The sequence below is a fragment of the Sus scrofa genome, chromosome 11, assembly GCF_054392235.1.
Source record: "Sus scrofa isolate SSC_HxYL_T2T_F1_AM1 chromosome 11, Sscrofa_HxYL_maternal_Yorkshire_Landrace_v2.0, whole genome shotgun sequence".
NCBI lineage: Eukaryota > Metazoa > Chordata > Mammalia > Artiodactyla > Suidae > Sus > Sus scrofa.
Window position 1 is genome coordinate 45,531,213 of NC_139393.1, and position 1,153,433 is coordinate 46,684,645.

The 1,153,433-nt window shown below is 34.7% G+C and overlaps 1 protein-coding gene and 2 long non-coding RNA genes across 17 annotated transcripts; 1 reads left to right on the forward strand and 2 right to left on the reverse strand.

Moving 5' to 3' along the window:
* Nucleotides 1–10,668: 10,668 nt before the first annotated feature.
* Nucleotides 10,669–952,052, reverse strand: PCDH9 (protocadherin 9). Of its 14 annotated transcripts, none has more exons than XM_021065364.2 (5): nt 951,492–952,052; nt 947,120–950,292; nt 593,500–593,601; nt 318,266–318,341; nt 10,669–12,855 (listed from the first exon to the last, which is right to left on the reverse strand). In XM_021065364.2, exons 2-5 carry the CDS (start codon nt 950,153–950,155, stop codon nt 12,482–12,484), a joined length of 3,588 nt encoding a protein of 1,195 aa, XP_020921023.1. In that variant the 5' UTR covers nt 950,156–950,292; nt 951,492–952,052; the 3' UTR covers nt 10,669–12,481. The 14 variants fall into 14 exon arrangements, 13 of the variants coding, with proteins under 13 accessions (XP_020921023.1, XP_020921021.1, XP_020921024.1 ...); XM_021065362.2 differs by having other exon boundaries at nt 318,266–318,467; XM_084981910.1 differs by lacking the exon at nt 10,669–12,855 and adding an exon at nt 304,583–304,745 and having other exon boundaries at nt 318,266–318,467.
* On the forward strand, nt 190,407–210,578 carry LOC102163487 (uncharacterized). Its single transcript, XR_014819608.1, has 3 exons — nt 190,407–190,493; nt 192,530–192,819; nt 207,865–210,578. It is a non-coding gene; the product is annotated as an uncharacterized LOC102163487 (long non-coding RNA).
* Nucleotides 812,837–818,161, reverse strand: LOC146398616 (uncharacterized). Of its 2 annotated transcripts, none has more exons than XR_014819607.1 (2): nt 815,947–818,161; nt 812,837–813,536 (listed from the first exon to the last, which is right to left on the reverse strand). It is a non-coding gene; the product is annotated as an uncharacterized LOC146398616 (long non-coding RNA). The 2 variants fall into 2 exon arrangements; XR_014819606.1 differs by having other exon boundaries at nt 815,865–818,014.
* Nucleotides 952,053–1,153,433: the final 201,381 nt, after the last annotated feature.

The following is a 1,153,433-nucleotide window of genomic DNA, read 5'->3' on the forward strand; positions in this document are numbered from 1 at the left end:
TGAGAATATAGGGAAAAAAAAAAAACCTAGCAGAGTTCCTCATTTCAAAAATAAAAGTGTAAAATGATCTAAAATGATGCAAAATGCTGCTAAGAGGTTGAGTGAAGTAAAGTCTAAGAGATGGCCCTTAGATTTAGGGAAAATTAGGGCAGGAGAACTTGGAGAATTTAACCAGAGAAATTTCGTTTGGAGTGTTTAGAGGTGGAAAAAACAAAACAAAACGAAACAAAACAAAAAGACTATGGAGTGTGGATATATTTGTACACTTTCAAGAAGATCATAAAGTGGATAAAACAGATAAGGTAGTAAAGTACAAGGAAAGGAGGTTTTCCATTTGTTTGTTTATTGTTCTTTTATTTTAAGTTAGAAAGACTAAAACATTTTAAAATGTTATGAAAAGACAGAAATTTAGGTGCAAGTAAAAAAAAAAAGTTGAACTTGAGCTTACAGAAAACAAAAGAGATTTTCTGACCAGTTAGCAAACATGCTACCTCATGGCTCACCAATTTACTTGTTTGTGTTAAGCTTATAATGTATTTTAGAGAGAAATTTCCCATGGCATTATGGAATTCAGGCTTCAGTTGAGAGCTCTGAAAATCTGGCAACTGTTGAGCCCACAATCCTGTATGGAAACGCTATAGTGTCCAAATAGCCACCATTATCTCTTTCAAAGGAAGAAAGTGCAGTTTCCCACTTTCGTTTCTTCATACAGAGATAGCTTCTGTAAAAGTTTGAATTTGTACTGGCTGATCTATGAAATAACAACAGAATATTTATAGAATAACTCTGAAAGCATTGAAAGATACAGATTCAGAAAAGTTGAAGAACTTTAAAAGAAGTGAAGAAAGAAAAAGTGTGAGGAGATAAAGCCAAGTTTCTACTTGGTTTGGTAAAAAGTTGAGAATTCTTGACAAAAAGCATCTCTGCTCTCTGGAGTCAGGGGCAAAATTTTCTCCAAGATTAGAGGGAATTTCATTAGTGAAAATCTTGAGTATAACACTTAGTATGTAGGAACAGAACTAAAGAAAATTGCATTTTTTAAAGTATTCTGTATAATTAATATATTTAAAATATTTCATAACTGGAAAAGGTTTTGAATAAAATATTACTACTACTATTAGAAATAATAATGACAGTAACAGTAATAATAGCAATAATAAGTGCATTTATGGAGCACTTATATTTCAGCACTATTCTAAGCTCTATAAATGAATTACCCCATTCAATCTTCACAATAAGACCAAGAAGTGAATATTTTTCTCCCAATTCTACTTCATTAAATGATGGTAGTGTCAGTTATATATTCCAGGTTTCTTTCTGCAAAATGGCAGTTTCTCAACTTGATGAGATTCAGTACTATTATTTCCTTGAAAATTTCCTACCTAAATAGAATCAATAAGCTAAATAAGCTTATCCTTATTTCATTATTGTTTAATAAATATTGAAGGGAATTCCCCCTTGTGGCTCACCAGAAATGCATCAGACTAATACCCATGAGGATGCGGGTGTGAACCCTGGCCTCATCCAGTGGGTTAACAATCTGGTGTTGCTGTGAGCTGTGGTATAAGTTGCAGACACGGCTTGGATCTGGCATTGCTGTGCCTGTGGTGTAGGCAGGCAGATGTAGCTCTGATTTGATCCCTATGCCACAAGTGTGGCCCTAAAAAGCAATAAATAAATAAGCAAACAAACAAATAAATAAATAAAATAAAACAAATGAATAAATAAATATTAAAATATTATAAGGAACTTCATCACTACTAAATGTTTCTGAAGGCAAGTATTTCGTTTTGTAGATCTAAGTTTAACTTAATTCATGAATCCCTAGAATGCATAATTGAAGAAATCTCTTCTCTAGTGGTATTTCATTTGTGCTAGATGGGAAAAGGGTACTTGCACTAGATGAACCTCTTTGCTTAGAATTCTGGATTTATATAAGCAATACCAAATTAATACAAAGGGTAACCACCATATGAGCTATCAGAAATAAATGGCATAACATACATCTCTCTATATAACTACATTATCCTATGCAAGTGGCTTAATGGAGCAATGGATTTATAATACTGTGATATTTTGAAAATATTACTGAATATATTGAATATTTTATGTCATTTGTTATTGCACTGTATTATGAAAAGAGTACACTGTAAGCCCGTCAATTATAGAAAGATGGCCTTTGAAATCTATAGTTAGCCTTTCCCAGGGTAAAAGAAGACTAATGAAGTACTACTACCTGGCATGACCTTGGCATTATAAGTAATTTATTGAATATCTGTAATTGCCTTGTTTGTTGAATTAAGAAGTGCTTCTCCATTTGGGCAACAAACTAAACCATAGATGTAAGAGAAGTTGATTGAAATTGGTGATGCAGTAAGAGAGGGTATTTATGCTTTGAAGCTTAACATGTAGCTTTCTCCATGGTGCTCAGGGAGTCCATTCTCCTCTCCATTCAAGCACGTACCTCCCTTTGATGTCAATGGGAGCTGTGTTTCCGTGACGAGAAGAAAATAGGCTTGCTAAAGTTAATTGTCAGACTGATTTTGGTCTCATTTTAATGCCCCGTTTATTGGCAATGGAAGCCTGATGTGTGGCTCTCTTTGTTTCTTACCTGATTTCCCGGGTAGGGAACAGACGGCAAGTACTCTGTGTAAAAAGGTGCGAGCTGTGAACAGATACACTCGGGCCACGTAAAAAACATTCGGCACTTTTGTCTAGCAGCAGGTAATTTAGCTAGATTTCCCAGGAACACCGTGTAGGCTTGATTCCCTCTAAAGTTTTGCTCCATTTTACACTACACTATTTTGTCCCAAGGCAGAACAGCAAAACTGTTACACATTTAATAAATAAAATATTTCCAACAATATATAAATATATCATCCAGTAGGTAAACCAAGCTCTAAGTGCAAGGGGGATATTCATTTCAGAAAAATTAATAAAGTATTTACTTATATATTTATTTTGCTTTTTAGGGCTGAACCAGTGGCATATGGAGGTCCCCAGGCCAGGGGTGGAATCAGAGCTACAGCTGCTGGCCATGCCACAGACACAGCAACGCAGGATCCAAGCTGAGTCTGTGACCTACATCACAGCTCATGGCAACAACAGATCCCCAGCCCACTGAGCAAAGCTAGGGATTGAACCCACATCCTTGTGGATACTAGTCAGATTCTTTTTTGCTGTGCCACAACAGGAACTCCTATTTCATGTTTTTAAAGTGACAATTTATTAGAGTTCCCTGGTGGCTCAGTGGGTTAAGTATCCAGGATTGTCACTGCTGTGGTTGTGGTTACTGTGGCACAGGTTCAGTTTCTGCCTCTGAACTTTTATATGCTGTGGGCACAGCCAAAAAAAAAAAAAAAAAGGCAATTTGTCATTTAGTCCTAGAGTCAAAAAGTGCTAGATTCTCATAAATGGGTAACTTTACCTCGTGGTTAAGAGCTCAGTCTCTAAGGTTGGACTGGTAGACTGGCCTTGCTGCCTGCTAGCTGCAGGATCTAAAGTAGATGCACTTGACCTCTGTATCTCAGTGTCCTCATCTGTAAAAAGGTGATACAAGCCTAAAAAAACACATACCTCAAAAACAAAGTACATGAGGAAATGAAATGATAATACTTGTAAATTCTCTTTATAACTGTGCTGAGCATAAAATGCTACATAAGTGCAAGTATAATTATTAATGAATAAATAAGATGAATCTCATTGAAGAAGAGTGAAAATGCTATATAGAAAAGCAAACTACACCAAATATGTTTCCCACATAATTTCAGTTTTAGTCTGACAACTATGCAACTAGATAGATTTTCCTGGGAAATTTTACTATATCATGATGTGTATTCCAGGCATCTCTGGAAGTTACTCTGAAGATTTCTGGGTTCCAAGTAAAGCCCCCACTATTTCCACTGCTGTTTGGACAATCTCACACTAAAGGTAAATAAAACCCTAATTAAAAAAAAATTACTGTACATCAGGTCATGTTATGGAACTTAACTAAAGATTATCTAATCACATGTACTGGGCAACAAATATTTTAACAATCTTTTGTAACCTCTGGTCCTTTAGAGGACCATTAGTCCTTTAGATCCTGTACAGAATTTTATGAGGGATTCTTTAAGCAAGGGGGGAATAAGGATATAATATCGAGGCTGTATGTATATATGTATTACTGCGTAGGGATTTTGGTCCTCTTGGCTATAACAGTCAAGGAAATTATTTTCTCCTTTTAGAATACTAGACATTCCTAAGGGAATCAGTCCGTTTCATAGTGCAGAGAGAAAAATTAGATAGTGATGGGGAACTTGGTGATGTGAGTGCTCTGGGAACCAGCACAGACGACATTATTATGATGTTTTCCAAAGAGTGAGAAAGGATTACTTAAGTGATGTATAAACATTTAAAAATGTTATTATGCTTGAAATAGAAAGTGTATTTTATATCAAATTTCATATAGTTTATATAATGGTATTCATGATTTACGCCAACTATGAATTAATGCTAAACACTGAAAAAATAAATCTGTTCAAAATGTATTTCTAATTGTTCATTTGTTATCAGACTTTGGAGAAAATAAAAAAAATAGAAAATGTGTCCCACAATAATTAAAAAAATATATTTTACTCATTTCACTGATAATTGGAAAGTTTTTTGTTGTTTTTTTTTTGTTTTGTTTTGGCTCCCAATAATCTCAGAGAGGAATATATGGCCCATTCTGAAAAAATATGCAGAATTGATGACATGTATGTATATTCATAAATAAAACATAGACACACACATTCCCTTTTCCTCAATTTTCTATTTTTTAAAAATTTTTTTGTTATTTTGTTTTTCTGTGATATCTGAAATTTTGGGGGAAAAGAAGCAATCTTAAACTTGATTGTGATAGAAATGAGATGTGCTTTTAAAATGATAGTTGCTACTATCTTAGTCTTTTCCTTAAGTCTTATAGCCACAAAGGAGCATCTTCCTTGTATGGTGAACCGTATTGGCGAGAACCATGTACAATGAATATAGCAACGTGCATGAAAAACTGGTATGGGAACCTCAAGTCATGAACTGTCAAGGAGGAAACAATACCTGCAAAAGCACTGACCACATTTTTCAGTCAATGGAGTGTTCAGACTTCAAAGAATACACAAGGTATAATAGGCTCCAAGAAAAAAAAAAAATGCTGGATAAAATGAAACTTATTTGCTTCATAAGTAGTTTCTTCCAAACAAGCAAATTCTTAAAAACATAATGACTTTGTACTTGAAACACATTAAAAAAAAATATGGAGTTTCCCCTGGGGAAAAAGACAAATTCCTATAAGTAGATAGAAGGGAACAGAAGAATAAAAACGTGGAGAGTGGGTGTTTCAGTATTGCAAAAAATGCATTTTGTTAAATTTTTTGTAACCTAAACAGCTTGTAGTTTATACTTACTGAGTACCTCTTTATTATCAGTATGAAAACTAGGCTGCTGATCAAGAAGATCATTTTCTCCCTAATACAGGTATACAACCTGTAGAAATGGAAAAAAAAAAAAAAAAAAGACCAATCAATGGAGCAATAGTTCATTTGTTTATTCATTCACACATCAAATATATGTGAAGCTACTGCTTGTTGCCAGAAACAATTCTAAGAGCTGTGACTATATTGGTGAACAAAAGTGTTAAAAATCTTTGCTTCTGTGGGGCTTATCTTCAGGTGGAAGATGAAAGCCAATGAAAAATAAACATTGGTAAATGAGTAAATTATAGCTATGTTAGAAGGTGGTTGGTGCCACGGGGAAAAAAAAATGGAGCAGGTTATAAATGTGACTGGGAATAATAGAGGATGAATTTCAGTTTTAAATTTGGGTGGTCAGATATTTTAAGCCACAAAACAAGTTATCAATGAATTTTAAACGTTTGAAATCATAAAAAGGATTTTTTTCTAAACACACTGTGGTAAAGCTGGAAATCAATAATAGAAGGAAAAATGGAAAATTCACAAACATGTGGAAATTGAACAAGTTTCTCTTAACCAATGTGTCTAAGAAGAAACCACTAGAGAGACTGGAAAATAGGGGTGAGTGAAAAAAAAAAAATCTGAGAAGGACTGGCCAATGAGGTAGGAGGAAATTAAAAATTTATGATTTCCAGGGAGCCAAGAGAGTAAATATTTCCAAGATGAGGGAGGGTTCAGTTGTGTGTCTTTTGGGGGAGGCGGGGGGAGCCCACCTGTGGCATATGGAAGTTCCCAGGCTAAGGACTGAATTGGAGCTGTAGCTGCTAGCCTACACCACAGCCATGCCACAGCCACAGCAACTTGGGATCTGTGTCATGTCTGTGACGTGCACCAGAATTCACAGAAATGCCGGATCCTTAACCCACCCTGTAGGGCCAGGGATCAAACCTGTATCCTCATGGATACTAGTGGTGTTCTTAACCCGCTGAGCCACAATGAGGTCTCCTGCTGTGTATCTATAATTAAAAGATTTGATGCCTTGGAGTTCTTGTCATGGCACAGTGGTTAACGAATCCAACTAGGAACCATGAGGTTGTGGGTTTAGTCCCTGGCCTTTCTCAGTTGGTTAAGGATCCGGCATTGCTGTGATCTGTGGTGTAGGTTGCAGACACAGCTCAGATCCCGTGTTGCTGTGGGTCTGGCGTAGGCCGGCAGCTACAGCTCTGATTCGGCCCCTAGCCTGGGAACCTCCATGTGCCGCAGGAGCGGCCCTAAAAAAGGCAAAAAGACACACACACACAAAAAAAAGATTTGCTGCCTTATCACAAAGGCCAAATTGTCAGTTATACTGACATCGAATTGTATTTGGCGTATATGAATTTAATAGCGTATGAATGTAATGGTACCTTAAATCTTTTCTTGAATTTTTTTCTGCGATAAAGTAAAAACACATCACATATAAAATAATGTGGATCACAACTGTTTATGTGAAGAATTAAAAGAAAATAAACATGTCATTAAATATGAGTAAAATTTTATTTAGAATCACCTAATATTAATAATGCAGGAAATTCTGACTGTGTTAGATAGAGTTCCAAAGAAAATATTATTTTTTCTTTTTTTTTTTTTTTTTGTTTTTCTGCTATTTCTTGGGCCGCTCCCATGGCATATGGAGGTTCCCAGGCTAGGGGTCAAATCGGAGCTGTAGCCCCTGCCCTACGCCAGAGCCACAGCAACGAGGGATCCGAGCCGCGTCTGCAACCTACACCACAGTTCACGGCAACGCCGGATCGTTAACCCACTGAGCAAGGGCAGGGACCGAACCCGCAACCTCATGGTTCCTAGTCGGATTCGTTAACCATTACGCCACGACGGGAACTCCAGAAAATATTATTTTTTTAAGTATCATTATTCAGGATTATGTCAATAATGCTAAACTAATGATGATTTTGGAAGTGAAAAAAAGTTCTTTAGATTAACCACAAGGATAGCATATAACATAATGGCTACAGTTAATAATAACATATAGTATGTCTGAAAATTCCCATTGTGGTGCAGTGGAAACAAATCTAACTACTAACCAGGTTGCAGGTTTGATCCCTAGTCTTGCTCAGTGGGTTAAGGATCCAGCATTTCCATGAGCTGTGGGGTAGTTCGCAGAATTGGCTTGGACACTGCATTGCTGTGGCTGTGGTATAGGCTCCAATTCAAATTAGCCTGTGAACCTCCACATGCCACAGGTGCAGCCCTAAAAAGCAAAAAAAAAAAAAAAAAAGGAAAAAAGAAAAGAAAAGAAAAAATTGTTCACAATGATTTAAGGACACAGCATTGCTGCAGCTGAGGCATAGGTCCCAGCTTCAGCTTGCATTGGATCCCTGGCCCGGAAACTTCCATATGCCATGGATATAGCAAAATAAGAAAAAAAAAAGAAAAAAAAATTGTAACCATGGATGCTAATGGCTGTTAACTAGATTTATTGTTGTGATAATTTTGTAGTATATACCAATATTGAATCATTACGCTGTACACTCAACACTAATACAATGTTATATATTATATTGGTCAAACTCAAAGGTAGGGATATACCATAAAAATAGGGATTTAATTTAAAAATACTGTAACCTTATTTGAAAAATTACCATAGTTGAACATATTTGCAAATATGTGGGCTTTACAATATCTGGCTTTGAATGAGTACTATAAATAATTGTGTTGTACATATTCTAATAAGAACACAAAAGTAGGACCTGCAAAGGAAAATTGAAGGATAAAAAAATGAAAGATTTTATTTAAAATGTCTTTTTACCATAAACCTTCAAATATGATGTGGGATAACAAAAAATGTGGACAGAACTCTTTTCATTGTGTGTTCTAAGATGTAAGACAATGATTCATCTTTGAAGTAGAAAATATAGATCTTGTTTAATTTTTTGTTTATTTATTTATTTTTGGCCATACATGCAGCATGTGGAAATTCCGGGGATCAAACTGCACCACAGCAGTGGCCTGAGCCACAGCAATGACAACAACAGATCCTTAGCCCACTGAACCTCAAGAGAACGCCAATCTAATTTAATATTTTAAAGTGGATAATAGTGGGGTCATGATCATAGAAAATTGATGTCTTTGCAATACCCATTAATAGAAATGAAATCTAAGGGAACTAAATGCGAATGAACCTTCATTGGTCATGTTTTGAATAGTGTGTATCTTACAAAGGTATTTCATTGCTATATGATTAACTGTATATGTTTTCAACAGTGAAAAGGCTGGTTGGTATCTACTAAAATTTCAGATTGGCAGTTGTGATCAAGGAAGAGGAGTACATAGAGAAATCATTATGTGATCACTATGCCTTTAAGAATATGGGGGAGAACTCACAAGCAATCTTTTTCAAAAGAACCAATGAGGAAGCTTCCTTTAGGGAGAGAAGATCAGCTCTATTTAAAACAAAGCAGAACAATGAAGCATTTTTACATTCCCAACACCACTCCTCCTTTTCATAGTTTGGTTTGCCCTCTTACAAAGTAACACCCTGGCATCCACATTGGAATTGAAACTGACAAGGCATCTCTTTCATCCCTGACTGCCAAAACTCCTCACTAATAATAATTAGCCATCCTTGGCTTCCATCCAAGAGGGCTTAATACATAAGAGAATGGCTTCTGGGCCTCAGCTGCATTTCTCAATTTAGCTAAGGAACAATGGGGTGGGGGGAAAGGAGCACCACTCTAAGCTGAATGAGATTTGCTGAATGGCATCAGTGCAGCCAATTGACTACTCAGTTGTCTGTTAATGAATGAATATTATTTAAATATATATTTCATGTTAGTGTATGTGTACAAATGTTCATTCAAATAGTTTATATTTAGCTTTGTAAAGTTTATTTCTAGCCCTATCTTAGAAAACTTGTAGTATATAGCATTGAAATATTTGATAATCACTTTAAAATTCATAATTTTTATACATTTCATATAAATGTGCTTTCCTATGAAATGTAAGAGGCTTTGATCTTCAGGTAAGCAATGATTTGTACTATTTAATGTCTAAATAAACTAATGTGACATTTAGATTTGTCACTATGAATGCATGATATACTTGATTGGTAAAATAGTTTGGTTTGCAATGTTACTGATCTTAAATGTTTACAAAGCATATATCTGAATGCCTTTGTAAGAGTAGATATTGTCATATTTATTAGAAGAAATATGGTAGAGATGGGGAGTTCCTTTTCCAAAATTCTCTTTGGAGGAAGGCATTTCTATTCTACTCTTTTGGGAAAGGAAAAGTGTGAAAATAATTATTTCAATTTCTCTGACCATGGCACTCTTCCAGGCAGAAAGGAATGACTTATACGACTGGTTAAAAAAATGGAGGAAGGGATTGTTCAGGCATGGATTCTTATTTTTCCCCAGAGTGGCCTGTTCTCTGGATTCAGTCATTCTCTGTGTCCTAGTGCAGGCTCTGCCCCTGTGAAGGAAAGGAGAGTGGTATCTCAGGCTACTAGATAAGCCAGTAAATCTGGCTTATTCGGAGGAAATGGGTAAGGGTCTCACATACAGCCATTGATCCAAGCATTTATCTTTACTGCCATGTCACTATCTCCTGAGTATTGTATTTTAATTCTCAAAAAAGCTCTAGAGGAAGATCCAGCCCTTTTTATTTACCCTAAGATTCTGATCCAGTTTATATTACTCACAATATAAACACATGGCATGTGTGTGAGTGTGTCTCATTATTCTTGGCAATTTCTGGGCTTATTTTCCTAATGTAAAAAAAAAAAGGAAAAAAAACAAAAACAAAAACAAAAAAAAACTATAGATGAAGTCTTGGCCCTTGTTTCAATTCCTTAATCCCCGAAAAGCCCTCTTCTGCCATGGCCAGCAATGAAATATTTGAGAATGTGTTTCATGAAATCTAAGCACCAAGAAGGCAAGTTCACTAACTAACCAGTGTTACCTGCCCAGTTTCTGACTAGGGATTTTTCTTTGATGAAACTTGCATTAATCTTGACTAGGAAGTGAAACAACTTTCTCCTTGAATTTCTGTGGAAAATGATTTCATAGATCATTAGGGAAATTTAACTCTTACTCAGAAACATAATTTCAGAACATAAGTATTAAACCCCTAACAAATCTTCCTTGATCTCTAATTAAAAGTTAAGTTTTATCAACATATATTTGTGTAACAGGGTAAAAAAAATCATCACTCTAGATGTTGACCAAGAATTAACACACTACAGTCAGGAATTCAGAACATTTATTGCAAGAGCTGAATAATTGTAAATAACGTAGAACTGGCAAAGCAGTAACAAGGATAATTGTTTAGATATTTATTCTGTCAAAGTCATCAAACACCCCTCACAAACCGACAAATATGTACTGCAATAAGTAATGCACCCCTACCCATTATTTTCCATTATACTGTGGAAAAATGTGAATTACTATTTACAAAGTAATTTTACTTTTGGTAAGAACAAATTAACTATCAGATTAGCAAACCTTTTTTTGTATTTTTTATTTTTTATAATTTTAAACTGATGTTGAACCGTGGCATTAAGATAACTTTCACTTCTTTCAATAAAGACATTTTGTTGCATGCTATTTATTTGTTTAAATCACCTGTCATGCCTTAACAAAAACCTCCTAAGAATGTTCAAATTTGGATTTGTTTGCACGTGCAACTGAGATCTTATTAACATTAGTTGTCACTCTGTTGACTTGACCTAAGTGACAAGATGCTGGTACCTGCCAGGCATTGACCAACTATGATAACAAACAGTTAAACAGCAATAATTAGAGATTTATCCCTTTATTTCCCCCAACTAGCCTACCTGGAGAATGTTCTGTTACATCATGAAGGCACAACACATTAAATATTTTGTGGCTATGGTCTAACACTTGTGTTACAACAACATTATTGTATGAGGATCAACACAAACTGTCATTTCAACAAAGTTGCAGACACACACTTGTCCAATTGTAACTAGTTTTGAATAGTAATTTTTCTTCAATATATGCTAATTTTAAAACATTTGTTTTGCATGAGTGACAAGTACAGGATATTATATCACTTTCTGAAGGATAACACTTTCCCATTACTATCTCACTTAATGCTACTAATTAAGTGATTTGGCTTTTGCCTACTTTGAAAATAAGGATGTCAAGAAAACAGGTTCTGAATTTCCAAGCTTTTGCAGAAGTCCTTTTTTAATACATAAACTTTTCATTATTATCTTTATTTTTATAGAATTTCAGCATCAGAAGCTATCATAAAAGAAGCAAGATTCCAGAACCTTTTTTTAAACACAAGTGTTTGAGATCTTTCGAACAATGTGTGTCAAGACAGACTACTAACGCAGAAACACCTCACTGAAAGAAACAACAAAAATAACAACAAAGAGGCAACTTAAAATAAAAGGAAAGAAGTACCATAAAACACAGAATTATGCTACGACATTTTTAGGTGAACGATATAAGTACATAAAAGTTGTTAATAATAACTTGCTTCTATTTACAAATACTTTAACACTGATTGACTTAACAAGTGTCCACTAACGTTGTTAACAGCACAATAGGTTTAATGCTTATTTTTTTGTTTCGTTTGAAATATAATGTCAAGTATAGCAGTCCCAGCACAGATCAATGACAAAAAGAGCACAATTTTCTAACTGGGTATGTTTGTCAGTCACTCTAATCCATGGAACTTTCTTACTCTCCAAATGCATATTCTATTGTTCATAGCAGCAGTCCAGGGTCAAAATAAAATGCAATTAAAAGAAAAAAGATATTTCCACAATGGAGAGATCTCCGGGAGAGTTTAATCAATTCTAGTAAATCACAATGGCTAGTTAACTATCTTCTCTTTTATATGGTAAAACATTGTAACCTCCATGGTGCTAACATAAAGTTATGGATAATCCTGCTATAGGGGCATAGTTGTAGAGATCTATTGAATGCATAAAGCTCTGACACACACGGTATTAGCATGTCTATTTAGATTAAAGTTATTAGGTCCCACATAGCCTTTTTAGTTTTAAATTATTTTAATTTTTTTTAGAGTTGGTGTTCCTTAGGACTCTCAATAGCACCTCCTGCTTGCTTATAAGACTTCAGATTTGCCAGAGGAATGTCTGTCATGTGGCTGCCATTGTTGAAATGGCCTTCGGTGGACCCATACTGCTTCCGGTCATTGAACTGGTTCCTGTTGCTATCTTCTTTCCAGGCTCTGGTCAGGGTGTGCCCATTCACAAGCTTGTCCTTCTTGACCCATTCCTTCTGGGGTGCAAAGGTTGAGAGAGGAGATTTAGGGTGTTGATATGGACCCAAGCTGGGAGGCATCCAACAATTATCAGAGTGGCCCAAAACCAAGCACTCTTGAGTGCACATCTCTGTAGCTTCAGCTAGTCCTCGGGGCCCCAGAGGCCCATCTGTAAAGGACAAGAGAAAGAGAAAATAAGAAAATAAAGCAGTTAGAGTTTTTATTTGAAATTATCTTCTTAGAGAAAAAGTACATCAGTGATCTCATTTTTCTCCTGAAAATTATATGAAGTTAAGCAATTCAGATATGACCTCCTATCCTTTTAAGAATAACATAGGAAGAGCATGTTACCACTTGCTGTAGGGGTAAGAACTATCCCTTTTCCTTAAGTCTTTGTCTGTATCTAAATATAATGGCAGAAAAATAAATAGACTGTTAGACAAACAGATAGGCATAGGTTAAACAGATATACCCATAATGTATCCTTTCTGATCAACTTTTTCCATGACATATGTATCAGTGCTGATGTGTCCTACTTCTCAGCAAAAACCTCATATCCATGAGAAATTAGGAAAGTATGTAAATTTTTTATACAAAATTGAAATATATGTTAATGTAAAAACTCCATGAATATAAAAAGCACTAAGCACAATATTAAAAATAAATACTGTAAATGGTTATATAAAATGTTTTTCTATATAAATATGTTATTTTTATATGACATCACATGAAAATAGTTTTGCAGAATTTTTAAAAATTAAATAATCAATTAAATATTTTAACTAAAGTATATTACTAAAGACACACTTGGTCAGTGGCAAGCATTGTGAAATCCAAGAAATAAACACAGCATTTACATCCAAAGACATCATGTGGTTTTTTTCAAGCTTAACCTATTTTCTGGATTTCCATGTGTATTAAATAACCCAGATTTCAACAGAGTGAAAGTTTAGATAAATTGCAGATTGGATCACGTGGAGTTTAATATTCAAAGGGGGAAAAAAAGTCATCATAGGTATTACTCTCTTGTTTATTTATTTACTTATGTTTTTACTAGCAGGTGATCTAAAACATTTTAACCAAGATTCAAAAGTAAATTTTTCTCTGATTAGTTAAAGAGGATATTTGTTCTTTTCTGAAAAACAAAGAGTCAAATGGTTAAAGAAAAGATTGGGTGTTTAGGTTGTTGTTTTTTCCTCTTGATTAAGCAGTCAAGTGATAAGTGATAGCTTGAAAATTAGGAATTGATTTTACGAATGAGGTTAAGTGGATAGGCAAGAATGCCCGAGGCATAAAGCTTTTTCAAATGCAGAGAGTCATCAGAATAAAACTGTAGAAGAAAATGAGGAAAACATCCCTGCAAGTTTGCCTAATCAACAGTTAAAATAGCCAACAATTGGAATCTAGGTCTTTGCTAAAATCTAAGTTAACACACTAAAATTTTAAGTGCCCAATAATTGTGGAAATTTTATATTAACATCTCTTTGTCATAATAATAGTCTAGTTATTTACTGCTTCTTAAAAAATGCCTGCTGAGGTTAATAACATTTGGTTCAAATACCTGAGACCTCAATCCATTGGCAACATCAGAATGGACACTGGATGTGAAAAAAAAAAAGAAAAAAAAGTGCCTAAAATGTACTCTTACATACAAACTCAAACTAATCTCATCTTTATTCTTTCCCATCTGACTCATATTCCCATCCTCTCAAAATTAAATAATTTTATTTTGTTTAAACACACATTCATCACTTAAAAACTATTTTTCTCATAAATCTCCAATGATTACTTAGTTCCTAGAATATTTACTTTAACCTTCTCTATGAAACTTCCTCTGTGCTCTGAATTCTGCCTACACATTATTTTATTTTATATTTTATTTTGGCCACGCCCACAGCATGAACTTCTGCATGAACTTCCCAGGCCAGGGATACAACCTGTGCCACAACAGTGACAACACCAGATCCTTAACTCACTAAACCACTAGGGCCCTCCTGCCCCTACTTTAAAACTTCAAATTAATTTCTTCATTTCAGGTTCACTTTGGTGGTGTTGTTCAATGACTCTGTATCCACAATACTAACACATTTTGCTCAAACCAACCCATGCCCCTTACATCAGGATGACAGACCTATGAGATACTTTATGTTTGGCCTGTTTTCATTTAATTACCGATTTTTCAGGGGGCAGCTTGCTTCCTATGTACCACAGCAAGCTTCCATATCTTTGCCAGGTCATATCTTATATGTACCTAGAAGATTTCCACACATCTTCCCTTATTAATTAATAACAAATTCCCTAATTAAGCTCACTCAGTCCTTATAGTAATGACATTACTGTCTTTTGGGGGAGATTCTGTACATTCATGAGTATATATTTTTATTTTTCTTTTCTCTCAACTAAATTTAAAATTCGTTGATGGAAAAAAATGACTAATCAGTCTTTTGATTCCTTGTAGTGCTAAGCAATAGTGATGATACACTTTTAATTGTTAATTAAAATTTCATGAGGTTGAAAAAGTTCTGAGAAATTATTAACAATATCTTCCTCTTAAAAGGCAGAACTTAAGTAATTAGAAGTTGCTGATTTCATAAACATCACACCAAAAGCTTCCTCAACAACAAATCTCTATGTCTAGGTATACTGTGCGACAGTTAATAAATGAATTATTTAACTTTTCTGTTAAATATGTTCACTCATTTCTTGACATCAGTGGAGATAATAATCAATTTGATGTGTATTTTGAGGTCCATAAACAATCCTTAATTCTTAGTTTTTCAGAGCCATTAATAAGGTTTTCTTTTATTGTTCTTAACTCCAAAGAAAAAACAAAATCAGCTACCTCAAAATATTAATGGCATTAAAATTTTATTGAGTACTTAAGAAAGGGAGAATATGTAAGGTTATTTTTACAGAGTCTTATCCAGTATACATTGCCATTTTATTAAATTAAGAATATCACCCAAGGATTGAGAACAAAATTTATGTGTGCATCTTTAAGTATATGTGGACCCTAAATGATCGGCATTGAGTGACACATTTTAACAAGTAGAGTATATTCTTTGTTTTTCAGAACAGATAACATTTATTTATTCCATAAATATTTACTGAGCATGTACTTTATGCTGACACTGTGACAGGCACTGGGAATATAACGGTGAACAAAGCAGATGTCAGCACTCTCCTCAAGGAGCTTTTGGTCTATCCTTGGAAACAAATAATTGTCTTGAAACTAGCTAACCAAGAGAGGAGAAAGAGGTGTCATTGAGAAGGAACAGGAGGCAAGGTTTAGGGAGTCTTGTCTCTTTACAAGGCAACAGATGGACTTTGTTCCAAGTTAATAGCATTTTCACGTTTTTCTGAAAGTTCTTACAGATAACTGACAATTTGAGACATTTACAGTTAAATTTGTGTGTGCTATACAAAATATTTAACTTGCAAAAAAAGAAATGTTTTCCATTAGATAATATGAATTGCTCACTGAGAATTGTAGTTGAGATTCATTCTTGTAAATAAATTTAAAGGCTTTTGATAAAGTTTATACATAGATTTATAGAAGTTCTATAGATTCTCAGAGAAGTCTGTTAAGTAGCTGACTGTATAAGATTTAAAGATCCACCAAAAGGTGGGAAACAACACAGTGATGATGCTTGGAACAGAGGCAGTTTTTGTTACTTACAGTCTAAAGCAGAAAAGTCCTCCAGGCAGGGCCACTCGGAGGGTCATACCAGAAACAAGGTAACAGCAAGCTGGAATTGGAGGGGGCAATTTGTGTATGGCCAGCAAGGTGGGCTTGGCTAGATTGCAAGGGCTCTCTGTGGATTGACTAATCTGAATAATTTTCTCAGGCTCTAGGGCACAGGGGCCATCTAAAATTATTTGTCACCTGAGCCTGGGGCAATTAGTGCAGGTACATAATGACTTAGAAATGTGAGAGCTCTAGAAGGGAGGTGGTGGGAAATAGATTTACTCAAGGAGGGGAACTGACCAGCATCTAGCTAGCACCACAGAACTGGGTCAAGACAGCATTAAAAAATATAAAAGAAAAGAAAAATATATTAAATACTTTACACCAATTTGCTTATGTACGCTAGCTGCACCATTTTGAAAATGTACTTTATTCTTGGGCAGGTTTATACTTTGGAACATGATATTAAATAGGGAAATTTTTACTTTTTTAATTTAGACCTATCTATAATTTCTGGTAGTTGCCCTAAAATACACACACACAGTGAGTTTTATTTTGGGAAATAATAATGCCTCTCAAAGCATTGTTAAAGTCTGTGTCATGAATTGGTAGAAAGAAAAACATTTATTTTAAAATTATACAGTGAAATATTTATTTAAAAAAACTAAATTATTTGTTCCTTTTCACAATCTGTAATCTATGAGTTTGGTTATACTTCTTGATTTTTGAATGTATAAAGACACGAGTGCTGATGGAACTGTCCAAGCCATCTGTTTCTGCATTTAAATGTTGAAAGCAAAAAAAAAAAAAAAAAAAAAAAAAAAAAGACATAACAAAAAGCTTCTTGAAAATCATCTCAGTTAATGTTTTTATCAGATCCAAATGTATTTCACTCTCCATCTTTGCCCAACTCACCTTCCTGCTCAAAACCAAACAAAATACTTTTCATATGATTTAGGCATCAACAGCTGTCAGGGAGCTGCTTGAATTGCTGACTTTAGAGATGCAGGTTTAAAATGTGAAACTATCCAATTTAATGGATCTCCAGCTATACTTAAATGGTAGGATACTTGCATAAGCTTTGATCTCTCTTTTTTATTACACCCAGAAGCAGAACTGTTACTTCATGGATAAACTCGGTGCTGTAATTAACAAGTACCTTCTGGCCTGTTGTCCACCTGCTTTTCAATCTGATGATTTGAAACCCTTTATGTCCAAAGATTAAAAACACCCTTTTTTTTTTTTCAAATTATATAATGATTCTTATTTTTTTCCATTAGAACTGGTTTACAGTGTTCTGTCAATTTTCTACTGTACAGCATGATGGTGACCCAGTTACACATACATGTATACATTCTTTTTTCTCACATTATCATGTTCCATCATAAGTGACTAGACATAGTTCTCAGTGCTACACAGCACGATGTCATTGCTTATCCATTCCAATAGCAATAGTCTGCATCTAATAACCCCTAGCTCCCAATCCATCCCACTCCCTCCACCTCCCCCTTGCCAACCACAAGTCTATTCTCCAAGTGCATGAGTTTCTTTTCTGTGGAAAGCTTCATCTGTGCCATATATTAGATTCCAGATATAAGCAATATCGTATGGTATTTGTCTTTGTCTTTCCGACTCATTTCACTCAGTAAGAGAGTCTCTAGTTCCATCCATGTTGCTGCAAATGGCATTATTTTGTTCTTTTTTATGGCTGAGTAAAAATGGATGTGTATATATACCACTTCTTCCATCATCTGTCAATGGACATTTGGGTTGTTTCCATGTCTTGATTATTGTGAAAAGCACCACAGAGAACGTCTTTTTTAAGGAAATTTCTGTCTGGATATATGCTCAAGAGTGGGATTGCTGGGTCATATGGTGGTTCTATGTATAGTTTTCTAAGGTACCTGCATACTGTTCTCCATAGTGGTTGTACCAGCTTACATTCCCACCAACAGTGCAGGAGGGTTCCCTTTTCTCCACACCTCCTCCAGCATTTGTTATTTGTGGACTTATTAATGATGGCCATTCTGACTGTGTGAGATGGTATCTCTTTTAAAAAGTCGTGAGACTTCATATTTCTGGTTTGGGTTCGTATTGTATGATGGTTTGGACTTTTATGTGAATAAATTTTCCTTGGAATTTTTACTGTTGGGTAAAAGAAGACCAAACAGACTGCCAACATTGAATTGTAAAATAGATAAGTCATTTTTATATCACGTTGGTTCAAATTCAACACATCTCACTTGATTTTTTGTTTCATTCAATTTTTATTACAGAAAAATACCTCTTCCTTGTAAAACACATCTGGTTGTCATGTTATAATAGGCTTTGTTTGGTAAGAGCACATATCATCATTTTATGCAAAACATTTGTTAAATTCCAGTTTTGCTGTATTTCCTCCAGAAAAGATACCTTAAAAGGTAGCATTAGTATCCTATTCAAAGTGTTGTGCATCACTGAACACTTTTAGGTGAAAGGTGCATCCATCTATTTGGACTTGGTTGAAGCAGTTTACCTATCTCTAGGCCAATGGTAAAATGTCTTTACTTGTTTTAAAGAAATTTCCATTTTTAAGTAGGCTTTTATCGTATAATTTTACTTTGCACTTGCTATGAATTTATTCATAAACTATCTTAACTTTCATACTTGCTCCTTCCTTAATCAGTCTTCCTATAATAAAATTTCAAGGAAACAAATATTCTCACCCAGTACACTTATAGATAATTTTAGTATCTCTAGGAGACCAATACAAAAAATTAGTATTTTTACTGGCTCATGTTTACCCTTGGTTTATTTCTATACTTTTTATTTCTTTTTGTGAGACAAGATGTGCCAGCATAACACTTTCTTGTCAATTTTGTGGATTACCCTGAATTGAAAACTGAACCTAAATGTTTATGGAAATCCACAGGGATCCGAAAGAATGTCAGGTAAAGTTACTTCATAGGTCCCCTACTATCTCCACACATTATATTTATCCAACTGTTGCAGGTACAAATCAAATTGATTAACTTGCCTCTAATATAAGAATGGTAAAAGTTAATCTTGAATTTGAGAGCTGGCGTGGAAACAGAGGGGACTATTCAGCACTTCCCATATTCCCTTTTGATGCATGACCTGTACTTTAGATTACATTATTCTATGTCTAATTGATGTTTTAAATCAGTGTCACATGGGAATAAATATCAGTTATTACTCTGCTCTTATTAAATAGGAAAACAATCAAGGGGTACAAATTTCATTGCCATTTTAACTCAGATTTGTATATAAAATAGTACAGCATAGTTGTGTGGACAGTCTAAATCTAAAAATAGATCTGGCAAATTTGAGTACACCTATGGGAAAAACATTTTTCATTAAATCATTAAATAGTTTTTGTTTGATCTTCGGTTCAAGAAATTGTTACACAGAATATCTAAAATCAAAACTAGACTAGAAATCTGAAGTCATGTGATCATCATAGCCCTGGCAAACAAACAGATTTGAGCCCCAGTAAACCAGTGAATTATCATGGACTTCATGTAAGTAATTTTCAATTCCCTAGCTCCTAGTTTCTCATCTAAATATTGAGAATAAAAGACTAGATTTTGATGCATGACCTCTCCCAATCTCTTGTTCCTTTATTAAATAGCACTGTGGTTTGCCATAAATAATCAAACTTTTTAGTGTTATTTTCATTTTACTAGTGAGGAGCCCACGGCAGGGCAAGGAGAATATAAACCAATTGATGCTGTGTATTGCTTGAGTCACATTTAAGTGTTGGAATATGAAAAGATAATTGGAACTAGTATTTATATTTCTAAGTCTAAGTAAAACCATTTTTAATGGTTTAATCAGAGTTTTAGCTTATAGCTCAAATTTAAACACAACATTTTGCATGCATCTACAGTCACCTTGAGAAACAAATACAGAAATCCCATACCAGCAGGATTTGACAAAACCTTTGGTTAACGAGTAAACAAGGATTAAATGTTTTACACATTCCTCATACAGATTTTTTTCCATGGTCACAGATGAAAAGTAAACATTTGCAGATGGAGACAGTCCAAATACAATAACACATGGCCAGACCAAGCAGCAGATTCTCTGCCGGAGAGGATATTGCTATTTGGACTGACTTTATCACTCAGAGAGAATGGAGAGCACCTCCTTATAAATCTTTAGCTTTCTTCGGCATGGCGTGAATATAAGCAGCCTTTTCTCATCTGCTAAAGCTAATTTCTGAAAAGAAAATTATCTTTGATAATTTTATTTATTCTCCATTGGTATTTTATGTCACAATCAATTAAGTGACAACAGTCTAAGGTTATTGATTATTTAAATTACTCTCAAATTTCAACTGTGTGGTATGAAACTGTTTCTTTACATTATTACAGACCATATTTATTTTCTCCTGTAGTTAACCATTTCTTTTACTCACATTTGATGTCTTTCATTTCAAAAAGTCATCCATATATTTCCTGAATTACTCCCCATTTCTTAAAATTTACATCATCTCTTAAACCATAGTAAATCTTATTTGATGTGTAATAAGATTTTTTTTTTTTTCTTTTTACAGCTGCATCTGTAGCCTATGGAAGTTCCTGGGCTAGAGGTTGAATTAGAACTGCAGCTGCTTGCCTATGTCACGGCCACAGCAACACCAGATCCAAGCCACATCTGTGACTTACGATGCAGCGTGCAGCAATGCTAGATCCTTAACCGACTGAGCAAGGCCAGGGAAGGTACCTGCACCCTCATGGATACATTATGTCCTTAACCCTCTGACTTACTGTGGAAACTCCCCAAACACAACAAATTTTAAGGAGAAAATCTAAGGTATTATTCTTTAGAGATGACTGTCAGGCCAATATCCAACTTAAAAAAGAAGCAATTTATATAATCTCTCTCCTCAAACTCTCAGTTGCCTGTCTGAAACCAGACTTGTACACGGTATAAAATGTAAAGTAATTTGTCTTTACACAAGTTCCACTGTTTCCCATATTTCAGGTGTATTTAATTAGAATGGAGAAAAACTAGGGAAGCGAAGTTTTATTCATCCAGTACTCCATGATAATTTTCACCTGAGATGCTTATAACTGCAGCCTTGTTCCTGCAGGAGTCTCTGGGCTAGAGATAATTCTTTCAGGGTCTCCAGAATGCATAGAAACTTGTCCCTGGTTATTTCATTTTAATTTATTTCAATTTTATTTATTCATTTTTTTGCCACACCCATATATGGAAGTCCCCAGGTTAAGGACTAAATCCAAACTGCAGCTGGGACCTAAACCACAGCTGTGGCAATGCCGGATTCTTAATCTGCAGTACCACTGTGGGAACTCCTTCCCTCCCACCCCAGTTATTTTAAGCGTAGGAAAATTTGTGGGAAATACTTTGCTAAGTTTTTAAGTATGTAAAGACTTGATCAAGAACATTTTAAAAAAGATATCTGAAAGACTCTTTCTAAATGGAATAATCGCATGTGATCTGTAAGGGTGTGTGTATATCTGTTTGTGTTTAAATCTTACCATAACTCTGAATAAGTACAGTATAGCTTGGTGCTTCTCAAATGTTAATGTGCATGTGAACCACCTGAGGAAATTGTTAAAATGCAGAATCTGACACAGTGAATCTGGAGTCCTGAGCTCCCTCATTTCTAACAATGTCTCAAATGCTGCTGCTGCTGCAATTCAAGGCCCTCTTGGAGATACACACACACTGAGAACTTACTTACCTCCATCACGTAACTTCCCAATGTTCTCCTTAACTAAAGTTCTTGAACTTTTTCATGTTTTAGATTTAGATGGAGAGCTTATCCCATACCTTGCATGACCACATCCAGGAATTTTGATTCTATAGGTTTGAGGTGTAGCTCAAGATATTTCATTTCTAACAAGTTCCTCTGTGCTGCCACATTTTCCTGATTTCTCCAGTCCATTACTAGCCACCACGATATCTTTCAGACCCCTAAATATTGGACTGCTCAATGCTCTTTAATTATACCTCCCTTAGATGAGCTCATGTGATTACATGGCCTTATAAATTTATAAATATATCCGCTAGGGATCCTCCAGCTTATATTTTCGGCCCCATCTCATTCTCCTGTGCCAATATTAACATATCCTACATCATATGGATTTCTAATTGGCATTTCAAAGTAGCATAATTCTTACTGTTTTATTCCAAAACTGCTACTCTTCCTGAACTTAACCATTCTTATTCATGGCACACTGATTACCAGCTTGCTCAGTTCGGAAAAAAAAAAAAAAAAAATGATGTCAGCCTTGGTACCTGTTAGACACAAATTCCTGGGACTATAGACATCAGCTATCACACAACTGGTCATATTAAATTATATGGCTGCTATGGACTGAAAGTTTCTGTCCCCCCGAATTCATACATTGAAGTCCTAACACCCAATGTGATGGTCTTTGGAGGTGGGACCTTGGAACATGATTGCTCTAGATGAGGTTATAAGGGTGGGATCCTCAGGATAGGATTAGTACCCTTGTGCAAAGAGACCAGAGAGCTAGGTCTTTCACGGTATCTCTGCTATATGAGGATACAGCAAGAAGGGGGCTTTCAGAAAAGTAGGAAGTAGGTTCTTACTAGACACCAGTTTTGCCTGTACCTTAATCTTGGTCCTCCCACTTTTCCAAACTGGAAATAAATGTTCCTTGTTTAAGCCAGTCTATGATATTCTGTTATAGCAACTTATATTGACTAAGACAATGGCAAAAGAAGATTTACAGATATAATAAAGACATCCATCCACTAATAAAGTTATTTTTAGTAAAATAAACTAAACTATATTCATAAATTTTATGTGGGCCGAGTTATAATCACATGAGCTCTTGAAAATCAGGGAGTTTCTTTCTAGCTAATAGCAGATGTGAGTTCAGATTCAAAGCACAAGAAGGACTCTGTGTGCCCTTGGTGGCTTTGACAATGGAAAGGGCTACATGGACAGTTCTGAGAGCAGCCTCTAACTGCTGAAAAGAACAACCCAAGCTGGGCAGCCAGCAGGCAACAGGGATCTCAGTCCTACAATCAGAGGAACAGGACTCTGCCAACAACCTGTGAGCTAAAAAGTCGATTCTTCCTCAAAGTCTCCAGAGAAGAGTTCAGTCCAGCCAGTAACTTGATTTCAGCCATGTGAGACCGTAGGCATGGCAAGCGCACCTGGATTCCTGAGATAATAAATGGATGGGAACTAACACAATAAATCGGCATTGCTATAACCAGCTAAGTTGTGGCAATTTGTTACTCATAAATTGAAAACTAATACAACATCTGTCTTTTACTCAAGACATGCAGTCAATCAGCAAGTTCTTTAGTTTATCTCCCTCCCAGAAAACCCACTAACTCAAACCACTATTATTCCTAACAAGACCCTCTCCTTTCATTCTGTAATATGCTATGCTCCAATCCCTAACTAGAGACATGCATATATAGTTATAACTATATAACTAACAAACTTACATTAGTTTCCTATTGCTGCTGAAACAAATTACTGCAAACTTATTGGCTTAAGAGAAAATTCTCTTACAGTTTTAAAGGTCAAAAGTCTGAAAATCAATATCACTTGGCTAAAGTCAAGATGTTAACAAGGCTGCTTCATCCTGGAAGCTCTGAGGGGAAAAGCCATTCCCCTTCCTTTCTTTAGTTTCTCGAGGCCATCTGTATTTCTCGGTTTCTGGGTCTTTCTCCATTTCAAAACTAATCCCCACTTCTGTTGTAGCATCACCCCCTTTACCCCCTCTTGCATCCTTCTTTTAAGGACCATTGTGATTACATCGTGCCTATGTTGATAATCCAGGATAATCTCCTCGTCTCAAAATCCTTAATATCTGCAAAGTCCCTTTTGCCATGTAGGATAACATAGTCACATGTTAAGGAGTAAGATGTGGATACATTTGGGAGCTATCCAGTGCAACACAGTATTTTAATTAGAACTTCTCACCCCTCTGCTTCCAACCACATCAAAGTAAAAGCCACTCTCCTTTCTATGGTCCAGAGATTCCCATAAAATCTGGCTCCTGCCCAGCTCCCTGACATCATATATGCATCCCTATGCCACCTCTCTTTTACCCCATTTTCCCTCTGCTAAGCTACACTGACTTTCTTGTTGTGCCTCAAACACATCAAGATTAATGAGGTTTCAGGGCCTTCAGATTTACTATTATTTGTGCCTGAACCATCCTTCTCACTGGCCTCACTTCATTTAGATGTTTCCTCAAATTTAATTCTTCATAGAGGCATTTCCTGACCACCTTATAACAAAATAATATCCTTTACTCAGTCAATCTCTATTCCCTTACTTAGCTGCATTTTTCTCAGTGGCACTCATTATTACCTGTGGCAATGTGCTTATTTGTTAGCAGTGTAGCTTTAATGATAGAATATAAGTACCACAAAGTCAGGTAATTTGCTCTTAGGTAACTTCGTCCTCAACACCCTTTACCATGGTCTGGCATACTGTAGATAGTTCCTAGATAGATTTTGAAAGGAAGAGTAAATGAAGTTTATTCTGAACCCCAAATCAGTGAGCTAACATAAAAACTACATGTAAAACATTATGTGACAAGTCATTTACAGTCAGAAAATAATCAATAATCAAATAGTTGTTACTTGTACACAAGAAACACTGTTAAGAGTTAATAGCACAAAATTTCACCAAGATAGTAGATGAAATATAATTGATATTAGTAAGTGCAAACTAGCACCATTCAAAAGCACTTCTGTGCTATCTTACTTCAGTCCAAGCAAGCGGACTGTCCCAAAGTGAAACATAATTAGGCTACTTCCTGTATCCCCCTGAACTGCTTCATCGTGCCAGACAGTTCATAATTTCTCACACTAGCTGATCTCTTCAGATGTCTTCAGAGGTCCAGATTCACAGAATGCATAACAAAACAATTCTTTAAAGCCTTCAGATACCAATGTAATTATTAGCATTTATTATGAAGCAGAGTTCAAATGAGATGCAGATAAGGCTGCAGGATTTAGGCCTTTGATAAAATATGTTCAGGTAAATGGGAAGATATTTAGAACAACAACAAAAAAAGAAACGATTATGGATTGTATTAAAAACCTAAAAATAGTTTCGATTCCATAAATGTATCGGTTTACAAGCATTAAGGGATGGAATTAATTTTCACAGATTTTAGGAAAATGTGTGATTTTAAAAAGAGGCTAATGTGTCACATTAGATTATATATAGAATACCCTGTTGAAATTCATTGCTTAAATTCAGTTTTACGTAAAGAAAAACTACTCTAAAAATGAGAAGCATAATTTTATATTTTGAAAGTATCTCCTAAGGGGACTTTTGAAAATGCCATTACTTCATTATTGAAATTGGCCTATATAATGGAGTATTGTGGAGAGAAATCTTGCCCTCTTGGGGTACTGCATAGGATTACCCATTCCAATCTAAAATGTATGTTTATCTCTGAATGCATATTGCAAATCCAGAGAAATTGCTTCATTAATATGGTCTTTGAAAGATAAATTTCTCTCTTAAAATAATAAGTATTACATGTGAATTGTATAACATCTATATATATTTTGCTGAGGTTTCTGGCAGTATTTTCCTTTCTGCCTATTGCCAGAGACTATATTTTTCTGATGACAGAGGACAAGTTACATTTCTTCAGTATTTCACTATTTTATTGGTAGTGGACCGTAAGTCCCAAGTATTCAATAGATATAATATCGCTCTATTTATCATAAAAATATTGCCATTAATGGAGTTTCTGTCATGTTGCAGTAGGTAAAGAATCTGACTGCAGAGGCTTGTTCTCTGTGAAAGTGTGGGTTCAATTCCTGGCTTGGCATAGTGGATTAAAGGATCCGGCGTTACCACAGCTGCACTGTAGGTCAGAGATATGGCTTGAATTCAATTCCTGGCCCAGGAACTTCCATATGCCATGGGTGTGGCCATTATAATTTTGTGAAATATGAATCATTTATAATTTTTCTAAAACAGGACAATTTTGTTGCAACATCAGTACATTGTCACATTTAATCAAAAATACTTAAAATTTTTTCCAGATTTAGCGTATGTTCATATGTACAATTTTTAGAGAACTAGTATTGCTCTCAGAATAAAGCTTCATAGTGAATGTAAGAAAAGAAAATAAAGGGGAGGTACTGTCATTAATTCTATATCTGAGAGAAAGATTCATGGTAAGCAAAATTTGACCTTATCTGCTGAGGGATTGTCTTTTTTTCTTCCTATGGGTTATATCAATAACTTCTTCGGAGCAGTTACAGCTAATCAAGTTTGCTTCCTATCTGGATCTGCTGTCCCTTTGCAATTAAATATGTTTTTATTATCTTCCAATCTGTCTCATCAAAATGACCTGTCTCTTGGGCATAATTGGTGGCTGGCTACTCTGATAAGCTCATTAATCTTATAATGCTATTGACCAAAATGCTAAGTGTTATCCTTCGGAAGAAGAGCTACACTTTACTGAGAGCCCTATAGAGCATTTCAATCCATGCATAGGAATGCTTGAATCATAATAGTAAAAGAATGTGATTTTGATATAGAAAAGACTTTGAGGCATCCGTCAAGTCACAGTGTGAAATTATGCCTCCCCACTAGTTGGCATAGCTTGGGTATCTTCCCATGTTCTGGCATGTTCTTTCCATGAAAGATATGACATTCAAAAGGATTAATTGAAAAGTGTTTATTAAAGTGATCGACACTCTGTGGAGTGTGGGCTAGGAAAGTGAACTAAGAAGTAGTGAGGGAGAAAAGGATCTGAAAAAGTCCTATCACTCCTAGGCCTAAAGGGGTAAGGAAAAGTGCAGTATGACTGCAATCTAGAAAGAATTACAGAAGATTTGGAAGAATTTATTCAGGAAACCAAAGAGGGAGCAGGCAAAATAACTTGAATATATAAGAGCAAATATGGAATATATTTTTTTGTTATTGTTGGTATAATCACCAGTTATAAAGCCAATAAATATCCTTTGAGATAACCTTGCATTTGGAATCCAAACTCTAAAGGCCTGACTGGTTAAAACACAACAAGTCCTTTAAGGTCATTCATCTACTACTAAGCCAGACAAGTGTGATCACTTTGGAAGCTATACTTCCCACAAACTATACATAAAATGTAAGCCAATTATTAGGATAATAACTCAGAATAAATACTATTAAAAATTCAGAGCAGTCTTATGGGCTGATGAAAAGAGCACTAGTAAGAATGAATGGAAAGTTTCATTCTCTTTTAAATATTTCAGTAAAAGTTCTTGATATGCTCTTCTTTATATACTCACCAAGTACTGCGCTCTATCTACATGGATGATTACAAAATAACTAACCCAGTATATCTTCACTGGAAGTAAAAATTATTAGTAAATTTATAAATCACAGTTTCTATGTCTTTTTGACATTCTGCAGTAAAGGATGGTTACAGCACTTGACTGCAGTTTTGAGCTCTTGAGTTGGCCTCTGTGCCTCAGTCTACCACATCGATAAAATCACAAGACAGCTGGCCCAGGCCAAATATTAACAATACTGCTTAGGATGTCAGTTAATTCCTCTCTAATGGAAGTGAACTGCACAGTGAACCTTTACTTTTTAATCTAGATGACAGTCAAAGGTTTTGAGATCTGTGAACCTTTGGCAAGATTTATAATGTTAAGTTGTCATCCAAAACAATTGGTATGGCTTTAGTTCAAAATCAGTCACTAAGAGGTATTTTTTATCTGGCAAAAATACCACAGAATATTTTCCCTGTCAGCAAGGAATGTAAATAGAACTCCAACAAAGAGCATATTTTTCAACCATGTTATCACTAATCAATTACTTGGAGTTATTTCTTGGGGAATATCTGTGTATCTATCTGTCTACTATCTGTCTGTCTATCTATCTCTCTGTCTACCTATTCATAAGCTTGCTATCTTAGTTAGGGTTACCAAGTTGATAGCAGCATTGTTTTAGTTAATATAACTACATTATGTAGGTCTTAATTATGTTCTCTAAGCCTCATTCAACTGAAAATTGACATAGATGAGAGAAGATGAAATGGCTTATTGCATAAAGTATATGATTTAAGATCACAGTTTCAAGCATCAATCCCTCCCCCCAAACATGCAATGCTACTGAGCCAAATTCCCTCCCCTTTCAGGACCTTTTTCACTAAGTCAAAAGCATTGCTTCTTGGATTTTACCCTTACAGCACTTAAAGTGTATTCTCCTCTCTGGTAAATATGCTACAAATATTTTATGCAGAGCTCAAAACATATACCTGGCTTTACTACACCATCATGCCTGGTTGGCTTCTGAAACAAGCTATAAATATATACCAATGATTACAAATTGTTCTTCAACTTCTTTGACATAAAGTTGAAGAAAGCCAAAGACATAAACTAGAAGACATACCAAAGGTTTTCCTCAGATGCGGGGTGTTAATTTGCCACTACATTTTTCTGCTTGTGATAAAATAAAGATTCGGTGAATTTTTTCGAAGCTGCTTATTTACAGGGAATGAGAGGTTGATATTCTAATTAATTGTAGAAAGAGAACTAGAAATGACAACAATGAAACTTATTTTCCTTATATAAAAATCTAGTATTGAAAGCAGTATCCAGGTGCATGATCATGGACAAAAGTCAATATGACACTGACAACATATTTGAATTTATATAAATTATTATTATTATTATTATTTTGTCTTTTTGTCTCTTTAGGGCTGCACCTGCGTCATACGTAGGCACCCAGGCTAGGGGTCCAATTGGAGCTGTAACTGCCAGCCTACACCAGAGCCACAGCAACTCAGGATCCAAGGTACAGTCAGCGACCTACAGTACAGCTGACGGCAATGCCCGATCCTTAACTCACTGAGAGAGGCTAGGGATCAAACCCACGTCCTCATGGATGCTAGCTGGGTTTGTTAACCACTGAGCCATGACAAGAACACCTATATAAATTACTTTTGATTAGTGGTCATCACTACTATTTTAGAAGCTATGCAACTTTGGAAGTGAGTTGTTTGGCTAGCTGCCTGTCCCAGAGTCCTTTGAATTCCTAAGATGGTCAAGTCAATACATAAAATGCAAGTCCTTCTCATTTGTCTGTTTAATTAAAATGTTCTCTTCTAGGTTGTGTTTGTAAACATATAGAGCATTATTTTTTTTAAAGGTCTTCTTTCTAATTGCTTCATAACAAGAAAAGGAGTTTCTATGTGTCTTTTCCAATCTCCTCTAAGACTTGAAATTACTACTTAGGGTTTTCTTTACTTTGAGGCTGTTTAAAATTTCTTTACTGTAGCTCACGGTGGTTCACATTCCTTTCTTGTTATCCTTTCTTTGTTTTATCACTAGTTCAACACCGCAGTGTCTTTTGTACCTTGCCGTAGTACCAGTGGACTAAGAATATTCCAGGCTTATGATGTTACTTCTTTGCCAACTATTACTAACCCTGAATCATAAGGGAAACATAAAAATGGCCTAAATTGCATTAACAAGGCCATACATTATATTTTCGAGAGTATGAATGTTGTGACCATTATTGTTATTTGGAATTGATATTAAACCGATGTCACATTATCTGTGCTGTTTTCCTGAAGGGTATACTGTTTTGTTTTTTCTTTTAATGAGAACACATTCCTGAGCTGTGGTATTCAAGTACCTAACAAAATGTACCAAATAAATGGAGAAAAGCCAAGCCATTCTATTCTCTCTGGTTATCCCAATGACAGATGTAAATTAACCTGTGACCATTTTGGCTGGGATGATCAGAACTGATCTTGAAAATTGCCACAATTCACATATAGACACTGTCCAAGAGTTTAAAAGCATGAATCAAAACTCTAACACAGTTAAGTTCATCTTGAGTGGCATCATTTAGTGAGCTTTAGGGACTGGAAAACAGCCTGGTTTTGAGGTAAGCTGACAACTTTATCCCTGCTTATGATTTACCACCTTGTACCAACACATCTTTTTTTGAACCATCTTCTTCTTTCATATCATTAGAGAACAAGGCATAGGTCACATTTTTTGTGCTTATTTAACAGTAGATTTGTTTGTGACTGCATGGTATAGTCCTTATAAATTCAAGAACTTTGTATTTTCAGTTAGGAAAGTGTGCTATACGCATGTTGGAAAGGATGTACTCTGGTAGCCAAGAGCATGAAGTTTTTTGAAGTAGATCCAGTGATTTCATAGTTAGTACTTGATGGACATTTTCATCTCATTTGCATATGTACATATGTTCATTCTAAGTTTTGCTAACAACATTAGACATACAAAAAAGCCCTATGTATTTCATGTCCAAATGGATTACAAAATCTTTATGTTAGTAATGCTCTCTGGCTTTTTTCCCTTAAAAAAAATTCTTTCCAATACTACTTAACAGGAACACTCCTCCATTATGATTTACAATACATTAGATTTGTATTTTTGAAAGTAAAAATATAGTTTTAACAGAACTATTAAGTAAGATCAGGATGAAAAGAATTACTGCATTTCCAAAAGTTAACATATTCAGTGTTCTCAAGAATAGCAGTGCAGATCTTAATTATGATACATAGAATGACTCATCGAAACACGTAAAATCCTTGGTCTTTGTGCCCTCTGGTCTTCTGTTGAGTTTGATGACCGGTTTATGTGGGAAAATTAGGAAGTATATTTCTAATGGTCATTTTAAATAAGAGTCTTCACAACCCCCAGCTAATACCTTTCCAGAACATTTGGCTTTACTTCAAAAATTAACTTCAGGAAAGGAGCTATTTTACGATTTTCTTCAAAAGGGAGTCTGCACTTTAATCAACTACTTATATTTGCACTTGATGGATTAAATTACTAAGAAATTCCAGAACAGTGAGTCATTTAGAGGGAAAGGCGAAAAATTGAAGCATGTGTACGTGGGTGCAGAGAGATTCCAAATAATAATAATAGGGAGTTCCCATTATGGCTCAGGGGTAATGAACACAACTAGTATCCAGCAGGATGCGGGTTTAATCCCTGGACTCACTCAGTGTGCTCAGTGAGTTAAGTATACAGCGTTGCCATGAGCTGTGGCATAGACTGGCAGCTGCAGCTCTGATTTGACCCCTAGCCTGGGAATTTCCATATGCCACACCTGACACCCTAAAAAGCAAAAAGAATAGTAACAATAATAACAACAACACAAGTGATAAAATAAGAAACCTTTGAATTATTGTGTCACTGAAGAAACAAGAGTTGCTTGATTTTATCTTAAGGAATTGAAGAGATGAGAGCCTCCACACCCCCCAACTAATAACTTTCCATGTTTCTTGACTTCTGTCTTATAAATTGAATTATTGCTTCTAAACCACAGATTTCATGAGCAGTGTGGAGATTCTTTTATGATGAACTGATTTTTATCTTAAGTCTTCCTATTGGTTCTGTTTGGCTTTGTAACATATTTTTGAAACTTAGCACAGCATCTACTACACAACCTACTTAAGTAGGTTTTAAAGTGAGTGTTTAGGTAAATTTTAGGTATAGTCAGAACTACCCTTAAAATATACTCCACATGTCCAGTTGCTCAAGTTAGAGGAATGAGGGAACTAGGGGGCAGACATTCATGTAACCCACAGCAATTTACTCAGGGGCATCAGTTCGTTCTGCCGGGAGGAATGACTGGTAGAATCACCTGGACTGTGTTTTTTTTTTGTTTGTTTTTTGTTTTGCTATTTCTTGAGCTGCTCCCACGGCATATGGAGGTTCCCAGGCTAGGGGTTGAATCGGAGCTGTAGCTGAAGGCCTACACCAGGGCCACAGCAACGCGTGGGATCCGAGTCGCATCTGCAACCTACACCATAGCTCATGGCAATGCCGGATCCTTAACCCACTGAGCAAGGCCAGGGACTGAACCCAAAACCTCATCGTTCCTAGTTGGATTCGTTAACCACTGAGCCACGACGGGAACCCCCACCTGGACTGTTTTAACTCTCTCTCTCCTCTGTTTCACTATCTTGGTCCATCAGGTATGGTAAAGTTTTATCACTGACATGCACATACATACACTTGATGGGGTTTTGCTCTACAAAAGAGTGGTTACTTTTTGGTTACAATTCTGCCCTAATTCCTATTTTTTAAATTAAAAAAAATTGACGTATACTTGATTGACAATGTTTCAGGCGTACAGCAAAGTGTTTCGGTTATATGCATATATATGCACATATATACATTCATATATGTATATATTCATATTTTTTCAGATTCTTTCCATTAAGGAGGAAGCCAGGAGAGGCTTGAGCAGAATACTATGCACTAGAGCAGCAAACTATGATAGACCACACACAACATGTGAGGCTTGGCTTTCCTTTTGGCATATGAGAGAACAGCACTGGGTCTAGACATGTGCCATCTTGCTCCATTATCCTGTCATGTCCTCCTCTTCATCAAGATATATTGATGAATATTGTAAATAAGAGTAGGTGTTTAAGATGTGTCCAAGAGAGAGCAGAGAGCATTTCCTTCATTTCCATCATTTTCATTATGTAAGATGAGCTCAGAGAGGTACAGTGACTCGCCAACATTCACACAGCTCCTCAGTACTAGGCCATGATTTAATGCTTTTAGTTAGGGAAGGAAGATTTCAAGCTATAGCTTATTTGTTTTAGACAGAAGAAATTACTTTTAGATTATTAGTGGTAATTAACACAAACATGACCAAAATGAAATAAAATTATATGTGCCAATTAAAATAAAGTGCATGTGTAGCCACTGGACATTCTATGGAACAAAAACATTTGAAAAGGTAAAATAATATACAGGGCAAGGATGGCACAGAAAAACTACTTGCAAGGTGAACGGTTCTGAAATTTCCTACACAAACAGAATGAATTTTTATACATACAGAAATATGCGGTCTGTAAAGTCAAATTATTCAGAACACTGAGATTAATACAATTCACCAAGTAACTGGGAGGGACAGGTTTACCTACTAGAGTTCTACCTGCTACCAATATTTCTGGGACGGACATCACAATCTGGAAAACTTCCTCACACTGAAAATATGTAAATTCGAATCCATATACATGTTTAGAACGTCTGTTATCTCTCACTCCCTTTTTGAGAAAGTAGATGTCAATAGCTCCACTTTGACTAAGTTACCAATATTGTGCCTTTAGTAAAACTCATAAAATATAGTCTATTCATTATGATATAAATGGTAGCTTTCACTAGAAATCTACATTACTCACATCCTGCACAACAAAACAAGAAGGGTCTCTGTAGTGCAACCTGCATGAGTATTTTTACAATGTGGTCCCTAGTTTCTCTGCTTGAGAAATATGTGCCACTCCATTGCATGGTTGGATTTTGTGGTCTTTGCTGAGAAATAATCATTATTCAGAAAGCAAGGCTATAAATACTAGAAGGATAAGCCTTATCTTCAGGTTTGTGACAGATTGCTTCCCTCTTCCACGGGTTAAGGTTTAAATGCATTTATGACATCTTTGGGACTTGGGAGAGTTGTTTTTAGGCAATGAGATGGAAAAATAGGTTTCCAGAATGTTAAGGACAGAGATAATATTTGTGTCAAATTAAACTATGTCAGTTTATTCCACAATCAGAGCTGACAAGGTTAAATTTCCAATATTCTTTTATTAAGTAAGCCAGTATTTAGAGAAGTACAAGGATGTCTTCTATTTTCTTGCTCTATAATTTAACTAGAAAAAAATAGTACCTAAGAATGATCATTGTACAGAAATACTATATGTATTTTCTATAGGGTCACATTTCCTGTTACATGTATTTAATCCAAGAATACCTAATTTCAGTGAGAGGTCACTCTCATATTATTCACAATTGTTAAAGTTAATGCTCTGGTTGCTATTAATGAGCACAAGTATTTTAAAAAGATACTGAGAAAAAAATTCACAGAAATAGATTAACTACGTGATCTTGTGTCCATGGGGTTGGACTGAATTAGAATGAAATAGCTTTGAAGCAGATGTGTGTTACAACTGTAATGAAGCAAAATTGGCAGATCATTCCCACCTCCTATTCAGAAATCTGACGGGAGCCATGGCTTATTTTTTTTTTCCTTGTAATATGTTTAGGTACCTTATTCCTATCATTACTCTATCAAACCTCTATTCAGTTGCTGGTTGCTTAACATTCAGAAATCTCTAAAAGCCTTGTTTGCACCAGCCCTATACGTCTCTCATTGTTGGATAGTCTACTCTAAATACCACGACAAAAAAATTATATTCCTCCTGCATTACCTTGATTACATCTTCATATGGTTTAAACCATATGGATGGTTAAAACTTAAACACATAATTATCCATTCTTTCCCACTTACACGTATGTAACCCCTTGGGTGTTCTGTTGGCTGTATATTCCCAGGGCTTCTCATCTTTCCCACTTATAAATCCTTTGAGATTAACTCCCATGTCTTCTACATATTATATAAATAGCCACCGATACCAGGGCGATTCCACAGATGTGGAATGCATTTTAATTCATGAAATTATACTATTATGGGTAAACTTAATGACAAAGAAGTCATGAAATTTTATCCAATTGTTATACTTTATAGGTAAAAGCAAATACATTGAACTTAAGTAAAAATAAGCTGTTAAAATTATTAAAAAAAAAAACGACTCCTCTCCAACAGTCACCCAAGCACACTGCCTCAGTTTAAAACCTGCCATTTCTCACTTGAATAACTGCATTACCTTCAGAGAGGGCTTGTTTCCACAGAGATTCTTTCCTCCCTTTAATTTTTCTCTCCAAGGAAGTCATAATTATCTCTCTTAATATAATTATCTTTCAAGTGGTTGAGACAATTCTGTATACAAAGCTGGAGACATAGGCTTAAGATCTGCCTTAGCAAACTCTGGAATAGTCACACCAAGTCACTTTGAATTCTTGGGATGCTAAGGAAAAACTTCCACAACAACCCTGTAACAAAAGGACATGAGTTACCCTTCTGCTATCAGGAGTGCGTTTGGTATTTAGGCTTACCACCCTTCATCCTATATGAGAAAGCCACTGCATTTTATTATATAGTTGGTAGGAAGGAGACTAAGCAAATACTACTCTATTTGATTTTTAATACTTATTATTACAGTTTATTACAGTAAAACAATGCAGATCAAAATCAATGAAAGAAAAAGGCATATGAGCTAAGATACAAGATTTCAATTGTCCTCTCCCATTGGAGTCACATGAATAGCACTTAATCATTCAAGCAGTGCTGTGTGACAACACATAGGATATTGCCAACCAGGGAATTAACCTGAGCCTTAGTGTCCCGGGATTTTATTGGTGGTAGGCAAGGAGCACCCACATGACTAATCTGGTACTCAATCTCCAGTTGGTCCAGAGATCAAACTGATTCTGCATGGCCCAAATAAATCATATTGTTGTCATAAACTAACTACTCTCTTTCAATGTGCTATTGGTTTGCAAGAGTTTGCCTCCATGAGTAGAAGAATATGAGATCACATGGTGTAAAACTTTGTGAAGCAAAAGAAATTAGTTTGTCCTGAAATATGTCCTTCACAAGTCTTCCCTTTTCCCTAAATATATCCTGTGAGTCAGTCCTTTAAAAATATTAACCTGGGAATAACCTAAAATCAAATTATGTATATGCGTGAAACATTCTCATGAGAGGCAAGGTAATGCGGGCCAAAGGGTTCAATTCTCACCTCTCAGCACCAAGGTTCAAATATCTGTGTCATCAAAGGTGGTGGATATTGGATCTTATCTAATATCTCTATACCAGAAATTCATCTCTAAAATTATAAACAATAATGCCTGATTCATTATGAAATTATTGTGAACTTCAAAATCAATTGGATACATGGATTAGGTGACAATTGTGCGTTATCACTATAAAAATGAAATTAAAGATAGAGCCAATGCATATAAATTCTTATATCCTGTCTCCCTCAGCTGTGGAACCTAGAGTAAACTTAGTTTTATTTATTCTTGTGCCTTTAATTTCGCTAAAACAATTTGCATTTCCCACAGTCCTTGGAACTGATTTGGCAGCATCTAACAAGTAACTAAAGGCTTATTAATTAGATGTCAGTTGATGCTAAATTAAAGGTCAATGTTGAAAACATAAATAAAATATTACTGACCCTTCAAAGAGCCCATTAGGTATCAAAAATGCATGTAGGATACTTTAAAATTAGTTGTTGCCTTAAATTCATTAGCCAGTTTCTAATCTTCTTAGGTTTACTCTCTTCAAAGCCAAACATAAAATATCTCTCCAAAATATTTTGAGCATTGAACAAAATGCTTTACCAAAACTCCTGACTTTGGATACTTTTATCCTCTGGTTTTGTAATTACAGAAACCACATGAAGGATATTTTTCAGACATCAGTAAGATCAGCTCAGGTCTGTTTGTGATTCCTTGTGTTCAGGCCATTTAAACTCATGAGCACCCTGACAGCATCAGAAGAAAAATACAATGAAAGTAAAATGTGCTTTGGAAGTATGATGTTGCCATTTATAGCAAATGAGGCAATAGCTAAGTTAGGACATAAATATATCATTTTCAATTACTTTGTTTTATATTTCATGTAAAATACAAAACATTGACAGTGGGATGTTACAATCAAACCTCCGTGGGTATCAGAAGCCCTCCTGGGCTGCCCCCATTCCCACTGAGCACCCAGATAACCTGTGTGAGCATGGACGCCTGCATGTTTTCAGGGCAGGGCAGTGGTTTATATTCTTTCCAATTGATCCATGTTAACTCAGAATGGGTTTTCTGTCTGGATTGAGGACAGTCACTGAGTGTGACAAGTATGACTGACGGCAGACGCACGAGTAAGCACTTCAGTGTTTCAATATGATTTCTGCTGTCAAGATGTGATTTTTTTTTCCCTTGGACAAAGATATTGAATTGAGCTTCAAAGAAATAGCAAAGAGTATTTTCTTGGAGACTGGCCCTAAAAATTGAATGTTCTTTTTTTTAATGGAACATAAAGAAGCCATTCTTAAACCTTACTGTGAAAGACTGGTTAATATTTTAATTTGGCAGCTTTTAGTTAATCATTCAAAGATGTCATGTTCTAGCAACACTTCCTCTTAACTATTTTCTTTTGTCATTTTCAAGAAAGTCAGTTTAAAAATAGTTCCCTTTTGGAGATAGTTCTGTATTTTTCTTTTATGTTCATGACTGGGATTGAAGAAACTGTAACGTGATCACTGAAGAAGACAGAGAATACTTAGTAAGGCACATCATACAGCACATATTCTGTAACCAAGAGAGGTTTTCTACCAACTAAATTCCAGCACTAATGTATAATTTCAGTACTTTTATATCTGGAATTTCAAGTCACAGCTCTCAGCTATAGTTGCCCATGTGACTGTGCACAGGTAGATTCTGAATGTTTAGCAATTATTCTGATTTGTCCTGCTGTGTGGAGACACTATGTTAAACAGCTTGAGAAAAACAAACAAAACAAAATACCATCTACTGATTCTGGGAGTGGGAAGGTTCAATTCAAGAGTCTAATTTTAAGTTATTATCCCACTTCCCATCATCACCCCTTCCACCCCCATGTCCTATCTCTGTGGCCCAAAGGAATCCAGGTCAATATTTTTCCAGTGCCTTTTTCCTTGAGAGAGTGGCACACTGAGGAGAATGTCTCCAGCTTGTGAAGGACACCATGATTCATGATGCTCTTGAATGCCTTTCCCTGTGGCTAACACATGGAACAAGCTTTTAATAAAATATTCAGGGATCCCTTTTTAACTCTTTTCCACTAGAGGAATCTTGCTGTTTGTTGCTCAGCTCTTAAAAGGCAGTGTGTGCCTAACACAACATTCTAAGTCGATACTCCAATAAAATAATGATAATAACAATATTAATAAAAACAAGAGGTGGTGTGTGGCTGCGTGTGCCTGTGTGTGTTGTGGAGAATGAGTGTGAACATCTGTGTACATAGGTGTGCCCAAAACAAAGATCTCTTGAAATGATAGAGACAACACCATAAACATGAATTTTCTTTTCTCGGATTAGCCACCACCTACTGAAGCAAAACAGTCATTTCTTATTATATTGAATTTCTAGAAGAAAAAATGCATAACATCACAACATCTACAGTGAAAAACATCTGGTAGCTGTTCTGAATTTAAACGTTTTATTAAACACTTAAACTGCATCTTTTCAGTGCTAATTAAATGAACTTCACCCAATTAGAGGATTAAAAACACTTTGTAAGTGCTCAGTGGCAGGGCTGCCTGAGAAGCATTATCCTCCCTCACTTCTTCCCCTACACTCCACTTGCACATGGCATGAATCATGAAAGTCTGTTTAGTGCTTATTCTGATAGTTTGTTTCTTGTTTTTCTCTGCTCTTTAAAATCCTCTTGTCCAATAGCTTGGCGCTAGCAGCTTATTCAGGATGCTTGCTAATTCACCACGTAATTGCTCAGAGGGACTCATTTTCAGAATTGAAAAATAGAAGTGGGGAGATCTTCTGTTTCCTGCTGATACAGCAACATATTTAGAAGCAGTTGTCTATACAAGTGTCTGCCTCAGCGTGTCCGGCAGCAAAATTCAGCACTAGAAGCACTTGCCCAAGCTGCCTGTTTACCATGTTTCAGATACTCGTCCTTTCTGCCAACACCTACCGTGCTTCAACTACGGCCCACTGGAAAGATCTGTCACCAGTGCTTTGTTTGTTTTTCCACCCTACTCCCTGCTAAGGCATAAGGAGGGAAATGTAATAAGCCAAAGTGTACCTTAAAAGAAAAAACCAAGGACAAATTCCAGAAAGAAATCTTTAGGATTCTTCTGATACAGCTGAAGTACAGACTTTCAAACCTTATTTTTCACTTGAGAAAAATAGTCCTGCACATAACGGTACAATCCTGTGTGAAACAAATGCCTGCAGTATGTTATGTGCTCAGGTACAAATGGCCTCTATGCATCACATCTAGTCATAGCATAAGACAGCTTCTGAACTGATTACTGTATTTAAAGCAAAGAGGATACTCTTTAGAAAAAATTAGGCTCACATCTGAAGGCTAGGTAGTTTGCTGGAAATAAATACTTTGTGCGATATTTGATTTACGTCTGAGATAATGTCTCACAAAATACACCTCTCTTTTGAGATAAAAATATAGTTGGAAGGATCCTGATTAGCAATTGGTTGAAACAGTCCAAGAAAATTATGGACACAATGTTTATGCTCAGAAGAGAAAGTTTGTGTGTTATATGTGTTTGTGTGCATAATGTGTTAGTGTTTCCTGGAACCTAGTTACTTAAAACAAGCATTTATACTGCATGCAGTATATAGGGTAAAGTCCTTGTGATTTCTAGACCACTCAAGAGACTTTGCAAATTAATTTTACAGTCATACCTGCTTTTCACTGGGAAAATTGAGCTTTGGCAAATCCATTAACAAAAGGGATGAAGTTTGACCAACACATATGAAATACTTTCATGGGAGCTCCATGGCCCCAGACTACATGAGTGCCAAAGGAGAGATATATGTTTACAATAAATCTATTTGGTTTAATGTTTGCTGGACTGTATCGTTAGGCATCTCTATGTGAACTAATAAGCAATCCTTTAAGTGATCCAAAATTCTCTGAGGACATGTTCTAAAAACAATCATTTTAAGTAGCATAAGGTATAAAAAATTTTATTACTTATTGAAAAACTTAAATTTGTGACCGACTCTAATGAGTGGGCAGGAGGTTTATTATTCAGCAAAACTTTTGTGATCCCCTAATTGTTTCCGATACTGCTAGATACAGGGACACAGCTAGGAGCAAGACAGAGTACCTCCATGAGGATGGTAGTTTAGTGGCAATAAATGAGTAAATATGCCAGGCTTTCTGGCATGAACTTGGCAGCTGCAAGTTCCATGGCAAGCAAGCTAAGGGACATCACCTGAAAAACAATGTATTTATCTAGTTTCCACGTTTTATTTTGGTGACAGGCTTTCCTGCAGTTTAATGGAAATGGAGAGGAGAGGCAGAAGGGAGGATTCCATGTTGCCTCTCTGGAAATGTGGTGAAATAACCAAACACTAAAAAATATTACAGATAGTGGTAAACACTATAAAGCAAGGGGAGAGTGTTCAGTGAGAGAGAATAATAGAGAATCAAAGTTGCCAGCAGGTGTTTTCTAAAAAGCAAAGAGAAAGCTGCATCCAGTGGTCCCATTAAGAGGAGGATTCAAAGGACTCTCCACACCTCCTTGGTTCACCTGGAAGAAAAGTGCCTTCAGAATTGCTGAGGCATCTGCCAGTGCTAAATAGCTTTCCTCTTTGAAGTGATACTCCTATGTTCATTCAGGGGAGATGGAGGGTCCCAGAAACAAAAAGAAGGACATTGTAGCAGAGGAAAGATAGGCACTGTTAGAAGAGGCCCTTCATCAATTCTTGATGACCCATAGTGGCTTGTCAAAGAGTATCTCTATTTTGCAGGGGAAAAAAAAAAAAAAAGAGTTGTTAGCCATGTTATTAATACAATACACAGAGTCCTATCATCTTTCCTGAATAAATGGAACTCACCAGTTATTTACTGATTTATTACTTTATGTTAATTCATTACCTCAACAAATACTGAATGTGCTGGGTTGAGGGAAAACAAAGACCTAGGAACTCAGTCGCAGGGGTGTGGCATACAGGTCACCAGGTGAGGTGACAGATGTGAGGACAGAGGTGCGATGGTGTGCTACAGGAGCCCTGAGGTCCAGCCTCTCAGGGGAGGGTGGTCAAGACAAGCTTCCAGGGACAAGTGGCTCCTGGGCCCAGTTCCATGGGAAGGGCATTTTGGGGAAGAGGAGTCACAGGTGAAGGGAACAGAAAGCATACATTAGAAAATTAGTACAACTCTAAGGAAAGGTTTATATATATCAGTGTGTGTGAAAATATATGTACTTATTAACTCTGCTTTTTTGCAGAACTAAATAGGGATGTGTTTGTCACCACTCATTGTGCTGACAAGCTCATTTCAATGCAGTTCCAGTTTTACTCTCCTAGCATTTATAGCATTATTTGCTCTCTTACATTGATGCTGACAGATGCTTGGTTTATATTTAACCTAAAGGTGGCATTTACAACCGCAAAGACTCTTAATTATGATAGAATTGAAAACATACAGGATTCCCATTACAAGGAAGACTTTCTCACTAGCACATGTTTCCATTTAAAATACCAAATACAAGATAAACTAACAAAGACAAGAGAAATAAGCATATAGTTGGGTACATATTTTCACAGAGTCAGAATAGTGTTAATAGCCTCAAAATACTTGTCAAAAGACAAGATGGAAATTTTATTTTTAACCTGGTCCCAGACATTAACTGCAGGAGACATCAGAAATCTGCAATGCCCTTTGTACACCAATATAGCAATGAGGTAAAAATGATGGACTAGACACCCCCCATGAAGGCCAGACCAGCGGGGGTGTCATGCTCTTCATATCACAGTCACAAGCAGCATGTCCCTTTGCAACGCTCTTTCTCCTCTGTCTTGAAGTAAACAGTGGGGTCCCTGAGGACCAGATACTTCTATGAAGGAGAAAAATTACTTTGGATGGAAAATTTTAAATGGAATGACCTAAGAACAAAGAGTGTTATTTCTGTTTTCATTTCTTTTGTTATTGTTATAACAACTGTGGGTTTTAAAATGGGAAGAAAACACTTAAAAGACATTTCTTTCAGAAACAGATTTTTAAGGGTTATTTTGCGACATGGTTGCCTCTGAAGTATTTATTAATTATGGAATGATTAGTTAATAACAAGGTGATTTAAATTCAATTCTAAAAAAAATTGGATACAACCCTCTGATGGTTAGTTTTAGGTGTCAGTTTGGCTGGATCGAGGTACCCAGATATTTGGGTAAACACCAGCATAGATGTCACTGTGAAGATATTTGTAAGAAGTGACTAACATTTAAAATGGTAGATTTTGAGTAAAGCAGATAACCTCAATAAAGTAGGTGGGCCTCATTCAATAAGTTGAAGGTCTTAAGAGATAAAGTACAGACTTCCTCCAAAGAAGAAGGAATTCTTCTTCCAGAATGCAACATCAACTCATCCCTGGATCTCTAGCTTGCCATCCTATCCTGAAGATTTTTGGACCTACCAGCTTCCACAGTCACGTGAACAAATTTATTAAAATAAATCTGTTTGTCTCTGTCTCTATCTCTCTCTTTGTATCTCTGTATCTTTCCATATATATAGTCTATCGTTCCATTTCTCTGGAGACCCTTGACTAATACAAACCTTCACAGCAAGTAAGTCTTCTCTATTAAAAAAAAATAAAGCTTCTTTGTCAGATTATATCATCCAACTAATTTTTCTCTATGACTTAGTTTTGATGTTTACTTGGTGGAATGATTATGATTGGGGCATAAACTCCTATTCTTACGACACAAATTTTCTTCTGATTCATATTTTATAAATAACAGATAGTGGCATGGACTGTCATATGAGAGCCTGTGATTATACATTTTAAGTATGTCCCTCCTATTATCCTAGCAAGTCCCCCAAATAACACCGTAATGTTTTACAATACATTTATATTCATTAATTTCATATTACTTAGTTTCACACACTCACACACACACACAAAATTTAGATATTTTTATACCTATCTAGTAGATGATAAATGAAGCTGAGTCTCACCAAATCTTTAAAATATAAGTGACTTTAAATTCTTGGTTTTTCCATCACATCACAGTTACCTAAATCAAAAGCATGTCCTACAGAAAGGCCAACCATTTGCTTCAGGCTGCTTTTACATGGCAACCCAGCAGGACATAGAAAAGGAAGCACTACGTGGAAACCTCACTTCTGCTTACTTCAAAGTGTTAAATTTCTGGATCTTAATTCCTTCCTCCTTATTTGATATTTGAGAATTTTCTCATCTCTCACTTATCTTCCCTTAACACAGAGCCTGCTCTGACCCTTTGTGTGTGCTTGATCCATTTAATACTTATGTATTTCCTAGCTTGTTAGCCTGTTAGATAATAATGTTAACAAGAAATAACTGACACTAGCATAAAACAAATTAAGTGAAAAAAAAACTGACATTTTTTTGCATATTCATATACCAGGCACCATGGCAAGTAGCTGATACACACTATCTTTAAAAATTCTTAATAATTTTGTAAGGTGAGTCTTTTGATTCTTATTTTAGCAAAGAAGAAACAGAAAGTCAGAGACATTAATTTGTGTGAAATAGCTAATAAGTAGCCAAGACAAGATTTAAATCCATGGTTGTCTGATTAGAAAACATACATTTGGCCACAGTGGTAGCAGGATGAAGAAGTGCCTCACTGTGAAATGTGGTTTGCCCCGACAACCTTTCTTCTTGGCAGTTTTCAAGGATTTTAAATAATAAGCAAGAAGAACTTGACTCTTTGTAGTCCAATGAAACACTAATACAAATTACAAGGGGCTTCTATGGAATTTGGAAGCATGGCTTTCAGATGCCTTCATTGTCACTGTCAAGTAAGGTTTGCTGCATAAGAGTGATTCAGCAACAATCCGGCCTTTGGCAGAGAACACACTGGAACGTTTTATAATAGATTGTTCAGCCATATACCCAACATACTCTGGGCAGTCCCTTCTAAAGTTAGGCAATCATGTGTGGAAATGGGCATAAAGGGGAGCAGAATATGATACCCCCAAAGGTGCAACTCTGACGTGTGATTATTTTGAGCTGAAGACAATCAGGGGCCCAGCCGACTTAAGAGGAGCCTCTTACCCCCTCCTTAACTGTCTAAAAGTATTCAGACAGGAAGCCTGTATCAACAAGAGAGCTATTACAAAGATAATTTTTATATCAGAAAGACCTGAGTATATGATATGGTAACACTTGTTTACCAAACATTTGCTCTTAATTATCTTCCTGCAAATTGTCTTCCCTCTCTCTGAAGCCTCAGACGCCAACCCACTTCTCCATAGTACAAGATGCCGTATAAACCTGGATTACTAGACTACCTTGGAGTCTCAAATTATTATGGAGTTCTCATCTGTATGAAATTTGTTTTTCTCCTGTGACTTTCGGTAAATTAATTAGGCAGCCAGAGTAGTTTTCAATACAATAAAATTTGAGACAATAATGCCTACTTCTGAAAATTGTAACTTTTGTTAGAAAACATAAATAAAATCATGTACCATAGTATACAGAACATAGTAGGTATCCAATAATTTGTTTCATTCTTTCTTTCTCCTTCCATTTCTGCATTCCTGACATCTATCTTCCTGGGTCACTTGGTTGAAGGACAAAATTACAACAATCTTTGGAGTTCCCCTCTTGGCCCAACAGTAATGAACCTAGTATCCATGAGGATGTGGGTTTGATCCCTGGCCTCGCTCAGTGGGTTAAAGGAGCTGGCATTGCCATGAGCTGTGGTATAGGTTGCAGATGTGGCTTGGATCTGGTATTGCTATGGCACAAGCCAGCAGCTGCAGTTCTGATTCAACCCCTAGCCTGGGAACTTCCATATGCCACAGGTTTGGTCCTGAAAAAAAAAAAAAAAGACAAAAAAAAATTATAACAATCCTCACTGAATCATGTGTATGTAAACATATCCCTGACATATTAAAAACTTATTTAGTATAAAAATTATCTAGGGTCACTAGTGAATTTAATATTTTCTGATAACATCAAATTAGGGGTTATACTAATTTTGATATGGCAAAAAAATGTATGTACATGCATCAGTGTTAGATTCTGGGTATGGTAGAGTCAGTGAATCTATCCTCAAATTCTTATGTTTAGTATATGCTTATTTACATTATTTTGCAAATGTAATTATCAGTGTTCTTAAACAGTAGCGTGTCTTTTTAAAGACATTATACTCATTGCAGGTGAGCACTTTTTCTCTTTCTCAGCATAATTTGCTGTGAACGATGTGTGTGGGGGGGTTCTCTGTGTAGAAATTCTATCTGCCCTCTAGCTAAGTTTGCTTCAGTGGAAATGAGATCCTGACCACTGGGCTGATGGATGTACACATAACTGACTTGTTCAATTCTAATTTAATTCTGGAAATCTATCTCCTTTATGACTTTAATTTTTCTGACATGAAAACGTTCTATCTTTTTCGGCTTCCATTGCTTCTGCAGAACAGAAGTATTCTCTTGGTGGAGGGGGAAAAAAAGCAGTAAAGGAGCAGCAATAAACAATCTCGCAAAACCAATTTTCACATTGGCAGAAAAACATGAGGACTCCAAGTAGCCATAACTTGTAACAGTGGCAGATCCTTGGCAGCATATGATTTGAAATTATTAACAAAAACTTTCACCACAAATATGCACATCTTTTAGTTTCAGGAGATTCGAGCTTCTCACATAGGTAATCTTCTAAGAATGTTATTAGGCTAGATGAGAGAAAATATAACCTGTACTCTTAGCAAGGCTGCAGTTATAGCCTTTATCACAGATAAGCTGAAACAGACCAGTAAGGTATTCATTTCAATTTTCTATAGCACATAGTTATATGAACAAAAAGAAGCACAAGAATAATCCTAAGAGAAATTCTTTATACATCTCTTTGCTTATCCCAAGTCTTAACCTGAGTCCTCTGACTTTCTAGCTGCATTAATAAGTAGTTAGTATTTTAAATAAAAGAAATATTTTCCTTGCCTCTTACATCACAGATAGTTTGTTGAAAATTTTTGAGATAATATACCTAAATTGTTAGATATTCAGAATAAGATGCTAAGGACATATATATCATGATTATATTTTTTGCTACTAAAATGTGTGCATTGCTTTATTTTCAAACATTAGGCAATGAACAAAATGCGTGCATTAGTTTTCCTCTAATGTTCATCTTTTTGAACTTGCAGTGGTGGTTGACTCAACAAAATAAAAAGAACTCTATCCAACACCTTGGAGGAAATTTTTAGAAAGTGAATATTATAACAACCTGTGGCTTCTTCAAGTTCACTTCTTCAGTTTTCTTCTACCCTCTATCATATCAAAAATGCTCTTTATTCATTTTTTGTTTCTCTCAGCACATAATTTCATTCTCTTTGAAGCAGATGCCCTCACCACCTCTTAAAAATCTATTGTTCCTCTGGCTCGGTAACCTATTGACCTAAACTTTCTCCTTCAGAGTTGCTCTTCCCTCAGACTTTAGGGAAAAAAAAGGGAGAAACTTTTTAAAATAAAAGCTTATCCACTATTTTTCTCAATTATTAGAAATCAGTAGAATGAGAAACTAAATTCTATCTAGAAATTAGAAATTAGAAACTCCAGAGTAATTAAAAATATCTGGTCACCTAAGTAAAAGAATAATGTGATGATGCCATATTATTTTCAAATATTTCAAATTCAACTCCTTATACATGAAATCAAAATTCATTTGGTAAGAATCATATCACATTTTAAATTTCCTGAGGATCTTGTCTATTTGTTCTCAACTAGTTTGATCCTAGCAAATTTTCTTGGCTGGGAGAAATTTAGAATTGGGAAATATGAAAGATGCTCTATTTTTTCCTTGAGGGAATAGTTTTCATCGTGACACTTTTTTACTATGTGGTTTGTGGTTCCTGAACAAATCAATGGGCTTAGGATCAATCTAAATGATACAAAACACTTTCAAGGCTAGATAAAGAGTTTGAATGACAAATCAAACAGTTCTTTCCAAATTTTAGCTACACCTATTGAATGGCAACTTCACAGTAACAGCTAAACTTTCTCCTAAATATGTTCTTCAGTAAGGATCTGCTAAATATATACCTATTCATACCTGCTGAATTTCTTAAAAGGGGTTTATTTAATGTAGACATTTCCCAAGTTATTTATATAATTAATTCATGTAGCTCTTACATAAAAACCCTAGTCCCTGGTAAAACTATGTTCTCATTACACCAGGAGGTTGGTTGACCTGCTCAAGACCACTTACTACAAGCAGCTCATAGGTAAACTAAGATGTACTATTTCCCAAAATCTGAATTACTAGAGAATGTTTTACACTAGGTTTTCTGTGTGTATTAATACTAAAGTGTAAATATCAACTACTTTTATTCCAGGGGAAATTATTTAATATAGAAGCCATTATCTTGATTACAGTTGTTTTTACATAAGAGCTGATATTAAATCTATATTATCTTATTAAAATGCAAGTATTTTGAAATGATTAAGAATTGGAGAGCATATTTCAAATAAAATTGTCCTTTCTTCATAGATGACAATGACTTGCTTAGAGAGAAGACAATTATTTAAAGCCTACAGGGTGCTCTCAGGTTTCAACTTGTGAAGTGTGGGTAGGAACTGTAGCACGACCCTGAGGGTTGCAACAGATCTTCCTCTCAGCCCCACCTCAGATCTCCTGAAACTGCCCCTGCCCCTGCATTTCAGCAAACTATCAGTGACACCTGTGCTCGCTGGAGCTGGATGAGCACCTATCTAATTAATGACTCTGTGGATATTTGGCTGCCCAAGTGACCTAAAGAGAAAACAAACATCTTACATCTCAATGTGTTCTGAGGTCCAGGTGGACGCTTGCAATGAGCTAGCTTGCAGGAATGACTCCTGTACTAACAGCTCGGGACTATGGTGCAGCAATGGCGATAAATCTCTAGAATGAGGGCATGGTCAGGGCAGGCAGAACAGAGGAGAGCTTGTGGCCCCACTGCGCTCAGGGGAGACATAAACATGCACAGCTGAAGTGCCTGTTTACATACACTTTGCTCGCAGCTGAACAGCCTGCAAGTGTCTGCCTTTACTCAACTGGAAGTCTCAGTAAAACTGAAAAATGTGAAAAAGGTGACTCTTGCTTCTTTTGCTCTAGGCTGGGAGGGGATAGCAGCCTCATGACTAATATCTTCATAAGTTCAAAGGGAAAAATTTGACATCATTTCAAAAAGGCAAGAATTTTTCCTAAAACTGTTAACTCTATTTCATTGACATTAAAATTAATCTGAACATAGAGATTTTTAAATGTCCATACCATGGAACCATCACTTATCTGAGTTGACTCACTATCACCTAAGGACATATTTTAATTTTAAAAGAAATATCAATTCCACTTAAAAATTTTAAGCACAAGGACTATCACTATTATATTTTAAACTATACTAGAAAATTAATAAAGTGTTGTTTAAAAAGTTCCCATTTTAAATAGGGATTCCTATTGAAATAGCTAAATGTATTATTTACAACTATAAAGATGGATGATTATAATATCAAAATAGTAGTTTTAAAACACTATATGTCAGATGTTACAAACATTAACTTATTCTGCATTATAGGTTAGCTATTATTATTATAATTCTTTTACAGATAAAGAAATTGAGACATAGAGAGGTTAAGTAACTTGCCTGAGGTCACACAGCTAGTAAGTGAACCCTTGCAGTCTTTCTCCAGATTCCCTTTAATCAAATATTATACTCTACTACTTTCTGGCTTGTGTTTTTGGTGATCAGGAATCACTTTTGATTCTCATTCCCCAAATAAGCAAGACAGCAAGCAATAAACAAGTAATCCACAACAACTTCACTGCCATCTTTAAACAAGCAATCTACATACAACAGCTTCACTACTATCTTTAATTGCTATAGCTGATAACGAGTATTTAATTCCATAAATAAAAATTGGGGGTAAACTAGAGATATTCTCATGAAAGGTAAACTTCATAAAGAATACCAAAGGACAGGTATATTAATTGTATGTGCTAACATAACAAATTACCTCAAATTAATGGCTTAATAAATTCAAGTTACTGTGTCATAGTTCTGCAGATCAGAAGTCTGTGTACAGAGAGACTTATCTGGGTCCTCTGCTTAGGGTCTCATAAAACCAAACTTGAGGTATCAACATTCCTTCCTGGAGACTCCGGGTATGGAAAGGCATCCAAGTGCATTCAAGTTGTTGACCTGTTCCACCGTCTTCTTGTTGCTGGGTGGAGGGAATTGCTCCCTTGTTGGCTGTCGGCCAGGAGCCCTGCTCATCATCTAAAGGTCTTCTGGATTCCTTACCCCACTGCTCCCTCCATCTTCAAAGCAGCAGCAATGTGCAAGTCCTTCTCCCATTTTAAATCTAACTTCTACGTATATCTTCTGGCTCCAGCCATAAAAAATGATGTGCTTTTAAGGGTTTATGTGATTAGATTGGGTCCATCTAGATAATCCAGGAAAATCTCCACAGTTTAGGATATGTAATTAAAATCTGCAAGGCCCTTTTGCAATGTATAGTATCATACTCACAGATTACAGGGGTTAGGCGGAGGTGTTTTTGAAGAAGGAGCATTCTACCTCTTTTATCAGGTTTAGAAGCAGGGGGGAGAAGGTTAAGGGAGCTCAGACAGCCTAATGCGGGCACTAAAGCTAAACTTGGCAATCTCCTAATTTTGTCTGAAGTGATGCTCACCTCTCACATGTAATCTTTGCTTTATGTAAATCTTTATTCGCTCTATGCAAGAAAATGTTTAAATTACCAAATATTCATCAAAGAGGGAATTATAACTTAGAAGAATGGAAATAACATATACTCACTACTGTATGTAAAATAGAAAACTAACAAGAACATACTGTATAGCACGGGGAAATCTACTCAATATTCTGTAATAATCTATATGGCAAAAAGAATGGATATATGTATGTATGTGTATGGCTGATTCACTTTGCTACACACCTGAAACTAACACAACACTGTAAGTCGACTATACTCCAATGAAATATTTTTAAAAGGTGGGAGTTGTAAAAAATACATTTGCCCATGTAATTTAAGTAAAAAGCCTGATACAAAATGTCAGTATCCTCATTAGCTTTTTTTCAAAAAATTATAAATTAAATGAGAAAAAATATTTTAACTTTTAACTGGCAGTAGTTCAAAATATAGCCACTTACAACACAACCAAGTACTCAGATATGTTTTGCTAGTATAGCATAGTGAAGAAATGTGAATCTTATCACAACAAAAGCTACTCAAGGTAGCTAGAGTAATAGGTTTCACTTTCTTGTAGAAATGTAACATCCATTAGAGGGGGCAAAATTCATTTTGAAGCCCTGCCCTTAAGCTATATGATGGCTTTATTTTTACAAAGTCTTTATTCTTTGGGATACTACATACTGTCATTAAAAACTCTCTAAATACGGCAGGCCTGCAGCTGAAGTTATTGCTATCCCGTCTGTAAATACGGTGCAGCTTAACACCCAAACACCCGTGCACTTTTCTGGAGAAGGAGACTAACACAGGACCACTGACACATGAATAGAACGCTTTGTCTAAGTAACACAAAAATGCAAATGAATTGCAGAGAAAGAAAACCAAGGAATTCAAAGGCTTTCTTGATTGCCTTCTTTAAAATGCCAAGAACTTAAGCTGGCCTTTCTTATCTTCCACTACATGCATGTGACACTTTAGGAGGTCTTTCTTATTGTACTATAATTCAGGGATTGTTCCAGCTCTGTGCTCCATGCCTTTTTCCAAAGGGCAGCCTGAGATGTATAATTCGGGTAATGAACAGCTGCATAATTTAAGGGTCGGGCTAGTAGGGCACTGTTCCTTATTTGTGTTGCTTTAGCAGTTGCCAAGATGTTCCAGGCCTATTTAGGAATACAATTTTTTGACTGCTTTATTTCTCTCCAATGATATATGCTGGGATTTGGTTGTGTTCCAGAAAGTGAATTTTATCAGCAGAAGTACCAGAGCAAGCTTTTCTCTCATTTTACTCCAAAGGGCAACAGCACTGAGCTATAATGAGGTAATTTTTTTTTCCAGCCATGCACACTCTGCGTTCTCTCAGGCAGGGTTGTTTAAACGTAGTCCTGTCCCTTTGCAAAGCCTGATAGACTCAATCACTGAGCTATCAAAGGCATTTCCACACTACATCCCTCTCACACAAGGCCAATCTCCTGAACGCTGGCAAGGGCCAGGCAGTGAGGCCCTTCAAGATGAAGGCTGAATGCTGATTAATCAGTTGCCTTTTTATTCCATCTTGGCAAACACTCCCTGTTTGTAAATAAAAGGTTTACCCTGAATTTCCTGGACCCTCACAGGCATAAGGCTGATATGGACATCAGTCACAGAGCAGGAGGGCTGTCTACTGTCCAGTCCACAGAGGTGTGCTATATCCACTGTCATCAATAATCAATATTCCTTCAGGTGTCATTTTTTGGGGGGGAGGAGGGCTACACCCACAGCAAGAGGAAGTTCCCAAGCCAGGGACTGAATCCACACAATAGCAGGGACAATGCCAGATCCTTAACCTGCTGAGCTACCAGGGGACTCCTCCTTTGGTGGTCTTGAAGCATATCTTGAGTATGAACTAATCTGCAAACAATTATCATTTCATATGATAAAGCAGAGCAAGCATATTCAAAAAAACTTTTTTCCATCTCTTACTCTAACACTCCCTGTTTGGAGGAAAGATCCTAGTGAGCATTTCAAAAGGCACTATAGAGTGCAGATCACATAACAATAAACTTGTAAGGGGAAATGAAGCAATAAAACAGAATATCTTTTTTTTTTTTCAAAAAATAAGCTAGTACTCTCTTTCGCTCATCAGATGGTAAATAGCTAATGGAGAAGGAATGTGATAAACCATGAGGACTAGGAATTGTCTGAAAAATGGCAGGCTCAGTGATTTGCAGATGACCCAAATTATTTGCAGGCAGTTTGGCACATCTCTATTTGTCACACTTACACGACTGAGCCAAATGCATCCAATTAATATGGAGTATTTTCCTTTTCTTGAAGTAGGAATAAAACAGCAAGCGTTTCTTGATTGCTCTTGAACACCCGCAAACAGCAAGAATTATAAACCTCTTGTCATCACCCACCTTAGGTGAACTTCCACAGTGAGCATACAGCTACTGAGAGACCCTTTCTGGAACCAGCTATTTTTTTTCGCAGACAGAAGCATATCTACTGCATGCATTGTTGTGTGAGTGCCAAGAGCTTAGAAAATGTAGTGGTTGAAAAAACCTTTTGCACTACAAATTTGGCATGTTCCCTCAGCTTTGAAAGCAAGGTGAAGAGGCTAATTTTGTTAGAAGTGACCCCTTCTGACTCAATACCGGGTGGACACTCCTATATAGGCCCATTCATCACAAGGCAGCAACTAGAGCAATGCCTCACAATATGGCACAAAGATTCCCGGGGCAGCCTGAGTTCTGGAAGGGTACATGGAAAAGCGGGAATGTGGGTTTTCTCTCTAAAACCCTTTCTTCAATGAGGCAGAATGCCTGAGGTATGTAATCCAGAAAGTACTGGCCAGAGGCCCTTGCTTCCAGGCCCAGCTCTGCCCCAACCTGGCTGTGCCAGGGAACCTGCCCTGGCAATGGTCTACACACCATTAAAAGAGGAATTAACCCAGACAAATGTAAACAGCACCTCCTGTCTCTAGGAATCCATGTATCACAAACACCCTGATAAATGTTTCTATTAATTTTTAGGGAAGGCATAGGAGTCAGAAAGGCTCGTAACAAAAGCAAACAGCAGTAGTGAAAAGAAAAATGCTAATTCCCTCAAAATAAAGTCACTCCATTGCTTTAAATTTAAGATTATGGGGGTACATTAACTCTTTCAGGCCTTGAGAGGTTTTGGGTAGAAAGAACACACCTTTGCAACTAAAAATGTACTATGTATTACAATTATAAGTTACAGCTAGCTATATAAATTTTATACAGTGATATAAAATGTACCTGGCACAGGAAATTTAAGAGTGTCTCCAAAGAAAAATACATTAAAGCTCCAGTTCAATTGCATACTGAGTGTATTTTAATGTATTCATGTTCCTGAACATATGTAATACACAAATAGAATGCAGTAGTATTTTGCATTTGCAACTTGAATTTCAATAGTTTTAGCAAATCGCTCTAAGATGGAAAAAAAACTTTAACAGGTACAATTCCCTTATCATTTGGTGTACTTAAAATGTATAAATGTTTCAGGCCTTAGGCTGTGGTTGAGACTGCAAATTAGAAACCCAAACAAATATCAAAATTGGCAAAAATGACTCAACCATTCAGGATTTCACCACTCCCATAAAACTTGACTTCTGAAATTATCTACAATCAAAATTCACCTTATTTTCTTCTTGTACCTACTGACTGCATTTTTCCTCCTAATTGAAACCCGTGGTATCTCAGGCACTCTCTACTCCCTGATTTATTAACTTCTGTCTGGCTCTCTTGCCCTCTTGCCCAGCCTTTGCCCTGTGGACAGCCACTTCAGGTGCTCCTGCCAGGCCCTTACAAAGTCTGACTTTGCTGACCCACTGCCTCGCTTTCCTTGCTAATTCTTTGCCCTGCAAAAGCCTCACCATCTGCTTTTTTGCTTCTCACCTGAGCTGCCAGCTACTGCTAGAGTGACTCTGAAACTGGTGTTGACAGGCTCTTCTACAAATCTGTGCTGTTCAACCTCAACCTGACCCTCACTGGTGTTCAACAATTCCTTTCATTATGGCCTATCAATTCAGAGGAGAATTCAACAGGTCACTTTTCCTCAGGCCTCAGTTCAGTCCAAGATACTGCATTCTTATCAAATGACACCATCTTTTATGTTTCCAAGACTGCTGAAGCAGTCCTTTTCTTTATCTCTTCTCCTTTACACTCATTCCTTTTCTTCATAATCTCTCAGAGAAAGAATCTCTCCCCTGCTTTGCCTCTAATCTTTCACCTGTTTCCTTCTCCTCTTTTCTGTCACCTTCTGAGAGCTTATCTGCACACCACTGGCTCCTGCTCAGTAAATCTGCTCCCTCTTCCCCATCATATAGACACACTTCTGTTCAATTTCCCTGTCTACAGGCTCCTTCCACTGTAGAAATGTGCCACCACTGGCCCCCTGTCAAACACAAGAAACAAAATCCTATGACAAAAACAACACTTTCCCCTAACCCTATTGCTGTTTCTCTCAAGGGCTTATATAGTCACAATTTACCTTTCTTCACTACCCAGTTTCCCTAATGATTAATAGCCTAATGCCTAATAGATTCCACTTCCATATCACCCTTTAAGTCTTTGCAATCAGTGCCCTCCCCACTACTGAAATTATTTTCTCAAGGTCACTTTTGACTTCCATGTCAACCAATTACGCTTTATTTCCTAACAGCCCTGTTTGTTTGTTTGTTTTTTCCTTCTCTCCAGCATACATTCAGTTCATCATGCTTGTAAGCTTACTCTTCCACTTCACATTCAACATTTCAGCCTGAGATTTCAAACCTGGGCACATGTATGATTCAGACATAAATGGGATGCAAAAAGCAGTGGCGACCAAACATATCTACACACAGATCTATCTGGAAAATAGATTCCAAGCTCATACTGGAACCCCTAACTCAGAAACTTCAGTGATTCTGAAGTACTGAGAGTTTGTCAAGCATGGATCCAGAGACTTACTGAGATGAGGTTCACTACAAGAGGAAAACACCCCATAGTGAGGTAACCAGCAGGCAATGTTTGCTGGAAGAAGGATGCTGGTACCTACCAGGCTCTCAATAAATATTTGCTGAAGAAATGAATTTACGAAAGCCTATTTTGTTGTTGGAAGAAAGGTATGATTTAAAGCATAATCCTGTGTTTTTTTCACTCTTTTTGTCTTCTGATCAGTTGCCGTTTTCTCAGGGATGACAAGTTATTGCTGTTAGATATTTGAGCCCCAAAGCAGAAATGCTTGTGATCAACATAGGATTTTCTCCTTCTTTGTATCTGAGTGTGACATTGTGTTTTGGAGGAGACAGAAATGTGTCATAGCTTTGGCAAATCCAGGACTATTTGCACAGCAGCAGTGCCCATAGCCCTGGCAGGGCTTCTAGCTTGCAATGTGCCAGGAGCACCAAGTGCCAGGATCTTCTACAGCAGGTGATGAGTGGCTTTAGAGTGAGAGGAGACAGAATTACCTAGAGTAGTCCCCAGCAGCAGTCATGCTGCCTTTACCTGGCTTAGTGGGTGGTGTAAACTTTGCCAACTGGATAAACAGAGGAGGGCTGAAGAAGGAAAATTTCAGACACCAGTTACAAGCTGGGAGAACAGAGCACATGGAGGCTCCATGCCTTAAAAATTTAGAAGGGTTAATGCCAAGGAACCCCTGGTTATTACTACTGACCTGATTATCTTCAGGTACTGATTTGTGTAATCAAAAGAGATCATTGACTTTAACAATATTATGCAGCCCTGGTTCTGTTCATATTACTTCCCCTGTCCATCCCACTTTTTAAGTCTTTTCTATCCTACTCTTCAATGTTAGGCATTTCTGAGATACTTCCATTGGTCACTTCATACTACATGAGCATTGGTATAAATCCAAGGCTCTAACATAATTTCTATTCATATAATATTCAACCTATAACTTCCAGTCCTCACCTAGCTCTGACCCCCAGGCTCATATTTCAAGTCAAACATAATCCAACTTCATGTCTTATCCCATGAATGAATCTTGTCTAAAGTAAATTCATTGGTTTCTGGCCCAAACCTCTTCTTTATAACTCCCAATGCATATTAAAAGCAAGATTATTTTTCCATTCATAGAGGCTTGACATCTTCACGTAATTTCATCTTTTTACACACAGTTTTGGACACACTTGGTCACTTCCTCTCTCGACATACTGTATTTTCTCCATTTGGCTTTGAGAAAACACTTTTTTGGAGTGCTTTTCTGACATCACTGCCCACTTCTTCAATTTCCTTATTACAACTACTAAGCAATGGCATATCACAGGGCACATTAGTCCTCAGACCTCTTGTCTACATTTATTGCAGATGGAATCTCATCTAGTCTGTTTTCCCTCTTGTTACTCTCAGTCAATGCATTTTGCATATGATTATCTTTTATTTCACCCCACTTTCAATGTGAATATTTGTAAGAAATCCAAAATCTGACACCTCTCACCACTCCTAGCACCCTTGTCCAAATTGTCTTTATTTTCTGCCTAGGGTATTGCAGTAACCTCCTAACCAGTCTCTCTGCCTCTTGTTTTCTACATCTATTTTTTCCAACAGAATCGAAGTGAATCTCTCAATATTTATGTCAGATCATGTCATTCCTCTCCTCACAGCTATAGTTTTCATCTCATTTTAGTTACAGGGACATTGAGAATGTTTATGTTACATGATAGCTTTAGAAATAGATAATATTATAGATCCAAACGCTGGTCTCCTTCTTACCAATCTTCATGGCTAATCTTTCCTCACTTACATTGTTCCAAAGAAAACAAGACCAACTGAACATACCCAAGAAGATGAACTGTGTAACTCAGAGGGTAAATATAATATTAATAATGATAGATTATATGTCAGCAGTAACTATTTAGGAAGGACTTACTCCAGGCCAGATACAACACTAAACATATCACAGGTATGCTCTCATTTAATCTTCTCTGCAACCCCACAATTCAGTCATTCAAATTATTCTTCTTTGGCAGGATAGCCAAGTTTTGGCAGATGAGCATAGCCTGGCCAGATATATCTTGGGTAAGGTCATTTAGCAAGTGCTAGAACATAATGGGATTATGACAGGAGCTAGTAATGGAAAAGTGATTTGACTCACTTTAGATGGGAGTCTCCTATCACTAACGATAACAAAAACTACCAGTCATGAGGGTGTTTTCTTTCCTAAGAAATTGGTTGTTCATTATTTTCTAAAGTAAGGAATTAGTATAATATTTGACTGAATCACTTTGTTGTACAACAGAAAATTTTTTGTCTTTTTTTTGGGGGGGGAGGCATACCCATGGCATATGGAGATTTCCAGGCTAGGGGTCAAATAATCAGAGCCATAGATGCTGGCCTACGCCACAGCCATAGCTAACACCAGATCCAAGCATGTCTATGACCAATGAAATGCCAGATCCTTAACCCACTGAGCAAGGCCAGGGATCAAACATGTGTTCTCATGGATCCTAGTCAGATTGGTTTCTGCTGAGCCACGATGGGAATTCCAACAGCATAAAATATTACAACGTTGTAAATCAACTATGTTTCAACAAAACTAAAAAATGAAAAAATAAAATAAAGGAATGGATGAAAGAAGAAAGATGTATGTTTGATTTATAATTATCTTAAAGGAAAAAAAATTTTCTTTAATCAGCTCAATACTTAGGAAACAATGAAAAATGGCAACAGTATTCTAAATCCTCAAATATAGGATTTAGAGTGACTATTAGATACTAAGCACTGAGCTAAATGAGTTCACATTACCTCACTTAATCCTCACAATAACCACACAGAGTATTATTATGCAGATTTTACACATGAAGGATCTATGTTTTAAAGAGATTGACTGACATGCCCTGGATTATAAAGCACAAATCTGAGGATCATAAACACAAAACAGGATGATAAGGCACAAAAAATACTCCCAGTTATATCTTCTCAGTTGGTCAGTTGCAATTCCTCACTAAGACAAAGTGAAAAATAAGTGGCTTCACCTCATACATTCCTTTCTTCTACTGCATTCTTTCTCACATTGTCAAAAGAGCTTCTTAAGTTTTATTACAAATTAATAGATGTTTCAACCAAAGACATCTCTTTTGTCCCTCTGTTTGAAAGTCTTTTTATCTAGAGGTTTAGTTGACATTCTCCATGCCTGTGCATGTTATTTCTTATTATACCTTATATAACAGTATTAGTCTGCTTAAGCTGCCATAACAAAATACCACAGGTTCAGTGGCTTAAACAACAGAAATTTCTTTCTCAGTTATGGAGGCTAAGATATCCAAGGTCAAGATGCCAACAGATCAGTTTCATTCTGAGGCCACCTCTTGTGACTTGAGGGCAACTGCCATTTTGCTCTGTGCTCACAAGACCTCATTTTTGCATTTGTATAATCAAAGGGAGCTCTCTGATGTCTCTTCTTATCAGGGCACTGATTCTACCTGTCAGTGCACCATGACTATGCCCTCAAACCTTAATTCCTTCTTTAGAGGTCCCATCCCCAAATGCAGCCACACATGGGGAGCAGGATTCACACCTGAATTTCGGAGGGACACAAATATTCAGTTTATAAGAACAATCCATCTTGTCAGTGGTTCTGTATAACATGTTTTAAAACTAATAGCTGAAAGTTTCCAGGAGGTTACAACTCCAAAATAAAATGGCTAGTTGACATTGATTATCACAAACATCTGGCAACTCACAGATGGATCACAATGCTATCGCACACATAAATGGATTCTTCCATTTGGATCTATCCATTAAATAACCATGACCTAATGCACAGTCACAATCAATACAAATGTACATAGTGGCTATAAAATAGCTTATCTAACCAGGGAGGGTAACCCTGCATTCTATAGATGTGAAGAGACAATCAATTAAATGCTGGATAAGGTCAAATACTATTGATTCAAGATTCAATGAAATCTCTTCCTTCACCTTTCTCTCTTTTGATTTTTCTTGGGATCTAAGTATGGGTTCCTTAAAATACATTTTTACAACTGTTGCACTTAAAAACTATTAGAAAGCAAGTGGTCCTCAAAAAATATAATGATTCCCTGGCACTGAAATCAATAGTGTTATAAAATTCTGGAGACATGAAAAGGTTGAAAAATAAAAATATTAATGCCTAAACTTCAAGAACATACTTAAGAAGTAGAATTTAAGAGATGCTTTTGCTGGCAGGAGGTAGGTAGTTCATACATTTATTTAGAGAAATGACTTCCTACCGTGTATCTGTGAATGTTGAAAATAAAACAACATAAGGATACTCTTAATGAAGTGTTTAAGTGTCACTCTTCATTCAACACTGATTTTTGGCACAATTTCAGATCATTTCTTGAAAGCGTTCTCAGTTCTCACAAGGTTAATTATATATATATTGTACTATTTTATATATTTTATATATTGTTTATATATTGTATATATTGTACTATACTACTTTTAGTTTTACTGGCACTTTCTTTTCATCTAGACAACTGATAATATTTCTAGATTTTTATCTCATAGTCCAAAGTCAATTACTTAATATAATACTTTTTAAAATATCTATGTAAAAACATTTTAAAAATGTATTTTAAATGTGAAACTGCATTTCAGGGCTCTGTCTGCATTTGAGTCTCAGACACCTAGGCACATTCCTCTATCTGAGTAAGAACTATCTGCTGCTACATTTTTATCTAACAGTCTCCAGGAACTAGTAAATAGAGAACTGTAAATATTGCATGCTTGAAAAAATTCCACCTGGCACAAATCAGTCACTAGGTGGCTGAATATTGTGAATGGAAACAACTGGCAAGAAGGGAAATCCTCTTGTTAAAATACAGTGACTTGTAAGTGCTCCATGGTATCGGGAAACATCAATTTGCTTTTGAGGAACTTTGAAAATATTTTCGTATAACAATGCTTCTTTCCCTTTTACTGTTTTTTCTTTCTTCATAACCACATGCCTTTTGAACTTGGTTTGAGAGGATTGTCTTTTATTTCCAAAGTAAAGCTAGAAAAACAAGAGTAAATATTAAGTTCACTCTGATTTTCCAGGAGTTCTGCTCTGTAATTGAAAGTATCTTTGTCGTTTTTAGAAAGAGACATTCCCTTAATTGTTTCAAAAAGGCACAAATAATATATGCAGGTACATTTTTTTTTTTTTTTTTTTTTTAGGCAGCATCTATGCCATATGGAAGTTCCTGGGCTATGGGTATAATTAGAACTGCAGATGAGCCTATGCCACAGCCAGGCAGACTGAATCCAGCAGGTATATATTTAACATTACAGTAACTCATTAAAGAAACTCTAATCTGATCATCTCTTGCTTTTAAGATGAAGGTGAATTATTTTCTGATTCTTTGTTGTGTTTTGTTTTCAATGAGAAAAAAGGTTTATGTCTATAAGATCTTGAGAGTGGCATTCTTAAAATCTAATTTCCTCTATCAGTTGCAAATTTCTCTCATAAAAAAATGGACACGTCTTTTTTAATGTAATTAAGTAATAGTAGAAATGGGAAAAAAGCACAATGGAAAAGAGGTGCAGCAGCTAAAAATGGATTTTAAGGAAACCATACTTATAAAACAAGATCAAAAGTAGAAAGGTTTTCATTTCAATAAAACAATGCAGCTGTGTAATAAAAATGCCCTTCCCTTATTCTACCCCCTTTGGGCCCTCTGCTCCCATCTCTATTTGTCTGTAACATTTACGAGCTTACCTAGAAGCTTTCAAACATGTTTTCACATAAACTTATTCAATGTTTTCTTGGACCGACAGGAGATATATCATAACCACTTAAGTGATCAGAGACTAATTCATCACATCCCTTGACTCATACTTCTCAAACTTTAATAGGCACGCAAACTGCTATACTGGTCCAGTAAGTCTGAGATGGGCCTGAGAGTTTGCATTTCTAACAAGCTCTCAGGTGTGTCATTGCTGCAGGTCCACGGGCCATACTGGAATGACAAGGCTGGAGCACAAGCTGAAGGCTTGAAGTTTTTGCAGTTTACTCCAATAACACATGTACAGATAGGTCATTGTGTGACTGTGCATAGCGGTTTCCAACCTGATGACAACCTTGGCCAAGTGAATACTGCTTCGCAATCCCCTGCTTGATGAGAAAGCATATGTAGTCAATCCCCCTTATTCATGGATTCTGTATCTGCAAATTTGCCTACTTTATAACTGCAGAGTTACACAAACTTTCTCTATAACCACAAAGATCAATGACCACACTTTTTCAGTCCATCACAGACATGATCATACGCAGAACAAAAGAAAATTTGTGTTGCCCGATGCCTGTGTTCACAGGGTAACTTTCCACCTTCTGATTTCCCCTTTTATATTGCAAACAAGTGTCCTTTTTGAAGTCCATTACTGCCACATTATTTTTTGCTTTTTTTTTTTTTTTTTGCTTTTTGTTGGTTATTTCACTGTTAAAATGACCCCAGGCACAGATAGGACTGAAGGGCTGTCTAGTGTTCTTAAGAGCAAGAGCTGTGATGTGCCTTCTGGAAAAAAAAATGCATGTGTTAGGTAAGCTTTGCTCAGGCATGAGTTATGGAGCTGTTGGCCACAAGTGCAATGTTAACGAGTCAACAATGTATATTAAATAAGATGTCTTTAAACAGAAACACATATAAAAGAAGATTACATATTGATTATTTGGTGAAAATATTTTGACCAGATGCTCATAGGAACCTAACCCTGTATTTCCCCAGGAAGAAATGATTCAGTGTTGGCTAATTCAGTGTTCCTGGAGACTTCATAGAACAAAAGTACTACAAATAATAAAAACTGACTATGCCATCTAGACTACCCTCAGGAGAAAATTTCAGTGGAAAGATAGACTCCAAATTGATGTCCCCTCAGACTAGGAATATTCCTTTTGGGGAGTGCACTTCAACTAACTCTCAAAACAAATATTTTCAAATTATTTTTAAGCAACAAAAATCATTTTTAAACAACAAAAATCATTTTTAAACGAAAATCTTATAGAAATCAACAAATATCATTGGTAAAGTGAAATTATATTAGAACGAGTGAATCATCTGATTTACAAATTAAAATATTTACTAATAAACTAATTAGTAAAAACAAAAGTTAAAGTATTAGAGGGCTCCAACATATAAATGATTTGAAAATGCAATGTGTTTGAATGCTTGCTTTTAAAATTTGTGCCTTAAAATATAAAATTGAAATGCCAATTAAACTGTTATTTCAGAACTCTTACAGTCTTGCATTTTTTTAAAGGTTAGCTTAAAAACTACTCTTTCAAATGAATCTTCCTCTTTAGGCATTTGAGAAGGTCATCAATTTCTACAAAACACTTCCTCTTCCAATTCTTGTTGGATAACCAAAATCTGTTTTTTTCAAATCTCTTCTACCTGCCCCTCATGCAGATTCATAGCTCTTGTCCTGCAGTTATTATAGCCTTTACTATCTTTCTCAGCAATATTTTCTTTGTCAGTCTTCCCACTCCCTCCCCAAATAAATACATTTAAAAGTCATCATTGTATCAAAGATAGTAATGTAACTTCTTCACAAAATGCAAGTGAGACAAAGCCAAAAAGCAAAGGAGTTATGTTAGGACCATAACAACAATTGTATGGGATTCAGTTACAGTAAATTAAGGACTATTTCTTAAGAGAAAAAGGAGACCCTGGAGTGATAGTCAGCAAAATCACTTATCCACTGAACAAATATATGCTAACAACTACTAAGTGAGATAAAGCTTTTTTGCATGAATCAAGTACCTTATTTGATCCTCATAACATTCCTATGATGATAGGACTACAATATGAGGAGACATACATAGTTCTGGGTTAAATTGCTCAAGTCCACACAGTCAGTACATGACAGAACTGGAAAGCAAGCCTGGTATGTATGCCAAGGCCTACATTTCCACTCCTTCCAGTGTGCAGGAGAGGCAGAAAAAAAAAAGGAAAATTAGAAGGTTAATAAGGTCTATTTCCTGCCCAACAGAACTTGAAGCTTCTCAGAGAAAAGGAAAAGGAGCACAAAGTATAATAAGACAAAAGATGATCAAGATTTCAGATGAATTAAGAGACATAAAGAAATTTGGGAGACTCATTCAAATTGTTATATAAAAGACTCCATCAAGGTGGGCTTTGGTGAATGGGCAAGATTCCAACAGGTAAAGAAAGAGAAATGCATATATAGCAGTTTTATAAGAGGAATAAAGACAGTTGCAACATGCAAACACGTAAAAGGTTTGAATGAGAACACTGGTGAAATTAGATTTTCTTTTTTTTTCTTGAATAAATTTGAATTGCAGTATTGGGAAAGTTTAATGAGTGTGGCCTGTTACTTCTGGTATATTTATATGTTGTAATATGATTGACCATGTACAAATATTTCTCACATTGCATAATCTTAGTACAATGTTATTGTTTAAATTCATTATATTGTTCAGTAGATCTCTACGGGTCATTTAGTACTCCTTACAAGTTTATATCCTTAAACACCATCATTCTTAAATTCCCCTGGTAACCAGGATTCTCTGTTTTATACAACTTCAACTTTTTTTTTTCTTAATGAAATAAAATTTTCTGAATCAGAAGTTTTCTTCAGGGCAATGTTAGGAAAATAAACCTGGAAAGGCTAATTATTAGGAAAACTAAATGGTTTCTAGGAGAAGGCAGTGGGTGGCTACTCAACTATAATTGAAGATTAGCCACAGTTGTCAATATGAATGAAACAATGTATCAATTAATCCTTTGAGTAATTTAAACAGCAGGCTCTCAAATCCTTTACAGCCACCCTCAGACTCTTCCTGAAAGAAGGTAAATCATAAACATAGGCACATATTTGGCAGCACATGTTAAAACTCCTAGTTGCTAAATTGCATGCAAAGATTTAACCCCATGGGTTTACTTCCTTTCAGATATCTATTCCTTATGCTAAAAGACCACAAAGAAAAAAAGAATAGAAATTACCTTGTGATCAATGTTTATTAGATCACTGAGGTATACTTTGATTAAAATTCATTCATACCCTCTCACACAATTTCTCTCCCAGTAAGGAAAACAAAACTGAGATAACTATAAACCATTTCTGTGTTCAATATATACCTTTGAATATTATCACAAATGAATACATCATATACTTTTAGGTTATTTCCTGATATAATTCAATAAGTTTATCAATGCAGAAACCTCATAAGATTTTAAATATTATTTTCAGAGCAAATGGAACAGATGTATTGTTTGTATAACTAGCATAAAATATTCATTAGTAATATACTCTGAACAATGTAACAAGAGTTGTAATTCTAATTAAAATTACATTTTGATACAGTGTAAGCAATATAATTAAATTGCTTACCAAAATTGAATTTAGGTTGATGATTATATAATGATAATACTCTGATATAATTTTGTCATTTCCCTAATACAACATGCAGTAAATTATTAATAATTTTAATTTAAACAGGACTACTAATTAAAGGAAAATATCTGTGTTATCAAATGTTAACAGCATGGTCCTTTTTATATCAGCATAGCATCTTTGGTAGAATTTTAATTATTTTCTTCATTTATATTACCCTTTCTTTAGAAATAAAGTATTTGAGATATTAAAAAAAAATTACTAGACTTTATATAGCTATTTTTACATTGAAATAAAAATATATGCAATATATACTTTACACAAACATACACAAACATACTCACATATTTTTCACAATTCATATGGAAGAAAAAGGTCCTTCATAAATTCCTGGAGTTCCCATTATGGCTCAGCTGGTTAAGAACCTGACTAGTATTCACAAGGATGAGGATCTGAACCCTGGCCTTGCTTACTGGGTTAAGTATCCAGCATTGCTGCAAGCTACAGAGTAGGTAGCAGATGTGGCTTGGATCTGTTATTTCTGTGGCTATGGCCTAGGCCTGCAGCTGCAGCTCCAAGTCCACCCGTGGAAGCTGGGAAATTTCCATATGCTGCAGGTGTAGCCTTAAAGAGAAAATAAATAAATAAATAAATAAATAAATAAATAACAAAGTCCAAAATTATTTTTCAGTAGTCAAATTTACTTTTCTATACTGGACAATTAAAAATTCTCATTTAAAATATTAATTTATATATACAGAAAATTTTTTTTCAGGATGCACACAGATGTTGATTTGGATTGTGAATTTTTTTTATGCACCATTATAAAACAGTTGGCAACTGGATTTCAACATTAGTATAAAACTTGATTATGCAAGTGGAAAAAAGAGCAAATCTATCTCTTCTACAGGAAATAAATGAATTCATATATTATGGGCTACCTCCCATCTTTAACTTAACCGTCATTCCATTAGTATCAGCAAGTTTGTTTGCCTGTGCCATTTTTCACATGAGGACAAATGACCTCTCCCAAGATGATTTAGAAATAAAACCCCTTAAAATGTTAACATACAAAATGTCACATTCATTTTAAGGGCTTCTTTTTGACTACTTTCAAGTATAAGCAAGCCTGAGGAATCTCATGGGAGTAAAATAAAACATTTAAAGGAAAACTGTTGACTTTGTGTGGTATGATTTCAGTTTCACCATAAAATTGACTATTTTATATATCTAAAGTAAATTCAGCAGCTAAAAGCCCAAGAAAAACATTATATTCCTTATTACATCATTTTTCCTCTGAATGGTATCTGAGCCATCCTGAAGGTTTCTTAGTTTGAAGGAATGTCAACATTCCACAAAAGCTATTGATATTCCTCATTAGCTATAATATAGTTAAAATGAAGCACCTGCAATAAATCAAAGTATTGGAAGATTGCATTAAAACTTATGACAGTTACAGAATTTGGTGAGTGTTGGTTGTTTTTTCCTCCCAGTATTCTAGGGTCATCACTCATAATAGTGAAAAGTATAGCATAAAGGGGAAAAAAATTCAGAATGTTCCTAAAAATAAAATAGAAAGCCCTCAGGAGCCCTTTCAGAACAACAATAAAAAGTATTGCTAGCTGTAAAATTTGTAAGCAGGTTCCATCCTGTCGGCACAGAAACAATGAAGATGAATTACATTCCAGGAGAAACATTGGAGACTGTCTGGTAACAGTGGCAAATCTACTACAGAAAGGACAAAGCACAACTATTTCTTCTGTGTCTTAAGTCGAAGGTGTCAGAAGAGGAAGATATGAATTAAATGGAAACAAAGGACCCTGCTTAGAAACAACCTCCTTAACCATTCAATTCACTCATTCAGCCATTGTTTAGACTCCTCAGCTTTCAGAATCTCTGTATTACCTCTGAGCTTATGAAGACCAGTGCATAATCACATGTGCTAAAGTTATAAGCATATACCATTTCATACACCATAGAGGAATATGAGTTAGAGTAATGGTAGTGATTTATATCTTTTTTGAAATCTTTAGGTGTGATGGAAAACAAATTTGAGGATTGCTTGGCTCAGTCAAAGCAAAGGTGCTTTTGTCTCAGGTGAAAGGATATTTGATCTGCCTGGGAGATGCTGACAGCTGGTAAGAAATGTTGAGGAGGACGCAGCAGAGCCCTGCAGAGCAGTCCTACTACATAGCAACTCATCTACACAGCAACTAGGCGGCTTATTTTGCATATGTCCTTGTTTGTTGCCTTGGGTATTAGTGTCATAGCTGAAAAGACATGCTGCTAAAATGAGAAATATGTGGATAGGGGTTGTTTTGAAAAAGCTGATGCCCACCTTGATGGAAGGTTGTAAGTTTAATAACAAACTTTCCACGTCTTAAACCAAGGTCAGCATATGCAAAATGAAACTCACACCAAGGCATAAATAGGGAGAGTGTTTATTAAGCCTTAACTGTGATTCTCAAAGGATGTTTAGGTGTGCAACATGCCTACTCTGTACTAAAACAGCTTGACTTTTAATTTAAATTTAAAACTCAGAGATTTTCTTTCTTATGTGTTTATAAATGTTAATTAAAAGAGACATCAGAGAGTTTGAGCAACTATTTAGAGTATTTATTTGACAATATTCAAAAGTTGTTTTCCTTTTATGCTTGTATTCAAATTTTCTACTTATAAGTAATGAATGTGGCTTGAGTTAATTGTACATTAAAAATTGAAGGTAACATTAGCTTCTCCGAAAATCACTGAAAATTGTCATAGTGCATGTTCCAGAGTTTCAATGACTGATTGCATTAAAGCAGTAGTGAAATTCAAGGTGAATTGAAATAAATGTTAAATGAACGTACTTTTTAACCTCATCAATACTTTTCTAATACATTACTTTTTTTTTTTTTTTTTTTTTTTTTAGCTGGAGGGACAACTAATAGTAACAAAATCTCAAGCAATTACCCAGCAGTAGATACCATATTTGTTTGAGTACATAATAATCCATAATAATCTCTTAAACCTTTGTTTTTCCCAGCTGAGCTAATTTTTGATGAACACCACTGAGAACAATAGGTCACTGAGAGCAAATGAAGTGGGGCCACCACTGTGTTTTTTCAAGTGCCCTCCCATAGTCCTGAGTTGGATGGCTGATGAGGTAATCTGCATAATAACATGGCTCTACTGCATTTCTATCAAGTCAATGGGGCACTGACTATATACAAAAGCACCACTGGCATCTATTAAGCAGACCAGATCCACAGACCCACAATGACTTTACTCATCCAGCAGGAAAAGTTGTGCACTAATCTCATAATTATACCTTTTTCTCCTCCACTCACTTCAAATTTTGTCTGTTGGCAGTAAAATAAGTATCATTCAAAGTATAATTCTAATTAAATGAGTTAAAATGCACTTTGCAGATACTGTGTGTATGTATGCTGTGTAGACTAAATGTGTGTAAATAATTACTAATTCAAATTTATTAATAGGTGAAAATGTGATGTATTTAGGAGTAATAAATATATTAGTCTTTCATCTAATTAGTTTTTCTGATTGAAACCAGATTCTAAGATGTTAGTCACTTATTATCTCCAGTGTCAGGAAAATCATAGTAAAGATGAGATTTCAAAATTGAGTTCTTGGGGAGTTCCCACTGTAGCACAGTAGGTTAAGGATCTGGCATTTTCATAGCTATGGTGTAGGATGAAGTCATAGCTTGGATTTGATTCCTGGCCAGGAAACTTCCACATGCCATGGGTATGGCCAAAAAGGAAAAAAAAATTCAGTTCTTGAAATAATCTTAAAGCATATGTTTCAAGGTGTTTGCTATGCTCAGGAATGAAGTAGAAAATCAATATACACCACATCAATTCAATTTATTTTATCTCGACCACCAGAGTATATATTTTAAGGTAAAATAAGGTTCATCCCAAAGTATTAAGTTTTTTTAAAAAGTATATCCTAAAAGACAAGCTTATTAAAATATGTGTAGGTTTATGTGTAGTGCTAACCACTGGCACTGTTAGTGATTGAGCAGCCATCCAAAATTCCATGTTTAGCTGCCTAATCCCATACTATTTCTTAGATTATGTTAAAATTAACACTTTTAAATTTAGAAGGATGTAATTTTGCAACATCAGGTTTTTAATTTGATTAGATTAGGCAGAGTTTTGTTTTAAATTCCAGCTCAAGATTTTATATTTATGTACTAACTCTGATAATATTTTGGAATTGCTATAGAGCACTAAATGTTATTAGAATCCACTATAAAAGTGATTTGCATTTCCTCTGTTATCTTTCAACAAAATTAATAGTTTTCAAATATACAGAATATCTGTGTGTTCTAACAATAATTTACAATCTTTACAAGAAATTTAAACTTGATCTATCAACAGTAGTTATTTTGAAATCATATGTAAACATAATGGAAGTCTATCTTTTAGTTACAATTGTTGTTTCATAGAGTATTCCTATGTGAGAGTCACATGTCAATATCTAAGTTAAGCATTAGCCACATTTTGGGCCCTCCCATAGGGAGCTAATCTCAACATCATTACTACCTGATGATCTCAACAATGTATGGATCTGACTGGGATTCTGGGAGTGAAAGTCAAACATGAGCATGTATGATGGTAAAAGCCACTCTCCATTAGGAAAAGCCCCTATAAATTAATGAACATGTTCTCCTGAACATTTAAATTTTGTGAAACAAAATGATTATCAAGGTCCCAGAACTGAAAGATACATGTATGAATATTTCTCTTCCCTTCTCTTTCTTTCACTCTTTCTTTGTATCTCTCTGTTTCTCTCTGTACCTGGGTTTGGTTATGGATGTGGCTGAAGGGTGTGTGCGCTCACATGCATATGAGTGTGTGTGTGTGTGTGTGTTTGGAAACTGATCAAGACTAATTGAGATACAAAGTGTAATAAAAGGGCAAGCATATCACATTCTAACTGCAGTTCTTATGCTATCCAAATATCTTACACAAGTCACATATTATTTAACTTGTATCCCCCTTTATCAGTAGAGGTAATTAGTTAAGCATCCTTATTTGTGTGACTGTTGGTGTGACTAAACGATTCAAACACCATTTAGATTTATTTTACTTATCATTCTATCAGATATTTTGATTTTCCTTCATTGGTAATATTAAACAAATACATTTGGATGTATCTTTTAAGTGCTTTGGCAAAAAAGAAAAAAAATCAATTTTAGATTGACCACTAGAATATCCAGCTTAAGCATTAGTTAGAAAACAGATGAGAACTATACATAGAATTTCAATTGTAGTAGAAAAACCACAAAATTAGAATAAAAATTGTAATATGGAAGTTTGGTATTAAAATAATATTTTTGGGGTAGAGTTCACCCCTAAAAGTACACTTTTAAAATGTAAGGGGAAATTATGAAGATTATTCTAAGTCCTACTTGCTTATTTTATAGATTAAAGACAAATCCCATAGTAAATTCTATAACCAAAATATGTAAAATCCAGATGGAAAGGTTCAATTTTACTGAATTTCATGTGAGAAAACGTACTTAAATATGAACAACTATATTTGTACATGTGAACATATTCAATTCATGCATAATACATTATTTTGCCCATGTCAGTGTGTACATATCTCCATGAACACACGTGGAGGCTTAGCATAATGGTGTTGGGCCTACTACTTTTTCAGTTTCTAAAGAAGCAAAGTTTATTGCCTCATTTCTTTTTTCCTTTTGAATTTATTCTCAGTATACACTCATATATTGGAAAAGTTTTGATAAACACTCCTTGATTTGTTTGTTCACAAATACACAGATACCTTTAGCCATGAAGCTGCAGGTTGGAGGAGGCTCTAAATCTTCCATCACATTTGACTGATCATTCTAAATCCTGGGCAAGTCCTCCATCACCAGAACTTTAATATTGATGGTAATTAGTAAACATTTAAGATGCTTATACTGAAAAAAGGATGATTTCATTCCAAGAGCTATTTAAAGAAAGCATGATCCTACCCAGCAGTAAGTTTGTTTTTTTAAATGTCTTTTTTGCAGAACTAATATACTTAGGATATATGGGGAAATGATTAGGAACAACGCCTTTCTATCCACTGCATTAAATTGCCTAATTTTCTGACAGCTAGAAATACATTACCAGTGTACACAGAAAATGGAATAAAATAGTGAAACCCCACTGCAGATTAAAGAAAGAAAAAATGATCTCTATATAAGAAAGAAAACCTTGGAGAGAGAAAATAGCTAGATACTGCTACAACCTTCATATATGAGTCAAAGATTGATTTTCTTGCATTCTGCAAAGTAGATGCAAAAATTATGCTGAAAACAGGAGAGAACATAATTGTACAACTGCCAATGTGAATCGAAGATTCAAGCTGAATAGAGGCTCTAATGCTAACAAATTCAAAAGCAAGGAAAAGCACAGGAGGTATTTCTCACAAACTCTCCCGTTCTTTTAATTCTGCAGCTCTGCATTTCAGTTATAGAATATTTTAGATAACCTCAGATATAGTTTTTATCATGACTGCTCCTTTTGAAGCACTGGCCCTTCCTTGGTCATAAAAGAGGTGACACAAATGAACTTAATCTCTTTTATATTATGCTCTGCATAGGTGGAATAAAAATACATCTCTATCCTTCACACATTCAGTACCTTCCTTCACTCTATTTTCTGGCTAACGCATTGCCAGAGTGAAGCCCTGCAGCAGGCAGTGAGCAGAACGACAAGGTTCCCTCTTGGAGAAATGTCATCTAATGGCTCTTGTAGTCCAAGTGATGTGCCACCTCTGGAGAACACGGTCGTCTGACAGTTGTTTCTGAGTCATCTTGGTGTATTTGAAACAGTTGGTTCTCTCCCTTAGACACTTGTCAACATGTGCAGCTGATGTTTTAACTGGCACATTGTCACCAGCTACATCAAATCAGGAGAAGCTGAATAGCTGTGAAAACTGTGACTTCCAACTCAAGGAGGCATTAAGGTACTAGAAACTGAAACATACCAATTCAGAGAGCAGCTTTTTTTTTTTTTTTTTAATTCCCTTAAATGAGTGACTATTGTGTTAAATGATGTTATATTTATGTTTTACTTTTCTTTGCCTTTCTTGTACCCTGGTAGAGATGATTGAGAGACCTGGGTTTGTTAAACTAAAAAAATAGGGAAAATGATCAAATGGTATTTTGTCAGCTATGTGGATGGCAAGTACAAACCACTTAAATTCCATTTCAACTAGCCTGTAGCTTTTCTCTCTGCAGTAACACATTTTGTTTATCTTTTAATCTTCAGTGTCCAGTATATTTATTGATATATAACAAGGGCCCAATATATGGTATTGAATAATGAGTGATTTAATTACAGTAAAGCAAATTTGATAGACTATGTAGAATTAATATGATCATATAGGAGTAATAGGTTAGCATAAAAAGCTATTTTGCAAATTTTAAAAGTATCACTTTGTGATTTATTATAAAAATCTCAAAATAATTTAAAATGTAGATGTAGTGAATGTTTCTATTAAATTATAGTCAAGGAATTTTTTTTATAGCCATGTGTGTAGCATATGGAAGTTCCTGGGCCAGGGTAGAGTCTGAGCTACTGCTGCTGCCTTCGCCACAACCACTGCCAACACCGAATCTGTGACCTATGCCACAGCTTAGAGCAAAACTGGATCCTTAACCCTGAGTGAGGCTAGGGATTGAACCCACATCCTCACAGAGACAAGGTTAGGTCCTTAGCCCACTGAGCCACAATGGGAACTCTTATCAAGTTAAAAAGGGGAAGAAACAATAGCAAAAAAATGATATTATTTCTTCATTGGCCTTCAGATTAGAACTTGTTCCATTCAATTTTACATGTTCAGGTTAAAAAAATCTCTTTTTCCTGTCCAAAGCACTATTCTTGTTATCACAAAATCGACCTTTGCAGAATTAAAAGTTTATTTCCTGATTATCATCATTCTTTAATTCTATGTATCATTTCATGCCAACAAATTATTTCCATGAAATAAACATGTAACCTAAATTTACTGACTAAAATAATCTTTTCTTAAGAATCTTTGGCATTTTACTCTTCCATTACAATATCTTTCGATATCCCCTAACTCTGACTCAATTTTACTATAAAATGATACCAAAATTGAACTTTCTCTCTTTTAAAACCTCTTAATAGCCTTCACTGTTTTTAAAATCAGTCATGAGCTATGAGATTTCTATTATTGTCTTGACAATTAAAGTTTTTTTCAGTGTGTGAATATGTCATTTACCTGACTGCATGTCTCTGGAGGGAAGTGAAGGAGTTGTACTTTTAATAATTTCTCATAGAACCTTGCACAGTTCTTGAACATGTACAAAGCCCCTATACACACAGTACCTAAAAATATTAGTTGATAAAAATAACAGAAGCTCAATAAATAATCTGTTTCCTTATGATACAAAATACCTGGACAGTGTATGTAATTTAAAGTAGCAGGGTGAACCAGGGTAATTTAATTATAAAGTATATGGTAAAAACAGTAAAACTCACAACTGTCCACCAACAAAACCTACTTCAATTCCTACTGGCCCATTAAATTACAGAAATTCTCATAAGTTGTAGTTATTATTAACAAGGTTTAACACTAATCATAATTGTATTTGTATTTTGGGTATCATACCTAATGAATAACAGAACTTATTTTCATATTATTTTGTGCTGCTAATAAGCAACTTCTCAATATCATTCACATGTCTACCCAAACCAAAACAACCAAAAAAACAAGTATTTTGTAGGAAAAACACCCATTTTGTTTTGTTTTCACCTATATTCACAATTTATTTTTATTGTATGCCAATTCACTTAAAAATAACTTGCAATAAGATTGATTTGTCTTAAGAAAAACTGTATGCAAAGAAAAAGAAACCATATTTACAATAGTAAATGAACAAAGTCTGTGAATACACAAGTATAAAATAGACGGTACAAGATAAAAATAAGTCAAGCAATAATTATTTAAAATCAAATACATTTTTAGTAACCTTTTCTTGTCAATCAAAATATGGCAATTCTAAATATTGTGTTGGAATTGCTATTATAGGTTGAATTAAAATTCAAATGTGACTTTCCAAGGAAGCATTTTTTAAAAGCATTCTTGACAGAATAATTGAAATATAAGGTCAAGACTGAAAAATTCTGGATTAAAGGTGGTGGGTGAAAGGAAGAGGTTTCACACAACTCTGCAGAAAGAATGAAAATGTAGAGTGGGAAAGTGCTCAGTACAGAGCCTGGGATGTATAAGGAAGGCTGATGGTAGACAGCCTGAGAAAGTAGAAAAAGGACCTTTCATGAAGGTCCTTGGACTTTGAGGAGAAGCCATTGAAATATAAACTTATTTCAGAAAGATAACTCCAGGAACTCTAAAAAGGCTAGAAAGAATGGAAAAGATGCCTTCAGGATATAACCCAAGAAATGGAATCTATTTTTGCACAATTTCTATGCAATCCTTAGATGTTATATTAAAGGTAATCAAGATGTTAAGATGTAAATACATTTTTGAAACATAACTTGAATATTTAAATTAAGAAATGTAAATGACAAATTAAATATTTGAGGGAAAAATACAGTAAGTATATAAAAATTAGTTTAAAAAGTAAAGAAAAGCAATGGACTCTGTAAGAATAACAATTAAATTTGACATTTCTAGAACAGATAGTGAACATTTTTTTGATTTCCTTCTTAACTCATTCTTTCTAATGAGGTAAAATTTTCATGCAAAAACTAATTTGATAGCATGGAAGTTTGTCTCTCTTTCATTAATGGATGTATTCAGAATTATTTTCCAGTATTTTCAAGATAAAGTCAAAATATGTGTCTAAATTATTGAATATATTATTAAAACAAATTGTTATGATAATCTCCCTCTTTTCTTTAATAGGTCTTTATTATTTACTTTTATTGTTCAAATTTTTTTGTCTTTGTCTCCTTTTTTTTTTTTTTTTTCAATGACTGCTCCAGTGGCAAATGGAAGTTCCCAGGCTAGGGGCTGAATCAGAGCTATAGCTGCCAGCCTACTCCACAGGCACAGCAACACTGGATCCAAGCCACATCTGAGACCTACACCATAGCTCATGACAATGCCAGATCCTTAACCCACTGAGCAAGGCCAGGGTTCAAGGCCACGTCTTCATGGGTCAGGTAAGTTACACTGAGTCACAATGGGAACTCCTAATGTTCAAATATTGATTTACATTGGGTTTACTAAAATCAGCAACAAATCTAATTTTATATTACATAAAAATAACATAAATCTTCCTACTAATTTTCAGAAAGAGAATCTGGGAAAAATATTAAATATTATGAAATTAAGTTCAATACAAACTGTAAAATATATATGGCTAGAGAACAAATGTTTGATTAATTAAACACTCACATTTATATGACAGAGATCTTTGTTTTGGTTTTCTTGTTAAAATAAAAGTAAGAAGGTTCAAAAAGATTTTTCTTTGGTTTGGGTGTGTTTGCAAGAGTACTTAGTAGTCTTTAGAAATGGCTGCATCTGCAGAGAATAAATGTGTCTTAATTATAGGTTTTTTTAGGGTGAACATCTGTGCCCTTTTCTGCAATTATGTAGATACTTTGATAGTTATCTGAGAATATGTGGTATATATTTGTACACTGTACTTACTTGCTAATTCACTTTATTTAGAATAACTCAGGAATACTTAAAGGTTTATCTGTTATCACTTTGACATATTTCTTTACCCTTAACTCAATTTTGTTTTCTATTATTAGTTTACCATATAAAATTAGAATCAAATAAGTTTTTTTTTAATTATGCTTTTGAATTGGTGAGAAGGAAACCTAAAATCTCAACTTCTCTTTTTATAGTAAAATAATAGTTTCTTGAGATAGAGAATAGAGTTCTTTTTTTCCCCCCTCATACTCTGATAATCACTTTGTCTTTAAAATAAGATGCTACCTAGGAAAGTACAATGCCAAGTATATTTTAAAGTTATTTCATTTTACTTGTTTGATTGTATAAATAACTCAAACGTGGACAAAAGAATGGAGGGAAACCCTTTAGTCACAGAATATGAACTTAAACACTTTCTATAGGAATAAGTAAGTAAACATGGTATATGGAGAGATGGACTGGGAATGATTCAGTAAGACATAATTTTGATAGAAAAACTAGTTTCTGGAAATTGTTGACAGAAAGACTTGAAAATTGTCTACTTCTAATCCTCTAAAGATGACATTTTGTCAAAAGTACTGAAAATTAACTTTCCCCCAAGAGCAGTGGAAGGAAGTACCTCCTCTGGAAAGAATTCCTGTCACATACTGGGTCAGAATCACTCCAATGAAAAGCATAGCCAAGAAAAAGTTGAAATTTTTGCTAGATGGCTCTAACAGTCCTAAAAGGCAAATACCCACCCTGATCAAGAAGAAAATCTTAATATTTTCTCAGCCTGACTCAAATTTAGACAGGCTTCTTCCCAACTCTAGGCCCCTAACCTCCTTTTTCTTAACTTTTGAAAACTTGCAATGATAAATTCTTTCTCCACTCCTTTGATATATAAATCTCCTACACCCCAGACATGTCTTTCTCCAGGACCTGAAAGCCATTCCTTTGATATGTAATTATCAAGAAAAATAGGACATTTGTCTCTTAGTCTCTGCGGGGACAGAGAAGATAAACTTGGATAATGGACAATTAACAAAGAGGAATGACATGATACTTGAGACAGTCCTCCTCCCTAAATACTAACTCAGCCACAAAAAAGAACAAAGTAATGCCATTTGCATAAAAAGGGATGCAACTAGAGATTCTCACACTAAGTGAATGAAGTAACTCAGAAAGAGAGACAAAGACAAAATATATCACTTATATGTGGAATCTAAACTATGGAACAAATGAACATATCTACAAAACAGTTAAGAACTCAGAAACATAGAGAAGAGACTTGTGGTGGCCAAGAGGTAAGGGAGATGGAGTGAGATAGACAAGGAGTTTGGGGAGATTGGCTAAATTAAATTATTACATTTAGAATGAATAAGCAATGAGGTCGTACTTGATTGCACAGGGAACTATATCTGATCTCTTGGGATTAGAACATGATGGAAGATAGTACGAGAAAAAGAACTTACAAATATATATGACCAGGTTACTATGCTGTACAGTAGAAATTGACACAATATTATAAATCAACTATACTCTAAAAAATTTTTTTTAAATAATACAAAAAATAATAAAGTGCTTCTTCCATTAGTTCATCCTTCTTTTGTTTCAGCAGAGTGAGTTCAACTCTTTTCCTTATTGCAATAGTCTTAATTCCTTCTTAGTGCAATAATCTTGAATAAATTCTTCCTTTAACAAGTGGTACAATTTGTCTTTTATAACTGACACTATTTCTTTGAATTTATGAATAAGAATCATGTTATTCAATCATAATTTTGGAACTTCTGGGCACAGAATATTATTTTGCTGAATTTAATAGAAAGTTATAGAAGTGGTAAAGACACAAACTAGTTGATTATAGCTTAATAAGCTTTGAAGAAAATCACAAATGTTCTCTTTTGATTATAAGACCATCATTCCTGATGCTGTAAGATGATTTTTGAAAAATTACATTAAGTTCAAACATAATACTGCAGTTGTAAAATTATTCTCTATTTTTGGGAAATCATTCATGAGATTTATTTTTCCAAATTTTTTCAAGTTATTATTTATAAAGAAACACCTCACAGAAATAAAGTCAATCAACATGAGAAATGTGAGGGAGTTAGGTTAGTGAATTTATAGCTATCTCGCTATTATCACCTGATTCTGAGACCTTACTGAATACATGGGGCTCACACATTCTTACTATTCAAACATCCATGTAATTTATCAGAACACTTCTTGACTTCCTGTATAGAAGAAAGTCTATATATGTATTTCAAAAGAGATATTTTTTGTGTCAATTTATTAAAGCTTTGCCCTTATCCGAGAAATGGGTACTGAAATATATTTTGAAACATTTCTAAGGAAAAATGTGAGTGTGTTCAAAATGATATACCCTTTACATATACTTGATTACAATTAAATTCTTTAAATAATTTTTCTTCAATTTTTAATTACTCTTGCAATAAAATGGATATAACTTGCAATATCTATCCAATCAAAGTAACTCAAATTAATTTTAAATTGAGGTAAATCTTAGTTTTCAGACTAATAATCTAAAAAAATAAAATTTTTAAAATAAAGAATGCCAATCACTGAATAAAATACACTTCTAATTGATAAGTTAAATCCTATTACCATAACTTAATTTTTTTCTTTAAACACATATTACAGAAGATAAGCTTTTTGGTTTCTTTTTGTTTCCTAAAAGATCTTTACCCATACTAAAAAAAACAAACATACCCATCAAAAAATGGGCAGATCTAAACAGACAGTTCTCCAAAGAAGACATACAGATGGCCAAAAAACACATGAAAAGATGTTCAACATCACTCATTATTAGAGAAATGCAAATAAAAACCCCTACGAGGTACCACCTTACACCAGCCAGAATGGCCATCATCCAAAAGTCTACAAACAATAAGTGCTGGAGAGGGTGTGGAGAAAAAGAAACCCTAGTACACTGTTGGTGGGATTGTAAATTGGTGCAACCACTGTGGAAAGCAGTATGGAGATGCCTCAGAAAACTAAACATAGAACTACCATTTGATCCAGCATCTATCCAGAGAAAACCATGACTTGCAAAGACACATGTACTCCGATGTTCATTGCAGCACTATTTTGCAATAGCCAAGACATGGAAACAACCTAAATGTCCATTGAGAGAGGAGTGGATCAAGAAGATGTGGTACATATACACAATGGAATATTACTCAGCCATTAAAAGGAACAAAATACCAGCATTTTTAGCAACATGGATGGACCTAGAAACAATCATGCTAAGTGAAGTCAGCCATACAATGAGACACCAACATCATATGCTTTCACTGAGATGTGGAATCTGAAAAAAGGACAGACTGAACTTCTTTGCAGAACAGATGCTGACTCACAGACATTGAAAAACTTATGGTCTCCGGAGGAGACAGTTTGGGGGTTGGGGGGATGTGCTTGGGTTATGGGATGGAAATCCTGTGAAATTGGATTGTTAAAGACCATTATACAACTACAGATGTGATAAATTCGAGTAATAATAATAAAAAAAAAAGATCTTTACAGTGCACAGAAAAGATGCAAATATTTTGCAAAACCTTTCAGATTTGTGGCTTCAGGCTCAAATGCTAGCCCTGTTTGAATACCTGTTTTCTTGCCTTCTCTCAGCTTAGCAAATGTAAAGTTTGCACTACTTTTAAGAATCTGAAGAAACTGTGTTTCTCTCTTTTCACAATACTTATGTTAATTTCCTCATTAATTCATTCCCTCAAAACATATGTATTGATTACTAATCATGTGCAAAATTCTCTGTTACTTATTGGAGAAGATAAAAAGATGAAAACACAAACACTGTATCTGCCTTCAAGCTGTAGTTTGGAAGCTAAACCTTGTATGAAATTTAAGGTACATAAATAACTATTGCACAAGATAGAAAGTGATAAATGTCATAGGAGAACAATCAATAAAATGCTATTAGAGTCCTTGGTTTGGAGAAGTTCTATTAAACCATAAAAACAGAGGTGGTTTCAGAATTTCAGCTAGAGGTTGAAGGACATGAAGGGTTTGAATGAGAGAGAAAGAGAGTATGTTTAAAAATATTCCAGATAGTGAACAGTATATAAAAAGGCAAGAATGGTACAAAGTGAAAAGTGTAGAAAATATGTAAGTAATTAATGGAAATAGTGAAAGCTAGATTGAAAAAGGTTAAAATTATAGCATATCTTGACTACCAGACTAAGCAATTTTGATTTTTACAGTACCCAATGAATGGAAAGACATTTAAATACCAAACAAACAACAGCATAAGAGCTATGCTATTGTGATGATCATTGTACAACTATAAATGTAATAAATTCATTGAGTAGTAAAAAAAGAAACGTTAAAAAAAAAGATTATCTAGCAGCAGTTTAACAAATACTAGAGGGAGGAAATAACCATCCCTAAGCGCATAACTATAATCACCTTGGTTCATAAGCATGGTAGCACCAGGATATATTGAAGAGGTAGAGTACATGAAATATGATCAGTAATTGGATGTGAAGAATAAGACAGAGAGCAGAGTCCGAGAGGACTCTAATTTCGTTTAGTTCCTAGGAGGCCTTGTATTTTGATGGCTGGCACAACTGATTTAGGAAACAATACAAAAGCTTTTCAAAAAAAAAAAATAGAATTATCATATAATCTAGCAATATCCCCCTTTTTTTTTTTTTTTTTTTTTGTCTTTTTAGCTATTTCTTGGGCCACTCCCACGGCATATGGAGGTTCCCAGGCTAGGGGTCGAATCGGAGCTGTAGCCACCGGCCTACGCCAGAGCCACAGCAACGCGGGATCCGAGCCGCGTCTGCAACCTACACCACAGCTCACGGCAACGCCGGATCGTTAACCCACAGAGCAAGGGCAGGGACCGAACCCGCAACCTCATGGTTCCTAGTCGGATTCGTTAACCACTGCGCCACGACGGGAACTCCCAACTTCTGAGCATATGTTTAAAATAATTCAAAGTAGGGTCTCACAGAGATAGTTGTACATCCATGTGCACAGCAGTATTATTTCAATAGCCAAAAGTTGAAAACAACCCAGATATTCATAAATGGATGAATGAATAAACAAAATGTAGCATTTATGTATAATAGAATATTATTTAGTCATAAAAAGGAAAGAAAATTTGACACATCATACAGCATGCATGAACCTTAAGGGCACTGTGGTAACTGAAATAAGCCAGTCAGAAAAAGACAAATACTGTATGACTTCATTTACATGAGATATTAAGAATAGTCAAATTTATAGATGCAGAAAGTTGAAAGATGGTTGCCAGGTGCTCAGAGGAAGGGAGAAAGGGGAGTTATTGTTTAATGGGTACAGACTTTTGGTTTTGCAAAATGAAAAATTTCTGGAGGTTGACTGAACAACCATGTGAATATGTCACACTCCTGAACTGTAGGCTTAAAAATGTTTTTGACAGTAAATTATGTTCTATGCATTTTATCTCAATTCTACTTTTTAAATATTTAAAAAGAAAAAGAAAAAAGGAAAGGATAAAGGAAGTAAAGAAATACATAATCATGTACATATTTATTTAATCAGAATTACTTCTTCAATATAGCAAACAGTGGAAAGAGAATATTAAATAGAAATGGCCTTTAAAAATTGCCATTGGTTATTTAAAAACCATATCACACAAACAAGGCACAAATAACTTGATCTAAGTAAGGGCTAATGGTACAAAAGGATACGATTCATTATTGGAAATTGTTGAAGTTTTCAGAGTCCCCACTGTGAGAGTGTGAGAATAATGTAATAGGAGGCTTAACTTCTAGTCTGGCTTCCGACAATTTCTATTTATAAGATCTTGGAAAAAGCCACGTAATAACTTGATTAAAACAAACAATCATAAATAAAAATACCTGCTTATCTCATGGGATTATTATGAGATTTGAATAATGAATTTATTAGTGCTTGGTATACAAGAAAGGCAAATATTATTATCAGCTGCTGACCTCCTTGATGGGTTTTGTTTAAATAATGATAACAATTTCTAGGTTAATTGCGGCAGAGAGGATTGCCAGAGACTGTGAAAGGCAGCCTAGGACCATTATTAGCTATGAGCATCAAACAGGGCATTGCGGTCAGTGATGAGAACAAACTAGATAATTTACTCAGAAGTTTAGATGCATTTACCAGGTCTGTATTAAAAAATCCAGCACTTATTTCCTCCTTGCTACATATGGTTAAAAAGTATTTATCTTTCAAGTAATTTCTCTCCATAGTAATAGAAAGGAAGGGAATGGGGACCTATATAAATTTAACAGGGCATGAAAAGGAGATAGGAAAAACAAGCATCAGGAAGGAACTAAAAGTGATGGACTAATACTACTTTTAGAAATTTGATTAGGGGATGCTCCTTCATTTAGATGGCAGTCAGCAGGGAAGAGAGGGAGCAGAAGTTTCCATCACAGTGCTTGGCAGTTTACGCACATTATTTTATTCAATTTTCACAACTCTAGAAGATGGACTTTTATCCTCATTTTTTTTTTTTTTTTTTTTTTTTTTTTTTTTTAGATGAGGACACTGTAAGTACTTTGCCCCAAAGTGCACTACTAGTAAATGGTGGGTGGGTTTCCCGTCATTTCTGTCTTGCTCCTGTGCCCAGGCACTTTCAACAATACCATCTGACCAAAGTCTCAAATGCACTCTGGTGGTTTACCAGAAAGATGGCATTTCATCTCCTCAATTTAAATGGTCTCTAACTGGAGGGCACATGTTTATAAAATAGAGTATATTTTATTCTATACAGCAAAATATGTTTCTTCCACGAGGACAGGCAGGTCAGAGCAGTCCTGAGCTGAAAGAAGGCTCAGAGAATAACACAACTGAGGTTCTCATTGACAAAAATTGGACTAAAAGAAATGAATTTGTCCAAAGGCAGTCTTCCTATATACTCTGCTGCCATTTCACAAAACATTGCCAATTTTTGGTAAACAGACGTAAGCTGCTAATTATAGCTTATGAATATTCTAAAGCCATTCAGGGATTAATAGAGTATCGTCTAATGCATGATTAACTCTATTATCACCTAACTTGCCACTAAAAGATAACAGAAATTTCATTGCCAATGGCATAGTTACTTTAACAAAAGTTGTCAGTATTTGACAAATGAAGTTAGACTACCTTTTTATAATTCCATATTACTATTCAGATGCCTGATAAGTGATACTCTAAATTCTATCATCAAAATTCTTGGAGGTAACCACACACTATTGTTACCTGTAATCAGTAAAAGGTAGATTCACCTAGCAATTCTGACACTTTTGAGTTCCTGCCCTTGCAATGAATATAATGTTCTCCTGATTCGTTGATCCCTGCTAATTGTATCCTCTTTTTACTAGTCCCTAAAACTAGGCTATTGCTTTGTTTTGATCAACATGACAGGAAAACACCTGTATATTTGCCTTTCCATTCTCTTTCATGACAGGTAATACCTGTATATTTTACTATGACTTTAATAAGAAACAGCAGTTCCAAGTAACAGAACCACACTTCTTCAATACTTAGTGTGACTGAAGGGACTTTAAAGTTCATCTTGCACTAGTTTTACTGACTTGTAAAGTGAATATAGCCATACAGAGAAAACAGACCTTAAGCTGCATGCAATATTAGAAATACAGGTAACAGGGAGTTCCCGTCGTGGCGCAGTGGTTAACGAATCCGACTAGGAACCATGAGGTTGCGGGTTCGGTCCCTGCCCTTGCTCAGTGGGTTAACGATCCGGCGTTGCCGTGAACTGTGGTGTAGGTTGCAGACGCGGCTCGGATCCCGCGTTGCTGTGGCTCTGGCGTAGGCCGGTGGCTACAGCTCCGACTCAACCCCTAGCCTGGGAACCTCCATATGCCGCGGGAGCGGCCCAATAAATAGCAAAAAGACCAAAAAAAAAAAAAAAAAAAAAAAAAAGAAAAAGAAAAAAAAGAAATACAGGTAACAAACTGAGACTAGTTTATGATAATGGAGTCACATATTGTTTAATGTGAAATTTGATTTGAATAAACACAGTATTTTAGAGTTTAAAATTATTATTTTGGGGCTGGGAACATACCCTGCCTCCACCACCACCACTACTCGCATAGCATAAGTGGAGCCTCCATTAGTGTCAAAAGTCATGCATAAGATACTTCCAAAAAAAACTATGCTTTGGTTCTCCTCTTTGAGCACCAAATGAGAAACAGATGTTCAACTTACATACAACCTAAAAAAGAAAAAAAGAAAAAAAAAACAAATAAATAAATGCGGAGCATCCTCATAACTGATTTTCCAAGGACTTAGACTATTCAAGTTTCCTAATGATAAGAATCATACAAACACAAATGCAGAACAACAAAAAAAAGCCCAGGCCCCCAGATTTACCAACTAAAATGGAAGGAATCAAGCACAGCTGATTGAGTCTGAGAACCTAGTATATTAGCCCATAGCCTAATATGGCATGCGGGTGGTCGCGTTAGGGACACTGATCCTCCCCTGCCATGGAAATCTGCACATAATTTATGCTGGGCCCCCCTTTTTCATGGTTCCTCCTTATCTGCAGTTCCTCTATATCTGTGGTTCCACATCCCCAGATACAATGAACCACCCGTAATGCTGTGGTATTACTCTTGAAAAAAATCTGAATATAAGGGGAACTGCTGAGGTCAAACCCGTGTTGTTCAAGGGTGGCTGTATGTTAGAGGGTAACTTATCCCCTCATCCTTTAACCAACTCATCAGATAAAAGCATGTCCGTTGCTATCTAAGGCCTGAAGATAGAGCTCCCTCACTAAATGCTAAGGCTAAGGGGTGAGGTGGGAAGGCATGTGGCTCTGGTTCACCAGCTCCCATTCTTCAGTACTCACCTACCACCTACTGCCTGCCAACCAAGTGGTTTTTGATATTCTCGAATTTAATCTTAGAATTGTAACTGTTTTAATTGTCTACTTTAATTGATATGATCTTTTCATTGCAACTGTTCTTATAAGTATGAATTAAATAATTTATATATCATTAAAATTTAAGTGTAAAATAGCGACTTTTTCATGAACACTTTGGTGATTTCTCTTGAAAGGCAAAATTAAAGCATGTTAATCAAACAAAAACAAAACAAAACAAAAAAGTATTTTTTAATTGTGTGTGGGTAAACTGTATAAAAGTTGGGGAAGAAATGTCATAAAAATCAAGAAAAATTCTGTATTAAAATGCCATCTAAAGATTGTTACTCGCCACCTGGTTCTACAAGAACGAAGTCACTAGCCACTGCAGTTTCTCGCCTTTAACACACCCTGAAAGGAGTTCAGGGCAGAGATCAGGAGTGAGGCACTCTGTGCTCTGGGAGAAAATGGCAGAACAGGCTATCAAATAGATATTGTCAGGAAAATATTTTATGAAGCCAAATTTTTGCAACTTGTCATATTTAGAAAAGCACTAAAATCATTAACAGAGACATCTGCTCCGTATGATTAGCGGCAACCTTCTGCCAAAATGTGTACTTGACTGCATGTACCCACTTAATAAAAATCACATATACACTGACCTTCCTTCACTTCCTCAGAGCAGTTCCTCAGAGCTAGGTGAGGAGCTATCTCCCAGGCAATAGACCTCGGTATGCCCCCCAAACACTTCACTCACAACTCTCATATTGTGATTTTTTTCAGTCTTTCCCTCTTTACATGTATTCAAATTCTACCAAATTTTGTACTTAAAATATTACAAAAATGGATGAATTATAGTATGCATTAATCAAGAAAAAAATACAAGTTCCTTAAAGAAACTACATAAAAGATAGCCTTGGTATTACATAAAAAAGATTGACAAATGGTTGTTATATATTAACATGTTTTACACTGAATTTTTTTTTATTCCCAATTTGAATAATTAACCACTCACCTACCCAGGCAAATAGCATCAGCTATGAGGCCTTTATTATATGTAACTAGCATCAGCTCTGAGGCCTTCTGTTATATGTAATTATAAGTAGCAAAATAATGAAAAGTATCTGGGCTGAAATCACACTAGAAACCAGTTGAGTCAAATTGCCCTCCTTGAATGTAAGAGGCGAAGAGGGTGATGTGTTTTCCTTTGGTTATCTTGTCACTTGTATGGAATAACTGTGACTGTGATAAATATATAATGGAGTCTGGATTATTAGTTTTCTGTGCTTATGGACCAAAGTAGGACAAATCATGCCTTTTTTACCAGATACCTACTCTGTCCGGGTTACTGTACAGTGAGCACGATTTAGGCTAGTGGTTCTCATATTGGAAGGGTCAGAATCACCTGAGGGGCTTAACACCCCAGAATTTTGGGCCCAATCATCACTTGAATTTCTGGTTGGGGTTAATAGATGCAGACTATTGCCTTTGGAATGGATAAGCAATGAGATCCTGCTGTGTAGCACTGGGAACTATGTCTAGTCACTTACGATGGGGCATGATAATGTGAGAAAAAAGAATGTATACATGTATGTGTAACTGGGTCACCATGCTGTACAGTAGAAAGTTAACAGAACACTGTAAACCAGCTATAATGAAAATCAATAAAATTCATTATATATATATACATATATGTGTGTGTATACATATAATGTGTGTATACATATAATGTGCTGGAGCCCTAGGACAGCATTTTGAACAAGTTTCCAGGGAAAACTCCTCTGGCTGACCTAGGGACCACATTTTAAGGGCTGCTACTTCAGGATTTTCAAAAATGAATAAGCAAATTAGGTTTACTGTTTGCAATCTATTAAAAAAAAAAACAAAAACAAAACCTCAGGCTGCAATCATATACAAAAAGCAAGACATGCATACAATTCAATAAATAAATTAACCAACTGGTTGTTCACCGATGAATTCTAGAGTTGGCTAGTCAATTATATAAAGGGTTTTAAAGGAATTAGCCAAAAAATGTTCTCCTTCCTAAGAATAAAGAGGGTGATTGAGTATTTGTAGGAACAAACAAATCTGACTTAGCATGTACTGAAAAAGTTTTAAAAGCATATTGATAGAAATTCTCTCTCTCTTTTCTTAACATTTTACTATTCAATTTAAAGAGAACTGAAAATATTCTTCCTATCCACATTCTCATATTTACACACCTATCTTTACCTTCACCTTACAATTTTTTTTTTTGCCTAGCATTTTTCTCTTCCTAATGTCTCTTTCTCTATATGTTTTTAGGTGTAGTCACTATCACAAATGAGTTTCTTAAAGTCAGTATTCTAGCAATATCTTCAATTGTGTCACAAGCTGACCCTAACTGTACAATTCTGTTGATTAGTGTAACAGATTAAAATATATTTGGAAAACATTTTTCAAAGAAATTTAAATGGTGGACAGAAAGAAAAATTCATTCAGAAAAAGACTCTAGGTTATATTTCTATCCCTTTTAAAAGGATTGATTACAGAAATAACTGCTGCAAAGCCCTGAGGATGAAGTGAAGAGCAATGCGTGCTTAAATGAAAATAGGTTTAATCACATGAAGTGTGCTGGAATTCTTTTCATTCAGTATTTCAAAGATGTAATAATTTTTTATACCATCATGCCCAAGTTCTGGATTTTGTGTGAAATAATCCATCCTGAGTTCATTTTATAATTGTTAGCTTCTTAACCAGAGAAAGGTAAGTGCTTGCCTTGTATCCAAAGTTATACTTTCCATGAAATAACACATTGAAATGAGACAATAAGTGTAGTATGTGTGTGTGTGTGCGTGTGTGTAACTATCCATTTTTCACACTGACTCCATCAGAAAGTGTCATTAACTCATGACAGGGAACATTTCGTCAAAGCTAAATAAGAGACCTGAAAGCAATATGAGATTCTGTTTATAGGGGCTTCACTAAAGAACTATTATTCTAGAATGTAACTATGCCTTTCTACACAAGAGATGTACACTTTTATACAGAATTGTTTTTATGTGCTTCACATGCAAAATGGGCATGTTAAAATCACTTCTGCATGTATGCAGAAAATAAACAGAAGTGATCACGGCTTTAAGCTTATAAACCAACACATGAGAAAATGAAATTTTGCTGTTATTTTTATTAAATACAAAATATTATTTTTTATCTTTTTACTTTTTAGGGCCTCACCTGTAGCATATGAAAGTTCCCAGGCTAGGGGTCAAATCAAAGCCACAGCTGCTGGCCTATGCCATAGCCACCGCAACACAGGATCCTAGCAGAATCTGCGACCTACACCACAGCTCATGGCAATGCCAGATCCTTAATCCTCTGAGTGAGGCCAGGGATTGAACTTGTATCCTTCAGACACTAGTTGGATTCGTTTCCAGTGGGCCACAATGGGAACTCCAAAAATAGTATATATTAAAATCAGTTTCTAATAGAATATTAAGTAATGGTCATGTATTCTGGATTTTAATGTGATTGCTGAATGAAATTATGGTAGGACATTAAAACCTAATTCATTTTGAGCACCATGCTATCCAAAAGAGAAAAATATCTCTATGCACAGCATTATTTTTAAGCACCATATTTGACAAGTGTAATGTTATATGTCTGTACTTCCTAGATAAGTAAAGACAGATCTGCTCTCACCTCCCTGAACCCCAAGAATAGTATATTCTTCAAAGAAGTTATGGGTCTTCAATTCTTCAACAATATTTGAGAACTCTTGAGGTAAGAAATTCTATTTTGTACCTTCATCTTATTCATTGTTCCTAAATGAGTATTTCCTAAATATTATTAAAGAGGAAAGATATAAGAAGACCATAATTTTTTTAGCTTTTAAACATTGGTATAACAATCTATATATTAACCAGTTTAGTTGAATGTTTACACATAAAAGGACAAGGCTTAGATTTTAGTCTCTTGTTCATGGACAAGACTAAATTGTAAGGTTAGAAATTTTAGAGGCCTTAAGAAAAGACTGTAGGTCATCCTGCTCTGTGAACCTATAGTTTGCTGCTGAATTAGGAAGATGACAAAAGTTCACTCAGAAAGTCACCTTCAAGCTGCCAATATATGGCCTTTGCCTCTCCAGGGAAACCATGCAGAAATAGACCCAGAATTTTCCACTGGATAGGCAATCCTCATCTAATTGTTTAGCAGCAAGATTCCAACAATCTGTACAGCAGATGTGACTACTTCACTGAATACTATCATACCAAGGAAATAAGGGCAGAAGAGTCATATGCTAATGGTGAAGATGAACAGAGAAACTGCTGCCTGAGCATAGATAACACACCTCTCTCTGGCCATCTGTCCCACCATGTGTGCTGCACATCACAGGAGGATGTGTGAGAGGGGTGGACAGCTGATAAGTTTTCCAGAGTGGTAATAGGATGGCTTTTAATAGCAGTGTGACACCTGAGGATAAGAGTTTTTATTAATATTGCAGGGGATGTGTTATTAATATTAAAATACCAGAGGTCTTAGTACTGTATATTTTTTAATTAATTTTTTGGCCACTTGCAGAAGTTCCTGGGACAGGGATAGAACCTGTGCCACAGCAGTGACCCGAGCCATAGCAGAGACAACACTGGATCTATAACCCACTGTGCCACAAGAGAAATCCAGTGTAGCATAATAATAATTAAAAAAAAAACTAAATTTGTGCCACATTATCCCTTTATCTCCCTTACTGCATCTTAATGTTTTTTCTTCAGTGGCAGGGAAAGATGCATGATTAGAGTTGAGATGCAAGAATTGCATGCTGCAGTTTCTGCTGTATGACACCCACTCTGCACACATGGATGAGATTAAGGTGGAGAAGGGCTTCTGCAGGACATTGTGGATCAGGTTCTGAACTAGAGGTATGGTGTCTATCCAGTTGGGATACCTTGATATTAGCATTGTCTCAGTGTGATATTTTAATGTAGTTTACATGTCACATTTACTAATCCTTATATTCAAAGCCTAAATGTTACAGGATGAGGGAAATTCTGTTCCTGGCATACGTAAGTGGATGAATAAATCATTGTGGAATGATTATAAAACAGAATCATTTTATTGGTGTAGACAGAGGTGGCACAGAGAGGCAGGATCTGGTGGTAGATAGACTAGGAAGTGATGCCCTTGGCCTCCATGCCTCCATGGAGTTGAGATCCCTCCCTGAGGCTGAGTGAGCTGTGTGTAGGTGCAAAGACACAAACTACCTTGCTGTGCAACTCACCCTGGCATAGGAAGAAGAGAGAGAAGGCAGAGGGGAAGGGGATGAGGGGAAAGAAGAGAGGGGAGAGGGAGAAGAAGAAAGAGAAGAAGGTAAAGGAGATGGAGATAAAAACCTACTTGGAAAAATAGAACATGAACAAATAAAAAGTTTAAAATCCTATCTCTGTGTTATATCTGTGCATACATATATAAAGTTATTACGTGCAGGCTATTAGCTTTCCAGAGTTATTTATTATAAAGGAGAAACCACTATTTATCAACTTATGGTAAGAAATATATCCTGAATGGTGAGGGGGAAAGGACCTGTGCCTTAAGAATAAACAGTAAACAAAACATAGAAATGCAATTGGTATTATCCATGCAAAAGGGAAGAAAAGGATCAGAACAGAAGAATCACACTTAGAATATGTGTGAAGGGTGTGAGATCAAAAGTCATTCCAACATTTATTTGAGATCAGGGAGTCATATGCAGCCTATAGAAAATTACATAATCTCTTTCAGAACAAACTGGCTTTGTAGGTATAAACCATTTAGAAGTAGCCACAAAGATTTTATCTGGGGTACATGAATGAATGGACTTCTGATAAGTATCTTTCTCATACTAGGATAATAAGACAGTCACACTAAATAAAAAAGATCACTCTATGATTGGAATTTCAAGACAAAACTTCAAAACTTTTGTCCATTCCAATGTCATCTGCAGATACTACACATATTTTTCCTATTCGAAGGATTTCATTAAACTGTACACTGAAACAACTATAAACAATCCAAGGAACTTGGGAAATGATAAGACATAAGTAATCCAAACCTCCATAGCAAATTGACATAAATATGATAGATGGCACACACAGCAGAGGGAAAAGATAGAGAAGGAATTGTGATTGTTTTAATGGAGAAAAATCACATTTTCCTCCATGGTGTATCAAATATATTATTTGTTTTCCTTAGCGAGATCCAGAAATGTAAGCCTGATTCAAGCTGAGAAAGATATATTCACATCAACCTTCATTAAGAGAAATACAAAGAAGTTTTTCTACTACTGTACATAATGCTTATAAAACTATCTATTTACTTCATCTCACACCTGCAAAAAAATCATTTTATTTCTTTGAATAATAGAATTTGAAATTATATTTTTAAAATAGCAGTTAAAATATTTCTCCTTTCCAAAACTACTGTTTTGGCAATAACCTCTCTCTTTTAAAGAGTGTTTTCATTCCTTGACTCATCCAGGTCTTTAACTTCTGTTTTTCAGGGGACAAACTTACATACTACAGTTTGCAAATGATTAGAACACATTGCGGGTAAAAATAGAGCTTTAGCACTTGACACTAAAGAAATTTTTTTTTGTTTGGTTTGTTATTTAGGGCTGCACCCATGGCATCTGGAGGTTCCTAGGCTAGAGGTCGAATCTGAGCTGTAGCCGGTGGTCTACACCACAGTCACAGCAACTCCAGATCTGAGCTATGTCTGCCACCTATACCATAGCTTATGGCAACGCAGGATCCTTAACCCACTGAGCAAGGTCAGGGATCGAACCTGAGTCCTCATGCATACTAGTCAGATTCGTTTCCCCTGAGCCACAACAGGAACTCCCAACATTAAACAAATTATACAGGATAAGTATTTGGAGAATCTATTTCTATATTTTACAGTGATATAAAATATTGGATTAAAATATGTGCTCTCAAATAAGATAAAACAGGTATATAAAACTATCATATGTATTTGAAGTTGATTCTAAATGAGTTTAAAATAATTCAAGATTATTTTATTTTTGTCAGGCTTTGTAAGGTTTAATTTACAAAATGAAATGAAATAATATTGCATTTTTATGACTAAAGGCAGTTTTCTCTGAAAAAAACAAAACAAAAATAGTCAAGTTGGAAGCATAACAAAAGGTTCTTAGAGGGCCATCTTAGAAAAAATAAATATAAAGCTAGTCAATTAAGCTGTCATATTCTAAGGGACAACTAAAAGAGTTAAAGTTTTAACCTAAACCTGGTCATATGACTCTAATTATGAAGAAGTCTCTTGATTCCTTCATTTGTCCTTGAAAAAAATTTCAAACTGTACAAACTTCTCTATAAGCATCTTATCTATTAGTAGTTTTAAAACTTTCAAATTCTCATCAGGGCTCTACTTTAGAACTGCAGTAATTAGACAGGAGTTTTTAAATTGTCTCTAAATGGCTATAATTAAACCCTCACTTAAAGCATTGCCACCTATACCAAGGGCAGATTCAATGTGATAAGACATGCATAAGCTTAGAATTATTAAAAGGGAAAAAAAGAAAGAAAATCTATGACTTGGCTTAAATTCCTGTGTAAAGAGTGCAGGTTAGGGATAATTTTTTCTAAAAGGAAGTTATCATATGAAGATCTGAAAGGGTAGGCAAGTAGGGGGAAAACAGTACAACCTTTCCTTATAAGACTGTGCTTAAAAGTGAACTCTTACCCAGGAAATCTACTAATTGTTAAGCTCTTTGTCTTTTAAATATACTGTGAAAACAAATGTATGTCTTGTCTTGAAAGTGGCCCTAATTCAAATTCAATGTGTACTAATAGGTCAAATTCTTTGAAATGAATCTAATTATGAAGAATGGACCACCTAGCCCATATGTAAGGAAAGCTACATGATAAGTCCTAGAAATAAGAATATATTAATGTCCAAAATGTCAGGGAGTTCCTATTGTGGCTCAGAGGAAATGAATATGACTAGTATCCATGAGGATGAGGGTTCGTTTGATCCCTGGCCTCACTCAGTGGGTTATATAGGATATATATGTGTTGGTTGCAGATGCAGCTTGGATATGTCTGGCATTGCTATGGCTGTGGTGTAAGCCGGCAGCTGTAGCTCCAATTCTACCCCTAGCCTGGGAACTTCCATATACCACAAGTTCAGCCCTAAAAAAAAAAAAAAAAAAAAAAGGCAGAAATGGTGGCTACTGATGCAGTATAGCTGCTAAATTGAGTGAAAAACAACAGCAAAAAGAAAACAGTGTAATTGGTAATCTCCTTCCTTGAGACCAGAAGGAAATTACCAATTGTTCTTTCCCTATCTACTAAAAATCTTAGAACTGAGTACATATGCCATTTCTGCGGTTTCGATTATGATGATGTTTGAATGATTTTAATGAACTTACTTGGTGATTTAATATACTATTTTTTGGAAGAAAACTATTTTGAGAGATGAACTGAACTTTTAACAAAAAGCTACTGCCCAAGAGTGAGAATCTGTGAATTTTTGATCACTAAAAGACAATTTTCAACTCTGACTAAGGATAATAAAATACCCTTAATTTTTTTCCATATGGGGAATGTGTACCTCTTACCTTTACAAAACATCATATAGTTGACATTAAATGTACACTAGGTGTTAATTTCTACTGATCAACAAGATTGTTAGAAAAGAAGGAAAGTTACATTATGAACATTTGTTGGATAAGGAAAATGAAATGCAATGAACACAAAAAAATGGCATTCTTCCATACATACCTCACAAAAATATAAGTAGATGGGTCTTTCCACTCTTCACTCATTGCTTTTTTCACCCTCATAAAGTTAGTTTAAAAGCAGTATTGCATTGCCTTTCTTCTAAGAAAATGTGAGTCCTTGGTGTTCATACTTCATTTGAAATACTCAGAAATACCACATCTCCTCAGGGGAAGTACAATGTCATTTTCACACATCAAAGTCAATTTTCTAATTGGTTTTAGTTGTTTTCCAACAACTATGCATGCTACCTAGTTATTCCAACAGCAATTCTCCCAGAAACAGTCTGATAATTTGGCATCTAGATATCAGAAAATGTAACAGAAATACAGAGTCACCTTGGTTTTCACTCTGAAGATATGAAGATATTGTGCTGGTGTTTCATTGGTGTTTCACTAGTGACCATGATTAAACTTCTCATTTTCTTGGAATTTTTAACAATCATGCTAATTTCCAAATCCTCATTTTTCCTATATGCAATGCTATTTCATGATCACTACAAACACTATAAAATGTTTCAACATACATATAATTAAGACAAAATTTCCTTTGCAAGATGATCTTAGAGGAGTAATAACATTTCAAGGACATAATATTTCTACTATAATGTGTTAACGGATTATTGAGATTAACAGTTTAGAGGCCATTAGTGACCATGATTAAACATACCTACTTGTGCTTTTTTCTTTAAATATGTTTATGTTTTTTAGGACTTAGATTTCACACAGAGACTCTAAATAACTATAATCCAGTAAAAATACTTTTAATCAAAGAATAAACGGTAGTTTTAACAACCTGAAACTCATAAAAATGATTAACAAATACATGGTATTTTTTAATTTTTATATCACAATTATGGATATTGTGCATATTCACTCTGTGGTTTAAGCATATTGGTATATTTACTTTGTTTAGTAGTTAAGCATATTGCTTCAAAATTTTATAAAATCTAATATTAACTGTTGATAGTGCAAAGAAAGTTGAGTCATATTTTAGGGTAAGAAAACATGAAGACTATACTGGGTTATCAGAAGAGGTAAAAATAAATAAATAAATATAAATGGAATGCACTATGTATTATTTTTTCACACTTGTAGCATCCTCTCAAACCACAGTGCTTCAAAACCACTAATCCAAACATTGACTCAGCATGCCATAACTTTCTCCTGTACTAGTACAATAAATTAATCACAGGGTATTTCAAATTCTGCAAATTAGGTGTTGATGACATCATGTAAATAATCAGATTTAAGATGATATGATCAACAGCTTCTCAGAGCTTTCTCTTTTCTTTATTTTAACTTATAATTTAAATGGATAGCTTATAGTAAATGGTTATGGATTTTTAGAGGATTCTAACAGGAAAATTATAAGAAGACAGTCAGATACCATTGTAATAAGAGTTAAATGGGTTCAGGTACATTTTATTTCTAAGAACCCTTTCAAATATAACCTGTGGTAGGGTTTAATAGAAAATAAAATCAGGTTTAGAACTCTGGGGAATAATATGTCAATCTTGAGAAAAAGCATGGAATGTGAAAGTCTTTGGTGGACAGGCACTTAAATGTGCTTAATGTAGCAAATGAAAGACTGTTACAACTGTATTTTCTATTTTGTTTCTAAGAAACATGTCTGATCAAGAAAAAAAGAAAAGGTATCTTTTAACTAGAGTCAAAAAATGTTGGAAATAAATCAGTTTAATGGTCCATAAGATTCTTCTCTTACATATCTACAAATTATATATTTTTGCAACAGTGTTGCATATTATCATTAGTCCAAAGCAGTACTGCATCTGCACTGTTCAAAAAATGATACTATTCATTTTTCTACTAATATATTTTTCCCTTAACATGATAACTTACTATTTTATGAAACTGACATTAAATCTTCCATCTCAATAGAAAATCTTTGGAGTTGCATTTCCCCTTTCCATTACTGAAGTCGGCTTTTTGTTTTATTTTTTGAAAGTCAGATACTGTCTCTTTAACTTCATTGCATTCCCACTCTATTCCACTTCATGCAGTACCTGACTAAGATACAATAAATATGCCTTAGATTTTTTGGTGAACTGATAAATTAAGTTTGAATTGGGTGAATGTTTTGTACCATCAAAAATAAAGACTTATTAAATATACCTTTAATACATAATGCTTTATTTTATTTTATTTTATTTTCATTTTTGGCTGCCCTGCTGCATATAGAGTACCTGGGCTAGGGATCAGATCCAAGCCGCAGTCATGGCCTAAGCCACAGCTGCAGCAAGACTGGATTTTTAACCCTCTGTACTGGCCAGGGACTGGGGATCAAACAGGCGTCCCACTGCTCCCAAGCGTCTGCTGATCCCAGACTGCCTTGGCCGGAATTTCCATAATGCTTTATTTAATTGTTGATTTACAAATAATAGTAAAGTTATTTGTAATTATTTATCAATTAGATTAATATGTTATAGATTAATTATACTATAGTCTCTACTTAGCAGGTTGGTTCCAAAAATTATTGTATCATAGAAATATACCAGTAGTGATTGGCAGAAATGGAAACTTACCTAATTCTGAATTAATGACAAAATTGAGTGACCTCCAAGACCATTGTGCATGTGTCTCATGGCAACATATTAACATTTATTTGGAATAAAACACCAGAGAGAAAGATCTGTCAAACAGGCCAGGTGATTAAGCTGTCTCACTAGCATCAGCTTTGCAACATGTTATCACAGTCTATGTTCTTCAACTCAGGTAGTAATGACAAGATATTTATATCTGTATTTTTTCTTTTTTTTCTTTTTAGGGCCACACTCACAGCATATGGAAGTTCCCAGGCTCGGGGTTGAATAGGAGCTACAGTTGCTGGCCTACACCCCAACGACAGCAACATGGGATCCAAGCTGTGTCTTCGACCTATACCACAGCTGACGGCAGTGCCAGATCCTTAATCCACTGAGCGAGGCCAGGATCGAACTCACAACCTCATGGAACCTAGTTGGGCTTGTTAACTTCTGAGCCATGAAGGGAACTCCCATATCTGTATTTTTAATAATTCTTAAGTGTTTAACTTTCTCCCCTTTTCAAAAAAATATCATAATCTGTTAATTTATGATTTGGGTCCCTGAGACACAAAAATCAAGTCTATAATTAATACTCAGTATTGAAATAGCCATTATATCTGCATTATAAGGACAACACACTATTTTGGAGAGATGGTTATCATGGATGTACTTTAAAAAACAGATAAGTAAACAAACAAAAAACCCTAAGACATAAAGCATTATTTTACTTCTTTTCCCCCAACTGTGCACTATTGTCAGTTATAAGACTTGTTCTCTAGCCAACCAATTAGGCAACAAAAGTCCCCACCTTTTGATTAATTTTTACTCATCCTTCAAATGCATTTTGAAAGTTATTTTCAGTGTGAATTTCCCATAAAATTACAGAGTGCTTACTGCTTTCTCCTTTGAGTTTCTTGGCTAGGTTTGCTAACTTTACTGCAATTATTACTTTTGTAATTTTGACTGGGAACTTCTCAAATATAGTTTTCTGTTTCATTTACACCTCTGTCTCCAGAGCCTACTATGTGCCTGGTTCATGGTTGCACCAATTATTTGATGAATAGGTAGTGGAAAGAATTAAATAAATATAAATAGGGCTCTTTCCCCCAAGCTGATATTGGGCAGTTTTTAAAAACAATCCTGCTATTATCTGGAAGCCAGTCAAATCTCCTAGAATATATATCTCAGGAGAGTGTGATTATTGCAAACATATTTTCAAAGGGCCTCTATTAAAGGGTTTCATTAATTTATAGTTGTCTCAGTTTTTAGACATGACCACTCAGAGTAAAGATATATTTCCTTTAAATAATTGTGCTTGCCAACAGAATGAGTTCTTCTAGACTAAAAGGAATGGGGGATATATCATTGATATTTATGAAACTGTGAGATATGTGACAACATTTGCACTCATAAGAATTATACTCCCTACTCACTGGAAATAGAATTAGTCTGTATTGGATTATGATTTTAATTTCAGTGCACTGATTTTAGCTTTTTCATTTATTGGATTAATATAGATTTCACAGTGACAGTTACCAAGGTTCAAAGAGAGTCAATATGGTATTTATGATTTTTATCAAGATTTTTTTTCCTTATACTTCCCCACACAACCATGTCACTGAATTTTTCAGTAATATTAAATGGTATTATGTGATGACTTTAAAGACTTAAAATTTTTTATTTTTAACTGTGAGAAGTTTACATGGTTTACTAGTAAGCTTTATTTAGGAATTAAAATATTTACGCCTTTGATTCAACTATTGTAATTTAATACACACAAAATTGTAAAAGTTCATTGTAATCTGAAGGCAGACATTTCCATAACATGACATGATATTGTTATTTATACTGTTGGATATCATGAACACTTGTTTCAAAATCCTGTTAAACAACCTCAATTGTTGCAAATGTGTAATCAGGTCAGTCTCTTGGAAAAAAGAGGCCATTCTTCATAAATATGTAAGGACGTAGCTTCTCAGAGACTAAAGCCTGCATATACATTCAAATCACATTTTCAAGAAATGAAATTAGTAACAATGAATATAAATATTCTGTATTAAATTAGCCATATTTTATCAGGTTTTAAATTGTTCCAAAATAGATTGTGATGTATAATTTTGCCTTAAACTATGTGTGCAAACAATGTGTTCTGCAAACAATTCCTTATCATGTTTCTTCTTCACACTATTAAAACATATGTTTGTAAAATCATTACAGTAACAGAAAATGAGGTAAAGAATAAACTCTCCTGATTTTTTAATAAAAATACTGGATTGAGAATTTAGCCATTTCAAATTTTAGAATCTAATTTTGATCTTTATAATGTATTTTAACTACTATCTTGGCACCCATTACCCATCTTGCATTCCCCAAGATCCAGCTTTCCCAAACCCTGTTTTAGGGAGTTCCCATTGTGGTTCAGTTGGTTGAGAACAGGAGAAGTATCCCAGAAGTTGTGGGTTTGATCCCTGGCCTCACTCAATGGGTTAAGGATTCTGCTTTGCTGTGATCTGTGGTGTAGGTGAGAGACATGGCTCAGATCCCGAGTTGCTGTGGCATACACCAGCAGCTGATCCTCCAATTCGACTCCTAGCCTGGGAACATCCATATGCCATAGGTGAGGCCCTAAAAAGAAAAAAAAAAAAAAGACTAAAACAATTAAGTATAAAGTGAAAGATTGTTGATGAAATGCAACCTTTTTGTTAATATTGGATGCATATAGGAATTGGTTCATGAAGAATGGTTTCTAAAAATGCATGAAGTATGTTCTGTCACTATATATAAATCAATTTCTGAGTCAAGGTTTAAAGGAGAACATTCAAAACTATAACAGATCTCAAAAAAATTGTTTAGTTTTCTAAGACTTCCAAATATATAGTTTTAACCAAGTGACTTCAAGGTTTAAACCTAAATTCTAATGGTAAATCCTAAATTTTAAATTCATTTAAACATTTCCTTGGATATGAAATCAGGGTCCAAAAAGAGGCTTAAAAACTTGATGTTTACATGCTCTCAGGTGGCTCAAACTTAGCTGGTAAAGAATTTCTATTCCTTTGACTAGTTAGAGGGACTAAATGTAATATCAGATAAGCAGAGCCATATTGATTTGCTTTTGCTTCCCAGAAGCTAATCTTCCAGTTTCATGCAGACTCAAAAAAGTGGTCAATGACATTAGTCATGAAAGCTCTTTTCCAGATACAATCTTTACCTCAACTAAAAAAATGTATTTATAAAGCTTTCATTAGCATTTTATACAGACATACACATCTATTTTAATTTAAATATCTCCTTAATATTGTCTTTCTGAGAAGAATATGTTGCCCTCGACATATACCCCCACATACAATCTTTTCAAAGTCATAAATTTCATAGAGATAGAGAAAAACAGAGAAAAGAGGACAGAAAGATAGCTTAAAGTCAGAAAACTACATTTCAATGTTTGTTTAGATCTTTTTCATTGGAAAAAAATTAGTTAAAAGTCAAATCTGAAATGCAATTTTTATGTTTCAAAATTCTGATTTAAAATAGAATACTTTCCTCAATGATGTGATGTAACTGCCTCTCCATATAAACTCTAAGGAAAAGCTGCAAGCATGGCAGACTAAATCTGAGTTAGTTCTGATATGAGGGATCAGTTAGGGCCATTGTCTGTGTTCTGGCTCTGCATATTTTTTTTACACTCTGACTCTAAAATAGAAGTCACTCAGTAGCCATACAATGGATAACATCTTCTCATAGATCTTAAAAAAAACAAGAATTCCTTGGGGAAAAGGACAACCAGGGAGGAATGGTACACTTAGCAGTTGTCTAAAAAATCTAAGCAACACCAACTCACCCACAACGCTGCTTCATAGACCAGGATATATTTTAGTGTCCTGCTGTCACATGATAGGGAATGAATGGAGTCTGCCTAATGAGTATAGAAACTATTATTGTGAAGAACTGGAACCAACTTCAAGGTCATCAAGCCATTCACACTTCCATTTATCTTAATCCTTTGGCTACCTTTTCTTTGTTTTTCCCTTCAAGGCTCCCCATACTGTTACTCAAAACAAGTATTTATTTCTATTAAGTGAAGAGCGGAGAATATTAAGACATTTTTCCTAGCTATGTGACTCCTATACCAATCCAGGATGCTACTCTGAGGAGAAGGTGAAATGGGAAAACAACTATAGTTTGCAGTCTACACTCTTTCCAGAAAATAAACTCAAATGACAGCTTTATATCTTACTAACACAGTCACTGCAAAGCGGAATGTAATATGTTATTTTACTAGTATCGTCTCTTACTGTAACAGTCTCTGTACTTCATTAATTCTTTTTTTACCTTATTTCAGCAGAATGCTGTAATGTAAAATAAACTGTCACCAGTAAAATAGCAAAAAAATAACATCCAAAAACAACCAACGATTTTATGAGCAAGAATTGTGCTACAGTAAATGATCAGAACCTATTTAAGATTTTAAGTCTTGTAGATGTACTCTTTGCTGACAAGCTATGTAATTATAAATACATTCTTCTTGTCAATGTCTTGAAAGTTCCTAATGAAAGTCATACAATGTAACTAGGAGGCTCCAAATGCTGTTAAACTCTACAAATGTTCTGTCTGTTTTATCATTTTCTTCAGTGAACAGGTACATTTTTAAGGCAACCAAGTGTCAACAAGTGTATCTAATAGAGCCTTGAGCTTCAGTGATTTCATAAAAGAGGAACTTGCCAACGAATTTAGGAAACTCACATTATATATTCAGGTTAGATTCACAAATTCAATGTTGCATGACAAAAAGTCTATGCTCATTTCTTGGTATCATGAATTGCAATTTTTTCCCCCAATTCAGAGAACCAAACCTAAACCTTCATAAATGAATGAACAACTGCAAGGTAGCTCATACCATAGAAGCCTTAGAGAAGGAATTTATCATATATTTGGTTTAAAGGGCTCAGTTTATGACAGCCATGAAAGTTATCCATGCCCAATCTGCCCTGACATGGAATCAGGTTGCTCAAAATAAATCTGATGTAAAATTTATAGTAAAAACACACTTTAGTCTCCACACACACACACACACACACACACACACACACACACTTGAAGTTTTTAGTTTACATGGCAACTTCTGAGGAGAAAACAATTTATTAACTGACACACTTAAAATCATCTCAAAACCTGCTTCTGGGTAAAGCTAGCAATTAGAAACAGATTTTGAATCATTGAGAACAGAGAATATTGGATTCCTAGTTTGTATAACCTGAGCACAACATGGCATATGTTAGGTATCAAATATAATTTTGTCAGGTGAAACCGACATGAAATGCTAAGATTAAGTAATCACTAGAGAAAAGCATATATGTTTTCTCAAGGTAAACACAATTCTTTTAGCTAATATTTGAGGAAATCATTTGTTAGGCCAATTTAGACATATATCTAAGATGATAGTATTAAGGACATACAGTGTAGTAAAGAAAGAGTTGCAACAATACAAGAATTGTTATTAGTGACATTTTCAAAATCCACCTAGCTATCTCATAATTGTTAAAATAAATATCAAATTAATTTTGGAAATGTTTATACAGTTTGCTGGCCATGTAATTCAGGGCATATCTTTTAAAATAAATCCCAAACACATTTTAGTAGTCATTAAGTTAAATGTAATAATAATACAATGTAATAATTTCTCCCCACAACAAATTAATCATTTTTAAACTGTTTATTTGAGTTTGTTACAGTGCAATTTTCTGCTATTTTTAAAATTTAAAGCAAGAGTTGCTTGCCACTGGAGCTGAAAACATTAAAGTCTGTAGGGCACAAGTGAAGCAAGGATGGGTTAGTGGGTTAAATATATTTTCCTTGGCAGTTTACACTTCTGAGTTTGAACTGCACACTTTCGTATTTTATGGAGATATAATTAGTTAACACTACTTCAAGTTCAACTGGAAAAAAACGCCATGAACTTCACATCTCTGTTCTGAATTGCTACCCACAGAGCTGGAAGGAAACCTTCTTTTCTCTGCAAGCAACATGTTGCTCTTCTTCACAAATGAACAGAGTAGGGTGAAAATTTTTGCATTGCATCTTTCCTAAGGTAAAACTTTAAAAATCTATTGGAAAAGGATAAATGTAAACATTTATTACATCAATAACTCTATAATCATCAGGGGTATTTTTTTAACTAATTAATTCATTAACTGCCCTTATCCACTGCATATGGAAGGTCCCGGGTCAGGGATTGAACCTGAGCCACAGTAGTGACAATGCTGGATCCTTAATCCACTGAGCCACCAGGGAAATCCTTTGGGTGTTTTTTAGGTGCAGTTAACACACTATCTCACACCTTCACTTTTACTGTTTTCTATATATGTCTCCTGACTTGTGTGACCTTCAGCTAAACTTTTGGAGAATATGAACTTCAATGTTCCAAGTATAAATTTCCTTCTAGTCTTACAATATAATTTTTATTTTGTTGTGCTAAAAATCGTAGATCTAAACAATTTTTCTTCCAAATAAATATGCATACAGATGATAGAAAAGTCAGAACATAAGTGACATTTCATGTCTGCAAACAGCCATTTGTCCACTCAGACAGGACGAGTAATGATTTATATTGTAAGAATAGGAGGAAAAGAGAAGACCTGTAAACAGATCCATGGACACAGCACCACTGCTGATTCCTTTTATATAAAGAGTTGCCTTGGCACAGTATCTTCAATGCTCTGCAGGGAGAAGAGCTGGCACAGGGGTAAAGGGAGCTGATGTCTAACTGGGGAACAGAAATGCAACAACACTGAAAATAATGCAAAGTATGAACACACTGACAGGTGTGGGGGATTCCTGCCACTGGGAAAGACATACAGGAATCCAAAGTAGCTTTTGGCAATGGCCTGTATTAACATATAACCAATGCTGAATAAATCTTATGAGTGGATAACTTTAAAGGAATACCATGCATCAGTCACATAAATAAATGAAACAAGTATGCACAAGTTATCCTGGAGTTACAAAACTATGTGTAGGTGGAAGGGGGATGGATATAGGTTAACTGAAGGTAAGGATATGTATCTAGAGCTGACTCGTGTTATCTCTCAAATGAAGAGTATACCGTAATTAACTGATGGCAGGACTGAGGTTCATGTGTCTCTGCTGGCTACTGGCTAGTTAGGGAAGTTTTACTGACTTAGAGAGAAAGGAGAGCATAAGGCAAAAATGAATCTCTCAAGTTGAGGGTTAACTGGTACAAGGCTAATGCACTTCACATTAAACTGTGACTGATAGGAGAAATAGATGGGAGGAATCTGAGGAATAAAGCACTATTCTCATCTAGTAGAAATACAGAAGGTGCCTCAGTAGGGTGGGATTTCATAGCAGGGAGTCCAGTTAGAAAACTACTGTGATTATCCAGACAGAATGATGAGACTATGATAACCCAGTGGCAGTGGAGAATCTTCTCAGATTTTGCGGATCACTGGTGTAAATGATAAACTGTAAGTTTAGCTTTTATTGCATTTTAGTGAAACACATCTTTGGTAAAGCACAAAGGAAGTTACCTTAGTTTAAGAAGTATCAGCACAGGAATTTCCTTCCTTTAGAATTTTTCCTCTTTCGTTTCCAGAAAGAAGTTAGGTTTTATTTGCATGGTGCTTATTTATAGGTCTACCTGTTTGCTTGGGGATGGGAATGAAAAAAAAAAGCCAGACTTAAAGATTGGGACTAATAAATACTGCCCTATTTTGCAGTCTTCTTTATAATCCACTGTAATCAATTACATAAAACCTACCACAATCTAATCACGTGCCCATAACAGAATTATATGTGCTTACTTATGGATGGCCAGGGCATGTTTGCATTCACATTTTCTTAGAAAATTGTGAAGAAGGACTAAGAATTTTCAAACTTCCATCTAACTGAAAATATATGGACAACCATCTTTATAATGTCAACTGCCCATTTTTTCTATTTTTATATTTTTAAAATGATTTTTTTGGAGTATAGTTGACTTAGAAAGTTGTGTTATTTCAGGTGTATTATGGTTTTATCCAGACAGATTTCCAGGAGTGGGATTGCTGGATAATATGAGAGTTCTATATTTATTATTTTAAGGAACCTCTGCATTGTTCTCCGTAGTGGTTGTACAAGCTTACATTCCCACCAACAGTTAGGAGAGTTCCTTTTTCTCTACATCCTCTCCAACATTTATAGTTGGTAGATTTTTTGATGAAGATTCTGACTGGTGTGAGGTGGTACTTCATTGTAGTTTTGATTTGCATTTCTCTGATGATAGTGATTTTGATTTTTCATGTGTATTTTCGCCATCTGTATGTCTTCCTTGGAGAAATATTTGTTTAGATCTTCTGTCCATTTTTTTATTTTATTTTATTTTTTTTGTGATATTGGGCAACATGGGTTGTTTATATATTTTGGGAATTAATCCCTTGACGGTTTCTTCACTTCCAAATATTTTCTACCATTCTATAGGTAGTCTTTTCATTTTGCTTCTGGATTCCTTTGTTGCGCAAAAGCTTTTAAGGTTAATTAGGCCTCATCTGTTTATTTTTGTTTTTAGTTTTCACTACTCTAGGAGATGGATCCAAAAAAGATATTTATGTGGTTTATGTCAGAGAGTGTTGTGCCTGTGCTTTTCTCTAGGAGTTTTATAGTATCCAGTCTTACATTTAGGCCTCTAATCCGTTTTGAGTTTATTTTTGTGCATGGTGTTAGAGGGTGGTTTACTTTCATTCTTTTATATGTAGCTGTTAAGTTTTCCCAGAACCATTGATTGAAGAGACTGTCTTTTCTCTGTTGTGTATTCTTATCTCCTTTGTCATAGAATAATTGTCTTTAGGTGCCTGAGTTTATTTCTGGGCTTTCTATGATGTTCCTCTGATCTATATTTACATTGTGTGTGTGCATGTATGTGTGTTTGTATGTTCCAGTACCATTCTCTTTTGATGACTGTAACTTTATAGTAAATCTGAAGTCAGGGAGCCTTATTTCACCAGCTCCATTTTCCATTCTCAAGATTGCTTTGGCTATTCAGGGTGTTTTGTGTTTCCATACAAATTTTAACATTTTTTGTTCCAGTTCTGTGAAAAATGCCATTGGCAGCTTGATATGGGGTTACTCTGAATCTATAAATTGCCTCGGGTAGTATAGTCATTTTGACAAGGTTGTTTCTGCCAATCCAGGAGGGTAGTATATCTTTTCATCTATTTGTATCACCTTTAATTTCCTTCATGAGTGTCTCATTTTTTAGAGTGCAGGTCTTTTACCTCTTTAGGTAGTTTTATTCCTAGGCATTTTATTCTCTGTGATGTGATAGTAAACGGGATGTTTTTCCTTAATTTCTCTTTCTGATATTTCATTATAGTGTAGAGGAATGCAAGAGATTTCTGTGCATTAATTTTGCATCCTGCAACTCTACCAAATTAATTAATTAACTCTAGTAGTTTTCTGAAGGTATCTTTAGGATACTATATATCTTTAGGTTATATAGTATCATGTCATCTGCAAACAATGACAGTTTTACTACTTTTTTTAAAATTTGCATTTATTTTATTTCTTTTTCCTCTCTGATTGTCATATCTAGGACATCTAAAACTATGTTGAATAAAAGTGTTAAGCGTGGACATACTTGTCTTGTTCCTGACCTTAGCAGGAATGCTTTCAGCTTTTCACCATTAACAATAATATTAGGTGTGGGTTTATCATATATGCCCTTTATTGTGTTGAGTAGCTTCCCTCTATGAGTACTTTCTGGAGGGTTTTTATCGAAAGTTGGTGTTGAATTTTGTCAAAAGCTTTTTCTGCATCTGTTAAGATGATCATATGGTTTTTATTTTTCAGTCTGTTGATGTGGTATACCATACAGATTGATTTTCATATACTGAAGAATCCTTGAATCCCTGAGATAAACCCCACTTGATAATGGTTTTAATGTATTGCTGGATTCGGTTTGATAATATTTTGTTGAGGATTTCTCCATCTATGTTCATCAGGGATATTGGCTTGTAATTTTCTTTTTTTGCTGTATCTTTGTCTGGTTTTGGTATCAGGGTGATAGTGGCCTCATAGGATGTGCTTGGGAGTGTTCCTTCCTCGGAAATTTTTTGGAAGAATTTCAAAAGTATAGGTGTTAACTCTTCTCTAAATGTTTGGTAGAATTCACCTGTGAAGCCACTTCTTCCCATGCTTTCGTTTTTTGTGATTTTTCTTTTTTTTTGTCTTTTTTGTCTTTTTCTAAGACCACACCCATGGCATATGGAGGTTCCCAGGCTAGGGGGTCTAAGCAGAGCTGTAGCCGCTGGCCTACACCAGAGTCACAGCAACGCCAGACCCAAGCTGTATCTGTGACCTATACCACAGATCATGGCAACACCAGATTCTTAACCCACTGAGCAAGACCAGGGATCAAACCTACAACCTCACGGTTCCTAGTCAGATTCATTAACTACTGAGCCACGATGGGAACTCCTGTTTTTTGTGAGTTTTTAAATCACAGTTTCAGTTTTAGAACTTGTGATTGGTTTATTCACTTTTTCTGTTTCTTCCTGGTTCAGTCTTGGAAGATTATACCTTTCTAAAAATTTGCGTATTTCTTCTAGGTTGTTTATTTTATTGGCATGCATTTGCTTATAACTTCACTTCTTCTAATTTTATGTTTTATTTAAATACAAAATGTTCTAATTAACATACAACCTTTAGAATATGCTAGAAAAAAGAGTGGAATAGAAGCTTCTTCTTCTTTAATAAACACATGCCACTTTTTAAGTGAATAAAAAGGACAATTATGCTGAGTAGAGGACATAGCATATTTCACTTTCAATAAATGTAGCTGTCTGAAAACCAGAAAATGAAAGGAGACTTTCCATACTGAATAAAATATACTGGATAAAACAAATTACTGTAATGTATGCCAATGATTAGAGCATGAATATATATTTTTAGGTAATTCTTATGATCTCTCAATAAGGGGGAGTTTCTAAAAGTGGCAGGGTTCAAGGAAACATCCTTGCAAAACAATATTAGTCATATTCATGCCTTTTTTTTTTTGTCTTTTTAGGGCCACACCCGTGGCATATGAAGGTTCCCAGGATAGGGGTCCAATCAGAGCTACAGCTGCCGGCCTGTGCCAGAGCCAGAGCCACGCCAGATCTGAACTACATCTGTGATCTATACCACATCTCATGAAAACACCAGATCCTTAACCCACTGAGCAAAGCCAGAGATTGAACCTGCAACCTCATGGTTCCTAGTCAGATTCATTTATGCTGCCCCACGATGGGAACTCCTCAATGACTTTTTTATTTCATTTTCTTTTTTTGTACATATTCATGCCTTTCTATGATCAACATTCCAATTTCTGCTTAAAAAGCTGAATGTCACTGAAAATGACATGAAAATAGCCACATAAATGAAGGCCCTTTGTCTGATAATAAAACCAAAATCATTTGATGGATCAATAACTTCAGCGCACTGACAAAATGTCTGCCCACACCTCTGGAATCATAAACATGCTTTGAATTTAGGAAGTGCATCTGCTCCAAGAAGATATCAGTGGTTGATATCATGTAATCACTGATTGCAAATAATTAAAGGAATTTTCAATCCTGTTTCTAAACACAGTAATAGTAAATCATAAAAACATATTTTTAAAATATTTTACTTAAAAGTATCTTTGCAAAACTCTGTTCTATATGCTTCCTTGTGATAACTGACTGCATAAATAGTTCTGTACTAATTACCAAATTAATTTTCCTTTCCTTGAAGCAACTTGTTTTATTCTCTATAGAAGAGAAAGATAACTGGACCAGGGGCTTCTCATACTCAGGCTTCATAAAACTTATCAAGTTTTATGAAGTGACTATTATTACTTATGGCAAACATTAAAATCATTATTGCTTTTGTGAAATAGGAGTTTTGAGAAGAAAAAAATGAGATACAGTCAAATTCTAGAAACAATGCTGGCAACACATTTAATTTCATACAATCCCAGTTATTCGAAACTGTTTTATGAATAGAACAGTGAGATTCCATATGATTTGTTCAATGATATATAGTACATGATAGGCAGAATTAGGACTGAAAAAATGAGGTCACCAGATACCTTATCCCATGTTTTAAAACAAAATCTGGAGGGAGGGGTGCAGTAGTAGGAAAATACCTTTGTAAGATTAGATGATATACAAAAATTAAGGATAAAATTTCAGTAGGGAATGCAGATTTATTGTTTGCTATTCCTTGAATTATTGTTACAACATTCAATAAATGTATTTAGAAATTCTACTGCTGAAATTATTATAACTTGATTTTATAAACAATAGACTCTCAGGTTTAGGTTTACATAAGTGATGAATGCAAAAAACCTTGGAGCTTTAGTCATTTTAATTAATTGAAGACTTAATCTGTCTATTTAAGAAAATCTATATTCCCATTAAATTTTCCTTACTCTCTTTGTGTTGATTCTCAGAAATATGTCAAATTGAGGCATTCTCATTAAATGTGAAAGAAGAAACCAGGAAAAGTTTATAGATCACATTTAAGCAAATTTTAAATTGAGTTGTGGCGTTAACATGAACAATTATAAATGTACATAAAATTAGCATTTTGGTACCTACTAAGGAAGTTCAAAAATTAAGAGCAGTGCATTGTCCTTGTTAACAACCAGACCATAGCTGGTTGAAATATATGAATCATTTTTACAATAAATAAGTGTATAATTTTTATCTACAAAAAACATAAAAAGAAGAAAATAAAACAATTAACAAAAGTGATAGATGGTTCATAGACAACATGCACCTGAACAAATAATTTTTAATTCAATGCTGTGAGAATCATTGATTAAGCGGCCAAGGGACAAGGCAGTGCCAGATCCCACCTCTCATTGAGGCAGTAGATTTTTCCTGAGCCATGCAATGGGAAAAAACGTGGAATTAGGCAGAGCTATAACAGAATTTGGTACTACCACATACAACTGGTAGACCCTAGAGAAGTTACTATGCTTTTCTCAAAAAAAAAAAAAAAAAAAAAAAAAAAAAAAAAAAAGCCTTGCTTTTTTTTGCAGTTAATAATCTTGGGAATAACAATCCCCATCCTGCAGAGCTGCAGTGCCAAGTAAATGAGCGTGCACTTTAAGGGCCCTAGAACGGCATCTGGCTCCACAGTGTTCAATTATTCTTCTCTCCTGAATAATCAGCCTGGGTCTTTTCCTACAGTATTCCACTAATCTGAACTAGGCGTGTCCATAAACTCACCCAAGGTGGATTTTGCCATTTTCTGTTTCTAGAAAGAAACTTCTGAAAGATGTGTCTTATGCTTAGGGTCGGCCTACATCTTTCAATCAATTGCCAGCAGTTTATTTTTGATGTTTAAGTTGTTTAGACAGGAGTGAGGGTTTCCTACCTTCCCCTTTTTAAAAGCAGTGCTTAAAATAGGAAGCTAGGAAAAGACATTTGGTGATGTTACTGATACTGGTTTGGAATTAGAGCAAGTGAGTCAGAATAAGTAAATATAAAAACACATTTGATTATTCCTCTAAGGTAAGATGTGTACCTAAGCCAAATGGTCATTTGTTCATTTTCTTCTGAAGCATATTAATAATCTTTAAATTTAAATGAAACAGAATGGCAATTTATATACCTGCTCCAAAAAATGGCTTTTTGTTAAAAAAGAAAAAGGCAGAACAGAGCACAAAAGAAAGGAACAAACAAAAAAGAGAATGAAACAAAACCAAGCTTGATTCTTAATTGTCATATCTTCATACACACAAAGATTGTTAATTTGTTTACATATTTGTAAAAAGGTCAGTATTAAGCACTGGGTTATAATTTCTTCTTATATTTTTATTTTCTGGCATTCTGGTTTAATTTAAGAGAAGAAAGACAGGATTCATTAGGCAGTGCATTGCCAATGCAGCACAAGGACACTGTCAGTGGTGTAATATCACACAGGCAGCCACACTCACTCAGGCTGTGGTCTGCAGCCTGTTCCTAACGTATGCCTGCAAGAAATACTCACTATCATGGGTCATCTGAACAAAAACTAGATTTAGCCAAAGTTTATTCCATCTTTATATGTTGGTATTATGCATATCCACTTTATTTCTAACTATCACCTACATGTGCAAGTCTCTTAAATTACAGCTCTGTTATCAATGCCAAGAAGAAACCTATCAATACATACAGTGAGTATAATTCCCAGGCAAGGAGGCACTATTAGTCAAAGAAGATAAAAAATACTTAAAATCCATATAAATAAATACTAATCAAATGCAATGTATTATAATAATAGTCACATCTATACAAATACATTTCGAAGGGCAAATTTGTCATCATTTATCCATGGTTAGCAGTTATTCTCTAATTATGTCTTTCCCTACAGAAAAGAGTCATCCTATATCCAGATAATTTTATAAATTTCTATTTGCAGTAATTTCTATTTGCATGAATGACTGACACAGCTCAGTTTATATATTTAGGTACTTAGGTTTCCAACAAAATGATATACTGGTGGAATGATTGAACTTCTTGTAAAATTACACCACTTGCTCAGACAAATGGAAATCCAAGCTCTTCTCCCACATATAAACAACAGAAACAAGGAGCCTCTGTCATTACAAGCTCGAAAGGAGTTTTGGAATAGAGAACTGTGGCAGTAATGAAATACACACTTGTTACCTTTCTTTAACTTTGCCAGGTAAAACCAAACTCATGAAATTATCTATTCTCGAGGTAAACTGCAGTGGGCTAATGTAATGGGACTGTGAGACTGCTGAAGGATTTGACAAAGCATTGATTGAACCTCAAGAAATTTGTGTGGAAAATGCCCTGTCTTAACTATGAGTATGTAGCAAATATAATTTTTTTTAAAAAAAGTGTTTGATTTCAACTGTTTAACTTGAGAGTGTAGTTTCCCAAGGGGTGGGGGGGGGAAGCTAGTGGGTCCCAAGATGTTTGCTCCATGATTTTAATTACTTTGTACTTTAGAAGTTAAGAAGACCCTACTAGAGATTGATAATGTAATCTAAAAGAATGCAATAAGGAATCTAGCCTCCCTGGAGAACTAACAGGAAAAAAAAAAAAAAATGATGTGGCTTCCTCACACCACTTTAAATGTGCTGGGAAATCAGAAGTGTGTGAAAGCACTTTGTTGATCTAGTGCAATGATACGCCTATGTGAACATGCATCCCACTGGTTTAATTTTATCACTGCTTGAGTCTTGAAACATACCCGTTCAAAGGTGGTAAGAAATGCACAGTAATTGCTTTCTAACAAACACAATATAGAATGAAAACTGGCCTTCATTATTGTAATCTCTTCAGACTTTTTAATACCACCCAAGACCCTGGAAAATATCTTTCCATTTGCCTTTCCACATATCTTTACATAGCAAATTTTTACTCTGCCTTCCAGATTTGGATCACTTAACCTTCATTCCAGGGTGCCTCCTCCTAGGTCCTGGGACAGGGCTTCCTTACCTTCTGGGTTCCTGAGTCCCCTGTGCACACCTCTGTTCTTATCAGTTTTCCATTATGGCAAAAGCTCTTTCCTATTCCACATGAATGGTCACTTTCCTTCCTAACAGAACTAGGATATTTTCCAGAAAGTCAATGTGCTCAGTCCAGAAGGTGACTGATAGGTATAAGGCAATTATTCAAGTCTTCGTTTAACTATCTGATATTCATTTGTATATTGAAGCTTTGATTGCCATAGGGGATGGCCATCTGACAGACTTTTGGTCAGGGAATCACTAGGTAGAAGTCTCTTGGACGGTTTATGGGGAAATCTATTCTTCCTGTTTTGTAAAAATAATAAATGAATCATCTCTTTTTCTTACTATTTCTGCCTATGTGAAACTTGAACCTAGTGTAACCATATTGAAACCAAGAGGGAAAATGGTGACACAGTAGAAAAATAGAAAACAGTCCTTGATGATAAACTTGAACTGCTATTAAATCGATTCTGAAAATGAGTACGATCAGAGTTCTTGTTAAGTAAATAAGAAATGTCTTTATAGTTCAGAGAAACCTGATTTATTTCATTTGCATATATTTCTTTAATAAGAGAAGCACTGAATTTAAAAAGCTTACATAAGAATATGTTCATTAACATACCTAATTTCTATTTTATTGTTATTAAATATATTATTACTGGTTATATACCCTAAATGTCAATATATCTTAAAGATTTATATCCATCCTCCTAATTTAAGACTTTGAAACTATAATGATCACAATCTGATTGTTGATTGACCTGGATCTTTGATTTATTAAATCATCTTAATAGATGCAGCAGAGATGCCACTATTAATTTCATTCTAAATTCAAATTCTTATTAATGCTGACATGCCATATAAATGTGTAATATGCTAAATTTACCTCTGCTGAAAAGTTCTGTGTCTCAGCATTTTAAACTGAAATAATGTTGATTTTTTTACCTTAGTCATACAAAATGTACTTAACATAATAGTAAACTGTGAAAGATAAAAGTTGTTTATCACATGGATACAATAATGACAGAGATAATAAGCAAAAGTTAATCTGTATTATGCCCTATTGTGTTTTAAATTAACTTTCCAAATGCCAGCTATTTATTTTATCAAAAGGTGATGGTGGTTGACCAAAGTCATACTACTAATAATACAGTTCAATGAAATAAATACAAATGTCTCTTTCTCTAAACACTATTTAATAAACAGAGCATAATGTCCTCAGGCAAAAGGGCTTCTTTTTAGTGATATAACAAGTGTTCTAGAGAGTCAAAAAAAAAAAAATGCTAAATAAATATTGGTAACTTTTAAGAGAAGCTGTCATAGAAAAGCCTGGTAAGGAGTTCCCGTTGTGGCGCAGTGGTTAAGGAATCCGACTAGGAACCATGCGGTTGCGGGTTCGGTCCCTGCCCTTCTCAGTGGGTTAACGATCCGGTGTTGCCCTGAGCTGTGGTGTAGGTTGCAGACGCGGCTCGGATCCTGCGTTGCTGTGGCTCTGGTGTAGGCCGGAGGCTACAGCTCCGATTGGACCCCTAGCCTGGGAACCTCCATGTGCCGTGGGAGCGGCCCAAGAAATAGCAAACACACACACACACACACACAAAAAGAAAAGCCTGGTAAAACCATCTCAATTTAAGATATGCATTTACAATTTCACCAGTTATGAGAAATAAGCAAAATATACCTACAAGTTTCCACAAATTATATATAATATGTATATACTTACAAAATATACTTACAAATTTACACAAGTTTTTTATATATATATATAATATTTTCATTGCAACATGGTAAAACTCTACCCATGTCTTGATTGTAGCAACGGTTCTCAAATATTCTGATCTCAGAAGCTCCTTATGCTCTTAAAAAATAATGAGGATCCTAAGGAGCTTTTGTTTATGTGAGTGATAACTATCAATATTTACTATATTAAAATTAAATAGAAAAAATTAAAACATAAGAATACCAAGTTTAACTCAAATTAGTGATCAGAACAATGAAGCCATCACATGTGATACAGTCTTTGGTAAACTCCTTCCTACACATGAAAGAATGATCACTGGAAATGGCAAAGAATGTCTCAGTGTTATTATGAAAACAATTTTGATCTTCTAGACCCTCAGGAGTCCCCAGGTTTTACTCTGATAACCACTGGACCACAGTCACAGTAGGGAAACTTGAATAGACCCAAGTTGCTGGGAGGGATACTGTTTTTCAGGCAAGTATACAAAGAGAACAATTGACTGGAGAAAGAAAGATAGAGACAGATATTCTATCAAAAAGCCTACAACATGGAAAACACCTTTTTCTAATTCAGTTTGTAGCTGGCAGTGCTTATGGGTACATTAACTATCAGGAAACTGTTAGAGGACTCAGTTATCTAAAAGTAGAATATCTGATAAAATTTAAGACTTGCCTTGAAGTCAAATTTTATCTCACAGAAAGTAAAATAGAAGCACTGCTTATTCTTAGCTTAATTCTGATAAATCAGGAAAAACTGATGTTTGTTTAGGTGTAAGTGATAGGAATCCTCAAAAGATATGGGCTGCTCATACTTTAAATAATAAAGAAAAGAAACTACAGTGAGGCGAGAATTAGATAAGCAGAGTACAACATTCTATGAATGGAAACTTATGGGTTGTTGCCAGAATTTTGAAATGTAGGGCTAATGAGGGGGGAGGGGGACCTAAAAATAAAAATATAATAGTATAATTATATAGAAAGCTAATGAAGAAAAAGGGGTGGGGCAAGACACTTTAAAAAAATAGATTCAGTAAGAGATTGATGACCTAAGAATTATTAGTAAATAAAATTAAGTTTAAAAAATGAAGCAAGCAAGAAAAGAGGGAAGAAAAAGAAAGTAAATGAAATTATGGATCAGGACACAAATCACTCAGTTTAAATATATCATTGAGATGTACAGTATAATTGTAAACTTTATAATTGGCACATGCTATTTGAATAAGGTTTTTTGAAACTAAATAAGCTTTTAATACTTTTACTTGTGATTCTTCTTCAATGGCCTTTTTTGACTTTCTTCTTTAAGTTTTTATCTGATTAAGAAATATTTTCTGTTATTTATGAGTTTTACATGAATTTTAAGAAAAATTGTTGAAACTTTCCTGATTATACCTACAACACTATAAAATCAGATAGTCCAGCCTACTTCCATTTATTTATAGCTTGCATGCTTTAAAAATATTATAATAATGTTTTTAGAGAAATCAACTATCACAGGTATGTCAGACACACCTGGTAAAGATGGACAACAAATTTTCAGCAAATTCACTGATTCTAAAACTCAGTAAAATCAGAGGGAAATTATAATAGCCATTTTTTATTTAATTTCCATTTGCTTTCTTTTTTTTTTCTTCCTTTTTTTTGCCACCCCTGAGTTCAATCATCTATTGCACACTTTGCTTATCATCACTTCTCTTTATTCCTTTATAAAACCTACAGTCAGTTTCTAAGATGTTGGTTGCAATAAGAAACTGTAGCAAGTAACTCGCAGTTGCCATGATAGCAAAATTTGCATTACAGTTCATAAATGCATCTTCCTTTGCAGAGATACTTAGCTATGACTGAACAAACCATTTTACACAGCACATTTCCTCCCAAGTACATAGGTTGTGCATTTGAGTACTGACCAAAGCATTTTAAGGAGAAAAAGAAAATGCTTTTTATTCACAGATCCCCTGAGGGAAAATAGATTATTTAAATGTTAAAAAGAAAAGATGCTAGTAATTCATCTCTTGTTGATCTTAAGGAACAAAGAAAAGTGGAGGTTGTCACTATACAGCTGTAGCAGGTGACCAGGTATGGACTGAAAAGGTGTTAATAGTGACCCTGATCTGGAATGTTTATATGTCCATATATCAGGCCAAAGAATGTTCCTCCCCTTTATGCTCACTACTTTCCTAATCTGATACATAATCTAGACCTTAGATATATACCTAGAATGGCTCTGTATCTGGATTTCTCTAGGCTAGAGCTGATTGATAACTAGTAAATCATCAATGCAGATTTGCTCACCTATATGTCCCAGTTTAGAAGCTAAATTATACGGAAATCTTACAGTTAAGGGACATATTTGGAATGGAATAAATAATAGAGGAGGTGATGCTAGAGGAAGATTATTCTAGTGGTGGATGCCAAAATGCGTACAAAGTTTATATAACCAGAGAGCCATTTTATGAGGAAGTTAGATGACCACCTTATTGCTTCTAGAATGCAGCCTTGGGGATAATGAAAAGTAAAATTGGCTTCTCTTCCATATAGGAAAATAGAGAAAAATAGACAAATGGATAAAGCTGTGGTGTAGAAAGATAGATAGATAAATAAATAGATAGATAGATAGATAGATAGATAGATAGATAGTTGCAATGAAATATTACTAAGCCATAAAAAAGGAAAGAAAGAATGCTATTTGCAGCAAAATGGATGGACCTAGACAAAACAGAAGTAGAATCGCAGACATAGTAAACAAACATGGTTACCAAAAGGGATAGTGTGGGTGTGGGGGAGGATGAATTAGGAATTTGGAATTAACATATACACATGACTATATATAAAATAGATAACCAATAAGAACCTAATGTATAACACAGGGAACTATACTCAATATCTTGCAATAAGCTCTAATCGAAAATAATCTGAAAAAGAATATATATATATTACATACCTATAACTGAATATATATATATATATACACACACACACACATGACTTCCTTTGCTGTACACATGAAATTAACATTGTAAATTTCAATTTAAAAAGTATTCAAACACATACACACACACACACAATGGCTACTCTAAGCAGTGCAAACCTTGGATTAAGGATTAGATTAATGCAGTGGAAACATGTGGGCTTTGGCATCAGAGGAATGTGTTTGAGTCTTTGTTCTGACAAGTAGCAGCTGTGAGACTTGGGTGAATTTTAATTACTAAATCCAAAATTCTTCAGTTGTAAAACAAGATGACTATATACTCCTTACAGAATTGCTATGAAGTTTGCAAGGACATTTATGCCCCCACACAAAGTACAAACTGCCCTATTACCATTAGAATCTTATCACACATCAAACAGTATTAATAAGTAATATCTATTGCACACTTCCTGGAAATTAAGTCCTGTATTAGGCTCCTCACTTTAATTATGTAACCTAAGATTTGGAAAGAGAGATTATTTTCTGTTGAAGACATTGTGACTTAGATAATTTACAACATTGTCATCTTCAAGAAACTAGTATTTGGCCAAGTTAGGATCACAATTTAGAACTGTTCAAAGTTACACCCTTAATCTCTGAATCACTTAGAATTTACACCCTCTAAGGACAACTGTGTGGTTTTATTCACCACTGTATCACTAGTACCTGAGACAGTGCAAAAACAAAACAAATAAACAAAAAGCAACTGCATAAACATTAATGACAGTGAGATACATAGATACTATACCTATAAATGCCACAAAGTTTTAGATTCTTATGTTTTTCATTTAATATTGCCTATTTTTTGTTTAAAATACATATAAGATTTCTAGCTAGAGAAAAATTTCTATTTTCCATGATTTAGCAAAACTATATAGAGTGGTTTAGAAAGAAGCACCCAAGAGACAACTAAGAAAAAACTTGGCCTTAGCAAAACAGAATTTATATGCCATCTTGTGAACAGGGCACAGATCACACTTGGAGCCCAAAGACACACTTAAAAAGCATTCCAGGGCAAGCCTTTCCACCAGAGCAATGAATTCCTATTAAAGAGATTTCATCATTACCATAAACTTTCATTAAAACCATAAACAAAAACTTCCCAAGGATAGGCTTAGGAATGAATGCTCTCCGACAGGACAGACTCTCTTTCTTCTAATCTAGGTTCACTCTTGCATGCTAAATACTGAGTTCAATAAAGGACTCAGGTTTGGAGTCACTAACAGAGAGTCATTTTTCATCACTGGACCTCTACTCTGAAACACTGTTGCAGAGTGGAGGCAGCTGTGCGGCCTCCCCTCCACAGAATTCATCTCCTGTTAGCCATGTATTTTTGTTTCTTGATGCTGCTGTGTGATTTCTGTGCAGATAAAAGATGATTTAGAGCATTTCAACAAATGCCATCTTAAATATTTAATTGTAGCATCTACAGCATTCCTGGGAATATTGTTTTCATTTTCTCATTTCAAATTATTAGAATTACAACCTACAGTTATCACTAATCTTTAACATGAACGCTTGATATGTTGAGCATCTAATATGAAGAACTGGGATTTCCTATCGTGCCGCAGTGGAAATGAATCTGACTAGGAACCATGAGGTTGCAGGTTCGATCCCTGGCCTCCCTCAGTGAGTTAAGGATCTGGCATTGCTGTGAGCTATGGCGTACGTGGCAGATGCAGCTTGGATCTGGCATTGCTGTGGCTCTGGCGTAGGCCGGTGGCTGTAGGTCCGATTAGACCCCTAGCCTGGGAACTTCCATATGCCGTGCGTGCAGCCCTAAAAAGACAAAAGACACACAAAAAAGAAAAAAAAAAACCATGAGGAACTGCAATCCATCACTGTTGGTAATCCTGAGATTCCTGACAATGTGAAACAGTACATTTGTAACAAAACCTCCCTCAGATGGCTGCTTTAATGTTATTAAATTACATGTACTTGTTTAATAAAATTTTATCTAAGTAGTCTGTCATATTTCACTATTTTAAATATTGTTAAGGAAAATAAAAGTCAGGTTTGCTAGACTATAATGAATTGTTTGAGACAGATAATTCAGGCTTTAAATAAAGTTCTAGTGAAAATATCCAGAAATGAAATAGATTCTTTATTGACAGGGGTCATTTCTGAAAGGCAGAGAAGCAGCTAGAACCAAGATATGGCTAGCTGTCAATTGTATATGTGGACAGAGGATGCAAAATTTAAAATGTTGGTAAGTATAACAGAACTATTTTGCTGGGCATACATTAGCACACACAGGGGATAAATAAGATAGAATTCTGGAAAAACACATGGACATGATTTGGTCTTATATTCTTTAAAACTCTGAGGGGTAAAACGTAATTGTGGCTCTTGATTTTAATTTGCTTTACTTTAGCTAAATAGTAGAACCTACTTTAAACATTTGGATGCATCGTTGGGAATGCTAATTGCTCCATCTTGAATCACTGTATACTATATATGCATTATATATTTTTTCTCTTCTTTCCCTCCCACTTTCTCCACTCCATTCTTTTACCCCTCCTCCTTTTCTTCTTTTTACATTTTTTTCTTTTGAAGCATAATTATGGAGGTCATGCACAACAAATCATTAAATAGGTTTAAGTTAAATGGAAGTAAGTAAACATTTTCCTGTTTCAACATTACTATTTCCGTATTGGTTGATAAATGTTAGCCTTTGAGGTTTTTCTGGGGAGAAAAGTCTGTACTGACATATAAGGAAGAAAATCTTCCACTTCAAAATTTATAGAAACATATTTAAGAGATTATGCGAAGTAAAGAAGACAGTATAGAAATTCTTTATATGTAAGGTTTAGGCAATATAATTCAAGAAAGAAAGGAATGGGATGCGTGGTGAGGGAGGGAGAGGAAGAGATTAAAATTCGGATGAGTATGCATATGACTGGGTTGAGTAGAAGCAGAGAGATTTAATGCTTAAATACCACACAGACTTTGATAAATGAAGAAAAGAAGTCAGGAAGCCAAGAAAATAACTATAAATATGAGAAAATAAATACAGAGCTTATAATAAATTTTTTATATTCCAATGGAAAACATCTTTAACATTATGCTACTTTCCTATGAATTCTGTGGTCTTTTTAAGACATGACTTAAGTATTTTCTGTATTTCAAAATCTAGTTTCATAGATCAGATTTAAATATTTAATACTATACTAATTGTTCTCATTTTTTTCTATTATAGCATATTTTGCTATGACAAACTCTGTAATGCCAGAAATTCTCTTCCACAAACTTACCACAAACAGTAAAGTTTCCAACATTTTCTGCATCCATATATCATCACAAATTCTTCAGTTCCGGAAGTCCTCTTTTTCCCTAGATGTTCTTTTAATTTGTAGTCAGCACTAAAGCTGTTTTTTTCTAACATATGGATCTTAAAATTGCAATCAACTGGATTAAGCAATCCAGGTATTATAATAGCATTTAAAGCTAGACCAAGGTTCCCAGGTGATCCATATATAAAAGATCATCCCATTTTTTATTGCTGAATCATGAATGTGAAATAGGAAGCAGGACATAGCTGTGACATCTGTGCTCCTATCTTTGGCATTCAGCAATGTCAGTATCTAATAACTTAGTTAGTCCCACTGGTCTAGGTACAACACTCTCTGCCTCAAATCCCTGGTAGACACATATGCCTACTCCATATTCTGAAAAGTTAAACCTGGCAATCCTAGTTTAAAGTTCCCAGTAGCCACCTAACAGCAGTGAGAAGCAGCAGCGGGAAAGGAGGAGCTTTGTCTTGCCCTCTCCTAAGCAGATGGTTGGCTAAAACTCACTTCACACGGGAAATCAATTTTAGATTTTTTAACTTGGATACCAAGTAATAAACTGCAACTGCGAAGCATGAGAAAGTAGCCTCTGCATTGATTTTTACTTGTAATGATAATAATGGAAATATGAAAAATAATACTGTATTTCTAAAATCATTTATTCTCTTTAAAAAATTCATTCATTAAAAATGAATTTTGAGAAAAGCTACAATGTAGAAATGTGATTCTCCACCTAAAAATTAATATTCTAGCATAATTTTACAATACTCAAACCTGTAGCATGTTCACGCCTATTGAAATAGTGTATAATAGGAAATTATAATGACATCCAACTAATTTTCAGATATAATCCCATAGGTAATTCCTGAGTGGCCACCAGAAACTACAGCTTTTGTCAATGTCACCTTCTGATTATTTTGCTTGGTTATTATGGGCACTTTCAGAGCCAGATGTTACTGTTTGAAATGAATGATCTCCGGTGTTCCGGAAAAGACAAAGACCGGAGCTGGCCAACCACTGTGGTCTTACTCAAACATCTTGCTGAGCAGGTTAGCTCCTACAGGACAGAAATGCTGACAGAAATACAGAACATGCGGAGGGAAGGGGTTTAAGTGAAGAGCTGACCGTCTCTTACTAAATGGGGGCCTTCCGAATAGATTATGAGTTGGAATCACACAATTTTTTTTGGTATACAAGCTTAGTATTAGGTACTATAGTGGAAGATAAAATTCTGATATTTTTAAGGAAAGGGAAAGATTTTTAGTAATTTTTACCTGCTCTTCCATGGTCAAAGATCTGGAAAAAATTCTGAAAAATGGGCTATATGAAGCGTATGATGTTCTCAAACCCACAAATTCCAAAATACAATGAAATACCTAACTCCTGACAAAGTTCTTCAAACAAGTTCTTCAAACTTTTACTGTGATAGTAAAAGTAAAGTTTAAAAGAAATAAATTCCTCAGTACATTATTTAATTTTATTTTCCCTTTTAATTTTGATCCAAAATGTCCAAAACTTAGATTATCACTTTTACAATTGATATTCTTTAGTTATATCATTAAAAAGAATAGCATTGAGAACTTTGTCTAGATACTCATGTTGCAACAGAAGAAAGGGTGGGGGAAAAATGTAATTGTAATGTATACATGTAAGGATAACCTGATCCCCTTGCTGTACAGTGGGAAAATAAAAAAATTTATAAAAAAAAAAAAGTAGTTTGACCTTCTCAATGACTAGAAAGTTCTAACTGAATGCTGACATCCCATATCAGTAAAAGTCTTTCCTTAATTTAAATGAATCTCTTCTTGGCGCAGTGGTTTAAAGAAATAGGTTTATCTTTGTCTAAAATGTTACAGAAAAATTACTGAAATGATGACAATTGCAGTTTTGAAGACCTGGCTAACATGTTTGACTTTGATCAGTGAAGAAGACAGATAGAAAAATAGATAGATAGATAGACAGATCGATCCATAGATCCTAAACATTTTGGAGGCAGTGAGGAAGAGAAATGCATAGTACCTGCATATATAAGAAGTGAATTTATCTTCTGAAATGTGTACAGATTTTATTCATGCAAGAGCAACCTTTTCTGAACAGTTTTATTTCAATATTTATCTAGACAGCTACTCATGATGCAGCAATGGATATCAAATTCCAGTTTCATTCACTAGAATGGGGGCTGCTGCCAAAGAAACAGAATAACTTGCAGAGTATTTTCAAGTAGTTACTTCTCCCTTAAAAACAAAAACCAAATTCCATGATCTATATACGGTGCATAAGAATATGTACCAAATGATTGCCTGCTGTTGAACTATTCCTGGGAGAAAGTACATATAGAACTGTCAAGTCCAGATTGGCAGCAAATATGAATGGTTTGGACCCGATGCAAATTGCATTCAAAACTCAGGGTTACGGTGTCTAAGGTGGGGACCTTATCACTAACAGGTCCTCTCCTTACTAGCATGAATGTAAGCCAGGAAAGGCAGAAGGATTTTTTTTTTTAATGTTCCTTACTTTGGCAAGAAGATCTTATTTATTACTACATTTGTCATGTAACTTGTAGGTACATTTTTATGCATATATAAATTAGGTAATCTTTTCTTTAATTTTAAATTTTATTTTTTATTCCCTCAGTATTAGCTAGTAATTAGTATCCTGGATATAAGGTGTAGGTATAAGATGCAGTCAGATAATTGAATAATGCTATTAAGTTATATTCTATTTTCATCAGACTAACAACCTTTCCATACCAAACCTGGTGTCCAAACCTGCATTCACCATTACTATTTTAGTTGCTTCCCTTTGGCCCTTGCTCACTTTTTGAGTAAAAATAATCTGGCATGATGTTGGCTGAACCGAAGGCTAGATGTGGTAAATTGTCCTGGATGTGTAAAATGTTTTATGGGGAGAATTGAAGGCACGGCTTGAGCTAAACAAACACACAGAGGGAATGTGTTCATTATTTGCTGCATCTATGCAGGAAAGGACATTTTCAGTGAGCTCTGCAGGGATTTGGATTAACAAACCTTGTTACTGTTAACAAGCATCGTGTGTCTAATTCCAAATATATTGTTCTGCAAGTTGAAAACTACAGCTTGGACTTAAACTGTCACAAGACAAGCAGTCTTACAAGGAAAAAATATAAGTCCTCATAATTCATTCCCCATCTTTCAAGGATAGAGTTGTTCATTTTAAAATACTTAAATTGCATTTAAATAAACTAAAAATGAAATAATTCCGACTTTCATAGGTTCAGAATTATTTGGTCACATATTTTCCTATGCATATCCAAACCACAAACTTAACATATAAGCAACTGAAAAGCTATAGATATTCCTTTTAGATTAAAGTAGCTATTCCAAGAATTCTCAAGAATTTTTTTGTTTGAAAAGTCTTTGTTCAGATTGAGATTTAATAAACTGAGGAGGAAAAAATTGTTATTTGTATATCTAAACTAATTACTGACCTATGATATGAAGCAAACCAGCAAAAAGCAAATGTCCCTCTAAACAGCATTACTAAACTATTTCCTAAAGCATTTTTACCTACTTAGTTTCAGATTTCAAACTGGTCCTATTGGTATCTAATCTTAAAACATGTTTTTCTTTCTTTTATAAAATTCTTATCTAGATTAATAGATAAAAGTGGGGCTTTGTTCAAATACCTGAAAATTGAATGAAAAAAAGTCATTTATATTTTAAGAGATTAAAAAGAAGACTACACTGAAAAAAAAAATCAAAGACTAGACATGTGCTTTATGCAGTTCATTTATTTTCATCTCTTTCCCACACTTTAAATTTCACTCTGCAATTTGGAACAGATTTGATCAAGTTGCTTTCATGTGTCAGTGTTTTTCAACTGGAATGAAAATAAACAAATGGATTTGGTTTTCTACAAAATTGGGGAGATGCTGACTTAACTACAACAGTTATTTACTTTGGCATATGTCACACTGTACAGCTCTTGTAGAATAAAGTATTGTCTGGCTCTCTAAAGTTTACATGAAAGTCTTGAGCCCACCTCGGTTTCCTGAAATAAGCAAAGACACTTTTGAATAGAAAGAAGCTAGGTCTCTGCAACAGTTTCCTTTCTTGATAGAGAACATTTGGCATGACAAAAAACCCTCTAGGAGTGTAGATTACTCCATGATCCGGAGGAAGATATTCTTATTTTAACTGTATGGAAACATAGATGTATTTGCTTTGTGCACTTGAGCTTTTATGGCTTATGAACGTGGTTAATGAAGACCAGGAGTTAAACAAGTTTAAAGGCTTAGAGTTTTTGCAAGATGCCACTAAGCAGGGCCAAAAATGTGGAACATACATTATTTCTGAGAGATAAGACTTTTCTGTGTGATTAAATTACTAGTAACATTCTTTTCACTATTATTTGTTGTAAGCTATGGAACTGTAATATTTCAACATGAAAACTTTTATGTCATACTTTTTATTTTGCCCCCCAGAACACAGACAGATTTGAATTTCAAAACAGTAAAAATGTTATGGATGCATGAACAAAGCCAAATACATATCCATTTTTTCCTTCATGAGTGAACAGACTTATGAAAATAGGAAAAATATGATATCTGAAAGTATAAAATAATACACTATTAAAAGAACTAGCATTGCTTAGAGGAAGATGCTCATAATTTCTAAGCTATCTATGTGTTATTGGTAGATGAAAAACTTGATACTAAAAATGTGAATGAGAGAAACTGATAAGATTGGGTAGAGCCAAATGTAATATCTAGGATTAAATTTTTAAAATAGGCAAGCTGAGTACATTTTGGAAGTTAATCTTTTAAAAAGAAAAAGCTTTCTGATTATAGAGATATTTAAATATCAAACAAAACTCAGGTCCCCCTCCAATATTACGTCCACCTTTCATCTCTCTCCCCTCAGATCATTACTATACTTTTCTTATTTAAGTAAAAATAGTTTTCTTATGAACTAGCAGCTCTAGTGGATGTGTATAATGGAAACATTATCTGCCAAAATGCCTCCCCCAAATCCATCTGTTTCAGAAAACATTTCAGATTCATTGACCACCTACTCCACTCTGCTACACTTCCAATTCTGTTCACATTATAATAAATGCCATCTCTTCCTGGGTAGAATCCCCTGCATATCATTTCCCACAAATTCTACTATAAGTGGTTAGGGAGTGGCCGATGTGTAAAAACTGTCAGATTGTTTTGCTCCAGGAAGCTCTATAATTTGCTGACTACTCCTGTCTTGCATTCTCTTATCCTCCGTCTTCAGAAGCCACTTCCCATTTCCCTCTCACCCTCATTCAACTTTGAAGAAAAAAGGACATGTCATCTGAAAAGAAGATAAAAATGCTAAGTATATAGAGACATGAAAAATAAAAGAGAAAAGAAAAAACTCAGAGAAATATCACTTACATTTCACATTTAGATTCTAAAAGATATACAATGTAAAAGTAGTATAAATATAAATTTGTTAAAAATGAATTTGTATAAGATCATAAGTACTCCATATATATGTATACACAGATATGTATAATAGAAATGGACTGCTAATGTATAAGAATTTCAGAATATTTCCTGATTACTGTCAGATTTTTTTTTTGGTTTCCTTACAGAATATGGACTATAGCAAAAATTTTAACAGATGTGAAACCAGAGGAATGCCTCATTACTAAATTCTAAGTGTTGTTGCTTCAGTGAATTCCAAGCCATTTTAATAGAAATTGCTATTTCATTGGGCAGAGGGAAGGAATTTTTTTTTAATGAATGACAATGGCATATGGAATACAACTTTTTATGTGTTTCGTTTACATGGGTACTCCAAAAGCTGTGTAACTTGAGAATTCTGAAACCATCTTCTCTTTCAATAATGTGTGTCAAAATTAAAAAGTGATATAATTTCTATGTCCTGGGTTGGCAATTTGGGTGTGATGAGTAGAAGTGTATATTATTAACCCAAAGAAGAAAAGCCCACTAAAAAAAAGAAAGAAGTAGAAAAAAGAAAGAATGAAATCACTAGAATTTCTACAAATTTGGTTTCAGGTCATATCTAGGACTCCAAAAGTCTATTAATTGGGCAAATCTCCAACTGTCCCTACTTTCTTCCAAATATCTAATTTAATATTTTTCTAAAGGGTAAGTAATGTCTTAAGATAGAATATTATTTTCAGAAATAAGAGTTACAACTCACATTGTCCTCAATCTGTACTAGTTTACCAAATTTGTTAAACAGACTCTGCAGTAGGGAGTTATCATGGTTATGCAATTCTTAGAGTTCCAGGGAAGCAGGAAAGCTGGACAGAAATGTTGCCTGGATGGCAGAGGCAACAAGAAATAGCAAAGTCGTAGCCTTCACACAGAATTTTATCTACAGCAATGAAGTTGATAGTCTAGCATCTCCTGTGCATTGATCAGAGACCACTGGGATTACCGTGTTGAGCTCTGGGTGAGAAAGGGAAAACATAGAGATGTCAGGAGACACATTCTGAGAACACAGTCTGAATGGTGTAGGAGTTTTGATCAATATCAGAAATAGGAGATATGCATCACGAAAAAAGAAATGTCATCAAATATTTCATGTGTTATAATGTGGATGAAATATTAAACTTTTCCTATGTGGTCATGAATATGATATGTATGTGATGATGATAAGATGAATTTTCATTTCATTTTTGACAAAAAAACACCTCTTACTCGAGCAGATTTAAGAGAATTCTTAGAATTAAGAATTTCTCCAGAGGAAGAATGAGTTCCCTTTGCCAGAGTTATTCAGACATGCTATAGAAGACCACTGCGGGTAGTATAAAAAGAATCCAAATTTCAGGTCACCTATATGGATGGTCTCCTCTAACCCTGAGACTTTATTATCTGGAAACAGACCATAAGATGCAAACCTAAGAAGAATTAAGTGAGAATCTATGGATCTGATGAAAATACTCCTTATTTTCCATTTTCGTGGAAGCATTCACAATCACCCTAAAGATGTCCCTTGACAATAATTCTTTGTGCACCAGCCAAAGGTTTATGTTAACAAAACAAGTATCCACACTTGTATATGGAAGAGTTTTTGTATTCCAAAAAAAAATTTTAAAAAGAGAAAGAAAATGGTTATCTGATTATCAGATTCACTAATTTGTTGTAATTTTCCTTTGAGTAAACACCTCTGTAGTTGCAAGTAAGAGTCACAGGTCTGATTCTGTGTATAACCTTCTGCAAAAATTGAGTTGTACCTGGAATGATGCTAGTCAATTTTAAAGTACTTATATTACATTGAAAAGTAAGGAAACTGCTACCTGGAAACTTCATCAATGATACTTGCAATTAAACATGAAAGCAACTACGGCACTTACTATTAGACACAAAAGAATGATGAATATTGCGCTATATATCTTGTTTGAATATACTATACTATCAAACAAATAGCACTGATCACTCTTCCTGCCTAAAGACCCTTGCAAAAGACATTACAGATGAGGTCTTTTAAGGTTTGACAAATTTGGTCACAGTCAGCTTTTTATTTCCAAGGCCTTCTGAAGTTACAACATTTTATGGTTCAGCAGACATGTAATTTAGACTGACACAGTGACCTATCACGCTGAGGATGTAACTCAGTTTCCCATTGTTTACCAGTAATAAAAACAAGAAATACAACCAGTTAATCATAGGTTCATTTTTAAATATCCAATCTCATCAAAGACCTTTATGTCCATTTTGAGGGGAATAAAATCCATACTAATGGCTGCAGAGTTCACTGTGTTTGCATAAAATGGGGAAAAATATACCCCTGCAGATGTGCCTTTGTTCTATAAGAGTTCTTATAAAAAAATTCTCCAAGGCATAAATTACACTGTAGGAATGGAGGTGGGAGCTGGCTAGGTATATGTTCAGGTCAGCAGGATTATCTGTCATAGTGCTTTGTTATGTACCCACCAAACTTTTGAAGAAATAGTTTTTATACTGAATCATTCTGGTTGGAATTACTAGTATTTATAATAAATTGGAAGACTCTGGACATCTGTGGATAGTATACCAAATTTAAAAAGCATCCTAAGAAAAGTCTGGTAAATGTCCTTTTTGTTGATGAGACAAGGATGTCTTCTGATGCTCATTAAGATTTCTAATCTCCATAAAATCTCACCTATAACAAGAAATGAAGACATCCATCTAAAATATAATTAATGAAAGGTAAGTTATTATCTAATTAATTATAGACATATCCACCATGACGTAATGTTGCAATGACAGAATGTGATCACGATTGATATTCATGACAGCAAATGGAGATTTAGGTGTAAAAAGCTTTTTGATTCTGAACTAAGTACTGATTATGGAAAAATGTGATCAAATTGGCCACCTGGATGCTTTCGTCTATCCAATAGGTAGTCGGAAAATGTTACTTTCTTTCTGCTGAACTCACCACAAAATGAAAAAGAGAAAACATTCCCTGCCATAACCAGAGAATTGGGATTTAATGAATGTTATGCAGTCTAATGAGAGCAGTAGAACCCATAGTTCTATTTATCTTTCTTCAACCATAGAATATTCATTATTATATTCTCTGAACTTAAATCACGTCTATTGAGAAAATCTCTAGTGAAGTGGTTAACATTTTAAATAGTCCTTTAATTTACTGGAACATCAGTTTTACTACATTTTGTTTTCCAGACTATCACTTGACTTGTTAATAGTGTAAACTTAGCTTTGTTTTGATACAATTTGTATACATGGGGGACATCATATTGTGTAATCTTAAAAGCTCTTTAACAAAAGCTATTATTTATTATAACTATTAAGAGAAAATGTGTTGAAACCAAACACAATACATTTCTTTTTTTTAATTTTTTAAAAATTTTTTTTTATTTTTCCACTGTACAGCAAGGGGGTCAGGTTATCCTTACGTGTATACATTACATTTTTCCCCCAGCCTTTCTTCTGTTGCAACATGAGTATCTAGACAAAGTTCTCAATGCTACTCAGCAGGATCTCCTTGTAAATCTATTCTAAGTTGTGTCTGATAAGCCCAAGTTCCCGATCCCTCCCACTCCCTCCCCTTCCCCCTCCCATCAGGCAGCCACAAGTCTCTTCTCCAAGTCCATGATTTTCTTTTCTGAGGAGATGTTCATTTGTGCTGGATATTAGATTCCAGTTATAAGTGATATCATATGGTATTTGTCTTTGTCTTTCTGGCTCATTTCACTCAGTATGAGATTCTCTAGCTCCATCCATGTTGCTGCAAATGGCATGATGTCATTCTTTTTTATGGCTGAGTAGTATTCCATTGTGTATATATACCACTTCTTCCTAATCCAATCATCTGTCGATGGACATTTTGGTCCTGGCTATTGTGAATAGCGCTGCAATGAACATGCGGGTGCACGTGTCTCTTTTAAGTAGAGTTTTGTCCGGATAGATGCACAAGAGTGGGATTGCGGGGTCATATGGAAGTTCTATGTATAGATTTCTAAGGTATCTCCAAACTGTTCTCCATAGTGGCTATACCAGTTCACATTCCCACCAACAGTGCAGGAGGGTTCTCTTTTCTCCACACCCCCTCCAGCACTTGTTATTTGCAAACACAATACATTTCTAAATATTAACGGCATATGGAAGTTTCCAGGCTAGAGGTAGAATTGGAGCTGCAGTTGCAGCCCTATGCCACAGCCACAACAATGCAGGATCGGAGCTGCATTTGTGATGTACACCACAGCTCACAGCAACACTGGATCCTTAATCCACTGAGTGTGGCCAGGGATCGAACCTCCATCTTCATGGATACTAGTGTGGCCAGGGATAGAATTCTCATCTTCATGGATACTACTCATGTTTGTGCCCACTGTGCCACAACAGGAACTCCCAAGAAAAAAGATTTTTAATTAACTGAATAGAAATTATCTGGCATTTACTAAAGGTGTACATCTCACTAAGTAATTTTCTGCATTATTAAAAATATTATCTTGAAAATTTACCACACTTAAGTTTAACTGAACCTCTTTACTATACACCTAAGCCTAACACAACATTGTGAATCAACTACATTTCAATAAAATATGAAATAAAGTTATTACAGAATAGAAAAGTCTATCACATATTCATGTATATTTCACTATTAATTGCCTTTTTAAATTTGTTAAAATAGATATCCTTCTTTTGTATGATAAATATACAAATGGAGTTCTACATTAAAAACAATTCTTGAACAGATATCATATCATCCTATATTGGAATAGTTACTGTCTAGTTTATTTTATACATTCTGATTTTACATATTGAATTTGAAATCAATGAGCTATAAGCTGTCATTTATGTGGTATTGACCAAATGGAAAAACAAACACAGTACTAGTTTTTTGCTACAGTGTCAACACTGTAAATTTTACACCATTGCTTTGAAAAGACTAATAAAATGTTTTATACTTACATAAAATAAAACTAAAAACTCTAAAGGTACTAATTTTTAAAATTACTAATGTATGTGATGAACCTGTGAGTAATGGTTTTTTAATATATACAATAACTACTCGTGATTATAAAGCTAACTTTCTACCATGACAGTTAAGTTCTAATTACATTATCCTAGATTACCTACGGTACATCTTGTCTGCACATTCACTGACAGAATGAACAGAAGCCTTTTAGTTACTTGGTTTATTGAGATGATATCTCTCCATTTTCTTTCATTGTTTCTATGAATGACTGCCCCATCAAATCCAATTAATCTCATATATGGGGAACTAAGAGCTCACTGGTTTATGGAGACTTATCTTTTGTATCAGTTTCACATAAGGAAATTTGCTCTTGTCAGAGCTGTAATTGGAAGTCAGGAGGCCAGGAATAAAACCTGGGCAATGGCCCCATATCTATTTGAATTACATCCTCATATGTATTCAGAATGGCTTCCTTTATGTATGGAAAATTTTGAGGACATAAAATAAAATTGTCCTAGCCACCCCACTGCCCATATTTTTTTAAAGTGTGGTTCATCAATGATTAAACAAAGGCTAAACTACTCCTCTAAAAAAGTCCCACACAGTTGCATCAATAGTATATGTATTTCACATAATCTATTTTGTTCACAGTAACAAAAGGTAATCATTCCCAGCAAATGGCAGATGCTGATAGTAATAAAAGAAAATTAACCAGGCTCAATAAAAATGCCAATAGACATAAATAATACAGAGAACTTGCTTTATATATTTTGAAGTAATCAAATATTATTAAGAACTGAAAACTGGTATTCCCTGTCATGGCTCAGCAGTAACAAATCCAACTAGGCTCCATGAGGACATGGGTTTTTATCCCTGGCCTCACCGAGCGGGTTAAGGATCTGGCTTTACCCTGAGCTGTGGTGTAGGTCACAGACGCAGGTCAGATCCCAGGTTGCTATGGCATAGGCCAAGAGCGGCAGCTCTTTTTATTATTATTATTATTATTATTATTGTCTTTTTTCTATTTCTTTGGGCCGCTCCCATGGCATATGGAGGTTCCCAGGCTAGGGGGTCCAATCAGAGCTGTAGCCCCCGGCCTTCGCCACAGCCACAGCAACGGGGGATCCGAGCCATGTCTGCAACCTACACCACAGCTCACGGCAACGCCGGATCATTAACCCACTGAGCAAGGGCAGGGACTGAACCCTCAACCTCATGGTTCCTAGTTGGATTCGCTAACCACTGCGCCATGACGGGAACTCCTTTTTTTATTATTTTATTATTTTTTTATTTTGTCATTATAGTTGATTTAAAGTGTTCTGTCAGTTTCTACTGTACTGCAAAGTACATTATCCTCCATCATGTTTCATCACAAGTGACTAGATATAGTTCCCTGTGATATATAGTACGATCTCATCGCTTAGCCGTATGTTGTTGGTGGGAATGTAAATTGGTACAACCACTATGGAAAACAGTATGGAGGTACCTCAGAAAACTAAATATAGAACTACGATATAACCCAGCAATCCCACTCTTGGGATATATCTGGACAAAACTTCCATTGAAAAAGATACATGCACCTGCATGTTCACTGCAGCACTATTCACATAGCCAAGACATGGAAACAATTTAAATGCCCATCAACAGCTACAGCTCTGATTCGACCTCTAGCCTGGGATCTTCCATATGCCATGGGGGTGTGGCCCTAAAAAGAAAAAAAAAAAACAAAACTGAAAACTAAAGCTTTGATTTTTTTCTCTCTTCTGGATTATAAAAATACTTAATTTAAAGAAACCATATTTAGCTGTAGGTAGTTGTGTTTTGGACTATAACATTTCCTTGATATTTTTAAAATTTCAGTGGAAGCTTTGGACACTAGTCTCAGTACTAGGTGGCAGATTATATTTCACTCCAATCTTTTCAAAATATATTACGTTGTTCTATATAACCCATTGCATGAAGGACAGGGAAAAATATCAAGAATGACTGCAGAAATGTTAGGAAAACTTTTCTTAGGTAAGTCAAAGCTATGTTGGATACACTAATAAATGTCTTAAGAAACAATATGTGTCCTCTTCTAAACTTTGTATAAAAAAGATTGCTAAAATTTGTGCCATCAGCTTGTCTTTCAGCCCCACAGGACTAGACTTAGGTCCTGGCAAGAAATCATATAGAATGCATATAAAATTGTAGCACTCTGAACTCCCTCAGGACAGGCCTTAAAACTGTATCATAGTTTTATTGACAAATATCAGTCTGCAAGTGTAGTGAAATGTAAAAGACAATAGAGTGCTAATACCATTTCAAGCAAGATAAACTTTTCATCCCAAGCTGCCTTATTAGTAAAGCAGGGAAAAATTATATACAACTCTAGGGTTAGCATAAGCATTGAATATATATCTATATTTAGATATGTATATAGATATAGATAGATCACGTGTATTCATATGCTAAATATATGCTAAAAGAGTGATTAATGTAGGGGATATCTAGAGTTAATATGTTTCTACCATTTCCAGATATTCCTCTTAAATTTTCATAAATTGGATTAAATTCAACTTTTGGTTTGTCAATCATTTTAACCAATAAAAATGTAGTATTAGAGCATACCTGATAATAAGTAATATATTTGTCCTTTTTAAGATGGTATGCCCTAACATTAAATACATTAAATTTGCTAAAACTGAAAAAAAAATATATATGTAATAAAAAAAACCCTAAACATTTAGTGGATTAGTGACCATATTTTCATCATGTACAATAGGATCTTAGTCTAAAAGAAAGAGCTGAAGAGAGGGAAGAGAATTTTAGTTTCACTGTAGCCTACACATGATTAAATTATTTCTAGCACATGCAGTTTTAGAATAGTGACTGAAATAAGAAAGAACACAAACTGTGTCCTATTTGCTTTGTGGCAAAATATGTTTATACAGTAAAATTCACTCTGATAACAACTGCAATTTAGCAAAACATAAGATTATACCTTAGACTGTAGATAAATAAAGCATTTGAAGAAAGACGTTTGAGAAAAGTAATATAGATTAATATGAATGTACACAAAAGGATATGGTGCAGAAGGAAAAACAAGCTAATGTCATTTCCTGAATAAAAAGCAATGTAAATAAGGGGGGAGGATTATGTAATGTGATGATAGCTATATGAACAAGAACAATTTCCTGGTGTGACTAATTCTTTATCATCTTTATTTCTTTTAAATTATTTGTCTTTTGTTTCGCACTCATATTAGCTAAGAAGAATATCAGCACCAAAAATTTCCTAATGCAGAACTTTTTGCCAGGATAAATATGTTTCAAAAGGAGGTGTGGAGGATACAAAACATTACCCTTGAAGACTACAAACTAAAGGACTCTCTCAGAGGGATCTGAACTTGATCTATAAATATCTTCAAGGTAACTGTGTGACTAAGGGAAGGACATCATTCATAATATCAGAAGATAGAAGGACACAGAACAATGGTCTACAGCTAAAGAAGAAGAAAAGAGCATTTGCTGGTTATTTTAAAAGATCTTAACTCAGGTCAACTGGTTTGAATCATTAGCAGACAAGCACACAGTGGACAGTTTGTTAAAGGGATTAGCACCGATGGTAAAGACAGGAAGTTGGAATCAGGATCATCTTTAGCACTACATAGAATTCTTTATGGGAAATAAGGCAAATTCTAGTGAGACCAAGCAAACATACCTTTATGGACTCACCCCTTCCTGCCATAAGCAAAGGTATACGGTGTAAAGTTTCTAGGAACCATACTTTAGCCAAAAAACCTCTCTAACATGTGATGGACTCAATCCAAACCCCTTGGCCATTTTACATTCTGTTTCTAATCAAAGTTATTCCTCTGTTTTTAAAATAGCTTAATTTTTTTTCTATTTATGAAAGTAATGCATGCTTACTACAGACATTCAGAGAAATAAATGTAACTCCCTTTTTTTCGTTTTTGGTTGTTTGTTTTGATTTGATTTTTTAGGGCCTTGCCTGCAGCATATGGAGGTTCCCAGGCTAAGGGTCAAATCTGAGCTGTAGCTGCCAGCCTACACCACAGCCATGTGGGATCAGAGCCGCATCTGCGACCTACACCACAGCTCACTGCAAAGCCAGATCCTTAATGCAGAACTGAATGAAGCTAGGGATCGAATATCACATCCTCATGGGTACTAGTCGAGAGAACTCCAAGTTACCCTTAATTCAACCATACAACGACAGTTACTGTAAGCATTCGAGTTTATATTCTTCTGTATTTTTACTAATGACAGACACATTCATACTGTTTTTAAAAAATGGGATCGTGCTACACATCTCATTTTATCGAAGGTGTATTTCTATATCAATTAATATAATAAATTTGGATAAAAATAATATCGGCAACCTATGGAGTTCCTGGTGTGGCACAGTAGATTAATAACCCAATTAGTCTTTGTGGAGGCACAGTTTCCAGCCCTGGCCCGGCACAGTGGGTTAAGGATCCAGCATTGCCGGAGCTGTAGAGTAGGTCTCAGTGCTGGCCAGGATTTGATCCCTGGCCCGGAAACTTCATATGCCATAGGGATGGCAGAAAAAGAAAAAAGAAAAAAAAAAAAAGAATAGGCTAAGCTAAAACTAGCGTTAGAAGAGAGAAACTATCCCTTCTATTTTCCTCACAGCTGCAAATCTTGGCTCTGGGTAGCCTGTGAGGGAGAGTGGAGAATGCATTTTTAAAGATGTTGTTAAATCCTTCCAGTGAGGTAGTAACATGATATATTCACTTATCCATTCAACAAACACATAATGAGTGGCAAGCAGGTGTTGGCCTTGTGTTAGTAGCTAAGCAACACCAACACAGTGACAGGGTTCTGTTATCAAGGGTTTCTCCTTGATTCCTCACCTCACTATTGACTCTGGGACAGAAGTAAACGTACTTTTTTTTTTTTTTTTTTTTTTTCATTTTACACTACCACATAGCAGAGTCTTGGAATGCTGCTAAATTAACTGAAGTGTAGGGAGCCATGGAAATGCAATGTGGGAAGTCAGTCAGTGGGGGCCGACTCAAAGCACAGCGTAGGCGCAGAAGAGGCATCAAAGAACCTTTTCTCTCCAAGTTAGAAAGAAATTTGAACAATTATTTCCCAAATTACAAGCAGATTAGATAAAGCAAATGATATACTCATAAATAAATGTGCAAATTTACAGTTTAGCTCTGAGGCATACCTTGGATAATATCAGTTCATTAAAAAATCTTTGGACAGTTTGTTTCAATAAAACTGCAATATCTGCTTTATTGTACCAATGACCCCTTCTCAAGACATCTGAACACTGTATATGTATGTATGTCTGAGGAAATGGGAAGAGTAATTCTATTTGGTTCAGATCTGTGTCTACAATAGCTCCAAAATCCTATTACTACACATTCTTATTCAAAGGAGCAAAATTTGAGCTTATGTTTATTCAACAAGACATGTCAAAACGAATTTGCTAAAATGTATTCAGCATCTTCTATGTGTAAAGAAAAATACAAAATTATATATATATATACATATATATATATATATATATATCTGCACAATTACTTTATCAATGCTATGAAGTAAGCATTGACAACTAAATATCATGAAACAGGAAACTGACAAGCAGGTTAAATAAACTGATCAAAATCACAAAGCTAGCAAATGGCAGAGTGAAGATCAAAACTCAAGGAATCTGTTTTAACTCCTCTATGTTCCAAGGACCTATTCAAAGTGTTCAGTGTTTATGTTGATTTTTCAACAATATAGTTGAAATTCTAACTCCACAAAAGATATCCATCACATTTCATATTAATAGATCTCTTTAAGGCTCTTACTATACTGCTACTTAAATACCAGCTTAACATGAATATAGAAGGGTTTCACAGTATGGGTTGATTCAGTTTTTACCAAAATCAAAGCAGACCCAAAAGGCTTTCATCTCATTGTCTTATATTTCAAAACCAAGCTATCCATAAACACATTAAGTGATTATTTAAAAATCATTGACAATATTGAAGGAGGTTTTAAAAGAAAAACTCTGAAAGAACATGGGGGATTGCATTTTAATGACTTATTTTTTTATCAGTCCTTACAGAAAATCAGAGAAAGAAAGCTTCTCTGTAGAGGAAAGTACAGTTGGAGGCCGTGAAAAGCTAGAGGAGAATTGCTAGACAAGTTCTGCCTTTCTCAGCTGTTGGGTCCTCCTCATTGTTTTACCTGCTACCTGCTGCTGTCCCGGGATGAAGACAGGGAAAAAATTTGTAAGAAGGCAGAATTGGAGATGGAAGTTGGAAAATAAAAATGATAAATTTAGCATAAGGAAGAGATGGTGAATACCATTTAGTTTAAGTAGTTATTCACTAAATAGCACCCCACTGGTCCGTAAAGAGTTCACACGGCTCCCAATGTGCTTCAATTACTCCCAGGGCAAAGATTGTGCACACTAGGAAAATATAGTTCAATACCCTTAGGAAGATACCAAATTTACTACAAGGAAGTAACTTCTGTACTGGGAAAATCCTATATAATACAAGTCACATAAATAATAGACTTGGGGCCAGAGGAATATTAACATTCTATTGTTCTTAATCTGTGAAATGAAAGGGATGCTTAAGCAGGTAATTGTCATTTGAAATGGAAGCAAAACAACATATATTTTAATCAACACACTTATTAAATGTCAATTATAATTTTCATCAACTAAATTGTATCAGACTAACTTGCAGTAGCAAACTTGCAAAATGTTAATGGAAAGAATAAATGTTAACCATTAATTTAATTTTAGTGCCTTCAGAGTTTTCAAAGTTTTGTATTTATGAAATACTAAGCTACTAATTTTTCTTTACTCTTTTGTTTTTTTAAAAAATCTAACCTTAACATATAATGATAGTCTCATAAAAATTATCTTAATAGGTAGTTAAGAAAAATGAAAACCTTCCTTATTTTTCAAGTATTTTATCTATTTTATAAACAAATCTAGAGATCAGAGAATAATACCTGCATGCTAATATGAACAATGCGTATGGCATAGAAATGGATTCTTTTCTTAACATCCATTTAAACACACATATACATTCATACTAAAGTGTATCTCAATTAATTTATAGTAGTTGAGAACATGTTATAATTCTTATTACCAGTTCCATTCAAGTTTGGGTATATTTAAATGAGATAAAGTATATTTTGCTATTTTTTTATACTTTCAAATTAGATGTCTCTCCTTTTGTAAATATAATATATAAATTACAGTGCTAGACAAATAAGTATATTCCCTGTTAAAATTTAAAGGAATGTTAATTAGACTTTCCCAATTGGATTTTATTTCAGTTACATTAACTGACTTTTTGTTTGGATAATCTTTCTTAAAACCAACAAAGCAATCAGATAGATATCATCCATGGTCAAAAGGCAATAATTAATTTTCTAGACCTAAGAGTGAAATAGAGTGCTTTGATAGAGTTAGATCCAATGTTAATTTCTTTTTAATATTTTGTATGAAAAATAGAAATATGTGAATTACAAATTATCAAAATGGTGTGTGAAAGTGGTTGGAAATTTTAAGAATTATATCAAAATATATAAGGAGGCTAATTTGACACTAGGTAACATTGGTTCATTTTTATGACATATCTTCACATGATTCTCTCCAACTCTCTTTAAACTGACAAATACTCCAGGACATTTGAACATCTATAAGTATTTTGGATTTTATACAGAAAAAAAGCCCATATTAGGTAAATTTTCTTATTCCTATCAGAATTTCAGTATGTAGTAGGTAAGTTCAAATGAATTGTCAATTAAACTTAAAAGGGCTATGCATTTCTTGGGTTGACAATATATGTTACATACTCATTTGTTAATGTGCTGCCTTCCCCAACTTTAAAGTAAGGTACATTAGAGTGAAAAAGGCCTTTTCACTCAAAAAGGCCAAGAAAACTGAAATATAGTGGTAACAATTGTCATCATTTAAAAAAATTCCCATGAACTTAAAATATATGTAGGTTTAAAAGTGACATTCATATAAACTGAAAATAAGGTTCATTTCTACTTTATTTATACACTGTATTTGAATACTAAATGATAACATGTCTGTTCATTAACTCCTTTAAAAAACACTGTGAAACTCTAAGTGACTTGCTGGGCATAATAGTAAGAAATCCATGAGTCACTCTAAAAAGAAAAATGATGTACAAAAATAATTCAATAATTATGTAAACATGCTATAACAGTGTATGAAAACTTGTGCTAGGAGGGCCCAAGGAGAAATATATAACTTCCTAGAAATCAGTATAGGCTGCATTGGAAGAGAGGTTTGATTTAAGACTGGAAGGATAAATCAGAGTGTGGAAATCACATGTGAAGAAGGTCATTTTAGGGCGATAGAGAAAGTGCAAAGGAATTCATTATACGGCTTGGGAAGACTCATTTTTTTAGTAAGTTATGCTGCAGAATATTTGGGGGAAATGACAGAAATTAAGTCTGGAAAATAGCTGGCAAATTAATCATTATTTGTGATTAAAGAATTAAGTAAAGCTAAATTATTGTGTCTGTCTATAGATAAGCAATTCTGTTGATATCTAGTTCCTTTTAAGTGGAAATACATTTGGAAAAAGATGAACAGGATATATGAGTCCTTAAACGTCATGTTCATTGTGGGTATTAGTACATTATCTAGAGCATATAAATCAGTTATTAAATGGAACCTACCAGGGCTTTATCAAAGCTGGTAATTTAATATAAAACTCTTATCATAATATTTGCATTGGTAACATGCTAATTTCTTTCTTATCACATAAGCCAACTTGGTGCATGAAAGTCATTAGTATTTTAAAGCAGTGATAATACTTTAAGATGTATTAATAACTTTCCTAAGATTAACTCATTTCATATTCATTCACATGCTCAGGCTTTAATATTACATATAGCAAAGTACTTTCACATAATATTCATTAAAATGAATTCAGTAAGGCAAAAACAGAATAGAGATACTATATATTGCCCAATAATAAAATGTTTTCTTTAATAGTGAACTACAACAATTTCTGTTTTAATCACTTCAGATACTCAAAAAAAAAAAAAAAAACCCAACAAAAAACAACAACAACAACAAAAAACTGAACAGCCAAGAAGAGAAATCTTACATCCCATGGTTGAAGGCAGATCCAGGCTTGGAGATTATGAGAACCAATATCGGGGAGAAAATGGTTTTGCCTACTGTTCTAACTTTTTAGTATTATTTTGGGACTCTAGATTCTGTAATTCTCTCTCTCTTCATTCTGATGTTTCACAGGCATTTAGCAATGTTAGAATGTCCAAAAAGAAAGGGTGTTACTTTTCAAAATAATTTGATAGATAAAAAATTATTTCATAGTAAGAATAAATATCATTGTGCTGGACTTTCTTATGTTTGCTTTATGATTTAATATTATTTAATTTAAATTAAATATTGAGAGGGTCACCATAATCTCTGTAGTTTTGGAGATTGCTAAAGGTTTTATTCTATATTTGATTGGCAAAAATACCTCTAGTTTTTCCATCTTTACCTCTGGATTCTTCCATCCTGTTTCTCTCTCTGTCTTGAACTCTTTCTGAACAAAGTTCCTAAGGTCATTTTTCCATATTGAGTTGACCTTTGAATTCTAGATGTGTCTTAATCTCAATTAAAATGTCATCATTGTTGACATAAGGATAATACAGTCTTAAACTTCATCTGTTTTTATTTTTTTTAAATTATAGTTGATTTACAGTGTTGTGCCAATTTCTGTTATACATCAGAATGAGCCAGTCATACATATATATGAACTCTTTTTTCTCATGTCATATATATATGCCTCTTTTTCTCATGTTATCTTCTGTTATGGTCTATTCCACGAGACTGGTTATGGTTCCCTGTGCTGTGCTATATAGTTGGGCATCTTTGATTATCCATTCTAAATGTAATAGTTTGCTTCTATTAACCTCAATCTCCTCATCCATCTAACTCTCACCCCCATTACCTTTGGCAACTACAAGTCTATTTTCTATGTCTGTGAGTCTGTTTATGTTTTGTAGATAGGTTCATTTGTGCCATATTTTAGATCCCACATATAAGGGATATCATATGCTATTGGTCTTTCTCTTCTGAATTACTTCATTTAGTATGAGACTCTCTAGTTGCATCCATGTTGCTTCATCCCTTTAAATTGCTTAAACTAGTTCCCGTCGTGGCTTAGTGGTTAACGAACCTGACTAGCATCCATGAGGATGCAGGTTCGATCCCTGGCCTCACTCAGTGGGTTAAGGATCTAGCGTTGCCGTGAGCTGTGGTGTAGGTTGCAGATTCAACTCAGATCCCACATTGCTATGGCTGAGGGTAGGCTGTCAGCTACAGCTCCTATTCAACCCCTAAACTGGGAACCTCCATATGCCAGGGGTGCGGCCCTAAAGACAAAAAAAAAAAAAAAAAAAAAAAAAGTCCAGTAAGGTAAATTGCTTAAACTTACATATAACATATGACTACAATCTTTTTTAAAGTCACAGGAAAACTGAAATTTTCATGAGCAATTTCCATTCAGTAGTGTGCTGGTTTTTTCTTACAAATTTCTTCAAAGTGGTCATTTTTTTCAGAAACCTACAAATTTTATGAATTACAAAAAAAGTCATAATAAAAAAAAATTCCTGTCAAGTTCAGTTGAGAGTAGACAATAGATCTACAGAAGGGAACTGAGATCAAATGGATTAGCTCCTTGTTCTCACTTTATTCCAGGATGAAAAAGCCAGAATCTATGCTGCGAATATCATTTTATGCATAATCCCTGAATTCTCATCTTGTTGAAAACAAGGATAAAAACAAGGGCATCTTCTAAATTTTCAAATTACACTTTGAAAATAAATGGAGACGATCACTGTATAAGAATGGGATTCTTGGAATTCCCATTGTGGCTCAGTGGTTAGCCAAACCGACTAGTATCCATGAGGATGTGGGTTCCATCCCTGATCTTGCTCAGTGGGTTGAGGATCTGGCATTGCTGTGGCTGTGGTGTAGGCTGGCAGCTACAACTCCGATTTGACCCCTAGCCAGGGAATCTCCATATGCCATAGGTGCAGCCCTAAAAATACAAAAGACAAAAAAAAATAATAATAAAAATAAAAAGAAAGAAATAATGGGATTCTTATAAATAAGAAAGCTTAGTGGCCGAAAAGATGCTTAATAACCTCAGCCATCAAGAAAATATAATCAAATGACAATGAAATAGTTTGCATGCAAAAATAGTGGCTAAAATGAAAAAGACAGAAAATACCAACTATTGGCACAGATGTGGCATGCCCAGAAGTCTCATGTACTGTGGGAGTGTAAATTGGCATAACAACTTTAGACTATTGCCTAGCTTGGCAGCATGTACTAAAACTGAAAAAAAAATACATGTTTTATGCCCCATAATACTCCAATGTATACACTTAAAATAATTCCATACATATGTGCACTAAAAGACATGAACTAAAAGGGAACTGGAAAGGAGCCCTTGATGGAATTCTAGATGCAGGCAATGTTCTGTGTCTTGTTCTGGGTGCTGCTTATACGGATGTTTTTAGTTTATGAAATTACAGTTAGGATACGTATAAGTTTATTTAACTGTTTTATTCTTCAATAAAGAGTTTATTTAAAAGAAAAACCATCTTAGTCACTCTTTAACATCAGAGGCAAAAATCATTTTATCTGAAGAGATTGGGCATCTCCATCATGAAGTGTAGATTATGACACTAGTAATGGAAAAAATGCTGAATAACTGTTACAGCTTATTTGAATTAGTAAACAGTGCTTGGGCAAAATGGCAAAGACTGGTTAATTATTAACAAAACAATTCCCCTTTTTCTCCTGGGCATACATCAAAGAAAGATTTCTCATTCTCTCTTGTTGGTGGATAGCAGGTATGTGACTGATGTGACTGATGCAGTACATGGTGTGTGTGCTATTCACCATCTGCAGGCCCAAGCAATAGACGCCCCCCACAAAACTCCTCCATCTCTCTCTCTCCTTGTCTGGCAGATTCAAAGGATCAAGAGTGAAGCCTAAGAAAGACCTAGAAAATCATGTAACAACAAAGACCATTGCCTCTGACCTATTCTGGAGAGGGATATAAGAAGTAAATGAGGAGTTCCCGTTATGGCATGGTGGAAATGAATCCTACTAGGAACCATGAGGTTGCAGGTTCGATCCCTGACCTCACTCAGTGGCTTAAGGACCCAGCATTGCTGTGAGCTGTGGTGTAGTTTGCAGACGAGGCTCAGATACTGCATTGCTGTGGCTCTGGGGTAGGCCGGAGGCTAGCTCTGATTGGACCCCTAGCCTGGGAACTTCCATATGCCATGGGGGGTGGCCCTAAAAAGACAAAAGACAAAAGACAAAAAAAAAAAGGCAAGTGATTCCATAAGTAATATTAAACAGTAAATAATATTAAAATTCATTAAAAAATAAAGAAGTAAATGATATTGTGCTTGGTTATTGAGATTTGGGGCTGTTAGAGCAGCAAGAATATCTTAATACTAGCCCTGAAGTCAACCCAGTAAGCAAAGGTAACTATAGCAAGGGAAGACGGGTGAGAAAGAATAGCTCTTTCCAACACTGAGTTATGTGGTCCAGTACACCACCATCATGTTTATAATCTGGACAGTCTGATTTTAAATGAAATAAGTGGATCTGTTGAAATCCAAAATCACAAAAAAACATTTATACAGAAACCTTGCACAAAGAGTGTGACTCAGCATAGGATGAAACAGATCCCCTCTTGGATTTTTGGTATGTAGCTTGCTCTCAGCCTTGGGAATATCTGTATTTCTCATTCCTGAATCAACTTTGTGTCTTCCAAACAGGAACTTCCTTGATTTATTTCCCACAGTTAACCTGAGTTTTATTTGAAATAGCCACTTTTTAATCTACATTAACTGGGATGAAATTTAATGAATATAAGCATTACTTATCTAATCTATGAAATGTGGTTAATAATATAACAATACATTTGTTGACTAAAAAAAAAATGTAAATTATGCTTCTTCTCATGCAGTGAAGTCAATAAATGGTGGCTGCCACACAGCTGTTATCGTTGGTGTTTTTATTACTATTGAGAAATTCTTGCTAGGGCTTGTCTTATAAAATAAGGGCTTGATGTTCATGCTATTGATTCACACAATTTATTCATGGCATTGAGCCTCAGGGCATTTTATAGATTATACAAAAGTTTGTGTATACATCCCCTTTAGTTTCTTACTGCATCCTCTGAAATTGTCCATGGCTTTGGGAAATTCAAATTGATTTTGTGCCCTTAAAATAGCTACCACAGTCTATGTATTAGAGGAGCAAATAAAGAGCTAGAAGAAATTATTTTCAACGTTCAAATCCACAACTTATCATACTCTGTAAGCTAGTTTATACTTTATCCTTAATTTCTCAATTGTGCATTTGTTGAACAAATTAAAATTTGCATGTAGATACATATCACACATGATAAAATACTTAGTCATAGTATGAGAAAAAACAATAAGGACTTTTAAATATAACATAATAAAAGTATAATTATTTACATTAAATGGAAGATGAGAACTAATGTCTCTCCACATGATGTGAGTTCATCCATCAAACAGTTGGTATAAGTATGCACTTCCATATGCTGTAAGGCCGACTTAAGCCAGAGCAGCAACAATTGTAGGGGTAAATTTTGCAGTTTAAGCATGAAAGAATGTCTCAGAATTTCCCTTACGCATGTATTTTTTTGATCCAGGAGGCATGTAGGCCAATGCTGATGTCACTGCCACTTTTATTTATAGGGGAAACTGCTTAAACCATTGCCAAAAGAAATTAGGCCATTGCTTAATTTATTACCAACTTGTTGTGTTTGATGTCGGAAATGCTTTTTATATTTTGGCTGCAGACTTCAAGAGTGAAACCAGTCTCTGTAATAAATATTATATATGTTAATAAAAATATTTTAAATAAACTATGTAATTCTACAATGGACATAATGTCCTATCCTTTGTAATATGTGCAGAACAGATGTCAATAGCTCCAATTTATAGGTGGAAAAGTTCAGAAGAGTGTGAAGTCAGATCTACAGGTACATAAGTAACAAATAGAAAGAATAAGGACTCAGACATAGGGGCTTCTACAACCTGGATAATAAGTCCTATTGTATTTCTTCTTTCATGAACAGCAAATGTCCGATAAATGTATGTAACAGAGCATTGTTTTCAAACCTACTTTTTTTGTAAGGAAGCCCTCATAGTCTTATCCTAATTTTCTGTGCCTCTTTTCTTCTACTTGTTTTATTTGTCAGTATGTTTCTCCATGTGTCCAACACAGAGATTTCACTCATCTTGTTTCAGGATATAGTTCTATGGAAACATACAGATTTTGCATCACATATATCAGCTACACAGTCCCAAGATTAACCATAAGCATAATTAACTTTAAAATGACTCAAATTCCTTCAACCATGATAGTTCTATCTTTATTGAATTTTAATGTCTTTTATTTTAATCAAACAATATCCCTTCACAGGATATACACTAAGAAATGAGTTTTCCTAAATTAAATTGCTTTTTTATTGCCATTCTACCATACACCCCATTTACATCTCTAGAACATTAAGCCACTCTTTGGATGCGACTTCACCAGCCAGTGAAATGTGTTATCTTGTAAGAGCTCTGGCGGATGGAGCATTTTCTCTATGGGCATGGGCAGAGGAGCTGCATTAACAAGTCTGAGTACCACCAATATTTTCACAAATTATCCAACAAAGCTAGAGACAAATTTCATATTCTCAAAGTAATAAACATCTAAGAGACTGGAGTGGGTTTTGTTTTTAATTTTTTATGTCATGAAAAAAGGGAGGATAATTATTAGGGTAACTGCCTGAAAAAATTCTTAAGCAGAAATATTGTTTTTATTTTTAAAATATAAAAATGCAAAGCAAGATAAATTTAAGTAAATTCTTCTAACAGAGTTTGTTTCTCTTAATAATTGTTAAAAGACATTTCAAAAATATACACATTGAGTATTTCAACCTCATTGGCTTATTTTGAAATCCCTAAATGCAAGGACAGAGTTTCCAAAGCTAATAAACTATATTCCCAATAATGGTCTTTAGAACCAAAACTACCATTAGGCTGGTTCTTTTATATTTATATTTATTATTTTATTTTTTTATTAAATTCATTAGCATTTTTATTTTAATGAATTATGAAAGGAAAAGAGTAATCGTTGATGAATAATGAAAAACACTACAAATAGCTGAGAAACAGTAAAAGCAGTGCATGTTTTATGACATCTCAGTACTATATTTCTTGTGTACCATAGTGTTTCTGGGTTTCCATATTATGTATCTTAAAATTACTTCTTTACATGACCTAGGATTATACCTAGCTGCCAGGTTATGTATGCAAATAGAAAATTTGAATCTCATTATTTCAAAAGAATAATCTAGTTGGAGTCAATCTAAACTGAATGTTAGATAGATGTATCTAGTATCAACATCATAACAAGTATGTTATATTTTCCAATCACATAAAAGATTCAGGGAAGATTCTACCTCCTGCTTATGTAAGGTTTCCTGTCTAGTGACAAAGCCTGCTGTGTCAAAACTGGCTGTTACATTCAGCAGTTGGCTTTGATTCTCCTGTGAGCACCTTGCAATGACTGCATGAAAAAATAAACAAGGTTAGAGAGCTTCACAATGGTCCCTGGAGAATATTCAGAGTATACTAAGCACTCTTATAGACAAATGGGAAAAAAGTGGGGATAAAACAGTCCAATCTTTTAAAGAGAGGGTATATATTCTTACACTTTTTTTTTTTTTTTTTGTCTTTTTCTAGGTCCCCACCCACGGCATGTGGAGGTTCCCAGGCTAGGGATACAACCAGAGCAGTAGCCGCCGGCCTATACCACAGCCACACCACAGCCACAGAAATGTGGGATCTGAGACGGGTCTGTGACCTACACCACAGCTTACGGCAATGCTGGATTCCTAACCCACTGAGTGAGGCCAGGGATTGAACCCGCAACCTCTTGGTTCCTAGTTGGACTCGTTAACCACTGAGCCATGACAGGAACTGCTATTCTTCCACTTTTATGTAAAACCATAGAGCTTTCTAGTCAAAGGTTTAGCATTAAGTCAGGTATTTAATTAATTAGTGGAAGAAATGTTTAAAAATTATCCCCCTTTCTTTTTGATCAGGTCATAGACCAGTATTCTTTTCATTGAAAGTGGATATAATGGAATAAAGTTATAATGATGAACAAATGGATGATCTCTTTCAAGGAATGGGATAAATTATTAATATATTAAGTAACAACTATTCAAATAAATACATTTTAGATTCCAAATAAAAAGAACTATTCTAATTGCCTAAAAGAATAAATTCATCTTCGTATGCTCTTTTTTCAGTCTTATCTGATCTAAATCATTTTGGCAGGAGCTTTAGAGATATTATTAGCATAAAATATTAATTTGAAAATAATTATTCAGTTTTGAAATTGTTTGGATTCTCATATATAATGGCATCTATTTGTTCATAATAATATTTCTTTCTTTTCAGGTGTTTGAGATTTAACCAACAAAAAATGCATATTAAATATACATAATTTACCTTCATGATTAACTTTATTAAGTTAGCAAAATGTGTAAAAATTGTAGTTCCAAATTCCAGACATATCTACATGATATTTCCTTTTTCAGTTTACACAGCTGCAGAAATTAACACATTTCATCAGGGCAAGCCTAAATTACATTCCACAAGTATCAATTCAACACTCTGACTCTGAATGCCAAAAAAAATAACACAGAGCATGAATTTAGCTACACATACCAGAAAACTAAAACAGACAAGTATATTAAGTAACATGTAAGATCAGAGTGGCCAAAAAGAAAGTTCAGAAAATATTGGCTTTGTTTTATCTTATCTTTCACAAAATAAACAGATTTAAGACAAAGCCACAAACTGAAGACTTCAAAATAAACTCATCCATCTCTTGGCCAACAAAGTTGAAATAATTTTCAGTTTGCATTGGCAATAGATTTTAACTGGTTGAAGAGGGTGTCACTTTTAAAATTCTGACATAATCTTTCAAAAATCAACATTTTTTTATATATTTTGGAAATTAAGCCCTTGTCAATTGCCTTGTTTGAAACTACTTTCTCCCATTCTCCAAGTTGTCTTTTTTTTTTTTTTTTTTTTTTTTTTTTTTTATGGTTTCTTTTGCTGTGCAAAACCTTGTCAGTTTGATTAGGTTCCATTGGTTTATTTTTGTTTTTATTTCTATTGCTTTGGGAGAATCACCTAAGAAAACATTTGTATGGTTCATTTCAGATAATGTTTTCTCTACATTCTCTTCTGGGAGTTTTACAGTGATTTGTCTTATGTTTAAATCTTTAAGCCATTTTGAGTTTATTTTTGTGCATGGTGTTAGAGTGTATTCTAGTTTCATTGATTTACAAGCAGCTGTCCAGTTTTCCCAGAACCACTTGTTGAAGAGACTATCTTTTCCCCATTTTATATTCTTGCCTCCTTTGTTGAGGATTAGTTGACCACAGGTATATTGGTTTATTTCTGCATTCTCTACTCTGTTCCATTGGTCTGAACGTCTGTTTTGGTACCATCATGCTCTCTTGATTGATGTAGCTTTGTAATATCATAGGAAGTCTGGGAGAGTTATGCCTCCTGCTTGGTTTTTGTTCCTCAGGTTTGCTTTGACAATTCTGGTTCTTTTATGGTTCCATGTAAATTTTTGGATTGTTTGTTGTAGTTCTGTGAAAAATGTCATAGGTAATTTTATAGGCATTGCATCGAATCTGTAGATTGCTTTGGGTAGTATGGCTCTTTTAACAATATTAATTTTTCTAACCCAGGAGCATGGGATACCTTTCCATTTCTTTGAATCCTCTTTAATTTCCTTGATTAATGTTTTATAGTTCTCATCATATAAGTCTTTCACATCCTTGGTCAGGTTTATTCCTAGGTATTTAGCTTTTTGAGTTGTGATTTTAAAAGGTATTATATTTCATGTGCCTTTTCTAATATTTCCCTGTCAGTATACAGAAATACAACTGATTTCTGAATAGTAATCTTGTATCCTGCTACTTTGCTGAATTTTTTGTTCAGTTCAAGTAGTTTTGTGTGGAGTCCTAGAGTTTTCTATATATAGTATCATGTCATCTGCATACACAGTGACAGTTTTACCCCTTCCTTTACAATTTGGAGATATTTTATTTTCTTTTGTTTGTCTGATTTTTGCGGCTAGGACTTTCAGTACTATGTTGAATAAAAGAGGTGAGAATGTGCATCCTTGTCTTGTTCTAGATTTTAGTGGAATGCTTTCAGCTTTTCTCCATTGATTATTATATTATCTATGTATTTGTCATAAATGGCTTTAACTATATTAAGGTATGTTCCCTCTATACCCACTTTGGTAAGTGTTTTTATCATGAATGGAAGTTGGACTGTGTAAAATGCTTTTTCTGCATCTATTGAGATGATCATGTGCTTTTGACTTTTCTTTTGTTAATGTGGTATATTACATTAATTTATTTATGTATGCTGAACCATCATTGTAAACTTGGGATGAATCCCACATGGTCATGGTATATGATCATTTTTACACAGTATTGGAAAATTTTGTTGAGAATTTTGCCTCTATATTCATCAAGAATTGCCCTATAATTTTCATTTTTGGTAGTATCTTTGTCTGGTTTTGGTATTATGGTGATAGTGGCTTCATAAAATGTATTTGTGGTTATTCCTTCTTCTACATCCTTTTCAAAAATGTTAAGAAGGATGGGTATAAGTTCTTCTTTGTATGTTGGGTAAAATTCACCTGTTAAACCATCTGGTCCTGGATTTTTGTTTGTAGGGAGTGTTTTTATTACATATTCAATTTAATTTTTAGTTATCAGTCTGTTCATTTTATTTATTTCTTCTTGATTCAGTGTTGGTGGGCTGTATGTATCTAGAAAGTTGTCCATTTCTTCTAGTTTGTCAAATTTGTTAGCATGTAATTGTTCAAAGTATTCTAATTTCTTTTTGCATTTCTGTAGCATACATTGAGATTTCTCCTTTTTCATTTTTTATTTGAGTTATTTCTCTCCTCTTCTTGGTTAATGTAGCCAGAGGTTTATCAATTTGTTTTTACCCTTTCAAAGAACCAACTCTTGGTTTTATTGATTTTTTTCTATTGCTTTTTTGAATCTATATTTACTTGATTTGCTGCAGAGGACTGAATAGACATATCTCCAAAGAAGACATACAGATGGCTAACAGGCACATGAGAAAAAAAAATGCTCAAAATCACAAATTATTAAAAGAATGCAAATCAAAACTATAATGAGGTACCACTTCACACCATTAATGTGCCAGAATGGCCATCATTAATAGGTCTACAATTAACAAATGCTGGAGAGGGTGTGGAGAAAAGGGATCCCTCCTACACTGTTGGTGGGAATGTAAATGGGTACAACTACTATGGAAAACAATATGGAGGTACCTCAGAAAACTAAATATAGAACCACTATATGATCCAGCAGTATCATTCCGGGGCATAAATCTGGACAATACCTTCACTGAAAAAGATACACACACCCCTATGTTCATTGCAACACTGTTCAATAGCCAAGACATGGAAACAACCTAAATAAATAGATTAAAAAGATGTGGTACATATACACAATGGAATACTATTCAGCCATAAAAAATAAAAATAATGCCATTTTCAGCAACATGGAGGGAATTAGAGACCTAATACTAAGTGAAGTAAGCCAAAAAATTAAAGACAATAATCATACGATATCACTTTTATCTGGAATTTAATACATGGCACAAATGAACCTATCTACGGAAAAAAGACAACCTTATGGAAATGGAGAACATACTTGTGATTGCCAAGGAGGAAGGGGAGGGATGGAGTGGACTGGGAGTTTGGGGTTAGTAGATGCAAACTATAGGATTTGGAGTGGCTAATCAATGAGATCCTGCTGTATAGCACCAGGAACTATATCTAATCACTTGTGGAGGAATATGATGGATGATAATGTGAGAAAAATAATATATATATATATATATATATATATATATATATATATATATATATGTTTAACTGGGTCACTTCAGTGAAAGCAGAAATTGGCAGACCATTGTAAATCAACTATAATAAAAAATTAAAAAAAAAAGTCAGAGTTCCCCTCATGGCTCAGTGGTAATGAATGAACCTGACTAGTATCCATGAAGGTTCAATACCCAGCCTTGCTCAGTTGGTTAATGATCCGTCATTACCGTGAGCGAGCTGTGGTATAGATTGCAGATGAGGCTTGGATCCCACATCGCTGTGGCTGTGGTAAAAGCTGGCAATTACAGCTCCAATTTGACTCCTAGCCTGGAACTTCCATGTGCCAAAAAAGCCAAAAATAAAAATAAAAACAGATTTTTTTAATGTTTTTAAACTTCCATTGATCTTACTGAATATATTCTTATGTTGTTGTTAACCTAGTTTCTATATATTTATTATAATTCCAACAAACTAACAAGACAAATGAGTTTTAAAGTGTTTATGATATATAGGGACAACATGCTAATATAACAGTGCTGACTTCATGTTTTGTTTTGTTTTGTCTTTTAGTTTTAGAATGTAACTGAGAGTTTGGAATACACTGGTTTTGTCACAACTTTATATGACATGAGTTTGCATGACAATTCTTGTAATTAAGAGTTTGTCTTTAGTTCTTGGTGGTATATATTAAGTCTGATTTCACAAGTTTGGATTTTTGTTTTATTTTGAGGGCTTGCATTTTTTAATGGCTTAAGAACACTTAACATGCGATCCAGTCTCTTAAAGATTTCTTTTAAAGTGTACAATGCATTATAGTAAATACCTACATAAAGGGATGTAGAAAAGATCCGTAAACAATGCTGTGCCTCTCATTACAGACATTTGGTCATCACATTCCACATCTCATATCCCTTCATAAGCAAAGGAGAAAAATAAGTGTTCAATGTTATCATCTGATTTCCTGGAAATGACTCTAAACATTGTTTAAAAATTTCAAAGTTCTAACATGTTCTTTTTTCCTGTTTAAATTCCAATTTTACAAGGTAATGCCTTGGTTAAGTCAGCTTTAGAAATTATTTTTGTCCTCTACAAATTCACCTGTTTATCTCCAATCCCTGGGTAGTGCAAGGCTGATCCTATAATCTGTTAATATCTGATTTACTGCAAGCCAGTTGTGCCCCACAGAGACTAAGTCATTCTTTCTCTCCAGCACATTAAGAATTAATATTTACCCTTACTGGACCTTTCAGCCTCCACGAGAAACTTTAACAAAAGCTGTGCAAATCCCTATCCAACATATACTAGGAGGATTAATAATAATTCCTTTTGATCAGAATTACTCAGTTGGCCAGCAATGGTTTCCATGGTAATCAGGTGGTAGACAGGGCTGAGACTGATTTCATCAGTTGTAAGACATCATTAGAATTATCCTACATGTCTAATTATAACTTACCAGGACTGACTTCTACATAGTGTAGCTCAGAGGCACAGGAAATGAAGCTGTGAGTTTTAACTGTTAGAAACCTTCCATGGGAAAGAAATAATTTTCCTTTCTCCTAATAAAAATTTTCCCCCTGCCAGAATATGAGGCATTGAAAAATATTTTGAAAAGAATTTTTCTAATAAATGGAGCCAAATGGTGTACTGATGATGAGGATTTCACCAAAACTTTGTTGTGCTAATAAAAAAAAAATAATTTGTAATTCTAGAGAGTTTAAATTTTAAACAATATTAGCATATTAGAAAGAAATGTAACACCTGTGAAAAAATTAATAAACAAAAACCTCAACTAAATAGAGTTAGGAAACCAGAAGGGAGGTTCTCATGCCCTGCGAAGAGAGCAGAGCCCAACCAGAAGAAAGACTCCTCTTCTTTCCTGGCAATAACCCAGCCATGAAAACCCATGGACTCTGTTTACCAGAGCCCTTTGGATATCTTTTTTATCTCTGTAAAACATTCTCTTTCCCCAGCTGTGCTGGGACTTGTATGTGGCTTGTCATGGCTGCAGACAACAAATTTCAACTACACTGATCCTGAATATTTCTTTGCTCAAGAAATATCTGGTAGTCATTTGTTTCAAGTCAACATACCCAAAACCTATTAAAAGATCAATGCTTGGAGTTTTTGTGTGTTTGTGGTGGGAGCAGGGCAGGGCATGTGCATATGCATTTCTGTGTTTGCTGCAGGTGAAAACACTTTCATCTTTTTATTTTTGAAACAAGAATTCCGCTCCCAGAGTTTTCCAGTGTCCAGTTGGCAATTCTAGAAAAAGAGTAGCTAACATTTGACAAGCTTGCCAACTCAGCACGTAATCCTTATATTAAAGGCAAAATCCACACTTGGAAATTTTTAAAAAGGAATGGAAGACAGCTAGAGATTATGTTATAAAATAAGCACTATGGATTTGTAAGTTTATCTCAATGTATGTAATGATTCAGTTAAAAATAAATGTTACTGGAATTTCTGAAGGGTAGATTATCAAGAGCCCTTATAAGAACTTAAAAGAGATATTAAAAATATCCATGCTACATATGTTTGGGACATTGCTAGTCTTATGTTATGTGGTTTAAAGCATATTCTATACCTGAAGTGAAGCAGGTAAATGTAAATTTCATTTTATTCCCTTGGGGGATGGATGATGGAAGATAAAAAAAATAATATGTTCACATTAAATGAAAGGATGTTGATGATGACTATCATAGTCAGAAATCTTAAAATGGTAGCATCAGTTAAATATTGGACCCCCATTATTCTAACCTTCTTATAACTAAATTGATAAAAATGTATTTATAAATCAATAGCATATTCTATAAATTAATAGATGGGAAGAAACAAATCAAAAGATTTCCTAAAATGCATCTAGAGATTTGGGCTCTAAAGTTAGTAAATTAACATTTCTTCTAAATGCTTTAGCTTGTCTGAAAGCTTATAGACATGATGATGACCAAGCAATTAATTAGAACATATTTCTTCACTAGTAGCAAGATTTATTAACAAAAAAATGGAGATATAAAATTTATCTTCCCCATTTCTTTACAATAATAAATATTTAATAAATTTTATGAAACATTATTTTTCTGAACCCTGTAAAATTATGGAAAAGGATCTAATATAGATTTCCTTTACCAATTGAGCCTTTATTTTGTGATATTTGCAACTCAGCTGTGCTTGAACATGTGTATTCGGAGTTGATATAACTAATAGCCTGGGAGATTTGAGTCTAATATTAGGTTTATAAATTGCACTGTGTTCATAATAAACTGCTAATGCTTTAAGAAATATAACTGGGAATAATTACCACATATTATGTGTCTGTGTCAGAGGAATCTGTCCATATTAATGCAGCTTCTCCCTAGAAATTTACTTATGAGGTTTTTTTCTTTTGGAAAAAAAACCCTTAATATTTCTTTCTGTTTAATGTTTTTATATTTTACACCCAATTAAATCTTTATGAGGGGACCAGGACTGAGTCCTTTTTTCTTCTCCATTTGCCACTTATTATAATTCTTTAGAAATGCCAGTTACTTGAAGGTTATAGAACTTAAATAAAAACGGAAAGCATGGTTATCAAAGTTAAAGCTGATTTGTTATTAGAATTCCTTGAAAATATAATTATTGAAATAAAGTGAGTATAAGCAGTCTTAATAAAAGCTGAGTTTTTAAGAAATTAAGTTCCCTGTTGCAAGACAAAGCAAAACATGATTAGATTCTGATCTTGCATGTATCTTTACTAAACCACTATTTTAGCTCAACAAATGTTCATGTACTGAAAAAATACTGGGTAGTGACACTATATTTGAGTCATTTCTATTAGGTTAGAGAGCGACAAAAATCCTACCTCCTACTCATTAGATGAACCATAGTCATTTATGTCTTAATCTTTTTGTTATCACACTATAATTAGGTCCTAATTGGGTAATATTTGGCTGAATAGGCCTTTCTTTTCTCTTGTTAGCCAGTAAAAAAGAAAACCAAAAGCTAGTGGGAAATTTAGTTATCGGCTCTTTAGGAAGAAATTTATCAGTGAAAATAAGTACAAATTCAAGTCCAAGAAGATGGTGGATTTGAGATGTGAAAATCTGTGTCCTGTAGTATTTTATGGATGACCTAACACCAGAAATTCACATAGTTTTGTAAGAAGCAGCTATAGAAGTATATTTTTGATGGCTCAGACCCTAGAACTCCAATTACATCTCCAAAGACACAGCCATACATTGTGTGCAGAAATGTGTGTGTGTATTCCACATGTATGAGTGAGATAAACTGAGTGAATGCTGCATTTCACATCGTAAAGGTCAGGTTCTAACTGGAACCCTGCTTTAGTTCTTTTCACTACATAGCAAAAAGACATTGCAACACTTTAAAGAAAAGAACCGTGGAATTGTAGCTAGGTTAATCCTAGGATTAAAGAGACTGAGTTATGAGGACAGGTTAAAAATCTTAGTGTAAAAAGAAAATCTTTGAAATTCCATGCACAGACCTAGCTTGGAAATATGTATAAAAGCACATGCACTTTCGATAATACTACATCAAAGAAATTGGGACAGGGATTTAATTGAGGGAAAACAAAGGTAAATTAGACCATATATTTAAAGTATCATATTAATAAAAGGAAAATATACTGCTAGCTGAGAAGAATATCTATTGGTTTATAACAGAAGCCATTTGCTACCTACCATTTTTGAGTCTCAAATAATATTTTCAGCCATATACTCAAGTTAGTAAATGTATTTCAGAAAATTAATTAAGTTATGAAGCAAGATCTTCTTCAAAATATGAAATAATTCCAGCCAAAAATACAACTACCAAGGAACAGTATCAGCCACCTTTTGGTGCTTTTGGTCCTCTTAGCTGCCCAAGTCTTTCTTAGTTTTAATCAACTTAGCCCCCAGCAGAGGTGACAAGACTTTGATATAAAGAAATTTATTTTTATTTGTTTATTTATTTCTTTGGGCTTTTTGGCTTTTTCTAGGGCTGCATCTGTGGCATATGGAGGTTCCCAAGCTAGGGGTCAAATCAGAGCTGTAGCCGCGGCCTACGCCAGAGCCACAGCAACACCAGATCCGAGCCTCATCTGTTACCTACACCACAGCTCACCGCAATGCCAGATCCTTAACCCACTGAGTGAGGTCAAGGATTGAACCCACAACCTCATGGTTCCTAGTCAGATTCGTTAACCACTGAGACACAAGGGAAACTCCTGATACAAAGAAATTTTAATACTGCAGACCATCCTCTTAAGGTAGCTCAGTGAGAGACAAGGGGATAAAATCATCCTACTAGTGAGTGAGTGTCTATAATCTTTTATAAAAAACTGATGGGAACAAAAAAGAAAAAAAATCTATATCTTATGGTACTTTAATACTAAACAGCCAATCAGTGACTAGTATTTGAACATGTAACCAAGAAAAGGCCTTACTGAATGTTTCAGACAAAGAGTAAAATTAACAAGAGTGAAACTGAATATAATTTCATGCTTAAATTTGCCATGCAATGACAAGATATAACTTCAAAGTGATTATTTTATATTCTTTTTATTTTGCATTATTATGTCTTCTTGTCTTCCTTCCTCCCTCCTGCGTCTTTTACTCTATTCAACTAAGAATGCAGGGGATTTTTTTGTTTTGTTTTGTTTTGTTTTGTTTTTGCTTTTTTGGAGGTGGGGGGAAGCAATGATCTGGACTTGATATTCTGTTCTGCCACTTTTAGCTTTTGGACTATGGGCTTGTTATTTGACCTCTATCACCTTCTGCTGTGTTTAGAGTATCGTGGAGACTTTGATATTGCCATGGACCTCCCAAATCAATGTTAAGAAAATCATATCTTACAAATAAAGTGTAAAGTCGAAGAAAAACTTTATAACTAATTAAATAAATACCAAGACCTGTCTGGCAAGGTTTCCCAAATGAGCATAATAATCAAAATATGCATTTAAATTTATGCATAATGACTTTCTAGAATTTTATGAAACTCCTATACCCCAATTTTACAATTGTATAGGCATATTACTTATGATATTGCTTTAACAAATATGATTATCATGCATCTGTACATGATTCTTTCCAAGGGTTTGAAAAAGTTTTCCTATATGAACTAATCATATTAATCGTACATAAGTGACATCTGTGACTCTTGCAATATAAAAAAGTTCCATCAACTATATGTTATGGGCCTTACCTCCTTTGCACAATACACAGGAATATTGCTTTGGAAGTTGCCATCAGAAAATAAAGAAGGCAGTGGAAGTTTAGATTTCAATACTTTTAATAATACACTTCAAAGAAGTTTATTTTTTTCAAAGAATAAAGAAATAACAAAAAATACAAGCAAGAAAATTTGATCCAAGAAGATTTCAGTAACACTCAGTTGCTTTTATGCATAACATTTCAAAATTGTACGAAATCTAGATTGTGTACCACTAGCTAATGCCACCAAAACAATTTAATTGCAATTTTGCAACAATTTAACAAACCACATTTAATGGACACCTATTTATATATATATATATGCTATTATACAACATGCTATAAGATGTAGAGATCATTAAAGAGTCCTTACCTTCCCAAACCTTTCATTCCTATGAATGTGAGAAAATAAATGACCAAATAATGGTAACAAATGATAGGGCATTTTCTAGAGAGCTATGACTATAGAGCAATAGTCAGAGGAAGGAAAATACCTTCCTCTTGGCTGGAAGACTCTGCAGAGGCTTTGAAACAAGATAGAGCATTTCGAAAGACAAAAAGATCTATAATATTTCAGCTGGAAGACACTGGGGAGCAGCAGAGAGGAAAGAATAAGCAAGCATCTGAACACTGAATAATTCAAGTAGTGACCAATATTATGTTTTCAAGCAGAGTTTGTGACATTGCCAATATCATCAAATTGTAATCTATATTTTACATAATTTTTATGCCAAAAATTTGATCTCTTAGGGAAGTAATGTGTATTAAGATTCTCTCAAAAAACTGTATTTCTAAAACCAATTTTATCCTGCACAAAATGAATGTAAGAAATTACTTCTATAGAATAAAATTTAGGAAACATAAAACTTAATTTAGACAACTGTCTATATTTTAGATATTGCAGAATTCCCTCTACAGAAGATGTTTTGATATGATTTACTTAACCTGGGTATTGCAAAATAAAATAAGTAGGCTCCATTCTTTCAAGTCAAAATTTCCAAAGCAGGTGCTATAGTGATGTTTTAGTAAGACCTCTAACATAAGAAAAACTTCAATTAATTTCAATTTCTCTTTACCTACTAAACTATTATTTACTTAATATTTTAAAGTTACTATGAATTAAACAAAATAAATTTTAGCAATATTTATATAAAACCATACCAGCATAGTTTGTACTTATATAGTGGATTTTATATTCAATATGTATGCAAATTCAAGAAATTGTTTGCAAATGAAGAAACCAAGGTTCAGAAAGACTAAAATCAGTTCCAACAAGTCGCAAAGCATCATGTGAGACATACAAGACTAAAAACAAAGTATTCTGATACTCAGTTACCTAGTGAGTTCACTGTTATAAATTACATAAAAATCTAAAATATAGGAGTTCCCACCGGGCACAGTAGAAATGAATCCAACCAGGAACCATGAGGTTTTGGGTTCGATCCCTGGCCTCACTTAGTGTGCTAAGGATCCGGCATTGTCCTGAGCTGTGGTGTAGGTCATAGAAGAGGCTCAGATTTGGTGGTGCTGCGATTCTGGCGTAGGCCAGCAGCAACAGCTCCAATTAGACCCGTAGCCGGGGAACCTCCATATGCCGCGGGTGCAGCCCTTAAAAAAAAAGACATAAGACAAAAATAAAATAAAATAAAATCTAAAATACACTGTTAACATGTGGATAATTCACCTAAATTTATAAATTGGAGACCCTGTGATACTCTCTTTTCGCTAGACTATTAGGAGTTAGAATTAATTTGCATACTATTAGAGTTACAAGATAATAACAATTACTACCTTTGCAGTCATTTTGATAATGTTAACAATGTTTCCTTCAACATTTTTATTTGTAAGCTTGAGCAAATGCCTAACAGACCATGAGGTCCCTAAATTCTGAAATACTCTCTTGAGACTTGATGGCTCTTGTGTCTTCAATAATCCTCTGAAGGATGTGAACTCTGATGGATAAACAACTCTATCAGCTAATATCCCCAAGGAAATGACTTGATATTTTGGTTAACAGAAGACTGCAAAAGAATGGCATGTGAGAGCACTGGGAGAAAGGATGCTTTGTGGGGAAGGGAAAAAGCATCTTGATAATTCTAATAAAGTGGGCCATGACTGGTCTTTGTTACTGCTATTAAAATATGTTATTTAAAATGCATTATATATTATGCTTCATAGATCCAGAGCATACTCTACATATTACTTCCATTCCTCAAGCAAGCTATCTTTTACCAAATTTCCCAGGAGTCCAAACTCAACATTTTGGATGGATTTCTAACTCTTCCCTCTTCTTCACTGCCATAATTATATGTACGCATTTTTTAGAGATCCTTTATTTTGAGTGTTTTAGGATCTGCATGACCTACTACATTCTCACTGCCACTCCCTTGGTCCATGACCTCATTGCCCTATGCTTAGATTACTGCAGTAGCCCCCCTGGTCTAGTCTTTTCAGTCATCTTGGATTACTAATTCCAAGATGCCACTCTTCTTACTAAGAGTTCTCAATGATTTTCCCAGAGCTTCTCAGGTCAGGTGCAGGCTCATATTACTGGCCTGTGAGAACCCTCATAAAGAGATTGCACCTTGCCTACACACAATCAAATATATTACTCTACCTAAACACACTGTTTCAGACGGGACATTTCACTCACAATTATTACAACTCCCTAGGTATCCCTTCATATATGACTTTGATCAAATCAATCTTTTCAGTTAGAAAATATCCATCTATCCATTCATCCATTCATCCATCCATCCACCCATCCACCCATTTCATCTGTCTATCCATCCATCTGTCCCTCCAATCAGTCAACAGTCAGTCAGCCAGCCAGCCAGCCAAACAGCTCACATTTTAGGAAGAAGTGGCTGACACTCTGCTAGATATTGGAAATATAGATTAAAACAGTTTTCCCGTCCTCAAGGTGCTTCCAGTGAAGTTGCAAGGCAATGTATGCTACAGGTAAGAAATATGTTATGGGAGAATTTGAAAGGGATTTGCACAAGTCAGGAAAAGAAGGAGGTAACAACTAAGATAAATCTTAGAATTTTCTTTCCTCTTATCTCTGCCCACCTAAAATTCTCCCTTAAAAAAATCTGACTCCACTCCTTTCAAAGAAAATCTCAAGTCTAGCTTTCTACATAAAGCTGTCCTCAACAAAGTGAGCTGACCTAGAGAGCTATTCTTCCGACTAGCTGTCAAGTGCATTTTCAACATAGTGACAGTCTGTGTCATATTGTTCTCTAATATTTCCTTTTTGCTACTAAGTCCCCAGAACTATCATCTACCCCCAGGAAACCACTAGCATATTCAAGAGACTCTGGTTCTTCTTATTTGTTCATCCCAGTGTCTGTTATAATGATGAATTGCTTTTAACTGTGCTAATATAAACATTCTTGAAGTTAATTTAATCAGTTTCTCTTTCCAGTCATCCTCCAGACATTGCGGACACCCACAGGGACATCTGTGGAAACGTCATTTTAGAGGCTCCCAACAGCAATGTTCCTGCAGTTGGTGCAGGGGCCAAGCTGGGTGAAATCAGATTCTTTGCATTTACTTCATCAGTAATAATTTAAGAATAAAAATCAACAAAATAAATAGTTCCATTGCAATTGTTGATCAATTTAAAAAAATATCCATTATATCATTTTAATCAGAAGAAAATATTATATTTGATTTGGAATAATAGCTATGATTTTATAGCATACTCAGTAAGTTCTTTTACTTTTAATTATATAGTTTTAGAAATAAGGACTTTCCAGGATCCCTCCACCACTTTTCTGCCCTTTCTGATAAGAACGGTATCATAATTTCAGTCCATACCAAAATATATCCATGGATACGGAGGAAAAAACATTTCTAAGTAACGATTTGTTTCTTTGCATTTTCTTCTCCCCAGTAATACAGAGTTTAAGAGATAGTTTTTTAAAAATTATTCCTATAGCTACATAAAAGTTTATATTTGAGCAAATAAAATATAAGCTAGAATGAATGTGAAAAAAAATGAGCAATCTTGCATTTCCTCACTATCATAGTTTTAATTAGCTCCTATAATATTTAAGAACATTCCTAGAAGCACAGAACATACAAATAACACATCAGTAATGAAAAAGGTCCTAGAAATTTCTCATCTATATATATCAAACACATAAAATTTGGGCTTCCCAATGATGTAGAATGGGCAAAAGAAAGCATTGCTGAGGAAGAAACCATTTCTTCCTTCCAGTTATTGGGAAGGTGTATTAAAAGTATATGGGAGGTTGTGCTCTGTATGCCTTAAAAGATGAGTTACCTAAAGTCAAAAAGGACTCAAAGGGAAGGCAACCTAGACTCTTTCCTCTCCTGTGAGAAAAAGAATAATAATAAAAAAAAAAGGTCAGGGGGGTTATCAGTAAAGTTTCCTTTCTTCATGGAAAATGTGATCCCTTTTGGCAAGGTGGGAAGAACATTTTAAGAATGTAAATTAGTCCTAAGAGCTTATTAGTTGATCTTATTGAATGAAAGGCTGTAACAAATGATCAAGTTTCTATCTTAATATAGGGTGATCATTTTGAGGAAGAATGAGAACCATTTTCTAATTAGGTAATTATTTTAGGTTTTTTGTTTATTTGTTTGTTTGTTTTTGTCTTTTTAGGGCTACACCCAAGGCATATGGAATTTCCCTGGCTAGGAGTTGAATCCCAGAGCTGCAGCTGCTGGCCTATGCCACAGCCACAGCAATGCCAGATCCAAGGAAAGTCTGCAAACTATACCACAGCTCATGGCAACGCTGGATCCTTAACCCAGGAATTGAATCCCTGTCCTCAGGGATTCTAACTGGGTTCATTACCACTGAGCCACAATGGGAACTCTGAGTTAAGTATTTTTAGGATGTGATTACTTATATAGATTTTCTTTGATATTTTTAGAAATGTTAGCCAATTATCTTTTCACACATTTCTGCAGTTTACAGAAAAGTGAAGATAAGATCATCACCTAGCTAATCCAATTAGAAATTTCATAATTAAATTATAAAATAAACTATTACAATTTTCCTATTATTTTAGTTCACCTAACTTCAGTCTAAGTTATCATTCTTGTTTGACACTGATCAATATTGACTATCCCTTGCCTTTTAACTCACACATTTTTATACTGTAAAACCTAGTTATATAAAATAGAATTGTTTTATACAAATTATTTTCCCCCATAAAAGTGTTTATTTTTTATTCATAGCATTTCCATAGTAATTTTTAATCATTTTTTGAAATAAAAACACAAAATTCTATTGAAAATATTATTTGTTTTTTCAAAAATATAACAGATTCCCAAGGCAAACTATTATTTTTCAGGCTTGGCCTAATATGAAGCACTTATTAGACTGCCAATAAATATTATAAGAATGAAAATATGAAAAAAAAGGATCTAATATATTCTGGTTCATTCTAATTGGATAGTCCTTCTATATTGGACTTTTTCTTCCATGTTAACTTGTTCTGTATGTCCATTCATATTTAGTGATAATTTCAGAACAAAACTGTGCCCCATATTTGATTTTTTTTACATTGTTTCTCTGTGAAGATAGAATATCACAAACTTGAAAAATAGCATTTTACATTTTAATAGTTATTACTCATCTAAATTAAAATATCTAGTCAATACAATGCCTTGTGGTAAATTTTCATATGCCAAAGAGAAAAAAGAAAGGAAAAAGTTTATTTTCAATGTTATTTTATTCTAAGATAACAGATAGTCTGAGCCCACCTAGAAACTTCAGAGAGGCATATGAAGGCTATAAAATTAAATGAATAGTGTTGCATGGGTATGTATGTTCAAGTTACTGTGTTGAGGTTATATTGATCTTCAAATGCCTAATAGATCTCTCTTACCAAAGAATCTTAGAATTCCTATTATAAAATATTATTGAGGAGTTCCCATCGGCAGTGGCTCAGCAGTTAACGAACCCAACTAGCATCCCTGAGGACATGGGTTTGATACCTGGCCTTGCTCAGTGGGTTAAGGATCCGGCATTGCTGTGAGCTGTGGTGTAAGTTGCAGACGTGGCTCAGGTCCCGCATGGCTGTGGCTATGGCATAGGCTGGTGGCTACAGCTCTGATTGAACCCCTATCCTGGGAACTTTCATATGCTGCAGGAGTGGCCCTAAAAGCCAAGAAAGAAAGAAAGAAAGAAAGAAAGAAAGAAAGAAAGAAAGAAAGAAAGAAAGAAAGAAAGAAAGAAAGGAAGGAAGGAAGGAAGGAAGGAAGGAAGGAAGGAAGGAAGGAAGGAAGAGGGAAAGAAAGAAAGAAAGAGGGAAAGAAGGAAGGAAGGAAGGAAGGAAGGAAGGAAGGAAGGAAGGAAAGAAAGAAAATATTTCATGTTGCAATAGAACAAAGGGTGGGGAAAAATGTAATTGTAATGTATACATGTAAGGATAACTTGATCTCCTTACTGTACAGTGGGAAAATAAAATAAAAAAAAGAAAATATTATTGAAAATTTCTAAACAAACATTCTAATATATGTGAATAATCTGAACATTAAAAACAAAATTGTTTATCTGATGATTGTACATAAAAAAGCAAAATTTTAAATAAATGTATTTAGAAAATCCAAGCCCAAAATTTGAAAACCTACATTCTGCTAATAAAGAACTGGATAAATTTAGAGCTCAAATTGTCTCTGTTGAGTTTCCTCTTGGTTCATTTTTACTGAATTAAAACTTAACTCAACGTAAGAAAGGAAAGAGGACAGAAGAGACAAGCCGGTGGAGAAGTGACTAAAGACCCAGAGAATAGGAGATAGTCTGGTAGGTTCCTGACCCTGAAAATGGCCAAGCAGTTAAGAGCCAGCTTTTGTGTTGAGTAGATATAGGTTTGATTTCCCAGCTCTGGTGCTGATTAACTGGGTGACCTTGAACAAGTCACTGAACTTCTTTAAGGCTCTTCTCTGTTTCCTCAACTATAAAATAGACACCATAGTATTGATTTACCAGGCTTGTTTAAGATTCTTTAAGATTCAACAGATACACATAAGAATGGAAGATTTTTGCAATGCACAAAACCAGTCGAGAACTAGTATCCAGAATTAAATGTTGAAAAAAAGCCTACAAATCAATAAGAGAAAGATACCCAGCCAACCCAAAAGAAAAACAAGCAAAAGATCTGAACAAGCTCTTAACAAAAGAGGATATTAAAATGGCTTAGAAAATTTAAAAATTAATAAAAAAATAAAACAATTCAGGTTCATTTCCCCTATGATGAGATGGCAGCATCCCAACTTGCAGTATCTCTACTTGCAAATTTGTTAGGAATATGTCAGAACCTGCTCAGTTTGGATTTTTTTCCTTTTATATTTTCAACTGTCACAAATGAATTCCTTCGTGTGTGTGTGTGTGTGTGTGTGTGTGTGTGTGTGTGTGTGTGTGTGTGTTTTGCCTTTTGAGGGCCACACCCGAGGCATATGGAGGTTCCCAGTCTAGGGGTCGAATGGGAGCTGCAGCCTGCACTGCAGCTGCCAGCCTACATCACAGCCACAGCAAGTTGGGATCCAAGCCGCATCTGCAACCCACACCACAGCTCACAGCAATGCCGGATCCCCAAGCCAATGAGCGAGGCCAGGGATCGAACCCAAAACCCCGTGGTTACCAGTCGGGTTCATTAACCACTGAGCCATGACGGGAACTCCCTGTGTATTTTGAATAAATGTAAAGCTGGAAATAATTGTTCATTTTTCATATATTTATCAAATAATTGTTATTTTCATATCTTTGCCACTGTGAATAATACTGCAATGAACATGAGAAGGAGGTATCTCTTTGAGATAGTGGATATACACTTAAAAGTGAAATTACTCAGTTGTATGTAGCTCTAATACTTTAGAACTTAGAGTATGGTAGTCTTTAATTCTTTGAGAAAAGTCCTCTCTGTTTTTCTTTTTTTTTTTTCTTTTCCTTTTTAGAGCCACACTTGCAGCACATGGAAGTTCCTGGGCTAGGGGTCAAATCAGAGCTGCAGCTGTGGGCCTAGGCCACAGGCACAGCAATGCTGGATCTAAGTTGCATCTGTGACCTACACCGCAACTGCAGCAATGCTAAATCCTCAACCCACTGAGCAGATGCCCGGAATCAAACCTGCATCCTCACAGACACAATGTCAGGTTCTTAACCGGCTGAGCCACAACAGGAACTCCAACCTTTCTGTTTTCAATAGTAGCTGTACCAATTTACATTCACATCAACAGAACACAAGGGTTCTTTCTCCTCTACATCCTCCAAAAATCATTATCTTTTTATTTTTTGACAAATGTCATTCTAACAGGTGTGAGGTGATATCTCATTGTAATTTCAATTTGCATTTCCCTATGACTAGTATATTGAGCACATTTTTATATTTCTGTTGGCCATTTATATATCTTTTATTGGAAAAAATGTCTATATAGGTCTTTGCCCATTTTTTAAAATCTGCTATTCAGGTTATTCTGCTATTGCGTTTTATGAGTTCCTTGTATATTTTAGCCATTAACCCCTTACCAGACAAATGATTTGCAAATATCTTCTATCAGTCTGTGTGTTGGTCTTTTAATTTTGTTGTTTCCTTTGCTGTGAGGAAGCATTTTACTTGATGTAGTCCCACTTATTTTCCTTTGCTTCTGTTGCCTATACTTTTCATCTCAATTATAAAAAATCACTGCCAAGACCAATGTTAAGATTTCCCCCTATATTCCTTCAGGATTTTTATGGTTTCAGATCTTACATTTAACTCTTCAATCCATTTTGATTTATTTTTATATATAAGTGTCCACTTTCATAATTTTCCATGTAAATATCCAGTTTTCCCAACACCATTATTGAAACAATGGAATATGTTAAGTACAGAGAAAACAATAACTAACAATGTAGCAAATACGTGTACTAACATCGGCTTTGTAAATTCCATCATTTTGCAGTATTTGATTGTAAAATTCTTTAAATAATCAAACATTAACTATGTACCTCTTTCTAATCCCATTTCTTCCCACATTTACCAGAAGTAATCACTATCCTGAATTTAGTAAATATTATGTCTATTCATGCATTTTATGTTTGTTACATACTCATAAACAAAAGCAGTTATTTTATATCTTGTTTATACTTTATATGAATATTATCATACTCTATGAATGCTTCTTTAGTTTTTCTTTTCCAATAAGGTTTATTATTTTGATATCTGTCTTCATTAGCATGTAAGGCCTAAATATGTTCATTTTTAACACAATACAGAATTTCATTGAATGCATCTACCAGCTGTTGATAACCCAAACACCCAAGCATTGTTTTTTGAATCAAAACAGTTAAAGAGAGCATTTCAAATTTTAAAATAAAAGGTATATTTATATCTATGCACAATTAAGGAAAGCTTCAAAACAAAAAGCTGTTGTTCACACACACAAAAAAAAGAAAACAGCTTCTCTGATTTATTTTATTTTTTAAAGGGTATCATACTCACGCCAGTATTCCCCAAACATTGCTGTACGTTAAAGTAGCCTAGGGAACTTTTAAAAATCTCAGTGCCTAACTCTCACAACATATAATAATTAAATCAGAATGTCTGGAAGTGAGAGCCAGGTATTAATGTTTTTAAAGGATCCCCTGGTAATTGCAAAGTACAGAAAAGTTGGCAACCACTGAGTTATGCTGAGCCATTTTTTATTTAAAATATTGAGATTTCAATCCTTCCCCTATAGCCCCAAGCACACTGACTAACTCCCATCTACTTCCTCTACTCTAGGAGGCTTTGCCTGAGAAAGTGGTGGATTTTTTTTTTTTTTTTTTTGCTCAATTTCTTTACACGTGTTACTTCTAAAACTCTCTGCTTCAGTACTGAATGATATACCTTAAATTCTTTAACTCATCCTGCTCTCAGTTTGGCTCTCTGTTGCTTTTAAGGCTGGCATATATTTATTTATATTTTTATCAATTGTTATACCTATTTATATAGTTATTTTATTTATATTGTTATCGATTGTTATTTGAAGGTTCTAAGGATTTAGAAACAGGTCAATTAATTAGCCCTGTACAACACTGAACAAACTGCTACATGCAGAGAGAAAAATCACGCTTATTCTGGCTATGACATCTTGCATGAAATAAAAATGATAATTCTGTAATATCAGGTACCAAGGTTCAAATCATATATAATATCTGAGCTGTTATAGTTTAGTTTGTTTTTATTCAATCTTATATACAATAAGCTTATATTGAATAAGATTTTATTCAATCTTATATACTATTTAAATAGTTTTATTGAAATAGATTTCTGCTTAACTTATTTCAGATCATAATTTTATACTTTATATAATCATACCAAAATTAAATAGAAAATAAATAATATTTAAATTTAGAACCAACAATCTACATTCTAAAGAATATTTTATTTTTTTAACAGAAAATTAGCTCCAGTACAGAGGAATTCTATGTTTAAAATTCACCCTCCACTTAGGAAGCAGCAACGTCTCCAGTAAAACAAAAGTACAGAGACAAAACGTCTTTTTATATTGTCTACATTTTGCTGACTTCAGCTTTTCTCTTCCCTTTCTCAAATTCTCTTTCTCCAACACTTGCAAAAGCAACATAAACTGTTTAACTTAACTGTACATTTAATTTAATTAGTATTAGTGGTGGCATATAATCAGATTACATACATCACCAGGACAATGGGAAAGTACCTTGATTCTATCCAAAATCTTACTTAAGAGAGCTTGCATTTCTACCATGAAGACAGATGGTGACGTTCAAAGATCCCAAATTTATTATGCATGACAATAGTTGTGACATTCCCTAATTTTTCCCATGGGAAAATACACAGTAAGTTTATTGCAATAAAGTAGACCTAGTTATTGAGTTTAAAAAATAAATAACTAATTAAAATGATGCCAACTTACATTGTTCTCCCCTAAGATGACATTCTGTAGGAGATAGAAATGCAGAAAAATCTAGAGCGAGTGACAAATATATCATGGACATTAAAGGAAATCAAAGCAGTGTGCTCTTTGGAGAGTAAGGGTAGTTTAACTCCAAAAGGACAAAAACATGCTGCTTCTGGCTCTCGAACAAAATAACTTGGATTTTAACATTGTCTGTTTTCAGGTGAAACTGCAGGAAAAACTATTTTCAGGGTCCTGCTGTCTCAGGTGGAAGAATTAAGCCTGTGGTGAGTTGTTGTCTGTGGAGACACTGACCCAGAAGAAAAGAATGCAAGCAGCTGAGTCATGGAGGTATGTATATTTATGGGGCTCTGCTTCAGGGTTGTTTACAGTGCTGCAGGGTCCAGCTCCAAACCACTGCTGTCACCTAGTGCAACAGTGCAGAGGAAGGGAGGATTGACAGCATTTGTGACATGGGGTATCATCTCCGGCTGAATAATAGAAAGATATTCATTTTTGCCTTCCAAGTGGAAGCTATTGATTACAATGACCTGAGGTTTTATTTTGAATTAAAAATTTTAAAAAGTCTCTGTGGAATTTAATGTTTTGTGTTTGAGTTAATATACTGAAGGTATTTCATTGATGTCAATTTGCAGAGGGCTTAAAAATGTAAAACCGTGAAACAGATGAAAACTACAAGAAGTAATACTAGAAAAATCGTTTGCTCCTAGAGGAGGTCTAGACAGGCAATTAGAAGATTGACACTTTGGTATCCAATGACTCTGGTGTCAGTTTACCTTCCATTCCTAATGAACTTGGAAACAACATGTATTATCATGCTCAAAGCCATGCACTAATATTCAATGCTATAGCATCTAATAAATACCTGCATATCAAACTTAATTCTAGATTTAAAGTTATCTCTGTGGTTGCTACTGAAACTTTGTTTGTACAGATTGTGTAAATCACACACAGCACATGAAAATATGGTGAGAATGTGAGCAATTACTCTTACGCAAAATATAGTTGTCTAAACCCCACCTCCAATTTACAACTCCAATTTGTGTATTTAAAGAGCATCTGTAATCTAGACAGAAGAAGTGAGGAACAGCAACCACAAGAAAACTAACAAAATTTGTGCTGTTTAATTTGTCAAATCAATAATGCCATTTTAATATCTTTATCCTACACTGTTCAATTTTTACAGACTTTGTGACAGGTATTGACTTCCAGCTAGAGACATAAAATATAAATATTGTTTTTACTGTTTAAAATAAACAATTGAAATTAGCATGGTAGAAAATCAATGGCAATATAAAAATATATAATTCCAAGGAAGTATACTGAATTATAGAGTTAAATAATGGAAGAGATTAGGAAGATAGAGAAAAGCAGCTTTATAATTTATAAATGTAATACAAAAATCCAAATACAGGACTGCTACGTTTTTTAATTTGAAGAGCTTCATCAACCTGAGGCTACTTCATCAAGAAAACAGGAAACCGTGGGGGAATGACTATGCCCACCCAAGATGGCTTACCTAGCAAGAATTTTCTACATGGTAAGAGTAGGATGTCAATAACTGTGGAGAGAAAGGGTGGTTATTCAGGAAAGTCTGTCAAGTGAGGGGAAATTCCAATTTCAAAAGTAAGAACGTAACTAACAGATAACACAAAGTTATAAAAAGCCTGGTTCATCTCTCTTGGGGACTGCAAAGCACTGAATAGATGTTTTATGAATACCACTGTGCGATGGTTAAATTTAAACCATCTTCCTGTTTTAAAGGTGCTAGGATAAAGATACCAGGGGTTTTAAGTGACTTTTTCCAAGGTCATATAGATGAGTCGGTAAGAGAGACAGTTACAGATGCTGAGTGACAGAGACAACAGAGTGGCTGACTTCCTTCCCTCAACAGCTGAGGAAATGCCGAAATCCCCCCGAGTGTTAGCACTACACAGGTGACACCAGTCTAATCATGACAGAATCTCAGCAGACGTGACAATACTGGAAGATTTACCTATGCCCTAATTGCTTCTTCATTTTTAAAAATAATATTAGAATGCCTAGCATTTATGGAATGAATACCACAAGAAAAATTGACTATCTTTTCAGACAAAATATGTATATTAGATGTTGAAACAATCAAAGTTAATGCTGGTCAACAATCTAGACTGTCCAGGGCCTCCATCCACCCATCACTAATGAACTCCCCAAGGAACTGTTCTCAAAATGCTAAAATAATCTGGAATTAGTTCCTAAGATATCACTACCACATTAAACCTTCTTAAAAGATTATGCCTGACTCATATACTCCTTTGATTATTCATTCATGTGGAATTTAAGACTACAAATCACATTTGTTACATTTTAGAAAATTCCCTCTGAATAGTTTCAGTTATATCAAAACTAAATAAATGGTCTTTAGCCAAAAATACTTTTTAATCTTCAAGTTCCTCTGGGATACTGTACATTTCTATTCTTCCCAGATTTCACTGAATAAAAATTAGTATTTTGTGTTGAATATGGAAAAATTTTTAGAAGTAATATTGATATTAAAAAATAGGTCAGCAAAATAATGGTTTTAGTTCAAATAACTTACATTTTTAAATGCATACACCTTCTATCACATTAAGAAAAGTCCATAGACTTGGCAGTAAAAAATAATTAATATTGTGTTAAACATTGATTGCAATCTTGTCTTACCTGCAGGAGACATTACAGCAGTATGCACAAAATGTGAGGCCTACAATTCTAAATGTTTACTGTTTTATATGTGTGTATAGTTTTTTCATTTTTCAGAAATGCTATCATACAGTGCCTTGAGGATTAAAAAGTAGCTGCTCTAGATACAATATCCATTGCATTAAGCAACATGTGATTGTCAGATGAATTATGAAGACAACAATGACAATAACAAATACTTTTTTTTTTTTTTTTTGTCTTTTTGCTATTTCTTTGGGCCGCTCCCACGGCATATGGAGGTTCCCAGGCCAGGGGTCGAATCAGAGCTGTAGCCGCCAGCCCATGCCAGAGCCACAGCAACGCAGGATCCGAGCCGCGTCTGCAACCTACACCACAGCTCACGGCAACGCCGGATCGTTAACCCACTGAGCAAGGCCAGGGACTGAACCCGCAACCTCATGGTTCCCAGTCGGGTTCGTTAACCACTGCGCCACGACGGGAACGCCAACAAATACTTATTTTTAAGCTATTAAATAAATGACTAAATTGGATTATATGGTTAAACAACTTAACATAAAAGTGAACTGATTTTAACGTCAAAATCCATGTGTAATCAGAACCCTTACCATAAGGATCCTATTCCTTGCTCAGCGATCCTACCAACACATATTTTTTGAGGACCTGATGCAATGGGGTTCTGGAGCCAGCTCAGACCATCTTGCAGGAGCTGATAATTAAATATTAGGAATTTTGCAAGCCATCATTACCACGAAGTCAACCATAATGTGAGAATCTACGTCACAGAAATTGGCAAATGGTATAAATCATGCCTCTTCCCAGCCTCTTAGCTAACAGTACTACAATTATCTAGAAAAAATCTGTGCAGGATGATACAGGGGCAAAAAGTAATAATTAAGCCCAGCCCCAGTATTTAACATATTTATTTGAAAGGACTGGATTGGAGAGACGAAGTTTTAAAACTGAAAGAAGGAAAAGTTAAAGCTAGTTTCGACAGTGTAAGCTTTAAGGTTTGGAGAACCAAAGTGCTAGTATCAGAAAAATAAAATTGGATTTCCCCTCGTGGCTCAGTGGTTAAGGAACCCCAGTAGTATCCATGAGGATGAAGGTTCCCTCCCTGGCCTTGCTCAGTGGGTTAAGATTCTCGCATTGCCATGAGCTGTGGTGTGAGTTGCAGATACAGCTCGGATCCCATGTTGCTGTGGCTGTGATATAGGCCAGCAGCTACAGCTCCGATTCGACCCCTAGCCTGGGAACCGCAGGTGCCTCGGGTGCGGCCCTAAAAAGACAAAAGAAAAAGGAAATTGAATTAAGGAAGCTACATGCATTTGGAAAGTTTGGTTGGGACATGAGTTGTTCACCTAATTCATTGGAAGGATCAGGGGAGCTAAATATGAGAGTTCAAATCATTCATGATCATATCTTTGTCTATGATAACAGTTCACAAAATTGTCTGAGCATTCAAATCAGCACCTGGGGAACTTAAAAAAAAAAAAAATTCCACTCATGTTCCTATACCAACCCCAAGATTGTGGCATAATTGGTCTGGAATGTGGTCTGAGCTTTGGGCCATTTTAAATATGCCAAGTGATCCTAATGTGCAGGAAAGTTTTGGAAATGCTGGTCTATGATTCAAATGTTTTAAAATCTTTTAATACTTGAATTTCTATAACACAGAGAGAAATAGAGATATCAAAAGCCTTTTAGCCTTGGAGGTGAGTCCCTTCAAGTGTGCTACTTACTACCATTACTCAGAGCTGAGGGAGAAAGATACCTATTTTCCACCCCAAAAGAAAATTCAGTCAGATGAATCCAGTGGCTTTCCACTACTCCTGAATTTTAACAATTGGTAGTCTGTCAATTATGGGAAAACATGTTAATTGTTTTTGGTATAAACCGAGGTGTGATGTCATGAGGTGCACAAGCCATCCAAAATAAAATACCTTATACATTTCACAATGCATGTCTATGTCTCCAACTATAATATTCTATATGTTTGTAGTTGGGGTGGAAGGATGTAGTTCATTCGCCTCCTGAATGATACTTGTAAGGAGCAGAATTATCTCCCCGGGCACATGCTTTGACCTAAAGAATTCCTTAAGATTATGAATTGATATTACTCTCTGAATTCAAGAGAGTATAAGAACGCTTTTTCTCTGGTGTCAAAGGGTATCTCTTCTTTTTCTGAATCGCAGGTAGAACCCAGATTGTTTAGAAAACAAAATGGCTTAGAACATGTGGTATAAAATTTTAGAGTTGGTCATTTTTACCCTAACCATGCTCTGCCATATGCACTTGAGGCATATACCAACAAGCCAGAAAGACAGAAGGCAGAAATGGGGTCTGCCAACAAGTAATTTCCATTATTTAATGTGCATTTAAATCACAGATCACAGGGAGTTCCCATTATGGCTCAGTGGGTTAAGAACCTGATGGTGTCTGTGAGGAGTGAGGATGCGGGTTTGACCCCTGGCCTTGCTCAGTGGGTTAAGGATATGGTGCTGTGACAAGCTTCAGTGTAGGTTACAGATGCAGCTTGGATCTGGCATTGTTCTGGCTGTGGCGTAGACTGGCAGCTGCAGCTCTGATCTAACCCCTAGTTCAGGAACTTACATATGCCACAGGTGCAGCCTTAGAAAGAAAACAAACAAAAAAAACCAAACAGAAACACAATTTGTGTTTCAGAAGGTTTAGGCTTGGGATGCTGCATTGTCAGCCTTTCCAGGGGAAGCTGATGCTGTTAAAGCGTATTGGTTCCCACGCCTTACTTTAAATAGCAAGATGGTAAAAGCCCAGAATAAAAAGTTTGTTGGATCCATTGAATTCACTCCTTTTACATCTTTTCAGGGTTTGTGAAAATACTGGGCTCAGAGTCAGAAATATCATATACACAGCAGGAAAAATTATCTTTTCTTCCCCACCAAAATCACCACATTTTCCTCAAAGGTACAATTAGTCATTGTTAGCAAATATTGTTTTAGCATGATCAGCTTAAGATAGCCATGAATTTACATCTGATTTGATAATTATTATTCATTTATAAGTAGATGTCTGGGAGAGAAAAAGTAAACCAATTCATCAGCATTAAGAATTTAAATTTAATTGATACTAGAATTACAGAACATGTCTGTTTTATACTATATAAACCAGCTATATAAAAGGATACCAAAAAGCTATCCTTTTTTTGTCAAACATTTATTTTGCAAAGTGTGAAACGAAACTATTAGAGTCCCTTTCCTTATAAGTATTTACACAGACCAGTAGGCAGATTCATGTGGCTAAGCCTAGAAGGACCCCAGCATACAATGCAAATCAGCCCATTAAGACAAGTGCAGTCACTGACTTATGAAGCAAAGAAAATGATTAAAAAAAAAAAAAAAGAAAAAAAAAAGTGCTCCTGCGGCAGCCTTACAGTGCGATCAATGGTATTCACCTTCCTCTCTCAGTATAACTGCAATGTCTATCAAAACCAGAAAACGGAAGGCTTCAGAAGCATTATGTAGCTAAAAAAAGAGACTGTTTTACCCATTAGTAATAAATGTACCTGCTGAGCAGAACACAGTTATACCTGAAAAGGTTCCACAATTCTCTTTGCTTAGCTCTGCCTGCTATGAGGGAACCAGTGTGCTAAAGAGCATTTTGTAAAAGCAAAAGAGTTTATATAATTGACTTTACTAGAATTAGAAGACAGAGTGCAGTGTGCTCAACCCGAAGCAACCGAACTCTATGATGAAGGAAAATTGCACAATTTAATAGCCAGATAGAGGAACTGTGTGAGAGTAGAAGTAATCAAAGGCTTGGACATGCTTAAAGGAACAAATCCCTTACTCTTCTCCTTACTCTGGAAGGGAGACAGTATGTCTACTATAAGTGCTTGGGCATAGCTTCTAAATTGTGTGGCACTCTTGGAAAGGGAGGATTTAGGAAGGGACGTGTGTTAAGTACCTGAATGTTGATGTGTCTCCCAGAAATTTGATTCTCGGGGTTCAAAGTTTCTAATTTCTATTTGATGGGAAAGTTATAAAAGATATAACCAATATGTCAAAGTTAATTTTTCACCCTCTTCTACTTGGCCACATCCATCTTCACCTTCATTATGAGTGCCATCATACTATACTGAGCACGTATTTCTATAGAAAGGCAACAACTGAGCTGTATTTGGGTTGAAAGCATATTAGCCCTTCTTGAACATCTGGCGTAAAGTGAAGTTTCAGCAGTAGCAATTTATACATCTGTACCATCTTGGGGGAAATGTGACTTGAGTGATTTAGTAGCATGAAGGAGCCCTGATTTACACTGCATCAACAGTGTAACATCATCAACAAAACAACAGCCTGTGAAAATCAAAAAAGTATCAGGATCCTAACCTTGGATGATCTTAATACAGTCCTGATGTTACCAGAATTCAAATGATGAAAAACACTTTATGGCTCACTAAAATGTGTTTGAGTAAATTCAGAAATTTGAGTATAGAAATTTTGATGACCAGAAAAAACTTAAATCTTGTCATAACCTGAATCTAACAGTATTATAATGACTCAAACTAAGTAGTTGAGCTTTGGGTTACAACTAAATTGCCAGTTAAACACATATAAAATTAATTTTAGTGAAATGTAAGTGCATGTGACAGCTCAATTAGTATGATTTATATACTTCAAAATAATTATACAATTAAAGTAGGCAGTACACTGTCTAGTTTTATTCACATCAAAAATTTTCCTCTTGCTTTGGTTAGCTTAAACAAACCACAGCATCACACAAGAATGAACAATGAACTAAGCTCTTCCATGAACTCTACCATTTAAAATGTTGTTCGGTCTCACTGTGCCTTACTATGCTCATCCGTGAAATTATTATTAAAAATACCGAATTGTCTAAATAATCCAACAGAAATTAGACATCTATGTTTATTTTAGTAAAACGTGTGTATGTGTATGTGTGTGTGTTTTCTTTTTAGGGCTGCACCTGCAGCACATAGAAGTTCCAGGCTAGGGGTCGAATCAGAGCTGCAGCTGCCAACCTAAGCCACAGCCACAGCAACATGGGATCCTAGCTGTGTCTGTGAGCTATGTTGAAACTCACCGCAATGCCGGATCCTTAACCCAGTGAGTGAAGTCAGGGATCGAATGCACAGTCTCATGGATATTAGTTGGATTCTTAACCCACTGAGCCACAACAGAACTCCCTTATGTACATATTTTTAAATGAAGGATCTTCTGTATATGCCAATACAGTATTTTACGAAATGTATTAATATGGTAAATTAAGCTAAAAAAAAAGTATTAGTAGACATACAAATTCTTTAAAATTTTCTAAGCAAAAGAAGGTGGGCTTAATCATATGTTAATTGCTCCACATGTTCTTCACAAAGCACTTAACTTCATCAAGAGAAACAAATAGTCTCAAATACAACCTAGATTCTGGAATTCCTTTTTTCAAATTTTTTTTTCTCACAGAAATGCAACTATATCCTTTGGCATAATTTTGAATTCGGTTCAGTTCCATAAAATTCATTTTTCTCCCTCCTTTCTATCTTATTCCCCCTCTCCACTCTTTCATCTGCCATAGAGGAGAGAATATTAGTGTTCACATTAGAAATATTTATCTTCTTCGATTTACTGATGTACTATTTCTAGTTCAACAAATGCACTGTTGAATTCTTTACTTGTCCCAGTTTCCACTTTCCCCATCTCATCAACCAGGAATCTCTTACCTTAGTTTATGGTAATTTCCTTTACTATTTATGGTAGTAAATAAGGAGAAACTTTCATGTCTTCCTTTTCCTCAGATATCTGTTGAATCCCCATGTCCTGTAGAGTTCAAAACCACCTAAGGATTTCCCAGAACTTACCTTCATTTTCTATTTCCCTTGCCTTGGTTCAAAACCCCATCTGAAGATAAGTAATGTGGCTTCTGAAAAAAGTGCCTCCCCACCATGGAGTGAGCTTATTCTAAGTGTTACTTCAAGGGTAATCTTTCCAAAAAATATATTTGGTCACAGTTACTCATCATTTAATGGCTTCCTTAATGTAAAAATATGGTTTTCAAACTTTTGTGTTTAGGGAGATAATAATTTAATAGACCTGGGATGATAGGAAACTATTTCCACCAGTATGTCAGGTAATCCTAATATAGGTGTTTGGAAAATACACTTTAAAAAACTGCTTTAGAATTGGAGGTAAAGAAATGGATAAGATTATGTGAAATTATTCTCAATTTGGTTTAAATGTGAATGTCCTTGAGATGACTTAAAGAAGCACCAAGTTCTACAAAAGATTTCACTCACTCATTCACCATGTGTTACTGAGTCTCTTCTAGGATTTGCAGAGGGACTTATGGTAAAAATATGTAATAAAAGATGCTTCCTAACATGGAAAAATCCCTAATCCAATGGGGACATGGACATTTTTTTTTAAACTGGAAAATGTGATGCTCCAAGGGAGCACTAAGAAGCTAATTATACCTAGGGGATGCAACCAAAATCTTCACAAAGGAGATAATATCTAAGCTCTTTTAAATATGTTCCCACATATTTTAATACATACACATGGTAAAAGCAATTCAAACAGCATGAAGAAACTAAATTGAACAGAATGAAAAGTGAATGTCTCTTCAACTCCAACCCTCAGCTTTACCTGGTCTCTGCTACAAAGACAACCACTGTTCCTGGTTTCCAACAGAGTCTTGTAAAGATCTCCCATGCATAGTAAATCCCCAGTTCACTCACAAAGAACTGTTTATTTTCTTTTCTCAAACTTCTGACAACTTCTTTCCCATCCTCATTCTTGGATGAGGACTTTGCTATCTATTTCACTGAGACAGCAGAAGCACCCCACATCTACCAGACAACTTATATACATGTCCATATTCTTAGTCTTTCTTGTTTCTATGGTTGACTTTTTGATTCCCCCATCTAAGGACATGCTCTAAATAATGACTCTCCTTTGGGTAGCTCAGGAATATTGTTCCAGCAACAACCCCTCTATCTAGAACTATTTAGGTTTTCCTTTGAATGGTTCATATCAATCATGAAAAAGAAAACAAACAAAACATAAACAAAAAAATCTAGCTTGACCTCTCACTCTCGTCCAGTTACTATATTCTCTTCTCTAATTTGTAGCAAAAGATTTCACAAAAGTTGCCTATATGAATTTCTCCAATTTATCTTTCTATTCTCTCATGAACCCTTTCCAATTGGTTTCATGCTTACTTCGTTGAAACTTGTCTTATCCATGTCAGTAGTGATCTTTCTGTTACTAAAGTCCCTAGTCAATTCCCAGTCCTAATTATACTTTCTTTTTTGCCTCCCTTCTCTGAGACCTAAATTTGTATCTTTCACTGTCCTCCCTGATTTGTTTATCCAACTTCCTCCACCCTATCTGAGATTGGATGCCTCAGAGTTTAGAAAGAATCTTTACTGAATATTATGTTTTCAGAAAAAATGCTCCTGCATATATTTTTGCCTAATCTAATTCCTTAACCCTGTCTCCCCGGGTACAGAATGACCCTTAACATTTCCAAAACTGGGCTATTATGTTTTTCTTCAAGCATCAATCTGTCCACTCTGCAGTCCATTTCATCCCAGGAAATTACAGCACCATATTCTTTCAGAAGCAAAGTCCAAAAATTTTCAGATCATCCTGTTTGTTTTTCTCATCATGACCTCCAAATTGTTGGTACATTCTCTACCTTAAAGGTCAACTGAGAATCATTTTACTTCTCAGTGTACTGGCATTCTCCCCACAGGCACCACCCTGGTCCAAACCATCTTCATCTCAGACTATACTCTAATGACCAAGCCTATTCTCAATACAGTATCTAAAATGCATCTTTTAAAAATATCAGGTAGCTAACTTGCCATTTCTCTGACTCACCTAGTCAGAAATCTCTTAGCATTGCCCAATTTTATTAACTACTTTCATAATTCATTATCTCTTACAGTTCCTGACAATACATACAATGCTTACAGCACTATGATAATGGTAATACTATCCATTAAATGTCCCTCACATGCAAGGCACATTACTGATCAAAAATATATTTAAGTGGTATCCTATTTATTTGCGGATCAAGAATGGATGATAAGGAGTTCCCTTTGTGGCACAGTGGAAGCAAATCCGATCAATATCCATGAGATTGCAGGTTCAATCTCTGGCCTCACACAGTGGGTTAAGGATCCGGCATTGCCATGAGCTTCAGTGAGGTCGCAGATGTGGATCAGATCCCGCTTGCTGTGGCTGTGGGGTAGGCCAGCAGTTGTAGCTTTGATTTTATCCCTGGTCTGGGAACTTCTAATATGCCACAAGTGTGGCCCTAAAAAGCAAATAAATAAATAAATAAATAAATAATGATTAAATGATCTTTTGTTCAGTGGCTTGTGCAACCTGAATTTTGTTTTGCATTAACAATTAAGTTAAATAATTGACTGCATATTTAAAGTATCTTACATTGGTAATGAGTTGACTAAAGCTATGAGTATACCCCTTCTAGAGAGAAATTTTCTAAGTACTCTTCTATGTACTTTCCAGAGAAGCTCAAATACCTTATATTACAGGCACGTTTACCCAGATCTGGTCATTCTGCACCCAAAGAGACAGGGTTAAGGAATAAAATTAGGCAAAATTATATGCAGGAGCGTTATTCTGAAAACATAATGTTCAGTAGGATGCTTTCTAAAAGACTTGTGTGTGTGTGTATGAGTTTTCAGGGCTTAAAAAGAAGTTGGGTCAAAAATATCCCTATTCCCAGGAAACTAATATATTCTTCATGCCCCTTAACATTTTGAAACTACACAGTATCGATTTAAAAAATAGTAATAATTTATTTTCATATTGCTTCAAAACTGCTGGTAAATTTAATAATTTGATTCGCAGTTACAGTTGACAGTTTAATTTCTTTTAATGAGAACAGTAACATACTTATTTGTACAAAAATAAATATTTGCTATGACAAAATCATATTATGTTGTCTTATCAGATGACCAAATAGATACTGATATAATTCCTCCTATACCACTGAGCATATTTATTAGACATTACTTTTAAAATTACAAACTATTCCTTCATGATGCACTGATGGTATGTGTAGTACAGGGAAGCTGCAGTATTAGATGGGCTCTTGTGTGTACATGATGCCTGACTACTTAATCCAGGCTTCACTTTCCCTGATGGCTTGCTTTTTCTCTCTTTAGTTTTACCTTCTCAATCCTTTATCCTTCTGTCATGGATGTATTATCTGCTATGTCTGCAACTAATAAAGAAAGCCAAGCATTTCATGGACTTGAATTGCCCTCCAAAGCTAATAGCAGAGGGGTCATACTCTGCCATACATTGTCTGCCTCTTTTTCTAGACTTAGTCTACTTTCTAATGATCTCTGGTAAATTCCTGAAATTTACCAACTTTAGCTTTCTTCTCCCGTCCTTTCCAGTTTTTTGTTTGTTTGTTTCATTGGAATGGGTTTCTGTTCTCTATAAGTGATTAGGTAAGTACTGATTATTATCACTTCTATATTAGTAAAATTGCTTCTATAATTAAAAGAACTTGGCAGACCCTCCTTGCTAATTTGAATTGTGACATCTTTAAGTATGTATAGATAAGAAAGAGAAAATAACAAGAAAAATAAATTCCAAAAAGAAAGGATATAACAAGTCATTTTTATACTTAGAATTATATATAACCTTCTGTTGAATTTTAGTACATATGCATATGCAACACATGCCCTGCCATATTTATCCACTGCCTACTCCTTAAAATGTAAGCACTTACATAAGATGCATTAACTCAATTCCCTAAGTACATTGCCACTAGTCACTGGAATACTCTGGAAATCTGAAAGTGTTAATGCATCTTTCAAAAGTGCAACATTCCTGAAGAGTATCTGGTGACTTACAAGAATCTGGGTCAGTTGAACTGTGAAAAAAAAAGCTCAACTAAGCAGGGCCTCATTTAATAGCATTTACAAACACATCTCTGTGTTCTAAGATGAGGCATAAAATACTAAAAATGTGAAATCTTATAAATATCTAGAGGAAAAAACCATGGCTTAGTTACAAATACGAGCCTTCAAACTCAAAAAGACTTTTGGAATTAACATTATGTGGAGACAGTCAACTGGATTCAAATGCTACCAGTTCTACTCCTTGTGCAAATTTGGACAAGCATTTTGTCTCTCTTGGTATAAACTTTCACATTATAAAATGGAGACAATATATGACACTTAGGTGATTTAGAAGAATTAGGTTTTTTTTTTTTTTAATAAATTTGAAGTACATGAAGCACAGTGGATGGTAAATAGTAAGTAATCAATAAAAAGCAGCCTTTATAAATGTTGTTCAATTGTTAATATCTGGTATAAAGAAAGCACTTCTCCTGAGCACCTGGGGGAAATGATTCCTTATCTTGTAAACCAGCCTACCTTAGAACCCTTGCCTAGAGCTTTAAAAAATTGCTACTTGCACATAAAATCAATCTGTGTTTTCTACTTCATATTTTTAGCTTCACTTTTAAAAGGACTGATCTGTTTCTACATGTCTTTTTTTCAGGGAGGAGGGAGGCAGTAAGAAAAGGTGATTGTAAAATCGTTACCTTGACAACAAAGAGATCCAATTGCAAAATAAGCAAAAAGACATTCTTAACAGTTACTCAGCTCCTACAAGTTTAGCTAAAAACAGTCAATTCAATTGAATTGATCTTATAGAGCATTGTTTAAAAAATATATTACTGCTGCAGAGATTTGCTAAAGGAATCTGCAAAAATAAAAGTTTACACTGATTTTAATTCTATTGTAATGGATCCTATTTGATCAGTTTGTGGGTATGTGATTCTTTAGAATGACTGAAACATTGAGACATTTTAATTTTAACATTATAATAGTTAACACAGAAGGAAGAAGAATTGAGAGGTAAAACTAAAGAGAGAGAGAGAGAAAAAAAGCAAACCGTTAAGGAAGATGAAGCCTGGAGAAAATAGTAAGGCACTGCAAAATGTACAAAGAAGAGCCCATCTGAGATACTGCACACTTCCATGAGTTTAGTGCACCATCAGGACACATTACGGAATAGTTTATAATTTTAAAGGTAAATTATAATAAAAATGATCAGTGGCATAGAGGGGATTATAACAGCATAACCACCCTATTATTGGAGAAATAGGTAAAAATAACAGAATATGGTTCAAGATCTGGATTATTTTGTGGTTCTTTCAAGTTATATTTCTCCTTACAGAAATGTTGTTCATCTTTGCCAGAAAGAACATAATTTCGTTTTTTTGATTTCCCTACTTCAAGTCACTGACAATGGACATCCCTGGCCAAATCTCAGTACAGAAAATGATCCCAAAACTCTGTAAAAAAAGAAAATCTTTTCTTTTTCTAGTTAAGAACCTTCTAGTAGAGTTTTATGTTAGCATCTGAGCCTGTATAATTGTTAGAATCTTCTCAGACTCAGCAAGTACTCAATGTGAGGAAAATTTGAAAGCAAAGCATCTATATACTCCATATTGAAAAAAAAATTATCCAAAGGGTTGAAAACTCAATGAAATACTTAATAATTTCCTAAAATATAAATAGTAATATGTAATCACAAATTTACAAATTATTTTGGCTTATTTCATACACTTTGGGTTTTTGTTTTATTGGTGACAGATACCTGAGGAGCTTCCAATGGACAATTGTGGTTTCATGTATAATCTAAGATATTAAACCACAACAGCTTACTAAGACTTCCTCTGGACATTACAGAGATGCTAAGTCTTACAAAGAAAATTACATATTTTATGATTATTAAATATATGGTGATTTTTGAATGTTATTTTGGTGGAAATTTTAATAAAACAATAAAGCAAATGCATAACAAATAATGAAAAAATAGCAGGCAATGAAAACTTGAAATATTAACATTTGCCAGTCTTCCATCCAATATTATGTCTAGTATAAATATGAATGGTAAATTAACACTTATGATGGTATTACATGTTCTTTTAAAATTTCTATTGGCATATATTGAGACATAATCCATTTAGTAACATAAGTTGGAATTATTACAATGAATACTACTAGCAAATGCATCATGTAACTAAACTTTTATATCTGTATTAAAATTCTATCAATAACTCCTGAATAATATATTTATTAGGGTTCATGTTACAGTGTAACTAGTAATTTACTGCATACAATGTGACAAATGCCAGAAGATGAGCCCTTCAAAATCATTCTGTATGTGTCATTAGTAATTCACTTCACATTCTTACATATACAAAATATCTTAAACTATTTAACAAGATTCTAAAGAGAGCCCTAGCTCAAGCTATTAATATCTTTATTTCAATGCAAATCTCTTTTCCTTGGGGACTAGAGAAGCTTTTTCTATAATGCTGCAAAGAGAAAAGCAAATTTTTATCCACATAATATCTACAAAAGCAACATATCTCACTCTATCTCCTATGAATATGTAGATCTCTATATCTTTGCATCTGTTTATCATTAACAAATAATATTCATTCACTTTATTATGTGTTAATAAAAGACAAAAATCCTAACTCTTTATTCTCAATATGCTCCTCTCAATCATAACTTTTAAACGCAACAAGTACTTCAAAGATCAAAATAAAATTTCCATTTATTTAGTTTTATTTAACATCAATATTTAAGGAAATTGAGTGTGACAACAAATGAATCCATTATATCACTATACATTTAGGCCTGATGACCAACAGATATTGGATATTTTTATGATCATGATCAATACTATTTAATCAACAATTTACATCTATTTCTCATTTTGGCTTATCTATCTGCATGGACAAACTTCAGTATGAATCTGGAAACACAACTTCATGGAACATACAACATAAAGACAAACCCTGGTGAATAAAATGGCTCTTTTTTCTGAGTTCATACAGATGCAGTTTTTTTTTGTTTTGTTTTTTGTGGGGTTTTTTTTTGTCTGTTTTTAGGACCACACCAGTGGCATATGAAGGGTCCCAGGCCAAACTGTAGCAGTAGCCACTGGCCTGTGCCACAGCTACAGTAATGCCAGATTTGAGCTGCGTCTGTGACCTACACCACAGCTCATGGCAGCCAGATCCTCAACTCACTGAGCAAGGCCAGGGATCAAACCTGCATCCTCATGGATACTAGTGAGGTTCATTTCTGCTGAGCCATGACGAGAGCTCCCAGATACAGTTTGAAGACATGATTTCAATGGACAAAATGAAAAAACTGGAGAAAAAGAGATTAACTTACACTGCCTAATGTACTAACCCAAAGCTGTATACAACAGACTGAAAACTCATCCAAATAGTATAAAGTATATTAAGTACCCAATAAATATTTGCTGAATTGAAGTTATAAAAACTATATGTAGTCAATAGTTGGTTAGAAGGCCTTTACCAATCAAAATATTAAATAAACTTAAAAATCATAAAAATTGTGATATAAAATATATTGAAATATCAACATATCAATAAAGGTCATTGAGTATGATTAAAATCTATAACATAAACTTACTCTTTAACATTCATAAATTGTATTCTAGTGCTACTAGTAAAATGTGCTACTCTTAGTGTCTTCTCACTGTTGATCACTGAATCAAAATGTACTTCTTGCCTGAGAATCACCACAATCATCTATCTTTTTATTTATTTTTTATATATATTTTTTTAGGGCCACATATGTGGCATGTGTAAGTTACCAGGCTAGGGATTAAATTGGAGCTGCCACTGCAGTCGTATACCATAGCTATGGAAACATAGGATCCAAGCCACATCTGTGAACTACCAGATCCTTAACCCACTGAGCAAGGCCAGGGATCAAACTCTCACCTTCATGGATACTAGTTGGCTTTGTACCACACTGAGCTACAATGGGAAAACCCCTTATTTTTTATTATTATTAAAGGATAGTTGATTTATAATGATGTGACAATTTCTGCTGTACAGCATAGTGACTCAGTCATACATATACATATATTCTTTTTCTTATACTATCATCTATTATGTTCTATCCCAAGAGATTGGATAGAGTTCCCTGTGCTATACAGTAGGACCTCATTGCTTATCCACTATAAATGTAATAATTTGCATCTACTAACCCCAAACTCCCAATCCATCCCATTCCCTCTCCCCCCACAGCAGCCCTTAGTTACAAGTTTGATCTCTATATCTGAGTCTGTTTCTGTTTTGTAGACAGGTCCATTTGTGTCATATTTTAGATTCCACATACGTGATATCATATGGTGTCTATCTTTCATTTTCTGACTTCATTCAATATGAGACTTTCTAGTTGCATCAATGTTGTTGCAAATGGCATTACTTCTTTTTTTTTTTATGGGTGGGTAGTATCCCATTGTATCATATGTTCTTAATCCATTCATCTGTCAATGGATATTTAGGTTGCTTCCATGTCTTGGCTATTGTGAATAGTGCTGCTATGAACATAAGGGTACATGCATCTTTTTGAATATATTTTTTAATTTAGAGTTTAAATTCTAGAGTACATAGGATTTTATCCCTAAGGTTTCTGTTCTTACTACCAATGAATTCTGAGGTCAAGCAGAGAAAATTACCTAGCGTATCCTTGAATGAGTTTCACTGTCATCCCCCCAAATAATTGAGACTACATTTACAACCATAATTATTTTATAAAGGTAAATGTCATCTTGGGATATTATGTCACAAAGGATAGGTAAAAATATAAATAATCAAGTTAGGTGATGTGTGAAGACTCCCAGACTGATGGAAGAGATGCATTTTATAAGGAAAAGTGATCGATTGCTGGATATAAGGAGATGCTTTTTTCCTTACACAAATGTTACATACTTACAGCATTAAAAAAAAGCATTTGTTGGTGGTTGTGGAGACTATCTAGATACAAGAACAGCAAATATCTGCCAGTTTTGCTATAAGAGACCATATGTATAAAGCACGATTGTTGGCACATAGTAGATGTGCAAAATATGTTAATCACCTTCTTACACCCCTGCTGTCACTGTGACTTGAAAATAGCTTTGCAGAAAATGTTTCTTTGAAAGGGTTTTTTTAATCATGATATTTTACTATATACTCTTCAATTCATAAACAATAACTTTCAAACTTTATATATTCTTACATGGAAGGTGCCTAAATTCATCCATTCTGAGACATACCTCTTGGAACTAATTTTACAGCTTTCCAATTCTTCTTGCATGAATATATTTATTTTCTCAGATGTCGTCCCCCTCCTCCTTTTCACTACATTTTCTTATCTTTAGTCTTCCTATGTCCACACAAAGCAGATGAAAGGGAATGTCATAAACATATACTTGATATGGGTTCCACTTGGTAATGTGTCCTTAAAATGGTCTCCTATCAGGAGAGGATAATGCTCAAATCACCGTCAAAGTCATAGAGCTGTATAGCCAGAAAGGAAGGTTTAAGATTCACTCTGTCACAATGGATTGCAAACATTTCTTCAACCTAAATATCACCGCAAAACATGAGGCCTTTCACAATTTCTTGACCCTCTCTCTGAATTTGAGCTCCCCAGTTGTCTAAGTCTCTCCCCCAACTGTGCTCCTAATTCCTGACACCTCCCTTGTCCTTTATCTTTTATTGTTCTTTGAGTTAACTTTGAGTTTTCTGCCCTTCGGGGTTTAATGTATTTTTCTCCTTTCAGTATACAGCCCTCTTCACTGTACTATAACTATATTCCAATTATTATCAAATTAATTAAAAAACATTATGATAAATATACATAAGTGATGAAGGTAAGTATAAATTTTCAGTAGTGGAGACTGGTTATATTTCCAACACTTTAAAATATTTCAGTAACAATATCTCTGTTGCAAAGTAGATTTAATGTATACTTTGGATATATTGGTGCTTTAAAGCCCATCAAATGAGATGTTTGCTTCTCTTGCATAACGTATTAGAAGGTAAATATAGTCTTAGGAGTTGGTGACATTGTTTTATTATCACAAAGAAGGAGTGTCCTTGGAGACTGATACCTGAAAATACTGTCAGAAAGGAAGAGAGTATAATGTTAACATGATGATACTCATGTTACTTCAATTCTCAGCTTGTCAAATAAATAGCTCTCCTTAAAGCATTACTTCTTACAGTATAATAATAGGGATATTAATAGGGATAATAATAATACCAATCTAAGACCGTTTGGAAAATTAAAAGAATTATCATGTAAAACACTTATTATAGCACCTGGCAGAGAGGTTTTCTATAGAAGTTTATTATTACTATTATTAATATAAATTATAGGCAAACCATACTCGAATCTACATTATGCCAGACCAAATATATATGTAAAATTGGCATTAATAAAAAAATTAACTGACAAAAAAAAAAACATAGTCTATCTATCCTCTTAAATTGAAAAATCTTGGCTTATTTTATATAAACTCATAAATCTCTCCAGTATGACCTTACATGACTGTGAAGCTACAAAAGGGATTATTATGAGAAACTGCCTATTGTCATTTAAAACATCTGTTTTGTTATATCAGTTCAAACAACACAGCATAATGTTGAATTATTCAAAGTTAATTGTACATCTAATTACAAATGTTCTGTCTCTGAAAAAGTAATTGACAATGGTAATCTATGTCCTCCTACCCAATCTCTTAAACTAGCCAAAATCTAAAATCTCCGCTTCTTTTACAGCAAAGGTCATTAACAAAGTCACTTTTGGAAATATTAAAAAAAAATCATAAGTCATTCAGTGAAACACACACATGCAATAATACAAAATAAAACACAAAGTTGATAAATCAATCCAGCCAGTGTGTAAAACAAAACTGAAAAATGCTACTGATGTGAATCTTTGATCTACTTGCACAGAGTAAGGGGAAATTATTAGTTTGGAATGTTCTCAGCTGCAAGCAACAGTAACAACAGTTCTAACTGTGGCCCAAGCCGTGAAGACATTAATATCCCACAGAACAAAATGGCTGGTGATAAGCAGACAAATGACAGACCTGCAGCTCAAAAATTTCTTCAAAAACTAGTAAGTTTCTACTTTTTCTCTGTCATTTTTGGCAGTTGGTCTTTTGACCTAGTATTTGTCATTCCGGTCTCCCAATATGGCTATCCCAGCTCCAGGAATACCATCTGAAACAGTCACAGCCATAGCTGTCCATTGTATGCTTTCCCAGACATGCAGCCTTCCCTAGTAGTCTTCCCTTCATTTCCTACTGACCAGAAGTGGGTCATTCTACCACCCCTATGGACAAAAAAAGCTGAGAAATTAAGTGCCTGACAAAATGGAATAAAATTTCATGACAGCTTTTGTGAGTCATGATTTATCACATGGTCCTGGACATATTGCCACCCCACATAGAGCCATGTTCTGAAGGGAAGGAAGTGATACACACTGGTTGGGCAACTCCAATGATCTACAATAAATAGTTATTTCACTAACAGCAGCAGCAACAGGGTTACTATGATATGATTTACTTTGCCCTTAGTTTTCTTCTACTTTTGATCTCTCCAAATATTAGATTGATTATAAGAATTCTCCAATACTCCCAGGCAAAAAATATATATTTTTTATTTGTGAAAAAGTCAGTCATATTGCTGGGGTAAACAATATGAAATCATTTCGAAGCACCTTTTCATGATGTTAACAGAACAAATGTTTCTGTGATCTTTGTAAGGACCTTCTAGCTCTTTCAATTTCCCTGGCTATTGGTGCCTCTTTCCTCCTGCACAGAGGAAGCCCTGTCATGTTTTTCTCAGGAATTCCTGGACCCTGCAGAAAGTTGTTACCATAAGGAAGATTGTTGACTCAATAATTGATGATAGAGAAACGCTTTTTTGTGACTCATATTCTAAGGATTCCACAATCTATTTTGGAAACTCTTGATTCATCTGAAAGGCACATAAGAGATACAAGTTATATCTGAATGTGTCTGAAAATATTTCTGAATATTTGAAAGTAATTATGAGAACAAGCTCAAAACCACACTGTATTGTCACTTTCTGACTTAATTGCAATTTTGTCTCATAGGAAACAAATATTTACTCCATGGAATTACTGATTCAAACATATTATGCACAGAGAAGGATATGCTAGTATCTTTATTTAAAAGGACACTTAGGTAGACAGCCAGAGTCAAATTTATCATTACCATAGCTTTGATGATATGATAATCTCCTGAAATTGGTGTTGAAAGAAGTTCCTGCTATGTCACCACCAACATGGAAAAACTATTATCACTAGGACCTATGTATGTCCATGCACATATATGAAAGCAAGGAAAAACTCATTTTATTATAAAAAATCCATTTAAAAATTAAACTTCCATATGATCCAGAAATCCCACTTTTGAATATGTATCTGAAATAATGTCACCCATATCTTGAAAAGATATCTGTACCCTCATGTTCATTGAAGCATTATTAACAATACCAAAAACATGGAAACAACCTATGTGTCTATTAACAGATGAATGGATAAAGAAAATAATATATGTGTGTGTGTGTGTGTTGAATATTATTCAACCATTAAAAAGAAGGGAATCCTACCATTTGTGACAACAAATGTGTATGAACATTACGTATTATGTGTACAGAAATAAATCAGACAGGGAAAGACAAGTAGTGCATGATCTCACTTATATGTGGGATATAAAAATGTTGGACTCAAGCACAGAATGTAGAATGCTGCTTGTCAGGGGCTGGGGCTAGAGGAACTAATGGTCAAAGGTTTAAGAGGAACAAGTTGTGGGGATCTAATGCACAGCATGGTGACTATAGTTAACAAACTTGAAACTTGCTAAGAGAGCAGAGTAGAACTTTATATGATTTCACCACCAAAAAGAAGTAACCTTATTCTTGCATATTATTTCACAACATTTATGTATATATGTACATCAAATCACCATGCTGTATACCTTAAACCATGTAATATGCTGATTATATCTCAAAGATGGTAAATTCTAGAAGTTACTTTGGTATCCCTCAGTATCTATATTTCAACAGGAAATGGCAACACCCTGTGCTATTTTGGCCCAGTATTCTTTTTATAATATACCATAAAGTAAAGAAAGGAGAGAATATTCTAGAACTATATGATACTGGGAAGTCTTCAGTGGTACACATGTAATTTATACAGATTTTATGATTAAATTACAATCATTTCCTAGATTTCTTGGCAATGACATTGAGAAACTCTTATGTAGACACCTGCATAGTTATTTTGGTTCTTTGCAGTAATGTTTATAACTTCACAGGCATGTGTGCACAGTAAGAGAGTGCTAGCTTTATCTTGTGGGAAAAGTGTGATGTGAATTCAATCTGGCTTTGGATTCAAATGCTGCCCATGGGACTATCATTTAACTCCTCTGAGACATTGTTTCCTTGTTTGTAAAACAAGGATAATTTTGTGAATGTATTTCATCCACATATTGTAAAAATCAAGTAGAATAAAACATCTACTAGTGCTCAGTAAGCTGAGACAAGCTTTAAAAATATTTGTTATGGGTTGGATAAAGGATGTATAGATATACACATGTATGCTTTAAAGTCTGCTCTTGTATTAAAAATAAACAGTACCTGCAATTTGGGTTATTTATGTGTTCACAAAATCAATTTTAAAACACTGATATCTGTCACTTTTTATCCCATTCTGCAAGAAAGAGAAATGGAAAGGTAGATGATAAATTCTAAGGTGTTCAGCCCTGACAGTTAAATAATAGTCTTGAAAACTTGAAGCATAGCTTGGGGAAAATTTAAAGCTACTTTTTGTTTGCTGTTTCTTTAAAAAAGTAAAAAGTAATGCTATAGAAATATGTCTAAAGCTGATGGAATAATCTTATCAAAGTTAATTCTCTGCACAATTGCTTAATGTACTAATCATTCTAATATTTACTTTTAAAGGCATATGCATTATTTTTGATATTTTTAATTATTCTTTTATAATAATAATGACTTATTTCAAGGTTAAGAAACATTAAATCTAAAACACAATATGCCAGATGCTTTAGAGGATATTAATAGATTTCTTAATTCAGCAAACATTTTCTGTGTATCTACCTTGTACGTTTATCAGTCGATGGAGTCTGAATTCAGACTTAACACCATGAAATAAGATTTGGCCCATGTACTCAGGAGTTCATATCTTCAAGGGAAATATAGGGAATGAAGAGATATAAACATGTATGTGTATGTATGATATACATGCATATGAATGTGTATCTGTGTGTGTATCTTAAATGGCTAGAGGTTTACCTACCTCAGTCAAATAAAGTTGGCACTGGCAATGTGTGTGGCCACACAAAGCTTATAATGAAGCAGTGGATTCTTAGCTAGTAGGACAATTTCAGAAGTGCTCTAGAAAGCCTATACATATCATTAACTTCATTTAAAAAATTCTGTGGAAATGTTAATGGTATGTGTATACATACAAATTTTTCATAAAAATAGTGTATTTAACAATTTAATTTGTCTGTTACATATTTTTAAAAGGAACCTAAACATATGAACATATTTTAAACAGTAATGTGTCAATTTAACACATTTGCAAAAAAAGGTTGGACAATTTTTCTCCTGTCTTGCCGGGATGTGGTGCCAGAAATTTCCTTTGTGAATCAATTTGTCCTTTGAATGCTTAGAGAATAATTTTAGGCTCTAAATACATGAACTAAGTAAGTGATCACCATCACTTATAAACTAAAATATACAAAGATGCATTTGTGAAATACAAAAATTCCTCAAAACATTGTCTAATTCTGTCATACTTAGTTTTATATTTTCTAGAAAAGAACAGTTTCCATTTATACAGGAAAGCTTATTTTATACAGTTATTAAAAATACATGTGTTCTCACTAAATTTCCTCCTTATGGGTGTTTTCTTTTTTCTAGAGCTTGTGCCTATAAATTCAAAACAGGAGTTCCCATTGTGGCTCAGCAGTAATGAATCTGACTAGTATCCATGAGGATGTGGGTTTGAACCGTGGCCTCATTCAGTAGGTTAAGGATCTGGCATTGCCATGAGCTGTGGTACAGGTCATAGACATGGCTTGGATCCCATGTTGCTGTGGTGTGATGTAGGCTGGCAGCTGCAGCTCTGATTCAATCCCTGGCCTGGGAACCTCCATATGCCGAAGGTGCGGCCCTAAAAAGCAAAAAAGTAAAAAGAATAAAAAAAATAAAAATGGAAATCTTTAAATTCAATACAGCTGGCATATTTATGTGATCAATGCCATGCTTTTCCATCATTCACTAAACTTCCTCTGTCAGTATCCATACCATAAACTACTTAAGAATAGACAGATGGATGATGGATAGATAGATAGATAGATAGTTAAAAGGTTTGTTGTGTGAATAATCAAAAATATTCTATCTCTGAAAAATGAATTACCATTTCAAATCTATGTCAAGGAGGGTTTTACTGAATAAATTAAAGGAACATACCTGAAAAAGTCTCCCTTATTTTCTACTACCAGCTCCAATTTTTTTCCTCTCTTGAGTCAAACTGGCAGGCCAACTAGATGCAATGAGTACTAAAACTCTATGGGAGAACTTGACAGGCAACCCTTAGGATCAGGGGATTCCTTGGTGGGCACCAGAAAGCATCTCATCTTGGGAAAACCTGGCTAGCAGAAATCTGTGTGGCAGAAAGTTTGCCCTTAGAGCTGCATTCTCAAATGGCCAAGGCATGTGAAGTAGAACTACAGCATCCAACAGATTTCATGGCTGAGAACTCACATTTGTTACACAACCACCGAGAATGCTTTATACTCAACCAAACTGCTGACATAAAGGAACTCCAACAACAGCTTCTAAGCTAGAAGAAGCCAACAATGAGTAACAAAAATCAAGCTAATGTAAGATCTAGAGGGTGATCAGTCCAAAGAAACACAAACAGATCCAGGGAGCTAGAATTTCTCAGTGGGGGAGAGATCTGATGGAGATTCAAGTACAATACCAAGGAGAGCTCTGCCGTGAACAAACCTGATTTCCAAATTAACAACTGGGTAAGTTAACTGATAAAGGGATGGTCATTGGTGAGGACTAAATGAGTACCCTAGAAAATCAAAAGCAAGAAATTTAATAAATCATGGATAAAATTTATTTTATGAGGTGATAAATCATAAGGAAATGATAAGAGGCTTTAAAGAGTAATTGTATATACAAACATAAAAACCTAGAACTTTATATGGGAAAAATAAATGCCCAAGAATAGCCAAGAATGGAATTGCTTTAACAAGTATCATAAAATTCTATAGGCTAATTGTAATAAAATTCATATTGTATTGGCAGAAGAATAATTTACAGAAAGAAAATAGAGCATATAAACATACACATACATATATATGAGAATTTACATATTCGTGAGAATTTAATGCATGATATTGGTGATAGTTCAATTCTGTGTGAGAAGGATAAACTACTGAATAAAACTTGCTGTCATAAAAAGCACTGGTAATCCATTTTGAGGAAGATAAAATTGAATTCCTATATTACATTCCATAAAAATGTAATTCAGATAAACACTTAAATAAAGCAAAACACTTTAAAAACTATTTAATTGGTTATTTAATTAGTTTCTACAGGTGGCTGAGGCAGAATATATAAAATATATAATACTGGAGTTCCCATCGTGGCTCAGTGGAAATGAATCTAATATCCATGAGTTCGATCCCTGACCTTGCTCAGTAGGTTAAGGATCCAGGCGTTGCTATAGTTGTGGTGTAGGCCAGCAGCTACTGCTCCAATTAGACCCCTAGCCTGGGAATCTCCATATGCAGCGGGTGCAGCTCTAAAAAGACAGTTTATATATAAAACAAAACAGTTGCATTTTAGTCCCATTGTAAATTTTTTTGTGCTATTTTTTTAGTGGTTTTATAATTTTGGTAACATATAAAGTTTTTATTTTACAAAGTGATCATATAGGTAGACACTTTCCAGACTAAATTTAAATGGTCTTTGTTTTTTGCTCTTTTGAATTAGTTATGAGTCTTTCCTAATGGTGACATAATTACCATTATATACATTAATGTGTGAGTACACCGAAAAATATTTGAATATGTTTGATCCCAAATGAGTTCATCCCAGACTGGAAATTTTGCCCCTTGTTCTCACTCCAGGATTCCCTCTGAATAATTTTTCTGAATATATAATTAGATATGCACTGTCATATTTATCTACTCCACTGCAAATCCCTTGAGGAAAATTCCATCTTTGCATGCCCAGGGCGTAGTGTAATTTTGTTGATCTCACTGAAAACACAGGTAGAAATAAAATTAGGGAAGGATCCTCACCAAATACACAATAACATTCTTACTGGCTTAAAATATAACCAGTTTCTGTTATGATCAGAACTCAGAGAAAAAAAATTTCAGTCTTTATTATTCTCAAACAGGAAAACTATTTCAATTACAGAACTCTCACCAACTGAGTAAGCCAGTTATTTCCTGATTCCTGTCTGAACATAAAAACTCAAGCACTGGGTGGAAATATTTCTAAATCTTGTTTCCTTTTTCCTGGCTTCTTAAGGAGATTATGTGGAATATAATGGTTGACCCAAAATCATCATTAGGGATAGAAATGCATGTCTTGTTCAAGGACGCAATGCAACACAGCCACACCTGTGCCTTTATTTGGTGCTCCTCTCAGTGTATCTACCTTTAGCTAAGCATTTCTCCTCCTAATTTGCATCTTAATCATCTGTGGACTTTAAACTGGGTAAGTAAGCTGTCAAGAATATGAGAGGATCTTTTTTGGTTATACTATGACATTTAGCAGAGGTTTTTTGTTTGTTTAGTTTTTTTTTTTTTTTTTTTTTAAGTCTATTACATCTATGTCTGTGGTTTGTTTTTGTTTTAGGGGTTATTTTTTGGTCTGCTTGTTATGTTAAACTGGTTCTAATGCATGACATGATGGCCCAACAGTATTTCAAGTGAGAGAGTTTTAAACTGTGTAGATTTATAAGTGCAACAGAAAAGAACAAATTTAACTCTATATTGTATTCCTTTAGCTCTAATCTCTGTGTTCTGTTGTCTTTGCTTAGTCATGCTGGCTCTGCACCTTTGTAAGAGAATGCTGTCTATATCCTGCAGTATTAATGAAAATCCATTCCCAAGGATCTGATTTTTAAAGGTATAATACTTTTCCATTAGTATAAACACAAAAAGTCGAAGAACGGAAAATAGCAATTGTTTTGTTGGAGGTTTATAGGAACACTGCGACTATACCTACCTGGACAGCTGCAAGAACATAGGATTCCTGCCCCAAGGGTCTGCAACAACCAGCCACACCTCCTCACCTTTTAGCATAAAAGAAGCCCAAATTCTAACCCAGGTAAGATGGTTCTTAGGGACATGGCCCACCACCTTCTCCATCTGCTGACTTGCCAAATAAAGTCATTATTCCTTTCCCCAAAAACTCATCTCTCAAGTTATATGCCTGTTGTGTGGTAAGCAGTACAAGCTTGGCTTCAAAACATAACTTGCTTAACTATTTCTTAATAAATAAATAAAACTCAGAAAAAAAATGTCGTAACATGAAACACCCTGAGCAAACCTAGAGCATCTATTTTCCCAATATCTGATCCAAATAAGCTTTCCTTCCAATAGATAAAAGTTAAATATGTATATAATTTATTTCTTTGGTCAGAATGTTCTGCGGCTTTTCTCTGCCCAGCATGCCTGTCCCTGCTTCAGGCTACCATGAAAAAAATCGCAGCTTGTCTGAAAGTAATCCTCCCTTTTCTTTTAGCTAATTAAGCCCTCAGTTTATAGAAATGAGATATTCTCTCACTTTGAGGTATTAGTTTTACAGATGTCTCAGCTTCTACTTTACATCTATTTTAAACTGAAACTAAACCTCCCTAACATTTAGTCATCCCTGACAAAATAGACAATTCCTTTACCATTTTGTTTCTTTGTTTAATGAATGCAGACTTGGATAGGACCCAGCTATATGATTTGTGTGATTAGTTTGTATTTCTTCTTTTAACACAATGGTTTGGACATAACATAATAGGGAAATTTAATGAGACACAGGGCTGTTATTGAAATTCTCAGGTAAATTTTCTTCCTCCAACTAAACAGTTTCTGACTAAAGAAATTGTGTGTGTGTGTGTGTGTGTGTGTGTGTGTGTGTGTGTGTGTGTGTATCTACTATGATCCAATAGAGAATACATTTCTTTTTTTTTGATCTAGTATCAAATAAGTTCGCCCAAATGTGCCATATTAGTATATAGTGACCTGTTGGTTTCCAAGTCTGTACCTGAAATTCTCATTAATTATTTCTTCTTTAGATGATACCCTTTCAAAATAATAAGATACCAAAAGGAATCTGATTTCTTCTTGAGGAATTACTGTTTAGAATTATTTATTCTAATGCATAGATATTTGACTACTTAACCCATATACTAGATCATATAAAAAATCCTTTTGTCACAATATGATTTTCTCAATTATTTTTTACATAATAGGTCTGTTGGCTTTATAATGGTATTCTTTTTCATAAGAAAATATAAAGTTTTACTACAGTAACTTTTTAGACAGCAGTTAGTTACTTACCAGCATCCCCCCACACTTTTCTATGCACAGATGTTCTAGTATCTATGCCTTCCCTTCAGAGCTCATGTGCTTTTTGTTGAGCTGATTTCACATCATTGGAGTGTACCCTGAAAGGTCCCTTCCTCTTTTCAACATACTTTGTATCAAAGTGATCGATACAGGTAACCCAGACCAAACACACACACTGTACTCTCTTAGCCACAAGCTGATTTCTCACATGGGTAAATATGACCCAAATTGGGCCTTGAAATGAGAGAAGATGCCCCTCAGAGCTTCTGAGAAAGAAGCTCCCACTCTTAAAAGAAACATCCATGAGAGAAACATAGTAGGAGAGATACTCTCTGTTCTCTATTGTGGTATCACTTTTTCATGGTATATATTATTAGCTTCCTTGATTTATAGTTATTTACTTTCATAGTTATTATAGTTATATACTTCCTTACAAGGCAGTAAGGTGCTTGAGTCTAGGGGCCTCATCTTAATTATCCCCATATCTCTATATCATCAAATTTTCTCCAATCGATAAAGTGAATATATTAAAGCTTCCTGAAGGTAGGGAGGTATCTTGTAGACCATTCTATCTTTGGCATTAAATAAGTTTACAATATATATTTGATTAAAACTAGGTTGAATAAATGAATGAGGAAAAGATGGGTAGATGTTTTGCAAATAGCATTAGAGGAAAACATGATGCCAGGTTAGGAACATTGCAAGCTGTCAGAAAAGATAGATGGCTTTGCTGGCCATGTTATAAATAACCACAAGGTGCCACTCAGAGCTTTAGAAGCCTCATCCTGCATGACAGTCATTGATCTGCTGCACAGCAAAGAAGCAACCTTTCATGACACCCCTTGAGAAGAAAAGGTTACATTTCACATTTAAGATTTCAGTAGTAAGGTCTTGATCAAATTAAATAAATTTCCCTGGCCAATACACAAAATACATACAAATGAATACAACAACTTAGAGACATTACTACAAAAAAAAAAAAGGGTTAGCAGGCAGGAGCTAAGTGTGATCCTGGAACTCAGTCCTGCTGAATATTTTATTAATGAAGTGACAATCCTGCCTCATTAAACATCCTGTAAGAGTGAATTCTCACTACCCATGGGATAACCCTAAACTGCAGTCTAGACTAGAATAGTACAGAAGAAATACATAAAGTAATAAATATGTCTCCTAAGTGATTATAAACTTATTAGAGCATATTCTAGAGATAAGCAAAATATTCAGAAGAAAATCACATGGAGGAATTCCTACATTTACATCTATTTTGGAGACGTGTAGTAAATCTCATATTTAGTATTGGGGGTTGAAGTTTGATTGCATTTTATATTACTCTGGTTAATTTACTCCTGTGGAGTTTAAGTACTGGCTATAAAGTCTTCATTTATGAAAAAAGTAACAAATATACCCCTAGCATCAAAGCTACTGTAGATTTTTCTCTTTGTTCACCTCCTAATGGCCCAATCATCTATTATGACAATGGTTGTATTAATAAGTTTAGTACCTATCTATAAATTATTTGACATACTTGTCCCAATAATAATAATCCAAATGACTTTATTTTTAAACAAGAAAAATTATCCACTTAGGTTTCATACTACCTTGGTAATTTAATTGATTCACATCAAAGGCATTTTAAAACCTTCAGTGTGAATGACTTAAAAAATGTAGCTTAATTCCAGATTTCTCAAAAGCAGATAACCTGACGCATAAGTATGTACAGTTACCAAGGAATTTCCATAAACAAGGAAAATGACATAACGTATATTTAATACACTGTTGTGTCATTAAAGCTGTGCACTCACTCATTAAATAGATTTTTATTAATTTCCTACTTTGGACTAGACACTCATGAAGGCAGTTTGAGAAACTGGCTGATTTATAAAAACAGCTCATTTTGTCATTACGTTGTCTTTTCATACATATTCGCATTATAGACCACATGATCAGTCTTAAAATTATTAATGATGATCTCAATGCTTAAAAGTTTTAATACTATTTTTCAATATGACAGGAAAATATTTGTGATTATATGTTGTGTTGCTAAGGAGTAATCATGACGATGATGACTGTGATCGCTCTGAATGTCATTTGTTAGGACCTAAGAGTTAAAAGTAATTGAATGCTAAGGAAAGACATGAGAGCAAATGAAAGGATATGGAATATAAACATTCTGTCCATAAGAATGCAGACATGAGGAATATTACTAGAAAATGAGTCTGGACAGCTAAAGAAAAAGGTCAACAAAGCCACTTATCCAGTGAATTTTCTATTCAGAGACTTGCTTTTAGAATGGCAGACCTTCAGAAAACAGTAAGCTCAGCTTTCAGGGTATGAAATTGTACTGATAATAATTGTCAAGATACTGAGACATTCCATCGCAGCATGAAATTTTAGGAAAAGATGATGCTGACTTGAACAACAATCAACCAAGCCTGACAAACAATGAAATGCAAATCTAGTGGAGGTTGTAAATAAACCATTAAATGATCAAAATAGCTGTCTCGAATTTGCCATGAATTTGAGGAGATAAATATATCCTGACTGTATTTAACATTTACCTAAGTAGATTAAACATGTGTGTGTCCTATCCTCCATCTATCTACCTGTCTCTCCTCTATTTATAGGTCTCTATATCACACCATCTTTCACTGACAACAACTGGACCAGAAAACAAAAACTCTGGGGTGAGCAGGCTTTAAGGTGTAAGCATTACACAATAATATTTAAAATTTTTTATAAAATAAAAAAATAAAAGCATAGAACCATATCCAGATTGTGGGAGGTTTCATAGAAAAACTGATTTGGTTTCTTCAACAAATTGCTTAATGGAAAAACAAATTAAAAATGGCTTGGGGTAATTGCTTTAGATTTAAGTAAGCTTATTATGCATAACAACCAAAGACAATGTATGAGTTTTTCTTAGTCTCTCATTAGAAAAAACCATTCTATAAATACTTTTCTTCAGACAATTGCGGACATTTCAATATGAAAGACAGTAAATAATTATTATTAATTTTATTAGGTGTGATAATGTCTCTGGGTTACATAAGCACATATTAACATTTGTAACTATGCACCTTGAAGTGTGTAAGATGAATTGACATGCTGTCTAGGATTTGCTTTCAAGTTCTTCAACAAAACAAAACAAGAAGGAAGGAAGGAAGGGAAGAAGGGTGGAAAAATATGGTAAGATTTCAATATTTTGTAATGATTAAACTTCATAGATAAGTAGATGGAGGTTCATTTTACAATTCTCTCTAGGCTTGCTGCTGACAATTTTCATAGTTAAAAAGGCAAAAAAAATATATTTTTTTTTTTGGTAAACTATAGGAGATTCTTGCATCTTCCCTGTCAGGATCAGATTTCTAATTCTTGTTTGGGCCCAGAAACCAGTATTTTAAAAACACTTAGGTATTTTAATGCAGATGGACAGCAGGTGACACTTTGAGAAACAGTAAAGAGAATTAGATTTGCTCTCTGGAATAAGTTATGTGAGATAAAGTGTTAAAAGCTGCTAAGTACTTCCAGTGATTCTTCTATTCAAAGGTGCCCCCTCTTGGCCAGGTGGGGATTGGGAAGAAGCCTTGCCTGGTCAATCAGGATGCAGGCCTTCCTTTTCAAGCATTAAGGTGATGCTTCTGATTTAACATAGCTCTGTGTAAAACAGTGGACATTCAATTAAGGCTTACTTGTTGAGCAAAATTCTGTGTTCTAGGTAATCAGTCTCAAACCTTCCTTCTTGGGCGTTCCTGTCGTGGTGCGGTGGTTAACGAATCCGACTAGGAACCATGAGGTTGCGGGTTCTATCCCTGGCCTTGCTCAGTGGGTAAAGGATCTGGCATTGCCGTGAGCTGTGGTGTGGGTTGCAGATGCGGCTCAAATCCCAAGCTGTTGTGGCTCTGGCATAGGCCAGTCCTACAGCTCCAATTAGACCCCTAGCCTGGGAACCTCCATATGCCACGTGAGTGGCCCTAGAAAAGGCAAGAAGACAAAAAAAAAAAAAAAAAGAAGAATAAAACCTTCCTTCTTAAAATCAAATATTGTGAAAAAAATAGAGAAGTTTAATTTAGCACTAGCTAGAGATCACAATGCTGCCCATTTGTCCTCCTCTATTGACTGCATTTCTACCTCTCAACCTCAAACTGCGTATGCCACTCAAAGTTCTGCCCTTCAGCAGTGGATCTCTGCAGGATCCACTAGACACTTATCTTTGCTAATAATTACAAGAACTGATCTGCAATCAGTCTGCAGGATTCAAATCCTGATCCTGCCAGTTATTTAGTGTTCTTGGCAAATCACTTTATGCATCCTCTCTGTGATTCAGTCTCCTCTTTTGTAAAATAAACAGAAGTAGTAATAATACTCACCTACACTGCTATGCTGAGCAGTTTGTATGCTTAAAGTGTTTAAGATTGTTCCTGACTCATAATAATACAAGTTTGCTATTTTATTATTATTCTACATGGTGTTAACACTCAACTACATCTCTCCAATACTGTCTTCTTTCATTCCTCTTGCCTTGGAGAAATGTTTACTTGGTTCACCCATGTTGATAAATCCATATTCAAAATAGCACTTTTCTTCTGCTACTCAAACTAGATCACATTTTTGAAAAATTAACATCTCCCCAGTAAACCCAATGAAGCCATTAACTCTTTGAACCCATTCTTAATCCTTGTCGATTATATGCAAACTATCTGTATGTCTTCTATATTGTTCATCATAGGTCATTTTAAATTTTCTATTCCCTAAATCCCCAAGAACATTTTCAACTAGATAGTAATTGTTCTAACATTTTATTCTTCCATTCTTTAATTTTTTCTTTACACCAGTACCTTCATTTCTCCCTCTCATTGCTGCTGCTAAGCCCCCAGCACAAACTATTACTTCAAATGTGGCATGCATTATAACTCTCTCTGTGCTATGAATTTGCATATTCATACAACCAATGTTCATTTAACCAATTTGTATGAGCATAGAATGAGTAAACATTCTCTATGTCAATTGTCCATTGTAAACATTTGTCCTGAGATGGCCTACACAGTTTTACACAAGTTGGTAATTTGGAACCAACATGTAACATAATGTTAATAATTTCTCAGTAAGGTACAATCACATATTGTACCAACAGTGAGCTACTTGTCCCTTATTTAACAGGGAACCTGGCCTCATATCACTATCAATCATGTTCTTAATAGTAAAATCAGTGGTAAGACCAAACATAAGACAAAAACTTTTCCTTTAAAAAAAAAAAAAATCTCAAAGCAGTGTGAGGTTATTTATCTATGATGCTCTTGTAATGCTCTTACATCCATTGCATTACTGGCTATGAGTAGTTGTCTGCTTTTACAAGGCTACATAATTCATATATTATCTTTGATTTTCCCCTTCCCGAAACCTGAAAACCACAAATCAGTCTTTCGTCCAACACGTTTATGTTGGCAAAGGATTTTTTAGTTTCTGCTTATTTTCCACAAATGTACTAGAAGCCTATCAAGAAATAAGTGATACTCATAAACTATCTCCATGGAATAAGTTATGCTTTGTTTTTCACTGTGTGTAATCTTACTGTACTTGATTTGATATATTTCACTTGAATTCATTTACCCCAAAATTCAATAGTCATATAAACCTGAATTTATATTCAAAAGTCAGCCATCTCTCCTTTTTCTTTTTTTCTTAAGCTGTCATGTTTTTTGCTGGGAAAGATTCTGGAGATCATGTTTCCAATGGGCACCTATTTAGAGCTAGACATTTGAGACCAAAAGGAGTTGAGACATTTTTCACATTACTAGGTAGTGGTAAGAGGAGTTGGTAATCCAGGTTTTGAAAGCAGGTGTTCCTTATATGGTACTAATTTGCTCCCCGTGAGAGACCAATTGTTAAGAAAGTATGCAGAGTGAAGAAAAACTGCTTTCGGCATTCCTACTATTTTTGACACTCTGCTTTCCCTAAGTAGCAACCTATTAACCTATTACTCCCAGGCTACCGTTATCTTTTTCAAGTTGTAAGAAGTCAGGCAAGACGGATTGGTTGGGAGAACTCTTCGCATTGGCCATGAACCTACTCACTTCCACAACATCCCTGTGGTCTGAAAAGGAACTGACAACTTCATGGAACATATCCCCTCTATATAACATGACAACATCATATCTCATTTCAAACTTTCAAGTAGAACACATCCGAATTTAATCAAAGAAATAACTCCACAATATTAAATAGATGTTCTAAAAATAAGGCCCTGGAACATAAAAAGAATGAATAAAATGAAATGCTATCTTAAGAGCTAAAAAGAAAAAAAAAATAGAGAAGTGGTTGTCATCTTGCCTTTGGATAAATTAGTTCTTATAATTGAGCTTTTAGTTTGGCTCTTAAGTTGGTTGGCAGCTACACTAAAAACTGCTTTCCTTCAATAGAATCAAAATGTAACTGGAACAATTTTTAGTTTTAAACATCAAAGATGTCATTCTCAAATGTCACATGGCAAGAGTTCACTTAAAGAACAACAAACAGAAGGAAGTGCGAAAGGAACATTTTACTTTTCATTGTTGTTTACTTATATTCTGATTGATATGTCAGACTGGAATGCCTGAAAGCAAATGTGCATGAGAAAGCCAAAACAAAAACTTATAGATTTGGGAACTAGAAAAAATCTTTATACTGTATGTGTTTTATCCTAGTATTGTATTATATGTTAACATAATACTACTATAACTTGAAAGGAAAATAAAGGCAATATTTGAGTGGGAAAAAAATAATGTTTAAATGATTTATTTCATTTATTCTTTCCTTCATAATAAGTTTCTGAAATTAATTTTTTTTTAGTTTCAAAAACGCCCATACAAGAGAAAATCATTTTCTATGTTGGCTATATTTGAATAATGATGAAATAACATAATATACATTAATTCATTTTTCAAAAAATGTATTCAAAATAGTATGTCAGGGTGTAAAGAACATGGTTGTTCCAATTAACTACCTGTGAAATCTGAACATACCTGTGACTCAGTGGATGGTGATGGAGGTGGTGGTGTTGGTGTGTATCAAATCTCAAAGGGTCCAGTACAAACTCAGAACCCTGTGAGGGTGAAGAGTGAGTCAAAACAGCTATCAGTCATTTCCTTTGAAACATATTGAGGGCAACAGCACAGACAGAAATATGCTAGCTATGTGGATACCATTGTGACACATAAAAGGTATGCAACCCTCTAAAATAATCTCCTCTTTTAATTTTATTGTGTGGGATTAACAAATTATTAAATAATGACATAAAAGAGTAACAATAATTATTATTCTGGTTTGAAATTCCTGTGTATAACTCAGAAGTTTCTTTTCTTTTTTTAAATATTTAAGACAGGAAAATTAAAATTTCCTAACAAAGTAACTTTTTAATGAAATAGTGGACATAAAACATTTAGGAGTAACTGATTGTTTGGAAGAGTTTAACAAATGCTTATTTTTATTTTTATGGGCACTTTCCATAACCTTAGATATCAAGATTTTTACATTATGAAAATTACAACTTTAACATATTTTGTTATTTACCAGTCCCCCCCAAAGGGTTAATTCACTTAAAAGAAAGACTATATTATACTCTTGGTATCTGAGTTTCCTATTTGTTTCCTACTTTTATTTCATATTTTACATCTATAGTCTATGTTTTATTAATGCCTAAATTAATATTCTAATATCACTATTTTCATTATGAATGAGATACACTCCTTGTATGACAGGGCAATTATTTGCTTTTTTTCCCATCTTCCACACAGCATTTTTTATTTGGTTGAGGATAGCAAAAAAAAAAAAAAAAAGAAATACTTGACAAAGCTAATACCTGAAATATAATAATTTATATTTCCAAGTTCTTTCTTAGGCTTAATTATACTTCTAACAGCTGAGTTAACTGATTAGTTATAATATCTCCATAGAAAATACTCATTTGAATTTAATGCAAAACATAAAAAAATCTCTTGTATACTGTTGGTGAAAATGTAAATTGGTGCAGGTACTATGAAAAACAGTATTAAGATTCCCCCAAAATTAAAAATAGAACTACTTCCAGGTATATAGCTGAAGGAAATGAAATCACTTTCCCAAAGAGATAGCTACACCTTTGTGTTCATTTCATCACTGCAGCATTATTTACCACAGCAAAGACATGGAAACAACCTAAGTATCTCCTGATGGATGAATGATACAGATAACATGGTATACATTATGTGTAATTAATGTCCATATGATGTGTAATGAATATCACTTAATGATAAAAAAGAAGGAAATCTTGTCAGTTGCATTAACATGGATGGACTTGGAGGGCATTATCATAAGTGAAATAAGTCACAGAAAGACAAATACTGTGTGATCTCACTTATATGTGGAATCTGAAAAAAACAGTCACAGAAACAGGGGACAGATTAGTGGCTTTCAAGGTGGGAGCTGGGGTGGGGGAAATGGGTGGAGGTAGTCAAAGGGTAAAAACTTCCACCTATAAGATGAATAAATTCTGGGGATGTGATATATAGTATGGTGACTGTAGGTAATAATACTGTATTGTACATTTGAAAGATGATTAGAGAGTAGATTTTTAGTGTTCTCACTGAAAAGAAAGTGTAACTATGAGGTGATAATATGTTAACTTATTGTAATCATTATGATTGAGATATATACACACACACACACAAAAATAAAATCACCACACTGCACACCTTAAACCTAGTGTTATATATCAATTATATCTCAATAAATCTGGGGAGAAAAAAGAAATCTCCAGGCAAGGGCCAAACTTGAGAACTGCTAAAAATAAATATTTTTAAATTTAAAATTAAAAATGCACATGCACATTCTTAAGAGTATTCTATGCTAAGACTTTTGAAATTAATACTTATGTTACTTGTCAAGTTGTGCTCAGCTTTCCTATGAAAGCAACATCTCCTTGACTGAGGGATTCAAGAATTTCAGTTTTTTACATACCATTTTTCTGTCAAAGATAAAATAGTCTTAGAATAAAGTATTCCATTATATGGTGAATCATCGTTAAATAGTTTGCTGACTCTAAAATGTCATCTACATTCTCTTGTGTCATAAAGAATTTCAATAACCAGCACAGGACTAAATAACAGAGTGATTTTAGGAAATTTTCCTCTCCATTCATTATGAGCTTTACTATTTCTCTCCCATCCCATTTTCTCCCAGCAACTATGAATGAATTCTTACTTATCCAAATGCTTCTATCTCAATTGAAGGCTTACATATATTTATGGTAAATTTACCTAAAATGAAAAATTTACTTTTTCAATAGTCAGCAGTAATAATTGATTATCCCAGTGAATTCTAAAGTTTCAAATATGCAGGCATATTAAACAATTAAGATAAATGAGGATCCTAAGAAATATTCATCACTATGGTAATACATATCCAAAGAACTAAAAAACCCCAACACCCCAAAACTCTTTCCCCCATAAATTAAGAGCACACTCACTTTTGAGGACCTTTCATTGAGGTCTGTGCATTAAGCTCTTCATAAAGTATAAAGTAGAGTATACATGGACTTCTGACAAAGCACTGTGTTATCTCACAGAAAAGAAGCCAGAGGAACAAAAGCATTCATAGTCTGATAACCTCACAGTGATTTCTGATCTGGAGTTGTGTTAGGCATCCAGAAGGTGATGCAAAGGCTTAATTAATATATAGGTGAGAAACAGCAGCTGTTTTGCAAATTTGCCTATGGCCAGCTTTGATATTCTCTGTTCTATGCTTTCAATACGCCAGCTACTGCTCACATGTAGCTACTGAACATTGGAAATATGCCTAGGGGCTAAACTTAACTAATTAAAATTAAAATTTAAAAACTGAAGCAGAGTAAACTATTTTTCTGTTAAACAGACTATTGTTTCAGTAAAACTTCATTTCATGTTAATCTTCACATTGCATAAAGTACCATTGGTATGTATGTCCTTTTGACCTTTTTATAAAAACCTAACTATTAGAAAATTTAGAATTTTGTATTGGGCTTGCATACCTCTATTAGACAGGAATGCTTTATTAGCAGGCCACTTATAAAAAGTATGATCTACTTTTTATGGTCAAAATATTTTTTGTTAAAGTTTATTTTATAGGATTTTTAAAAACACAAGTGATTTATTGCTTATAAAAAGTGAAACTATATAAAAACACACTAAGAAAAAAATGATGATCTCCTGAAGTTAGCTATCAATTTTATCTGTCAAACCTTTTAAACAATTTTCCCCCTATATTGTAAAAGGATTTGAAGGATATGGAAGTACATGCTTATGAGGAATGTTTAGTTATCTAAATTGGAGTTAAATTAATGAAGAATAAAACTTGTAGTAAAATAGATGTAAACCCTTAAGACAATTTGTTGAAATACTGGTAAGGTAAAAATCCCATTGTAAAATGTTCCCTTAAAAGTCAGTCAGTATCTTCTACAAAAATGCTTATTATCAGTTGCATCATTTAAAACTATTTTCTCCCATTCTCTAAGTTGTCTTTTTGTTTTCTTTTTGGTTTCCTTTGCTGTGCAAAAGCTTGTCTGTTTGATTAGGTCCCATTGGTTTGTATTTGCTTTTATTTCTGTTGCTTTGGGAGACTACCTGAGAAAATAGTCACAAGGTTGATGTCAGAGAATGTTTTGCCTATCTTCTCTTCCAGGAGTTTGATGGTGGTGTCTTATCTTATATTTAAGTCTTTAAGGCACTTTGAGTTTATTTTCATGCATGGTGTGAGGGTGTGTTCTAGTTTCATTGATTTGCAAGTAGCTGTCAAGGTTTCCCAGCAATTCTTGCTGAAAAGACTGTCTTTTTCCCATTTTATATTCTTGCCAACTTTGTCAAAGATTATTTGACCGTGGGTGTCTGGGTTTATTTCTGGGTTCTGTCTTCTGTTCCATTGGACTGTATGTCTGTTTTGGTACCAGTACCACACTGTCTTAATGACTGTGGCTTTGTAATAGTGCCTGAAGTCTGGGAGAGTGATGCCTCCTGATTGGTTTTTGTACCTCTGGGTTTTTTGTGGTTCCATATAAATTTTTGGATTGTTTGTTCTAATTCTGTGAAAAATGTCATTTGATAGGGATTGCATTGAATCTGCAGATTGTTTTGGGTGATATGACCATTTTTATATTAATTTTTCCAATCCAGGAGTATGGAATATCTTTCCATTTCTTTGCATCTTATTTAATTTCCTTGATTAATGTTTTGTACTTCTCGGCATATAAGTCCTTTACGTCCTTGGTCAGGTGTACTCCCAGGTATTTCATTTTTTGGAGTGCAACTTTAAAAGGTATTGTATTTTTTGTATTCCTTTTCTGCATACAGTTGACAGTTTTACCTCTTCTCTTCCTATTTGGATGCCTTTATTTCTTTTGTTTGTCTGATTGCTGTGGCTAGGATTTCCAGTACTATGTTGAATAACAGTGGTGAGAGTGGGCACCCTTGTCTTGTTCCAGATTTTAGTGGAAAGGCTTTAGCTTTTCCCCATTGAGTATTATATTTGCTGTGGGTTTGTCATAAATGGCTTTTCTTATGTTAAGGTACGTTCCCTCTCTACCCACTTTGGTAAGAGTTTTGATCATGAATGGATGTTGGCTTAATCGCTAGAATGTGTAAACAACTTATACAACTCAACAGTAAAAAAAGCCAACAACCCAATTGAAAAATGGGCAAATGACCTGAATAGACATTTTCCTAAGGAAGATGTACAGATGGCCAACAGGCACATGGAAAAATGCTCAACATCACTGATTATTAGAGAAATGCAAATCAAAACTACCATGAGATACCACCTCACAGCAGTTAGAATAGCCATTATTAATAAGTCCACAAATAACAAATGTAGGAAGGGGCATGGAGAAAGGGAAACCCTCCTGCACTGTTGGTGGGAATGTAAGCTGGTACAACCACTATGGAGAATAATATGGAGCTACCTTAGAAATCTATACATGGAACTACCATACGACCCAGAAATCCCACTCTTGGGCATATATCTGGACAAAACTTTCCTTAAAAAAGACACATGCATCCTCATGTTCATTGAGGTGCTATTCACAATAGCCAAGACATCGAAACAAATGTTTCCCTCTTTGGGAAACAAACCCAAATGTCCATTGACAGATGATTGGATTAGGCAGAAGTGGTATATATACACAATGGAATACTACTCAGCTGTAAAAAAAGAACAAAATAATGCCATTTGCAGCAACATAGATGGAACTAGAGACTCATAATGAGTGAAGTAAGTCAGAAAGAGAAAGACAAATACCATTTGATATCACTTATATATGGAGTCTAATATAAGTCACAAATGAATGTTTCCACAGAAAAGAAAATCATGGACTTGGAGAATAGATTTGTGGTTGCATGGCGGGGGGAAGGGAGTGGGGTGGATTGGGAGCCTGGGGTTAATAGGTACAAACTACTGCCTTTGGAATGGATTAGCAATGAGATCCTGCTCTATAGCACTGGGAACTCTGTCTAGTCATTTATGATGGAGCATGATAATGTGTGAAAATAGAATGTGTACATGTATGTGTAACTGGGTTACCACACTGTACAGTAGAAAAAAAATGTATTGGGGAATAACAATTAAAAAAAGAAAGAAAAAAATGCTTATTATCGACAATTTGGAATTGCATTGAACCTTATTGTTAACTTATTTTCATAAATACATGCTTATTCTCCAATATTACATAGTTCTTAAACAATAGAATAACTCATTCGCCAGAAGTTCCAAGCATAAATGTTTTAACCCTGTGAATAAGCACTGAGACATTGTTTGTTTCAAAATATAATGTGTATGTATTAGTGTTTTGAGGTAGGAGGTTAAAAATACATATTTCCTGAGTCCCCATGGGAACTGTTTGATTTAGTAAGAATCACACTTTACCAAAACACACAAGAAGATTCTCTTCCACAGTAAATCTAATTGATGCTTTAGAAATATTATTTTAAGGAAACACTAGTGTGTAATTTTCTCTCTTCTACTGATATAGTCTCTCTTTTTTTATGAAAAAGAAAGCCAGAAAGGAGATATAGTGTGTTAGATAAGGATAATTAGATTCACTAATACTTTCTGGCTGAATTTGAGCAAGAAACTTGGTTCATTTGCACTTAATTTTCTTCATTTTTACAAAAATATAATCTTATCAATTTCATTTGAAAAGACCAAACAGCATAAAATGAAAGCCCTCTGTAAAGTGTTTACATCTTTCAGGGGTTGATTTAAATCTTAATATTTCCAATGTTTGTTATTATGTTTTCCTCTACCTCCTTCACTCAGATCACATTTACTGACCACCCTCTGTGCAAAAATTAGGTAGGACCTTGTAGTATGAAGGGATGAAAAACTGCAAATTCAACAGATGAGACAGATAATGGGGGAGAAGTGCAAGATTAGGAGATTAAAGCTTTTTACAATTATCCACAAAAACCTATAGTCAGAATGATTCCTAACTTCATATCCAACTTCATTTCAAGCCACTTTTTCCCTAACTCATTATTCCTCAAAGTAACCCTATCTTAGCTCCTCAAAAACTCTTTCCTGCCTCTCCAGGATGATCCATTATACTTACTGACTAATTTCGTCCTTCAGGTTGCAGGTAAATATGACCTACTTAGAAAAGACTTGGCTGATCCTGCTTTCTGAAAGGCCCTTTCTACTTGGCCTTCTTCTATCACATGACTAGGGCTATTTCCTTCAAAGCAAGTATCCATTATTAGATGCTCATAATTATCTTGTTTATTTGTTTGTTTAAACTTAACTCCACCTATGGTCAGATATCCATAATTCTTTTCAGCTTCTCCCTGTAAAGGATGGAATCTATTCTGTCTCTGGAATCTGGGCTGCCCCTGTGAGTGAGACCATCATAGACCACAGAGTCCAGCTGGCTTCCAATGAATGCAGCCCCAGGAGGAGCCCAGAGGAGACTAAAAGAATATTGCCCAGACAATGCGCAGAGTTGTGAAAAAGAAAATGATTATTGTCTTAAACATCTAAAGTCTGAGTAATGTGTAGGTAATTATCTCAAATAAATTAAATTTCTATGAGCAAAGAGACTGTCAATAGTGGTCATTCCTGTGTTGCCAGAGCCAAGAACTATACTGACATAATGGGTGCTCAGTGAGAACAGGTGAACAGAAGTGACTGGAAGAGAGTGATGGACAAACCTGGCCTGCTAGGAAAGGCATCAGGGACAATTCACATAGGACCTGAGACAGGGTAACTCATGTTTACAATGTGAAACATTCTCTGAGAAAACATCTGTTCCCATGCTATCTTCCCCTAAAGAGACTAAACAAATCGCCCTCCTCAATGACTGCTAATTACATCAAGAGAAATGCAAACTCCTTAGCAGAGCAAATAAGATCCTCTATACACTGGCACCTGTATTCTGTTCCAGGGTTCTCTTCAGAAATTCTACCACTACATTCTTTCTGTACCAGATTACACATCATTTCCAGACACACTGTGAGCTCTGAGGTTGATCCACCTTCCTCAACAATTTCATTTCTAGGATGTCCTTCCTACCTTTCTCAGCCTATGGTAACCCTACTCAGTATTCAGCTCCTACTTCTCATTTCATCTCTCATGAGATGCATTTTCTAAAGCAGGAGAGTAATCTGTACCCTCATATAGCTCTTGCACAGATGTGCTCTACTAACCATCTCTACTAACCATGGTCTTATTGTAAGATTTTAACACTTATTTTTCTATCTTTTGAGATTATGTGTTCCTTGAGGGTAGATTTCATGCCTCATTGGCTTCCCTATTTTTGGCAGATAGACATTCACTATAAACAGTTGTGAAGAAAGCAAGTAATGCCTAGTATTTGGCGGGAGAGACAGATCCAATAGTCACAGTGCCTTTGTGAACCTATAACTTTACACATGTTTTGTTTACAGACAGAGTATAATTACCTCTCCCCCAAAAGAACAAGCTTGGAAAATTTCTATGATCATATTTCCCTACCTCAAAATTTAAAAAGCTGTAAACTCCTGCTATTTCTCATTCTTTCCTCCCACCATGGAAGATGGGAAAAATAACAGTCTATTTTAAGGTTCCCTGCAAACAGAAAAAAACATGTCAGAAAAGAGGAAATGCTCATGGATCATAATAAGAAAGAAGATCAATTTATAAACATCATTCCTAGGAAAGATCAGACCATTATAACCGTATTCTTTAACTCAGTAAGTAAAGACATTGAGTGGGCTGCAGTCCATTCAGGGGTTACTGTACAGGTTATAGGCTTCTCAGTTGTAATGGCCAGAGACCATGTCTGTTTTAAATCCTGATTATGGCGCCACACAATGAGAAAGCTTAATAAATGCTTAATGATGATAAGATACTGTCTATTGCATCTGAAGCTATTTGAATTTAAAATAAAACTGCAAATTAGTTTCAGAAGCTAACTTTTAAAAGTGTTCCATAAAACCACCTTTGCTTTTGTAAATAATAGCCAAAAGGAAGAAATACATTTTCAATATCTTTAAATGTCTATGCCTGACTTTATAACACCAGATTAAATGCACAGAAAATTCTTTGTTGTGTAGGAAAACCTGGAAGGTTGTAACAAATGATGGACAAGTTCTCATTCTTAGGCATTGCCTATAGCTAGAGACTTGCATATTTTTATTGTTATGATGGTATTGATTGTTAAGTCAACAGAAAGCTATCACAAGGGATTGCAAATTTCTATACCGATACTCTGTTCTGTAACATTAAAATGTCATTACTGAATCACCAAGTTTTTTCCCTGCTGTAATATTATTCTCTGTTGATTGCTTGCCTGAGCTGAAATTTGAAACTGTCACCCTCAGACTTGCAAAAGTGATTCAACTTCACTTATAAGGAAAGTGAAATTAAATATTCATTCACGGGCTGCATTTCAAGTTCAAACTGTCTGAAGCTCCTTAAGGCAAAATGTATTTAAGTTGAAACACATTTTTTCTTCATTTTTATGAAGCAAAAATTCAAAATGGGTATCCTAGGTGGACAAATCACAAAATACTAATTTATTTTGAACTTTACATGAGGGAGGGCTGGGCTTTCTTTCTTTTGCACCTCCCGACTGTTGCTGGCCTATGCCATTTATCTCCTTTGTCAGGAAACCTGTATATATGTGTTGGTGGGTGTTGTTTATTGTTTGATTTTTTTGTATGTGTCATGTTCTAGCATTAATCAAGCTGTAAAGCATCCAAGTATTCAATGAAAGCATAGTTGTATCTACCTATGTCTGCCATGAAGACAAAGGATTATAGCAGTAAGTATGCAGACAAAATGGGTTCAAACCTGGCTGGACTTTGTGTTATCTAGATGGCTTCCCTTAAGCTGTTTAACCTCTATGCCTCAGTTTGTCTGTAAAGTTACTGTAAGGATTACATAAATTATGTGATAGGAAGCATTTAAAATAGTGCTTGGGACACAGTACCTTCTAAATGAACATTGCTCTAAATGAGTATTACATGTTATTTGGACCCTTTAATAATAATAAAAATTTGCATTTAAACAAAACCGACATGTTAGTTATTTTAAGAACTCCTCACACATTGTCTGATTTCATGATCAGAACAAGCTCATAATATAGTCACAAACAGTAAAATGGCATATGAATTTGTGGTAAAATTTGTACGTTGGTTGTTCAGCATCCATTCTGTCTCCTTATGTACTCAAGGAGTACATATTTTGTGGTAGATTCGGGACTAGAATCCTTATCTTTAGCTACCTAGTCAAATGCTCTTTCCATTCTACTAAACTGCTTTCCAAATTAGTAAATATCATACCTGCTATTTCTGCTCCCAGGGAGGAACATGATATTTGATCAGATAGTTTGCTTTTTACAATACCTGGAACATCTACAAAACTAAGAGTTTTCACATGAAAAGTACAAATATCTAGCTATGGCCTTATCTCTGCAACCAGATATGGATGGGTTCACATTTGGTTTATTCTTTTTATCATACACTATGTACATAGAGCAGTGGCTCTCAACATTGCCGAAATATCAGAATCTCCTGGGAAGAGTTCAAAGATTACTGAAGTCCAGTCTCCACCTGGCCCAACTGAATAAGAATTTCTACATAATTACATAAGTGGATTATTTTTAAAAGTTCCTTATGTAATTTAAAAACAGGGTCATCAATCTTTGATATAGGATGAGTATCTATTGTCATGTGACTGCAGGCATATCTATAAGATGCTTCTTTATCTTCCTTTCTGAAAGTTAAGGCCATTACTCTCAAGAAGAAAGCTTTTGAATCACAGGGAAATAAATGATCATTAGAGAGAACACCAGATCTCACCTCTCCTTTTCTGGAAATCCAGTAGAGTATTAGACACCATTTTGCTCTCTCAGCTCTTGCTTAGAATAGAAATACATTGGTCTGTCTATCACCCCTGGGCTGAGGGCCCGGTTGCCACCATGTATTAACTACTGACTTGCATATCTGTCAAAAGCACATTAGCTTTCTCTTTTCCATGCATCCTTTTTTTTTTAACAAAATTCATTGAAAAGTGTGCTGGTCAGATAACAGCCACTGAATTCTTCATTTTCGTGTTGCTCACAAGTAATCATAAATGAGAGAGTGGACATGTACTTTGAAATACAGATACCAAACAAGTACAAATTACATGAAGAACTTTATAGTCAATTGATCAACATTTCACAAGCACTGTGACCTTCATTAAGCAGGGAATCTTGGCACCCAGTGATATTCACAAAAAGTCCACCCTAAATACCATTATTCAGGGTCATCCATCATGTTAGTCGAATGGATTATCATCTTATTCATTCACACTTACATAGTACAGCAAGAATGAATAATACATGCAGTGATATCCAATCTATTTTTTGAAAATATATGTAGGTTTGCAATGAAGAAACTGGAAGCTACATTTTTAAGAAAATTTTGGAGAGGTAATGCAGGGAACTGTTATTTGGAGCCGGACAGACTTTGGTTCAAATCCCAGTCCCTTTACTTATTAATCCTATAAACTTCTTTCATAGGTAAATTGTTAAATTGAGAGAGGATGTTGTGAGGATTCAATGAAATAATGAACATAATGGGTCTGAATTCTGCTTGTCACATAATAAGTTATAAAGGTAACTGTTAGAAAAAAAAATGTCATATAATATCAGGTAAAAAATAAGTATAGGTATGTTATAGTAAACAAAAAGAAACTAGTAGATTCACATATTGTTATGTATATACTGTGATTGATCTCCAAGTTTTCTTTGGCTAGACTAGATTTTAGGCAGAATTCTTCTTGACTATAGACCTCTGAATTCCCCTTTCTTAGAGCATTTACACTAGGAAACTTGAAACTGTAATATTTTTCTTTGCCCCATGAAATACTTATAAATCTCCCAGCCACTTGCCAGTTTCACCACCTAAGAAATGTCTTGCTCAATGACCTTGGACCCATCTCTTTGAAATGTTAACACTGAAGAGGCTAGGCCCTCAAGCCTAATTTCTTAGATGGATGGCCATTAGCAAACATAGATGGCCTAATCAAAGAAAAAAACAATTGCAAGCTCAGGAATAACTAAATGAGCTTGATAATCCCCAAAATCAGCCTATCCTTACAGTCCTCTTTTATTTCTCCATTAGTTCATCTCAATGGTTAAAAATCCTCTCATTTTCTATTTTAGTGCTTCAGTCTCTCTCCTCCATTGCCATAATCTTGAATAAACTCTTCTTTGACGTTTTGATTTTGGCCAGTGCAGTTTTTGCTTTTATAATTCACACAGAGTCCAGTGACATGTTCCTGGAACTCAAATTTTACATAAAGATTTGGAAAAAAAATGTAATTTGACTGAACACTTAAAATATTTTTCTATGAAAACAAACATAAATATATTATGGGGTAGAATTCAACTTTCATATGTACTTACCAGGAAAGAAGTTTCAAGGGTATTTCCACATAAAGACTGATAAATTTGATATGAATTTGTAGGACAACAACCCCCGTCCATGTTTTTGATGTTCATTCTATATCCTGAGCAAATTTCAGCAGAAAATTTTGAAAAGCTCTGTCTCAAGGTACCTAGCAGGTTTATAAGTGGTACAATCAGAATCCAAAAGTTGCATTGAATTATGAATTATCAATATACATCATTATTTATGTATCTTTAATAAAAGCATTTTTGTTTAATCAAACTATTGAGTGTTTTGCATTTTAATGTGTCTCATTTCTAAAATAAGTGCATTGCCTGCTGCTCAGGGATTTAATAATTTTTGGTTTTGGTCTCTATTTATAAAGAAGCAAAGTCTTGAATTGTATATTTTGATTGGAAAAACATATTTTTACCACCTTTACACTACATCAAATAGAGTAGCTGTTTGAATTTTTAAGAGGATAAAATAGCTGCAAAAACTAGATTCTTTAGGTGACCCCTAAAATTTCTCATTGAAATGCTGTTACTTTTTTGTTAGGTATAAACAACTAGGCAAAATTTGAAAACCAAGAAATTTGTTGTGGCAATGCTTTTTTGCTCATTAAATAAAACCACTCTTTCCATAACATGCAGGATAAGTGATGTCAATGAGGCCTGAAATTGTGATGAGCTCTAAATGCTCCAGTGCTCCTCAGAATTAATATTCTGAAAGATTCTGATATTAAATTTATAGTATTAAAATTCCTGAACTATTTATGAAACTCACAATCACAATAAATTTGAGTATTGCTATGAATAAATATGAAAATGTTTACATCAGTTTTGCATTGTAGCAGTTTTACATTATATGTATGTATATATATATATATAAATATAGTAGAGCATCCTATTTAATTTCATAAATCCTAATAAACTTAAATTGGGATTTTTCTTCCTCCATTTACTACCTGCATGCCCTAGGACATATTGTTTAACCTCCTTTAGTATTATTGGCCTCATCTCTAAAATGTAGACAAGAAGATCACACATACTTCATTACATGAATTAAATGAGATAACTAATGCAAACGGCTTGCACTGTGCTGGCTATGCTGTAAGTGCTCAGTAAATGATGACAATGGTGGAGGTGAATGTATAGATTGGTCAGGTTATTAAAACCAATTGGTTTTGCCTAGGTTTAATAATTTTAAAAATTGAAAGAAATGCAGAGGCAGGTTTACCATAAAGTTAAACAAAGTTAACTTTGGGGGATTTTCACTGGTACAGTTTTCTTCCTAATTAATCTTTATTTCCTTAAGTAATGTCTGTATTCCTAACTTTATATTCTTTATTTAAAGAGGGTCCCACAACATTTATAACAATCCGGCCCTGATTCATGACTTTCTAATTTTCTAATGAGTTTACAGACAAACATATTAAAATTAATTTATTCAACAAAAAGTGTATATGGATACGTTAAGAATTATATGCACACAATTATAATAGAAAAGAACAATTAATTACCTATAAATGGATTGTACTAATTATATATAAAGACTTGCACTTTATATAACATACAAGGCTTTTAAACAACTTTATTTAAAACTCCCTTTGACTGAGAAATTGTAATATACAAAATATTAAATGAGAATAGGCTCTGGGAGTAATTAGGAAGGATTTCAAAGGACAGGAATGAACATGTTTCACACTCTCTGGAGTCCTGGGTGGACCTCCATAATACCCACAGATGCTGTGTATCAAGGCTTGTCTGTCCCTGTCATTTTTTTAGGCTTGCTGGTGTGATTTGGAGAAGTTTTAAAGAGAGAAAGGACAAACACCTGCATGCAGGCACATGTGCGCGCGTGCACACACACAAGCATGTAATTTTCAGATTTACCAAAAAATATATATTATTTCATATTGGATATGGTTTATTTGCTGAGAAATTACCTGAAATTTATGCTGTAGCTCTACTAACTGTAGCAAAAAGAAGTATTCTTGTATATACTATAAAAACAGACAAACCTGTTTTCTATTTGCCTATAAAACAACAAATGTTCTGTGTCACCTAGAATATTTTATATGCCAGGGTGAATGACATCCCCCTTTTCTTGTCTTTCGCCATTATTTTCATCAACAGCAAATGAAAACTTTTACAAATCATCTGCATAATTTATGTAATCTTCTTTAAAAATAGGTATCTCTTTTTTAAAAAGCTACATGTTGTATTAGGTCTGAACTTTTTAAATGCTTTCCTTTACATTTCTTTCAAACCATCTGTCCATAAATATTACACCTTTTACATAATTTCTTCCATTCGCTAGCAATGTTCTTCTGCCCTTGCTCTCCTCTGAAGACAAAAGAAGAGTAAAACTACAGGCCCATCAATCAAAAACAACACAGTCAGCACCAAGTCCAATAATGAAAACCATGATTTCATAAATCATCTTGCACAGGTTAGGGTCATCCTTAAAGAAAAAAAAATCTTATCAAGTGTAGCTGAATATTCTCATGGTCTTTCATTCTTCAGTCTTTAATGAAAACAATAGGATGGCTGGCAGAATACAAATGTGTAACCTTTCCTAACCTTAAAAAAAAAAAAAAAATGCCCTGACTATGTCCTTGAAATAACTTGAAGTCGAGGTATTTTTCCCTCAAAAAGTCCAGCCATTTTTTTCTTTAACAGTTTGGCAATGAGTTAACTTCTTCATTTTTTTTTCTCTTACTCTCTTTTCATATATATGTGTTTAATTAAATCAGGTGGAGATTCAATTTAGGAACTATTTTTCCAAAAAGCTATTTCCTGGCAGTGATGCACTAACTGCAGAAGGAGGTTTGACATGGCATTTTTGTTTTAGCTGAATCAACAATTCTTGGGTAAATTCTGTGCTGTGACCCTGAGCCCACATCCTCATATTAGAGAATAAAATAAACTGGTAATCACAAGGTGGATTCGAACAGAAAGGAGATTTATCTCTTTAAAAATATGGACTCTATATATTTGCAAACTTGGTTAAATAGGTCTGAGTCAAATAAAGTTTGATTAGGTATACACAGTGCCGTATACTTAATCAAAGTTCTCAAATTGATTTTGCTAAGACATTGCTGCCTGGCATATCCCACATCCCTAATGTGATTCAATAAAATCTATTTTTTGGACTTGAATTAGCCACACTTATTGGGACATTCACCTTGTGCAAAGCCCTAGACCTGGTTTGAATAATATAAAATTCATTTATGAGTGGGATACAGACACGATCCTGAATGCAGGGGCACGTCCTCATGTGTAGACAGAGAATGGCAGTGTGCCTAAAGAACAAATCGTTTGAGTTTAAAAATTAATGAATGGGAAAATGAAGTAGATACAGAAAGAAGAGAGACATGCAAAATGGATTGCTGAGTGTAGGTAGGAGATGCCTCAGGCAACAATTTACATCACATTTTTTTTTACATATATTATACAGAGTTCAGAAATCCAATGCAGAAAGAATTTATTCTTCAGGTGTGCTTTTGTGGCTGACATGAGAAAACCAGTTGCTTTCACAAGCTTCCATTGTCTTATTTGGTAAGCATTCTGGAAACCTCTATTCAGAAGAGGTTGCTATTTACAGGCATTTTGAATTCTTACCAATTTTCTGCCTGCTACATAATGTAAAAGCAATGAATGGCTACACTGCATCGTTCACACTTCCAACTATATGTGATTATCTGGTCCACTGGGCTACTGTAGTGTATTTCTGAAATGAATTGCAGATAAACCCGTAATAGTCTATTTCATACAGAGACATTTGTCTCAGTTTAAATTAAGGGCCTAAATATCTACTTATTTCCATTCTGGTTTATAAGTACAGTGTTTTCATCATCATAGAAACAATATTAGCTTCCTGATTACACCTGGAATTCTGCAAGTATTATGAGACAGCTACCAACCTCATTTCTAATCGTTTAGTATCCCACTCTAAAATAAATAGCATAATCACTGAATAAAGGACAGAAGATTCAGAAAGGATTTGTGGGAACTTTCCCTCTAGATACTGCATTATGTCTAGTTTTGTATATATAATGTATTTGTGTGTTACCAAGGTACACCTAATAACTTTGCCTCACACAAACACATTTTATTAGAATAAAAAATCAAAATCTGATTGAGGTTTGAACAAATTCGAGTTTATTATTATCCAACCCATTAGAGAGAATTACTACTATGTTTAGTAACTGTATTTGAATAATTCAGCTGAATTCTTTGTCATTAAAATAATCTTCAGATAATCTTATTTTAAAATAAAATATCAAGATAATCTTTTAAACAGAAGAATAAATACATGATATCTAGATAAATTTAAAGTAAAGTAATTATATATTTTGGGGGGAATACATACATATGCAGAAAAATTGTAAAACCATACATATATGAATATAATATGCCTGGGAAAGAAAAAGGAGAAGGAATATTGTATCTATAATGTTTTACTCCTTTCATAAAAAAATGAAGCAACCAGGAGTTCCTGCTGTGGTGCTTCAGGTTAAGAATCCAGCATTTTCTCTGCAGTGTCTCAGGTTACCGTGGAGGCGCAGGTTAAATCCCTGGCATGAACTAGAGGTTTAAAGGATTCGGGGTTGCTGCAATCATGTTGTAGGTCACAGCTGTAGCTTGGATTCAGTCCCTGGCCCAGGAACTTCCATATGTCACTGATGTGTCATAAAGGAAAAAAAAAAAAAAATGAAGAAACTAGAAAGAAAGTAGAATGTTATTATCTGGTTACATCCAAGAGTGCATAGGCATTTCATTTTTGTCTATATAGGGAAACAGTGAAAATATTATTTAACAAAAACATAAATGAATCATAAAATTGAAAGAAATTAGGCATCCTGGAGTTCCTGTTGTGGCGCAGAGGAAACAAATCCAACTAGGAACCTTGAGGTTGTGTGTTCAATCCCTGGACTTGCTCGGTGGATTAAGGATCCAGCTTTGCAGTGAGCTGCAGTGTAGTTTGCAGATGAGATTCTGATCTGGCGTTGCTGTGGCTGTGGTATAGGCCAATGGCTGGTAGCTGCAATTAGACCCCTAGCCTTGGAACCTCCAAATGCCATGAGTGTGGCCCTTAAAAGAAAAAAAAAACAAAAAACAAAAAACAAAAAACAAAAACAAACAAAAAAAAAACAATGAAAGAGCAGAAAAAGAATTAGGGAATCAATCCCTTTTACCATTACATCCAAAAGAATAAAATACCTAGGAGTAAACATACCTAAAGAGACAAAAGACCTGTACTCTGAAAATTATAAGCCACTGATGAAAGAAATCAAAGATGACACAAAAAGATGGAAAGATATACCATGCTCGTGGTTTGGAAGAGTTAACATTATCAAAATGTCTATATTACCTAAGGCAATCTACCAATTCAATGCAATCCCTGTCAAATTACCAAGGACATGTTTCACTGAACTCAACCTAAATATTTTAAAGTTTGTTTGGAAGCACAAAAGACCCAGAATAGCCAAAGACATCCTGGAAAAGAAAAATGGAGCTAGAGGAATCAGGCTCCGGGACTTCAGACTACACTACAGAGCAACAATCATCAAAACCACATGGTACTGGCACAAAGACAGAAATATAGGTAAGTGGAACAGGATAGAAAGCCCAGAATTAAACCCACACACCTACAGCTAACTCATCTATGACAAAGGAGGCAAGAATATACAATGGAGAAAGGACAGCTTGTTCAATAGGTGATGCTGGGAAAACTGGACAGCCACATGTAAAAGAATGAAAAAAGAACACTCCCTAACACCATACACAAAAATAAACTCAAAATGGATTAAAGACCTAGATATAAGACCAGACACTATCAAACTCCTAGAGGAAAACACAGGCCAAACACTCTCTGACATAAACGACAGCAACATCTTCTCAGATCCACCTATCAGAGTATTGACAACAAAAACAAAAATAAACAAATGGGACCTAATCAAACTTCAAAGTTTCTACAGAGCCAAGGAAACCCTAAACAACACAAAAAGACAACCCACAGAATGGGAGAAAATCTTTACAAGTGAATTGACTGACAAGGGATTAATCTCCAAAATTTATAAACATTTTCTGCAGCTCCATACCAAAACAAACAAACCACCTCCTCAAAAAATGGGCAGAAGATCTAAACAGACACCTCTCCAAAGAAGACATACAGATGGCCGAGAAACACATGAAAGGATGTTCAACATCACTCATTATTAGAGAGATGCAAATCAAAACCACTCTGAGGTACCACCTTACACCAGCCAGAATGGCCATCATCAAAAAGTCTACAAACAATAAGTGCTGGAGAAGGTGTGGAGAAAAAGGAACCCTATTACACTGTTGGTGGGATTGTAAATTGGTGCAACCACTGTGGAAAGCAGTATGGAGATGCCTCAGAAAACTAAACATAGAACTACCATTTGATCCAACAATCCCACTCCTGGGCATCTACCCAGAGAAAACCATGACTCGCAAAGACACATGTACTCCGATGTTCATTGCAGCACTATTTACAATAGCCAAGACATGGAAACAACCTAAATGTCCATTGACAGAGGAGTGGATTAAGAAGTGGTACATATACACAATGGAATATTACTCAGCCATTAAAAAGAACGAAATACCAGCATTCTTTGCAATGTGGATGAACCTAGAAACTATCATACTAAGTGAAGTCAGCCATACAATGAGACACCAACATAAAATGCTTTCACTGAGATGTGGAATCTGAAAAAAGGACAGACGGAACTTCTTTGCAGAACAGATGCTAACTCACAGACACTGAAAAACTTATGGTCTTCGGAGGAGACAGTTTGGGAGGTGGGGGATGTGTTTGGGCTGTGGGATGGAAATCCTATGAAATTGGATTGTTATGATCATTATACAACTACGGAAGTGATAAATTCATTTGCGTAATAAAAAATAAATAAAAATTAAAAAATTAAGACTCAGAAGTATTTTATATAAATTTTGCACAAAAGCAAATATGTTGTCAAATCTTCAGTTCTTAATAAAACAAATTTAGAATTTTTTCTGTAATGATTTAAAAAATTTGTTAACAATAAAAGTTTATCTGAGAGTACAAAATCAGGAAAGAAAAGATATGCCCTTTCTGTGTGTTTAGGTATGAATTTATACAATGAAACCTATAGAAAGTGTCTTATTTATTTAGCTTTAATAACAGTTACACTTTTGAGGAATCTAAATTATATTGTTTTGCTTTTATTCAGAAATGGATATTTCTATATTTTCAAGTTCACAATGGAAAATTTTTCTCCCATGTCCACAGATCGTAGCCTTATTGAAAATAAAATGACTTTTTTCAGAATTTCTTCTGAATATCATTTGAAATACTTAAATTTTAAAAGAAAATATTGGTCCATATTTTTTGTTAACACTCATCAAGGTGAAAATAATTGAATGTATTTTTATTTTCCTCATGCAATTCAATAACTAAAAGATGCATTAACTTTACAAAGCTAGAGTCTATAGAACACATAATGATATCTAATTGATACACTTGGTATAAATATTAAGACAAAGATATATATTCAGTAAGTAGTTCAATTTGGTTTAATAGTTACTAGTTCTTCAAACAAAGCTAATTGATGCCAACTCCAGTAATAATAATCCTAAAAGAAAGATTTACCTCTCTTTTTTTTTGTTTTTGTTTTTGTTTTGTTTTGTTTTGTTATTCTATGGTTTCTGTAAAGTTAAGAAAGCCAAAATGGCATTCTAAGCCTTGATACTTGTAGTCTAATATTTATTAATTAAACTTAAACATTTTAACATGTGTTTCAAACTAGATAAGTTCTGGGGGGGAAAAAAGACATGTTTTGAAAGTAGAGTAGGAAGACATTACAACATAGGTTATCATTTTTCCATATTTTTTTTGTGAGCAATTCAGTATTTTAATTAATCAACCCAGTTATTTTTCAGAGACTATCCAATGCCTTGTCTTTAGCCATTTGGCCACACACCTAAGGTGACAAGCTGCCACCCTCCTAAAACTATCCATTCTCAACACACACACACACACACACACACACACACACACATGCTCACTATGTGTGTATGTACTTGTCTTTTACCTATTGAGGACATATTCAAATTTATCCCTCTCAACAAAGTCTTTAGCAATGCTCTCCTTATTCAAGGATCTCTCCTCCCTTTCTTTCTTAATTCATCTTTACTCAGTTTCCCATGGTTTAGAATTAAGTTAATACTATTTTCTAGAACAGTTTGCAAGCTACTGCCAGCAAACCACTTCCAGTCATGTCCATTTACTTCATATTGTCTATAGCTTCAGGACTGCGTAGCTTCCAAAAAAACCTTATGTGGTCAGCAAAACTTAAAACACTTATAATCTAGGTCTTTACAGGAAAAGTTGTCTAATTCTTGTCAAACTGTGTACAATACAGAATGGGACATAGAAAATATAATTTAACTGAATTTCCAATATCCTTTAAGTTTATTTTTTTTTTTACTACTAGAAAGTTTGAGGTGAAAAATAATTTTTTAAAACTTAAATTTTGAAAATGACCTCAAAGAACTTCACCACGCTCAGGGGACATATTGGACACTTTATGTCTAATTGATTTATTAACCACTGTAGAGCAAGAAATCCAATTATAATATAAACTATATTTCATCTAAGCTTGATCTCTTTATCTGGTAAGATCATCAGAGTGCTACATATCTGGACTGCAGAACTGTGGGATTAAACACTGTTTTGAAGACCTTTGACAACAATTATGCTTTTAGCTTTTCCAAAGAAACGCACATTCTTAGAAGTCTCTGTAATTAAAACAACAACAAAAAAAATAGGCATAAAGAATAATATCCACTATGTTCCTCAAAGCCCTTCTTAAAAACTCATGTGGAATTCCTCCCAGCATTCAAAACTAAAGAAAAGTATGTGTTTCCTAATAAACTGCTATGTCTCTCATTATTAGACAATGACAGTCATCCAATCCATTGACCTTCCATTTTAAAATCAGCCTCCAAGAAACCCAGAGCTAAAATTTAAGCTCCATTTTAGTAGCTAATCTTATATTTCCCTTCCTGGCATTCACTCTACACATTTAATTCATAACCCTTGCTTTGTGTCTTTTAATTATGTTACATTTTTAAAAAAATTTCTGTACAATAAAATCATTTGGAAATACATACTACAAAAAATGATGAATGAATACATACATAAATAAATGAATGAATGAATGAATCAATATGTTCCACATCATGGCATCCATTATTCCCAACAAGACAAATTAGCATGTTCTCTCTAGTCCCATTTGCCTATATCATCCATGCAAGTCACAGTAGGGCAATACTTAAAGAGTTTCAGTAGTGAAATTTAAAAACAATAGCTGATTCTTGACCATGAATTAGGAACCTCCTCTCCCAAATAAATACTATATTTACATATTAATGCAATCTAATATGATCTAATTTACCTAAATTATTATCTGCTCCAATAATAAATATCAATTAAATATTATGGAAATTCACATTAATAAGTGCAAAGCAGGCTTTAAGCAAGGATTAGAAGGGTACACTTTGAGGGATTTAAATTTATGTTAATCTACTTATCATATGGGGTGAGAAGATAGTCATCTCAAAGCAGATATTAGTCTGTGAGAAAATACCTGAGGGTTGTAAGTTATACAAGTTTAATGGGGATATGAATTTACTTTGAATGTATGCAAGTTTGTCAGAAAGAGCCATAAAATTTTTGACTTGCCATAGTCTAAATCCTTGGTCCAGGGAGTTTCCATTGTGGCACAGCAGAAACAAATCTGTATACATAAGGAAGCAGGTTCAATCCCTGGCCTTGCTCAGTGGGTTGGCATTGCTATGGTGTAGGCTGCAGACGTGCTTCGGATCCTGCTTTACTGTGACTGTGGTATAGGCTTGCAACGATAGCTCCAAATCAGCCCCTAGCCTAGGAACTTCCATGTGCCATGAGTGCAGCCCTAAGAAAAAGCAAAAAATAAATAAATAAATAATGAAATAAAATAAATAAAAATAAAAAATAAAATAAAATACTCGGTCTGCAGTGCTGTTGTTACAATGGGCCAGGGAGGGACAAGGGAATTCAGGGAGAGCTTAATCAATTTTTAGAAGGAATTTAGAAACTTTTAATGTGTGGGGGACCAAAACCCTAATTCATGACTTGAAACAAGGGCAAACTGCTTTATTGGAAAACAGTGGTCCTCACAGAGGTCCAAGGAGACATGCGGGGCAACAAGAGCTCTGAGGTAAACAGCTGTAAATAAATTCAATCTTGTCTGGTGAACTGGACGCAACATGTAATTTTCTCAGGTTCATGGGGAATGGCCTGTTCAGTGTGTAATTTGTGTTTGAGGCTGGGAGCCTCTAAGAACCCAGGCACTTGGCAGTAACATTGTGATCTGGGATAAAAGCTGACTGCACATATGAGCTCTGTGAGGGCTGGATTATTTTTGCTATCTGTGCTTTGGTATCCTAATTTGAAAAAAAAAAAAAATGCTGACAATAGTGCATTTCTCTTTGGGTTCTGTAAGGATAAAATAGTATATGTATATCCTTAAGAAACCTCAGTTATTTTCTAAGTCCTAAATGAGAGATTGCTTATTATTATAGCTATTCAGTATGTCTGTCTATATTTATAAAGATGGATATACCATGAATTGGTATATCCATGTACATAACTGGCAATAGAAAAATGGGCAAAAGTTCTGTGATGATCAAACTGACCATCAACAGAGAAGGAATTAGAGGCCCACTTTTTATAGTCTCAGACTTGTTTCTAATTAGCAATATGTCCATGGGTAAACCACTTAGAGCTTCTGAGTTTCAATTTCCATATCTGAAAAATTAAAAATGAGTTAGACTAGAGAATCCCTAGGGTCCTTTTGGTCCTAAGACTTTATTAATTCATGAATCCTCTTAATGCATGGGCATCATATTTTGAGTCCTTTGCTAGGCATCATGAGAGGAACAGACAAAACTTACGCCTGTTCCCTCCCCTACAAGAGGTTATGATCCTGCTATGACTAAAGAGCCTTTTAATCCACATTTGTACAACACAATAACATTCTCAATTATATAAGCTTTGTTAAGTATATTTCTGATGTTGCAGACCAAAGAAGCTTTAGGCCATAGGAAAATCTTGTGCCAAACCAGCATTTCCACATTCTCAGCTTCGCTTTTTGAATGATCAGTGGCAGTCCTTTTAAAAAAGAATCTATACTTCCACATTTTACTGACAGGGGATTACAGTAAATAAAACTTTTTTGACTGACACATATTTCCTATTACTCAGATTGTCCTTTGCTGCCAAACCAGCAATCTAAATAGGTTCACGATCAAAAAGTGAGGAGGCCTTGTCCTCTGCTGACTATTAGCGATGACGAGAGGGAGCATGGTGCCTCCAAATTGTCATCATGCTGCAAGGGTGTTTGTGCCTTTAGCCTTCCTTATGTCCTTTCCTTATCCTCAAAGTTATTATTTATTTTAGCAACTTTTTCCTCTAGCTTCTTAAACTGATAAGTACTATGTAGAAAACTGTTAGCAACAGACTTCCCTGAATTTGTATTACATGTATATATAATGATTTTTTCTCTCTCTCATTTAATTTGGAATTTATAATTGCTCTGGCATTCCTTAGGTCTTCTTTCCTGTTAGCAGAAGAAATAAGTAACCTTAACATGAACTAAATGCATTTAACTTTTTCACCACACTGTGTGGGAGATAACACTGGGTCAGAAATTGCCACTTTCCTTGCAATAGTCCTGCAGATCACCTTGTAGGTCCAAAGCCACATAAAAACCTGTGATGCAAAGCAGTCTCTCTGGGACCAGTCAAGCTTATTTTAATGCTTGTTGCTTTTAGAATTGATCTGTCAGGTGTCTGGTTATTTAGCTGATCTTTTCCAATGGCAGAATCTTCAAATCGTGTGCATTTGAAGGATAACTTCTTAAGTCAGGACTTTTCCTCTTTAGGGATAATAGAAGCCACAACAGAAGCCTGTGAACCATAAATGGGGTATTTTCCTCACAGTAATTGAACATTATGATGTTTTATACTTAGGTATCCTATGTCTTAATTCGTACCCAGTTTTAAAAGGGCCTGTTTCCATGACATCAGGAAACCCTTGTCTTCTAGGACAGGGGAAAATGAAATGCTTCATGATTAATAACACTATCTAAATACTGGCACAAGCTGGTGAGTTCTTGCAAAGGAGGCGTGTTTGACTGCATTCTGCCCAACACAACAGCTCATTAAGCAATATTTTCCCCATTAATGTTTAGTATTAAACACTGAATGAAAGACTAAATATCATAGGAAAAAAACAAATTGAAAACAGCACAGTAGGGTTTAGGGGAAGCAGCCAACAGCCTCCCCTTCATTTGGAAGACAGCTTGCATACCTATTCCAAAGATTAATGAGCAATCAGTTCTAAATTAAACCAAGACCTGCATTTAAAGTTTTTTCTTTCCCTCTGTTAAAAGCATGGCTATGAGTTACACTAACTGAAATAAAATACAGTATTAGCCTTTCCATGTGTTGTGTAATGTGGTTAGAAACATGAAAGATTGTTTCTGAAACATTTCCTTCACATTTTTTCATCATTTATTTTCCTGCGCAATTTGAAAGGAAATGGGCCATGCTGAGGTCGGTAGTTTCTGCCACATGGTGTAGAATCTTGCTCTCTGTCAGTCACTCAAAAAACAGTCACCTCTTTGAAGATGGAATAATAAAACTGCTTTTACTAACATCACAGATTCTATCATAGGTAGCTAACACAGAATTTCAATTTCATAAAAACCGTCAAAAGGAACTACCTTTCAGTAGAAGCATTGATATTGTTATCATGAGTGAAAATACTGCAGAGCCCATGATATTGCTGCGGCCTCAAAATACTGATGATACCAGTGGTGTATGTTATGGGGAAATATTTGCAAATACAGAGAGGCATGGTTTAACCCATAATGTGACCATATTCTCTAGATGCATAATTGATTCAAGAGTTCATTGGTGGGACCTGATTTAGGAAAAACTGACATAGGAAACAATCATGGACTCATTATTTAGGACTCTAAATTCAGGTTTCTAGCCTTAGGACATCTGTGAAAGAACATGCATAGATTGTGCATGTACACATTTTTAACACAGTATTTTGTGTGTGCTTGTATATACATTTTTTCTGGGATAGAGTCTGTAGTTTTGCACTATCTTCTGAAAGAGAAATTGGATATCAAATTTTTAAGAATTATTGCCTAAGACAGTGTTTCCATACTTTGACTGAACTTTAAAAATTACCTGAGAATGTTTAAAAAAATACCAAAATCAGAAACCTTTCCAAAGCTGATTTGAGTCAGAAGAGATAGGATCAAGGGTGCAATTTTTTTAAACACCTGAAATCCTAAGATAATGCATGGCCAGTAGCCAGCATAAGGACACTGACAATATATGTTATTGACACATGCTATAAACTCAAGTGGCCAGAGGGAGTCTCCTGAAGTGGTTTGACTATGACATCAAACTGAGGTTTGTATAATTTTCAGAATGGAGGAAATGAAATAAGTAACTTAAAATTGATTATGAAGGGCAATTTTGCAATTATTTAGAAACACAGCTATCACATAACTTAATTATATTCATAGAATGGTCCCCCCCCCCAAATACATGTTAACATCCAAATCTTTGGAATTGTGAATGTGACCTCACGTGAAAGTATCTTTGCAAAATAAATTTAAGAGAAGAATCTAGAGTTGAGGTCATTCTAAACTTTGGGGGTGCAGCCCATATCCAATGGGAAACTTAATTAGAAAGGACACAGAGAGAACAGACCAAAAGAAAAAAGGGGAGGAGGCAGTGTAGTGATGGACAGCCAAATTAATGCAATATAGCCACAGCCAAGGAACATGTGACCCAAGAGGCACTAGATGACACAAGGAATGGGATCTTCCCTAAAACCTCTGGAGGGAGTGGAGCCCTGTCAGAACCTTGATTTTGTGCTTCTTGTCTCCAGAAGCAGGAAGAAGGATGTTTCTGATATATTTAAGTCACCCAACTGGTGATAATTTGTTACAGCAGCCAGAGGACACCAATAAAATATCTTATTCTTATTTAGCTGTTATTAGATAGCACAATTATCACCATAGTGTAATTTACTGGATTGAAATTAGTCTTGGAAGAGGGTGTATCTTGTTCTCCTATAGGGTGTTTCTTAAAAATGACCTTAAGGCGAGGGTGGTTTTAGGTGTAATCACAGCAATTTTTCAGAGAGGAATTGTCAGCATCCTTAAAAGCTAACTTATTTTTTCATTTGCCTTCCCTACACCGTTGCCATTCTGTGAAGGGCCCCATCCTCCTCCTCTACCTCCTCTGTTTCCATTTCCATCACTGTCATAACTTAAAATTACACCGCACTTTCTGTAAGCCAATATATTGATAAGAACATCAATTTAATCCTCAGAACAACCTTATAATGTGTGCATATTATTATGACTATTTTATGTATGAGGAATGGAAAAACAGAACTTGAGTATTTGCCCAAAATAAAGGGAGTTGACATGTAAAAAACAGTGGGGATAGAGTTACAGATAATGACAACAATTCCTGTGTTCAAGGGAGATATAACATGTTTTCTAAGAGTATAATTCCTTCCTAAACTAGAGTTCAACTGAGCTTAACTCATATATAAGAATAATACCATATGAACAGAAACTCAGTAGAAGGATAAACCTACAGATGACTCCATAAGGGTGTAGTTGGGGTTATATTCAGGAAAGAGGCAAAGTGGGGATGAGAAGAGATTAAATAAAGGGGCTTTTATTATTTTTTAAAATTTTATTAAAGTGTAGTTGATTTATAACAGTGTACCAATTTCTGCTGTACAGCAAAGTCATATATATATATATATACATATATATATATATACACACATACACACAGTCATTTTTTAAATATGATTTTCTATCATAGTCTATCCCAGAAGATTGAATATAGTTCCCTATACTATACATTAGGACCTTACTATCCATTCTCTATGTAATAGTTAGCAGATGCTTTTATTATTATTATTATTATTACTATTACCCTTACCACTTAGAAGATGATTAGATCAAGTAAGCACATGTCTGGAATAATTTTCAGGACACAGGTTTTTCTGTTGTCTCAGAAGGGGAAAAAAAAAACATATATCACATGGAAAAAAATCCTTAGTGTTTTTAGAAATTTCAACTTTTGAAAGATATTTAAATATAAAATAACTTACCTTCTAGGACAATCAGAAAATTGTGAACTGAGTTATTTATTTTAGGTTCAGTCTATATCAATGAAACCTTCATTGACATGCTGACAATCAAGGTCAGCATAGCCCATTATGAAGTCATGTAAATAATGATTAATGTGCTTGATCACTCAGACTTCAGGTGGAGAAGTAATAGAAAACACATAGAGGCAAGGACATTAATGAATTCACGTTGTTTTTGCCAAGATAAGCTTTAAAAATCTTTTATCACAATCAAATTAAAGGAATTATTCTATTAAAATCAAAATAAATTGAAAGCAATAAAATATTTTGAAGATATTTTGTTATGTATGGTAAATCTTCCTAGTTTTATAATCGTACAAAATGGTTATTACTTTCCTTTGAAATATGAGTTCCATTTGTAATCAGAAATATCAATTTTTTTTATTACTCTTGCTTTTGTATCCATCTTTATTCTGACATTTTCTATCCATCTTTATTCTGAATCTGATGTGTCCTGAACCTTTATAAATAATTCCAGGAGAAGTAATCAGCATCCTTTCGGTTCAAGAAATCTGACAAATTTCAGACCTTTTAAGAATTCTCTTCTTTCAGCTAAAGGGAAGTACTAGCGCTAACATTATAATTTGGACTTGCACAATGACCTGGAGAAATCTGGAAATGTAGAGTTATTAAAAGGGCAACCCTAAGGGAGAGGAACAGAAAGGAGAATTTCTAGATGTTAAAAATGTTAGCTTAGACTTTTTTGAGTAAGGCAAAAGGATTAAGATGTCTATATGAGATTATTAGTAAAGCAAACATAAGCCAGTATGTTGCAGTTTATAATGACATATGTTAAGAAATCAAAAGGTATAGACTATTCAATCTTAAAATAGAGAACATTATTCTTAAACCAACTTATGTAGCTACCTACCTCCAGTAACATTAAAAAATTGAAATCTTTTCCTCCCCTTTTAAGATACGTGGCAAATTTTGGGGAAAACCTCTATTGCAAAACTTGAGTGAGTAAGTGTGTGTGAGTGCATGTGTGGTGTGTATGTGCCATGCATATTTGCATGCCTCAGGAGAAAAATCTCAGAATTTCACAACAGGTAGTATCACTACTGATTTGTGGTTCTAACTGAGCTGTGTGCTCCTCATAACTCCTTTGGTTGTCTCTCTCTTTCTCATCACACTTCTCTACAGTGGCATTTAGAATTTTCCCAGCTCTTTTTCATGTAGGGAATGCCCTCAATTATTTATTCCTTTAAAATACCCCCTAATTCTTCACTTATCTTTTCTGCTTTCACATCTTGACATCACCCAGTTTCCTGTTACACCCGAGTCTCTCCATGTGTGCTGCATTCAATTACCTCTTCCCTCCTTGGAACTATTAAATACTATCAATTGTTGCTCCTTTCTTCACTCTTCAAGGTTTCCTCTTTTCTGGCACATCCCCCATCAGCATTTACACATGTCCAGATTTTTCCATTGTAAAACAAAACCAAATCAAATATATATATATATATACACACACACATATATATATGTGTATATATATATGTGTGTGTGTATACATATATGTATGTATATATATATATATATATTTCTCCTTAGCTTATTCACTCAATCTTGCTGCTTTGAGCCGAATTTCTTTAAACACATTTGTCTACATTGAATGTCTATGATTCTTTACCATTTATTTATGTTTCAAGCTGCTGTAATTTGGCTTCTGCCCAAACATACATTCAACTGCATCTCAGACATTTCCATTTGCATTCTTCAAAAGTACTTCAAAATCAGCTTATCCTCTTTTCTCTCAAACTCCCCAGATCTCACCTTGTTGCCAAGGCTGATACCGTGCATGCAATTCTTGACTTAGCCACCTCCTTGGACCCACACAATTTAATACTTAGATGTCAGCTCCTAAACAGTGCTTAAATCAACTTCCATTTATTTGCATGTCCACCGCACTGCCCTTCCCTTTCAAAATGCTTATTTGCACTCTTTAATTGGCTATCAGTCTGAGTCCCCCAGTAGAAGGGGCTCTGACAATATTATTCCTTGTATATTCTTAGGTCTGAGCACAGGCTTAGACATAATTGGTGCTCAATAAAAATAAATAGCTGTGAGGGTAATGTCACCTATTCATTTCTACCAAGAAGGAGAGAAAGTTTCCATTTACCTGGGACCTCTCTATTGCAAGCAATTGAGAGTAGAAGTAATGCTATTTATTTCAGTTATGAACTGAACAAGCACAAAGAAAGAACACCTGATGTTTGAGTTACAAATGCTGTGTAAAGTGACGATGATCCTGTGGTACTTACAAAAGATAGAAATACTGTGTCTTGTACAAATATTTTGATTAACATTTTGTCAGAATGAAGATTCCCCAAAAGAGGAAAGTCTGTACTGCTCAAAGTTCAGAAATTTTGCTGAGCAAAAATGCCTAAAAATCATGACAGTCTGAAATTCCATGTAGTTTTTTGTAACTTACGCAGTGCTTTGAAATTTCTCTCCCTCCCACTGATAGCATACAGTTTTATACTTCCTTCTAGTTAACTAATATTTGTTAAATTAACATAATTTGATTTTTTTGAATACTTAGATCAATTTTCACTACATTGGGAGTGAACATATAAGAAAGACTTTTTATGCCCTGAGTTTCCTCTGAATATCTGAAACCTAATGTCTGAAACATGAATCTAAAACATAGTAAACATAGTAAAATCAAGTTTCACATGAATAGAAGTTCAAAACAGACTTAGCACAACCCTAGCAAAAGTATCTCAAAGTGAGTGACCTAAATGTTAGCATTACTTTTGTTTTTAACAAAATCTCTGTGAATAAGAATCTATCGTTCGGATTACTTTTAAATGATAAGCCCACATGATTATCTTTGGTGCAAGCAAAGTTGCACAAAAGTACTGTGAGCATACCCCTGAATTCACACAACTGCCAAAGTGGAACAAAAAGCCATTCCATGCTTGGTTGAGCTAAGTATGAGCAGGTTGGCTGGGCAGTGGTGATGGGAATTGAATACGAATGTTCTTGGGATTTCCTCCTTCCTGGGCTAGCTTTGTTTTGAGACACTAAAATAACTAGCACTAATCTTCTACAAAGGCTTTTCAGAAAACATAATCATTCTTACAGGACACTCCTCAGGGAACATATCTGATTACAAAAAAAAAAAAAACAAAAAAAAAAAAACAAAACATATTTTTACTTATGTCCATCTTTCCATGTTGTAATCATTCCCAAACTATTGTGTGTAAGTGACAGGGTGAAATATAGCCTCCACTGTGCTTTTTTCAAACTGTTAAACAAAGAACAAGAATTTCAGATGAGCAAATGTTGTCATGTTATTTTTTTAAATCAAAAGAAAACCCTCTTTGATTCATCACTTTGTATGTTAGATACAAATCTTCCCTACTACTCTGACCTACAGATGATTGTTTTCTTTTTCTGCATTCATCTCTGCCCTTCTCTTTTAATTTATATTCAACAGATGATAATATTCAGTTGCTTACATGGATGTAGTTCTGATCCTCTGAAGTAGGAAGCTAATTCTTCTGAACTTTCTATTTCATAGACTGGATAATAATATATTTTGTCCTGATGGAAACTACATAAGGGGAGCTACTTGACTTTTTATATTTTTAATAATACTTTGACACAATTGCCCAAAATGAGCAAGGAAGTCAAAGATAGAAGAAAATATAAAGAATGGATCATATATTAGAAATAAATTATCAAAGACAGTAATTATGTACACTTTGATTAAGTAAAAAAAACACGCCCTATATATATCCCTAAATAAATACTAAAAGGAAATCAAATTACAGTAGTTCTGTTGGAGAATTATTTTACCATAGTCTCTAATGTAAAAAGGGGGAAGAAGTCATTAGAGAAGAAAATCTGAATTATACACACAATAAATAATATATTGTTAAAGTGTGATAACCCTGAAGGAATAGCTTTTCTTTTCCTTCCTGAAATTTCACCAGCTCTCAGTGGACTAGATTTAGAAAAATAAAAACAGTAATGACAGAGAAAGACAAAGTCTGGTCCCTTTGGAACTGGCTTTATAATTTCTGAAAGATCCTCCCCTGCTTTGTTGTCTTGGGCAATGAAAACTCTCAGCAGTTCCCTTCACAGGGGAGTCTTCCATTTTCGACTTGGCATTCCTCCTCGGCCATACAAGGTCACTCAATTATCCTCTCTTCAGATGCCAGCCCCACAGAAGGAAACTACTCTACTGAGGAAGCTCCTAGTGTTAGTGCAATTGTACAAACAGAAACAAAAGCACTGGCATCTTGCTAAAATGTGTTTTCCCAAGCAACTGAAGGGTAATTTTCAGCTGTACAGTATCAACTATTAAACTACACATAAAATGTGAGTACCTAGTCAAAAGGAAACAATCTTTCCTCATTCTAAGCCAGTCATATCTTTTGTATTAGTGTGTAAAGCACCATTTAAGTCAGAGTAACTTACCCACAGACAGAAAAAAATCCATTTAGAAAAGTACTGCATTAGTACAGCAATTGCTAGCAAAATTCTCCTAAAATGATGGGAGGGAAGAGTACAACAATGGTCTTCTTTCTCCATTTAAACGGACAAATTGTGCTGATTTACAGTTTATAAGAGCTGTAAAACCCTTAGTGAGAATTAAACACATTTTTTTTTTCTTATAGTTGTCCTAGCTGGTACAACATTCTCCTGCTCACTGAGTTATCTGTAAGGTAGAGTATTTAAAATGGACTTCCTATTACTTAGTTAATTTTCAAAGCAGTGGCAAAGTCATCTAGAAAGCCACTGTTAAACTTGAGTGGCACCCTTCTTACTCTTCTTAACAATCTTATGGGGATTGATTGCTTCCACAGTTAAACAGAATATCTCCTTTAATCTCCTTTAACTGCTGTTGACCTATCTCTGCCATTGCCTTCCAAGTATATAATAAATCAAGTGCATTTTACATGAAAAATGAAGTAATTACTTGGTGAATCCAATGGCTAATTGCACATAGAGGCCTCTGGGAGACATGGGACAAATCAGTGTCAGATTTCAAAAGGCTAAAAGGAAGTTGAAGTTAATAACACTCAAATACTGACAGGTTGAAAAGAACCTGAAATGCACCATTTCTTCAGACACAAACTGATTCCCCACTTAGGAGAATTGGAAAATTCTAGCTATAGAATCAGTCTTTACACCAATAATAGTACTGAGAGCTGAGAGAATAGAACCTACTGCACTAAAGTGAACTATTTCCAGAGAAAAGTAACTGCCTTTTATTACTATTTGTATGAAGTATTTTGAGCAACAAAAAGGTTTGTATCCTTTTTCTTTTGGTTTGCACTTCAGGAGAGTCAGACTTTTTCCAAAACTATTAACTACATTGTTTGTTAACATGTAATGAAATTTGATTGTTTAGAGAATATTGAATAAAAGCATATTGGAACAGAATATTATGCAATCTATTTATTACAAGAATTCTGCTTTAAAGTACTTTTTTTTTCTATTTGCAAAAGTATGACATATCAAACTGAATTGTTCTGTCTTCTTGTATCTCTTTTAGAGGGTACAGTATGTATCTGTGACATAAAGCACAATATATACTATAGTTACAGATTAAAGACATAGAGCAATAGGTTCTTTATACAGATTAATATAACATAAATACAAGATAGTATTGCATACTAGGAAGAAATTATATCACGATACTTTGGGAAAAAACAAAAACTTTAGTTGTTTCAAGAAAAAAAAATGCTTCATTTTCCAGGAACTTAATGATGCATAACTTTTATAAGAGTTACAGTCATAAACGGGCACATATTATAGACACACAATACATCGTAAACATACACACACACACAACACACACACACACCTCCCTACATGTGTTGTTAAGCTATATCACTATTTTATATTGTCAATCACTTTTGGTGGAGTCTAAAACACAATAACTTCTCTGCTTACAATTTCAAACTCAAGTGTAAGTCAATTTTAATTTCTTATTAAGTTTCTCTTACATCTTATATGGTCTAGGGTTCAGAAGATTTTTTTGTCTATGGAAAGAAATTATTAATACTGTCAGAGCATGAGAAGATAATGTGTTTGTGACAGTGATTCCCAGGGGCCAGCCTTTCAGACTTCATTATTTTTAGACAGTGTGTGACTTATCTTCTGAAACCATCTCAAATGAGATGAAACCTTAATACTGACTTAGTAGATTTTTACTTCTCTTTTATTGCAGAGATGTGACTGGTATATTTATTAATCAATATAAATTGTCTACATAGTTCTACTCTATTTGGGGAATTCTTATCTCTATACCAAGATCTTTGGGGTATCTTTTCCTTAAAGAAAGTAAATTATGGCATTAACAATAAAAAATAAAGTGTCTCCCAATTTTCAACAATTATCACAATACACTCTAAATAAATGTTATTTAGAAATTATGACAATCCTCACTGTACATTAGTAATGCCTATTTCCATGTGTCTGCTGATCCAATGCAAGCATAAAATATGATTAATATTACCAATAGTGATTTTTCCCTTTTTACCTGCAAAAAAGTTGATTGTGAGGAAATGTGATGTTTTATTCAGCTAAATAGCACAAATAAATCCTTTGCTGATGTTGGCTACATTATCATTTTGAATATTTACTCTGGGGAGAACAAGGTCTTCTGAAATACTCTTCTAATCTCTTCTTGTTTGAAGTGTTAGTGTACCTTTATGTGAAACTCCCTGACTTCACCACTTATTTTCTCAGGCCAGAATCAAGACACTTGATGTTGAAAAGAGGCTGAGAATTTTTGTTTTTGGTGTTTTTTTTTTTTTTTTTTTTTTATTTTTTTGTTGTTGTTGCTTTTTCGTTGTTGTTAATCCTCCATTGTTTTACCCCCATGCTTATTATCATAATAGTACAGGAGTACCTTAAGGAAAAAAGGACTTTAAAAATAACTTCAAGAGATTAAAAAGTGTTGGAGGTAAAAGAAAATCCCTGTTTTGTTTCAAACCTATTTTTTGGTGCGTGTATCTTTGCTTCCTTTTGTCTTTTGTCTTTGATCCCTTTTGTCCCCTGCTTCCTTAGTAATATTGGTTCTAACAGACTTAGGTGACGATAAGAACTATGGTCTAAAGAACAAAAGACAAATGAGAACTTGCTGATAATAGATCCACTTTTGCATTTATTTTGAGACTGTGAGGATGCTGCACTTTATTCCTATCGCGTACCAGAAAACAACAGTCTTTATCCCCATTTAATCTTAAAGGATTGCTGTGATGTGCTCATTAAAAGTTATATATGGAAAACTGATTAAAAATCATTGGTTTCAATCTGGCAGTTGAAAGTGCTGTTACCAACAACAAGACATAATGTTAAAATAAAAGGATAGTATATTATGTACATCCCAAGAAGCAATCTTCTTGTTATGGTATGAATCTTTTTCATTCACTAGAGATTCTTCACTATCAAGAATCTATTTTAAAGGAAGAAAAGCCTCATCTAAATTTGAACGGCTATTCTAAGAAACATTGATTATATCTTAAGATGCCTTAGAGATGGCTGTCCTTCCCCTAAATCCATAAAAGGCAGGACAGTTCCTGGACAAACATGAGGAACAGTTTTTGAGTTGAGGCTTTAAATAATATTCATTTTAAAGTTCTGTTTATACATTCGAATTAATGAATCAATAAAACAAAGATGTTCATTGAATTTTAAGTTAGATTTCCATCCAGTGATTATTCATGAATGATAACAACAAAAAAGGAACTTAGAGACTTAGTATACAGGCTCGCATTAAATTAAATTCCCTGACTTACAATTTCCTTCTCTGCAAAATGAGGAGAAGGTCTATACATAACTAATTGCTCTGTTTCTTCCATCCTAAGATAGGTTACTTATGTTTACTTCATAAACTGGAAGTCTTTAAATCAAATGTCAACACATGCCCTATAAGTCGGATGGTTTAGAAGTTATCCAAATAGGAATTAGAAAAGATTTACAAGTAGACCAACTCTTATTTATTTATTTTTGGCAAATGCACACTGTGGTATATGGAATGACTGGCTAACAGAGATCTGCTGTATATATAGCATAGAGAATTCTACCCAATATTCTGTGATAATCTATATGGGAAAATAATCTGAAAAAGATTGGATATGTGTTTATGTTTTCACACAACAAAGTGTGGTGAATCACTTTGTTGAATAGCAGAAGTTATCACAATATTGTAAATAAACTCTACTTAAAACAGTCTTTAAATGGCATTGAAAAATTAAAAATAGAAAAGCACTTTAAATATTTTCAAAAATTCTTAGCATTTAATTTCAGTATGACTTTCTATTTCAAGTATACAAATATTTGATTGATTTTATTTTCCAATCACTCATTCTCATATTGGAATAGACATTCTCCTTGTTTTTCACTTTTCTTTCTACCTGTTATTAGTGGTTGGCTATTACAGCATTTTTGGCAAAATGGTAACACTATTTAAAACTAAGTGACAATATGATAACTAATTGTAGTTTTTAAAAAATGGTTTAACCAAGGATGAGATGCAATTGCTTAATGATATGCATAATTCAAAGCACCTATGAAAGAGTTAAAAGATTATCCTATAGTCTTTGTAGTACTCATGTTCCTGTCCCTCTGGCAGTTCTGTGCTGTTGGGATTCAGGGCTTTTGGGCTGATGTTATTTCTGGCAGAGAGGGATAAAACCAAGGCCTCACTTGAAGCAATGGTGAAAGGGCAACAGCTGTTTCCAGATAATTGTGGATATGTTCCAGACTATTAATGGATTCCTTCTTAGAATTTTAGCTCACTTTCTCAAATTTTAATTTGTTTCCTCATAATGAATGATTGAACCCCTTTCTACATCTCATGGCTTATATATAAATATATTTTTTTAATTAAATATTGAGGATATGTAAAAATAAATAGAAAATCCAAAACTACTTGCATGCTCATTATAAATTAATAATCAAATTCCATTTGCCTTAAAGCATAATAACAATTTTGAGAAAATAATTGTTTAGGAAAATATTTTTCTCTGTATCCTAAGATTAATTTTTTTAGGTGGATCATAAGGCATTTGTTAATTAATTCTAGTAGTAGGTAGGTAGTCCACTTAGTGTGTAGAGTCAGCAGAATAGCTAAGATGAAAAAGTTGTTTGAAATCTATTGTTCAAAGTAAAAAAGATTTACCAATGACATGGTGAGCTTTATTTCCTTTGTATCTATATGTATGCCTTTTTATAAATCTTGAAAATGTACACAAGACTAAACCTCAGAGAAGAGAAGTGACAGAAAATTTGACCTCCTATATACAATACAGATATCTGTAATATCTGACTTTTTTCAGAGAACCATATGGTTCTCTGCAATTAAAATGAAAGCTTTTTAAAGAACACATGAAAACTGAGAATAAAATCTGCAGTGGTTTAATGATTTAGTTGAACATGAACTATAATGTAGCCACTGAGTTGAATTAAGTTATAAACTATATCCTAAATTAAGATTAAAATATACTATGCTTTAAAAATGGTTCCACATAGAGATAAATAACTTCCATTCAGACCTCTAAGTTCTAACTTCTATATAGAGATCCAGGTAGTTAAGTAAATAGAAAGAGATGAAAAGTATACAGACTTACAAACTGGGAGGAAGGTTACGATTAAAAGTAAAATAAAAATACTGAATCCATAGATCAGGTTTAGAAAATAGAAAATCCTTTAGTAATTCTGGTTTTCATTTGTTACTAATAGGCAAAATTTAATATCCTACAAAGAGAGTGTAACATTTCTTTCACTTTTGATGAGAATATTATTTCTATCAATATTTGACAAATACACTTAAGAAATTGAAAAGAACATATTACATTAAAAAAATTGATGTGCTTTAAAAAATTAGTTTTAATGTCCCTATAGAGTTATTTGTTAAAATGCTGGGATCATAACAATTTGTTTAGAAGTATTTAAATATTTAATGACATGAGTCCTACATGCATCTATTATGAGGAAAACAAAAGGAAAAGTCTTATTGCAAAAACATGACATTAATTTTAAGTAAACAAATGCATCTTTATAAAGCCTAGTAAAGTATACCATATCAAAGTTAAAATTAAGACTTTTCCTGAAAATTATTCTGAAGTTTATTTCATAATTTTTGTATGTGTAGCAAGGATCAATGTATTGCAATTAAAAAGGAGTAGTAAATACATAAAATTTAAGCATTCATCTTTCAGTTTTCTGCAAATTAAACAAAAAAAACCCTCCTAATCTCCTTCACTTTAAAAATATTACATCCTAATCTTGTACTTACTGATGAAAACATCCGCTTTTAAGCGTTTTTTTCCTCATGTCACTGAATTTAAATAGACTAAATGTCATTACTTACTCATTGCAAGATGCACTTATTTCACCACAGTATTATTTTAATTTGTTTATGCTGTTAGCTTTAAGAGACATAGCCTAGAAAGAAGTCAACATGGATTTTGCATGGCTATCCAAAAACTTTATTAATTGACTATATAATCTGACAACATGTTTTGATTAAAATGGAATCAAATATAAAGTTACAGAAAGAACACTAAAAAAACCATTTTATTTAATTAAATCCAATTTTAGCATCAGAGGTTGACTTCTGGAGCTCTGTGTGGGCTGCACATTGATGCAGGGTAGGAGTCTGGTCTGATAGAAAATACAACCAAAAATAACAGAAACTTAAACTTAAATAAAACAAATTTCATAAAATGATCATGAGAGCAGCATATGCATTTTGTTTGGATCCAATAATTTTCCTTACTCTCAGTTTTAGAACTGCTATTTTCATGAATGCATATTGATGTTTCAATGTCGAGGGGTAAACCTGAAGAATTCAAAATTGAGAATTCTCCTGGTCCCGACTCTATGATGTCATTTTGATAGTCTATATAGCATAGAAGACAGGAATATTTGGAGAAAGGTCAGGAGAATCTGAAACCTCTAGTTTAATAAATATGATAGTTTTTTTAAGGATGCTTTAATTAAATTTTATTGTATATTTCTTTTCCTTTCTCTCTCTTATCCACCTTCTCTTTAGAATGACCTTAGTTGCTTGCATTCCTATAAGAGTTATACTAACTGATGACTCTTCACTCAATGTAAGTGTCTAATGAATGCAGCATACATCAAGGCTGACAGTCTTTTTAGTACCCTTATGAATGTTGGCAGCATAATCTGTTGTTAGAGATTCTGAAATTCATAACAAATTCAAAAATAGCTCTTGTCAAGTGTGACAAAAGCTATAGTTATTAATACCTGGCAGGAATATTTTATTATGAAACTGTGACTTACTTTTTTTTCTCAATTTATTGCTCCAAAGTATAAAATGGCTCTATAAGAACTGCTATTGAGTCCTTTGATCCAAATCTGCTTATTTATGTATATATGTGTCATGAATAGAAACCAAACCAGTGACCCACTAAAATTTTGGTATTCTAATTAGTAAAAAGATGGTAACAGAACAAAATTAAGTGTTTTTTTCAGAACATTAGACATTGGAAAACTTGAATATGGTCCTTTCAATATTTAGCAAAATGGCAAAAACAATAAATTGTCTATTTTTCACATTAAAAAGTGTTAGCAAGATGAACACCTTTCTTGGTATGCTTGGTTTCACTTGTAGCAAGCACCACTAGGCTCTGATGATCTTTTTCAACTAACATGAAATGATAAAAAATAGTAACAGTGCCCATTTGTATAATTTCTTTAAGTCCAAAATACTATACTGTAATCACAAATATCCTTTTTGAAACTCTTTTAGAATAACAAGCTCTTAGGTTTGCCAGGTATACTAGCACTTTTTTGTCCAGTCCTTCCCTAAATGGTCCAGACACGACAAGAGGAATAGGTAGGATAATCAAAATACAAGAATTTATACCACTTTGTTAATGACATTCTAATGTAAATTATGCCAGAATTTCATACCAAGCTCGACTGATTCAGAATGTAACAGGTGACAGGATACACTTGACCATCTAGAAAGAAGATATTATAGTTGACAGTATATCCTAGACCCACATCTCAGGAAACTCTCTTCTCTTAATTTCATCTGATTAAAATTATACTCAGGAAGGTGCTTCTTGACACTATGGTTGACACTACAGGCCCTCGGTTTTTCCCAAGCCCCATGATTACCACAGGTCTGGAATAATGGTATGAAGGAGCAGTTCTCCCCAAGTCTACCAGAAGAAAGAAGGTTCAAACAATAAACTAAAAATGCCAATTATAATGTATTTTTGAAAAGAACTCTAGCTATATTTTTAATAACATCATTGAAATGAGGTAATCAATTATCAAAAGGTATCTTAAAGACCATATGCAGACACACACAGTGGTATATCTGCATGTCCATTATAAAGCAATTTGCTATTACTCACTTGATTATCCTCAGTCCCCCATATAGTTTTAGGAAAGAATTATTTCTATCTAATAGAATATAAGCTTTTTGTGTTTATTAGATGACTTAGTCAAGGTTACACACCTTAAGGAATAAGGTCGATAAAGCTCAAAGCTCTTCTGACCCCTTGCCCAGTGCCCCTTCCATTATACCACACAATAAAGGATGTAATAAAACTAATAAACAAACAAACATAAACCATAAACTAATCAATACATAAAAATCAGGAGTTAATTTATTCCTTTAGCACAATTTCTTTCAATTTAAAAATAATCCAGTATGGTTTGGGGAAAAAATTTTTTGTGCTCTTATTTTATTACAGGAACTATCTTCTCAGTGCTCCCTATATGTTATCACATTCAATCCTTATCTGCCTATGATGGAAAGATAGGACTGACAAAGGAAACCTCATCTTATCATCAAAGTGGCTTCTGCTGCTGGGTAGGAATGAATAAAGCTTTGATATTTTGCTGCGTATTTGTTAGGCAATTAAAAAAACAAATTCACAAAGAATAATATGGGGCATTAGAACGATGTCAGCGAACTGTGTAAAAGAGTTTCAAATGAGTAGGTATAAATTCTAAAAATTGGATATGTACAAATAAATATTTTGAAGAGGATACACATCAAATAAGCAATGATTTTGAGTTAAAGGAGCATGTCTTTCTATCACAGAAAGTATGCAAAAAATAAATTACGCTGAAATCAGAGGGCCTTTAAAATCAAATATAAAACTGAGTAAACAGACATGTTAAAATATAAAAACATGTTACAGAATTGCATTCAACTGGTGAGTTTCCTTCCTGTGACAAACCCAATATATTTTAGAAGCTAAAAACTCTTACAAATCCTCTTTGAAGTATTTAGGAGAGTACCACATAGAATTAGTAAAACTGCAATTCTAAATGAATCAGCTTGTTTAATCTTTCAACACTATGTTTGGCGAACAGACCTCAATTTTAGGAAGTATGGTGATAAGAAAGTATAAGGTAATGCTCAGCTCTTTCTAATTATCTGCCTAGATGAAGACGACTGGTGGCATTGCATGTGATGATGGTGAGTGCCCTGGTTATGAGCATCCTGGCATTTGCCAAACTCATTCATCTTCAGCTCAGGATGAAGGTGCTCCGTGAAGTGTCTGGACTGGAGTGAATCCAAAAGCAACCTATATTGTCCACAGTAACTACTTAATTCATACATAGTTTATGTAATTAGCATACACATTTTGATTTACATAATAAATAGGCAACACAGGGTCATTTGACATTTTACACGCTGTATAAGGCCTACTGAGAAAGATGACATTTGAATAGCAAACCTCAGAGAACTGAAGGAGTTTGAAGATACCTGCGTGAAGAGCATTCCAGGTAGAATTTACTTGGCATGTTTGAAAGAATCAAAGGAGGGAGGCCTATAGTGCTGACACAGACAGGAATAAAGATGTGCAGGGAGATAAGGTCAAGGAGGGAGCCGGGGGCCAGATTATGTACATCCTTATAGACTATTGAAAAGTCTTTAGTGTTTAATCTGTAAAGATTAACACAGAAGTCATTTAAGCAGTTATTCTAATTAAAGCTCTTATCCAGAGTGCATTTGGTCACTGAATAACTTAGTCACTGAACAGGAAGTTCTCTAGGTTTTGGGTATTCAGTGATCAAAATGAGGTAAACATTTCTGTTACGGATTCATCTTAAAAACTATCCAGTAAAATTTTCATTACACACTAAAAGGGCCCTCTGCATGTGACACATTGTAAATTGTTCCTGTGCAAAAACTAATGTGCTGTTTCTTGGACCACTGTATGCTTTTTGACATGGCCACTAGAAAACCAAACATGCAATATAGGAATACAAGGAGGTAAAGGATTATTTTCTCTACACTTCTTATTGGCATTACCTTGGTTATCTACCTCAATTACAAGGATACTTTAAAAAAGTCTTTCATGTTAATGATGATCAGACAATACAAATGTTTCATCATCAATTGATGTCTTGTACTCTAATTCATTCTGCATATTATTCATAGAGACAGAATGAAAGGTCATGGGATAACAGTTAAAATATATATATATATATAACAAGCAATCAGAAGTGGAGGGAACATCTACTAAAAGCAAATATCACTGGAAGGTAATGATTTAATACTTTTCAATATCTTTGTATATATAAATATTCAATAAACATTATCTGCAACTAGAAAGTCAAAAGGAGTTATTTTTGCCATAATAGAGCCTTTTACCTAATTGGATTCCCAATCTTTTGATATTCACATCTCATGTTCTCCAGAGACATAGAAATATAGGATATGTTCATGTGTGTGTGTGAAAATATAAATATAGTTATATATTTCATATATATAAATACATGTGTATATGCATTACATATACACTGAGAGAGAGAGAAATTAAAGAGAGAGACAGAGACAGAGAAAGAGATTTAGTTTAAGGAATCGGCTCACTCAATTGTGGAAGCTCTCAAATGCCAAATCTGCAGATGAGGGTGGCAGATTAGAAACCCAGGGAAGGGCTGTAGTTTGAGTCCAAAGGAGGTCTGCTGGCAGAATTCTCTCTTTGCTGGAGAAGGTCAGTCTTTTTCTATTAAGGCCTTCAAGTGACAAAATGAGGCCCACCACATTATAGAAGATAATATACTTTACTCAAAGTTCACTAATGTAGATGTTAATCTCATCTAAAAATACCTTTACAGTTATATCTCAAATAATATTTAAGCAAATCTCTGGCTACTGTGGCCTAGATAATTTGACACACAAAATTAACCATCACTTATGGGATGAAGTTCACTGTAGGTTTGAATTGTTGTATGTTTCTCTCTAAGGAGTATGAGAGATTCATCTTAGAAAAATATTTAGTCAAGATTGTTCTTCAGGAGAAGTACAATTTTCAACACCATGTCTCATAATTGTAAAGCCACTAAATAAAATGGAAGCAAACCTTTAAAATAAGAAAATGCATAGTTTATTATATATTGACTCGTTTTGTGTCTACCACCTTCTTAGTAAGATTTAAAAAAAAATGCTTTATTCCTTTTCATCCAAAATTCTCAGAGGAATAATTTACATCCACTGCCTCCATATCTTTACCAACATCACTCAACACCTAGGAGCCATCTTCACTAAAGTCATCATTGACCTCTTTACTGCTAATGAGAATTTTTCAGCCATATGAATTGTACAAAGTCTTCTCCTTGACACTCAACATTACCTTCTCAAAGTCCATGATCTTCATGTCTTTCAGGGGCTCTTTCTTTTATGATCATCCCAGGATTTTGAAGATTATCTTCTTCTACACAACTCCAAGGTGAGGATCATTCACTTGGAATGAACTGAAATTTCTAATGATTTGGAAAAACTTACCCCTCATCTCCTGAACACCTCCAGATATCTTACATGGCAATATGTAAGGTCTTTGCATGGAGTCCACAGCCCCTGAGCACAAAGACTAAGCTTCACCTCTTCTCTGCTTTGCATTGGGCATTGACCACCATTCTACATCTTTGTGAAAAATTAGTTATGTCTCTATTTTCTGTCTTTCCCTTTGCTTCACACTCTAACAATTGATCTGACTTCCCATTCTCATCAATAAGATTCAGTTCACATGGAATCTTCTCAGGGTTTCTTACTAAGAAATGTACTCCCATGTCTTTTATATCTCTTTATTTCTCGTTGAATAAAATAAAGAAATAAAAATTATGACATGCCTCAATGATAAAATTATGCATTTTTGTATTATATAACATTTAATGATTTATATGATATTGAAATAAGTAATAGTGCTTATTTAAGATAATTAAAAACACAGACACATAAAGATATTCTTTAAATATAAAACATGTATAATCTAGACAACATAAGAGCCTAGCAATAAAAGACCTATCACTTTGCAACCCTGAGGAAAAAGAATAAAGCAGGAGGCATAAATCTCCCATACCTCAGACAACACTACAAAGCTATGGTAATAAAAACAGTATGGTAATGACACAAAAACAGACACACAGATCAGTGAAACAGAATGGAGAGCCCAGAAATAAAAGCAGATACTTAAGGCCAATTAATCTTCAACAAAGGAGGCAAGGATTAAAAAATGGGAAAAACACAGTATTTTCAGCAAGTAGTGCTGGGAAAGCTGGATATCTGCATGCAAATCAACAGTTACAACACACCATCATACCATGCACAAAAGTTAACTAAAAATGGCTTAAAGACTTAAATATAAGATACCAAAGTCCTAGAAGAGATCACAGGCCAAACATTATCCAACATAAATTTCAGCAATGTTTTCTTAGGTCGGTCTCCCAAAGCAATAGAAATAAAAACAAAAAAAAAAAAAACAAATGGGACCTAATTAAACTTACTAAATTTTGCACAGCATAATAAATCATTAAAAAAAGACAACTTACAGAATGGGAGAAAAATATTTGCAAACAATGTGAATGACAAGGGCTTAACTTCCAAAATATACAGACAGCTCATACAACCAACAACAACAAAAAAACAAACAACCCAATCAAAAAATGGGTTAGAAGACCTAAACAGATATTTCTGCAAAGAAAACATACAGATGGCCAGTAGGCATGTGGAAAGGTGCTCAACATCACTAATTATTACATAAATGCAAATCAAAACTACAATGATGTCTCACACTGGTCAGAATGGGCATCATTAATAAGTCTACAGATGACAAACGCTGGAGAGGGTGTGGAGACAAGTGAACCCTCCTACACTGTTGGTGGGAATTAATTTGGTACAGCTATTATGGAAAACAGTATGGAGGTTCTCCAGAAAATGAAAAATAGAATCAACATATGATCTAGCAATCCCACTCTTAGGTATATATCCAGACAAAACTATAATTCTAAAAGGGACACATACACCCTATGTTCATAGCAGCACTATTCACAATAGCCAAGACATAGAAACAATCTAAATTCCCATCAAACAGATAAATGAATAAAGAAGATGTGGTGTATATATATACCATTTACAGAAACATGGATGCAACTAGAGATATTCATCTAAGTGAAATAAATCAGAAGTAGAAAGACCAATATCCTAAGATATCACTTATATGTGTAACCTAAAGTATGTCACAAATGAACCTACCTATGAAACAGAAACAGACTCACAGACCTAGAAAACAGTTTTGGGATTGCCAAGGGGGAGGGAATAGGGAAAGGGATGGATTGGGAGTTTGGGGTTAGTAGATGCAAACTATTACTTACGGAATGGATCAAGACCCTACTGTATAACATAGGGAACTATGTACTGTATCCTGGGATAAACCATAATGGAAAAGAATACAAAAAAGAATGTATATATGTGTATAACTAAGTCACTTTGCTATACAGCAGAAATTAATACAATACTGTAAATCAACTCTATTTTAATAAAAACAATACATTACAAAAAGATCTATTGCTTTGAAATTTTATAAACAAATACCCTACTTTTTTAGAATTGATCCATTGATTTTATAACTATAAAACTATTGACTGGACTGAATATATTTTTTTTAAATAATGAATATAAATTATTCTAGGTAAATGAGGAAATAATTTTAAAAATTTGTGTGTAATACAATATTTAACAACATTGGATTAAATGTGAAATGCTTTCCTAGATAACTAAGTTTAGATGACAAGAATCTCAGAATCGATTGGGCAATTATCAACTCTAAGTCATTTTATTGGTGGGAAATTTATACTTGAAATTGTGACTTATCCAAATTTTTCGAGACTCACTATGCACTTTTCCTGCTGTATAAATATTACTGAAATGGTTTTACACCAGCCAAATCAGAATCTTAATGTAGAGCTTTAAAAAATTCATGTTTTGACAAGCATTCTGTAATAGACTACAAAAATGACCACGATTCTTTAATCTATCTTATAATCACATTTTTTTGAATTGTGACTAATTTGCAGTTTCTCCTATAAAGAGATAGAGTCTATTTATTTATGCCTTGTATTTTGGTAAGCTTTGTAATTTGCTTTGAGCAACAGAATGTAGAATAAGTGGAATTATGCCAGTTCTGAGCTCAGGACCAAGGAGACCTTTCCCACAGCCACTCTCATCATAGAAACTCTGAAAAGATACCATAAGAACAAGCCTAAGTTAGTCTGTGGGATGACATGAGATATGTGGCCTTCTTGTCCTTTCACCTCAGCCAACAGGGAACTAACAACCAGAGATACGAGTGAAGCTGTCTTAGACTAGTCATTCCTTGTCAATCCACCATGTGACTCGCTGTCTGCTGAATACAATCACAGAGCCACACATAGAAGACTCTCCCAGCTGAGCTCAGCCCAAGTTGCTGATTAACAGCATATTTTTTTTTATTTTATTTATTTATTTATTTATTTTTTTTTTTTTTTGGTCTTTAGTGCTGCAGTTGCGGCATATGGAAGTTTCCAGGCTAGGGATCGGGTAGAATCAGAACTGCAGTTGCCAGCCCATGCCATAGAAACACTGGATCTGAGCCACATCTGTGACCTACACCACAGCTCACAGTAATGCCAGATCCTTAACCCACTGTGCTAGGCCAGGGATCAAACCTGCATCCTCATGGATACTAGTTGGGTTCGTAACCCACTGAGCCATAACAGGAATTCCTGACCCAGAACATATTAAGCTAAACAAATGGGTATTGCATTAAATCAACTGTATTAGAGGGTTTTTTGTTTGTGTTATTTTTATATGGTAACAGATAACTGATACACAGGTACACAGATATTCTAAGCACTACAAGTTTCACATTCACTATTTTTTCCCCTGCTGCCTCTAAAATTCATTGTTACGATTTTCAATATGAAACTCAAAATTTAGAATATGAAGGAAGGATTTCTGAATATCTTTTTAAATAAACTGAACCGAGCAATAATAGAGTAAAACTGAGCAAGACACTAAATTTCAAAAAAAAAAAAAAAAAAAACTCTATACAGACATGTTTATGAAGGAATTACTAAAAAACAAATAGTAGGCACATATAAACACAGTAACTTGTAGTGTTGGTTTTACAAATTCAGTAATTTTAGTAGAAAATTAAATTTGATCTTAACCACATATCAAACTGCCAGTTCTAATTCATGTAAATTAAATGTAACTTCTGCTGCCCAAATGTAATCAGGACATTAGTTATTAAGCTTTCTTTACATGGCAACTAAAGTTTAAAGTTTTCCTAAAAGCTCTCAAGGATAATTTTATATTAGAAGCCACCCAGGATACAAATAACATTTTACGTACATTTATGCTGACACTTGTCAGAAAATACTTTGAGAACTTAAAGTGCTTTTGTTTCTGTGTAAGAGTAATTAACACCCACTCCCAAAAGGGTCCCTCATGTATGAAAGGAAATGAGGATTCCCTTTGGGTTGATTATAAGTGCATAATAGGTTAGATATACACAGACTGCCAATGGTAATTAAAATTCATTTTGTATCAGGGATAAGCTAAGGGATCATTAAAGGTCATGACTTTGTTCTTAATTATCTGGGTTATTGTTTTTATTTGATTATATGGGCTTAATGAGTCTTTGCTGCATCAAGATCTAAAATGGAGAAATGCACCTTGAAAGGCCATGACTTTAACAGTCTTCGCAGCTTCTTCTTGCTCTAATGGAAGTAACTTATTGCACACCACACACAACAGATTGGGTCAGTAATTCTCTTAGGAAAAATAAAGTGGTTTTGGAAAGTACGTTTGACCAGATTCAAAGGATTCATTTCAGTTCAACTAATGTAGTATTTTACACACACCCCATTGAAGAAGAATCTCTTCCTCCTTGTAAGTATAAATGGCAGTGTAATCCATGCAAACTCTGAAGAGAGGTGCCCAAATGGGGCATTCCCTTTATATAGAGAGTCCCAAGAACCTCATAGATTTAGCCTAAGACATTTAAACCTTCTCTGTGGGAGCTTCATTATTCTTTTCAAAAGCAGTCTAAGTAGAGGAAGCTCCAATGTCTGATTTTAACCAAAGTGTAATTGTTTCTTAGGGCTGTCATCCTGAATTACTACAAACTAGGTGGCTTATAACAACAGAAATTTATTTTTTCAGTTCTGGAGGCTAGAAGCCAAAAAGGGAAGAGTCTGTAAGGCTGTACTCACTCTGAGGACATTAGGGAAGAATTTTTCCTGTCCCCTTTCACATTGTGATGGTTTCTCATGTTCCTGGGCTTCTGGCAGCATAACTCTGACCTCTGCCACCATCTTTTTATGGTTACTTTCCCGGTGTGTGTGTTTCCAGCTCTTCATGTGAGCTCCATCTCTCTCCTCTTTTATGATATCAGTCATTGTTACCTAGGGACCACCCTAATCCAACATGACCTTATATTAACTAATTATATCTGCCAAGAAACTCTTTACAAGTAAGATCACATTCTGAGGTTCTAAGTGGATGTGAATTTGGGGGAATCACCATTCAACCCACACTACAGAGTAAGTACTCCACTGCAGATAAAACAAAGAAAGAACTAAGGAAAAAGTGCTCGTGCACCAACCTGAACCAGAGAATTAGAATCTGTAAACTGATAGCTTTAGAATATATACATGTCCTTCCAGTTTTACCTGCAATGTTTGTCAGTATTTTAAAGGCTTGAACGTCTAAGTTCAATGAATTTAGAACCACTGAGAAATCTGTAGAAAACAGCAGATGGGAAACATTGAAATGAGGTGATGTGACAGATTTTGGTGGGTTTAAACTAATCATCATCTTACATGATATCATTTTTACCTGCTTTAAGTAAGATGCTATCACTGAGCAATATCTCCATTAACAACACCAGGTATGGAATTAAATTAGGTTTGACCATCATATTTTACCAATGAAGAGTGTAATGGTTAATTTTATGTATCAACCTGGTTAAACCATGGCACCCAATCATGTAATCAAATTATAATCTAAGTGTTGTCGTGAAAGTATTTTATACATGTGGCTAATCATCGTCAGTTTAAGTAAAGGAGGCTAGCCTAGCTACTGTGGATGAAACTCAATCCTCTTGCCCTATGAATTTCAGATTTTCCAGTCCCTAGAAACATGGGAATCTGTTTCTTAAAATAAGCCTCTTTATGTATGCATTTTATATTTATATTAACTTTTTAATATATTTAACCTATTGATTCTATTTCTCTAGAGAATCCTTACTAATAAAAAGGGTGATTAACATAGTTGTCATTATATGGGAAACTTATTTATAACTTTCAGATTATTTCACATGTATAGAAAGTCATATAAAGAGTCATAAAATGTAACGTTCAATTTAGGAGAAACCTATAAAAAAGATAATCATACTTGAGCGTTGACCAGAATAAATTATTTTTATTAACTTTTAAAAATTTACTCCTTTTATGCCATTTCTACACACTTCTTAAAATAATGATGTTATTGAGGAAAAGGATTAAATCACTTTGTATCAACTGTACACTAGACTGTAAAAATCACTGACACATTATTCTTTCATTTCACTAGATGCTAGAGTAAATAATCAATGGCATATATAATTTACATCTCAAGCATGTAGAATCAGCCTACTACATTTGCAGGTTCTACATTTTCTACACAAACCATAAATAGAAAATATTCAAAAGAAAAAATCCAGAAAATTCAAAAAATCAAATTTGAATTTGCTGGGTACCTGCAACTGTTTATATTTGTATTAGATGTTAAAGAGATGATTTACAGTCTAAAAGAGTGTGCATAGGTTATATGCAAATACTACATCATTTTATATAAGGAACTTGAACATCCATGGATTTCAGTATCTGGAGGGTGTCTGGGAACCAACTTCCCCTTGGGATATGTAGTAGGATGACTATATGTATAATCAGGTAATGTGGTGAAATTCTTTTCAGTTTGGCAAATGCATATTTGTCCCACAAATTCATTAAACACATTAAGTGTGGTTAAAGAAGGAAAAGAAAAAAATAAGGCAATTTATTAAAGGTATTTTAAAGAGACACCTCTCAATAATCTTTTCTTGTAAATAACCTATGGTATAAAAAAAATAGAGAAATGAAACATGGTGATGTCATGCTATGAGAGCTTTGGCCCCAAGCAAAAAAACAGGTAGACCCAAGCTACCCTGTGTGAGGCATTTGGAGAATGAGACAGAAGGGGACACAGCCAGTTTGCATCTCCTAACACACCCTCACCTCCTGATCATGCCCAGTGGGGAAACCACACAGCATGAACAACTCCCTTTCCAACAGTTGGGCACACATAAATTCAGTATAGTAATGCCTTGATTCCATTGTTCAGACACTCGGAAATTTATGACTACTGAAAAACTTTCTTCCTATTCAGATACAGATAAACTTTATACTTGTGTTATATAGGGTTTTGATGTCTTGTTTTTTTAAATAGTGCCATTCCCTCATGACCACAGGAAGAGGGTCTCTCTACATCACAATATTTCCATAGATACTATAACATTAGATCCAGAATTCTATCACCAAGGCAAACTTAATAACAAATGATAATTCACATTTATAATGCTGACTAAGGGAAACGCCCAGCTCTTACATAAACTGCTAAATTGATCGAACACATTTAATCAATTTTAGTAAGGGCAGTTTCATGCCTACACACATATACACACATTCACAGGAATGTACACCTACATACATATAAAAGTATAATTTATCTTTATTTAGACAGGTTCAGTTTTCCCTAACCAATCTGAATAACAGATGGTTTAGGATTTTTTTTTTAATTTGTTTTGTTTTCTTTGTCTTTTTAGGGCTGCACCCAGGCTAGGGGTTGAATTGGAGCTGTAGCCACCAGCCTACAGCACAGCCATAGCAATGCCAGATTCAAGTCACGGCAACGCTGGATCCTTAACTCACTGAGCAAGACCAGGGATAGAACCTGCTTCCTCATGGACTAGTCAGATTCGTTTCAGCTGAGCCAGGACAGGAACTCCTTCCCAACGCAATCCAACTTAAAATTATTCCATCAAGCTTAGATGTCTTTTACATTGCTTGTTAACATAAGATTATATAATTATTTTGAATAAAAAAACCACAAAGTATATTCAGTTTCCCTTGATTTGTATGCTGATTCTTTTGTTTGTTTTATTGTCTCTTAACATCAAGATAAACAGAACAATAATCATTTCCATTGAGAAATATTAAGATTTACTTTTCCCTTAGTGAACCAGAAATGGAATATTCTGTTGTAGATAAAGCTATCCCTATTCTTCATTCTCTAGGTTAAATAGATGTAAAAATATCAAATTAGTTAACAAAAAAAATTCAAGAAACATAATAAAAATTCAGCCTTGCTTTAATTAGATGATGGTAAATTAGTTTTACTTCTATATCTAATAAAATTTGGCTTCTATAATTGAAAAATTATATAGGCTTACTATTCCATAATTACCTGTCTTTAACTCAGTTACTCATAGCACCAAATTTATAGAAATAAATTTAATTGATAACTTTTAATCTAATCAGTGATTATTTGTTATGTACACAGCAGTTGCTAAGAAGCATTTCATCTATTTAGATAAAGCTATGGCTTATATATACTGTGTGGGACTTTACAAAACTAAAAGTATCTTCGAATTTATTCTTAATTTGAGGTCATTACATGCCCTCATAAAAAAAAAACAAGAAAAAACAACAGCATTCTTACATTTTCCATTTAATAACTGCATGTTTATTTTCTTCTCTGCTTAAATCGACAGAGTCTACAAGGCTATTATTGGGAGATTAAGGTTAATTAAATTGACTTTCTAGTAACCATTGTTATTCTTTTCCACTGAACCATACAGTAGGTTTTCTTATGGGCTTAAAGGTGACTGCATTCTGTACTACTTCCAGTATTGGCAAGAACCTTCTATAGAAGGTCTATAGAAGGGCTTCTATAGAAGGCCTGCCTGTATTTGTTTGGGATGTAATCATTTTCCTTAATCCTAATAAAAGATAAAGGTGACTATGCATAAAAGATAACAAGAAACTTCCATATTTTTGTTTAATAACTTGTGAAAGAAAATTTCTTGGAGGTATTATAATTTTAAAAAGCATTTTCCTACTTCCCTATCCATATAGAGCAAGATTATTAAGTATGTGACATAGAATATACATTTTTTTTCTTTTTTTCAGCTGCATCTGTAGCACACATAAGTTCCAGGAATAGGGTATTGAATCAGAGCTATAGTTGCAGGCCTACACCACAGCCACAGTAATATAGCATTTGAACCACATCTATAACCTACCCCACAGCTTGTGGCAATGCCAGATCCTTAACCCACTGAGTGAGGCCAGGAATGAATCCTGCATCCTCACAGAGATAACATCGGGTTCTTAACCCACTGAGTCACAATGGGAACTCCCAGTTTTAGTTTTAAGTACATCTTTCATGCAGGAGTTAGTTAGTCTTTTTCCTAACATCTAATTTTACCGCATTGTGCACAAAACTAGCACTCACAATTTCTTTTTTTGGGAATTTATATATATTTATTGTCACTAACAGATTAACTAATTCCAAATTACCTGGTTTATATGCAAATCTCCCTCTAGTCTTTGTAACAACTAATAAACACGCTATTGGTATTCTTAAAGGTGATTAGAATTTTGACAATATGAAATTTGTTTTTGTCCTAGACAATTGTTCTAGTCAATTATAAAGAGTTTTGGAGTTCCTGTTGTGGTTCAGTGGTAATGAACTTGACTAGTATCTATGAAGTCATGGGTTCAATACCTGGCACCACGCAGTGGGTTAAGGATTTGGTGTCGCTGTGAGCTATGGTATAGGTTGCAGACGTGGCTTGAATCTGGCATGCTGTGGCTGTGATGTAGGCTGGCATCTGTAGCTCCAATTCAACCCCTAGCCTGGGAGCTTCCATATGCTGTAGGTTGGCCCCAAAGAAAAAAAATTCTAAAATGTTTTACTTGACTTTAAGTAATGTTCTGGATAGGCATGAATTTTTGGTTTCTCCTCTGTATTTAAGTGTAAATTTATTATGGTTCACCATTACCTTAATTTTTATCCTTAGCACTAAATACTATTCCTAATACATGGTAAGTTTTCAATAATAAATGTCCTGCTTTTGTTTTTGTTTTTAATATATTAGTAGGAAATAAATTATGTCCATGAAAAAGGAGAGAAAAGAGTGAACAAAATCATCAAAAGAATAGCTTGTTTGGGGGCAGATAAAGGAAATGAAACATGAATACTTTAATGTAAACTATAGGATTCTATTTACAAATGAGTTTGCTTTAAAAAATTAACACAGAAAAAGTAGAGAATTTGTATACAAATGAATTCTCCATTTTAAGTATTTTTAGTGCTTCTGAAATAACTGACATGGGTATCTACCCTTTCCCTGGGAAGACTTTCTCCAGTGTTACAGAAAACCTAAACCGAGTTGCATTGCTAAATTTGTGACTTGATTTTAATAAATACACAAACTAAGCTTTTGTATACCAATAAATTATTTTCTTCATTTTTCTAAAACATTTTCCACAGAATACTAGTTCTATGACATTGAGTGATGGGTTGATTTTAGAAGAGAGTATATTTAAGTTTACATATCACATTTCCTTCTGGAAAAAGTATAATTCAGAGTAGTGTCTTAGGATAGGTTCAAAGTATGTCAATTTAGGATTCTGCTGAATCTTGTTAAACCTAGTATTCTGAAAATTAATCAAGTATGAAATTGTGGAATTAAATACATTTTTATAAACCACTGAAATAAATTAATACATACATACAGATGTACCTGTATGTATCATTGTATACATCTGTATGCTAAAATAGTTTAACATTGGAAACATTGGTCCAAAAGACATTTTAGCACTAAAGTTTTTATTTATTTATTTGTTTTTATTTTTTTAGGGCCACACCCATGGCATATGGAGGTTCCCAGGCTAGGGTTAAATCAGAGCTAGAGCCATTGGCTTATGTCACAGCCACAGCAATGAAGGATCTGAGCCATGTCTGCGACCTACACCACAGATCATGGCAACATTGGATTCTTAACCCAATGAGTAAAGCCAGGGGTCAAACTGCATCCTCATGGATGCTAGTCAGATTCGTGTCTGCTGAGCCACGCCGGGAGCTCCTAGCACTAAAATATTTAAAGATAGTTGACAAATAAAATTATTTTTTATAACAATTTGATGATCAAAGATATGATCTAAATTTTAAGTGTATTTGAAGATACTTGTAGAGCTCATTTTCTTAGTTATATGGTACTGATTTAAGAAGATAATAGATGAGTCAATGGGAAACACCACTTATTCATGGATTAGCGCTATTTTTCCTTGAGATTCTTGGGTAGAAAATAAATTGTAAAAACATTAATTAAAAGCAAAACAACTTTCATTTTAAAATTTGTCTTCTGTATGTATCAAAAACCAACCCTATTAAAAAAAAAGAAAATCTGTAATTCTAATCATTTTTCAGTGTAAGTAAGGCATAGGATGAATTCAATAAAGGAGACTTTAACCCTTTTTTGATATATATATAATTTGATATATACTGATCTATACAATCTATGTTCTCATCTACTTACCATTGGCTAATTTATTTTGTATTTACAATAATTGTTGAATAACTTAAGCTTAAGGGGTAAACTCAAGTAATAGAATACTATGCAACATTTACCAAATTCTAAGAACATAAAAGTATTTAAAATCCCATTGCTATTTTTATATCAAAAATTAGAGTACAAAATTAGAATACAAGAGTGTTAATATTTTATAAGACTTCTCCAAAATAAATGAGGTATAGAGACTTCAGTTTTTCTTCAACTTTCTTTCTCCCTTGTTCTATTAAAATACACATTTTGGTTGGTTACCACAATATATTTTCTAGCTTGCCTTGAGGATAAATATGGGACAATAGATTGTTAATAGAAGCAGCTATAGGATGTTTTTTGGCCTGTTCTTCGCCCCTGTACCATCCTCATGCCTGGATCTGGAACTGCTGCCTTGGGACTTCAGTTAGATGCAATACATGGTGAAGCAACAAGTATCAAGAAGTCTGTTCCTGGCAGCACAAAACCTCATGCCAGCCCTAACTGTTTATATAAGCGAAAAATGTATTATTATTGTCACATGCTATTTTGGGTTTGTGTCAGTTGCAGCTAAAGCTCACTTTAACTAATACAGAAATGTTGAAGGGAAGAAGGATGATACTGACTAAATAACTTGGCATTTTTATCAAAGAACAGTCATTCTTTACCTTTTAAGTGATTCAGGATCACACCAGAGAGACATTGCATGCTGAGTGTTTACGACGTTACAAATGATACTCTAGACTTATATCCCCGATTTCTCCACTACAACTTGTTTGATTAGCCTCTTGCCACTATTCTCAACTGAGGGAAAACCCAAGTAATTCATGACATTTTCAGAAATGTGGCTAATCTACTTCCACAAGCTTGTCAGCTGGGGTTTCAGGCACAGGATAACTCTGCAGTTGTTATTATTTTTTTAATTTCTAATTTTATAAGGGAAGCAGTATTTCTTTAGTAAGAAATCCTTCCCTTTATGGCCTAGAGTGTCTTTTTCTTGACTTGATGTGTAACCTCCTTAAAATAACCTTGGAACCAAGATCTCAAAGGACCATATCCAATTTAAGCCTTCTCTGCCAAAGGGAGACTAGATGGTTATTTCTTTTTTTATAGTGACAGGCATGAAGCACAATGTAGATCACTGCAGAAGAGATAGAGAATATGATTCATAGCACTCACAGCTCACCAAGGAAAGAAAAGTCACCTGGAATTGCATGCCCTTTGGCTGTTCCTTGACTTCCTCTCCATTAGAAAGAATTAAATTGGGGAGAATTGCAAAGCAGGTGACAACACAGGGGAAAACTGGGAGGGAGGGTATAACAGGAAATTAAAGGGTTCTAGTACTCATGTTGAATTTAAGGTAGGCTCCTAGTGACAGCCAATCCATTTTATTAAATTATCCATGTTCTCTGAATTTACTGGATAGTGTAAACCTCATCTTTGGTGCCCTGATGATATAGAAGAATGTAGTTCTTTAGGAGAGCTCACTGTCAAGTAGAAACAAAATTTAGTTGATTTAAACTTCAAAGCTATGACAGACTATCTGCGTACATTTTTAGATTGGACAGCTTTCATTTTCTGCATTGCAAATAGCGTGAAAGTGTTCCCACCACAAAGGTGAAGTAAAAAAATGCGTCATGCAATATTAAGAGAGCAATTTCTGGGATCAAATAACTTAGATTTGCTTAATTCAGTGCTATGCATGAAGATATCAGTGGGGCAGATTTTATCCTAATTAAAAACTCTGAGATTTCTATCACCTATAGTTGAATATTAACTGTAAAATGTACCTATTTATGAACAGATTGAACACAAAGAATATGAATGATGACTGTCTTATAGATGTCTCTAATGCAGTTCTCTTTCCAGTCTAGCAAAGATACACCCACGGATGCCTTGTTCATTATACCAGGTTGGCCCTACTCACTTCCCAACCCAATCTGATTGGAGATAGACCTTTGCCCTGAACTCTGCCCTTATACTGTCCATGGCAAGGCAGTGTGGCTTGGTTTTATCCATGTTACCCCAAACATCTGGTCTAGATTGAAATTTCCTGATATTGATTCCCAGGTTCTCGAGTATTCCTCATTTCCACTTACACTACCTTGGTATCTAGTTATGTGATCAGTTTCACAGACAAAAATCCCTCTGAGCTACTTTCCTGAAATTTCCTAGGCTCAATAGTTGCCTTCCTGAATATTTACTTCCTATCTGGATTCTCTGTGGCTAGGCCACCCTCTTATTTGGGCCCCATGAAGTTTCACTTTGGACTCTCAGTATAGATGTGGCTAATTGGAAACCAAAATTGGGATGGTGTCATTCCCTCTCAGGTATCCGCTGACATCTTTACTGAGTCCAGTGCCAAAGCTTGGTGACTCTCCCAACTCCCCTTGTGTGACTGAGCTACCTCATGTTCAGTTCAGGTCTACAAACAAATGCTGAGAATTTATTGTGTGCCAGACACCAGATATATATCCGTAAGATATTGATTATATCTTTGAGGGAAAAATCATACATAAGAAAATCAACAATATATTCCATAGGCTGATGTTTGTTCCAGAAATTTCATAATTTGAAATAGCCAAAAGTAGAAAGGTGGGTACTGATCAAAAAAGATGTTCAGTTCCAAAATGAAATCACTGAATTAATTAGGAAGAAGGCTGAAGAAATAACCAACATAATGGCAGAATGTTCCTTGCATATCCTTGTATCCCCAATTCCTAAAACATAGCCCAGTGTATAGTAAGTGCACTAAATATTTACTGAATGGATTACTGATTGAATGTATAAATGGTTATTCTTCCAGCAAGTTAAACTTTGGAATAAGTTAAACAGAATAGTGTGAAATTTTCACTGACACAGGTCTCTGACTCAAATATTTACACCACATGTATTAAATTGTAGCATATAAAGTAGATTTAAACACTACTTCAGCTGGGGCAAAAACGGCACAGAAAGGGAGAATACTTTTGTGAAAAACTGAAGAGCTGATTACTTATGTTAAGATGCATGGAGGAAGAAAACCTGACCTTCAGTGGAAACATGCTTTGGGTCAACACCAGGGGCTCCATAAATAATTCTGTTTTTAAGCATCTGGAAATTTAAAATGACCTCAAGAAAAAGCCCTTACTAACATCAAGTTTCTCCTCTCTCCCTCTCTACTCAAATGGAGAGAGAGAGATATGGGTACTGTGAAGATTTTGTTTTCTCTGCCATTTGGTAATATACCCATATTTACACATATTGGAACCATTTATATTTCCATTATAAAACCATATAAATCCAGAAGAACTATTTAATCTTAGTTTCATAAAGTAATTTTTTATACAATGAGTAATTATTGATAGGTGTTTAGAGTTTATATGGCTTGGGAGGGTTTCTGAGCATTCTCTCTTTTAAATGATAAAATGGTCTTTAGTTCTAAATTGCTCCTTATATCAAACCTCCTGACATGCATAAGCTATGTCAAAAGGACATTTCAGTTAAAAAAACGGTTAGTCCAAGACAGACTGGGGAGAATACAATATTGTTTATAACACTGTTCTGTATTTTAGGACCTTAATAACCTTCTAGAGAAGCTGAGCCAATTGCTAATCGATAGTAATTATTTCTTTTTCTCGACACCTAAAAAGACTCTTTAACCCCTCAAAATAAGTTTTTAGAAAGCCACAAATTTATCTTCTAGACATTAATTTTATAGTTATAATTTGAATGTTGATATGTATAATGTATTCTCTGTTGCAACTTTATAGTAGGTTTATTTTCAGCAAGCGAAGGTGGAATTATTTTTTTTAGGAAGGTAGTTTTAAATATCATGTTTTGAAAGATTAAAATAATAAAACATTTCTAATCACTCTCAAACTTTATTGAATAAAGGCATAAAGGTATTAAATGGATAGCTAGATATAATAAAATATACTAAAATATTTTTAATTGAAAGGAATTAATAGTTAAAATTTAGATTTTACATAAAGCCTGACATAAAAACATAAAGCCTGACAGAAAAATATGCTATTGGTCATTTTCGCTGGCCTAGAGAAAAATTGCTTCAGTGTGAGATTTTATTGAGTGGAAGCAGGACAGCTTCATTAACAAAGTTAACAGAAAATATTAAGAAAATCTAGAGCTTCAAAAAGGAAGAGTGTCTAAAGGTTAGTAAGAAATTTTGAACAAGAAAAATGTTAGCAAATTGATGATGAATAATTGCTTTAAATTAAGCGATGGCCTTAGAAAAACATGGCACATATAATACCCAATATAGTGTAATTGTTTGTGTCCTTTTTAAAAAGTACTCATTCTATTCCCGCTCTGTGATAGGCCACGTACGTTCACTGGGAGATGCAAGAGTTATTTTAGAAACAAAAACACAGTTTCTCTGAAGTGTTTCTTGTTTGTTTTTACAGATTCTCTAATATAATGAGAAGGGTGACTGAGTCATTTATGCTAGAAATCTAGGTAGCAATTTCAAGCTTCTTTGTTCTTCTATCATTCAAATGCTGGCCAAAACCACACACACAAAAATTACCTTCCACATATATTTTTCATTTTTTCTTACCATTGTTACTTGCCTACTTTAGTTTCCATTATTTATTTTAACTGCCCCTCCTGAAACTTCCTGAAGTTCTCTTTGCATAATGAAGTACTCAGTGTGTTGTACTCTTATTATAACCTTTATAACAATCCACTTGTGTTTAAGTTTTTCCTTTGCACATTGATGTTCTTCTTTCCTTTTTTTTTTTTTTTTTCCTTTATGGGTACACCAATGATATATGGAAGTTCCCAGGCCAGAGATTTTATCTGAGCCACGGCTATGACCTAAATTGCAGTTGCAGCAAAGCCAAAACCTTTAACTCACTGTGTTTGGCCAGGATCGAACCTGCATCTCCTCAGTGACTCAAGCTGCTGAAGTCAGATTCTTAAGACATTGTGCGGGACCACAATCAGCGGGAACTCCCTGATGTTTTTCATTAAACTAGTAGATGTTAGAGTGCAAAGTCCATGATTTATTCCTTCCTTTAGCCTCAATCATTTAGAATAATATATGAGTTGAAGGAAATTAGTTTCAGACTCTTATTGTGAACATAGTCTACCAATACTGTTTCGAATGCAATGTAAAACTGATTCTAAATTTGTTCACTGTATCTCACAATAGCAATTTAATCAACGAGATATAGTCCTAAAATATAATATGAAACTTTAAAAATTATAAATAATGAATTATTTCAATTTATATATTACATATATATATGATATAGAAGACTTGATTCCTGGGAAAAATTGGTTATAGTAATACAAATAGTATTAAGGTACAGCTTCTATTTCTCAGTATGTAATAGGTAATTTACTTTAGAGTAGATTTTCTTTAAAGACACATAGGTAGTTTCAATTTCCATATATAGAATATGTCACAACATTCAAAAATAGCAGGAACTTAATCTTTTTATTCACTGGTAGTTAAACATCTCAGAATTTTAAAACCAGAGTTAGATTTTTATATAAATCAATGTGATAGGCTCAAATCATTTATATACATTGTATATGACTTTCTGTTAAAACACAATAAAATATAAGTAGTCCTTAGATTTCAAAGTAGTTTTTTAATATAAAACTTGAGACTGAGATACATAGATGCCAATTATATATAATTCAATGAAAACAAATCACATTTTGAAATTCTTTGAAGATATTTGATATCTGAACCTGAGAAAGTAATATAAAAATAATTGAGTAGGATTTTTAGGTGAGCAGGACTTTTAAAACTGTCTTCTTGAGGAACCGGCCTATACTGTCTTCAAAAACTCTAGAGATGTTCTGACCTTGAACCTTCCCTGGTAAGATGAATCACAGAAAGCGCAATTCTTTCTGATAAAGAACAATTTCACTCTCTTCAATTTTTTTCACTCACATTTTTCACTCACTATTATCCTTGACATATAAAGGGCTGAATGGAATATTAAGAAACCCCCAATTTAACATAGAGAATATAATTGTAATAAATTATATCTGAAAGTGTTGCAGTGGATTTTCATGGGACATATCAGTGTATGTGATGGCACTGTAATCTCTAGGCACGAATTAGTCTAAAATTACATTATCCAGGATTGGCTATAACGTGACAGCAAATTAACCCTGAAAATCTACTGTTATAACACAATTAAAAGTTTATTTTTTAGCTAATTTTACATGACCTTCACAAGTGTTTCTTTAGACAGTCACACAAGCACCGGATTAAGCAACACTCCCTCTGAAATACAGAGCCATCTAGGTCCCCTCAGTTGAAAAAGAAACTGGAAAACAAGCTTTCCCTTACCTGGAAATGACACATCACATCCACTGACCAAAACAAATTGAATGACTCTGCTTATTGCAAAGGAGTTGGGAAATACATGGAAGAAAACTAAAAATTTTGTTACCAGTTATTACTCTTCCTACCAATAATCAATAGCTTATATGTTGTAAATGATACTGTAATTAGCTGATCAAGTCATACTAGTAAATTATTTTCATGAGGATTGCCTGAAGTGCGTGATTCAATCAAGAAAATTTCAAAGTAAAACTGAGGAAAAAAAATCCTAAATTACGGTTTTACATTGTTCTACTTAGGTCTCTAATTGAAAAACATTCAAACTAGAGTTGTTTGGTAGGAAAAAAAATTTTTTTCTGCAATGCTTCTCTGAGACAAAAGAGCATATTATTTCATAACAAAAAAGGCAACTGTGATGTAGGAAGAACAATACCCACAAACCTAAGTGTGTGACAGGTAAAATTAGATTGGCAGCTATGTTTTATTATTTAAAATCAATACTTAAGAGCCTTTTCTTCTTCACAAAGATAAAGGAGTTATCAGAGCTAATGGCTGATGTGAATGCCTAGCACTGTTTTAACAGATTACAGGTCGATTTTAATTTTGCTTTACAAATTACAAAGGAGTCCATCAATAAGATTATGGACTAAAGACACACAAATACTGCTAAGGAAGTAGTCTACCTTTCCAAGTTTGAAAGGAGGAAAATATAAGGAGAAAAAATTTCCAGGAGGCAAGGGAAAGGAATGTATATTTACGTTTGTGTACATACCATGCAAAACTCCTACAGACATAATCAGGCAATAATACAAGCTAAAAATTATTTATCAAAAAGCTTTTGTAGGAAGTTCAGAATTTCTTTGGTTAATCCAAAAAAAAGTGACATTTTGAATACATTATATATGCAAAAATGTTACTAGAAAACAATATAATCAAGTTTTTTTTTTTTTTTGCTTTTTAGGGCCACACTCATAGCATATGGAAGTTCCCAGGCTAGGGGTCAAATTAGAGCTATAGCTGCTGGCCTATAGTGCAGCCACAGCAATACGGGATCCTTAACCCAATGAGTGAGGCCAGGGATCAAACCCATATCCTCATGGATACTATCAGGATCACTTCCACTGCACCACAACGGGAACTCCCATCATCAAGACTTTTAAAATATAATATTGTAGCCTATTTTATACATTTATATTTTAGGGCTGTTTTATTATTATGGATATTCTTTTCACAGAAAATTAGAAAACTTGAGAGAAATATGTTTCTCATGCGCTCATAAATACAGAAATCACCTTGTGCATAATTACAAAATGATTTATTTTCCTTTTACTGTCTAGGAACTGTCATTTTCCTCCACACTAGATATAATAGAATTCCCTAATACATTTGGTAAGCATTTTTAAAAACCAAGGGACAACATAAAGAAATAAAACTCTCAAATAGATAGTCCATTATATAAACATTCATAAGTTTATAGAGGCCTGCTAAACCTAAAGTTAAGAGTATAACCAATATCTGAAGGTGACGATATGCTACGAAAAGTACTGTCATACATATAAAAACATGAAGAGTACCCTTCCACGGTGGTAAAATTGCACGCAGATGTCAGAAGAATGATCAAATCATGAACAAAGACTAGACATGAATGATAATAAGCCAGACATGCTATTTCTTTTACTTTTATTTTATTTATAATAGCACCATTATTACATGAAAGTCTGTTTAAGTAAAAATACTCTGCTTGTGGAAATAATTTTGCATAATACTATACAAATTTGTACTTTAAAAAATGCCTTTTATGACATGGAAATCTGAGCATAGTCAAAAAAGAGGTTGAAAGTTCGGCCCTGCAGCTTCCTGGTGGGGGAGTGGAGGGGAAGCCGTATTACGTTGGACTCCTATCTACACTTTTCTGAAGTCATTTCAGAAGGCCTCTGGTGAGATTCCATTCTCTGCAAAGCACACAGAAAGATGCTTCACAAGAGGAGAGTTAAAGAGTTGCTGAGGAAGAAAATACCCCCAAAGCCCTCTTTGGCACAGACAAGAATAAAAACCTTTCTTCCCTCCCTGAAACTTTCAGAAAGTGCCCTGGAACACAGTCAGTTCCTCTGGAGCAATTGCCAAAGTCAGCACCTCAAGCAGAGAGGGCAGGAGCTAACAGCAAAGGAACGCAGTGATGCAAAGTATGGGCTTAGTCTGGAAAATGCTGGATTTCCCTTCAGACCACTCTGGATGCAGTCAGCCAGGAGCTAAAATTTGGTTCTCAAGACTCCTTAGGGCAAAAGTTCAAATGGCTTATTCTATAAGTTCTTTCTAGGATTGTTTTTACTTGTAATTAAGGGAACCAAAATTCTGTAAGCCAAATGGAAGACTTTGTCAATGAAGTGAGACATAATTACTTGGTGGTGGTTGAGAGTTCTTAATTTGTGCTTCAGTGACAAAGCTGACAAGCACAGAGTTTTGAGAACTTGAGAAGTGGGGTCAGAAGGAATCCTTAAAAGGCTGGGAATTGAATCTTCCCTCTTAGTTTCTTTTGTGCAGTGAATTTGAAAACTGTTGTTGCTATTAGCAAGATTTACCTTTGATCACAACCAGAAAGGAATTGTCAGGAGAGTAAAGAATAAAACAGGTGACTTATTGACTAATTTACATCCTGTTAAAACCATGAATAGATTCACTTTCCTGGTACCTGGTAAACTTTTGCTTTAGGAAAATTTTAGTATATATTTTCATTTAATCCTACAAATCTCTTTTTTTGTTTTTTTAGCTTTTCAGGGCCATACCAGCAGCATATGGAGGTTCCCAGGCTAGAGGTTGAATTGGAGCTGTAGCTGCCAGCCTACATCAGAGCCACAGCAATGTGGAATCTGAGCCGTGTCTGTGACCCTACACCACAGCTCACAGCAACGCCAGATCCTTAACCCACTGAGTGAGGCCGGGGATCGAACCCATGTCCTCATGCATGCTAGTTAGGTTCGTTAACTGCTAAACCACGATGATGGGAACTCCATAATCCTACACATCTCTTTAGGCAGGTGTTATTTCTATGTTAATATTATGAAACTGTGTTTCATAGAGTTTAAGTAACTGAGAGGGACTCAGGAGATCAACTGGAGAGAAAGTCCATTCTCTTTTAATTTCATCACAGTTACTTTAACAGACACAGCTAAAAAGCATAGTATTTTCTAATATAAGAGAGCAAAAGAAATTAAAAATTAGAAGAATTGAGTTTTTTCAGTCTCATAATGATTACTGTTTCTCAGTGTTGGGAGAGGCAGTCCCATTCATGCTATATTTTAACCCCTGCTGGACAATATAGGAATGGACCTTGAACCTGGAACATTGCTTCACTCAGACACAAAGAGCCCTCACAGCCTATCCCAGACTCAGGCCTCCTTTGGTAATATGTTCTGGGCGTGGCATATACAGATGGCCTTCATCCAAAGAGTCAACCAACATCAGGTCAACAAACCGATCTCCACCCTCTAAAATTATAGAAAGTTAACAAACAAAAAACTTGCAGCGCTGGCAACTACTTATATAGCATTTACATGGTCTTTACAACTACTTACAGAGCATTTACATTGTGTTACTTATTATGAGTAATCAGAAGATGATTTAAAGTATATAGAAGTATGTGTATAGGTTATATGCATATATTATAGCATTTTATATAAGGGAATTGTGTATCCATGGATTTTGGCATTAGATGGATCCTGAGAACAATTTGGATACCTGATATCAAGGAACAACTGTTCTTTTTATTCTGTTTGTTAAGCACTTGTGTTAGTGGTCCTCAGACACACTTTCAACTTTGTGTATTTCAGATTCTATGAAGGAGAGGTCGGGGTCCTTTTACTGCAGCTTGAAGTGGTGGCTGTGCAGCACTCTCCTGAGCTGTGGAGCAGATCTGTGGGCCACAATGCAAGGGACTGAATCTTCTGTGTACTCTCCTTTCTTGCTATAAGTAAAGGCTGTACAGCTGGAGCTTGGTGTATGTGTTTGCTGTTCTCAAAAACACAGAATCAAGCCCTGGTCTCTTCCCTGGGTGGCACTTAACCTGCTTTTGAATCTTGACTGCACAGCCTGGCCTGTGAATTCACAGTGAATGGTATAACATTCAGCTCTGGATGTCATAGTAGGTAATTATGTGAATTCAAATAAATGGCCTATTAATAAAATTGGCCGCAAGCTACTCTTTGATTACAGAGTTGGAAGGGAAAACTTAAGATAACTTTATCTTCAAGACATAACTTAAAATATCTTTTTGATTTAAGGCCACTTTATCTAATTTCTACTTTATCTATACTGCTTTACTCTACTACTGGCCTGTTACCTTTCCACTTTATCTGTAGAAAGTCAATCCAAGTTGCTCCAGAAATCACTGACTGTGCAGTTTAGGAATCATATGAATCATGCAAAGCACTAGTTAGCATAAAATGTACTTAAAAGGGAAAAAGAAAAGAAAAATAATTCAAACTCACAATAAAATGTACATCTCTTATCCCTAATGACATCATCATCCCTGATACATTTTTTTTCTGAGCCCAAGCATGTAGGCTGCTGTATTTTACACATCATTAAACCTTTAAAGAGCTCCTAGTTTTAGACACAAATAGATCTCAGTAAAGCAGATGTACTAAATGCATGAGTGGTCAACACAAAGCTGTCTCTCTTGAGTAAGTAGATGGAGAGTCGTGAAACTGAGTCCCAAGGTCACTTAGAGCCATACTGGATGATACAGACTAAGACAACTAGCACATCATAGTTTCACTCCTTATTTATATGAGTATATATACACAACTGATATATTTTACATATATATATATGCATATGCTGTATAGACATACACACATATTGCATGTAGTAATAACCTAAACAAAATTCAGTTTTAACATTTTCTCTAAAAAATTTATTTTCTAGTTGATCTATTGACTTTTGTGAAGATCACCTAATATTTGTGGGTTTTGGTGGACACCATTCAGGCCAGTGGAATTAGATAGCAGAAAGTAACATCTTGACTTAGATGTCTTATATGTTCCTCTACCTGTTTTATCCAAAGTAGAACCCTTGTTAATTCTTCCCATCTCTCCCTGTGCAAACACATTCTTTCTATTTCCATCTCTAGCTTTCTTCACTGCATCACTATCCACCCAGTTGTGGAGACAATACCATAGAACTCATTCTTCTTTCTCCCCCAGTCACAGAAAAATTCAATATATTGGCAAGTTCTGTTGGCTTTGCCTCCAAAATAGACCTTGGGCATCCACTTAGCTTCCCTGTCTTTTCTCCTACTACTTTAGTCAAAACCAACCACTCCAGCCTGGGCTGTGGCTGTACACTCCACACCATTCCCCCTGCTTCTACGAGGATGGGGCCCTCTTGAAATCCATCTCTACTTGAGCCAGAGTGATCCATCAGCATTATAAAGGAGAGCTTGGCATATCCCCTTGCTTTAAACCTTATACCATAATTTCCTTCTGCTTAAACTAAAACCTGGACTCCTTATTTTCAGAACAAAGTGCTGAGTGATCTGCTGTCCATTGCCCTCATCTCCCACCATAATCAGTCTCACTCACCAGGCTCCACATTCAGTAGTCTTCCTTCTCCTCTGCAAGAGAAAATCCCATTCAATCCTCAACACTTTCAGGGTCCTGTTTTGGAAGGCTCTCTGCCAAAACTTTGTCCTACCCTTGAGATGTTTTAGTTTTGTGGTTTGGGCTTAAATGTTACCTTATAAGGAGGATTTCCTTACCTATCCATTCTAGATTAGCAGTCTAACCACCTTTCTTTTTGAGTCATACAGTCCAGTTTCATTTTCATCCAAGCACTTGTTGCAACTAAAATATTATTATTTATATAGTTTATATGGTTCTATACATGTAGTTTTTATATTTATATAATTAAAAAAAATTAGTTCTAACCTCCCACACTGCAGCCATTTGTAAAAGTCATGTGTGTCATTGCCCACTGTGCCCCCAAAGGCTGAAATGTGCCTGACAGGAGCTCATGCTTAAGAAACAATTGTAGGATTAGTGAAAGGCCTTTGCTGCTAACAATAAGCCAGACAGATACAAACTTAAAAGCTGGAAGATCTAAAAGGGAAAATGAAACTGGCATTCTTTTTCAATATTCTTTTCATATTCTCTTACCAATGGCTTGGCAAAAATTTTAAATATGATTTTTAAATGCAGCAAAAAAAGACCTATGAACCAGAAGTGGGAGAATTACTCTATGTGATGTCACCAAAATGACATCTGAAAAATGCAAGATATCTTATAGTTTTTGAATTCTCCTCTCTGAAAATAGTATATTAATCATAAAAAGATTCCATCTAGTTGCTGAAATGCCAATATTTTCACTTCTTTCCTGATGTACAGTGAGTAGGGAGTTCTTTCTGATGAGAGATTTTCCCCGTGTCTTTCCTCAAGCTAGAAAATGAAAACAAAAATTAAAAAAAAAAAAAAAAGAAGGAGTTCACGTCGTGGCGCAGCAGAAACGAATCCGACTAGGAACCATGAGGTTGCAGGTTCTATCCCTGGACTTTGCTCAGTGGGTTAAAAGGATCCGGGGTTGCCGTGAGCTGTGGTGTAGGTCTCAGATGCAGCTCAGATCCTACATTGAAGTGGCTATGGTGTAGGCTGAAAGATGTCATGTGGAGAATATTCTTCCCTTTAGAAACTACACAAATATATTACAATATCATAAAATTTATACATATTCTTTTAACTGTTTAAGATCAATAAATGTACATTCTGAATAGTGTATACTCATTTATGTTGGATTGGTACTAAAATGCTATATCAATCCTTTTTGTTGGTAAATTGCTATGTCTCAAAACTGTAGCCTCACATTGATCCTAATGCTGATGTAAAAAGTTTTCACTCCTGTATTGAGAACATGACAGTATGCAAATATATAAACAGTGAAAACAGCTTCACTGCAGAATAATTATCTAGTTTTGTGATAAAGATTGTGCTTTCATTTTCATGAACGGGATGTGCCTTTGAGTTTCACAGGGTATGATAAAATAAGCTGTATGAGAAGCTTAGAAGGTGCAGCAAAACAAATTCCTGGAATGAACTTGCTCAGTCCTGGGTTCACAAACTTGAGAGAGTAGCAGGTTTTGACAGAACAGCTGTTAATGCTCATACCGAGAAAACGTCAAATGTTATCTCCATCTTAGATTCCATGTCCTGCTTTACACCTCTCATGTAGTTAGTGATCTTATCTTGAGGACCTTCTATCATTCAACATTTTTATACTCAAAGATTTCTTTGTGTGCTAAAAATATTATTTTATGAAAGCACACCTGTATCTGGATAAAACTTAACGGCAGACCTCGGTTCATTAACAAAATATACAGACATTCACATACATTCGTATATACTTATATACACTCCCTTCTAGAAACTTGATCTATCGGACTATATTTGACAACCTCTTCACTGCTGTAACAACTGGCCCCATATTTCCTCTACATGAGGGAGATGCTCGGACTAAAGAAAAAGGCAGGAAAAATAGACAAGCCCTCTTCTGTTCTGCCTGGGAGAAGAAATTCTTGGTTTGTGTGTTAGTTTTTTTGCTTGGAGGGTGGATGGAGTGAGGATAGCAGAGAAAGGAGGGATGTGGAGAAGATAAAGAAAGCGTGCAATCAGGCTTCAGGGTGGGGCTGGCCTTGGGAGAAATTCAAGGTGGCAGAGTCTATGAAAGGATTTTAAAAACATGAAATCTTTAAGTTCAATCTGAAGTTATTTGACCTCTGATGTGCTCTTCAGATTCCCCTCCATCCAAGAATATTTTTTTAAAAAGTCAACTGCAAAGAAAAATACTTTCAGGAGTTTGTGTTTTTGTTAAAAAAAAAAAAAAAAAAAGCAAGCAAGCAAACAAGGTAAAGACCTTTGGGTCATTAGAAGGATGTTAAAGAAGTAAACTTATAGAAATAGACCAGCCAGAAGAATGCGAACTTCTTCTAAATATCCATAACACCATGTAGGGAGAGCTTTAGGTTTTCACAAGTTAACCAGGGATATTGATTCAATTTTTGCTCCATATCAAGAAGCAAAGCATTTTGAGATGCCCTCTGTTTTTTATATATGTGCCTTATCTAATTAAGAAATGGAATAATATCTGAGCAGATTGTCCTTCCCTTTTGTCACACTAAACAAGTAGGCAGTGAGAAAAGGTAAGACAGTATGTGACATAAAACTCAAAGAAAGTGAAATGACTACATCAAAACTGATATTGTTTACATGCACTTCTTTTACTAACAGGGATGTTGATTGTCAAGGATTTAATAGCTGATATGTCAAAGCAATTTGGCCTTTTATTAGCTGTTCTGAAAGGGATTGTCTTTCGTGTCTTAGAAACCAAATTAATGGCTAAGCTTGATGGCCAATTAGGTCATAATTTTAACATCTAGTTATAATTTTTTTAGATAGCATCATAAAAAATCATGCTGAAATTTGAAATTACATACCAAGAGTAAAATACATGGTTTTAAATGTTAATGGAGATCATTTTGACATCTCACAGTTATACAAACAAACTGAGGCTAGCAAGATGTGGAATAGGATCTTAGGAAATCCACTGAGATTATGTGGTAAATGTAGGTAAAATAAAAATTGTACATAAATGGAAGAAAATAGTGAGTGAAGAAATAATTTCTTCCAAAGTTGTAAAACGTCCTTAATATTCACTTGTTTGCTACAATTTCAGCCAGTCCTTAGGGAAAGTCTTCTCATCTCAGAGTTGTTTAAGCCAATTCCATTCAGAAACTGCACTGAGTGCTTTTATGGGAAGAGCACTGTTCTGGGTGCAGTACAGAATATGTTAAAATCTACATCATTTTCTTCCTCAAATAATTCACTTTCTTATTAGGGAGGAAGAGTTCGCATGTATGACAGTAACAAACTAGTTCTGAATAAAATATATGGTATGGGTAATGTACTTTTAAGCGTTGTTTAACATCGCTTTTTTTTTTTTTTAATCAGCTCCTTTCCCCCGATACTTGTCTTCTTTCTCTCTTTCCTATTCATTACACCAGAATGTCAATCACTGAGTGACCTTCAATTATTTTTTCGATTTCTTTCAATTTTACAACACTGAAAAAATCTATCTGCAGCTACTGAATCAATAGTCTTGACCTCAACAAATGATATTACAATGCAAATCCATGATCTTAGCAAAGAAAGGCACAGACCTCTAAAGCTCTTATATTTTTTCTTTTGCATAATGGGCCAAGAGGTCATATTTGGAGTAATACTTAGGGAAACACAATTTACTACAAACAACTCAACAGAAAATCCTCTTTTTAAAAATAAAACCAAACTTGACATTACAGTTAGTGACTTTTCTTTATACTACCAAATTTTGTAATGAGGAAGAAATTATCCCTGTAAACCCAGGAAAATCATAGTGTTTATAGAGTTTTTGCTGTGCAATTTTAATTCTCATTATATAAACCACATACAGTAACTTCTATGCTAGCCTAATTTAGAACTACTTTTTTATTGAAAAAATATATTTTTCTAATTTATAGAACACTTTTCTTGGTTTGTATCCAATGCCTAAAGAATTGCTTAGTAAGCAAGCCTACTGTGTGTTATTCTGCATGTTATGGGTTGAATATGCTCCTTGTCCCTTGAAAAAGTCATATACAGAAGCTCTAATCCTGACTGTGACTGAGTTTGGAGTTGAAGCTTGTGAGGAGGTGATAAAGCTTAAATGAGATCATGATGGTGGGGTTCTAAGCTGAAAAGACTAGTGCCATATAAGAAGAGTAAAAGACACAGGCACTTTTCTCCACCAAATGAGGACACAGAGAGAATGTAATCTATCAGCCAGGAAGAAACTCTCACCAGGAACTGAATTGGCTAGAACCACGGTCTTCAACTTCTCAGCTTCTTAGACTTCTCAGTCTGTGTTATTTTGCTATGTCTTTCCAAGGGGACTAAGACACTGCACAATTAAAACCTGTGAATATTTATATACAGGTGTGCATGTGCGCACACACACACACACACACAGGGTTTTGTAAGGAACATGTAAAGTGTATTACAAGAAAGGACAGGAGAAATTCAAATTTCCCTTTAACACTTAATGGAAGTCAAAAGGAAAACAGGAAAGTACACATTCATGAATCTATACATTTGGAGCACTGTTCAGAAGGAAAAGAGGGATACAAGTTTGTGAATGGAAGGTGAAAACTATTGGAGAGTCTGGAAAGGAAAGAGTTTCCTCACACTGCTTGGATGTATGAGAGGTGGAGCTTGATATACAGATACTAAGCAACAAGTACCATAAAATATTGGTATATTTAGAGCTTCTATTGACTGTTTCTTTTCTTTATAAATTATCATTTTAAAAAAATTAAATGAAGATATATAAAAATAAAGTAAGCTGTAATACTACTACTCCAATTAGACATAATTAACATTTAAGTGTTTTTCTAATATACATAAAACACACATATGTATGCTATATATATATTATACATATATATGTACATGCATAATACAATAATGTAAGGTTTTCCACTTAAATATACATCATGAATATTTTTCAATGTCATTATATACCATTCTTACTCAGTATAGTTTTAAGGCTACTGCAATTCCGTTCTATACTCAAAATTTGTCTAGTCAAATTACCATCCATGGGCTTTGGGATGTTCATTTGGTATGGGATGTTTCTTGTCTTTATTAGACAAGAGATAGAATGATCAAAATTTAATTGAAGACGACACCAAGTGTGGGTGAGGATGTGGAGAGATTGAATCACATGAGATTTGCCAATGGATTTTCACATTGGCTACATGGCTATAGGGATGTAAAATGCCACAGCCCTTCTGGAAACTAAAACTTTTCAAGTCATAAACTTGAACCTGTAATTACCAGATGACACAGCAATTGCACCCTTGGTCACTTATCTCATGGAAATATAAATTTATTTTTATACAAAAAAAACTATACACATATTTTTAGCAGCAGTTTATTCTTAACTGGCAAATCTTAAAACCGCCCAGATATCTTTCAATGAGTAAATTATTGAACAAACTGATATAATGAAATAGTACTTAGCGGTGAAAAGGAACAAATGATTGATATATACTATGAGTTAAACAAATCTCCAGGGAATTATGGGGAATGAAAAATGCTGATACCTAAAAGTTAAATACTATATGATGCAATAACAAAATTGGCGAAATGACAAAATTTATGAAATGGAGGACAGATTAATGGTTACCAAGGGCTAAGGATGGATTGGGAAAGGGAAAAGGTAATGGGAAGGAGGTATACACAGTTATAAGAGGACAATAAGAGAGATCTTTTTGTAGTGGGAATTATTTAATATATTGGCTACTGTGGCAGATACATGAATATACCCAGGAGATAAATTGTATAGAACTAAGTACACCACACACATGAACATGTACACACATGCACATGCATACACACAAACAAATGAGTACCAGTAAAACTGATGAAACTTGAAGAGAGGTGGATTGTATAAATAATATTCTGGTTGTGATATTGTACTATAGTTTCTGCAAAATGTTAGCATTTGGTAAACTAAGCAAAGTGGTTTAGGGGCCTCTCTGTATTATTTCTAAAAGCTGCATGTGACTCTTCAATTACTTCAATAAACATCTTATTTAAAAATTAATTGGATGAGTTCCTGTCCTGTCTCAGTGATAACAAACCCGACCAGTATCCTTGAAGATGCTAGTTGGATCCCTGGCCTCACTCATTAGGTTAAGGTCACAGATGCAGCTCAGATCCCACATTGCTGTGGCTGTGACATAGGTGGGCAGATACAGCTCTGATTGGACCCCTAGCCTGGGAACTTCCATGCACCACAGGTGCAGCCCTAAAAATATAAATATAACAATAATAATAATGGGAAAAAAATTCATAGTGTAAACAAAGTAGGGACATATAAGGTTTTAGAAAAGGAAGGATAGTGCTTAGTCGCACAAAGAGGTTCCCATTAGGCAATGGATTTCAGTACAGATTTGTAGAGGGTGAAGACTACAGTATGAACATATGATAGTTACAAAACATAAATTCATTTTATTTGTGAATTAGAGAACACTTAAATAAACAGCCCTCAAAAATAAAGGAAAATTAGTAAGTCTAGAATTTGTATATTATAATTTCAATACTTTCATGATTTGAAATTGCATATCAATAAGGGAAGGTGAAACTGACCAGAATGTATAAAGATATATATTAGCTAATTATTCAATAATGGAAATATGTTTTATATTAGTAGTAATATTTTTTAACATTTGTGAAGCATAAGAGAATTGAAATCTTACCATAGGTCCAAAGTACATTTGAAGAATTTTACTTTATCAAAATATACTAGATGAGGCCTAATAAAAGTTGAATTATATCTCCTGTGAGAAAATGTTCAGTTAAGTTATCTGATCCAAATAGCAACCTCACAGTTATATCACATGCTCTGTTATAATTCTGGTCCTCGCAAGTATTTATGGTGAATTGTTATAGCTTATTCAAACAATGTGTCAATACATTTGGAAGTCTCCTTATAAGAAATAAATGCATGCAATTTAAAAACATTGACCCTTTGCTTGGTATGTGTAGACCTATCAGAATGATTTTCTCATCTACCTGTATAGGGAAAGACTGTATAGCCAGAGACTGAATGTTATGGCAAAATAGAAGGGCATTATCAAAGACTTAGCAAGCTCTATGTAGGCTAAAAATAGCAATTAAATGACATTGATGTTTTTTTCTCCTTGTTGCCATGAGAAATAATTGTCCTCTCTGCCCTGAATATCAGTTGTACTCCTGGCTACCATCCTCATTATCACTTGACAGTTCAACTGCTAAAAAATTGCTGTTTTATATAATTATTCTTATTAGCCATTTTTCATAAAATCTTGTGAATTAGACCTATAAGTCTACTGCATATGCAATTACAAATGAGAAACCTTTATAGAGAATGGGCAAATAATTCTTCTGAGGTCATAAAATAGTCAAATATTTGAGCATAAAAATAATGTTTTTCTCGTTTCCAGTCTATTTATCCAAAATTTTGTTCCTGGATATCTTGACTGGGTCTTGGACGCAAAGAATGCCCAAATCAATATAAATGTCTGATTGCATGTAAAAATCTAAATATTGATCCAATTGCTCCTGTAGCCAATTGGAAGTGATATTAACTTGTAAATACATGTGCATTTGTAGATGGTATGTTAAAGTGGGGATAACAAAGTGATAGGATTTAGAGTCAGAAGACTTGGACTCTACTTCAACTTCTGATTCTTTGTTCGCATATACTTGGGTAAATCTCTTAAACCTTCTGAGTGTGCCTCAATTAGGATCCAATTCAACTATCACCTTCTATCTATTATTTTGTATGTTCCTCCCAGATAGAGTTCCCCATTGCTTTAATGTGAGTACCTTGAAGGCAAAGGTCATATATTGTTCATCTTGTATCACTAGATTCTAGTACAGTATCTGGCAGATAGCAATCTGAGATACCAGGTTGAGATAATGTATATGCAGTATTATAAATCGAAAAATGATTTACAAAAGTAAATATCTTTATAACTATTGCTATCAAAAAGTAGTCACATAATTAATGGTATTTAGTAGAGTGCTGCTGTTGTGTGTGTGTGTGTGCAAAGTCAAAAGGAATGCAATGCAACCAATCAGTCAACACTACTTGCCAATGGACACAGGCATCCTGAACAATTCAATTACCCTGTTCTTTTGCCTCTTAGGTGATCTTAGGTTAATTTCATCCTTTTCTTTCTTTCTTTTCATCACTATTCCATCTTTATTTTTCTCTCCTTCTTTCCATTTTAGAATTCTATAGTCTGGTCATAAAGTTCTTCTAGTGAATAGTCTAATTGCTCTCTCACTCTGGGCAAAACCACCTGGGAAAACACCACTTCTCAATAAATTCAGTGTTCTGCTTTCTACATGCTTATACCCAAGATGTTAACCATTGCTGATGAAAAATCTCATTACATAATCAGGATGATTTTAACTGCATATTTGTGTTATGATCCTTAGGTGAAAGCTGAGCAGCGTATGACAGTGACAACAACTAAACGGGATCTTGGGTCAGTTTGCAGTCCCCTCTCCACAATCACTTTTTCCAACCCTTTTCTGTCTCTTCAAACCTTTGTTCTTCCTTCCTCTTCTCAGTCTCATTTCTTTTTCTTCCTCTATATACAAAACCAGCCTCAACTCCCACTGCATGCAAATGGTCTAGCCTGCTAATATAGGGAGAAAATAAGACTTCAGATTAATGATATACTAGCTACCAACACCTCCTTTTCCATGAGGTTCTTATAAAATGGAGGGTGTGTTACTTAATGTTTTCTTCTGGGTTCTATATTCCAATATTTCCAGTCTTTCTCAACATGTTACCTCTGTTAAATCAATCTCTTTTGTATCCTTAATCTCCCAATCTCTTATGGGTCTTCAAAATAGATTAAATCATGTTCATATTCAGAAATTATTTCCTTGAGCTAATGTGGTTAGCTATCACTTTACTTTCTTTCTACCAAGGACTTCTGAAAAAGTCACTTCCTTCAGCATCCCCATCCTGTTATTCTCTGCTATTTAACAAACTCCACTGTGGCTTCTCCTCTGCACTGCTTCATTGAGGGTGGCCTCACTCTATGCACTAATGGTTCCACTGTGACTGAACTCTTTAGAAGAGGAAGCAGGAGTGACCTAGCAAAAACAGGGATATTTATGTTTGAAATACTTAGGTTTGCATGTTCAGCCCTAGCTCTTCCTAGTTCCTAACATAGAAATATCCCAATGTATTTCTCACAAGTGTCTACCATTCCTCTAGGAGTCCGTACCTCAGGAAATGGCACTATCATCTATCTGCTTGCTTGAGTCTGAAATCTGAGTGTCTCTAATGCTCCTCACATCCAAGTTCCATTAGCATTTACTTAAAATCTGGCAAAGATTATCCGTTGATTTTGGAATAGTGCTGAAAACTCAATATGGTTCACGAGTCCCTGACTGATCTCTCCCTGCCTACCTCTCTCCTCATCAATGTTGAGTATGCTCAAAATATAGCACCTTTATCATTTCCTTAATTATACCTTGCCCTTAATTCCCTCCAGGCCATAGCATTCCCTGTTTTCACTCTGTGGTGTCCTATTCATCCTTCCACACCTTTTCATTCTTTAGGTCTTAACTTATACGTCATTTCCTCAGAGACTTTCCTTGACTATTTCCACCCAAATATATCAAGTTTCTCTTAATTCTCAAAACACACTGTAAATTTGTCTTTATTTAATTTGTTGTTGTACTTATAAATTAATCAATTACATATGATTTCCTTATCCAAAAAGTCCAAAGAAAGAAGAAATCATACATAAAAATAATCATATATTATACAGTCCTGTAGATAATGGCAGCTCAATAAGTACATTAATTATACGTTTCTGTAATACTATTAACCCATGAGTATAGTACCAAAAAATCATCAGGTTAAAGTATGTGAACTAAATACGTTGGATTGTTTTAAATCTGAAAAAAAAAGAGCAATTACCATAAAACATCATAGCAGAAAAAAAAAGCAACAGAAAATTTTGCAACAGTCCAAAGCAGGTAGCCTTTACTTTTGTAAACAACATGAGGTTAGAAACCATTTTGTAAACCCAATCAACTATTAACATATAACATTTTATTGCTATGATGGTTTTATTCCTTTAGAACTTCAAAGATAATATGAAATCCTAAAGTGTTCATTATAAACGAGGTATGTAGCTCAATGTGATTAGGTGTTATATGTTAATACATAGATTTTTTTTACACATACACTTGCTAGGTATTCATATATATGTATACCTAGGTATACATATATTTCTTTTTATAATGTCAATTATCATAACAGTCAAAGTTAAGGTTGTAGGCTTAAACCTTTACTGCTATTACAGAGCCTCTGGAGGAATCTTGCTTAAGATTGTTAAAAAGAGTATTCACAGTTAGAGTTCTAACCTTGGTGGATCATTAAATAAGAAGCTACTAATGAGACATTCCCTTCGTCTAGCCAATGCTTCTCTTTTATTCAACATGACAGCATCAACACCATAACTGCAAAGTAATCTGTTTTGCTTTGGAATCATAATTACATATTGACATGTTAAACTGTGAGACCTAAATCAGGGGAATTTAAGCTATTATCGGAGCATTCTCATGGGAAAACCTAAAGGGACATCAATTTTTTTGCCACAATCTCACTCCTTTTCAATCTTCCATTCTTTCATGGAATGAAATCCTAGGAGAAAAGCTGCTATAGAAAAACTGGATGCAGTACTTTGCCATTGGATTGAGAAGTAGTTTCTATGGGTAATTAAAATAAAAACAGGTATAACCCATCAGTGAATTTATTTATAGGAAGATATTTCTATCACTGCAGTATATTTCTTTTGTTTCTTTTTATTCATGTAAATGTACATTAAAGAGCAGTTATATATATATACACATATATAGTATATGTATATATATTTGGAGGCATTATAACTGCTTGGATAAAAAAAACAGCATAGAACTTCACGGAACAAGTAATTGGCAAATTATCTCACTAAGAAATAACCTTATATAATTTATACTAATTTCAAAAGTCTTTGCCACTGTTATAATTGATCAGAATATTGGTATTTATTTCTTCAGTGAAACAGCCTACTAACAAATAAATACATAGTTAAAATTATATTACCAAGTATACTCTTTGCTAATTAGTATACAAATTAAGATAGGTCTTTAAATTAAAAAAAATTTGAAATTTATTCATTTTAAGGGTAGAACTATCCTAGATTTCAGGAACAGGAATTATCAAGTAAAAAATAAAAATATAAATAATAATGGAAATATTTTTAAAATTTAAATTTTGTTTCACTAATGACATTTTGAAATAATATTCACATCATTAATATTATATGAATTCTACATTTAGAGTGAAAAAATATGACTGCCAGAAAATCTGGTATATTCTGACATCGATTTCAGAATTTTGTATTCTTTCTTAGTTGGTAGCCCTGAAATACACTGTACAGGATGTATAGTTCGTGTCTATTTATTTTTATTACTTTTGTATCTCCAAGAAATTGAAATAGAAGCAGCCTGGTTCACTGGTAGGGGAGACTGCTTTCACAATTTCTTAAGTTTTGCAGTTCCACTTCAGTTAAAGAGCATTAGTTATTGGCTAAAAGAGGGTTTCAAAGTTATGGATTTTAGCACTTTCTTGACTGAGGATTCTGATGCTCAGCAAACTTGGCTAAAACCTAGAAGGTGACAGATGCATGAAAAGTTGAAAAATAGGACACACAACTGTAAGCTCAGCTGATAAACTTCCATCAGAGATTTACTATTTCTTAAAGTGCTGATGCTGAAGTAAAGGTGGAAAAGCTGATCACAAAATAATTTCTGGTGCTTTCCTTTCCTCATGACCAGTGATCGGATTGAGATCAAGGTTAATATTTGTCTCTCTGTAAGAGGCAGATTATATATCTATCAAGAGATAATATAAATTGTCTAAAAGTTTGATAATCTGAATATCTCTGTAATGTATTCAATATCCTCCCTGAAGACACTTGAAGCAAGTATAAAAATAAATGTTTCTGAAAATCCATGTAAACAGAAACATGTGCTCTTTTAGATAATTTATAAAAATGTTCTTCAGCTTCAAGGAAGACATTATACCGCCTGGGCTCCTACTGTCTTGTCCTGAATGTGCTACTTATCTGCTCAGGGAGGAACCTTTGTATGAGGCTTTACAACTGGGAGAGCCAGCTTGAATTGAATGGCACTCGTCTAACTTTTTGCCAATTACTCAGGTTTAATGAGCTACAAATTTTTCATCCTTCAAACAAGGAAAATACCTACTCACTCTGCAGGCTGATGAGAAGATGAAATGTTTGTAGTCTGCCTGCTACAGGGCCTAGGTCAGGGATCAATACATCTATTGAGTGGCTACTGGTTGGACTCACTTTGACAGAACAACGAGAAAGCTTGTTTTCAATAGCAACCTCTAAAATAGGGATCATAAATGCTTCTATCTTAGGCAAATATACTTTATGAGAAACTAATGTCCAGAACTAGAAACTATATTGAGTCTCCAATAGTCCATGAGTTAAGTAGAGGAAACGGAAAGTCAAGATTTGAATGGACAATGAACACCCACAGACCATCCCATTTCCTGCATACATTCTTCCAGAAAACAATGCTATAAACAACCACAATGGCAATTACAAAATGGGTCATAATATGAGGTAACATACATAAGTTCAGTGAGCGCCAAAAGAACTATTTGAGTTTATATTGTTCTCAGACGAACCTCTCTCCCCTTTAATATTCAGTCAGTCTAAAAGCTTTCTTAACCTTTACAGCTCTGAATGCTACTTAGTATTTCTGTAAGGCAAGGTAACTTGTAATTCTATCAGTAATCTCCACTTGAGATACAGGAGAATCCTCTTTTTCCTGCTAGTGTAGGACAGGGAGACTTAGTCATCAACCAGTAGGGACCAGGGTCCCTAGAATAAACTTAGCCTTATTTTTTATTACCATGGAAATCATATATTTATTAGGAACCCCTCCATTCTACAGGTCCGTGGTCTCTTAATTGCTTTGTCTATAGTCTGGCATGCATAATAAATAGGGAACTCTTTCTTCCAAAATTGATGCTCCTATTAGTTTTATTCTGCAGTAGCCATTAACCACAACTAAAATATAAATATATAAATCATAATAAGTGTTCCATAATGGAGATCATAAAATCTACTACATAAAATGGCTTCATATAAATATACTGAAGTATATCAGCATCCAAAATGCTAAACTTCAAGCTAGAAAAATATTGCAACAGGGACAAGCAATGTTAAATCATCACCAAACAAAATGCTGCCACATTCATTTACAGAAGGTCGAAAATGTGAATGAGAAAATGACTGTTAGATGGTATCAAAACAGACAGACAGACCAACGGAACAGAATAGAGAACCCGGAAGTAAACCCTGACACCTATGGTCAATTAATCTTTGACAAGGGAGGCAAGAACATAAAATGGGAAAAAGACACTCTATTCAGCAAGCATTGCTGGGAAACCTGGACAGCTGCATGCAAAGCAATGAAACTAGAACACACCCTCACACCATGCTCAAAAATAAACTCAAAATGGCTGAAAGACTTAAATATAAGACAGGACACCATCAAACTCCTAGAAGAAAACAGAGGCAAAACACTCTCTGACATCAACCTCATGAATATTTTCTCAGGTCAGTCTCCCAAAGCAATAGAAATTAGAGCAAAAATAAACCCATGGGACCTCATCAAACTGACAAGCTTTTGCACAGCAAAGGAAACCCAAAAGAAAACAAAAAGACAGCTTTCAGAATGGGAGAAAATAGTTTCAAATGATGCAACCGACAAGGGCTTAATCTCTAGAATATATAAACAACTTATACAACCCAACAGCAAAAAAGCCAATCAATCAATGGAAAAATGGGCAAAAGACCTGAATAGACTGTTCTCCAAAGAAGATATACAGATGGCCAACAAACACATGAAAAAATGCTCAACATCGCTGATTATAAGAGAAATGCAAATCAAAACTACCATGAGATACCACCTCACACCAGTCAGAATGGCCATCATTAATAAAATCCACAAAGAACAAGTGCTGGAGGGGCTGTGGAGAAAAGGGAACCCTCCTGCACTGCTAGTGGGAATGTAAACTGGTACAGCCACTATGGAGAACAGTTTGGAGATACCTTAGTAATCTACACATAGCACTTCCATATGACCCCACAATCCCACTCTTGGGCATCTATCCGGACAAAACTCTACTTAAAAGAGACACGTGCACCCGCATGTTCATTGCAGCACTATTCACAATAGCCAGGACATGGAAACAACCCAAATGTCCATCGACAGATGATGGATTAGGAAGAAGTGGTATATATACACAATGGAATACTATCAGTACTATTCACAATAGCCAAGATGTATAAACAACCTAAATGTCCACTGACAGATGAATAAATAAGGAAAATGTAGTATATGCATACAATGGAATACTATCCAGTTTTAAGAACAAATTCTGCAATAGATGAAGCATGGATTAATCTTGAGTACATTATGTTAAGTGAAATAAGCCAGTCACATGAGACTTCAAGATTCCACTTAAACTAGTGTCTAAAATAGCCAATTCATAGAATTAAAGAGTAATTAGGGGTGAGGAGAAAATGAGTAGTTACTAATCAATAGGCATAAAGTTTATCTGCTATACAATATTAACATTGTACCTGTAGTCAAAACACTATTGTACATTTAAATTTTTGTTATAGGGCAGATGTCATGTTAAGTGTACTATCTACAATACATTTATATTGCATACATTTCTGTATGTATTTTGATGAATAAAAATCTGCAAAAATATTTTTAAAAAATGACTGTTAGGAGAAATATAGACCAGTGGTGGAAAAATTAATTCTTTACACAGAAAATTTTGCTGTGGACCTGGAGATTTGATATCATGGTATAATGTGGATATAGGTGATGAGAGAAAGTTATTCATCAACAGTGTTGTTGCACTAAAAAGCATGGGAAAAACCAGACTTTTTTGTTTATGCCCATCTTAACTGCAAAAACATTTTGAAGTAGCCTGATTGTCAAACAGTAAACCAAAATAGTTTACATTAATACTGAAATATCTCAAACATTTAAGTAGAAAAAGCAGGGAAGCAAAAAGAAAAGTGACAAAGGTAGGATTTATTTTGTATTTATCTTACAAAATTAGTATTAACTTAGAAAAAATAATCTTTAAAGATCCCTTATTGGGAAATATTAATTGAATTGATCTTGGACTTATGTCACAGTTATGGCATTGCTAGATCCTTTAACCCACTGCTTAGGGCATGGATCAAACCTGTGTCTCTGCAGTGACCTAAGCAGCTGCATTCAGATTCTGAATCACTGCACCATGGTAGGAACTCCTAGAAGCCCTAATTCTTAATTTAAACATTTAAAAAAATGTGATGATAGCTACTAAATTCATCGTAAAAAAGACTTATTATGCCTCACCTTTGATGTAAATAGAAACCGTAAAGTAATAATTTTTAAATTCTAGACAGTGAAAAATTATAAACAGATTATAGTTTAGCTTTCTAGAACAAATTCATAAAGCAAATCAAATTCTTAAGACTTTATTGCTCCTGGCAATCAGTATCACTCCATGGATGGGATAAAATAAGCATCGAGATAGCATGAGTATTAAGCCAGGCCATATTTTGCTAAGTGAAGGTTTCCTGAAATACTGAGTGGTGAATAATAAGGAGATTAGCATTAAACATACCATCTGTTGTGAGTTTTCTCTCTCAAAGAAAATGCACAGCAAAAGTGAATTCCCTGAAGTATAATGTTACCAGAGATGCTTTTCATTGGAGTATTTATTCCTGCTCCTCAGGAAAACAAACTTACACTGGAAGAAAATGGACAGATGAAAGGCTGGTAAAATACATTACTTCAAACTTCAAAAAAAAAAAAGTTTTCTTTTTGAAGCAGAATCTCTTAATTACTCTAAGATTTCCTCAAAAGATTCAGATATCATCTGCAGAAATTGAATTATAGTCCATGTGCGCCCAAGAAGTGAAGTGTGCCAGGTGCTGCTATGAAAACTAGCAAGTCAATGGCAGTCCCACATTTTTTCTTCAGCCTCTCTGTGGTTTAAAATGACTTCTGCTTGAAGCTCTGCCTCAGAGATCTACATAATAATATAAAATTTACACCGTCCACCAGTTATCCTATTTAGATCTTGAAAAATGTGCCTCATCTAGTCAGCATAATAACTATTCATATGGATGTGCAACACAGGATCAGCTAATCCATTTCTCTTCACGCCTTCTTTCAGTCAGTTTCAAATCTTCCTTTTGAAAGCCTGTGAGAATCCTACACTCCATCAGGTCATTCTGGGTAATGTGTTGAGACCAAAATGTATATCATTATACACCTAACATACCATAATGAGATAAAAGAGATACTCATATTTTTTAAAAGAAAGACAAAATAGTGTATTCTGTTCTCTTTTTAAAAAATAATAGTTTGGGCTTATCTTTACAATTTCACAGTTATATTCCATATGAAAATGTAGGATATTTCTTTTCTTAGATGGCACCTATTCTAAGAGCAATCAGGATGAATTAAAATATCATTAAGTGGAGTTCCTCCTGTGGTGCAGAGCGTTAAGAATCTGACTGCAGCCACTTGGGTAGCTGTGGAGGTGTAGGTTCAATCCCCAGCCCAGTGCACTGGGTTAAAGGATCTGGTATTGTTGGCAACTATGGTATAGGCCACAGCTGTGGTTCAGATTCAATCCCTGGCCTGGGAACTTCTATATGCCATGGGCGTGGCCATAAAAAATGTCATTAAGCAATTTCAATAATCATTCTGATATTCCACTAATCTCAAGAAACTATTCACCTCATACTAGGGATAAAATATTAACTAGCTGACTGATAATTGCTAGTTCTAGAGAGCTTGTTCTTCTAATATTTCTTAATACAAACTAGCAGACATCCTTTTACCATGTTCCACATTCAGTGCAATTATTTAAAGTTTTATATTTTGAATTTTAAAATTTTGTATTTTAAAAAATTTTCTAGTGCTGACAGTAACGTCAAAACTACTACTCTGTGGTCAAATCTATCTAAGTAGTACCTAGGCACAAATACACAACCAGATTTAGAATCACAGATTGTCTTCTCTAAACCCTAGGTCACCACTTGTGGGATCCAATTTAAAATTTCTTTCTCAGTAGCAGAAGAAATTTGCAAAGGCTAAAGCAAGATCTTGATTTCACCTTAATACACTTCTTAAGACAGGGATCTTACATCAATTTTTGTTAATATTTCTTTACATCTCCTAAACTCTCTTTTGTACTTCAAACATAAATCCTCTATTTAGTCTCTACCCAAACACCCGGGATTAACTCTCATTAAGTTTAGATCCCTCTTTTTGTCTGGACTCAAACACCAAGCTTAGTGTTTTATAGCCCACATTTCTATTAACTTTGACTGTCTTTTTTTTTTTTTGTAAATTTGATGTTCTCCCCTTGAATATTATCTATGTTCCCCACTAGAGAGGATCCACCTGTAGGCTTAAAAATGTTCTTGAAACTGCAGATAAGTTTGTGAATATGCACATGTATATTTTTCCTGCAGTGGCACATTTTGGTGTCATGAACCACTGATGATCTGACTTTAGAAAAACAAATGGACATGTGTGCTTAGCCAAGACATCTTGATCATTTTAATAATACTATCTTCTTACCACCAGATTACCTAATCAGTATTTAGGATTAAAACTTTTCAAAAGAATTTAACACCCCATGCTCTATCTAATCATTTTATCTGTCTAGAAAAAAGCTATGCTATTTAGGTAGAAAATACTTCATGGAAAAGCCTAGAAAGCTACTTCTCAAAGCATCCCAGTAAATATATATACTCAACAGGGTTGGTTTTGAGTATAGAAAAGATCATAATTTCTAGATTCATGAAAGCCTGCAAATCCTAGATTACAATCAAATATTACTGATCCAAAATAGCCTAGGCATTTTAAAAGTTACCAAATTATTGACCAAAATAGAAAATCACTGGCTATTATTACCATGCAATCCTTAAAAGAGTGATTTATTAAAAGTTTCAGTTACTTAAGGCTCAAATGATTCAGGTTTTTTTGGGTTTTTTGTTTGTTTGTTTGTTTTGGTTTGTTTTTTTTTTTTGGCCACACCCACAGCAGGTGGAAATTCCAAGGCCAGGGATCTAACCCAAGCCACAGCAGCAATGTGAGTCACAGCAGTGATAAGATCAGGTCTTTAACATGCTGAGTTACCAGAGAACTCCAATATGTTGTTATAACAACCATTTTAACAGCTAGAGGTCATGTAACTCTAGGTCATTTCAAATTCCATGAAAAAATATTAAATATTTTTCAGAATTATCCTCGTTACTTTAAACATTTTTTTTTTTTTCTTTTTAAAGCTGCTCCTGTGGCATATGGTAGTTCCTAGATCATGGGGTTGAACTGGAGCTGCAAATGCCAGTCTACGCCACAGCTATGGCAACACTAGGTCTGAGCCACATCTGTGACCTATGCCACAGCTTCTGGCAGTGCAGGATCCTTAATCTGTTGAGTGAGGCCAGGATGGAACCCACATCCTCAAGGAGAGAATGTGGGCTCCTTAACCTTCCATACAACAATGGGAACTCCTCCTCATTACTTTAAAAGTTGTTAGAAAAAATGTAGCATCAAATTCAGTTCAAAAGCATTTATTTAACTCCAAAAATGTATAAGCCATTGTAGTTGATAGAGAGGAGAACAATATATTGTCTTTGACATCTAGAGGCTCATAACTAAACTAAGAGGGTGTTTTATAAGTGCCAAAAATGGTAACATTTATCTTAAGAATTTGGGGGAAATGGTTTAATTCCAACTAGAAATAAGCTAAGAATATTTCAAAGAGAAGGTGGTATTTAAATTAAGGATAAATAAAACTCTTATGTAAGGAAATGTGATAAGGTCATTCCAGTTAGAGGAAATAATTTTTACAAAGGAATTGTAATTAGGAAAGCACATGAATTGCAAAATTAGTAGTTTGGGGAGGCTGGAGTATAGAGGGTGCATGTTGCAAGAGTGTATAATATGAAACAAACAAAGAAAATAAATTGTCTTTGAACTGAGTACAGTTTTGATTATCAGTGATAATTTGAAACTAGGTAGTATAACTGGCAGTTTTATATACCTTATATAAATATTAAGTGCAAAGAATTAAAATTAATAGAATCTCTCCTGCAGCAGATTCTTAGCTCTGAATTCATGACAGAAATTCCTGAGTGAGATTCAACCAGGTTGCTTCTTGACTTAACAATGATTTGAAAATAAAACAAGTTAAAGAGTATTTTATCTTTAAAGAACTTAAAAAGATACCTTAGAAATCAAGTCCTCTAAAATATTCCCTATTATTCATTATTTTATCTTAAAAATAATTGCATTGTAATAAGAATAAAGAGCTAGTGACACTGACAGTAAGGAGGGGACTTGAAGATGACCTCACACATTCTATCAGAGGACCTTAGAAGTGGCCTGTCATGCCGCAGCCCTTTTTTTTGCTTTTAAAGGTGTAACAATTACCTCGAACTATACTGTGGTGAGTAGAGTGAACAAATGATCTTAGTACCTGAATATATGACCAACAAATTCAGAATCAATTTTGACCAAAGACAAAGAAACTAAAAGAGGTCTCCTGTTCTTTTGTGGCCAACACTGTGTTTCAAGCTGAGACCATTAAGTGAGTGATTTATCTTGGGTCAACTCCATTGGGCCAGCACACGCGCTCCCTTTGTGATACAAGCTTGCTCCATTTCAAACCACATCAAACACAGACCTTTTAGTACAAAGTTCTATCTATGGGATAAGAGCAAGAGAATGCATCTGAGTGTCAGCTCAGACACTTGTTAAATATACAGGAGATAATGCATTGATGCCTATATTTAGATTCTCCAGCAGACTCGAGGAGAAATAAACATAAATGAACTAAAAAGTAGGAAAAATATTAGCATAACGACAGATTAGACCTTAGGTAGGCTAATGACATCACATTTGAAAAAAATGAAAGCTATTAGAGACCCAAAGATATATGTAATATCCACAAAAAAAAAATCACATTAGTTAAAACACTGAGATTAAAATTACAGATTTTTTTTCAACTGATTCACTTTCAATTCAAGCAAGTAATTGTTATGACATCGTATACATTTGTGACGAAAACAGATCTAAATAAGGACCCTTTGCTGCAAGTCATTTGGTAGATCAGCTGGGGTCTGGGCTCAGCTGGGAGATTAGAATGGTTGTGGCTCTCAGTTGCCAGGTGGCTAGCCCAAGCCTTTGTGCATGGATATCCCAGGATTCCCAGCAACAAAACAGAGCAAACCTTAACTTGCCTACACCTTGCCACCTCTTTATGGAAAGAAAACAAACAGTGGGAAAAAAAAAAATCTCCGGGCCAGAAATTTTAAATAGCAAATCTGGAAATAAATTCAAAGTTCCTGGTTGATATAATATGTTATTTCCAAAAACAGACTGAAAGAAAATCTATCTCATACTATCAATATTTTTTGAAAAGTAAACTAACTGTATTGATTGAAACATATCATTATTAATTCCCTAATCAGAAAAATAATTTCCTAAATAAAAACTGAAAATAAATGTATTACTGCTTAGAATATTGGCTAAATCAAGATAAATTACAAATACACAAAGTATACAAATACAAAATAAACATCAAAATTAAATTTTAAAAAGGATTGTAGATATAATCTACAAAATAAGCATCAGAATTAAATTTTAAAAATGATTTTAGATGTCATCTACATTGATTACCAACTTTTGAACTATTCTTTAAGGAAAATCCAAAGGTAATGCTGAGTGAGCACTCTGAAGGTAAACCCACCTCAGTAAGCCTGACCTTTAGGTAACCAATATCATCACTACACACTTCAGCTGGGAAAGTATGTACGTCTTCTCCCAGAGCTCCACACCTCAGGGTACTGTAGAGAATTGGCAGATGCATTGACTAGTGCTGTGTGAATTAGCTGCCTGAAAATACAGTCTCTGTGTGTGTTTGTGGTGCTCAGGTTTCTAATCCAGTCAGAGACAAGTTTCCTGAATTCAATCTTAAATGATCCCTTCTCAAGTGAAAACATGTAGCAATGCAGCTAAAGTCCACTTGCAATATCATTAGGGAAAAAAAAAAAAAGTTTTGGAGATCTTAAAATCAAATATAAAACTAACTTTCAAACTGAATAAAACACTGCCAGAACAATCAAGAGTGTGAAAGAGTTGGTGTATAATATCCTACAGCTTTTATGTTGTTGGTGGCCCTCATGTTTTCGGTGGGATGCCACTGAGCGATCTGCTCACGTCTGAGACCTCTCTCTTTCTCTCTCTGTCTCTTTTCTCTCCTTCATCTTTCACAACTATCTTGTTCTTTCATATTCTGGGATAGTGAGCAAAAGAAGGAAAGAAATGGTCACAACCTCTTCACTATTTTTTTTTAAACAATAACTTTGTAAAAAAAAAAAAATCATTTCTTGCTTGACAGAATTTCCCTATGGCACTGGGCCACCATCACATAGCTATCTATAATTTTTCTTCTGCTTGAAACAATCTCCCACATGCCACTCTTGTTAATGACTGAGATACCCCCTGATGGTGCTTAACATTTAATAGTGCTGGAGCTCCACTTTTGCCCAAACAACCTTTTCCATTTACCTTACCTCAAAGGCCTTCTAATTTTTCTTCAGAGACAGAAATCCTTTAAGCCCATTGTATCCTTAGGCTACAAATTTACTGAGATTTAGGTTTCCAATAAGAACGTTGAGATGAATGCCACCATCTCATTTATGAATCAATTTTTGCCCATCGGCTTTTTACTGTTATTACTTTTTATTTTATTTTGCACTCAAAGGAGAGAACCTCTATTACGTATATGTAGGGTGGTGTATACATATATATACTCACATGTTTCACATGTTTACTAAACTGTTGAAAATCCAAAGAAAATGAAAGTCTATGCACACGACAATTTCTAGATAAATCCCTTGCCCTAAAATCTGTCACACCGTGTTCTTCATTTCAATGATCTTAAGCAAAAGATATACAGGGTAAAATTCCTGAGGATTATATTTAAAACTGATTAAATAAGTCCTTTCCTTGAATATAATTCATGGAAACTCAATACAGCTGACAGCATAATATATTTTATATAATTGTATTCTTTGAGGTTCTAATGCAGACAGTACTTTAGGATGATGAAAGAGAAAAATCCTGTTTTTCCAGAGAAATTACAAATCTATTTTTATGAGAACTTTTTTTTAACTTCCCATTGTTTCACAAAGAAAGAATAAGAACATAGTTTGACTTTTAAATTACTTAATAATCAATAATTCTGAAAGGTTTTCTGTACTTATTTTTTGCTTTACTTTGTATTTAATGTAGATGTTATATTAAATGTTCACTTTTACCTAAATCAAGAAGCACTGCTTTAGTGGTTGGCTATCACATACCAGTTTCAAAAGGGGTGTGATGTGTCCTAACCTTTAAATCCAATTAATTGAAGGATTACTGCATGACTTTATAGATAAAGTATATATGAATCTACCTTTCTTTTAAATCTTACAGACATTTAGAGTAGGTAGAACCAGTGTGCTTGAACTAAAGCAATAAACTCTGACAAGTCCTGTCACCTATAACGAAATTATAAGGGGAATTACAAATATTAAAAGATTAATTTTAAAGTAGCTGTATGGGATAGTCATGTAGGAAGGCATGATTTGAGGACTAGTTTTCCATTGATCTCAAGGAACTCAAAGATCCTTGGGGGTCCTTTGGGAGGTGGCCCTAATTGTGATGTGGAGCTGGGGAGGTTCTGGGGAGGACAACAGGTTGGGCTCATTTTCACTCATCCTGTCTTCACCTACAGAAGCTGCTATATATTATAAGTAACACTGTACTTGATTGAAAAGTTTTATAATTGAAGAAATTAAAAGTCTGAGACTATATATATTACAGTCAAATTGAATAACCCTACATCTAGGGAGATTATGTGATGTCATATTTCACACAGCTATTTGAGAAAGCAGAATCAAATATATTATGTCATGTAAAGAAATTATTAGCATGCTTTACAGGCCAGTTAAAAGGAGAATTTTATTGATTTTTGTCCATATAAAAAATGCCTAATCCAATGGGAAAAATAGGGGGAGCTCTTAAAGAAAAATACATTATCAATCATTTTCCATAGAAGCTATGTAAATTTGTTTTGTGTTACTTAAGGTTTAGTAGTTTTATACATTTATATGAGCTTATATTATTAAAGCCAACCAACAAATTTGATTACATTTATATTCCATAGTCACTATTTAATTAGCATGTGACAATGTTCAAACTTGAGGCTTATGTAAGAAATTCTTGCAATTTTAAAGTTAATGTGATTATTATTCTACTCAATGTTAAAGATATATTTAAGAAAAAAAATGAAAAAGCATTTAAAAGTGCTAAAGCCCTCTTGCCCTCAAAACTCCTAAGCATGAATTTTTTTAAACCATAAACCTTCTAAAGGTACAAAAATTTAATGATAATTCAAAAATATTTTAAGCCTCTCACTATCCTTGTACTAAACATCAGACAGTGGTGATGCATATAAATAATCCAGCCTTCAGTGTCATTGAAAAATCTGTGTGGCAAGCAAGAAAAAAAAAAATTCTCTTGAACTTACTTTTTAAAAAGTTAATGTAATAGACATGAGTCAAAGTCTTTTTTAGGGTTATCTAAATTCATGTTAAACCATGTATTGGTTGACTAAATGAGTGAAAATTAAATGCAAGTATAAAGTAATAAAGCTCTGGGGACAACAAATACACACACTATTTAGCAGGGAATGAAGATCCCTTTAAGAAATCTAAATCTAATCTGCCTCTAACATTTTTGGAAAATTACTTGAAATGGTCAATTGAAATATACAACTATTCAGTGAAAGCTGTTCTCAGTGTTTGCGTTTTTTGCTGCACAGCTATGGTTTAGGTGGAAAACACCTTTTTCTCAAAATTTAATTTTCCCACTCATGCTCAGCAATGCCAAAGTTAAAACAAAAAGTAGAAGTATATTTCATTATTTATCTCTTTAGACTAAAACATTGTATTTCCTTTGCAAACAGCTCTATATTTTGATTTCCTTCCTTATATCTCTTTATCCTCATTTCAGTAATATATAATATAAATATAATAAAATACACAATTTAACATAAAGGTATATTTTTAATATAGGTATTCAAATTAATCCCCCAATACATATTATGTTCTGTCAAAACATGTTTTAAAAAAATATAAAATTACACTAAAGCTACAGGCAATCTTAACTTGATGTTTAAAAATAATGTTCACCCCGTTGTTCTTTATCATTTAATATTATAAGTTAATATTAATCTAATATAATGAAATGAAAATATGTTTTCCATATTTATTTCACATGAAAATATTCTATAGAAATGCTGTGTTAATGTCCCACAGGAGGCATTGCCATCAATCATTTTATAATTATCCATTTCCTAATTATTTTGATATCAGATGTGGTTTGTTGTTTTGTACTTAAAATAAAGCAACTGTCATATGTTGGCTTATTTGGAATATCATACACTTTATGTGGCTCTTTGCATGTCAATATTTTATGCTAATATTGTCCTAATATATCTTTGTTATTTTAAATCAAGATTTTTCTAATATACATTTACCTTAAGATGAGTAAGGTTAAAAGAAATCAGTATGAAGATTAAGCCAACATGAGCCAAACTTTTACCTGCAGAAAGTAATGATCCAAAAGGAAAAATTAAAAGCAAAATTTCACTTTCAGAGTCTTGTCAAGTGGTTTGATCTATGACAATACAGAAAGAAGCCAAATTAAACAGAAATCAATTAGCATGTAACAAGTAATGATCAGCTATGATTTAAGCTTCAAGGGAAGAAGAGCTGATGCAGACAGAATTACAATAGGCCTAGAACATATTTTAATTTGTAATTATCTAACAACAGTGAATTCTGAATAGGCCAAAATGGGAAAAAAAAAAAAAAAGATCTGCAATGGTTATAAGCTTTACAATACTGAAATTAGTATGCAATCTTGATGGTATAGTTATCTTAATGAAAAATTTTGAGGGTGAGTCTCAGAGTGGATGGAAAACAAGATGATAATTTAAAACACTGAAGAAAAATATATAGACTGTTTTCAATATTAAATAGTAACATTATAAAAGCAAACTATTCTTATGACAATCTTGATAGAAAAGTATCTACTGAAAATATGACAATGAAAAGGGAAAATTGAAAACATCTGCTACTTATGTGAAAAGGTCAGCTATTTAACAAATAGTACATCATCCAGAGAGACCTTCAGAAAGTATAAATTTGATGTGAGCCTCTTTTTAGCAGTCTGTCTCAGTACATGGAGTACAAATAAGCACAAGATAGAGGCTTTATTAATATCCTGAATGTGACTGGACTAATCTCACCTAAGAAAAGGGAAATTCATGCTTTATGTTCTAAAAGACCCAAAAAACAGGACATAATTTCACTTTACTAGAATGCTAGGCATGGGTGATTATGGTGAATCCAATGTACTTATTAACTCAGAGTTCAGTGTTAAGCTTTCAGTAAGAAAGAAAATGAAGTCAGTCACGACCATGCAGACCCTCCAGAGTACAAAAGCCCTTTCATGTTCTTTTGCTTTCTGTTAGAAGGGAAAAGGAAAACAACAACTAAAAAAAAACAAAAAAAGCAATAAAGAACCTTTCATATCCTAGGCCTTCCCTGATTTCAAGGAGCAATAGAATGATAGATTCACAAGACTCCCAGCTCCTCCTGAAAGGTATAGATAGCAATTTGACGCATATCTTTGAATCATTCTGCTGAAACAGGTTGCCCCCCCACACACACACCTCCATGTGAAGGATGGTGACAATACTTAGAGGCCAGACTGGTCAGAACCAAGGGTTGAAATTCCAGAGACAGGACCCTGTGACTTCATCACCAACCAATCAGAAGAAAGTCACACACTCTACAGGCCTCACCCCAAAATGTTGCTTTTAAAAACTCTTCCCTAAAAACCATCAGGGAGTTTGGTTGTTTTGAGTATAAGCTGCCTGTTCTCCTTCCTCAGCCCTGTAAGAACATTGCTCCAAACTGGAAGTTTATGTTTGTTTGGCCTTGCAATGCATTGGGAACTGGAACTTGGGTACAGCAACAAAAGGTGAAAGAGAGGGAGTGTGAGAAAAAAGAAAGGAAGGAAGGATGGAAGGTGGAAGGAAGGAAAATATTCTATTTAATGCCTTTTTGACTCTTGCCTCATATCTAATAACTAATTGATAGTTCAGGACATTTCAGAATGCAGTACTATTAAAATATGATATATCAGTGGTTCAAGATATTAAAGGCAAAAGAAATTAACACTGAATCTGCAATAATATCATAGAGTGCTCTTGAAAAAAAAATGTAATTTCCCTTTGTTTTCTGTGATTTTCTTCTTTCTCCTGAAAGTCAAATGTAGGAAAGAAATTCCAATGAACTGAAGATTTTATATATTTTTTTTATTCCAGATACATATACTCTCACTGCAACTGGTTTGCTTGATTTTTTTCTCATTTTATCTATTTTAGCTGTTCTGAGACAAATACAGCTTAATTTTCTATAATATCATTTAAGGGAAATGACTAAGAAAAATTTCAAAAGACATGGAACAAGGAGATAATGACAGGAATAAAAGAAGTTGATTACTGAAGTTGATTATTGAAGGGTCAAGACTACTTTATATAAGTAGACTTGCTTAGAAAATGAAACACATGGACAGATATAACAATGTAATAGAGAAGACAAATAAAAATGAAGATAGAAGAGGCTAACATTTCAATAGAGATGGTTTCCTATTATTTTTAGTACAAATTGAGCATTCTTTGGCCATTTATTTTCCACTGTGCCTTTAAATAGAAGGTGATAGTAGCCACAACAAAAGCCCAAAGAAAGATAATATTGCAAGAATAGAGTGGACTCTGAACACTCAAATTTACATCAATAGTTCTGAGATCTTCTCTAAATTTGAAAATATTCATCAAGAGCTGTTAAGACTGCATGGTACATCTGTGGTGTCTTATTAGAAATTGTGCTTATATGCATCTAATACAGTACATATAAACCATGATAGAAGATCATCTTCCTTTAAGCATTTCTTCCTGTCATGGTAAAATGTAGTTTTAATGATGTTGTATTAACCAGGACAGGTTTTCATGTTGTTGCAGTAGAAAGGAATTCTAATGATACTCCTGGAAAACAGAATGAATATATGAAATTATAAAACTATAAATAATATATGAAACTATAAAACAAATGTAGAAAAAGAGGATATGGGATAAAATTCGTAGAATACATATTGCTCTCCAAAAAAGTGGTTCTGATGTGGATCCAGTGGCCTATAATAAAGGATAAAGATAGTACTATATTTCTAATAGATGATGTCATATCAAGTCCATATTATCCTGTACATATTAAACAAATCACTTACAACACCAAAGACACAGTAAAATATGTTGTGGTTTTCCTACAAGGGGAAATTATTTGACAATAATTTGATTATATACCCAGAAAAATTATTTTTTTCTAACACCTGAAAGTGTTAGTGAATAGTCTAATGTAAATTCCTGTGGCCAGAATTATTTTTTGTTTCTGTTTTCAATTCTAAGTTTTCATTTGAAAACAAAGGAGAAAAAATACTCTTTCCAATAGATGAAAGGTAGTTTTTTAAAGTCTTGAAAGGTAGAATTTGAGGAGTTATTCTTTTTTCACTGTGCATCTCCTGTGTTGACATGAGGTATACGTCATGTCTTTTATTACAGGGGTCTCAGGTAATAACTCAGAAGGGTAAAGGAGTTTTGTTTTGATTTGTATTCCCCCATATACTTTCAGAGCAATGTCTTCTAAATGATGCCAAATTCTTCTATGCATCCTTATACCACTCATTGGGATTTAGAGCATTGAGGAATTAATGTTATTATTACATATAAAGTATTTTTATACATTTTAAAATAATTTTTAGGGATAATGGTGTTGGAGGCAACAGATGGTCTGACATAACCGAAGCAATTATGCTGTATTAGTGTAACATACCATGGAACTACACAACATATCTACTTGGAAATAGGGCTTTGCTAAATTTAAGCTAATTTAGAAGTGATGCATCAAGGCAAAATATTTCCTGAAGTCAGAATAATATGACTCAGAGATGTGTGACATGAGGGAAGAGAGAAAAAATATGCTCATAACATTCTTAGGAGAACAATATTCTACTTAGCAAGTCACAATATTTGAGCATAACCTTCTGCTCAAAGACAAGGAGCAGAGTCTTCTGACCCTCAATCTCTGAAAAAAAAAAAAAAAAACAGTTGAAAATTTATATGAGAGCAACGTGCAACTACCACTCCAATTTCTTATTTTAAGGAAGTTAAAGTTCTTAGGGTAATAATATTTAGGAACGCAGACTACATTTGATTAAGACAGACAAAAAGCAAGGTAGCAATAGGTTGTTTTACATAAATAATTACAGTTTTGATCATATAAGAACAATAAAAAATAAGAGACTGAGTTGACCCTCCTCTCCTTTTTCTTAGAGCATTTATTTTATGTAATTTTATTTTATTTTACTTTATTTTTATTACTCAATGAATTTATTACATTTGTAGATGTACAATGATGATCACAATCCAATTTTATAGGATTTCCATCCCACAACCCCAGTGCATCCCTCCACCCCCCAAACTGTCTCCTTTGGAGATCATAGTATAGTTCAAAGGACAGACTGAGCTTCTTTGCAGAACAGATACTGACTCACAGACTTTAGAAAAACTTATTTTATGTAATTTTAAAACTATAATTACTTTCTCCTTGGTTTAACATATGTGTAAAGGCTTTTGAAAACCAGATAGGCTTTAAGACCCAGAAATGTCTATCACAATAACCTGGCAGCCATCTCTTTGAATTTTAAATGTAAATTTCAGGTCCCAAGGGAGGGGAGGATCCTAATATCACTGGCATGGTATTTTCACTCTTGGTAAGGCCAAAGAGCTAACACAAATGATTGCCCCAATAATTACGTAAAGTAACATTGAACTACGTCTGACAAATGGTGTTATCAGGTCCTCTTACTCTACTTCTGTCAAATGGTGTTATCAAGTCCTCTTACTTGAGGAGTGACTTTTGTTTATTTTAAAAATGTATCTGCAATAGATTGTATCTGTGTGGCTCTGTGAGGAAGTGAGCTTCTCTTCTGCCAGCAGTCTCTGGGTGATTGCCGAAGAGGCTCATCACATTCTGGTTTAATGTTTATTCAATAATGAAAGGGTTTCTTTCTTTCCTACATTTGTGCAGAGGATTTCTGAGTGAAGAGATTTTTGTTTTTAATTATAATTCCCCTACAATAAGAAACTTAATCAGAAACAAAAAATTCAGTATATTTTCTAGAGAAAATATATGTCAACATTTTAGCATTAGTAGCAGAAATTAGAATACATTTAGAAACAATAATTGGTAATCACATTTCTAGGTACAATGTACTAACATCTAGGAATTATTTCTTTTTGTTAAAAATAAATGAAAATAAATGCTTCAAAGAGAGCCAGTTTCTCTTAGCATAAGAACTACTGCATACATGATTACATTTTCTTATTGTTTAAAAATAATTATTTTTTAATGTTTGTCAGCTCAGTCTGTGACCTTTTTTTCATAAAAAAAATCCTACACTTTAAAATTTAAGAGTAGAATTTGTACTTCAGCGAAACATGGCTATGCAAAAGACAGTAAATTTTATTTTTTCTTTAGTTATCTTTATATTAAACGGAATATTACAAGTAAAGTATAAATAGAAACAATATACAAGTGGAAAGAACATTGTTCAAATACTATGATTCATATTAAGACTATGCTCAAGAAATTAAAACATATTTATCTTTTGTTAAACTAAATGATGTATTTGAGCCAGGAAGGTTAAAAATGGCTCAGGGAACAACCATGCTAAGTAATGTTTTAGGGCCTTGATTTAAGCAACAAGTTCAGTTGAATAATGAGCAAAACTGCTAATCAGTGCCTACAGATATTAGATAATAAATTCAACAGGGCCAAATGGATATTTGCAGCATAGCAACTACTGGCTTAATGATTTAATTAATCTAAACATACAAAATTTTGTGCCTGCTTAAATTTGTTTAGCACATGACACATTAAGGGAGATTAAAAATTAGGGGTGTATTTATAAATTTAAAATGTGTTTTACGGAAAAAGGGGCAATTACCAAATAAATGCCTCATAAGAACCACATCAGGAACTTGAGAGAATGAGTTTATATATTTGGTCTTGTAATTATTTACCATATATTGCTAAATTGAAATAGCTTTGATTAGTATAGCATATCTATAAAACTGCTCTAAAAGAAAGACAGTGATAATCAAAGTAGCATATAATTAAGAGAATGCTAGCTTTCCTGGGAGCTTCCCTGTTGCAACAATTACTTCAAGTGAACAATTTAAAATCACATAACGTATTTTCTCCTTACATCTAAGTGGAAACTTAGGATGGTTTCTTTTATAACACCATAGTTTTGAACATTTTAAAATATTCAATTTTAAGCTGTTTTAATATGTAGTGATATTGTATTTTTTTAATCTAGCATGATTTTCATTAACTCTCCATAAATTGGGCTTTACATTTTTCTACCTGATATAATTATGAAATATAGTTGCATGATCATCCTCTAAATACAAATTTTTCCCCTGTAGGAATTCAATATGTATTTATTCTGATCTATTTTTTAAGTTTTATTGAATTTATTTGATTTACCATGTTGTGATAATTTCTGCTGTACAACAAAGTGATTTAGTTACACATATCCCCTATCCATTTTTTTTTTCAGGTTCTTTTCTCATATAGGTTATTATAGGATATTGGGTAGAGTTCCCTGTACTATATAGCAGGTCCCTGTTGACCAACCATTCCATATACCAAAGTATGCATATGCCAATGCTAACCCCCCAGTTGGTCCCTCCCCACCACCTGTCCCCTTTGGTAACCATAAGTTTGTTTTTGAAGTCTATGAGTCTATTTCTGTTTTGTAAATAAGTTTATCTGTATCACCTTTTTTTTTTTTAAGATTCCACATATAAATGATGTAATACGATGTTCATCTTTCTCTGACTTACTTTCACTTAGTACGATTATCTCTAAGGCTATCCATGTTGCTGCAAATGGGATTATTTCATTATTTTTTATGGCTGAGTAGTATTCCATTGTATAATACACCATATCTTTATCTGGTTCTCTGTTGATGGACATTTAGGTTGCTTCCATGTCTTGGATATTTTAAATAGTGCTGCAATGAATACTGGCCTGCATGTATCTTTTCAAGTTATTGTAGAAAACAATAATTCTGATAGATGTATAGGAGTAGGATTACTGGATTCTATGATGATTCTAATTTTAGTTTTTTGAGAAAACTTCATAATGTTTTCCATAGCGGTTGTGCCAATTTACATTCCCACCAACAGCATAGGAGGGCTCCCTTTTCTCCACACTCTCTCTAACATTTATTGTTTGTAGCCATTTTAATGATGACCATTCTGACTTGTATAAGGTGATACTTCACTGCAGCTGATTTGCAATTCTCTAGTAAGTATCAATGTTAAGTATGTTTTCATGTGTTTTTTACCATCTGTATGTCTCCTTTGGAGAAATGTCTATTTAGATCTTCTGCTCCTTTTTTTTTTTTTTTTAATTTGGTTGTTTGTTTTTTGATATTGAACTTCATGAGTTGTTTATATATTTTGGAGATTAATCCCTTGTCGGTTGATTCATTGGCAAATATTTTCTCCCATTCCATGGGTTGCTGTTTTGGTTTGTTTGGTTTCCTTTGCTGTGAAAAAGTTTGTAAATTTAATTAGGTCTCATGTTTTTTGAATTTAAAAAATTCCAATTTTTAAAATCCCTATTCAGAAATATTTAAATAAAACACCTGAGAATATAGTCTGTTAGTGGCTTACTTTTGTAGTAGTTATCAACTGAGAACTTATTATATGAAACATTAACATTTTGTTTTTATGTTTGCAATTGATTTTACTTTTTGAAAATATTTAATTATACTATGCACCTTTAATTAACAATTTTAAACCATGCAGTATCATTTTAATTATGTTAATGCTATCAATTTAATTATATGCTCCATATATATCAGAGACGAAAAATGTCGGAAACAAACTTTTAGTACTTTAATTTCTTCTGTGATAGATTTTTGTCCGGTATATAATTTTCTTAACATTTTATTAAAGAGGGACCTTAGGATTTGGTTTCAATTTCACTGTTTAACAATGATAAGCCTCTTGATTGTTATAGTATTATGCTTGCAAATGCCCCATTACCTCAATTATAACACTTTTCAAATTGAGATGATATTTCATTTATATTTCCTTTCCCAGTTACATATAAACCCTCAGTAAATTTTAAATCAATAAAATCACAAATGAATTAGTGGAATATGCATTCCAGAGATGGAATTAAACAGCTCTCCTGCATCTAACTACTTTCAATGAGTTTATTAGACCAATAGACCAAGAAAGAACTATTAAATATACCGTGCAGGCTTCCAAAGTGATTTGGCTTACAGAATGTGTACCTCAAGTGTAAAGATTCATGATGAGAAGTGTGGCTTTAGAATTCATTATGAGACAATTCAAAGATAAACTATTTCAGTACCACAGAGTTTACTGAGGAATTGTCAAGCAATTGATAATATTTTCAATTATGTTTTTTCTAGAAAAAAATAATATTTTATTCTGCTGATATTATTCTGTTGACTAGTTTTCCTATGCTTTTAATAAGCTGACAAAAGACAAATACAAACTATAAGCACTTCAAGCAATTCTGTAATTACATATTTTTCTTCTAACATTTGTGTAAGTACATGATAAAATACTTAATTGCCTGATAGTGGCAATTAGGAGTTGGGCCTCTTTCATACTCTGAACAAGTAGAGCATTATATTGTCATATCTGCTTTGTGCTTTATTTTATGAACAGTAATTATGGATATTGGTACAGACATTGGCATCAGAGTTTATTCCTGAACTCTTTCTTATAAGTTCAAGAAAACACATGTATAATAACATTTTAGACAAATTACAAGTGTATGTGTGTGTTTTAAGGAAGCTAAATTTATATCATATTATCATTTTTTATCTAGACTTATGCATTAAGGATGAAATAACATACAGGTCACAGGAAGCACTCTAATTTGGGAAAACTTTATCTTAAGATTTTTTTCATGTTTCTGTCCTTAATTACTGTAATGTTCCAAGGAGGGTGTGAGGAAAGGATGGAGAAAGAGAGGGGGGGAGGGAGAGAGAGAGATGCTATATAATTCCATTTCCAGTGGTTTCATAATCAAACAAATATTTCCCAGAGGCACAGCTGGGATTGACTTGTAGACTTCTATGAAGTTATATTATGAGAAAATACTGCTTTATGTTAGCAGTGTCTTTTTAAAACAAGTTATAATATTTTATTCACAAAATGTTTATATCACATTGGGGATCATATTCTTTATGTCATAGTTCTTGACTGGATCTAATGACCTCTAGATTTTATTCCCAATTGGTATTCAGAATTTTGAGAGGTATTGCTTGGAAAAGATATTTGGTATTATTTGTCTTTAAAATATTGGCATTTAACTTTTCTCTATGCCCTGTGCGGATCTTAAAATGTATTTTAAGAACACATAAACATATACTCCCTCCTCTGAGAGTGTTTGCTAGAGAATGATATTAGTTATTTCTGCATAGTACAAGTCCCATTAATTTGTTAATTAATTTAATAAACTCAGATTTAAAAGCAGATATTAGTTTCACTGTAACTGTGATAGTGAATCTTCTGTCACGACTCTTGTCATCATTAGTGTCATAATAAAAATCAGGTCAAATATTTTAACATATGGAACAATGTTATTTGTATAACATTTTCTCAAAAGGTTGTTTTACCAGGGAGAGATAGTCCAAAAGCACCTTCAAGAAAATAAGTCATAGGGACTTATTCCATTTCAAGGAAAGCTGATTTAAAAACTTTTATTAGGTCTGATACACATCTCAGTGCTAGTTATGATTACGCACAGACTGACTATTAAACGTGAAGAAATATAACAGAGTTGGTTAACTTAGAGAGGGGATTAGTTTCCTTGGAGAATGCGGTTGTGATAATCATAGAAATGATCTGAATTTTTCCATTTAAAGTTAGTTTGAATTTGACCAAGTATAATTCTTTGGATGTATTCAGTTTCATCCTTCCTAAATTCTAAATATCTTTGCCTTTACCGTCAGAGAGATTTCTTCCACCTATGGAATATAGTGATGGTTTAGTCATGGAAAAGTATTTCCATGCATTTAATGTATACCAAAGAAATTCCATAGAAATATATGACTGACTGGGTATTTACAAGTTGTAACAGTGAAATTCATAAATTGAACATTAAAAGGAGTATTTGAGTTAATACATTTTCATTATTATAAACAGGACCCCTTTTACCTCTTTCATATTTCATGTGTAGATCATGACACTTATTCATATTTATGATACATTTACCATGAACTTCTATATGCCACAGGTGCAGCCCCAAGAAAAGCATAACACGAACAAAAACAAAAAACCCCAAATATTAAAAAAAAATGTTATTACCAAGCAAATCATAAGTACAAGTACATAAAATAGTAATATATGCCTGTTCAATTAAATGTAGTGTTTTTTGCTTTTTTTTTTTTGTCTTTTTAGGGCCACATTTGCGGCATATGGAGGCCCCCAGGCTAGAGGTCAAATCCAAGCTGTAGCTGCCGGCCTACGCCATAGCCACAGCAAAGCCAGATCCAAGCCAAGTTTGAGAACTAAACCACAGCACATGGCAACGCCACATCCTTAACCAACTGAGCAAGGCCAGGGATCGAACCCACATCCTCAAAGATACTGGTCATGTCCGTTAGCCACTGAGACACGATGGGAACTCCAAACCTAGTGCTTTTTTATTTTACTGATTTTCTTTGGTTAATTTTTAAAGTTAGATGTGACTGTAACAATTCATTTCCTTTTCATTTGTGATAGATATTTTGACTCCTCTTTATAAATATACATGAGGGTTTTAGATTATATTTTATATTTTAGGCTTTCAAATTTACATTCCACAATATAGTTCCTCAGAGCGAGCATTCAACCTTGGCCCCTTTCTTCCTCACTATCAGACTTTCCTGTCTCTGGCACTTGGTTATCTGATGCTTTTTTTCGACTCTGTCAGCAGCTACAACTCAGAGTTTTCTTTTGCTTCAAAAAGAGAGGTTCTTTTTCAGGTTGAAATCTAAGTTTTTCCAATTCATCTGACTCAATATATGATTTTTATACTATCGTATTTCTTTGTAGAGTAGACTATTTTAAAAAGAATTTAAATATGTATACAGATAAACAGTTATGTATGTGTACATTTATTTTCTTCAATTCATTATGATAACGGAACAAAGAGTGAGTTTTAGTCAACCTATTTTTTCTGTTATCTCAATGTGAAAAAGAATTCTCTATGACTTCAGGTAAGTTATTATATATTACTAATTGTACATTTTTCCTTCTAAAATGAGCATAGCTCTCCTAATTAATATACAACTAAAAAAGTGTTAATGACCAGTGGGTAATGATTTAACATGATTAGCAAAAACTGCTCACCTAGTGTAAAAAATAATTTAAAGGAACTATTAATAAAGGCTTTTTTCCTTAATAAGAAATAAACATAGGCAATATAAAATTAAAATATATAGAAAAATGGAAGAAATGATACAATTCCACCATTCAACGGAAACATCCATTAGCAATATGTTTTTCAAGTATTTTTCTACGCACAGTTTTGCTCACAGATATCTCTGCTGGAGGGACAACAACTGCATCATTTTCCATAGTATCTTCTCTTGATTTAATACTCACTTTTAAGTAAGACTCCAATGTTCCAACTAGATGAGACAGTCACAGATCAAACCCTGACATTTACTAGGTTTCTGGGATTTGGGAGAAAGTGAGACATCAGAATCCTTGAGCTATAATGTATATTTCAAAACACTATTACCTTTGTAATTTCCTATATTAATGCAATAACATTAATTACTGAAATATCACACTAAATATATCTTCTATGCAAATTTATCAAAGTGGTGTGTAGATTCTTTAATAATAGTTTAAAAATATTTGACTAAATGCTTAACCAAAATAATATTTGTACCAGAACTGACACAGGTTATTCTATCCTAGGACAAAGTCCCTGGATATATGGGGAAGCAGCATTTTGATCATACTGAAAAGATAAAAAGTAATATACATGTAACTCTTTGTAGTACCCCCTTGTATGTGTTTCTTATGATATTTTACAATGCTGAATAAAAAAGGTTAAAAATTTAAGTTCAGAAAGGAAAGACACAAAAGAAAAGGACAAAGGAGAAAACATCAGAGGACAATACATGACTTTTACAAGTAGCTCGTACAAGTATTGAACTATAGGCTTAATAATAAAGCCTCATTTATATTTAAAAGTTATTGTCTACTTGGCTTCTGCTCGGTCCTGTTCAGCCTTCAGCTAAACAGTAAATGAAATGTCCACATGACAGACTATTCAGCAGAACTGGCTCTCTGATTATTTATTTAATAGTTTTATTTATTTACCCATTCTGCCAGATGAATAAACATGTTTTCCATACATTATATTAGTAGATTTGATGATACAAAAGCAATATTATACGATGTCATGTGTGGCTCAAATTATTGCCGTTTTCCTTTTATAATTCCCAGTATTGAATAGAAGTAGTCATTTATCATGTGCTAGCACCGTTTTTTTTTTTTTTTTTTTTTTTCTTTCCAGTAGTAGCACTGGCTGAGTTCACTTTTTTAAGTACAATTCATTATTCTGGATAACAGGGACATCTACCTCCTGGAGGGTCTGCCAAGATTTGTAGGATCTAAAATGTAGTTTGGGGGAGTGAAAAGGAAATCAAAGGGCTGCCTTCAGCATGCATGCAACTCTTTAAGCTGCAGGCAGCCCTTTCATCTATCAATGGTCCTTGGGATTAGAGCTTGCAGAGGAACAAGGCTCACCCACTCACTTATTTTTCCCACACAAAATCAGAATTAGGAGAACAGGCAATGGACACAAATAGCTGCTTTACTGCCTCTGGCATAGAGGGTCACTACAACATTTTTTTCATGCATCTATCAGCGTGAAGAAATGTACACATTTCCCTCTTGAATATATGCTGAATACCTAAAATAGGTATGACCACAGTGAACACTTTTCATATTTATTCATCCATTTTTTCAACACATTTGTTTTGTGTGTGGTAGGCATTGTTCTATGCACTGGAGATACAGCTCTGAAAAAACTTCTCATAAGAGTTTCCATTCTAACAGCGGAAACTCAAAAATATGCTAAAAGGCAACAAGTGCTTAGCAAAATATTCTGAAGGGAATAATACTGGGATTCTGGAGCAAAATCCGTATGCTTCTTAGAAAGGTAGGATGAATTAGTCGGTCTTCTTTCTGCTTTCATTATAATGGTGGTCCACATCTGTGTGCAATATGATCAATAATTAATAGCAGCGAGACATAATCAATATTTTCCACTAGGTGTAAGGTTTCCAGATAAAATACAGGATAGCCAGTAAATCTGAATTTCAGATAAACATAAATTTCCTTTAGTGTAACTACGTGCCGGATCATTCATGGTACATATAAAAAATTATTCATTGGTTATCTGAAATTCAAATTTAACTGGATCCTGTTGTAAAATTGGGTTGTGATGATGGTTGTACAACTATAAATATTTATTGAGTTAAAAATCAAAGAAATGAAAAAATAATTTTTTAAATAAACAAAAATGTTTGAGTAAGAGAATGAAACAATAAATGGAGTGTGCAGAGAAGAAATCTGCTTCTTTGTGAGCAATTTGGGTCACACTGTGTTTCATAACTGCATGTATTACAGCATATTTATCTTTTAAAACACAAAATATTCAGAGATATTACTACATATAAAAGCTGATAAAATATTTCAGTACAGCTGTAAGGTAAATGTCTATGATAACTGATTATAAGGAGTTTATATAGTATCATTGGGTTTAACATTAGACCTTTAAAACATTGTGTCAGCTCCATAAACTGCTCTTATTTGCTGGAGAGAACACTCCAAAATCTAAAACTTCAAGGAGACCATACTGATTTTTAAGTAATTATGAAGTTCCACACATTTATGATTGCACCTATTTCATATGAATAAACAGTACAGGAAAAATAAAACAAGATTTAGCATTTAAAAATATCTTCATTTTGTTTTACTGGTACAAAGAGGCAGCATCATAGTTAACACTTTGTTCCAACAACTTGGAATAAGAAGACAAGTCACATCATTCACACAAACCTCCAATTCCCCAAACTAATAGTACTAGGAAAGAGGCAAAGGGGAGAGACAGAGTTTGAACCTCCCCCTAAAGGAGAATAGAAGACAGTTCTGTCAATCCCCTGATTCAAGCACAGGATACCCTGAGCTACACTCGGGCCTACCATCAAATAGAGGGACTCTTTTTAGGCTTGCGGCTCCATTTCACCTCCCTATGATCACAGGACAAAAATGGAAGCAATGTTTCCTAAAATAGTTGGGAAATCAATTTAAAGTGTTTTGCATCAAAATTAGAATCTTAAACTCTGAGATGAGAAAAATGTGCCCACCAGTAAGGAAAACAGAGAGAGGATGATCTTTATAGAGCATAACCTTGATTCGCAGCAAAGGAATTGTCTGAGAGAATTAAAGGTCTCCTTTACTTCTGCCTTTCATTCCATGGACACCCCAACTGGGTGCGTCCTATGTGAGATCTCTGAGTGTGTGTCAGTGCAGCTGTGCGACTGTGATGAGCAGTTTGAGAGTGAGCACATTGTAGCTAATGTCCGAGAGGAAGAGTATGCTTAGCCATGGAGAAAGAAAACACTCTATTCCAGGTGCTCACACAATTCAGTGAAAATGAGAAAGTCAATGCCACGTACCAGGCTCTCAAAAGGTGAATGAGGACTGCCTGCCTGCAGTTCATTTGAGGCCAAACAAATAAGCAATTCAGAGATACAGGGAAAATAGAAACACTCCAAATGAAATAAAAAAAATTGATTTCTGTATCAATAGCATTTGAGTACAATACATAAAGTAAATTACTACAAATATATATTTTTGTTAACTTGAAATGTTATATTATATATCATGAAAGTGAATATTTTATTTTTTTATTGTATTTTTACAGAAATTTTATTTCACAAATTACTATTTCTTTAACTCAAATATCTATTAGTGTAACATAAATCAGGAATTCTTGAATTTTTATCATATAAAGATAACAAAATAGAAGATAGCAGTGGATTCTTAGTCTTAAAACTATGACAATCTATACTTCTTGAAGATATTTGACAGATTATTTTGAACAGTGGACTGAGAATTTTAAATCTCTTTATTCAATACCACTTTAACTATTACAATCATGCATATTGCCTTCCCTCTGATATTATATTTGAAATAATCATTAAAAATTATTCTTTAAGGGAACTGGAAGGTAAATGAATATGTTGTCTGAATAGTCAAAATACATTTCTCTATGTTCATAAAAACATGCTGCTACCTCATTGATGGCCATAACCCACAGGTTTTCTTCATTTACTTACTCAAATTGTCTCTTCGGAGTATCAACTCAAATTTGATTAGAAGCTTCATATTGGAAGGCCTAGCTCTGAGAGCACTAACTCAGTAAGGAGAGGTAACACTTCTTATTTAGTAATAGTAATGCTGACAATTTTGTGTTCTTATTGCCAGCCAGACCTTATTCAGGACAAGTTGCTTATATTATTTCTACTACTTCTAGCATTTTCTCTTTAAGATAATTACATTATTATCATAAAGAAACAACACATATGCAAGAGAAAGACAAAGAAAGAGATTGAGAGAGAAAAAAGACATTGAGAGTTAATACAACTAGAAAGTACAGGACCAGCATCCGCCTATATTTGCCTCATCCTGAAACACATGCCCCCAGGGCCCTGAACATTATAAAATACCTCCAGACTTTCTGTACCTTTTTGGACAATAAAAGAACCATAGAACTAAAGCCTTCTAACTGTGATAGCAGCACATAAAATGGGTAGAGTATAGACCAATTTTCCTTCTCTCTTTCTTATGCTGCTTGCTGCTTATGTCGGGATTTTACTGTATGTGGAGTATTAACATTTCTGGCTGAATTTCTTATTTTAAATCATACTCTTCTACTGTACAATAGTTTTGACTAAGGGGAGATTACTAAAAGAGTTACTGTTAGATATCCTATGTGTATTTCTTCTTATGGGAGTTTAAACCAGAACTCAACATCCTCTTTTGAATTAAGAACATTTTTTGACTTCATTTAAAAATATATTTCCCTATTAAAAAGAGGCCATGGGAAAATATTCCACTGAGGCACCTTCCTATGATAGGATGGCATCTTTCCTCAGCCTGAGTTTGTTTTGTGAGCCCTCAACATCTATTTTTGATCCCTAGATACGGCTTCACAATTGTTACTTTGTGTTTAGTCTAGGACTGCATCTTTAAAAACATAAAATATAATGTATTCCCCTCCTGAGTAAAGCAACTTTTTTTTTCATTCATGGAATATTTTAAAAATTAATTCGAGTTTTCTTATTTTATTCCCAATTTGAAAGGGTTTTTCATTGAATGCTCAGCAATGATAAAATACCTGATCATGCCAAAACACAAAAACATGGGAGAAAAAAAAAAAATCAATGAAACTGGCGCCTGTAGTTAGGACGTTTATGGTTTAATTCTTCCCTTCTAATGAGCATTTAAATCAAAATTGTTATTATGTTATTTTTAACTGTGCTTTTAATTTGCAGACATTAACTGGCAAATTTGCCCAAAATATGGTATATTGCCTGTTCGCAGATCTGACTGTGAGCTAGGTTATTACCAATTACAAAGAACTAAAGACTTTTCCAGCCAATTAGTAAGAATAAATCTGTAAAGGTCCAAAATTCAAGTGAAGAGCAAGAATCTGGAATATCATAAGGTTTGCATTAATATCCTTCATATGTAACTAAATGACACCTTTATTTTTTTATCTTTTCTAGGGCCACACCCACAGCATACGGAGCTTCCCAGGCTAGGAACCCACTGAGCAAGGCCAGGGATTGAACCTGCAACCTCATGGTTCCTAGTCAAATTTATTAACCACTGAGCCATGACAGGAACTCCTAAATGACACCTCTTAAACCTATTTGTGGATGTTTGGATTGAGCCCATAAAAAAATAAATTCCCATCCATGTTATTAGCCAAAAGTTCTTTTAGACCTGATCTATGTAACATTTCAAATACCTGGCACTAAACCAAACAACTTTATAAACAAAATTTTACTGTCTTTGCAAGTAAAGGAAAATGCAGAGCTAAGATATTACCCTCATGATTCAAGATACACTAAAAAACAATGCCTATCTTTCCTCATCCAATCAGGAAAAAAAAAATGAAATATAGGAAAGTTACATGTCATGTTTCATTCCTTGTTTATCAGTTACAAGGACAGATTTGAAGTCAAAGAGTGTGCTATTTACTTTTACTTAATTCTTACAATAATGCTGACAACATTGAGGACTTATTGTGAATCTCAGACTGTTCCAAGTGAGTTATGTATGTTAACCCGCAATCTGTACAAGGCTAGGAGGTAAACGGTATTATGCTCATCACATACTACAGGAGAGGCTGGTGGGGCACAGCAACCTGCCCAAGGTCACGTCGCTGGCGAATGGAAGAGGCATGATTTGTACTCAGTCTAACTGCCAGCAATTAATCAGTCCACACATTTCCTCCCAGCATCTTACTGGAGAGGTTGTTAAAATGTATTTGTGTTTTCTAAGTGGATATATTTACTAAGATATCCAAGAAAAGCCTTAAAATTCCAGAAACAAACTGAAACACTGTCTCTCCACTTTTCCCCTTTTCTCTCCCTCTCTTCCATCTCTAACCCCCTCTACCTTCCACCCATGTTAACGTAGGTTCCCTTGGAAGTGATCATATCCCAAAATTATAGATTAGATCCTGAAGGCAAAGAAAGTATGTAAAAGTAATGAACACATAAAGAACACTAAAATATGATGTATTAAACAGACCATTAAGCCAAGGAAAAAAGTCATGAATAGAAATCTTTAAACTGAATTTCCTTCTGTCTGCAACAATCAATAAAAGCCCAACATCATTCAACATCTTTCAGTGATGGAGTAATACATTTACACTGTTGAACATAAGCACACACTGAACTTTTAATGTTGTGTTGTGATTATTTTCTAGACATGGAGATATATTATACACTGACTTTTTTTTTTTTTTTGGTCTTTTTATCTTTTTTAGGGCCACACCTGCACCATATAGAGGTTCCCAGGCTAGGGGTCGAATCAGAGCTGCAACTGCTAGCCTATACCACAGCCACAGCAACGTGGAATCCGTGTTGCGTCTGTGACCTACACCACAGCTCAAGGCAATGCAGATCCTTAACCCACCAAGCAAGGCCAGGGATCAAACCCACATCCTCATGGATGCCTGTCACGTTCGCCAACAGCTGAGTCATGATGGGAACTCCTCTAAGCTGACTTTTTAAAGTAGCGAAATAAGGTCCCTACCAGAGACTGTCACAAGGATAACTCTAATATAAGGTTGATGAATCATTGCTCTGAATTGTAATTGTAATTAAATGTATGCTGTGGTAGACTTCCTTATAATGCTTAAATTATATGAGTTAATTCATTTAACACTATTTTATTTAATCATCATATTTTTAGGGTAGAGTTCCCAGATTTAAAAAAAAAAATACAGGATGGCTGCTTAAAATTGTATCTCAGATAGATGATGAATATTTTTTTTAGTACAGGTATGTCCAAATATTTCAAGAAACACTGCAATACTGGGATATTTTGGATATATTTAGATGGAGGAAAACATTGTTTATATTAAGTTCAAATCTAACTGACCATCCTACATTTTGTCTGACAGCTTTAGAGTTATTAAAACCTGGGTTTTCATGTATTTTTCATTCATACTAATCTGGATAAATATCAATCCACTAGAAGAAAAGTGTGTCAAAATAGCCTTAAGCTTAATTTGGGACATTTGAGACAAATATCTGTGGTTTCTTCAAAAATTACAAATTGTTTTTAAACTCTAAACAATTTATTTCTCTTGTTTATTTTTCTGTATTAAGATAAAACAAAAGACATTAGTATGATTTTGAATATATATCCTTTACAGTTTGTAATCAATTTCATGCTTTTTTAAAATATATAAGATGTCTTTATTTTGTAACTGAAATTAGTACTCTCCTATTTCTAGATATGCCTACTGATTTGCTTATCTATTTATCTATCACTTTTAACACTCTAAAATGATTATAAGGGCTGAAATACAAAGCACAGTTTTTTCCTCTAAGGCAGACCATACATCCAGGGTTAATTAATGCCGTTCCTCTGTGCCTATCCTTAGCAGAGTGAATCACAGGGCATCAAGCAGCTGTGGAAATGTAACTTCTTGCAGCACATCAAAAGAAGCTGACTTTACCCTTCCTTTACACTAGGGGGTGTATTGTTCCTACAGATTTTTCTACTGTAATAGTGAAACACTGAGACACCACCAAACTCAAATGCAAGAGAATATTACTAACAACTTTTAAATATTTATAATAAATGAGTACTCAAAAATAATTCTTTTGGTATTAGAGTCATATTTGAAATTTATGAGATCTAAAACTTGCCAGCAGAAAAAGCTTGTGTCTCTGCTGGTTTTACAGCCATTTTTCAACTAGTTTACTTAATAATATATAAAATCACCTCTCTGCTGTCCTCTTTAAAATAATAGCAAAACAAAAAGTGTATTTTGAATAAATAATATTATTTAAAGTGAAATAATGAATATACTGGACCATATATATGTTTTACTATATAAATTTTATTAGCCTCTAGCAAACTATAATGTTTTGGAATTGCCTATCGGATATAATAAATTGGGAAAAAAAAGTCTTTCTTTTCCTTTATTCATTAGATTCAATTCAAGTTTATCCTGTCCTCCCCTTCATTCAAAATCTTGTCCCAAACCACCTCTCAATCCAGTTTCATTTCTTGTCACAGATTTGAGCAGTGGAATTATCAACTATTTGTTGAGTACGTATGTTTTAGGCACTGTGCTAAGTGATTGTTTATATGAAATAACTTTAGTTTTTACAACAGTATTCTGAAAGATACTAATAGCCCCATTCTGGAGGTTAAGAACCTGAGACTAACTGATGGAGCTAAGCCTAACTGCATATACTACAAAAATACTGAATTAGCTGTGCGGCAGAAACTGGTACAACACTGTTAATCAATTATATTAGTAAACATTTTCAAAAATTAAAAAAATATATATACTGAACTATTTATTGCTTACCAACTGGCCATGACACTTTATGGCACCAAGAAACTTGGACTGCCTGTGCCTGTGCACACATGCACACACATGCACACACACAGGCACATTTTCTTTACTGAGAAAATTTCTGTTCATCCAGTGTCACTTGTTTAAAACATCATTCTATAGAATCGTCATTGATTTCTTTTTCAAACTTATTCTATTCTAAATCCCACTTTTTTTTACACTTATCTTTGGTATTTATTCTAGTTCACTGATGTTATTAGTATCCATTATCTTCTCTCTTACAAAAAAATCAACATTTCTTTTTTTTTCCCTTTTCTGACTTCTTTTTAGGGTATATAAAATGCTCATAGCATGCCTCTCAGAGAAACAATTTCAGGAACTTTACCAATTCCCATAAACATACTCCTGGCCTTTCTGACCAAGGAACTCAGATTAGAACTCTTGCTCTCACAGTTTAGTAACTCATTTTTTTCTTTCTTTCTTTTTTTTTTTTTCAGTTTAGGGAGTCTTTGTTTTAATGTATGCCCCAGAATCTAACAAAGTACCTGGTACATAGTAGCCTCATGAGTACTTATAGAACAAATAAAGAAATAAGTAAATCATAGAAAAGGCAGGTGAATAAAGGATCTTAAACAAAACCTCTTGAATTGTAACACATATCAGAATAACTAAATCTTATATAAATCGGGGCAGACATAAAATAGGGTGATCCCTGACGATCCCAAACTCCTGGTGTTCACCACTATGTGTATCTCCTTCCCTTGAGTAAGAGCAGAAACTGAGACTTGCTTATGATCAATGGAATATGTCAATGGTGATGGAATGTCACTTTCATGAGTATATCAAGTTTTACAAGATTCCATGTTGCCACAAACTCACTCTAGAGACCCTTTTTCTCTCATGTCCTTGAAGTAAGCAGTCATGTTGGGAAGCGCCTGTGGCTAGCAACTGAGGGTGGCCTCTAAGGGCTCACAGTAGTCTCCAGATGACAGCCAGCAAGATGCTAGGGATCTCAGTCCTACAACTGCAAGGTAATAAATTCCGCTAACAATCTGAAAAAATCTAGGAAGTAAATTCTTTCACAGATTAGCCTGCAGATGAGAATGCAACTGGCTGTCACCTTGATTGCAGGCTTTTGAGATGCTGAGGAGAGGACTCAGCCAAACCATGTTGAGAATCCAAACTTAAAGAAACTGTGAAATTATGAACACATGTTGTTTTAAGGCACTGAGTTTCTGGTAATTGGCAACAGAACACAAATGGTAGATAGATAGATAGACAGACAGACAGATAGATAGTTGGGGAGAGATAGATACATACATACCTACACATGTACATACATACAAATATATGAAAGACATGGATAGATGTATATATTCTTTATTAGCTAAACATCTGTAATCTAGAAAATGTTCTGCCCTCTCTGATTTTAAGGTGAAAGTAGTTAGTAATAGATAGGTTTTGAATTAGCATTAAAAAATATTTAATAAAGTAAAATTAAAGTTTTATAGCATAAAAAAGAAAATCAAATTATGTTCTTTTATGGCCTTTTTTCCTCCTTGAACTCAAATCATAGTGGAATTGATTACTGTTTCTCTACACCATTCTTTGAAGAACTCTAGTTTCATTAACTCAGGGGCCACTGTTGTAGGATCACACTGAATTGATCACCAAAATCCCATGGGGAAGTGAACACAGCAGGTGACAATATGAAACTGAACAATTTTTTTCGTTGACTTAATAAATCATTTCAACCAGGGATAGCTATAAAAATGATAAACACCATTTACAAAAAATATCTTATATAAAAATGTACCCCCAAGATCACATGTATGTTTAATTCCTAAAGCATATTATGGGTTGTGGTTTTTATTTGTTGTGTTTTCTTGCAGGTTAGGATTAGCACAATTACTTAGGACTAGAATTTGATAGAATAATTATATATTTTCTGGAGTATTTTAAAATATTATTAACTTGATTTTTTTCTCCCCAAAATGACAGCCTGTATCTCGTACATACATATATATATAGATATAGATATAGATATATACACATTTTTTTCTTTTTGGGGCCTCACATGCAGCATGTGGAAGTTCTCAGGCCAGGGGATAAATCAGAGCTGCAGCTGCCAGCCTACACAACAGCCACAGCAACACCAGATCCAAGCCATGTGTGCAACCTATACCACAGCTCACAGCAATGCTGGATCCTTAACCCACTGAGCAAGACCATGGATCGAACCTGTATACTCATGGATACTAGTCAGGGTCATAACTGCTGAGTCACAATGGGAACTTCCCAAACATTTTTAAATTCTCAGTTTTTTTAATTATGTCTGTCATAATTTTAAGACTGATAGGAAAACTATTTTAACACAACTTTTACTTTATGCAAAAATATATCCCAGTGACTTTTTTCTTCAGCCCTGTATTAAGTGCTTTCTATGTAAATTAAAAAATGAAAATCTGATCCTGAATACATTATTAAAATTGTGGAAAATATAGACAATCACAAGAAAAAATAATACCCCAAACTGAAGATAACCACGGTTAACATGATTCACTAGTTTCTAGATTTTTTTTAATTTATTTTCATCTGGATGGAACACTTAATTTGCCTGACTGTATTTTGATGTATTTGTGAAATATTGATTTTTTTTCAGTCAACAAATACACTATACCCCAGGTACCATTTTGCATAGAGAATAAAAAGGTGAGTAAACTGTCTTTAGAGGTTAAAGGCAGATGCAGTTGTTAATAATCACAGAGATTTTCTTTAAGGAAAAGGTATGAGGGCCATGATTTAAAAAAAAAAAAAATGTTCAATGAAAAGAGCACTAAATAAGAGTCCGCATACATAAATTTTATTCTTTACTCACAAACTATCACAAACTCACTAACTTAGGCCAAGGACTTCCCTTTTTTATGCCTCTGTATATAAAATAATTTTATACTATATGATCTGTAGGGTCCTACTAAGATCTACATTTTCACTAACTCAGTGCCAAAAATATCCTTGCAAAAGTAGTTCTCACAAGTTCATCCTACAACTCATCTTTGTAATATTCAATTTCTCAAACTTCTCCTTAAAGAATGAGATTAATGCCCTCAAATTTAAAACTCAATGTCAGTGATGACTATATTAATTTCTACACTGCCTTGAAATTTATGCACATTGCGAGTAGTTTTCTGAGTAGTATGAAGCATAAACTATGGAATTGGGACTTCCGGAGTTCTTATTCTGCCTCAGTTACTTTCTAAATAGCTTTAGGCACATATTTAAAATTTACGAAATTCAGTTTATTTATAATACTATCTAACTTGCAATATCAGTGTGGGATCATAAAAAATATATTAAAACATTCCTGACTCATAAGTAGCCCTCAATAAATATTATCCATAAATATCTTTAATGAGAAGTTCTCTGGCTAATTCATACACAGTTCAGGTAGAGGTGGGAGTCAATGACAGAGGGGGCTTTAATAAAATAAATATAATGCTAAATTTTTGCCCATGATAAACAGCAGAAATTTCTTTAAATTAGCATTTAAAGGAAATCCCAGATAAAAAAATTAACGCTATTCACGATTCTCAATAGGACAAGATTAAGACGTAATTCTGAATTAGTGGTAATAAGCTGTGCTTGATCTGATCACATAATGGTTTTTGTTTCCTTTTAACCTAGTTAAATTCCTTCATCAGTCTAGCTATATTTGTTAAAAATTAAAATCTTCAATCGAAAATCCCCTCACTATTTTCTTAGAATTAATGGTTTTACCGAATTATACATGGAGTGCACAATCATATTAATAAGTTAACTTCTTAAGGAAATATGACTTACTCTGCTATTTGGGAAAAGGATAAATCATTTTATGCAGAAACGGTGATAAAACTCAGTGCAAGAAATACTGTGTGTGTGCGTGTGTGTATGTCATTTGTGGGGCAGATGACTAAGTATGCCCTAGGACTCAAGTGCCTAGAACATAGAGACACCATCTATTGGTTGCCAGAGGGTTATATTAAAGTTAAAGTTATATTAAAGCCTAAAGTTTCCAAAATCTCTCCCACATACCATTTGTATTAATATCTTTAAAAATGCATAATGAAAAATTGAATGAAACTATAATGAAAATGATTCTAATTTTAATTATTTTTATAGATAATATTGTATTTAAAATACTAGGAATCCATACAGGCATACTAATAACTCTTTAGATCATATGTATATTCATAATTTATGTTGATAAAGTCATGACTGTTCAGGAAACAGCCAGAAAATGCCATTGAAGACAAGAGTAACAGTTTAGATGTATGTAGAGAGATTATCACTGTTGAAGATTATTGTTTCAATTATGCTGTACCTCACCCCACACAGTCATCAAAGTTAGTTACAAAGATGTGACTATGGAATTTTAAGATAATATATCATTATATATCCAAATATGAATTACCATTTAGTTATGAATCTCAATATTTCTAGGCCAGTCTAATGAATTCTTCTCTAGACATTTCAAAAAGAGGTTTAAATTTTAAGTCCCTACAAATGTCAAAAGAAGCATTAGCCTCCTGGGGCCCTCTGGGCTCCTCCTTTCCCTCTTTTCTCCTTCCCAGTAATGAATAAGGAGCAGTATTTTGTTTACACATTTTATTGACCATGGTCTTCCTGGATAAAGTGACTGTGTTGAGTTCAGTGTTGGAGTGTGCAAGGGTGTGCCTTCCCTTGGATCTCTTTTTCCATGTGACGGGATTGGTAAAAACTCTGGGGAGTTCTTGAAGCAGGCTTGAAAGTCTTTTTTTTACTATTATTATTTTTTTTTTTTATTTTGTTTTGTTTTGCTTTAGAATCTCTCCTATCTTCTTCCATTTGGCAGCTTGCTCAGTGCTGTTTCTCAGGTCTAAGAAATCATTGGGTGAGTAACTGCACACATTGGATAAAGTTTTGGCCTAGGGCAGCTTAGCTTAACCATATTTCTGCATACATTTTTAAAAACTTTTACTTCTATAAAAATAACCGGTGAACTATATATACAAGTCTTAAAACAAACAAACAAACAAACAAAACAAAAAAAACCAAAAAACTCCCCCAATATGTTTAAAATAGAGTCTTTCTGTCTTGGTTTTGGCTAAGGCCCAAAAACAAGAGGAACTAACCGCTGCCACATACAGAAGAGGTGGTCAAGAGCCAGTTTTGGAACTACTAACAATGCCAATAAGAGATGTTTTATAACTGGAGAAGGGGAAGTTGTAAACTAGGAAATCAGTTTAAAAAGAGCTGTCCTACATATCCAACCTCCTCCCACAAATCCAGGAAACGATGATCCAAAGCAACCACTTAGGTTTGATGGTCCTTAGACTAATAAAAACCAGATATCTAAGGATAATAGCAGGTCAGCTCCCCCAAATGCTGTGAGATGAACAGTTGCCCCTTTGGGTATGGCCTGACATTCTGGGTATGTGAAATCAGAAGATGCACTTAAGCTTTTCTTATGAGACCAAGATATAGGAAGTGAAAAGTTGAGAACCAGAGCTGGTATGGAATTTATTTAGATATTCCTAAAAGATTGGCTGGGAGAAACTTCAGCAGAAAGAAGATGTAAAGGTAACTCTACATGCCAATGAGAAGAGACCCACCTATCAGAAAAACCTTCAGAGATGAGAACACAGCTTGCCGGGGGTGGGGAATATGTACAAAGGCTCCCCAACCCCTACCCTAGAAACAGAGTTAGTTTAAAATCCCAGAAGACAGAGAATACCAATGCTGGATTACCACAACAGGACTAGTTAAGAAAGTGCTTTCATGCCTTTTATCTCTTGGTATTTCTACTTCACCGTAAATTGTCAGAGGCACTTTAATATCTAAAGCAGTGAGAGAAACAGCTGGGACATTAGGCAAAAGTCACCCTAACCCCATTTCCCACTGTAGACAAGTTTGAAGCAGTTGCAAGATGAGTTGGAAAAAGCTTATAATTCAAATAAAATAGAAATTGTGATCATTACTTTGGACTAGACTTCATAATTATTAAAGTGGACTTTAATTTTTTAATTAAAGTGACCTAATCTGTGATTAAAAAAAAAATAGCATGACCCAAGATGGTAGAGCACTTGCCTAAAATTTTCTTCAAAGGCAGAGGAAGACGAACCCTCACAGGGCTTGTCTGGAATGAGCAATGATTTCTGTGGCGATTTATGAGTCTGTGGAAAATAAAGGATTTTACCAATCCCATCCCACTCCTTTCACTCTTTCAATGTATTGGTTAAAAACAAATCATCCAAAATCCACTATGTTCTACCTAACTATGCTTTATCAATTCTAAAATATTAAAATGTCTTCCCATGTTAATATCTTTGATATCTAGATGTCTGGCAGAAAACACTTCTTACAATTATACCTGCAGCATTTTTTCTTTTGCTACGGTTCATAAAATAAAGATGCATCAAACAATTTAACAGCCAACATATCAAGTGCATTAGACTTGATATAGTTCAAAGAATAAAACAACATTAAAGGCAGCGAAAAAAAATGAATGCCCATTTACTTGCTCCCGGAATTACTGTTAATACTCAAGCACCTAACACAGAACCAGAATTCCAAGCAAACTTTGTAAAGGGACTCACCAGAGTTGGGGTCCGAGTTGCCATCTGCTTCAGTCCTCTTGTCCGGAGAGGCCTGGTCATAGAATTCGTCCTGTGGCTGAACCAGAGGAAGAGGGTGTGAGATCAGGGTTCCACTACCCACCGGCTCGTGGTCTCCTAGACCACTGTCACTGCAGCTTTCCTGGGAGCCGTCTGGGAGGTGAAAGGTAACCCGGCGCTGCGACTACAAAGAAGACCACAGGACACGCCATTAACATCCCTCCCGAAGGAAGCATCAGCGGATCTCAAAGCAAAGCAACTTTCAACATACAGTACAATGCCGAGGCAGAGTATATAAAACTTGGAATACAGCTGGGAGCAAACATTTGTTATTTGCTGTTCACCGTGAGATATCCAACTTGCAAAATATAAGAAAGAATTTCTATCTTGTATTATTCAAAAACAAAAAATTCGTGATAAACCGCTAGAATTTGCAGAAAAAAAGGCAAGGAGTATATGTGCTAGTGATCAAAGACAGAAAAAATTTGAAGAAACAGAAATACACAAATGTTTGTTCCGTAGATCTGAATAAATACATAAATAATGCAATGCAACATTCCTTTTTTTTTTTTTTTTTTTTTTTTTTTTTTTTTTAAGACCAGGTATTGTGTTTACTTGGTTTTAAGATAGCTTTTGCAAGGAAGTCACTTTGCAATGAAATCCACTGCCCCCATTATTGCTAACAGTCATTTGTTATAGAATATCCTTCTTGAAAAGTGTTTACCCTGGCATCTATTTGCAAAATGTCACCATTAGAAGTAACCCAAAATAGGTATATGGGTACTTTAATAAATTTTACTGTTTTGATTAAATAAAATTGTGCATTTCAGCACAGATAACTGCTTAGTTCGCCTGACAAATATTCTCTCAGCTGATGCAATCTGTGAGATAGGAGAATATTTAGAACTTCATAGGGTGGAGAGATATATGCCTTACAGAATTTGTGAGAATAGTAAATATGTGCTATATATCGGACTGCATGTAATTTTCATTCTGCTTTGACAACCAACTACCTCTCAATATCACATCACATGTGACTACTTTTATTCAGATTTTTAAAAAATTATGAACATATGAATAGTAAAATATATAATATATGAAGATGTAATGTATAACATAATCACTTTGCCATTACTAAATTTTGTGCTTTTCAAGAGACAATTTATAAATTATATCCATTTCAAAACAAAGGATTGCTGTTAGAGATAAAATGCTGTAGACAGAAATACAGCTACACTATATATATATTTTTTCTAGACTGACAATAGAAATAGCCCATTTCCTGTGAGTCACTGGTTCAAATCCAGCTCAGAGTCATAATGAAGAAAAGCTGAAACTACTTTATTGCTGTTCAATGACCTGTGTGAAATGATTGGATAGTTCAGTACATTTTTAATGAACTGATGTCAATATCACATAAACTATAATCATAAATGTTACCAATTGAGTCTATTGTAGCACATTTCACCTTCATGCAAAACTATATTAGTACCATTGCTTTTTCCTCAATAGATTTGGAAAGGTGCCTAGGTGAGAGCTACACAAAATGCAAGGAAAACTTGAGTATTAATATCTGAAATGCATTTCAACTTTTATAGGGAAGGTCATGCTACTGATTTTATTTGTTATAATGTTTCCTTTCTCCTGTGTTTTTAAACCATTAGGGAAAACCAATAATATAAGTATTTTCTCTGTTTGAATATGCACTTAATTCATTACTTTCTTTTTTTTATAATAAACACAAAAAAGGATGCGCATCATAATGTGTTAACATCACCTTTAAAGTGATTGATCTATTACAACATTATAAATCAGCTATGCTTCAATATAACTTTAAAAATGAAAAAAAGTGACTCGTCTATTAAAAAGTCCATATTACAGAGTATCTTTGTGTTACCTCTGGAGGAATATCTCTTAGTTATACCTCAAGTAAGCAAAAAGGAAGTCAAAACACAAGAGAAAGTTAATAGAACAATGTGACTGATTCTACAATTTTATAAGGTATTTCTGGAAAAAGCTTCAGAAGCCATTTTAAAATATTTGTTTCATAGACAGACGGAAAAAGGAAACTTAACATCTGTGATAGTCTTTTTAAACATAATTAGTGTTGGTTTAATTACAATATTTTTTCCAAGGAAATGTCCGAATCTGTAACACCAGATTATATCTAAATCCAGCCGTTCTCACAGTATGATCATTAGAAATAGTATTTATTGAGCACCTACTGCTACATAGCCTGATACTGTAATTACACTGAGAATAAAAAATATATATATTTTTCAACTATTTCAAATACAATTTATGATTCCATCTCTCATATACTATACTATGATTTTTCTTTATCATTGTATGTGAGAATAAGAGATATAAATCTAGTGCAATTTATTTGCAGTAAGACCCTGTAAATTAGAGTGATACAATGTGTAAACTACTGTGGCTTATGGAAATATTTCCTAATTAATTTGACTCAAAGATGTTTAAACCTTAATTAGCAAAAATTGTGCCCAATTTATCAGTGTAATGGGAGATAAGAGTGTTGATGCATATGGACTACGAATTGCAACATGTACAAAGCAAATTGATCAAGTAAATCAGTCTTTAACTTATTCATCATAATTACTGATGCAAGCAGCAGAAAATCTGAAATATCAAGGTAGGTAGAGGGAGAATATTTGGATAAATTAAAATGGAGAAAAATCGAAGATCATGGAGGTTTAAGTAAAGGACTCAATGGTACTTATTCAGGTTTTGCCAAAGAGCCCCAGGTGAGGAGCCAGACAACTGCTGGCTGTGGGCCCTTGCTCTGTATAGAGCCAGGCCTTAGGCAAGAATTTTATGTCATTGAACAAGTTCCTGGCCTTGTGAAATGGAGAAAACAGTGCCTTCAGCATAGGAGTGTTGTAAAGCTCAAACAGGCAAAATTAGTGTTCTTGGTATATGATACATAATACATGGTAGATACTCAATAAAAGGTAGCTATAAATCTTGAAATTGATGCTACATATTCTATCGTAATTTCTGTGGCTATTCATAGTATTTAACTAGTTATAAAGATGTGAATCCTTCACCCCAGGAAAAAAATACTGTTTTGTTTTTTTTTTTTTATGAGAGATTTGCAGAATCTTGGCATGCCTCACAGTGCACCTGTAGATGTGTCAGCCCAGAGCATCTCTGAGGGGAAGTTACTCTCAGTGTGAGTGAGGGATGAAGACCAACTGCTTAGAGCACAGGGTTTCTCCTCAGAGAAACTGAAGTTTTTCCCACTAGTCTCTTAAGAAGTCTATAACTGTTTTTATATTCAAAGAGAAAAAGGGAGAACTTTTTCTTTACTGCCTCTGGGAATTTTACTTTTGGGTTATCCCCAAGGAAATGTGCCCAATTTGGGTTATAAATATAGTGTAGCCCTGCCTGACTGAATTGGGACAACGCACGTTGTCATGAGACTACTTCAGATTTTCCAACGCCTGGGCACCTACATTTTGTTTTCCTACACCTATTTCTTACCCACTCCCATGGGGAACATTATTAGTATTTTTGGCTGTGCCTGGTTGATGGTTTGAATGTCACATTTGTTTATCTGACTTATCACTGACAGGTTAGCTCCAAGTCTCAGGCTGCCCCAAGAAAGAATAAGATGGAAACAAGAACTACCTAGGCATCTCCGTGTTGTTTTGTCTTGAATTGCCAGTATGGTTTCTGACCAGGCGAAGCTTCCACCAGGGGCCGTACTCTATACCAGCATATAAGGACACACATACAAATATAGGTATGTTCAGATTCCTACAGGTCGGAAGGTGACACACTGGTTAGATTTGATAAATATCACCAAGAACTTTTACAATAATTTTTTCTTGTTGGTTAGTATGAAGAGAGTTAAAATTCAATATGCCCTTGGAAAATACAAATGTTCCTTCACTGGGCACTGTTCTTCATGAGTCACTGAAAAAAATGAGTCACCTAAGAATCCCCATCATTGCTTTAATGCTCCTCTTGTGTGTTTCTTACTGGTATAGGATATTATTTTTCAATAAATGACTCAATAAATGACTCACATCCAAGCCTACAATCCCAGTCCCATTAACATAGAAGGATTCCCATGTGCAAAAATTTAGTAGTAAGATACACTGTATTTTTGCATAAAATATCAAAAAGTTGCAGTAGAGTGAAATGTCTACTAAGTAACTAATTAATAACTTGTGTAATAGCATACTATTGAATCATTCACAATATTTCAAATTACGTTAATGTTTAATGATATAGAAAATATTTGTAATTAAGGTTAAGTGTAAAAATCAGATTGGTAAAGAGTTTACCTAGTTTAATTGTATTATTGTTAATGCGTTTTAGGATGTGAATATGCATAAGCTAATATCTGACTCAGTATTTAAAGTGGTGCTACTTGATCATGAAATTATGATGTTTAAAATATTTAGTATTTTGACTACCCTAAAATTTCTATACATTATATTTATATTCTAAGTTTTAAGTATCCCTCTTCATCACTTATAGCATATGAGAATATAGTCCAAGAGAAAGGAGAAATCTGGTAGAGGGTAGCTGGGCTTTCTATTGAGCTAAGGAATGCCAAACAATCTTCTAGCACTGAGCTGCTACTCTAACTTCCATTTTTTAATTTTTTTGTTTTTTTATGGCCACACCTGAAGTATATGTAAGTTTCTGGCTATGAGTCGAATAGGAGCTGTACCTGAGGCCTACACAACTGCCACTGCAACACTGGATTCTTAACCCACTGAACAAGGCCAGGTATCAGCCCACATCCTCATGGAGACTAACAAGAAGTTCTTAACCTGATGAGCCACAAAGGAAAAAACTTTTTTTTTTTTTAATTTCTTTACCTAGCTTTTTCATCATTGCAATGAAAGATCCTTGCTTTTCCTCAAACCACAAGGTAGAATGAATCTAGTACTAATCCAATTATCATAAGTCAAATAAACAAATTTATCAGTTAATGATTGACATTTATTTATTTATTTATTTATTTATTTATTTTTACTTTTTAGGGCTATGCCCATGGCATATGAAAGTTTCCAGGCAGGAAGTCCAGTTGGAGCTGGAGCTCCCAGCCTACACCAGAACCAAAGCAACACAGGATCCATGCCACATCTGCAACCTACACCACAGCTCATGGCAATGCGGGATCCTTAACCCACTGAGTGAGGCCAAGGATTGAACCCACGTCCTCATGGATCCTATTCAGGTTCTTTAACCCCTTAATCACAATAGGAACTCCAACGATTGACATTTAAAATAATTATTTTCTGAAAAATTATAAATTGATATTATGGAAGTAGAAGCAAATGCTATAGAATTGTTTAAATATGGTTTTATTTGTAGAAATTTCTTTAAACATCTTTCAAGGAAATATTTCTAATTCTGATTAAGTTCCTTTAACCACACTTAAAAAATAATACATCAGCGTTCCTATTGTGGCTTAGCAGCAATGAACCCAACAAGTATCCATGAGGATGCAGGTTTGTTCCCTGGTCCCACTCAGTGAGTTAAGGATCTGGTGTTACCATGAACTACAGTATAGGTTGCAGACATAGCTTGGATCCTGCATTGCTGTGGCATAAGCTGGCAGCTGAAGCTCTTATTCAACCCCTAGCCTGGGAACTTCCATTGCCACACATGTGGTCCTGAAAACAAACCAACCACAAAAAATGTTTAAATATATCATCCCTATAGCTAATCTCTAAAGAGTACACATGTACACAACACTTCTTGGCTATTGTTAATAGTGCTGTGATCCTCAACATCAGTACTTATTAGAGAAATGCAAATCAAAACTATAATGAGGTACCACCTCACACCCGTTAGAGCGGCCATGATTATCACATCAATAAATAACAAATGCTGGAGAGGATGTGGAGCAAAGGGAACCCTCCTACACTGTTGGTAGGGATGTAAATTGGTACAACCACTATGGAAAACAGTACAGAAATACCTCAGAAAACTAAATATAGAAATACCATATGACCCAGCAATCCCACTCCTGGGCATATACCCAGACAAAAATTTCATTGAAAAAGATACATGTAACTGGGTCACCTTGCTGTATAGTAGAAAATTGACAGAACACTGTCAACCTGCTATAATGGAAAAAATAAAAATCATTATAACAACAACAAAAAAATACGTGCACCCATATGCTCCATAGTTTCTTGCCATCAAAAATCAATTTTTCCTCTTAATAAAATATAGAATTGGGTAAAACTCATAGTAGTTTAGAAGGTAAATGAAATGCAACCCAAAAGCAATCTATGGTTATAGCTTAATTTGGTATTACTCAATACTTGCAGACACGACTGAAGGGAAACTAGTATTAGTACACATAAGTTCTTCCTCATTGATGTTTGAGAGCTTGCATCAAGAAACTTAGGAACTAACAAAAAAACTTAAAAAAATAATTTTGTAGAACAAAATTATAGGGGATTTTTCAACTGGTGGTAAATGAACTATTTTAAGCATGGAATTATTTTATAATGAGTAATCTTATTATTTGTTACTGATAAACTGAACTAACCTTCTATCTTGTTGATTGTTGTTCTGCTAATGTAGAATTTGTGTATTTTTTTAAGCAGGAAATTATTTAGGGATTTTCTAGTTTATATTCCTCTCATATTTATTTTAGATGAGAAAATGAGGTAAAGTGATTTGTCTATATAGGTTTCAGTGAGAACAAAACTGACAGTTTCTGACATTCAATGTAAAGGGTTATTTATTTTCCATTCAAATTATAAATAATTATTGAGAACCTACTTGTGCATTTCATTAAAGAAACCTCAACTAAACCTGAAAGCAGGAAAGGCCTATAGAGAGAGCTCTCATAATGCTTCTGTTCATAGTCAATTACTCCAAACAGGTAGAGATCTATAGCTACATCTCACAGGAAGTTGTCTCCTACTTAGCTATGAGGGAAGAAGAAAACTTATCCTGCCCCTGAATACCCCTGCCAATTAGAGACTGAAGCAGCCCAGCCAATGAGAAGCCTTCATACTCTGGACCCCCCAGCTTCTTCCAAAAGACTCTGGTTAATACTGAACCTCTCAACTCCTCCATTTCCTATAAAAACTAATTTCCCTTTCCTTATTCTCTGGATCTGCCTACGATCTACCATAATTTGCATATCTTGAATTGTAATTCCTGTGGCTATTTCTGTATAAACTCACTTATGCTGGTAGAATAACTGGCTATTATATTATTAAAATTGATGGACTACATGCTGGACATCATTCTACCTGTTAAGAATACTATTGTGAACCAAAATCTGTATTACACAACTCCTAAAAAATATAATTTTATTAATCTACTCCTTAACAGTTTTGAGGATACTTTTCACCAGCAGCTGTGTCACCTTTTTTATAATTTGATTTCCTTCTAATTCTTGCAAACTATGCAGACTTAAGCAAGGTCAGTGCATGAATAGACCTTCACTATATTAATCCACAATAACCCAGGGAGAAAAGAGGGAAGGGGTGCATTCTGAATTTATGCCAAACAATCCCCAGGTCTGTTGCCATCCTGAGATTGGAATCCATTGTCAATTTATGAAAATAAAAAATAAAATGGATAAAAGAGTAACTAAGACCGAGAGAGAAGGCTATTCTTGACTCAAATACAGAATCATTAACTTTGCATATCCTTGAGCAATTTTTTCCCTCTAGGTAGTTGGAGAAATGTTAACAACCTCAAATAAGAATTGATGAAATCCAAACCAGCAAGTTTTTCTGAAGAATGCATACACTTGACATTTTATGAGCATATAATGAACATTTTCTGAATGAGATGACTTACTCAGAACAGAACTAGGAAACCTAAAGGGGTTGCAGTAGAAATAAAGCATCTTTGTCCATTCTTCAAAGACGCTTTCCTGTGGGAGAAGTTCTCTGTCTCCCGGGAAAGAAGTTTGCAGGGAGTGTTGCCCTTTTTAAAAGTGCAAAATGCAACATGATAACAATCCATTAGCTGTCAGTCTTTCCTTCTTTCCTCTTTAAGGGAGTTTGAGTTTGTATTAGAGAAATGAGTATAACAACTTCACTTGACTAGGTGATGGATGTAAAGACACTGATATCTTTAAAAGGAATTTTTTTTTTAATTTCTAATTTTAGCAATTCTGTAGAAAATAAGACTAGGGTACTGATGATAACTGGCCATATAAAGTTGAATAGGATTTTCAGGGAAAGTGGGAAATACTCTTCTATACTATACTTACTATTCTGTTAACCAGTTTTCTGTCTGCAGTTAAGCAACTGCTTCCTTTCAGGATAGAATTGTTAGCTTTTGTTCTAACTTCATGTTTAGTATAGGAAGCTTGTTTCAGTGTGTGTTGGAAACTCCTAGAAACCAACACCTTACCTCTTTACTTTACTTTGTAAATGTCTTACTGTGAAATGACCTTCTCAAACAAAAGACCTTACTTTTTGTGCTTTGTAAGTAGTGTATTGACTACCTCATAGGGCTGCATATGACTGGAGGACTGATGTTCATGACATATGATGAAAATTTTAATATAATTTTATTTGTATTTCCTTTTGAACTCAGTATGATGTGTGAGAAATTTAGGTAGCACTTCTCTTCCCGTGCAGAAACAATCAATAGCTTTAAAGAACTTGGGAAAAAAAGGAAATTCTTTGTATTCTTTTGGGTGAAACCTTGGTGTTTTGAATTTAAATATTACAAACAAACAAGGATCTCCTCCCTACATCACTTTCCCCTGTGAGACACCAGAGAAAGGGAAAAGTGTTGAAATCAAATTTTCTCCCCAGTTTGGTAGCATCATCCCACTCTTAAGTTTCCTCTGTGGTCCAAAGCAAAAAGAGTGGATTAAGAATTGTCAGCATTTGTTGGTTATTTTGCTTCTCACATTCACATTTGTTTCCTGATATCAGAAACACCCTCAACTTATTTCTTACAGAAAAATGTTGCCCAGTAGGAATGCAGCACTTTATCTGAGCATACAAAATATAAAATGACTACATTAAATAGGAGCAGCTGCTCCTGAATCCACAAGCAGAAATTTTGCATCTATAAATTATATGTACAGAAATAGGGAAGAAACAACTCAGCAAGAGCCCTTTGCAATACAGTTTTCTAGTATAAACAAATCCATGTGACACAAGAAGTTACTCTTATCATATTAACAAAATCAGAGTACATGGTAGAGCAGTTTAATTAGAAATCTCACTAAAGCATTACAGTTACTGAGTAAAAATATAGGACCCAGTGACATAGCATGTCACCTTTTACAAAAAATGAGCCTTCTTTGGATAATAACAACAACAAAAAAATCCCTAAAAAATATGTGTCAGATCTGTCAGCATTGATAACAGAAATTCAGCCTGATTTGCTATTTAAGATTCAAGAAGTCTTCTCAGGTAGTTTCAGCAGAAGTGACAAAAGAGGTAACAGGCATCTCCCTAGCATTTCCCTCTATTAATAATTCACAATACAAAAAAAGACTTGTAAAGCAAAAACAAGCAATCTTTTCTTTAAAAAAATTATATTTTTTAGGAAGTAAAAATTTTATAAATAACCTCAGATGAAGGATATTTGACTCAAAAGTTTAAACACGCACACACACACTTTAAACTTCCCTTGAGTATTGCTGAATAAGCATGAGATCATAATTTCCTATTGGGAATGAAAACTAGTAATTCAAGGCTTTAGAGGACAGAGCATGCTATTCCAAGTTAAAGAATGAAACACAAATAGAGGGGGAGAAGCAAGAAAGCAATCTGTATAAATTCTCTTAGAAATGTTATTCCTATACAATGAGGTTGTTTAAAAGTCTTCCTGAAGGATTGTTCATTTGCACCTAAAATGTGGTGTAATTGTTTTCAATTGATCTTGTGTCAAACACTGTGGTTTCATTTTATTTACTTAACTTTTGGTGTTATTTTTGTAGTATGAAGAAGAAGACTCTTTTTAGATGCAGTAAAAGGATGAGAAGTTACTTAAACTAGTCCTAGAAAATGGAATGGATACATGTCATCAACAGTCTATGAATTACAAATAATTCTGAGCCATCAATTACATCTCTTCCAAAAATAAAAAAAAAGAAAAGTAAAGAAAAAGAAAATGGATGGAGTGCTATTCCTGGAGGAGGAGCCTCTTTCTGGTTTATGATTCATATGATTGGTATATGGAGAGTGTCATATAACTAATCGTAGTACATGAGCCATGAAAAGAGTCAGTCATGACAAAGAACTCAGTCTTCATAGGTCCCTTAAAGGTGGGAAATAATTTGCATAGGGAAGGTAAAGAGTGGTACATAGTCTACAAAACCTAAGAAAAGGTCCAGGAACTCCCTGGTGGCTCAGCACTTTAAGGGTCTGGCATTGTCACTGCTGTGGCTCTGGTTTATGTTGTGGCACAGGTTTAATCTCTGGCCCAGGAACTTCCTCATGCCTCAGGTGCAGCCAAAAAACAACAAAAAAGAAAGGTCCAAGTTCCCTTAGAGGATATGGAAATGTTTCTGCACAGGCCCAAAAGATGACCTTGATACTATTGACCAACCATTGAATTCTCTTTTCTAGGTTTTCCTATAAACATGACATGTATTTGAGCAATTGTTTTCCAGAATGTGGACAGGTGAGGCAGTACAGATTGGGAAGACGCTGTCTTTGGCTATAAAGAGCACACAGAAACAGGCATCCTTAGGATATCATCTGAAATCTTGATCTTATTGGTAAATTATCTCACAGGTGATAGGTTGATAGATTGATACAGGATGACTAGTTATCCCCTAAAAATCAACATCTGTATTAAATATCAAATTTGAAATAATTACTAAGAACTTCCTTTAGCCCTTGTAAAGGAACTACTGGGAAAAACACTTGCATTGTAAAGGACAAGCTAATTTTGTCATCTTTTAGTTATCTCAAAGGATATCAATGAAAATATTTTTTGCAAGAATTTCCTTTGTGTCTCAGCAGTTAACGAACCCGACTAGAATCCAAGAGGATGCGGGTTTGATACCTGGCCTCACTCAGTGAGTCAAGGATATGGCATTGCCATGAGGTGTAGTGTAGGTCGCAGACGTGGCTTAGATCCTGTGATGCTGTGGCTGTGGCATGGGCCAGCAGCTCTAGCTCCAGTTCAGCCCCTAGCCCAGGAACATCCACATGCCTCAGGTGCAGCCCTAAAATACAAATGTACGTGTTGTTTGCAGTTGAAAAGTTTTGATTAGGAATGTGTGATGCTCAAGGTTCTTTTTTTATCAGAGTTAGTTAAGAAGAAAATAAGGATACTTTGAAAATAAGATGTACATAAATTTTGTGTAAGCGTATTTATATACACATGATGCAAAACTTATGCACAAACTCCAAAACGGAGAGACATGCTGAAAGCGCATGTGAAATGCTCATATTGTTAGCCAAGGAAATTGTCAAATATATATGAGAGCTTTGCTTTATATATTAATGTCGAAAATGAAATCCAAACTTTATTAATTGGATCTGAGAAAACCTGAATTAATCGAGATAAATCTAACACTACAAGTTGTATTCCATAAAGAGTCTCTTCATTATTATATTTAGTGCCGTGTGATATACAGCTTTACCTGGTGAGGAAAAATTAATTTGTTTAGCAATGATATTTCAATGAGTGTAGAATTCACCATGTGAAATTATGATTATGAAAAGAGGAAAAGTATTTTTTAAATGAATAGGAATGGTATAAAACATTTATTTGATTATTTTAAGGAGGAAGTACTTAATGATCTAAGATGGATGCCACTCTGTTTTCAGAGATTTTGAGGTTTGTGCTCTTGAGTTGTTTTGAGAGCTGTGTGACATTATATCGCAGCATCACAAGGGGCTGACAGACTGCCTTTTGTGATCTGACTTTATTTTTTGTAACTAATAAAAGCCATTCGTAGTGATGAACAATAGCTTTTAAAAAGAAGGACGTATTACAAAATAACATGACGCATTTTTCAAGTGGCTTAAAATCTAGCTTTGAGGATGATTACCAAAGAGGAGTTCCAAAATATTTTGAGAAATGATAATGTTAAGGGTAAGAATGGAAGAGGGCCACTTGGAGGAACCACGCTCCTCTAGTGCATTATTTCTGGTCCTTAGTGAAAGATCAGTCTTGACTTTATTCTCAGCTTATATGCAGGAATGTTCTTTTTGTATCTAAATTTAGCCAAATAGTGCAGGCAGTCTGGTATGAGAGAAGGAGATGAATGGTAATGGTCTGAATAAGGGGATTTGAATTACAGAAATCTGAGAAAAAGCTCAGGAAACAAGCTGGCCACATATGTATTGAGCACTTATATTTGGGTAGGGAAATCATATCAAAATATTTTTGAAGAATTAATAGGTATTATTTTGTAGAGGGTAAAACACTGATGCCGAATAAACTGGAGGACAATGTTTTAAGTATCTTTTGCTTTGAAAAATGTAGTATGTAACTGCCTACTGTACTAGGCTAGAATCAGAGCCTTTATAATGATCTTCAGGAAACAGAGAACCTAGCACAGTTGTAATAAACATGAGTAAGATTTTGTGTCTCTTTTCTCCTGGGTAGAGCAGCCTTTGTTCCGAACATTCAAAGTGGCTGGACTTTATTTCAAAAAAAAAAAAAAACTTCACCTTTAATTGCAGTCAGTGTGACTTTGAGCCTGATATTTGAAACAAAAATCACTCATACATCCCAGTGATAATCACTACTTGCCCTGTGGCTCTCAGTCTTTCCTTTGAAAACATTACCGAGTCACCGATCTCTGTTATTTGTGCACTGGGGATAATTTGCTTTCCTGAATGCAAACATAAAATTCAAATATCTGTCAAAAATTTTTGTACATCAAAAGCTGTAGATTAAGTGGTACCTCTGTAATAAGGAGCTGTATTCAGAAAAACATAGTTACTTTGAGCAGACTAAACTCCCCAGTGTTATGTTCCAAATGTGGACATAACAATCCAGAAGGTAAAGGTTAAAAAGTCTTAGCAATATTTTTTGAAGATAAAAAAGTAAACATTTTTTTATATAATGATTTTTATTTTTTTCCATTATAGCTGGTTTACAGTGTTTTGTCAATTTTCTACTATACAGCATGGTGACCCAGTTACACATACATGTATACATACATTTTTCTCACATTATCATAAGTGACTAGACATAGTTCCCAGTGTTACACAGAAGGATCTCATTGCTAATCCATTCCAAAGATGATTAGATTAGGAAGATGTGGTATATATACACAGTGGACTACTACTCAGCCATAAAAAAGAACAAAATAATGCCATTTGCAGCAACATGGGTGGAACTAGAGACTCTCATACTGAGTAAAGTAAGTCAGAAAGAGAAAGACAAATACCATATGATATCACTTATATCTAGAATTGAATATATGGCACAAATGAAACTTTCCATAGAAAAGAAACTCATGGACTTGGAGAATAGACTTATGGTTGCCGAGGTGGAGGGGGAGGGAATGGGATGGATTGGGAGCTTGGGGTTAACAGATGCAGATTATTGCCTTAAGAAAGTAAACACTTTTATACACCATGACCAGGTAGGGTTCATCCCAGGTTCACAAGGATGGTTCAACATACGCAAATCAATCAATGTCATACACCACATTAACAAAAGAAAAGTCAAAAACCACATGATCATCTCAATAGACGCAGAAAAAGCATTTGACAAAGTCCAACATCCATTCATGATCAAGACCCTCGCCAAAGTGGGTATAGAGGGAACATTCCTGAATATAATCAAAGCCATTTATAATAAACCCACAGCAAATATAATCCTCAATGGGGAAAAACTGAAAGCCTTCTCACTCAAATCTGGAACAAGACAGGGATGCCCACTCTCACCACTGCTCTTCAACATAGTTTTGGAAGTCCTAGCCACAGCAATTAGACAAACAAAAGATATAAAAGGCATCCATATAGGAAGAGAAGAGATCAAACTGTCACTGTATGCAGACAACATGATACTATACATAGAAAACCCTAAGGACTCAACCCCAAAACTACTTGAACTGATTAATAAATTCAGCAAAGTAGCAGGATATAAGATTAACATTCAGAAGTCAGTGGCATTTCTGTATACCAGCAATGAAATATTAGAAGAGGAATACAAAAATATGATACCTTTTAAAATTGCACCTCACAAAATCAAATATCTCGGAATACACCTGACCAAAGAGGTAAAGGACCTATATGCTGAGAACTATAAAACTTTAATCAAAGAAATCAAAGAAGATGTAAAGAAATGGAAAGCCATTCCATGTTCATGGATTGGAAAAATCAATATTGTAAAAATGGCCTTACTACCCAAAGCAATCTACAGGTTCAATGCAATCCCTATCAAATTACCCATGACATTTTTCACAGAACTACAACAAACAATCCAAAAATTTATATGGAACAACAAAAGACCCATAATTGCCAAAGCAATCCTGAGAAACAAAAACCAAGCAGGAGGCATAACTCTCCCAGACTTCAAGCAATATTCCAAAGCCACAGTCATCAAAACAGTGTGGTACTGGTATCAAAACAGACAGTCACACCAATGGAACAGAATAGAGAACCCGGAAATAAACCCTGACACCTGTGGTCAATTCATCTTTGACAAGGGAGGCAAGAACATAAAATGGGAAAAAAGAAAGTCTATTCAGCAAGCATTGCTGGGAAACCTGGACAGCTGCATGCAAAGCAATGAAACTAGAACACACCCTCACACCATGCTCAAAAATAAACTCAAAATGGCTGAAAGACTTAAATATAAGACAGGACACCATCAAACTCCTAGAAGAAAACAGAGGCAAAACACTCTCTGACATCAACCTCATGAATATTTTCTCAGGTCAGTCTCCCAAAGCAATAGAAATTAGAGCAAAAATAAACCCATGGGACCTCATCAAACTGACAAGCTTTTGCACAGCAAAGGAAACCCAAAAGAAAACAAAAAGACAGCTTTCAGAATGGGAGAAAATAATTTCAAATGATGCAACCGACAAGGGCTTAATCTCTAGAATATATAAACAACTTATACAACCCAACAGCAAAAAAGCCAATCAATCAATGGAAAAATGGGCAAAAGACCTGAATAGACTGTTCTCCAAAGAAGATATACAGATGGCCAACAAACACATGAAAAAATGCTCAACATCGCTGATTATAAGAGAAATGCAAATCAAAACTACCATGAGATACCACCTCACACCAGTCAGAATGGCCATCATTAATAAAATCCACAAAGAACAAGTGCTGGAGGGGCTGTGGAGAAAAGGGAACCCTCCTGCACTGCTAGTGGGAATGTAAACTGGTACAGCCACTATGGAGAACAGTTTGGAGATACCTTAGTAATCTACACATAGCACTTCCATATGACCCCACAATCCCACTCTTGGGCATCTATCCGGACAAAACTCTCCTTAAAAGAGACACATGCACCTGCATGTTCATTGCAGCACTATTCACAATAGCCAGGACATGGAAGCAACCCACATGTCCATCAACAGATGACTGGATTGGTAAGAGGTGGTAATATATACACAATGGAATACTACTCAGCGATAAAAAAGAATGACATAATGCCATTTGCAGCAACATGGATGGAACTAGAGAATCTCATACTGAGTGAAATGAGCCAGAAAGACAAAGATAAATACCCCATATGATATCACTTATAACTGGAATCTAATATCCAGCACGAATGAACATCTCCTCAGAAAAGAAAATCATGGACTTGGAGAAAAGACTTGTGGCTGCCTGATGGGAGGGGGAGGGAGTGGTAGGGATCGGGAGCTTGGGCTTTTCAGACACAACTTAGAATAGATTTACAAGGAGATCCTGCTGAGTAGCATTGAGAACTATGTCTAGATACTCATGTTGCAACAGAACAAAGGGTGGGGAAAAAAATGTAATTGTAATGTGTACATGTAAGGATAACTTGATCCCCTTGCTGTACAGTGGGAAAATAAAATATAAAAAAGAAAGTAAACACTTTTTAAGTCCACCTGACTCTAAGATCCAACATGTGTGCCCAGTAATTCCCTCAGTTTCTGTCTGAGACAGAGAGGCAAAGATGGTCTCAGAATGAAACATTTACAAAATTTAACTTATATGGTACAATTTGACCTGTGCATTAAAATTTAAGAACCATAAGGCAGCCTGAAACTTGAAAAAAATGTTGAGCTTCCTGCAGTTTGCATTTAGGATCTTGACAGAAATATATTACCCTATGTACATCCTGTTAAAAATGATGGAAAATTTGCTAGTCTGGAATAAATTTTTTTAATGAATTTATTGTTGTGAGTAATTGTTTAAACATGTGTACTTAAAATAAGAGAAGAATACAATTAAATATTTGTAAGAAAACTTACTTTATCTAGAAGATATAAAAAAAAGATTAAAACACTAAGAGCTGACACTGACATTAATGTAAACTAAGGACATCAGTTAATTTTAATAATATATCTATATTGTTCATTGTAACTGTTGTACCAAATTAATGCAAGATGTTAATAGAAACTATTCAGGAAGAGAGTGTATTTGGTAAGTTTATAGTTTGTGCACAATTTTTGTATAAACCTAAAACTCCTTTAAAAATAAACTTTGTTTTTAGAAGATCCAAGGATTAAACAAGAAAAGTTGATAGAGTTGGGTAGTGAATATGAAGGTGATTTCAGACTATTTTCTTAGAATTAAAAAGATGATAACACTGTTTTGCATTATATGGAGTTTTACTTCTATTGAGTGTGTGTGTGTGTGTGATACAGATACTCATGTATTACCATTATTTTACTTTAACCCTGATTAATCCTTTTTAAGTTATAAATAAAGGTTCTATATATAATTGTATACATTTCAAAAATAATATTTCTGGATGCACAAGTTGTGATTGTTGTCTACAATAGTCCTTTGATCCTTTTTTAAAGTTTCTGAAACATTATGAACATTAAAAGGTTCTCCATTATATTGACATTTTAATTTATATTTTATAATAATATAATCCAATTTTGACAGTTTAAGGGATGCATTTCAGATATTTAACTTCATGAAGATGAAGGGACATGTTCCTCACATCAGAAGAAATTCTGATCTAGTCCATGTTCTAGCCTGACAGATGGAAGAGGATAGATGATGGTACTTTGGGAATTAAGGAATTACTTTTCCTGGAAGAAATCATAGAGCTTAATGCCTATAGCAAGTATCTTATCTTAGGTTTCACAGACTGACAAAGCACATAGAGAAGTAGTTCAGATATCTTATTTGATGACTAACTTTTCAAAGATATGAAAATCTAGGAGATTTTCATTGGAACTTCAGTGTGGATAATAACTGATCAAACATGGCAGCCAACAATTTTCGTTCCTGGGAAACTGACAGAAAAAAAAAGCTCTTTTTGTGCAAAGTCACCATCATTTGACTCATACACATATAATCTCTCCTAGTGTCTGTAGAGCAATATGTTAGAATTAAAAGTATTATCATATTATCTAGTGAAAAAGAAATTTAAAGTTAACAGTTTGCAGAATTCCCTGGTGCCACAGTGGGTTAAGGATCCAGTGTTAGCATCGCTGTGGCATGGGCTCTATCCTGGTCCAGGAACTTCTGCAAGCTGCAGGTACCGTCAAAAAGAAAAAAAAAAAAAATAACAGTTTGAAATTTAAATCCATTTTAGCAATATATGTTTAAAATCTTCCAAAGTATTTTATTCTTTGGAATAAATAAGTTCATTATTAAGCTTCAAATTGTATGCAGGAGATGTACACATTAACGAAATAAAGTAAAAGGAAAACCATATAAATTATGAGCCCTTATAAAATAGATCCATCTGAAACCCATTATAAGAATTTGTAAGTGTGGAGAATACATGGTAGGATAAATGATTTAAGTTTTAAGACATTCCCTAAAGCTCTTTACTCAGCCATTCCACCATAGCTGTTAATTACCTCCTTTCTGTCAGGTACTCTTAGATAACTGAGGGGAAATTTTTCAATCAAGAATGGCACATCTCCACTCATGACGCATAATCTAGTGAGTGAAATGGATTGGAGTAAGTAATTACAAATGTGTTAGATATTATGAAAAAGAAACTGAGAGTATGAAAAAAGAACATAATCAAAGGGTCCAATTCACCCAGGGAAGTCTTCCAATAAGGGCTATGGATACTCATGAATTGCTACTTGGAGGACAGTGGGAGCTTACAATTCCTAGTCTCTCTAAATTTATAATTCTATGCAAAACATAATGAAATGATAACTCTTCATAAGTGGCTTCTTGTTCAATTTTTTGCTTTCCTAAGTGGAATACAATCTCTAGATTCCCTAAATAAATACATTAAAAATTTTAGATGTTATCGAAGCACACTTTCCAATGGCCCCATGCAGCTCCTGATTTTTTTTTTTTTTTTCCATTTCTTGGGCCACTTCCACGGCAGATGGAATTTCCCAGGCTAGGGGTCCAATAGGAGCTGTAGCCTCCGGCCTACACCAGAGCCACAGCAACACAGGATCGGAGCCACGTCTGCAACCTACACCACAGCTCACGGCAACGCCAGATCCTTAACCCACTGAGCAAGGCCAGGGATCGAACGCACAACCTCATGGTTCCTAGTCGGATTCATCAACCACTGCACCACGACAGGAACTCCAGCTCCTGATTTTTACTGCCTTCATTGAAATATGTTAGCATAAACATGGGTGTACTGATGCTTACATTTTTAGGACTTAATCATTAGGTCCCAATAATGCTGGGTGCTTAATAATGGTACATTGATATACTCTCCATTGTTTGTTTCAGAATATCTTTAGTTATCTGTTATATTCAGCATATTACCTGAAATCATGCATGAAGGAAATTATGACAAATCAGAACTAAAAGCAGAAATTCCTCAAAGTCAGAAACCACATCTTACTTGACTTGCTATATCTAACACCTAGGATAGTCCTTAGCACCTGACAGGCATTCTCGATATGCATTGCATGAAAATATATAACAATCTACGTAATCAGAGAGCTTTCTTTTTTTTAATGGCAGTTTCAAAATAAAAGAACGAGCTTGATTGATTGTTCTTTTAAACATCAAAAGAAAATACTTATCTGTTCAGAAAATAATATGGAAAATATACCTGAGTTGACAGATTAAAAAAAAAAAAAGATAAGCAAACTCTGCATTAAATAACTATAAAAGCATATATCGGTATAAGTGAAATGGACTCTATAGAACTGTTAATTTTTTCAGCGAATTTTTCAACCATTTTACTTCAGAAGGCCAGTCAACAAGTTTTATCCCTGCCTGCAGTGTCTTTCTCTCTGGGAACTGCAAGGACCTCTGCCATGGATGACCCTTCTCTTATAAAAGAAAATAGAGAATCACAGCCTGAATCTCAACAATCAAAAATTATCATACTGAGTGAAGTAAGTTAGGCAGAAAAAGACAAATATCATATGACATCTCTTACATGTGGAATCTAATAAAAATGATATAAAAAACTTATTTAAATAACAGAAACAAATTCCCAGATTTCAAAACCAATCTTGTGGTTACAACAGGGGAAAGCATTGGAGGGGGGAGAGTTGGGTGGGTGGGAATAACATATACACACTACTGTATAAAATAGATGTTTAATGAGAACCTACAGAAAGATCTACTCAATAGTTTGTAATCACCTATGTGGAAAAAAAGAATGAATACATTTATATGTATTACTGATTCATTGTGCTGTATACCTGAAACTAGTACAACATTGTAAGTCAACTATATTCTAATAAAATTAAATTTAAAAAAGAACCAAGAAGATAAGCCCAATGAGTACCCTGACAAACTATGAGATTCAGTTTTCTGATCCACAGATTAAGAATACAAAAGGCACAAAATAGCTATACAGAATGAAAAATAGAGAAGGGTCTTCAAGAATTTCTTTATTCTCACATGTAGACAACATTTAAATAAATATTTTGATACAAATTCTATAATTTGAATCTTTTCAATGTTATGAAATGCTACAATAAGGCATTGTTAGTTACAATATGTTTTTCATTCAATGTTCTTAATGTTTCTTCTCTTTATATAAAAGCAATCCTTTAAAAATTTTAGTCTGTGTTTTCAAAATTATAATACATTTGAAAATATAGGCCATTCTGACCATAAAGTGATTTTTGTAATAAAGGGGAATATGTATTTAAGAAAACCTATTAATTAGGGTAAATGATGCTCAGAAACAATATAAAAATCCTTAAATAATTACTTTAAAATTATTTATTTATAAAACCTCCTTTATAGGTATATAGTTTTGCAATATACCTATTGACACAGAAGGATTGATGATGAGAGAATAAAAAAAAATTCTAACATGTATTTACTCCTAATAGTGTTTAATTTCATATTGCAATGATTAAATGCAGAGTGGATGACTTTATTTTCTGCTGCTTTAACTTCAAGAAATGATCTCTTCTGTTTTTATCCTATTATAAGGATCGTTACAAAAATGGGAAACAATTAACACCGGGTTTAATGCCTGAGTGCTACAGAGCTGAAGTAATTGCACTCAAGGTCTGCTAACTTTTTAATCAGGCATTTGGTTGCAAGCTGCTTGCAATTGATTCTGAGAGAACTAACACTATCTAAGGAGGAAAGCAGGTGTGCCAGAAAAGCAGGCATATTGGCAAAACAAATGAAAGATTTTAAAAGGAAAATTAAAAAACTAGCAAAACCAAAGCAAAATGCTTGTCATCAGTCCATTTACTTGGCTCAGCCTGTTACCAAACAAATCCAATTGTGCTCACAGGGTTAGCTGGGGAGGCCTCACTGACCTACTGCTTTCAAAGTGTAATGCTAAAGCTTAGCAGTGAGGGGACCTGTCCATCCCAATGTTAGTGAACTGAGTTAATTAACAGAGAAGGATTGAAATTTCCATATTCAGTAGCTTTTAAGACACCATCAGATGTTTCTAGAATCACATTCTAATTAGAAAAGTTCCCTCTTCTTTGCATTCAGGCTAGTCTTTGGAAAAAAAGTTTCTTAGGTACTCTGTTCTCTCTTACAAAAAACAAACAAACCCAAACAAACAAACAAAAAACAACCAAAAAACAGTTTTCCTACAAAAGCTAATGATATTTTTCTCTTTTTTATGGTAAGTGTCATTCACCTACAGTGAAAGTGACTCCTTCTAGGCAAGTTGCACACATTTAAAAGTAAGGGGCGGGAGATGGGATTTAAAAGATCCCCTCCTCTATAGTCTCATGAAAGTGGAGCCTCTAAGAGTTGATACTTCTGTAAAAGTGCTTTCCACTAACAGGAGAATGTCTGATAAGAAGCAGATAAGTGTTTATAAAGTTACAAGTTTGAAATCTTTTATGATGGTTAGGTACACCCTAGACCTCCCTTTACACAGAGAAGAGAAAACACATGACAGATGGTCATTTACCCGGAGAATTTCTTGAATTCATTCCCAAAAGGAAGCAAGTGCATTTGAACATTAAAAGTAAAGTATAAAGGAGAACTACTTCTTGCCCCAAAGAATAAGTCAGAGTAGGAAGAATAAGAAAAAGAAACAACAGAAAGGAGACTTCTCAAGCAAAGTCCTATGTGCATTTTAATTACACTTGTGTGCCTGGGCCACCAGGCAATCCAGCATTTGAATTCATTAGGGTGTCTTAGAACCCAGAATAAAATACACAGAGATCAATGGATTGAAAACGTGATAACCATTTACATGAGTTTCTAACTCCAGCTCCAAATAAGTTAGGAAAGACACAGCTCAGTTGTGTGGATCATTTTAGCTTCCAATGAGTTCTTCCTGGGCTTCTCCCAATGCAAACAGCTCTCACTTAGTCACTGCTGCATCTGTCATTTCTAGGTGAAGGGCTAATACAAGTGAAAGAAAGGCACCTGGCATCAGTCCACAGGCACATAAAGCCAATCCTATGGAACTCCCACATGGCCATGATCCCAAGCAGTTCAGGGAGGATGCCAAGTAAGGAGAGAACAAAGAGACTGGCAGGCAAGGAGCCCCTCGGTGGCCCAGATTATGTTGTAAGGATGGCTTTTGCCAGATTAAAGCCCGTGCACTTTCTGACTCCAAATATGACTTTGACGAAAATTTTCATTCTTTATGAAGAATTTTACAGCAATTTGAATTCCAGTATTGAAGCAATCCTTTGGAATTCAGTAGACTTGGACGGTGTGGGTGCATGTGCATATGTGTATTATGTTTGGATGCATGTATGTGTGTGTATGTATCCCAAGAATTCATGGAAATGAATGCCATGATTTTCCGCTGGTAGAGCAGAGAAAGGCATCCCAAAACTCTAGGTACATTTGTGAGCGCAAAGTTACACCCCCTATATTGATTAGCCTGTCTTTCATGATGTTTACTGTAAGCATAATGTTAGTTTTTCAGAGCCCCCACATCAAAGAAACCACGTCAAAGAAATCCTTGTCTTTGTTTAACTTCGATTGCTTGCATTTCATTTTTGTGTGTGTGCTGAGTGGTTTGGGTTTCCTCAAATTATTTACACTAATCAAATTTATTTGTAGAAATAACATTTTTGGATGAATTGGTTGATTGATATCAATCACTCAATATACTTAGAAATAAAACTTTTAAAATAATAAATATGATAATAAACGCTATTACTTTGAGTATAATTTAATTTGCAAGTATTTCTTATATCTATTTTAATTTCTCAAGTGGAAATAAAAACCAAATTGATTTTAGCTTGAAATTTGATTTTTTTAAAGATTATTTATTCATTTATTCCAGACTATTATTTAAACTAAAGAATAAGCAATTCTTAAGGGTAATGTTTAGCCATGATCCTTTATCAGTTAAATCACTCTTCATTTCTATGTCCTTCCTCAACACACACATGAATGTGTGTACATGTAGGTAATATCATGTTTATCTATTTTTCTGTATTGTTAACATGAATTATCTTCAAATTTAAAACACCAAAACACATATGCTTTATGAATACAATTTAAACATCTATTTGTTTATTGACAATGTTTTCTTAAAAATGTCTACATGCATTCTAGACTCAAAATGTGTCAGATAATCAGTGTGTTAAGAACCTATTATGTTGTAATTTAATTGTTGGCATTACTTTCTTAACGGCACATAAAATAATGGTACTCTATGCTGTGCAATCTGTGGCTTCTCAAATCTAATGTAATACCATGCTAGCAGTCAAGAGGAAGAAAAAAATGGAACAAATATTTTTGAACATTTCTCATTCTCTGAGAAATAGTTTTCTGGTCACTATACTAGATGCTTTATACTAATGGTTATACTCAAAAAAGACTTAAGAAATAGCATCCTCTTTTTACAAAGGAGAAAAGGGACATAAAGAGTTTCAATGACTAATTTGCTAACCAGGACACCCTTTCATAATGTTAAGGGTCAAATCCCTTGCTTATTCTTTGCATATACCCTCTCCACTTGCAAAAACAAAACAAAGCACATGCACTCTCTAAATTACACACAATGGGAATCAATTTTTTTTAATGACAAAAAAATAGGAAATAGACAAAGCAATGACAAATTGGATACTCTTCCACTAGTTTCTAAGCACCTTGTTTGTTTTACCATCAAATGTATCCCTAATGTTAGAGTTCAATAAAATGACTGAATCATAAAATTTCAGTTTCGAAGACATATTTTGTGTATACATTTGTCATTCATAAAGTGGTCTAATACCATCAGGCTCTTCAGACTCAATTATAAGTCTAAGCCTTACATTCTTGGAATGATCACTGCTCCAAGTTATTCCAGAATGACTTATAGCAAAATAACTGCACCAAAACAGGCCTTAGAACATGTGAAATCAGAGGCAGTATGATGTCATTTACTTCTCCATTTAGGGCATATATTTTTTGTTTTTGGAAGAAGCAGAAAAAAGAATATTTGCTTAGTCTCTAGCAGGTTTTAATCTTCCTCCCATTTTAAAGCACAGGTATCCCGCTGCATTTTTCTCTGAGAGATTTTTAAAACAGTTATTTCTTGTTGTTCCTTCTACATGCCCCCAACCCCCACCATCTGGTGCCCCCTACCAGGCCTTGGCCTCTTTCTCTATTTCTTGTCCTGTTCTCAACTCCATCCAAGGAAAAGAATCTTTAAAAATTGTGGTCTGACGATTGCCTCAAAGTTGGCCTGATTCAGAGAGAATGTGTGTTTTAGTTTATTTTTACCTTAGGACTAGTAAAGGAGCAAGGGGCCAGAAATAGTGGGATATGACAAGTAATTAAAGAGCTAATAATCATACTGCTGAGGTGCCACTCCTTTGCTGTTTCCGAAACAAGACTCTTAACTGCCGGAGGATTATAGGCTATCTGCCAGGAAATGTAAAAATATTTAAATCTTTCCAAAGTCATAGCTAAATGAATGCCTAAAATCCCCCTCCCCTTCTCGCTCTCTATTTCTCTCTCTCTCTCTCTCTCTCTCTCTCACGCACACACACACAAACACACTTTTCTTTGTGAGTTGAAAATGATAACATATCATATAGATAATAAAACATAATTTGGTGGGGCTTGGGATACTGAAGAAGAATATTGGAGGAAGAGAATTTCTAGCCTGCTAAGGGTACCTTAGAAAAATGTAAATTTTTTTTTATCTTAATGCCTTCAGCACCAGCTTTCATTCACCTGAAGAAACAAGAGCTGTCCTGGCTACTTGCAGGAGATAGAGTTAAGGTTGTTAATTCTTCACCCTTTTCTACTTTGAATTTCCTTTGTTGCCATCATTGGCCTTATTAATAAACCATTCCACTATCTGAATAGTAAGGTTGCATTTAGATAAGATTGCTGAAATCTGAAAGAATAAGTATGTTCAAATATTGATTATTAACTTAGCTAATTATGGTGACCTATCTGTTCATATATCTGACTTCAAATGACCAGTAAATTCACGTGTAATACCTCTTTGAGGCAAAATACAAAAAGTTAAGTTTTGGTTGTGAGGTTTTTCTTTCATATCCCATTTCTAATTACAACTGTATATGTAAACCACAAATGTTTTAGTGATGCTTTCCAGAAATACGTCCAGAAATTTGTCACATTATTATGAAAAACTGAAAAATCTAAAACAATTCAAAGAGAGTATTAAAAGAAAGTAGTTCTTGAAAAGAGAAGTGAGGATTGCAGTAACATAAATAATCAAAACTTAACGATTTGGTATTTATAAACAAAACAATCGACAATCAAGCCCACGTATCAATTGACTTCTTTTGAGGGCTTGGTTTGCTGATGTGTTGGCTTAACTATAGCCATGATTTTTCACCATTTCCTATTGTCTTTAATAGGGACTAAAAATTAACGACTAAGAATTTCGAGATGAAGACTCTTATTTCTTGTAGAAAGTTACTGAGCATTTCTCTTTTGCTGGCTGGAACTGTAGAATTGAGATAACTCTGAAACCTGACACTTTGATATGATATGAGTGCCAGGAGCATGAGTGTCCTTCACTTTGATCTTTACTTCCAGGAACTAACTTTAAGTGACACTTCTCATTACCCCTCACCAGTTCTTCCCCAAAGCTTCCTGTCTTTCACAAGTCGTGAATGAGGGTTCTGATGGATGGCACCAAATTGTCTGCTGAGTAACAGTTTGTTTTGGATGTGCAGTTTTGGGATCTTTTACTAATTAAAATCGCTTTACCGCTGAGAGGCCCCCTGAGGTTTGCCCTTGTTTATCTGGGTTAGACCATGAAATCATCCTTGAACCAATGCTAAGATCGTAATTTGTTGCTAATTCAAATGAAAAAGTTGGAAATAAATTGATAAAACTGGCCTCGATGTTATCCACAAACACAATTAGGTTCGTCGTAAACCAGATAAATTCATGCACAGATACACACACTGGTGCCAGAAGGAAAACCTCTCTGTGGACCAATGGAGCTCTATGACCAGCTTCCAAATATGCTATTTATAAAGAGAGAAGGATGGACTTTGAACAAACTGCATTTTCTGGTTGATTTATAATTATAACTGTATAGTTCTGAGTTCTAGTGGCATAGCCCTTTGGCATTAACATGTACACTCTTCAGGGTATAAGTACTCAATGCCAACCAGTGAAATAGCTCAGGCTTCCTTTCCCACATTAGGTTAATTCTGTGACAATATGCTGAAAAAATGATTGCTCGCATGCATGGTTTGTGATTGCGAGGGTTAGGAGGCCGGGGCAAGTGGAGATGCAAAGGCTTCTAGACACTGATTCCTTCAGTGTAGCCAGAAACTAGGAGAGAAAAATATCAAGTATATGAAAGATGAGACCCCAAAGAACTAGTAAAATAAATGATTCAAAGGCAGCATGGAAAACAGAACTTAAATCTCAATGAACCAAACAGTTTTCCTAATTTATATTGAATGTCCAAGGTATTTTGTATTCAGCATTCAGCAAAGGCCTGGTATATAGTAGACTCTCAGACATACATGAGGAGATGACTGGAAAAGGACTATGGACAAATGAAAAATCAAGAGGTGAAGGAAGGAATTGGCTCTGGTCTGTCTACTGCTCAATACCAGTCAAGGGCAAATAAAAGAAGATGAGGAGAGAACCGAAAATTAGGAGAGAGAAAATTAGTGGCTAAAACTTGCAACTAATTTTGAATTGAAACCCTTATAGATTTAATATTGTCACTTTTTTTTTCTATAACTATATACTAACAAAATTTCACTTTTAATTTTAAAAGTAAGTATTGATATCATATGTTTAATGTTAGGAGACACAACTCAGCATCTGTTATTTCTTCAACTTTTGACTAACCAGTCTCCATTGGAAAATCTTAAGACTAGCCTAAGTGATGTGAAAGGAGGGAAACAAATCACACCTATTCTTGGTGAGATTGTAGCACCTAATAATATTAATTGGCTTATGACATTTCATAAATGGGGAGGCAGGTTTCTTTTATGGTACCCAGGAGGTTGAAGTCTTGGGGTATATTAATTTTAAAGTGAATTGTTATTCAAAGCAAAAAAACCACATAACAACAACAAAGAAGAAACAGAAAATCCTTTAATATTACTATTATTCTGTAGCTGAAGGTAGCAGGATCCTTCTAAATGTCAGGAAAAAAAAATCTGGGTAGAACCTGACAGCATGAGAGAAAAATGTTGCTGAATTAGCACTGTCTGAGAGGGCTTTGGGGAATAGAGCATATATTATCATCTTTGGTACTCAGTGACAAAAAAAGAGATTTGAGAAATAAAGATGAGTTTTTATAACTATGCAACTATTTTTTGCTAATATAAAAAGTGGTCTATATCCTAAAATATGTAAATTATTTTTCACTGAATAAATGGATATGCATATGCATTTATTTGCAAACACCTTGGAACTACTGACCTATAAATTACGACTAAATTTTTCTGACTGCATGCATAGACAGAATTTGGACATGAAAATCAGTTATATCTTTAAATGTTATTATCCTGATATACAGTCTTTTACAAATATTAAGCTCATTCTGATTTATTCTGTAATTCATAATTTCCTATTGTGAATCAGAGATGTGTCCAAGCCTTAAAGTTTCCCTAGAATCCTTTGTAGGAAGAGCCTGATCTAAAATGAGGCATATGTTAAACCTTCCTGCACAAGGCCAGACTTGGTTGTGCTCTGCACCCCACAGTGCTCATTCGAGTGAAGAGCCATCTTTGAAGGCAATTGGAGCTTCTTGCTTGGCTGAGCACCATGGAGCTTGGAGCAAGATAAAAAAAGAAACACAGACTTTCAACTGTAATTCTGCTTACGGGACACACTGAATCCATCCAACCGGACTACTGTGGGATAACTTCACTAGCCTCTTGGCTTCATAAAAATTCCAATCTGGTCTACATGGCTAATGGTAATTTCCATTTAAAAAAAGGAGAAAATTGTTGCTAAACGTGGTCAAGATTTATTTTATCGAAATTCTCTTCTGAATAATGTATCTGCATGCATACATAATTCTGCAATTTACAGTCTGTACAATTTTATCTGTGTTGGAATAAGGGTAAATAAGAAATGTATTTTATTAAGTTGCCATTAAAATAACTTATAGCAATGCAGTCAGGTCAATTGCGTCCATGGTAGTTTATTTTGACCTCTAGAAAAACTGGAGGTTGAGAAGGGATACTCTCGTGCCACAATCAGTAATTTTCAGAGCCCTTCCCAAATAGTTACCTTTTTTTTTTTTTCCAGGATAAAGATTAAAAGACTTTGCTTAAGAATTACTGAATGAAAAAGAAATTAAGTCTTTGAAGTGATTCTGATATGCCATTAAGTTTGGGGATATCTGCTCTAGCTGATATTGTGACTCCTAAAATGTTCCATGAAGTTCAAGAAATTATTCATTTTTAAAGTTTACTTTCTAAAAGAAGAAATGTGACTTATTTCTCCTTTAAACTGTGATACCTATTCCCCATAGAAAATGATATGCTTAGCAAGGCAGGCATGGTTATAAACATTGTAGTTTTCTCATGTCTACTCTATGCAATGTATCTTCTATATTCTCATGTTCCGCTACCTTTATATAAGCACACTTTTACACCATTTTATAATACCCTGGATTATTTTTAGAACTTCCTCCTATCCCTGCCACCCTAGTCTCCGTCTTTTCTCCTACAACATAAAAAAGAATATCCCTAAGGTATAAGTAAAACACACAACATTTTACCAGTCTCTGCAAATAAAATAAACCTTCTCACACAAACTTCGAAGACCTGAGCAGAAAACTCCAGCCAAGCAGCCCACTTTGTTCTCCTTTTATTTTCCTGAATCAACATTATCCTCCTGCCAAAACAGAAAGCTAACTCCTTCCCTTAATGATCTTTTTTTTTTTTTTTTATTTTAAACTAACTCCATGTTTTTTTTTTTCCCATTATTGTTCTCTGGTCTTGTTAAGTTCACTTGTATTAACCAACTTTCTGCCCAACTCCTACTAGTTTATTAAGATCCATATCAAGTTCTACGTGTATAAGGAAGACTTCCTTGATGTCCCCAATGTACAACATTTCTGCCACTCATGAACTCCTTTTGCTCTGTTGTTGTTGTGGTTTGTTGCAAATTTTACCTCTGGGGCAATAGTCTAACTATTATTTATATTGTTATTTTATAATCAAAACTGTCCTCCACATGTGCTTTTCCCTTGCACATGTTCAATATAAATTTAAATTGAATTACTGATATAAATTTATTTAAGCTAATGTTTGCACCATTTGTGGAAGAGTAAATGCATCCTGGCAGGCCAGATTTATTCATGGTTTCAGGAGATATTAGATTAGGGTAGGGAAGAATTCCACACTAAGGGTGAGTAATGAAGTGCTGTTTCAAAGCCATTCACTAAAGAGGGACATGGACTGGACCCAAATAACATCAAGTAATCAAGCTAAAGTTTTCTCCTTCAGGCCCATTTTTGAGACCTTGGGTCTAGACTCTGATCCCAGTGAGTGAAACAAAGGAGGTAATTGTTGAATGAGAGGCCAGAAGCAAGTGTATAAGTAAGGTTACAAATGAATCCAAAGCTAGGAACTGAGCACCCAGCTATGTATGAGTGCAGAAGCTGTGACCAGAATCCAATCTGAGTCAAAACCAAGGACTGTGTAGTCATGGTAACAGAGGCACATCCAGAAGTCAGAGCAGGAAAACAGAGCAGGTCAAATGTGGAACAAGCTGTGGGGCAGAGCAAAGAGGTAAGGGTCAGAGAACTAGGTGAAGCTGAAGCCAGGGAATGCTCCATACTGCACAGACTGAAAGGGAAGCTCCCACCCGAGTCCAGATGGAATTCTGCTGGGTGTCTGGTCCAGGCTCCAGCTGGCTCAGGGTCCCATTTGCTCCTCATGCAGATTCTTCCAACTGGCTTCTGATATTCTAGATTTTCTGTATTTTGGATGCTCTCTCAAAGCAGCCTCATAAAGCTATTCCGCCAGAAGCTCCGTAAGGTGACCCCATTTGTAGAAAATGCCAGAAGTAAGTTAAAAGATAGGTTTTTCTTTTTAAAAGGCCTAGGAAGATAAAATATATCTTTCTGTAGTATAGTGAAAGCGTTTAAGAATTTTTACCACACTAGCCAAACAGATTCCAGAATGAGCTTCCAGGAGAGTTATTGTACAATGTGTCAGATTCTCCACAGGAAAACACCTTTTTCTTTATTGTTATTAAAAATGGTGATCCAAGTTTCCTATCAAAACAGACTGTATTATGGAGTTCCCGTCGTGGCGCAGTGGTTAACGAATCCGACTAGGAACCATGAGGTCGCGGGTTCGGGCCCTGCCCTTGCTCAGTGGGTTAACGATCCCACGTTGCCGTGAGCTGTGGTGTAGGTTGCAGACGCGGCTCGGATCCCGAGTTGCTGTGGCTCTGGCGTAGGCCAGTGGCTACAGCTCCGATTCAACCCCTAGCCTGGGAACCTCCATATGCCGCGGGAGCGGCCCAAGAAATAGCAACAACAAAAGACAAAAAGACAAAAAAAAAAAACAAAAAACAAAACAACAACAACAACAACAACAACAACAACAACAAAACAGACTGTATTGTGAGAGTTAGAGATTTCCACATTGCATTAATTGCTTCCTAGTAATGACTGTAATTTATTGATGCTTGCTTTGACTTGCTCTATTGCATGTATTAGCAAACATATTGGAATATAAGAAATAGTCTTATTTTTCACACAAACGTATGGGGTAGGTTATTATTACCGTCTTCCTTTGCATTGTTAAGGAAATGAAAAATTCATATAATTGTGAACCAGATGAAAAGAGGAATCAGAGTATAAGAAAAGAGGGAAGCTATAACACTAGCCTTAGACTGAAAACATAAATCAACTATGGAGGGACATCAAGCTTTAGAACTAGTAGGGGTGACTGTCAGCACATTTTATCTAAAATAGTCAGCAGAGTAAGTTAAGAAAAGAAAAGGAGAGAAAAAAATCTGGCAAAAATGGATCTAACTCTGGAGGGCACCGTGTGCCTGTGAGTATAAGGAAGAAAGGAAGGTGGGAAAGATGGATGGGGAGAGAGGAAGAAAGGTCTCTGTAATCTGTAAAGCACTCATGAATATGATAATTTATTATGTAAAAGTGAATAGGGATTCCAAGACATTTGGATGTTTTATAAAAGTTCCACAGTAATGGAAATATAAAAATACTGAAATAAAATTTTACAAAATATTACTACATTTGCTTGTTTTTTTGTTAGTTAGTTTGTTTGTTTCTCAGTGCATTTTTATAATCCAATGAAATCTCTCTAGCAAGATGCAAACCCTGTACATATTGGAGTTTATAGGATCCTTGAAGAATTGAATCTAGGTACATGTATCTAACAGCATTATTAAAGATGAAGAACTCCAAATCAATAATATTTTACTACTTAATAGATTTTATACCTTCTTTTAAATTATTAAAGTATAGGATCTGTCTACACCTACAAATGGGTAAGTTTGAATTTGTTCTTGTTGCTTTAAAGGGCCACCATTATGCCCCCCTAACTACTTTATTCCTGACAAGTAGATCCATATCTAGTACTATGCATGGTATTGTATTATGTGTTATTATATCTCATCAATAGAATTTGAAGGCAAGCTATATTTAGCTTCACAACTAAATGAATCTTAATGAGTATCTGTCTATGTAGTATTAACTAAATAGTGGGGAAAAAAACCTGCAAATGTGGTCATGATACATAGTTTTAAATAACTGTAGCCTAAGCTTGTTCTAAAGATTTATAGTCAATAGCAAAGGCAAAGAATTATGTATTTCTTTGTACATCTAATTTTACAGTGGAATAAGCACAATGAATAAAATCCACTGAATGATTTGAAATGATATGAGTTTCAGGAGGTTGGGAATTAAATTATTTATTTGTTTCCCTGTCTCCATAGATTCTGTAGTTGTCATTTCTAGTGGCCTGTTTTCAGTAAGGCAGATTAGGGTGATTATTTTTCTTTCCTTCTTTTCAAACAGGTTGAAAAGGTGAGTGATAAATACGTAACCAAAACATTGACCACCCTTTAGTGCAACTAAAGGCATAACAATTTTGGTGGCTTACATGGTGGCACTTCTTCTGAGAATTGTCTAACTGTCATTTCTGCTTATTTCTCTCACCCTCCAAGATTCCAAATCCTAGGTGTTTTCATTTTGCTTTTTTATCCCACATACATGATGGCAGCCTTATCCTCAACTGCTCTATACCGAAGCTCCCTGAATCCCCAAACACTGGTATTTATTTGATTACTGTCATCCAAACTTCATTAATTCTCTTAAAACAATGGAATATAAATAGTCCATTTGTTTGATTTAGGAAATTCATAGTGAGATATTAATTCTTGGTGAAACAAAGATAATATTATGGAATAGTGATGGTGAAAGCCCTCTAAGAATTTCCTGAGCACCTGTCTTCCATAGAGTAAAATTTTAGAAGCATCTTATTACTGAAGATCACTCTCTGCAGAATCATTCCCCTTCCTTCCCTTCTTTTCACATTTTCTAAATGATGCAAAATAACTTACTTATAAAACAGAAACACACTCACAGATTTTGAAATCAAACTTTTGGTTACCAAAGGGTAAACCATGGGAGAAGGGTTAAAGGAAGAGGATGGGATTAACACATTTACTCTACTATGTATAAAATAGACAACTAACAAGGACCTACCATATAGCACAGGGAAATCTATACAATATTCTCTAATAACCTATATGGGAAAAAAGAGTGGATATAAGCATATGTATGACTGACTCATTTTGCTGTACACCTGAAACTAATACAGCATTGTAAGTCGGTAACATGGTACTACGATAAAACTTAAATAAATAAATAAAATTTTTTGAGCACCTACTTTATATGTTAGCTCATCATCAATGAAGAACCACTTTAGATTCTTTTCTCAGATTTTTTTTTTTTTAATCGAGGGTATTTGACAGGTTTTTACCGTTTACGGTAGCATCATGGTTTCATGTTTGCTTTCAATACTTTATGCCTCACAGCTTTTGGTTCACTGGTTTGCTAGACAAATCTTTTTAATAATCTATTTCACCTGTAATTTTCAGTAATACTTGATTTACTTGCTTTCATTTTTCTTTTGGCTTTGGATTTGATTTTATTTCATTGACTATTTCAGTTTTTTAAATTTTTTTTGTATCTTACAGTAATCGGATTGAATATTTACATGTATCTGTGTCCATCTATGACTGCAACCCAGACTTTGTTTCTAATATTTCACTATGGGAATAAGATTTAGCTAGCAAGTGGTCTGAAAAATAAAGAATAAAATTTAAAGATAGCATTGCCTATCTCTACATTTTCATCTCTCTCCATCTATTTGCTCTCTGAAAAAGTATCCCACAGTAGGTTTGCCACCTCTAAAAACAAGAATAAAAACTCAGGATGTTTTCACTCTGAAAATGAATCATTTTTCGGCCATTGTGTTTTATGTCTGTATTGTCTAACTTAAATTGCATGTCCTTGGGGCAGAGAAAACTGGCCTTCTTTTTTGCCTTCTATTTTCTTCTTTTTCCTTCTTCTTCTTCTTTTTTTTTTCTTTTTAACAGAGCCAAATATCCTGTCACTGTTCTACAGAACAATAAATAATGAAGCCAATTGAAGATGTGTGAATTGTTTCAGGTTGGCAGAAGTGGAGCCCATGTTCTCAGAAATGTTACAGCAATATTTCCTAACAAGCAGCCTGAGCCTCTCTCCGAACCAAATAGAGATAGAGGATAAGAAAGTGGAAGGAAGAAGAAAAGCAAAAAGACAACTAAAGTATAAGAAGATACTTATTTGGAGTGAATCAGTAGTTGCTTGAGTTTCATTTACATGAAATGAAGAGTGAAGTGTCTTTTAACCACCATAAGAGTGACTCTTCTTATACATTGAAGAATAAAACCCTCCTCCAAGATTTTTACTCTATACATGCAATGTGTAAATGAGAATACCAAACATAGGTCGTTATCTTTGTTAAAGAGTTTTTATTTGGTGTCTCTCATAAACAACCAAAGTGCACCTCATCTGAGGACTTCCTTGACTGTAATCTAAATAGCCTGATCTTCAAACTTCTACCTAACCTCAGACTCCCACTATCTTGCATTATTTTCCCTCTGTAACTCATCTCTTTCTGAAATGGTTTATTTAGTGCTTTTAATAAATATGTCACATTATTAGAATGTAAATTCTATGAAGAGAGAGGCTTTATTGATTTTTTCCTAAGCACCTAATAGAACGCTGGATTATGAGAGGTATCAAGTATTTGCTGAAAGACAAGAAATGGAGCCTTGAAATAAAATAAGCAATTAATCTACTTGTTTGATTTAAGTAATTCATAATGAGATATCCCCCCCAAATGTGGCACCTAGGAATTACTCAATAAATGTATGCAGCAAGAAAAAAAAGAATGGAGACTTTAGATAAAAAGTTTGTGGTTGCCAAAGAGGAGAGGGAAGGGAGTCGGATGAACAGAGATTTTGCGTTTACTACATGCAAACTATCACATTTAGAATGAATAAACAATGAGGTCCTGTTGCACACTGTACAGCACAGGGAAATGCATACAATCCCTTGGAACAGAACATGATGGAAGATAGTATGAGAAAAAGAAGTATACACACACACACACACACACACACACACACACACACACACACACCCGACTGGATCACTATGCCATACAGCAGAAAATGACACAACACTGTAAATAATATATACATTAATAAAAACTAAATTTAAAAAAGCTACATGAAAACTATTATCTTAATTATGGGTTGGGATACAAAATTTTAGAGCAGCATCTTTTAAAATATGGAAATTTTACCTACTTGGTGGCTTGAATTGTCTTTTATGAATCATGTAGAAGACAGTTAGGTACGCAGTTAAGTGAGAAGAATGAGAGATGTATAAGAAAAGATGGAAGTTATATGACACTAACTGAAGGTGAAAACCTTTGATTTTATTGGTGACTGCTTCTATTCATTCACTTATATCAAATATCAGTCCCTATTTATCAGTATTTCTGGAAAATCTTGGTTATATAGGGAATTATATGTTACGGGTTGAATTGTGTACACCCCCGACACCTGAAATTCTAATCTATACATCTTATGAATATGACTTTATTTGGAAATAGAGTCTTCCTTCACAGAAGATCAAATTAAGACAAGATCATTAGGGTGGGCCCTCATCTAATACATCAGTGACCTTATAAAAAGGGGAAAATCAGACAGAGGGTCAGAAATACACAGGGAGACACACACAAAGGGAAAACTATATGACATACCATACATTCTCATCTTCACTAGTTTACAGTACTACATAGGCCTAATATTTGGTTAACACCTCAATTAACTTATTATATTACATTCACTTAAATAGTTTATATTACTTATTAACATCTACTTAATTATTTATGTAATTACATAGTTACAATTAATTTGTCTTCTTTGTGTAATTATCTCACTAAAATTTTAAGTTGTGGCATCCTTCTGTTACCATCAACATATTCAGGGAATTATAATAAGGCTTAAAATTAGGAGATATTATATTGAATTTTATTTTTGTACTACACAAAATTAAATATTGAAACATTTTACATAAAATATTGGGAGCTAATTTATAATTTTTGGATCCTCTTAAAATATCGGACAACAGATGTTCCTACCAACAGATATTTAATATAAGGAAAACAGAAAAAATTTTAAAAATCTTTGGTGCTAATTTTATGAGAGTGCTTTACAAATCTTTATTTATATCTACAGTAGTAAAATCATGAATATCTTAAATAAACCTTGTCTGATATAATTATCAAAGGAATGATAACAGCTAGTTTGCTTTAACCTTAAAATGGGAGTTCTCATTGTGGCACAGTGGAAACAAATCTGACTAGCATCCATGAGGATGCATGTTAGATCCCTGGCTTCAATCAGTGGGTTAAGGATCGGGTGCTGTTGCCTTGAGCTGTGGTGTAGGCCACACATGTGGCTCAGATCTGGTAGTGCTGTGGTTATGGTATAGGACAGCGGCTACAGCTTCAATTGGACCCCTAGCCTGGGAACCTCCATATGCCACAGGTGTGGCCCTAAAAAGACAAAAAATAAATAAATAATAAATAAACCTTAAAATGGATATTCTGCCTTGACTCTCTTCAGTGTAAAATAGAAAGAACTACCTGTCAACAATTTATGTTGACAATACCTATGTATATAGAAAAAAATTCTATTTTACATTTTATTGAATACAAAAATGGAAAACCAGTGGTAGAGCTTAATATTAATATAAATGGGCCCTGTGGACAAACAATTATGTTAGCTTGTGCTATACTCTGAAATTGTATAACTTATAAGAAATGTACTTTGAAGTCTTCCTTCTGTATACTGTAAAATTGAATACAGGAATTTTCACTAAGCAGTAGAGCTAGCAAAGGAATATATTTAACAATAAGGATTAGAACTAAGTGACAATTATTTTCCCTTTGAATTTGTTTGAAAAGTCTGCACTATAATCCAGGACATGTGAATTCAAACCAATTACCAGCTACAATAAATGTTTGCCTTTCATATAGTTCACTTTAATTTAATTAATATTTACTTCACTCCTCTACAAAGCTCTAAAAATTATATAACCTCAAAGAAAAAATTTCTCTTACAAAAATATGAAAACCTACATTTTATAGTTTTTCATATTTTAAGGTTTTGTCATCTAAATTGAGTGTAGATATAAAAGTGTAGTGAACAAATGCTTTCAGTAGAATAAGGGGAACTACAATTAAATTACATCTTCCAATATATTTAATTTTAAATCATTCCTGATAATTTTTTGATTTAACTTATGCCATGATTTATGTTTCCACTTACTATTCTAATCTTATTTTTTGGGTTTTATTTAATGTTATTGGAAAACTAGATTGGAATTTTTTGGGGATAAGAAATTTAAACTCCTGATGGCTTAGGCTACTTGTGTGGAAAAATAAACTGAAGATTTTAAGATAATAATCTATATTTGCATTTTATAGACTTTTCTTCAATTTTCTAAGCTAAAGGTTAAAATTAAATAAACGCAAAAGACAAAGAGCAGTATATTCTTTTCTGAAGCTTGTTACTTGCGTCTTTGCCTATGGTTTGATTTTTATTCAAGAGCTCTTTTTAGAAATCATAAACATCACTTTTCTGCAATTTTGAACACTTTAAGTAGGCAAAAGAAATGGAAATACATCTGGCTTTTGAAGTTGTAAATTTTAACAGATTTTACAGAGAATTGTGCTGGTAATTGTTTTGTGAATTATTGCATGTTTCTGGTTATAAGTACCGTTCTATCTCCTGAAGAGTAGAATAGTCAAAAGTGTTCATTTTAGATCAGGATCTATATTCAGGACCTAGAGTTAGCAGATCAAAACTCCCATGCATTTATTTTGAGTTCCTTACTGGTCAAGGGAACAAGTAACAACAAAACTGAGTTTCAGGTGTCTCCCTTAAAGAGATTATCATGATGTCTATGTTGTGGGATGATTAGTGTTAAAGTACATACTGCAGAGTCTCTAACTGGTACCCAGCACATTTTACTGAATTTCTTGACACTTCCTTCATCTTTTCTCAGAATGGGAAGAACAAGTACCAGGATGCTTGGCCTTTGATTGATCTTGCTTTTGTGCAAGTCAACTGAGCACACCATGTCAGCTCACTTGTTTGCAGAGGAGAGATTTAATTTAGATCTCTTCTCATAAATTTGGTAAATTTTATTGTTACTTTTATTATTTTGGGTCTATATTTAAGCATTACACAAAATACTTTGGAAAAGGAGGATTTCTCAGTTCCTCTCTTCCATGCAACCTTGTGTAACAACAGAATACTGCATCTAGACATCTTCAAAAATCACAAATAAGTCATTTTTTTTTTTTGTAGATCCAGATAGTGTTAAGAGGCATCTATCATTTGTCGATCTCTGTTCTCTTTTTTTTTTTCATGTACTGTATCCCATTCATCACAGCATGAAGACTCACAATTTCAGTAACTCCATTTTATGCAGTTTAGTTTGGTGCATTAAGTGAACTCTCAGCACTGATCTTTAAGAAAAAAAAGCTATTTGCTTCATATTTTAATATGACTCACTGAACTCATCTTTTATAAGAGTAATTGTAATCATTGCAGTCCAATGGAAACATATCACATGATACTGGCAATCAAATCCTATTCCAATGAACCAATCTTACACATCAGTTATGTTTAATTAATCAGTACCAAAAAATATTGGAAACATTGCAAATATATTAAAGGACAAATTAAATACTCCTGCCCTATTCCTGTGGTGCTCATAATTCTCTGTGACTTAAAATATGTGCTTAAAACTTGGAAAGTTTTGGAGAGGTTATAAATTTGCTAAAGTTCATATGACACATTATTGGTGAAGCTGATTTTTACGTAGGTCTGTTACACTGAATATCAAGGCTTTTTTCATTTACTTCATGATTCCCTTAAAAATAGCCTTGTTGAAATAAAGGATTCATGATGTTTAAGTGTCATTTATCTGTCTCGATTAAAATATAGCTAAGGAAAGGAAAATAATTCTGCATTGAAGTGTGCACAGGTGGGTTTCATTCTATAACTGATTGGCATGCATGTTTTGCAGTGCAGGTCATGTATCTCCTAATTGTGAGAATCATAAAACTATAGGCTATCAGGTATATAGAAGCATCATTTTTTGTAAAATATTTATTATATTTATCAATCCTAACGTAATTTATATATTCATTTTCCCTTATACCATTAAAATATGAACATCAATTTTTATGTCAATATTGATTCATTTTCCAACTACTCAAAGTAGGTATGGGGGTTAAAACTTCTCTTAGATCAAATTCAATAAGATGTAGATAGTGGTATAGGAGTGTCTTGAAGGGTAATGGATTGGCCATGGTTAGAAAATCATTAAAGAATGTATAAACATCAGGGTACTTGTCTTCTTAACTTCTTTATATAGCAATTTAGAAAACCATAAACACAATGCCAGACAACAATTTTAAGATAATAGAATTTTTTAAAATGCTATCTAATCAATGTGAAATTTCATTATAAGTACCATGAGATGAGAAGAAATGCATGTCTTGGTGAACTTATAAAAAGCCACTTGTCAACAATGTTTTTGTTATTTTTTAAACTATGTAAATATGAAATTCATTTTTAAGCTCTAGGATAGTAAGTCAGTGAAAAATGAACACAAACACGTTTAAATGTGTTTTTAGGTAAATATGGAGCCAATTTTGAGAAATACAATACAATATTGGAGAAATTTTTAAAAATATGTATATTCTGTTTCAGTAATATTTGTCTCTCTTTAATAGACTTGTTTTATATATGAATATTTGTTTAAAAATAATTTCAGTTTTACTTAAAATTAGCAAAAGTAATTTCCCTTTTTAAATGTAATTAAAAATCATGAACAGGATCTTGATAACAGAGATGTTTATCATTTTACTGTTATTCTGTAAATTTTGAAAATTCATGACTAATTTTTTTATAAGTTGATATGGTGATCATTTTCCTTCCCACCTATTTCTGGTATTACTTGTACCAACATTGGCCTTAGTTTACTCTCTTGATTCCTTTTATTTTTCAGTAGAGGTTTATTTTTGACATCCATTACAATTATAATAAATACTACAGTCAGTTTTTATCATGGTAAATGATGTGCTTTTAAATGTGTATACAAATTAGTGCAATTAAAGAAATGCATTTCAAAATCATAGAAGTATAGCCTCTGAATCTCATCTCCTTTCCTCTAAACCTGTTAAACTCATCAAAACATAGTACTAGCTTAAAATGCATGAACCAAAACTGAAATTAAACCTTTTTTTTTTTTGGCTTTTTAGGGCCACACAGGCAGCATATGGAAATTCCCAGGCTAGGGATTGAATTGATCAGAAGCTGCTGGCCTATGCCACAGCCCCAGCAACATGAGATTGAGCTGGGTCTGAGACCTACACCGCCGATCGTGGCAATGCTGGATCCTTAACCCTCTGAGCAAGGCCAGGGATCGAAGGGACATCCTCATGGATGCTAGTTGCGTTTGTTACTGCTGGGCCACTCGAGGAACTCCCTTCAAACAAAACTTTTTGTGTATTATAGGAGAGAGTCCGTGAAGTTCTTAATATAACTTATCTTATGAAATACCTTTTAAAAACTTAGAAACCAAGCCTCAGAGTGATTAACCTAGTAATGATTAATGTACATAAAACTTATTGTGGGCCAGGCTCCATTCTAAGCATACCACCTACAGTCAATAACTTATTTATGTACAAAGACAAGTAGTTATTAATCAGCAAAGCCAAGATTGGATATAGGGTTTGTCAGTACAAACAATTAGCTCTGCATATTGTCAACCATGCTGATTATCCCTTTATATGGGAGGGACATTTAATAAGAGAAGGATAATTTTCTTTTAAAAAAGTAAGATAAAAATATTTAAATTAGAAATCAAAAAAAATGTGTGTCCTTTAACTATATTTACCACTTAGGTACTGAGGGCCATGCGATAGTCATCTGATATATAAACATATAAAGGTAAACACAATCTTAAATATAAATATATATGAGGAGAGTTTGGGGGGCAGATTTCTATAGGAACTGCGTATTATCTAAATCTCCGTGAGTATCCTATAGAGCTTTGAATGAATACCAGTCAAAAAATTTCCTGGCCACAGTCTGTGTACAAGAGAATAATCTCACCAAACTGGCTCCCAATGAATTGATTAAAGTTCTTCAAATACCTGTTAATACTTTGTGTAAACCATATTGACTGATATCCAGAGCAGCCTGGAGACTCAGACCTAACAGGACATCCTGGGGTTGGCTTGTCTGTGCAAATAAGCTTACACTGTGGAATGGAATGCTTACCAACATTAAGTTATTTTTATTCCTAATCTCTTTATTTCACTAATGATTTTGACGACATTACATAAATTAATTAGCTCTTATGAAACAATACAAACTTGCAGTGAAAGATGCATGCCAGATAAATGATTAATGTTTTAATGGAGATAGAGTGTTTGGGGAAATCTTGATCTAGTTTCTTAAAATTCTGTAGATATTGATATGAGCAATTGTAGAAAAAGTAGAAAAATATTAAAGAAACTCCGAGGAGTCTCTATTTAAACTCCTAAAAAACAAACTTAGAATTCATAGCTAATGCTTTTTCTTAGTAGTTTTTGTAACAAAGAGGAAGCAGAGCTCAAATAATCAAAGAATGGCTGTGGCCTGCATGTTGTACATACAAAAAAAAAATGGTTACTTTAAAATACATATTCATTTTATTTAATCTATCTACGATGATAAATACATAACATATATGTTCAAACTAAGCTTCAATTAAAGCAAACTGCCTTCTATTTTTTATTATATAAATGCATTGCTTGTCAAGTTATTGATCATTTTGTACATAGAGTACATATACTGAAAACCTTTTATCTTTAAAAATTAATTTGGTCTTTTAATAATTTCATATTATTTATAGGAATTTATAAAATAATGTTAATTGTTCCATAGTACAAATACCATCATTATTATGATGTCAGCTCAGTGAAACTGGAAACTTGAATAGGTTGAATTCAATCACATTTTACTTGTGATAACACACACATTCAGAGGCAACGAACACACAAGCAAAAGCACTGTATCCAATAATGGGCTTTTAAAATCTATTACCCTAAAGATTATGATATCCTCCCAAACTAACATAACCTTCTCATGTGTGTTTTTTTTGTTCCAAATTATTATTGCATTACTTTGAAAGAAGTGAAGAAAAGGTTTGAATTGGAATTAATGTATCTAAAACCTTCATTTTTGTATGAACATAGCAATGATAATGTTACAGTAATTTAATTTGAAAATCAAATCCCCAATAGATTATTTAAATATGTTATCTAAGAATATAGAGACATAATTGCCTTCAGTGATATAATATGCATAGATTTCCAATGCTGAAAGGAACAATTTCTATAATTTTTATATGCAAATGCTTTTGAAAATTACTTCACCTGATACACAGCAAGGTCTTGAATGCATCTTTAATTAGATGATCTTTTGAAAATTCTATTTAAATAAAGGCAGATGATTCATGGGATAAACCATCAAATTAAATTGCTTTTTTAACATCTTCTTTAATACTGCTAAAGAATTCCCATTATCTAGCTAGGGTTTTCATACTTTTTTTCTTTCTTGTTGCTTCTTCTGGGAAGAATCAGCTCATGTATTTAAGGGTTTAGTTCACATTTTCAACTCTCAGATCTTTCTGTCAAATACTTATGGAGGGTCAACTATGTGCAAGGCACTTTGGAAGCAGATATTAGCATGGATGAGAGACACATGCTGTCACTAAGGAGTTTTTCTGTGTTATTCTGCATTTCTTGGACTTGTGTGAGACTGAGCCAAGTCAAAAGGCAACAGAAACAATACACAGATCTTTAGACACTGATTCAGTGTTTCCTCACTTTGTAATTAATGACTATCCTATTTATAGATAATCTAGAAAATTCCTTTTCATTGATAAGAGACAGAGATTAATGAGATCTTGCCAGTTTAGAATGCAGCCAATCAATCAATCAATGGATTTTGTAGCCCATTATATTCAATGCAGTTTATTCTCTGGATAAACTGTGTAGTTTTATTTGAGTAAGGATGGTTCATATTTTTCAGTACTTTGAAGTTAAAGATGAAGCTTATATCCATTCACTCTCTAAGGTTCTTTGTTTTCTAGGAGTTTGTTATTTCATGATATATTTTTGAACAAGCTTACATTTTTTTCAGGTCTTACTTTCATCCATGAGTTACTGCCATAAAATGGAATTGCATTGTCATTTATAATTTCCCATTTTGATTAATGGCATTTCAAAAGCTCTGTAGCTTTCTAAATGAACCCAGGGGCTACTACCCATGAGAACTGCTAGACAGTACACAATATCAAAATGAACTCCCCCAAACAGGAACAAAACAACAAGCAATCAATTCAAGAGAAGATGAAGAATTTAAATGTAATGTTTTGTTACATTTAAATGTAATGTTTTGTAAATTACAAAACATGCAAATATAATGCACAGCCAAATATAATTCAAAAAAGAAAATAGCTGCAAAATTAACATATTAAAATAAAAATTACAAATATGTGCATTAAAACTATGCATTGATATGACAAACTTGGAACCATAGATAAGACTTTCTCGTTATTTTTAATGCCTTCACTGCAGTGTATTTTTATATTTGTATGCAAGCTATTTATTTACATGTTAGAAGAGCTGTGTTTATTAAATTCTCACAAATTGTCACCTGGTTTTATAGAAAATATTCTGAGGTAAAGTTTTGTTTATCATTCACTTTGGCAAAAAAATAAAAAGCACTGATAAGGAAGTGGAATAATTTAATGAATGAGTATCCCTGTTAATGAAATGGCATAAAATACTTTACTCCCTTTAGACTTGACTTGAAAGACAGGTGTTCAAAGAAAAAAACTTGACTACAGCTCATAGAGGGGCTGCAGCTCCCCAGGACCACAGATAGATGGGCCCTGACCTCTTCATAAGGCATTGCAATTTAGAAATCATGCAGGCCCCTTAAAAAGCAGCTCAATTGTACTCCAACATCTATATTCTAATTCTATGTCTAGTCATTCTATCTACATGGACTGAGCCTTAACGTAGAAATGTACTGCAAATGTCAGAAATATCTTAAATTCAAAACAATCCTACATGCCCTATAAAATCTTTTATAGTAATTTTACCCCTTACAAGTAACTATATATTTTATTAAATATATCACTGTGTATTAATTTCCTTTTCTCCATTTTCCAAATGAATGTTGCCAAGCAAGGATTCCAGCTTTTGGAGTTTTCATATTATTTTTAATTTAAAAAAAATTTCATGACTACACCTGCAGCATATAGATGTCCCCAGGCTAGAGGTCAAATTGGAGCTGCAGTTGCTGGCCTATACCACAGCAACGCCAAATTTAAGTGGCATTTGCCACCTATGCCACATCTCACGGCAATGTCAGATCCTTAACCCACTGATCGATGCTAGGGATTGTATCCGCACCTTCACAGAGAAAGCATTGGGTCCTTAACCATCTGAGCCACAATGGGAACTTCAAGTATTCATTTTAAACAAGAGCCTTACATGGTTGCAGGAGTATTCATTAGTACTTAGGAAGAAATTTGCTGTTAAACATCAATTCGCATTGCACATTTACCTTGCCCTAATGCAGGCATTTAGTCACACAACTTTGATCAGGGAAATTACACTTTAAAAAAAAAAACAAAAACAAACACAAACAAACAACTATACAATTTTTTTTTAGGGGGTGGTGGTGGGGAGGAGTCCTTATTCCAAAATGCTTAGCAGGACATATGTTGCCTGCTTCTGCCTCTCACCTTCTTCCTCAGATTCGCTGTCTTCCATAGGCCTCTTCCTGTTGCTGAAGTTCAGCTTTCTGGATCCCTTTCTTTTAATTTTTGTGAACATGTCACACTGCCTGTGAGTTCTGGGACACAGACATGAAGCACCTTTTCTTGGAACACTCTCTTCCATGACCTTGCTTGGCTGCCTTCTATTTATCACACAGGTATTTCATTAAAAGTCACCTCCCAAGAGTTCCTCAGCTATATGCTCTCCAAGCACTGTATTCTTTCCTGCTTCCCACATCCCGGTGCTGCTAAGAGTTTGCAATCTGTTTTCATCTGGTATATATTCCCCATAAGAGCATATTTACTGCTTTATTCCAAAGGAAGTAAAATACCTGGCACACAGGCATTTCATTAATATCTATGGCACTTGGTTAAAAGTAAAAATAGTTGATCAGATACAATACATATTAGTATAAACACACACGCATAACACTTTGGGGGTTTAGTTTTATTTGTTTTAGTTTGATTTCATGATGTTACTGCCCTATCATCTCTATATAGAGGGCCTAGTAGAAGTTAGTCTTGACTCAACATCTACATAGCTACATCAGTATTTCTCAATAAATTTTCCATCATCACATGACTAATGACTAAGTCTTTTTAGATATTATTTTCCTTATCATCTCATCCTGTAAACTTTTAGTACAGTATTTCTTTTGTACTTTAGCTCTTTGGAGAGACAATATCCATTATAATATCTATTTTTTTGCTGTCAACAATGGTTTTTCATCCCTTGGGTAATAATGCCCCTGTTGATAGTGTATAATCTGTTTTTATGCCTGTCTGCCTGTCTGTCTGTCTATTCATCTATCTATCTATCTATCTATCTATCTATCTATCTATCTATCTATCTATCTATCTATCAATTTCTTTATTATCTAGAGGGAAAATTGAGGAAGAAAAAGAGAAAATGCGCAATTGAGTACTCTTTGATGAATTGCTTCAGCTGTTCTTAGAGGAATCTTTTCTGGTTTCCAGTTCAGTCTCAGAATTTGGGTCTGCCCAGAGGCTTTGCACAAAAAGAGCACCCTCCTGTTTGATTGTTGTGTTGGTCTCCTGGCTATTGCATATTCTACTGAGTGTTAACAAAACATTAATTTGTATGGAAATCTTAAAGTCAGAATGTATTGCAATTTTAGATTTTCATATTTTATATTTACCATAGTTATAATTTTATTCATGTCAGTTTCCAAATGAAATGTTTTATGTGTTCCCAACTGGAATTAATTTTCTTTATCTAATTACTTTCAAAGCTGTATCAGATTTGAAGCTTTGAAAACTATTGGTGGCATTAAGATCTGTTTGGTTTCCTCAGGCAGATTGAAAAATCACTTTCTACAGGGAGTTCCCATCGTGGCTCAGCGGTAACAAACCTGACTATTATCCATGAGGATGTGTGTTTGATCCCTGGCTTCCCTCAGTGGGTTGAGGATCTGGCGTTTCCATGAGCTGTGATGTTGGCCAGAAGCAGTAGCTCTGATTCCACCCCTAGCCTGGGAACTTCCACATGCCGTGGGTGCAGCCCTATAAAAAGACACATACACACAAAATTACTCTCTACAGGCAAACATTTCAGGCACAGAGAAAACTGTTGTCTTACATGAGTAGCTGCAGAGAGAATGGAAATGCAGGCCTATCTCTTGCTCTCCCTGGCTTTTGTTAGTCCACATAGTGGTTAGAAAACATGGAAGGAGTTTGCTGGGGACATTTTACAATAGCCCATAGGGACCAATACATTGAAATGGCAGTTGTCATTTAAAGGCAGTGTTACAACCTGTTATGTCTTCCAAGGCAGGTGGCTTCCAAAGACCACAATCAAGGAAACTTCAGTAATGATGGCAAGTCTGAAAGATATTTTCCATGTGTCTTTTTTCCCATTTTCACTTACAAACTATCTGCCTGACACTAGTTTAGTCCAGACACACTCTCAAGTTACAAGGTTTAACTAAGTTATGCTTGTCACCAGTCATTAGTATTGCCCTCAATGGAGTCCTCCAATACCTCACTTGCTTCAAAAACAATCAGGCATTAATTACAGGAACATTGAGAGAGATCTCCAAATATTCCCAAACCCCCTCCACCACACTAAATGCTAAACCACAGGCATTATCATATCTCATTTTGCTACTGCCATTAACCCTCTACTCCAGTCCAATGGATGCATCTATAGGCCATCTCTTGATATTAACAGCTGGTGTTCACTGTGTTGGCAGGCACTGTATTTAAGTGCTTCACTTCATTTATCCTCACATCAGCCATATGAGAGAGGCATTATTATCGCTGGTTTTACACATGAGGAAACAGGCTAAGAAAAAAAAGACCTTGTGTTATAGTAAACAGCCAGGAAACAGTAGATCATATGTTTAAGGTCTGAGGGTATGCATGCAGAGCCCAGGGCTTAATCTTCACTCTGAACTGAATCGCCAAGCTCAATATTGTTAACAAAGATGATCATCTTTCTTCCTTACCATATATACCCCAATTTTAGCTATCTTTCAAATCCAAATCCAAGTCTCTCTTCCTACCCAAAGTCTCTCTAAAGGAATGCACTTCACAGTGTATTTTAAGTGTAGAAGTTTATACGATTCATTTATAAAATAATGACATCAATATCATTCTATGTATAATTATTTAACTTTTCAAGATTCCATGTCTTAAATAGATCACTCCAAAATAGATCAGAAATTTTAAGGGCAGGGACTACTTCTGATACCTCTAGTTCTTTTTATAATGCCTAGTACAATGCCTTGTACGTAGTAAGAATTTAAAAAAACAATCTTTGATTTAGTCACAGCTAGGAAGTGTTTGGAGTCACTATACACTCCAAGAAAAAAAAAAAAAACATAGCTTTTTAGTCTTTTGCTTGACTTTCTATAGCAGAGTCAATTAAGAGCCATGTATTTTAGTTACAGTTGAGCCTTTTGCTATTCAATATAATTGGCCTTTTCTGTGATTTAACCTTCATATTGTTATAATTCTACTTATCAATATCAGAACACACACTTGAAATTATTTGCACAACTCTAGAATCTCTTGGAAAGCTCCTAATTATTGTAAGTCAAATCTGAAGGGCAGACATGCAAGTATGAGAAACAACAGGAGAGTTGCCAGAAGCAGCCAAATAGTTCCTTATTGACTTAGTAAATTAAGTGGTCTTACTAACTTGCTCCAAGTACACAAAATTATTACTACATTTGACCCTCAGAAGTTTGCTCATTGGTTTCTCTCTTATTTTCCAAATATAATATATTCATATATAGTCATAAATCAGATGGAGTTGTCAAGTAGAGCTCTATATGAAAACTATGACTATTTAAAAGGAAAAAAATCATAACTCAGTAAGAAAAGGGATGGGAGGCCAGATTTTAAAACTTTTATGGCAAAATAGGACAAGTCAAAGGCTTAAAGTTGGAAGATGTGCTTGCATCTAAGTGGTTACAATATTTGACAAATAATTTAACTTTCTCAATTTAGTTTCTCATTTGTAAATTTATTTTAAATATATCCTACATGTACATTACTTAAGCATTTATATTCATAAGTATTACTAGAAATATTACCATCATTATGGTTATCTAACCACTACGCATTACTGCTTTCTCAAGGTAGCTTTTCATGAATTATCACAAAGAAATAAATCATACCTACAAATTATTCACCTAAAATATCTGAAGTAGTTATTGTGTTACCTAGCAATATACATTCTTTCATTATCTATGTTTGTCATTGATAGGCATTTTTAAGAAGCCATTCTAATTAAATTATTTTTTGGAAAGGAAGTTTATAACATCGCTACACCAATTTAAAAGACGAATTGAATTGTAAGCTTTTTGAATTTCTGTTTTATTTATAGAGTAGGTATTATATTTTGTGATTGAGTGTGAAGTCATGGCTTCAATAACCATGATCTTCACTAAAAAGCAATATGAAACGAAGAGGAAAGGATTCGTCTCATGCTCCGCCACATATAGTTTCCACTTTATGTGAATATGGTACCTTTAAAATCGTATAATTGATTATATATACATGAGGAAAGTGATAGTTTTGCTATGAACATCAAGGAAAAAAGTATGCATTCTGATAGTACTAAGTATGAGAGCTTGAAGTATACTTTGCTTATTAATAGAAATTTATGTTATTTCTTTTTGAAATTCAATTCACATTCACTTCTAGCAAACTCACTATAATCCCTAAATCAACAACCAATTATAAATAACTGTGAGATGACTGGCTTATTTAATACATTAAGGGAATGCCATCAATTCGATAGGATTTCAGGTCACTTGGAGAGGTCATCCAGCGCATTCAACACATAGGCTCCATAAAATTTTTGTAATTAAAAAACAAAATTAATACCAGTTTTTCATATGCTGTAGAAAATTATAGGACAAAATAAATATTATTTGTCCTCTAGAAAATATACATTTAATTTTTCTACTACGTCTGTGTGAATAAGGGTACCAGGTGATTGTGTAACCATTTCTTACTTTCCACCAATTTATCACACTTGCTAATAAGCGAATCATTTGCTAGGGGAGTGATCTGCTAATAACTGGCAGACTCAAGGTTTGAACAAAGACCTCATTATTTCTTTCAGAGGCAATATTCCAGGCATAGTACAACACTAGCAAAATTAGAATCACACAGTTTAGAAAAATTCTCAGAAATCCAGACTGTCAAAATTTTAACTATAATGTCTAAATTTAAGTCTGAGGAGATTGCATATAAACACATGGAACTTTTATGAAAGACTATTCAAAGTAAAATCCCTGGGTCTCAATTGTTCCCAAAGAAAGACACGGGCCCGTTTCCACATAAAGTAGGATCAGATAGAGTTTGGGCAACTGCAAAAAACTGCAGGTGACCCATGAGATATACAGTTATTCTGGGAGAAGTCTGAGTTCCTCTTGTGAGGCAATTACTAGCGTGAATAAACTGTTTTTTGGTTTGTTTTGTTTTGTTTTATCTTTTTCTTGGTCAAACTGAAGAATATGCTTAATTCAAGCTCAGAAAAACTACGAAAGGAGTTGATGGAAATGTATGAGTTAAACTTGGAGCTGTGTGAGACAAGGATTTCCAATCTCCAGATGTGAAATATTAAGTAATCATTCTGTGAAATTCTGCTTTGTTGATGTCATCATAATTATTTCTAGTTTCTTTCACTTACTGCTCCCTTTGTTCTATTATATGTCACAGTGATTTTTTTTCTTCCATTTCCTGCAAAAATACATTTTCTGGGTCCTTCTTTCTTCATTATGTCATGTAATGAAATTTCTCAGACTTTGCATCTAAGTTCAATCGCTGCTCTATGTAGATTTCTCCCAATTCCATTATATTTCATTTTGAATTATTTTTCAAATTCTGTACTTGAATTTCCAGTTTGGACATCTACTACTATGTATTCTACTGACTTCTAGAACTTTAGTGTGCAGTACTTGTACAACAAATATGTTTTAAGTTAATAGATACACAAACCCAAATTTTTGCACCTAACTCCATAATTTGTGCCACTGAATCCTCCCTCCCACTACTGCCCCCCATATCTATTGACACTGTCTTTTTTAAAACCTAATTCTGAAATGAGGTAGCATTTGACTGTCGCCCTTTCATACTTTCTGTCTAATCGCTTTCCAACAGATTTGAGCTTTTTCCTGCTCTGTTGCTTAGCCTACAGGTCCTAGAGAAAGTTCAAAAATACTTTATTTTGCTTTCATAGTTTCTCTTACGCAATTAAGTCTTACTGTTTTCTGCCTGAGAAACTTTACCTATGTTTTTCTTTCTCCTTAATGTTCTTCATCTTCACTTCTCAATGTCACTCAAATCCCAAACCTCTCTTTCAAAACCATCTTGTTTATGAAGACTTTTTTACAATTTCCTTTGTATATGCTGTTCTCTTTTCATATTTTCTTCTTTGAAGACATTTACCAGTCTGTCTTCTTTTACAACTATTTATTTGTGTACTAACTTTACATGCCTGACTTACCAGGTTTTACCTTATTATTTCTATCACAATTATCTGATCTTTGTTCCACTTCATTGATGTAATCTTAGCTTTGCAATAATTCAACAAACTATTTAGATCATCATATGCTCCATCTATTATTCATTTATGTAGATTGACTTGTCTCATTACGCTTCCTCAGTTTTTACTAATGTGTAGAGACCATGTTCATACCCTTCTTATGTAAAAGTGTTTTTCCACTGTTTAAAGTGTATTTAAATAGAGATGTGCACCAAGTGTTGATATCTATTCAGCATGAACATGAAAGTGAAGGCTAATCTTAAAACTTAGCATATATATATATATATATATATATATACGGCAAAAAAGTATGTGAGAGTTATCTTCCTTTGTGATGTGGTTCTGAATCAATTGCTTCACCAACAATGCAACATTCCCTAATCTCATTCAGTCTGTTATGTCCCAAAAACCACTATCTGAAAGTCATTACACCATGGAAACTTAATGCTTAATAACAATAAATATAGCCTCCTTATATTTTTATAGTGCTTGCATATTTTCAAAGCATTTTATCAGCTATTACCTCATTTCCGCCTCATAAAAACTCTTCTGTTATGTATATAGCACACATATAGCAAATTCATTGTAAATACACACAGATTTTTTCATCCTACTGTTAATGGGCTACATTATAAACATATTAATTACATAAGAATGGATATTGCCTCTGGTGGCTCTTTGGGAAAAAAAATCCATGGACATTTAAAAATGAGGGAGAGGTTGATTTGAAGTCCAATAGATTCAATGCACAGGTGTTCTAAAAGATTATGCACTAACATATAGTATACATATAGTATACTAAGTGAAATGCACGTGTGTATCTAGCCACAATTATAGGATATTGTTATAAATTCTTCTGCTAGTTTTGCATTTTCAAAGACTGAGGCTCAATTTTAATTTATAATGTGAACCCCATCTTCTTAGGGAATCCAGCACCTTTACTAAAAAAAGACTTATACAGCCCTCTAGTGTTCCAAAACTGGAGACCCCCAATAGAAAACACATTCAAGCATGGCAAAAGTCATCCCCTTGCCCACCTCCTTGAAAAGTGGAATCATTGCTGACATTGCTACTGCTAGGAGCACATATTATTTAAACTACTGAAATTATAGTGTTGGCAGTGGGAGCCAAACTGTTCTCACTCACATCACTGGGAAAAGAGCACTGAGTACATGACAGCTTAGAAACTGCCTTTATGGAAGAAAGTGTTCAGATAAATCAATTTTCTGCAAGAAAAAAAAGGAAAAAATTAATTTGCTGTGTACTTATTTAAACAGCTGACTGAAGAGTTTATTATGCTTGATTGCAGGCCTTCAGCAATAGTTATTGCTTCCTTTTCCTTTTCTCCCTCTCTTCCAATGAATTCCCATTGACAGAGCCTACAGCTATCCTCTCAGAAATCATATAAAACTTGACATTGCTAAAAAATTAACCTCAAAAAGGTGTCTTCGGGTGTTGCGTTTCAAATTAAATGAAATTTTAATAGACAACTGCAAGCTGGAAGCTCATTCTTTATAACTTGATTGCTAAGCAAAGTTCACAAGCTGTGCCTGGTCTGCAGATGGAGCTATTGACAAAACAGTACTAACATTTGAGAAAATGCAGGACACAGACTTGAGTTTTACTGAAGGTCTCTTCTTTCTTTTTTTTTCAGGACTTTGTCTCAAGACAGATCCAGAATATTGTCTTTTCAAGTAAAATAAAACCTTCTTCTGAAAATTAAAAACAGCTTTAAAATCAGATGAGCATTATCTATCTTTCATGACAAGAATTATTATCACATAAAACCTACATAAATAAAAATGGAGATACATACTAATGAAAAGTGATTCAAACACATGACTCTATTTTTAAGTAGTTTATATTACCGGTGGGGGGGGTAACATAAGAAACCATGGTATGAAAAGTGAGTCTATATATCATTCTGTCCTAAACAGAAATTTATAACATGACATGCTAAATTATTTAATATTTAGTATTCAATGAATACTTTCTGTTATGGAATGCACTTTTTTTTTGCACATCAAATTGTGCATTATCACAATGCAGCAGGTAAGTGACATAGTTACTTAAGAAGATCTATGAATGGAACAGATGAACACAGAACTTTCTAATGTTAACTATCTAATGAACTTTGGGAGGAACTTTGGTGATAATCCAGACAAGATTTGATAAATTTTCAGAGTTAGAAGGAACTGCAGTGATCACTCATTTATTCTTTCAACAAATACAAATGTAACTCATGTGACTGGTTAAATGTGTCTGGTATTAGAATTAAAGAATCATTTAAGCCATCTAAATTTACACATAAGATATATAACAGACACATCAAAGGCTTCAGGTTGGAGTAAAGGACTATGGAAAGAGGGGAAAGCTCTAATCTTAAGTACTGCTGTCTATCAGAAAAGGCCATTTTAAAAGTCACTTAAGCTGAAATTTTAAGGTCATCTAGGAAACTTTCATAATTTTATAGAAGTGGAAACTGAGTTGGCAAAATATTATGGCTGATGGGTGTCAAAATCAGGGTCAGAAATGAGCTTTACTTGTTTCTTTACAAAATTCCTTCCCACAACAAAACACATTTCTAGGTGAAGAATATATGCATTTCTACTCAAAATGGAATCACGAAGTCAAATGAATAGTCTCACCAGAGGCCACAATGCAAGCAAGACATCTGTCCTCAACCACGAACCTCACCAAACTATATGAGGAACTTCACTAACTATATCTGGAATCTCGTGGATGTGGCCCTAAGAGAGCCTGCACTAAGATCTTTAAAATTACATCTTTCTGAGTTCCCATCATGGCTCCGCGGTTAACGAATCCGACTAGGAACCATGAGGTTGCAGGTTCGATCCCTGGCCTTGCTCAGTGGGTTAAGAATCCGGCGTGAGCTGTGGTGTAGGTCGCAGATGTGGCTTGAATCCTGTGTTGCTGTGGTTCTGGTGTAGGCTGGCGGCTACAGTTCTGATTCAACCCCTAGCCTGGCAACCTCCATATGCCATGGGTGTGACCCTAGAAAAGACCAAAAAAAAAAAAAATTACATTTTTCAAAAGTTTTAAATAATTTACTTTATCACGATTTAAATATTTTTTGACTATTGTGTACCTCTATTGACAGACAGAACAACAGAATACTGAATCCCTGTCCTTGCGAGTGCTTAAATTGCGCTAAGAAATCACAGCTGGTCAAAAGTATTTTCATTCTCCTTTTGACTTACCTCACTTAGTATAAGAGTCTCTAGTTCCAAACACCATATGACATCACTTATATCTAGAATCTAATATATGGCACAAATAAACCTTTCGATAGAAAAGAAACTCCTGGATTTGGAGAACAGACTTGTGGTGGCCAAGGGGGGATGAGGAGGGAGTGGGATGGACCAGGAATCTGGGGTTAATAAGGCAAACTATTGCATTTGGAGTGGATAAGCAATGAGATCCTGCTGTATTGCACCAGGAACTATATCTAGTCACTTGTGATGAAATATGATGTAGGATAATGTGAGGAAAAGAATGTATATATATATATGTGTGTGTGTGTGACTGGATCACTTTGCTAAATAGTAGAAAATTGACAGAACAGTCTAAACCAAGTATAATGGAAAAAAATAAAAATAATTAAAAAATGTAGTTTCAAAATATCTGTTCTTTTGTGTTTTGTTGCTATAGGATTGGAAAAAAAGAAAAAAAACTAGATCTGATGTTTCCTGATTATTTTAACTTTTTATGTGATAAGCAATATAAACTACTTAAAAATAGATGCTTATGCATCTGAAAATTACTATAATATCTGTCTTGATATCTCAGAGGAAAAATAAACATAATCACTATAATCACCATTGGGAAAATAAATCCACATATTCCGTACTCATTGAAATTAGAGTTCTTTAGAAGAGAGCAAGAGAAAGAAAACACGCATTATATTTGTAAAAATGTGGTGAAAGCTATAAAATACTAAAAATATGATAATGATGTTTTCAAATTGCATATTGAAGTCATAATATTTGAAATAATGGTCAGTACCTTTATTTCTTATATCCAAATAGATGCCTATTATAGTTAGTTTCATTGAAAATACAACAAATTTCAAAATAAAGTATGAGTTTTCACTGGCAGAAGTGGAGTAGGGGAAAGGAAGAATGCTGTGCCATCTGCTTAAATCTGAATTTTTAAAAAGCTACCATCATTTATCCAAAGCTCTGTCCAGGCTATGTTGAGTCATGGAGAACTGGGCTTCTGAATTTGTATTTAAAATTTTGCACATCAAGATATAAATCAATAGATTTGGTTGATGCAAAGAATTACATTTAGAATGGATAAGCAATGAAGTCCTACTATATAGCATAGGGAACTATATCCAGTTTCTTGGGACAGACCATGATGGAAGATAATATGAGAAAAAAATGTGTAATGTATATATATGAATGACTGGATCACTATGGTGATGATACAGCAGAATTTGGTACAGCAGAAATTGGTGCAACACTATAGATCAATTGTATTCTAATTAAAATAATAAATAGTTTAGGTGATGTTCATGCTATGGCAAATGTCTGATATAAGCTCACATATGGTATGGCATAATTTTGTCAATCTTCAATTCACTTTCTATGTTATTATTTGAACATGACATTGGATATCCTTGAAGTAAACTTAAAACTATAGCTTTATGATGAACATAAAATAGGTTAGATTTATAGAGAATAAAACATTTCCTTGACCATAATATACAATTTTTTTTAAAATAAAAGGAAGTTTCTTGATTTGCAGGGATTGGAAGCATCAATTGGTTTTGAAGACCTTTACATAATTCAATATTTTTCATCTCCAATAAGATACTCAAAACAGAAAGTTCCTGTTGTTCCTCTGCAGGTTAATAACCCAACATGGTGTCTGTGAGGATATGGGTTTAATCTCTGCCCTTATTCGGTGGGTTAGAAATCCTGTGTTGCAGCAGCATTTCTAGTCCACTGAGGCATAGGTTGCAAATGCGGCTCAGATCAGGTGTTGCTGGGGCCATGGTGTAGGCTGGCAGCTGTGGCTCTGATTCGACCGCTGGTTGGGGAACTTCTATATGCCAGGAGTGTGGTGATTAAAAAAAAAAAAAAAGACCCTCAAAAAAAAGTCCTGAAACAAAATAATATAATTATTTTCTCTCTGCTAGTATTGATTAAAGTTCATATACTGGCTATTGACTAAGGAAAATTATATTCTGAGATTTAATTTCTATTTTCTAAGATATTTCGTTACCATCCCAATGCAGTCAATATATGTGAGAATATCCACAGAAATCCATACTAATCCATAAGCATCTATTTATAGATTATGTTTTCATTCAATGTAAGATAGCATATAGTATTGTATACAAATATCCTTAGTTATGGTATAACAATATAACTTAGATATTATAGATATTTAAATTATATTTAGAATTACCTTAAAATTTGTGCTAAAATATTCCAATCACTGCACTTTTTAGAGATGTACCTACAAAAAAGTTGCATACAATGTCTAATCAAGAAAAGTAGCATTATATGCTATCCTATCACTAGACAGTTATCAACCCAATACTGTACTAGGCACACTAGGTGATATAAAAAAGTAATCAATTATTCGAGGAGAACCATACCAACATGACTACATTACATAGAAGTAAATATAAAACAATTACTACAATATGTGTGGTTGCCAATGACACCTATTATGAGAATTCAAAAAAAAAAATCAAGTTCTCTGTTGCAGACTTATTTAAGGCTTTGAGAAGATTCAGGATAGTGCATTAACAACTACATATGCTTAGACAGCGGGAGCATAAGTTCTAATTCAGGTTCTACCATTAATTATATTTTCTTGTTAAAAGGTTTGACTCATTATGAACATTAATCTCCTCATCTGTAATTGGGATAGGATCATTTTCTTGCTTATGTCACAGACTTATGCTATTGTCCTTGTTTTCATAAACTTTGAATAGTTTTAAGTCTCATTCAAACATATATTGATTACAAATAATTTCTTAGATTGTGCTTTATCAGTAAGCTTTTTATACTATACTAAGAAAAAAACACATTAATCTAAGATTCTCACAGAACCCGCATATAAAAATAGAAAGTAAAAGGGATTTGTAGGGAGTTATACATCATTGTGACTTGAGCATAGTAACTACCAATAAATATTTGGTAATAATATTATTTATTAAATATTCATAATTCATGACTTTTAAAGATCCATTATTTTTTAAAATTAAAAATGTCAAGATGTTTCTGGAGTTTGATTTTTATGGACAATTTGCCAATTGTTTATATATTCAAATGCCCTAGAATTGGTCAGCTGTTTTCCCAGTAACAAAATTGTTTTGACAGGTTTTATATTTTTCCAAATTTTATACAAACTGGGTCAAGCTGTGCCCTCCTAAACAGAAATATGTAATCCAGCTACAAGATAAATGACACATATGTTATTAGGTTGATCTAGTTAATTAGTCCTAATATAAGTCACATTAGGTGGAAATGTTGGCCAGGAAGTACAGCTTCTGTCTGGAGGATTTCTGCATGGCAAATGGCACTGTTTCCACCAATGGCTTTAGAAGAGAGAGTAGAAAACCTTGACATGCCTTCAGTTATGCATGACCTCACAAATATTGTGAAATATGCAAGATATTTTTTAGAAATGAAGGCAGGGGTTTCCCATTGTGGCTCAGCAAGTTAGGGACCTGACTAGTTTGATCCCTGGCCTCACTCAGTGGGTTAAAGATCCAGTGTTGCTGCAAGCTGCCACTCAGGTCGCAGATGTGTCTCTAATTCTGTGTTTCGTTATGGCGTAGGCCTGCAGCTACTTCTCCAATTCAGCCCCTAGCCTGGGAACATCCACATGCTGCAAGCGCAGCCTTAAAAAAAAGAAAAAAAATTAAGTGGAATTATAGGTGGGTTTTAGCAGACTTGCTGGGAGTATAGGACACTCCCACAGGGACATCCCAGTGAAATCTAGTCAATGTCCTGCTGTTATCAAAATGTTTTTATACCATCAGTTGAAATATCCTATAAGTGCAAAAAGTCATCTGTGGATGACATTGCAGCTCAAACCTGAAAAGATCTTATCTCCATTTCTATAACGGATGTTGGTAATAAAATCTTGTACATAATAAGATTTCAAAAAATGCATTACCAAAGCATAAACACCTTGTTAATAACATCAGCCTAAGGGGCTGTCAAATGATCAGCACAAAGCAAAATATCAGAAAACAACTGTGTGGGTTGCACGCAAGTTAATTTATAAGGTCAGTTAAGGGAAAGACTTCACACAACTGAAGTTGCATTTACTCCACAGCACAATATTTTGGTTTATATTGATTGCGTCAGGGACACCCTTAGGCAATATCAGACATTAATTTGTGGTTACTTTCACACAAATGCACCAGCCAGTTAAAAATATAGGCTATTCAGAGAAATACATCACTGTCAAAATTTGGAATTGGTATATGGTAACTAATTATTTTTAAAAATAAACAGAAAACATATTAGTGAAATAAAATATCCAAATGTAACATATATCATAGATATTAGAAATTTCTCTTTTTTAAAGGTCTGTTCTCCTTTACCTTACTATATCTACCAATTTAGACAGTAATAGCACACTGCAGGTGGCCAATAAATATCTGCTGAATTAAATATATGAATATTTCTTAAAGAATACATATCTATCATTTATATAAATATTTTAATCACTGTTATATTGACTTCAGTTTAAAACAAGGAATCAAAATATGTGGGTTTTGATTTCTCTTACTAAATATGACCCTTTAGTCCTATAATGTAACCCATTTTTAAATCTAGGTTCTTCCAGCAATAGATTCTGTGAATCTGGGTCTAATGTTGAACTAGCAAATCCTTAAGACTGGGGTATTTAAAAATAAATCTCATTAACAGTGATTCACGTGTTCTGATTGTATCTTGAGCACATATAACATAATCATGCTTTCTCCTTCAGTAATTATTTTAGGTCTATTAACTAGTAATTTGATAACTTCCTGTGCTAGAGATAAATGTTTAACATGCTATAGTCACACTGTAAGAGAGGTTTTGAACTAGCATTGGGTAGTGTGCTGGTTATTAAGAAATTGTTTTTCAATTCAAACATTCTCCTCTAGTCTCTGCAAATTATTTATTTTTGCAACTTGCCTTCCTGCTAGGTTCCGCCAAGACAGGCACTTAGATAACTGGAAGGGAGGAGGCATTTTTTATGTTTATTTGCTGTCAGGTTGGTGCAATGTGGAGGCAGGGCCCCAGTAAATGTATAACTTACACCTTTACGTAGAGAGGATCCTTGCCAGTTTCTGACATCTCCCAAGCGATGGTATGCTACACAAGTTGCAGCAATCCTTTCTAACTGTAGATCAGTTCAGGCTCTACCTCCTTGAAACACTCCAGATACATCAAGCTCCTTTCCCACTCCAGACCTCAGAAGACATAGCATTAGTGTCACCTCTTCAGAATTCCAACTCTACAAGGCCCCTCCTCTGGGCCAGTGGGTTTGTGTTCTATGTCTATAGAACTTGACCTATAAACTCTTGAGAGATGGCACTAGCCAGGTAGACCTCTTTCTCAAAGACCTAGTCCTGGAATGATAGGGTGCCTCCTTCCAAGCTTCTAGATTCTCAAATCCTTTTTATTTTTGCTCAACTGTCCTGAGAATGGTATCTGTTCCTAACAGTCAATAGTTCAAGGTTCCATCAATGTTTCCACTTTGTCATCTTGGTCTTCCTATATCTCTTTAACCATTTGCCTATATTAAAAACTGTTAAAATAACCATCATATTTTCTGTTTTCCTGTGTCCTGATTGACAAAGTTACTCTTAGTTTTGTAAGTTTTAGTGCCATATTTTAAATTTTTTTTTTAATTTTGAATTGATTGCATTGTACATACAAAAAATGTGCACATTGGTTTCACTTTCCAGGGCCCCAGTGGCAGTATATGGAGGTTTCCAGGCTAGGGCTCAAATTGGAGCTACAGCTGCTGGCTTATGCCAGAGCCACAGCAACGCCAGATCCAAGCCATATCTGCAATCTATACCACAGCTCACAGCAACTCCAGATCCTTAACCCACTGAGTGAGGCCAGGGATTAAACCCACAACTTCATGGTTTCTAGTCAGATTTGCTTCTGCTGTGACACAATGGGAATGCCCATGTTGGTTTTAATGTCCCTAACTGAGCTTGCATGTGAGATTAAACATAATTCACATATTACTGTATGAGGTGATTATATTTGTTATTATATACTTATAGCCATTTCAAGATTTTCAATAAGTGGTAAAATAATCAATATTATAATTTACGCTGTGATAATAAATATTAAAAGGCAATTAGAACATAATTTTCTTTGCATTGTTATGTATTATTGCAGTGTTCATGACAGAAAATGTGGACAAGATGAATAAACACAATAGAGTTAGCTAGTTATCCATCTTGCATTTAAAAATCTTTATTACACTGAAAATTATATAAACTCATGAATTATGACTGTATGGTGATTAAAAAGCAGAACATTATGCACTGATTAAAATTCAGTGTTAATTAGAATTATGCCACAGGTGATATGTGAATCTGGTGGATTTTTTAAAAATGACTTTCCTGAGACTTTATAACAGTGAAAAAATGATAAATGATTTCAATTGTACTAAATGATCACTGAAACTTCATTTATGTTACAACAATTTAGTATTTCACAATCATCAATGGACTTTTCTGATAAAAGTAATCTTTGTTATAAATAAGAGATAGCTGAAATATTAATCTAATTTTTCTTTGTACAACCATATAATTTAGAAAAGACATGTGTTAACCATCTTATAATAATTTCTATATTAATACAATACTATTCAAAATAAATATTCTTTAACTTTACTGTAAAGAAGAAGTGGTCCTAGTTCATTCGCTGGCTCTCCTATAATCCATAACTTAGTTTATGTCTATACAAACCATTACTCTCGTTGGATAACATAATTGACTAATAGACTTTCTCTAGGAAAACTGCTCTAGGAAAATTGCTCTAGGAAGATGTTTTGATTAATGAGGTATGATGAAACTCTACTGTGTATGAAATATTTTACATACAGTCAAATATTTGTAGTCACATTTTTTTTTTCTTTTCATGGCCATCCCTGCCGCATAGGGAATTTCCAGTGCTAGAGGGCTGAATTAGAGCTGCATCTGCAGCCCTATGCCTCAGCCACAGCATTGCTGGATCCCTGCTGCATCTGCAACATACACTTCAGCTTGCAGCAACGCTGGATCCTTAACCCACTAAGTGAGGCCAGGAATTGAATGAACTTGCATCCACACAGACACAATGTTGGGTTCTTAACTCACTGAAGCACAATAGGAGCCATGGTAGGCACAATTTCTACCTCTAATTTAAGACCAAATGATCTACTAGAAGTCTCCATTACTATTTTTAAGGAGAAAATGTACTTGTTGTCCAGGGAGGTAAGACCTCTTCAGCTAAGAGCTGTGAGCCTGGACCTAGCAGTGAAGGGCAGAGGCTCTGAGGATTCTTAGGCTGAATAAAAACTGTAACAAAAACAAACAAACAAACAAACAAACAAACAAAACACATAAGATTGGAAGATAGGCTTGGTCTTGGTTTGGCAATGTCAGCCACATCAAAATTCTGTGGGTCTCAGGTTTTCTGTTTCTGAAACGAGGGTTGAATCATGGATTTGAAGTGGTGGCACAAATGGACCTTTGGAGCCGACAGAGCAGAGATTGACCCTTGGATCTCTACCACTTGTTACTGCTATTCCTGGTCGTGAACCTATTTAAACTCCTCGAGTGTCCGTCTTCTTCATCAATGAAATAAGTATTGTGGATTCTGTTCAGTAATTGTTACACAGGCCCAGACACACACAGGCCTTCTACAATCTAAAACTTCATCCAGTCCCAAAATTAGAAGTTATAAATAAGGAGTTCCCGTCCTGGCGCAGTGGTTAACGAATCCGACCAGGAACCATGAGGTTTGAGGTTGCGGGTTAGGTCCCTGCCCTTGCTCAGTGGGTTAATGATCCGGTATTGCCATAAGCTGTGGTGTAGGTTGCAGACGCGGCTCTGATCCCGCGTTGCTGTAGCTCTGGCTTAGGCCGGTGGCTACAGCTCCGATTAGACCCCTAGCATGGGAACCTCCATATGCTGTGAGAGAGGCCCAAGAAATAGCACAAAGACAAAAAAAAAAAAGTTATAAATAATTTCTTTTCTATAAAGTATATTTTCTTCTAATCCTTTTGTTGCTAAATTTTTCCTATAAGGTTTTGTGTTTGTCATTTTAAAATGTTTATGAAACAAGAGAAAATCAGAAGTTTATAATCTATGTTCTTGAAAATGACAAATACTTTAATAATTTTAAAACACATTAGTAGTCTTCATGCATGATTTTGTAATTTTTTCTTGAGGTTTACTAAAAGAAAAAAACCTGAAGGAAAGTAATGCAGTTGAATAGAAATCCTCTTTGTTGCCTACTGTGTAAACCAATATCAAAGGGGAGAATAAGAAGAGAGATACTGTACTGTACAAGGTTATATGACTGAAGCATCATTTACAGATCTATATAATGCATATTCCATATCAGTCTGATAATATTTAGAAGAATTACAGTCACAAGATCAAGATTATTCTTAGTTTAAGATTTCTTTAAAACAAGGTTTCTCAGCAGGGGTGTGATGAACATTCCAGACCAGATAGTTTTTTTGGAGGGGGGAGGGGTACTCTCTTGTATATTAAACGCTATTGAGCAGCATCCTGGCTCCTGTCCACTAGAGGCCAGGAAAAATACCACCCCTGATTGTGTCAATAAAAAGCGTTCCTATATTATGGCAATTCCTTGCAAAACTAAACATAAAATTATTATATGATTCAACAATTCCACTTCTGGGTATACCCCCAAAATAACTGAAAACAGAGACTCAAGAAGATATATACTGATGTACACAGCATCATTACTCAAAATAGCCAAAATGTGGAAGCAATCCACATGTGCATATGTGGTACATACATATGATGGAATATAATTCACCCTCAAAAAAGAATGATGTTCTGATGTAGGCTACAATATAGTTGAGCCTTGAATACATTACTTGAGTTAAATAGAACAAATGCAAAAGAACAAATACTGCATGATTCCACTGCTACGAGGTACCTAGTGCAGTCATAGAGACAGAAATTAGAATAGTGATTGCCAAGGTCTGAGGGGAGGAGAGAATTGAAAGTTATTGTTAAATGAGTACAGAGTTTGAGCTCAGGAAGATGAATATGTTCTGGAGATGGATGGTTTGACTTTTAAACAACAATGTGAATATACTTAATGCCACTGAAATGTATACTCAAAAATAGTTAAAAAGGTAAAGGTTATATTATGTATACTTTACTACAATGAAAAAGAAATGTTTCTAGATGTTACCAAATGTCTCTGGGGGTTGGAGAGAGGGGACAAAATTATCCATGACTGAGGATCACTTTGAAAATATAGTTTGTATTTATATTTTTTTTCTTTTCTAAGCAGTTAATCACTTTATTTCACATAGTGCTAGAGCTATTTCTTCTGCATTTCAAACTCCTCTCTTATAAAGGAAAAAATTTTTCCTTTTAAAATGGATTAGTACTACTTTTCTTGCAAGCCAATTTTTGATGAGAAATAATTTCCATTTAAAGTCAGTTTTTAAGTAGTGCAACAGAAATTAATTGTGAATGAATGACCAACAAATACATAACAAGTCACGAAACACACTGGCCACATGGTATGTTTGGTATCTACTGGGTTGAATGGTGCCCCCCAAATCTAAGTTGATGTCTTAATAATCAGAACCTGTGAATATGTATTTTTTTCAGGAAAAAAAAAAGAGCCTTATGCAGATGTAACAAAATTAAGGATCTTTAGAGTTTAGAGAAGATCACTCTGCATTATCCAGGGGAGTCCTATATATAATAACTATGCTTCTAGAAGGCACAGAGAGGAAAGTTCACTTAATAAAGAAAGCAATTTGAAAACTGAAGCTAAGATTGGAGTGGACCTCACTCAAATTCAAGGAACACCAAAGATTGCCACTGTCACCAGAATCTAGGAGAGAGGCATAGAAGGGATTTCTCTCTTGAGCTTTTTAAGAAAGTGTGTCCCTGAAGACACCTTGACTTCTACCCTGAGAATTGTGAGAGAATTTCTGTTACTTAAGCCACCCAGATTTTGGTAATTGATGATGCTAGCCACAGAAAATTAATACAAAGGAAAACTACAATTTGAAACTAGAAATACTGTACTTACTCTTTTCTAAAATAAGATTTAAAACATTTAACCCTATTTCAAACATAATGTTGATAGTGAAAGTCTATTTTAGGCTGGTACTTTTTTTTAGGAATGCTGCTATGCACGTGTCTATTTTTACCTAACCAGTCAAAGTATCATATAACGTTGTCTATAACTGTTTAAGCATTTTCATTTGGAGATCTTCAGAAATATGTAAAACGAGGTGTTGGCTGTTCTGTGATGTCTAGGCCTTTCAACTGTGATTCAGGGAGCTAGTTAACATGCACTTACTGTAGCGGACCTCACCACCTGTATTGCAGGCACTAATCAAAGTGCTCCTTCACAGGGTGAAAGAATCGCTACTTGTAATGCAATAATTAGGCTGGGCGGAAAGGCCTGTAAAGTAAATCAATCTAGTCTGCTCTGGAGATCTGACTCCATTCTCTGGGCAGATTGTTAACATAATGAGACAGCAGCCTACAAGAGGTCCTGTGGAAAAGACCCTGTCATTCCTCTCTCTTCTTTCTTTAATTTTACAAGGCCTCTTTGGACATAATTGCGATTAAAACTAATATAAACTGCTGATAGAACAGCAGACCCTATGGTTTCCAAAAGGTTGTGAAAAGGATGAGCTGGAATGCAGTAACAGTCTGAACCCATTATTCACAACCTTTGGGGTTGTCTCACTGCAAGCTCCCCAAAGAACACGAGAATTTCCAGTAAGTAATTACAGTTGAGGGAAAAACAGGGAAAAACATTCAAAGGCCAGCTTGAAAACACTGGGTTGATTAATCTGAAGTTCAAGAAAAGGAAACAAATTAAGTGTTCTTTGCAAATCAGGACAAGACTTTCGAAAGCAAGCTTATTTGTTCTGTGCTGAATTGGCAAAATGTGCTAAGTTACCCCGACAATGAAGCTGTTTTCTGACATAGAGCAAGTTTTCATACAGTTGTTTAAAAATACATGCCAATGGAAATGTCTCACACACATTGTTATTTTCTATCTATCTTTTCCATTCTTTGAAACCCTTTTTCTTTTAAATCTACTACATACATATTTTTTTTCTTTTTTGTAGGAGAAACTACTTTCATATTTTAAATTTTTCATAGAATTGATTTTTAAAGTTAGTTTTTATCATCAATAAATATGCACTCTAATTAGAAGGAAAAATTAGAGGGAGTTCCTGATGTGGGACAGTGGGTTAAAGGATCTGGTGTTACCACAATTGTGGCAAAGGTCTCAGCGGCAGCTCTAATTCAATCTCTGGCCCAGGAACTTCCGTATGCTGTGGGTCCAGCCATTTGAAAAAAAAAAAGGAAAAATTCAAGTTTTTGTTTTTTTGGTTTTTGTCTCTTTTAGGGCCACACCTTTGGCATGTGGAAGTTCCCAGGCTAGGGGTTGAATCAATTGGAGCTGTAGCTACAAACTACGCCACAGCCACAGCAAATAAGGATCCACACTGTGTCTATAACCTACAACACAGCTCATAGCAATGCCACCATATCCTTAACCCACTGAGCAAGGCCAGGGATCAAACCTGTGTTCTCATGGATACTAGTCAGGTTCCTTACCACTCAGTCACGACAGGAGCTCCTAGAGATGCTTGCATTCTATAACTTACATCAGAATGAGACATTTATTTGAAAATGTCAGATATCTTAAAATGAGGAATGATATCAGACTTGGGCAGTGATACTTTTCTGGATAGAATTGTATACTTTCTCTCTGCTCAGATGATTGCGTACTGTTTACTGTGAAAAACAGTACTGTATCTGTCTCTATCTCCATTGCTATCTCTATCTCTAACTCTGTCCCTGTCCCTATATCTGTCTGGGCATACACGTACCTATATGCAAATATACCTACATGCATATGTATATATGTGTATATTTTATACATTTTGTTAATGCTCAGGGCACCCAATACTTGAGATTATCTTAATGCAAGTTTGAGAGACACAAGTTTCCTAATTAATCTGATTCTTCTTCTGTATGATCTGGCTCTTTAATTATGTCCAGAATAAAATTGCATGATTTCAAGGGCAGGTTAAAAAATTTCATCAACAAATGAGTTTATGTTTTCTTGTTGTTATGTTTATTTTTATTTATTTTTAGTGAATTAATTTTTAATATACTTTACCTTCAACAAAATAATTTATTAAATTTCAGCCATCTGAATTTCATGTCTCTGATATTCTGTGTTGAGGCATAGTAATAATTAAAAATAGAGGAAATAAAATAGTAAAAATTTTCATTATATACTCATTAAATATATGCTCAACATCATACAGATTTTTTAATTTAATCCTGATAATGTCAATTACTGTGATACAGCTATTGTTGCTTTCCTTTTACAGGTGAAGAATCTAAAGTCTAACAGAATGAGTAACATGCCCAAAGTCAGGAATCTGGGAGAAGCACAGTTTCCCAGCTCTGATTCTGAAGCATGTGCCCATAACTGGAAAGCAGCATTGCCCAGAGAGTGTATTAATTTTTACTCTCATTTATATTTATTGTGTTTCATTTCCAAATTTATTGTGTTTAAAAATCAGTTTTTCAAAAGATTTATTTTTATATACTTAAGCATGCAAGACTTATACAGAACAAAACTTTGAAGATGTCCCAAATAGCAAGATAAGCAACACTGGCACATGTAAAGTTTGATGATATCAAGTTAATTTTCATAATTTCCTTAAAATGTAGTTCCTTTAAGAAATGAATTCATATAAAAAACCAAACACTTCACAAAAGGGAAAATGTTAAAATTAAGAACAATATTTAAATTATATTTTAGCATTAAAGTTTCTATCACTAAAGGTATTTAAAAGGAAACTAAAGTAAGCCTTTCGGAACATAGATTTTTAATTTTTGAAAATAGGTACAGTAATGTACTGGGAATGAAGGAAATATAAATCAAAACATTCAAATGATATTGATAAGACTTCTAGTCTTCAAAGGAAAAACATAAATCTGGATGGTATGTCATGTGAATTTCACCTGCCTATTTCCATTTCCAATATTATCAGTATCATAATGGGGTCACAATTCTAGTGATAAAATAACAAATCACTTTTGAAAAAATAAAATGGGAAGGTGTATATATTGATGTGCATAAAATTGGCATATATACATATATAGATAGAGACACATTAGTATATATAGTTACATTTGCAGGTATGTATATGTACATATGAATATATGTGAGTGGTGTGAATTTTTCAGGAGAAATTTGGAATAAAAAATGAAGTTGCACATTAAATACAAATTAAAACACTTAACATTGCTACTAAAAATATTCTAAAATAAATACTGGTATAGCTTACCCAGAATTTTATTACTTATTTTTACTACTACCATGCAATGCATTGTATTATCACTGAGCATTTTATGAAATATCCATAATTCTAGTCAACACTTAGACTTGACCCAATTACTTCCTTCTAGATATTGTCCCTCGCTCTCTCTTACTCATGCCAGCAATACCACAAATCACTCTCTGGCTTTGACTCTGCATTAGCGTAATGGATTGTATTGCTTTGTTTATATAATTAATTTTACAGTGTGCCAGGATTTTAATAATTGTCCTAATGAACAATAGTTATATGCTAGGATGGATAAAGTCTTCAAACAATCATGTTCAACTCTCTCTGTTGACATTTCTCACCTCCAGATTCAGAAAAAAAAGATGATAAGATATAATTTATTTGTTCAAGATAGTCTATATAGATTTGATAGACAGGTTTGAAATTAAGAAAAGTGTTTCCATTTAGCAAAACTTTTGTGGCTATACATCATTTATTGATGTTTATTCAGTCCATAAAGAATAAAAAGTGATGAAATTAAACATATCTGCCCTTATTATTTTTTCTCTTTAATGATACTGAAAATGCTACATTACCCTTAGGGTATCATGGTACACAGTTTAAAAATCAGTTTTTCAAAATATTTATTTTCGTATACTTAAGCATGTAAGATTTACTCAGGACAAAACTTTGAAGATATTTAACCTCGATTAAAACAACCACCTTGTCCATGAAATGAAATTTGATATGCTCACTTAGAATTAAATTACTATATGTTTAGCAAAAAGTTATAACTTCAATTTTGAAACATGCCTTCACTCTAGTTAAAGCATAAACCCATGTTTTATATGTGACAGGCAGTTTAGTTGCCTGAGGCTAAGCTGATATGAGCTATAAGACTAGACATTTCTTAGGGCTGTTTTCTTTCTGTAACATTTCTGCCTTACATAGATAATTCATGTTTTATTAAGAGTCTAAATAAAAGCAAATTTAGTTGAATGTATTCCTTCCTAAAATGTAAAAATGACAATAAGGGGACCCCTCTGGCACTTGAGTAAACTAAAGAAAATGAGAGAGGCACTTGGGAAGAAGAGAGGGGAAGGTTTCCAATTCATTTATAAATTATAGGAAATTATTATAATAGAACAAGACAGGATGATGACAATGGAAATGACTTCATGAAAGGAAGAGATTGGTGTTATCTTTAGTCAGGGTGCATAAACTCACATTTCCAATATAGTAGGTAGGCTGTGTGGAAATGAGTTCTAGAGAAACCATTTTCTAGATGCTGATTTAGAAAATGCAAGTGGCTCTGTGCTGTGTCTTATAGGACTTACTCATCTTCATAACTGAAACTTTGACCCTTTGAGTAACCTAGATTATCATAATGTTTTCATTGGCGTATACTTATCTCCAAGTTCATCAAGTCGTATATATTAAATATGTGAGGTTTTTTGTAGGTTAATTATGCCACAGTAAAGTGGTTTAAAAACAAAGAAGAGAACATACGAATGACACAAAACTCTAATGTGTTTCACTTTTGTTCTACTTACAATCTCTTAAAATACACTTCATTTGGGGTAATATTATGTTGGTACTGAAATATTAGTACACTGAAACATATTTCCAATGCTATTCTTTACCATCCACTTTATTATTCTTTTATAGTGTATAGCAATTTGTGTTCATGAGTGTTTAAGTATAAAAATTTAGTTAAATTTTCAAATTTTATTTTATGATGTTTAATATCCCTTTAAACCTGGGACTATGAAATATATACCTTTTCTCTAATGAAAGGAGTAGTTATCCTAGACATGGTTACAAAGAGTTAAATTTATAGTGCTGTTTAATACAATAAAACTTTTATGGAAGAGGTAACTCAGTTTCTTCTATTCATGAAAATATATTTGGTTGCTTGGGATAATTTTGTATCATTGGAATATTATACACAGCACATGTGCATACCAGGACATCATTTTCTTAAATGAAGAACAAAGGCAAAATGCGTAGCGTATAAACTGCTGCTATTGTAGTAACGTTTATAGGAGACATGGGAAAGATTGTTCTCCATGCTGGCATTAATCAAATGTGGATGCTAGCACATTTCTCCAAGCTTAACTATATGTTGATTCAACATGTTTGTTGCTTATGTTGACTTCCTCCTAAATTATACAGTTACCTAGAGGAAAACAACCAATCACCCAATCCCCCATCACACCTAAATAAAGTTCACCTCATCTATTTTGGAAGGAGAAATTTTGAAAGTGCCTGTGAATTGGTATAATGCATGACATTTTTTCATAAATAAATTATAGTCCATATATATTAAAACATTGCAAACAAACCTCTTTTTGTATGTGAAATACATTATACAAAGAAATAAAAACCAAGATGTGATTTTTTTACTCCTCTCTGCCCACATTCGAAAGTAGAAATTATAGGAGAAATTATAAAAGAAATTATAAGAGAAATACATATGCTAATGATAAGATAATATATCATAAGACAAAATGATAAGTTAAAACATGGAGTTCCTATTGTGGCTCAGTAGTTAACAAACCCGACTAGTACCCCTGGCATTGCTCAGTGTGTTAAGGATCCAACGTTGCCATGAGCTCTGGTGTAGGATGCAGATTCAGCTCAGATCCCATGGTGCTGTGGCTGTGGCGTAGGCCTGTGGCTGCAGCATAGGCCTGTGTCTGCAGCTTCCATTCAACCCCTATCCTGGGAACTTCCATATGCTGTGAGTGTAGCCTTAAAAAGACCAAAAAATAAAAGAAGAAGAAAAAAAAAGATGGTAAGTGAAAACTTAATGGATGTGTTCAATAACTGCATAAATAATCATAAATATAAGAAGACTGTAGGGAACTTGATTTTACAAGTAATAAATATATTTGATTGTTCACTCTTGAAAAGTTCCTCATCTCATGGCTACTTTTGCTTGGAACCATAGGCATCTGATTTTAGACAGTTTCCTTTAAAGTCATTCATCAGCTACTAATCACAACCCAAGTGGCTGTAATGAAATACTTGGATTGGGGAAGAATGAAAGTATAATTTGGGCCAAAAGGCAACTAACATGTAAATGAAGAGTCATTAATAACAGCAGAGTCAAAACATGAAGAATGGAGTATGTGTTTGAACAGGAAAACACTGTAGAAGAAACAATTTAAATTAGAAATTCTTAGAAAACTGGAAGTTATAGTAAGACCATGAAACAAAGGGACATCATCATTGTCAGTTTTAAGAAGACCATCAGGCACAACTGGTTATGTAGGGTGACAGAAGTACAAAGATATTGGTCTAGATTCAGTGACTCTTTCTTCACAGTTCTTATGACTCAGTCTAATCTTCCTTCAAGTTCATGTTCTACCACTTACTAGGTATACAGATTTGGACATGCATCTTTACCTCTTTGAAACACTTATTTTTTCAACAATACAGAGTGAAGAAACACTTAGGTCACAGGACTGTTTTAGGATTGAGTCAAATGTGATATGTAAGGTGATTAGTGAAATAGCTGATATTACCTGCTTGACCAACATTAAAATGCTAGTAGCTGCTATAGTGATAATGATGGTGATATTGTATTATTTATTAACAAAAACCATATCCAAACACACATAAAATAAATGCCAAGTGCCACATGATATTTCAGATAGTAGAAATAAAGAAGTTATGACTGACAAGTATAGGTCAGAAGGCTATGACAGATAAAAAGTTAGTCATTACCATTATGCCTCACACAGTGAAAACTGGAAATCAGAATTGGGGTAGAAAGAGTTATATTTTGTGCCTAATTATTAGGCTCAGCATCCTAAGCCTTTAGGAAGACAGATTTAGGATCATAGAAGAGGGTGAAAGCTTCGAGAAAAAGATAAGGACACTTTAAGTATTCTTTCACATTAACAAGTGCTAAAGCTCCTTTAAAGGGCCCCCAGCCAAAATATCTTAATTTTAGCAACCTCCTCCTTAAACATGGAAAGAGTGATGTGAAAGAGGTGAATTTAACATAATACTTGGTCCTCAGTCCAAACATGGAGCAGTAACATGGTCTAGGGAGCTAAGCAGCTGCCATTTAAGAGTCAGGTTGAAAACTTCCTTTTTTTTTTTTTTTTTTTTTTTTGAGATTTTGAGATTTTGAGCAATGCAGAACATCATTGGGTTTCTTTTTTCTTTTTCTTTTTAGGGTTGCACCTGTGGAATATAAAGTTTCCCAGGCTAGGGGGCAAATTGGAGCTGTAACTGCCGGCCTATGCCACAGGCATGGTAACTTGGAATTTGAGTTGCTTCTGCACAACTCACAGCAACACTGGATCCTTAACTCACTGAGCAAGGCTAGGGATTGAACCTTCATTCTCATGGATACTAGTTGGATTTGTTTCTGCTTTGCCACAATGGGACCTCCTGTGTTTCTTAATTTAAATATTTGTGTGGTGTTGTTGAATTATTTCACAGTGTTGAAGGAGAAATACTTTGATGATGAGGCAATTAGAAAAAAAACAAGTGACAGATCCAAAAAAAACAGTATATAAAGTAGCTATTAAACTACAGTAACCCTCAAGTGCTGGCAATTTAAAATGAACTTGGAGTTCCCATCGTGGCTCAGTGGTTAACGAACCCTACTAGCATCCATGAGGATTCGGGTTTGATCCTTGGCCTCGCTCAGTGGGTTAAGGATCTGGCATTACTGTGAGCTGTGGTGTAGGTTTCAGACGTGGCTCGGATCCCAGTTTCTGTGGGATCACTTTTATTAGTGCAGATCAACATAGGGAGACATGAGATTACATAGGCTCTCCTAGAAAGCTTGGATAATAAACACTAATTAATTAACACATCAATGGAAATATCTCATAGAGATTATCAAGATTTTAAGGATAACAGATTAGTAGCAACCAAGAAAAAAACTTTTTTCACTTTGCTTGGGTTACTATTCACTTATCTTTTGTGCATGAAGCAATGTTTGGCAGGATTTAATCTAATCATCAATTAACATTTATTGACTACTTCATAAATATATCACTCTATTGAATTGCCAAGGAATGTTATAACAATTTACTAGTTAAAATAGTTATCATTTAATATACTCTCAACATGCCTTCATAAGCAGTGTTTTTTTTTCAGTAGAAAATTATTCTGCTTCTTTACAACCAATTTCTTGACACCAATCTTCCTGCCACGAATTTTCTTAGCATGGGTTTTCTTGTTTACTTCTGAGAAAATGTTCAAATTAAACATAGGAATATTTTTCTTTTAATTCCTCTTTTAAACATTGAAGTGCATTTGGTAATTTAGTTCCAAGATATATTTATTTTTGTTTGAACTGGTTTGAGGCAACAACTGCAACTCCAAGAAATATTCCTTTAAGTACTGTTCCTACAGGCATAATATCATGTTCAAGAAAATGAAGAGAAAGTTGTGGAAAACTATAGCCTAATATGTAGCTGTTTCTTAAGGACAGAAAGTCAAGTCAATATCCAGTTTTGAAATGTAAGAAAGAACTATGAATTTACACTATCACAGAATTATTTTCTGCATCACAAACACATTAGTATTAGCATGTGATCCAAGTATCGGACACTGCTTTCAGTGACAGGAGAATCAAGTTTGCAATTAAACCACAGACACAAAAGTAGATTGTTGGTTAAAAAAAAAAAAAATCTCTGGTTTCAAAAATAAATTCCAAGGGCAAAATTTATGACCTTCAGCTGTCAGAAATCACTTGCTCTGCCCCCAACCAAATTTTCAGAGGTTTGGTTTTAGGGAGACGATTATACCACCCAAAAGTGTCATAGTAGTTATGGTGTGCTCTGATATATCTTTGGGAAACATATCACTTCTATGTAAACTCCTGATTCGGAGACAAGATCTGAATTGAGATTGAAAGCTTTAGCCATAAGATAGTCTTCAGGCTTTTTCATTTGTGGGATATAGTGAGATGTGCCAGTAGTAAACATGACTTGACAATTGATTTACTGTACAACTTCCTAGAAGGAGGTTTTTCCAATTCGCTGGAAAAAGAACATAGTATTTTCTATACTACTATTATTATTTACAAATTTAGGGAATCACAGCACTGTGAAGGTCAGTTAAGAGGCAATATATCTCAACTGATTATTTTACTCCAAAATAAAAACTGTATTCATAAATACATTTTACACTGTTACTTTAAAATATGTTCCCTAGACTCAATAATAATAAAACACAATTGTGTCAAAGAAAAGTGTTATTTGGAATTCAGAAACACTTGTTTGCTTCTGTTTCTAATTTCAATTTATCCAGGACAGTTTACACAGTACACTCTGGAGACCATTTGTAATTATTTTCTAAAGCCAATTTTTTTATTTAAGTCCTATTCTCTAAGTAGGATTATGAGTTAACAGGTATTAAACAGAGATTGATTAGCAAGCTACCAATAGGCTGCTTTACTAACAAAACAAAATAAACAAACATCAATTCACTCCCTGGTGCCTGAAAATTTCACTGCCAAATACGTTGCTTTGAGTCAAGATGAGGTCTTTGAATACTGATGTTAAAATGAATAGGTTTGCAACATGGGAATAACATGTTAAAAATCATTGCCAAAGACTGATTCAATTTCTCTTCTGGCAAAGAGTTCCAGAGCTGTGATCAAGAACATGCATGGTGTGACGGGATGGTAGAAGATATAAAACAGTGGGTATATTCTTGGCAGAGTCAGGGTAGATGTATATTTGAGATCTTGCTTCATCTGAGGAGACATGCATTTTAGGAGAAGGATGAAGTAGACAAGTTGACAGAATGTCAAAGAAAATTATCAGCATATTAATTACATATGCTAAGGCTAATTTTGACCAAGGATTTGGATTGAGACAATGCAATATATATTCATATATAGTAAATATGTAAATACGTAGGATCATATAATATAGATAATATAATATATATCTAATGTATATATGTATAAAATAAAAAGTCAAATAATTTAAATACGGCTAAGAAAGAAAATGTCTTCTCAATTAAAATAAGTAAAATGTATCAAAGTGATTTAAAAATATCAGTGGATTTTTCTGAGTTTTAAAAGCTGGGAGTTAAAAAGTACCCAATGGTCAGACATTAAGATTGTTTAATTAAAATGATTGTTGCTAGACTTGGCATTATAAATATTTACTTAAAGTCTGGTATGTAACTTTTCACATGAAACCTGTCCCATTTAATATATAACTGGAACTAGAATACTTTTTCTTACTGAAAGTTGATGCATATATCTATTCACTAGAAAGATGTGTATCTTGACATCTTTTATTATCTATTGCTATGGTGCAACAATTGATTTGACTTGATTTTGAGCTCCAGAAAAAACTGGAATGTATTCTGTTATCTCAGAATTATAGACAATAATACCTAGCTTTTCAATTTTTTTTTTTTTTTTTTTTTTTGTCTTTTTGCTATTTCTTGGGCCGCTCCCGTGGCATATGGAGGTTCCCAGGTTAGGGGTCGAATCTGAGCTGTAGCCACCAGCCTACGCCAGAGCCACAGCAACGCGGGATCCGAGCCGTGTCTGCAACCTACACCACAGCTCACGGCAACGCCGGATCGTTAACCCACTGAGCAAGGGCAGGGACCGAACCCGCAACCTCATGGTTCCTAGTCGGATTCGTTAACCACTGCGCCACAAGGGGAACTCCATCAACTTTTTAAAGATAAAAGTATAGAAAATCACAAGAGAGCAATGCTCTCTGAAAAGTACCAGATTTTCTTTTACTCTAAAAGATACATGTTTTCCAACTAGGTAGGCTTTCTACCCTCCTTTAAACACTAAAAGCATGTTGTTGTGTTTTTTTTTCTTTTTTATATTTCAGTAACTCTACTTCAAGATATGAGTATCTACAGAAAAGTTAATGCAAGCAAAATATATTAGTATTTTTTATTGATGTTGCAATAAATTACCTCAAATCTAGCATTTTAAAACAATCTAAGTTTATTAGCTTGTACTTCTGCATGTCAGAAGTGTGACACCATTCTCACTGGGCTAATATTAAGGCAATGAGCAGGGCTACATTCTTCTTGAGGTTCAGTAGATAATAAATCTGCTTGCTTTTCTATTTTCCAAGGGCTGCCTGCATTCCTTGGCTCATGGCTCTCTCTCCATCTTCAAAATCAGTAATGTTGCATACTGATAGTCATAACCTGCCTCTCTCTTTCACTTTTAAGGTCATTGTGATTACACTGGGCCCACTATATTAATCCAAGATAATCTGTCTTAAATTCTGTAATTTATTCACATACAAAGTCTATTTTGTCACATGTAAGGTGACATTTACAGGTTCTAAGGATCAGGACATGGAGCTGTTGGGGAAGTAGACGATATTTGTCTAGCCTCCACAAAAATATGCTATATATATATATATATATATATATATATATATATATATAAACATTATATATATATTATTTATATATTGCTTTTTAGGGCTCACCTGTGGCATATGGAGGTTTCCAAGCTAGGGGACAAATCAGAACTACATCTGCCAGCCTATGCCACAGCCACAGCAACGTGGGATCCAAGCTGTATCTGTGACCTACCCCACAGCTCATGGCAATGCAGGATCTCCGACCCACTGAGTGAGGCCAGGGATTGATCCTGAATCATCATGGATATTAGTTCGATTCATTTCCACTGTTCCACATTGGGAACTCCCCTACAATATTGTTTTAATTCCTGTTAAACTAGAACTGTGCATCAACAGAAAACTAAAAAAAAAATTTTAGTATTATGAGCCTGTTAGAAAGAACAAGGCAACTGCATATATAATGAAATAGGAGGATGATAACAATACATATTAAATTAAAAAGCAAGATGTTCTCAAGTGCGTTTGTTAAGACTCTTGGTTCTGTGAACTCAGATACATCATGTTAAGACCCAAGTTTATATATTAACTTTTTCTATACAAATAGAAAGTGATCTATTTGTATGGAGAAAGAAAAAAAAATCCAAAACAAGTTATTTGAAGTATAACAACCAATGTGTTATAGTTTATTTTTATTAAAGGTCGCATGGAGCTTGTGATGTTGTCAGTGTATGTTTTTAGCCTTGTGCTTGAGCATGATCAAGTTTCCAAATAATGAAGAAATTCAATAGTATTTTACTTAAAAAGAAGAAAAGTTATTTAATGTCCATGTCTCATATGGGAGATTATAAAATTCAAGACAGGTCAACACTGGGTTATATCAGTAATTTGTGAAATAATGGAAATTGGTGTTAAAGTTATTTTTGAAATGTGTTTATTCTTTACCACAAATTATTTATCCTTCATATAACCCATGGCCACATTATCTGAATCATTTATTCCTAGCCTTGAGCTTTTTGGAGTCTGCTGTACCCTCAGTATTTCAAGGAACATCTGCTTGCAATCTTACTTGATATTTTAGACCTTGTTGGCTTTCTGCTTTGGACAGCAACTTAATGCTGAGAGCTTATTCAAATACACAAATATCAACCTTACTTTTTTTTTAACTTAACTGTCTCTGTCTGTGTCCTGATATTCCTAAATTTATGACATTACATGATCCCTTTCTGGCTCCGGACATTTTTTTCTCTTCAAGGGTTTTAGAGCAGAGTTCTACTAAAATCCTCGTGAATCTGAATTTTTAATAGTGGTATAGATAGATACAGAGAAATTTTAAAAAGGAGTGTTTTATTTGTTTTTGTTTAGATTCTGAACTACACTTTTTTTTTTTTTTTTTTTTTTTTTTTTTTTTTTTTTTTTTTTTTTTGTCTTTTCTAGGGCTGCACCCATGGCACATGGAGGTTTCCAGGCTAGGGGTCCAACGGAGCTGTAGCCGCCAGTCTATGTCAGAGCCACAGCAACGCCGGATCCAAGCTGCGTCTGTGACCCACTCCACAGTGCACAGCAACGCTGGATCCTTAACCCACTGAGCAAGGCCAGGGATCAAACTCGCAACCTCATGGTTCCCAGTCGGATTCGTTAACCACTGAGCCACAATGGGAACTCCTGAACTAATTTTAAAATAAGTCAAGGTATTTTTTCATATTTTAGCATTTCTAGGAATATTTGTTCTGTTCACTTTCTTTTTCATAGGCATGGTGCATGTTGTTAAAATTATATGATACAAGGCATTTGCTAGATGACCACAAATAAATAAAATAGTTATTATCTCACAAAACTAATAGTCAAGAGATATAGAATCAAACAAGAAACCCTAGCAGGTATTCATTTGCTGCTCAGTTTAATAATATAGGGTTATTTTAATAATTCTTGTTAAAAAATAATAATTCTTGTTAAAACCCAAGTCTGAGTTTAGAGTTTTGATTTTCCATAAAATTACACACAATGTGATACTTCTTTATTTAAACACAGAGTAAATAGTATAATGTGAACAAGGTAATGAAATCCTGAAGGTAGAAGAATTACCTATCATAATTTTAAGATAAGTTTTCCTACTGAAAGGAAAAATGGACACTGTCTAGCTTTGAAGACAGAAATCATTTGAATTACTTTTTCAATTGTTCTGTACTGGCAATATTACCTTCAGATGACTATCCAATTTTTTTTTTCTATTTCTATTACTTCTCAAGTTAGAAGTGTAGTACTATTCATATAAACACATCAAATATTTCCTAACATACTATAACAAAATCATACTCTTTTATATTGACTTTTCCTACATAAACTCAAAATGCATATATTATATTAAATTTGTGCATAGAGAAAATGGTCAACTACAGCCCTCAATGATAACCTCTAAATAATTAAATTCAATTTAGTTGAGAAATTACCTGAAAAAGAGTAGACAATTAAAATATAATTTAAGATTATCCAACACTGTGGGCTCAGGTTTTGTTTGCCAGTAAATCTGCTAATCTTTTTGTTTGTTGTTATTTTCAGTGAATGTGATAGCTGCCCAACATCAGTCTGTTTAAAACTGGCACATTAATTTTCTTAGTCACTATAAGCTAGTGATTTTTTTGTTTGGTTCTGTTTCAAGAAATGAACTGGTATTTAAAAAAAAACAAAAACCCTCATAATAGACTGAGTTTTTAATGATTCTTTCTATAAATACTCCCAAAGCACTAGAAAAAAGTTATTTCCTATTCTTTAAATTGTATAGCTGTTAATAAATATTTTGTGTTATGTGAAAAATTATGCCTCACATCATTTCTATATTACTTTGGATGAAAATGCTTACTTTCTTAGAAAAAAAGTAAATAAAACCTAAATTCAAACCCATTTAAGTTTATCCTACCTTCTTTGGAAATTTTTCTGGGTTTTCTAATACTAAGAGCATTTCTGTCTTTCTTTTTTTTTCATTTAATGGTGTTTATTCTATCTGGTTATCATTTTTCCATTATATTCTTCTATAGTTAAAGCCATTCTTTAAAAGAGAGGAACTGAATTTAAATAAAGCAAATACATATAACGTCAGATACAGAGAAAAATGTTTCTAGTGGGTAGGAGAAAAGTCAGGCAAGATGTTAGTTAATGAAATTATTACTCTGAAGAGCTTTATTTTTGATGTGGAAAAATTATTTTGAGAATATTATTCAAATAAAAACTGTATTGAAATATTTAAACATGAAGTGCATTCACATATGTGTGTTTCTATGTGTAGAGCATGTTTGTGTGGATGAAAAACAAATATTGCTAGCTGGTTCATATTATTTTAAGCTCATATATAATAATTTTCAAAAGAATAGGTTCCAGCTTTTAAAAGTAGAATATGTAAACTATTCACAAATACTGGATATCAATCAGCCTAGCTGTTTAATAAAATCTTATTATACAATCTCAGAAATGATATATTAAATACAGTTCTTTTTTAATAAGCAGACTTTCTTTATTTGATCATTTTACCTATTCTCTAGTATAGAGAGGCAAGAGCTATTCCTGAATGAAAAAGACAACGTAGGTGCATCTTTTCTACATTACTGTAATAATATGTTAATTTAAAATATATTTCCAAAGATATTTCCCTTGAGAAATGATTCCTATTATAAATATGAAGTTGTTCAGCTAACCTATGTAAACTAGAAGATAACTCACTCAGCAAACAATAAAACTGTATTAAATATTATAGAAAAATATGAGATCCCTTCTGTATTTTTGAAGGCTGCATCACTGCCACCTCTGTCTAATCAGATAGAACAGAAACTATGCACTGCATAAAAATTTGATTAAATGGACATAAATTAAATAATATATTAAAATTATATATCTTAGCTGCTTTCTGGAATAATGTTTCTAGTGGGTAGGAGAAAAGTCAGGCAAGATGTTAGTTAATAAAATTATAACTCTGAAGAGCTTCAAATATGAATCCCTATTTACGCATGGTTAGGTAAATGACACATTAGACTACCATTCTGTGTCAAAAGAAATGGTTTATAATCAGGAGCAGTAGAAATTAACTTTTTAAAAACTGGATTTAAAATTTCAATTAGTTATTAACTTCTTCAGTATTACTGAATGGAAATTACTCAGAGAATTTGTTTGTAAGCTGCCCTAAACATTATGTGCTCCTATAGCATGAATAACCTAGACAAACATCATTCTCATTTCAGAGGGAAATGATGAAAGTCAAGACTAGATCAATGATGGCATTTGTTTTTCCAACAAGAAAACATATGATTATGTTTCTTAAATGTGTGTAACTAACTAACACTAGAAGAAGTCACGGATTTTCATACAGCAATTTCCTTCCATGCATCCAAAATAGAAATATATGTTAGTTAATAACAGGTCCAATCACAGTAGTTCTTATACTCCTGATGGAGAGTGGGCAAAGGGGATTCAATTCCTTCTTAATGCAGACGGGTGTGCTGGTAAGGTTAAAAAAGGCATTATGTTGAGTTTGATAAAATAAGAAAATTTAAGTCAATGGATTCAGACTTCACTGTCTGAAGGTTAAAAATAGAATAAACAGATCAAGAAAATCACAAGCATTAACTTCCAGTTGTAAACTGCTTTCAAATAAGCACTATCCTTATTTCAAAAAAACAAATATTGAAATAAGTTAGATAGAGGCTACCTGTCAGAAATAAGACTTTTCCAGCCACTTCTCTTGGGATCTCTTAAACGTTGTCCTTTCCCTTTCCACTTTCTCAAAGCTTCTCTCTCTCACACCCAATAAGCTAGATTAGTTCCCTCCTGTAGTAAAACATTAGCACTATCAGAAAGAGTAACAACAAGAATAAAGGAGAATTAAAAGGAAGGTTTTCATTTTGTTTCATAAGGAATCTGTCACTCTTGCAGTTGTGTTAATTCAAATTCTTTTTTTTTTTTTTAATGTCTTTGTCTTTTCTAGGGCCGCGGGCCGCTCCCATGGCATATGGAGATTCCCAGGCTAGGGGTCTAATCAGAGCTACAGCTGCCGGCCTACGCCACAGCCACAGCAACTCGGGATCCAAGCCGTGTCTGCAACCCACACCATAGCTCATGGCAACGCCCGGATCCTTAATCCGCTGAGCTAGGCCAGGGATCAAACCGGCAACCTTATGGTTCCTAGTTGGATTCATTCACCACTGAGCCACGACGGGAACTCCAATTCAAATTATTTATCTAAAACTTCCAAGCCTCAATTTCCTCATCATTTGTCAGAGATGTTGTGGAGGGTAAAAGACAACATACATTAATTGTCTATCACAGCATCTACTTTAATGATGGTAGTTATGACTCCATTCTCTAACCAATGGATTCCACCTTCAGAATAAAAGATAAAATGCTCACGATTTTGGTAAATCTGGGTGTTTTGCTGTTTGGTTGTACTTTGCTTCATTTAGGAACACACAAAAAATCATCATCATTTATTTATTGAGCATCAATTATGTGCCTTATTTTAGCCATAGCAAAATAGTAGTTTAAAAAAAAAAAAAAAAAAAAAAAACTTGACCCAATTCTTGCCCTCATAAATCTGATTTTATACTGGGGAAGAGAGACAATAGACATAATAAATAAGTAAAAATCAATGGAAATACAGAATTTTTACTGTGGGGTTTGAAAATTTAGATTGGATGCCAAGGGGAGGTCTCATGGAGGCAATAATTAATAAATACTCAAATGAATGAAAGACTGAATGGATGAGTTTCATGACTCAGCTTGGGAACCTATTACCACTCATTACATTTACTCTATTGAAAAAAATTATTTTGTGTTCTAAACAATCGATTTAAAAATGAAGGCAAACAAATGTGTTAGAGTCAAACTATACTTTCTAAAGAAACTTTAAATTTCACTAACATCATTTGCTTTTTATTCCAAGTTCCAAATGGCCTTAATATAGCTAAAAATATTATCCAAACAACAGCAATTTGAAACTGTCAAATACAATTCAACGTATCACCCTCTGAGCCATAGCAAGAGTGTTATGATGATTAAATATGTTTAGAATCTTTGATAGTAAGATATACCATGACTTCTCTATTAATTATTTTATTTATCTGCTAGTCCTCAGTACTAAGAGAGACATGGAGAAGGGTATGCTCCTTTCCCCTTTACCCAGTTCACAGGAATATATGTTCAAACCCATTTCCTTAACAATGACTCCCTTCCCTTAAATTTTGTCTCTGTTTCCACATAACATTCTTCTTAGAAACTGTCCTATCCTTTTCTAAGTTGTTGCCTAGAAAGAGGACAGAGTCTAAAAATAGTATCAAATTCAAAAATATTAATTTTATGAATAATAAGAAGAGGAACATTGCATGGTCTCTTAATATCTGCACTGCTTAATATCTCCACTGTATTTGAGATCTGATGAGCAAATAGGTGGTGCAATGTGAGTTTCTCAAATTGCGTGGATTTGAGGCTACCTGAATGATGCTGTGGAATTCAAAATAAAGTTGGATTTCACTTTTTTCTCCTCAATTGCTCTCTCCTTTCTTCAGTGTGAATAGTTATGTTTCAATGCCATTAACCAATTAATGGTGTCAATCAAGTTGCAGCAGAGTAAATTAAATATTTGTGAGGTAAGAGGTCCATGGAACTTACTGAAGCCCTCAAACCCAAAACACTCCGTGTCATGCAAAACACAGAAAATGAATCTTGTGAAATATTATTTTTGTCCCTGATCCTTTGAACCCTTATTGCTTGCGAATTACTTCAATTGTGGTTTCTTCATCCTACAATTTATTCTGAATGTTATAAAATTATTATATTTTTAGGTTAATGCAGATTCTTAGGATAGCTGAGTATGCCATATAATATAAATGAAATCATAAATTTATATTAGGATACAGATGTTGGACATAAAAGAAGATATTGCTTACCAATACTTTCTTTAAAAACATTATTACTTTATGGAAATGGTAACAGTTTCACATCTAATGGTGCAATAAGTAATGGAAAGAAAACCACTAATATAATCAATAGGTAAATGGTATAGGACTAGATTTCTTTCTATCTATCTATCTATCTATCTACCTATCTTATCTGGCTCACCTCGGTTTCAAATAACCTATTCCTGTTTTTATCATATTACCACTTTTACTGAGGTTATATTAATGGATATGCATAATAACGTTATAATAAGTGTAAGATTTTATGTTTCATGTGGCTTGAATTAGTTAATTAGGATAATGTAAGAGACTCCCACTTTTATTCTGAGTATTTTTTAAGCTTAAATAGCACTACCTTTTCTTTAGAACCAAGAAAACATCAGAAATTCATTTTTTTTCAATTATTACATTCTATTAACTGATTGTTACTACCTCTCCCCAATCCCAGAACAACAATTTTGCTTTGTCTTGTTCTATTTTTTTGTTTGTTTTTTTTTTTTTTTTTTTTTTTTTTTGGTTTTTGTTTTTAGGACCACACATGCAGCATATGGAAATTCCCAGGCTAGGAGTCGAATTGGAGCTGCTGCTGCCAGCCTACACCACAGTCACAGCAACACAGTATCCAGGCTGCATCTGTCACCTACACCACAACTCACGGTAATGCCAGATATTTAACCCACTGAGTGAGGCCAGGGATTGAACTCATAACTTCATGGATACTAGTCAGATCCATTACTGTTGAGCCACAGCAGGAACTTCAGCTGAACAACAATTTAGCATAACTAAGTCAGATATCTGCATTAGATTCTGAGTTTGTCCAAAATCACAACTTCTGTTGGAGGGAGCAATACTAATAATATATTTATACTTAAAAAATCTGTTGGCTCTAAGGACAGAAAAACCAGTATATTTGGAAGAGAGAGCAACAGATGCATGCTTAGATTGCTCTTATCATAGCAAGCCCACTTTATTTTTTTTTTTTTTTTTTTTTTTTTTTTTTTTTTTTTTTTTTATTAAATTTTATTTTCCCACTGTACAGCAAGGGGGTCAGGTTATCCTTACATGTATACATTACAATTACAGTTTTTCTCCCACCCTTTCTTCTGTTGCAACATGAGTATCTAGACATAGTTCTCAATGCTATTCAGCGGGATCTCCTTGTAAATCTATTCTACGTTGTGACTGATAAGCCCAAGCTCCCGATCCCTCCCACTCCCTCCCCCTCCCATCAGGCAACCACAAGTCTCTTCTCCAAGTCCATGATTGATTTTCTTTTCTGAGGAGATGTTCATTTGTGCTGGATATTAGATTCCAGTTATAAGTGATGTCATATGGTATTTGTCTTTGTCTTTCTGGCTCATTTCACTCAGTATGAGATTCTCTAGTTCCATCCATGTTGCTGCAAATGGCATGATGTCATCCTTTTTTATGGCTGAGTAGTATTCCATCGTGTATATATACCACATCTTCCGAATCCAATCCTCTGTCGATGGACATTTGGATTGTTTCCATGTCCTGGCTATTGTGAATAGTGCTGCAATGAACATGCGGGTGCATGTGTCTCTTTTAAGTAGAGCTTTGTCCGGATAGATGCCCAAGAGTGGGATTGCAGGGTCATATGGAAGTTCTATGTATAGATTTCTAAGGTATCTCCAAACTGTTCTCCATAGTGGCTGTACCAGTTTACATTCCCACCAACAGTGCAGGAGGGTTCCCTTTTCTCCACAGCCCCTCCAGCACTTGTTATTTGTGGATTTATTAATGATGGCCATTCTGACTGGTGTGAGGTGGTATCTCATGGTAGTTTTGATTTGCATTTCTCTTATAATCAGCGATGTTGAGCATTTTTTCATGTGTTTGTTGGCCATCTGTATATCTTCCTTGGAGAAATGTCTATTCAGGTCTTTTGCCCATTTTTCCATTGATTGATTGGTTTTTTTGCTGTTGAGTTGTATAAGTTGCTTGTATATTCTAGAGATTAAGCCCTTGTCAGTTGCATCATTTGAAACTATTTTCTCCCATTCTGTAAGTTGTCTTTTTGTTTTCTTTTGGGTTTCCTTTGCTGTGCAAAAGCTTTTCAGTTTGATGAGGTCCCATGGGTTTATTTTTGCTCTAGTTTCTATTGCTTTGGGAGACTGACCTGAGAAAATATTCATGATGTTGATGTCAGAGAGTGTTTTGCCTATGTTTTCTTCTAGGAGTTTGATGGTGTCCTGTCGTATATTTAAGTCTTTCAGCCATTTGGAGTTTATTTTTGTGCATGGTGTGAGGGTGTGTTCTAGTTTCATTGCTTTGCATACAGCTGTCCAGGTTTCCCAGCAATGCTTGCTGAATAGACTTTCCTTTTCCCATTTGATGTTCTTGCCTCCCTTGTCAAAGATTAATTGACCATAGGTGTCAGGGTTAATTTCCAGATTCTCTATTCTGTTCCATTGGTCTGTCTGTCTGTTTTGATACCAGTACCACACTGTTTTGATGACTGTGGCTTTGTAGTATTTCTTGAAGTCTGGGAGAGTTATGCCTCCTGCTTGGTTTTTGTTTCTCAGGATTGCTTTGGCGATTCTGGGTCTTTTGTTGTTCCATATAAATGTTTGGATTGTTTGTTCTAGTTCTGTGAACAATGTCATGGGTAATTTGATAGGGATTGCATTGAATCTGTAGATTGCTTTGGGTAGGATGGCCATTTTCACAATATTGATTTTTCCAATCCAGGAACATGGAATATCTTTCCATTTCTTTACATCTTCTTTGATTTCTTTGATTAAGGTTTTATAGTTCTCGGCATATAGGTCGTTTACCTCTTTGGTTAGGTGTATTCCGAGGTATTTGATTTTGTGAGGTACAATTTTAAAAGGTATCGTATTTTTGTATTCCTTTTCTAATGCTTCATTGCTGGTATACAGAAATGCAACTGACTTCTGAATGTTAATCTTATATCCTGCCACTTTGCTGAATTTATTAATCAGTTCAAGGAGTTTTGGGGTTGAGTCCTTAGGGTTTTCTAGGTATAGAATCATGTCATCTGCATACAGTGACAGTTTGATCTCTTCTCTTCCTATATGGATGCCTTTTATTTCTTTTGTTTGTCTAATTGCTGTGGCTAAGACTTCCAAAACTATGTTGAAGAGCAGTGGTGAGAGTGGGCATCCCTGTCTTGTTCCAGATTTGAGTGAGAAGGCTTTCAGTTTTTCCCCATTGAGGATTATATTTGCTGTGGGTTTATCATAAATGGCTTTGATTATATTCAGGAATGTTCCCTCTATACCCACTTTGGCGAGGGTCTTGATCATGAATGGATGTTGAACTTTGTCAAATGCTTTTTCTGCATCTATTGAGATGATCATATGATTTTTGACTTTTTTTTTGTTAATGTGGTGTATGATGTTGATTGATTTGCGTATGTTGAACCATCCTTGTGAACCTGGGATGAACCCAACCTGATCATGGTGTATAATTTTTTTGATATGTTGTTGGATTCGGTTGGCTAAGATTTTGTTGAGAAGTTTTGCATCTATATTCATCAATGATATTGGGCGATAGTTTTCTTTTTTGGTGGTATCTCTGCCTGGTTTTGGAATGAGGGTGATGGTGGCCTCATAGAATGTCTTTGGGAGTATTCCTTCTTCTTCAACCTTTTGAAAGAGTTTAAGGAGGATGGGCACCAATTCCTCTTTATATGTTTGATAGAATTCACCTGTGAAGCCATCTGGTCCTGGACTTTTATTTGTAGGGAGTGATTTTATGACCTCTTCAATTTCATTTCTAGTGATTGGTCTGTTCAGTTGGTCTGTTTCTGCTTGATTCAGTTTTGGCAGGCTGTAAGATTCTAGAAAATTGTCCATTTCTTCCAGATTGTCAAACTTATTGCCATATAGTTGTTCATAGTATTCTCTTATGGTTTTTTGTATTTCTGCTGTATCCGTTGTGATTTCTCCTTTTTCATTTATAATTTTGGTGATTTGGGTTCTTTCTCTCCTCTTTTTAGTGAGTCTGGCCAGGGGTTTATCAATTTTGTTCACCTTTTCAAAGAACCAGCTCTTGGTTTTATTAATTTTCTCTATTGTTTTTTGAGTCTCTATTTTATTGATTTCTTCTTTGATCTTTACAATTTCCTTCCTTCTGCTGACCTTAGGACTTCTTTGTTCTTCTTTTTCTAATTCATTTAGGTGGAGGGTTAAGTTGTCAATTTGGGATCTTTCTTCTTTTTTGAGAAAGGCCTGTATTGCTATAAATTTCCCTCTGAGCACTGCTTTCGCAGCATCCCATAGATTTTGAGAGGTTGTGTCTTCATTATCATTTGTTTCAAGATAGTTTTTAATTTCCTTCTTGATTTCCTCATTGACCCATTGGTTTTTTAGTAGCATGTTGTTTAGTCTCCATGGAGTAGGTTTTTTCTCTTTCCTTTTCCCATGGTTGATTTCTAATTTCATGGCATTGTGGTCAGAGAAGATACTTGAGATAATTTCTATGCTCCTAAATTTATTGAGATTCGCTTTATGTCCCAATATGTGGTCGATTCTTGAGAAGGTTCCATGAGCATTTGAGAAGAATGTGTATTCTGATTTTTTTGGATGTAGTGTCCTGAAGATATCAATTAAGTCTAACTTTTCTATTGTTTCCTTTAGGATCTCTGTTGCTTTATTGGTTTTCTGTCTAGAGGATCTGTCCATTGATGTGAGGGGGGTATTTAGGTCTCCTACTATGATTGTATTCTCATCAATATCTCCCTTTATGTCTGTTAATATTTGTTGTATGTATCTGGGTGCTCCTATGTTTGGGGCATATATGTTGATGATAGTAACATCCTCTCCTTGGATGGATCCCTTAATCATTAAATAGTGTCCTTCTTTGTCTTTCTTTATGTCTTTTGTTTTAAAGTCTATTTTGTCTGATATGAGCGTTGCAACTCCTGCTTTTCTGTCATGTCTATTGGCATGAAATACTTTTCCCCAGCCTTTCACTTTCAATCTATATGTATCTTTTGTCCTAAGGTGAGTTTCTTGTAGGCAGCATATTGAAGGTTTTTGCCGTTTTATCCACTCAGCCATTCTGTGTCTTTTGATTGGGGCATTCAGTCCATTGACATTTAAGGTGATAATTGATAGATGATTATTTATTGCCATTTGATCCTCGTGTTCCAGTTGATTCTATGGTTCTCCATTCTTCTTTTTTTTTTTTTTTTTTTTTTGGTTGGATGGTCTCCTGTTATTATCTGCTTGAGTGTATTTTTTTTTTTCATTTTTTGCAAATGCAATATTTGGTTTTGGCTTGTGGTTGCCCTGTTTTTTAAGTATGCTAACCCCTTCCCATAATTGTGTGTTTTAGCCTGATGGTCCTGTAAGTTCAAACACTTCATTATTATTTTAAAATTAAGAAGAGAGACATACATACAAACAAAAAGGATTATTTACCTCCTAACATCCCTTGCCCACATTTTATGGTTTTGATGACTCTTTTATTTTTTTCTTTTTAATTTTATTTTGTTTGAAGCATGTTCATGATTAAATCTGTATGCTGGCTTATTTGAGTGACTGCTCTCTGATTGTATCTTCCTCATTCCTAGTTCTTCCTCTTCTTCTTCTTCTTCTTTTTTTTTTTTTTTTTCTTTTCTTTTTTCTTCCCTTTCCTTTCTTTCTTTTTGGTTTAGAGAAGCCCTTTCAATATTTCCTTTAACCTGGGTTTTGTGTTGCTGTATTCTTTAAGTTTTTGTTTGTTGGGAAAAATTTTTATTTCCCCTTCTATTTTAAATGATATTCTTGCTGGATAAAGTATTCTAGGTTGCATATTTTTTCCTTTGAGCACTTTAAATATCTCTTGCCATTCCCTCCTGGCCTGTAGTGTTTCTGTAGAGAAATCAGCTGATATTCTTATGGGGGTTCCCTTGTAGGTAACATTCTGTTTTTCTCTTGCTGCCTTTAGGATCCTCTCTTTATCACTAACTTTTGCCATTTTTATTATGATGTGTCTTGGTGTGGGTCTGTTTGGGTTCAGTTTGTTTGGGGCCCTCTGTGCTTCTTGTATCTTGAATCCAGTATCCTTTAGATTTGGGAAGTTTCCAGCGATAATTTCTTCAAATATATTTTCCATTCCTTTATCTTTTTCTACTCCTTCTGGAATTCCTATTATGCGTAGATTGGCCCGTTTTATATTATCCCATAGGTCTCTTATATTGCTTTCCAGTTTTTTGATTCGGTTTTCTGTCTGTTGACCAGATTGAGTGATTTCCATTATTCTATCTTCCATATCACTGATTCGTTCTTCTGCATTATTCATTCTGGTTTTTACTGCCCCTAGTTCAGTTTGCATCTCTGCAAATGAATGTTCTAGTTTTTCTTGGCTCCTCCTTATATTTTCTAGCTCCTTTCTGAGGGTATCTGCATTGCTGTTCATATCTTCTCTTAATTCCTTCAGTATTTTCACTATTTCTCTTTTGAACTCCAGGTCTGTCAGACTGCAGAGATCAGTTTCATTGTTGACTGTTTTAGGTGAGTTCTCCTGTTGGTTTGACTGGGGGTGGTTTCTCAGCTTCTTCATCTTGCTTGTTGTCTTCTTTCTCCTGAGGGAGTTGTACTCTCCCTTATCGGGTAGTGTTTGCCTTGTCACTGCCCTGGAATATTTCCTGAGGGCTGTCGTTGTTGGTCAATCTTTTTTGAGGCAGTGTGGCTTTTCTGGAGTGTTGATGGGACTAACAGTGTTTCTTTGAAGCAAAGGAGGACTTCCTGAGGGCAGACAGGACTGGGAGGTCCACCCCACGATGGTAGCAGATTTCACTTGGTTCTCAGCACCCCCTGGGGTCTTGGGCGGGTAGCAGGGCCCTTGGAGACTCAAGAGGTTCCTCCCCAAGGCAGCCCGACTCAGAAAGACCGTCTGAGATCTTTTCCCAAGTCGGCCAGGCTTGTTGCAGCTTTTCTGGGCTGCAGGGGGTCCTGCCTGGAGCTGGCAGTCCTATGCAGCTGGTCCACTAGGTCTCAGCACCCCCTGGGGTCTTGCACGGGTAGCAGGGCCCTTGGAGGCTCAAGAGGCTCCTCCCCAGGACAGCCTGACTCAGAAAGACCGTCTGAGATCTTTTCCCAAGTCGGCCAGGCTTGTTGCAGCTTTTCTGGGCTGCAGGGGGTCCTGCCTGGAGCTGGCAGTCCTATGCAGCTGGTCCACTAGGTCTCAGCACCCCCTGGGGTCTTGGGCGGGTAGCAGGGCCCTTGGAGGCTCAAGAGGCTCCTCCCCAGGACAGCCCGACTCAGAAAGACCGTCTGAGATCTTTTCCCAAGTCTGCCAGGCTTGTTGCAGCTTTTCTGGGCTGCAGGGGGTCCTGCCTGGGGCTGGCAGTCCTATGCAGCTGGTCCACTAGGTCTCAGCACCCCCTGGGGTCTTGGGCGGGTAGCAGGGCCCTTGGAGGCTCAAGAGGCTCCTCCCCAGGACAGCCCGACTCAGAAAGACCGTCTGAGATCTTTTCCCGATTCGGCCAGGCTTGTTGCAGCTTTTCTGGGCTGCAGGGGGTCCTGCCTGGAGCTGGCAGTCCTATGCAGCTGGTCCACTAGGTCTCAGCACCCCCTGGGGTCTTGGGCGGGTAGCAGGGCCCTTGGAGGCTCAAGAGGCTCCTCCCCAGGGCAGCCCGATTCAGAAAGACCGTTTGAGATCTTTTCCCGATTCGGCCAGGCTTGTTGCAGCTTTTCTGGGCTGCAGGGGGTCCTGCCTGGAGCTGGCAGTCCTATGCAGCTGGTCCACTAGGTCTCAGCACCCCCTGGGGTCTTGGGCGGGTAGCAGGGCCCTTGGAGGCTCAAGAGGCTCCTCCCCAGGACAGCCCGACTCAGAAAGACCGTCTGAGATCTTTTCCCGATTCGGCCAGGCTTGTTGCAGCTTTTCTGGGCTGCAGGGGGTCCTGCCTGGAGCTGGCAGTCCTATGCAGCTGGTCCACTAGGTCTCAGCACCCCCTGGGGTCTTGGGCGGGTAGCAGGGCCCTTGGAGGCTCAAGAGGCTCCTCCCCAGGGCAGCCCGATTCAGAAAGACCGTTTGAGATCTTTTCCCGATTCGGCCAGGCTTGTTGCAGCTTTTCTGGGCTGCAGGGGGTCCTGCCTGGAGCTGGCAGTCCTATGCAGCTGGTCCACTAGGTCTCAGCACCCCCTGGGGTCTTGGGCGGGTAGCAGGGCCCTTGGAGGCTCAAGAGGCTCCTCCCCAGGACAGCCCGACTCCGAAAGACTGTCTGAGATCTTTTCCCAAGTCGGCCAGGCTTGTTGCAGCTTTTCTGGGCTGCAGGGGGTCCTGCCTGGAGCTGGCAGTCCTATGCAGCTGGTCCACTAGGTCTTAGCACCCCCTGGGGTCTTGGGCGTGTAGCAAGGCCCTTGGAGACTCAAGAGGCTCCTCCCTGGGGGAGCCCGTCTCAGAAAAACCGTCGGAGAATTAGGTCGATCTATTCACGGCCTGGCTAGGCTTGTTCTAGCTTTTCTGGGCTGCAGGCCTTTTGTAGGGGGCTGGTGGTGTTTGGTGCTGCTCTGTGGAAGTGTAGCCCCTCCAAAGGGCAAGCTGGCCTGTGCAGGGAGAGCCCCTGCGGTGGTAGGCTTCAGGCAATTGTTGAGGCCAGCCCTCCTGGATGGCAGGCAGCCCCAGGTTCGGCGAGAGCATAGGGGGTGGCGGGGGTGGGGGGAGGGAATGCACTGGGAAGCACAGCTTTCTGCTAGCTAGCGGGCCTGTAAGCTTGTTGTGGCGTGGGGGGTATTCTATGGGGACCCACCCCTTCTTCTCTCCCCTCCCCAGCACGGGCGCAGACCAGGCTCTTCTCCCAGGTTCCCTCTGAGGCGGCTTTCCACTTCCCCGCCCCTAGAGTATTGCTCCCTTCCTCTGCGACAGCTTTGTTTTCTAGTCTCCCAGGCAGTCTCTGCCCCGTCAAATGGTTTAGAGACCTCCCAAGCAGTTTCCGCTCTTCCCCGCCCCCCTAGCCCGGGGACTAATCTCTGGAGCCGAGGTCTCGGTGCCCAGCCCCCACCCAGGCGTCCCCCAGCCCTTTCCCGGGGACTAACCTCTGGAGCCGAGGATTCGGTGCCCAGCCCCCACCCAGGCGTCTCAATTTTTGGTGACTGTGCCCGTAGTTCAGATGGTCCGTTGGGTTCTTGATCGTTTTTCCGTACTCCGACTTACTGCTACACTCTTCTCTGCATCTGGAGATTCCTCCGGTTCGTTTGATCTTTCCCCCGGTAGGAGACTTTCCAGGGTGCGGGATCCCTTTCTCCTCCGCAGTTCCCTTTCGGGAGCGCCCGTCCCGCTCGGATTCACCTTCTCTCACTCTCCTCTTTTCTCCCGTTCTGCCCAATAATGTCACGAATTTCTTGCCGTTATTGGAGTTTAGGTTCCTCTGCCAGCGATTGCTTGTTGTTCTGTGCGAGTCATTTCTTCTGTAGATGTGCTTTTTTTGTTGTGTTTGTGGGAGAGGGCGAGCGTGTCCCCCTACTCCTCCGCCATCTTGTCCTCTCCCCAGCAAGCCCACTTTAAATTAAGCCCCAAGTCATCGGCCCCTTGACATCTTTCTGTTTCTTAAGACTGGCAGAAGACCCTTGAATTCCAACTCCTATAATATGGATATGGCCCAAATTCTAAATTATTCCCTATTAAACAGCATCTGCTATTTATATTCTCTGCTATCATAAATACATTTTTCTTTCCAATTCAAAGTGTTATACTCCTTCACCAAAATGATCAATATTTTCTTTCTCAAAGTTACTGGTTATGTTGGTGCTTCACTGACACTAATTATGGCTTTCCTTGGGTTTCAGAGATATATGACTTAAAAATGAGGTGATTAATAAGAATAACATGTAGTAATGAGATATTTGTTTACCTGAAAATAAGAGGATGCGTAATTCAATAGTCAACATACTGTATTTATAGGATGCTTGAACTATATGTAGTTTACAATTGGGTTTCAACTCAATAAATTAACTCAATAATTTACATGGGACCGTAAAATCTTATTGTGCAGATGATATACATATCTAATTCATCATTGTGCATGCCTTTGTGTGTAATGTGCTATTTCCACAACATTCTACATCCCTGTAATAAAAAGTCTAGTCTTTATCCAATTCCTCTGAGCATAAAGTTGTCAATAAATACTGCACATACAAATAAATGCAGCAATAAACAGATACTAAGAACCAATAGATCAATATAAATGTACATTAGTGTCTGCATTTCAGAGGTGGTTTAAATTTTTTAAAAAAATCCATTTCATGTGGAAGACTTGCGTTCTTTTTTCTTTCAATATTTTCTGCTTTCAGAGATATACTATATGAAGGGGCACTTGGGAACTTCAAAACATTTCATAAAGCAAAATAAAGATACAGGATTATTCCTGTCTGCAATAGTTATAGAAACTGCTCCAAGAACTAGAGACAACATGTGTTTGTATAAAATAGGATTAATAAATTACATGCTTGATCCTATCAGAAGGAATCTAAAGGGTGGCTGCAAAGCATGGAGAATGGGTTTATATCTCTGATTTCTAATTGCTCTCTTTCAAATTTCAAATGATTAGCTCTCACTTTATTTAAAGGAAGTTTTTTTTTTGTCCAGAAGATTAGTAAATTCTCAGCTAATATAAAGAGTGCTATAGAAAAATAGCTGTGTTTGCTGGTGAAAACAGAAATCTGGGTTACTTGGTCAACATGTGGGCTGTCTACCAAATGCCTTCAGAGAGATAATTAATAAATGCTCAAGCTTGGATGAATTAATATATATAATCAGTAGTCCTGTTTATTGATTTACAGTATGAAGTATTGAAGAGAGGGTTGATTCTTTTTGCATTTTCATCTTCTTCCTGTTTAAGAGGATGGGATACAGGAATGGAGGGAGAAAGGGAGTGGAAAGTTTTGAGTGGAGATTACTCCAATCTTGGCTTTATAAGTAAGGAATCAGATCCATTCTAAAATGTCCATATTGATCCATCTCAAGGTACAGGCATTTTGTTGTCAAAACTCAAATTCTCTGCATCTATTAACCCCAAGCTCCCAATCCAGCCCACTCCCTCTCCCTCCCCCTTGCCAACCACAAGCCTATTCTCCAAGTCCATGATTTTCTTTTCTGTGGAAATGTTCATTTGTGCCATATATAATGGATTAGCAATGAGATCCTGCTGTGTAGCACTGGAAACTGTCCAGTCACTTATGATATAGCATGATAATGTGAGAAAAAAGAATGAATACATGTATGGGCCACCATGCTGTACAGTAGAAAAAAAATAATAATATATTGGGGAAGTACAAAAATTAAAAAAGAAATAAAGTTAAATGCCATTAAAATCTTGATCATTCAGAAAAAAAAAAAAAACCTCAAATTCTCAAAGCTATTAGCTCTAATAAGTCTTCTCCTTGGCATTGCCTGGCTAGACAATGCCAATATCTATCTCAGGGATTTTCCTGGGTTCTACAGTTTCTTGGCTGATGCGCTTTTTTTCTTATCCTTTCACAAATGAACATCCAATCAGGTCTCCTCAGTGGTAGCATAGCCTTGAAGCTAAAGCAGCTTAAGCTCTTCACTGATCTGGTCTCTTTTAAGACCCAAGAGAAGCCAGAAAAAAAGTATCCATGTAGTTATATATTCTTATCATATTTGCAAAAGTAAGATATTTGTTTCTGAAAGAAGGTCTTCCAATATAAACTGCAGTTCATACAAAATCTGACTCTGTTCCTGGTTTTGGTTAAATATTGTTGCCCTAGTCCAGCAAGCAATTGTTAGATCATGGTGATATAAAATTACCTTATCTTCTTTATTTTTAACTTCTTAGGGGACTCATCAAGGTGTTTCCCATTTAATCACACCATATGGTCACTTTAAAAATAAAGTGAAGCTAAATTTAAGCATTGCAGGATATGTCTGGCATACAAATACAATTTTGTTTAAGAATTTTATCAATCTTAAATTATTTACCACCTGCTGTTTAAATAACCCTAATATTTGCAGGCCATTTTAACATGTCCTGCCTGCACAGTTTTTTAATCAGCTTGATCTTTGTGTTATTCTTCTATCACAACCCCCCCCCTTTTTTTTTCCTTAGGACCACACCTGTAGCATATGGAAATTCCCAAGTAGGAGTCTAATCGGAGCTGCAGGGGTACATCACAGTGACAGCAATGCTGATCAAAGCTGCATCTGAAACCAACACCAGAACTTGCGGCAATGCCAGATCCTTAACCCACTGAGTGAGGCCAGGGATCGAACTCTCATCATCATGGTTACTAGTCAGATTCTTAACCTGCTGAACCACAACAGAAACTCCTTAAATATTGTTTATTGTGATATTTTCTAAATAGATACATATGCCAATGTTAATGTCTATTCTTCCAATATCTGATTCTCAGAACCAAATTTCCTAAATGTCTTATATGTGCATTCTTACAGGTCTAACATAATTTGTAAGTAGTGTATTTATTTATGTAGTTTCATACTTTTCAAATAAAATTTTAGATATATTTTATCAACTATCAACAAAATCAAGATCACTGTAACACAAACCATTGTCCTTTCCATATGTTAAAAACTTTAATAACTATATGTGGTCTTTTACATTGGAAAAAAATGCTGGAGGACACATCAATTAGATTTTGCTGACAGTACAGTAATGAGAAGAAAGAAAAAAATGCCTTCTCACCATTGTGCTCATTTTAAATGTGTTCTGGTCAAATACTTTGGAAATAATTTTTTTTTTTTCTTTTTGGGACTGCACCTGTGGCATGTGGAGGTTCCCAATTGGAGTTGTTTTAGCTGTTGGCCTATGCCACAGCCACAGCTACACGGGATCTGAGCTGCGTCTGCGACCCAAACCATAGCTTATCAAAACGCTGGATCCTTAACCCAATGAACAAGTCCAGGGATCGAACCCGCATCCTCGTGGATGCTAGTAAGGTTCCTTAACCATTAAGCCACGACAGGAACTCTGGAAATAAATATTTTATTTGCATGTTGTAGATGAGTAAATTGAGGGGGATAAATTTAGCAAAATTGAATGTTAAGTATGAGGACTAGCATCCATATTTAGTTCATTTACCATAAGAGCCGTTCAAATTAAGAGGGAAGTTATGGTATGCAACACTGTATAAAATATTTTCATATTCATTGTTATTTAAGGTTCACAACAATTCTATTGGGTCAATTTTTTGTAGCTGTGCAAATGAGATTCAGAGGGGTTAGATCAAATTTAAAGATACTACTTATATAGTGTGCTGTGGTGAGACTTTAAACTAGGGCTTCAGATAGAGTTAAAAATGATTCCATAATCCACTGTGTCATGTCGCTAGAAAAATAACCCATGTTTATGTGTATATCTTCAAAGTTTGAATAACAGAATTAAAAGATAATAAAATATTTTTCTATTATTATCTGTCTTAAAATTTCTAAGTGCTAAAAGGCAAAAGGAGGCACAAAAGCTATTGCCAGAGGATAATTTCTAGAAAGCTTATGATTAAGTTGTCATGAAAATTATAAGCAATTGTAGAGGAAAAAAACACAGATGGCTTCAATGATTCGAAATTTACAATGAGAAAAAGCACACGAAAAAGTATCCAGATTCCCAAAATAGGCACCAGATTCAAGCATGTCCCATGGTAATAGGTCTGAGTTTAAGCATGGTCTGAGTTTAAGAGAAGAGTTTTAACAACTTCTTGAACAAATCGATTTTTATCTTCCCAAAGACTTAGTAGCACCTGGCTAGAAGGATGAAGCACCTACCTTAGAACCACTGGTTCTGGACTGTATCAGGTTTCAGCCCAGAGAATAAATAAGAAAAACTCCAAGACTAGGGGTGGTTCATAAAGAAAGCTGTTGAATTATTTCCCATCTGCAAATTTTGTTTTGATCTAAATTTATAAAACTTAGCTAATATGGCTTAACTCTTTTTTATTTTCAAACAAGAAGCTGTTATATAATGTAGATTTCAATAATAAATTCTTCAGATACAATGTAAGGAAGGGTGATTTAATAGACTGCAGTTTGATCCTAGAGATAGTCGTATGTAGGCTTCCATCCTAGCTCTGCTATTCAGTAGATAAATGGCCTTAGACAAATCTTTAGCATCCCTCATCTCTATAAAGACACTAACATTATGGATTAAAAATGAACATGAAACATAATTAGTGCTCAATATAAGATCATAATGGTAATGAAGAAGACAGATAAACACTTGTATTGCTTTGGTCTAAATAAATAATTTGGAGAAGATCTCTTTCTTGAAACAACTAGAGTGAGGTTGTTTGGCATCAGAATGCAAACAACATAATAACTTAGAAATGATTATAGATCTTTTCTTAATCAGCTATGGAAAAGTTCTTCATCCAGAAAGTAATTAACAGTAAATAAGGGGACAAGATGGATGAAAGGACCAAGAGTTTAAGTAAAAACAAGTATGGCAACTCAGACAGAATAAGGAAGCATCTGGGGACATAAAGCTGTAGTCGACTCCGACTCCTCCTGGGTTGCCCCCAAGTTTTGAGTTAATTTTTACTTGCTCAGATCTCAATGCCTGAGGTTTTAGCAAACCTAACCTAGAAATGGGGAGAATCAATATTAAATGTTGTTAAGTCATATTAGTAACAATATTAATATCATTAATATTAAATGTTATTAAATCAATTAAGTACTTTTAATTGAGGACAAAGTTTTAGATTTCATTTAAAAATATTTGTATCAAACACCATAAAAATAAAGAAAAACATTTATTTATAGATAAAGCACAAGTAGCCTTTTTTAAAAAAATGAAACAACACAAACATTTTTTCCAAGAATCACTAGTGCCATATATACCACACAAAATTTCTCCTACAAAATGCGAAGCTAAGGGAGTATGGAAGTCTGGAAAAAGACCATATATTAAATACATTCTGTAGAACAATTTCTCATTTTCAGATGCCAATCATAAACAACAAAAAACTCAAAGCATTAAGTAAAATTAAGATAGCAGTAAATTTAGCACATAAGAAAGCGTGAGAGAAAATTATAATAATTTGAGTGTATAAATAAATGATATAATAGCAACTTAATAATTGTATAGCATGGGCCCGAAAATACAAACAGAATTATGTGTCTACCTAGGAAATGTTTTGTTTGGTGGAATGAGATAAAGAGAAATTAGAGTCCATAATACCTGTGCATCTACCCTGAATGCAACTACATGACAGTGTTAAGAGTCATTGCCACACACATAAAAACATACAATTACACAAAACTTTCCAAATGTTATGAAATTGTAACATTTAGTATTAATTTAATACAGATATTTTTTATACACAAAAAGTGTAACTGCATTTAATGAAGCCATCTTCCTGTTATATGGACTGTACTGATTGTATTTTACAAATTTGGAAACAAATATAATGCAATATGGAGAAAAAGTATGAAGAAGTTATGTTACCCAAAGTGAGGTCTTCACAAAGTGTACTGCAAAAAGTATACACTGAAATCAAATATATCTTGGAAATTCATCGTATTACATAGTCCCATCCTGGACTTCACAATGCATTTGGCATATTAAAGTTTCTATGGAGTCCTTCAGTAAAGATACCTATTTATCGTTGTTTAATCCAGTGCATTGTGTTATTCCCTATTAACATTTAGAGAAGGTACAGTATGCAGTGGTAAATGCTGATCTAAACTCTAAAAACTCTCTGAGGGTATTTATATTAGGTCTTAGATATTTTAGATTTTTTTCTTATTAAAACATGACAGAACTAATGTTCCCTCACAACCATATTGTCATGCAGATAAAAACAACTTATGTTTTTAAAACCTCACAATGCATTTCATCTAGCAATGCATCAGCATCAAAGTACCAACAGCTACTCCAAATCTGAAATCAGAAATCCTCATGCCAAGGTTAAATCTCTGATAGGCACTATCATTCACACCTCATCAGTAAGCAAATCCTCCATTATTTTTCTATGGACATTGAAGTATCTGTATCTTTCCTCTGGCCTTCCCCAGTCTTCTCTTATACTGCGGTTCTCATGCTACCTCAAGTACCAGAAATAGCTCATCTATCCCCAAACTTCCAACAACACTAGCCTCCAATTTATAAAAATGCTACAGTTCCTAAAGTTTTTCTGAGGGAATAAATTTATGAACACAGACACAAAAGGGACATTCTCGTCCTCTTCCTCCTTCTGGGTGTCATTTATCTTCAGCCATTATTCAAACACACTTGCTCTAAGAAAGACTTAATACATTCCTTCATTTCTGCAGCACTTAGGGTGACCTAGATAATCATGGACATTTGCCAGAACTGTCATCCTCATGTGAATGGATTCATAATATTAAGGGGTAGGTGCTGCTTGCCTTCCTTAAAACTGAGACTATATATCAGGTATGGAAATACACAAAATTAGGGCGTGCTCTACCATGATTATATAGGTAGAATACTGTATAGCACAGAGAATTCTACTCAGTGTTCTGGGGTAATCTACGTGGGAAAAATATCTGAGAGAGAATGAATATGTGTATATGTATGACTGAATCACTTGGTTGTACAGCAGAAATTATCACAACCTTGTAAATCAACTATACTTCAATAAATTATAAAAAAACAGTAGAATATGATGCATTTAATGTTTTGTTTGGGGCAATAAAAATAGCTAGCATTTATTGGTCATCTCATTCCTTGTGGTCCTATTACCCCCATTTTACAAATGGGAATAAGGAGTCTGGAAGATTGAGCATGTAGTCCAAGCTAAACAAATTATAGGCATTGGAGACAGACCTCCCTGGAAGCCATGATTAATTGTACTATGTCACCCTTTCCTCCATGCCCAGGAATACTAACTGGACTCGGATGATTTAGGTAGGTCAAGCAGAGTCCTTCCCTCTGAAATTCTGCTGGGGGAGAGACTCCTGTCTCAGTATTCACCAATCTTTCAATACGTGATTTGTGTGGCAACTACTTTTTTCCTTATGGAGAAAGACAAGTGGAAGAGAAAAGAATCAAGTAAATACAATAAGAAATGATGAAGCCTTCTGTTTTTAACCCTTGCAACTTTTTAGTGTCTGTTCTTGTGTTGCAAGGTAAATCTGTACATTTCAAAATAAATCCCCTCATCGATTTATTTTTGGCTTATTCATTTTGACATCACTTTCTATTACATGCAAGCAAATAGTTCCTAACTAATATTCAAAGCAGCCTGACTCTTCACCTTATTATGGGCCTTCCTTTTAGGTTTCCTTCCCCGCCTCTTATCCAAAAAAAAAAAAAAAAAAAAAAAAATTAAAAAGCCCTTTCTGGATCTTTGTAATGGAGAAGAGTCCACATGCAACGTCTTATAGAAAAGGAATCATCCCTGATGAAATGTATGATCATTTCTAATTGAAAATTTTAAAATAAGGTGTCCTAAAATGTAATAGCATTTGGTTTTGCAAATTCAGGAAAAAGGCATAAGAAAATTATACTAGGAATTTTTGTGTGTTTAACTGCAAATGTGAGTTATCTCAGTGTTCTATTTAAAAACTTCAATTGCAAATAAAGTCAAGTAGTTAGGCAAGGTACTGACTGTGGTTGAAGGTAGGGAGCTGGCTTGGAAGCAGATGGCCGGGAGAAGAAAGAAGAGAGCAGGGCATAATCATAAATCATAACAGAAGAAGACAAAGGACAAGGAAGCAAGGCACAGAGGGTAAAAGAAGCCAGATAACAAAAGACCCAAGCAGAAGCAAAAGAGAAAGGGGTAAAAGGAAGGGCATAGTAATAAAGGCAGGATCAGGATGCCAACATGATGCAGCCTGCCTAGAATTCTAATGAGAAGCTGAAGGCTGGGGAGCACAGGGCAGAGGAGTCACACAACAGTTGGGCTGTGTTTAAAGGGAGCATTGTGCCCCAAGGCTGGTGGCTAGCCTCACCCCACAGAGAGTCCTTTAAAATTTAAAGTACATAGCTGTGTTTAATTGGAAGTCACTCTAAAAGAAGGCCACTGGTACAGGGAAGAAAAACCCAACAACAGAACCCAATGGAAGAAGAAAAGGGATGAAAAACAAAAGGGGGTAAAGTGACCTTAAAGGCAAAACTAATCAATGATGATATGGACCGTGCCCAGAATTATTTTTCCCTTTAGAAAACTTCCTGATTCTATCCAAATGAACTTGAATTGTATCTTCACATAACAATTTCATAGTCAGGATTTACATGCAACTCATGTGATTATTTTTCACTACGTAAAGGTGCAAGCCTACAGCAGTTTTTAGCTTAACAATGTCCTTGAAGAGGCAAGTTAAACTTAAATCAGAAGCATCATGTAAAATTTGCAGAAGCTAAGGACATGAAATTGCCACTTTGAGTCATGAAAATCATTCAATATAGTGAGAAATAATTCTATACACAGTGACATGGGGGCAAATCTTTACATTTCCAACCTTAATTTTTTACTTACATTTCTTCTTATGATCATCTTATCTAGTGTGAGAGACTAAAAATTCAAATATATAATAGATAGATCCTATATGACAATAGTACTCTGACTCACGTAAGATGTCCAGAAAACCAAACCACAGCCTCTGCAGCAATTGTCACAAAAAAGGCAGCACCTTTTCAACAAATACTTGCTATTTTGCCAGGCTCCCGTTCCGTTCAACTTGAGATGAAACAGAGAAAACCAAGAAACATTCTGGAACCGATGAAATAAGAAGCCCCATTTTTAATTAGCCCACTTCCAGCTTCCCTATGCCAAGAATCTCCAAACAGAAGGTTACTGAAATCTTCCTCTTTTTTCCCTACTGTAAAGCTTTCTCAGTCTCCTGCCTGCCTCAAATCTGCCAAACACAAGGGATGGTGCCTGAGTTCCTCGATATAATAAGCTCTCTTTGTTCTCATTTGGGTGATCTCTGTATATTAATACAAATTGTTGGGATTAAAATGCCATATAAATATTAATGACTCCTAGTATATCTCTAGCCCAGACTTGTGTCCTGAATACCCGGCTTTCTCCACATCTATACTTAGAGATTTAAGTATTGTTAAACTTAATATGAGCAAAAATACCCATTCCCCCAACACTCTCTAAATGTTCAACCATTCTATTTTCTTAAATCTGATATCTTGACATACTTTATCTCATTCTCACTTGCTCTGCATCTAATTCAATAGCAAATTCTATTGGTTCAACCTTCAAAAGCTATCCAGAATCTGATTAAATTGCCCTATTTTCCCATTACTTACTTGGTTGGTTTGTCCAAGCTATTATCACCTCCCACCCAGATAACTATAATAGCCTTTTAACTGATTTGCCCCACTTCTACCTTTGACCTCTTGCTTCCTATCAAAACTACATCCAGAATGATCCTTTTAAAGTGTCAATCAACTTGGCACTTTTCCAATTCCCTTCTCACTCAGACTGAATGTCAAAGTTTTAAAAATTTCTGCAAGGTCCTACATGATCTGTTCACCAACATTCTCTTCAGTAATCCCCCAGCCACAGCTCCTGGGGCTTTGATAGTACCTCTCCAAAAGCTGGGCAATGACCTTTGATAGAGTCTTTGGTTTTTGTTTTTGTTTTTGTTTTTTTAAGTGTTAAAGGATAAATTTAAGAGAATACAATCATAAATAACATAACAAATATAAAATAGATATTGGTAGAATATGCTTTTACCTGTTTAATTAATAAGGGAGCCAGTAAGAGGTTACAACTTTTTGAAGGGAGAAGCCAAAGCACAGGGACATATAGGGAACAAGAGATTCTGAAATGAATTTATAAATAAATACAGAGCAGAACTGTCCACAGCCCACAGGGTAATAATCAGTGGTATTCCACTGGAACAGTTTATTTTCTGTGAATTAGGATCTTTTCCAGGATCATTACTTTTCTACAACCTCCAGAGTTTAAATATAGCCCAATACAATCAAAGGTAGAAATAATAAATGATCCAGATAAGTGATCTGGATAGGAATCTCCTACTTTCTAATTTCTCTCTCTCTCTCTCTCTCTCTCTCTCTCTCTCTCTCTCTTTTTTTTTTTTTTGTTTAAAGATGTTTCCAAGCTCTTCCTGGTAAGTGGGGGTGTGAAGAAGGAGGAAAAGGAGGAGAAGGGGGAGAGGAGGGGGAGACAGGGAGGAGGAGCAGGATGAGGATGAGGTGGAAAAGAGAGGAGAGAAGTGGGAGGGGAAGGAAGGAAATGGAAGGGAAGGGAAGGGAAGAGAAGAGGAGAGGAGAGAGAAAGAGTGTGTGTGTGTTTGTGTGTCTGTCTGTACTTGATGGGAAAGCTTTTGCATTTTTTTTTTGTAAAACTTGAACTAGGCAACATGAAAGGATTATAGAAGTTGAAATCAGACCTGAAGATGAAAAGATTTTTTTATTTGAAAACAAATTTATGGTTACCAAAAAGGAAATACCGGGTGGAAAGATAAATTAGGAGATTAGTATTAACATATGTACACTATTATATACATAATAGCTAATCAACAAAGACCTACTGTATAACACAGGAAATTTACTCAGTATTCTATAATAACTTATATGGGGAAGGAATCTGAAAAAGCATAGATCTATCTCTGTATAATTGAATTGTTTTGCTGTACAACTGAACCTAATACAACTATGCTGTCTTATAAAATAAAAATTAAATTTAAAAGTGGACCTAAACATGAAGCCATATGTAAATTATCAGTGTAAGCAGTTATTTTATTTAAATGTGAAACAATTTCTAGATAAGAGTTCAAAACGTTAATAAGAAAATGAATATTTTAGAGGTTAATAGTTAAAAAAATGATACTAGAACTAAAAATCAGAGATGAGGAGTTGGAGGAAATGTAAGGACCTCATCACAGCAGAGAGGTAAACAAACATCTATAATCAAGACATGTTTATAACAGTTATCACAACCCCATTTATTTTTGTCATATTTTGTTATCGAGAGTTAAAGAATTTTTTTTTTTTTTTTTTTTTTTTTGCCTTTTTGCCTTTTTGCCTTTTTGCCTTTTTGCCTTTTTGCCTTTTTGCCTTTTCTAGGGCCGCTCCCTGTGGCACATGGAGGTTCCCAGGCCAGGGATCCAATTGGAGCTGCAGCCGCAGGCCTACACCAGAGCCACAGCAACGCAGGATCTGAGCCGCATCTGCAACCCACACCACAGCTCAGGGCAACGCTGGATCCTCAACCCACTGAGAGAGGTCAGGGATTGAACCCGCAACCTCATGGTTCCCAGTCGGATTCGTCAATCATTGAGCCACGACAGGAACTCCAAGAAATTTTTTAAGAAATAGTATTCTTTGACTTGTAGATACTGAGTTTTAGCCATTCTCTCACTTTCAATTTATTTTCCTTGTACTAATTTAAATATAATTTAATAATCCATATTCAAATTACTATGTATAATTTCAAAGCTTGTATAGAAGTATTTTAATTTATCTGATTCTCCTAATTCTTCTATAAGTGCATAAAGGTGTCTGGAAAATACTGACTTAATTTTAATAATGATGTCTATTTCATGGTGGTAAAAAGTACAGCAATTATTTTAACTTTTTTGCTTTTCATCTAATCAATTAGCTAAAACTAGTCAATAGCTAAAATACATATTTACTATTTTTCCAAAAATAAAATTTGGCTTCTTTGTGGTAATAATAATTATAATTATTAGCAGCCAGGGAATTGCTGTTTGCTTGTTTTCCTTCTTGACCACACACAAGGCATGCAGAAGTTCCTGGGCCAACTATTGAATCCACACCACTGCAGTGACAACATAGGATCCTTAACCTACTGTGCCATCAGAGGGATTCCCTGACTGGACTTGATTTAAGGATTTGAGGATAGAGAAAAATTGTAGAGTAAGTTAAAGTAGGGATTTTATCACCTTTGATATTCTAAAAGTAAATGTAAAATTGGATTGTTGTGAAATAATCAGCAACAACAAAACAATTGTAATAAGACTCCGTATATGATTTCCTCAGCTTTTTTTTAATGATTTTTATTTTTTCCATTATAGTTGATTTACAGTGTTCTGTCAATGTCTACTATACAGCAAAGTGACCCAGTCATACATACACACACACACACACACACACACACACACACGCGCGCGCGCGCGCGCACACACACACAGACGCATTCTTTTTCTCACATCAACCTTCATCATGTTCCATCACAAGTGACTAGATATAGTTCCCTGTGCTATTCAGCAGAATCTCATTGCTTATCCACTCCAAATGCAATAGTTTGCATCTATTAATCCCAAACTCCAAGAAGATGAAAAGATGTATTGTGAGAATCCAGAAAATAGATTCAGGGCTGTAATAGGGAGGAAGTGGAGTTGAGCCAAGGGAGGCTTAACAAAAGCTTTAAGGTGGTGAAAAGTGTGTGATGGAAAGTAAAGTATAAAGCAATTAGGTGGTAAAAGAAGCATACAAATACAGAGGGTAAGATAAATGGGGAAGTAAATGAGCTTCTTTAAAGTATAACATTAGGATGAAGATCCAAGAATGCTTGTTACTCTGGTTGCTAGAAGTACATTTAAGTCTCTCATACTTATGAAAATTTACTCCCATTTTTGTGAAACTCAGCTGTTTTGTAGCTTTGGTGGGATTCCTGCTCCACTTATTCCCAAAATTACCTCAAAATAATCTTGCAACACTTGAGGTAGCTTGAATTAGTTTTTCCCCTCCTGCATACCAAAGACCCCCAATATAGCACTGCTTGAAGTATTCATGTTGATATCTGATTTTTAGCACAACTCCTGAAGTGTAGGATGTGTAAAATAAATGTTTGGAGAACTAAACTGACTTGAACAAATTTAGCCAAATTTCTCTGAGTTAGCAAATATGGTTTTTAGGGACTGCTGAGTATTTCAAATATATCCATTAATAGCAAGAAGCTTCTATTCACATATCAGCCAATTTACTCTCATTTCTTACATGCCTTTAAATATTTTGATTGTTTTAAAAAAATCCAAGATGCTTAATAACATAATTATTGACACATGCCTTTACAACTTTCAAAAGTAATAAAAAAAGATAGTCAGTGTTTTCTATTTGTCATCTGTCTAATAACGAAATTTAATTTTCTAATGTTATCTATCTTTTCCTCCAAGTTCTATTCTTCAAAAAATAAAACTATGAAGAGCTGAAACATTTACACCTATGGTGGAAAAAATTCCCACTAGAATGAACTACAAAACACTGAGTTTTAACAGTGACAAAAAGAAAGTCAAACAAAAATAAATATACATTTGTCAGTGATCTTTTCTTCTGTGTGTGTGGGGGGCAAATAGACATATACAGGACTGAATTATTCTCCTCCTCTCACTCCTCAACCTCAACTTACCTTTAGCTGCTTTTCTCTTTCCTTCCAAAAATGATGTTTAATGTGAAAATTAATGTAAACTGGGTACAAATGAAAAAAAAAATCATATGGCTCATTTTTCCAAGGGGTTTCCAGTATTGTGGAACATTACTTTATAATTGAATTTTTTTTAAAAAATAAGATATATGTAATCTTGGAGACTATAAAACCACTAGTAATTTTTTAAACCCACTTTCAGAAAAATCATAGCGGCAGAAAAATTCATTATTTTGATAGGCAGGCCTTTCTTTTACGACAACTATATCTTATACATGTTAATCATTTATGTTCTTAATCATGCCTCTCCATACTTCCTTCTTGGTCACCGAGAGTAATAATCAAAATAATTCCCTTTTTTGCATGATAAATATATAGACTTAAAGAGAATTATGTATGTTCTTTATAAAGCACCTCAATATCAGTTAACAATCCTTCATATTATATGAGGTACATATAATTCACTGTTTTTTAATTTTTTTTTGGCCACAGTGGCCTGCAGCAGCTTAATGTGTGATCTTAGTTGCCAGATCAGGTACAGAACCAGGTCGTGGAGGTGAAGGTCCCAAACTATAATCACTAGACCTCCCTGTAATTCAATATTTCACTTTTAATTGTACTATTTGATAACCCTAATTTTTTAGCATTATTTTAATTTAGGTAAACAATACTATGACACTCCCTTGTATGCTGAAGTTTCACATAACTCTTTGTTCTTCATCTGTATTCTCATTTCTGTGAGGCTTATAAAATATATAGACATAATGATGAATCCTAAAAGCCTCATTAGGAATTTTTTCTTTGACTTTAATTTTGATGTCTCTCTCTCCCTCTCTCTCTCTGTGATCAGATTGTATTATTATTCCTAGGGAAGTAATAGTTAATTCAATTCTCCAGGGGTTTTTTGTTTGTTTGTTTTAGTCTTATTTTGTCCTTTGTTTTGTTTTGTTTTTTAAGGCCACCACACCCTGGGGCATATGAAAGTTCCCATCCTAGGGGTCAATTCAGAACTGAAGCTGCCAGCCTACACAACAGCCACAAGAAGACAGGATCCTTAACCTACTGAACTGGATCCTTAACCCACTGAGGCCAGGGAGCAAACCCACATCCTCATGGATTCTAGTTAGATTTATTACTACTGAACCATAATGGGAACCCCCAATTCTCTAGATTTTTTTTTTTTTTTTTTTTTTTTTTGTCTTTTGTGCTTTTAGGGCCACACCCACAGCATGTGGAGGTTTCCAGGCTAGGGGTCTAATCTGAGCAACAGCTGCCAGCCTATACCAGAGCCACAGCAACGCCAGATCTGAGCTGCATCTATGACACACACCACAGCTCAAGGCAATGCCGGATCCTTAACCCACTGAGAGAGGCCAGGGATTGAACCCACCACGTCATGGTTCCTAGTCGGATTCATTTCTGCTGCAACACAACGGGAACTCAATTCTCCAGATTTTAATACTTTTCAAGCTAGATCCTGCCCACTTTTAATTTGTGTGATTGATCTCTGGATTCAAATTTGGAACTTTATGTTTTTCCTGCTAAGATTTCTTTTAAGTTTCATCTTCTTTCACATAAAAAACATCTACATTTAGATTAAATTATAAGAGGGGAACTTCCTCAACTTTATGATGACAGTATACTCAAATAATCTACAGCTAAATTGTACTTAATGGTGAGAAACTCAAAGCTTTCCCACTAAGATCACATACAAGGCAAAGATAACCCCCTCTCACTATTCCTTTTCAACATCGTACTGGAACATTTTGCTAACACAAGGCCAAAGAAGAAGATAAAAATACACAGTTTGGAAAGGCAGACAGAAAAATGCCTTGGTTCAGAGATGACATTCTCATCAATTACCATTTATTTACTAATGAAATGTTTGTTCCATTGATCTAGAGACTTCTTCTGAGCTATCAATCTATAAATTTAATTGTTTCAGGAGTTCCCATCATAGCTCAGTGGTTAAAGAATCTGACTAGCATCCACGAGGACACAGGTTCAATCCCTTGCCTTGCTCAGTGGGTTAAGGATCCTGCATTGTTGTGAGCTGTGGTGTAGATCACAGACACAGCTTGGATCCTGCATTGATGTGGCTGTGGTGTAGGCCGGCAGCTACAGCTCCGATTCAACCCCTAGCCTGGGAACCTCCATTTACCTCAGGAGCAGCACTACAAAGAAAGAAAAAAAATATATAGTTTCATAAAGTTGAGTGTCTATGTGATATTCACTTAGATGTCCTTGAAATCTCTAACCATCTGTATATCTCAAAGTAAACTCAACATCTTACCCTCAAATCGATTGCTCTTGAAGTGCTCTTTTGATGAATGTAGTGAGGTAGTGTCATATCCCTCCTAGTTACGTGACACCAAATTAAAACTCCCCTGGATGTCTTTAATTTTCCATTTCCCTCTGGGTCAAAATTCATTACACATTCTCCTTGGATCAGGTTCTCATCATATCACTCCAGTGTTAGTACAATAGACAATCAACTGTGCTCCTTGCTTTTATTCATGTGTTTGTATGTGACTGAGTATGCATTTTAAAAAAAATCACTATTCTTTTGCTTTCAGAGATAGTTCCATAAAATGTAAATCAATTTGTGTCATTCCACTTCTTAGCGAACTTTCTCCTTAGCTTGGTTAACTCATAGTCTTTTGTCAAGGTTAACTCCTCCATGAAGTCTTCCTGATTTTTTTGACTTTTTATGCACTGATTGTTCTCTATGTTAACCAAGATTTTAGGACTTATCACAACATACTAAAATAAGCCAGACCCTATTGTTGTCTGACTTTCCCAGTAGACTATGAAATGCTTGCAAGCAGAAAACATGGCTTATTTCATCTTAGTCCCTATAAGCTCAAAGCTTATAGTATAATATGTGTTTAAGAAAAGTTTTCTGACTCAGTATCCTGTAACACCTATATAGGAAAATAATCTAAAAAAGAATAGATATATGTAGATGTGTAATTGAATCACTTTGCTGTACACCTGAAACTAGCAAATCATTGTTAGTCAACTATACTTCAATAAAAAATAAAAATTAATTAAATAAGTAAACAAAAAATAAAATGATGAAAAGGAAAAGTGATTGTCTAACCATTGCTTTGTGTTCATTTCATGTTTTAACATATTCCACCAAAAACAGTGGACCTGTTGCTCCATTATACTTTTTCATAGAAATTTGACTTTCTGTGTAGTCTACAAAATTCAAACCATTAGGCTATTCAATTCTACTAATTATATCTTATATATTCATTCTACTTTCTAACTTCCTGGAAACTTTATTTTATTCTTTTGCTTTTATTGTCTTAAAACTGAAGATATCACAGTCTTTCTGTCATTTAAAAGGATTTATTTTCCTACCTTTTCATAGAACATTTCTTAATTTTTGTTATTAAAATTAATTTTTATTTTAAACTTCTACTTCAAAAATGCCTGTGGAAAAACTTGGACAACACTTTTAGAAATATTTTGTTTCTCCTCTTAATTTAGTTAACCAATAAAAATTTGCAGATATCAACTCAAGCATCTCTTCCTCATGGGAACACTTTTTTGCCTTTATTTTGAGCTGGATTCCTCTGACATAGGCTGCAACAACACCCTGCACTTCTTCTTTATTTGCAGTGGTCATCACAGTCACAGTTGTACAGTTGTATGATGACTAATCTCTAAATACCAGGAAGGCAGGGATATATGCCTATATCATCTCTCCATTTTATATCCTGTATCTTTCCTAAATACTAATGCAATAAGTAGGTGGGAATACAATATGTATATATTTGTTGATTCAAAGAATGAATAATATAACTCCAAAGAGAAATAGTTAACTGTGATATAATGCAAATCTTCAGGCTTAGAAAATAATCTTTTAGAGAATAACCAATTATTTGTCAAATCTATGGAGAAGGAAGTAGTAACAATCAGAGGAATAAACCCTCATTAGAGGCTTAGTTTATTTCCAATGAAGAGTTTTAGACATTAAAATAACATGCTAAGGAAGTTTACAATATTTCTTCTATACAAGCATCATAGTTATATATAGGATTGAAATCAAACTGAATTAAGACCATTTGTATCCACTTTGTGTCTGAATATGGTTCTAGTAAAAACAGCAAAGATGGGGTTCTGCAGGGTTATTTTTAGCCTTTAGATTTTGAATCAATTTTATTTTACTTATGATTATGAGTTTTTGAATTATATGCTCTGATAATACTACATATTGTCTCATTAACCAAATAAAATAAAACTGTGTTTCCTGTGCAATAGAAATGTAACTTATCTGTACAATATTAAGTTTATAAATGTGTTTTCCAAGCAACAACATGATGAATTATAGTCTTAGTGAACATTCATGTGAGCTTTTGCATGGAAAGGAAAAGGAAATTCACTTTGAACTGAATTGAGATAAACATATCTCCTAAGCCAATCAAGTTTCAATAATTCACAAGCAGTAAAATCCAAAGTAAGTCAAATCAGATATATTATAAATTCCTTAGCCCAAACCCAAAGTAGTATTATCATAATATTAAATTATATATTCTATTTATCAACTGATTTCTATTTCATGCCTTTTGGAAAACACAATTTAAAATATTTTATATCAACATTAAATAAAATTGTTATATTTCTTTGATGCTGCTTTATTATTTTTTGTGGACCATAACAATGTCACCATATGTGAAATGTATAGGAATTAGTAGTATATGTGCTTTGAGAAGTCAAAAATATATTTGTAAAACTTTTTTTCTCATTTATTCTATTTCTTACCTCCAAAATGTAACTTTGATTTTAAAACAAAATGCAATTTTTAACATTTTAAGCAATAATATTTTTAAAAGTTAATCTGCTATTATCATCTATAATGGAATATAAAATGTAATGTCTACTTGATCTGGCTTATGGCCAACTTTGGAAAATAATTTATTCAATTATTAGCATCTACTTGTGGTAAAAGACAAACTCTCACCATTCCAAAGTGAAATTAAATTAACATTTTAAAAATATCTTTCAAAGTAATTAAAGCCAAATTTCTGAAACCTAAATACTGTTTTGTTTCCTTTTCAGAACTTAGTAAGAATTTATTTCTGCTAAATTATCTATATTTCCAAATTATGTTCATATAAAACTGAGTCCTTGAATTTAGGACAGATTTATTTGAAAATTGGCATCTTCTTTGCATATGGATAAATATATGAAAATTAACCTGTTAACATTTTTAACTTACCACAACTTCAAAATTTTCTGGGAATTGTGATGTAAGAGAATCTTTGTAACATGTATCAATTATTGGCATTTTACCTACTTCTTTTAGCTCACTTGACCTGAACATGGACATGTGTCATACTTAGTATCACTTATACAATAATGGAAGCCTACAATTTAAGAACATATGTATACTCTTTACTAAATTAAATGCTTTACAAAAATGAGCATTTGTTATACCATTGAGAAAACAAAGAAAGTCTTAAGGGCTCACTACACAGATTTGAGACCTGGCTCTGTGGCTTTGAATTTAACCTTGAAAATTCTCTGCATATAATCTTATAAGCTTAGTCATCAGGGAGTGTTTTCATTTACATAATTATCCTATTGAGGATATTTCCATTTCCTTTAACTATGGCATCCATAGTGTAGAAACTTAGAACTCCTCCTTATAATTCTGTCAGGCAGAGCCACAAATTATTCCTTTCACATTTTTAAATTTAAAAAGTGCTAGTCAATCATCTTTTGTTAATTATTTAGATCATCTTCCTCCACAGTAACTATTTTTGATGGATATATTTATTAGTCTTATAACTAAAAAATACAAACTACAAACCTGATGCCACGAATTCATTCCCCAAATTGGTAGGTATAAGGTATTGAATATGTGCTCATGCTCTACAAATCAAGGCAGATAGTTAATCTCTCTATTCAGATTTCAATAAATTTCTTTGGAAAATCTTATGTTTATTGTGTTTCAATCTTTAACAGCACTTAGTAATTTTAAGATGAATAATATTTTTATACATACAAAATGGTATAACCATAGCCTCTCTATAGCATTAACACTATGAAGGCCAAACAGCTGTCATTTCAGTTTGTAGATGTCTTTATAAAATTTAGAACATCGTTATAATACTGACTATTGGAGATTACACTTTGAAAATTTTCAACATTTTATATTTACATTCATATATTATGTTATTTCATTAGTCACTTTACTTATCCTTATAAAACAACAGTGCAACCAAAACAAAATGAATCAGACTATTTGCACAACTCAGGCAATATAACTGGGTGGTAAATAATTTGACCTGCCCAAAGAGAGGTCTGGACTTTTCCCTTTGCTTCTGGGAGGTAACCCATGCCATACCTGATAGAAGAGACTTTGTTGAGGGCATGGCTGGATAGATCAGATGTTGTGATGATGCTGGCCACACACCAACAGTCTCAAGGGGTAGGCTAGTTGTGCTGGAAGGACTAACCACATGGTTTAGGGTGGAAGTTTTGGGTCCACATGGTATCAATCAACCAGTTGTCTGTGTCTAACCATGTGGGTAATCAATCAATCATTCAGGCCTATATAATGAATCCCTAATAAACACTCTGGACATCAGAGCTCTCAGGTGAACTTCCCAGGTTGGCGATATTCCCTGTACATTGTCACACATCAATGACAGGGGAATAACATATCCAAGGGCATTGAAAGTTCTGCATTTGGAATCTTCCCAAACTTGGCTCTATGGCCTATTTCTTTGGCTGGTTTAGTATGAATCTTTTCCCTACAGTAAACTCTAACCATAAATATAATAGCTTTCATTAAGTTATACAAGTTCTCCAGTGAATCATTGTACCTGAGAGTGGCTTGTGAACTCTCCAAGTTTGTAAGTAATGTTGGAAGAACAGTATTGTGACTATGCCCTCAGCCTTTGCAGTTTGGCAGCTTGCCAATACTCCAGTATATGAGTCATCTATAGTAGACACTAATATTAATTGATATCTACCTCTTCTTACTTGCAAAATTTGAAAAATAACTGAAATATGTATCTGGTAAAATATATAGCATCTCTATGTACTGAGTGCTAACACTATGCTAGGTGCTATGATTTAAATGCTTGGTTTAAAATATCTGTCTGTGAAATATATATTTTTATGTCCATTTCTAAAAAGGAAGAGAAATAAATATCTCGTCTAAGATTTAATACCTAATGTGTAGCAAAGCCAGGGTCCACGGCCAGATGTATTTCAAATCCCACACTCATAAAGACTGTCAAACACAGACTCTCCTTATTAACAGAGCTCCTAAATCTATTTTGAAGCTAAGCTGATTAAGATTTAAATATCTTAAGGCTAAAAGTGTATGCAATTTTGATTAACATGATTAGCTAAAATACAAGTACTGGCTTGTTAAGTCACATGAATACAGTGTTGGACATTTTCTGTGAACCCAAAATATCATATAGCATATCATTGTTCTGTGCAAAAAATGTCTACAACAGATTGTGCTATTGACTTCTCAAAGTTTCAGGAGCGTCAGCTAATTAGGGCAGCTATAAAATCTCAGGCAGATTCTACTACCTTCATTTGACACAACAGGCTGCCAAGATGCTCCCAAATATAATGGAAAGTTTAACTAACACTTGCAGAAACTTATGTAACTAAAGCTCATTCTATTAAGATAGCGAAGGTTTCAAACTCTTAAAAAAGGGAGAGGTTTATGAGATATCAGGAAATGTATCATAAAATAAAGATTGGGTCTGCTTTATGCATAAACACAAGACTAGGTTGAATCCCATACATTTTTATACATTTAGATGTATATATAATTATACATGTACAGAAATATATTCAGGCAAAGTAACTTGAATGAATCACAAAACTTCTAGTGCAGAGAAATTTAGGAAGAATATAGGCATGAGGGAAGCCATGGTAGAAAAAGTAGAAGTCAGAATTTCATGGATTTGAATCTGAAGTTTTTGCTCTTGCCTTCCTATATAGTAAACGTAAGGATTAAATGAGATGTAGTACATTTAAAAACATTTAGTATATACGCTTACACATAGATACTCAAGAACAATTAGTTGAGTATATAAAACTTTTATTCATATAGCTTCATTATTTATTAATTAAATATATATTATATTTCAATATTGTATTTATTTTCTTAAAGCTCAACTTTTGGGTTTTGTTATGGCATGAATTATATTCTCCCAAAATTCAGATGTTGAAGCCCTAATGCCTAGAAGGTGACTGTGTCTGAAAGTAAAACCTTTAAAGTGTTGCTTAAGTTAAACGATGCTGTTAGGGTGGGCCCTATTCCAGTTCGACAGGGGTTCTTATAAGAAGAGGAAATTTGAACACCCAGAGAGGTTGGAATGTGGGCCCACAGGGAAAGATCATGTGAGGACACAGCCAGAAGTCAACCAATCAAGCCAAGGAGGGAGGCCTCAGGAGAAACCAAACCTTGGTGTTGAACTTCTAACCTCCAGAACTGTAAGAAAATTAATTTCTCTTGTTTAAACCACCGTTTTAGTTTGTACTTTCTTGTGGTGACATTTTGTTATGGCAGCCTTAGCAAACAAATAAGGCTCCTAATTTAAAAGCAAAACATTTTTTAGAGTAACATGTAATTGACAGTACAAATGCTATTTTGGACATTGAAAATGGGTTACTTCTATAATAGAGTAAGGTACCCAAGTATGAGTCACGTAATACGAGGAAGTAGGTATGCTCTCTTCACCTTGAAGATGCATAAGAAAGTCTCAGTTCTATGTGTGCTCATGGAGTTACTATTTCTGGAAACACACATTTCCTTTTTACCTAAATCCAATCTCTCATGCAGAAACCAACTCCATCCATAAAGGCATAACCAGCCTCTCAATTCCCCAGAGTTCTTTCCCACGAATTGACCCTTAACTACTACTTTTTTTATCTGATAACTTTTCAGGATCATTTGTCTTACTTATAAAGCAATAAAAAATGTAATTTCCTTCATGTAAAAGTGCTGGAACCTATATTTTCTTATCTTACACAAGACTCAGGAGTGTGCATTGCACAAAATTAGCACAACATAACATTGAATCAATGAATAATTTTAATAAAATGTTAACAAGTGAAAAAGTATCAAAAGATTTTATATTGTATTCATTCATCAAATAATAGTTGTTTTACAGAGTTTGTGCTAACATATTAAGCAATATTATTATTTTCACTCTCTTTATTTCTCTTTGCCAGGTAAAAACACGCAAATGCTTACATTTTGGTTTTCTCCAGTTTTCTACCATGCCATTAGTAGGAAGTGATTCATAGTGACTCAAGATGGATAAATTTAGCCTGGACACAGTTGTCCAGTCTCTGTCTATAGATTAGTGGTTCTTGAAAACTTCCTTGTTAGGTATATCTTTCCAGAATAGGTTTTCTGCCCACAAACTGAGACAAACACGCACTTTTGCAATCAATGTCAGAAGTTCATAGACTCCGTAACTCATGTCTATAAAAACCATTTTAAACACTCTTATCTTAGAAAAATGAATAGGCTATGGTCATGGAGATCACTAACTGCCTTTAGGAAGGGATGGGTGAGAATGGTTAAGGTACATTTAAGGAAAATATACTAACAGCTTGAGGAGGATCTATGCATTCAGCATATTAAGGCTTCATGACAGTGCAAAATAACTTGAAAGAACACCCAGAAATGTGCCAAAGTCATAATAGGGCAACTTATATGATTAAGTAGTTCAATAGTTACCATTTTACCATCCTGTTTTATTTTTTAACCATATGGTTATTTTATTTCTCTTTTATTACCTTTTTTTGGCCTTAGTTCAATTTATTTCCCATCCAGATATACATATTTAATAACTATTCATGTGACCCTCCAATTTTTTATTATCATTTTTTGTTCTTTTTTCAAAGTTTTTTATGATTACTCAATGAATTTTTATACATTTATAATTGCACAGTGAACACAACCCAATTTTATAGCATTTCCCAAAACATCCCAGCATATCCCCCCACCTCCCAAATCTGTATCACTTGGAAACTATAAGTTTTTCAATGTCTGTGAATCAGTATCTGTTCTGCAAAGTAGTTCATTGCATCCTTTTTTTAGATTCCACATGTAAGTGATAGCATATTAAGTTGATGTCTCACTGTCTGGCTAACTTCACCTAGCATGATAATTTCTATGTCCATCCATGTTGCTGCAAATGACATCAAAGCCCCACCCACCAGAAGGATAGGAATCAGCCCCAACTACCAGTGGGCAGGTTCCAGTCCCTCCCATCAGGAAGCCTACAGCAAACACCCATACCAACTTCAGCTGAAAGGGGGGGAGACATCAGAAGTAAGAGAGGCTACAACTCCATTGTCTGCAAAAAGGAGACCACACCAAAAACCTGTAAAAATGAAAAAGCAGAGAACTATAAATCAGATAAGGGAGCAAGGAAAAAAACCTAGAAAAACAGCTGAGATCTAAATAAAAAGACTTCGACTGATGATGCTGAAGGTGATGCAAGACATTGGAAATAAACTGGAGGCAAAGATGGATAATTTACAGCAAACATTGAGCAAAGAAATACAAGATTTAAAAATTAAGCAAGCAGAGATGCAAAATGCAATAACTGAAATAAAAAATGCACTAGAAGCAACCAACAGCAGAATACAGGAGGCAGAAGAATGAATAAGCAAGGTGGAGGACAGACTTGGAAATCACTGATGTGGAACAGAAAAGAGAAAAAAATTGAAAAGAAATGAAGAGAGTCTCAGAGAACTCTGGGACAATGTTAAATGCACCAACATCCATGTTATAGGGGTGCCAGAAGGAGATGAGAGAGAGAAAGGGACAGAAGAAAAAGTATTTGAAGAGATAATAGCCAAAAATGTCCCTAACATTGGAAAGGGACCACTTGCGCAAATCCAGGAAGCATAATGAGTACCATATAAACTAAATCCAGGGAAGAACACCCCGAGACACATATTAATCAAACTGATCAAAATTAAAGAGAAAATATTAAAAGCAACTAGGGAAAATAAACAAATAACATACAAGGGAACCCTGCTAAGGTAATTAGCAGATTTTTCAGCAGAAACTCTTCAGGCCAGAAGGAAGTGGCATTATATACTTAATGCAATGGTGATGAAAGCAAAAAAACCTCCAACCAAGATTATTTACCCAGCAAAGCTCTCATTCAGATTTGAGGGAGAAATCAAAAGGCTTATAGATAAGCAAAAGCTAAGAGAATTCAGCAACACTAAACCATCTTTATAACGAATATTAAAGGAACTTCTCTGGGCAGAAAAGAAAAGGCCACACCTAGAAACAAAAATACCAGAAATGACAAGGCTCACCAGTAAAGGCATATATACAGTAAAGGTAAGAAATCATCCACACAAAAATATGCTACCAAAGTTAGAAATTGTGAGAAGAGGAGGGTACAAATGCAGGATACTGGAGAGGCAATTAAGAGATCAACAACTTAAAACAATCTTATATATTCACACACACACACACACACACACATATATATATATATATATATATATATATATATATATATATATTCCTATAGCAAAACTCCAGGGTAACCTTTATTAACTTTTAAAATTAATTTTATAATAAAAAATCTTCTGTAAGGAAACAAAAACAAAATGAGGTCATGAGATACAACTTAAATATGTGTAAGGCATGATGCCTGCCCTTAAAGTGACTTACAGTCTGCTGGGAAAATAGATATGTCCACAAAAAACAAACAAAAAAACAAAAATCAAAGATGCAAGAGAGAAAGAATATATGAGAGGCTAAGTGCACAAACAGCCAGCCCAATGTGTCAAGTAAGAATATTGATATTACTCAAGTTCATCTGAAATCCTGTCTCAGCACTGTTTCTGGAAGCCAAGAGTTTTGGCAGATATAGGCAGTGAAATTCCTATGTTTGTGCTTGAAATTCCTAAACTGTAAACCATTTTCCAAATAGCCATCTGTTCTTGGAGCATATATTCATTGTTTTTATAATGTTCAATCCATGCCCCCTAGAAGAAAAGTATTTTATGACTTTATGAAGATTAAATAGCCCTGAAGAACAAAACTTATTTTCTTTATGCAACAGTGAAGCATTTTATGTACTTGGATGAAATGCCCTAAACTATGAAGGCAGACTCTAGAGGATGACTTTTAAGTAAAGGCTAACCAGGATTATCAGTGAACCACTGTATTTAGAGATCCCCAGGACTGAACGGGAGGCATACAATCCATCTCACACTAAATATTATCATTGTGTTAGGCTACCAACATCCATCACCCACAGCACATATTCACACAGGAAGATGTACTCCCAAAATTTTCTTAATTACACTTAAAGCAAAGTGTGTCATTATTTTACTTTCTACAGTAAATAAATACTGTATAGCAGAATAAACTTTTATTATTCTGTCCCCACATACCCCTTATTACACCCAAAACAAATACAAGAAATAAACTCAGATATATAAAATCATGTTCTGTGCAATGCATTATTCTTCAAAGGCAGATATGGACAGAGTTTTAGAGTGAAAGGAAATATGGCTTCTAGTCCCAGTTGGACCACTGACATGTTGACTTTCATAAATCTGACATTTCAAATTTATATTAGTTCTGGCACTGACTAGCTACTTCCTCACCTCCAGGAAGAAAATCAGAATGCCTATAAATATCTTGTAGAGAAAAGGTTTTGGTGTCTTGTCATTTTCTCTTTTTATTTAATTTTGACATTCAGCTATATACAATGCACATATATACTCCATGGCCAGACTGTCTGGATTCAAATTCAGACTCTGTGACTTAATTAGTTTTGTTAACTTAGTGATTTGCCTCTTTTTGTGTCTCAGTTTTCTCAACTGGAGAATGGGAATGGTAGCGCCTAACTTAACAAGGATATTGTGAGGATCGACAAGGTTAACACATCTTCAGCAATTAGAGAGGTACCTTGCGTTTTATGATGATTAAATAATTCAATTATTGTTACTTTTTATGATGATAATGACATCATGATGTCTCACTTTTTAAAAAATTGTAAGAATTTTTTTTCTAAATATATGCCCGAAGAGATTCCAAACAGTCAGAAAGCCCCTCCTCTCAAAACTTAATTCTCAATTTATTTCTTGTGTTAAATCCATGCTTGCTTGTAAGAGAAGCAAAAGGAGCACCCTCTCAAAATGTGACCAGAATAATAGGCTTTATTCAACAGAGAATAAATTGCTCCTGAACAGGAGATTTCCTAATCTGACTTGAGCGATCAACCAAGCAAGTGTGAGCTGGTTCTAACACCTCAGTGCAATGCTAATGATTTTTTCATGTTGAATTAATAGGATTGAAATGTTTGTGATTTTAGCAGCTGTTGGAAACTGAGGGAGAGCTTCCACCAAGACACTGACAGCCTGTGCTCCTCACATGGCTGTGTTTAAATAAAACAGGAACACTAACAGTCTGTCTAGAGTACATGAATCCTAAATTAATAATAATTCTTTTTTTTTTTTTTGTCTTTTCAGGGCCATACCCATGGCATATGGAGGTTCCCAGGCTAGGGGTCTAACTGGAGCTGTAGCCACTGGCCTAGGCCACAGCCACAGCAATGCAGGATCCAAGGCACATCTGTGACCTACACCACACTCACAGCAATGCCAGATCCTTAGCCCACTGAGGAAAAGCCAGGCATCGATCTCACAAACTCATGGTTCCTGGTCAGATTCGTTTCTGCTGCACCATGACAGGAACTCCAATAATAATTACTTCCACCAAAGGCATATATCAAACATCTCCTCCACCCCTTGGAGATTTGCGTATTTTTCATGTGTGCGTGAAAAGGTAATTTGTTGTGCTCATAAAGTAATATTTACATTTTTTAATAATTATTTCCCAAACACTGTACAACATGGTGACCCAATTACACATATATGTGTACATTCTATTTTCACACATTATCATGCTCCATCATAAGTGACAAGACATAGTTCCCAGTGCTACACAGCAGGATCTCATTGCTAAACCATTCCAAGAGCAATAGTTTGTGTCTATTAACCCCAAACTCCCCAACAACCCACTCCCTCTCCCTCCCCCTTGGCAACCACAAGTCTATTCTCCAAGTCCATGATTTTCTTTTCTGTGGAAATGTTCAACTGTGCCTTATATTAGATTCCAGATATGTGATATCATGCTGTATTTATCTTTCTCTTTCTGACTGACTCCACTCATTATGAGAGTCTCTAGTTCCATCCATGTTGCTGCAAATGGCATTATTTCATTCTTTTCTATGGCCAGGTAGTATTCCATTGTGTCTATATGTCGCATCTTCCTAATCCAGTCATCTGTCAATGGACCTTTGGGTTGTTTCCATGTCTTGGTTATTGTGAATAGTGCTATGATGAACATGCAGGTTCATGTGTCTTTTTTAAGGAAAGTTTTGTCCAGATATATGCCAAAGAGTGGGATTGCTGGGTCAGATTCTAGTTCTATGTATAGATTCCTAAGGTAACTCCATACTGATCTCCATAGTGGTTGTACCAGCTTACATTCCCACCAAGAGTGCAGGAGGGTTCCCTTTTTTCCACACCCTTTCCAGCATTTGTTCTTTGTGGACTTCTTAATGATGGCCATTCTGACTGGTGTGAGGTGGTTTCTTGTGATAGTTTTGATTTGCATTTCTCTAATAATCAGTGATATTGAGCATTTTTTCATGTGCTTGTTGGCCATCTGTACATCTTCCTTGGAACATGCTACTAAAACACCAATAGGTCAATGAGGAAATCAAGAAGGAAATTAAAAAATACCTCAAGACAAATGATAATGAAGACATATCCACTCAAAATCTATGGGATGCCACAAAAGCAGTGCTCAGAGGGAAATTCATAGCAATGCAGGCCTTCCTCAAAAAAGAAGAAAAATCTCAAATTGACAACTTAACCCTACACCTAAATAAATTAGAAAAAGAAGAACAAACAAAACTCAAAGTCAGCAGAAGGAAGGAAATCATAAAGATCAAAGAGGAAATCAATAAAATAGAGATTAAAAAAGATAGTAGAAGAAATCAATAAAACCAAAAGCTGGTTATTTGATAAGGTAAACAAAATTGACAAACCTCCGGCTAGACTCACCAAGAAGAGAAGAGAAATAACCCAAATAAACAACATAAGAAATGAAAAAGGAGAAGTCACAATGGATACTACAGTAATACAAAAAATCATGAAAGAATACTGTGAACAAGTGTATGCCAACAAATGTGACAACCAAAGAAATGGACAACTATCTAGAGACTTACAGCCTGCCAAAACTGAATCAAGAAGAAATAGATCAACTGAAAAGACTGATCACTAGAAATGAAATTGAATACGTCATAAAAACACTCCCTACAAATAAAAATCCAGGTCCAGATGACTTCATAGGTGAATTCAGCCAAACATAAAAAGAAGAATTTATATCCATTCTCCTTAAACTTTTTCAAAAGCCTGAAGAAGAAGGAACACTGCTAAAGACATTATGATGCCACCATCACCGTAATTCCAAAACCAGATAAAGATACCACCAAAAAAGAAAACTATTGGCCAATATCTTTGATGAATACAGACACAAAAATTCTCAAAAAAATTTTAGCCATCCGAATCCAACAACATATAAAAAAGATCATACACCATGACCAGGTAGGATTCATCCCAGGCGCACAAGGATTGTTCAACATATGCAAATAAATCAACGTCATACACCACATTAACAAAAGAAAAGTCAAAAACCACAGGCTCATCTCAATAGATGCAGAGAAAGCATTTGACAAAGTCCAACATCCATTCATGATCAAAACTTACCAAAGTGGGTATAGAGGGAACATACCTAACATAATCAAAGTCATTTATGACAAACCCACAGCAAATATAATACTCAATGGAGAAAAGCTGAAAGCCTTCCCACTAAAATCTGGAACAAGACAAGGATGTCCACTCTCACCACTGTTATTCGACATAGTACTGGAAGTCCTAGCCACAGCAATCAAACAAAAGAAAAAAAAAGGCATCCAAATAGGAAGAGAAGAGGTAAAACTGTCACTGTATGCAGACGGCGATACTGTATATAGAAAACCCTAAAGACTCAACTCAAAAACAAATTTATGTTTTGAAGCAGGTGAGTGGCTAGTGTGTAGCTCTCTGATTCATTATCACAGCAAGAAATGATTAAGATTTGCCAACATGGAGAACATTTTTACTTTGCTCAAACACATTATTACCCCTTTAGATCCTTTCATTGTCTCCTAATAGCCTTCTGTTTATAAAATTTAAGTGTTTTCTCAACATTTGTATTGTTCATTTCTCCTCTTGGATATACTACTAACTGATTCATTTCTGCTCTTTTCACCCAACACAATGACATCCTAATTTAAATCATTTTCTCATATTTCATTTTCTCTCCATTCACTCGGTCTTATCTGTATGTTGTCACATACTTCTCATTTGTTTATTCTTTTAACTTCAGATTGCAAAGAATATAATGGGAATGTTTCTCTGTAGTGTCCTTTGCTCACACCACCTAAAAATATTGCATTGGTAATAGGAGAAATAATAATATTCAGATATGAATGCAAGCTTTAACTAGGTTAATTTTAGAAACAATAATTAATAGAATAAATACTAATAAATGAAATAGAGAGGTGGGAATAATGACATAAGAATAAAAAATGGGATTAAATTCCATTACAAGTACAATATCTCCAAAACAAAATAAGCACAGAAATTCACTTGAAATGCCTAAAATAAAATTCTGAGAAATATAAATACAAGAATGTACAATTTAATGTGCATGAAATAAACTTAGGGATTTTTTTGAAAATTTAACATAGCATCTATTCCTCTTTCAATAGGCAATTTGCATAACCAAAAATACATTAATTTTTCTCACCACTTTGGTAAAAATGTTTTAGAAAACCAGTATTACAAGTAGTCAGTATAACAATGTTTGGCATACTTTGTATAACAACTGCTTTAAATTGCTAACTGTTGTCCCTATTCTCCTACTTTCAGGGTTTGTTAGCATGCTTACTCATTTCTCCCCCAAATATCAAAATGTAAAAACAATTTTACAAAAATTTTACACAGCAGCATGATGAAAAACAGAATGCCTAAATCTGTTAAATATATGGCATCACCCTAATGATGATGAGTATTTTAATTGTTAACAATATAAATATTTTTTCATAGAGTATTTTAATTGTTACCATATGAATTTTTTTTCAAACTCCACACTGTAGAAAAGGGATGGTCCATAAGGTATACTTATGAGAGAATATATTATACCTAAAATAAAACCTTTGAAAAATAAATTGACAATTTAATTATTTTAGTGTTTTTTTCTCCAATGTATGTGCTTTTTACACATACGCAGATGATCTAAAAATAAAGTGTCCTAAATGTACACTTTGCCAAGCACTTATCTAAGATAAACATAAACATATATATATATATATATATACACACATATACAATTAAACAATTCTATGCATATATAATTTCCATATTATAATGGAAGCCTTAAGATTTTTCTGCTTCATAAAAATATAAAGATCACTAATTGTGGTGTCTATCCTCTAAAACTGCCCTGTCAGGCCTTGTTCATTATGCAATAATTAGAAAGAGACCATTAGCATCAATGCTGTGAATGTTTCAGTGTAGATCAGGAAATAATGTGGTATAACCAATTAAAACATTTAAGAAGGTAAGGAAACCATTAAAGCCAATTCATTAGACCTTCACATTTTGGTTTCACTGATATTGAACACGCACATTCAAGCAGAAAAAGCCCGAATTGCTGATATACCTCTAAATGTAAATTTGTAAGATAGGAGATAGGATAGATTTAGAGTACTGATTATACATAGACAAGGCCAGCCAAATAATTTAAATAGCTATTAGGAATTATAGAGACCTAAAGCAAGCATGATGGATCAGCATAAAATAAATTCTTTTAGAATTAGATTTCAGTATTTTGGGGATAAATTTAATTAAATCAGTGTTATATTGTGGGTATCTTGGTTGGTTTATGCTGTTGTCAAAAGGCAAATTCATTCCTGAACTGGATGAATGCACAGTAGCTAAACCATAATAAATCCCAAAGCAAGGTTCAGAACTTCCTCCCATTCTGAAACACTCCAGACCTTTCAAGTATCACTAAGATTTCTCTCTAAGATGGTCAAAATTGCACAATTGTTGATGAAATATTGGACTTTCATTTATAATCATCATTATCAGGACACAACTTTGAGGAAGAAGAGGAAAGACATCCACTCAGACACAGATAGATGAGTCACTCATCTAGAAAACTGACTTTTTAACAGCACAAAGAATTTCATCTTCTTAAACCGCATTATCCACCAATGACATCATGTGGATGTGGAAGGTATTCCAGCAACATCTACAAAATGAATATACCTGTTTTCCCCTCTGCCAATATTTTTTACCATCAAAAGTTCTGATGATAGGATGATCAAGTCCATCTGCATCCTCCTGCACCCACCCCAGGAGCAATAACAACAAATAACTATACACAATCAACAATCAGCTATGAAATACTTACCATATGTCATATAATTACACTTTTTTATCCTTAAACAACCCTATGAAGTAAACATGATGATTTGTTTTGCACATGAGAAAACTATAGTTTGGGGCCAAGGACTTAATCATATTAAGAAAAGTTGGCATCATTGGAATTCAGTTTAATTCCAAAATCAGTTCTATAGCACAATAATGTCATTCTCATTCCTACCAGTAACTCAATACTAGAATTTAGAAAATGTACCTAATATATTTTAAAGTAAATATTCACAATGCCTAAAATCAGGATTAATGTCTACTAAAAGTTGGACACCTACCCCTTACTAATTATATGCCTCAAGTTCCAATATAAGCCTCTGGTTTAAGCTCGGCTTTGGAAACAGAATGTACTAGATAACAAAGTCTGCTTCATAATCACAGACTTCAGCTACTGATCCATCATTTCCATGCTAGTTATAGATTCTGTAACAAAAACGACCTGCAGGAAGGCAGAATCAAGAATAAGCACAAAAGTGTTGGTACAATGACAGTGGTTTTCTCATTCAATCTCCTTCTCTCTCTCTCTCTCTCTCCCCCACTCCTTCAGTGATCTAACTAATAGATGATATTATCCTAAATAAATAAGTGTCAATAGGGATGGAAAGATTCAAATTTGTGAGATATATAAGGAGTAAATAGATAAGGCTTGATGACTGATGGAGTGTATAAGGCAGAAAAATAAGAGATGCCTCTCAGGCTAATCTGCTAAATGTCGTTATAGGTAAAATAAGTCAGAACTAGCTACGTATTTTGTAGATCTCATTGTGAAATGTGGGGCCCCTTGCTCAAAAATATTAGGAATTCCAAGATGGCAACAGCAGAGCATTAAAACAGCATGGGGTTCCTCTGCTTATGGCGCTCTGGGAAACTGCCTGGACCACACATCCATGATGTCAGTCCTGAACAAATTTGCCAGTTTATTGGAACATAAAATACAGAAATAAAAGAAAAAAAAGTTGGAGATATTAGCCAACCAATATTTTAAATAAATTTAAAAAAATAATAGCGAATCTCTTTCACGGCCTCCTCTTTTGCCCCCAGTCCAGCTTATTCCAGTTGTGGCTAGTCTGCCTTTCCTAACAAACTTTGCCTCTTGCTCCAGATTAGGGACAGACCTTCCTACCAAGGCCTGGCTCTGTGAGAGAGAGGCAGAGTCCTGCCACTTCAGTGAGACTCCTGTAACTGTTTTGTGCCTTTACAATGGAAAATCTGTGTGTGTGTGTGTGTGTGTGTGTGTGTGTGTGTGTGTGTGTAGGAAAGTGAGAGGCTGACACTGTCCTGCCTTGTTCTTAAGTCCTGTATTTCCTCAAATTTTCTTTGTTATGGTGTGGCTGTACCCCTCACAACACTACACAAACATGACATTGCCTGTGACTGAGGGAAAAGTTCTAGCTTTCCAGGGCCAGTGTAAAGGCAATCACCTGCCTGATGGTGTACTTTGCAGCCTGTCATTGGAGTTGACATCTGTCTATCAAAGGTTATACAAGAGGGAAGGGTGAGCTTTCTTAGCCTTGCAGATCAAGTGGGGCATTTACCAGCCAGGAGATGAGACACAACACTTTTACTCAGTCCAACGTGAAAAATCAAAACACGTTCCCTTTTCAATCCCATACTGCCCTCTTAGAGAAGAGGCATCTTTTTAAATACCATGTACACCCCTCTGTTTATGTGGGTGTAGGCAGATGGAGCAGAGTGATGCAGACATAGGATCTATGCTCTGGGAGTTAAAGTGGAAACCGCCTGCCATAGGGCTTTAACTTCCTAAGCTGGGATCAAGGGAACAAAGGTGATCTATTGCCCTGTCACTGCTACAGGACTGCATAGAGAGGTAAAGAATTAATTTCCTCATTGTGTAAAAGATACTTAAACTAGGAAGTGCAATTTCTGCTTCTTTCTATGCCCTCCTATCACTGAGGCTGCCTTTGTTTCTGTGATGATAAAAAGCTATGCCCCCCACCATGAAAAGCCAATCATTATAAAAAGAAACAAAAGATAAATCATAAAAGCATGAATTGGAAGGACAAAGAAAAAATCTCCTATAACAAAAGATGACAAATATAATTATCTGAAATTAACTCTTTAAAAGAGAAAGTATAACTTGGGTTGAATTTTTTTGAGTCGAAATATGTTTTACATAGGATAAACATAAGGAGGCTCAGTAATAAAATTTCAGAATAAGTATAAAAGGAAATGAGATTTATCAATAGCCAGAAGACATTAGCAAATGGAAGCCTGAGTGGCCATATTACTTTAATTTTAATTTTTTTTTTAAAGCCGCATCTGTGTCATAGGGAAGGTCCTAAGCCAGGGATTGAACTTAAGCCGCAGCTGTGACTTACACCACAGCTGCAGCAATGCCAGATCCTTAACCCACCATGCAAGCCCCATGCCTCAGCAGTGACCCAAGCTGCTGCAGAGACATTGCTGGATCTTTAACCTGCTACATCACAGCGGGAACTCTGAGGAGTGGCTGTGTTAATATCAAACTAATACTGAAAATTTTGGAGGCTAGATGCTGTCTTACTTCTAAGTATAAGGTATAGTATTTGTTAAGACTGACTGCTCATTCATGAAGATGAATTCTTAAAACCTGAAATAGCAGAAACACAGGGGACACTTTAATTCTGCGTAAAACACTAGCTTATAACAAACAGCTAGCAATAGACCATACATTCTAACACTTTTACTTTATATTTTTTACTAAGCTCCCCCCTGTCTTCTAACATTTCCACCTGTTCTTCAGGGACTCTAGTTTTCCTTGGCATCTATATTTCATAATAACATAGATATCTTGCAAGTTCTGAAGCAGAGCAAATAGACTGGCAATTCATCAAATATATTTATGTCATTTCATAGCTACATGAAAAGGAATAACTTTTTACCCCCTGGCACAATTCTTCTGCCTCCTATTCTTGTTTGGCTCTCCCAAAGACTTCAAAGAAAAATTTTCTCTGGGAGAAGTGAGCAAGTTTTATAATATATAAATTTAAGTTTTTAAATGTCAAAACATAAAGTAACAACAATTCATTTTTTTAACTAATTAAAAAAATGCCAACAAAAAAAAGTTAAAAAAAAAACTTGCACTGTTAAAATCTCTTGGCCTTACTGTAAAAGAAAAAATTTCACTAAGTTCATGCACCAGTAATATATGATTTGTACAATTCTGTGTTTTGTTAACAATCCCGTCTCTGTAGAGTGCTATAGCAATCTCTGAAAAGCAAGCAACTGAAATGTTATTCCTTCCAAAGCAACACTGCCCTCGTTTCAATGCAAACATGGACACAACCCTGCACTGCATGATATGACAGCCAGTATCCTCCTGTGTGTATCTAACAGTTGAAATACGGCAAGTACAACTGAGAAACCATTTTATTTTAGGGTCGCACCTGTGGCATGTGGAGGTTCCCAGGCTAAGGGCCCAATCAGAGCTGCATCTATGACCTCCACCACAGCTCAGGGAAATGTTGGATACTTTACCCATTGAGCGAGGCCAGGGATCAAACGTACACCTTTATGGATACTAGTCAGGTTCCTTTCCACTGAGCCACAACAGGGACTCCAAGGAAACAAATTTTTAATTTATATAATTTTTTGCCTAATTTAAATTTAAAAAGCCACATGTATACACTGGTGACCTATTGGACAGCATAGCTCCAGTTGTAATTTTACAGTTGGTGATCTGCTGGGCAGGTGTGCAGCGAAAGGTGGAACCAGTCAGTTTCAGGATTTACAGTTTGGTGAACAAGTGAAGGAATAAACAGAGAAATCTCAAATGAGAACTGATAAGAATAAAATCTTGATATAGATTCATATCCGTATTCCTAATTACTATTTAGTAGGTTCTCAGTATAATTTTTGTTAAAGGAGTGTTCCCTTTAAAATAAAAATTAATAGGAAGATGTCATCCAGTCAAGAAAATTGCCTCAGAGGACCCTGACTGGAGGAACAGGCTGTCTGTTCTGTTAGCTTTACTCCACTTTTCATATAATATTCCTACTCTCAAATCAGCTCTATGTATAAAAAGTTTTAATGGTTAAGCTCAATTCTGCTTATCCATTCTAGATAAATGATACTATACTCCTAAGCATTATGGCAAAAATAAACAAAACAGGCCATCTCTTGTTTAAACATAAGGCATCCAGGCAATCAAAACTGTCCAAAACAGCAACATGGATGGAGCTAGAGACTCTCATAATGAGTGAAGTCAGTCAGAAAGAGAAAGGCAAATACATATGATATCACTTATATCTGGAACTGAATATATGGCACAAATGAACCTTTTCACAGAAAAGGAAATCATGGACTTGGAGAATAGACTTGTGGTTGCCAAGGGGGAGGGGGAGGGAGTGGGATGGATTGGGAGCTTGGGGTTAATAGATGCAAACTGTTGCCTGTGGAATGAATTAGCAATGAGATCCTGCTGTGTAGCACTGGGAACTATGTCTAGTCACTTATGAGGGAGCGTGATAATGTGAGAAAAAAGAATGTACACATGTATGTGTAATTGGGTCACTATGCTATACAGCAGAAAAAAAATAATGTATTGGGGAAATAAAAAAAAAAGAAGAAGAAATCTCTCAAAAAACACATGGAGCTGAAAATGCCTTGTGAACAGAAACTTTCTTGTAATGTTACTGAGTCTGCATGTTTTTGCATTAGTTTTAAAAATTCATTGATCATTGCTTTTCCTCTAATTTCTGATGGCATGCTTTACTTCCTGAACTTCTCCTTCTTAATTAAATAGCTTTCTGACCTTTCCATCATGCTCTTTGTTGTAAGAGCTGTGTGGGTGTGCATGGATGAGCAGACATTGCTGGGGTAGGAAAGGGGTAACTCATTTCTGAAGCAAATCTTGTAGTCCAGAGCTTTCAAGAAACACTTATAAAGATATTAAAAAATACATCATTTTATACTTAGTATACACATGATTTAGGAATTCTGAATCCTTGAGAAAACCATAAGGAAGCATATTTGCTGATTGCCTATCTGCTATAATTATATAATACATTCATTAACCAGATTAAACTCACATAAGTGAAAATACATGAAACTTTTATTTTAAAAACTAAAAAGAATAGTTTAGCCCTTCCTAGGTAAATATCAGAAGCCACATTCCTTTTATTTGTAAGAAGTACTAACTAAGAAAAAATCACATATACATATTTATAAATATACATATACATTATATTAATATTTTAAAGTGGGTTGAAATATATGAAATAGATATATCTCGAATTTATTTTTATGTGAAGAACTCATCAATGAGGAATGAATTATATGAATTTTAATGATGTGAAGGGAATTTTCAACAAATTACTTATTTCAAGCTGGTAATGTGCTTTGGAAATATTTATCTTTTGCTTCTTTTACTCAAAGTAATATTCAAATAATCCCCAAAACTGTAATGTTAAAATTTTAACATTGCTTTAATTATAGAACCAAAAATTTGCTGATTCAAGAGTAGGAACATAAAATTCATATTCATTACAATTATGAGAGTAAAAATCATTTAATTTCTTGTAATAGTCTTATGTGACACATATTATCCTCATTCTACAGAGAAGAAAATTGGTACCTATGATTATTAACTAAATTGACTATATCACAGAGCTAGTAGACTGTAAATACTTTTGAGAGGCTGGACTGTCTCATTCTTTCATGAATTTACTGTACAAAGTTAGGAGAGTGACTGACATATAGATACTCAGTATACTTCTGTTCAACTGAAGTAAATACTGGAGCTTAGAATGAAAGTGAGAAATTTTGGCGTTAAAACTCATCATTTTTCTATGGCATTGTATAACCCTTTGCTAAATAAAGGGGTAAGTATTTTGTTACAAAAAAAATAGATGTCCACTGCTTTGCAGATTACTTTTACTTAAATTTCTTTAATGTGAAAACAAAAAAATTTTTATTATCTAAGATTTCTATTAACTATATTCTAAAAGAATCATAAAACTAATTGAAATCAGGGGGTCTAAAGTGATGGAAAACAGAGGTAATGGAGAAGTACATGACTCAGATTTAGAAATTTTGTCCAGGAAAACAAGAATGAACAAAAAAATAAAAGAGCACAAGGAGAATATTCCCACTAATAAGATATCAACACATACAGAGAAATTCTCCAGGGCTTTGTCCTCGTGGTTAAGGAACAGGAGTCCTCTGCACTTGAGTGGGTTTCTGTGCATGTCAAAATCCTTTGCACTTCTTGGATCTCTCAACAGGGTGCCTTATTAATAGCAAATGCTAAATATATGCGGTCATATCTTGATTAATACCGTGGACCTGCAGAGGGCTCAGAGTAAACAGCTGCATTACTCAAGGGAGTAAAGATATGGCTTCTGTCTAAAATAGCCTAAAATTAGATTTAGATCTACATACTCATCATTAAATGCCTATTGTGGGTGAAGCGGTATATTAAGTGCTTAAAAAGAAACAACTTGTCAGTTCAGAAATAGTGTATCTAAAAACTATGAGGAATTAGATGAATAGGAACATATTTACCAAATTCTAGCCTATTAGAACAATGACAAATCAAAGATTATGAAGGAGATTAAGATAAAAGGATATTTTTTAAGCCATAAGTTACCTTAATAAATTGACTATCAGACAAGGCTGTAAAGTTTGAAAAATATAAATAGTTTTAGGAATTCTATTGGATGATTTACCCTTGTTCATTATCAAAGATAACAAGTGATAACAGATTTATAACCTGTGATATTGATATCAAGGAGGGCAACAAGGTCCTTTACAGGGTAATCTTTGATGCATAACAGTCTGGATCATACCAGCCACGCATCATGGGAATGCTAGGTCCATTTCCCATTTTTTTGAGGTTCATTTTTGAACCTGAAACTCTCTTTCAAAAATTGTATTTGTTTCTGTGTCAAGGGGATTGTGGTGGATCTTGGTAATTATACATTAGACTCCGTTCTCTGTTTATTTGATAAAAATGGAGTTGTAGCAGGCAATTATTACCCACCTAGGAGTTATACATTTCAGTATTTACTGTAGCTAGTTATATTTATGTGGTTGATTTATGGGCCAACTTGCATGCTAGAGTTTCAGTGATTCTCTCTGCCTTTCCTAGCATGACAATGGAAGACATCAGTTGAAGATGTCAGAGCTGCCCTTATGTGGATCTTTGAATAACTTCAGAGACCAAAAGATATTCATTTATGTGGAATAGCTAGTTTAGTCCATTAAAATAGAATTGTCTTACTTTATTGTGTTGATTCCTTAAGTCAAAGAATTATTTTTGGGTCCTTTGCTAAAGTCTTTAAATTAACTAATATAGTAATATATTCTGAGAGTTCAGGCCTATATTTACTAAAATTATAATTTTGGGAACTTTTATTCACTTTTCCATTTGATCAATTTCTATGTGTCCTTATTAAAAAAATCCTGGAAGATAAAATAATAATGGAAAATAGAGAATTTACTTGAGGTTATAGGATTAGAATTCAAGCATGACATAGAAAATACAAAGTCAAACTTAGATAGCATATATGGAAGGAAACACTACCTCATTCTCCCCAGAAAAGGGAAATATCTATTACAGAAAGAAAATATCTAATAATAACGATCCAACGTCTTCAAATGCACCAGCTAGTGTCAAGTATCTCAATCCCAGTTAAACCAAAATATAGATGAAAAAGTAAAGTACAGAAAATGGGAATTCACCAAACTTAGCACATGAATTTTCCTTTTCCAATTTTCTATTACTAAGAAACTGAAATAGCTCAAAGAGTTAGTCTGAATTCCTTAACATATTTATAAATGGATTAGAAACCCAAATTGTCAATAGTTATCTCTTAAATACATTTAACAATTTTGCATGATATTAAAGATAAGGAACATGCAAAGTAAAAGACTGTTTCTAAGATGCATACATCTTAAAATTTATTTATTTGATGTTATTAAACTAAGACAATGGCAAGTCATTGGGTCAATCGGTATAATAGGAGTATCCAAATTCATTAACATAGAAATCTTGGGAATTAAAAAAGAAATTCAATAATTATATACTACGAATGAGTACACACTTAAGTTTAGAGTTCATCATTTAAATTAGAAGTACAATGAAACTTTTCAGAATTATGACTACTTAATTTTTGCATATGTGATTGTGTATAGCTAGTGTATGAGTGTGTGTAACAATGTGAATTTTATAAAACAATATACACATTCTCTATAATTTATACAGATGAGTAAATGAAGATATAAATACATATAAAAGTGAAAAAAATACAATGCAGTAAAGGAAACATGCAAACAAGCTCTATTTAACAAGTAGTAGTTGTATTGAAAGATTCAAATCAGAGCCAAATAAAAGATATTTAGCAGCAAGTATGTGAAGCACAGAAGAGATGAAAATGAGGCTGGATAAAGACAAAGATATATCTGGGCAAAACTTTCCTTAAAAATGTCTCATGAACACACATGTTCATTGCAGCACTATTCACAATAGCCAAGACATGGAAACAACCCAAAGGTCCATTGACAGATGATTGGATTAGGAAGATGTGGTGTATATACACAATGGAACACTACTCAGCCATAAAAAAGAATGAAATAATGCCATTTGCAGCAACATGGATGGAACTAGAGACTCTCGTACTGAGTGAAATAAGTCAGAAACAGAAAGACAAATAACATATGATATCACTTATATCTGGAATTGAATATAATGAACAAATGAACCTTTCCAAAGAAAAGGAAATCATGGACTTGGAGAATAGACTTGTGGTTGCCAAGGGGGAGGGGGAGGGAGTGGGGTGGATTGGGATCTTTGAAATGGATTAGCACTGAGATCCTGCTGTGTAGCACTGGGAACTATGTCTAGTCACTTATGAGGGAGCATGATAATGTGAGAAAAAAGAATGTACACATGTATGTGTAATTGGGTCAGCATACTATACAGTAGGAAAAAAATGTATTGGGGAAATATTAATTTAAAAAATAAAAATACATCAACTAAAAAAAGACAAAGATACTTCTACTGAAGGCAGTATAATTTTTCATTCCCAATTTAAAATATGCCTGATAGAACCAAATATTTTGTACCTTTGACCCTACGTCCCCTTTTTCTAGAGATGTTCAAAAAGAATTTCAGAAGAGAGGAAGAAGAAATTATGCTGTCATACTAAGTTGAGTCAGATGAGAAGGTATCCTTATAAAAGTGTGGCATTTAATAGGAGATGAGAGATTTGGGCAAGGCTGACTGCAGAGACAGTCAAGAGATTCTGTGTTTCCAAAGAGTCCTGGGACAAGGCTGTCTGGCTTAGATCTCAATTTTGTTTAATGTTAGGTATGAAGAATGTAAAGTTAAAGTTATAAATTAAAACAGTGCAATTGTATATAGAGTCCTCTGCATTAAAATTCCCAGGAGGTGGAATATGACAAGGTCTAAATAGTGAAAATTAAAACATAGCAATCGCATACACAGATGCATAGCCTTTGAACCACATTCTGTCTTTATTTTAGAGAACATTTTATTTTAGTTAAACAAAGTAAAGGTCAGTTAAAAGATAAGACCCAGGCAACAAGGAATTTGTGATTCAGACAGGAGTTAACTCACTCCAGTTCCTTTGGGTTATAGATATTAGCATTTACATGTAAAATTTTCTATACAGATTATATGAGATGTTCCTGCTCCAGACCTTGAAACAACCATAGATCATTAAGGTACACTTCTATTAAGATAAAGTTAAATAGTTTGAAGAAAGTGGCGGGAATTCTCATAGTATAATATAATTTTATAATTTAGCTTAAAAAAGTCTAGTTTCCAAGATGAAAAAGAAAAAAAAAAATGAAAGAAAAGAGCGACATAATTATTCTATGTCCTTTAATATGGATCTATGGAATGGAGTTCAAAGTCATGTTCAGGGCAAGTTCAATAGCAAAGATGGTTGTAGTTGATCACTTTAGCTTTCCCAGGATAGCACAGATTTGGTGATTTCTGATCAAGCAAAGGGAGAAAAATTCTATGATACATTTGCACCATTAAAAGTTAATGGTGTCCATTAAGAAAATCTTAATTAACTGATATTATATATATATGATATAAATATATATGTATGTACATAATTTGTCCTCTAACCCTGAAATAAAATAAAAACACATTGAGATAAAATTACTTTTTTTCTAGCTTCCAATATTTTGTATAAAACATAATATTTCACTGGAAAATTGGTGCAGAAAGAAAAAAATATATATTTAAAATAACACTCTTTATAACTTAAGAAAAATTGGGATTTTTTTTCACAGAATTTTGCTTATAGATTCCAAATAAAAATTTACTAAATTTTTAATTTGGGGGATTTTCTTCCCATGTGAGATGTTATTCATACCTGTTAATGAACTCAGAAAAGGCTACTAAATGAATCTACCTCATGCAGAAAGTTGTTTTCTTAAGGCCAGAGACATCTGATATTACCTAAATAGTTCAGGTTTTAATTTGCATGTGATGTTATTCATGGGTACTCATAGGAATCAGTGTTAAGATGCTATTTCAGAATCTGGATTACAAAATAAAATTAATAATTGCAAAGAGTATGATAAGTGATTGGTTAGGAATAATAAAGCACCATATATTGAGAATTATTTACTTTAAGGGACCACCATACTGTTCTCCACAGTGGCTGCATCAATATATTTCCACCTACAGTGTAGGAAGATTTCCTTTTCTCTACACTCTCTCCAGCATTTATTACTTGTAGACTTTGATGATGGCCATTCTGACTGGTGTGAGGTGACACCTCATTGTAGTTTTGATCTGCATAATAATTAGTGTTATTGAGTACTTTTTCATGTGTGTTTTGGCCCTCTGTCTTCTTTGGAGGAATGTCTACTAAGATCTGACCATTTTTTGATTAAATATAGAACTGCCATATGATCCAGTAATCCCACTCTGGGGCATCTATCCAGAGAAAACCATAATTCTGAAAAGGTATGTGCACCTCAATATTAATTGCAGCACTATTTACAATAGCCAAGACATAGAAGCAAACTAAATATCTATCAATGGAGAAATGGACAAAGAAAATGTGGTACATATATACACTGGAACATTACTCAGCCATAAAAGAAAGAGTGGGATAATGTCATTTGCAACAACAAGGATGGACTTAAAGACTATCATACTAAATGAAGTAAGTCAGACAGAGAAACACAAATCATATGATATCACTTCTATATGGAATCTAATAAAAATGCTGCAAAAGAACTTATTTATAAAACAGAAACAAAGTCACAGATTTTGAAATCAAACTTATGGTTACCAAAGGGGAAATCAGTAAAAGGGAGGGATAAATTAGGAGGATGGGGATAACATATACAAACTACTGTGTATAAAATAGTTAACTAACAAGGATCTATTGTATAGCACAGGGAAATCTACTCATTAATTTATAATAACCTATATGGGAAAAAAAGAATGATTATATGTATGTGGATGGCTGATTCACTATACTGTACACCTGAAATAAATATAACATTATAAATCAGCTATAGTCCAATGTTTAAAAAAAAACACACAAAAAATTTACTTTAAATATGCACTGGAGTAGATTCACAGGTCCCCCAGCCTGAGGTCATTCTTAATTTCACTCACTCAAGTTCTCCTGATGAAGAGAGAAATAGGTGGTGTTAGAGCCTCACAAAGATTCATGCACAGGTTGAGTTGCATTATTTAAAAGTTTCCAGGATTTCCCTTGTGGGTTAGTGTGTTAATGATCTGGAGTAGTCACTGCAGTGGCTTGGGTCCCTGCTGTAGCCTAGGTTAGATCCCTGGCCTGGGAATTTCCATATGCCATGACTGCAGCCAAAAAATAAAATAAAATTTATTTTTAAAAGAATTTCCAAATAAAGTAATGCTAAGGGGACTTGGTTCCATTCTTTTGTCCATTACTAAAGGGAAATTTTGTAATTTAAAATTTATTTTAAATTACCTGGAGAGGTGTTTAATTAGATACTATCCTCATAATTTAAATGGATAGTAAACTCATAACTGAAGTCGCAACAGTGGCTATAACAGAGTAATGGAAAGACTGAGATTTTCTATAAGAATGCTTGGTTTCTAGCTATGAAACAAAACAAATCTGAATGTTTGCACTCCCATCCCGCTAACAAAAAATACCAAATATCTTCTATCTAAAATATAATTAAATATATTTATGTAATTTAAGAACTTGTTTTCATTTGATTGCTTAGAGAGATCAGATTTAATATTTAATCTATTGAAGCCTCTATGCCCTGACCTGTAAAAAAAAAGAGATTAATATCATCATTTATCTCTTAGGATTTTGGGGGCAAAATCATAGTAACGAATTGATTAGAACAGTAATTTATGCAGAGTATTCACTCAAAAATATTAGGTCATGATGTCAATATGGGTTTTCTAATAACAATTGCAATTTGTTTTCTGTTACTTTGAGACTAAAGATCTGCCAGAATGCTCAGGTTTTAAATCCAGAAAACAGTCAGCCCCTGGGTAGTAACAATGAATTAAATCAAGACCCATAATTATACCCCATGTACCATGACTGTTCAGTTCATTAATAATAATAAAATAATAGCAAGTCTAAGTACTTGACATAAATTGGTGAACATTTTTATGTTGTGATATGGCAAGAGACAATATTGACTCTTAGAAAGGGTGCAAAGGAAGAGAAGAGAAAAGAGGAGAGGAGAGAAGGGAGAATCCGAGGGATTTAAAAGCGGCATTGTCTCCAAGGATGGCTACTAGAGATTACGACACGGTCAGTCACTGTGGCAGTGGCTGAGAGAATCAGTAATAAGAGAAATCCACCAGACCATGGCCCTACCAAGGTAGAAGAGGAGGCTACAGAGGTAAGGGGAATGCCAAAGTCTTTCTTGAACACTTGACACACGAATAGAAGATGTATCTAATCATTTCCAAACATAACAGAATTAGAAAGAAAAGTAACATAACCCAAGAGCCCGAACTATAGATATCAAAACACAATTCTTATGAATGTTGTAAATTGGATTATGCAGATAATTCTAATGAGCAATAGGATAGCCGTCTACAGATCTGTATTTGGAAAGTATATTTCAGAAAATAGAAGAATAAAAAGAAAAGGAAGAAAAATAAGCTTGAGAAGGAGACAGAGGGGGAGGAGGAGAAGAGAAGGAAAAGGCAGAGTTGGGGAGGGAAAGGAAAAGGGGAGTGAGAAGAGGGGGAGACAGAGGAGGAGAAGGAGAGGGAGAACAATTCTAAAATTAGATTTATTGAGTCTTAACAGCATTAAATATTTGAACATTCTAATTCCCATATGTTTGGGAAATTCAGCTACTGAGATGAGTCAGTTAACAGCATTGCTAAATGACTGACATTTACTATGGAAACAAGCCCAAATACAATGAGATTTTAGTTTCCTCCATAAATATGTTTCACCATTGGTATCAGCTTCTATAACTTGGTGTTATTCAGTAAACTTTTTGAATATCTGATGCAGTTGTCATTTGAAATTATGGTGGGGTTCTATATACAAAAGAAGGGAAATAATACTGCTTTCAAGCAAGTTAAGTCAAAAAAACAAGCTCCCATGGTTTGAATGTAAAGACATCAACTGACTCCCTTGTCTGATGGAGAGTCTCAAAGCATAATTTAAGTAGAAATCTACTTAAAGAAAGATTGTGCCAAATTGAGTTGGTGTGGTTGACAAAGCAGCCAAGGAAAGGCGTCATGGAAACACTCACTGGCATTGACTTCCAGGCACTGTGTTGGGGAGGTGGTCTCCCATAAGACAGGGGGACAGTTTTATCTGGAAAGTTCAGATGAATAAAAGTTAGAATATTTTCGCCTAATTTTTTAATCAGATCCCACTGCTGAAATATCTTGATCACTAAACAATATCCTGGCAATTTACCTTCCTATCAGTTTCCCATCTGGGAAAAATTGTGAGTCATAATCATGTGAATTGTGCCTGATTTAATGTTTGTTCAGGTATTTTTCATTTAGGCTTAATTACTGGAGACTGGTTTACCTACCTTTCTGTTAGTTGATGCCAACTGCAGATTAAATTTGATACCCATCTTAACAGAAATATATCCACTGATCCTTTTGAATTTCTGCAAAAAGTACATAGTAGGCACTTTTCAGGAAAATAGTTGGTCATGTTAACCAGTTTGATAACAAAGGGCCAGAATCTCTAAGGCTTCTAACAATATTCACTAGGGAGGAGAGTTCAGGAGAAAGTTAATTCTATTGAATTGCGTTTAATTTAGCTGTAAAAGAATGTCTGTCATAGTCAATCCTGTCTATGGAAAAGTCCACGGCACGGATATTAAGAGTGATCCTCCTTTCTCTCCCCCCTTCTTTCTGTAAACATTTATCGAAAGCTTTGTAAATATATAGGACAACAACAACAACAACAAAAGCAGGAACTGCAGGGATTCCTAAGGCTGGGTCCTGTATCTCCTCAGACTAGTAGAATAGACAGACTTGAAAAATGGTAACAGCAACAAAGTATGATAGATCATTTGAGGAAGGAATATGTGGGTTGACAAATCAACTCCGTGACAAAGACTAAGATGGGGTCGAGGTCTCAGCTTATCATTCCAAAAGTTCCTAGTCAAGAAAACAAAAATGTATTTTAGTACAAATCTTATATCTATAGATATTTTTTGTATATTTATGGCTTTTATTGTTAGTTACCATCCTGGAAAATATGTCTAATTATTAAATGTTTGTTTCCCCTACAGCAATGGTAGATACAATCAAAGGCATAAATGATTAGAGAAATCAAATTAAATTTATATCTTGTGTGGCTAGTTAAGTTTTCCAATGATAGTACAAAGTTGTACTTCTGTATCTAAGGCTAAGCATATGTAACAATGCTTCTGTGGTAATTCCATCCTCCTGAAACCTAATTTCTTAAATTCCTGTAATGTCAACTGATTCCAAGATCAAATGGATTACTCTCCTTCTTTTCAGGGAAAGGCACTCTATGTCAAAGAATGAGATGCACAGGATGTGACCAAGGAAATTCTATTCCTATAAAGTTACATCAATTCTGGATCTAATGAGAAAGCTTTATTCATACATAAAACAATATTTTTAACGGCTTATAAAGTTGGCTGGAACCAAAGACACAATTTTAGATTTTTATCTATAATTCCAAAGAGTTTTCCTAATGAACTCTAAAAAGAATGCAAGAGTGTACCAGCTACCAGAAAGCAAATATAAAAGAAACCCCTTGCTGACAAAGCAACCTTTTATCCTTCATATTTTATCAGTTGCCTCGAGGAGATTTAACAGGCAAAATGTCACTGCAGATCAAATATCTTCTTTCTAGAGTGCATTGTATTATATCTTAATTTAAAACATAAATTAATGGCCTTAAAGGTAATAAAGTTAACTGGTAAATTAGATAGCAAAAAACAAACAAACAAAAAACCCAAACCCAGACAATTCTATGTCGATTTTCACATTCAAGAAGATAATGCAAAAAGATCAATGAGATTTAATGAGAAAAATGTTAAACTTAAAATATGCAAGGTATGCCTCGTCTCACTTTGTACATATTTGCACTTAATTTTCATAGAGAAGGACTTGCATTTATATCTCTACTCAGGAACAGGCTCTGGTTAAAAATATCAGCTTTATTCAACTAGCCATCAAACAAACAAGTACATTTCAAAGTAGTATACCCACCCTGCAGGGTTCCAGTAAAGTAAATAATAAAGTGAAATATGAAAAAAAAGATTGTTCTTTGAGAGGAAGAGATCTAATTAAAAGGAGGTCCTAACAACTCCATGGATTAATTGGGAGCCAGCTGAGATAATTGGACCTATGGGAATATGATCACACCCATCATAAACTGCTTTTTTCACAAGTATAGGTTAAGTGCTTGATAGTTTAATTGGGTGTAGCACTACAATGAAAGTAGGGATAATATAGAAAAATTAATATTTAGGAAGGCAATCTCCTGAAATTCTCTGGCATCATTAATAGCTATATATTTTTTTCAAAGATGCAACTCTCTAGGCTTCTTGGAACCACTTTGATAACAGTGTGGCTACAATTCTATCAACCAAAATATACTCATGCTATTAAAATTTGACCTACAGACCACATGTAGCTGCTTTGCAATTAGAAATTCAACAAGATCATATCACCCTGTAACTGAAGTTAAATTGGGCTGTTTTTCTTTCTTTCTTTTTTTCTTTTTTTTTTTTTTTTTTGAAGATGATATCCTGAACTGTTCACTGCAACAAACAGTGGTTTTCAATTAGATGACCTTCCAGGAAACACAACCACAGAACTGTAAACCTGCAGGGAACCTCACTGATGATTTATGTGGTCAATCTATATACTTGTACAATTGAACGATCTGCATGAAGACAAATGGTGGAAGTTTTAGGACAAAGTTAAGTCTTTATCAGTGGCCAAGAGAAATAAGGGATCATTTGGGGCTTGGGGGTTACTTACTTTTGAAAATAAACGACTGAGAAACCAATACTCTTTTGGATACATCTGAATACCTTGTGATTCTATAATATTTTAAAAACAAATTTCTATTAAGCGAAGTGTGAAAGAAGCAAATTGTGAAGCATTCCATTTGTACTGGGAAATGAGATTGCTGGCACTGTTTAATAGCGAAAAATTTTTCAATTTTGTTAGGTGAAAAAAAAACAGAAACAATATCCAATTCTTACTCTAGACAGAAAGAGTATTACTCATATCCCCTAAGTAAGCAAGTAAGTCAGTGTAAATAACAGGTTTCGTAGGATCTGGCATCTTTGGGTTTAAGTAGTAGGACCAAAAGTCTTAGGTCAAGCCACAATCTTTCAAGAAGAAGAATTTATAATGGTGTGTTGGAAATTTCCCCTTCTCTACCTGCCTTGAGCTCAGGAGGCTGGTCCCTATAAACAGTCTCAAGAGAACTCTCCTTCCCTTGGTATTCTTACTGCGTTCAGCCAAAGGAACATCAATAGAGGATGGATAGTGACCAGAGATACAAGTGTGGGTAGTTATTCCAGGCATCCACCAAAAGGCTGCTCTTGCAGTCAATGTGTCCCTCCAGCTTCTGCCAGAATTTCTCCTACTGTACTGATAAATTTCTCCCCATCTTAACAAACTTTTCCTTCTTTGATCCTTAAGGCATAAATCTACCTTTGCCCCCTTAAGTATCTTTGAAACACTGAAACCAAAGAAAATTTTAAAAAATACAAAAGTGGTCATTGATAAATCCAAAGTTCTTTACCTGAACTATGGAACACAGCAGGTCCTGGCTGAGCTCCTGGCAGCTGACTTTCACCTGAACTACCTCCTATTTAACCTTTGGGACCAGTCTAAATGTCACCTTCTGTGTAGGTTTTGTACACCAACCTCTATTCCTGTATGCCTTCAAAGCATTCATCTGAATTTCCATAATTTGTTTAATCTAGCTTTTGGTTTACAGGAGAATATGAACCATGTTCTTTATTCCCTCTTCCTACTTCCCTCCTTTCCTTCTTTCCTGTCTTCAGTCTTTATCACTCAATCTTTTAGATTTTCTTTTTTTTCCCCCACAAATATTTAGCAAACATTAAGGTTTTATTTTTCACAAATATTTAGCATTTACCATGATTTCCGATATTGCATTTTGACAACGAAGGCAGATATTAAACCATTAACTGCAATAACAATCATTTAACTATGATAATGAAAAGTGCTAAAAGGACAAGATTCAAGGTCATATACTGAAAGAGAAAGGCAGACAGTAGACCAACCATAAAGCAAGGAAGAAATCTAGAGTTTTGGTAAAAAAATAAAAAAAAATAAAAAAGTGATTGTGCTGTCAGTCCTAATTAGATTCAGATTTTGAACTCTTTTTTTTCCCTTTTCTTTTAACTTATGGACAAACACTAGGCAAATTGATTTACCTCCCTAATTCTTAGTTTCCTAATTATAAGTAGGACTTACAAAATCTTCCCTGTGGTATTATTCTAAGTATTAAATTATAAAAAGTTATATAAATCACTGAGAAGCGAATCTGATAGATATGAGACCTAACTTTTCTACAAAGGTAGAGACTAATATGTTGGACTATGTATACAGTATTAAGAGGAAGAGCAACAAGATCAAAGATGGTCTATAGCTTTTCTATTTTTAGAAGATCATCACAATTTAAATGAACTGTAATTAAAACTTCACAAAAACATGCAACAATTAAATTTTAGAAACAACACATAAGGTAGACAATATTGTGGCATAAAGAATTTGGAAAAATAGTATATCAGTTTCACAAATATAGTTTTATGTACAAGAAGCCACCTGGAAAATTCAATAAAACAGTTTTATTAATACAGTATGTTCCATGCATAAATCTGATCGGATTTGCTCTAGCAATCATCCTGTGTGCCTCAAGACACCTGCAGTAGAAAAACATCATGTTTCCATACATTTCTAAAGCTTCGATCCTTTGTGGCCTCTGCTGAGGGCTAATTTGTAAACCAAAGTTAAGTCATACTTACTCATAGGCAGGCCTTATTTACATGCAAGTGTTCAATTTCTAGCTTACTCCTCCCTCATTTATAAAATTATTTTGGGAATGTTTTTATATTTGGTAAATTATAAGCAAATAAAAGCTGTATATTATTCTTTTACATTATAGACTATTCTTGAAAGTTTCATTTGAACTGTCCCAGAGAAAATTACACCAATCAGAAAGACTTTTGTTTTTTTAATTTTCTGTGCTTTATGCCATGTAAATTTACATATAAATGATAATATAGTATTAATGTTAGCTTATGTAATGGGATTTATAATTGTCAAAAAGGAAGGGTTAACATAGGTATAATAGAGCATTTTAATCAAACAACAAGAAAAAATAAAACCATGAAAACTTCAAAGTTAATTTTATAAAGTTAGATATATTTCTATTGTTCATTATCAAATATTACCGCATTATAAGGTATACTGATATCATAGAACTATCAATATTTATACCTAGCATATGGTCATCTCTCCGCTATCTATACATAGAACCACTTTGGTGGAAAATGAGTCAGGGAAAAAAAGTTTCACAAAAATAGTTTCTATCATTTAAATTTAGCTGATTACAAAATGATACCAGCAACTCTCTTAAGTTTAGCTTGATTCGACATGAACTGAATAAATTAGACTAAATGTATAAGTTGTAGAATTTCACTTTTTATGGTCACATGAATTATCCATTGAAACACATGACTGATTCTAAGTGGATTAGCTGGCATGTCATCCATGTACAACTGTCCCCATCAAATCGATAAAAAAGGAAATGAAAATGATGTGCTCAGCCAGTGCTTTGCAATAGAACTTTCTTCAATGATGGAAATGTTCTATAGCTGTGCTCTCTAACATGGTAGCCTCTGGCCACATGTAGCTACTGAATATTTAAATGTACCTACTGTGACTAAGGAACTGAATTTTAATTAATTGAAATCTAAATAGCCACGTAGAACCAATGGCTACCTCAACTGATGGCAGAGGATGGTCTGAATAATTGTCCCTGAACCTATTCCTACAAATTCTTAAATTAATATTTTCATCAAAAAAACAAGTACCTCCAAATTTATTCATAATAATCTGCTTCAAGATACCGAATATGACTCTTTCTGAGTTTCTTTAGTTATATTCCTAAGGGACTAAAGATCACAGGAGATAGACTTACTATTATGAGAGGCAATGTTTGAGTCACCCCATCTTTACCAGGGGAATAAAAAGCCACCTTGCAAACCTCATGTGCTTGCACTGTCCCTGTGTGAATCATTGTCTGCTTCTGTGATGAGAGGAAGAAGGCAGCTCCTAAACAGATGGTTTGTCACTGTGCAGAAGAAAGGGGTGGGGGGATGATGGAGTCAAATTGTTTCTCCTGCTCATCTACTAGATTTTCACCCTAGGGGGAACTCATCAACAAATCTTAAAAAATATTTAACATATTTCTGAGGCATAAAAAATGGAAAGATTGAGGATGCCTCACCAAATATAAAGCACTGTACTTATATTTTCGTCTCACTTGTTCTATAAAAGAAGCCTATGTATTTATTCTGCTTCATCAAGGTACCAACACTTGGGCATTGTTCATCCCTAGAGTTTTCATATTTGTCCCTTGAAGTGATTTACAATACTCTTAATGACGTATTGTTATTATCGCCTAAGCATTAAAGTGGCCGACAGTCAAGTGAAATCAGTACTCAGTGGGCAATAATTCTATTGTGTATAATTACTATTACCCATGCCCTCCTAACTTTTAGCCAATGTTCATATTCACTCACCTTCAATCAGACAGCTTAGTTTTATCCACTCAAATTTGGGTACTTGGCTCCATGGGTAAACTTTCCATTTTGCCATCAACTAGCTTGTTCTTTTACCTCACTTGATTTAATTTGTGAGGATATTATTTTCTAAGTATATGACACTGAAATCCTTTATAATTACCAGATTCTATCTGCATGATGATTAAGTTGCTATTTTTTATGCTGATTACTGCTAATGCTTTATAAAAGGAAGAGCCTTTTACCTGAGCAGTTTTGATTTATAGATTATGAACCTACACAGTGTTTCTTTAAAAAATGACATAACATTTGTTTGCTTTTTAAAAAGAATCCCTTTGGAAGAATAAGTAGTGAAATAAAAAGGCTCAGGGAGCAGGGCATGCATGTAGTAAAATTAAATCTCTTTGTATTTTGAATATGCCTAATGTTGCTATTAGATTTGAGTAGAATGTACTTGTAATTTATCATCCCAGAATGAGACCCTTTTGAGAATGAAATAAGGTTCTGTTAATAATTAAGCTGGGCCAGCATTTGCAAATGAGGATTTGTCCCAGGCAAACCAAGACAGAGTGACCCTGGATTTAAAGATGCTAGAATGCATTATGGGAGCTGTACTTCAGATGAAGATGAATACTTGAGTATAAATTTCCTGCAATGAGACCTGAACTTCCCTGTGTTACAGGGGATTGAATAGTCTACCATATTAAAGGACCCTTGATACCATCCCTGTCCTTATCTCAAATCTTCTGACACACTCCTATTTTTCGCTATACTGCTAGTCATATCTTCTCTGAAATATCATTACCACACTCCATTTCAAAATTCTCTAATTCTTCAAGCTCCTACTCAAATATTCAGTTATATAGTGAATGCTTGTGTCCCCTCCAAATGCATATGTTGAAACCTAAGCCCTGAAGTGATAGTATTTAAAGGTGGGGCCTTCAAGAGGTGATTAGGTCATAAGAGTGGACTGCTTGTTAATGAGATTAGTGCCCTTATAAAGGAGACTCTAGTGAGATCCTTCCTTAACCACCTCCACCCGCCAATTTACCATATGAAGACACAGTGAAAAGATGGGACTTTGAACAATGAGATAGGTTCTTACCAAACCTTGAATCTGCTAGAGCCTGATCTTGGACATCCCAGTCCCTAGAGCTGTAAGAAATAACAGTGCCCCCACCTAATTTATGGTAGTTTTGATACAGCAGCTCAAACTAAGGAAAATTCTTTTCTCCCTAGTATCACCTCCAGTAGCATCTGTGAAAATATTTCCTTTGGTTTCCAGGTTTGGACTGTAAACTTTACCTCTAATGATAATGTGTGTTTCATCATATTGTAGATAATTAGTTACATGTCATTCCTCTAAGATGGCAGGAGTGCTGACTTGTCCATGTTTGACTTACCATGCCTATCAAGGTATACTTATACATAGTGTTTATAGCGTTTATTAAATAGATTCCTAAAGAGGTAATTGAGGAAGTTAGTAATCACACAGGAATTACACTGTAGTTATATTACTAATCCTAGTTATTGCCTACTATGTGCCCAGAGCTGTTATGAATGTTCTAAAAAATTATTCCACATAAGTCTAACATGCCAATGATGAATCTGAGATTCAAAACTTTAAATACTATGACCTAAGTCATAGCTTCTAATTGACCAAGCTGAGGTTCAAACTCAGGTCTGTTAAGAGTTTTTGTTTTTGTTTTTTTAATGCAATAATATAAAATGCTACACTATATGTTTCTCCATCTACTCTCTTCTGTAAATATTAATTTTCCTTGTTTATCATCTTATTTGCAACATAGAGTAAGTAATATTTTTAGTTTCCTTAGCAATTTCCCATTTTATAGTGCATTTAGGAGTTAGCTTTAAGAACATCATTTTGACAAATCAAGCTACTCTTTTGTACTTTGCTTCACTTTAAGTTTATACTCTCAGTATCTCCATTGAGCACTTCCTAAAGTTAAGGACCTGGTATCGTCACTGCAGTGGCTCAGGTTGCTACATGTGATGCAAGTTTGACCCCTGTCCTGGGAACTTTCACATGACACAGGTATAGCAAAAAAAAAAAAAAAATTCAGTTGAAAAGTACTAGTTTCTCAGAGTCTCAGAGAACTTTTTGCCTATTTTTTCAGTCACCTTGATTTTGGTATCCATTCAACTGATTACTTACTCACTGGGATTATTCATAACTTTATAGGAAAATTATGCCATGTTTTTACCTTTCCATTCTTCTAGAGTAATATTTCAACTTAGAAAATTATCCATTGAATCAAACCTCTCCTTTGTTTTAAACTTTATTTTAAACATTGCATTTCCTAAAGACATCATTTTATATTTCACTAGGAATGGCATCTGTGTCCTTCTGCTTTGAACATGACCCTATGAGGCCATGCAGTGTAGACCACAGTTGCCAACGCCCAGGCTGAAGTTATGACCATAGGTCTTCCTGATTGTTTCTTGACTTAGAAACTGGGATTTTCCCCTGACTAGAATATCTTTATCCCGAATATCCACATGGCCCTCTTGGTCCCTTTCTTGGGATCTTCACTGAAGGGCCATTTTATCAGTGTCATTTTAAGACCATTCTATTTAAAACTGATTCCCCACCTTACTCAATAGTCAATGTTTTGCCTTATAATTCTCCAATGCTTATGAGCCTCTAATATAATATGCACAATATATTAAAAGTAACTTGAATGTATTACTTATTTATTTCTTAGGTCACTGTCACAACAGAATGTAAGTCCTAGGGAAAAAAAATGATTTTTTTTTTAGTTCAGTACTTTATCCCCAGTGCCTAGAACAGTAATACCTACCATATAACCGTCATGGTCTCTCTCTCTCTCTCTCTCTCTATGTATATATATATAAACAAATTTATATATTAAATTTGTAATTCAATAGTGGCCTAAAGCTATTATTATGGAATCTTAGGCCATGCAAAGAATGTCAGAGGGCTAGGCATTTCAAGAGGGTTTTTCGTTATAATTTCCCCATAACTCATTGTATGAAGCAGTCAATATTAAGTAGCATTAAATGGGGTGCAACTTGCTATGGACATGACTTTGACTATAAAGGAATCATGAGAAGAAATCTGTTTTTATTTGGGGCAAGTTATCATGCTTAAGTATTATTTGATTTTACTTGAATTAGAATTAAATTAACAAACAAACAGAAATTGACTTTTGGTTCTATCAGCTCCATGCACATCAGTCACTCCACCTTCTGCCCTTGATGGCAACAACTGCACCAGGATTGGCCTCTTCCAGGGAAAAGTCAATGCATGGACTTAATCCAACTTTTAATCAGTTGTGCAGATGGGTTTATTTCATGAATACACTATGCTGCACAGATGGAAGTTCCTGAATGCCTGACAAGGTGTTAAAACTGTTACTGATATTACGAAGGAATTAAAAATCAGCATAGGAAATTATAATTAGTAGGGATTTGGTCTCAGAAGAGTATATTAGCTCAGCACTTATATTTTGTCCTTGGCAGGGAAAGAAAACATATTTGGGAAGAAAATTTTCTAGGTACACACTAGACTTGCATGATAGCTTTGATATGAAATATTTTTTTCACCATGTAAGGACTTAGTAATGAATTCTGTGTTTTCAAAAGTGACTTAAGGGTTGCAATTTTTAAATTCCATTGTATCTGAAACATAATTTGAAAGCAATACTTCAATGATGAAACTGATACCTAAGGTATGAGCTTATTTTAGTTACATATTAAGCTATTTTCATAAAATACATCATATAATAATCAGTTTAGTACGAAATGGCTGCATCTATGTTTCAAACAACAAAGAGCTTCTAGGCACTATCTGAAAATTTATCCTAAACACATGTGTTTCTTTATTATAAGTTTATTTTCTTCATGGAAAATAACTAGTAAAGAGATAAAATGTTTTCATTCTTCTCTTCAGGTAAATCTCAATATATTAAACTTTTGGGGTTCAGAATTTGGTATTTTAACATTTGCAATTTTATGTGCATCAACATCTTGCATTACATTGCATTTTACCTTCATATCATTACAGCTTACATTCCTAACATTACATCTTGGTTTGGTACCCCTCCTTCCCCCCACTCCTATTCTGTCTTCTCTACCAACTGGTTATATTAGGAGTTTATATTCAATTCTATTTATGAAATAGAAAATTCCCACTTCCTACTAATTAGGAAATAGGAAGAATTTTAATGGCATAGGTACACTTAAATTATATCCTACTCTAATAAAAGAACTAAAAAAGCAAGGGGAGTTTAAAAGAAATGGTTTCAGCTCACTGATGTACTTATGCTGGGATGTGGATGAGATTTTGAGCTAATGATCCCAATCATGATAATCTCTAGAACCAGATTGCTTAACATGGTAGCCAGTCACCACACATGGCTATTTGAGCACTTGAAACCTGATTAGTCAAAAATGATATGTGCTTGAAATGTAAAATATTCATTATGTTTCTGAAAAATCTGATATATTACATTAGTATTTTCATTTTCATTCTATGTTGAAGTGATCCTGTTTTAGACATATAGGATTCAAGGAAATAGATTGTTAAAATTTATCAGTTAAAAATAAAAATTCATTTTTCCCCTAATCCCTTTTTGTTAAAATTGCTACTAGCTACTAGAAAACTGTATATGTGGCTTGTGTTTGTTATATTTCTATTTGACAGTGCTAGCCTAGAATTTAGCGAGAATATGTCAAGTAGGGAAGTGTGTCCTTCAAGAGGTAATTACACATAACTTCAGTCAGATAAATAAGCTTTCTTTTCTGTCACATGGTAATGGATATTGTTAATATGTCTAAATTAATGACCCACTATACAGCTATGGCTCATTTAATGTAAATTAATCTAAATAATATTACATTTTAGTGTTTTAGTTTTGTTCTTCCCATTGCAAGAATACAAACTTTTTCTAAAGCAGCAGGGCTGGTCCAGAAGGAGAGTCAAAGCAGCTCCATAAGCCATTTAACTCTCTAAGGGGACACACACACACTACTTCTCTTCACATGCAGCCTCTGGCTTTTTCCTCTGGTTCATGTTTTCCTGACTCACTCCATGTATTATTCCTTGTACCAGCAGCTTTGGGCATTACATGGCCCAGGAGGCTGTCTGGAAGCTTTGTCTGCATTTAATTCCTCCCTCCCTCCCTTCCTCCCTTCCTTCCTTTTGCTTTGGTTTCCAGTGTTCTCAGTCAATTCTCTCTTCATTTCATGGTTCACATTCCCTAGATAGGGAATCAGATTGTCTTTACTCAACATGCCATGCTCTGCCATAGCAAAGAGGTGATGGGCTAGATTCTGTGTTCTTCGATCACCAGAAACGTAGTCACCTTAGCAAAAAATAAAAGACATTAGGTCATACCTTTGCCTAGATCATGAATAGGATAATTCCCTTCAAAAGACCCATGCGAGGGAAGGTGTATCATGAATAATGCCATAGACAATGAAAACAATGAAATAAACTTGGTTGAGACAAATGAACAGTTCCCCCTGCAAAAATTGGAAACTGCGAAACGATGTTTGGTGAGACGGTCTTAGTTTTACATGATTTTACTTAATATCACTCAGAAATATTTAAAAGACAGATAGAAAACAGGCAAACACAAAATCTACACATATTACCTAATGAAGAAACATATTACCAAATGAGGGTGATGATTGTAGTGCTATAACCTCAGCAGTGTGCCATGTTTTTTTCTGACATTCTAATTCTTTCCTCTAAAAATGACAACTCTCATTACCCTTATACGTTAAGTGTAACGATATTATTAAAATATTTTAGTATTACCAAACCTTATGCAAGATTGCATATTCATTCCTTTTAACTTCATTTCTAATGATTGCTGTATCACTGAATACAATTTAATTTTATCCAAGAGCTGAAATAGAATAAATCACCAATTTCAAAATGGTAAGATGGATTATATAACTGAGAATAACTTTTTAAACTGTTTAGATTAAACAGAAATTTCATTAAGGGAAGGATAGTGGAATCAGGTATCAGAAGCATGGGTAGTAGACATTTAATCATGCAGGATAATTTGCTGGTTGCCAGTCCCGAAGGCCATTCTTCTCTTCCATCTTAGTAATATTACTGCAATGTTTAGCCTGTTGCCACTGTACATAGAAGACTAGACCTGTTAGTTCTCTTTGCATCTAGGCATTATCAGGTGTCTACATTTGAGCCAATGGGATATCATCGAAATGTTGTATGAGACAGGACGGAAGCCTGCTATAAAAAGGATTAGATGAACCATTTTCCCTCCTTTGTGCTTTCAGTTACCTGGAATGAAGGAATTTGAAGTATAGACATCTAATAACCTTCTAGTACCTCAGGGGAGCTTGAGAAAAGAAGCCATTTGCCAGGCTTTTGTGGCATGTCTCTGAGCACACCATAAAGCAATCCAGAAAACCCTGGACCACTCATTTGCAGGTCTAATTTATGTTCTGATAAATACAACTGTATACATTTTAAGTGACTCTCAGTTTGTGTTTTTCTATTATATGCAGCTGAATCTAATCTTTACTGATAATATATAACAATTTTAAGGTATGTTCTTACTTTAACTCATGCAGACATTGCTCCCAAGACTTGTAAGCGTAAAACTCTTCTATTGATGTTTCCATAAATGCTGTATTTTTTAAAATGTTGCATTCAGTTGAATATATACTTTATCAATACAAAACATTTAGACTGTATGTAGTGTCTTTATATAAAATAGTGAGTTAAAATATATTTGAGAAGCCCATACATCTTAATACTATTTCTAAGAGGAAAATCGTAATTCATTACTATGTCTACACTTTTATAAACCATATGCAACTTCTAAGTAATACACATCCATCTTAATAATTACTCTATACTTAAAATTAAAGGTGTCTCCTGCGAATTATCTTTCCTCTTTCTCTTATTTTTGAAATTCCACTTAAGAATTTCCACTATTATTAAAAGTTATAATTCTAAAACTTTGCACATTGGTCTAATGCTTTACTATAATACATCCTTGTAACAAGTTAATAAATTCATGTCTGTATCATCAATTATATATTTAGAAAATTGGTGAGTAAAATTATGAGTCAGAAGACATGAAAATTTTTAGTACTAGTGATGAATACTTTCAAATCGATCTCTTGAAAGAGTACATCATTTTGGTCTCCTTCACTGAGCTTATGCCAAGTAGTTCAATTAATTTTTTTTTATTTTATTGACAAATTTTACTTCATTTTTAACTTACATATTTCTCTTTATTTTTAATATCAAGAGAGCAGTAGAGTTTTATTGGAGTACAGTAGAGTTTTACTGGAAGCATTTACTTCGAAAAGCATATATCTGTCAAGGCAAGAATGGTGTCATTGGATTTAGTCCACTTCAGAAAATTTCATTCTATTGATAAGTGACAGTACATCAGCAACATTAAAGTGAAATTTCTGAATGTCCATCATTCTGCTCTACCACCTCTTCCTCTTTTTCTGTAATCCAATAGAAATCTGCCAGCAAAAAGTGAGAATTAATTTGCTCTTTCACCATTTCCCTTCCTTGAGGATCATCATTGAACAGGCTATGTGTGGGTCATCCTCTATAATGGCTTTGACTCACTGAAGTTTTGTTACTACCATTAAAAAGGAAAAAAAGGAAATTTACCTGCTTGAGACCATCATTTACTTAGCTCATAGAGACTCAAGAGAGACAGCAGTGATCAGTTTTGGTGTTTTATAAATAACAGTAATATGACGATAGTACTGTTAAAATAAAACTAGGTAAAAATGTTGACCACAGAGCATCAACTTGTGTTCTATGTCTGAGAGTTTATTTCTCTTTTGTTAAATAAGTCCATTCATATCTTTTTTTTAGATTCCATATATAAGCAATATCATATGATATGTGTCTTTGGCTTACTCCACTTAGTATAATAATCTCATTTAATTTCTAAGTTCCTTATGAAGCAGAGTTTTAATTACATTGCCCTGAGAGCTTAATATATGCTTTCCTAACCATATTGTTAATTAGCCCCACTGGTAAGTTGTTTGAAGGGCTTTTTCCTATACATATATATCTGTATAGGTATATATAGATACATATAGATAGATAGATAGATAGATAGATAGATAAATAGATAGATAGATAAACCATGGTTTATATATATTAAACATGGTTTAACTCTAAACCATTTCTCCCTCTCTGCTTAATTATAGAACCCTAGTAGTTTTTGAGGTGTCTACCTCTGCTGCACGCATCAAGGACAGATGGGAACAATGCCAAGATCTAAAAAATAAATCCTCATGAGAACCAGCCATGTGGTATGGCCATGGTGACTGCTTCTGATCAAAGATTTGACCTATTATATAACTTGGTCCAATAGGATCACAGGAGAGGGCCTATACTCCGTGCTTGGGGAAGAGGTTTGCTTTAAAAGGCTCCTGCATGCAAATAAAACTGTCCAAATTGTCATTTGCATCTATCCTGTATCCATGAGAACTAAAATGACGCTGATGTTAAATGGCAGAACATAGAAGAAAGTTTTCTATTTCTCAGTGATATTACGGAGTTGTGATCTGAATTGCATCATGGTAATTAAGTGAAGTGTAAATTTTCTTATTTTTAAAAAAGCCAGTTTGAAGCAGGTTTCTATTACTTGCAGCCTAAATCATTCAATTTGTTTCTCTGGCCTATCAGAGGCAATAATCATCCTCTTCAAATTGCCTTATCCTTTCCAAAAGATAGTCTAGTGTCATTGGGGGGAAATCCCATTTGGGTAAATATATGATTTAAAGCAAATGGCTTAACGGCTTAAATTGGAAACCCTGACTCTTAAGGCAAATGGTAAACAAACACTAAAGTTGCTCATGTTTGAGAAAATTTAACCTTGATTGAATTTCAAAAAACATGTAAGAAAAGAACTTTTGTGTGCTTATTAAGGAGAGAGAGAAAAATACAACCAATGGTGTGTTATAAAAGATATCTAGGCAATTATATTAAAAAAGTTAAAGAATACAGTGCATACAGCATGACACAGTCTCAAAGCAAATCAAAATAGTGTTTATCCAACTTCCTAAGCAGTCTTCTCCAAACCACAGAAATGCCAGTCAGTAATTCTGACTGAGACATTTATGTGTTAAGCTGAACAAATTATGGATTTATAGTCTATGATATTCTGCCACCAAAATGAATCAGGTATATTCACTTGTGTGTTGCGTGAATTGTATGAATATCAGCTACATGAAGTGGTGTTTGATGTAACTCTTGTTCCTTTAGCTAGTAGGCCTGCCATACAAACATCACACACTCAGTACAGAACACAGAATGCTTTATATGTGATACTATATTATTACTATGTTAATAAAGCAGTGAAGAATTTGAAAAGGTAAATGCTGAGAAACTCTAAATTGGTTTTTGCTACTTTATTTTAGGTATTACTGAACAAAGCTTTTGAACTGTAACCAGTGCTTCTCTAACCTACCTGGCCTTTAGAATCACCTGGAGAGACATTTTCCCCAATCTGTTAGGAGCCCAGTGCTATAATTCCTGCTGCCATGGGCAATCTATGCCTTCTGTATAACTAATGTTCCAGAATAAAATCTTTGATGAGAAAATATGTTTGGGAAATTTACCCATGTTTTAAAAAGAGGGCTTTCTCAAATTTTAAAGATATAGAACTTGGAAATATACAATCTCATTCTTTCCCCTTTTGACCCATGTTTGAAGCAGTCAGCGTGAGCACAAGATATGTGGACTTGGGTTTAAATCCCTGTCCACCATATCACTATTTGGCAACCTTGGGTTAGTTATGTGTTCTATTAGACTGTTACCTTGCTCATTTTTAATATGATAATAATAACAAAAAAAAAAAAACGTTACAGGGATGTGACTGTTATGCAGAGCAGCATCTGCTAAAGGCATTTAATGAGGCCTGGCATACTCAGCTTCTCCCTCTTGTTCTATACTAAGCTTTAGAATTACTTGCTACCTCACTGACTTCTGCTCTGAATTTCAGGTTGAAATTTCAGTCTATCATCTCCCAGCATACAAAGAGAAACCGTATCTTTTTCTTCCTGGGCTTCAAGTCAATATCTTAAAGTCTCAAGGGAAAAATCAAAATGAGATAAAGCAAAAAACCCAGCGAACATCCTTCTACTATCCCTACAGTGGGTCTCATTGTTTGAGATCAATGGTTGGTCCCTGTCATTTTACCTGTTTAGTCCCCCCTCTTTTCTGGTAACACGGGCTACAGACAGATTGCCTGAAGATAAGATTTCCACCCTGACTAGCACATCTGGAATTTGCCTAGGTCTCTACAAATTCACTGGCCTTTTAAAATCTTGCTGTTCTTCTTCCTCTCCTGGTCTTCACCAGGGAGTCTCAGTAATCCTAAACACCCAAGCAGCATTTACAACAACCAGCATCTCCCTTTGATGGATGCTTTCCATGTCGGGGGTCTGAAGTGAGACATTTATAGATGCTGTCCTGTTCAATCCTCACAAAGTCCCTCTGGATTATTGCTAATTCAGGCCCTGAGGAACTTGCAGGAATTCAGCTGGGTGACATCTGGCAGAGCTAAGAAGTGTGTAAATGTCTTTCTGACTCTAAAGCCCAGACTCTGAACCAGCACTCTTCCATCTCTAGGCAATCTCCTAAATGGCTTTTAGTTCCTATTAGCCAGACCATTCACTTTGCAAGAATTTCTGCTTCAACCTGTGCCTGCTGTTTGAGGGCATGCTGAAATGATTCTTTCCTTGGCAACTGGGCAAACAAATTTTTTCCTCTAGCTTATCAAAATAGTCTCTACACAGTAAAGTACTAATCTATCCACAGTGATTTTTTTTTTTTTTTTCAGTTAGAAAGTTCGTTGCTCTGAACGTAGCCTCTACCTAACAAAGCAAATGAGGCTACATACAGAATTCAATTTGGATGGCATACATTTTCCTGGGTCTATGTTTTCCATTTATAAAATACAGTTTAAGATGGCAACTTCCCACCAGCACTCTGTCTCCCTCTTTCCTGCTCTGCTGGTCTCCCAAAGGTTACCATCTTCTAATACACCATATGATTTGCTTGCATCTTTTGCTCATTGTCTGACTTCCCTCATGAGATGCAATGAAATGCCATTGTTATTTGTTACTCTATCCTCCATATCTAGACTAATATTTAGTATATTATTATATTTTATGCAATATCTAGAATATAATAGTTGCATCACAAATATTTACCAAATTAACCAGTAAGCAAAAGTGACAGTGGATGAATAGTTTATTCTTCAGCAAAGGACTTTTTTTTTTCTAATTTTGAATAATGCTGATGTCTACAATCCTGTTATCAAACAAGATCATTTCCAGGACTTGTATCTCATAGTATAATAGCTGGGTTCTAGGGCGTTTACCAGATAGTGCCTAAATGTTTTAAAAGTGGCTCTACCAAGTTTTGTTTCCATGATGAATAAGAATTTCATTGAAGGTATCAGCAGGCCACTTGCTAATGTCAGACTTTTTAAACTGTTTTTAAATCTGATAAGTGTGAAATGGTATTTCACTGCAGTTTTACTGGGATTTCCCCAGTAATTAATAGGTGAGATATCATTTCATATAGCTATAAACCTTTATTCTTTCTCCTTTATAAAATTATTTTGCCAATTTTTCCTAATAGATTATTTTTTATTTTCCGAATAGTTTATAATTTTCATCTGTTTTAAATGAGACTCCTGCAGAAATACAGGAAATCTATATTAGCCTCTAAAAATGTATTAGTTTCGCCTTTTATATTTCATTATTTAACACATCTGGGATTGATTTTTATGTATGGTGTGAGGCAAGGACCTGTTTAATGTTTTTATTCAAATGAATAAGCAAATCTTACATAAATATTTACTGAAATTCTGTTCTTAACCCAATGATATGCAATGCCATCTCTCATATATCAAATATTCCTATTTTTTTCAAGTGCATAATTGTCTATATAATTTCAAAAAATATTCCTTCATATGGCCAAAAATCTTTAGCCATGTTTTTCATCTGGAAAATTTTATAGAGGATTAAGGAAGAAATTTTATGTCACTGAAGAATTTAATCACCTAAACTGCTTTTAAAATTCTATTTTATCTTAGCCAGTTTATGTAGGCTCTCAGTGGGAGTTAAATTTCAATAAGTAATCAATCAAACATAACATGGGAAAGTTAATACTCAAATATAAAACAATTTCTAAACAGGCAATTAGTATTACTATGCAAATTCTCCAGTTCCAAGCCTGTGGCAAGGCAGACTCTATTGTGTAAGCTTAGCTATCATCTTTCACCACGCACTGGATTTATTGCAAGAATAGGTGGAGTGACTTCACTTTCTATTGTAGCTCTGCTAATCTGCAATAATGTGAGAGCAAGCTTTTGCACATAAACATATTGAGAAATTAATACATTTTAAGTAAGTACAGAAAAATGAAGATTGGTGAGTCATGAAACACAGAGGATTTAATGTTTGACAATTATTTTACATTTTGCATTTGTTATAAAATAGCCAATATATTATAACTTGGACAGTGTTTTATAAAAATAATTAAGTAAACGCTAAAAAGAGAGCTCATTACTATGCTATGCTGGTAAACCCTTCACTGGAGCAATTTTAGGCTATTGGTAATGTTAAAATGATTAACTGCAGGTGTGCCAAAATTTTGAGATTCACATGCACACATATGGCATTTTATTGTAATAGTTTTCTAAACCTATATAAACCACACTCTCTTTATTCCTGCCTTACCATGTGGAGTTTCATACAATATAAATACTATCATGTATCAATTACTACCAAATATATTGAATTATGCCTTCCCAAATCTTTGTTTTACTGACCCAAAGTCAATAGATACTTATTTTAAGACTCTTTAAGACCAGGGTTATGAATTTTACAATGGAAATCAATAATTTCCTAGTTAGAATGCTTACTTTGCTCTACCAGAATGCTTTGCAAATTTCACTTCACGGAACTTGAAGGGTCTATTAAGGTAAATTCATGTGGTTTTATGTAATGAAGTCATTGAGGATATTTGTCTTGTTGGTCAATCAATCACAATCAGCATTTTTTCCAGAGTCACATGAAGAATTCCTCAGAGTACGAAACTGACTGTATTAATACGTATAACTCAATAAATTGTTACAAGGGCAAACCAGTCAAAGTTATATGAACATAAGCTTTTGTTAAGTATATAACACTTGCACATATATAAATTTTATGCAGTTGGGGAAAACAGGCTATATATATGTGGCTTATTATAAAACCCAAGTTCATGAAAATTTCTTGTGTTAGTATATGTTACCTTTGAAAACCTGATCACTAAATTGGCTGTACTTGTGTATAAACACCATGTAATATGTATAACGTACATATGTCATGCATATACTTGTAAATATTTATATATACATAAATACAGGTGCACATGTCATATACCTGTATTGCATATGTGTTATACCAGTGTTAAACTGATATGTAAATATATATATGTTATGAATAGCATGCATACATGTTACAGAGTGAATTTTGTGGTCAGAGTTTTTGTAGATTCACATATTTGTAGATTTTTCACTTAAAGGATGGCAAATTGTGTTAAACACTTAATTGTGATACTCTAAGTAGTTGCATACAGTGTTGGTATCTAAAATGTTAAATAGAATCACTGAAATAATTTAGAATAATTTCAACAGTGAATCAAAGAATGAGTAATATTTTCCCTCTAGTTGATTTGCTTCCATTATGGTGGGGTCCTTTGTGAAATAAAGCAAATAACTAAACAAAACAGGTTAAATTTGGCTTTTGCTACTAATTTAACAACTTCACAATATTACACATATGACATTAAGAGAATAGGCAACATGGTTCTTTATAATGCATTGCCCTATACATATTGTCAGAAGACCTGTCATACACATATTGTCAGAAGACCTGGAACTTGGACCTACAGCTGGATTATGAACATCTACCATCACTGGTAGAAATCTCATCTTCAGGGAATTTGAACTCTATTGATTGACTATTAATTAAACTTGATTGTATGCATCAATAAAGGGCATCTTGGTATACATTTACCTATAATCTTTCACCAAATTGTGAAGTGAATTCACTTGCTATGAAGAAGAAAATTTCCATTTAAGAAGATACAGTCTAGAATAATAGAGCTAGACAAAAATTCAGTGCTCCTCTAGATGAGTCATTGATTTTACAGGTGAGAAAAAGTAAGGTTAAGATGAAATGCATTCTAAATACCACTACTACATTGACTTTAGTGATACATTCACTTGCATCACCACTGCCCTAAAATATATTTAAACAATCCTCATGTTGTATTTCAATATGTGTAATGTCTTTATTCATTACTAGTGTCAAGATACTTAATTGGAGTATTATGAAATAATTTATTGTTCAATTACATTTATCTCTCTTTCTAGAAAAATATTTAACTATATCATTTAAAATGCAAGGGAAGAAAAAATGGTAGAGGAGTTGGCTATTAGGATCTAATTTCTTTTGGAAAGAATTTTGCTGAAAACTTTAACATCTGTTGTAGTTGATTATTGGAGCTTTATTTTCATTGGCTTCCAAAAACGCTGCTACATTCAAGCTAGTAGATTAAATGTTATTAGCTTTAATACCTTTTAAAACAAGTAATCTGTTGAAGTGATAATGGAATTAAAAGTAAGTACATTCATTAAATTGGCTTTTACACTATTGTGGTTTCCCTGTTGGTCACATGAATCTCTAAACCTGACAATGCTAATTACAATGGTATATGTATACATGATTAACTTCACACTACACTTAAGGCAGACACAAAAGTAACTGAAGAACCCCACTGTCACGTATCATTCTAGCAAAGAAAAACTGTTTTTGCTAATTTATTTGTCTTAAAAATATGAAACAGAAGGTTTTTTATTCACATAAATGTAAGACCCTGTTAAAATCAGAAATTTAGACTTCAATGATTCCTTACTAACTTGCTATTAGATGACTCATTAGGAAGGAGGGAAAGAATGAAAGAGGAAGAAATGAAGGAAACAAGCAAGGAAGGAAGAAGGAAAGAATGAAGAAACACTGATAAGAAAGATCCAAGAGCAATTTTTCCATAGTAATACATCCCAATTTAGTTTTTCAGTTACTTAGGCTTGAAGAATTGGCTCCACTGTTATACATGGCTAGAGGCATAGTTTCAATACTTCTTTTTTGTGTCAAGACACCTGTCTTTTTACTTCAGTGCCAGAAGGGTTTAGCATCTTGTCACTGAAGCAACACGGCCTGCACATTTATAGGTGTCACTCACTCTACCATCTGTTCCTTAGGATAACAGCCACCATTATCACCCAACCTCCACCTGAGGCTTTAACAATCTCTATGAATTAAAGTTCAGATCTACAAAGAAGAATGGCTAGCAGTAATGTTGCCATTCAACTTTGCTTGACCTTAACTCTCCTGCTGTCAATACTGCATTGCAGCCTGTTAACTTGCTTTTTCATCCTGGTGTATATTGCACTGTAAAGTTTTTGATTAAGAAATGAAACCATATAAAAAAGCCTTTGCATTATTAACATTTTTGGTTCTTTTTCTGCTTTCAGCTCACTAAAACACTCAAGGCTACAGCTATAGTATTTTTAATATATAAATTTAGAGTGAATGAATGCTAATTAGATTTCAGTTCTAGGGTCACTAATCAGATATCTTCACAAGTGGAATTAACTCAAATACACACACACACACACACACACACAGACTGGAATTAAAAATAAACAGACTATTATGTTAAAGGGTATCTAATCCAGGATAAACAAGTTTATTAAGAGCTTATTTAATATGAATTGTTTTTTCTCTGTAATCTAAAGTGAAAACATTTTAATTAAGCATATTCATTTTATTTTATTTTTTAAATGACATTTATTAGTTATTCTCTTGTACACTTTTTTTTTTTTTGTATTTTCTAGGGCCACAACAGCAGCATATGGAGGTCCCCAGGCTAGGGGTCTAATCAGAGCTATAGCCAAAGCCACAGCAACATGGGATCCCAGCCACATCTGCAACCTACACCACAGCTTACGGCAATGCCGGATCCTTAACCCACTGAGCAAGGCCAGGGATAGAACCCACGACCTCATGGTTCCTAGTCGGATTCGTTAACCACAGAGCCACGACGGGAACTCCAAGCATAGTCATTTTAAACTAATTTTTTAAAAATTTGTGGCTAACACTTTCATGAAAGGAACCATCTGACCAATAATTTATAAATACCAGTCAGTATATAACTGGAGGAAAATATCACAAATTCTTTTTTAATTTATTCTCTTTGTTTACTGGTGATATGCAGTGTTTCCAGATTAGGAGTGCTATTTTTATGCCCCCTGGATATTTATAGCTGTCACTATTTCTACATAAGGCATTCCTCCACATTCAAGTGACTGGAAAAAAAGGAAGAGGGCTCTGTTTATCTATTGCCAATCAAGCTAATAAAAATGTTTTGCAAAGATGGTAAAACACGATAACGCTGTCAATTGAAAGCAGCTCATTACAGGGAGGAATGTTTGCACTCATCTTGTTCCACACTGAACTTTTACTGTGGCTATAAAACAGCATCCCTTTGTTACTACAAGCAGTGAATTCTGCTGTATCCTCTCGCTTTCCCCACTGATTTGTTTGCACGTTTGCTCATTGCTTTTGTTTTGGAAGGATTCAGCTCTTCTCTCCTCTGGGAAGAAATAACTGTTGCCCAGTAATGTTCTAGGATGGCAGTCTGTTCTTACATGCTCTCTCCGCCATTTTACAGGCAATCTTGGCAGGTTAATCCATGATTTACTCAGCAAAATAAATTGTATGGGCTTTCGCTGCAACATGATACTGCCATGGTAAGTTGGCATGGTCTTTTGGGGGGCATTTTCTACCAGTTACTACTAGCTTACAGGGCTCTTCTGGCTTTCATCTGCAGTTGGCTGGCACTTCATGTGTCGTGACACTCCTGATCCATTTGCATATGTGTGAAGGATGCTTATTTCCTCAGCCAGCTCCACTTTTGTATAGCGATGGCATTTTTGTAACTTGCACAGAAGCTGGAGAAGAATGATGTTGCAGCCCCTTGTCTGTGAAACATGTGAGCCTACCATGGAGCAACATGATAAAGTCAGTGTAATGTTCTCATTATTGCAGTAGCATTACTTGTAACCATTAGTCTCCTTTCTTCAATTAGTGACAGTCACTTAAGCAGTCTGCCAGTCTACTGCAGATAGTGGCAGCTTCCTCAAACACACTCTGCTCCTCTGATTTGAAAAGTTAAGTAAGTGTAATCGTTTTTTAAGCTCTGAATGATACTATGGAAAGGCAAGCATAATTCAATGTTCTGCATAGGGAATATATATAAATAATAAACTGAACAAACACCAAAATTTTTAGTATTATTTAAAATACAGTTTTAATCTAGGAAATTAATTTATTCGAAACATATTTATGGAACTTCTCCCACACACCTGTAAAAATGATGAGTAAAATATTCTTGCCTTCAGGAAGCACAAAGTCTGGGGACACAGACATGTAAAGACATAATCATACTATATTTATATTATTGATATAATAAATGTCAGTAGGAGTGCATTAATGGTTCATGAAGGGAATAATCAAGAAAGGAATAATAAAAAGGCAAAGTGTAACAAAGAAGCAAAGTTTAATTTGAGTGGCAGAGGAATACTTTAAAAGGTGATCAGTGGGGAAGAAAATTCTACACAAAGAATAAAGTAGTTTAAAGACAAAAATTGATTAAATAATATGACTTACGAAAGGAATTTCAAGAAATTCAGTATAGCAAATTCATATGCTGAGATAGAGAGAAAAAGCCAAGGATATAAACAAAGAAATGGTCCAGGAGGTAGTTCTGTTCAATGCCATGTAAAATAATTAAGACTCTATCCCATAGGTTACAGGAATCTGTTGATTGGGAGTTAACTTTAAAAATAAGCACTGTTTTAAATTTTCGAGCACTCTAAGCCACTAGTCTTGTATTGGTTTACACACTGTTTAATATACCCATATGGGTAAGGCAAGGAATAATTAAAAGTACAAGATTATAATGATGTACATTTATTTAAGTTTACCCCATAATCTAAATGTATATAAATTCCAAATTAGAAGTTAGTGCTTTGCCATAGTGATATTGCTCTCTGAATTATAAGTGTTAATCTTTGGCTGCCTAGAGTTTATTAAAAAAAATTACTGCCAAATATAAAGCATTAATCCTCTAGTAATAAACTTTATAAGTAAACCACCTAGGTAAATATTACTTTTCAAAACAATCGTGCATAAATGGTAAGTGAAGATATTACCAAGTCAGCATGTATGTTACAGTATATTAAACACATATGATTCTTTCTTATAAAATAACTCAACATTGAACCTGTATCATAAGACATATCTTTCTTTTGTATATAATATAAGCCCCCACTTAAATGAGATTCCATTTAAAGAGCAAGCACATTAAAATATACACATCAACTGGATTTTTTTCAAATAAGGGCAATATTGCACCCAGAGAAGACTGTAATTTTTGAGAGCTTTCTCCCAGCAGAGCTGGAATATTTCCCTCCTGCCTCATCTACCAATCTTACCTCATCACAACACAGTTTTCTCGTCACATACACATAGAGAATATTTGTGTTTTTTTTGTTGGTGGTGTTTTTTTGCTTTTTAATGGAGTAAAGGGAAGGAGGGGGAAAGAAAGGAAAAATGGGGAAAGGGGGAAAACAGAAGGAGAAAGAAGAAGAGGAGGAAGAGGAAGGAGAAAAGAAGAAGGAAGAGGAGGGAGAAAGGGAAGTCATTCTTGGAAAACAGAATCACTGTTTGGTTTATTTTATCTCACTTTTGTTTTTGTTCTTTTTAGGGCCACACCTGAGACATACGGAAGTTCCCATGCTAGGGGTCAAATCAGAGCTGTAGCTGCAGGCCTCTGCCACAGCCACAGCAACACTGAATCTGAGCTGTGTCTGCAACCTACACCACAGCTCTCGGCAATGTTAGATCCTTTAACCCACTGAGCAAGATCAGGGGCCAAACCCACATCCTCATGGATACTAGCCAGGTTCTTAATCCTGGCCACAACAGGAACTCCATTTTTCTCATTTTTCCAATTGTAAATATTAAATTAGACAGTCACTAAATTCTTCACTAACACAAACACGGTCCTGTGGAATGATGATCATCTCTTCAATATATCAATTCTACATACAACCTAACATTCTACTAATTTTGAATATTAAATAGATTAAGAAATTTGATTTAAAAATTAAATGGTAATTCTCTAGAACCAAATGTTCTTTCAGGAGAGTTTCTAATGTCTTCTCTTCATCTTCTATTTTTTCCTCTGGCTTATAATCATTTCTGTTAGTAAGCGTGTTCAAAATGCACGTCTAGGAGAAGAGAGTCCAGTTCCTCTAACAAAATTATAAAGGGGAAGGTTGCCTCCCTCTGGGTTTGCATAAAGGTGGACTTATTTGAAACGATCTCTTGGAAGCAGAAGTAGAGATCTTTAAGGAGAGTTTTGCCTAATGGAAGCCCACCCTGAGCAGATGCTCAACACAAACCCCAGGTTTTAGGGCTGTTAAGCTCATTCACTTCATCATCTCTCCAACAGCAAACACATTCATCCTAGGCCCGTAATAGTTTCTTCCCAAAGGTGATTTTCAGCAGAAATTACTGGTATGGTGTGCACTGTGAAGATGCACAAAAGTGACTGTGTATATATATATATATATATATATACAGTCCCATGGCATATATGGAGTTTCTGGGCCAGGGTTCAGATTTTGAGTCCCAGTTATGACCAATGCCAAATCCCTAGCCCACTGTGACAGGCTGGGGATTGAACCTGCATCCCAGTGCTCCCAAGTTGCAGCCAACCCTCTGTGCCACAACAGAAACTCCGACTCTAAATAATTTTAATTATTTGACTCTATAATCTTTATTCCTTTTTTTTTTTTTTTTGGTCAAGAGTAAATTTTACTGTACATTTTCGTATGCATTTTGCAACCATATTTATCAATTTAAACTTCTTTCTCATCTCAAATATCTGGATTTACATCCACATATTTCTTTTTTCTTAGTTGGAACTATGGGAGATAGTTTATGCAGTCAAATGGTTAAGAAAGTAATCACATTGACAAGATGAAGAGTGACAGTCAAACTATTGTGAAAAGCCTGTCATCACACATATCATGCCAAGGATGGATGGTAGGCAAAGTGGAGATTGTGCACTACTGAAGTCCTTCAAAAATCTTGCTTCAAATCAAACCGATGATGATATATTACCTTAAAACTGTTAGGATGACTATTATCAAAAAGATAAGAGATAACAAATGCTGATGAGGATGTGGAGAAAGGGAACCTCTGTTCACTATTGGTGGGAATGTAAGTTAGTGCAGCCTATGGAAAACGGTGGGGGGTTTCTTCAATAAACTAAAAATAGAACTTCCATATGATCAGCAATTCCTTATGGGTATATTCAAAGGAATTGAAATCAGAATCTCAAAGAGATATCTGCACCAACATGTTCACTGCAACATGTTTATAACTGTCAGGACACAGAAACCACCTAAGTATACATTGACTAATGAATGGATAAAGAAGATGTAGTACATAAATAAATGCATGCGTATGTATATCTATATCTGTATACACGATAGAATATTATTCAGCCTTAAAAAAAGAAAACTTGCCATTTGTGATAACAGGAGGAAATAGAGGACATTTTGCTACGTGGAATTAAGTCAGACTGAGAAAGTTAAATACTGTTTGTTATCATTTATATGAGGAATATAAAAAATCTGAAATCATAGAAACAAAAAGTAGATTGGTGATTGCCAGTGGCTGGAAGGATACAAAAAATGAGAGGTTGGTAAAAGGATATAAATTCTCAGTTATAACATGAGTAATTTTGGAGATCTAACTACATCTATCTTCAGTGCAGTAACTATAGTTGATAATATTGTCTTGTATAATTGAAATTACTAAGAAAGTAGATCTTAAGTATTCTGATTTTAAGAAAAGGTAACTGTGAAGTTATGGATGCATTAACTTTCTTATGAAATCCTTTCACAATGTATATGTATGGCAGGTCATCACATTGCCTAGTTTATTGCAATTATTTATTAATTATACCTCCATAAAGCCTGGGGGAAATAGTGATGCATTGAAGGAATATCACCATTAACTATCACCCTGATGAGTCACCTATGAGCACTAGCAGTATGTAATAAAATTACTTTTCACAAATAGCAATACTCAATAATTTTCTGCTGGGTACATAAAGATGGTTTTATTTATTTATTTATTTATTTTGCTTTTTAGGGCCGCATCCATGGTGTGTGGAGGTTCCCAGGCTAGGGGTCGGGTTGAATCAGACCTATAGCTTCTGGCCTATGCCACAGCTTCAGCAACACAGGATCCAAGCCACATCTGCGACCTACACCACAGCTCATAGCAATGCTGGATCCTTAACCCACTGAGCAAGGCCAGGGATCAAACCCACATCCTCATAGATCCTAGTTGAGTTCATTAACCACAGAGCTGTGACGGGAACTCCAATATTTTCATCCATAACTTAATCTCGTGGAATAAAGAATGCCTGCATATCATCTATTTCTATTTACCCTTCAATGCAATCATTGATTTATAAAAATTATTCAGTGATTTTAAACTCTCTTCCAAATTTTTGTTAAAACCCTACCTCCTTTTAAATGTCAACTCACAAATCAGAAACAAGAACAAAAATATAACATTTTTTGAGTCTGCTTGAAATTTAGACATTTGGCAATATGGGTGCCAGCTTTAAATCTCTAGTCCATCAGAAAATTTTGTTAGCTCAGCCATTTGAATATCTCCTGAATCTGACAGTGTCCCACTATTCCTACACCATCTAGTCCTTTGTCAACTGGATTGAAACAGGATTCTAACTTGTTTTGCTGCTTTCCTTCTAGCTATGTTACAGTCTATTTTCTGTACAGAAGCCAGAATTAACTTTTAGAAATCATAATTCATAGCATAATTCATAATTCTCCATTGACTATAATAAAATCCAAACTATGTTACATGGTAGCTGAAGTTCACAACATCATCCAGCTGTTGCAAACTCTCTGACCTCATTACCCCTAATTCTACCTTTTTATTTTTACCTTCATAATTCCAATCTCTTTTGTCCCCCTGGGGTATATTCCTTCCTGAAGTATGTCCCTTCATAATGCCAAAAGAATCTCTCCACATTTCATACAAGTCTTCGTTTAACTAAGCAATTCCTAACCACTCAAACTACAGTTTAACCTTCCCCTCCACCATTGCCAACCACCTTACACTGCTTGATTTTTCTTACCATTACCTAAAAATGTAGTATGCATATATTTGTTTACATGTTTATCATGTGTCTCCAACAATATCATGTCAGCACTAAGACTGCAAAGCTTTGTTTATCTTGCTGACCAATGAATCTTTGGTGCCTATATAGAACAGATTGTATATACATGCTCAAGCACGTACCTGGATATCAAATGAATAAATAAAAAGTACATTGTTAATCTCAAAGTTTTGATAAGGTTTCGGACAGTAAGATGCATCACATGCATATTCACAATGTCTTGGCGCATATAAATCTAGGGAGAAAGTCTTAGTAGAAATCAAACTTTGATTTTTAAATTGAAATATGTGTGTTATAAACTATATTTGCTATTGCTCTTTGTAGAAACATATTTAGCAACCTCACTATTCCTCATTTTCCTAAGGTAGGGATAATAATGTTACCTACTTCTTAGGCTTGTTGTGAAAATTAAATGAGCTATTACTTAGAAGATTGCCTGACCCATCAAAACACTCACTATTACCCCTTATTATTACTATTATTATTTAGTTTAGCTCAGACCAAAGTGCATTGCAGCATTTTCATTCTTATTTTAGAATAAAAACATCCTTCTTAGTCCAAAAAGTGTAGTGTGAAAGCTCCAAGAGACAGAAGCATGTCTGAATGTTTCCCCAGCCTTTCACAAGTTGCCTGGAATACAATAGACATTCAACAGATATTACTTGGCTAAAGCAATGAACATGACTGAAAATAAACCTAAAATTTCTAATGAAGGTTAACCAATAACACTAGCTTTCTTTTGAATAATGGAGGCTCTCCACACAGTAGTGTGTTTGAATATCTAGGACTATGTGTAGCTGAGTAGCAACCAGAAAAAATGCAATGACCTCAATTTCCTTTTTGTGTGTGTGTTCTAGGACAAAAGTAAAGACATCGTCAAGGTCACAGAATCAAATGCTCATTGGGACTGATTAATAAAATTATACTTACTGATATTTGCTCTGTAACAAATTTCCATCTTAAAGCAAAATGAAGTTTACATATTGCTGCAGGCATTGTGCAAATTAGAACTTCATTGAATATTAATAAATTACTCTTTGCGGCCAATTGTTATGCAAATTATCATAGTGTCAGAATTTATCATTTTGTTTGGTTGAGGATTAAAGGAAAATGTGCTTTTAAAAATCAAGCAGATACCTCTACAAACTAATATATGATTTCAAGCAAGAAAATGTTATATAATTTCCAAATGTTCAGAAATGCCATACCAGTTTTTGGTATTTAAGAAAATATATATTAATTCAATGCATACTGTCCTCAAATTGCAGAAAGGTTAAGATATATTATTAAGCAAATGGAGAGTGGCCCTGAGGGCTTTTGAATTTCTTTTGAACATTTTTAAATTAAAGTCCATATAGCCAATTTCTCTACAAATTATCTAAACTGATTACTATGTTAACTTCAGAAGATAGTTTTGTTAACTTTAGAAGATAGTGTATATTTCAAAAGAACTCACCAAACCCCAAATAAAGATTTGAAAATGTATACATTAATACATAACCATTGAATCTTTAATTTTCATAAAACGATAATGAGGTGATTTTGTTTTTCTTTATGAGGGCTTCTAGGAGAAAATATAGCAAAATGGCAATAATGCTTCTAAACAGGTCACCTATGCACAGAATTCATTAATCAGGTTTTTTTCTTTAGAACTACTTATTATATGTTTCAGTCTCCTTTTAAAATTAATTCTAGTTAGTATTTATCAAAGCTTCAAAAACATCGTTCTAATAAGTTATTTAAGTCTTCATAAATGATTGATTATTAAACAAAACCAACTAACTGGCACTTGTTAAAGATGTTAAGGCAGATTGTATTCAGGACTATCTTGATAGGAATAAGGACCGGTGCAAAGGGCATTTCACAGCTGGAGTCAACTCCAAACACGGCATGGACAACTAGAAAGTTTTAGCCAAGGACCAGGGTGGGAGTCAGTGGATGGAACATTACCAGAGAGAAAACATTAGGACTAATGATGGTTCTTGGTGAAGGTGATCAAGCATCCTCTGGGGCATGGGGAGGGAGAAGAAACTGGCAGTTATTCCGGATGGTCAGATATGGAGAGTGAGGGGTTCTGGTTAGACTGACAGCATGATTCTTATTCAAACTGGATTTTTTAAACAAGTATGCAGAGAAGCCAAGGAGAAAGTTCAGGAGCCCGACTAAAATTTAGTCAAGCAAAGAAGCTTTGTCAATACAAAACTTCTTAGAAAGGTGAGTTCCTTTGTACCATATCTCCCCTACAATATAAATGTATTGTGAACAGGGTCTGGCACACTTGAGGCTATTTATGTAGATTCAAAAGAATGAAATTTTCCTTTAATACTATTCAAAATTTTCTTAATAAATAAAAATTTAGATTATCACATAATTTACCTTAGGAATATTATGGCATCAGGAATGTAATAACTATTAATAAAATGACCTATTGTGTACTTTCTACTTCTTGAAGACAAAAGAGAACCTTACTCAACTGAAAAAATATTAATCACCTTCGTGATTTAACCTACTTTAATGAATATCCACTTTTGTAGGTTGTTTTGCAGTTTAACATGACCTCATTTTTCTTTCATAAAACTCATTCAACTTAAAAATTCTGTCCAAATGATAAACCTATTAATATTAATTTATAAAAATTGTGTTTATTTCTGTATATCTCAAGAGAACTGAGTCAAACAAAAAAAAATCTTATATATCCATTTCTTATCACTCTATTTCTATTCCATTATTTTTCAATTATTTCAAAGTAAGAGGTGATTTGCCAGTTAAACAGAGTGACCAGGGATCACCAGCATGCTCATGGTACTAAGAGATTATTCCAAGGAATCTCTTTCCTTGCAAATTCAACTCTGTGTTGAGGGATTATAGGTTTGTCTTTAACTTAGCAGTGAAGTCATAAAGTGTAGAAGATGTTACTAGTATAATGATACTCTTCTAGAGCTGGAGGTATGGGTATGCGGTTTTGCAGACGGGGTCAACTCTGAGTACATAGGAGAGTCAAGAGTGAATTCCAATACTCCAAAACAAATGGTGTCATTAATTATGATGTCAGTCTCTCCAGAGTGGCTATCTAGTCCCTAGAGGTACACAACTAATGTGTGTTGCTTCCAAACCCATGCCATAAGGCAAGCATTCTTTTTCTCTCCTTTGCTTTCTATAACATGCAATTCCCAATGCAGAAAACAGCCAGAATAAAAAGCATCAAATGCAGGGATGAAGAATGCATTGCTGCTGAGAAAACCTAGGCAGCAACGACAAGGTCAAAAGGTTACATTAAGAGCTAAATGAAACAAGTGCCCATTTTTGACTACCTCTAATTTCAAACACAGCAATTTTTATAACATTCTAGAAGGCAAAGCTTTAGTGACCCTGACTGCACAATTAATCTGCTATTAAGTTCCAGGAGAGCCACCCACCCTAACATCCACAGAAGAGTTCCTGAAGCAGCTCTGAAAGCACAAAACCCTGCGTTCATGCAAGCAATCCCCTTGATTTCAAAACTGGGGCAGCAAGGTTTCACTTTATATTCCCTTGCCACACCCTTATTCTAGGATGTTTCAAATCTCATTATAATAATGATTAATTTCATATGCACATGGCAAAGAGGTTTAGGGACTGCTCAGTGTAAAAATGGGTGGATACTGTTACAGACAACTTGACCCATAAGAAGCAACTGTCAGCTGTATTCCCTTGCTTAGTAAAGTACTTTAAATAATATCTGGAAGCATGTGAGGTGTAACTGTGCTGGTTTATGGATGGAATAATCCACAAAAAAAGAAGGTGCATTCCAACTGACTGAGACAGGCATGCTGTTAAGTGGTCTGTGTGATTAGCCAGGTGTAATAACCAGTTTTCTCTGGCTCACTGAGTACCAGGGGCTACTTAAACAACACAGCCTTGCTCAACAGAGATTGCTGAGTGACCACAACATTATTTTGATACAGGCAGAGGTTTTCCTAGTTAATATCAATTAAATCCTGCTATAATAGCAACATCTGAAAATCTGACTCTTCTCTTACCAAACAGGAGTCTTCCTAGTGAACTTACTTATGCATCTATTTCTCCTTTCCCCTCTTAGGATGTCATGGTTTGCTGCATTGTAGTATTTTGGACAAACTCACTCAAATAATTCAGCTGTAAAACTGATCGCTGGACTGAGTTTTCTCACTGTTTCATTTTACTAAAGGTTCATAAATATTTAATCAGAAGAACATATTCCCATAGTCATCACACCATGTCAAGAGCAGAGGAGACTGGCACTTGGCATAAACAAGATGTTTAGATAAGTTTCATGACATTTTGCATGATTCCTAAATTGCTTAACTTTTAAGATAAAATTTAAATTATTTTTACACAATTTCTTGGTTATGGTAGAGATGAATACTGTAAAGTATTCCAACATTGTTATGTTTCCACAAGCACCTCACAAGACAATTTCCAGATGACCTTTACCTCTTACAATGAGAGTTTCTGGAACACCAGTATTAATTAACAAGCAATTAATGTATAAAAAGAAATACATAGAGAGCCACTTTTGCCTTATTGCTATTCAAAAAAATCTGTTGTTACCTAATAGGAATTATAAGAATCAAATTAGTTTTTATTCATAGCTCTTGCATGTTTGCTAAATAAAATTATTATTTCTTTTCTGAAAAGTTGGGAATATAATTGATAAACTCTAGGTATCCCTAGGAGTATAAAAGGAAGAGTCACGAAGGCATAAAGTTCAACTCTAAAAAGTTGGTATGGATTTCTTATACTTTCTATAGGTAGGATGAGAAAATAATTGCCCAACTTAAAGCACTTTGGAGAGTGAAAGGGAATACTGTCAATAATTACAGAAAGATAGTGGAACGGCCCCAGACAAACTAAGATAGATGATTAAACTATCTCTAAGCAATGGTTTTTTTGCATGTTCTAAGGACATTGAGTAAGCTTTCTGACCACAGGATTTCCATGGAAGGAGTGAGGAGATTAAGAACACAAGGAGGGTAAATCCTATCCTACCTTAACTCAGCAGACACTTAATAAATGTTTTTAAGCCATTGTTTACTTATGTTCTATAGCACCTTTAAATGCTTGATTCAATGGTGTTAACACAACATCAATTTTTTTCAGAGTACATAAAGTGAAAAGGTCTCAGTTATAAAAATTCAATTTTGCAGTGTTTCCAAAAGTATACATACTATATAAACCCTACAGAATATACAGCAGATCTCTAGAGAACATTCTTGTGTTCTAATTGCCAAAGAAGAGAATTAATTCTGCAACCCAGCAGGACCTATAAGGCCTTCCCAGAGTGGACCCCTACTCATATCCTCTGCCTGCCTTTTGTCTATAAAAAACTTTAGTCAAAGAATCAATTTAATCAGAGAATTAAGAACATGTAGAGAACAAGGACAACAGTCAAGCAAGAAAGAATAATAATAGCTTGGCCCTCTAAAAAAAGTCAAGGGCATTTTATTCTTCCTCAAAGACTATAGGTAATATTTTGAGCCATGTCCTTGGAGCTATTTTGCAGGTGGTGAAGCCCCCACTGGGGAGAAGAAGTCAACCGTATGCTCCCAACAAGCATGTAGACCCCAGATGAGTTGGAACAGAAGGTGGACGACATTGACTCTCAATTAGCTCACCACCAACCAAGCAGGAAAATGTCCATGACCCTGCTCCTTGAACACTGTAAGGCTCCTCACTTACCCCTCCAAGGTGGGCATAGTCCTTGAGGCACTAGCCTGCTGTGTTTCCTCTTTGCCTGGTAATTAAGGCTACTTTTTCTGTTTCATCCAACTCTTTCTCTGCTTTTCTGTTTAGCATGGGTGTACAGAAGCAGCCAAAATACAGCAGCAATCCTACAATCAAACATTTTGCATACTCACTATCACTGGTCCAAAGATGATAATCTAGGACTTGAAGACTTTTTAGAGAATCCCAGGGTTACAACATTGTACATGCAGAGTTTTTAAAGGGGAAATTTAAAAACTAAAACTAAGTAAAAATAAAGTTTTATGTTGATCTATAAAATTAGAACATGGATTTTTTTTTTTTTTTATTGCTGAAATGAAATGAATGGTGATGTATTTTTATCCCCTTCTTTTACTCAGGGCAGACATCAAGATCACTGAAGGGACAAAATCACCCAATCAGGAACTTCCCACGAAGACTCTAACCTTCTACTTCCCCTCCATTACACATCTTATGAAACAAAATCTATAGGTTTGTTATTTTAAAAGGTAGTCAATATTCCAATTCTCTCATATTTTCTTCAAATTAAGATGATACTGTCTTTTTCCTTATTTTTTTCACTACAGTATTTTTTATCTTCTCTGGATACAATGCAATTGTATTTGTGGTTTGGCAGACTGCCCTTTTGGCTTAGCAGAGTTGATAAAAGGTTGCCAAATACCACAGTAGTTCATATTTATTTTCTGTTTTATGACATTTTTTTCCCAAAGCCCAATGTTCTTTCTCTCAGCAAACCATCAATCAATTCTAGAAAAAAAACATGACTTCTTCCACAGGCTGCCAATGTGGCTCTAGATGCTGACAGCATGTCTTTTATGTAAGCAAAACACATTTTTAATAGTTCAAATCCAGGGGGAAAATGTCAAATTTTAGAATCTTGTGTATGTACCTGTGTGCAAATAACTCTTTATCTATCTACTTGCACAATACACAGATATGTGTTCATTTGTATATAAACATTCCTGTTCAAGACATTTATATTAAAATTTAAATTCCAAACATGATTCACTCTACTTTTTCTTCTTTGATGCTTGGTGTTGTGGGTAGTTCAGTATTACCAGACAAGTTCCAGTTTGGAGTTCTGGTAAAATAGAGTAACCCCAGGTGGTATGATCTCATGATGATTAACTCATGGTTTAGAAGATGTTTAATATATATATAGACACCTTTTGCTGAAAATTTAAGTTTCCAAGCTAGTCTCCAACATGAATCAGACTCTTAGTTGCTATGTTGAAACAGGCCCATCTGTTGAGTACTCTTGCCCAGTATAATCTTGGCTGTGCAGGATTACCTCTGTCACAGTTGTTATGGAAGCAAAGAGCTAGTCATCTACTCTACAAACAGTTTCTACAACCCACATATCCTCATTAGCAAAATTAAATAAATTGAATAAGGTTTAGGAAGACTGTTGCTGAATTTGTTGTCTGAATTTACTGTTATGATTTCTTGCTACGCAGGCTTAAGTGAAGCACTTCGTCCCTCTTAATTCTGTAAATAAACTTGGGATAATAATAAGCTTGGGATAAACTTGAGATAACATGCCATCCTGTGCTGTATTTAGTGAGACAAATGAGTATAGTGCTTAGCATGGTGGATCCCTGCAAGTATTCATCAATCAATCCATTTAATTTTCAAGTATTGGCAGCTGGTATGTGCATAATAAATAGTAGCAATTATTATGCATTTTGCAAAAGCAAAACAGGGCTGTTTGTATCCATTTATGATAATATTAATTCTGTTTCTCATATCTCCTTTTATAGCTCAAATGTCTACAAACTAAATTAGAAAAGTATCCAAGTTTCCTGGTGGCTCAGTGGGTTAAGGATTCAGCATTGTCACTGCTGTGAATCAGGATCCCTGGCCCCAGAACTTCTGCATGCTGTGGGAGAAGCCAAAAATAAAAATAAATAATCATATCATAGCAGGCACGTTCCTTTTACTTTTCTTTTAATAATGTAAATATAAACTCCACCAATTACTCAAACCTTGAGTTTAGTTCATAATTGAATCTCGGATTTATGTAATATTTTTGGTAGTATGATTTAGACAATCCTCAAACATTTTTTTTCCCATAATGAGTACTCCCAGGATTATTTTAGATCACAGGTTTAAAAGTTAAAGTTTTATCATTCCGTTCTCATTCATTTACTTCATCAAAAACATACTCTATTCTAATTTATAGATTTCAAAATCTAGCACATGTTATTTCATTGCTCGAATATCTAAATGCTTTCCTTAGCTACATGCAGATTTGAGCAACTCTCCTAAGCACTCTATTTTTAAATATTTCAAATTGAAAAAAATATTATGCTCTGGTCTATTCCCTTGTTTGAATACAAATAAATATCATAAGGTAGTATAAAAGAAAGAGGACCTGGTATCTGAAAACTTGCTATAACTATTTCCACCATTTAACAGATGTGTGAGGCACTGAAATTTCAATTCTCATACCTGAAATCGAGTAATAATCTAGTGCTTAATAAGCCTTAAATGAGAAAATGTATGTAAAGAACTTTACACAATGCACAGTATAAAAAATACACAAAATATTTGGGATTATTATTAATGTGATTATGAATGCTTTGAAAGGTATAAAGTATTAGAAAAAGGGATACATTAATTTCATTAAATAACATTTTTCAGATCATGATAATTTTTTTTTTTGGTCTTTTTAGGGCCACACCCATGGCATATGGTGGTTCTTAGGACAAGATCGAATCGAAGCTATACCCGCTGGCCTATGTCACAGCCACAGCAAAGCCAGATCCTTAACCCACCAGGCAAGGCCAGGGACTGAACCTGCGTTCTCATGGACACTAGTCAGATTCGTTTCTGCTGAGCCACAATGAGAACTCCAGTCCTGAGAATTTTTAATCCAAGCAATACACAGTCTTAATAAACATTTTAAATACATGGATAGTTCTTTGATTGGCAGAAGTATTCATAATTGTAAGAGATTTGTAAATTTTTCTGAACTCTTTAATACTAAAAGAAAAAAGGATATAAATAGATAGCATCTAGTTGGTTTCTGTTTTTTTAGATGTATCCTGGGAGGGCTGGATGTGGGAGAAGAGTGATGAGTGTGGTAGAAATGGACTGGGGGAGGTATAGGTGTCATCGCTACAGTGTATCAGACCAGAGGAGGAGTTTTATCAATCTAAGTGTATTCTGAGGTAGTTCCTTTCAAATTTGCTTCCACAGTTATGCAAATGGCCAGACCTGAATCAAAAGCTAGACACTATCAGCTAATACAAATGTGTAAATATATAGAAGGATAATAGGCCCCAAGTCCATTCTACTGAGTAAAGCAAATCTTGGCAACTGTTAGGACATGGATTGTATTTGGGTATCTTGGTTTCCTCCTCTCTGATATTGAAGAAAGGCAGGACTGTTGAAATTTGATCTTTATCAAGTTTCTTGTATCATCAGTATATCATAAATAATATATCATAAATGTACTGTTCACTTTACAAAATGCAGATAAGTTGTGACTATTTTTGGCCCTATTTCTTAAAGTCCATACACCAGACCACATACATCATCAAAACTAAAAGCCTATTTATTAGAGATGCAGAATCTCAGGCCCTACCCAAAGATTACTGAATGCAGAACTGTATATTAGCAAGATCCCCAAGAGATGTATATGCATGTTACATTTGAGAAGGCACACTGATAGGCTCAGAATTTTCAGTTGTTAAGAAAATCACTTTTTTTTTAAGGGAGAGTACATGGAATCTGAATGCAAAAATGACTGGGTACACAATGCCAGTATCCAGGCTAGTTAAATAAAACAGAAAATTTTGTTTAACTTTACTATAACAGAAAAAATAGGCAAAATGATAAACATCACAAGATCTTTGTGAAATCTGTCTTTTCAAAAAATTATTTTGCAATAAATAGGAAAGCGATAACCAAAAATGACTATTTGTTGTGGAATTGTGTTTTATTGCTATGGTTTTTACTATCATAAAACCATGCAGACACAATTCATTGAACACTTTTATTTTATAAACAACCCATAGCAAAATGTTTTTTTCTAACTATACAAAAAAGATTTGATTGTAAATTTGGAATCATTTTTTATGGACTTAAAATTTTGAAGTTAAAAGATTAATATAAATACAGATTTTTTTTCTCAGATACTTTAAGCCTATATAACACTTTTAATAACTTATAAATCAAAAATAATCATATGGAAGGGTCAGGAGATTTACAATACAGCAAACCCACTCACATTTAAGTTTAATCTCGTCAACTATCAGTTATGTGATAATGGATAAATTATTTGACTTCTCAGAGTCTCCCTTTCCTCAGAGGAGATATATAGCGTTTAATGTTATTGCGACATAATGAATGTAAAGTATGAGGGCAGGTAGCTACTCAATCAGTGAATGTTTATACCACTTTATACAGACACAAATGAACACAAGTGTATGATGACACACTCTTAAATTAAATGTCTAACACTAATATTTTTACTTCTGGCTTCTTAAGTGTTTATATTTATCTGCAGCTTTGGTATCTATAAGACACCAAACAAGATTTGATTCTTATAACTAAACTTCCAGACTATAAGACATTTTCAAGTAGCAAATATTGTTTTGGTGAAGTATCTCAGATCTAAGGAAAAAAAAAAGCATTATTATGGAAGCGGAAGGAGAGCCATGGTATTTCCAACAGGACCACGTGCTATGTATTGTCATTTTCTTTTATAGGTGAGGAAAGTGAACAAATATAACATTTCATTTCAGTTAATACAAGCATGAATTTTTTAACTTCATCCTGCTTATCATTGGTTATCAAATTAACACATATTGAAATGAAAACATTTGTCATAGCACCTTTTGAGAATTGATTGGAATTTCCTTTTTTTTACTTCATAATGAAGTTTTTATTTTTTTACATTATAGCTAGTTTACAGTGTTCTATCAATTTCCTATTGTACAGCAAATGACCCAGTTATACATATATGTACACATTCTTTTTTTCTCACATTATCATGCTTCATCATAAGTGACTGGATCTGGAATCTAATATACAGCACAAATGAACCTTTCCACAGAAAAGACAATCATGGACATGGAGAACAGACTTGTGGTTGCCAAGGGGGAGAGGGAGGGAGTGGGATGGATTGGGAATTTGGGGTTAATAGATGCAAACTCTTGACTTTGGAATGAATAAGCAATAATTGCAATTTTTTGAACACTATTTTAGCACAGGCATTTTGGAGTCAAAAAGAAGTCAGGTCTACTAAATTTTGCCTCAGATTTGTTTACAAACACAATTTTAGTTAGTGAGAAATCAAAAGCACCTAGATATTATGAATGAGAATTTCAATTATTAGTTTATAGCCTCTTGAGACTTTTTTCTACCAGAAGAGAAAACAGTGGAAAGATGTAATACTATTTTACAAGGAAAACACAGGGGCCAAAACAGTCATATTGAAGGCCCCTATGGTCCTGAATTAAGCATGTTCCTATCTGCCAGGTGTGCGATCCTTAAAGGTTTTGTAAACTAATAAAGATATTTTAAGAAAAGCTCCCATTCAGCTTCCATAATAATTTTTCATATTCCTAAAATATTTAACCAAAATAATAGCTTATACCTTGAAATATTTTTGCTCCCTGGAAGTCAATTCAAATATTCTTTGGATTTCCCCCTTCCTTTCTTCCTTCTTTCCTCCCTACTCCCCTTCCTTTCTTTCATTCTTTCTTTTTCTTTGTTACAAAATTTGCAACCCTCAAATACAACCTCAGAGAAAAATCATAAAACATAAACAAAGCTCAGAGAAAAATCATAAAATGTCAAGTTTTAACAAAATTCCTTATGGATTGAGGCTCTTCTTTCAATATTTTCTAGGGGTAGAACTTTCAGGATAAGCATAAAACTTATAAGGATTAGAAAGAAAACTTGGAGGAAAGATGTGAAAAATATATAAGGTGACAAAACGTAAAATATGGAAACAAAAATCCCTATCATCACTATAAAACTAATTTTATAAGACTCGGTTATGCTAAAGTAGGCATCTAAGAAACAGTAGAGCAAAAAAAAAGAAAAAAGTTTTAGCCACCACTCCAACCAAATCCTGTTGGGTAAGGAGGACTCAAATATTTAAGTGACATATTAGAGACACTGATATATCCCTGTGTCAAACACTCAAATTATTGTACTCTGATGATACTGGGAGGAAAATTATTTGCATATAAAATGGATCTGGTTTGTCTAGGAGCAACTCATTTCCTATTCCATTTTCACAGCCTAAGGCACTGATGGAGCCTGGGGGGATTTAAAGTAGTATGTGGAAGAGAGAGCAAGGAGTACCATAAAAAATAGAATAGCACAGAGCACTATGTCTAACTATGGAATGTTATTTCCATAAGCATCAATACTTTAAACAAGGACAAATCTTAAGGATAGGTGACCCCCAGTTTAGTTGTTATAGGATTGAAAATAATATCTGAGGAAATAATTAAAGTAGATTTAATAGTCCCATTATTTTTCTTTGGCTTAAATCTCCTCATTGTCTCCTATAAATGCAAAATGGTGTTTATAGTTTCAACAGCAACCATCACAGACCTCAGCTTGTTCAAACAATTTCCTACTCTTCTGGTTTATTGTGTTCAGACTTGCTAGTTGATCCAGTCTAAATGGGGATAGGCAATCAACATGAAATCAGGTAAATCCTCACACCCATAAATGCAAATTATTCACATGGAATTGTTTACTTCACCTTTTTCTGCTAGGACCAAGATGAATGGAGTTGGCTGTGGTTATGGAGATTGATTTTTTTATAAGCACCAGCTATTTTCACTTGTCAAGAAATGAGAAGATTGCTACCATATCTGATGTAAGTTGTATTAATAGAATAGAGGTAACTGCCTCAAGGCATTCTGACTCTCAGAATTCCAAAGACAATTCCTAAAGTAGTAAAAACAGTACCTAACCTGACCATAGGCAAAGGATGCATACATTAAAGTATTTATTCTACTCTTTAACCAGAATATATAAAAAAAAGAGAGTTTAACCAAGCAACTCTTAGTTGATAACAGTAAATATTTATTGAATATGTAAATGAATGGTGAAGGAAGGAAGGGAAGAGAATAAACAGATATGAAAATGAAGATAAATAATATTCATTTATTATATATAAATAAAGTACCAAAAGATAAAAGCAAAGATGTCTTTGGATATTGTATTGATTTCATGGAATTCTTTTGTATAGTACAGAGTATAATTTGTCTAATAATTCCATTACTTATTAAACTTGGTGGATTATTCTTATTAACCAAGCAGTACTACCTAACAGATCATCCTCAATTGTTCTTAAAAAGGGAACAAGGACAAATGCTTTATTATATACAATGTAGTAAAATTCAGGCCCCAAATATCCTAGCCTCTTTAAAGAAATGGTCTAAATAAAAAGTCAAAGGCCAGGTTGAAAAATAGTGAATGTTAGTTACTACCAAAACACAAGCTTTCTAAATACTGGCAAGAAGGAGTGGAACAAGTGACAAGCAGGCTACCAGCAGTCTAATCCTAATTAGTAAAACACAGCCACATTGATGTGGAAATATAGCACTGAAATAAAATATACAGTTGCTACTACTAATGTTCAGCTTATCCACTGATTAAGGGGAAAAATGGACATTGGATCTATTACTTTTTAAAAAGTCATCACAGAAAATCCTGCTATGGATAATGGGTTAAGAATCCAATCCCAGTAGTTAGGGTCACTGCAGATGTTCAGGTTTGATCCCCGCCCCCAGCATTGCTGAAACTGCTGCTCAAATTCAGTCCCTGGTCCAAGTATTTCCATATGCAGTCATAAAATTTAAAAAAAATAAAAATTTAAAAGTCAACACATAGCGTTTCATGGAGGAATTTATGGCTACTTTTAGTTAATAAAATATGTTGCAACATTAAGAAAGTAGTGCGTTCAAACTAAATAGACTTATTCAGAACTTCTTAGTGATTGTAAGCAATTTCCATGGATATTTAAAAATGTAACTACTTTTCAGCTCTTTTCCTTTCCACTTAAAATTTTCTCTAGCAGGAATTTATTAAGCTGTTATTAATCAATGATGGTTATGATAAAAGATGTAGAAATTCTAATTTCAAAGTCTCCTTAGTTATTGATATGCATGCACCTTATTAAGCATCCATAGTATTAATTTAAAGTGTTTGCATACAAGTAAATACTTATCAAATTGGGTAATAAAGTAAGTCTTTTAGTTGCTCATGCCTGACACCAGCCTGGTTTTATGCACAGAAAAAAAAAAATACATTTATCTATCTGATTACAAAGATTCATATAGCCATTAATGGACTTCTGATGAAATAACCAGCTTTGAATGTACTAGTTCTATTAATTAAACTTTTAAAATAAACGCAAATATTATATTGGGCTTGTATTCTCATGATATAATATGAATATAAGATGAATGCAATTATTTTCTATGATATTCTTTCAAAATTTAGGAAAAAGTTTACTGAGTATTTCTGTTCATTATGACAGGTGTTTACATATATCATATGTTTCCCCAAACAAGGCTATAAATTAGGAATTGTAATTCTTTCTCACAAACTGGAAAATTAAGATTTTAAGAAACTAAGTAACTTCTCCAACTTCACATAAACCTTGGATGTGCAGAGTGGAGAACATATATCTGAGGACAGATGGCACACTTTTTCCTCGACACCATGCTCTGGCCCCAGATAGGATGGCAAAGGTGTCCACAAAACCAAGAAATTAAAATGAAGCCAGTCCTGTATCAGTAGGATTACTATCAAGTGATAATATAGCAGAATTAGAACCCAAGTTAGGGACACGTGCATGATTTCTCTCTCTCTCTCTTTTTCACTCTCTCTCTCCCTTACTCCAAAACACACACACTCACACAATCGCAATATTTTTGTTTGTTTGTTTTGACTGTGCCTGCGAAATGCAGAAATTCCTGGACCAGGGCTCTAACCTGCATCACAGCTGTAACCAGAGCTACATCAATGACAATGCCAAATCCTTAACCTGCGAAGTCATGAGGGAACTCCACTCCCAATATTTTTATATTGGAGTCCCATTTTCCTATGGAAGTTAGCATTACTGTTCTGTATATGGTTTGTATACTGTTTGATGAAAGTAGGAGGAGAAATTCCTCTTTAGGTATTCAAGATGTTGAGTGTAATTTTACAAGTATTTTCAATTCCAATGAGTAACGAAACATATTTTTTGAAACAAGTTATAGTTTTTTGAATCTTGGTGTGTTGACGGTAATTTTTTTTATATTTATTTATTTTTGACCATATCTCAGCATGCAGAATTTACTGGGCCAGGGATCAAACCTGAGTCACAGCAGCAACAATACCAAATCCTTAACCCACTGAGCCACCAGGGAATTCTGATGTTGTTGGTATTTTATGATTAGGGTCTGAACTGAGTTGACTGTATAATAATTATCATTTGCAATGTTAACATGTTGCTATCACAAATTTCTGGAAATTTATTAACTCCTTTTATGAGGAATGTTGTATTTATCTCCTCTCTTCCTAAAATGGGGCTAAGAAAAGTCAGTCTGCTGCGGACAAATACGCTACAGGAAACTATGTTGTTTAGGAGTTTTAATTTGTATAAAATACGATTCTCTCTCACACAAATCTCTATCTCTCTTTCATATCTATCCACATATTTGATGCATATTGCTGAACATAGTCCAACCACTGAACCACTTGTAATAATCCACAATGAATAGATGCTAAAAGAACATACTAAATACCTTGGTGTTTTCTAGTTTAGTTCTCATTTTAATAGAATATCATTGTAATATTGTAATACTATTGATATTTGGGAGTAAAATTACTTGAGTAATTTCATGCATTCATTACATTTATGCACTTAATTAAATTTTCAATAATAAGCAGATAAATAATAGATCCCAAGAATTATTATTTTCACCATTCTAGAGAACTCTTCTGCTAGGGAGCAAAATGAATATATCCAGATAAATCACTGATGCTGAATATAAACTATACGTATCTTTGCTTCCTAAAGGACAGAGTATCAATTTTTGATTCTTCATTGGTAACATTTTCTTTTTAGAATAGATTTCTGTCATAGAGGTTTGAAGTATTCACCAATTTCAACATAATATGGGATAGAGCACAGTCTTCATAAATTCAGGTGATTTCTCCAAGCCATGGGCAGATTCACTAGCTGGGCAGATGACAAATCATTAATTTTAATTAAAATGTGTCAAAAATTAAAGAAGTGTTAAATTTTCCTTGTATATGTGTTTGTGGCCATGCCAACAACATGCAGAAGTTCCAGGGCCAGGTATTGAAAGGTGCCACAGCGGAGGCAATGCCAGATCCTTAACCCACTGAGACACCAGGGAACTCCTTAAATTTCCTTTTAGAGTTGTATTGCTCTCCTAAATTTATGTTAGAATCATGTTGTTGCTTACTTTTATAATTAAAAAATTGATAACATTTCTCAGGAGAACACTAATGTTTCTTCAACTCCAATTTTAATCAGTATCTAATTTTTTAAAGAAAAAATTACTTTTATTTTAAACAAGCATAGAAAGAATGGGCAAAAAAAAGGAAACGAAAAAACTAACCTTAGAACATATGAAGTCAATAAACTAATTAATAACTCACAGTATTCTACCGCCACACAGAAAATGCTGATGAAGCCAGAAACATAAGCAGAAAGAGAATCTGTGTTCTCTGTCAAAAAAGTGTAATGATTTATTTCAAACACAAAGCCAAAACATTTAAAATACAGTTTAAAATGGGTGTCAATATGCATGATTACAACAAAGTAGGCTACAAAGGAGGGATTCGTTAGGGCAGCCAAAACCAACAGATGTGTTCCAGCTCATCACCTTCTCCAATTGAGGATAAGAAAGATAAAGTGCTTTGCTGTGGAGTCCATATTTTAAACAAATAAAAGAGAAAGCTACCTGAACCCCTGGCTGGCCAAATTCTTTTGGGTTCTCAGATCTTGACAGAGCTGCCTCCCCAAGCATTGATTTATTTCATTTATTTTCCCATCATAAAAAGTAGATGATGAGGAAGAAAAACAACCCTTTCAAAAGGTGCTTTAGTTTGACTCTTTCTTTATTAAAATGAACAATGTTGAAAGGACTAGAGAGACAAGCTTTGGATTCTATTATGTACCCAGTCTCCCATCCAAAATAGTTTTAAGTTTAATTAATTTTACTATGAAGAGAAATATGGAGATTCCTTTATTATTGGAAACTATTTGATTAAAGGACATCACTTCTAGTTAGATTTTCATTAAATCCCTAAAAATAAGTACGTTAGAAAGAATAACTGTTGTAACTTTTAAAAATATACTTTGCAATTTCTTTTCATTCTAATTCTTTGGAAAAGGCCAACACAAGATTCAGTAGAAAAGAAAACTATGGGACATTAAAATAAACAAAAATAATGTTTACTGGTTTGCTGTTAGTTGGTATTCTTCATTCAAAGAGTAATTAGAGGTAAGTAATTTTTAAAATAAGTAAGAGTATTATGAATAATCAGCAAATTTTAATATCCATCATATTCAATAAGGTATTTTGTAAACATTTAAGTTAAAATGAATATCTCATTTTTCAATGACAATAAATTTAGTCATAAAAATATAAACCAAAAAACATAATCCACATTATGTGCTACACCTGTGGTGCCAGATCAGTAAACCAAAATTTAGATAACTTCTGTGTCCCTGTAAAATCTCCCTTTGGAAATGTAGTCTATCCAGTCAATCCCAAGCCTTTTCATCCCAAACAAGGTTGACTATGTAGCCCCAGCCAATCAGACAGTTTCTATTTTTCTCTTCTTTGTTCTTTATTCTTTTTTCTAAAAATGGTTTCTGCCATCTGCCCCATTTCACAGTTCTCTCAAAGGAGACTGCCCACTTCATGAAGTGTTGAATAAAATTTGTTTGTCACCTAAACTGACTTATTTAATCACCTCAACAAGTTTAATTAACTTTTTTCTATTTTTAATTTTTTAAAATTTTTTAATAATTATTTCCCAAATACAATTTTTTTCTCTACTGTATAGCATGGCAACCAAATTACACATACATGTACACATTCTGTTTTCACACATTATCTTGCTCCGTCATAAGTGACTAGACATAGTTCCAAGTGCTACACAGCAGGATCTCATTGCTAATCCATTCCAAGAGCAATAGTTTTTATCTATTAACCCCAAGCTCCCCAAACAGCCCACCTCCTCCCCCTTGGCAACCACAAGTCTATTCTCCAAGTCTGTGATTTTCTTTTCTGTGGAAAGTTTCATTTGTGCATTATATTTGATTCTAGATAAGAGTGATATCATATGGTGTTGTCTTTCTCTTTCTGACTTACTTCGCTCAATATGAGAGCCTCTAGTTCCATCGATGTTGTTGCAAATGGCATTATTTTGTTCTCTTTTATGGCCGAGTAGTATTCCATTTTGTATATATATCACATCTTCCTAATCCAATTGTATGTTGATGGACATTTGGGTTGTTTCCATGTCTTGGCTATGGTGAAAGTTCTGCAATGAACACGCAGGTGCATGTGTCTTTTACAAGGAACATTTTGTCAGGATATATGCCCAAGAGTGTGATTGCTGGATCATATAGCAGTGCTATGCACATATTTCTAAGGTACCTGCATACTGTTCTCCATAGTGGTTGTACCAGCTTACCTTCCCACCAAGAGTGCAGGAGAGTTCCCTTTTCTCCACACCCCCTTCAGCATTTGCTATTTGTGGACTTATTAATGATGGCCATTCTGACTGGTGTGAGGTGGTATCTCACAATAGTTTTGATTTGCATTTCTCTAATAATCAGGGATGTTGAGCATTTTTTCATGTGATTGTTGGCCATCTATACATCTTACTTGGAAAAATGTCTATTCAGTTCTTTTGCCCATTTTTCCATTGGGTCGTTGGCTTTTTTGCTGTTAAGTTGCATGTATATTCTAGAGATTAAGCCCTTGTCAGTTGCATCATCTGACACTATTTTCTCCCATTCTGTAAGTTGTCTTTTTGTTTTCTTTTTGGTTTCTTTTGCTGTGAAAAGCTTGTCAGTTTGATTAGGTTTATTTTTGGTTTTATTTCTGTTGCTTTGGGAGACTGACCTGAGAAAACATTTGTGAGATTGATATCAGATAATGTTTCGCCTATGTTCTGTTCCAGGAGTATGATGGTGCCTTGTCCCATATATAAGTCTTTAAGCCATTTTGAGTTTATTTTTGTGCCTGGTGTGAGAGTGTGTTCTAATTTCATTGCTTTGCATGCAACCGTCTAGGTTTCCCAGCAATACTTGCTGCATGGACTGTCTTTTTCCCATTTTATGTTCTTGCATCCCTTGTCAAAGATTAATTGGCCATAGGTATCTGGCTTTATTTCTGGGTTCTCTAATCTGTTCCATTGGTCTGTTTGTCTGTTTTGGTACCAGTAACACACTGTCTTGATGACAGTGGCTTTGTGTTATTGCCTGAAGTCTGGGAGAGTGATGACTCCTGCTTGGTTTTTGTTCCTCAGAATTGCCTTGGCAATTCTGGGTCTTTTGTGGTTCCATATAAATGTTTGGATTTTTTGTTCCAGTTCTGTGAAAAATGTCATGGGTAATTTGACAGGGATTGCATTGAATCTGTAGATTGCTTTGGGTAGTATAGCCATTTTTACAATATTATTTTTTCCCCCATCCTGGAGCATGGAATATCTTTTCATTTCTTTACATCTTCATTAATTCCTTGATTAATGTTTTACAGTTCTCAACATATAAGTTCTTTAACTCCTTGGTTAGGTGTAGTCCCAGATATTTGATTTTTTGGGATGCAATTTTAAAGGGTATTGTATTTCTATATTCCTTTTCTACTATTTCATTGTTAGTATACAGAAATGCGACTGATTTCTAAATGTTAATCTTTATCCTGCTCCTTTGCTGAATTTGTTGATCAGTTCAAGTAGTTTTAGGGTTGAGTCTTTAGCGTTTTCATGTCATCTGCATACAGTGACAGTATTACCTCTTCTCTTCCTATTTGGATGACTTTTATTTCTTTTGTTTGTCTGATTGCTATGGCTAGGACTTCCAGTACTATGTCGAATAACAGTGGCGAGAGTGGACATCCTTGTCTTGTTCCAGATTTTAGTGGGAAGGCTTTCAGCTTTTCTCCATTGAGTATTACATTTGCTGTGGTTTTGTCATAAATGGCTCTGATTGTTAAGTTATGTTCTCTCTATACCCACTTTGGTAAAAGTTTTGATCATGAGTGGATGTTGGACTTTGTCAAATGCTTTCTCTGCATCTATTGACATGATCCTGTGGTTTTTGACTTTTCTTTTGTTAATGTGGTGTATGACGTTGATTGATTTGCATATGTTGAACCATCCTTATGCCCCTGGGATGAATCCCACCTGGTCATGGTGTATGATCTTTTTTATATTTTGTTGGATTCGGATGGCTAAAATTTTGTTAAGAATTTTTGTGTCTCTATTCATCAAAGATATTGGCTGATAGTTTTCTTTTTTTGGTGGTATCTTTGTCTGGTTTTGGAATTAGGGTGATGGTGGCAACATAGAATGTCTTTGGGAGTCTTCTTTCTTCTTCAACCTTTTGAAAAAGTTTAAGGAGAATGGATATAAATTTCTCTTTGTATGTTGGTCAAATTCACCTGTGAAGCCATCTGGACCTGGACTTTTATTTGTAGGGAATGTTTTTATGATGTATTCAATTTCATTTCTAGTGATCGGTCTTTTCAGTTGACCTATTTCTTCTTGATTCAGTTTTGGCAGACTGTAAGTCTCTAGAAAGTTTTCAGTTTCTTTTAGGTTGTACATTTGTTGGCATACAATTGTGCACAGTATTCTCTCATGGTTTTTTTTTTTTTTTTGTCTTTTGCCTTTTCTAGGGCCGCTCCCAGGGCATGTGGAGATTCCCAGGCTAGGGGTCCAATTGGAGCCGCAGCTACCGGCCTACTACCAGAGCCACAGCAACGTGGGATCCGAACAACATCTGCAACCTACACCACAGCTTATGGCAACACCTGATCCCCAACCCACTGAGCAAGGCCAGGGACCAAACCCGCAACCTCATCATTCCTAGTCAGATTTGTTAACCACTGAGCCATGACAGGAACTCCTCTCTCATGGTTTTTTTTGTATTTCTGTGGTATCTGTTGTGACTTCTCCTTTTTCATTTCTTATTTTGTTTATTTAGGTTTTTTCTCTCCTCTTCTTGATGAGTCTAGCCAGAAGTTTGTCAATTTTGTTTTCCTTATCAAAGAACCAACTCTTCGTTTTATTGATTTCTTCTACTGTCTTTTTAAATCTCTATTTTATTGATTTCCTCTTTGATCTTTATGATTTCCCTCCTTCTGCTGACTTTAGGTTTTGTTTGTTCTTTTTCTAATTCATTTAGGTTTTGGGTTAAGTTGTCGATTTGAGATTTTTCTTTTTTTTTGAAGAAGGCCTGCATTGCTATTTTTTTCCTTTTATGGCCACATGTGTGGCATATAGAAGTTCACAGTCCAGTGGTCAAATTGGAGCTGCAGCTGCTGGCCTATCCCACAGCCATAGCAACACCAGATCCAAAACACATCTGTGACTTATGCCTCAGCTGTGGCAATGCTGGATCCTTTACCCCCTGAGGTAGGCCAGGGATAGAACACACATCCTTACAGAGACTATGTTGGGTCTTTAACCTACTGAGCCGCAGGGAAACTCCAACATGTTTAATTTATTATATGTATTATTCCTCATATGACTTTTTTGTCAATACTTTTTGTTAAGCTCAGTTGAATATTAAAATGATTCCTCCTTTGAGAAAACTAATTCTTTATGAACTATTAAAATCACATTCTAATTATAATGTAAATTCCATTTGAACTATATATTTAAGTTGTTTATATTTTGCAGGACTTTTATATTTCTAGTGACCTTGAATTCTCTGTTGTACAATTGTTAAAGGTGGAAATGTTCATGTCCATTTTTATGTTCAGCTGAAAGCAGTATTTTCCACTAGATAAACAAGTACAATCATGTTTTCCCACTCAGATCTTTCTTAGACCTGTGGATTAGGAAAAAAATGAAGATACTTCAGAGGATCAGAAAGAAATAGGCAACATGAGGAAAACTGAATCACAGAAATATAGTAGCTATTCCTTTTTGAACCTTATGAAGTAATAGAGCTTATATAAACATAAGCTAAACGGACCATTTTATATCCCTCTGAGATTTTCTGAAAGCCAAACTTATAAGAGTCATACTTCACTAGCAATGGCACAACGTATCTTCTACCAAGTACTTAGTCAGTTTTCATAGAAAAAAGCAGTATTTTAAATGGCATCCTTAAGAGAGTAAGCCAGACCATTTATTTCCTGGAAGAAATAAACTTGAATTGGTAAATGATGCAGGGATGTTTTTATTAAGTCATCCAAATTCCATAGCAGTTCTACAAACACCGTGACCAGAATCCCCAACTTAAAAATAAAAACATCTGTTAATTGTTCCTGTATGAAATTGTTATCCTTATGTGAGGATTGCTGTGGTGCATTCAATTCCCAATGTGCCTTAATCCTAAAACTGGAAATAATTAGCAACATGTCTGGAAGATTTAGCTATGAAACATGTTAATTTGGCTCAGAGATGGTTCTTTTCTCCTGCACATTCATTTCCTAGATTTCTTACTTATTTGTCTATATGATTTTATATCAACTGACTACTTGTAAAATTGCATCTATGTGAACACTGCTTTTACAAAATGTTGAAAGTGTTTCCTTTCCTTTATTATTGAATTTTATGCCTCAACTTATATCAATATTTTAACATGTCAGCATAAAGCAGTATGGTTCAGCTCAATAGTCCCTAGGATTTTCATTCTTTCTTAAAGCTTTATTGAAGAACAACTGACAAATATAATTGTATATGTTTAAAGTATACAATGTGATGATTTGATACACATATAAATCGTAGCACAATTACCAAGGCCAAAATAAATAACACATCCATCACCTCACATAGTTAACACATTTTTGTGTGTGGGCGAGAATACCTAAGATCCACTGTTAGCAACTTTCAAGAATACAAGACTGTATTTTTTTTTTTTTTGTCTGTTTAGGTCCACACCTGAGGCATGTGGAGGTTTCCAGGCTAGGGGTCTAACTGGAGCTGGAGCTGCTGGCCTACACCACAGCCATAAAATCACTAGATCTGAGCTGTGTCTGTGACCTATGCCACAGCTCACAGCAATGTCAGATCCTTAATCCACAGAAGGCCAGTGATCAAACCTGCATTCTCAGGGATGCTAGTCAGATTCATTTTTGCTGAGCCACGATGGGAACTTCAAGACTGTATTTTTAACTAGAATCACCATGCTATATGTCAGACACTCAGAATTTACATTTCTTACAGCTGAAAAAAGGTACCCTTTAACCTGCAGCACCCTATTTATCCCTTTTCCCTAGCCTGGGTCAAGCACTATTTTCTGTTTCTGTTTTTCTGATTTTTTAAAATATATGCATACCTTATAATTTGCTAAGTGTTTATTCTATATGGTATCTTTTTTAATTCATTGAAAGAAAATCTGTGGAAAGCAGACCTATGGCGAAGAAGAGCTAACATTCTGGGGAGTCTGTTATGGAGTCAGTTTCGATGAAATCAGCCTTTTTTAAGATTCCACATATAAGTGATACCACACAGCATTTGTCTTTATTTTTCTGGCTTATTTTACTTAGCATAGTTCCCTTCAGATATTAACTATATAATGAATTTGGCTTAACACACACACACATAAATCAAGGACATCCTATGTACACATATATACTTATGTATAAGATTTACTTATTTCATGTATTTACTTTAGTCTTCGTATGCAGATCTTGAGTGTTCAGTATGTTCAGTAATTTCACATTTATCCATAATTGTTAGGGAATGGACATCTCATTACATTAGTTAAAACTGAAAGGTACGTGTTCAGGGGTTACCAATATTCAACATTTTTTATCCTTTTTTTTTTTTTTTTTTTTTTTTTTTTTTTTGGTGACTCTTGTGGCATGTGGAAAGTCCTGAGCCAGAGGTCAAATCTGTGCTGCTACTATTGCCACAGCTGTAGCAATGTCAGAGTTTAATCCACTGTAGGGATCAAACCAGTGCCTCCAGAGAAACAAGCCAGATTTCACTTGAGTGCCACAGTGAGAACTCTCAATATTCAAAAATTTAGAATTTACATCCCAGGAGGCATATCCTGCTTTCAACTCTTGACACACTTCTGAGTTATAATTACAAATAAAAGTTTTCAGTATGCAATATTACAGCTATATTGAACAAGAAGGTGTTCTGAATTTGTGACACATTAGATTTTTTAAATCATTTACTCACTATTAGTCTTAACTATTACTTTCTTTTTTTAATTACTCAAAGAATTTATTGCATTTATAGTTGTACAATGATCATCACAATCCAATTTTATACGATTTCCAAGTCACAACCCCAGTGCATTCCCCCACCCCCCCCAAACTCTCCTTTGGAAAACATAAGTTTTTCAAAGTCTGTGAGTTAGTATCTGGTCTGCAAAGAAGTTCATTCTGTCCTTTTTTCAGATTCCACATGTAAGTGATAGCATGTGATGTTGGTGTCTCATTGTCTGACTGACTTCATTTAGCATGATAATTTCTAGGTCCATTCATGTTGCTAAAAATGCCAATATTTCATTCCTTTTAATGGCTGAGTAATAGTCCATTGTGTATATGTATCACTTCTTCTTTATCCGCTCCTCTGTCGATGGACATTTAGGTTGTTTCCATATCTTGGCTATTGAAAATAGTGCTGCAATGAACATTGGAGTATATGCGTCTTTTCAAGTCATGGTTTTCTCTGGATAGATGCTCAGGAGTGGGATTACTGGATCAAGTGGTAGTTCTATTTTTCATTTTCTGAGGAATTTTCCACAGTGGTTGCACCAATTTACAATCGCACCAACAGTGTAAATAGGGTTCCTTTTTCTCCAGACCCTCTTCAGCGCTTACTGTTTGTGGACACTTTGATGATGGCCATTCTTGCTGGTGCGAAGTGGTGCCTCACAGAGGTTTTGATTTGCCTTTCTCTAATAATGAGTGACATTGAACATCTTTTCATGTTTTTTTTTTTTTTTTTTTTTTTTTTTTTTTTGCCATCCGTATGTCTTCTTTGGAGAAATGTCTGTTTAGATTTTCTGCCCATTTTTTGATGGGGTTGTTTGATTTTTTGGTATTGAGCTGCAGAAGGTGTTTGTAAATTTTGGAGATTAATCCCTTGTCAGTCGATTCATTGGCAAAGATTTTCTCCCATTCTGTGGGTTGTCTTTTCATTTTGTTTAGGGTTTCCTTTGCTGTGCAGAAACTTTTAAGTTTCATAGGTCCCATTTGTTATTTTTGTTGTTACTGTCATTTTGTTGTTACTGTCATTACTCTAAGAGATGGGTCTGAGAAGATGGGTCTGAGAAGATGTTGTTTGGCCTATATTTTCCTCTAAGAGTTTTACAGTATCTGGTCTTATATGTAGGTCTTTAATCCATTTGGAGTTTATTTTTGTGTATGGTGTTAGGGAGTGTTCTAATTTCATTCATTTCCATGTGGCTGTCCAGTTTTCCCAGCACCACTTATTGAACAGGCTGTTTTTTCTCCATTGTATAGTCTTGCTTCCTTTGTCATAGATTAGTTGGCTGTAGGTATGTGGGTTTAATTCTGGGCTTTCTAACCTGTTCCACTGATCTATATTTTTGTTTTTGTGCCAGTACCATAGGGTTTTGATGATTGTTGCTTTGCAGTATAGTCTGACTTCATGGAGTCCTCCAGCTCCATTTTTCTTTTTAAGGATATCTTTGACAATTCTGGGTCTTTTGCGCTCCCAAACTAACTTTAAAATATTTTGTTTGAGTTCTGTGAAAAATGTCTTTGGGAATTTGATAGGGATTGCATTGAAATTGTAAATTGCCTTGGGTAGTATAATCATTTTGATAATATTAACTCTTCCAATCCAAGAGCATGGTATGTCTTTCCATCTGTTTCTGTCATCTTTGATTTCTTTCATCAGTGTCTTATAGTTTTCACAGTATAGGTCTTTTGTCTCTTTAGGTAGGTTTACTCCTAGGGATTTTATATTTTTGGATGCAATGGTAAATGGGATTGCTTCCCTAATTTCCCTTTCTGATCTGTCATTGTTAGTATAAAGAAATGCAATCAATTTCTGTGTATTCATTTTGTATCCTACGACTTTGCCAAATCCATGGATGAGATCTAACAGTTTTCTGGTAGAGTCTTTAGGCTTCTCTAGGCATAGCATCATGTCATCTGCAAATAGTGATAGTTTTACTTCTTCCTTTCCAATTTGGATTCTTTTATCTCTTTTACTTCTCTGATTGCTGTGGCTAGGACTTCCAAAACTATATTGAAGAGTAGTGGCGAGAGTAGACATCCTTGTCTTGTTCCTGATCTCAGTGGGAATTCTTTCAGCTTTTCACCATTGAGAATGATGTTTGCCATGGGTTTGTCATATATGGCCTTTATCACGTTGACGTAGGTTCCCTCTATGCCCACTTTCTGAAGGGTTTTTATCATAAATGTATGTTGGATTTTGTCAAAGGCTTTTTCTATGTCTATTGAGAGGATCATTTGGTTTTTATTCTTCAGTTTGTTAATGTGGTGTATCACACTGATTGATTTGTGCATATTGAAGAACTCTTGCATCCCTGGAATAAATCCCACTTGATCATGATGTACAATCCTTTTAATGTATTGTTGTATGTGGTTTGCTAGTATTTTGTGGAGGATTTTTGCATTGATGTTCATCGGTGAAACTGGCCTGTAGTTTTCTTTTTTTGTGGTGTCTTTGGTTTTGGTATCAAGGTGATTGTGGCCTCATAGAATGAGTTTGGGAGTATCCCTTCCTCTGTAATTTTTTGAAATAGTTTCAGAAGGAGAGGTGTTAGCTCTCCTCTAAATGTTTGATAGAATTCTCCTGTGAAGCCCTCTGATCCCAGACTTTTGTTTGTTGGAAGTTTTTTAATCACGGTTTCAATTTCAGTTCTTGTGATTGGTCCATTCATCTTTCTATTTCATCTTGGTTTAGTCTTGGAAGATTGTACTTTTCTAAGAATTTGTCCATTTTTCCATTTTATTGGTGTGTAGTTGCATATTTCGCTATTACTGTAAAAGGATGTATTAAAGACAACTACATTTCCTGAATTTTAGATGAATATGTGCTACCAAATATATACCATATGGAATTGTTAATGTATTTGCATATTGTGAAATTTTAACATGTTTTTCAAACAGCTTGTTAGATTTTAGAGATTGTAATACACAATTATCTATACATTTAGGAAAGCAAATATAAAATATTAAAATTTATTTAATATTATTGAGAAATAGAAATGTATTCTATCTCATATTCTCTGTTAGATTATAAATTTAACAGTACTAAAAATCACACATGTTAAGGAATTTGAAATTATTTTATATGCTAAACAGAAAAAAAGCAATTCAATTTTAACTATATATTCATATGTCTTTAGTTTTCTATAAGTATTAAAGTATAAAAATTACCCATTCTGATGATCACAGTATTTTCTTAAAAATATCTAATAATGAGAGCATATTGAATTATGACCCATTAAAAAAAAAGAAGCACTCTCTCTACTGTTGGTGGGAATATAAATTGGTACAGCTAATATGGAGAACAGTATGGAGGTACCTTAAAAAGCATAATTGGAAAAGATGCATGCACACCAATGTTTATTGCAGCATTATTTACAAGTAAAGACATGAAAGTAACCTAAATGTACATTGCTAATTATTAAATAAATTCAAGTCAAACCACAAGAGAGGGAGTTCCCATCACAGCTCAGTGGTTAGCGAACCAGACAAGGATCCATGAAGATGTGGGTTCAATCCTCAGCCTCACTCAGTGGGTTAAGGACCTGGCATTGCTGTTAGCTGTGGTGTAGGCCAGCAGCTGCACCAATTCAACCCCTATCCTGGGAACCTCATATGCTGCAGGAATGGCCCTAAGGAGAGGGGAAAAAAAAAAAAAAAGAAAGATACCACTTTACACTGGTCAAAATGGCCTTTGTTAAAAGTTTACAAATTTCGAATGCTTGAGAAGGTGTGGCAAAAAAGCACTGTTGGTGGGAATGTAAATTTGTGCAGCCACTATGAAAAATAGTATGGACCTTCCTCAAAAAACTTAAAATAGAGTTAGTTGATCCTGCAACCCCACTCATGGGTCCACTCATATGTCCATAAAAAAAATATAATTTAAAAAGATATGAGCACTCTTATGTTCACTGCAGCATTATTTACAATGAATATGACATGGAAACAACCTAAATTCCATCAACAGATGAATGGATAAAGATTACCCTGCCATAAAAATAATGAAATAATGACATTGCAGCAACATAGATGGACCTAGAGATTATCATACTAAGACAGAGAAAGATAGTAAAATTTTGCCTATAGGTGGAATCAAAAAAAAATCATACAAATGAAATTTTATAAAACAGAAAGAGAACCACAAACATAGGATATAAACTTTGGTTACCAAAGGGGAAAGGGGGAGTGAGGGATAAATTAGATATTTGGGATTAATATATACGTACTACTACATGTAAAATAGATAATCAACAAGGATCTCCTGCATGACACGGGAAACTATATTCAATATTTTGTAATAACATATAAGTGAAAAGATATTGGGAAAAATAAATATATATTTATGTATAACTGAATCACTTCAGTGGATACATGAAACTAACATAACACTGTAAATCAACTTCAATAAAAAAAGCAGTAAATATACATATGTCCAAATTTATAGTAGAACAGGATAGAAAGCCTAGAATTAAACCCACACACCTACAGCCAACTAGTCTATGATAAAGGAGGCAAGGCCATACAATGGGGAAAAGACAGCCTGTCCAATAAGTGGTGCTGGGAAAACTGGACCATAAAAGAATTTATTACATTTATAGTTGTACAATGATCATCACAATCCACTTTTATAGGATTTCCAAGCCACAACCCCAGTGCATCCCCCCACCCCCCTAGAAATTGCTTTCTCTGATACTGTCTTACATCAGTTATCAAAAATGTTAGGTTTTCTGATTTTCTTTTTTTATGTATTTATGTCATTTCATCAGTTCATCCAGTAATCTGAACTTATAAAACATGTAATGTTTATAAAGCATTCCTCTTAGAAAAGCACTATGTAGACTTCAAAAATGAATGAGGCTTTGTTTACAAAAAGTGTATTCATGTACACTTACTAAATATTCAAAATTACTAATTCTACTTAGACCAATTTAAAAAATTACTTATTAAGACAAAAATGGAATCACTCAAATCTATTAAATCTATTTAATTATTACAAATCTATTATTTAAAACTTGCCTTAACGTAGTCACTTTTTTTTTTTTTTTGTCTTTTGTCCTTTTAGGGATGCACCCATAGCACATGAAGGTTCCCAGGCTAGGGGTCCAATCGGAGCTGTTGCCACCAGCCTACGCCAGAGCCACAGCAACTTGAGATCCAAGCCACATCTGCAACCTACACCACAGCTCACGGCAACGCAGGATCCCCCACCCACTGAGCGAGGCCAGGGATCAAACCGGCAACCTCATGGTTCCCAGTCATATTCGTTTCTGCTGCGCCACAATGGGAATTCCCTATTCATATATTTTCAATAAAATTTATAAATATATTGTTATAGACTTGTCAATGACAAAAGTTTTAACCTCAACTTTATTTGACTGAAGTGATATGCATATAGCTAAATGTTCTAAGTGTTATGTCTAAATGGTTATAGGATTATTATATTCCATTTTTCAATTCAAACCTGATGAGAGAATGGAACATATTTCAAAAATTTCACAAGTGAAATCTAAAATCTATTCAAAACTTTATACCATGTAAGAGGATGTTATTTTGTTGCTATTTTGTGTCCCAGTGTCCAATATCTCAAGCTATCAGATGTGTCACCAGCATAGACAATAACTTGAACATAGACAATATCTTAAGCATAGAGGCTAAACTATGCAAGAATACATATTTTCATAATTTAAGGTATTTATGTTGATAATGTTAAAATCAATGATATCATTCTTTAACTTTAACTAGTTACAAATTTAGTTGTATTTTCTAATCATCTGAAAGAGAAAGGCAGTTCCAGAATGCTCTCATTCCATTTGGCCTGTTACTGAACAACAAAGGGAACAAATGCAAATGTTCTTCCTTCCCTTGGACTCATCATATGCTTTTTCTTACAATATCGGTGAATATTTAGAACTGTATTATATTAAAATACAGTAACACTAAAACCAGTGTTACAAAAGCTTTTTAAAAGCTTAGTACAAGTTTGTTAATCTGTTTAGCTAAATCAAAATCTCAAAAATAGAGGTAGCAGTTGATGGTGGTTCAAAACAATATCAACATGATGAATTTCTTCTTTTTTCACATACCCAAGTAATTGTTCCACAAAAAATGCAGTGATTCAAAAATCTGGCTGATAGATAAACAGCTTGATAAAATAAATGGTGCCAAAACAAATACCAAATACATGCCACTTTGAAAGAAAAGAATTTTTCTTTAAAAAATAAATATTATAGTAAATTTTTGTCTATTGATCATAATCACTTATTTGGTGAAGTGTTAATATTTCTTTTTAAAGAAATAATAAGTAAAAAGCAAGTATTACATATATAAAGATTAATGTTTTTTTAATAAAATTAGAAACTGTTCAAGGATTTCAATAAAACTACCCCAAATGGTTATATTTAACATTCCAGCATTATTTTAGGATGATAGGTAACTTGCATGTTAAGTACCACATTGTAAAACATATTCAAGGACTTATGTAAATTGTTTCCTGAGCTTGAATTCACCACATGATCATGGAATGGATTCCACAATGGCACAATGTCAGGGAAAAAAAAAAATCAATAGCACTTATAAGGATACTACTCTTCAGGATTCCCTGAAAAAAAATGCAAATGATATCTTTTCTAGATTTGTTTTTTCTTGTGGCTATGTAGACACAAATTTACAAAGGTCATGGTTAAAGTTTTCTCATTAAAAAGAAAGAGGTAATATAAAAGAAAGCAGATTTTGAATTTAGATAAATCTGACATAAAATCTCAGCTCTGCCACTACTAGCTCTCTGATCTTATTTTATTTTTATTTATTTATTTTGTCTTTTTAGAGCCACACCTGCAACATATAGAGGTTCCCAGGCTAGGGGTTGAATAGGAGCTGTAGCTGCCAGCCTACACCACAACCTCAGCAACACAGGATCCTTAACTTACTGAGCGTGGCCAGGGATTGAACCTGCATCCTCAAGGATATTAGTCGGGTTTGTTTACTGCTGGGACACGATGGGAACTCCCTAACTCTGTGATTTTAAAACGCTTTACTTAATACCAGTAAGTCTCAATTTACTTATCTTTGTAATTGGAATAACATATCACTTCACAATATATATTTAAGAGATTACTATGTTCTTGCCAATACAGTTAATCCAGGTACTGCATCAATAAATAAGACCCCGAATTATGGTGGTGCAGCCAATTAGACAGTTAACAAATAAAGACATCAGGTTGTACCAAATGCAAAGAAGACAATGCAAATCAAATACAAATGGGAAGGCAAGCTTTTTAAAATATGGAGACAGAGAAGATCTCCTTGAGGAAATGTCTTATGAACAGACAGCTAATGACGAAAAGGAAAATGAGAAGAAACACTTCAGAAGCTATTAAAAATGTGACGTAAGAAACCAGCCCTAGCATCTGCAAAACGATTCAAGGGTGCATTAAGATGAAGATTGAGCCTCAAAATAAGTTAGTGTTGTTTTAAGCACTAAATTTGTGATCATTTTTTATAGCATTGATAGGAAGTTAATTCAGAGGGAATTGTTAAAAAAAATGAGCTCAGAGGGATAGGCTTGATATGAATTTATGGAGGTACTGTAGAAGAATAATGTGAAAGCAAGACTGCTGAAGCTTCTATAAATACTCCAGCCATCAGAGGTAGTGAATTGGACTTGGGTAGTGGTGGTGACTGCGATGGAGCAAAGGCTCATGTCTGGGCTACAATTCGAACATGGTGTTGACATAACTTGTTGATGTTGAGGATGTGTGATGTGAAGAAGTCCTTCCAAAACCTTGAGCAAATGGGTGACTGTACACCCTTTAAGAGAGGTAGATAGCTAAACCTACACAACGAAAGTAGGAAGAGTTGGCAAGGGGATCAGGAGTTCATATCTATCCGTATTCTATTTTAAACAGTGGAGTCGTTTTACATGTAAACTAAGGTAACAAAACAAATCGCCTCAAGGAAATGACTGGGGACAGTGAGAGTGATAGTCCCTTATGCCCCCAACCAACACACAGGATAGTTACAGGACATCACAACGGACGAAAGCTAAGAAGCCCCTCCCCCTCCCAATCGACATATGTTCTGAAATTATAGCAATTAAACAACAAGACTACCTATTATTCCTTTTCAATTTTATTACTAATATAAAAATAGATTTCTTCTCTACATCCAGTTTCCTCACAGAAAAATGGCAGATGTATTAAATTCAAGATCTAGAAATTAAATTCAAGACGACACCTGAACTAACATCTGAGGAAAATACTGGCAGACAGAATAAAAGAAAAAACATATCATACTAAGTTTAAAACATGAAAGTACTAATAACTAATTTATAGGGCTGATATAAGGATAAATGAAAACACAAGTGAAAATCAATAACCTCATAGAATAAAGGAGTAAATCAAGGCACATTTTTTGGGCTTCAAAGTTCTATGTGATAGCCTATTTCAACCTAAAAGCAAAATAATTCCTGAATTCTTCTGATATAACCAATTCAGAAGATAAATATAAATCACAACCCAAATAAATCTCCTAAAATATTAATGATAACATTACTAACAAAAATGAAATACTGTTTACCACCCAGGTATTAAATGTATATATCCTCCCTACTAAAATGTATATCTATTTTAATTATATTATGTAATTCAATTTTTTTTTTTTTGTCTTTTTGCCTTTTCTAGGGCTGCACCTGAGGCATATGGAGGTTCCCAAGCTAGGGGTCTAATCAGAACTGTAGCCTCCAACCTACTCCAGAGACACAGCAATGCAGGATCCGAGCCACATCTGCTACCTACACCACAGCTCACAGCAATGCCGGATCCTTAACCCACTGAGCAAGGCCAGGGATCGAACTTGCAACGTCATGGTTCCTAGTCGGATTCGTTAACCACTGAGCCACTATGGGAACTCCTGTAATTCAATTTTTAAGGTAAAACTATGGGCAACTATAAATAGTAGTTCATGTCATCAACTTTCTAAGAAAATCACTGTTTTTTAAAATTTTATCAGATAGCACATAATGTTTTAGAACAGTAGGAAACAAAATAATTTCAATGTCCATAAATCAATGACTTGTCTCAGCAAATACTAGTATAGTATATTAAGAAAAAGTGACAGTGCAGGGAATCAGGGAGAAGATATAGAATAACAAAAGTATTTTAAAAGAAGTTTGAATAACTTATTAAGTGTGTCCTGGAGCTCCACAATGATTATTCCTTAAATTTCATAGTAAACTGCACCTAGAAATACTAATAATAACTTGAGGAGAACAAAACATGTTCTTTCCTCATTTCCATAAGTCAAATTAAAAAGTATATCTCCTCCTACACACATATTTGATAAGAATGTCTGTCCCTATTAGATGTCATAAACAGCCAAATAATGAAATAAATGACATTATTAAAAATGAAAGATAATGGAAAAGCCACACTCAAAAGTTTATATAATGTAAGATTTTATCTCTATGACATTCTGGAAAAGGCAAAAACATGGGGACAAGAAACTTGAGAGGTTATCATGGGCTGGGATTGGGGGCTGACAATTAAGTTGCAGGAAGGAATTATTAGGGATGATGAAAACTTTCCATATTTTTTTCTTTTTCTTTTCTTTTCTCTCTCTTTTTTTTTTTTTTTTTTTTTTTTTTTTTTTTTTTTTTTTTTTTTTTTTTTAGGGCTGCACCTGTGGCATATGGAAATTCCCGGGCGAGCAGTTAAATAGGAGCTGCAGCTGCCAGCCTATACCACACCCACAGTCACTGCAATGCAGGATCCAAGCTGCATCTGTGACCTGTGCCACAGCTTGCTGGCAATGCTGGATTTTAACCCACTGAACAAAGCCAGAGATTGAACCCACATCCTCGTGGACGCTATGTCTGGTTCTTAACCCACTGAGCTGCAAAGACAACTCCAAATGCGCCATATCTTGATTGTGATGGTAGTTATGTAACTGTATCCATTTGTGAAATATATAGAGAAGTTACACTGAAAAGGATGAATTTTAATCTAGGAAACTATAGCTCCTCAGTTAACCTGACTAAAACAAAATGCAAAAGAGAAAGATACTCCTTTTGGAATGTTGAAAAACTATAGACTTTGTTGTAGAATTCTGGGTTCTATGAGATTTCAAAAAACACTTTTTTGAAAAACAGCTGATTTTTCTAATCTTTTATTTTTTTAGGGCTGCCCCCGCGGCATATGGAAGTTCCCAGGTTAGGGGTCAAATTGATGCTCCAACTGCCATCCTACCCCACAGCCACAGCAATGCAGGATCCTTAACCCACTGAGCAAGGCCAGGAATCAAGCCCACGTACTCATGGGTACTAGTCAGATTCATTTCCACTGTGCCACAATGGGAATTTTTATAGCTGATTTTTAACTTATCAAATATTTATTCAGAAATCTAAAGTTAATATTAAAAAATAACTCATTTACATTCAACCCTAAGGTTTAAACATATAAAAATTATGTAAAAGAAAGAGAAATTGTTTTAACCTTTTATTACCTTTGGTTTTGAGTTTGAAAGGAATGCAAAACAACAAATTGGCTAAACCAAATTATAAATATTACAAAAATATCAATAAAACTTTAATGTAAGTAATGCCAGAGTAAATCCTTGAAACAAGAGCAAAATATGCAAAATAAATTTTTCTTCTTAGTGACTAGCACCGTACACTAAAGATATTTTAAAAAGAGAGAGAGGGTCACAGATATGAAGAGAAATGAACACTGGTTGGGCAAATGAGAGACTTTATGATTGCTCAAAATTTGACTTTTTTTTTTTTTTTTGGACTTTTAGGGCCACACCCATGGAATATGGAGGTTCCCAGGCTAGGGGTCCAATTAGAATTGTAGCCACTGGCCTATGCCAGAGCCATAGCAACACAGGATCCAAGCTTCATCCTTAACCCAATGAGCAAAGCCAGGATCAAACCCTTGACTTCATGGATGCTAGTCGTGTTTGCTAACCGCTGAGCCACGATGGGAACTCCTGACGACTTTTTAAATAGCTAGTGGCTACTTTATTTGAGGCAATTTGCCTGCTTCATCAATGTCATCAATATAGTTTCATTGTTAGCTTCTCCAAAAACAAGCAGGTTACAATAAACATATTTCCAATTAACATCATCTCAGGCTTCATAAAGTTAGGTCATAAATACATTCCAATTAATTATAATAAGAGTTCAGTAAATATTACTACATGTGCATCCATACATATATATCGTATATAACCAAATATATAGTTTATAAATATATTATTTAAAAAGATCGTGATTAAAATGAGTTACAAGTAACTGAATATTTAAATTAAGGCCCTATACCCTAATTGTAGTTGTCAATACAGTAAAAGTATTAGATCAGTTCTATGAAATTTAAAATGTATGATTTCAGATATTTTAATAGACCCATGGCCAATAAATATATAAACCAACTCAAGATATCTTAAAGTGTTGATTTTTTCACAATTGTATAAATAATTTTTTTAACTTTTTTTCTAGGAAGAGAAGAGGAAAATGAATTCAAGAGGATTAGCATATATATGTACATTAGAGCTAGATAATGTTTTTTATTAGGTTTCAGATTTTTAAACTGTGCTTTTCACAAACTTTGTGCCTGGGGCACAAGTACCAAAGTAAACACACTAATAGAAAACACATAAAACAGAAACAGCTGCAGCTATTAAAAAAGTAAGGTCCCTTAAGGTAAGTCAATACACAAAGATATGAGTTTATCTCAGGGCTTGTTACAAACATACTCTACAAAGCTAGAGGAATACAAGTTATAGAGAGTCTGATTCTCTGCAGATGGATGCACTTTACAAATGAAAGTATTCACTCTCGACCATTGGTGTCTCTTTCTGTCATACAGTCTGTGGTTCATGCCAGGTTTTTGACCCAAAATGTGTATTAATATTTGTATCGACTGCTGTGCAGCATTTTGCATTTAAAAAACACACCAACAACCTCTTTTCTTTCAAGCTAAAAGGCTTTTTAAATTGACAGTATAAAGCATGAGGTGTGGCTTCAGGACACCAATCCTTTCTAGAAATTAAGCTGCACTAAGCAGGCATTTTTTCCCCCTGTCTTTTATATTCTGAGTTGTTACAATGGGATTCCAAAATGAGACCAGCTGTGACAAGCATACTAATTTGTATGCACCACTTCTGTTTGTTAACTGACAGAAGGAAATGATGTCTAAGACAAGGAGGTAAAACCGAGATGGAAACAGAAATAAAACCTAGATGTCACACTGGTGTCATATCAGAGCTGAGGACATTTAAACAGCACAACAGCCTCATCTTCAGTTAACCTCTATTTGATTTTCACAAATAGGATTTCATCTGAAGCAGCAAATTAAATCTGAAACTGAGAAATAGGTTTGTGTATTAAGATGTGTCCAAATTAATTGTTGTCATTATGAGTGTCTAGCTTTCAGTCTCAGATTTTTTTTTTTTTTTTTTTTTTTGTCTTTTGTCCTTTAAGGGCCACACCCAGGGCATATGGAGGTTCCTGGGCTAGGGGTCTAGTCGGAGCTGTAGCCGCTGGCCTACTCCAGAGCCACAGCAACACCAGATCCAAGCCGCATCTGCAACCTACACCACAGCTCACGGCAACACCGGATCCTTAACACACTGAGCGAAGCCAGGGATTGAACCCTCAACCTCATGGTTCCTAGTCGGATTTGTTTCTGCTGCACCACAACGGGAACTCCCAGTCTCAGATTTCTGTGAGTCACAGTATTAGTTCTGAGGTTACCCTTGGTGGGAGAACTTTAAACATAGATTTTACCCTCACAGAAGAACATGACTTTCAGCATATGTGAAAACATTGCTAAATAGTGTTAGATGCCTGGCAATTTAATGGTAAAATAAAAACTTCAGTGGATGAAACAAAGGCTAAGAAAAGGCCACATAATTCCTTGTATGTCTCCTTTTTTAGGGTATAAAATTATGGGAACATATTTCAAATGCAGCCATTTTCTTTTCACACAGTTGCTTAAATGTGTTATTGGATTCAGACCAAGGTGCAGGAGGCCACTAGAATTTTCACAGAGTTAAAGGGTGACAATAACTGATCAACCACCTCAAAAAGAAAATTCTCTTTGACATAAAAACAGTATACAAAGGGTATAGGAGCACAGCTGGCAAGGAACACAATCCAACCCAGATACAAAAACATTTTCCTAAAGCTTATAAATAAAAACTGTATTATATGAGTACATTCAACAAAACTAGAACTTGTAATAAATGTATGACATGTAGAATTCTAATAAAGCTTAGTTTATTTATCATTTTCAGACTGATAAATGAAACTGAATTAGGTTGTCCTTAGATTCAATTATGTATTTAAAACATCTTGCAGAAATTTCAAGATGTTTAATTCACTATAATACCATATTTTTTCTAATCTATATGTATTGAGAGTAAATTATAATTACTAATATTTTATAGACATTCATGCAAAACCAAATATATAGAAAATCTGGATATTTTATAGAAATATTTTCACATACATTTATATATGTGTTTATCTACCCTACAGAATGAGTGTAGATAAAAATGAGTAATAGCTCTCCATTTCTCAGTCTCTCCTTCTCTATTTTTCCAAAATAGGATGATCCCATTTGGTTAAATTTAGGTTATAATGCCTAATAGTCTTTTCCAAATATTCAATCAAATCAAACAAAAAAAAAAACTATATGTTTCCATAGTTGAAGCCTTATAAAATAGGTGTTAATATCAATTCAGAGATATTTAATCATTAGTTCAAGTGAGATGATTCCTAAATGTTTCTCTTGCCCTGCCCCCTTTCCTAAGGTCTTTAACCCACCAAGATGCTATATCATTGCTTCACTAATCATGCACAGCACTGAATTTATTTCTAAGTCCACCAGCATCCTTCCTCTACTCCCTACACTTGTTGATGGACCTAACATGTTTCAAGTCACTCTAGCTCAGAATCTTAATGACCTGCCTTTTCACACCATAAAAAAAATCAGTTAATAAGTCTTGTATCTCAGTGTTCCTTTCTGCTCATTCTAATGGATCCTATTTTAAATCACTTTAGTTTTCCAGCCAATGGATCTTTCCCCTTCTCCAAAACCCTATACATTAACCCAGGTAAATGTGCTCCAAAGAAAACTGTTATGCTCACATCTTATTCCATCTTTACTGATTTCCTACAGTAATATTTAGGGAATAAGCCCCACGTTATTATTTTTTTTTAACAAAAACCGAACAGCAAAATTTCCTGGAGCACAGGTCTTGTTTTGTTGATACAAATCTCTGTCTTTTCTCCTTCCTTATATTTCCTGAAAATTTAGCTTGTTGGTATTGTCTGAAATTCCAACTTCTCCATTATGTCTTGGTTAGGGTTCGGGTTAGGGTGAAGGTTAACCCTATAAAATCTCATTGCTCTCCCTTACTCTGTTCCTCCATGTGGCCAACATCAAATTGTAATTTTCCTTTACCTATTCTGTACCTGCCCTTCCAATTTAGAGAGTATAACCTATACAGTAGGTTGGGCATAAGCACTGGTCCTTATCTTTGTATTTCTCAAAATTCCAGAAAGATTATTTTAACTAGAGTACAACTTTGATTATTTTTTAATAGGTGAATGATTGAATAATTGGTGATTTTTCCATTTCCCTATTTCTACCTATCGTTTTGAATTTAAGTTAGCAATTACATAGAGAAAAGAGGTCACAATGTTATGAGTGAAGTACTATCAAACAACATTTGCAGATGTGACTTTGTAAGCATTCTACCATTGGCTTTCAAAGTAAAACTACATGGAGAGGAAATCATTTTCATAAATTTTAAATTTGAATAAGTTCTTCTTTGGGTTCCATAGGAAAATGTGGACAGAAGTGATTAAAATGACTTGATCATGACCTGCTTCATTTTGTGCTGTTTGCATAGCTGGCAATTAGCAAGCAGATACATAATGAACAGTTTCAATGAAACTGTTACCAAAATACCTGTTTCTATAGAGGAAAAATTGGTAGAGTGAAAAAACTCATAAAATCCATTCCTTTGTAAGTATATTGCCTTCTTACATAAACATGGTCTTTATACTCCTGTGTCCCCTCAACATATGTTTTCCAGTTTATGCCCTGAATATAGTTTCTATGTGCCTAATGATCTGTCTACATAATTTCAGAAGCATATATAACACAACAAATTGCAATTTATGGATATTTCTAGAAGAATAGTAGAATCCTCTCAAACTCTGTAGGTGTTTGCAGTATAGGAAGTACAAAGGAAGTACAAAAAGTCCCTATGCTTTGCTGCTTGTAAATGCAGCTATTATATGGGAACTGGTTGCTAAAAAATGCCAAACTCATAGCACGTTGGGGCATCTTAAGAGTTAATCTTCCTGGCGGTCTTTTATCTGAAATGCTCTTTGGAAAGAAATACAACTCAGAGTTAGACAAGATGCATAGCCCTTACTTAAATGCCACTGATATTTAAATATACCTGTAAGTGAAACTTCCTACTGTTCCCTTTAACACTTCAACAAGAGGCTAATGAACTGCGGAGCACTTTATGCTTCTCTTCTTCATCCAGATTCTGTGTTTAATAGAATGACCTCTTTAAAGTTATAGGAACAACCCTCTTTAAGTTGAGGTCAGAAAAATATCTGTTTAGCTATCTTACTTTAAACTGAAAAACAATAACTGAAATAATTGGGTGCAGAATGGCAGCTCCACAATTATTACAGAAGTGTTTTGACACGTGCAGCATTAATTGGGCTCTGGTTCTGTCTTAAAACTCAAGTCCAGGGGCTAAGCGTTGTAAGTCCTGAGAACTGACTACCAAAGTGACACGGTTGCTAAAGACAGTCGCCTGCTAGGCCTGGTTCCAATGGGAAACGATTTCCTCTGGCAGCTTTTGAAGTTTGTTTTTATAGGAAATTGCTTCTTGGAGCATATAAAGCTAATTCATGGCAGTTCCCAGAGCTCCCACACACCCAGCTGGGGCTCCCCTGTGGACGCTGCATCTTGTTGACATAATCGGGCTTGGCTCTTGGCAAAGCTCCAGCTGTTTGTGTGGAGCCAGTCAGATTAGGTCGAAAGCCACTAAATCTTCCAAAGTGTCCCAGGGAAAGGAATATAAAATGGTTATGGTGATGTGGCAAGACCCAGGGAACAAAATGAAGTCGTGACATTTGTATTTGGAACTGTCATTGTGAATCAATAACACAGAATTTGCTAGCGAATTCAGCAGAGGTCATGGCACAAAAGTGATGGATTATCTGCAGTTCTCTTCTTCCCACTGAATCTGTGTAATATGCTGGGCTAATTTTCCTTTGGGGGTTTGTTAACTGTGCTGTTTGAGAACGAAGCCTGTTCGACTAAACCCCAGGCCATCACAACAAATATTTTTTTACATTAGAATGCCTATGAGCATTTGCATAATGGATTTAAAGTAAATGGACTTTATTTCTTTTGCACAGGAAATTGTAGAAGATGGTCATATTTTATAAATTTGAAAGGGAGAGTTGCTCTTAATTTGATTATCCTTCTCTCCCCAATTCCTTTAATAATACTTATTAAAGAAGATTTTTTAATGATTAAAAAAAGATATTTACATTATAAAAATCAATGAGACAAAAATAGCTTAAATTTGACCCTGAATATCTAATTTGAGATAAAAGTATAAAATCAAAAGCAATATCAATTTAAAATATAAGAGAACAAGCATTTCTTTTTCCAGGTGTGAGAAATACTCAGTTTTGCGCATAAAAGTTATGGTAAGTGAGTTGAAACATCAGAAACAAAGGAAATAGCAGCTACATATAGAATAGATAGGCATGGGCATGAGAGAACATTTATTCACATGGGGAAACAAAGTTGAAAGAAACTGTATTTGCCTGATTTTGATTTTGACCAGGATAGTGAACATTGAAGTTCCAAAATGAAAAGCGATGTTTCCTATATCCTTGCCACTTCTTTCTTGGCTCTATATTTCTTAGGAATAAAAGAGAATGTAAATCTAATAAGATATCTTCTCCCCAATAGTGTAGTTAAATTTTGAGAAGTATCAGTAATTTTTGATAGGCAAATTTTAAAAATTGTCCTTTTTTATAGTACATTCTTTCCATACTTATTTAGTATTGTCATATGATGTTTTTTAATGTTGCATGCTATTCCTTTTGTGTGGAAGTTCATCCTGGTACTTAGTTCTGTCTGCCTACCAGACTTTTTCTTATTCCTCCTTTTATTATGTCTTCACCTGAATCCTACACTTATAGGTAGAAAAGTTAACTCCATCTCCAGTTGCACCTACATCAGCACTTGTTTTACTAAATGGTCATTTTTTCCTTGTATATCTGTTTTATCTAAGAAAAGGTGAGCTGTATGGGGTTGGGAACCTCACTTTCCTCCCACTTTTTCTTCATTCATGTCTAAATCAGGTTCTGGTCTTCAGTCGATTTTGTGTAAATGTTTTTGAATGAACGCATCAGTGTCCTGCCTTGTTTCTAGCTTTCTATTCACTATGAGTAGGAGGTAAAAGCAAGATTCTGGGTCAGAGTGTCCTGTCCAGATCCCTGATGGACTAGCTATGTAACCTTGGACATGTCACTTTTCTGGGTCTCAATACTTCACTTAAAATATTCTACTTCATGTTGTTGGCCTGATGGGTAACTGTGTTACAGTTTAAAAACTGCTTATAAGAGCATTTGGTATCTAAATCCCAAGTCAGTACTATCAATCAGCATCATCCCCAGCATCACCATTGTCAATGGATGGGGCCACTTGTGTGGAAACCAAATGAGAATCTCCTTGGCACATGTACTCATGAATAGAATTGTGAAGTCAGGGGATACCATATACCAAAATTAGGGTGGTCAGCTGCCTTAGCTAATGCTTTTGAAGTAGTATCAACTGAAATTTTTTTTTCTGTTTTAATTCCAAACTATCTCAAAAAGAAGGGCCCTTTTAGTTTCCTTTTGTTTTGTATTTAAGAAATATTCAGCCAGCACTTTCAATATGCCTGGTTATTTTCTAAATGCTTTGTATGTATTAACTCTCCTCATTCTCATGAACTAATGACTTCATTTTATAGACGAGTAAAGGGAGGAACACCGAAGTTAACAGAGCTGCACAAAACGGCAAAAATAATTAGCTCCAAAGATTGCACTCAGAACCAGTACATTCTTCTGTCCCTTTAGATGCTCTTCTCTTTTTAAGCCTGTTCTGCCTTTCTTTCCTTTCCTTCTCTCCCTGATTCCTGTTTTGCCTCCTTTTTCCAAATCAAGTATGGGGAAGGGAAGGAGGAGAAAACTGGGGAGTAGACAAAAATCTTCTCTGTGCCTTGCTTCAAATTTTGCCCCGCTCCACTGCATACTAAAAATATGTACAAAACATTGCATGTTTCAATTCTTTATGCTGAAGTGACTTTATCTATAGTAAGCAATCTTCCAAGCCATCTTTGTGTAACTATAAGGTTTGGTAATATTTTCATCAAATAATCTTCAAGAAGATAAAAGCAAACCCTAGAAAATAGATATAGTTACACTATAAGACTGCCAAATACATACCCATGGGAGTTAACACCAAGAGCTTTTCCTTCTCCCATTTTAATCAAAGAGAGCCAGAAAACGCAATAGTGATAGGGAGATGAAATTGAATACCAAGAAAAATTTGAGCATCAAAAATTAAAATTAAAGCATAAAAAATTAAAACTAAAATTAATCCACTATGCCAAATTTTCCAGTTTTGTACTCATTACCATTACTTCCAGGTTTCTAAATATATATTCATGTTACAGAACATATTTCTCATTCACATTATATTTTTTTAATCTTTCACTCTTTTGTAGATCTCGGCAACTCACTAGAGTCTAACCAGAAAGCCATCTCCATTTTCCTCCTAAGGGCCTTCTCTAGCTATCTGAATTATATAGGTTAGTAAAATCAACTCAGCAGTCTCATGAATTTTAAACTTTTTAAAAGTATTTTATTTAGTTTGATTTGCAAAAATAGTTCATATTTTTAAAAATGTTCGTTGATTTGTTGATGGTTCGGAAAAAGTAAATTCTGAATTTATCATAAAAAAATTATGTGTACATGCTCATATGTTAAGAATTATGTAATATGTAGCCTGACTTTCAACAGAAAGAACTCACTCTGATATTAATAGTTAAAATATATATGATATATTTTACGATCTTTTTGTTCTACTTCATTAAAATTGAACCAATGTTAATACAATTTCTTATGCTAGTATGAAAAACTGTAGTACATAAAAACCCATGTGAATGTTTGCATTTTAATATTACAATTGAAATAAAATGTATGAGTTTATAGCCTTGTCTTATTACAAACATAGCTAAATGTAAGTGCCATGTTTCGGTTCTTTTTTCACTTTAAACATGATGTACTAGAATTATTTAGAGCAACTCATTTTTCTGTTGGGTTCATAATGTATGCTACACTAATCTCTAGTAATAGACTTTTATTCAAAAGGGGAAGTGATCACTTTAAAAATAATGTCACTTATTTGAATAATTCAGAACAAAAAATAAAGTGTGCAAATACATTTTGATCTGTTGCAAATAATCCAACCGCTTCCACTGATATTCCAATCTGTGATTTTATAAACTTCAAAATATAACCATGAGATTTCAATCATTCTTCTATGAATACACTTTATACAGACATCTACTTCAAAAGAAGGATGGTATGAACAACATTTTAAAAATACCATATTATCAGTTTTTTCAACATATTTATGTTAAAAAATGACCTCTTATTGAAGATTCCAAAACACATACTTAAATATATTTGAAATGTTGTGAACTGGTTATTATTCAAATTACCTTGTAAAGTTTATGCCCAACCTGACTTCCCTCCAGATTTCTGCATCATGTAGCATTCCTCTGGCATGTAGAAGTTCCTGAGCCAGAGATTGAACCTGCACCACAGCAGCAGCCGAAGGCACCTTAGTGACAATACTGGATTCTTAACCAACTGTTCCAGAGAACTCTTTCAGATGTTTTAATATCCTTTTATCTCATCTCCCTGTCTCTGCTTCCCTATCCTCAAATCCACTGGCTCTAATGTCATCAATTATTTTTCAAATATACTTCTCTTAAGACTACCATTATTCAGTCTTCTGCCTCAGTTAACTAATTAACCCTTCAGGTCTCCACTGAGGCTCATAGCTCTGACTTGGATTTGAAGACCTTTGATTAGCACCCTGGCACATCCTTAAATACTTGCCAATTATTTTTCTCTCCCATCCTGGTCCTCACATTCTTGGAGATTGGCTAAGGTTCTGTTAAAAATTCAAAAGAATACTTGGAATATGAAGTGTCCATTGTATTTCCTGATTCACCATTACCCAGTCATTTTACTTTCCTATTTTTCCTTCTGGATTTGGTTTCATTTAGTACTTACCTAAAGTGTCTTAGTGCAATAGACATTGCAATTAGACATCTCATCCCATCTGTAGTGAATGTTGTGGTCTTAAGATGTGGTCAGTTCCTTTAGACAGTCTCCTGTTCAGGCCAGGCCCTGCCTCTTTCTAGACTAGTTAAGTGACTAAGGACCCAACACATCCACATAAAAGCCAATCAAACAATCTATAAAACATCTGGCACCATCTTTTGGAAATATAATATATCCTATAGTAAGGAATCAATTACTCAAGGCCCCTTTATTGTGTTGAAAAGATAATATTTCTTTTGAAGCAATGGCTCTGACTTTTGAATTACAGATGTAATTATAGTTAGAATTAATTGATCTGGAGGTTCATTTAGCATTTGCTAGTAGTTTTTTTTATTATTTTAAGAAATACAGTTGACTAATTCAAACATCTCTTGACTAATTCATGGGTATATACATATTCATGTAGGGTTAATAATTGTACTTAAAACGGGTGACCATTTTATGTGACAAAAGCTTACAGAGAACCCTATTATATTTGTTAATTAATCTGCATTAGTGAAGCCCTTACTCTAGATACAGACTCATGGAGGAAGGCTAAAGAAGACACACTCTAGAGTTAATGAATATGGTGATTTTATATTGATTTGTGTAGCAACAAAGCAACTTGCAAGGAGGAGAAAACCACAAAATGTTAGGAGAATGAACTTGTGATATAGGAGTGGATCTGATTTCACTCTAGTAGGGCAGCTTTTCCATATGCCACTTGGAGTATTTCTGTTGTACATCTGTTGCATGACAAACATAAAATGGTTGGGTTCACTATCAATTACAGGCTGGAACAAGTAAGATTTCAATTACGATGGGAGAGCAAAACAGCTGGGAAAGCCCCAAGGGGGGGTGCAGGAGCCAAGGGGGGACACAGGCATCACAATGGTACACTGCACACTACTAATTAGAGAGAAATGAAGTCAAGTTAAAAGAAAATATACCCCTAGATGCTCTGTTTCATAGAGACCATTTAGGTACTGAAAACAGTACCTTGGTGTCTTGTCTCTGTCTGAATTCTCATGTAATTGTTGCCTCATGAGCAGCCTAAATGAAAACTAGCATAAAAATATCTTACGTTTTTAAGACAACTAATTTTTAAAAATATAATGTGATTAAATCTAGGCATTTAGATCATTATTTTTAAAAGAGCATCTTTAAGAGGTAGCAAAGTAAAAGAAATGAAAAAAAATATATGATAATCAGTTTTACAAATGCCTGCAGCTCCCTAAATAAGGAATGCATAAATATAGGCACATGAATAAGTCTTCTTGACAAATATCTTAGTCTCAGAAAAAAAGGGCTCCTTCTACTATGTACACTGTATGACAATTATGTGAATTTTTCCCTATATACCTGTTTTTCTTACGTTTAATTAAATAAACTAAAAGCAGTGCAGATTAAAACAGCATAATGTGCTACTGAAAATAATTTTTTCCAACACAGAATCTAGCAATATACTTAAAAATTAGCTACAGGTTATAAAATATTAGAGCTTTGTAGAACAGCACATTTTCTATGTAGTTTTCATAATCATAATCAACATGTTTCGTAACAATAATGAAAACAATAATAAGTATAGAACCATGCCACGTTTGAATTAACTGACCCATAAGCCACCCAACTTTCTTTGAAAATTCATATACCTGGGTTGAAGAAAATAATAACAACAATGATTATTATTATTTTAATAAATATTTAATGGAGACATTCCAAGATTTACCCTGTAGCTCACACAAACCTGTTATCAAATTTGAAAGGGTTGAACATAAATCTGAAGTTTTTATCTGGAGTTCCCCAAAAATAAATCTCTTTATTTGTTTAATTTTTGTCGGTGGAAATTTACATGGGAAGAGATAAATTCATTGCATTAATTCAGATAAAAAATGATAGGGGCTCAATCAGGATACTGTGGAGAAAACAGTGAAATTCTAAAGGTCCAAAGTACACTTATCAAAGAGAAATGAAGGTGAGTTTGAGGGAAAGAGGAACATAGGAATACTGAAGTCTTTATCTTGGGACACGAAGTTGTTGAGAAGCCTGGAGGGAAATTAGATAGGGGAAGTACAATGTTCTCAATGTGGTATTTTACTAACACCGAATGTAGCTTCATTTAAATTCATGGCTTAAAATTATTATTTATCTTAATTTTTTCCTATACTGTATAATTATTTTTGAAAAACCAATAAATCCTCATATAGGAGTTCCCGTCGTGGAGCAGTGGTTGACGAATCCGACTAGGAACCATGAGGTTGCGGGTTTGGTCCCTGCCCTTGCTCAGTGGGTTAATGATCCGGCGTTGCCGTGAGCTGTGGTGTAGGGTGCAGACGCAGCTCGGATCCCGCGTTGCTGTGGCTCTGGCGTAGACTGGTGGCTTCGGCTTCGATTGGACCCCTAGCCTGGGAACCTCCATATGCCGCGGAAGCGGCCCAACAAATAGCAAAAAATAAAAAAATAAAAAATAAATAAATAAATAAATAAATCCTCATATAGTTACTATTATGTTTGAGGGCAGTGTCTCATAAAATACATGATCGGTGACCTAGGTGTTATTTGAAACATTATCTTGGAGAAAGAAAATGCATTTTCACCACATTTTCTCCCAATGTATACACCATAAATGAATTCTAATGTGTTCAAACCCCAGTTCTTTAAAGCTACCTGAACTTCATAGGGAAGGACAACTCCAGAGTTTATTTCCTCCCCATTCTGTTTTTTAAAGTTTTATTGAAATATAGTTGATTTACATTGTTGTGATAATTTCTGCCATACAAGGTGATTCAGTTACACATATACACAGCCATTCTTTTTCAGATGATTTTGCTTTATAAATTATCACAGAATATTAGGTAGAGTTCCCTGTGCTATGCAGCAGGTCCCCATTGGCCAACCATTCCATATACTACAGTGTGCACATACTAATCCCAAACCCCCAGTCCATCCCTTCCTCCCCAACCTGTCCCCTTTGGTAACCACAGTTTCTTTTCAAAAGCTGAGAGTCTATTTCTGTTCTGCAAAAAAAATTTCATTTGTATCTTTTTTTTTTTTTTTTAAGATTCCACATATAAGTGATGTCATTTGATGTTTGTTCCACTCTTTCTTTCAGTTTCTTTTTTCAGGCTTTGGATGGCACTTCCAAAAAGGAGCAGTTAAGTGTCCTGTGGAGGCTCTGACCTGCTATAGCCCCCTAAATTGTTATTTCCCTCAAATTATAGAAATAAGGAAACTTCACTGCCTTTCTAAATTGAGAATTGATAAAAACCACTTGCAATTTGAACATTAAAAAAAAAAAAACAGCAGAATCAATTTTTTTTTTTTTTTGTCTTTTTTGCTATTTCTTGGACCGCGCCCGTGGCATATGGAGGTTCCCAGGCTAGGGGTCCAATCGAAGCCGAAGCCACCAGTCTACGCCAGAGCCACAGCAACGCGGGATCCGAGCCGCGTCTGCAACCTACACCACAGCTCACGGCAACGCCGGATCGTTAACCCACTGAGCAAGGGCAGGGATCAAACCTGCATCCTCATGGTTCCTTGTCGGATTCCTTAACCACTGCGCCACGACAGGAACTCCCAGAATCAATTTTGTATATAGATGTGTTTTGGTATTGACAGTACCCATTTATTAATACTGATGTTTGGGGAATAAGAATATAATATCGTCTCTCAATATTTGGGTAATGAGAAGGAAACAGTTATAATAATTTAAATCAAGAGAGAAAGGTGTATATTTATTTGATGGTGTTAAAGGAGACAGTTTTCTTCTCATAGTGTCGAATGTCTCCCTAACGCAGATGCATTGGGAGAAATCAGTGCCTCAAAATTAAATTCAGAAACACGCCTGGCCTCTATGGAAACCGAGAAAGAAGGACTCTCTTTGACAGGCAACAGCAAAATTGCAGCTGCTGAGATTGTGGGTAGCCAAGTGCCACTTCACTCTTGATCTATGTTAAGTTGTCTGAAGGAAGGAAATCAATTACCGTCAGCACAGAAGTTCAGGTAGACCCAAGTTTGAGATGCCAGCTACATGCAGGTGTGTGCCCTCAGCAAATTCTGACTAAGCCTTCATTAAGTAGGAGTGCTACTGCATTCAGTGCTCTGAGATTTTAAGTGGTTGTTTTACATGTTGATGGAGACAGATGGAGACACCCAAATGCTATAAACCCCCTTGTATCATCAATAAAAATAACTGCTTGTTTTAGTTGAACTTCTTCTATAAGATCAGGTATATCGGAGGGCCATACGCATGTGGGCACACACACACACACACACACACACACACATGTGCACACATGAATTGTCTCTGATGAAGACACTAGAGTCTAGACATATTAAAATCTCAAGGACCATGCAAATTGGTATTTTTCAATGCTTTTAGTCTGGAATCCACAGAACCTATATATGTATATATCTATATCTATCTGTCTATGTATCTATATTTTAAAGTGTCCCCAATTAATTTTATTTTTAAAATTTATTTTACTACAATTGATTTGGATCCAAATTCACGTTAGACACCCTTCTTCCTTACTCTTTTAATCCCTGAGTTTGAGGCCAGGGGCAAAGACCATTCAAAATAGCACCTTTATTTTCCAGACAGAGTTACTTGTTCAGGCATGGGAAATGGCCCAGTTTTCCCAGGTGAGATAGGGTGACTGCCAGGTCTACTATGGGAACTCCTGGACAAACTGTGCTGAAACCACAGGAGCAGGGCTTACTGTTGGGGCCACACAGAGAAAGGAGTCTGTCAGTGGAATAGACCAGAGGAAAGAGATTATCATAAAATGGCAGCTGATGCTAGTGGTTGGATGTTAAATGAAGTTATCAACCAGAGTAAAAGTCAATAAACATCTTTATAAATGCCCTTTGTGGGGATATGTTGTGTATATGTCCATTTGTGGCTTAAATCACCAATCTTACCTCAGTCGTGCCCAATGCATGACAGAGCTAACAGACAGCTAAAATACACAGTGGTAGCCTACTTTCCACTATGTTTTAAAGAGCATATATATATATTGCAATGGTTGAAAGAGAATATTGATTGTGTGTGTGCGTGTGTGTGTTTGTAAGTGAAAATCTGTGATTGCTTTATGAAGTTTTCAGTCCAGTTAATTTAGAAAAAAAAAAAACCTCATAAACATACATATCACTATTTAATTCTGTATCTAATTTTGTTTTCCAAATTTTTCATTACCAACATTATACACATGTTTGGTTTCTAGCTTAAATTGGTTTTAAAAAGTAAGACTGTAAAATACTTCAAACACTCAATGGATTAAAAGTCTTGAAAAGATAACATAACCTAAGTAACGATAACAATGTTAATTGAAATATAATCTTTTTGGAATAGAGAATCTAAAAATCTTACTTTAGGCAAATAGCTGCACCTATTTTCAGGGAATGATACCTTGTCCTGTCACATATACACGTGTGTTTGAAAAATAAATTTACTCCATGTATACGTCCAGGAGAGCAATGTTTAGGTTTTTTTTAAGGAACCTTCATACTGTGCTCCATAATGGTTGTACAAGTTTACATTCTCACCAACAGTGTGGGAAGGTTCCTTTTTCTCTAAACCCTCTCCAACATTTATTATTTGTGGACTTTTTGATGATCGCCATTCTGACCAGTGTGAAGTGATATCTCATTTTACTTTTGATTTGTACTTCTCTAATAATTAGCAGTGTTGAACATATTTCATATGCCTTTGGAGCATCTGTATGTCTTCTTTGGAGAAATGTCTTTTTAGACCTTCTGCCTATTTTTTGACTAGGATGTTTATTTATTGATTTTTTGGATATTGAGCTATATGAGCTGCTTGTGTATTTTGGAGGTTAATCCCCTGTTAATCACATTGTTTGCAAATATTTTCTCTCATTGCGTTAGTTGTCTCTTTGTTTTGTTTATGGTTTCTTTTCCTGTGCAAAACCTTTTAAGTTTAATTAGGTCTATTTGTTTATTTTTGTTCATATTTCTACTACTCTAGAAGACTCCAAAGAGATAGTGCTGCAATTTATGTCAATTTATGCTGCCCTTGTTTTCCTCTAGGAATTTTATTGTATATTGTCTTACATTTTAGGTATTTAATCCATTTTGAGTTTGTTTTTGTGTATGGTTTTAGACAATGTTCTAATTTCTTTCTTGTACATGTATTTGTGCAGCTTTCCCAGCACCACTTATTGAAGAGACTGTCTTTTCTATGTAGAATAGATAAGACATAGAAACTACATCGATGCACATGGATAGATGAATGATAAAGAAGATGTGATATATATGTATATATACATATATATACACGCACACAATGGAATGGTATATATATACCAATGGCATGGTGTATGTATACATACACACACACACACACACACACATATATACTCTCAGTGGAATACTACTCAGCCATAAAAAGAATGAAATAATGCCATTTATAGCAACATGAAAGGATTAAGAGATTATCATACTAAGAAGGTAAACCAAAGGACTTATATACAAAACAGAAATAGATGCACAGACATAGAAAACAAACTTATAGTTACCAAAGGGGAATGATAAAGATAAAATTAGTAGGGCTAAGTTAGGGATAAAATAAACAAATGGACCTAATTAAACTTAAAAGCTTTTGCACAGCAAAGGAAACCATAAACAAAACAAAAAGATAATCCACACAACTGGGGGGCAGGGGTCACCACCTGGACAGGGGACATTTGCAAATGGTGAGACTGACAGGTTATCAACTCCAAATTAATAGATTGGGATTGCAATATACACACTACTATATAAAACAATACATAACCAATAAGGATTTATAGTACAGCACAGGGAACTATACTTAATATCTTATAATAATCTATAATAATATTTATAGTACAGCACAGGGAACTATACTTAATATCTTGCAATAATCTATAATGGAAGACAATGTAAATATATATATATATATATATATATATATATATATATACACACACCTGCATCACACTACTGTATACTAGCAATTAATACAACATTGTAAATCAACTGGTTTTCAATAAAAATTTTAAAATAGAAAAAAGAAAAAGAAATTTAGTCAAAAAAGAAGAGGCATACAAAGAGAATTTATAAAACATTTCTCATATTTTTATAGATTCTTAGTTTGTTCAAAGTTTTTTTTTTTAATTCTAGGACACATGTAAAGTAAAGAAATTTAAAGAGAAATCCTTCAAACCATTCTTTTGCCATGAATTGTAGAATAATTTCCTCAGAAGGAAAATTTTAAGTTTTGCCAACTCAATGTGTATTTGAAATGTCTCCTATAGCTATGTTTCTTATTTTAACAATTATTAAAAAAACAGTTTTAACCGTGCATAAAAGGTCAATTTGTACTTTTTCATATAAATACACAGGGACCTTTCAAGATACAGATTAAACTGGTAAATATGTATTTTGATACTTCTTAAAATGGAGATCAGTATGATAGCTGATAATGTCATCCATGTATTTAGAGCATTTAAAACGTGGATTATTGACGAGATGGGCTATAATACGTCCTCTGGGGCCATTACAGTGGAGCAAGTAAACACATATATAGATAATGCAGGGTGAGGCAGAGCAAAAATCAGCTTGTATGAAAGCAGTGGCTAAAAGCTTCGTGGGAGCACAATACAGATACTGGCCATATATTTAGAAAAGGTTTTGTTGAGAACTTAAGGAAAAGTATCATTAAACATTTAAATACCTTTTCAACAGAAAAAAAAAAAACTTGATTTTGAGCGCTCTCAATGTAGAAGGAAATCTCAAATGTGGATATCTCTTGGTTAACATATTTTAAAAATAATTGAGTGTATTCCAATCTTGCTGAATAATAGAATATGTATGTACCTTTTTCACTAACATATTGAACCTATTGCTTTTATTATCCACCTAAAGTCTTGAGACAGAAAACAATCCTATCACCTAACATAATGTGGGTATTTGCTTGTACTTTATTTTTAGAAAGATCTTTTATATGATAATCCTTTGAAAGTTGTTAAGTTCCTTTTCTTCTTTTTCTCTTTTTGTTTTTCTTTTATCAATCTTTGCTTTTATTTCTTTTCTTTGCATAAGTCAAATTATTGTATAGTGTACTCAGATGTAGCCCCTTTATATCAAATACATTTCCATCTGTGAAGAATATATAAATATTTCTGAGAATGAATCAAAAATTTTAGGCACTAAATAAAATTACTCAAAATATTTAAAGTGTTTTTTTTTCCTTTTCCTCAACTCTCTGAGTAAATACTCTACTAGTAAGAGATGCAATGAAAAGGATGAGATCTTTCTCCAAGCATCCCACTAGTCTTTCTCTTTCTTTCACACACAACTAAAGTACTTCAGTTGTTTCCTGACAATAAGATAATTTAATAAGAGCAGATTTCAAAATTTCAATGAAACAGTTCTCCCACTTTTTTTGAACATGTGAAGAAGTAAATATTAGAAACTACTTATTTTATCACTCTAAATGACACATTTTCTTTTTTTCTTTTTTTTCTTTTTTTTTTTTTTTCCGTCTTTTGTCTTTTGTCTTTTCAGGGCTGCACCCGCAGCATATGGAGGTTCCCAGGCTAGGGGTCTAATCAGAGCTGTAGCCACGGGCCTATGACAGAGCCACAGAAACGCCAGATCCAAACCGCCGGATCCTAACCGCGTCTGCGACCTACACCACAGCTCATGGCAACGCCAGATCCTTAGCCCACTGAGCAAGACCAGGGATCGAACACGCAACCTCATGGTTCCTAGTTGGATTCGTTTCTGCTGTGCCACAACAGGACCTCCTAAATGACACATTTTCTAAGTTTGATACAGTAAAGCTATTAAATGATTCTTACCTTTAGAAAAGATTTGCTTTGGTATTGTCTCCAAGGTTTATATAAAATTATTTTTGTACACATAAAAAGCATTCACTTTTTTCTATACTAAAATTGATTCCATAATATGTTGTTTTCTCTTTCAACTATGACTATAGGACATTTTCAGTAACAAATTTTTGGCTTCATGCCTACAGACTTTTATAACGTATATTTCTATCTGTATGTATTTAATTTGATTATTGTGCGTGTGTGTGTGTGTGTGTGTGTGTGTGTGAAATTGTTCTGTGTCTTTTGTTTGATTGTTCCAGCAACTCTGATATCTTACCACTTATGGTTTGCCAGGACCCCAAAACTCCTCTCTTTCAGCATATCAACAAAATTTAGTGCTTACCAGCACTGAATTTTGAATAAAATATTTGAATAAAAATATGTACTAGTTTTATTGTAAAGAATGTTTTTCCTCTTTTATTTGGCTATATTATAAATTGACATTAAAATTACTAAGCTCAATAAAAAGAAAGTTTATTTAGAATAACAGAACATTTGCAATTTTAAAATACCTATTTTTAATTGAAATTTTCAGCTCTATTTTTGCCAAAAACTAACAAAGCATTCAAGTGGCCAGTCACATTTTACTGCTATCGTACATGATCAAAAGAAAAAATAAAGCCCTTTAATTTTTTCCTCTAAGGCATCCTTAGTCAAATATTCATCCTTAAAAAAAGCAATAACAACGGATCTTGATATATGCTCTGAATTAGTCTAATAATGTTCATGCTCTGTCACTAAATGCTAAATATAAATTGCACACCACAAGTCAAATCATCTCATAAGGATGTAGTTTAGATAACTCTGAATATTTTGGGGACATAATTTTTATCATATATGAAAGGAGAGAAAATTAATTTTTCTTTCATTTTTTACAAGGAGCTTGCTTGGGGAAATTTACTACCGAATGTCCTACTATATGTGATCTCCTTTTAGTGGAAAGTTCCAACAGTTTAGCATTTTTAGTATATTATGCCTTTGTAGCTACTCTAATCCTCTGTTGAAATAATAATATTTGGATATGCAGGGATTTATAATATTCATTTTTTATGGTAATATTTTGTTAATATATCATTATTTGACCAATATTAATACTACCACTACCACTAGTGACATTCAACTGTCCAGTTCAGTGTGACAATATATTCATATTTGCAATACCTGGAAAGGATAGTGAGTTTTGCTAAATGTAACTTCAAAGACAGACACATTAGAGTACAATGGATTTGATGAATGATTTTTGTACTTGGTTAGTATATATGTAGCTATTCTAGGGTATCTATATGATAAGCCATTTAAGGATGATGTCATCTATAGATAGAAAGATGATGATGAGGGATATGTTAGATGATAAAGACTGCAGGTCTTACTGGCAATGTCCTTTAGACATGAGTGGGATGGGGGAGGGTTTCTACTTTAAGGTAGTGGATTCTGAGAGTCTGTTACTCTGTATCTAGCCTCAGCGAAGAGATGGGATTGAGTCCTTTGGAGAAGGAAAAGAAGCAGGAATCAGAACAATGTTATTATGATTAGGACTCACTAATCATAGGAGAGAAAATTAGAAATTAGATTGAAAGAAGAAATTAGATTGAAAGAAGTCTCCGGTAACATAAGGAGCCATCAGGTGAAGCTGCTTTTAGCATCCCCAATTCTTGAAAAAGAGGTAACAGAGAAAAAGCTCACAGAATCTGCAGTGAACTGCTGCTGACCATGGTGCTGCCACATTAGCATGAAGGGAAAATCAGAGCAGGCTGTCTATTGCCTGGATGTACACTTTCTCCTTCAGCATTGAGTAACTCTTCAAGGAAGAGAGACAGTCTCTAAATCGTCACTTAATATCCTGGAGATGCTTCTTTCTAGAGATACCATTTTTTTTTTCCATTCTACTACCTACCAAAAAAGGGCAATAATACTGTACCACTAAATATGTTTGCAGAGTTGGAGGTGCAGAAATCATTCTTGCTTAAGAATATAGTGATATTACAGAAACAGATGGATTTTTTTATTGGTGAGACACAACTCTTCGAAAGTAAGTTAAAACAGCAAAGTGAAGGAAAGAGATATAAACACTAAAGGATGATTATGATTTCCTTTGTTCAGGAAATTATTTAAAATAAGTTAAAATAAATCACTTAAAATCTGCTGAAGCTTATCTTAGAAATGTAACTCATTCTTTCCCCATAAGTGAAATCAATATTCCAACACATTGGTTGATTTTTCCATTTGTAATGATTGCACATTCTTATATGACTGTACATGAGCTGAAACCTTAGAAACTTTTAGTTCAAACAAGGGAGTCATCTTTAACAGGAGTTTCTTCTGTTTGAAAATATGCCCAGCTGATCTTTCAGATAACTTATGTGGGGCCCTGTGTTCTTCTCAAGTTACATCACAGTGTTAAATGCTTTGAAAGAGTGTGTCTATAGACAAACCAGTCTTTTCTGAACTGAAATTTTGGACCTCCTTGAGGAAATTTTGACTCTGCCAACTTGCATGTTTTCAAAGAAATGTCAAATTAAACCAATAGAAATCTAGTTTAGGTTCTTCTAACATCTTTTGAATATGAGGCACTGTACCTACTTTCAAAGAACTTAAAAATACAAAGTGTAACAAAGGACAGGAAAGCATTTGAGAAACTCTTCTGAAATACATGCTGCCCTTAGACAACTTCCCTTTGAAATCTGCCACAAAAGCGTTAGCGTCTAGAAATATTTCAACTTATTAGTGGAAAAAACCCTCCTATGAATAGATTGCAAAATTCCTGACTGCATCATAAAGAATCTCACAACCTTTAAAACAGAAATAATAATAAATTTATCAACAAAGGACCTATTCAACATGTAACAATAAGTTTATACAGTGATAAATTGCTGTATTTCTCAACAAATAAATTACTTGGGAAAAGTGACTTTAAAAGAAAGCAGAAATATTTAAATTATACATCTATAATACAAATTAAAAAGTCAAATTACGTGCATTTATTGGAAATACGTATATTTTCACTATTAGAAGTTTAGGTTCTGGTGTTGGACTGAGTTATATCTACCAATGGCCCCATACCCCCAAAACACACAACTTTTACTGGCTGTGTAACCTTGAACAAGTTATTTAACTTCCTGGACTTGGACTTTTCAATACAAATGGATTATACTAATTTTCTTCAAATTCTCAGGACACTAAAATGAGGATACTAAAGTCCTTGTCTTAGTCCGCTTTCTTACACTTAGGGTAAGAGAAAATACAGAGCAGGTAGCTTAACAATTGAAAATTATTTCTTGGAATTCCCATCGTGGCTCAGCAGTTAACAAATCTGACTAGCATCCACGAGGATGTGGGTTGGATCCTTGGCCTTGCTCAATGGGTTAAGGATCCGAAGTTGCCATGAGCAGTGGTGTAGCTCACAAATGAGACTTGGATCCTGCATTGCTGTGGCTATGATGTAGGCCAGCAGCTCTAGCTCTGATTTGACCCCTAACTTGGGAACCTCCATATGCCATGGTTATGGCCCTACAATGCAAAAAAAAAAAAAAAAGGAAAATTATTTCTCATAGTTTTGGAGACTGGGAAATTTAATTTCAAGTTATGAACTCACTCAGTTTCTGGTGAGACTTTTCCTCCTGGCTTGAGTATGGCCACCTTCTCCCTATGTCTGTTATACAGTTCATGGAGAGAGTGGGCTATGGTATCTCTTTCTCTTCTTATAAAGATATTAATCCTATTGGATGAGGAAACTACACTTGTAAGAACATTCAGCCTTAATTTCTTCCACTGAAATTTAGGGCAAAACATGAATTTTAGAGGAACATAATTCAGTCCACAGCAGTCCTCAATCACAGGTAAATGGTAGCTATGTGTGTAGATGGTTATTATAATGATAATGATTATGATGATACTGTTGTTAACCTACTAATAAATGGACTTTATTCCAGAAAATACTACCCAGCTATGAACCCGGTAGCCAAAAAGTAATTAATGTTCCTTTCCTTCTCAATCAGTTGACATAAACACTGCCAATCATCTTCCACAAACTTAATTTCTGTCTTCATTTTCTGCTTAAACCCAAAATAAGGCATTTGATGACCCAATTAACAGGGTGACAGAAAAGGAAAAAGTCCGAACAAGAAAGATCTCTACAGATAATTTTTTATTTTCTTCTCTTGATCATTGTGACTAAGAAAAGTAAGTTCCCCCAGGCCAAATTCTCAGTGCTTCTTTACAAATCATGGCATCATTTTTACCAATCTCCTGTTCCTAATTGTATAAATAAATGTCCTGTTGAGCTTGTTTCTGGGATCTATTTACTTTTCTAATATTTTAATATAAAGGTCCCTTGATAACCTGCACATATGGACTTTCTATCCTGTTAAGCACTAGGTCACCAGGCTCAAGGTGGTCCCACATCACCTCTAAAAGTACTGGCTAGGAGACAGGATAAAAATGCAGATTCTCCATTGCAGATCTATTTAATCAAACTACCTGGAAGTGAGATCCATGAATGTATATTAAAAAAAAAGTCCTTAGATGAATTTTATTTATACTAAAATTTAGGAAACATAGCATTGCAGAAGAAGAGAAGAGAGAGAAGGAGAGAGAAAACTATTTTTTTCATTATTAGTACTAAATATCCTAAGAATGCCTCAATTATTTGGGAGCTTTGAGCTTTATGAATGAAAATAGAAATGAAAATCTGTAATATCAACTTCTTTAGAGCAGTAAAAAGGTGAGAAATACTGGTCAAAAGTAACAAATAATGGATGTGAAAAAGTTAGCTTACCAGCCAAAATCAAAGGTCGGTAGCAGTAGGAAGAAGTACTGTTTAAGTAGGAAGATGACCTGGCTCTGAAAAGGTCTGCTGGTGAAAAGGATGTTAAAGGTTCTAAGAGTACTGTTCTCCCCGTTCCTTGCTCTCAACTACTTTCCTCTTCCCAAACTTCTGATCTCTATCTGTTTCTTTCTCTTCAGTCCTTCCAGGTCCAAAGTTTCTGAAGTTCCTTCCAGTGGCTTTCTCAGACCTCCAATAAGACCTATGAGATGGAACAGTCTTTGTGGCTGCCATTCATTAAGTGAATTTTGAGTTCCTAGCCTAATTGCCCGGGGACATACAAATTTTTGTCATTCCATGCAGAAATTTTATTTCACCAAGGAGCCATTTTTATAGCAAGTGGTTACAAAATATACTCTTTGTATTGTTTTGCTTGTCCAGTTTCACTATGGGATAAATGGGTTTGAAAGAGCTGGCTTATCATATTATCCATTATGTTTAAACACTAAATTTCTGAATGACTGACAAATGAACATTGGGAACATGACTCATCCATGAATCACTTTTAGTGGGAATATATGCAGAAAGAACAATATGAAATTATTTAAATGAAGAAAAAATATGGCTTGGCAAAATATACAAAGAGGGAGATACTATTTTACATTTCAATAGCATGTGCAAAGGTAAGAAGTAAAGCTTTGAACATAAGATTCCAAGATCAAAAGAAACACTAAAATGGAGCATGCTGTTCTTTTAGCCACAATGTTGCTATGTTGTGAATAATGAATATCATATTGCTTATAAAGAGAAGAACAACCTAGTGGTTAAGAGATTGTAGTCTCTGAAATCAACCAGGCTGGTTTAAATCCTGGATAGTCCACTTCCAGCTATGTGACATTGGCCTTATTTTTTTAAACCTCTATTTTCTTATCTGTTAAGAATAGTATAGTTATGATTGTTAAATGAATGTGAAGTGCTTAGTTCAGTGCCTGATCTGACATTGATTCAGTTGTTTATTATTATCAATCATCTCTTACCACTGTCCTAGTATAAGGATAAAAACTATTTTTAAAATACAGATTATTTTATAGATAAAATCTATCATTCATGGGTTGCATATTTGCCTACTTGCAACAATTTTTATTTTTTGTACATGACCAGAGCTCAAAAAAAAAAAAAAAATGGGTTGCCCAACGCACGTGTTTCAAGGGAGGTCAAACAGGGTGACAGCCTTCCTGATTCAGCTCTCATATTGCAAACAAGCATCTCTTTTGCAATCTATTTAGTGTTGTGGAATTTTTTGCATCTTTGTGCTTTTTGTTGTTGATTTCGCTATTTAAAATGGACTCCACGTAGAGTGCTGAAGTGTTGTCTAGCATTCCTAAGCACAAAAATGCTGTGATGTGCCTTATAGAGAAAATGTATGTAGATAAGCTTTGTTCAGGCATGAGTTACAGGGCTGTTGGCCATGAGTTCAATATTAATGAATCAACAATATGCATTAAATAAATTGTTTTTAAACTTAAACACACCTAAAACAAGTTTATGCATTGACATAGTAAAATGTGTGGTCAGAGCCTTACAGGGACCTAAGCAACTAGGTGTTTCTTCTAGAAACAATGATGCAATATTCACAAATTCAGTATATTACGCAAGTTTATGTAACATAACTGTTACCAACAATGAGAACCCCAAAATATTTCTTTCTAAATCATAATCTAAACATGAATTTTGAAAATTTAGGAAACACTAAATTCTTCTTTTTTCTACTTAACCGACAATGGATGTATGAAGTTGTAATTTCATACTGCTAATGCTAATGGAAATATGACTAGTCTGTGCCCTGTGATCATGTCCTTCCCTGATTCTATTTAATTCAGCAATAGTGTGGACTTGGCCCATAATAGAAAAACCTCTTCTCTCATTCACCAAAAAAAGTAACAAAAGCAATAAATAACATGCGATAAGATAGGAAATCAACTCTAACATATATACTTTTGCCTTACAACTAGTATGTCAGAAATGAATAACGGATCAGGGATTGCCTTGCTGTAATGATGTTTTGATTGATTGCTTTTCTAATATGTGCTGAATGCTGGCAAAGTGCAAATCCTCCAGTCTGCTGTGGGGGGACCACCGTTTTTAAAGAACACAATCATGTTTTTGTAGCCTTCACTCATTTCCTGACTTCGCTAGACTTTTTCTCAAAGAAGCATAAACAACTTTCGATTGACACAAGATCAAAATAACTGCTAACATTTATTGAAACATTTTTCTCGATATAAATTATTTATTCATATATATAGTACAGATATATTCTACTCTATTATAACTCTATGACTTAAGTGTTATTATTACAATTTCTAGCTTGTGAAAAAAGAAAGTAAGTAGAAACAAAGGTCGGAAAAGTTGAGTAACTTGTACAATGAACTCAATTAATAGTTGACCTGGAAATTCAAATCTTTGGTTAATGTGCTTGTCCACTCTTCTTTCATTCTTTATAAGGAATGAAATTTTATCTGTAAACATGAATGAAATTTTATTTGTAAACATGAATAGACACACATGCTCCTATTTCCATTTGTTATGGATCATATCTATTCAGAGGGTGAAACATTAAGAATTCTGTAGGTTACTCTGAAAATACAATGGATAAGGTAATAAATCTCAAATCAGTGATTGTAATGGATCACCAGTTTCTTTCTACATAGATGTAAATGGGAAAAAATCGATCAAATGGATGTCTAAATGTTATGGGTTTTGGGCTTAGTAAGTGCTTGTTTTAGTTTCAAATTCAAGAAAAGAGGATTTTCTTCAGTCCTTTGACTTTTACAATAGTAAGTAAATAATGTACTAACTTGAGTAACATGCATAAATAGGACTATAAACAATGATACTATTTTGGTAATTTTCAGTCTATTGAAGCAGGTTTGACAGATGAGAGATTAATTCAAATTAAAAGTTTTATCACCATTTTAGTGATTGTAAAAGAGGAGTAAAACACACTACACATCAGGGCAAAGGTACACAAGTTGGAGGTAATCTCTTTTTAACTTACAAAAACCCTGGGAGCTCAAACACCTTTAAGTCATCCAGTCTTAGAAAATAAGTATGAAACAGAGTGGTAATTAGTTTCTCTCATCACCTGAAAATAGGTTATCAACCACAATAAATAGCTTCTTTTGAAAATAATGCTTTTATGCCTGGAAAGTATTTTCCGAAACCTGTAGCAACAAGAATAGGGGAGTAATTTTTTTCCCTGTGTTTCTTCGGAGGGAGGATAAGATGCACATTATCTCATTGCTCTTTCTCTGAAACATCATAAATCTCCCTTGGATTTTTGGCAAGAGGCCTATCATCCCATCCCTTTGATTCTGCACCACTGCCATAGGCACCCACATTTAGTATGTAATATAAGCCAGAGAAAGGGTTATGGGAATGGAAGACCAATTGTAAATATGGATATTCAGTAGAGATCTTAACACAGACATCAACGAGATTTATGCTACAGGTATGAAATGCATCACTTGCCCTGCTCTAAACTTCTGTGTTCCCACCAAAAAGACATTTCAACCACCACATCTTACCCTAAAATCAAGGTACATACATGCTTACCTTGATGAAATATACCTTGGGGTGAAGAAGAATATAACATTGAAGATATTCTTTTCTCATAAAATTAATAAAAAAAACTTTTCCTTTTAAAAATTTCAACTAATTAGGAGTTCCCATTGTGGCTCAGGGGGTTAAGAACTAGACATGGTATCCATGAGGATCCAGATGCTATCCCTGGCCTCATTCAGATAAATGGGCAGTCAAGGATCCAGCGTTGGTGCAAGCTGCCATGTAGTTCACCAATGCAGCTTGGATCCCGTGTTGCTGTGGCTGTTGTATAGGCCGGCAGCTGAAGCTCTGAGTTAATCCCTGGTCTGGGAACATCCATATGCAGCAGGTACAGACCTAAAAAAGCAAAAACAAAACAAACCCCCGAAACTTTACATATTTTAAGAAATTTTTCAGTGCCTATGTAGACCTTAAACTCCTCAAATGAACCTATCTATAAAAGAGAAACAGATTTGCAGACCTAGAGAACAGATTTGTGATTGCCAAAAGGGAGGAAGGAGAGCATGGGATGGACTGGGAGTTTGGGGTTAGTAGATGGAGACTGTTACATTTAGAATGGATAAGCAAAGAGGTCTTACTGTACAGCACCGGGAACTATAGCAAGTCTCCTGGGGTAGAACATGATGGAAGATAATATGAGAAAAATAACATACATATATGTATGACTGGTTCACTATGCTGTACAGCAGAATTTGGCACAACACTGTAAATCAACTATACACTAATAAAAATACAATGAAAATAAAATGAAAAAACCCTCAAGTTTTCAACCTCTTCATTTAAAATAATTCTCTAGAATTTGTCTTAAAATTGTTTTTTACTTTAAGCTTTATTTTTTTAGGAATTTAATCATACCAACTAAGTTCCTCTGGCATAGATGCTAAATCTTCCACATCTTAAATTCTGAGATCTCAGAGTGTTAATGATATTTAACAAAGTAAAGTTTTTGGAGAGGTCAGAGGCTATTGAGAGACCTGTACTTACCATAAATTCATAATCTGTGTTTGACTTTTGAAGTTCAAATGACTCCTTTGCCTTGGGATAAATAAGAATGCTTGGTATACTTGGTTTACTGAAATCCCTTAAAAGATAAATGGGCAGTCAAGATTTTTTGTTGGTTTTATTGATTAGCAATAGGTGTGTTAGGGGGTGGGGAGAGAAGAGATGAAGAAAAAGGATACTAAGTAATCAGGAAGCAGTCCATGAAAAAGGTGCTGCCTTGCTTGTACATTGCAGAAATATATTTCTGGCCAAAGCAGCAACTTGTGAAGGTAACTAGGGAACAGATATAGACTTTTATTTCTATTAGTCTACTTATACCCTGATATACAATATAGGTCATGCATCAGAAGTTTAAACACATTTCTTCTTCATTTTCTTCTGTGTGTTCATTTCTCCTTGTCCTCCTCCTCTTCCTTTGTTCACTTATAACATTCAATTCCAACTAGATAAGTAATTTCAGATTATGTATTATTATTATTTGATAGGACAATAAACATAGTGAACATTAAAGCATTTTCTCCTGGGGTTATATCTTTAGAGATAATAATATAATACTACCCTGAATAATATAATACTACCCTGAATAATATAATACTGCCTTCCTTGATGTTTGTTTCCCAGAGCCTAGGAGAATGTCTGGCTCTGAGTGGACACAATGCCTCATCAGACCCTTCCCGTTCTATCTCCTACTTCCTCCGATATCAATTTTATTTCATCTACCTAATCACTGAATAGTTTTATTTAATATTAGATAGGAATTTCTGTGGAAAATGAGATTTGGGGAGACTACAACTTAAGGCTCTGAATATCAAATACTTGAAAATTCTTTTCAAAACAGTGACATTCACCCATGACTCTGTCAATATTACCTTTCTGAATATGTGAGCTTCATAAGTCATGATTTTTATGAAGAACAAAGGGTTGTTTTGTTAGCTTATGCCTTTAAAAGTAGGAAATACAAATAAAACTCTTCCTTATTCTAATTACTAATTAAATATCCAAACTTTAACTATATTTTATTTATCAGAAAACTTTCTATTTGCCCAGCACTCAGATCTCTATTCCACTGTTGTTAACATTTCCTATTTGGTCTAGTAAACAGGCACTCTGATTCATTATTTCTTTGCTAGGCATTTCCTCATATTAATTTCTCTTAATGTCCGCATTTAAATTAGAAGAGCTTTGAAATTCCAACACTTTAGCTTAAAACAATTTAAGAGTAAGATTTACATTAGGTAGATTAAGTTAGTTGTAGCAGTAGTTCATAAAATCTATCTTTCCTTTTTTTTAAAAAAATTGGTATAAAATTATATAAATTGCAGGTGTACAACACTATAGCTAGATATTTGTACACGTTATAAAGTGATCACCATGACAAGTCTAGTTACCATCCATCACCATAAAATTGATCCCTTTCACCCATTTCACCCTCCCTTCATCCCCCATCATTTCTGGTAACCACTAACATAAGTCTCTATATCTATGCATTTTGTTTTGTTTTGTTTGCTCATTTATTTTGTTTTTAGATTCTACATATAAGTGAAATCCTAGTATATTTGTATATTTGTCTTTTCTCGTTTGTCTTCACTTAAGGTGATACCATGAAGCCCCATACATATTGTCACAAATGACAAAATTTCCTTCTTTTTATGGCTGAGTAGTATCCCATTGTAAATATATATCACATCTTCTTCATACATTCATCCATCAATGAATACTTAGGTCGTTTCCGATTACTGTGAAGTTTTATAGTTAGTCTTTAAATGCGCTCAGAAACAGAAACTGCACATGTTTTCAGGCACAAACAAATCATTTAAGTGCAAGTTTAGAGAAGAAATTTGGTGATTAAACTGGCATATAATACTACTTCTGTGAAATAATATAAAGTGATAGAATAAGGTAATTTCTTCTTGTGTTAATTGCTAACCTGATTGTGAAGGCATTACTAAAATAGGAATTTCAAAGTTATTCTGAGAAAATACAGTATAAGAATAACTATATAATCCAAGAAGAAAGTACTTAGAGGGATACATTCTAGTGTTATTGTCAGATAATTGCTGATTGCTTTGTAACCCTTTGGCTTAAAGGAAATACAATTCTACTAATAAAACATGTTGCTTTATTATAACTTAAAGATGCACAAACCCATTTAAATGTAATGGATCTTCAAATTCTAAAAATTTATAAACATACACAGCCTACTTTTATTATGCCCCAATACATTTTCAGTCCTCAGTCTATTTCAGTACAAAGCAGATTGGATTACAGAGAGGTATATATGGAAATCGAGAGTTGGCCAATCATTTAACATTATGCAAATGACAGAAAAGTGATATTATCAAGGTCCCCAAAGTAAAGAATTTCATTTCCCAACCATGCCAATGTCTAAACCAAGCTAATACTAGATAATTCCTAAGTGGAACCTATTTTTGGCAAAGGATGAAATGGGGGATCTTTTCCCTGCTAACCTTCAGCTACATCAGTGGGCTCACTGTCCATGGAGCTCACTATAGGTACAGGCAGCAGCCACTGGTGCAATGCTATTTCTGTGCCTTATTGGGCTGGGGAAGGTTGCTATCTTTGGCCAAGTGTCCAGCTAGCAGGTGAGCAGAGTTGACATCAGTTTCTAGCCCAAGTTTGGCAGAAAACTAACACAAGGCAGTGAGGAAATCTCTTGTCAGTGCTACTATACTTGATCTGAAAAGACAAGGAAAAATTCACATTCCAAAGCTGTCAGTTTACAAACTTCCAGCAGGAAGAAAAGCCTCCCTTTAAGAATGTAAACAAGGACAGTGAAGGTCTTGCTATCTAAAGCTATCAGCATGCACGAAGTACTCTGGCAGCTTGATGGAGGCTAGGTGTTGGTCAACCCTATGCCCCGTTGTGAAAGGAAGCCTACCTCCAAGACTTACTGGCACTGCCTTCTTCCTGCTAAGTACTTTAGCTGTGATGGCAATGGCAGGTTTTTCAAAAGATTGAAACAGAGGCCTGTCTTTAGAAGCAACAGCAGTCTCTCTGAAAGAATCAGTTTGGTGTTTCCAGGGGAAAGGTCATTTCTTTACACCCTCTGAAGTGGGGAGATAACAATAATAGAAAGAATACCAGGCGAGAAAAGCTACATTTTCCTGGACCCCTAAAGGAAATCATGACACAGCTGTGAAGCTGGTTCTAGAAGCCAATGCACTAATTTATCCCACTTCAGTACATTGACTTTCCTCTTCTGCGAACTGGCATCCCAGCTGGGGACAAAAAAAAATATTTATTGAGACCTGCTGAATTTTATTTACAAGGCTAGCGGACTCCTCCTAAGTTTCAAAGAGGAGATCTCTCTAAATGTTGGTGAGATATGGGATGGTGTGAAAATCACCCAAATGTACTTGAAAGATAGCACTCTTGTGACCTAAAGAAGGATAACATTGAATTAAGTGCGGCACTTTCAGTTCATCCAGCATAAATATCAGTGCCAAGGCAATCACATGGAGGACCCTTGGGATACTGGGGTGATAAATCAGAACTTGGAAGGCAGCCTCCAAAATTACCCTCAATCAGGAAGGACTGATTGTGCCCTCTATTAGAAAGTTTTCCCCACCAGAAAATAGAGAAATATTTTGTCACATATTATCTTAAAAGAGCTGCATTGTTACAGACATTCCTATTCAATTATTTATATATCCTCCTTCTGGTAAATCTCATCTGATTCTCTCTGCTTTTTAAATGTCACGAGTTTTACGCTCACACGAGCACTGATGTTAATATTTGAAGGGGGGAAAGGTTGTACGTAAGTTTAATAGATTTCATATTTAATAATGTAGTCAGTAAAGTCTTCCCACTTAATCAGTCAAAGGCTAGTCCACTCTAGACACCAATTGCCTCTAGTGGACCATGTTGTTCCCATTACACACAATTCACACATTATTTTCAACTCTTAGAAAAATATTTACTATTTCCAGAGCTTTACTTATCTATAAATAAATAAAATGGTATAGCTTTTTTGTTTGTTTCTTTTGCCTTTATTTTAGGCTGCACCTGCGGCTTCTGGAGGTTCACAGGTTAGGGGGCAAATTGGAGCTGCAGCCGCTGTACTACCCCAGAGCCACAGCAACTCCAGATCCAAGCCGTATCTGCGACCTACACCACAGCTCATGGCAATTGCCAGATCCTTAACCCACTGACCAAGGCCAGGGATCAAACCTGCACCCTCATTCATGGATGCTAGTCAGGCTTGTTTCTGAGACATAATAGGAACGCCTAAAATGGCATAGCTTTTCAATAAAGGGAATGCTTTATATACTGTCATTAACAAAAATATAGAACAAGGAAAGAAATTGAAATCTCTATGGGACTTGAAGAATTTAAAGCACCTGGTGGAAAACAAATATTGTAAACTTTTATATCATTTCCTTTCTCTCTCAGATGGCAAAATTCTTTGCTTGATCAAATCTTGGTCAGTTTCCTGAACCTTCTCCTAGGCTCATCTGTGCACTTTCTTGTAAAATTCAGTTTTAGCTGGAACCCTGCTAAGTTATTTTAATAAGAATGACTCACTCAGAGTTCCCATTGTGGCTCAGTGGGTTAAGAACCTGGCTAGTATACATGAGGAGAAGTGTTCAATCCCTGGCCTCCCTCAGCGGGTTAAGGATCTGACATTGCTAAAAGCTGCAGTGTATGTCTTGGAGATCTGGGATGGCTGTGGTTGTGATGAAGGCTGGCAGCCTCAGCTCTGATATGACCCCTAGTCTGGGAAGGTCCATATACCAAAGTCTCACTCTCCTTATCTGATTGCCCTGGATGTCTCATCAGGTACCTCCTCCTCCTCCATCCCCTTGATGCCTGAATGCCCTGGCTTGCTTTCAGCAAGAGGTCCTGTTAGGACTCTTTAGCTAGTATCCCTCTTGCTCCTGATGTTTTCTCTAGAGCAGTTTTCACTCCCCAGTCAGTCCTCGGCTGAAAATTCCCAGTTTGAAGTTCAGTCCCACCTCTCTCCTTCATTATAAAATCCCATTGCAGTGGTCCTTATACCTTTGCAATGGCCCTGAGTAAAGTCTGCCTTAACATCTTTAACAAGTGCCATTGATTTTTTTTTCTTTAACACCTGCAATTTCTCATCTTATAAAAGGAGGACTGAAAAAATGAAAACAAAAGCAGAGTTCTATAACCAATTATGGACTCTAACATATCCACGTATTATTTTGTATTCAATTTTATGGCACTGTGCTATCATTAGTCACAGCAATATTACCTAAACAGTATTAACAGCATTGCTCTATTGCCTTTACATTAGCTTTGGAGCCATTTAAATAATATGTTCTCAAACCTCAATTACTAATACCAAAAATTTTTTAGAGAAAGGGATAGTTCATGTCTAAATATTTTTTTACATATCTGTAGGTGTTTACTAGCTCAAAAGGGAGCATGTTCGAAAGGATTTGCTCCTAAAAAACCTTAATTTTCAGTAAGAAAATAATTTATTCAGTTACATGTGTTTATGATGAGTAGGTGTGGGGTCATAAAGCTTCATAAGTATAGTGATTTTGAGAATAAAAAATTCTGCTGCTAACTTTTCCTTTTATAGAGAAAGAAACATCTTATATGCCCTACATGATGGCCTATTTTGGAACTCTTATATTCTTCTACTCTTTAGAGAACCTGCACCTGAATGGCCACTACATGTAGCTCTTTTCCTGGAAGTTAGAATTGTGAGGTGTTCTCCTAGCTTAAATACACACACACACACACACACACACACGGCTGCACCTGCAGCATATGGAAATTCCTGGGGCAGGGGTCAAATCAGAGCTGCAGCTGCAGTCTACACCACAGCCTCAGTAACACCAGATCTAAGCTGCATTTGCCAACCTATGCCGCAGCTTGCAGCAATGCCAGATCCATAACCCACTGAGTGACACCAGCAATCAAACCTGCATCCTCACAGAGACAATATCAGGTCCTTAACCCACTGAGCCACAACAGGAACTGCTTGCTATTTTTTTATTTAGTACTATGAATAAAATTATGTGATTATTTTTTTAATTAATGGTTTTAAACTATCTGAAATGTAAACAATTAAGGAAATGTAGTCCATTCTTTGTTTCCCTAGCTCATTAAATTTCAGCTGAGAGTTGCCCTTCTTAAAATATCTCTTAAAATGCTACAGATTGGGTTGATTCATTTGCATGTAGAGTAGACTCCCTGCCTATAGCTTGCCTTGCATTTGTCACTCTGTATTATAATGATCTTCCCATACTTTTTCTTCTAAGCTACTCTGTAAACCCTTTAAAGCTAGTAATTTTTAATGTAAAAATGGAATAACTTGCCAACAGAAATTATTACCATACTGCATGACATGAGCAATCTAGATTCAAGAAATAAGCACATCTCCATCAAGAAAGAATCTCCATATGATTCACATCATTGCTATGTCCCAGGTTTTCAATTAATGTATATTAGCTATTCTATTTTGTCATCCTCCTGTACACCCTAGTCAAAAAATGGTGGCAAGCAAGACCATTTTGAGAAATAATTATGAAAGGAAAACTAAATATTGAGGAAATTAATTGTATATTTTTATTTTTTTATTTTTCATTTTTTATGTTTAATCTAATTTTTAAAAAATTTACCCAATACAATTTTTTCTACTGTACAGCATTGTGACCCAGTTACACATACATGTACACATTCTATTTTCTTACATTATCATGCTCCATCATAAGTGGCTACACATAGTTCCCAGTGCTACACAGCAGGATCTCATTGCTAATCCATTCCAACCATTCCAAAGGCAATTGTTTGCATCTATTAACCCCAAGCTCCCAATCAACCCTACTCCCTCATAGCTTTTTTGGTTTGCTTTAAGCAGCCCACCACAAGTAATTATCTTTTATCTGTACAACAATTTATCTGACTTAACAGAGGAATGTTGAAAGTCACATTTCAAAGTCACAATATTTTATTTCTATAAGAGTAGTTGATATCATTCAAATACATAAATATTCCTACTGAGAGGTTAATTTATTTGTCTTATAAGGCTGGAATGAGGTTAAAAAAATCAAAATTTAAAAACAGACTGCTTAGAGTCTAATTCTATTCTGTCCTTTCTGGTCATGTACATTTTGGAAAGTTATTTAAACTTTCTAGGCTTCAGTTTGCTCCTCTGTAAAACAGTGGTAATAATAATAACCTTCTCTGAATTAGATTTTGAGGATTAATTTGCAGGAGGAAAGCACTTACTATACTGTCTAACACAGAGTAAATGATCATTGAGACAAATCCCAGGAAATCAGCTAACTGAGTTCAGGTTTTCCAAAATAAAAATTTGGTTAAGCACAAATGGACTTATTGGGATGTTACCTAATGATAGCAATAATAATAACAGTGTATGAATTATTTGACCTGTAAAATTTCCAAAGAAATTAGCACTGTAGAACATAATAGGAAATTGCAATATAAAAAAATACTTTATAATATTATAAGAGATGATAGTGCAGATATTCCGTACAGTATTTCTCATGGTCTTAGTAACAATGGGAACATTTTCAAGGATCTTTGGTCATTGAACCATTCCATTTCTGAAGCTCACTCCATGAACCTCCCTCTGCTCAAAAAGGGAGAATGCAAAGACAGAAAAGCAGATATTAGGTGCTTTGAAACAAGAACAACCTTATTCTAAAATCTATGTAGTTTTATTTCTTTTGCTGTTATACTTGAAGTCATTTTATTAAAAAAAGTGATTATGGATGATTCAATCTCAGTATCTCATACCTCCAAAGCTCATTCAAAATGTATTTGGACATTTAATTTATATTTAACTCTATCCAAAATTTTTGAGCAAACTCATTATCTGAGTTGGTATAGCTCATGTTTTCCTGCCCACAAATTTTTCAGGTAATGCTCTCTCCTAATAGACATGAAGCTCCTTGAGTGTTTTGCAGGGGGATATCCTGCACTGCTTGTTTGTTTGTGTTTCAGAAGTTAAACTGTGAGCATTAATCAGATCTGAGAGTTTTATTTTGTGTTTTGTTTTAAAAATGCAAATAAATTTGAAAGCTGACCAACTGTCTATAAAGTACCCAAAAAAAGAACAGATACTGAACAAAAACTGTTAAGGAAGAAAACCCAACACATGTTCTCACTCACTTTGTTATGGCAGTTAGTTGTAGGAAGGACCAGGGTTGCTAAAGAAGAACAAATGCAAGGAAAGGAATAAGCCAAGAGCTTAAAAAAAATCATTTTGATTAAGTTTTGCAGATTCATTAAAAATTAAATAGGTTAAAAATCACCAAAAGAGAATCTTCATAAATTGTGTATTTGTTTGGTTTTATTCTTCTCCTAAAAAATATTGTCTAAATAGTTTCAGAACATGATAATGGACTTTAAAGTTAATTTTAAAATACGGTTAAAATATTTTACTCTTAAGCATGTTACAGGCACATTAAGCTCATTAATAGGGACTTTGGGTATATGGATGCATCTGCCTCACAAAAGAATACCAATAATATATTAATAGAGCATTCCACCTCAGAATGATGTGTTCTCTTAGTATTTGTGAACGAAGTTGAATTTTTCTGTATATTTTAAAACATATCTTTACATATTGCTGTTACAAGTTGCAATGAACTTTTTACCAAAAGGAGTAAATAGTTCCTGTTTATTTGAACCCATTGAAAAAAATGATATCCTCTGACCCAATTAGCTTTTCTTTTATAGGGGTCCTTTTCCTTCTTTGACTCTTTCATGAGTCAGAAGCATCAATCAATACTGATTAGATAATTTTCAGTGAGTCTCTGCCAGGACACATCAAAAATAATCTTCCCTATTGCTTAGAGATGTCTGATCAACATTACAGAGAAGGATCTAGGCTGTGTTGGGAATGTCCATTTCTTTCTCAAAGAGCTATTCTAGTAAATGCTTTGCCTTGTGGCAGAGATTGTTTTCACTTTATGCTTCTTTCAAGTTACTTCCAAAATGAACTCTTGAATTATGGCAGTTGATCCGGAACTGATATGTGGTAATACTAAATGGTTGAGTTTTTAGAATATACCCTTTGAAATAAATACCCTTATGTGCTTTCAAAAAAATGGTTTGAGCCAGAAATTTATACAGCTAATGCACAATTAGAGGCTATCTCTAAGTTTTGTTTCAAGTTCATTAACTTAATATGAATTTTCACTTAAAAGTGGGACTTTAAATTCACTTTTCTATTACTAACTAAAAAAATACCGAAGATAGAATACATTGGGTAAATTGCTTTGTAGGACTAGGAGGAAAGAGAAATGAGAACATTGAAAGAAGAAAAACAAATGAATGTATTTGATAATGAGGATCCATTTTTATTTAATTAATTTTCTACAACTAACACTCTTTGATGGAGATGTAATCTTAGGGGCAAACAACTCACACACATGTGAGTGAATACCAGCATTGTTTTGAGAGTTACACTAAATTGTTGACATTTTTGAAATTTAGCAAGCCTATCATTGCTAACCCATTCCAAATGCAATAGTTTGCATCTATTAACACCGTCATGCTGTACAGTAGAAAAAAAAATTTTATTGGGGAAATAACAATTAAAAAAAATAAAAAATAAATTAAATTAAAAAGAAAATCTAGCAAGCCTAAAGGTAAAGAAAAACATTCTAAGATAATGGACTTTAATACTAAAAATCCCTGAACTGGATCTATGTAGTTCTTAATCTCTTTATGGTAATGATCAGTGCTCTCATGCTGCATTTCTCTTTTTTTTTTTTGTATTCAACATTAAATAGGGCTGGATTACTACTCCAGTTTTGCTTTTTGTACCATTTATTCTTAAACTCACACAGGAAGAGCAAGCTAGGAGATAAGTGATCATTTTCTTGTCATTGGTTCTCTCTCAGACCCTGAGGATCTATCGTGAAATATGTTACTCATGGTTGGTCTTCACTTAAGTTAAAATCCCATTAAACTATTTCCCAATTTCTATTGATGCATATACCTAATGATTATTAATGTTCTTTCTGGTGATGTTTATAGATGCAGAACCAGGGAGCAATTTGTCTCAATAAGAGGGAGTAAGACTGTGGAATGATATTTGGATATCTAAATATTTAAAATACTTAATTGCTTATCTCTAAGTAATATTTCCTCCCTTTAGGGAGACTGTAGAGCACTGTTGAGTTACTGAATAGCATATGACTTCATATTTTTATGTGAATGATAAAGTGTGAAAGACAAAGCAGAGGTATGGATGTGTGATGAGAAGAGCTACATTTTTTTTTTAAAGTTCAGAAATACGAAATGTGCTAAATAATTGAAAGTTGCTAAATAATTGAAAATTAAGGGGGAAAAATAATTTGTTAAAGCATGCCATTCAAAAATATATTCAAAATATATTAACAAGGAAAGTACATGAAGCTATCATCTTTCTTTGATGACTTGGATTTTGCTATTGCCAAAAAGTAAACCTTTCAAAAAGCATTTATAATATAAATCTGTAGGGGTAAAGTAAAGAACACTGAGATGAACATTTTCTGACTCTACCAAGTAGTACCAATTTTTTGAAAAAATCCAAATATTAGTATTTTAATCTTCTTTCTTTTTCATTTTAAAATCAAATATTAAAATCTGCAGTTAATGTTGTAAATTGCTGAATAAATAATGTGGATTTCAGTTAATTTGATTCTGACTAATTAAAAGTTTACTTTATAGTATGTATTCACATAAATTATAATTGGTAGTTTGCTAAAATGTATGATATTATTTAATAATAAATTAGCTGAAGTTAAAATCACTCTCTAAATAGGTTTTTGAGACTGATTTACTGTCATAATACAACTGCCAAAATGTAATGAGTGCTTCAAATTGCACTGATACAATATGACATCTGACAGTTAATAATGGGTTCCTGAAACTGCTGTTAAAATGTAATATGCAGCACAAATTTAGCATGGCTAAATTCAATATTAGTCTATGAAGATAACAGTACAACTGGGCAAATTAGGTAATTTTACCATGACAAAATACTATAATTAGTTTTATAATTACATTTATTTACATGGTGAATTTCGATAATACTAACTCCTTTTTGAGTTTTCATGAAATTTTTATAGAAGATAATATACAATTATATGTGATACAACAGTCACTTAAAATCATTGGCTGTGGTTTTCATATTGTCTTAGAGAGGAATATACCAAAATATACCAATTTACCTTCCTTTAACATATTTTCCACACATATTTGATGAATACTAACCATCTGAAAGAAAAAATAACAATCATGAACTGTATAAATAGAAATATATTGAGGGATTTTCTGTCATGGTGTGAGGAAAGAACATCAGAGACATGAATCCAGAGTAAACAAAGACCAAAGATGGATATTGGACATTTAAGATCTGCTTTTGAAATAAACTTGCAGTTATGTGCAATGATTAGGAGACCTATGGAATACATATGTGGCAGAGGTTTATGGATTCCAATTAATAACTCCCATTTACATCTAGAAGAAGGGTAAAATCAAGCTAACAGCTAATTTAATGAACAGGTACTGATTAGATGACTAGGAGGTGCCAGGCACCATTCTACGAATTAAAAAGTTTAAAAAGATAAAAAAATCTGGAATTCCCATCATGGCTCAGCAGTTAAGGAACCTGACTAATATCTGCAAGGATACAGGTTTAATCCCTGGCCTCGCTCAGTGGATTAAGGATCCGGCTTTGCCATGAGCTGTGGTGTAGGTCACAGATGAGGCTCAGATACTGCGTTGCTGTGGCTCTGGGGTGGGCCGGAGGCTATAGCTCTGATTGGACCTCTAGCCTGGGAACCTCCATATGCCACAGGTGTGGCACTGAAAAGACAAAAAGAGAAAATAAATAAATACATAAATAACAAAAAACATAAGAAAAATCTGATTCTCTTTGAAGAACTTATACATTAATATTATAAATATACTTGAAGTCTATGTTAAAGTTTTGTATATATACAGATTTTGTAGATACACATACAATAATGTTTTCCTATGAGAATAAAATGTGTGATTAAATAGGTCTGGTTCAACTGAATACACAGTAAACTTTTTTTTATTTTCTTTTTACAGCTGCACCTACAGCATATGGAAGTTTGCAGGCCAGGCATCAAATCAGAGCCGCAGGTGCCAACCTACACCACAGCCACAGCAGCACTGGATCTGAGCTGAATCTGTGACCTATACTCAGCTTGTGGCAATGCCAGATCCTCAACCCACTGAGGAAGGCCAGGGATTGAACCCACATCCTCACAGAGAAAACATCAGGCTCTTAATCTACTGAGCCACAACAAGAACCTCAAGTTTTTCATTTAATCAAACCACACAAGATTTTCAGCCTTGCGTCTACTGGAAAGTAGCCATAGATCCTGACTTTTCCAGGTCTGACTCCATAGTGCACAGTCAAGGCCCAAGGCTGCCCACTGTTAGATGACCTTCCATCCATTAAAGGTAGAACATTTGAGGTGATTTTATTTTATTTTATTTTATTTTATTTTATTTTATTTTATTTTATTTTATTTTATTTTATTTTATTTTATTTTATTTTATTTTATTATTTTTAGGGCTACATCTGCAGAATATGGAACTTCCCAGGGTAGGGGTCAAATTGGAGCTGCAGCTGCCTGCCTATGCCACATCCACAGCAATGTGGGATCCAATCTGTATCTGTGACCTACATCGCAGCTTGTGGCAACACTGGATCCTTAACCCACTAAGTGAGGGATCGAACCTGCATCCTCATGGATACTAGTCACATTCTTAATCCACTTAGCCACAAAGGAATTCTGAGGAGGTGATTTTAATATGATGAATTAATGAAGAATTTAATAATTAACAGTAGTAACAAAATGAGAAGTTTTAATAGTGTTTTTGTCATAGCAGAGCCTTAATAATGATCATTGCCATAACTAACATTTACTGAAGGTCTATATATTTGGCCAGATGCTGAATACATTATTTGTTTTGTTTTGGCAATCTTAATCAAGAGAAAAAACAAAAACAAAAACGCGAAAGCCCTGAAGCATGGGAAGGTCAAATTACCTAAGGTATTACTGTTAGAAAGCAACACAGGTTGGCTGTGAACACAGATTTTTCTGACTGTAAAGGCTATATTTTTCCATTTTCATTCTGTCTACTTTCCCATCTATCTTTCTTGCTCACATGCTGTGCTCTAATAGAAATTTGAACAATGATAATATTGTTTCAAAAACAGAGGATTTATTCCTCAAACCCTCCATGTTGAACTTTTATACAGGGCCTCTTATATTTTTGATTGATATTTTGCTGTTGGTCAAGTATTTGTTCATTTCACTTGAATTTGCAAAATCCCGTTAAGCACTCCCACCAACAAGCACACAGAAACGAACTTAAATACTTTTGTGTAACCCTTTCTTTATTTTGCTCACTACTGTTCATCTAGTAACTAGAAGATAGGGAATAGCAATATTTTGGGAGACAGAAGGAAAGAAGAAAAGGGAAAAGAAGTTCGGGCCTATAGAGAGGAACTAAACTCCAGTTAAAATATAATTCTTTTTGAGTCTTCTGTGAGCCTGGAGGATAACAATAATAAAATGATCACGCTGGTGTACTGCCATTTGTCACTCTGGTCCTCATTGCTTCAGAACTGGATTTTTGTGATAATCTTCTATTTCATCTTGCTGAGTAAGGATGAGATAGACTTTAGTCCCTGTGCTCATGCTGCTGCTGGAGTTGTCTTCTGTCATACCTATATGCCCAAGTCACTCTGGTAATAAATTTCTTATCATTTATCTTGATTATGTCTTGATCTTCCCTAGTATAACTGTTGAGACCTACTTTTTGGCACTCAGGCAAAAATCAAACCTTTTTCAAGGCAATGCTATTTCATCTCTTTCTTTTTGCTACAGCTTTTATTCCCTTTGTCTGTAATAGTCTTCCCTACCTTCACTGCATGGCAAATTTCTCATCCTTCCAGATTCCAGACATAAGTCAAATTTTACCTCCATTTAATGACTTCTCCAAACCCCCCAATCAGAATGAGTGACAACTCTTTCTGCACATATCTCTAGTAGATTCGTAAAACTCTTCTGATTATTTTAACATGTCTGTCTACTACTCAACTTTGAATTTTTGTGGAACCGTCTTAAACAGTGCCAGATACTGAGGATTATCGATAAAAGATATATGAAAAAAGTATGAGCGAAATCTGAGAAAAGTGTTAAAATTAATGACATTGCTCATCTATCATAAATCTTTGATATCAAGAGGGTAAAATATGCCTTTTGTTATATGCCACAACAATTTTAATATCGGATCTACAGAAGTATAAATACAGTTAATTTTGTTCATCTCTTTGGTGAATCAATTCATATAGAAACATAAGATTCTATTTCCTTTTTTCTCAAGAATGTTGACCTGCACTTCTTAATTCTAGTTTTTATGAATAAAGTTGAAATGATTGATACCATACCTGTCTGTCCCCATATCTCTAGCATACATCAGCATGGCTGTATTATTTAGAAAAGCCTGAACCTTGTAGTAATTTTTCATAAGATCGCATAGCTCTAGGAAAAAGATGCATAGGGCAAATTAAAAAGCCACAAACAACATGAAAGAGAGTTTAATAAAATAAAATAAGTCAATAAGACTTTTTAAAAGTCAATGTCTTATCTACAGTCATTCTTTTAATATATTTCTTATTTTCTCCATGTCACATATTCTTCAGTGAGGCCAGTGAAAACATATGTGAAAGCCAATATTGATATCTGACCACAGTATTGAATCAAATTCTCTAGGAAATCAATTTGCAAGTCTATGAAATTAAATATATATGTTCAAATATCTCCTCTACTCTTCTCTTTAGTTACAACCTACTTAAAGAACAGACTTGTTGCCAAGGGCATAAGGACAAGAGAGTGGGATGAATTGGGAGTTTGAGGTCAGTAGATACAAACCATTACATTTAGAATGAGTAGACAATAAGGTCCTACTGCATAGCATAGGGAACTATATCCAATCTCCTGGGATAGAGCATGAAGGAACATATTTTTTTAAAAAATGTATATTTTTATGTATGACTGAGTCGCTTTGCTATACAGCAGAAGTTGGCACAACATAGTAAATCAACTATATAATTTACAAAAAGAATGTGCTCTTATGAAGTCAGAAATATTTTTGCAACAATATCTTAAACTTTTGTATGAAGTCACTAAAGAGATTATTAACTACCAGATTTTAAAATTAAGTATAAGTATAGACCATGCTATTTTTATGGATGAATATAGGTAAAAGGTAGTTTCCCATTTTTAACATTGTGAGTGCAAAACTTGAGTTCTAACATGTAACATCTCAATGTGTGTTTTGAAAGATTCTTAAAAGTTACTACTAAGTGTATATAATAATATAAAGAATTCCTTTTTTTCATTTACTCTGAAAAATAGTTCCTTGATGCTAATATCTAAAGAAAAACATAAAGTTAACCTGTGTCTGAATAAGAGTTTTTTTAAGACTTTATTTATTTTTTTGAGAAGTGAATTGAGAAAAAGGTACAGAGATTTCCTAGATAACCCCATCCCCCCACATACATAGACCCCTCCATTATCAGCACCACCCCCAGTCATGCATTTGCTACAGTTTGTGACCTTACATTAAGATATAATAACTCAAAGTCCATAATTCAAATAAGGATTGGTTTTGTACATTCTATGAGTATGGACGAATGCTTGATGATATTTATGCATCATTATAACATTATACAGAGTATTTTAACTGCCCCCAAAATCCATTCTGCTCTGCCTACTCATCCCTCTACCACTCTATACAAGCCCTAGCAACTGCTAATCTTTTTTATATCTCCATAGTCTTGCCTTCTCCAAACTGTTAAATAACTGGAATCATGCAGTATGTACCTTTTCAGATTGTCTTCTTTCACTTAGTAATATGTACTTAATTTTCCTCTATATCTTTTCAGGGTTTGAGAGCTCATTTCTTATTAGTGGTAAATAACATTTCATTGTCTGAATGCACCACAGTTCTTTTATCCATTCACCTACTGAGGGATATCTTGGTTGCTTCCAAGTTTTGGCAATTATGAATAAAGCTGCTGTAAGCTTGAATGGGATATATATTTTTTTGTAAACACTCATGAGTCAGTCTACTTACACATTTTATGTTATTATGGCCAACTATGAAATATCACCATAATACCCATAAAACATTTTTAAAAGCAGCAGAAGAGGAACGGGAGTTCCCTGGTGGCTCAGCAAGTTAAGGATCAGCATGATCAATGCTGTGGTTCTGGTTGTTGCTTTGGCATGGGTTCAATCCCTGGCCCTGGGACTTCCACATGCCATGGGCATGGCCAAAAAAAAAAAGTTAGGAGGAATGCAATTTTTTAAATGTTTAAAATATGCATAAGGTATTTTCTTTCACTACTCCATTCTATATTTTGCATAAAAATCCTTAAGCATTTAAAATGGAAGGAATGGTGACTACTAGGCAGTTTAATTTATCATTAATAAGAGAAATGCATTTCCAAAGACAAGAAGCGCATTACAATCTGTCCTATTGTGGAATATCTTTCCTTGCTGTAATTGGACTTTTAATATGGCAGGCTTTTCTCTTAATATCCAGGCATTTGTCCTATTGAATGCCATAGATTTGGTTCACTCCACTCCCCGCCCCCCGTAGTCTTTTTAATAGCTGAAGATACAGGGGGGTGGTAAGGATAAATTAGAAGTTTGGGTTTAGCAGATATAAAATAAAATGTTGAAGATATATAGGACATATACAGTTCCTTTCCCCACCTCTTTCCTCAGCTTCCCAAGTCTTGTTTTCCAAATATATCCACTCCTAGTTTTCACAGGAAATGATGTCCAAGATCACCACTGTCCAAGGTGACCTCCTTTGTAGATACTCCACTCTAGCAACACATCCTGAAAAGTTTACTGCCCAGAATTGGTTGTAAAAATCTGGATATGATTTGACCATCCATACATGAGGTCAAATCATTAAATTCATGGATATAGATCTCTGGATCTACATTAATCTTAATATAATTAATCTTAATCTGGTTTAAAACAATATCATCCTTTTAGGTAACAATGTAAACCTGATAGATTACAATGAATTATGATCAGTTTAACTCTCCAAATCTTATCACTGGATTCACTGAAAAGCTAGGTCAAGCACATTTTCTAATTAATTTCTTTTTAGTTCTAACACATATGTAGAGTATTATATATAAAACCATTAAATTTGTATTTGTTATTCAAGTCCCTTAGAGATGTTCTATATTCTTCTTTGATCATCTACTTCATAGATTTTACTTCATACAACATGCAGATAAGATAATGTAATTTCTGGATCTATATTAAAGTTAACAAAGTAAGGCTAGACTAGACTAGAGTAGAAGCTAGAGTGGCACTGTGTTACAACTTATAAATGATGTATCATACAACTCTACAATATATATAACCATATTTAGAACTCCATCTTATGTGACTATAACACTGATATAATATTGTAAAGCTGTCAGAAGTAAATGAGATAAATGAGGATACCTAGGAAAATATTTGGAGTAGGTGCTCAGAAAATATACTTGGTATAATTCTTTTGAGGTTAAAACACTAAATAAGACTCATTTCACTAGGTAACACTCATTTAACTGCGTACTTGGAGATCTGAAGACTTCTCTAAGTATCAAATACAAAATAAAATTGTTGAAATATTTCAAACCTAAAAGTTCATTGATTCCCCCCCACCCCAACAGAGTTTTAGAAATGAGGAAGGTAATAGATTGTGTGTGCAAAAGTGTGTACATGTGTTAGTGAATATATGCTAGAGAGAAGGGGCCAGAGAGAGAATGTCTATCAGAACCTACTATCTTTTGGAGAAACAATGTTTCATAAACTCATGAAATTAAAAAATCAGCCTCAAGCCACTAACTCACATCTATTATACCACCTACAGGGGCAGTATCTACATCTGCCCTAAAGGAGCTATACTTGATTATAAAATTTTTTCAAATATGATGCCAGCGGCATTCAAACAGCAAGATGACTTTGATAATTCAAGTAGTATAATTCAAACGCAGGGCTCACAAATAAGGGATTACAATATCACAACCCACTGTGTAAAAATCTGGTTACAGAGCTCCAAGTGTGTGTGAAAAATTAATTTCATATGAGATATAGATTCACATGCATCTTCTAACAAATTATTTGGAATATTCAAGCATATGCTCTGGTTTTCTTTCCACGCACTGTGGTAGAAAATTGTGCACCCCACTGCTCAGTAAACATCAACACGTCTGGATTCTCACGGTGAACCCACGACGCCAGATAGGCAGAGCATACAAAGCAAGGAGGGGGGGCGTGGGATACTGCTGGAAATATTTTCCTACTTTTCTATGTTACTAAGTGGGGGCAGTTTCCATCCCAGCACACTATGTATTTTTAAATGTCAACCATGGAAACATTTCTACTTACCATAAGAATCACATTTTACCCTGTCTTTTCTAAATAATCCTATATTTTTGTTATCTACAGTCTAAAAATTAATCTGTCCCCAATTTATTTATAATTCACTGCTAACAATTTACAGCTATGTTTACAAATTCTAAGGGACCAAAGGGCCCTTTTATATATGTTTATATTGGAATGTGTAGATTCCAGTATTATTATAGTTAGTGAAATGACTTGGGAGATGTGGAACACACAATTTCTCCCTTAATACTGTAAACACATGTGATATGTCAAGCAGAGTGCCGAGTTCTACCTTTCTCTTGAAATACAGCCAATTCTAATATCTGTCTATTTGTTATAAAAAGATGAGTTAGGGTTTTAAATTTATATTTTGCTGACCACCACAACAGTTCATCATGGCATCAGATATCATTATAAATTCTGCTTTCTTGTCTCATCATCATTATGAATGGTCATGAACTGATTAATATCTCTTGGGGATTATCATAGTGTTCAGTAGTTGATAAAGTTATTCACTAAAATATTGCAGGGACTTACTTAAACCAATGACCAGAACTGATTAGACTTTGTACTGTGAATTAAAGTGAATGCTACGCATCAAGAATCAGAGAGTAAGAAAATAAAAATATGCTACTCAATTATTTTGCATCTGTCTCTCTCAGTGTAAAATAAGAGCATGAGTACTGATCAGAATCAGTTACTGCTGATTAAGAAAGAAAGTATGGCATAAAATCTTTGGCTTAGAAGGAGTGAAGCAAAAAAAAAATCACAAAACATCAAATTCTCTATTGTTAATTCAAATCTGGTATCTTGTCTCCAAATTCAAATGCAATTTTCTGCTCTTCAGTATGTCGACAAATGAACTTAATTTTTAAAGGGATGAACTAGGAGAAAGTTCAGTTTCCCTAGTATTTGATATTACTTGATTTTTGTTTTTGTTTAAAGTCTTGGACATCAATGATCTTTTTAAGACACAGTGTGTATAGCCCAATTAGTAGTCAAACATTAATGGATAATAAAAAGAGGTATTGTTAACCGTGTTAGAGAAATTATTTTTGAAATCAGTAGAGAAAATAGATTTCTAAAGATCAAAATGCTTTAAATGTCACCAGGCAAAACAAGACTTTAAAAGTAAAAGAAAAAAATTGATAGTTTCACATATTCTAACATGATATTTTCCTATTTCTTAAAGTTATATATTCTCAAAACATTGTACTGCAATTCAGACAACTCTTATTATTGATGTTGGATCCCTCTGAGATCTGCAATGATTTTTTTTTGACTGAACCCACAGCATGTAGAAGTTGCTGGGTTGGGGATCGAAACTGTGTCATAGTAGTGACCTGAACCACTGAAGAGACAACACCAGATCCTCAACCTACTGCCCCACAAGGGAACTCCCACACTATAATGATTTTATGATGTAAATATGAGGATAATATTACTTACCTCAGAGATCTAGTTGACAAGATTAAGTAATACTATGTATTTGAAAGATTCTAACAATACTTAATATTCAATTAATCCTAACCAAATTAAAAACTGAAAAATAATGCACTATGAAAGACAGGAAAGTTACATGTATGTGCTTTTGAATGTAAAAAACAGATTTCTATTAAAAATAACATTGCATTCTATAAATAAATAATAGCATTAGAATTAATAGAAAGCAAAATTTAAAGAAATATGAGTCTGAGTACCATTGGATACTCTCTCTTGCACTTAAACCTCTGCAAGCTTCCCAAAGTGGTTTTAAGCTCCAAGGAGAATTCCAAATCAAAAATGGTCAAAGGACTACAGAATATGAGCTTACAAGCCTTGGACTTATCAACTTCAGTTAATAGGTTTTTAGAGGTTTCCTTTGGGTAAATCACCTGTATTATTCCCATTCCAAGCTTCAGAAGGCATTTAGATCATTTGTATTCCAGTTTCTCCCTCTGGGAATTGTATTCCTGGTTTTATGTTTGAACCAACACTTTAGTCAGTAAACAACATCTTCATTGGACTGAATCTTTCAAGTACACAATAGTTGATGTTTATAGAGGAAAAGAGATTATTCTTTAACTCCCTAAAATCTATTTTTTTTATGTATTCTGGTAAGTGACTCCTGTAAATTTAAATACCTTACCTAGAACTGTATTCTTCTAAATTGAGTAGGGAGAGGAAATGTTTCCATATTTCAACCACTCCCAGCAGCCCTTTCATCTTAATTTTTAACTTGTCAATCAGACACCAAAAATTAGAGAAGACAAACTTTTAGTATAATATTCATTTGGTTAGTAATTTGAAACCAGTCTTTGTTCCGAGGGATTTTGAATACCTTCAGAAATAGCTTCACAGATAATGACAGACACAAAAATAAGGACTATGTTCTAAAAAAGAGAGTAGAAGATGCAGAAAGTGAAAACTAGCAATAAGAAAGGGAAAATCTTAAATTCAAAAAGAGGCTAACTGTAAGAGCAGTGGTAATAATTTCTTAAAAATGTGAAAAGAGAATCTTCTCATATTTGGTCCTTGAAAGACTAATTTCATCTTTACCAAATGTGATACTGAGTACCATGGTGGAGAGAGACAAAATAAAGAACTAGGCTTCAATATCTATGGTTCTGAAAGTGGAATAGGGACTAACTGGCAAATTATGCTTAAAATAAATTATAAAAAGGAAATGTATTTGTAAATGAAGATATTTACAAAGAAAGAGAATTCTTGAAAATTTGAAATTAAGAAGGAATCTAGTTGCTTTAAAGTATAATAAAACAGAGAAGAGAAAAGAAATTGAAGGGAGTTCCCATGGCTCAGCAGTAACAAACCCAACTAGTACTCATGAGGACACGGGTTTGATCCCTGGCCTCGCTAAGTGTGTGAAGGATCTGGTGTTGCTCTGAGATGTGGTGTAGCTCGCAGACGAGGCTCAGATCTTGCTTTGCTGTGGCTGTGGCATAGACCAAGAGCTGCAGCTCTGATTGATTCGACCCCTAGCCTAGGAATTTCCATATGCCATAGATGCAGCCCTAAAAAAAAAGAAAAGAAAAGAAAAGAAAAGAAAAGAAAGAAAGAAAATAAGGAGAAGCACAGAGTATAGAATAAGCAAGAATAGCAGAAGGCTGGCCTCAGTGTTTTTCTGTTTTCACTTTCAAATTGGACAGCACAGCATGTGTGTAGAAGACAAACCAAGGAATGCATGTATGAGTGTGTAGGTAACTTCAGGCTCTGATATACTGTCATTCAGTGTGGCAGGAAGGAAGCATCACTATAGAAAGAGTAAGACTGTTGTTTGTGAAAAGCTATACCTCACCCATGGAGAAGAATCATTTTGGATAACAGACTTAAACAGTTTTGCTGTGACCTAATTTCAAAAGAGTAGAGAGCATTAACTTATTCTCAAGTTAAATGAAAAAAAAAATCTAATGCACAATTAATGACCATGCTTTTCCTATTCTAAATTTTATCATGCTGCATAGTAAGAATTTCCAGTATCAAAACCACTGGTGGAGGCATTCTCTAGGGTGATGGAAAAACAAACAAGTACAAATCTTTAGCTAATTTTACAGCTGGCTACATAATTGCTTTGGCAACAGTCATAGACCAGCCTTTACTCTAAAACATATACTTACATTGAAAACAAATGACTAAAAATCAATATGCCTAGAAATGAGTGAACCCAGCAGAAGGAACATGCTTGGCCCCAGTGGTTGGCCCCAGTGGCTTGGCCCCAATTATCATTCTTTTTTTTTGTTTGTGAGACATACACATCCATACAGCCCTGCAGATGGCATTAGCTTTGTAAAACCAGCTAACACACTTGGGAATATCAAACGACAATTTAAGATTAATTATGTGTAAATAACATGAATATGTAAGAAGTCCATTTTTTCACCTTACTGGTTTTTTTTTTTTCCCCCACTGTACAGCAAGGGGATCAAGTTATTCTTACATGTATACATTACAATTACATTTTTTCCCCACCCTTTGTTCTGTTGCAACATGAGTATCTAAACAAAGTTCTCAATGCTACTCAGCAGGATCTCCTTGTTTTAAAAATAACCTCAACTAAAAGATGTCTTTGACAAAAGATATCTCTACTGATTTGCCCAGACCTAGCCATAGGAAGGAAACATGAAAGGAAATCTCAAAAATGCATTCGTGAGATAACACATCAAGCATCTAATTGAATAAAAAAAAATTCAAATTAGATTTACAATAGGGTGCACCATCACTAATACTATAAAATTAAAGAGCATAGTAGGAAATGAAAGGAGACATCCTTTAGAACTTACTGACACATTTAGATAATTTAAGTGGCTTGGCTCTAAGACAAAATTTTAAGATGTAGTTTGGTACAAATGAATACAAACAAATCCTACAGCCAAAAGACAAATCCAAAACAAACAAACAAAAACGCTCCAGGAAATAGGAGGAGAAAGGAGATGTTATTACTGAAAGAAAAATAGCAAATAGCAGCAAAGCACTCAACCCAATGCATAGAGGCAGTGAACAGGACAAATAAGAGCTTGGCTGTATTGTGCTATTGAAGTACTACAGAACAAATGAAAGTAAGTAGAATAATGATCAAACACTGGCTTGATTCATATAGTACTTACTATATGACGAGCACTTTGTTAGGAAGCTATGGAGAGGGCATTCCTTTTAATGTCCATGAGACACCAGACACAGCTGTCTAAAGAGCCCCTGGGTACAGTCATCCTATGAAGTTCAAACATCAGACATAATCACTTGTGACAGCAATAACTCCAAAATAGAGGAAAATTGATAAGGATTGAAACATGTACCTTTCAAATAAGATGGTCCATTCTTAGTAATTGAAAGCTAGCAATCATGAGCAGAAAGGTTTTGAAACTTCATTGGACTACAAAAATTAATGGGAAAGTAAATAATTATACTACTGGGAGGAAAGTAACATAAGCTTTACCAAGGCCTATTGTACTTAATATTTCATTGTCCTGATACAAATAACCTTAATTGTCTCAAACTATCTCACTCCTGACTGCTTTAATGCTATACAATAAAAATCACCATCTGCAATATGAGAAGAAATTATTGACAGTACTTATTTAATATAAAAGAAATATATATACATATATATATACATATATATATGTATACACACACACACACACACACACACACAGGTAATAGGAAGTAGGTTCGTGGAACTTATTTCATTATTTCCCTTAACATATAATGATAATTCAATAAATTAATTCAGTGAATTTCTTACTGCTTATAAATTCCTGATGATATTGAGTTTATTATGGTGACAGTTGTAGGCTCTGAACTGCAATTTAAATCCTAAAACTAAACCGGGTTGTGTGACCTTCAATAAATTGCTAAATCTCTCTACACCTCAGTAGTTTCTTCTGTCAGAGACTTAAACTCAAACTTGAGTTTTAAGTGAAATAATTCATGTTAAGTGCTTTAGGCATGCCTGACAAGAACTGTTGTCAATTAGTAGCAGTTAGATCATTTATGTAATATCTCTTTAAATCAACTAACTAAACCACTGTAATTTGGAGTTTTTGTCTGTGACCTGGGAAATATTCTATGATAGTAAGAAATATATAACAATATGTAACTCAAAGCATCCTACTTGAAGCTATTTTGTAAAAGAGTGATAAACATCTAAAAATGCATTCTGGCACAGGCACTGGGAAAAAACATGTTTTCAAGCATTCTAGTCCTAAAAATTGAGGATTATTTCCAATGCCTTCTATAAATATTTGCATTTTGTGTATTCCTGAATTCATAACCACAGAAATAGGGCTGGGGTGAAATAAAAGAAATAACTATATACGTGAAACATGGGGAGGGAAATACAGCCAATGTTAGATTTGGGTAAAGTATGGTAGCTTTACAAGTTTAGCTAAGATAAACTGAAGCTATGCTTGAAAAATGCATGGTCTGTTCTTAATTCAGTTGTTATATTTTATGTGTAATCAATTATATCTGTATGTAGTACAATCGACTTCTAAAAGCAAACTCATACTTTTCTAAACTTACTGCCATATTACCTATTTGAATTAGGAAAAATTAGGTCACCAAATTCAAAATCAAGTAGTTTTCTTTTGGGGGGGGTATTTTTTATTTTTTTTAGGGCTGCACCCGCAACATATTGAGGTTCCCAGGCTAGGGATCCAATAGGAGCTACAGCTGCTGGCCTATGCTACAGCCATAGCAATGTCAGATCCAAGCCATGTCTGCAACCTACACCACATATCATGGCAATGCCAGATCCTTAACCCACTGTGCGAGGCCAGGGATAGAACCCACAAATAGTTTCTGTCTCCAAGGAACACTGTCTTCTCAGAATTCTCTTGGTGGCAATATAATTATTTCTGAAACTAACATTTATCTCATGTGCCACAAAGAAACTCTAGTTAACATTTGAAGAAATCTAAAAATATTCTACTCTTCTCTAAATTGAGGCTCTCAGTTGTTATGATGTATATTATATTTACTAGCGTACTTCTGCTCCAAAAACCAAATGTTTTTGTCACGTCAGAATCTTGCCTCTTCCTCTCAGATACCAGGTGAATGCTGTGAAAAAATTCGATAGTGCCGTTTGTTCATGCCTTTTCCTTCCAGATCAACTCAATTCATCCTCTCTACTTTTCCAAATCTTTCACATTTATCAAGGCCTGACCCTGTTTTCTTTTCCTTTACTGAAGAGAGGCAACCTGCATTCCTATTTCCATGTTCTAAACTTTTGTATTTGAAGTTTAATTCTACATAATATATCATGTAAATGCCCTGAAATGTCATATATATAGGTTTGATTTCTCTTTATCAGACCAGCACTTGATAAATATTTGTTTCAGTTTGCAGGCCCTCAAAACATATCCGAAAACTGGTTTAAATACAAGGTGTTGGTAACTGATCTTTTTTTTTTTTAACCATGACACTAATGAGTGGGAAAGGAGGACATCATTAAAAATATATAAATCCCATTAAACAAAACTGTCTTCAGCAAAATATCCAAGTGCATATGTTCTAGATGCTTATGCTCTCCTAAGAGGGAAAAAGAAAAAAATGCTGACCCCATGAAGTTCTTGAAGTTTCTTCTTTTTATGATCATGTCAAAGTTTACAAACTAACAACTTCACACTAGAGGTTGACTTTCAAACTCCTTATCTTGACATTCAATGTTCTTCAGTATCTCGAAGAGATTAAGCTCTCTTTCACATTTCTATCTTTTTTTTCCAAGCATGCTACACACACACTCAGTAAAGACAGAGCTCCTCACTATCCCCTGAAACACTATACAGAACTTCCTTTGTGCCACTCCCTCTACCTAGAAAGCACTTTCTATACACCTACATCACTTCTAAGAGGTCAATCAAATGCTACCTGTTCCAGGACAATTCAACTATTCCAACGGTTGTAAATAAATCCCTTATAAAACTTGAGCACAAAGTCAGCTGCCTAGTGTTACACTGTGTTTTATCCATCTTCTCCTTATGTTCATGATGCTATAGGTCTATTGCCAGGTGTATAATCAGTACTACTGCATGCCTGTGTACTTGTTTGTTTGAAAGATTTGTTTCAGTTTCAAGCATGTAGTGAATCTTGAATACTTCCATTGTTCTTCCTCTAATAAAACAGGCATATTCTACTTACTGATTAAGGATATTCTAACTCAGCTTTCCCCAAGTTGTGTTCCATGGAACAGGTATTAGATGTTCCTTGAAATAACAGTTGTGTTTTATGGGAGAGGAATGAAATACATAAGGTTATTAATCGGGTAAAGATGTCTGCCAGAAAAGATCCCTTTGTTACACCAGAAGTTTTATTGGCTTGTTTTATTGTTGCTTCATTTCTCCAGAACAAAATCTCAGGGGCATAGTTTTGGAAATGCTATTCTAGCCTTTGCAGGAGACCAGCTCCTTCTGTAACAAAATTGTATGCTTAAACCTTAATTCCACCCCTTTCCAAATTGCTGACCCCTCCCTCTTAAAGGGGCATCTTTGCTCCCAACTAACCACCTACTGAATTCCTAATGATCATTCAATTTAGATCTAAATATCACCCTCTATTGATTCTTTTACTTGGCCCTTATCAGAATCTAATCGATTCTTTGTTCTCACAGCACCTACAATGCAGTAGATATCACATGATTGTTATTTATTTTATCTGTCTCTGATTTTTAGTTTATGTGACTGTAATATCTTACACTCACTAGACAATCAAAAATGTTTGCAGCATCTACATACAAAAGAATGAAGCTAGACTATCTTACAACGCATGCAAAAAGGAACTCAAAATGGACAAAACACTGAATGTAAGACCTGGAACCATAAAATTTCTAGAAGAAAACATAAGCAATATGTTCTTTGATATCAGTCTTAACAATATCTTTCTGGATATGTCTCCTTATGCAAGAGTAACAAAAGCAAAAATAAACAAATGGAACTACATCATGCTAAAAAATCTTCTGAACAACAAGAGAAAGCTATCATCAAAACAAAAAGACAAACTACCAAGTGAAAGAAGATATTTGCAAGTCAAATAATTGATAAGAGATTAATATAAAAAAAATCATGGAGTTCCTATCATGGCTCAGCTGTTAACAAACCCGGCCAGTATCCATGAGGATGAGGATTCGATCTCTGACCTCACTCAGTGGGTTAAGAATCCGGTGTTGCCATGAGCTGTGGTGTAGGTCACAGACGTGGCTTTGATCCAGCGTTTCTGTGGTGTGGCCTAGGCTGGCGGTTAGCGCCCTGATTACACCCCTAGTCTGTAAACCTCCATATGCCATGAGTCCAGCCCTAAGAAGACAAAAATAAAATTAAATTAAAAATAAATACATATATATATATATAATATATGGAAATTATACATTAACAACCCCCCAAAAAAATTAAAATGGGTAGATCTGAATATACATTTTTTGAAAGACGATATATATGTCCAACAAGTAAGTGAAAAAATGTCCAATAATATTAATTATTAGGAGAAGGCAAATCAAAACTATGACATCACTTCACATCTATTAGAATGGTTATTACCAAAAAGGCAAGGAATAGCAAGTGTTGGAAAGGATGTGGAGAAGATGGTACACTCATACACTATTGGTGGGAATGTAAATCAATGCAACCACTATGAAAAACATTATGAAGATTCCTCAAAAATTTAAGAACAGAACTAGCATATCATCTAGCAATTCCATTTCTCGGTATATATCTAAAGAACATGAAGACAATAATGCAAAAAGATATATGTACCCTTATGTTCATCACAGCATTATTTAGAATAGCCAAGATATGGAAACAATCTAAATGTCCACCAATGAAAGAACGGATAAAGAAGATGTGGTATACATAACTATACCATTCATTGTGTATAATATGTATGAGTCTATATATATATGTATATATATATATATATATATATATATATAGGAAAATATATAAAAGTAAAAAAGTGAAAACTTGCCATTTGTGACAATATAGATGGAACTTGAGGGTGTTATTCTAAGTGAAAAATGGCAGAGGATGAAAGGCAAATACTATATGATTTCACTCATATGCATAATATAAAAACAAAATAAACAAAATGAAATAAAACAAACATATGGACACAGAAATCACTCAGAGAGTAGTAGTTACCAGAGGGGAAGGGGGCTGGGGCAGGGGAGGGCAAAATGGGTAAAGGGGGCCAGATATATGGTGATAGATACCAACTAAACTTTTGGTGGGGAGCAAGATATAGTGTATATGGAAGTCAAAATACAATGTACAGATATATGCCCAAGAGTGGGATTGCTGGGTCATTTGGTAGTTCTATGTATGGTTTTCTAAAGTACCTTCATATATCCAGACAAAACTTTCCTTGAAAAAGACACATGTACCCGCTTGTTCATTGCAGCACTATTCACAATAGCCAAGACATGGAATCAACCCAAATGTCCATCAACAGATGATTGAATTAAGAAGATGTGGTGTGTGTATATATACACAATGGAATACTACTCAGCCATAAAAAGAACAAAATAATGCCATTTGCAGCAACATGGATGGAACTATAGACTCTCATAAGTGAAGTAAGTCAGAAAGAGAAATACAAATACCATATGATATTACTTAATCTAGAATCTAATATATGGCACAATGAACTTTTACACAAAAAAAGAAAATCATGGACTTGGAAAAAAGACTTGTTGTTGCCAAGGGAAAGGAGGAAGGAGTGGGATGGATTGGGAACTTGGGGCTAAGAGATGCAAACTATTGCCTTTGGAATGGATAAACAATGAGATCCTGCTGTATGGCACTGGAAACTATATCTAGTCACTTATGATGGAGCATGATCATGTGAGAAAAAAAAATCTATTCATGTATGTGTAACTGGGTCTCCATGCTGTACAGTGAAAAATTGACAGAACACTGTAAACCAGCTATAATAAAAAAATAAAAATCATTATATAAATTTAAAAAAGAAAGAAGTAAAATATACTCATGAAACTTATATGATGTAAAACAATGTTACCTCAGTTAAAAAAACATGACTGCAGAATTGAAAGAATCTTGTATATTAGGCTGATTTACTGTAGGTGTGTATTGCGACAATGAGTTGGTGGCAGTTATGTCCATTTGGATAAGAAAGGAGAAGAAGGAGAGAGAGTATAAGAAAAGAATTCCAAAGCTAAACTGACTTTCCCAAATTTATATGTTTATTAGGTAACATCGTATTGATAGCTGCCCAGACAATGTATAAAATAAATGCATCTGTCGGGGAGAAAAAAATAAAGGAGTTTTGTCACACCCAGTCAGTGATAAAACTGTTCTCTCTTTTTTACTTCCCCTTGTTTTTCATCTCTTGAAACATTACTGCCTTGAAAAGGAACAAAATTCCTTTATAAGTTTTGTGAATTAAAAAAAAAATGACAGGTTACATGCTGTTTCTCTCAAAAACATTTTTTAAAACATTTATATCCTTGCACTTCATTGCTGCCTATCTCAATAAGTCTTTAGTGTCAGGATATTATTTCTGGCTTACAAATTTACATCAACTATAAAATTGATTTAAATGTATCTCTTCGCTCACTTTTCAGAGTCTTGGTTAGGATCCGGTGTGAAAATCTCTCTCTCCTGATGGTGTAGTCCCTGTACCACAAAGGACCCTAACTTTCCCATCTTCTGCCCTTCACCTGGCTACCTCCTGTGTCTAGACTGCCCCCCTCCCACAATAATCTTTCCTGATTAGCACCATAATCACCTGCTCACCTGCTATCCTCTGATGCTCCGCTCAACTCCCACTTTTTCCCATGAGGCATTATTTGAATATCGGCCTCAGTCTAGATTACCTTTCACCTTTCTTCCACATCATACGTCCCCTCACTCACATAGTTCAAACTAGGTTTGTAGTATATGCATGCAGGATCTATCTCAACCCCTAGAAAACTTGGAAGCAGACGTTAAGAACTGGCTAAAATGTTTATCCTCAAGGTGCCTAGGAAATTATCTACATATTATAGATAAGCACTATACTACTATACACATGTTCAATTAAACATTAAAAGAACGTGCTTAATTAATTAGTTGTCTCTGTATTAAATGCATTCATTCACTTCTGATCCATGGCATTATATGATACAATATCTCTAAGAATTTACTTTCATTAATGTCCAATGTGTTTCTTTTATTGGGAATCTTCTTAAAAATATGAAAATCCTGGGCTCAACATTTAATGGAAAAGAAAGTGGCAAGCAAGGAGAGAAGGTTCAAGTAAAAAATAGGGATTGTGCATTTATACTGCCAAACCAGCCAATATTGTAATTCACTGGTTAATATTACTGAGTTCTAAGATGTTTTTAATTTCATCAAACTCTTTTAGTTCCTTCATGGGTAAGAATACTTAATTCCTCTTCTATAATTAATTTGAAGCATATAGGAATAAATATTGAAGTAAATGGAGGAATTGTAACAATATAATTTTTTTAGAGCTGATGATTGCAAATTAAGATTTCTACTGGGCTTTGAACACCTTGGATCCAGAAATAGCTTAACTTTTTCTCATAAAAGTCGTTTCTTTATTTAAGAGCTCATTTCTATTTAAGGGTATCCTGCTGGACCTTTTCCATTTCTTCCATATGTTCCATATCCTCTCCCTCTGGGATCCTCTTGGAATCATAAAACATACCATTTCCTTCTTGGTGAAGTCCTACAGCAGGAAAACTTGAGACCACAGATAGATTTTGACACCATGTTTAAATGTTCAGCACAAACACAAATACAATGATCAAAACTGGCCTTCTTATAGTTTCTGTTATGTTGATTCATTTGCCCTTGTTGAAACACTACTCTTATAAGAGGGACTAGTGTGTTTAGCTCTGTGGTTTTTAAAGGGCAAAGATGTCACTGAGCCCTATCTCTGATCTGTGGTTTTCAGAGCACACTTAAGCAATGTCCCAAAGTTTTAGCTTTCTAGGGGCTTATAAAGGAGGAAGGGAAATCCGGGTGAGAGGTCTGTCCCTCCTCCACCTGCCTTCCAATCGCCTGCACCAAAACATAAGCAGAATTAAAGTCAAAAAGAAGTCTGTGAATAGGCAGACAGAACCACATAGGTGTTCCCTGGTGTCCACAGCTGCAACTTCCAATTTGAGGCTGTTGGGACTTGATTCTAAGTGGCTGTGAAAAGCCACTGAGGGGTTTGTGTTAGCCAGAGGCCACGAAAGCTGCCATCCCCAGCTGAGTTTTCTTCCCTCATTTCAAAGGGCACATTTATGTACACTTCTCCATGTGCAGAGGTGAACTGGGAACAATAATATTCATTTATAAAAGGAATTATAGTGTTAATTATTATAACTGAGTGTTAGTAAACACCTAAATAGCAATGGGATATGGAAGTGTATGGGTATCTGAAGAGCCATGCATTCTAGTCCCTATTTAAGAAAGTACACATTCATCAGAAACTATTTAACATTCAAGAGCTACATTCTTTAAATCCAAAAGTGACACCAAACTATCTGGATATCCTCCAATTTATGCATCTTGAGATACATATATCCTTGTGATAGAATTGTTATCCTTATTCAATATAGTCTTGGGGTAATTGAATATCTCCTGCTTCCATTATTTCTTCCATCCTGTGTGCTGTCTCCCTATCTCTTTAACTCACCCACCAAAAAATATAGTCACAGACACACACACACACACACACACACACACACACACACACACACACACAATTCTGAACAATTCCTTAAATTATACAGAAATTCTTCTAGGCAATGCTTTGTTTTCTGTATTTGCTGCTTTGGCACTCCAACACCAAGTTCACGTCCTGGACCACGCCACCTATTAGTGGGTGTCTGGGCAGACTCCCAGTAAAGCTGAGCAGATTCAGTATCATTAGTGGGATGATGGTATTTCAGTTCCTCTTCCTTTCATTCCTCCTTAGTTTACTACTGGTGCCACTGAGCTTAATGAACCAAACTGCCTGCTCAGGCATTAAAAAAAGGAGAAGTGCATTCTGCCACAAGGAAAAAAAATGCTGTGTTCTACTTTCTAGAGCAGACACTTTTTAACACACATAAAACAGGAAAGGAAGTATGAGAATATTTGTATAATGTGGAGATGTTAATAAAGGCATTTGAAATTTTGAAATTCAATTGTACTGATTTGTAGCTGTAGAGTGCCCTCATAAATAATATGCATTCGTCATAATATAAAATCATTGAGTACTATTATTACTAGCTACTGTTACACTTCAGTAATAGTTATATTAATACTAATAACTAATACACTAATGTAACTGAGCAGGATCCTCTGAGGTCTTCCTAGGTTAGACCCCCTCCACAAGTCCTCTGCCTGCTTCTTTTCTGTAGAAATACCTGAGCCTTCCCTGAGTTCCCCAAAATAAATTTAATCAGATAAGTAAGAAAATACACAAAGAAAAGAAAACAAGGATGCAATGCAAGACAAATACCAGTTTAGCTATTCGACAAAGTCAAGGACCTTTAGTTCCTCCTCAAGGGCTATAGATAATATCCTGAACTCTGTCTTTTGAGCTGTTTTGCAGATACTGAAAACCCCACTGGGTAGAAGAAGTTAACTCTTTGCTGCCCAGAAGCTTGGAGACCCCAGACCAGTTGGAACCAGAAGGTTGATGATGTTGGCTCCCTATTACCTCACCACCAACCAATCATAAGAATGTCCACAACCTTATCATGCACCCTACGTCCCCCATCCATCACTCTGTCTTTAAAAACCTTTCCCTAAAATACTTGAGGAGTTTGGGCCTTTTGAGCACTAGCTGCCTAGACTCCTTTCTTAGTGCCCTACAGTAAACACTGCATTTGCCTTCATCAGAGTCAGGCTTTAATTCATGTGGGAAAGTGGTCCCAAGTTTAGCTCAGTAACACTAATTACTAGTAAAATATCAGAAGCAGCCATTATGTAACAGTGATATCATAGGATAATACAAAAATCTTGCATTTGAATCACTCATTCTTTCACATCATCTCTGGTATTTTAAGTAAAGTAGACACTGACTTAGAGAGAAAAGCATTGTCATATTGCTAAACTAGTAAAAAACAATTGTAAAATCAAAATATCCTTTTTCTGAACAAGAATATCTAAAAATTCTATTAGTACTAATCTAAAAGTCATAACAACTGCTTTTAAGTAAAAAAAAAAAAGACATACCTAAAATGGCTAAAAAAAAAAAGACGACATACCTAGAATGGCTAAAAACAATACATTCAATAATGTAGGTGGTGCTCTGAAACTTTGGCCCCGAATTTTGTGGTACTGAAGTCACTCCGATATGTCAAATCACTGTTATATGGTTTTACTGAACTCAGCTTGCAAACACCTCCGGCTATTAAACTAATTCATTTTACTCACTTGTGTCTCAGTGAGAGGAACATGGGAGAAAAGCCACTCAAGGTTATCATTCTTATCAACTGTGTGTTTGCCTAATTTAGCTCTGCTGCACACACCGGAAATGGACACTTGAATCACAGGTGATTTTTTGAAGAGAAAGGCAGGTCTTGGAAGAGTATGGGTTTTTGGTAGTAGCCACAAAGAAAGGAAACACAAAGCAGGGTCCAGAAAGAGAAGGCAGAGAATGGGAAAGATAAACTGACACTGTCAGGCAATCTTGCTTCATTCTTTCAGTAAACATACTTTTATCTGTATTTCCCCACCAAGAAATGCACTGCATGGTGTTTATGAGCTTTTCCAACATTTAGAACCTCTTAAAAGCAGCCAGGGCTCTTCCTTCTGAAAGCTGTGATTTTCCTACAATAATTTTCTATAATTGTGCCAAAGAGCTAAAAATAAAAATGACATAAGAAGTTTCGCCACAGTGAGAATCACAAGCTCAACTGTAGAACTGAGTCATCATCTTCGTGTTTCAGGAGGGTAGATCCAGGTTAGGAAATTCACTGTGCTGATTGCCTTACTCCTGCCTGTGCTGGTGGAGATATAAAGTCTAGAGTATGGTTATCAATAACTGCTAGGAACTCTGGCCATAATCAAGTAGAAAGCTGTAAAGTACAATTGTATTGAGAAAGTAAATGTGGTAAGAACCGTAACAGCCTGGGTTTTATTGAGAAAGTCGTGATTGCCGTGCAGGCTGAATACCTCTGATCTGAGGCCAGGGCTGAACAACGCAGTTAAAGAATTTATCGAGTCTTATTTAAACTCAGCATATATCGAGCTCTCTCCATTTTATTTCTTTTTATCATGCAGCAGAACATAATTTTTTTGGTTTATCATGAAACTTCTGTCTGTTCCATCCTTGGAGTCATTTGTCACACTCGTCAAGGTCATAAGGAGCCTTGGAGAGGAAATATTTGTGTTGATTGATTGGTTCTGTGATGCTTTTGCCTACTGGTGCTGATAAATGAGCCTTTTGTATTTTCAATGAAGAGACTAAAGGGGGGTGGGCAGAGGAGAGGGGTCCTGGAGGAACCTGTTAACAAGATGCAGAAAGCATGCTGTTCCTTGGAGATCCTGGTCCCTTGCACCCCTAACTCCTTGTCTCCTGCACCCCCAACCTCTTGTCCCTCACTCCCTGGTGAAAATGAGAACTTTGCCCTCTAGTTGCCTCTACAAGGAGAGTAGATACTCTCCAATCCTGGAATTAATAAAGCATACAGCAGTACAGGAATCAATGTACAAAAACTCTTGACTTTTTCTGCTGCTATACTCTTATATTCTAAGAAGCACATGACATAAAGCAAAGTTCACTCCTCCTGAGATGCTTTTCACCATAACCATGTACATCAGTTGTCGCTGAAAGAATAGAACAATTGCTTCAACTCCATGAAACTAGAAGAGTGTGTGTGGTATAGCATCTGGATAGATCAGTGTATTGATTTTAATCATGTATGTTCCTCTGGGTCACAGCTTCCTGCTTTTCTTAACAATTTAATAAACAGAAAGATATGCAAACAAATATTTTGTCTATAACAGCTAGGGTCTCTGTTCTGTATTTCTGAGCAAAGACCCAATATCTCATGAATAAATTAAGTTAATTAATTACCATGTCACTAATGAAAATGATAGATGGTCCATACATGGAATAGAAAAGGACTCACTTCTTGTGAGGTTATAATCTCTCTTTCCCCTTTCCCTATGACATTATGACCTTACTGCCTCCCATTCTACAGCAATAATGATATTTTTCACTGCTCCATTTTTTTTTAATGTTAGGTGTTTATTGAGCATACAGTAAAATAATTTGCACATAGTGAAATTCACCCTTTTAGGAGTAAGATTCTATGAGTTCTGGCAAACACACACAGGCATGGAACTTGACTAGAATTTAACATTCCCCTTGGCTTGAATAAAGTTTAGATAGCATTCTTTCTGACTCTAGGTCCCTCAACTCTTTTTTCTTAGATAATTTATTTAAAACAACAAAAACAACCACAACAAAACCAACCCTGTATTGTAAAAGCTGGTCCTGATCCTCAGATTACAAGACATTAATATATCTGTATGACCTGTATACTTATCATTGCTTAAACTCTGTCTTCAGTCCTCCTGTCCAGCTTCCTTATGAAACCTACTAAGTATTTAATAAAATTTGAAATTAGTTTTCAAAAATTCATATGTAGACTCCATACCTGGCCTGCTGTACATGTATCTCATGGCAGTCTTGGCCTCAGAATCCATCTCTCTCTTGAACAACATGCTCTAGGCACTGAATGAGCTTCTAAATTTCCAATAGTTCCAAAATTGAAGAAACAAATGACTTTAAAGAAAGGGTCTTTGCTTAATATATTCTTTTTATTCTTAAAAATTAATTATTATTATTATTATTTTTAGTGCTGCACCTGCAGCATATGGAAGTTCCTAGGCTAGAGTTCAAATCAGAGCTGCAGCTGCTAGTCTAGGCCACAGCCACAACACCAGGTCTAAGATGCATCTGCAACCTCCATGACAGCTTGTGGCAATGCCAGATCCTTAAGCCACTGAGCAAGGCCAGGGATCAAACCTGCATCCTCATGGATACTAGTTGGGTTCTTCAGCAATTGAGCCACAGCAGGAACTCCAATATATTCTTTTTAAAGATTTAATCTGTATTTAATAAATGCAACACACACACACACACATTTTGACACACATTCATTGTTTGTTTGAAGTATTTAAAGAAAGAAGATAAGTCCAGGTAACTCTTCCTCAATAATTAGCGTGATTCTGTGCTGCTTCTATTTTAAAACAAGTTTTAACATTTTAAATCTCAAAATTATATGAAGTTAAAAGCTAAAATTAAGTCAAAATTGAAAAAATGTGGTTCATATTATCTCTATTATTCTACTTGTAATTGGCATAGAAAAGTTTATATCAAGCCTTAAAATTGGTATTCTCATATCTATATCTAGAATTTTGTGTATCATAGAATATAAGAAGCCCAGCTATAATTTTACATTTGTTCTTCCCAAAATTTGGTGGCACACAAAACTAAATTTCATAGGCTCTCTAAAATAATCATTATGTGTATATAGAAAATAATAGTAATATTTATATTATGGAAATATGTAAATCCAGTGCAAACATCCAAAAGTTCATTTCAAATTTATATTTTCATTATAATTTCTGTAGCTTATGTTCTAATTTAGAACATATTTGTAAATCCTATAATGTAAACACACAATTAAATTTATTTTATAAAATATTAGGTAACTTCTATAAAAAAAATTCTTGGTAGATATTTGGAAATTAAAAGAGGATTTTAAAATACGAAATTCTTTTATGAAAAAGTCTTATTTAACTAGTCAATATGAACTCCTAACAATAGATGTTTTCACTTTTTATTCAAGTCCTCTGAAGAATAGTTAAAAAGTGATTTCATAGTTCATAATTCTCGATGAGTGAAAAAGAATCTTATTCATTATTAATTCAACATAAATATGCTTTATGAAAAGTTGTCACTTCTTATATTTCTATCATTTCCATTTCTCTGCTATTTTCCCATGTATTTGCTTTTTACTTTTACTCCTCCCAATATGTCTTCAATATCCTGAGGTACTTATCATCCCAATAAATTATCTGTGGTCATGTACTCTATAGGAGTTTAAATATGAGGCTTTCCGGCAGGCATAAGTATCCACAGATGTGAAAAACCTGAAAACTCCCACATCAATGGTAATTCCATAAGCAAATGCCTGACCTGTATTAAGCAAAAGAACTGTTGATTTTGAAAGTGCTCTAAGGCAGTTGTATTTTTCTCTTTCTTGCAGTCTGACATTATTTATTGTCATTTTATGGTGGCTTCCACACTGATCCAACAGATGTTGATTTACACCTTTTTATATTCTACATTTTGGTTGTTTTGTTCTATCTTCAGGATCCTTCAGTGGAAGCTACTAAGACTGTCACTTGTTTGAAAGGCTCTTCCCTTCTCTCTTTGTACACTCTATTCTCTCTGTGAACAGCTGCATCACAGCTGTCATTGGGAATGGCAAAGATGTGCGGCTGATAAGCCGATGCCTGTGGCACACAGAGTGTCTTCAAACAACTAATTAGCAGGAGCTGGGCCACAGCAAGGTTTGGTGCTGTCCATCAAGCCCGCCACCACTGCTGACACCATCAGCAAATCTGTCAGAAGCAGCTCTTCCTGTGAATAAAACCAAGCCCACTTGCTCTGTGGTGAAGAAGGAATTGGCAAAACATGTTTAATAAAAAGCAAAAGAAAGTGATAGCCATTCTTTAAATAGTGATAAGTAATTGAAAAAAAATATTGAAGAGTTCCCATCATGGCTCAGCAGGAACGAATCTGACTAGCATCCATGAGGATATAGGCTTGATCCCAGGCCTCGCTCAGTGGGTTAAGGATCCGGCATTATCATGAGCTGTGGTATAGGTCTCAGATGCAGATCAGATCTGGCATTGCTGTGGCTGTGGCTTAGGCCAGTGATTGCAGCTCTGATTTGACCCGAAGCCTATGGAACCTCCATATGCTGTGAATGCGGCCTTAAAAAGACAAATATATATATATATATATATATATATATATATATAGAGAGAGAGAGAGAGAGAGAGAGAGAGAGTGTTTGTGGGAAAATTGCTAATTGATTTATATCTGTTGCTGGAATACAAGGAATTTGACCTCAAATATCTTCATAAATTTCCAGTGGAGAATATTCATAAGGCCACCCACATTGGTCAAGTATATTTGTTTAGCCTCTGGAAAATACTAATGTGTACTTTCTTTAATAATAAATGGTGCTTATGATATAGAAAATCAGATTTGTACATAGACACAGAAATGTAACCCAACCTCCTCTTTGTTATATGTAATTAATATATTATATTAATCTATAATACAGTTGTATATAAAATTTGTTTAAAAAATACAAATTTGTATGAATATATAATTATGCATATTTGAGTTTAAAATAAAGTTTTTTAGAAGTTTTAAAGCCAACTATATGGAAAGTACACTGAGATATAGTACATACCATTTTTCTTATTAACTAAAAATGTATGATGACACCGCACTGACTAAGAATGTTAAGTTTGATAGTTACTGTCCTCCTCAATTTCAGGTCTCAATAGTGGAATCAGGAAAATGCTCTGAATTGAGAAGAACAACCAGCGGAACTCTTTTCAAACATGACATGCCTTCTCCTAACATCTGGCCTTCTTCTGTGTGGTCTATTTGAGAAATATTGTCATCTTTCCATCTCCACACATCACATCATCTGTGATCATTCACCCATTAGAACTCCTCAAGCCTAATGTTGATGTTGTATTTCTCTTCTACTGGGTTAAGTTGCTCCTTTTCTGTGTTCTTCTTGAATCTTGAAAATATTTTAGCACTACTTACAATTTACGGTAACTTACTGAATATAAGAGTGCATCCCTTCAGACTATAAGAAGACACAAATTTCCATGTTTGCCTGCTCAGCACAGTGTACTTAACCATGTAACATAACCATCCCTCTGGTATAGTTGCTACATAAATATTTTGGAAGGAAGAAAGGAGTGAAGGGGGTGGAAGGAGGAAGGGAGGGAGGGAGGAAGGAAGGGTTAACTTATGACTCATGGATTGTTTTCAGTATGATTACAGAAAAGGCCAATAAAGGGAAAATGGATAAACTGTGTTTTCTCTAAACAATAATCTTAACATAATTTTTGTGGGCAAGAAACGGGAGAAGAAATGTTTATCATCCAAACCCTGTGTATGTGCCTCACGAGATACATTTGTGACCCCATTTTAAAAATTAAATCAACCCACATCAGGATGCAGAAATAAGTAATAGAGGGTTAGTCAAATGTATGTATTACTATATTTACCTACATTTCTTATGCTTCCTAAATTTTTCAAATATAAGTTTAATAGTGGGAAAAAATTTCATATTTTTCTAGAAAACACTAACACAGGCATTAGAGATGAGTGTATAAATTGTCTAAATACTACTGTGTGATAAATTCTTTGAATTCTTAGTAATTTGTTTCAAATTTACTTAGCTTAGTTGGAAGCTAATAAGGGATTAATAAATATTTTAATGAATTATTCAGGGAAAATTCAACTCTATATAGTATAAACTGCACATCACAGATACATATCAAGCAGAGTTTTCCACCAGTCTTTATAAAGTTTCCGAAATAATGTTAAAATGGTAGTCAGCAATTGTCTCATGATATGTTAGGAATTGTTTGCAAGGCCAATCTCACATGAAATGGTATGTAGGAACTTTGATTTTTTTGAACTGGACATGTGAGAACTGAACTCTAACAACTGCAATCCATGATTTATGCTTTTTGTTATTTTGCTCAAGAGCAGATTTAGACCCTCCATGATAAAAGCTTGAAAAGGGGAATATGTCATTATCTGCTGAATGGCCCAGGCTGCCATCCAACATCCTTTCTCTACTGGTTGATACACACACACACACACACACACACACACACACACATATATATACACACATATATATACACATATATATATACACATATATATATATGCAAAGCATCAAGTGAGTGACTGAGATATAACAGTTTTTATCATTTTTATTAATTTATTGAATTTTTGGAGAGGAATTCCATATGTTACTGAGAATATAAATGGTTTGTTATATTAGAAATTATTCCCTGAAGAAACATATATATATATATATAATTTTTATAACATGTATGTGTGTATGGATATATATGTGTATATATGTATGTATTTATCTGTGTGTATAAATATATATATATTTAAGAAATATATATATAATATAAAATATACATATATTTATACACAAATATACACCTTTAAATATTTTCTACCTTTTGGGTTTTAGGAAAGGTTATCTTAGAAAGAAGTAAAAAATAAAGTGCCTTGTGAATTTAGCACTATTATTGAAAATCTATTAATTGCAGTAACCTTTGTTAAGTCCCAAATATTATAACATCAAAAGTCAGTAAATGGTTTAGCTATTAATTATTTTTATTTAAAAGCTGATATCAACTGTAATACCTATTCTAAGTACTAAACACATTTAATAATGAAAGGGTAGCACAAATACATAATACACTGACAGTAAAATGTAAATGTGTAGTATAATATTCATATATTAAATCTTGTTTAATAAGATCCAGACTATTAAATAAAGTTACTTAAGGTAAGGCTAATATGTGATAAGTATGGAAAGGAAAGGAAAGGAGAAAATAAAAGATTAAGACAAAAGCAAAAGTGCTTTGTCTTCATATATCTCTTTTTTTTATTTGAAAGTAGCAGATGATGTTAATATTTTGCTTTTACTACATTTGGTATTGTTAATTTAAACAGGAATTTTCTAAACCATATTACAAATATTGAGTCCACTGTATTACCACCTCTCAGAATGCCTTGGTTTAGTGACCCAAGCTCAAGGTGCACTCATAATTTCTCTAATGGGGAGAGAAATTACATTTACCTGGAGAACTACTGTTCTACGTTTATGAATGTGAAATGCAAGACATGTAGAAACAGTAATAGTTTCACATATATTTAGTTCTCTTTCTTGTCAAGTCTTCTCACTCCCCATTTGACATATTTTTATTCCATTAAGAATTTCCATTAAATGACACACAGGAATATTTGGGAAACCAATGATAATCTAACTTCTATTAATTTCTGAATCCAGTGAAACTTGTGTTATAAATTTACATAAAAGGCCAGAAATATTTTCCTTATCAAAATGGTTTTCCCAGTTTTAGTCTTATAGAAGTGGTCCATCCTGGGATATCTTAATCAACCATCTGCACCCATGAATTTCACACTTGTGATAACTGCCACATTTCCAAATTCTGGAAGCTCAAACTCACCCATTTTTAAAAGTCTTCCACCAATCTTCCTAACTCTTAGAGCTAAGATTTCCATCTGACATTGATTTTCGGATTTCATTGCTACAAGCAAAAAGTCTTATCTCAAAAATTCATACACTGAACACTAGACCATTTTGTAAAAATACCTCAGCTCAGGCATCAAAAACAGTGACAGGGAACAACTACTCATACTGAAACGCAGTCTTGTGTGAATTCCAATAACTATGAGACATTTTCCTACAGATTGCAGAATATAGACACTGAGCTCTATCTGCTTTCATTTTATGCAGTTTCATAGGTAAAAGGAATTGACTATAGTAAAGGGAAATGAAAATAAAATTTATAGATCACAGAAGCTTAGTAAGGATAATACATATTTATGGTAAGAAAACAATGTGCACCTATTTATTTCTTTGCTCCTATTTTAACTATTACGGTGCTGGGTGTATCCAACGACAAAAAGTCTGTCCGGAAGATGAACCTTAAACATGGAAGTTGGTTTAAATTCCACACCTTATTTAAAATCTAATTTAAGAAAAATTTCAAATATGAAATATTTTCTTTGACCCTTGAAAAAATTTTATGCAGTTCGAATTAGTTATTAGATCACTGCAAGATCAGAAAAACTCATCTAATTCTAGTTCTAGCTCTAGATTTCTCTGTGACCTAGGGAAAGCTACTCCATCCTTCTTGTCTTCAAGTTATGCCTCATTAACATGAATATATAAACTCTATTGTCCCTAAAAGTTACGTAGCCTATGATTATTTTTATTTTTTGGACTTGGACACTATCACATATAGTTAACTTGCAGTTTCTGAAGCCATGTTGCTATGATTTGTTCCATCTTCACTTATTTATTATCCATGTGAATTTGAGAAAAATTTAAATAACATCTGTCTCTGTTTCCACATCTGTAAATAATAGTACCTACCTATGGGTTGATGTCAGGATTAAATGACTATATTTTAATAACTCTCATATGAAAATTTCTTATAGTTCACCATATCTTAAAGCAGGATACATTCAAGAAATAATAAATAAACATTTATTAGAGTTTAATAGCATTTTTTTCCTTGTGGTACCTGAAATTATAGCATTTTTTATACTCAGTAATATCTTAGATTAGATGAAATTTGGTAATTCTTATAAAGTGCTTAGACGAGTTTCTGGTACAAAAATAGCCCAATAGCTGATATTAACATTCTTTCTATAAGTAAGCAATAATTGTTTTGTCTAAATTAGGAGTGATAAGTTGAGTGATAATTTAAGTGTGATTAAAAACTTGCCAGTCATATCGGCCTTGGTTTTATTTTGTAACTAATGTCACAGTATGTATTTAATAACTTCATTCAGATTAATAAACATTAATTGACACTAAAAGCAACTTTCTACTTGAACAGCAGAATAGTTTTATAAAAAGAACAAACGTACTTTTTCACTTAAGAAAGGCAATTAAAGAAGGAAAATATAAGTTGTGAGAAAATTGAAAATTAGGAATATACACACATTTACTATGTTTACCACATTATTCGCTATGAAGAAAAAATAACAGCCTGTTGAAGGCACCAACTTTGTATATCATAATTCCCCTTATATATTAATTCTCAAGGAAGACCAATATTATATTAGTAACTTTTAAAGAACTGGTTGCTAAAACCACCCCTTAGTTATTGGTCTATGTATACTAAGCATTTATATGGAAATACTGCCCTCAAAATGCTTTATAAACTCCAAAGATAGTGGCATCACTATCTTCAAATATTATCTTATAAGAAACATCAGAGATTGTCTCTTTGTATTTAAAAAAAGTATATTTAAGTAATTAGGCATATCATGATCAAAAGCAGTTTAAACTGATCAAGGATAAAATGTAAATGATGGCCTAATACAGACATAAGGACCTTGAAAAAAATCGGTGCAGAGGACATGCTACAAAAGTGTCAGTTGTCTGGATCATCATCTTTTATGGCATTATAAGACCACTAGAGAGAGAGGACCTTAGAGATAGCCTAACCTGAAACTGTTCAGACAACAATAGGCCTGGAGTATGATGATTAAATGAAGACTTGTGAGAGAAAAGTTTTCTAAAGTAATTTTCCTTCTTTCCTTTGTTCATAGCACAGTAGATTTACTTTGACTGTTCTTTGATGATTGGAGTCATAATATAAATCACCATCATAACTTTGGGTATAATTTTTTCTTGTCAGTGTTCCCTAGAACTTTAGTCAAATAAACCCTGCACACATGTGTTCTTGTACTTTGGGACTTAATAAATACCTAGGGAAGAAAAAAAATCTGGTTTATAAAAAATTATCTTAATTATAACTCATTTAAATTCTCTACAAAAGAATAAGAAAACCTGAGTTAACAATACCCCCATTCCACTCCCTTGGGTAAATCCAAGAGCTCTATGGGAAATATGGATTCTTTGCTCAAAAAAATACTGGTATAAAATGTTATAAAAATGAATATAATTCTTAGGAATTGGAAATCCACTTGGATTTCAATGGCTTTCAGAACATTCTGAGTGAGGCTTTTTTTGGGTTTTTTTGTCTCTTTGCCATTTCTAGGGCCGCTCCCGCAGCATATGGAGGTTCCCAGGCCAGGGGTCTATATCAGAGCTGTAGCTACTGGCCTACGCCACAGCCACAGCAACGCAGGATCCGAGCCGCGTCTGCACCCTACACCACAGCTCACCACAACACCAGATCCTTAACCCACTGAACAAGGCCAAGGATCGAACACGCAACCTCATGGTTCCTAGTCAGATTTGTTAACCGCTGAGCCACGATGGGAACTCCTCTGAGTGAGCTTTTTAAAAATTTACATCAGTTTTTGTTTATGAAACATTTATTTCTGCCACTAAGATTTTTCATGTTATTATTTAATGAAATAGGGTGAGTAATAGGACAAATTCCTGGTTCTAGACACTTTAGACACTTGACACAAACATAGTGAAGCTAAAAAAATCAAAGGGTTAAAAATTATTCTCGCTCGACTCTCAAGTGATTAAGAATTTGGAGAAAGAGAGAAAGATAAAGAAAATAAAAGCAAAATAGAAAGAAGAATATATGTTGTAGTTTAGAAAAATGTTCCTAAAATAGATCCACACAAAGAAAAAGAAGAACAATATGTGGAGAAAGAATTAGGAGATAAGATGCCCTAAATGTCACTTTATCGCTTTTCCATCTCAATTAATGGTTTGTCCAAAAAGAAGTTGCTTACTCAGTCAAATTTCTATTAATCAAAGCAGTTTCTCTGATCTACATTATACCCAGACTTTTGACAAGGATTGATTTCTTTAATTGGTAAAAAAAATTATTTACTGCTAATAATAATCAAAAAGTTTTCAATACCTCTAATTGTATGGGGGAGCGGGGCAAAGCGTTGCTTCAATGACAAATAGAATACACATGAACACACCAGCACACATACATACATATATGCCCATACATATTATCTATCCATCATCTAGCCACAGTCTATGTCATGACCGTACGATGTAGGTTAAACAAGGATGTGTGTATTAACTTTAGAGTTAACTATTGAAAAAGTTCATTAAAAATGCAGACATTTTATTGAATGATGTAAACACACTTAGCACTATTGAACTGTACACATAAAAATGATTAAAATGGTAAATTTCTCATTATGTCATAATTTTTAAATAAAATGAAAGATAATAAACTTCTACATCTAGCCATATTGGAATAATTGATACTAGAAGAGCTGTCCCAAAATCCATTCAAATTTTTCTTTAAAAAAAAGAAAAAAATATGTACCTTATACAGTGGATCAATTCATCAAGAAAAAGGAAAATGTTTTTTATTTTAAATTCAAACATATATGAAAATACAGGATCAAGGTGAGAAAAAGCAGCAAAAAAAAGAGAAAAGATTAATGAAAATTCCAATTTACCCATTCTTATTAAGCAGCATTGTTTTCTTTGAGTATAGGGGATGAAGCAATCAACAAATGGAGCATTTTTTAGCTCAACTAATAAAAATGAATTAATTCAGGACTTTTAAAAATAAAGTTGCTCATAATATCTCTAAAATTGGTAAAAATCAGCATTTATTCAATGATAAGAATATTATGTTTAATAGTTTGACCTTTACCAAAAAGGAAAAAGATTATTGTTTCCTTTTTCTTCTAAAATTGTTTATTTAAAGATGTTTTAAAAAGATACTACTATAAAAATATGACTGCAAAATAAGTCAGCAAAGAAAATATTTTTAGCAGTTAACTTAGAGTATTTAAAATCACTAGGAAAAAGCAAACTTCTCAGTACTAACATGGTGTCTGTAGAGTTTTGGCATACCTCGTAATGGCCTTCTTCATTCTCCTGATTGTGGAAACCCGTAGAGCTGGGACATTTCTTAGGAGTGACAGGAATATTGTCACTTTTGCTGTGTGAGTTACACTGAAAGAGATTACCAAATAATTGTGACAAACTACTCCACATTAAGAGTGTCTGTTGAGAGACATGGTTGCTTGCTAAGTGTCTAATAAAGGAGTACCCTGTAAACTAACAAGGTCTAGGTCAGGTGCATGCATTAATATTGAGCCTTTACCAAAAATATTTTTTAAATGGCCCCAGGACAAGCAAATTGTCAAAATGTTTTAACTAAAGCTAAAGAAATCTAGACTGTAGTTATTTTATTTTCTTAAGCAATATTTACTTATTACACTTATAATTTTAGTAGCTAAAACTTATATGGTGCTACTATTTGTGAGAGACTTTATTCAAATGCCTGATATATATCATATGCATATTATTAAACTGTGATGTAGATATTATTATTATCCCCACTTACAGATGAGGAAAATGCATTAAAAATATATTTTTGCCCAAGTTGAGCTATTTACTCAGCTTTTGGGGACAATGCCCTGTACTTTATCTATCTTATGCTTGCCCTTTACAACTGATGTGTTTGAAATAGATAAAACTCAAAACCTGAAAGTTTAAGGTCTTAAAATATGCCTTCACTTTTTTTCCTGTGGCAAATATAAAATATTGTTTTCAAAAGCTTAACTAAAATTATTCACCTGGAAATGGATGTGAATTGGAAAACATAAGTTATTAAATTATAGTTTGGCCTTTCTCCAGGAAAATATGAAAATGATTGTTTTCCATATTCCTCACAAGAGTTGTTTTATGTGAAAATAAGATATTATTCACTTCCTGTTATCCTAGCTTCCTTCTTTCCTAAATCTCTTATTAGATTCAAGGTGAGGTATGTTTATAAGTATTGCTGCTTGGCTGTTTATTAAACATAACTGTGGAGTTTCTTAGGTTTCTACTTTAATAAAAGATACTCTCATGCCTCCCAAAAGGGCTCATCACTGGTATAAAATTTTTCTTCTCCCATAAGACTACAAAATATGCCAGATTTTTATGACATAAGTAAGAAAATCATATTTTTCAAACTGCCACATTTCTAGTTCACTAATGATATTTTACTTTTCCCAACCCAGAGAACAATGTTAGAAAATTACTATCCAAGATGTTTTTAAAAAGCAAGTGTGTTTTAGAGTTTAGTATAGTTTAGGTCAGTGTATTTTCATCTCAAGACCACCATTTTATATATTTAAATATATTTTCAAACACTCACATTACATTTTTTAAAAACTTTCTTATTTTAAATAACTTTAAACCCAGAAAAGGGGCAAAATTCTAAAAATAATTTTGAATATCCTTCATTACATTCTAAAAATCTCAACCCTTAATCATCTCTTTCATTTTTGTTTAAGAAATATAACAATATGGTTGACTAGGAAATTACGATTCTGAAACACAAACCCGTATCTGAAAACTTTTGGCAGGAAAAAATTATTATATACCAGTCCTCTCTACAAACAATATCACTTCAACCCTGTTCAAAACCTATCTCCTCTGGGAACCCTTCACGGGAAATGAAAAAAATTGGTGATTACATCTAACCTCTGCTTGCAACCTAAAGGACTTAGGTGTAGTTTGTAAAATGTTGCTCTGCCAGCATCAATTCTTGGAATGTGCCTAAGATGGTCTGAACAGCTTCACTGTTAAAGATGAAGGCCGGTCTTTATATTTTAACCACAGCAGCTTCCTTCGTTTTCATACACACACAAAAGTTTAGGCCTTGAAACAGTAGTTTTCATCTGTGATGGCCCTAGACCTTTTAGTATCTCAGTTCCTGTCCCTAGCCGCCTCTCATATCTATTCATGCTGATTAATCTTTTTAAAACATCTCATGCATTATGCAGTTTTTCTCCCTAGAAACACTTCTACAATTCCTGTGGCCCAGCAGTGGCTCTCATTTTGACTATATATTAGAATCACACAGGGAGCTTTAAAAAGGATCAATGACTGAACCCCACCTTACCCTGGATAAATTAGAGCTCAGGCAAAAGCATCTGTGAAGTACCCCGGTGATACTAGTATAGAGCCAGAGTTTAGAATTCCTGGGTTAAAGTTATTTCTCTTCTGGCCTCAGGACACTGTAGCAAATTTGGGCCTTGCTCTTTCAATCTGGTTCTTGCTCCTTAGCATTTGTTCATCCTTTTCCTTATTTAACCCATCATGTATTAAATTATATTTTATTCATGGCCATTTTATAATGCCTCTGAACCTGAAAAAAAATCTCATATTTGCATAACACTTTCTACCTATACATGTAAGATTTTATGAATGATCCACAAGAAACCTCCGAAGAGAGAGGTAGAAAATATAATTCTTCTTAAACAAATGGGGAAGGCTGTGGTTCAGATATAGTCAACGCCCTCTGTGCAGGGATTTGCCCAGTAAAAGCACTCCTAGGTGCTAAGACCTGGCTGTTGCCACACTGCCATGTCTCCCTTGAGGGATTCATTCACTTGCATATTCATTCACATATTCTAGCCTGTTTGTTTGTTCATTTGTTGGCTAGTCAGATATTTGCTGAGTGCAGGCTGTGTATCAGGATTTTATTGTTTCACCAAGCTCTGGCATTTCACATCTGCAACAGTCTCACAGAAGTAAGCAAGCCATAATTGGAAACAAAGAACCCCTGTGATATGTGAAAATGCCATGGGAAAATGTAGGCACAAGCTGATAAGGGAAGGAAAAGAGAGAACCATGAGACTCCTGGGTTGGATACATGAGCAGAGTTTTGGAAGAGGGGCCAACATGGTAATCATGACCAGCCATTCAGGACAAAACAGGCAGTGTTTGCCAGGCTAGATGACATGAATTCTAGGAATCTGGCCTGTGAGCTGCAAGTAGTTCAGTAGGGCTTCAACCTTGGATTGCGTGATATATGACATGAGGATAGGGACAAAAGCTACTAGTGCATGAAATCTAACAGTAGATCCAGTGATGAGAAGTTATAGAATTGGACATAATATAAGGGATAAGGACCAAAGAATGGAATGGTGCTTTATATCCAGTGAGGCCCAAAGGTAAGCTGATAGCATCATTCCTTCTCTACCTCATTAAGATAGTAAATACAATATAAGCAAAATGAATGCATTTGCAATATAACTCATACCCGGGTAAACCTCTCCATCTAAGCAGTATTTCACCCCTACGCCTCTCCAGTGTCTAATCCTGGAGCAGCCTCTGTTTATAGAACGGTGAATGGCATCCAAGAAAAAGTTTCATTCACTGTTATTTCATCACTTTTTTAAATTTTTGAGTGTTTGGATGTAAATAGCCTCTGGAGATTACAAATCTATGAATCAGAACAGAAAAAGAAAGAAAAAGTAACACTATCAACAATATTTTGAGATCAAATATTAATAGCCCAAACTTTAAGAAACAAGTTCTTAAGGGAAAAACAATTTAATTGCTATGAATTCTTCCTAACAAGTTTCTATTTCAGAGGGAGTTGCAGCTGAAAATAGAAAGAAGATGTATTATAGAAGTCTTGAGATTTCACCCACTAAAAATTTTTGCCATTTGCCAAATTTGATATGAATAACAGATTATTGTCAAGATGAATTTACTAAACCAGATTAAATACTGGAGGTTCATAGGTAAACCAAATCTAAGAGATCCAGACCTCACTAATAACAATCATATTAAATGGAGATCACTATAAATACATTGGTTTTGTACTTTAAATTCTATTTGACGTTTTCCATTTAATAGTCTCTATTTTATTATGTGGATAACTCTGCCTCTCTTAAACACCCATCAGAGTTCCTGAGAAAATGTCATTCACTAGCCATAAAAATACCTAGACATAGGTTCCTGTTGTGGCTCAGCATGTTAAGGACCCAAATAGAATCCACAAGGATGTGGGTTCAGTCCCTGGTCTTGCTCAGTGAGATAAGGATCCAGCCTTGGCACAAGCATAGGTGCTTTTTAGACCTGGCATCCCTGTGTCTGTGGCCTAGGCCAGCAGCTGCAGGTCCAATTAGACTCCTAGCCTGGGAACTTCCATATGACACTGGTGCAGACCTAAAAAGAAAAAAATAAAATAAAATATATACAAACTTGCCTCATTACCAGAAAGATTAGCTCTTTGATTTTTGGCACAAATTCTTAAGGAAGTGTTTCATAGCTAAAATATCAAGAGAATAACACAGTAGCAAAAGCAACAAAAGTTTCATGAAAAATCACATAACCATAAGTAAGACACAGGTGTTAGGCGGCAAAGGGGGTTCTTTATATTTTCCACCCAACTCTGTAGTAGCAGCAATGTGCCCTCTTATTCTCTTACTCCTCCCACATTTTCCAAATCAAGGTTGTTTGCAAAAAATCAACGGTGCTATTATAAATGTTGTGCAGTCATTATAGAGGCAATCGCCTTATATTTTTGCACTACAGGTTTCATTAAATAACAATTCCTTTTGTTAAAACCTCCCACTGAAAACGTTATTCCTACCCATTTTATGAAACTAGGAATTGCTTTCATGAAGAATTGTTAAACGTTCTTAAATTTTTAATTTAAAAGTTCTAAAAGTTAATAAAAAATTCACATTTTACAGAAAAGAATCTACTTTAAAGAAATGTCTACTCTTGGTAACTTCAACCTCTCCAGCCACACCTTTGGAGAGCCCAGGTGTGTCACGTTTTTACTAACCCTTTCCATTGAAAGTGCTCTTTCATGATCACCAATGATGGTAACTCAAAGGAAAATGCTCAGTCCTCATCACACTTGACAAAACTGAAAACCCCTTCCTTCTGGACGCATTTATGTCACTCACTCTCCAGGACACCACACACTTCTTGTTGTCTTTTTATCTCTCATGCTTTTCTTGTGGAATCATTTAACTGCTCAATTTTGTTACTGTTATTTTTTAAACTGAAAAGCTTGGAAAACACAAAGCTTGATTACTTTCTCTGAAAGTACATTTTCTGATGGCATTCTCCAGTGGGTTTCTTATTCTAACATATTTTTCTCAAGTAGATACATGAACAACTTCCTATTTATAAGCAGATTCTTAGATCATTCTTAAACATGCTTACTTCAAACCACATATTTTTGAATGTATTTCAGGAAACTGATTCAATTCCATTTTAAGAGATTCATAGTGTAGATTCTTATTTCTAAAAATTTGTTCCAAACATTTATTGTCCTGAAACCTACTCTGTCTCAAAACTTGAGATTGTAACTCCTGCCTCTCTCTACTGTCATCTATGAGTCCTCTATTGGCTTATTTTCTTGTCGTCATTGAATATAATTGGAAAACAAAGCTAAATCACTCATCAAGATGTGTGAACACCATTAGATACCACCCCACACCAGTCAGAATGGCCATCATTAATAAGTCCCCAAATAACAAATTCTGGAAGAGGTATGTAGAAAAGGGAACCCTCCTGCACTCTTGGTGGGATTGTAAACTGGTACAACCACTATGGAAATCAAAATGAAGGTACCTTAGAAAACTATACATAGGACTACCATATGACCCAGCAATCTCACTCTTGGGCATATATCTGGACAAAACTTTCCTTGAAAAAGACACATGCACCTGCATGTTCATTGCAGCTCTATTCACAATAGCCAAGACATGGAATCAACCCAAATGTCCATCGACACACGATTGGATTAGGAAGATGTGGTGTATATATACACAATGGAATACTACTCAGCCATAAAAAAGAACAAAATAATGCCATTTGCAGCAACATGGATGAAACTAGCAACTCTCACACTGAGTGAAGTCAGTCAGAAAGAGAAAGATGAAAACCATATGATATTTCGTATATCTGGAATCTAATATAAGGCACAAATGAACCTCTCCACAGAAAAGAAAATCATGGACTTGGAGAATAGTCTTGTGGCTGCCTGGGGAGGAGAGAGAGGGAGTAGGATGGATTGGGAGCTTGGGGTTAATGGATGCAAACTATTGCCTTTGGAATGGATTAGCAATGAGATGCTGCTCTTTAGCCCTGAGAACTGTCTAATCACTTATGACTGAGCATGATAATGGGAGAAAAAAGAATGTATACATGTATGTGTAACAGGTTCACTATGCTGTACAGTAGAAAAAATGTATTGGGGAAATAAAAACACAAAAAATCAAAAAGAAAAAATATGATTAAAAAAGATGTGTGAACACATACTACTTGGATAATACATATTTTTGATTTAAAATGAAAATGTAGTATAGTGAATTAAAAAACAAATACCATGTAAATACCAAATAAATCATGGAAATATAGATGGCCAGAAAATATATCAGTTTCAGGTAGAGATGACTAGGTAGAATAAGGGAAAATGATAGACTGTTAATGGATTTAAAAGGAATATCAGCTATACTAGTAGTGCACAGGGAGTCTGCTTGTCTAGTTTGTAAAAACAAAACAAAACAAATTTGTTTTACTTCTCTAAAAAAAAAGGTTTTTTTCCCTTAAAAATTGGAGATAGAATATTAACATGTTTTATTTAATTCTGGGTTCAAGGAACATAGTTTCATTTCTTATTTCTCTTTACTTTTACTAAGTTTTTCAAATGAGTAAGCACAGAGTGAAAGGATTAGCACAGCTTTATTAAAAAAATCTGCTCAGCCATCTCAATAGGATTGTAGATAATGGTTATGAAAGGGCTTTATAAACCGTAAAATCCTGAAATTGTGCATCTTCAGAAGTAAAGTTTCCATGTGGGAGATGGTCCTTCTGATTGGGCTCAGGAACAACCCTCCTCTTTTCACTAGAAAACATTTCTCCAAAGCCCGGAGAGAATGTTACGGGTTTTCCTTCTTTGGTCTTAAAGCTGAAAGGTCTTTCTCTACTTCCTCTAAATATGTTTTGCTTGCTTTCACTCTGTGAGGGAATGTGATGCTCCTGTTGACAAATGATCTCCAGGATGTAGTACAATGCCTGCAGCACTACCAGGTGTTTTACAAATATTTTAATTGAAATATGGAAGGTCCCAGGCTAGGGGTAAAAATCGGAGCTGTAGCTGCCAGCCTATGCCACAGCCACAGCAATGAGGGATCCAAGCTGCATCATGATCTACACTGAAGCTCAAGGCAACACCAGAACCTTAACTGACTGAGCAAGGCCCAGGATGGAACCCGCATCCTCAAGTATACAGTGTTGGTTTCTTAACCTGCTGAACCACCACGGGAACCCCTAATTGAACATTTTAAATGAAATGAAAGAATAAATGAATAAATCCAAGACTTTTACAGTGACTTATATTCACCTAGATTATTTTGACTACTTACTCCCTGGGTAGTAATTACTTTAGGTGTTTTTCTTTTATTTTTTTTCTCCCCAATAGACATATTGGTCACAAAATTGCACAATTAGCATTCCCATGACCTGCATTTTGTATCATAAATGTTAACACAAAAACAAAGTACATTAGTCTCATAGTTTGAAAGTACCTGTAATAAAAACCATAAACAGTGCAGTCGGTTTAGTCATCATGCTCTGTTTCTCCAACTGGAGCCTTAGTAATCCATATCAGGAAGCAACTTCCTCATGGTAATATGTTGCATAAACAGATCAATTTAAATTTACCTGCTGTATATTTGAACAAATAAGCTCCTGTTCAACTTCTGGGCACTGCAACAACTAGGAGACTGCCAGATTCATCCCCCTGTGTTTTTTAGGGCATCAGACTCCTTACATAAGCAAGTTGACTGGTTTCTGCTTTAAAACTCTCTGAACTGACCAAGAGCCCTTCGCATTGTGTGTAAATTCTCTTCTATGCTTCTCACAATTCCCATCTCATATTTCCTTTCAGTGCAGAGATAGTCTTTCTTCTCCCTTCTTGATGTCCCAAATGTGCTCCCTCTCCTTTCTTCCTCAATAGCACTTTCTTTCTCTTCTGTCCCATTGAGCCTTTCTATTTTTTTCCTTCAGGTTTTCAGAGACTAGACAGATGAAGGAAGCCACTACTGCTCAATGAACAGGAAGTTGACTCTTCCATGTAGGATTTATAAGAAAACAAAAGCTGATTTTTTATATATAGTCTTTTGGCACAGGTCATTAAATAGATCAGTTGGCTTCTCTCAATTATGATTCCCTGTGATCAAGTGAAATTAACAGATAAAAAGATATATTTCTTATTGGGCACTTTGTTGTTGCAAGGAGGTCACTTTTAAAGTATTAGTATAGTATTTACCTACATCTACTGTTTTATAATACACTAAATGTAACCCATTTATTCCAAAATGGTTAAAATATAAGGACTACTTTATAACAACATAATAAAATCTTAACAAATATAAGTAAAAAGAGGGCTAGAAAAAACTAAGAATGTGGAATTAACATCTGATGAAATTCAGTAAATTGTTCAAGTTGAAGTATCAGATGAAACCTTTATTTACTTTCTTTAGGAATTCTTTTTTCATATGCTATTGCAAAGTTTAATGGTCTCTATAATAGGCTGGCTGACATTTTTCAAACAATTGTAACAATTTAATAAAAAGTATAGGTGCCAAGTACCATAGCCAAGAAATGGCTTTCTCTCACTGTGTTATTGCTCAAGTGGTATTTGAGAGCAATCTTTTTCCATAAATATCTTTGGTTATTATAAAGATTTAGCAACTCTATTCATTTCCTGAGAATGCTTGGTTTTCCATCTATGTCTACGCAATGGCTTTCAAGGCTTTACTTAATGAACAATTCAGAAATGCAAAACTAGAGGTAAAGTCAAAGATATATTCCCAAAAGAAGCATTCAGTTTTTGAAGGGACTACTTGGGCTCAATTTTATATTATTTTGTCAATACAATGTTTAACAAGAGTGGGAAGAAAGGAAAAATAATTCTATAGTCTTGTAGAAAATTTGGAAATTCAATTAAGAATTAACAGCATCCTTTGTCAAAATTATTCAGCAGCTTCCCTCTAAATGTATGAAACAGAGCAGACCTCCGTGCACTGAACATTGAATGTACCAAGGTGCTGGGTACATGAGCATGAACTCAATTTTGCTAAATAAATAAATACATGAATAAGCCCATATATTTTCCCACATCCAGTTATAAATTTCTTTATAAGCAATTACTACTAAGCCCTCTAACTTAATATAGATAAACTGGATACAATTTTAGGTCATCACTCACCATGGAATAGCACTGAAAAACCACCTTTATGAGGACCACAAATCGTAACTGCTCTCTGCACATTACAACATCTTCTTTAAGTGGTTCATGGATGTTGTATAGAGTTTTATGCACTTTTTTTGACTCAGTTATTATGGGCATACATAGAAATCAAAACCCTCAGAAAGTACACTTCAAACGCTAATGTTCTATACTTTAAAATTTCTTCATTGGTCCCCTCCTTGTATTATCACCATACTATAAAGCCATTTCACAAGAACGATAGGACATTGGAAGATTTAAATTACAAAAGGATTGCAAGTTATGTTGCTTGGGCACAGCCTCATTAATGCCAGTCAGTCAGCACTTCACACTGAAACTTAATTCTGCATTTTAAATAAATGGATGCAGATGATGCAGGCCTTTACAACTCCACAGACACCTAGGGAGAGATGCTAAGTTCTGTCCAAACATATTTCAAGGAATACAATAACAGACACTTTCAGTACCAGGGTCAATAAAGATTATTCATGATATAGTTTTATTCAAGACTATTGTTTTATTGTTCATTTAGTTTTATTTTATTATTTTTATAATAAAATCTCTGAGGCTTTTTTTCATATGTTTGTCATTTGGTTGTATATATACCTTGAAGAGAAAAAAAATTAGAATTTCTCACACAAGCAAAAATAGAGTAAAAATAATTTTATTATTTCAAACACAATGGGAGAGATTCTGTTTCAGAAATGTTCCCTGGGAATATGAGAATGAAGTCTTTCTGTTATGTTTTAGACTGAATTGAAAAACTTTAGGGAAGGAAAACGATGTTTCATTTTCACTCTAGGTAATTAATGCTTACAAAAGTCAATGCCTTCTTTAAGTTGGTTATTATTTCCAGGGAGTTCTGAAAAAGGACCAAGCACATAGAGCTAGAACTAACTTAGAAAACAATGGTATTAATTTATAACATGTTCTACTAAGTGGCATTAAGATACATAGAAAAGTTATATGAGTCTAAGATGTGAGTGAATCCAGAGATACAGTGATGGGCTTTCTACACAGTAAATATTATTCTCTACAGAGGCAGCAATTTGTGAACTGATCTTAATGTGTGTGCACACATGCAAACAGACACACCATGCTTGTGAATTCCTGTTTCATGAAGGTGCATATTTTTATGTATATGATTGTATATATTTGTTTGTAAAGGAGTATTTTTATACACAGAATTGCTTTTATTAGTATTACATCATGTGCTATATTTTTCTAAAAGATTTCACCCTGCACTATATAAATTATAAATTATATATTTATTTATAAACTTTTAATGTGCTGTAAACAAACCACATACAATACTACACTAAATTAGCGTGTATAATGTCTAATGCATCTCAGAGTTGAGGGTGAAATATTTCTAGAAAATAATCTTACCTAGAATTAAAATTATATTATGAAATTTTCATGATAGAGAATTTTTTAAAAAAAACCTGAACTGAATATAATTTCCAAATGTAGGACTATGCCTTTATAGCATGAAAAAATGCTTTCCCCAAATAAACTTTAATGTAATATCAATCTTGGCTATCTGCATGCCAGTCTTTCACAACAGTCTGCAAGTCAACCTTCAGTCAAAGAAATCAGGTAATAAATTCAGAGATTCAAATCTAGCGTGCTTTAAAGTGAATTCAAAATTCAAGGCTGTGCCTGTTATTTGAATAGTGTCTTTCAAGGCAAATTCTTAAATAAGTTCAGTGGTTTATTAGACTTCTCTTACTGGAAAGTTTTCTAAAACAGACCTTGAAGCAGCAAACCTATATTTTTAATAGCAAACAGAGAGGGAAAAGAAAGACATGCTTTTTTTTTATATAGTATGCACCTGAATAGCAAACAAATACTAGCCCTTGAATGCATAATTTTAAGGTGTGTTTTTGTAAGCTGAGTGTTTCAAATTTTGTCTTTAAATTTCATTTATGCAAATTGTATATTATCTAATTTTTTTTTTTTTTTTTGTCCTTTTGCCATTTCTTGGGCCGCTTCTGCGGCATATGGAGGTTCCCAAGCTAGGGGTCTAATTGGAGCTGCAGTCGCTGGCCTATGCCAGAGCCATAGCAACGCGGGATCCAAGCCGCGTCTGCAACCTACACCACAGCTCACGTCAACGCCGGATCCTTAACCCACAGAGCAAGGACAGGGATCGAACCCACAACCTCATGGTTCTTAGTCGGATTCGTTAACCACTGAGCCGTGATGGGAACTCCCTATTTAAATTTTAATGGAAATGCATTAAGGTAATAATTTAGAGTAAAAAGGATGTTCCAGAATACAATGAAAGTGCCAGCTGGCACTTGTCCCTGTTCTGACACCATCTGACCAAGACATTTCACAGCCTCAGTTTCTTTGTCTGTAAAATGGGAAGTTTAGATAAGAGAATTTCTTCTACCTCTCCAAGTCAAAAATGCAATACCTACATGAGATATTATCAGATGTGCTACCCCAAAACATAAGTTAGGGTTTGTTTTTCCAAATATCAATCTCTAAATTTAGATCTTCATAAAATGGTATATATAAGTAACTTATTTGTTAAAGGGACTACAGGAGAGCTGAGACTTTACTGTTGATTCCAATATAATTATTTGCTCTGGTCTTGCTGATAGATTTGAAAATGCATGTCTTTAATTAAAACCAAAGTAAAGTTTTGAATTCTCATGTTCCATAAGCATCGTTTTATTCATAAAGAGAAAAACAACACTATCAAAAGTCTGATGTTTATTGGCTATACATTCACTTTCTTTTCAGAAAAAGAACTAGTACATTGAGTGCCTTTTGAGATAATTTTAGAGTATTTAAGGCCAAACTTAAGAAAACAATCATAGTGATGTTAGATGGAAACTCTTCAGCAATCTGGAAACTATCGAGCTGCGAATGCTTAAAAGTCTAGAGTGTTTTTAAAAATCTATCTTTAAAATTGAAGTACTGTGTATTTTAGGAAAAAAAAATCACATGAGAAACATGCTCACTTTCAAAGTCTTAAAAATGGTGGTTCTTACAGTTTCGGGGCAAGAATTCTCAAAGGAATGTACTTTAACAAACAAGGAAATATCTGCAGATGAGTCACTGCTAATAGACTTCATCTTTTGAATTACATTTAAAAGTTCCCAATTAGTATAACTTCAGCAAAACCACTGCAGTGTTTATTTTTTAATCCTCAGGTCATGGAACTGAAAAACATACACGAATCTCTAAAACACTAACACTTCTGTGATTTATTCTTATGAGGTTGTTCCCCTGGTGACGAGAGGTATGAAAATGAACCAGAAATAGATATAGGAACTTGTATTGAAAAAACTATTTTGAAAACATATATTAATAAGTATGAAGCATAACTGGGAAACATTTCTTTTCTGAATAAGAAAATTTGATTTTCTCTCAAATTTAAGAACATTAAATGCTATATCTTTTGTGAAGATTCTCCCAAATAAAAACATTTATTCACTTCACAAACATTTCTTAATAACCGCCTATGTGCCAAACACTTTTTAATGACTTGGTTAAAAGAATACAAGTAAGAAATAATCCTTGTCCTCCAAAAGTTGGCAGAATATTAAATGGTCATCTTGATGAACTCTCCATATGTCCCAAATGTATTCAGCAACATAAATTAATATCTCAAAATAAAGGGAACAAAAAAAAATATTATCTGAAGAGATTAGGATTAAATGTGCCATTTTTGCATTGTGTTTTTTTCCTCAGTAGAATTTTTCAGAAGAATGCAGAATAATATCTCATCAAAAAACAATGTATTTTTGTTCTACAATTTTATTAAAATGAATATATTACTGTAAGTAAATAAATTTCAATATTTAGAGTTATGCTGGTTTATGAAATGAAAAAGAAACGGGCAATATTTAAAGTGATTAAATAATATATAAAGAACATTTTATAAAATATTTATTTTCATATTAATAATAATGATAGAGAAATCCACTTCTAAATCAAGAAAAGACATGATTTAAGGAAAATAGTTTTTGGAAAAGAGGAAAAAATATATAGAAAGCCTAATTATTACCACTTAACTTAAAATTCAATACCATTGAAGCATGTTTTTTTGTTATACTTTGTTAGTATTCTATTACAATGTCAAAGCTCTTTTATAAAGTTTTTTTTATTCAACCTTAGATGATAAGGGTCTGATAAGAATGAATAAACTTTCTCATTACCTTTCAATGAAAGAAAAAAAAAAAGAGTCTACTTGACTATTTGCATATCTTTTTCTGCCATTTTGATTACAAAGAGACCTAACATAAGCAGGGAATGAAACCATCAATAGTAATTTGGGCTGGCTTTTGTGTATCACAATGGAAAGATATTTAAATTAAGTTTATAATGTCTAAAGTTCTGCAATAATCCAAATAGTCAGGCAACAATTTAAAAAATAAAATCTAACTTTTCTCCAGCTTTAAGGAGTAGGAACTTGTGTGTGGGTATGTGTGTTCGTGTGTGTGTGTGTGTGTGTGTGTGTGTGTGTGTGTGTGTGTGTGTAGAGAGAAGCAGAAGGAAGCAACCAGATAAAGTAGCTGCCGTCTTTTGAGACTCAACATCAAAAGAAACAGGAAATCAGAGTAAATATGATTTGTACTCCTGACACTGAGCTCAGTAGCTCTGAATTCCTTTTTGCCTTTCTTTCAGCCTTTGCTCTTTTTAAGTTCTATTAGGTCTCTTTTTCATTTCCCTCTGTGGCACTGAACCTCTTTTAAGAGCTTGGAATCTGGGCTTGAAAATTGTACTTGCAGGTAAGGATTTGTAGCAATCCCCTTCCCTTTGGGTGACTTCAACATCTGATAGACTCATTCGTTGAATATTAGAGTTGAAAGAGACATTAGAGATTCTTTTCTTAACCTCTGTTATCAATAAGGAAATCAAAGCACAGAGACTGGCTGACCCAAGAACAAATGTTTAGAGGCTGATGGATGATTTTTTTTAATCTTATTTATATGACATAGGGTAGAAATTATCTTGATTCCTGATAATATAATTGAAGTAAAGAAAAATTCAGCCATATTATTGATCCCATATTATACATTATAGGCTTACAAACTTTAAGAGGGCCTGTGAACTCAGCTCATTAAAATTCTCACAAGTTGCCCAGATCACTACCAGGCAAGAAACTAGTAGCAAAGACCCAACCTCAGACTGGATTTAGAGCCTTCGTTCATTCAATCCAGATGGTCATTCAATTTAACAGGAAACACTATTCCCCTCCCACCGTGCCCCGGAAGGGACTTAAAACCAAATCTTAAAAAACTATCTACTTAAAATATCCAAATATGTCATAAAATACACCTTTCTCTGTGAAACTGAAAATATGCCAAGTTCAGAATCTGGGAGGTTGAAAGGGGCAATCAGATATTCTGTAATGTCAGTTAAAAAGAGAGGGTCTGATGAGTAAAAGCAAATACTATAATAAATATGCATTTGAATATAGTCAAATGTAGGTCTAAGTATTGCAACTGTATACATAAAATATTCACACAGTTCAGACCCTTTTGTATTAATGGCTGATTGTGAACAAGGCTTGACTGAACTTTACCAAACAGTATGTTGTGCTTTTAAGCTAATTGACATTGTACATACCATCTCAAAATACAAAGCATTCTTTCCAATCTTATTCCCTAGTGAACTCTCTAAAGCATGGAGAAATATAGAAATTTGTCCACAGTCTTATTAAAATAAATAGCTGAACAGAATAAGGGGAGTTTGCCTGATGACGGAAAACCCAGGCACACATACACCTAATAAAGGGCACATTCAGCAAATATTTATGAACTTTTAAACAAGCGATACAAAGTACACATGAAATATAACAAAACCTTATTTTCTGCTTCTCATTAAACTGAAACTTCTTACAAATGAAATTTTCTTTGAAAAATAAAGTCACTACCTACTTTCTTTTGCTTCAAATGCCTGCTTCATATATTGAGCATTAACTAATAAAACATACCCTTCACTTTCTGAAACCTTTATCCACTCATTTGATGATTTATGTTGATGAGTAGTTAGACAAGGCAACAACTTTTGCTCAATTTATTCTTCACAAATAAACAAGAGTGCACTTTAAAATGAACTGCCATGAAACTAGACCTTTGGGAATGTGCTGTATGTAAGAGTTGGAAAACCTTGCCTTACATATATTTCACAAGTGCATGATATTAAGGCTCAAAATTGTCCTTTCAGTTTTCCTCTGCTTTCAACAGACTGAGTCAAATGACTCACCAGATTCTAGAAACATCATATATTTTAAATCCTTTTTGAAACACAATCACTAATGAGTTATTTGATTATCATAATCAGAAACATTAATCACGACAGTCTTGATGAAAATTAAGACATCTCAAGAGGACTCTGGTCGAATAAATGTGTTTATGTGCTATTTGTTTTTATGATAGCTATTCATTGTGATTCAGTATAAAATAAGATTACGGAAAAGAAGTGACAAAATACTTGGTGTAAGAATCCAACATAAACAGAAAATATGTAAGATAGTATCTGCCAGAAGATCCATTTTTATTTCAATACAAAGTAAAAAGACCCTTACTAAAAAAGTCCCTTACTAAAATGCCCCAAGAGTAATAATTCTTTTTATTTATATAAACAACTCTTCATATTTAAAGTGTCGTGTTTTCATTCTGGTATCATCTATGTGACATACTTCTCAGGATGTCTCTTCTGTTATAACCAATCCCCTGAAGGGACATTCCAAGGACAGGGCACACTCACCCCTCTCTCATACCTTGTTCCCTCCAGACCTGGTACGCTAGGAAAGTGGTGCTCCTCAGAAATCCAAACAAGCAAAATCTGAGATGATTAGTGTCTTATGTGAAAACTGCTGCACCTACCTATGTTCAAAGATGAATTCTGCCCCCATCCCCTGTGCTTTCATGGAAATTTAGGCTAGGAGAGTGGAAAGACAGTCTCGGTGATTAAAGTTGAATTTGAATGGTTGGAATATATAAGGACCCTGCAGCAGCCATGTACAACTTGTGACAAAACAGTAAGAGAAAGTAAATAGACTTTTCCAGAAGTGCATAGATAGCAAGCAGAAACAAAGAGAGAAACAAATGCAGAGAGGCACAGACAGACAGGGTGAGGGACACAAAGGCACAGAGAAGCTGCCTCATTTATCACTCTCTGTTCCACTAGATAAGTTTCATGCCTTGGATTTCAGAAGATCTCTATTTTAATTCAACTGGTATAAGTGAGTTTCTGTTTCTTATAACCACAGGTTTCTTTATCATCAACTTTTCTAATCATATACATTATAATTTACTAAGACTATATTCTTAAACTGAGTTTTATACCGTGTTATTACTATTCTTCTTTTGTGGCAAAGGGTAACGCAAGAGAAACAGACTTTTTTTTTCCTTTTTAGGGCAACACCTGTGGCATTTGGAAGTTCTCAGGCTAGGGGTCGAATCAGAGCTGCAGCTGCAGGCCTATGCCACAGCCACAGCAGCAATGGATCCAAGCTGCAGCTGAGCCCTATGCTGCAGCCTGCAGCAATGCTGGATCCTTAATCCACTGAGCAAGGCCAGGGACCAAACCTACATTCTCATGGACACTTTGTCAGGTTCTTAACCTGCTGAGTCACAATGGGAACTCAAGAAACAGACTTTCAAATTCAGTTTTATTAAGGCAAAGAGATAAAAGAATGTGTCTTAATTTACCGTTTTAACAGTTTTTTTTAAATAATCGCTATCATTTTAACCAATGTTTATTTCTTGGGAAAAACATAAGCAGATTATATTACATGAAAAAGCATCAAGTAGATGCCCAGGTTTTCTACATTATCATGATAAAACCACTAAACACTCCCAATATGCCCAATGCATTTAAATCTAATAACTATATAGTTTTGTCACTTCTTTTATAAAATATTTAAAGATTTTTTTTTGTTATGGTAAAATAAACATAGCTATATAATTAATCCACCTCAACTTGTACTTTCAACCCTCTGTTTTTCACCTGATTCTCTTTATAGTACATATTTGGAGAGAATATTCTGAGCCTTCTATTTTCAACTTCCTTAACTTCTTAGTTATGCTTATCACTTGACAACAAATGAGTCTTGGAAAGTCATCATTCTTGTTTCTTTCCCTGTACTTCCATAATGTTAAATTTCTCTGCTCCACAGTAATTCTCTTCGTTTCAGTGTCCTTGAATGTGCCTTTCTCATTGGAAACATCCTATACTTTGGCATTTCTCAAGTCTACACTCTTGAGTAGCTTATCTTCTCACTACTTCTTATTTTTCAGAGACACTTCATATGATACCATACCTTTATATATCTCCTATACATCTGTAAGCGAAGACATCTACATTTATTGCTTCATAGGAGAACCAATTGTTTTCCTATGTCTCATTCTGCATTTTTAAATGTTTACTAATATTCTAAGATTCTTTCACACATCTTAAAATCACCCATCCAAAACCCAAATCATTGGCTTATACCCTCATTCTTTTCCTTTTTCATTCTTATCAACTATAATTTTGTAATATCCCTTTCTCTGTATAATAATTATTAGGAGGTGGTTTTTTTTTTTTTTTTTTTTGGCCTGTTTCCCTTTGATGTCCTACTGCTGTGCAAAGTGTCTATTGGGTAGTAGGTTCTTAAAACTGTTTTTGAATAAAACATTCAGTATTTTTAATTTTAAATTCTGTTATGGAACCACACATTATTTTGGTATTCACAGAACTCCATACATTGCTACAGCTAATTGGAAGCACTGAATATTTGAAATTATTTAATTTACATAGGTTGCATGCAGGCATAGTCTTCAGAATGTTTCACTGGAAAAAGCACTGTATTTACTATAAAACCACAGGCAAGTGGTTGTGTTCATATGGGCATAATCTACTCCCCTCTTGCATGTCAGGGGAGGTAGTTAAGAGTCTTAAATGAGATAATTGGGTTTAAAAGAATTTTAGATGGCATGAGGGGCTATACAAAGTCAGATTCTGTTAATATTAATACTTAAAATTGTATATAATATATTCCTATGATTCCTTATTAAGATTTAAAAACTAGCATGGAGTTCATTTTTCAAAACAGCAGGTCAGGTCATATCTTTAAAATTCTTTGACTTCTTAAGCATTCATATAACTCATAAGATATTTTCTCCCTAGAAAAACCTAAATAATATGCTGTCTGTCACTCTTAACTACTCTGTTTCAAGTAGCAGCACTGATAGGCTGTTGTTCAGAAGGACATATGTTTGATGTCTAAACACTGTGCGTATTCATTTATTTATTCTTTGCCTTTAAAAGTCTTGATGTAATGAACCCACATATTTAAAGATGTGTATTTTTAACTTTTACTTGAGGATGGTAGGGATAGATGGTTTTTTCCCCTCTATGTTTCAAGCAAAATATGCAGAACAAGAATGAAAAGAGATATACTCATGTGGATTTGATTTTCAGGTAAATAAAGGAAAAATTAACTGTGTTCTGATTGTCACTAATCCTCAAGACTCTTATCATAACTTTCTGAAAATTCCTGAGCTGTAGCATTAATCTCCTTGAAAGGGAGACACTCAATTTACAGTGTATTTTACATGTCCCTAAACAAGTCTTGAATGATGAATTTCATTGTCTGACCGAGGTGGTTTACCTCAGCACATAATTTCTTATATTAATAACCTTCCCCATAGGAACCGAATGACCTTCTATAAATACAATCCCTTCATTCAATCAAAAAATTAAAGCCTGTAACCACCACACTATTCATCATCTTTTTTACAGACAATTGTTGAAGCAGAAACAAAACACAAATCCCCAATCCTCAATACATGTAATGTAAAATTATGCAGCCTTCTGCACTTATGTAACATGGATATATTGAAAATTACGTAGCATTTTGTGTTCCAAATCAATTCTATTGAGTGAGTTTCAGTTTGCAATGAGCCACAATTTTCAGGGCGAAAAAACAACTCCTTTCCAAAATCAAAGGCATTCTAAAACAATAGCCTCCTGAATGTTTGTATATTTTCAAGCAGCCTTTAAAAAATGCCTCTTTTTATGAATGTCTCAACAATGATTGTAAAGCTAGATTATAGGGTTATTCTTGGAATCTGCAAGACATTTATTTAAATTTCAGAATTTGGTAATAGAGGCTTTCTCTTTGGATAAAACTGACGAATGTTTGTACTGATTTTCATTCTGCATAAAAACCCTAAAAATATATTCAACAAACCAATATAAATTCTAAGTTCACTTTGAAAAGATCTTTACCTGAAAAACATAATCCTAGATCAGATTGTAGTCATGTCAGAGAATTCTCCTATAAACCAGAAAAGGTCAATTAAAAGGCATGAAATAATTGATATATTTTTGAGGTGAATTAATTTAGAATATTGGACACCATTTTAAAATTCAATATTCTTGGAGTTCCCTTGGGCTCAGTAGGTTAAAGATCTGTCATTGTCCCTGATGCGGCTTGGGTCACTGATGTGGTAGAGGTTTGATCCCTGACCTAGAAATTCTGTATGCTGATGGTGCAGCCAAAAAAATTTCAATATTTCTAATTATCTTTAATTATAGCAACTATGGAAACTGAGATTTATTTATAAGAAATGGGATATTTTTAAAGACAAAAACAGAGTTCACTTCAGACTAGCTCCCTTTGAGCAGCTTCTTTTGGTTTATCCACTTGACAAAACTAGGGGGAAGGATTATATTTATTGCATCTGGTTCTCTCACATTAGGTAAAACAATTTGTGTTTTACCAAAACTAGGTGACAAAGCCAATTTTCAGTGGAAGACCTAACAAAACTAAAATTTGCCGCATGAATACACACATACATACACACACACTGCACAAATACATGTTTCACATAAAGCAGAAGCAAAGTACCTATTCGGACCTACTGGAAGAATTGAAAAGACTCAGTAAAACGTTGTTTCTCTCTTTCAGAATCTCAGACCTCAAGGGAAACCCACAGGTATATAAATGACCCTAATACAAGGTAGGATGTTATCTGAATGCTTCCTATTTTGAGTGCAGTAGAGCTAGGCTGAGTGGTTCCCAAAACTTCAAGGGAAATAAACAAAATGATCTTAATAGTTATAGTTCTAACAATAATTTAAACTGTCCTCAATTTATTTGGGTTATTGGTAGCAATTTATATAAACGAATTAATTTATTAGTTTAAGGCCAAAATATTGCCACATGAATATTACTATTGAGAAAACAAAATGTTTACGTAAACTTTGTAACTTTGTAAACATTATGTAAACCTTGTCAACTATCCCTTGAGATGATTTGCATCTTGGGTTAAACTGTCTCATATGTAAGAAACACTGATATTTGTTTTCCTTTCAGGGACAGACAATGACATCTCTTCAATTTACTAAGCTCAATCTTGTGATTGAACATGCACTGATGAAGTGATTGTGTGCAAATTAAATGTCATACAAACATTTAATTTATCAAAAATACTGATTTAATATTTTACTAAAATGTTTTAGAATATATATAATTTATATATAGTTGTAAATGTTGTGTCATAAATGGAAGAAAAAAATGAAGAGCAATTTTTTCATCAGCTCCAAGAGAACTACTTCTCTGCCTTCTTTTCATAAAGATTTTTATCCCCCTCCTAAGAGAGTAATATAGTACATTTGAATTGCTTCTGAATGAGCAGGAGAGCATATTCAATGAGTGCTAATAGGTGTTTCCTATCTTTAATTTTCATGATTCCACAGAAGATGTGTGGGGGGGGAGATAATAGGAGAAGTAAATCCAGCAACTCACCCAGAAGTAACTTCCTTATGTTCAAATCCTCACTGTGCTTTTGGCTTGAATAACTTTTGTTGGTAGACATTGTATCACCTCATGCCTGGAAAGTTCTGAATGTAATTGTCTGTCAATGATATGATGATTTATAATGCAATCTGTTCCTACTGCTAGTGCTGCAGTTACCTCTAATTTGCCACTTTTGTTTTGATATGAGGAACTTGACAGTCCTCAGTTTTTACAGTTCAAGCTTTCCTAGAGGTGATTCCACCAATCAAAATACATTTTCATTTCATTCTCCTTGGAGAAAAGGTAACAATACCAATACTAGCTATTATTGCAATGTTCATGGTAAATGAACTCATTCATTTTTTAATCTTAAAAAAACCCCTCATTATAGTATTAAATGTTTAGAAGTAAACAGAACTAGAAGTGTATGTTTATCATTTTTGAACTACATCTTCACTAATGCTCTCCTGGCATCCTGAAGTATGAAATAGAGGAGAATATTTATGCTCAACTCCAAAACCAAAGCTATACCACAGTTAATGTCATGCTCCTCATAACTACAAAATATGCACAATTCTAAAAAAGATTAAATCATTGGTGAGTAGAGAAACTATTTTATGCCCATTATCTGAAGAGCAGAAAATTCATATAATTCCTTCAAATTCAGAGAATTAATATTTAAGGTATGCTACACCTGACTAATACACATAAGCAGCTGCATAATTGGCACATGCCTAACAGCTAATTATATGTACCAGTTCTTGACTATTAATAAGAAGTGAAATGAGAAAAACAGCACATCCTTCAGTTGGGTACATAATTATATGTAAACTGTGTTTCACAACAGCATTATTTCTGAAAATTTGTATTCAAAAGTTTTTATTTTGTAAAGTGAATAAAGATCCCATTTTAACCAAAGAAATCAACATATTTCATTCTATATTATGGGATTTGTTTATCCAAATTAAAAGCAAAGTCTTATAATTATATATCATATTGATTTTTATGTGCCAGATATAGTTCTAAGTAATTCAAATGCATTCTTCTTTTATTTTCATAACCAGTCAATGTAAGGTAGCAATCCACATTCCCATTTTAATAGATAAGAAAACAGAGGCATAGAATGATTTAAAAATTGGTTCAATGTCACAAAGCTAATTGGTTAATAAGCTTAGATGTGAATTCTCCACTGTGGCTATAGGGCCCAAATGTTTGCAACCGCACTGTTATATATTGCCTTATTAGTGAGGGTGAAGTGAATTCCAGGAATCAAGAAAGTTATACACACTTATCTCCACAATTCTTTCCCATTTACTAGATACAGCCTATTTCATGAAACTGTTGTCTGGTGTTTGAATGCAGTATTATCTGGACAAAACTTTATTTGAAAAAGACGCATGCACCTGTGTCTTTTGCCGTTCATTGCAGCACTATTCACAATAGCGAAGACATGGAAACAACACAAAGGTCCATCAAGGGATGACTGGGTTTTTTACTGCCAAAAAGCCAACAACCCAACTGAAAGATGGGCAAAGGACATGAATAGACATTTCTCCAAGGAAGATATACAGATGGCCAACAAGCATGTGAAACAATGCTCAACATCCCTGAGTATTAGAGAAATGCAAATCAAAACTCCCACGAGTTATCACCTCACACCAGTCAGAATAGCCATCATTAATAAGTCCACAAATAACAAATGATGGAGGGGGTGTGGAGAAAAGGGAACCCTCCTGCCCTCTTGGTGGGAAAGTAAGCTGGTACAACCACTCTGGAGAACAGTATGCAGGTACCTTAGAAAACTATACATAGGAGGACTACCATATGACCCAGCAATCCCACTCTTGGGCATATATCCAGGCAAAACTCTACTTAAAAAAGACACATGCGCCTGCATGTTCATTGCAGCACTTTTCACAATAGCCAAGACAGGGAAACAACCCAAATGTCCACTGATAGATGATTGGCTCAGGAAGATGTGTTGTATATACACAATGGAATACTACTTGGCCATAAAAAAGAACAAAATAATGCCATTTGCAGCAACCTGGATGGAACTAGAGACTCTCATCCTGAGTGAAGTAAGTCAGAAAGAGAAAGACAAATACCGTATGATGTCACTTATATCTGGAATCTAATATATGGCACAAAGGAAGCTTTCCACAGAAAAGGAAATCATGGACTTGGAGAAGAGACTGTGGTTGCCAAGGAGTGGGAGGGACTGGGATCTTGGGGTAAATAGATGCAGACTATTGCTTTTGGAATGGATAAGCAATGAGATCCTGCTGTGTAGCACTGGGAACTCTGTCTAGTCAATTATGATGGAGCATGATAAAGTGAGAAAAAGAATGTATACACATATGTGTAACTGGATCACCTTGCTGTATAGTAGAAAATTGACAAACTGTAAACAAGATATAATGGAAAGAATAAAAATCATTATAAATAAAAAATAAAATAAATAAATATAGTAGTAAACATAATGATAACATTTAACAATGTTATGTTTCAAAAAGCTTAAAGAAGAGTTCTCATCGTGGCTCAGCAGAAATGAATCTAGCTAGCATCCATGAGGATGCAGTTTGATCCCTGGCCTCACTCAGTCAAGGATCTAGCATTGCCTTGAGCTGTGGTGCAGGTAACAGAGGCAGCTCAGAGCCCACATTGCCATGGCTTGTAGGCCAGTGGCTACAGCTCTGATTCAACCCTTAGCCTGGGAACCTCCATATGCTGCGAGCACAGCCCTAAAAAGACCAAACAAAGCAGTTTAAATAGGAGGCTGTTTTATCTAATCCTGCAATGAGCTTGCAACCTAAGGTTATATTCAAAAAGCATGCAATTTTATTTGCATAGAATTAAAGCAGGAAGAAGGAAGGTTAAGAAAACAAGGGGACATGAGAAATGGAAACACCACCTACTGAACTGTAACCTGGCAGACAGCCCTTCTTAAATTTTACTTTATCCTTAAGATATTTGACCATTTCCTATTTACTCCTTTATTCAATACGGGTTTTTGACTTGTATTATTTTAAAACCTTCTGGAAATTCCTTTGGGTGTCCACCAACCTGCAAAGTAGCCATATCTTTCTCCCGTGAAGTGAATCAAGAACTCCAGTACTTAATAAGCCACTCTTCTTAGCCCTCAATGACTCAAACTGTTATTGTTAAATTTTAAGCTGTACTTATAGTTTATCTCAAATATGGACAGCAGCGTTTACTAAAACTTTTTACCCTTTCATGTGCTACTGCTTTGAATGTAACAAAATCTTCCCATTTTTGGGAGTTCCTGTCGTGGCGCAGTGGTTAACGAATCCGACTAGGAACCATGAGGTTGCGGGTTCGGTCCCTGCCCTTGCTCAGTGGGTTAATGATCCGGTGTTGCCGTGAGCTGTGGTGTAGGTTGCAGACGCGGCTCGGATCCCGAGTTGCTGTGGCTCTGGCGTAGGCTGGTGGCTACAGCTCCAATTCGACCCCTAGCCTGGGAACCTCCATATGCCGCAGGGAGCGGCCCAAGAAATAGCAACAACAACAACAAAAAAGACAAAATCTTCCTATTTTAAAGTATTCTCCCTACCATTTTATTGTTTACAAATTTGTTATACAGGGAACCACCGACTTTGTATGAAGAGAAAAATGTAAAAAATACAATGTCTACATTTTATACATATTCTCAATCAACTCCTTTTTATAAGTAGGTCTGAACACAAGGTAAGAGTTTTGTGTAATGGTGCTTAAAATGAGATTCTATCGGGACTTAAATGTACTAGGAAAGCTCTTCATTTAAAGGAAATCTATAAAGAATGTCATCATATACTAGAGGAAAACAAACAATATAATCTGGACATGTGTTTATTCAGGCTCATAAGTATTTTGAAAATTATATTGTTACAGAAGTGGAAAGTATGTGTACAGAGCATACGTACTGATATTACGCACGCACGCATGAAGAAAAAATAAAAGGAGATATCTACAGGTATGCTAAACAGTAGAGGAATTTCACTGCTCAGAGTTAGAATGTTCTGAGTTTCAAGTTGGCTGGTGTAGCTGTATTCTTGTTTAAGTTTGTAGGGATTTGGATTAGTAGAATGCAATATCCCACAGGGCAAACTGGCATGCTGAGATACAGCAATAAACCCTTAACACTTTTCAGAACTCACAAAGTAGCATGAATATATAAATAAAAGGCATAAATATAAACATAATTTTTTGTAAGAAACATTAAAGATTTCAGCAAATGATCTGAAATTGCAACACAGGAAAGAGGAATAATATAAATCATAAAACTAAAGGCATAAGTGGTGTATAGATAAATTTTATTCTGCCAATTTGATTCAACTATCAATCTTTTATTCTCAAATGAGTTCAAATGGATTAGGAAAGAGTATTTTGATGATGATCATCCAATCATAAATATTAAAATATATGATATCTAAATACTCTTAGTGCAGGCCATTTTATTTTTAAAAAATCAAAATTCACTTCCAATGGTGAAAATAACTCATTTTCTCATGTTGAGTCCTAAAAGCCTTCATTTACCTTTGTATCTCTCTAATCAATCTACAATATGTACCTCATAAAATGATTTCCCTAATATACAATCATTTAATATTTTAAGAACTATGTATGCATTCCTATTGGAGCTCTTTGTAGAGGGGCCACAAAGTACAGATTTGACCTAACAAAGACACCCTGGAATCTAAAAGTCTGTTTTTCCCCCATACAACTATCTTTAGCTTCACTTCCCTGTTCCTTTTTGAGTTGGAGGTTGACTAAATTATGTAGCTGTTGTTATTTGTTGATTACCTACTTAGCCTTGCTGAGTTGATTTTGTATGTTATTTCCTTATGCTTATTATATATTCAATGCATCTTTCATTTATAGCATATTTCATTGCTTTTAAAATTTCTAAACACTTAAAAAAGGAAAAAAAATATTCCCTTTATCAAATTCTTTATAACATACATACATGTTATAATATGTAATAGATAATTGCATAAAATATTTTCCCAGCGATTTTTATGATAATCCTTAAAATAAACCTTTACTTCTGGATATGGTAATTTAATCACCATTTATACTTTGCAGGACTTCATTTACTTTTTATCTATACATAGCCATTTGAATAAAACAGTAATGGCAATGGTAATACCACTGTTACATTATTATGTTATTAAATATTATTTTCCTTTCCAAACAGTAGTTTTCCAGAGAAGCACCATTAAGTGACATCATGAACTTCCACTAGGAAATTAGTTCCCTCACAGTAGTATCACACTTATCTCCTACCTTGTCTGAGCCATGTGGAAGTATGTGCTACTTAACGGATTTCTCCTGTACACAGTTTCCCTGTTTCCTTCCTTGACAACTGTGTAATATTTGTGAAAAAAAGAATAACTTTTTTATATTGTATCTTTCTTGTCTAGATGAGTTAACAGAAATTAAAAATAGCCTCAAAACAACCCTCTGAGTATCTGGAGTAACTGTTCCATGCTGTCATGCTTTCTAATGCCTTCAAACAGGACCCCCCCCCAACCGCTTACTCCCCCTTACATAATCTCCATATGATAACTCATATTGTCACCAGGCTTTTCAATCCAAACTTCTTGTTTCCTTCTAATTAATATCACATCATACTCATTGGGTTTTCCACTTGTAAGCTGCATGGATTAAGATTTGTATTGCTATGTTAATTAGCTTTAGGTACCAAGGATGATCTCTTCAACCAAGAACCAGTAATACCATTGCGGAATTTCTCTATAATAACATTGGCATGAGTTAGTCTTTCCTGGAGACCATCCAGGCAAATTTAATTATTGAGGTGCTTAAAAGATCATGTTATAAGACTGTTTTACCACCAAGGCAGTCAGCTATGTAGCCTAGGTACTCAGATCAGCATTATAAAGAAATTTCCAGGAGTGTTTATCAAGTACCTACACATGCCACACACTGTAATTTTCTGTGCTAAGTGCTTGGGGAGAGAGTATTTTATTTAACACGAGCTAACATTCCTTTAGGATTGATAGACATGAAAAGAGTCAGTAAAACACGGTGTAAAGAGCTTCCTAAGAGAAGTTTACACAAAGGCATTGAAGCCGACTCACCAGACTAGCCTAGAAGAGTGCGTTGTGTAACATCGGGCTAGCCTTTCTAAGGAGAGATTATTGGAGATCCCTGTTCTCCCTTGACTCTCAGAAGGTTGCTTTTTCAAAGAAAAGAATAAAGTCTCACTTTGGAGAATTAATCTTAGCATTTCCACAAAAAATGAAATGACCAGCTCTGAATGACAAAAAGTAGATAAAATTTTCAGAAGGATGTCTGGTGCTGAGTGTATAGGTTTGTGAGGCCAGCTATTACAAAGTCCCCCACACTGGGTGGCTGAAACAACAGGTATTTGTTTTCCCACAATTCTGGAGGCTAAAAGTTCAACAACAGGGTATTAGCAGGGATGGTTCCTTCTGAGGCCTCTCTCCTTGGCTTATAATTGATATGTTCCTATTTTCCTTTTTTTATATATAATGATTTTTATTTTTTTTTCCATTATACCTGGTTTACAGTGTTCTGTCAATTTTCTACTGTACAGTATAGTGACCAGTTGCACATACATGTATACATTCTTTTTTCTCACATTATTATTATGCTCCATCGTAAGTGACCAGACATAGTTCCCAGTGCTACACAGCAGGATCTCATTGCTAATCCATATTCTTATTTCCACATATTATTCGCTCTGAGTATATCTGTGACCTAATCTCCTTTTTTTTTTAAAAAAAAAAAAAAGACATTATCATTATTAGGTCAAAGCCCATCCTACTGCCCTCATTTTAACTTAATTAAAGACCCTATCTCCAAATACTGTCACCTTCTCATCTAAGAGGAATTGGGACTTCAAAATATATATATTGAGGGAACACAATTTAGCTTGTAATAGTGAAATAGTGAATGCAAATTTGTTAGCTAGAAATTAAAAATAAGTAGCCAAAGTAATTGCCATCAACCAATTTCTTTACTTTGAAGTCTTTCGAATCCATAGCTCCTAAATTGCACCCCTGACACATGGGAGTAGAAATGGGAAAACACTGGGAAAGAAAAGAATTATCATAGTATTTATTCTCTCATTTATATGGAAAGAACACTGGACTGAAAGTCATGAGCCATCATTTTGGTACACACTAGCTGTCTGGCCTTAGCGGGTAAGTTGTTAGGATCTCAAATATCTCATTTTAAAAAATATAAAAAAGTGGAGGAGAAATACTCTGAAATTTCTTCACTTTAAAGGAGACTTCACTGGCCTCTGTTTTAACAAGGTAGTGGGGCCCTGGTGCTATTGAAGATGGTGGTGATTGATGCAATGTTTTTAGCACAAGGTTCAGACATGCTGCTCTGGCTCATATCAGTCCCAACAATGTTTATAGTTTCATAATCAAGTACAGTTAAAAGAACAACTATAACAGACTAACAAACAAAAAAACTTCTTGACTCTTATCTTCCATGCTGAAACATATTTTCTGGGCAGAGACTAATTTACATACTGAATGCATATATTATAGAACATAATTCTGATATTTTATATCTATTTACCTCCAAGCAGATTATTTTTAACTAAAGTACAATTTTTTTGCTTTTGCCTTTCAAAAAATTTAAAAACTCCTAGTATCAAAATTATAGTTACAAAATATTTTAGCCAAACATCATAGAATAAATTTTGATAGTTTTATGTGTATCCTACCACATTATTTATTTATTTATTTATTTATTTATTTATTTATTTATTTGTCTTTTTAGGGCTGCACCCGCAGCATATGGAAGAATCCACTGAGAGAGGCCAGGGATAGAACCTGAGTCCCCATGGATACTAGTCAGATTCGTTTCTGCTGAGCTGCGACAGGAACTCCACATTTTGATTTTTAAAACTTTATTTAGTATAAATTATGTTTATTTTTTTCATGTTAGTAGTCATATGTATGACTTGTGACATTTTTAAATTAAAGGGATTGAATATTCATATTAATTTGAGCTTTTTAAAAGGGTCAGTTAGTGTAGTGTGTCTTTATTTTTATATTATCCAGTTTTCACAATAAGGGGAATATTGTGACATACTGAGGAATATAGTGAGGCAGGAATTTTCACATTAAGTATAGAATGCACAAATCTTTGTGATTTCTGGTAGTAAAAATCAAAGAAACCTGAAAGCCATATTGTGTTCCACCATGCTCCTGAGTTATATATACTCTCATTCTTTGACAAAGTGTGACTTACATTCTCACACTATTAATTGGTAGTTATCTGGTTAAACTGAGATATTTGTCTCTGCTTTCTGATTATCTATATTAACAAGAAACCAGCACTCACCTTATGGATTGTAGACATGGTCTTTTTATTTGAGCTGCATTTCTATGTTATGCTCCAGCCTGCACAGACTCGGAGAGTGCTATACCAAACCAGCAGTTTATGCACTTCTATTTTACCTAAAAGTAATGTTATTTATCATTCTACTCTCCTTCCAAGGATAAAGTCATTCAAACTTGTAACACTATGTGTGACCTTAAAAATCTTTTTGAGTAGTTTTTACAAAATGACCAAAATTTATTTCTTCCATTGTACCTGTTATAAAATCTCTCTCAAGAAGAGTAATTTTGATCTAGTATTTTCCTCTGCCTTGTCAGTGACAACAGAGGCAGAAACTTCAACTAAAGCATATTTACAGGTGGAAAAGAAGGCCTGGGGAGGACAGTGCTTGGTTTTTGTTTTCAGACTCTTTTTTTCCTCCCTTGTGGCCTTTGATCTGTAAATTTAGGATATCTAATGTAAAAGCCATCGAAGAAATTTGAGCATGAAATCTTGTGAAGCCATTTTTAAAAGATTAATTCATCTGACCCTGTATACATCAGAGGGATTATGAACAATTTTCCCACTGCCATTCATCTATTAATTCTCATGGTTATTAATTCCTTTGAATGTCAGGGAAGAGGCGGGTCCAAGTATACAGACATGTAAATACGTGTTCCACACATATTAAGGATGACTCATATTTGACAAAATCCAGCAACAGCTTGTGCTTGGAAATGTTATCTGCATTAATGTATTTATCAGGTCTCTAAACCATCCCCCACACCAAAAAAAAGAAAAAAAGAAAAAAGAACGAAAATGAAAAAGCACACTGAGAAGCCAAACAAGTTTCCTTTTTATGACAATGACCTCCATATAAGAAGCACATATACAAGTAGTGAGAGGAAATGTGATTAAACTGTCTACTAGAAACCTTTTAAGGTTCTCATAAAAATTGGATGTGCAGGAAATACTTGTACAATGCATTAAGTGGCAGCACACACTGTTATGTGCCCAGGGTTTTAAAATTTTCAAAAGAGAAACCTATCTTTTCTACACTCATCAACTAATATTTCTCAGCTCTGTTTCATTGACTTGCAGCACACTAAACTCCCATCTTACCTAACTTATTTCCAAAAGAGAATCAGCTTAGAGCTCTGCAGAAATTGCATTACTTATGAATAGAATGTTACATAGTTACATTTTCTTTCTGAGTTTAATTCCAATTATAGATCTTACTTTGTCTTTTTCATTTATTTAATATGCAAAAATGAGCTAACCACATTGTAGTCAAAAATAGAAAACACAAAATATTCTCAGAATATATGGGGTCTACATAACAAAAGTATCTTAAGAACAGGAAATAAAAAGGATCCAGCTTCGAAGCATCTCACTCTATTCAGTGGTTTATAAATACATTGCTAAGGAGTCTTTCAGGAAAAAAATTCCAGTGGTCAGTCAGAGGGGTTCTGCTATATCCTGAGGAAAGTATGAATGAATGTGTTTGATGTAGAAGAAAAGTGTAATCTATTTAATTTTATTCTGAAATTAATGATGTTTTAGTGAGGCAGGGACAAGCGCACATGGACACACACAAACATAGAAATCAAAGAGAAGAATGCTGTCACTCATTTGATTTCTAATGCATCATATGTCCAGTGCTTTTAAGAGTAGGAAGCAGCAACCAGCTGGCATGAGTTTTCTGCTCTGTGGTATGTTCCTAGGATGGAGACATTTCCTTCTCAAATCTATAACACCTCATATCATCATTGATTCCTAAGTAACTGCATTCTGATTTAATGTTGTTAATAATTTCAATTACTATGAAGATTTTCCAGTAGTGACAGAATGTGCTTACCAACATCTCCCTTCACACAAATGTTTGATTATGTACCAAAGGACTGTGGAGTGGCTGGGAAAATTTGTATGTGCAATGACTAAGAATAGATGAGTATTGGTATGCATGTGTGCATGTGTATATAAGTTCATGGGTGTTTGTGTCTGCATCCTTTTGTTTGAATGCAACAGTTATATTACTGGGAATGAAGTACATGTGAGATTAGTGCAGGGGAGTCAGCAGTCAACTAGATATAAATATTATTAGTACCCAGTATCATAACAGGAAGGAAATTGTAGTCTCTCTTTCTCAGACCTCAAAGAATAATTTATGATCTCTCTTTCTTGAAAGAGTACCAAGAGTGTATTTGATTCACAGGATGCAGAAGCCTTGAGTAAAACTCTTGGCTCTGCCACTTGCTAGATGTTTAATATTAAAGTAAATTCACTTAGCTTTTCTGTGTCTCAGTTTCTTCCTCCACATAGTATCAGTTAGCTAAGCACATCCCTTCAACTGTCTTTCATTCCTAAATCATTTTAAAGAAATTAACCAGGGAAACCCTTCCTTCTTCTTTGATTGCAAAGTGATTTCTAAAACAGTTGTGCTATAACTGTAAACTCAGATGAATATTCAAAAGCCACATTAGCAAAACCAAACAAACCAAAGAAAATTACTTCTCTAGATAAATAATTTTTAGAGTTGTATATTCTAATTAAATTCCTTATTTACTTCCACTAGTAAGAAGAGATGTCACATCATTCACTCTTGAAAGTTAAAAAAAAAAAAAAAACTTCCTTTTTTTGTCAGGCTCAAATGTGTAAATACTTAAATTTCTTTTAAGAATAGACATAAGATTTTTAATTTACATATTGCAAATTCAGAATATAGTAAAATTACACTAGTGTGACTGAGGCAGAAATGTCTACAGAACCATTTCTCAAATATTTAGTAAAATATCAAAATTTTAGAAAATAGTCATTTGCTTGGAAACAGTATCATTTTTGCATTGATATAGAAATATATTAAATATGTTAACATGGAAATGATTACATAATATGTTATATTATATAATATATTATACATTACACAATTATATAATATGTTAACACAGAAATCTTTAAACTAATTACATTTATTGAGTTATTAGGAAACATTTTTTAAGCTGTGTAAGAGTTATATTTAAATAATATAATAAAATGTTTATAAATATTGTATATTCTTTATATTTTGTCAGCCAGAGAACCATGACACAACTCAACTTGATGGTAAACTGTGTGTTTCCTTTCAGGGTTCTGCCCCTTGCGTCCTGAGGTATGTGATTTCTTGGTGTTTGTGAGTCTTTCTTTGTAATAAAGTAAATGCTCACTTTCTGTAAAATATTTTTTATTAATAAACTGATCTAACGTGCCTTTTCTCTGTGACATCAGTATATTTTCAGCTTTGTCAATCAAAAGAATATTAAAGAATAAATAAATAAATTTATTTAGAGAAAGTACAAGTCTCAATTTCTCAGACCAGTAAGGTAGTAACTGTTCTGTATAACTCAATGGGAAAGATTAAGATGAGTTGTCAACAGTTTATATTATCATGTTGTAGGTGGTATTCTCTCATAATCCAAATAACACAGCCTAATATGGCATAGACTGAGAAAAACATATTGAAGATTTGGTATCGCTACAATAGTAACATAGATTTATTAAGCCCTAGTATCTAAATTGAGAATAAGAATCGCCTAGTTGGTTCATAGATTAGATTTATAAAGGTACTTTACTCAGCTCGGTGTAAGAGATATTTGCACTTGTTTTCCTGTCGAGACAAAATGTTCAGTTCTCCTGTTGAGATCTTCAGCAACTTGAGCATCAAGCAAACAAGGCAGAAAAAAAAACTGTCATCAATCAAATCTTAGAATACTGGGAAGTGCCTTGGATTCTGTAAATATTTGTTTAAAAAATTGTATTAATTTACATCAGCTCTAATTAGACAGCTCAAAACATGACGTTTGTTTTTATATGAAACACCCAGTAATTTTCTAAAAACTCGAACTAGGCAAAAAATATTAGGGCAGAGAAATAGTGAGAATCAACTGAACCAAGAATAGAAGGTAAAGATCCAGTTACAACACAATCACCCTTACTGAAAGTAATCAATTTTATTTTATTTTTTAATTTTATATATATACAATTTCTACTGCACAGAAATGGTGACCGAGTTACAGATACACGTATACATTCTTTTTTAATCACATTACATGTTCCATCATAATTGACTAGACAGAGTTCCCAGTGCTACACAGCAGGATCTCATTGCTTATCCATTCCAAAAGCAATAGTCTGCATCTATTTACCCCAAGATCCCAGTCCCTCCCACTCCTTGGCAACCACAGTCTCTTCTCCAAGTCCATGATTTCCTTTTCTGTGGAAAGCTTCCTTTGTGCCATATATTAGATTCCAGATATAAGTGACATCATACGGTATTGGTCTTTCTCTTTCTGACTTACTTCACTCAGGATGAGAGTCTCTAGTTCCATCCAGGTTGCTGCAAATGGCATTATTTTGTTCTTTTTTATGGCCAAGTAGTATTCCATTGTGTATATACAACACATCTTCCTGAGCCAATCATCTATCAGTGGACATTTGGGTTGTTTCCCTGTCTTGGCTATTGTGAAAAGTGCTGCAATGAACATGCAGGCGCATGTGTCTTTTTTAAGTAGAGTTTTGCCTGGATATATGCCCAAGAGTGGGATTGCTGGGTCATATGGTAGTCCTCCTATGTATAGTTTTCTAAGGTACCTGCATACTGTTCTCCAGAGTGGTTGTACCAGCTTACTTTCCCACCAAGAGGGCAGGAGGGTTCCCTTTTCTCCACACCCCCTCCATCATTTGTTATTTGTGGACTTATTAATGATGGCTATTCTGACTGGTGTGAGGTGATAACTCGTGGGAGTTTTGATTTGCATTTCTCTAATACTCAGGGATGTTGAGCATTGTTTCACATGCTTGTTGGCCATCTGTATATCTTCCTTGGAGAAATGTCTATTCATGTCCTTTGCCCATCTTTCAATTGGGTTGTTGGCATTTTTGCTGTTAAGTTGTATAAATTGTTTGTATATTCTAGATATTAGGCCCTTATCAGTTGCATCATTTGAAACTATTTTCTCCCATTCTGTAAGTTGTCTTTTTGTTTTCTTTTTGGTTTCCTTTGCTGTGCAAAAGCTTGTCAGTTTGATTAGGTCCCATGGGTTTATTTTTGCTTTTATTTGTGTTGCTTTGGGAGACTGACCTGAGAAAACATTTGAAAGGTTGATGTCAGAGAATGTTTTGCCTATGTTCTCTTCCAGGATTTTGATGGTGTCTTGTCTTATATTTAAGTCTTTCAGCCATTTTGAGTTTATTTTCATGCATGGTGTGAGGGTGTGTTCTAGTTTCATTGATGTGCATGCAGCTGTCCAGGTTTCCCAGAAATTCTTGCTGAAAAGACTGTCTTTTTCCCATTTTATATTCTTGCCTCCTTTGTCAAAGATTAATTGACCAAATGTGTCTGGATCTATTTCTGGGTTCTCTATTCTGTTCCATTGGTCTGTCTGTGTCAGAAATTATATAAATATAAATCATGACAGGCAAACAAATACATTAAAAATACCTAAAGGCTGACTGCTCTCTACCTGCCTTGGTATTGTTTCCCAAGGATTCAACCTGACTTAGCTGCATGATTTTACCCTATGACATTGTAGCTATTTCACTAAGTTTGCTGTTATACAATTATCTCCACCAATTTATATATATCATCTAGGAAAAATATAAAAACTTGATGAAGCATAAGAGTACAAACAAAAGTAATTGTTGCATGCTGAGTTTTTATTGGATATTTATGATGATAACATTTCCTGCCTGATTTTCATGTTTTTCATTTTTGGATGTCACTACTTTATTCAGCAATTTTTTCTTTTTGATTGAGCACAAAGTTTGCAAAGTTCAGTAAGTACAGTTGAACTCAGTGGTCTCTGTGTTTCCCTAGTTATACTCCAATAACTTCTACAATAACGTCTGGCTTGTACAAATAGAAACACACTGACAGAAGGTGAACGAAGAAATAAGCTCTATCAAGGTGAATAGCTCCTATTAACTCTAATGAAATAATGGAAAGCAAAAGCTCTATTGTGGATAATTATTGCATAACAGTTTGTCACCTGGAGGTGCATTGTTTTGATTACATTGTAGGCCTTAACAGAGAAACAGCAGAAAAATAAGAGCATTTAACTAGAAATAAAGAAAACAAAAATAATTAAGTTATGATTTTAAAAATAGTCTTAATGCTCTCAATGTTAGAGAGCAGTCCTTTGAAGTATCATGAAATCTTCTACTGTATAATATTAATAATGGATAAGTATTTCTTCAGGACTAAAGACATATCTGATTTCTCCTAAATATCTTATGCGGGTTATTCTTTGAGGCTTTAGCAGACCCATTCTCATACGAAATATTTTTTCTAACATACATACATACATCAAAACTTAATATCAGGGATCTATACATTCTAATTTTAACCATTTTCCAATTTGACAACATAAGATAAATAAAAATTTTTCTGAGCTGAAGTCTTTGTTTTGTTTTCAATAAAAATGTAGGTCCCAAAACTAAAGTATGTGTAGGTTATAATTAAGGACTGTTTCAAAAGAGTTTTCATTTTTTAAAAGGCATATTTAACCAGATTTCTGGAAGAAGAAATTTAAGACTGTTATGCAATTATGTTGAATGACAAAATTTAAATTTAGAAGAAATCTAGACAAATAGAAATCATAGTTAGAAACTAAAGTAAAGTGAAATAGTGCTTGGAGAAGAAATCTCAATATGTAGATGTAGAAGACTTGAATTAATACCTGCCTCTTTCATTATCTGATTACTGAAAGATATATCAATACTATAATAATAAAAGCATATTTTCTTTGGATTCAAAGACTCACGTGTTTGAATTGCAGTGTTTCACCAGTTAAGTCAGCTCTCAGCAAAGTTTTTTTGTTTTTTGTTTTTTGCTTTTTGCTTTTCAGGGCTGCACCTGCAGCATATGGAAGTTCCCAGGCTAGGGGTCAAATTGGAGGTATAGCTGCCAGCAACAACACAGGATCAGAGCCGTGTCTGCAACCTACACCACAGCTTACAGCAATGCCAGATAGCCAACACACTGAGCGAGTCCAGGGATCAAATTCACATCCTCATGGATGCCATTTGGATTTGTTGTCATTGCACCGCAACAGGAACTCCCTCAGCCAAGATCTTAATCTTCATAAACTTCAATGGTATCATCTAAAAAATGGGGACAATATTTTTCTCCTCAAAGGTAACTAAGACAATTTTTTATGATTGTTTGATGCTTTCTATGTTACTATTATATACTTAATCAAAGAATGAATATCCTAGAGGCCAAATTGTATAAGCCATTTAATAAAACTGCATGATGTACAATTTGTAAAAACAGAACAATTTCTGTTCAGATCACATAATTTTTTTCTCAAGCAGTAAGACATAGGATATAAATATTTGTGATAGTCATTATAGTTCTTATAATTTTTCAATTTTATCATCTGTCTTTATTTGTCAGAGACATGTAATAACAATTACCACATTTTAGAATGTGCATAATGTGCTGAACATTTGGCTATGCATGTTACAAACCTTATTCTATTTGCTGATTATAGGAACTCTATGTTTTGGTTTTATTATGCTATTAAATAGATGGTTCAACCTCACTGAAGTTACTTGCAGAAATTTGCAGAGTAGTAGAGTAGTAGCGTCAGTTTTCACATTCAAGAATGCCTGGTTCTAAATAGTATGCTATCAATTCTTATCTGAAACTGATACACATTGAATAGAAAATCAGGATCTACCTCCTCTCTCTGCATAGTAGGTATAATGACTTGAATTTGTATATTTACTTACTTTTATTGTTACTGCCTACCTCCCCAATTTGTTTCTAAGCTCCATGAGGGCAGGAAATATATTGCTTATTCATTGTATGATTCCTCACGCCTGCTATAAACCTAGTAAATGTAGGAACTCACTATTTGTTAAAGAAATATGTAAATGAATAATCTTTCAGCTGGAGAAGAACTATGTGTGGTTTATCCTTCAATCCTCTAAAAGTGTAACTCATTCCTATGGTTTAGAATAAATTTTATCAAACTCTGTAAATGGTAGGCATTTCATTCTAAACCAGAGGAGACCTAGCCTTAGTCCTGACAGATTATTGATGGTTTGACCAGAGGTCCTCGAATACTAGGTACCGCTAGGAAAAATAAAAAGTATCAGTAGGGCTTCTTTAAAATGATCACAGTTATAAAGTTGAGATTTAAATGAAATAATTTCCTTCATCTGGGAGATCAGAATAAATAAAGCATTGATGTTTATGCCATAGAGTTAGAATATAGTGAAATTTGGAGCTCCTGTGGTGGTGCAGTGGAAACGAATCCAACTAGGAACCATCAGGATCCCTGGCCTCACTTAGTGGGTTAAGGATCCTGCGTTGCCGTGAGCTGTGGTGTAGGTCACAGAGGTGACTGGGGTCTGGTGTTGCTGTGGCTGTGGTGTAGGCAAGCCGCAACAGCTCCAATTAGACCCCTAGCCTGGGAACCTCCATATGCCGCAGGTGCGGCCCTAAAAAAGAGAAAAAAAAATATATAGTGAAATTTGCAAGATTTAATAATTCATTAATTTAGTTGTAGTGATTTAGATATGGACTTCTATGAAGCTTGAAATTAGAGTTCTTTTTGAATGGAGGCTCTTGACCAAATCCAGGTACAAGAAATAAACTAGCAAACCTTTCAAAAACTACAGCAGCCACAAATCAAAATGCAATCTTTCCATGTGATGGTTGTTTAGTGTTCACAACGTTCTCTTCAGTAATGCCTAACTTCATGCAGAAACTACTATCATTTATGTCATCCTTTTAAAAAGTGGAAAGAGAAACTTCTTTTTATGTTCTTTTATTTTCTCTCTCTTTCACTTTAAGTGAATCACCATTACATTATTGGAAAAGTGGGGAAAGCCAAGAAAAATTACTTTTGTTAGATTAATGTAACTGCTTACACTCTACTTTTAAGGAATATGCATATAATTTGAGTCTATCTACTTATGGAAATTTCATGTATCCAAACTACTTTAAATTGAATTGCATGTGTGAACATATAATAATTCTACTAGAATTATGAAAAAATAATTTGTTTATATATGATTCAATTAATTAAGGAAATGTCATACAACATCAGAAAATTTATATAAAAAGGGTATATTTATACATTCAACCAGCTTGTGATGGGTTACCATGATATAATGAATTTTACTTGCATTTAGGCACTTTGTTTTTTTCTAAGTTATATTGTATTTTAACTGAGGGTCATTCAATATTTTCTGAGTCATCTATATTGTATAAGATTTTATATAAAACAAAATAATTCATTATAAGTACTAGAAAATGCATTTCTTAAATATATTTTAATAAATAAATATATATTTATTAATTATGACTTTTCTCTATTTATGATTCCAGGATCAAATCATATTTAATTAAACAATTGCAAAAGATAACACGAATTTCTGCACTGTACACATTTTACAGACATGAATTTACATAAGATAAATAAGCGAGACTTTCCTGGGATAATTTTCACCTTAAAAATAAATTCTCAAAGAAAGTGAGATTAATTCACAATTGGCTATTTAAGTAATTTGAAACTGAAATACACAGACATTTAAAATATGAATAAAATGGCTGATATTACACTACAGAAGTTCTGTAAACTATGCATCAGTGGTGCATATATAGTAGAGAAAATAATATTTATCTTTAGAGCTGTGGATTAAAACAGGATAAGCAAATGAGTACAATTTGACTTACATTTGAGTCTGTTTAGAACTTAAATATTCTATGTAAAAGTAACATTTAATTCCATTTTTCTTTCAATTTGGTTGTCATTTTCAATTCTTTGTTCCTGGATCAGTTTAAAGCCACTCATTCAAAAGACTTTTTTAACACTTACTTTTAAAATGCATCACGAAATATCTTAATAATCTGAATACCTAGCCACAAGCACCCCTACACTCAAACCTTTTGTTATTGTTCAAAAAACATCATACTGTATGTGAGTAATTCCTTCAAGAGAGCCAACAGGCATTTTCTGTGTTTATGGAGAGCAATTTGATGTAATGATAAAACAATGTTAAAAAATGTTTTCTATCTTACCTTAAAGTATAAGACCAGAGGCAACAAATAAGGGACCAGGAGTGGGAAAGCATGGCAGTTAATATGCCTTTTATCCTCAAGACATGGAAGTGAGTTTATAAGGATGTTGATTATTGTGTGGAAGACAACAATTTGGTGGGTCCAAAAAATGTTAAACAGAGTTACCCCATGATCCAGCGATTCCACTCCTGGGTATCTACCCAAAACAACTGAAAATAGCTACTCGAGCAAATCCTCGTACATGCATGTTCAGAGCAGCACTAGCCAAAAGATGGAAACAACCCAGTGCCTATCAACACATAGATAGGGAAAACAAATCATGCTATATATGCACACAATGGAATATTATACAGCCATGAATAAAGCACAAAGCACCAATAAATGCTAAAACATGAATGTACCTTGAAAGCATTATGATAAATGAAAGAAGCCAGACACAAAAGGACATACACTGTATGACTCCATTTATATGAAATGTCAGAATAGATAAATCCATAGAGGTAGAAGGCAGATTGGTAGTTGCCAGGGACTAGGAAAGGGAAGCAAGACTAGGAAACTGCTTAATGGATAGCAGGGATTATTTTTCTAAGATGAAACTATTTTTGAACTACATAGAGGTGGTGGTTCTACAACCTTGTGAATGTACTAAATGCCACTGCATTGTTCACATTAAAATGGTTAATTTAAAAAAAAATGTTTTCTGAAAATTTTGATTATTCTAGTAGTGTATTAATCACTATCATTAGGAAGTTCAAATGAATTCAATTTTTACATATTAAAGAGAAGCAAAAACCATAATGAATGAAAAGTAAAATCTGTGTGTTAAATGGCTGAATAACAAAATTTCCTTATATATATAGGAATTAAATTTTTCTGCTAGATATCTTTCATAATTATCAAGATGATAAAAAGTTTTATAGTACATTATTCAAGAGTAATAGAGTACAAATAGCAGAAAGCAGCAGTACAAAATGGCAAAAAAAAATAGGTAGCACAAAATGAAATTTTTTACCACTTTTTCTCTTTTTTTGGTATTAAAATGAAAACAATATTTACATGTCACTGGGGAAACATTCTCACATATTGATTTCCTTTATTCCTCAGGATCTAGAAGCTTGTAGGAACGAACTGACCACATTATAGAAAAATATTCTCAATTATAGATCATATGCTTGAAGGATACTTGAAGGGACTTGTAGATGAGATGCTTAACCCAGCAGTGGCCAAACTGTGCCAAATTCCCCCAAAATACAATTTTACAGTTTAGAATCCCTAACTATGAAATCGATATTTAAAATGTTTAAGACATGGAAGTATACAGTTGTGAAGTTCCTATTCTATATGTGAATGCATAGAGTATTACTGAAAAGTAGAATATAGTAACTTGCAAGATGTACACTATAAATTCTAAAGCAACCAAGAAAGATAACAAATGATTAAAATTAATGATCTAACAATGGACATAAAAATAAATCATAAAAAATACTCAATCCAAGATATATCCAAAAAAGGGGAAAATAAACAGATGGAAAAATAACAAATAATAAGATGATAGATTTAAACCTAACATAAACAAATATGATTGATGTAAATAATCTCAACATCCCAACAAAAAGGCAGATTGCCATAATGTATAAAAAACAATCCCTCACTAATTTGTTGCCTATGAGTAATACACTTTAAAAATTAAAGACACAGATTGCTTAAGATGAAAATTAAGGAGTTTCTGCTGTGCCACAATAGGATCAGCAGTGCCTTGGAAGCGCTGGGACATGGGTTTGATCCCAGGTCTGGTACAGTAGGTTAAGGATCCAGCATTGCCTCAGCTGCAGCTCACAAGGGCAGCTCTGATCTGATCTGTGGCCCAGGGAAAATTCAAAAGGCTAAAGTGGGTATACTAAAAACAAGAAAGTAGATTTCAGAGTAAAAAAATGTTCCCCAAAGTAAGGAAGACTACATCATAATGATATGTTGATTAAGAAAACGTAATAATCCTAAACAACTATATATCAAGTAACAGCTTCAAAATACATGAAATAAAAGCAAATAGAACTGAGAGTAAACAAAATCAGTAGGGGCATAGGGCTTTAACAGCATGATCAACTAGCTTGATCTAACCTACATGAAGGAACACTTTACTTAACAAGAGCAGAATATATATTTTTTTCAAATGCATTTAGTATAATACAAAGAGAGATAATACTCTGAAACATAAAATGTCTCAAGTTTAAGAGAATATAACTCATAAATTATGTTCACTAAACACAATAAAACTAGACCAGAAATTAATACCAGAGATACCTCTAGAAAAGTTCTAAATATTTACCAACTATACACCACATTTGAATATAACATATGAGTAAAAGAAGAAATCAAATAGAAAATTCAAAATTATTTTGAAATGAATGAAAATGAAAAAATGATATATAAAATTTTACAGAATGCTACAAAAGTAGTAGTTTTAGAAACATTTACAATAGTAAATTTCTGTATTAGAAATGAATAAAATCTCAAACCAAGGACCACAGTTACCTTTTTTTTTTTTTTTAACAAACTGGACAAAAAAGAAGTAAACCTAAAATTCATATACAAAGGAAGTTACATGGATCAAAAGTAAAAAATTTAAATAGAAATCAAAGACACCATAGATAAAATCAAGATAACCAAGACTTTGGTTCCCTTAGATGAATAAAATTGAGAAATGTATTGCCAGATTGATGAGGGGAAAAAAGTAATCAATAACCAATATTAGAAATGAGAAATGACTTCTCTAAAGATTCTACTGATGTCTAAAATATTATAAGGAAATAGTATGGAAAACATCATGTCAATAACTCAAATTCAGTTTTAACAAATTTTTGAAGAATAATAATGTGAATTCTATGGAAATTCTTACAGCAAACTGAACAAGAAGGAATAATTCTTGATATGTGAGGCAAGAATTGGTTTGATACAAGAACCTTAATGTTTTTTACAATTTAAAAAAACCCTAAAAACCAGTATCCCCTATGATCACAGATCCAGACATTCCAAACAATTGGAATCTACTTTTGCACTAATATGTCATGACTGTGTTGGTTAGTTTCTATGTGTTAACTTCACTAAAACATTGGCCCTCCTCTGCCTCCAACTTGCTGATTCAACCTTCAGATCTTGGACTTGCCAACATACATGATCTTCTAAGCCAATTCCTTACAATAAACCACTTAATATAAGGATTCTAATGGTTCTGTTTCTCTGGAGAATGTTGACTAATGCAGTAATTAAATGTGCATTATCCCATGAATCCAAGTATAAAGTTAGTTAAACATTAAAAAATCAATCAATTTAATGGCTTTTTTGGCCTTTCACCTAAGATTAATTACAAAAGTCAGTCAATTTAATTCACTATTTTAACAAAATACACAAAACTACATGTACATACAAAGAAAGTCCAGTGTATATTACTGATAGTCTCTCAATAAGTTAAGAATAGAAGTCCCTCAACACAATAGAAAATATCTATAAAAAATCCTATAGTGAACATTATACTTAATGATGAAAAATTACTTTCCCCTTAAGATGAGAAAAAAGATTAAAATGTCAGTGTCACTACTCTTTTTTAATGCAGTGGAGAGACTATTCAGTTGAATAAGGCAAGAAAAATAAATGTAAAGCATTAAGATTGAAGAAATAATTCTATACATATTCATAAATTATATAATTGCCTAAGCAGAAAATTTAATGAAATAATTCAAAATGCTACTAGAACCAACACGTGAGGTTATCTAGACAGCAGTGATAGGGATGGAGTAGGATAGTTACATAGGTAGTTGTAGAAGTCCCAATAAGGGATCATAAATATAAAGGGAAACCTAGGGGACTTTAGGAGATCACTGCTCGGTAATGATTAATAACTGCTCAAGGGGGCCATCAGAACAAGGCAGGCTTGCTTGACTAGTGGAGGTATGAGATATGCCTCAGGCCAGTGGGTGGCAGATGGGGTGAGGCCTGCATTTGGGTTCAGACCAAGGGCAGGAGTTTAAGGACCACCCTTCTACTGATTTTAATAAGCACCATGATAGCCCTAGTTTGAACTTATAGGATCAAATATTCTCTTACCAGCTACTAAGGAGGAGCTACTTACTACTTGGAGAAAGAGGAAGAGGCAGTCTTTTCTCATCCCCACTCCCCTTGGATTATAAAAGCGTAGCCCACCTAATCCTCTGGGCAGAGTCTCCTTGCCTGCCCTCTTGCGTCCTATCTTAAACCTATTTCTTGCCTATCACTTTGTCTCTTGCTGAATTCCTTCTGTGTGGAGGCATAAAGAATCTGAACCTCCCTAAGTCCAGATTTTAATTTAAAAACTGTGGGTTCAAGTCCCAATCTAGGTTTAAGCTGAGTCTGAGTCCTGGCAAGTGGGTTCAAGGCCCATTCAGGATCTTGCTAGATTCAAGACTTTAGTGCTGTCAGTTTCAGTAGGACACAAAATATACCAAGTTTAGTTGTATTTCTATATACTAGTAATCAACAATTGACCCTGATATTTTTTACAAAACATTATCATTTAAAATAGACATTAAAAAATGAAATAGTTATGGGAAAAGCTGACAAAAAATATGTGTAAAACCTGTATATTGAAGAATATAAAACATTGTTGGGAAAAAGAAAATTCAAATAAATGGAGAAATATACCGTTTATCATGCGAATGACTCAATACTTTAAAGATATCAATTCTTTTCAAATTGATCTGTATATTTTAATGCAACCCTTAGCAAATTCCATCAGGATACTTTGTAGAAATTGACAAGGTGATTCTAGAAGTTACATAAAAATGCAAAAGACCTAGAATAGGCAGAACAACATTGAAAAAGAATAAAGTTGGAAGGCTAAAAATATCTAATTTCAAGACATTATAAAGCTACAGTCCAAAAACATACAATTGGCATAAAATTAGAATAATAGACCAATGTAACAAAATAGATCCAAGAAATAGACCTACTTATACATGGACGGCAACTTTTCAACAAAGGTGTGGAGATAATTCAGTAGGGAAAAAAAAAAGATGATCTTTTCAGCAAATGATGCTGGAATAGTTATATATTAATTTTTATAGAAGAATTTCAATTCTTATTTACCATCATAAACAAAAATTTGTTTCATGGACCTAAGAATAAAATCTAACTATATAACACCTAAAAGAAAATTGGAAGAAAGTTTGTGACACCAAAAGTATGATTCATTGATGAAAAAAAAAAAAAGATAACATATGCATGGACTTCAAAGGAACGAATGTTAAAAATATTATTTCATTCTTTTTTCTTTTTTGCTTTTTTAGGGCCTCACTGATGGTATATGGAGGTTCCCAGGCTAGGGGTCTAATTGGAGCTATAGCTGCCAGTCTATGCCACAGCCACAGAATGCAGGATCAGAGCCATGTCTGTGGCCTACACCACAGCTCCCAGCAACACCAGATCCCCAACCCACTGAGCAAGGACAGAGACTGAACGCGCATTCTCATGGATATTAGTTGGATTTGTTTCTGCTGCCTCACAGCAGAAACTCCTCATTACTTCATTCTTGAGGAGGTATAATCTATGTACTAAATCTTGAGACATGGAATTCAGAGAGGCATTTGTCTTTTGCTCCCTAAGTTCAAACTCACTAATATTCAGGTTTATAGACTACCAGGTTTTGTTATTAAAATTTATCTGTCTTAATTTCTTTACTGATAAAACATACCTAAGATACCCTTATATCTTATAAAAGTTGTATTTCATAAGCAAAAATGTTTAAAGTACTTAAAACATTGCCTACTATCAGGAATTCAGGAATTCAAAACATATTATACTACCAATACTTCTTGAATGAATTTCTCCATTTTGAGTTTAAAATATCAGAAGCAGATATTATCATTAGTATACGATACATATCCATGGAGTAAATCACAACTATTTTAACATAATATTTTGCTTCTATGTAGTAATTTACATCCCTGAATCAATCCGGAATTATTTGTGGTGTTCCCATCGTGGCTCAGCAGAAATGAATCTGACTAGTATCCATGAGGAGGCAGGTTTGATCCCTGGCCTCACTCAGTGGGTTAAGGATTTGGCATTGCCATGAACTGTGGTGTAGTTTGCAGATGTGCCTTGGATCTAGTGTTGCTGTGGCTGTGGATAGGCTGGCGGCTATAGCTCTGATTCGACCTTTATCCTGAGAACCTCCATATGCCATGGGTTGGTCCTAAAAAAACAAACAAAAAATATAAAAAAAAAGCAAAACACACCAAAACAAAACAAAAAAATCTGGAGTAATTTGGGATATATCATACTAAAGAAAAAATCAATAGATTAAAGAGGCAGTTACCATAATAAATGCATTTACCCAACTGAGGACTAACCAATGTTCCACTTAGTAGCAAAAGATGAGAAAAAAAATCCACATGTTTAAAAAGAAATTCTGAAGAAAATTTACTAAGTCATGGACTGATTTTATAATAGATATCTCACAAATTCCTCCAGATAAAAAGAAAAATAAGTGAATTTTTGACTGCTTTTCATCAAAGAAATTAAATACCTTTGAAACACCTGAATCAGAGAAATTTACACAAGTAAGGAATTTTAGTTATCAATAAGTCACTTAAAAGTATCAAGAATTGTAATTTCATTATAATTTAATTCTAATTAATGTAATTGTGTTGATTAAGAAATGTTGGTTATCAGAGTCTCCATAAAATCACATCATCTTATAATAAAACAAATAGAAGACTTCAGAAGTGCTAAATTAAATGAGTTATACTTGGAAATACAACCCAGCTTTCTTAATTTTTATATGGATTTTCTTTACAAAAACTAGTAACCCAAGAAAAAAAAGGTGATATGATTAATACATAGATAAATATAAGTCAGAAGATATAAAAGATTTATCAATAAAGGAGAGATTGGAAAGAACTATTTGATTGTATAAAACCAAGGTACATTTCATAAAATTTTATTTGTATTTGAACTAATAGAAAAATTGAGATGGGCAAAGATTAGGTCTAAAGCTGTATAAATGATACTATCTGCAATGCAAAACTATAATTAGAAATTATAAATATTTTGCTGATATGGACTACTTAGAATCTAAACTTTAGAGACTCTCAACCTATCACATTGGTCTTGAGTCCATTCATATGCTAATATAGATTTGTAGGAGAGGAAATTTTTTTTTTTTTTTTTTTTTTGTCTTTTTGCCTTTTCTAGGGCCGCTCCCGCAGCATATGGAGGTTCCCAGGCTAGGGGTCTAATCTGAGCTGTAGCCACCGGCCTACACCAGAGCCACAGCAACGCGGGATCCGAGCCGCGTCTACAACCTACACCACAGCTCACGTCAACGCCGGATCATTAAACCCACTGAGCAAGGGCAGGGACCAAACCCTCAACCTCATGGTTCCTAGTTGGATTCGTTAACCACTGCCCCATGACGGGAACTCTGAGGAGAGTAAAAGTTTTTAGTCATCTTTTAAAGCCATTGTAATGCCTCAGAACATAATTTTTCTATTCTAAATTATAATAAAGTTTACAGATATTGTATCCATGTCTTATGATATATTGTTTGTCAAGATATGTTCTGATAGAGGATTTTCTGTATTGAAGGAGAGCTCATGTAAAGAAATTAAGATATTTCAATATAAATCAGTAATTGGAAACAGAGGTAGATATGAAGAATATATTGATTACTGACATTATTTTACAATCTTACATCATAAGTTAATGTGTTGTCCTCATTAGTGGTGTTTAATTCAAAAAATTGGACAAATTGTAGTGAATGTAGGGCTTTTAGTGTAGCATTAGTTTTATTTTATTTTTATTTATTTATTTGTCTTTTTGTCTTTTCTAGGGCCGTACCCACGGCATATGGAGGTTCCCAGGCTAGGGGTCTAATTGGAGCTGTAGCCGCCGGCCTACGCCAGAGCCACAGCAACACAGGATCCGAGCAGAGCAGAGTCTGTGACCTACACCACAGCTCACGGCAAGGCTGTATCCCCAGCCCACTGAGCAAGGTCAGGGATGGAACCTGCAAACTCATGGTTCCTAGTCAGATTCGTTAACCACTGAGCCATGACGGCAACTCCATGTAGCATTACTTTCAATTCCGGAACATGCATCTGTGATGTGTTTTGCTTCAAATGAGCATTGTTTATGATTTTTACACTATAAACTTGTACATTTTGATAGCCCACTCCTCCCAATAAACAAGATAGTTCAGATTGGATGAGAATGCAATTAACTTCATACTGTCATGTAATCTAAATCAGTTTTAGAAATTTTCATCTGACTGTGCCTTCACCATTCTGGAATTATGAAGTATTGCAACATTCTTTTAGGAAACACTGAGTGACCTCACTGGCCAAGCCATATTTTAAGTCCATACCATGTGCTATGCCTATCTGGTTTACACAATCAGATGTACATCCCAAAGCTATGGGAGGAAGGTGGAAAAATGGAATAAGGACCCTGTCTCCATCACCAAGACCCTGAGATCTGGGGGCCTGAGGTGCCTTCTCTTCCTTAGCAAACTGGACATACTCTTTCCAATCTTCTCTGAAATAATTTTTATTTTTTAAACAGGGATGTTTCATCATTCAGAATTGCATACTTTATGAGCTGAAAGAAAGCCAGTGAATAATATGAAATCTGAGTTTCTTAATTTAAATGATGGGATTAGTTTTCTGGTTTATCCTCAGGTGGCTTGATCCAAGAATATGAAGAACCCTGGAGAAACTGGCTACCAGGGTAATGGATTAGCAATGCCTGGAGAGCAAATCTTAAAGAACAGAGAAGCCAGCAACCTCACTGCCTCCCCTCCTGCATGGCATAATTCCTCTCCTCTCATTATTATATCTAATTTATAAATAGAAGAAGAAAAAACTCTAAGAGTTTTGAATTAACCCTACTTGGTAGCCTAATTTGAGAAGTGTGATTCTTTACATTAGGCAGATAGATGTTTAAACTTCAGTTTCTTGCATCGATTCATTCTAGAGGTAATCACAACATGCCTTCATAATGCATTTGCAAACTAAATAACTCATGATAAGTCACGTGATTACTTTCACGTTACAAATGGTCTATGTTATGCAATAATGTGGTTTTACTTATTTTCTAGTCAATTCCGTCCTTTTTACCTATCCCTCATTCCCCATTGTGCCCTCATGGAATTTACTGCAGGATCTATTTGGGTCATAGGCACAGTTGTGTATTTGAAATGGAACAATAGAGGATTAATGAAGATTTTTTGGATGTCCCACTCTAATTTTGTAAAGAGATAATCAAGGATAGTGGAAATCATAGAGTACTGACATTTCTCTGCTCCAACATTGCCAATGATATCCCCAGTGACAATTTTTGTTCCTTGAAAATTTCATTTTACTGAACGTAGAAATTTGGAAATTACATGAAAATTACCTCCATTAGATTCCAATGTAATTATTCTCAGGTTTTGAAAACCTTTTTGAAATTGACTATAGGCTTGTCATGTCATAGATTTCTCTAGAGACTCCTAGAGATTGATATAGATCTCTGTACTCGAAGGACCTGTGTACTTAGATCCATCATTATGCTGTGTATTCAAAGAAGATAACTTTTTCACCTACCAATATAGGGTAAGAGAAGACCTCAGATTCTGTGTGGGCAGAGGAAGCAGGGTAAGCAGACTGTATAGGACTTCTTGCTTTGAATGGCACTAATATGGGCCAGAAAATCTGCTTGGGACAATATAAAAATGTGAATAGCAGAGACAAATGAATTGTACTTTTTTTGCCTTCCTAAATATAATTTGCAGGACCCTAGGCTTATCTCTTGAAAACACAACAACCCATTCTTCTCAAAGGCAGATTTGGATATTAATAATGATTCTATGTCTACATCTTAGGGCTATTGTGAGAAGCTAATGAAATAATAACTAGTAAATCACTTTGAAAATTAAGCAATATTTAAATAGTACTTGTTATAAATAATTCAAGAACCACTCAAAACCACAATATTTTTCAACTGAGCCACTGTATTTCTTACACAAAACACATATCAGTAACTATTTTGTATTCTCCTCATAAATCTTTCTTTCTTCCTTTAATGCAACTGCCTCCTTAATTTCAAAACACATGAAAAGTATAGGGATCATATTTAAGCATAAAGCTATAAAATGCAAAGCAAAGGCATAATGATTAGAGTGATGAGCAGCTGAGGACACAATGGATGTTCTTTAAATATTGGTATAATTGACTAAATTAATAATTGGAAATATGAGTGAATATGTATAATATACTGAGTTATTGACATTATAACACGATACATTAAATGACATGCCATCACAAGTTTAAAGTGTTTAATGTGTTTCATACATTAGAAACACATGAGAGGACAAAGAATATTATACCATTACATTTATGAGCATACATGGCATTTAATTTTCTGCCTTAAAATATTTTGCAAAGGTCATATATAACACCTGTGAAAAGAGTACACAGCAATGATTCTATTTAACAGCAATAATGATCAGAAAGAAAAGCTAGAAAGGGCCATAAATATATCATCCTAAATTATAAAATCTGGTGAAAGCTAAAGAATCCAGAAGTCATTGGCCTTTTCAAAACTATAGTCTTTATGGATTTTATGACAAAATATCTCTTCTTCTATTTCTGGCCTTACCACAAATTCAATATTTTAGAAATAATTCCTATTGAAATTGTAGTAGCCTGAAAGGGATAATATATAGTTAATAGAAATCTTTCAAGTAAAGCTCCAAAAATGTGCATTTTCTGCAAAATGAAGCCACCATATGTCTTGCACAAAATAAATGTTCAAAAATGTACTCTGTTTTGCCATGAATTTTTCACCCTTAAGGCAAATATCTCCTTAACTTTAAAACAAACAAACAAACAAACAAAAATAGTTACAAACTCATATTTTAGCATAACGACATATAATACTAATCAAGTGATATTGACTAAGTCGAGTTTTCGGCAAATAATTCAGCTGTACTCAACTGAAAACTTGCATTGCCATGAAGCATCTCTTTGGTAGGCTCCCTGGTTGGCATGACGGCAGCAATGGCCAAAATATTGAAAGTCAGACGATTCATCTGCAATTTTCATTCTGTACATATCAGTCTATGATTCCTCATAATAGGAGGAAAAGTAAACATATCTATACTAATGTACTTTCATATAGTGCTGCCTTATTTGTTTGTCAAAATAGCCTTGATAATAACAAATTATTATCTCCATTTTACAGATAAGGAAACCAAGAGTCAGAGACAGTAGCTGTTATAAAAATGAACTGATCCACAGAAAAGAAAATCAGGGACTTGGAGAATAGACTTGTGGTTGCCAAGGGGGAGGGGGAGGGAGTGGGGTGGTTGGGGAGTTTGGGGTTAATAGATACAAACTATTGCCTTTGGAATGGATTAGCAATGAGATCCTGCTGGGTAGCACTTGGAACTATGTCTAGTCACTTAAGATGGAGCATGATAATGTGCGAAAATAGAATGTGTGCATGTATATGTAACTGGGTCACCATGCTGTACAGTAGGAAAAAAAATTTATTGGGGAAACAGCTACTCAAAAAATGAACTGATAAACATGTTTCCCTCCAAAAATATTTCCAAGAGTTATGACAAGTATGCAGATTACTGCACTATAAGGCAGAAGATACTTGTCATCGGAAATATGAAGACGAAGGCTTGAAGAGTTTAAAGAACAACGTATTGATACAATTTAAGTTCTCTTTTGTTGGTGGTAGACAGGAGTGTTGTGGGAAAAGATTTCATGGAGACTTTTAAATGAAGATTAAAGGATTGGAACAGAGGGAACGGTCAGCTTAAATAAGTGTTTAAAGGTGAAAATATATGGAATCTTTTTTTGGAGAAAAGTAAATAATTCCTTTGGGCTTGAAATTAAGTTTTGTTTGAGGAAACATTGGAGAGAGAAGGGAAGGTCAGGAATCAAATTGTACAAGACTGCACAGCCAGCCTTATACTTTTTAGGGGGAAACAGTGGAATTAGAAGACTGAGAAAATTAAACACATGCTTTAACAAGGTAAAGCTGTCTTCAGTAGTTGGAGGATTAAACAAGATTCATTGGAGAGAGAAGAAAGTCAAGCAATTACTGAAACTGGAAGAAAATAAAATATGGTAGGGAATGAAAAAATGGGGAAAATTGGTGTGAGAGATACTACAGGGATAGAATGGATGATACTTGTTGATGAATGTGGGACTCTGAAGGCTAATGAACTTTTCAAATATGCTTTTATAAGCTGAAGTTGTATGACTCAAAGACTAGTGGTGACACTGATCTAAACTAGGGATTCTGGAGAAATGATTGGCTTACCATAGCCATTTGGACGTGCTATGCTAACAGGTTATCTGGAGATTTCTAACTGCATAAATGTTAATATTGATATGAAGATAATTAAATGTGGTTCCTAGTAGAACTTTCCAGTAGAACTTTAATGAATTGTTGGTATGGATGATTGACCAGTAAACTGAAATAATAGTTAAGGACTTATGAAAAAATCATTTGCTGTATGAGCTAACATAGTGATGTCTTACCCTTTTACTTCTCAAAATTATTCAGGCCTGCTCTCGGGAAGGAGGTTTAAATGCAGAATTCGTATGCAGGACCCCAATTTATATGCCTCTTTCTTTTTGCTTCATTCTTGAGTATTTATAATGGTGCAGAAAAAAAATAAATTTAGCACTAAACAGCCCATCTTTAATTGTAAGTCTGATAATACAAAATCATGCTCAGAATATTTGGGAAATTGAATAATGTAATATAGGAAATAGGTAAATGCCCAAGATTTTTATACAAATTTTAAAATGATTGCCAAATGGTAACATTTGGTCGAGAAAGAATACTGTACTCAGCAGTTAAATACCAGGATATTAATTAACTGACCAAGTTTTTCAAGATGTTTCCCCAAGTTCAAGAATGCGTTTGAAAGCCTCCTTTAATTGTTTCTCATTTTTAATGCATTATCATCACACTTAATTACCAATCCTTTTTGAAAATTATTCAGCATTTTAAGTTTGAAGCTACCCAGTAGGGTGTCTATTTTTGCATAGAAAATTGCTATGTGAGAGCACCCAATTTAATCTAGTATATATGCTAAATCAATGCTTAAAAGAAAAAAAAACTTTCTCTTAATCTTTTCAGTTCTTTCAGTTGGTAAAACAAGTAGGTGTATTAGCTTGGCTAAATATGCTTTAAAGAGAGAATTCTGCAGGTGAAGTGACAAAAGCTTGCTGGGTACTTTATTATGCATTCTTTTCTTTGTATCTACGAGGACTCTAACATTTATACAAAATGGTGTTTCCCTTTTAGGTGTGCATCATAACACATCGAAGGCAAGATGGCATTTCCAGACAAGTCTTTCATCCCGTGACAGCTGAATTATTCTCTTCCAAATATGCTAAAACAACAGATTTCCATTTTGTTCAAGGCCTTACATCATCATTAAAAAGGCTTTTAGAATTTGTTCCAGTCATCAAAAATGAGGAACTAGGAGAGAGAATAAACATTGAGGTACCAATATCACACCGTCTCTGAGACAGGATTCAAACCTTTGAAAAATCATGTGCAATTACAGAGAATCTTCTCACTGTAAACAGCAAAGCCAAGGTCTTACAAATAAATGGAGTAGTCAGCTTATGGGATGTGATTAGAGGGGCAAGCCAGATGCTCCTATCTAAAAATATCTCTCCCGCCTGTTACCTTTAGAATTTATTCCCCTGCATCTTGGAGGCTTTTTTGATCAGCAAGAGACCCCTATTAAAATATAAATACTCCCGGGAGATGCAGGGCCTTAATCTTTTATCAACTATCATTTTAGTGGACTAGTGCAATGAAACAAGAAATAGAATAGAGCTTTGGAAAAATGAGTACAGAAACAAGATAAAGGGGAAAAGGATACTGGCAGGAGAGAGAAAACCCTGAAATAGGAACTTCTATATTTCACAATTTTGCCTGGCATCAATTCTGACTGAGTAAACTGGGTTGTATGTGAAAAAAAGAAAAAAGACACAGAAAGGTTTTTAGACTCAGAATTAAAATGCTATTCATGCAACCTTTAACAATTTATATTTAACAGAAAAATCCACTGGCTAGAAGAAACTTCTTTGGACCTTGGTAGATCTAAGTTCTATATCAACTCTATTCACTTTTAAATGACTATGGAAACATCAATTAATCTTGGAAAATAAGATTGTCATATTAAGAGGAAAATAATAACTACCATGGGATTTCTGTAAATGTTAAATTAGGTAATGTATATGGTGACACAAAATAACTATATTTAACAAAAATCAGATATGCCTATAACTGGAAAATAGTTGTGTGTCCTCCAATTTAATCCCCAGAATTCCCTCAGCTGTTGATGGTTCTCTCTCCTGTGTCTGTGACATCAGAGAGCAATGGAGTTAATCTGAAAGAAGATTCAAACTCAGATTCTGTCACTTGATAGCTGTGAGATTTGTAGCACTTTATTCAACCTTTAGAATAATTTCCTCACTATTGCTGTGCTCTTCCAGGCAGGATTCTTTTGAAAATTTGAGATAATGTTGGTAGAATATCCAAGGTTGTGGAACAGTATTTTATCAAGAAAGGATGTTCCTTTGTGATGTATTTTATGCAGTATTATTACTTAAATGAAAATGTCATCTTCTTTTCTGGGAAAATATTGTTTTCTCTTTGCAAATTAAGTCATATATATTTGGTTAAGAAAAGACTGTCATCTTAATGTTTAATGATATTAAGTGGCAAAATTTTAAGGTATAAAACAGGTGACCATAGGTGTGTATACAGAGAAAATACTTTTCTAGAAAATACATACTCAGCACTGCCAGGACCTTGACAAGGAAAATAAACATTCAAGACAGATGATCATGTGGACTTTTTAAAATGATTAAAACCTTGTGAAGAGCTTAAAATTGTCTACTTAACAACAAACAGTTCTGCTTCTCCAAGCTATCTATCCATCCATCTGTCATATGGCATGGGACAGGTTTTCCCATTGTGTATTTATTTTTTTCTCATTACTAAGGACAGCTGGTTGAATGTGAATTTCTATCAGATACACTTAACCCTTGGCTTGTAAGCAAGAAAAATATTGAATTTTATCACTTAATTTATTTTTCTCAGCATTTACTGGGTGAAATATCTTCCTTTCAGCACTGTTTCTTGGTTATCAGCAAACCCATTGTGCATAGTGTTAATGAGCTCTTAACCTACTCTGCAAGGTCACTAGTCCAGCACCATGTACAAACAGGTTATTAACCAATGCTTCATAATAATGAAGAATTGGGGTTTATTTATTTTTTTACTTTTTATTAAAATATAGTTGATTTAAAAAGTTGTGCCAATTTCTGCTGTACAGCAAAGTGACTCAGTAATATAGATACATGTATATATATTCTCTTTTATATTCTTTTCCTTTTCTTTTTTTAATTTTCTTTTTATGGCTGCAACTATAGCACATGGAAGTTTCCAGGCTAGGGGTGGAATCAGAGCTATAGATGCCAACCTACACCACACTCAGGGCAACACCAGATCCAAGCCATATCTGCAACTCACAGCACAGCTCACAGCAATGCTGGATCCTTAACCCATTGAGTGAGGCCAGGGATCGAACCTGCAACCTCATGGTTCCTAGTCGGATTCATTTCCACTGTGCTATGATGGGAACTCCGAATTTTACTGGATTAGGTTAATTTTTTTCCTTATTACAAAAATAATATGACTTAGTAATTCACACATATATATTCTTTTTTTAATATTATTTTTTATCACTGTCTATTCCAGGAGATTGGAAATAGCTCCCTGGGCTATACAGTAGGATCTTGATGTTTAAGAATTGGGTTTTAGGAGTTCCCGTCGTGGCGCAGTGGTTAAGGAATCCGACTAGGAACCATGAGGTTGAGGGTTCCATTCCTGCCCTTGCTCAGTGGGTTAACGATCCCGCGTTGCCCCCGCGTTGCTGGTGAGCTGTGGTGTAGGTTGCAGACGCGGCTTGGATCCAGCGTTGCTGTGACTCTGGCGTAGGCTGGTGGCTACAGCTCCGATTCGACCCCTAGCCTGGGAACCTCCATATGCCGCGAGAGCGGCCCAAGAAAATGGCAGAAAGACAAAAAAAAAAAAAAAAAAAGAGAGAATTGAGTTTTAATTTATTCTCCTCTCTCTCTCTTTCATGTTTTTCAGTGTAGCAGAAATACATACCATTTGCTCTTGGCGAGGGTAAAGGGTATCAGGAATGAGGTGAATGTAGGCATATAGGGACACATCCAGGTGGAAAAGTGCCTAGGGAAGGATGAGGCAACTAGCACACTTTTAGCTCAGCCATGGAGAACTTTCTTCCACATCAGAAAGAGTGCTAACACAATTGGACTCATGACTTCAAATGTGAGAGAACAGCAGTCACAAATGAAATTGTCATCAAAAATCCTGCTTTCCCAAGTAGTCTGGGTGCTCATGTTCAGTGCTGGGGGAAAGAACAGGAAAGAAGAGAGCAAAGATGAGTGTGTCTGAGCCAGTCTCTCTGTGACTTCCCTTGCTCATGGAGTCAGTATCTTCAATAACACAGATGTTCAAATACCAAACTAGGGCCGCCACCAAAAACAGATAGAATTGATGATGCTATCTAGATTTTCCTCACTGAACTTTCAATAGCAGTCGTTTAAAGAGAGGGGAGTGTGGGGTTGCACTTTCCTGATAACAGTCTTAATTCCCTCATTCCCCTTTTATATGTAGATACAGTTTCTATCTCCTAAGTGCCTGCAGAGATCTATCTGCTTAAAAGAAATTTTCAAAGGAGAAGGTAAATTTGTATGTTAATCCTCTTTCTATAAAATAAACACAGTGTGTGTTGTAATTATTTCTTTCATCTGTTACTAGAGAGGATGTTAACTAAAGTAGGGGTAAACATCTGTGCTAAGGTAAACAAGCGGGCTCTGTTGAAGGCCTGGATTTTGCAGCATCTTTGACACTTACATTCCTATAGATGAACCATATCCCATAGGGGTGTGCACAGGCCAGTTTCCTTTACAAACTAGCAGGGTGCTGATAGCACACTCTAGGGTACAAATGCTTCTCCAGCAAAAGCGCACTAGATGGCAGACCGTCTCTTGGGCCATAATTGATACAAGCCCTGCTTCCCTGTGTTCACTGAGTGATCTTCCTGCATCTACAATATTGTCTTCATTATTCAAGCTGACATTTCTCACTACAGTGTGATTGGACATGGTTTTTGAAAAATTAGTGTAAGTGAATAGTTTATTCCAAACACATAAAAGTACCTAGCATATCATAGGTGCCCCAGAAATGTGCTTCTTATTCTATCAGATACAGTTAACCCTTGGTGTATTCATCTCATCCAAAATAAAATTATTCTCACAGCAGAATAATAGTTTACCTAGAGGGTAAGTAGTAATGTAAATATTAAATTATGCTCATAGATATAAGGGATACTAATTATGCGCTAATTATGAGTGCACTAACTATGAGTGGCCATTGTATCTTGGTCACATATTCCCTCCACTAGTGTGAAAGCGGGAAGCACCAAAACAGGTCATCAGATTTATGATTTTTGAAGAAAAAAGTGTTGAAACCAGAATGTATACGCTGTAGGCTCTAGACCCAACAAAATTCTGCTAATCATCTAGGGAGTTCCCTGATGGCCTAGTGGTTAAGGATTCAACATTGTCACTGCTGTGGCTCAAGTTCAGTCCCTGGCCTGGGAACTTCTGCATGTTTCAGGAACAGCCAAAAACAAAGATTATAAATATATGAGAATATATTTTTTAAAATTTTACCTAAAAATGCTAACACTGAAGCCATGTGCCATGATATTGCTAATATTCACTATGTGCTTTCTCAAATCAGAATCCTAGTGGGATTTGTTCTTCCTTGCATCCCCCGGTGCCTACAATGACTGGAACATGGTGCATGTTCAAAAATACTTGCTGAATCCATACTGAATATCCCATCACATCTCTTAACCACAAGGTTAGTCAATGCAAGATTTATTTTATATGGTATCTACATACTCATAAACATGTTCTTAAAATTCCTTGGCAGATATTCTAGAGTATAGATCATTGTTGCAAAAATATTACACCAATTATTTCTAACTGCATCAGAGTCTCAGTCCTTTCCTTTCTGTTTACTCTTTTCTCATCACAAGTCAACCCTCTACCTGGCACACTAAATAATAATGAGGGGTATCTTTAATATGACATACTCAAAATTTTTCATGTACCATTTGCACTCCCTCACCAACAAACCCAAGTTTCGGTGTAAGTTTGAAATATCTTTCTTCAGAGTAATTTTACCTCGTGTATCTAGTATAAGTATTTTCTGCTTGGGTTTAGAATTCTACTGGATTATATAAGGGATAAGGGAATTGAATCATGGAAAATCAAGGAAAACACATTCTATTTCCTGCGGAGCTACTTGAGTTATAATAGTCACCTTTACTTCAGCTTTCCCTTTTGCTTTCAACAGGAATACAGTGGTTTTGTAGTTCCTAGCAAACCAACTGAATTTCAGGACCATGTGACAATCCCAGATGCCTCACACTTGATAGGGCAATTTAGTCAGGGCATACTATCAAGTGAAGAACTCGCTGGGTTGAAGGTCTAGAAGAGTGGGGTTGGAAAGTAGCATCCACCAAGTATCAGGAACTATTTGCACCCTTGAAATAACACAATTGTCTACTTTTCTTAATGTCCTAACTGCTGCTAGCCTACATCTATGATACTTATGACTCTCTCTCTATGTGTGTATACTATGTTTATACATAGATAATCATATACGTGTGCAACTGTGTATATGCATATTCTATATATAATCTTAAAACCACCCTACAAGATGATAACTACTTTCTTCACTTTATTTGTAAAACTTATATTTAGAGAAATCAAGTCCTTTGTACAAGGATACCTGGCCAGTAATTGGATAAAAGGATTCAAACCTAGGCCAGCTACTCTGCACTGGCTGCATTGCCTCATACACATTTTTGATGTAAATATTAGATAGGCTAAAGCTGAAGGAAAGAGCAAGTTCTAGTTGCTGCAAGAGCAACATCAGATTTTTTTTCTTCCATTGTTTAAAGTTTTATTGAAATAGAGTTGATTTACAATGTTGTGATCATTTCTGCTTACAACAAAGTGATTCAGTTATACATGCACTCCATTCTCTTTCGGGTTTTTTTCCCACATAGATTATCACAGAATATTGAGTTGAATTCTTTGGGATATATATCAGGACCCATTAGCCAGTCATTCTATATACTACAATGTGCATATGTGAATCCCAAAACTCTTAGTCCATCCCTCCCCCCAACCTGTCTGGTTTGGTAACCATAAGTTGGTCTTCAAAGTCTGTGAGTCTGTTTCTGTTCTGCCAATAAGTTCATTTGTACACGTTTTTTCTTTTTTTTTAGATTCCATATAAAATGATATCATATGATGCTTTTGTTTCACAGTCTGACTAACTTCACTTAGTATGATAATCTCTAGGTCCATCCAATTTGCTGCAAGTGGCAAGAGCAACATCAGTTTGAATGAACCACTGTGGCACATCGAGAGTGTTGGAGTGTTTCAGAAAAGGGAACTTGATCTCCTCCCTATCACCTCTTTAGATTGCTGCAGATCTCAGCAGATGACCTGTCCATGCTCTGGGTAAAAAATACAGTTTCACACCAGCACCCAGTCTATCTCACAGACCAAGGACACTTAGATTAGGAAACCCCCTCATCAGATCTCTCTCCTGAAGATAAAATATCTTAAATCACAACTCAGTTGCTTGTCATTGTCTATCAATGATATGATTATTTCAAAGCCTCTTACCAGGTTAAAAATCGTGTAACAAGAGGGAATTAAAGATTTCCTAGTATCTTTGGATACTAGTAGAACTTTAAAAGAGAGATATTAAAAAAATGAAAGAAAAACATAAAAAAAAAGATAAGTGGTCATCCAACTCTTTGTTAGTCTTTGCAGTGGTAGTAAACTCACTCTCCTAATGAGTCATCTTAATTATTAGAATCCTTCACAAATAACAAATGCTTGAGGGGGTGTGGAAAAAAGGGAACCCTCCTGCACTCATGGTGGGAAAGTAAGCTGGTACAACCACTCTGGAGAACAGTATGCAGGTATCTTAGAAAACTATACATAGGAGGACTACCATATGACCCAGCAATCCCACTCTTGGGCATATATCCAGGCAAAACTCTACTTAAAAAAGACACATGCGCCTGCATGTTCATTGCAGCACTTTTCACAATAGCCAAGACAGGAAAACAACCCAAATGTCCACTGATAGATGATTGGCTCAGGAAGATGTGTTGTATATACACAATGGAATACTACTTGGCCATAAAAAAGAACAAAATAATGCCATTTGCAGCAACCTGGATGGAACTAGAGACTCTCATCCTGAGTGAAGTAAGTCAGAAAGAGAAAGACCAATACCGTATGATGTCACTTATATCTGGAATCTAATATATGGCACAAAGGAAGCTTTCCACAGAAAAGGAAATCATGGACTTGGAGAAGAGACTCATGGTTGCCAAGGAGGAAGGGAAGGGAGTGGGAGGGACTGGGATCTTGAGGTAAATAGATGCAGAATATTGCCTTCGGGATGGATTAGCAATGGGATCCTGCTGTATAGCACTGGGAACTCTGTCTAGTCAATTATGATGGAACATGTAATGTGATTAAAAAAGAATGTATACATGTATGTGTAACCAGGTCACCATGCTATACAGTAGAAAAACGAATATATATAAATAAATGATAAAAAATACTTAAATATAGTTAATAGAATATTATTCAAATAAATAAAGTTAATTGAAATCTACCATCTAAATATGGCTCTTTGGAGTGGGAAAACTTTCATCTTGTCCTCTTCCCCTTATTTTAATTGAGATATAATTGAAATATATAACAATGTTTCAGGCATACAGTATTATGATTCAATATGTGTATATATTGGAAAGTTACCACCATAATAGGTTAGATAACAGAGTTACAATTTTTCTTCTTCTACTTCTCTTTTTTATTTTTTGGTTTGTTTGTTTTTAGCTTTTTAGAGATGCACCTGCAGCATATGGAAGAGGACAAATCAGATCTGCAGCTGCGGGGCTATACTATAGCCACAGCAATACCAGATTCAAGACACATCTGCAAACTACACAGTTTGTAGCCACACCAGATCTTTAACCCACTGAGCAAGGCCAGGGATCAAACCTGCATCCTCATGGATACTAGTCGGGATCTTAACCCACTGAGCCACAACAGTAACTCCAATTTTTTTCTCTTCTGATGAGAACTTTTATGTTCTATTTTTCCTTATATCTCTCAAATATACAATATAGTATCATTAACCACATTCACCATGCTGTAAATGTGTAGGGCTTATTTAAATTTTAAATGGAGAAATGTCTACTCAGGTCTTTTGCCCATTTTTCAATTTGGTTGTTGGCTTTTTTGCCGTTGAGTTGTATAAGTTGCTTGTATATTCTAGAAATTAGGCCCTTGTCAGTTGCATCATTTGAAACTATTTTCTCCCATTCTGTAAGTTGTCTTTTTGTTTTCTTTTTGGTTTCCTTTGCTGTGCAAAATATTGTCAGCTTGATTAGGTCACACTGGTTTATTTTTGCTTTTTTTCTGTTGTTTTGGGAGAATGACCTGAGAAAATATTCATAAGGCTGATGTCAGAGAATGTTTTGCCTATGTTCTCTTCCAGGATTTTGATGGTGTCTTGTCTTATATTTAAGTCTTTAAGCCATTTTGTGTTTATTTTTGTCCATTTATTTGCATGCTATTCCCAGCAATACTTGCTGAAAAGACTATCTTTTTTCCCATTTTATATTCTTGCTTCCTTTGTCAAAGAGTAATTGTCCATAGGTGTCTGGGTTTATTTCTGGGTTCTCTCTTCTGTTCCATTGGTCTGTATGTATGCTTTGGTACAAATACCACACTGTCTTGATGACTGGCTTTGTAATATTGCCTGAAGTCTGGGAGAGTTATACCTCCTTCTTTTTGTTTGGTTCCTCGGGATTGCTTTGGAAATTCTGGGATTTTTGGATTTTTTGTTCTAGTTCTGTGAACAATGTCATGGGTAATTTGATAGGGATTGCATTAAATTTGTAGATTGCTTTAGGTAGTATGACCATTTTTACAAAATTAATTTTGGAAGTTTGTATATTTTGACCACCAAATGCCACCTTTTTGAGTTTCATCAAGTACCATGCATACTTCTTGCCCTCAGAGCAAAGAAGCCAGACTATGTTGGGCCTCTAGAATTCTTTCACGTTATGAGCCATGTTTGAAAAAAACCCAACAGCCTTTGAGATCTTGAATCAAAGAGTTCAAACATTAAAAAGGATAACAAAGTAGTTTAATGCAGTTTAGTAATTAGTCTGGGGATGAATTTAAATTTGCAAGTGTTCTATAGTTTGTAATGACACATTTTAAAGACTGCTTCAAAAATTCAGTGGAGAAAATGTGTGTGTTGTGGAAACGAAAGAAGAGACTATAACTATGCAATGAATGAAAAGCTAATTTTTCTGTTATTATGCAAACAGGGACAAAGGGCTGGGCATTTTTACTCTGCCCATTGAATCATCCCTACTACCTAGACAGTGCCTTATTGCCAGGCAGTGCTTGAAATGAATTTGCTGACTAAAGAAATGAATGAATACATGGTTAATTCTGGCTTGAAAGAGAAATACCTAGCAAAAACATTGACTTCAAAAAGTCCTCTCTTTCTAATAACTTGAAAAATGGTGATGATGTGATAGGTGGCCCCAAGTGACATTAGTGATGGCTGAGACACTGACAGTGATGTGGCTTAAATTAATTTTCAAGTATTTCTGATGCAATGTGATATTGAGAAAGCAATAGCTGTTATTTAAATATGACAAGTACAAATTTGACTATTTCTTATATCCCTAGATGATTATATATTTAGGTAGGTCACTATTTTTCCCAGAAAATAGGGATTATTTTTAATCTGAGGTTTTATAAACTGGTATTATATTTCAGTTTATGAGGAATATGAAGCCTTGGCTTTCAAGTTGGTGCCTATTTACACTGAAAGGTCTATATTTCCAGAGGGGATACTCATAAGGCATGGTTTTGATTCACCTTAATATGTATCATTAAATATGTGACACCCAGAATTTAATGTACCAATGCTTTGTAGTTAGATACAGAATAGAGTGAAGTTTTTATCTCCCTTATTTTGGAAGCTGTGTGCTGACTAAAGTAGCTTAAAATTGCATTTGCACTTTGGCAGTCACATCACACTATTGACTAATATTCAGACTTTCTGCAACTTAAAATCCCAACATCTTTCTGACATGTGCTGATAAGCCGTATAATCCCCCAATCGTACTCGTGCTGTTAGCTGCACTGAACTCTATTTTTACCCTTCCTTTTCTCCAGCTTACAAGATAGCCTTCTAACAGAGTACTACACCTCCGAATTTCCCATAATCTGCAAATGTGATGCCTCTTAGGAAGCTATGACCCTACTGAGGTTTTCACTAGAGAAAGCAAATGAAGACGCATTGGTGAGGTGTCATGAAATTAAGAACAGAGCCGCTCCTAAAGAAATATAAGTTAGTGAGTATTAAATACTTCAGAAAAGTTGCCATTAACTGAAATGTCTCCTCCCAACAACAATTTATAAGCTGACATCTAACACCCAGTGCCACAGGATAGTATTTGGAGATGGGGTCTCTTGGAGATAATTGGGTTTTGATGAGGTGAGGATGAGGCCCTCGTAATGGGATTAGTGCCTTATAGAAAGAGAGGACAGGGATTGCTGTGTCTCTTCCTGCCATGTGAGGACTGAGCAAATAGAGAGCCTTCTAAAAGGTGGAGTGAGTATCCTCACCAGACCTACACTATGATGGTACCCTGGTTTTGGACTTCCAGACTTCCAGCATTGTGAAAAAGTAAGTTTCTCTTGTTTAAGTCACCCAATCTATGCTATTTTATTTGGGAAGTGCAAGCTGACTAATATAAAGTAGAATGAAAAGGGAGTTTCATGTCAACTTGAAAAAAGTTTTTACGATTTGAGTGCTGGATTAATATAAGTTTTGTAAGAATAAGACAGTGGAAGCATTTACTTCATATCATCTAACTGGAAAACTTTGGTTCTAAAACAAGGAGAAATATGATTGATGTTTACAAAAGAAAGAATTATACATGAAGATGTGTTCATGTTAAAAGATTCTGCCTCATTTGAAGGCAGAAGCAACGAAATCATTGAAAACACTAAAACAACATGAGGGAGAGGGTCAGTATGGTTGCAAGAGAGCAATGGTTGAAATGAAAGTTAATAATGGAAGGAATAAACCTGGAGAAGGAGTAATAAAATAGGAATGCTTCTAAAGTGGGACTTAGGTAGTTCCCATCGTGGATCAGTGGTTAACGAATCTGACTGGGAACCATGATGTTGAAGGTTTGATCCCTGGCCTTGTTCAGTGGGTTAAGGATTCGGCATTGCCATGAGCTGTGGTGTAGGTCGCAGACACGGCTCAGATTCCATGTTGCTGTGGCTGTGGTGTAGGCCGGCAGCTACAGCTCCGATTCGACCACTAGCCTGGGAACCTCCATATGGCATGATTGTGGCCCTAGAAGAGACCAAAAAAAAAAGAAAAAAAAAAGTGGGATTTATGAGGTAGACCGGATAAAAACACATGGAATTCTGTGACTACTTTCATAGATTGCAAATAAGAAGATCAAAGTGAGTAAGAATTGTTCCAAAAATAATATATCTATGGGGTAGCTTTGATTAACACTTTTTTCATGGCATTCCTAAATTAAAGGACTAGAGATATACAGTGGAGAAAGGGGAAGGGTTAGTAGCATGGATTTAAGTGACTTTAATTTTATAAACATGTATTTCATGGCAGTTAATATTTAAGGTATCATATTTATTTTCTCTTACATTATAAGACTACAAAATAAAAAATCTTTCCATTCATTTTTTTTTCCCCTTACAAGTGCAACTAGGACAAGTGTTATTCATTGATGTGGTTTTTTAAAGTTTTTTGTTCTATTATTTTTTCCATGAAATTGAACTAGATCTTTTCAGAGCATTTCTATATTAGGCACAGAGCTTGGCTGCTGTTTTTAAGTGAAGTTAAACATAAATAGGAGCTCTCCCCATTTCCATTGAAGTGTCACTCAGCAAAGTACCCACGCTAGCAAGGAGGTGGTTCTCTCTACAGAGATTCATCATGCTATGTTTTATACTTAGACATTTTTTTTTTAATGAAACAATTTAAATCTCCAATCTTGGATTCTTACTGGTTTTTCTTTGAAAATGTGTTGTTGTTTCTGTCCCCAAAACCTTTATCATTTCTTCCATTTTAGGACTTGAGTTTTAAATAATTGCTTACAAACATTCTGATTTGTGGCAAGATAGTACCTACTTTAGAGTGTGTGTGGGTTAATAAAATTTTAAATAACAGATTCGCATCTTTAAATATATAAAAATTTCAGGAAATATTCAAATTATATTTTTAAAAGAGAACAATAAAAATACCTATTCAAACATAGTATTTTTCACATAATTTGGGATATGTGTAAGAGCTGGTAACGAGAGCCTCCAAAAGTCTGAAATGCATCCTATAGAAGATGCTATGAAGATGGGATTAAGATGGCAGAATAGGATGACTGGAGCTCAATTTCTCTCCTAAAAACAACAAAATTCACAACTAAAGCCTGAGCAATCTTCAGCCAAATGGACCAGAAACCTTCAAAAACATATCCTACTCCAGAAGACAAAGAGGAAGCCACATCAAGAGGTAGGAGGGGCAATTACACAATATAAGCAACCCCATAACTCTCGGGTGAAAAGACCCACAGACTGGAAAGTAACTGGTTCACAGAGGCTCACCTATAGGAGTGAGAGTTCTGAGCTCCACATCAAACTTCCACATGTGGGGATCTGGCAATGAGAGAAAGAGCCACTGGAGCATCTGTTACTCAAGGCCAGTGGGGCTTGCGTGCAGGAGCTCCAGTGGACTGGGGGAAATGGAGACCCTATTATTAAAAGGCACACACAGACTTTCCATTTGGCAAAGCAAAGTCTCCCTAGGAATCTGGGTCAAACCTGACTGCAATTCTTGGAGAACCTGCTGGGAAAACAGGGGTGAATGCGGCTTGTTGTGAGGGAAGGACATTGGATGAAAAGCCCTCAGAAATATTCAGCAGTGTGCCTTTCTCTAAAGTGGCCATTTTGGGAAAATCTGGCCCCACCCACCAGCGCTGAGAAACCCCAGGGCCAACAACAATCCAGGTGGGATTACAGCACTGCCCCTCAGTAAACAGGCTGCCTAAAGACACCCCAGGCACAAGGCCACCTCTAATCCCATCCAGAGACAAAGCCCAACCCACCAGAGAGATTAGAATCAGCTCCACCTACCAGTGGGCAGGCATCAGCCCCTCCCATCAGGAAGCCTACAGCAAGCCCCTGTACCAACTTCAGCCCCCAGGGGGGCAGACACCAGAATTAAGAGAGGCTACAACTCTACCATCTGTAAAAAAGGTCACCACACCAAAAACCCATAAAATTGAAAAGACAGACGACTATAACTCAGATGAGGGAGAAAGAAAAAAACCCAAAAAACCAGCGAAGGGATCAGGAGATTCCCAGCCTTTAGGAAAAAGACTTTAGACTGTCGATGCTGAAGATGATGCAAGACACTGGAAATAAACTGAAGGCAAAGATGGTTAACTTACAGGAAATACTGAGCAAAGAGATACAAGATATAAAACTTAAACAATAAGAGATGTAAAATACAATAACTGAAATAAAAAATTCACTAGAAGCAGCTGCAGCAGAATACAGGAGGCAGAAGAACAAATAAGCAGGGTGGAGGACAGATTAGTAGGAATTACAGATGTAGAACAGAAAAGAGAAAAAAGATTGAAAACAAATGAAGAGAGTCTCAGAGAACTCTGGGACTATGTTTAATGCACCAACATCCATATAATAGGGGTGACAGAAGGAGAGGAGAGAGAGAAGGGGACAGAAAAAATATTCCAAGAGATAATGGCCAAAACCTTCCCTAATACAGGAAAGGAACCACTCACTGAAATCCAAGAAGCATGAGTAAAATATAAAATAAACCCAAGGAGGAATACACCAAGACACATATTAATCAAACTGACCAAAATTAAAAACAAAGAGAGGCGTTCCTATCATGGCACAGTGGTTAATGAATCCAACTAGGAACCATGAGGTTGCGGGTAGTATCCCTGGCCTTGCTTAGTGGGTTAAGGATCCGGAGTTGCCGTGAGCTGTGGTGTAGGTCACAGATGGGACTTGGATCCCATGTTGCTGTGGTTGTGATATAGGCTGGCATCTGTAGTTCCGATTTGACCCCTAGCCTGGGAACTTCCATATACCGCAGGAGCAGCCCTAGAAAAGGAAAAAGAGAGAGAGAGAGAGAGAGAGAGAGAGAGAGAGAAAATACTGAAAGCAACTAGGGAAAAGAAACAAATAACATACAAGGGAATCCTGATAAGGTTATTGGCAGGTTTTTCAGCAGAAACTCTCCAGGCCAGAAGGGAGTGGCATGATATATTTAACATGATGAAAGGAAAAAACCTCCAACCAAGATCACTTTACCCAGAAAGGCTCTCATTCAGATTTGAAGGAAAAATCAAAAGCTTCACAGATAAGTAAAAGCTAAGAGAATTCAGCAACACTAAACCAGCTTTAAAACAAATACTAAAGGAACTTCTCTAGGCAGAATAGAAAAGACAGCAACAGGAAACAAAAATACCACAAATGACAAGGCTCACCAGTAAAGGTATATATACAGTAAAGATAGGAAATCTTCCATGCACAATTATGCCACCTAAATCAGAAATAGTGAGAATAGGTGGGTACAAATGCAGGACACTGGAGATGCTCTTGCAATTAAGAGACCAACAATTTAAAACAATCTCATATATATATAGACTCTTATATCAAAACTTCAGGATAACTGCAAACCAAAAATCTACAATTGATACACAAACAAATAAGAAAAATGAACTCAAATACAGCAGTAAAGATAATCATCAAACCAGAAGAGGAGTGAACAAGAGAAGAGAGAAGAAAAAAGAGCAACAAAAACAAATCCAAAGCAGTTAATAAAATGGCGACAAGAACATACATATCAATAATTACCTTAAATGTTAATGGACTAAATGCCCCAACAAAAAGACATAGACCAGCTGAATGGATACGAAAACAAGATCCATATATATGCTGTCTTCAGCAGACCCACTTCACTTCTAGAGACACATACAAATTGAAAGTGAGAGGATGGAAGAAAACATTCTATGTAAACAGGAATCAAAAGAAAGCTGAAGTAGCAATACTCATAACAGACAAAATAGACCTTAAAATGAAGAATATTTTAAGGAACAAAGAAGGTCACTATGTAATGATCAAAGGATCAGTCTAAAAAGAAGATATAACAATTTTAAGTATCTACACACCTGACATAGGATCACCACAATAGCAACTGCTAACAACCTTAAAAGGAAAAATCAACAGTAACACAGTAATAGTGGGGGACTTTAACACCCCACTTACAGCAATGGCCAGATCATCCAGACAGAAAATCAGTAAGGAAACACAGGCCCTAAATGAAGCATTAGACCAGTTGGACTTAATAGATATTTATAGGACATTCCATCCCAAAGCAACAGAATACACATTCTTCTCAAGTGCACATGGAACATTCTCTAAGATTGATCATATCCTGGGCTATAAATCCAACCTCAGTAACTTTAATAAAATTGAAACCATATCAAGTATTTTTGGTGACAACAACGCTATATGACCAGAAATCAACAGCAAGAAAAAACTCCAAAAACACAAACACGTGGAGACTAAACAACATGCAACTAAACAACCATTGGATCACTGAAGAAATCAAAGAGAAAATTAAAAAATACCTAGAAGCAAATGACAACAAAGATACAACACTCCAAAACCTATGGGATGCAGCAAAAGACATTCTAAGAGGAAAGTTTATAGCAATACAAGCCCACCTCAGGAAATAAGAAAAAGCTCAAATAAACAAGCTAACTTTACATCTAGAGCAGCTCGAGAGAGAACAGACAAGACCTAAAGATAGTAGAAGGAAAGAAATCATAAAGATCAGAGCAGAAATCAATGAAATAGAAACAAAGAAAACCATAGAAAAGATCAATGAAACGAAAAGCTCATTCTTAGAAAAGATCAAAAAATAGATAAACCCGTAGCCAGACTTATCAAGCAAAAAAGAGAGAAGATGCAAATCAATAAAATTATAAATGAAAAAAGAGAAGTAACAACGGACATCACAGAAATACAAAGGATCATAAGAGACTACTACATGCAACTATATGCCAATAAAATGGAAAACCTAGAGGAAATGGACAAATTCTTAGAAAAGTACAATCTTCCAAGACTAAACCAAGATGAAATAGAAAAGATGAATGGACCAATCACAAGAACTGAAATTGAAACTGTGATTAAAATACTTCCAACAAACAAAAGTCCAGGAAGAGATGGCTTTACAGGCAATTTCTGTCAAACATTGAGAAGAGCTAACATCTATACTTCTGAAACTACTTCAAAAAATTACAGAGGAAGGGATACTCCCAAACTCATTCTATGAGGCCACCATCACCCTGATACCAAAACCAGATAAAGATACCACAAAAAAAAAAAAAAAAAACTACAGGCCAATTTCACTGATGAACATCAATGCAAAAATCCTCAACAAAATACTAGCAAACTGCATTCAACAATACATTACAAGGATTGTACATCATGATCAAGTGTGATTTATCCCAGGGATGCAAGTGTTCTTCAATATCCGCAAATCCATCAGTGTGATACACCACATTAACAAACTGAAGAATAAAAACCATATGATCCTCTCAATAGACATAGAAAAAGCCTTTGACAAAATCCAACACACATTTCTGATAAAAACCCTTCAGAAAGTGGGCATAGAGGGAACCTACCTCAACATAATAAAGGCCATATATGACAAACCCACAGCTAACATTCATTCTCAATGGCACAAAGCTGAAAGAATTCCCACTGAGATCAGGAACAAGACAAGGATGTCTACTCTCGCCACTACTCTTCAATATAGTTTTGGAAGTCCTAGCCACAGCAATCAGAGAAGTAAAAGAGATAAAAAGAATCCACATTGGAAAGGAAGAAGTAAAACTATCACTATTTGCAGATGACATGATACTATACCTAGAGAATCCTAAAGACTCTACCAGAAAACTGTTAGAACTCATCCATGAATTTGGCAAAGTCGTAGGATACAAAATGAATACACAGAAATTGATTGCATTTCCATATACGAATAATGAAAGATCAGAAAGAGAAATTAGGGAAGTAATCCCATTTACCATCGCATCCAAAAGAATAAAATCCCTAGGAGTAAACCTACCTAAAGAGACAAAAGACCTGTACTGTGAAAACTATGACACTGATGAAAGAAATCAAAGATGACAGAAACAGATGGAAAGACATACCATGCTCTTGGATTGGAAGAGTTAATATTATCAAAATGACTAAACTACCCAAGGTAATCTACCATTTCAAAGCAATCCCTATCAAATTCCCAAAGACATTTTTCACAGAACTCAAACAAAATATTTTAAAGTTTGTTTGGAAGCACAAAAGACCCAGAATAGCCAAAGACATCCTGACAAAGAAAAATGGGGCTGGAGGAATCAGGCTCACGGACTTCAGACTATACTGCAAAGCAACAATCAACAAAACCCTATGGTACTGGCACAAAGACAGAAATATAGGTCAGTGGAACAGGATAGAAAGCCCAGAATTAAACCCACACACCTACAGCCAAATATTCTATGACAAAGGAGGCAAGAATATACAATGGAGAAAAGACAGCTTGTTCAATAAGTGGTGCTCAGAAAACTGAACAGCCACAGGGAAAGAATGTAATTATAACACTCCCTAACACCATGCATAAAAATAAACTCCAAATGGATTAAAAACCTGGATATAAGACCAGATACTATAAAACTCTTGGAGGAGAACATAGGCCAAACACTCTCTGACATAAACGACAGCAACATCTTCTCAGACCCACCTCTTAGAGTAATGATGGTAAAAACAAAAATAAACAAATGGGACCTAATGAAATTTAAAAGTTTCTGCACAGCAAAGGAAACCCTAAACAAAACGTAAAGACAACCCACAGAATGGGAGAAAATCTATGCCAATGTATGAACTGACAAGGGATTAATCTCCAAAATTTACAAACACCTTCTGCAGCTCAATACCAAAAAATCAAACAACCCCATCAAAAAATGGGTAGAAGATCTAAACAGACAGTTCTCTAAAGAAGACATACAGATGGCAAAAAAACACATGAAAAGATGTTCAACACCACTCATTATTAGAGAAATGCAAATCAAACCCATTATGAGGTACCACTTTACACCAGCCAGAATAGCCATCATCAAAAAGTCCACAAACAATAAGTGCTGGAGAAGGTCTGGAGAAAAAGAAACCCTACTACACTGTTGGTGGGATTGTAAATTGGCACAACCACTGTGGAAAATTCCTCAGAGAATGAAAAATAGAACTACCATTTGATTCAGCAATCCTATTCCTAGGCATCTATCCAGAGAAAACCATGACTGGCAGACACATGTAGTCCAATGTTCATTGTAGCACTTTTTGCAATAGCCAATACATAGAAACAACCTAAATGTCCATTGACAGAGGAGTGGATAAGGAAGAAGTGGTACATATACACAATAGAATATTACTCAGCCATTAAAAGGAACAAAATACTGGCATTTTTAGCAACACGGATGGACCTAGAAATTATCATGCTAAGTGAAGTCAGCCATACAATGAGACACCAACATCAAATGCTTTCATTGACATGTGGAATCTGAAAAAAGGACAGAATGAACTTCTTTGCAAAACAGATACTTACTCAGACTTTGAAAAACGTATGGTCTCCAAAGGAGACAGTTTGGGGGATGGGGGGTGTGTTGGGGCTGTGGGTTGGAAATCCTGTAAAATTGGATTGTGATGATCATTGTACAATATAAATGTAATAAATTCATTGAGTAATAAAAAAATAAAATAATGAAAAGAGAAAATGCTATAAAAAAGGTATAATTAAATTTTTTTTAAATACAAAAAAAAAAAAATCCTGTATCACTCTACAAAGGTTTCTAATAGTGTAAATTACCAAGGGCATTCTTGCAATAAGAAAAAGAAATTCTCAATGTATTTCATCCAACTGTAAACCAACCATAATAAAAATATCAATCAAGCAATGACTTAAGTAAGGAAAGACTTTCTTTTGGCCAAAGAATTATAACTAACAAGATGAGTTACCATTTACATTAAGCCATCCAGTTCCAATCAATGAAATAGAAATCCCCAGACTCTGAAGTGCTTGAGTTCTATTTCAAAAGTTTTCCATGATTTCTGAATTCATTTAACTTATGGAGGACATTTATATCATTTCCTTAGTGACTGAGTACTCTAGAACAGCACACCAGAATATTTATTAGGGAGTAATTTTGACATTAAGAAACATAAAGCAAAAGTGTCACAAAGAATTATCTGAAAGTTTTGTCTGTGAATTAATTTACAGCCAATAAAGATGAGTATGCTTTTGCAATGAACTGAAATCCAAACACCTCTGCTAACCTCATGTTCACTTAAAAAATATATTTAATTGAAATTAGAGCTTTTGGCTATCAGCCAAAATTAAATGTTAGTGTTCTATAAACATGTTACAGAAGGACTTTGAAAAAATAATCACAAAAGAATTGTTTTAATTTTTAAAAGTGACATATTATTTCCAAGCAACACCATTTCACTGGATCCCATGTGGATTACAGTACTTTGTTGACTACCATCAAAATTATGCATCAAGATTTATTTTATGTACTTTCTTTCCTCCAATAATTTTGAAAATCTTGTAAAGAATTTATGATAGGAATTCAGTCACTCTGAAAAATTCCTAAGGACTAGAGTGGGTTCATAGACGGAGACAGTCCCCTTTTAATTAAATTCTGGCCAAGAAATAATGAAGGTGACTTTCACATTATTATTTACTTCTTTGGATTTCATATAAAGTAGAAGTTAAGATTATAAATGATTTTCTTCAGAAGCTATCATGGTATAGCCATTGATGTTATGATGATCAACACAATATAATTGGGCAGTTAAGGAAACAGAAAATAGCAGCATTCATTACAGTTTTAATGTACCATAGAGAATGAAGAAAATATTTTTCAAAGGGAAATAGGATCACTAAATCAATTCTTAATAATAACATTCAAATTAACGTATAAAATTTCAAAACAATGCTGATTAATTTTTCAAATCATTAAAAAAGCATACATATTTAACCATACTTCTCTTGATTTCGATGGAAGGTTAAACTGTATAGACTCTCAATTAGTAAAATAAGCAAAACACTACACAACTTATCTATTGGTCATCTACATTAGCAGCTGTGGGAAATCCATATAAATGGATGGAGATCTATATTTAAATATTCATAGATATTTAAAACTTCTGTATATCTTCTACTTATTATTTCTTCAGCTGATTTCCAGCAACATTAACATGACCACAGTATCTATAGTACAAATTTTTATAATTTCTATTTTTATTTAAACAACCACACAATTTAAAAAGGACTGAAAAAGACAGACTTAGAGAACAAACTTGTGGTTGCCAAGGAGGATGGGGGAGGAAGTCAGATGGGGAGTTTGGGGTTGTTAGAAGCAATCTATTACATTTAGAATGGATAAGCAATGAGGTCCTGCTGTATAGCAGGGAGCTATATCCAATCTCTTGGGATAGAACATGATGGAAGAAAGTATGATAAAAAGAATGTATATGTATGTATGACTGGGTCACTATTCTGTACAGCAGAAATTGGCATAGCACTGTAAATCAACTATACTCTAATAAAAGTAAAATAAATAATTTTTAAAAATTAATAAAATGGACCAAAAAAGAAACACCACAGTACATTTAAAGTATATATTCGAATACTCCATTGCTATATCATTTTAAAGGGTGTTTTAAAAGCAAGCAAAAAGCTCATTGTTTATTTATGTAAGAAGGGGATTATATCCCTGTAATAAGGCCCACTAGACTTTGAGCACAATGATGGCAAGAAGTAAGTCACTTTAGCATCAATGTTTTACCTAGAAAATACATTGCCTGATGCAAATTGTTACTGAGTGAACTGACAAAATAAATGAAATCTTTAGCAGGGTTCTCAAAGGGAGTAATACAAGTCTATAGCCTTTCCAACATTTAGTAAATTTTGAAATTAAACTGATAAAATTTAAATATTTATCCAGAGTACAGTGTCACATCCTAAAATATCAAGGGTTTGTGTTTGTATATAATTAAATCAATTGAGAAAAGTAACATTTGATTTTTTATGTTGATCAAAAACTTTGATTATAAATTATAGATATATTTGCTTAATAAATATTGTTAGGTAAATAATTACTTAAAGATGTATTGGATAAAATTAATTCCATTGGAGAAAGGGATAATGAAAAGGATCTTTGATGAATAAAATTTAGTGATGAGCTCATTTAGAGTTCTAATTTTCTAAATGAAGACATGTACCACTCTCTTAGATTCCCACTACAGTAGGCAGACGACATAAGTAGTTGTCTTTAAGTATTTGAGAAAACTTGCAAAATTGGATGTGAGTCAGAACAGTTTCTCAAGTATTACAAATACCATCGAAGAAAAATCTCATCAATTATAAGCAGATCTCTTCTTTTATATAAGTCACTAAATCTTATAGCAAAAATCAAACATTGGATTATTCTGCTAAGAGGAGATTCAATTTTCAGAAGAGTAAAATGCCATATGAATTCCCACATTGCACATTGCCTAAGTACATTTCTTAACTCCAGCATAGTATATTTGCTACTAGTTTTAGTGTCTTTTCATAATTGAATATTCAGTAGATGGGTTTAAGTCCAGTGAGAATTGTAAAGTTAAAAAATTCACTACCTAGATACTCTTAGTGATCCCCATATCAAGTAAATTAAATTGATAAAACTGCTTTTATTACTGGTGTCAGCATTTTTTAAAATGGTTTCTTTTTTCTAATAATGCAGACCTGATGTGATGAAAATATTCAAATAATCTAATAAACACATTAGTTGGTTAAAGATAAAAAAGACGGGGGAGTATCTTCAGGTGAAATCTCTCAAATGTTCATTTTCCTTCTTTGAGGGAGTCAATAAAAAACACAATTTAATGAGTCAATATACAGTGGACATAAGGATTCATTTGATCAATCTAAAAGCAGAGGGTTTTATATGTTCCTGATCTTGTGAAGGGTAATAATTTTGAGTAAGGTAACATTTTTTAGAAACAGGTATAACACCTGAAACACTTTTTTAGAGAAATTTTGTGCCCATGCTGTATATTAACTAACACATTAAAATTGTAGTGCTATAAATATTAAAACTACTAGTAATACTATGTATAGTTTTCAGATTTAATAATGAGAATGATAATAAATTATCTCGGGTTGAAAATGTGTGACTTTTGTAATTGCATACAGTGAATAAATGGTGCAAAATCAGTTGCTGCTTATATTCAGAAAATCAATGGTAACATGGATATCTTTACTGGCAATAGGATAAGCATTATACAGACATGAAGTAAAATCTTAGTCTCTATCACTTTCTGGGGAACACAGTGCTGTCTGGTGCATTTAAAGATTAGGCTTAAATGGAATACTTCTTACTGTGGTTATATATGTTGTTTCCTCTGAGACAAGACTAGGCATACCAGATAAAGACAGACAAAAATAATCTACTGATATTAGTAAACACCCTCTATGAAAAGAAAACAGATTGTGGTGACTGCATACTTTAGCAATGACTTTGTAAGTTTTCTATTTCAATTCTTTGACTTACATGATTCCTCTAAGACAATGTAGAGCTACTGTGTGCTCAGTCTATTGCAATGGGATACTTTCTTGGGACAAACATGAAAATGAAAGTTCTTCAGGATTCTAACAAACCTTAAATTAAGGAATTTTTCCTTTTAATCTCTTGAGTCCTTTCCTGGTAAAATTTCTATCCAGTTTCGGAGGAATAGACAAGATGTCATTCCCAAACTATTCCTTCGATTATTTGGAACAAGCATCTGTATATAAACATTCTTTTGAAGTGAAAGTGGATGCTCAAGATTAACTAACATAATTTTTTTTGAGTGAAATATCTGGGGCACATGAAATGTCAAGGGCATCACAAAATGATAGTTTTTGTATCTGCGTAATGATCACCAACCGAAAATCTAAAACTATTAATAAAGAAGTTTTCCTTCACTTAATAGCAATGATGCATCAAACAATTAAAAGAAACATGGGGAGTTCCATTGTGGCTCAGTGGGTAAAAAAACTCGATGTTGACTCTGAGGATGCAGGTTCGATCCTTGGCCTCACTCAATGGGTTAATGATCCAGTGATGCCCTGACTGTGGTGTAGGCTGCAGCTACAGCTCCCATTCAACCCCTGGCCCAGGAACTTCCATATGCCACAGATGCAGTCATAAAAAGAAAAAACAAAAAAAAGAAGCAAGTAGATTTCTGCACATTTTAGAAAAAAAATTTAAATTTTTTTTGTAGATAAAATTAAAAAAAACATTTAAAATCTTTCACACATTGTTGATGTCCTTACACGCAGAAGGGGAATAATACACACACACACACACACACACACACACAGTCATTTTGATGCTATGAAAAGCATAAAATTAAAAACTCCATCTTACCCATTACTGGACACTCATAATTCTAAATTCTACTTTAATCAATATGCTGAAACTGGAAACTGCTGTCATGTAAAACCTTCTTTAACCACTCCAGTCAGTTTAGCCTCTTACTGAATTATTTTAGTAGCTTATTCTTTTAAAGAGCATATTCAAAATAATCTCCTGATGTCAAAAAAATACAGTGACCATCTCTACATCTGTTCTCATCCCCTTCACTCAGGCATTTCCCTTCCCCCAGGCTTTTTCCTTGATTTATCCAATTTTCGTCTTTCCTCACTAGCATTTCTGTACCACTTTTTCTCACTACTCCATATGCTTAGGAAGCCTTCCAGATTACACTCATCAAACTAGTGCAGCCTCCTCCATATATACCCAAAAAGCAACCTGTTCAGTCAAACATTCCAATCATGACCTTTTACAAATCTCTATTTCTCCTATTTATATTAAATTGTCTATTTCTTTTTCCCTCTCAGGGTCATTATATCTTGTGTCAGAAATTTATTATTAATCTATTGTGAAAGGTTTCATAATTTATTTGTTATAATGCTTATGAATGAGAAATTATTTTTAATCATGCAACTCATTATGCCCTAATAACATAGTGAAGATGATAAATTATTACCATATTAATAGAATGATTTCTGATTATTTTAATGTCATCTACAGTTGTCACATTAAAGAGAAGATAAAATATGTGAAAACTGACATGTAAATTCTTATATAAAATGTATTATAGATTAAGATATTTCTTCAAAACATACAAATCAATGTCAAATTATAAATAAAGGAGGAAAAGCCAGAAATTCAAGGTCAAAATGTAATTTACACATTTAAGAATTGAATTCAGGTCATCTAAATCCTTTTCAAAATGTTCTTATTGTTAATTTATGCTATGAATTACGTAATAGCTGAATTAGATGCCATATTTTAAAAATATTTATCATACACTTACATGGTATTCTTTATTTCTTCACATGAAGATTTGGGCACTAAGAAAAGGTACAGTTCTTCTCTCATCTCTGTAGTTCAACACAAAAAAAACTCTTGGGCAAGTCCCTTATGCTTCTGAGCTTTGGTTTTTTCATTTAGCAGAAAGGGGTAGTAATGATTGCTCTGCTACCCCAATGTTTTTTAAGATGTTTTAAGTATCAATGAAATAATATAAAAATTTTTACTTTAAAATAATATAATAATAAGAAACTACCACAACATACCTATTGGAATAACCCAAATCTGAACACTCACAATGTTGGATGTTGATGACTATATGGAACAGTAGAAACTCTCATCCATCGCTGTTAGGAATGCAAAATGGTACAGCCACTTTGGAAGATAGTTTGTTTCTTATAAATTATATATATCCTTACCACGTGATATAGTTATATATAGTCATTTATGTTCCTTTGTATTTTCCCAAAGGAGTTGAAAACATATGTCACACAAAACCCTGAACATGGATGTTTATAAAAGATTTACTTATAGTTGCCAAAACTTGGAAGCAACCAAGATGTCCTTCAGTAGGTGAATGAGTAAGTATTGGTATATCCAGACATTGGAATATTATGCAACACTAAAAAGAAGTGAACTATTGCTCCATGAAAAGACATGATGGAAACCTGAAAGCCTATTACCACCTAAAAGAAGCCTATCTGGAAAGCTACCTACTGAATGATTCCAACTATATGAAACTCTGGAAAATGAAAACTACGGAGACAATAAAAAGATAAGTGGTTGCTAGAGGATGGAGTTTGGGACGGATGGATATGCAGGGCACAGGTGATTTTTAGAGCAGAGAAAATATTCTGTATGACACTATAATGGTGGATATATGCTGTTATACATTTGTTTAAACTCGTAGAGTGTATAACACCAAGGGTGAACTGTAATGTAAATTTGGGTGATTATGGTGGATCAAGGTATATTAATCATTTGTAGCAAATGTGCCCTTTGGTGGGGGATGTTGATAATAGGTAAGGCTATGTGTTTGTGGGGACAGAAGTATGTAGCAATCTCTGTATCTTCCCCTCAAGGCGAACCTAAAACTGCTCTAGTTGTTTAACAATAAAAGCATTCACCTGTATAAGGAACAAGTGATACAGCACTGTAAAAATTCCAAACTTTAAAACAGCCAAATGAAATACAAATACAAATTCTTCAGTATGCTTCTCTTTATGGTGGTCACAATGATATACACTCAGCGGGGAATGTTAATGATGATACTTTTCCTTAGGAAAATTGAATAATTTTTCAGGAGATATTAAGATCACTCAGCATAGAAGCTAGAAAAAAAAAGCAGTTTCATCTCAAAGCAGTAGAAAAATTCAAATGTTTCTCAGCTTCAGGTTATCTCCAAATTTCTATGATTCTATGATTTTTAGAAAACAGTATATGCTGCCTTCATAGTGAGGTGAAAACTATTCACAATAATTTTAGTGCCCCATGCCTTTTGCTGAAAGTTCATGAGGACATGGCTCTGTTGGTAGATACAATGACATAGTCACTGGAATGTTCACAAATGAACTCTATGGTGAAGAGGTGAGAGAATGATAAACAGAGTGTGAAAAGGAGAAGAAAACTGGAAACATATTCTCTACAGTGATTAGTAACCTAGAATCAAAAAATGTCAGCAAATATGATGAAAAGGCATGAAGCCAAATGGATAAACTAAAAGTGGCCCAAAGCCTGACCCCCAAATATATGAATAAATAAGCATACCAAATGCAAACTTCAACACCTACCTTACAGACCAACTTGTAAGAAAAAGGAACAAGGCAGGAGGACTATCCTAAGGATGGCTCCTGACTGACATTAGAAAAGTGAGGTTTAAAGCTTCAAGGATACTATAAATCATCAAAGATGAGACAGATTCCAACATACATTATTTGAGTATATGAGTTACACTCAGACAGTAATATGAATTTAAGTCCTTATAATGTTGAAGAAAATAAAGAAAATTTTGTCCTAGTCCTATATATGTATGCTTATTAATTGATGAAAACTACTGTTTTCAGTGATATCAAGTTAATACAATTGTTTAAATCTGCTTTGTCCAATATTGTTGCTGCTAACCACAGGCTCCTATTTAAATTTAAACTAATAACGTTTAAGTGAAATTTTAAAAAATATTTTCTATTAACCCCAAGCTCCCAATCTAGATGCAGACTATTGCCTTTGGAATGGACAAGCAATGAGATCCTGCTGTGTAGCACTGGGAACTATGTCTAGTCACTTATGATGGGCATGATAATGTGAGAAAAAAGAATGTATACATGAATGTGTAACTGGGTAACCATGCTGTACAGTAGAAAATTGACAGAACACTATAAACCAGCTATAATGGAAAAAAAATCGTTATATTAAAATTATTTTCTCAACCACACTGGTCACATTTATGATGCTCAGGAAACATATGTGTTTACTGTATAGGCTGGCATAAATAACCTTTTTTTGTAATATAATGACTTTTATTTTTTTCCATTATTTAGCTGGTTTACGGTGTCCTGTCAATTTTCTACTGTACAGCATGGTGACCTAGTTACAGATACATGTATACATTCTATCATTGCATAAAGTTCTTTTGGACAGCACTGCTCTAATGCAATAAAGTTTTCCCAAATATGGAGGTACAAACACATATTTCACAAGTGATAAGGCCATCTAAAATCATAAATAAGCCCAATATATAACTATCATAATAGTAAGCGCAATATAAAAACAAGGAATACAAACACAGAGGCAAAAATTTCCTTATAATAAATGCTATTGATATGATACTCTGGAAAATGAAAACTATGGAGACAGTAAAAAGATCAGTGGTTGCTAGAGGTTGGGAGTTGGGATGGATGGATATGCAGGGCACAGGTGATTTTTTACAGCAGCATTAAAATCCAACTAAATATTTTGATATCTAGGGTTTAATCCAATCATTTCATTTTTACCTGTTAGACTTTACTATAGACTTACACACTTTCAGGATAGTGGGAAGACTTGGGGTGGGCTGGGTATTCCTTCCTGGGTATTCCCTGGCACATGTTGTTATTTTAAAAATTTGTGCCATTTACTAGTCTTTGTCCATCATCTTTGTAACCCTGGTATCCAGACGTCCTCAGTACATGTTTGTGGAATGAGAGAGACTCTCATCCAGTTCTAACAGGAAATCAGTCAGCATCTGTTTCAGCACTTACCCTGGCAAGAGATTTGCCACCTCATAAGAGAAAACATTCCATTTTTAACAGCTCAGAAAGAAGTGTCTTCATTACAAGAAAACCCAAATGTACCTGCTTATATAACTTCCATTAATCCTACATTTTATCAGATAAAGTTTGAAAGAAGTTGATTTCTTTTTCCGTGTAAAATCCTTTGAAATACTTGCAGGTGATTGTAACACATTACCTAGCAACTCTCCTCAAAAGGCATGGTTTCCAGATCCTTCCTTGTTCTCTTCTAATTTTATCTCTCTCAAAGAGCAATGTCCAGGACATTGCATTATCTGATCAGTTGTTCTGATCACTGCAGAGAACTGTGAGAATTTCCTCCATGGTTCTGTGCAGTGTACTTCTATTCAGGATGCCCAAGATTCCATTAGCTTTTCTTGGCATTCTCATCACAGGATGACTCATAGTCCACTTACAATCAACTAGGATTTCCTAAGTCTTTAAGATGAGATGTTGTCAAATCATGACTCCTTCGTCCTTGGTTCTTCGTCCTTGGTTTCTTATGTTTAAGAGGAGGACCTTATTTCACGATGATGGCTTGAATATATTGTTTCATCCCATCAGTCAAGATTTTCTAAAATTTGTGTCAATAATCTAATTACATTAGCTATAAGTTTGGCTTTGTGTTGAGTGCAAATATAATAAGGATAACCTATGTGTCTACATCAGTCATTGATAAAAATAGTCAAAGGGCAAATGCCCATATCACAACACCAGAAACCTCTTTCTAAGATGACATAGTTACCATTTTTGATCCCTTATGATGTTTTAGGACCACATATTATATGATCTTTAACTCTCATGTGAATGATTTCATCTAGAGCAGATAACTAGACAATATCAGAGCTGGAATTCCAAATAAGACCTTCTCACATTAAAGCCCACATGGCATTCACTCCCTTCAAGTATAGCTCGATCCCCTTAGATCTAACACCTAGAATGCGTTTATCTGTTCTCTTCCCTGAAATATATCTAACAGAGACCCTTGAAAGCCATACTATTATTGCTAGTTGATTTCCATAGCATTCCAGTAACTGCTAACCTACCTTTTCAAATTTAAAATGAACTCTCATTGGCATCTTCGCTTTTCTAAGTATGTCTAAGTGATTGTATTTCTTTTCTCAAATGTTTGCAATGTATCTAATTTTCTATTCCACATTTTTCTATTCTATATATTTCTATTCCATATGTTTCCTAGATAAGTCCATTAACTTTTATTTAAAAAAAAAATCCTTCTTGAATATTAGGCCCTTACCAAAGCAAATATACATGGAGCTACTTAATATTTAAACATTGTATTGCTCACTGTTATATTCAGAAGCTTATAAAGTAATAATTAGTCAAAATCACTAGAGTTTAGTGCCTACAATTATGGTCAAAGCATAATCTTGTCTGGTGAAAGTACAGTTTATTCTTCAATAGTAAGGTTGAGAAACGTAAATTTGACTCTGGCCCAGTGTTTTCTGCTTGAAACAGGATCAGGCACATCAATTAAATACCCCATTTCAAACTATTTTTCACTAACAAGCATTGATTTATTTAGTTTCCTGCAATTTTTACCAAAAATCCCAGAAATATTTGTGCTTTGACCTAAAGCAACTAAAATGATGTTTTTATCAATTCTATTTTCACAGATGTGCACTAAATATATTGTGAATATCAACTAATAGATTTTTCTTCTTATATAATTCTGAAATGGGGCATTTGCATATTTTTTATTCTCTTTTTATTTCCCCAATATATTCTTTTTTTGTTTTACTGTATAGCATGGTGACCCAATTACACATACATGACATTTGCAGCAACATGGATGGAACTAGAGACTCTCATACTGAGTGAAGTAAGTCAGAAAAAGACAAATACCATATTATATCACTTATATCTGGAATCTAATATATGGCACAAATGAAACATTCCACAGAAAAGAAAATCATGGACTTGGAGAAGAGACTTGTGGTTGCCTGGGGGTAGGGGGAGGGATTGGGATGTATTGGGAGCTTGGGATTAATAGATGCAGACTTTTGCCTTTGGAATGGATTAGCAATGGGATCCTGCTGTGTAGCACTGGGAACTATGTCTAGTCACTTATGATGGAGCATTTGCATATTTTTGAGGCATAATAGCTATTTTTTAGAGTAAAAGTTAACTGCAAAAGTCAAAAAAATCTTGTCTTAAAATAACCATACTGATCACAATGATAATTTAATTTCTGGTTATATGTACAAAGTATGTGCATATGTGTACACTATTAAGATATTATTTTAGATCCAATCCTCCCTTTTTCTTTTCTGCAATTATAAACACATACTCTTGCAAAGAAAAGGAAATAGGAAAGCAAACGTGCCTTGGATAGTCTTGCAAAGGAAAACTAGATTATCTCACACCTATAGGAGTTGTTCCAGGTCAATGCTTCATGAAACTCTGATTAGAATTTCAGAAAATCTAGATGCATAACAGCTAGAGATAGTGTGATGATTATTACTCTCACATAATTTTCACAGCAGAAGAACCTAAAAAATAATTTGTTGAAATGTGTAATCTTATGTGAAGTTACATGCATACTGAGCATATCAAGCATATTTCTTTGGCAGACCTGAGGGGAAAGTATGGAGTTAAAAAAGGCTTAGCCCAATTTCTCACACATGTCCTGCTTCTTCCCCTGAGTTCTCACTCTGAGTCCCTTCTGGCTCATGAGACTGATCCTAATATTTCCAGAGGGTAAATAATAGGAATGTCTAAGTGAGGTTTCTGTTATTTCCCACACCTCTTCTCCGTATGGTTACAAGTCTCTGAGTGAATCTCTATATTATAAAAAAAAAAAAAAAAAAAAAAAAAAGGTCAGCCTGTATTGAATTCTTCTGTCTAGCCTATAATGATCTGTGTCAGAATTGCCGCCTCCTCAGTGTAATTGTTTGTCTTATCTATGCAGATCACTGCACAATGGTGTCAGTCTGAGATATTGATCAAAGAGGGGGCCAAGTTGTCCAGATCTTTGGCCATACATGAGATCAGATTTCCAGTCACAGCCCTGAAGATCTGTAGAGCTTTTAGGACGTGTTTTTAGAATCTCCCTCCTTTTAAATGCGGAATTGTCATCTAACACTAGCAGTATTTGCTCCTCTTCAGTGAAGAGAACTGCAAGGATACTTTCATAGATTACAATCATGTATATCACAAAGGATACACGATTGTGTTATTCATATGTGTAATCATCCATAGACTGAGTAGAAATAACAGTGGTCTTATTATGCAAACAGCAGTCCATAATATGCAAATGAATATCAACAAAACCAAACACAAAACTTCAGAATAATGTTTACTGATGTGTCCTTAAAATATTCCTTCCTTAAAACTATATTTTTCCTGTCTTCTCAGAAATATTTAATAATATAAAAAATGAATGCATAGAGAAGTTTATGCTTTGTCACTTGCTTTTTTAAAAAGAGACCACAATATAATCCTATTCAGATTATTTGATTTATATTCTCCCAAGGCCATTACTCCCTCTTGGCATCATTATATGCTTGTGTAAGGTTTATATGGTGTCTCTTTTAATTGCTTAAACTAATCTATTCAATGACTGCAAATCTAATGCACACTGAAAGAGACAGCCCATAAATTCCATCCTTCAGATGTGTCCTTGAACATGTGTTTTCCTGATGAAGAGCAGAAACAAAATAGGAATAAAAAAAAAGTGGGAGAAAGCTCTTTTTAAATCATATATCCAAGAGACATTAGAAGGGCCAAAAGATATTTTAGTTAGAAGGAATAAAAAATAACAGCTCCTTGCTTGTTCACCTTTCATAATCATTCTAATTATATTACAATAGAGACTTCAGGATACTATTAAACAATAGCTTGCTACACCAAAGATGAGGTTAGATTATTAAATCTGATCTTAAAACCATTGATATAATATAAATTTTGTTTTAAGTGTGTAGCCTTAGTTGAGTGCAAACATTCTTAATACCAACGATAAAACTAAGGTTATGATGACTGTTTATTCCCTAATCTTACTTTTGTTGTTCCACACTGATTATGGAGAGGTCTACTGAATATATTGCTGACACACACACACATGCATGCGCGTGCGCACACACACACACGCACACCCTGCAATGCAAGGAATCAAATTACTTACACCAGGTAATAGTTTTAGTTCTTAGAATTGTTAAAATGTATCCAAACCTGGATTATCCTCTATGTTAAACAGACGAGTTATGGTTTCCTACTAAATACCTAAGAATCATCACAGACAAAAATAGTGGTAAAAGGAGAATGAAAGACAATTGTCATAAAACCCAAATAAGAATAATTTGTTTTCCAAAGTATTTTTCCACATATCATGCCTACTTTTTTGTGGGCCTTTGCCTATCTTGTGCTATAACCTACTGTTAAATCCTGAAAGTGAACATCAACATGGCTTAATTCATGCAAATTATATTTTTGCAGACATTCTTCTGCTTAAGAAATGGCTTCTGCTACTCTCCTCACCAAGCATATGTGCAATCCTTAGTTTTTCTCAGTATTCTAGAGCATAGTTTGCAATAAGTCCTGAAATCACTTTGTGGCCTAGTTGTTGAGATCTATGGATGTTTCTAAAAATACCCTTCTGAAATCCTGGTTCATTGTCTCATTCGTTTTTCACAAGAATGATGGGACACAGTTCTAACTTCCATTGATAAAGAAAGTCAAAATCTGGTTTTGGCAAACAAAAAAGCCACAAGATCAACTGATAGTTCTAACGGCAACTTAGGTTTCATGACTCATACATCTCCTCCCATCCTTTCTTTAAAACAGTAAAATTAGACAAGGAAATAAAGCTCAGTTAAGAAGACTGGTCACTACCTTTTCTTTGTCCTCACTTTATATATAAAGTTTCATCAGTATCAGGCAAACAGACAAGTAGCCTCAGGAATTTTGCTGTTGTTTGTTTACTATATCCATCTCCTTTCTAATCAGCACTCTAACTTTACTGGCATAAACATCCCCTAAAACTGTTACTTTACTTCCCTTGGGTTCAGGTCCTAGTTTACCGAATTGTAGTGTCACTGGGAGAATTAACCCTCTGAATAGCTCCGTATTCTGTCTTCCTTGTGTCTTCCCCAGGGTATAATAATCCCTGCATTCAACTCCTCAGCACCTATCTTGGTTCCTAATCACCATCACTCACGTACTAAAAGCTATAGCATATTTTGAAATATGGCTTTAGCCTTTCACAAATCTAAATATTTATCTTTAGGTTTTTTACCACTTCTCATGATGTGTGTTGTTACAAGCAAGAACAAAATCAGGAGTTCCTGTCGTGGTGCAGTGGTTAACGAATCCGACTAGGAACCATGAAGTTGCGGGTTCCATCCCTGCCCTTGCTCAGTGGGTTAAGGATCCGGCGTTGCCGAGAGCTGTGGTGTAGGTTGCAGACGCGGCTCGGATCCCGCGTTGCTGTGGCTCTGGTGTAGGCTGGCGGCTACAGCTCCGATTGGACCCCTAGCCTGGGAACGTCTATATGCCGAGGGAGCGGCCCAAAGAAATAGCAAAAAGACAAAAAAAAAAAAAAAAAAAAAAAAAAAGAACAAAATCAAACTGCCAAAGAGCAAGATACCCCACCATGACTATTTTGTTAGAAAAAATGCTCATGAGATTGACTTGTGTTCCATAGTCGGCTACAAAAGGAGAGAAACTCTACTTATAAGGTAGAACAGAGGAAGAGGAAGAGGACATATTGTAAGTCCTCAAAGGAAAATGAAGAGGTGACAGCCTGGTGATCTAGACCAGTGATTTCAAACTCGTTTGAACATGAACCAGACTTGTAACGATGAGGATGCAGGTATGATCCCTGGCCTTGCTTATTGGTTTAACGATCAGGTGTTGCCATGAGTTGTGGTACAGGTTGCAGACATAGCTCAGATCTTGCGCTGCTGTAGCTGTGTCTATGGGGTAAGCTAGCAGCTGTAACTCCAATTCAAATTCTAGCCAGGGAACTTCCATATGCCACAAGTGCAGCCCTAAAAATACTAAATAAATAAATAAGTATTCATTTAGAATCATAATCATGCATTTACACTGTTGGCTATTTTATCAAAGCACAATAACATAAACAACATGTAACAACAGATTTCAAGTATCTCTTACATGTTTATTTTTTGTATGATACCTTACCAAATCAGATAGATCATTGGTTTTTTTAGAAAATATATTACATCTAAAATATTTGATGTAAAGCATATTCTAAGAGTAGGCATGTCAGTTGCTCCATGTTTCCTGCATCTGCTTGTACCATGTCCAGTTGGCAGGTTTGTGCTCTATTTGAAAATGAACTACGCCCATTTGCTGAGGACTAGATTAGTTGGAATGGAATAGTATAAATATCATTTCATGTAATAGCTATCTGGAAATTGGTACATGGTACATTACAGGGAAACCGATTTGATTAAGGACACCACTGTTCATCTTTCCTTGTTATGGTCCTCCCTCTCTTCTCTTAGGTCACCTCAAATATGTGGATATGAGTACCATGACCTTGGTGATGGGGGAGTCTTCAATCCATATATTAAGCTTGAGAAGGTTAAACTTTATTTTCTTCAAGAAAAAAATAAACTGTGATTCTAATCTTTTCCCATCTTGTAATTCATCATCTCCACTATCTTCTGGAGAATATACTCCCCACTTTGGAAGCTACTAATTAAAGGGTACCTATGAAGGATAATGGGAAAGAAAATCTCATTTCTGGCTTCCCTAAGCCAGCCCCACTCTCTTCTTCCCCCTCACAGTACAGCCCCTTTCTCAGAGCCATTTGTATGCCTACCCTGTTCAACTTCCTGCTCTAAACGGTGGGCTTGAGATGAGGGAGGCTTGACTCGATCTGTACAGAAATCAGATTAGATAAGAAGCAGGGAAATTATAATCCAAAATGGAGGGTAAGAGAGCCTTTTGAACTTCTGAAAGCATTTTTCTGTGTAACAATAATGCATTAGTAACGTTCTAGAGAACTTTTTCGTGAGATAATTCATGGGCAAATTGTTTGTGGACTAGCCTGTTCACTTAACTTCTTAAAATACATTGTTCCTATAGTAAAATGGATTTCTAATTTTAAATAATTGACCTTAACCACACATTTTGGAAACAAAGACCATTCATAAATGACAAATTGCACATGTAGAGATTTTCAGCTCTTATGCCAACTGAGAGTCTAAAGCAGCTCTTAGGTGAAATTTTTACATTGTGAAGCTTAATTATGAGCGACTGAACACACAGTACAGTGTGAACTATTCACCTTATCTGCTACAGTGTTATGACATAACCTGGTTTAAATGAGACAGTTTTAACCACATAGTAGTTAAATGACTTTTGATATGACACTAATAAAAGCCTGTCTGATGTTAGATACGCTTAGGCTTTTACTCCTTTGTTTATTTTGAGAATATTAATCATTGTACTAAACTAATAAAAGAAAATTGTGGGTTTAAAATTTCCATTAAAAAGTCAGTATCTTTGCCATGAACCAGCATGATGAATTTCTGTTGATCCCAATAGAATTTGTAATGAACAAAAGAGACATGGGATAGGCCATGCTACAGAAAGTAGGAATATGAATTACTTCAAATTATTGAATTAGAAAAATCAGCATTACTTCTGATACCATGAAGTGTACTTGGTTGGAGAGATGTAAATAAAATATAAATTTGGGGTGGGGAAAGAGGAGCAGGCAACTCATTCTAATGTCAAATTATCTCAACAGAATTTTTTCAGGGAAAGACTAATTGCTACCACTGACTCAATGCTTACTACGTGTTAGACACTGTCCTAAGTTCTACATATGTTGGAGTTATCAAATTCAAAAGCCACCCCACCCAGTAGGTGGGAACACGAAAGCTTAGACTGGTTAAATATCTTGCCAAGGGGCATACAGCAAGGGTAGTTTTCAACCACTATTCTGATATGGAACAGCAGCTGATATGTTTAGGAAGGTGATATGTTTAGATATTTTTGAAAAGTTCAAAAAAGCGTAGTCAATGCTGAACATTTTACTTAGAGCAGTGATAAAATGGAAGGTAGGTAGGTGAAAAAGAGGGCAAATAAATTTAAGAATCACTAAAAGGCATTTCTATATTTATTAATGTTCTCATTCAGCAAACCTTTATCAAATGCACACTATGTGCCAGGAACTGGATAACTAGGTGCCAAGAATACAAAAGTAATGCACTTGACCTTGTGTTGATCCCAACAGATAATTGAAATAGAAATAATTGCAATAAGCTATGGTAAGGAGAAATGTATTTATATACCAAGTGCTTTGATATCATCCCTCTCCAAAAGCAGTTTTGCAGTAAGAAAAAAGTAATATCATTCTAAGGAAAATTGTGTGAAAGAGCAATTCAGCAATCACTGAGATACAGTTACTCATATGAATTAATCTATAAGAGGTGAGTTTTTGCTACATTTTCTAAAAAAGAATGAGGAAATGATATTGGAAAAGAGGAAGGAAGTATTGAGAAAAGAAATCCTTCTGAAAGATAGGGCATATACAAAGTGAGACAGAAAATTTTCCCTTTGTCCTTTGTGGAAAAATATGCAAAGTGACCATTACCTAACTGTCTACTTCAATCAGTCTCTTGGATGTCCTTCAATCCTAAAATCCACCCACTAGCAAATTTCATTTCAATTACAAGCAATTGTTGTTTTTTTCCTTTTAAAAAGTTTTAAATAGTGGAGGAAAAAATGTTGACTATTCATCTTAAAGCATTAAGAGAAATAATTACATAAAAGGTATGTTGCTCATTTATAGAATAGCCAATCTAAGGAACACCCAAACTCAGTGCTCCACTGGGCAGCCCTTCTACAGATCTAATTTGAGGATGACCATACAGGTCTTTGGGCTAAAGCTCCTTTTCTCTATTAAATCTCTGAGTGCCTGAAATACTTACTACTCATAAAATAATTCCTTGAGTTTCAATGATTTGGGGCTTCATGAATAAAAATGTAGGTTCCCCCTGGGCCAGAATCACATTTTATTCCCATGCATGAAATATTTTATTGAAATTGGTGATTAAGAGAACCCAAGAAATCTCAAGACTAACACAGATAACAAGAGTCAATATTTTGGCAAGAGTAAGGTACAGAGGAAACCCCAACCTTAGGAGATAGCCTACACTGACTATGGACTGTCATCAGTCATTTGTATGACCTACACCCAATCAAGGATATTACATTTTATCTCTAGTCAAATGAAAGAAAAAGATGATTGGGGAGAGATAAGAGATTGTAGTTTACCTTTGTTTTACCTAGAGATCCATCCCACTATCATTTTTTTTTCTTTTCTTATAATTCTTGAGGACAAAAATCTAAAATAAGATTTCTCTTTCGGTAATTTGAAACCAGTTTTTCTTTTTTTTTTTTTTTTTTTTTTTTTTTTTGTCTTTTTGCCATTTCTTGGGCTGCTCCCACGGCATATGGAGGTTCCCAGGCTAGGGGTCTAATCGGAGCTGTAGCTGCCAGCCTACACCAGAGCCACAGCAACGTGGGATCCGAGCCGCATCTGTGACTCACGGCAATGCTGGATCATTAACCCACTGAGCAAGGGCAGGGATCGAACCCGCAACCTCATGGTTCTTAGTCGGATTCGTTAACCACTGCGCCACGATGGGAACTCCCTCCATTTTTTTTTTTTTTTTTTTTTGAGCACTTGCCAAATTTTGAAAAGTAGAGCCCTGGCTCCCTCAAGGCCAGTGATCTAAATACCTAACCATCTCAATGATTTGTTGGGAGTATCATGTTCCTTTCTTCATATTAATAGATGCGGTGGGTGGGTGTCACTTTATTTCTCACTCTATTAGGAGATTTCTGAGATCATGGTATTTCCCTTAGGTAATAATTAGTATTTAATTCCTCCTAAATAGTATATCTCTCTTTATATATTTAGACTATATACCATCTATATGCTTGACATTTGGAGGATCTCATCTAATTTTCATAGGAAGAAGAAAAATCTGGCTTGCAGGGTGTTTTGAGTACAGGGACAACAGCCTATATGCCAATTTCACAAGCTTTGCCGCCTGAGTCATAGGCTGTACTTTAAACGGCAGCATATGGCTGGAGAGTCATAGCAGCAGGAGAGCATGGCAGTGCCCAGATCACAGCTGCAGGCACACAAAGAAAGTTTTGATGCTGGTATCCCTATCCCTCTTACCCATCAAACACAAAAAGCATGACTACTTAAGATTCTGTTGTCTTAAAAGGCTTTATTAAGTTATTGCTCAAGGTAGGAAAGGGATATTATTGTCTACATATGTTTGCCAGAATCATGCAGCTTCTCTATTCTGGCTTTCCTAGCAGGTGTCTCTTTAAGTACTTATTCTAAATGGAACACAACTGGGAGACATCAGAAAGGGCGCTGTTGACAACTGTCATGGCAGGTTCCAGCTTGACTGGTAAGTGAGCAGAAGGTCGCTCTCCAGAGTACTTCAGATCATCCTAATGGCAGCATCATTTCCACTAGGAACCCAGCTTCTACCAGAAAGCAGTGCTGAGAAATAGTGCTTCTGGTGAAATCTGATCTCCTTGCTGGAAACAGTCCATGTCACCCGATTTCCTACAGAAAATAGCTGTGGCAAAATTAAAAGAATCCTGATTTTCCAGTGGAAAAAATGTAATACTTGAAGAAAGCACATAATCCAGATAGACGTCAATAATGTTAAGTGAAAATTTGCCAAATTAATCTTTGTTCATACCAATTGAACACTTAATGGAATCTAAATCTTTTCATAACATAAATGGAATGAAAACCCCAAGCTGCCCAACTTTTTCATTAAGCTAACATATTAAAGATTAATTTGCCAAATAAAGAAATGATGATTTAGATTTATATATTCAGGTATTTGACATTTATGTTTTTGTCTTGTATAATTATTATTAGTTTTGGGTTCTGTTATTGTTACTGTCATTAACCATGACAGAACAAGAAACATGTTTTCAGGAACTTGAGTTTAATAATTTTCAGATAGAAATTGTAATATATTTAGGGTAAAGACATTCTGCAAACCAAATATGGGGAGAAAAAAACCAACATAGATTTTCTTCATGCTCAGGATTATAAAAGCTAAAAATAAAATAAAAGCTACTGTAGTTTCTGCATGATTACGAGAAAATAGGTAATACTGCCTACCATGCTATAGTACAAATTTCTGAACTACCTCTTGTTTATAAAGTACAATTTATTATAAGGCATTAACATGTGTCCTATTTTACATTTTCCACATCATCTATAAGAGTCTTCCCATATAGAAGTAGTCACAGATCAGAGACCCATCCACAGATTGATGTTTTATTATGTTAAGCTATTAATTATCTTCCATGAGAATATATGTAGCTATTTATAGTATAAGCACCAAAACACCATATATGTTTGTATTTGTAAAAATTAAATAAACTTAACTTTTACTCTTATAGTCAATATCCATATTTGTTTAGCAAAGAATGCCTTTTCATAACTACATGTTGTAAGTGTTGAGTTGATGTTAAATATCCTTATCAGAGCAAACAGATTAAAGTCTACACAAAAAATAAAACTACAAATCTTGGTGTTTTTATTGTCCTTGAATGGTATAAACTTGCGATCTATGGAAAAGTGGATCATAGGCAAACTTTCTCTTATTTAGGCCCTTTCCTGGTTTTTGTGACAGAATGTCCTTGTGTGGATTCTAGCGAAAAATCAAGAACTCACATCATATTTCACTGAGAAACTAAGAGTTGCTTGACAGAAATTTTCTCATAAGGTATCCAAAAACTCTGTAAATCCACATAGTTCTATCTTTTTCATCATCTCACTCCTTAATAATAATGGAAATATCTTTCTTCCTATTGAAAACAGATGCAACCATATGTTCTGGAACCAAGCCCTGCCTTCAAGCCTTCTTAAACAGTCCTTTCCCCTGAATCTTAAGCATCCTTCCATTGATCATTTTAACAACATACAAATATCCCATGATTATTCTCATTTCAAAATAAACACAACCAATTGTATCTCACTCCTCATTTCCATCAAAACACCATCTACCTTCTCTTCTCTAAATCATGTTCAAAGTGCTTGCCAAGAATCACTTACTCTAATCAGATTCCTTTATTTATAACTCCAAAATGACATTTCTAAGACCACCAATAATCTATGTCTTTCATATCATGAGGATACCATTCAGTGCTCATTTTATACAACTAACCATGTTATACCCGAATTTCATCCCATCTCCTGCTCTTCCCTCTCCCACTCTCCTTTGCTCCCTCCCATTACCTCTCCCTCACTTTCTCTCTTTGGTTTTCCTCCCTTGGACTTTCTCTCTTTGACTGTTTCCTATCTCATTCTCTTTTATTTAACTACAGACTATTGAAACTTTTCCCAGCTCAGCTACCATTTCCCCTCACAAGGTGATATCTTCTATTCCCATCGTTTTTAATACCACTTATTTGACAATAATATCCGCATTAGTATATATTATATATACACCAAACTGTACCACAATACTATATAAGATATATATTATATAGTATTATACATATATATATATATAATGTATATCTCTTAACTTCTGATCCTTCTGACAACTTTTTTTAAATCTCTTTTCCATCTTAAGAAATTGCAGTGCTAGGGTTCCCATTGTGGCTAAGCAGGTTATGAACCCAACTAGTATCCATGAAGATGCGGGTTCAATCCCTGGCCTCGCTCAGTTGGTTAAGGATCCAATGTTGCTACGAGCTGTGGTGTAGGTCACAAATGCAGCTAGGATCTGGCATTGCTGTGGCTGTAGGTCAGGCCGGCAGCTGCAGCTGAGCTCCGATTTGACCCCTAGCCTGGGAAATTCCATATGCCACATTTGCAGCCCTAAAAAGGAAAAAATAAAAAAAGAAATTGCAAGAGAGGAAGCAAGATGGCAGAAGAGTAGGGGGACGTGATTGCCTTCTCCCACAAACACAACCAAAAAACACATCTACACATAAAACAACTCGTACAGCACAGCAACCAAATGCTGGCCAAAGAACTTAAACTTCCAAAAATGGCAAGAATTTCTTGACATAACTGTCTAAAACAAGATAAAAGAGGAGAGAGAGAGAAGGGGAGTCAGGACAGGATGGGCACTCTTGAAAGGGAACTATGAAGGAGAAAGGGAAGCCACACCCTGGAAAGTTAGCTAACCAACAGATATATCAAATGAGTCAGAGGGCTCTCCAGACACCAAGAAAAGCTCAGCAGGTCCTGAGATCTGAAAAAGCAGAGTGAGAGATCATCTGAACCACTGGCACAGACACCAAAAACCGAGATGCTTGGGTGGGGGCCAGAGGCTGAGACCTAGGCTCTGGAGGTTAGTCCCTGGGAGTGGGCTGGGGTTGACAGTGTGGAGTCAGCCTGAGAGACTAGGAAGTGGTGGTATGTCGTGGGCAGAGAGAGAAATATGCTAAGGGCTGGGGAGTGGAAAGCCACAACAGAGGGAACCCGGGAGAAGATCTGGACCCACAGGAGAGACAAGGTGCCAGTGGTGGGGAGGGGAGAGGAGGAGAGATGGGCCTCCATGGAATATATCTTGTGCCCCAGCATGTGCGCTTGCCTACCAGCTAGCAGAGAGAAGAGCTTCCCAGATCATCCCCTCTTCCCTAGCCCATGCATGCCTGGCCAGAAGCCACCTGCCATCCTGGTGGACTGGCTCCACCACCTGTGCGAAGCCAACCACCACCGCGGCTTTCCCTGGCCTGGCCTGCCCATACACAGGAAGTGCCCCATTCCTGTGAGGCAAGCCTGCCAGCACTGCCTGCCCTCAGGAGGTGCTCCTTTGCCTTGGAGTGAGACAGCTAGCCCCGCCCACCCTTGGGAACTGCCCGACTCCAGCAGAGCAAGACGGCCAGTACTGATCCCCACTCCGGAAGTGCTCCTTTGCCTTGGAGTGACCCTGCTAGCCACGCTCACCCTTGGGAAATGCCCCACTGCCTCAAAGCAGGAGGGCCAACACCTCCCGATCTCGGGGAAGCTCTCCACAGCAGCACTGGGTAAAGCCTGCCTGGCCATGGGGAGTGCACCTCCACCACAAAAAAGAAAAACACAAGCAAGACGAAGAAGCTCAGAAACCATTTCCAGTTAAAGCAACAGGAGAACTCACCTAAAGCAGTCAACAATGAAACAGACCTCTGCAATTTGACAGACTTGGAGTTCAAAAGGGAGATAGTGAAAAAACTGAAGGAATTAAGAGAAGATACAAACAGCAATGCAGACTCCCAAGATAGGAACTAGAAAATATAAGGAAGAGCCATGAAACACTAGAAAATTCATTTGCAGAGATACAAACTGAGCTAAGGGTAGTAAAAACCAGAATGAATAATGCAGGGGAATGAATTAGTGACTTGGAAGACAGAATAATGGGAATCACCCGAACAGGACAGCAGACAAAACCAAATTAAAAAAAATGAAAGCAATAAAAGACAGCTATGGAATAATATAAAGTGGGCCAATCTACACATGATAGGAATTCCAGAAGGAGAAAAAAAGGAAAAGGGTATTGAAAATATATTTAAAGAAATTATTGCTGGAGAATTTCCAAATCTAAGGGATACTGATTTCAAGATACAGGAAGCACAGAGGGCCCCAAACAAGTTGAACCCAAATAGGCCCACACCAAGAAATATTATAATGGCAAAAGTTAATTATGAAGAGATAATCTTAAAGGCAGCAAGAGAAAAGCAAAATGTCACTTATAAGGGAACCCCCATAAAGTGATCAGCTGATTTCTCTACAGAAACTCTACAGGCCAGGAGGGAATGGCGAAAGGTATTTAAAGTGCTGAAAGGAAAAACATGCAACTTAGAATACTCTATCCAGCAAGAATACCATTTAAAATAGAAAGGGAAATAAAACATTTCTCCAACAAACAAAAGCTAAAAGAATACAGCAATACAAAATCCATTCTAAAAGAAATACTGAAAGGGCTTCTCTAAATTAGAAAAAAAAAAAAAAAAAAAAAGAGGAAGAACTAGGATGGAGGAAACCACAATCAGAGAGCAGTCACTTAAATAACCCAGCATACAAATCTAATCATGAAGATGTTTAAAATAAAATTTTAAATTAAATTAAAAAGACATCAAAATCATAAAATGTGGGCAAGGGAAGTAAGGTAATAAAGAGATTATTTTTTTCTTTTTTTTTCTTTTTTCTTTTTAAATTTTATTATGGTAATGAAATGTTTGAATCTACAGGACCATCAGGCTAAAACACACAATTATAGGAAGGGGTTAACATACTTAAAAAACAGGGCAAGCACAAATCAAAATGGAACATTACATTCACAAAAAATGAAAAGTACTCAAGCAGAAAATAACTGGACACCATCCAACCAAAAAAAGAAAGGAAGAATGGAGAATCATAGAATCAACTGGAAAATGAGGTTTAAAATGGCAATAAATAAACATCTATCAATTATCACCTTAAATGTCAAAGGAATGAATGCTCCAATCAAAAGACACAGAGTGGCTGATTGGATAAAAAAAACCCAGAAACTTTCAATCTGCTGCCTACAAGAAACTCACCTTAGGACAAAGGACACATATAGATTGAAAGTGAGGGGGTGGGAAAAAATATTTCATGCCAATGGCCAAGACAGGAAAGCAGGAGTTTCAATACTCATATCAGACAAAATAGGCTTTAAAATGAAGGGCATAAAGAAAGACAAAGAAGGACACTATTTAATGGTTAAAGGATCCATTCAAGAAGACGATATTACAATCATCAACATAAATGCCCCAAATATAGGAGCACCCAGATACATACAACAAATATTAACAGACATAAAAGGAGGGAGAAGTTAATGGGAATACGATCATAGTAGAGAATTTAACACCCCACTCAACACAATGGATAGATCTTCTAGACAGAAAACCAATAAAGCAACAGAGATCCTAAAGGAAACAATAGAAAAGTTAGACTTAATTGACATTTTCAGGATATTACATCCAAAAAAATCAGAGTACACATTCTTCTCAAGTGTACATGGAACATTCTCAAGAATTGATCACATACTGGGGCACAAAGTTAACCTCAACAAATTTAAGAGTGTAGAAATTATTTCAAGTATCTTCTCAGATCCCGATGGCATGAAACTAGAAATCAACCACAATAAAAGAAATGAGAAAAAAACTGACCACATGGAGACTAAACAACATGCTACTAAAAGACCAATGGGTCAATGAGGAAATCAAGAAAGAAATTAAAAAATACCTCGAGACAAATGATAATGAAGACACAACCTCTCAAAATCTATGGGATGCCACAAAAGCAGTGCTCAGAGGGAAATTCATAGCAATACAGGCCTTCTGCAAAAAAGATCTCAAATTGACAACTTAACCCACCATCTAAATGAATTAGAAAAAGAAGAAAACCTAAAGTCAGCAGAGGAAGGAAATCAAAAAAATCAAAGAGGAAATCAATAAAATAGAGATTCAAAAAACAATAGAAAAAATCAATAAAACCAAGAGCTGGTTCTTTGAAAAGGTAAACAAAATTGACAAACCTCTGGTGAGACTCACCAAGAAGAGAAGAGAAATAACCCAAATAAAAAAAATAAGAAACAAAAAAGGAGAAGTCACAATGGATACTATAGAAATACAAAAAAACCATGAGAGAATACTAAGCACAATTGTATGCTAACAAATGTCACAACCTAGAAGAAATGGACAACTTTCTAGAGACTTACAGCCTGCCAAAACTGAACAGACCCATCACTAGAAATTAAATTGAATACATCATAAAAACACTCCCTACAAATAAAAGTCCAGGACCAGATGGTTTCACAGGCGAATTCTACCAAACATACAAAGAGGAACTGATGCCCATCCTCCTTAAACTTTTTCAAAAGGTTGAAAAAGAAGGAACACTCCCAAAGACATTCTATGTTGCCAACATCAACCTAATTCCAAAACCAGACAAAGATATCAACAAAAAAGAAAACTATTGGCCAATATCTTTGATGAATATAGACACAAAACATCTCAACAAAATTTTAGCCATCTAAATCTAACAAAATATAAAAAAGATCATACACAATGACCAGGTGGGAGTCATCCCTGGTCCACAAGTATGGTTCAACATTTGCAAATCAATCAACATCATACACCACATTAACAAAAGTCAAAAAACAGCTCAGTAGATGCAGAGAAAGCAAATGACAAAGTCCAACATCCATTTATGATAAAAACTCTTACCAAAGGGGGTATAAAGGGAATATTCCTTAACATAATCAAAGTCATTTATGACAAACCCACAGCAAACATAATATTCAATGGAGAAAAATTGAAAGCCTTCCCACTAAAATCTAGAACAAGACAGGGATGCCCACTTTCACCACTGCTATTCAACATAGTATTGGAAGTCCTGGCCACAGCAATCGGACAAACAAAAGAAATAAAAGGCATCCAAATGGGAAGAGAAGAGGTAAAACTGTCACTGTATTCAGATGACATGGTACTATACATAGAAAACCCTAAGGACTCCACCCAAAAACTACTTGAACTGATCAACAAATTTAGAAAAGTTGCAGGATATAAGATTAATGTCCAGAAATCAGTCACATTTCCATATACTAAAAATGAAATATTAGAAAAGGAATACAGAAATAACATACCTTTTAAAACTGTGCCCCAAAAAATCAAATACCTGGGAATACACCTGACCAAGGAGGTTAAGGACTTATATGCTGAGAACTATAAAACATTAATCAAGGAAATTCAAGAAGATGGAAAGAAATGGAAAAATATTCTATGTTACTGGATTGGAAAAATTAACGTTGTAAAAATGGCCATACTACCCAAAACAATCTACAGATTCAATGCAATCCCTATCAAATTACCAATGACATTTTTCAAAGAACTAGAACAAACAATCCAAACATTTATATGGAACCACAAAAAACCCAGAATTGCCAAAGCAATCCTGAGAAACAAGAAACAAGCAGGAGGCATAACTCTTCCAGACCTCAAGCAATATTAAAAAGCCACAGTCATCAAGACAGTGTGGTACTGGTAGCAAAACAGACATACAGACCAATGGAACAGAAAAGAGAATCCAGATATAAACCCAGACACCTATGGTCAATTAATCTTTGGCAAAGGAGACAAGAACATAAAGTGGGAAAAAAATAGTCTTCTCAGCAAGTATTCATAGGAAACCTGGACAGCTGCATGCAAATCAATGCACAAAAATGAACTCAAAATGGCTTAAAGACATAAATGTAAGAAAAGACACCATCAAACTCCTGGAAGGGACCATAGGCAAAACATTCTCTGACATCAACCTCATGAATATTTTCTCAGGTCAGTCTCCCAGAGCAACAGAAATAAAATCGAAAATAAACCAATGGGACATAATCAAGCTGACAATCTTTTGCACAGCAAAAGAAACCAAAAAGAAAACAAAAAGACAACTTACAGAATGGGAGAAAATAGTTTCAAATGATGCAACTGACAAGGGCTTAATCTCTAGAATATACAAGCAACTTATATAACTCAACAGCAAAAAAGCCAACCACCCAATTGAAAAATGGGCAAAAGATCTGAATAGACATTTCTCCAAGGAAGATATACAGATGGACAACAAACACTTGAAACAATGCTCAACATCCCTGATTATTAGAGAAATGCAAATCAAAACTATCATGAGATACCACCTCATACCAGTCAGAATGGCCATCATTAATAAGTCCACAAATAACAAATGCTGGATGGGGTGTGGAGAAAAGGGAACCCTCCTGAAGTGTTGGCGGGCATGTAAGCTGGTACAACTACTGTGGAGAACAGTATGGAGGTACTTTAGGAAACTATACATAGAACTACCATCAGACCCAGCAATCCCACTCTTGGGCATATATCTGGACAAAACTTTCCTTAAAAAAGACACATGCACCCACATGTTCATTGCAGCTCTATTCACAATAGCCAAGACATGGAAAAAACCCACATGTCCATCCACAGACAATTGGATTAGGAAGATGTGATATATATATATATACACAATGGAATACTACTCAGCCATAAAAAAGAACAAACTAACGCCATTGGCAGCAACATGGATGGAAGTAGAGACTCTCATACTGAGTGAAGTAAGTCAGAAAGAGAAAGATAAACACCAAACGATATCACTCATATGTGATGTCTAATATACAGCACAAATGAACCTTTCCACAGAAAAGAACATCATGGACTTGCGGAATAGACTTGTGGTTGCCAAGGCAGAGGGGGAGGGAGTGGATGGATTGGGAGCTTGGGGTTAATGGATGCAAACTATTGCTCTCGGAATAGATTAACAATGAGATCCTGCTGTGTAGCACTGAGAACTATGTCTAGATACTTACAATGCAGCACAACAATGGGAGAAAAAATTACGTATACATGTATGTGTAACTGGGTTCCCATGCTGTACAGTGGGAAAAAAAAAGTGTGTTGGGGGAAATAATTAAAAATAAATTAAAAAAAATAGAAGTTGCCATGCTAAGTGTTCAGATGCTCATGTTCCCAAACTGGGAGGCATTGTTAAAACTGCCATCAATCTCAAAAGACAGTTCAAGTATAGTTCATACAAGACAGCCAGGGCAAACTTATAAGATACGAGGAAATCATGTAATTTATGTGAAATTATTGTTAAGTTAAAATAAGATAAAGATTTGTTATCTTAGCCCACATGTTTTCTAACCACCTCAATTACTACCTTGGGCTCTAGAAATTTCTGTTTATTCTTTAGATCCTAACTTGAATATTCCTTCCTATGGGACAATTTTCCTGATTTGATTTAAATGAATTCCCTTTATCCTTTCTCATCCTCTCTTTTTTTTCCACCACCATCCTTATCACAATTTGTAATCATATATTTATTTGTGTGCTCACTTATTTAAGACCATATAATTCACTAATTTTTAATAACAATAAAAATTAGGTTTATGTGAAGTTATGCTTTTTTATTTCTGTATATCGAGCCCCTTGCTTAATACTTGGCACTCAGTAGGTATTTAATAAATATTTGCCAAATACATGAGTATTTTAGCAGAGCCCTTTCAGCAGTAAAGAGCATTAGGGTGAAATTCAGCATAAATCTAAAACAAAATAAACAAAAAATGCATAAAAACACACATGTGGATTCCAAGCTGTTTTATAAGCTATATTTGTTCTGTCATAGTCAGACTTTGTACAACGCTTATTAAAGTAAGCTCCATGTGTTTTGCTGTTAACAGTCTATTTTAAACATGTGCTTTGTGCTAGGTGTTATATCTATTAACAGAATATATAAAGTACTGACCTTAAAGATATTTCCAGAAGAGAGTAAAATAAGACTAAGACATAAAAAATGTAAAAAGCGGTAAATTATACTCAAAAATATGCTCAAGAAAGATTTAATTTTTCTTTATTACTATTATAATTACTTCCTTAAAACAGGGTAGAACTGAAATTATTGGATTCTTAACTCTTATTAAAGATCCTGTTAATTATACAGTTTCTACCAACAGAAAAATAATTCACTGGTTATTAACTTATTAATGAAATTCTTGCTCTTCTATAAATTAAAATTCTCTACTTATGAATGCAGTATATATTTGTCTGCTTTCTTGATTTGTTAATGCTAATTGCAAAATTCACAAAATGTTTAAAAATAAACTGAAAGGGTAGGGCTTCTTGTGGCACAGTGGAAAAAAATCCAACTAGTATACATGAGGATGTGGGTTCCATCCCTGGGTCAATGATCTGGCATTGCCATGAGCTATGGTGTAGGTCACAGAGGCAGCTAGGATCTTGTATTGCTGTGGCTGTGGCCGTGGCCAGCAGCTGCATCTCCAATTCAACCCCTAGCCTGGGAACTGCTATATGCTATGGGTGCAGTCCTAAAAAGAAATATATTAAATTAAATTAAATTAAAATGTTAAAGATAAAAATTTAACATGGAGCATTGGCCTAAAGTTCATGACACAGGTAAGATTTATAACAGAAAATTAGCCAACAGTCACTTATTCACTAGTAACAAAATAATAAATCCCTTATATCAACTCCTATAAAATATGTTTTCCCATGGAATGTGTTCCCAATATGTATCAAAAATCCAGCATTATGCAAGGTATATAAAAGTAGTCATGAGGGAGTTCCTGTTGTGGTGCAGCAGAAACAAATCCGACTAGTATCCATTAGGATACTGGTTCAACCCCTGGCCTTGCTCAGTGGGTCAGGGATCTGGCGTTGCAGTGAGCTGTGGTATAAGTCGCAGATGTGGTTCAGATCTTTGCATTGCTGTGGCTGTGGTGTAAGCTGGTGGCTCCAGCTCCAATTCAACTCCTAGCCAGGAAATTTCCATATGCCGTGGGTCCAACCCTAAAAAGAAAAAAAAAAAGTAGACATGAGTAAGTACTGGGTTTTGAAACTACACTGTAATTCAATATTTAGTTATAAAGGTAGGATTGGAAGAAAACTTCTTTGCTTTGGCTTAATTAGGTAAATATATGAAAACTGTTGTCTGGGCCTACCTATGCCCAGGTACTCCTGGAAGGAGAGAACCAAGCCATCTATTTGCCTCATCTACCTTCTCCGCAGAAATGTCTTAGATCATTTCTCCCACCTCTATAAAAACTGGCCTGCTCCAAGCACCGCTCCCCTAAACCCTGCCTTGTAAAGATACAATGTCTGTATGATTTAAGCAGAAAATCTGGGAAAAAAGAAAACACTTGAACTTCCTTAATCTCCCAGCAGCATGTTTTCTTAGTTTCAAACAAAATTATTTTATAAGCAGGGCTTTTTTTTTTTATTAACAACAATGAAAACTCCTGGTCTTGATGTACATTTAATTTATTGTATGCACCACTGTATATACCATTTTTTCAAAAGGGAAATTTTCATTGAGGTTTTAAAAAGTTGAAAAAGCCAATTTTGTTTACCTTTTCAAAGAACCAGCTCTTGTAGCATTGAGAACTATGTCTAGATACTTACATCACAACACAAAAATGGGACGGAAAAGTATGTGTATACATGTATGTATAACTAGGTCCCCATGCTGTACAGTGGAAAAAATAAAAAAAGAATTTAAAAAGTTGAAAAAGTCACAAGAGGACAAAAAGTAGCTTAATGGAAAAAAAAAAAAGACAAGTTTATGTTTATTGGTTAGTTAGGATTTCTATAAAAGTTCTGAGAAAGTTATTGATCACTGAAGGGGGTGAGGCATGGGTTCTACTCAGTGTGGAAACATGTAATGAGGAAACAAATGTTTTTACTGACTTCTCCAGTTCTTTCTGAGCATCTTTAGGTTCATGACTATATTTCTTGCATGTGGCAAATCAGTTAGGGTAAATGAAATCCTCTTTGTTTCTTGCAAATAACAAATAAGATAGGAGCTTTATATTTCTTGTCAGTTTACCTGAAAGGTGTACTTCCCTTCTTCACATAATTGCTTTTAAAATAGATGATATGAAAATCATAACTTTGATATAAGATAGATTTGAGTTTTAAATTCTTTGTTTCCTCATTTTTAAAATGGCAACAACACCTACCTCAAAGGTTGTTGAAAAGTTTGACTGAGGTCTTAGGAGCACTCAAAAATTATTAGCTCATTTATTCAGGATTTTTCTTTTGTTTTCTTTTTAGGGCCACACCTGTGTCATATGGAAATTCCCAGGCTAGGGGTCAAATCAGAGCTACAGCTGCTAGCCTATGCCACATCCACAGCAATGCGGGATTCAAAGCTAATGGCAACGCCAGATCCCAACCCACTGACCAAGGCCAGGGATCATACCCTCATCCTTAGGGATGCTAGTCAGATTGATTTCTGAAGCGCCACCACCAGAATGCCTATTCAGGATTTTCTGTAGGGTATTCGTTATGCCATTCCTCTCTCTTGCTTTCATTTTTTTTACATGGATAAATTGTCCAAATGCTTAAGTAAAAGAGTGCATGTCTTATAACATCTAGAACTTTTCAAAATCTTTATTGGTACAAAAGAGTGTTTCCCCAAAAGGATTTTCTGACATATTTTTTCAGTGGTATTTGCAAATTTGTAGTACATAACCAACTACAGTGCATAGACAATGACAAATTGCTGTGGTTATAAGTGTATGTGTGTGTGTATACACATAAATATTAAATGCTGGTTTTATTCTGAACATTTACAATTTTTCTAAAAAAAAAAAATCCAGTCCCTAACTCCGTTAATGACAGTCAATAAAAGTGAAGAAAATGATGATCCAACAAAATTACTCAGACAGTCAAACAATTTAGTCACCACTGGCATTTCCCTTACCTAGTAGGTCATTTGGGCACATACTTAGCACTTTTTGAAGACTAGAAATACATTTTTTTAAGTGAAAATATATCTCCTTCAACTTCAGATAAAATAATTCATGTCAAAAATTCCTCTTACTTTAAAAATCATTTACATTCAGTAAGTGGGGGCTAGTCATTTAACCTGTTGTTATTACACTACACACACATATGTATTATACACACATGTAAAAATATATATGTATATTTACAAAGTGGTGGGGGAGATTATCTATCCCTCTGTCTATCACATATGTGTCTTCCCACCTCCCCCACCATTAACTGCATGTTTGGAATTGCAACCCTGATGCAAGACAAGAAGTACTAATTGCTTCATTGGAAAGGGGCTAGGCAGTCAGCAGCATCCTATCATTTTCCTCTCTGTCCCTCTGATGCAAGGAGTGTATTTTCTGAGATAAATTAGACCACAGACTTAGTAGGCTTTAGTAGGCTTAAATAATACAGTCCAATAATTTTATTAGAGTGTAAGTTTATGATAATGCAGAAATAGGAAAATATATTAGTTTTCTCTGAGTAATTATCTTATTTTCTAGTTTTATGCATGATCTAGATACTGTATGTCATATATTGCTTTATGTTGGTTACAATTGCATATTATATTTAATGTTTAACGTCATGGCGTTTAACTAGAGTAAACATAATTTTTTTCATTATTAGAAAGTTCACAATTTTCTTTCTTTCTTTTTTTTTTTTTTTTTTTTTTTTTGTCTTTTCTAGGGCCACACCCACAGCATATGGAGGTTCCCAGGCTAGGGGTCTAATCAGAGCTTTAGCTGCCGGCCTATGCCACATCAACGTGGGATCTGAGCCATGTCTGCAACCTACACCACAGCTCACGGCAACGCAGGATCCTCAACCCACCGACCATCGATTTGGGATCCAACCCACAAACCCACAACCTCATGGTTCCTAGTTGGATTTGATAACCACTGAGCCACAATGGGAACTCCAAAAGTTGACGATTTTCTTAATTTTCAACTATGTTCTAGGAAAGAAAACAATTCTAAGACAGTAAGAGCAACAAAAATTGGCAAGAAGTTCATCTCTTATAATCAGAGCTTACTGATTTTTTTAAAGTGCTTTTCCAAAAGGTAAATGTTTACTAAAATAAATAACGCTTTGTCCGTTAATTAAATCTGTACCACCCCCAGCCAATATGCTCTTAACCAGGGCTTAATTAGCTGTGTAGGAGAAGTTGAATGGTACATGATAAATGGCTACCCCACGGCTGCAACTTTGGGCTCTTTAGTCAAACAGAGGCATCTGTTGGTATAAATTCTGGCTCTGCCACTTCAGCACCCAGGAGTTTTACTTAACCTCTCAAAACCTAACACGCTAATGCGTATACTGGGAGTAAAGACAATTTCTACTTCAAAGAGTTGTAAGAATTAGGTGAGATAATTCAGGTAACCTTGAAAGATATTTGAGTATGAAACACAATGCAGACTTCCTATTGTTTATTCTCACCCAGAGGCCTAGATCATCCTTTTATATGTCAGATCATGTCACCTTTATGCTCAGTATTCTGCAATAGCTTCTCTTCTCAGAATAAGATCTAAAGTTGGAATATGGACCTTCTACAAGGTTCCCACGATTCAGTACCTGCTGATTCTGACCTCAGCTCTTAAATTCGTTACCTAATTATCCCCTTCCCTCTCCCTGAAATCAAGAGAATTCCTGATTTGGGCTGTTACACTGTATTTTCCTTTAAACCTTGACCATTTCTACCAGTTCCCTGAACAACCTCTCCCCATGAGCCTGGCATCCTCTTGGCCAACTTCCTCCTCATTTCCTATCTCTGTTCAAATTTCATTTTATCAGAGTCTTCTTCACTAACCTAATTGACAACTGTACCCACTACGCTGGCCTTTATCCATTTACTTTATTTATTTATTTTGTAAAATGTTTGAAATATTATTTAATTTTGTATTTCTTTATTGTTTATCTCCTGCCAATAGAATGTAAGGTCAGGGAAGAAAGGGATTTTTTTTCCCGTTTGTTCACACTGCTTGTGTAAAGTATATTGCATATAAGGGGATTCATTAAATATGTTCTAGATTAATTAATGAACCTAAGTGGATTATTAGGATTTAGAATTCCTAATGCCATCAATTAATTATGAAGGCTTAAAACCAGAATGCGGCAGATGACTTCAGGCAAAATACAATTATTTGTTTATATTTGTAAAACTTCCATGAAAAGCACACTTCTAATAGGCTTATATTAAACATTCTATTATATTAATATCATTGAAATAATAGTAATATGAAATAGGCTACACAATTAATACATTCTATGTTAATATTATAAAATAATGTTAAAGATTCTGAGTATTGCTATTCATGCAAAATATGAAAATTTATAATCATTAATATTTAATGTATAAAATATTGTTGAATAATAAGAAAATAAAATATAACTGTCACTATTTCATCATAAAATTAATATAACATAGCATTGATGATAATTGGAGCACTTTTTAAAAAATAATATGAGGCAAATTACATACTGTAATCAAACCAAAAAGCAATAATTCCCTATATTCATTCTCTTTATAATAGTAGTCCTTTTTTTCCCTCATTCCTTTGGTGAGATCAGTTACAATTTTTGGTATTTTTGTATATTACACATTGTCAGAGGTAGGAAGATGACTCCCCTCCTGACCTTCAGGGTGGCCCTTGGCTGCTTTACCAATCCAAATCATCATACCCCTTACATGGCTGTTGCTTTAAGGGTAGATTCATAAACCAAGTGTAAGCCAATCCATACATGGCATCCATAGATGCCAGTGATGGTTTCAGGGTGAACCAGCAAGCCAACTTGGCCTAATGAGTGGGATGCCTAGAATTTGGGGCTTAATGTTCCAGATAGCGTGTGCTATGTCACGTCAAAAACTTTTATAGCACCTTTGCTACCATGAGAGAAACAAATCAGAGGAAATATCTTAAGACAAAGAAAAGATGAATGAAAAAAATGGCAGAAATTTGGAGCAGAATTTCTGATCAAATCATAGCCAAAGCTTGCACATCTTTAGCCTTTCAGATAGGAAGGGCCAACATATTTTGTTTGCTTGTTTGTTTAGGATAGTCTTGGGTTTTTTGCTGCTGGCAACCAAAAGTATCTACCTTTGTGTTTTCAAAAATATGTAAATTAGGAAGTTACTGAAGAACTGCAGACTAACTTGAATAGGATTCTTGCCAGAATTTACAGGGCCATCCTGTTATAGATATATCTAAAGTAGCACATTTTATATCTAAAGTAGAACATTTATGTTTCTACACATACACATATTTACATTAAAATCATGTGTTGAGTAATAGAGGCGGAAAAGATATCCTATTGTTTTTAATGAAATGTTTTCTGATTCCTATGAACTATATTTTTCCCCCCTTAGGTACTAAAGATTCTGTTAGAGTTGTCATTATCTTTAAAGAAAAAAAAAAAAAAACTATCAAATTTTAAATTGTCATTTTGGGACTCCCCTGGTGGCTGAGCTGGTTAAATATCTGACATTGTCACCACTGTGGCTCTCCTTACTGCTGTGGTGCAGGTTTGATCCCTGGCCTGGGGATTTCCACATGTCCATGGGCACAGACAAAAAATAAATAAGTAAAAAATAAAATGTCACTTTGTAGAATAAAATTTTCAGATTATTCACTAAAATAGAATGCTTTGTTCACATTCACTACCCAGAAGAGTTGGGTAACTAAAAAAAGGTCATTTTATGACTTTATGAAAAACATAGTGAGTATGTGAGAGGTTAGGTGCTTGCGAAATTCAAAAAAAAAAAAAAAAAGGAAAGAGGTTATAGAAAGGTAATTAGCCAAATATAAATAGTTTTTTGATTATTCATTGCTTTACTTTATCCTTCTTTTCAGAAGGTAATTGGGAACTGATTGCATTCTTAGAATTACTAGAGATGCAGCAGATGGCTTTAAAAATATTCTCGAATTAAAACAGGAGTTTAGTGTATGCTCTAGCAACAGATATCATAAAACTTTCACTCATTTTCGCTGATGTAATCTGATGTAAATAAGAATTACATTCTATTGAAAAGGGATTTTTTTGCAAAAGTTCATATCCTCAAACACTTTATTCAAATAAATACCAACTAAATAAATAGGAAATTAATACTCAGAGTTGTAGAAACCCTGTTATAATCTACACATCTTTTTATACACTTATACTATGCAAACATATATATTCATACTATGTAACAATACACAATTTCATGAAGACATGTAAATAAAATTGTAACTCTATCAAATATTAGACTAGGGTTGAGAAAAACCTCTTTACTAGCTCAGACTCCATTTAATATAATTCTGAGAACAAAGAAATCCTTCTCTATTTTTTAAATGCTTGGAATATTATTTGCCATCCTCTAGGGTTTCTTTAAGAATTATGTAAATCAGACATTTAAGTACTTGTGAAAATTGTCATATACTTTTAAAACATCTAGAACTTATATTTTCAAACCAACATCATTTTTCCACCTCTTGTATATTTTCATAACAAAGATCCACATATGATACAGCAGGAAAATACACATTGCTTGAATGCTCAGGGAAAATTACTTCTAATTCTAGAGTCTTTCCAAACACTGCTTGACTGCCTAGGAAAAAAAATCAGTGAAACGATCTAGCCTTCAGTTTTCTCATCTGCAAAGGGGGAGAGTAAATATTTGGATCTGATAAGAGCTAAGATATTTTTCAACAGTCTAACTCTGAAAGGAGTAGTTCCTACTCTGGCACAGTTGCTTAAGAATCCAACTGCAGTGCCTCGGGTCTCTGCAGAGGCATGGGTTTGATCCCGGCCCAGTGCAGTGGGTTAAAGGAACCTGAGTTGCCACAGCTCAAGAACTTTCATATGTTGTCCATGTGGCAACTAAAAATAATAATAATAAAAAAAAAAAGAGAACCACTCCTTAGTTGGACTCAATAAAGTAAGTGATAGAAATAAAATCTACTTACAGTAAATTATGAAGGGAGTAATTTAACTATAATTGAAATTGATTATCAAAATTATTTCTGTGGAAAAATGTGAAGTTTCTTCCTTTCAGCAAAACAATTAATAATGTTATTTCATGATATCACCATTGTATATTTTCTCACTTTTTAAAAATGATTAGACTTTTAATAATTTCCTATACTATTCCCAAAAATTGATTGGAAAAGTCATCTCTGTAAGTGGGCCCTCCACGTCACTCCTCCTGATCCAGCTCTGTGGTATCTGCCTGTTCTTCCAACTTGCCAGAGCTTCCCAACCTCAGGTTACTTATAGTTATTTCTCAAGTTTGTTCATAGTGCTTATCGCAAGATGAAATCATTTTGTTTGTGCATTTGCTTACTGTTTTTTCTTTACCTTGACAAGAATACTTATTCTTTATGTTTTCTATACTATAGTGTGAAGATTGGTCCATGACAATAAAATCTGTGATTGTTAAAGGAATATAAAAGTTCATGTGGGCACTCACAATATACAAAAACTAAATGATTGTTAAAATAATCTAAAGTTAATTTGTTCCTAGATAATAAATTATGAAGATGTTACATATTTAAGTTTTTTTCATAACTAGACCTATGAACAAGTAGCTACATCTGGTGGGATTCATTGCATGTATAGTTAAATCTTATACATTTTTTTAAAGTTTACTTGAAATTTCAGGCATTAACAAGACTGGAGCTGTTTTCTTCTTTATCCGGACTGTATCAAAGTTCACAGTCTATATTCTCTTTTGATTTCTACAAGGCATCAACATAGCTTATTTGCATGACTGATTATAAAATTTACTTATTCATTGAATGATGCTCAGCTGCTGTACTATTCAAGCTCTGTAATAATAACTGCAGGGTGACTGACTGATAATGGCTTATCATCTCTCTACTAGAAAAGCATGTAAATTAGTAAAATAGATGTTTTGTTGTATTTGCATGTGTGTTTGTTTGCTGGAGGCAGGTGTATTATGCTCTTCAATTGCAAAGCATTGCTGCACACTTTTATACAATCTGGGAGAAAAAAAAAATATGTGTAGACAAATGATGGTCATTCCTACCCATAAATCCTCATTTAGTCAATAGCCACCATATCTGTTTGCTTAGCCTTGAATGTGCCTGAAAAAGATCATATAATCACACATTGCCTATTTTTCATTGGTAAGGTCTCTTCATCACATCGACCAAAACAGGAACATAACATTTCTTGCATTTTCTTTGACACCTGTTGGATTAATGACTATGACAAAACAATGCAAATAAATAATCAGACATTCAGAGCAAAAAATTCAGGGTAATCTTATACTACCTTTAGTTTATATTATTGAAAATAAAGTCAAAGTACTAGCCAGTCCATTTACACAATTGATGGACGAGGAATGACCTTTAGCTATTTATTTTATTTTAGGAATTTAAATTAATCAACATACTAACATTTCTATAATGAAATTTCATAGCAATTTCCAACAGATTTTTAGAGGTAGTAAAACCATGTGGTTTCAGTGTTTAAAATAAACATAAAAAAATCATAATAAGGAGGAAAAGAGATAAAGTAAATATGCAGAACAGTAGACAAAGCATGATTCCATTATTGTAATACCAATGCATACATAGTAGATAGATAGGTATCTATATTATATGTAGTATATTTCTATATCTATCTATATCAGTATACAGACATATATATCACAGATAGGAAAATTGAAGGAAAAATACAAATTAAACTATTAATAGGGTCTACCTCCACAAATGGCATTGGAAAAGACATTTTGTTTTTTATTAGAGTATAGTTGATTTACAGTGTTATATCAATTTCTGCTGTAAGCATAGTGACCCAGTCATACATACATATATGTTTTTTTTTAGTTATATCTTCCATCATGTTCTACCCCAAAAGATTAGACATAGTTCCCTGTGTTGTACAGTAGGACCCCACTTCTTATCCATTCTAAATGTAATGGTTTACATCTACCAGTCCCCAAATCCCAGTCCATCCCAGTTCCTCTCCCCTCTCCTCTGGCAACCACAAGTCTGCTCTCCATGTCTGTGAACTATTTCAGTTTTGTAGATAGGATCACTTGTGCCATATTTTAGATTCCACAAATAAATGATATCATATGGTATTTGTCTTTCCTTTTCTGTTTACTCATGCTCTTTATCAGTATGAGGATCTCTAGTTGCATTCATGTTGCTTTTTTATGGCTGAGTAATATGCCATTATATATATGTACTACATCTTATTCATTTATCCTTTTTTATGGCTGAGTAGTATGCCATTGTATATAGGTACTACATCTTATTCATTTATCCATCTTTTGATGGACATTTACTTTCCACATTTCTGTTTTACTTAAATTTATTACAATGAATGTATATTGCTTTGCAATTTTGAAAAGCTTTAAATGACCTCAAAATGGAGCTCTGATTTATATTTTGTATGTTTCCATTTTGTTTTTTCAATAAGGGCTTTGTAATATGTATGCACTAGTCCCCCCCAACCCCATCTCTGATCTTGCTTTCAGAGATTTCAGCCATCCTCAGTCAACTTCTCTTTGAAAATATTAAGTGAAAAATCCATACATGGAATGAACAATTCCTAGATTTTAAATTAAGTGCTGTTCTGAGTAGTGTGATAAAATCTCACACTGATCCACTCCATCACACCTAGAAGTGAATTATCCCTTTGTTCAGTGTATCCTGCCCATTATCACTTAGTCCTGGTCTAGGTTATCAGATGGACTATTGTGGTATCACAATGCTTGTGTTCAAGTTACCCTTATTTTACTTAATAATAGCTCCAAAGTGCAAAAGTAGTGATGCTGGCAATTTGAATCTGCCAGAGAGAAGTTGTAGAGTACTTCCTTTAAGTGAAAAGGCTTAAGTTCTCAACATAATAAATAAGGAAAGAAAAAATTGTATGTTGAGATTCCAAAGACCTATGGTAAAAATGAATCTGCTATTAGTTTAATTGTGAAAAAGGAAAAAGAAATCCGTGCTAGTTTTGCTGTCTTACCTCAGGTCGAAAGTTATGGCCACAATGTATGTTGGTGCTTAGTTAAGATGGAAAAGTCATTAAACTTTTAAAATAAGATATTTTGAGAGAGAGACACCACATTCCCAAAACTTTTATTACAGTATACTGTATAATAGTCCTTATTATTACTGTTAATCTCTTACTGAATGTAAGTTGTAATTAATCTTTACTGTAAGTTTTTATGTATAAGAAAAAACATAGTATATAGAGGGTTATCTACTAACTATGGTTTCAGGCATCCACTGGAAGTCTTAAAACTATCCCCCACAGATAAGGGGAGACTACTGTATTCCCGAGCTTCTTGGAAATATCTGATCTAGAGTTCTTTTAATGACTCTGAGGCTATGTGTTGGCATTTTTCTGCAGCATGCATGTGAACAGCCTACAGAGCCCAGCTTCCTTGCCTGTTTATAAACACTCAAAGGACCCTGGTGTGAGCAGTGGCATCATTACATTGCTGTTTAATAGCACATGCTGTTGATACATTAATTGCTTTATTGACTATTTTAAAAGTTTATGACCTCATCTACATTCTAATTTGACCTTGTTTTGCACTTTTCTAGTGAATCGCTGCATTCAACAACCTACATAATGTGAATTATACCAATAAATTTACAAAATGAAAAAAGAGTCAGATGATATGCACCTCATTATTTTTTTAATCAACTAAATCATTGGTAGGCAGGATTTATATTGCAAAGAACTGCATAATCGCAAAACTGCAATGCTATAGCCTCATGATTAGAAAAGATGCTCCACTTTTTTGAAATGCAATTTTCCTTTAAATAGTAATTACCAGATGAGCAGGCCAGGCAATATACTCATGGTTCGAAACAAGAGAATTGGCTCTAAAACTTAAACTTTAAATAAAGATTTTAAAAACGTCAAATGAATTAAGAATGTGCTCTCTGACACCATAAATATCTATTCAAAATATGCTTTTTCATGGAACTGTTCCTTGTAAAGCCTTGGTAAAAGCCTATGTTTCCCAAGAATTGAATCTGATTGTTATATGTATAGAAGTTAATTGAAGCCATGGAAATTTGGTTATGATGTAAAATGGAAATACAATTCTGTATCTTAAGTGTAATTTGTACTTAAAGGTGGCCTGATATTTCTACAATAAAATCTCATGTAAAAGCAGTTTTTCCCAGTTTCACCATTCCCATTCCACCCTCAAAATGCCAAGAAAAAAAATTTCTGGGAGCACTCACATGGTTTCTGCCTTGCTAGGCATCAAATATTATGTTTGTGTGTTTTATGTTCTCAAAAGAGGTAGGACAGGTATTACAGCCCATGACAGAAAGGATGACATAGATTTTTAGGATACTTGTTGAATTTCCATTATCAGATAGTATTGTTTTATATAGTGCTCAGAGTGCTTAAAAATGGCTTAAAAAGGAGAACACATACAATATTTCCCAAATGAAATGTAAATGAAGGAAGAATACAGGCAAGAATACAAATGAAAGAATGAGGAAAGAATTAGCTGGAATTAGGATTTCAGAGCTTGCCTCAACAGGGACAATTATCCAGTCCTGCTTCTTTTTACAGATAAGGAAATGAATGCCCAGAATCCTTAGGTGACTTGTGCACAGCTTCAGCATTAGCAGGAGTGCAAGGGTGATCAAAACCTAAAAGGGCTTGTGACTACTCATCCAGATCTTTGTTACTGATTGTAATTGCAGAGAAGACAATGGGGAGCCATTCAGGGCAAATAAATGGTGTGCAAATTTGCTGACTTGGAAGAGACACTCACATGAAACAGATTTTGTGGGAGCACAACATGTACACTATACACCAAGCGACAATGAGACTTCTAGGAAGAGAGGTGCATTTTAGAGAAGAGGTTTTTAAGGGGCTACAATTAAAGAGCTGCACCTGCTTCCAAATCATGGTGAATAAGTACTGGTGAAAATATTCTATATGTTGCAAATCATGAATTGATTGTGATTTACTGAAATAACATGGAGGCACTATAATGTGAACTATTTTGTTTATTTATTTTTTGCATTTTTTTATGGCTGCACCCCTCTATATGGAACTTCCCAGGCTAGGGGTCAAATGGGAGCTACAGCAGCCACAGCCACAGCAACTTGGGATCGGACCCACATCGCCGACCTACACCACAACTCACGGCAACACCAGATCCCTGACCCAGTGAGCAGGGCCAATCCTCATGTATACTAGTAGGATTTGTTTCTGCTGCACCGCAATGGAAACTCCCTAGAATGTGGACTATTTTAAAAATCATATTCTGATTAGTTTATGTACAACACTTGTTATAGGAGCTAGAAATGTTTTCCATACCTATCTACCACTATCCCAAATAACCTTATGAAATAAGAGTCACATTGTAACTAGGAGCAGACAAGGTCCTTAACTTAGAGATTGTTGCCATGAAATAGGCTACAATTTAATTTCATCTTTTCAATGGTTTGCTTCCTATGATTTCCAAATACAATTATTTGAGAAACAGACTAAAATTTATTCCTCAACTAATTTTATCAAGTAATGAATGCCACTTCCTGATTGTATAAATGGTATTTTATGAAATTACTCCATGTTCCTAAGTCTTTTTTCACTCAACCTCTTTACCAGAAAGACTTTCATTTCAGCTTTAGCTCTAAATCATTTTATTCATGAATAATGAACTAACAATGCTGTGTACTTGTGAATTATTTTAGATATCTAAATTATTGTTAAAATTTACATTCTCACTTCATGTGACAGAGTGTCTAATTGACTATGCACTTGATATAGCAGCCACTTCCTCAGACTCTCACAGAATACTAAAGAAAAGGGTGAGCCATTAACACAATGGGGACAAAAAAAAATTGAGCAAGAAAGGATACCTCTTAAGACTGGAAATATTCTCACCCAAAATTACTATCCTGCTAGATGCCTAGGCCTTTTCCTTGGTAGAAACAAATAAAGGGTTCTATAATAGCACATTTCAAAGACTGAAGAAAAATAATAGGTTTTCAAGCCTTAGCAGTATAATAAATATATCATCATTTTTTAGCTAAAAATTTCTTTTCTTTCTTTCTTTTTTTTTTTGTCTTTTTGTTTTTTTAGGGCTACACCCATGGCATATGGAGGTTCCCAGGCTAGGAGTCAAATTGGAGCTACAGCTGCTGGCCTAAGCCACAGCCACAGCAACGCCAGATCCAAGCCTCGTCTGTGACCTACACCACAGTTCATGGCAGCGTCGGATTCTTAACCCACTGAGCAAGGCCAGGGATCGAACCCACAACCTCATGGTTCCTAATCGGATTCATTTCCGCTGCACCACAACAGGAACTCCTAAAAAAATTATTTTCAATAAAAGAAAAGTTATTGTGCTGTCTTTTATTTTGTATTCTTTTGCTTTTCTGTTAACTGTTTTCAAGTTTTCTAACTCACTAACAAACTTTGCTAATAAAGGGTGAATGAGCCATTAATTTTAAAGGCTAAACTGAAGGAATTTTAAAATAATAGTCATGTATATCCTTATATCTCGAGAGATAAAATAAGACAAAGTTTTAAATCAATAACATTTTAAACAATTATAAGCAGTAAACGCCAAGAATCTGCTATGCTTGGATTGGTGAAAACTTCAACAACAGTATTGCAGGACCCATCATCTCCCTCTCCTGTCCCTTTTCCTCAGAAGAATATAGCAGTTGTGACACAATTAAGCAAACGTGAGAATCAAATCAATACCAAATACAGATTCAGTACCAAGTAAAATTTATGGCTATACTTCATTTATGTTCAAAGAAAATTTACATTTCTGAAGAATGAAAATGTCTCCCCAATTGATTTCTAACAAAATGCTAAGATCTGTGCTTATTTATATTTTCCTATCCATTGAATAACTGATGCAGTTACCATCTTCCAACTCCTATTCATCCTCATTTTGATTAAAATTTTCCATTTTTTTCATAACAAAGAAGTACTTTTCCTAGTCAAGAATAAGATCACTACAGAGAATACCGAACAATAAAGTCTGGCATTTATTTCTCCATAAAGATTAGTTTTCTTGTTATTGCTTAATGCTAATTTTCCTTTCCAGAAGGAACCATCTGAAAATATTTTCAATATTAATGTTCTTTTTTAGTATGTCTCTGACTCCAGTTTGCCAATTATAATTATCATCCGGACCAGAGTTCATAATATACTTTCTTATTTCTTTTTATGTGTGTCAATGCTTTGCACCTGTCTATGGTCCAAAACTTGTCTATATAAGTGACAAAATCAAGTTAGGCCCATGAGACATCAGCAGGTGTAAACTAAATTTTGCAAGGGCAGTCCATTCATATCTATAAACTATTAAGAGAAAAATGATGAGGCACTTTTTTCTCATTGCAGTGGACAAGGACAAGGTTAGATGTTCTTTTGAAATATTTGATCAAGAGCAATGTGTACAATTAATGCTGTCTTACCAAAAATCACTCTCAGTAAGAAAAAACATATATGTATACACACACATATAAAAATCATGAGAGATTTCAGAATAAAATTGCTTTCTCTAGTTACATGCTTTAAAAAGTGCTTACATTTGATTAACTCTTCTTTAATAAGCTTAGAATCCTTTATTATTTCAGTTTACCTCAAATTTAATTTATTCAGTGTAATTTCACTTGACCAACTGTTTTTCAATTCTATTAACATTTTCACCTGAACTCAAGCCTCAGAATCAACTTCAAGTGAAGATTAAAAATGAGGTTGACTTGAAAACAAAAGAACAAAACCCCAAATCAAAATAAAATCTCTATTTCAGAAGTAAAGTAAAGCGTACTTTCACAAATAAAATATTTTTCCTAGCAGAAAATACTAGCATTATCATGAAGGACAGTAATAAGTTTCATTAGCATAACTAAAAATAGAAATGAGAAAGAAGCAATGTAAAAGCCTCTAAAAGCAATGTAATAATCCTTGATTATGAGAAGTTTCATACCTTTGTATTTTAGAATGTAGATAGATGATTATGATAAAGTATCCTTTTTTATTATCATTTATTACCATTTCCAATTTGATGGAAGTTAAAGTCTCCAGTTGACAGAATGAGCTTTGTTTCTGCTTAACACTGAAAGAAGCCATAGACTCTAGATTTTTAGAAACATATATCAAAATCGTTACCAGGGAGCTCTGCATATGTATTTTATGACTCTTGATTAATCAGTGAGGTAGATTATAACCTGAGATTCAGGAGAAGAAAGGAAGCTAATATCTTCATAGGAAAACAAATGCTTTGATCATCTAATGAAATATTTTGTGAGTATCTACTGTGTTTTACAGAGTATGTAAAGAGTTGGGATACAATGGGGAAAGACACTGTAGCTGCCTCAAGTACTGGCAAGGGACCTAACGATATTGCTGAAAGCACCCCCTCCAGTGGAGTGGGACAACTTGAAGTGTATATCAAGCAATCATAGATGTTGCTTATTTCCTTGGCAGTGCACCAGCCTATCTGCATCTGAGTACTGCTTTTTTTCTTTGACTCTTGTATTTCTTTTGTGATATTATTCCATTTATTATTTAATACAGCATCACACATCTGTTGGAAGATGAGCTCTTTTAACTTCAGAGCCAGTATCTCTTTTCACTTCACAACCCCCTGACATTCTTAGTTGGATAGAGTGGGTAGAACAAAAACATTGGCTAATTAATGGCTCATTCCAGACATAAAGCTCTGGATGACTCTGGACTAATCACAACAACAAGCTGAACTGATAAAAATGCATGCCCCAGAAGACAACAGAGAGAAGAGCAGAGAAAATAGGCCAATGAATTTTATCATCAAGAATCTCCTAGGGCCCAGGTATGCTGTTATTCTTGCCTCTTTATGAGACTGTGAATCAGCTATGGAGTAAAAGTCTCTGGCCACAAAGAGTCTTGACTCAAAAAAAGTCTAGAATGGTCTATAGTGAAAATGCAAATGACCAGCAAAGAAGAAAACATGTCCACCATTGGAGGATATATCTACCTATGTCTATCTGTAAAGAAAATGCTTTTTATTAAAGTTTAGACACTAAAGTTTAGATTTACTATGAAATGAACTCTAATAGGGACAACAGATAATTTTCCATCTCCATGAAATACTTTTGTCTGTAGTGCTTACATTAGTAATTATTTAGTAAAGAGTGATTACATAAAGTTCTCATTAAAAAATATTCAACCAGTGTTTAGTATGTTGTGTAACACACAGCAGCCATCTGGGAAGCATCTATTAAAAAAATGAATGAGTAAATATATCATGCAGGGAATATGGTTAACAAATGAAATGGTTTTGTTTATTTTCCTGATTTATCTGATTCTTACTTTGCATGCTGAATATAGAAAAATAAAACCACGCAGATAATTCTTTGTATCAATAAATTTTACAGTCAGTGTTCTCAGCTTAATTTCATTTGAGGAAGATTTAAGTTAGATAGGTTTCTGACATAGCCTTTGTTCAGAATAATCTGAGGCATGGCTATGAAGTAAAAGTAGCCATTTCAGAAAGCAAAAGTTTTAGTACAATGATGAAAGACATTACTTGAAGAGGGGAGCTCCTATACTTTTTACCTAAAGCATCTCACTTAACTCTGAGGGGAGACGAGAGACTGAAAAGCAGACCTCCTCACTGGTATAACAACTAAGAGGGAAAATGATTCTCAGAGTTGTAGCTACCGTCATACTTCTGTCCTTCCCCACAGCTTGGCTTAAAATGCAAGACACACATTGGAAAGCTGGGAAGGGAGGGAGGGAGGGATGGAATCAACCAATTAATAAGCTGTGAGGCATTTTGGTAAGAATGCTGATCGTAGAGTTTTAAAAGTAATATATATTATAATTACATGTAAATCATTTGCAATGGTCTGAAACAAAAGAGATGAGAATTCTCTAATCATTCAATTATACAGAATCTCTTTAGGAACCAGAGAAAAATTGGTTGTTTGCTCTGTATTTTTGTTTTTAATGGTCTTTGGCACTCGTACCAACCAAAGACTAGTTGGGAAAAAAACAAAGCACATTTGTTGTTTCAACAGAGAGAATTTAACACAGGAAATTGTCAACCAGATGTTGGAGGTTGAAAAAGGCAAATTAAAAAAGAGAGAGAGAGAGAAAAGAAAAAAAAAAAAAAAGAGGTAACATAATTATAAATAACTGGGGAGGAGCAGACACTTACACAGCTTAGGACACCAAGGAAGAGCTTGAGGTTATCAAAAATAGAGGCCTGGGGAACCACAGAACTGGGCCTCAGACTTCTGAAAAGATGACACTATCTGGCTACTACTGGTAACTCCAAGGGGGTGCAAAGAAACTGATTCTAGGATGCTGAATGGGGGGGGGGATTGCTTTTTTCCACCTGGAATGGGCTGCTGCTGCTATGTGGGTAAAGTGCTTTTGCTGAAGGACAACAAAAAGAAGAACCAGGAAAGACCCAGTTTCCCTGGGCCAGCCAGCCTCCCTCTAGCACACCCTGCTGGCCAAGAAGAAATGCAGTTTGTAGAGCCTCTACCGAAGAATCACAAAGCCAGCCTGGAGCTGGAAGATAACAGCATAATAACCAGCACAGAAGTTTAATCAAGAAAATTAGGGTGTGATAACTGATCATATTCCTTTCATTTTAAATCATAATTTTATTCTGTGGAATAACTTTAGCTGAGGTACTGACTCTAGAAATAGCACTAAGCGGGTCCAGAGGCTTTGTGTTTGAGGATTTCTGAGGGCAAGAGTAAAGATTAAAACCTTCAAAGCATGAGTTTGTCATCTGATCTCCCTTTCTGAGACTCCTTTGAAAAAAATCACTTCCTCAGTGATTCAATAACATTGTCTGCAAAACTGTCCTGACTTTGTACCTTACTCTATACCGTATATAAATATAGGCTAAAACCACATAGGGCCTGGCTAAATTTAGTATGCCCCATTTATCATGGGATAGTTAATTTGTACATTCATCTTTTAAAACTAATAATGAATTTCTAAAACCTTTTAAACGGGCTTACGTTTTGTAATCCATTTATTGAACATGCCTGCGATGAAAAATTAATTATTAAACAAGTGCCTTGGGAAGACATCAGCGGCCTTGTCACCCACGCACAAGATTGATAACATGTCAGTTTTCAGACCAGGGAGGGTGCTGACAACTCTCAAATTTAAAACTGGAAGGGTAATGCTAAGCATGTCATGGCATAAGTCACATTTTTAATTTATTTTTTATTAAATGTTAGATAGAATAAATTCATCCATGCCTCTCAAACTCCACCTGATTAAATGAGCTGGCACCCTTTCAAATGTAAAGCATGGTTACAGCTTCTCAAGGGCATCGGAAACGCTGAAGCATAAGACAACGGTAAATACAAAAGGCAAAAGAGGTGGACAGTGATGTATGCGCAGGCACCACAGGCGAAGTGAGGTCTTTGAAAATGCTGAGGCTAACAAAACAAGGGCAGCACATTCCCCAAATGGTAAATGCACCTGCAGGCAGAGGCTCTGCTTGAGCACTGGTGCGTCAATGTGTCCACAAGGAAGGTTGGGGAATTAAAAAAACAAAAACAAAAACAAAAAATCCGCTAAGAATCAGAAAGGAACAGCTGTAATCAATTTTCAAACCCTAAGTTTTGGGGTTGGGTTAAGAAGTTAGGAGAATTTTTCAATATTTGTGTTGGTTCTACCCTTTAATTTTGCAAAATGAAGATGGTCTTCTGTGACTATAAAGGAGAAAAGAACATCTGTTGTATTGTGTGTTCCTGCAGCTTCTTGACCTCTTCTCCTTCCAGGCAGAGCTCAATCTTATGATTGAAAAATAGTTTATATCAAACATATTCAACCAGGTCAGAGAAGACAGATCATCCAGATTACTGTTAACTAAAAATGCTTGGATGCACTGAATTCAAATTAAAAGAGCCTGAATGAAATAAATTATGTTTACTTAGCCCTGATAGATGGTTATTGTGCCACAATAATTGGAAAAAAGATGAAGAATATTTTCACTGTATATGATTTCTCAGCATATAATCCTCACTCATTTTTTTCGATAAACAATTATTTTCTGTTTATTAGGCTAATGGGCTAAATGCTGTGAAAGATACAAATGTGAACAACACTGATTCACAGAGCTTTCTATTTAGGAGGAATGTATGGCTAAGGAGAATATTAAGTCTTTTCTGATAGGTACAAGAAAAGTGCAATATAAATCATAGCTTGGGTCCTCAGAGCAAATGTCATCAAGACTGTCTTTTATGCTGGACATTGTATTGAATGTTCCCATGCTCCAGGCAGTTGGGGTATCCAGGCAAATGGTCACAGATACCTGCCCTTACAGAGCATGCATTCTAGTGAGTGAAGGCAAGTGGTTTACGAGGGTCATAATAAAATAACTAAGTGATATGGCAATTTAGGTAAAGGACTTTATAGGAAATTCAGTATGCAACTGAAAATTACCTAAGTTTTTAACTAGAGTCAAGGTGGAGAAGAAAATAAAAAGAAAAAGTGGCAACATAAACAGAGCTGTGCTTTGGGGTGGTGGTAGATTTAGAGAAGTAGTGGAAGAGACTGGAGCTATAGGAACTGATCAGTAGGCTTTTAAATATTCGTTGCAAGAGATAACACAAGACCTAGCTTTGGATTATGATATTGCAACCTGAAAATTGGACCATATCCAAAAGAAACTTACTTACCCATACATTTACTGAAAGCCAGAAAAAGGAGTCAAAATGTTTAAGGCTCAATTAAAAAAAATAAAAAAAAATAAAAAATAAAAAGCAAAGAGGGCAATCAATCATTATTGACTAGACTATAAACCAAGAAAAACCAGGAAAGCCCCACATAAACTGAGTCTACTTCAGCCTATACCAGCCTCCTTTTCTTCCTTTAACTGTAACCATTTCCACAGTCTATTACACTTTAAAACATCATGCTGTCCTACTCGCATTCTTCCCCATCTCTCCACCTGTGTTCGGGCTATAGCATTTATCCTTTTGTACTCAGTCTGGCAAACTCCTACTTATCCTTCAAAGCCCAGTTCATATGTCATTTAATCTCTAAATTCAATTAATTTGGCCTAAAATGTCAAACAAGGTTGAGGTACAGCTTTCAGAGTCAATAGCAAATAGTAGAAATGTAGATAACAAATGAAAGTCACAAAGGAGAACATATAAATAAAAGATGCAGATAGAGGTAAACAAACTCATTTATACTTCTAAAGTACATGCTATCCTTGCAAGTTTCTTTTATATTCTTAGAAATTTTGAATGAAATAAAACCATCACTTCTAAAGGAATGAGTAACTTGACATCATTTCCATTCTTCAATCATATTACTGAGAGAATAAATTTCAAAAATGTTCTTTGTGCAGAAGGAAACTAGAAGCATTCTTAATTTTAATGCATGCTAAAAAATGGATTTTAGGCTTAACTCACGACCAGCTGATTTTAGGCATGGAGTTTTTAAATAGTTTTCAACTAGGAAATAAATATCCCCCAAATGTCATCAAGTTCAGAATATTAGATTTCTGATACTTTTAAAGTGGTAAAAACATTTATATAAAATAATATTGATTTGCATTTATTAAGTACTAAATATGACCCTGCCATATTTCTAAGTATTTAATATCCTTTATTTATTTAAAAATTGAAGGATTAAAAGTAGCTTTTATAATTATCCATGTTTTACACAAAATTAAACTAAGATTTAGGCAAAATATTTCCCAGAAGTCACATAGCTAATAAATTCAACACACAACTATCTTTGTCTCAAATAACCTTATTTTCCAACCATAGAGCTGATAAGCTAGTTTTATAATCATCATACTCAAATAAAAGTGAGAGATTTGATATTTGAATTAAGATTCAAATGAGCAGGTATTATGCTTCTATTGACCATGTCAGTTAGCATAAAATAGCAAAGTAATTTAAAAACTGTGGAAACCACTGAAAATTTGTGCCATAAAATTTTAAGAATTATGTCCCTGAAAATTATTTCTCCAGACACAAAGGAACAAGATAGGAACAATGTTGTGCTTCCGGGAATCCAAGTTTTAGTTTGTTTCTTACTGTGAACAAAACAAGGGTAGAGAAATCCCAAAATGGGAAAAGCCAGGGCTTGTTCCCTGGCTGGGAAGGTCTGAGAATGCTCTAGGTACATTGTGCTAAGTACCTAGGAGAAAATGTCAATCCCCTTGGTTTAATTAGGACCAGAGTTGTTTGGCTGTGACTGAAAGACAGGGAGAAAGCAACATGGGATCTAAGAAGTAGGAAGAACAGACAGGGCCATGTACTCCTAGTGGGATGGAGGGGACAGGGCCCCCACCTTAGCAATAGTGATTCCCAGGTACCCTGCTCCAGAGGTGAATTTTCCAGAGACAGTTAAGAGCCATTCCAATAACAGAGCTGCATCTGATATATTAAGCTTTTTAAGCTTTTACTTCATACTCTCCTGGTTTTAATTTCCATCAGTACAGGTGATAACTCTGCAGGAAGCTTGTAAAAATTCAGTTATTGTCAGGAAGATGTTTCAGCTTATTTATTATGCCTCCAAGTTCCTGTAGAAAATTAATGCATGCTTCTCATGTATTATACCACTTGTAATATAAACATCTATTATTTGAAATAATGCTAAGAAGTTGTTTCTGTTGTCCCCAGAAATAGTTAGAACCAAACTACTTTAATATAAAAGTAAGCAAGTTAGATTTTTTCTGTAGAATGTTTTATCTTCAGAATTCTTAGAAGTAAATATTTGTAAAAGATTCAAAACATTTAGTTTTATGTAAAGCCACACTCTATCATAATATTGAAATATGGACAACATAGCAATCTTTAAGAGAAATATTTATTTCTCAAATTTATGTCAAAATGCATATCATCTAGGTGTGCACACAAAACAATATTTTATACTGTTAGAATGGCAATCAAATATGTTCAAAACTGAATTTTTCAGTGTACTGAGTCTGTCCTAGGTGTCACCATTTTGTTTTTGAAAAGAATTTAATAGGAGTTTAAGATATCTAGTTCTTCCATTTCTTTCTTTTTTTTTTTTCTCTTTTAAAGAAGATAACTACAGTTTTTAGACACTGTTTGGACTCCAAGCAGGACTAATGGTGTGCTAAATCTAATTATTCATAACTTAACTTTTATTGAAACAAAGTTAGCCTTCCTAAAAGAGAGTTTAATATTCTATGAACTTCCTATTTTTTTAGTCTCATTTGCCATCTGACTATACTTTTAATTATCAGGTTTATTATGCTCTTTTTGTCTCTGATGGAAAATATCATGAATGTGTTAGGAAGTGATATATTTGATCACTCTGTTAATAATCAGTCTATCTAATTCTTTCCAGCCATTCCTCTGGGTCTTTCTGTAGTTTCTATGTGGACCTGAAACATACATTTGCTTGTTTTCTGTTGGTTTCACTTTAGGGTTTTTAGTTGTTTTACTGTTAAATATTACAACTATGTTTAGACAGAGATGCTTTTTTTCGATCTTTTTAGGGCCTCACCCACAGCTTATGGAGGTTTTCAGGCTAAGGGTCCCTTTGGAGCTGCAGCTGCCAGCCTACAGCAGAGCCACAGCAACATGGGATCTGAGCCATGTCTGCCACCCCACACCACAGCTCACAGCAATGAGGAATCCTTAACCCACTGAGCAAGGCCAGGGATCAAACCTGCAACCTCATGGATGCTAGTTGGGTTCATTAACCACTGAGCCATAATGGGAACTTCTAGACAGAAATGTTTTAAATAGTCACACATCATTTATGAAAAATCATTTGCATTTTAGTGGTCTTTACAAAACTTCTTTTCCACTCTTCTCCAAACTGTCTGATTCATTTATGGAGATTTATCACAATTGTAAATGTACATACATACCTCACATATATATGGTAAGTGTGCATGATTTAGAAATCCATTGTATAAAACAAATATATTTCTTGAAATATTGTTATATTTTAAAAGCAACTTTACAAATAACTTTCTGGCAACAAAGGTATTATCTGACTCCTAAAAAGTTATTTATTCTCAAAACTTTCACATTCTGATCCCCTATAGTGAGAATTGAACAATAATTTAAATTTAAGAACTAGGGAGGTGGGTATGGAACAGATTGAACTGATTTATCTCCTCATTCAACAGTATATTTATTAGTAACATATGCTATCATTATATTATTTTAAGGAATTATAATAACAGAAGCTTACCTTCACATTTTAATCTCTTAATCTATCTGAAGGTTTCCAATAAGATGTTTTTTCCTTCATCATAAGCAGCCCTTCCATGGACACACATATTATTCGATAGACTTAACATCACTAGACTTGGAATAGACTTAGGAAAATCACATCTGATTATTTAAATGAAGATTAAGAGGGAACCAATATAGTATGAAGCAGGAACTTTCATTACTTCAGATACTGCCAAAGAGTCTGTCCCAGATGCAAAATTAGTCATGATACACTCTTAAGATATTTCACTCTCTAGTCTACCCGTTATAACTACAAAATTAAATAACACTTTACAGGAACTATTTTAATGATTGCTATGCATTATTAGAGTATAGCATAGGAAGAAAGAGCCTTTATTTTAAAAAATAGTCTCTTGAAGAGGCATAATATCTGTCACGAGTTCTCTATCCTACTAGTCTCTAGGGAAGGCAGATGGATGTGCCTGATCCCACATGCAGAGGAGATCTAACAGAACTGACTGAGCCTCTGATATATCTTCTCTATAGTCCCATTAGTTTTGATGAAGTTCTTTGAGAAACTGAGAGGAGAAAAATGCCTTTGAAAAATGCCCCTATTCTGCAGTGTGGTGTTATCAGGGCCCTGATTTATTCCATAGAAGGAAGCAGGTCACAGAGGAAAAAATTAACTTTTTTTCTCTTTGATATATTTATCTGCTTAGTGCAAACATATGGTTAAAAGACACACTAAAGATTTAAAAACTTTCCATCATACTATACGTTAATTAGATTCTCTTAAAATATTCACACAAAATATGAGTTTCTTAAATCAAAAAGGAATGTATATCTTGCATGTTGTTGTGAACATATCATTACAAAGAACACATTTTAGAAGAAATATGTTTGGCAGTAAGCAGTAGATTGCAGGCTTCCATGGAGTCCAGATTAAAATCCAGTTTCTTTTACTTGGTCAATGTACTACATGAGAAATTCTTGAATTATTTCTGCTTGAATTTCCTTGGCATAATGGGCACAAAGATAAAAATATTAGATTCATAAGATTTGGGCTTGATTAAATGAGCTGTTTTATTTAAGGCTCTTGTTTTACCTGACATTCGACAACAGATAAATAAATGCTTGAGCTGCTGTTATCATTATTATTATTGGCATTAGCATTAGCATTGGACAATGAATCTTCAAATCAGTTATTTCTAACCGTGAATGTCAATGTCTAATTTTTTTAAAAAATACATACTTTGAAGTGGTTACCTAACAATAAGTATTATTTTTCCAGATTATTTGTGGGATTTTCTTCATCCTTGCTGTAATTAGTGGATATTAAAGAAGGGCCCCTTTGAAAAGGAGTGGTGGCATATGGAAGAGATTGAGCAGCAAGTGTTTCCTATTTAAAAACTTCACACAGGAGATTGAAGGAAATTTGAAAAACAAAACAAAACAAGCAGAGTTAGAGACATGTCAGCTTGTGGGAACATCCAATTGCTTTCTCTACTGATTCACTTCCTCAAAACTAAGATATCTATGGAAAAGTGGTAGGAAGAGGCATCAGGAGGGGAAATTGATTTGGTGAAATGAGGGGACTTTATTATGTGAAATTGCTTTAGATGGGTGGTTTTCCATTTTGAGGATTTGTTTAAGTGTGCTTGGCTAACAGTGTACCTAGGCAAAAACAGGGTGGGCTGGGCTTTTCTGCACAACTCAGTCTGCACCATTTATGACTTTGTCTTAAGACTGACTCATCCTCTCCTCTCCCACACTCCTTCTCTAAAACTTTAAGTAAACCTTTCATTTCCCTCCAACATTCCAGGGGTGCCTCTTGTGGCTGGCCTCTCAGATCCAATGGATCATTTTGTTTACTTGCTTACAAACTCTCCAGGCAATCATATTAAATTAAACCATGATAATGTCAATAGGTACATTTTAAAATGTCTTCCAGAGACAAAGTGCACATTCCTAATTTCCAAACACTAAGAATGAATTTTACTAGGTAGCAGATAATGATTGCTTTCTGTCAGTGAGAGTGAAGGAATGAAGATATTTCAAGGTCTTTTAAATATTTTATTTCTGCTTACTTCACAGGTCTTTAGCCCTGCCTGGTGTCCAGAAATGTTTTTATACCAGGGTCAGATGATAAATCTAAAAAGAAATAGTGGGTATCATTAAATAAAGGGATTAAAATTGAAGTTCATAGGACGAAAAATAATAATGCCTGAAGTCCAAGAGGACGGGGTCTATTTGAACTTTGGAGGATGGACCATAGCAGGATGTAAGGACTATCAAACCAAAGAGAAGTGGAGTAAGGTTCTCTGGTAATCTAGGTCATGGTTCTGAATTCTGTCTGAATTACCTTGGGAACTTACTAAAAATACCGATTCCCAAGCCTCAACCCCTCATCAAATGGTTGATGAGATCTGGAAATAAGTATTTTTAGCTATATCCCTGGTGATTTTATATGATCCCTTCCGCATTGATCTTTGGACCATCACTTGGAACTCGAAAACCTAGAAGAAGAGGGAAGATCAGTGAAAGGACATGTTTAAAGACAGGCTTTTTTAGCTTTATAAATTATATTAAGGTCATTTATTCTAAAATCATCTGTTTGTGACCATTAATTTGGATGTAATTTTCACTTATTTAGCTATTATGTAGTAAATATTACTATATGTAATATTATATTTTATAATTAGATATAAAACTATACATTATATATTTTAATAAGTTTATAAATAATGTTTATAACTAAAGGGAATGTATTTTCATATATTTTTAAAATATATAATAAATAATTCAATTTTAAAGGGAAATGAAATAATTTCAAAGGGAAAAATACTTTCTAAAGGAGAAATCCATCTAAGCCTAACTGGGCCTCCAGAGTTAAGATCACTCTCTTTACAGATGTTCAAGCTTCAACAATACCTCCATTGTGTAAATATATTACATGGGAATATTCCAAAGAGCATCATAACTTATTCTAAAACGTTTTTTCCTGGAAAAATTTCCTAAGTTTGTAGCAGTAGAAAGAGCTATTCTCCAAAACTTTTTATAGCAGTAATATCAATGACAAGAGTTGGAATGGCTAGATGTATCTCACAGTATTAATTCAATGTTATTACATTGACTATTGTGTAACCATTATAGTAATAATAGTAAAAATGTGAAGACCTTTGGAAATATTGTAAGATACAATTTTAAGTTAAAAATAACAAATGATACCACTATGATGTGCCACCTTACACTGGCCTGAATGGCCATCATCAAAAAGTCCACAAACAATAAGTGCTGGAGAAGGTCTGGAGAAAAAGGAACCCTACTACACTGTTGGTGGGATTGTAAATTGGTGCAACCACTGTGGAAAATTCCTCAGAAAATGAAAAATAGAACTACCATTTGATCTAGCAATCCCATTCCTGGGCATCTATCCAGAGAAAACCGTGACTCAAAAAAGACACATGTATTCCAGTGTTCATTGCAGCACTATTTGCAATAGCCAAGACAGGGAAACAACCTAAATGTCTATTGACAGAGGAGTGGATAAAGAATAAGTGGTACATATACACAATGGAATATTACTCAGCCATTAAAAGGAAAGAAATACCAGCATTTTTAGCAACATGGATGAACCTAGAAATTATTATGCTAAGTGAAGTCAGTCAGACAATGAGATACTAACATCAAATGCTTTCACTGACATGTGGAATCTGAAAAAAGGACATAATAAACTTCTTTGCAGAACAGCTACTGACTCACAGACTTTGAAAAACTTATGGTTTCCAAATGAAACCAGTTGGAGGTGGGGGGATGCACTGAGGGTTTGGGATGGAAATGCTGTAAAATTTGGTTGTGATGATTGCTGTACACTTATAAGTGAAATAAAATTTATTAAGTAATTTAAAAAATAAAAATATATCCTGGCAATAAAAAATAATAACAAATTATTTCTGCCCATTGAAATAATAAATCTCTAAATACACTTATGTCTGAGCACAAAAAACCTAAAGGTTCAAACATTACTCAGGATAAAATAGTGAGATTATGAGTGGTTTAGAAATATTTAATTTTTAAATCATTAATTTTATTTAATTTATCAACTTACAATATGTGTAAATAAGTGATTTTAACATTTTATGTATATAAATACTACATTAATTTGGCTTAGAAAATATTTTCAGTATATCTGCATTTGTGGCATAATTTAAAACCCTCACTATTCTTTCCTTGAATCTTCTGAGCATAGAATACAGAGAGAAAGAAAAATAAACTTCTGTTCACTCACTCAGCCACTCAACATAAAGTTACTAACCAGGTTTATGTTCAGGACATGCAAAGGAATTTGAATAAGAATCCTCATTTGTACATGCGGGTTATATCCACTTTTGTTTCCATGTTCTAATGCAATTTGTGTGACCAAACCCCAGGATGTATGTACCTCTGAGCACTCGTGCCTCTGGCTAATGCTTGTGTTCAGGTGTCTTTCCTAATGTGTATCATAGCCAATTTGAAAGTGGTTGGGCAGTCATGAGTATATCAACTTTACACCATTAAATACACAAAATGCAATTATACCACTCCTTTGGAAACAACTGATGTATGAAAAATGCTTCTTGGTCTTGTGTGATTATACACAAGTCTTCTAATCAAAGCTTACTTCACCATTCATATTTGCATCCATTGCAAGAGACAAGTAGATTTATTATACACATACTTCAAAGATACATATAAAATAGGCCCATTTTATTAAAGTTAGAATAATTCTCGATCATCATTAGATATAATATGTAGATTTTGGAATAAGAGAATGAAACAGAAACATAATAATGTGGAACAAAATAATGAAAAGTGTTCAACAAATCTTTTGTTTCTGTTTACATTCACTATAGCAGTTAAAATTGCTAGAGCCTATTCAAAGTCACTGGAAAGTAAAAAGCACTATAACCAATAGTTGAATTTCTTTTAAGTAATAGCTACCCACTGGGAAAAGAACTGTATCACATTTCTTTTCTATGTAAACAATTTGAGAAAGGAGAAATCAGCTAGTGTACAATCTATAAAATTGTTATTTTTTGTGGGGTGATGGGGGTGTGTAAGTACATATTGGTTTGCTTTGTATTATATTGTTATCCAGGAAATATGCTAACCATGTACCTCCAGTCCTTGCAATAACTCCAGTCCCTTTCACATATATGGCTACTAAATATATTTTACTTAGATAACTCATTGATATCTCAGAGACAGCATGCACAAACCAGAATTATTTTAAAAAACTGATGGAGGTATTTTCCTTTTCTGGGCATCCCTCTTCTTATCTCAAAAACAGGGATAATAATACTGGCCCTATTTATGCAATTGCTAAAAGAATAAAATTATAATTATAAATATAAAGTTATAATTTTATTCTTTTAGTAATTGTGTTAAGTAGGGATAGTATATATGTGTGAGTGTGTAAATACACACATATATGTGTATGTATATTCATGCATATATATACATACATGTATATACACACATACATATATGCACATATATTCATATAAACATATATATATAGTTGTAGAAACATAAAAAATGCTATACCTCTCTAGATAGTGTAACTGTTCAACAACAAAAATCTGTGCTATTGTAGAATCTTCATTTTCTGATGCCCCTGAGTGGTTCTACAGTTTGTTCATCTTCAGCTTTGACTCTTCCTCCTCAGTATACTCAGGGCACCAGTTCTGATATAAACTCCTGCCCAATTTGAGTGGCAAGGACCCCAGGAAACTGCAGAGGCCCAGGCCCTCCTTCCTCTAATCTTGCATCTTTATGTCACCTGTTGCAGCCTAAATCTTGAAGGCCTCCTCTTGGCCCTTCCTGGGTCACCAAATTTGGGAGGATGTCAGCCTTGAGTGAGTCCCACCATCAAATTAAAACTCCAGGGGACACCTCCAAGACAGAATTGAAAAGAACTTATAACTTGTACTGAACATGTCTCAGTTGGGTTTCTCATTTAAAATAGCATTTTCTATACCTTCTCCCATATATCAATTCCACCTCCTCCTTCCAGCAAGCACCTCTCCCTACTTCATTGTTGCTGTCCAAAGCAATCTGGACACCTGAAATAAACTTCCTTCACACTCAAAATGCAGCATCCAATCTCATCAATTCCCCTATTCTTATATATCCTCTTATATACTTCCCAATGTAACAGAATCAGCACTGCCTATCTGCTCTCATCTAGCCAATGCTGAATATATAATATAAAATGCCTGTTACCCAACCCATCTTCACCACAGGCAGCTAAGGACTTCCCTTCTAAAACGGTGAATTCTCCAATTTTAGCATGCACCCTAATCACAGCGGGCTCTGGGGAGGGCGCTTGTTAAAACACAGGTTGTGGGAGTTCCCGTCCTGGCTCAGGGGAAACAAATCCAACTAGTATCCATGGGGATACAGGTTGAATCCTGTATCAGTGGATAAAGGATCGGCATTGCCATGAGCTGTGGTGTAGGTCACAGACACAGCTCAGATCTGGTATTGCTGTGGCTATGGCATAGGCTGGCACTTGCAGCTCTGATTAGATCCCTAGCCTGGGAACTTCCACTTGCCTCAGGTGCAGCCCCAAAAAAACAAACAAAGCAGGTTGCCTGCCTCAACATTTATGAATTAGAAGATGTGGGGTCAAGCCCTAGAATTTGCCTTCCTAAAAAGTTCCTGTATGAGGTTAATGGTGCTGGTGCTGGAAACACACTTTTAGAAATATTGCTGTAATACAGTTCTCAACTCCTCTTCCAAGATTTCAAAGCTGTCCTTTACCTTAGGCTGCCATACTCATTTTATCACACTTGATGAATACTTCTCTTTTCAGACAAACATGGATATAGAGTGAGTTACACATCAGGTTTAAGGCCCCTAACTTGTCCAAGTCTCTTCCAGGGCTTAGTAATTAACATGTATTCTTTTTCTTAAAAAGAGCCCTAAAATATATGTTTCAAGTCACACAAAGTCTGGATCTTCTCTCACTGCTAGGCATCTAGGGCTTTTCATTGATTTATGTGAGTGTTAAACTTCTTTTCATTTATGTGCCCTGTCTGTTCTGTCCCAAATAGCTAGTAAGTCCTCCAGCCCTCACTCTGCACATGCTTCTCTCTCACAGAAAATTCCACCCATCCTTCACTATCAAGATCATTTCTTTATTTACTAGACTAATCTAGCTCTTGTTTTGTCAAATGTCAACTGCTTTGTGTTGCTACTTGTTCTTTATATGGGTTTCTCCCTAAAGAGAATGAATGAAAAATCCTTTTGAGCATTACTTTGCCAAGATAGCAATTAACTAACTGTGTGAGGGAAATGTGAAGAATAAATTAATTAAGTTCAAGAAAATAACTATATCAATAGCAGCTGATATTTATTGAAGACTTACTAACTGGCAGGCACTGTGCTAAAGGCTTTATACATATATTTCATTCTAATCTTGGATTTCTGCTAAACCAAGCTACTGTCATTGGTGCAAAGACTGCTGTTGTTTTAAGATAAAACCGAGACCTAAAAAGCTTAACTTTCTCAAATTTCCTCAACCAATACAGATTAAGAATTCACATTCAAACTGCAAGATTCCAAGATCTTAACCCTTAATCAGCTGAACTGGAAGCTGCAATCCATTATGTTGCAGTGCAGTGGGTGTGGGGGTGGTCCTTTCAATCATTAGTCTTCTCTCTGCTGCCTAAAAAGCCCACAAGACAGGATAGCGCGGTAACACCTACTATGGATAATGGCACTACACGACTGTGAACAAGTACATTGGAAGAATGAAATTGAGGAATATCAGAAAAGTCATTTTTTATAGCTTCCAGACTGATGAAATACTAGTTAACTGATTGTGATGAATGCTATTATTATTATGAGTGTCCAATTAGAATTCCATATTAATAGACTTTGCTGGTCTATTTGCAATAATCTTTTCTGTACAAATGTATGCATTGGCCAACGTGTGACAACTCTTGACTCATGCAGAGATTTCCTTCCGCAAAGACAGATTCACCCCAGTGAACATTAACATTCCCTGGACTTTATAGGAAAGCAATTCAAACTCAGATCAGTTACCGGTGGCAGGAGGTAGAAACTGGTATAAAAGTCAACTGTGAGATTATTTGACTTCCAATTTTCTGAACCAGAAGGATTAAATACTCAGTTATTACTCCCTGCCAGTTACCCTTCCATAGATTCAATCACAGATACTGTGATATTCATCATAATATTCATGTGACCTAGAGAGAGGTGACTAATACAATTCCCTATAAAAATATAAAACTGAATAAAGAGAATGTAAGACATATGCACAACCTGTGGGCAAAAACAACTTCTGACTCTACTTAAAATATTGCCACATTGTTTTCTTACATCATTTTTATTGCTCATTTTAATCTATGGTAAAATATTATCAAATGTTTACTTAACTGTCATCCATAATATTTATTAGGCACATGCTCTCTTCACTGTTACCACAAAGAAACAGAAAAACTGGCATCCCTATCCTACATTTACAGTTTAAAGTCTAATGGACCTGAATATTAGTTATATTTTATTACAGAATTTTATCATGTATTAAAGGTTTTTTATTCACTTCATGTAACAGGGATACTAAAATAATTACTAGTTTTCTAAAACAAAATCATTTTATTCTTATCTTGGGAGATGGAAGTTTTGCTAAAATGCTTTTCATTAGATATCTGTTAATACCTTAAATTGATGGTGCTACTGAGCAGTATTTTTGGTGTGTTAATAATTAAATGTCTTCTGCAGCATCAATCCAGCACAACTACACAAGAGAATGTTGCCATATAAAACATCAGAAGACCATTGTAATAAGATCAGAGACATTTCATTTTCAATCAGAGAAGCCGCTTAAAGACTCATCCAATTAAAGTAACATAGAAAAATAGACATACCAACAGATTTTAAAAGTGACTTAGAGTCATGCATGATGGCTGAAGAACTGGATGCCATTGGCTGTTCTTCATGAAATTATCCTGCAAAAATCTTTTGCTCATGATGGAAGTGTTCACATTTAGATCTCCTATTACTTGACAATATGGTTAGGTGACTATTTATATCAGCAACCCCCTACTCTAAAATAAAAAAGGGCTTATTTTTATTTATTTATTTATTTAGTCTTTTTGTCTTTATAGGGCCACATCCACGGCATATGAGGTTCTCAGGCTAGGAATCTAATTGGAGCTGTTGCTGCCAGCCTACGCCAGAGCCACAGCAAGACCAGATCTGAGCTGTGTCTGTGACCTACACCATAGCTCATGGCAACACCAGATCCTTAACCCACTGAGCGAGGCCAGGGATCGAACCCACAACCTCATGGTTCCTAGTCAGATTCATTTCTGCTGTGCCACAACGGAAACTCCACAAAGTACTTATTTTTAAATGGACCTTTCTTTTCCAGAGGAAGAAACAGCATTGCAACTCTTCTTTACAACTTTCTGAAGAGAACATCTTTCAGTTCAATTATCAATTAAATAGTGAAACTAAGAATCAATTCAGGACCTTGCTTTGAATAGAGCATTCTATGCAGAACACTAAATCCCTTCCTGCCTTCCTTCTTCTCTCACTTCCATCCTTCCTTTCTTTCTTTAGGCAATTTTGAAATCAGCCTATCACTTATATAAGTTTTCTAAGAGCATTAAATCTTGAAAGAATTGATTTAACAGAATCTTTGAAGAGTGATCCCATCGGTATTGTTAAAAAGAAATTCATCTAAGAAAAATTAAATTAACCCTTTAATAAACTTTTAAAATAGATGACTATTCAGCATAATTTTTTTTTTCACTTTTTAGGGCCACACTCTTGGCATATGGACGTTCCCAGGCTAAGGGTCAAATCAGAGCTCTGGCTGTTTAGCCTACACCACAGCTATAGCAACATCAGATCTGAGCCACATCTTTGACACCACACCACAGTTCATGGCAATGCCAGATCCTTAACACACTGGGCAAGGCCAGGGATCAAACCTACAACCTCATGGTTACTAGTCAGATTCGTTTCCACTGTGTCACAACAGGAACTCCATACCCAGTATAAACATTAGGAAATTAATATTGAAAGCTATCAATAAGGAGTAATTTGTGCGTGGCATGTTATAAAGCATCTGGCTCATATTAAAGCACAAAAGCTTTTATTTCTTTAATAGTATTATTGATAATAGTTGCATGATTGATGTCTCAGAGACTCAGTGAGATTTAAGCTACCGTCACATCAGCAAAATGACATTTAAATATCTGGTTGCAGGTCTGTAGGCATGTGCATGTGTGCTCCTGAGAGAAAGAGGAAGAATGAGAATAAACTGGGCCACTGGGTTTCCTTTAACAAAGTACATTCTTTTCCAAGGTACAACAAGCAAGTTATTACCGACTGTCTTTAATTATTTTTTTCCAATTTTCCATAGATGGAAGAAGGAAAGAAAGAAGTGAAACAAACTATGGGACCTCAGGATTTCTTCTGCTGAATGAACGCTGATATGAAAATTCTGAATCATTGTTTCATCCAGTTTATACTATTCATGGACTAATGAACAGGAAGACTACAGATAAATTGAGTGGCTAGTGAATCACATTGTTTTCCACCTCCTGAACAGCAAAGACAGCCCCTGATTCATCCAGCTCCTACCCCATCATTGTGCCAACCAGCTAAATCAAATGGTTAACACCAAAGCACTCAGTAATTGACAAATATTTCCCCTATTTTGTGTGTAGAAAGATTAAAGAGCCCATTGCTGAGAAAATTATAAACTGTTATTATATCATAAAAGGCCCAGAAGATCAATTCTAGAGGACCTAGGTGTAAATTGGCTGGCATTAGACATCATGGTAAAAAGAACACACTTCCTAGACCTGCAGGAGATAATTAGGCCCAATTACTAGGTGAAGTCACTGTATTCATTTAAAAACCAGATAATGTATCAAAGTGCGTGTGTGTGTGTGTGTGTGTGTGTGTGTGCACGCATGCCATAAAAATTGTGGTCTAACAAAATTTTAACTGTGATCACGTAAGTATTCTTTTTTATTAATAAGAAAAGTAATAGTCACTATAAAAAATTAGCATATCCAGGTAAATGTATTGGAAAAGCATAAATCGTCCATGAAACCACCACTCAGAAACAACCAATGTGAAAATTATATTGTAGTTTTTCTAGGATTTCTCCTAAGCACGTGCTTGTCTCTCTCTCACACACACAAACACACACACACACACATACACACTCTATATATATTTCTCTCCACTAAAATACAGATCATTCTTTGGAACGCATTTTTGGAAAGCATTTTTTCCAATAGCGTTAAATATCAAGTTAAAAAAAAAAAACATTTCATTCTATGGATGTGCTATAAACATATATTTAACAACTTATCAATTTTTGATAACCTCTATGGATCATTATTTCTCCACATCTCCAATTTTTTTCATTGATATAAACTCCTAGAAGTAGATCAAGGTTTTGACTTTTATATGCTATAAACAACAAAATATTTTTTGAAAAATGTATTATTGAAACCCATGTGTTGATCACAAAGCCTATTATTTCTGCATAGACTGAAACTGCTCACTTAATATCCTTCAGCTATTATTCACTCTTCCCTGATTGGTTGCCTTTGGGTGAGTTCTACCCACAGCTGATGAATAAGGAAAAAATTCAGAAGCTAAATAGGAGAAATAAAATGTTCAGCATAAACCCAAGTTTAGGTTGCATGAAAATAGGTTTAGCCTAAGATGACCGATTTTAACTATGAGAAAAGCTAAGGTAGCCAAGAGACCAAAGGCCCTGAGTGTGGAAGACAGATATGGGGATGGAAGGGGTGGCCCTTGTGAGGTGAGCATTCCCTAGATCTCACAACCTTGTCCTAATTTTCAGTGCGTAACCAGCACTCTGCCATCAGCCCATTTCGGTTCTGCTGACTTGTTCCTCAGAAATAGTTGGGTATCTTTAATACTTCAAGCCTTAAAACCCAGATCAAAGAAAGAGACTTTTCCTGTTCAAATTTAAAATCTGTCAGCATTTCACAACTTCTTTTGCCTTCCTTGAACCTTAGGCAAGTTATTCATACCCACCAAAATCAGGATCACTTTCTATAATTTCCAACAGCCACCTCTTGCAAGAATATTACCTCCAGACAGCTATGTTGGGTCTGGCTAATACCTCAAATTGTATTTTATTGACGTTCTTTGTGAAAACAAAGAACTGGCAGTTTGAAGATGTAGGCAGAGCCTTGGGCAGCGCATGCACAGTCCCACACTAGACCTTTAGTATCTCTTTGCTTGCAAAATGTCCTTTCTAGGTTGATTGTCCTCTAGAACTTTTATTCACTTGCTAAGAAAAAATGGGCATCCTCAATATTTCCCCCAGAACATTTTCTCTATTGCTCTACTTGCCTGAAGGCTGGATGTCCTTTGAAGATATCACTGCTTTTATCTCAGAATTTCGAAGCACACCTAATTACATCTTCTCGGCTTCCTGTCCCATTTCCTTGAACAAAGTGCTGAGTTACAAGCACCCTACACAAAATACGCAGTCCCACCTCCCACCAAACACATAAGCGACCCTTGAGCAGGTGACCTATTTCTGTATCACTATTAGCCAGCACCTTTACAGTCTCTTGTGAAGAAGTGGCTCGATTAGTTTTGAACTGTGTTTTTGATCCTACACCTCTCCCACTTTTGATTCTAAGAATGCTGTATTCTCCCTCCTGAAATCCATTGCCTCCACCCACTACTTCTTTGCTTGTAGATATTTAAAAAGTCCTTCCTTGTCAAAGACCTCTTTTGAGCCTAGTTTCTCTTCAAGAAGCAGCCTCATCTCTCCTTTCCTTAGTTACTAAATCTCTTGAAAGTTAATTGTCTAGCTTTACCTTCTTTTTACTATAATATTATCATTGCCTCCCACCCTACAGTGAATTTGTGATTGTCAGTTTCAAAAAGAAATCAATGATTGGTCTACAAAATGAGTTTTGGCTTCAGTCAACTCTGCTGACATTACTAAAACATTTAATAATGGCATATTCCTCCTTTGTTGAGATTTTCTTCTAGAGTTTCCATGGCACTATTCACTTTTAGCTTTTCATTTATGGTTTTTTTTCTGCTATCTACATGATCATCTCCTGTGTGAGTAACCCCTTAAATGTTAGATTTGGTTTTCACTATCTTGTATTTGCTTCCCCTGTTCTCCTTGGACAGGCACACTGGCCTCCATGGCTCCATTGTTATCAAGTAAACATAGATCCCTGTCAAAGGTGCAGCTATTTGGATTGATATTAAAAATATAAACTGGGAGTTCCCATCATGGCGCAGTGGTTAACGAATCCAACTAGGAACCATGAGGTTGTGGGTTTGGTCCCTGCCCTTGCTCAGTGGGTTAACGATCCGGCGTTGCCATGAGCTGTGGTGTAGGTTGCAGACGCGGCTCGGATCCAGCGTTGCTGTGGCTCTGGCGTAGGCCGGTGGCTACAGCTCCGATTCGACCCCTAGCCTGGGAACCTCCATATGCCGCGGCAGTGGCCCAATATATAGCAAAAAAACAAAACAAAACAAAAAAAAATATATATATATATAAAACCTGAATTTTAAGTGAAGATTAGAATGTGCATGCAGAGGAATATTAAACTTAATTTAGAAAAATAATACTGTCTTATTCCTTTACTTCTATTTAGGCTTTCTTCTTTTCGCTTCTGATATTTGGTTAATGGTATCACCAAACCACCTAGTTGCTCAACTTAGGAATCATCAGATCCTTTTGAATTATCCTTCTCTGTTGCTATTTCTCTCCATAACTCATTTCTAATCTATTTTTCTCACTGCCATCACAATTATAGATACACGGAACAGATTAAGTACATTGATCACACGCAAGAGTCTTAAAAACTTTGAAGTCTTTATTACCAGGATTCAATCTATATCTACTATTCAAGCCCTTTACATTTTAATCACAAACTCTTTCTCTAATTTCTATTCCCGAATATTTTTTCTTTTTATTCCACCTAAGCAGAAAGAATTTCTATTTCATCTATGCTCCCCTGGTACATTGTTTACGTCAATAGTTACAGCTTTCAACTCTTTTTGTTTCATTAAGTGTTTAGCATGTCTGTTCTTTCTAGATAGAAGTTCTTGAAAAGCAGCAACCATGTCATTCATTTCTGTAACTCCTATACCAGAGCAACTCCAGGTGAGTATTTCTGGCTCAAGAAATATTTTAAAACTCATTTCTGTAATTAAAATAATTCTGATATCTATAAGAATATGCTACCTTTAGATGAGGTTAATTCAATAGGAAAGCATGCTTTAATGTGGCCTTACATTTATTAAAATTTACTGCATATCTTTTCTTCGGAAGAATTCTAAGAATGCTCTTGAACATCCATCGGCATGACTTCTTACAACACGCCCCATGATATTAAATGAAAAGTCTGACTATTTCTCCATGGTAGAGATAAAGAAAATAAAACTAATGGAGGTTAAGTTACTTATCATTGTCACAAAGCCAGTGGGTGATACAGTAAGGATTAAAAACACTTACTTTGAATTTCCATTCATTAACATATTCACTCCATGAAGCATTCATTGAATAGTAACTTCCCATCTCTTTATGAGGACAAATGAGATAATGCCTGTAAGACAATTTGAGCTACTCAGGAAAAGAAGGCTATATAATTTAAGAGATGAATTTGATAAATTGGATTCACAAATAAGGAGATTGGCTCAAAGCCTCTATGAGAGAAAGTTATTGTGTCATTTTCCCAATCATCTTGCCAATTTACCTCAAGCTTTACAATCCTACAAGTCTTCTATAGAGCTCAGCAGACAGACTTCTGGAAAATGAGTCTTGGTCTCAATTCAGCAAATTTTATTTGCACATTCCCCATAGTCTCTCCAATAGTTCACTGCTTCATTACATCCCCAAAGCTACTACACATCCAAATCAGAATACAAGCACATTTGACTTGTTTCATGGCTAATCTTTCAGCAATAGTCTCATATAACAATATTGATCTGATATAATAGCATTTTCTCTTTTATATTATTACATTATGTGTAGGTTCTACATGAGAATGTAACACACAAGCCTCCAAGAGTGTACTTCTTTCACTGCAGTCTTTTTCAGTAATAGCACCTACTACATGGGACCCAAGGGCATCCATTAAGTGCTCAATGATATTTTCTACAAGACATTTTTTTGTCCTCTGAGAGCATTTCTAGCACTCTCAGAAGGGCAATACAATCAATGCAACCTCCGATGGTTCTGAATTTAACAATGTGAATGCTATCGAAATAGCCGCAGTATATGAAGAAGAAGCTGCTGATACATGGGCAAATGTGAATCAGGAGTGAGACAGACAAAGCTGGCCATGCACTGTCTTCCACTGTTTAGAAAAATAGAATGATTTCATTTAGGGCAGAACCGTGATCTGTTGAACAGAAATAGAGTAGAATTCAATTTGATTTCATAAGCAAACTCTGCTCCAAGAAAAGTGGCTCTGTATAAACCAAAAATGCAATTTAAACAACACAATACATTTTAGATATCTGAACATTCATTCGGCTTTACTATAAATGAAGTTTCACTTTAAGTGAATTATACTGTCACTTTTGGGAATCTAAATAAATCTTGCTCTCTAAGAAATTTACAGGCATTGATATTCTCTTACAGTTTAAAATATCCCTGTTTACAAAGATAAGGCAGATGGGTACCAGCAGATGGGCACCATGAGGGGAAAAGGAGAAGTACCCACCTGTTACTGTGTATGTGCCCATGATCCCAGATTTACTGAGGAGATAGTTCTATTTTTACATTTTTATTCCAATTATGAAGGGGAATTGTGAAAGATAAATCATAGTTAAAACATTTTTACCATCTTCATATTTTTAGAACTTAAGTTTATTCCAAATGTAAAATAACGACTGTTTTTAAGAACTTCTCACAAAACAAGAATGAAAAAATCTTCAGGAATTTAAGGAAATTATGACTGTGAACAGTCTATAAGTAATTAAAACTGTAGGGGATATGAGCTTGTCAGCAGTGTTAAGGAAAAGCAAAACGTTAAAAGTTTTTATTTGTTGTCACAGATAAAAATTACAAATCCAATAATCTCAGATTGATACTCCAGAAAGTACATAATAATTTAGAACTAATGGTGTCAGTGAGAAGAAATTACAACTTTAAAGATCCGTGGATATACAACGCAGCTGGATTTCAAATATATCAACACAGACATATTTATATATCTTCCTTTGATTAGTAGTAATCCAAGCCTTTGTTGTTTTTTATTTTATCAAATGTTGTTTGATTTGAAGCAATTCACCTATCGCTAACAAGCAATATGTTCTTGTGTGTCGCCATTCTTTGGACATTGCCTCGTGATTGCCAAAATAGCTAACAAATCCGTTCAGCAAGAATTGACTCATGGCTAATTACATGTAAATAATGTTCGAAATGTTACATTAGTAAATAATATCATTGGGGTTCCCAATTAATTAAAAATGAGATAATTTAAAATGAGAGATTCACATTGCATTTCAAAAGGAACATAAAACAAATGGCACAACATGACAGTTATGGGATGGCCAATACTGTGTTAATAAATTGAACATATTCTCCTATGAGATTTCCCCCCCGAAAAAATGACAAATTAAGAAATATTTTATCTCAATCGTAGCAAATATATGTCTCCTCATTTGGCCCCTCTGATTGACTGGGGGCGGGTTTCGGAAGTGTTGTATTCTTGAGCCATAGCCTGGTTTAGCTACAGTTGTTACCCTGATTAGTTAGTACTGTGCCTGTGGGTGCAAGGGCAGGAGAGATGGCACTCGCAGCTGTATTCGTCATTTCTCTCTAGACTCTCCCTTCTATTCATCCTCCATACCTTGTCATGCCTCATACATAGTCTTCACTCTAATCACCTCATCGCTCTCTCACCCTTCACTTCAGCATTATGACCCCTATTCTAGTCTCTCTACCTCTAAACTCAATAACGCATTCTGATAATTAAATTTTCTTTCTGAAATGTAAATGTGACCATGTTGTGCTCTTCCCCAAAACTGAAACCATTGTTAAGTTTGAACTTCACTTATCTGGCCAAAAAAACGAACATTCTTGATCTCAGGACTTCACAAACATATGGTCTCGTGACAGACATCATCACGTGCCTGCCGGCTTTTCATTTTTTCCTTAGGTAGTCCTAGGGTGATTAGAGCTCCTTGAATAGCCCCATTATTCATGCTATATGTTTTTTCCTCTTCTTGAAATGCCCTCCCTTACAAAGTTCACACAAGAATCTCTTCTTTTTGAAAATGTAATTTCAAGAATTTGCCTGTAAGGTCTTGCTCAACACTTGCCTTCAGGCAATAGGTCTTTTTTTTTTTTTTTTTTAACTGTCTATATATTTATAGTGCAATGTTTACTTTTAGTGGATTTCCCATAAGAGTGTAAGCTCACCTGGGAAGGCTCATGTATTTTCTCACTGGTATTTCCCAGGGCCAGAACACCACCATGGCCAGAATAAGTGTTCATGAGTAAGGAGAGCATTGAAGCAACAGTAGACAGGGTAAGTGTTGGAGAAGATGGGGATATTTGGAAGGCAGAGATGAAGCTTCGGGAAAACCATGGAGGGAACAGAGCAAAACTTTAGAAGCAACAAACGGGAGTCCCAGGCACACTCCAGGAACAAAGAGGGAACTGTTTTGCCTACATGACAGTTAACTGGGAAAGAGGAGTGCTGGGATGGGTATGGTAGCTGTATGAGTTGGCCTTAATCTACTAACTTTCTTTATTGGACACACTCCCTCCACCATTTACAAACTAAGAATTCTTTAGCTATGAACACATTCTCTAAGTTGGAGTGAATTACTTTTTAATAAATTTTATGCAAATAAGCCCTTGATTCTTGTTATATTTTATATCCCAGAATATACATGTACCAAATTATTTTATGTTCTTCTTTTAGGCTATGTTTGTAGCGTATGTTTCTTTTCTCTAAAAGTCAAGTACTGCTTATAGGCGGAATCCATCTGTGAATAAAATACAGAAAAACAACAACAAAGCTTTTATTTGGTTGTGTGATACTCACTTATCCCAGTTTGACTATGTTATGTCATGTGTGACTAATGTCAATGCATCCAGCCACCTGCCTTCTCCCCACCAGCCACTGACAAGCTGCAGTTAAATAGGAGTGAAGTACACTGACAGACAAAATTATCTTTGGATTCACTGCTCCAGTAAAGCTTTGTTGAATCCATAGCAACATAAGCAATATCGTATCTATCTGGATCACTAAGCAAGCAAAATATGGATCAGGAGGTTTGAATCCTTGAAAAAGTATCCTCACTTTGGGAACTCTAATGCAGATATTCTTTTCTTCCCAAACTGATGTCAAAGCAAAGAGAGAAATCAGGAACAGACTGTCCATCAAGAAAGCAGCTGGAAAAATCAAAACAGTAAAACATGTATTTGGCATGTTTCTTTTATAATTTAGCCAAATCCCCACAGGGAAAAAGGCCATGTAGATTTCAGTCAATAAACAAATATCTGACAGGAGGTCAAATAAATCAATCCAGCCTGCTAGAATATATTATATGCAGAGTAATGAGAGTAGAATCATCATAATAACACCAGTAACAATGTGTTTTGTTTTAAATGGATAATGTATCTGTCATCTGCCAAACTGAATCATATGGGGACTTTGGAAAAATTTTATTTGGTTTATGGAATACTTTGAATCCACAAAATCTGGATATGTGAGATTTCTATCGGCAGTTAAAACACCAGTGAAAATAAATATGAGAAAACTGAGATCAAACTAAATAGCTCAAAGTATACAATTAAGTGTCAATGTCTTCATTATATAAACACCTGCATATTATAATATGGCATTTCTATCCTCTTTCTTTTGCCTACATGAAATAAAAGAAACATATGCGTCTTTCAAAGTTTGTCTCCCTTTTCATTTCTTGTCATTTGGTGTGCATCTCATTCCTGTGTTACCCAGTGCAGACCTAGTCAAGCTTCAAATTCAAGAAACAAAGTGACAACTGCTTAGGTTATAGTGCTATATTCTACAACTACTAGCGGACAAGGAAGAATATTTTGTTATAACTATAACCCTTCTTTAGAAGATTAAGTGGATTTCTGCAGGAACCACTCATAGTTTTATTGCTCTCACCTAGCACAGTGCCTGAGTACCAGACACTCAATAAATATTTAATAAATAAATGTAATAGGGAAAAAGGAATCATTAAATACTCGAATGCATACTTATGGTCAAGTAGTATAGCTTTATTTTATTCAAGTCCCTATAAAAGTTTTTGAGAGTAGAAAAGTATCATTGAAATATATTACATTTTTTTTCCTTTTATATCTCTGCATTTAAAATTTTTATATGGTACTATGAATGTACTAAAGGATTTGGAGGTGGCTTTTTTATACCAATTATGATGTCATTTTAAAAGGTAAATTTGTCTCCTTTCAATATACATATATGAAATATACCATTTGCATTTTTGTGAATATTTACCAACAATTTTGGTTAATATTCATGTTGCCATTTTGTTAATTTCACCAAGTGGAAAGTTAGAAAACATGGCTATAAATTAATTAATTTGCATGCCTTAGGGCCTCAGATTGGAAGAGTTCTTCATTTCATAAAAATGTTCCAGTGTCTAAATGCTGATGGACAAGGAGCTCTGTAATCAGGGACATGAGTCAGAGCCTAGGAAGACAAGGGTATTCCACACAACCCCTCCCCCTTGGTGGTGAAAAAATGTGTGAAATAACTTTGCTACTCATCTCCTTAGCCAGGAACTATGCATGACTTCCATGAACACCTGTTTAACTCAACCTGCTACTGTGAGCACTGTAAATAACCAAAATGTGATTTCTTTACTTTCTTTCAGGTAACAGTATCTTACACTTCCAGGCTTCAGTCACATTTAATAAAGATGAATCTTTCTAACCATTCAACACCCTCAGCTCTTTTAAAAGCAAGGAGGCAGACTTTTCTGAGATAGTCTTTAAATTTATAAACCATAGTGTTCTTTCCCTTAGTGATAGAAAGGTGTATTGCTTGCCAATCAGGCATCAAAGGCTCCTCTCCTCTCTGGGGTTGAGGCTTCAGGAATGGGGGTGCAATTATTGTTGAAAGGGAAACGGATTATTTAAGACTGGCTGTTTCAGTGCCCAGATACTGACTGTGACAGGGTATGCAGGTGTACAGAGTTTTGCCTCTTGATACAAATTGAATCTGAAAATTGCAATTTATTCACCAAATCAAACCAATCACTAAAATGCAGTTTTCTCTTTCGGCTCTTACTTTCAACCAACCACTCTTAACCACTTTGCGACTTCTGTTTTACAGTGAACATTTCTGTTTTAGGAAAAGATTGTGGGAGCTCTCATGGAAAGGCTTTCTTTTAGCCTTTTTAACTTTGAGTTTTTTAGAAGACAGTTTGTTTTTAGTTGTACTACCTAATTTAGGCGAAAATGATCAACACCTGTTCCAAATTAGTACTCCCATCCCACACTCCTTTTTCTCTTCTCCACCAACTGCCATTTGCTTTCCTTTACCCATAAAAAAGCAATTGCATTACCATCCTTTGTAACACAATTTCAAAACTTCAAAGACGTACCAGAAATTCTACAGTAGTACAGTAGCTTCTATATGCCAGCATAATCAACTTTCAGGAAATAGGGAAGAACATAAAATAAAGACATATTTGAAGTGGATCATTTTATTTTAACAGGTCCTTGAATTGACACCTAATAGCCAGGTCCAGAATTTGAAACAAGTAAATGAAAGATAGTTTGCTTGAGGGGAAGAAAAAAGACCAAAGAACTAATTTGGATCAAAGAATGGACAACTCAATGGAACCACTCAAAGTTCTTAATCAACACATTTCCTTGGCATTTTGCCAGGCTTTTCCGAAGCTCCTGGATGGAGAGAGACTCACAATGGCTAAGTACAGGTTGTTGTCATGGCTACAGGCAACCAGCAGGAAAGAAAAATCTTAATTTAAGAAAAAGGCAGCTGGGAAACACTTAAAAATGAAATTGGACTTGAAAGAAAGAGTATTTAAGTGCAATTTTTTAAGCAAGTCTATCAGAAAGAATATAAACAAACAAAATAAATTATATCAATAATAGAGCAGACTCTATTTTAAGGGTGCCCAGGTTATGAGGGTTTCTCTCTGGAGGAGAAAAAAAGAAGAAAAAGCAGGAAGATGAGGAGGAGGAGAAAAGTTTGCAACAGTAGTTCTGGTTGTCATAATTGTTTTCCATGCCTTGATCCTTCAGAAAAAAATAAAATCTGCATGCAACTGTCAGTTCATGTACTACTCAATCTTTATCAGGGAGCCAACAGAATTTGATTTTTGTACTTTACCTTCAAATCAGTGTATTTTAATGTAAAGAGACGATGGAAAAATTGAATCATTCAGGATCAGGAGATATAGAACTTTATAATCTGGTGAAAACAGGTTAACTTTAACAAAGATGGATACAAAACAGGTAATTAATTACTAAACAGCAAAATTTCTACTAAAATAGGCTAAGTTCCACAATACTTAATGACCTTTGGTCATAGTTTCTAAGTTTGGGGGTGCAACACTGCATGTGCAACTGGGTACTGATGCTGTCAAAACCTATGAAATTTTCAAGAATTTTATGATCCATTTACTAAGCACCATCAGTATGAACTGATGCATAAGAATTTATGAATTAGTAAGTTATATTAAAATCATTAATTTTACTCTTGTAAATGATCTTAAGATTTATTCATATATTAATTTTACTCTTGTAAATTCTATCAAGATTGTTTCATCTACTGTAAGTACACGGTACAAATAGTATGTAATCCTGGATCATTGGCATCCCTTTTCAACTCCATGCTCTGTAATATCAGGCTGGTAGCTTGAAGGACTTACACCCTAGAAATTAGCAAACATACAGGGCCCGTGTTACTGATTTGTTGATTATCTAGACTTAAGATAGTGATGAGAATAGAGAATAGGGATGGAGAATAGAGAATCCAGACTTAAGAGAGTGATTGTCAATAGAGAATAAACTTAAAATGTGTCAGATCTAAAGTCATTACATTGAACATAGCAGAAAAAAAATGAAGAAATGCTCTTAGAGCATTTGAAAATTACTGTCTGATTAAACAAATAACTGTTGATGAATGAATGAAACTCTGAAAAATGCCTTCTTTCGTTTTGCTTTTCTTTGCTTATTAATATAAATGAAAATATCAGCGCCATGCATGTCGTTTGCCAATTAAAGGAAGATCTTCTGCAAGAATCAGTTGATTATATGAAATTTAGCATGAAATGTGTTACTATTTGTAAATTGTTATCTACTCATTCTTTATATCAGTAAAATATGTAAAAAACATGTATGTCTGTGTGAGTATATGTGTGTACATATACTAGGAAAGAAGTTATTGTTTACTGTGGTGCTGTGTTCTAATTTTTTCTTCTAAATGGAGAGGTAAAAATGGTTTAATATTTTTTATCTTAACTCTCCTATGAAAAACAAGCCTCTCTTATAGCCCATTATTAGCATACTAGATAAATGTAATGAAATATCAAAACCAAGTCATTTCAAATACAATTTATGAGATGGCCTAAAAAATTAATATGAATACTTCTTTATTCTTCCTTAAGTGTTTAAAAAACTGTTTCTATCAAGTGAAGCCACTTTACTTTATTTTTCTCTCCAGACTGCAGGAGCACATTCAGAAGTACATAATTACAATCTTGCCATTGGCATCAAAAATTAAATAAAATTTTCTCTCTGAAAAAAAATCGCATTGGAGCACTTAATATTGATTTTCTTACATTTCCATTTGTTGAATGTCCATTGTATGTGCTAAGTTAAAAGCAATTCCATTTCTGAAACAGCAGACTGAATGTTATTAGGGAAAGGAACTTCTGTTGGTATTTGAGATGTCTACTGTCTTGACTGTGGCAATGGTTTTACTGATACATGCATGTGTTAAAACTTATCAAATCACATTTTATACATGTGCCTCTTACTCCCTGTCAATTTTACCTCAATAAGTCCATCTTGAAAGTTTCTGGAAAGACAGCTTAAAAATATATATGTATATATATATATATATATATATATATACACATATACACACACATACATACATATATACACACACATACATATGTTTGTGTGTATGTGCTTTTATTATATATATGTACTTTACTATATATGTATATGTAATATTATAATACTATAACATTATATAATACTATAGTGTTATACTATATAGTGTTAATGATAGCACTGTGTAGCTGATTTTGTGCCTCCGTTTTTTTTGTTGTTGTCGTTGTTTTGCTTTTTGCTTTTTTGCTTTTTAGGGCCACAGGTGCAGCACATGGAAGTTCCCATGCAAGGAGTCAGATGGGAGCTGCAGTTGCCTGCCTACACCACAGCCACAGCAACGCAAGATGCTAGCTGTGTCTGGAACCTACACCACAGCTCACTGCAACACCAGATCCTTAACCCTCTGAGCAAGGCCAGGGATCAAACATGCATTCTCATGGATATTGGTCAGGTTTGTTTCTACTCAGCCACAACACAACTCCCTGTGCCTACATTTTTTCATTTTTTGTGCAAAGTTCTTTTAAAAAAGTAACAAACGCATTTGAGTTTATGATAAATTATCATATATTTTAAAGCAAGCAAAACACTTTATACGTAGAATGAATTCGTTTTTCATTTTTTTAATTTTTACTGACTTTTTTATTTTTTGCTTTTTAGGGCCGCACTTGCGGCATATGGAAGTTTCCAGGCTAGGGGTCTAGTCAGAGCTATAGCTGCCGGCCTATGCCACAGCAACAGCAATGAGGGATCCAAGCCAAGTCTGCAACCTTTACCACAGCTCATGGAAATGCCAGATAATTGACCCACTGAGCAAGGCCAGGGATTGAACCCACATCCTTATGGATCCTAGTCAGGTTCTTTAACCAATGAGCCACGAAAGGAACTCCCATAGAATTAATCCTTTTTTAAAGTGTGAAATTTAGAGAAAAAGATAAAGATGTTAAGTTAGTTAATTCAAGACTTATAAGACTGCAAACTTTAAAGTTTCCTTTTTTATACTTTCCTTCTTAATACGTTTTTCTTCTAAATATTTTACTAGTACATGTTAATTCTCTACATTGAAAAAATATGTCATTTTAATACCTATTTACAATACACACACATTGACACCTTAGAATAAATAGACCTTAATTTTGATGTATTACCTACAAATTTAAATGAGGGCTAGAAATATCTTGGCAGTTTCAAAGAGTTTCATTCTTTCTTAACTTAAGGTAGACTATTAGAGCTGAATTATATGGGAAATATAATTCTGGCAAAATCATGTTGGCCTGACATCAAATTAGCTTTTAAAAATGGCTTGCTTATATGAGTTTTGTAGTTTTAAATACATCTCTTAATATATTCATATCAATTTTTTAATTTATTCAATAAATATTTTGACTTAAAAACACTGATTATGCAAAAATGAATGAAAAAATATCTGCTGTCATGGAATTCATAATATCAAGGCAAGACATAAAATAGTAATTTTGACAAAATACTTAAAAAGCTGTTGGAGTTTTTCTCTTATTAGGAAAAAATAAAGAGCAGATACAGAAGAGAACTATATTCCTCCAATTTCTCCTAAGATGAATTTATGTGTGAAAGTCTATGCAAAATAAGACACATGAGGAAAAATATAACGGCTTCTTAAAAAGAATGTTAATAGGGTCTTTTGCAAATTTTCACTCTTTCTAATTATGTAGTTCTTGAAAATAACCTGTGTAGATGCTCATGGAGGCCTGTCCCCAATCATGGAGAATTATCTATCTTTGTCTTTCCACTGTCTATCTGCTGTCTCTCCACTCCTTCTAAAAAAGTGCCTCAGTGGTTAACCTCTTCATTCAAAAGCTAATATATCCCTATGTTCCCTAGAAAGCAGCTTCCTTTACTGGCATAATTCCCTGCCTGTGTTTTAAGAGCCTTGACTAAGTTGTTTTTCCTTTTAGCTTGCAATGTGCTTTTCAATGATCAATATGCATTATGGAACTATGCTTGTTCATCATTTTTTCCAACCAGGAAAACACATCAAAATTCTGGCAAGAATATTTAAATAACAATAATAATACATAATGGAACTCTCATTACTCTCCATTTTTGACCTCCCAAACTCAAAGAATTTCAGTTTGTTTTTTCTATTATTTTTTCATTCTTTCCAGGTCAATTTCTCAGTTTTAAAAATAGTACTGGGAAAAAAAATCATAAACCTTTTTCTTCCTGTCAACACCATTGTAAAAATTAGCAGAGGCCTTGGGACACTCAACACTTGGCAGTTTTTGAGTCAGCCACTTTCCCTGCTGGGTTAGTGAGCCCATTACCGGAAAGAAAGTACATTTTGTCTTGCATGAGTAGAAAAAGAAATGTACCAGATGTACCCTGTATTAGACCTGTAGCTTTAGACCAAGAGCAAAGCATTTACCATGGGCACAAATGGACAAAGTAGAAGATGGTAAATTGTCCCAGTAATTCAGGATGTTTAGAATAGCCTCCTAGAACCCAGCACTCTTTCCTGAGACTAAGGACACTTCTGCCAGGGTCCAGGTATCTACTGCCAGAAATACTCTAAGAAAAGATTTGTTTGCTCTCCATACCTCCTTAGAGCCTTTCTCCTGAAGGTTGAGAGTCTCTCCATCCATATATTAAAGTATACCTTTATTCCCTTGCTAATTAAAGGTGCTACTGCCTGACTTAGGAGGCAAAATTAAACTATTTTTTTCCTTTTTATGTCCATGCCTGAAGCATATGGAAGTTCCCAGTCTAGGGATTGAATCAGAGCTGCATCTGAAGTCTACAACACAGCCACAGCAACACCAGATCCAAGCTGTGACCTACACCACAGCTTGTGGCTATGGCGGGATACTTAACCCACTGAGCAAGGCCAGGGATCGAACTCACTGAGCCACAAAAAGAATTCCGAAATTACGCATTTTGGACAATAAGATAAAAAGTAGCACGTATGAGGAAATCTAAAGCATCCACAACGCCTAAAGTAAAGGTATTAAGTATTTTAGATATACTTCTCATACTAATCTATTCAAATTCATAGTAACACTGATAACAGGAAAACAGAATAAGTAGCCCTAAAATTACATGCTATGGTTTCAAAAGTGAAATTTTGAGAGTAAAATAAAGAAAAAGAATTACTGCTTCAAATTAACTTCGTATTCAAAGCCTAAGTGAGTGAAAAAATGGAACCATTTATAGAAAGCTTTGGAGAGCTGTAATGTTGCCTCTTTTTTTTTCAGCCCTAAACTACTTTGAAAGCAGGTGCTAAGAAAAGAACCAATAATGAAACCACAGCGTAATCTAAAGTTGGAAACATCCATAATTTTTGTAATGAGCAGATTAAAAAAACAACTTATTTCAGAAAATCAAAATATATGTATATATAATGAAGTTAAAAATTACCTATATTTGCTGCAACCTACAGTAATACTTTTTTACAGAACTTTTAACTCATTTCTTACTTGTAAAATCCAATTCAAGTAATACTTGTGCCCACCAAAATGTCCCACTAGTCTATGTTTAAAATATAATTTTATAAAATATTGGATTTTTCATTGTTTGAGTGTTTATAGATCTTTTTCCATTATCTATATCTGATATATTGGCCTTGCTAGTGCATTTTATAGAGAATTGACAAAGTTTGTATTATTTCTGATTTATTATTACAGAGTTAAGAGAATCTACCTTTGGAAACTATGCATTTCAAACAGACACAGCTCCTCTGGTCTTTTACTGAGATTTCATAACGATTTTTAGAAATTTGCAATAACAAACAGAGGGGGAAATTTTCAAAATAAATTTTCAAAAAATTTTTAATAAGCAGAGAAATTCTATAGAGAGCACAGGTGCTTTTGTACCAGCAAGAATTTTGTAATTAGCCATTGAGCTAACAGTGGAAGTTGTGAGAAAAGCCATCAGTCATAGATTGTAGATGCGAAGGCAAATGCTAAGTGATTTTTTTAAATTAAAACTTCAGAGGTAATAAGAAAAATGCAAGAAGTAAATATTTCCAATTTAGGTAAGTATAGAATTGTTGAATATTGAACACGAAAGTGGTCTTCTTTGTCCTAAGGTTTAAACGTAAAACCAGGAAGTTATTATGTTAGTAACACAATTTGAATGAAACTCATTATAAGACTATTTGGACAAATGCCCATGCTATATTTTTAGTTTGAATTAAACCTGTGAAGCATAGTACTATTAGCTACAGTGTATAAAGGGCATCAAATTTAAGAAGATAATTCTTAATACATATAAGAGGATTGATGCTGTTCCAAGCAAGTTGCTCAGCAATAATGTGAAGAGTTTGCCTCATAAGCACAGGAACTGCTCTGTTTTGAAGCAATCAGAATCAGTTATTATTTGTAGATCTACCAGAATAGTTTTTATAGTTTGCAAAATCTGAGTCTAGCACTGGCCCATGTTTTTAGTCTGCTTGCTAAGTTTCTTCTAAACTGCTGACTCTCAATGCCTGTGATGAGCCATTAAATGAAAAAAAAAAAAAAAAATGGGTCTGAGGAAATCCTTGGAATACAAGCTGGACTCCTTACCCTTTCTGTCCATCTCCTTTTTTTTTCCCTTTCCTTCTGCATAAATATACAAAGAAAGAGGCTATGATAGTCACCTCATAGCAATGAGAACTAGTATTTCTCTTTCTTTGTGCTGTGATCCTCTGTTATCAATAGGACATTGATCTTTTTGCTGGATTTTGAAGCAGATAATGACATATTCTTTCTAGTTAGAGCTCTGCATGCCTGCAATGAGAAGTTGGTGTTTGTATAAGCGACAGTACTAGATAAGCATGGAAAAGATAATAATAAAGGGAGGATAAAATGAACTAACCCATTGGTCAAGAAGCTTTTTGTCAAAGCTAGAGAGGGCCTGAGTTCATCTATCATAGATGAGATACAGAAGACTGAAAAGAAAAAAAATATTGTTATCCAATCTGTGAGAAAATAGATGTTTAGGTTGTATATGCTGTATGTTGATTTAAAGAATGCCTTTCTGTGTGGAACAAGGGTGTGAGGCCATGATACTCAGTGCTGTGATCAGCATCTTGTCAGGGCGAACAAGAGAATTTTGAAAATTCTACCTTTCACAAATGGTACACTCACATCACTGAGTCACTGATCCCCAGGGTTGCTTACCTCCCCATTTCCTGTGATGTGAGATTTTTAAATGTCTTTATTGCTTAAGGAATATTTGATTGAGCCTTCTTAGGCTGGAAATCATTCCCAGACAGTCTATGAAGCAAGACATTCAATATCTTTTGAACACTTAATGTACATTTCAATTCAGTGATGATAAAACAAATAAATGAAATATCTATTCACTGAAAACAGTAAAAATTAGAAAGAAATTCAGACTCAATTCAAATTATTTTATAAGAAAATCACTGCTAAAACTTAAAAATTTCAAATAGACGATGTTTTGTTTTACCTTTGGTAAGTAAAATGGATAGTGATATATTTTTTTAAGGGCCATGCCTGCATCATATGGAGGTTCCCAAGCTGGGGTCAAATTGGAGCTGCAGCTGCCAGCCTACACCACAGCCACAGCAACACTAGATCCAAGCCACATCTGCAACCTATGTTGCAGCACCAGATCCTTAACCCACTAACTGAGGACAGAAATTGAACCCACATCCTCTTGGGCACTATGTCGCATTCTTAACCCACTGAGCCACAACAGGAAGTCCTGATAGTGATTTACTCCTCAAACATACGTTAAAAAATTCTTTGAACTGTAAACAATAGCACATATATGAAAAAATCTAAGGCAAATTCATTACATTTTCAATATACTGACCCTGCCTATGACATTCATACCAAAATCTTCATTATTGGTGAAATGTGATTTTACTAATGATCTTCTAGCAAGTGTTTACAAAAACACCAATGTACACTATAAAATACTTAGCTGTGCTCCACTGTGCTACCCTGGGCCCAGGAAACTACATGAAAGAACCAACTTCTTAAGAAGAAATATAGTAAACATTTTTTCTTCTGAAACATGTACCATGGCATTGCTTAGGTATACATTTTTCATGCTAGAGTGTTCTTCCATTTTTTTAAATTTTGTCTGCTGAAAACAATCTAAACTATTTGAGGTATAAATTTAATGTATATAAGTTCAGGGATGAAAGTTTAGTCAATTTGTTTTACTATCTTAGTCAATCCTAGACTAATATTTCATTTCTGCAGAAAATAATTGCATGATTACATAATAAATACAGTGGTCTTGAAATATTATAGTCTATAGATGGTGTGTACATGTATAGACATATGCATATACATGCATATTCATGTAGGTCTACATGTATGCCTATGTTGTTATGTCATGCTTAAAGAGAAACAAGTGCAGATTAAGTGATTATCAAATAAGTGTTCATTTCTTCGTAGAATTTATTAAGTTCCAAGCTGAAAAATTGGCTCAGTTGTCTCACCATAGATTTCAGTCCAGGGGCATACCACAGGATACACTGACAGGAAGGTATGCACTACCCAATGTGTGCAAGTCACACATATTCCTTTCCAAAATGGCTTATCAAGGTTTATTCTTACATCCTATGTGCTACAAGTAACATTTATATCCAGATGTATTATACATCAGTAGATATAATCCTCACTTCAATTTTTCTATTGTATTTACTTAGAATTTCTATGATGGTTGAATTAAGTTTGTAGAATTGATGTACTATTAACTTCTTTTTATATGATTTTTATTTTTTCCATCATAGTCGGTTTATAGTGTTGTCAATTTCTACTGTACAGCGAAGTGACCAATCATACATATATATATATATATATACATTCTTTTCTTTATGTTATCTTTGATCATGTTCAATCACAAGTGACAACATATAGTTCCCTCTACCGTTAATTTCTTAACCAAACAACATTCATTGCAACCTTGTGCCTCTCTTTACCTTTTGAACCTATTAAAACTAAACTCAGAAATTGGACTACAATAAAAACAAAGACTGCTTCAAAGAAATAAATACATGACATATAATTCTATAATTTAAACTACATGTTAAAATTATATTATGAAAATTAAGTTATAAAATCTGGAAAAAGACACCCTCATCACTTTTATTCAACATAGTATTGGAAGTCCTAGACACAGCAAACACACAAACAAAAGAAATAAAAGCTATCCAAAGTGAAAGAGAGGAGGTAAAATTGTCACTGTATGCAGATGACGTGATACTATATATAGAAAACGCTAAGGGCTCAACACAAAAACTACTACTAGAACTTATCAATGAATTCAGCAAAGTAGCAGGATACAAGATTAACATTCAGAAAGTGGTTGCACTTCTGTATACTAACAACGAAATATTAGAAAAGGAGTACAAAAATGCAATGCCTTTTAAAATTGGGGAATTTCTATTACGGCTCAGCAGAAACAAATCCAACTAGGAACAATGAGATTGCGGTTTTGATCCCTGGCCTCACTCAGTGGGTTAAGGATCTGGCATTACCGTGAGCTTTGCTGTAGGTCACAGATGCAGCTGGGATCCTGCGTTGCTGTGGCTGTGGTGTAGGCTGGCAGCTGTAGCTCCAATTCGACCCCTAGCCTGGGAATTTCCATATGCACTGAGTGTGGCCCTAAAAAGCAAGAAAAAAAAAAAAAACCTTTTAAAAATTGCACCACAAAAAATTAAATATCTGGGAATAAACCTGACCAAGGAGGTGAAAGACTTATATGCTGAGAATCATAAAACATTAATCAAGGAAATTAAAGAGGATTCAAAGAAATGGAAAGATACTCCATGCTCCTGGATTGGAAAAATTAACATGATAAAAATGGCCATACTACCCAAAACAATCTACAGATTCAAGGCAATCCCTATCAAATTACCAATGACATTTTTCACAGAACTAGAACAAACAATCCAAAAATTTATATGGAACCACAAAAGACCCAGAATTTTTAAAGCAATCCTGAGGAACAAAAAACAAGCATGAGGCATAATTCTCCAAGACTTCAGGCAATCTTACAAAGCCACAGTCATCAAGAGAGTGTGGTACTGGTACCAAAAACAGACATGCAGACCAATGGAATAGAATAGAGAACCCAGAAATAAACCCAGACACCTACAGTCAATTAATCTTCAACAAAGAGACAAGACTATAAAATGGGAAAAAAGACAGTCCTTTCAGCAAGTGATGCTGGGAAAACGGGACAGCCACATGTAAATCAATGAAACTGGAATACACTCTTACACCATGCACAAAAATAAACTCAAAATGGCTTAAAGACTGAAATGCAAGACAAGACACCATCAAACTCCTGGAAGAGAATATAGGCAAAACATTCTCTGACATCAACCTTACAAATGTTTTCTTAGGTCAGTCTCCCCAGGCATCAGAAATAAAAGCAACCATAAACCAATTGGACCTAATGAAACTAACAAGCTTTTAGACAAGCTATGAAGACTTACAGAATGGGAGAAAATAGTTTCAAATGATGCAACCGACAAGGGATTAATCTCTAGAATATACAAACAACTTCTACAACTTAACAACAAAAAAGCCATCAACCCAATGGAAAAATGGGTGGATGACCTGAATAGACATTTCTCCAAAGAAGATAGCCAACAATCACATGAAAAAAATGCTCAACATCACTGATTATTAGAGAAATGCAAATCAAGGCTACTATGAGTTATCACCTCACCCCAGTAAGTATGGCCATCATTAGTAAGTCCACAAATAACACTTGTGGTTGCCAAGGGGAGGGAGTGGGATGGACTAGGAATTTGGGGTTAATAGATGCAAACTTTTGCCTTTGGAATGGATAAGTAATGAGATCCTCCTATATAGCACTAGAAACTATATCTAGTCACTTATGATGGAGCATGATGGAGGATAATATGAGAAAAAGAATGTATGTATGTGTGACTGGGTCACCCTGCTGTAGAGTAGAATATTGATAGAACACTGTAAAACAGCTATGATGGAAAAAATAAAAGTCATTCTAAAGAAAAAAAAATTATGTATTAATGTTTGACTTATTAGAGAAAAATAGATGGTAATTATGATAAGACATCTAAGGTAAATTTGAACATAGATTAATTAACTTTTCTTGGACTCAAGAAATCTCCCCACCAAGTCTGTCTCCACAACAATCTCAAAAGACTGAAGAGGGAGAAAAATATATCAAGGAAAACCCATCACTACTACTTCTACAGCACTTTGCAGAGCCAGATTACCAAGGATAAGAACCCTTGTTTTATCTATGCAAAAAATAATACAAATATTTAGAAGTTTAGCACATAATCCAACATTTGTTCTTTCTCTTTTTTTAGAGTATAGTTTATTTACAGTGTTGTGTGAATTTCTGGAATCCAAAATATGGCACAAATGAACCTATCCACAGAACAGAAATAGACTCATAGACCTAGAGAACAGATTTGTGGTTGCTGAGGTAGAGGGGGAAGGGAGTGGGATGGACTTGGAGTTTGGGGCTGGTAGATGCAAACTATTACATTTAGAATGGCTAAGGAATGACATCCTACTGTATAGCACAAGGAACTCTATCCAATCCCTTGGGATAAAACATAATGGAAAATAATATGAAAAAATATTATTTATATATACATGAATGTATATATATATGTCATTATGCCATGCAACGTTTTTCTTGGTTGATTTTCTCAACTCCTTAAAAGTTATCTGACTATACTCTTATTTTAACTTTGAAAACTTATAGTTATAAACCATTAAAACTGTTCCAAACAATAAAATGTTAAAATATGATAAGAAAGAACAACTCCTATACATTTTCAAAGCTCTGATAGATTTTCTCTTTTCAAAGTGATTACTCATGCCATTGACGGAAATTGGAACAGCACAGGAGCATTTTAGGAGAGTCACAGTCTGTTCTAAATCTAAAAAGGAAAAACAAAATGCCACATCTCACAATAAACAAAATGTATTCAGACACAACTGTAAAGAAGACTATTTTGGTGGGGGAATGCATGTTCCTTTCACAAAAATTGGTATAGGTACTGTGAGATTGGTTTTGTCCCACTCTTTCATATTTTATCCGTATTCATTAAGTTAAAATATATTCCCCAAATCAAGTTTCCAGTCATTCAAATCTCTACCCCTATCTAAAACCCTAATTCCACTAATCTCTCAGCCTTTTGTTAAGTTAACACTCTAATCAATAGCATGCTGTCTTTAGGTCTGGGGCATCTTTTGAATAACGTCAGCTTTCCACGAAAAACATATGAAAATCATATCTTTGCAACTGGATCAAACTGTCATGCACTTCAGGAAACGGAGACATCTCAAGGAAATGTGAAAATGAACCACAGCAGATATATGTCAATTTCAGGGTTTTTGACATTTTGTACTATTTAAATTAAAGGTGATGTTATTTTGGTTCCTTCCTGCTCTAAACATGTTGGTTTTCTCTTTCAGGAGATTCTGATAAAATATGTGATCATCCCTTGCCAACATTTTATATTCCTCTTCTGTGCAGACAGCAGGGTTTATATGATAAAATTTTAATGACCATGGACCTGCATAACAATGCAAGGCACCCGCACATTTTCAATAAGGCTGTGTATTTGTTAAGACCGGCATTGGGTGGGGTTCTCTAAGCGGAAGCTTCAGTGGCCTGAGAGGCAGGCTTAGTAGAGATAGAAACTGCTCTGGAGAAAGCACCATTATCATGCAGCAGTCGTGGGCTAAGATGGGGATTTATGAATCATGGCCAAAGAAACTATATTACGGGCTGTAAATTAAAACTGGGATTTAACATATACCTGACACTAGGCTGGAGGATCTAGTTTTCCGATTACCCTACAGACTTCTTTAAAAGCAGCTTTAGAGGACCCTGCAATCCCTGATACATCTCCTTTCACTTTTCACGAAATCCTACACTATTTTCTGGTTGCAGTTTCATAAAGAGGAAAAGTCTAAATCAACTCAGGGAAGATTTTGGATTTCCATTTAACTCTTTTTCAATCCCTGGTTAAGCAATATTGGAACTGGAGGGAAAAAAATGCCCACTTGATCAAAGTTAAATCATGAAGTTATGGTACTTGCTTGGCTGGCACAGAAATGGTTTTGGGGCTTGGCTTCTTGACTTACATTTATATCCCCAACCCTGAGCCTGAAGATATTTATACTTTCTGTATCTTTACCATAGGTATTCTATGAACAGATAAAAATACGCTACAAAATTTTAGATTCCGAAGATGCCATGTAAAGATTTGTTGTTGTTGCTGGTGTCCTTGCTGTTGTTCATAACTATGGCCATCTTTGTGAACTCTTTAGGATCCCAAATATAAACCCAAAATTCTAAGGGCTTGATTCTGAATCCACACACACATCAGGTTTAGGTTGCGTACACAATGCCGTTCTGGCTATGTTGTATAAATCTGATACCAGGAGAGTTCTTTCTGTGAGAACTGTATTGCAGCTTTCACATGACAGAAATATTTTGAAAGTTCTCCTTTGGCATGCAGCATACTTCACAGAGCATAGATAGGAGAGATGGAATCTCTCAGAAGGGTCATGGTTCAAGACGGATCCCATTTCATAAATGAAAATTTATTACTGCTATTCTTCAGTAGCTTAGAAAGGTAAAGTTAACTGGACCTTCTGGTAAAGAAGACCAGCTTGAGAATGTGAAGTTATACATTATTTACCCCCGTAAACCTCAAGTCTTGACCAATAGAGGAATGTCTTTCTGAGTAATAAGAATATCAGAATATTGATATATAGAGTGATTTGGGGGGTAATAAAAATTGTAAAAAGATTATTGTAATTTAAATAGAAAGACAGTGATTCTGAGGGGGCTGGAGGAAAGATTAAAAATATTAGAATATAGTTGTGAGATAGTAAAGAATTCCTAGAAGCTTAACATTAAGGTATAAATAACAGTTCATATGGAAATGATGAAAACAGCTGTCAAACCGGAAACAGAAATCACAAATAACTTGTGCAAAACTCCACCTGAAATCAAGAATTCACTTAGAATCAAAGGAAATCACCTCTCATATTGGCTGCTATTATAAGAAATTGGGGGTTTATGTTACAAAATAAATTAAATTTTAATTTAACATGAACATTTTTGGAGCGAAAATACTATTATATTGACTGCGTTATGAAAAGCCACATTATTTTAAATATTTTCCAGAAATTTTTAAGATCTGAGAAAATAAGAATAAAATGATTATAAACATAATTACTATAGATAAGTATAGTAATTTAAATGCATGTATATATGCTTAAGATTTTAGAAAAATGCAATTAGTATGATGTTTGAAGTATTAATTTTCAGTATAATTGCTGGTAAGTTAATAACATAGTAGATTGTCTTCAAAAACATGCACAGGCCCCAAATTTAATTTAATTAGATTTGAACCAAACAATATCCAATTTCCTGATGAAATTATAAATCTAAATCTTAAAAATACCTCGTCAAATAACCTACTCTTCTCCTTGATAAGAAAGCACTTAAATAATAATAAGCACATTAATATGACTTATTTATAAAAAATAAACTTTGAGATCATATTGAAAACCTGAAAATATGTTTTTCAATAACCAATGGCTTATGCAAATTGTAACCTAAGTTAAAACACAGAGGAGGCAGGAAAGAGTGTTGGCAGTAAAAAAAATGCTTAATAAATTTTGCTGCTAAAAGATTAGTATTTTGAGGAAACAATAAAAATTCATTCTATGCAAATAAAAGTTATAACTTGATTAAATAATTAACCACCAAAGACATAAATATACTTATTTTTATTTCACAAAGAAAACTTTTACTCCTCCAACACTTAAAGAATCAAGTAATGTTCACTCTGAATATTTCTCTCCATTGTAACTGGAAATTTTGAATGACATAGAAAACAGTAGACATCATCTTTCAAGTGAAAATGGGAATTCATCAGTATATTTTATATGTGCATATGCACAACTCCAAATGAACATGCTAATGTTTGGGGAATATCAAGTAATCAGGCATTTTGTTGGTTTGTTTTGCCTTCTTGGCGTCTGTTTTCCCTTCAGAGAACCCCCTTCCACAACAATCCAGTCAAGAATGTCAGATATAGCTGACCACAAACACATCCCTTCCTGTTCCAAGGTTGGACTAATGACATAGGCTTGACATCTACAATATTTGAGTTACTAATCACACTGACTAATTAAGGCTTGAGCAGGGTAATGAAATTCTCTTCCTGGACTCATGCTTGAACAGTGAGCAAAGACAGAAAAACTAACACTTATGAAATATTATCCATATGTTACCCTTCTTCTAGACACTGCTGGTATCAGCTAATGTAATTCTCCTAATAACCTCACTTTTAATGAGCAGGTAGCGGGTAGAGATGGCCAAGGAACACTAAGTGACAACAGCCTTCTTGGGAAGAAAGTCCAAATAGAACAGAGTTGATCTACAAATGAGAAATAAAAGGAGAGTCCAGGTACTGACAACATTATTAGAGCACCGGGGCACAGCTGAGCCCTAAGTTGATGCAGCCAGTGCCTGAACTTTTCAATACCATCAGCCTATATGTTCCCTTTGGGTGGAAAAAACACAGTTGAATACTGTACCTTAAAATGAAAAAAAAAGGATGATGTATTACTTTTAAATTCTTATTTCCATCATTATCTTATTTATATATCCTTTAAAGTTCTATATATATTCAATAGACATGCAGTCTCTCAGCTAGAGAGAGAGAGAGAGAGACAGACAGACAGATAGACCGACCAATAGACAGAGTGAATGAGAGGGGACTTAGAACTTGAATATCAAATGGAGAGCAGTATTGTTTACTGGAAAGGCAGAGATGAAAAGTCTTTACTTTCTCTCTTTGCCTTCTCACAAATTTAACTAACTTATCCAAGATTGGATTGCTATAAGTATCTATGAAACTGGTACCATGAGAATGTGACTGAAAGAAACATTCACAAACAATAGCATTTATTCCCTTGTGTGTTCAGCCCCCTGGCATTAAGCAAGAACATGTGACTTGTCCTGGCCACTGAACTGTGATCAAAATGAAATATGTTGGAGTTCCTTTCATTGCTCAGCAGTTAACGAACCCAACTAGGATCCTTGGGGATATGGGTTCGATCCCTGGCCTCACATTGCTGTGGCTGTGATATAGGCTGACAACTGTAGCTCTGATTTGACCCCCTAGCCTGGAGACTTCAATGTGCCACAAGTACAAACCTAAAAAGCAAAAAGGGGAAAAAAGAAAAAAAAGTAATGTGTCAGATTTAAGATTTGACTTCAGCAAAAACCAAACAAGCAACAAACACCAAAAAGCAAACAAAAACTCCACAATTTTCCATTCTCATTCTATATTTTTGTTCTGATAAGACCCCTTGTTCTCCAGGGTGCATCTCCAGGATTGGCTCATACTGTCAGCTTGGATCTCTGAATGACTCTATGGAGTAGAGGTATTCTGTCTTGCATGGGGTTTGTAGCACAAATAAGAAGTGAAGTTGTGTGATGCTAAGTTTCTGAGATCTTGGAATCTGGGGAGAGGTAGAGTTGTTCTGTTTCACTACAACATGACCTAGCTTACCCTGATAACTACATTATCTTTGTATTTTTATTGGAAGTAAACTATAAAAAATAGTCTCCTAAGTTCACTCTCTAATCTCAAGTCAAACAGAATATGCAGTCACATAATATCAAGTAATTAATATATAACTTTGGTTTAAATTGTGTTTTCCTAATTAGTGACATAAGTTCTTAAGATGAATCCACCTTATCTCTTGTTACTGAATACATTGAGGCACAGAAAAACAATACAAAACTACAAAGCAATATTAAGAGTCTAAGTGAAAAACAAAAGAAAATGACCAAAACAAATACAAAGCCAGTCATGTGTTATCATAAGGATAATTATGAACAAAAACAATTAACTCTCTGAAATTTTCCTTTTTAACAAGCTGGGCTGATATCATCTGCAGATAGCCTTCAATCTACATCAGCAATTCTCTTTCTCACTATTCATTGCAAAAACAAACAGTGCTTGTCTGCTATGTGCCAGGCACAATTAGATTATCAGAAATACAATGAAAAATGGTGCTTAGCTCCAAGAGTTCTGGGTTTACTGGAGAAACAGGAAAATAAACTATTAGCATGTGCCACATTGTACTGTAACATAGGTATGGAGTGAAAATATGGGAGCCCTGTGGAGAAAGACCCAATGCTTCCTAAGGAGTGTTGGGGGAGAAATTAAAGGTGATCCCTGACCTTTTTTGGATTTAAAAAAAAAAGTTTGCTATGTACTATCATTACCAATTACATTGAGTGTATGGAAGGAAGTGAATTTAAAAGATCATCAAGTTGTGAGAAAATAAGTCATATTTAGAGAATTTTAAGAAAATATATTGAGACATGAGTTTCACATAACAATCAGCAAAGCCATGTGTAAAAGGAAAAGGAAAAAAAATGTCTTAGATGTCAGGCAAAACTTTTGGTACTTTATGCTGAAGAGACTTGGAATTACTTATAAGTTTTATGCCAAAAGAGCACATACCAAATTTTCATTTTAGAAAGTTCTTCCTGGAAGTAATTTGGAGATCAAACTGTTAGGGACAAAATGGAAGGCTGAAAATACCATTGATATCTCTTGCAACAGTCCATGTAAAAAAGGATTGGGGATTGAAACAAGCCAGTTAAAGTAGGCCTAGGAATGCTGTATGTGTTTAAGTGATATACAGTTTGAATCAATAAGACTTAGGAGGCAGCAATTCCACTCTACCTGAAAAAAACAAAAACACTGATTCGAAAAGATACATGCAAGCACTGTTCATAGCAGCATCATTTTTTATAATTGCTAAGAAATGGAAGCAATCTAAGTGTCCATCAACAGATGAATGAGTAAAGAACATGTGGTACATGTATATATGCAATGGAGTACTACTCAGTCATAAAAAGAATGACTTTTTTTTGCCATTTGAAGCAACATAGATGGATTTGGAGGGCACTGTGCTAAGTGAAATAAATTAGTCAAATACTGTATGATATCACATATATGTAGAATCTAAAAATACAGCAAACTAGTGAATATAACAAAAGAGAAGCAGACTCACTGACATAGAGAACAAACTAGTGGTTACCTATGGGGAGAGGCAGTATAGGTATAGGGGATTAAGAGAAACAAACTACTATGTATAAAATAAATACTAAATACTATGTATAAAATAAAATACATAAGCTATAGGGCTATATAATACAACACAGGAAATATAACCAATATTTTATAATAACTATAAATGGAGTATAACCCTAACAATTGTGAATTACTATATTGTACATGCATAACTTATATAATTGTGCATCAAATATACTTCAATTTAAAAAAGACTTAGTGATCAGTTGGATGTGAGAATTGAGGGGGAAGAGGAAGGGAAAAACCTCAGATTTTTTTCTCTGTGACAAAGTGGATGTAGTGCCAAATTTATAGGAATAAAACATACAAGTAGAACATTGAAAATAGTGTGATAAACTTACAGGACCTATGAGACATGGAGGTAAAAATATGCAATAGCTGGAATTATACATTAAAATACTAGGAAATTGGGCTGGTTTAATAAAAGGGAAGAAATTGCTAAAATTATATGGAGAACTACTGGTTCACCTACCAAAGAAAACAAAGTTAAAGCAAGTGTCAGAATTGGTTTGTTTATGTAGTGGTTCAAAACTGCCATTGATTACCAGTTCCTTTATACTTATGTTTTCTGCAATTGCTTCTCCAGTTTGCCATCTCTGATGAGATGGCTCCCAGTATGACATTCAAGACTATGTATATGTCACCTTGATCATGTCTTATAGGAGAGTTGGGCTGGCCCTGTACACTCTGCATAAGCGCCTGGAAACCTGAAACAGGCCAGATCAAACCTCTCATCAAATTAAACTGGTTCAGACTAATCCATTCCTAATCTAAGGAATGAGGGCTGGTATTAACAAAATTAACTAATTTGAACAAAGTTCCAGCCTTGGAGCAGGGGGCAGAAAAAAGCAAGAAACCCAGACATAGTCTGGGTGCTGCTGGGAGTGAAGGGTGGTGTCCCAGATACCAGACAGGCAACCAATAACGTCCACAAAACCGAGAGAGAGAGAGAGAGAGAGAGAAAGAGAGAGAGAAGGAAGGAAGGAAGGAAGGAAGGAAGGAAGGAAGGAAGGAAGGAAGGAAGGGAAGAAGGAAAAAAAGAAAGAAAAACTGGGCTAATTTACTTTTTTATCCCAAAGCTGCTCTAAAAGGGGAAAAAATGGAAGAAAGCAAGATCATTTCAAAATGAAAAGTTTAAAATACCCTTTGCTTCAGAAAATAGTGAGAAATAGAATCTTATAACAACATTCCATTACTAGTGTGGCTGGAAGGAAGAGGTCAAAATCCTCATCACATTTTGTATGCTATCAAAATGAGACCCGAAATGAAAATTCCACATGGAATTTTCAGTGCTGCTCAAAAGTATTCATTGTATGTTTTCTACACATATGAAACCCTGTGTTGGTACACAATTTATGCACAAACACAGATACACGTACAAGTATAATAACTCACTCATTTCTTTAGTCCCAAGTGAATTATGCCCTAAGCTTGCTCCAGGCCATCCCTTTTAAAGCAGGTCTGATTGTTTCAACGGAGTATCATAAGTGGAATGGCAGATGTTAAAGTATATCCAGGGATCTTCCACAGGCTGCTGACTTTACAGTACAGTTTCAGAGACAGGCAAAGGCAGTGACTAAATTTTACTGAACATTAATAATTCAAGAAAATGAGCAAATTTATGGAGGTTGTGGGGGAGTCTCTTAAGGACATAGATGTCATTTTATATCAGGGCTTCAGAGAAGGAAGAGAAACTATTTTCAATGAAATGAGAGGGAGGGAGTGGAGAAGAGACTGAAGGGCATGACCTCTCAAATCTTCAGCAAAGTTACTAAAAATATCAAATGCTGGTTGTGGATGGATTTTTTTTTTTTTTTAACAGGAAAAAGATGACACCAAGCCAGATATCCTGCCAAATATGGTGTGATTACAGTAGCTATTGTCTGTGCACATATAGAGGGCAGAAACAGAGCATATGATGGAAATGCAACCTAAGGGAATTCACAAATTATGGGGAAAGATTGAGACATTCATAGGATATAAGGGATTAGGGAAACAGGGCAAGTTTACTCAGATGATCAAAAGGCAAGGGGAGCCTCAGCAGGAATCTGGGTAAAATAACAATTAGAAACACACCCCTTTCTCTACATCCTTATATTTTATTGCCCAATGACTATATTTAATGCCTGATGGGGTCAATGTTCTCAGGTGAGTTTGAGTAGTTTTGCAACACGACTCAAAAGTTCCTTTCCTATTTTACTCCTCATATAAATGTCGTATTCAGGCCAAAGAAGTCTATTGTGAGATTTCCTCCCAAGTATTTTTATATTTCCCCCATAGCTTAGAGTACTTCCAATACTTACCTCTTCTCATCTCAATGTGTCCTTCTCGGGCAATCACAGACTTTGTCTCTGTCTCCACTGCCCATCTTTGCTTTACATCACTTGCTTTCTTTCTTATTTGATAATGCAATGGTACTGCCCAGCAAGAAAAGTGATGAAAAGGCTATCCTGTGACTAAAAAACAACATTTCAATTGACCTCAAAGGCTACTAAACTGAATTTGAGTATATGCTATTTAGCCATGGAATTGGAAAAACCAACTGGAAAACCTTAACATCAATAAGTAAATGTTCTTAAACTCCTTATCATGCCTGCCACCAAAATTTTATTAAATATGATGACACACTTCAGTGTTCCTTTTAAAAAAGAATAAACAATTACTTCATTTTGTCTGTCTAGAGCATTGAGGAAAGAGACTTTCCATCAAATTCTGGTAATTGTTGTCTCGATTATTTTTGATATTTGTTCCGTTTTATTTTATTTTCTCATCATTCTTTATTCTTATCTTTCTCTTTATTTCCTCTCCTCTTCCTAAGTGGTACTAGGGTGTTTTGATGATCAAAGAGAAAAAGGAAAAAAGACAGGGTTTATCTAAATGTAATATGTCTGGAGTTCCCATCATGGCTCAGTGGTTAATGAACCCAAGTAGCATCCAAGAAGACATGGGTTTGATTCCTGGTCTCGCTCAGTGGGTTAAGGATCCGGCATTCCCATGAGTTGTGGTGTGGATCACAGACAAGGCTCAGATCTGGCATTGTTGTGGCTCTGGCATAGGCCAGCAACTACAGCTCCAATTGGGCCCCCAGTCTGGGAACCTCCATATGCCTTGGGTGCAGCCCTAAAAAGACAAAAAAAAAAAACAAAAAAAAGTAATGTGTCTTACCCACCTCAAATATCAACTTGAAATACTTCAAACATAGCTTATGCTAGTAGGAGACCTTCATCTCAACAGATTATAATTTCCATCCTTGGACAGTGGCCCATGGTATTATTCACACTATTATAATATGTTAAGGACAAAATCCCCTAAGAATGTAATTATTATAAGATAAAGCACTTTCTTAACTATGTGGGCTTTACTAGCAGTTATAAAATGTTGCCAAGATTACACTCTAGCAATTAGCCTTCACTGTGGATCGCTAATGGATTTTACACTCAGCTTTAAGATATAGACTCTAAGACTGTTTCAGAAAATAACTCTTAACTTATTCTTTAGATGTACAGGTAGAGACAGACTAACAAACCTTGGCCAGTCAAACAAAGCTTTTCTGTTTGCTAAAACTGATAAAGCTTATTAATCTGGTAATAGTTCTATCACAAGAGCAAATATGAACACATAAAAAAGCATAGATTTTTAAGAAGACTGAAGGTCAAGTTGACAATAATCACTGTAAAGGTCGTATTTGGCAAACCCTGTGGCTTCACTATATGTTTTCATTGTCTGATGGGTTGAGAATCTATGATGTTTTCAGTTATTTTATTATTAAGAACAATCTATTAAGGGAATGCTTCCTTGTGTCTCAATGAGTCATTTCAGCTACAAAAATAACGTTAAAATGGAAATGGTCTATGACAACACAGGAAATGGGTACCAAAAATAAATAAATAAATAAAAACAAAAAAACCCGCTCTACCATTACATATTATGTACAACAATAGAGAAAACACTAAGAAAAACTTGGTCATCCTGATGAGATGAAATATGTTCTTATTTTTACTTGACAGAATGAACCCCCCCCCAAAAAAAATGAAAAACTAGGGACATAAACTATGTCAGCTTAACTTTACTAAACATCTAAATAGGTCAGCAAAATATAGTCCTGTCACACAGAAGAGTTAGACTCATGAACAGTTCTATTCAATATAATCTAGTAAATAGTCTAATAGGACATGTCAAATAGAGCAATGCATGAAAAGTACTTGTTATGACAACTGCATGGTGAGCACATGCTACATGTGGGCTAACACATGTATACGACATACAAAGTGTATATGTATAACTGAATCACCGTACTGTACACCTGAAATTAACACAACACTGTACAACAACATACTCCAATATAAAATAAAAATTAGTAAAATAAAACAAATACATACAAAGCAAGAGTAGGGAACAAAGCAGAGGCACTTATACAAGGCTAGTGATAGCCTCTTAATTTCATAACTACTGGCAAAACCAGCTAGAATCCAGATTTCTTAGCCCACTCTAATGGCTTTTCCAGAAGGCCACGGGGCTCACAGGCTCCACTGGGATGAAATCTTTGAGTTGAATAGTTAAGCAACACCTGCTGAAGTGCATTTGCCTTTCTCTTCTCTCCTCCTCCCCCTCCCAAGTAAAAACAAAACACTTTCAAAAGAATCATTATGCATTTCTAATTATAGCCTGAACCAAAATGACATCTTCAGTGGAAAAGAGTGACATTTTCTTTTTGATTTCATACATATAAATAAATCACACCACACTTTAAAGGTTAAGTTATGCAAAATATATAGCTACATACAAAGGACTCTCCCTCCTTCTGTTAAATGGAAATTGACATCCAGAAGGTCTTCTCAATGAGTCTTCTATTACCTTCCCACCCTTGCTGCCTACCAAAGTGGGTTCACAGGTTTACCCTAAGAAGTTCTTGATACAGCTTCACAAATAGATATAGGAAGGAGAGAGTGTAATGCATTTAAGTAATATTAAACATATTAGTGAAAATGTACAATGCTATTCCAACATCTAACAGCATGCCACCAAGCTCTTATGTTTTAATATATGCCTACTTACAGTGAAAGCCAACTCTCCTGATTTTAAAAATATCACACATAGTGAGATGAGAATGTTAAAGCCAAAGTGGAAGATTGACTCAAGATTCTATGTGGGTTTATTCATCTAAAACAGTGTAGAACATACAACCAGTTTCCTACCAACACAAATATGGTACAATTTATGAACTAGATTTTTTCGACAAATCAACTCAGTGGGATTAATTACTTGAGAAATGGCTGTTTCTGATATTGCCCTTCTTTTCAGTAATAGAAGAATAAATTTCACGCTATTTTTGTCATTTTATGTGTTTCCATTCTTTACCCTTGACCCTTGACCTCACAGACTTATGACTCTGAAGATATAAATTCACAAATTGGTCCCTAAAAGAGATCTTGACAAGTAATTTATTTCCAAAAGGATCCAAATACTTGCTCATCTTAGAACTTAACAGGAGAGCTCCTCATTTATAATCTGGTGACTGAAAACGACATGGAAACCAAGGTGTAATGGCTTCACTGGGTGTGTTTTTCACCTCCCATAAATCCATCCCTCTCCCAAGTGGTTCACAAACATTGCACTTTTCCAGGAAGGCACAGTAAATTTTATAGATGTGCCATAAGTGGCTCTGCAGGCAAGCCTGTGCCCATATGCTCAGGGCCGGAAGTGCCAATCTCAGGAGCGAAGGGAGATAAGGCCGTGCTTCTAACAGCAGAGCTTGCTGTCTGTCCCTTCTGTTTGTTTGCACGTGTGCTTGTGCAGTGAAGCGGGGCACTGACTCCCACGCACATGTATATTCTCAGCCTTGGAGGAAAAAGGCCCAAAGAAAGTAATCAGTCTGCCTGGGAAAACAAAGGTAACAGTAAATGGGTGGGTGGGGGATAGAACAAATGTGTGAACTGGGTTCCCCTGGACCTGCAAACTCCAAGCCTCTTTGGATTTAATTAAAAGCTCAGTAAAGCCAGAACCTCTCCCCCTCAACTGTGGGCAGTTTCTAAGCAGGGCCTCTGGAACTCACAGGTGCGTCAGGCTCAGGATCTCCCACAGCTTTTGCACACAGTAGGTGTTCAGATTATGTCTCTAGAATTGAATCTGCTGCTGGGATAGTTTTGTTTCCCTGACAGGCAAACACAGGAGCCCATTACCTTTTGAATTAAAAGCAAAACCATCCAAGACATAAAACAAATACCTGCAGAGTTTGTAGCAGCAACATGTGCTTAAAACCTTAGGAGACCAAAAATTCTAGTCACCCTTGAAGGCTAAATCATTTTTTTAGATGGAAGTGCATTCTAATCAGATGTTTCTAATAGTCTACAATCAAAAATGGTCTGCTCTTTTTAACTTTCTCTTTAATTGGTACTTTTGTGTTTTAATGGAAGACAGCTTTCTTAACAACTATGTTCTTTGTGCTTAATAAAACATGGGCATAAAGGTAAAAATAATACTATTTGGATGATAGATAAATAATTATTTCATGGGCCTAGGACATCACTCTAAAAAGAATGTTAGGCATATCATTTATATGGTCCTGATAAACTATCTTACAGTCACATATTAAGGAACGATGTTGCTAACAGGAGGCATCTGTACATCGTAAAAAATAATTTATGTACTTGGACATCTATCACATTAGGGATAAAACATAATTCTACACATTTTGGAAAAGCAATCAGATTCTTCTTCCCAACGATGAAGAGCGTTTTCTCAAGGTGCAGATTATTATGGTTCCCTGCTCACTGTTGGTGGAACAGGATCCCAGAGGCATATGTATACACTTCAAGAAATTATTAACACTTTTGTAAGGGTCTTTGCCTGTGGATGACTACAAAGAAGACATGTGCTTCGGAGTTCCAATAATGGCACAGCAGAAACAAATCCAACTAGGAACCATGAGGTTGAAGGTTCAATCCCTGGCCTCACTCAATGGGTTGAGGATCTGGTATTGCTGAGAGCTGTGGTGTAGGTCACAGTTGCGGCTGGGATCTGACATTGCTGTGACTGTGGTGTAGGCTGGTGGCTACAGCTCAGATTAAACCCTTAGCCTGGGAACATCCATATACCTCAGGTGAAGCCCTAAAAAAAACAAAACAAAACAAAAAAAACCACATGCTTTTCAACAAGGCGCCAAGCACTGACTGGTGGCTGGCTAAGTATCTGCATCTTTTCTTCAAAGAAGATACTTACCTTGACAAGATATTTGCCATGAAATAATTGCCAATTTAGGGAACTCTGTGCATTAGTAGTTTAATAATTTTAATAGGTCTATAAGAAAATATGTTGAGGAAAAACACAAAATGTATAAAGACTATTTTCTACTATATTCTGAAGAACTGCAGGCAGCCCCCAAATTCTGCAGATAGACAGCAAGACAAGATATCCAACAGTTCGTGTTTGTTTTGCTTCTTGCCTTCAGAGAACAATGAATTCAGAATGAACAATAGCAAATTCAGAGGGTATCATAGAGAATGAAAATGTTATCTAGTTGACCTTAAATGTTTGTCACAAGATTTCCTGCAGGTTCTTCTGAATCCCAGGCTGATACTGTGTGGGGTACACAGTATGGCACAAAATAATGAAATACTTTGGCTTCAAAAATGAAAACATAGCATTTTATTCACTAGAGATTTGCTCTTTGCAGGTGGATTTCCCATCCTAATTTTGGTTGCAAGAGATACTTCATGATCTGATAGCATTTATCCCAAAGTGTCCCTTATATAAGCAATTCACCATTCTTTGGATCTAATCTGTTTGACCTCCCCACACAGCCCTGAGCAGGGAGGGTGAAAAAAAAAAAAAAACTTCACTATAAATAAAATTGGTGATTCCACCTACTCAGTTCCTATCATATTGGTATTTTAGTTTACATTTGCAAATTTTCTACTCCTCTGAGAATGACTCTCTTTCAATATGATCTCCACTGGGTATTTATAAGAAGCACTAATAATGCTCTTGGCAAGCTCATAAAAATTAAGCCTAAGTGAGAATGAAAAAGAGAGCAGAACCCAGTTTATAGTGAAGATATCAGAAGCTTACTCATCTAGAAGCAATATTCAGCTACATAGTGTTATTGTATAAAGCACTTCTAAAACATGCTGTCATTTGGCTCAAATGTAATGGAAGCTTAGGATTGGTACTTTAATGATTGGAACAGTGACTCTGTCTAGCAAAAGATATGAAACTAATGAAACTGGCAAGTTGTCTTCTTTAAGCCAGCAAATTCTCTGCCTAAAAATCCTGCCTGTCTGACAAGCAGGAGGGTATGTCTCTCAGCAGATCCTAGAGCATTTACCCTCTCTTGGATTTCTATAATTCATATTGCTTCTTTTTCCCAAGATACAAAACAACAAGTATTGATTCAGTATCACCCTGCTGTCTATTTTAATTGAAATCTTCGGCATATATAAACATGTCAAGAGTTAGAAATAAAAAAAATACAACTAAAAGCTCAACAAGCAATAAATACAGATCTTTGGGGGATTAGAAATCTTTTTCCTTCACTTGGTTTTGGAATTGGATTAATGTCCATAAATGAAGATGCAATAGATTAGGAATCTATCGGACAGCTTGGAGCGCAGATCAAGTAGGCAATATTTCAAGATTTCTTATTTAAGGAAGATATTTTATTTAACCTACTTCAAAATAATCGCCCACCATACTGACCTTGTCAATGAAAAGACCTATTCTTACAGACTTTGGATAAAGCTACTTTTTCTCCAGAAGGTGTTTGTGAATTGCAAACATATTAATAAAGGGAAAGAAAGTATTATGTTAGTTTTATATTAGCATTGACTCGCTAACTCTCCTTGTCTGTCATCTTTCTAGATGTGGCTGCTTGATCTGAAGTAAGGACTAGTGGTTCTTAATTAGGGATTAAAAAGCAGAATGTCCATGGGAAAGGTCAATCTACACAGGGGTCCATTAGCAAAGAGTGAAGTGCCCATAGAAAAGATTGAACAGAAGCTGCTTATTTTTCATAACTGGTTGGCAGAAACCATCCTGCCTTTCAGTCTCTCTCTTTCTCCTATAAATCCTGTGCAGTCATATTACTTGTTAGGTCCCATCTTTGTAGGCAGGATGATAGATTATACAATTAAGCTAATCGGAGGTTGAATAACTTCTATGTTGGGAAATATCAGGATAATAGCTACCATGTTTTCTAAGAGTTCCAGGCACTGGGTTAAATGTTATTTGATATTATTGATACTTGCTACAGCTATGCAAAGCTGATATTTTAGTCCATATGTTATAGATGGGGGAAATAAAACTTGGAGAAATTAAGTAGCATATGCAAAGTCACTTGGCTGTAAGTGATAAGGTTAGAATTAGACTCTTGTGTTTCTGACTCCAAATTCAATTTCCCAGAGAGTTATTTGGTGCTATTATTTGCTGGAAACTATCAGTGTGCAGGCAGGAGGATGAGAAGCAAAGGAATGGATGAGAGGCACCGAGAGGGCTGGGGGAAGGGGCCAGGGGAACACCCTGAGAAATGTCATGGAAATGAGAGTAGAAGTTAGACCTTTAAGAAGGGCTTAGGGGAAAGATAAGGCTGCTATATAGCCTGGGGAAATGCATGCCCGCAGGCTAAGAGGGAAAAGAAGATGATGGGCTCCAGGAATTAAAAGAAGTGAGGAGCAGAGGTCACAGCTCAGATCACTTTGTAAGCCCTGTTAAGGATTTTGGTAGGTTATCTGAAGGATAACTAAAAATCCACGGAAAGTTTTACTTGTCTGGTTCATATACCTACCATATGTTATCGTAAAAATCATCCCAGTGGCAGCTTTATAAGCCAAACAAACAAATAAACAAACAAAAATCCACAATGGTAGGTTAGGTTAAGAGTGTATACAAGAAGGCCAGGTAGAAGAATACACAAAGGGAGATATTTATATAAATTATATTTGGTTATAAATTTAGCTATAATTTATATATTACAAATATATACTTTCATGGGATATGTATGAGGCAGAAAGAACTGAGATTATGATTTACTTGTGGAGGGGGAAAGAAGGGAATCAAAGGGCTCTCAGGCTTCTAGTCCAGGAAGTGGCTATGCTCTCTCCTCAAACAAGCTGCACTGCAGAGCAGTACACTGCTCTGTTTTAGGAAGAGTTTGATGTGTGGCAGATCTCCCTATGGTGCTGCCCATATGGACATGACAAGTAAGCACTTCTACCTGAGCTTGAAAGAGAAGGTTCTCCTCTAGAGATGGGGCCCACAGTCTGGAAGAATGTGGGGAGGTCAAGTACAATGGAGGGCCTTGTTTCAGAAAAGCCAGTGGGCGCAGGCAAGGAGAATCCAAATAAACGACATACATAAAGAACATCTGAGTAAAACTTAACATTAGGGCACAATCTGTAAGTGAAAGAAAATGTGAATTTCAATTTTCTTCTAGGTAAGTCAACCTATTTTACAAAAAAAAAAAAAAAGGACAAAAAGAATTTGTGGCAAACTTTATCCAAAAATTAGTATCATAGGCATACCTAAAACTGCAGGTTTTCTCTATCCTCCAGGAACCCCAGAATGAAAGAGGGGAGCAGAAGGGTAAGGTGACTACAAAAACACAGAGGGAAAAATGGGACTTAGGACAAGAAACAGCAAAGTGTTATAGAATGAAAGGAATAAAAGGTGCAGCTCTGGGGTGGAAAATGGTGACATTAGCTTTCTCTCTCTCTCTCTCTCTCTCTCTCTCTCTCTCTCACACACACACACACACACACACACACACACACACACACACACACACACACACACACATCTTTATTCTCCAGACTATAAGCTATCTCAAAACAACGACTTTGTGCTGACTTTATCTCCTTCATATTTGTACAGCCAAACATACAAAATAATGCAAAACACCTCTGGTTAAATTATGTATATAATGTCTGATTTGACTTTTAGGCCAAATTTTCATTTACCTTATGTGATATAGTTGACACATTTAAGTTTATAACTCCAGGTTTTATCATATTCATGTTTGAAACAAGTTCTGTGATCACCCGAACAATATCTAACATTTAATGAGCACTCACTATATGCCAAGTATTTTCCTAAACAATTTACAACTATTAACTCAATGGATCTTTCTAAAATCCCAATGAGCTAGAGATTATTACACTCTTTGCAGCAGAGGAAAACACTCTATCCTAAGGTGCTCTAAAATTATGGAACCTCTGACGCATCATCAGTGGAAGTTACAACTATTGATTCCCCTACTCATCCATCTTTTCACTTTTGGGGGAAAACAAACAAACAAACAAACAAAAACTAGGTGTTACAGATAAATTGGTAAAATAAAAGTGAAAAAAGGAGAAAGGAGGGATGAAACATTCAAGTTTTCTTTTTAGTCTTTCTGACCTTGTGTTTAGAATCACTTCCAAAATCTCTTCAAAATATTAATAATAGTTCACTTTAATTGAAGACACATAACTTAGTTAATAGAGTAATACATAAGAAAAAATCTGCCATCTTGAGATTTTATTTTTTATTTATTTATTTTTTTTGCCATGGCTGCATCATGCGGAACTTCCCTGGCCAGGGATTGAACCCAAGCCACAGCAGTGGCAATGTGAAATCCTTAAATGCTAGGCCACTGGGAATTCCAGAGACTTTATTATTTTTATTTTCATAAATTTTAATGTGCAAATGAAAACATAAATGTATTCTGTTGTGTCCATATATACATCCACATTTGCTTATCTTGTTGGGGAATATTTAAGCTTTTGTATATAGTGGTCCAAAAGATACTGGATTCATTAGAGTCAACTCTGCCTCGTGTCCTTTTTGTCATCTAAGAGCTATCAAAGACCTAGCTAACAGTTTTGGAGATTAAATAAATTACTATTAATAAAATTTCAGAGTTTTTCCAGCTATCCTTTTCTAAATACACAGGTGATGGATATACATTTTTTTCATTTTTTAAAGTTTTATCAAAGTATAGTTGATTTACAATGTTTTGATAATTTCTGCTATACAACAAAGTGATTCAATTTTATACATATACATATCCATTCTTTTTCAGATTATTTTCCCATGTAGATTATCACAGAATATTGGGTAGTGTTCTTTGTGCTATATAGCAGTTCCCTGTTGGCCAATAATTCATATACCACAGTGTGCAAATGCCAATTCCAAAGCCCCAATCCACCCCCCACAACCTGTCCCCTTTGGTAACCATAGGTTTGTTTTCAAAGTCTGTGAGTCTGTTTCTGCTTTGTAAATAGGTTCTTTTTTTTTTAAATTTTTTATTGTTATTTCCCCCAACATACTTTATTTTTTTTCCACTGTACAGCGTGGGGACCCAGTTACACATACATGTATGCATAATTTTTTCTCCCATTGTCGTGCTGCATTGGAAATATCTAGACATAGTTCTCAGAGCTACACAGCAGGATCTCATTGTTAAACTATTCCAAGAGCAATAATTTGCATTCGTTAACCCCAAGCTCCAAATCCCTGCCACTCCCTCCCCCTCCCCCTGAGCAACCACAAGTCTATTCTCCAAGTCCATGTTTTTCTTTTCTGTGCAAAGATTCTTCTGTGCCTTATATTAGATTCCAGATATGAGTGATATCATATGGTATTTGTCTTTCTCTTTCTGACTTACTTCACTCAGGATGAGAGTTTCTAGTTCCATTCAGGTTGCTGCAAATGGCATTGTTTCATTCTTTTTTATGGCTGAATGATATTCCATTGCATATATATACCACTTCTTCCTAATCCAATCATCTGTCAATGCACATTTGGGTTGTTTCTATGTCTTGGCTATTGTGAGTAGAGCTGCAATGAACATGTGGTGCGTGTGTCTTTTTCAAGGAAAGTTTTGTCCTAATATATGCCCAAGAGTAGGATTGCTGGGTCATATGGTAATTCTACGTATAGTTTTCTAAGGCACCTCCATACTGTTTTCCATAGTGGTTGTACCAGCTTACATGCCCATCAACAGTGCAGGAGGTTTCCCTTTTCTCCACACCCCCTCCATCATTTGTCATTTGTGGACTTCTTAATGATGGCCATTCTGACTGGTGTGAGGTGGTATCTCATGGGAGTTTTGATTTGCATTTCTCTAATAATCAGGGATGTTGAGCATTTTTTCATGTGCTTGTTGGCCATCTGCACATCTTCCCTGGAATAATGTCTATTCAGATCTTTTGCTCATTTTTCAATTGGGTGGTTGGCTTTTTTGTTGTTGAGTTGTATAAGTTGCTTGTATATTCTGGAGATTAAGCCCTTATCAGTTGCATCATTTAAAACTATTTCTCCCATTCTGTAAGTTGTCTTTTTGTTTTCTTTTTGGTTTCCTTTGCTGTGTAAAAGATTGTCAGTTTGATTAGTTATCATTGGTTTATTTTTGCTTTTATTTTTCTCAGGGAGACTGACCTGAGAAAATATTCATAAGGTTGATGTCAGAGAATGTTTTGCCTATGTTCTCTTCCAGGAGTTTGATGATGTCTTGTCTTACATCTATGTCTTTAAGCCATTTTGAGTTTATTTTCATGCATGATGTGAGGGTGTGTTCTAGTTTTATTGATTTGCATGCAGCTATCCAGGTTTCCCAGCAATTTTTGCTGAGAAGACTCTCTTTTTCCCGTTTTATTCCTTCCCTCCTTTGTCAAAAATTAATTGGCCATAGGTGTCTGGGTTTATTTCTGGGTTCTCTATTATGCTCCATTGGTCTGTATGTCTGTTTTGGTACCAGTACCACACTGTCTTGATGACTGTGGCTTTGTAATATTGCTTGAGGTCTGAGTTATGCCTCCTGCTTGGTTTTTGTTTCTCAGGATTGCTTTGTAAATAGGTTCATTTGTATCCATTTTTTTTAAGATAATACATATAAGCAATATCATAGGATATAGTTTTTTTGTCTTTTTTAGGGGCATACCCTGGCATATACAGGTTCCCAGGCTAGGGTTCAAATTGGAGCTGTAGCCTCCGGCCTATGCCACAGCCACAGCAACACAAGATCCAAGCCGTGTCTTCAACCTACACCACAGCTCACTGCAATGCAGGATCCTTAACCCACTGAGCAAGGCCAGGGATCAAACCAGCTTCCTTGTAGATGTGTGTATCTGAACAGGTAGTAGGAGCAGAATCAGTAGTCATCCAACCCACATTCACTGATTGTCTTTAAATGCACAGGACTTCTCCTAGGATTTTGGGATAGATTCAAATGGAATTATGTTTTCCAGACCTCTGGAAGGGGTTGTGGGGTAGATATTATATTCTGAGAAAAATAACATCTAAATAGAAACAGGGCAAGCAGTACAGAACAAATAAATAGAGTATTTTCAGAAGCAACATGAAAAAATGCACAGATTTACTAAAGTAGAATCTTCAAGATGGAATGCTGTTATTTTTCAAAGGAGAAGCTGCAGGATACTAGAATATTTAAGGAAGTCTTATCAATTCTCATAAGGCAGTTAATGCACTAAATGAGGCCAGGGCTGCAATTTACTTATTTAAGAGACAAGTATTTATTTGTTTAGAAGAACAAATGGCACTTAAAAAACATCACCAAGGCCGGAATTAACAAAAATGTGATTATTTCTTGATCTGACCGCTACATCCATTCCAGTTAGCTAGCTGAAAAGATACTATCTATCTATGTATATCCATCTCTATTTTTGTATTGCTGGGTTTATTTGATTTCCTACTTCCAATAAGATGCAGGGTCAATAATTAATTATATTCACTAAAGGAGGGGATGGAGGTTCAATATTACAGGTAATAACAAAGTTTTCTTGGTAGAAATGTGTCTCAGGGGACTCATTTAGAGAAGACCCCCAGTCTCCCTTAGAGGTCTTTACTCTCATAGGGACAGCAAAGTGTAAAATTAGGAGCCCAGGTTCTAGAGTGAGAATGTCTGGGTTCAAATCATGACTCTAAAATAATGTGTAAAGTCTGACTAATCAATCTCTCTAACCATTCATTTCCTCCTCTGTTATATGAGGGTGAAAATGGCACCTTAGTAATGGGTATCTTATGAGGATTATAGGGCAAACTACATGTAAAACATTTAACAGAGAGCCTTGTAAGCATCAGTGGATGTTTTATCGTCCTCATCACCACCACCAGCACCATCATCATCATCATCACCCATCACACTATCACAAGGACAGGAAGGACAGATTCAGCCTGAGCTTTTAAGCCAGCACTGATGATGTGTGCACTATTTTATACATACTTGTGCAGAGAATATGGGATACAAAAATGATCAATTTTTATTCTGCAGCTATATTATACCCTATTTGGTACAAATTCTCAGATTCATGACATATAAATATTTAACTATTTAATTTAAAATATACAGATCATCACCATGAAATGGATATCCTTGGCACTTTAACATTTCTGGTTGAATATTATCTTCTTTTGAAAACCAGTGATCCTCACAGCTATTTGATGCACCTTCTTGAGGTTGACAGAATCACCCTCTGAATTCTCAAATGTGTTGTCTAGATTGAAATCCACGATTCAATACATATTTTCCTTCAAACAGTGGCTGCTTCATTGCTGAAAGGACTCACTGGGGAGCCTGAATCTGACTGACTGGAGCTCAGGAGAGAGGTGCTAAAGTTGACTCTATATCCACAGAGGGACATGGTCTTCAGTTTTGGGAGCCTCGAGCCCAGGGGCATGGCTATTAGAAATAACCAAATGTGTAGGAAGATGACAAATCACTGTTTCTGTTTTCCAAAATTCAGAGTCAGCGACATAGTGTTTGGCAACCTTTGCCCTCAGAGGTATAGCAGAGAGAACACAGGCTTTGAACACAAAACAATACCTACAAGGTTACACCACTTATTGAACATTGTATGTGTGTGTATATATATATATGTATATATACACACATATATATATATATAACCCCATATAAATATCAAAGAAGCTCTATAAGTTTTTATTATGTTCCCTATATATATCATAAAATTTAAATATATTGGACAAGTTTTTTTAAGAATATAATTGAAAACACTAGAATTTAAAACATATCAGACACAAGATTTCAATTATTTTGAACACATATTCATTGGAGGACGCCACTTTTGCACCTGAATTAATTATGCTAGCTTCTTCATTTATAAAACAGTTAATACTAACAACATTGACTTGGGTCATTAAATGGTATTACCAACTCAAAATTCTCATGATACCGTAGATGCTCATAAATATCTTCTCTCCATCTTGGTCAGAGTCTTACTTTCTGCTCATTAGGTATCACCAATTGCTTTGTAATGAATAACTGTCTCTACTTTATTAAACAAACAATTATTAACCCATATAGGCACCTAATATGACCTCAGTGCTCTAGAAACTCACCACCTAGTGGTGGAAAACATGCTATACAATATAATCTAGGAGCTCCCCTTGTGGCGCAGTGGAAACAAATCCGACTAGGCACCATGAGGTTGCAGGTTTGATCCCTGGCTTCATTCAGTGGGTTAAGGATCTGGTGTTGCTGGTGAGGTGTGGTGTAGGTCACAGAAGTGGCTTGGATCTGGCATTGCTATGGCTGTGGCACAGGCTGGCAGCTACAATTAGATCCCTAGCCTGGGAACCTCCATATGCCGTGGGTGCAGCCCTAAAAAGACAAAAGACAAAAATACAAAATAAAATAAAATAAAATAAAATAAAATAAAATAAAGTGAAATAAAATAAAATAAAGTGAAATAATAAAATGAAATAAATATATAATCTACATAGATATTTCAAAGCATTGGGCTATAGGCTGAATATTTTGTTTCACACACAGCTAGATAAAAACAAAAACTGTGCCAATATTTAAAAATGAATGATATCATATAAAAATCTGGAATATTTTTGGTCTCCTGAAAAATTGTATTTTGGCTAACGCCAAGCTCTATCGCTGTATGGCAACAATTGGAGTTAAGGAGTAGCTACACCCTCCTACACTTGCCATGTGCTTTGGGGGAGTATTAGATGTACCTATTGCTGTTCTTTAGATTACCTGTCTGCAAAATTTTCTTCCCTTTAGGGTCTGTAAGTATCAGAGCAAGGTCCAGTGTAGGGTCTCAGGTCAGTATTCACTCTGTGTTTATTGAATAAGTGAATGATAAAAGCCAAAGGGAACATGGTAGCTTTTTAATTAAATTTTCTTAGATTTAAGCCAATTTTTTTAATCCATTGGCAACCGATCTAGGGAAATGGCTGGGAGGATATGAAACCCTCAGCGGGACAACACTTAGAAATAACCAAAATGTGCATCTCACAGGTCACAGATCATCAGCACTAGAGTTGGCCATCAAAAGCAGAAATGTACTTAATTCAGACCTATTAACCTTGCATTTGCTGTGCTTGAAGATTTTTATGCATTCCCAGTACTAAATTAGGCTTACTCTTGGTGTCTTTTCCTAAAAGATGTGTTAAACACACACACACACACACACACACACACACAGAGCAAAGTAAGATAACATTAGTTTTGTGGAAGGGGGTGTGTAGAAAATTATACAAACCCAGAAATAATAAAGATGGACTTTGAATTCAAAATGATCTGAGTCTAAATCCTGTTTCTACCAACAACTATCAATTTAACCATGGCCAAATTACTAAATGTCTCAGAATGGGTTTCCTTTCCTCTAAAAATAAAATTGATACTCAGCTTTTATATTTGCTCTGAGCATAAATAGTATTACCACCCAAAAATAGTCAGTCACTAAACACAGCAAATAATAAGCTCATGAATAAAATGCAGTATTCTTCTTTTTTCCTTTCCCCACTCTTACTTACAATATATGGAGACTTTTATTTCTGACCCAGTATTATTCTCTGAAACTCTGTAATTATGAATGTGTAAATAAAAATCCCCAAATTCAATTTTATCTACATAATCCCAATTCCTATCCAATTTAAGTAGTAGCATGCCTAAACAATAGCTTTTAAAATCACAAGGAAACACCATTTCAAAATCTTTATATTTTGCATTATATTAAACTCTACGGTATTTATTTTCTCTTCATATTAAAGGTATGTTGTTAGATAAGGAATTTTTATGACTTCACAATTTTTTGTCTCTCAGCATGTAAATAAAATTTATTTGTTTCATATACATATATATCTGGTGTTTGTGCGTCACACACACACTCACATATGAACATATGCATCATCCAAGTGAAAGTTTCTGGCACTTAAGAGCCACAAAACCAGTATCTTAGCTTCCCTGAAGGATATGATTGAATACTCCTTATCTTACTATAGTGACCCGATGTTCTCCAGTGCCAAGTGAGCAAGTCCCAGCAGTGAATTTAAACCCAATCTCATTTTAAGTTTCCATTGTACTCAGCATGATCCTCATTTTTCACTGCATTGACCTCATCTGGGCCATGGTCTAGTCTAGGACACTGCCACCAATAAACCAGGCAATGTAATTGAACTTCTAACCACACATATGTTTCCTCCCACAACGGAAGTATTACTAGAAATGAGAGCAAACAGATTTTTATACTTTGAAGTTTGTGAGTAATCTGAGTAATCTTAAACAGCAGTAGGAGCATGCCTATGATCAATGTCATCTGGTAACATTTAATTGGCTCACGTCTGATACTCAAGGAGTAACAAATAATTGCATTGATAGGTTTCTATACATTAGCACACCTTTGAAAGAGATTTTAGCTAGAGATGGAAGCCCACATCCTGAAGCTACGTAGAAACAGCTAACTTGGAAATACATGGCAATTCTTTAGTAATTGTAAACACATGGACTCTGATTTTAGGTTTAGTGTTTTTTTTGTTTGTTTGTTTGTTTGTTTGTTTTTGCCACTCTCACAGCATGTGGAAATTCCCAGGCCAGGGCTAGAACCCATGCCACAGCAGGGACCCAAGCCACTGCAATGACACCACCAAATCCTTAGCCTGCTGAGCCACAAGGAATCTCCATCACATTTAACTTTTTTTTTCTTTTTAAGGCCACACCTACAACATATAGAAGTTCCTGGGCAGGTATCAAAATAGAGCTGTAGCTACAGGCCTATGCCACAGTCACCGCAACACCAGATCCAAGCCACATCTGCAGCTTGCAGCAACACTGGATCCTTAACCTACTGAGCAAGGCCAGGGCAAACCTACAGAATCCACATCCTCACAGAAACTATATCAGGTACTTAACCCACTGAACCACAATGGGAACTCCAGGTTTAACTTTTTTATTTTTTCATTTTTTTTGTCTTTTTTAGAGCCACACCTATGGCATATGGAAGTTGCCAGGCTAGAGGTCGAATCAGAGCTACAGCTGCAGGCCTACCCGACAGCCACGGCAATACACGATCTGAGCCACATCTGCAACCTACACCACAGCTGATGGCAATGCCAGATCCTAAACCCACTGAGCAGGCTCAGGGATCAAACCCACAACCTCATGGTTAGTAGTTGAGTTCACTACCGCTGAGCCACGATGGGCAATCCCAAGTTTAATATTTTAAAGAAGGTGTCTTTCAACAGGTATTGAGTGAAAAGTGTCTAAGGGGCATTTTAGTAGGTAACTCCAACAGAAGTGAGAGCATTCCATGTCCACCTAACTGTACACTGTCCTCTACTTCCTCCTGGTACAAGGCTCTTTTCCAGGAGAGACAAACTCTCTCAGGGTCACTCTAGGACCTGGACCAAAAGTTCAGGTTCAACTCTCGTCTCTCTCCCATTCTATCCTCCTTTACTATTCTGAAACATCAAGCATAGTTGCACTGTTGTTACTGCAGGACTGTCTGCTACCTAGAAACCTCTTATTCACATATGCAATATACATTTCCTGCCTACTGTGCACTACATCCTTCTTTGTGCTGAGGACAAAGAACATGCAAAACAAAGTTCAGGACCTCATGAATTTTATATTCCAGTGACGAAATGAGAAAAAAATATTAAAAAATAAAACTGTAATATCCTGGCAAATAATAAGTGTTATAAAGAAAAGTGCAGCAGGTAGGGCTGCAACATGTCCTGGAGGATGACTGCAGACAAAGTGGTGGGTCAACGAGGGCCTGTGACATTTGAGCAGAAGCTGAGTGACAGGGTTGAGTCTGGTCATGAAGCTCCCTTGGGAAAAGAATCCAGGCTCATGGGGGCCCATATGTCATTTCAAGCCAATAATAAGCTACTCAGGAGTTCCCGTCATGGCTCAGTAGTTAACAAATCCGACTAGGAACCATGAGCATGAGGTTGCAGGTTTGATCCCTGGCCTTGCTCAATGGGTTAAAGATCTGTGGTATAGGTCGCAGACTTGGCTCGATTCCCGCATTGCTGTGGCTGTGGTGTAGGCCTACGGCTACAGCTCTGATTAGACCCCTAGCCTGGCAACCTCCATATGCCGCGAGTGTAGCCCTAGAAGAGGCAAAAAAAGTCAAAAAAAAAAAAAAAAAAAAGCTACTCAATATTTGCCTCATCAAAGTAAAATAGGAGGCTTAGTAGAAGAAACCTTTTTGAATGAAGGAATGAACTTATTTCTAGTGTTACGCTGATTTTTCAAAATAACCTATTTGTCAATTTCATAGAACTTAACTTTGAAGATATTAGCTTCTCAGAGGTCTTTTATACTTTAAGGACATCCTTAACACCAACATTTTGGTTTTGCCTCTGTATGTTCTTTTTGTCCTTTTTTTTTCCTGGGATAAGGGACCACCATTTTTACTATATGTTCACAAAGTGTAAGAAATACTCTTTGCAAAGAGGAGAAATGGCATTTATTGGGTGCTAGCTCTATAATGGGTGTGGCTCTGAATTTAGAAAGACCTAGATATGGATTCTAATTGTACAACTCACTCTCTCTGTGACTTAGGCATGCCATAATCTGAATATTTCTACCCCCTGAAAATCATGTTGAAATGCTAAGTCCCAATGGTGGTGGTATTAGGAGATGGGGTCTTTAGGAAATGGTTAGTTCAGAAAGGTAGACCCCCCCATGAATAAGATTGGGGATCTAATAAAAGAGACCCACAAAATCCTCATCCCCCTTCCTCCATGTGAGTATACAATGAGAAGTCTGTGACCTGGAAGGGGCACTCAGCTGACCAGCTGCACTTTGATCTTGGACTTCTAGTCTTCAGAATTATGAGCAATAGACAAAACAAAACAAAACAAAAATCAAAAGAAACAGTAACAGAAACAACTGGAGTGTCCTTTGTGTCTTAGGGATTAACCAATCTGACTAGCATCCATGAGGATGCGGGTTTGATCCCTGACCTTGCTCAGTGGGTTAAGGATCCAGCTTTGCTGTGAGCTGTGGTGTAGGTCGCAGATGTGGCTCGGATCCTATGTTGCTGTGGCTCTGGTGTAGGCCGGCGGCTACAGCTCTGATTTAACCCCTAGCCTGGGAACCTCCATATGCCAAGGGTGTGGCCCTAAAAAAACAAAACAAACAAACAAACAAAAAAAGTAACAGAATTATAAGCAATAAATGTCTTCTGTTTCTAAGGCACCCAGTCTGTGGATTTTATTACAGTAGCCTGCATGAACTAACACAGCTCATGTCATTTGCCCTCCACTATGCTAAGTCATAATGAGAGGCAAACTTCCTCACCATTGTGCTGAAAGGTTTCAGGAGGTCAGGTTCACAAAGTTCCTGGGTCCAACTTGGCACTCCAGAGAAGCAAAGGAGATCAGATATGGCAGGAATTTCCCTTGCTTTATTCCATAGAGTTTTTACAATCACCAATATTTCCAAGAGGAAAAGAACTCCTGAAAAGTTTGGTAATTTCCCCAAGCTTTCAGAGTGGAAGCAGAGAGTTCAACTTCTCATCTAGGATTTTACAATCACAAACACCTATTTTGTTTTTTCAGTTGCTATTTTTTTTTCCGGTTATGTCACTTCACAAATAATAAATGCTTTCAATTCTTTCTTCTCACCTGTTTGTCATATCTAATAACTCTCTAAGACTTGGGTATTATTTTTGTTTTGTTTTGAAATGACTCTGTTAACCATCCCTTCATTTCTGTTCTCACAGCCAGCACCACACTTCTGACAATTATCACATTTTATAGAAATATGGTGACATTCAAATCAGCCTTTTGGCTTCCATTTCCTCCTTTCTCCCAAAATTAGTATCTCTGAGTCACTTTAAGAGCATTGTTCCCTGACTTAAAACCAAGTAGAGATTCAAAATAATTCTTTCCATCTTTGCATCATTCCCCAGGTGGTGTAGATTGGATTTTCCTTCCTCAATCACTCACAGATAGAAATACATGAATCTTCTATGGTGTCTCCTCTATAAAGGTTTCCTTTAAGATCATTTAAACTAGAACACTCCTGCATAAATCATTTAAGGAGGAAGTAAGAGCACCTTGTCTGGCAAATAAGATCTGACTTGCCCTATTTGACTATTAATATTAGTCGTACTAGTAGTGATGATGTTATCATTATAGAACAAAATGAAGCTATGTCTTTCATAGCTAAAAGTTGCATGTCTTTGAAATTTAATTACTGTCTTTGTACTTATTTGAAGTTAATTATGTCAGGTAAAATATGAAAAATATCCTTTTTTTTTAGACTTAAGTGGCAGCTCCCACAGCATATAGAGGCCCCTGGGCCAAGGATGGAACCTGAGCCTCCACAGTGACCCGAGCCACTGCAGTGTGATTCTTAACCCCCTGTGCCACAGCAGGAACTCCCTAGGTATTGTTCAGTAGTAATAAAAACAGAAACAAATTCTAAGCTTCTCCCTTCATGTAACTTTTTTTCCTTTAGCTTTCTTGCTGTCTCCACTGCCCCAGGGTGAGCAATCCAGAGGCACTGCCTGAGATCAGACCCTGGGCTTCTTACAATCACAGGAGTTAACCACAATAATATCTTTTGCTCATGTGACTTCCTCCACAAAACCTTGAAGGTCAGTTATGGAGACAGTCAAATGAGCCAAAAAACTAATGCCTGTTGAACTGCAAAGTCTTTGAGAGCAGGAAAGGAGGCATTAATCATAGCTCTGCATATATACCTAGCACAGGTATAAAATAATTGCTATATTCACATGCAAAGAAGCTGTGGTTTAAAACCTGACAGGAAATGTATTTGAAATGACATCATGACTGATGAAGAAAAGATTGGTTTAAAAATACATGCTACCTTTCTTACAATTTATTTTTTGTTGTTCTTTCAGAACCTTTTGTCTTTTAGAAACTATCTAATGAAACAATTTGAAAAGCAAATCAATTAATTTTCTCATTGCTCTCCATGTTGCTTCCCTCTCAACAAACTCCTAAGAAGAAATGCACTTAGAAAAAACAAACAAACAAAGAAAAAACCCCACTGCATTATAGACAGGCCCTTAGTGGGTTTACACATAAAGAGAAGCAACCTCCTTACCACCTTACACTTTCTAACATTTTCAGGTAATTATCTGAAACAGACCTGGTCAGGGCAAAATTCACTTCCCTGAATCTGTCTTTTGGGCAGAATCCAAAAGCAAAGGAACCAAAATAAGGAAATCAATTCCTGCCAACGAGTGCCTGAAAAGCTCCAGCTAAATGAACTGATGTAATCTCAGCACAGCCACGCAGGCGATAATAGTGGGGGAATTCTCATTACTCCTGGATCTGGGGGAGGAGAAGGAGATGGAGTGAAGCACTCCAGCAGTTCAGCTGGTGGAAGTCAGAGATTACTGATAAGACAGAGGCCAAAGGAGCACTACCTTGCTTTGGCTTGGACAATGTGTCTTACACTGTTTCACCAGGCCCCAAGTGACAGGAATCCAAGGTACTGCTATCAATCTTATTTGCCCCAAACAGATAGGGAGACACAGACAAGAAATTGGAGAGATTAGATAGATAGATTAAAAAAACTGAAAAACACAACACATTTAAGCTCCTGACCTGAGCTCCAAATAACTCAACATATCGCAGGAAAAATTCCGGTGTTTATCAGAATGGGCACAAGCGTGCTATGCTCATCTGACAAAAGAAAAGCTTTCCTTGCAGTTCCCAAGGAGGGTGAGGGAGAAACTTGCAGAGGATGCAAGATTTCTTTCACAATGTTAACCATCTTAGATAATGTAAAAAGCAAGCACATCTCCTGCCATTTTGCTGTATGACTGCATAAGGCACATTGTATATTGTTAGCTCGCATTGGCAGAGGCAGCTATGTGTTGAAAAGGAAGAAAAATATAATCATTAGAAACTATGAACCATTGTGTATTCCTGTAACAACATCTGGAGCACTAATCCTAAAAAAAACTTCCATTTAAAAAAAATGCAAAAGTGTATATAGATATATTTCATACAGCAATCTAAAGGAATTATAAAATTCTTAGGAAATCAAAAGTATTGGGAGTGGAGTTCCCTTTGTGGCTCAGTGGATTAAGGACCTGACATGGTCCCTGTGAGGATGCAAGTTAGATACTTGGCCTTGTTTGGTGAGTTAAGGATCTAGCTTTGCCAGAAACTGCAGCATAGGTCAAGATTCAGCTTGGATCCACTGTTGCAGTGGCTGTGGTATAGGCCCAAGCTGTAGTTCATATTTGACTCCTAGCCCCGGAACTCCCATATGCTGTGGGCTGGGTAATAAAAAAGAAAAAAATAAAAAAAAAAAAGCAAAATAAATAAATAAATAAATAAATAAATATTTAGAGTACATTGCGTCTGAAAACAACTGTAGAGAAATTAGCTAAGCGTACTTCAGCTTCATTTAACTGATGATGCAGATTCATTTTTTTTTCTAATGTGTTGAAGAAAAATAAGATATCTTCATTACTTTTCTCCTAAAATGGATGAGGAGTATATATAACATGCATTAAGTTTTCCTAATTAAGGTTAGAATTTGCTGGTAAGTGGTAAGTAGTTTCAAAGAACTGGAATAATGTTGGTGTTAAATGCTATACCTATTTAAGATGATAGAATCAGGATAGGCTAAAGTACACTGCAGTAAATAGTCCTCAAAGTTTAGTGGTTTAAAGCAAAAATAAAGTTTATTGTTCACTCATCTTACAATTCCATCACAGGAAAGTTAGAGGCTTGGCTCTGTTTGGGATCTTAGCTGATGGAGCAAACGGTACCTGTCACATGGCTGTTTGCCATGGTAGATAGAAAGGTAGAGTTCCAGACAATGTCCATAGGTAATGACATGCTCCAGCCCGGCAAAGATAAACCTCACTTCCACCCACACTTGCACCTTCACGTCCCTCCGTATTGTACACTATTCACAAGGGGTTGCTCTAACCACAAGGGAGTCAAAAAGCCTAAATATCATCAAAATCAACTACCATTTACTAAAGGCCAGCTCTGGATAATTGTAAAGCATACAATAATTCTTTGGGGTAGATATTATTCAGGTTCCATTTAGTTTACTAAATGAACCTGAGACTCGTAGATTTTAAGAAGCTTTCCAAAGCAAAAAAGCTAATGCTATCTTATGATGGTCAGCATCCTTCCTTCTACACCATCCAGCTAATTAGCCCATTAGGTCTCAAGTACTATTTAATTCTTCACTTTAAAAGCAACAACGAAGTGCATGCTGCATGCAGAGCCATTCTGATTTGACTTTGTAATTTAATACAACAAAATGTCTGTGAAGCAAATTAATGGTATAGAGCTAAAAGATGGTTTTAATCATTTATTCACAAAAAAAGGGACTAGCAGCCTTAAATCTAAAAAAAAGGAGGATATTCTTTGAACTCATTAAGACTCAAAAATTTACTACAAATTATTTGAAGGAGTACAGGGAATATGATGAATTGACATGATACTTATACAGCATCAAGAGCCTATAGGAAAAATGAAGACAGAACAAGAACATTTTGGCATAAATTATTCAATAGAAAAAGAAATATGATACCCCACCCTCTGAATTCCCCCTTTTGTCTCTTTCCTTTGCTTTGATAGTTCTCCTGCCTTGGTGTTAACCTCAGAAAATAGTCCCATCTGGTCCCAACCGTTAAAGTGCTAGAGACCTCTGTTGAGCAGCATCTTCAAAACTGCCAAAGTGTTCTAACTCCTTGATATTGAAAAACAGCAGACTGGAAAATTACAGGAGATTGGTTTCCATAGACCCTTGTTTACAACTGTAGCTGATAACTAGACAGCTCCAAGTCATTCCATGGCAAGTGGTTTCTCTGAAAACCTCCAGATCAAAAAAGCAAAACAAAATCAAACTCTAAAACCAAAAAAAAAAAAAAAAACCCTATGCAGCAAATTTTAAATCCTATTTATTTTGTTCTAAATTGCTGTATTTTACAGAGGCAGCCAGCCTGAGTATCAGTATAAGAGTCTAAAATACTTTCTAGATTTAATATAAATATTATAAGCAGAGAAAATTATTTATGTGGTAATAAAATAACAAGGATTAACCATTTTTAAAAAACCTCATAATCGGTTAGTGCTTTTACCGCATCAAATACATTAAAATTCTTTGAACTGAAGCCTTTTCATCATAATATACTAAATTAAATATCTGTTCCTTGTAGAATATGATTCTGCTAAACTAGATTAAAATCAAATCATGGACAAAATCAATTTTACCTACAATAATCCCAGCCTACAGGGACTCTAGTCTAGTAATCATGATAAACGTCTCTCCTCCTTATATTTTTTTCTCCAGGTTTAGACTTTCCCAAAAGATAAAATTTGTCGACCTGCACACTTTTTAAGTGTATTTCATTAGAATACTATGAAGAGAAACAAAGGGCACATATTTCAACAATCCATTAGGGAATTCAAAGGAAAAAATCATATGTATGTGTGTCTGTATATAATCCTGTGTAAAGAGAGAGATAGATGATAGATAGATAGATAGATAGATAGATAGATAGATAGATAGATAGATAGACAGACAGACAGAGAGACAGACATTGTATTGTATAATTGTAGAAAGGGAATCCAAATGAACCCAAGGGATTACTTGGTTTAAGAGAGAATGATAAATATTTAAGCTGTCTTGGGGGAATTATGTTGACATTGGATCTTGGGATTACTTCTCACATAAAACTCAGAAGATTTGGTATCTTGTCAGGAAACTGGATATGAAGCATGCTTACACGATGTTAATCATGTATTTAATCGTTCTTTTTTTTGCAAGCTTACTAAATGGTGACAGATAAAATGAAAAGCCAGGGAATGTTCTTTCCTCCCCATACCCTACAACTAAGCTTTTACAAAGGAAAAGAGTTAGTTCATTTGATCACATATTGTAATTTTAAAATAACACCTGAAAACAAGTAGTGATTTTTCATTTAAAGATAGGATGTTTTTTCACAAATTACATTCATTAATCCAAAGATACATTATCATTTCAGACATTAACTGAACTACAAGTCCAATATAACAGAGTTCAATAGAATTGATTTTGGAAACTGCTTCATCATGTTGCACACATGCTAGGAATCTATGAGGGCTAAAATTTTCACTAAATACTTCATAATTGTATGGCTTAGATGATTCAGCTTTAAAATAAAATTTTAGTTGTGAACTTCAAAAAATGATATGTGTTCTTAATTGATAGGCGGGCTCAGCACTGTTCCTTACAGCATTTTTATTTTTTAAAATTTTAAAATTTTTAATTTTTTTTAATTTTTGTCTTTTTAGGGACACACCTGTGGCATATGTAAATTCCCAAGCAAGGGGTTGAATCCGAGCTACAGCTCCTGACCTACGCCACAGCCACAGCAACTTGGGATCCAAGCTGCGTCTGTGACCTACTCCACAGCTCATGGCAATGCCAAATTCTTAACCCACTGAGCACGGCCAGGGATCAAACAGGTGTCCTCATGGACACTAGTCAGATTCGTTACCACTGAGCCATGACAGGAACTCCAAAATTTTTTTAAATAGAAAAGAAAATATTTGTGCATGTTTAGCCTATTAATCCAGTGGGATAGTTGGCAGTCATCAAAAATTGTTATTTTAAATTCAGGTCAGGAGTTCCCGTCATGGCAAAGTGGAAACGAACTAAGTAGGAACCATGAGGTTGCGGGTTCCATCCCTGGCCTGGCTTATTGGGTTAAGGATCTGGTGTTGCCATGAGCTGTGGTGTAGGTCGCAGATGCGGCTCGGATCTGGCGTTGCTGTGGCTCTGGCATAGGCTGGCAGCAACAGCTCCAATTAGACCCCTAGCCTGGGAACCTCCATTATGCTGTGGGTGCAGGCTTAAAAAGACAAAAGACAAATAAATAAATAAATAAATAAGTTCAGGTCAGTCAGTTTTAAAACCCAAAGAGAAAGTATGCTTCAACTTGAACAACATATGCAAAAGTCTTCCTTTTACTTTTATTTTTTAGTGTGACAAATGACTAGAATAAATACTAAAAGTCTTAAGGGAAGCCTTCCATTACAGAAAAATATTATTTTGTTATATTATTTTGAAATTCTAGGTATAATGTGATATAAATAAGCCACTTCTTAATTTTCTGCATTAGTACACAGAAATTTTTATCCCACATGACCAATTTCAATATGCCTGATATTGCTGCAGTTTGTTTAAGGTAATATATTTCTCTGATCAGATAATAAGGATCTGTACTTACAAAGTCCTCTGATGGGATTTAAGACATGCTACCCCCAAATAAGGCAGCTTGGCATATCAATATTCAAGCTGAAGGTGTTTGAGAAAACCGCAGAAGCAGAAAGTTCTCTGACCTTTCTGCACTCTTCTCCCCTAAAGTAGGTCATAAGACTCTCATGTGAGAGGTACCCTCTCTCTCCCCAGAGGAAAGGAGTGTCCTCATCTCTGGGCACAAAGGGACACTGAGAAGAATCAGGCAGACAGGTCTTGCTAAGTTTCTCCCAGTTTCCTATACATACCTCATATTCCTGATCACATTTCTCCACAGCTGCCCACTCTTCATCAAACAGCCTAAAAATGCTGGGGTCTGTTTCTTTGGGTCTTCAGTTCCTTATGATATGTCACATAAGACTTATGTTAAATAAATTTCTATGCTTTTCTCCTGTTAATCTGACTTTATCAGATTAATTTTCATATCCAGCCAGAGACCCTAAGAGGGTGGAGGACTTTTTACTCCCTTACACTTTTCGCTATTATATTCAGAGAAGACACAACATATCCACATTAAATGAATGAATCTATATCCTTAGTAGCATTGTTGCCCACTAGTGCTATTTCTGGAGTGATAAATGGCTAAGGCTTGGAAACCACAGAGGGCTGTCATGCCCGCCAAGATTATTTGCTACATTTCTCCTTCTTTTTCTTTTTTTAAACCAAGGATTTCACACAAAGTCTTTTCATTCATATTTCTAGCAATCCTACTTTACACTGTCCTTCAGTTTAATGGTGGGGGAAAATAGCTTTGTTAACGAGCAGAGAAACATAATTGGCAAGTTAACATCTCTACCAATAGAAGTAAAAGAGCTACATGTGTAATTTTAAGTATTTTGTGATATTTTAAAAGTAAAAAGAAGTGTAATTAATCTTAATAATGTACTTATTTTACCTAATGTATCCAAAATACCACCACTTCAGCATGCTATAAATATAAAATATTATTAAGAAAATCTTTATAATTTGTGTGTGTGTGTGTGTGTGTGTACTGTTTTCAGAATTACTCTGTTATTCTGAATTGAACAAATGTCAAGTGCTCAGTTGCTGCATGTGGCTCATAGCTATCCCATTGGGAAGTGCAGGCATTACTAATGTGAAAGATCATCTCACTGCTCTAATTGCCAACTCTGTAGCCATTTGTTTTGTTTTGTTTTGTTTTCTGTCTTTTTGCCTTTTCTAGGGCCGCTCCCTCAGCATATGGAGGTTCCTAGGCTAGGAGTCTAATCAGAGCTGTAGCCACCAACCTATACCACAGCCACAGCAACGCAGGATCCGAGCCCCATCTGCAACCTACACCACAGCTCACGGCAACGCTGGATCCTTAACCCACTGAGCAAGGCCATGGATTGAACCCAAAACCTCATGGTTTCTAGTCGGATTAGTTAACCACTGGGCCTTGACAGGAACTCCTGTAGCCGTTTGTTTTTTAGGTTTTTTTTTTTTTTTTTTTGGTTGTTTGTTTCTTTACTTTTCCCCCCCAGAAAATCATTTTAAAGAATAAAACAAAGATCTCCAGAGCTATTAAAAAAAAAAAATTGTAACACAAATCTAAGTATATTAGCTTCCCAAGCAAGTACACTCCTGGCAGTGCAGACACATGCTGTATAGATCACTGATTCAAGGAAAGAAACAAGGGGGAGTAGAGAGAGTTGGCAGGGGCAGGTGGCAGTTTCATGCAAGTTATGCTAACTAAAGATGAAAAGCTAGTTCCCTGAATAGGATTGTGTTAAGCCTTTGCACAATTTAAACGCAATAATCCCCTGGTCAGAACAGTCTTCATTTTGTTCCAATAAAGGTCTGGCGTCCTTAGGTCGCTCAAAGTTCATGAATCTTTACTAGTTTCATTTGATTAGAACAGAGCCTCAGTTTTGGTAGCTCCTGGGCAAATAAATACCTTTGTAAGCAGCACACATTTATTTTACAAAAATAACTCAAGAAAGCAGTATAAGCAAGCATTCAAAGTACAAAGCATGGCTAATTATTTTCAAATTTTATACAACATTGTCACAAACAATTAATACAATTGTTCTATCTTTTAAAATATTACTTCATTTAAGTTTTCTTTAAAAATTCCTTCAAGTGTTAGGTAAGAGAATACACTAAAAGTGATGTTTATATAAAGCTTATTCAATTAAAAGTTTATTTTTTTCAAAAAGCTGTTATCAACAAAAGTTAGCTCTGTATGCCACAGGGAAAGTGCATTATGCTAACAGTTGGCTATACAGAGGTGCCTGAAATGAGATCTCTAACCAGATATAGAGGGAAAGAGAATTAATATTTATTGGGTTTAGAAAATTAGGAGTTAGAGATTTCTTACATTTAACCAAAATTCCTTTAAGAGTTGGATATAATTATCTCCATTTTATACAGGGGAAAACAGAAAAATTAAGTGGTCTGTCCCTGTTTCTACAAGCAAGTGGCAAAGTCAGCATTAAAACAGGTGTGTTTGATCCCAAACCTCAAACTCATTTCTGAACATCATGTTGCTTACAGTTCAGAATCATCTAGCAAAAAACTGAAAGCAGGAGAAATAAAGGAAAAATAACTTTCTTTCAAATATTTGTCAAAGTGGCACATTTAATTCATCAACAGCTATGTGTATAAAAACACTAAATGCAACTACTTGAAATTAAACCAAACATGTGAAAATATGCAGGACTAATCCTGTCAGAATATGTTCATGTCTTTCTTTCCTGTCATCTTCTCTAAATAACTGAACCCATAATAATAAGTCTTTGGATTTAAAACTTTCATTCTATCTAATCAGGTCTCTAAACAAAGTTTAGTTGCACACCATTAAAAACAAGATAACAGGCCCAAATGGTGTCACTATGCCAAGCCTCACTTCACCAGAGACTGAATGACAATATCTGCTCTCCCAGAAATGGAATCTTAAACCAGTGAGTCAGGAATGGTCTGAGCAGATCAGCATTAGTTAGGTTATCTGCCTGATGAACTTCTGCTATCCCCTAAAGGAAAATGACCTTGTAATAACCAACCTCTCTTTTTCTACCGCAACTTCCTTATTCCCCACAGAGATGCCTATGGAGGCCCTTAAGCTCACTGCTCTCTGGCTGCTTCTGGAGATCCTGGCTATGCAGCTTTTGCTTTACAATCTTTCAGAATTTATTTGAGCATTTCTTTTTTTTTTGGATTGGTCCAAGGTCAGACTGGGTCTAGCTGAAACTGGACGGGGTTCAGTGTGGGGCCTCAGAGGAGTAAAATTTGGTTTGAAGGCTGAACAATCAGGTTAACTTTACCCAAAACAGTCTTGAATTACAGTGGCCACAGTGGGGAAATTTTAACTAAGATAAATGTATCCCTTTATGAGGTGCCTTAGAGAAAATGGGGTTTCAGCCAAGCTCTCACCGTAAAGGGTAGAGGGAAAATTCTTTTTCCTCCTCCATTGTGTCTGGTGACCAAGATGAGACCTGCTGACACACCACAATCACGTCAGAGCCTGCAGACAGGGCATCCTGGGAGAAAGAGCAGAAGCCAGCTAACCAAGTGAGCTCTCCTAGACCTATACTGTGGTGCCTGGTCAAGAGAAGAAGGGGCAATTTCATTTTGTCCTTCCTTTCCAAATTTAGGTTCAAAGGCAAAAACATTTGTAAGAATTAGATTTTTGAATTGTGACATGTGCCTTTGCCTTCAGGTACTCATTGGTTATAGGTCCTTTCTAATCCAGGGACAGCTAACGTCTTCTTGTTTGTCTTGTTTTTGTGGCCTGAGAACTCGGGTTGGTTGGAGACTTCTCACATACTCCTGGGCAGAAATGTGGGTTGCACTCCATTTGCAGCTGGGATCCTATTGACAGTTTCCAGCACTCAGGGAATTGTCTCTTTTGTTTGTCTTTGGGAGAGACTTTGCAACTTGGGAGCAGAGCGTTGTTTGCATCCTTTCTGGGGAACTCTTCTTTGCTTCCAAGGGGATGTTCAATACTGCCAGAGTATTTATTTGTCTCAGTCGAAACCTGACAAATTTTTTTTTTTTGCTGTTTAGGGCTGCACTCACAGCATATAGACGTCCCCAGGCTAGGAGTTCCTATAGTGGCACAGTGGAAATGAATCCGACTAGGAATCATGAGCCTGAGGTTGCAGGTTCGATCCCTGGCCTTGCTCAGTGGGTTAAGGATCCTGCGTTGCATGAGCTGTGGTGTAGGTTGCAGACGCAGCTCAGATCTGGCATTGCTGTGGTATAGGCTGGAAGCTGTAGCTCTGATTAGAGACCCTAGCCAGCGAACTTCTATATGCCACAGGTGCTGCCCTAAAAAAAAGCAAAGAAAAGAAAATTAAAAAAAAAAGAAGTTCCCAGGCTAGGGGTGAAATCAGAGCTGCAACTGCTGGCCTACACCATATCTATGGCAACACACTAGATCTAAGCCACATTTGCCACCCACACTGCAGCTTGCAGGAATGTGGGATCCTTAGCCCACTGAGCAAGAACCCCCCCATCCTCACAATGACAACATCAGGTCCTTAACCTGCTGAGCCACAAGGGGAACTCCCTGACAATATAGAAATGATATTTTAAAGGAATTTTTTCTTTTTAAATATGCTCTAGGGTCAGAAGTTGACTAAATTGGCAGCTGATATTCAAAACTTGATAGGAATGTTGTTTTAGGCCTTCCTCCTAAACTAAAATGAAACTACATACCCAGTATATCTTTCAACAATACAAAGCTTCTTCCCTTAAATTTTTAAATTTTCTTGACATGTTTAAGTTAGGTGTATTTTTATAGTAATGTTTCTGTAAGAATAAAAACTAAATAAAACCACTTGATTCACATTTAATGCCCACTTTTAAGGCATACAGTAAAATGTATTTAACTTACATTTTCATAAAACTTTTTTATTAGTAATCATTTTGTAATGAATTTCTTGAATAATTCAAATATCCTTTGTCTGAAAAAGGATATGACTTAATTATGAGAGTATCATATATGATACTAGTATCTTTATCTCCCCAATTTCTCTAAAACTGCAAATAATAAATTGAAGTGAGTAGAATGTAAGGGTAATCCCTGTATTTTGCATCAGCCCTGCTGCCTACCAGAAGAAGATTAAACAAGATAGAATATATTATAAATTAAAAAATAGGTATTTTGAATAAAATACAATTTTTTTTACACATAGAGGCTTTTAATGGCCACATATATTAGTACTTTGTCTTATTATAGACTAAATGACAAAGTATGTGCCCCTTGATTCTGTGTATCTGCAAATAAAAGTTTAGAGGCACCAATCCCAAGACTTGAACTTCCAGCTAATGTTAAGTATTGCCAAGTGTAACTGCTCTTCAGTGTTGGAGAAAATAACAACATAACAATATAAATTTGAAGTACCACCCAATTTGCAATTGTTTTTAAAATTATATCCAAATATTTTGTAATTAACAATCTACCAACTAAAAGAAAGCAAAAGCAAACAAACAAAAAAAACCCAACTAATCAAAATCATAGGGTAATGGGATTACACTCTGCCTGAGAAGGATCAGGCCAGTTTCAGACTGGCTTCAAACTGACTTGCTTCCCAGTCTGTGCAGAGAATGAGCAGCTGTATCACACCCTATAATAGACTATCTCCTTTGATTCTGAACTTGCTCTTTGCAGACCACAGAGTTCTTTATGGTAAAGAAATCATTACATGTGTTTACTGGGAGGAAATTTCCTCTAATTAAATTGTTGCCTTTCTACCCTTACGGAGGCTAAGAATAAACAGTACTAATGGGAGCAGATTTAAGCAGATTAATTGATAAAGAATCTGTGGTGCTAATTGCTCTGCTTCTCTGAAAAATCCTGGGATTGTCAAGAACAGGGGATAGTCAGAAGAGTATGTTGAGCATATGAATCTGATCCATCGTTCATGTTACATCAAGGAAAAGATTAAGAACCTCTTTTGTCAGAGATCATTAAGTTCCCCTTCATCTCTTAACCTCCTGTGAACCAGAGTGCTTCAAGAGTTCTGAGTCACCTGTGGGTTCTTGATTTTTTATCATTCCTGCCACCTGCTATGTGAAGATTAACAAGATAGAATAAATGACTCATAAACACAAAAATAGTTATTTTAAATAAAATACAACTGTTTTCCACGTAGAGGCTTTTAATGGCCACATAATAGTACTTTGTCTCATTATAGACTAAATTACAAAGTATTTGCCCCTTGATTCTATGTATCTACAGAGAAAAGTTTAGAGGCACCAATCACAAGACTTAAGCTCTACCTAATGTTAAGCATTGCCAAGCATAACTGGTGGGAAAAACAAAGAGGTTTATTTTACCTTCACTATTTCAAAAAAAAGAAAAGAAAAAAAGAAGAAGAAAGAAAAAAAAAGTTTTATTTAAACCTTCCAACAGCTATTATGAGGTTTCTGAAATCAGTAACATTGAATATAAAGAGAAGTGGACAGTCAGTCATTCATGGTTAAGTGTGAGAAGTATTAACACCTTACCTTTGCAATGAAAGTTGCCTTGACTATTTTTAAACTTTTCCTCTTCAGGCTCACAGCTGTTTCAGGAATCAACCTGCTGTGCCTGTTTGTAGTGATTACATGAAACTAGCAAAAACAACTGTTTTATGTTGAGCCTTTCCTATTTTATCTAAGCATGGCAATTGTCACTGATTAAATTAGGCAGAGGGCATTGAGAATCACTATATTTGGTCTAAATGTATATTTCCTCTTTAAATTGTGCATCTTAATAGCTCTCCTTTTTACAAAAAGACACTGTGATCTGTGGTAGGTATTTCCAATTATTTGTTCAATTTAGCTCTTGAATGCAGAAATCTAATAATTACATATAAATTGGTTCGCTTCATTTTTTTTTTCCCCAAAGTATTGGTACTCAAATTATAGTTTGCATATAGGCAATGTTAAAATGTAGATTCCATGCCCCTGTTTTCCAGAGATTCTAATTCTGGTCTAGAGCTGTTGTCTGTACTTTCATCAAGCTCTTAAATTCTAGGTACTCTGGCATACAGTTTGACAAAATATCCTTCTAGCACACTGAGTCAGTCAGCATATATGAACAGTCAGATTTACAAACTCATTTCTGCTCACTTCACAAACAAAAGGCACTTTCTCTTCAGAGAGTCTTCTCTTTAAGGAAAAGCAACTCTCCCTGCCTCCCCCTCAGCCCCCACCCCCAATCCTAGGCATAATAGAAAAAACAGGAAGAACTAAATTATTTAATGACAAAAGAATGATCAGATTTAGTAGATTAGTAATCCCATTTCCCCATTTCCTGTCTAGCCTCTGGCAGTGATTTTTTTTCAAACAATGAATGGCCACTATCCTCTAAATAACAAAAGAGAAAATATAAAAGTCTAGACTCACTAATACAAAAAGCCAGTGGATATCATTATGTAATGTAATGTTTGACTCTTAGATTGGCAACATTTTAAAAATTTAAAGCTGATCTTTTCCATTCTTAGTAAAACCTTGGTAGGACTTTAAATCCTTACAAAGGCAAAAAAGAAATTTGGAAGTATATATCCAATCTAAAATCATCCTAATTTTTTATCCAGCAAACATTTAATGAATTTTCCCATGGAAATAAAACATAAATTTATTAAAAGTACATCAAGAAAAAAATTAAGACAAACTTCAATAGTATGAGAATGCTTAAAAAACATGGCTCAATAGCCTGTTACCCTGGAAATCTTAGTAAAATTACCAGTTACAATATGATTAATACAATCAGGTTCCCAGTAAAATCTATAGAATTTTGCATAAGGCTTTTTCAGACTATTGAGAGATGCCCCTTGTCTCATCAGGAGTGACTGCTGCCCTTTTGTGTGTATCCATGCATCCACATTAAGGTACCAAACCTGCACTTTTGGCAATGGGGGCCAAGCTTCTGCATGCTGGAACCCAAGAAGCAGGGAGGGAATTTCTTCTGTAACATAATTCCAAAAAATACTGGTGGTGCTATGGTAAATATTCCAAAATTTATACAGAACAGAATGTGTTCTATCATGTAATGATAAATATATATTAAAATTAAAAATAAATCTCAGTATTTGTATTACATTAGAAACATCTGTTAAATGCTTAAAAATATACAAGATAATCCTCGGGGGCCAATCAATTTAGATCAATGTTGTTCATCCAATGAAAGAAAATTTGAAATAATGGTTGACCACATGGAGAAATGAATTGCAAACATTTTTGAAGAACACAATATGGTTCTATGCAAACACATTTAAAGATGATCAGTTGAGTCTCTGAAATTCATGACATAGTATAGTCATTTTTAGGCCTTAGCCACTCAACCCTTAATCACACAAGGAACTTGTTAAAATTGCAGATTCATGGGTACATATGCCCAAATGGTCTGAGGTGGAGCCTAAGGATTTGAATTTTTATCAAGTATCCAATGTCATTCTCATGCTAGTGGTCTGGAAATTATAATGTGAGAAACAGTGTCCCAGAACAAAGTTGGGGTGAATAGGTCTGGAGGATTGTTCTAGGAAGGAATCCTATTGGCCTCCTCAACTATAGTAAGTCTTCAATAATATTATGATGGAACTTCATATATCAAGTAGCACAGGGTTCAAAAATCCAATAAAATTCATGGTCATGGAACTTACTCAAAAGTAATTGAAATAGTTCATTTTGTCTGTTACATTGTTTAAAACTGACCACTTGAATTTTGGCAAATATCTGTCAAAGATAACAATTTTATTTTTCACTAGATGAATGTTGAAACATACAATTTTACAGTAAATATCAAGTCATATCAGTAAAAGCTACTTATGGTACATGCTGTCAACAACTTAATATTTGCTACTATAGAAACACTGTATTTAATTAATTTAACTGCAGGATATTGGAAAGAAAAATGAAAATACTGTCTTATTTTATTCCACTAGAGATTATGATATGATTGATGAAAAATATTTGTTGTGATTTCCAAGGGTTTTACAGATTGGGAAGAAAGATATGTTTCAGAAAAGCATGACACTGCATGTTATAAGCAAAAGAAGGAAAAGATAAAAATGGTTAGACACAGTTAGAAACTTTGATGACAAGTGGGATTATATGCAAGTAAAGCTATCAAATGAAGCTGGAGCGTAAGAATTCCAGGAGCTCTTTAAAAGGCAAAACTTTTTGGCAAAAAAAAAAAAAAAAAAAATCAGCTAATTACTGCTCACACTCTAAACATTTATAACTTAATAGCTTTATCTAATACATGACTGCTATAATAATATAACTATTTTATAATAGGTACATCTCCATGCAAAACTATTTTATGTGAAATAAATTCTTTTCTAAATGTGCATAATTTTGAGATTTAAAATGTGATATGTAGTTTTCTTATATACTAACTTGAAGTTTATTGCTTCTTTTTTAATATTATAATTATTAATTATAATATTCTTTATACACATGAAACACCCTCATTTTCAACATAAAAATATCTCCATAAAATGAAGTACTTCTTCTAAAATTCATTTCTTGAGTTGTTTTTATAAGATTTTAATTTCTGATGGGAAATCTGAGACTTTAACTTTCTGGGTTCCAGTTTTGCAATATAGCCTTCCTGATACAAGGCTTACTCCATATACTTTATTTTATTGAGACGAAATTATCTATCTACCTACCTATCTATCTATCTCCCTATGATAGCAAATATTATGGAGTAAAATTCAATAGAAGATAGTTTTATCTTGAAACACAGCCAAGAGGATATTGATTTCCTGAAGTATCTGCAGATAGTTTCATTTAAAAGGTTATCCGGGAGAAGAAAACTCAAGACAAGTACTATAGAATAGTTCTACTCAACTGTAAAAATATAAAAGTCAAGCAAAAATGAGAAAAAAAAAAACTTTGAAGGATGTATCGTAGTTTAATTTTTCTTTAATGCATGATTTATAGTAGCTGAGTAAAATGTAAGTCAGAGTAGAGAATTTTTAGTGTTAATACATAAAAGATTGTTTTAGACTCAAAACAAAGAAGAAAAGGAAATGCTTTTATGGGGACTATGGTTCTCAACAGAGTTTATTCTTACTCTTGAGAACAGAAAAATCCCCTGGTACCTGATCAGACATTCTGTTAACCTGAGCTGGAGCCAGGATTTGTTTGTCCTTAGTGTAGTCATTTTTTAGGTGCTGTACGTTGCCCCAGTGGGGAATAGATCAGTTGTCAAATGCACATCCATTTACAATCCCTTAGTGTATCAGTATGACAAAGACAAGGGAAAACAATGCGGCTTCTTATTTCAAATAAAATGCTTAAAAGCAGATCACCAAATAATGAAAGTATTTCAGGACACCAAGGAGAAAAATCCACCCACATGTATCATTTTCTACATTTAGCTCTTTTTTGAAGTAGTTCATTTTGCTCAAAACTTCCCAGTCAATTTAGTACATTCGTTTTTCTTTGGGGAAAACAATTATTGTTTTCTTGTGGGTGCATAAAGAGAAAGGGTTTTGAAGTTAGTTATGAAAGAGGGAAAGAAAGAAGAGGAAAGGAACTGGGAATATTTTGATTTTACATAAACATGATGTAAAAAAAAAATCTGACAGATGCAGCTTTTATTTATGCTCACTGGGTAGAGTATAAAAGAATTCTAGGGTATTTCCTTCCAGATGCTTCCTACACTTAAATTCCTCCTTTTCTTACACAGTCTAATATTTGAGTTAATTCAATTAATAGTTTTATGGGAAAAATGGGATTTTAAAACATGGATCTCAAAGGGAGGGGAGTGGAATACCTGGGAAGCATTCTCTTACCTGCTTTGTCATCCCCTAGCTCTCGCTTCTCTGTTATGACAATTCATTCTTCCTGGAGGGACTGATGAATCATTACTGCTTTCTTTCTTAATTAAGCAGTGATTTTCACAAAATTTCATAAACTCCCTTCATCTATTTTCACATCTGGCTAAAATTCCATCACACCTTCTTACTGTATTCCAACTTGTCATCTCTATATACTTATTTCTGTGCTGCCTTCTATATATGTATACATAACCTGATAAACTTTCTGCTTTAGATCTTAAAATCTTTTCAAAAGTATCCATTTTTTTCCTTCTTAACAAGAATAAACCACTCCACCTGAATATTCTAGTCAAAATTGTTCATGTGTGCATTTTTATTTATTAAGAAAATAACATATGAAAAACAATACAACTACCCTACTACTACTAACAATAAATAAAAATACCTATATAACATAACGTGTCAAAACTAAGAAAACCCTACTCTGATTTGTGCCTACCTTACTTTCTGGAGTACTGTCCAGCCACATAATGTAATTCAGAGATTGAAATAATTTAGAATAAATTAGCAAAACATTGGCAGAGCAGAGGTATGAATGTGTTAGTAATGTAATTTTTACAATAAAAAGCTTTAATCTAAATTAAAACAAAAATTTAAAGGAAAAAAGAACCATTCAAGTAAGCATATATGTTGATTGTCTAAAGCACCCCACTTACAGCATCTCTTCTTCCAACCATTTCAGTAAAGAAACACCAAGTATGGTGAGGATAGTCAGATAATAAGGGAGGGGCATGCTGGGCATTTTCTCTGTGTTAGATTCTGCTCTAAGTTCTTTTATCTCCATTTTTTCAGTTACAGATCTCTTATGGACCAAGATTAAATGGAAGCCTCTCATTTAGGAGAGAGCTCATAGGTAGAGGTTTGGCACAGCAGAGCATTTAAGTTTGTGGAAATGATGTTCAATAAATTTGTGATAAGCTATGCTTTTTCAGTATGTGAATAACTGGAAATATGCACCATCATTTGGTATATCAAAGAGCTGTATAATGAAGTAGTAGGAGAAACATCATTCAATGGAAAGGGCTACTTGGCCAAGGGGAAGACAGAAGTTTAAATCAGCAAGCACTATAAAGCAAAGGTGCCATACATAACAGGCCAAATAGGGAGGACTACTAAAGCCCAGAAGCTCAGAGTAGAAATGCAGGAGCTTGTGCCATGGGCTCTGCAACAGGAAGAAGGTCTCAGCTGAGGGGTATTTAAACTGAGGGCTAAACAATGAGGAAGAGAAACTGCATTTTTGGTAGATGAATCACCATCTGCAAAGTCTTCTTTGGTTTCTGTTAAAATTATTAATAGAGGTGATCCTAAAATTTTGTGAAACAAAGCTGTTTTTCTAGAGACGACTGGAAGAGAAATGATACTACATCTTTTTCAAGACAGATTACCATCTATACTCAATGTATGTGCAACGTAGATTTGAATTTTCCTATTTGAGGTGACATGAGACATATGTTTATTACCACTGCTTCAAAACACAATCATGACAGGGTAGCAGTGTTTAACATCTGATTATGTCTGATTAATGTATCTAGAATCTGAATTCTTCCCACATCATTTTTTTCATTTGCTAACTTCTCTCACCCATATTGGAAAAGCCTCACATGAAGTTGAGCTATTTCTGAATTTGCTCTCCTGCAGTCTCTTCTCAAAAGAGCAAGCAGAATGAAGATCAAAGTGCAATCGTGCCACTTCTCTGTTCAGAAATATCAATGACCTTTAATTTCATGTAATATCCAAAAAAATACCTGTCCCTCCCCACCATCCTTGAACATCGCTCATTCATCTTTGGCATCATTTCCCACTAGTCTACCTGTCCTTCTTTTCCCCAATATCCTAGGTCCCCTTGCTGTTTAGTGAATGTGTCAGGACAGGAATGCCCTTACGTCAGGCCTTTGCCTTGTCCTCGCCTCTTTTCTTTGTTCCTCACCCCTTTTCCTTTGTTCCTTGCCCCTCATCCCCTCAGGTACCCATTTGCCTGCTACCTCAGCTATTTCTACATGCTTTTTCTCCCCCCAATTGTAATTCTGATGAATTTCCCCTGATCACATTTTCTGAGAGAGCAACCCATCTCCTCACCTCCCTGGTCCTCTTCATTCTTCTATATTCTCTGCTTAATTTTTCTCATAAAGCTTATAACTGCTTGATAAAAATCTTCCTTTTTACTCAGTCACATCCATTCAAATGTAAAATTCATTTGAAAAGGAATTTTGTTTCTTTTGTTCTCTGACATATTTCTGATCCCTAAAAATAGCATCTGGCACGTAGTAGATGCTCAGTAAATATTTTTGAATGAAAAAAATGAATGGATGACATTGACATTTTTGAGAAATCTAGATTTACACTTAGAATCACTTCCTTCCCTCCCATTCTTATATTCTACTTGTTCTCTCTTCCCAAATCTTTGATTCTTTTGTCAAGTGTTTACCTGACATCATACTTCAGTCATCAGTATTAACTTTTAAGAGGAACGTTTAGGGCATAATTTTTTGGGAATTAGTACAATAGATAGTGAGTGATGAGGTTGTTTAACCAAACTCTCCCTGTTAAAAATCTATCATGTGTATATTAATGTAGATATAGTCCTAAATGCTAAATGCTAATATTTTCTAAATAAGACTTCTATATAAATATCCGAAAATTTTCAATGTCTTTCCAATATATAAAGGGCACATTCCAAAGGCTCCTCCACATGTTTCAGCCAATGAAACTGCTTGGCATCTCATCAGATGGTGGGCACTGGCCACTCAATTCTCCTTCAAAAGTTTTGTGAGAGCTATGGTTGGGTACAGACTCCAGGGGCCACCCATCAATTCTGAAGCTATCCTTCCCAGGGTTGCTTCCCGCTAAAGGCTAAGAGTGCCAGGGGGTTAGCACTAGCGTCTTGGCTCCTACTCTTCCCACCAGCCTGGCCAGGTTTTTTTCCTCAGACCTTCCTTTCCCCTGAGTCTCTTCTGTCCAGTCCTCCCTTACCTACCTCTTTCACGAGTGTGAGACCCACATTTGTCTCCAAGCTCTCCCTGCCCTCTCCAGCTCTCTTCCCTTTACCCTTCAATAAATCTAGTATAGATCTTTTCACACCTTGTTGTCTGCTTCTCTTGGGGGATTTGAACCAACACACTGTCCTCAAAAAAGTCCCATGTTTTTCAACTCTATATTTGCTCTTCTTACAATGTTCTTCTCTTTCTACATGTCTAAACTTGCTTGGCCCTCAAGCGGCAAACTCCAAGCTCAAATATATCCCTTCTGTAATTTTCCCAACTTGAGAATTTTATTAAAAAGTCTTTTATTATAGCTCTTCCTGTATAATAGTTCATCCTCCCATTGGACTTCAAGCCTCTTGATGGCAGGAACCATGTCTTATTTATCTTCATAAAGTGTAAACACAGCACCTTGGAAGTTCTATAAGTTCAATATGTATTTGATGAATTAGATTGCTGCAGGTGCTTTATTAGAAGAGGGTAAGGCTCAGATATCAAAATAAAATACTATTTATGATGTAGGGCCCCTCTTCACATTTATATCTAAATCTTTTATAACATTGCAATAAATCAGAAAGCAATTCTCTATTACTGTTCTGCAGCGGCCACTCTGGATCTGGTCCACAAGTAAGAAACTAAGAAAATGTCACTTTACAATAGTGGGAAAACTCCAAGGCTCATGGGTGGTTAATGAAATCCACATGTAAGCAGTATAATTACCATGACCCTAAAATATGTCAGATAAACAGTAAAGATCAGTGTAACGGTGTTGGAATTAAGGACTCCTAAAGAATGCAAAAACAAGGCATGTAGGGAACATTATCCATAGGAAAGAAAAGGCATACTAAAAAGTATTAATATTCGGAAACTTATTTCTGTTTATCATTTAAAAATATGATGAAATATATGGAACATAAAATAGTTTCTAAATGTGTCCTCTTAAATTAAAGGAGTTCCCGTCATGGCACAGTGGTTAACGAATCCGACTAGGAACCATGAGGTTGTGGGTTCGGTCCCTGCCCTTGCTCAGTGGATTAACGATCCGGCATTGCCGTGAGCTGTGGTGTAGGTTGCAGGCGTGGCTCGGATCCCGTGTTGCTGTGGCTCTGGCGTGGGCCTGTGGCTGCGCCTCCGATTCCACCCCTAGCCTGGGAACCTCCATATGCCGCGGGAGCAGCCCAAAAAAATAGCAAAAAGACAAAAAAAAAATAAAAATAAAAAATAAAAAAGCATTATCTTGGTAAATTAATAAAATATATATTTAATTAAAACATGATTTTTATCATTTCCTAAATCATTGTCAAAGCTCTCAAGAATTTAACCAATTACCCCTCAAACTGTGATGAATATTTTATTCCTCTGTATATATTTCATATAGGTTTTAGATACCAATTTTGGAATTTTAGTGGGAAATGCGTAAAAAGGTTATTTGAATAAAAACTTTCAACGATTTCATTTCCAATGGATATGTGCTAACATTTTAGCAAAGTGTTCTGTCTAGTAGTCAATGTCTGTTTATTAGCCGTTTATTTAAACAGTGTTTCTATGAAGTGTTAGTTTTCAGTGTAATGCGGTTTCGTGTAACTGTGACAGTTTTCTGCATTAATCAAAATCAATAAAACGATTTGGGATTTTAGAAGGAATTTGAAAATAAAAGCAAATTATTAATGTTTAGGCACATTTTCTTAGAATTATTGCCCAATGTTAACCGCCTATTAGGATGGCAGTCAACAAATACAGTTCATGTTCTGAGTGGATAACAGAACTAGCAGCAGAAGGAGAGCCTAACCTCTTTGTGAAGAATATTTAGTTATATATTAGTTGAGATAATAAACAGTACTGTGCATAATAAACAGAATTATTTCTGTCATCTTGTTATGAAATCTAATAGAATGACTTTCGTTATTCTGCCAAAAGTACAGTAATGTTTTGACTAAAAAACCATTAACCTGGAGTTCCTGTCATGGCTCAGTGGTTGGCAAATCCAACTAGGAACCATGAGGTTACAGGTTCAATCTCTGGATTGTCACAGTGGGTTAAGGATCCAGCATTGTCGTGAGCTGTGGTGTAGTTCACAGATGAGGCTCAGATATGGGGTTGTTATGGCTCTGGCGTGGGCCGGTGGCTACAGCTCTGATTAGATCCCTAGCCTGGGAACCTCCATATGCCATAGGTTCAGCACTAGAAAAGACAGAATAAAGAAAAAAAAAATTAACCCTAAACCAGTAAACCTAGCAATGTGAGATATTCTTACAATAAAGCAATAAGTCAGTGGTGATGGTAAAAGAACTTTCTGTTTTAATTTTGACAAAAAAAAAAAAAAAAGAAATACTCATACCTAAGGCGCCTATAGTATAAACATTTTCAATTTTTTATGTTGTGAACAGAGAGATTGACTCAAAAGCAAGAAAAGACAAGGATAGAGAGAAAAACAGTAATTCCAGAATGAATTAAATGTAAAAAAAATGGTTATTTGTCGTGATAATATTTTAGACAATGTTGTGATTTCTGTTTGATTTGCTTTGTTTGGCATTTAACCGAGTATCACCTAACAGTCTTATAGATGATGTTCTATATGGTTAATTGGAGGGTATGTGGAAACCCTAAAAATCTAATCTGTATTCACTGCTTTGTACTATAAATCCTCTACTCTTAAAATGGTAAAAATCCTATCCCACATTTAGTATTAAATTTACTATTAATATCTGAAATCTGATGTTTCCACTCTACTTTTAATGGTTTCCTGGTGACTGGCAAGAACCAGTAGTTCACTCTTTTCCCTATGTAGAGTTTCTTTAATTTAATCAGGAATCCTGTTTGGCTTCTGACAAGATGTAATTTAGGTCCTTCATACTCACACACTTTGCTTAATATTCCTCTGAGTCGTGGATTTTTATATCAAAACTTCACCACTTATTTTACCTCTTTATGTTCTACTATCACTTATTCTAGATTTCCAATTTTTTTTTCTCAGAAATCATTTGAGGAAAAACATTTCTAATTAAAAACTATATTTGCAAATGGTGCTTCTTATCATCCACACATCTTCACAATCCAGCAGTTTCACTCCTGAATATATATCTGAAAAAAACAAAAATGCTAACACCAATTCAAAAAAAAGCGCACACCCAGTGTTCATAGCAGCATTATTTACAATAGCTAAGTTATGGAAGCAAACTAAGTGTCCATCAACAGATGAATGGATGTAAAGGAAGTGGCACATATGTGTATATGTATATATATGTGTGTGTGTGTGTGTGTGTGAGAGAGAGTGCACGTGTGTGTGTGTGTGTGTGTGTGTACACATAATGGAATACTACTCAGCCATAAAAAAGGATGAAAATTTGCCATTTGCAGCAACATGGGCGAACTTGGAGGGCATTATGCTAAGTGAAATATGTCAGACAAAGGCAAATACTATATGATATCACATGTGGAATATAAAAATGCAATAAATTAGTGAATATAATAAAAAAGAAACACCATCACACATACAGAGAACGGATTGTGGTTACCAGTGGAGAAGTGAGTGAATGATAAGTACAAACTATTAGCTGTAAGATAGGCTATAAGGATGTATTGTACAACCCCAGGAATAAAGCCAATATTTTGTAATAATTGTAAATGGAGTATAATCTATAAAATTGAATTAAAATTAAAAAATAAATCTAAAAATATCACAAATATCTGTTCTCAAATCTCTCCCATATAAATTCCTAAAAAAGACCAAATAATTTTGCAGTTCTGTTTAAAAAAAGTTATCAGCAAACTTCCGATTTCTATCTTTTCAGACATTGATTTCTACTCATTTGTTTTTTAAATGAAAACCCAAGTTCAAAAAGTAGTGAAATATCTCTAGAACATGCCAATGTACCAAATACTTGTTCAAATTATATTATGAAGCTGAAATAAAATTAATGAAAAAGATTTTGAAAGCTGGTTAACCATGAAAAAGTTTTTTTTCTCTTTTTAGTTGGATAAGATTAAAGAAAATAACTGTATAAAGAGTACAGTTAATCTCTATGAATTGAAAATATATTCTGCATCTCATTCAACCAAATATACAGATTAATAATTTATGTATTATTAATATGCATTTATTACCTCTGTTGAATTCCATTTTATAGAGTTTTGCATAATTAATGTGGTATTTTAATCATGTTACAATAACAAAAGTCAGTCCAGAAACATAACCGGGTTAGGTACATTTAGTGATGTCTTGTGGGAAGCATTCTTATATCAGCCTTAAATAAGTAATTAGAGAGTTAACAAAAAAATGGGTGTCGCTAGCATTATTAAGAAAAGAGGATCTACACATTAATTTTAAAAATTATCCTACAACTGGGAAGAAGGAAATTCCAACCATATAAATTAATATACATTAACGTACAGAGAACTATAGGACAATAATCGGTTCTGTGGCTTTTCATTACTAAGTATCCTTATGAGACCTCATGAACCCAATATGCTTTTTATTTTTAAATTTATTTTTACTATGCTTTTTATTTTTGTTTCTGTGTTTTTTATGTCAAGCATGTTGATCATCTAGTTATACGAAAAACACTACAAAGGGATGGTCAGCAGAAAAATGAGCACTGAGCCCAAAGGACCCCTTCAGTGGAACATGGCAGGGTATCCGTGATGTTAGTACAAGGTACCCTGAAAGCTGTATTCCCGTAACACCAGAGAGGGCTGTTTTGGACTTTGTCCTGTGAGATTCCAAATATAAACATGACATAGTACAGTTTATTAGTAAAATGTTGGAGCACTCATTCCGATTTTTAGTCTGTTTTAATGCTCTAGATAGTGCAAATTTCACCTAAATATAGGGCTTTTATTAATAGTTTATATTCAGAAGTTCCCATCGTGGCACAGTGGTTAACGAATCTGACTAGGAACCATGAGGTTGCAGGTTTGATCCCTGGCCTTGCTCGGTGGGTTAAGGATCTGGCATTGCCATGAGCTGTGGTGTATGTTGCAGATGCGGCTCAGATCCTGCACTTCTGTGGCTCTGGCATAGGCTGGCAGCTACAGCTCCGATTGGACCCCAACCTTGGAACCTTCATATGCCACGGGGGCGGCCCTAGAAAAGGCAAAAAGACAAAAAAAAAAGTTTATATCCAACTAATTTCCAGTGCATGTTGTCATTTAATCTTATGATTGGGGTCCATTTACCATTAGGAAGCTAAACACATACCCTCACTATTAGGGATCAAGTAAAGAACATTTCACTCTGTGTTTTCCTTCAAGGGGAAAAATTCATCCTCTCAGTGAAGATTTACACCAAAAATTTAATGGCTTCCTGACAGAAATATTCTCAGTACAAAAATAATCAAGGTAGTGATCTGTGAATACTACCCTAAGAATCCTAAGTAGTTTTCAAATCTCTCTAAGGAGCAATACTGTATGTCTTTAAAGAAAGATTATCAACAACAAAAATAACTAATAAGAGGAAATGGAAAGATGAAGAAACATTTAATATGTACCTACTAGGTGCTGGCCATTTTCAAATAATGCAGAACATTGCTATATGGACTGTAAATTTCAATATTTATAAGGGAAGAATTATAAAATGAATTAATTTTGGTTAGTAAGCATTGTTGATTATATAAGCATTGGAAACCAAGTTTGTCGATATTCATTTTGAGGATAAAGTACTGATTCTAATGACTAGTACCCATGATCTAAAGAGAAATATCTCTCAAAAAGGGGGAGACAAATTATTGAATGTGCTTACTTAATTGAAAGAAATAATGTCTTACTATGTTCTATTTCTGTGGCAAGTAAGCAATATTCCAATAAATGATTTCATCCCTTGACTGAAGGAGTTTGTCCAACGGACCTGCCAAAATGCAAATGACTAGTTGGAGTGAATAGAGCCCCTGATATAAATTAGCTTTTTGTTTGTTTGTTTGTTTGTTTGCCTTTTCTTGAGCTGCTCCCGCGGCGTATGGAGGTTCCCAGGCTAGGGGTCCAATCGGAGCTGTAGCCACGGGCCTACACCAGAGCCACAGCAACTCGGGATCCAAGCCACATCTGTGACCAATACCACAGCTCACGGCAATGCCGGATCCTTAATCCACTGAGGAACGCCAGGGATCAAACCCGCAACCTCATGGTTTCCAGTCAGATTCGTTAACCAATGCACCACGTCAGGAACTCCATAAATTAGCATTTCTGAGTTCCCGTTCTGGCTCAGTGGAAATGAATCTGACTAGTAACCATGAGGATGAAGGTTTGATCCCTGGCCTTGCTCAGTGTGTTAAGGATTTGGCATTGCCATGAGCTGTGGTGTAGCTTACAGACGCAGTTCAGATCTGGCATTGCTGTGGCTGTGGCATAAGCCAGCAGTTACAAGTCTGATTCGACCCCTAGCCTGGGAACTTCCGCCAGCTGTGGGTGAGGCCCTAAAAAGACAATCAATCAATCAATCAATCAATCATTTTTTTTAATTTAAAAATAAATTAGCATTTCCTTGTTAACCTAGTGAGCAAGATTGAATGACCCAGAACCTTATCACTGCTACAAATGATTTTTTAACATGAAGTTCCACAATATGTAAGGTTGAAAAAAAAACAAAGCAAAAACACCTTGACCTGAAAGCACCCGGACTAGTCAATCCCGGGACATCAAGATTGACATGGCCCACAGTTTTCTCTCTAACAATCTTCATAGTGAAAGGAAATAATAACACTCTCTTCAGGCAAATTCTGTACAGGCATCACTGTAGGTGAAAACAAACCATATATCTCCAATAGACTGTTCAATGTTTTTCTTTTCGATAAATAACCTAAAAGAATTTATTCTTAGGGATCAAATATAAGAACATTTCACTCTGCGTTAAATTATGTAACTTATTAACCAACCATTTATACAGGCAGTCTCACTTGCACATTTTCTGCATATATGAATTTTAAATACCATGGTTTAAACACCAATCTCCCAACAAAATGTTTCAAATTTTAGTTACCATGGTAAATTAATAGTGGCTGATTTATCATTTGTAGAATTACACAGTACAAACTTTGCTGCTAGCTGTTCAGTCCACACACTACTTACTATGTGTTTGTCAGTGATCAATCTTGGCATTTCTTTCAAAATGCACAGAAAGTAAAGTATATACATTTGGTCCTCCATATTTTCAGGTTCTACATCCTTGCACTTAACCAACTGCAGATCAAAAATATTCCAAATAAAAAAATTCCAGAAAGATCTAAAAAACAAAATTTAAGTTTTCCACATGCCAGCAACTAGTTACATAGCATTTACATGTATTTAAACATATTTGCATAGCACTTACATTGTAATAGGTATTATAAGCAATATAAAGATGATTATATTGTACAGAAGGGTGTGGATACTTTGCCATTTATATATACTTGAGCATACCAAGATTTTGGTTTGAGAGGAAGCAGTCTTGGAACCAATCCCCAGCAGATACCGAGGGACAACTATAGTTCTTTTGCCTTCTGTCTCCCAGTGATAAACGCACACAACAGTTTACAAAAATGGATCATCAAAAGAGGCATTTGGCTAAAAAAGATGAGAGGGCAGCAGGGTAACTTTTCAGGTAAAATTAGAATAGAATAAAAAACGAATTTAGAAGAAATAACTAAGTGTGGGAATGTTGATCCTGCTTCTGTTCAAGAGACTTTGGATCTGTAGCCAGAGAAACTTAAAGGAAGCTGTTATTGACATAAATCAGTAAAGTGGCTGTGATGCAAAGCATGATGATGTCCCAAAAGAAGTGACTCTGGGGAAAACATCGCAATAATAGAACACTCAGAAATACTTTAAAACATTGAAACTACAAAGGATAAAATGTTGCCAGCTGATCTAAACTTAGAAGAAGGAGTATGACAATTTACCAAAGCATAGAAAAGATGTTCATTTGGTACTGTAAATTATAATGATAAGAAAAAGGCAAGCACTGCCTTTTGATAAGTTTTTACAAAAACAAAAACAAAAACAAAAAAAACGCTTTAATCTTCAATGTTTCTCAGGTTTTAAATTACAGTGTACTAAATAAATATTAGTTTTATTGTTTTGTCATATCTTTATACGTGTATAATTATCAAGAAGAGAGTTTTTAATGTTTTGGAAAACATTTTAAAGTTGACAGAGTAAGTGTAATTTTCCCCTCCAATTTTTTTTTTTTTAATGGCTGCACCCGCAGCATATGAAAGTTACTGGGCCAGGGACTGAATACCTATGCAGCAATGCTGGGTCCTTTACCCAATGAGCCAGGCCAGGGATTGAACCATTGTCTCTGGAGTGACCCAGGCTGCTGCAGTCAAATTCTTAACCCACTGTGCCACAGCAGAAACTCCTTCCCCATCAGTTTTTAAGATCTCTTTGCATTGTTTCAGCTAGCACAACCATTTTCAAGGTTCTAGTGTACAACGCCAGTACTGTCTGTATCTCAAAGAAGAGGCTTTACTAGTGTGTATACAAAAATCTTCCATCAGGATTCTGAGTTTTAGGCCTTAGAAAAGTATTTGATATGCTTTACGAGAGCAAAGATTAAAGGATGCAAGAATAAATCTTCTAATACCAATTCTACAAATATGTCAAACCCCATTTTATTCTAATCTACAGAGAGAAAGGTTTATACTTTCTAATCTTCCTTAAGAAATAAATTTTAATATAGTAAGTAATTCAACCATTACTAGAACATAAATGGTGAATGCAAGTTCTGGGTGTTAAAATATTTTACATGCTCCTATCTTAGTCTCCACAAACTGCAGCACGCTTCAGATCTACGACACATTTCCCCCTCCAAGTTTTGTTCTTCTCAACTAGCAAACACTGGCTGTCCGTGCCTCATCCTCTGTTATACATGCTTTCCTTATACAACATGAGCCAGCGTGGTTTTTCTTGTGATGTCTTTTGGATCTTCATAAGCATCATAGACATTTTCATCAGTGATGCCAAGAGAACTGGGAATACGTTAGTTTACTTTTGCTTCCTCTGTTGCCTAGTTGGCTGCTTCTGCAGCAGCAGAACAAAAAGAGGATCATGCATGAAATACAGCTATTATTTATGAGAGAATGGCTGGTTTTAAAACAAGATAGATGTTTAGTATTCTGTGGATATTCCCCACCAGATTGTAACAGTTCTGAAGGAGGTTAAATTGTGAGCCAAGACTGTCAAAATTTTCTCTTGATATAGCACCAAAATAGCCTGATCAGCCCCAAACCTGCTGAGCCCCACTATTAGGAATTGCAGCTCCTCTGCAATGTGAAAGATAGGGGATTTGGTCTATATCATCATTTTTTTTTTCCTCCTAGAGTTTCTGCCTAAAGAACAAGAATTTCTGCTTGAATGGCTTGATGTGACATTTATCTCCAGCTTTGTAGATGAGGTCATAATGTTGTTTAATGCACTACACTGACCCATGTCTTTTGGATATCAAATCATTTTAGAGTGAAGTGCAGTTTTATCCAGATTCTAGGAGTGGGAATGCAAACAAATTCTGATGATTCTAAACTGAGATTAGTCTGTCAGCTATCTATTTATTCACCAAACTATCAAGTATCTACTATGTGCCAGTGATACATGCATGGATAATTCAACAGTTACAAAATGGGTTTTTTTCCTCTAACATCTTTTTCTAAATAAGATTTATGTAAAATAACTTGGACTTTGGGCAGAAGTCATAAGAAAACACTCATAAGTGAGTATCTAAGCTAATGATGTTTAAACTTTTGACAGACTGGTCAACATGTTCTCCCCTGAAGAAGGAGTTATTAACATTCCTTACATTCCTTAGCAGATCCCTTTTTTTTTTTTTTTTTTTTTTTGAATGGCTGCACCTGTGGCATATGGAAGTTCCCAGACCAAGGGTCGAAATGGAGCTGCTGCTGCCAGCCTACACCACAGCCATAGCAACACCAGATCCAAGCCACATCTGTGACCTATGCCACAGCTTGCAGCAACGCTGGATCCTTAACCCACTGAGAGAGGCCAAGGATTAAACCCGCATCACCATGGAGACTATGCGAGGTTCTTAACCTGCTGAGCCACAATAGGAACTCCTTGAGGGGGTCTTAAGAAGACTTAGGTGAATAGTATAATTGTCACATCTTCTAGCAGAAAAGAAATGTTTAATAACTTGAAGCAGACACATCATCAGGATTTAGAATGCTTAAGCTAAAAACTAGGCATTTTATACTCTAAGAGATCTGTTGCATTATCAAATATATGTTTAAAATATTATTGAACAGTTTAAAAAACATAATCCTAGTTTTATATTTCAGTGAAAATAAACATTGAAAGGGAGTCAGTGATTGATTTCAAGTCTCTGACACCTGAATTAATATTTTAAGTATTTCTAATATTTCTAATAGAATCTTATTTAATTTGTGGCATGGGGAAAGGTTTAGAATAGTAGCTCTAAGGTTAAAAAATAGAAATAAAAGAAGTCACAGAATTTACTTTATATAAAAGTGTATAAATAACCATACTCTTTTCTATTTCTCTTGTGTATTCATTGCTTTTATTCAAAAATTTTTACCTAGTGAAGTTATAAGACTGTTTCAGACTACATAGGCCAAAGGCAGGAAGAAGAAAAATTATTAATAATGCCTGCATCATTTTTCTAATATCCAATTCCACACTCAGAGGCAGAATATCATAATAAAAAGAGAAATAGTATGTGTGGAGGATGTATAATTAGAGATGCAGATATCACTTGTCTTTTTTCCGCACTTTAATTATACACAAGTACAGAAATATAGTTACCTATTTATATAAGATTGTGTTTTTATTTGGCTTTTTCTAAGTTTGCTATTTATTTACAAAGCTCAAGATATATAACCTCAATGATACTTCTCTCAATGACAAGAGCAATGATTCATCTCGAGAAGTTTATGTCTCTGCTGAATGAGTCCAAAGGCTTCAGTCAAGTTCTATTCAATCCAATTTTATTGATCCTTTATTTTTGAACATACATATCAGATCCATGTATTGTACTAGGACAAAATACATGAAGAACAAACAAATTTGCTTTCTGCCTTCAAGCAATACAGAAGTTTTTTTTTCTTTTTTTTTTTTCCTTTTTTTTCTTATTCTTTTTTTCTTTTTTAGTGCCACACCTGCAGCATATGGAAGTTCCCAGGCTAGGGGTCTAACTGGAGCTGCAGCTACCAGTCTACACCACAGCCATAGCAATGCAGGATCCAAGCAGCATCTGTGACCTACACCACAGCTCACAGCAATGTTTGATCCTTAACCTTATGAGCAAGGCCAGGGATCGAACCTGCATCCTCAAGGACACTAATTAAGTTTGTAACTCCCTTAGCCAGAACAGGAACCCCCAAGCAATATAGAGTTTTGTGAAAATTTTATAGTTTCATTCTTTAAAGTTACATACTATGACAAATAACCAGCTCCTGAAATAAAATTATTTAGTCACAGGTTATAAGTAAAATTATTCTAAATACACAAAGTCATTTTCATAAAGGAGCTCTCCGGTCAAATAATGAATCCTCTAAAACATGAATATTTTCCTCTCCATGTACCTTCATTTCAGCATCTTTAAAATCCTTCTCAGGTGTTCACAGAGCTATTCTAGGGCAAAAAGTACAAAGATCATATTTAGTGTCACCTCCTTATAGTAGTTGTTCCTGAAGCTTTCAGTGTACTTGTGAGTACAATGGGTCATACTTTCTATGAACCAAAGACACATTACTGCCCTTCCTTAGTTTTCTTTATGGCTTCTGTGAGCCCTCCCTTTGCCCAAACTAAGATATTAACTTATCTTCCAAGATCTCAGTACAGTCTCTCCAAATTGAACTTTGCCTGTTTGCAATTGACCATAACCTCAAACCATTAGAATGCAAGAATTTCAAGAAACCAAACTGGGCACTTACTAAATATCTGTTGAATTAATGGATTAAATGATTACTAATGGAGACTATAATTAGAGGAAAAGGTTTTAGAGCAGTCCTCAAATTTTAATAGGTACTATGCTTTTTGAAAAAAAAAAATCACGTATAAGTGGACCTATGCAGTTCAAACTCATGTTGTTCAAAGGTTAACTGTGCATGAATCATTAAGGGAAATTTGTGCAAATGCAGATTCTGACACTTCATTACTTCTAGGGTGGGACCTGATTGCCTTTATAACAAGCTTCCATGTGATGCTAATGCTTCTGGTCCACAGACAGCATTTTGACTAGGAATAATTTAGGGTACTACTGTAAAATTTCTTCAATGAATACACTTTTTTGATCATAAATATTTAGATTTAAGAGATATTAAAAGGCATAATCCTGCACTGGACTTAAAAATAATGATGATATTTGTTTCTTCACTTAGTGGTTACTAAATGCTCACCACATGACAGGTATACTTTTATAAGTTAGGAATTTATAAAATCACTGGAGGGTGAATAAAGAAGGTTGTACAATATAAAGAAGAGAAGACAGCAGGGATGGAATTAACCATTACCAGCTATTAAAGCAATGGGTGTGTAAAATTACAATGAAGTTCTGAAGTGCCGGAGAATAAAAATGAAGAAAATTATTAAGCTTGTTAGAAAATATGAGAAAAAGAAGGTATGCAGTTTCATTGAGGACAGATTTCACTTGGCCTGAATCAATCACATTTTAAATGCCTATGTTTGTTACCTCTTATGAATAATCTGAGATAAGTGCTACTTTATAAATGAAGAAACTAAATCTCAGGCAAGTTAAATTACTTGGTCTACATCACACACTTAGAAACTGGTAGAACTAGTATGAAGTCTAATTCTAGAATCTTTGCTGAAGTTATTTTTGTTTAACATTAGAGAGACTATAGGACTCAAAGTGTGTTATCATTTTGAGAACATTATACTTTCTTCAATCTTGATGTCAAATACAGTAGTGGTTATGAAATGGCTCAATGTCACTTTTTTCTCCTTTGAATGCTTCCTAAAATGTTTCACTTTGTTATCCCCCCAATGAATTTAATTCATAACATGTTTGAACTCAAATATTAATTTAAATAAATTCTACATCCCTTTGGTGCAATAGAATTTAAAATCGCATATGTTCTTTATTTAAATGACTTAAATATTATAATGTACATAAAACTGCAATTCAAAATAAAAGCTATGTTTTGTCTACACAAAAATCTTCATGAAAAATGCAAAAGGAAAAGCTAATACAGTGTAGATTTTGCAAATTTAAATCTACAGTGCTAGAAATTTTAAAAGCTAAAGTTTATAAAACTCCAACTACAAATATTATCACGTTTTGATGAATATATGGATTACCATGACTTGTAGGACTTGCTGCCAATGTTGTTCTCTTACTGTTATATACATTTTAACTTGCATGGCCAAGAATCTGTGATGGCAGCTACAACCTTTGAATTTGTTCATATTCATTTTGATTTTCATATTTTTGATCTTCTAACATAATCCAATTATGAGGAACAAATGTCCTACATTTCAATCACCCTAAGAAATGATTTGAGAACTAGAATTTCTACAGGCTCAAATTTAAGCAGAAGGATTGGAGTGATTTTTCTTTTTTGGTCGCACCTGTGACATGCGGAAATTCCCTGGGCCAGGGATCAAACCCGTGCCACAGCTGTAACCAGAGTCACAACAGTGACAACATCGGTTCTTTAACCCACTGAGCCACAAGGGAACTCCAAGATTGAAGTGACTTTTAACACTGCTTCCTGACTTCTGCTTTCCAAGGATAATTAATAGCTATAACAATAATCAAAAATCAACATCTGTTTCTCTCTGTAGAGGACAAAACACATGCATCAACTTATATGACTAACATCTATCAACCAGAGGGTGATATTAACATTTATTTCTCTTTACAGATGAGAAAACTGAGGTTCACTAGACTGAAGAGAAAAAAAAAATGAACTTGGGGGCTGTGAATATAAATTCTGCTGTGGTTTATTTTACCATGGTTATCTTCCCTGATTATTAGAAGTTCTACTTATAGCAGATACAAACAGGTACTCAAACATGCTTTTATAACTTTTGTAAGAAACACAGCTGTGGATTCAGAATCTCCTTCAAGGCCACACTGTATTGCTGCTGTGAGATCATGTCCCTTGAAATATCACACAAGGGACCCTGCTTTCCCTTTTATAAGCTGCCTCATTTGCATATGAAGACACTGATACTCATATAAAGTTTTACAAAATGTGTGTAAAAATAAGTTATTTAACACTATGACTTGATTCAAACTGTGGTAGGACTTGACTGTTAATATTGCCTCAGGTATGTCTTGGACACTTTACCTCTTTTTTCCTAATACATTTATAGTGTCAATTTACAAGTCCCTCCATTCCCAACAAAATGGCTTTTATTTAAGTATAATTTGTTATTTACTGAGGTTTGTGCTTTTTTCAAATTATTTTAGAATATTTTTCTGGGCGATAATATAATCCTTTAAAGAGAATATGTTTTATTCTAATATCTAAAATACAGAAATAAGATTTAGGATTTTGGACATACATAAAGAATAGTTCCATAATTTCTCTGCTGATTTGACTTGTGGGTCTATACCGAAATTATTATTATTATTATTTTATGGGTACACCTGTATCATATGGAAGTTAACAAGCCAGGGGTTGAATCTAAGCCACTGGCTGCAATTTACAAGGTAGCTACAACGCTGGATGCTTTAACCCATTGCATTGGGCTTGGGATTGAACCCACACCTCCACAGCTAATTGCTGAAGGTGGATTCTTAACCCACTGCAAAGGGAACTCCCAGAATTTTAAATAAACTTATTTTCATTCTACTTTTGCCTTTAATGTAACAAGGAACACTCTGTCCATTTACTTGAGTTGTTTATATTTTATGAGATTTAAAACTTTTTTATATCTACATTAAAGATCTACTGTATATCTGGCTTATGATATACACATGGAAAGTGATCCCAGTCTTTCACGACCAGCAGATTTTTGTTTACAGTATTTTGCTTTTGACACTATGAATTCACACTATTCAATCTGCAGCAAAGTCAAAAAATTCAACAACGTTGTTATTAACTTCCTCATTAGACCTGTACCAAGTTGTAAAGAAAATGACTCAATAACAATGTGCCTGAATGTGTGTATAGCGAGTAGAATCCAGGCAAAAACCTAAGAGAAAAAAGCAAAAATCTTATTTTTAAGAGCCCATAGAGTAGGACTACTGCTGCTATCATAACTCTTTCCCTTAGTTTATCCCTCCTGACTGAGGAGACAGTTTCAGTGCCTAATGCCGCACGGCCCTCCTTGATGGTAGCATACCTTGTTTGCTAAAGTTGTCATCTCAACAGCTCTAAACCACATGACTTCTCCACTATGTTATTTCATTTTATGTCCCATAAAAAGCACAATGAGAAATATCCTAGGAGCCAGAGCTTTTACTTTCCAACCGTAATGTTCAGTTTTATAACATCGTTAGGCTTCTTACAGAAAAATAATCATGTGGGCAATGTGAATCCACTTCTCATATTGGCTTCGGCATTTCTGAGGCCCAACCAAGCCATCAGAATTACAGCTATTTAGTGATGTAGACGACTAGGCCATTGGGCAAGGAGAAAAAAAAATATGTACTAACTGCAAAACTCAGAAATCACACAATGTCAGTATTACAATAGTAAGATCAGAGCTAAGGAATGTTTGACCCCCCCTCCCAACAAAGAGAAAGTTACCATTTGAAAACCAAACGAAGTAGCTATAAGGGAAGTTTAATTTTATCAGTTAATTAAAACTAAATTTGATTCATTTAAGTTGTCCTCACAAGAACAAAATGGTCAGGAGTTCCTCTTTGGTACAAAGGGTTAAGGATTGGGCACTGTGACTACAGCAGATTGGGGGGCTACTATGGCTTGAGTTAGATCCCTGGCCCAGGAACTTCCGCATGCCACATGGGTGGCCAAAAAATTTTAAGTAAATAAAAGAGCAAAATTGTCAACTATAACCTCAAGATTCAGAGCTAAACAAAAACACCTGGGAATATCAGCGAGCATATAAAAATATGCTAATAATTTATCTGAAAATTATCATTTCTTGCTTCTTTCTCATTAGGAGACCAGCACACCAATTTAAGTTCTGAAGATTTCCAGGGATTCCAGCCCCTGCAGTCAATACTTGCCTGCAAGTATTACAGACAGTAGGCCCTTATGAATGGGACTGTCAGTCATTAGATGACATTACTATCTAGTTCCAATATTATTTATGCAACTTATCTTGGTAAATTTACTTTCTGGTTTTAGGGAGTTTGGAAGACAAGATGGTAGAAAAGATACCATATATGGAATGGGCATGTTTAGTGAATAAGAACTGTTTAATGGAACAAGAATTTTCTTCTCTTCTGTTCCATGGATTCCTATTGACTACAAAAATGCACTTGCTAATATAATTGAAAATATTTGTACTCTACTAATCTACACCTGCAATATTGAGTCATAGGAAATCCACTGCCAAGCAAGCACTCAGAACTGTTCCTGGGTATTCAGGAGCAGAATAGGATATTCCTAAGTAATATCTGTAGCAATCATAGGCTTGAATTCAAATGATGGACTAGGGAGAATACTTTGTGAAAAAGCATTTCAGTCATTCTACTACGTACTTCTCATATTTCAATGTCACCTTCCTGTGACCTAAAAATTTTACCACAAAACTCTTCTTGTTGGTTTTTATCATTTATACCTCCAGGCTGGAAGTAGCTTCATATAATCTAAATAGCTCTGCTAACAAAACTATAGCTATGTTTTAACAAGGGGAGGTAAGAATGAAGCCGACAATTATCGAAGGCATTTCAGGTGTTCTACGTTGTAGGTATTTTACAGCATTTAATTCTGATTCTTAGTCTTAAAAATATATATCTTTCTTTATACATGATGGGAGCAAGATTAACTTTCCTAAGGTGACAGAGTTGACATAAGAATTCCAAAATACAAACCTATGTCTAGTGTTGACCTCATGCATTCTTACCTTGTTTTTTGTTTTGCCTTTTGGTTTGCTTTGCCTGAATAAGCACACTTAATAAAACAGTCATGAATTTCTCTCTACCCCCCCCCCCCAATATGTAATGCCAAGCCAGTTCTTTGGACCACAAATCTCTTCTAATTTCCAAATCTTACGAATATTCTGAATTCCATTCTTGGGAAATCTAATCCTTTAGGTGTCTCATCAATTTACCTTCCCAGCCCAGAATCTGGCCAAAATTGCAAACTAAAGTCGGGAAACAATAATATTTTAAGAACTGAAAAGCAACCCTGAGTTGAAAATCAAGTTGTCTCCCTCGGCTGATGGGGAACCTGGGAAGAATTTGACTCTCCTATGACATATACATTTTGATTTAAAGGCTTGAGGGTTTTTTCCCAAAGACAAATATTTTTTCAAATTGTTTTGTTCATTTTTACCACCTTCACTGAAGCATGAATAGCACAGAAGTAGGCATTAGTCTTTGGCTTGTGTGTGATTCAATTGACTGTTACTTGCATTCCAATTACTCAGAGAGCATGGAATACGGCTGTGTGCAAGAAGTGTTTCAGAGTTTCTTAAAAAACTATCTACGGTGGTATAAAATTCACTTGGATTGGACATGAACTACCCCAGTTTGGATTTGGACTTGAGGTAATTTTTAGTTAATACTTCAAAGTCACAGATTATTTAAAATTATTACAAGACTCAGAAAAAAAATTCAGTCTTATCTTTAAATAAGGTGAGATGGGGAGTTCTCATCGTGGCTCAGCGGTTATGAACCCACCTATTATCCATGAGGACATGGGTTTGATCCCTGGCCTTGTTCATTGGGTTGGGGATCTGGCATTGCCATGAGCTATGGTATAGTCGCAGATGCAGCTTGGATTCCACATTGCTGTGGCTGTGGTGTAGGCCAGCAGCTGCAGCTCTGACTTGATCCCTGGCCTGAGAACTTACATATGTCACTGGCATGGCCCTAAATAGAAAAAAAAATTTTAAAAAGAAGGTGATATATTTAAGATCCTTAGGGTCAGTTCATATGTACAAGTGGGATGAGTGAAATAGAAGAAAAATAATGTTAAATAACACAGCCCATGATGGCATTCTCAGTTAATACAGAAGAGAGGAAGCATATTTGACCAAGATAAAGCAGTATTAAATTAATATCACTAAAACAACACATTTTACTAAATTCTGCCTCTGCCATGCATAACTGTGTGACTTTAGAGGCATGATTAGCTTTCTTCCCTTCAGTTCACTTTAATGGACTCTTCGTTGGGAAGATTAAATGAGATGATATTCCTAAAGCAGCTCTCGTGGTACTTGTCACCTACTGAATCTTTGTCACCAAGGAAATGATTAGTTCTTTTTCCAGGGTAAATGAAGCTAAAACAAGGTATCAGACAATATCTTATTTATCATGAAGGGTTGGGTTTGTAATATAACAGCACATGGTCCAAAAAACTGCAGTTTGCACTTTTATCCTCACAAAAAAAAGCCACATTTAAATAGAAACTAAATACCTTTTACTAATAGACAAATCTGATTCTCCCATGCCAAAGCTGAAGCTGTAGTTACCAAAGACCAGTAAGGAACAGAATGTTAACCTTTACATTTACGCATTCTAAGGGAGTTCCCTGGTGGCCTAGCAGTTGAGGATCTGGCATTATCACTGCTGTGACATTAGTTCAATCTCTGGCCCAGGTACTTCCTGTGCCAGGAAGTATATAAACATCCTGTAATTATGCACACTATATTGGTAAAGATGAACAAGCACATAATAGTCAAATTTTCTTTTTGCCAAAACAGCTAATATATAGATATACATATATATATATATGTATATACACACACATATATATATATATGTATATACATACACATATATATCATAAAGAATCAAATTTCCTAAGTATTATAACAGATTCTAACATATTCTGGGTGAAAATGTACTTAACATCTGCTTAGGATAGCCATTAATAAAAAAATCAATGTACAATAAAGTATGTATGCATGAACCTGTGTGTGTATGTCTGTGTACGTGTGTGCCTGTGTGTCTCTGTCTGTGTGTCAGTGGGAGTGTTTTCTTTATTGCATTTTCCTTATCAGTTCATAGTACTACTGTCACGATTTTAACTAGATTATCATATAGAAACACAACAAGCCAAAACCCATAAAATTCTACTACATCATTTGAAAAACATTCTATTTTCTAGACCCAAAAAAGTTTCAGAATTTATTTTAAAATATTCATTTTATTTAAATCTTGTCTTCCTAGAATATATTCTCATTGCGCCAACTAAGACGGAAAAACTGAATTTATTTTTCTGTAGATGATTTCCCCCTAGATGGATATAGCTCTCAGCAATACTACAGGAATCCTCAGCAACTCAAGGCCTAGGATCTTGATTAATTACACATTTGCTAAAAGGCAAATTTTAGATTCTGTCCATGTGTCTTTAACTGCTCTTACCAGAGATTCTCTTTTGCATCATTGGCTAAGGACCATAATAGCATAAAATGGAACAACTGTATTTGAGACAGTAGTGCTGTAGATTTTGTGTTCTGCATTATTTATCCCTTTCTAGCTTTCTTTCTCTTTTAATAGTAAATGTAAAAAGTATGTAAAGCTCTGGTGTAGGATGGTGATAGTGAGGGAGGCTGTGCTTATGGGAACAGTGGGTATATAAGAACTCTTTGTACTTTCTGCTCAGTTTTGCTGTGAACCTAAAACTGTACCAAAAACCAAAGTCTATTTTTAAAAATTATGTAAAGTTAAGATGAGAAGAAAAATTTTCAGTACTTTGCTTTCATTATCAGATGCATGACTGCCATGATTTTTTAAATAATTTAGAAATTTTAGAAATTGGAATATTTTCAAATATAAATGCAGGTTTAACTAAAAGTTATCCTGTTCATTTCTCTTATTTCACTTCATTTCATTTAAGAATATTACCTGTATTACAAAATGAATGATCAATAGTCTTAGGGAATGATGAATTTGAAAATATACCAATAAATATAAGGCATGCAGAATATTTTTAGATGGAAAAACATTTTTTTTTAAAGCTGTTTACTGTTAGAAAAAAGGGCCTTATAATGTGAAAATAGTGATTAAGCCTTTCAGGAAAGGGCTTCTGCAAAAATTTCTAATCTACCATCAAGTGAACTTTCTGTTCTTATAACCATTTGGTACATGGGTACTCTTTTCAGTAAAGGAAAAAAAGTAATTTAATTTTAATTTTAACATCCTGGAACCCACACAAAGCAAATGTGTAGGCTAAAAAGCACAGTAAATTCTTGATAGAAGAAAAAACTACAAACAGAACTTATGAAAACAAGGAACACAACCAACGAAGAGCTAAATAGTTTACCATTGGAAGGAAACATTATCAGATAAGGACTTCCTAGTGCTACATAAATGTGCTAAGTACTTTTTAATTAACTAAGCGCAAACAACATCCTTGTGAAATTGGTAAGTGTTTTCCACATTTATGAATAAAATATTTAAAAATTATTGCAGAAGGTAAAGCAGTTCTTTGGAAGCCAATTTCTTGAATATTTGGTTAGATACACACAGAATCACATACACACAAATCAATACAATTTCTGATCCTGAAACATATTACTAAAACACTAAAAATAGTATCATCACCAAGATTAAAAGCAGATAAAACAAGTAGCAGAAACAACAATAACACAAGACACAGGAGGAATAAATGACTCTAAAAAAACAAATTAAATAGAGCTGTAGAATAATGTGCAATACATACATAAATATTACCTTCATCATGTCAGAATACATATATCATCTCTGAATCATAGTATTCTGTGAGCATTCATATCTATTAAATAATGGGACTAAGTGATCTTTGAAGTATTACCCAATTCTGTAATACCATGCATTTAGGATTAAATAATATAATCTCAAAAAAAGTTTAAATGCTTAGAGAAAATGGCTCTTAAAATTAAGTGAAATTTTTCTAAATCAGAGTATTATATTAATGATGGTCTTTTTCAGCCTCCTAAATGTAGTATCATTTATTTTAATTTCTTATTGTAAATAATGTAGCTTATTGTCTACAATTACTTTTTAATTATTTATCTAAATTCTGTTTTCAGTTAAATTTATTTAACTTAAATTTTCTTTAAACTTTATAGCTTACATGGCTACCTTAGGCCAAAAGTGCTAGAATAAAAGAATTTAAAGAGAATACCAAAAGGAGTCTGAGGTAGAAAAAAATGTGTATTTCCACAACCTGCTCTTACTTGATAGAGTAGGCTTGTTATCCTGGGGTTAGAGGAAAGGATGGTTAAAATATGTTTGTTAGGAAATGCAAATAAAGAGGCTGGCATATTGCATAAAAAGAAAATAAACCAATGTAAGTGATAAAGTAAAAAAGTCAAATAAAAAACAGCCATATAATAACGAGACAACCGATTTGTGACTAGAAGGTCGGTGGTGGTGGGTAGACTAATTGTTCCAGTTATTTCTAGAAGGGAGACAGATATTTATAAAACACAAAATATTTGCATTAAATAAATGTCATGTCAGGTAATTTTTCGTAAAGACTGATCTCAAGTTGGACCCTCTGAATGCAGAAATTTACACCAAAATCTGTGTATTCATCTTGTCATATCTCTCATGCCATACATTCTAGTCAATTAAGCCACAAAGTCATGACGGAATAGAATCAATTTACATACACCTGGAAGTGCTATCAATACTGTGGTGGCTATAAGGCAGTTTTTAGAACTTTAGCTTGATGCTCCAGCCTTCCTGTCTTTGGTCATGGGAAAGATTAACGGGAACTCTCCAAATAGATTTGGTTTGACAGATCTAAATGACCATATCCTCTACACCCTTCTTGTCAGGTAACTAATATGGCCCATCTGGAACCATCAGTTGAAGTCAAAAGTCAATGAGGTTTTGAAAATCTGTCACTCAATTTGTAAAATTTCAAATAAATGAGGTAAACATCAATGTCTTCCAACAGTAACTTTATTTTAAAATCTAACCATAAATATCTAATTTAAGGGAAAGTACTATAGACAGTAAATCTGACCTTTTATCCAGAACATTCTAATTCAAACAATGTAAAGAAATAACTTTCTCTAAATATTCTGAACATGAGTTTATGATGTTTTCAAATGCACTTCATCTGACTAGACTGCACAGCGGGGAGAGCACACTCATCTACAATGCATTAGACAAAGCAGAGGCTCTCGGGTGAAGGCCCTGTGGAGAACACAACAGGACGAAGGAGAACTTGATATGAGGGGCTGACACTACAGGCGGGATGACATTCACACTTGTACCTGCAAAGGGACAGTGAGTGAGGTGTCTCTAAGGATAATAAGTTAGAAATACGCTTCAACCCTTCATCTAGCTTCTTCCTCTAACACAGTTTAAAAGTAAGCTTGACACCTTGTTCTATTGCCTGCACTTACCCTCAGGTAATAAAAGAGACAATGAAATATAATAATGGGTCGCTGGGCTCTATGGCACTGTATAACATCTATCCCATACCTCTGGGAGTTCAAACACACTCTTCCTAGTGATTTTAAATCACTGAACTGCATTTAAAAAAAAAAAAAGAAAAGAAAACATTAGAGTAGTAGACCTGTCATGAAGTCTCTGGCTTTTGCCCCTGCCTCTGAAGTGGCTAACATTTTCATTAGCACGCCTTCTTTTGGTCCCTGGAGAACTAGACAGGGCTTCAGCCATTATTGTATTTTAAGTCAGCTGACTCATATCATAGTAATTAATTAAATTACAACTCTCTCGGCTTCTTTTGATCCTCATTGTACTATTGATGAAGAAGTAATTGTACACATGGTATTAATAAAAATAATAATGAGTTAATTTTCTGAGAGCTCAGTAGATACCAGGGACTGTTTTATTTTGATTATTGAGATTTTACTTGAAATGCAAGTACTACTTTATTAAAGTACAGCCTGATGAAGTACAGGACATATTTCTATCTTTAATTACATGTATGTAATTAAGGGATACTATTAATTTCATGGAGGAATTCATATTAAGACACTGCACAAATAAGTGCCAAAAAAAAAAAAAAAATCACAGCAGTTTGTATCTTACCTTAGCTTTAACCAAAAATTCTTCCAGAAAGACCCTTTCCTCCTCAGACATATTTTTCACAGTCTGATTTTTCTCTCATTCTTTTGCTTATCATCTTCTAATATCAGCACACACTTTGATAATTTATCTTTACTTGGCTGTTTACAAATTGCTCTAAACTGTTCATTCCTTTTCATCCTCTTTAGCTGAGGTTGAACATTTGGACCTTAAGCTGTTCACAGGCTATATCTATGGAAAAAAAAGCCTCTAAAGAAGTAGCACAATGAAAAGTACAGAAAGAGGACCAAGAGAGAAAACTGCTGGGAAAGAAATGTAATCACTCACAAAATGGGTACATTTCTCCAGAGTGCAAAGTGCCTCAGGAATGGAATCTCTGATTTACCTCTGAAGGGTGTCAGCTGATGCCTAACCGAGTCCATCAGACTGGAAAAGCAGGGCCTGTCAGCAGAAGCCAAGAGCCGTTGACATCATGTCCTCTCAGCTCCCCAGAGCAATGCTCTTCCTCACCCATGTGCCCCACTGCTGCCATCCAGCACTGGAGATTTTTCTTGTAAAATGAAGCAGCAAACACCAATCCCTACCTCTTATTCTTGCTTTCAGAAAGAAAACACTTTAGAAGCCATCTGATTATAAGCAAGAGTGTTATAATCCAAAAAGTGTAATTGTGACATGTACTGTCACATAACCATCAGTCACTGAACCAGTTTTGGTACAGCCAGAAAAAAGTCAAGGGAGTATATTTTACATGAGGGTAGCAGATACACTTGGATTTTATATTTTAGCTTTCTCTCTGAGATCCAGTGCAATAGCAATTTCATACAAACTAGGATTCCTTAGACAACTTAAAAAGCAGGTTGCCTGTGAAGTAGAATATAAATTTGCCTCACCCATTTAGCAGCCTCTAAATATGTATACACACACTCATGTGTATATGGCTTTGTATATATGTATATATGTATATTATCAATATATATAAATGTTTAGTATATATACACACACACACCTGTAAGTTTATTCATAGAACTGAAAATGTAAGTCGGTGTTAAGCCTTGTAACTCCAAAATGTGGTAAGGATTTTTTAATTTGTTTTTTATGTTGATGTAAAATCCTAATTAATATTTTTGTGTATCAGTCAATGAGCATTTTAATCCCAGAGTGAATAGTCTATTGATTTTAACTCTCGGTTTATGTTATAATATCTTCAGCTATGACGCAGTTTTCTCTGGGGTAAACATCAATGAGTGACATTTAAGGAAAAAAAAAGAGTAACAATAAACAGTGGATAACCAATACTGTTAAAAGGAATATCAATGCTTTTAAAGAATGGAATGGTATGTCTCTGTGGAATAGCAATGCTGTTAAGTAATTGAGAATTTCTAAATCTCCACAATATCTCACTCAGTCCCATTTGATTTATGTTTCTATGGCAGCCATTTTATTTATGTCATTTTCTATAAGACTTTTCTATCATAAAAGGAGAGATTAGTTCTTTTTCAAAAGTCATTCTCTTACATTAAAAGATCGAAAAATCCGAAGTTCCCTTGTGGCCCAGCTGGTTAAGGATTCGGCATTACTGCAGCTGTGGTACAGTTTGCAACTGCAGCACAGGTTCATTCCCTAGCCAGAGAACTTCAGCATGTGAGCATGGCCAAAAAAATCTAAAAATTGCGGAGTTCCCATCACGGCTACAACTAGGCACCATGAGGTTGCGGGTTCCATCCCTGGACTTGCACAGTGGGTTAAGGATCCAGCTTTGCCTTGAGCTGTGGTGTAGTTTGCAGACATGGCTCAAATCCCACATTGCTATGGCTACAGCTCCGATTAGACCCCTAGCCTGGGAACCTCCATATGCTGCGGATGCAGCCCTAGAAAAGACCAAAAAACAAAAAACAAAACAAACAAAATCTAAAAATGGCAAATCTTCCAGAACTTTAGTTAAAATACATTAAAAATGAAGTCGGTAAGGAAATTATGTAAGTGAATAAAACTTCTAGATTGGCACTCAAGTCTTAACTCTTAGCAGCTGCAAACCAAAGTGATTATAGACTTTGTACACAGGTAGGTGAGACTCCTTCCTTAGTTTCTTGGGTTTTGCAACTTTTAAGATCTTTTTGAGCCTCGAAGACCTCATCTAGAAAGTAGGTAAACCACAACCACAGTTCAATATTCTGAAAGTGGAATGACGAACAAATGTAATACACTAACATTCAAAAATATTACTAGTATTGACAATTTGATCTAATGTTTGCATTTTTATGTATAAAATAATAAAACCAAAAGCATTGAGATCAAAATAATCACTTTCAAATAGAAAAGAAATATACTGACCACCCAAATTATCACCTTTGTGTATCCTTCATATCTCTCAAAGTAAACAAAAACACTTCTAAACCTTTCTTTTCTACCTGGGAGAGAGGTGCAGAGGAGATATGAAAATGAGATTCTAAATTTAACCTAAAATGTTCAGTAATGCAGAAGGACAGATATTCTGGGAAAGAGAGATAGTAATGAGACCTGAATTATTGAATATAAAATATGTTATAAACCCACTATACCACTGAAAGAGTAATTGACAGATGAAAGTGATAAAGCAAAAATAATAGAAACAGAGATTTGTATATACATGAAGTTAGTTTATAATTAAATTGACAAAAAAAAAAACCCATTAGTTTATTAAATAGCACCTGGGCAACTGATAAATTTGCTTGAAAGACAATACTGTTATATTCTTATGGCTTCTCATATACAAGAACAATACACTTTAATAGTTATTAAAATATAAAGGAAAAAGTACAGGTGAATATTAGAAAGTAGGTAAGCATTATGGTAAAGAGAACAACCATGAAAGAAAAGAGATAAGCTCCACTACACAAATATATTTAAATGTTTATAAAATGTTGCAAAAGGTAAGTAAAAAACTGGAGGAAATATTACAGTATATGACAAAGTGTTATACACATAATATGTTGGAATTTTAAAAATTAATAAAAACATAATAATAGATCTGGAAAAATAAAATCCTTGAAAATATTCATAGATTTAAAATATCAAATACCACCACGTATGTGACAAGGGTTGGAGAAGTAGACACCCTATTCTTGCCTTTTGGAAGAGTAAATCAGTGGGATTGCTCTGCAGGTGAATATGATGATAAAACACTGAAAATCTTTAAAAAATTTTATATTGTAATTCAATAATTCTACTTTCAAGAATTTATTTATGAGTCATTCTTAGAGATGCCTACAAAAGGTGTTCCCTATATAATACATTAGTAGTTTGTGGAACATCACAAAGATTCCTGACAACTTAAATATGCAGCATTCAGACTGTAAACCTATAAATTCAATATAATTTCAAATGTGCTGACAATATTAGCAATTCATATTGATTGTCTTCACGTGGCAGAAGAACAAGTGCTTTTCTTTTCTTTTTACTTTTCTATATTTTCCTAATCTTCTACAGTAAACCTGTATTAGTTATATGGCCAGGGAAAGTATTACAAATTATGTAGAAACAGATGTGATGTGTGATGGACAGGGAGAAGGATGATTGAGTTTGCAGTCAGAGAGATACGTAGGAGGGTTATGGATTGCTCAGGGACTTGAATGCCTATCTGAGGAATTTCTGCCATTGCCTAGGCAGTGGGGAGCCATTGAAGTTCTTTGAGGTGGGAATTCACACAGTCAATTTGATGGTTATATGCAATGCTAAGTGAACTATTTTGAATCTTGTTGCAAAGACGCCAATTGCCATAAAATTACAGTAGTTAAGAGTGTAGCTGGAGTTTTGTGATCTTAATGTAACATCAGAACTTTCAAGAAAATCCAGTACACTTCACTAACACGTAGTTTTCATATGAGATGTTCAAAGTAAGGCCTTGCTGTCAACTGCCATAAGATGCAGCAACATTTTAAGTGTTGTGTTCCTCTCAAGGTTTTCTTGAAAATGATGGCATCAGGTTCATGTGATTCATAAGAAAAATATACCGTAAGAACCTCATCTGAAATCTGGGTCCTGGAGTTTTAAACATTCCATACTGAGTTTAAGCTAGATTTCACTATGAGGATAAAAGAAATGCATAGGCCTGTTGTTCTAACTAGGCTGTCCATGCATTGAACTGCTGGAAACTCAAATATTTCAGAATTCTATGGCAAAATAATAAATTCACATGGAATTTTTAAAGAGCCCTTAGATACTTAGGGCACTGTCAGATTAGCTGTTTCAGTGACTGGAGCTGTTATGACACTCCCCCTGTGCCCCTTCTTTTAGAGCCACCTTCGCTCCTAGTTACAGTATAGGTTTTAAAGTGATAACAAATTTATCTAACATGACACTGCCCAAATGATCCCTTTGGATTACTAAATTATATTTGGGGTGAAAAAAGAAGTTCCCACTGTGGCGCAATGGGGTAGGTGGTATCTCTCCAGCACTTGGATGCAGGTTCCATCCCCAACCGAGCACCCTAGGTTAAAGGACCCAAAGTTGCTGAAGCTGCAGTGTAGGTAGCAGCTACAGCCCAGATTTGATCCCTGGCCCAAGAAATCCATATGCTGCAGGACAGCCAAATACATAAATAAATAAATCAGTAAATAAAACCTGGTTATACAATGAAATGGTTTTAACCTTTAGGAGCCCTGTTTTTCTCTAAGATAATCCCTAATCTCCTTTTTCAATCAATTCAACTTCACTGAACTAAAATCTACTCTTCTTTAAACGTTCTTTTGAAACTTCCTTCGTAAGACTGTCTTACTCCTGAACTTAAATCCTCTCTCGCCGCTCACACTGCTGTGTCTACAGTCACATATTTTGCCACTAACTCTTTCAAAACTGAAACTTTCTGGCCTTGGAGTTCCTATTCCATTCCTTCAGTATCCTCTATTTCTTTTCTAAGAGTTGGATTACAAACTGATGGAAAGATCATGTGGATCATGGCAATAATCAAAAATATAGAGGATTGTTCTGTTTTTGTTCTAAGAAAAAAAAAAAAAAACAAGGAAAGTGGAAAATCTTCCTTCATTAGTCAGTAATTAGTAAATTGAAATAATTCTATTGGGCAAAGGAACCCTAAACTTTGGAAGTAAAAACACAAGAAGCAGAACACTTTATTTTAGACTATAAAAGACCATATTCTTTGGCTATAAGTTTTGAGAATTGCATTCTAGATTACTGGAAAAGAATGTGTCACTGACAGGAAAGTTCTGAAATAATTTTAACAGCAAATCTCTGTGTACTCAGAGATGAAGTGAGCACGTGAATTAACTACTGTAAAACTTGCCTATATGTAAAATAAATATTTATTAAAATTTGAAAAAGATATTAAAATGTGATACTACTATTTGAAAGAAAAGCACTATAATAATTCAAAATGATCTAATTTTCCAGATTAAAAGCAGCCTCCTTAGAAGGTAGTACAAATAGGAATGATGCAGCATCTTTCAAACCTAAATAAATTTTTTGTCTTTTTTTGTTTTCTTTTTAAAATAAATAGCCTTCTATTTTCTTCTCAGCCATTAAATTTATACATATCTGAAGAAAAATATTTCTTCAGTTCTGAAGCTTGTATTTTTCACTTTTGCTTGAATTTACAAGCCCAAGAGAAGTATATTTAGTATATCATATATGTAATATTTTATTACTTACATCATTAAAGTGGTAGGATGTGATATGGAGAAAGACATTTTGATAGACTTTTGAGTCAGCTGGAACCTTCACCAATACTCACTTGACCACTAGGACAATGATGCCATTGTCCAAGTCACCCAACTTTTCAAATCTCTGTTTCTTCATTGGTAAAATAAAGATAATGCTATTAGAATTGAGGAAGATTAAGTATATAAAGTGCCTCACAGGTAGAAGGAGGTCAGTAAAAGTACCTTTGCTTGTTTCAGAGTTACTGTGAGAATTAAACTCGGTAATGTATGAAAACTCCTGGGACTTTGCTTTACTTGTGATTACTGTATACCCATTTCTTCATCTGTCCAATGTACACATGTTAAGTACACAGGTGACCCTTGAACAATATGGGTGTGAACTGAGTGGGTCCACTTGTATGTGGAATTTTCTCAATAAATATAGTATGTGTATTTTCATTTTACAAATCTTTAAATTAACTATGTTTGGGGCAAGTTTACACTAAATTCAAAATCACAATATGTGCAATCAAAAGTACTAGGGGAGTTCCCGTCGTGGCACAGTGGTTAACGAATCCGACTAGGAACCATGAGGTTGAGGGTTCGGTCCCTGCCCTTGCTGAGTGGTTAAGAATCCGGCATTGCCGTGAGCTGTCATGTAGGTTGGAGACGCAGCTCAGATCCCACGTTGCTGCGGCTCTGGCATAGGCCGGTGGCTACAGCTCCGATTAGACCCCTAGCCTGGGAACCTCCATATGCCGCGGGAGCAGCCCAAAGAAATAGCAAAAAGACAAAAAAAAAAAAAAAGTACTAGGTTTTGAGTCCTGATTCTATCCAAACTCTTTCAGCTTTCTGTTCTTGGATGAGTCATTTATCAATTATTATTTTTTATTTTTTTCCTGAGGCAGATTTAGCTGCCTGCAGATTTCCCACTATACAGGGTTGGTGGCCCTAACCCCTGCATTGTTCAAGGGTCAAATGTATCTATTTTGTGCTAGATATTTTAAGAGCTCTATGTTAAAAGAGTGAGTTTGTTTTTTGTTTTTTGGGTATTTGCGGGTGGCGGGGAGCATGCCCGCAGCAGGCAGAAGTTCCCTGGCCAGAAATCAAACCAGAGCTACAGCAGTGACAACAGGCCACAGCAGTGATAACGCTGAATCCTTAACTGCTACGCCACCAAGGAACTCCAAGAATTAGTGTTTTATAGAAAATATAAGATAAATAGAAGACCATCAAAGTTATCTTAAACATTAACTGTATTTCTGAACTTGGTCTGTATTTAATATAACAGAGGATTATAGCATCTTTAAGTGAAAAGAAGCAGGTTAATTATAGTTGTGATTATGTCATATTTTATGGTGAAAGTTAATTTGGCCATACTATAATTCTAATTTTAATATGGTATATTAAGGATAATGTAATTCTGATTCAATATATTATCTTTCAAAAAATAATTAAATGATACACATATCATTTACTAGTAATCTGATAGTATAATTATATGGAACTGAAGATACTTCATAATAAGCAATGCATAATGTTTTAAATCAAGACAATTAATGGGAATAAGGCAGATGGGCTCAAAAGGCACCTATGCCAAAGCAATGAATAACCTGATTTTTCAATTTCAAGACAGAAAAAAATTCCAATATTCTGTAATAGGCTATATGGAAAAAGAATCTGAAAAAGAATGGATATGTGTATATGTATAACTGATTCACTTTGTTGTACAGCAGAAATTAACACAAAATTGTATATCAATTATAGTTCAGTAAAATTTTTAAAAATGAAAAAAAGAAAACTCCTACTTCAAGACAGTAATAAAATTCATTTTTAGAGGAAAAGTTAATCTCCATTTTCACATTCTCTTATATAGCATATACCCCGATGCAACATTTATTACAGGAATAAGGAATAATCCATAAGGATATAGTGGACTGATTAAATTCACATGTATAAATTTTTTTAAAATCACCATTTCTTTATCAAATAAATCGACAGTTTTAATTAAGATGAGTATTATGTTAAATGAGTGGGGACAAGAAAATATTTTAATAAATTTGAATAAATACACTCTGATTTTATTCCAGTGAATGCATGTTTAAGAAAATATGCATTGTTTTCAATTTTAATAATGTTATAAAGAGTAACATTGCAGTATGAACCTATAAAACAAAACAATTAATTAGACCACTAAAGTATTTTATCATAATCTTAACAGTTCAGCCTGATCCCATTGCCATGTCACATTCAGTCAATTTTAGTCGAAACTGTGTGGCTTATTTGAAATGAGATAAGAGGTCTTAGTTCAATGTCTGTTTAAAATAAAAAATACATGCATTTTATAAAGTTTTCTTTCAGTAATAACTAACTACCTGCAAACTCTTACACAGCTGCAGCTTTACAGAGGTAATGAAGATTAATCATGTCTCACAAGAAAAAAAATCAAAAATGATTTTTAATTAACTGAAAGAGGGTTCTCTAATTTTACCACTTTTTTTCCTTCTTGTATACTTTCCCACCTTCTCCCTACTTCAGGTCCACAATCTACCAGTATCTTACCCTCTATAATCTTGATTTATTTTGAAGTTCTCTTTTGCCAATGGGATTTAGGTAATTGCGTATTATGAAAAAAATCAAATTCATTCTCCTAAGTAAGCCAATACTGTAGCCTAATCTTGTAGTTTGGCATATTTCATTTTTAAAATGCATCTGTCTTCAATTGGTATGCTTACACAAGCAGCCTGAGTCTGGACATCTTCCTTCTTCATAAGCACATGTAAACCTTCATCACTGATTTTTAAAAAGGTTTCTCTAAACTATGTCTAAGACTTTCTAACCCTCAGAATATTTATACTGCATATTTAAAAAAATTCTCTATAAAATCCTAATATTTAGTATCTTAATGACATAAGAATTCTTTCAATACTCATCTCGAGTAAGGCTAAATTGACTTTCAGGCTATTTTAGAAATAGTGAAATCTTTTATTTGAAAATAATTTGGGGGGCTAATTCAAAAAGCTGGTTCACATATTTAGTTTATTTCTCTATTTGGTTTTAGGACAGGCTACTTTACATCTTTAAGCTTTGATTTCTTATTTACAAAATGAGCAAGTAAAACTTTTGTGATGGGTCCCCAGTGAAATGACAACACCCCTCTTGAAGTGGATGTGTAACATAACTATATTTAACAGGAACAAGTGATCCTCACCAGGTACACAACTCTTACCTCATGCACCACATTCCATAATAGCGAAAAGAAGAGCCCTTGATCTCAAGAGCTTGACAATTTAGCTGAGGAGGCTTTACACACACAAAAGAATTTAATAGTAAATGGACTGAAAAGAAACATCTAAGCAAGTGTGCATTTTAAGAGTCCTTATAATCTAGGTGTATGCTTCTCAGATGGAAAACTGCTATGCCAAAGTGTTCATTTACAGAAAATTAAACTATGGAAATGATTCTTTTAAAGTCACACAGCATGTTGTTGTCAGATGATGAGCCAGGTGGCCCCTGAAATGCAAGCTGGTAGTGATACATTTGAACCAGGTTCACTGAGATAAATAATGTCCCAAAATACCCAGCAACCATGTGCCCACCCTCCCTTTCCCCTTTTAGAGGAGCAAACACTCCTGACCACAGAATAATTACTTTATTTACAGACAGAATTAAAAATTTAAAGTCAGAATGATTGTGTGTTTAGCCTGTGAGGTCTTTGAAAAAGCAATTCTAAGAAGAATTATAGAAAAGAGAGAGCTACATGAGGAATCTCTGTGGCTTTTATTGTATGGTTATCTTTATTTATTTATTTTTTTCTTTTTAGGACCACATCCTGGGCATATGGAAGTTCTCAGGCTAGGGGTTGAATCAGATCTAAACAGCTGCCAGTCTACACCACGGCCACAGCAAGACTGGATTCAAGCCTCATCTCTGACCTACGACACAGCTCACAACAACACTGAATCCTTAACCCACTAAGCGAGGTCCAGGATCAAACCTTCATCCTCATGGTTACTAGTTGAATTCATTTCTACTGTACCACAGCAGGAACTCCTATTGTACGGTTCTTAACTGACAATCATTGAAAAACTCCCATGCGCTAGATATTATATACATTATATTTGCGATCTCAGGACAAGTTTGCAAGATCAGTGTGGCTCTTCTTTCACAGATAAGGAAACAGAGGTTCACTGAGTCTAAGTGACATAAACACCCAGGAAATGGCTGAGCCTTGATTCATATATATGTTTACCTCTCTGACTCTTGGCCTATGCTTATTTTTACATTATCCTTCAATAAAGCACTACACCCAGCCCATGTTTATCTTATGACCCTACTTGATTTTCTTTATAGTAGTGGCCATGATCTGAAATTATGTATTGTATTTGTTCACAGGTGTATAGTCTTATCCACCAGAATGCAAATTCCATGAGGTCGATACTTTGTGTGTAACTAGCAATTAGAACATAGTGACTACTCAATGCATATTGGTTAACTGATTGCTTAAATAAATAAACAGCTTGAACTAACTGAATCTCATGCCCCTTTAATTATTTGGCTTGAAATTCTTTCAGGTGACTTTTTGAATAAAGTTTCTTTATTTCTTTAACCAAATTGAGTTGAAATTCTAATTATGTCTATCTCTCTAAATATATCTTATTTTCATGTCCCTTTTTGTAAAGTAGGCATAACAAGTACATATATAAACATGGAATATCAGGTAAAGAAGTAATGAGTCTAATAACACATGGAATTTAGTCATAGTTACTATAATTTTGAGATATTAACACACTACAGTATTTCCATGTTTTCCTTTTAAACAAATAAATCTCTTAGGCAATATAAAGTGTTATGCAAACAAGTAAACAAGCAACTGTTTTCAGGGCAGGTAAGCACTTGCCTAGAAAAGCAACTCTTGTCTATTCTATGGATATACGACCTACTACAAGGGCTAAATAACAAATACCAGCTAAGTGGTGATGCATCGTGAAAATAGTAAATTCCTGGTATAGCTACCTTTTTTTTTTCTCTAAGGAATATGGGAGAACTATGAAATTTATTGTCATTTTACATATCTTCTATTATCCATTGTAAAATTAACAGAGTATTTTTCCTACTCTCTATACTAAAGGAAGATTTTCGTGGTTATTTGAAGGAAGTGGGATCAGTTACTGGAAATCAGAAGGTCAAGTCTTATTTTTGAATGACTTTGATAAGACCATTCTAACTATATATAGAAATCTAGATATAATAGCTACCAAAAAATGTAGGACTAAATGAAACTTTCATCTTTTTATGCTAATCAAGCTTCCCATGCAACAGTTGTCATTTATCTATTTATAATAAAGTAATTAATTTAATAAAACAAGCATGTTAATTTCATACTTTTTTTTTTTCTTTTTTTGGCTGCACCTATGGCATGGAGAAATTCCCCAGCCAGGAAATGAACCCATGCCAGAGCAGTGACAATAAGCCACAAGAGGGACAATGCCAGATCATTCACCTGCTGAGCCACCAGGGGACTCCCAGTTTTTTGGGGTTGTTTTTGTTTTTGTTTTGCTTTTCATGGCCCCACCCACAGCATATGAAAGTTCCCAGGCTAGGAGTAGAATGAGAGCTTCAGCTGCTGACCTATGCCACAGCCACAGCAACTCCAGATCCAAGACTCATCTGTAACCTACACCACAGCTCATGGCAATGCAGGATCCCCAACCCACTGAGTAAGGCCAGGGATCAAACCTGAATCCTCATGGGTACTAGTTGGTTTCTTAACCTGCTGAGTGACAACCAGAACTCCTTATATGTTTTAACAGTGCACTTTGACATCAGAATAATGTCAGTTAGATTATACCTGTGTCATATTTCTTCACTTAAGTTATGACAGACAGAGAAGAGCCTGAGTTCACCTTTTACATGTAAGTGAGCTTTACAATGCCAAGTATGTAATTGTTATTAATATCATTCCCATAATCATTTTTTATACCTAGTATTAAAACCAGCTCTGAAGATTTATTCTGTACTAGGAAGGGTATTTGACACATTATATGTATTTACCTACAAAATAACTTTAGAACACGATAATTATGGTTGTCATTCGATAAGTAAGGCAACATATTTGTCCAAGGAGGCAATGGGTAGAAGATCCATATTTAAATCATGTGTTGCTGCATTCAGTGTCAGAAATCTGATCCACAGCAGATACATTGTATTATAACTTAACTGCAAACATTATTCTTTCACCCTCAGTATCGTACCTCCTCCAGGGAAGGAAATGTCATTTGTTCTGATCTTCTGTGCCGAATATATCACAGTAATTAAATAAGTATCTATCAAAGAATTAAAAGCATAATTGAAGCTACAAATTCTCTAAAAACTGTTTATAATAATAAATAATATTTTCTTACTGTTTGACTAAAATATAAAGGCATGTAAGGCCTCTGCAAGATAATATTTTGCATCTATTTGGGTTTCCTTTGCTTTGTGACTTTAGCCCAGTCTCACTAGATTATTTAATTTTCCAGTTAATATCATATTACTGACCTTGGTGGGATCTTATTTCCTACTTTTAGACACTAGTTCCCTACGAGTATTTTGCCTTTGGGCTAAACTTTATTGGAATGAAAGTATAGTACCTATATGTGGTGAAGTAGATCAAATCAGACTGTAATCTTAATTAGATAACTATAACTTTTCCAAATAAAGGAAAAAAAATTAATATCTGTAATGCAGGTGACTTCCATTGCCCATGTCATAAAACTACAACCAAAACACTGTTGTCTTCGAGGAATATTCCTCAACAAACTGCAAGGGATAAAATTGTTCTCCCTTCCATCATTAATAATTACTTTTGTTCCATATGGTAACAGGAAGAATACATTACATGAGTTTATGCATTGCCAAATTGTGTTTCCTTCTGATACAGTAACTGCCAAAACTTTGCCCATCAAACACCTGGATCACACTGAGAAATGCAATCACTGAAGTAGGCAGTAAAATGTACTTGTTTTGCTGGATAGAGCTAATTAAAAGTCAAGGTGTTCGCAATTTGGAACTTCACAGAGAGTAATGCTTTATACAATGTAACCCAAGTTTCATTTACTTACTTTTTTGAATCAAATTAGAGAACATAACATACCATAATTATAACTTAGCAGAAAAGTCTGTAATCTGCTTAAAGTTAAAACAATAGGTCAGTTCAATGTAAAAAAAGGGAGGAGTGGACAAAGTGATCTATTGACTGTATTTTAATTTATCATTCCATGAACTGCAGTAGAGTTGTGTTTGTCACCCTTTTAAATCCATTTCTTCCTTAAGTAGCCTTTTAAGACTTTTTTTCCTTAATTTTCAACCCCATGAAATTTTAATACTGCAGATAAAGTATATATCTGTTTCTGTAATGTATGAATATCCGTGCTTTTGTAATAAGGAAGAACAAATCTGATTCCATATTGTATCTGTTTCTTTTACTTTAAACTTTGCATTCTATTGCTTTTGCTACATGTTAATCACTAAAGGGATATGGTCTATAGCTTAAAATATACACAATGTCCCATCTCTGGGAACCCTGCACCAGACCTGAGTATTAAGCTAGAATACTTTTGTTCAGCTCACAGGAAACATCCTGACCAGGCCTAACTGTAAATGGCTATAGGGGGAAAAAAAATAATAATAATTAACATATGCCTCCTGAGTCTAGCCAGAACCAGAAAATAATGGCAACAACTTATCACCTTTTTTTCCTTTACCTCCTCATCTTCCCTCTTTGTTCTATTAAAGAAACCAGCATCCAAATTCAGACAAGATGGATCTTTGGGACACTTGACAACCATCTTCTTAGTCTCCTGGCTTTCCCAATAAAGTTGCTAATTCTTGCCCTGACACTTCATCTCTCAATTGACTGGCCTGTCCTGGGGCAAGCAGTATGAACTTGGACTTGGTAACACTTTATACAGGCAAAGAGTAAAAATTGATCATACTTCTCTCTAGGAACCATACATTCCTATTGAGAATGTATGTAGTGGACAAAGCTCAATGTTTCAAACTGTAGAAAAAAAAATATATATATATATTTATATATATATATATTTATATTTATTATATATTATATTATATAATATATATTTATATATATATTTATATTTATATATATTATATAATATATTATATAATATATATATTTATATTTATATTTATATTTATATATATTATATATTATATTATATAATATATTTATATATATTATATATATTTACCTTTATTATATTATATAATACATTTATATATATTATATATATTTACCTTTATTATATTATATAATACATTTATATATATTATATATATTTACCTTTGTCTTTTTAGGACCACACCGGTGGCATACAGAGTTTCCCAGCCTAGGGGTCAAATTGGAGCTGTAGCCGCCAGCCTAGCCACAGCAACACGAGATCCGAGTTATGTCTGTGAGAAACACCGCAGCTCATGGCAAGGCTGGATCCTTAATTCAATGAGCGAGGCCAGGGATCAAACCCGTGTCCTCATGGATGGTAGTTGTGTTCGTTAACCACTGAGCCACAACGGGAACTCCCTAGAAAATATATTTTATTTTGACTTCAATTAAGTATTTACTAATTTATATAGTTTAAACTGCTCTCACAGTTTTTTACAGAAAAAAATAAAATGAAAGGAATGAGAGAAATGAAGCAGAGACACATTTCTGTTGTCAATATACTGACAGTTATTCCATGAAATCAATATATTGCAGTTATTCCACGAAAACAAAGTAGTGCTGAATATATAATTTCAACTATATTTAAAAATAAAGAGTAGGGAGTTCCCATTGTGGCACAGCAGAAACAAATCTGACTAGTATCCATCAGGATGTGGATTCAATCCCTGTTCTCGCCCAGTGGGTCAGGGATCCTGAGCTACGTGAGCTGTGGTGTAGGTCTCATACATGGGTCAGATCCCACGTTGCTATGGCTGAGCTGTAGGCCAGCAGCTGTAGCTCTGATTTGACCCCTAGCCAGGGAAATTCCATATGCCGTGGGTGTGGCCATATAAAGCAAAAAAAAAAAAAAAAAAAAAAAAAAAGAGTAGAGTTTTACATTAACTCCAGAACTATGCGATAGAATGTACCTTCCAATTTTGCAAACTATAGTGGGGGAGCAGGGAGGGAGAAAAGAAAAAACAAAGAAAGTCAATAATAAATAAATACAGACACTTTGGTTATAGGTAGAAACGCAAAGGAGATTGATTAGAATTTTGACTTTGGTTAGACTGGTGTTGTCAACATTTTATTATGCTTTATATGAAAAAATTGTGAAATCTGAAATGTTTAGAACAAATCCTATGCATCTTCATTATCCCCATGTAGTTGTTATCTCAATGTCTTTGTTTAGTTTTGCTTATAGCTCTAACAGAATTTAAACTGAAGAAAAATGATAGTGCCCAGTATAGGTTAATTTCAGCTGATTTGGATTGACCACACACAGATACCCACGACTATTGACCCAATGCTGTAGACTCATTAACTAAAGAGAAATCCTATTTGTAACCATAAGTCTATATGAGTTTTGGAATAGACTGTATCAAATTGTTATCATTGTTAGGTAATAGTTGGATTTATGATTTGCAACTAGTTTTGTTACAGCAGGCAGAAAGTTAGATTTGAGCAGAGAAGGGGCGCCTGGGGCCAAAAGGCAGGAAACCACACATCATGCAAACAGCAGGGTCTGGGTGGATAAAGAAAAGCCAGGAACTTCCAGGCTGCTAGAAAACCACACCTTTGGGAGCAATGAGGGCCCTGGGGGCCGACAAAGAAAGGTGGAGATGAGTGTGAATCTCCAGTGTCTGGATGTAACCTGTTGCTCATTAGCTATGCAAATAAGAAGTACCCATCTTACAGTGACACCATGACCCTTCCAATAAAACTAAATAAGGACAAACATCCCTCCTCCCTTCAGGAAGGTACAGGCTGGGGTGAAAATTAAGGAATATGACCCCCAAACCCCACCTTCCCAGTGAATATTCCGCCCATCTAACCATATAACTGGTGTGCTAAAAACCTCAGGGCAGCTGCTCTCGCCTCTCTGCCCATTTGTCATTTAAATAAATCCCCATTTTTTTTTCAATTTTCCGTCTTGTTTTTGAAGTCTTTCTGCGATGAGGCAAGAACCTAACCTCCTGGAACAGTTTTGGCGAAGCCTGGTTTCAAAGGTTAATGGAGGTCATACAACTAGGATGTGCCTATGTGAACGGCAATCGTCTCACCTTGAGCAGACTGTGGGTTCCCTGGCACTGAGGTACTCTGCGCATAGCCCATTGGTGGTCCTAGAGACAGTGCGTGTCCTATGCAACATCTGCAAATAGGAGGGGGAAAAGCTTGTGCCTAATATCTTTGGACCCTTTTCAATGCAAATTCTTCTGCTGCAGTTCCGTGCCTTTCACTTGTAATGAAGGTGTTCCATGAGAAAAAAGTGATTCTTGTAAGTCCTTGAAGCAACAAGACACTTAAGGTAATTAAGGTGTAATTAATATAGACAATAATAAAAAATAATTTGTGTCCATAAAAATGCAGATTGTGTCCAATAGAATAGAATTGATTCTGCCTCAAGGATATTGACTCATTTCTCCAGTTTTGCATTCATGTGTAAAACTCACTTCCGCATTCCTTACTGACTTTAATGGGTGAAATTTGGGGTTCTCCTTTGGACACAATGTAACAACTTTCTGGTTTTTTCATTAATTAATAAATGAAATAAAATTTTTGACATCGTTTTATTTTATACCTGGATGAGAGTGATCATTATATCCCGATTTAAAGGAGTGGTAGCTTGACATAGTTATTAGGGCCAAAGGCACTAGTCAGGACTAGCTGGGTTGGAATACAGATGCTTCCAGTTTTCTAAATTCAGCCAAGTTACTTGTATCCTCCAAGTATAGATTTCAGCATAGAAAAAGGAAGTACATAATATAATATCCTTATAATTTTTAAAGTCAATATGCCTTCTTTTCCTATCAGCCAGATGGGCATACTACCAGTTCCCATCTCACATGATTTTGATATGAGTAAATGATAAAGTCTATTCAATGAACTGGCAAATGATTAGAGCTAAATATTAGGAACAACTTGGAGTAGTAATGAAAGCAGTAGTGGTATTTGACTTGCTGTCCTTTCCTTTTTTCCCCCTGTTTTAACTGACACAATTTTGGTTTTCCTCTTCCTCGCCTTATACCAACATGCTTTAAATTGCTGACCTCTTGGGAGGAATTACACAATCTGTCAAAGCAGGATAACTTCTTTTGTCCACCCTCTTTCTCTGAGATGCCTGATATTCAAAGATTGTCTTATTTCTTTTGGAATGTGAAAACTCCCCAAACCTTGTTGGAAACTCCCAAACCTACATATTTTAATATAGATAATAATATCAGTCAAACAATGCTGGAAACACAGCCACAGAGAATCAGGAAGTTGGATGAAGTTGTTATCTTCATTCATATAAATTCCTTTAAATTGTATCTCTCATTTAAAAAAGAATGTCATTTACTTTAAAGGATTCTGACAAAGTTGGATATAACTTCCAAAAATCAACTCATAATTTTCCTGGCCTCTTCAAACTTTATCCAGTGGGATAGAAGGAGGAGGAGAGAAGATTATCAAGACCAGATGAAAAATGAAGTGTTACGCATTCCTACTCTTAGGATGGGTGACAGGGTATATTATTGGTGAATTCAACATGATAAGAAAAAATAATTCTCTTGGGAATGAGGCTTAGTCAAGCAACTTAAAAACAGAGATGCTTGAGCAGTCACTGATATCTTCTCACTTTAGGCTGAATTGACTAAAATAAGGCTAATGATATTAATAAAAGCAAACACATTACTCCTTTGTTCTACTCACCTTAAATAGACAAAGAAATACTATTAAAATCATTACATTCAAGGTGTGGAAAATAAGAGGTTAATTTAAAATTCTATGCTCTATTGAACCCAATATGCATACTTTCCCCAAAGCAACAACAAATATACCTCAGAAATGCAATCAAGGCATCAGAACCACTGTAGCAAACATAGTGCCAATGCCTTAATGTTGCCTCTCAGGTAATTTCCATTTCCACAAGAGTTGGGTCAAATGGTATTCACAACTTTATATTGTCATATTTTACAACTGCCATTTAAAAAAGAAAGAAAATTATATACAGAGAAGGGTGAGCTTTGAGAATATGTTATAAAAACAGAACCAAGATTTTTTTTAAGTACCTTGACAAATTTGTAAAGAATTCATGATACTGACACTAATTGGTGGTAAATTTGACAGGTTATAGATAAGTAAGTTGTCTCTGCTGAGGAGCAATTCTGTAGATCCATTTTTCTGTATTCCTTTCCATGCCAATCACTGAAAATGCTCATGAACGGGCACAGCTGAATTGAGCCATTGAAGGCAAGAGGAGGGAATTAATTGTGTTCTCTTGCATCTTTTCCTACTGCCAAAGAAAAGCACTATTGTCCTCCTTGAAGGATTCCCTTTCAGCCTTAAGGATCACTGCCAACTTCACTGAGAAAGTCAAACTGCATATCCAAGTGGAAGTCAGGGGCTTCACATCCAGCTTTGTTCTTGGGGGATGGGGTGTGATGCATCGCATAGCATCCCATTTTAAGTTTATTTTGAAAGTGGCTTAGTGAAAAATGAGAAACACGGAAGTGAGAGTAAGAAAGGCAAAAAGAATAAAGTACAAATTTATAGCCTGAATAAGGGTTGCACTGAATGCTATTTATAATGTTGCCTATGTATGCATGCTATGAAATTGCACTTGTTAAATGCACCAGAGCCTCTGAACCACAGAGAGCAATCTTATCTGATGTAATAATATAAATGTCCACTTTCACAGATGAATGGATACATTAGATTTTTTTTTAAAAGAGCACTTTCTTTAATGTGACCTAATTAAGGGTGTAAATTAAAAAGGACTTTGAGCCATAAAAATGTCAGATCTCAAATATAACTTATTTGAGGATTTGAAGATAGCCCACATAAAATGCAATAACTATTCGGTGACTCCCCAAAGAAAAGGATACACTGGTATATTTCTCAGAGGAACATGGGTAAGTTGACTGGATAATCAGGGTTCGAATGTGCAAAATTTTAAGAAAAGCACATCACTCCATAAATGAAAAAAATGACATTAGATGTTCAACACTGAACTTAACTGAACTCACCTGAACTCAGTAAAATTTAGCAGCCTAATTGTCAGAGTTCAGATAGGCAATAATAAGTAACTTTAAGGTAAGAAAATACCTACTTTCTCTTTATGGATTACATGCTGCAAAAACTTTTACTGTGGACATTGGATACAAGGGTACACTTATAATTTCTGAACAGATAGAATGTTACATTCAATAGGTTAAATGTCTTTACAGCTGTTGGTACCTGTACCAGGATTGGGAAGGAACTAGTCTATAATTTTGTTCAGTATTCTAGTTGGATTTCATTTTCTTACACTTCCAGCAACAAGGACATATCATATTGTTGTTGTTGTTGTTTTCCAAAGTCTGGGCAAATAACCCTGGAGAAAACTTCTAAAAACACTGGCTTTGTATGGTAAAAACTATAAAATGCATAAGTCAACAGTTTTATTTCATAAAAAATTTAATTGTATGGTATAACTGCCATATGGCACAGTGGATTTGGTTTGTTTATCTGTGCTTTATTCAAGTGAGATTCCAAGATTTCTTCTTGTCAGTGAAGTTCACTAAACATGATTTCCTGAGAGCCAAGTAAGGTCACACACACACACACACACACACACACACACACACACACACACACACACACACCTTTAAATTAACTTTCCAAGTAGCCATAGCTTTTCGAAAAGCGGGAAGCTATAGAGCACAGAGGATTCAACTGAAGATTGGCCTGAACTAAGGATCAAAATTTAATCAAGCTCCTAAATATTTATATCTTTGGCATTGCAGCACCTTCACATTGCAACCTATTTATCCTAAATACCTTTTCCTAACAAGTAATTTTCTGGATGTCACCACAATTTACCAGGGTCAGCCTCCAAATGTAGAACAAGTAACCTATTTAAATTAGTTTATTTGGTCAGAGAAAAGCTATATGACCTGGCATTCATCATATGATTATTAATTTAGTTGTGTTTGGGATCTAAAACAACTTCTTTGCAGTAGCAGGTGGTTTGTAACAGTGAATTAAAGCACAAGTGGTTAAGATCATGTTTAGAATATATCAAGTGAGAAACAGAATGTCCTTTTTGCAAGGCTGTAGTGAATGGAAAAATAAAATGCTATATCCTAAAAACTGTTATGGGCTTAGAGTCTTATGAGATTTAGAAGTTTGATTGTTTTTGAGTTTGTTGATTTTGTCATTATTTTTGGTATGATTATCATCATTTAATCAACTGGATTTAGACTTTCTGGACCTTAACATAGTATAAAACATATGATGTACTCTTATATTTTCTATAAGCAGTCATTTATGAGAGCCAATAATTGTTGGGATCAGCACAGCACCCTTTACACACTCCTGTGCACCATCTTTGCAAAAGAAGAAAGGAGGGATTATTAATTTCTTTTATTACTCTTTTCTTTTCTTAAAAAAATATTGAAGTGTAGTTGATTTACAGTGTTGTGTTAGTTTCTGCTGTACAGCAAAGTGATTCAGTGATATATATATTCTTTTTCATATTTTTTCTATAGCAGTTTATCACAGGATATTAAATACAGTTCCCTGTGTTATACAGTAGATTCTTGTTGATCCATCCTATATATAATAATTTATCTCTGCTAATCCCAAACTCCCAATCCTTCCCTCCCCTACCCCCTCTCCCTCAGCAACCACCAATCTGTCTCTGTATCTTGCTTATTTTTTCCTTTGTTTTTAGGGCCACACTTGTGGCATATGGAAGTTCCCAGGCTAGGGATTGAGTTGAAGCTGCAGCTGCTGGCTTCAGCCACAGGTACAGAAACATGGGGTCCAAGCTGCATCTGTGACATACACTAAAGTTCACAGCAATGCCAGATTGTTAACCCACTAAGGGAGGACAGGGATCGAATCTGCATCCTCATAGATACTAGTTGGGTTCTTAATCTGCTAAGCCACAACTGGAACTCCATACATCTTACCTCTTTTTAAAACTGAAATAGGACTATTAATATATTTTTCAAAGAGAATTTACATTAGTCTAAATTACCTGATGTAACACAAGTAAATGCAAAATGTACCACTCAGTAATAAACCAGCACTGAAGAGTCATGGAACACAATTTAGCGTCCAGTAGACAAAATCTGTGCAGTCCCGAAGTGTGGAGACTTACATAAGAAATGATACAAATTCACTTTTTTCCCCAGGGTTCTGGAATAGAACTTAGACCCAGGCATTTATTGGCCAAAAGATGGAATCCACTCTGAGAGACAGACACCTACCTGTTTTAGAAATGCTTAAGCATTAGTTTGCAATTGTTCTTAAACAATTCAAACAGGGTACGGAGAAGAGAGGCAGATACATATCTTTAGGACTTCAAAGTATGGTGCAAGTTGACTAGAAAGATACTGGGCCAGGCAGTCAGGAGTAGGTTGAACCGGGAATACTGTGTTTTAAGCACTTTAGTGGCTTTTTTTTTTTTTTCCTTATGGATAGGCCCACATTTGTGGCTTATGGAAGTTCCCAGGCTAGGCGTTGACAAAGCTGGAGCTGCTGGTTTATGCCAGAGCCAAGGGAACATGGGATCCGTGTCCCATTTGTGACCTATGCCAGATCCTTAACCCACTGAGGGAGGACAAGGATCGAACCTACATCCTAATGGATTCTCTGTCAGGTCCTTAATATGCTGAGCCAAAATAGGAACTCATAAATTTAGTGGCTTTTTTTTTACATTGTCACGTCTTCCACTGTCTTGTATGTATTTTCAGAAAATATGTAACTATATGCAGAAAAATATTATACATTCTTCTTACTCTAAATTTATAACTCCATGTGTCACTTCTTTAATAACCTCATACCATCCCTAAAAACAGAAAATATATTTAAATATATGAGGAATTTAAGAATACTTTCTATTTTTTCCAAGCCTCTATATGTACATAGAGTGTGAATGAAAAGTCTTTGAAACACTGCTGTGTATCATGCCTGAGTATTAAGAATAATAAGGGTCTACTTAAATTGCCCTGAAGAAGGCTGATGGTAAATAAATACTTCCAGAAAAGGCATTTATTCTTAACACTATTGTTCTTAGTATGTGTCTGTGTGCAATTACATAATGAAATGTGCATTACAGATTTTTCTTTGTACACAGTCCAGCCCTGTGGACCCAGATGCTGTCCATTATAAATGTGAATCTTCACTAGCACTCACTCATGGCTAACGCCTGGAATTAAGTGTTACACTGAGTGTTTAACTCCCTTTTCCACCACCCAACAACTTTGGCTTTCCCTGCCCAGCACTTCTTCTTTTGCTTCTCCCTTTTTCTCCTTTAATCTTTGCACCGCTATATTTTAAAGACCCAGTTTTGATTCTGCGTTGCTGTGGCTGTGGTTGTGGCTGTGACATAGGCTGGTGGCTGCAGCTATGATTAACCCCTAGTCTGGGCACTTCCATAAGCCACAAGTATGGTCCTAAAAAGAAAAATTAAATGCAGGAATAAAGTGATAACACCCTTCCCCCCATCATTAACTTTAATACTTTAAAGTTTTCAAGTTATTTTCTCATTTATCATGACACAAAAAATGTAGACCTTGCAATAAGGAGCCAGCATATGTTCTTAAGTAGCTGAAAAAATATCTTATTTTGAAGGTATCATTTGGATCATTTCAGAGGAAATAGGCCTAGAGGCACTATTGTATTGAGAAAAAACACTCCATTGTTAACAAGATTTATCTATTAATCTACTTAATAAACACTGACTCCCTACCTTATATTCTGTTAGAATCTGAAGACACCAATTAATGACAAAGTTAGTTCCTCAAACAACTTGGATTTGAGCAGTGGGACAGACATAAATACAAAGCAATCAAAAAATAATCTTTGGCGTTCCCAATATGGCACAGCAGAAATGAATCCAACTAGGAGCCATGAGATTGCTGGTTCAATCCCTGGCCTCGCTCAGTGGGTTAAGGATCTGGTGTTGCGGTGAGCTATGGTGTAGGTTGCAGACATGGCTTGGATCCCACATTGCTGTGGCTGTGTTGTAGGCCAGAAGCTGTAGCTCTGATTCAACCCCCAGCATGAGAACTTCCCTATGCCACAGGTACGGCCCTAAAAAGCAAAAGAAACAAAACAAAACAAAACAAAAAAAACTTTATTTCTTTCAGAGTAGTTCTTTACATAAACATTTATTTTTAAAATTTGGAATTTGTTATAAAATATAAGAATCAATGTACATTACAAGATTTCCGAATATAATTTATTTTGGTCTTAAGTGTAGTATGGGACTCCTATGTCGCTTCTCCTGGAAGTTCCAACTTTTTGTCCCACAAGCAGACAATGAGCATGAGCTGTCATTTTAGAATGTATTGAACTTGTAGGTCCAATGAGTTTTGGGATTGGGGAAATCTGCTGTGTGTTCTGCCAGAGAATTACAACATATTTCTGCCTGGAGCAATGTTAACTTTTAATGTCTTTGTTGTACTATCTTAAGCTTTTTTTTTCCCCATTATACAGAATAATTATTTTTCTCTGCCCTTTCTATGTTACTTTATATCGTACTCTCTAATCTTTTTTGCATATTATCGGCAATCTCAAGAGAATGCCCCTTAAACGTATACCCCTTTCAGAATTTGCAGTTAGAAAAAGTACTTGTGTAATAGTGATAAATAGAATCTTCCTGATGCAAGATCATATGAATATTTCTATCTGTAAGAAAACTCTTTGATATAAAATGGAAAGTGGTCTGGATTTGCAAGTACAAGAGACTTGGACTATTTGGTCTCTGCCATAAAATAGATCTATATAACCTTAAAGAAGTCATGCCATTGCTGTTGCCTTCAATTTCCTCACCTAGTTCTGGATTATTTGTTTATTTTGCTCTTTTTTTTTTTAATGGCCACACTTGTGGCATATGGACGTTTACCAGCTAGGGATTGAATCCAAGCCACAGCTTCAAAACACCAGATCCTTTAATTTACTGTGCCAGGCTAATTTACCCATGCCTCCTTAGCAACTTAAGTTGCTGCAATAGGATTCTTAACTTACTGTGCCTCAGTGTGAACTTCTGCTCTATGTTTTTAATGGTATGCTTAATCGTGATGACTACACTCAAATGCATTGTCTTAAAAAAGAACTTGGATTTATTTTAAGATGGCCAATTTGGATTTATTGAAAAAGGCCTCTCCCGATGTCTATTATTTGGTCTAGATTCCTGATTTTTTTTAAATTTTTCTTATTTATGAATAATGGAATTACAGATGTGATGATTCGAACTGCAATAAAGGAAATTAACATCTATGTAAATAATATATAGCATTTACCTGTAAGTGCCAAGGTTTTTTTTTTTTTTTTTTTTTCACATGGCAGAGATCCTTGTGAAAAGACATTAATCTCTCTAAAATGCCTTCACCTCCACGGTATGTTATGCATATTTTCTAGGTTATTCCTAACAATAATGTCATGAAGAAAATAGTTATTACCATTTTACAGATAAGAAAGGTAAGGTTCAGTATGCAGTTTTAATAGTCGGGAAGCAAGGATCCTGTTCAGCTGAATATAACTCCACCATACCAGAAAATCTTCCAGGGAAAGCAAGCAAATAATATTACTTTTAATGTGTACCTTGGTCACCCATGAAATTAATTTTATTCTTTTTGAGAAATAGTTCTGTCATGATTTTGTTAGTGACACAACACTGAAAGCTGTTATTCAATAGAGTTAATCAAAATTAGTATCCAAACTCCCTAATTTTATTTTTGGTTTTCTCATTCCTTCATTCAAGTATTAATATGTTTTCAAATTAGTTTGATTCATCCTTTCAAATTTGGAAGGACACAATCCATTCATTTTTCCAGACATGTTGCAGTAAAAGACTCAATTCATTTTTATGTTCTTACTTGATTCATAAAAGAGAAGTCCCTAGGGAAGATAAAGCAAATATAATAAAGGTTTTTGCTATTTTCAAATGGACATATATGGCAGCATATTTCCTGCCAATGCTGAGAGATGTAACTACCCAGAACTCTTTCCTCTCCTCTCCTTGCCTGGTCCTGGTTTGAGCAACATGAGACATCACCTTTATTCACATGTCTAAGGCATCTCCATCCTTTATAAACATATACTTGGTTGGAGAGAAAAGCTTTCATTACCTATCTTTGTACTCAGTTTCTACCACCAGTTGATGCTTTACTTTAATTATTTTTTATTCAAGTATTTATCATTCTTTCTTTCCTTTTTTAAAGCCATGCCTGCAGTATATGAAAGTTTCCAGGTCATGGATTGAATCTGAGCTGCAGCTGTGACCTACACCACAGCTGCAGCTTCCTCTGCTTCCTCTTCATCTGCAGTAAACCAAGCTGCTGCCATTGGATTTTTAACCCACTGCACCAAGGCGAGAACTCCAAAATATGCGTCTTCATAAAACAATTTTATGACACCCATCACTGGCTAGTATGGCTATTAAATCATGAAAGTATGACCAGAAGAAAGATTATACCTAAAATTAAACTTAATATCTGTCATCTCATCATTGTTCAATCTAAAGAAACTACAAAGTATTAAAGAAACAACTTATTCTGAGTATTAAGAAGAAATTTTAAGTTTCCAAGAAGAGACGAAAAGGAAAAAAAAAAAGTTAAGTGAATTGATTTCTGTTCTGTTTTCCCCATATAACACCTAGTCACTGCAGATTATAAGACGTCTGTTATATACATAGGTGTTACATACTATTGCTTAACATAAGTTCAGATTAATTGGTTAGTGAGCCACTTCTAAATAATCATCCCAAACAGTATATTAATTCTCAAAATATGAGTCGTCTGAAAAGTTAAAGGAAAAATTAGCAAAAATGCTTGCTGTCGTGCTTGACCATGCCTGAATATGACTCTTCACTTTCACTGGAATTTACACATTTCTCTGAACTATTCTTTGAGTTTTTTGTTTTTAAATACCAAATAATAATAAATCCATATTGTCAAAAGTGTAAAATGCATGCATTCCATAATCACTAAGTATTGTCAAAGCAATGGTATCTGCTACCCCTAGAGACAAGGAAGATAAACTGAGTTGAAGTTTGCTCAGGCCTTTGCTATTTATGAAAAATTATATGACAAATGATAACTCCAAACTCCACTGGATAAACGTCTAGTGAGAGCGTCTCAGGTGTAACAGGAATATATATTTGTTTGAAGACTTTAATATACACTTACTGGATATTCAAGCTGTCTGAAGAATATTATAGGTGTAATGAAAAATGAGTATATAAATAACCTGTTCTCTTTCCTCAAGCATCTTTCAATCTTGTGAAGTAGAAAAGGATGTTAAAAATTAATTCTGTAACAAGGTAGAAGGTCCTAGGGGGCTTCTTAATCAGTTCTTAGCTGTAAAACAATAAACATATTGTTGGCTACCCAGTATTAATTTATGACAAACCCAAAGCACTTTTCAAGCTGCATTATTCTTTATTAAATTTAATAACCTAACATCTACTAGCGTTTCACCCCTACCTTTCATGTGCTATTATTTGTTGATATAGATCATTGACCTCAACTGTAATAATTCTTTCTTGTTTTGATTAAATTTTGGAGGAGGAAGACGAGGAGGAACAAAAGGAATCTCGTTTGGAAAACACAGTGAATTGGTGTAATAGGGAAGAACAAATCTGACTCCACATTGGGTCTGTTTATTTTACCTTTGTATTCTATTGTTATTGCTGCAAGAAAATAATGTTGCCTGTAGCCTAAAATATACATGATAGCCCATTCTAAAAGCTCTGGCCTTTAAAGATAGAACTTTTCCATTCATATAGAAATGAAAAATTGCAGAGCAGAAAATACACTTGTCTTGTTGGAGGTTTACAAAAACATCATGACCTGACCTACACAGACAGATGCAAGAACAAAGGATTCTGACACCAAGAAGTTTGCAACAACTAACCACATGCCCCCGACTCCCTTCAATGTAAAAGAAGCTTAGATTCTAACTCAGGTAAGTGGTTCTTTAGGACACAAGTCTACCATTTTCTCAGTCTGCTGGCTTTCTAAAAATGTCACTATTTCTTGCCCCAGTATGTGGCAAGCAGTACAAGCCTGGACTTGGTAACATTAGAAAAAGTAGGAATAGCAGAGAGATTTTGGATTCTCTTTGATTTTACATCTTTTCCTTCCTGTGGTCATCACTGTCTAGAGTAGATTTCAGCTGTCCTGGCAGAGTTGAGGACATAATTGTTCAGGAAGCTCAATCCCTGTGGGATGAGAACCCTTTCGCTAGTGTTTAGCAATAGATTTCTGTGTACCTTCTGTGTGATGCATTCATGGCAATGGCATGAAGGTATTTAGTTTCACCTAATTAAGTTTTACTAATTTAGATATTCCCAAGATCCAGATGTGTCCTGGTACAACTCCCTAAATTAACACCTTAGGAAAGTGACTTGTTTATATCAACATAACCAATGACAAGCTTGGAACTAGAAATCAGGCATGTGGAAGTAGATGGGTCCCAGGCTTGAGTCAGTGCAGAATGTATATCCAGATTCTGCAACTCTGACATCGGGCAAGTCTTTGAGTCCTAGGTCTTCATCTTCAAAACTAGGGATGCTCAGAGAAGTGTGGAAATGTAGTGGAGTAATGGCTATAAAGTGTCTGTGTCTGATGTAGAACAGACACTCAAAAATTGTTCACCTCTTATTCTTTCCTAGCTCTTAGATGAGCACTCCTCATGGTGTGCCACTGAGCCTTGTACAGACATGGATTTGGACTTACAGTGTCATCTTTTGCAGCTCCTCTGTGACTTCGTAACCTGAACAAAGAGCATGTGCATTAGTATTGCTGATGGAAGAATACTGAAACCTTTTTAGGAAATAATTACACACTTTTCTTTATTCTTAGCCATTATGCCCCTTACCCACACTTCGTATAGGTGTGATGTGGAGGGCATGACTTAAAATAAAAGTTCTGTGACTTTACCTGGCCAGGGGTAAGAGGGAACAAATATATGGATGGAGAGAAAGCAGCATTCTTTTCCCCTTTGTTTCAGAAATATTAAGCTATAGAAAAATCACAACATAATCGTGGATATGGTGCAATGAAGAAGTGAGTAAGTAATTGGAAGTTTTAAACCAATGTCTCTTATCTCTTTCAGTATCAATGACTATCATCATAATCCAGTCTATGATATACATGAAATTTAGTTCTTTTTAGATCTGAACTCAATAAAATGTAGAATAAGTCACCACTAATCAGCTCTCATATATTTCAATGGGCTTGTCTCTCTTATATATCTCACTTATTTTTGCTTAATTTGTCTTTGATTGACTAAGTGTTTTTACATGTTGTCTGCCTTTTTTTCTTTTCTTTTTTCTTTTTAGGGCCACACCAGTGGCACATGGACTTTTCCAGGTTAGAGGTCAAATCAGAGCTACAGCTGCCAGCCTATACCACAGCCACAGCAACCTGGGATCCAAGCCATGTCTGTGACCTACATCACAGCTCACAGCAATGCCCAGATCCCCAACCCACTGAGCGAGGCCAGGGATTGAACCCGCATCCTCAGGGATACTAGTCAGATTCATTTCCACTGTGCCACAGTGGGAAATCCTGTCTGCCTTTTAGTGTGGCCATCCTTAGTATCCTTTTGGAAGGATGATTCTGATGTTACTCATTAATTAGGCATTAATATTCCTGTATGCTAGCAGCAGGGAGGTGAGAATGGCAAAGAGCACTGACACCTTTCTTCCTTTTTTTTAAGGAGGAATAGGGCTGACCCAAGCAAAATTTTAAAATAGTTGAAATTTGACTTTGGTGCTTCCCAAATATCCCTAGCGCCCTCAAGCTGTTTTAGCTCATGGCATTTCATTACCATGGCAATCAAGATTTTAATTTTCTTAAGTCAATTGATCTTAGCTGTGAATTAGGTGAGGAGCATGGAATTTAAATGAATACTAATATATAAATGACAATTGTCCCATGATGGACTCAGAGATATTGGTACTATAAACAGATATTCCTTGCCACCAAAATTAATAGTTAATTAATTGAATTTGACCTCTAAATGAGAGAGAAATACCCATGGCCCAGGAGGCAGATTTTCTCCCTGCTTTTGGTGGTTTCATAAGAACCTAGCTCAACAGACCCAGTGAGCTCAATAGAAGAGCAGGCTGACATGGTGTTCCTTGAAGAAGTCACCCTTCACCTTGTTGACTGGATATTTGAGATGTATATAGTTGTCCAGATATTTGCGTCCTTTGCTGTCTAATATGGAAAACATTATTGGGATGGGCAACCTCCTCATGGAGCTTTTTCCCTGCTGCAACTGGTCTAGCTATGTCCAGCTTAAACATCCTTCTCTGTGCAATAATGAGAGTTAGGGGGACCTTGGCAGTGACTCTTTCTCTGATAAACAAATACACTGCAAAGTGCCACATACACACACACACACGCACATGCACACACACACACACACACACACACGCATTTGCCTATGTGTACTCAACCACACACTCTGCACTACAACAGAAGAAAGGCTCATCTTTTGGGGAAGGGCATTTTGAGCATGTACTTTCTTCAGCCATCTCTGGAGTCAGTTCCCTTATATATTTCAAGGTTTTGGTGTGTGTTTTTTTTTTTTTTTTGGCTTTATTAGATACATGGATATATAACATATCAAACTACAGTTTTTCTAATTGTACCGGTGTGAATACCAGCAGCTCATATCATCTGTTGCAAGGGAGTCAGTAATGGGGACAAGAGCACTTTGTCCATAAGGATCATTGGCAAATTAGTTGTTTATATGTCTGGCGTTTTGTTAATGAAAGGAATGCTTTTATTATGTTTTTCCAGATGAAGTAGATGCTTTGGGATCTTTTTAGCACCACTTGTTTTTGCCAAGTAAGAGGATATTACACAGGTATTCTCATCAAAGTAATTAGGTTGTTAGGTAGGCTCTGCATGTGGCAGTTAATGTGATACATTAGTTAAATTGTAGCCCCAAAGGCTTGTGGGATCAGAATTGCAAACACAATCTGAGTTCCCAAGCCCCATGAACCTATGCCTGTAGGACATACTACCTCGTATATAGTGAGAGGGAACACTGCAATAATGGTATCATCATAAGGGTCTAAGCTGCTTCTCCTGGAGAAAACATTTGTGTAAAGATATTCAGTGTTTAGAGAGCACATTTGGATGTGACAGAATTTTTCCACAACCCCCAGACATGCCAATCAAAGCTAACACAATGCAAGTATCTCTGACTGACACTTGGAGCTGCATTCATAAGCAACCTGCTTCATTCAAAGTCAATGAAGAGACAGGACTTACAAGCCCATGCTGAAAAGTTATTGAAATGTGACTGACATCTCAAAGAAGTGGTGTCAAAAGGCTTGCATGACCCATTGCTGAAACACAGCAGGGTTAATCAAAGTTATGGCAGTTGGGTACCACAAAGGTCTTCTGTAGTTTGGCTATTTATTTTCTGTAATTCATATTATCCAATGGGTTTATTACCACCCTTCTGCTCTTTCCCTCTAGAATTCAACCCCTAGTTAATATTGGCTATAAAATTTTACTTTGGTTATCATTTCAAAAGCAGGAAGTATTAGTGAGACTTCTGTGGATAAACACTGTTGATACATCTCTTTGCTTGAATTTCCCAAAGAGATTTTGAACTTCTACAATTATGTTTCAACCTGGAGTACCTCCTAGGAGAGAGCATGGAGCAGCTAATCTACAATCCTGTTCAAAAATGTTCACTAGTACATGAGTTTAATGATTTAAACTTTCTACTCCTACAAAGATTCAGGAAAGAGATAGCAGAGATAAGTTTGATCTTGGTCTATCGAATCATTTTGTCTCTTCTTAATGGCAGATATATTTTCCTGCCTAGTGCTAACCACTTGGCTACTGGTTTTCTTTTGTTTTGTTTTATTTTTGTCATTTTTTCACTTGATGCCACCTCAGGACAGAAGTCAATCCTCTGAGAATCACTGTAATCATGAATAATAGTTATCAGTAATTCTGTTATTTTTATATATTATTCTGAATGTTTCCATGAGTTCTCTTCAATATCATTGTAAAATACAGAGGGTATATCATCATCGTCTGACAGTAAAAAGAGCTGATAACCATTCCTAACAAAGAAAAGGGAGAAAGGAAAAGAAATCCTCTTTGTGATGAACAGAATGTGGCAAATGCTATAATTATGTTCACAGTAATTATGCTAATGGTTTAAAAAGTGCAGGCAATTATGAGTTATGTTTATACATGTTAGAAGGTAACAATGCATGGTAGAAATTGTATGCATGAAAAGTGTGTGTATGTGTTTCAATCCAATATTTTGGCCTTATTTTGACTTTTGTCCACTGTTTCTTGTTTTTTGTTTTTGTTTTTTTCCTCTGCTAATCTGTTAGGAATAAGTCACTGGTTAACATAGTATAATCACAAACTTCTATACAATGTTTGCTCTTCTCTAGGAGCTATCATCTAACTTCTCCATAGCTATATGTCCTCTATACATAGACTGTGTATATGTTCATTATAGCTAAAAGATCTAGAAAATAAGTTTGTTTCTCTATCCTACCAGACGATTCTACAAAATAGCATTACAAAATAAGTGCTAGATCTGTTAATATCAAATAAGACATCTATCCTGGAATTAATCCACACGTCTGTCACAATAATACAAGAAAAAAATAAAAGAGAAAAATGACAGTAAAATGGCTACATTCTTTGTTATTAATTATTTTAAAAATATTAAAAAGCAATGAGAGTTAGACTTAGGAAAGATCACCTTGGAAAGAAAGTATATCAAACATGACTAGCAATGGACTTTTCTTTTAGGAAGAATAATGGTTTAATGTTTAATTAATCTTATCCATTTCTGCATTTATGGGAAGGCAGAGAAGAGTCTGCTTTATAATGTAGAAAATTAAATATTAAAACCTTGGTGCCTACCAGACTTACATTTTCTTATTATGAATGAGCATTTTCACTTTCTGCACACACAAAGAAAGAAACAGGAGATAGATGTAGTCATTTAGCTCTGCAGGAAAGGATTATTTCAGTGTATCTCTGATACCATCTTGCTACCAGAAACATATCAAAGAGGAATAAATGTTTAAAACAAAAACAAAAAAATAAACTATAAGATGACTATCAGTATAATACAAATGCTTAATTCTAAATGTAGTAAAGTAATCCTTCAGCTTTTTTTAAATGTATGAATTATCTAAAATTTGTAGATCTAATACTCTAAAACGGTTTATTGCTTACATGGTAATACAGCAGTTTGCATATTTTATGATGCCTTTTCCAGTGAGAAAACTAAAGTAAGGTATTATTTTAAAATAATAAAATCCTGCCATATTAAATACAGAAATAACATTTTAGAACAATGAAAAGATCAGATATCTAAATGTTTGATTCAAATTGTTCGTATTTATGTTACTTATAGTGTGGGCCAGATGATATATTTTTCAATTAAGCATGAAAGTTTGACCTACATTTTAAACTATCATTTGGACCTTTGGTCTCCAATGTATTTTTTGTTACAAAGGAGGGATTGGAAAAAGGGTCAAGGGAATGTCTGTACCACTTCTTTGGAGATGGATGAGAAATAAAATCTTCTCCACTGATCATCAGAGATTCTTTATTCCTCTATGACCAGTGTATCATTCCTGGAAAATGGAGCTGATTTGAAAGGAAAAGAAGGCACATTTTACAAACATTTTCCCCTAAACTTAAAGGATTAATATTTGTGATTTAACTTAACAAATTATTCTAAAATTTTTGTGTGCATTTCTGAACTTTTTGGCATCTTGACTATTAATCCTAGAATTTGTTGCCTCTAAGGCTATACCAGGATAGAAAATATTACATGTATAAAATCTCAGCAATTTTCTCATTCATGATTTTTTCACTACTGCTTTTAGAAAGCGTAAATAACAATTAGTGAGGAAATGTAGCAGAATAATTAGAGGAAGTTCAGAGAAAGTTTGGGGAGTATAAATAAAATCCGGAGAAACTAAGTACACATCTTTATCTTATTTTCACACATCTTTCAGTTTTTATTTCAGTGGTTGTCTTCACTACAGTAGAGTGTGAGCTTATGGATGTTTCCTGAGACAAGGACCTCTAAGACAGAGATGACGGATATGGTGAACATGTGATTCCAGTTACAATTGACTTTGTAATGGCCTGTGTATCTGCATTCTTGTTTTGATAACAGACGCCCACCTTTCAATGAGAAATCAACCCCTGCTCACCCACCTGTCTGCTTGTTTGAGTTTGTGCCCGCACTAAGTCCACTCCTGGAACTTTAGCTGTCATTCGTAGCAAAGAGATGCTCTCCTTTCTCAAGATTACAGACGCAAGAGTCTAGTCCAGTTTAATTATCTACCAAGTTGCTTTTTGTGCCTATAACTATGACTTAAATTCTAATTGTCAAATTATATGAAAGTATAAGGAATATACTGACTGAGAATATTAAAGTTGATTTTCTGATCAAGGGAAACAAGGAAAAATGGATGTTACTTCAGCTTCAATTTTCCTTACTTCCCTATTAATGACTGGCATTGCTATCTAACCATGTTACCTAGTACCTCCCCACATCTGGGAATATTTTTGAATTATTTGAAATAGACTCTCTACTTCCCTTTCCCGTCATCTTCTGATCTTCAATTAAAAGTTTACACCTTTCAAGAAAGTTTTCCTTATTTCTCCAACTAGAAATATCTTTGGGGTTCACAAATGAGCTTACTTTCTGGTATCTATGCAAACAGAAATTATAGTTCAGGACAGAGATAACTCGGGTTTGATCTCTGAGCTTGGTGCAGGGGGTTAAGGATCCAGCATTGCCACAGCTGCAGCCTGGATCCAATCCCTGGTCTGGGAACTTCCATATGCCGTGTGTATGGCAAAAAAAAAAAAAAAAAAAAAAAAAGGAAAAGAAAGTGTAGTTCAAAGGTCTTGCATTTTCACTGTTGTTAAATTGATAATTTTAATTAAGCTATAAAAGGCATGTGTGCCAGGCAGAAGGTATCACATAGTTCACAGCAACAATGAAAGATAAGAGCAGATATTCAAAATAATTTTAACAGTCTGTAATGGTGAGTCAAATCAACAACATGGAAATTAATAGTAATACACGTCAAGTAGAGAACATAGCAATAAAAAACTAAGTCACTTTAAATATATGGTTACAGATATGGTTGACAAAGCAAATGTCAAAAAGATTGATGTCCTTAATGTATGATGAGGTCAATAAAGTTAAAGAATTCAGTATAAGGTGTTGTGTCAGACAGAAAGGAAATAATACCCCTGATCTTTTCTTTTAGAAAAGATCTCTGCTTCTAGAAAAGATCTCTGCTTCCGTAAGGACCTGCTCAGATCCAATTATATCCAGATGTCTATCCTAACAACTTTATATGTTTTCTGGATTCCTGCAATACTCACTTTATGTACCATAGTTTAAGATGAGATATTCTTTTTAAGATAGTCCAGTGATGCTACTCAAATGATAAATTCACAGGCTGGCTACTTTTTCATGAGAAACACGACTTCAAAATTCTCTGTCACAGTCAGACCATATATAGGCAGGCAGGCAGTCCTGTGCACATGCAAAATTTGTATATCAGATTGTTGAACAAAAAAAGGCAAGCTCTCAAAATGTAAAAAATAAATTTAGAATATGACATTTAGATCTTTCTACAATAAAAGTGTCTCACAATAGGTTGCTTCAAAATTGTGGTGGATCTAAAGACTGGAGAAAAGTTGATCTACTCCTTTTTTACTTCAGAGAATAGAAAGAGGGACAGCAGATAAAAATAACAGAGAAATCAATTTTAGCTTGACTTGTAACTGAAGCACCATAATGAAATAGGCCACCCTTAGAAAGGATGAGTTTGATATATCTGGATATGTCTGCATAGACGCTGAATGAGACCGCAAGGAATTCTAAATCAGAATTCGCACATTGCTTGGAAAGTTGAATTACATGACTACTAGATTTCCTTGAGCTCTAATATTCTATAATTTCATATTTAAACTTTATGTCATAACACTAGCAAAAAAAGCAACCCAACCCCCCCCCCCCTTTCATTAGTTTAGTGCTCTATAGAACATGGCCTATATCACAGGGAGATAAAAGATTTGCCTAAGAGGAGAATTGGAACAAACCCAGGTTCCCTGGCAGGCATTTTGTGTTTTATCTAAATGACTGCATTTCCTCTTCTTGTGTTTCTCATCTAGAAATGAAAGGTTATAAAAAGACATTGCTAAGAAAATATCTTAATAGTCAAGGTTAAATTGTCGTGCAATAAATTAATCAAAAGCTAGAAAGAGTGACTGTTTCATGGACTAATTTAGCCTAGGAATACATGAAAGTCTCACGAGTTTCTTTAAAAAATCTACAGTGAGGGCAGTATGGAAAAAAATTCTACCTAAAGATACCTGTGAATGTTCATAATCAGAGATCTCTTAAAAGATGTATAGAAACAGAAATTTATTAAGGCAGGATAGGAAGATTTACACTCTTGAAAATTTGCCCCATTGAAAATTTGCATCAATAGCATTTTGATAATTTTAAAATATTTATATCCAATAATTGTATTTCCATGTTGAGCAACTGCACATCTATAAAAGTGACTACTTTAAATAAAATCTTCTCAGTCAGCCTCCAAGTGTTTTCACAATAACTATGAAAGCCAAGGTTGACAAAAATATGCAATTTAAAAAACAAAAGGCCTAATGATGTGGTCCTCTTTCTTTTCCCATCTTCAAGATAGCAAAGATCAGGATTCAAGAGAATTTAAAATTCAAAACACTCCCTGAGGTTCGCAGATATAGGTCATTTCATTTAGATAAAAACACAAGCTTGTAATAAGTGATATAAATCACCCTTTATCACAGAATTAGCTGTTTTAATAGTCCAGAATAAGCCCTTCTTCTTGGCACACTAATTCATGACAGCTCATATACATGGCCACCCCTGGGGACCTCGGGTCACCAGCCCTGCTGCTCACACAGTATTAAGATGACCCTGGAGACTCAGAGCCACTGAAATTTTGGTGCCATAGCCAATTCTCTTTTTCTGCATTTTCCTCTAACATAGGCAATGCTTCTTCATTTAAAGGTTTTTTTTTTTGTTTGTTTTGTTTTGTTTTAATTCAAAAATCACATTCTTAAGGAATGTAAGGCTGAATTGCAGGGCAGCTTGCTGCTATAGCATATCTGAAAATACTCCTAACTAGCAGCATATAGAAACTTAGCAACATGCTTAAGAGCAAACAAGGCATCTATAAATATACTCCAGGAGCTTCTAAAACAATGCAGAAGTGGCATCTGGCATGGATAAGATGGCAATTTAAAACCTTTGAGTCCTCACCCAAATTGATGCTTAAGACTCTTTCAAACAACTGATTATTTAAAGACAAAGAGAAATCATGTTGTGTTGGTTGATTTTTCTGCCATAGAAACTGGAAAAAAAACTATAGTTATGAGGTAGCAATGACATGTGAGGAATGAGAAATTTCTAGTACCCTGAATAATATGGATTGGTTTATGAAAATCATTCCTGGCTAGGGAAGATTACTATTAACTATGATTGTTAATAATAACTATGATTGTCAATAATAATTGGTTCTAAAATGCCATCAATTGTACAATGTATCATAATCTCATGTACCATTAAAGACGTTATCAATTAGTTTTAAGATGCCATTGATTGCAATAGGCAGCACAGTTTCAGAAATATCAAAATAGTTGTGAATTATTAAAATATAGTAGTAACGTTTTCTGGTTTGTATTTTGTTTGGTGTTTCATGAGGCTATAACTTAGGGGAGGATAGAAGTGCTTGGGGGTATCATAGAGCAACTGGAAATCTGGCTTCAGATAACAGCTTGTGTATATCCAATTTATATTTTCTACATCTTCCGCCATGTTTTTTCTACAGATTTCAATTTATTAGGGGTATTTCCTGTCTTTTTTCTTCAATTTCACTTTGATTCACATAAAACTTAAGGTTTTCTAAAATTATTAGGTGCAACCTCTAACCAAATGCCAGTTTTTTAAAAAACCAAGGTCATTTCACAAGAAGAACTCTGGTGGGCAGTATTTAGGAGAGAGGAACATTTAGTAGTTTATAAATAGCAGTGTTTTGAGGAGAGGACGCAAAACAAGAACAAAGGGAATTTGAAAATGTATGCAGTAAAGTTGTCAGGGGTCAAGTTAAAACAACAATAACAACACTTGTAGAAAAGCACAACTGGAGAAATCACAGTACATTTTGACATTGGGATAAAGTGTTGACATCTTTTCCCATCATATATTCCTCTCGTATAATACTGTCTTGGACAGTGGAGAACTGGAGATCTGGTCATGTTGATTGCAGTGAAGCTAAGCTATCCTCATTTACAATAGTGTTTCCTGATCCTAGGAAGCAAGTTAGGGCTTCTTCAACATGTCTATAATCATGCTTCCTCAACTGCTATTACCTTCTCACCATTCAAGCTGAATATTCTTAAACTCTAAGCATAAGTGCTAAGGTAGAGAATGAGTCCTTTCTTTGGGGGCAGTACCTGTTCCTCTTTAAGAGTACCTGGGTTCTAGATGGCATCACAATCTAGACTTGTGGTAGGTCCTTTGAGTTTGCTGCATAATCTAATACCAAAGGAAGGAAGGTTGGGAGGAGGGATTGAGTACTTTCTTTGAGAATTCAATCTGTTCTATTTAATAGCACCTGCTAGAAGTGAAGGGTTAACTCAATTATCTACATAAATGCAGTAGTTTCAGATGGATAGCACTCTAATCTCTTGACATGGAGACTAAAGTTGCAATCTGAATCAGTCACTTGGACCTTCATTTGATGTTTTACAAATGAGGTGATGATAATAATAATAGAAAAAAACAGTAAAATACCTGTGGCTCCTTTTTTCTTCCCCCAATTTTATACCATGTGTGTATGAATAGAAAGTGCCATACAATGACTGATTGCAATTATTCATATCTATATACCCTCTGATCTTATCATGTAGCAATGTAAAAAGCAAAGACTTCTCATTCACTCATTTTACTCAGTAAATATTTTATCATTGCCTATGAAGAGTCAGAGACTGATACATGTAAACCAAATAATATTCAGGTAGTAATGTCAGGAAGACGACTGGTTGGTAATCTATTTAAATTAAATCTTTTCTGTCAAAAGCCCCAGCCATAAACTCAATGAAAGAACCGGAATATCTATCACTATTTCTTCAATCTGCTTTATCAATTGTAATTTTGTAGGTCAAAACTTTGGGGTGATCCTCTTGCCTCCATCATAAGGATGAAAATATAGCATGAATTATCTTTAGTGATAAAGAACAGTTACCAAAATAGAGATGATTCAACTCTTACACAGTGAGCTATGTTGTAATGGAAATTGGCTTTCAGCTGCTGTGACATGTAATTTTATAATACATTTTAGAACATTTAACCTATCCACATTTTTTTTCAGCTCTGTCTGAAATAGTGAGAGGTAGTGCTATTGTTACGGATTTTGCTAAAGCTAGTTATGTGCTATTAATATACAGGAATAAAAGGGAATTCTTTCTTCTCTGGTGGTCTCTTCCAGCTACTTGAAGTCTGCATGGCCTAAAAATGTCATCAACCACAAGGATTATTTGATTTTCTTTGTCCATAATCGATTACTTGGCTTTTACTAAAAAGCACAGTTTTAAAAAATGACTTAAAAGGAGAAAATCTCATCAATTCCATGTCAAAAATTTCTAAAAATTTTTGGAGGTGAAAGGAATCCTCATAAACAATCTAATTCCAGTCTTGTTTTCAGGGGTTATGCATAGATTGTGTAGTAAAGAAAATTTTTTCTGAGAAAAAGAGAAAGATTAGGAAGAAGTCCATTTTAGCTCCGTGGAAAATGCATGAACTTCTTTATTATATGAAGTAACCTTGAAGCCTACCATTATTGTTTGTGAGAGTTTAAGCAAAGTACTCTTGTCTCCTTGAGCCTTAATATTCTCCTCCATAAAATGGCAAAAATAACCCATGCTATTTTCATTGAGTTGTTGTGAGGACCAAATGACCTGGTAGACCATTTAGCACATTTCAGGCACATAATGAGCCTCATTACATGGTGTCCATTATTCAAGCACGTTATGTAAATTGCACAAAATGTTTAAAATATGGTTAGGATAGTTTTCATGTATTCATGCTTTATTTACAGTCGGTGCCTCCTGTTGACCTAAAGTACTGAATTTACTGGTAATCTGTGAATGTATCATTGAAAATAGTTGGTACAAGTCAGAGGAACTAAATACTTCGATTGGAACACAGGAAATTATTCAAGGAATCGACATGGAACAGTTGTAGTTTAAAGTAAAATAATACAAAACAATATTAACAGTATTGCTTGAGGATACTAAGAATCCAAAGCATTATGATGATATCTGTATCAGGAAGGAAATGCCACTCCCATCAGTTTTCAAGGGCAAAACTTTAGTCAGCACTATCACAAGTGCATTTTCTTCTGCCTGTGCATCTGCCATGTCTTATTTTGCATAAGCCATGTGGATTCTATCAAATCACCCAAGTAATAATATAACCATCATAACCATCTGAAACATAAACAGAAGACTTTCTTCTGACATCAGCTGTCACACTATGTGTGAATTAAAATTACTCCATTAAAACAATTTGGTTTTGTTCTGACTGTTCAATGTTGCCATTCAAATCTGTGAGCAGTCTTATTGACTCTTCACCACTATTAACAAGTCTTAATCACTCAGAGATTCAGCACAGTTGGAAATTGCAATCAGAGCAATTCCCCATGTGATTCCAGCACAGAAGTTACCAATGAAACTAGCAGAGTGATAATATAAAATTCTCTAACTTCATCTCCTTATCTCCTAATTCTTTGTGAATAAAAAGAAACGATATAGGAACTTATTTGTAGGCTGCTATTTCTTGAATTTTCACTGGTCATTAATATCCTGTATCACCAAGGATTTGAACATCTCCCAAATATGGTACTATTACTTTAAAATTAAAGTGATCCTAATATTCAGCAGTTTTGCTTCTTAAAGGGTATGACTTGTGCATCTGGTTACCCAATCCAGTGAAGAGGCAATTGCTGTGATAGTTTCAGGTTGCACATAGCATTACATCTGCTCTACAATGCCCAGTATGACTCTGCATATGAACCCTTGAAATAAGTAATCAGGCTTTCATTAACTCTAAAACAGTTCCCATATTTGGTAACAGATAATAAACAGTTACTAATTAAGCCAACTGAATTATTTTCAAGCAGTCGTTTTTGGTATTTGGGGATTATTTTTTTTTTTGTGACAGCATTGAATATTTTTCTTTATCTGAATTACAATCTTCATCAGGTAATTCTATTAGCTGATTTCCCTTTTACTACTGGAAATGCTTTTTTCCTCATAGCCTTATTTTTTAAAACAATCATATTCTTGGGGCTTAAGAAAGAGTTAAGTAATAAAAGAATGTGCTTTCTAATGTCAATGGCTAGTGATTTATGACAAGAGCAATTTTATTCAATTATTGTCTGAAAGACTAAATGTACCTCCTGGGGTCCAGAATTTAGTCATACAAAGTGTCTGGCTCACATTGCCAGAACTGACCATTAATTATGAGGACCACAGGTGACAATTCATGTATATCTTAGCATATTATGGAAAATGTGCAGCATGAGAGCTATTAGAGGTAAAAATCCACTGGTAGAAGAATAGGAGAAAAATACTGCAAAATGATAGATTCTTTAAAGTAGCTAAGTCAAATTCTTTGATTTAGATATCAGAACACCTAATGGAATCACACTGGCAAGCACATACATAGGGTATTTAGCTGTTTCAAGTGTAGGATCCAGTCTTCTCTAATCTAGATGAGGTCTTCTCAATGCTGAGGCACCTTATAATTATTTCTAATGCTTTTTAACAATAATTTGGGGGTTTTACCTACAAAAATTCTGATTTAACTGATCTGGGGGTGGGGCTTTAACTGGTGGTTCTTAAAAGTTCCCAGTGAATTCCAAGCCACCTTCTGCACTGATCCTTCTGTTTGTACCACCAAGAGAAATCTTTCTGTTAGTACCACAGACATTTGTTGTTATTTTGAGAAATGCATGCTCTGGATACTGAGGATAGTGCCTAGAACACTTCTATCTTGTCTACTGGAAAGCTGAAGGCAGGTCTGCAGTGAACACTGTCTACCTGGTGGTCCAGGGCATACATTCTTTGCTTGTTCCATTTTATGGCACTACCTTTTCTTTCTTCTGCATTTTTCCCCTGCATTTATATGTAATACTTGTTATTTTTATCTTTTGTGTTTTGTTGGAAGCTAACTTGGAAGAACAACTTGGGGATGACAAAAAAGAAAAGGAACTAGAGCTCTAAGGATGGAGAAAGGAGAAGACAAATATGTGATGAAAAGCCATGAGAGTCCTAAAGAAAGAAGGTTAGAATGTCTTCATATGCTTGTTTGAAATTCTACAAAATATCAATACATATTAAAGAAAGACAAGAGCATGTAAGCCACAGGAATGGTGGCTAAGTGTTATGAGTGAGTGAATGGGAAAAGGAGAGAACGAATAGGAAAGCAGAGGCATGAAAGCTGAGTAATGGGAAGAAAGGTTGGGAAGCAGAAAGTTGTGTCAGTTCTGACTAACATGGGATGACCATAATCCTGAGTCTCCACAGTGTGATGGCACCACCTTTATTGTTCTTTATTTTCTGGCGACATCATATAGAGTCCATTCTGCATCAATAACTCTTTGTTTACTAAGTGCCAGTACTTTTAGTGGCTCTAAGACTTGTCTCTGTAGCATTGGGATTTAACATTTTATGTGAAACAATTTTAGATGACCACTTAAACGCACTTTGGGTTAGAAAATATTGCGGTAGTATTGGTGACTGCTTTTTATTACTACAAACAATGCTGCAGATGTGAAAAGCTGGAGAAATATATGTAAATGACAAAATATGTTCATTTTACTTCAGAATGTGGACAGTCAATCCCATTTCCTGCCCTTGTTTTGGTACTGTTCATTTTAAGAAAATCAAATAGAATTAAACTTGTGTATGGTTTAGCAAAGTTATGTTTTAGCAAACTTCTATATAGTTCCATTTATCCACATTAATTGCCTCAGTGAAGATATTACATTGATTCAATATGGAAATAAAATTCTGTCTAAGACCTAGAAAAAGGGCTTCTACTGATTCTATATAAAAAACTTCTATGTCAACAATTATGGCTTGAACCTCTTTGTGATTTTGTGGTTTTTAAGTTGACTTTTGTCTCATATTGATATTTGAACTTTTTTTTTCTTGTCTTTTGTCTTTTCAGGGCCACACCCACGGCATATGTAGGTTTCCAGGCTAGGGGTCCAATTGGAGCTGCCACTGCTGGCCTGCACCAGAGGCACAGCAACGCCAGATCCGAGCCGCCTCTGTGACCTATACTACAGCTCATAGCAATTCCAGATCCTTAACCCTCTGAGCAAGGCCAGGGATCAAACCCACAACCTCATGGTTCCTAGTCAGATTCATTTCTGCTGCGCCACAACAGGAACTCCAATATTTGAACTTTTAAAAAAAGTTCCAGATGCTGCACGAGTGGCCCTAAAAAAAGCAAAAAAAAAAAAAAAAAAAAAAAAAGAGTGTTTTGCAGTGTGTACTCAAGAAAATGTTGCAGGATGAATACTAAAAATATAAGCTTCGAGAGTCCAAAGTAATGTTAAGGAAAGATAACTTTAAAATATATAAAAAATAAATACTAGGATATTTGCGTGGTTTTTGAAATTGAATTCCTTGCGAAATTTAGAAATGATTGATGAACTTTATGACAGTGAATGTAGTGAGGAAATAGGCATTGAAGAATTAGACTTATTTCCCTTAAAATATATATTAAATACATCAAAATATAATTGTTTCACATCATTGGTATCATAGACAACAGTACTATTAATAACTCATTTTACACAATTTAACTCTTCATAGTGTCCAATATGTGACCCATCTGAGCTTCAGAACAACATTGTCATGTTGACATATGATTTGTTATTAAGGAATCTAAGGCTTAGAATTAAGAAACCTGTGGTTAAGTTTGGTCTGTTCAACATTTAGTGAGTTTGTGTAGTGTCCCTTCCTCTAGTTATTTGCAAAATGCTTCTGGTCACACTAACTTCATAATACAGAAGTTTATGAAATAGAATAGAAATATATTTAATATAAATACATCTGGCATAAAATACATCTGTAGCATTTGAAACAGAAAAAGTAAGAGAGGTCTCTGAAAAGGTGTTCCTTCTCTTTGAGCTTACAGCTTTAGGGAGGTCACAAAAGATATAGCAAAAAGGAAAGGAAAGGTATTCTGCTGGCCAGGTGGAACAAGAGGCCCTGGGAAAGTCATGAAAGGGGTGAGATATCTCATGGACACATCAGCTCCTCTGTGACAGGATTCCAACTGAAGTCCTAGGTCATTCAGAGCCATTTAAAGATAGCAAGGCTGTTACATGCTACGGGTAGGCTGTGAAAGGGAAACTGAAGAAGAAATGCATCCTTTCAGATAATTACATGAGTTCCGAGCATTATGCACCTGTGTATTTGGGGATAGTAAACACTGCCAGGGAGCACACTTAGTAAACACTGCCAAAGAACACACTTCCAATTTCTTCCTTGGAGGAAACAGATCCTTAATCTCCCTGAAGGGCAATAGCAACCATCACAGGGGCACTCCCTTTAGTCTTTAAGAAAGGCCGATGGGTGGATTTTAGGAGCTTTCTAACATAAAAATGTGTAAAGAGAAAATGCAAATAGAACTCTTTAGAGTAACAATTGCCACTCCTGGTTTTGCTATACAATTTCCAGAAGAGATTTTTAATTTGCTCTAATGATAGCGGGCTTATTTGCTGGGCAACAATTTCAGGAAGAAAATGTTTTTAAAATGAAGGACAAAAAGGGTGCCATCACCTTATAAAATTTGCAAGTAACTGTCTCTTAGGAACAATGATCCTGTTTTCTATCCTTGTGTTTCATCCTAATTAATAGTGTTCATGAGAGAAGAAAATCCTGGCAGTATATTATCTTATCATTGGGGTTGTTATTATTAAACTAAAGAAAGTATAGTCCAAATAAAGAACCAGTGTCAGTTAATCTTGAACCACCTCAGTTAATTAGCAAAACATTCAGACATTTTATAAAATATTCATACTAGGAAATATCTATAGTTCTGGGAACAAGTACATGAATTAAATGTGTAAAACACTAGGCACTTGCTATATACCAAACTGACATTGAGAAAGTAAAAATGTCAAGGATCCTAAATTCCTGTGTGAATGACTTTTATCATTCACTGTAAAAGACTGCTAATAGCTTGTCCAGAGAATAGTTTGTATAGCAGATCCAATGTTCCTTATGATTCATTCCACTTACATTTTAAAGCTGTTGATAGAAGGTGTGCATTAGGGAAAAAAACATGCAAAGAGGAGCTACAAAGTTTCTCCACTTCTCTACCTATTTTATACAAAAATAGGATGAATTGGGAAATGCTGTCTCAGCACTTACCTTCTCTCCAACTAAAAGCCTCTCGTGTTTGTCAATTATTTAAATCTCATCTGCCACTTTGACTCCTTTAATTCTTAAAAAAAAAATTCCTCTAGACACTAAATTACATAAATTGTTCTATTTTACAAGGAGATCCATTGATTGTATAGGGAGATGGACGTGTTCAGAGATTTTCAAGCTCCCCATCATCGTTGGTTTTTGAAATTGAAACAGCAGGAAAACGAAAGTTCTGTTAAATCAAATATTCATTAATCTACTTCACTGATTTTAAAGGGAACAATCTATTCCACACTATAATACAATGCAATGATGAAAGTCAAAAAATATCCACCCCTGCATGTATTGCATGATGACTATCCAAAGCCCTTCTTGGATGACTATCTAAATATTAGTAGCAAACACCAAAGAAATAGAATTATTCAAGAACTCATGGTTTGATCTGAACAAGATACTTATAAGTGAAGTATCTCTCTATTAAGCTTCTTAGGTTTCTTCCAAGTATCCTGAATTAATAATTCTAACCTTGTCAAATTTTTTTGTTCCTCCTTTCTTGTACATGATAGGAACGTGGAGGGAGTCTAGGCACCTCATTTAGTACCACAGAAGCTCAAGAGTCTTAATGAAGACAAAATATGATTTCTCAATAACAAGAAGAGACTGTTCATGTCTAATAGAAAAGAAAATCTTACCCTATTAAATTATCATTCACACTACAGTTTATATTATAGGTTTTATAGTATAAAATAGTAACTACACAAATACAAATATAACCTCCAGAAGTTTCAGTCAAACACTGAGATGTGCACCCCATAACTTTTCAAATCCAGGAATACGGAACAGGAATCTTTTGTGGATAAAGACTAAGAAAAGCATTAATTCAAACTGGTCCAACTCAAAGTCAAATTACTACTTGATGGTTACTGTACTATTTTTATAGGATATAAAATATACTAGTATAATGAATGAAAAGACTTCCTAACTTGTTTAGAAAGTCACTTCAATGACATTCCTCGAACTTCAGAAGAGACGATATATCTGTCAATAAAATGACACTGAAATCATATTTTATAAGGATTTTATATTAACATGTGCTTTCAAAGGGTGACATTATAGGGTCTTAATATCTATAATCAGAAAGTCTTTTGCTCTTAACTTGCAAGGCAATAAGTTTAAGAATTAATTTTGTCTGCTATAAAGCTGGCTTGCCTTTAATCTTCCCATTTAATAGGTCTCTTTTGCTGAATGTTTTAGGCAGATAATTGAGGAAATAGTCCATGTTCCATCTCAGTCAACATAAAATGACATTGAAGTGTCTTCAAATGCTTCCAAGAAATTCATGCTAAACAGTCTCTGCTATATTTGATATTGGATAACAGCAGAAATCCCTGGATTTAATGAAGCCTTTGCTAAGATTCTATGTAAGGAAGTTACAAGTTTATGATAACTTATTTAACTAATTAAGATGTTACAAAACTAAGTGTATATTAGATGTACGTAAATTATGGATATATGATGGATGGATATATATGGTGGATATATGATGATTTAGACAATAGAGAATATCACGCATGCCATATATTCTATCCTCCAAATGAAATTTCTTAGTGTTATTTTGAGGCCAAATTCTTAAAAACCAAACCAAATAAACCAATGGCTGTCCTTGGTTTGCACTGATGGTCATCTTGATTTAGGCGTTCTGCCATTGTTCATATCAATAGAAACCTTGAAAAATCATCTGCTCACTACATTTTGTAAAGTGCACAAAAAATATGCATGGAACATCAGAAACCAGCAGAGAACCCTATCCAAAATAGATCCTTCCAGGAATCTTTGAGACGGTTCACATTTACAAGCGGCAGTGGTTACATTAAGGACTTATGAAAGGGTTCCAATTCTAAAATGCTTTCAATGCTGTGGATAACTGGCAACTTCTTTCTCTTTTATTAAAAGTACTCTGCCAGAAAACCCTACTTCAGTCAAAACAAAGTTTCACTTAAGAGTAGACTTTTTTCTAAACATTTTCATATAGTAAATAGTGAAACTTCTTTTTTTTCCCTCCCCTGTCTTTTCTGATAGGAAGTGAGATTCCAGTTGGACAAGGAACAACTGTGATTTTGGTTTTCTTTTTTAAGTTTAGTTATTCTTTCATGGTTCTGAATTTTGTTATATAGGTTCCCAGAGGCAAGTGAAAGCATTTTTATACATACAAAGTAGATAAACAATGTAGGAAAGAGGCTCTAATGGACTGTTTCTCTGCTCCCTTCATCCTACCTACAGGGTTTTATCTGTTCTGCAAATACTACAGTTCATCTGAAATGGCTCTATATACTATTGTTTTTAGGCTTAATGATTTTTTTATTCCTTATTTTCAACAGCTGAAGATTAAATTTTTGGAAAAATAAAATGGGTTTATCTTTGCAGTTATTCAAATCTATCTATCTATAATTTTAACAGTAGAGGTGAGAGTTTGGCAAGAGGAAAGAGTGAGAAAAAGTCCACATTCCAAATATGAAAGCTTGATGTGGGTCTACCTAGGATAGCAGCGTCATGATCCTTGGTCATATCCAGCCACACAGTCTGCACTGTTCCTGGGGTAGGAGTGGGAGTTGGGGGAATGCTTGCTTTACTTTAAAGTGACCTCCTTGGCTAATGTTTACAGATGTATTAATAAGCTTGAAGAGGGAGTCGCATCCAGTTTTGTTGTTCTGTTTTGTTTTTTAATCAAAAGGAATAACAACTGAGGTCAAAAGATTTTGAAGAAGGGGAGGACATCTGGGGACTTTTCCACCATTGGTAGCTTTTCAAAAGACCAAACCATTTCCTTATACTTCAGGCACACATTTACAGGCAGAGATTGTCCACAATTCACATTTCCCCCCTCAGTAGATATAAGAAGAATGCCTTCACAGATGAATTGCTAAGAAATAGCTGGAGTCTGGGTCAGTTCTCCTCTTTTCGGTCTGTGACCTCATCGTCAAAGCACTCCATCCTCCCTCTCTAGCCCCCTCCAGCAACCCCAGTAAATGAGTACGCATTACATACAGGGTAAAACTATCATATCCTTAAACAAATGTCCTTTTCAAAAGTATAATATAAAGCAGACCTAGAAAATCTGCTGCTATAATGATTTCATGTTTTGCTGATCCTGGTCTTTTCTTTTGAAAGGCTTTTTAGTGGTCCCCAGTGAAAAGTTGAGATCAGCATTTAAATTCAGATCTATCTTTTTAACATACTTTAAGTCCTCAGAAGTCACTAAGTCTCAGTGGCTTTGAGAATTTATAAGCATATCCAGGATGTTAAGGGTAACTTCCATATTTTTTTCCAGGCAAAATTACACTAATTGAAATTTGTATTTTTCCTCCCCTTTGTGATTTGAAGGAAACATACTGTGGAAAAGAAATAAGATTTGTTCAAGACCATTTCTTTGTGTGAAGCAGCTCTCCCTAGACAGTCAGGGACCAATTATAGGAATTTCCTATATTCTTTGGATTTTTACAGCTGATATCTGCTTGTTCCTTTCCTAGGTAACAGCAGCCTGCACATGTGCAATGAGACACAGGAAAGAAAAAAAAGAAAAACGAAAAAAAGTAATTATGTTGTTCCTTGTTATACGCAGTTACCAGCGTTTGGTTAGAATGCTCATGCGAGTTCTAATTCTAAATGAAAAGATTAAGGCAAAAGAAGCCAACATTCTCTTTAAAATTACCACTTTTCTGAATCAATCAACATATTCATTTGCATGTAAAACTTAGAGTTTCTTGCTTCCATAAAATTTTTCTTCTATGTCCTTTGAAGTCCTACTCTACTTTCTTTACACTTGTTATAAAGACATTTTTATTTACCATTAAAAGCCTGAGAAAAACTGATCAAGGCCTGAAGCTTTCATGTTCTTAAAGGTTTGCATCTACATGTTAAATTGCAAAAATGCAGCCACTGAAAACTGTCCAAGGAGGAATATAACAAATAGCCAAGTTCCTTTGAACTTTAAAAATGTTTTTGTTTTATATTAAGTTGTTTCCTGTGATTTAGAACTATGTCAGGACCTTCTCAGTTCTCATGGAGAATGAAATCATCCAACAAAACACATTTTTTATTGAGCATCTACTACAGGGCTGAGACAGGGATAAGGCAAGTGACATACTAATTAGTCGAAATTTAAGGAGGTTTCCAACCTCTGGTTTGTGATCAAACCTGAGCACACAAGCACCTAAGTCCCTGCCCTAAACTACTCTATGGCACCAAAGGCTCTTCAACTTTATTTATTGACCAATTTCAAGCCAACAATGTTGCCGGATATTTGAGGAAAAATTAAGATGAACAATTATATAGAAAAAGTGCAAGACAGAAACCTGACCTCCTAGAGTTTGTGATCCTTGGAAACCTACCCATCGGTAGAAACACAGCAAGCATGACCTAGCAAGGATATGAGTTTCTGTTGCTGACTATCTGAGCTACAACTCTGTTTCCTACTCAGGTGATAGAAGACACAGTGTTTTCAATACTTCTAAGTCTCATTTATGAAATGTTAACAATAATAGTGCCCACTTTACAAGTATAATGAGAATTCAGTAAGATATCTTATTTTAAAATGGATCTATTTTGTTATTATGATTATTATTTTTTAAGAAAGCAAAACTAAATAAAACATCTACTTTCATACAAAACAAAGTAGCATTAAAGGGAAAATAAAACCATAAATACAAATGGCCATGAATTTTTATTTGATTTTTTATGATTATGCTAAGATTATAAAGAAATTGACATTTCTACTTCCATAATAAAAATTACTTTAAAAGCTTTTATTTCATAGGGAACTATATCTAATCACTTGTGATACAACATGATGCAGGATAATGTGAGCAAAAGTATGTGTATGTAAGTATATATATATAAGTATATAAATATGTATCTGTGTCACTTTGTTGTACAGTAGAAATTGATAGAAGAGTATACATCAACTATAAAGGAAAAAATAAAAATCATAAAATTAATTTAAAAAATAAAAGAAGATATATATATCAAACTATGAGGTTTTGCCTGAAAAAAAAAGAAAAGCTCTCATCTCCTATAAAAATTCTAAGATTATTAACCTGAAAACTAGGTAATGAGAGTAATAATAAAAATTCATTTGTGTCATATTTGAGTTTTAAAAACTTCAAACAGTTTTACACAAACTGGCATGTTTAATCTTTACGTAATCTTTACAAACACCCTAGATAGTACTTTTATTCCCATTTTACAGATGAAGAAACTAAGATTCAAGGTTACAGAGCTTCTGGGAGTTCCCCTTGTGGCACAGCAGAAATGAATATGACTAGTAACCATAAGGTTGCAGTTTCGATCCCTGGCTTCGCTTAGTGTGTTAAGGATCCAGCTTGCTGTGAGCTGTGGTGTAGGTTGCAGACACAGCGAGGATCTGGCATTGCTGTGGCTGTGATGTAGGCCAGCAGCCACAGCTCTGATTCAACTCCTAGCCTGGGAACCTCCATATGCCTATGCTGTGAATTTTCATGTGGCCCTAAAAAGAAAATAAATAAATAAATAAAAGGTTACAGAGCTTCTTAGTAGCAGAGGGGTCTGATATTCACTGCTGAATTCAAAATTCTGTAAATTAAAGTCTTATAAGGGTAATATAGGGGTTGGAATATTTTTGTTCAATATTCTGTTATTAAACATAATTTCAGTTTTAATCAAAACAAAACATCCAAGGCATAGCTTTCCATAACAATTGAGAAAAACACATAACTAATAAAGTGTATTTCTTAAATAATAGGAAGTAAAATTTGAAATTACTCTTTGATCCATCATGGGGTGCAGAATGGATGTGTGTTAGCAGGCATGAAAACAACATTAATCTAATTGTTCATCTCCATGAAAGCTCTTGGTTGACCAGATGTACTGTCAACGAGCAGTAATATTTTGAAAGGAATCTATTTTTTGAGCAGTAGTTCTCAATAGGGTGCTTAAAATACTCAGTAAACCACGTTGTAAACATTTACACTGTCAACCAGGCTTTGTTGTTCATTCACAGGGCACAGGCAGAGTAGATTTAGCCTAACTCAAGGGTCTAGGATTTTCAAAATGTTCAAAATGGTAAATGACCATTGGCTTCAACTTAGAGTTACTAGCTGCATTATCCCTTAATAAGAGTTAGCTTTTCCTTTGAATCTTTGAAGCCAGATACTGACCTCTCTCCAGCTGTGAAAATCCTAGATGGCATTTCATTCCAACATAAGGCTATATCATCTACATCAAAAATCTGTTATTTAGCATAGCTACCTTCATGAATTATCTTAGCTATATCTCCCGGATAACTTCTTCAGTGTCTGCATCAGCACTTGCTGCTTAATTTGCACTTTGATGTTTTAGACATGGCTTCTTTCCTTATACTCCATGACCCAACTTCTGCCACCAGCTTCCAGTTTTTCTTCAGCAGCTTCCTTACCTCTCTCAGCTTTCATGGAACTGAAGAGAATTAGGATTTTTCTCTGGATTAGGCTTTGGTTTAAGGGAATGTTTTAGCTGGTTTAATCTTATGTCCAGACCTCTAAAACTTCTCCATATCAGCAAAGATGCCATGTCACTTTCCTATCTTCATATGTTCATTGAAGTAGTAATTTTAATTTCCTTCAAGAAAATTTTTCCTATGCATCCACAATATGGCTAACTCTTTGGCAGGAGAGAGTTAGCTCTCAGCCTATCTTGGCTTCAGACGTGTCTCCCTCACTAAACTTAATCATTTCTAGCTTTTGATTAAAGTGAGAGACACGCTTCATTTCACTTGAACTTTAGAGGCCATGATAGGGTTATTAAGTGGCTTAATTTCAATACTGCTGTGCCTTAGGGTATAGGAAGACCTGAGGAGAGGGAGAGAGAATAGAGACTGGGGAACTGCTGGGCAGTAGAGCAGCCAGAACACACATATTTGTTGATCAAGTTTGCTGACTTATGTGGATACAGTTCATGGCACCTCAAAACAATTACAATATTAACACCAAAGATCACTGGTCATAGATCACCATGACAAATATAATAATAATGAAAAAGTTTAAAATATTATGAGAATTACCAAAATGAGACACAGAGACATGAAGGGAGCAACTGCTGTTGAAAAATATGGCATCTACAAATCTGTTCAATGCAGGGTTACCACCAACCTTCAACTTGTAAAATACTCAGTATCTGCCAAGGGCAATAAAGTGAGGCTCAATGAAACAAGGTGTGCCTGTTCTGTACTTGTTCTTTGTGTAACCATAGGCTTTCAGTGTTATTCTCTCACCTAATAGACCTCCAGGAAGACTGTATCTTTATCTGTATCAATAAATCATTTTATTCCGTTAATTGTACTGTGCACAACTATTTGCAAGCAGAGTTAGTAACTAAATCCCTTAATCCAACTCACTTGCAACGATCAGATTAATCTTCTTATCACACCAATTTTCATTGTCATTCTCCCTTCCCAAGACCCTCAGTTGATCCCCACTCTCCACTGAATAAATAGAAATGAATTTATGAAAAAACCGAATTCAACATTCACTGTGTATAACTTCTGCCTTACATTGCCTTGTCTTCTGCCCTTATCTATTTAATCCAGAAAGGTCCTCATCTTTTTCAAGGTTCCGTGAAAGGGCCCTCCTTTTCTTGAGGGTCTCTTTGGCCATACTATCTAAAACTATTCCTTCCATGAATATCTAGATCAAAAAACCTTTGTCAGCTTCTGGAAAAGAAGTGTTACCCTTCTAGAGCTGGGAAAGGTTTTTGCTCAAGATATTAGAGTCTTGATCATATTTATGTGTTTTTATCTGTACTACCTTGCAACAGGACCAATCAAGGTTGTATTGTTTCTGCTACCAGAGACAGATTTTTTTTTTCACTTTTATATTTCCCAACTGTAAATACAATGCAACGAATACAATACTTTCCATACAGCAAGTGACCTAAAAATACTTAAAGAAAAAAAAAATAACATTTTTTCCTCTTAGGAATTTTAGTATTTAATCTAGTGAAAGAATATGACCTTATTTCCTACCTCTCATGCCTTTCTCTGTATGAGTTGCTGGGTGTGGGTGTATGTGTCTGAGCAATGACAGGGGAACAAGGTCAGGTTCTACTGGTAAACCAACAGCTGCAAACACTCCGATGATCCAATTGGGAAAAAAAAAAATGGCCATGATCCCAACTTGAGTAGGAAATCTAAGGACAAGCACTGCAATCTAAAATCCAGTGCTATTTGAATTGGAAGACCCCTTCTGTTCCAAAGACCTCATTTCATACAGCAGCTAACACTGGGGAATACTTCTTTTCTAGAAATTGGGAAGGCTTTTTGTTCAATAAGTAGAGGAAGAAAAAAAATATTCATCATTTTTGATCAACTAATAAAACCTGAGGCATATAATAATCAGAAGGATAAAAATATCATTAAGCTCAGGCTTTTAAGGCCTTGTAAAGGCCGCAGAAGGTAACGACCATAGTAAATCTTCAGCCAACATCTCCACTAATTCTCCACTCCACACTCATTTTCCAGGCACCATGGCCCAGATGCACTCAGGGTTCCTGTATCATCATTGTGCCTAAAAAGAGAATTCATTTGTTGTAAGATGTTGTGAGTGAATGAAAAGATTCTTAAAGATACTTTTTTATTTCTTATAAACATCCATTCCATATTATATGAGAGAAGTTTCAGTATTTCACAAATTCCTCCAAATTTCATTTTCATATAACCAAAGACCTTTTTGTGTTATACTTGTTTTAAGAATTGCATGTTTTACATTAAATAAAAGCACAAGCTGCCTTTTGAAAGTGAGAACATTTGATATCCCCAGAAGAAACCTGTATGTTTTACTGTTGATAGGAAACGGATCTCTGCCAAGCAGTGAACTAATGAATTAGAATTTGGCAGCCCTCCATGCCTGATACAATTTAGTTCAAATTTATGAAATCTACCATTTCCAGAAATCCACTTGTGCCTAAAGTCTCTCTGTACCTTTCTCAGTAAAAAGCATAACATTGCTAGACTTCTGATTTTACCTTATTGATGAAGAAAAAAATTATGAACAAAACCTGAATCTCTAAACATTTTTTCAATTTTGCAACAACCACAGCAAATCAGTTCAAATCAGCATTTCTTTGGGTAGATAACAGAATAGTTCAAAGTCTCTGATTAAATTAAATCCCCATGGACCAAACAGACCTAATCATCTCTAGAAAATATCTGCTGCTTCACAATGATTGATGCCCTTTTGGAAAGGAATATCAGCTCTGTTCAAAAGCATGCGGTCATGTCTTCATATTCTTAAAACAAAAACAGTGCCTTTTTTTTTTTTTTCCGCACGAAGGGAAAAGAGTAATAAAGCTTTCCATCAATCAACGTGAAAAAAGAATCATTATTAATGTCACTTTAAAATTCACTTTATTTGGGGAAACTTTTTCAAAATTATACTTAAGAAGAAATGAACAAGAGGAAGATGAGAAAGTTGTACTTTTCAGGTGCCGAGGAAGAATAAATCTGAAATGATAATTAGAGGACTGAGGCTCAAATCTCAAGAAACTGATGCCTTCTTTCTAAATGCATACATAATTCTCTCTTTCTTTGTAAATGGATGAGGTTAGGCACCATCCTACCTCCCACTTCCCATCTCCAACCATTCAGTATGGCATTCCTGACACTTTCCCAGCTAGTCCTAATTACTAGTGTCTGGAACTGCCCTGAGGGCTCTTTCTCACATCTAAACATCATGCATGACCAAGCTGTCTTACCCTGCTTGCCCTGGGTACCCGCTTAGTCCTATGCCCCAGTCCAAGCTCCCGTTGTTCCCCTTATCTTTTTCTTTTTTCTTTTCTTTTTAGAGCTTCATCTGTGTCATAAGGAAGCTCCCAGGCTAGGGGTTGAATCTGAGCTATAGCTGAGGCTTACTCCACAGCCATAAGAACACTGGATCCAAGTCTCATCTGTGACCTACCCTGCAGTTTGCAGCAAACCCAGTTTCTTAACCCACTGAATGAGGCCAGGGATCAAACAGGCATCCTAACACAGAGACACTGTTGGGTCCTTAACCTGCTGAGCCACAGCAGAAACTCCCAAGCTCCCTTTTTCAGCCTTCCTTCTTGAATGGTATCAGTTATCCCTGTCCACAAATTTTTTCCCCCTGCTGGAGCATGTAGCAGCTTAGTGTGGGTTCTCAGTTCCCAGACCAGGGATGGAACCCAGGCCTCAGCAGTGAAAGTGCCAAGCCCTAACCATTAGACCACCAGGGAACTCCCCACAATATATTTTTAAAATATTTTACAGTGCTTCTTACAACACATTTAGCAATATGTTTAAACATGTTTTCTACTTGTAAAATGGTGAGCTTTTCACCTATAAAATCTGTGTCATTTTTATCTTTGTATGCTTTGAAATGCCTAACACATTTAAGGTGTTCCACATGTGTTGGTAAAGCCACATTTAAGGTGTTCCACATGTGTTGGTAAAGTCATATTTAAAAACCCTTAAATATCTATTCCTTTGTCTTTTTTTTCTTCTATGACACTTTTATTTGCAGTTAGCTGGAGATTTACCACTTGCCAAAAAATATATTTATAGTATAATAGGCTCTGATGAAAATTTCAGTTTGCCCTGAAATAACTAAATCACCAAAGGAAATAATTTTGAGTGAATGACAAAAGCAATACCAATCTCATTTGGCCTTGTTGTGACCTTAGAATTAAAGACACACAATGAATACATAAGTACACTTTGAAATCTTGCTCAGGGCATATGTTGTTTTATGCAACTAATTTAAAAAGAATTGGTGCATTGAATTAAAAGAAATGTAAAGAAGAAAAGAATAGAAATAAACAGGAACTTAAAATTGACTTCCTCATATAAGATATAAAAAACAAATAATATATAAAATAATCCACTGCTAGTTTAAAATATACAAGAAAGAGATACTATCCTTTTCTGATAACTTATGCTATATTAAGAAACATCATCTATCCTATAATGATTTCTTTTTACCTAATTCACTTTGCATCCCTTTAATGTATGTCTTTTGTCAAAGGAGTTTACATTCTGTATGTGGAACTTTCATTTTTGTATTTTGGCATCCCATTCCAGCTTATCAAATATTTCACAATTTCTCACTAACTTGCTTTTTAAAACTCCTGTCAGTGATTTTTCAGAAGCAAAATAAAACTCTGTCTGGAACTGAATGCAATAGGCCAGCAGGCTCAAGTAATTCCACTATCATTTCTAAATCATTCAGGTTTTCCAGAGATAGTTCAATGCTTCCGGCTTTTCTAATATTTTAAAATCTGTTATAAGGCTTTGGTTTCATGATTACTTGATGTTACTGTATCAGAGGCTAGAGTATCACACAAGCATGGGAAGATTTCCAAATGGGAAAGAGGTGTAGAAAACAAAATTCATTTATGTTGAAATTGGATCATAATTTTAAGTTGTAATTACCAAATGCATGGAAAATAAATATTCATGTGTTTTTTATAACAATGGAGCATATGCTAGATGCATGATGTGTTCCATTAGGTGATTTTATTTTGAGGTCCTCTCTTTAAGACCTAGGGGCAGCCTTCTTTCTTACTCTGTATTTGCTGAGGAATTACTCACTGTTGACAGAAGCTAGATACCCTAGAGGAAATCTCCAGAACACTAAGAACTGTACAAAGAGGAGTAAGACATTGGACTCACTCTGAAATAACCAACACAAGGAAGTTGTTCTGTGGGAACAAAAAAAAAAAAAAAAAAGGCAATATCAATTTCATCTGGCTTTTGCTTAGGTGTCTAAATTCTATCCACACCTTAAAACCTACTCAAATACTGACACAACTGGCAGACCTCACCCTGCTTCAGAGCCTTTTAGCTTACTTTTCTTTCTGCCTGGAACATTCATCACCTTGATTTTCATATGCTGGCCAATTTCATTCTTCAAGTCTCAGCTCAAATATCATATCTTTAAGGAGACTAGCCTATATAATAAACCCCCTTGGCCTCTCACCCTCTCATACATTTTCTCAGAGTATTTAACTTTATCTGGTATTATTTTTTTCATTTCCTTCTTCGCTTTATAAAATAAACTGCTTACCATTTGTGTTATATCCTATAACTTTGGTGCCTACATCAATGCCTGCCATATATTAAATAAATATGAACTGGTTGAAAGAATGACAAAATACTACTTCTTTCTGAGTCTTAATATAGCTTCACTGCATCTTATCTCTGATCTTGATATTCATCCTTGCCCCAACACTTTGCAGGTATCTCACCTGGTCATTTTTCACTCTCAGGATTCATGTTATTTAAAAATATCCTCTATTGAATGTCAAATTTCTTGACAGCTGGATTTTCTTTTATTCATTTTTGAAATGTTCATGCCTTTAAGACATATCTACACTAAATTCTCAAATAATGTGATTCGAATTAATGGATGTAAAGTATATTAAAAGAAAGTTTAATAAGAGTGATTATTTTTATTTTACCCAGCAGTTAAAAAATGTTTCATTTTTCTATAAGTCTCTGGGATGGCACCTATATGGTTATAGCTCTGGCCTGCATAAGGGTAAATTCTACTGACTTTCAAACCCATGCAAGGTCATGCAGAGGTAAGTGCCTATAACTCCAAATAATCTCTTTTATTGAGTAGGAAGTGGATAGCAAATAAAACATGCCGTGTGAGATAATGAAATAGTAAGAGTATTATAAATGTGGTCGATTTTTAGCTTTTATATTTATTAAAGATATTTCTCTGGTGATCAGAAGGGCCTTTAGCAGAACACAACCTTAAAACTATGGCATAAGCAGGCACAGATTTGGAGGAAGTTTGAAACTGGAGTTTGAGGTCTTAATGGGCATCATCATTTCTTCACTGCCACATAATTCTCTCAGTCTGGTCTCTGGCAGGGAAATCAGACAACTCTCACTGCAACCTGTGGGTTGACATTAATTAAAAACATAAAGTCATAAAGCATCTGTGGTGAGTTTAGATGCCAAATGAGATGGAGTGATTTTAAAAGTAAACTTCTTACAAAGGTAACTGAATGTCAGGATCATATCTTTTTTTCAAAATAATAATAATTACAATGTATTTCTATAGTATATCATATGCACATACTTATTATTGATATAATTGGTATCACTAGACCTTTTAATGTTCCTGAGAACAAAGTTAGAAGGACATAGGTGTAAGTGCTAATTTTAGGCCCAAAGAAAGTAAATATATCTGCTTCATTTTGTTTCACACAATAAAAGCTAATGGAACAAAATGTCTATTTATTTCTGTACATCCTTGGCTTGAGTGTTAATGTAGCTCACAAACTCAGAACAGAATAGAAGGGTTGACTTTCTTTTTAGTACCTTTTATCCCAAAGCATGAAAGACCGCAAAGCATAGATACAAAATAAATAGTTTTTGTTACAGCTTTATCCTTTATGATATTTTGTAAGTGGGACATCTCTTCTACAGTGTTTTTACTATGCTTATCTATTCATGGGAACACTAAATGAATGACTTAGGCAAAAGGTACAAAGGCTGTCATGTTGCAAATATACTAGTTTAGTTTATTTCCTATCAGCAAGAGGAAATAATAGTCTCCCTGTAGAACAAAATAGCATCAAACTCCAAAAGAAGAATTGTATCACCTTATTCATGGATAATAAGACAGCAGCACAGTGACACTATCTTTCTTTTTCAGAAGAATCATGATCATTTTATTATCATTCCTATCCTAAAAATGAAGAAATTGAAGATCAGAAGAATAAAATAATTTCTTCATGATAGTATACTTGAAAATTGCCAGCTGGATAGAAAGTATTTGAACAGGAGGATGTAAGAAAAGAAGGTTGCCATGTGGAGTGATCAACTCTCCTGATTGACTGAGACATGGGACTTTTGGCTAAACCTGAACAGTCATGGGCAAAGGATGAGAATGGGGCACCCTATGTAGAGATGAATAAACCATGGTAGGAGTTTGGAATTCATTCTAAAGGAAAATGTTTACCATTGAAGTATTTCAATATAGAAATGGCATGACTTGCTATGAAGACAGTATGGAATGTCACATCTGACCCATTATGAACATACTTGGTATTTTACAACCCTTCCTGAAATTTCCAAAAGGAAAAGCAATTGGGTGAGTTCTTAGAATTTGAGGAGGAAATGATAGAGGTCAAAGAAACCAGTCTGGGCCCTGGAAGGTGAGAGTAAAAAAAAAAATTAATAAAATGTTATTTTAGAATTATAATTTATTGAAGCATTCTCATTTAAAACATTTAAGTTAACTGGAGAAATGACAGAAGGGGCTGGTGGTGAATAATTTTTTGCCTAACAAATTGAAATATATCTTATTAGAGAACTTATTCATTCAGTTACTGATTCTTAGAAGCAAGTTTATTCAGAAAAAATAAACAGGTAAACCTGACACTAAAAAACGCAGCACTTAGTGCAAAGAAAACCATTATTGTAACAAAGAAATAACTAAACTATGCAGCCAAAATATGTTCCTTTTGCAGGAAAGGAGCCTTTGCCTGCTTATTATTCTTTTCTTTCTTAGAAAAGTTACTAGAACTTTAGGGTTTTGTTGAAACTCTGCAAATGAATCAATTTCTGATATGAATTTCCTTCCTATTTCTTCTGTTGTCAAAGTACTTGAGCTCAGAGACATTCTGAAGAGCTTCAGTTGAGCATCACTGCCATCTGGGAAATCCTGACTCCATTGAGTTTTTGTGACTCATTTCTTTACAGCCTTGTAAATTTTAAACAAACAAATCATCCATAACAGAGACAAAATGCAATAAAAATAAATACTCCAAAAGTTTCTGGACTTTTCCGTAATAGAAAAAAGGCTTCATAACTCCATTTGATTAAAAATTCAATCATATGTCTGGTATGGCTGTTCTAATGTTTTAAATACCATAATTCAAGACATTACTCAGGCTGTGATATCCTTTACACCATTGCATTTTTACCAGCTACAAATTAACATTTCATCTGAACTAGTTACTGGATATCATGAGCCATGAGCATCATTCAAGGATCCCTCTCAAGAAAGGATATTTCTGTTCACAGGCACTTAACAGAATCACTTGTCCTACTGAGTCAGAATCTAGATTCTGTCTAAATATTCACATAGCACTGAGTACAATTGAATTCTTACACCCTTTGAATTAATGTGGTTAGGAGCTAGTTTGTGGAGCAGTCAAGCAATTTTCCCAGTCACTTAAATATTTTAAGCATCCCTGAAATCCAAGTGCCATGGGAAAATTTATTTGAAATTTCAGATAATCTATCTGGAACAACAGTAGTAAATGAGGTAAATGGAGAGATTTGGGGGAAGAATACTGTTCTTGGGTGTTTTTCATTGCACTTTCAGATCACAGTACAATTAATGGAATAAAATGATTTAACAATCTGGGTGTCTAGATAAAACCATCCCTGGTCCCCTTCCTGATTGCAGAATGAGCCAGTATTGTTAGGCAATTCTCTGTAATTTTATTTCAGCTGTAAATTTCTGTTCAAATACAAGGAAACTCTCAGGGAAACAAAGCATATGCAAACAGACAAACCTCCCAGTTAATGAAATGCCTCCGTGAGGATTGCAATCAATAACAGTATAATCTATGTTCATAAATAAGAGTATGGCCTCAAAAGAGTATCGGGCAGTGTTGAATTATTCAGGAGGTCTGCTGTGCTGCTCTGCTACTTCCAAGCTTAAAACTCTTCAGTGACAGAACACCTGGCTTAGCACTTGCTGACTCTAGCCTCCTCAGAGTAGCTAAATCTCTTTCTTCCTTCTTGTTCTAAACGTAATTTATCCACAAAGCCCAAGGCTCTTGCAGCTTATCTGAGGGTAAGCTCCAAAGAAAGCCACTGAAGTACAAGCAGGATAAGTCATTTTCTGCAGGTCAGCCACCCACAGGCAGTCTTTACTTAAGGTGGGGAAACTGTGGACTCTAGAAAGTACCACTGATAGTATATTGAAGACTGGGGCCTCAGAAACACTTTAATTTCAGAGTAGGATTGTCAGGCAGGGTTAATGTGAGTAGGGAGAGGGAATTTTGTAGCTAATAAAGGAGAATAATAGAAAATGAAACTATTTCCCCTGGCCAAATGTCTGCAATCGGTGCCTCTTCCCATTAGTTTCACAACTAGAGTAGATGATGTGATAATAGCAACCACATAATTTCTCCAAGGATTCTCAAGGGTTTTGCCTTCTCTGGACTTACTTAAGGGAGGGTTGTGATATGCTATATGCGGTCAACAGTGTTTGGGAATTGGAGAGAGCCAAAACTTATTAGCTGGCCTAGTCCACAGTCTAAGCATTTCGGTCAAGTCATCCTTCTTAAATGACCCTAAGAATAGACATTTTGCCACATCTTCTGGAAAGCGATTATAAAGCCAATAATTTTTAGCATTATTAATTTTTCATATACAGGCTAACTTCCTTGGCTTTATTCCCTCCATTTATTAATACTTGTTGGCCTAAATGACTACCATAAATAATGTACATTTGCACAAAACCATTATATGTAGATTATAAAATTTGATCAAACAGAAAGATAATGCTAGTCTCTTTCTCAAATTGAATTGTAGTCCAAATTTCTCCTGAATACAAACATTTCAAAAATACAACTTTCACAGTGCCTGACTCTCTGATAGCTCCTCTCCAGGAATTTAGTTTTAAAATTTCAGATGATTAAAGTGGACCAGATACATGCTCCTGGGAATTTTGGTGTGAAATATTTTTATTAAAGTTCATACACCAAACACCTCAAGCAGAGTTGACGTCCACTTACTGGACTCCAAACTCACAGAATGACCATCAAAAGCCTTTCCTATCTGATCACTAGTGAAATTTCTCACAGGAGAAGGTCAGTGGTTTTTGACCTAGTTCCCAGCCTGCAGGAGTTTCCATCAGAAAATAAAATTGGCCACACTTCAATGCCCTCTCCCCAAACTCCTGAATGAGTAGAGAAGATAAGATGCTTCAGAGTCTTTGGCGTTTTTTTTCACCTCAAAGAGAAAGAAAAACTGATGGAGCACCCCTAGATGTTACTTTAAGGAGTGACACATTCTGAATAAAACAGAACTGTGGAATATGCTACTACCTGCACCATTCCAAACAGAGAAAATAGCTCTTGGGTTTGAGGCCACTGCGAGAAAAAATCTTTCTTAAGTTCATCATTACATTTGGCAGTGAGATTTAGAAGTTAACAAGAAAATAAGGGCAAAATCACGTGCATCCTTTATGGCTCTCCAGCACGCCCACATTCAGATCCTGAGGCAGAGTAACCAGGACAATTAATTAGCTACCATATATAAATAGTAACACTTTTAAGTTCAGCATGTAAATCGGAGAAATAATCGAGGCTGGGTTTTCAAAGTTTGGTTACTGTAGCAACTCCATGTGCATGAATGAGAATCAAAAGGAATCAAATATAAAGAAGGACAGGCAGATCTTTCTCAGCCATGACAAATAAAAGTCAAGACTATAGCTTTCAATTAAATTGCAGAAATTGTTCCTAGTTGCTTTTTGGAATCAATCTATTTTATTATTTTAATACATGGTATTAAAATTTAATTTGTATTCTTTTTAAAAGTTGTATTCTGAGAGGAATAGTTAACATGATATCTACTCTCTCAATAGATTTTTAGGGGTACTTTATCATTGTCTATTGGCACAATGTTGTAGACATCTGCTATACAGTAGTTGTTCATAAATTAGTCCTCAGTGGAACAGAATCAAGCTATTTTCTAGTAAAATATTCATTAAGATATCTAAAGCCCATATTTAATATATAAAATATAATATAGGATCTTGAACTGTGCTTTCGTAAGATAGATTAGGTACTTTAATCTCATTTGCTAAACACATTTATTAAAATTATCCTTGATATGTGTGCTATAAATTTTCCTTCTTAAATTTGCCTCTTTGTCATTATAATCCAACCATTTTACATTCCAGTGCAGTTTTTCTATAACAAGGTCACATAGAAAACATTAAACTCCCTAACTTCTAGTCATTGTTAACATTTCATTTTATTTTGTAAGAAGATATTCAGGCAGTAATTAATAAGTTCCAGTTTTGGTTATTAGTATGCTAAAGCAGACCAAAAGTTTATTTTTATCTCAAAACTTGCTGTGTTGAAAAACTGAACTTAAAGACTGCATAATATTTTGCAAAAATGCATCATTGCTTATAACGTTATATTGAGATGGCCAAAACATACAATTCTTTAAGTGATAATCAGTAACTTTGATATTTTTTTCTTGCACGTAGTGAGGAAAACTATCAATAAACATGCCCAAATTTGTTTACTAGTGATGTGAAACCAGGCCATTACAATAAAGAGAAGCATAATAACAGCCTCCAGGAATTTTGAAGTAAAAGATAAAAGAGGCTCCTGAAGTTTGTGAAGAGAATAAATGGCATGATTTTCCCTTACCTGAATGTAAAAACTAATTAGCTGAAAATTTAAAGGAATTAGTTTTTAAAAAGTTATTAATCCACTCAAACATAGTTATGTGCTTTGATATTGCCTAGTCATTGCCCAAAAGCATGTGCATTTGCATATAATGCAATTATAATGCATTTCCAGGTTCATTTTCTGCTATTCTCATTTTGTCCACAAACCCACAAACTTCCTTTTTTTTTTTTTTTTTTTTTTTTTTTTTTTTTTTTAGTGTTTATTTCTGCACATTCTGTAAAACACAGATCTACATTTCAGTTAAAACATTTGAAAATACATACTATGTCTAGCTTAGAAAAATACAAAAAGAGTTAGCATTTGACTCTGGTGGTCAAACCCTTACTACCCTCTACACAGTCCACACTGCTAGAGCCTCTTCCCCATTATTCCAAGGGCAGAGCCTATTCTTCCACTCAAGCCTTTGACCAGATTCGTGTTTTAGTGTGTTTCTCTGGTCGTCCTTGCCTCACTTTATTTCTTAACTCCTCAGATCCTTTCTGACCATGTGTTTTATATAGGAACTATTTTTTCCCCCAGACCAAAAAGTTTTTATTTTTTCACCATGCAAGAGCAGACAAAGTACCATGAATCCTCTTTAGATTGGACAAACTACATAGGAAATTTTGACTCCGTCTTCCTACCCAGTCATTTTCTATTTCATTACTCTGTTTTGTGTTCCTGCAGCAGTGACCCTGGGAATTATCTTACAAATAAATTCACTTCCCTGCTGACTCTACACCTAAGTGAAAGCCCCATTGGGCAGAGAACTTTCTCATCTTATTAACCACAGCAATACAACATCTAAAACAAGGCTTTATCAAAACATAGGCACTTGATAATGTGATTTGGAAAGCAATGTTTGAGGGAAAAATTGAATAAATAATTAAAAATCTCATACCCTATCCATGAGAAGTAAACACTGTGAATTCTTTTAACATATTTGTTTCTCTAACTTAATTTTTTTCATTAGTGTGCTCTGATAATGAATAGAAAAAGGCTGAGATAGTTAAATAGTAAGTTAAACATAAATATTGCTATCCATGATAAAATATATGTGATTATTTTACAAGTGAAGTCATAATACAGGTATTGCTTTGTAACCTGTAATTTTTATTTACTCATACATTAGTAAAAATTTCAGCATGCCATTGAATTTTAAAGATGTAAAATATACTATATAATATTTTACATAGTAATAGCTAATATTTTATAGGTGCTTACTATATCAGATTCTCTGTTAGAAAATCTTATAGGAATTACCTCATTTACATTGTCACTAACTCTGATATTGCTACATTTTATGAATTGTCAAGACTGCCTTTGGACTAAATGGCATAATTGAGATTGAATCTAGGACAAAGAAAAAATTTTTATTCTCCATCTATCTATTTCTTCCAGGAAAAAAAATGTTATGCAATTTATATTACCATCAACTCTTCATGAGAATATCTTCATGGGAATGTTTTTTGGAACCTACATTGATTTTGGATACTTTATCTTTTATTTTTGACAGGAGGATAGGCATTAATTATTATCTAGTCTTTTTAATATAATTTTATTTCCTAGTGACTTGAATAGTTTTTTAAGATGTATTGGTATTTGCAATTTTTGTCTGTGTAATAAATCACATTTGAATGACTGATTTGTTGATTTATGACTGCTTCTTAACGGCCTATTATGCTTTGTTAGTTAGAAGCTATATAACTCTACCCATTTTGCAGACTTAATATATTTATTACAAGTAATGATTTAACCACATTTAAACCAATATGATTAATCAGGCTTTCTGGGTCTGTTTCTTCTTGAGTTAGAAATTCTGTAGCATGAGGTCAGTTGTCCTGAATTGTTCAGACCAGGCAATTTGCAATGGCTTCCTTTGGATTGTTTGTCAGCGTGGTGTCCCATTATCACTCAATGTACAAAAATTTTCAAATGGCGTAACTCCCTGGCCTCTTATAATCCTTTATTCAGTTTTGATCCATTTTTGAACACCTGATATATAATATATTCATTTTTTTCTCTTTCATTAGATATGAATAAGAGCACCAAGAGCAGAATCTTGGTTTAACTTGGTGCTGTATCCCCAACCTCTGATACTTATGGACCAGGCATCCAAAAGATGCCTGCTCAGAGCTGGCATCCAAAAACTAACTGTGAATGAACTGATTCATGGCATCCATGGCATCCCTTTCAAGTGGAAGCTTAGTTTCACTACACTGCATAACCTTGAAGAAGCAACTTCACTTCTTTGAAAACTCAGTTTCATATTATGCCAAATATGGATATTTGAGCATGTGGCTAAATTATGAATGTAATGAGTTTATATGTAAGTTATTTGCTTAGTACATTATTTTAGTTTGGTAACACAACATAATTGATATTTTCTGTCAAATGAAAGTATCTACTTATTTGGTTAGGCTCAAAGATAAAGCATGATCAATAAGAATTTTTAAGAATTTTGAGTTTATGTCATTTTGGTTGTTTTTTTAATATTCTATGCTATATATTATACCGATAATAGTAGAAACAAAGTTACTTTTTCCTATAGGATAGAAAATGTATAATGTTGAAATGAAATGGCCTAGTCCCTATTATCTCTTACTGCAGTTATGCCTAAGAGAAAACTTTACAATTATTTCTATTAACGGGATTATCTTTCCTTTGGTAAATTCACACTGGAAAAAGTATTTGTGTGACATTAATAATCACATAAATTTAGAAAAATTATCACTGTAAAGTAAGGGTTCTTAGCAGTGTTATTGGTAATTTAATTAATTAATCCTGGTTTCTTGCCTTAGTAATATATTTTCCATATTCTACCTTAAAGTTATAAATTCATTGTTTTTTGAAAATCCTTCTTCCAATCTAAGTGTAAAATATTTAGGTTACATTATTTGACTTTATAAGGGGTCATGTGTGTCATTAGCATAATAAAATGGTTAAGAACAGAGAGAATCTGGGGCCAGATTATATAGGTTTTAATCTTCTTCCATGACCTAATAAATTCATCACTCTCAGCAAGTTACTTAAACCCTTTGGGGCTCTATTTCCTCTTATTTAAAAATAAGGAAGATAAGAACTATGTTTACTTCATAGTGTTATTGTGAGGATTTAAGACATTACTATAAAAAACAATAAGGATAATACCTGACTTTGGTGGGGACTGTATCATATACATCTCTAGTACATGAAGTCAAATTTACTGTTTCATACAAAAAAAAAAAAAAACACTCTTAAGCAGGCTTTCACTTAACCATAGAAAAGCTTTTGATGTAGCTTTCTAACTCATTTGCCTTAAATCAACATCTTATTCTTTACAAGTGTTGACATTCCCCCGTGGCAAGAAAATCAACATTTGGAGTCACTTGCTTTAAATAATGGACTGAGGTCCACCTTCAGCATCTATCCATTTCCAATTTGTTTTCAACAGTCTTTGATATATGTGGAAGTTGGAAGCCCCATTCTATCTAAGTATCAGAATATTTTTTTTCCTTTTCTTCACAATTATGCCACAAAGTATAGTTATTGTCCTATAACCAAACTTAGAACAGATCAGCTCTCTGGAGTTATATTCATAACACAGTTAATTAGCAAAAGTATTACAATGACTGTATAGATGGAACTTAGATTTGTGCAAACTAGTCAGAAACCAATCACCTTCTAACACATCCATGGAAAAAGAAAAGGAGTCCAAAACTGGTACTTGAGGTCACTTCCCTGCTATTTCAAGCAGAAACAAATTGTTTGCTTTACAGCAATAGATAACAAAAGCTCATATTAAAAAATGACAAATACAATGCCAGGAGAGAAGAAAACACACTGATAAAGGCAACCATGTTGCAGAAAACTTCTCTAGAATATCACTTGTTATCCAAAGCAGGTGGCAATCTGTATTCACATTTATGACAAGTTGTGACAAAACCTTTATTCTCAACCTTCTTCTGATGTAAGGGATCTCATTTCAAAAATGATTTCAATATATAATCCCTCTGCTAAGCCTCAGCATCATATCTCCATCTCATATTGCTATAGTTCAAGAACATTGATTATAAAGGCTGATACAGAATGTTCATAACCGTGGAGAAATAAACAGGGAAGAAAAGGAAATGTGGGAGAGAAACAGATCTATACAAGAATACTAAAAAGGACTTCAGGGACTCTCAAAGGGAAGATAAATAATACAGAAGGAAAACATAATTTTTTTTTTAAATTTGTCACACAGATGATTGAATTTGACATGAAAACCAAGAATGCTAACATGAAGTAAGAACTTGCAGTTAATTGAAAATTTACATTTTAAGAAATCGAAGTGCTAACACTCTAAAATTATCAGTTTAAATGACTTACATTTATTTTGTAATGCTCATAGTGGTATTTGTACTTAAATTTAACACTTAGTTAAGACAATCAAAAACTTACCCATTGATGTGTTCTAATGCTCTACTATAGAAAAGTCTTTTTTTTTTTTTTCCTTTGAGGAAATCTCTGGCATAGATTTAACTCATAAAATTATTGTTATTTACACTTCTTTGGCATCTTTTAAATAGGATCTTAGAGCAGATTGTGAAGAGTTCATTTTTTTTATTATTGTCATGAAAAAGCTCCGCAATGGACTAAAGAGATTATTTTGTATGTTAAACAATGCTTTCAACTTACTCTGTAGCTATTGAAACTGTCATGTCAACATTAAGACACATAGAATGTTAGCAAATCTGTGTCTCCTAAAAAAAAATCCAACAAAGTATCTACATATTTTCTAACAAATAGTTTAAAATGATACTTTTTACTATTAAAACAAGCTTCTTATACTAACCACTTAAAAGACAGTGAGCCAGTGAATTAATCTTTTTAGTCCTCATTTTCCTCTTCTATATTTATTAGTTCAGTAAGCTCATTGCTGAAAATTTTGCAGGGCTTTCTGATTCTTTTTCTCCTTATATTTCACTAGCATTTTCAAATTACAACGCTGGCAACATAACCATCTCTCCAAGTCTCAGGAACAGATTAGGTGTACCCCATATACTTGCAGAGCATCCTGTTATAATCCTGTTCCTCTTTTATATAATTTATCATATAAAATGAGTATCTGCATGTTTAACAGGTTAGTCTTTTACTCCAAAGCAGATGATACATTATTTAAGGAAAAGAATTTATGTTATTCAGAGGTATTGAGGTTAAAGCACTCTAAAAATATTAAGTTGATTTTATTTATATTATTTTTGCAAAATTGTACTATGTATTTGTATTTGAATGTAAGGCTTCATTAAGATAGTTTAAAACTTACATGGTTATATATCTCTATGCCCATCATAAAGAACTGGTAATATAATACTACTGTAGACAATCGGTAACTGTTTACTTGAGAATGGAGATTATGATTATTTTCCTAACACAGGACGACATTTCATATAATATTTCAAAATAAATTGCTAAAAATTATTTTAAAAATAAGTAAACTCTATAGTAAATGATTACTTTTATATTAGATATGGAGAGTGACTGTGGTAAAGGATGACAAGAAGTCTAAACTGAGAAACATTACTTGATTTGAGAGAGCAAGGGGAATTCTATGAGAGAGGTCCCACCTTAAGAATCAAATTTTTGCAATATAACATTTGAATGTTATAATAAAATAATAATGAGGATATTGGAATGTACTTACTGCAAGTAAAAAATGAGAACTATGGGGATAATTTAAAGGTCACAAGTAATCATGACTCAGAAAGATATATGATCACTATATGCCTGGAGCTATCAAAGGGTGATGTCATAAAATTTGACAACTCTTGGTCCAAGCAACTGAGCTCACCTATGTAAAGTATAGCACACCAAAGCCCATTTACAAAAGCTAATTCCATTTATCACTGAGGGAATTTTGTCACTTTTGTTTTAATTTTTCCATATAAATTCTTCTAAGGGGACTGATTTTTCTTATTAATTACATGCATTCCAACCCAAACAATATCCGAAAGACAAAAGTGAAGATTGAGTATATACATTAAGTAAAGACAAGCACAAAGAGTTACAAATCAGGGTCAGCTTTTAAAATGAGAGCAGTAGGTGACTGTTCCACTTTTGGGTCGGTCTTGGTATTCTATTTCCACTAACAGTAGAAGACTTGGTGGTCAGTTGATTGTCACGTTTTTTTAGGACCACACCCATAGCATATGGAAGGTCCCATGCTAGGGGTCAGAGCTTCAGCTGTCTGCCCATGCCACAGCCACAGCAATGCCAGATCCAACTGCAACACTGGATCTTTAACCCACTGAATGGGGCCAGGGATCAAACCTGCACCTTCATGGATACCAGTCAGCATCACTACCACTGAGCCACAGTGGGAAATCTGGCCCTTTTGGTGGGGAGGCACCTTTCATTAAAACTCTTAATCTAGGAGTTCCTTCTGTGGCACAAGGGATTGGTGGTGTCTCTGCAGTGTCAGGACTCAGGTTCGATCCCTAGCCCTGCACAGTGGGTTAAGGGATCCAGTGTTGCCCCAGCTGCAGCATAAGTCGCAACTGCAGCCAGTATCTAAATGCTGGCCAGGGAACTCCATATGGAGTGGGATAGCCAAAAAAAAAAAAAAAAAAAAAACAGGAAAACAAAACAAAACCTTAATCTCATTCATTTAGTATTGATTCAAGTTGATACATTTCTTCCTAATGTTTCAAAAGTGAAACTGAGAGCCTTGCACCAAAACTTTGAGTTACATTTGATCTCATTCAGAATCTCAGGAACCAAATCTAAGTGAAATTGTGATGGTGGTGATTTATCTTTGGTAATATGGTTATATCCCTATTTTACTATACATTTCTACCAAGACTTTTAATGGTGTAGTACATAGAAATTAGGCATTGAAGAAAATATTTCTGAGGATTTAAATACTGCCTCAATGCCTTATTAGTTTTTGATCTTGGATATATTCCCTGAGGCAACTGAAACTGAGCCTACTCTTCTATAAAGTGGTGACAATAATGCTTTCCTACAAACTGGGATATTGTAGAAGTAAGCAAGATAACCTTTATGAAGCACCTAGTAGCATGATGGACACATCTTAAGTCCTCAGTAAATGGAACAATCGAATTGACTTCCCCAAAAGGACTTACTTTTAACATTTAATTCTCCGCTAGATGTATCTGTATTTCACTGACTGCTTTTAAAAATTGTGAAAAATTTCAAAACACTAAAGGAGCATGATGTAATAGTCAGAGCTGCACATTCAAAACTTAAGACCAGCCCTTACTAGGTTTTATCACATCAGATGAGAACTTGAACCTCAGCTCCTTATCTATAGATTGAGGCTAACAGGATTATTACAGAGCCAAGATCTATGAGTTTGTGTTTATCTGTCTGAAAAAAAAAAAAATTTCAGTAGGCATCAGCTTCTCTTCCAATTGCTGCAATGGGACTATTTCAGGCAAACTTGCTATCCTTCATCACAAGTGTGTGTCAACTACGTCTAGTATGATTGCTCTTGCAGCTCCCCCTGGAAGATAGTGCAATTCTTGGAGGAATTTGCCTTTTGCAGGTGAGGGCAAATAGAGCTACATCATCATTTTTAATACATCTCTCCAGGCAGCACATACTCATTCATAAGAATTGGCTTACAAATTATAAGGCCTATGCTCTTCCTCTAGAATGAGAAGAAAATTCAAATGATATCAATGAAGAGACAGTTAAATAAGTGAAGCCTAATGGGGAGAAAGATGAACAATGGTAATGAAGATTCAAGTGATGAGACTTGAGACTCAATGACCTCAAGTGATGGGAATAATAGGCAGTGATAGGGACCATTTGAATTTGAGGGAATCTGCACTAGAGTGGTAGGTAAAGCTGAATTCTAGATGTTTTTTGCAGTCCTTCAAGAAGGAGGGTTGCATTGCTGGTTCATCAAAGCATTCAGGTGAAGCTAAAATTTCTTAATTCTTAAGTGCTGGCAGCTAATTCAGACTTAAAACACTACCGGACCAAATTATAAATAAGCCTATGGGCTGTATTCAGATCTCAGGCAGAAACTAATATCTTTGTAAGCACAAGCAGCTAAAATATAAAAAACAGAGAGTCAGTCATCTAGCAAAACTCTGTTCCTTTCACTTCAGGAAACTCAAAATAATTTCTAAAATTTTTTGTTTAAGAATAAATCAGAGGGAGGAAATCAGGCAACTGTGGTTACTTTATACAGACATACCAAAAAATGGAAGCATGGGAAAATAAGAATTAAAAGTTATTCCTATTAAGATTTTTTTTCCCACAGCGATATTTTTGAATAAGTAGAATTTGCAAATTGTTATAGAGAAATAACTGGAAGTAGGACTGCCAGGTAGGGAACTATATCACCCGAGAAGTGTAGTTATTGAATCCACCTTCCTGTGAAAAGTCTTAAAGTAGAAAATGTAGGGGTGAATAGCTTAGCCCCTTGAAAGATATATCCTTTAAGATCAGCAAATTATATATATTTTTCCACCTGCCACCCTGATTCACAGTATAGGGACTCAGGGCGCATCTGTCAGTACTTAGCTCCATTTTCCCCTCTGCGGCCTCACTGCAGGAGTTTTACAAGATGGAAAATTCACTTAGGCTACCTGCTCCAGATAAAAGTCTGGATTGGTGAACTAAAATCCCAAGAGCCTCTGGTACATACTTCAGTTCGACAGAGAAAAATTTTAACTGCACTTGAAAGAAAATGACCCTGGAAAATAGGTTAGCAAGGCAGCAGGAAGTGTGTGCCTGGATATGTTTTGAATTTTGAATTCTAAGTACTCTTTATAGGCAGAAAATGCTGTTTTATGCCTCTAGCTATAAGACAAAAATAAAACAGAACCCTGCCACCCTCTTATCAAACCATAAACTTCCTCCAAGAGGCTTGATCTGTAGAGTAGCATGCATGAATTATTTGTGCTTTAAAAAACATTTTGAACAAAAGCAAAAGCTGACTCTTTCCAACAATTTAAAGAACAGGTTTTCCTTGTCAGATGAAACTATTTTTAAAAGGGGTAAAAAATTAACAATATGTGTAATTTATAGACCTTAAATTTTAAAATTAATGAATTCATGTTATTATTTTATTTTTAAATTGAAGAAAAAATTAAAATATCTTTAATATCTCGTAGACCATATGTCTGCATGACCAAATGTTGATTAAATTAAAAGGAATATTTATTTGTTGGAACATTAAATATCTCTCTTACATACACATACACTCCAAGTATACATGCAATTTGTCCTTGTGTACTTATATATAAAATGTTGATTTTGGAATATACTACTCTTAGTAGATAGCCAGAGAATACATAGATGGATACATACATAAATGCACACATACTTGCATGTATAAGGAGAGTGCATAGGTAGGGAGGGATTTTATTGTTTAATATAAGGATTCTAGGTACAGAAAGCCCAGCTACAAATGTTGTACTGTTTTTATTATGGATTATCAACATTGCTGATTACAAACATTCTTGGTAATTAAGACAAATACCATATGATATCACCTATATTTGGAATTTAATATAGAACACAAATGAACCTTTCCACAGAAAAGAAAATCATGGACTTGGAGAACAGACTTGTGGTTGAGAAGGGGGAAGAGGAGGGAGTGGGATGGATCGGGTGCTTGGGATTAATAGATGCAGACTATTGCCTTTGGAATGGATTAGCAATGAGATCCTGCTGTGTAGCACTGGGAACTATAACGGAGCATAATAATGTGAGAAAAAAGAGCATATACGTGTATGTGTAACTGGGTCACCATGCTGTACAGCAGAAAATGACAGAACACTGCAAACCAGCTATAATTGAAAAAAATAAAAATCATTATATAAAAAAAAACATTATTTGTCCTTTGAATCAATAGCTAAAGCTACATTTTTCAGGTAAACAGGAGGTGAGGTGGGCTGGTCTCTTTTGGGTCAAATCCTATCGCATTTAATATAAGGCTGATGTGCCCATCCCAGATTTATTTCCTAGTTAAAATGGTCTTTTATTCATTTATTTTGTGTTCATGTCAAATTTATGTTTTATGAATCACTGCAAATTTAAAAACAAATTTTGTATCTTTTATGTCCAGAAAAGTAGTTATTCATTGACTAAGATCTAAACAAAGATTAATGCTTTTTATTGAAGTAATTATTACTACCGTAGAAAAGTAATTTTCACAACTCCAGAAAATAAGGTGTCTTAACTAGTTTCTTACTCCACAAGCCAAGATTTATTATAAATAAATCACTCTGATACAGTAGGTTATCTGAAATCTCACATACGAACCACCCTAACTATCCACGAGAATATCATATTCAGAACCTAGAACCAACAGGGCCTATAAAATGACAAAAAAATAGGACATATATATGTGTGTATATATACAATATACAATGTGTATGTTTATGTATATATACATATATATTCCAAAGAGCATCCTATATGTATTTATATGTATATGCACATATAAAATAGTTGTTTTGTATGAGACCCAGCTTCCTCCTTCCTCATCTAGTTCCACCTAACCCTTCACTTCACACTTGCTCAGGATACCACCCATATCAATGATCTTCCATCTAAGGTTCAGGGAGTATCTTAGATGAGTGAAAGGGATTTCATAAATACATTTATTCTCATTATAAGAAAGAAAATGGAAACAATTGTTTCTGGAGAAGGGCTGATTGTTCACACTGGTTATAGAGAAAGTATGTACTTATTTCTGTAACTCTCAGTATTCACCTAAAAGTCATGCAGACACAGAAACTTTATCTAGCGTTCAAACAACAGATTCAGACTGTTCTAACAACAAAATCCAGGGAAACTATTTTTTTTAACTGGTCTGTTCATTCACAGCAAGAAGCTAGTTCCAGCTGATGTGTTTGATTGAACTAGCTGATAAGTTTTATTGCTCTCATGTAGACAATGAAAAAATGCCTAATAGGGAAAATTACATAGAGTCTTACTTGGAAGCAAAGTTGGCCTCTGGCTAGTGAGTGGGTCCAGCTGAGAAAACTAGTTTCAATACCCTATAAGATCTGCAATGTAAAGCAGGGAAGAAAGACAGAAGATGGATATTTCATTAAGATAGATGAACTCAAAAAGAGCGGTGATGCAGAGAAAGTTAATAAGGGAAATAGGGAATAAGCGATGTTGCAATTATTACCAGCATAAAGCAAATTGCTCAGGGTCCCATAAATCTTTTCAGGTTCAATCCCCCATGCTTAACCAGATGATCTGCCTGCATCTCTGCACATACATCTTGCCCCACTCTCTTCATTTATTTCCTCTTCAGCTAACAGGTACTTCTGGTTCAATGTTAAAGTTTTTTACTAGAATCATTCTATTCTCGAAGCATTATTACTAAAGCATCTTCTAAAAGGTTCCCAGAAATAAAAATGAAAAGCAAAAACAAACAAACAAACAAAAAAAAAAACAAAAAAAAACTCCATTAGGACTGAAAAATGTATTTAGAGATGTTTCAACTCACAGTGTTACCTAGCTTCACCTATTCCTGCAGTACCAACAAAACTGAATATATAACAACATTAAGTAAGAATAGATTATTCTCCCCCTTTATCAGTCCTTGTCTATTTCATTACACTCATGGTTCTTTTGTGGAATTTATCTCTTTCAGCACTTAATAGTTATTTCCTTTTTAAAGAGCATGTGAGAATACCTTTTTTACACCTTCATAGGATAGTATTCCTGTGATCTTATTACCAAAAAAATAAAGAAAAATATGCTACACTGATTTGTTTAAAGTGAGGAAAGAGTAAAATTATTGAGTTGTCTTAGATACTGTGTTATTTCTCACAGTCATAATTTCTTCATCTCTAAAAATGGGAGCAACAGTGTCATAGACTGTTGTAAGAATTAAAGCACTTATCATTAATAAGGAGTATTGTGCTAATCCCATAGTAGGCATTCATCTAAGTGTCTTTATTATTGTTCTAATACTCATACATCATACAAAGTTTCAAATATTGATCTACTACTATAAAATTACATTTGCTGATTTCAATCTAAATTGAAAGTACCTATCATTTACTGAGTTAATAAGTAATTAGTACTTTCTGTCATTAAATAAAATCCTTTGTTACCTGTCACCCTTCCAAGCTTCTGTATCTTTCTCTCCCTTTCAGAATTGATCTTTTCGAGAAAAATTATCTCCATTCACTCCCATTTCTTAGTCACCATTTGCACTTAATCACCCAGCTGCCATCTGGATTCCACTACCCCGCTGACATTTCTTACTAGATTCCTTTCACCAAATCCAGCTGATTTTCCAACCTTTAACTTATTTAGTATCTTGATGGCATTTGACCCCTTGATCCTCTTTCCTTTTACTGAATTCTGTCAATTTCTGTCAATCTTTTCTTTTTGAGAATTATGATATTTTTTCCTTTTTCTTTTTTTTTATCATAGTTGATTTACAATGTTCTATCAATTTCTGCTGTACAGCAAAGGGACCCAGTCCCATATATATGACCCACAAATAGGAATATTCTTTTTCTCACATTACTCACATTATCCTCCATCATGTTTCATCACAAGTGATTAGATATATTTCCCTGTGCTATACAGCAGGATCTCATTGCTTATCCACTCCAAATGCAATACCTTGCATCTACCCACCCCAAATTCTCAGTCCATTCCACTGCCTCCCGCTTTCCCTTGGCAACTTCATGTCTCTTCTCTATGTCCATGAGTTTGTTTCTTTTCTGTAGGTTCATTTGTGCCATATATTAGATTTCAGATATAAGTAATATATTGTATTTGTTTTTTCTTTCTGACTTACTTCAGTTAGTATGAAAGTCTCTATTTCCATCCATGTTGCTGCAAATGGCATTGTTTGTTCTTTTTTGTGGCTGAGTAGTATTCCATTGTATATACATACTACATTTTTTTATTTATTTGTATATATTTTTGCTTTTTTTTTAAGGCTGCACCCATGGCATATGGAGGTTCCCAGGTTAGGGGTCAAATCGGAGCTACAGCTGCTGGCCTATGTTACAGCCACAGCATTGCCGGATCTGAGTTGTATCTGTGACCTACAGCACAGTTTACAGCAATGCCCAATCCTTAACCCACTGAGCAAGGCCAAGGATCAGACCCATATCCTCATGGATCCTAGTTGGGTGTGTTAACCACTGAGCCATGAAGTGAACTCCATACCACATCTTCTTACAGCCTCTCAGATAGCTCTAAGTGACTGCTCCCTCTTCTCTCCATCTTTGCATACACAACCCTACAATCTTGCTTCTGTGTACAACCTTTAAATATTGATGCTTATTTTTCTATGTTTGGTTCCTCTTTTATCATTTTCTCCCTTATAATTTCTTGCAGGGCAAGACTCCAATAATCATTTATTACCATCTACTTCTACCCATAGTCTTCAAATATTTGCTTTCAGACAGGAAGACATACTTTACTATATAGGACTTCTCTGCTTAGATATGTCCCAGAGGTCTCAAACACATGTCCAAATTGAACCATGATGTCTAACCCCCACTTCTCAAATCAGTCCTCTTTGTATGTTCCCTAGCTCAATAAAGGGAAGCTATAACTATTTGATTTCTCAACCCAGGTCTGGAGGTCAACTTTGAATCATCCTTCTCATTCAAACATAGCATACAATCAGGTACAAAATGCCATTGACTCTAAATATTTCTCGAGCCTGTCCTTCTATTTTTATCTTACTGCCACTATCTTAGTCCATGTGATTTTATTTATTGAATTTTTATAGCTACCAACTCCTATGTTATATTTCTGTACTTTGAAAAAGTTCTTGCTAAGACCATTAAGACAGAAAAAAATTGTTCTTGCTAAGACCATTAAGACAGAAAAAAATTGTTTCCCGTAAGTTAAAGGTCAGAGTAAATAAAATACGTTAGGACTCTGTTTTCACCAGTGTTATCATATGATCTTGGGAAAATTACATATTTCTTTATGTTTTAATTTCTTCAGTTTTAAAATGATGGCAATTAATATCTTATGTCGGAAGGATTAAAGGAGATATTGCAATAACTGTCAACCAAACATTTAGTAACTCCCTTTTCTGATTGTTTTTTCTACATTTGATTACGTCAAAACTTCACATTGAAAAAGTTTTCATGGCAATTTAGAATAATGTCTGCATTTTCTTAGTTGAAAATTGGCCTTTTCATAATTCAAGCCTTAAATATTCTAACATCCTTAACTTATTCCATATGCAGTAGCAATATCCAATTTTTTTAAGCCCTTCAGTGCCACTCTCAGTCAGCCCCTGTCTTTGCACATGGGGTGTCCCATTTTCCCAAATCATCCTCCCTTTTTCTTTTCCAGTTAAATCTTACTGGATTTATATATTTTAAATTTCATCTTAAAAATGTTAATGATAGGCAACGTTTGTTGTATGCTTATTTTGCGGCAGACACTGAGCAAAGATTTACACAAATAATTTCATTTTTAAATTCCTCAAAACAAATCCATGAGGGAGAAAGACTTTCCTGAGTTCCAGTAGAACAATAAATAGATATCATGTATAAAATCCCTTAGTACTCTATACTTCACAGAAATAGCATGATGCAAAGGCTTGATTAATTTTTTTTTCTAGCTCTACTGTGATGTCTACAAGAACAAAGACTCTAAATAAAATTTATGCATTTATGCCCATATACCCATTTAAACAAGGTTATGGCACATAGTAATCACATAATAAACTGAGTCAGGAAGACATAAGTAAATATGTTACCATGTCTCAGACACATACTGAGTTTTCTTTTCTAAACTGCTGAGTTAAGTAGCAAAACCCCTGTTTTACAAAAAAGAAAACTGAAGTTTGACAGAGCACCCAGAATTTATTGTCTAACACCCTTAGTAATTGTCAGAGCCAGTACTCACTTTCAGAACTGTCAGTCATAAAAGTCCACAAAGAAATTGTATTTTCTTTATTTAAACATCCTCAAAACCATTCCTTGTAATGGGATCATTGAGGCTTAACTGGGTGAAAGTGCTTGCCATGAGGGTCAGTGGCTGCTCTTGATCCTTAGCAAAGCTATCCACATGCCATCAACCAAAGCCTGTTCAGCCCACAGCTGCTAAATGACTATGAAGTGGGTTGTAAAAGTAACCAGATTACTTTCAAAGCAAGACTACAGGGACTATCTCCTAACAAACTGGGTTAAGGAAAAACAGATTTCTAGTGTTAACTGCTATTTATTTAATTTATAATAATTATAATAATTACTGGTATTAAATCTAGTTTTTATGCCTGTCATACTCTGTTAGAATTAAAGCTAAAAACACCAGAGGCCATTTTGAGGCCATCATTTATGAAGTAAAATATTCCATAGATTTTCTTTAACCAAAAGTTGCTCTTTTGGAAAAAAATATAAAAAATTAAGCTATGCCACTACATTTCTGGCAGTTTCCTGGCTGTGTCCTCATGACTTTTCTTGGGAATCGTTTCTGTCATCTTTTAAAACTTATTTCAAAGTCAAAGTTAAGGGGAAGGGAAAGAGAAATAGAACAGAAAAGCAACTATTGATTGCAATACAGATTTAAAACTATGATTTGCTAAGAAATCCATGGTCTACATTTCAGGCACCCAAGAAAACTCCCGTCTAAAATATATCCATCATTGCATGTATTTATGGTCAATTTGTCACCTAGACTAGGACTTATTTTAAATCTTCAAACTACTAGTTGATATTATTTCTTAGATATTCTTTCTACAAAACTTGATTGCTTAGAAGGTTAGATGAATATCTAATTTAAGTATGACATATTGAAATGCTTTTTAACAGAAGATCAGTTTCATCTCTTAATTACAGATGTTTTCTGCTTTATTATTTCTAATGGGGGAATAAAAAGAACGGGCAGACTATGGGACTCGATGCCTATAAACCTTGACCCACAACCACACCCTATGCTGTATAACTGGCACTAGTTTTCAAGAACAGTTTTTACAGTTAGACCATTTTATAAGTGTTATGATTGAAAGTTTTATTATCTCCAGATCTGCTACTGAAGCTTACTGTTGGGTTCTGGTATGGCTCACTGAGAGACATGATTCCTCTGTTATTACAGGAGCCTCCAACTCCAAGAGTCACTTGTATTAAATCAACTTATCACATTCTTTATGTCTTCAAGTTTCCTAATTCACTTTTTGTTATTGATTTTTGGATTTTGCTTTTGACCTGTAAAACTCTGCATGGCCTATGCACATTTAAAATGACTATTCAGAATTCCCTGGTTGGTCTTTGGGAGCAGAGCCGGCTCTCTCAGCTGCTCCTAAGTCTTGTGTCATTATGATTACCCCCTAGGCTTTTCTATCTATTGCTCCTTCTACCTTCAGAATTAATAGATGGGGAAGATTAGGTCAATTGGCATTTCTGAGGCAAGTCTGAATTAATTTTCTTTGGCTTGTCTTGTTGAATTTCACACTCCCTGAACATTTCTCACTGATAAGCAGATTATGATGCTGGCTCATGTTCAGGGTAGCAACTCCAAATGTGTTTACAGAGTTGTATTGTTACCTTTTAGCACCATCAACTGCAATAAGCATTATCGTTTATAAAGTTAAAGCTCTTCATTTTAAATTTGTGTCAAGAGGCTAATATAACTGTGATTTTAATTACTAAAAATCATTTTCAAATTAATGGAAAATTTAACAGTGGGAGATGTGCAGGAACCCAGAGACAATCAGCTTGGCCTTTACCTTAGGTGTTGTCCTCTGTAAAAGACATTAACATAATCCTTGTTTTCTAGATCAGTGGCTTTCAAAGTAGGTTCTCTGAAATGCTAAAGTCAAAAGAGGAGTTCCTGGGGATTTATTATTGAAATTGAAGTCATGGTAAATCAAACTTGCAAATAGTGCAAATAATTTTTTTCAGCTTTCTACTTAAAGTAGCTACATGGAGAGAATAATCATAAAAAGTCACTGGTTTCAGTGTTTATAAAATCATTGGTGTCATTAAGCAGGATAATTTCCATAGAGTCCTAGAGGAAAGTCATATTGCAAGAGGTTTCGGAGAGAAAGGAAGAGGACCTGGTAGAGAAAGAGTATAGATTATTAAGAAAAACATGTTTGTGAAAGACAACTGCAAAGCAATGGAGGTTAAAATAATGTTTTAGTTTCTTAAGATGGGACAGCATTTGAATATTTGTAGGTAACAGTGTAGTGGAGGCAGTATAAAGTGAACATTCCATAAAGATATCCTAAAAATGGTGAAAATAACAGTGGGTACCACCTCTATCAGTAGGTGAAAAAGCAGAATAATGTAGGTTCATTTTGGAAAGATGGACAGATCCTGTAATCAGGCTGTCCTCTTTTAAAGTTACCAAAGGGACATAGAAGTGACTGAAACTGCAGGACATGAAAAAACTCTGAGTTGGATTTTAGAACCATTATTCTCAAGGCCACACACAATATCTTCCAAAGGTCAGTTCTCTGTCATTTAATGCCCTCATGTACCCTCAGCACAATTTTACCAGATAATCAAGCCCTCTCCCAGAAACACTTTTTTCATTTGGTTTCTAGGGCACCACTGTCCCCAAACTGCTCCTTATATTATTGGCCATTTCTCTGTATATTTTGGTGACTTCCCTCTTCCTGTCAAGGAATGTGGACTTAATGGCACTGTCCTTGGGTCTCCTCTCTCATATGCTACCTAGATTGGTACCTAGTTTCAGGGCATTAAATTGTGTAATGATGGCTCCAGATATAGGTCTCCAGATATAGCCTTGTCACTTTTGAGGACACATAAAATTAAATCACTTCCCTGATATTTCTATTTAGATGTCAATCAGGCATCTTAAGCATCTCCTGCCTGAAACAGGATTCTTAGTTTCCCTCCTAAATCTGCTCCAGCCCCAGGATTTCCCACATCTTTTGTTCAAACCAAATCCCAAGACATCAATAAGTTAGACACAAATCATCTCTTTCTTCTACCCTCCCACATCTAATTTTTCAACATGGCATATCAGCTCTACCATATATGTATGAAATATCCTATCTCTCACCCTTCCTTACTGCCTCCTTGATTGTGTACCCTGTTCCAAACTGCCATTGTCTCTCTTTGCCTTCACTCTTTATGCGCTAATATCAGTACTAGCCTAGTAACTGCAATAATTGTTTCAATCAAAGGTCATTCTAAACTATGCTCAAAAGTTTCAGACACTCCTCTTTCCCCTCAGAATACAACCCAAATCTGCTGATTAGCCTTTAGATGAACCAATTTTTGCAAACTCTTTAGCTCATGAATATCCCTCAATACATTGAGAATAAATTTTCACAGCTCAGACTAAAGAACCATAGGTTAAAGGAAATTGAATAAAGTGTTTACTACTCCTTCCTGGAAATGTTTAGAGATAGATAAAATTGTGGAGGGAGAGTACCTTCTTATTTTCATTGTCCCTGTCACTAAGCTCCATCCTATATTCCTAACTTCTGTGAAGTGTTAGAAGGTGCCATGGCAGGAAGGATCCTCCTTTCAATCTCTTGAAGAAAGGAAAAGAGTCTTTATTTTCTTAGTATAGCTTTCTTAGCTAGATATTGGTAAGAATGAATGGACTCAATTTATTTACAGACTTGAATGACTGCTGCAACTACTCTTTTTACTACTACAGCCATCATCAATGATTTAAAAAAAAGTATGTAATTTGTACTTAGCCCTTTATGTAATTTGAAACTTACTGTTATATATTTCAGAAAATGAGAATCAGAGGGGCTAATATTTTGCCCCAAATCAGAAAGGAAGCAATTGGTAGGAATAAAATTAAGTTTTCCTTACTCTGGGCCCAGATTCCTTAACCATTAAGAAAAAATACAAAGTTGAAATGTCAGGTGGAATTTTGGACAGTGTAGATAAATGCAGTTTTTACAAAGCCTGCTAAAAACTAGAGTCTATATGGATTACTACATCCACAACATGTTTCTTCTGCTTTTCTTCTGAGTCCAAATATCACCCCAAATATCTCAATTGCTGTTTTTATTATATCTCTCTTGGGTGTTTGAGATGTTGTTAAAAAGGAGTGCCTCAGAGGATAAAAGCAGCCACTTTTAATTACAAAACCTTGCGCAAGCTGTGTGGCATAGGCCTCAGCTGCAATTCTGATTCAACCGCTAGCCTGGGAACTTCTATATGTCACAGGTACAGCCATAAAAGGAAAAAAAGTGTTACACAGATTCTTTAAGAGGAAAAATTGTGAAGATGACAGTTATGATGAACAAAGGGATTAAGGTCCTATTCATGCCCTGGAATCTGCTAATTCTGAACAAAGTGCACTTTTTGTTCATGTGATAATTTTATTTGAACCCCATTTGATTTTTGTGAGTTTGTAGAGTTACAGGACTTTAAAACTAAGGCACAGTCAGGGTGAGGGATGTTGATAAATTGTGAATGACCACTCTACCCTGAAAAATACACGTCTCATGTTGTCAGGGAAAGTAATGCTATTATCTTGGTAGATAAAACCATGATTTCTGGAAATAGTATAGTTTTCTACTATTTTCCATTCAATTAGAGTGACCTTTCCTGACCTGTTAAAAGGTGGTTCATCTTTCAAATCTCGTCTAATGCATGTCTCTTTGATCTTCTCAGACAACTGCAATGACTCCTTCCACAAATATCCATACTACATGGTCAAGGCCTTCCTTAAGGCATTGTTACATGCTTCCCTATATAACTACTTGTCCACCCAGCTCCTCTGTCTCTTATACGTAGCAATGCTCTTAAGGGCAGAGAGTTAATGTTCCACTACTTTCTTGATCTGTTGGGAGACTGGCAATTAAAATAAATGTATTGTTTAGAGTTAGTTAAAAAGACAAAAGAATACAACACAAGGTATTGGGCACTTAAAAATGCACAGTAAGAGAATAAATCTCACATTAAGTGTTTTTATTAAACACACAGAAAGAAAAAAAAAAAACACCATAACCAAGAATAACTTATTTTCTTTAACAGTATTTCTGCAATATAAATTTCTACTCTCCTTGTTCAATTTTGGGTACTCCTTTATTTTACCTGCTTACTGGGGAAGAGTGAAAACCATCACCAATGATGAACAATATAAAATAAAAAGTTAAAATAAAATTTCTATTTTTGCACAGAATTAAATAAAATACAGTAATATTAAGCTAGTGTTATAATTAGTAGCTAACAATTGAGCTTCTTAAAATATAGGACTTTGTATTACTTTGTGTAATGTATATAAAATAGATTTCTTTTTTTTCCTTTTTTTTTTTTTTTTTTTTTTTGTCTTTTTGCTATTTCTTTGGGCCGCTCCCGCAGCACATGGAGGTTCCCAGGCTAGGGGTCGAATCAGAGCTGTAGCCACTGGCCTACGCCAGAGCCACAGCAACTCGGGATCCGAGCCGCGTCTGCAACCTACACCACAGCTCACGGAAACGCCGGATCGTTAACCCACTGAGCAAGGGCAGGGACCGAACCCGCAACCTCATGGTTCCTAGTCGGATTCGTTAACCACTGCGCCACTACGGGAACTCCTACAATAGATTTCTAAGAAGATTTGTTACATTCTGAAAATTTTTATGCAATGTTATATTGTATTCTAAGAATCCAATACATCTCTGATATATAGTTGAAGGTATGTGGCTCAGAAAGAAGGAAATTGTTTCAGCTACAAAGAAATGTGTATTAAGTGCATCAGGCTTCATAATTAATGATGAGGTCTTTGATAAAAGATTAAAATGGTATTAATTTCCAAGATATTTTCTGGGCTTAAAAATATTTGAATGTATAGATGATTTAAAATTACTTAAAAATTACCTAAAAATGACAATTTCTCAGTTAAATTATATGAAGTGGCTAAAATAAGAACTAGGAGAAGAGGAAGAATACAAGTTAAAAGATGGTATCTTGGGTTTGAAGGAACAGATATGCTGTCATGAATCGGGATTGTAGTTGTTTAAAAACATAAATATGTAACATATAGTATAAGTGATAATATAAAGTCAATATACATTAAAACTATGTATTTCATCATGACAAGAAATCTTATTTTATTTTATTATTTTTAAAATAATGTTTTTATTTATTATTATTATTACTACTTTTTGTCTTTTTAGGGCCACACCCATGGCATATGGAGGTTCCCAGGCTAGGGGTCCAATTGGAGCTGTAGCCATTGGCTTACGCCACAGACACAGCAACCCCAGATCTGAGCTGTGTCTGTGACCTAAACCATAGCTCATAGCAATGCTGGATCCTTAACTCACTGAGCAAGGAAGGGTTCAAATGCATCTTCATGGATGCTAGTCGGGTTTGTTAACTGCTGAGCCATGACAGGAACTGCAAGAAACATTTTTATTTATTCATTTTTCTTTTTTTTTTTTGCCACCCAGCAGCATATGGAGTTTCTAGGCCAGAGATGAGATCCAAGCTGCAGTAGCAAAATACACCAGAGACATGGAATCCACTGTGCCAGGCCAAGAATCGAAACTGCATCCTTGGTACTGCAAAGACCCCACTGATCCTATTGCACTACAGTGGGAATTACAGCCAAGAAATCTTTACACATGAGACTAACTTAACTCAGAGTTGGTTAATAAAACAAAATTTAATAATTTGAAATATATGTGCTCAAGTATTTAATCTATTATTTTTAAGAGTTTTTAAAGACATGGCATTGAGACCACAGATCTCAAATCTTCTGAAAAGAACCTCTCTTAGCCATGGGGACCCGCTACATCAATAATCTTCAACTAGTTGGAAATATTTTTAATAAGCCTTTACAATTTATTAAGAGCTAAAAGTTCTTTTGGAATCCAAAAACATAATTAAGGTACCAATAAATATAAAACAATCTGCTATTAGAGAGGGTTATACTTCCTACTCTTTTGGATCCTAAGAGCATATACTTAAATTAACACTATGAATCCTGATGGATAAGTATAATGTTAAAATAATTTTTTTATTCACCTTTGAGTAGGTTGAGTGACACTGAATTTTTCATGACTTGATGGTTTTATGTAATAGAAAAGCATAATTTCTCTTCAGGAATCAGAGATTTATATGGAATTAGGAAATGTCTACTCCAATATAATGCACACACTAAAGTACTACCACTCATACTGAGGTATACGGAATGATTGGCCAACAGTATAGCACAGGGAATCCTACCTAGTATTCTGTGAAAATCTGTGTGGGAAAAGATTCTGAGAGAAAATGGATATGTATGACTAGGTCACTTTTCTGTACAGAAGAAATTATATGCAACCTTATAAATGAACTACATTTAAGTTTTAAAACTTAAAAAAATAAAATATTGCCTTTCAAACTCTAATATGCATTCAAATCACCTGGAAATTTGCTAAAATGCAGATTCTGGCTCTGTAGGTATGAGGAGTCCACAGTTCTAACAAGTTCCTAGGTAATGAAGATGCTTCTGGTTCATGGGTAGACTGCATTTTTAGTAGCCAAGCCTTAAATAGAATTAGTTAGGTTTTAATGATCTACCTCGAGGGGAAAAGAAGAGGATGAATGAAGGGGAGAGAAAAGGGAAAGTTATTTTCCTCTGGTAAAAGATCAACTATATGATAACTCTAACTAATGCATAATAATAATTAGTATATTTATGTTTATTTTATACCATATGCATCAAAGCTGCAACTCCAAAATGGATGTATGTATTAGATCCTTAGTAGGCCTCAGACAAGAAAAATTCTTGGGCTTTGTAAGTCTCAGTTGTAAAGCCTGCACACGCGCACACACACACACAAACACACACACACACACTTTCACACAAAACAGGAATGTAAAGCAAAAACTGAAATATAAAGGCCATTTTCTAGCACATATATTATAATTAAAAGAGAAGGAAGCACTGATAATTTGACCAGCAATTTGTAGGTATTTCTGTGGGTTCTTTTGTTTGTTTGTTGCAGTTTAGGTGGGTCCAAATGCTTTCAACGTTTTTCCTCTAAACTTTTCAATACAGATGCAGCAAGCATCTGTCTTTTCTGTACTACGTTTCAAATCTAAGCTATCCCCTACAGGCATCAAAGCTGAACATGATGGTCATGCTGTTCCATGCAGCCCTGAAAGACAAACAAAAGAACAAACACACCCCAACGACTTAAAACCTGGAGCCAAGGGAGCTCTCCAGGTTGCCAAATGCCTCTCTGATCCTCCCAGTAAATATAAAAGCTGCTTTCTTCAAGAACTGAAAACAATCATAACTGTCTTGTTGAACCTCTGGGGACAGAGGAAAGATAGAATATAGAAACCTGCACCAAAGTGTCCACAGACGGATTTGATTTACACAGTATGGTCTGCTACAACCTGTAAAGATTAGATAATGGGTTTCCTTAGATAAAGTTCTGTTTCTAGCAGAAGGCCTTCTAACATCTTTAAATGGTTTGTCTATAAAATTCTCTTTTCCTAAAGCACAACTGATCAAAAAATGCTCTCTTGTTGAATTGCATCACAGTTTTTGTACAACTTCATATATGAATACACATAATCATCACCATATGTATATGCCTATAGATTACAATAAAATTCATAAATCACATCCGTTTTCATTTTATTGGTATAGGCTAAGGGAAAATGGAACTATATCCAGAATACAGTGATTTCAAAGCCCATGTTCTTCAGTTGAGCTAGTCAATTTCAAGAGTAAAATCTAAATTGTAAAAATTTCATAAGAAATCTTGGCATTAAGATTATATGCAGTTTATATGCTATGATTTACTAATGAGGTCTAATTTTAGCTGAAGTGGAAAAAAACTGTGCCTTATACTTAGCATACCATTTATATGCATCTATGTGAGATTTCTGATTTTACTGATAATAATTATGTTGATAATTTATTGGATTTAGTCAATCTGTTGTGAGGGCAAAGCTACACTAGTATTATTATAAAAGACATTATTTTATGTCATAAATATTCTGCCTTCCCATTCTTATCTTCTAAGTTTTTTTTATAGATCTCTTTGAAACTAAAAAATGTGAAACAAATGTTGCTTTTTAAAATAAAGTTCTGGAAATTTATTTTTGACAATGCTGTTGCTTATGAAATCCCAAGAAATTTCATTAAAATTCCTCATGTGATCCTGTATGGTAACACTAATTCTATTTTTATAACATAAAATAATTCTCTACTAATTTCAGCAAATTATTTACCTATAAAGAAACTTATTTTCTTTAATGAAATACTTGTAATCACATTTTAAAAGTGGAAAAAGTAATAATTTGTCCTGGAATTCTTTGACTTTTTTGGCAAACAAGTATCTGGGAAATTGGCTTTACCTTTTCACTTTAACAGTATCTTTCACTGTATGGGAATAATTCTGTCTAAAATATACCAAAAAATAATAAATCTTATTTAAAAACATTTACTTATAGTAAAGTTTTGGATTTAATCACTCATTATTTTTCTAATTTAATTTTATTGGAGTATAGTTGATTTACAATGTTGTTTTATTTCAGGTGTACAGCAAGTAAATCAGTCATACAAATACATATATTCATTCTTTCTTCCCATTAGATTGTTATAAACTGTTGAGTAGATTTTCCTGTGCTATATGGGAAGTTATTATTAATCATCTATTTTATACAGTAGTGTATTTATATTATTCAGACCTTCCCAATTCTTCCCTCCCCTGAATGGTTTCACCTATGTTAACCGTAAGATTGATCACTCATTATTAATTGTGCATTCTTTATGTTTCTTTCTTTTTTTTCATTTTTTAAGGCCGCACCTGTGGCATATGGAAGTTCTCAGGCTAAGGGTCGAATCGGAGCTGCAGCTGCTGGCCTTTGCCACAGCCACAACAGTGCCATATCTGAATTGCATCTTCAACTTAAGCAACGCAGGAGAATTCTTAACCCACTGAGTGAGGCCAGGTACCAAACCTGCATCTTCATAGACACTGGTCGAGTTTGTAACCTCCTGAGCCACAAAAGGAACTCCTCTTTTATGTTTTGATCATTGTAGTACCGATCACAGACCCTCCAGGGATAATAGAAATGTTCTGACTACACTGTCCACCATGGTAGCCCCTACCCACGTGTGACTGTTGAGGAAATATTTTTCCTATATTGTTTACTTTTAGTTAATTTAAAATAAATTTCATATGTGACTAGCATCTACTTTATTGAACATCATAGCAATTCTAGGCAATAGAGATATTATAGCCTTGCTGTAAATTAAAAAAAAAAGCCTCAGAAAGCTTATTTTTCATTAGTCATAAATATGAATGTTTAAAAATAAATGTACAATATAAATAATATTAAGTGTTACAAAAATTATAATTATTAAAAAGGATAGACAGCATTGGAGGAGGAGTACTGAACAAAGATGTGAATGAAATCTGAAGGAAAATGACACGTGAAAATGGGACAAAGTATATTCCAGGTACAGATAAAGAATTTAGCAAGGGCAAAAAGGGTTGCTAAAATAATACTTTCAGGAAAAAGTAAAGTTCAAGAGACAAGTGAGATGTTTTAATTTATCTATATGAATACAATTAGTGAATGCAAACTAACCCACTAAACAAATATTCTTAATAAAAAATGATTAAAAGCAATGCAACTTTAGATACTGTCACAAAGGCCTATCGAACTTTTGATATTAACATTTATCAATTAAAAGTTTACTTGCAAATCTCATTTTTTAAAGCTTACAAAAATTTTTGGAAGTCCTCTTGATTTTAATATGTGAAGAATCCTGGAAAGTCTACTCAGCATTCCTGATTGTGTAGATAAAGAGCCTGAGGCATTAAGGTAATACATGATTTCTGTCACTAGGTCCTTTGACATGCAGCCCTGCCACTTACTACATGATGGTGCTATGCCTGGTATCTCTAATACATAAAATATTAGACAGGAAGAAAACCAGACAGGTTAAGACACTACTTGTGAGTAAAACACCAGTGTTTATTAAGTCAGTGAGTTAATAGATGAATGATCTTAGGGCTAATTTTTGCAGTAAGTTTACCTAGATGTTGATACCTTAAATTTGAAAGAAATGTTTTATTTTTGTTGTGTCTGTAATGAATTCAACATAGAAAGAAATTTGAGCAATTAATGGATCCTTTTGAGGAAGGTGAACTAGCAAATTGAATAATGTAGTTTCCAGCAAAGAACTTTGGATTTATACTTTGAAAATGCTGACTCCAGAATACTGAGTAGTTAGAATACAGTTAAAAGTTGTTAATGCAAAATTGGTAATTAAATTATAGATAGGAGGAGTGTTTAAATGCAATAGTATAGATTTGTCAACACAGATTTTCCTCTATATGAGTAGTTTACTATTTATAATTCAAACTTTACTGTAATTTTAAATGGTATATTTGAAAATATAGCAAAATACTTTATTTCTATCTTCTAGTTAGAATATCACATTGCTTTTTTAGTATCTTATGTCCCTTAAGTTCTTGATCCTTCCCAGTAGTAAAATTTAAAATTTTAAATGAAAGCTAATATTTCATTTGACCTTCTTATAGATAAGTAGGAAATGGGAGGAAAAAATCAAATTGGTAATTTCTATTTTCTATCTTATTGAAGAATATTAAGAAATGATTGTAAGCTTAGGCCCCTGTGTTAAGCCTGAATCCCCCAAAGCAATGAAATATGGTTTTGATGCTTTAATATCCACTAATACTTTGGTGAATACTCTGAAAATACTCCTTTTTTGTAAAATAATTCATTCTCTGAGCTTGTAATCTTTATTATGAGCTAAATCTTAATTCCATAAGTAATACAAATATATGCTTAAGGCACTGTACAGCTACTATTTCTCGGTGTAGAATGTAAATTTCTTAGAAAATGAACATTCCTTGAAAAATATAAATTCCTTGAAAACAGGGAGGATGTCTTGTTCATCTTATTGTTCCAGAGTCTAGCTAGCATATAACAGGCTTTCAGTAAATACTTGATAAGTATTGGAATGAATTTGAAGAATTTACCTAGTACTTTCTTCATGTTCTCTTCTGCTCACAATCTTGAATTGTTTCCTGGCCAAAACTATTTCCAACATTTATTTATTTATTTATTTTTGGCTGCCCCATGGAGTTTCCAGATCTGAGCCGCAACTGGGGCAACGCGGGATCCTTAACCCACTGTGCCAGGCTGTGTATGGAACCTGCGTCCCAGCACTGCAGAGATGTCGATGATCCCATTCTGCCACAGTGGGAACTCCCATTTCCAACACATTGAAAGAAAACATTGTTTTCCTACATAATGTAAGGGACACATCACCACACTTCAGTTTGAAGACACTGGAAACAATGTGAATGCCTAGAAAGTTACTGTAGGTTCACTGTAATTTAATGCCAGCCTGCCACTTCCAGCATATCATGTCTCACCACTTTTCTTTTCCTTTCCTTTCCTTTCCTTTCCTTTCCTTTCCTTTCCTTTCCTTTCCTTTCCTTTCCTTTCCTTTCCTTTCCTTTCCTTTCCTTTCCTTCCCTTCCCTTCCCTTCCCTTCCCTTCCCTTCCCTTCCCTTTCCTACTTTCTTTGTCTTTTAGGGCCACACCTGCAGCATATGGAGGTTCTCAGGCTAGGTAGGGGTCAAATCAGAGCTGTAGCTGCTGGCCTACACCAAGCCACAACAAATGTCAGACCTGAGCCCAGTCTGCGATTTACGCCACAGCTCATGCCAACGCCAGATGCTTAATCCACTGAGGGAGGCCAGGGATCGAACCTGTGTCCTCATGAATACCAGTCACATTCATTTCTGCTGAGCCATGATGGGAACTCCATCTCACCACTTTTCTGCACACATCTCTGCCTGATCTAACTAGCAGCACCCTTTGGGCCTGCTTTATAGTATTCTGCATAATATTGCCTCTCCTCTACAAGCCCTATCTCAGGCAGCTCCTAAGAGCATTCTCTCTCTTTTTCTTTCTCTGCTAATTTTCCTTCAAGTATATGAAAGAAAGAAAGCTGGAATGAATCAGAAACAAGGGTCTTACTGGAATTAAACCATCAGCTTTCCATGTGATCCTAAGCAAGTCACTTTACTACTTTGAATACTTACTGTTAAAAATTGGAGCAAATCAATATATAATTTAAAGGATTGCTGGAATACTTAAAAGGGAATAATGCAGTTCTTAAAAATTTTAGAACATATATTGTTCTTCCACCATGCATATATATTGTTCTTCCACCATCATTCAACCTTGTTTTGCCACTGAAAAGATGTGGAATATTACCTGATCTTTCAAACCCATAATATTTTTTTGCGAACAATTGAGAGAAAAAAAATTTTAAGTGATATGAAAAGTTATTACTGATTTAAACTTTGAGACATTTTTGTTAAATTTCAGTCTCTTCTGTGAAGGTTTCCTGATAATTCCAGTCACAAATAAAAGTTTACTTTTCTATAGAACATGTTGGCTGCATATATATTGCCTGATATTCTAAATATAAATCCAGAGATTTATACGTATTCTTATGAAATATTTTTTTGGGTCCTTGGATTCCAAATGATAGCAACATACTAAGTCTGACTTAATGGAAATGAATTCAGAACTAGAGGGCAGGCTTATAAATGTTCCAGAAGGGTCTGGGGCTAGCTCAAGAAATGAGAAGAAAGCTGAGTATTGGTGACTAAACTCACAGGAGATGTCACTTACGATAATATAGACGAACTATAAGAGGAAAAGTCCGTTCCTGATGTTTGTGTTTAAAAATCACTCAATTTAAATTCCCTGTTCATTGAATCATTGCCAGGAGCATACAGAACTTCCATGTGTTTGTAAGAAATATTGATGTGAGATTCTAACATCTTTCATCAGGTAGCCAGAAGGGAAGATTTCTTAACAGGAAGCATCCTCTCTGCTCAATTCCTTGGAAAGCTCCTTCCTCCTTCTGCTCCTTTCTCAATTTATCAACACCCAATTTGCTTTTGTAAAACTAGAGTGATGCACTGAAAATATGTATGAGAAAACCCAACTACAGCGTGAGGTACTATTACTGAGTCCCTGTATGTCTGACTAAAGTCACATTTACTTGTAATCAAACAAATCCAGTGACATGCCAGATTCAGAGTACATCTAGGATAAATTTCCTCAGCCTAGTGAAATAAAGAAGTCTGATAAGGTAATCCCACACCAAGGTGGTTAATATCATAAAAGCTTCCTTTTCCTTGAGGCTTTAGTTCTTGGTCAACTATGTATTAAGGAATCATGCTATGTGCCACAGGAGATTAAAAACATACCCACACAAAAGAAAAAGAAAAAAAGAGAAAGCCTCTGGCAGACTTCCCTTGTAAATTTGCCCCTTCCATTCACACAAGTGTTTTTTTTTTTTTCTTTTTTTTCCAATAGCTATTTATCTATTTTTCCTCTATTCAGGTTTTACTATATTTAATATAATACAAATCAGTGCAGAAAAGTAAGCAGTGTACTTCATATCTGGTTTGATGCTGAATAGATTTAAGAAATGAACATGAATACCTATATATTAGATATCTGTTAAACTCTGAAATATGAGCTTTTCCAAAAGATATAAATCATAAAAATAACCTTTCATGCAAAGCCTATATTGCCATAAATTTCCTTGAATGTATATTCTCAGTTCACTTCCTTATAAGGGGGGGGGGCTTTAATTACAAGTAATGATTAAAGAAAAAGCCTACAGTTAGGAGTTTATGGAAGTTTTAAAGAAAGGTTCTTATAATTTTTCATTTTGATAGTCTTTATAATTCCCATGCAACATCCTTTACTAATTTTGTCTGTATTTCTGTGGAAGTGAAACCAGTTTTAAATATTTCTGTTTGATCAGATTTTATTGTACAAACATGGCTAATGTTTAATTTCAAAACCACCAGTATATTTAAGTTACACAAACATACATAGAGACAAGTAAAAATGTAAATTTCAAATTTTATTCATTTAGATTATTTTAGTTTTTTTCTGCTGTATAACACAGGGCGAATTTTTTTTAAAAGCTGATTCCACAGAATATGTTAAAACAAAAATAGTTGTTAAAGTTAAATTGAGAGAAAAGCTTTGTTTTGAAAGTTTTAGCAACATTATTTATCTAACACTTGATAATGCTTACTATGTTCCAGGCAATATTCTAAGCTCTTTCAATTGTTAATTTATTGATTATTGCACTCATATAAGTACTATAGAAATGTTAACACATACAGTATTTTTCTGTTTCACAAATGTGGAGTCACAAAAAATCACTGGCTTCAAATTAAAACATCAGGGACAAAAACAAAAACTCAATAGTGACCACTAAAAACTAAAATGAGCTTTGTAACTCCACTTTCTTCTCCATTATCTTTACTTACTCCGTTCTTCATAGGTGTGATGATTCTTTAACGAACTATTCCTCTGTTATTGACCATGTATGGTCATCTTTTCATATTACTTGTTTAATATTTGCTCAATAATAAAATCATTTAAATTTTTGCTCAAAAATTACAATTGAGGAACTAAACTTGCTACCAAAAACCTAGCCATTGTATCATAAGAGAAAAGTATAAAATTTGCCTCATTAACTCTTTTGTAATATATATTGTTATTGATTTTCAAATAAAACAATATTAATATTTATCATTTTATTAGTTTATTACCTTTTAAAACTTGAAATTTTTGTTTTCTAGTGATCTCTACAAATAATTACAAGGAAATGGTATTTTGTTTCCATTCATTTAGTTTACTGTGGGAAGATAAATAAGTTTTATGGTTCTGAAATTTTTTGACAAGAGTGGCACAGTTGAAACCACTCAGCAATTAAAGCGCATGCTGAAATATAGAAAAAACAAAATGTTTCAAAAGCATAATGAAGAGACATCATTAATATAAAGAAGGAAATGTCTACCAAGAGAGCCAGCTGTAATTACAACAGTGCGTATAATATGTGTCTCAATTAAATTGCCAGTTTAATTGAGAGTGGAAACCTAGATCATTTGTGTCAACTGAGAAATCTCTTTAATAGGAGGTCATCAGAGCTGAGTCCGAACCACTGGCAAAAATGCCTCTGAAAATGCAGTATATACAGTTTCACTGGGTAAATTAATAATATCTTGAATCTTGTTAGTTTACCTACATTTTGATATTTTAAAAAGTAATTAATTCATCTACTATTTAGGAGGTAATCTATTATTTAATAGGTAATGAAGGATCCAAATAACAGTTTTGGATGTGATTAGTAATTTCTCACTCTCATGAAGAGCCATGGGATTTTATCAGATCTTTTTGAAAAAAATAAGAACAATGCCAACTATGAAAACTTTGGAGGAAATGACTCATATTTATGGGGGATATAGGTAGATGTTCATATTTTTTACATAGTTGAAATAGTTGTAATTATATTGAAAGCTGTATTCATTTTTAATTAGTATAAAAGTGGTCACTAAGAAGAAAAATTCAAGAGATTATATATGGCATAATTCCATGTATATAAAAATGTCCAGAAAAAAAGTAAATTTAGTGGTTGCCTGGGGCAAAATTAGGGAGATAGAGACTGACAGCATATATGCACAAAGGATTTCATTGGGATGATGAAAATATTCCAAAACTGACTTACAGTGACTATTGCACAACTTGCTAAATTTACTAAAAAATGTAGAATTGCACACTTGGAATGAATTAGTCAAATGACATCTAAAATATGCCTCCAGAAAGTTGTAAAAAATTAGTTACTAACTTGTGAACAAGAAGAGAAACTGAAGTGGTTTAGTATTTAATGGTTTACTGTGAGGTTGAAATGGACATTCTAGATACTTATTTTTTATGAAACCCAGTCTCCTCACCAATGAAATGAGAATAAGAAGTAATTTTTTACTTCATAGGGCAATTTTGAGAATTAAGAAAAAAAATCCATGAATAAAAGAAAGTGTGAAATAAATTTAATGCATAAAAATTCCTAGGTATAGTTGCTCTGGGTAGTGACATGAATTCACCAAAACTGAAGAAGAATTATAACTGCAGGGAAATCAAAACCCATACTTAATGGGCTGGCAGAGAATGGTAGTCAGAACATGAAATGTTTTGCATTGATTAGAATTCTCATCCAGGACAACTTACCCCTCGGTGATGAAAAAACTACTCTCATCTCAAATTCTGGCAAAAATTCACAAAAAAACAAGGTGGGAAGGAGGAAGAGAGGAAGCTTTACTAATTTACCAAGTTTGAAGTGTCTTTGATCATGAATTAGAGAAAAATACAAATAGTAAAAGTGTATTGTGCAAAGTATCTCTGTATATGTATATGACAAGTATTATTTAAATAGTATAAATAAATAACATTTAAACTTTTGTGCATATTATCAAAGAATACTGGGCAAATATATTTTGATGTATGCTTATGTAAGGTTTCATTTCATTGTCTTTAAAATACTTTGATCTCTTTTTGAAATCAATCCTGATTCTTGGGATAAGTGGTAGAAGATTTAAAAAAAAAAAAATCTTAGCTGAGCCACATAGGAGGTGGGTGACCTTGAAAAATGCTCTAACACTGAGTGTTAATTTACTCAGAAATGAGGATAGAAACCAATTTTAAACATTTTTCCAGGGTTCAAACACACTATCAAATGTGGAATTAATTTATAAATTTATATTGGCAAAAATGTCTTGTTTTTATTACTCTCTTTGTAAGGACAAAAAAATGTGTAGCCAAGTCTAGATTGGAAATGTGGGGGTGAATGAAAAATTACACCTTTGTCATGTTACTCCATAGGGATTGCCTGTGTACATGACAGCGGCAGGACAATGGGCAAACTATGAAAAAGAAATCAAATTTAACAAAAAGTGAGAACTACATACATCAAAGAGGTTAAATTTAAAGCTGCCTTATTTCATTTGGCTGGCTCTGTCTGACTGCTCATTTGCATGTCTGCTAACAGCATCAATTACATATGCGATGAAGAGCATTTCATTAAAGTGATCAATGTATTCATTCCTATGGCAAAATGTATGTTTTAATACATTATCATTTTTCTACTGTACAAGATAAGGAAGCAAAAATATTTCTAGGTTTTAACCATTATCATAGGAGAAGTGGTTCCAAAGTGAGTTCATTTTCTAAAAAAATAGGTAGTGCTGAGAAAATAATATTAAATTATTTTCATTTGAAATACTTCAAACTATTTTCAAAGAATATGTAGTAGGAGTTGCATAAAGAGTCAAGCGATATTATATATATATTTTTTTGGTTATTTCCCCAGGCCACGGGCCCTTGGAAGATATCATAGATGGGCTTTACAGAGTCTATGGAAACTGGAACAATTTGTAAATTCTTAAAAAGATGTATGTGGATATATGAATTTTTTCTGAAGAGTGGACCTATAGTTTTTAAATGATACTCAAACGAATTGAGAACACAAACATTTAAGCACTGCTGTGTTTGTAAGGAAATATTTGAAGTGCAAATACATTTCTGCTATATTAATAAACATTTATATGCTTAAGGCTATTGCATATTTCCAAAATGATTAAAATAAGTAATTGCCAAAGGGCATGATATTACATGCATGCATTTAACACATACATTTAAGAGAACAGACTCTTAAATAATAGATATCTATTAATAATAGACTTAATAGATGTGATTCATAAATGGATTAACTCTAACACTGCCAATCTTCTATATATGAGGTAATAATGCAAAGAAAGTCACACACAGTTATCAAAACAAAAGTTTGCCAGTATTTATTCTTTTCAATATTTTAAAATAAATATTATTTTTAATATTTATTTTGAAATATATATTATACTTAAAGTGACAAATAGATGATGACTGTTTTGGACTATGACGACATTATACTTATGTTAAATACCAACTATGTATTTTGCATAACAAAACAACAAAAAACTGTTATTTCCCACATTATATAGGGAACTCACTTTGTTGTATTTTTCAAGTATCTTCGGAAGAAAGATAAATGAAATAATAAATTAAGCATAGTAATTACCATATAATAAGACAGCTGAAATTTTATTTGAAAAAGTATAAATTATAATTACTAACATACATTAAAAAACCAACTCCATCATTAGTCTTTAGTTAATCAATTGTCTATAAACTATTTATGAGTGCCTATTATGAACTTTTGAATTTTGCCAGATTTCTTTTGAATTTTCAGTATGTTATTAAATATCATTTGGTATAAAAAACTCTCAATTTTACCCCCTTCACTCCAAAAAAGACCAGTCATCTTAAAGACCTTCTATTCAAAAGGCTATAAGTGTGGCATGAGAAACACATAACAACATGTGTAAAGATCCCAGTTGTCAAAAACATATCCAATAATATAGGTGATAAATATTTATTAAATAAATAATGTGTGGAATTTTTTCCTTGGTGTAGGTTTTTAAGGATAATCAAAAGAAAAGTTAAGATAGCGATTCTTATAAGTGGAGAATTCTAAATTTATATATTCATGAGTAAGTGGTTACTTGTACATTTTCAGAAACTAAGTGCTGTGTTCTGCTAAAGAAAATTTATTGATTTATTTATTTATTTATTTATTTTTTATGGCTGTACCTGCAACATATGGAAGTTTTTAAGCTAGGGATCAAATTGGAGCTATAGCTGCCGGCCTATGCCACAGTCACAGCAACACTGGATCTGAGCTGCAGCAATGCCAAATCCTTAACCCACTGAGTGAGGCCAGGGATCAAACCTGCATCCTTAGGGACACTATGTCAGGTTATTAACCTGCTGAGCCACCATGGGAACTCTGGAAATATATTTAAATATCAAAAGCAGCTATACTAAAAATAATGACCTTAGCTTATGATACTTAGGTTGCTAAAAACATTAATTAATTGGAATAATTCCAAAGACTCCACCTATTCAAAACTTTAAAACAGAAAACTGATACATTATTCAAATAATATCAAAAGTAAATTATTGGCATTAGAATATATGTTAAATTCTGATTGTATAATAGATAACTAAATATTATATTCAATAAATTACAAAAATTAAATTTTTACAGTACAGACGAATTAATGTTTCAGACAATCTCAATGTACATAAGCATGTGTATTCCAATTTATTCTATATACACATTCATAAAGATTATAAGACATTTATATCTGTATATATAAATATATGAACATATCAGTATACATATATACCTCTAATTTTAAGCCCTATTTTCAGTTGCCAAAAAATAAAAAGTATAGCCTAAATTAGCTGGTGTTTTTTTGGGAATATCTTGATGTCAAGTGTAATATTCATTCCTTTTTTCCTTTCAGTTTTTCTAGTTAAAAATCACTTGCTTTTTCTAAAATATGACTCATAATACTTATTTAATCCTCCAAGTTAATATCATAATGCATTTTTGAAGTGAAAGCAAGTGGTAAAAATTATTTGGATAATATTTTGTGCTAACATGTTTTAATAAAATATGACCTATTTATGAATAAAAATATAGGCAAAATATTTGTAAAGAATTATGTCTCATAAAAATATGAAAGAGGAAGGGAATGGATAGAAACACTGGATAGTGTTAAAACAGAAAACAATTTCAAAGGACTAATCAAAGGGGCAAATACATATTTCGATCACATTTTTTTCTCCCATGGAAAAAGCATCTTGTTATCCCCGGCTGTTTAATATTTAATTAAGATAATAAGAAGCCACTTGGGCCAGCTTCTGATGATACTAAGAAATGACTATTTCAGTATTCAAAACACTTTTCATTTCATAGATGGAAAGTAAATTAAAAAAAGTGTTCTGTTTTGTGTGTGGCAAGAGAATGCCAGTGCAAGATAAAAATATTTTCATTCGATTTTGTTGAATGGACCTGGTCAACTTGTTTTTAAGGGAAAAACATCTGCAAAATCAAAACAAAACAAAATCTGGAAAACAGGGCAGAAGAGGGTAAATCTCCCTGGGTTAAAATTGAAATAACTTTGAAACCAACAGCAATTTTGTAACGTACCTTCCACATTTGTGATTAGTAAATTTTCGTCTCTGCTAATTCAAATGATGCTCATTTCAAAATGAAACCCTTTTATAAGAAAAACATTTGAACATTTTAATGACATCATTTTTGATTGTTTTCAAAAAGTATATAAATAAAATAATCTGCAGCTGAGAAGATTGTTATAAATTTTAATTCATCTCCCCAATTCTTATCATTGGGAATCTAAATATAAAACACAGCAAATACATTTTTATCCCTCCCTAGCAATGTAGAGTATATGTGTTTCTCCTCGGCCATAGCTAAGTTGTTGCATTCCAACCGGCCGCAAGGGGATATTAAAATCTGTGGTGATACAGAGATTGCCCTCTGCCCAGAAATCTGACTTTTCTTAACAGAATAAGTGAGTCTATCCCTTAATGAGCTAACCTGAACCAAATATGGCTATTTATATTTACAATACTTGCAAGTCTAGCCTTATATTTCAATGGGATGTCAAAAGTGGGGTATGCCAAACTTTTTTTCCCCCTAAATATCTATTCAACTTTGGTTAATAGAGTGTAAAAAAGTTTAACAGACCTACATATATTTTCTCCATGTTACTTCCATGTAACTGCGTCTTTGCAGTCTAGAACACTCAGTTAATGTGCATATTGCTTGCCATTCCAATGTTCCAAAGTGAACATAATGAGTACCAAAGGGTTTGAAGGGGAAGTTCTTTTGGTGTCCCTTAGCCAAGGCTCCACAGGTGTGAGCAATTTCTCACTTAGGCGAACAGCCTCCAATTAAACATAGGCTAGCTCTTCACTACGCCGCATGTTTTAACTCATCATTTTATCAATAATATTAAGTTCAGGGACTCCTTCTTAGAAAATCAGAGAACAATTTCAAAAAAATGCTCACAAACAAATTCAACACAAAATCTCAACATTGTACAAAACAATTTCTGAAACTTTATTGTGAATTTTAAGGTACATTTAGTAGAGGATGTTTTCCTTAATATAATTAATTGAATTGGAAAGAAATGCACATACTACTTTTTTAAAGCAAGGATAAGTACAGACTTTTGAGGCTACAATATATACAATTATATGAGTGCAATAAGCTTTCAAATACATTAGGTATATATCTGTTTAAATAAATAGTAGAATACTTGATTCGACATATGTGAGAGTCATACTGATTACACCAAAAATGTTTTACAAAATATAGCAAAAAATGGAACGTTATACATTTTGATATACAACTTTTAAAATAGTTTATATATGCATTACTTAATTCAAATTATAGTGTACAAAAGTCCATTTTAATGAGGACAAGTTTTAATTGTGTTTTTAACACTGTTCAGCAAATATAGATACTAAGATGCATCCCTATACATGTTACTAAATTCCCATTCAACTTAAATCACTAGCACAGGGAAGAAAAAAAAATCTACCAATTAGTAACAGTAATCATTTTTATTGATAAATTATCAATATAACACACTGCAACATTATTTTGGCTATTTAAAATCTAAACTATATTAGCTAATTATTTAACCAAATTTTGTGTGTGTATAAAAAACCCAATTTGAAATCAAAATAGAAAGATATTGGTACATTGAATTTCTTATCTACTCTGCACTATGCCTACTTTAAATAATACCTTTAATGATCAGTTTTCCATTGGGAAAAATTTTCCTATAATTCTTTAATAATAACGCTTTGTGTAGTGCCTTACTATGAACCTCAAGAATTCATTTTACAAAGTAGCAATAGAATCTACTGTATTGTGAATGCTACCTACAGAATAATGGTATTATAGGAACATGTAATGTCAAGAGTTTACATTTATAATTATTCATAGACTTTAGCACAATATGGGAGATTTTTTTAATCCACATTTCATCATCTAGCATATAGTTACATGCGACAATTTGATTGGATTATGTAAAAATGTGGCTATTTTGCAGAAGTAAAATTGAATATAAATTACCAGGGTTGTTTTTTAATTGAAAACAAATATTTTATCTTCTACAGGGTTCTTTTAACAATAAAAGAAAGAAAAGGAAAGGAATTAAACATATCCACCTATCTTAGAATGGTGAAGGGAGAGGGGCCACACAATGATCATTCTCTAAAAATTACTTGGGCAATAATAATTGAAAAGATGCATTTTGCATTTAAATAATAAACAATGTGCTTATCTGACTATTGTACAAAAGCTGCCTGGTAATATTAGAAGAACACAAGCATAGAATCATTAGGAGCACATTATAACTTTTTTTTTTTTTAATGTGGACTAGTAAAGCAACACGAAGAAAACTGTTGGTTGTGAACTGATATTGTACTTTTCTATGTTTAGAATATTAGGATATCAATATATATAAAAGCATATCTAAAAACAAGCAAGACAAGTTAAATTCTCCTAAACCTCCCCAGTACCAGTTTCCCACTGTTTTAATGGAGCAGCACCACATGTCAAGCACCCAGTCAATCTCTATAACTCACCAAGTTGCCTTTTATTGGTCAGAATGAAAAGCCTAGACATTTTCTCTAAGAAGTCAGTTGATTTTAGGGAGGCTGTATAGAGGCCATACACAAATGCAGACTTACCTACTTGCAGTGTAGGACACGTACCTGTAAAGCATGAGCATTGCCTCACTAACTAGCACCTTAGTTTTCTGTCAGAGAGAAATGCCATCAGAGCTATTACTCATTTATGCTGGGAAGAAATGTGCTCAATTACAAATAAGGGTATTTCTTCTGTCCATATTTACATCAGGGGGTGTGTGTGTTGCTATGTTCTCAGGATAGTAAAAGATTAAATATAATTCAAGTAACATGCGATTGCCAAAGAGTAATCTTATTTCTTGCCCTGTAAAATGAGCAGTGGTTAATTAAGCAAATCGCTATGTCTTCTCAACACTCTGTGCTTGAAAACACTGACAGGAGCAAAGAAATCTATAAAGTATGTGGACATCACAGTTAGTGAAGCCACCAGTCTCTCCATCATTCTCTCAGAACATGAAACACTAACAGAGCTTCAAATGTTTTTTCTTTCTTATTTTTTTTTTGAAGTTAAGTGAATATAAACAAGGTTTCATTAGCTACAAATATCCCTAACCTGGGTAACACATTTATTGAAAGTTTAAAGATAATTATCTCAATTTATCTACATCTAGGATTCCATCATTATGGTTAATAGACTTTATAATTCTATGTTAATAGCATTCTATATATCAAAGACTCATCTATAATCACCTCAAATATAGCATGATTAATAAGTCTGTGATTTCTCTTTTCCAAATGACCGTCTCAAATTTGGTATATTCCTGATCCTTTGGCTTTAATATTACTCTTCTGGGAGATAATAATTTTTAAAAAGCTTTTAAAAAATACTGTACTAGAATGCATTGCCTAAATTAGTATTGCTGTAGCTCACTTTTGCCAATCCATGCACAGCATTCAAATACATTTTGTGATTAAAAAAATAGAACACATGCAATTAAGGAGAAGAAATCCTTCTACTGAATAGACATCTCAAAAAACCACATTGTCAAAAAACTAAAATTAGTACCCCATCAAAAATCCATGTGAAAATATACTCAGGAGCTTGACAAATTAAAGCCTTAAAACTAATTCTTTAAAGTGTGGCCATGAACAAAATCAGTTTGCAATAAAAAGAGTTAAAAACTTCTCAGGTAACTTTAAGCAATAACTATATAATCTTAGTAGAAAATATTGTCATTATTCTACTGCTACAATATATAAGCTTTGCAGCAAGAAAAAAAAAGCAGCTGAAGTTAGGGAAGACAAACATTTTGCAGTTATTTTCATTAAAATTTTTGGTAAGGTATGAAAAAATCTTTTCCCTTCAGAGACATTGTATGACAGCAATGTGAATATAATAGTAAATGAGATTTGTTGTGTGTATTCACTACATCTGATTTTCTTGTTGCGGTCACAGGCTAAGTATAGCTTTTCTGTGACTATTTTTAAAAGAAAAGAGTGGTTGCAATTAGATGAATAAAATCATACACTGCATATAATACTGAATCACCCCATGAAACCCAATACCTGATATTTGTGAAAAATGATTTGCATATTTGATAAGGAAAAATATATCAGCTTAAGTAACATAATTATTTTCTACTTCCCTTTTCAACTACTTTCTTGAAAATCTGAATGTGCAAAGGCTAGAATTGGTGTCCATTTGACTTTTCTACCACAACACTGCATAAAATCCATTGCATAATTTTCACTCTACTAGTGTAACGTCCAGTTCCATTAATCCTCTTAGGTCATTCTTCTACTGCCTAGAATTGATGTATATTAATTCATAATTGTGGGAGCAGAAAACACAGCACATGCTGTAAAGCTTCTTCTCAAAGCAGAAATTTCCAAAGCTAAGACTATTAAATTTGGTTCTTGTAATGTCCATTTGGATAGTCTGCCTGTCACCGTCATAACCAATAGGCATAATGTCACTACAAATTATCAGCAACACTCAGAATGTCAATGCAAAATTAATTTAGTTTCTCACAAAGCCTTATCTGTCAAGTCCCTAAATAAAAGCGAACTCCAGCTATATTTTAAGTCATCTGGAAAGCTAATTCAATTCATCTTGTTAGGCCACTAACATTTGCATGTCAGGGTTTTAGTTTTCAAACCCCAGCTGGAAACTCCATCATAGGACAATACGCTATTGTGAAACCAAAACAATTTGGCACTCTTCTACCTGAATCTGATAAAAAGTGATTACTACAAGTGTTTGCTTTTATATTTGGAATCATTAAATGTAAGTTTCACCAAAAAGCATCATTTACAAAAGTTACTTCTCTAAAAATTACTCTTTAAACAAATATACAGACAAAAATTATTCCTCTCATCCCCAGATTTCCATCCTTACAAATGTTATTGAGTTCAAAGTAAACTTGCCTGTATGTCTTTGAGTTTCTACCTAAGACTTATGCATTTCCAAACTCTCACCTTAATAATTTAAGGAAGTCCTGCTCTTCTAGTTCATTGACAAATTAATAGGTACATTTAGCTTTCTTCTATCAATGGTTGATCTAAAACCTTACCAAATACTTGTTGTCGAATTAATAACATAAAATCTACATTTATTTGGTCAACATGTCCAATACTGCTCTTTAATTAGAATAATTGAAATTTTTCTGCCTATTGAAGCTTATTACTAAGGGTCATCTAGAAAAAGCTGCTGTCTCCAAATCAAACTAAGCACAATCAAAATCTGAGCAATGCAAGCTTCAAGGATATATTTTGGAACTGTAGCTCAATTTGCTTGTCTCATATCAAGAAGCTCTTTTGAAAGAGCAGATCCTTGTTATTCTCTAGGAATGGATCAGCATTTATATTCTAAATAAGAATAGCACTCATGAGTAATGCAATGATCCATGTACACAACATACAGTGGATGAAAAGGTTAGCATGTTGTTCCAAGAATCAGTTTCCTTCTCCAAATGGAATAGGGAAAGCTGTGCCACCATAACTCTCAGCTATTTCATTTCACCTTCAGATGCACCTCAAATTCAAACTGCAACTTTCTAACCTAGGAGTTTTACCAAAATACACCCATTATAATAATCCATGAAAAATAAATTAAATGAAATAAATGACATAATTAAATTAAATAAATTAAATGAAAATAAATCAAATGAGACTATATGGTTGAAATGGTTCTTACCATTTCTCAGATTTAAGGGGGAATCTTGAGTGTCCAACATGTAATTGGCAAGTGTTTACCACTGAGTTTTAAGCAAGAAGACATTAAGAAGCTAGTAATGAAATATGGTAGATTTATAGAACTTATGAAATTACTGGATATTTTTTGTGATTGTAGGTGATAATACTGGAAAAAATTTAGGGCTACAATTTTATTAAAAAAAACAATAAAAGCTTATTATGCACAAGTTTCTAAAAAGGCATGAGGATATGTCTCCCAATGCATTACAGATAGGTTGGGGGGAGACACTTAAAAAAAAATGAAAAAGGAATGCATCATTCTACTCTAGTGGAGAAGAGAGATCTTTTTGTTCTCATTAATGTTTGGCGCTCCCCTCTTCCAGATCCTTTCTTATCAAGCAAAAGAAGTTAAAAAAAAAAGAATCACAAAATTCTTCCATTTTGAGATTAGCAGAATGTTTGAAATTCACTGCCAAAATATACTGTTTGTGAAAAGTATCCAGAATCCTACTGCCTAAAACACACAAATGCTATTACTACTCTTACCATGTACTATCATGAATGTTCATTTTAAACTGGAAAGAATCACACATGCCTCAGGTATGGCTGTATCAAGCCATATGCTCAGTGGTGAAATCTATATACTAAAGAAATTTTAAAAAGAAATGTTAAATTCAACTTCAGCTTTTCATTTTTATCTTGACACAAATAATTTATTTTTAGCACAACTGACTCTTGGGAATGTGCCACAATTTTATTTTTTTTAAATAAAAGTTCAACCATAGAGGTAGAATTGCTTAGCAACTATAAACAAAGACTCTGATATAAAACTGCAAGGGTTCAAGTCCTAGACTAATCATCATTTTCAAGAACTGTACCTTAAGCAAATCATTTAACTTCCCAACAGCTAGAAAAGAAGGACATTCATAATAGTACCTGACCCACAAGGTCACTGTTACTATTTAAGAAGTTAATATATGTAAAGGGCTGAGAAGAAGGCCAAGTACGCAGTGAGCATTCAACTTAAGTATGGCTAATTGCAATTATCTGGTGTTGGAAATCTACTTTCAAAGTATTACAAACTAAGTTTCTAGAACTAAAGAGTAAATGGTGTCAAAGGGAATACTGTGATCTTCTCTTTATAGAGCCCCAAACATTTTCCATTTCTCCCATGAAATTGTTCACTATTTTGTTGAAGTTATTGTGTTTTATTTTGGCCAATTACTTTTATACATATCTAAAAGCATGTTTACATTTTTCAGTGATAACGACTAATCATGTTAATGTACTCAGTACTTACTTTCCATCTCAATTCATTAAGATTAATGAATTTATTATTTTTAATGTTAGCTTTTTCCCCATATAGGCTACTCTATTGTGGTTAGCCAATGTTGCTTTTGCCCAAATTCCTAATGAATTTATTTCTCTTCCAGGCAAACATTGGAAGGCATAGTCTACCCAAGTTCATTAATCTACAAGCATCCGATTCCAAATCGGATGCCAATGGGCATCATCTCTTTGTAGTTTTACAATAGAGAACTGATTTGATTAATCATATAGCTGTGATTCACTGTATTGTCCCAAGAATGGCTGGTTCTGACAAAGCTCCATAAACTCACAGCATTTTAAGTCTTGGCCTGTCCAGCTTCTCACCTTGCCAGAGACTGCTTACATCTCATTCCACCAAATACTGCCCAAAAGAGCTAAAATGTCTTTAATGCAAAAATCACAGCGTATTCATTTGACCCTAAACTATATGTTTTACATTATTTTTATTTATTTTATTTTTCTTTATAATTTATTTATTTATTTATTATTATTATTTTTTTTTTTTTTTTTTTTGCCTTTTCTAGGGCTGCTCCTGCGGCATATGGAGGTTCCCAGGCTAGGGGTCTAATAGGAGCTGTAGCTGCCAGTCTATACCACAGACACAGCAACACGGGATCTCAGCAGCATCTTTGACCTACACCACAGCTCACAGCAATGCAGGATCTCACTGTAGGATCTCAGCAGCATCTCTGACCTACACCACAGCTCACAGCAATGCAGGATCTCACTGAGTGAGGCCAGGGATAGAACCCGCAATCTCATAGTTCCTAGTCGGATTCGTTTCCACTGCGCCACGACGGGAAATCCACATTACTTTTAAATTATTTATAATTTGCATTATTAAATTATAATTTGCATTAGTCACCTACATTAGTGACATTAAATAGTCTTGGGATTTTTTTTTTTTAATATATCCATGGAATAAAATTTAGAAAACGTATCCTGTCCATACAGCCATATGGCTAAGGAAGGCACGTTGGTTGCTGCATATTAAAGATATGAGCATTGGAGAGAGCTGCTTATAATGAAAAACAAGAAAATATCTTGTGACCAACGTGTGATACCTCCAAGCTACACCTCCTCCATCTATATCAACTTCCCAAACTTTCACAGTAACTTCTAAAGCTATTCACCTACAATGTAAACCAAAAACATTAATGTAATTGAGTTTTTTCTAGTTTTTATAAGGTGAGGGAGTATAATACAGTAAATAGTGATAAATGCAAACAAATCCTGAGACTCAAAAATCATGGCAGTATTACAGGATTAAGTGTTCCTAGACATCCCTCCATGTTTCAGAAGTTTCCTTGTAGGCCGGTTTCTGCAGTGTTCTGAAGAAAATGTGGAAGGCTGTGCTATGGCAAAACATAGTTTTAATATACATTCTTGTAAGCCAATACTACTTGTATATTGACATTCAGGTAGTATATTTGGGGGCTACTTTAGCTACTTTGCAATTCAGTCCTTTTAATCCCAAACTTGATATTCCTTCAGCAACAGAATGACTTTTCTGATTATGTACATTATTTCTTCAACTTAACTCTATTTTGTCTTTGAACAGACTGCCAATAAAATCAATGAGCATTATTAGATTTAATTAGCTTTTCTAAATCTTATCTTAATAACAAATGATAACATCAATCAAAATTCCCAGTTTGACTTTAAAAAGAAATATAATTATCTCCAAACTATATGTATTTCTCCAATATTTGCAAAGGTTGAAATACTAAATTCACCTTAATATCTTATTATAGGAAAAAAATCAAACATAATTAAAGTATTAGTACTGATAAAAATATGGCAGCTACATACTATTTTAAGTTGACTGTTTTCCAATCAAATTATAAACACCAATAATCTTCTTGCGATTTTACAATTCTTCTGTTTTGTGATTTAGAAGGAAAAAGTTAATTTTCTAGTTCAGAAGGGGAAAATTAATCAGGCAGAGACCTCAAAGAAGATAAAGGCAATGCTCTGTTATCAACACTAATGCAAAAGAGTGATAACATAGATCATGCAAACAATGAGAATATCGCAAATCGTTCATTGTCAGGAGAGACTGAACCATGTGATTTACTTTGTAATTGTTTTTCTTGAGCCAATGTTAACATTGATTTGCACTGTTTGAACATTTATCAACTGATGATAGAAGTAGGCTAGACGGATGTTGGGTGGTAAGAGAAATCCTGCCAAAGAGTGATGCTTCTCTAAGTAATTATCAAGAGATATGGTTTAAATTTTTAATGTTATAAGTTTTTAAATGGCTGAATCCAATGATCTAATTTTCAGATGAGAAAAGTAAATTCTCAAGATGCTAAGTGAAATTTTAGCAAAGTATAAATGGTTTTGAATAGATATTAACTGTTGCCAAAATTAGAAAATAATGTGTATCAAAATTTTGAAAATGGAAAACTCTAAGTATTTGTTTTAATAACCCCTACTGATTTATTTTCTTTGGTAAAGTAATGCATAGTTACTTATAAAAATCTTAATAAGCAAGAAATTAAAATTATGTAATGAGATGAACTTGTGTCATTGCGAGTGATGGTGAGATTGCTACATTTCTGATTTTATGTAGAAATTAGTTACTACAGACAGGCTAATACATGTGATTTCTATGCCAACCTTTATTTAAATGTATCTGTTACTAAACTTATTCTATTCTGTTGCTCAGTTCTAAATTAGCTTTCCAAAGTGTCCATATTTTCACGTTATTAAAAAAAGGAGTTACATGACTGTTCATATTAATAAATTTATAATTTCCAAAAAAAATTGTTTATAGTTTGATCAACTATTAATTAACAAGGGCTATTTCACCATTTGTCCTGAGATCTACATATATTTCAATTTTATAATTCATGCATATTATAGTAATTACTTGGAAATAGTTGTGAGGTATCCATAGGACAGTTGGAAAGATCTTTCTGGAGTTAGGCACCAGCTTGATGGTTATTGCAGAAGCCTAACTACAATTAAAATAGTACATTTTCTTGCAGTAAAAATTTAACTTAAAAATACATTTGCACAAAACTGTGCAAAATTGTGCAAAGATGTTTGAATGAATATTATGTTGAAACTTTGAAATGATCTGTTCATATAAACACCATATGTAAATTAATGTTTTAGCAATGGTTAAGTTAAAAATAACAGTAGAATCTTGCCTACAACATAAAGCCCAACTATGACATTTTCTTCTATGATTAAAGAAAAGCAAAATTTCAGGATAGGAATGTTTCTTAGTTTAAGAAAACAGTATATAAGTTAAAAGTCTCTATTTTCAAATTATGCCATTGAATCCATTCTTTGAAATATCATGATAAATATTCATAAGAAAATGGACTTGCCCAAATCAGAACCAGCTGGAGGTAAAAGCCAATTAAACCAAACATTTATTCTAGACAGAGTTTAACATCTATGTTCCAAGTCTATGTTAAGCTCATGTCTTTTTGAAGGGCTAAGGCTGAACACTCTTTTGTAGAATATCATGACTCAAAATATCTCTTTCAAAATGAATCCCTATGTAAGTGGAACTCCATTTTTAGAGAACACTGTCCTTTTTAACTGGAATTATTACTCAACATTATCAATGTGTGCCATGTTTTTAAAGTGATTTTTTAATATAGCAAATATGCTAATCTCATATAGTTACAAAAATGAACTTTTACTTGCAACCATATTTTATTAACACCTTTGCCTCTAGAAGAAGTGTGATTTTAAGGATGAAAAGTGTATTTCCCTCTATATTAACCAAAGAATAAATTTAAGCTTGGCATTCTTATAATTAGAGTAATAGATCTTAGAATTTTATTACACTACTGAATGATCCAGTCTCCAGCACTAGTTAGAAAAAAGACTTTGAAAAATATATTTCAGGGAAAAGATGACAACAATTTAAAACTGAGAGGGAACTCATATTTTTATTAAATAAGGGAATTCTGAGAAAAAAAATGTTGTGTTTGAAATCCACTAGAATCTTTTAAAGCAAAGACAATGTCTTATTCATTTTTAAAAAAATACTTATTGTCTAACACTGTTCTTTGATCACAGCATTTACTCAGTAGATGTCTGTTGAATAAGAGAATTAATGAAAAATAAAAGAGATTAATTTGCATATATACCAGTGGATCATATCACAGTTCTTTGGCAACAAAAACATTTCATAGTTCTATAAGGAAAATTTTTTTAAAAGAATACACATTTTAATCCTATAGGTTATAATTCTGGAATAAGTTCTAGTATCCATTGCGGAAAATATAATATAGTTCAGCAGTCCAGTGATAAAGCTGGATATTGTCTAGTCGGCAGGTTTATGCCTGAAAAAGTTACACGTTCAGTAGGCAGAAAAAATCCTTCACTTGTAAAAGAGAACATCAAGCCAACCCTGATCACATAAAGAAAGACATTAAGTGAGTGGTGCAAAAAATATAATTCTCCTCATAGAATATTTAGTCATTATCTCAAACGGAATTTACATAAAGTTCCCAGGATACACAATCACCTCTCTATTCTAAGAGTTAACAGAGTAGATTATCAATATGGACAACATAAAACTGTAGCTATCTTAATTTACAGATGTACATGTACTTGATGCCTTGAGAATGCTAAATATTTCAAATAAAACTATGACCCCCCAAATACTTAACACCTGATTCTTGCCATTTAAAATGTGTCTAACACCCTTATTTTGCCTAAGTTATCTCCATGTTGGCCCCTAAGGTGGGATTAGGTAGAATTTATTTATTAAACACTGTCTACATACCATGATACCATTCTTAAACAACTCCATAAGGTCTGATACCCAAGTAACATCCTTCATTTGTCCCCACCCTGCTCTGTAACCCAATACTGTAAGATGGACATCACATAAAGCAGGCAATGGTTTAAAGCAAATCATGCCACTTTGCCATGCTGTCTTTGTTTGATTAAATTTTTCCAAGCACAAAGAATGAGTTTTCTTGTCCAAGCTTGTTTTGTTTCACAGTGCTTTCTACCTATGGAGCCACTGTCTCTAAAGGAAATTAGAAATAAACCAAAAGGCCAATCCAAAAATAACAGAAAAGCAGGAAGAGGGTAGTAAAGGTCAATAAGAACTTAATTTTTTGGGGGGCTTTTCTAGGGCCTCACCCACGGCATATAGAGGTTTCCAGGCTAGGGTCTAATCAGAGCTGTAGCCACCAGCCTATGCCACAGCTACAGCAACACAAGATCTGAGCTGCCCACAGCAACACTAGATCCGAGCCTCATCTGCGACCTACACCACAGCTCATGGCAATGAGCCAGATCCTTAACCCACTGAGTGACGTCAGGAACTGAACCTGCAACCTCATGGTTCCTAGTTGGATTCATTAGCCACTGAGCCACGACAGGAACTCCATATAACTCTTATATTTAATGCTTATAACCTAAGTCACAATGAGGCCAATTTAAATTTGACTATATCTACTTTCTATTGAGTTGATAAAGTTAACTAAATTAGTAACAAATCCCTAATACAAATCTAAATCATTAACTTTATCTTGATACTTACAGCTATTCCAACATAATGCAATGATTTTGCCCCCAGGATATTAAGAAAAATTTTTTCTCAGATACTATAATATTGAGTTATAGTGTCATTAATTGGGTTTCATCTTTATTATTATGTTTCCCACATAGTCAAACATTATAAACTTGCATATTAAGACATTAAAATCTTACTTATAAATATATATTATTTTAAACTAAGAAAAATAGTAAAACAAACAAACAATTGGTTATTGTGTTTCTGGCATAAGTTTGATGAATGCCAGAAATATGATCCATATACTCCAAGGCATTTTAACTAGTACGATACCTTAGATGTCATTACTTCAACAGAGATGCTTTCTAGCCTAAGGAATAATTGGAAGCAAAACCCAGCAGATTTCAAATGGCTCTAGCTGTGTTAAGTACCGACTGTGGAACGGATTCACTCTCTTACATGTTGCTTTGTAATAGGAGTGATGTACTAAGTGAAAATCCCCGGACAGGTGGAGATCCTATGGATAATTCATGGGGAAGGAAATTAATAACAAATACTAAAGGAAGCAGGACAATTTAAAAACACAATATGAAAAAAAATAAAAAAATAAAAACACAATATGCAAAGGAAAATGGTGAAATACTCAAAATGAAAGATAAAGCAATTATCTAAAGGTGAAACAGGAGGGACTAAGATCAAAATAAAATACCACATCCTATCTGCTGTTCTCAGAGGCTGTTACAAAGACTAACTTTTCAGAAATCCTAAATAACCCCCAAACCATGTTTTAAACCAAAAGCAGATTACCAGAGATAACTTGCTTATTCAAAAGATATAAAATTCAGATTCAAAAAACCACCAAAAACGAAACTGAGAGAACATGCATTAAGTGAAATGGGGCACCTCTGTCAGTGGTAAGTTGGCATCCTTGGAAAAAATAGGTGAAAAATAGATAGGTTTTTGGAATGTCTGCCTACCATGGGGCAGACATTTACATATACCCATGTTTCCACTCACTTAACAACCTTATGGATTAGGCATGATTACATCCATTCTACAGACTAGGAAAGCAAAGAACAGTACATCCAAATGATGTGTCCACTCTGACACAGTTTCTGAAATAGCAGTTCTTCAAGACATTTTTTTCTTTTTTTTTCACTTCAAATGTCAAACTACTTTTTGTAGTAGTCTCAGTTGTTTCATCTGGAAAAAGAATTAAATAGGCCAAATAATCTCAAAGGTCCATTTTGAGTCTTGAGAAACTGTTCTGTGAGTTCTATTAGACACTAAATTTATCTTTCTAAAATTAATAACAGCAGCTAGACACCACTTTAGTCACTATTCAATTATTATTTAGCTTCTTTTTATAGAATTCATATGTGATTCTAGGGTGTCGTCTGGATGGCTCAAAGTCTATTAAGGGTACTTTAAAGTGATGCCTTTTTTTCAACTCCAAAACACAGTGTCTCTATTAAGCAGATATCAAAGTCAATTTATTGGTCATTGGTTAGAAGTAATCACTTGATTAATTATTCAAAGGTTTAAATAAAATTTGGGATGAGGAGGCTTGAAAGAAAAGGCATCCACACTTCTTTAAGTTCACTCTTTCCCTTCTCATTATAACCTAACATGAAAAAGATATTATGATGGACAGACATAATGCTGCAGAAGAAATGAGAAAGAAATCAGAAACCACAGATTTCTCTAAGTGATACAAGGGAGTATTTATTTATATTAGAATCAGCAGTTTTTTAAAAAATCCTCTAATTAGAGATTTTGTCTCTCTTTCATATGCAGAAATAATTAGTGAGTCAAGACACTGATAAACGATACAAAGGTGTAAATTATATTTCACTGTTTTTAAAAAGAATCAAAATGCAGAGTCTAAGAATGTCTATACTTATTCACATATAGGATGAGATTAGGTTAGTGGGTCTTCGTGGGCCTCCAGAAATATGAGGCATGCATTTCTTAGATTAGGAGCATGGGGACTCCTCAGCCACACACACACATACACACAAATAAAATAAATTAGAAATAAATTTTAAAAATTAAAAAAAATTCTTAACATGTGGGTTGGCTGGGGGCAGTGGCTTCAAGGCCTGGTGGCTGGGGGGAGGGCCACCTCCTGTGACAGGGAAAAAAACAAAAATTCTTAACCTAATTAGAGATTTTGTCATCAAGTCCCAGCTATTGTAGAGGAAAATGAGGACAGCAGCTGAAAGTAGAAATTCAGAACTCTCTCCATATAAACTTTATTCATTTGGGTCTCTGTCATATGCTTACTACACTTCAGTGGTTTAGAATTAGTTTATTGGGAGGTAGAGTGGGAAGAAAAATTTGGGATTCAATGAATTGCCTTGCAATATATTTTTTTTAATAAGTTAGTTGCAATTCTTTCCAACAAAAATAATGTCCCTAATGAAGAAAATGTTTCAAAATTGCATCTGGCCTAAAAATAGTGTTTTACAAGTAAAAGTAGGCACATGTGGGGAAAAAAATATCAGTGTAGAGGCAGTGTTCTAGATTTGAAATAAAAGCTTTAGCCACATGACTTGGAGAAAAAATAAAAATAAAAAACAGAGTCTCTCAATATCCATATAAGTTCAATAAGAATGGTAATGTCTTCTTTCTGTAGTTGTTATAGAGATTATCAGTGGAAATATTATGCACATATAAGGCATGATCCCCAAATCAGCTGATCTCTCTCATTAGGTCAACATTTATTGAATGACTATGAAATTTATACTCTTTTAGGCATTGTTGTAAATTTAGTCTTAGAAATACAAAATAAAAGACACTGTCTTTTACTTTGAGGGACTTTCTTTATTCTCCTAATTACTATATTTTAAGATGCCATATACTGATATTTGATTAACTGAATTGCCATTTGAGACTAAAAGATCATGAGGAACCAGAGCTATGTTTTGAACAATCCTGAATATACGCCTGAGGTTGACACTGCATGGCTGGAGATTATGCTCAGCCTCGCCAATAACAGATGGTCCTGCAGGAATAGTTTAAACCCTGAGGAGCGTTGTTCCCAGTTTCATCCAGAAGTCAATAACCCTTAGCTAACGCAGAATTTAATTGTCTAAAACAGAGACTTTAGGTGTCAAAATGATTCTGCTTAATTATTACCATGTTTAAAAATCAATCAATGAATTCAGCATATTTTGGCATCACTGCTTGGCAGATTTTGCTGTCAAGACCACAAGTGAAAATGAGTTCATGTCAAACTAAAATATCCTAAAGATTAGATCTATTTCACTACAGTTTAATATAATTTTGATTCTTCAATTTTGCACCAGAGAATTTATTTTCATAAAAATTCCAACTTTTTTTTTATTTTGGAAATTTGAATGTATTAAAACATTATCAATCTATTTAGCTAAATGTAACATTATTTCTTAACTTTGAAAATAATATAAGTAAGAAAAACCCAATTTTAAAAATTTCAAAGGAAAAAATTGAGATTTGCTATTTCTAGGAAGAAAGGACACATGATAGGTATTTTACTTGACCCTTTATGGATGTTTTAGGGCAAAATATTTTTTCTGATTTTTTTTGGAGGGAAGATATACAGAAATAATTTATTGTCATTTAAAAATCTATCCAGAAATGAAGAAAGCAGATGGATATTATGTAACAAAAAGTGAATCGAGTTCACTTAGAGAATGACAAGAAATGAAGCAAAGAAAGGTTGCTAGTCCAGTTATATTCACAGCTGACAAATAGGAAAGGCTCCTATGATTCTAGGCTTCCTATGTGAAAAGCTGTTCAATGACATGAATATACAACACAGGGGAGCATCAACTCACAGCACAGAACTCACTCCATTTCGTCTCCATTTGCCACTTAAATCCTCTATAAAAACTCTCCTGCAAATCTTATGTAGCTGTGCTTTTCAAAGTCCTCTACATTCTGCCCCTATCACACTGGGGCACAGATTGGAGGCAACCACTGAATTCAAAAACACCCCAAAAATACAAAAACAGTATTTTTTTTCGCCCTCAAGAAAAGTTCTACTCTAGAACCACTATCAGCAGAAGACATTTTATTCCTGTAAAAGATACAACTTCATTTTCTATATCCTTCTGTGTTTCCATGCTTCTCCTTGAGGTTTGCTTAATGAGAAAGAAAAAAAAAAAAAAAAAAAAAAAACCTCATTAACTGAATTGCAGCTGCTATTGTCTTGCACAAAAACTCTTTTGTTTACAAAATCAATCATCTATGATGATTCTCAGCAAGGCTACTGTACCTACTGTGGTCTGCACATGGATTATACAATGCTTCCAGTAGACAAAAATACAGGATTTGTAAAATCATTTAAAAGTAGGCATGGCTATTTCCACTGATTTTATATCTAACAGGGCCAGTCAAGGACATTAAGCATTAAAGAACTGTGAGGCATTTCACTGAACACTGTCATGAAGGTAAATATACTGAAACCCACGTGTATCTGGAATGAACCGCTGTGCTACAAATGCACACTATTTACAAATGGAGCAAAGATGAATTCTAAAAATACAGTTTGAGAAGTGATTCAAGAGCAATTCCTTTGAGGATCAAAGCACTCACTTAGTAGCCAGCCCTCTTCATTATGGTAATGCTACAGTTTTATAGATACCTAGGGTTTTAATCTGATTTATGTTAAGAGGAGAGTATATCCACACAATTGAGATTTTTTTCTAGAAGAGATGAAGGCCAGATCATGGACATCAGAGGTACCACAGGTAAATATGAATGGGCCTGCATAATCTACCTGGACTAAACAGAATCATCAAAAAGCAAATCTGTCCATTCTAAGGCATGTGTTTGAGACTTCGATTCTTTCAGACACATCTAGTGTTTCTGCAGTTGGAAAAAATAGGCAAGACTAATTCCCTAGGCTATAAATCACTCTAATGTGGAGGGAACTGTGTTAGCTAGTTGTATTACAAAGCCTTTACTTCATATTTAATAAGCACCTGCAATACCAGCATTATACAAAGCTCTCTACTTTGCAAATCTTTAAAACCCCACTTAATTTCCAGCACTGATTTCCTGCAATCTGAGAGCTTATGAAGGGTTCACTGTATTCATACAGATCTATGCAAAATGTGCCAGAACTTTCCTGTCTGTGATGGCATTCATTTGGAGGTGAATCCCAAATTCCTATCACTGGCGTGCTTATTTCCAACTAAAATAAATATTCTTAGAATGAAAGCTAGAGATTAGAAGGACAAAAAAAAAAAAAAAGCAGCAAAGTAACTAGCACTGGAAGAGATATATGCAAATATCAGCTCAATGACAATTCTTCATACCATTTACAATTGAAGCTTAAAGACCCAAATACTCTGCAATCCATTAGTTTCTCAATATCCTGGAAGGGATTAGAGTATTTCTTAATCAACTGCTAACAGTCTGAAAAAGGCCAGAGCAGGGATATTAACAAAGCAGTTTAATACTAAAATGTAGAGATTGTCAGATAGAAAGACTAAGGAAGAATGTTAAAATACAAGATATCATACAAACATGGTAAAGCTGACCACATTTCTATTCTTTCCTATAGCCTACGTAATTAAACATCTATATAAATTAATGAATGGTGAAGCTATAGGAGACTTCTTTCAAGAAAAAATAAGTTCATTTCATATATTTTCTCAAGGAATTCCAGGATAATTAGTGTAAATTAACTACAAAAAAATCAGTCAAATATTAATATGCCTCAAAGATCTTGTCTGTGCATTGTATCTTCATCTCTCCCAGCCATACAGCTGGTCCATCCCAAGTCCATCATTTTAAATGTGACATGAGCTTATGGCACCATGATCAATCAAACTGTTAAAGATCGGAGGAAAATATTTTTGCAAGCCATTGAAATAATGGATAAGTATGTAAAAACAGATCCTTAATGAGTGACTTCAAGTTCTCAATGTCTTAAAATTATATATTATAACTTTATAATTATAGAAAACTCTGATTCTACCACTATCCTTTTCTATAAGCAACACACTAGGATTAAAAATACGAGTGAGGAGTTCCCGTCGTGGCGCAGTGGTTATGGAATCCCACTGGGAACCATGAGGTTGCGGGTTCGGTCCCTGCCCTTGCTCTGTGGGTTAAGGATCCGGCGTTGCCGTGAGCTGTGGTGTAGGTTGCAGACTCAGCTCAGACCCCGCGTTGCTGTGGCTCTGGCGTAGGTCGGCAGCTACAGCTCAGATTAGACCCTTAGCCTGGGAACTTCCATATGCCGCAGGAGCAGACCAAAGAAATAGCAAAAAGACCAAAAAACAAACAAACAAAAAAAAAAAACGAAAAAACGAGTGAGACATTACATACAGATTGTTTTCCCAGTTTATTCCTGCCATCACTCTACTGTTAAGAAATGGGTAGTTGTTTAACTTATTTACGAATTTCACAGTTTAATGAATCTTGGCTTAGAGGGGAAAAAAAAAAAGAATATAAATCAAAACCAAAATGTCAATCATGGTAATATATCTTTCTTCTTCTATGTTTCTGATGACTGACGGCCCAGTAGGTTTGGATCAAACAACGGCAAAAAGCATGTGTTCCTTTCCAAATTCAATGTAGGACAGATTTAACACCTATCTGAAATAACTGATGAAATCTTTTTTTTTTTTTTTTTTTTTTTTTGTCTTTTCTAGGGCCGATCCTGCGGCATATGGAGGTTCCCAGGCTAGGGGTCAAATTGGAGCTGTAGCCACCGGCCTACGCCAGAGCCACAGCAACACGGATCCGAGCCACGTCTGCAACCTACACCACAGCTCACGGGAACGCCCGGGAGGCCAGGGATCGAACCCGCAACCTCATGGTTCCTAGTCGGATTCGTTAACCACTGCGCCATGACGGGAACTCCTGATGAAATCTTACACAGTGAAGCGTATTTCCTTATGTAATTAAGAGACGTATTTTTACATTTGGATTTGCTTCTGTGATGTGATGTAAATTTTTGAGAAGCTAACTATTAAAAAGGCCAAACACATTAACACTATTACTTATTGAACATGACTCCTATGTCTCTACTTAAAACTTTAGAGTAAGTCTCTTGCTGACCTGCATTCTTAAATTTTCACCAATACCTGGTCTGTGATTAGAGTCATATTTCAACAAACCTAATTTAAATTTTAGGGCCCTGGTATGCAATACAGTATGAAGAATACATTAAACATAAAATCAGCTGTCAAGAAAGCCAAAACTTAAAAATCCACATGAAATAATTCTTAGTTTCCAACTATGTGAAATATATGACATTAGCTGGTTTGTTAATATTACCAAGAGATTACTTTATAGATTTGATAGAGAATGCCCTTCAAGAAAACAGAAGACTAAATCCAAAAAAAAGCTTCCTGCCAGGATTTTAAGTGCAAGTGGTAAACAGTCCACCAAATTCAGTTTCGTTTTTGTCTAATTTAAGTATATGCAAATGAAAAGCTCAACTCTGACAAGGTCTAACAGAAAGTACTTAAAAAGAGCAACGCAGTTGACATGGCCTGGAATCCTGTAAACACTCAGTCTCGTACTGCATGAACCAACACGAAGCGCCCTAACTCTGCCCATTTGGTCATATCTGCATTTCCTACAACCCACTAACAAAAAATATTTAGAAATCTAAATAATAAATTTAAAATAATTGTGAAAACTGAGCTGATAAGAAGATAATTTAAAGGTCTCACTTTCTTGATACTGTCAGGTAAAATAATGCAATGTGAAAAAGAATCCATAAAGATACCCTTTCTGGTATTTGGGGAGTAATTTACATTCCTCTCATATACATCAATACAAAAATGAAACTTTAAGAGCTGAAATGACTCCAAACTGGTTAGAAGGAAAGCTGATTTTAGATTTGAGTGTTTGCATTTAATCTAAATTCTATCTATTTTATTGTTTCACACATTATATTTTACTTTGTGCTATTATGAGAAAGTCAATTTTAGCTTGAAATATTTAATCAGACTATGCATATTTCCTAAGAATATGACACCTTAGTACAGTACAATATTTACAAGGTAATTTTAATGATGCCAAAGCCTGTTCTGTGACACCATGAGGATGACTCATCTGAACCTAAGGGAAAATTAATTTAGAGTCTTTCTATATATAGAATTAATTGCAACAAAATTTAGAAAATAGGATGCTAGAATATTTTAACTACTGAAATTATTTTCTCTACACTAACAAATGTCCAGAAATTAGTAGACATGTCCATGCTTAACATGCTAGTAACTTTTTATTTTTACCCTCTTTAAGTTTATTAGCAGCAAAGGACTAAGATGTGCCTTGAATTTTATACCTTAGGTGTATCAAGCTGAAAAAAAAATTCAAATATTTCCTTCATGAAACCAAAAGGTTGCCAGGCTATGTGGGTGGCCCATACTCATTCTAAATTCCTGACTCAATATCCAAGGGGTCTGGGTATCTTCTACCTCAAAACTGACTTTGGAATCATAAACTGACTTCGGGATCATAGAGCACTTAGCCAAAAAGGGAGCAGAAACCAAAGTCACAACTGATTACATTTTAAATAGAATTTGCATTTTGAGGGGCATTTTTTCCTCCCATATGCCACCCATGCTCATTCCTCACAGTATACTGCATAGTTTAGTAGTTTAAAACAGCTTAAAGTCTTTGTTGGCCTCTCATTAGTTAACATTTGCTCCTTTCACTTGCAATTTCATTTTTCTTTCTTACTGTTCTAAATAGCAATTCTCTGACTATCTTGTGCATTTTACATGACATAACAGTATCTCAGTAGGGGCTGTAGTGGGATTACTCAAAAATGAAAAGTAATCAGAAAAGTAATACAGTATCTCTAAATGGTTGGGAGTAGAAGCAATTCCCTTTATACTGTAAGAGCACAGGTAATACACTTGAGTATGGCATGCAAACACATTTTCAATGTATAATTTCTTCAATGTATACACAAGTGTATATGTGATCAAATACTCTAGATTGTGAAAAGTTAAAGTAAGCTTGTTGTAAGCTCTAAAACAGGCATTTCATTTAGAAAATTAAACATGACTATTTACCCAGAACCAAACTCTAGCGCAACTATCACAGATCGTTTAACTATTGGAAGAAGTTGTCACATGTAAATAGGTCACTTTTTTTTTTTTTTAATTCTCTAACATTTTCATTCATATCCCCACAAAAAAGCACACTGTGGCAAAGAAAATTAATTCCCCAAATTCTGAACCTGGTTGGGAAACAGCAGTAAACAGCTTACACGAAAGCCTCCAGCTGCAATAAAACTGCTGTCAATAAGTAAGCTGGGAGTTGGGCTGTGCAAAAACAGGTCCTCTGGAAATGATCATCCGAAAGGGAAAGGGGCTTGAATTTCTTGCCCCAATATGCTGTGGCAGTGGTTTACAAAGTGTGGTCCCTGGACTAGGAGCACCAGAATCACCTAGGATCATGTCAGCAAAGCAAATTTTCATGCTTGACCCCAGTGATCCCTGACCAGGACCTCTGGGAGAGGAGACTAACATCCCACGTTTTAGAAACATTCCAGGTGATTCTGAAACATTCTAAAATTTGAGAAGTTAATATTTTAAAATCATACTCATTCAGAATATATTTCCCTTGTAAAAGAAGATATACCAATGAACTTTATCATTTAAAGCCCTACTGGAATTGGTTATGTTATTCTCTCACCTCTATAACAGTGAACTTTGCTTATTTGTGAATAAAATCAAGGCATAATCTAAGCTTTTTTAAAAAAAGGATATTTTGCTCAATCTATGAGTGCTAAGGGTGCTCCCAAAAATTCATTAAATTTTTTTGTGGAAAATTCAGTTACAGATTTGTTATATTCAAGGAAAAATAAAGCTTAGTAAAATAGAGTTGGTTGAAGAATGTGGTTTATGATTGTTTTGTATGTTCTTTGCAGGGTCACATGAGGGAAAACAGCAGGGGGTAAAAAGTCAGACAAAGTAAGAATCAACACACTATGAGCAAATTCATGGTGTAAAAGTTAGTCATTATGTTTTCATTGTCCAGACAATACAAACTCATGATATTTAAATTTGGCAACCCTTTGCTCCAGAATCTTGCATTTTAGCCACACATCAACTAGCACCATAAAATGAAAAGGTGTTGCTGTTAACAGCAATCTGTGCCCACTCAACTAAAAATCTTCACAGATTATATGTTAGTTTACAAATTCCTTTGAAAGCTTTTATTGTAATAAACCTTCCTTTTTCAAAAGTGAGTAGTGTCAAGAGCACATTTTATATAAAAGCCACTAGTTGAAGTGAAGGAACTAAAAAAAGAATTTTTACTTTTTAGCTTAACTAGAACATCTTCGATAACAACCATGTAGTTCAGTGAAAAAATATTATTTAAAGGATACTATATAATGTGAGTTCTTTATTCACAGAAAATATGCCTCTTTGATACTAAAATTGTACATATTGCTATCGCCATCACCTGTGCTTACTTCCAGAAATATTTCCTTTTTCCAACATTGCAATTTTTCTTTCTCAGCATGAAAACTTCTAAAAGGTATAAATAAGCAAAGCCATTTCAATAGCTCTTTATCATAATCGTGAATTATAGCTACATTTGAACACTGAAATGCCTACAAGGAGAACTGCACAGTGACACATGGTCTCAAGGAATGTCTAAAATGTACTTTAGTTCCAGTTAGAGAATTACTCAGCATCCTATTTCAAAGATTACATCATACAAACACATTTTCTTATGACTGACTAAACTTCAACAAAAGATCTTTCCCATACCTTGCTGAAATGCACTTAACATTTATGTCACTGTACTATACACAGAAACATTTGTGTCACTGTACTATATACAGATTCAGCTTTGAAGAAGTCAGAAAAAGTGGGTCTGTACATCAATGCTCACATAAAACCCATCACGCTTGATATGAAAAGATGATATAGGAGTAATATTAGCATGTTTCTTTGGAAAACAAATTTCAGATTTTGTATGAAAAGTTTTAAATCATATTAGTTTTTTTCAAGATACTATGCAAATCATAAAATATCATCAGTATTTTGTGAGTGACCTTCACATTAAAAGTAAGGAATAAAGAAAGCCATTTTTTCTTTTCATTAAAATAGCAAGTTCATATTTAAATCCACTCAGTTTCATAAATTACTTTAGTTGCCAACTTTTACAAGCCTCTACTAAGCTCAGAAATTTTTTAAGTTTTAAAACATCAAACCTCTTTTAAAAAGTTGATGAACCTAACATGAAGAGAACTCATTTCAACTTCCACGCATATCTAATAAGTTTATATTCTCCTCTGGAACTTCTACACTGACTTATTTTAATTCCTTCATTCTGTATATTCAAGCTCTGAGTACATATACTTCCAAAATGCTCTAGATATTTAATCTTTTAAGAAATGGAGATTTTAGTTGTAAAACCAGAGGCACTATACTTAATGTTAATCGCAGCTAGCGATTCATTGTCAAAATTATTTTAATAAAGATCTTACTACCAAGAAACTTTAAAGTCACTGCAGAGCAACAAATACTAGATAGTGAGCGAAAAAGAGTTTCAGTAGGACATTCTGACCCACTCCACCTGCACAAGGACTGACCCATTCCATCCCCACAAGGAAAAGAAAAAAGAAAAACTCTTGAGTTTTCAAACACTAATCCAGTCAATACTATTCTGCAAATTTATTTTGCTTACTCGATTTTCTGAAATCTACCTGTCCCTTATTTTTAGCAAATTCAGATGGGCCATCACCATAGGTGGACTGAAAACCAACAGAGACAGAAGTAGAATTTTGGAATCCTAGAAAGTTGGTGTGTGAGAGCTAATCAGAAAAGAGCAAGCAAATGAACTTAAATGCTGGTTGCTCCAGAGCAACTATCATTAAATAAAAGGTATCTTTGGCTATAGTACCAGTTTGATCCGTCCCTCCCCCTTTCCTTGCTACTGCGGGATTGGCACCTGGCCAGCACAAGCGACATGATACCCTAGTGCCATCTACAGGCTATTATTGACACTCAACTTTCATGGCAACAGACAAGCACCAGTGAAATAAATTAGACAGCGCTGCATTTAAATCTTTATTAACAAGGAATTATTAGACCTAAGAAAAACTAATTCTGGATTTGGTTGAAATATGAGTTTCTCAGCCTCTTAATCCCTCTTCATATGGCATATTTCACAATTTAAAATGAGTTATGACGGATAACTTATGAATTACTAAGATGAGGGAATATTTACAATGGATTCATTCTTTTATGTTTAAATCAGTTATATCAGGGAGAAAGCACTCCTTCCTTTTTCTTTTTTTTTTTGAAAGAGTACTTTGGTTACTGTAGACAATATGCAAACTTTTGTCTTTAATCTCCAATTTACTATATGACAATAAAATCATCTGAAATCAAAGAGAAGACTTCTATGGCTTGTTGCAATCTATCAACAATCATGTGCTTCACAGCTGATGTACATTTAATATCCTACTATCTTGTTTAGAGACTAAAAAAAATTAACCCCTTTAGTAACCACAACTCCAACATAATTATAGTCAGACCTTCAAACATCAGTCATTTAAAACTTGAGATTTGAAGGTGACTTTTGAGATCAAAAGATAATATGAAAATCTTGAAACAGTCAATTTGGAAACCCCAGGAGCAGAATTTGGCATATCAGGACAGGTTTTCTTCCTCAGCAAACATTATCTTGGGACATTTTGGAATAATTTCTTCTTTTCATCTTTTGCCATTTGAAGGAAACTGGGAGGTTAAATAATTCTCAGAACTCAGAAATTTCAAAGCTGTTCTAAAAATTCTTGCCTGAGCCCCAGAGGAATAAAAAAGGGGTCAAGTTTTTTTTTTCCCTCTTTATAACTAAGCTAAAGTTAGACCAAAACAATAGACACACTGGCACGTTAATACTGGTTGACTGGGCACTTGTATGCAGTACTTATAGACCAGTAAAAGTGCTCGTTTACCTGTCTGGTGTGTAAGGGGCCCTTTGTCTTGAAGCCTCCTTGGGAACTGCACTCTGAGGCACTGAAGTGATCTGAACTAGTGGAAGAGCGTTTGGAAAGGGTGTCACAACCCCCGACAAAGGTGTTGTCCAAAGGGAGCTCCTGAATCACGTGATGCTTTTTCACCGAAACCGGCGTGTCAGGTTTAAGATGGAAAGCGGGCTGCGGAGAAGCGGATTTGTAGTGCTTGGCTAGATCAGGACTGTTGGGCTTGAAGGTGGTTGGAGGTGCGGGGCCCCAGTCAAATCTTCCTATGCTCTGCTCTTCCAGCTCAGCTGGTAGGCTTATTGTCCCATTGATAGGTTCGTGAACGGCATCATCGGGTTTGGACTCTTCTATGGTAACAAAGTTCAAAAGAGAACTCTTGGGAGACTTTCTTTTCTTCCTTTTCTTTTTCTTGTTTTGTTTGTTTTCCTGGTTGGGGGACATCCATTCGGCACCTTGCTTGCTCCTTTGAGCTGCTTTGAATCTTGATGCATGGCGACAGCGGACCAGAACAGTGACGAAGATCACGACAATGACCACCATGGCGCCGGCAACGATGGCGATCATGATGGTGAGATAGTCCTCGTTTTGATAGGGCTGGCTGCTATCCCCTATGTTCCTGTCCAAGGGGGTCTCCATAGTCCTGCGAATCAAGTCATAGATATAGGAGGCATTGCCAGCAGTGTCATTAACATAAAGAAAAACAAGCACGAGTGTGTGCAGAGACTTAGGGTATCCCAGGTCACTTATGTTGACCACCAGCCGGTGCAAACCCACATCGGTAGGTGCTGGTTTTTCTTCCAGAGTAATGTTACCTGTTACCGGATCTATTCGAAACAAGCCTTTGTTGTTCCCACTCACAATGGTATACTTGAGTTCAGCATTCATTCCAGTGTCAATATCCACTGCAAAAACTTCTGCTACCACGGAGCCAGGAATGGCTGAAAGAGGCACCAACTTAAAAGAAGTATTAGAAGGTGGAGAAATGACAACGGGGCTGTTGTCATTGACATCCATGACGTTGATAGTTACTTTTGCCGTAGAGGAACGGGGTGGTTGTCCCCCGTCAGTGGCTTTGACATCGAAAGTGTAAGAACTCTGCTGCTCCCTATCAAATGAGACATTTGACTTTATGACTCCAGAATAGGGATCCAAAACAAAATTATCATTGTCATTCAGAATGGAAAGAGTCACAGCTTTATTCTCCCCAGCATCTGCATCTGTCACTGTGATTACCCCCACAGTACTATACTTTGGCAGATTCTCAGACACGAAAAATTGAAAATGATTATGAGTAAACTTGGGGCTATTGTCATTCTCATCCAGAACAGTAACTATCACAGCCGCCTGGCTTTGAAGGGGAGGGGTCCCATTGTCCCTGGCAGTTACTGTAAAGATGAATCGTTCTTGTTCTTCTCTGTCAAAGACTCTGGAGGCTGTCAAAACTCCTGTCTTTCGGTCTAGATCAAAGAAGGAGGCATTCGGTCCAAGCTGATAAACAATATCTGCATTTTTCCCACTGTCTTCATCTGTGGCACTAATAGTTGTTAAGTATAACCCACGTCGGTTGTTTTCAGAAACTGACAGCTCAATTACAGGCTGGTTGAAAATTGGTGGGTTGTCATTTTCGTCCTCAAGCTTAACCCTTACCAGAGCAGTCTGATTTAAACTGGGCTTCCCAGAATCAGAGGCAACAATTTTAAAGCTGAATTCTTTGGTGCCCTCATAGTCCAACAAAGAAGAGGTCTCTAGCAAATATTGGTTGTCGTATACTGCCTTCAAATGAAATGGAACCTCTCTTTCAATAAAACAGATCACTTTGCCATTCACATCTGTGTCCTTATCTGAAACTGTAATTAGGGCAATCTTTGTATTGACAGGATCTTTCTCAGATAAATACACCGTGCCATTGATGGGACTTATAATGTACCTGAGGTCTATGTTCGGAGGGTTATCATTTACATCGGTGACATTGATGGTAACCGTTGCTCGAGCGGGAGTGGAGCTGCCATCGCTAGCCAGCACTGTCACTTTGTGAATGGCTGTCTCCTCTCGATCTAAGGACCTCTGAACTGTAATCAGCCCAGTAGTATTATTTAAAGCAAAGAGTCTTTTGGTTGCAGGGGCGACCTGGGCACCAAAAATGTACCGGATTTCAGCATTGCTGCCTATATCTGCATCAGTGGCATGGAGCTGAATTACAGAGGTGCCCACGGGAGCATTCTCTGGAATATGCACCTCCACTTGACCCTCTTTAAACACTGGCCTGTTGTCATTTACATCACTTACTGTGACCTGCAGTATGGCTGTGCTGGATTTCTGTGGAGTGCCCCCATCCTCTACTTTGATTTTCATCACATAGGTATCTTTCTGTTCTCTGTCCAAGTTTTGCTGAACAATCAATTGCGGCCACTTCTCTCCTTCCGGAGTTTCCACGATATCCAGTCCAAAAACACTCTGCCCATTTAACAATTCATAATGCTGTACACCATTGAAGCCTGTGTCAGGATCTGTTGCTGATGGAATTGGAAAGCGGCTGTTGATCAAAGTGTTTTCTGGGATGGAAATATTGATGACAGGAGATGGAAACATGGGGGCATTATCATTGGTATCCTTGACAATTATTTTTATTTTGATCAGCCTGAAAAAATCATTGGGGAGGATCACCACCTCAAGTTCAAAGAAACACTCATTCTCTTCAGCATAAGAGGCTCCAGCACAGAGTTTTTCTCTGTCTATTCTATTGGAGGTTGTGAAAATTTCCCCAGTGCTACTGGATACTTTCACCAAAGGGGCATCCCCAGCTTTAGAAACCAGTCTGTAGACAAGGCTGGCGCTGGTCCCTGTGGCAGCATTGATGTGAGAAATGTTCAGATCCTTTGGTATGTTTCCTATGGGCACATTTTCAGGCAATTCCTCTCTAATAGTGTAAATAAGTTCTTGAGCTATTGCGGAATCCAGTCTTAAACAGGCAATCAGAGCAGCCAACAGGTAAAAATCCCTCAGGTCCATGATAATGTGTATTTATTTTCTTTTCCTGGATTTTAGGGTTTAAAGGTTTCCACTGAGGAATGATGCACGAATTGCAAGAGGAAGTATGCATGGACTGGAGAATGCATTACATCTCATCGCTTATTTGGAGACAGCCACTGTCAACACAATCGTATAGACAAAATTATTCTTCAGTAAACAAAAGCACACAGTCATGAAATATCACAACATAATTTCCACTGCATATTAGTAAACATGGCAGTTTGCTCTTTCACTGTTTGCAAGTTAACTCTGTGCATAAAAACACTAAATATCCCCTGATTGTTGCATTTGCCCAGAGAAAATGAAATTATCCACTTTTGAATTAAGGACAGCTGCTATTTTTACCTCAATCCACACTAGTTTCAGGACACTGTTTAATTCAAAACATTCATTCTTGCTTTTATTTCCCCTCCCCCGTCTTACCCGCCTCCTGGCTTCTAACCTACCTCCCTTAGTTTTTTTAGGAGCAAGTGAAAAACACTAAGTATTTAGCTACGGTTCCTGCTAATTGCTTTGTCACATGTTAAATGTGATGTGTTTTTGTCTCTGCCACACTGAGTCATCTTTTTCTTCTGAAAAGACTCTTTTTCTTTCCTCCCAGTTCTTCAACTGCCTTCTAATACAATTTTACTGAGAAACAAGCATCCGGACATGCTGCTGCAGCATCAGAAGCAATAGTCGCCGGCCACTACATAACCTCAAATCACAATACCAAGACCTCCAATTTCTTACCCAAACCTTGCTTTCATTTCTCCATGTTGCCAAATTAGCCCCATTAGAATTAATAAACGCATTAAAACTTTTAGAATATATATAATAATATAGGATTATTTATCCTAGAGGTGGAAGAGAGTGCCAAGATACAAGTGAAACGCAGCTAACATTTCCATGTAATAGCACAATATTTTCTACTGAGCATAAAAGAGGGAAAAAATTGCAGTTTCTTAACCCCCGATCTCTGGTTATAGTATTAGTAACATCTGCCACACGTAAATACTGCAACTCAGTAATGCAGGTAAAAAGCCTTCTGTTTAGATGCCCCCCAACTGCAATTTACATGGGTGCAAGGTTCCAAGCAGCTACCTACTTGAGTAGAACTGGTCAGTTCCCAGGCTCTAATCTTATCTGCATTAGGCTGCACGGTAGCTGATGCCCGCGATTAGTTCCGGCAGAGTGATGCAGGTAGGGATGCAGATACAGCCTAGTAGGTGAGCTCTGCCCCAACCGTCTACCCAATTACAAACATCTATCGTCTACACCGAGGACATATCTAAACACAAAATGTACAATTGTGCATGCGAAACTTTACACTTACGTTAGTTGCCTCAACCTTTCCCCTTTCCCGGTATGCTGCAGTTAGGAATGATCTGTTCCAACACATAGAAAGCCATGCATCTGGTAGCACCAGTTTGGGGAGAAATCAGAAGCAGCAAAACGTTTCCTCTTTGTAAAATGTGTTGCTTCGGGCTGGCAAATTAGCAACTCCAGAGAACAAATTCACAGATTTGTCGTTAGTCATTCTCTCCACATTTCGTCTCTATTACCCACGGGGTCTGAGCTCTTCTGGTATTTAACACACACACAACATCCAGTTGCACTTCTTCAGCTCAGGGATATTTTCCACAGCATCAAGCATACCATTTCCCTCCGATGTCAATACTGCTCAAGTCTCTTAACTTCTTGTAGGAAACGTCAGAGTTGGGGTGATGGTGATTCTCTGGATGATCTCCGGGTGACAGTTGCCTGAAAAATTCCTAATTGGTTATCTCTCTCGGGCTTCAGAGACTCTAGGGTGCTCCTTCCTGTCTGGCATGCTCTCCCTCTCTCCCTTCTCCTCTGCCCCTCTCTCCTTCTCCCTCTCCTCTCTCCTCTCTCTGAACTGAATTTCTTGATATAACTCTCAATAAGCCCAGAGGGAGGGCGTGACGAACTGAGCCCCGCCCCTGCCCCCTGATTGGCCCGTATCTTGCGGTGCGGGCGGCCAGAGCCGGGCGCGGAACAAGGCGCTGACTGTCTTCCAGCCTCCCCTCCCCATCGCCCCTTTGGCAGTCACGAAAACCCGGAGTCACGATCCCAGCCCCGGGAGAGCTGGATTCCAGGAGGCGCACTGAGCATGCCCAGCATGGGCCGGTCGGGGAAGGAAGCGGCGGCGCTCCCCAGACCCGCGAGGACAGGGCTGTCACGGGCGCATAAGGGCTGGCGGCTGCTCGGAGTGGCTCCGTGTAGCGAGCAGCCGAGCCCCGGCAGTCGCTCGACCAGAGGCAGCGCGGGAAGCCGGCAGGGCGTGCGGGGCGCAGACCCTGGAGCCTCGGGCACCGCGGAGGGCGGATGGGGGATGTCGAGGCGGCCCGGTTGCCGACGCACATCCCGCACTTCTCTTTGCTAAATCGAGGGACCAAAATGCAGAGATCGGAGAGAGACCACCCGGGGTCCGAGGAGCGAAACACTCTGTCGCCCCTCGGAGGGAAGCAGGGGCCAGCAGATCCCCGGAGCGCGTTAAATGGACTACACGCCCGGTGCTGCAACTAGAGGCTTTTGCTGGCGGGGACTCTGGCCGGAAAGGCAGAGAGGGCGGATAGGAAAGGTCGGGACAGAGGATATTTGAATCTCCTTCAAGACCGGAGAGAAAATTACTTTGAGCACTCCCTACTTGCTGGGTGACGGAAGCTGCCGGAAGAAAGGGAAAATGACAGCTTCTGGGATCCCCGTAGTCAGCCCTAGGCCTGTCCGCTGTGCGGAGAGAAGTCTCCTACCCGGGAGTGTGACAGGCCGCGGCGGCTGATCAAGGCTGACCTTGCACTTCTGCTCCCGCAGCGCCCAGAAACCTACGAAACAGAGCTCGCCCGGACGCGTGGCTGCGGCAAAAGCCGCTTCAGCTCACCTATCTGCAAACTTTACTTGGGAGAGGCTGGGAGGAGTCCCGTCCAGCTGCTCCCCAAGCTGAGGAACATATTTCCTTTCCCCTTAACACTGTCTGAGGATTCCAACTTTACCTGTAGTACTTGGCTTTCCTGTGCAGTTCATTTCTGTGACTCCTCTTCCGTCGAGTATCCTCATACGTTTCTCATTTTCATTCAAGAGCCGGATAGAATAACTCTCGAAAGGATTAGTTTATACCATAAATATTGGCCCTGAAAGCACTTATCTATATTTGACTGATCTTTTAAAATCAGTAAATCACGAAGGTTTGTGCAATGGGTTGTACCTACGACGCCAGATACTTGAGTAAAATTTGAGGCATTAATAATAACAGTTCACTTGGAACAACAACAAAAAATTATTTTTTAGCATGACCTATAAAGGTCTGAGAAGGTCTTAATGCATGATTGAATAACTTATTCTAACTTACAGGGAGGATAAAGGGCATTTATTTTAAACCTCCGTGTTCCCCATTCTATACTGGCCTGAAGATGCCATAAAGGCTCTTCATATAGTTATGCACTGGGATGGAGTTTCAGGAACACCTCTTGTTTTTGAATACAGTGGCTTTCCTTTTTAAATATGAACACTTATTTTTAGATATTTAAAAGTAAAAAGAAAAAAATCACTACGGAAACCTACTAAATTTAGATATTCTATAAATAATCCCTTAATTTAACCAACACATTTGACATTGCAATTTCCCCACTCTGAGACTATAAGCTCTTTTTTTTTTTATAAGTGCAGTGCCTATAAACCCACTGTAAAATACATTAATCCCTTATGTGTGAAATATAAAACAGGTTTCTAGCAAGCCATAGGTTGACACTGTTTTGAAATAGCTAAACAACTCCTATGATAGTATTTTGTACGATTAGAATATATACAGTTTTAAAAAGGACTGCTTAAGTATCTAAAAGTCAATACAAAAATATTAACTTCTACAATAATGTGAGTGAATTCAAGGAAGATATTTTTATCTTACCACAGTGAATGTTCATTTTGCCATTCACAAAATGTACCATTTAAGCGAGTGCATTGTTCCAATTGTCACCTATTTTGTGCTCTGAACTAGTTTAAAATAATAAATGAACCATCCTTCTGATACATTACAATAAACATATCAGCACAGTCACTTTCCAGTTCATTTTGTAAGCATCACAGTTATATTACACTCTTATTCTAATCATACTGTAGTCATTTCAAAGTCATGTTGTAGTGGCAGCACATAGCTTAGCAATAATTGTTTAACATTATTCCTAAGTAGAATTGTTTCTGTTTGCGAAGGGGTAGATTTTCTTGGTAGTCAGAACCCATTATTACCCTAAGCTCATAAATGAAATCTTAGTATGAACAATGGTGGAGGTTATGGAAGAAAAAATATATCATCACATGATAAGACATGTCTATAAGGCTTCAATTAACAGACATCACAGGTCAAAGCCTCAAAATGAAGTAGATATAGCTTCTTTTCAAAGGAGATTGAGTATAATACAGAAATAGAACTACTGACTTCAGTGCATTGCATTGTGTAAGTTTTTTTGGCATATCTAAATTACTGGGATTCTTTAATTGTAATAGTTTTAGCCCTTAAAGCTAACATGGTTGAAGCTTATTGTTTGCCCTATTATATTCCAACTGCTAAACTGCAGAATGAGAACTATTATTAGACAGCTTATTAATATTCCTGGCAGAAAATTAAATATAAAGGGTCATTTTCCTAACCCTCTGCAATCATAACTTGAGGCTTCTGCCCAAACCACCATATCTACAAGTGCCTATCGAGAGTTGCTCACAATCCACTTATCCTGCTTTTTATTTTTTGAAAAAATGTATATCTGCATAATTATGAATTAGGGGAATGATATTTTTCATTTATTTTAGTGTTTCTAGGGAACATTTATTTTTTGATGCATTTAATCACTTTTCTCTTTCATGAATTTAATAAAAGGTTAGACTTTCAATTATATGACTTCCAATATACATCTTCCAGTATATATGTTAGATTTCAAATTAGATTTCTTCAACTAACCCTAATACATCTTTGTCAGTGCATGTTTTCTACAGCAAGAAATTATCATGTGCTCACCTGCGTTGTCCCTAATTAGTACTTTAAGAATTATACCGTCGAGGCTGTAGTAAAATTACCTTAGCGTTCTCTGCCGGGTGGTTATATAGGTCAGAAGATACTTGTGAATCTAAATCACTTTCTGCAAGCAAAGTGAAGACTAAAGTGCAATTAGAGACTGATACAGAAAGAGAGATTGAGTTAAATTATTTTATATTCAAAAAAATGTAATGTTTGTTTATATATTTTTAAGGAATAATTTCCATGTAATGGCATTTAATAAATTATAACACAGTTCAGTTTGTTAATTGGATTTTTATCTATGATTTTCTAGTTACCACTCAGCATTTTAAAATTACATTTCACACAGAGATCACAAAGGCTTTTTAAAGTTACATTTTATATAAATGGCATAGTCTGTGGTATTTGGAATGATCAAACGACCTCCTCAAGGATTTCAAGACTAAAATTTTCAACTCTAATGTACTAGTTCTATATTCCAATCAAAGTTAAAAATAAAATAAAATAAAATTCTTTTGTGCCTTATACTTCAAAAGTTCCTTTAATCCAGACATCTTATTGTGTCTAACCGACATTAATCAATCAATCACAGGGGCTGTAATGTCACAGCAGGTTTTATTGTCCCCATTTCACAGAAGAGCCTAGACTATTGTATTGTATGGTGGTGGGGGGAAGTGTGTGGAAAAATACCAAGGGTTGCTTGTATTATTACTGTTCAGAAGATGACAATGCAGAATTTTAACACCACCAAAAGAAAATTAACACCTTTTAAGCCTGTGCAAACTGGCAGAGTGTAGTAAGTTCCTCAGAATCATTCTTTTGCTGCACTATTAATTCTTTTCTTTGAATACCTTTCTCTTTTTTTCCCGTTCTTTTAAATAAAACCTAGACTAAGTTATTCAAATGAAAAAGGAAAGCAGGTGACAAGAAGCTTCATTCTGTTTGAATGACTAAACTAAATTTATCCCAATTTGCTATGTTTTTTTGACTGACAATGATTGTAGCTGTCAGGTTTGTAGCACTAACAGTTACTACAATATAAACTGACATTTTCCAGTACCACTATTTTATCATGATTGCTATATAAATAAAAAAAATATTGAATTCTCAGATTTCCTTATTGGTTGTTTAAGACTTCATATAGACATCGCTCTGATATCAAATATTTTCCCTATCACAGGTGGGGCTCAAGTAATCACTTAGGAAACATGAAAAAAGTGGTTTCAAGATAGTAAAGAGACAATAAATATATGTTTAACTTTAAAAAATTTGATCATTTTAAAATCATGTAATTTCTAGTGAAATACAACATACAAAACTTTCTATTTCTTGTGTCTGTATATTTATATTTGTAGGTAAGAATCGTTAGATTAGAATATCAAGTAAGATCAATTCATATTTATATAAATGATAAATGTCCAAATACAGCATGTACATTATTTGGAAGAACCTCTATTTACACTTCAAAATAGAGATAGAAAAATGTTGAGATAAGAACATGTTTCAAGCACAAAAGCATTTGTCCAATTATTTTTCATAGATATTAGAACTTTTTCAAGTTCAAATAAATATCATATAATTTTTAAAATCCTCTTTCAATAGTACTACTTCTTATCATAAGAATAAATTCTTAAGAATAAGTTTGTGGAGTTCCTGTCGTGGTGCAGTGGTTAATGAATCCGACTAGGAACCATGAGGTTGAGGGTTTGGTCCCTGCTCTTGCTCAGTGGGTTAACGATCCGGTGTTGTGTGAGCTGTGGTGTAGGTTGCAGACTCAGCTCAGATCCCGTGTTGCTGTGGCTCTGGCGTAGGTCAGTGGCTGCAGCTCTGACTCGACCCCTAGCCTGGGAACCTCCATGTGCAGTGGGAGCAGCCCAAAGAAATAGCAAAAAGACAAAAAAAAAAAAAAAAAAAAAAAAAAAAAAAAAAAAAAAAAAAAAAGAATGAGTTTGTATACTTGAAATAATATCACTCTAGTCACTTTCATTCCTTGTCCCCCTCCACCCAATTTCTTCATGCATATATTTCTCTTATGTCTATTTTTTTCTGTCCTTTTTTAAAAGACAAAAACTCACACAATATTCTTCTAGGAGCCCAATTTGTTACATAATGTACACATAAATAGGCTTACTAACATAGGGAAGGATGGATAAGCCTCGTTTTTCTCCTTTGGTCTCCTCTTAGGAACCAAATTCAACTCCCAGTCCTCCTCTTATTGAATTAGGGTGAGTCAGGGAGACTGCATATTCCACTGACTCCTGCAGCCTCCATATCACTGATAACGCCAGAGTAATGGAGACAGGGATTGTTCAGCCTTTACCAGATACTGATAGGCTTTGTTCGGAATTTAAGGAAGTGCCACGCTGCTTACAAAAATTGTGTGTGTGAATACATATAATTCTTTAAAATAATTTTTTCACAAATGAGAATGAAAATCTTATTCTGCAGTACACACTGCACAATCATTTCAAAGATCCTGACAGGCACATCATCTTTTCAATCCTATGCTTATGAACTGACCATGCTTCAGCCTCAAACAGATTGGAGAAATTTTCAGAAAGCATTAAAAGAGCCTCAAAGAAACTTCTTGGCTGTATGGAATGGGGTCATCATAAAAGACAGTAATTTTAAAAAATAGCACGATACACAAAATATTATATGTGGAGTTTATAAGAAAGCCTAATTAGGAAAAATTTCCTCGGAAAAATATAACTTGTAAAATATGAGGAAAAAAGTGATAAATACCCCTTACAATTTCAAAATAATTATAAATATTTATACAATGTGTTGATTTTGGAGAGTGAATCACATCCATGTCTGTGTGCAATATCATTATATCTAAGGCCTCATAGAAAATGGTTTGGTTTGTGGAAGTAATGTCTACACCAATAGGAATGCCTTTAGCAGTTATTTTGAAAGAGTAATGAAATGAATGAGTAATTATTTTCCAGTAATATTTGTCCCTTCCTATGAATCAGGACTGATTTTTTTGCTATCTTACAACATATAAGTAGATCTTAAAGAGCAGGTAATCCTTTAGGTAAAGACTACAATTAGTAAGAAAAAGTGGAAAAATGAGGATTCCATGAAATGATGTATAAAGCACATAAAGGAAACATTAAACGTCATAAATCTATTCATTAGTTCATTCAAAAATCTAATTAAAAAACATACTCTGTAAAAAACATTCCTTAAAAAGCAACTATATTTTAAAAAACTCCTATATGCTTAGCACAGAAATATTCAAATAGCTGTATTTCAATATAATTCAGCTGAGGGCTCTTACCTGTTTGTTTGCAGTGAGGTGCACTATCCTGTAAGTCCTTTCTACTTGGCTAATTCTCATAACACTATCTCCCCTTCATATTTTAGATTTTAAAAGTTTTGCTTGTTACGTTAATTACTAGTTTGGCGGGAGGGTTGGTTGGTTGCTTGTTTTATGACCACACTCTGCCATATGGAAATTTCTGGGCCAGGGATTGAATCCAAGTTGCAGCTGTAACCTGTGCCGCAGCTGCCTGGAAGCCTGGATCCTTCACCTCACCATGCAGGGCTACGGATCCAACCTGCGCCTCCGCAGTGACCCCAGCTGCTGCTGCAGTTGAATTTTTAATCCACTGCGCCACAGCGGGAGCTCTATTAATCACTAGTTTTAAAGCTCAATTGCAAGTTATTGATAATAAATGTAAATACACTAGCAATATAATGTTTAATCTTCATATTGTTCCAGAATGTTTACTAAGTTTATTATCTTAAGCTGAGTATTATACTAAAGTTGATTTCTATTCATGAGTTAAATAACAATTAATTAACCTGCTCTGTGTTACTTAAACATTAATGTGTGAGAGATCTTTCTACATTAAAAGGCAGGTTTTGATATACTGGATATTGGGTGGATACTGGGGTCCTGCATTCCTCTCATGTTCCTGGGGTTTCCTGATGCTGTTGATCTGTGGACCACGTTTTAAGTTAGCAAGGACCTAAAAGGCATCTTAGATGCAAAGTGCCATGGCTCTCAGTAAAACAAAACAAAAAGAGCATTGGACAAAGGCCTATATCTACCACTGTACCATGCAGGGATTAATTCTATTACCAAACATACTTTGCACACAAGTACGGCTCGGAGGCTCAAGAAATGTGCCCATCAGTCATGTATTAATTTGATTTAATTGTTTTTGTCCCCCTCAGAGATTAGATATCTGGAACTAAATTTTAGTTTTATTTTATCTCACTGGGTGTGAAGAAGTCTGTTTGGAGTGTGGCCCACTTTGAGGGAAGGGAGGCTGCATGAAGCAGACTAGGAGGGCTTACCAGGCCACTGATGAGGTCAGAAGTTGTCACCAAGAGGTGATAGGATACTTATGTGGACTCCTAAGCTCACAAAGCATTCCTACTTTTTTGGAGATGTTTCTCTTGGAATTCCATCCATGTGAAAAGCCAAGCAGCTTTGGTCACACAATGTGGACTCCTTCTGCACTGCCGGAAGCTGGCATTCCATTCTGCCAACACTTGATTACGTTTATGAAAATACTAATTTTGAGATGGACCAATGAACCTCCTTGTCAAGAACCTAGATTTACAACTGAGATACTCCAAGATCAATCTAATCATTCTCTGAAAAAGAAGCGATATTGAGTCAGGAGTAATTAGAAACGGTAGTTTTCATTACATGGAGGGGAAAACAAAGAGAAGGCTGGGTCAGGGTTAGGATGGAGAATAAGAAAAATGAAGATGATGCACAGGAGGAATCAGAGATGGGGAACATTTTATGGTAGTTAATCATTTGGTTCTGGTTCATTGTCAGTGTCCAGTTATAACCTTGCCACTGCATCTTAAGAGCTACACTACTAACTTAAATAATAGCTATTCTTTGCAACCAAGAGTCCCAACTCAAGTAAGAACTAACCACAGCAACTTTGGAGTTTTGCTTGACTCTGTTCCCAATTAATATATCCCTTTGAAGGACTGAACTATGAGCTATCACAGCATGATTTACATGTCATAATTGTGACGGAGAATAAGAAGACTGAGAAAAAAGATCAAATGTTTGTCTTAGTGGCTTTCACCTTGAGGTGATTTTACCCCTTAGGAGACATGTGGAAATATCTGGGGACCCTTTGATTGTTACAACCAGAGCATAGGTGGGGGTATGACTATTATTACTGGCCTGTAGGGAAGAGGCCCAAGGATGACTCCACATGTCTGCAATGCACATAAAAACCCCTCCCCCAACTTGCACCAACATACACACACACACACACACACACACACACACACACATTCACACACTACAAATAATTATCTGGACAAAACTAGGAGTAGTGACAAAGTTCAGGAACACTGCTTTTAGATGTGTAATATTAGTATTTTTATATATTATGATTAATTTCAGCAAGTTTGTATCCAATTACATTTCTACATAGACAAATCAAAAGTGAAAATATTACTGGAGTTCATTAGGAAATACTAGGAAATCAGAAAAAATATGTGACAAATTATGTCTCTGAAATACTAAATGAAATTGGAAAGAAATCTCTCCTCCAACCATTAGCAACAAATTTTCTATCATTATAGATGACACAGCAAATCTATAGACCAACTACTGGGGCTAACTTGGCCATTTCTTTCCATCTTTATTTTCAGAAAAATGTAAGATTTTTAGATGTGTATATGAGGTATTTTTATTTGTTTTATAGTAGTGTGTACTATATCCAGTATGAAAGTTAATTTTATAATTTGAAATTATTTCTACCATTTCATAATTTAAAGAGACATATCCCATCCACAAATTCTCTGACAAATATGATTTCCCTAGATTCTATTATACATCTGTGACTTATTTGGGTTTTTCATAAAGTCAAAAAATTATAACTACAATTACTTCAAATAGAAGATGAAAACTTCCCTTGATTATAAGGCTGTAGGTTTCAACAAAGCATAGAGAAATTTGTTCAAACCTAAGATTATATAGAAGCCTGAAAAAATGTAATTCATCTGGTTAGTTGCTAAGATTTCTTTTATCCTGGTTACAGTAGTCTCAATAACTTGCTGTAATTCCTCCAAAGGATAGCAATCACATTTACATTTATTCTAAAGTTTTGGGGCAACTTAACTGTTTCTGGAAATTTGCAAATTAAATTGCAATAATAACCTAATAACTGAGCAAAAACTTGCTGAATTAGGTTAAATATTCATTTGGAGAAAACAAAAATGCTAAAGAAATACTGAATACTAGAAAAAATGAATTTTTAACTCTATACTCTGACTCATTTGTGAATTGTGAAAATACTTTCTAATTGTGGTAAATACTGCCATCTAGAGGACTTTCTTTGCAATGCATATTAAAACAACTAGAAGTGTCAAATGTATGGATTTAGGAAATAATTTTTATGTTATAAATTTCATAAACCTGATAAGTTACCTTCTACCTTTCATAAAATTACTTTAATATAAACATTAAATCATTAAACCATTTTTATATCATTGCAAGTATCAATACTAATATAATGTCAAAGGTATTATTTGAATGAAATAATTTTTATTAACCATTATATTTTTAAATTGTTTATTCACATTTGCCATTTAGTAATTTACTTTTTGTTATTTAATATGTTATTTATGACTTCAAAATTGTAATCATATTCTTGCAAAAAATATGTTAGAATCTATAGCTAGGAAAACTAGCAATACAATTACAGGAAATATTAATATATAAAGTATACACCTTACAGCAAATGTTTCTTTCAGAAAGGTGACAAAATTGCCTATGTTATTTCTGATATTTCTTCCTTTCTTTCTTGTCTTGTGTTAGTTTTGAATGTGAGCATTTTTCAGTCCTGTTTCATTAACACAATGTGCTGATTTCGAGGTCTGCTTTTTGAGGAGTTACTCATTAATCAATGGTGGCTGAAACTCTGCAGGGTACTCAAGGCCTAAAATGGTATAAAAAAAGATATACCCTTCTGGGTATCGCCTATTTAAATGGAAGTAATAGTGCCTTAACATTTATGAGATTTCCATTGTCAAATATTGGTGAAAAAAAAAGAGAAACATCTGTTTTAATGTTAAGTGGCTATAAACTATATGCATGTCATTAAAAATCATACAAACGGTGTTTACTGAGATTTAACTTTTATATGCTCCTTGAATTCCAGAGGGGTTACTAATGAACTTTGTGAAACAATCTACTTTGTATCCCTTGTCACTGTTGTTACGTGTATTGTATTTGCAATTTTTTTTGAGATGAGGAGGATTCTACTCCAGCATCCTTTTTATGTTAGATCTGCCCTTAAACTGTCTAGGTTATTAATTCTGTTATTAGGAAGACAAAGCAGAGCATAATTTTTTAATTGAGTCAAACAAGACAGACATATAGCATTAAGTATATAGTGGAACTGAACCCATGCCACAGCAGCAACCCGAGCGGCTACAGCGACAATGCTAAATCCTTACCCTGCCACAAAGGAAACTGTGTTCTGCAAAGTTGCTCTAAAGCTGTCTAGATGCCTAGCTGAATGGGAATCTATGACAAGTGAGTACAAAAGTAATTTTTCTTTTCATAATTTGATGTTTTAATTATAATGAATATTCATGGTCGTGTCCAATACAATTTTAGTCAATTATTGTTTTACGTTTATGTGAAGAAAACTTACAGGGTTAATGACAGTGATGGAATACCGACTAGTATAACCATCACCATTTCGCATCTGGTGTTTCAATTGTAAATGAAATACTGTGTGAATGAGAATTGGTGGGAAAGGAAAGAATTGAAGCAATATCAATGTACATAAGAATAATTATTTTCCACTGGAGAGTTCTGATATTTTTATATTATTTGATATTACACAGTACATATTACATTTTTTAATCAAGGTAAGAAATATATATGGAAGAAAATAGTATAGCGTGGAGGAAGAGAAAATTTGAAAATATTGACCACTTTACTTGAAGCTTTGGACACTTTCTTTTTAATAAAAAAATGTGTAAAAAATAGTATAATCCTTTGTCTAGATAGAGCAATTTTTAGTATCTTGTCCAATTTCCTTAGGCTCTTTCTCACAACATTTGCTCAACCATCTGAAAGTAAGATACAGAGTTGTCATTGAAAAATTACTTAGAATGCATCCCAAGAATAAGGAGAGTTTTCCATAATCAAGATATAATTATCACACTTAAGAAAGTAATAATAATTCCATAACATCATCTAATATCTAGTTTATTATTCATTTTTTCTTCTCATTCTCAAACAAGAGTTTATATCCATTTATGTTCTCTCTCTTCTAAATATAATTCAATCTAATTTGTGTTCACTGTGCTTTTATTGTTACAGCTTAGCCTCTTAGTTTTGAAGAGTTCTCTCAATTTTTTTTTCCTTCATACTTTATTTTTGTTGGCTTTAGGGCAATTGTACAGTAGACTATTCTACAATGTGCATTTGCTTAATTGCTTCTTCTTGGGGTAATTAACTTGATTCTCTGTCACCTGTATTTTTTAAACAGGGATTTAGGTTTAAAGCAGTGCTGTGCAATAAAATACAACACATACTTTTAAATATTCTCATAGCTGCTTTTAAAAAATTAGAAAAAATATGGTGAAATCATTTTAACAAGGTGTTTTATTCAACCCAATGTATCTAAAATACATTTCACCATGTAACAAATATAAAAATGTTCATAATAACTGTTAATATATTTTATCTCCTTTTTAAAAAGTATTTTACCTGTGAAACCTGGTATATACTTTACGCTATTGGGCACAATCCATGTTCTCAATGGTGACATGTCTAGTGGTTGCATAATGTATAGCATGGGACTAAGTCTTGATTACAGCTGAGCATTCTGGACAATAAGATCTCATAGGTGAGGTTATGTTCTTCATATTTAATCATACAAGGAAACTCATAGTTTTGGATTATTTCATAATTCATGAAATGAAGTATGGTCATCTCATGCAAGCAGTAACTGTAATCTTTGCTACTGTAGAGGATTTTCCCTTCTTTCAATAAGTAAATAATCTCGAGGATGATGCATTGGCTCTATGCCAATATTTTATTACTTGACACACTGACATCAAATGATTCTGATATCCATTTATAACCTTTGACCTGAATCCATGAATTAATAATTAAGTTTTGCAAAACCAGGAATTTTCTAACACTCTTTACATTTGTTCTTTTATTAGATGTCATATTTTTAGTAGAGAGGAGCTTTCCTTCCTCCTCATTTTCTCTTACTATTGTTTCTTAAGAATCGCCAATCATAAATTTTTCAAATACCAGTTTTCTTTTTTTCACATTCTCTGAAGGATCCTTTCTTATCCTGTTCATTTTTCTTGAATGTAAAATTTTCTCATATTGTTCCGAGTGTACTAGTTAGTTCCTGGTTTGGTTTAATTTTGAATCTACTTTGTGAAGATGATTGAGGCCCTGGATGGAAGTAGGTAGGTTCCAGGACCCAGGCCTTAGAGACCCAACTCCTGGTCAGACGCATCTACTAAGGAATGGGCCTGAAATGATAAGATAGAGATTTTAGGTTTCTCTCACACAGGCTAGCAAAACATAAAGTCACATACAGTCTGTCTTACTCCAAAACTTGTTGTGAGTCTGGGATTCTTATACATTCAACCCTAAACTTCCTGTATCCTGAACTATAGCTTCCTTCACTTTAGAAATATGCTTCCTTTATTTTATGATTTTCCACAAATATATTGCAACTCCACATCTGTTTGTGACCTTCTGTACTCTTTACTCTTATGATTTTCGCCTCCATTTCGTTTATCATTGTGAGATGGGTTTTTGAAGGTGTTAAAACACACACACACACACACACACACACACACACACACACACCCCATATTAGATTTAGAAATATACCCCAGAAATGAGTTGCTTAATTCACATTAATCTGGATGTAGCATCCCCTTTGCTGGTTGCACTTAGAACAACCTCTAGTCATCTAATTATTTCTGTCTTGCGGGAATAAATTCAGCCCATCTAATTTCCTTAGTCATTTTGCATGTAGAGCGCATGGCTCAGAGAAAACCCTTGGTTGGAAATCATGACCTCTTGTGGCTTTGTCATGGCTGCCTGTGTTGCATGCCTATCTCCCCGGGATGAAGAGAAGCAATATCCAGCTTGTTTGGCAGAAAAAAATAGTCATCAGTCACAGCATCTGAGAATAAAGACAGTTTTCCTCACTTTCCATTTGGCAGATGTTAAACATTAAAAGAAAGGTCATTTGTAATGGAACATATGAATTCATGGCTAGGTGCATTTCTATGTTTCCAAAGCCATTTGAAAAAGATCCTTAAGAAGGAGAATCTCTTTTTGGCCATCCTAGTTGCTAGGGTTTTTGCACTGACTTGAAAACCTTATATATAATCACTGCTCATGTAAGGGAAAACAAATACAAAGAAAAAAAAGAGACAAAAAGAAGACCAAACAAAATGAAAGCTGAACAAACAGAAGGACCCCAGGATCTGAAGGGCCAGTGAGTGCCCTGGGTTTCCCCTGAAGGGTTGATATGGGTTCCTTCCTACCTCAGTCCTAAGCTCCTGCATCAGTAGATAGGGAGCCCCGTCCATCAAAAGGTGAGGCCTGCAACCCTACTGGAGAATTCACCAAGGATCCTCCTTGACAGGGCAAGGCCTAAGCACTAACTCCCCAGCCTGGCTTCCACACTGTGTCCATCTCTGTCTGCCCAGCCCTATTCAGCCCTTTGTGTTTTTCTTCTAGTAACCTTCTGGTTCCGACACCTATGCTGAATCCCAGCCTGCTTGGCAGACATCCTGAAATTCCTGGTCCTGATGTGATGGGCTCTCTTCCTGTCCTCACCTTCACTTGGTTGGAATAGGCCTTGGTTTTTTTTTTTTGTTTTGTTTTTTGTTTGTTTGTTTGTTTTTGTTTTTAGGGCTGTACTTGTGCCATATGGAAGTTGAGGGGCTAGGCTTTGAATCAGCACTGCAGCTGCCATCCTACAGCCTCAGCAGCAACACCAGATCCAAGCCTCATCTGCAATCTATACCACCGCTTTCATCAATGTTGGATCCTTAACCCACTGAGCGATGTCAGGAATCGAACCCAAATCCTCATAGAGACAATATTGGGCACTTAACTCACTGAACCACAAGGGGAACTTCAGAACTGGCCTGTATTCATAGAGCAACAGAGAAGCCAAATGCTATTTCTGGCATGACTGAGCATTATCGTGGCACAGGAACAACAGCCACCATATATGACCCTGCTGGATTTGATTTCAGCTCAAAAGCATCAATTTGTCCAGGATGTTAACATCTGTAATGCTTTCCTTCTTCATTCCTGTCTCCTGCTCCCACTTCTGCAATTCACGGGGGGCATTCCTACAAACCTGGTTACACCTCAGGGACTGTCTGCATGTCCTTTTCCTCACTAGGTTTTTCTTCTTTCTTCTACACTTCCTCCTTAACCAAGACTGAAAAAAAATCTTCTATTGATGTTGGAGTGGTCTTCAGATTTGTTTGAGGGCATTCTCATCTGGCTTTTAAAGTTTCTCCACAGAAACTTCTTAGAATGTTGGCTCTTTACTTGAGGGTTTTTTTTTTTTTTTTTTTTTTTTTCCCCTACAGAGTAATATTATCACTTAAAAAGTTACCTTTCTGTATTTTAACAAATCTGAAAAATCACAACGCATAGTAGACAAACTACTCACAATTGAAAGAGCTGGTGTCAGCCTGCAGTAACATCTGTGGATATTTTCCTGAGGTTTCAGAGTTGGCCCCCTATTCAAGACACATGCGACACCCTCATGGAGAAAACAGCAAGCTACAGGCCATGTGCTTTTCTCTTGCAGCAAAATTATCTACTTAAACTCAGCTTCCTGAGTGAAGTGAAACAAATATATGCAACGAGCAGGTTTCTAGCATTCTGTGATAACCTTTTATGAGGTTTCAATCATCTAGCATGAAAATAGTTTATTTTCCTCTGAAAATCTTTTTCAAAGGCTTGGAAAAGGAATCTAGGAAATTACATCTACATGAAAAAATATGTAAATTTTCTAGAAAGTACAGTTTATTACTAAGACTTCATATGTTGTGAGATTCATAGAAATATCACCAAGCCTCAAATGATTTATTCCTAAAAAAATCACATACATTGAATTTTAATTGCATGGACTCTGCAGTTTTCCAATTGTGGCTGTTTTTATTGATTTTATTTCAATAGTATTTTCATTTATTTTATATTTTAAAATGTTATCAATATGAATTATACTTGCTGTTTTCATTTTGGATAATCTGTTAGGCTGCATTGTTTTCATTTACCACTTTGTATCTTAAATTTATATAACTATTTAAATTCAAACCTCTAATAAAATGCTTCCAATGTCCGAGAAATAGTATTTTTTCCCCCATGTAACTTAAGCAATTATGTTTTAAACATTTAACTAAAGACAGGTTAGTAACACCATTATTTGATTTTGTGTGACATCAAGAGTTGTTACCTATTCATATTAGTGATTAAAATTCATTTTTAATTTAATCTTACTTTTGATACTCTTTTTCCTCTCCCCAAATATGGCATTTATATGTGAAATGCTTTTCAGACTTGCAGTAGCTTCTTAAATTATTAAGTTATACAAATTCCTGATGGCAAAGGAAAGCGTTAAGAACCAGAAAATGGAGAGTGTGAATGTCACATTGTCTTTTTTGTATTGTCCAATGTCAGCCACTAGCAGATTGCTGTATAATTCCTCCAGACCCGCTCAGCCCTCATCCAACCCTCAACTTCACTCCCACCACACTATATCACACAGATAAATATGCATTACATATTTACAGCTATTTTTAAGGCATCTTTGTATGTCACTAGAGATCAACTTTATCAGTATCAATGGGAACATTCTAGAAATTTAATCATTCCCATGTACTTAATTGTTTTCTAAAACTCTCAGGTATGTTGGCCATCGCTATGCACATGTCCTCATTTATTTTGTCTCGCTATAGTTAAATATCTAGGACTGAGATTGTTGGGTCAAAGTAAATGCATATGATATGTTGATAACTATTTTTAAATTGCCTTCTTGACAGATACTAACTTAAAGTTATATTAAGAATATATACCCAAATTCTCTCTAATATTGAGAGTGATCAATCTTTTTAATTTTCAACAATCTTAGACGACAACATGTTTTTAACTTTTTTTTTTTTTTTTTTTTTTTTTTTTTTTTTTTTTTGTCTTTTCTAGGGCTGCACCCACAGCATATAGATGTTCCCAGGCTAGGGCTCTAATCAGAGCTGTAGCTGCCAGCCTACATGAGAGCCACAGCAATGCCAGATCCGAGCTGCATCTGCAACCTACACCACAACTCAGGGCTATGCCGGATCCTGACCCCACTGAGCAAGGCCAGGGATCGAACCAGCAACCTCATGGTTCCTAGTCGGATTTGTTAACCACTGAGCCATGATGGGAACTCCTAACTTTTTTTTTTTTTTTTTTTTTTTTGTTCACGCTGCAGCATGTAGAAGTTCTTGGGCCAGGGAATGAACCCACGCCCACAGCAGTGACGAGCCACAGCAGTGACAATGCTGGATACTTAACTCTCTGAGCTGGTAGGGAACTCTAGGATGATGTTATTTTTAACTTTCCATTTATTTGATTGAGACTTCAAAATGGTGTGTACTGTTTGTGGATTTTATTTTTGTACATGCCTGTTCACACCATTTTGTTTTCTAACAAATTTATATATTCCTTACTGAATTATAGGAGTTAAGATTGCCTTTTGAAAGGTAAAACTGTCAGGTAATGCAACTATTTTTGTCTCTTGTTTTTCTTTCAACTTTAATTATGTATCTTTTTAAAGTAACAGTTTAAATCTAAATGTAATTAAATCTGTCAAGTGTTCCTTTCCAATTCTGAGTTTCACATCATAGCTACAAGAGCCTTAACCATCCCAAGATCATAATAAATATTTACTAATTAAGTAGTTACAGGCTTTGAAACATATTTTACTTAACTATCCTCCATCTTTATACAAAGCTATACTAACGTGGTAATAACAAAAGCCAAATTTCAAACCTGTACAATATTTTAACAACAAATGTTTATACATTTTGTCCAGAAAAAAAGTCAAATTTCTGAAGAAAATTTTAACAAAACATGTTGAGCCCCACTATAATTTATATAACATGTCAGATATTGAGAATACAGGATGACTAAGATAGCTTTTTTGCCTTCTCAGAGCTGGTAGGTGGAGGCAGGTGATGGGGGAGAGAAGAAAAAGCCCACTTAGAAAGCTGACTTCTGGAGTTCCCACTGTGACACAGGGATTCAGGGATCTGGCATTGTCTCTTCTGTGGCTCGGGTAATGGCTGAGGCACAGGTTCCTTCCTCAGCCAGGTGCAGTGCGTTAAGGATCTGGCATTGCTCCAGCCATGGCGTAGGTCACAACTGCCATTCAGATTTGATCCCTGGCTCAGAAACTGCCATATGGTGTGGGTGCAGCAAAAAACAAACAAAAACTGATTTCTGTGTTCCATCTAGCAATATTTCCTATAAGGTGTGCTTCAGCACTTAGGAGAGTATAAAACATATATCTCATGAAATGAGTTCCATGGTCAAATAAGTTTAAAATATTCTATTAAAAATATATATTACCCATTTCAGGACTCCAGATAGGATTTTATTTATTTATTTATTTATTTATTTGTCTTTTTGTCTTTTCTAGGGCCGTACCCGTGGCATATGGAGGTTCCCAGGTTAGGAGTCTAATTGGAGCTATTGCTGCTGGCCTACACCAGAGCCACAGCAACTCAGGATCCAAGCCACATCTGCAACCTTCACCACAGCTCATGGCAATGCCAGATCCTTAACCCACTGAGTGAGGCCAGGGATCGAACCTGTAACCTCATGGTTCCTTGTCAAATTTGTTAACCACTGAGTCACGACGGGAACTCCCAGATAGGATTTTATATGGTAATAAGTATTATAACTTAATAAAAGAAAGCATGTTTCCCAGATTTATTAACTGATAGAACACTCTTACAAAGGAGCAGCCATCAGAAATGATGTTTTAGAAAACAATGAGATATAATTATTATATGATATAAATATAATAAATATACATTTGCCATATATGTTGTGTGTAGCTATATACACACATTAACCTGAGTATTCTCTTGTCTAGGAAATTCTGATTTTCCACCTTTCCTTTCTCTGGGAAAGGAAAAGTTCAGATAACTAGAAAGACAATGCTTATCTTTTGAATTTCAAAACATTCTTTAACATTCATCTCAAAGGCATTAATTTGAGAGAAACAAAAAATTGAGTTCCAAAAGCTTGGATTTGAGAACTAAGCCCTCAAAGTCTGTGGGATCTTAGATGTGAGCTCCAGCGGAATCATCATTTAAAAGTCTATGCCATGTTCATGTGATCAAGCACTGCCTCTCCCCAGTGCAAGCTCCAGGCAGCTGCATGGAAGCCCAGAGAATAAACGTTCTTTTGCTGTGTGAGTGACTACTACTCACAACCACATGGCCAAGAAACTACTTTGTCCTTCTCATCTCTGTCCTGCAATGACTTCTCTTTGATAAGAGCCTATTGCTCCTCTGAAAGTTCAGTGGAGTTGATGCCTTTTGAGCCTTAAGCTTTGCTCAGCTCAACTAAACTGCCTCATGTTGACAACCTTCTCTTTTCAATGGTGCAGAGTGCTCACCAAACCACTCTGTCTACCTAGAGGGACAGAGGGGCAGTGAAAGGTACAGGGGCCCAACATTTGTACCCTGTATGTGTGTCTCTGTGCCCATGAAGTATTGACACAAATTCACTCAATACTTTCAGTTGAACAAATTAATTTTACTTCATCTAAATGTAGTTTTTAATGCACACTATTCTGTACTGAAAAGTGATGGATGATTGGAGGGCAGAGAGAACTCAAGTCTGCCAATTAAAAGTATCTCAGGAAAATATACTCAATAATTTGTAATAACTTGTATGGGAAAAAAGAATGGATATATTTAAATGTATGAGTGATTCACATTGCTATACACCTGAAACTAATACATATTGTAAATCAACCACACTCCAATAAAATTAAATTAAAAAGAGTATCTCAGTCTTTTTTTAATTAAATAGTATACATTTTAGGTATTTATTTAGTTTGAAGTTCAACTCTATTAGAGCTCTTTCCCACAATCAGATTTCTTTGCCAACCTGCCCCACTCGCCATGTCATTTTCCTTTTCTTTATTTTCTTAACTCTTCCATGGCAAGGAACACTCAAGTAAAGCATCTTTTCACCCAGAACTTGATCAGCCTTAACATCAACTTTTTCCCCTGTACCAATAGATCCTACCAGTTTCTTTAGTTACGTGGACTTTTCACTTGGTATCTTCTATTTCATTAAGCGCCTCTATACATATTTATCAATATATAATGTGCATTTCCTTTGACTCGATAAACAAATTTCTCAAAGGCAAGCAAGCGGTTTGCATTTTCTTCTTTTCCTTTAGATGCTCTGTATCTCCTAGGCACCTATTAGGCCTTAGTAATTTTGTGTTTGATAAATTAATTTGCAAATAATGTAAACACTCAAATTTTCCCACAGCCAACTCAAATACTTAGTTACATCAGAAAATGGAACTAAGGATCAAGACTTAGTCATTCTTTTACACTGTTTTTTTTTTTTTTTTTAAATCTCAACTCTTAAAAAATTTCGACCATTTTCAACCTTTCCTCACAAACCACAATGACAATCATTCTTTTGATTCCAAATGTTTCCAAGCTGCCAAAGAAAAAGGTAAAAAAAAAAAAAATGCAGGGTCCCAGCATGAGAAGAGGTTTGATAAAACTGGAGGTCTTCAAACAGACAGGGCTATTTGAAGTAGGGAAGTTAAGTAAATTTTCAACCCAGAAATTGACCATATTGCTCTATTTCAGCCTGAGTAAATTCTTCCTGGTTACTCATTGGATATATCAAAGGATACTTTCACAAAACCTGTTAACACATAGTAGAAGTTGTCCTGATCCCTAGCAAATTTATCAAGTCAGTATTAATTTATCAGAAAGCATTTGTGATTCATAGGCAATAGGATTTAAACATATTGAAAGCAGTTATTCAATGTCATTCTTTGTGTTTTGAATAAGCTGCTCTTGGTTATCATTTGTTGATCTCTGCTATTTAACTAAAATTTTTAAATGAACATAATGGCACATTTGTATTTTCTTTATGCTATACTCCTTTCTCTTTTTAAAATAAGGCTTATGGGGTCAGGGACAAATATAATTTTTAGAACAAATTAATGTTATTGATAGCACACAGCATGTAAAAGCCATCCTCTGAGGTTAAGTTCCAACAGCATCTTAGCATAAAAGGAATTCTAACATGCTTTCTCACCCCCTTCACCTTAAGAGAAGTGATTTCACTGTTGAACACAATAGCAAACACTTATTGAATGCCTACTGTGCGCAAGGCTCTCCAGTAAGCACTTTACAAATGCCATGTCTCATGTAAGCCTTTTCATGCATTTAGAAACATACATTTGCAAACTTCTCTTTTCAGATGAATGATTGTATTTAGAGAGGTTAAATGCCATGACAAATTCATACTGTTTATTAGGGGCAGGAATTCAAAATTATCTTATTCTTATTAGGCTATTTCTCTAGGACAGACTTCCTTCCCAATCTGCAGTAATAGACTCAATTATATTAGTAGTTTTTTTTTAACATGTTAGTTTTTCATTAAATTTTTAATTTCCTCAAGTAGTTATCCCATTCAAAATATTTGAAATTGTGCCTTGGAAAAATTTGTTAAATGAAATCAAATGCATAAACCAAAATACAGCATAAAAGAAAACATTACAGTTCTGAGCACAGGTATTTAAAAGAATTTTGTGTTCTCATTTTTACATGTATTTTAATGGCCCCTTTTTTCTTTCAATAAAGTTTCCATTATGTCTGCTATTCACATATGGTATCCTGTGATGAGACTGTGTAAGTAAGTAGATTAAAAAGGTATTAGAGCCTTTACTGTATTTTGCTTAATAAAAAATTCAGCAAATATTTAATCTTTGGTCAATGACATTTCCACCAAAGTTCTGTGATTTTCATTCCTATAAATTATTTCAATTTTACTGATATTAACTTCCATAGCAGTCAACTTAATTTTATGAGCCTTGATTTTTAACTGTAAAAGTAAATATAATATTCCTGGAAATTGGGAGAAAACCATTGTGTGAGAAACTTGGAATCTTTTACTAATATTTACATTTTTAACATAACATATATGTCTATTGATAATATGCTAGCATATAAAACTTGGTAACTTCAGATATCCAAACTTTACTTTTTTAGGGTCCTTTCAAGTAAGACATTTCTATTCAAAAGTATGTATTTTTTCATTATCATTCTAGAAAATATAGCAGGTACTTTTGTATATTTAAAAGAGAAAATTCCAAAGTATTTGTGCGTTCCTTTGTAAAATAATAATCTTTGTAAAAATAAATGATGTCTAAGTGCCTTTGGCAATTAGTCACATGTAAACAACTTTGCTTCTCTACTTTAAAAAAAATGTAAAGTTTAGCAACCTTAGAATTCTTAACTTCCTAGAACTTTGTCTATCATTATCATAAGACCTTCGTATCCATCTCTTCTAGAAGTCTACAAAAGCTAAAATCACATCCATTTCTTTTTTTTTCAATAATTGTTTCCCCAATACATTTTTTTTTCTACTATACAGCATGGTGACCCAGTTACACATACATGTACACATTCTATCTTCGCATATTTTCATGCTCCATCATAAGTGACTAGACATAGTTCCCAGTGCTACACAGCAGGATCTCATTGCTAATCTATTCCAAAGGCGATAGTTTGTATCTATTAACCCCCAGCTCCCCAACCACCCTACTCTGTCCCCCTCCCCCTTGGCAACCACAAATCTATTCTCCAAGTCTATGATTTTCTTTGCTGTCGAAAGGTTCATTTGTGCCTCATATTAGATTCCAGATATGAGTGATATCATATGGTATTTGTCTTTCTCTTTCTGCCTTACGTCACTCAGTATGAGAGTATCTAGTTCCATCCATGCTGCTGCAAATGGCATTATTTCATTCTTTTTTATGGTGGAGTAGTATTCTACTGGGTATATATATCACATCTTCCTAATCCACTCGTCTGTTGATGGACATTTGGGTTGTTTCCATGTCTTGGCTATTGTGAATATAGCTGCAATGAACATGCAGGTGCATGTATCTTTTTTTTTTTTTTGCCTTTTCTAGGGCTGCTCCCACAGCATAGAGTGTCCCAGGCTAGGGGTCTAATCGGATCTGTAGCCACCGGCCTATGCCAGAGCCACAGCAATGTAGGATCCGAGCCCCATCTGCGACCTACACCACAGCTCACCGCAACGTGGGATCCTTAACCCACTGAGCAAGGCCAGGGATCAAACCCACAACCTCATGGTTCCTAGTTAGATTTGTTAACCACTGTGCCACTACGGAACTCCTGCATGTGTCTTTTTTAAGGAAAGCTTTGTCCAGATATATGCCCAAGAGTAGGATTGCTGGGTCATTTGGTAGTTCTATGCATAGATTTCTAAGTATCTCCATACTGATCTCCATAGTGGTTGTACCAGCTTACATTCCTACCAACAGTGCAGGACAGTTCCCTTTCTTTTTCAATTATAGAGCCTGATCTCTAGTCCCTAGAGGAAATGGTGAATTTCAAAATCATTTTGAAATAGCAACACTAGAAGAAGGCAAAAATCAATATGAATTGCATTTGCAAATGGCGTTAATTGCTCTAGGACACTAGAAGTGGAAGAATTGTGACATTTTATTTTTGCCAAGCAAATCAAATCTGGTTCTGGATGTCCATTTCGAACATCAGCAAATAGCTCGGTGACATGCATACACATTGAGTTATGCTCTAATCTTGGATTACTATCATACAGTAAACTTGGAGGGAATTATGTAGATTGGGGTAGGAAGATGCCTCTGGCCATCAGCCATTGAGATGGATATTCTGTGGTCACCATGCTAAAAATATATGTTTTACAGCTATGTTTACTCATAGCTGTGGTAAAAACACTTGAAAGACATCATTTTAAAAGAAATGCTAGAGACTACTAAATAAGGAATTATCAGGAATATGGAGAAAAATAGTATCAGGATGAAATTATGAAAATGTGGTACACGTACTTACCAAATAGTCCTTTTTGAATACCAATTGACTTTACTCCCGAGAGGAGCTTATGGAATAACTTTATGAATTTACAGTCCAGTTAGTCTTATTTGCATACTTATTTCTGCTTTGTACGATACAATAAAAGGTAGGATTAGGGGACATTTATGGAATTATATATATTGAGGAAAACATATATAATTTATATGAATGGATCATTTGGGTTAATCATTAGAGGTATCTTTTTTGGTTGTTTATTTTCTTTTCTTAGAAATGGAAAAGACCATCAATATTACATTTTTTTTTAAAGTTTTAACACAATGTTGAAAAATGAAAAGATTAAGGGAAACAAATAAATAGTAGATAAATGAAAAAACTGAATTAAAATCAATGACAGCAGATCAGAAACAGAGAGGTGGAAAATTGGGATGGAAGGATTTCTAAAAATTGCATACAAGACCATCTTTATTTACTGTTTTAATAAGACTTCTAAAGTGATTAGTACACCTGGTAGATTTATAGATATCATTAAATTTCTGGAGAATGAAATACCACATGAGTAGCAAAATTTAAAGATGATCAGGAGAGATTATACAAATGGAGAGAGGGGAATCATGTGGATTTCCCAGTATATAGCATATAGACTGTACTGGATATTAAAAATTATTTCTTTTTAACTGGATTTTCTATTAATCAGTCATATTTGAGGATAAAATAGCTACTTGTGAGCTTTGCATGGAAATTTGCCAGGAAGCTGAGAATCTTTGGTGAAGTGTGTTGAGCCCAAAACAGAAAACATTATATTATCCTTCTATAAAATAATGATACATCCAGACTTAAAATATTACTGGCATTCTGGAAACTGCAATTCAAGCAAGGAAATACCACATTGACAAAAATCCAGAACAAGACAATAAATTAAGGCAGTATCCTCAACTGGTCAATGGATGTTGCTATAAGTAGCCCCAAATCATTGCCCAGAGGGTCATAAATTCTAGGCTTGAAATATACATCAGGAGTTCCCATCGTGGCTCAGTGGTAAGGAAACTGACTAGTATCCATGAAGACGCATTTTCTCTCCCTGGCCTACTGAGTGTGTTAAGGATCTGGCGTTGCCTCAAGCTGTGGTGTAGGTCGCAGATGCAGCTCTGACCTGTGCATTGCTGTGGCTGTGGTGTGGGCCGGAGGCCCCTAGCCTGAATTTGACTCCTAGCCTGGGAACCTCCATATGCCACAGGTATGGCCCTAAAAACACACATACACAAAAGAAAGAAGGAAACATATATCAAGCTCACCTTGGCCTTTTTTGAATATTCGGATACTTCAGTCGATCCTTGAAACACAAGGGTTTGAACAACTCAGGTCAACTTACACACAGATTTTTTTTCAATAGTAAACATTACAGTAATACATGATATGCTATTGGTTGAATCCATGAATGTAGAGCCACTGATATGGAGGGAGCCCTGGGTGTGTAGGGAACCTCTTATATGGAGGGCAGACTATAAATTATATGTAGATTTTCCCTGGGGAGGGTCAGTGCCCTTAACCCACATATTTTTCCAGAGGTCAACTTTATGTCTCACCAGAAAGTTAACAAATCAGATTATCTTGGTATGTTTAGATGTCTGTATTTTGTAAAGTCACCCACAGGAGATAATCATAGTTAGGGCATTAACTACTAATCTAATTCTTACTGGTAGCTCTTGTTAAAGTTTGAAAAGTTGGAACAATTAGAAATTGCCATGAGTGCCTAGTTCTGTGTGGTAGTTTCCGAAATCTCAATTTTCCAACCGGTAGGGCAAGAGCATAACAATTTTATTTTCCTCTTTTTGTTCCTTATCATAATATGAGCAGAAATTTTTTTGGACCAATGTAAACTAGGACCATGCCTGTTTTGTGTGTGTGTTTTCAACTCCTGAATACTTAGCATTACCCTAGACTAGCTTTCTCTTTTTCTTTTTATGGCCACACCTGCAGCAAATGGAAATTCCTGAGCTAGGGGTCGAAATGGAGATGCAGCTGTTGGGCCTACACCACAGCCACAGCAATGCTGGATCCAAGCCACATCTGTGAAATACACCTTGTGGCAACACCAGATCATTAACCCACTGAGCAGTGCCAGGGATTAAACCTGTATCCTCACAGATAGTATGTAGGGTTCTTAACCTGCTGAGCCAAAATGGGAACTCCATAGATTAGTTTTCAACACATACTGCTTTAATTATTTTTTATTAAAGTTAAGTTGGTTTATAATGACCCAGTCTCTCTTTCTCTCTCTCTCTCTCTTTTTTTTTTTTTGTCTTTTTGCTATTTCTTTGGGCTGCTCCCACGGCACATTGAGGTTCCCAGGCTAGGGGTCGAATCAGAGCCGCAGCCACTGGCCTACGCCAGAGCCACAGCAACGCGGGATCCGAGCCGTGTCTGCAACCTACACCACAGCTCATGGCAACGCCGGATCGTTAACCCACTTAGCAAGGGCAGGGACCAAACCCACAACCTCATGGTTCCTAGTCGGATTCGTTAACCACTGCGCCACGACGGGAACTCCTCTTTCTCTTTTTCTCTCTTTCTCTTACACACGCACATTCTCTTTCTCATATTGTGTTCCATCACAGTCTATCCCAAGAGATTGGATATATTTCCCTGTGTTATACAGTAGGGCCTCATTGCTTGTCCATTCTAAATGTAATAGTTTGCATCTACTAACCCCAAACTCCCAGTCCATCACCCCATGCATACTTTGGCAACCACGAGTCTGTTCTCAATGTCTGTGTCTGTTTCTGTTAAAAATAAATATACTAAAGACTTCTATAAGCCAAGTACTGTATTAGGCCCAAGTATATATTACAGCTTTAATTTTTTTTAACAATCCTAAAAGGTGTGTGATATCATCCTTAGATAAGAGTAACGACAATGAGGACCCAAGTTTAAGTTGTTTAAACTCACACAGTTAGTAAGTGTATGCTTTGGCAAGGTCAGCTCACCCACCTTCATACTATTGATAGCAAGGCTTCAAAAAACCAAACTTTCCCCTCATCACAAAAGCTTTAGGCCTCATGAATTATGGAGTGGAAAGATACTTCTTTATAAGTAGAGATTTTGAAAAAAAATTAGAACTCTTCAACCTGGAGAAAATAAAAGTCAAGAAGGAATGTTATAAAATCCATAAATTCAAGAATATCATGAGAGGATGGACATGAAAATTTTTAGCAATCTGAGAATATTTGAAGAGCCTGTCCCCAGAAACTCACAAAAGATACTTTTTAGAGCTAATAAAAGATACTTCCATTTTACAGAGTTAGCTGTAAAATGGTGAAACTTAAAGCCTTGAAATTACTCCATGTTGAAGATATAAATAAATCTGAAGAGGTATAGGTGGCAAATTCATAACAAACTCATAACAAAGGAAAACTGGGACTTGAAAGTCAATAAGGCCCCAAACTATGACTTTTATTAATGAGATATCTCAATTTTAATTAAAGTCCAAATTCTTTGAAGTTCCCATTTACTCTTCCTTCTAGTTGCCTAATTTTTTAAAAAACTGGGTTTTATTATGGTTGCTCCTCTACTAGTGAAATTAAATCATACTATAGTTCCATTATTAGTAAAAATAGTTACTGTAATGATGCAGGCTCAGGGACAACTATGTACTTAAAAACCAATACTGAGTTAACAAAATTATAGTAAGTTAACAAAATCCATATTTTATGAGACTTAAGAAAATATGACTATGCAGGAGTTCCCCTTGTGGCACAGCAGAAACAAATCTGACTAGGAATCATGAGGTTGCAGGTTCTATCCATGGCCTTGCTCAGTGGGTTAAGGATCTGGCGTTGCTGTGAGCTGTGGTGTAGGTCGCAGACGTGGCTCGGATCCTGCGTTGCTGTGTCTCTGGCGTATGTCGGAGGATACAGCTCTGATTAGATCCCTAGCCTGGGAACCTCCATATGCCTCGGGTGCGGCCCTAAAAGGAGAAAAAGACAAAAAAAAATACAACTATGCATATTTTCATTTTTACACAGTTTCATGATAATAAAATAGTTTTAACCAGTGATTAACCAACTTTATTTAAGGATAGTAGAGTTTTAACCAGTAATTGACCAAGGGCAATTTTGTCCCCATACCTACCTCGGAGATGTGTGGCAAGGTCTGGAGACAGTTTTGATTGTGACAACTTGGGGTGGAGGGTATAGTTGTCCTCTAGTGGGTAGAGACCTTGCTAAATATTCCACAGTGCATGAAATAGCATCTACAACAAAGAATTACCTCACCTTATGGTTGGGAAGATTATAAGATGTCCCTAAAGCTTTATCACCCCCTCCCAGTGTACATACTTTATATCATCCCTGAACTATGAATATAAATATTTCATAGTCATGATTATGTTAAAGCAGCACAGTTGACTCTAAGACGGAGATAATCACGTAGGCTAATCATAAGGCCTTTTAAAAGCAAGGAGTTTAATCTTGATGTTCACGGAAGAGGAAATCAGAGAGAGTCTGAGTGTGAGAAGGATTTGACAGAGGTGAGGAGGGGTTCTTAGATGCTGAGATTCCATGTCAATGATATGCACATAGACATTAGGAGCCAAGAGCAGTTCTGGCTGAAATATAGCAAGAAAATGGGTTCTTCAGTCCCAAACCACAAGGAACTGTGTTCTTCCCATAACAGAAATGAGCTTAGAAGAAGACCTCTGGTCTCCAAGTGAGAACTCAGCCCCAGGTGAAACAGAGAACCCATCCATACCATATTGGACTTCTGATCTACAGAACTGTTAATTAAATGGGTAGTATCTTCAGACACCAAATTTGCTCAACATGTCAGTCATGCAAATGTTAAGAAGCCATATTTTAAATATTCTAGTCTAGTGCTAAAGGAATGTTAGCACTTGTTTTCAAAGAAACAATGAACACAATCTTCCCCTGAGGAAATTTATTTAACTTAAATCAAGTTCAAGATGTTTCTTTACTGTGGGACATCTTGGAAACTTTAACATCTTAGTCATATTATGAAGCTGCAGGAGAGGAGTTAATTCTGCAGTAATTCCAAAGAGCACTTCAACACAGATCTGTTGTTCTTGGAGAATCAATTAATATCTTTTCATCCTAAATTCTCTTAGGATTGAGTTTAGTAAAGCATACAAATTAGTAAACTTTAAAAAAAAATTGTTTCTGGAGATCCCATCGTGGCTCAGTGGTTAACAAATCTGACTGGGAACCATGAGGTTGTGGGTTCGATCCATGGCCTTGCTCAGTGGGTTAGGGATCCAGTGTTGCTGTGAGCTCTGGTGTAGGTCACAGACATGACTTAGATCCCACGTTGCTGTGGCTCTGGCATAGGCTGGAGGCTGCAGCTCTGATTGGACCCCTAATCTGGGAACCTCCATGTGCAGCAGGAGCGGCCCTAGAAAAGGCAAAAAGACAAAACAAACAAAAAAACAAACAAAAACATTGTTTCTAATTTCAAACAAAATTGAAGGTCCTCAAAAATTATGCATTATCCATTGTAATGTAGAATTTATTTCAATAATGAAGTTTCTTAACCATTTATTATTAGAGAGGTCTTGGAATCATATATAGAGTGTCACTATATCTCAGTGCTTTATGCAGGGGAGGAATTAGGGCCGAGGGAAATGCATATTGGATATTTCATCAGGTTCTACTTTCATCAGTTCTGTTATTGCCTCCTTTTCAAGTTTTTTTTTTTTTTCAGGGCAATTACATAGCGCTTCCACAGACCTAGATGAAACTTTAGTACTGCTGTCACAGATTACAGTTTTGCCTACAATCCCAGGATATGGAGACCTGTCCAGGGGGTGGGGTTGTTGTGTGGTATATGGGTCAGCCACCTCTCTTCAGCTTTCCTGGGTGTCCTCTATTGTCCTCATGATTCTCAAGATGCCTACATTCCCATTTCTTACTATTATTTGGACATTCACATCTGCCCTGATAATTGCAATTGCTATAATCCATTGAGCAACATCACCTTCTGTTTTCACTTGTAGGCTCCACATCTTCAGTTTTTTCTGTATTATGTCAGTTTTTTCCCCAGGATTCTCCCCCTTACATGGCTCCAGTTTGAGTGTTGACCAGTATTTAATATATACTATACTGCAGATGGTACATATCTGGATCCAGCTTGCTGACTGGATCCAAGCTATGGGAAGGCATTTTTCTTTTTGTAGAGAATCAGTAACCCTAGAGATGATTTAGTGATAAACCACTGTATCTTTATCAAAATAACTTTTGGCATTTCTTCAAGTCATCTATTAGTTGAATAGATATTATCTGACAGTATATTTATATTTCTTACAATTTTGGGTGTCCACCTATTAGTTATCCAATAGATATAGCTAACATTTATTTTAACTATTATTCCCCAAATGACTATTTTCAGCTTATCTCATTGCATGTCTTTTATAAAAATCATTTCAGAGAAGAATTGTTTATATCCAGTTAGGAAAGAATGTAGAGAGATGCTTTAAAATATAGAATAATAGATTGTTTAGATTAGAAAGCACTTTAATTCTATGCATTGCTTGCTATGGATTAATCTTCATAGTGTGTTGAGCATACTAAGTACTGAATTATAACTCCTGAATGGAGGAGCGTTCCTTTCCACTGGCATTGAAGTCCTGCTGTAACATAGACCCAACTGGTCTTTACAGTGCAGTCCCATGTTACCACCCTACATAGGGTTTTACTCTAGCCAAACTAAATTTCTCCCCATAATATGTTCTTGATGTACTTATTTAAAATTCATGTTTACTCTTTCCTCTACCCAGAATGCCTTTGATTGAATGAGGATACATACAGCATACATTGCGCTAACAAACAGACCCAAACCAAATGACATAACTCAACATGTTTGTTTGGGGCTAACTCTTTATGAAAATATTTGTTCAGGGGGTGGGCAACAGAGGGCAGCCAGAGAAAATACGTTGCTCCAGGAAGTCTCTTGGAGGTACGGATTGATACAGACTCTGCGGGTTATTTTACCTCTCTACATTTTCTCATCAATAAAGTGTGAATAATTATGTCTACCTCTGTGGGTCTGTCAGGAGGATTAAATATGTAAAGTGCTTTCCTGATGTCCCAAAGAGAGCATTCATCTCTCTCCTCCTTCCCTTCTCCATCTTCCACTGTCTCCCCCTCTCCCAGAACATCTGTAATAAACATTCCACTTCTCATTTTGCCTTGTGCTATAATTACTTTTTTGCTTGCTAGATTGTAAATGTTGGAGGCCACAGCATGTGTCTTTTTCATTCTTGTGTTGCTTGAGCATCCAGCATAGTTTCCCATAGGTATTTAAAAATACTTGTTAAATGGAAAGAACTCATAATTCTCCAACATGTATGAATGGCTTTCCAAGTTTCTGCAGTCTTAGTTCCATATTTACTCTAAACTGAAACAGAAATAAAGCATTATGCATTTTATTTTTAAAAATTCATGTGAAGTATAAATGCATAACTAATTTTAGCTTTAACTTTTCTCTCCTCAAACCTGATATTTTGTTTTCTTTTTTACAATAAACTATATGCATTAACAAAATTTTTTTCAATAAGCATGGAACCTGGCATGCAGTAGTTGCTTAATACATATTTATGAATAAAGTCCATTTGCAGAGAAACTATACAAGTGCAGAGATATTAATTACACATCTGCAAAAAACATAAATTAGTATTAGCTTCTATGAAGAGTTTTCCTCTGAATATCAGAAGAGGAATGTTTCAGAATCATGAAGTGAAGTTCTTGTTTGTTTTTTCTTTTCTTTTTTTCTTTTTAGGGCCACAACTGCAGCATATAAGAGTTAGCAGGCTAGGGGTCTAATCAGAGCTGTAGCAGCAAGAGCAAAGTCAGATCCAAGCCGCCTCTGCAACCTACACCACAGCTTATGGCAATGCCAAGACCCTTAACCCACTGAGTGAGGCCAGGGATCAAATCTGCAATCTCATGGTTCCTAGTGGGATTCGTTTCTGCTGAGCCATGACAGGAACTCCTTTTATTTATTTATTTATTTATTTTTGCTTTGAAGTGGAAGTTCTTAAGCCATGCAAATTTTGAAGAAGTTTAGTAATTCTTGAATTTTTATACTTTTGGGGAATTTTACAGGCGAAAAAAAGTGCTATTTCTACAAATGTTATTTTCCATATTTGCATGGCTTGTTGAATTGTCTGGTGTGTATAAAGCACTTGGGTTCTATTCATATCAATAATAATTCAAATGGGAAAAATATGAAAAATGCTTACTCATTCAGATACAGTGGGCTCACCGGTAACATATGAGAATACAATCAGATACAGTAAGTTAATTGAAATGTAATGTGTAAGTTATTGCTGCTATACGGTTGTTTGTATGGAGTCCTTTCCTTTGGCAATGGTCATGTATGATTTGGATTAAGACCGGCAGATTTTCTCTAAAGAAAAAAAAATTTAATATGCCACTGAGATTATTTGGCTTAGAAAAAGCATCTTAAAAATCTCAACTACATGGGCAACTATATGTGTATTTGTGTTTAAATGCCTATCTCAGCCCATGAAAGTGTGTTGGGAAAAAAATCTTACTAACTTACTAAATATATTCAGGAACATTTTAGGATAAGATAAATGTTTTAAGAATACATTCATATCAGAAATATGTGTTTTTCTTGTAAATCCCTTGCTTCTTGATATTCTAGGTGTCAACCAGTTTTCCACCAAATTTTCAACTCATAAAAAGGAATTGTAAATCTAAGAAAAATGAGAGTGTGATGCCAAGACAAATACATCCCAAAAGGGTGAATAAGAAAGAAATGTGTTGTTTCCGCATAGGCAGGTATTCCTCTTAATTTATGGAACCGTTTGTCCTGCTTGTAAAATTCCATTTTTTATGGAATAGAGAATTATTGCTGCTGTAAGATGTAATGAAATGGCTAAATGCCTGAGGAAATATAATAAGGACATTTGGGTTAAGAATATAACATTCAAAAGGTTTCACTGGGAAGTTAGAATTATCTTAGTTTCCTTCTAATACACTGAGGTAGAATGATAATTTAATATTAAATTAATATAATAATATGAGTGCTGCCACATATACTCATGTAATCCCTTTAAAAGACTGGTCATATGGTCTAAATTAAAGACATTACTGAAATACTATTTTTTTTAAATATTGAAAATCTTAGCCGTTTGTCTAATTTGGGTTAAATATTAAGTATCCCAATGATTTCCACTTACTATATATTACTAAACAAATCATAGATCAGAATTTTTATGAGATAATATGTATTAGATAGTGCTGGCTGTGTACTTAATATTCGTTACTCATTCTCTTTTTTTTTTCTTGGCCATGCTCACAGCATGTGGAATTTCCTGGGTCAGGGTTGAACATATACACAGCTGTGACTCAAGCCACAGGAGTGACTGCAGCATCCTCAACCCACAGAGCCACCAGAGAAACCCCCAGCCATTTTTTTTCACTAACATATATCCAATTCTGTTTGGTTTACTAATATGCCCAGATGTGTATTTGATTTCCCAGGCTGCTGCCCATCTAGGTGTGGCCTAAGTGATATTATTTATGACCAATAAGATGTAAGTGAAACAATATTGGAAAGGACTCCCAGGAGAGATGTTTATTCTTAGATCAAATGAAACAGATTTAGCTGTCATTTCCCTTTTACTTTTATTTTTCGGCTTTCCCTTTTATCTTCTGCAAAGCCTCCGTGATGCATGGGAGCACAGATGCCATGTTGCAATTGAGGAGAAAATCACATTTCAAAAATTGCTGATCCCATAGGTAGACAATGCCTGAAGCATTGATGGCATCTTTGAGCCACTGCTGTGGTCTAGGATTCTTGCTATATAAGTAAAATAACTCACTTTTTTGATGCTTATACTCCATATGGTGTTAAGCATAAGAAAAAAGGGAAAAGCAAGGAGAAGAGGAGGAAAAACAATAAGTCAATAAGTCTTAAAAGGTGTCAAAGTAGGCAAGAATTGTGAACTTCTTCATGTTCCAAAAATGACCTTGAGTGTCATCATATCTGTAGTCTAGGCAGTAAGTAGGAAAAAAGAAAAGGGTAAAGGAGCAAAGGAAGTTGACTCAACCTGCCTTTTAAGAGGTCTTCCTAGAATCCTGATTAAAAGAGTCCCACGTCCCTGCCTATAAGGGAGCCTGAGGAATATATCTAAATATATCTAAAAACTTTGGTTCAGTGCTACTTGAAAAACTGGATTTCTGTTAGTAGGTAGAAAGTGGAAAATGTGATATTAATTAGAAAATTGTCACTTCATTGTAATATTAATCTCATTTAATGAAGTGATTTTTTCCCCCCTACCATTTGCTTGAAAATTTGGGAACAGTTTTTACTTTCATTATGGTAGATATTTTTACATGTATTTCAGCAACTTTAAAATGTGATCTCAGGTTTATTAAGACTTAAAATCCAAACTCAAGATAGGGCTGGATCAGTAATTATAAATCCCAAAATGGGAAAAAGTGACTTGTTTTTTCTCTCTAGATCCTGGCCTAGATAGACATGTTTTCATTAAATTATCTGCTTTAATAAAGACATAGCTAAATTATCAAAGGTTTTGACTTATTTGGCATATATTCCATGGCATTCTCATTCTAAATATTTTTAAAATGTGTGATTCTATATCCTCTTAACTGTGCCTTCTGTGTTTTTCTGGAGTAATCTCATCAATGTTCTTTCTGTTTTACTCAACTTTATAAATAATTAGATTTCTGGTATGGTGTTCTTTTCTATTGGATCTTTAAATTTTAAAAAATTGTTTATTTTTACGTCCTCTCTACAATTTTAAGAAATTCACACTGATGTTTAGATCCTCCTGAAAGTTTAAGTTATTTCTCATCTCTTTTATTTCCCACTGCAAAAATCAAACATTTTTAACCTTCTACTGCATATTAGGCAGATTTTCACTTTTTAACAAAAAAAAGTAGGTTATGAAAGGTATAGTTGTGATAAAAATTACGATTAAGTTGTTAGCAGTTTAATGTATGTTCCTGGGAGTGAGCCAATGAGATAGAATGGCAATAGAGGTCACCAGATGAAGAAAATTAAAAAAAAAGTGGACTTGGTTGTTTGATGATATCCAAAATAGGTATGCATGTTTCTCAGTCTCAGGGCAGGATGATGACAAGATTCTTTAGTTCAGTTTAACTTCTGAATAAATGCGAGCAAATGATACAGCCAAATATATTACTAATATATTTTTATTTTATTAATAATATATTTTCATTGAAAAGAGGGAAAAAGGGTGTGAATGTAAAGGAGAGAGTTTTATATGAGGATGAAAGAATAACAGTAAACCTTTGAACACTTGATTAGAAGAAAGCTGACTTTGCTTCCTGCCTTTATAGCCAATAATGTGAGTGAGAGAGAAGGAAAAGTTACCACTGGTGAAGACTGCAGAAAAAGCAGAGATTTCTAGGGGAAATCCAGGTTTCAGTTTGAGGAAGGAAATAAATAGAAGGTTATTACATAGAGACCAAGACTACAGGGCACTTTTTTTTTTTTTTTGAAATGCAGTGAAGTTGGATTATGTAACAAGGTAGAAGAAGGAATAGAAAACTGTAAATAAATAATAGAGCAGAAGAAATGGGCAAATGGAAGAGTACAATGAGCCTCAGGAATTGCAGCAATGGGAGATGTGGATGGTATCAACCCATGACCACTAAGTGCCATAGGCCTGACTTGGTGGGATGTCAGCACCTAGGACAGAGAGGGTGCTAGTGAGCTGATCTAGGGGGAGCTTGGATGGGCATGTCAACCTCAGGAGGTGTTGCATAAACTGAGCATAAGCAGTAATGAGTCCTGTGTGCCTTGCCCTGCTTTCTGTCTTCAAAGCTGATTACTGTGTTGTTTCCACTACTGTTTGAGCCTAGACTTAATTGAGTCCATCTGCTATTCAGCGGAAGTCTCACAGCTACTACAAAGTGACAGTACCTTTGACTGTCCTCACTGAAGAGTAAAGGTGGCATCTTGTAAATGGGGCTTCCTGACTACCAACACTTGGTCTAGATTGAGAGTAAAAGTGACATTAAACTACCAGATTAAAAGATAGAGATTTCAGTCCTTAGTGTTTTAGTGCATAATTTTTTTCTGGCAGTTACAGAATGCTGGTATTTCAAATCAGTGGGAGCAAGAACACCCCTTTTCATGTTAGATTGTATTGGTCAGCATCCCCTCTCTCTGTTTTTGAAGCAGGGATCAGTCTTTTCTGGTAACAGGAATGGAATGGCCCAGACCTTACATGAAGCCTCAGACAAGGACACTTCTTTCCTGGTGATCCTTGCAGCCCGATACTCACTTCAACAGGCTTTTTGGCTATTACACTGTACTTTTTCAGCATTAATATTCCCATTTTCTCCCTTAAATTACCCAATAAGAATGATATAAAAGTTATTTCCAGTACATTTTCATTTAAGGATAATGAACACTAATGACTACAAAGCTGAGATTTTCTCAGCTCAGAAAGTCTGAATATAGCTAAGGAAAATGAGCAAGGTTGGATATTAATGATAAATATTGAAGACTAGCCTTCTTGTGGGGGTATAAAAAAGATACTTACATGGCTAATTCATAATGAAAATTAAAATAAAACCTGCAGTTGCTAAATAGTTCTGGGCCAGCTACTGCTTAACAAACTATTCTTGTATCTCTCTCTCTCTTTTTTTTTTTTTCTATTCTTGTATCTCTTTATACTAAACTTTTATCTGTCTTGCTTCTAATTTCAACTTAAGTGTTAGAGATAGCCCTAAATTTGATGACATTTTCCTGTCACAGTATATCCTTTTATGCGCCACAAGTCCCTGTTCCTAGTCACAATTAGCATATTCTGGTCAACTCTGTAACAGCTACAAATATCTTGAAATTCCATTTTTGGCTATGCTGTTTAAAATTTATTCTTGATATAAATATATGTCAAATTTTATATAATTGTTTTGAACGTTGTTTAAAATCATTGTATATAATACTTTTTGATCATTTTTATGAAATCTGGAAACTTCCTTTATTTCTTGTTTCCAACTTTATTTTTATGTTGACCATCCTTATTCTGTGCAAACACAAAAAATGAGTATTGATCATCTGCTTCCGCTTTTTTTTTAACCTTATTTCCTCTGGCCACGCCTTCCTAAAACTAGCCCAGCTGGGAATATTGATGTTCTTCCCCTGCAGTCTTGACTGTGTTCTTCTCTGATCCTTTGGTTTTCTTGGATCAACAGGCTTAGGTTAGAACCTTATGGATGAACATGTAAGAGTCCATTTGCTCCCAAGTCAGATTTTTATTTCCTTGACAGTGGTGGTTTTGTCAATGGAACTGCATCATGTCTTAGAATTCTCCTATCTTGACCTTAGAAATCTATACATAGAAATTCCATATGACCCCACAATCCCACTCTTGGGCATATATCCAGACAAAACTCTACTTGAAAGAGACACATGCACCTGAATGTTCATTGCAGCACTATTCACAATAGCCAGGACATGGAAACAACCCAAATGTCCATCAACAAATGATTGGATTTGGAAGAAGTGGTATATATACACAATGGAATACTACTCAGCCATAAAAAAGAATGACGTAATGTCATTTATAGCAACATGGATGGAACTAGAGACTCTCATACTGAGTGAAATGAGCCAGAAAGACAAAGACAAGTACCACATAATATCACTTATAACTGGAATCTAATATCCAGCACAAATGAACATCTCCACAGAAAAGAAAATCATGGACTTGGAAAACAAACTTGTGGCTGCCTGATGGGAGAGGGAGGGAGTGGGAGGGCTCGTGAGCCTGGGGTTATCAGACACAACTTAGAATAGATTTATAAGGAGATCCTGCTGAGGAACATTGAGAACTATGTCTAGATAATCATGTTGCAGCAGAACAAAGGGTGGGGAAAAAAATGTAATGTATACATGTAAGGATAACTTGATCCCCTTGCTGTACAGTGGGAAAATAAAATAAAATAAAATAAAATAGAATGAGTAGGAAAAAAAAAGACACAGATAGGTTAAAAGTAAAAGTATATTCGATCCAGCAATCCCACTCCTGGGCATCTATCCAGAGAAAACCATGACTCAAAAAGACACATGTACTCCAATGTCCACTGCAGCACTGTTTGCAATAGCAAAGACATGGAAACAACCTAAATGTCCATCAACAGAGGAGTGGATAAAGAAGATATGGTACATATACACAATGGAATATTTCTCAGCCATTACAAGGAATGAAATGATGGCATTTTTAGCAACATGGATGGACCTAGAAATTATCATGCTAAGTGAAGTCAGACAATGAGACACCAACATCAAATGCTATCACTTACATGTGGAATCTGAAGAAAGGACACAATGAACTTCTTTGCAGAATAGAAACTGACTCACAGACTTTGAAAAACTTATGGTTTCCAAAGAAGACAGGTTGAGGGGTGGAGGATGCGCTGGGGGTTTGGGATGGAAATGCTATAGAATTGGGTTGTGATGATCATTGTACAACTACAAATGTAATAAATTCATTGAGTAATATAAAAAAAAATTAAAAGAATTAAAAAAAAAGAATTCTCCTATCTTGGAGTGACTCCAAATCAGTCCAAAAACTGGAAATTTGGTTGAAGCTTTTCCCTGATCCTCAATTTTATAACATTGGGATTCTGCCTTCCCCTACAATCTGAGCCCTAGGTATTGAACTTACCTACCTGTCACAGAAAACCTGTTACTTGCCACTCAACAAATTATTAGGCCTCTTTCCAGTCTGCTTTGATTTACCCCTGGAAAGTCTTTACAGATATCACAGCTTTCTTGGTGGTGTTCATGGCCAAATTAACAAGTTTATACGATGTCTTGACTCTATGTGGACAGTTATGTCATGAGCTTGAATTTCCAACCAGATGCCAATGACGATATGTTATAAGAGAAGTATATCCGGACAATCACCCTGTCTGCATCTACCCTAGCACGCTAATTCTAAAAAACTCACCTAATCTTGGCCACAAGCATGCCCAGTATTACCTAAGTAGAGTTAAAGATGTACTCTGACACTCTTGCTCACTCTATTGACTCTGGAAACTCCATTTCAACTTTGGTAGGGGATGTTGAAAATGAGGGTGAAAGTGCAACACCATACAGCCTGATTTTGGTATATGCAGTATGTATATAGTATGTATATACACGTATATTAATATGCTAACATTGTATAGCTTAATAATGATAGTCTTATCTACTATATAGTATATTATTAGAAAATACCAAAGACCCCACAGACCAAAAGTGGCACCTAAGCTATTCTTTGTCAAGTAGCACTCAAATGTATGATGATAGTAATAGTTGATAATACAGTTACCTAATAATTATGATGAAGACATACAGTTATGTGAAGAGAAGATTCTTTAGTTTAGGAAGACGGAGAAAGTAGTTTGGGCAAACCACATTTCCAAATACCAATTTCTAAAGGAATTACTATTTAACTTTCTCTATGTTTTTTGGAAGGTTAGTTATAACCCTATTGAATAAGTTAGCTAAGTAAAGGGACAAATCATTGACCTTCCTGAAGTCTTTCCTGGCTTATACACCACAAAAGAGCAAAGGACACTTTTGTATGTAGTATCCTTAGTTTTACGGACAAAAAACAGTCTCAGGGGCGTCAAGATAGCATTAGTAACATATTTGTATTTTTTTTTTTTGTCTTTTTTGGGTCTTTTCTAGGGCTGCACCCGCAGCATATGGAGGTTCCCAGGCTAGGGGTCCAACTAGAGCTGTAGCCACTGGCCTGCACTAGAGCCATAGCAATGCCAGATCTGAGGCACATCTGTGATCTACACCATAGCTCACAGCAACATCGGATCCTTAGCCTACTGAACAAGGTCAGGGATCAAACCCACAACCTCATGGTTCCTAGTCAGATTCTCTAACCACTGAGCCACTACGGTAATTCCCTTGTTTTGATAAATCTATGTTTGTTATTTTGGGTATGTTTAGTTTGGTAAAATTGATCGTTGAGCCTTAGAGTTAATTAAACCACATCTATCATATAGAATGGATCTCTACTAGTAATGTTGGCCAGACGTTTGCCTTTTTGTATTAAGGTATAAGATTCTTTTCAGTAGCATTTTGTTTGTTCTTTTCATCAAAATCTGAGAGTTGGATTATTTACGTTAGTTAGAAAAATTGACCTGCAAGTGTAATTTTTCAATTTTACGCATCAACTGTTTAGAGCTGAAGTTAATAAAAATGTGTTGTTATTGTGTTTTCCTGTCTGTTTTTGATTTACATGTTTAGTAATGTTTTAAATTACATATTTTCCATAATGTTGAATTGATATGCAATTTAGGTAGTGTCCTAAAGGGCGTGTCTTTTTCCAATTGAGTCCCATGCTAATCAGTCTCGTCTTACTTATCTATGTACCAAATAGTTCTATATCATGAAATTTAGCATAAATTATTTACCTATGTTTCCTTCCCCTTCTTTTTCTCCTTTTTTATGTTAAACTGCTTTCCCATCTCTTTCATATTGCTTGTTTTCTTTATTTCTACAAATATTTATTGATTCTCTATATTTATATAGCTGTGTCCATTTGAGAATGAAGAAAGATACTGATCTCTGCCCATGAGAAGCTTTTCATCTTCAAAAAGATGCATGCACTTAAAAGTCCATTTACAGTCAATTGACAAATTAAAAATCTGGAAATATGTTTTATTTTATAATTGCCAACATAGCTAGAATGATAATATTAAGGAATATATATGAGTCTGTTACACATGCACCTCTTTCCTTAAAATTATATGGTGAAAGATTTCACATGCCTGAAAGAACTAGAAAGTATCTTGAGTGAGCAGAGTAGCACATCAAAGAAAGCCGACAAAGAAAAGATGGCAGAGTAAGCAGTATCATAACATTCCTATTCTCCACATCTAATGAAGCAAACAAGTGAAGAAACAAAGTAAAAACTGCAAAAAATACACTGGCACTAACCAAACAAGTAAGAATAAAAACTCATATCAGACAGCTGAAAAATTTTTGGCCAGAGGAAAAAAACTATGGATAAATAGGTGAATGTTTCTCTACCCTTTCGGTAGCATGTTAGTGTATAAGTATGTGGTGATGTTAGCAGAAATTTTTCATTGAACTCACTATCTACCCTCCTTTTTATTTAAATTTTTTATACTATTCAAAAAAATGTTTATTATTACACCAGGAACCATGCATGTTTTTTTATAATTTTTTTTATTTCCCCACTGTACAGCAAGGGGGTCAGGTTATCCTTACATGTATACATTACAATTACATTTTTCCCCCACCCTTTCTTCTGTTGCAACATGAGTATCTAGACAAAGTTCTCAATGCTATTCAGCAGGATCTCCTTGTAAATCTATTCTAAGTTGTGTCTGATAAGCCCAAGCTCCCGATTCCACTATAAATCTTTCTTGATGAATATACTCATTCCAATTAATTTTTTGTCTTCTTTAAAATGCTGAGTATTTTATTATTAATCTATTGGGGGTCAATCTTCTTTTTTTATCTATTGCTACATGACAGATTGCCTCCAAATTTAGCAGCTCAAAAAATAAACACTTATTATATCATAGTTCCTATGTTTCACAAATCTTGATGCAGCATAGTTGGGTACTCGGTCTCACTGTGTCTCATAAGTCTGTGATTAAGTTAAGGGTGGGGCTACATTCATCTCAAGGCTGGTCTAGGTGATGAGCCTTTTCCAAGCTCACCTTTGTGACTATTCTCAGTTCCTTGTTATTGCTATTGGTTGGAAACATCCATTTTTTTTCCCCCCATTAGGACCTCTCCATTGGGCAAGTCAAACATGATGCTGGTTCCTCTTAGAACAAGCAAGCCAAGAGAGTGTGAAAGGGTGTGCAAGACCAACACCACAACTTTTCATAATTTAATATCGGAGAGGATACCAATTACATTTGTTTTCTATTCTTAGCAGGCTGTCACTGGGTCAGCGCACATTCAAGAGGAGGGTATATTACCACAAGATTTTTTTTTTTTTTCCCATTTAAACATCTTCTGGGGGTTGAAATTCCAAAAAAATTACTTCCTCTCCTCCTCCTCCTTACCTTCTAAACTAATGGTGGTGTTCAAACTGAAGTTATCAGGAACAGAAGTGCAGGAGAAAATGATTTGGGTGAGCCTAAATGTGCCTCATCCACAGTCTTTTTTTTTTTTTTTTTTTTTTTTTTTTTGTCTTTTTGCCTTTTCTAGGGCTGCACCCATGGTATATGGAGGTTCCCAGGCTAGGGGTCAAATCGGAGCTGTAGCCACTGGCCTACGCCAGAGCCACAGCAACATGGGATCCGAGCCGCGTCTGCAACCTACACCACAGCTCGCGGCAACATCGGATCCTTAACCCACTGAGCAAAGCCAGGGATCGAACCCTCGACCTCATGGTTCCTAGTCGGATTTGTTAACCACTGCGCCACGATGGGAACTCCCTGATCCACAGTCTTGACATGGCCCACTGAGGATAAATTTGAGTCTGCAGAGAAGAAAGGTTTACATAAACCAATGTGTCTTTCTCATCCTGGATAGAAACATGCAAAGACAAACTGAGCCATTTAGCCATTGTGAATGTATTTTCTCATCTCCTGAAGAGAATGTATGTTCCTTATCTCTCCTACTTGATGGAGGTGGGGATCAAATGAAAAAGACAGAGAAATGTTCAGCTCTCTAAAGAGCTAAGCATATTGCAGTATTTTCATTGTCCCTTTACCCTTCTACCATCTATTCTTTTGGGGACAGTTCTTACCAATTTGGGAATTTGTAGAATTTATGTATTCTTCATATTAATTCTTTCCATGAATCCCTTCACGTTTTAATCCTAGACTCATTGTAGCTCTTTAGACTCCTCTATAATCAAGGTGACATTTTATTCTGCAAGCAAGCCAAAACTGTCAAGTTGCCATCATTTCCTTGTTTGTATTTGATTGCTTTTTTTCAGTATTAAAATTCCTAATTACCCAAATCAACTTGTCATCAAAATAGCTTTCTGTCTGGAAAGACTTACTCACTCTATTTCCCATTATCTCTCCTAGATCTTCCTTGAGCTTATTTTTTCATTAACAGATTACTATCTATATATCTGATCAGTTTTATTTCCTCTTACCAGTTTTATTACTTGTGCCTAACTGCATTCAGAAAGCTGTTGCAATCTTTTCAGGTCATTTCAAAGTTTCCTTTCTGTTTTCCTCAGACGATGTAGTTCTTATAATGTTGATATACTTGAAAAAATTTGAGCTGTGCTGGATTTGCCAAAGTAGGGGGGTTGAGGCAAGAACAGTCTTGACAAATAACTTGTGTTACAGACTCATAAAAGGTAATTCTAGTCAAAATAATATAAATTAGATCTGATTTTTCTATAGAAGCAGTGGTAAAATATTTCTGACAGAGAGGCATAATAGTGATTTTTTTAAAAGAGATTCCCATATATTTTATATTTAATCCACAATGAATAATTTTTAAAAAATCAGAATATTGAATGTTTTAGTGGAACAAGCTAACCAATGATATATAATTTTATTTAATATATGACAACATTGACTTATTTATCATATTTTGCCACAGTTGAATCATATCTTAATAATTCCAAACATATTTATTTTGGAACTATAAAGAAGAAATAAATATTTTTCTAGGTCAAATTGTTCTGAGATGCTATTTTCTGTTACTAAATAATAATAGACATATTTGAGGAGACTTCTAGTCTTTCCTAGAGCCCTTTAAGAAATGATCTGTGGAGAACCAAAAGAAAGCTGAGGCTTTAATATGAGGTTAATCTTTTGATAAGAAAATCAGACTATATTAGAGTAAAAACATTCATGTGGCTCCATGTGCTGATGAATTGATAATTTCAATGTAACTGGCTGAAGTTCATAAATGCAAAATTCTAGAAACGGTCCGCTCAGCTGCTTCCCCAGGGGACAGACTTGCAAAGAGAATTTGAAATAGATTTCAAATGGAAGTAGACATTCTGAATTTTGCCTGCTAATAACAATGTGAGGATAATATTGAACTCTGTAAATTTTCACTAAAAGCCTTTGTGTAAGAAAAAGATAAATTAATCTTTCACATATTCCTTGGCACCTGGTGGGTACTTAGCAGTTATTTATTAAATAAACAAGGGAACTAATGGTTTCTGAATAGCAAAACGACTAGCTGAAATGTAAAACAAATGACCTTGCTTTTATAGAGCCCCAAACAAGAACATGAAACTGCAGTTTAAGGGCATTCAACCCTTTTCCCACCTCAAATTATTCTAGCCCATTTTTCTGTTTTGAGTCATCACAGCCACAACATGATAACTAATACGATACACCCAAATGCAGATTTACTCACAATTTACACCTGAGAAGTTGGACACACCATAAATATTCTGCTAAGCTTTCTCTTAAATCTTCCTGCAAGTACTCTACTGGATTATGGCAATCTAAAGTTTTTCTACCTTCATCATATTTATAGTAATGAGTAGTTAATTGACTTCTCTACAGCAGATCTCTCTTCCTTTTGGATTAAAGTAAGAGTAAGATGGGGATATTAAACTCTATTAATAGTTTAAGATGTAATAAATGGCTCAACCAGAAATAGCTGACTCAGAGACAAACGAAGATATTTTAATTTCAGCAATTCCTATGCAAGGACCAATTCCCCAAGTAGAGAACTGGAGAACTGGGTTCTGCACAAATTACTCCAAGCTACAAATCTGAGAGAGGAAGCTATGTTCTTCAACAAATCTTCCTGGTGGATTTTGAGCATTCTAAAATTTTCCATCATTCCTTTCAGTTTCTCCTATTGAAGAAAGAAAAATGTCCGCAGTTATAATACACATTCTCTTAAGTGTTTTGCTGTATGAAATGGAAGAGTCCTAAGAGGAGTAATAAAAACAGAAGCTGAGCATCATATTTTATAGTAGCACTCATAGATATTTTCAAGAAAAAAGGCAATGCAATTAATATTTCTAAAGAAGAAAATCATTGAAATGACTGTACTATTTGTCAGTAGCTGCTACAAATTCACCAGTAGGCCTTAGGACTTTGCCCTATTTCCTCTAATGCCCAGTTTTTCTTACCTAAAAGTTTGATTTTTATCATTTGCACATTATAGGCATTTTGGAGAGTTCTTTCATCTTTCAGTGATAATATCATTTTTAACCTGAATTCTTGGCATGCTTCTTCACCCAAACAATTTGCAAATGTAAGGGAGCATGAGGAGAAGATTCCTGACACATGGGCACGTAGCAGACATTCCATAAGGAATTGTTGAATGGATGTAATAATACATCTCTCATGTTTGCACACAAACATAATCTCATATAGTTTACTTGCTTCTTTTCTGATTTTCCTTTTTTTTCTCCCCTTTGACATTATATTTTTGTGCTAAAAATGTAACTTTTTCCCTAATCTTTCTGGATATACATCTAATTAATACCTAATTAAGATGTTTTAAAATATACTCCTTTGAATTACATATTTCCCTGGGATTCAGTTTTGTTTTGTTGATCTTGATTGTTATCTTTCCACTTGTTCTTTATATATCTATCTATTAGTCTCTGGTTGTCCATTTATATCCAATAATTAACCCATGGAATGGTGGCATGCGCTTTTTCTCTGGTATACACAGGATAATTTCTCACATTTCTTGACTGGAAACTCTTCAGGGACCTTAATGTATGGGAAAAAGTTGGGGTTGACTAACAGTATTAACTTTAGGGTGAACACACAGGTAGCTGGCTATCAGGTGGGGAATCTAGAATCCCCAGAACTGAGGACTTTAATCTGAGACTTTGATTTCATCTTATCACTGTTTTAATTTCTTTAGAGAAAAACCAATTGTACTTTTTCTAGAAGTTATGGTGTGTGTGTGTGTGTGTGTGTGTGTGTGTGTGTGTGTGTGTGTGCGTGCGTGCTGGAGTGATGGATACAGGCATTGTGCACAGTTGTTTCTTTTTTAGACCTTCAATCAGTCCTCTGTTTTCAGCTCTGCGTCTTACTCTTGGCCTCTAAGGTTGGAGAAGTCTAAGGTAGGACTTTCAGCTCATTATCTTCCTGGGACTTTGAATGAATTTCTGCTGCAGCCCCCTAGTAATGTAGCTCTGCAGTTTAATTTTGAATCAGTTTTTAATCCCAGATTGTTAAGAAATAGTAAAAAATTAATAAATGAAAGCTTCAATTAATAGAGTTGGGAGACCCACAGGGGGAGCTCTCATGCCCTGTGACAATAGCAGATTACAACAGGAAGAAGGAAGGCTCTTCTCTGCTGGCAAGGATTTAGCCAGTGAAAAGTCGTGGACTTTGTTTATCATATCCCCTCCCCAACTTATTTCCCCATGTATAAAAGCATGGCTTACTGTTGCAGATTGTGAATTGCAATTCTCCACTGACCCTCAACAAACCCATCTTTGCTGGAGAAGTATCGAGTGGTTTATTTGTTTTAGATCAACATGTTGATGGCCCATGTAAAAACCAGAGAAGACCTTCAGGCTCCACCTCTGGGGCTGGTGAGAAAACAGGTGTAATACTCACAGCTGAGCTTGTTGTGCTTGCTGCTTTTCTCCCTGACACTGGAGTTTGAAAGTATGTCTTTCGTCTAGATTCAAGCTCACATGGTCTTTGCATTTGAAGCTCTCCAGATTTACAGAGGACCTCTTTTAAGGTTTTGTTCTTTTTGGTTAAAGCCTTGTTCTCTACGCTCATTTGACACTTGGGTCTGATTTTGGATCAGACTATTTCAATCTAAACTGCTTGAGAAGCAGTTGATGCCTTCCTTTGGGGAAAGGGGCTGCTTCAGCTTGCATACTGTTTGAATTGAGCTGTAAGTTGTTTAAGTTGCTTGAAAATTATTATTTTAATCTAGAGAAAAACCTCTGACAAACAGAATCCCAGTTGTCTAGGTATTTTGAGTTCATTCCCTGTACGGGGATTCTGGCCTATTTTATGTATAAAAACTGTGATCCTTACTCTTGCATATTTCTAACTAAACCGCTGATCTAACCAAAAGAAATTCAGGATATCAATCGTCATTACAGAGAACTTTTGAAATGCCCAAACCTAATTTAAAACAAGACAAAACAAATTGGGTTATAGTAGCTCAAAAACTTCCACTACGGTGTGTAATTCCAATTTCATTTGGTATTTTGAACATTTCAAACCTTATCAAGAACCTAAAATTGCCTCTCTTTAATATTAGATTTTAAGATGAACTGAGGCAAAAAAACTATTAAAGAAAGATAAAATGGCCCCTGAAACCTCAGACCCTTCTTCTTTGGCTTCTTTGTCTCAGGCTCCATTCTGCCACCGTCTTGTCCCCTTGGCTCTCTGGCCAGACTCTGCCTCCAGTGTCATCTTCCTTCTTCCCTTCTATGCCACTTATGCCTTCTCTATACCTCCAATTCCCCTAAACTATTTATCTTACCAAAATTCCCTTTTCCTCTGAGCTTGGCAGAACCAGTCCCTTTAAAATTAAGCCATTTGAGGATCCAGTGGCTAAACCTTTAATTTCTTATGTTCCCCAGATGAACTGTCGACCACAGTCCAAGATTTTTCCAAAGTAACCAAAGATCCTCACAAATTTGCTGAGGAATTTAATACTTAAACTTGATAAGGAATTCAGACTTATCAACTTGGCATCTCTGACTTATGTCAGATAGTTCATATGCTTGTACCTGAAGGTCAGGCTTAATCACACACCCTCACACAGACTTGTACCTCAGCAAAGGCAAAACTTTCAATATTTATACTGATAGTAGATATACTTGTGAAGTCGCTCATGATTTTGGAATGCTGTAGAAACATCATGTCTTGCTTATTCCCAGTGGAAATAAAATTTAAAAGACTCCAATGTTCAGAAATTATTGGATGTACTACTTTTACCTGACCTTTCAATTATTATTAAGATTCTGAAATATTTTAAACTTGACACTCTGGAAGCTACTGGAAAAACTTTGATAATATTTCCACCAAAAATGATGCCCTTAAAGGGACCGATAATTCCAAAACCTCTATCATAGTCCAAAGGATTATTTCCCCAAATAATATCTTAGAAAAAGCAACTATAGAAACCAAAGAATTGACCTCAGAAAAGGAAAAATCAGATTGGAAATTCAATAATTATGTTAGTTTGATATAGAGAAAGTTCAGGTTTGGACCAAATAACAGCCCAGTCCTACTGAAGACTTCAGAATTTTTACTCTTCACCATTTTACATGCATTACAGCACCGGTCTACTGACAAAATGATAACATTTATGAATTGATATTAGTGGGGAGACATTAATAAGTTTGCAAAAATTACCTACCTCACTCATCCTATTTGTCTAAAGTCCAATCCAGGGAAGTTCCTTTTTACTGCTTTGGGACATTTTAAACTGACTAATGACCATTCTAGGTCTGGCAAATGCATTTCATACTCTCTCTGTCTAATGGATATAAATATATTTTACTCACAGTCTGTATGTTTCCGCATTGGACTGAATACTTTCCTTGTAGACAGGGTACTGCTCATATGTGGTTAAACTCATTTTGGAAAAGATTATCCATACCTGGGAAACTTCTTCAAAATCTCAAGTATCATAGTGGTTGAGCAATCCATTTCGCTGGTTAGGTGTTTCAACGAGTCTATGCTATTTATCTGGTTTTACAATACTTCCTTTGTGCTTACCATCCTCAATTCTCTGGTTTAGTCAAATGTACTATGGAATTGTTAAGACTAAATTGGCAAAATTTTTAGATGCCTTCCAAATACCTTGGACAAAAATATTATTTTTGGTTCTCCTAAACCTCAGATTGACCCCTTTTGTAATACATAATTGCTCACAATTTGAGGTAGTCACAGGATGCAAAATGTACTTGACTCCTGCTTCTTTTGACCCACAACTGATAAAATGAGACATACTTCAATATTATGAAAGCTTAATTGCATTTAAGCACATTTTTGCAGTGTACCTTTAGAAGATAAAGACTTTAGGCATCACGTCTTGCAACCTGGAGATTTTGTCTGTTGGAAAAGACACTTCAAGAAGAACTCAAACTCTCTGGAGAGGTCCCTATCAGGTAGTGCTAACTTGTGTACTGCCACTCCAAGGAATAGACTCTTGGATTCATGTGGCATAACTAAATAAAGCACCAAACTGTTATTGGATGTACACATGATCTCATCCAGTGATCTTAAAGTCAAGATTTCCTGCAATTGAAGCAGAAAACTTCTGTTAAGATAGCTTTCCCAAGATAGCTGGACCAGCTCTGTTGGAAGTTTGTAGCCAAGCCTTTGAAGATTAAATACGATTTCAGATAATCTCCAGTGTCTATGAGATCAATAATATAGGGATTTGAGATTGAAAACTACTTGATAATTCTTCCTTCTACTCCTCCTTGTTACTCAAATGTGTCCTCAATAAATTCTCAATCTGTGCCCTTTCCTTCCAACATAAGACACTACTCCAGAGAAATTTCCTTTCTGGCATTTAAGGACAAAAACTGCTGAAACTGGGAAACCTGACTCTTAAGCAGTGATGCTTCCAGAGAAAAGTCTTTATTCAAAGGGGAAAATGTAAAAACAAAATAAACAGAAACTTCAATCAATTTGAGTCAGGTGACCAGAAGAGGGAGCTCTCAAGAACTGTGATGATAAATAGCCAAGTCCAAAAGGCATAAGTAAGTACTCCTCTCTTTTACTGGTAAGGACTCAGTCAATAAAAAACCATGAGCTCTTGTTTATGATAGACTTCCCTACTTCCTTTTCCCTCTACAAAAGCATTCTTCCCTTGTCATGTGGAGGACTTGTTCATGGCTCACCATGCTTTCAGACTCTGAATTGCAATTCTCTCCTGATGGTAAATAAACCTGATTCTGCTGAATAAATATCTGGCAGTCTATCTGTTTTAGGTCATAAAGTTCTGTTAAATTTCTGAGTAGTAATTTGTTTTGTTTTATTTTTTTTTGTTATTTCTAGTTTTATTATGATAGGTTCAGAGACTGTGACATTTACAAGTTTGGACCATGACACCATATTAAGTATTTTTTCTTTTGAAAATGAGGACATGAGCTATACAGTGAATTTTTTGCTGTTGTTTGGCTGTTCATCACTTGAATTCTTTTCATATGCTTGGGGAATTCTCCTCCAAATGAGTAGGGGTAGGGGTTGGTAGGGGCAGGTAGGGGCAGAAAACTTCTCTTACAATTGAAGCCCTTGGATAAAGCTCACTTATGCAGTTTCCCTAGAGATCAGGGAAGTATCTGGATGCTTTCAATGAAGAGTGCTAAAAGGGTTCCCTAAGTCTTAGATCAAATCTTTGTTTATTGCTCAATAATATCTGCTTTCTATCCTTTTTTAACCTATGAGGTATTTATTGAGAATGGCTTTAAGTAATTAATTAAATTATTTATTTTTGTCTTTTTAGGGCCACACCCACAGCATATGGAGGTTCCCAGGCTAGGGGTCAAATTGGAGTCGTAGATGCTCATCTACGCCACAGCCACAGCAACATGGGATCCGAGCCATGTCTGTGACCTACACCACATCTCATGTCAATGCTAGATCCTTATCCACTGAGCAAAACCAGGGACCAAACCTGCGACTTCATGGATGCTAGTCAAATTCAATTCCGCTAAACCATGACAGGAGTTCTAATGTCTTTCAATTTAAATGGAGTTATGAGTAAGACAGAAAAAGAGGTAATGTGGAAACTAGACTGATTTGGAGATTTCACTGCTTTACTGAAGGTTTTTCTTCTGTTTTTTTTGGAATAGTTACAATCCAATGTTTAATTGGAGATCTTCTTCCCTACATTTTTGCACTGGATTCTTCATTTTTGCACTGGATTCTTCATCGTGAACTATACTTGGTTCACCAAGTAACACTTAAAAATGTAAATCACAATGAGTTTTGGTCATGGTGAAGTTTTAGGACTTCTTCAATCACTCCCACCCACAAAACACATAAAACCACACAGACATAAAGACATACGCTCACAGGTAACACTGACTCCTTCATAGTTCTAATTGGTGTTTGTTTTGTTTGTTTTTGTTTTGTTTTTTTCAGGGAGGAAATAAATCCACTTATTTATATTTGTCTTTCTTTTGATAGACTTAATTAAGTTCCTTTGAGCCTAATTGTTTTTTTTCTTAATCTAATCCCATTTTGTTCCTCTACTAAAAAAAAAAATAATAATAATTCAAGTTTTATTCTGCTCTTAGCATTTTTTTCCTAGCCTTCTTTTATAATTTATTATGTCTACTTGATTCTATCTATTATACATAAGAGAAGAAATGTAAACATGAGGGCTCAATTTGATGTCTTAAAATCAATAGTTTATTGTCTATGCTTTTTTATAAAATAAAGCATTTATTAAGCCTTCACTAGCAGGAAGCTTTCTGGTTTTGTGTCTTATGCTCTACTTTACAATTTTAGATCCACCTAAAGTAATTTACCTCTTTGGTTTATGCAGTGCATGTGATTTCTTATAAGCACTCTGATGAAAGGTCATGTAAGAATCTGATTAAACTGAAATACAATACATATAAACATCTGGCATTGAGGGATACGTTTCTTGTACACACTTAGAATCTCTTAATAAACACATCTGTTACATATCAATTAATCCAACCCCAAACCATTGACATTTGTTTGTTCATTAGGCAGTCAAGGAAGACTTTTGATGATGTCCTGTATCTCCATTAAGACTTCTAAATGTCTTTGCTTTTGTTACCTTCAATTTGGATCCCTCTATGACTTTTCTTAGGAACATTTTTATTGGAGTGTATTATTTTCACTACTTTCACATGGCTAGCCCTTATATACAAATTCTACTCTGCTCAATCATATATAAGTCATTTAAACTCCAAATTAATCAAGCTATTTCTAGAGCTCTGGATCCTATTCTCTTCCATTTTCCTCGAGAGACTTGTATTAGGTAACAAAAGACATCCAAGCTCTTAGAATATTAGTGGAAGTCCAAATTCCTCCACTTGAACAGCATTTATGAAAGCAATCTCTTTTTCTATCTGTATTTTTCTTCTTTATTGTATTTTATAATAGATAAGACCAGAAAAAGTAGAAAAAGAGAATATCCTGCACACTTCAGTGGAGGGAGAAAAAGTAGAAAAAGAGAATATCCTGCACACTTTAGTGGAGGGAGCTGGACTTATGCCCCTTTCTGAATAGAAGAGCTAGCCCAGAGACAGAAGCCTTTTCCGGTTGGCATAGTGGATATCAGCCAAATTTGCAGGCAAGTGACAGTATGTCAGTGTACTTCTGGCCAGAAATCAAAGGGATAAATCTAGGGTGGGGGGAAATAGGAAAGAATTCCTCACTACTCTAGAGGGCCAAACAGAGACTCAAGATGATAACTGGAGCTGGAAGCTGGAAATAGGAAAAGCTAACTAGACCAGCTACAATCTTTGAGGTTGAGAGGTCTGCAGACTAAAGGAGAATGATGACAAGTGTGCAGTCAAGTTCTGTGTTTTGAAAACTCCACTCCTTAGTATTTTGAAGAGATATACACCAAATATGAAACTACTTGTAATAAAGAAAATGTCAGATAACAGTACTTCTTATATTGTTTTAGAAAATTTGAGATGCGGAATTTGAGATGATTTAGTAAGAGATTCCTGCCTTCGCAATACAAATACAACCACTTCACCTCCTTTCTTTCAGTTTCAGAGACATAATGCTCCTTCAGGATTCAAGACTAATATCTTCACTTATGCCTTGAGTTTTTCATTTTCTCCTACTTGAATCTTCAGAATCATTTCTTCCCCCTTTCCTGCTGATCTTCAACTAATCTCTCCTGCATTTCTTTCACAACTAAACATATACACTATTAATTTGCAGAACAGAAGCAGACTCAGAGACTTTGAAAAACTTATGGTTACCCAAGGGAACAGGTGATGGGGAGAAAGGTGGGGGAGGGGTTTGGGATGGAAATGTTCAAAAAATTAGGTTTTGATGATGGTTGTATAACTATAAATATAGTAAAATTAATTGGATTATTAAAAAATAAAATAAAATAGTTCTTGGGAGTTTCCTTGTGGCTCAGTGGACTAAAGACCTGGTATTGTCACTGCTATGGTTCTGATTACAGCATGGGTTTGAGCCCTGCCTGGGAACTTCTGCATGCTGTGGGCATGGCCCAAAAAAATGTAAAAAAGAATTACTTCTCAATTCCATATTGTTTTTCTAGCTAATTCCCTATATCTTTTTTTTTTTTTTTTTTTTTTTTTTTTTTTTTTTTTTTTTTTGTCTTTTTAGGGCCACACCCACCCACAACATAAGGAAGTTCCCAGGCTAGGGGTCAGAGCTGTAGCTGCCGGCCTACACCCAGCCACAGCAATGTCAGATCTGAGCCATGTCTGCAAACTACATCACAGCTCATGGCAACAGCTGGATTCTTAACCTACTGAGCAAGGCCAGGGATTGAACCCACGTCCTCATGGATATTAGTCAGGTTCAATACCTCTGAGCCATGATAGGAACTCTGAAAATTATTTCTTATTTTAATTTCTTTCCAATTCACACTTCAGTCCATTGCAGCATGGCCCAACTCCTCATATTCTAAGAAAAAACAAGATTTTAGGGATGTACCTTGAGATGGAATATTTTCCTCCTTTGATTATTGGCTTCAGATTGCAGATAAGAGGCCAAAAATCATTCAGTGAATAAGATATTATGTTGTTTCACTTCAACTTAGGGGGTAGTTTGGCAACTTCCAAAAGGAAACAAACATGAAAGCCTCAAGTTTGCAGAACAAATTTTCCCTGTTACAATTTTGCAAGCGCAATGACAATTTCTATTTGTTTTCACAATCTTTAACATTGACTAGAGCCCTATTAAATTAAGAATGACTAGCTAGTAACATTCTCAAATGTACGTGTCACTCCAAAGATATAATAATAATGAAGAATTAAGGACATGCATTCTAAAATTTAAAAGTGAGATTTAAAGAAAGAAAAATTCAGATAACACTGGGGAAACTGGAAAATTTTACTATTTATAGAATAGTATGAAAATATGAAAGATAATTTGGGGCTGGGGAATGAGAGCCCACAGAAAGTGTTAAAATTTTGAATGCCACATTTTTTACATTGTATTTCCTACTTTAGAGTTTTTTGAAAATTTAGAAAGTGTACACTTTTAAAAGAACAGATTTAAAAAGAATATTCTAAAATGTTATTCACTTTCATCTCTACTTTTTATTATTTTCCTTCCGTTTTAGTGTATATAAACATCCACAAGCATAAAAACTCTGAAATAAGCGTGGTTAATTAAACTGGTTTCAGATATTTGGTAGAAAAGAGAGAATAGGGGACTTCTTTCATATGAGATGCAAATCAGAAAATATATGTGATTTAATGGCAGATTAGCATCATTTATTTTTATATTCACTGCATTTTGTTATTTTTAATAGAATTTCATTTGCCAGATTTTGGTTCCAAAATGTAAGTTATTTAACAGATATCATTAGGTTGCTAAGCATTAACACTTAATTATCATATTAATAAACAGTTATTACTCTCTTCTAAGCTGAGCCTTGCCTCTGTGGCATTAGTATGCATGCACTGCTCTTAGGCAACTTAATTGTCCTTAAAGGAAATCATTACAATTTAAATGAAATTGGGAGCTACTGGTTAGGGAAGGCTGTAGGGCATGCACAATACATACTAAACAAGGAACTGTAATTTCCTCAAATCACATTTTTTTTTAGTAATTTCACATCACAGCACTATATCTATTTGGTTAAGGAGAGAACAGTGTATTCTTTTGCCTTGCAATTTTTGCAAGGGCACCATTTAACCAAGGACATGCAAGACTCTGGAGTGGTAGCAAAAGAACTTGAGTAAATCAAATAATTTCTTTGCAGCTGGTAAACTGTTGTCAGCATTTGCAACACAGTCAATGAAGCAATAAAGTATAGCATGGTGGGCAGCCATCAACCACCATGTCTGCCTCTAGGATGGAGGGCAGCAGGAGGCCAAAGACTTTATGGAGACAGCTGTTGCCTCTCTCCATATGTGATTTTGTTTGTTTACTTCATAGCAACATACTTCACATGCTGCCACAAAAATGGGGAATAGGGTCATCCTCCTGTGTCCTGTTGCCCCTACCTTATAGTGAAGAGCTCTTTTTTTTTTTTTTTTTTTTTTGCATTCTCGTGATTTGAGTTGAACACTGTCTGATGTTGTAATGCAAAGACATTAAGTATCCCTGGACTCTTATCTTTGATGATAATTAATCAATGTTTTACACCATCTCAAACAGCTCTTGATTTTTAGTGAGTTATTCATGATGAAATCAAGGATTTAATGCATGTGGGTATTTAGCAATTGCATATTAATTGGTTAGCATCTGAGAATTAACCTTATTAGTGTCCAACTGTGTGGGACTACGTGAGGAATGATAGCATAAATAAACAGCCTTACTTTTCTTAAATATATAAAGTATAAAATAGGCATTTCAAATAGTAGCGGTAAACCACAGAACTGCCAGGTGTTGAGGAATCAGGAACTAAGCACCTAGTAAGCACATTACAAACATTACCTTTCACTGACACAAGCTGAATATTTCCATTTTACATGCCAGGAAGAAATCTCATTTTGCTTATTAGGAAACTGAGATAGGAAGGACTGGTTAATGTCTCCTGGTTCTGATGGTTATTAAATGACTGTACCATGTTTATATTCTAGGTCTGCTTGCCTCTGGAGCACATATTCATATTTGAACACCTTACTATAAACCCCGAAAGCACCTGTATTATTATCACAGACCATCCTTTTAACATCTCTAGCTTTCCATTAATGCAAGAGGAAAAAATTGATTTAGTAATCTTCAAAAGGATTTACAGAGACTCCCTCCTTTTACAATAGGAGCTATTGTGTTTTTCTGTGCTTTTTCCATGAATTGGGATGCTTTCTGTGTAAAGTCAGTATTATGGCAGCTCTTCATAGACTTTTGTCTTCCTTTTTAATAAAAAATAACCAAAATAGCAGATAGAAGTGAGGAACAGACATTGGCAAATGGGATGCATAGAATAAATTTCAGCCACATTCAAATTAAAAAAAAATGTTTCTGTGTTCCTGGAATCCTTGTGGCAAATTACTGAGTTTTCAGACAGAAGTATGTCCTTGACCTTATGCTCTCCAGGAACATAAACTTGGGTATGCTGTTTAGCCTCTCTAAACTTCAGCTTTCAAGTAAGTAAAATAAGACCAATAACTTAAGCCTTACTTATCCTATAGTTTTAAAGGGGCAAATTAGATTTTCAAGACTTTCTTTAAATTACGATGTAATGAACAAGCATCAATTTGTTCTTATGGAGTGGTCATACAGTAGTAGAAAAAGCACGGGACTAAACTCAGATGGATCTAGGTTGGAATTACAAAAACCTATTATCTGATAATGGAACATATTTCACTTCTCTTGGCTTCAGTTACAGTGTCTCTAAACTTGGGATAATGAGACTTGCATTATACTTGTAGTAAATATTAAGAAAAATGTAAATTTTTAGTATACAGAATACCTGGAAAAACTGATACCAATTGCTACCATTAATCCACATGAGTTGAGTAATCTAATAATAAAAACCAACATTTACTAGCAAGAGATAATGTTCAGAATCTATCTATCTCATTTATTTATTTGCTTTTTAGGGCAGTACCTGAGGCATATGGAAGTTCCCAGGCTAGGGGTCGAATCAGAGCTACAGCTGCAGGCCTATCCCACAGCCACAGCAGTGCAGGATTGAGTCGTATCAGTGACCTACACAACAGCTCAGGTCAACACAGCCTACTGAGCAAGGCCAGGGATCCAACACACATTCTCATGGATACAAGTCAGATTTGTTTCTGCTGCACCACAATGGGAACTCCCAGAATCTATCTTTAGACTTTATAATTTATGTTATTATATCCAAAGTAGGCACCTACTCAGATTCAATAATTCCCACTTTCCTTAGTTGTTTGACCAATAGAGGATATGACCATAGCAACCTCCTCCAATCGCTAAATCTCTAAACACTGTTGGTTTGTCTCATCTCTCTTGGGTTAAGGATTAGGCAGTCACCATCATTTCTATTGCAGTGGAAGTTGCAACAGCTCCAAACTTCAAGCCCACACGATAGCTTGTGAAGCTGGGACTGGTTTAGTAAACAAACCTTATATTTCTTTTCTCCCCAGTCTTACTGCAGTTCATTTTTTACCTCTTTCTCACTACCTGGGAGTTCATTTACCAAAAAAACATTAGTATGCAAGCCTTAGCTAAAGCTCAAGTGTAAAGTAATCTGGACTAAAAAAATTGACCAGAACTGGCCCTGGAAAGTCAATCTGTAGAATGGATTTTAAAGTGGGTTTGACAGTGAATGAAATAGGACTTATGATAAGTGGAGTGTTAATAAGTCTGCCTTCAGTGGCATCATAGTAATGTTTTCACTTGAGGTGTAGGCGTAAGGCAAGCACGGTTCATCGGTACAAGGCTAATGATAATTAACATTTATGGTATGACTTTTTCATGGCTTCGGAAACCTTATGACAAACCCATTGCCAACTTAAGGTAGGTTGTCAAAGCAAGGGAGACTTATTACAGATATTAAGGTAATTTTTATTTTTTGTAATCACCAGATAGATTCTGTTGAAAATCAGACCAAAGATCTGATTACAGGATTGATAGAACTGCATAAGAGGTTTGATATTGATGTTGTAGCCTCAACAAGTGTCTTATATCCAAGTGAGAGTCAAGGTAGTGAAATAGCACAGACAGTGGGAATAAATCCATATAAATCAGAGGCCTGATAGATTAGTAACAGTATTAGGGGCTTAGAGTTCTGGGGCATTCCAAGATAGCCTTCATTAAATTAAAGACAAGTTGTTGCCTACAGAGCTACAAAGCACTAAGGAAGAGCCATTATGCACTGTCTCTTTGCATGACAGAGGTGACATGCACATATCTTGAGAAAATATCTCCAAGCCATGATTGAGAAGTTTTGAATGGGGTTCAAAAATCTAGTTTTCAGTGCAATTCAGCCTGCTGTTATTGCTGTTTCATCCATTGATTGATTTATGCTGTGTTGCATCTTTGGAAATGGGATAAGCCCATAGGGTCCTGGAGCAGAGCCAAGCCCACCATAGTAGAGAATTACCCTCCATTTGAAAAGCATAGTTTTTCATACTTATGCTCACACCTGTTTTTATTTAAGCAACTGCTTTGTCAGAGCACCTGATCAAGACACACCATGAGATTATGAAACCAGAACTTTCTACCATGAATTAAGTTATTTTGAATTCAGCTAGTCCTAAGGTTAAGCAGGTGCTATAGCAATGAAATGTTTAATGGAAGTGACACATTTAGGAGTAGGCTGAAGCAGATTCAGAAAGTACAAGTAAATTAAATGAACAGATGGCCCAGACTCCCTTGTCACTTATTTCTGTTTATCTGATGTTCTGTCTATCTGACGAAGGATAGTTCAACTCACAACTATGTCCTTATGGAGGATAACTTTTAACTAATTGATGGAAAAAGTAAAAACTTAAGCCTGTCTCACCAGTGGACCCCCATAATATGATGACAATATCAGGAAACGGGCTGCTGCCATGTTATACATCTATCCATACATGGTCCTAAAAGATATTAATCAAATTAAATAATGTGAGGGGGCAAAGCTCTAGACAAAATACTCCATCATCCATTTTGTACAGAAGGAGATATCATCTAATATATGGATATGCAGGAAATACTTTGTAATGGATAATGACTGGGGAGAAATAAGAATGGAAGACTGGGACATTGGGGATAAAGATGTCTGAAGAAGAGTTATATGGATGGTCTTATAGGAAAGGGCACAAAGTACAAATATCTTTTGTCTCATATTAATGCTACCACCAGGGTGCTTTTTTTTAACCAAAGAGTAGGCACTCAAAAATTAGGTGAAATATGACCTAGACTGTGCATGTGAAAAAGTCTCTTTCCTTGGTCATCCTGTTAACCTGAAAAATGGGCCTAGGAACAGAATAGCCATGGTGGCTTAGCTGGAAGCTCAGTATTTCCCAAAAATTGTGGGTTGCCCATTGCAAAGGGTAAATTACCTGCTAAAGAATGCCCAACAACTAAGCAAATAACCCATCCAGCTCTTTAATATGGCACTACTTCTCTAGGCAACCATTTAGTGGCAGATAGGTTATAATAAGCACTTTAGAGAAACAGAGATTACTTTTATTAAATTGATAATACACTGCAGATATGGATTTGCCTTCCCTACTCCTGCCAGCTTCACCATTTGATGACCATGATATATATAGTGTTCTTCCAATAACACAGTACCACGCAAAGCATTTCTTCTAACTAAGGGAACTATGTAATAAGAATGAGTTATGGGCATATGACCATGGGATTTTCCAATCTTACAATGCATTCTATTATCCAAAATGATTGCTCCACTGAATGGTAGAGTGGCCTCTTAAAGTCTCTTTTTAACTTGGGGTCAACACCCTGAACTGTTTTAGGCACTCTCTGGTCATCTACTGCTGTGCAACCAACCATTATTAAAGTAAGTGGCTCAAATTATTATCACTAACTATTCTCTTGGTTGTCTAAATTAATTTGGAATATCCTCAGTGGGGATTTTCAGATAGCTTAGACCAGATATTAGGGCCGAAGCTGTATCTGGGCCTGCAGAAGGCTTGATAGGGCTGAAAGCTTACTTACATGACTGGCAGTTGCTGTCAGGAGCTTAGCTTGGGCTGATAACTGAAGTATCTACACATGGCCTCTCCATGCAGCTTGGGTGTGATGGTTGGGTTGTGGAAGATGCACTCCTATACAGGTGTTCTAAAAGACATATATGGAAGCTACAAGATATCTTATAATCCAGCCTACAATATCTCCATTGGCACTATTTTTGTTCAGAGTACTCATTAAGGCTGGGTCAGATTCATGGAGTCTATTTCAAGGAAATTAGACTCTACCTCCTGATGTGAGACAGAAAATTACATTGCAGAAGAGTACATGGAATGGAATACACATTTGTATCCATTTTAGAAAATAAAATGAGTTCAAATGCATTGTATACTTGGAGGTGTTATGTGAGCTGATCCAGTGGCTGATACATGGAGCTCTATTCCCAAAGGGTCAGGTAACAGAAGGAAGAAACAGGATTGATCCCCTCATTATAGCTCCCAGAAACCAAATGGTAGAATTTTTACAGTCTTTCTTCCCAACCAATAACTGCTGAAACAGATATTTTATTTACTATGGGTATGCATTTCTACCAGAGGAAAGTGAAAGAGTTTCTCTGAAATGGAAGTCACAAGTATCACTTGCCCATATTGGGCTCCTCATTCATGGGGATTAGCACGCAAAGAAAGAATTACTGGATTGCCTGGTTTAGTAAACTCTGATTACTAAGAGAACCTGGGAATGCTTCTGCACAATGCATGCAGGAAGGAATAGGTATGGAATGAATGTGTTTCAAGGTGATGTTACTTGGTGTGTCCATGCACCAAATTCAACTGAACATAAGCAAGACAACTACACTCAGAAACCTTCAAATATGAAGATCTTGGTCACTTCACCACTTGTTAAGCAAGGTGAAATATTGATCAAAGCAGAAGAGGGTGGTGAATCTAGAACTGGTTGGAAAAGGAATATCAATTATAGCTCGGGGGCAGCTTGAGGCAGCAGAGATGTATCATGGTTTGTTGAGTCTCCACAAAACTTTTTAGAATTTTGCAACTGGCTACAGAATAGTTGTATTTGGACCCCCATTCTTGGTGAAGAAGGGTGGCAATCTGATTTTTATACTATTACTGGAGGTGAGCAGATCTGAGTAATGCAAGGAATGGACAGAATGAAATCTAATTTGTGGACTTCCCTCAATAGATTTGCTCAGTTCCATATGCTTCCCAAATTGGGATGCTTAAAAAATGGAAATCCTCACCTGTCACTATTATCTATTATCCCTTAATTTTCTAACACCATTGGCTGTCTCAGATGTTCTTTTTTTTTTTTTTTCATTTTCCTTTTCTAGGGCCGCACCTGCAGCATATGGAGGTTCCCAGGCTAGGGGTCCAGTCGGAGCTGTAGCCGCCAGCCTATGCCACAGCCACAGCAATGACAGATCTGAGCTGTGTCTGAGACCTTAAGGCCAGATCCTTAACCCACTGAGCGCAGCCAGGGATCAAACTTGCAACTCCATGGTTCTAGTTGGATTCGTTAACCACTGAGCCACAACGGGAACTCCCCTCAGATGTTCTTGATGTGAAAATCTGGCCTCCACAGTACCTACCCTGGAGAGAGCAGACTGTTTTCAACAACCAAGTCTTGCCTTAGTGAATCTGTACACATTTTCATGTCTCAACTTTTCCAGACTTACATAAAGCACCTCTCTGCTGAGTGGAGGTGGTGGTGGTGAATTTGACTTCCCAGTTGACTGTCCATGGGGATCAATCACAACCTAGAACTAGAGGAAAGCTAATATTTCATATGGTGAACTTAGAGCCCTGAGAGATAGAAAATGGGGAAAGTTAGAAAATGAATACCTGTTCTTTCTTCTCTTAGAACTCGACGTGGTGTAGTATTTTCTTGCACCTCTAGTTTCATATCCTCTTCAAAATGTCCTGCATAAACAACCAACTGAATGCTATTTATTGAGAATCAGTGGCCACTTGGAAATTGACCTTTTTCCCCTTCCTATCCTTGATCTTTCTGCCTCTAAATTTTATTGATCAAAGCGCATTTCAAAGCCAGCTCAGATTCAGTGGGAGTGGAAATAGATTCCATCACATGACAAGAGAGGTTGCATGCATTACAGCCATGGGAGGAATTCTTGGCAAGCAGCTTTCTAGATAACTTATCACAATATTCTTTTTTCCCTCAAATTTTCCAATTCTTTGTCTTTTAGTTTTAACATTTGAAAATTTAAAAAACTCTAATTTCTGGAGTTTATATTTTAATTTTTATTTAATGATCAATATTTGGCACTAAAATTTACATTTTTATGAATTCATTTTTATTTTTACAAAGTCTTTTTGGAGTATACTATCCTTTTTTTCTCCAACCTAATACTTATTTTCTCTCTTAGAGATGATGCAGTAGAACTCTTCAAAATAAACTCTGATAGTCTTTATCTCCTAGTATCAACACTCTGTGTAGGTCCCTACCATCATGGTTAATTATTAGCCAGTAGGACCAATAGAATACTGAGGAAGTGACTGTATGCCTTCTGAGGCTAGGCCGCAGAAGCCATTGTAGTTTTTGTGTTGGCTTCTCTTTAGACCACCTGCTCTAGGAGACACCAACCACCAGAGTCAAGAGGACATTCAAAAGCAACCCTGGGAAAGAGCCTACATGGGGGAGTCCCTTGTCAAAAGTTAGCACCAAGTGGTCAACCATCTGACAGAGTCCTTCAGCTCTAGTCAATCCTTCCAATGGCTGAAGTTTCAGAAATCTTGATCTTTACACCATGAGAAATCCTGAATCAGAACTACATTGCTAAACTGCCCCCAAACTCCTGACCCTTAAAAATGTGAGAGATAATTATTACTTTTATCATCATTTTAAGCTACTAAATATTGAGATAATCTGTTAATCAGCATAGATATCTAATGTCAGTACTAGTTTCAGATTGTTTCTCTTTCTGAACGTTTTCTAATATTTTATGAGTTCTTTCTGTTTTGCTATTCTCTGTCTATAGATTTTTTTTTCTTAGCTGTCCCTTTCTATGTAGGAGTGATATACTAAAAAAAGTTAACTAAAAACTTAGTGTTCACAGGCTTTTTATAAAATTGTGGACTTTACTGTTTTTTTGAGAGACAGCTACCTGTCACTCTTAGTAGATTTTACTTTTTGGCTTATTTTCCTCAGAGAGGAGTCTTCCAAACCTCCATATGGGTAGCCTGCTATAGAACTAGAAACTGATTTTAAGCTTGAAATTTTTAGTTAAAATCTGCTGTTTTAATACAGTACTTTACCCCTGCCCTCAGCCAAGCCCTGCTTCATCTTCTTCAGAATATGTATGATTCAATCTCTCAAAAGAATAAACTTCCTGTCTTTTGCCGGGATAGAGAAAGGAACCTGCAGATCCTATTGGTTTTAGCTCACCTTTTACCTCTTTCACAGATAGTCAGGGAATAGTGTGATTGTGCAACATAAGTTGTAACTCTTCTAGAGGTGGCTCAGGGCTCTAGATTTCTCCTATCTTGTTGCTCTACCATAGTCTATCATATTGCCTTTCTCTGCACATAGAGGTTGGACCACAAGCACTGAATCCAAGTTGTAGACAGAAGGATGGGAAAAACAATTGGAAAGCAAATAGCTTTCTTCTCAAAGGACATGACTACAAAGTCACACATATTAATTTCATTCACTATACCTCAGTGAACATATATTGATGCAAGAGACACTAAGAAATGTAGTCAGACCTAGCAGTCATATATCTTGCTAAAAGAGTGGGGAATCTGTTACTAAAAGGAAGAAGAAGATAGTCTGCTTCTGATAACTTCAGCTTTCTCTTCTCTAAATCATTCATTTTTATTACATATATTCAAATCTCCCCAAATTTTGTTCCCATGTTTTATTTCCTTTCTACTTCTCTTTTCCCTTCTATATATCCATTTTTTCTCTTTTCTTTCTTTCTTTCTTTCTTTCCTTCTTTCTTTCTTTCTTTCTTTCTTTCTTTCTTTCTTTCTTTCTTTCTTTCTTTCTTTCTTTCTATCTTTCTTTCTTTCTTTCTTTCTTTCTTTCTTTCTTTCTTTCTTTCTTTCTTTCTTTCTTTCTTTCTTTCTAGGGCTGTACCTGTAGCCTATTGAAATTCTCAGGCTAAGATTTGAATAGGAGCTGCAGCTGCTGGTCTACACCACAGCCACAGTGACACCAAATATTTAAACCATGAATGAAACTAGGGATTGAACCCATATCCTCATAGACAAAATGTCGGGTTCTTAACCTGCTGGGCCACAACAGGAACTCCTCTGTAGCCAATTTTTCTTTTTCTTTTCTTTTCTTTTTTTTTTTTTTTTTGGCCTCACCAATGGCAGACAGAAGTTCCCAGGCCTGGGACTAAACTTGAGCCACAGTAGTGACAATGCTGGATCCTTAACCCACTATGCCAGTAGAGAATTCTTCCAATTATTCTTTCTGAAATGTTATTTTAGTGGGTTTGGGGAACAAGTAAAAACTCATGTATCCACTCTTCCAGACTAAATTGAAAGATAATTTCTCAAGATAATACACCTTTACAGCCTATGTAATGGATCACAAACTAGTACATATGTAAATGTTTTTTCTCCCTTAATAAAGTTTTGCAGTGACAGACATTATACAGTCAGTTCTCATTATGCACAGTAGTTACGTTCTATTAAGTTGTCAAAAACTGAATTTGCAAGTATTGAACATTTGCCCCAGGGAAAATACATATATAAAAATATATATAACTAACATAGATTATCATCTTAAATCCTTAAAGCAACTCATTCTGGTTTTCCAAAAGAAAACATGAGCTTAGGAGTGTTAAGGGATTTAGGTTTCCCCACTAGCAGGTGACAAAGGTAGGATTTAACCCTCTTCCCAGACCCGGAGTGTCTTGCCCTTCCCTCTGCCACCCCCTACTCTCTCCATCTTCTGTTCCTCCTGCCTCTGGTTGAAGGCAGAGCTGCAGCTTATATCATCTCAGCTGGGAATGTAGGTGTCAGGTGAATCAAATTTTTGCTGCTATGAGCATACTTGCAAATGACCATGAAAGCACTGAAATTATAGATTTTGGAGGTTACAAATAAGTGTTAGTAAGAAGATGAATTCACAAATACAGAATCTTGGAATAATGAAGATTGACTGTAAATTGTTATTGAACAATTCTACCTAATATATAACAAATATATGCCAAGAACTGATTTATTTTCTGCAGTTCGGTGGTCTAATTAAATGCAAAATGCCATATCTTCCATCATATTTATTTCCATTGATAAAGAAATTTGGCTAATCCCTGAATCTGCATTATCTCCAAGGATAGTATTTATAGTTAATTCTGAAATCATATGCCTTAAGTATGACAGTTTATGATTTCCTAGAGAAATAAAACTTTGATACGCCCATAGTTCTGGTACCTAAATTTAACAATTTCTTAAATTTACAATCAATCAATATTGAATACTTGTTCTAGGAAAAAAATGTGATTGGTTTACCAAACAGAAAATTACTTTAAAGAGTTCCCTGGTGTCACAGCCAATTAAGGATCTGGCATTGTCACTGCAGAGGTGTGAGTTTGAATTCCTGGCCTGGGAAATTCCACATGCCATGGTATGGCCAAATAAATAAACAAATAAATAAAAATGAATAGAAAATTACTTTGAAAATTACAAATTTTTATAAATCACAACTGTTGAATACTTAAGGTCATGAATTTCTAGTTCAATATATCTGCTTTCCAACCCTATGATTTTTAAGTCATTCTAATTTGTCTATATTAAATTGTTCCACTTAGTTTTATTTTCTCCAACTCACACACAGATTCACAATCTACATTAGTACTGGTAATCATCTCACTGCTTATTTATGACAAATCTAGGTTGTAATTTTTACATGACTATTTTCATCACTAACTTTTATCTTTTCAAGAATGGCTTTTGAGCCTATGCTATTTATGCAATTTTTCATAACTCAATAAAAATATACATTTAAAATAGTAATTTATAACACATACAATTATCTGCCCCACACCCCAACCTCAGGTGGAATTATTTACCAACTTGATAATGAATGTTAAGTAAGATGCAGAATAAAAAAGAGACAGAGAAGTGTCATGGCTATATTTATATGTGTGTGTGTGTATATATACACACTTTTATATATATATATATACTGGAAACAGCAGACTTATATAAAAAGCTGTATAATATATATGTGAATTTCCCAGTGCTGCCATAATAAAATCAGAAAAACTCAGTGGTTATCAGAGCTCTATAGGCTAGAAATCCAAAATCAGTGTGCCAGTAGGGCCATGCTCCTAAAATCTGCAATGAAAATTGGTCTTTGCCTCTTCCTAGCTTTTGGTTGTTTGCTGACAATCTTTGGTGTTCCTTGGTTTGCAGCTGCATAATTTCAATTTCTGCCTCTCTCATCCCATGACATTCTCCCTGTGGGTCTCTGACTGCACATTACTGTCTTCTTAGAAGCCTACCAGACATGTTAGATCACTGGCCCACCTAGTCCAGTATTACCTCATCTTATCTAAACTAATTACATCTGCAGTGTAACCTATTTCCAAATAAGTTTATATTCTGAAGTACTGGGTACTAGGACTTTGAAATAATTTTTATGGGGAAATACAATTCAAATCATTCTATGAATCCGAATTAGAAATATTTATACTTTGCCTTGGTGCCTCTACAGAAAGAACATACAGCAATTTCCCTGAACTTCTCAATGGCAGTATCCACTTTTTGGTTGCAAAATACTTGAAATATCTTTGAAAATAGTATAACTTTAGAACTGGGGAGGACTTAGGGGTTCTCCTAAGCATCCTTCTCCTTTTTATATTGCAGATGATGAAAACTGAGGTTGAGAGACAAAAGAGATTATATAAATTGCCCAATGTGGAGTTCCCATTGTGGCACAGTGGAAACAAATCCGAGTGGGAGTCATGAGGTTGCAGGTTTGATGCCAAGCTTCACTCAGTGGGTTAAGGATCCAGTGTTGCTGTGAGCTGTGGTGTACGTCACAGATGCGGCTCGGATCCTGCGTTTCTGTGGCTGTAGCTGTGGCCAGCAGCTGTAGCTCCAATTTGACCCTTAGCCTGGGAACCTCCATATGCCATGGGTAGGGCTCTAAAAATAAAAAAAAAATTAAAAAAAAAGATGTTATTTCACTCTCACTGTTTTCAATTTTTTCCTTACCCTTAATTTTCCAAGTTTGCTAGTGATGTATCTTGGCATGGATATGTGTGTGTGTGTGTGTGTGTGTGTGTGTGTGTGTGTGTGTGTGTGTGTGTCTGGATGAATGTGTTAACTCAGCATTTTGGAATTACAGATCCGGGTCTTCTGTCAAATTTGAGTTGTTTTCAGCCAATATTTCTTCAAGTTTCCTTTCAGCCCTGAAAGTTTCATTTTAGCCTCTTTCTCCTTGCGTTCTGGGACTCTGATTATATTTATATTAAATTAAAAGCACACAGGTCCCTGAGGCTCTTTTCATTTTTTTTCTCACTTTATTTTCTTTCTGTTTTTTTGTGATTGGATAATTTCTATTGTTCTATCTTCATCACTGACTTGTCCTCTTCACTCTCCATTTGGCCATTGTGTCCATTCCATCCATTGTATTTTTCATGCTGAGTATTGTATTCTTGATTACCATTCGTTTCTTCCCAACAGAGAAGGGGAATGGGATATCAATGCTTACACGTGGAGGTAAATGTTATACACTGGAAAGGATGAAATTTCTAGCTGTCTACTTTGCCTTCTCTGATGCCACTGAGGCAGTGAGGTTAAGGTACCCCATTAACTTTTGGCCAGACTGAAAGTCTATCCTTCTGAGGAAGCCTTTGCTCTTATGAGAGGGGTGGGTGTTACTGTTATTTTTTGTTGTTGTTGTTTGTTTATCTTTTAATAATGTTTGACTGGAGTAGAGTAGTTAATGCCTAGAAGTGTTTGTCTTGCTCCGCTACACTTTTTCCTAGAGAAAATAGGCTTTGTTGTTGTTGTTGGGGCTTTTTTTTTTTTTCCTGCACCCATTAATATTCTGGATTTTTGGCTTCTTCATATCCAAATCTTGGATATATGAGGAAAAAAGAAACCCTAAGGGACTCCTCAATTTGTTGTTCCTTAGGTCCCATGGTTCCTGGCTAGCCTGCCTTTTTCTCTTCATGTCTTCAGAATATCCTTATATTTGCATGATATATAATGCTTAGGATTTTAATTATAACTTAGAGGAAAGAATAGGCAAAAGTATATTTACTTCATCTTCCCAAAAGTGGAAATTCCATTCCCTTCTTTTGAGAAGAGGATTTGTGATTTCCCTAGCCTCTTGAGAGACTACTAGCAAATAAAATTGTAAGTTTAAGCAGAGTTTTTACTTTTGGCAAATAGTCTTTTCAGAGTATTTACACTACTGTCATGCTAAAATATATTTCAGATTTTCAGAGGTACCAAAACATTGGAATTTCTGCCAGCCAAATCTAGAGAATATTTGTTATTTAAATTTATTTCTTATTTTAACCACTGTATTGATTTGTTTGAGATTTAGAAATATCTTCAGCTAAGGAAATCCAAAATCATTCAACTATGCACCACTTTGAAATTAGACTCAAGGCTACTTTGAAAATAGTGCTAATTTGAATGTATGAGCACTGGAATATTTGGGGTAACTAATTTCATTATCATTTTTTATACATTTAGAGTTATTATTTTACAATGGTATGGAGTGCATATTCAGTGTATTATAAGAAATTGAAAATATGTTATCTAATTAGTTAAAATATAGAGTATAATTAGGGCTTTGGGGTATATCAAAGATAAATTTTTTTCATTAGTATATGTTTTAAATCACCTTTTAAAAATTAAGATCAACATGCTCTGATGTAGTTACCCTCCACATACTTCTTTCTCTGTTATGCCCACAAAGGTAAAATCAACTAATACTACCATGCCTCAAATCCTGTCTTTTTTTTTCAAAATCAGGAACATAAAGAAAATGTGATATGTATATACAATGGAATATTGCTCAGTCATAAAAATAATGAAATAATGCCATTTGCAGCAACATGAATGAACCTAGAAACTATCATACTAGCTGAAGTTAGACAGTAAGAGACAAACATTATATGATATCACCTATATACGGAGTCTTAAGAAAAAGGATACATGGGACTTCACTTTGTGGCTCAGTGCATTACCAACCCTACTAGGATCCATGAGGATATGGGCTCAATCCCTGGCCTCACTCAGTGGGTTAAGGATCTGGCTTTGCCATGAGCTGTGGTGTAGGTTGCAGACATAGCTCAGATCCTCCATTCTGTGGCTGTGATATAAGCCAGCAGCTGCAACTCCAATTCAACCCCTGGCCTAGGAACTTCCATGTGCCACAGATGCAGCCCTAAAAAGCCAATAATAATAATAATAATAATAATATAATAATAATTTAAAAAGTATACAAATTAATTTATACTCAGCACAGAAACAAACCCACAGACTTTGGAAAACTTACTGTCACCAAAGGGGACAGGTTGAGGGGGGTAAGAGTGGTGGACTAGGGTTTTGGGATTGGCATATGCACACTGAGGTATGTGGAATGACTGGCCAATGGGGACCTGCTGTATAGCACAGAAAATTCTACCCAGTATTCTAGAATAATCTATGTGGGAGAAGAATCTGAGACAGAATGGATATGTGTACATGTACGACTGGGACATCTTGTCGTACAGCAGAAATTATCACAACCTTGTAAATTAACTACACTTCAATAAAACTTAACAATGGAAACATAAATGCTACTTTCATGACATTTCTATTACACGTATTTCCAAACTAGTCTCTGCTTCATCCTTCCTGATACCGTATATGCTGGTTGCTGCCAACTGTGTCTTTCTTTTCCTTTTTCACATACTCCTGGAACTCACTAAAACCACCATCTTACAAACACTCTCCACTTCCTTGTCCCTCAGTCTTTCTGCTACAAGGACTGGCAAAGTTCAAACTTCAATCAATCCAGCCATCCATTGCCAATACTTCTTCAGGTTGCTGAATGATCTCAGGGAAAACCACTCAATTCAATGGATCTGTGTCATCACATATTCACTGTCTGCAAATTCAGCTGGAGGTTGTAAACTGTTTGAAATAGGTATTAACGTTTATTTGTATTCAGTCCCTACCCCAATGCTGTATACATTCTAAACACAGATTGGATGTGTTCTGTCCAATCTTATTTATCCAAGCTATTTTAATGTAAATTTGCTACATCTCACATTTCTACATTGTGAATTTATTTTTAAAACATTTTTTCTTCTTGCATCTAATACATTAGATAAAATTTAATGTAAATGACCTTTAAATAATACCAATAATTGGTTTTAGTTGTCCTCATTTTACTTATCACTTTCACTTCTCTTGCTGCCTCTGTCAATCAAGAAATTCACAAGGCAATTCCAGACTTACTGGCATTTTGGTCCCCTGACTTGCAGCACATTATACCTCTAATTAAGTCTCTGTGTTATTTTAGTATTTTGCTTGTTTGGCTCAATATCTCTCTTCCTTTTAGCTTAAATGATGTAAACAGAAAGTGAATATAATAGCTGCCCAAACAAATTATAGAAGAAATGCTGAAAAGGTCAAAACAGCAAGACACACTATGGTAATTTATGTAATGTAGAATGTATTAAAATTTTGGCCTTCATTTGATTAAAAAAAAAAAGGAATGGCAGGATAGAAATGGCATAGCTATTCAAAGTGAAGTCTTATCTTCCCACTGGCAGGAATTTATCACCTTTGTTTATTTCCCTGCTCTGGGAGCATCTCTCCCCTGGTTCAGAGGGAAAATCACTCCAGTGCCCACTGGCAGCTTGCTATAGTTCTCCCCTCCTCATTGGTCCTTAAGAAGCAGAAGGAGATAGCTAAAACCTCCTGATCTTATGAAACCCTCATGGACCTCATGTTCCTTCCTCTGCATGCATTTCTTCCTTTTAGAAAACATTGTTTATTAGGTTGAACAAAGGCTTCCTTATTCATTCTCTAATGATATTGACGTATTGGATTTGGCACGACCCTTTTAAACAAAAACTAGTACTTACAAATAGAAGGAGAAAGGCTGAAAGTATTAACATTGCCTATGAAATAGACATGAATTTCTAATGAAGTGATGAGATGCAGTATGGTTACTACCAGAGGAAGCTTTTGGATACAGGTATAATGCATATATTGCCAAGGAGGCATGGAAATGTACATTGAAATCATTAAAGCCAGATATTTTTCTTATCCCCATTACACATTTGATATTATACTTACTAGAATAAGGAGAGAGGGTAACAGACTTATTTGGGAAACATTTCTATGTTGATGGCAGGTTTGAATGAGGAGGAAGGCATGTGTAGGGATTATTTATTATATATATCATATGTATATTAAATTTTATATTGTATATTATGTATATGTCTTAGCTATAGCTAGGTAATTATAGAAAAATAAGTTTTCATATGGGTTAATTAAATAAAATACTCTCTGGCTGTTAATTATTTGGTTCCTCAGGAAACACTCTGAGATGGAGTCTAGTGTACAGGATGTTTGTTAAGGAAGGTCCTTGGGATCAATACCCGTGGAAGCAGATAAGGAAATAAGCGTGGTAAGAGAGAGGTCTCACCACACTCCAACTTTGGCTGAGCCCCTGGGTGTCTTTGAACTACATACCGATAAAATAAAAATACATTAAAAAAATTTAAAAATAGAAAACAAAAATCCCACCCAGTGTTGAGCTGAAGAGAAAAAAATAATAATAATAAGCTTTCAATGTCATCCTCACATTTGGGTCTGGGAGCCAGACTCCACATCCCCATGTGAATTAGTCACTGCACATAGGCTGCCTTGGATGAAGCTTGTCTTTAGACAAAATGACTCTTGGCAACTGTGGCAATCCCTGAAAGGCTTGACAGCTGAAATACATCTGCTGAAGACACTGCAAGAAGCCAACTCAAGAAGCTTCACTGAAGAAGAATCTGTCAGGGTTCTCTGCATTTTAAGTGTGGTTACCTGACCATGTTCCCTCTGGCAGAATATGGATAGTGACACAATCTGTGTAATACTTGAGGACTTGAATAAAAGGAAGTTGCTTGCCCTCAAATCAACGTTCTTCTTTCCATAGACTGAGATATTTCTTGAAAACAATGCCTTTTGGTCACATAGATGAAATCAAAACTTCAGGGGAAGAAAGGGCAAAGAAAGGGCAAAGAAATGGAAAGAACCTGGATTCCTGCAGAGAAAGGACTTTACAAAGGTGTGACATGGCATATTTCAGTCTGAACCACTCCCAAACTGCATGTGTGAGAGAAGTAACTCCTGTTTAACCTAATATATTCTGTGGACTATTTGTAATCAACATAGTCTTTCATTAAAGTGAGGTGCTACTAAACAAAAACCCAAGTCATGTGGCAGTGGCATTACAATAAGAAGGGGAAAAGGGAAGGTAAAAGTGTTCTGGCTGGAAAGATCATGACTCGTGTAACATGGCAGAACACTTGTAAAGCTATCACCTGTGATAATTTCAATGGCAGACAGTATGTTTACCAAGTCTGTTACTTTACTGCAACGTGTTAGAAAAATTCAAATGAATGTTTGGCTGCTCTTTGTTGTTTAAGCAAAATTACTAGTAAAGAGAGCTGAGATCAGCCAAGAAATGACAGTTTTTGCAATATTATACAGAAGAAAATACAGCACTGCTAAAAGAGGCAGTCTCTGTCTGCAATCTGCCATCAAATTGACTAAGAAACCAATAGTCTGGACTCTTAAAACCTTTGTTTATCTTAAATGATATTTTTACTTGTTAACCTATCTCCATGGCCTCCAAATTAAACTTTTTAGGCAGAATAGGGAGCCAGTCCACAATAAATCTCAGATCGAAGATGTTGCCGCCTTATCCAACTGTACTGTTCCAGGTTATTTTCAGTTTAGCTGCATTTACATCATTGGAGAGTGGACTGGCGTAGTCCAGAATCAGTAAATAGAAGAATTGAGTCAGACTGCTTCTTCTCAAAGTATTAGTTTTTTTAGAGAATTGTTTTCTCTCATGGCAAAACATTTTTGAAAATAACGTGACATAATTTTAAATGAAATGCATTAGACATAGTTAACACATACAAATATTATCAGATGAAAGAAGGATATTGGTTGTGTAGAAAATCTGAAATTCAAAGAGACTTGCCGGCAACTGCTAAATTGTGTCCTGAATGATTTTGGAATTTCCGTGAATACAAATTGACAATTCCTCCTTCTCACTTATTGGCTACATCTGTGAGTATTTAAGCATTAAGTGTATAAATATGGCCATATGACTGCCTTTTTTTAAATGAAAAAGCAAAAACTACTCTTATGTGAGACAGTGAAATGTTAAGAAATTCAAAGTATCTTTATCGAAACAGAATTTATCTCCATTAAAGCAGTTGGTTAGATGCATTCTTTTTCTGGTTTAAGTTCATAAACTCACCAAGAGTTTATTGTCTGGAGCACACTGACAGGTGATATATGCACCAAAACAAACTCCAAATGCTCTGTTCTGTGTAAGTGTAATTGATGAGTAAGTATATATATTATTCACCCCTTAGCAGCCAGTGATTAAACTTCCATACTAAAGTCTATTTCCCTATAGTTGGTAATTTCCTGAGAGCCCAAGGATGCCATTCAGGTAGTTTCTTCTTTCACATTTTGCTGTTATTTTCCCCATGAGTGTTGCACCGATGTGCTAAATTGATCAGGATTTGGAAAGTGCTTTATAATTGCCCAGGAGGCAAATGAATTATTATGTGAGACTGGGACAACTATTAATATAGCTAAAATTTATTTTATAAACTACTAGGCATAATGACACTTTAATAAATTCCATTATTTAAGGTGTGTATTTTTTTGGCCACACTCACAGGATATGGAAGTTCCTGAGCCAGGGATCAAACCCAGGCCACAGGAATAATCAGATTCACAGCCGTGACAACACCAGATACTTAATCTGCTGAGCCACCAGGAAACTCCTAAGCTGTTTATCTTAAAACGTTAAAACGTGAACAACAGAGATTTTTATTTTTACTTACTTTGCAATAAGGTGCTAAGGACCATTAAATTCAATTTGTTTGAAATTTTAAAATTGTAAGAAAGTTTATATTTAGTTTTTTCCTTTTAATCTATTTTCACTTATATAATATTGAAATTTCATTTAAAAATATAAGCTAGTTACTTTTAGAAAAATCAGATCTTTATAACTGCCAAAAGTGTGATGATCCAATTCAAACCTTCTTCTCTCAGTTCAGGATGGTATTCATCAATATTATATTTTTATGGGTGCTTGCTTTATTTAAATTAATATTATGTAAAATATAAATAGATGTCAATTATCATATAAGAAATATTATCTTAAGTTGAAAATATACAGACTGAAGTTGTATGTTTGGTTTACTATTGGCTTTCTTTCTTCATTCCTATCAGAATTTAACCTATAATTCATGCAAAAAACATCTACAGTGGCTAATAAAATGTTCATGCATAGATTTTTCCACCCCTTTCATTATTTTAACTAGCTTTATTTATTGAAAAATGTTAGAAGCATTTCACATAATTATGTGAAGTCGTTAATTCAAATAGTATCACAAAAATCAGATTTAATTAGCGAATGGCATTTTTGCAATTCCAATTTCGTAATTCTTACCTGAAATTCCTGACTTTTTAAATACATACACATTTACTTAAAATCTGAAAATTGTAAGTGATTTCTTATTTGAAATAGCTAATTTATAGAAATGAATTTTTAACAATTTGAAAATAACTATTAAAACAATTTCCATATATTTCTTTCATTTTTATTGGATTAGCATTTGATTTGTACAGATGTATAGGTTTATATAGATTAGATATTTAAATATCTCTATTTTATTATTATTTAATTTGAAATAACTGGGGATGTCAAAATTACATCTCCTCTTCCTCTCCTTCATCAGTTCAATGTTTTCTGTTCTATCCATCATCAGAATAATTTCCTTATTAACTATATTTAATGTGCTCTTAAAACTAACATCTCATGCACAAGGACACATTTATCATCTCCTCAAAGATCCAGGCTCATGCTATATCTCACAAGAATTTTTTTTTTTTTTAATGAAAGGCAGGTTTCTGTTTCATATAGGCCTTGACATGGAGACTGCGAAGCTATATTAGAATGTCTTTATTTGTCACTTACCTCATTTCACTCCAAACAGATGGAGCTTTAGGAATTTTTGAGTTGTGGCATCGTTTGGTACATCACAGTAATAAGCTTGGGTTTCTAACAGCACACATCCTGTGATGTACTTCTGCTCCACGAGTCCCTCTACACAGAGTTACCTTAAAGTGGCTCATTATTTAGAGCCTGTGTAAGAAAAGTGTTTCCTCTGGATAAGGAAAAAAAGTTCCCTTCAGAGGAAAAATTGTATAATGCCTCCCAGGTGTGTAAGAGAGGTGAAAAACTACAGCTCATCTGATGTACTGTTCATGACTTAGTGGGCTTATTAGTTCCCGAATGAAGACTCATCTGCCCTGCATTTCCGTGGTTTAATTTAATGGGACAGATTCTTCAATAAAGGTAGACGGAAATAAATGCATTAGACAGCTCATGCTAGGAGCAAAAGGAAAAGGATTGAACCATCAGGGTTTTTATATCTTTGAAATGATATGTTGTTTCAAATAATCTCAATTTCACTTGCTTAAGTTTATTAGTCTTTTATCTGATTGGGACTGCCATCTGGTTCATGTGCAAGTCCAAATCATAAGCAAGAAAAACCAGAGCTAATTTTCTGTGTCAGCTTAACAAACAAAAGCTGTGCTCTGTGGATAGTTATCATTAAAAGTATCTATGATGAAATATTGATCTGAAATAAGTTACTTTTCAACATTTAGATATGAGATCGTAATTAGGATTATTTGAAAATGGGTGAGTGTTAATCTGTAATGTGGGAGGTTTTATTGATTTTGGAAAATGACTTTGTAAAGCAACTAATATGTTCTACACATTTCTTATGAATTAATCTTTAGAATTCTTTCATAACATAGATTTTATTAATTGAAAATATAATAATTAATAAATTACCTGAAGTTTCTCTTGCATGTGTATAGCTTCACATTAGTCCCTTTTAATGGTAACTTACAGTTTAGGTTTAAATCTTAAACCTAGTAGGGGAAGTAGGATGGAAAGGAATGAAAAATGAACATCCCTCTGCTTGTCGGCTTGTTGTTAACATTTTATATTTCAGAGGAAGGTTAAAATCTCCTATTTTATCACTGTTCCTTGTTCAGAGGAACATTTATTTTTCTTCTACTGTAAATAAAATTATGAAGTGTGATAAGTTAATGCTGATGTGAATCTTTTGTTAGGGAAAAAAACACTCTATAATGCAACATTATAATATGCCTGTTCATAAAGGCTTTGACCTCTTACAGTTTTATAGTAATTAAGATTGTTTTATTTGTTTTTGCTTCACAACATTTGAAGAAGTGGATAATTACAAAGGTACTTTATCAAATGGGGTTTTTCTAACTTACATAAAGATGTATGTTCCTATACATACATATGTATAAATATGTACAAAATCTATATGCATAAATATTTCCCTTTGGAGTTAGGTAAGTCTTCTCATAGATGGAACAGATGGAACAACATATTCTTCCCAGTGTAGACAAATGTGAAACCGATTCTCTATTAGCATTATATCAATTTGTACAAAGAATGGAAAATTACATAAAAAAACTTTTTTTGGGGGGACACACCTGTGGCCTATGGAAAGTCCTGAGCTAGGGGTCAAGTCAGAACTGTAGCTGGGACCTAAGCCACAGCAACACCAGATCCAAGCCACATCTGCGACATATGCTACAGCTTGTGGCAATGCCAGATCCTTTACCTACTGAATGAGGACAGGGATTTTATGTACTGAATTATTTAAGAGCACTCAAAATAATACCATGATCATAACTCAGGTATAAAACATGCCCACAATGCCTGTTGCCTTTTGGCATCCATGTGCTTGCATAATCAGTTCTTCCTGAGTCGGGGAAAGACCAGTAGACTCTCTTCCAAGGAAGATAATGTGGCAGAAGTCTTAGGATGTCACTTCCAAGATTACGTTATTTTAAAAAATCTGGATTTCCCATTGGGTATTCTTTCCTGCTCTCTCCTGGATCACTAACCCTATATTAAGCCAGCTGCCATGCACTGAGGCAGTTAGTTCTGTGGAGAGAAAGCAAGCTCAAACAAATATGGGAGCCTTAAGTCGGGGCTGCAGCCCTTGCCAACAGTTTGATTTCAACCTATTGAGACTCTAAGCCAGGAGATTAGGCTAGACCATGACCAGAATCCTGACCAACTGTGAATTGATAAAATGTTTATTGCTTTAATCTGCTATATTTGGAGTTGTTATGTGATAATACATAGCTGATACAGATGCTCTAGTAAGTTTTGCACATTTTATCCCTTACTTTTGTGTAGAGGTAGAGCTTATTTTTTCATGATTTATTTATCTGGAAACAGGTCATTTTGTATATGGACAATATAATCAATGAACTCAAGGGCATAACCTGCTAAAAATCATTTAGGGAGGTAATAGCTGTGAGACAATTATAAGACACCATTCTTGTGAAGTAAGTAGGGAGAGAGTAGAAAACTATGCAAATGCCATAGTGTTTATTTTTAAATAACTCAAATACATTCTAAAATAAATTGTGTGTTTGCTTCCATGTATGTCATAGTAATCTCATTTTCTTAATATTTGCTTCAATTTAGGAGTTTTTACACTCATTCTCTATTATTCTAGAGAACATTTTAGCACTTACACCTAAATTATATAATTTAATGTGCATTTGACATATTTTCATTCTTGAGTTGATAATTTTAAATTGAGAAATCAATTGAAAAATTTAATTTATAAAAATTCATGATATTTAAAAATCTACAAAAAATGAAATAAAAATCTAACTTGCTTTGCAGAGTAGATAAAATGCTATATATGGATGAGCTGAAAGAGAAGGTCATGTAGCTATTAAGAGTACAAGATATGGCCATTTTTTATATGTAAGATGGAACTGACAACACTTTACAAAATCTAATAACACTCTAATGGAGGCAACATATAGAGTTTAATGATGAAGCATGACCTTTATGAGCTTAATGGACAAAGCTGAACCCTGGCATTAAGCTCCAAACCATTTGAATATGTAAAACATGGTGTTAATATCTAATTTTGAATGGAATTTGGATTGCCCGCAAATGCCTTATACTGAGCCGTTTCATCAACAGCTTGCTAGACTGCATCCAGTTCACCATCTGGAAGTGTCACTTGCTACAAAATAAACCTGCTCCCTGGATGACAGCAGGATACCTAAGCATCTGCTGTTTAATAAGCTGCAGCAGAACATCCACCACCAGCATAGGAAGGAGCAATATTTCAAGGAAATGATGGAATCATCTAATATTAGCCCTTGAATGCACCTTAGGGAACCGTCTAATCCATCATTTTCAAGGTGGATTCCCTGAGATACTAGTACTGGTGGATGACAACAAAGATTCTATGTTAAAATTTTTTTAAAAAGTTTCCCCAAGCCGTGGTTAAGTTTAGGAAAATCAGGAATAATATTAACTGATAATGTTATCAACTCTATAGTTGATAACAGATAGACATTGGTGACTGTAGATTCAATGAGGAAATAAGACACAATTTAATAGACAAAGAAATAAGATGACATAGAGAACCACATTTAAAGTAATAGAAGCACAAGTAGGGGATGAGAGAAGTACAGCAAAGTCTGGAATCACCTTGCATAGGACAGCACAGTATAATGGGAAAACATATTTTTTTTTGGCCGTTCTCTAATATTTGCTAATATATTGATAATTCTGCTTTTTTCCCTAGTGGAAGATAATTCTACTAGACTTCTTTTCTTTTTTCCTAGTTTATTTATCTACCTAACTTACCTCTCAGAGAAAATGTCAACTTTGGGCAGATGTTAGGATTAGTCCTAGACTCATTCCTCATGATCTGGGAAAATTCCGATCAAGCTGATATTCATAAACTTCTAACCATAGGTCTTATTCTCTCATTTGCAATATGGATATGGTTTCCCAATTCAGAGGCAATAGACCATATTCTTTTGTTGTTGCCTTTTCTTAAATTATAAATTGAATAGTTATGTGCCTATGGTCTTCTGTATCCTACCATTTAAACATATTTAGTTCAGACTTATTTTTAAGAAGTAAAACACTAATGCTAAAATTAAAGACCAGTTTGTACTTTTTTCCTGATCCTATTTTCTCTTCCTTTTTCAAGAAGATGGGGCTAGAGTTTATGACCTTGTTTATTATCAAATTAATACAAAATAACCACAAACTTTCTGGCTCCTTTCCCAAACTTTCTCTGTTTCCTAAAACTCTCATCCCTTAATTAATCAAATGCAAAGGAAATTCCTCTCTTTTTGACTTATGTAACTTAGCTTTTATCTTTATTTGTTTTGTTTCTGTTTTCTTCACAAAACTTAGCTTGAAACTTCTAATCCCCTTCTATAGTTTTGGTGATGTAATTTGCTGAACAATAATCATTACTTTTTTAAGGAGGAATTCTAGTGCCATGTTTTAGGCTAATACAGTTATGTGGCTCATTAAATTCTATGAATATCTTCTTTTCCCTAAAAAGCAGGAACACTGCAATTTTCAGACAGAAAAATAGAGTTGGAAATTGGGCATATTGAAATAAAATAAGTTTCAACAGAGACTCAACAGAGCATGTTTTAGGAAAGTGAAAGTTCCACAGGAAAGAAGTCTGTGGGTTCTACATATTAAAGACTCAAGTTGAAGTCATTATAGACTGAGAGAAAGAATTGTTTTTAGTTAGTGTACATATAAGGATGATTTCTGCATTACTTAGGTAAAGTTCCTATTTTGGTGATTGAAGACAAAACACTGCTAATCCCAGCTTCCCTTACAGTTGACTAGGTGATTGGGGCTAAAGATGGTGAAATTGTGCAGAGGTGCTGCCCACCCCCTAGTAGATGAAACCTCATGACTTTATAATAAGAAAGAAATGGAGAGCATTGCAGTGTACTGAGAACAACAGTTAGGTGGAAATTTTCACTAATGAGAAATTGATTGAAAAAGCAGCAGAGAGCCAGTTAAACAGGTGGGTTGAACACATGTTTTTGCTTCCGTGTTCTCTAGAAATGCTGTCAATATAACAATTAAAGATTTTAAAAAGTCATAGCACACAAGTACCAGGAAAAAAAGACTTTAAAAAGATGACAGACAATATATGTCAACAAAATTTTTGAACTTGGAATGTGGATGAAACTTAACAGAGCTGAGAAAGTTAATGTCTAAGTTTTCAGGAAGATAACCAAGCCGTAACTTAGTCATGGAAAGGCTTAGGGATGGGAGTGGGTTAGAATAAAGGGGTGCTGCTCTGTTACAAATAAGAAAATTGTTTTAAAGGCTGTCTCATAATAAAACATCAAAAATTCTCATTCATCCTGCAAAGCCGGGGGCACTGGTGAGTATTCTGTACATTATTTCTCTGGGAGATGTTGAAACATGGTATTTTGCACAAGAATAACAGGACTAAGGGAAAGTCTTCATGACTAACAGGGGACTCCTGGCCTCCTTCTTGAATTTGCTTCCAGATTGGGAGTAGTCACTTGAGACTGGATACTTTCTCTCTGAGGAAGGAGGACCTAGAACCTAGGAGGAAAGATCTATACATTTCCAACTAGGGTGCTGGGCCCATGCCAGTTCCTTATAGGATAATGATCACCAGCTAATCATCACAGTGCATGGGATTATTTATGCTAATTCCCAAATAGGAACTGAAAGTCCAGGAATGTGAAACATTTGTAAACAACTTTTAATCTGAGAAAGAGAGACCAGTAAAAGTGAAACTCCTAGAATGAAAGTCCTGCAACAGGAGATGATTCATACACGAGTAGGAATATTCCAGTAAAAAGCTTTCTCTAAGAAAGAAAAAAGAAGCAAATAGAAATTTTGATGTATTTGACTATTAAAGGAGACATTTCTGAAGGAGAGTTATGAAATTAATTAAGGAAAGTTACCAAAAAATCGTCACCAATTAAAAATAACTACTAGTATTAATTTGAGCAAAAACAAAAAACAAAGTATAAGAATGGAAATATAATCCAAATATACTACATAGTTCAGCTATGGGTAATAGCCATTCATTAGAGTAATGCCAATGGAAATGATAGAAAACAGTATACCCAGCATTTTATTATATTTATATAATGAGGATGAGGATTATGGTGGGAATCTGAGTATAAGAGAGATAAAACCCAAATATCCATCGACAGAATTTAATAGATAACATCTAAATTTAAAAAAAAATCAGTAAATGAGACAAAAAAAACTAAGAAACAAGGATAAAATTATAGAAAAAAGATGATATATTTGCTGTGTTGGGAGCAGGCGTGACATAATGGCCACAATACTATTTTTCTTTTTTTTTTTTTTTTTTTTTTTTTTTTTTTTTTGTCTTTTTTTTTTTTTTTTTTTGTTGTTGTTGTTGTTGTTGCTATGTCTTGGGCCGCTCCCGCGGCATATGGAGGTTCCCAGGCTAGGGGTTGAATCGGAGCTGTAGCCACCGGCCTACGCCAGAGCCACAGCAACGCGGGATCCGAGCCGTGTCTGCAACCTACACCACAGCTCACGGCAACGCCGGATCGTTAACCCACTGAGCAAGGGCAGGGACCGAACCCGCAACCTCATGGTTCCTAGTCGGATTCGTTAACCACTGCGCCACGATGGGAACTCCACACAATACTATTTTTCATATCAAGTTTCCTAGATCTTTGATAGTAGATGTGTGGAAATTTATTACTTTGATAAGAGACAATTTTTACATGAAAAGCAAAAAGAAGAAAAGACAAGGGCTTTGCAGGATGGTATTTGGAAAAAAAGCAAAAAGTTTCCACAACTACAGGATGGATAAAAATGAGGTTTCTGGAAGGTGGAAAATTATAAATATTGTTCAAGATACTTAGGAAAAAATGATTTTTTTAAAATAGAAATGATGGAGAGAGGAAGATTCAGGAGAGGTGTCAAGGTTTTCCTAGATAAGAAATAACAACATTGGCCATGTAATCTTGCTGCATAGCAGAGAACTGCTGAGGTAGATATCCATATCCATATACTTTGCTTCATTTGTAACTTCAGGTTTAAAGACTAGGAACAAAGTGAATATTACTGCTTATCCAAGTTGCCTCATGCCTTGATATTTATTTTTGGTGATAATAGAAATTTAGGCAAACAGTAAATATCCAGCTTCAAAGAAAAAATCTTGATAAAGTAAAACAGCACAAATTACACAATTGCAAAGGAAAAAGCAATTTTTCAACTTTGAAAGAAGACCAACTGAGACATTTGTTTTTAGTCACATTTGCCTAAATGCTCTAATGATTCTATTTTTAAGAGTGAATGGTAATTTCTAAAGAGACAAAAGACCTGTACTCTGAAAACTACAAGCCGCTGATGAAAGAAATCAAAGATGACACAAATAGATGGAAAGACATACCATGCTCTTGGATTGGAAGAGTTAATATTATCAAAATGACAATACCACCCAAGGCAATCTACAGACTCAATGCAATCCCTATCAAATTACCAAGGGCATTTTTCACCTAACTCAAACAAAATATTTTAAAGTTTGTTTGGAAGCACAAAAGACCCAGAATAGCCAAAGACATCCTGACAAAGAAAAATGGAGCTGGAAGAATCAGGCTCCCTGACTTCAGACTATACTACAAGGCAACAGTCATCAAAACCGTACGGTACTGGCACAAAGACAGACATATAGATCAATGGAATAGGATAGAAAGCCCAGAATTAAACCCACATGCCTACAGTCAACTAATCTATGACAAAGGAGGCAAGAATACACAATGGAGAAAAGACAGCCTGTTCAATAAGTGGTGCTGGGAAAACTGGACAGCCACATGGAAAAGAATGAAATCAGAACACTCCCTAACACCATACACAAAAATAAACTCCAAATGGATTAAAGACCTAGATATAAGATCAGATACCTCTTAGAGGAAAACATAGGCCAAACAATCTCCAACATAAACGACAGCAACGTCTTCTCAGATCCACCTCTTAGAGGTGGATGACAGTGAAAACAAAAATGGGACCTAATACAACTTAAATGTTTCTGCACAGCAAAAGGAAACCCTAAACAAAACGTAAAGACAACCCACAGAATGGGAGAAAATATTCGCAAATGAGTCAACTGACAAGGGATTAATCTCCAAAATTTATAAACACCTCTTACCACTCAATACCAAAAAACAAACAACCCCATGAAAAAATGGGCAGAAGATCTAAACAGACGATTCTCCAAAGAAGACATACGGATGGCCAAAAAAACACATGAAAAGATATTCAACATCACTCATTATTAGAGAAATGCAAATCAAAACCACTCTGAGGTACCACCTTACACCAGCCAGAATGGCCATCATCCAAAAGCCTACAAACAATAAGTGCTGGAGAGGGTCTGGAGAAAAAGGAACCCTATTACACTGTTGATGGGATTGTAAATGGGTGCAACCACTGTGGAAAACAGGATGGAGATTCCTCAGAAAACTACACATAGAACTACCATTTGATCCAGCAATCCCACTCCTGGGCATCTATCCAGAGAAAACCAGGACCCGCAAAGACACATGTACTCCAACGTTCATTGCAGCACTATTTGCAATAGCCAAGATGTGGAAACAACCTAAATGTCCATCAACGGAGGAGTGGATCAAGAAGAAGTGGTACATATACACAATGGAATATTACTCAGCCATTAAAAGGAAAGAAGTACTGGCGTTATCAGCAACATGGATGGACCTAGAAACTAGCATGCTAAGTGAAGTCAGCCGTACAATGAGGCACCAACATCAAATCCTATCACTGACATGAGGAATCTGAAAAAAGGACGCAATGAACTTCTTTGCAGAACAGATACTGACTCACAGACTTTGAAAAACTTAAGGTTTCCAAAGGAGACAGTTTGGGGGGTGGGGGGATGCACTGGGGTTGTGGGATGCAAATCCTATAAAACTGGATTGTGATGATCATTGTACAACTTTAAATGTAATAAATTCATTAAGTAATAATTTTTTAAATAAATGAAATAAAGATACATGTGATTAAACTGGGTTCACTTCCAAGTTAACCTACCATCTCAAAGTCTATACCCTTAATTACATCTATCAGATTCTTTTTACCATGTAAGGTAACATCATTAAAATCTCCTAAGATTGTATAGATACCTCTTGGAGTCATTATTCTGCCTCCATATCCACATAGTATAAATTCATGCTGAGCATCTTACAGATTGTTTATGTTATGAAAATCTAAAATATGTTGATTTACAGATATCTTAAATAATAATGACATTAAATGCAAATTATTTGCACATATTTTATTTTATTTTACATCTAAAAATGCAATTATCAGATTATAGGAATTTTTAAAATCATAGTATTTGCAGAATTCTGAAAGAAGATGGATTAAGATTCATGGAGAAGGACTGTCCAAAGGCGGTCTCAGCCTCAGAAAGACTGACAAAAGATATGTGTCTCCAAAAGTCAGTTATTAAAGTCTAAATGAGGTGACAGTTTCTTCATTTATTAAAACAGATATGTAAAACTTCAAGAAACATGAAAGATGAAAGATATGTGACACTACCAAAGGTGCACAATAATCCTTCAGTAACTGACCCCAAGGCATGTAGATATATGAGGTACCCAATAAAGAATTCAAGTGAGCTACAAGAGAATAAGAAAGGCAATTTAGTTAAATCATGAAAAAATTCATGAACAAAATACGAAGTTTAACAGAGAGTGAAAAATCATAAAAAGAGAACCAAAAAAATATTCAGGAAAACTCGATTTGAAGAATGCAATGACTGGAAAAAAATAAAAATAAAAACAATAGAAGGAATTAAAACTGAATAGATCAAGCAGAAGAAAGAATTTATGAGAGAAAACCCAGGAACTTTGAAATTATCCAGTCAAAGGAGAACAACAACAAAAATTAAAGCTTAGGAAATCTATGTTATCTATAGAATGCCATCAAAGGAACTAATTTATGAATTACTGAGTTTCCATAGGAGAAAAGAAGGAGAAGAGGAAAGTTTATTTAAAGAAATAATGGCTGAGAACTTTCCAAATCTGAGGAGAAATTTGGATATCCAAGTTCATGAGCTCATAGGTCACCAAACTCAATTTAAAAACATCTTCTCAAAGATACAGTTATAATAATAAAACTGCTATAAAAACAATTATGATAAAACTCTTTATTATAAACAGTTTCCATAATAAAACTGTTAAAAATGAAAGATGAAGGAAATGTTAAATGCAGCCTGAGATAAAATCTTGTAACTTATAAGGGATCCTCCAAAAGTCTGTTTCCAGATTTCTCAACTAAAACATTCCAGGCCAGGAGATGGTGGGATGATATACTCAAAATCTGAAAGAAAACCTGTCAACTAAGAGCATTCTAATTAGCAAAATTTTATTTCAGAAAATAATCTAAAAATAAATACTTTCCCAGACGAATAAAAACTGAGGGAATTTATTGCCTTGAAAAAAATGCTTAAAGAAAATTTCCAAGCCAAAATGAAAGGATGCTAACTAGTCACAGAAATATGTGAAAATATAAAACGCATGGTAAAGGTAGGTATGGACATAATTAAATTCAGAATACTCTAATACTGAAATATGATGATGCATTTACCAATTAACTCTAGTATAAAGATTAAAAGAGAAGTATAAAAAGTAATTATACCTACAAAAGTTTGTTAATAAATAACAAGTAGATAAATTGTGTAATCTAAAACATAAAAGGGGGAGTAAATGGGTAGCTTTTTGTATGCAATTTAAGTTAAGTTGTTGTCAGTGTAAAATAGACTTTTATGGCAACAAAATATTTTATGTAACTTTCATGGTAACCAAAAAAAAAAATATGTCATAGATTCACAATCAATAAAGAAAATAAATATACTAAAGAAAATCATCAATTCACAAAGGAAAAAAGAAAGAGAAGTAAAATGAAAGAGAAAAACAAAAAAGCAGAATAGCAAAGATGCCATTAATAAGCCATCACCCACCAATAATTATTCTCAATGACAATTATATTGATTCTCCAATTAAAAAACATAGAGTGACTAGATGGGTAAGAAATCAAGGCCCAACTATTTTCTGACTAAAAGAGCCTCACTTCATCTTTAAGGACACTAAAAAGCTCAGAGTAAAGGGATGGAAGAAGAAATTCCATGCATGTGGAAACCAAAAAAAAAAAAAAAAAAAGAAGATCAGGGGTAGTAGTTATACATACTTCCATCAGACACGATAGAATTTAAGCCAAAACTGGTAACAAGAGACAAAGATGGTCTTCATATGCTAAAGGAATGAATTCATCAAGATATGTAATGATAGTAAATATACCTGCACCCAATATAATGTATAAATATATTAAGCAAATACCAACAGCTCTGAAGGGGAAAATAGATAATATGATAATCATAGGGATTCAGTATCCCACATTCAAAAATAGATAGATTATGCAGCCAGAAAAATAAATAAGGAAATACTGCACTTGTACCTTCCTTTGGATTAAATGTACCTAACATACATATTCTATCTGGCAGCAGATGAATATGCGTTCTTCCCAAACACACAGAGAACATTCCCCAGGATGAATCATATGATAGGTCACAAAACAAATCTCGGCAAACTTAAGAAGACTAAAATTATACCAAATATCTTTTCCAAACATAATGGCATAAAACTAGAAACAAATAAAGGAAGTCAGAATGTTCACAAATATGAGGAAATCAAACACACTTCTGGAAAACCAATGGGTCAAAGAAGAAATCAAAAAGGAACTTTAAAAATTGAAACAAATACAAATGCAAACACAGCATCCAAAATCTATGAAATGCAGTCAAAGAAGATCTAAGAGGAAAATTTATAGCAATAAAAACCTACATTAAGTAAAAAAAGGACCTCAAATAAACGACCTAACTTTATACCTCAAAGAACTAGAAAAAGAAGCCCAAAACTGAGCCCAAAGTTAGCAGAAGGAAAGAGATAACAATGATCAGAATGGAATAAATGATATAGAAACCACAAAAATGACAGCAAAGATCAATAAAACAAAACTTATTTTTTAAAATATTAACAAAATTGTAAAGCTCTTAATAATCTAGTAAAAAATACCCCAAATAGAAAAATTCTTATAAAGAAAAAGTGGGGAGAATCACACTTTCTGATTTTTAAACTATATTTAAAAGTCATAGTAATCAAAACAGTATGGTTCTGGCATAACAATAAACACATAAACTAATAGAACAGACTTGAAAGCCCAGAAATAAACCCTCCCATATATAGTCAACCAATAATTGAAAAGGGAAACAAGAATATTCAGGATAGTTTCTTCCATAAATGATGTTGGGAAAACTGGATATCCATATTCAGAATAATGACATTGGATTGCTATGATCATTCACCCTCACAAAACTCAACTCAAAATAGATTAAATATGGAAACTAACACTTAGAACTGTAAAACTCTTACAATAAAACAGGGAAAAAATCTTCTTGACTTTGGCCTGAGCAATGATTTTTTTTGGATGTGACACCAAAAGCATAAGCAATGAAAGCAAAAATTAATAAATGGAACTACACAAAATTAAAAAGGCTTCTGTACAGGTAACTTATAGAATGGGAAAAATATTTTCAAATTTGATAAGGGGTTAATATTAAAAATATATAAGGAACTCATAAACTCAGTAGCAAAAAAATCAAGCCATTTGATTTTTAAAAAATGTGTGGAGGAATTGATTAGACATTTCTTACAAAGAAGTGATACAAATATCCAACATGTGCATGAAAAGTTGCTCAACACTGCTAATCATCAGGAAAATGCAAATCAAAACTTCAATGAGATATCACTTTACATGGTTAGATTGACTATCATCACAAAAACAAGAGATAAGTATCAGTGAGGATGTGGAAAATAGGGAATCCTTGTGCACTGTTGATGGGAATGTAAATTGGGTAGCCACAGGATTGAAGTTCCTCAAAAAATTAAAATTAGAAATTCCATATGATTCAGTAATCCCACTTGTGAGTATACATCCAAAGGAAATGAAATCAGGATCTCTAATAGATATTTGCACACCCAGGTTTGTTGCAGCATTATTCATAATAGCCAAGATACCAAAACAACCTAAGTGACCATCAATGGATGAATGGAGAAAAGATGTGGTATGTATATATGCAATGTAACATTATTCAGCCATGAGAAGAAAGGAAATCCTGCCATTCATGACAGCATGGAATGAGGATATTACACTGAATGAAATAAGCCAGAGAGAGAAAGACGTATACTTTATGACATTCAGTTATATGTGGAATCTAACAGAGCTGAATGCATAGAGAGTAATTGTGGTTACCAGGGGTTGGAGTTGGGGGAGTAAGGAAAACAGAGAGGTGTCGGTCAAAGGGCATAAACTTCCAGTTATAAGAGGGGTAAATTCTGAAGATCTAATATATAGCATGGTTATTAAAGTTAACAGTACTATACATATACTTAAAAGTTGTTAAGAGAGTAGATCTTAAATGTTCTCAGCACAAGAAAGAAATGTTAATTATGTGGGGTGATGGAAATATTAATTAGCTCTAGTATGAAAATTATTTCACAATTTATAAATGTAGCATACCTCACAATATACAGCTTACACATATACAACAGTCAATGATAATTATGATTATATCTCAATAAAATGGGAAAAAATAAAGATTCTAGATTAGGTTTTGATATACATTCAGGTCAGAAGGTAAACATGGTTCCTTGTTTTATGAAGACAAAGCCAAAGCAATGAAGAGAAATGGTGAGTCTGAAGTAAAAAATGGGCTTACTTAAAACTTGCCTGGTCTTAATGGCAGTTCTAAGGAGTTGCCTGAACTTTTGAAATTTGTCACCTTAACACCCCTCCAAATCCCCAGATACAAAGAATTTCTTATCCTTGCTGTGCAAATGCAGCTTTAAGATCAATATCCCCTCCAAAACAGATTGTCACTTTAACCATTTCCGATAAGGATTTTCATGAATTGCCAGTGAAGTCACATCATCTAGTTGCATGGGACTATCTCTGTGAATTTTTCTCTTCTTACATCAAAACATTGATATTAAAACCAATTCTTTCAGAGTTCCTGTGTGGCTCAGTGGATTCTGAACCTGACTAGTATCCATGAGGATGTGGGTTGGATCCCTGGCTTTGCTCATTGGGTTAAGGATCTGGTGTTGATGTGAGCTGTGATATAGGTCACAGACATGGCTTAGATCCTGCGTTGCTGTGGATGTGGTGTAGGCTGGCAGTTGTAGCTCTGATTTGATCCCTAGCCTGGGAACTTCTCTATGCCACAGGTGCAGCCCTAAAAAAAAAAAGGAAAACAAAAACACATTCTAAATTCACAATTTCTGGCATTTGTATGTGACTTATAATTGAGAAATGTGCTAGATTATAGAGTCAGAGGTTGAGACATACCAGCAGTTTAAGTACCTTCCCAGGTTTAAACCTACCAATAGATTTTATCTATTTTTTTGTCAGCTTAAATGTGAATTTTCCTGTACAACACAGCAGAGGTTTGAATGTTAGCTTCAATTCATATCCCCAAACATCACTTAAAATGTCTTTGAAATGATAACGCTAAAATCCAGCACTGAAAAAAAATTCATACACAGAAAACTGCCTGTCACACACTAGGCAATGTCATCAAATGTGTTGGAAATTGCCAAATTTCTCAATGTAGGATAAATTTTTTCAAAATGAGGAGTTCATGGGGAAGGGGTTTATGCATGATGAAGAGCTATGACACCGGTGCCAAAAGCTATCAAAAAAGTGTTCTTTTGAGGAACTATTTAATTTTCAACAATGTTTAAATCAATTATGACAAAAGCAAAATAGAAATTTAGCCCAACAGAAAACACAGACAGAACTGTGCTATTCTTTGATATCACTGGAAATCGTATACTATTCTTTGATGTCACTGGAAATCATATACTAAGGCTTAATAAGAATTCTTATAATACACAAGGAAGCTTAAATATATCATTGTATATTGGATGTGTGTCATGGTGATGTAATGACCCATTCACCTAGAGTGATGCACAAAAATGTTTGTACTCTGAAATTGAATTAAGCATAGGCTCAAATTCTTTTTTTTTTTTTTTTTAAGAACAGCACTTGGGGCATTTGGAAGTTCCCAGGCTAGGTCAAATCAGAGCTGCAGCTGCTGGCTTACACCATATCCAAATTAATGCCAGACTTGAGCGGTATCTGAGACCTACACTGCAGCTCATAGCAATGCTGGACCCTTAACCCAGTGATCAGGGCCAGGGATAGAATCCAGTCCACATGGATACCAGTTGGGTTCATTATCACTGAGTGACAAGGGGAACTCCCAGGCTCAAATTCTAATTGTGACATTTAAGAGAGAAAAACAGGATTGAAAATATAGCGTTATTTTTGATATTCAAAAAGATTCTTGATTTTTGATTCTTCAAAAAGTTCTGTTTATAACAGAGTATGTTATCTAACAATTTATTAGGTGTTTGATAACTAGATTGTGTGTTAGCTATGACAATAAAATCATGATTAAATACTCTAACTAAATCTCAGCAGTGTTTCAAAGAATTAGGGGCCACAACTCACTGGGATCCATCTGGTCCTACACATATGTTAAAATTAGTGAGTGCTTAGAGTTCGCCAATAGCCTCGTAGTTAAGGATTTGGCATTGTCACTGCTATAGCTCAGGTTAAATCCTTGGCTCAGGAACTTCTGCATGCATTGAGCATGGCAAAAATATATATATATATATATATAGGGAGCACTTGTCAAGATTATGAAGGTCTCATGGCAAGGAGTCAAGCGTATGAGGTTCAATAATTTTAATTCCCTTTGGCATCTTTAGGGATTAACTTTTAATTTAATGTTTTTAGTGATGAATTTCCACTAGAGTTACCAACTAATAAGATTATATAGTTTTGAGTCCCAACCTCACATCCTATAAGACACTAACTTTGAAAGTTTCCAGTTTAACATTTTTCACTACCATAGTTGATGATACTTTGTTAAAGTACATTCTAGCACATTCACTAAAATATGTCTACTCTGGTTAGCTTTCAAGAAAATGCGCACTAAGGTGGTTTTCTCATTCTAGGCATCAGAAAATTCAACATGTCCTTACATCATATCCACTCTATCGTGTTATTTATGTACCTGAAAAGGAACACTTTTTAAGCTTTGCATAAAGTATTAGTGAGAAGGAAAAATTCCATTTTTTGGAATTTGAACTACATAGGATCAGGCAAGACTAGTTCAAAGAATCTATGATGGAGGTTTTATATTATTACATTAACTTGTTTTGGCTTCCTTTTTTCTTTCTTTTCCTTAATTTTATTTATTTTTTATTACTTAGTGGATTTATTACATTTAAAGTTGTACAATGATCATCACAATCCAGTTTTATAGGATTTGCATCCCACAACCCCAGTGCATCCCCCCACCCCCCAAACTGTCTCCTTTGGAAACCTTAAGTTTTTCAAAGTCTGTGAGTCAGTATCTGTTCTGCAAAGAAGTTCATTGCGTCCTTTTTTCAGATTCCTCATGTCAGTGATAGGATTTGATGTTGGTGCCTCATTGTACGGCTGACTTCACTTAGCATGCTAGTTTCTAGGTCCATCCATGTTGCTGATAACGCCAGTACTTCTTTCCTTTTAATGGCTGAGTAATATTCCATTGTGTATATGTACCACTTCTTCTTGATCCACTCCTCCGTTGATGGACATTTAGGTTGTTTCCACATCTTGGCTATTGCAAATAGTGCTGCAATGAACGTTGGAGTACATGTGTCTTTGCGGGTCCTGGTTTTCTCTGGATAGATGCCCAGGAGTGGGATTGCTGGATCAAATGGTAGTTCTATGTGTAGTTTTCTGAGGAATCTCCATCCTGTTTTCCACAGTGGTTGCACCCATTTACAATCCCATCAACAGTGTAATAGGGTTCCTTTTTCTCCAGACCCTCTCCAGCACTTATTGTTTGTAGGCTTTTGGATGATGGCCATTCTGGCTGGTGTAAGGTGGTACCTCAGAGTGGTTTTGATTTGCATTTCTCTAATAATGAGTGATGTTGAATATCTTTTCATGTGTTTTTTTGGCCATCCGTATGTCTTCTTTGGAGAATCGTCTGTTTAGATCTTCTGCCCATTTTTTCATGGGGTTGTTTGTTTTTTGGTATTGAGTGGTAAGAGGTGTTTATAAATTTTGGAGATTAATCCCTTGTCAGTTGACTCATTTGCGAATATTTTCTCCCATTCTGTGGGTTTTCTTTACGTTTTGTTTAGGGTTTCCTTTTGCTGTGCAGAAACATTTAAGTTGTATTAGGTCCCATTTTTGTTTTCACTGTCATCCACCTCTAAGAGGTGGATCTGAGAAGACGTTGCTGTCGTTTATGTTGGAGATTGTTTGGCCTATGTTTTCCTCTAAGAGGTATCTGATCTTATATCTAGGTCTTTAATCCATTTGGAGTTTATTTTTGTGTATGGTGTTAGGGAGTGTTCTGATTTCATTCTTTTCCATGTGGCTGTCCAGTTTTCCCAGCACCACTTATTGAACAGGCTGTCTTTTCTCCATTGTGTATTCTTGCCTCCTTTGTCATAGATTAGTTGACTGTAGGCATGTGGGTTTAATTCTGGGCTTTCTATCCTATTCCATTGATCTATATGTCTGTCTTTGTGCCAGTACCGTACGGTTTTGATGACTGTTGCCTTGTAGTATAGTCTGAAGTCAGGGAGCCTGATTCTTCCAGCTCCATTTTTCTTTGTCAGGATGTCTTTGGCTATTCTGGGTCTTTTGTGCTTCCAAACAAACTTTAAAATATTTTGTTTGAGTTAGGTGAAAAATGCCCTTGGTAATTTGATAGGGATTGCATTGAGTCTGTAGATTGCCTTGGGTGGTATTGTCATTTTGATAATATTAACTCTTCCAATCCAAGAGCATGGTATGTCTTTCCATCTATTTGTGTCATCTTTGATTTCTTTCATCAGCGGCTTGTAGTTTTCAGAGTACAGGTCTTTTGTCTCTTTAGGGAGATTACTCCCAGATATTTTATTCTTTTGGATGCTATGGTAAGCAGGATTGCTTCCCTAAATTCTCTTTCTGATCTTTCATTATTCGTATATAGAAATGCAATCAATTTCTGTGTATTCATTTTGTATCCTGCGACTTTGCCAAATTCATGGATGAGTTCTAACAGTTTTCTGGTAGATTCTTTATGATTCTCTAGGTATAGTATCATATCATCTGCAAATAGTGATAGTTTTACTTCTTCCTTTCCAATGTGGATTCTTTTTATCTCTTTTACTTCTCTGATTGCTGTGGCTAGGACTTCCAAAACTATGTTGAAGAGTAGTGGCAAGGGTGGACATCCTCCTTGTCTTGTTCCTGATCTCAGTGGGAATTCTTTCAGCTTTTCACCATTGAGAATGATGTTAGCTGTGGGTTCATCTTTTATGGCCTTTATTATGTTGAGGTAGGTTCCCTTTATGCCCACTTTCTGAAGGGTTTTTATCAGAAATGGGTGTTGGATTTTGTCAAAGACTTTTCCTCCGTCTATTGAGAGGATCATATGGTTTTTATTCTTTAGTTTGTTAATGTGGTGTAACACACTGATGGATTTGTGCATATTAAAGAACTTGCATCACTGGGATGAATCCCACTTGTTCATGATGTACAATCCTTTTAATGTATTGTTGGATGTGGTTTGCTAGTATTTTGTTGAGGAGTTTTGCATCTATGTTCATCAGTGAAATTGGCCTGTAGTTTTCTTTTTTTGTGGTATCTTTATCTGGTTTTGGTATCAGTGTGGTGGTGGCCTCATAGAATGAGTTTTGGAGTATCCCTTCCTCTGCAATTTTTTGGAATAGTTTGAGAAGAATAGATATTAGCTCTTCTCTAAATGTTTGATGGAATCTCCCTGTGAAGCCATCTGTTTCTGGACTTTTGTTTGTTGGAACCCTTAGCCAGACTTCTCAAAAAAAAAAGAGAGAAAAGTCAAAAGAATAAAATTTTATTCTTTTGAATAAAAGGAGATGTAACAAGGACATCATAGAAATACAAAGGATTATAAGTGACTACTATATGCAACTATACATAAATAAAATGGAAAACCTATGAGATATGGACAAATTCTTACAAAGGCACAATCTTCCAAGTCTAAACCAAGATGAAATAGAAAAGATGAACAGACCAATCACAAGAACTGAAATTGAAACTGTGATTAAAAAATAATCACATGTGTCTTTAAAAGCTAAAGTCTTCCCCAGCTGTTGTCAGAGAACCAGAGAGAAGGGAGCACGAGAAGGACTGTATCTACTGGTGCTGCTCTGAATATTGAGACTAGGTGCCCAAGCCAGGAATGTGAAACTCTCTAGAGCTGGAAAGGTCAAAGAAACAGAATATGTCCCAGAACCTTCAGAAAGGAACATAGGTCTAATAACATTTGAATTTGTCTCAGTGAAATCTGTGTCTGACTTCTGACCTACAGAATGTAAGGTAATAAATTCCTACTGTTTTATCCACCAAGTTTGTGGAAACTTGTTTCAGTGGCAACAGAAAACTAATACAATTTTTTTAAAATTTCTGGTAGTACAGAATTAATACACAATATATCTACATATTATGGAGGACTTCCATAAGTAACATAAAAAATGTGAGCAAAAAATGTTTAAGATGTGTCTGATATATATATATATCATGTGGGAATAGCACCTAAGTGTAAGCCTATAGTTAAAGAAAACTCTGACAAACAGAAATAGAGTAAAGCAATAGAGAAAGACCTAGTTAAATATTTTTTATTAATTTACTAAGCCTTCATGAAGGTGTTGTGTTTGGCATTATTTAATTATTTTTAAAAAGGAGAAAGATATATTATTTGAGGAAGAAATTTTTAAAAATCCAGTTCTGCTCTTTTCCCACATTGATTATCACAGGATACTGGGTAGAGTTCTCTGTGTTATACAACAGGTTCCCAAAGGCCAATTGAAAATAATCTGAAAGAGAATGGATGAATGTACCTACATAACTGAATCACATTGCTGTACAGCAGAAATTATCACAACATTATAAATCGACCATACTTCAATAAAGCTTTAAAAAATGGGGAAAAACAGTCCAGTTCTATATCTGAAGATATGTGTATTCGTTTCCTGTGGCTGCTCTAATAAATTTATATGAACTTAATGGTTTAAAAGAATGCACACTTATTCTCTTACATTTACGGAGATCAGAAACCCAAAGTATGTTTCATAGGGTTAAAGCTTAAGTGTCAGCAGTGCTGTGCTAACTCTGGAGACTATTAGAGAGAAAATATTTCCTTGTCTTTTCCAGCTTCTAGGGCTGCATTCCTTGACTCATTGTCTTGTCCTCCATCCTCCATCTTTTAGTTCATTAACATAGAACCTTCAATGACCTGTTTTGTCTTTACATTTCATCTTCCTCTCACCCCTCTATCCCTTCCTCTTATACAAGTGTGAGTAATTGCAATAAAATATACCATCTCCAGAATAATTTCTACTCTGCAAAACTTTTAATTTAATCACATGTGCAAAGAAGCTTTTTTTTTCCAAGTAAGGTAACATTTACAACTTCTGAGGATTATGACCTGATATCATTGGGGACCTTTACTCCACCTGCTGTAGTAGGTGTGGAATGAAATTTTGATTGATTCTGATTTATTTTTATTGATTATGTTTTTCTCACAATCTGTAAAGTATATGGATCAATCACTCTCTCTCTTTTCTTTCTTTTAATACACTGTGGAAATTATTTAAGACATTAATTTAATATAATGTATTTAATTGTACAAATTCCCTCTTAAGATGACTTATGAGAATTTCCCCAAGTGTCTTGATAGTGAAAGACCTAACGATAGATCTTACTCTATGCACTTTGCTATTCTTATTAAAAAAAAAACACTTTTAAGGGCAGAAACCATGCTTAGGATATTTTTCTAAACCTTGTAACATTGATTACAGACTATCAATATTTTTAAATTGTCTTGAACAACTGGAATTATTTTAATGATTACTGGTGTCAAAACCTTATTGTATAAAGTTGTTCCATGGCTTCATAGAAACATTCCTTTTTCCTAGAACTGAGGCACAGCAATGTCATAGATATTCTATTTTTGTAGTACATTTTTTAAACTGTGTCTTCTCACTGGAAGGGAGAAAAAAGTTTGTATTTTGAGAGAACACTTGTATAATGGAAGGGAGATAGTGTTCTCTTAATGAGATTGTTTTAACTGGGTATGATGTCTGTGCACATTAGTTTGTGGTAAATGTCATTGTCTATACTGAACATCATGATGCTGCCCTCACTCACTCAGGGCTGATACAATGCACAAGCCCATGGGTATCACTCTCAATTATATTCAAGTATCTATATAAATAGTGCACCCTGGAGTTTTGAGATTAATCCTTGTATGATGGGCTTGCAAAATGGACTCAACTAGAAATTCATTTAGACCCTATTTTTGCAGCTGAAGAAACATTTGATAGTGGAAGTAAAAGGAAAACAGGAAAAATCAGTATTATGAAAAGTGTTATGAGAAAAACCAGGGTGATTTAGCATATCCTTTCTACCAAAGATATTAATATGTTCATAATCCTGCACAAATATGAAATAGCAGGGCTAGTAAGAAGGGGTAAATAAGAACTTTTCTACTTCTAGAAAACTGGATCCAGTATTATTTTATACTATTCATTATCAGTCATCCTCAAAATTTCTATAAGTTCTATATCACATACCAGATAGTCTGGTAAAAACTGGTATGCAAGTAGGAATATCTCTTGGTCCTATATTCATGTAGAATTACAATCTCATGGAATTTGCAGAAAAGCATATGAGAACCTGGTTCTCAGGTGAGTAAACTATTTAAACTCCACTTCATTTGAGTGTCCCATTTAAAATATACTCTAATCAAAAAACATATTTGCAATTGTATTTTTCTTTCTCTTGAATCAAAATATTATTGTTGTATGCATTATGTAATTCAACAAATATTTATTGACTACTTAGTAAGTCCCTCTGCCACTTTTCCCAAAACAAAACACTAACTCATCGTTTGATTCAAATAACATTATGAAGTGGGTTCTTTTATTTTTAATGATGAAAGTAGCTTGTGTTTGTCATTAGTGTAGTTGTCTGTGTTTGAACGTTACAATGGCACTGGCTTTAGACAGTTCCTCAGGGCAGGTACTGTGTCTGCTTAAATTGCTTTGTGCAGAACACAGGTGGCTAAGTAATAAACACTTTTTGCTGATGCAATGTCTTGTATTGGAGACAAAGACTCTGATTACTTAGTGTTTTGAAATTAGTTTTTAAAGATGCATCAGGAATCCAATTAGTGCATAATGTGTGCCTGACACTGAAATGGCTTTGGAGCAGATTAACAAGACCACACCACCCTCATTTCAAAAGTTTACATTTTAAAACCACTACTACAGGATGAAAACAAATGTGGACATTAAACACGTGGATAATCTTTCCAAAACCTTAATGCAATACCTAATATTGTATAAAAACAATATACATATTTCTGTGTACATGTGTATACATTTTTCTTCATCTTTCCATTATGAGGGTTAGAAGTAGATCAATGACCCTGTTACAGGAATAATCAGAAGCAAACTGGCATTAGCTCAGCAAGGAATCCTGGTTTGACATTGATATGTTCAATATAACATTTTGGTTTTGTTTTTTTCTCATGGAGGGTAATGTCCTATTTAGGAAAATAAAAGTGTCATTATTTTTGGGATACCTGCAACTATAGGCCTCCATCCCTGGGGCAAAGCCCCAGGTCACCTCTTGGAATGCCTTTGGATTACAGAGGAGGTGAAATGGGCATAGTTCATTCCTTTGATCTTTAAACCCTAAGGCTGCTCTGTACCGGATCTTTCTCTGTTTCTGATCTAGGCTTTTCCTGTGGCTTCCATACGGGGCATAGGCTTCTGTTCTTGTGGTTAATATTATCTTTCCAATCCATCCCCTATTAATGATGCCAGAGTAAACATTCCACAAATCAAAGGATCGTATCATTAATCTGTTTAAAATTACTCAGTAGACTGTTTGTTTTTCCCTGGTTGCAAATTCTGTAAAGATAGAATCCATTTCTTACTACATTTCCAACACAAGTCTTGTGCTAAACACACTCAAAGCCCATTTGTTAGTAGGCTGACTGATATGACAATGGTCTTGGTCTTCCACTTTTGACTCTTTCTTTTTTTTTTTTTTTCTTTTCCTTTTTACAGCTGCACTTGTGGCATTTGGGAGCTCCCAGGTGAGAGGTGAAATCAGAACTGAAGCTGAGGCCTAAGTCACAGCCAAGAGAACATTGGACCCAAGAAACATCTGCAGCCTATGCCACACCTTGCAGTAATGCTAGATCTTTAACCAACTGAGCAATGCCAGGGATCAAAACCAACATCCTCACGGAGACTACATCAGGACCTTAACCCAGTGATCCACAATGGGAACTTAATTTTTGACTTTTTTTTTTATCCCAGATTTTTATTTAAACTTTCTGTTTCTTATTTAAATGTTGACTCTACCTGTACCATGGTGGTTCTCATTCTTTCACCTCTTGCTTGGCACTGCCAAACTTAATCTTGTCAGCTGTGCCACACGGGTTAACTAGTTACCCTAACTACAAAGCAGATTTATCTCAGTGTTCTCTTCCTGCCTGCATTCATTTTCTCATTGCTGCTTTGACATTATTACCATGTACTCAGTGACTCAAAACAACACAAATATATCATTTTTGAGCTCTGGGGTCTAGAAGTTCATGGTCAGGTTCAGGCTACAATCCACGTATTGGCAGAGCCAATTCCTTCTGGAGGCTCCAGGAGAGAATCCTCTGCTCTTTGACTCTCCCAGGTTCTAGAGGCTCATGGCTCTTTCACCTAACGTCTGCTTCTGTCTTATCTTCTCTGCCTCCTTCTTGTATGGACATTTGTAGTGGCAGTCCCTCCCGCCCCTGGACAGTAAAGGATAACCTCTTCATCTTAAAATCCTTAAATAAATTATGTTGGCATGTCTCTTTACCATATAAAATAACATTTTCAGATGTTCCAGGAATGTGGACTTTTCTTTTGGGGGGGGGGTATTATTCACAATGCCTTATTGCCCTTTTTGGAAATAGACTTGTAAAGCTACCAAACATAATTGATGTCCCTCAACATGGCATATCTCCATTTTGTTCCTTTGCTGCTTTTTTTTTTTGTTCAAGTATAATGATCATCATAAAAATTTCAATCAACACCGAAGTACATAATATGAAAAAAGCTCTCCTGATCCTCCCCAACTTGTCTCCCAGCAGTGACCAATATTAAGAGTTCGATGTGGGTTATTCCATTTCTATGTAAATGCATACACAGAGAAAAGAAGAAAAATACATGCATATTTTTCTATAGCTTGCTTTTTCTCACCTAATGTTATACATTGTGCATATTTACAGGTGAGTACAGTACACATTTATCTACTTATTATGGTTTTTATTTTTCCTTTTTACTCTTTTTTTTTTATGAAAGTATAGTGGATTTACAATGTTGTGCCAATTTTTGCTGTTTACCAAAGTGACCTCGTCATACATATATTTACATTGTTTTTCTCATACTAAGAGAAAATGATTCTCATCATGATCTATCCCAAGAGATTGGATATAGTTCCCTGTGCTATGCAGTAGGACCTCATTACTTATCCATTCTAAATGCATATTATTACAGTTTTGAACAGATTATATTGAAATAACATGTTTGTCTTAGAATAGTTGACATGTTCATATTATTTACTTTGTCTTTTCAGGAAGGTAGTTTCTTTTATTAGGCCATTTTGATTAATATTTTTTACTGTTCTGTTATTTTGTTTAGATATATCTTTTTCTAATTTCTAAAGTTCATTTATAAATATCTAGTTTTTTTTTTGTTTTAACTGTGTATATGTATGTGCGTGTGTGTGTGTGTACATGCATGTGTGAATTTCTAACTGATTATTGCTGGCATTTGAGAAAGCTATTATTTGGTATGCTTCTTTGTATCTGGCTATTTCACTGAATACTCATTAGTTTTATTTGTTTTTAAGTGGTCCTTCTGCATTTACTAGGAATGGAAATATATTATGTGCAACTAATGACAATTTAGTTTTTTCCTCCTTGGTTCACCGATTTAAGTTTGCCAGCTCTCTCTCTCTAATTACCCTCTGGATTCTCTAGCATCAGGCATTTGTGTATGCAGGTAAAGATAGCCAAGAAGTCCTGGATCTGCTTCTTATACTAATCAACTATCTTGACATCTCTTATGGGAAGACAAGGAGTAGTACTTGAGGCCAATATCAGAATAAACCAAAAACCTCATTTGTCTTAGTAGGAAACTACTAGAAGTATCATACGCTAAGAAATTGTTTTACAGGGCAAAACAAGGTGCTTTTTCTAGCGTTGGTGATGAGCACTAAAAATGCAAAGAAAACTGTGTGCTGAAAATTAAGCAAACTCAATGACAAGAACCAGGATGCATTTTTTTTTCAAGCTGATGTAGTATTTTAAAAAGGAGAAAACATAATAAACACCATTACCAAAGTCAAAACAGTTGGTGGAGAGGGAGACTACGAGCGTTTGGGAGAATGGTAGGTAGGTTCCAACAGTACTCAGATTCTTTTCAGAACAGGCATGCTATTCATCTTCACTAAATTTATTCTATTCATCTTTAACAGTTTTGAAGCATGCTTTTATAAATATGTGTGCATATTATTCTTGAGTTTCCTGTCTGTGTTATTACCAGGAGAAAGCCACAAATTCATTGAATATCTTGGACTCACCATCATAAAAATCAGTTACTAATGTTGCTCTAATGCTGGCTTAATCTTCATAAATAATGTAGTCATTTTACACAGCCATTGCTAAATCATCTAAGAACACATTGCCAGTGTGAAAAAAGTTACATCATTACTGTCCTTTCAAAAAATTATCTGCATTCATTTTTAGTTAAATATCTATTATAAAATATTTTAAATTTATAAAAGTTTAAACAATAATTTTGCCGACATCAGTGCAAATACACGCATTTTTTAACATTTTGCCCTATTTGCTTCAGATTTTTAGAAATACAATACAACGGATGCAATTGAAACCACTTTGTGCTCTTTTTCAATCACAGTTCTCTTAACTTTACTCCAAATCAATTCATATTACGAGATTGGTGAGCATGTTTCACCATTCATTTTAAAAGATTTTAATAAGTATGTGTGTATCCATATGAAATATTGTTTTATACTTTAAAAAACACAAAATTATACCATATTATTTATTTAATTTTGCACTCTGTCTTTTAAAACCAATACTATAGTTTTGCTATTTGTCCATATGGATACTACTTAATCTAATTATTTGTTTCAACTGTCCTGTAAATTATTCCATTGAATACATAAATATTTATGTACTCTCTTATTAATGGCAGTTTAGGTTATTTCCCCTTTCCTTGTAAGGTGCAATGTATACTGTTATGTGGTTAATTTGCATGTGGCTCTACCTGGGATTCAGTAGATCTGGAATGGGGCCTGAAATTATGCATTTCTAACAAATTCCTATGTTGAGCCTCTGCTTCTTGTTAATGGACAACAGACCTCACTTTGAGTAGCAAGAGTAGCTTTGTGTCTGTCTTTGAGTAATGGGTATGCATACATGTTAATCTGAACCCCAATCTGTTTTCGTTACCTCATGAGATAGTTCTGACCAAAGCAGTATCAGCATAAACTGTTAATGCCAATTCATTCATCCTTAACCTTTTTCTTGCCTGGAATTGTGTCCCCCAAGAGGTGCAGCAGCCACATGTTAAAGAAAGCAGAGTGACAAAATAGGTTTGGGTCCTTGAGGGCATTGTTAGCCACTACTTGAGCCCTTAGATGCCTGGGGCTGTCCAGATAATTTCTATTTTGATATCTGAGACAAACCCCTTGCTTGATGAAACCACTGTAATCTAGTTTACAGTTACTTATGCCTGAACATCATTCTAGATGATTCAGTGCCTCTTACACTTTTTCAGGTATTATATAATTACATTCCAAAATGCTGCTGTTATTTTTATACTTGGATCAGGAACATGTGATAATTATTAATTTTATTTGTTTACATCTTTGACAGCTCTTGGAATTATAAAATATTTAAAAAAAATTCTTGCCCATATAATAATAAAAACAACAATAATGAGAATGGCATCTAATTGAGCTTTAATTTCCATTTCTGAAGTTACTTTTGGTGTTAGATTTTTTGTGTGTTCATTGTAACTGAGATTTTCTCCTGTGCAATTGTTTTTATAATTGTAAATTTGATCACTGGGTTGTTATGTGGATTATTATTGGGGTTTTTCCTAATAATAAAAATTCAATTTTTATTTTTTATATAGGCCCAGGAAATATTTTCTTTCAGATTGTGGTTTTTCTTTTTCTTTTGTTTATGGTGTGTCTATGTAGGAAAAACTTAAATTATTTAAGCTCAGAGTTAAAAATATTTTGCTGTACATTTTGTGCTCTTTGTGTCTGCTTTAAGAGACTTCCTTGTTCTGATGTCATATCTTCATGTTGTTTTTCTTTTTAAATTTTCTAAATTTCTTTCTAAATTCCAGTAATCTAACTGAAAGGATTTTTTGGCATATGATATAAAGAATCTTGGAGTTCCCATTGTGCCTTAGCAGTAAAAACCCAGCTAGTATCCACGAGGATGCGGGCTCAATCCCTGGCCTCACTCAGTGGGTTAAGTATAAGGTGTTGTGGTGGGCAGTGGTGTAGGTCACAGATATGGCTCGGACCCTGTGTGGCTGTGGCTATGGCATAGGTCAGCACTTACACCTCCAATTCGACCCCTAGCCTGGGAACTTACCTATGCCTCAGTGTGCATCCCCCTGCTCCCCCCAAAAAAGTCCCTACCCCTCAAAAGAAAGAAGAATCCAAAAATATATTTTCCATGTGAACAACAAATTTTCCTAGCTCTACTACATAGAAAGTTACTTCTTTACTGCTGTATAAAGTCATATGTGTAATTTAATGTGTTTCCAAGTTGTCACTCTATTTTGTCTACACTAATGAAATACTCTCTTAATATCTGGTAGAATGCATCTTCCCAAATTTGGTCTTCAAAATCTACTTCGCTAATCTTGCCCTTTGTTTCCCATGTAGATCTTTGTGAGGACTGTTTAAGAGGGGTGGATCTTACTTTCATTCATAGTTTCCAGACCTAAGCATTCAGGCTCCTAAGGACATTTCAACATATATAAGCTGTTAGTTCAAGGCAAATGCTGGAAAATAGAATCTCAAACTCACTATAGTAATCTGAGCTATTTTTGTGATGATTTTGATATCCATTCCATCAGTCTATTAGGCAAGTTATGGTTTTGTGATACAATATATTGTAGCAACAGTGGATTCTGTGATCAGAAGCACATTGTCATATATCTCTTCTGCCATAAAGTTGGCCCATTGATATGAGGCAATGCTGTACAGGATCCCATACCAACAAGTTAGTATTTTCTTTGGCTTTAAGATGATAATGCTCACAGAAGCAGTACAGCAGGCAAGGAAGATAAACTTCTGTCTGAGGTAGGTGTCAATTCTGGTGAGAACAAATTCATGCACCTTTCAGGGTAGAAACGGTCCAATATATTGTGCATGGCACCGGAGTTCCCATTGAGGAATGGTGCTAAGATAAGAGGATCCGAGTTGTCTATTCTGCTTGCAGATTTATAGGTGGTGAAAGGGAATATGTGTTCTTGAGCCCATGCATAGATTACATCCTTGCTGCCAGGCACATTCTTCTCAGATTCGTGCAATCAGGGTGGGAGTTTTTGAAGACAGAGGCTCATAGACATAGACAAGAGAAATTATCCTGCCTACTTTGTTTTTAAAGACCCACAATGTTATTCCCTGGTGTATACTAATGTGAAACACAAAAATATGTGTTTTTCCTTCAATTCCACAAATGTACCATTTTACACTTTGCCATATTCTTTTGACTCCAATTATCCTGTCTTTGTCTTTTAAATATCTGGTGCAAACTATTAGGCCATTCATAACAGCCTAGGAGTCAGTGTATGTAAGGCCATTTTACCCGCAAAGTAAATGACCACGTGCTCTGTATACAGCTCTTCACACTGGGGAGAGACTTCCTCTGGCTCAGTGTCTTTAGGGCCAACCATGAAAAAGACTGTAATTTGGAAGCCATCCATTTTCTTCTTAAAACAACTTCACTCATCTGTGAATCAGAGTTGAGTTCATACCCACATTTGTCAATGAGGCTTAGGAAACCCTTTTGGGAGGCTATAGATGTAAAGATGAGGGAGAGGCAGTGATGAAACAGAGGGAGGTAACATGCTACCTTTTTTTGTATTTTATGTATGTTCTCTGGATCTTCCAGGGCTGGATCCCATGGGTATCATTATATCACATGATGCATTCCTCCTGTATCCACCCAATATTATGAGTCTCTGAGTGAAATAGTAATTGTGCCTTGATGTCACATGATCAGGCCCTTATCCTCAGCCAGTGCCAAATAGATTATAAAGATATACTTTTCAAATAATTTCATTTTCTGTTGCAGATGACATGGCTTTGCTTTACTTGGGAACTTGTTAAAAACATAAATTCTTAAGCTTCAACTGGTTCTACTAATCAGAAACTCTGAGGATAACACTAGTGAGCATTAAAATTTGAGAAGCACTGACGTAAGACATTTTGGTGTGCCAAAGATTTGTGAAATCTTAAAAACTTCACTCCTGTGGCAACCTCTGAATTTTTGAGAGCGGATCTCCAATTTTCTTATGAATGCATCCTTCCCAAGCTCCCAGAGTAATTATTCTATCATCAGGTCTAACTGACATGGTGCACCTCAACTCTAAATATTCTAGAATTTATCCAATCTCGAGTTTTTGTTTTTGACACTCATATTTTTTTCAAATTTTCCAATGTATTTGCTCATCATCATCTGATATTGTCTAATTTCTACACTATTTTTGCAGAAATACATTGTTTCATACTATCTCTTTATTAATATTAAATGTAAGCATGTAGAAGTTTTCACATGTTATTATTATTATTATTACTTTTTGTCTTTTTGCCTTTTCCAGGGCCGCTCCAGTGGCATATGGAGGTTCCCAGGCTAGGGGTCGAATCAGAGCTGCAGCCACCGGCCTACGCCACACCCACATCCACGCAAGATCCGAGCCATGTCTGCAACTTACACCACAGCTCATGGCAACGCCAGATCCTTAATCCACTGAGCAAGGCCAGGGATTGAACCTGCAACCCCATGGTTCCTAGTTGGTTCCTAGTTCCACTGCACCACGACGGGAACTCCTCACATATTATTCTTACTTAATTCAGTGTAAATTCATTTAGAGAAATTTGCTATTTTTCATTCTTTGTAATTACTGTAATTTTTATTTTCAGGTTCATCTTGTATGGTGTGTGGCAGTGATTCTTTATCTGTCTGTCTCTTTCTCATAACCCATCTTGCATACTGGATTTAAAATCCTCCATCTAACCCACAAGGACCTTAATACAGAGCCAATTTTTTCATGTCAGCTTGGAGCTCCTATCCTATAATTACAGTGGGGGTATTGCAATTTCATATCCCAAGCCAGGGATATACTGTTTTAGTTCCTGGTCCTAATTTGGGTCTTGTCCATCTACTTCCCAGATCCATAGTCTCAAAAAAAGCCATGACTTTAGGACCTATTTGCTGTTAACCTATTTCATTTCCTTTCACCATCAGTGGAAATCCTATTTAAGCCTGGATTTCAGAAGTGAGCCTATCTTTAGTTTACATTTTTATTACTTAGACAAAGTGAACTTTGATCTTTATTAGCCTACATTGGTACCCAAAACCATGAAAACACATAGTTCCTCATTCATTGCTTTACATTCATATTTTATTTCTGAAACACAGAAATGTTTTATTTTGATGGGCTTTAAAAATAATTCTTCATGTACTTTTTCTATCATTGTCACATATTTTAGTGGAGGTTGTAAGGTATCAGGGAAATAAAAGTTTCATTGTGTCAATTTAAAAAGTCATCTTAACAAGAAATTCCATATTTTATTTTTCTCGTTTTGAATGTTGAAAAATAAAATTTTATGCAAGGCAGAAAACATTTTTCAAGATGAAGAAACTACATACTGCTACTGCTGATAAGCCTAGAAAACGTTACTAATATGTGACATTAATAACAGCTAGGCAATCCTAGATGATATAACTCTTGGAGTTTCCCCCTTCCTTTGAAATTACTATAAAGCAGAGGAAATTATTTTAGCTAGATAATATCCTGCACAATGGCCAGGCAGTAGCTGAGAAATACATTAATATGTATTAACTTTGAATAAAATTGTTTTCAGTATTTCCTTATAATCTAGCAGAAAAAGTCCAAATATCTGCTCTTTTCCCACATTTTCCACAAACTCTTTGCTCCTTCCTCCGCAAATATATTTTGAATTATTCTATGACTTTTCATCATAGAATTTATTCCTTTTTCCTGAAGACAAAAGATACTCATTGCTAGCATAGAGGGTTCGCTTATTTTGGCTTGTCTTTCTGTGACATTCTCTAATACCTTTTTCTTACTATCCATATTCTCCACATCCTTCATCAACCAATCATCTTCAATCGTCTACACAGTCTTCCAGCTTTTCATGAGCCCCACAGTAGTTTGGTTCATCCCATTTATACTATGTCTAATTTTTCTCTATTGAGTTTTTATTTTCCATAATATACATCTCTACATGTTGGCATCTTATTTAAATTTTAAGCTTCTTGAGAATAAAAACTGTGTCCTATATTTCTTTTAATATTTCACTGTGCGTGGCCAAATGCAGATGATTTGGTGAGAGGTCTAGCTACAACAACCACATCAGCCTACACTTTTACACTGCTGGTGGCCATATCATGCTTTGCTCATTTTTATGTACAGAGATATCCACAGGGGTAATTGGAAAAAAGGAATAAATTTGCTTCCCCTTTACTTGGCAATTGCTCATCCCTCCCCATGCATTATCACTTTGATGTGTCAGAAATGATACTATGTTGTTAAATAAGCTTCTAAGTTTCTAAACACTCCATGTATCATAGTCAAGCATGCTACATGTTTTGCATATCTTTTATACAGGGTACACAGTAATGCAGTTAACATGGAAGTCAAAGTTATCCAATATATCATATTTGTAAGAATAACCCATCTAATGAAAATAAGATCTTCAGTGTCATATTTGCATATTTTCTTTGCACTCTTCTCTTTTATAAAAAGAGGCACATCAAGAATATAGCATTCAATGGCAAATATACAGCATACATCTTCAAAAATTCAAGGAAAATGAAAGAAAACTATTTAATTCAAAGTTCAATGTATCTTCTACTCTTAACCAAGTGAATCAACCTTATATTTCTTCATGACATGTATCCTTCTAAAATTCCAAGAATTGCAAGGAAAAAAGAAATTCAATGAATTACAGACAATTAATATAATGGAGCCATGGTTTTTGCAATGTAAGCAAGTAGGAGCTCAATGCGTTATCCTCCTCATTATGCCGACTTAATGCATTAGATTGTAGCATATGGCATGTGAGCCTCATGATAGGAGAATAAGCTTAGGTTTTTATTTCATCTGCCAATAGGTGCCAGCATTCATTCAGTTCCCTCCAGGCATGGTAATTGTTCACATAACAGCAGGATGCACATCTAGACTCACGTCAGTGGCTGAGAAATTGAGTTCATCTCACATTTTTCTCTCGGCTTTTATTACACTGTGTATTTCCTAGTTGTGACTTGATTTTTATGCAATTTAATCCTCTTGCTGTGAGCATCATCTTTGAGAACTTACGATCTTTCAGTTTATTCTTCATTCAATAATGTGTTTGTGTGTTTTGGATGCAGCATTATTTTGATAGTAACTATTCTGTCAAATGCTCCAAAATGAGTCAATTCATACAAACCAAGATAAATAAATCAGTCCTCAGAAGTATGCTGTATATTCTATTATACAAGTGAAGGGTAAGATATATACTGTATTGGAATGAAAAGTAGAACAGTTATAGACACTAAAATATGCATTACTAATATATTAGCCTTCTTATTTCGTAACATACCACTTACGAATGGATTCTTTTTGGACAATGATTACTATAATGCAATTTAAGATTTGATGAGAATTTGGGTTATAAACAAATTACAGAGTGTCTCTGAGTACCACCATTTCAGGTAAGGCAACATACAAGATAGTATTAATACTAAGATATCTAAGAGACCAGAGAGATAGAAAGAAAGAAGTATTTTCTAGGAACAAAGAGGAATTCATGAAATCAATAACCATATTTTAATCTTAAAAGAAAGTACCAGTTATATTACTATAACCATATTTGTATCAAACAAATTCCTGGGGAATTCATTACATGACAAACTCAGATTTTTGATTGCAAGCAGCAAAACCCAAGTCTGACTCCCTTGACAGAAAACAATACATTTTGGAAGAGTGTTAGACAGATCTTGGAAACAACATAAGACTGGACACCCAGACTCAGAGGATGGCCAAAGCCAGGGGACAGTGGGCTGTGGGTACCAGAGCCAGGGCCACACCCCTGGAATGGAACTGAGCCCACATCACTGACACATTTGCCATCCCAGCCTCTATTCCTGCACTACTCTGTGTCCCTTCACCACTTCCAGACATCTGAGATGGAAAACAATTTGTGATATCTCTTTTCTCTAGGAGTCTCTTGTTCTAGATTCAAAGTCTCAGGTAAGAAATTAGGAATCTAAACCTTGATCATTTGCTCACTCCAAATTGCTTTAGTGGGTTTTTTTGTTTGTTTTGTTTTGTTTTGTTTTTGCCATGCCCACAGCATAGGGATGTTCCCTGGCCAGGGATCATCTACATGCCACAGCAGCAACCAGAGCCGTTCCAGTGACAAGGAGGGATTCTTAACCTGCTGAGCCACAAGAGAACTCCTTCACTCCTAACTATTCAAGGCTGTTGAGAATGGTATCTTTCTCCTTCGGAATTTGCCTCCTTTAAGAAGCACAGAGTCCTCAAATAGGATTAAGATAACTGTAAATGTACAGACTTCAAGCAAACTAACCATTTCAACTTCATTTATTAATCACTTCGTAATATGCTTTCTTATCATTTTTAACAAATTCATTTTATGATCACTTTTTAATCTACAACTACACTGTGAGTTGTATAGGTAGATATTACTTTCTACATTTTATCAACAAAGACAATAACATCTAAAAAATTTAGCTTACTTGCATGACTGAAACTCATCTTTGATGGAGCTCAAATGCTCTTTCCACTACCTTTAATCATGGACATAGTTCTTTATTTTCCTTTTGGTTTTCCTTCACTAAGTAACATAGTCAACAAAATATTCTAATTATCTAATAAAGTTTTTGTGCTTAAATATTTTATTTGTTTACTAATTAACAATATATAGGGAATAGAAAATACACAGTGTGACTTGGAGACCTACATTCACTCTCAGTATGAATTATTCCCAATAATAGATATTGTGGTCATACATACAAAAATGGCTAATGAAAAACCATATCTTATTTGAGATCAAATTAATTGTTTCCCAATGGTATATATTCACACTTTTATCCATTTTAGAATGAATAAATTCTAGCATAAAATAAATTAGTCAACTTTAGTCTTTGTTTTCTAAAACACTTTTTGAGGATGATTTAAATATTGCATATACAAATACTTGAACTGATTGCAAATTGATCATCTTCTTTTTTTAAGCTTGGATTTCTATGATTTTCCACTTTATTCTCAATGGCCCAAGGCCATGATCTATGTGGAATTAATTTAGGAATATAATAAAATAATTCCTTGTGAAATTTTCTCTCAAATAGCAATGTGCCACTTGCAATAAACTCATTTTACTGTTACATTTACATTTGCAAAACTGGTTCTAGTCTTACTGCTGGATAATGAACACAAAACTTTGTCTGCTTCTAATACCTGAACATTTCTTCCGTGTTTCATTACTGATATCTTCAGGTTTGTACTACTTGGGATTATTTTTCAGTCATGTATTTTCACATCTGTGTAACAAAATCATGACTCGGGCCATCTTGGACATCTTTCCTGGGCAAAGACATTCCAGGGTGGCTGTTAATAGAGAAAAAACTGGCATATAAAAAATACAGAATGTTCAAGTTCAGTTGAAATGTTTCACCTTCAAAATGATTTTTATTATCCAGATATTCATTAAAAACCTGTTTCTTTATAATCATATGAATGGTTTTATCTTGGTCACTCCTACTGTTTTAGCTATAACTTCTATTTCTTGCAAGAATATTATGCTACCAGGAGTTCTTCTCTGGCTCAGTGGGTTAAAGACTGGCTTGGTCACTGCTGCTGCTCAGGTTTGCTGCTGTGGCACAGGTTAGTTCCCTGGCCTGGGAATTTTTGCATGATGAAGGTATGGCCAGAAACAACAACAAAATTATGCTACTGGTATCCATAATAGTTTTAAATTTATTTTGGAATACTGTATTATCTTGCACATTGCTGGGATTGTAAATAATGGCTAATGAACTTGGAGTGTTCATTAGGTGAAAATGGCCTTTTCTTGTAACACTGATCAAAGTGCTATCATATTATTGATATGATAAAATGATATAATAGTGTTATCATATTTTCAAATAATTGAAGCCTGCTTAAATGAGAACATTTTTATATGATGTATTAAGAATCTTGTCTGGCTTATATTAAGCCCCTATATTATTCAAAATAGAACAAGTATATAACAGGTTGACCATGTGTACTATACTGCATTGTTTTCAAAGCCAGTTGAAAAGCAAGTAGAACACATTTTATTAAATTCTTATCCCACATTGTTCTCCCATCATAATGGGGGCAAAGAATATTTATAGAAAAATTAAAATAAATTAGAGGTATAATCTAATTATTATGTCTAAGAACATCAGAAGCAGTATAACTATAACATATTTCAAAATAATAAATGGAGTAATGTTTCTTTTATTTAACTTTCAAATAATTCTTCCTTCTCTAAATTCCCTGTGGTCTTTCCCATCAGGTATACCATTTTCCATCTTTCTAGAAAAGGAAAACAATTGTATTGCTACTGTTCAGGACATGGTAGACACTATTGAAGCAGAATTTCACAGCCATTTTTTTTCTCTGATATGAAGTTACTATAGTGCATTATCTACCATTGAAGGAGATGAGGCAAGCTGGTGAATATGATCCAGATAAGCCAAAGTGTATTGTAAAGAATAAAAAACAGGATCCCTGGACTCTATTTCTGCACATGCTATAAAGCAGCTGGGAAGAAAAACATTTTGAACTGCAAGGGGGTTTTCACCAAACATAAGTTGCAACTCTATTTTGTTTTTTTTCAGGATGCCCAAACATTGTCATCAATGTCCTCTGCTTAAACATGTAGATTAATAGGAAAATTACTACCTCATAAAGTATTCCATTTAGTTTTATTCCTATTAAGTTCCTAAAGAATGCCATTCCCCTGGGCACTCAGCCTTTTGCACATTCAAAAGAGAAGCAATGAAACATATGTCTGTTAACCTCACTCCACCTCATATAAAGTCTCCTATTTCTCGGTTAGTGCAGTCTTAATCCAACAAATTTTAAGTTCTGTAATGCTTTCTAAACCCTCTGTGATATCTAGAAAAATGTTTGGTAAATTACCAGCATACTGTTAAACTGAATTGAACCAGTTGCTTACCTCAGTATACAACTGTTTAGAATATTTTCTGTATCATAGATGTCTTCTGATAATTGAAAACTAGATATGTAGAACATAGTGGAAAATTGCTCCTCTTAGTCTAAAAACCATAGTTCTTTTAATTGATTATTAATTATATTAGAATTGGATGCTTCAAATCATATCATGCTCATATCAAGATAGAATTATTTCCATAGATATTTTCATTAGGTTGTTTGTGGTGTCCCTACTCTGTACTTACCTCCTGAATTTGGTCTAATCATACATTAGGTCTGCATTATTCATTATTCTTTTGATCTTGATTATTTATACCCACTATTTAAGTATGTCAGAGTATACTTAAAAATTTTCAACCTATGTATATACTCTCTAGTTTGGCTTTGTGCAAAAAACAATAATTGAATAAAGAATAAATAATAAAATACTCAGTGGTTTTAAATAAAATGCTCTCATATAGAGCTATGAACTCAGAAATTCTTGCCAGCATTCATATTGGGAACCTCGATTACTGATTCAGGCAAGTTGAAAAAAAATAAACTTCTGTGTTTCAGCTTCTTTTTCTATAACAAAAGGGAGCACTATAAATTCTTCCACCACACTCATGTTCTAAAATATCTAACTGCCACTTACCCAGAAACATTCGTTGTACCACTACATTATTGCCCCAGTCTATTGTCTGATGGCGACCATCTCTGAAGTGACACAGGTGTCACCACCCTCTCTCCTGATACTTGCAACTTGGACCTTCCCTTATGCAGATTCCTCAATGCTGTCTAGCCTCCTGGTCATGGCTATCTGGCTCACATTGCACCATACCACATCAAACTTCAGTCCTGATTTGAAAAACATCATCATAATAAAAAAATTAAGATGCTTTTTTAGAGCATTTACAAGGGAAGATTTCTGTACTCAGGAGAATCTTTGAATGGAAAATTCATTTCATGCTATTTAGGACTCTAGTTCATTTATGGCTAGATTAGAACTGTTTTGGTTTTGGTGTTTTGATGAATTGATTTGGGCAATGCAGCACAGAATATCTAATGTCTTGGGAATCATATGCAGAAAGAGATACAATTCTGCCTTTATTCATTCCTCAATGTTTTTCATGGCCTTGGAAATGCTGTGTTGGTTTTTATATGATTATTGTAGCAAACATCTGGAATACCAGATGTGAGCAGACACATTAAGGGGCATTTAATCTATACACTTAAGAATGAGTCAAGTTAATCAGAAAACCCATTTCATTTTTGAAAATGAGTTAGATAAGCCAAATCAATAGTAAAAGTCTATACAATCTGGAAGACAAAAGATTTTTAAAAAGACCATATGGCACTTAAAACCAGAAATTATTCTGGGTGTGTGTGTGTGTGTGTGTGTGTGTGTGTGTCCATACAGAAATACAAATCCTTTTGCAAGTCGTATATGTTCATGAGAAGAGAAGGCTAAATAAGCAAAGAAATAAATTCTTACCATATTAATTATATGATAATTTCATTAAGGAACATAAATCAGATCTAAAGATCTAAAGATGTTAGGAAGTATACCTGGAGAAGTGTACTACATCGTTCATATACTATATTTCAGAGGAGATTTTACCTTCACCTATTTTCTGTTTTTACTGAAACTCAGTAAAATTAAAATTGTGTGTGTATATATAAAAGTACATAATACATAATATAATAGAAAAATGTACATATTATGTAAATCTTTGGTTGTTCCTCAGTAAATTTTGTTAGAGATTTAGTTTAGAAAAGGGGCATTTAGGAGTTCCCGTCGTGGCGCAGTGGTTAACGAATCCAACTAGGAACCATGAGGTTGTGGGTTTAATCCCTTCCCTTGCTCAGTGGGTTAACGATCCGGTGTTGTGTGAGCTGTGGTGTAGGTCACAGACGCGACTCGGATCCTGCGTTGCTGTGGCTCTGGCGTAGGCTGGCAGCTACAGCTCTGACTGGACCCCTAGCCTGGGAACCTCCATATGCTGCTGGCCCAAGAAATGGCAAAAAGACAAATAAATAAATAAATAAATAAGACAGATTCAATAAGAATACTTAAAAAAAAAAAAGAAAGAAAAGGGGCATTTAATCCTTAAAACATCTAACGACTCTGACTTCTAAAACTAGTATGCAACTTTGTTTTTCAAAGATGCTGTCTTCAGATATTTGGAGATAGCTGAATTGGCATATGAGGAAACTTGTCCATAGTCAACCTTCAGCGCTTTAGAATTCCACAATTCAACTCAGCTCATTGTGCAAAGAGGAGGCTTTGCCTCATCTATCCATAACTTAATAAAAAATTACCTCACAGGATTTCCTATCGTGGCCCAATGGATTAAGAACTAGACATCTTCTCCATGAGGATGTGAATTTGATCCCTAGCCTCACTCAGTGGATTAAGGATCTGGCATTGCATGAGCTGCAGCATAGGTCACAGGTGTAGCTTGGATCTGGTGTTTCTGTGGCTGTGGTGTAGGCCAGCAAATGCAGCTCCAGTTTTAGCTCCGTGGCTACAGCTCTAATTTTACCCCTAGCCAGGGAACTTCTATAATGCAACAGATGTGGCTGTAAAAAGAAAAATAATCCAATTTTTTTTAAAAAAAATATTTATTTATTTTTGTCTTTTGTTAGGGCTGCACCTGTGGCATATGGACATTCCCAGGCTAGGGGTAAAATTAGAGCTGTAGCCACGGCCTACGCTACAGCCACAGCAATGCAGGATCCGAGCCACCTCTGTGACCTACACCACAGCTCATGACAATGCCAGATCCTTAACACACTGAGCAAGGCCAGGGATCAAACCTGAGTCCTCATGGTTACTAGTCAGATGAGTTTCCGCTGAGCCACTATGGGAACTCCAAAAAAATTCAATTTTTATTAAAATATTTTATAAGAATTTATCCTCATACTTTAGTATGCAGAAGAAGCAAATTGAGTGTTAGCAAAATATAATTTTTATTGTCCCAAAGACCTAAGAAATAAAAATTTCTGGTCCTTAGAATCCAGAAACCTGTGTTTATAATAAGCACTTCAAAATTTTTTGATGCTGCTTACTCTATTGTGTCCAATTTTCATGTAAATGTATAAATATATAGTTAATATAAATGCATAAAGTCAATTGCATAATCCATACTTTTGATTCATCTTATACTGCTAATATCCTCTTATGAATGCTTTACTTCCTTCTATTTTCTAGAAGATGTCAATTGAGAGTTCACTATGTTTTAGTCCTATACCAAGTCTGTTAATATGAGGTGATGAAGACCTTTCCCTAAAAGGGACTTTCAATCTAATAAAAGAGATACATGATTTGATAAATACTAATAATGAAGTTTGGGAAATGGAAAAATAAACCAAGCATGGTGGTAGCTGAGTGAATGCTATAAATTTGAGGTTTTGGAGCAAAACAAAAAGGGAGGCATCCTTCTTCCTCTTAGGTGGATCAAAAGGTATTTTGTAGAAGTATAGCTTGAGCCAAAGCTTGAAAAAAAAATCAGAAGAACAAAAGAGGCTAGGGGTTCCCTTTGGAGGAAAAAGCATGGACAAAGGCAGAGAGGCATAATGTACTTGAGAAGTAGAGAGTATAATTGGAAAATAAATGGAAATAAAGGTGCAGGGAGATTTGATATAGGTGGATATTAGCTTGTAGGCAATGGAACTATTGCAGGATTTTAAAAAAGACCAATATAGTCGGACTTTTGTTTTAGAAAAAAATCAATTAAGTGACAGTACGATGAAATTGGAGTCAGGCTATTTAATACTTCAGAAAACAAAAAGTGGAGGCTAGAATGATTACAATAATATTGGTTGTAAAGAAGAAGGATTCTTTTCACAATTTTATAATTCTATAATGCAATAAATGTAGCTGATATATCTTTATATATCAGCTCCATGTCAATCTGAACAAAACACATAGGTCTGAAGCATAAGAGACAACAGGTAATGTAAGAACAAGCAAATGCTTGAATGGTAACTTGATAGCAAACACAATGATTAAATTGATTATACTAGACACATAGAAATTTAAAGATACAGTAAATTTTGGAACCATCTGTTCCAAACCAAAGGAAAGTTAGTTGTCCTTGCGTGTTACAGGATGAGTGACTAGGGAACTTAGCATGTCTGCTGAGAAAATTTGGCTTTGATTCCATCCAATTGCAGGAATAAAAGGAGCCATGTTATGCTTTAAAAAGAATTTGCTGTGAGTGAAGCAGTGAAAAGTTTGATTTGGTAATCATGTTTATAATAACAGTATATAATATATAATAGTAAATATAATAGCAATGTAATAGCAAAGCCAATAACTTCACAGTTTACTTCCAGTATTTGTTTCATTATTGGGTTAAGGGAAGATAGTTTATTTCACACCTCTAGTCATCTTTGCAAAATTCTTGCAGGGATTAAAAATATGGCTAAGCTTAATTATTTATGTTTTTGTGCAATGATAATTTCTTTCAGAGATCTCTGCTTTAATGTTAATTATCAGCAAACGTTGTCCTCTATGTTTCTATCTATCTATCTACCTATCATCCATCTATCTGTATCTATCATTTATCTATTCATATATGTAAATCTATACACACACACATATCCGTATATACATTAATATATGTTCACACATTAGAAACATGCAGATATTCACACAAGCATGTATACACATATTTTGAGTTTAAAAACCATAATCTTTAGTTTCTTTGCACTGCAACTGCTGTTTAGTGTGCTGGGCAAAAAATAAGTTATTTATTCAATAAAAATAAAGAAAAATGTCTGATTTTTTCTTCTACATTCAAATTGTACCTCTTGGTGTTTTTACAATTTTGAGAAAAAAAGCCTAAGATACTAAATGTAATTTTACCACTCAATGAATTGTTAATAAACACACACACATGTATTTTACCTGAAAGATACATATATTACAAATTTTATTATTAGAAAAAAGCTTTATTCATTTATTTATTTTGACAATGAGACATATACGGATTTATATCATCATGGAAAAATGTAGTACTCCAGCAGAGGGACACACTCTCTATCTCAGAAGAAAGCAAATGCTACGCCTGAAAACCCCTTCTTAAGATTGGACTGGAGTTCCCGTCATGGCGCAGTGGTTAACGAATCCGACTAGGAACCATGAGGTTGCGGGTTCGATCCCTGGCCTTGCTCAGTGGGTTAAGGATGAGCTGTGATGTAGGTCGCAGATGCAGCTTGTATCCCACGTTGCTGCAGCTCTGGCGTAGGCTGGCAGCTACAGCTCCGATTGGACCCCTAGCCTGGGAACCCCCATATGCTGTGGGAGCGGCCCTAGAAAAGGCAAAAAGACCAAAAAACAAAAACAAAAAAAACAAAACAAAACAAAAAAAAAGATTGGACTGTGTAACCCTGAGCTGACATCATGATGCCCTCAAAGCTGGGCACTTGCTCTGTGGCAGTTGGAAAAAAGCTTTATTTTTATTGAAGTTCTTTATATATATTCTTGGAAAAGGTATGTATGATTATCCTTGTACAATGACATATAAAATATAATTTTACTTAAAATTTGAGGTGTAGTTGCAAATTATTGGTCTAAAATAACATTAAATATAAAATCTATTCTCATCAAAATCAACCTAGTTTTTCATTTTATTTTAAGATCTAGAGATAAAAGGGTAAAGCAGAATAAAAATCTATGTTTTTATATTATTTATGATGATGTTGAGACTGTCATTTTTGCAGACATTAACATTTATGTATTCTCTGTGGTTTTAAGAAAGTCTGTAATAGTGGTTCATTGAATTCTACCATTTAGAGAATTTTCAAGTCTTCATTTACTGGCGATTTTCTGATGTTGTGATACCCAATATTAACATACATACAAGCATTAGTATATGAAGTTTTTAAAAAACAATCATCAGTGAAACTTGCAGAACATCTAACATATGTTTAGATATCATGAAAGTCAGCAAAGTTTCATACAATATTAATGTAGTTTGCAAGAGTCATTTTCAAATTCAGTGATTAATAATTAATTAGTCTGCACAATGTACTGCACAATATCAACAGTATGCCAAATTTAATTGAAAAATTACATTTAATCTAAACTTTTATCCTCTTTTTTTTTACAAAAAAAGGAAATACAGTTAACGTACTCCTCTTTTTATCTATTACCTTCTGAAATCAACAGTCTACCCATTTTCTTGTTTTCTATTAAAATTGAATGGAGCCATTTAGAAAAAAAATGGATATTACAAGAATATATTTCACTTTTAAAGGCAAAGATTGATGAACCCCAAACAGTAAGTCATTTTTGGTTAGAAAGTGTGTATTGATGCAAATAAAACACATAGGAGAAGGAATCATAACAAACTTTCCAGTTTGTCAATTGCTCCAAAAGTGGCCATGTAGTTACTAGAGTCAGTATCTAAAAAATAATTGTTCAGGTTTACAAGCCAAGGATAATTTTATGTTTCATTCTTTCTAGAATTGACAAGATTAAAGAGAGTTAATAGACCAAATTTTTAATTTCATAAGGATGGGGGGAATGAATCTTAAGGGAATTGAGAATTAAATTTCAAAAGTCAAGGACAATTAGTCTAAAAGAAATCCCATAGTCTTTTGCAATAAGGATTAGATTTCATATGGAAAATTTGGGGAATTCCCACTGTGGCTCAGCAGGTTAAAAACCTGACTAGGATCCATGAAGATGTGGGTTCAGTCCCTGGTCTTGCTCAGTGGATTTAAGTTCTGGCATTGTCAGTGAGCTGTGGTGTAGGTTGAAGACACATCTGGGATCCCAAGTTGCTATGGCTATGGTGTAGGTGGCAGCTGAAGCGCTGATTTGACCCCCAGCCTGGAAACTTCCACATGCCACAGCTACAGACTAAATAGCAAAAAAAAAAAAAAAAAAAAAAAAAGTAAAATTTGCCTAAATGTTGTATGACATCAATCATAAATGGACTGCATTGACCTCATAACTCAAACCAGACCAGATATAAACCCCCACTTCTTGCTAATGCATGTGTGTCCTGTTTGTATGTTCAAGTATCTCCACTTTTTTAAGCAAATTTTGCATTGTCAGGCTAACTTTTACCCACATCTTTTGGTGGTTAAATAATTGAATAATTGGTACATAAAAAGTGTTAAATACATGTATATATTAGGAAGCATAATAGTAAACTCAATATTCCTGTAAAGAAAGAATATTAGAGTATTACCAATTCTTTAGTATTTTTTAGATTTTTTAGCCAATCTTTCAGCCTTTCTCTCAGAGAAAGAGAAGGTACACACACACACGGGCATGTACAATTTCCATATTGGTTGGTTTTATTACTATTTTTATTTTTGCAGTATATTTATTATTTATATATATATCACTTTTTTACTAATTTAGTTTTTGCTTTGTTTTATAAAATTGTTTTCTTAATGTATATTTATATACTTTTGTACAAATAACTGTACACCTTTGTGTAATTTTGATGCCCAGGGCTGTAATGAAATCATTTTTATTTTTATACACTATTCACCAATGAAAAAATTATTCAACCATTCTTTTAATAGACATTAGGTTGTATTCAGTTGTGTAACATTAAAAACGATGCTATTAAGGTGGGGTTTTGTGTGTGTGTTTCCTGGGACTATGCACAAGGGTTTACTTGTTTACAAGATGTCATTAAATTATTTTCCAGAGTAATTATATCAGTTTTAACCCATAGACAATATATGAGAGTTCCTGAGCAATGAATGTGTCAGCATTTTTTATTCTTACAAATTTGAATTCTTGCCAAATTAGTACAGAATATTATTTCACTATAAGTTTAATTATATATTCTCTGATATCCAAGGCTGAACATATTTTCACATTTTTATTGGCCATTTGTCTTATCCTCTGATATTCTTATTGTAACTTTTGCCCATTTCCCAATTAGGCTGTATTTTTTAAATTCGGTTTTTTTGCATCTTTTAATTTTTCTGCCAACTAATCCTTTGTTGATTAGATGTGAAACAAATATTTTTTCCTGCCTTGTGGATTATGATTTTTCCTTCTTTATGATGCCTGCATTTACATTTAAAATAAGCCTTGATCACACAGACTGCAAATTGCTAAATAAAAGTGACTTTTCCTTAAAATTCCTGAAAGACTGACAGTTCCAAGCAGCAGAAGTCTGAAGATTAGTGTACAGTTTAACTTGCATAGATGTGAAAGACATTGTTCTCACTTGAGCACCATAAAATATGGGAAGGTACACAAAGATCTGAAGTTCAGGTTATAACATCTATTCCTGAGATTCAGCAGAATGAGGAAAAAGTTTTTGGATGGATTTGATGGTGACAGGAAAATTATTGCAGTCAAAGAGAGCATGAGAAAGAGAAAAAGACAGGAGATATTTGAAGACTAAAATGACCTTCAAATTTCTGAAACTGTTGGGGCAAATTTAATTATAATGAGGCTGAATTTCATGCAAAATGAATGAATGTTTCAATTAGAATGTTTATCGGTTATGTCGATCCTGTTATTGTCTCAAGAGTATTAGACCAGGAAAAATGATTGCTCATTATAACACAAAATTTCAGATAAACTCCATGGAATGCTTTCACAATCCTTGGAGATAAATACACATAAAGTATTTAGGTTTCTTTGGATCCTGGTAACAACCTTGTCAATTCTATCTGCTTGTACCAATTTTGAAATCCTACAATCACTGTGAAGTGATATATGGGGTTTTTAGACTAACTTATACATCAGTTGGGGAGACAATTCCCTTTGTGTCTTCGTACATGTATCGGCTTTGGTCCTGGTCTGAATTCCAAGAATGTTTGTATAGCAAGCAGCCTTGGAAGATAGAAACAGAGCCCCATCGTAGTTGCAGAGAGATTTGTTTGCAGACCAGCTTAAATGAGACAACATCTCTTTCCTGCAAAGAGTGAAGATAAGTTTGCTAGAAGCCATTTTTTAAAGATTGGGATTTCCTAAGGGGAGGTTTCTTCAGCTGTGACATTAATCCACTGTGTACAGCATCCACCAGAGCCCAGTTCTGCTTCAACTCCATGAAATTTGGGAGCCAAGGAAAACTGATGCACTGTCCCCTGTGTGGTGTGGAATAAAGTAGCAACATGTTTGTCTCTGAGCCAGGAATCTTATTCTTCTGCCAGCATCTATGAGAGTGTGGTAGCATAATAATGTGTTAGCTTGAGTAATATCTCAGCTCCTCCACGGTTCTTGAAATATAAAATTATACTTCTTTCCCTATCATTTCTTGGTAAGTACATGCTTTTATGTCTGTCACTTCCACTTATCCTTATGAAACCTCCTGATGCTTACTCCTACAACAGAATGGCTTAGGATTTCTTCTGGAACTAGAGAAAAATGTATCCTAAGTGTGACAGTTTTTCAGTTATATAAGTTTTCTTTCAAATTTTCTATTGTCATAAATCTTTAAAACCAACGAGTAGAGTTTTCTGAGATGGCTGGTGTGGTAAAGAAAAATGCAATATTGTGAAAAATTATGACCACTGAGAATTCAGTTTTAAAAAGTAATTACTTATTAGTCACATATTCTTTGTATAAAGAATGCTAAATCTAGTATAAAAGTTTAGAATGAACTGATTTAAATACTAAACTATAGAGTTTTCCAGAACTCTACAGATTTGTTTCCTTGAAGAATTTAATTTCATTTCTTTAAATTAAAACAAAAATTAACATATAATTTTAAACTTATAAGGCTAAGAAATGTATTATATCATAAAATTTCAAGGATGATGTTACTGGTTTGAAAATATATCTCTTAGTAACAGAAAACCAGGGCAGTTCCTTGTGTGCTTGTGGGAGAAAAGTTAATAAATGCATAATCCAATGTATAAAAGCTAAAATGTTTCCTTGTGAATAAAGCTACTGAAATATTTAACTTATATAAATCTAGCTCAGTAAATGGAAAAAAAAAAGAAAAAAAAAAACTCTGACCTAAATGTAGTAGGTTAAATTGCTTTAATCTAACATTTTTTGTGGATGTTTATTATAATGTTGAGCTCAGTAGAAAACATATCTGTTTTATTTTGGAAAGAGAGCTAGATAGAGATAGTGAGACAGAGTGATGCAGAGAAAGAACAGACTGCCAGAAAAAGAGAGACAGAAAGACAAAAAAAAATTGAAAGTATTGGCCTTCAGCAATGATGGTAAACATGCTTTGGTTGGCAAAATGAGATGCATGCAAATAACAGCTTGGTTCTCTGTACCCTGAAAACATTCAATTCAGAGTGACCTGTGCCCATAAATTACTAGCAGGAAGCTTCAGATCCTAGTCTTGTAATTTCATCAAGATCTACAAGATGCAATCTCAAAAACTGTTTTCATGGTGTGAGGACGAATTGATGTCCTTGTTCTTTCAGACAGCTGAGTTTGATGCACATGATTCTGACTACTCCTCTGTCTCGCTGTAACCGTATATGGCCATTGTAAATAATTAAGTAGAAATTTGTTACCCTTTTGTCAAATGTATTTCTGATGTTGCTCTTCCTAGCTTCCATTAAGAAATCCCTTGATTAAATTTTAAAGTCTTAAACAATTTGAGAGTCTGAAAGCATTGGATACTAACTACAATTTGAATGTTTTGCAGGGGAAAGACATATTCTCTTTGGGAATGGGGAAAATAATGTCAGGTATTTAGTATGCAGCCCCATGACTCCTTTGCAAGACACGATATTACAGATTTGATTACCTACTCTGTAGCTCCTTCTCATAGGTCATTTATTTTCCCAGCTACTTTTTTTGTAGATATTTAAAATGTATTGCTTAAAATATTTGAAAACATTTTAATTTAAACAAAATACACTTGTAACTAGAAATGTGAACTCTTAATCACCTCAATTATTACATTATATGATAAAAAGAAAATAATGAACAGATGTTTGTTTTCAAAATTAAACCTGAAACCCATAGTTCCTTTTATTCTTTGTTTATAATATTCTCAACTATTTTTTTAGGGAAGGAAACAAAACAAGGAGGAAAATGAGCTCAGTAGTGAAATATTTCCTGATTTATGCTTTGGAAAATATGAGTAACTAATTTTTAATCATATTCTTCTTAAAATGCATGAATTCCAAGCAGATTGGTATGACTATGTGGTACTTGTTGTGCGGGTATAGTATATCATAATTATTATATATAGTTTGAAAAAATGAAACAACCTTTAAATCTAGAGCATATATAATTCAAAAAAAATATGGCATTAAGTTTCTATTATAATTAACCAGAAACAGAACACAGTGTGTATTGTGAGGTGATACTCCACAGTGACATAAAAAAATGTCTTCTACAGATTTTCACTTTCTTTTAAGTGAGTGAATGTTACAAGTGTTTATTTCTCCTCTCTGTACATCATTTCCCCTTTTTCTCTGACAAAATGGCCGAAAATACGATATATATTTATAGTACATGAACTACTCTCCTCAAGAACTTTATTTTTGTGGTGATACATTCCCTTAATAACTCATCTTCTATTTTGACCACTGCAATCATTCCATTTACATCATATATGTGTCTCTTATTTTGGGATAAGAGAATTAGAAATCACATGATTATTTATTCAGGAATTGTCTCTGAGTTTGAGTTATGCGTTGCCTATTATAAACCCTGAATCTAAATAAAAAGTGCTAAATTTAAAATTGCCCTGCTTTGGTCACATTGCTCTTCTCCCCACCCCCATTACCAAATGTGCCCTTTTATAAAGAGTTCATGTTCCATTATTATTATGTCTCACCTCCTGCTAGGCCTTGACTGCTGAAACTTGATTGTACAAACCAAGTTTAATCTTAAGAGTTGAGCTAGAGTTAAAACCTCAGATAGCTGGCACCTTCCCTCCTGCTTTCTCTCTTCAGAGGAGCAGCCTCCAAGGGTGGCTCTGGCCAGGGTCCCTACTGGGGACTGTCCTATGGAACTGCTGTCTTCTAACATTACTAAATATTCTGAAAGATAAAAAGTTGGATAGCTTCAGGTTTGTGAGTAGAATCTCTCACTAATATGACATTCAATGAGTCAATCATCTCAACATGTTTCCTTATTTAATAAAATAAATTGGAATGATAATTTGTGCTTTCAAGTGTGACTTTAAGGACTGAGATTACACACACACACACGTATACATATACGTATGAATATTTTATGTAAGTTAGTAGGATTCTAACACATAGTAGGATATCAAAAAATGGTTAATGTCTTTTATTACCCTCATAAAATCCTAGTCCTAGACCCTTGACTAGAAACTACAATTTTGATTTGGCTATTAAGTCAACTCATCAATGTTAAAGATTTGGACAGGAGGGTGTTTCACTGCAACAGTTTAAAACATTAAAATCACTGGCCAGGAGAAGGGGAGGTTTAAAAAACATTGATGTGTATGTCCCTCCTCCACAGACTAATATAAGTGAGCTGGGCTGTGGCCTTGATGCTGAGAATGTTAAAAGTTCTCTGGAGGACTCTAAGGCACAGCCGAAGCTGAGAACCACTGGTATAGAAGCCAAGTGTCTCCAGTGTATGTTTTGTTTCACCAGAACTTCATGAGATGCAAAGTCATGCAGAGGTTTTCCAGCTAAGATGTATCTTCAGCTGGGTATACTTAGAAATATTTACAGGAGGTTTTATTTTTCACAGTGACTGGTGGTGTCACTGGATTTTATACAGGGTACCAGGGATGTAAACGATCTCCCTGGCAAGGAAGAGTCATTACTGCTCAGCCATCACCAACAGTTCCCCTGTCCCCAGAACATACCAAGATTCCAGAGACATATTTCTACCAATATTTCCTCCTTCATTCCTCCCTCCTCCCTCCCTTTCTCTCTTCCTTCCTTCCGTCTTTCCTTCCTTCCTTTTTTCCTTCCATCTTTTCCCTTTCTTTTGATTTTTAATTATCCTGAATATTATTAGGAAAAAAATTAAAGAAGAGCTTGGATTTGCCTATGTCTCCTTGGGAGATAAATGAAGACAATTTTAGGTAAAGCTGGACAGGGAAGGGGTGCAGTCTCTAGAGCACACACAGACATTTTGTTCATGCTGTCCTGAACTACTCTTTTAACAACAGAGGGTCAGTAGGTATCTGCTCCATTTACTCCTACCCATCCTTGTCTTGAGATAATAAAAAAAAAAAATCCGCTAATGTAATTTGTACTCTCTTCCCATTGATTATACAATGTTCCCAGGCTGCCTTAGAGTACTGAAACAGCAGCAATAATTAGTACTTATTGAACACCCCTTGGGTGCATGCCTAACATCACATAGTAGACCACTGTGTGAATCTTTAATAATTCTACTACTGCAGACTTCAATAGAAAATAGACAGCAAAGTAGTACTTTTATATTAGGTGGAAATCTGTCTTTTCAGGCATGTAGTCAAAATTTAATTATAATTTATAATTTTTCTCTGCCGATTGGATTTACAAAGATTTAGTTTTCTCTCTTTTTATCACTTGGTTTCAAAAAAATTCTTCAGTAATGATAACTGCCAAATGAAAAACAGCTGTAACTTCTTTTGGCATAATTATTTAACTGGGATGAAATAACGCCAATGTTAATGTAGGACACTTGGATTTTGACTGTGACGTTGTTCAATGTTTATCTGAACCTCCTTTGTGCAAAGTCAAATCACAAAGGATATGTAGAGCTTATATTATAGAAAACCCTTGTTTTACACACACACAGAGGGGAATCATGCAGATACACTGAATGTTAAAGAAGCACAAGAATCACATTATTAATTTATTTCCTATCATTGGATTTCTGGTTTGTGTTCTTCCTTTTAACTCTCACTCTTCTAAAATCAATTATTAAAATGAAAAAATTTGGTTTGGAAGGTGTGAGAAAGGAATATTGAGTTAATAAGCAAGTCAATGACATAAGCATTGCACATTGCTATTTTCATAATTATGACCCCTGGATGTAAACCATAGCAATCCATATTTTGCTTGCAAAGAAATCAGAGTATGAAATGAATGTTACATTTGGCACTTTGGTATTGAGTATTCAGGTGTCATAAACGAAGAAATAAATAACACCGAATCAAACTAGAAACTTGTAGATGAGAATTTTATAAATTTTATAAATTATTAAGTGGTTCAGTGCTTCTGTTTGTCCTTGGTCCTTTGTTCTTTTAAGTAGTTAATGTCATAATATATTGTTGCAGAATTTAAAATCATGCATCTCTAGGACACTGTTATTGAAGAACTTTTTTATCCTGTCCATTCATTTTCAGTGAATAGTGTTAAGTTAATTTGCTGTTTTTACAATGGAATATCAAACAAAATGTCCTAGCACATAAAGGTATATTGTAATAATCTTTGTACGGTCTCCTGTGGATTTTACAATTATTAATTTAAGTGCTATACTAGGTAGAATATGAAGGTATTCTGGCCAGGGAGTGATTTTACCAAAATCATTCTATATGAAGATATTGATTATTGCATTTTTAAAATACAAAGTACAAAGCATTATAACATATTTTAATATTTCTTTTAGAGATATGTAGCCAATTAAATTAAACTTATTTTTATAACTTTGTGGCTTTAATAGCTGTACAAATATTTAAACATGCAAACTTGTTCACCTGCCCAGCATGCATGCTACCCTTTCTGCCATAAGCATCTGTCATTTCCAAACAGTTTACACATTTATTATGTTTAAACAATATCTCTTATCCATGATGCAGGTAGATAAAGATCTCATTTTAGCTTCTTTGGAAGACAAGAAATAAAGGCATATCCAATTGTTGTGCTTGAATATGAATTGTTAAGTCTTTATGTTTTGTGCATTTTAGCATATTGACAAGAATATAATTTCTTTTTTTTCCTTTTTATGGCCACACCTGAGGCATATGGTGTAGCACTAACACTCTAGCTGCCAGCCACAAAAACATGGAATCCGAGCTGCATCTGCAACCTACACCATATCTCAGGCAATGCTGGATCCTCAACCCACTGAACAAGGCCAGGAATCGAACCCACATCTTCATGGATACTAGTCAGAATTGTTTCCACTGTTCCACAACAGGAACTCCAAGAATATAATTTCTGAGTATAGATAGATTTAAAAAAAACCTACAGATCCAACATTATTCAATTGAAGTCACATGAAATTAATTAAAATATAGAATACTCTTCCAGCTACCCGTTATATATGGAAAATAAGATTAATCATAATTCTATTGATTTTATATTAATATGGTTTCAATTTATATGGGGAAGGTAAATGTCATATTGAGACCTTGGGAAATATTTACATTTTTATTAGCTCCAATCTGCTGTTGGTTTAAATAGAGATACACTCAAATTAATGAGTATGTAGTATATCTTGATATAAATACATATTGTTGTATTTTTTACCTAGTAAGTACTACTGATCTGCACACAAGGAAACAAATTCTTAACTCTTTTAGTGGAGGTTCATTGGGAATAGATACTTATAAATAACAATACCCTGAGTAGTATTCAAAAGTTGGGGTCAATAGATGCAGATTATTGCCTTTGGAATGGATTAGCAATGAGATCCTGCTGTGTGGCACTGGGAACTATGTCTAGTCACTTATGATGGAGCATGATAACGTGAGAAAAAAGAATGTGTACATGTATGTGTAACTGGGTCACCATGCTGCACAGTAGGAAAAAAAAATGTATTGGGGAAATAACAATTGATTACAATTAAAAAAATTTAAAAAAAATTAAAATTTTAGTGAGGGTTCTAAAAATTCATATTTTTGTCAGACAGCAAAAATCTTAGAGAAATCACGAATTTATATGATAAACCACAAAGAGAGTAAGTGAACATGGAGTAAATTATAGAGACATTTTGTTGTGGTTGCCTATGGGTCACCACTGAAAAGTGTTCTCAGGGGTCCTCAGAGGTAAGTTGGGTGGTACATAGAGCAACCAGAAACAAAGAATAAAATGCTGGTTATGAACCACGTCTATGGGAGCACTTATGACCAAAAGCGCGAAAGTAATATTTACATTCGTAACACTAATACAGTGGATTTTTTCATTGAACATCTCCCTTTTTCTCATTATGCAATACTAATGTTTGATTATGCCCAGTGGGGAAAAATATGATTCCAAAAGTATTAAGGATATCAAGCTTAAGATTTTGGATAGATGAAAATTTGGACCACATCATACATAATACAAATCCCTCCCTAAGTCCCTCACTTCAATAACTGATATACATTTTTAAGAAAATGTTCATCAAATTTTCCTCAAGCATCAAAGTTTAAGACTTCTTATCAAACCACACACTAGCCAGTAATAAAATAGTCTGATAAATTTGATAGGTGAAAAATGGTTCTTCATTCTTGTTCTAATTTGAATTTGTTTAATTATTGAAACCAAAGCATTTTAACATACTTTTAATTTTAGTATTTTATCTGCTATGATTTTTCCTGCTTTTTGCCTATTTTCCACTTTGAATGATTTTTTTTCTCTATTCAATTGTACTGAATTCTTATGCAGTAGAATTTTAACTATATGTTATGTTTGTTCTTCATGTTTTTCTTGATTTGAGGAGTGCATTTTAATGCATTTTCTTCCTGTTGAGGTGAATTTTTCTCTTAATTTTATGTAATTGCATTTGTATTTTCCTGTAGAAAATATATATACTTTCTTTTATGTTTAGAAAACATTTAAGAAGAGATTATATGAATATTCAATGTCACTCATTCTGTGTTTTTGTTAAATTAATCTTCTATAGAGCCATCTTGTAATCTCATTTTTTTCCTCTTTGGCACTATTATCTTTGAGTTTGTCTTACTTCTCTAGCCCTTTTCGAATATGCTTCAAGATTTCTCTTCCTCATCCTTCTCCTAAACAGACTGCTGCTATTCCTTAAGGTTCTATCTTTCACCTGTCATTCTTATATGACCACCATTTGATGCATGATGTTATTTACAACCATGCATTTTTTATTACTTATATAAAAACTTTCTCAGATACATATTTTCTACCAAGGTGTCTAGCCTATATTTCAAAAATGTATATTTTATTGCTTGGTGGTCACCTACTTTGGAAGTTCCTAATCAGATTTATCATATCTCTGTCCCCTCCTCTTCCTTGATCAAGATACTAATCCTCATTTATTCTGCTTTTAAAATTGATATGTACATTCAAAAATACGTAAATAAATAATAAATAAGTAAATACAATTATATGCACAAGTCCCTTTATAACCAATATTTCTTTCCTATCTGTGCAGCCTCAGTTCTTGCACTAAGTTGAAGATATTTATAATTCCTTAAACACACTAGGATATTTCTTCTGGTTGCAGACATCTTTCTCCCAGAATTCTTTTATTCTCATGACATGCTCCAAGCTCACTCTAGCCTGAGTTAAGTGTCCCTCATCTGTACTCCTATTAAACCATATGCTTTTTTTCTCTCTTATCATTTAGCAAATGTTATCGATTTCTTTTAGCCATGTCTCTAATGCCATGTTTCAAAAGAATTTTCCCTCTTATAAATGGGGTTGCTAGTTTAGATGACTTATATTTTCTGTGCTCATCTTGGACTTCAAAGTGTAAGAATTCTGGAGTGTGGATAGAGCAGGTAGGGCAGGTTGAGTCCAGGAGGATGGGACTACTTACAGACACTACAAGAAATATCTGGGTTTGGTGGGAGGTGGGGAACAGCCTCCTGGATGGTTTGAAATTCTTACCGTAACAAAGTGTTCTATAAAATTACACAAAGATTCTCTGTAAAGTAAAAAAAAAATAAATAAATAAAAGCAAACTCATTTTCCTTTATTTCCCAATGCCCAACTGTGTGATAGGCATGGAGTGACAGAAGCAAAGAATAAATATTTGTTGAATTAAATGAAATTGAAAATACACACAGGTCTATTAATACAATTACCATACTTTCTCCAGTGAGGCTACATATCCTGAGCCAGAATTAAATAAAATAGATAATAGACTTACCCAGTTTCAGCCATTAGTAAATGTGCCTAACAGATACTTGGAGTGTGATATCTGTCAGTTGAAATACATTATGGGCTGAACAGGATAGAAATTTAATTTAGAATTATGTTGGAAATTTGTGAGAATAGCTGGAGCATGAGAAAGATAGGGACAAAGATTAAAAAGCAGTAAGAGTTAACATGGGGAGCTATATTGAGATAAAAGAATTTGAATTTTTTAGCCAATCATAATGTGAAATCTTGGAAGTTTCGAATAATAACAGTTATCTTTAATTCTTTATCAAAATAAGACAGTATTACCAAAACTAAAAGTGTGTAATACATGTTATTTAATTATCCATAATATTTAATTATCCAAACTGAACTTTAAACATGTTTGTGTTGCAACAAAATCTGAATTGTAAGAAATATATATATATATATATATATATATATATATATATATATTTTCTTTTCTTCCAGTTCCTATACTCTTAGTAACTGATTTCCTAGGTATTCTTGTTTGGTAACTCCTTGGAAATTCCAGAATGTGTGTACAGGTTGACCTCTAAATAATAAAAAATTCTAGAATAGACATCAATGCAGCAGTTTTAGTAATAACGATGTTACTTGTCATTGGAATTGCAAAATATTTTTACTACTGGACAGAGAGGAATATGGAGAGAGGATATTTGCTAGAGGAGAAAGAACAAAGGTATAGGATCAAGAGCTACCTCTGGCCTAAGAAGAGTGATAGACAAAAATATCGACACATTTTAAAATTGAAAGATTGACAGGTGTTGGGTTTATCTACAGAAATTTTTGAAATTACGGCATTGTGAGAATCAAGTTCATGCACTTAGACTCACCAGACAATGAATAGGCAGTCACCTAAATGAGGAAAGCACAGATAATATTGAAAACAGGGGGAATTCTGGAAACATGGACAGAGATGCTGCACTGAAGCCTAAAGGAGTCGCAAAATAATGAAAGGAAATTATTGATATAGAAAAATAAGGGATAAATATGGATTGATAGCAAAGATTATAGTGAACCATTCAGTGGAAACTTTTATTATTTTGTCCAACAGTAACTTCAAATGCAGAAACAAGCTGGGGGAAATAAGATTAATTAATCACTACAAGTTAAAAGGAGTTATGAGTCAATTGTAAAATTATTGGGTTTTACTTGTTCCATTGAGTTTTAGTCTGGTGGAAGTCTATGTGAAGCTAAATATGTATTATTAACTAGGTTTCTATTTTTTAAGGTAAGCCTGTATCACTGTAAACTTTTTCCTCAGAACTGATTTTACCGTGTCCAATAAATTTTGGAAAGTTGTGTTTTTATTCTCACTTGTCTCATGGTATTTTCTGGTTTCCTCTTTGATTTCTTCATTGACCCATTTGTTTTTTAGTAGTATGTCATTTAATTTCCATGTGTTTGTGTTTTTCCCACTTTTCTTACTCTAGCTGATTTCTAGTTTCATACCTGTCTTGTTGGAAAAAACGCTTGATATAATTTCTATCCTCTTTAAATTTGTTGTCACTTGTTTCGTGGCCTAACCCATGATCTGTCCTGAAGAGTATTTCATTGTGTCTTCTGCTGTTTTTGGATGGAATATTAAGTTCAAACATCCAATGTATAATTTAAGATCATTGTTTACTTATTGATTTTATGTATAGATGATCTGTCCATTGATGTAAGTAGGGTGTTAATATCCCCAATATTATTGTAAATTTCTTCCTTTATTTCTGTTAATATTGTTTTGTATATTTATGTATTCCAATATGTATTAACAAATGTTATTGTATTTTTCCATTTATTATTATATAACACCCTTCTTTTTCTTTTGTTATAAATTTTGTTTTAAAGTCTTTTATTTTTTTGTCTGATGTGAGTATTGCTACTCCAGATTTGTTATTATTTCTATTTGTGTGAAGTATCTCTCTCCATCCCTTCACTTTCAGTCTGTAGGTTTAGCTTTGAAGTGAGTCTCTTTTTTTTTTTTTTGTAATCCGATCAGCCACACTATGTCTTTTGATGGCACTATTTAACCCATTGATATTTAAAGTGATTATTGATATGTGTGTACTCATTTCTATTTTATTACTTGTTTTCCATTTGCTTTTGTAATTCTTCTCCGCTTGTTTTAGTTTCTTCCCTTGTGGTTTGATGAGGGATTTTTTTTTAATTAGTGATATGCTTGTGTTCCTTTCTCACTAGTTTTTATGTATCTATTGTAGGTTTTTGATTTGTGATTACCATGGAGTTCATATATGTTGATATAGAACCCTATCTATTTGCTTTAAACTGACAGTTATTTAGGTTCAAACACTTTCTAAAAGATCTACATTTTTTTATTCCTTTTCCCCATGTTTTTTAATGCCATATTTAACATCTTTGTATTTATCCGTTCATTGTTTTTTGCAGTTACAGTTATTTTACAATTTTTTCGTTTAATATTTGCACCATTTTAGGTAGTTGATCCACGGTCTTTACTACATATTTGCCTTTAGTAGTGGAATTTTTCCTTTCCTGTAACTTCTTATTTGTTCTACCCTCTTCTTTTCAACTTAGAGAAGACCTTTTAACATTTATTTATACTCAGGTTGATATTTATGAACTCTTGTAGTTTTTACTTTTCTAATAACTCTAAAAAGAACTCCTTCCATTTGAATGATAAACTTGGGTAGAATATTCTAAGTTATAGGGCTTTCCCTTTCAGCATTTTAAATATATCGTGCCACTCCATTCTTGCCTGCAAATTTCTGCAGAAAAGCAGCTTATAGCCTTATGGGGTTTCCCTTGCATGTGACTCTGTTTTGTTTCATTTTGTTTTGTTTCTTTCTGTCTATAGAATTCTTTCTTTAACATTTTTCCATTTTAATTAAGATAGGTCTTGTTGTGGCTCTGTTTGAGATCTCTTTTTTGTTTGTTTGTTTTCTTTTTTAAGGCCTCACCTACAACATATGAAGGTTCCCAGACTAGGGACTGAATTGGAGGTGTAGTCACTGGCCTACACCACAGCCACAGCAATGCAAGATCTGAGCTGTGTGTGAAACCTACACCACAGCTCATGGCAATGCTCAATCCTTAACCCACTGAGTGAGACAAGGGATCAAACCTACATCCTCATGGATGCTAGTCAGGTTCATTTCTGCCGAGCCATGATAGGAACTCCTGAGTTCGCTTTGTTTGGCACTATTTATTTATTTATTTATTTGCTTATTTTTATTGTTATCTCCCCCAACACACTTTTTTTTTCTACTGTACAGCATGGGGACCCAGTTACACATACATGTATACATAATTTTTTCTTCCATTGTTGTGCTCCATTGTAAGTATCTAGACATAGCTCTCAGTGCTACACAGCAGGATCTCATTGTTAATCCATTTCAAAAGCAGTAGTTTGCATCTGTTAACCCCAAGCTCCCAATTCTTCCCACTCCCTCCCTGTTCCCCCAGGCAACCACAAGTCTATTCTCCAAGTCCACGATTTTCTTTTCTATGGAAATATTCATTTGTGCTGTACATTAGATACCAGGTATGAGTGATATCATATGGTATTTCTCTTTCTGACTTACTTCACTCAGTACGAGAGTCCCTAGTTCCATCCATGTTGCTGCAAATGGCATTATTTTGTTCTTTTTTATGGCTGAGTAGTATTCCATTGTGTTTATATACCACATCTCTTTTTTTTTTTCCTTTTCTTCTACCTGGATATTTGTTTCCTTCTTCAGTTCAGGAAGTTTTCAGCCATAATTTTATCAAATATATATTTGAATCTTCTTTTTCTCTCTTCTTCTAGGAACCACAAAATGCTAATTTTAGTACACTTGATGTTATTCCAGAGGTCTCTTTAAGTATTCTCATTTTTCAAAATTTCTTTTTCTTATTTTATCTTCTAGATTATTTATGCATTCTCTATCACCTAGTCTGCTGTTAATTCCTTCTAGCGAGTTTTTCATTTTAGTTATTGTTTTGTTCTTCAGCTCTGACTTGTTCTTTGTAATACCTTCTAGTTTCTCATTAAAATTTTCACTGTTCATCTATTTCTTTCCTCAATTTGGTTAGCATTCTTCTTACTCTTTAAACTCTTTATCTAAAAAATCATTTATCTCAGTTCCATTAATCGTTTTATCGGGGTTTTCTCGTTCTTTTATTTGAAATAAGTTCCTCTCTTCTTATTTTGTTCAATTTTCTCTGTCTCCTTGAAATTAGATGAAACAGTTACCTATAACTGTCTTAAAGGGATTCATTGTGTGGGAGTGTCCCTGTGCAGTCCACATATGCTCAATGGCATTCTTGGGAGCGTTGGATCTGAAGTGAGCATGGACATTGTGTCCCCCCAGGTATGCTGGCATCTATCATGTTGGTAGGAAGTGAGAGAGAAGATGGAGGGGCTAGAACCAGAACTAGGTGTGAGTCAGCATGTCACTGTTCAATGATTGTCTTACTCTATCAGGGATGGGGAAGGTGCTGGAACAGAAGGCCTGAGAATTGGGTCCAAGTGGATTCAATTTGCTCTGAATTTTTGTCTACCTCCTCGCCCAGCAAAGTCACCTTTACCCTAGAGGGGAGCAGTGCTGGAGCATGAGGAGCCGGAGTAGGTGTTTGAAACAGGTAAATGTGCACACTGGGTAAATTCCAGGACACAAATCAGAACTCCAGATGGCTCTAATTCTGCCACCTCCAGGGATGCCAGTAATGGACACCCTCATCCCATTAAGATGCCATGACATGTCTAAACTGGCTCTGACACCCCCAACTGCACACTTTCTTCAGCAATGACAGCTTTTTCCCTGGTGTGAAGTTTCACTGAGACAGAAGAGCCAGAGAGGGTGCTTGGCATGGGCTGGGGTGCCAATGAGGTAGTCATGGGAAACTGGCCAGTGTCCCAGGCAGTTTCAATCTGCTTCCTCCACCTTGTTCCTAGGAGAAGGCAAATGTGTGCATGCCCTTTCCAATGTCAAACTCCATGGCTGAGGTGCCCAGTAAATGATTTTAATATCTCACTCATCAGTGACAATCTTCAAGCCCATGTAATCCCCCTCCTCTCTGTGTCCCCTCCAAGGGAAACACATCCTGACCTGATTTGACGTGATTGCTTCTTTTTGCTTTCTACTCAAATCCACGTGGATCCTTTTTTTTTTTTTTTTTTTTAACAAATTTGGTTGTATAAGAGTTTTTCTGCCAGACTCACTTGTTTTCAGTGAGAATTGTTTCACATGTAGATGTATTTTGGATGTGTTCATCGGGGGAGGTGAGCACAGCATCCTCCCACTCTGCCATCTTGATCTTCTTCCCCAGTTTTTTCCTAGGTTTTTACTATTTAACTGTAGTTAATGTCTGCTAATTCTTAACTATATTCTTACCCAAATAATTCAGGCGTTGTGGGACTATAAAAAGATATTGTATTGGTAAATATTATAAATTTGATTCTTAGATATAATTTCAGTGGTATAAGTAGGATAAGTCAGAATCAGGGTAGGAAAGATTAAAAATGAGTCTGAACTGATAAAAAGAGGAAGACGGGTAAACATCTAGAGACAAGTTCTACGGGGTTAATTTAGAAGTGGTGACTATAAATAGAAAATTTGTGCTGTACAGTGGGAAAAAAATAAATAAAAAAAAGAAATTTTGAAGTAATTAGCAATTTTTTTCAATTCTGTTTTATGGTTTAAAAAAAAGAATCATTACACACCTTGGGACTAATCAATGTAAAGAAGTTAACTATGCATAAAAATGATTCAGTCAAGCACTGGGAATGTGTGGGTGCTTCTGAGTTAGACATGTTGGAGAAGTATCTTCCTATAGAAATGACTTAGAACAGTATCTGAGGTTATCCATGATTAACATGGAGTAATGGAATGATATACTATACACACTAACTAATAGTATTTGGTAGACTTTGGAAAATGTCTACATACCTCCTCAGTGTGATCTTATTTACTACAGAAAATAGACCACAAAGAAAAATTCTATTCAATAATCTGTGTGATATAAGCAGAAAATGGAAATTACATTTATTTAGCATCAGGGTTTATGCATAATTACTGAATCATCTGACTGTTTATATAGTATATGTATATTTGACCACATTCTATATATCTAATTTATCTTCATAATATGGACTTCAAGCCCTAATATCAAAAGTTTTTTAATTTATAGTCTATCAATGGGAATGAAAGTCTTACAATTGTATATTAAAGGGCTATCATTAAGTGATTTTTAGAGCTACTATCTTCTGACATGCTTATGTACGTATAATAATTTAATCCTATATATTTCTCTCCCAACTGCTTGTATGAACATAGGTGTACCTAGCTTAATTAAATGGATAATTATCTCCTGGGAAATAGATAAAAATATATTATGTGATTATTATAAATCTTATGTTTGTATAGTACAGCAGACAATAGAACTTTTGGTTACTGAAACTGCCTGATAATCAGTAGCTTCCTCCCAACCCTCCCCCCCCCAAAAAAAAATGTAACCCTGGGAGAAAACTTTTGAAGTATTATTGTCCCAGGCCATTAAATTAAATACATTTAGACTAAAACACTAAAATATCTTTGTAAAATAATGGTATATTGCAATTCTTGATCTTTACTTTTTTGTTGTTGTTCTTCCTTCCTTCCTATCTTTTGAATCAAGAGCATTTACTTCTTTGTAAATGTGACTGAACTGAACCTGTCTCAGGGCATAATTTAAGGATGAGAAAGGCTTTGATTTTTTCCCTTTCCTTTCTCTATTTTTTTTCTGTCTTTTTAAAATTCAGCAATAGTGAGCACCATATAGACAGACACTTAGAAGTGTTAATAATGATGTCTTTTATTTTTAAAGTGAACAAGTCTTGCCATATTATTGAAGATATTTTAAATTTGATTGTATTGTTCTTTTTATCCTCATTAAGTTTGAAGAGAAGCACTTAGTAGCAGCAATCACTTATGATGTTCAGTGCATTTCTACTTACCCAGGAGATAGATTATGGTCATCTTCCACAGCCATAGAAATAAGGCCACAATAAATATAAATTGCTTATAATTATCTCATTCTCCTAATGTGCATTCATGCTACATAAGCAGAGATGTATAAAGTCAGCTGTGGTTCATATTGCTTCACAGAGATATAAACCCTTAAATTACTATGATTTTAAACGTAAACTGTAAACTTACTTTAAAATTGGAAAAAACTCTCTAAAAGATTAATTTTAGCTTTTTTAAGAATATTTCTTTGTAGTAAAGGAACCTAAATTTGATATACAACTGATTTTAAAGTGGATTGGGAACTTGGAGTTAATAATATGCAGACTATTGCATTTGGAATGGATAAGCAATGAGATCCTGTTCTGTAGCACTGGGAACTATGTCTAGTCATTTATGATGGAGCATGATAATGTGAGAAAAAAGAATCTATACATGTATGTGTAACTGGTCACCATGCTGTACAGTAGAAAATTGACAGAACACTATAAACCAGCTATAATGAGAAAAATAAAAATCATTACCTTAAAACTTGCCAAAATAAAACAAAGAGCTGAACAAAACAAAAGAAAAAATAAATAAAAATAAAAACTGAAAATAGAGTTACGACATGATCCAGCAATCCACTCCTGTGCATATATCCAGATGAAACTATAATTCAAAAAGATACAATGTTTTGTATCCCAATGTTCATAGCAACAATATTTGCAATAATCAATATATGGAAGCAAACTAAGTGTCCATCAACAGAGGAATGGATAAAGATGTGGTACATATACACAATAGAATATCACTAAGCCATTAAAAGAATGAAATAATACCATTTGTAATATCATGGATAGATTTAGAGATTATCAAACTAAGTGAAGTAAGTCAGACAAAGATAAATATCATATCTTTTATATGTGGAATCTAAAATATGATTTTAAAAATGAACTCATTTACAAAACAGAAACAGACTCTTAGACATAAAAGACAAGCTCTGGCTACCACAAGGGAAAGGGGGGTAGAGGGAAGAGATGAATTATAAGTTTGGGATTAGCAGGTACAAACTGTTATATAGGTAAGAGTTAAACAACAAAGTCCTACTGTATATATAGCACAGGGAACTATATTCAATATATGTCTTGTTATAATGTACACTGGAGTACAACCTATACTGGAATGTGTGTATATATATATACACACACACACACACACACACACATATATGAATCGATTTGCTGTATACTGGAAATGAACACAACAGTGTATATCAATTATACTTCAATTTTTTTTAAATGGAAAAAAATTAAAAAATTAAAATTTCTAACATTAAAGTTATGCTTTTTGCATTTACTTGCTCTTTTCTTAATATTCTTGATCTTTTCAAAAATAATTAACTTAAATGCCATTTTTCATGGAATTCATTCCACAATATTTATTTAAACTTTCTCTGATACAGTGCCAGCTCCTAAAGGACTATGTGTCCACTCTGTTTTTTATATTCTTTCAATAATTGTAATTTTTAACAAAATGTGAAATTTTCATTTATATTATTAATGAAATCATTCATTTATTTAAAAAATTGTACGCAACCACTCTGATATGCCTTTTGGATTTACAAAAAGTAGAACATGTGAAGCAATTGGTGTAACAAGCCCATGATTTAAAATTAAAGAAAAGCATTTTAATTTAATAACATTTAATAAAATATGACAAGTCATTTTATCACTTTCTCTATTATTCATTTCTAAAAATGGGAATAGCTATAACTGCTTCATCAATCTCCTTTGTTCTGAAAGTCAAATGAGATGATGCAAATGAAATTAATTTGCATTTTCCAAAAGTTTACAAATATTAATATTTCAATTTTCAAGAAGTCCATAATATATTAAGGGAGGTTAAAAATTTATATACATTATCACAATAAAAGTTCATTGGTAAAGCAATGACTTTGTGATATTGTGATTTATAATATTATATATTTTAATAATATATATTTGTTATTTAGTATGTATTATTATTATTATATATAATATATAATATGTATATGTTTTTCTTTCCATTTATAGCACAGAGTTTCTAAAATCTTTTGAATTTCCTGAGTGATGATAATGATAAATATATCTCTTGTTATGTTAATGAGGTTGATTTTGGACAACACTGAAGGTATAGTTGACAGGAGAACCAATTAGATGTTAGAAGAATGGAGCTTTAGTCCTGACCCCCAGACTTCCAAGGAGGGGAGAGGTTGAATCAGTTATCAATGGTCAATGATTTAATCAATCATACCCATGTAATGAAACCCCTGTAAGGACCCAAGGGATGGGATATGGAGCACTTCCAGGTGGTGAACACTTGGATATTTGACGAAAGTTATGCACTTAGAGAAGGCAAGAAAGCTTTGAGCCCCTCTCTTTGCCCTAGGCATATTTTGCATCCGAGTTCCTGAGTTACATCCTTTTATAATAAATTGGTAATCTAGCAAATAAAATGTTTTTTTTTTCTGAGCTCTGTGTGTCACTCTAGCAAATTAATTGAACCCAAAGATGGGGTTGTGGGAACCTCTGATTTATAGCCAGTGGATCAGAAGTACCAGTAACAGCCTCGCCTTGTGATTGGCATCTGAAGCAAGGGACAGTCTTGTAGGACTCAGCCCTTAACCTCTAGAATCTGATGCTATCTCAGAGTAGTTAGTGCCAGAATTGAGTTGAATTGTAGACATCCAGCTGGTGTCCATTAATTGCTTAGTGGTGTGGGAGAAACCCTCCCCTATGCTGCCACATTGGATTTGAGTGTTCAGACCTTTTAAATTTATTATCTTGAAGTTCCCTTGGTGGTCAGCAAGTTAAGGATACCACATTGTCACTGTTGCGGTGTGGGTTTGATCCCTGGCCCAGGAACTTCTGCATGCTGTGGCTGTGGCCAAAAAGATTTCCTTAGATTTATCACCTTAAAATCTTAATTTCTATCTTATTATCTTATGCAATCTTGATATTAATAAACATCTAAGACATTCACTAGGCCCTAGGGAAACAAAAGTGAATAAAACCCTATAGGAGCTACTGTTCTGTAGGAGAGGAGAAAACTATGTATATTAATTTTTAAATTATATACACATACAAATACATGCATGCATTCATGTATGTGCATATGTGTGTAAATAGATAATAGAAAGACAGAGTTGCTGTAAAGATCCAAGTGATATAAAGAATCATACTAAGAGCAACAAAAACTAGCTATTGTGGGATATAAGGCTAAAGGCAGCTAAATTAGCCAAATATAATCAAGAAAGTTATACCTACATATATGCCAAGGAGACAGCCAGGCAAGGAAACAGCAGGAAAGGAATCAGAGGCAGGGGAACAGAGGAACCTTTGACACACTTGATATCAAGTGGTTGGTGGGAAATGAATTAAGATGAAAAATATATCCTACAAATGTTTTGTAAGCCAGACTAAACTTTGTGTTTTGTTTGTTTGTTTGTTTGTTTTTCTGAGATCCATGAAGTCTTTTGAACTGATTTAAATAGGGAAGAAACAAAATCAGATTTATATTTTAGAAAGACCACTTTAAATTAAAGTATAGAGATTTGATGAAGTGGTTCATGGTTTAATAGACCATAGAGATAATCTGGGTAAAATGTCATAGCAGGCATAGAAAGAATCGGCAAGATTTGGGAGAAATTAAGGGAGCAGGAGGGACAAGAGTAGTTTGTTGGATATTTAATTTTTGCCTTGAGTGGAAAAGTAAATGATTCCATAAAATTAAGTCTATAGTTACAAACTCTAATAACAACAAGAAAAGACAGATGGTGCTAAAACAATGTGCAGTAGAGATGTTGAGGCAGGAGAACTGCCTTGTAGTGATGAGTGAGCTAAAATTTGAGTGAAAGAAAAGTCAAGTAGGAAACAAGGGGAGGGGAGAAGCATAGCTAGAAGAGCAGTAATTGCCACATCTTGCAGTGACTGGGAAAAAATAGGGCACATTAAAGAAATTAAAAGTAGACCAGTGACAAGAGAGCCCAGAGAGCAGCCAGGGAACTTCCATTGAAGTAAGGCAGAGGCAATGCACAAAGAAAAACCAGACAACACTCCACTGGCCATGTTAAGAATTAGGGGCTTTAATCTTAGAAAAATAGTTTGAAAGTGGTGGTAGTGGTGGTAGGGGTGTGTGTGTCTGTGTGTGTGTGTGTTTGTGTGTGTGTGTGTGTGTGTGTGTGTGTGTGTTGGGCATATTCAGGTTACATTTTAAAAATACTACTCTGGTTTTTGGGTACAAGAGATTGTAGGAGGTCACAGAGGATCTAGGGAGAATGGTTAGCAAGTAATATTCCAAGAAAGATAGATGAGAGATTGGGCTAATAATGCTGATGATGATGGTGATGGAGAACTTTGAGGGTATGTATGAAATGAATCACATAATTTCAGAATTCAGTATTTGTGGGAGCTTCTCATTGGTTATAAATACTACCATTACTTAGAAGAAAAAAACATGTTGCAATCATTCTTGCAGTTTGTTATTTTTATTTTTATTTAGGAAAACCAAAGTTTTGAAATAGAGGCAACAGAAAGAAACTGAAAAGGAACAATCAGATATGAGAGAAACAAAAAACAAGAAATTGCTGTTACAGAAGAAAAAGGAAGAGAACATTAAATGCAGGATTACTGTTGAAGGCTCTAAGAAGGTAAATGCTGAAGGATATCCCATAACTTAATAACAAGTGAAAGGATCTTTAATGTGCTGGTGAGTGGAGAGAAGTTAAAAATATACTGACAAGGGTTTCTGAAAGATGTGACTTAGCAGATCCATTGGAAGACCAAGAAAAAAATAATACTGAAAGTTGGTGGTATTTCTCTTTGATATCTTCTCTTTATTTTGTCTATGAACCAGAGGATCTGTGGACATTTTCAAGAGAGTGTCCACATTTTAAAAAAGCAGAAGGAGATAATGGAATCAAAAGCTGACTAGGGAAACAAAGGATGAGTTAGTTCTTAGGTCTCTCAGCATCTCTCGGAAGCAGCCTCACTTCTGGTGATAGGGGAGCTTTAGACTCTCTAGAAAGTCTCAACTCCCGCCAGGTACAAAAATAGGTTCAGATCTAAAAAAATAAATAAATAAATAAAGAGGAGAAGAGTACTTTGGATGCTGTTAAAAAAGTATATTTTTGGTATTTTTCCTGAAATTTGACATGAAAACATGAAAGTTTAGCTAGATGGATTTCCGTTTGGATTGGGATAGGAGGAGAACAAGATTTCAGGCAATGGCATGAAAGACTTGGCATGCATTTAACTTGATAATATTAAATAGATACTATATTCAAGGAAGATGCTGCAAGAATTTTTTAAAAAAGAGTATATTTGCCTCTTCAGGTGATACAGGATTTAGATAGTGAAAGGGGCATAAATAAAAGAAGGTAACTGGCAATATTATGTAAATATTTGAGTGCAAAAAAAGCACAGAAAACAACTGGGAAATGTCATTAACAATTTTAATGTTTTAATAGCCTCATTGAATTAAACAAATTCACTTAAATAAAAAGCCATTTTTTTTTAGTTTTTTTCTTTTTTTCTGATTTTTCCTTTGTCTTTCAATAGCAAATAATGCCAATTGCATTTGCTGTGTTTCTTAACATGTAAAATGTCTACTTATTTTCCTTTAGAGTACACTTCTAAGTAAGTTGGATTTCATTAAATTGAACAAATGTCATTACCACAAAAACAGGACAAAGACAGAAGTGAGCTTCCTCTCGTCATAAAAATGATACCACACTGATGCAAAATTTTAGGAGACATTTAAAACTTGTTAGCTTATGTTAAGGAAGGCTTATAAACACTGCATTTAGGAAGATATTGTAGGGTGTGATGTTAATTTCCCTGGTAATATTTAAGTATCCCATATATGCTTGTTCCAGTTTTTTGTAGCTCTGATAAGGAAAATCTGTTAAGAATTGACTTTTCCCATTTGCTATCATATTAATGACCATGAGTTGTGTTTCAGGCCCTCTGTTAGAGGCTGATAGATAGAAATACATGCATCTTCTTCTGATTGAAGCTAATAGGGTGACAAGAATAAGGAGATTCCTAAACTTAAATGATAAGTTCAATTATATCTTTTGATGATACTGATCATATTTTACTTCTCAGATAAAGAACATAAATATTTTGCTCTAATTTTCTTTTTTAAATTATATAGTTGACTTACAATGTTGTGCCAATTTCTGCTCTGTAACAAAGTGACTCATAGTTGCTTTGTTATATTATTTTCCATCATAGTCTATCCTAGGAGACTGGATATAGTCACTTTTCTCTCCAACTGGAGTCATTATATCCAGAAATTAATGCTTTTGAAAAAAGATATTGTTTCACTAAATTTAAAAAATTCATAATTCTATTTTTGCATATTGCATAGACCATTAACTCAAATCTTTTTTTATCCACTGGCAAGTGAGCTATGCTGATATCTTAAGCAAAAATAATCACTTGTTTCTAAATAAATACTGTTACATGCAGAACATGTATTATTAGATCTAAGAAAGTTGTGGAGTCTGTGGAAGCGCTTAAACACCTGTTATCATGGTTGTAAGCCAGTGGCCCGAAGATAATAATAGATCAAGGGACAAACACCATCAAAAAGACAGGAATTTGTGAGCTACCAGGAGATTCTACTCAGGAGCTAGATTGCTGGAACTGGCACCAGTTCATATTTTTCTGACTTGCTCAATTGGATTAATCCTGGGAGGTTTCACAACTCATTTTTCTTCCTGTTTTTACATGGCTTCCTGGCTCATATATTGCCAATATACCTGTCACTGCCTGATGTCTTCAGGTGTATTAGAAGCTGATACCACCTGACCAATGCTGCAGCCAGGTGAATGATTCATCCTAAAAATTATTGCAAAACACATCTGTCTGTTGTCATCCTTCAAATGTTTCCCCTTTATTAAATTCTTCTTGTTGTACTGAAGTCACAGGGTGGAACTGCCTCTTGTCTGTAGACAGCATAGTGATGCAGCTTTGATTTGGCTTGTTCTTTATAATAACCTTTCTTTCCCTTGGATTCTGGCATTTGATTGAGTGGAGTTAGGTCGAGAGATAACCTGAGAAGTTATCAAATCAAAATGCTCACAGTGATCCCTCACCTCTTCACATCAAAGACTGAGGTGTTCTTGGTCAAGCAGCAGGGTGTAGAACCAATAATACCACCTTATTTTTCCTTTTTTCTAATCCCAGTGTGCTTTATGCAGTCAAGAAAATTGGTAGTCCCTGGCCAAATCCTTTCATTGTTACTGGCCCAATGCAAGGAAATGATCTATGACCTAACTTGACAGTCCGATTTTTCCAGGTGACTCTATTTTCTCAAAATAATCTAGGCATTTTATGATGAGAATGAGTAGAATGGGTTTACCAGATTTATCTGATAAACACAAATAAGATTTAATTATTTCCTTTCTATGAATTCCATTAGAAAATTTTAAAACTTTGGATATGATTTCACAAAAGAGAAATTATTTTTATTTCTATGAATCTCATTAGAAAATTTTAAAGATTGGATAAGGTTTCACAAAAGAGAGCAGGCACTAAGCACACACTGCATAAAAACTTATTCAGGTTCATAGCAGTTAATTTTGACAGAATTTATAAGTCATGTAGAATTACCTGTATGAGGTTTAATATTAATTATCATTTGCCCTTAAATGCAGTATTGATTACTCCTCTATTCAGGAATTAGTTATTTCTAACCTGATTTTGTTTGAGAATTCTAAAATCCTTTTTTGAAAAAAATTTCTAGTCCTCTTTCTTTTCATGATGTTGTCAGTTCTTCATGTCAGAATGAAACATAACTTGAAGAGTATAATCAGTTAGTGATGATTGTAAAGTAAAATGTTTATTTTTACACTGCAGACTATTGACTGCATTTCTGTTTATCTTTTTTTTCCAAGGTTTATTCAAAATTACCACTGCATAAATCTATACAACATGGGACTGCAAAATAACCAGCATTTGAGAGAAACATGTAATGTCATTGTAATATATAAACAAACAGCTTTATACAGCTGTTATGGGAGGAGTTTGTTGGTTTTTTTTAAACTCCATATATTTAAGTGGTTAAGGAACATTTTGCAAGTGAACAATCCCTATAGTATTTCTGCCATTACTCAAAAATTCCTTCTCCTGGGGCTTTTTCCTATCTCACACTATAAAAATACCCACTGAAAGTGAACAGCTTGTCCCGAAGGCATTTGAACTTAGCATAGTTAGATGAGTAAGTATGTTTTATGCTCATGCAGTTAGAGGTTAATAAAAATAAAGATGTGAGGGAAATGTGCAAGAATTCCAACATTTTGAATTTTAGCTTAGCACTGCTTCAGTTGTATAAGGGAAGATATTGGGAAGGAATTTATAGTTTATTTCTATAGGGATTCAACCACAATCTCCTGTACATAGTAATTATGAAAAGCTACAATGAACCAGTAGGACCATAAGTTTTTATTTGCAGTTCTGATTTAGAACCCTTATACTCTAGGCCAGGCTATCTATATGCTTAAATAAGGAAAAATATACATTTTTTTCATTAACCACCAGCTGAAATTTAACACTTCATTCAATTGTGAATACAGACAAAAACCCATAGCAGCATCAGCAATCTGTTGATATATACCAATAGAATCATTTTCTTCTTACAAATCTGTTGCACATATCCTGAAATATCACTCCTCCCTATCCTGAGATTATGGTTGATAATGGACTAATCACTATATCTTATTATTTAATGTATTAAAAAGCAAATATATTACTACATAATAATTTTTAAACATTTGGTAACTGTTTAGAATAAAATTGGCTTCCATTTTAATCCTATATATTCTATTTTCTGAATTTAAATGGAATTTGTTTTTTGGCCGCAGCATATGGAAGTTCCCAGGCCAGGAATCAAACCCGAGCCACAGCAGTGACAATGCAGAATCCCTAATCACTAGGTCACCAGGGAACTCCCTTAAATAGAATTTATTTATTTATTTTTTTTGGCTTTTTAGGCCTGTACCTGCGGCATATGGAAGTTCCCAGGCTAGGGGTCAAACTGGAGCTATGACTGCCAGTCACAGCCACAGCCACAGCAACATGGGATCCAAGTCAAGTCTGTGACCTACCCCATAGCTCATGGCAACACCACATCCCCAACCCACTTCGTGAGGCCAGGGATCAAACCTGCATCCTCATGGATACTAGTCAGATTTGTTTCTGCTGTGCCACCACAGGAACTCCCAAAGTAGAATATTCTAAGAGGTTTGTAGGCTTCACCAGATTGTCAAAAGGGGTTGATGACACAACAAAGTTTAAAAACTCTTGACCTATGCCCCCATCTTAATCTCAGTCCTTATGGTCTTGCTGTCACCAGGAATCAAAGACAAAGAAAGATAAATCTAAAAAAAGGTTAACAAAAGAAGGGGAAAATTCATCTTATGCCTTCAAGGGTTTGCTTTAGCAACCAAACCTGAGAATCTCTGAAAATTTACACACCTCCAAAATCAGAGGCTTCTTAGCTCCCTCTTAGAACATGTCACATGAGAGAATAAATCCTAAAAAGGGATCGAGAAAAATCTCTAGGTACAAATTGAAAGGAGTTTCAGTAAGAGGTTATGGACTGAGAATTTAAAGAGCAGATTGCAAATGCTATCCCAAATCCCAAAAAACCCTATTCCCTAACACTATGAATTTGGCGCCATCAAAGCAAACACTGAATTGGCCAAAGTGAAACAGGTGAGGAAGATTTTATTCAGGCTATTGTATGTAATGGGGAGAGATAAAACTCTATTGAAACAAAAGTTGGGGATATTTTTGAATTAAGTGGGATTCTTAGACCTTGTATATTTGTTAATAGGCCTTCTTAACAAACTTTTTCTTGCCTTCATGATAGGAGTTTTATAACCTGAAGCAACGCTGCCTACTTAAATAATACCTACCCTCCCACAGAAACCAGGAGATGGGGTACTTACTGTCTTTCTTGAGGAATATATTTCAAAGATATGGGTCCTAGGTCCTTGAGAAAAATATTCTTGGGTTCTAAAATTGGCAAGAGGCCTTTAAAAATTTGCACATCAAAGAGGAAGACAAAGAATTTACAATTATACATTTTCAAAGGTAAATGTGCTAAGAAAAGAGAGATTAGGGAATATAGTCACAAAAAAACACTTTTCTAAAATTTCATGAAGCCGAGGGAGTAATTAAGGCCATCTTTCCATCTTGATCAGCTCATAACAGCACTATTCCTTCAAGGAAGAAAAAGGAAGAAAAAATTCCAGTTCGTTTCTACAAAATCCACTGGAGTATAGGGGTGTGTGTGTGTGTGTGTGTGTGTGTGTGTGTGGAGTATAGGGGTGTGTGCGTGTGTGTGCGTGTGTGTGTCTGTGAGAGGGTGTTGTTATTTGGGGACAACTGGCACTACTTTCAAAAAAATATAGGAGTTCCCGTTGTGGCGCAGTGGTTAACGAATCCGACTAGGAACCATGAGGTTGCGGGTTCGGTCCCTGCCCTTGGTCAGTGGGTTAATGATCCGGCGTTGCCGTGAGCTGTGGTGTAGGTCACAGACGCGGCTTGGATCCTGAGTTGCTGTGGCTCTGGTGTAGGCTGGCAGCTACAGCTCCAATTCGACCCCTAGCCTGGGAACCTCCCTATGCCATGGGAGCGGCCCAAACAAATAGCAAAAAGACAAAAAAAAAAAAAAATATATATATATATATATTTATATATATATCAGGATGTTAATAAACCAAAATAAGGGGTCACTGAAACTGTTAAGAGTTCTTGAGATCCAGAAAGACTCAAGACAGTGTTGCTTTATATCTACTAGTCTGAGCAAATAAATTCCTAAATAAAAGACGTGTCTTTGTCAACAGGTATGTTTTTCTCATAATATTTCTAAGAATTACCATTTCTTTTTCAATTTGTTTTCAAAAGAAATGGTGTGCCATCCAATCTCAGTATAAGCATGGAATTTACACAAAGTAACAAGTAAAACCAAAGTCATTCTTGATTAAATAATCACCTTTACAGTGCAAAGGCAAGTAGTACTGGATGCTTTTCTCTCTGCAACAGGAACTGCAAACTCATGCTCATTACCAATCACAGAGTCAAAGGTTAGCTTTTGACTAACTTAAAATTCACCTTCAATTTTTCTATTTTTCTCTTAAAACTTCAGCTTTTTTGACTTTTTGATTATTCACATTCATGATTGAATCAGCTATTTTTGCATGTGGGTATTTCTAGTTCACATTCTATTCTCTATTTTTCATAAAAGAATAATCCCTGATCGAACTATTAGAATCAAATAATAAATTAACAACTGATACAAACTTAGTATTTTTTTTCTTTTAAGCATCAATGATTTTTGTTGCCTTTGAGAGTTATGGGCTATATTAAATTAGTGTTTAAATTATTATAAATTTTTAGGTTAACATTTAACTTGAAATCTTATTAAACCTTATTTTTCCAGCTACTATTGTTATTATAATTATCCGAATTCAGCAAAAGTAATACATTTGAGATGCCTGATCATAAATTTAAACTTGGACTTCTTTAAGCACAGGCTTTTTTTTAATCCAGAAACCAGAATTAAAATTATGTATTCCTTTCAAAGTTCTACTGCTGCATAATAATAAAAGACAGGAGACTAATAGTAATTTAAATTCTGCATCATGATGATTTGTTTTTTCTTTAGTTTGAGAATTGCTCACTCCATTATTTAAAACAGAGACCAGTAGGGGGAGGGGAAAGTGTTATGGTTTGTGTTTTCTCAATGAAAATGAAATTGCTGGGTTTTAGCCAAAAGGGAGCAGGCATTTCAATGCTAAGGCAGAAATCTGCTTGGATTCAGGAGCTTAAATAGTTAAAGCAGGGAAGAGTGCTTGCCTACTCTAGGACTCTACTTGTGCAGGCAAAGCTCCCGGGTACTTCCAATAAGAAAGACATCCCAGAGCTTGCTGACAGGAACAGAGTGAGCCTTTGTTAGTCCTGGACTTTTCTGTCACTCACCTCTAGATAATATCAAGCACTGTGACAGGGACAAGGTGTATGTGACTGCTGTTCAGGCAATGGGGACCTGCAAATACCTAATTGAATTTCTCTCAGAGATAGAGAGGATTTTTGAAAAGTGACAGTTTACCAAGTAAAAATGACCTGCTACTTTTTGTAGGAAATATCTCAGTTTTTTGTTTGTTTGTTTTAATTTATGATGATCTTAGTTTTACATTCAACCTGATGTTCAACCTCCCAACAATCTCCATTTCAGCTACTTTACTATAGGTTTGCATGTGCTAGAGTGAAAATGCATTTTTTTTTTTTAGATTTTAGAGTTTATCTATGAGAAATCTTCATCTCTGTGTGAAATGCTATTGTAACATTTTAAAAACCACCTTGGAGTTTCCCTTGTGGCTCAGCAGTTTAAAGACCTGATGTTGTCTCTGTACAGCCATAAAGAGAAAAAAAAAGTATTGATTTATTGTTGTTTTCCTAATTATTGATGTATGTGTATTTATCTATCATCACAATTAATCACTTGTAATTACTAATGTAATTTATAACGATGTTGCAATTCTACACTGCTAGTGAAGGTATGCAGTCAACAGGCAATATTTTCAAGGCACATTGAATATACCTATTTTTCTTTTGCCTGGACGCACAGAAGTATATAACTTCTTCCTCATCAGTCTACCTCTGACTTTTCTGAAAATTAAATTTTTCTACTTTTCACATACACTTTATTTTATTCTCTTTTTAATTGATATAATTGATTTTACATTTGGGTTATAAATATGAAAATACAGATAGAGAAAAATCACAACGTGGTCATTATTTGGTAAGGGCAGACAGAGATTGGGGTTATTGTGTGTTTGAAAATCCATTCATTTTAGGGAGAACTTCTTTGTATGAAAACTTATGTAAAGGCATCAGGTGTGAGTTTAATAATTACACTCATATATGGGATAAAGCAGTATTAGAATTTAAGGTAGTACAAATCACAAAACTACAGTAAATGAACAAGGATTAGATTCTTTTGGATTATTTTCAAGTAATTATATATATATATAATATATAATATACAATATACTATATATATATATGGCTGCACCCATGGCATATGGAAGTTCCCAGGTTAGAAGTCCAATCTGAGCTATAGCTGCCAGCCACAGCCACAGCCACAGCCACTCCAGATCTGAGCCACATCTTTGACCTACACCATAGCTCATGGCAACTCCGTATCATTAACCCACTGAGCAAGGCCAGGGATCATAGATACTAGTCAGATTCTTAACCCACTAAGCCACAACAGGAACTCCCAAGTATTCTATATTTTGAAGACAATGATTGAAGAGAGACAAACTTAAATGCATAAAAAAGTGAGAAAATTCCAGATAACCACAATACACGATTATAAAAAAAAACACATACAATAGATGTAAACATATATGTTAAAATGTATGAAGTTTAAATTTTCCCTCTGAGTAGATATATTGTTAATGGTCATTTATGAATCAGTATATCAATCTACTACTTTCATGTGACTGTAAGGAAAATAACTAGTTAAATTTAATACTAGGTATTTTAAACTCAATTTTTTTGCAGCCCCAAAAAATGATATCTCCCTTTTGTAGCTGTAGTGTATATATGAGAATCTGTCAATCATGTGCAAGATGTTTCATATCTGAGTGTATCTGTCAGGAAGTCCTATTCAAGATCCATTGGAGTTATTCTGGGCAAATGACTGAAGTGAATTCTTTTCAAGATATCAAAAGTAATTACTAGGCTTAAAAATATATGTGCAAATTTGGAAAATATTAATTTTGGAAATACATTGTCAAATTTCAAACCATTCAAAGGTAGAAAGAATTTGTGTGAACTTATTTTAATATTTTTCTTTAAAAGGTACAAATATCATGATGTTTTCTGTTTTATTCTTAAGAAGAAATGACAGTGTTTGAGAAAGCTACTGCTAAATGACTTTCTTTCCAAAATTTCATGAAAAGCTATAGCCTGAGCTTCTTTCAGAAGTTTAAAAATCTTTTAAGAGATCATCCAGCTCTTTTTTTAACATTCCAGGGTGATTTTTACTGCTTCTGAAATTCTAAAGCTGATATACTAAACTAGACTGTTCTGTGGTTTTATTGTCATTTTAAATGAACTTCACTTTCTATGTTTATTTTGGGGAGTGGATATAAAAACATTGGAGGATGTTTAGCACCTTCGTAAACAACCCAAGACCCTACTGATTTAAAGTTAAAAAAAAAAAATTTCAACCACAACCTGTAACACCATTTCCTTTTAAGGGTGCAAAACCTATAAAAAATTATGTTTGCAAGAGATTTAATTTTCTTTAAATCTCTGTAAAGATAATTAAAGAAGATATCTATAAAGACAGTATATTACAAGGTTATAAAAACTGTAGATTTTAAAAACTCTACACTTTTCATTTTTTTCTGTATCAACCTGTGAGAGACACTTATATGAATGCTCTGCTCTCTATGAGTTTGGTGCTATTTTAATTCTATTTTATCGATGAAGGAATTGAAATTCCTGTTAGATAACATGCCCTAAAGAAGGACTTTCTTGATGCATTTCTAGTTGCTTTCATGAGTTAATCAGGATTCTATTTATTTTCAATATGTTTCCATTACTTATTTCTCAATATCTCTATTTGATAGAAGTAGAGAGATTATGGTGAACAATTCTGGGACTTCCCAAGATTGTGACTTCAGTCAAGACACTTACTTCTTTGTGAATTTCTTTTCTCACTTCTAATGTGTAATTTAATAATATTTCCACCAATATTTTATCATTAAAAATCAATATGTCAAAGTGATTTATAATCTGCCTTGTAAAGCATTTACTAAAAGTTAACCGCTTATTCAGTTACATGTACAACTTTTATTCAGCATGTACTGTGTGTTCAGCACTGGGTTATGGCCTATATTAACCTAGTCCTGCACTCAAAGTCTTTCAGAGTCTTTAAAACAATATCAGTCAATTGTATTAAGATGACTTTGGTCTAGAAGCCATGTTTATTAGCTTGCTATTGCTGCATAACAAATTACCACAGACTTAAGCAGTTTAAAACAATACCCATTCATTAATCCAGAGTTTCTGTAGGTCAGATGTCTGGGCATGGCTCGACTGATGGCAGCTTAATTCTTCAAAGCCATCAAGACAGTCCTTGAGATCAGGAAAAGTTTAAGCATAATTTTATTTATTTATTTTTTATTTATTTATTTATTTATTTTGCTTTTTAGGGCAGCACCTGTGGGCATGTGGCTAGGGGTTGAATCAGAGCTCGGCCACAGCAATGCACGATCTGAGCCACCTCTGCAACCTATACCACAGCTCCTGGCAACACCTGATCCCAACCCCACTGAGCAAGGCCAGGGATCGAACGTGCATCCTCACGGATGCTAGTTGGATTTGTTTCCACTGCACCACAAAAGGAACTCCCTAAGCCTAATTTTAAAGGGCTGTCTCATAAGGACAGGCCTACCCAGGGAAAGTAGGCCTATCTTTGCTACATGATACTGCATGATCATGACAGTGAGATCCATCATATTTCCATCTTCACTCAGGGAGATGGAATTACACAGAGCCTGGGTACCAGGGGGCAGGAATCTTGAAACTAGCTTAGAATTCTACCTACCTATCACAGGAAATTTCATGTTAATAGTAGAATATGCTGACACATGTGTCTTATTCTCAGAAGGCTAAGAAGGTGGGATAAAGAAGAAGCTAGTGATTTGCCCTTGGTGGAAGTGGACCCTAAGATGTTCTCCCTAAAATGTATTACTTTTGACTCTGTGAAATTACCCAGTCTTGACAATCAAAGTATGAGAGGCATTCTGAATTATCAAATTATGTTTAATGTCTTCTATCTGGGTCTTCAACCCTGATATCACAAGACAAGACAAATTACAATCCAGAGATCTGATTAATGAATGTATCAAAGTGGTTATTAAGACATTGCAAGTGAAATAGGATCTCTGTATTTTGAAGTCCTGAGACACATATACACAGACAATGGGACAAAACCATCTGTATTCATGACCCAGTCCTTGAAAGTTGGTATTAACAAACGTCAAATACAATAAATCAGCTATTCTTAGTCACTTTATATTTGATTCTTCTGTCACAATAGCTTTCCTCCTGGTTTCTAGAGCTCAAATTCGGAAGTGACTGTCTGCAATCATCATCGGTAAAAAATAGTCCACACTTTGATGGATCCTTATTACTTATTAAATGTTTAATAGGCTGCAAAACTCACTCTAAGCTCTGTTTCATTTCCCTTGGTGAATATAGTATTACTTGTTAGAGGAAGAATACTTGCAGTTCTCAGAGAGTTTTATAACTAGTAGTAGGAAAAACTTTTTTTCTCCTCTTTAGCTTACACTGAATTGAATTTACAAGCATAATAACCTCAGTGGAGAAAGTTCCTAAAGTTAAAGAGAGAAGAGCAAGAAATCCTTATCTGTATACAGAAAACTAAAGAATTACAGAAATCTTTTTTTTTTTTTTTTTTTTTTTTTTACGTGTATGTGAACTACACAATCTTCAGTGCATTAAGAATAGAAAAAGGTCACTGGGCTCAACAAGCAACCCCCTGCTGTTTTCTTCATCTCTGGTTTCCTGTTCATTCTCTATACACTAGTTTCTTCTCTTTGTCTAATACATATTGACTTTCTTATTTCACAGACTCTATGATATTTTGCAGCAAGGGTGGTAACCTAGAAGATTTTCTTTCACTGCAAAACAAAGGGTCATACCTCTGAAGATGTTTCATATATTCTGGTTTGTAAATGTTGTTTAGAAGAGAAAGAAATTCTGAGACTTAAGGTAATATATTTTTATATGAAATTTTCTTTCTATAAAAGCCCTAGCACAGTTTGTAAACATACAGTGTTTATATACATATACAGTTTACAGTTCCCAATAGAATTAATGTTCACCCCACCAAAAACATGCATGTGCTTGTTTACAAATACACACACACAAACACACACATACACACACACACACTCACACACTCATACATGCAGACAGAAAATCCTAAACCTGGCTGGAGTAAAAGACTAGTTTAATAGGGCGCTAGGGTTTTTTTCTGGGACTGTATAACACAAACTCAGTAAAAATTGATTGGCTACTTATGAACCAGAAAAATCATTTTCCTCAGCCCTTTTTCCATACCCCAAAAATGTCTTCTGTGTTAATGTTCTTGTTCTTACTTTTCTGGGATACAAATGTTTTCCTATTCATAGTGCCTAATGTCACTGATACCTGCACTCCCTGTTTTCCTTATCTTGTCAAATATATACTGAAAACACATTAATCTCTCTCTCTTTTTATTGATGACCCTGAACAAATATGTAGAACACAAGGAGTATTTTCCTTCAGATATATTTATAATCCAAGAAACTTCTACCTTGGAAAAACTTTCCATTTTCTTCTGAGACTTCAGTCCCCACTGCTGAAAAAAAGTCTGAGCATCAGTGGTTTCTTTGATTCCCTCTAATTCTCCTCACCCAAACCCCCCTTTCTCTCTCAGCTTCTCCTAAAACCCAAGACTTTACAAGTTCTTTGGGCTGACCCATCAGGGAAATGGACATTCACAGCTACTTAGTGCATCCTATCCAATTTTATACTACTTAAAACATGTTGGCTGGTGATGCAATTACCATTGGGAAGACCATGGTACTCTTTATTTTCCTCTAGATCTCCCCTTTGAGTGTGTGTGTGTGTGTATGTTTAACCTTAGGATATTCTTACCATTGTTTGATTTAGCAAACAAACCGCCAAACAGGGCAACAAACAACCAAAAAACAAATCACTTTCAATTTCAGATAAATAATTGTTAACCTTCTTGACCAGTTGTTCCATTTTTGCGCAAGAGAGTAAGGGGAAAGAAGGCAGAGGTACCAGATCAGCTGAATCTTTTTATTTGTATTTCTTCAAGGAACAAAAGTTTTTCTAGATGTGTCTTCAGTTAAGTCTCACCATGTTCAGCTGTGTTTCTTGGCCATCATTGCTGTCAGGAAGCTAAAAACTGAGTACTCAATTTTATTCTCTTAGGCCTTGTATTGGAAGGCTACAAAGGAGCATAGAGCTGGGAAAAGGCATTAAGTAAGACAATTCTCCTCTGTAACACCCATTAAGTTAAGTTTAAGGACGAAAACATATTTTAGGCATAAAAAAATCTCACAAAATCCAGCTCTCATAGACTCCTCTTATAGAAATAAAAATACCTGAAGATGTACACATACACCATAAACATTTTAAAAATAAACAAAGCAGTTATTATGGAATTAAAGAAATAGTGAACTAAACCCAGGACTAGAATTTTATAAAATGCCGAATGTTAAAAGGGAATGTTAAAAGAGATGAAATGAATCCATTAAAAATATCTCCAAAGAGGTATTGCATTGCAATTCAAGGAGAGTTAAAATTTTGTAATGAGGACATTTTTCCCCTATAAATAGGATAAAAAAGTAATCTAAAACTGTAACAAAAATAAAAAGCTATTCAAAAAAGTCTTAATTCATCTATGCTGGAAAAATGTAGTATGATTTCTAAGCAATCAAGAGACACAAATATACTGACATCATTTTGTTTTTTTCTTCATGGGTTCAGTCATAGCATTTGATCCTGAAGAAGAAAGTAGTTACTTAAGCACAATATTATGGTTTTGTATATTAGTTTTAGTTGGTTCCATTAACACAGAGGAAAAGGCAGTAAACTGATTTGTAGCTTAAGAATGTAAGTATTGTAAAAATGAAAACTGTAAAAGAATAGCACAGTGAACAGAAAACAAGAGGAGGCAACAGGAGATATGAGTCATATACAGAGTTTCAATAAATACTGTACATAATTAATATATCAAGAATTAGTTTTACACACATGTACTCAGGTAAAGGGCTAAAACTAATAAACACAAACAAAAATTGGGAGACTAATAGGGAAGGAATTATAAAAAGATAGAAAAAATTCTCTAATATTTTCCTTACTTATGTTGGATACTGAATAAATATTGTCTAAATACAATCCAAATATAAGCATTATACTTTGATATTCTAGATCTAGTTTTTGAGAACCATAGAATGATCTGAAGGCATACATACTCAAAGCTGGTGAACTCAAAGAGACCCTCGATATTTTATTGTTGAACATGGACTTTATAGTTTAGGCATGCTACTTCATTAAAGTTATGATGGCACCAATCAAAAGTGTTATTTTTTTTTAGTCTTAAGGAAAAACATTTGCATCTTAGACTGTACTTTAATTCATCATAGTAATTTAAAATTGTATTTTTATACTTTTTGAAAAGGGCTTGTCAGATTTATATCTAAATTTTTATCACCTATCACCTTAGTGAATAAGTGAATGGGAAATAAAAGTGAAATAAGTTGGTTAAAGTATTGTTCCAGTTCGTCATATAGAGTCCCAATCATTATTCACCTCAGTTTTATTAATGTCCCTGTTTTTTTTTTCTCCTCAAATATATTGTGCCTTGAATCATCTAGATAGCCGATGGTAGATAATTTTTTCAGACTGCTTTCTATTGTCTCCATAATTTCAGATACCAGTTCTACAAGACTTGTATTTAATTCCCTTACTAGGATGTGTCTGTGGAAAGTTTTCAAAATATAAACAGAATTATTATTCCTCTCCTAGATGGTTCTTAAATAGTTTGAGATGAAATGTCGACCTCTCAGCCGTATTATCCTGCCACCACAAGTAACATGATGCCTGCACATACATGGACAGTGATGAGTTTGTTGTGAATGCTGTCTGCCTGGCGGAAATTACAGGATGCCATCAATCATAAAATGCATCTTGATTTCAAAGATGATAAAATACGAAAAAATAAATGTAGAATGGATGAAATGTAATACTTTACTTACTGTAGGATTTTCCTGTCACTGACTGACACAACCATCAGGTACTGGCTCTTTTCAGTTTAATGTTGAATAGGATGAATTAGTTTCTATGCCTCATTTCAATACATCACCCATCTAAATTTTTCAGTAACTATTTTAAAAATACCTTTACTCTGACTCTCAGAGTATATAGGGTGTAAATTATAGTTTTTCCTTTGCCTGTTTTCATTGTAAGAGAGAATATAGAAAATGTTACTAGAGTAATATGGTTTAACTGGCTTAACAGAATTAGACCGCACATATCCTAAATCCTTAGTTAGATAAAGAATAGCCACAAGTGTTGTGGGCCAGGATTGTACTTTGAGCCATGTGCCAGATCATGCACTTATAAGGATAGGAATATGATTTTTGCCACATACATAATTGAATATTTTCTAGGACTCATATTTTTAAAAAGTAAGAAGAAACAAATGAAATGAGTTTTAATAATGTATTTTAAGCTCAACATGAATAAAATATTTAATGTGTAATCAATATAAAATATTAAATATTTTACATAGCATTGGTACTAACTCCTCAAAATGCAGTATGTGTTTTGTACTTATAGCAGATCTCAATTTGGACTAGTGTTCAGTAGCCAAATGTGACTGAAGGCTAATATACTGGACATAGCTCCAGATTATAAATGCCAGTGTAGGTCTAGACGACTGATGCCAATGTCTTTGAAGTACCTCTATCCCCAGTTTCTATTTAGACCTGTCACCTACCTGAGCCCTTGGACCCTTTAATCAATAGAAATTTATAAGGGGCCAGATGAGAAATTCAGGCAAGGCTTTATTGGGGCTCCTGCTGCAGCAGGAGGGAGCCAGAGTGAGAACAAAAATCTGTGCCTTTACTTCCCAAGGGTTGGGGAGCAAGCTGGTTCCTTAAATGGGGTGAGGGTAGGAGCAGATTGAGTGTTGGGCAGGAGGTGTAGTCTGCCCACCCCCTTGGGTGGGCAGTGTGTAGGGATCATGTGCAGTACTTTGCTTTTGCTCTAGGCACCTCAGACATGACAGTCAGTGTGTGGCCTTTTTGTATCTTTTTGTTCATAATTGCCTCAACTGTGCATGCACACAGTTATTTTTAATTCCATTCTGTTGCTCAAGGAGACATTAGTCCAGGTGTAAGCACTCCAGTAAAACATCCAAGGTTCCAGCCTATCTCAGATCTAACTTCCATGGACAAATGTTGTTAAAGATTTTAAGGTATTAAGGAGTCTAAGGTATTAGGTATTAAGACTTGAGGTTAACTGACATCTCCAGCAGCAGTGGTCACCCAAGTGCTGATGGGTAGATAAAGAGTGAGGCAAGAATGTTAACGCCAAGGAATGGCACAGGCCTCAGACTGTGACAGATAAGAAGGAATCTCCAGAAGGCCTATTCACTATTAGGATGGCAGTAGAGGCCTGCACCAAGGAGGTTAGATCGTTTGTATGTGGGGTCTGCCTGGCAAATTAGTCTCTATTTTTAGGCCTGAATTTTGAGAGAGATTTATTTCCTTTTTTAAAAAAAATATATATATATATATTTATTTATTATTATTTTTTTTGGCCACACCTGTGGCGTATGGACGTTTCTAAGCCACAGCTATGACCTGTGCCCTGGCTGCTGCAGTGCGGGTCCTTTATTCCACTGTGCTGGGCTGGTGATACAACCTGTGCCTCAGCAGGAACCTGAGCTGCTATAGTCTGATTTTTAACCCTCTGCTCCACAGCAGGACCTCTGAGGTTTATTTTCTATTTTTTTTCTTGTTGATATCTCCCCTCTGTCTATCTCTGTCCTCTCTTCTACATCTCTTTCTCTCATAATGTATCTCCCTTCCTGTTTTCTCCTTTCAGATCCTAATGTTTTATAGCAATCTTGATTAATCTCTTTTATAATTTTATTCTTTCTTTCCCTTTCCCTTTCTTCTCTTTGCTCTCTCACTGTGTTTTTTTTCCTACATTTTTCTGTTTTGGAACATAAAATCTGCTCCCTGTTGATCCGTCATGACTGTAATGCTTTTTCTCTTGGATATCAGTGTGTCCTCATGCTCAAGCACGAACCACACACTCTATTACTACTGCCAACTCTCTGCTTATGCAGAACATCAGCTACTTGCCATGGGTTTTTTGTGTTTAATGCTTGCTTATAATTTATACTCTACATAATTTCTTAAATTTTATCTGACTCCTTTTCATCAGGATGCCTTCAACATTCTGAGCTGTATTCCTCAAGCTGTGCTGTGCTCTGGTAAACACTCACAAATCTTTATTATTGCTGTATGCTCAGAATGAAAGATTAAAGAGTTATTAGTTTCTGGCTGTCTCAAATAGTCTGTTTCTGTTTTGTAAATATGTACACATAGGTTTGCAAAGTTAGCATTCTGCTTGAGTATTTAAAAATAAGAATAAGCCTACTGATAAACTTATTTAGCCAATTAATCAAGCCATCCTTCACGGAGATGAATATAAATTAAAAAAAATTTTTCTTAGATCCATTGTGCTAATGGTTCAGCAATGGGATCCTGCTGTGTAGCATTGGGAACTCTGTCTAGTCACTTATGATGGAACATGTAATGTGAGAAAAAAAGAATGTATACATGTATGTGTAACTGGGTCACCATATTGTACAGTAGAAAAAATATATATAAATAAATGATAAAAACAATTTTCTTAAAAATTGTTAATAAAAATCCCAATTAAAAAAAAAACACAAGTCGAGAGTCTTGATTTAGTTTTATATTTAGCAGTATTAAACAAGCTGGGTTTTAAGGAAATATAAAAATTATAAACAAGCATTAAAAGAAACCAAATTATAAAAGACTGATAAGGATGTTATTTTCAAAAACATTCTAGAAAGAAGCAAGCACATGATTCTACATACTAAATGTATTAAGTTTTTATTATGTCTAGTATTATTACATCTAGAAACATTTAATACTTATAGTAACTAACAAAAATTATTCCTATTTTTCACAAATGAGGAAACTGAGGTGCAAGAAAGTCATTTAGCAGGAAAGTAACAGAACCAGGTTCAATCAAAAGACATATGTTTTCAGAAATGTTTTTCTAAGTCGTTAAATATCACACCACTTCTCATAAGGTATGTAAGTCTTAGTACAACAAGGACAATAGGGAACTAGGACATGGAATTTTTATTAGAATAATAGGATTGATTACTATGAATATTAGATCCAACCTATTCATAGTCATAGAACACTCAGGTTCAGGCAGAGGGCTTCTAAGATGAAGACTACATTTCCCATCATTCCCAAACCCAGATGTGGGAGTTCCCGCTGTGGCCTAGTGGGTTAATAATTTGACTGCTGCAGAAGTGTGGGTTCAATCCGTGGCCAAATGCAGTGGGTTAAGCATCCAGCATTGCTATAGTGGGATTAGATTCAGTCCCTGACCTGGGAACTGCCATATGCTTCAGGTGTGGCCATTACAAAAATAAAAAAAAACAAACCAAAACAAACAAACCAGGCGTTTTACTAATTTCTAACCAATGTGATGTAAGTGTAAGCATTTTTTTTCTTCTTTTTTTAATCTTCTGGGTTGTACCCTTAAAAATAAGTTTGATCCAGTCATACATGATCTTTCCCCTTTCTTCTTTCCCAGTGTGTAGACTACACATATATTATTGAATCATCTTAAACTATGAAATCAGGTCACTCAGAAAGGGGTGTTATATGACAAAATAAAAAGCAGCTCAATCTGATATAAATTCATATTTCTCTGTATTAAGTCAGATCTACATTTCTTTAAACCACTGTTAACCTGAGTCTTTTTTAAAGTAGCCCAACCAGTCTTTCAACCAATATAAGTGGACTGACTTTACCTCACAGTTCTTTGCATTAATTACCACCAATTTCTTTTCTAACCATCTCTCACATTTTCTTCAGGTGTGGGCTAACATATCTGCTGGAGAAAAGTGAGCAAAGCAGGTAATACTATATTTTCACTAAAACTCTGTTCAAGAACTTTATATCCAGTATGGTTACCAGCTTACAAAATACACTGTGCATATTTTACATGCACACACATGAGCACACCCATTGTTTTGGCTTCAGGGATAGGAAAATAGTTCTACACCAAAAAATACGTTTCTGATATGAGATGTGCAGATAACAATATTTTCAGGAATATAATGACATACTGAAAAATTCTTGGAAATTGTTACAATTTATTCCAATTGACTGAGATAGCGACTAGAGAAAGTCTTAGTTTACAAGAATCGCTGAATAGAGTAATTTACAACGTTCTCTTCGAATCTGAAGGATACAGGTTTTTCATGACACTAAGTAGTATTAAAATACTGGTTTAGTTGGTGTTCTGGGTCATAGATTTTTCTCACTCTTTTCTATAACATTATAGGAGCAGGAAAACAATTTCATTGTACTTTGATTTAATTGTTTTCAATTTTTTTACTTAGACAAACTATGTACATAGAGTCAAACTGTATTCAATTTGAAATAACTTGACACTGCATATAATAAGTTAAATGGAAGGCAATGCAAGTACACAGAAACTGATTTAGAATGCAATATTTACCTGTGGGAGAGAGAAACACAATTCAATGAAGGCTGATTCATCCCCATTTTCTCTGCATAGAATCCCATAGGAGGTCATCTACCATCATTTTATACCTATTTGGAATGCTTGAATATATTAGGCAGTAACAGAGTAAAGCCCAGGATCACAGATGACAAGGTACCCTGCTCCTCCCCATGTAGCTAGCATGCAGAGCCTTATTCACTTTGTGAGCATGAAATCACTATAATCGTTATCATTTTGGGAAAAAAAAAAACTTTATGTTTTCACTTTATCAGTCAACCTAGGAGGCTTTTCCATGCTGTGTACTGTTTCTATCTCATGATGATTATCATTTTAGAAAGTGGAGATGATCTTAATTTATTTATATATCTGATTTGGTTAATCCTCTTCTCACAATGCCCTGCTAGGGCATGCCTTTATTTTCATACTCTATTCTAGATTACACTTTTGGCTGTCCAAATGAAAACACCACTGCTTTCTTTATATATTATTCCAAATGTTATTTTATAAAACTAGATTTACTACATACTTACATATACCAAGAGGGGTAGCGTCTGGGAAGACAAATTTAAGCATTGAACATATTTAAAAAAATTTATTTCTTTATTAAATTTGAGTGTTGAATGTATTTAAATACATTTCTACTCACTGAGTTATTGTGAATTATCTCTAGTGTTATACTGCCATTATTTTTAGGAGTTATCTGTTGTCATTAAAAATATAAACATCAAAGTTTGATTGCCTTTAATAATTCCATTTATTTAAAATAAACAAATACATATATATGCATATGAAGACTGGCAAAAAAAGCATAGAGTTCCAATAATATTATCAATGTTTAAAGCTTCTATGTAATATTTCTTGTGAATCTTCTGAGTAATTTTATACATTTTATAAAATGACCACTTTTATTACCTGATAACCACACATTATTTTATAACCAAAAGGGGCTTTATTCCAGTTCCATTGCTTCCCATGTTCTAATTCAATATGAGGGAATTTTGACTCTTTTTAGGGTATTAAATAAATATATGATAAAGTTTTTTCAACAATAAGAATGTTCATGTCCAAGTTCATCTCATTATTTTCCCCTACTAATTTTTCTTCTTGCTGTCTCAGTTTCTTTCTCCATAGTTCTTTAGGCTTAAAATTTGGATATTTACGTTTTTTTCTCTCCGTTTTCCTTAAACCAATTTTTTTTTTTTTGTCTGCACTTAAAGCATATGGAAGTTTCCAGGCTGGGGATTGAATCTGAGCCATAGATGCCACAGCTGTGGCAACACTGGATCCTCAACCCACTGCTCTGGACCAGGGATCGAACTAGCACCACCACAAAGAGAAGTTAGATCATTAACCTACTGTGCCACAGCAGGAACTCCTCCTTAGATCAATTTTGAAATCCTCAGATTCTATGAAATCCAGTCCCTCCCATCATCTTTGTAGTAAGGGCCACCATCAAATTCCTTTAGGACTTTATTACCTCTTGCTTTGTAACTGGTTTCTTTCCACAAATCCTAGCCTCACTGTCCTTCTAATTCTGCTTTCACACTGTATGCTGAAGGCTGGGAATTGTGTACATCTACAGGTTGGCCTTGACCCTGTATGGAGTAGGGTAACGTTAAGGCTGCTCTGTGGCCATAATAGGAAATAACTAATTCCTTTTGGTCAGTGTGACTAGATGAACACAGCTCTCTCAAAAGCATTATGGTTACAGATGAAGGTGCAAGCAGATATGGCTGGAAAAGTTCCTTTGTCTGGAAATATTTTACTCAGGAAAGATTATAAATTTTCTTCACTTTTAAAAAACCTGTTTCGGAACAATGCAACAGTATGACCTTTTTCTAGACTAGGATGTGAAATTTAGCTAGAATAAATGTCAAGCAAAATAACCGAAGGTGGTTTCTCACTTTCTCTGGGGAAATATCAACACTTGTTGCAACTATGTGATGAAATTCCCTAATTGATAAATGGAGGATTCATTCCAAAACAAAGAGAATGACAATAGCCTTCTAACTCTCTTAATAGACTTTTGGAACACATGTTCTAAGCAGTAGTCCAACAGCTGCTTCTAAAATCATCACTTTAAAATTCATGATACTGAAAACTTCAATGCTAAAAATTCTATTACTGCAGCTCAAGTCCTAACTTGACGGACAATAGTTACACAAATTACTCATAAATGCCACTACAATTTACAATTTTCTAGTTCTTTTTTTTTTTTCTTTTTTTCCAGGAGAAGGACCATTTGATACTAATGATACTAATGATACTATATTATCAAGAACCTATACTTTTTAAAAGGAAACTTGTTATGGCAACTTTCCTTTTCCCTTCCCAGGAAACTTATAGCTCATAAAAACTGTGAATAGAGTTCTCTGTGCTATATACAGCAGAACCACATTGGCCAATCATTCCATATTCCTCAGTGTGCATATGGGTAGGGAGGGAGGGATAGACTGGAGGATGGTATTAATCCAGTATTAATCCAGTAATTAATCCAGTCTATCCCGCCCTCTCTCCCCACATGCACACTGAGGAATATGGAATGATTGGCCAGTGGGGTCCTGCTGTATATTGCACAGAGAACTCTACCCAATATTTTGTTATAATCTATGTGAGAAAAGAATCTGAAAGAGAATGGATGTGTGAACATGTATAACTGAATCTCTGTTGTATAGCAGAAATTACCTCAATAAAGTTTTAAAAGGAAAAAAAAAGTGGATAAAAATAAATTAAAAAATCACACTGTAGCAATAGAACCTAATTTGATAATGGAGAATATAAAAAAAATAATCCATCAGAAGGAAAAAAAAAAAAAACTGGAGTAGACAAGTTCAAAATCACACCTATTTATCAAGTTTATGACCTCTGTTCTCTTGTTTCAAAGCCAACGGCATGGGGTGTAAATGATACATACTGACCAGGGCCCCTCACTCCATCTTCTTCAGGTGCACAGCATTTACCGGTCTTCTTAGAATCTAGCCTTCTTTAAGGATCGTCTCTCATTCTCCATGGCTCACTTAAATCAAACATGGAGTGTTTGGTCATAATTTCCCTAGAAATAAAAAATGTTGAGCACAGTTAAAGAGACTCTTACCTGCTATTTTCTCAGAAAAGTTCTCTTCAGTTACTGGAACTCGGTCCCAAGAAGGGAGGACCAAAAACATCTGAATAAAAAGAATTGAAGAATAGTATGAAAGGCAATTTTTTTAAGCCTTACCCTTTTGTTTTTCAGCCTTTGTTTTTTAATTTCTGACTTTCATTTGAGGTGGAAATGTGGAAAAATAAATTAATGTAGAACATGGTTCATAGCCATTGCTATCCTTTAGCTTGTTATTTCACTTACTTCGCAGATTTGTATCATTAGTGTTGGCTGGCATTTTGGGGGGGGGTGTTCTCTAGAATTAACTTAAGGGAATAGTCTTTAAATAATATTAGATTCTGATACAAATTTCTCATGCCATTTCATTAGAAATTGGGGGAATTTTATATCAGAATTTTAGAATTTCTGAATTTTCCTTTCTTGCTGGGTTTGGTTTCTCTTCCTCTTCCAAATACTGCTGATCTTTTACTTTTGTGCTGCCTTCCTCACAGTCATTATATGTTGGAATGGTTATGCCCCTTTATTCAGAATCAATACTTTTAGACTCTGCTTCAGTTCTTATCCAAAGATTGCCTTAACCATGAGATTTTTATCAAGTATTTTGCTGAGTGACTTTTGTGTCCTTCACCAAGGGATTCCATTTGTTGTTATAAAGCATCACTTCACTTATTATTTGTGTGATTTTATGTCTTCAGCCTCTCTCCATCTGAATGATCTGCATCCCTGGCTGCTTTAATACTATTGTACTAGCTTTATGAATGCTGCCTTCGTTGTTATGGAAGACATAACCGAGGGCAGTTTGGAGGGAATATACAGCAAATTTTGGGTCAACAATGCACTCAACCACTCGTCATGAGTGATATCACTAAAAAGAAGGTTAGAATTGAATAATCTGGATTCCGATGTTGGAATATTGACTGCAGTATAAGATCTATTTATTAAATCACTCATTTATTCAAATAGCAGCCACTGAGAACATGCTACATGACAAAGTCTAGCCATGAGAAATACAATGTGTAAAAATAAACATATACGTTTTTTCTTCAAGAACTCATAAAATTTACCAAGTATTATATAACAAGCAAACTAGTACTGAAAAAAAAAAAGACATTATCCCTTGCTTACTAAATAAATTTAATCAATAGACTTTAATCTGCTACTACGTGTGAATTAGTAGGAGAATCCTTTATAAAGGTAAAGGAACACACATACAACAACTGAAATTTAAACAAAAATATTCAGTGGTTTAACTGAATGAATCAGAGACAGTTAACTTATAATTTTTTTTTTTTTTGTCTTTTTGCTATTTCTTTGGACTGCTCCCGCAGCATATGGAGGTTCCCAGGCTAGGGGTCCAATTGGAGCTGTAGCCACCGGCCTACGCCAGAGCCACAGCAACTCAGGATCCGAGCCGCGTCTGCAACCTACACCACAGCTCACGGAAACGCCGGATCATTAACCCACTGAGCAAGGGCAGGGACCGAACCTGCAACCTCATGGTTCCTAGTCGGATTCGTTAACCACTGCGCCACGACGGGAACTCCTAATTTATAATTTTTAACTACACATTATTATTACCATTTCAATTTTTTCTTCTAATATCTAACATCTGAGATCACTTTAATTCCTGAATTAAAACCATAATAATGCCTTTAGTAAAGATCACTTGATGGTAAACTTTATGGTTTTGGATTGGTATTCATGCTTAAGAGTTTTACTTAAAATTATCTACTCTCTATCTAGACTGATAATTTTACTATTTTGTACATTGGAAAAGTTATTTTATTATCTTTGTTGGCAGGTTTTCTGTAGCAGTAATTTTCACTCTTTTATAAATTTTTAGGATTGTATCTTTTATAAATTATTAGGAGTATAACATTTGAAAAAATTATTTTAAGGCAGACCATTAAGAGACAGCAAAATTAACCAATAAGGTAAAATATATTACAATTGCCTGCACCCAATAAAATAACTTTGATGTGGGAACTCATATAATGAAGTAATGCACATAAAGTTAATAAACCATAACATGTACAAAACCATGAATGCTTTTCACTTCTTATTATTTAAGGAAAAATCACCAACTCCTAAAGAGGTATGATTCTATTAATAAAAAGTTCAAAATAGGCAATTATCATCTAGAACGATGTATACATAGTTAATGAAATCATATACTTAATCAAGGAAATCATTTATTTTTAAAAGTCTTAAAAGAGACGAAAACCAATATTTTAAGTCTTTAAAATCAGGAGTTCCCGTCGTGGCTCAGTGATTAAAGCATCTGACTAGGAACCATGAGGTTGAGGGTTCGATCTCTGGCCTTGCTTAGTGGATTAAGGATCTAGTGTTGCCGTGAGCTGTGGTGTAGGTTGCAGACGCGGCTCGGATCCCATGTTGCTGTGGCTCTGGTGTAGGCCGGCGGCCACAGCTCCAGTACGACCCCTAGCCTGGGAACCTCCATATGCTGCAGAAGCGGCCCAAGAAAGGGCAAAAAGACAAAAAAAAAAAAAAAAAAAAATCAAAGATTTATCCCCTCCTACCTCCATACCCCTTTAACTTGAATTATTAATGTCAGGAACTTATTAGAAGTAGAAATTTCCTGTACTTATTTTTCTTCTTTACTGTATAAAGCAGAGTAAAGATTTTCAATATAGTTATGTCTAATACAGGTTTGGTTTAGTTTTAAAGGCATAATAAATTGCCTCAAAAAGTATTGTTTTCAGAATAGCAAGTGATACGGGAATAAAAATACACTAAATATGAAACTTCTACAGTATTGGAAAAATACATTTTTTTACTTAAGAATAAAAATGAATCTGTCCCTTAAAGAAAATCCGCCTCCCAGTAGTCATAGTATTTCTTTAAAGTAATTTCTGTTGTTTCGGCCTCTGCCAACCTGACAGGATTTCAGGCATACAAATTGCAGGCTGCTTAGTTTTTAGCCAAATCAACTTGAAAAGTTCTGCCCATAAAAATCTCTCACTTCTCTAGCTCTCAAACAGATTTAAATAAGGAAAATCTGGTCCTTAATGTTCTCCTGGTTAGGTTGCTTAGCGACCACTCCACCCTGCAGCTCACACTGTGAGTTAGGTGTAAAGTTAACTATTGCAACCCTTATAGGAGTACAACTAACATACAAACACATGTAATAAAATAACATACCTGCAAAAACCATGTGGCAGCTCTTTGATCAGGCTAAACACCTTCAGGATATTAGCTCTATTTTCTGCCTCATAAATTTGATTTCTAATGCAGCTTGCATGCATAATTCTAGGCCTGATCGCATGTTTACCTGTTTTTAAAAAGCTCTATTTATACTGATTTAAAGGAGTTCATCATAGAGCTATATGGTGAATTATTTTAAAGATGATAAATACATTAAAAGTAAATATTTTAATTCAGAAATTATTTGAAGAGAGTGATTTAGAAATTAATAAAGTACATATGTTTAGATTATGTATAATTACCAATATAATAAAATATTTTCAAAGAAAATGGAAAATACTTGTAAGTTGCAATCTCCTAAAATATATTTTATTTTATAATGAATATTCTTTATTTTCTCAGAAATACACACATTATTTATAGATTACTAACAAGAGTCGTGATCACTAAAACCATAATAAGGATAATTTCTTGTCAAATGTCCTACTTCAATTCTTAACAAATCCTTATTTGATTGGTTTTCTATTCTGGATAATTTATACTTGCAATTTTCAACTTGGGCCTGTCACAAAAATCCTCATCAAAGACTTTTTCAAAAACAAATGAAGGATATTCTTAGCTGTTTTCAACATGTCTGTAAAATAATGATCCAGGTATAGTGCAAAAATATCTAAGCCTGCTTTAGCATATTGTTAGCATATAAATATTCTTTCTTGTGAAAGGTTCTTCTTTAGATGCTTATGTGTAAAATGTATTATTTGAAGAGACATGTAATCTCTATTTTCTCTTCCTAGTATATAGAAACTAAATCATATTTTGAGACCAATTATGGTTTTAAGTTATAAGTCTTAGCCTCTAGTTTTCATTTACCCTAAGTCATAGAGAAATTTAATTAAGTAGAAACAGTAGTATAGTTAATAATTATCAAGATGCATTATTGAAACATGTTAATGATAGAAGTGCTTATATTACTTATCATATCTCTCACTTAAGTTTAATATTTTCCAGTGAATTGCAATGCATTAATTTTTTCTGAAGAAAAAAAATTGTTATAGATAAATGATTTTCAAAAAAATGCAGCTACTTTGGTTTCTTAGCCATTTTCTCAGTTGAACATCACCTTTCCCACAGGAAAAGAAAATGATTTTACAAAGTTTCTCAAGCTGATTATAATCGGAGCATCATCACTGAAGAATATTTAAAGCCTTAATTACTGTTGATTAGTTCTTTTGCTACCTCATAATGAAAGTGAAAGCAAACATTTTCATTTTCATTTGTGAGGTGACAAAAATTTGAGAGTAAGCAGATAGTACCTAAATAAAGAAAGAGGCTGAAAAACTTGATGGGCTGATCCCAGTGTAGGAAACTGAAGCCAAAAGTACTGATCTTGATACAAAAATAGTAATATTTTCAACATTCATGACAGCACTTCTGTGAATGAAAGCTCGGAACTTCCTGTACATTCCCGTTGTGAGAAATACATCCTTGAAGTTCTAAATAAATAAAATTATTTTTCATATTTATTATGTTTTTCTCATAGATTGATCAGTTCAGTAAAGGAAAGTACACACAAAATGGATCGCAGAATTTCCTAAGCAGAAATTCGGTGCTTAGCTCTTGTCTTTAAATCCTCTTATTGTTGTTGACCTCCTGGTCCCTTGTTCCGCTGTGCGCCCAAGGCAGTTCTTCCTGTCAGTGCCTGAAAAGAAGCATTGATCCTCTCCTAACTATTCAGTACAGCACAGTCCGACAGATTAAGAGAGGTGCTAATGGCGTGATCAGGAGTAGAGAACAAAATCTTCAGAGGCATGGGGAGGCATAGAAGATTCAGAAGCAAAGTTACCACCTGCATTAAAGAACACACACATCGACATAGAGAGAAACTTATTGAAGAGGATAAAAATGGATTAAAAAAGCAGAGCTGCCAGGGACAAAAAAGATAAAGAAAATGAGGTATTCCTTGAATAAACAAGCAACATTTGGATAGGGAGGGAGGTGGAGGGGATGAAAGTGAGATGACAGATGGAGCTGGCTTACAAAAGTGCACAATTATACTAGGGAACTTCAACTCAACATTCAACAAAGGGTGAGGAGGTTCTCTCACACAGACTGGAATACCTTTTCCTGTAGTAGAAAATGAAATATTAAAAGGCTTTATTATTGCACTGGAGCAGATAATTAGGCAATTAAAACTATTAAAATTTGATAGAATATCAAGATTTATAAAGCATGCCTGCCAAGTTTTAACTTTTCAAGCTAAGTCTTGGCTTTTGAAATATTATCCTTGCTTTTAAAAATTGTTAGTGCTTTGTTGCTAAGTCTGCTTTCCATTATTGGGAATCAGAACTATTGATGTAGGTAGGATGTAATATCAGGAAAAATTAATTTGTAAGAAATTCATATATAGAAGGTAAAGAAGTGAGGCTGGGGAATGGGAACAAAGAGTGAATTAAAGATAGCCATATTAGCAAGGATATTTCTTTTCAAGAGAAATACTAGCATCAAAAACCTTTTGTAGACAATGTACATTAACATGCAATCATTCCCATAGCAAGTTAATAGAATTGTCCTACACTTTTATGAATTCAAATGTCTGAAACATACAGAGTATTTAATGGGAATTAAATTTAATATTGATAGCAAAATTTCTAACAGAATTTTTTTGAAATCTTAAAGCAATATGTAGTTTAGAATTATTAAAGTTATTCTAATATTTCACTAAGAAAGAATAGGGTAATTAAGGGTTGACTTCTAACTAGCACAAAGGGCAGACTATTATCATTGTGGGCAAGTTAAGTCTCTTTTGTTATCCTACCTCAAAATATCATTACCTGTAGTAGTCATTTGACCACTACTATAGCAACCTCAAGGTCTGGTATGTACTACAAAAATAAGCTTAAATAGTTAAGCCTGGAAGAGCCCTGAGAGTCTAATATATTCTTGATTGCTTTATTAAACACTAAAAAGTCAGACTTAAAATGTGAATGGCATCTGATTTTATATTTTTGACCTTAGTTAAAAATTGGATCACATTTCAGGAGAATCCTGCAGTGTTTTAAAATTTCCAGCATTATATTAATATATTTTCTTTTTTTTTTGTCTTTTTGGGGAATATCTTAATATATTTTCTGAGTGAACAAATAGTGTTATATGTTAATCTAATTTATTTTACATTCTATTAAGGGTGTTTTTTTTTCACTTTTAGGGTAACATTGGGGATTTAGTATATATGTCCAGAGAAATCATGACTAGTAAGAACAAAATAACCATAATTATTTTTCTAATCAGAGCAAAATTGTTCAAAGCAGTGTGTCATTATATATAAAGAGTCAATGTTCAAGACTTTAAGTCAAGATGACTGATTAATGGCATGCTAGGATATCCTTCTTATTTTGAATAAATATTTATTTAATGTTTACTAGATAGCCACATTCAAAAATAAGAAAATAAAATTTCCCAAGTGACCCAAAACAAATGGGTATTTAGAAACTGATCAAAACTTAAAATTGCATGACTCATAGAAGAACAAGGAGTTAAATATGGACATTAGGTATAGCATTTAAAACCCACCTAGACCCATAGTTAAAGCTAGTCTGAACAAAGTTAGAAGCCGGAAAGGTACTGCATAGCCTAAAAATAAGGACTAGAACATGTCTGTCTGCTATCTTGGAACCTCAGATAAAGATAGTTCCCTATATACGCTGAAATATAGGAGAATCAACCACAAAAAGACTGAAAACCTAAATCTCACCTAGTATCAGTTTTAGCAAAGAGAATATAGGGCTAAAATTTAAAACTGATAGTACCTTAACTCATGATGACATTTAAGCCTTTGGTAAATTAACAGTTGTAAGCACTCTTTTGGAACTTACCAGGAACAGGCACCAGTGGAAGCCCCCTACAAGGATATAGTGGAAGATGACTGCTGCTGAAGATGAGCTCACAAACAAAAACTATAGAAACATGGGAAGTATTACTGCATGAAAAGCTGTCACAAAATCATTCTGAAGTAGGATGGGCCTCAAATTCAGTATCAGTGGATATTGCATCCAATATCAAAAATACTCACAAATGCTCACACAAAGAGAATGTCATGTGAAAACACAGAGATTGATGATGCTTCTACAAGCCAAGTAATGCTAAAGATTTTCAGTAAACCACAAGAAGCAAGCAACAGATTTTCCCCACAGCTTTTGAAAGGAACTAACCCTGAGGGCCCTTTGATCTTGCACTTTTAGCTTCCAGAGCTGTGAGACAATTTTTTGTTCTTTAAGCCATCCAGTTTGTGGTATTTTTTTACAATAGCCTTAGCAAACTAATACATTATTTTATACTGTACCACATAATATATAACATATCTACTTAATATGCTACTATATCTGCATTAATATATATTGCAGTGCCACCATTCTGAAAGAGGTAAAACCTTCTAAGATAAAATAAACATGCAATTGCCTTTTAGGTTAAGTAAGACATAGTTTTATTTTATTCAAATAACCTGAATAGAAAATCTTCAATTGTAGGCTTGTTGATTGATGTGAGTAATGCTCATGTAAGCATAATAGCTTGAAGAAAAGTAATAAGAGTTGAAAGTGACTTTTGAGGTTCTTTAGTCCAGTGTTTGTCTCAGTCCTGGAATATTTTCCATTAGATACTTGACTGACAGCCAATTAACTTCATTCATGGGAACAGACCAAAGGGTGTGATGGACCTCCTGAAGGCTTTAGGGAAGAGTTGAAAGAGGAAGTGAAAACAACCTAAATGTCCATTGGCAGAGGAGTGGATAAAGATGTGGTACATATACACAATGGAAGTGATAATTAGACTGAGTTAAAGACAAGAATGACATATTTCCCTAAGGCTACAGTGAATGGGAGAGGAGAGTGGGAGGTTAGCAGGAAAAGCTGGCCTAGTCTGTGAAATGTCTTACTAACCAAAGTGGCCTTGACTAGCCTTTTGGTGATAAGGATTTTTTTAGAATGTTTTTGCGTAAGAGTAATAGGAGACACATTAAACTCTCCTATTATTAACATATATATTTATTTTAGAAAGCTTACAATTGTGAAAAAAAAAATAGAGGTGCTTGGAAAGGAAGCTGGATCAACAAGAGCATGTTACCTGATGGCTCATTATGAAATGATTTGTGGTTCCTCATTGAATATCATTTGAGTAATGAACCTTATTCATCTCTCATGCAAAATCCTCTAATTTTGAGGATCATTCAGGTAATTTAATTCAGGTAATTTAATTTCTATGCTTATACTATCCAGGAAATCAGAGAGCTATGCATTTAGCTTATATTATACTAGTTCCTCATTCTTTCAAGCATTCAAAAGCATTTATTATTAAATGGCTATTCTAAGCCAGACAAATTTTTTGGCGCTGGGTGATAGTATTGGCGCAAAAGCCAAGCTTTTGTTTCTTGGGCCATGCTATATTATTTTGGAAGGGGGGCTTAATAACAAATAAGTAAGAAATATGTAAACTATCATTATCACAGATTCTTGTAAGTCCCGTGAAGATGATAAAACAGCATTATCATAGAAGGACTGGGTTGTGGAGGAGGATCAGTGAAGACGTCTTCCCAGAGGAGGAAACATGAGGCAGGGGCCTGAATGAACTGAATAAGCCATGTAAGTGAAGGTCTGGAGGGAAAGCCTTCAATGGAAATTGCAACAGCATGAATCTATATTGAGTTAGGCTTACTTGAACATGAGAAAGAAGGGCAGCGTTTAAGAAGCTTAGTGAGAAAAGCTGCGAATAAACTAGCTATAAAATGATACCTGAGATTTAGGTAAGGACCTCTTCACATAGGACTTTGTAGAGCCCAGTTCGGAGCTTGCTATTCCACATGTAATGAATATGCCAACCATCAGAGGATTTGGGGAAGGAAACGGTATGATTTACATCTTACAGAGATTTCTCTGACCTATAGGAAGAGAGAATGGTCAAAAAACAAGAGAACAAACAGATCCTTTCAAAAGTGTTTTCACTGTATAGCAGTTTGGCCTCTTTTGAGACTCACGAAGCCCTTTTTAATGTATCCAGGGGGGGAAAAATCTACTTCTGTATATATATATATATGGTTTGTATATATGGTTTAAATATATCTGGAAGAGTCAAATATCTTCCAAGCAATTAGTTTGTACTTGTTTTATGGATGATTATAAGTCACTTTTCTGGTCACTGTGTTTGCTTTCTGGACTGTTAAGTGAAAAAAATGTAAGGAATTCCATGTAGTTCATTATATGCAGTAGTTTAATCATTGGTGATTATTACTCTTTTTTAAATTTAATGACCACATCCACAGCATATGGAAGTTCCTATGCCTGGGCCAGGGATTGACTCTGAGCCACAGCTACAACCTGCACCTGTGTTGCAGCTGCAGCAACACCAGATCATTTAACCCACTGAAGGTTCTGGGATCAACACATGCCTATGCAGAGACCTGAGCCACTGAAGTTGTATTCTTAGTCCACTGCACCACAGCCGAAACTTCAATCACTGGCAATTCTTAAATTCCTTCCTTCTTTTCTGTTTTTCTTACATTTCTCACAAATATGCAAACTTATATTACAATGTATAGTGCATAGCTATTCACAATAGAGTGTATGGCCTTGTAATCAGGCTTTAATGTTGCTTGATTATTTTTAATATGAATGTTTTTAAAGAAAGTCATGATAAATTAATCCTTAAAATTAAACAGATCTACAGATATCCTAGGCATTTTATCAAAGAATTTTTTCATGTGTCACTCTAATTTTAGTAAATCATAATAGATTTTTATTTTATACAGTCATATTTATTATCAAAATAACCAATACCTTGGTTCTAAGAGAAAACAATTAGATTATAACATACACTATAATATATATTATAAGACTAATAAAACACAAAATGCTAAGTCCTTATTATATACAAAATTATTTTAAAACCAGAAATTATAGTTCAGTACTCTTTGTCACATTATTTATAAGTATTTCCATAATTTACATATGCATGTAACTTATTTCAAAGATCCTTCTCATGTTTTAAGCTACATGTATTATCATTACTGATTTATGAAGCGTTTAATGTGAATTTCTCAATCTGCTAAAATTTTTGACATTTGTAGATTTCATTTGATATGCATGTATATATACACATACACAAAATGTGCTCATCATATTTAACATCAAGACTCAGTTTTAATCCTTTTATGTTAAATGACCTTTGCAAGTATGTATAATGACTGTTAGTTTTTAATAAAATTTTAGAACTGTTACCATTCCATGGAAGACAATAGGAAATGTAGTTAACTAGAAATGCTAGATCAGTCTTTAAAAGTAAGAAAATAAAGTGTCAAGGAAATCTACTGTGATTATTCATAAATCATTATGTGCAGAATTAAAAATGTGACAGTGTTCTAAGTTAGACTTCATGAAAAGCCTGCACAGTCCTGAGAGCATGTCTTGACATTTAAAGCATATACAAAAACTCATTGTATAAAAGTGGCCTAGTTCCCAAGACAGCAGCTCAGATATGCTATATACCTAGGAAATATCTGCAAAACTGCTTGCTTTTTGCAGAATTCTGTGTTTTCCAATGAAATACAAATCAAACTAGTCAAAACAGAAGATAGCCCTAAAAGGCAGAAGTAAAATCAGAATAAAACATCTTAATGATTATATGTTGTATTCAAAAGTCACAGATTATGTCAGAACCTTTAATAAAAATTTGCTTTGGCAATTGTTTATTTTTTGCAAGCTGTCTGATTTAACAGCTCATAAAATGGATTTCAGTGATATATAATTTCTATTTGTACCTATTATTCACCAAAGATGTTAAAACTTTTATATTTATACAGGTGCATGGTGATATCTCATATAGTAATTAATAAATTATTATTTATTTTTATTAAATAATTAATGTTAGTGTTTTAACATTGGATATGAATTTTCATTAGTTTTCCATAAAAATTTTAGTTGGATATCCTTTTTGAAGGAGAAAATTACGTACATAAAAGTTAACTATATTCAACTACTAAGTTGCAGACCTAGGACTAAAACTGACCTATCTTGGTCAGTGTTCTTTAAATGAGAGATATAGCATTAAAGAAAATCCTTTGTAAGTTGAAACTTTGAGGTTCTCTTTATTTTTATCCTTCTAATAGACATCATTTGTTAAATAAAACTCCTAAGTAAATGTACGTTCTTCTAAGTACAGTCATCCTCCAGATGGCAAGTTATTTTTTCCTCACTGTTTTCTCTGAGGCTTTCTCCACTGTCCTTTATCTGGATAACAATCGTGTCTAAAACTGAAGGTATCATACTCTCAGAGCTGAGAATGGTAAGCTTCTTCTATATTTTCCCCTCACTTGTGATAATCCCGATATACTTCCTTTCTTTTGTCTCATGTTGCTCTTAAATTAATTTGTATGTGATTTTTATTTTGACATATTAAATTTAGAGAAAATTTGCAGAAATAACACAAGAAATTCTTGTATATTCTTTATGCAATTCAGAAATTGTTTACTTTTGGTTCCATTTCCTTTATTAATCTCCCCTTTTTATATGCACACAGTATTCTTCTGGAGGATTTAAATAAGTTGATTTTGAGCCCTTTTCCTTCTTTTTTTTTTTCTACTTTTTTCTTTTTTCTACTTTTTTTTCCCCATATTCCATGGCATATGGAAACTCCTGGGCTAGGGGTCAAATCAAAGTTACAGCTGCCAACCTATGCCACAGCCACAGCAATGCAGGATCTGGGCTGCATCTGCAACCTATACCACAGCTTGAGGAAATGCTGGATCTTTAACCCACTGAGCAGGGCGAGGGATCAAACCTGCATCCTCACGGACACTATGTTGTTTATTAACCCACTGAGCTACAGCAGGAACTCCTAAAACTGTAAAATTTATTGAAGGAAACAGAGGAAAACCCTTGGCGTATGCAAAAATATCTTAAACAGTACACTAAAAACACCAAATTTAAAAAACGTAATTGCTTGGTAAACTTAATCAAAATTAAAAATTTTGCTCTTCAAAACTCACCATTTCATTAACAAAATAGAAAACACAGATTGGCAGAAAATATCTGCAATTCATATATCTTAAAAAAAATAGTTGTATCCAGAATATATTTTTAACGATCCCTTACAATTTAATAAGAAGATAATTTTTAAAAAGTGTAAAGGACATTAAAGAAACATAATACAACTCTTCAAAACAGCTCAACACTGTTAGGCATCAAAGAAAGGTAAATTAATACTACAGTGAGGTATTATGACACATTCAGTACAATAGGTAAAATTTGAGAAGATCGAATAAAAAATGTTAGTGAGGTTGTAATAGAACAGGACCTCTGGTACATTGTTGATAGGGCTAAAACCTGGCACAAACATTTTGGCTAAATGATTAGGCAGTTTCTTACAAAGTTTGACATAACTATCATATGGCTCAACAATCCCACTGTTGGTTTCTCCTACCCAAGAAAAGTCAAAACATATCTTTCCATAAAAACTTAATGATGATTCTTCAGAATAGGTTTATTCATAATAGCTTAAAACTAGAAAAATCCTTATAGCAGTGCTAGATCCTTAACCCACTGAATGAGGCCAAGGATCGAACCCTCATCTTTGTGGATGCTAGTTGGGTTCTTAACCCACTGAACCACAATGGGAACTATCGATGTTGAGACCTTTTCTCCATAATATTTCAATGTATATTTTCTCAGAATAAGGAAATTCTCTGACATATCTGCAGTACAACATCAAAATTCTGAAAAGGGTCATTCTTTCATTGTACCATCCATGCTCAAATTTTAACAATTGCTTCAACAATGTTTTTACAGTTCTCTTACCATGCTCCAAAAATGAATTCAAGATGACATGGTCACTGTACTTAGCTGCCCTATTGCTTTAGGTTCCTTATATCTGGAACACATGCTCAGTCTTTGCCTTTCTTGACATTGACATTTTTGAAGACTATAGGCCAATGATTTTGTAGACTGCACCTCAGTTGAGATTATCAGATATTTCCTTATAATTTGATCCAAACTACAAATAGAGTATGGTATTTTACATCCATATCAAGATACAGAACAATTACCTTACTCCAAAAAGTTCTTTCATGCCTTTTCCCTGTGAACCATCTCCATTCCCTGTCTAGAAGAAACAATTGCTATGATTTTTTTCACAATATTACTTGTTTTGCATGTTCTTGAACTGTCAATATAAAGTTCTCTAATAAACTGTTAAGATTTTTTCCCATATTTCTCCCAGTTTGTGGTCTATTCTCTTTAGAAGTTTTTTTTTTTTTTTCTTTGTCTTTTTAGGGCTACACTCGCAGTATACGGAGCATCCCAGGCTAGGGATCTAATTGGAGCTACAGCTGCCAGCCTTCACCAGAGCCACAGCAACTCAGGATGCGAGCTGTGTCTGCAACCTACACCACTTCTCACAGCAATGCCGGATCCTTAACCCACTGAGCGAGGCCAGGATAGACCCTGCAACCTAATGGTTGCTAGTCAGATTTGTTTCCACTGCATCGGTATGGGAACTCCAGAAGTATCTTTTTGAACAAGCAGAAAGATTTTGTTTCATTGAAGTTTAATTGGTTTCATTTTATTATTTTTTTCTATGTCTGGACCAAGAATACTTTCCTTAACCCAAAGTTGCAAAGTTATTGAATAATTTTGTATGTGGAAAGAGATGAGTCTAGAGTTTCCCATTCTCCTATAAATTCACTTTTTCTAGTACTATTTGTTAAAGAAACATTTGCCCTTAGTTATTAAATTGCTTGAGTGGTATTGCAGAAAACCAATGCATGAGAATTTCTGAGCTGCGTTCTGTTTTCACCAATTATTATTTAGTTATCCTTTTTTGGTTTTACTTTAGCTCTATATTGAAATTTGAAGTTAGGTTCACCAAATTGTTTTTAATCAACATTTGTCTGTATAGACTAGGTTCTTAATATTTCTATATAATTTGGAGTTCCAACTGTGGTTCTGTGGGTTAAGAACCTGGCATAGTGCCCGTGAGGATGTGGGTGTGATCTTTGGCCTGATACAGTGACTTAAAGATCTAGTACTGCCACAAGGTGCAGTGAAGTTTGCAGGTGTAGCTTGGATCCAGCATTGCTGTGTCTGTGGCAGAGGCCTCAGCTGCAGCTCTGATTCAATCCCTAGCCTGGAAACTTCCATATGATGCAGGTTTGGCTTCCAAAAGAAAAATAAATTATGATATACTTGTTACTTGCTATTAATCAAACAAAACAAAACTCTAAAACTTATTGGTGGTAGGATTGGGAATGAAGTGACATTATACATCCAGTTGGTGAAAGTGACAATTTAAACATGGCGAGCCTTCTTGTCTGTGAATATAGCTCTCCATTTTTAGGTTTTTTTAAATTCATCTTAGCAGTACTTTGTAAGTTTTAATGTAAAGAATTTGTCCATCTACAGCCTAATTTTACCTAAGATATTTATGTTTTTAACAATTGTAAATTCATTGTAAGGTATATTTTCTGTTTTGCTCTAAATTATAGAAATTATATTGATTCTTGTATATTGACTTTGTATCCCACAAACTTGCAGAACTCAAAGTTTTAGTTGTTCTTTTGTGGATCCCTTAGGATTTTATATATTAGGATTTCACATAAATAATTCTGTCTGTGAATAGGGGTAGTTATATTTCTTTCACTTTAATCTTTATTTTTTGAATTTCTTTTTCTTGTCTTTTCTCATGTTAACTTGGTCCATAGTAAAATTTTTAATAGAAATGTTGAAAGAGTATCTCCTCGTCTTGTTTACAACATTTGAGAGGAAAGCACTAAATCCTCAGGACTAACTCTGTTAGACATAGATTTTTAAAAATTTTTGAAATTTCATTTCTAATTTGCTGAATTTTTTAAACTATGAATATGTGTTTAATTCTGTCATGTGCTTCTGTTATATCTACTGAGGTGATCATAAAATTGTGTTCATCTTTTTCTGTTAATGTAATGATTGATTGATTGATTTTCATGAGTTAGCCATTTTACATTCCTTGTATATACATAACATGCCTGTTAGATTTTATCATGTATTGATGAATTTTATTGACTTATATTTTCAAATATTTTTCTCACCTATACTTATGATGGATATTTGTAATTTTTTGAATAATGTTTTCCATGTTTTGGTATTAAGGTTATGCTAGTATGGTAAAAGGAGTTGAGACATATTCTCACTTCCTCTATATTTAAAAGGATTTTGGTAAATTTAGGTAAATGTGTTCTTATTTCTATTTTGATAGATTTCATCAGTGAAGTTATCTATGCCTAAATCTTTTGTTCTAGGAAGAATTGAATCATTTGAAAATAAATGCTTCTGCCATCATATCGGTGTCAGTTGAGTTTATCTGCCTGTTTATTTTATTCCAAGCTTGCTACAACGTTACTAACTTTGGAACCTGTGCACATTTGAATGGACCTTGTACCTATGAAACATTCCTTTAATTGCCTCTGACTCACCATTAATAACATTTTAAACATCTTTAGCTTTTGATTCTGGAGCTAATTCCTAGTAGAGCATGACTCTGTCATGTGTAAATGGGAAGGAGTGTTGATGTCCTTTTGCTGTTGCAACTTTATTCTTTTTATAAAATTTTATTCATTAAAATTGAGATAGATTCATGTACTTTAACATAACACAATAGTTCTCTTGGAAATAAGAAAATGTAAAATATTTCTAAATAAAGCTGACTATAGATGAGTACGTTTTAAGAAAGCACAAAAGCCAAAATATTCTTACCTCTGACTTCATCTTATATAGTATGGCTTTATAAGGCACAAATAAATATCTGTATTGACTTATTTTTAAGAGTGTGGTGTTTTAAATTTTGCTATAATATCATGGTTCATATCAAGCCAATGTGAAAATTTTGAACAAGTGTGAATGCACTACTAAAGAATACAATTAACTTATTTATGATTTCCTTTAGGAAGAAATGAAGCAATTGGGATAGGAATAAGGTAAATCATTTTCTTGGTTTCTGTAATTAATACAAAAATGATGTGCTTATATCAGATTATTTAACAAATATTGTTAACGAATTATTAACAATTATTATTAACGAAGTCATCTGACATCTCCAGAAGTGTGAAAATATAGGAATATATATGTGAATATGTGAGATATAACAGTTTACATATAGACTGGGATATTTAATAATAAGGTTTCTGTAAGGATGCCAAATCAGAAACAGTTTACTTTTTGTCAGTTTTCTATTTATTGAATCCTAGAAATCAATGTAGAGCAAAAAACTTTTTTTTCAAGATTGTACAGTATTTAAAAAAGGTTAAATTTTCATTTCAGAAAATACCAAACTCTCTCATATTATGGTCGTGCACTGCTTTAGAGATACGATTGTGCATTGTTCATTTTAATGCTGCTGGTCTTTTCTTGAGTAGTGCTATTAAATATGCTATTTGGAAATAGTTAAACTGGATGGATTCAAATATTTTAGGAATATTAAGGTGATTGCTCCTCCATTAATGGACACAAATTTCTCCAAAGACCTAAGAAAATCTGCGTTAGAACAGTTACATTGCCCTTGCCCTCCAATCTGAATACCTTCTGATGCCTCCATCAAACAGTCTCTAGTCCATGAACCATTAATGGAGGCTGTGTGATCTTACAAAGACTTTTTCCTTACTTGTGAACATAGAAGTTCTAAATTTACCTCTAGTTTCTCTGATCTCTTTCTAATGATAGTTGAGAAAAGCAGTCCATTTAGAAACATCTAAAACATGACATTCCAGGCCTTACAAGACTATTTTTTATTTTATTTTACTTTTTGTCTTTTTAGGGCATATGGTCAAATCAGAGCTGTAGCTGCCGGCCTATGCCACAGCCACAGCAATACCAGATCCTTAACCCACTGAGTGAGGCCAAGGATCGAATTTGCGTCTCATGGTTACTAGTCAGATTCGTTTCTGCTGAGCCACGATGGGAACTCCAGGCCTTACAATACTTTGCTCAGCGTTATTACTGTATCACTGTTAGTTGAGATTGAAATCATAAGAATTTATGATTTTTTAATCATAAGATTTTTTTTACTTGTCAATCTTTCACTTGAAATGATCTTGATTTTTAAAAAGCAGTCTGATTTCCTCTTAGCATCACAGTGTGTTGAACAGATTGAATAATATTCTCAGAAGCAAATATATCAGATTCTAGTGTTTTTTCTTTTCATGATATCGAGTAGAAAGTTCACTCTACTGTTTCCAGTAGTGAATCTTTCATTTAAAGATGTGAACAAAGTAAAATGCACTATGATCTTCGCATCTGGGGTTAGTATTGATATAATTGTATTCCAGTGTTTGGCTTCAGTTAAATTTTCCACAAATTGAAGAGCCTAGGATAATATTCACTTAAAAATGATACTAGATTATCTTCCAGATGTTTGTGCACAAAGTTTGTGATCAACCCCCCCAAATATATATATAAATTCTACAGAGTACATTCTCACCAGATAGCCAAGTATGATTAGTAGGCTTATTTTCTAAAACAAGAAAAAGAGAAAAACTTTATCCTTAGGCAGTGATATAAGGTTGAATTATTGGCATAAATGATATGAGATATTTTATACTGGTTGGATTGCACTATATCATCTATAATACTGTTGACACATCTTTGGAAGGAAAAATAGTATTTAATTTTAAGGTAAACGTGGAAAAATGACAGTTGTAATTTAATTGGTCTTGATACATAATCATGTGACGGTAACTAACATATTGAACTAGCATTTTGTCACTTCTGGTGAAGTACAACCATGCAACTCTGCCGTGATAATTACTTTTAATAAATTACTGACATTATTAAAGTGTATTGAACGCACAACTTTGAGCTTGCTCCAGTTTATCTACCTTTATGTTATGGAAGCCATAATTTTTTCTTTTACTTTGGGATAGCTTTCTCTACAGAGGAACTCTAAATCTTCCCCATCCCATAAATATGTGAACATAAACCCATGATTTATTGCAATTTAGCTTCTGTTTCCGTGGAGAAGGTTTACTGTGCTGAGAAAACTCATTAATCTCATTCACGGCTCGTAGTATAAACATAACCTTTACAATATATAACAGAACAAATTATGTTTGTGTGATTTACCGTGTCTGTTTGGGAAAAGGAATATTTTTTTGTTTGTGTTCTCTAGTTTTATTCTCAAAATTCATTGATAAATTTACACTATTAACACAAACCAGGTATAAAATACATTATTTTTCACTGTGACATTTGTTTCTACATGTACTCATTATCAAAAGAAATTCAGAAGGTGATATGACAGAAAAGATACTTCAAAGTAAAACTATCTGCTGCTGTGTTTATGTGTTGTAAAATTGGTTTGAAATAGTGAATGTGACTGTGGACATGGTTTTATATATACGCTGATATCTTTTTAAACTCCATTTCATATAAACTTACTATAGAATTTCTTTAAGTGAATTTGAAAAAATTATACCATTTAATTTGTGCAAAATAATTTATTTTGTGTTCTTAACTGTTTTGATGTATCGTTATAGATTTCTTTGAGATCTATCATGTGAATGTTAACACTGTAACTGTGGTAATATGAAAAAGCTCTGCTATTACCTTATGAGCTTTGCTCTAAATTACTTCTCATTTGTCTCTTTTGTTTTGCAATTTTTCTGGAAATTTTGCTTTGTATACCTTTTTCTCTTGCCAAACATTCGATTAAAAAAGAGAATTCTCAACTTCTTAAATTGAACTGAACGTTTTCAATGGACAAACTTTCTACCTTCATTTACTAGTTTTTACAAAATGATAATTCCTACATTTAATAGAAGGGACTTCTGTTTGTGGGGGTTTATAATCTGAATATAAATATTTATATTTTTATGTAGTTAAGATGTTAGAGAAACAACTTTTTAACTTATTGATTGTAAACTTATCATCAACTAAAGATTATTAACCGCTAAAAATTATTTTTGTTAATAAATTCATAATGAAAACATTAAATGTATTTTTCATTTACTTGGATAGAATATTCTGAGATGTATTCATGGAGGATTTTTGACCTGGGACTGAAGGAGAAATACTGCTTATGAGAACTTAGGATTGATTTAAAATATATCTTCTGGTAATTGAGAACATGTAAAAAAAAAAAAAGCAATAAAAGGAAATCTACTCATTGGCTTCCCTTCTTCTTATTGGTCTTTCATACCTGAAAGCACATCCTTTAGCTGTCAACCAACCTGTTGTCTCCAAGCCTACAGGAAAAGCAGTAGAGGGCACTATGAGAATGTGACAGTATAGCAAAGACATTGGCTACTTTCAGCATAATACGATAAAACAATACACAGAGAAGGGGAGACTTCTTTATTCCTAAATTACCCTTCATTTATTGATCCTTGACAGTATTCTGTCAAAATCTGATGCATACCAAGTGAATGTTTGGTGTTCACTTAGCTCAAATCTCAGCCTCCTGGCTGCTGATTGAAGCCTCCTCTCTGAACCAAACTTTGATAATAGGTCAATGTGCATATGGCTCAATTTCTACTCTCTGAGGGCTTTAATCGTAATACTCCAATAAAGTGCCATTTTCTCCATCTGTCTATTTTTCTTGGATCTCTAATCTATATATAGATAGAACATATGGTAGGTAGTCGTAATGTAAGCATTTACTAAGACCTTAGCTCTGGGTGCCAGAAACAACTCCTTTTGGAAAATAAAGTTCTCAAGATTCAATGTACCTCTATCATTTCCCGAGCACCGAGGTATCTTGCCTACCGTGGCAGTTTTGTTGTGGAGTTAAAGTATCTAAACATCATGGTTGCCTCAAAGAACAGCATCATGATCAGATACCTAATTTCTTAGAGGGTTATTACCTTGTGCTTCAACAACTGGGAGTAGAAGAATGTCCTATAGCCAGTTTGTCCTAATTAGATTCTTAAATCCAGTTCCCTAGACCTTGTAATTTTGGAAAATATATCCAGGTTGACTGTCAGTCTTACTGTTTTGCATTCAAACAGTCTCTTATTTTTGGATTTTTGTGAATATTTAGTAGAAAATTGGAAAATATTGCACCGATAACTGCTAGCTAAATGCTGTACCAATAACTGCTGCTATTTATTATCAAAGTTTCTCCTTAGAGACACTTGTTCCCAGTCTTCTCTGTACAAGATTCATATAAACACAAACCTTACAATTTACACTTTTATGGTCGAGTTTTCATATCTTTGACATCTCCTTAATCATTGTGGCTAAGGAAAAAATCCAAAGAATTTAGGCTGTGTTTACCTCTGAATGTTATACATCATATATTTAAACGCTAGTAACAGATAAGAGGATGGTAAAAAGCGGCAGACCATTTTACACAAATGCACTTACATTTTTCTAGTTTATGTATTTTCCAAATTACTGCTATTTCAGAAAAGCAACTTGAAAGATAGAGTTCAAGAATTCCATATTATATTGTCCTTAAAGTCTTTATATTTGTAAACAAAACCTAAAAATGTAACTGAGAATAAAGACCATCTTGCAAAATCTGCTATCAATATTCTAAGACATGAAGAGAGTGATCTTTAACTCCTGGGGCAGAAGCAGTTTAGTTATTCAGAGCTAAAGATATGTGATCTAAAATCATAGAGAAGGAAGAGTTCCCTTTGTGGCTAGGTGGAAACAAACCCCATTAGTATCCAGTGGGTTTGATCCCTGGCCTGGCTTAGTGGATTAAGGAACCAGAATTGCCATAAGCTGTGGTGTAGTTCTCAGAACCAACTCAGATCCTGCTTTGCTGTGGCTGTGGTGTAGGTCGGCAACTGCATCTCTGATTTGACCTCTAGCCTGGAAACTTCCATATGCCTCAAGTGCGATCCTTTAAAAAAAATAAATAATAAACAAAATCATTGAGAAGGCACAAAATATTTTGATATAGCATGGTTGTTTTCTTATAAATTTATATCATTAGCTTGTAATTTCATAAAAAAATGATATTCTCAGATTCATAACGTTAATGAATCAATGTTAAATCATTCACAGAAAGAAAAAGAAGGCAAAAGAAGGCTTTGAAATACACTCTTTGTTCTCAGGCTGAAAGATCAGCACCTAGTTTAATCTGAAATGAAAGGTGTGCTTTAAAGTGAGGTTGGTACTGCTATTATATTTGTATATGCATGTTCCCTTTCCTACTCCCTCTCAACCCCTGCCACACACGCACCCCAATATCTCTGCCAGATTTTTTCCTTAGTGGGAAGAGTAGCTAGTGAATGTTCCTATACAGAGGGTGACTTTTCAGAAATTAAGGAGATGATCAGTGTATATCTGTACACTTTAATTCATCATACAAAATACCTTCCTGGTGCCTGGTATCTTATAGTAAAACGAAATGTCTTGCCACTTGCCAATTTCATTAGATCAGCAGCTTTACTGATATTTTTGCAAGCATCAAGGTTTTGAAGGCAACTAAGCTTTACCTTCTGTTTCAAAAATGTAAAGAAATATAGTCACAATGTGCTAAGTGCTTATTATGCCTCAGACACTCTACTGATAGATTGCAAATATCATCTCTAATTCTAACAATGGCTATGTTCAGCCAGTCCTATCAGCATTTTATAACCAGGTAAATAGGCTAAACGTTTAATACCTTGTTGAGTGCAGAGCCAGTTTGCAAAGCTTGGGCCATTGAGAGCACAATTCTTGTTCTCACTAAAGGGTCTGGCTGCTATTCATCACTGCAGGCTTTCTTCTCCATGATCAATTCATCTTTGTGTTTGATTAAGAGATAGCCTTGGATACAGTTCTGTTAGAGGTTACTAGTTACATTCTTCAGCACAGTGTGGAGAAACCTGTTAAGAATAAGGATTCTGTTGATTCGTTTTTCTGACCTTTCCACAATATAGGACCATTTGCTTGAGTTTGTCATGATCTGAGAGGAGCTGGGACTTACGCTTGCACTGAGATTTAGGGATCATTTGAAATAGCAGCTGGAAGAAGCCCAAAATTAATTCTGGAGAAGAATAATAAACCTGGGCATAGTACTTTGTTATCAAAATTAAGACGTTGTAGCTGACACTATTTCATAGACATAGGATTTTCATTTAAGGATTTCATATGAAGAGATTTCACATTGAATAGCAGTATCAGGAATTCTTTTTTTTCAACTAATAATTTTAATGTATTTAGAATTTTCAAAATATTTATATTTTATAGAGAGAAAGCATGTTTCTTTCCTTTTATTAATTTCTAGAAATTTTATAAACCAAACACTTCCCCCTTCTAGATAATGTACAAGATATTATAGTATACAACTCAATGAATTTTTCTCATTTTTGGTATTTACCATTTCTCTTTCTGCTTAGCATTAATTTCACCAGGATTCACTACACAGTTATTTGTACTTAACAGTATCTGTAATAAAACTGCATTTTAGAACCTTATATGTTAAGGCCAGTCATAAAACCCACAAATAGAAAATTAATGTAACCTTGTATTATCAACAGGATATTTTTCTTGTGTCATGTAAATTTTAGATTCACGGCCTAGCTGTAGTTTCCAAAGACCTAATGTCTAGTGCTTAGTCTGAGGCATCATGACTCATCTAGATTATTACAGAAGCCTCAAAATTGATTTCCATACTGAGACTTATCTCCCACTCATAGCACTTCCTCCAAGAGCATTCAAAGTGATGTTGTGAAAGATTAAAATCAATTTGTCATCAATCTCCATATACTTAAACTATTTTCATGACTTTGCAATGTCGCTAAAGTAAAATCCTCAGTTCCTTAACCTGCCCTAACAGATTCTTCATCAACTAAACTCACCTCATATTTCCAACGTTACCCTGGACAATTCACAATCTGCTATACCTACATTAATCTGCATCTCAGAGCTTTTAGGTGCATATTCTCAGATGGAGCTACCCCTCTCATCTAATACATCTCAAACTGTCCTTCTGAGCAATCTTGTGTCTCTAAAATGGTTCTGTAAGAGAAGTACCACTCCAGATCTTCCATTCTAAACTCTATCCCTTGGGTTATACTCTTACACAAACTTACTTTTATTTTAAGCCCAGCTGTTATCACAATTTATCATTACGTATTCACTTATTGCATGCTTTTATCTAGACTGTAAATTTCCCAGAGGAAGGATGTCTGCTATCCAGTTAGCTTGTATAATTAAAGCATAAGTACTTAAAAATATATTTTCCTAAATTATAGAATACTAATATTTTTTGTTATTTATCACTGTATTTCATCACAAATTCAAAACTCAATCATTTTACTCAAAATTGAAATTAAGCATGTGGAGGAGTTCCCTGGTGCCTCAGCAGGTTAAGGATCTGGTTTTGTCATTGCTGTGAATCTGGTTACTTCTGTGGTACAGGTTTGATCACTGGCCCAGGGACTTCTATGTGCTTCAGGTGCATCCAAAAAAAAAAAAAAAAAAAAAAATTAGGCATGTGGAGGTGATAGCATCATTCTTGAACCAATGTTTCACTGTGAGATTAAAACCTTTACACTACACAGAATTTTTGAGTCAATAAGATCTGCAATATATAATTTTGCATTTGGAGAAGATTTTGATTATTTCTTATCCAATGTCTCATCAGTATTTGGTGTACAGTTTCTACATTGCAGTTGTATTTGTGATAGGCTACAGATATTGCAACAGAAGTAGAAATGGCATAATAGAAAAAATTGGTATTATATTTACCACTAAAATTGCTATTTAGAGTTCCTGCAATTACTAAACTTTCAAGAACAGAATTTGATGAGTTGTTTATGAATAGCTTGTTTACACTTGACATAATTTCACGTATTAATTTAATGGCAACAAGCTGCGCTAAATCACAAAACACATTTTTACTACTTACTTCCAAGGATTTATAAAACCCCATTAAGCCTTCTGATTTATATTAGGTAACCTTGCTTTCTCTTTAAGAACACCTAGACTTCTAAATCTCTTTCATTTTCACCTTTCAGTTGCACACTTGTTGCTTATGCCATCACCACTTTTTTCTTTCTCACTTAATTATGCTGGCTTTTTAAACAGATCACCTGCTGAGGGGTTAGCTACTTTTGAAAAGATCCAATTGTCTTTAGAGCAAAATGAAATATAGGCACAGAGGCTCAATTTTTATTAAGTGTTAGCATAATTGTAATTATAAGTAGAGTGTTTCATTATATTACATCTGTTGAAGTTTTAAATGAATCTCGGTAATGTGCTATATTAATAAGCAGTGAGGAACTGCTGACTTGGCACCCTTTTGGATCACATTTGTGACAACAAAAGAGGTTATGAAAATGAATTTGCCATAGGAGCCCTACTGCGTTAGTTACTATGATTCACAAGTTTATTATGGTAATAAAGCAACATGAGACAATAATGCTAGGCACTCAGATATATAAAGGATGCGCAGTATTGTTCCAAAAACATTATGAAGAAGAAGTAAGAAGTGCTGGGAATTGAACATAATCTAGTGTAGCAGCTGCTGCACTGCTGAAGAAAATCAGAAGTTCCTCTTCTCCTTGCCACTTCCCTGCTTGGTTCTCCCACCTATAGTTTTCCTGACTGAGATTATATGAATTGTTTCTGTTACACAGTGAAATTATTCTCATCATAGTCTGGAGGTTGCAGATTACTTTTTTTTTTTTTTTTTTAAATATAGGACACAGGAAAATGGCACAGATCTGATCTTTAAATACAATGGTAGTTCTCTCCTCTTTGTGATTTCCACATGAAGAGCCAGGGATCAAACAAGCACATGAAACATGTGATGAAGGTCAACGGATATTGAAGGAAAGGAACTTTCCAGAGCTACAAATCTGGATTATGTCTCTGGAATATACAAACAAGTCAGCATGTGATTGGAAGCATAAATAACCAAATCCCTGCCGAGTATACAATATTTATTTTAAAAATATTGTTTAAAAACCATCATTTCCATTAACATTATCTTAATGACTAGAGCTAATTGACAAAATGTTTGTAATAATGTCATAAACTGCTTTCTTTCATCTTTTTGAGACTCAATTTTAACATTTTTATTCTTTTAAATTTACTTATTTCTTTGTATAAATATAACCATTTATGTAAATATATTTCTATTTTTCAGTATTTAAAATTTTGTTGTTAAACAGTTAAAACTGAGTCTCAAAAAGTTATGGTCAGACATATTTAAATTGAGTTTTGTACAACTTTTCTTTACATTTGCAAACAAAATCTACTTGTATCTATAAGGATATGTTCATTTTGTCTTGCTGCATTATCTATAACTTAGTGGCTTAAAACAGCCCTCATGAATTTTTATTTTTATTTTTTTTGCCTTTTCAGCATTCCTTTTTTTTTATTCCCCAATACATTATTTTTTTTTCTTCTGTACAGCATGGGGACCCAGTTACACATACATGTATATATTGTTTTTCATCACATTATCATGCTCCATTATAAGTGACTAGACATAGTTACAAGTGCTACAGAGCAATATCTCATTGCTAATCCATTCCAAAGGCAAGTCTGCATCTATTAACCCAAAGCTCCCAATCCATCCCACTCCCTCCCCCTCCCCCTTGGCAACCACAAGTCTATTTTCCAAGTCTGTGATTTTCTTTTCTGTGGAAAGCTTCATTTGTGCCATATGTAAGATTCCAGATATAAGTGCTATCATATGGTATTTGTCTTTCTCTTTGTGACTTGCTTCACTCAGAATGAGAGTCTCTAGTTCTGCAATTGGCATTATTTTGTTCTTTTTTATGGCTGAGTAGTATTTCATTGTGTATATATACCACATCTTCCTACATATCAGCTTACAAGGGTCAGAGATCTGGATTACATTTCCTTGGGTTCTCTTAATATTTCAATGGCTGGAATTCAAGATAGGCAGCCAAGCTGTGGTCTGTTTTGAGGGTTGGGGAAGAATCCATTCCAAAATTTATTTAGATTGCTGGAAAAATTCAGTTTCTTGCAGATGAAAAACTGAGGTCCCTATTTCTTTGTTGGCAGTTGAGGGTCACTCTCAGCTCATTGAGACTACTGTATACTTTTTCTATTTGTTTCTCACCATCTTCAAAACCAGAAACACAGACTTTCTCTTGCTTGTAATTTTTCTTACACTTCAAATACCTCTGACATCTCCCCTCAATACTCCCCTCACCATCCCTAAACTCTAGACCTAGATTTGAAGGGTCATAAAGTCATCCATTAGAATCTTCCTGTTGTGAGTTCAGTTGATCTGAAGTTGTAATTGTTGCCCGCAAAATCTATCCATAGCAGCACCTAGACTGGTGTTTTATTGGATAACTGGAAGAATGTGCGTGTACACTAAAGGCCAGATTACTGGAAACCATTATAAAACTCTTCCTTCCATTTAACCTTAATATAAACACATGCTCAAACCATTACATAAATGCCAAAGAACCTGAGTAGGAATATACTGCCCAACAGTGACTTAAGGTAGTATTTTCAAAGTGCAGCACCAAAAATCGACGTTGTAACTTTGGAAAACATAACTTTATCACTCATAATAATATTTTGCTATTTTTATTTTCTGTTACATTCCTTTATCATTCATGCAACAAATATTTATTTTACAATCTTAATACTACTCAGCAGCTGGGGATAAAAACATTGTGGTTAGATCCCTTCTCTCAGCGAACTTATGGATAATTTGTATCAGACTTTCTGCTAAAAACAGAAGAAATAGTTTTTTATTTAGCAGCTTAAAGTTTTGTCTTGAAAAAGATATAAAGGAATAATTACAGGAACACGTAGTTACCATTGTTACCAGTACTGTAAAGGAAAGAATGTAGGGTTCATTAAGACATGTGTCAGGGATGCGTCCTAGAGACTGTGGTTAGAGACTGCACTGAGAAATTCACCTTTATGCTGCCATTTGATACGCAGAACACAGAGTGCCGATGGAGCATTAACAAAGCGCTAACTTTTTGTTAACTAATGAAAAATTTTAGTAGCTTTTCTCTTTTATAATACCCTATAAAATGGACTAAGAATATTTTCTGTATAGTAAAATCTGTAATATTTGTGTAATTAAACATGTACCTTCTTGAACTAATCATGGAAATAATTCTTGTGACAGCTATCATACTTTTGCCTTGAGGCATGTGAATAATATGCTTCTTCCAAAGGGGAATCCATTTAAAATTGTATTTAACACACACACACACAAACACACAGAGCTCAATATGTGTCTGGCACTATTCTAAATCATTTATGAAAAATAATTAATTTAATCCTCATAATAACTCTGTTAGGTTGCTGTAATAATTATCTCAATTTTGTATATGAAGCACAGAAAGATTAAAAATGTCTCCCAAGATGACAGTGTGATCACAGGGTGAGAAAGACAGTGTGAACCCATGTTGTTTGGCTCTTGATTTGTAATATTGACTCACGCTGTCCTGTCCAGTGGCAAGACACTTGCAAAGCCTGGGAGCAGGAACAAAAGATGCTATGCTGCAAAAGCAGTCGCTATTTCTTTCTTTTTTTTCAATATTGACCCCTTTGTGTCATTATATTATGCCTTTTTGCATGGGTAATGATTACTAATCATCTTTGAAAATAACTCACACCTGAAATATTCTGCTTTCTTCCTCACGGTCTTTTATCCAACTGATGTATTATTTTTAGAAAGTTCTCAGAAGTTGAAAGAGCACACATTCTTTTTGAATTCTTGTCTATATTTGGTAAATATTTTATTTCCAATTAGATAAAAATACCTCTTTAAAAGATGTGTTTAAAATATAGTCAGTTTATTTGAAAGTATGCAGAAGTATTATATTGAATTTTTTTGTTTTTTTCTTAGGGCTTCACGTACCCAGGCTAGGGGTGGAATCAAAGCTATAGCTGCCAGCCTATGCCACAGCCACAGCAATGCAGGATCCCAGGCACATCTGTGACCTACACCACAGTTCACTGCAACGCTGGATCCTTAACTCACTGAGTAAGGCCAGGGATCGAACCTGCATCCTCCTGGATCTTAGTTGGATTCATTAACTGCTGAGCCACAAAGGGAACTTCCAGAAGTATTATATTGCATTGATCTATTCATTTATTTTAAGTATGCAAAAATATATGAAAAGGTCTGAGTTGTTTATAGAATCAAATATGGACATAGTTTTTCTTTAATACTATTCTCTCTCCTCACAGTATCAATCTTGTTTTCATTTCTCTAAGTCATTTCTCATAGCACAAAATGAAACTGATAATTTCTCCTAAAATTTTGCTTTCCTTTTTGGATTAGACAAGAAAAAGCAATAAAAGGTATAGGGATTGGGAATAAAGAATAATGTCCTCTTCTGCAGAAAAAAATATTCATGTACATAAATAATCATAGAGTATTTCTATGAAAATGAGCTAGACAAATGTATTCCAAAAAGCTGAATAATTCAAGTTGAAAATAACTAAAATTAGCTTAATTTCTTTATGGTAGTAACAAATAATTAAATTTAAAATGTAGTTTACAGCAGCATCAAAAACATATAATGCATTAGTTTTAAATATTGTATGCAATATTTTAGAGTGAATATTTTTTAAATGTTCTGAAAGAAATTTTAAAAGTTCTAAAAATAAAGAAAAAGAATTTATTAGGATCAAATTCCTCTAGAAAAACAGATCCAATAGTAAATATATAGTACTTTATTTTAAGGAATTGGCTCATATTATTGTGGGGGCTGGCAAATCTAAAATTCAGAGGCAGGCCAGCGTGTTGGAAATTCTAACAGGAGTTGATGGTGCAATCTTGAGTCTGAAGGCAGTCTTTATTCCTTTCTCACTGGGGTACCTCAGTCTTTTTTTCTTAAACCCTTCAACTGATAGATGCAATCCACATTAAGGGGGACAGTTTGCTTTGCTCAAGTTAACTGATTACAATAATCACATTTTAAAAATACCTTCACAGTGGAGTTCCTGCTGTGGCACAGAAGGTCAAGAATCCAACTGCAGTAGCTTGGATAGATGTGGAGGCCCTGTTCAGTGGGTTAAAGGATCAGGCATTGCTGCAGTTGCCACGTAGGTCTGAGCTACAGCTTGGATTCAGTCCCTGATGTGGGAACTTCTATATGCTGCAGGTGCAGCCATTAAACAAAAAAACCTTCACAGGGACACCTAGATGGATGTTTAACTAAAAATAAAAAATGGGGTAGCCTAGCCAAGTTGACACATACATTTAACCATCACAGTGAGATGTATAGCATGTTCATAAATTGAGAAGCTCAGTATTTTAAAAATGATAATTATTCCCAAATTGATCTACAGATTCAATGCAATCCCAATAGAAATCCCTATGAGTTTAGGGTCAGAAATGTGCAAAGTCTCTAAGAATTTGAAGATGAAATAGTGCAGCAAACATGATTTCAAATGCAAGGGACAGAACTGGAGAATTTAAACATTCCAATTTAAGACTCATCATAAAATCAAAATAAATAAGAGTTATGGTATGGGAAATAGGATGGACATAAGGACAGAGATTAGAGAAATACAACCTCACATATATGGTGAACCAATTTTCAAAAAGTGCCAAGGTAATTAAATAAGGAAAGTATAGTCATTTCAAGAAATAATTTGAAACAATATAATATGATTTAAGAACTACATGTAAAATCAACCTCTCTATGAGATAATCTCTCTAAAATGTGGCACCTGAAATTCAAATCAAAATGTCAAAGTTAAAACTATAAATCTTTTTTTTTTCTTCTTTAGGGCCACACTGTGGCATATGGAAGTTCCCAGGCTAGGGGTTGAATCAGAGCTGCAGCTGCCAGCCTATGCTACAGCCACACCAATGCAGGATCCGACCTATACCACAGCTTAAGGCAACACTGGATCCTTAACCCACTGATCAAGGCCAGGGATCAAACCCACATCCTCATGGACACTATTAGTTCTTAACCTGCTGAGCCACACTATTAACTCCTAAAACTATAAAATTTCTTGAAGTAAACATAAAGGAAAATCCTTGGGGTAGGCAAAAATGTCTTAAACAGTGCACTAAAAACACCAAATTTGAAAGACAATTGCTTGGAAAACAATCAAATTTAAAATATTTTGCTCTTCAAAACTCACCATTTCATTAACAAAATACAAAACATAGCTTGGCAGGAAATATCTACACTTATATATCTTAAAAAATACTTGTATCCAGAATATATTTTTTAAAAATCTCTTATAATCAAATAAGAAGATTATTTTACAAACTGTAAAGGACATTAAAGAAAGATAATAAAACTCTTCAAAAACTGCTCAAAGCTATAAGGCATCAAGAAAATGTAAATTAATACTAAAGTGAGGTATTGTTACTATACATCCACTACGGTAGATAAAATTTGAGAAGATAGATAAAAAAATGTTAGTGAGGTTGTAGCAGAACAGGACCTCTGGTAAATTGTTGATAGGGCTAAAATCTTGCAGAAACATTTTGGCTAAATGATTAGACAGTTTCTTACAAAGTATCACATAACTACCACAAGGCCCAACAATCCCACTTTAGTTATTTACCCAAGAAAAGTCAAAACATAGCTTCTCATAAAAACTTCACGATGATTCTTCAGAATAGATTTATTTTTAATAGCTTAAAACTAGAAAAATCCAAAATGGTCATCAAAAAGCAAATTCTTAGGAGTGTTCTTGTAGTGCAGTGGGTTATGGATCCAGCATTGTCAGTGTAGCGGCTTGGGTAGCTGTTGTGTTGTGGGTTTGATCTCTAGCCTGAGAATTTCTGCATGCCACAGGTGAGGCCAAAAAAAAAAAAAAAAAAATTATTTCTAATAAAAACAAATTCTTAAATATATGTTTATAAAAAAGAATCCTAACTACCAATTTAAAACAAACAATTGTTTTAAAAGCACCTTGGATAAATCCCAAAATTATGATGCTGAAAAAAAGGCTAGACATAGAAGTATAAATACTATGTAATTCCATTTATATGAAATTCTAGGCTAGGCTAAAGTAATTTACAGTATTAGGTAAGAGCTTTGATTAAGAATGGATGAAGAAAGAGGAAACACTTTTGATAATGTAAAAAGTTAATTTTCTTCTTCTACTCCCCCCCTTTTTTTTTCCTGTATTTTTAGTGCCACATCCACGGCATAAGGAAGTTCCCAGGCTAGGGGTCAAATGAGAGCTGTAGCTGCTGGCCTACACCACAGCCACAGCGACGCAGGATCTGAGCCACATCTTTGACCTACACCACAGCCCACAGCTCATTGCAACTCCAGATGCTTAACCCACTGAGCAAGGTCAGGGATCAAACCTGTATCCTGATGGATATTGGTTGTGTTTGTTACTGCTGAGCTACAATGGGAACTCCCAAAATTTAAATTTATTTATTGCCCTGCCGTTTCATGGGTGCCTATATATTTGCCCAAATTTACCAAACTTGTACTTAAAGTGGGTCAATTTTATTGTATGCAAATTTTATCAAAATAAGATACTTAAAATAATAAAAGATTACTTTATGAAATGCTTTTGGTTATGGGCATATATTTTAAAATTATAATATAGCATATGTTATATTAAAATATGATGTATTATTAGAATATAACATGTTAAAGTTAAAAAAAACACTGGTTCTCATTACAGTTAAACTGCTAATTATTTTGTCAAATTTAAATTTAGATGAGGTGCTGAAAGTGAGTCCTTATGATGGAATTAGTGCTTTTCTTCTAAGAAGAAGAGACACCAGCACTCTCTGTACCATATGAGGATTTATCAAGAAGCTAGGTAGAGGGTTCTTATCAGAAACTGAATCTATCAGCAACTTGATCTTGGACTTCCCAGCCTCCAGAAATATTGGAAATAAATATCTATTGTTTGAGCCACCCAGTCTATAGTATTTTGTTATAGCACCTCAAGTTGCCTAAGATAATCAATATCTAAAAAAGTATTTCCCTCTTCCCTCACAATTACTACCGTATGTAGACCTACTTTAAAAATTCATAGTTAGCAATGTGTCTTCAATAGGCAGTAGATAAATTATAACTGTATATCAAAACTATAATATCATATGGATTTTTATTTATATTAAAATAGGCAAAAATACATTCCAGTCTAATTTAATATCAGGTAATATCAGTATTAGTGATTAATAATACTAATTATACTAAAATTGTGAAGATGATGCAAAATAGCAATTCATAATGCTTTGCACTTCTATTATTCAGTTTATGAATGACCTTTATTTTCATCTCAAATTAAACTCCTTTTAAACAAATATAAATTATCTTTAATGATAGTCAATGATTCAAGTGGATATAATCCTTATACTAATGGCTTAATGTTGCTAGATAATAAACTACCTATTTTGTGTTTCTTTAAAAGCTGCATGCAATAAATTTCCAGTCAAAAGACAATAAATTGTTTTAAAACTAATGCTTATTTGTCTCAAATGTCATCTCTCAGCGGGCACAAAATACCTTTATTTAAGCTTATATAGTAAAGTACCGAAAAAAGTTCAAAATTCTGTGTTTAAAAAGTAACTTTGTATAACTACTGCTTTGTAAGAATTTACAGGCCACATTGTTTCCAGGTTCTTCTGTCTGAGGAGAAAGTGCTATTTATGTTTTGTACATGAAAATTGATTTTTTGGAGCAAAAGCTTATAACTTGCTCAGAAATTTCTGCTTACTTTATCTAAATCCACCCCTATTATTATTCTAGTTCTATTTCAACCTGACAGAAAATTTCAAAATCAAGCACTAAGTTGGATGATTATATATGATATTGATAATTATCAATTGGTAGTAATCAATTACTGCCAAGGATAATTTGATGCATTCATATTTCTGAGAACAGTATTTAAAGGTTTTATTCTTTTGATGACTCACTGCTGTCATATTTCCAGCTGTGTTCTACAGGCCTCTTCATGTTCATTTTAATTTGTTATTTTAATCAATAATTTTGAAGTCACAGAGAGGAAAAACAGCCAGCTTAGTAATGACTGTGGACTCTTTGTTGATTTGAGCTAATTATGCCAATTTCACACATACACTCGAAACCAGGTTAAAGGGAACGTTGATCCCTTGCCTTGCACACAATGACTATTTAGACAGTGACATCTCATGGTAGAAACTCCTTTTTCTAACTCGGATTTTGATTTTGTGAGTGTTTGTTTTTCTTCCCTTCATGTCCTTTTTTATCTTTTGCCTGGTTCCCCTAACTTCTGGGACTAAATTTGGATGTCTTCCCAGAACACAGAGATGCTTCCTTACTTTCATGATTTTTCTTGAGAAATTTCTCTGCTTCAAAGAGTGGTCAAGTACTAAAAAAGAATTCTAAGGAGAGGAAGAATTGAGAGAACAGGAGTTTTGAGGATTAGGTGGTAAGGGGTAATGTTAGAAAGGGGAGCTTCTTTAGAAGCCAAAACATTTAAATGTTTCTTGAGAAGCTGGGAGTTGGTGATTATAAATAGAGGCAGTCAATACACACCACTTGTTTAAAAAAAATTGGAAGTGAAAATGAAATAAAAGGAGAGGGAACCAAAATGTCATATGAAGATATTTTGAAGCTTTAGACATTGAGGAGAAAGTCAGAGACGATTTGGGAGGGATGGTGTTCAGGAGTCATTGAAGGAGTGGTCCACAGAGTATAAAGAAGAAAATGGAACTGATGAAAGTTTATCTTAAAAAAATAGCAGTACCTCAATCTCTGAGAATATAAAAAAGGAAAAGAGAATATTAAAAGACAAATACTTGGGGTGACAGAGGTGTATATTGAGGAACTCATGTCAGTCAAACTTGATCTTTTGGCAATGGAAACAAAGATGTTAGGTATATGTGAGGCAGGGGTATATGGGGAATCTCTACATTTTTCTTTCAATTTGCTGGGAACCTAAAGTTGCCCTAAAAATAGCCTTTATGAAAAATGTCATCTCCTTACAATTAATGATGCAAATTAAAATGTGGGATAAATGAATCTTTTGAGCATTATCATCATTAATTTTGTTAAGAATTAAGTCTCAGAACTCAATAATTTTAAAACAAGAATAAAACCCCCATTGAAGTTAAGACAACAGGATTTTGCATTGGGTTTGATTGTTTTTCATTTTTATAATTTCAAAATAAGATTTGAGAAGGAAGTACGTATTTTTGTGAACAGGAACTATATTGATTTATGAATAAAATAATTCAGAAGCCAGAGATACCAGAATTTTGATACTGGTGGCCAATTGTTGAACTGCTACCATGGACCAAATCTGGGATGGCTGCTTCATATAACTTATCACTAACCTTGAGACTATCTTATAAAATTAATGTTATAGTGTTCATAGAAATATTATTAATTGTAGACTATATTATGTATCAAATGCTTACTGTATGGCAACATCAGCCAAGTGCTTTGCAAGAATTATTTTATTTGATCAATGGGTCTTCAAAGAGGACACATGTGTACTGAGCTCTGTAAATTTCCAGACACCCATTGTCTCTGTTCATCTTTACCACAATTTTATGCAGTAGCTCACTTCACTTTATAGATAACAGAACTGCGTAACAAAGCTGTTAATTTTGAATTTGAATGCAGATCATTTGGCTCTAGAGGTTTCATTTTTAAATATTTTGTGATATTCCTTATATTCAAAGATAAATTTTACTTGCTATAGATTTTCTAGCTTCAAAAAGAAGGTCAAGAATAAATTGATTGACAATAGACTTCAGGCTAGTAAGCAGGTCAATTATTATTGGATTAGAGATAAAATAGGAAAGTAGGAATTGCCATTCCATTCATATTTAAAGATTAGATAAACTCAGATTTGAGACATGTGATTTATTGTGTGAGATAATGAAGTTATGCCTATGGAGGGTGTTGGAAGTAATATGTGGCCATGACTATGCCCAAATAATTTGCCTTTATCCTTGCAAAGAGCTCAGGTAGAATAAGACAGTTAGTAAAAGCTAGGTGAAATGCATTTTGAATTTTTGAAGGATTAAAAATGAGCAGTGGGTTGTACATTAGGAGGACAATCCAAATACTGGTGCTATTTTATAGTGTAGTAATGATTAATGCCAAATGAGAAATGACACTAATAGGATTTCCAAATAGATATTATTAGTGTGTTACCTAGGATTTACAGGAGGGAAAACCAAATGGATAAAAACAGAAACAAATCTTAGACAATTTGCACTATGCAGTTTAGTCTCACTTGCCTTGTGTGTTCAAAAATTTAAAAAAAATGATTTAATCATAATCATGCATGGTTGATGTGGCAATTAAGAATAGATGCCAAGACATGGAGGCCACATAAACATCCACTGACAGAGGATAGATAAAGAAGATGTGGTTAATATATATAATGGAACATTACTTAGCCATAAAAAAAATAATCCTGTTTGCAGCAACATGGATTTTAGATTTAGAGATTTTCACACTAAGTGAATTTAGTCAGACAGGGAAAGACAAATATCCTATGATAACACATAGGTAGAATCTAATTTTAAAATGATGCAAAAGTACTTATTTGCAAAACAGAAACAGACTCGACAGATTTTGAAATCAAATTTATGGTTACCAAAGGGGAAATGTGACAGGCAGGGATAAATTAGGAGCCAGGGATTAACATACACACACTACTATATATAAGATAGTTAACTAACAAGGACCTACTGTGTAGCAAAGGGAAACACACTCAATATTCTGTGATAACTTACATGGGAAAAAAATCTGAAAAAGAATGGATATGTGTATATGTATAAGTGATTAATTTTGCAGTATACTTGAAGCTAATGCAACATCGTAAGTCAACTAAACTCCAATAAAATTTTTTTAAAAAGAAATTTACTATTCTACATAGTGGTTGTACCAGCTTACATTCCCACCAACAGTGCAGGAGCATTCCCTTTCCTCCACACCCCCTCCAGCATTTATTTGTGGACTTATTAATGATAGCCAATCTGACTGGTGGGAGGTGGTATCTTGTGGTAGTTTTGATTTGCATTTCTCTAATAATCAGTGATGTTGAGCATTTTTTAGTTGCTTGGCCATCTGTGTGTCTTCCTTAGAGAGACGTCTAGGAACTATCTCTGGTCACTTATGATGGACCATGATAATGGGAGAAAAAAGAATCTATACATGTATGTGTAACTTGGTCACCATGCTGTACAGCAGAAAATTGACAGAACACTGTAAACCAGCTATAATAAAAAAAAATCATTATATAAAAACAAAACAAAAAAACAAGCAAGAAAAAAATAAAAACAAAATAGAAATTTAAAGAGGGTAGGAAGTGGATTAAGACAGTGGAATAGAAGGACAGGAGCTCAACTTCTCTCCTAAATACAACAAAATTCAAAAATAAAATCTGAGAAATCTCCACCCAAATGGACCAGAAACCTTAAAAAAGATACCCTACTCCAGAAGAAAAAGAGGAGGCCACATCAAGATGTAGGAGGGGCGATTTCACGATATAAACAACCCCATACCTCCTGGGTGGGAAGCTCCACAGACTGGAAACTAACTGGTTCACAGAGACTCACCAACAGGAGTGAGAGTTCTGAGCCACACATCAAACCCTCACGTGTGGGGACCTGGCATGGGGAGAAAGAGCTCCAGAGCATCTGGCATTGAAGGCCAGTGGCGCTTGTGCGCAGGAGCTCCACAGGACTGGGGGAAATGGAGACCCCATTCTTAAAAGGTGCACACAGACTTTCACGTGCACTGAGTCCCAGGGCAAAGGAAAGTCTCCAAGGGAATCTGGGTCAAACCTGACTGCAGTTCTTGGAAGACATCCTGGGAAAACAGGGGTGAATGTGGCTTGTTGTGAGGGAAGGATATTGAAAGCGAAGCTCTCGTGAATATTCAGCAGCAGTGCCTTTCTCTGGAGGTGGCCATTTTGGGAAAATCTGGCCCTACCCATCAGTCAGTGCTGAGAAGCCCCATACCAAACAACAATCCAGGTGGGATCACAGCCCCACCCCTCAGTAAACAGCCTACCTAAAGACCCCTCAGGCACACAGCTGCCTCCAGTCCCATCCAGAGACTAAGCCCCACCCACCAGAGGGATTAGAATTGGCTCCTCCTACCAGGGGGCAGGCATCAGCCCCTCCCATCAAGAAGCCTACAACAAGTCCCCATACTGACTTCAACCACAGGGGGGCAGACATCAGAAGTAAGAGAGGGTACAACTCTATTATCTGTAAAAAGGTCACCACACCAAAAACCTATAAAAATGAAAAGACAGAGAACTATAACTCAGATGAGGGAGAAAGGAAAACCCCAGAAAATCAGCTAAGCGATGAGGAGATTCTCAGCCTCCAGGAAAACGACTTTAGACTGTTGATGCTGAAGATGATGCAAGACATTGGAAATAAACTGGAGGCAAAGATAGATAACTTACAGGAGACACTGACCAAAGAGATACAAGACATAAAACTTAAGAAGTGATGCAAAATACAATAACTGAAATAAAAAAATTCACTAGAAGCAGCTAACAGCAGAATTCAGGAAGCAGAAGAACGAATAAGAGAGGTGGAGGACAGATTTGTGAAAATTACAGATGCAGAACAGAAAAGAGAAAAAAGATTGAAACGAAATAAAGAGAGTCTCAGAGAACTCTGGGACAACGTGAAACACACCAACATTCGTATTATAAGGGTGCCAGAAGGAGAAGAGAGAGACAAGGAGACAGAAAAAATATTCCAAGAGACAATAGCCAAAAACTTCCCTAACATGGGGAAGGAATCACTCACTCAAATCCAGGAAGCACAACAAGTACCATATAAAATAAACCCAAGGAGGAACACCCTGAGACACATACTAATCAGACCAAAATTAAAGACAAAGAGAAAATCTTGAAAGCAGCTAGGGAAAAGAAACAAATAACACACAAGGGAACCCCAATAAGGCTATTGGCAGATTTTTCAACAGAAACTCTGCAGGCCAGAAGGGAGTGGCAT

What these genes read in the sequence shown, in the direction of transcription:
- PCDH9 (XM_021065362.2), bottom strand. Translation starts at nt 950,155, where the DNA reads ATGGACCTGAGGGATTTTTACCTGTTGGCTGCTCTGATTGCCTGTTTA. An exon ending in GCCCCTTACACACCAGACAG is followed by an intron (nt 593,602 to 947,119) that starts GTAAACGAGCAC and finishes AATCTCTTTCAG; the next exon opens with TGTAACTCACACAGCAAAAG. An exon ending in ATGAAGAAGGCCATTACGAG is followed by an intron (nt 318,468 to 593,499) that starts GTATGCCAAAAC and finishes TCTTCTTTGTAG; the next exon opens with TCGCAGCGCCGGGTTACCTT.